Genomic DNA, 1,135,150 nt, shown 5'->3' with positions numbered 1-1,135,150 from the left:
AGGTCTTTGTGATGAGACTTGTGTAATAATAATAATAGTACCTAACCATTCGTCAGTTCTTATGTACAACAGGCAGTATTCTCAGTGCTTCCCACATGCCCCATTGAGTCTCACATTCGCCCTGTGAGATAGGCACAGTCGATGTCCCCATTTTACATAGGATGAGGAAATTAAGGCCCAGAGAAGTTAAGAGACTTGCCCAAGGTCGTACAGCTAGTTCTCTGGTTGCAGAGTCTGAATTCCTTGTTGCTGCTGCTGCTGCTAAGTCACTTCAGTCGTGTCCGACTCTGTGTGACCCCATAGACGGCAGCCCACCAGGCTCCACCGTCCCTGGGATTCTCCAGGCAAGAACACTGGAGTGGGTTGCCATTTCCTTCTCCAATGCATGAAAGTGAAAAGTGAAAGTGAAGTCGCTCAGTCTTGTCTGACTCTTAGCAACCCCATGGACTGCAGCCTACCAGGCTCCTCCGTCCATGGGATTTTCCAGGCAAGAGTACTGGAATGGGGTGCCATTTGCCTTCTCCAGAATTCCTTGTTATCCTCTTATAAAGAAAGAATAATAAATCAATTTGCATTTTTAAGCCAATGTAAAAGTAGTTGAAGACTAATGATATAACAGCACCCACCTTTAAGGAGCTTCCATTTCACTGGACCTGAAATTGCAGCACATAAAAACATGTGGACTCACGTACCTTCTCACCGTATCTGTGTGAATGGCTGAGAGCAGCTTTGGGTTGATAGGCAGAATGGCTCAGAGTGTATATTGGAGTTGGGCAGGCCTGGGTCTGAGACCTGGTTTTACTACTGACTGCTTCTGTGACCACGGAAGCCTCAGTTTTCTTATCTGTAGAGTGGGGATAATAATACCTGCCTTGGGTGGTTACTGTGGGGCTTAACTGAGATAATCCATGTTATCTACTTAGCACAGTCCCCTGCATGTTGTAAAGGTGTGGCATTTTTACCATCATCACAGAGAAGGTAACTCTGTTTAGAAGATTGAATGGGTGTCCTGGTCATCCAGAGACGAGAGCTGAGTCTTAGAGGAACTAACCCTGGAATGTCAGAAACCAAGGCTGCCTTTGGTTCTTTCCCCTCTCTGCCTGTCTCCCTCTTTCCACAGGTCGGCACCAGGGTGGGCTTTCTTTCAGTGGATTTTCTCCTCTCCTTCCACAAGGCCTGCCCATCTCTGCTTTCCGTGACTGGCAGGGCAAGGAGTGCTGGAGACATGTTTCCATCAGGGATGAGGTTGGGGGTCCTTTGAAGGTCATTAAGGGCTGAAATTTTCTTGGGAGGGAAAGTATCAACAGACATGCTTAAGGAAGAGACTCCGAGGGATCTTGACTATTCTCATGCCTTAGTATACCCACTGAGTCCTGTGTTTGCACCCCCCACAGACTTCTTGAAGAAAGGGAGGTTCTCTTGTATTGTGATTTCCATGGCCACAGCCGGAAGAATAACATCTTCCTGTATGGTTGCAATAACACCAATCGCGAGTTCTGGCTTCATGAGCGGGTCTTTCCTTTAATGTTAAGCAAAAACGCACCAGATAAGGTAAGCACGAAAGGTGATTTCCTGTCCACTGACTGAGGGAGGAGGATAACTCACCCATTCCTGTATGCAGTGTCTGATTTGCCGCTTTGTTGCTCTTCATTATCTTGGGTGAATCCCAGGATGCCGGACTTCAAGACTTTAGAAAAGTGTGGCTTTGAGAATAACATTGTGTTCATCAACCAATGAAAAGATAAATAAAACTGTAGTATGTCCACACAATGGAATGTTATTGCAGTAAAAAGAACTGAACTGCGATACACCCGGACTCAGATGAACCTTGAACACATTATGCTAAGTGAAGAAGCCAGACACAAAAGGCCACATGTTATATGATTCTGTCCTAGGAAACATTCAGAAAAGGCAAATCTGTAGAGACAGAAGGTGGTTAAGTGATTGCCGAGGGTGGCATGGTGCGTGACAGCTAATGATGCGTCCTGGGTTTCTTTTTGGGGTAAGAAAATATTCTAAACTTAGGTTGTGGTAATGGTTACACAAATCTGTGAAGATATTTAAGCCACTGAATTGTGTACTTCAAATGTGTGAATTGTACGGTATGTGAATAAAGCTCCATAAAGATGATATTTTTTTAAATTGCTGTTGGCTGCTTTGCCCTGGGTATAAGTTCAAACTCTTAGTAGGTAGAATTCTCTACCATCTTCCATCCTGTGGCTGGCAATGGAAGAAGGAATTGAAAGACCAAACGCTCATGTTATATGAGCCTCTACAGAAACATGTGTGTAATACAAAATCACAAATGACTGTAGGACAGTAGAGGACTCATAAAAACAGCTTGAGAGTCTTTAGTGGTTGGTTGAGTAATAGCTCTGTGACAGTTGTATCTGCACTGATTTAAAAGTTGGTTTTCAACACCATAAATAGAGTCACAAAGTGTAACTGGCATTGGAAAGAAGTTAGATTGGGTTTAGAAAAGTATTTAAATGATAGCACAGATTTTTCTCACATAAAGATATAAGACAGGGACTTCCCTGGTGATCCTGTGGTTGAAAGTCCACACTTCCACTGCAGGGGTGAGGATTTGATCCCTGATCAAGGAACTAGGATCCTGCATGCTTCCTGGTCCAGCCAAAATAAAGAGAATAGGAATAAAAATGGCCCTTTGAAAATAATTAGGCCTGAAAAAAATCAAACAAAAGTGTAGGACAAAGGAATCCCCTGGGGGTCCAGTGCGTAGGACTTGGCTCTTTCTCTGCTGTAGCCTGGGTTCAATCCCTGGTCAGGGAACTAAGACCCCACAAGCTGTGCAGTGTGGCTGGAAAAAATATAAATAGGACAAATATTTCATATCTGCAACTTATTTGTTAAAAAAGGAAAAGGAAGCTTTTCTTCCTTCTGCCCTGTTTCCCTCCCTGCCTCTTTTCTTTCTTTTCTTTTTTTAATCTTCCTATTTTCTCCAGGAATCTCTTTCTTTCTTCAAATGAAATCACATCCAGAACCCAGTGTCTAAAACTTGAACAAACTCTTTGGCCAACCCAGTATATGTTTACAAATTCAAAATGAGGAAAGAGTTGGGGGTGATCATGAAATACGATGGAGGCTGTTGAACTCCAAGCCAGGACCACATTAGTGTTAGGAGGTGGGAGAGTCTGGGCAGAGGTTATAGGGCTGAGGGGTACACAAATCACAGATAGAGGATAAGGGTTCCAGATCCGAGGGTTCAAGGTGGGGAGGGGTAGGAAATAAATCTCAGGCTGGCTGGTGCCGTGAATACGAAAGTAAGCCAGCAATCCCAAACAGGTGTTGAAGGAACCCTAGTCCTACAGAATGTCCCTGGGGAAGGTGGGAAAGGAAAGGAAGAGTCCACAGGCAATGAAAATCAGAATCTACTCTCTCCCCTAGTGAGAGTCACAGTCCACAATAACACATTAAATGAAAGGTCCTGTAGAGAAGGCCTGTTTAATCGGATTCATCTTCATCTCCCTGACCAACAAGACTGCAGAACTCATTTTTTCCTCTGTAATATGTATGACAACCCCTTGGTATTTTATGGAGCATATGTTAGAAACTAATAGATACTTCCATTTTTTTTAACCATATTAGTGAATTTCAGACATCTTACATTTGCCAGTTTATGATTAACAGAGGGTTTGGATTTCTCTTTAGTTCTCTTTCCACAGTTGTAACTTTAAAGTCCAAAAGTGCAAAGAAGGAACAGGACGCGTGGTGATGTGGCGGATGGGCATCCTCAACAGCTATACCATGGAGTCTACGTTTGGCGGGTCCACCCTGGGTAAGCTGTCTTTCGTAGATGACGGGCCATTATGGCAAGAGGAAGACAAGCCAAGCACTGGCAAGGTGAAATCCCTTTGAATGTTGGGGAGATAATTGACCTAGAAGATTTTCTTGTCTGTGCTTTAATGCTGAATTCGAGAACCCAAAATATGAGTGTGAAATATCATACTGATGGGGCAGTACAGCACAGGGGTTGCTCAGGGCCTGGAAGTACAGCAGGTCTGAGTTTGGGCTTCCTTTGCGTGCATGCTCAGTCACCCAAGCTGTGCCTGACTCTCTGCGATTGCATGGTCTGTAGCCCGCCAGGCTCCCTTGTCCATGGGATTCTCCAGACAAGAATACTAGAGGGGGTTGCCATTTCCTCCGCCAGGGGATCTCCCCGACGCAGGGATCAAGGCCACATCTCCTGTGGCTCTGCATTGGCAGGCAGGTTCTTTACCACTGAGCCACATGGGAAGCCCTTTGAATTTCCTTTACTTGGCAATAATATTAGTACTTGTATTACAGGTACTACCTAATGAGATAGTGTACATAAAGCATTTGGCCTAGTGTTTATCGCAAAGTAAAACCTCAGTAATTTAGGCATCATGATTGTAAAACTTGATCATTGTCAAAGATTCTCCTGAAATGGACTAAGAGAGAGACCCTGACCAGAAGCATAATATTCTAGAATCAGAGGTGGTGTTTTTAATGAGATATTATTCATAAATTAGATTTGCATTTGCTCATGAAGACTTAGTAAGAAGTCCTATGGATTTTTTTTGTCCCCAGGCAATAAAAGAGACACTCATTTTACCACTGAGGATCTGAAGTCCCTGGGTTATCACGTCTGTGACACCCTTCTCGATTTCTGTGATCCTGACCGAACCAAGGTAAAAATGGGCTCTCAAGACAGGTGGTGATGTCACTGGGATCATTGTCACTTGGGTCCAAAGTCAGCCCAGTGGGGTGACAGGTGATCTTTATTTTCCTCCTCCTATTTTTCTGAAGTTTTTATAATCAAAGACAGTGAGGAAACCTCAGTCTGCACACTCCCGGCCGACGGTAAGCCCGCGTCCTTCCCTGGGAGTGGGGGCCGCAGCGCCCCTCCCTGCAGCTGCCTCTCCCTTGCTCCTGGGCCTCCCTGTGGCCGCACCGGCACTCGCACCCCTCCCTCCCGTCTCAGAAAACCAGGCGTCCTTTCTCTCCTCCAGAACCGTCTCTGCCCTCGGTGCACCTGCCAGCCTCCCCCGTGGTCTCCCTGAGGTCTTGCCGTATCAATCGCCTCTTCTCTTTTCTGGGCCTGTTTCTGTTTTTTTTTTCTTTTTCTTCTTCCTCTTAACTGCAGATGTTCTCAAGTTGCCCCCATCCTAAATCACAAGCAGAGGCTTCCTTTGGCCTTGTTTTTCTGGGAGCTTATTTCTGTTTCCCTTTATTGTTCACCTTTTTAAAAGGGAGCCTGAACTCACGGTCCCTAACTCATCTCTCATGCCCTCTCTGGGATGTGCACCCTGGGAACACGTGACATGCACCACTCTGGATGCACTGTACCATAAAAAATACTTAAAGGAGAATTTGGCCTCAGCATAGGGCCTATTAAATCAGATTTGCCAGAGGCTGAAGTCTGAACCACCCCATTCTAACTTTTCCTTCTTTGCTACTCAAAAATATGAAGCAAATCCCACCTTTGCATTGTTCAAGAAGTTTATTAACTACAACCAAGGGAATGGCTAAAGCAGTATTCATTGACATTCTTCCCTAAAAACGCTTTTGCCTGTTCCCACAGCTCATGTAACTTATTGTTCACATGCCTGTAGTAGCAGAGGTTATGGTTTACTCATCCCTAGGTTCCCAGCAATAAACAAAGTGCCTTTCAGCATATTTAGTATATGAATAAATAAATGAATAATCAAGAATAGCTTTTTTTTTCAATTCCATAGTTCATGCAGTGTCTGGCAGAGCTTAAAGAGCTCTTACAACAGGAAATCCATAAGAAATTCAAGGAACTTGGACAAGATATGGATTTAGAAAGAAGCTGGAGTGACATCTCTTTGTCTGACGTTGAATCCAGGTATCAAACTTCATTTCAAAGTAAAACCAGAGAGGTTCTATTTTTTTAAATTATTGTCTTGCTTGCTCTGTTGTGTTGGTTTTGAACCTCGGATGCAAAGTATTGAATAAAATCATGGCAGACTTAGATACACGTTGTTCTTTCAACAACTAAGTATTAAGTGCCTGGTCCTTGTTAGCCTCTCCTCTCGGCTCTGGAAAGGGTTAGAGAGCCCTGATTTGTGGCCCCAGAGTAGTTCTGCTGACTCAGTCTCCCAACAGTCTCTTTAGGAACCTTAACAACCAGACCATCAGGCCAGGGAGGGCGTCGCACTCACCATGTCGCCTCTTGCACTCTGAAGCCTCTGCCTGACTCACAAGGACCTGCCTCTTCACTTGCAGTCTCAAAAACAAAACGCTCCCTGCATATCAACTCCTGCACATTGGGCCCAGTGGGGACTGACTCACAAGCATCCTGACTGCATCCTGACGTGCTCAGCAGGGATACCCTGATGGATTTAGTGAAGAATTATTGACTCCAGTCTGTCAGCCCCAGCACCAGCCTCCATGGGGCTCGGTCCGTTCACGGCATCACACAGAACAGCAGGCTGCGTGTGCAGGTCCAGTGTGGCTGCGTCTCAGTGTGCACACACATGGTTTTAGACATCTTCTGGGGCGTACCGCATCTCACGCTTCTATTCCCTTTGTTAATGTTTTGTGTTATTTCCAAAAGGGACTTTAGAGGCTATTATCTGGCGGCCTCAAAGGCTGCTGCTCAGACTGGAAAAGCCTATGAGAACAGGGAGCTGGAAATTATGAGAAGCGAGAGCTTCCTTCCCGCTGCTTTGCTGCAGGGCTCCTCATTGTGCACTGATGGGAGGGAGAGGAGCACGAACAGCATGAAAGGGCTGAGCAAAAGAGCGGCTGGAGATGCTGTCCTTTCCCAAGAGATCTGGGTTTTGTGCCTAAGACGCTTTTCATATACGGAGGACGTGTCACAGGGCACAGCTTTCAGTTCTCGCCAACCACACCCCAGGAGAGGAGAAAATAGAACACGGCTCAGAAACTGAGGACATGATGAAGAGGATGCATTCTCTGAGTCCTTATTCATCCCAGCCTGTGAAGAAAGGGGGAGACGACGGTTTGCGGGGGGACTTCAGATCAGCCTAGACGTTCATCTGAAGCTTTCCAAGGGGGATTTGGGGTGTTAAAAGTAATGCTCCTAATCTGTGACCTACAGATCTTTTGTTATTACAGTATCTCTTTGTATTTTCAACGCATTCTTAAAGAGTAACTGGTCACATCCTGCTCTCTGAGCTGGTACTGACTAGACAGGCATTGCACACTGGAAAGAGCCCTTGCTTTCAGACAAACCACAGCCCCCTGCTGTTCTCTCGGGCTGTTCTCTGTGGGATTCCTTAAGAATCCCACAGCCTCTCACAATCACTGCCAAGGGCAGCTTTGTCCATCTGGCCAGTATTTATTTTGCCACACGGGTCATCTCTGTTTCCTGTGCCTGGTGCACTGCCTGGCATGCCGAGGTGTTCGCAGTGAATGAATGGATGTGCTTGTCTTGATTTCTTAGTAATTGAAATACACATTGTGGGCAAATAGCAGACCAGGTGTCCTCACCCCATGCCACTATTCTGGTCAGTGATACACATCCTGGAAATTAATGACAGGTCTTTCCCTTTTCCTTTCCTTCTGGAAACAGCACCAGCGGTTCTGACAGCTCCCTCTCAGATGGCCTCCCTGTTCACCTACTGAACATAGCAGATGAGGTGAGATTATAGAGACTCTGACACCCAGGAAGTAGCAGCCTAAGAAAAAGCCTGACACTACTGAATAGTTTGGAGGAATTTTCAACTGTCCTAAGATCTGCAGAAAATATCGTAATAGCATCCTAACTGGTTACCCTGCCTTGGAGTCCTTCTTTTTGTCCTTTGCAACTTTCTTCTTTAAAACCTAGGGAGGAAAAATGTGATGACTCCACATGTATTCCAAAATTAACAAAAAGTGAGGGGGAAATGTTTAACTTAAAGTGAAAACCATGTTAAGAGGTAGAGGTTGTTAAAAGCGACCCACACATTTTAAAAAGTGTTGGAAAGTGTTTTTGTTTACATGGTCTTAGGTAGTTTTCTATATTTCTGTATATTAAGTGATATTTTTGCCCTGTCTATTCACAGACTTTTTTTTTACATACATATTATAAGAGCTTTAGAGACAGCAAAATATTTGTTGTGGCTCACTATGCACTTGATTTCCTAGTTACATTAAGAAATATCTTCATCCTAGGGTGAATGTAAGGCTGTGTCAGATGAGCCAGCCATATCAGACTAGACCCTACAATTTCTTCAGCTAGATTTAACAGCACCATCAGAATAAGCTTCACCACACCATGGGTAACTGGAAAATTAGTACCAAGCTTCATTTGCTTAACTATTAAAGCTACCTTGTGGTAACAAACTGTATCAGTTGATCACACAGCTAGTAATCAGTATCTTCTGTACTTGCCAATATTGCCTTAAGTAATGTGCTTTCTCATTTTATATCACAGATATTTGTTTATTGGTAAAGGTGCCTCTTTGGCAGTGTATCTTTAATAGGGGGATTTGGCGTGTTAAGTGGGGAGGGGTCTCTAGTAATGAGGTAACTGAACTGTTTTTTGGTTCTCCAAACCAACAACAACTCAACACACTGTGAGGGCCCGCATACTGGGTTAGCAATGTTGTCTTAGGCATTGTGTGAAAAGAGTGCTCCCTATGGGTGGGTGTCTATCTGGAACCCTCAATGGCTAATTTCTCTGTACTTTCTGAAATAGTTGAATCAGAAGAAGACGATGTATAAGAAGAAAAAAAAGGCACTTAAGTCGAGAAAACAGCGAAACAAACAGTATCAGAGACATACTTTGATGCCGGAGTCAAAGTTGACTGAAGATGCCCCAGTAAGAACGCCTACGGCTGCTGTCTGGTTAGAGTGTTCCACAGTGGGTGCAAGAAAGAGCTGAGGTTTACTCTAAACCAGAAAGGGAATGGGAAATGGGACGGGGTGGTGGGGGCGGCGGGGTTGGGGTGGGGCGTTTTCTATGTGGATTTCAGAGCTCTTACCCGGGTCCTCAAAAGCAAAAGCTTTTGAACTGTGGTGTTGGAGAAGACTCTTGAGAGTCCCTTGGACTGCAAGGAGATCCAACCAGTCCATCCTAAAGGAAATCAGTCCTGAATATTCATTGGAAAGACTGATGCTGAAGCTGAAACCCCAAAACTTTGGCCACCTGATGCAAAGAACTGACTCATTGAAAAAGACCCTGATGCTGGGAAAGATTGAGGGTGGGAGGAGAAGGGGATGACAGAGGATGAGATGGTTGGATAGCATCACCAACTCAATGGACATGAGTTTGAGTAAACTCTGAGGAGTTGGGGATGGACAGGGAGGCCTGGCATGCTGCAGTCCATGGGGTCGCAGAGAGTTGAACACAACTGACGCGTGTCCTCTGGACATCCCTGAGCGTACTTCAGCTTGGCCCTTACACTAGACTCTAGCACAGCAAGTCCAGGAGTCCACAAGTCTGGATTTGCAGAGGAAGGAGGTAGTGGTGGAAAAGTGGTGGCAAGAGCCAGTCCAGAGTGGCTGGGTGGCGAGAGATCAGGCCTGGTGCCCGCCAAGGTCACGCGGGCACCTCCTTCCTCACGGCCACACCCACGCCACACCCCCTGCTCTCCAAAGATGAAAAGGCCTTCAGAGGCGGGAGATTCGCTCTTGGGTGAATTGGGTCTGTTGTGAGTAGATTAATTATAACAGAGCAACTGAAAACTGTTCTCTTTGCAATCCTTCTAGGAAAGGGCAGGATTTCCTTCTACTCTGCAAAAGCCTCCTGCCTTTTTCAGAACTTCAGAGAATGCCAGTTCTTCAATGATGAAATATGAAAAATCAAGATTGAATAAGGTATTATTTTTGCCTTTTTTTTTTTAACTCACGCATAGAAAAGTTATTAAAATTTTTTTTGGAAATATATTTAAAGTGTACAATGTGATTTTATACACACACGCACACACACACATATATACATTGAGAAAGGATTGTCAGCATTTAGTTCATTAACACATCCATCACCTCTAATATTTACTTTTTTTCCTGAAAGCTCTTAAGTTTGGGGCTGTCTATTCTGTTCCGTTTTTAGTCTTTGTCACGCAGTTGCTCTGATTTTTCCAATTAGTGCATCTCCCCCTCAGGGCGAAGAATGCCATCGCCCCTTGTCACCCTGACAGTGCAGCTGGGAGCAGGGGGACATTAGCATTGGTGGGACACTGACACTGCTTTGGATTGGACACCATTGAAGTCTGATATCACGCATTGGTGAATTGTGATTTTTATACCCAAATCATAAGAGCAGGCTGCTGGACGCTCCATCCATCCATTCAACAAACTATACTGTACACTTCGTGCAGGCCACCTACTGAACGCATCGAACCAAACACCATCCTGCCTCAGGGACCCTGGCATCTGCTGGGGGTTTTAACAAGTAAGCAGGAAGTTACCGTCCAGAGTAGGATGCGATAGGAAACAGAAGGGACAGATCCAACCGACTATTTAGCGCTTTGGAGCGTGGCTATAAAATCCGCGATTCTTCTATGTATAAAGTAGGTTTGGGTACAGTAGCAGCCAAGCAGCGTGCATGAGGCCTTCCTTGTGCGGAGCGCTGCGCCGTGGGCGAGGAGGATAGAACGAGGCCCCTCGGAGTTACAGCGCGGAGCCCGAGCAGAGCGCAGCCGTCTTCGTTCAGTATCGAGGGCCACTCGTGTCCGGTGCCATAGCGGCAGGAGCACGCGCTGTGGGGGTGCCTCCAGCTCAGACCCCAGCCCCACTGTGTCATCCTCTGTGAGTTCCTTAACCCCCGGGGCTCCGTTCCTGCATCAAAAATGCTGGGGTTGTAGTGTCTACACCATGGGGTTGTTGAGAACATTCTACATGAAACCGTGTGTGAAGTGCCCAGCACATAGTAGGCATTCAGTAAGTAGTAGTTTCCTTCTTTTCTTTGAATTACTGTACTTGCATTCTGCCTCTCTTTTCAAAGTGAGAGAACCATAATGAATCAACATGCATGAATAAAAAGTCCTCTGTGTGTTTTATACAATCACACACTTGTCCAAGTGGAAAATTTAGTGAGAATATGTTCCTTTATTTTAGTCCCAGTTAAACGGAAGAGGTAAAAGCACCTCCCTGGACCCAACAGATATGACCACCTTGATTTTGACTAAGAATATAGACAGAATACAGGTATTTCACCTAATATATGCATATGTGTGTATATATATGTGTGTGTATGTGTGTGGTATATATATATATGCGCCCACATTGATTTTGTTTTTCAAATGTATTATATGATTGGAGGGGTGGTGATCCACAGTCCACACAGTGTTGTCTCCGTGGATTTGTTCTGTTGAGGCGAACATCTCAGGTGGTTTGCCTCCTCAGGCTGCACACACCTGACCAGCCAAGAGCACAGCCCACAAGGCACCTCAGGACTGGGGAAGCTCACCCAGGGCTGAACACTTTGCATGGCGAATTTTATTTTGTTTCAGTGAACACTTGTTAGGCAACTAACTGTTTTGTAACTCCACAGCAACACTTCAGGTAAAAAGTGGTAGTGAATGCAGCGATTCTCAACCCAGGAGATGTTAACAACAAATTGGGGTGCCACCATCAGGTGTGAGGGGTGTCTCACATCCAGTTACAGTGACCGTTCAGTACAGAGGTTTGTGAATGACCCGCTTTTTTAGAAGAATAAGTTTGAATGAATTCATATTTGTCCCTATAATAACATCTCTCTTGCTCATTTGTACCTGTGCATTCTTTACTTGTTTAGTTGCTAAGTTGTACCCAACTCTTTTGTGACCCCATACACTGTAACCCTTGAGGCTTCTCGAGGGTTACAGTGGGAACATGGGATGTCCCAGGCAAGAATACTGGAGTGGGTTGCTGTTTCCTTCTCCAGGGAATCTTCCTGACCCAGGGATCGAACCTGTGTCTCCTATATTGCCAGGTGGGTTCCTTACCACTGAACCATCAGGGAAGCCCCATTCTTCCTTAGAAGGAGGAGAAAAAAATAGAGCTGGTGAACCAGCTGGCAATGCCAAAGAATATTCAAACTACTGCACAATTGCACTCATCTCACACACTAGCAAAGTAATGCTCAAAATTCTCCAAACCAGGCTTCAATAGTACATGAACCATGAACTTCCAGATGTTCAAGTTGGATTTAGAAAAGGCAGAGGAACCAGGAAAACACATGTTCTCAAATAACCCTGGCTATGTCTCTGGGAAAGTGCTGCTCACATGTGTCCAGGTGGAGCAAAAATTGAGGACCACTGTATTACTGTGGTTAGATGGCCCTGGTGGTAAAGAATCTGTCTGCCAACGCAAGAGACATAAGAGATGAGAGTTCGATCCCTGGGTCAGGAAGATCCCCTGGAGGAGGCCATGGCAACCCACTCCAGTATTCTCGCCTGGAGAATCCCATGGACAGAGGAGCCTGGCAGGCTAGATAAAGTCCATAGAGTCACAGAGTCAGACACAACTGAAGGAATTTAGTATGCACACGCACACAAGGTAGAGATTGGATGGTTTTCTCAAGATCAGACCCCTGCCATCTTCTCAAGTCTGCTGCTTGGGGATTCTGAGAATGATGCTCTTATTTACCCATCAGTATCTTATGAAGATCCGACCATGTGGGGCCCTCTGAGGGCTGTATAACATGAGCCCTCCCTTAAGGCCATGATCCTCTAGGAGGAGTAACAAGGTAAATAGTCCAACCACCATGATATCACAGAAACAGAACAGTGAAAAGAGAGGTGGAGATCAAGTCAAGTCCAAGAGGATTCTGTGCTGACACGCTGATAAGTGATGACTGTCCCCTTTCCTCATATGGCGTCCACTGCAAGATGTCTGTAGGTGGCTAAAGCCGAATCCCCCCACTGAAACATGCTGGGGAGGCTTAACATGTAAATTGGGGTTCATTTAAACCCAGCAGAGTAGCTGAATGCCATCCGAGCCTTTACTTCTACTCCATTTTTCTTTAAATTTCTAGTTTAATGTTTCTGTAACAGAGATGTAGGTGTTTGACTTCCATGGTATGTCAGAGAAGAGTTTAAAAACTCTGGGCAGTCTCCAACCTTGTAAATCAAGTTCTCTTTCTTTGTGTAATGTTCCTAAACAGCTTATAAAATGCAATCCCTGAGCTTCTCAGAGCAATTAAGCCATCACCCGTGGACTTTTCTTTGGCCATCTCAGGGACTAGGGCGAATGCTTGATTCACCCCTGCCCTGTAACAATGTCGGCTACTTTGGTATTTGAGGAGAAATGCGACTCCCTGTCTCTAACTCCTTGTAACAGCAGCCCCAGTCCTAACTTTAGCTTTAGGAATTGCAGCACAAAGTGATTCAACTCTTCTATCTTGTTTGCACAGAAAGAGAAGCCAGGATTTACAGTGTCTTGCGATCCAAAGAGAAGCACCAACCCCAGCCAAGAGCCAGCTCCATCCGTGAAGCCAAGCTGGTCCAGGAACAGACATCCTGGCACAAGGGGAAGCCACAGGACCGCCGTGGCATACCCATCCTTGCACGTATACACCTACCCGTAGAGTGCCTGGGCCACACCACACCGGGACTTCCTTGCTGTGTTCTGGGCTCGGCACGTTTTGTAACGAGGGGACTTGTGTGCTCGGGAGCTCCATCCACACGTTGCATTCTGTGCTGTGTGTTCATCATGCACCACCCTCACCCCAGGAGCTTACAGTGCATGTAGGATCTCAGGACACATACCTCACGACTTAAATTATTTTTTCATGAAATGAAATTTTATTGTGATGTATCCAAAAGCTTCCCTTATCAGAGATTGAAGTGTGTGCTCATGAAACTACAACACAGATATACCTCAGTTTATATATTCTCTTTAAAATTATGTGCAAAGAAGCTTTAAAAGAGCAGACTATTTTAAACGTACTCTGGGAGTTTGCTATATTAAATAAAGAGTCTTGTGCCAGAGCTTCCTAGCGACGAATGATCAGTCAGGCTGCGGTATATCAGGTTTGTTCAGAGTGAAGTGTTCCCACATAGAGGAAAAAACTCATGCTATTACCTGGAAGTCAGTGTTGCATATATTATGCTCAGCATGGTTATGTAAGTTTTTTAACCCATTGATTAAAATTCTTTCGCTCCCACAAGTTATTCCCTTTGATTGGTTAACTGCGTAATCTCGTGTGAATAGCTACTTTAGATTTTCTGTCCTTGGCAGGCCCCAGGCACCATCTGCCAACTACGGCCTGTCCTGTCAACATGCTGGGGTCACTCCAGTTCATGCCAGGCTTCCTGCTTTGACCTGTTTCCTTTTATGTTGGGTTGAAAGTTTCCCAGTATGTTTTGTGTTACGACTTTGAAACCCTTTCAGCCACCACCACTACCTGGATGACTAGAGATTAGAACCACAGGCAACATATTCTGTTAGAATCCGAGTGTCAGTATCTCTCTGTCTTTAATCAGCCGACTCTTGGCTTGTGTATCTGTTTGTGTACTGTTAGCGGCACCGGGCCTCTGTTGCCGCGTGGCTGTCCCCAGTTGCAGAGAGCCGGGACTGCTCTCCCGTGGGGGCACACGGGCTTCTGGCCAGCGTGGGCTCTGGGGTGCGCGGGCTCGGTAGTTGTGACACTTGGGCGTAGTTGTCCTGAGGCGTGTGGAGACTTCCTGGACCAGGGATCGAGTCCACGTCCCCTGCATTGGCGGGTGGATTCTTAACCACTGGATCACCAGGGAAGGCCAGGCAACTTTATTTTGAGAACCATTCTAGGTTTACAGAGAAATTGAAATTTTTTAGTACAGAGAGTTCCTATATACTGCCCACCTCCCCGAAACCCCTCACACACACTGTGTGTGTGTTTTTAGGGGGGAGTATCTGCCCTTGCTTTTTACATAGGAGCCTGCAAGTGGCCTTCTTCTAGTCCACACCTTCACCCTGAAACTTTAGTCATCTAGTCAACGTTCTATCTAGAAATCATCCCAGCAAAAACCCCACTTTTTGTTACTAAAAGGATATCGTTAAAGGACAAGTCCCAAAACAAACTGCTCAGGGCAAACCTTGTTTGAAAGTTGTTCAGAAATACTTTTTTTTGTTCCAAATAATTTTGGAGAAAACTAACTTTAAAAATTACTTTCTAGACAACTCTACACATGGACATCACCAGATGGTCAATGCAAAAATCAGATTGATTATATTCTTTGCAGCCAAAGATAGAGAATCTCTATACAGTCAGTAAAAACAAGACCAGGAGCTGACTGTGGCTCAGATCATGAACTCCTTATTGCCAAATTCAGACTTAAATTGAAGAAAGTAGGGAAACCACTAGACCATTCCAAGTATGACCTAAGTCAAATCTCTTACAATTATACTGTGGAAGTGACAAATTCAAGGAATTAGGTCTGATAGAGTGCCTGAAGAACTATGGACAGAGGCTCATGACATTGTACAGGAGACAGGGATCAAGACCATCCCCAAGAAAAAGAAATGAAAAAAGGCAAAATGGTTGTCTGAGGAAGCCTTACAAATAGCTGAGAAAAGAAGAGAAGCAAAAGGCAAAGGAGAAAAGGGAAGATATACCCATTTGAATGCAGAGTTCCAAAGAATAGCAAGGAGAGAGAAAGCCTTCCTCAGTGATCAATGCAAAGAAATAGAGGAAAACAAGAGAATGGGAAAGACTAGAAATCTCTTCAAGAAAATTAGAGATACCAAGGAAACATTTCATGCAAAAATGGGCTCAATAAAGGGCACAAATGGTATGGACCTAACAGAAGCAGAAGATATTAAGAAGAGGTGGCAAGAATACACAGAAGAACTATACAAAAAGATCTTCATGACCCAGATAACCAGGATGGTGTGATCACTCACCTACAGCCAGACATCCTGGAATGCAAAGTCAAGAGGGACTTAGGAAGCATCACTACAGACAAAGCTAGTGGAGGTGATGGAATTACAGCTGACCTATTTCAGTTCCTAAAAGATAATGCTGTGAAAGCGCTGCACTCAATATGCCAGCAAATTTGGAAAACTCAGCAGTGGCCACAGGACTGGAAAAGGTCAGTTTTCATTCCAATCATGAAGGCAACACCAAAGAATGTTCAAACTACCGCACAATTGCACTCATCTCACACGCTAGCAAAGTAATGCTCAAACTTCTCCAAGCCAGGCTTCAACAGTACATGAACCATGAACTTCCAGATGTTCAAGCTGGATTTAGAAAAGGCAGAGGAACCAGAGATCAAATTTGTCAACATCCGTTGGATCATCAAAAAAGAGAGTTCCAGAAAAACATCTACTTCTGATTTATTGACTACACCAAAGCCTTTGACTGTGTGGATCACAACAAACTGTGGAAAATTCTTCAAGAGATGGGAATACCAGACCACCTTACCTGCCTCCTAAGAAATCTGTATGCAAGTCAATAAGAAACAGTTAGAATCGGACATGGAACAGGCTGGTTCCAAATTGGGGAAGAAATATGTCAAGGCTGTATATTGACACCTTGCTTATTTAACTTCTATGCAGAGTATACATCATGAGAAATGCCAGGCTGTATGAAGCACAAGCTGGAATCAGATTACCAGGAGAAATATCAATAACCTCAGATACTCAAATGACACCATCCTTATGGCAGAAAGTGAAGAACTAAAGAGCCTCTTGATGAAAGTGAAAGAGGAGAGTGAAAAAGTTGGCTTAAAAATAAACATTCAGAAAACTAAGATCATGGCATCTGGTCCCATCACTTCATGGCAAATAGATGGGGAAACAATGGAAACAGTGAGAGACTTTATTTTGCGGGGGGCTCCAAAATCACTGCAGATGGTGATTGCAGCCATGAAATTAAAAGACGGTTGCTCCTTGGAAGAAAAGCTATACCCCAACCTAGATAGCATATTAAAAAGCAGAGAGACTACTTTGATAACAATGTCTGTCTAGTCAAGGCTATGGTTTTTTCATTAGTCGTATATGGATGTGAGAGTTGGGCTATACAGAAAGTTGAGCACTGAAGAATTTATGCTTTTGAATTGTGGTGTTGGAGAAGATGCCTGAGAATCCCTTGGACTGCAAGATCAAACCAGTCAATCCTAAACGAAATCAGTCCTAAATATTCATTGGAAGGACTGACGCTGAAGCTGAAGCTCCAATACTTTGGCCACCTGATGCGCAGAACTGACTTATTGGAAAAGACCCTGATGCTAGGAAAGATTGAAGGCAGGAGGAGGAGAAGGGGATGACAGAGGATGAGATGGTTGGATGGCATCACCGACTCGATGGACATGAGTTTGGGCAAGCTCTGGGAGTTGGTGATGGACAGGGAAGCCTATCTATCTGCAGCATATACATCTCCTGTGGGGCGTGCTGGCGTGCTGCAGTCCATGGAGTCACAAAGAGTCGGACACGACTGAGCGACTGAACTGAACTGACTGAATTTTTAAAAAGTATGATATTTTTGGAATAAAAATCAGAATACATGATCAGATTTTTAGAAGTGCTTTTTGAGAGTGAAAGCTTCCTGAGAGCTGTGGTTTGGCTGCTAAGATACCAAAGGAGCAAAAAAGAGAGAATCCCATGTCATCCAGGCACAGCCTCCACATCCAATAATTGTCAAAAGGCCGAGGCAGTTCAGTGCTGGGCCCCGCCCAGCCCACACCAGCTCTGGAAAAGAGTAGCTACTTGTTTTCTTTAGAAAAGAGGGGCAAATCTTCCTGCTTCCATTAAGAAAAAGTGCCCCACAGGGAAGGTACACGCTCAGCAGCTGAGCCACCGTGCCTGTCATTTCTCCTTCTGCTTTTGATGGGAAACTGGGAGAGAGGACCCTGGGAAGAAGCTGTGAAATGAGAAACAGGTCATTAATTCTGTGTGGATATGGAAAGTCTGAGGGTGCAGGAGAAACAGCACAAAGCATCTTGACCTCTAAGAGTGAACCTTGAGAATGAAATGAGAGAAAAGTCGACACATAGTGATTTAGTTGGGTCAAAGAACAAGATCAACTTTACTGAACATAAAGGAGTGATCTTCCAATTTAAAAAAAGGAGAAAAAAAACCTACACTGGACAGTTGTAAACAAAATGAAGGATATGGGGGGAAATAATAATATGCTTTATACTTGGTTTTCTTTTTAGTTATGTCATGCTTTTTGAGTGTACTTTTTCTTTATAAACTGAATGCATAGTCAGTAACAAGTAGTTTTTTTAAGATTTAAAATGGATTTCAGGTGAACAGGTTTTTTTTAGAAGCGTCACTTTTTGGACCATGTGGTCACAACTGAGCTCCTGTTACCATCTGATGGCAGCGTACCCCTTTTCTGTTTTGAGACATGACAACATTGGTAGAAGTCTCATGAGGTAAGGTGATCACGGTAACCATTACTCTACTCTTTAGAAGTTTCCTGATGGACCATTAAACAGTGCAACTCTGTATAGACATAAGAGTTTCATTGAAAGCAAGAATTCTAGGTGTTTTTTCCATTTGTCATTTTTAAAGTACAAGGATTTGGGGATTCCCTAGTGGCTCAGTGGTTAGGACTCAGAGTTTTCACTGCTGAGGTCCAAGTGCGATCCCTCACGGGGGAACTGTGATCCTGCAAGCCGTGTGGTGTGGCCCAAATAAAGTGCAAGAATTTGAGAAATCTGGCACCCAGCCACTCCGAAACAACCCTTGCTCACCAGTTTAACGATGTTGTCACCAAGTGTTTTATTTTTTAGCTGTGCAGCGTGCTGAATCTTAGTTCCCCAACCAGGGATTGAACCCATGCCCCCTGCAGTGGAAACACAGAGCCTTAACCCCTGGAGCACCAGGGAAGTCCCTAATGTCACCAGATTGAATCCCAGCTGTTGACAAAAATGTCACACAAAAGGCTCTGCTTTGCGGAAATAGAACTACTACCTTCTGGTTTTCCAGGCTGCTCTCAGACTAGCTCTGTCTTGATTACCTAGAGTAGCAGCAATGTTCCCAGGACACAGAGACTTGGCCCTTCTGCACAGGATGCCTTTGAAGCTGCAAAGCCTACTCTGTCCTTTGTAAACAACAAAGATAAATCTGTGTGGCCTGGCTCGGCTTAGTTGAACTACATCCCACCAGTGACACCTCTGTCCATTCCTAGCGGAATCTTCCTGGGGAAGCTGAGCTCATCTCTGAATGCCTCCCGAGGTCTGACAGCTTTACCCCTTTTCCTCGCCTTGATGCCACCTGATCGGCTAAAAAGAAGCTTGGAATTTATTTTCCCCTTTAAGTGTGTTTCACCTTGACTCTGTGCAGCTGAGTCATGTGGTCTCTGAGAAACAAACTTTCTTGTGAAATTAGATTCAGAAAGGCAGTATTTAATTAGCATGTTTATAGACAAAGCCCTACTGACAAAGTGTGCACCACGTGTCTAGAGTAATTCTTGCTTAGGAAGGGTCAAAAGAAAGGAAGACCCTTCAGAATATAGAAAGAAATAATGCTCCATGAAAATTCCAGCTTCCTGTTGGCACTCCTACCCTATGACATAGTCTCTTCCCCCAGACTCTTTGATCAAAAAGAATGCAGTGAGCAGTGACTAAGGAACCACAGAGAGGGCAGAGATGTGTCAGACTCCATTCCTGTGCTCCAAGCCCAGGTGGGAACAGACCAGTGAACCCAAACAAGCCCGCCAGTAAGACATTCTGCTGTAGCTGGAGAACATTGTCATGGGTTAGAGAGAGCCACTAACTGAAATGTCAGATACCTAGGTTGGAGTGCCACCCAGGCTCGGGGCTGAGGGAGTGCAGTTGCTTAACAACAGCTCTGGACCTTCGTTCTCTGACCTGAAAAGTAAAGTGACGGTCCAAGTGAAATGATCCCTAAGGTCCCTTCATTTTTCACAAAATCATGATAGTTTGAATACTTCTCCCAGCTGTTGATCAGGGATTGCAATAAGGTGCCTGAAACAACATTCTTCTTTGGCCTGGGCCAGCTAGACCCTCTCTCACGGCCTCTCGTCCTTGGGGAAACAAAGACACTTCGGTTGCTCTAAGTAGATCCCCTCCCATCCTGTCCCCACCAAGTCTGGCACGAGCCATCTCTCCCACAACTCCCCTGAACGATCAGATTCGGTGACCGGAAGTCAGTAAACACCTTCTCTGCTGCTGCTGCTAAGTTACTTCAGTCGTGTCCGACTCTGTGCGACCCCATAGACAGCAGCCCACCAGGCTCCGCTGAGCTCAGACTCCAGCCACTCCCCTTCCTGTCTCTCTCTCTTTCTCTCTGCTTCTCTTCCTCCCCCATGCAGCCCAGACACAGGGTGCATTGCAGTCAACCACTCTCTTGCCAGCGCACCAGACTCCTCACCCTCCTTCCTTCTGCACATCCACCTGGTAGTCCCCCAGCTTCGGATCCTTCCAGCACCCCCGCCCCCACCGACCATCTGTCTTCTCTACTCCTCCACCCGGGCTGCCAAAATGGCTGCAGGAAAACCGGCGTCAAGTGCACCAGGGCCCCTGCTCATGTGTCTCCTCCAGCCTCGAAAATGTATCCTCTGCTCCTGAAACTGAAGAGCTCTTTCCCTTCCTCCTCCATGGCTATTTCACACCTCCTCCCTTTCCTCAAGTGCCCTGCCCTCTTCCAGCAAACAATCCTTTTTTTTTTAAGTAATTTTTAAAAATTTTATTAAAAAAATTTTTTTTTATTTGCTTGACTGTGCTGGGTCTTCACAGCTCCGCAGGCTTTTCTGCAGCTGCAGAGAGCGGGGCCTGCTCTCTGGTTGCAGCGCGTGGTCTTCTCATGGTAGTGGTTTCACTTGTGCAGCACAGGCTCTAGGGTGCTCAGGCTTCGGTAGTTGTGGCTCCCGGGCTTAGTTGCTCCGATGCTGCTGCTGCTGCTAAGTCACTCAGTCGTGTCCGACTCTGTGCGACCCCAGAGACGACAGCCCACCAGGCTCCACTGTCCCTGGTATTCTCCAGGCAAGGACACTGGAGTGGGTTACCATTTCTTTCTCCAATGCATGAAAATGAAAAGTGAAAGTGAAGTCGCTCAGTCGTGTCCAACTCTTAGTGACCCCATGGACTGCAGCCTACCAGGCTCCTCCATCCATGAAATTTTCCAGGCAAGAGTACTGGAATGGGATGCCATTGCAGCCTGTGGGAACTTCCCAGATCAGGGATCCAACTCTTTTCTCCTGCATTGGCAGGCAGAGTCCTTACCGCTTAGCCACCAGGGAAGCCCCATGGCAAACAGTCTTGTTAGAAAGAAGTGGTTAAGAAGCTGAGTGCTGGTGGGCTGGGGGTAGGGAGAAAACTGCAAAGGAATTGTGAATGCTTTTCGCAGGTTTGTCTGTGTACTTGTATTTGCAAAATGGTTCTGAAACTATTTTTGATATGTTATTGGGCAAATTAATAAATGTGTTGATGCTTTAAGAGCCAGAGTGTTTACTCTGGAAGAAGAAACATACAAATAGTTAATGGAAGGAAACAGATTAAAAAAAAAAAAAACTTGTGGAAATGGATTGGAATTGGAGATATCAGTGTGCATTCATGATTTCTAAAATACGTATGGGTATGTATATTCATATGTATATATATTCAGCTGTGTCTGCTAGGAAGGAGGGTCTAAAACCAAACACACCTCATTAGCAATAAGCATATTTTGCACTGAGATTTGTTCTTCCATGCCATTTCGCACTTAAAGGAATCAGGGATCATTAGAGAAATGGCTGATTCCAGGGGCTAGTACATCACAAATACGAGATGAGCAGCCTGGAACATTTTGTTATGCCAAAACGTAAGAAAGCACTTAAAAAATTAGTAATATTAGGAAGCATTTCACAAGAGAAAGGAGGCAGCTTGAAGAGGCTGCCACCAGCCAAATCTGGGATATTAAATGGTGGTAGTGGTGTTCAGTCGCTCAGTCGTGTCCAACTCTGCAATCCCATGGACTGCAGCTTGCCAGGTTTCCCTGTCCTTCACTATCTCCCAGAGTTTGCTCAGATTCATGGTCATTGAATCAGTGATGCTATCTAACCATCTCATCCTCTGCTGCCCTCTTCTCCTTTTGCCCCCAATCTTTCCCAACATCACGTTTTTTTCCAATGAGTCTAAAGTATTGGAGCTTCAACTTCAGCATCAGTCCTTCCAGTGAATATTCAAGACTGATTTCCTTTAGGATTGACTAGCTGGATCTCCTTGCAGTCCAAGGGACTCTCAAGAGTCTTCTCCAGCCCCACAATTTGAAAACATCAATTCTTTGGCACTTAAACTTCTTTATGGTCCAACTCTCCATACATAGCTTTGACTATAAGGACCTTTGTTGGCAAAATGATATCTTTGTTTTTTAATATGCTGTCTAGGTTTGTCATAGCTTTTCTTCCAAGGAACAAGAGTCTTAATTTAATGGCTGCATTCACTGACTGCAGTGATTTTGGAGCCCAAGAAAAGAAACTCTGTCACTGTTTCCACTTTTTCCCCCATCTATTTGCCATGAAGTAATGGGACCAGATGCCATGATCTTAGGTTTTTTGAATGTTGAGTTTTAAGCCAGCTTTTCCACTCTCCTCTTTCACCCTCATCAAGAGGATCTTTAGTTCCTCTTCACTTTCTTCCATTAGAGTGGTGTCATCTGCATATCTGAGGTTGTTAATATCTCTCCCAGCAATCTTGATTCTAGCTTAAGATTCACCCAGCCTGGCATTTCACTTGATGTGCTCTGCATATAAGTTAAATAAATAGGGTGACAATGTACTACCTTGGCATACTCCTTTTGAAATTTTGAACCTGTCCAAAGGTTCTAACTTGCTTCTTGACCTGCATTCAGGTTTCTCAGGAGGCAGGTAGGGTTGTCTGGTATTCCCATCTCTTTAAGAATTTTCCACATTTTGTTGTATGGGATATTAGGTACCAAAATGATTAAGGACATTTATAAATAATAAACCCATTAGAAAAATCAGGAATCATTTACTTCATATTAATGAAAAAGGGAGAGAGAGAGAGAAGAGAAAGAAAGTATTGGGTTGCCAAAAAGTTTATTCAAGTTTTTCCATATCTTACAGGAAAACCTGAACTACCTTTTTGACCAACCCAACAGAATGAATGCTGAGAGTCAACCAGTGAGGGCAGATGGAGTGCTGGAGATGGGACCAACATTTCACAACCACAATAGTAAAATGGATCAGGCAAGAATCATCAATGGAGGCTAAATTTAGAAGGAAACATGAGGAGCAGGATACATGCATGGGTTCAAAGTGTCTCCACTGTTAAATCTGGTCTCCCATCCAAACTTTGGCAGAGCAGCCAAGATGAGCACATTACAAGGCTGTCTGATCATGTTGATCCCCTTGCAGGGGCCCATCTCTGACGTGGCCCTTCTGCCCCCTCAACCTCCCTGTGAGTCTCTAGGAACATTAACCACCCCTCCCAGATCCCTGCATACCACCCCGTCACCTCATTACTTAGCAAACACCTGTCACCTTTCAAGACCACGTCAAGTAGTAACTTAGCCTGCCAAGCTGTTTTGATGCTGTTTGCAGGCAGAACGTGACAGTCCTTCTTCACCTCCTGGAGACTCTGACCTCTGCACTTGAAACACTTCACTGTACCAATTTGTTTACTCAGCTGCCTTTCCCAACTACAGTGATTTCAACCACAGCCCACAGGGGAAAAACAAATTTCAAGCATCTCGTCCTCTGTTGTCCCCTTTTCCTCCCACCTTCCAATGAATATTCAGGACTGATTTCCTTTAGGATGGACTGGTTGGATCGCCTTGTTGTCCAAGGGACTCTCAAGAGTCTTCTCCAGCACCACAGTTCAAAAGCATCAATTATTTGTCAGTCAGCTAACGCAGCCAAAAATAAATAGGTAAATAAAAAAAATTTTTTAAGAAAAAGAAAGACATCCAGGGACAGAGGTTCTTTCACTGGGTGTTTTTGGATCTGGTGGTTTGCCTGGATTTGCTATAGTCATACAACTATAGGGCAGAGTTAACTTGAGAACAAAGCTGGCATCAAAGGTGACGGTTGGAAGACGGTAAGGCCTGGATCTTTGATGGTGCCAGGGGGCTGCTAAATAAATTAAGCACTCCTGGAGCTGCCTGACATCTAGACTGATTGTATGAAGTAACTTGAGTCAACCAAGAGATGTATAGAGACAACTTCACCAAAAGAACTCATAGAGAATATAAAAACCATTTTATTTTATTCCAGTCTTGGGACTTTAAAAAATGTGAATGCCTTTTATTATAAAATGGAACGAAAATATTATAAACCTAGCGATATGTTTTTGGCCAAACAGCTTGTGGACTCTTAGTCCCCCGACCAAGGACTGAACCTGTGCCCCCAGGAGTTAGATTGCTAACTACTGGACCGTCAGGGAATTCCCAAACCTAGCAATATGTAAATATATTTATAACAATAGTTGAGAGAGAAGGAGGAGTAAAGGTGAAAAGTATTGTGATGATGCTGATTTCATAAGAAGAAACGTAAAGTTGATAAATCAAGTGGTAAGTATATTTAAAGATATAAATATGAACTCTATTGGTACTTTGTGTGAAGACTGTGAAATACAAGAATACAGTTGTGTGGGACCTGGAAGTAAGGAAGATGATGAAGATGGGGAAGGGAAAACAATGAATATAAATTTATTTCATATGCATACAACAGAACCTTTCAAATATACCTGCTGCTGCTGCTAAGTCGCTTCAGTCGTGTCTGACTCTGTGAGACCCCATAGACGGCAGCCCACCAGGCTTCCCCATCCCTGGGATTCTCCAGGCAAGAACACTGGAGTGGGTTGCCATTTCCTTCTCCAATGCATGAAAGTGAAAAGTGAAAGTGAAGTCACTCAGTCACATCTGACTCTTAGCGACCCCATGGACTGCAGCCTACCAGGCTTCTCTGTCCATGGGATTTTCCAGGCAAGAGTACTGGAGTGGTGTGCCATTGCCTTCTCCGTCAAATATACCTATGCACACTCAAAAAAAAATAGTTCATATAGTAAAAGTTTATTTTGAAGCTATCCACAAAAATCTATTTTTAAAGTTGTAAACACTTTTTTAATATTGAAAAAAATTATAAAACAATAATATAACTATGACCAAAAGTATTTGTCATATCAAGAAATGTAAATTGACTTAATTTGTCTATTAAAAGAAAATTTCAATCCGTGAATTTGATCTGCCATTCAGCTATCAAAAAGTTCTCTCAAGCAAATCTTTTGTCAACAAAGAGTCAAAACCAAAATTTCTAACTACTGAAGGACATATTAGAATATGTGAGCTAAAGCAGTGTTTGAAAGGAAATTCACACTTAAATTCTTACGGTAATGAACACGAAAGGGTAACAGTGAATGAAGTAAGGGTAATGAAGAATAGTAGGCAGAATTCTAAAGGTCGCCATGATGCTTCCCTGGCAGTTCAGTTGTTAAGACTCTGTGCTTCCATTCCAGGCGGCACAGGTTTGATCCCTGGTAGAAGGAACCAAGGTCCCACATGCCATGTGGCCCAAAGTAAAAGTCTCCCCCAAGGTCCCCATCTTTTGCTTATTTAATCAAACACTAATCTAGGTACTGCTATAAAAGGGTTTTGCAGATGGAATTAAGGTTATTAATCAGCTGACATTAAAATAGGGAGATTATTCTGGATTATCCAGGTAGATCAAGTATAGTCACATGAAATCTTAAATTAGAAGAGGAAAACAGAAGACTTCATCAGAAAGGTAGGGTAGAATAAGAGGCAGAAGAGATTAGTAGACAGAAAGTAGAAGTGTTAGTCACTCAGGTTTCCGACTCTTTGCAACCCCATCAACTGCAGCCCCACAGGCTCCTCTGTCCTTGGAATTCTCCAGGTAAGAATACTGGAGTGGGTTGCCATTCCCTTCTCCAGGGAATTGTCCAGACTCAGGGATGGAACCCAAGTCTCCTGCACTGTAGGCAAATTCTTTACCATCTGACCCACGAGGGAAGCCCTAGTAGACAGGAGACCAGAGATTTCTGAAGGATGAGAAAGCTTGGATCCATCATTGCCAGTTTATGAAGATGAAGTCAGGGAATGTTAGCAGTCTCCAGAAGCTGAGACAAACCCTTGGCCAACAGCGAATAAGGAAATGTGAACCTCAGTCCTATTACCATGTGGAACTGAATTTGAATTCTGCCAACAACCTGAATGAGCCCAGAAGTAACTTCTCCCCGAGAGCTTCTAGATAAGGACCCGGTGGGTCAATGACTTGATTTCAACCTGTGGGACCCAGAGCTGATATCCGCCACTCCTACTGGACTTCTAAGCTGCAGAACTGCCAGATAGTAAGCTGTTGTTGTTTTAAGCCACCAAATCTGTGGCAGTTCGTTATGGTAGCAATAGATAATGAATACAGCATCTAACTGAAGGAATTAGAACAACTTAATTAAGTCAGCTATCCCACGTCCAAGATCAGGAGCAGAAGCCAGGAGGACCCCATGCCTGAGGGGCGGCGGCCAAGAGGAGCTACCCCGGATCCGAGGTCAGGGGCGGTGGCCGAGAGTGCCAGGCTGCAACAGCGCAGGAGCAGCCAAGAGGAGCTTCCCCACATCCGAGGTCAGGGGCTGCAGCCTGGAGGAGCAACCCCACGTCCAAGGAGTAGGTGGCTGTGCGGGCACAGAAGGGCCTAGAGGAGCTACTCCACGTTCAAAGTCAGAGGGGCGGCAGTGAGGAGATACCCCTCATCCAATGTAGGGAGCAGCGGCTGCGCTTTGCTGGAGCAGCTGTGAAGAAATACCCCACGTCCAAGGTAAGAGAAACCCAAGTAAGACTGTAGGTGTTGCAAGAGGGCATCAGAGGGCAGACACACTGAAACCATAATCACAGAAAACTAGTCAATCTGATCACATGGACCACAGCTTTGTCTAACTCAACGAAACTAAGCATGCCCTGTGGGGCCACCCAAGATGGACAGGTCATGGTGGAGAGGTCTGACAGAATGTGGTCCACTGGAGAAGGGAATGGCAAACCACTTCAGTATTCTTGCCTTGAGAACCCCATGAACAGTATGAAAAGGCAAAATGATAGGACACTGAATACGGAATGAAGCAGGGCAAAGGCTAATAGAGTTTTGCCGAGAGAATGCACTGGTCATAGCAAACACCCTCTTCCAATAACACAAGACTCTACACATGAACATCACCAGATGGTCAACACCGAAATCAGATTGATTATATTCTTTGTAGCCATAGATGAAGAAGCTCTATACAGTCAGCAAAAACAAGACCAGGAGCTGACTGTGGCTCAGATCATGAACTCCTTATTGCCAAATTCATACTTAAATGGAAGAAAGTAGGGAAAACCACTAGACCATTCAGGTATGACCTAAATCAAATCCCTTATGATTATACAGTGGAAGTGATAAATAGATATGAGGGGCTAGATCTGATAGATAGAGTGCCTGATGAACTATGGACAGAGGTTCGTGACATTGTACAGGAGACAGGGATCAAGACCATCTCCATGGAAAAGAAATGCAAAAAAGCAATTGGCTGTCTGAGGAGGCCTTACAAATAGCTGTGAAAAGCAGAGAAGCGAAAAGCAAAGGAGAAAAGGAAAGATATCAGCATCTGAATGCAGAGTTCCAAAGAATAGCAAGGAGAGATAAGAAAGCCTTCCTCAGTGATCAATGCAAAGAAATAGAGGAAAACAACAGAATGGGGAAGACTAGAGATCTCTTCAAGAAAATTAGAGACATCAAGGGAACATTTCATGCAAAGATGGGCTCGATAAAGGACAGAAATGGTATGGACTTAACAGAAGTAGAAGATATTAAGAAGAGGTGGCAAGAATACACAGAAGAACTGTACAAAAAAGATCTTCACGACCCAGATAATCACGATGGTGTGATCACTCATCTAGAGCCAGACATCCTGGAATGTGAAGTCAAGTGGGCCTTAGAAAGCATCACTATGAACGAAGCTAGTGGAGGTGATGGAATTCCAGTTGAGCTATTTCAAATCCTGAAAGATGATGCACTCAATATGCCAGCAAATTTGGAAAACTCAGCAGTGGCCATAGGACTGGAAAAGGTCAGTTTCCATTCCAATCCCAAAGAAAGGCAATGCCAAAGAATGCTCAAACTACCACACAATTGCACTCATCTCACATGCTAGTAAAGTAATGCTCAAAATTCTCCAAGCCAGGCTTCAGCAATATGTGAACCGTGAACTTCCAGATGTTCAAGCCGGATTTAGAAAAGGCAGAGGAACCAGAGATCAAGTTGCCAACATCCACTGGATCATCGAAAAAGCCAGAGAGTTCCAGAAAAACATCTATTTCTGCTTGATTGACTATGCCAAAGCCTTTGCCTGTGTGGATCACAATAAACTGTGGAGAATTCTTCAAGAGATGGGAATACCAGACCACCTGACCTGCCTCTTGAGAAACCTATATGCAGGTCAGGCAGCAACAGTTAGAACTGGACATGGAACAACAGACTGATTCCAAATAGGAAAAGGAGTACATCAAGGCTGTATATTGTCACCCTGCTTATTTAACTTCTATGCAGAGTACATCATAAGAAACGCTGGGCTGGATGAAGCACAAGCCGGAATCAAGATTGCCGGGAGAAATATCAATAACCTCAGATATGCAGGTGATACCACCCTTATGGCAGAAAGTGAAGAGGAACTAAAGAGCCTCTTGATGAGAGTGAAAGAGGAGAGTGAAAAAACTGGCTTAAAGCTCAACATTCAGAAGACTAAGATCATGGCATCTGGTCCCATCACTTCATGGGAAATAGATGGGAAACAGGGGAAACAGTGTCAGACTTTATTTTTTAGGCTCCAAAATCACTGCAGATGGTGAGTTCAGCCATGAAATTAAAAGACGCTTACTCCTTGGAAGAAAAGTTATGACCAACCTAGACAACATATTGAAAAGCAGACACATTACTTTGCCAACAAAGGTCCGTCTAGTCAAGGCTATGGTTTTTCCAGTGGTCATGTATGGATGTGAGAGTTGGACTGTGAAGAAAGCTGAGCGTCAAAGAATTGATGCTTTTGAACTGTGGTGTTGGAGAAGACTCTTGAGAGTCCCTTGGACTGCAAGGAGATCCAACCAGTCCATTCTGAAGGAGATCAGCCCTGGGATTTCTTTGGAAAGAATGATGCTAAAGCTGAAACTCCAGTACTTTGGCCACCTCATGTAAACAGTTGACTCATTGGAAAAGACTCTGATGCTGGGAGGGATTGGGGGCAGGAGGAAAAGGGGACGACGGAGAATGAGATGGCTGGATGGCATCACCGACTCGATGGACGTGAGTTTGAGTGAACTCCGAGAGTTGGTGATGGACAGGGAGGCCTGGCATGCTGCGATTCATGGGGTCGCAAAGAGTCGGACACGACTGAGCGACTGAACTGAGCTGAACTGAACTGAAGTCAAAGAAGGCAGATGGAAGGAATTACTGCAGTTAGTAATAGACATAATTGATTGGGAGACCAACAGAAAGCAGTCCATATGTCTGAGAGCTGGTTGAACTGTAACGAACCCTCATAACCTGGCAGGGAGTTCAATGTGTTTCCTCAGTTTCATGAGCCTTTACTGCACCAGTGGCCACGGACAGGCAAAACAGTAAAGGACAAAATGCGTATTCTTAAACCAGAAAAGCCTTTATAAAACAGGCAAGCTTAGCTCTAAAAATAGCCATATTGGTAATCGCTAAAGTAAGCCCAACTAGTAGGTAGGCTGCAGAAATATTTTTTCTCTCTTTGCCGTAAGAAGAATTTAAGCGCCACTCACTCTGCTATATGGTCTTCTGTCTTTCTGAGCTGTGAGTATGGGCTCTGATTCTGGCAAGTCGATTTAACTCTCTTCTCTCTAGCTTTTCTGTCTCCTGTATTAAAACTTTTGTTTTTGGACTTCCCTGGTGATCCAGTGGCTGAGACTCACACTCCCAATGCAGGGGGCCCAGCTTCAATCCCTAGTCGAGGAACTAGGTCCCATATGCCACAGCTGAGACCTGGAGCAGCCAAATAAACAAACATTAAAAAAATTTTTTTTTTTTAACTTATCTGCCAGTCTCAAGAGCTTTCATTTGCCCTCACTGAGATTTTCCGAGAGTATACTGATCGTTTGGAAGAAAAAAAAGGGCAATGGAAGAGTTAAAATGTTGGAAAACCTAATCAGAAAAAAAAAAAAGAGGGTGCACATAAAGGCACCAAAGAAACAATGATTCCAATGGGAAATAACCACAGACTCACCATATACTAAGAAGAAATCACTGACTCGACGGACATGGGTTTGGGTGGACTCTGGGAATTGGTGATGGACAGGGAGGCCTGGCGTGCTGCAGTTCATGGGGTGGCAAAGAGTCGGACACAACTGAGCGACTGAACTGAACTGAGGAAGAAATCATACACAAATGGACTTATGTGAAATGAAACAGACTCTCTGACATAGAGAAGAGACTTGTGGTTGCTGGGGGGTGAGGGAGAGTAAGGAAGGGTTGGACTGGGACTTAGGGACAACAGATGCAAAACATGACATTTCGGCTGGATAAGCAAGATCCTATTGAATAGCACGGGGAACTTTATTCAATATCCTATAATAAACCATAATGGAAAAGAATATGAAAAAGAAGGTATAGGAACTGAAAAAAGAATCATAAAAGGCTACTTTGCTTAGCTCTATGTGATTGAATTTGAAAACATGGATGAAATAATTTTCTAGACAATACAAATTATCAAAAGAGATGGAAAATTAGAACAAAGTACTTTAAAAGACATAAGGAATGTTGTCAGAAAGCAACCCCCCTGAAAAAAAAGAGCACCAAGTCCAGATAGTTTCATAGGGTAACTCTACCAAAACTTTGAGAATAGTTATTTTAAATGTTGTAGAGGATTAAAGAAGAATGTGTGCTGTGTGTGCTTAGTCGTTCAGTTGTGTTCAACTCTTTTTTGACCCCATGGACTGTAGCCCATCAGGCTCTTCTCTCTGTGGGGATTCTCCAGGCAAGAATACCGGAGTGGGTTGCCATGCCCTCCCCCAGGGGATCATCCCAACCCAGGGATCGAATCCAGGTCTGCCTGAACTGCAGGCAGATTCTTTACTGACTGAGCCACAAGGGAAGCCCTAAAAAAGAACACCTTCTTTAAAAAAAAACACAAAACTATATTGTATAACATTGTTGCCAAATGACAATACCAGCACACACAAAGAAAATTACAGACCAACCACACTTGTATCAATTGTATCAAATTCTAAAATCCCAAATAAAATATTATCAAATTGAATCTAAGAGAATTTAAAAGAATAACACACCTTAGACTAGGCCAGGATTTCTCAACAGCTGCACTGTTGCTGTGTCCAGATATTGCCAAATATCCCCCAGGGGACAAAATCACTCCTTGTTGAGAATCACTGGTCCCCACCAACCACTGGGTCAGCAGGTGGCAGGTGACCCACTTCTGCCCAGTGATTTATGAGCAGTCTACCAGGGGAAGAATCTGGAAAAGTTTTATTTCTCCAAAAAGAGAGGCATAGAAAAAGACCCGCCCCCCCCAACCTTGTCTTTCTCTGACTATGTTAGTGCTGGAGAGAGAGCAAGACCAGCTTAGGGAGAGGATGGTTCCTCTTTGAAGGGGGACGAGCAGGGCTGGAAAGCTAGCCTGCAGGTGAGGGTGGTCTTGGGAAAGAAGCAGGATGGCATCTCTGCTGTCCCGTCCACCCCTCTCATAAGCCCAGGGCTCGTCTTCTGCCAAAGTCCTACAGACTCAGAGATCTTCACCAGCGCAGAATACTGGAACTCCTCAGCCTCCTGATTCTGTCAGATGGGGGAACTCAAGCTTGGCGAGGGGCGTGAACCCAAGGTCATAAAGCAAATGTTATTAATAAGTTCAGCACTTCTGGGTTTCTGACTCCTAGCCAAGTGGGCTTCCCATTTACTATCTGTTCCCCATTGAAAAGCCAGCAGAGAGAATTCCCTGGTGATCCGGTGGGAAGGAAACTGACACACTCACTGTCTAGTAAGTTCCAAAGGTTTCCACTGGACTATTCCAACGAATACTTCCTGAGTACCTGTTTGCCTGGCACTGAGAATGGGGCAGTGAGCAAAAAAGACAAAATCCCTGCCCTCCTAGAATAGCTCATATTTTAGTATTTTGTGGGAAGGGACAAGCTTTAAAATTAATTATATAATTCTTTAGAAGGTGATAAAGGCTAGAGAGAAAAATAAAGAAGAGAGAGGGAATAGGGAAGTGCCAGGTAGCTTTTGAAATTTTCCCAGTGAGCCAGTGAAGGAGGGTTTATTCACCCCAACTTCAGCACAAAGTGTTTAAATGACTCACCCAAGATTGTCAACTAGCTAAGTGGAAGAATCAGATTTGGAAAATGGGAAAAACGTACAGGAGTTCTAATCTCTCTCAAACTGCCTTCCACCCCAGGAGTCTTTTATCCGGCAAATCCCCAAATCTTTCTCTGGGTTTCATTATTACTACAGATCTTTCAGCAGCTTTTGAGATTACTCACTTCCTTTCTCTTCCAAACCTTTGACTTCAGTGACTCTTTTCTGTTCTAGCTCTGTTCCTTTCCAGTTATCTCTCCCTCTTTTCACTTTTTCCTTTCACCACCTGAATACAGGTCACCAAAAATGGTCACCATATTGAACTGTATTGGGAACACCATTTATTTACTTATTTTATTTATTTATTTGTCTTCCTTTTTGGCTGCACCCTCCGGCATATGGGATCTTGGTTCCCCGGCCAGGGATTGAACCTTGCACCCCTTGCTTTGGAAGTGTGGGGTCTTAACCACTGAACCCCTGGGCGAGTCCAACACCACTCGTTTAAATCCTAGTCCTTGAGAATAGCACTCTTTGGAGTTGCACAGTGCACAGCTTGGGGAGCTATATACGGCAGCCCTATACTTTTGCACTTGTCTTATTTATGCCACTGACTTGAGTTCCCTCTCTACAGGTTCTTCCCAAAATTTCATGGGCGGGTTCTACCCTACACCGTTGGAGAACATGGTGCAGCAGCCTGCAACACCCCCACTCAACCACACGCTCTTGCAAGAGGCTCTGTACCTCCTAGTGCCCACAGACATCATTAAGGCAAACGTGCATTCTTAGCACCACTAATGCACAAATCCATGAATGAAGACGCCACTTGATGGGGGAGGGGCAAAGCAGGGGTGGGGGACTAACAGGTATAAACTTTTATGTATAAAAAAGTAAACTATAAGGATATATTGTACAACTCAGGGAATATAGCCAATATTTTATAATATTGGGCTGGCCAAAAAGCTTGGCCAGCCCAATAACTATTCATACAAATAAAGTATGAAAGTGAAAAGTGAAAGTTGCTCAGTCATGTCCAACTCTTTTCGACCCCATGGTCCAGGCTCCTCTGTCCATGGAATTCTCCAGGCAAGAACACTGGAGTGGGTTGCCATTCCCTTCTCCAGGGGATCTTCCCAAGCCAGGGATCGAACCCATGTCTCCCACATTGCAGGCAGATTCTTTACCAGCTGAGCTACCAGGGAAACCAGAAAGTACAACCTTTAAAAGTTGTGAATCACTATGTTGTACATTTGTAACATATAATATTGTACTATACTTCAAAAAAATCAGAAAAAAAAAGTCCTCTTGCTAAATGGTCTCTATGGACATCAAACATCCTCTGGTTAGACAGTGTTAAACATCAATCGTTTTGATGTTGAAACAGTTTCTGGATTTAATTAGAATCAACTTGTGCGATATAACTCAAAAAGTTACAATTTGATATTATATTTTCATGTGCCAAGTTGTGTAGGCATATCATTTCATTCAATTCTCACAGCAACGGAATGAAGTAGACAGTACTATACTCATTTTTCTAAGGTTCTAAGACATCGTGTGATCAGCCTAAGGTCACAGAGTTAATAATTGGTAGAGGTGAAATTTGGACCATAGATTTCCAAGTCCATTCTCCCTCCCACTCTGTAAACTGCCTCCCTAGCACCATGCTGAGTACAGAACAATATTAATTAAAACTAACATTTGGATTTCAATATACAGTTTTAAAAAATCTTATCCTATGCACAATTTCATTTAAGGCTCCATAATAATCCTGAGAGGCAGGTAGTAGTTTTAGATTTAGATACAAAAATTAAAAATCAGATCAGATCAGATCAGTCGCTCAGTTGTGTCCGACTCTTTACGACCCCATGAATCGCAGCACTCGAGGCCTCCCTGTCTATCACCAACTCCCGGAGTTCACTCAGACTCACGTCCATCGAGTCAGTGATGCCATCCAGCCATCTCATCCTCTGTCGTCCCTTTCTCCTCCTGCCCCAAATCCTTCCCAGCATCAGAGTCTTTTCCAATGAGTCAACTGTTCACATGAGGTGGCCAAAGTACTGGAGTTTCAACTTTAGCATCATTCCTTCCAAAGAAATCCCAGGGCTGATCTCCTTCAGAATGGACTGGTTGGATCTCCTTGCAGTCCAAGGGACTCTCAAGAGTCTTCTCCAACACCACTCTCAAGAGTCTTCTCCAACACCACAGTTCAAAAGCATCAATTCTTTGACGCTCAGCTTTCTTCACAGTCCAACTCTCACATCCATACATGACCACTGGAAAAACCATAGCCTTGACTAGATGGACCTTTGTTGGCAAAGTAATGTCTCTGCTTTTGAATATGCTATCTAGGTTGGTCACAACTTTCCTTCCAAGGAGTAAGCGTCTTTTAATTTCATGGCTGCAGTCACCATCTGTAGTGATTTTGGAGCCCAGAAAAATAAAGTCTGACACTGTTTCCACTGTTTCCCCATCTATTTCCCATGAAGTGGTGGGACCAGATGCCATGATCTTCGTTTTTGAATGTTGAGCTTTAAGCCAACTTTTTCACTCTCCACTTCCACTTTCATCAAGAGGCTTTTTAGTTCCTCTTCAGTTTCTGCCATAAGGGTGGTGTCATCTGCATATCTGAGGTTATTGATATTTCTCCCGGCAATCTTGATTCCAGCTTGTGTTTCTTCCAGCCCAGCATTTCTCATGATGTACTCTGCATATAAGTTAAATAAGCAGGGTGACAATATACAGCCTTGATGAACTCCTTTTCCTATTTGGAACCAGTCTGTTGTTCCATGTCATTTACAAATCATTTTGATACAAAGGAGAGCCAGGACTGAAATGAAAGTCTCCTCTTCTTTCTCTGTGCCAGGTTCTAAGTGTTGTTTGATTTAGAAAGTATGAGCTGGGACTGAAAGGTCGAGGACAATGCTTTTTTTTTTTTTTTTTGCCCCTAACAACCTGTGGCCTGGTAGTCATTTTAGTAACTGTTCATTTATGCAATAAGTATTTATCGAGCATCTCATATGTGTCCTTTACTGACTAGACAAGGATCAAAAACTGTCCTGGCTCCTGAACTCACTGGGGGTCTATATTCTGGTGGAGGAGATTAAAAGATAAATTCCAGATAATTATAAGTATTACAAGACGCTGTGGTAGGAATAAAGGGGGGGGGGGGGGTAAATTTAAATAGAGGTCAGAGAAGGTGTTTCCGAGGAGAATGAATGAGTGCATGAATAACAACCCCCTGATGGGTTCAATATTCAAACTCATCTAGGTTTTGCCGGTCATTAGATTGTTTATTTATAGTTGGACTATAAAGAAAGCTGAGCTCCGAAGAATTGATGCTTTTGAACTATGGTGTTGAAGAAGACTCTTGAGAGTCCCTTGGACTGAAGCAAGGAGATCCAACCAGTCCATCCTAAAGGAAACCAGTCCTGAATATTAATTGGAAGGATTGATGCGGAAACTGAAACTCCAATACTTTGGCCACCTGATGCGAAGAACTGACTCATTGGAAAAGACCCTGATGCTGAGAAAGATTAAAGGCAGGAGGAGAAGGGGACGACAGAGGATGAGATGGTTGGATGGCATCACCGACGCGATGGACATGAGTTTGCGTAAACTCTGGGAGTTGGCGATGGACAGGGAGGCCTGGCGTGCTGCAGTCCATGGGGTCGCAAAGAGTCGGACGCGACTGAGCGACTGAACTGAACTGCGATTATTTATGATTCTGACGCTGAATATTCTTTGGACCTTACATTGGTGATCCCAAAAGCTCAAGTTCAGAGGCAAGAACATCGAAGAATCCTGTTACAATTCCTTTTATTCCTCTGACCTTGCCTTGGCTGACAAGTGTCAGGCCCTATTGCCACGCCCATTCTTCCCCACCCGGAAGCTCTCTGCCTGCGCAAGCGCAGGAGAAGTGGCCCGTTCCTAGCGGAGGGCGGGGGAATCCCAGCACCTGACGCGTGCGCCCGGGCCCGTAAGCCCCGCCCCGACGTCTGCGCCGGCTCGCGAGCGCCTGCCGTTTCTGAGGGCGGGGCGGTGGTCGGGGACTGAGCCGGGAGGCGCGCTCCGGAGCGTGCGTGCGCGCGCGCCGCGGGCGGGCCAGTGAAGCCGGCGGCCCTGGCACGTGACCCGGGACCGGCTCGGTCGCTTGGTGGCTCGGTCTGTCTGTCCGTCCGCGGGTGCCATCATGGCGGACGCGGCCAGTCAGGTGCTCCTGGGCTCCGGTCTCACCATCCTGTCCCAGCCGCTCATGTACGTGAAGGTGCTCATCCAGGTACGAGTCGTCGCCATTCCCTCCCCCGTTCGGCACCCTGTTCGGTGGCCGCTGCCCAGGGCGCCTGAGGACCGGCTCCAGCCTTCCGGGCCTTCAGTCTCCTGGGATGCTGCTGCTCCTTCTTTGCTGCTCGCCCCTTCCTTCCCTGCAGGGACTACTCCCGTCGTCCGCGGACCTCCCACTGCCCGTGGGCCTTCCCGAGGTCTCGCCTTCAGCCGAGCCGTGAGGCCCGCTCCTTTCCCGGTAGCCCAACTGCCGCCCTGCCCTGCCCTGCTCTGCCCGGTGGCTCCCCTGAACTTTGTTTTCTCTTCCACGAGGTCGATCCTGGCTGGGCGCCGCCAAGGACTTCCCAACCTTTCCCCTCTCCGCTCCTCTGAAATGAGCGTTCTTCTCTTGTCCCCCGCCCCAAACGCAAGATGTGAAATCTGTTAAAGACAAATTTGAGATTTAAGGGGAGCCCACGTTTTATTAGCTTTTGCTTCCTCTTTTTCTTCTTCTTTTTTTTTTTTTGGCTGCTGTTATTGCTGCTTTTCTGTTTCGAGATTTTAGCACCAGATACCCAGAGAAACACAAGGAGCTCATTCAGAAGTGATTGCTGAGTCAAATTTCGGAAGGACGCACTGAGGCTCTCCAGCAGCAGCCCATGTGGCTCATGACAGTGAAAATCCCACCTGTCAGAGCTAGACATCAGTTCAGCCCAAGTTTTGTTAGAGAGTTTTAAGTATATGGATTAGTTTCTAATCTTCTGTGAAATAATTCTTAAGGGGTATTTTCTATTCATAGGTTTTAACTGAGGAGTGTTTTCAATTGCCTTTCTAAATTTCCCTGGACAGGTCTTTAATTTTTGAAACTTTTGTTGAGTGTTGAGGTCATTACATCATGCATGGTATCAAGGATAGAAGCCCTGTCCCCACCATCCACCTTTCTGTCAAAAATAGGCATGACATTAGGGAGGGCTCCATTTCTTACTTTTGAGTTTATGATACTCATTCATACAACATGTTGCTGAGTTGACCCATGTGGATTCAGAACCTATAAATAAAAAACTATTGTAAAATGAGTTATTTAAGAACAGTGGGGGGACTTCCCTGGTGTCCAGTGGCTAAGTCTTGGAGACCCCCACCCATCCCCCCTTGGGGGAATCCTTGATCAGGGAGCTGGATCCCGCATGCCACAACAGAGATTGCCGAGTGCTACTACTAAGACCTGGCACAGCCAAGTAAATAAATATTTTTTTAAATTAAGAACAAAGGGAATTCTCTGGAGGTCCACGCTTTCACTACCAAGGGCCGAGGTTCAGCCCCTGATCAGGGAACTAAGCTGCATAACGTGGCCAAAAAATACAAAAAGAACAAATCTTTGAAATGTACTCTGATATCTCTAAAACAGAATTGGCACGTTTTTAGCTGGATAATATCTGAGATGGAAGCATTTTGCCATAAATCTGGTATAAGCCCATTACCTAGTCATTATCCAGGAGGCAAGGTTTTCTAGTGACAATCAGAACTGTTGCCTCAGAAACTCCTTAATCCTGATTGCACAACATCCTTGTGTTGCCAAGTGTCTCAGGGGTTTTGGTGAAATTCCCAAATACTCAGTTTTAAAAATAGTTGCACTGTGAGCCTTTCCGGAGTTCTTGAGTTGAATAGGTTGAGAATCACAGCAATAGAGAGTCAAGACCATGTCCAACAGCATTCATTCACTCAAGGATCTCTTTGGCACTAAAGACTCTGAATATATTGTAGAGATAAAATGATGAAATTAACTCTAAAATGGCCTTCATTAGATTTTTCATGACTGTCTGCTCCTTTAATACATTTAGCTGATAATTGTTTCCCAAATGAATTATCAAGCTGTATCTGCGTTTGCCTGTGAATGGTTTGTCTTGTTAGCCAAATATGAAGTTGACACTGGCTTAGTCATCTCACTTTGTCCAAATATTTAAAAAAAAATGCTAGATTTTCTTTATTTCTTTAAATACTTATTTATTTATTTCATGTATTTGGCTGTGAGTGAGTGAAGTCGCTCAGTCGTGTCCGACTCTTTGCGACCCCATGGACTGTAGCCTACCAGGCTCCTCCCTCCATGGGATTCTCCAGGCAAGAGTACTGGAGTGGGTTGCCATTTCCTTCTCCATAGATTTTCTTTAGAAAATACTTTTGAGCATCCTCAGTAAACTGTAGCTTTCTTAACACAAAAATTCCCTAATTCTGTTTTCAGTTTAATACTAGTCTATCTCAGCTACATGTTGTTGTTTTTTTTTGTAGAATGTGAACCGAAAGAAAACTTGGAGTTCATTGAAACCAGTCTTAACCGCGTGCCAGAATTTAAGATAAAACAAGACCCCCCCCCCCCCAAAAAAAAAATGGACAGGGGTGCTAACTTCGTTACTGTCTTGGAAAACACACAGCATTTTAACTTGTGTTAAAAATTATAACTCTAAATTTGTTCTTTATTCAAGACCTTGCAACCCAGGGATTCCTGGGAATGTTGCCTGGTATTGATATATCCTCTTATTTTCAAAGGTGGGATATGAGCCTCTTGCTCCAACAGTAGGACGAAATATTTTTGGGCGGCAAGTCTGTCAACTTCCTGGTCTCTTTTGTTATGGTGAGTGTCTTTTGATTTATTTAGAATTGGATGACATTGGCAAATGTGATAGGCAGGAGTCACTGAAAAAAATATATAGAAAGCATGTTTTCTTGAAATTTCTGTGTGACCATTTCTTTCAGCTAGGATGTGAATCTCTGATTTGTGTTCTTAGCTCAGCACATCGCGAGCATTGATGGGAAGCGTGGATTGTTCACAGGCTTAACTCCAAGACTGTGTTCAGGCATCCTTGGAACTGTGGTCCATGGTAAAGTTTTACAGGTAATAAGAAAATCCATCTTTCCATAGATTTAGATTACCTTTTAACAACAGTTTGTCCTACTGATTAAGAGCAATTGCGAAGATATATTTATATCCATGGCTTTTCTTCCTCTTGAAAAATATGCACTTGAAATACTCGTTGTTAATTCTTTCCTGGGAAGCAAAGAGAATTTGTCTAAGATGAAGTAATTGATTTGGATCTACACAAGCTTCCTCTGGACCAGGTGTTCTGAGCAGAAATTAAGTGCACTTATTTGAGCTCCTGAATAGCTTACTTGGGGCTTCCTTCATTAGTAAAGAATACGCCTGCAATGGGGGAGATGGGACAGGAGCCTCAGGTTCAATCCCTGTGTTGGGAAGATCCTCTGGAGAAGGAAATGGCAACCTGCTCCAGTATTCTTGCCTGGAAAATCCCATTGACAGAGAAGTCTGGCAGGCTACAGTCCAAGGGGTTGCAGTCGAACTTGACTTAAAGACTAAGCATTCATGCATAACTCATCTTATTTCTTCAAAAGACGAAGGAAGCTGGTTAAAACATACATTTCTGATTTTATTTTCCTCTTATTCCTAGTGTTACTCCTAGTAAAATATTTTCTGTGACAAACTTTTTTTTTTTTTTTTAACTTAAGATAAACGTTAAAGTCAGGATAGTGTTTATTTATGGGAAGAGGAAGGGAGACCAGGCATGGGATGCGAGGGTAATGGAAATGATCTTCCCTGATCTGGATCATGGCTGTGTGGATATTTGCCATTTAATTCTTTGTTGCACTGTGCGTTTGTATTCTGTGCACTCTTTCTTTTTGTGTTATACTGCGTAAATCTGAATGTTTGTTTTTTAAGAAAACCTCACCCACGTGTGTGCATTGACTATAAGGGTTATGGGTACTTTTGAGAAGAGGGAAGGAAATGAAGCGTGGAACTTCAGCTGTATCTGTGGTGGTTTATTTTACAAAGCCAAGAAATTTTAAGCAGAAAGGTCAAAATGTTAACATCTGTTTAAGCTTGGTAGGTGATACAGAGGTAATGAGTCGTTTCCTTAATTATTCTGTGTTTGAGTTGTCTCATAAAGTGTTTTTAAAAACATCACAGTTAGATCTTTTTCATGGTTATCCTTCTGCTTTGCTGTCTTCTTTTAACTTTAGATACTTTGACTGTACTTGTCTCTCAGTTGCGCCAGCTACAGTGTAGGTCAGCAGAATTGCCTCTTGGTATATTTGTGGAGGTGTTACATGTACAAATTCTGTACCATTTAGAACAGTTCGTGGGAAGGTTGTTCAGTATGAGTAGGGTTGAGAATATAAAACTTATAGGTTTTCTTGTTCATTATTCTGTCTCCCACTGGCGCCAAAGCTATATTACCTTCTGTGCTCTAGTTCTTAAAAGTGTAGCAGTATTTGCTAACCCAATCTATGTAGTATTTTCAATCTATATATCCAATGTGTTACATTCCCAATGTTTGCAAACCGTTTATTTCAAGCACTACTCGGTGCAGTCCTCCAGGCACTTTTTAAAGTAGCTTTTACAGTGCCCCAGTTCTACTGGGTAAGAATGTGTTATCATTTGATGAGCACATCATGATTTGGTTGCAGTTTCATGACCTGATTAGCTTAGGTTTTAAATCCTCTTCAGACTTTGTTGAGTTGATTTGCAGAGGTTTTCCAGTCAGTTCCTCTTGTGGAAGCTGTTTTGTTACTCATTATACTTACTCTTGTCATCATGCCTGTGGACTGATGAGCCACTATTTTGGGTGGCCCTTGGGTCAGGGTCACCCAAAATGGGATTCCATTATTCTGGCCTGGAGAATTCCATGCACTGCATAGTCCATGGGGTCGCAAAGAGTTGGACACAGCTGAGTGACTTTGACGTGGGTCAGAATGATGGAGTGTTAATGGGCTGATATTTTGGGGCCTGCATTACTACTCTATTTTCCAGCCACACCATTATCTGACGCAGTGAAAGTGTTGCTGTTACCCAAGTGAGGTTTAGATTTTTTTTTCAATCTATGCTGCAGACACCATGTGGAATCATAGTTCTCCAACCAGGAAAAATGCATGCCTCTTGCAGTGGAAGCTCAGAGTCGTCACCACTGGACCTCCAGGGAAGTTTTCATGTAGGAAAACAGTTGTCATCTAGTTCAAAGAGGTTAATGTGTAGTTTTAGAGCAAGAGTGAAATTACTCTTGTAATTACTCTTGAATTACTCAAGTTCCTTTATGTAAAGGAAAAGTAAGACAAACATGAGGTAGCCAGGTACCTGGAATATGTGTTCACATGTAGCCAAGTGAAATAGAACAGGGTCTTGGTACTACACTTAGAATCAAAAGCAGTTTACACAGTCAAGAAGAAAGACCAATTTAGGATTGACAAGACTGTTTTAGACTTTGTTCAGTTCAGTTCAGTTACTCAGTCGTGTCCAACTCCTTGCGACCCCATGAATCGCAGCATGCCAGGCCTCCCTGTCCATCACCAACTCCCGGAGTTCACTCAGACTCACATCCATTGAGTCAGTGATGCCATCCAGCCATCTCATCCTCTATTGTCCCCTTCTCCTCCTGCCCCCAATCCCTCCCAGCATCAGAGTCTTTTCCAGTGAGTCAACTGTTCACATGAGGTGGCCAAAGTACTGGAGTTTCAGCTTCAGCATCATTCCCTCCATAGAAATCCCAGCGCTGATCTCCTTCACGATGGACTGGTTGGATCTCCTTGCAGTCCAAGGGACTCGAAAGAGTCTTCTCCAACACCACAGTTCAAAAGCATCAATTTTTTGGCACTCAGCTTACTTCACAGTCCAACTCTCACATCCATACATGACCACTGGAAAAACCATAGCCTTGACTAGACAGACCTTTGTTGGCAAAGTAATGTCTCTGCTTTTGAATATGCTATCTAGATTGGTCATAACTTTCCTTCTAAGGAGTAAGCGTCTTTTAATTTCATGGCTGCAGTCACCATCTGCAGTGATTTTGGAGTCCAAAAAAATAAAGTCTGACATTGTTTCCCTATCTATTTCCCGTGAAGTGATGGGACCAGATGCCATGATCTTTGTTTTCTGAATGTTGAGCTTTAAGCCAACTTTTTCAGTCTCCGCTTTCACTTTCATTGAGATGCATTTTAGTTCCTCTTCACTTTCTGCCATAAGGGTGGTGGTATCTGCATATCTGAGGTTATTAATATTTCTCCCGGCAATCTTGATTCCAGCTTGTGCTTCTTCCAGCCCAGCGTTTCTCATGATGTACTCTGCGTTTAAGTTAAATAAGCAGGATGACAATATACAGCCTTGACGTACTCCTTTTCCTATTTGGAACCAGTCTGTTGTTCCATGTCCAGTTCTAACTGTTGCTTCCTGACCTGCATATAGGTTTCTCAAGAGGCAGGTCAGGTGGTCTGGTATTCCCATCTCTTGAAGAATTCTCCACAGTTTATTGTGATCCACACAGGCAAAGGCTTTGGCATAGTCAATCAAGCAGAAATAGATGTTTTTCTGGTACTCTCTTGCTTTTTTGATGATCCAGTGGATGTTGGCAATTTGATCTCTGGTTCCTCTGCCTTTTCTAAATCCAGCTTGAACATCTGGAAGTTCATGGTTCACATATTGCTGAAGCCTGGCTTGGAGAATTTTGAGCATTACTTTACTAGCATGTGAGATGAGTGCAATTGTGTGGTAGTTTGAGCATTCTTTGGCATTGCCTTTCTTTGGGATTGGAATGGAAACTGACCTTTTCCAGTCCTGTGGCCACTGCTGAGTTTTCCAAATTTGCTGGCATATTGAGTGCAGCCCTTTCACAGCATTATCTTTTAGGAATTGAAATAGCTCAGCTGTAATTCCATCCACCTCCACTAGCTTTGTTTGTAGTGATGCTTCCTAAGTCTCTCTTGACTTTGCATTCCAGGATGTCTGGCTCTAGGTGAGTGATCATACCATTGTGATTATCTGGGTCATGAAGATCTTTTTTGTACAGTTCTTCTGTGTATTCTTGCCACCTCTTCTTAATATCTTCTGCTTCTGTTAGGTCCATACCATTTCTGTCCTTTATCGAGCCCATCTTTGCATGAAATGTTCCCTTGGTATCTCTAATTTTCTTGACGAGATCTCTGGTCTTTCCCATTGTGTTGTTTTCCTCTATTTATTTGCATTGATCGCTGTGGAAGGCTTTCTTATCTTTTCTTGCTATTCTTTGGAACTTGAGTTCTGTATATCTGAACAAGAATTAAATTGAAATCTGTTCAGGATAATGTAGAAGAGACTGTTGAAAATTTTATTATCAGTGAAAACCAAAGCCTAGAAATTAGTGAGAATTTTTAAAGATGCCTGAAACTGTTAGAATTAATTTCTGGCCAAAGATCTGGAATTTGGCCAAAAACCATCATTTCACTTTGTGATGTTTGTCCTCTTCCCTCTGATTTTCTTTTTAAGAAACGCAGTTCTTTTTGCAAAAGACAAGTGTTGTCTATTTTTTAAACCTCACTATGTCTGGGAAGTCAGTTGTCTGGTTCTTATATTTCACCTAGCCCATCTTCTATTTCTGAAATATCCCACAAATAATATTTTCTCTTCCAATGCAGCCTAAGCTCTGGCAGTTTCATGTATCTTTGCCAGAATTAAGAAAGCATCTTCTTTCTTGTTTGGCTCAGAAACAGTCAAATTCAAAAGGAAAAGAGAGGCAGGTTTAGCTATTCAGGCTTAGTACCAATTCTCTGTTCTTTGTAGGGAAGGAAAGCATCTTGCCCTAATTTGGTATTGGACCTGAGTTTTCCCGTGAAAAAGTCCTGAGGCTTTTTCTGTGGCCTTAGTCCTCTGAGTATGTACGAAGTTATTTCACTTGTGTCTGATTCTTTGCGACCACATGGACTGTAGCCTGTCAGACACCCCTGTCCCTGGGGTTCTCCAGATAAGAACATTGGGGGTGGGTTGCCGTGCCCTCCTCCAGTGGATCTTCCTGACTCAGGGAGCAAACTGTGTCTCTTACGTGTCCTGAACTGACAGGCAGATTCCTTACTACCAGCGCCACCTGGGAAGCACTGTTTTTACCGGTTTATTTTGTTAGTGTGTGTTTAGTAAATAACGCTCTTGGAGTTTTGTTTTGTTTTCCTTTTTCTTCTTTTTTAATATTTAATTTATTTGGCTGCACCTGGTCTTAGTTGCGGCCTGTGAGATCTTTTACTTGCAGCGTGCGAGCTCTTAGTTGGAGCGGGAGGATCTAAGACCTGATCAGGACCCAGGTCTTAACAACTGGACCACCTGGGAAGTCCCTCCTTTTTCTTTCTAGATATGAGTTTTTGTGAGTTGCCCAATCAGTATGTTAAACTTAGCAACAGGATCATCTTAAAGACACTTGTTAATGTTAATATTTCCAAGTGTTAATTAGAAATAGAAGTTAATGGGAAATTTATAGCCCCACCCACCCCCAAAAAGCAACCATTTTAATTTCTGCCAATCAATAGGGTTTTCCTTTTATGTCCTGTCTCAGTGACACTATGATAGACCTAATCATCCTCTTCCTTTCTCTTCCTTTGTAGCATTACCAGGAGTGTGACAAGGCTGAGGTATGTTGAAGCCAGTGTGTACGCTTGAGCCCGTTTTCCCCACAAGCCGCTGCTGCTCGTTGTCCTCTTTAGGAAGAGGGACAAGCAGTCAGCTTTCCTTTCATCGTGGACAATGTTTTTATACAGGGTGGCCACCGGTTTGACCAGTTCTGTTGAAAACCATCACAATAGCGATCTTTTATTTTGATTTCCAGGAGTCAGGATCTGGAAATGTACAGAAAGAAGTCTCATCTTCCTTTGACCGGGTTATCAAAGAGGTGAGATGATTATGATCTCTCTAAATCAGAGTGGAGTGGCAGTTATGGAATCAGGATCATCAGGCCTGTATGTTCAGTGTTCCAAGGGAAATTAAACCTTCGATTTAATACGGGCTTTACTGCATGCAGAATAGAAAGAAGAATGCATTGCTTGCTGTTTGGAATAGATGCATTTCAAGGAAACATATTTTTCCCACTCATTTCCTCTTTAATGTTGAAGAGGTTTCTATTGAAACTTCTTAGAGTTGAAAATCTCTGGCCCAACAGTATTAACATATAGTAGCCGAGGCCCTGCGTGTGTTGGACGTTATATATCTAGAAATGCTTTTACAACATTATTCTGACTTTGAAATGCCCTCATCATTCATTTCCCACCCCTGTCTTCTGCCATTGGAGTTGGTTGCACGCCTAACTTAATAATACTCTTTTTTATTTCTTAGTCTTGATATTATCTAATTGTCTATAGTAAGGTCATGATTTTCAGTAAAAGCTGCCTTCAAAAACATAATATTGTGGCTTTCTGGATGGCACAGTGGTAGAGAATCCATCTGCCAGTGCTGGAGTCTCAAGAGATTTGGGTTCGATCCCTGGGTCGGAAAGATCCTCTGGAGAAGGAAATGGCAACCCACTCCAGTATTCTTGCCTGGGAAATCCCATGGACAGAGGAGCCTGCTGGGCTACAGTCCTTGGGGTCACAAAGAGTCAAACACAACTGAGTAGTGACTGAGCAAGGAACACAGAGATACGTGTATTAATTAATATGTGTCTTATATTTTCTGAACTTCCTTGAGTTCATCCTGTGGCTCTTAGAACTACCAATAGAGTGGAGGTGAGGGATCTCTTAAGTAAGTGCAAAAATGAACGACAGACCTTCTGTATTTACAGCCTACCTCCAGGTGTTATGGTTGAATTTTTTTTACTAACCTCTTTACAGAATCCTGGATAAGAAAGATAAACTGGGATAAATATAGGAGCTCCAGGACACTGCGCAGTTAGTTATAGGGTTGTGGTTAAAAAACCAAACCAAAGTTGTTCTGCTGTCCTCAAGCTGTTGGTGTAGATTAAATAGAGCCTGACATTTGCCTAGTGCAGATATCAGAGTCTCTGAAATCACTCACAATGAGAGATCCAGTTAATAATCTAAATACAGTCCTCATAGTTTTATCCCAGCTAGGCTACCACACCTCCTGCATTTCAAGCACAGACCGCCAGGAAAGTCCCTTTACCTGTTTCTTTGCTTTTGTTTTTTTTGAGATGATAATAGAAATCTGCTTTACAGAGACGTTTTGAGACATAACGTTGAAATCCCTGAGTGAAAGCTGTGCCAGAATGATACTGTATCATATTGCATCCTATTCGGGCTGCTCATCCTGACTCAGGAGTGCTATGTCACCCACTTTCTTACTCTTCAGTAAGAAAGTGACTTCGTGCAGGAATTTAAATGTCATTTATTCAGATTTCACAAGTGTGTGTGCTGATTGTTTCTAGACAACTCGGGAGATGATGGCTCGTTCTGCTGCTACCCTCATCACACATCCCTTCCACGGTAGGTCTGCAGTGGACAACTGAAATTCGACTCTTTATCTCTCTCTGTATCATGATCTCTCCTGTCTACTTCCATAGGTTGACATGAGAGTTCACTAAAGTGCCTTGCCTGTGTGTTTTTGGTTTGCTTGTTTTGGTTTTTATCCAGTTTATCCAGATACCAAAAGTGTCTTTAGGTGGGCAAAACTTGTTTTCAGGGCTATTAAAATTTACCTGGAGGTAGGTTAAAAATCTTTCCTCTGTATTCTTTAGTGATCACTCTGAGATCTATGGTACAATTCATTGGCAGAGAATCCAAGTACTGGTAAGTGTTTCTCTTTTCAAGTCTTCAAGGAGATCTGTTAATGCCAAATACTTTACATGTCTGTGATGCCTTAGAGCTTGCAAAGCAAATGCATATATCTTATATCATTTGACCTACACAGACACACACAACCACTGAAGCCAGAATTCATCCTGAATGTGACTATACCCATGTGACTATACTCTTCAGTTCAGTTCAATTCAGTCGCTCAGTCGTGTCCGACTCTTTGCGACCCCATGAATCGCAGCACGCCAGGCCTCCCTGTCCATCACCAACTCCTGGAATTCACTGAGACTCACGTCCATCGAGTCAGTGATGCCATCCAGCCATCTCATCCTCTGTCGTCCCCTTCTCCTCCTGCCTCCAATCCCTCCCAGCATCAGAGTCTTTTCCAGTGAGTCAACTCTTCGCATGAGGTGGCCAAAGTACTGGAGTTTCAGCTTCAGCATCATTCCTTCCAAAGAACACTTAGGACTGATCTCCTTTAGAATGGACTGGTTGGATCTCCTTGCAGTCCAAGGGACCCTCAAGAGTCCTCTTCAACACTACAGTTCAAAAGCATCAATTCTTCGGTGTTCGGCCTTCTTCACAGTCCAACTCTCACATCCATACATGACCACAGGAAAAACCATAGCCTTGACTAGACGGACCTTTGTTGGCAAAGTAATGTCTCTGCTTTTGAATATGCTATCTAGGTTGGTCATAACTTTCCTTCCAAGGAGTAAGCGTCTTTTAATTTCATGGCTGCAATTACCATTTGCAGTGATTTTGGAGCCCCAAAAATAAAGTCTGACACTGTTTCCACTGTTTCCCCATCTATTTCCATGAAGTGATGGGACCAGATGCCATGATCTTCGTTTTCTGAATGTTGAGCTTTAAGCCAACTTTTTCACTCTCCTCTTTCACTTTCATCAAGAGGCTTTTTAGTTCCTCTTCACTTTCTGCCATAAGGGTATCTTTCACTTTCTGCCATAAGCAGTATCTCCCCTTCTGTTTCTGAATTCATCTGTCTTTGCGGAATGCGGGAGGTAGAAAGGGGAGGTGGGTGGGGGTATAACCTTGTCCAAAGTGGCGGTTGAACCTTGTAATCTGAATGTATTTTACCTTTCCTCCTTCTAAACCTAGTGGACTTTGTGACTCCATAGCAACAATCTATCGGGAAGAGGGCATCCTAGGATTTTTTGCGTGAGTAAATTACTGATTTGTGGATGTGATTTTTGTGTGAGAAGGACACTTTAATGAGAATGAGGACATGACTCCTTGTTTCAGCCTCAGGGAAAATGTACTCTTTTGGTTTATTTCATGTTAAACTCTGTTTTGGCCCCTCTGACTTAAATGCTCTTGTAAGAGATCCCAAACTTTTGCTCTGCACATCTGAAATGGTTGAAAGGAGAGGGTTTTTTTAAGTAATAAATTCATTCCAAGTCTCTACTGTCATAATAAGTTCTCAGTTGCTATATAGTTGATGAAATGAGGAAAGTTCATTTTGGAAAAATGGAGAGGTATCTAATGGGTGTCTTTCTTATCCTCAGGGTATGTGCACTGTGTTCATTCCCTTGAATTTACTTTAGAAGAACTTAGGCTACTACCTTAGTTCTGTTAATGACAAAAACTGCATTATTAGCTAAATGGTCCTTTTTGATTTTCAGTGTTTCCACATCGTTGATTTTTGTTTGAGTATCATAAATATTCTGGGAAATAGACAAGATAGCTGTTATTCTCATTTTAGAGATTAACAAAAACAAAACTGATGCTCTGGGAAGTTCATTTGCTGATAAGTGGTAGAATGGCATTTAATCCTTGGTCTTCAGTCTGAGGTAACCTTTGTCCCGGTGCTCCACACGGCCTCACCTAGCGTACCTAGGCCCTGGAAATGTGTCTTCTGATGCCTCTCACCTGTGTCCACGTTTGGGCCGTTTTCACTTTGTCATTTTCTCATCTTTTGCATGGCCAAATTTGTATATCAAGTAGTCTAACAATAATCATAGTTAAGTCTCTTCTCTGAAGTAGGCAAATTATTTGCCTCCCTGATTATAGTTATTAATAATAAGTTGAGCCATTGGCCATAGCTCAGAGGGATGTAGCCTTTAAAATTCTCACTTTAAAAATGAGAATACAAGTCATTAGAGATTAGCTTCAAGAACAATTGTGTTAATTAGAATGAACTGGTTACGTTCTGGTATTCGGTTCCTTTCAGTTCTCTAGAATGTTTTAAAATCTTTATTTGTTTATTTTTTAATTGAAGGATAAATGAATTCTTGTATGACTTATATAAGTAAATATAAATGAGTGAATTACTTTCCAAATGATCACACCTCTTGGCTCTCGTCTTTGTTGCTTCCTCACGCAGGGGCCTTATCCCTCGCCTGCTCGGTGACATCATCTCCTTGTGGCTTTGTAACTCGCTGGCCTACCTCGTCAATACCTACGCTCTGGATAGTGGGGTAGGTTGGGCTCCTGATGAGATGTGCTGGTGCTGACTGCACGGTCCCCGCCTGGCAGCTAGGTTAGCTTTACAGTAAGATGGCAGTTGGTGATATGAGACTCACCATTATATAGCTAAATATTAACGGTCAGATTTTCAGAGGGTAATGGAATGATCTACGCTGCTTACCTCAGAGAGAGGCACCTGGAAAGGGTTTGGCAGGGTGAGCCTAAGCGTCTGCAAGGAGATTGCTTCTTTGTTGATGCCTAATGTTAGAGGACACCATGAAGCAGGACAGTTCTATCGTATATTCAGGGGTTTCATCTAATTGGAAGTGCTCAGGGGACTCTTACATTGGGCTTTCTGGAAACTTCAGCCTGGGCCGGGGGTTTGAGAATCAGCTTTCCCTAAAAGTCATGTTTCTGCAGCCTCAGCAGCTGTAGACCTCTTTGAACCCAAGAGAGTTCCATAGCATGGTGGAAACGAGAACACACCCAGGCCAGAGGTAGGACCAGAAATCCATGTGCTTGGTTACTTGAGTAGAGACTGATCTTCCCCACAGCATCTGGGATACAGCTGGGTGTATACAGAAGGAGTGACTTGGCCCTAAGAGTACCATCAACGTGGTTTCCGGGGGTTGTATTTCTAGGACCCGGGCAAAGATTTCCAGTCTCACTTCCTGGTGCTTTTGAAATCCTGAGGCCATTATATTAGTTCCTGGAAGCCATCCTAGTCTTATATGAACTTGCCTGTTAATGTTGAGTCAAGGTGATCATTTTGACCACTGCCTTTTTATGCTCCTAGCCAGTCTTTTATGTTTTCATCCTGTAAATTAATTTTCAGGTTGTCAAAGAACTTGAATTCAAAAATAGACTGTTTTGATACGGGGAGGACAATTAGCTATTAATACCAGCTTAATTTTCTCACTCGTTCTAATAAAGGCTTTCTTCCTGTTATAGGTTTCCACCATGAATGAAATGAAGAGCTATTCCCAAGCTGTCACAGGAGTAAGTTTTTAAACATCCTCTTGGGACTTCCCTGGTGGTCCAGTGGCTAAGACTCTGAGCTCCCAGTGCAGGGGGCCCAGGTTCGATCCCTGGTCGGGGAGCTAGATCCCACATGCTACAACTAAGACCCAGAGCAGCCAAATAAATAAATAAAATTTAAAATAAATAAATAAACATCCTCTTAACCTTTGAGGAGTAGTTTTGTTTTCTTTGAAATTTGGAATGTGTCATTATTGTTTTTTGGTCAGAGGTAGGAACAACCCAGAGTCCCTGCATCACAGTGGCAGAAGTAACAAACTCCCGTGGTTTGGTGCTGGTCAACTTCCAGAGGGGTCAGCGGGCGTTTGCCAACACAGATCTGCCCCTGCCCCCTCCTGTGTCCTGCTGGACGAATACTGAAGGCTTCAGTCTCTTTACTTACGTGGAGTCTTGCAGTGGCTGACTTTTGGAGTAGCTTCCATTGTCTTTGGAAAGATGTTTGTGTTCTCTTGTTTTTTCAGGGCTGTTTTGAAATGCTTATTGTACTTAGTTTTAAATGTTGAAGTTCAGTTGTATGTGAATGAGGCTCAGTCACAGAATAAGAGAAGTCTTCTGACCTTTGGTGAAAAGGTTGCAGGGTAAGGGGAGAAACATCTCCAGACTCCAGAATGTGTACTTTAGTCTTGACCGGGGATACAGAGAAGGCAAAAGCAGTATGGCACATTTGAGCATAGCGGCACTAGGGCTAAGGCTGAGAAGGAGGGACATGAGAGAGGCCAGGCATGACTTAATAACTGAGCTGCTTTTTCCTCCTTACAGTTTTTTGCCAGTATGTTGACCTATCCCTTTGTGCTTGTCTCTAATCTTATGGCTGTCAACAACTGTGGGTAAGTGCCTTGCATTTCTTATCCTAGTAATTGGCTGCCTGTATGCCTGACAGGCAGAGCAGTCCTGGTAGAATTTGGCGAGGATGAGCACAGGTGATGCTATGAGTAGATTTCCTGATTTTTCCCGTCTGCCCCATGCGCCAGCAGTGCCATCAGTTTGTATTATAAGCAGTCTCTTCAGAGCCTGTTTTGAAATAGAGAAGGGCACAAATAATATTCCTTAAGTACTTATAAATAGTATGTACTTGTCAGTAGTCTAGGTTCTTTTCTGAAAATAGTGGAATAATGATCACTCTCACATCTTTGCTTTATATTAATCCTTATCCTCTCTTACGAACATTATGAAAGGTATGTTAGGGATTGAATGACAACCTGTACCTGTTTTGCATCAGGGCTTCATGGAAAAAGTGTTTTGAAGTTAGAAAAGTAGAAAATTTGGTTGAAAATGAAAAGTTTCTTGACCTTTCATGTATTGATTGGGAAGGAGGGCCGAGGGTGGGGATGGACACCATTGATTTCCAGATGCCAGGTGACTGCCAGGTTGGACAGAAGTTTTAACCTCGTGATTTAATTCTGTTCCACTAGGGTACCCGTCACAGCACGCCATTAGACATGTCACTGTTTTCAGACAAGGTATCCAGGTGATAGCTATGGAGAGTTGTGAGCAGTTACCATATTGTGTTTGTTCTGTGATTTGCGATCGGCTGCCGCGTTGTAGCCCAGCGCAGGCTTGAAGGATGAGTTAAGTGTGGTGGTGGTATTTGCAGGTTTTTTAGAGAAGTGAGTGGCTTCCCTGATGGCTCAGTCGGTAAAGCATCTGCCCATAATGCCGGAGACCTGGGTTTGATCCCTGGGTCGAGAAGATCCCCTAGAGAAGGAAATGGAACCCACTCCAGTATTCTTACCTGGAGAATTCCATGGACAGAGGAGCCTGGTGGACTGTAGTCCATGGGGTCACAAAGAGTCAGACACCACTAAGTGCCTAACTTTCACTTTCAGAGAAGACGTGGGCGGGAGTTATGCCTGAGTAAGAGCGTGTAGTCACCACAGTTTCACACCGCTATCCATTGTTATATTTGGAGTCTTTTGAACACCACATAGTTTTAAATTCCCTTTCTCAGCTCTTTAGTCATATAATTACTATGTTCTAGAATTTCATTTGTCCACTAATTAAAACCTAGATGTTTTAGAAAATACATAACTAAAGTTTCTCTTTATGTGTTGATTCAAAACCTAAATGTAAGAAAGTGGGGTCTGTTTTGGATGCTCAGTCTTTCCCCTGTGCCAACAGAATTTGTTTCTATAGAACCGCTAAAATTGCTTCTCAGGGAACCTTCCAGGCAGAATATTTTGACCAAGATCTATTGAGCTCTTGAGAGAATGTTTTATAAATATTGACTTCGGTAACTAATCCCTTTTTCTATTTCAGGCTTGCTGGTGGATGCCCTCCCTATGCCCCAATATATTCTTCTTGGATAGATTGCTGGTGCATGCTACAGAAAGAGGTACTTCTCTCTCATTCTCTCTCTCTTCCTCCCTCCCTCTCTCCTTCTCCCCTCTTCGTATTTTGTGGGGTTTTTTTGCTTGTTTTCTTAAAAGTTTCTGGGATCCCAGGTTAATTCTTATAGGTTATCCTTTAGTTACCAGTTAAATGTATCCTTTTCAGTGGTCCATATGTCGCTCTGGCATAGCTGTAAAATATGCTGCTTAGAAATCATCAGGAGAGGTAAAGAAGGAAGAATTCCTGGATGTGATCTGGAACCCGTTTGAGTGGTTACATTCAAATTACAAATAAGGTCTGGGCAGTCAGTTATTCTGGTTATTAAAATGATACCCTCGATTTCAGATTACTTTTTCCAACCTCATCTTCTTGTAACTTGTCAGAATATATTCTGAAATGTATTTTCTAATATATTTAGAGAAGCTGAGCAATAGTTGTTTGTTTACAACATTGTCACAGTGGTGTCAGCAGAACTGCTCTCTTCTGCAGTCACGTTAGTCCATGCGGCGTCCAGATTCCGGTGTATTGTTTGCTTTTGCTATGGGGTAGGTCATCTCCAACCAAAAATTCTTGATCAGTCTAGGCAGAGCTTTAATAGGAACCAAAATAATGAGTGGCTGAGCGCTAAATTTAACATGGAATCGCTTAGAGTGGCCATCAGTTGAAAGCTGTTTTTGAGTGGGAAACACTTTGTAGAGGACTGTGGAGGAAGGCCTATGAGGAAGCTCTTTGTTGCACGCTATTAGAGCGCTGGAGACACCGATGAGAAAGGCCTTTGTTCACGGGGCTCAGGCTTCCCAGCCTGAACTCGGAATGCAGAGGCCTAAGCTGGGGGGCTTTTGCTCAGTGGACCCAACAAACCCCTCTGTGAACCCAGGCCAGGACACTTGGATGGTTGCCAGACAGACCTAATGTGAACATTCAACTCTGCTATAGAAAGAAACTAAACAGAAAATTATTAGGGTATCAGACACTTTACAGTTGAACCTTTAAGTGCTTAAGACAACAGCAAATGTTAATTGATCATTCACTGTATACGAGGCATCATGCTAAGAGTTCTCCATGTTTCAGCTCATGCAACCCTCAAAGTAACCTTGTGAGGAGAGATACTGTACTTTACTGTTCCGCCTCACATATGAAGAAACTGGGACTTTGAACAGTTAAATAATGCCAATTGCATAACCCACAATCACACAGCTTGTATTTGGGAGAGCAGGATCTATGAACAGGCTGTCTCACTTAAGTCTGCTCAATTAAACTCACAACATGACTACTTTAATTATAAGATTTTATAAGTACTCCCTAGAGATCTGACCGTTCGGTTCAAAACAAATAAAAGCTGACATGGGGACTTCCTCAGTGGTCCAGAGGTTGACTCCGCACTTTTACTGCAAGGAGCACGAGCTCCAACCCTGATCAGGGAACTAAGATTCCACATGCGTGCAGCCAAAAAACAAAATACAAATAAAAGCTGGCGCTTGCTACGTGTTAGGACTGTTCACGACACTTGGTATGAGTTAACACACTTGATAGCCCAGCTAACTAGCACATAGCAGAGCCAGAATCTGGACTGGGAACATCTGTCTAGATAAGAAATACTTGCCTTTATCCACGTGTCAAATGGTAGGTAGTTCCACAGAGGCTCAGCTTGCGTCGGAGATGACACGTCGCTGCCCCATAGCGCAGCGACATCTGCACTGTGATGGTGATAGACAGTCTGGTCGTTTTCATCATTTCGTTTCTCAGAAATACGTCCAGTTGGATGTCTTTGCTGCTTTGGACTAGCTGACCTCATTTTCACACTAGACTTTATTTGTATTTATTTTATTTTTCTTTCAGGGAAATATGAGCCGAGGAAATAGCTTGTTTTTCCGGAAGGTCCCCTTTGGGAAGACCTACTGTTGTGACCTGAGAATGTTGATTTGAAGATGTGGGGCAGGGACAGTGACATTTCTATAGTCCCAGACGCACAGAATTATGGGAGAGAATGTTGATTTCTATACAGTGTGGCGCGCTTTTTTTAATAATCATTTAATCTTGGGAAAATGGAGGTGTTTGGTGTCTGCCTTTTTTGTTCTTTTTCCCAGCACATGATTTACCACTGATACTCCCCCTGAAATGGGACATTTTAACCCCAGGTTATTTTACTTCAGAAGTTGCATTTACCTAAAGGTACCGGCAAGTTGTCATGCAATTTGAGTCTCAATTTAAGGTTTTGTAAAATGAAGAGAGTACAGTCCCATGAAGAAAGAAAATGCAAAAGTTAAGAAAATGAATAAGGCAAATGATATGGGAAGTCATAAACTACCTTTTCTTCGGTAGACCTTAAAACTCAGCGGCATCCACTGGAACCTGCCTCCCAGCATATTCTTCTTAGCACATTCAACTAAGCCTGGCTCTCATACCTCACAGAAAGGACAATACACGCCTAACCTACCCTAGAAAATCTGCACGCTGTTATTGCAAAGCAAGAAATTGTGTTGCCAACAACAAGAAAAAAGGACAGTTACAGAGAAAAAGCAGGATTTGGAAAGGAAGTGTAATGTCTCCTTTTTCACCCCTCACAGAGGTTCTTATTGTCATATGAAGTATGAAAAGCAAATACTGTAGCATTAGCCTTGCCAGTCCCTAAATTACATCATTATACAGTTCTAACTGCATGTAATCTCTTGTTCTTCGGTTTTTGTTTTGTTCGCATTTTGTCCTTGCAGAAGGTGAGCAGTTTGTTTTCCATTCCTCATGACACCCTTGGAAGGTGTACTTGTAACCTCACGTCTGATGGTGCAGACTTACATCCATAGGGTTCTTAGACTACTGACCAGCTCGCATGTCATACCCTCAGTTAGGCATGTTAACATTCATAGTAGGGGAAAAATCATTTTAGAAGGAAATAAATATCCACTCAAACATAAAGCTCTTATTTTACTCAGGCCTTTTCCAAGCAGGTTAAAATGCTCTTAAAATGAGAAAGCATTTGGTTTTACTTATAATCCACTGGGTTGTTGCCAAATGAGTAAACGCGTCATTTGCTGTTTCTCAGAAGAATTCTCTACTTCCCGTCAAAGCAGCAGCACCCACAGTGTTAGACTGAGCATGCAGGGTCTCCTCTCCTCGCCCCCACACGCCGAGTTTAAGAGTATAGCCTGAAGCTCGTGAGTAGCTTACCTTGAAATGTCTTTGATGTCTCTTTGTCTCAAAAAGCAATGTAAATTTTATATTCAATATTATCTGCATTTGTTTTAATATAAAAATGTTTTGCATTACCTACTTTTTTTTTCCCCAAAAAAAATCTTCAAGTAAAGATGATCTAGGAAACTGCCATGTTTATGACCTGTGGCTTCTGTCTTCACACACGCCTGCCTAGTTGGGGAGCCTGTCTGACTATGAGAACCAGTCTGCCACCAGAGGGCGCCAAGGCTCCGGTTTTGCCTTTGAAAGTTGGGCTGTGGAAAAATTTCACCAAGGCCTGGGATTAGTCAGCACACTGGCCGATCCAGCTCACTGCATCCAGGCTGTCGGTCCCATAAGGGTACTACACCTGTGCTTATTGTTCGGTTGCGTCCAACTCTCTGTGACCCCGTGGACTGTAGCCCCTCCAGGCTCCTCTGTCCATGGGATTTTTCAGGCAAGAGGACTACATTTGTGGTCCTCCATGAAATTTTATAAGCCATTAACATACTCAGAAGTTTATTCTGGGGCTGGTAAATGCAGGTATGTAGGTACTTTTAAGAGACACACAAAAAATGAAGTGACTCATAATGTAAATCATGTAAACCCAGATAAGCGTTATCTTGTGGGCTGTACTTGTGAAACTGGTACAGGTGGTTTGGCTTGGCAGGGCTGAGCTAAGTTGCCAGGAAGTATTCCCTCTGGGGAGTGTGCTGGTCACTGAAGCTTGACTGAAGGAGAGAATGTGGAGTTTCCTGGGACTTGGGTGCTTGTAAAAGTACCAGGCTATACAGACAACTTTAGGATGAAAGAAACTTTAAACCTAGTCCTGGATCCCAGCTTCTCATGTTACCTAAACATACTGTAGTTTTGCTGTGATTTCCTCCTCTAGAAATGTCCTCCTTCCCTCTCCCCCTTGAAGTGTTCCCTATATGGTAAAATTCAGTTCTAGGGTCATCTCTTTGTGAAGTCTCTCTTAAGTCCTCTCAGCTGGACAAGATCTTTGCCTTCAAACTCTTCCTCCCCCAAGGCTTGTAATGATATTGCCAACTAAACAGACAGAAGAGAAACTACACCACACACTGAGTTCAGGGCTTACACAGCAGCAGCATCGCTTCTCTCTGATCTGAAAATCTGTGGGAAAAAATTATATTGATCCCTTTAAAACAGGCCCACTGAAACAGCCTCCCTGGGCTTTATGGGAAAAGTGTAGCTGGTGAAGTGAGAGTGCGTGAAGTTGGTCAGTTTAAGGTGCCGTGCGTGGCAGACACGTGGCAAGCGAGGAGAACAATGGTAGTGACTACCGCCTGCCATGGAAGCTTGACTTCTCATAATCTTTGGTACAGTAGGTGTCTCCACTTTAGAAATAAAGAAAATGAGACTCAAGTAACTCATTCAGAATTATATAGCTAGTATGTTTCAGAGCCAAGTTCAAACCCGAGTCACATTCCAAGGCATGTTTGCTGCTTCCTAGGAGCAATGAAATGCTGAGAGAAAGTAGCCAGTCAACCGAATGGTAAGGGGTCCATCCATCTGAGGACAGGTGCCCTCCCTTGTAGTCAAATCAGTGGACCAAAGAAAAGAGCCTTCTGCAGGATAGTGTAAAACGGTCTTCGATTAGAAGAGACCTGGTCTTTTGCCTCTGCAGAATGATAAATAGGTGAAGCAACTGAAGATAGAAATGATCACCGTTACTTTTCTAGGCTATTGGGATTTATACAGATGGGACACTTACTGTATGGGAAGGCTTTATTCCTATGAGCACATCAGTCCAGTACATCTACTCCCCATTTGAAGGCTAACAGTTTTTGAAAGTGATTTATTTACATGTCAGCTCCTCACTGGATTCTTTTTTTTTTTTTTTTTGCCTTGGCTCATGGGATCTTAGTTCTGTAACTAGAAATGAAACCTGGACTCTCAGCAGTGAAAGCATGGACTCATAACCACCAGACCACCAAGGAATTCCCTCAGTGGATTCTTCTGAAACATACTTGCCTATTGGATGGGTTCATTCCTGCTGCCTCCCTAGGTGCCATAGTAATTTGTATCTTTGGACTTTTGGGTGGTTTTGTTTTGTTTTGTTTTCTTTTTAGTTTCAGTGGAGCCATGCAGCTCTGGGATCTTAGTTCCCCAACCAAGGATCAAACCTGCGCCCTTGGCAGTGAGAGCACAGAGTTCTGATCACTGGGCTGCTAGAGAATTGCTCTGGAGTTTGTTTTTGAAAGTAGACAAAGATGGGTGTCTCACTCCTCTAGAGAGATTTTTTTTTTTTTTAGGGTTAAGGATGTCATATGTGACATCTCATTTTTTCTCCCTCTCTTGATCCCTCATTTTATTGTCTCATCAGACTTGAGAGAATTAGAGTCTTGAACTCTGATTTTTGTCCTAGAGAGAAAGTTTCAAATGAAAGATCCTTTTGCCACCAGTGCCCCCCCAGCCCAAAAAAAAAGAAATCTTTGCAGAAGAATATCTTGGCTAGTAGCAGCAATTAGTTTTCTAAAGCAACTGTTTCCCTTCCAACCAACTTTGTCCATATGAGTCAGCTTCCTCCTCTGTTCACTGCCTTCCCACGCTGTCTTGGGGAGGCAGGTCTTCCAAACACATTGTCATGAGAGGAAATGTTGAAAAGCCCTTTTGCCTCGGTCTCATAAGTGGATTCCTCTGCAGCCGGGGCCCCAGTCTCCTGTCTGGGATCAATTAGTCAAATTTTGTATTAAAAACCACAGTTGTTCTGGAACCAACTTACTACCACCCCAAAAAAGCATGTTTCCAAGTAGATTCAGATTAGTACCACACACCAAAAATGGCTGAAGACAGTGCTTTGGAAAAGGGGGAGAAAGAAAAATGTGACCTGGAAGAGTTTTTGAAGACGCACCAACTACCCGAGGGAGAGTAAGTAAGGAAATAAACCCGCCCCATGCAAAATCCAAGAAGCCGCCTGGGGTGAGAGAACCTTTTCTAGCACTAATTTTTGCCTCCCTCGGGCAGCCAGAAGAATGGACTGTTCCCTGGTAATGCCACATTTCCACGGAAAAATCTATTAGGCTTTGCAGTTTTTATTTCCAAACTGAGTAGTACGAAGAGCTAGAGGTGAGATAAGGACAAGAAGCAGAAGTGTGCCTACTGACTTTCCATCCTGTCTGCAGCCCTGCCTTGCTGGCACCCCAAAGACTGGTGAGTGTCCTCTGGCTGGAAGCGAAAAAGGAGGTGAAAATGCAACGACAGCCGCGCCTCACGTCAGACAGCTCCCCACCTCCTGCAGTCCAGCATCTCAGACCCTTGCTCCCGAGGGGACCGCACTTAGAGTTTATACACAACCCTCAGCCACTCAGCGCGAGAAGCCCTGCCACGGGGGCAGCGGGGAGGTACTGCATCTCCATGGCCCCTGGGCCTGCCTGTGCACTGAGGAAAGGACGGAGTCTGACGAGAGCATCAGAACTAAGGAAGTGGGGAGGATTAAATAGAACCATGTGTGAAAAACCAAGGCCTGGGAGTGCCCTGCCAGTCCAGTGGTTAAAACTCCACGCTTCCAGTGCAGGGAACATGGGTTCGATCCCTGGTTGGGGAACTAAGGCCCCACCCTGCATTTTTTTTCTTTGAGGCCAAAGAAAAAAAAGCAAACCCTGGTATACTTGCAGTGATGCCTGTTGGACAGGCAGAATGTGCCAGTTGAAACCAAGCTCCCTGGGATCCACAAGAGGAAAAGCTCACATACAGTTGGGGGGACTCTGGGAAGACTTCATGGAGGAATGGACTTTGAGCTAGTTCTCTAAGGGCAGGTCGGCAGGAGGGGAGCAATTCCCACCTCTGTCACTTAGCAGCCCTGTGACCTGGGACTAGTTATTTAATTGTATTAAGGTTCAGGCTCTTCATCTCTAAAATGAGGGTAGTATTCCTCTTGCTGCTAAGTCGCTTCAGTCGTGTCCAACTCTGTGTGACCCTGTAGACGGCAGCCCACCAGGCTCCCCCGTCCCTGGGATTCTCCAGGCAAGAATACTGGAGTGGGTTGCCATTTCCATCTCCAATGCATGAAAGTGAAAAGTGAAAGTGAAGTCGCTCAGTCGTGTCCGACTCTTAGCGACCCCATGGACTGCAGCCCACCAGGCTCCTCCGTCCATGGGATTTTCCAGGCAAGAGTACTGGAGTGGGGTGCCATTGCCTTCTCCGAATACTCCTCTTACTGGAGCATAAACTTGAGTCCAGTGTCACAGTAACTGGAATGTGGTCGCTGTCGTGGTTATTTAAGAACTAGAAGGTAAGGTGACACTGTACCAGTGCAGATGACGCAGGCAAAGTCACAGCACTAGTGAAGGTGGCAGGCTGAGGGAAAGTGGAATTGCATCTCCACTGACAGTCCTCACATTTCTTCAGCGCTGTTTTTCTGCGCTATTGCAAGCACCCAGGACAGTCCCTAACACACAGTCCTCAATAAATGCTTACTCAGGATCTTCAGATTCGGTGACGTCTCAGCCCACCTCCCCGAGCCTGCGCTGCTGCTCGAGTTCTCACACTTTATTCCGCACTTGCGGATCACCCTGTTTCCCAGGCTGAAAGCCCAGAGATGACCCCGAGTCCTGTCTACCCCTCCCTCTTCTCAGAAGTCGGGGCTGGACTCTCAGGTGCCTCTTGAGTTTGTCGTCCTCCCTTTGTCCCCACTGCCTCGGTGCGTCATCTCTGCTCAGCTGTCGTGGCGGCCTTCGATCTTGTCTTCCCGCCACCAGCGCAGGACAGGGGGCAGTAAAGCAGGGGCTCTGTGGCGGGATCCAGTTACGGAGGATGGCTGCCCCTTTCCTCTGCCGGCGCAGGCTTTTGGCAAGGGACAAATCACCTTCTGATGTAAGTTTCCTGAGACATCCTGCCCCAGAATCTGTAAATTCATGCACCTGACCCACGTCAGGCAGGCGATTCTCCAGCCTCCTCTGCTCTGCGCGTCTGTACCTGCTCCCAGCTGCTCTTTGTATCTGTTCTCTTCCGCTGGAGTCTTCCGCAGGAGGAGCAAAGCTGGGAGACAAGGATATTTATAAATAGAAAGTGGGTGTAGAATTCTGCGGTGGCAAATGTTTTTTAAAAAGGCTAATTCCATTTCCTCCACCATTTGAGCTTTCAAATTCCTGTCCACCTCCTCATCTTTCATCTTTTCCCAAAACTTTCTGCACTGTCCTTGGTCAAGGCCATGATCAAATTGGAAACCATGGTGGTTAAGAGGTGTCGCCTGGAAAGAGGTGCTCCTATAGACAACCATACAGAGTAAAAGCTGTCAAGATAGTATAAGGTGGTGGAGGTGGTTTAGTCACTAAGTTGGGTTCGACTCTTCTGTGAATCCATGGATTGTAGCCCACCAGGCTCCTCTGTCCGTGGAATTCTCCAGGCAAGAATACTGGAGTGGGTTGCCATTTCCTACTCCAGGGGATCTTCCCAACATAGGGTTTGAACCTGTGTCTCCTGCATTGGCAGGTAGGTTCTTTACCACTGAGGGAAGCCATCAGGGAAGCCCTATTTACCACCTAATAGTAGAGCATTAATTGGTGTCCTACTACATCATTTGCTGATGTATCCATTAGCTTCAACCCATAAAACAGCCATATAAACAAAAAACAATCCCATTTTATTGATAGAAAAGTGAAGTTCAGGTTTAACCGATTTGCCCAAGACTGATGAATGACAAAACCAGGATCCAGATCTGGGCCTGCGAACCTGGAGAATTTCTAATATGTCATGCACATATACTGAGTTCTATTTTTCTACATAAAAATAAGGAAACCGATTTAAACAAGGAGGTAAAAATGAAATGATGAGAGAGAACTTGTGATTTTATAACCATGTAGAGAGAGATATATATATATATCATTGTATATCATGGTTGCATACTCAAGCCCAACAAACTGGCTTAATTAAGAGATGGGATTTAGATACTTCCCCAGCAGTCCAGTGGTTAAGATGCCTCGAGTCCAATGCAAGGAGTGCAGTTTCAGTCTTTGGTCAGGGAACTAAGATCCCACACAGCTCACAGTGCAGCCAAAAAAAAGGAAAGAAATTTATTGGCTCAAGCAACAAAAATGGCCAGGTTAACCTGTTGATGCAAACAAAGGCCTCAGGACTCCCACAGGCCACATCCCTCCAGCCCACCTCAGCCTGGTTTCCCTGACTCCACTAGGCAACTAGATGATAAATAGCAGCTTCACTCACGTGCTCATAGAGCTTGTAATTTCAGAATAAAAATCTCTTAGGGAAGTTCCATCTGTAAACCGTTCCATTCAGTATGTCTCAGGGATGGAGTACTCTACTGGCCAGAGCTGAGTCAGCCTTACTGAATGCATAAGGAGTCGGCCCTGCGTATCTGCAGATTCAAGGGTCTAAGGGTCACAGGGGCCTGGCTCGTCACAGGAAGGTTCACCAGGCACAGACATACACTGCAGGGTGTCCGGAAGACCCAGCTCGGCCAGAAAGGGGAAGGCAGCAGCACAGTCCACCAAGAACGTACGCTGTGAAAACCAGGAGCCTGAGGTCAGCACAGGGGTTGATGGGTACCGAAAACTTATGCACAGGGGTATGTGTGTGTGTGTGTGTGAGTGTATAGTTACTCAGTCACCCCATCAACTCCGTAATATCCCCATTTTTCAAGTGAGAAAAAATGGAAACTCAGAGATACAATTTGCTGGGAAGGGACAGAGCTAGAATTCAGATCTGGATAAGCTTGACTCCGAATCCTGCGTGTTTTCCATGCAGAATGCCAGCCCCGGAGAAGCCTCTAGGTGAGACTGACAGGTGAGCGCTTGGAGATACCAGCCCTCAGGAGTCCACTTACGCCTGCCCAGCCCCAGGATGGGGGCTGGCAGCCACAGTCCCGCACAGCTCCCTGCTGAGCCGCCCTTGACGAGCATCAGCAACCAGTGCCTCTCCCAGTGGGAGGACGCTCCTACCAGGGAGCGGCTCTGCCAGCCTGATCTCTGACTGTGGGAGAAAACCGCCTGGTGCTGTCGGTGACACGGGGTCCACAGACAGGTGAAGGAAGAAGGAGAGGCGTGTCGGCTGTGGGATGACTGGGCGAGACAATGAATAATAGAGTCCTAGGAAAATAAATGAGAGAAAACTTACTATCTCACGTTCAGAGATTTAAATGGGAATGTGGCACCAGAGAGAGAGGAGGCTCTGAAACAGAAAATGAGGACAGCCTACCTTCTCTGATGGCTCAGGTGATAAAGAATCTGCCGGCAATGCAGGAGATCCAGGTTCAGTCCCTGGGGTGGGGAAGATCCCCTGGAGGAGGGCATGGCCACCCACTCCAGTATTCTTGCCTGGAGAATCCCATGGACAGAGGAGCTTGGCAGGCTCCAGTCCGTGGAGTTGAAAAGAGTCGGACACAACTGAATGACTAACACTTTGATCTGCAGAAAATCCTCGGACAGGAAAAGGGGGAAACCCAAAGAAACCAGCAGAGCTGTGCAGAGAGCTCCCTGACAGGCTCACAAATCCAAAGGCAGATGTAAGAGGAGGAAGGTTGAAGTCCTGGATAAGCTGAGACTTGAAAGAGTTCAGACAGTAAAAGATGTTCTTGGTTACATTCGGAGAAGGTGTGGATGACATGTCAGGTTAGCAGTTGTTGGAAAGCAGGATACTCAACCCCGATTTTCTTCACTCTTCATAGAAGAAGAGCATTTCTAAACTGGAGTGAGGCAAGAAAATGTGGGATAGAGGAAACTGAAACTCCAGAGAAAAGACAGTAAGTAAACCCAGGCACCCATTTAAATAAGTTGCAAGCCTTTCCTGGTGGTCCAGTGGCTTGGACTTCGCACTCCCAATGCGGGGGGCACAGGTTCAATTCCCTGTTCAGGGAACTAAGATCCCACATACTGCACGGTGCAGCCAAAAATAAAAAATAATAAAATGAGTTGCAAATCCCAAGGTGTTAGACTTTGCAGAGAAGATCCTGGAGCCCTTGCCAGCGTACGTGAGAAAGCCGTGCAGAAAGGAAAGGGCCCCAGTGCCTGATGGCTGTGAATGTCCTGGTGTCACAAAAGAGGAAAAGGTAGATTCTGGAAACTCTAGGTGGGTACGCTTCAGGTGAATCCCCAAACTTATTCTAGAATATAATGAACTGGGTTTATATAACTAAATTGGGTTTGAGAACACCTAGAAAAAGAAAGTGGCAGAAAGTGAAGAGGAACTAAAGAGCCTCTTGATGAAGATGAAAAAGAGTGAAAAAGCTGGCTTAAAACTCAACATTCAAAAAACTAAGATCATGGCATCCAGACCCATCACTTCATGACAAATAAATGGGGAAAAAATGGAAACAGTGACAGACTATTTCCTTGGGGTCCAAAATCACTGCAGACTGGTGACTGCAGCCATGAAATTAAAAGACGCTCCTTGGAAGAAAACCTATGACAAACCTAGACATATATTAAAAAGCAGAGACATCACTTTGCTGACAAAGGTCCTTAGAGTCAAAGCTATGGTTTTTCCAGTAGTCATGTATGGATGTGAGAGTTGGACCATGAAGAAGACTGAGCACCAGAGAATTGAATTGTGGGTTGTGGTTCTGGAGAAGACTCTCGAGAGTCCCTTGGACTGCAAGGAGATCAAACCAGTCAGTCCTAAAGGAAATCAACCCTGAATGTTCATTGGAAGGCTTGATGCTGAAGTTGAAGCTCCAATACTTTGGCCTCCTGATGTGAAGAGCTGACTCATTGGAAAAGACCCTAATGCTGGGAAAGACTGAAGGCAAAAGGAGAAGAGGGTAGCAGACGATGACATGGTTAGATGGCATCACTGACTCAATGGACATGAGTTTGAGCAATCTCTGGGAGATAGTGGAGGACAAAAAAGCCTGACTTGCTATAGTCCATGGGGTCCTAAAGAGTCGGACACGACTTAGTGACTGAACGACAAGAAATGAAAAGAATTGGTACCTTCACTAAAAAACAAGATGTTACCAACAGAAATCCAGTTTGTTATTATTTATTTGGAAAGCCACTAGGAATATTTCCTTGGACATATTGTACGCTGTTTCCAGTTAGACATCAAATGTCTTTCAGTTGAGACAACCAGGAAAACAGTGGCTACTCCTAGATCGCACATCTGGTGGGCTTCTAGCCCATCTAACCCCTGTGCTGCTCCCCTCAGGTTGCTTATTCAAGGGATGCAAATCCGAGGAGAAGCCTTAAAGTTCATGCTTCTGGATTCTGCATTTGGTCAGCTCAGTGGTTAATCGTGTCTGTCACACTGGAAATGCAGATGGCACCACTATGGGGAGGAAAAGCTAATACTTGGATGTCAGAATCAAGACCCTAAAATATCTTAAAACAGTGGGCTGAAACTAACCAGGTGAATCTGAAAGAAGTGTAAAGACCTGCGTTTTTATGTATTTTTAAAAACTCAGCTGCGCTAGCTAAGGATGAAGGCAGTTTGGCTTGATGGTACATATGAAAAAGGCTGAGGGCTTTCAGCTGACTCAGGTTGAATAGGAGCCAGCAGGAACCCAGCAGCTGCTTAAAAAGATACTGATTCTCCCTGCCTTTTTAAATTTTAGGTACAAAAGGGTGGAACAGTGAAAAGTATGTCTTTCTCCCATAACCATTCCTCTTGCCTGGAGGCAACTGCTATTAATGGTTTCTAGAAGATTCTCTCAGAGGTATTTTATGCACAAAAAAAGCAAATGCATACTTAAAAAAAAAAGGAAATGGTAGTATACTGTACACTCTTTATTTCCTTAAAACAATATTTATTTCATAATTCATTAACCTGTTTGATTCATTACTCAAAGATACAGACCCAATGTATACTCAGAAATGGTCATAAAGATCTCTCTCACCTAATAAACTATTACTTTATACATTAGAATTACCAAAAAAGTTATTATAATAACTAACAGTATAGCTATAACACTTGCAGCATGGAGACCTGAACTTAAAGCAATTCTCAACTAAGTCTTGAATACAAAATGCATAGGATTTAACAGATTTTTCCAATATATTGCAATGGGTTGGTCCTAAACTCTTCTTCTTGTTTAAGTGGAAACTCAGGGGAACTCTTTCAGGAAAGCATCAGTGGAAAAATGGAATTCTGGATTAAAAAAAATAAAGTTTTAGGAAATTTGAGTCACAGGAGAAAAGAGGTCATCTTATTGGGAAAGCAAAGGAGGTACAATTATTTCCTTCCATGAAACTGTCCTCTCCATTTATAACAAGGTATGACTTTGAGGGCCAAGTACAGCCGGAGCAGACTTATGGAAAAAGAAGCCTGATGAGTAGTCTAGCCTGTACTGGAGTTCAGATTTTACACGACAGCAACAAAATAAAATTTTCAAACAATACACATGAGGATTTTGGAGCAAAAGACTTAACCAGCATTCATTCAACAAATATTTAATATGGAAGTCATATTCTAGAGTGTATAGATGAAAGATATGTTAGAAATGATAAATGCCACAAATAAACAGAAAATAGCAAGTTGTTTGCTTTATTTTATTTTATTTTTTTTAGGGTTGATGCGATTAGGACTGGGTTATAGACAGTTGTTAGGAAATATTGTCTCATTTGGTGATATTCAAGCTAAGACATAAAGGAGATGCAAGACTCATGTAGAAAGCCAAAAACAAAAAGCCAGCCAAGAGTTGAACAATAATGTTTTAGACAGGGGAGCGAATGTGAGGGAGAGAAACGGCACATGCAGAACGCAGCTGCTATAATCCATGACTTGTGGAGGCGATGCACAAAGCATCTTTAAAGACCAGATGACCACAGCTTGGCCAAACTTCATTTCAGCTACATACCGATTGCCTCAAAACAAACGTATACCTTGTTTTTTCCACTTACCAGTAAATCTTAGAGATTATTTCATATCAGTATGCAAAATGAGTCCTCATTCTTCTATAAACAGAGTTATTAGTATTCTGTGTCTCAGAATTTATTGGATGGGTCCTCTATTGTTATTGCAAACAATGCTGCAGTGAATAACATGTCATTTCAGATGTGGGTATATATCAGAGTAACAGCTTTTCAGGAAGTAGAATCAAAGAGTTGAAGGGCATGCATATTTTAAACTTTGGTAGATAATGTCCAGTTATCCAGCGGTACTGGTTGACCATCCCACTAAAAGGGTATGAATGTTTCTCTACCTCCTCACCAACAGAATATGTTATGAACCTATTGATCTTAGATAACGTGAGAGGTAAAAAAAGGATGGCATCTTATTCTGAGTTACTTGTATTTTCTTTTTTATTAACTGTTTATACCCTTTACCCACTTTCCTACTGAGTCATCTTTTCTTAGAGCTCTTATATATTAAAGAAATTTGCTCTTTGTGCTATGAATTACAAATATATTTTCCAGTTTGTAGTTTGTCTTGACTTTGCTTCTGGCAGTTTGCTATGTTAATATGTTTTTCCTTTTAAGCTGTAGTAAAAAGCTTAAATTTTTTTTAATGAATTGTGGATTTTATGTCATACTTCAAACTTGACTGAGCATGCACACATGTATGTATATATGATGTATGGATCCAACTTAGAGCTTTCTAGGTGGCTACCTAGTCATTGCCCTACAGTTTATTAAATCACGTGTTTTCTCTAAACTCCCACTTGTATAATATGTATTTGTCTTCCAATACATATACATATGTATTTATAATATATATGTATAATATATATAATATATAATATAAGTATGTATTTGTAATATGTATTCCAATATTTATTTGGAAAATTTGAAAGAAATTAAAGTTTTTCTTGATATTTTAAATTACTTTTCAAATGAAAGGACTAAATATTCATTGTAGAAAATTTGGGAGATAGAAAACATTTTACAGAGTAAAATGTCCCTGAACCCACCATAAATAACTAACTGTTTTGGTGTTCATCCAGTCAATTGCTGCATAGTTATATTCTCTACCTAATTGATGACACTATGTAAGTACCCACCCCCCCAATTTTCCAGCCCCCAAAGGTAGTGTGATCTCAGTGCCCAAAGTGGAACCAGTCATCGTCTGACCCAGGCTGAACTCTTCCCTTCCTGTCCTCCCAGATGCCAGCGAAAGAGGCGGAGTAAACGCTTTTGACTCTTCCAGTTTCTTTACTTGTCCCTCACCTTCTAGTCACCAGGTCCTCCGTGTTTTCCCTCCAGAGACTCACAAGCCCTAAATTATGAAGTCTGCTCAGTGTTCATCCACAGAAACCAAGACCCGGGGAGAGGAAATAACCTGTAAAAGTTGGAGTGTTTTTAACCTCAAGAAACAGAGAACTCTACTCAAAATGGCTCCAACGTCTTCCACAGTGAGAGGGCCCTCGGGAGGGTGTGGAGTGACCTGTGCCTCCAATCCCCTCTGCCAGCGTGGGCCAAGAAGGACCTGAAACAGCAGCTCAGATGACGAGTCTGGGTTCGCGGGGAGACTCAGTCACTGTACTGCCTCTTCAGTCCAACTGTGACACGTTCTAGTTCCCCCAGCCTTCCAACTATCTAAGGCTGTGCAGTAACTCAAAAGTTTCTGGTTTAAAACAGTCAGTTCTTTAAAACAGAACCCTAGTGGATCTGGAAGTGCACTGGGTCAGCCGGGTGGGTCCCGCTTGGAGTTCTTTCGCAGTTGCCATCAGACAGTACCTGCGCCCCGAGTCATCTTGGAGGCTTCTGGAGTCGTACCGCAAACAGCGGATGCTGGAACCTCAGCTGGGGTCAGGCCCAGCTTCACAGGGTGCCTTATACCACTGCACAGAGTCCCACATGTGGCCTCTATGCTTGGTGTAAGGCGGTTCTCACCTCCTCAATTCTTAATTTTTGAACAAAAAGCCCTGTCTTTCCATTTTGCCCTGGACCCTGCAAATTAGATAACTGGTCCTGCCTCGGGCTGTTGGCCACCACATCTACACACAGCCTTTCCATGCAGCCTGGGCTTTCTCACATCATGATGGCTGGATTCCAAGTGTGAATTTCAAGAGAGCGAGCACCAGAGAGAAGCAGCATCACCTTTCACAGGTGAGCCCAAGTCCTCCTCTTGGAGGGTAGTGGCGTGGTCCCAGTGCAAGAAGGGCAGGGTGGGAGTCACAGCTGTCTTTGGAAAATGCAATTTGCCATGTCTAGTCAGGAGCAGGCCTCGACCTCCCCATCTGCAGAAGGACCTAGGGATCTGCTTCTGGGAAAAGGGCCAACGGAGAGTTAGGAACTTGCTCCTCACAGCCACTCCCAACTTCCCCCATTCCAGGCTGTTTACCAAGTGCTCAGAGGGATTGGAACCAGGCGCCATGGGGCCAGGAGCCCAGCCCAGGCGCTCTGAACGTCTGCTCCCCCCGGAAGGCTGAAATCTCCCAGGGAGGCAGGGACTCAGCGCCCTGACATCTGTTTCTCCTGCCAGCTTCTCTGCTTGGCTAATGATCCCTCCCCTTTCGTTTCTCCCTGGGGCTTGTTGTTGCCTTTCTCATTAGCTTCCCCTCAACTCCCAGCAAGGTCCCTCGACTCTGAGCTCTGCTAATTCCCCTGTAATCCATCGGCAAACCAAGAAGCTAATTAAATTCTGAGCTTGTGTGCCTGTGTGCCCTCTGTCTCTGCAACTCTTCTCAGTCTCTCTTCCATCTGTTTCTTCCCTTTCTTTTCTTTTCTTACTAACCCTGTATAGTTCAGATTGGACACTTTGATTAGATTCTTATAGATCTCCCTGCCTCTTCTGTCTCCTGCCTTTCACTCTGTGGCTGGAATAATCTTAAAATACTGCTCTGGGCACTCTTCCCTCCTGCTGCAGGTTGAACCGAGCTCCTTAGCTCAGCATTTAAGCCCCATACACCTTATCTGCCTCGTCTCCTTCACGAACCCTTCCCCCTTCAACTAGCCACACACTGGCGCATGTATGCTACCTCCATGCCTTTGCTCAAACTTTTAACTTAAACTGGATCCCACTCCCTTACTCCTCTATCAGCACTATGTAAAATCCTCACCATCATTTAGAAATAACTTCTGTGACACCGCCCTGATTCCCCCAGGAGGAAGTTCTGCACCTCTCTCCTGGTGCTGATCTCTTTTTACCTATTGTGGTTCTTTACACCCAAATCCTGCCGCTCTCCCTAAATGATCAGCTCCTTGAGAGCAGAATCTCTACATCCTATTCATCTCAGCTTCCTCCTGAGTACCCTATTTGACACTGTTTCAGAAAATTTCATTGTTGTCTCCTGGCCCAGCGTGGCAACTGGAGCTCCAGCCTTCATGCATACGTTCCAGGAAAAGGGAAGAGGGAGGGCAAAAAGAGTGGGCCTAGTCAGTCCCTTTAAACCACTTTGTCTCCTAATAATTTTTGTTTTTGTTGTTTTGGCCAAGCCATAAGGCATGGGGGATCTTCGTTCCCCCACTGGGTATCGAATCCATACCCCCTCGAAATGGAAGCTCACAGTCTTAACCACTGGACCACCAGGGAAGCCCTTCCTGATAATTTCTGCTTACATCTCACTGACAAGGCCTAGCTGCAGGAGCCACTGGGTACGTTGCCTCCCTTCAAACTCGAGGGCTCATTCCTCATTGTACAGATGAAAAAGTAAGGCCCAGAGAGGATCAAAGAATTAGGCTACAGAGGATAGTGGTCAAGGACTGGGTTTTGGAGCTAGATCGACCTGAGTTTGAATCCTCTCTGTGCATTAACTTTTTTACTCTTCCTTTGTAAAATTGGGTTCGTGACATCTACTTCAGAGGATGTTAAGAAATTAAATAAGGGCACTTCGCCGGCAATCCAGTAGTTAAGACTCTGTGCTTCCATTGCAGGGGATGGGTTTCATTCCTGGTTGGGGAACTAAGATCCCACATCCCTCACAGCACAGCCATAAATAAATAGGAATTAAATAAGACAATGGGTGAAATGAAAAAGCACGTAACACAGTTATGGTTCATTGTCTATTTGCGATCCCCCAAAAGTTGACCCTGAGAGATTTGGATACAAGTAGTTTATTTAGGGGAGAAGGCAGTGGCACCCCACTCCAGTACTCTTGCCTGGAAAATCCCATAGATGGAGGAGCCTGGTAGGCTGCAGTCCATGGGGTCGCTAGGAGTCGGACACGACTGAGCGACTTCACATTCACTTTTCACTTTCATGAATTGGAGAAGGAAATGGCAACCCACTCCAGTGTTCTTGCCTGGAGAATCCCAGGGACGGGGGAGCCTGGTGGGCTGCCATCTATGGGGTCGCACAGAGTCGGGACACGACTGAAGTGACTTAGCAGCAGCAGTTTATTTACGAGGTGATCCCACAGCAGGATGCGCAAGTGGGAAAGTGAGGCAAGAGAGGAAAGCAAGCCAAGCCCACAGGGATAAGCAGGTTTTCCCCATGGTTTTGGTCCATTCTGCTGGAGTCTGAGACTGGAACACGCCTGGGAACTGAGGATTGTCCTGCTTTCAGGGGGACTGAAAGCTAGAGGATTTATTCACTAACTCTGGACCCTCCTTGTTGAGGGTTACCCTGGAGGTGTTAATTTTCCACTTGCAGCCTGCCCCACCCTTGCCTCCATAGCTGGGAATGCCTCAGGAGAGACACAGCAAGCTCAGGAGCTGCCGGCAGGTGACCTCCATGTAGACCTGGGGGCTTGAGAGGGGGCGCCGGTAGCATGTGCAACACACAGTGGAAGGAGCTTGCTATAAAAATTAATACTGTTGCTCCAACTTGTTCCAGGACAGAGCTGGAGCAGGCAGGAACTACAACTGAGCCCTGGAGCTGTTTGCTCTGAACCCTGCTGCCCCCTCCGGGGCGCCCCCACCCCCAGAAGCCCGCTAGCACATGGCACCCTCCTCCTCAGTATCTCCTTGCCAGTGGCCCGATCCCATCCCTTGACGCAAACCCTGCTGCCATCTGCCTCAGCCGCCTTTCTCCACCCCGCACCCTGACTGTTCTGGTTGAACGTTTTGGGGGACCCAGGGAGTGTCAAATGGCTTTCAGCCTGAGGCAGAGCCCCACTGGGCTTAACTGTTCTGCCTCTAGAGTCCTGCCTTCTTCCCAGTCCTCTATCGGAATCACCTTCAAAGCGCACCTTCATGATGGCAACCTCAACCTCCTGGTTCAAAAGAGGCACTGATGCCCTAAGAAGGGTTGTGGCTGCCCCAGATGGGCTTCCGGTCTTCCCCAGCCCGCCTAAGCCTCTTCCCACACCCCTCCTCGACCTTTACAGGCTGGTGAGGACACAAAGGATGGTCCGGAAGGGCTAGACAGGGGCTTCATCCTATGTTCCCCCGAATACCCCGTGCCCAGCCAGAAATGCCTCCATCCATTCCTTTCTGTTCAGGTACATATCCATTCACTTCATCTTTCCCTCAACACCTGAAGAATATTTAATGAGTTCATCACTGTCAACACCTTCATGAGGACTAACCCATGTTAGATTAACTGGGTCGTGTAGGTTCTGAGAGTTGCAGGAGAGCTCCAGAGCGCAGGGGGTCACAGAGGGGCTGGGGCAGAGCCAGGACTAGAACTTGGGCCTCCTGAGTCCGAGGGCTCCTGCTTCTGGCAGCTGGGAGTGGGGCTCTTCACGACCATCCATTCAGCCAGTGCGTGCCCAGCACAGCCTTCAGGAGAGGACTGCAGCCTCCCGGAGGTGGGGTCAGAGTCCAGGGTGGAAGCTGTGGAAGGGCCCCGGTGAATGCCGCGGTGGGACGGCAGTTGATCCCAGCCCGGGGGTCCTGCTGGGTCCTGCCCACCGGGCCCAGCTAGGCCGGGTGTCAGTGTCCCTCTGCACACAGGCCCCTTGAGGCCTCCCATCGCCTTTCTCAACCCCTTCCCTCCTTGCAGATGCTGTGAACGCAGCCTTCCCGCCACAAGGCAATTCTGCAAGGACACCCCTCCTGCGTCACCCCCCCTCCCCGGGGACGCCCCCCAGGCTGACCCTCTGATGCCTGGGAGTTTGGTCTTCCTCCTTCCTTCCTAACCAACCATGGCCTTTTCCGATTTGGAGGGGAGGAAGAAAACGCGGTCACTGTAAGCCCCTCCTTTCCTGGCAGCACTGACCCATTTATCCTCCTCTTCTCGAAGACCCTCTCCCCTCCCTTGAGCCTGGACATCTGTCCCCACCGAACTCGCTCTCCCCTCCCGCTGCCCTTGCAGCCCCGAGGCTAGTCCAGTCTCCGCGCCCCGCTCCAGCCCCCTCTCCTCCAACCAGGGAGGAGGCTGGGTCTCTAGACAGCCCCGAGCCACCCCGGGACTGGGGGCGGGGGTGGGGGTGGGGGATCGGCCTCTGCCTCAGTTTCCCCATCTGCTAACTTGGATTCCTGATGCCCGCTCTGCACACCCAGAGGCTGAAGCCCGAGGGAGGTCACGGAGGAGGACGAGGCCGGCGCTCGCGCGGCCCGCGCGGGGGGCCTCTGTGCGGTGCCCCTGGGCCCCGGCGCTCGGCGCGGCCCTCCCTCTCTCCCCCTGCCCGCCTCTCCCCGCGCGGGCCCGGCGGCTCGCTCTTCAGCAGTCCTCTTTCCCTCGCCGCCCCGCGCCCACCCACCCCGGGGTCCCCGCGCCCCGCCCGCCCCCGGCGCCGCCGCCCGCGCCAGGCCCGGCCCCGCCGCAGCGCGGGCGGCCAGTGCGCAGCCCGGCGCCCGCCCGCAGCCCGGAGCCGGATCGCGGGCGCGGAGCGAACCCGACCGACCGCCGCCCCCAGCCAGGTGAGGGCTGCTCTGGGGCGCGGGGAGCCAGGCTTTCTCCTTGACGGGAAGCGGGGGCCGGGAATTGAATCCTTTTTTTTTTTTTCCCCCTGAAAGGAGGATCTGGGAGCTTCTTCCATGAAAGAGGCTCAAGGGCTTTTCATCCTAAAGGATGGATGAAGGAGGGTCTGGGGGAGAGAGGGTCTAAGGCACCATTTTCTGAGGGATTTTTTTCCCTTTTTTTAATGAGAAAGGATTAATTGGCTTCTTCCGTGAAAGGGGGACTCATCTTCTTGGGAGCCCGAGGGGCTTTCAAGGTAGGTGGAGAGGGCGCTTTGGGCAGAGCTTGAGGGAGGGGGTGACTGGGGAGTGGGGTTCGCTGGGAGGGTCTCTGGAATCCCCTTAGCCTGGCATGGCTGCATCTCCACGGTCGGTTCCGGGGCTCTGTCCAGCGCACCGTGTCCTAGATTTTTTTTCTCTTTGAAGATGATTGTTTTGAGCCTCACCTGCACGAAGCCAGGAACAGCCATTTCCTTCCCTGGAGCTGTGACGCCCACCTGACACCCTCTCACCTCTGACCTGCTCCAGGAAGGGGGCTTAGGGAAGGATGGGGACCTAGGGATCTGAGAAATGGGCAGTGCCGGGTACCAAACACACAGGAGGACCCTCTGGCACTGGCAGGGTGCACCAGGCGCAGAAGGGAGATTACCAACGGTCCAGTGGGCAGATGCTCCCGGGGCAAGACCTGCTAGGAGAGCCGCACGGTCAGGAAGAGTTGCGATGCTCCCATATTCCCAGGAGACAAAAACGTTAGTTTTTGGGGTTGGTTTTGCTTTCTTCCCCCTTCGCCCTAGATCCCAAGACTCAGTCCACTTCTCTCCCCTCCTATTTTTGCAAAAAGGGAAACTGAGGCAGCTAACAGGTTGGCTGGACATGTCTACGTTTAGAAAGGAAAGGTGGTGGAGAGGAAAGCACACTGAATTTGGAGCCAAAAGACGTCCATTCAAGGCTTGCCTCAGGGCTCCATGGGTGACCTTGGGCCAAAACGCTTCCCCTGGTTGGACCTCAGCTTTCTCCCCTGTAAAATGGGAGAGGGCCCACCCATCTTGCAGGTTAGCTGTGACACCCAGATGGGTGAAAGAAGTGCCCTGGGAAAGGGATTGTGATGAGTACTGTGAGATGCAATCTTCACTGCTGCAGGGACCCCCCCACTCCCCCCACCGCTGCCCTCAACAAGCGACTGGCTAGCCCAAGGGGCACCTTCGTAAGAATGAGAAAAGGTACTGTCTCTGGAAGGAGAGTGTTCAGCTGGGCTAGGGACTTGGGGGTCTTTCTTATGAGAAGCAGAAAAAGGCGCACTTTGCCCAGCTGCAGCAGTTCCACACAGTTGGGCAAATAGGATGCGGGCCGCACTCCAGCGCCCACCTGCCTTCAGGTGAACGTCCTTGTTGAGTGCAGCGCATCTGTACGCCTGCTCCTGGCACTCCTTCTTGGCAGGCCCCCAGCATCTCTAAGCGACACAAAGGCACACACGCTCCCCGGGCATTTCCTGTGAAGCCCACATCCTAGGCTGTTGCCAGCTCATTTTCTTTCCCACTTTGCCTCCACTTCAGGGCTTCAGGGAATTCAGTCCCCAAAGCCAGTGCCCTACTAGGAAGCATTATGGAGGAAGCATCTCCCTATCTTCCAGGAGGTAATCCTGAGTCAAGTAGTGCCTTCACCAAGCTTCCAGGGGTAAGGGTTACTGAACTCTAACCCCTTATGTCAAGAACCTGATCATCAACTATACTCCAATATAATTTTTAAAAATTAGGTTAAAAAAAAACAAAAACACTTGATCAGATCAGTTTTCTCCCAAAATCGACTGCACTGCCATCCAACAGAGGTACTCACACCTGCTATCTCAGATCATCCTCAGTAAGCTAGTTAGGCGGATATCCTCCCCCAGTTTAAACAGAAGGGGCCATGCCTGGAGACATTCAGGAACTTGCCTAAGGTTTCACAGCATGTAGAGGAGCAGCGCCAGGACCTGAGCCCAGGTTTAGCTGCCAGTCTTGTACACCCCGCTGCTCCTACCGAGGAACCGAGCTGCTGACCTCACAGACCTGGCGAAGCCCGCTGGAACCGCTCTCCCACTGTATCCCTAGCAGCCCCTGGCTCTCTCTTTCCCCTCAGGGACCAACCCCCAAGCCCAGAGGAAAGAGTCCCTCTTTCTTCTTACTCTGATTTTGTGGAGGGAGGGAACTACCTCAAAACCCAACTGTTCTGACCTCTTCAGCCCAAGAAGGGCCCCTGGTGATTCTGGAGGTCCAGTGTGGGAGCTGACCCTTGACTGGGTCAGAGGCCAGGAAAGGGGTCAGTTCAGCTCAGTCGCTCAGTCTTGTCCAACTCTTTGTGACCCCATGGACTGCAGCATGCCAGGCCTCCTTGTCCATCACCAACTCCCGGAGCTTACTCAAACTCATATACTTTGAGTCGGTGATGCCATCCAACCATCTCATCCTCTGTCGTCCCCTTCTCCTCCTGCCTTCAATCTTTCCCAGCATCAGGGTCTTTTCAATGAGTCAGGTCAGGGAGCAGCTATTTCCTGCCAAGATGGAGGTTTAAACAGCAGCCATCAAGGAGGATGCCAGTACAGACAGCCAGTGCCTGAGTGAGGGGCATGCTAAGGGCCATGGAACAGACCAGGAAAATGTAGCCAACTGGAAGCTGAAGATAACCCCACGGCGTCCTGACCACCTTCTGTGTTTCCAGGGCTCCTGGGTGTCAAGGAGGAGGGCACGTGGCAAGCGCAGCAGACAGGGCATTAGGACCCTTGAACCTGAGCATTTCCACTGGTATCTGTCTGCGAAATTTCACACAAAGGGGTTTGGTTACAAAAAACGAAAAAAAAAGTCACTGATCTGATTGTTCACAAACTGTGGTCCCTGGACGAGCAGCATCTCTGCATTACCTGGGAACCTGTGAGCAATGGAAATTCTCAGGCCTCATCCTAGACAAGTGGAGAAGGAAATGGCAACCCACTCCAGTATTCTTGCCTGGAGAATCCAATGAACAGAAGAGCCTGGTGGGCTACTGTTCATGGGGTCACAAAGAGACGGACACGACTGAGTGACTAAGCACAGCACATCCCAGGCGAGGCAGGGGTGCATGCCAACAATGTGTTTTAACAGGCCCTCCAGGTGACACCGAGGCCCACTTAACTTTTGAGAACCTCTGAGCCAGTCTCGGTGTGTAGAAAACCAGAAGTCCGATTTGTGGGCCAAGGCGGGGCTGTGCAGGGGGACCCGGCCCCCGGCCGCCCCGCCAAAACCCTCATCTCCCTCCCTCTCGTGCCTCCCGTCCCAGGCGCCATGCTGCTACTGCTGCTGGGCCTGCTGAGCCCGGCGGCCTACGGGGCTCCGGGACCGGCCCCGGGGTCCGCGGAGCTGCGCTCGGCCTTCTCGGCGGCGCGCACCACCCCGCTGGAGGGCACGTCGGAGATGGCGGTGACCTTCGACAAGGTGTACGTGAACGTCGGGGGCGACTTCGACCCGGCCACCGGCCAGTTCCGCTGCCGCGTGCCGGGCGCCTACTTCTTCTCCTTCACGGCGGGCAAGGCGCCGCACAAGAGCCTGTCCGTGATGCTGGTGCGCAACCGCGACGAGGTGCAGGCGCTGGCCTTCGACGAGCAGCGGCGGCCGGGCACGCGCCGCGCCGCCAGCCAGAGCGCCATGCTGCAGCTCGACTACGGCGACTCGGTGTGGCTGCGGCTGCACGGCGCCCCGCGCTACGCGCTGGGCGCGCCGGGCGCCACCTTCAGCGGCTACCTGGTGTACGCCGACGCCGACGCGCCCGCGCGCGGGGGGCCGCCCGCGCCCGCGGAGCCGCGCTCGGCCTTCTCGGCGGCGCGCACGCGCAGCCTGGTGGGCTCGGACGCGGGCCCCGGGCCGCGCCACCGGCCGCTGGCCTTCGACACCGAGCTGGTCAACATCGGCGGCGACTTCGACGCGGCGGCCGGCGTGTTCCGCTGCCGCCTGCCCGGCGCCTACTTCTTCTCCTTCACGCTGGGCAAGCTGCCGCGCAAGACGCTGTCGGTGAAGCTGATGAAGAACCGCGACGAGGTGCAGGCCATGATCTACGACGACGGCGCGTCGCGGCGCCGCGAGATGCAGAGCCAGAGCGTGATGCTGGCGCTGCGGCGTGGCGACGCCGTCTGGCTGCTCAGCCACGACCGCGACGGCTACGGCGCCTACAGCAACCACGGCAAGTACATCACCTTCTCCGGCTTCCTGGTGTACCCCGACCTCCCGCCCGCCGGCCCGCCGGGCCTCGGGCCGCCCGAGCTCTGAACCCCAACCCGGAGAGCCGCTCGGGGTGGGGTGGGGTGGGGTGGGGTGGGGTCGGGGGCGTGCATGCCGAGGCCGGACCCGCGGCCCGAACGCCCCGCCGGCGCGAGCATGACGGCCCGCCGCGCGTGGCGAACTCTGCCAATAAAGTGGGCCTGCGCCGGCTCCTGTCTGCCAGGGTCCTGCGCTTTGTCCTTACTGCGACGCTGTTGTCTTGGGGCGGGGCGGGAGAAGAGGGACCACCCCGGTGCGGGTCGGCAGGCCGAGGGCAGGATTCTCCCTGGGCGAGCGAGGAGGTGAGAATTTGATTGGACCCTTCTTGTCTAACTCCGCGTGGGTCTCCCCTCCATGTCCGTCTTTAGTCGGTCCCTGTAGCTCTTCCCCGTTGAACTCCGATGTGATTTTTAGGGCCCATCTAGTTCCTTTTTTGTGGCAAGGGACAACACCCCGCGGCCTCACTGGGTGTATGGGATTCAAGGAAACGGTACATTCTGGCTCCCGGTATGGGCGGTGGTGAATGGGAAAGGCAGCTGGTATCTGGTTGCCCTGATTCCTGCCTTCCCAGGATGGGGAGGGGGGTTTGTTATCTGACACAGAACGACACAGGGCTCCAGGAGGCCAGAACAGAACATTTTATGGGATGAGCTACACAGGATCAGAAACACTCCAGCCAGCCTCAATCTCCTCCCAACCTCATCCCCTTCTCTGAGCCTTGCTGAGATGGACCAAAAGAAGATTTCTCACTTCCCTGCCCCCAAAAGATAATGTTCCTCCACCTGCTTCCCCTCATTCTTCCAACAGACTGAACTAAAAATGTCCAGTCTATTCTCCTAGCCCAGATAGGATACTTGGGCAACTTAGGGACCCCCAGAGCCTCGGTTGGGTTTAAAAGAGGTATCTACATAAGACTGGGCACTTAGAAGTTACCTGGGCTGCCGGGGTAGGAGTTGGAGGGTCTGACCTGGCCTTACTTGGGAGCTTCCTTTTCAGCATCTCTTAAACACACTTTTCAAACACACACACACACTGCCTGCAAGTCCTGCCCTTAGGTCTGTGCCTGCCCGTCTGGAACCCAGAACCTGGGCCCGAGGAAGAAGATGGGGGAGGGGTAGACTGGGGTCCAGTTATACAAGGCAAGCCCAGAGACCCGAACACAGTGGGAAGAACCCGGTGCCAGATGGAAGCCCCTGCCAAAGGTGGGTCTGGCTCAGGTTGGGGATGGGGGGAGAGGAGGAAAGAGGGATGGCAAGCAAAAGGGGAGGGTTAGGGGAAGGAGTCAACGATGGAGGCCCAGAGCCCTAGAGAAGGGGGCTGGCCCTGGGGGCAGAAGCCCTTGCACAGGTCCCAGAGTGTTTCCTGTGCCAGGAGGGTGAAGACCTGGGCCCAGCGGCCTCTCTCCTCGGCCTCGCTAGCCACATGGAGCCGGTAGACACAGGACACGCCTGTGAGGAGCAGATGTTCAAAGTCCCAAGGGCTAAGAGGAGGTCCCTTCCGCAGGTCCTGGAGCTGCTGCAGCCGCTGCTCAGCGCCCTCCAAGTCCCTGGGCACCTGGTGCTGCAGGAGGAGCCTGAGCCGGCGGCCTGGACGTGTGGATGCCAGTTCCTCGTCCTGGAGGTGCAGCTGCCCCACGATATCCAGCTCCAGCCCCGCCCACAGCAGCTGCAAGGGGAGCCACGTAAGGGGCAGGCTGGGGCCTAGGGAGCAGGTCAGCGAGCAGTAGTGTGCCGGGGGCCACAAGCAGGCAGTAGGACCCATGCTGGGCTGCCCCCTCCCCCAGCAGCCCCAGCTTGAGGCATCCCCCTTCCCGACCCTGAGCTCGGGGACCACTGGTACTCCCACCCCCACATTCCCAGGCTGGAGGAAAGACCTCGAACATCACTTCCGGGGCCTCTGGCTCCTTCGGGCCACCTCCCACGCTGGTGCTGTCCATGGGCTGCCCTGGGGCAGCAGAGAGGAGTCAGGGCCCTGCCAAGCTCCACCCGGAACACCCAGCATCCCCAGACTGCCCCTGAGCTGCCTGGTAGGGGTGCCCAGAAGTTCTTCTATCTACAAAAGAAGAGGAATGCCACCCCATGTCCACCTCCCCCTACACACATGCACATAGACATTCACTCTCCCAGGCGTCATCCCAAACCCAGATACCATCTCGGCAAATGTCCATGACTCCTCCTCGAACTTCTACAGTTCCCCTGGCCAAGAGCTCCAGCCCAACGAGTCACAAGACACTTCCCTTCCCATTACCCCTCCCTATCATCATCTGGGGACAGCGTGACCTGAAACAGTGCCAGTGACCCTCCCCAAAGGTGAAGACCCCTTTGAGAAGGACCTAGTCCTTTCCTGCTCCTCAGTAAGTGACTACAAGACAGGAGGCCAGGCAAAGCAGGATGCCTGCCGCAGCTTCCGCATCTCTCTGCGGTGCTGCCTAACCCTTGGAATGTCTGCCCTAAGCCCAGGGCAGTTCAGGAGGTCCTGCTTTGCACATCAGCCAGAAGAAGCCCAAGGCTCGTTGAGAGCACCGAGGGCGAACCACCCTCACTTCACCTGGACCTTTCTGGTTCTGAGTGAGGCCCACATCATTCCGTCCCCCACTCTGCAGCACAGGGCAGCCTAGCAGCTATCACACCCACAGTTCCTAAGCCCTGCTGGACTCAGATAGGACCAAGTGTGACTGCTGTCAGCCAGCAGCCTTCCTTAGCTCCCTCCACCCCACCCTAAGGCCCGGGTACCTGCATGGTGGTAGGTTGTAGTCACCCCGGGGAGGAGGCAAATGGCTACTGTCAGCCAAGCCAGGAACTGCATTGTCCCGGCCATGCCCCACCAGGCCCTCTGAGTCTTATTCTTCACGGCGTCTCTCTGCACCTCCATCTGCCTGGCACACACTGGGGCTCCAACTTTCCACTAGGCTACTCCAGCTGCTCCCTGCGTTGCGTGTCGGTCTTCAGAGCTCAACAGGGAGGGGCTGGCTCTGGCTTCCTAGGGGCTCTTTCCATCCCAGAGAAATGTGGAATCTGGTTGTTGGCAGTAGGAGCCTGGCTCCCAGTTTGTCAGGCCCTAAGCCTATTCCTGCCCAGATGGGCGGGATGCTTAGTTAATAGAAAAAGGCATTTGGTAGCAAACAGCTCAGGCTTGGCCCTCCCAAAGAGGTAGGCGAGACCCCAGGCAGTAAGACTGCCTTACTATCTGTCCTCACCCCCAAAACACTGCAACTGGCTCTAGACTGACACTCAGTCTGGCCCAGTACAGCCTGGCCCAGCCTCCAGGAAGCCCCTCAGTAGCCAAGAACAGCCACAAAGCCTGATCTTCCAGCTGCCTGGTGGGCTGGCTGAGTGGCCCCTGGACAGGCAGAGAACTCTTCCCCCTCAGGCACTCAGCCACTGGCTGAACAGACCCCAGACTGGCTGGAATGGGGAGTACTTGTTTCCTGGAGACAGATCAGCAGCTCCTGATTGTCTTTGGCCTGACTGGGACCCTCCTTTGCTTGTTTACAACATTCTCAGCTCAGACCAGACTCCAGGAAGATTCCCTTAGCCCAGGCCTGATGCGCTGTCAGGGTGCAGGACACAAGGTTCAGAATGGGCTGCAGCTCGTCCTGGTTCTGGGAACCTTGTGGCTTAAACAGGATGAGGGTGGGTGAGGGTTGCCCTATTTTCACAGGCTCTCTGGACCCATCAGCTGCCACGAGATAGTCTGCTGTGACAAAGGGCTTTCTCCAGCAGTGGCCGAGACTCCACCCCACACCCGTCCTAAGCCCTGTGAACTGTGAGAACTTTCCATTTCAGTTCCAGGATCTCTCAGAAGTATATCTAGGCGTGCAAGTTAAGCCTGTCCGCAACTGCAGTATTTAGCCCCATCGAAATAGATTCCCGGTTTGGAAGTCTCTTTAAGGGAGTCAGCAAAACCCCAGCCTGCACCTCTCTCCTCTCCTGAGTCCAAGCTTCACTTCTACTTATGGTAAGCACGCAGAAAGTGGTGAGTCTAGTAGGATTTTATTTACAGGACACTCAATTATAGGTAAGGTGCTTTCTAGGATCCACATGCCTTCCCTGAAACTACTTGGCTTCAGGTTTCGTGTCTCCGGCTTCAAGCTTGAGACTCTCGGGGGGCTGGCGATAGGCAGGGAAAGCCTCCCACGGGCTGTTCAGATCAAACTTGCGGAACTCTTGAGCCAACTCCACCGGCTCGGCCACCACCCGCTTCACCTCATCGTCATAGCGTAACTGGAGAAGAAAAAGGCAGGCTTGAGCATTGAGGAAAGCCTGTGACAGCCACTAAGGCCCACTTTCCCAAAGCTTTCCTCAGCCCCCTTACTCCTCTGCCCTGGACTCCTGTCCCAGCCTCTTTTAAGTCTCCATCCTCCTCTGTGTTACCCATTAGGTCACAATCCAACCACCATCTAAAACGGCCTCTACCTCAAGCTCTGCCATCACCCAGGCAGGCTTCCCAGCCCGTTACCCTGCATCCTGTGCTCTGAGCTCTTCTTCCACCAGAACGAACCTTGCCCACCTATCCACATACTCCTTTTGGTGAGACCTTCGTTCTCTGACCAGGGATCAAACCCGGGCCCATGGCAGTGAAAGCATGGAAGCCTAACCACTGGACCGCCAGGGAATTCCCTCCACACACCCTATAAGTTGATGGTAAGCATTTGCCCAGGATGAGGGAGCAAGTCAGTGGCTGAAAAGAATAAACCTAAGCTGACAAGCACTTAAGTTCAGGCCTGGTGGCCTTGGCATTATCACTGCCAAGATGCAAGGTAGTAAACTTGGCACGACTTTTTCTGTTACTGGAAAATCAACAGTCGGATAAGGCGAGGACAATCAGCTGCTGCAAATGGGACCATGCTAAACATTAAGAAAACAGAAGCATCTGGGTACTGAAGAGAAAGGGCTGGATTGCCACTACCTCAACATTTCTAAAGTTACTTTGCTACGAAACCATGTATGTCTATATACAATAAACCACCTTCCTGCTAATGAGCTGCAACACGCTGCAGTGGCGAGTAAAGCACTGAATTCAAGGGCTGAAGATTTAGTGTCTTGCCTTCTCAAGAGATCCAGGCAGGGTAAAGAGACACTCCACTTTCAGACCCTGGTGACAAACTGTGTCCTAAAATCTGCCTTGGTCATTAAAATGACCATTAAAGCCATTAAAACAACGGGTGACAACAGTTGGGCATTTACAATACACCGGTTTTAAACACATCAATTAGTTTACTACAAATCTACTATTGTTAGGTGCTACTCTTGTTCCCATTTTGCATATAAGAAAACTGTCAAGAGTGGAGCTCCGATAGAGTGCAGCATTGATGCTCTTAACCTACCACGATCCACTGGCCATAATTCCTGCCCAGCATCCCTACCAGTCCCTCCCTCTCATACTTCCAAGGCTCCTACCTCAACATAGCCAGACAGGGGGAAGTCTTTCCGGAAAGGATGTCCCTCAAAGCCATAGTCTGTTAGGATTCTTCTTAGATCAGGGTGGTTAGCAAAGAAGACTCCGAACATGTCCCAGATCTAGAAGAAAGAGGCGACTGGCCGTCACAGAGGCGAGGGCTGCACTGCATCCACTGAACCCGGTCCGTTTCGCAGCTGGCCCAGGTGCGGGGCCACCACGTGCGGAAACTCACCTCCCTCTCATACCAGTTGGCGGCCTTGTACACAGGCACAGAAGACTCAATGGGCGTTAGCTCGTCCGTATAGGTCTTCACACGGATCCGCGAGTTGAAGCGCAGAGAGAGCAGGTTGTAAACGATCTAGGGAGAATGGAGGGAGCCGGAGGACCAAGATGACCACAGGCTGAGGGGTCTGGGACAGAAGTCCTTGAGTGGGACCATAATGAGGGGATAAAGTTCCACCTTGTGAACCTGCCTTCTGTCCTGAAGCTCAAAACCCCAAGATGCTCCAAGACTCACAACTCCTTGCAGACGCCTAAGCAACACTAGCTCAGCCTGTCAGCATGCTTATCTCTGCTCACACTACTGGACGTCTCCCAACTCCTCCCCGCCACCCCACCCTCCGTGGGACTAATACCTGCTCTCCAAATTATCATCAAGAGTCAGCACAAACTCTCTCTCTCCCTTCATAAAAGCCTTCTAGAGTGGGCTAAGTGCTCCTCCTGTGTCCTTACAACATCCCATGAATTATGTGATTACAGTAAACTAAAAAAATACATATCAATATGTTGAATCTGTTTTGTTTTCATAGGCTTTTCTGGAGTGTAAGTAACGGTCACTGTATCTACTTTATGGCGGTGGTTTAGTTGCTCGGTCATGTCTGACCCTTGCGGCCCCGTGAGACTGCAGCTCCCCAGGCTCCTCTGTCTGTGGGGTTTCCCAGGCAAGAGCACTGGAGCGGGCTGCTATTCCCTCCCCCAACAGTACACTGTTCTCCGTGTCCTTCTCCCTCACTAGAGTGTGGGGGACTTCTGGAGGGCAGCAGGTATTGGGTGTTACTTCTCTTTCGATCCCAGGATCTGGCAAAAAGAGTAGGTGACGAGTAAACAACAGCAGCTAAATGTACTGAGAATGTACTGTGTGCCAGCAACCTACCTGAACTATCTCAGTGAATACTCACAACCACCCTGTGAGGTAGGGTGGTTTCACACTTTTTAAAAATACTTATTTCGCACATAAGAAAAACTAAAGTTCAGAGAGACCAAACAAAATGTTTGAAGTCACACGGCTTATTAATGGCAAAGCTACAACTAAAACTGAAGGTCTCCCTGATTCAGAGACCCCCCGTTAACTGCCGTGTTGTATTTGTTTGACCTGAACTGAAACTAAGGCGGCTACGGTTCCCACAGGCAACTGTCACCCTGAAACTGTTCTGTCCCCTTCCCTCCTTCATGCTCCAAACCTCAAATCTCCTGACTGACCTCAAAACGGTTCTGCCGGGTGGGGATGTCCACCGCCGTCAAGTCAGCCAAGGATTTGAATTGTGCGTTGCTGTGATCCCTGAGGAAAGTCAGCACTGGGATGACCCCATCAGGATGGATACAGATCTCTAACTCATTGAAGCAAGACACCTGACGACACAGAACAGGAGAGGAGAGGGAACAAAGCTACAGACGGAGCAGACAACTTCAGTTGGAATCTCCTGGTTTAAGGCAGAGAGAGAAGACCAAGTTGGGATGCAGGAGTCTGTACTTTTGATTCCAGGCTGCCCACTCCCACATGCCCTGAGAACATGGCTCTTTCTTGATCCAAATCCAAACACCGGTAGTGAATATTACCTGAACTTGCTGGACATACTTGGGCAGGATTTCAGCCACATACTCTCCAAAAGCTGAGAGCTGCTTGTGGGCCACATCATTCCGTGGTCTGACAGTGGCTGGAACGAGAAGGCGTATTTTGAAAAGGAAAGTAGAAGGCAGCAGGCAGCCCTGCAGAGTGAGCCCTGCTTAGTCTCTTGAGCTTGTGAGGCACGCTGTTCCCCAGTCAGGACTCCCTGTAGAACCCTGAGAAAGGTGAAGATAGAAAGTTCCTCTTCCACGGAACAGGAAGTGATGAAAACGCTGGGGAAATGCTACCTGCACGATCCATAAAGACTCACCTATTATTACAGCTGGGGTGTTTGCTTCTTCTTAAAACTACTCCACAGTTCTTCCTTTTCAATGCCTGCAATTCTGCTAAAGCAGCATGGGTCTCAGTTCTCTTACCACACTAGGAGCTCTTTCAGTGTGAGAACTAGAGCTTTTATGATTCTCTGTATCTCCTTAACATCTGGCTCATAGTAGGTTCTCAAACTAAGAACTTCAGGGCTGAAAAGTCCTCACAGATTATGTAGTTGAAACCTTTTTTTTTTTTTTGGCACAGACCAGGAAACTGAGGCCCAGAAAGGGGGAAATATCAGGTCTCCTGATTCTCAGGCGGCTTATGTTGACTGGAACTTATCTCCATACGCTCATTCGTGCCACACTAAATCACTGGAGCGACTACAAATCATAGGCTGCAGAGTAATTGTTTTCTGCGCCTTTGGCAGCAGGCAGGTCTGCTTTATCACTTACTAGTGCTGTGATCCTGGTCAACCTCTCTGAACTGTTTCCTACTCTACCGTATAAGAGCATAATACTATCTACCTCGTAAGATTGTTGTGGGAACTATGATCATTCATTAATCGCTTAGCAAGGTGCCTGGCATACAATAAGCACTCAATTCACATGAGCTACTATTATAACAGGGCTCAGAGGCCCAGAGTTTATGCTCCTCATTTTAAAGAGCTTACAGTTTAATCAAGACAGAGAGACAGAAATGGACAAGCGGCAACAGGGCCGTAACAGGCCCAAGGACACAAGAAGGACGCGTGCAGTCAGCTCTCCAAGGACAAGCAAAGGCTTGCCGGGAGGACGCAGAGAAGGACGGGCCAGGACAAGGGCAAAGCAAGCATCTGACAAAGGGAATGAACGCGGCCCCGCCTGCAGTCCCGAGAAGGGCCCGGTCTCGCACATACTCACGGCGCGTGTCGGCCGCAGAGCTTTCCCGCCTCACGGGCAGCAACAGCACCGAGGGTCTCCCGGCCACTGCATGGGAAGACAGAGACACTGAGGCGCAGGATGAGGCCTGAGGGACTCCCTCCGCTGGGCGCGTCGCCGCTCCTGCCCCGGGCCTCAGCCGGCTGCCCACTGGTCACCTCTGGCCGGCGCCGCGGACCCCACGAGCCTCTGCCAACAACCCCGAGCCGCCGCCGCCACCGCCGCCGCCACCGCCGCCGCCATGTTTCCCGGATGTACACCAGGCCCCCCCCCCCCCCCGCTCCGAGGCCAGGCCCGTAGGACACGGACCCCCCAAGGGCACGGACCGGAAGCGGAAGTGTGCATCAGACGTTCTTCCGGGCGGACGCGGGGCCAGAAGCAGAGGTTCCAGATTCCGGGCTTCGGAATGAAAGGAGGGAAGGCAGGTGAGAAAGCAAAGCCCGCAGGTGGGGAGACCGTGAGGCGAATGCCGCCCTAGCTTGGTGTGACAGAGGCTGGAGAGAAGGCAAGGATCCTAAAGAACCAGTCGGATGAGAGGAGAAGAAGGGACGAGAGGTCTGGGTTCCACATTCCACACCCCTCCCCCGCTCCCTGAGCTAAGCTTTTGCTGAGGGCCGGCGGGCCAGGCTAGGGGGAGGGGAAGAGAAGAACGGTTTCCCTGGCGACCGTTTCCCGGGCGACTCCAGGTGGAGCGGGGACACTGCACGTGGCGATGGGCCGCCTCTGGCCCCTTGCCGGAGAAGGATCGAGCTCCGTCTCGCGTTCTGGACGAAGCCTTGGGGAGTCATTAGGGCGAGCAGGGAAGTGCCAGGGAGAGGCTCAGAAAAGAGCAGATGGGGAGCTGAGAGATGTCCCAGGCTGAATCTCATATTGTAAGGTCTGGATTCCCTGCGCCAGGGAAGAGGAGCCTGGCTGCAAGGACGTAGGGGTCTTCTTGTCGGGTTCTGCTGCCTGGAGCCTCCACACGTTTTACGTCCAGGGCTTATTTGGTTGGACTTTTTAAAATGACAGGCTTCCTCCAGTCCCTTGCTCTCATATGTTGACCTGAATACCAAGCCTCTTGTTACATCATGGAAAAGGGGTTCTCTGTGTTTTCTCAGGGAAATACCTCGCGTAGGAAATCTTGATTTTATTAGGTATGTGATGTCACTGTGAGAGAATGAGCCCAGCTTTGGTTCAGGGGGATCATCAGAGTTGTCATTAGCAGGGCCAGGACTAAGGCTAATCTGGGTTGACGGTGCCCTCCTCCCTTTTCCCTTCTCTCTCCCTGAATTGGACAGTTAGATTCATAGACTGTGGCTTTCTTCAGTTACTCAAGGTGGTGTTGTTTTACAGACAGCTGGCAGAGAGAGAAGTTGGCTACCACCATGGAATCACCAGAGGAACCTGGAGCATCCATGGATGAGAACTACTTTGTGAACTACACTTTCAAAGATAGGTCACACTCAGGCCGTGTGGCCCAGGGCATCATGAAACTGTGTTTGGAGGAAGAGCTCTTTGCTGATGTCACCATCTCCGTGGAAGGGCGGGAGTTTCAGCTCCACCGATTGGTCCTCTCGGCTCAGAGCTGCTTCTTCCGGTCCATGTTCACTTCCAACCTGAAGGAGGCCCACAACCGGGTGATTGTACTGCAGGATGTCAGCGAGTCTGTCTTCCAGCTCCTGGTTGATTATATCTACCACGGGACCGTGAAACTCCGAGCGGAGGAGCTGCAGGAGATTTATGAGGTGTCAGACATGTATCAGCTGACGTCTCTCTTTGAGGAATGTTCTCGGTTTCTGGCCCGCACAGTGCAGGTGGGCAACTGCCTGCAGGTGATGTGGCTGGCAGATCGACACAGTGATCCTGAGCTCTACACCGCTGCCAAGCACTGTGCCAAGGCCCACCTGGCCCAGCTGCAGAGCACAGAGGAATTTCTTCACTTGCCCCACCATCTACTCACCGATATCATCTCGGGTAAGCAGAGGGAGAGGGAACGTCATGCCTAGCTGCATGGGTGTGTGACGTCCGCTGAAAGTTCTCCTTTAGGACAAGGGTACCCTCAGACTCCTGGTGCTAGTTTACATTATTATTCTTGATAAGAGTTTACTTAGATATCTTCTGAGAGAGAGCTTGAGTTGACATTTAGTAGTTAATGTCAGAGACAGGCCCTTCCAGAGGAAGAGCTTAGGAAACCAAAGCAGCGTTCCACATTATATGCAAATATCGAATTAAAAAAAAAGCTGCACTTAGCCACGAAAGGTAGTGAGGAGCTACCTGCATTTATATTCTAACCTTTCTTGTGCATCAGTGTTCTCTTCTATACTTGGCACGTGTTTGTGGGACTGGTTACCTGAGTAAACTGACAGTGAGTCAAGATAGTTAGGGGCTTCCCAGGTGGCACAGTGGTTAAAAAAAAAAAAAAATCCACCTACCAATGCAGGAGACGCAAGAGACGTGGATTTGATCCCTGAGCTGGGAATATCCCCTGGAGTAGGAAATGGCAACCCACTCCAGTATTCTTGCCTGGAAAATCCCGTGGACAGAGGAGCCTGGCGGACTACAGTCCATAGGGTTGCAAAGAGTCAGACACCTAAATAAGAAGCTTCTCAAGTGACTGGCCAACTTTTAGGAAACAGTGCTAACCCTGCAAGTGAGGTATAACTGTACTTCAAGTGTGAGCTTTGTAGCCTAGTAGATTGCTTCCATGGCAAATAGGAGAATATCAAGTCATCCATTTTGATTAAGGAAAAAAACAGGGTAATTTTAGGTTAATTTTTCATACACACACATACATATATATACATGGTGGTAGTCTAACAAAGAGATTCACATTTTTGAAGCCACTGACTCTAAATTTCCCTTGTTGATCCTCAGACTGCCATTGACCATACCTTTCCTCTGACTCTTGCAGATGGAGTTCCATGTTCCCAGAACCCAACAGAGGCAATAGAAGCCTGGATCAATTTTAATAAAGAAGAAAGAGAGGCTTTTTCAGAGTCACTCAGGACTAGCTTGAAGGTAAGGCAGATTTCTTTAGGATTGGGACACCATACTATCCATGCATTCCAGCCATCTATCAGCTTGGCCTCTTTGATGGCTGGCAAGTAAGTCTCTGGCTTAAAGCTGATAAGAGCTGGGGTGGAGGATATGTATATGAGCCTAGAAGCCAGCAGCCTCTGGGCTCCAAAGCTCCTTGAGAGAACTACTTTCATCATTGCATTAATGACCAAAGCACCAACTCGTCATAGTTACAAAGAAAGCTGGGAGGATGAGTGTAACAGGTTTTCTCTCCCAACATAAGGTGTCTGAAAGACAGTGGTCAGAGGAGAGTCAGGGTGACACACGGTAGCTAGAAGGGGTGGGTCAGAGCAGGATCCAGGGTGTGGCCCAGGACGCAAGGGTGTGCGTCTCAGCTGCGCCTTTAGCCTCGAGCTGATAGACACCATTTATAACTTTAATTTCGCCAATAGGAAATTGGGGAGAATGTACACATTTACCTGATCGGGAAAGAGTCCTCTCGTACCCACTCGTTGGCTGTGTCCTTACACTGTGCGGAAGATGACTCCATCAGTGTAAGTGGCCAAAACAGCCTGTGCCACCAGATCACAGCAGCCTGCAAGCATGGCGGAGACTTGTACGTGGTGGGAGGGTCCATCCCGCGGCGCATGTGGAAGTGCAACAACGCCACCGTGGACTGGGAGTGGTGTGCACCTTTGCCCCGAGACCGACTCCAGCACACCCTGGTGTCTGTGCCAGGGAAGGACGCCATATATTCCCTGGGTGGCAAGACGCTGCAGGACACCCTCTCCAACGCAGTCATCTATTATCGGGTGGGTGATAATGTCTGGACTGAGACCACCCAGCTGGAGGTGGCTGTGTCAGGGGCCGCTGGTGCCAACCTCAACGGGATCATCTACTTACTGGGGGGGGAGGAGAATGACCTGGACTTCTTTACCAAACCGTCCCGACTCATCCAGTGCTTCGACACAGAGACAGACAAGTGCCACGTGAAGCCCTACGTGCTGCCCTTCGCGGGCCGCATGCACGCGGCTGTGCATAAGGACCTGGTGTTCATCGTGGCCGAGGGGGACTCCCTGGTGTGCTACAACCCCCTGCTAGACAGCTTCACCCGGCTTTGCCTTCCCGAGGCCTGGAGCTCTGCCCCGTCGCTCTGGAAGATCGCCAGCTGTAACGGGAGCATCTATGTTTTCCGGGACCCGTATAAAAAAGGGGATGCCAACACCTACAAGCTTGACCCTGCCACTTCAGCTGTAACTGTCACCAGAGGCATTAAGGTGCTGCTGACCAATTTGCAGTTCGTGTTGGCCTAAGGCTGTTGAGGGCAGGAGCGGCTGGCGTTTGCCCTCCCTCCTTCCAGCACCTCCCCATCCAAACTCAAAAGTCCCCCGAGGCCCCCCAACTGGGGTATTATGTTACTTTCTGATACATGTTAGAAAAGCAGCGCCACAGCCCTTCCCTGAACTCCTAAAAGAGAGTTCTGTCTGGGGCTTTTTAGACTGCTGCTGCTCACCGGCTGCTAGAACTGAGAGTAGGCCAGCCTGTTCGCCACCCCCTTGTAATCTTGAGCCTCACTCACTACAGATGGCTTAGAGCCAGCCTCTTCTCCACCCCTAGGCACAGCCTCCCCTCTCTACCTATCAATGTTAAATAGAAGCACCCCTGATCCTGGGACAGAAGGAAAGATGCCCAGTCTCCGTTTTGTTTTTTTTTTTTTGTAGCCTGCAAAGTGGCTCGTTGGTCATTTTCCCACAAAGAATTAGGTGTTAGAGTTCTCCTTCAGGTGTTGCTTGGAAAAAATGGACTAAACCGAAGGTGTCCTTCACCAGCAAGAGTCTACCCTAGAATTCAGGATGTGCCGTCCATTGTTTTTCATCTCTCCGTCAGAATATGTACACTTTGGTTTTATTTTTGGCTTATTCCAAGGAGTAAGCCAGAAAGAAGTAGAAAGGATTATTTCTGGTTAATAGCAGAAACTTTTTTCAAACTCAAATATATAAGGTCACTACTCTTTTAAAAGCTCTAAGATAAATCAAGAGCTAGGAACTGTTCACACAAATAAAAGTTTTTGAAGGGATATGTGTGTGTTTTGAATTCTCAAGGGGTGACTTCCTGAGGGGAACTGACTACATCCCCACACACTTCTAAGTCGCAACACTGACCGAATCCCGCGCTTCCTTTGCTACACACAGGACTGCGCCAACCCGAGGACAGCCACGGAAGGCCAGTGGGTTAGCGTTCCGACGGTGGGAAAGAGCCGGGGCTGCATATTTCTCTGCCCTTCTCCTAGTGTTAAACGTCTTTGAGTTACGGGGCTAAGTATTAGGCACAACATCAGGTGCACGACAGGCTTCTTTGATCTTATAAACCCTCAGCCTGGTCCCATTTCCCCATGCCCCGTGAACAGAAGCCACACGAAATCTAGCCACACAACAGCGTTATTTCAGGAAAATGAAACAAGACAAAGGGAGCAAAATTAACCCCCACTTAGCACATTTCCTTATGTCAAGTCTGGGCTTAAGCCCCCTTGGTCCTGTTAAGCACTTTCATTCTGTAGGAAGCAGTGCTGTGTTGCATTCTTCCTGATCCACCTGTGTCATGTCAGGGGTGTGTGATGAATCTCCGTCTTGGCCGCCCCTGCAGTGGTCACCTTGTGGAACTCTTTGAGAACTTCTAGCTGGCCAGGTCTGATGTAGATGTGGGACCGGATCTTGGTGATGGCTCTTATGGCCTCCTCTGGAGTCCAGTGGTACACCTGAAGTGCAGGGTTGGGAAGTCAGACAAAGGAAGGAGCAGGTGTTAAGGGGTCCTTGACCTGATAACCGGTGCTCAAGGGCTCTCAGTATTTCTTTAAAAACAGAAACAGAAACCATGAGCCACATATTACAAGTGGGAGAACACTTTAGCCCCTCAGCCAGCCAGTCCCACAATTCTGTGCAGCAGGCTGGTGGGTTGAGGAGACACAAGTCAGTCTTTCTACCTAATTCTTGTTCTGCCAAACCCTGGAAAATTAGGAGGTTGAACACATGAAGCTGAGGTCCTAAATTCACGCGGGCCTAGGCCTACTAAATACCCTCTCTGAGCTAGGCTGTTGGTTACAAGAGTTTCCTGGAAAGAGTACACAATTGATGTCATAACTTGTCACTGTGGCTAGAAGAGTACTTTTAAAATTTTTCGAGGAGGGCTATCTTCATGTCCTCAAGATACTTATTTGTTCAGAACGCAACAGAACCAAGAAAGTAGATTTTTAGTCTGCTGGTTCAATTCTCACTTGGCCCAAAATATCTCCTGACAGCCAGTTTCCAGCAAAACAGACTCCTAATGACCAAAGCTTTAGTATTGTTAAATCATATATTCACCAGGCCACAGTACCACAAGGCCAGGCCGTTAAATCATATATTCACCAGGCCACAGTACCACAAGGCCAGGCCGTTAAATCATATATTCACCAGGCCACAGTAACACAAGGCCAGGCCGTTAAATCATATATTCACCAGGCCACAGTAACACAAGGCCAGGCCGTTTATCTTTACATTTCCTTTTACCTTAAACTATCTAAATTAGTCAGGGCTCTTCAGGGGCCTCACAGGTAAGAAAAATGAGCTGGGGTGTGTAACAGGAAATGATGGACTAGAGAGTGCTGGCTTCTAAATGTTTTTAAAAGCATCTCCGCTGTCAATCATCAAACTGATAGGCAAAATTCTGCTGGAGCCACTGTTTCTAGAAACTAATAACCAGGACTGTGCTCTGAAATACTTAACAAGATGTGAGTCCTCTAGAGCCATGATCAGCACTGTTCTCTACAGCACTGTATTTCCTGACGGACCGTTTATAACAAATGTTTCTAGCCTTTGGCTTGTATTAACATCCTTTGCAATTCCATTCTTTGCCTGCTCCAGGTCAGTGTTTGACATAGTTCTTATTTGAGTTTTGTAACACATTTAGTTTGAGAAATTGAGCATTGGAGAGGGTCACCCACTTTTGCCTAAGGTCACACAGGTGGCAAGTTGCAGCCTGTCTGCAAATTTCAGATGTTTTCCACCTCCCAATGGCCTAAGATTGGGAACGCGACTCCTTCCAGCAAGGTCCGCCAGTAGATTGGAGAGCTGCTGTACAGGGGACCAGTCCATTCCCTGGTGGCCCAGTGGTAAAGAATCCACCTTCCAATGTAGGCAATGTGGATGCGCTCCCAGTTGGGGAACTAAGATCCCACATGCTGCAGGGCAGCTAAGCCCACCCTGCAACAAGAGAAGCTCATGAACTACAATGTAGACCCAGCACAGCCAAAATAAAGAGAGACTTCCTTGGGGGTACAGTGGTTTAGAATCCACCTGACAATGCTGGGGACATGGGTTTGATCCCTAGTTCGGGAAGATTCCACGTGATGCAGAGCAACTAAGCCCAAGAGCCACAGCTATCGAGCCTGCGCTCTAGAGCCCGGGAGCTACAACTACCGAAGCCCCTGGACCCTAGTGCCTGTGCCTGCGGACTAAGTCGCTTCAGTCGTGTCCGACTCTTTGCGACCCCATGGACTGTAGCCTGCCACGCTCCTCTGACCATGGGATTCTCCAGGCAAGAATACTGGAGTGGGTTGCCATGCCCTTCTCCACGGGATCTTCCCGACCCAGGGATCGAACCCAGGTCTCTTAATGTCTCCTGCACTGGCAGGTGGGTTCTTTACCACTAGTGCCACCTGTGAAACCCAAGTACAGTGTACAGCGTCCAGTGCCTGTACTCGGCAATAAAAAAGAAGCCGCCACAGTGAGAAACGTGCACCTCGATGGAAGAGTAGCCCCCGCTCACAGCAACTGGAGAAAGCCTGCAGTCGGCAGTGAGGGCCCAGTGCAACCAAAAGATAAAAATTTAAAAATAATAAAATAAAAATCAGATTGCTTTTAGAAACAATGGGGGAGAAGAGGGCACCTACCTGAATGAGATACGCGGCCACCATAGTGGCGCTCCTGGAGCGCCCGGCCTTACAGTGCACATAGACAGAGTGGCCTAGCGACTGGTGCCTGATGGTAAACTGGACTCCCTTCTGGAGGTTAGCCAGGGTTGGGACCCCAGTCATGTCTACCGTGCTGAGCCGCAACTGCTCCACTCCTGCTTTCTCCCACTCCTGGGGCCAGGTCCGCCAGCACAGAAAAGAAAATGAAAAACGCCTGATGTGAGTGGCAGGAAGAGGGAGTCCCGTGAGGCAGCAAAGCAACAAGGAAGGTTCACGGTGTATGGTAATATACGCGGTATACTGTTGGCCTAAAAAGAAACTTCTTTCAGAAATGTCTTTAAGATGACTGACTTACATGGTCTTTCATCAAACAACAGCAATGCTTCTGAGTTAGAATTATGTCCAAGATTTACAGCGTTCTTAGTATTTGAATCTTTAGCGACAAAACACAAACTGTATAAAATTCATCGACGAAAGCTGCGTAAACAGTTTTTTTGCATGGCCTTGGTGCTTGTGCAGTGATCCAGCTGCAGGGTTCGACTACTACATTTTGCAAGGCCTTCTATTTCTCTGCCCGTAAGTATTCTCTTTTTTACCACTTTTTTGGAGAGGGGTACGTGGTAGAAAATAAGAGTTATTTTAAAATTAAAATAACGTACCTACTTTTGTTTTTGCTTAGAAGGAAGAAAAGAATCAACAGAAGAAATAAGGCCTCTGGCAAACTGGGTAACTTTTTTATTTTTTGCCTTAAGACTTGAGGTAGACTTTTTGTTATTAATCTCTTTAGCAAATCAGACACATGACTCTGAATGAAGGTCAACATATTATACAGCTAACGAAATTAACCAAAAACAGCTAAATCTGGCAGTGTGTGTTTACACATCAATTACATCAAACACTTGGGGAGCCTGCTACATCAGATCAGATCAGATCAGATCAGATAGTCACGTTCTTAGGCCGTGATTTAAAGTTCCTGAGTCAGAAGCTCTTAGGGGTTGTACCTAGGAATGTGCTGTCTTAACAGACAGCCGGATAATGCTTCCCTGGGGCTCAGAGGGTAATGAATCTGCTGCAATACAGGAGTCAGTCAGTTCAGTTCAGTCGCTCAGTCGTGTCTCTTTGTGACCCCATGGACTGCAGAACACCAGGCTTCCCTGTCCATCACCAACTCCCGGAGCTTGCTCAAACTTATGTCCATCTAGTCAGTGATGCCATCCAACCATCTCATCCTCTGTCATCCCCTCCTCCTCTTGCCTTTAGTCTTTCCCAGCATCAGGTCTTTTCCAATGAGTCAGTTCTTCGCATCAGGTGGCAATGCAGGAGACCCGGGTTCAATCCCCCGTCAGGAAAATCCCCTGAAGGAAACAGCAAACAACTCCAGTCTTCTTGCCTGGAGAATTCCATGGACAGAGGAGCCCGGTGGGCTATAGTCCACGAGATTGCAAAGAGTTGGGCATGACTGAGTGACTAACACCACTACCACTAGATAATGCTTAGCCATATTAAAACATCAGAACCATTGCCTTGGAGATTTATTTTCTCTAGGCTAGTGAGAGAAGATAGCAGATCTTGATGCCTCACACCCAGAGACCAAGCACTTTCTGTGGCTTGCTCCACAGGACCGACCACACTGAGGCTAATAACACATTTTGGCTACTAACTTCTGAGATTCTGTGGCAAAGTTCTGTGGGAAATCCAAGGAATTGCTATCTGTTCTTTAAAAATGTATGCCATCACTGATCAATAGATTTTAAATGTGAGTCACAATTATTTTTTTAGATTTCAAAAAAGATCTATGGTTTGAAATAACTGCGTGTTCATTAGGCTCTATCAGTACCGTAAACAGGGAAGATAATTGTGCAGTGCTAATAGAAGTCAAACACTAGAAAGACAGGGCAACACCTAATAACCATCATGAAGAGTTCCACTAAAAAACCACTCACATCTAATGAAAACTAGGTTTTAGGCTTGAACTTCATTTATGACCATGCTTTGGAGTTCCACTATCATCTCTAACATATAAATGAAATTCCCTCGAATAAAAACCAAATGAATTCTATGCAGTTTTTACAAAGAGTTTTATGATACAGTTATCAGAGATTGGGGGTAGCTTTCCTTTTTACAGTTTATAGGGCCTTCGTCTTGAATATCTAACAGTGACGGATCCATACTTAGTGCTCATTAAGTGTTGAACGAATGAAAGCAAGGCAGAGAAAAGTTGCCTTTCAGGACTTCCCTCGTGGTCCAATGGTTAGGACTCTGCTCTTCCAGCTGCAGGGGTCGCAGGTTTGATCCCTGATTGGGGAACTAATATCCCACAGGCCGCAAGGCGTAGCCAAAAAAGAAACGTTGCCTTTCAAGTTTGGTTACTGATGTGAGTTACCAAACCGAGAATATACGTGTGCAGAAAGGAGTAATCAAAGTTGGGCAACTCTACTGTGAAATACCTTTCACATCAATTTCTAATTCACAAATTAGATTCTACCCCCATTCAGCCGCAAGACCAGCTCCTCAGAGGCAAAAAAAAAAAAAAAAAGCCTGGGACGCCCGTGTCTGGGGCAAGGTCACCTACAGCACAGCCTCCCCCCAACCTCCTCCGGGCTCGCCCAGACCCCGGAGTGGTAGAGGGGTGGCGGGCGGGGCGCCGGGCCCCGGAGCCTCACCTTGGAGGAGTTGCACAGGAACCTCGTCTCATACTCCTCGTTCATGGTGATCACCCCGCGCACGTTCTCGTCCTGGACCAGCTGCCGAGGCAAAGAGGGGGCTCAGAAAGGGGCCGGCGGCCGAGGCCCGGGCGGCGCTCGCCGGGCTCGCAGGCCCTGCCGCGGCCCGGCCCGGCCCGGCTCACCCGGCGCGTCATGCTCCGCAGCGGCAGCGCGCCCAGCAGCACGGTGGAATCGATGCGGTGGTACCAGTCGCGGTGCGCCCGGCCGGGCATCTTCCCGCGGAACACAGTGTAGAGCAGCGTCGGGTAGTAGAGCACCCGGGCCAGACCGGCCTCCAGCAACGTGCCGGCCGCCATCCCTGCCCAGCCGGCGCGGCGCAGCGGCGACCCGCCCACCGCCGGGCAGGAAGCGGGCGACCGCGGGCCGGGCCAGGGGGGCGGCGAGGCGGCCGCGGCCCCCAGTGAGGACGACCCGGCCGGCGCGGGCCTCTCGAGCGTCGCGACCTCGGGCCCGGCCCCCGGGGAGTCGCCGGGACCGCCGGGGGCCCCCGGGACCCACACCATGGCTCGGGAGGAGGGGCCGCCGGCCTCCAGGGGGAGGGACCCGGGCTTCCCGGGCGGGAAAGGGGGCCCCGGGCCGAGGGAGGGCCCGTCCCGTGGACCCGAGGTTGTGAGTCTACCGCGTGTGGGGAACTGTGACCCCGGCCTGTGGCTAGTGAGCCCCCGCCTCCCGAGGGAGGGGCTGTGACTCCAGCGGGGGGTGGGGGGCCCTGACCCCTGCGGGTGGAACTGTGACCCCGGCCAGTGAGCCTGGGGCACCTTCGCCAACCACCGGCCAGACCGAGGGGACGGTGACCCCACCGAAGGGCGGGACAGGACCGGGAAGAGGCTCTCTGCCAGGGAGTCCAGAGCTCAGAGCCGAAGGGATAGTAAGGAGAGGGGCCTGATCAAATAGGGGACCTGGGTTCGTCCGGCCCTTCCCACCACATCCCCACATCTGCCTGAAGTCCTGGCTCCCGCCTCCTAACTAAACTGCAGTAAGTATGTGTGTGTGTGTGTATATGTACATAGTGAAAAATAGATATCAGTTGAGTTCAGTCGCTCAGTCGTGTTCGACTCTTTGCGACCCCATGGACTGCAGGCCGCCAGGCCTCCCTGTCCATCCCCAACTCCCGGAATTTACTCAAACTCATGTCCATTGAGTCGGTGATGCCATCCAACCATCTCATCCTCTGTCGTCCCCTTCTCCTCCCGCCTTCAATCATTCCCAGCATCAGGGTCTTTTCAAATGAAAAATAGATATAAGTGATATCTGCTCTATTTATGAAAATATATTAATATTAAAAATATTATCGTAGGTACTTTTCTGGCGATCTAGTGGTTAAGACTCTGTGCTCCCAGGGCAAGGAGCGCCAGTTCCATCCCTGTCAGGGAAATAAGATCCCACAGCCTTGCATAGGCTAGACCAAAAATTAAATAAATAGAGGTTTAAAAAAATATATATTATGATAAACATAAAACCTACAACCTACAAGTAAGCAAGAGGAATAGTTGTCACACTGATTATTTATAGTTAAATAGCACTCTGAAAAGTACATCTTGTGCTTTTTTTCCTCGCTCAGTCGTGTCCCACTCTTTGTGACCTGTGGACTGTAGCCCACCAGGCTTCTCCGTCCATGGCATTCTCCAGGCAAGAATACTGGAGTGGGTCGGCATTTCCTTCTCCACATCTTGTGCTTTTTAAAACAGCTTATCTCCTACTACAAATGACACATATGAATAACAACTGGAACATACAGGAAAGCAGAATTTAATCACCCGTAATCCTACCACCTCAAACACATTTTTTTCTTCCAACTTTCTTTTCATGTGTTATCATTAAATTTTTTATAAGTTTTATTGAGATATAATTCACATACCATACAATTTATGCATTTAAAGTGTACAGTTCAATGGCTTTTAGTATATTTGCAGTTGTACAACCATCACCACAATCAATTGTAGAATACTTTCATCATCTCCCAAAGAAACCCTATGCCCATTAGAATCTTCACTCCGTGTTTTCCCTCAACACACCAGGCCTTGGTACTCATTCGTTTACTTTCTGTTTCTGTATACACGTTTTTCTATCCAAGCACGGAATTTTGGAGTCATATAATAGTGCTATGTGATTTACGTACACCATTTAAAAAATCAGCGGTGTCATTTTGGTGAAACTTTGTGTCACTGTGTTTGTTCGTTCGTTCGTTTGTTTTGGCTGCTGCCATGGGGTGTGTGGGGTCTTATTTCCTTGACCAGAGATGGAGCCCACGCCTCACTGCAGTGGAAGCCCAGAGTCAAGCACTGAGCCACCAGGGAAGTCCGCATAAGCACTTTCAATATTACTACATTATTTTTATCATTTATAACGAACCTAATTACTATACCATAATGTGATCATTCTATTCTTAGATATTCAGAATAATTCCACATTTGTATTATAAAACATTTTCAACATGAAATTTTTTTCTACTTTTTTTTATATTTAGAATTACTATATTAGGATAGGTTCCTAAAAGTGGAATTACTGTGTCAAAAGATAGTTTACAAGTTTTGCTCTATATAAAGTATATAACCTGAAAAGTTTCATCCTTACCCCCAAACCCACTCTTCAGAAATACAGATTTTTACATGCATATCTTTTTCTAACATTTTGTGATGAACCTTTTCATAATAAAAAATTAAATAGATTCAACAGGGAAAATTCATATAATCACTATCCAAACTCAACAATTAGCATTTTATTGTTTGTTTTATCACATTCATCCACTAATCCTTTTTGCTACATTGAGACTATATATATTTTATAAAAATTGACTCATCCTATACCTATTGTTCTATTTCCCGCTTTTTACACTCAACATTATTTGTAAGTATTATGTCAATAGAGATAGATGTACATTTTCTTCATTCTTTTCAGATGTACATCATATTCCAATATATGGATTCCCATTCAATTAAAAAATATTTATTGAGTGTCCTATATATTCCAAACAATATTCCAATACTTAGGATATGTCAGTGGACAATATCAGTGAAGATTTCTGTTCTCTCTTGCCTTTCCTGTATGAACTATATTTTGGGGTAACCAAATACCTCCAGTTGGTGAGGGAAAGTTATTTACAGCAGACTTCCTGTAAATGCATATGGAAGGAATAATGAAATTAGAAACTCAGGACTGTGCATTTTAGCCAATAAATGTGGAAGGAAAGACAGGATTAGAAAGACAGCATTTTGCAATTTCTAGTGAAATAATTGATACTGTCAATGGTCACCAATGTATAAAAGCATGAGATAAGGTGATGATACGAAACTTTACCATGGACGGATCAGGCTGATTTACCTGAACCACAGATACATCTCTGCATTGCTGAAATCAGGACAACCTACCTGAACATCACATTTCCAGATGTAATGCAGTGTGATGCTCACACCACCAACCTCAAAAAAGTCAAGCCTGACTTTTACCAGGCCTCTAGGGCTAAAGTTCATTTATAGGAGATGTAGGTGATAAGGCCTTCCCAGGTTGCACAGTGGTGAAGAATCCGCCCACAATGCAGGAGACCCAAAAGACGCTCCTTTGATCCCAGGATCAGAAAGATCCCTTCGACTCCAGTGTTCTTGCCTGGAAAATTCCATGGACAGAGGAGCCTGGAGGGCCATAGTCCATGGGATCACAAAGAGTCAGACATGACTGAGAGCGCACGCGCGCGCGCGCACACACGCACACACACACACACACACACACACACACACAGGTGATAGAAAAGTGAAAGTGAAAGTTGCTCAGTCCTGTCTGACTCTGACGCCATGGTCTCTACAGTCCATGGACTTCTCCAGGCCAGAATACTGGACTAAGTAGCCTTTCCCTTCTCCAGCGGAATCTTCCCAACTCAGGGATCTAACCCAGGTCTCCCGAATTGCAGGCAGATTCTTTACCAGCTGAGCCACAAGTGAAGCACTGGAGTGGGTAGCCTATCCCTTCTCCAGCAGATCTTCCCTACCCAGGAATCGAACCAGGGTCTCCTGCATTGCAGGCAGATTCTTGACCAACTGAGCTATCAGGGAAGCCCTAGGTGGTAGAAGGGTAAGTGATGTAATCATAGGGGAGCAACAGACAAATCCAGAATTTGGGACACTTGGCAGGAACAGCTGATGCAGTTTCTTCAACAAGTCAAAAACTTGAAAAAAAGGGGGAGAGGGGAGTATAACGGATTCACTTTGCTGTATACCTGAAAATAATATGTTTGTAAATCAACTATACTCCAATGAAAATTAAAAAAAAAAAAAGAATGAGAGAGCAGCTACCTCAGATTAGGAGTCCTAGAGGCAAGACAACCAGAAGTAAACACTTAAGCCATTTAGATCCTAATTCAAATGAATCAGCTATTAAAAGTCATTTTTCGAAATGACGAGACAATTGATTATGGACTGAAATAATACCAAAGAAATGACTGCTAACTTGTTAATGTCATCATGGCATTGTTACAATGTAAGAAAATGGTCTCTAAATATATTGACTACATGCTTACGGAAGTGAGTAGAAATAGATGACATGTGTGGGACTTGCCTCAAAAGACTGCACCAAGGAAAAAAGACGGATTAGACAAATATGGCAAAATATGAACCATTGTTGAGTCAGAGTAACATTCTTTACAATTTTATTAGTTTATGTTTATTTTGGGCTGTTCTGGGTCTTCTCTGCTGCCCGGGCTTTTCTCTGGTTGTGGTCGGTGGGGGTTACTCTCCAGCTGTGGTGTGCAGGCTTCTCCTGTTGCAGAGCATGGGCTCTAGGGGCTTCAGCAGCTGCGGCTGCCTAGCTCTAGAGCACACTCTCAGTGGTTGTGACACACGGGCCTACTTGCTTCTAGGCACGTGGGATCCTTCCGGACCAGGGATCGAACACATGTCTCCTGCATCAGCAGGCGGATTCTTTACCACTGAGCCGCCAGGGAAGCCCCAGAATGATGTTCTTTGGGGGTTCATGATGCCCTCCTGCCTAATTTTTTAAAAAGTATTTTCAAACTAAAAATTTTAAATAGGGTTTTTAGCACATCAATGTGGCTTAATGAAAATGATAGGTACAGCAGATAATCTTGTATGACTTTTTCATTAAAGATTCAACTGCATTGTTGTGTGTAGGTGCTATTCATTAAATTTTCCTGCTCTCTAATAATCCATTATATGATTATACCATCATTTACCTCCCCATTCTCCTGTGATGGAAATTTAGATTGGTTTCCATTTTTATTAATGAAGAATGTATCAGTAAGTAGTTTCACCTTTTACGTAGTCAAATATTTTTTTTGTTGTTATTCTCTCCACCCTGGATTTGCTTTTTATTTTCTGATTATAATAGTAATACATGCTTATTATAAAAAATGCAAGCACTTCAAAATTACATAGTATAAAAAGTAAATGTCTGTTGCAATCTCAGCTCCAGAGAAAACCACTCTTATATGCATATCCCCCAGTGATTGTTTTTTTTTCCTTTTTAGGAACTGTCCACCAAAATTCTTTTTTTTTTTTTGGCTGAGCGATGTAGCATTTGAGATCTCACCTGGCTAGGGATTAACCCATGCCCACTACATTGGGAACCCAGACTCTTAACCACTGTACCTCCAGGGAAGTCCCCAAAATACTTTATTCACTTTTTTTTACAATGTCTGAGCAGTCATATGCCCAATGTCCCTTAGAATGGGAAGTGATATAGGACTCAGTTCTATCTCCAATGGGATGTGAGCACCAGTAATGTACGCAAGGACGAGGACCAGCGGATCTGGTCCATAAATCCTCCACAAACCTCTCCCATACCCTCTCTCTCTTCTTGTGAGATGAAATAGCAATGGTGATGGCTAGAATCACCATGCCAGGAACCAGTTACAGGTGGCAGAGTCCTCATTAATCTGGGTCACTAAGAACTACTTAGAGTAGAAACCACCTATCTTCATCCTCCCACTAACTGGGAATATCTGCTCTCATCTGTTAAGGGAGAGAGAAATAAATTTCTAATTTGTTTCAGCTATTTATTTTAGGTCTAATTGTTGCAACAGCTTAACCCATCCTAATGTATGTGCATTGCTGCTGCTGCTAAGTCACTTCAGCCGTGCCCATCTCTGTGCGACCCCATAGACGGAAGCCCACCAGGCTGCCCTGTCCCTGGGACTATCCAGGCAAGAACGCATTACTCGGTTGCAATGTGAAGTCCAAAGTCCAACTTTTTTTTTCTTTTTACTATACCAAATATACATACTATAAAATACGCCATTTAAACCATTTTTAAGTGTACAGTTCATTAAGTATTTTCACATTGTTGTTAAGCCATCACCACCATCCATTTCCAGAACTTTTCTCATCTTCCCAAACTGAAACTCCATACCCATTGAACAAACTCGCCATGTCTCCCTCCCCTCAGCTCTTGGTAAACACCGCTGTAGCTTCTGTCTCTATGTATGACCCTGAGTACTCTAGGTACCTCATATAAGTAGAATCATATAGCATTTGTCCTTTTGTGACAGGCTTATTTCCCTCAAGTTTCATCTATGCTGCAGCAGGTGTCAAAATTTCCTTCCTTTTCAATGCTGAATAGTACTCATACATATATATACACATACATATATATACATATATATAGGCTTCCCAGGTGGCACTTGTGGTAAAGAGCCTGCCTGCCAATGCAGGAGACTTAAGAAATACAGGTTCGGGTTTGATCCCTGGGTCGGGAAGTTCCCCTGGAGGAGGGCACAGCAACCCACTCCAGTATTCTTGCCCGGAGAATCCCATGGACAGAGAAGCCTGGTCACATTTTGTTTATCCATTCATCCCTTGGGTTGTGAATCCCAGCCCTTAATTAGCTTGGGCAAAAAGCTATATTGAAATTTTCTTTTTCAATATTTATGGCTGTGGTGGTGGAGAAGACTCTTGAGAGTCCCTTGGACTGCAAGGAGGTCCAACCATTCCATCCCAAAGGAAATCAGTCCTGAATATTCATTGGAAGGACTGATTCTGAAGCTGAAACACCAATACTTTGGCCACCTGATGCGAAGAACTGACTCATTGGAAAAGACCCTGATGCTGGGAAAGATTGAAGGCAGGAGGAGAAGCGGACGACAGAAGATGAGATGGGTGGATGGCATCAGTGACTCAGTGGACATGAGTTTGAGTAAGCTCTGGAAGTTGGCAATGGCAAAGAGTCGGACATGATTGAGCGACTGAACTGAACCGATGGGTCCTCATTGCAGTGCACAAGCCGTCTCCAGTTGAAGCAAGTGGGGCTATTCTCTCCTTGCGGTGCTCAGGCTTCTCATTGCAGTGCTTTCTCTTGCTGCTCACAGGCTCTAGAACTCTGGCTCAGTAGTGGAAGCCTGGACTTACTTGTCCCGAGGCATGTGGGATCTTCCTGGATCAAGGACTGAATCTGTTTTCCCTGCAGGGGAATTCTTTACCACTGAGCCACCAGGGAAGCCTGAGAGACTATTTTTAATTGTAATAACTACTGTTAAATTTTCTTCTAACATCACTATATCTGTATACATTGAGTACCTGTTGTATGTTTTTTCACAATTTTAACAACCTTCTAAATTTAATTATTTAATTTAAAGGACTTCCCTGGCAGTCCAGTGGTCAAGACTCTGAGTTTCTATGGCAGGGGATTTGGGTTTGGTCCTTGTTTGGAAACTTAAGATTCCTACATGCCCTGCGGTGTGGCCAAGAAGTTTTCTAAAAAAATTACTTAGTTTCCCATTCTGACAGTAAAAAAAAAAGTACACACTGTTTTAATGAGAATCCCTTAATTATTCACGAGTTAAGTTTGAACATCTTACCTTTGTCACTATTCTATGCTTCCTATGCACTGCATGTTTCTTTCTTTTGCAGGTCTGGCTAAAGGGTTGTTTGTTGTTACTCTCCCTGGCCACAGAACCTGTACAGATTCTAAGTGTATGGCTTGATAAATTTTACATATCTACACACCCATGTAAACTCCACCCAGAATAAGACATAAAACATTCCAATACTCCAGAAAACTCCCTGGAGCTCCCTCCAATCAATAGCCAATGCTCTTTCCCTAGCAAAGATAATCTCTATTCTGACTTTTTTTCGCCCATATTCAAATTTCAGTTGAATAAACTCATACAACATATGCTCTTTTCTTATGACTTGTTTTGCTCCATTTTATGTCTGTGCAGTTCATCCATATTGTTATATACAGTTGTAGTTTGTTCCTTTTCATTGCTATATAAATAGCCTGTTGTAAGTATATTCCATAATTTATTTATCTATCATTTCCAGTTTGGGCTATTATTAATAAAGGTACTACAAACCATTTTTTGGGGGGGGTGGGAATAAGTATTCACTTGTACTGGGAATAAAACTGCCCATGTCATGGGGTACAAGGTCATTTAACTCCTTGAGTTTCAGATCAGATCAGTTGCTCAGTCCTGTCCGACTCTTTGTGACCCCATGAATCGCTGCACGCCAGGCCTCCCTGTCCATCACCAACTCCCAGAGTTCACTCAGACTCACGTCCATCGAGTCAGTGATGCCATCCAGCCATCTCATCCTCTGTCGTCCCCTTCTCCTCCTGCCCCCAATCCCTCCCAGCATCAGAGTCTTTTCCAACGAGTCAACTCTTCGCATGAGGTGGCCAAAGTACTGGAGTTTCAGCTTTAGCATCATTCCTTCCAAAGAAATCCCAGGGCTGATCTCCTTCAGAATGGACTGGTTGGATCTCCTTGCAGTCCAAGGGACTCTCAGGAGTCTTCTCCAACACCACAGTTCAAAAGCATCAATTCTTCGGTGCTCATCCTTCTTCACAGTCCAACTCTCACATCCATACATGACGACAGGAAAAACCATAGCCTTGACTAGACAAACCTTTGTTCCTTGAGTTTAGTGAAAGTGAAAGTCGCTCAGTCCTGTCCGACTCTTTGCGACCCCATGGACCATACAGTCCATGGAATTCTCCAGGCCAGAATACTGGATTGGGTAGCCTCTCCCTTCTCCAGGGGATCTTCCCAACCCAGGGATCAAACCCAGGTCTCCTGCATCTACATCACAGGCCGATTGTTTGCCACTGAGCCACCTGGGAAGCCCATATATTTGACAAGAAACTTGTATTCAAAATATGTAAAGAACGCCTCCAAACCAAAACAAGAAAAAAAAAAAAGAGAGAGAGAAAAGAGAGAAAAAAGATTGAATAGGCGATTCACACACACACAAATATCCAAATGGTCAATAAGAATTATGTATGTAAAGTAGCCATTAGGGGAAAAAAAAATTAAACCACAATAAAATATCACTCCACTTCCACCAGAATGACTAAAATTAAAGGACTTGAAAGGGGCTTCCCTGGTAGCAGAGTGGTTGAAAAATCCACATGCCAATGGAGGGGACGCTGGTTTGATCCCTGGTCTGGGAAGATTCCACATGCCTCCGGGCAACTGATATGGAGTGCTGGTGAGCCCAAGCTGCACAAGAAGAGAAGCCACTGCAATGAGTAGCCCTCCCTCGAGGAAACTAGAGAAAGCCCATTCGCCAACAAGAAAGACCCAGGACAATAAAAAAAATAAATAAATCTTAATTAAAAAAAAAACACAGAAAAAATATTTATTAAAATATTTAACCAAGCCTCCTATTCCTCACTTGTATGATCATCCTTTTTTTAAAAAAATTTATTTTTGGCTTCAAGTCAGTAGTTGGAACACTTAGGCTCAGTAGGTTCAGCTCACAGGCTTAACTGCTCCAAGGCATGTGGGATCTTCCCGGGATCGAACCCATGTTCCCTGCATTGGCAGGTGGTTCTTAATAACTTCCCTGATAGCTCAGATGGTAAAGTGTCTGTCTATAATGAGGGAGGCCCGGGTTCAGTCCCTGGGTTGAGAAGATCCCCTGGAGAAGGAAATGGCACCCCACTCCAGTATTCTTGCCTGGAAAATCCCATGGACAGAGGAGCCTGGTAGGCTACAGTCCATGGGGTCACAAAGAGTCAGACACAACTGAGCGACTTCACTTTCACTTTCTTAATAATTAGACCGCCAGAGAAGCCCTCTTTCTGGGTTTTATCTCTTTCTCTCAACAAGCATGCTGTTTAACAAAAATGGGATCTTACTGTACCTATTAATTTGTCACCTGTTTTATTTATTTGTTTGATTGTGTTGGATCTTAGTTGTGGAACCCAAGATTTCGTTGCATCCTGCCAGAATTTTCATTGCCGTGAATGGACTCCCTAGTCGTGGCATCGCTAGTTGTGATACACACTCAGGCTTAGTTGCTCCGCAGCAGGTGGGATTCCTAGTTCCCTGACTAGGGATTGAACCCAAGTCCCCTGCATTGCAAGGCAGGTTCTTAACCACTGGACTACCAGGGAAGTCCTATCACCTGTTTCATTCACTATGTGTCATGAACATTTGCTCACAATTATTTGAAAAAGCATATATATATATATATATAATATTCTAGGCTATGGATATATCATACTTTATCACTCTGTTTTTGTGTCAAATTTTATGCAATTCCAACAATGTTATGATCCATCTCTGCTCTTATCCTGATTATTTTCTCAAGAAATGCTCCTAGAAAGATATGTAAACCTTCAGATTCCTCCAGACTATCTGAATTTTACTCCCACCAGCACGTGGAAAAAGGCTTGCTTCCCCGAACCCTCATTAACATTTTTAAAAACAAATCTTCATCCATTTGGAAGGCAAAAAATTAAATGGCAATTTTCATCCTTGTTTACCTCACAGCAGGCTTTTTTTTGCATTTGGACTACTGAGTGTTTTTGTATTCATTGTGAAGCCCTTTGAAGCTGAATCTGTAGTCCTCATGTAACTGTTCTGCCGCCCAACTCTGGGCTTAGTGGTAATTAGATTCAAGAGTGGCACTAGCGTCCGGCAAGGACTGGCCGTACGTCCGGAGGCAGATAGAAGGGGAAAGTTTCTGGTTGCCCGTCCAGAACTATCTATCCAGCTGGACACTTTGAGAACCAGAGAGAGAAGAGGTTAGCAGGACAGGTGTGGCCGCCGCTCCCATTTAGCTCAGGATAGGGTGCAGGGCTGACTGAGGGGAAACTGGGTCTTGTTCTGATGGGCGGGGCCATGCTCAGTAAATCCTCAATCCAATTTTCTGTTGAGGGGTGGAGCTGTGTTCCCTCCCTGCTATTTTCCTGGAGCCAAACTATGGTGGAGCAGCGCCACCTCAGACACCACCAGAGATGCTCAGAGAGCTCAAACAAACCCTATGCACACAGAGGCTGGCACAGAACTGTGTTTGAGCATCTCCTGCGGAGGTGCGGGCTGGCGGTGGTCTGCCGCAGGGACAGGGGCTTTGGGTGCAGCACACTTGTGTATGGGAAAAAGCCCTCTTAGAGGAGGTCGCCATTAACCCCACCATAGAGCTGCCAGAACTTACACAGGACTGGGAAATAGACTCTTGGAGGGCACAACAGAACCTTGTGCACCAGGACCCAGGAGAAAGAGCAGCGACGCCACAGGAGACTGACCCGGACTTGCCTGTGGGTGTCCGGGAGTCTCTGGCGGTGGCCTGCTGCAGGGTTGGGGGCACTGAGTGTAGCAGTGCATGCATAGGATCTTTTGAAGGAGGTCGCCATTATCTTCTTTACCTCCACCATAGTTTGGTGAAAGTGAAGTCGCTCAGTTGTGTCCGACCCTTAGCGACCCCATGGACTACAGCCCACCAGGCCCTCCATCCATGGGATTTTCCAGGCAGGAGTACTGGAGTGGGGTGCCATTGCCTTCTCCGTTAACAGCGGCTAGGCATATTATATTTACTTGGAGCTGGTATACTTGGTGACAGCCTTAGTGCCCTCGGACATGCTTAGCCAGCTCCCGGCTCCAGATAAATAGCAGAGAGGGAACACCACAGCTACACCCATCAACAGAAAATTGGATTAAAGATTTACTGAGCATGGCCCCGCCCATCAGAATAAGATCCAGTTTCTCCCTCAGTCAGTCTTTCCCATCAGGAAGCTTCCATAAGCCTCTTATCCTCTTCCATCAGAAGGCAGACAGACTGAAAACCACAGTCACAGAAAACTAACCAATCTAATCACATGGACCACAGCCTTGTCTAACTCAATGAAACTATGAGCCATGCCCTGTGGGGCCACCCATGGTGGAGAGTTCTGACAAAATGTGGTCCACTGGAGAAGGGAATGGCAAACCACTTCAGTACTCTCGCCTTGAGAACCCCATGAATAGTGTGAAAAGGCAAGAAGATAGGACCCTGAAAGAGGAACTCCCCAGGTCGGTGGGTGCCCAGTATGCTGCTGGAGATCAGTGGAGAAATAACTCCAGAAAGAATGAAGGGATGGAGCCAAAGCAAAAACAATACCCAGCTATGGATGTGACTGGTGATAGAAGCAAGGTCCGATGCTTTAAAGAGCAACATTGCATAGGAACCTGTAGTGTTAGGTCCATGAATTGAGGCAAATTGGAAATGGTCAAACAGGAGATGGCAAGAGTCAACATCGACATTCTAGGAATCAGCGAACTAAAATGGACTGGAATGGGTGAATTTAACTCAGATGACGATTATATCTACTACTGTGGGCAGGAATCCCTTAGAAGAAATGGAGTAGCCATCATAGTCAACAAGAGTTCAAAATGCAGTACTTGGATGCAATCTCAAAAACGACAGAATGATCTCTGTTTGTTTCCAACGCAAACCATTCAATATCACGGTAATCCAAGTCTATGCCCTGACCAGTAATGCTGAAGAAACTGAAGTTGAAGACCTACAAGACCTTCTAGAATTAACACCCAAAAAAGATGTCCTTTTCATTATAGGGCACTGGAATGAAAAAGTAGGAAGTCAAGAAACACCTGGAGTAACAGGCAAATTTGGCCTTGGAGTACAGAATGAAGCAGGACAAAGGCTAATAGAGTTTTGCCAAGAGAACACACTGGCCATAGCAAACACCCGCTTCCAACAACACAAGAGAGGACTCTACACATGGACATCACCAGATGGCCAACACCAAAATCAGATTGATTATATTCTTTGCAGCTAAAGATGGAGAAGCTCTATACAGTCAGCAAAACAAGACTGGGAGCTGACTGTGGCTCAGATCATGAACTCCTTATTGCAAAATTCAGACTTAAATTGAAGAAAGTAGGGAAAACCACTAGACCATTCAGGTATGACCTAAATCAAATCCCTTATGATTATACAGTGTAAGTGAGAAATAGATTTAAGGGACTAGATCTGATAGACAGAGTGCCTGATGAACTATGGGCAGAGGTTCATGACATTGTATAGGAGACAGGGAGCAAGACCATCTCCATGGAAAAGAAATGCAAAAAAGCAAAATGGCTGTCTGAGGAGGCCTTACAAATAGCTGTGAAAAGAGAAGTGAAAGGCAAAGGAGAAAAGGAAAGATATACCCATTTGAATGCAGAGTTCCAAAGAATAGCAAGGAGAGATAAGAAAGCCTTCCTTAGTAATTAGTGCAAAGAAATAGAGGAAAACAATAGAATGGGAAAGACTAGAGATCTCTGGAAGAAAATTAGAGATATCAAGGGAATATTTCATGCAATGATGGGTTCAATAAAGGACAGAAATGGTATGGACCAAACAGAAGCAGAAGATATTAAGAAGAAGTGGCAAGAATACACAGAAGAGCTGTACAAAAATGATCTTCACGACCCAGATAATCACGATGGTGTGATCACTGACCTAGAGCCAGACATCCTGGAATGTGATCAAGTGGGCTTTAGGAAGCATCACTACAAACAAAGCTAGTGGAGGTGATGGAATTCCAGTTGAGCTATTTCAAGTCCTAAAAGATGATGCTGTGAAAGTGCTGCACTCAATATGTCAGCAAATTTGGAAAACTCAGCAGTGGCCACAGGACTGGAAAAGGTCAGTTTTCATTCCAATCCCAAAGAAAGGCAATGCCAAAGAATGCTCAAACTACCACACAGTTGCACTCATCTCACACGCCAGTAAAGTAATGCTCAAAATTCTCCAAGCCAGGCTTCAATAATACATGAACCATGAACTTCCAGATGTTCAAGCTGGTTTTAGAAAAGGCAGAGGAACCAGAGATCAAATTGCCAACATCCATTGGATCATCGAAAAAGCGAGAGAGTTCCAGACAAACATCTATTTTTGCTTTATTGACTATGCCAAAGCCTTTGACTGTGTGGATCACAATAAACTGTGGAAAATTCTGAAAGAGATGGGAATACCAGACCATCTGACGTGCCTCCTGAGAAATCTGTATGCAGGTCAGGAAGCAACAGTTAGAACTGGACATGGAACAACAGACTGGTTCCAAATAGGAAAAGGAATACATCAAGGCTGCATATTGTCACCCTGCCTATTTAACTTATATGCAGAGTACATCATGAGAAACGCTGGGCTGGAAGAAGCACAAGCTGGAATCAAGATTGCCGGGAGAAATATCAATAACCTCAGATATGCAGATGACACCACCCTTATGGCAGAAAGTGAAGAACTAAAGAGCCTCTTGATGAAAGTGAAAGAGGAGAGTGAAAAAGTAGGCTTAAAGCTCAACATTCAGAAAACAAAGATCATGGCATCCGGTCCCATCACTTCATGGCAAATAGATGGAGAAACAGTGGAAACAGTGGCAGATTTTATTTTGGGGGGCTCCAAAATCACTGCAGATGGTGATTGCAGCCATGAAATTAAAAGACGCTTACTCCTTGGAAGAAAAGTTATGCCCAACCTAGACAGCGTATTAAAAAGCAGAGACATTACTTTGCCAACAAAGGTCCGTCTAGTTAAGATTATGGTTTTTCCAGTAATCATGTATGGATGTGACAGTTGGAATATAAAGAAAGCTGATCACTGAAGAATTGATGCTTTTGAAGTGTGGTTTTGGAGAAGACTCTTGAGAGTCCCCTGGACTGCAAGGAGCTCCAACCAGTCCATCCAAAAGGAGATCAGTCCTGAGTGTTCATTGGAAGGACTGATATTGAAGCTGAAATTCCAATACTTTGGCCACCTGATGCAAAGAGCTGACTCATTTGAATAGACCCTGATGGTGGGAAAGATTGAAGGCGGGAGGAGAAGGGGACGACAGAGGATGAGATGGTTGGATGGCGTCACCGACTCAATGGACATTCACTTCAGTTCAGTTCAGTCGCCTAGTCGTGTCCAACTCTTTGCGACCCCATGAATCACAGCACACCAGGCCTCCCTGTCCATCACCAACTCATAGAGTTTACCCAAACTCATGTCCATTGAGTCGGTGATGCCATCCAGCCATCTCATCCTCTGTCCTCCCTTTCTCCTCCTGCCCTCCTTCTTTGCCAGCATTAAGTTTGGGCAAACTCTGGGAGTTGGTGATGGACAGGAAGGCCTGGCGTGCTTCAGTCCATGGAGGGAGAAGGCAATGGCACCCCACTCCAGTACTCTTGCCTGGAAAATCCCATGGACGGAGGAGCCTGGTAGGCTGCAGTTCATGGGATCGTGAAGAGTCGGACATGACTGAGACTTCACTTTCTCTTTTCACTTTCATGCATTGGAGAAGGAAATGGCAACCCACTCCAGTGTTCTTGCCTGGAGAATCCCAGGGACAGCGGAGCCTGGTGGGCTGCCGTCTATGGGGTCGCACAGAGTTGGACACCACTGAAATGACTTAGCAGCATATGACTGACTGAAGAACAACAATATATGACAACCTTCTATAAGCTGTAATGGTCTATAAATGGAAGATGTTTTCAGTAAATTACACACAAAACTATTAACAAGAACAAGATCATATATCAACATTATTTGTTGTTCACTAAGTCCTGTCCGACTCTTTGCAACCCCATGGACTGCAGCACGCCAGGCTTCCCTGTCCCTCACTATCTCCCTGAGTTTGCTCAAACTCACGTCTGTTGAGTTGGTGATGCCACCCAACCATCTCATCCTCTGTTATGCTTTCTCCTGCCTTCAGTCTTTCCCAGCATCAGTCTTTTCCAATAAGTCAGCTCTTCGCATCCGGTGGCCAAAGTACTGGAGTTTCGGCTTCAGCATCGGTCCTTTCAATGACTATTCAGGGATCGACTGGTTTGAATATCAGCATTATAAATGTATATAAAATGATAAACTACACAACTAGGAAATCTGATAGTGTACAATTTAAGGGTTAATTGTTTAGATCTATATGGTACTAGAAACACTGTGACTATTTTTTTTCCTTCCTAAGAGAGGAAAGAGGTGCTTCCAACACATGGGAAAACCCTTGAGGCCTCTGCTTGGGAGTCCACTTATTTTTTTTGTGGTAAGGTAGGGTATAATCAGTATTTGTGGGTAGAAGAGTTATTGCTCTGAGAAGCCAGATGTTACAGAGAAATCATTTGCAAACCCATGAGTTATTTGCATGTTGTTGGGGCCAAAAGGTCTCAGAACTAAGTTTTCTTTCTTTCTCTGCATTTTACTGTCCCACAAGATGTAGAACTTGTGGGAATAAATGACGTTGACCTTTTAAACAAACAAACGAACTATTTGCATTCTACCTAGATCTTGGGATTTCTAGGTCAGTCTGAAGGAGGTCTTCAAGAACCTAGCCTTTGTTACGGAAAAAAAAATTTTTTTTTTCACTGGGAGAAGCAGGTTAGGGCTGGAAAAATCAGTCTTTTAGTAGAACTTTTATGAGCTTCCTGGCGCTCCAAGGATTTTTGCAAGGTTGTGAGTTCACCCAGCTGCTCATCCCGCCAGAGGGCTTTCGTTTAACTCTGAAAGCTTGCAATACACTTACAGTCCACGTCTCAGCAGACAAGGAAGGGCCGGATCCCGTTGCTTATCGGCTGGGTTAGAAAGGAGGGTGTGTCGGGTGCCCAGCGCTGGCCAAGCACCATCCCATTCACTCACCCATTCATTCATCAAGTATTTTATTATGCGCATATTCAGCGCCAAGCAGAGGTTGGCGCCCGCCAGTTCGTCCAGAACTCTTGTGGGTGAGGGGCGCAGAGCCGAGAACTTCCAAGTTTTCAGGCCGGGTGTCTTCCCCGCGTCTTCCCTCCAGCGGAGTAACGAGACAAAGAGACTTGCCCTCGCCGCTCCCCGGGTCGAGGGTTCTACCCGAGGCCCCCAGGGCCCCCGCGCGGCTGCTTCTCCACTCCCCAGCCCGAGGGGGCGCTGCAGCGCCGGGCGCTCGGCCCGCCCCTGCGCCGAGCCCCGCTCGGCTCAGCGCTGCGGGCGGCACCGCGGTGGTACGTTCCCCCGAGCCGCCCTCCCCCTCCGCGTCGGCCCTCCCCGCCGGTGGTAGGCGCCGGAAGTGCCGCCATTTTGGGGTGTTCTGCTCTGGCGGCAGCGGCGGCGGCGGCGGGACGCGGCGGCTCCCCCGGGACTCGGCCTCAGCAGCGAGGCGGCGGCGGCTGCGGAGGCGCAGGCAGCAGCTGAGGCGGCGGCAGGCTGAGGTGCAGCCGCTGGTGAGTGCGGCGGCCGTGGGATAACGGGCCGCGCGGGTGGGAGGGAAGGGGCAGGAGGGAGGCGCCGCGGGGCGGGTCCGGTCCGGGCGGCCCCGCGGGGTCACCAGGGCCCCTCCGGGCGCGGCCGCTCCGGCTTCCCCGCGGCCCCCGGAGGCAGGTCCGCGGTGTCTTCCCGGGTGTCGGGGTCCTCCGCTGCCCGGGTCCCGGCGCGTGCCCCGGCGCCCTGGGAGACCCGCCCTCCTCGTGGCCTTGCCCCTCTGCCCGCGCCCTTTGCCTTCTCCCTCGGGGCTCCGAGGGCTCGGTTCCCTGCCCCGGGGGTAGCTCCGTCCTCCTTTTTTCCGGCCGCCGTGCAAGACCCAGGCTGCTTGCCCGGGACACCCCTTCCCTGCTCCTGTCGCCCCACGTGTTCTTCTCGGTCCTTATCCTTGGGGTAGGGGTGGGGTGTCCCCAGGACCCCCGCCTCTGGAGGGCCGCGCTTCTTCTCTGAAGCTTCGGGAGCCCCCACTTCCTCGCCCCAGATCCGCTAGGGCCTTGGCTCACCCTCCCCCCACGTCAGGTGCTCACCCAGTCATGGCCTAGTAGCTGGGCTGAATTCTCGCACCCGGGAGCGCCGAGAGCACGGCCGGGAGCTTTCTTCCTTCTCTAAAGGACCTGCTTTTGGAATTGAAGCTTCTGGCGTCTTCGGTTGCGGTTCTCGGGGCAGGATGTTGTTTTAATTCTCGAGGCCGGTTGTCCAGGCTCGAAGCAGCTTCTCCTTGGTTTAGGCTCATCCCCGTAGTGGAGGGGCAGGTGGTAGGGTTTTGGTCGGAGGAGGCTGCTTTAGCAAAATGGAATCTTTTTTTTTCTTTTTCTAGCGAGCAAAGTTAATGCTGTACTTTTATTACCTTCGAGTGAGAATGCTGCCCAGTAGTGTCAGACAGCTTTGAGTGCTTTATAAATTAGCTTGCAGTATAAGAGGTTACAGACACCCGATGAATCCTTTGCAAGAACTTCACCCTTAATAAAGGTCTTTTCGCTTTCTTTGATGCTCTGTAGGTTGAAGAGGCTTTAGTTGGATTCTCTCACCTTTTCCACAAGTGTGACATCTCTCCGATGGGTATTGCCAAGTTTCAGTTTCTCCTGAAATTCTCGCTGAGGAAGGGTCGTCTCTGAGAACCACCAAAGATTCTTTCCACTTTAATATTCACGAGTCCACTTGGAAAATAATCCAGTTGCCATAGCGTGCATAAACTATTGCTCCAGGTCCCTCCCCTACAGCTGTGTTGTTACATTCTTCTAACTTTACTTATAAATCTGCGGTTTCTCCTCTTAAGTTAGCTAAGATTGAAGCATTGCTGGTAGGGAAGCAAAGCCGGAGCTTTCAGCTGTTGCTTCAGCCAGGAAGTTGAGTTTCCCCAGCGGGCTCTTTGCTCTTGACTGTCCACAGCCTCTTTCCATTGAAAAATGGCCCTTGACCCAGAGCACAGGCCTCAGCTTCTTTCCAACTATTCATTCATTTTTGCCCACGGGGTTTTCTTCTCCTCAGTTGGTATCTAGACTTAAAATCCATTCACTGGTGAGGCTAGATGAGCTGGTGAGATAGAATAGCTTTTCCAACCACTTCACTTTTCAGATGAGGAAACTGAGGCTCAGCTTCCAGGTTACTTGCCCAAGATTCTGTAGCACCTGCTCTTAGGTGCTATTTAAACATAGATTAAATATATACATTTTCATATATATATATATATAATGAGCAGTAATGCAGAGTGCTCTTTGAGATGTGGTGGACCGGAAAGGCTTGAAGTTGGAAGGCCTTAATTGGCATCCCCGCTCTGTTACTAGCCTTACAGCCTTGACCACGTCTCTGCTTTGAGCCTCAGTTCATTCTCATCTGTAAAATGTAGGGAATCATGACTGTTTCACATGGTACCAGTTCAGCTTCAGCGCAGTAATATGGTATCGGAGGCAGACAGTGAAATTTTAAGCCAGAATGATTTCTTCTTCTGAGAGTTACATTTCTTATTGCAGAAGTTCCAGATGCATCATTAAAAACGCAGATGTGCCAGAAAGGGAGCGCTTCACCCTTAGTTCCACCGCTCGGAGGTGGTTGGTAATACTTAGTCTTCATCTCACCATCTTTTTTTATATGCAGTAGAAAAGTTTATTATTTTATCAAAATAGGCTTATCCTAGTTAATAGTTTTGTGATGTGTTTTCAGGATTTAATAATAGGTGATAGGCATTAACAACTACGTATTAAATGATTCTGTGTTTTATAGCTCCAGCACATGTGAGTTAGGCCAGAGGCTATCCGAGCACGGGAGCTGAGCATTTGCTCTTTTAGACATGCTGGGCTGGAAGGAGAGGAGAGGAAGGGCAGAGACCTGACATTTATTGTATGTCTACTGTGTGATTTTTTTTTTTTTTTAATATTTTGGCTCTGCTGCTGAACGTAGAATCTGAGTCTTGAATTCTGTGCCCTTTCCTATGACTGCCACTGTAGCTTCTTTAACTTAACTTTGCTGTGAGGTCAGACATAATACATAATAAGGAACTGGGAGGTTAGAAGGTGGTGGTGATGTGCCTTGGAGGGGGCAAGAAAAGGGCTGTCATATGGAGGCTGGGGTGAAGAAGTTGGAGGAAGCAGAAGCATAGGATCCTCTCTGAGCTCCAGGATCTGGATACTTCCAACAAATTGCTCTCTTTTCTTAAACCAGCAAATGATAGAATTTGGTTAAACTCTGTTTCCTCTGCTTTTTTTTTTTTTTTAACAGCTTTATTGAGATACTCACATACTATACAATTTCGTAGTTTTAGTATATTACATTATTTAAAGAAATTGTGATAAAATATAATACAGTTTTGCCATTTTAATCATTTTTTTTAATGTGGCATAAAGCACATAACCGGAAAGTTACCGTCCTCATTATTTTTGAATGTACAGTTTTGTAGCATTAACTTGTTATTGCCAAGTGGTGTCTGACTCTTTGCAACCAGATGGACTATAGCCCGTCAGGCTCCTCTGTCCGTGAGATTTCCCAGGCACGAGAACTGGGGTGGGTTGTTGCCAATTCCTCCTCTAGGGGATCTTCCCAACCCAGGGATCGAACCCATGTCTTCTGCAGAGAGGAGAGTTGTTTACCACTGAGCCATCAGGGAAGCCCCTAGCATTAAGTACATTCATATTAATGGAAAATAGATCTCCAGAACTTTTTCATGTTCTAAATCTGAAACTATATATCCATTAAACAACTCCCGTTTTCTTCCTCTTCTCCTCACCCCAGCCTTTCATAACTGCCATTCTGCTTACTACTTCTATGAATTTGACGACTTTTCGATTTATAAGTAGAATCATATAGTATTTGGCTATTTGTGACTGGGTTCTTTCACTTACTAGAGTATCTTTAAGGCTTATCCGTGTTGTAGCACATGGCAGGATTTCTTCCCTTTTAAAGGCTGAATAACCTGTTATATGAATATGCCACATTTTGTCCATTTATTTGTCAATGAAGACAAGTTGTTTCCATCTTTGGGCCATTATGATTAGTGCTGCTGTGAATATGGATGTGCAGATATCTCTTTGAGATCCTTCTTTCAGTTCTTCCGGATAATACTCAGAAGTGAATTGGCTGAATCATATAGTGGTTCTGTGTTTAGTTTTTTGAGGAGCCTCCATACTGTTTTCCACAATTATTGCACCGTTTCACCATCGCACAAACAGTGCACAAGAGTCCGTATATCTCCCTGTGCTCCCTAGCATTTGTTTTCTTCTTCTTTGGCCACACCATGGGGCATGCAGGATCCTAGTCCTCCCCCGGAGCCTGAACCCTGCCCCCCCTGCTGAAGCACAGAGTCCTCACCACTGGACTGCCAGGGTTCTTCTCTGGCCGTAGTCATCCTGACGGGTGTGAGGACTCCCTGTGGTTTTGATTTGCATTTCTGACTAACGATCAACGTCTTTTCATATGCTTGTTGACCATTTCTGTATCAACTTTGCAGAAACGCCATTTAAAAAACTAAAAACATTTGGTGGTGTTGAGGTGCAGTTCTTCATTCACTCTGAATATCAGCCCTTAAGAGACGTGTACGACTCACACACACTTTCCCCCTTGCCTTTTCATCCTCTTGTGTCCTTTGATGGGGTCTCATTTGTTTTTGCTCTTGTAGCCTGTGCTTTTGGTGTCTCATCCAAGAAACCACTGCCCAGTCCAGTGCCCTGAAGCTTATCCCCTGTTTTCTTCTACGAGTTTTATAGGTTTAGGTTGAGGTCATTTTAACCTTTTTTTTTTGGCTGCTCCGTGCCACTTGGCTTGCAGGATCTCAGTTCCCTGAAGAGCAGTTGAACAGGGACCACAACAGTGAAAGCCCGAAATGCTCGCCACTGGGCCACTCGGGAGCTCTCCCCGTTTCAAGAGTGCAGTGCAGTGGCCTTAAGTACATTCACGGAGTTGTGCAGTCGTCGTCTCTGCCTGTTCCCAGTGTTTTCTTCAACCCAAGCAGAAAATCTGTAACCATTAAGTAATAACCATCCATTGCTCCCTCCTCCTAGCTCCTGGTAACCTCTGGTCTACTGTCTGTCCCTGTGAATTTACCTGTTCTGGATACTTCATGTAATTGGAATCGTGCAATATTTACCCTTTTGTGTCTGGCTTATTTCATGTAGCACAGTTTTCAAGGTTCGTCCATGTGTAGCAGGTATTAGGACTTTCTGTGGTTGAAGTCCTCTGCTGATTGAAGTCAGGGACGTCTCCTTCATCTTGGTATCTTGCCCTCTCTTAGTGCTGCATAAAGGCTCTTGATTTGGTTAGAATGCTTTCTCTTCATGGGAATTGCCAATTACAGGGGGATGTCCACAGATTCCCTCAGATCTTTGAAAAAATTGAAACATATCAGTGTGCTTAAAAGTATGTAACAGTAACCCAGATCACAGTTATCAGCATCATTTCTAATTTGTGATTTATATGTACAGAAAAAGTATCGCATGAAGAGAAAGAAACGGCAAATTTCTGCTATTGCTGTGAAACTGTTATATGAGTGCTCTTTGTTACAGGAGTGGACTGATATCCAGATATTCCATATTGTGTAGAGGTAAAGTCTATAAACCTGGCATTTAATGGCCTACTTAGAATTAATAATGAATACTTTAAGGATAAGAGCCTTCTGAAGGTTATCATAAGCCTCCGAGTCTGTTTCTGTATGTTCAGAGTATTCTCACTTTCTTCTTAAGGTGAGCTTTTCCTTATTTATTTGGAGGTTCATAACTGATTTTGAGCTGCTTGACTGTCTACTTTTCCTCTTTGCTTTTTGGACGTAGCCTCCAACTTCATTTTTCTTCCTCTCCACTAACAAAAGGAGCATGATTAATATTAATTCTTGGGACATGAGATGAACTGGAAGTTTTATTTGGTCAACTCTGTTGTCCTAAAGAGGTATTACGGGCTTCCCAGTACTTGATGGATGGGATTTTATTGTAGTGTTAGCGAGGAATTTATATACCTCTTTTTTTTTTTTTAATGATTTATTTAGGGTCATAGTTGCTGTGCTCAAGCTGTCTAGTTGGAGAGAGCAAGGGCTACTCTCTAATTCTGGTGTGTGGGCATCTTGTTGCGGTGGCTTTCCCAGTGGCCGAGCATGGTCTCTTGGGCACACAGGTTTTAACAGTTTTGGCTCTTGGGCTCCAGAGCACCCACTAATTGTGGTGCCTGGGCTTAGTTGCTCTGAAGCATGTGGGATCTTCCTGGTCGAGGGATCAAATGGGTATCCCATTCATTGCAAAGCGGATTCTTAATGACTTAACCACCAGGAAAGCCCCTTATATTCCTCTCTTTCAAACAATATGAACCATTTTTTTGTTCAGAACTATTCTTTGATTCTTGATTATTTTTGGTAATAGTTAAAAGTAGACTGTATCATGGAAGTTCAAGTATTTCACTATATGTTTGAAATAAGAATTAACTTTATATGTAGGCCTTCTTAGCAGAACTTACAAATTCTGCTAATTGATTGCTATTAATACAATCTTGTATTTACCTGCACACCTCTTCCTAGAGGTGCCATGGCCTGCTGAAATGTTCAAAGAGCAAATAAAATACAAACAAAATTTTTATACTAATTTTTTAATTGAGGTATGGTTGATTTACAGTATTATATGTTTCAGATGTACGACATAGTGATTCACAATTTTTAAAGGTTTTACCCCATTTATAGTTAGCAAATATTGACTGTATTCCAAAACAAGAAATTTTTTAACAAAACGTGGAGAATTAATCTCATAATTGAGAGTTGATTCTAGGATTTTTGAGTTTTTAAAATTGGTTTGAAATCTGTGGTTGGAAAGAATGATGTGACTTGAATAGGGTTTATGAGCAGAGCCTGGCAGGGGTAGGTTTGACACCTCCAGCTCTGGGCCTTAAATTGGTAATATCACTGTGTGACTGTAACATTTCTGGGCTCCGCACCCCCCCCCCCCCCCCCCCCCGCCATCTTTAAAATGGACATCACCTGGAGTGTAATGTGAGGATTGATTGAGATAACTGAAGCAAGGCGCTGAGTAGTGCCTGGTACAGTGCTGATAATGCTGTTTCCTTTTTTCATCTGTAAAAATGGGCCTACTGCTTATGCATTGGTCAGTAATGCAGTTAAGCCAAATAAAAGACACAGAGAGGATGACTCGGTGTGCGGTGCATAGACAGCAGCCACTGCCAGTGTTCCTTTCCTCTCCCCGCTTAGGTATGTTCTGTTGTGCACTTTGCTTTGTTCATTGTGGCTTAGGGATAAGATTGTTTGGCTAGGAAGAGTGTCCTCTCCTGTAGAAGCTTTCAGCTCGTGGTTCCCTGTGGAATGCTTGGGTAGGGTGGTCTCCTGTCATCTTTCCTTTGTGTACTTCACATGGAGTTTGCTAATAGGGAGTCTGCTGTGTTCATAGAAAACTGAAAAATACAAATGAGTGTATTACTGGGTTTGCCCTAGGGACACCTGGTTATAGATAAGTAGTTTTAGGCTTGTAGAGAGGGTGGACGCTAATATTTAGAGTTGTAATGACAGAGGGTGAGATGGTTGGATGGCATCACCGACTCGATGGACGAGTTTGCGCAAGCTCTGGGAGATGGTGAAGAACAGAAGCCTGGTGTGTTGAACACCATGGGGTCACAAGGAGTCAGACACAACTGAGCGACTGAAGGAAGAGATGATAGAGTTAATTGGTTGTAGCTATTTGCTTAGTAAACTATTGTATCAAGAATCCTTATCTGAGCTTTGTAATTTACTGAAGAAGGTTTTCTTGATGAGATCTTTGTAATTGTAACTTGTCCTTGCCTTGACATCGGCAGTTGGAGTCTCCTTAAAGTACTGGTTTCCTAACAGTTAATCAACAGAGCTGTTGTGTAGTTTGTTTGGGTTTCCTGGGGGTTGCATCTTGCAGCTTGTGGGATTTTAGTTGCAGTTGCCCAACCGGGGATCGAACCTGGGCCCACTGAAGTGGAAACACTGAGCCTTAAACGCTGGCCCGCCGGCCCGCCAGGGAATTCCCGTGCTCTGTAGTTACTGTTTAACTTGCTACACTGTGGAAGCCGTGAGCATAAATTTATTTTTAACTTCTTTGAGTTCCAGACCTGTAAAGCTTTTCAAGAATGTTTTATATCCATGAACTCCACATTAACTTAACACATTCTTTCTGCTAAGGAAATCTTTAATTCTTCAAAAATGTTACCTCACAGGCTAGAAGGATAAATACCAAAGTTTTTTCTGGGCATTGGGACATGAGCAGTTTTTCTTTTCTTCATACTTGCCATTGTTTTTAAATTTTCATACAGAGAACATGAATTTCATAAAAGTTACATTAAAATTAGACTGTATGCTCAAGAGATGAGAAAGTCTAGTTTCGGGAGACTGAGTATAAAGTATCTTACGTTAAATAATTTTAAAGCATTTTAATTCTTAGAACTTTGTGAAGTTCTGATGTAACCCTCAATCAGCTGACCTTTCCCCCACTTTACAAGAAATGGACTCACTTTTAGAACAGCATTTGAGTTGTAACATTTTGATTTTTCTTTTACTTCACTTAGAAAATGTGGCAGAAAATATGAAGAGGGATGGTGAGTTCTGGTTTGGAGGCAGCAGTGAGATCTAGTGGATCTCAATTAATTGATTTTAACATGCCTCTTTTGGGATGTGTTTGTAGGTTAGAAGTGTGGCTTTAGAAAGAATTGTTCGCTAGCTTTTTCTGATCTCCATGGCTGTGTTCAGCTTTGAAAAAATGGAGTTAAATATCACTTCCCCCCCCACATTGAAACTCCATTGAAATTTTATTCCCAGATTGGGAAATGTCTTTAGTTTGGGGATTATACAAAATGAAGTTTTTTGGTTCTAAAGCTGTTGGATTTTAGTGTTAGACGTTTAATTTTGATAGGTCTGTGGTTTTCATTTACATAGCATTGTTACTCTTCAGCAAAGGAATCAGTAAATTAGAAACTGTCACCACTTTCTCATTGTTCTTTGTACCTTTTTGTTTCTTGTGAGATTGAAGCAAGCTCTGGCATGTGGGAATGTGTGATATTTTGGTGATAATGTAGGGTAACTAATAGTCTACTGTGAGTAGACTGTCTTTTTTAACCCAGTATTTTTTGGACATCTGTTAAGTTTTTGCTAGTTTCTGTTTTGTACAAATAATTTAGGCTTTTTTCAGTTTTTTTGTGCTTATAGCTTTTGTATGTGGGAAACATTCTTTTCTGTTCCAGTCCCCTCCCCCCACACTACTAGCACCCAGCTTAGCCTGAGTTGTCTGTGTGTTAACCATGCTGGGTTGGGTGGGATATTACTATTGAGACACCTGTGCTGTCCTGTTGGCTGCCTGGGCAAGAATCTTAGGGGGTCCAGGGAGTGAAAGGAAGTCAGGGTGGTGACAAGCACCTTGCAAATGTATAACCCACATTCGTCAGCTAGCGGGTTACTACTGCACTTTGAAACAGCACTGTTTTGTTAAACCTTACAGCACGCTTTCAACTAGGATATTTCACAGAAGATATTTATGTGGTAAAAGACTATTCCTTAGGTTCCTAATTCTTAGCTATATGGCCAGAGTGAGAGGAGCAGGCGCTGCGTTTGGTGCTCCTCAGCCCTTCCCTGAACTTGGTTCTATTTCCGTCTTTCGTTTAGTGCACAGCTGATCCTTGTTCCTTGTCATGGAGCTGTTCCTGTCCGTTCATTCTAGAGTGTGTCATAGGATATTATTTAGTATTCATATATTTTTTCAGTGAGATTATAAGTTTGTTTTTTTTTTTTTTTTTGAGGATGCAGACTGCCTTATTGCTTGTTTAGTGTATTACACACCTTCTGAGGAGTCAGGCATGCAGTCCCTACCCTGGCTACACTCTGTGACCCAGCTCTTCTTTTAACAGTTCACTGGACCGCGGGCAGGCACTTACCTAAGCTGGGCAAATCAGTTTCTCCTAGGAATTTGAGACTGGAACTGAGACTCATGCCTTCAGGGAACAAACAGGTCCACCTGAATTCAGAGAACTTGAAACAGATAAGCAGATGCCAGGGTACTGCCAAATTCAGGCTTGTATCTGTGACAGCAGGGAGGCCAGTACGGGGCGGGGTGGGGGGGTCGGGGGTGGGGCTAAGATTTATGCAGAAGGAAGCACTGATGAGAGAGATGGCCCTGGAGAGAGACAGGCGTATATCTGTGGAAGCAGCGAAGGCCAGTACAGGGCGGGAGAAGTAAGTAGATTTATCCAGAAGGAAGCACTGAGGAGAGGTACAGCCCTGGAGAGACAGACTGGAGACAGGAGACAGACTGCGGAACCGGAGCCTGGGTGTGTAAAGGCTCCAGGTATGGCCCTGTTACACTTCCTGCCTTTGGGTCCTGTCTTTTCAGTTAGTGCCTTTTTTGCTTAAGCTAGTTTGGAGGAAATTCTCCTTAATTACAACCAAAAGAGCTTTGACTAAGATGCTTACCACAGAGCTCTGCCTAATATTTCTTAAAGTCATTTGAATTTTAGGATAGTCAAACCTAGGATCATGCTCTTTGGAATATTGCCCTTTCCCCTCCAAGCCCCGCCCCCCGCCCCCCCAGGCTGCTTGGGGTTTTTTCTTCTCCACCTGTGTAGTGTGGACATGCACTTGTGTTGTCCCTTCTGGCGCAGAGTGCTTCTCTCTGGTGCTTTGCCAGCTCAAGATTGAGGGCTTGGGCTTTCTTTAAAAACAAGTTTCTAATGATTATTTGTTTACAACTGGGTCTTTTTAGGCATGTAAGACTGGTAATAAAGTAATACTGCTATTTAAGATAGGAAATATAAAGTGAGCCATCATTTTTAAAGAGTTTTTTGTGAGGCATATGAATTAGATCCTTTCTTCATTTTATGGTTAAATAATACATTTGCTTGTTTCCTGATTGTTTTCTCTTTTAAGAAAGTTGATGGACTTGAGTGGAACACAATAACGTGGGTTGAACGGCAGTTGAGACTCTAAACAAAGGGGAATGGTGAGTGGCTGTGTGCCCAGTTGATGGAGTCTGCCGGTCTCAGCTCAGTTGGGAACTTCATGAATGGTCTGTAATGGGAGCATCACAGTGGCGTTCTTCTGTTTGAGCAATGTTAATGAGGGGGAGAGGGAAGCTCTGAGAAAGACAGTTTAATGCTTCTAATTTGATTTCTTTTTCTTCTGCGATCATTTGGTTTCTGTTAAGTTGAAAGACTTTACACCAGAGAAATGTAACAGTCCTCTATACTATTAAAACAGGAGTTAAAAAGAAATGTGGATTTGTATACAGCCAGGAAGGTATATAGATGTGCAGGGTAGGAAAAGCTGAAAGTCATTATTTTACTTTGAAGCCCAAATTGTCGAGAATACAACCTAAATAATGCTATGCCTTCGTATTGTGCTGTAGCATGTGTATAGTATTGAACCAAGTGCTGTTCATAGAAGACGCTTACATTTTTACAGTCCAGAGTGCTTACTGGTATAGGGGCCCTTGCACAAAGTAGGTAATCGATAAATGCTGAAATACTGTATATCGAATGACAATTTAATGTTTGACACAGTTCAGTACTAAGGATTAGAAATAGGAAGAAAACTTTTAAGACTGAAATTCTGTGATCCATTTCTTTAAATCATTGTCTTTTGAAAATTGTCAGTACCTTAAAGCTCCAGAGAGTTTTCTGGGGGGAAAAATATAAGCCACTTTGCATTGAAAGAACATTAAGTTGGCTGAGATTTATACTATAAAAGCCTTTGTGTATCTTAACACCTCACACCGTATACTGCCTGGACAGAATCAGAAGGCTCCTTGACAACCCGGATTCTGGCTCTGTTTTCTGTAGCTCCAGAAAATAAGAAAAGGAGAATCTGATACTGTTGGCAGTCTATGCTCTCTTGCTTTTCTGGGCCAAGACATGCATTTAAAAATAAAATCAGGGAAATTGTAAACCAGTAGTAAAAACAAATAAAGCACCCAAGAGTTTGCCTCTTCTCAAGTCCTGTGACCTGAGTCTCTTTTTGTTTCTGGATGTCTGATAGTAAACTAATGTGTCAGGACTATGCTTTGGGCTTGTCCTTCGCTCTTCCTATTTAAAGTTTATGGGACATGATCATGGAAAGACACCATGTTTCCTGTTGCCTTATTGTTTGTATCGTATGCCATGTTTCTTGAATAGCCTGATACAAGTCTTTTTTTTTTTTTTGCTTGCAAACTTCTTTACTGAAATAATTTGGGTTATAGATTGTGGAGATAGGGTTGGGAAACTGCTTAAAAATAACCCTTTTGGACCTGCCACAGGAGAGCTTAGGTGAGGAAATGTATCAAAACCAGATGGATCGTTTCCATGGGATATCTTCATGCCTGTTGTTTACTCTTGGTTGACAGTGTAGCTTGTCTTCTTAGGTCTTTTTTTTTTCTCTTTAGACTTGTAAATTTGTAATTTGTTTTTTAGGTTATGAATTCTGTTTCAACACATTTTATCTTAGTGGTGTTTATATTTAGGTTTTTCAGTAATTATTAGTGTGAGATCAAGGAAAGATTTTTGTGAGTACAGAGACACGTCTTCAGTTTTGTTCCAAGTACCTTGTGGCTCTCGGGATAACTGTGCCTCGGGCCTCGGGCAGGTGAAGTTTCAGACTATTACTGTGAAATCAAGTGCTCCTTTTTATTAATGTTAATTTGTCTGGTGTAACTTTGCTTTGGGCTCAGTAAGACATAGAGAAATGTTTTATTCTGAATTCTGATGGCTCCACTTCTCTGATCAAACCAGATCCACAGATTACCCTTGTAAATGATCTTCTTTCTTAAGGTATCTTCTAATAGAATGGGTCTCGGGGGAACCTGAGCCCCAACACACGTTTAGCTGGGAGTGACAGTTCATCTCCCTTTGTCCATACACAGCAGTTTTGGAGGCAGACCTGCAATTTAAACTCTGTTCTGGTCTGATCAGTGTGATTTATTTTATAATAAGTTTTATTTTTATAATTATTTTGTGTGATGTATTTCTGACATAATCGTGTAGGGAAGCTGAGATTTCTTGAGAACAATCTTGATTTGGAGAACTTTGAAGTCTTGATGGGGAAATACTAAATACAGTTCATGTGGTGTGGTGATCTGGAAAGAAATGACAGCATACACAGGTCATTGAGACTTCAGTGGGCTTGTGTTTATTTGCTCGTATGAATAGAGAGATTAAAACTTGAATATATGTAACTCATAAGAGTGTCATTAAAACAGTTAACATTTTGTCAGAATTGTATACTACATGGGAAATGATCACAGAAAGACACCAGTGTTTATTTTATCGTTATTGTTTATATCATGCCTTTTTTAATAGCCTCTGGATACATTTACAAGTCTTTTTTTAAAAAATGTGTGTTCATTTTTGGCTGTGCTCTGTCTTCGTTGCAGTGCATGGGCTTCTCACTGGTGGCATCTCCCATCTAGAGCTGGGGCTCTAGACTCAAAGCTCTTGGGCTCCTGGGCTCTGGAGCACATGCTTGGTGGTTGTGGTGCGTGGACTTAGACGCCTCGTGGCATGTGGGATCTTCCCAGATCAGGGATTGAACCTGTGTCTCCTGCACTGATAGGCTGATTCTTTACCACTGAGCCATCAGGGAAGGACCCCCCCTCCCCCCCCCCCCCCCCCCCCCCCCCCCGCCACTGGTTTCTTTTTAAAGCTTGCAAACTACTGAATTAATCTGGATTACAGATTGTGGTGATGGGATTGGCAAACTACTTAAAAATAACCCTTTTAGACCTGCTATATTTCTTAAAGGCACCTTGCCGAAGAAAAATTAGATGAGGCTTTCTAAATTGCTAGATCCAGACCATCAAAAAATGCTCTGACCAAAAGGGGGAAAAGCCTGCCGGATCCACCCCCGGAAATCCTAATGGGTCCCCATGGTAACAACCTCCTTGCTTACAACTTGTCACTGTAACTGTCACTGGAGTTCAAGAAAAGCCAGTATATCAAGAACTGTGTGGCATTAACTACTCCTTGGTAAAATGCTGTTGCACATTTGCAACAAGCCAGAAATAGAAAGTTAAAGGTTTTAATTTCTGTGTTCCATTAATTAGATGCTTTAAAAAGCTGCCTAATTATGGTAAGGTGCAGTAGTGGGAAGGTGGTGGGTGGCCGAGGCAGGCATAGGAGGAAGCCGTAGGCTCAGAATGTTAGGATCTTCATTTTCTTCTCTCAGCCTCTCATTTTGCAAAGAGGAAAGTGAAATGCCTTATTTAAGTTCACATAGAAGTGGAAGCAGGGTTCCAACCCATGGCTTCTAATTTTCCAGCGCTGTTCTGCTGTCTCTGCCTACACATCACATTTGCTTTGCTTCTACTTTTCAAAAACCAAGTCTCAGTTTCTGAGGTTAGGAAAAGACCTTAGAGGGCATGCAGGGAAGTCTTCCACCCAGTAGAGGAATCCCTCCTACAGCATCCTGAGCAGGTGGCCTCTGCCTCTTTCCTCAGCTGGGGTTTACCTGTCCAGTCAGCGAAAGCCCCACTTCCTGACTTTGAAGAGAAGATAGTTTTACATGGCTTTCCCATTTTAAAGCTATAAGCTTTGTTTTTCTCCCTTACAAAATAGCAATTGAAAATCAGACCTGAATGGTTTTCATTAGCCTGTTTATCTCCACTTAAGTCATCTTGTCAGTCATGACAAGACAGAATAATTTGTTGAAGAATTATGTCGTGCCTAAATCGTAGAACTTGGAAAAGACTAATGCCATATTTGGAACAAGCTAGTCCTTTAACAGCTGGGAGGGAAGAGATGATAAATGCTATATTCAGCTTAAAGTATTTTATAATGTGCTTATTAATAAGATGAAATGATGGTGAGCTGAAGAGTTCTGCTGTTCTCAGAAGGCCTCAAAAGAGGCCTCAAAGTATTTTAAAAGCAAAATCAAGAGCTAAATAGGCAAGGTGTTTTGTGGGGTTTTTTTTGTGGTACATTTGTGACCATTACTGTCATTGTTTGGAGTAGATTCATTTACACAGAAGTGAGTTTTGGACTCAAAACCAACATTATTTTGGTAATTATTAATTGCATGTACCAAAAAAGGATTTTTTTAGGTCTGTTTTCTGGATCATTGTTGCTCAATATGCCAGTCATTTAATGTCCCATCAGTAAGTGCTTCAGCTTTTATTTCACTTTTCTTCTTTCCTAACTACTGGAAGGGTAGTAACAGGTAAACATTTAAGATTATTAGCCTGAGGTTTTGTTTTTTTAAATACCTTTTAAGCAAAGCATAAATGCATATTTTCTAATAAAGTACACAAAAATGATTTCAGTTTCTTATAACCATGGATATTTTTTCCTCGAAGAATTTAGCATGTCTAAAAATGGAGAATTTGGCTCCAGTGTTAATTTTTCTTTTTGTCTTACCAGAAAATTAAAGTGAAAATGCTGTTGGCAGTCTTTTGCTGTCTTGACTTCAACACAGTAGAGAGTGCTATAATGAAAATGTGGCTGAGTTTTTAATATTCTGGAATTTCATGACCACCAGCACCTCTTGGTTATGCAGCCAAGATAATTAAGGTAATCAAATACTTTAGTCATTAGTAGGTGCGACCTGGCTCTGAGAGACGTATCTAGTCCCAGCTTCAACCCAGTGCCCTTTTCCCTCATTTACTCCAAAACATATTATTTTTGTTGGTTCTGGTTCTTAATTCAACCTGTGAGTTTTTACGTAAAAGTTCATCATACAGTTTTTCTTGATAAGAAAGTATGCTGGACTACAGTGTCGTGGTACAGACTAGCTGTTGAACCTCGTGTTTGGGTGGGAGGTGGGGAATGAGAGAGGAGGGAGGAGAGGAAGAGAAGGATTGGGGGGTGGGGGAGATGGCTGCACCTGTGCCATGTTGTAGACGAGAGCTCGCCTTGGGAACCTCAGGGAGGAGGGTAGCGTATTTGGGGCATCCAGCTATCAAGTAGTAGGTCAGGGCGGGACTTTGAATCACGCCCCGAATTCCGTGCCGTTTTCCTTTGCTTTTGTTGCTTTTAGAGGCTCAGACTCATAAAAATAATGAAATAATTTATTTTTATAACCACTCCTTTTCATGTGGTAGTAAGTTTTTAATTGTTAATCAGTCATGTAAGTTCAGTGTCTCATTTTAGAAGTTCTTACCTTGGGTTAAGGGGGAAAATGGGCTTATCTGTGAACTGCTCTGACAAGATATTGTTTGTGTACCTTACCTAAGCTGTTTTTATCTGTTTTCTTGTTAAAAAGTAGGAGTAATTTAACCCTAACAGAAGTGGCATGGAAGTAATGGTTTTAAGGTAGGTAGCATTCATAGCACCTTCAGGTCTTTGCAGAGAAATGTATGGCATTCCTGTGGGCAAACAGATGAGGGTGTCCCTCCCACGGGTCATCTACTAGATGAGAAAACTAGATGTTGCATCTTTACTTGGTTCCTTAGTGAGAAATGGTGTGACATGAGAGGCTGCTGTCTCCCTTGCTCCCTTCTTCCTAAGGTCTGGCCCTGATCTCTGCTCCCATTGCCCACGGCCATCCTCCTGGCTCTGACGTTACTTAATTCTAAACAGCCGTATTCCACGAGCTCCTAGAGAGAGAGAGAGGTGGCCAGTCTCTCCTGGCTGCCTCGCAGTCAGTGCCGCTTCACCAAGTGGTCTGCTCTGTGGCCGTGTCCTCTTTTGACTGGGCCCACGTTAAAGCCTGTCCCCAATGCTGTCTTGATATATATGTCCTTGCTAGCAGTCTTGTTTTTTAAGCCTCCGTGTACAGGTTGATTCACAGTGGGGGAGGAGCCATGTTCAGGAACTTTGTGATAGCCTGGTTTCTCTTGTCTTTCATCTCTCTGCTTCTATTTATGTTCTTTGTACCTCTTTCTTGAGCTTGCACCTTCTGCATAGTTGACTCTATTATATCATCTTTGAGCCTGCAAAATAAAAGTTGGAAGATTTTAAAGTTAAAGTTCCCAGAATAATGTTGTCGCCCACATTGCACATATGTCACATTTTGAGTTTACTAGTTAAGCCTCTAAATATGTTCTTTATATACAGTATGTGCAGTGTGATGACTTTGGTTGCCATGAGAACCTAAAAATCTCAGGCTTAAATGGTTCAGTAACAGACACATTTTTTTTCTTTTATTGTCTTAGAGGTAGGCTAGCTTTTTCTTTGATCTAATACACTTTTTACAAATTGAGATATTAGTCAGTGTCTATTCTCAGGTATCACCTCTTGCTGACAGGATGGGTAGCTTCTTTGTTTCTCTATTATCAGTCTCCTTTATTCCAATCTTCCATGCTCTAGTTTTTTCTCTGACTGTCTCCTGTTACTTTGCTACAGGATAGAATTAGCAGTAGGAAACTGGAAGCCTTGCCTTCTTAGAAAAAACAGTATACGTGGTAAGAGAGGACCTGTCTGGTGGGACAACCCTAAGCACATCTACCGAATTCCACTCTCGTGTAAGCCTCCTGTGATAAGCTGTGGTGGTAAAATTTTCTTAGGGGGAAAAAAAAATTTTTTTTCCTGAACCAATTGTTGTACTAGACTTCTTTTTTTTTAGTAATTGAGGTATGGCTGATTTACAGTAGCTTGAGAATTTTTAAAAAAGAAGTATGATGTTAGTCTGTCATACAGTTCAGATTCCGCTTGAATTGGAATATATTATTTTGAATAATTTCTTGGCCAGGGTGACTTGTTTATTCTTGACTAGGTTTAGTCATGAAGATTCTCTCCTTTTTGGACTAGGAAGTAGAAGAGGAGATGACAGGATGTTAGATGTAACAAACTATATATTGTTTGCTCTTTGATTCTTAAACCTGTTTTGCATCATAGACCCCCTTTGATAATCTGGTAAAAAGCTATGGAACTATTTCCCTACAAATACAATTTAAGTACATAAATTTTTTTGCATATATATGTAAAATTTTGTGCATAGTATGGTGAAGTTTATGGAATCTGTGAAATACCCGGGAATTCTGTAGGTCTGTGGACCCTAAACACGGACTGCTGATCTGGCCCAGTGCCATTTTTCACCTGAGGATGTGGGTATCAGGAAAGAAATGACTTGGCAAAGGCCAAACTATAGGTGTGTATAGCCATGTTGATTTTGTGGTTATACTTTAATCACCTTTGGTATATATAGTTGTGATGTTTTGCATTGTGTTTATTTTTACATAAGTAATCTTAATGGATAATTAAAGCTATGATGTCATCCAGAAAGTAGTGTATCAGTCCATAGTATGCTACGTTTTGGGAAATCAAAGTTGCTTTGGGAAATCAAAGTTGCTGTAACAGGCCCAGTCAGAATAAATTAAATGTATAAGCCACCGACACAGCTCAGAGATTTTTAATAAAATGTTGAACACTTGCACATCTGTGTTTTGTGGGACATGCCTGGAATGCCTCTACTACTGGAATCCTGCTGTGCTCTTTTTCAAGCACATCAAACGGTATGGACAAGGCTCTGCCTTGCACTAGGAGATCTAGGAGGTGGGATTGAGAGATCGGTTTATCTGTGATTGGGCCTTTTGCTCGTCAGTACTGAATTATGTACAAAAGGCACAGAGAAGATTTCCTTTTTTTTTTTTTTTTACAGAGAAGATTTCAAATGGTTAGTTTGCTTATGAAATACAGTAAAGTAAATAATTACAGTGGACCAATTAATTTTAAGGGTTTTCATTTTTTTAGTTTTAGGGAAAGCAGTTTGCTGGGGTGCTACCCAGTATGTTTGAGTTCTTATGTCCCATAAGCTGGAGGATTGTGCGCACGCATAAAGCAGGTATTTCAGTGACAGAGAGGAGCTAGGCAATGCTGTCTTCTCCAGAGCTCCCCTTCATGACTGGGTGACTTAGCAAGTGTTTTGTCATCAAAGATATTAAAATGCACACTAAATATTGGTTGATTCATTGACAGTTAAAGTACAGAATCTTTTGAGGCCATGAACAATGCATTTCTTTCCTTTTCTGCCCCCCAACCCCCCGCCCTTTTTTTCTTCAAACCATGCATTTCTTATCTGTGGAGCGTTCACTCTGGCCACAAATGAAGCTTTTCATATATACTTTACATTGAGATGAATGTGAATGAGTTGTTCCAAGCAGAATAATTTTTAGAACGTAAACATTTGACGTCTGATTATATAAGCCAGCATCCTGGGAAATACATTTTAAAAGTTATACATTGTAAAAGTTATATCAGGATTTATTTTAACTTGTAAATCAGAAGAGAACAAGAGACCCAAAACTAGTTTGAGAGTTGGAATGAGACTTTCATTCTGAAGACACCAGCCAAGGGGCCTTCACACAGATGCAGAATAACCTTTTTTGCATGTTAAATTCCAGAATTTAAATGATGAATTAAACCTTGTGGTGGCTGCTGTTGACCTGGTAAGACGTTGACCAACTAAAGTGCTCACAGTGTCTTTTCTGTCTCCCGTGGCAGAGGGATTCTTGATGTATAAGTGACTGAAATTATTGGGAGGTTCCTTGGCTGAAATAGAATCTCAAACCTTTCTTCAAGTAGCAGCCTGTGTTGCCTCTGTTTTTTGTCTGGAGCATGTGAACACAATGCATGTGTGTGAGATAATTGGGCTTTCACTGGTGGCCCCCTTTCAGCAACCATGTATGGATAAAGCTGTTCAGGTCCCTGCTCCTCCCTCCCTGAGCACGGCGCAGGATCTGTTCTGCTGTAGCTGCTGCTCCACTTTTCAGCTTTCTATATTTGTACCGCAGCACAGGGGCAGCCCATCCTGGCTTGGGCCGGCTCAGGGCCCGGCCCCGGCTCGCAGTTTGTCTCTTACCTGCATGCGTCTGTCTGTGTGCATTTCTGTCGGGGACTGAGGTTTCAGATTAAAGAGGTGACCTGTTTGCCTTGTTTTGTCAGTTATACATGGTAAAGAATGTTTCAGAATCTTGGGGGTGGGGTGAGGAGGAAAGATTTGTATTATTTAACAGAATATATTAGGGAGAGGATGCCAGACTGATGAACATAGTGTCAGAGGTGACTTTGTTCTCTTAGAAACTTTTCTCATTAAAGTTGTAGCGTTTTTTCCCTGTTGTTTTTCACTAGTCACAAAGCCCAGTTCTTTGGGGTGAAAGTGAATTTCCTTTCCTGGCACGTGAATTTCCTGATAGAAGAATTGAGTAAAAAAGGCTGAGACATCTACCTCCTTATGAAATGATCTCATACACATCTTTTTGTAAGAGGGGCTCCCCTGTGTCTCAGACTGTAAAGAATCTGCCTGCAGTGCGGGAGACCCGGGTTCGATCCCTGGGTCCAGAAGATCCCCTGGAGAAGGGAATGCCTACCCACTCCAGTATTCTTGCCTGAAGAATCCCATGGTCAGAGGAGCCTGTGGGGCAGCAGTCCATGGGGTCACAAAGAGTTGGACACAACTGAGCGAGTAACACTTGCACTTTTATAAGTAGGGGCTAAGCCTCTTCCTTTGACCTTTTCCTGGAAAAGGAACTGGGAAATGCCCCGCTTCTCTGGGCTTCACAGTGACGATGCTGTTCGCACCGTTTCAGAAGGCTTTGTCTGGTTTGGCCTTACAGAAGGCTCATGATGTTTTTTTGGTGTCATGTCTATTTAAGGACATGACATGTAGACAAGAGTTCAGATTATTTCAAAGAGTTTTGGGTTTGTTATATATTTAAGGAGTACTCTCTTGCTTTGTTGTAAGGTATTCTAATTAGACAGAAATACATGCCTCATTCTTGATCAACTCAAGTCTAAATTCAAGTTGGTTTCTTTGTTTTACACTTGCCTTTTACTCCCCTCCCCCAACCCCCCGTGAGTCATAAGCATGCCAAGTTGGGAATAGAACTTGTCAGCTGAGTAGGGATGAGACACTTCGCTGCACATATTTGTAACTGGCTGGTGAGGAAGGTAAAGGCCTTTAAATGCTGGAGAAATGCATTCACTGAGGCAGCTTCTCCTGTGGCTGTGTAGTATGGTTGCAGAGCTCCGTGTGACTATTTACTGATGCAGTCTGCCTTTCGATCACTCAGGAGTCTGTCCCTGAGTCTGTCGTCTGGTGACTTGTTTGCCTGTGACTTGTCCGTTGTTGGCTGCAGGGGTGTGTATTGGTGTAGGGCCAGGACCTGGTACTAAGTCTCTCATGGGTCTAATTACTTAATGACTTTCTAAAATTCTGTTGCGTGTGTCATTAAGTTGACTTCACCTTCTCCTTGGCAACTCTTAGTCCCTGTCTCATGTCATCTTTCTACTAATGTTTTCTCATTTATACCGTGAGTCACTGTATAGTCTCTGTAGGGGCTGTCCCTGGAGATTAAAATCAGTGGCAGCTCTCAGATTTTAGAGCTTAATCTCAGTAAAGGACACCGTGATTTAGCACATCTCTTATTTCAGCTTTTCCTTTGTTCTTGATCTTTTAAAAACTTTTATAATTTCCCTGGTCTCGTTTTATTAGTTGGCATTTTTTCATTGTATGCTTCCATAAACCCTTTTTGGTATAATGCGGGTAATAAATAAATGTTTATAAATAAATAAGTGCTCTTAGAACAAGTGGTTCAGTCTTTTGTAATGAAAGTTACACTTACACTGGACTCTTAACAGACACAGTTGAAGATTTGTCTGCCAGTCACTGCCTTCGTATCTCCATCCCTCCCTCTCTCTAATAGGTGTTTCTGTATAATCTTAGGTACTCCATTTTGCTGGGGTTGACATCCGCACACTGCTGTATCTAAAGTAGATAACCACAGGGATCTACTGTATAGCACAGGGAACTCTGTTCAATAGTCTGTAATAAACTCAATAGAAAAGGAATTTGAAAAATAATAGAAAAATATCTCAGGTACTCAATTTTGAAGAGAAGCAATCCTGTCCTGCATAGGTGCCAGCTCAGTGCCTGGGGTGATCCTGATAGCAGGAGTACCCTGTGTGTGCCAGGCACGGGTCTAAATGCTTTATATACATGGATTTTTAAATTCAAACAAACATCTTCTAAAGTAGATACAGTTGCTGTGACCATTTGCCAGATGAGGTAACAGGTATAAAAAAGTTAAGCAATTTACCCAAAGCTAAACATGGCTAGTAAGGTCCACACTGGGACTAGAAACAGTGGTGGGACTCCAGAGTCTGAGGGTCGGGTGTGTTACTGGCTTGTAGTCAACATTTGACTATTAATTTTATAAACATTCTGAATTTTATTTGGAGATTTTTGAATCATGAATCATCTAACCCGTTTCATTTTAGAATTTCCTTCTAAAAATGACTATAATATATGACTTTGGTTTTGCAGGTCACTGTCAACTAATTCATTTATTGATGATAAAAAGCTGGAAGGCAAGTAAAGTGGTGAGCCTGCAAAGCATACCCCAGATTAGTAATTTATCTCTGCTAGTGCCAGACTGTGTGTTGAAGATACTGAAAGCAGAGTTAATTTTAGCTGCTTTAACTCTGGGGCCCTACACTACCCGTCTTTAAGAGATGCCTTCGTAGGGGAGCATGGGGAGCGAAGCCTGGCAAATTTTGCCTGCTCCATTAGCTGTAATCTATGTGATGGTAACAGGATAATATACATTCAAAAGAAATGATGATGGTAGAATTATTGGTAGGCAGAGTAATTTCGGCAGAGGGTAGCAAAAATGTTATTCTAATCTTAGACAGTGGGATTAACTAGCACAGAAGTTTGGTTTAGACAGCAGCGGAAGAACCCGCTCTCCCGCTCTCCTGTGGTGCTTGTCTCTCTTGAATGGATGACAGATTTCTCCTGACCATATATGCTTTTCCCTTATGTATATGCTGTCCGGAGTCTGTTGTTTGTGTAATCTTGTCTTCTGAACAAGGACAAGGATTGGGCCTTTTTTGTACCCCCTCTGCTTCGAGAGTTAGATGTTCTCTATGTGCATTTTTTGATGGATAGCTCTCCCATTTTATAAGGAGCTTGTTTTTGTAAAAATGAAATCAAAGCACTGACAAGTTTAATTTTGTGGAACAGTGGGATTTTTTTAGAAGTGATTTGAAGGAGGTGACAGAGATCATATAAATGGGTGTTTAAATGTGAGAAGCACTTTTAGGAGCACAGTTTGAGAGTGATGAAAGCATGATAATTGTTAGGAGCGCAGTTCGAGAGTGATGAAAGCATGAAAATTGAAGTCACTTTTTAAAAAAGTGACAGTATTAAAGATATTTAGAATTTGCCCTGGGGCTGCACATCCTTTGGGATGAGTCAAGCCATGCTAAACACATGCCCTGATTGGCTGAAGCAAAGGTATAATTTTTGTATTTCAGGGAGCATCTGCACGGAATGAAGTGGTTTCTGGTTTTGTAGAATTATGACCTTAACAGAAAGAGGTTGAGTAGAGTTTCCTGCTTTCCAGCAGAAGAGGACACGCCTCCTGAGACAAGGCCATATGGAGGAGTCCTGCGTGAGCGCCATGTGCTGAGGTTGAGGTTGGGGCAGATGGTGCAGGCAGGGTTCCTGGCTGCTTGGTCAGGGATTTTGGAGATGGCAGAAGTTAGACGCTAGGTACTGTGGAAGGACCGTTGAATGTGATGCATATTGGCCGTGTTTGCCTAAGAGTTGAAGTGAGCTCAGTGAGAGACTGTTGATGTATTTGGTAGCGTGGGGGTAAGATAAGGGAAGAGATAGGAAGACGCTGACTTCAGTGATACCTCAAATTTGATCTTAACCTCCTGAGATTAGGAAGAGGGAGACAAGATACAGTGTGAGAAGCAGGATTCCAGATCCCTGGCCTCGCTTGTTCTCTAGAGACTTAAGGTAAGGTACGGCAGGACTGTTCAGTTCAGCCCCTCAGTCGTGTCCGACTCTCTGTGACCCCATGGACTGCAGCATGCTAGGCTTCCCTGTCCTCCAACTTCTGGAGCTTGCTCGAACTCATGTCCATCAAGTTGGTGATGCCATCCAACCATCTCATCCCCTTCTCCTCCCGTCTTCTCCTCCTGCAGGACTGTAGGATTTTTCTATTTAAGCTTGAAGCTGTTTTGATTCCTTTTTGAGATACTAGGCCAAAAGCTGTATTTATAGAACTTGTTTTGACATATTATCTCACCCTGTCCCTAGCCTTCCTTACTGGAATCCAGCTAATGTTGCACTCTGCCTGGCAGGAAGGATTGATTGAAGAAATGTACACATATATATACAGCTGAGTGATTGAAGATAGCTCCAGACTCTGTAAATAGGCCGGCTGTAAGGTTTGCAGTCGGTTAAGTTGCTGGAATAACTCCACATGTGTAATCCCTCAGCTCACACGTGGTAGGTACACTGCTGGTTCACCTGGACCCTGGCTGTTTCCACACAGGTCTGGAATGCAGGAAAAAAAGTAGAAAAACAAAATGCTTGGTTTGTAACAGATTGAGTTAGGATTTTTCTTTACTTTGTCTTTCATAACTTCCAAGAGTTTTCTTTAAAAAAAAAAAAATTTCTGTAAAATAGATAAAACGTATCCACATGTGAGCAATTCAGTCAGTATTCTATTTCTGCAACCTTGTTAGTAATTTTTTCTTTATCTTTCCAGAGATACTCTATTCTATTTATTTATTTTTTTTTTTCGTCAAACTGTGCTGCTTGTGGGTTCTTAGTTCCAGGGATTGAACCCGGGTCCTGGCGGTGAAAGTGCCAGTGGACACGGAGGAGTTCCCAGGCCCTTCCTGTCCAAACACACCCTCCTGGTCAGTACTTAGTGCTACGCTGGAGCTACCTTCTTCTCTTCAATAGCTACAGAGGTGTTGTGTCTATACTCTAGTTTATTTCACCAGGATCCAGCTGATAGGCGTATGTGTCTCTCTTTTTTGCTGTTATAAACAGTGTCCTTACGAATGGCCTTTTGTGTATGTCAAGTATGAGTTTATTTGGAGGCTGTGTTTCTGGAACTGGAGTTGCTGGATTCAAAGTGCATATATAGTTGTCAATATTGATACACATACTTAAGATCATTTTTTATATTTTGCAAGTGATGTCTATTGAAGACTAGAAAGATTTTTAAGAATTTTTATTAAAGTATATTTGATTTACAGTGTTGTGCTGATTTCTGCTGTGCAGCAAAGTGATATATATATATATATATATTCATTTTTTTTCTGTATGGTTTATCACAGGGTATTGATTATAGCTCCCTGTGCTGTATACAGTAGGACCTTGTTGCTTATCAGAGTAGAAAGATCTTAATGCAGTGGCAGTCAAACCACTAGCCCAAACAATTACTGGAATGAAGAGCATATGACCTGAAAGGGAAGATTTAAAGAGACCGTCCTGAGATAAGCTGAACTATCAAAACCAGCAACCATTATTGCTGGAGAAGAGCCATGTTGCCTAGAGTAGGCAGGAGTAACCCCTCCTTTTTATTTTTTATTTTATTTATTTATTTTTAGCCCCTCCTTTTTAAAAATTTTTAGGGAACGTGGTGATGGTAGCTAAATCTGTAAGCCAGATATATTTCTTTTACTCTCAAAATGTTAGTTTCACCCATTTGTGATCTCTGCCTTAGAAGAACATTTGTGGTCCATCTCTCATTCAGTCCTTTTCTCTTTCACCTACTCAGGTGGATGTCATGAGACCAGTCACAAGAATCAGCCAATAAATTCCAAGTAGTTTAAAAAAAAAAAAAAAATTCCAAGTAGTTGCTGTACCTAAAGTTTAATAATCACCTCAGAAAATAAAAGCAAACTAATATTTTGATTGTGCCCCCTCCCCCCGCAAAAAAAGCGCATTTTACAAACGGGTGTATTTTACCAAATAAAGCCCCGTGACTCCAGAAAGTACAAATTTTACTGGCTGGCTGTGGAACCTGCGTCACTCAATCTGATATCTTCACTTTAGTTCCCTCATCTGGAATATAGGACTAAAAATGCTGAAGAATCTCTTTTGAGCACTCAGAAGAATAATTATAAAGTCATCTCCAGAAGGTTGTGTATTACAGAAATGACTCTTCAGAGATATCAAGATTATAAGGTAATTTAAAAAGTAACTCTGACAGTGTTTTAGGGAAAAAAACCCAGTCACATTCTGTCTACATGGCACTAACATATGGCACAGCCCTCCTGAGCTGCACGAGTGGGCTGAAGTCAGAATGCAGTTGGAGAGCGGAGCAGTAATGACTCACTAGATGAGGCAGATTTGGCCTTATGGCAGGGCAGGGAAACCAAGGCGGAACTGACGGTCTCCGAACATGCCAGATTTCAGCAGAGGATACGTGAGGGTTCCGGGACAGGAGAATGGCTGAGCCCCGCGATTAGGTGCTCCGGCAGTGGCTCAGTCCCCGAGGCCCTCTCTCCCCAGTGCCCCCACTTCCACACAGTGGGGACCCTGCGCTGCCTCGGACTGCTGTGTCTTTGGAGGCTTCCCTGGTGGCTCAGATGGTGAAGAAGCCACTAGGCAAATATTTAACATTGTTCACTGGAACACTGGGTTCAAACTAGAAAGACGCATAGAAGAGGTAGCAGTTCTGCCCAGAGGAAGCTACACGTAAGCTTCGCCACCATATGTAAATGCTGCTGCACCACCAGGCAGTTTTGTTGGCCGGGACTGACAGTGCTGCCAGGGAAACTGAGGAGCTGAAGGCAGAATGAGGTTCTTATTCACTGCCCCCCACCCCCCCCCAGCCCCCACCAGAGAGAGAGCTGGGTGGGGAGGAGAGCGGAGTACTTAATGGGGATTTGAGAATTACTTAGAGAGAGAGGTATTTGGGGAGAAGGAAATGGCAGCCCACTCCAGTGTTCTTGCCTGGAGAATCCCAGGGACAGGGGAGCCTGGTGGGCTGCCGTCTATGGGGTCACACAGAGTCGGACATGACTGAAGCGACTTAGCAGCAGCAGCAGCAGCAGCAGAGGTATTTGGGGAGGAAGTATGAAGAGGTGTTTTTTTTTTTAACGTATTTTGCATTTCCTGTCTGCCTCACCAGAGCACCTCCAAAATGGAATGGAGGTGAACTCTTGTTTCCATGTGTATGTAATCATGTGAAAAGATCATGCGACCCAACAGGAGATGAGATGGCAGATCAGGGAAAGGAAGAATAGCCCAGCTCGCCACCATTTAACTTTTTTTTTTTTGCACCGTTCTATTTTGTGGACCACTTTTTGTAACAGTTTCAGAAGATTTAATCATTATGTTGGCTTTGTCAAATAGGTGTTATATTTATTGATTTCTACATACAGATGATGTTGGCAAAGTCAGGCTTTATACCAGCTCTGACTCTTAATTCTTAAATATGCGCTGCTCACAAGAAAATGTTTATAACTATCATGTTTTTTTAAATAAAAAGTGTTGCTATATTGCATAATAGTGTTAACACTACTGAACTGTGTACTCAAAAATGGTTAGATGGTAAATTGTTTGTTTTGTTTGACCCTGCTGTACCTTGCGGCATGTGGGATCTTTGTTTCCTGACCAGGGGTTGAGCCCACGCCCCTCTGCATTGTAAAGTCCCTGTGTATGTGTTTTTTACCATATTTTTTTTTTTTAAGCTGGAGAAAAGTTGTTGCCTCTAAAGAAGAGATGAGCATACTGGCCAGTGGTGAAGGAGATGAGGTTGAGATCTGTTTATAAACTTCTCTCCTAGGGTCAAGGAGAGGACACACACAGATGACTCAGTCAGTAAAGAATCAGAAACCCCAAACTTGAGTCTGAATCATGGAAATAGTAGCCACAGAGCAAGTGTCATAAGGCGGGTAAATGGTTTTTATGCACCCCACAGAGAAAGTGTCGAGTTTACCCCTGCGGACCAAGACAAGTAGGATCTAGGTCTGATATAGTGCAGGACCCAAGCTGTTTAACATGAAACCGTTTACTTTGCGGAAGGAGATGCTCTGGGAATGAGGAGAGTGACAGAGGGGATTTATCTGGTGTTTCAAGTGCATCTGTTTAATTTACCTAATCGCCTCTATTTTACAGATGAGCGAAACAGTGGTTAGTTTCTCAGTCTTGCGTCCACCTATTTGTTGCTGAGTTCTTTTACACATTTTATTTCATTGAATGCTCAGATCATTGAATTAGATTCTACTCACTATTACTTGTGGTATGTGTGCCTAAGATCCTGGATTAGGATCTGGTGGCAACTGCCATTCCCCTGCTACAGGTTCCTGAGGAAAACAGAGCGGCCAATCCAGGCAAACCCCGCTGGATTTAGCAGTAATCCCTGGTGGACTTTTGCATCAGGAAGAGCTTGGTTAGGTAGGACAGCTTCCAGAGTTGATCCTTTTATCTGGCTATTTGGCTTTTTAGGGTATGGGAGTGGAAGAACATGCAGTTTTCCAAAGCAGTAAGCCCAACGTTCTTATTGAACCAGCCACATAACAGGAGGAGAAAGACAGACATGAGGGCATTGCATGCAATCTAAAAAGTAACAGACATTTTTTAAAGGAGCACAATTTTCGTAAGTCATTCCTATTATTTGTTTCCTCTTCCAGTTAGAGATTTGTATAGTGACTTGGTTGTATTCTGGGCATCCATTTGGTTCCTTTTTGGGGGGGGGGGTAAAGTTCAGTTCTCTTTTACCGGTGAGACCGACCCTTAAGAGATGTTAATGAACTTGATCAGAGTCACATGTCTCCTGAGTAACAGGAAGTTTTCACTAACCCCAGCCAAATCTGTCAGGACTGTTGAGACTTCGGACATTTACCTACTTACAAGATTTGCCTTAGAAAAATGGTCAGATTTGGCTTTTGGGAGCTCAGCGTTTAAGCAGTCTTTTCTGTGGTTTCTGCACAGGATCTTCCTTATAGACAGCTAGAGTGAAGGAGAGGCTCTGGAAAAGATGGGACTTGGAGGAGAAAATTTACCATGTGCTTCAGTGTATCTGTCAGGCTTTCTTTCACTCAAGGGTCCAACTACTGCTCTTTATATTCCATCCAGCTCCGTCATTGCCTGGGTTCATGTGGTCTTGAGTTACTTCGTTCCTTTGTGCCTCGTCTTGTCTGTAAATAGAGATAGAATAGGCAGGAGGATTAAGTATATAAAGGACCAAAAAGCAGCACATGGTGTACAGTAAATACTCAGAAGGTGTTAACTTTTGTCATTGTAGCCTCTTGTACATTACTGGAGATTTCTCCCTACTTTCTGGTGTACAGATTTTAAATACAAATCCCATCGGTTTGAGGATGCACACACTTACTGCCATTGATGGCATCTTAAATTCCTTGATTTGTGATAACCTGTTAGATTCAAAGAGAAAAATCTGTTCAAGAAACTATTCATCTCAAAGCTGGACATAAAATTGGTGAATTATCTATTGTTTTGAATTATCCAGGCCTGTTGTCAAATTTCCCAGGAGACCTCGGGTTACCCTGAGGCCAGAATAGGCAAACAGGTAGGGTCTGCCTTGCCTCTGTCTGTCTTCCGCCTGAACAGCTTCACCTTTATGTTTATGGGAAAAACACTTCATTTAAAAACATTTCAAAAACCGCTCATCTGGATCATTGTTCCGTTCTTCTTTAGCTCCCTGCTGTATTATTAACATATTAATCATGTCCAGGTATTGTTAAGAGGACTTGCTCGCGAGGCTGGAGTCATGGGTTTAGGCCTCTTGCAGGTCTGAGCATCACTGAGCCTGGTACCAGCCTCTGTATCTGGAGTCTGCCTCAGTGCACACGGTGTAAGAGCTGTTGATGGAGATTCAGTCAGTTGACTTTCTGTCTTCCTTTGAAGGACTGTGTTTTGGTCTTCAACATACAGGCCAGCAGAAAACTCTAAGATTCATTACCTTGCCTACACTATGGGAGGTGTGTAGGAGATCTGAGACCTTTCTTATCAGATATTCTTGTGAGAGGAGATACTGTTCATTCACTCTTGCATCCTTGAAACATGTCAAGATCATATAAAAATGTTCCAAGATCTATTCCAAAACCAAATATAAATGCTTTCCAGATTGTGTGTTGTGGGATAAGTACTTTGCCTTTCAGAGTCCTCTGTACCATCGACCTGCAAAGTATAATTTTAATTCTTCAAGCAGGTCGTGCTTTGAACATGTGAGTATCGCAAGCAGACAGTCCTGCTCATTTCCCTCAGTGCCGTCTTGCCCCCATCCTTGTCTGTTGCCCCCTCACCCCAACCCCACCTACCTTTTTGGTGCTCCTTTTCTGCCTTGACTCTTCTATTTTACCACTCTTTGAGACTACTTCTGTGCCTCTGCACATGGTGATTGAGAATATGAAGATAATGTTAATGGAAACAGACTTGGTGGAGCCTCAGGGAAGCATAGAGCAAAGGCAGTTCAGGCTTCCTCACAGCTTGCAGTGCATTTTGTTTGGTTCCCTACATAAATGAAAGATGTAGAAAATCCAAACCTAGGGGCTTTTCTGGTGGTCAAATGGCCGGGACTCCGTGCTCCAGTGCAAGGGCCCGAGTTCGATCCCTGGTAGGGAAACTAGATTCCACTAGGAGTTCGCGTGCCACAACTAAGACCCGGCACAGCCAGATAAGCGCATAAATCCTAAAAGAAAGAAAGAAAGAAAAAGAATATCAGTTAAAAAAAATCCCTCACGCCTAAAGCTTTTAATTTCCACATAGCTCTCCTCGCTCCCCAAAGCGTTTGTTTTTTACGGACAAGGCAACAGAATGTAAGAAAAGTAAAGCTGGATGACAGCTTCTAAGGACGCCTCCTTGTGTGTCAGTCTGCCCACCGTCCTCCTCCAAGTGCCGGGGGCCTGTGTGAAGGAAGGCAGTGTGTCCTTTTTTTGTGCGCTTAAGTTTTCTTTAAAAAGTCTTTGGGTGACTTAGTAGGATGATTAATCTCCTACTTATGTGTGTTTTAAATAAATAATTCCATTTTCCTTTTCTCTTGGCTGTGCACTCAGGGTGTTCTTAGTCCCCGCAGGGCTGCCATGTTCGCTGGGGCCTTGACGTGTGTCCTTCTACTTTAACGTAGTTGCTCCTCCTTAACAACCCCAGCCTGCATTTAGCTCTTTGTGTCCTGGAGGCTCCCCAGCCAGCATGCAGTATGAGTCTGGTCTCACAGGGTCACACAGCACTAGTGTTTCTCAGCTCTTCCATGCAATATATCAGGAGACATGACTCCTTGGTCTTTATTTCTTCCAGAATAAAACTGACAAGCAGACATCTAACTTGTTCTCTACTGTCTTAACAGGCACTCCAGAGCAAGCTCAAGACAGACACACTGTCCCTATACAAGTTTGTGCGGCCTGGATGGTTTCTCTTTTTCTGAGAGAGAGAGACTGTGGGCTCTGAAATTAGAATTGCTCATGGATTTAGTAGATTACTTTAGCTTCTGAATTCCGAGAGTAGTCCCCATCTTGGAATGGCCATAATGATACAGGATTGAATGAGGTGTTATGAACTTAGAAATAGTAAGTTCCTTTCCTCTTAATAACTTTTGATGATATAGGCAGGTCCAGGAGAGTGCTTTTAGGTTTTTTGTGTGTGTCTTAGTGTAAACTTGGCATTAAGATGGTTGGAAGCATCATTACTTCATTAGCAAAATTGGAGACTGGTTAGGTCTGTATGAAGCGTCAGTTAAGTATTCATGCACCCATTTTATGCCTCAAGAAATGTCTCGGAGAAGGCAATGGCAGCCCACTCCAGTACTCTTGCCTGGAAAATCCCATAGACGGAGGAGCCTGGAAGGCTGCAGTCTGTGGGGTCGCTGAGCGTCGGACACGACTGAGCGACTTCCCTTTCACTTTTCACTTGCATGCATTGGAGAAGGAAATGGCAACCCACTCCAGTGTTCTTGCCTGGAGAATCCCAGGGACGGGGGAGCCTGATGGGCTGCCGTCTATGGGGTCGCACCGAGTCAGACACGACTGAAGTGACTTAGCAGCAGCAGCAGCAAGAAATGTCTTTGAGTTCAAAGAGGGTAGGTAGAGTGCAGTGTCTCATGGTGAGTTCTGGTTCTGGCTTTGTCTTTCAGAATTCTTGACACTTTCCAGTGTAGACTTGGTGACTTTCTGCAGTTCTCTGTAGCCGGGGCCAGACAGAACTTCAGCTGGCAGGAGTTGTAGATGGACTTTTGTAGGAATTTGGGCAACTTTTATAGAAGCAGTCTTTACTTAAAAGATTGTTCCATATGTTTAGAAATGAAATAGATTGGTGTTTTGGTTCCTGTTTGCTTTTACCTTCAGTTAACTTCCCCATCTTCCGATTGGTTTTCTTGGTTTCAGTGGTTTACCACCATCCTGGGGCCCTCAGTATGCATTTACAAGGCAGGAACTTCGGGTTACTTTTGAAGAGTTTTATGCCTAGCACCAGCCCTCAGGCCGATTGCTTTGGGGAAATAGCTTCTTCACATCAATAATACGCTCTTTAACTGCTCAGGGCTTGCCTTGTGGCTCAGCTGGGAAAGAATCCTCCTGCAATGCAAGAGACCTGGGTTCGATCCCTGGGTTGGGCAGATCCCCTGGAGGAGGGAAAGGCTTCCCACTCCAGTATTCTGGCCTGGAGAATTCCATGGACTGTATACCCATGGGGTCGCAAAGAGTCTGACTCGACTCAGCGACTCACTCTTAACTGCTAAAAGGATTACACAGCCTTTAGCTTTGTGGTAGTTTCCCACCCAAGAGCAGATGCTAAAAAGGATTGTTTTGGTGACCTAGATGTGCTGTAGTTCAATCTCATAAATTCTAGTCATTGATTTGCTATTTGTGGTGACATTTTGGGGTAAGCATCTTTTTAATAAACCTTTTAATAGTTTAGTTCTCTGTTTTTTAACTTGATGGTGTTCTTAAATTAGCTTTGAGGTGTTAATGTAATTGTGTATTGTGTACTTTAAAATTGGGAGAGGGAGAGTTTGTTTATCTTCAGTCTCGGTGACAAAGGGGCTTTTGTTTGAAAAGAAGCTGTGTATCTGGAATTATGAGAAATATAGGCATGGTCCACTTATTTTTCTTTCCTTGGTTTTTTAGAGTGAAGACACTAGTCCAGAGAGGGAGGTGGAAAGCTACAGGTATGGGCTAACTGCTGGATGGTTGTGCTCTGGTTATCTTTTTAACCTTCCTTCTTGCATGAGGCCTGTTTTGCAGATGTGAAAAAATTGCCTCCAGAAAGGTGATGGCTTTTTCCTACATTTTGAGATTAAATTTCCTATTCCTGGGAAGCTAGATTTTTTTTTTTCTCCTTCCCAACTTTCTCCTTAGCTGTTTACCAATGCAGGCTTATCTCCCATTTGAACTAGCTGCTGCGTAGTTCAAATAGTTGGAGCTGGGCGGGGGGTGGAGAAGGCACAGGGAGAGAGGGAGGGCACGTATGTGTGTGTGTGTATCTGCACACAGCAGCTGCCTGGCTGGCTTCCTTTCCCCTTTCTACCTCATAGTTGGAAAAGGATTCGTTGCTCAATGCTGTCCGATTCTTTGCAACCCCACCATCTGTAACCTGCCAGGCTCCTCTGTCCCTGTCCATGGAATTCTCCAGCAAGAATACTGGAGTGGATTGCCATTCCCATCTCCAGGGGATCTTCTCGACCCAGAGATTGAACCTGGATCTCCTGCATTGCAGGCCGATTCCTTACCATCTGAGCCACTTCATAGTTGGAAGACCCTAAAGGTGAAAAAGTAAAGTCGCTCAGTGAAGTGAAGTCTTCTCGACTGAGGGGTCGAACCTGGGTCTTCTGCGTTGCGGGCAGACGCTTTACCGCCTGAGCCATGGTGGCTTATTGGAAGACCCTAAGTAAACTAGAGCAAAGATGAAGATAAAACTCAGTGAATTTCACAAAGATGATACAACCCTCTTGGAACTGGAATTTGTTCAACATACTGATATTTAAATCAGCATTGGAACCTAAATAAAGCTTCAACCTACAGTATATTGTTATCAACTAACAATTATACTTAAATTCCAGAACTAGTTGGGGACCTGAAAATATGACCTGATTTAAAGGGTGGTCACAGTTTGACAGGATGATTTATTTGGTCAGGTGTGTCCCAGAAACTCCGTGGATGTCTCTGAGCTGACACTTTTGCTGAAAGAACTGAGCACAGAAGAATGTCTTTCTGCTCGGACTTTGACGCTGACTGGGGAGGAGATAGGTGATTAAAGACAGGGAGAGGAGATGGAACACTTTCAGATTTCAAAAGTAAATCTTCTCCCTTCAGTCTTGTCCTATCTTTTTAGTGTACCATATATAATAATTTTACAGGCAAACAGTCTTAGACATAACAGTTACTAAACTTAGTGCTTTTGGTCTTACTGTGATTTTAGATTTGGAATAGAACTTTTTTTTTTTTTTTAAACAATACTTCTATTCCTTCTTTAACCCCCCATCCCCCTCTTCAGAATTTTTTCATCGTCTCATGGAAACTCAACAAAGGTTTTCTGTTTTAAGATATGCTCAACTCTCACATGTTTGCAGAAAGTCTCCCACAAAGTGAGATGTCACAGAGATAATTAGCAATTCAGGTCAGTGTATTTTTGCATATGCAAAGTACTAGCTGGGGAGTTTTAGGAGCCCCACTAATTATATTAGAGGTACTAAACTTTAGAAATGAAATTCAAGTCCAGAAAGATTTTAGGCTAAATTTTAAGTTGTTCTGGTTGGTTATTTTCAAGTAGTATCAGTTCGTTGCTTCTGAGGGGATATCCAGTCCACTTCACTGTTAGGTTATGACTTTTCCCTGGATTTTTGCACTTTTCCTTAAATAGACTAATGATAGACATAGGCTCTCTTTTATAATTTAGTAGTAGGCTCTCATTTTCTCTATGCTCATATAACCAGACTTCACATTTTTGCCTTTTAAAACACATTTAGATTATTGAGATGGAAGTATAAAATCCCTTCACCTGTCATTGAACTCCCTGGTTACATCAGTCAAGATCGACAGCCTGACATTTGCACGTTCCACGTGGGCTTTTTTGCTTAACTATACTTTGCTCTTTCTTTTGACAAACCAAATGCTGTGATTCTAGCATTTCTGTCTTCTAATCTGGTTTTTAAGCTGTTTATTCCCTTCTGATGCTCTAAATGCAGGGTGCGCTGCTCTTTCGAGGGTGTCCCAGATCCTCTGGTAGCATCCACAGGGTCCTATAGGAACACAGGGCAGGGCACCTAAGGGATTCAGGAAGGCTTCCTAGGAGAGATGGTGTGTGTGTGTGTGTGTGTGCGCCCGCGTGTGTGCGTGCTGTGTCCGACTCTTTACGACCCCATGGACTGTAGCTCGCCAGGCTCCTCTGTCTATGGGATTCTCCAGGCAGGAATAGTGGGGTGGGTTGCCATTCCCTTCTCCAGGGGACCTTCCCGACCCAGGGATCGAACCCATGTCTTCTGCCCGCGTCTCCTGCATTTGCAAGTGGATTCTTTACCACCGAGCCACCTGGGAAAACCCGAATATCTTATCCTCTGATCATTTTTAATGATTTGGGTTCTTTTGTTATAACAGATAACAGACCGATTGTTCCTACCCTCACATAATCAAGCCTTGAATTATTGCCCTTAGGAAAAAAGAGAATATTCAAGGCAAAGAAAACTGAGACAGCCAACCAGGGAAGAAGAGGAAACCATGAGTGTAAATTCACAGATGTGGTTAGAGAGACTGAGGGAAGGTTAGGGCCTTCTGTTGCAGCGGACCCTGGGTTTTAGGCCTAGACTGTGTTTCTGATTAAGAACTTTTAAACAACTGCTTACGGATAGTTTGCTATGAATAACTTTTAATTCTCCTTTTTAATTTCCCTCTAACAGCTGCATTTTTGTATTTCCATAATTGTTTTTATTGTCACTTTGTAACCCTTTTCTAAAATGGAGTGACTTGTGATTAATTTCTGTTCTTTCCTTTCCTACAAGCATGTTGAATTTAATTATACCGAGATAATTCTTGTGACCTGCTTAAAGAGAATTCCCCCTCCCCCCATGTAATAAAATTTCCACCTTGTAGGTTTTTAAAACATTGCAGCCTTATCCATCATAAAATGAATTTTAAAATATTACAGCCTTTGACTCGGTAAAAATTACTCTGAGGAGTACACATCCTTTCATACACTGGGCAGTTACTCTTGTTACAGTTGTGATTCTGATTAAAATAGAGATGTAGTTAGGAGTCATGCATTTTTGGTGAATAATAAAAGCATAGCAACCAGTGGACTTCCTGAAAACTTGATTCATTTTTAAAGGAGTCCTGGAACTAGAAAATCTAATTGATTAACCGACCTCACACAGTCACTCCTTAGTCAGGTGCTTCTCTGTAGGAAGAGGCGTGTGACCAGCTCCAGTGCTCTTAGAAACGGGGACCCGACAGGCCGGTCGCTCAGCCAGCCCCAGCTGGGGTGAGCTCTGTACCCTGGGTGCCGGTTGCAGTCTCCTCACTGGCAGCCTGCTTCTGCTTCCTCTGTTAATAGGGTGGCAGAGAGCTCCTGTCACTTCTGTCTCTGTAGGGGATCGGATGGGCCAGGGTCTCTGACAGAACGGAAAGAGCAGCTACCTGCTATTTTAGTTCTAAATTTTGGGTGGTTATGTCTGGAGACACAGTTTCTACCTTTCTCAGTTAGATGTAGACAGGTGCCAGCCTTTGTTAGACAGACCTGTGCTGTGACATAACTGCCTTTCATTAGTTTTGTTTTAACGTCAGTCTGTATCTTTAGTTCATTTGTTTACCTCTTTACGTAACTTCTTTTTTTCAAAGTTCCCTGTATTGTGATCTGAGCTTGAGTGAAGTGAAACCTTTGAGGTAAGGCAGCCCTAGTGGTAAAAACGGAAAGAAGCCCTGTGAAATTTGGAGCCTTCAGAGATAGTTTTAGAGTCACTGCCTAAACACTGAAATGCCACCGTTTGTTGCTTGGAGGGATGTGGAGCTAAACTGAGAATGAGAGTGCCACATCTGCCTTGACTGCTGAGTGTATCCATCTCTGCTGCTCACCCATAATAGAATTTTTATGTGCGCATTCATTAATCTTGGTTTTAGGAGCAGTTTAAAAGAGGGCAGACAGTGAATAGACGGGGTCTGCACTCCTCTCTCCTCCTCTAAGTATTTGAGCCTTTGTCCCTGGTAGGCCCCAGGTCTTCTTCATGATTATCACTGTGGTGGCTTTTGTTTGTTTTTCTTTTGTTTTTTGTTTCTCTAGAAAGGTCAAAATACTGAATAAACAGTGTTTCTTAGTACTCTGTCAAGAGGCAGAATATACTATTTTTATTTTTTGTTTTTTAAATTTTGTGACAAATTAAGATTCAGAGTTCCTAAAGAAGTTTTGCCTTATGCTCCCTAAATGAATGCCAGTGGAACAGCAATTTTTACAGCCCTTCACTACGATAAAGATCATCAAGAAAGCAAAGTTGGTCCAGCGCAGGTGGTAATATTAATTAATATAAGAGCAGTATGTTTCTGGTGGCCAGTTCTTCAGCCAGCTCGCCTCTGGCCTGCTTCTGATGGGTGGTCTGAACCATTCCTCCTTAAATTGACTCTTCTGAGGTTAGTTTGGCACCCAGACAGTGCGTTCATTGCTGTCTTTGGTGCATGGAAAATAAGTTCAGACCAAAGCTAACCACCCATTTGTTTCTAAAACGTTTTCAGACTACATGACGAGAACCGCGCCCCCCTTCCTTGTACTCAGGTAGTTTCAAGCTTGGGGGGGTCCTCAGAAACGGCTCGGCAGGGAGGAGTTTGGAAGATGTGAAGCAAGTTTGTGTTTCTTCTGCTCTGTTAGCCGCTGCTCTCCTCATGGGTCTGACACTATTTATCTGACAGTGCACTTAGTACTGCTTCGCCAGGGAAAATCGCACAAAACCCGCCCGGCGCATCAGCACTTCCATTGTGTGCGGGGCTGAGCCTCCCTCCACATGCTCACATCCCCCGTTTAATCCCCTGCTCCCTGCCCCTTCCCCAGTCCTGCCTGCTTCTGTGGCACTCACTGCTGGCGTCCCTGAGCTCCTGTTTCCACTTTGTGTTTTTTGTGGGGCCCAGGAAGCTAAAGCTGTGTATATTTGTGGATCAGACAAGTGCAGCAAGTTAATATCATTGGCTTCTGAAGGGGAGAGTGAGGTGATGGCTGCGTTTAAGTTGGATTTCCTTCCAGAAATGATGGTGGATCATTGCTCTTTGAATTCCAGTCCCGTGTAAGTATTTTTGTTGTCTAATATTTATCATAAGTAGAGGACTTGGGCTGTTTTCTTTGTTACTTGATAAAAGAGGAAAGAAAAAAATTGGGTGAGGAAGCCAAAGTCCACACTATTGTTATTTTCTATTGTAGTCTGATTCTCTCATTACTGCTGACTTCCTGTAGTTGTAACTAAGTTTTGTACATAAGGATGCATTTGATATATGACCAGCAACATCAGCTCATGTGTGCTGGGCTCTTAATTCCATTAATGTAGTTTTCCCATCTGATAGATTCTAAGGTATTTTTTTAAACCTTAGATTTATTGCTTTGGGTTGGGTATACAATTTCAGATAATCTTTTGGGAAGCTATTTATTTATTTGTATGTTTTATTTCTAATGATCAAATTTTTAGACTGATATCACAGACTGGTAGCTAGGGTGTATTTAGTAGTGTATACAGAATATTGTATTGCTGTGTAAACTAACCCTGAATCTTGACCCTCCCTCCTCCCAACTGATTGAACATGCCGCACACTTTGTGATTTTGGGGACATCAGATGTGCCCCACCCCAAGGGGGCAAACAAACAATCTTGATTGGCAAATTGCCTAAATAAATTTTGAACGTAAAAAGTGAGAAGCCTGATCCTTTTGCGTCATTGTTCACCGCTGTATGCAACTGAAAGGCCCCCTGGCTCTGAGTTGTACCTTGGGGGCCTGAGTCCAGGGCTCTGTGTTAAAGAACACACTTCTAACCCTTGGTTTCAGTTACTTTCACCAGGCTTCAGAGTACCTTGGAACCTAATTGAAAGAGACTTAAGTCATTCAAAGCCAAGAACATTAAATGGTAGAATACTCCCTAGATCACGGGGGGTAGTGCAAGTCTTTGACGTTAGGCCTCCATGTGCAGATCTGCCTTGGGATTTGGTGTAACAAGTGTGGTGATAGCAGATTCTCAACAGTTCTTTGTGGGATAGTTTTGGGGGCCTCAAACAGAGTTGGCTTGCTCACTTGAAATGGATCCTGTGCCTTCTCTGTAGTCTCCAAAATAATGATAATTTAGTAGTGTCTTTTTATGAGAGTTCTCTTTACTGTTAAAAGTTTAGCAATAGATTACAGGTGAAATCACAGTGAATGCCATCATAAAAACTTAATATATAATAAAAATATTACCACATACCAGATAGATGATCCCTAGAATTAGGACTTTGTGGCCCAAATTGTCTTTCATTGTCTGTGCATTACCATTGCCTAGTGTTCAGTCCTTCGATACAGTATTTTTCCTCAGCCTGTTTTCTCATCTTTTACTAGGTCGGCCTAATTCAGTATCCCATGAAATCTGGATCATGGACCACTCTGTAAAAGTCACCTGGAATTAAAAATGCAGGTTCTGGACCCATGCGCAGATAATTCTCATGCTAGAATGGGCACACCAAGAATCTGTTTTAATAGTGTCCCATGTGGTTTTTATGTACGCTGAAGTGTGAAAACTAATGGACTTAGTACAGTGCTCATTCTGAGTAGGAGTAATCAGGGAGTACTCTGCTAACATTATTATTTTTTTCCAAGAGCTTTTGCTTTTGTTTTAATCATCCATCTTCACAAAAACTTCGTGAGGTTAATTGGGCATAGGCTATTGCCCCTCTTTTACAGATGAGAAACCCAGCTGAGAGAGGCTATGACTGACTTAACTGAGGACAGTTGGTATCAACCTTGGGCCTAAAGTGCAAGTTTGATGGTAGCCACTTTATTTTTTGCCTGCTGGACTTGGCTTCCTCAGGTGTCATTAAGCAGTTATCATCAACTCTTCTCATGACTGCAAGTCCTCTGGCCCACTCCCAGGGGCACCACACACCCAAGCCACAGAGTAGAAAGAGGAAAGTTCTGGAGAATGGCGGGTGCTTGTCACCTCTTGGCTTCTCAGCTCTTCTTTTCACTCATACTGCTTTAGCAGTAGGCTCGATACCACTAGTGTTCTCTCTGAAGTGATACTGCCTGGGAATATGACCTCGCAATCTATCTGTTCCACTATTTCAAATTACAATAGACAAAAATTGCTGGAGGAGCTGTGGAAAGGCTGAGGGGACCCACTCCCTAGCTCCCTTTCTTGTTTATGGTAAGAGGTGTTGCCGATACTTACTCTGTATAACAGAGGAACAGGGGAAGCTGAGGAGCGCTTGGCTTGCGCCCTGGGACAGAGGTGTTCTCTAGGCTGGGGTCATCTCTCAGCCCTGACCTCTCAGCTTCCCTGTTGGTTAAGGGGGCACTGGTGTGCTTCTCTGATTCTCAGATCTTTATGCCTGTCCCTGGATGTCCCTTGAGTTCTGTGTACCTAGTCTCGTTCCCCTAGAGAACAGCTGGTAAGTAATTTAGGCCGGTGTTTCTGGGTCCTCTTCATCATGATGTTCTCTGTGCTCATCGTGAGCCTGAGGACCAGTTCGGGGTCGGTGGTGTCTGGAGATTGGGATGCAGCAAGTGTTTATGCCTGCTGGGGAGGTAGAGGGATTAGTAAGTATGTGAAATTATTCTGCTTGTATAATGAACAAATGTAGGTCAACAGGTAATAAGAAGGGGAGAGGGGGGAAAACTGGGTAATTAAAGATTTTGGAAATTATTTTTGAACAGCTGTGAAGGTAGTATTTGCCAGCTTATTTGGCTACAAGGAACAGATTCCACTCAAGCTAGTATTTCAGTCTTTTTCCTCAAAGACTCGCAAACACCAGCTTTTTGACCCGGGCACACGCTCGGCTGTCTGCCTGTGCCCCTGCTGCTCCTCTCCTGGATGGCTTTGGCGCATCGTGGCTGGGCTGTGCCATTGCCCTCCCAGGACGTCTTGACACCACCCGTCCCCCACCCGTGTAAATACAACTAACACAAAGTTTACCCTTTTAAAGTGCACAGTATCACTGATCTTTTTATTTATTTTTCACTATATCCATAAAGTTCTGTGGTTATTATCACTGTCTAATAACAACATTTTCATCACTCCCAAAAGAAATCCTGTGCCCTTTAGTGAGCATTCCCTCCCTTTCTCCCCACCTCTAATTCCCATTCCCAGGCAACCACTAACTTACTTTCTGTCTCCATAGGTTTGCCTATTCATTTCACAGATGTAGAATCACACAATATGTCACTTTTTGTGATTGGCTTCTTTTACTTACCTTAATGTTTTCAAGCTTCAGCTGTATTGCAGCATGACTCCTGCTCTCTCTTGCCGCTGCCCTTTCATCTTAGCTTAGCTCAAGCTATCCTGAGTTGCAGCTTTTCCTCTTGCAACTTCATCACTGACTGCCTGTCTTTGTCAGTGGGTTCTAGGTTCTGTAGAGCAGTCCTGGGCAGCAGAACTTCCTGTGATGTTAGAAATGTTCTTCTGAGTAGTCCCTGCTTGTCCAGTACTTAGGACTCCAGGCTTTGACTCCTGAGACCCTGGGTTCAATCCCTGGTCAGGGAACTAAGATCCTGCAAGCCACGTGGCATGTCCCCCCTCCCCCCCCAAAAAAATCTCTGTCTCTGATATCCTGTGTAGTCAACACGAGTCACATGTGGCTAGTGCCAATTGAGAAACTGGATTTTTAAAATTAAGTGGGCACATGTGGCTAGTGGCTGTTGTCTTGCTCGGGGTAGCTATAGAGGGTCTTGATTAGCCGGGCCTATGTTTCTGTTTTAAGCGTAGGTCACAGTCATAGGTTTCTAGCCAGCCAGTAAATCAGTCTTGTTGGGTTAAGATCCACCTCCTGGTCTAGTCATCGGGGGCCAAGGGATGGAAAAAAAAAAGTGGAATAGAACATTAACTCTGCCCTCTGAGCTGGGAAGTTTTGATAGGAAAAGGTGAAGACGGGGGTCAAGAGTTTTGAATGGAAGTGTACTTTGGCGATGCAGCTCTTCAGTTCCCCACCCGTCTCTTCCAGATTGGTTGTTTCCCTTTCCTGTGCCGGGTTCCATCGGGAATCAGGTAGACCAGACAGCCTCTTGTCCTGATGCCTCCTAGTTTCTCATCTTAATGAGTTGCCAGTTGCTGCCACAGCCAGAAACATAAAAAGAAGCGGATACCATGCCTCTTTCCTGAAATACTGGCTGCCTTCTTGTTTCCCTTCTTCTGCTGCCGCAGGCCTGCTTTTCCTCTCTTCCACCCCACTCCCGTCAATACTTCACTGACTGGCAGTACTTCCACAGAAGATAAGAAGGAATTTCCACTGACCTGCCTCTTAGGAATGACAGGGACGTTATAGATACTTCTCCAGGGGGTTTGTTGAATTCATTGATTCTTGAATGAATGTAATATGTTTAATTTATGATTACTGACTCTGAGGAGCTCTCCATCAATGGGCAGGTGAGACACAAATTTGAGAATGTATTAGGTGATGTGCAAAGTAAATGCCATACCTGGATATTGTGGGATCCTTGGCATGTCACACTGGGAGTCTTGTCCCCAGGTGACTTTTTTATGTAGTGGTTACTTCTAAGGACTAGAAGTATGTGTGGAACGTTGAGAATGGAAGAGCATTGTTGATCATCTCTTGAGACACAATAACAGTTGATGATGAAGTTTGACTGCTTACTACAGACATATGTGGTTGCTTTTCTCTTTTTTATCTCTAGCTGATACTGGCACTTAACTTTCTAATTGTGTCTTCATGTGCTCCAAAGAAATACCCCATGTTTTCCTTTTTCACTGATGAATACCACATCTTGAGCTTCCCTTGTAGCTCGCTTAGTCGGTAAAGAATCTGCCAGCAATGCAGGAGACCTGGGTTTGATCCCTGGGTTGAAAAGATCCCCTGGAGAAGGAAATGGCAACCCACCCCAGTGTTCTTGCCTGGAGAATCCCATGGACAGAGGAGTCTGGTAGGTTCCCAGTCCATGGGGTTGCAAAAGTCAGACACGACTTAGCGACTAAAGCACCACCACCACACCACGTCTAACACTGTGCTTGTGCTGTATAAAGAGGAGCTCAGTAGTAATTGGAGGCAGAAATCAGTCAGTGCATGACTCCAGTTGAATGATGTCCACTGCGTCTTGAGCGCAGCCTGATCATTTGCTGTGCTCTAGAAGTGCTTCTCAAACTGGTGAAGGACCATGTCCCATCCCTCCCTCCACCCAGCTTGTAAGATACAATAAGATAATTTCATAGTAAAACAAAATAATGAGGTAAAGGCTTACATTTTGCATATCTTTTTAATATTCAGTTAACCATATGTAAAATTATGGAGTGTGATTCCTGTAAAAGTTTCTGATGGTTAAGTTTAAAGATTGCCCAAAGTTCTTGGGGGAGTCTTCTGGTTCTTGAATAGGTATACTCAGGGAAAGGGTGATTCAGGCAGTAGGTGGACATAAAGAAATGAGCGGGATTTGGAGAGAAAAAGAGAAAAAGGAAAGGCACTTGTCTGGAATGCTGAATCTCCACTGAACTTTTGGATAAATCACAAAGCATATAGATTGACTACATTTATGCTTTTGCACTAAAAAGCAATGTAGAAAATTTAGAAGTGGTACACAAATAGGGAAGGAAGGGACAAACTGAGAGCCTCCGATGTAATACAAACTAATGAGCTCCTGCCTCTTTTCAGAAATAGCTGTCTGCTTCTTTATGGTCAAAACATTCTGCTGCTAAGTCGCTGAAGTCGTGTCCGACTCTGTGCGACCCCGTAGATGGCAGCCTACCAGGCTCCCCCCGTCCCTGGGATTCTCCAGGCGAGAACACTGGAGTGGGTTGCCATTGTCTTCTCTAATGCGTAAAAGTGAAGTTGCTCCGTTGTGTCCGACTCCTAGCAACCCCATGGAGTGCAGCCCACCAGGCTCCTCCATCCATGGGATTCTCCAGGCAAGACTACTGGAGTGGGGTGCCATTGCCTTCTCTGGGTGACAAAACTTACTGTTTTTCTTTTAAAGAAAAGTGGCGTTTTATTTGAGGTTGAACATTAGGAAGAATACATGAAAGAAAGACACATTTGAACATGATGATGTAATTTCTGGATTTAGCAAACACTAACAAAAGTTAAACGTGCTATTTAGAATTTCAGTTGTTACTAGTTTGGGTAAATGCTCAGAATAAGATTGTGAAAAGGAGGTAGGAGAAGGACTTTGATTCATTCTGAGTGGAAATATTTAATAGTGTAAGAGTTTCCCCCATGGTTCTTGACAGTGGCAGGGGTAGGAATGAAGGCATTTAAATAGGAGTGTTACAGATCTGGTGTGATCAGATTGGAGGAATATGTGGACATTATAACAGAGTTGGTAAGGGAATTAACTGGTAAAATCTTGGAGAAATAGCAGCAAATTGGATTACTTAGAAACAAAAGACCCCAGAATGATGACATCATTGTTTATATAACAATCATTTGTGAAAGTTTAAGAGGTTTTATTTTGTTTTGATTGGAGGGCCTCACTCAAGAGTACCAGGATTATGCATGAGACAGCAACAACCAAAGATTAATGTTCCAGTCAGTTCTTAGGCCTTGGAAGTCTGTGCTTCTGTTCTGACATCTACTGAGAGAAGACTTTTCACCCATCATTGTGTAGATTGAGAATCCTGATTTCGTGGACATTTTATGAAGTTTTATAAAGTTTCTACTTAAAAATGATTAAAGCTTTCTTTAAGAACTTTACCTCTTAAGTTCTTCTGAGACTTCTCTAGCTAGACAAGGAATGACCGACATTCATTTCCGTAGTTAAAGCCCGGGGTGTCCTACTCAGATTGGTGCCTTTAGTTTGGGATCAGATGGAAGGGGTGGCAGGCATAGTGAGGGGTGGCAGGCATAGTGAGGGATGGCTGGGGAACTCTGGTAAATTGAATGTAAGTAGTGAAAAGAAGTAGGTTTTTTTCTCCTTACTTCTTAAGGAAGTAGTTGAGACTTTTAAAGAAAAGAAGTTTCTCTTAGAAACAACATGAATACATAATAGAAGTTTTATTTTACGCAGCTCAAAGAAAATGAACGGCACCCTGGACCACCCAGATCAACCGGATCTTGATGCTATCAAGATGTTTGTGGGCCAGGTTCCAAGGACCTGGTCTGAGAAGGACTTGAGGGAACTGTTTGAACAGTATGGTGCTGTCTATGAAATCAATGTCCTAAGGGATAGGAGCCAAAACCCTCCACAGAGCAAAGGTAAGGAAGGGCTTTGAATTTATGTGTATTTGCAGTCAGGCGCATGCTCTCTCTCATTGCCAGAATGCTCTTGTGGTCATGGCCGGGGTATTGGGGGCAGGGATGTGACTGTCTTTTTGTTGCAGCTATATCTCCCAGTCCAAACATGTTTAATGGCTTAAAAATAAAATAAAATCCTCATGAGTGACATCATGAGGATAATTTGCAAGTTGGATCTTGGGCAGTCATTTTCAAGATCTGTAACAGACTCATGTGAGTGTCTCATTTGATCTTGGTAGTGGAATGACAGAAATAAAGTTGAAGTAAACCAACCACGTAGGTGGTTTTTTAGTATTTTAGCTAGGGTAAGTGAAAAGAGAAAGACTGTCCAGGTACTCGTGGGTTTTTGTTGGTGTTACACAGGCCTTCTGGGATGGCTTAGCAACTAGGAGGGGCTTGTTTATAGATCACCTGTTTGTTATGGCCTACAAAATGAACAGGGGAAGGAAGGCAAGCTGCCTCCAGAAAACCCGGCAGAGGAGAGGGTTTATAGGACGATAGTAGACGAGGTGTTAGCTTTGGCCCTAGACACATGCAGATATACACTTGTTTTCCCAGATAACCCATTTCAGAGTAATTTTCTATGGAAGCTGTTCTGTAGTACAGATGTAAGCACGCGTGATTGTCATGCTTGACACCAGCTTAATAGCAAAGGGTCTAGAGCTGAGGAAGTATTTTCTGTTTGTGACATAGTTAACCAAAGTAAAAGGTATTATAGTTTCTGAAAATGACTGTCAATGTAATATACAGTAATTTAAAATCTTAATTGCAGGGTGATTTTAAAAGAAATCTATATCATATCTTATGGGACTGCGGGCCTAAGATTTACAAAACATACTTATGCCCTCCAATCCCCAGTAAAGATACAGAGCAGAGAGTCTCAAGGTCTCCTCAGTCAAGTGCTGTTGGACACATAATTATGTTTGATGAGAACCAAGAGTCTAAGAAATAGATACTAAGAGATCCTTGCTCTTAAGTCATTTTATAATTTAATAAATGATGATTATGTTTAAGGCATATGGTAGAAATTGGCTGCAGTGTAAGGCTTGGTCTGAGAAAGCAAGAGTTGTAGACCACAAGCTGTAAGAGGGCACGGCTGAGTCTTCCTGCCCAGCGCACCGCCTGGTGCTGCGTGGAGGGCGGGTTGAATGCCGTGATTCTGTGACCTTTGTAAGGACAGCCTTCTTTCCAGAGAAGTTATAGGAGCAGCTAAAGAATAAAACCAGGTGACGATAGCAGTAAAGAAAATGGTAGAAAATCTTTTTTTTTTTTTTCCCTTCCTTGTTAGATTTTCTCCATCTCCCTCCCTCCCCTCTCCCCACCCACCCACCCATTTGAATAAACCCAGCCCTGGTTTTTGACTTTCAATGTATCCCTGGAGGAGGGAGTGCTCTCAGAAATCATCTGCTTTCAAAGGGCTGGTTTGGTTTCATTGAGTATTGTTTATTGCAGGGTGCTGTTTTGTTACATTTTACACCCGAAAAGCTGCATTAGAAGCTCAGAACGCTCTTCACAACATGAAGGTCCTCCCAGGGGTAAGGAATTCCTACTAGTAAGTGGAACCGTGGTGGCTTTGGCGCCTGGAACACACCTGTGGGGGGAAAGGGGTGACTGCCACAGGAACTGATGCAAAGGAGGAATAAAGGGAATGTTTCAAAGAAGATAGAGTGAAAGTAATTCTCAGCCAAAAGAATTTTGACTTGTTGACTCACATTCTATTTTGAGATTCTGTTGAGGAGAGATAATGAGGCAGGCGTGAGTTCAGAGACAGTCCTTCCTTTCCTTGGCGCGCTGGGTCTCGGTTGGTTGCGTCACTGCAGCGTATGGACTCTGGTTGTGGCGCATGGGGTTAGTTGCTCCAAGGCATGTGGGATCTTAGTTCCCTGATCAGCAGTCGAACCCACGTCCCCTGCATTGCAAGGTGGATTCTTAGCCGCTGGGTCACCAGGGTGGTCCCCAGAGCCACCTCTTAAAGCTCAGTTGTGGTGTCTCCTTTGGAGTCCTCGTTTATGTTTCTGAGTGCCTTCAGTGTGCGATCGTAACAGGCACGTGTCTTCCCTTGTAGATGCATCATCCTATACAGATGAAGCCTGCCGACAGCGAGAAGAACAACGGTAAGCAAGCACGTGAGCGGCCCTCCCCTTCCACGGTTTCCGCTGGTGTAGTTGCTGTTCTCATGGCATTTGATTGTATTGTGCACTAATTACTCTTCTGTTGAGGTATAATTGGCATGTATTGTGTTAGTTTCAGTTGTACAGCATGATGATTCAGTGTTTGTATGTATTGTGAAATGACACTGCAGTAAGTCTAGTTATCTGTCACCATACATAGTTACCAAAATTATCCTTCTTGTGATGAGAACTTTAAAGATCTACTTTCTGGACAACATTGAGACGTGCAGTGCAGTAAACTGTAGTCACCGTACATCCTCGTGACTTATTTTAAAACTGGAAGTTTATGTGTAATAAGCTTATCAATACTTCTCGGCCTCCTTTCCCCGTTTTGCCTCCTCCTTTCCCTTGCCTCTGACAAGCACCAGTCTGTTCTCCATGAGCTCAGTTGTTTTTTTGTTTGAAATATTCATATTTAAATGAGAGCAATACAGTATTTATCTTTCTGTGACTTAATTCACTTAACAGAATGCCCTCACAGTCCATTCATGTTGTCACATATGTCCAGATTTCATGTTTCATGGCTGAAGAACAATCATGTGTGCGTAAAATACCCCTTTTTCTGTATCCCTTCATCTGTTGATGGATACTTAGGTTGCTTCTATACCTTTGCTGGATAAGCATGGGTGTACATAGATCTTTTCAAGTAAGTGTTTCCGTGTTCATCAGGTAAATACCCAGGAGTGGAGTCGCTGGGTGATATGTAGCACGAATTTTAATTTTCTGAAGAATTGCGTACTGTTTTGCGCAGTGGCTGTACCATATAGATCCTGCCAGCAGTGCACGAGGGTTCCCTTTTCTCCACATCCTCACCAACACTTGTTCTTTTTTGTCTTTTTGATAATAACTGTTCTAACATATGAGATAATACCTCGTTGTGGCTTTGATTTCCCTTTCCCTGATGATTAGTGATACTGAGCATCTTGTACGTCTCTGTTGGCCATGCACTGGAAGTATGGAATCTTAACCACTGGACCACCAGGGAAGCTGCCCGTTTTTAAATCAAGTTGTTTTTCTTTTACTATTGAGTTCTTTAAGTTCTTTATACATTTTACATGTTAACTCCTTATCAGATACATGATTTGCAAATACTTTCTCCTGTTCAGTAGGTTGCTTCTTGATGGCTTTTTGTTTGTTTTTTGCTATGCAAAAGGTTTTTCATTTGATGTAACACCACTTGCTTTTTTTCTTTTTTGTTTTTGCTTTTGTTGCTTTGCTTTTGGTGTCAAATCCAAAAAAAAACATTGCCAGGACTCATGTAAAGGAGTTTACCAAGCCCAACTCACCTAGGAGTTTCATGGTTTCATTTGATCTATTACTTACTCAGAATTAATGCATTTTTAGTTAAGTTTTGTGTCTGGTGGAAGATAGTGATTCAGTGCTGTAAGTAATCTGTCATCTGACTTGTTCTTTAAAATAAGCACGGTAAATAGATGAGATAGAGTTGACAGGGAAACATTACAAGAACATCTGAGAGTGAACTGGAATGCCTTTGATCTTCATAGTTTCTTATCAGCCAGAGGAAGGAGGGGAACTGAAGGAATTCCCTCCCTAAAAAATTAGGAAGAAAAGCTTAGTCCTCAAGAAAATAACCAAAATATGAAGGTGGACAGTTCCATTCACTGAATGTGTGTTCTGCTGCTTTTGTCATATCAGTTAAGTGAGAAAACTCCTCCTTCCGTCCAGCAGCATTGCTAGTGAGAGCAGACTTGGCTAAGTACGAGGCAGGATGCTGAGCACTTGGTGTTTAATACCTACAGCAGCCTCTGAGGTAAACTAAGTTTTCTCTATTAATCACACGAGGAAACAGGCACAGAATGGTTAAGTAACTTTCATAAGATCCTGAAGCTACTATATTTCATCTAAGTGCTTCCAATTATGATTTATAAGAGTAGGTGCTAAATTATGAAACAAAATGCATCTTAAAGTCAGTGCAATAGGCTGGAAGGCACAGTGCTCTGCTGTGCCCCCTCTTGCAGTAACAGCGAAGCATTTGTGTTTACTCTCTCAGCAGTGGAAGACAGGAAGCTGTTTATCGGTATGATATCCAAGAAGTGCACTGAAAATGACATCCGAGTCATGTTCTCTTCGTTTGGACAGATTGAAGAATGCCGGATACTGAGGGGACCTGATGGGTTGAGCCGAGGTGGGTATACTTTTAACTTTTAAAAGTACCTTTAGCACCTTTAAAAGTACTCATCTTAAATTTGGAGTTCTTTTTAATTGGATCAGTGGAAACCAGTGATCTCCAGCCACCATGAATGATACTGCCAAGATGGAGAGGGTTGAGTATGGTGTTGTATTTCTAGGTCCCGCCATGATTCCTGTCAGTTGATCCCAATTCCCCCAAGGAATCTGCATTCTGCACTTAAGGTCGTGCATTAAAAGTCTCTGTTTCTGTCCTTGGAGAGATTCTATGCCAAAGTGGAAACACGCCTTTCACGAGAGAAACTAGAGAATGTGACTCCTCCTTTATCTCTCAAACACTTTCTCTCCTATTTGTGCTTCCCTGATTTCTCCCTGACGCGTGTATCGCCTTGTTGTAATACATCATCTTCCCCACTAGATCATGAACTCCTAAAGGCAGAATCACGTCTGTATTGTTAGCATGCCACTTGGGCGCATAGAAGGTGCTCAGTAAGTGTCGGTCAGATAAATCATTAAACGAATGGATGAGCTATTGACTCTTCTCTCACCAGGTTGTGCGTTTGTGACTTTTACAACAAGAGCCATGGCACAGACAGCTATCAAGGCAATGCACCAAGCACAGACCATGGAGGTAGGGGGCAGATGGACGAAAGGGGCGGTTCTTAGCATGAGAGTGCTAGGACCGTTGAGCACCAAAGCCCGGTAGCGTGCAGAGCGCTGATTGCCCTGAAAGTTGCTGTGTGCTAAGTCACTTTCGTCATGTCTGACACTTTGCAACCCCATGGACTGTCCCACCAGGCTTCTCTAAGTCCATGGGATTCTCCAGCCAAGAATACTGGAGTGGGGTGCTGTTTCTTCCTCCAGGGGATCTTCCCGACCCAGGGATCGAACCCGGGTGTCTCAGTTCTCCTGCATTGGCAGGTGGCTTCTTTACCACTAATTGCCACCTGGGAAGCCCTAAAAGTTAAGCAAGCCAAACATCTGAAACACTGGTGCTTTCTTTAAAATTAGCATTTTGCAACTAGTTAACCCTTTTAAATTACCTTTTGCCACTTGTTTGTCTATCAAAGAGGAGAATCATTTGGCACTGAATAAAATGAGAATGCAGCCTGTGCGGCACTGGAAAGGAGGGTTTCCCTGCACCAGAATGAGGAATTTGACCCTTTGATTTTGGTGTTTTCGTAGGGTTGCTCCTCCCCCATGGTGGTAAAATTTGCTGATACACAGAAGGACAAAGAACAGAAGAGAATGGCCCAGCAGCTCCAGCAGCAGATGCAGCAAATCAGCGCAGCCTCTGTGTGGGGAAACCTTGCTGGTCTAAATACTCTCGGACCCCAGTATTTAGCAGTGAGTCTTTGTGGTGTGCTTTCTGCAGGCTGTGCAAGCTCCCAGCTGTTCTTCTGCTGTCCCTAGCTAACATATATAGTAGCACTCAGAACTTTTAGCATATCAAAGTTTTACATAAAAATTCAGGCAACACGATATTCTTTGTCACGTTAGCCTTGCGTGTGCACTGGCTCGCTCGCTGTCGTCACACATCATTGGTAATATCTTGAGCTTCTGCTCAAGATACTAATATACTAATTTCCTAAAACAAAGATTTAGAAACATGTGTCCCTGCCCCCAAGAAAAAAAACTCCTGCAGAATTCTTAGCTACCAAGTATCTTTCTCCATCTCTTTCTCTAGTAGATGTAGAGACCATCAATAAAAGCCTTCCTGAGCCTCCCATGAAGAGTATGACAGTGGATTTTCCCATTGGCGGGAGGTCAAGAGATTAACATGGACATTATTAAATGAGTATTACAGGTGTCTATTTGAGTTCACTGGTAAATAGATTTCCTTTCATTTGAATTCTCTCTTGTCGAGTTTGAGTCATATAATCCAAAAGCAGGCTCTAATTTGTTAGATTTATTAGGTCTGCAGTGTATATTACAGGGGATTATCACTGCTTTAACCCTCAAAAGAATCACAGATGGCACAAGACACTTAAAACTGTCTCATCTTTGAGTCAGAAAGAACAAGTCGTCTGTGAAGCTACCAAAGAAGGAAAACAAATGGGGAAAGCACTAGATGAGCATGGACGGTCTAAGGACACACACAGAGGTGCAGTCGTCCCGTCCTCCTCCCCTAAGTATTGTTCTATGTGAAACGGAAGAAAGGCAGTGGTTTCTGCCCTCGGTGCCAGGTTTTGGCTAATTTGATGCCCTCTGGTTTCCATGTTTCTAAAATATTAGAAGAAATCCAAGTTTATCCTTGCTGGTATTTCTCTGAAATCAGAAAGCCTAGGTGGTGGTTCTATTTCTGCAGATTAAATTGTTCCTTGGTGCTAGAACATTGCTTTTAAGTTGAGAAAATTCAGAGATTTTAGTCTTCTGGCAGAATGATAATGCTTTGAAAATTATCTCCATGATGGGTGCTTGCTTTTCTTAGAGCGTTTGGAGCCTTCTTTTAGGGAAGACTCACCTTTTTGTTGTATTGCCATATCTAGCAGGCACATGACGGTATATGTTGAGCGCTATGGCCTCCTTGTTTCAGTTAAACATGATCCCCGCTCTCAGAGCTGGTCTCATTTAGGGAGGAAGTAAAGTGCCAAGTAGTATGTACAGTCCCTAGTTGGGCCTGAGCTCATTGGCCAGGATATTTAAGGAGACAGAAGTAAAGACGTGTGAGCGCTGATGGGCTGCGTAAGTGATAGCACGCCGTCATTGATTAGGGTGCACTAGAATGTGTCGCCTTGAAACTAGGGCAGTAGTTCTTAATCTTCCAGGCTGTGGAGCCCTTTGAGAAGCTGATAAAACTCCACGTGTGTACATTTTTTCATTCTACTTCTGGAAGTTTGTGAACTTCCGTGAAATGCCTGTAGACTAGAGACATTCATGATGACAGAGGAGCCAGGTCAGATGTTTCTAGGAATGGATAACAGACTGAACAAAGGATCCAGAAACAAGAATACTAGCCATTCAATGATTGGGCTGGAATGGAACAAAAGGTTTCAGCAGGTTGCTTAGATCAAGGTTGCAGCTTGCTAGGTACAGGGTAAGGCTGTGGAGATTCATAGTTTATGGATAGGTCCTTTCGTTTTATTTGTTATGCAACACTCACTGAAAGAGAATGTTCTGTGGATGAATGCAGACTGAGCCATCATTTGGTCATCTGCAACGGTGAGATGAATGGGGCTAGATGAATGCGTAGTATTCTAATCACGACAAGGTTGATCCAGTCACAAGTTCATCATGGGTGGTAAAGGATACTCCAAGAAAGAGCCTGAAATGGTCCCGTTTGGTATTTTAAGTAGTCGGCTAAAGTAGAAATTAGGTCTCCAGATGGGAACAGCCTATAAAATAAGGTGTGTGGACCTGACCAAGGAGGATTTGGGAGAGAAATTAGACACGGCAGTCACTCGTGTGCAGACACTCCTGAAGTGGGCTGCATGGCTGCCTGAGCTGAGCTCAGTTCTCCCCTCCCCGCTGTCCTCTGCTGCTGTGCTGTGTTGCCAGGGACTCGGGCCTGGCTTAGGACTCGGCTTACACAGCTGTCCTCTGGGCCAGGGCTTTAGCTGTGTTGTGCTGTCCTGTGCTGTCATAAGCCTCGTGTTTCTGTTGTGTTGGCTTGGGTTCTCGTCTTCGACTTTCTTCTCTCTGGGGGCCTCTGCACTCTCGCTTTGCTGTGCTGTAGAGTTATCCCAGATGCAGAACCAGCCCTCACTCTCACTCTTGTTCTGTTTTTTGGTGTAATGTCTAGCTTTATTTGCAGCTCCTTCAGCAGACTGCCTCCTCTGGGAACCTCAACACCCTGAGCAGCCTCCACCCGATGGGAGGTAAGTGTTTCACTGGTGCGGAGGAGCGGCAGCAGCCAAGCCAACAGACGCAGCTAACGGTAGTCTTGAGAGTTTTCTACTGTTTGTGCAGGAAAAAAAAAAATTACCACTCATTACATAAACCTGACATAAGATGAACATCCTGGGATTCATACCTCCTCTCTCAAAGGCGGCTCGTTTAGTTACTGATGTCATATTGCACTGTAGTTGTCTGCTCCCCACCCCTTTAAGTCTCTAGTAAGAAGAGCTGTTAGTACCTGCAGACTGTCTGCAGCCACTTTGATAAGGAGAAAATTGCAGGAATTATTTCCACAATAAAGTGACTTTTCCAGTGATTCTCAGAAGAAAAGTCTAAGATGGCTTCTGTGTGTGTGGCTTGCCCTGCAGCTGCTAGAACCTCGGAAGTTAGTGTCTGATACATGTTGTTCCTCAGGTAATTACTGTTTTTGGTGTTAACACACACCAGAAACTTAATTGACAGATGCCCGAGTTGTTAACAAAGACTGCTCCACAGACAAACCTGAGGCAGGGACAGGGCCGCTCCAGAGCCGCCCAGCCCCGCCCCTCCAGCAGTGGGGTACGGCTAGGCAGGTGCATCTGAGGAAGGGCTCCACCCTAGGCGAGGTGCAGCGTGCCACTGGGGAAGTCTGATGGATTCATTTTGTCCCAGGGACTCAAAGGTTGCTGTGTTTTCAGAAAGTTGCCAGATTGTAAATCTGTGCTGTAGCCTCTGTAGTCTCGTTAATTCTCCACTCTACCCATCTGCCTTTCCATTGTCTAGTAAATCGCTTGCCACACGTTGTTGGTGCAGCTCAGATTTTTTGCTCTCCTTTTGCCAGTGTTGCTAGGTTCCACTTGGAGGTCTTCTCAGAGTTTGTTTTCTCTTGTTTTTCTGATGATTAGGTGGTGTTTTTTTCTTTGTTCTCTCTGCTGTTGCAGTTTTCACGTGTCATCCCTCCATGGTCTTCTGGGTCTCTGCTACATTTTCTACTTGGTTCTCCTCCATTGCAGAGAACAGATCCCCTGTAAAGCATCAGTGAAGGCTCAGATACAGATTGATCCTCTGCCTTGGGCTTTGCCATTGTTCTCTTCAGTCTGCCTGTCTCCATGGTAGACCACAGAATCCACCCCTTTTTTTCTGATTTCCTAATTGCCCATCCATTTATTAATGCTCACTCACTTGGGCTGGCCTGCTATTGTATTAGACATGTCTTATCTGAGGAAGTGTCAAGTTTCTTAATGAGTTGAATGGTATCTGAGTCTTTTTGGAGCTCTGTAGTATTGCCTGCAAGGCTTATACCTAGAACATTTCCACTTTGGGATGAGCCTCCTGCCAGTCTGCACGGTCATTGCCAGAGTGGATGTAGGGCACTCTTATCTGCTGGCTGATGGCTTGCTTTGGATGTTGCAGGGTTAAATGCAGTGCAGTTACAGAACCTGGCTGCACTGGCTGCTGCGGCTAGTGCAGCTCAGAGCACCCCAAGTGGCACCAGTGCTCTCACCACGTCCAGCAGTCCCCTCAGCGTGCTCACCAGTTCAGGTAAGCATGTGATGGGGCTGGGGGCCCCTGTGGGCCTTGGGCAGAATCCCACGTGAGGATTCTGTCATTCTGGAGAATAGTTAACGCCCATTTCCAAAGGGGTCAGATCATGAACAGGAAAGTCTCAAATGTCTTCTGAATTAAGAGAGCTCTCATAGTCTTCAGTTTGTTGTAATCATCACTTCTGTGTCCTGCAAGAACATGTTGTTACCAGAATCATTCACTGGGGCGAGCGGAGGGTGGGGGACTTGGTAACCGAAAGCCTCCCTATAAAGAGAATGAAGAGTTGGGTGACACAGCTTGTGCTTTGGCTCCTGTTGACACGGGAAGGCAAGTTTTGGTTTGAGTTTAACTGGTGGGTGTCTGACAGCAGGGTCCTCACCGAGCTCCAGCAGCAGCAGCTCCGTCAACCCCATCGCCTCCCTTGGAGCCCTGCAGACATTAGCTGGAGCAACAGCAGGCCTCAACGTCAGCTCTTTGGCAGGTGAGGGCCAGTCCCTGGAAGTCCTCCAGTCACTCTGTGCAGGTAGCACATTTTAAACTACTCTGGTAGGGACACGTAGAGAGAATGATGGGAGTGGCTCAGTGAAGTTAGAAATGACCGTGGGATTTTGAGTCAGACCTGACCCTGTCCGTTAACTGTACCTTAAGACCACTTTTCTAAGGGCATTTTCTCATCTGTGAAGTGGGACTAGAGTTCTCTGAGGATTGTCAAGTTAAATGAGAATACAGTGAAGTGCTGAGCACATCACTTGGTATGGCATCTGACACGTAGCACACGCTCAGTAAGCGTTAGCGGCTATCTTGACGATAGGATTTGCCCACACCTGTCATACGGTGTGTGCACTCGTTTTAGTCCCCAGTCCTGGGACTGTTGTTCTGCCGCATTCCAGTTCTTAAGAGAAAGGTGGGGCAGGTCACGTGTCAGTGGTGGTGCTTCTTGCGCAGGTTGGAGGATGAGCTGCCTCTGGGTGTGGCTGTTTAAAACGTCCCCGTTAGCCATGGGCCCTGGTGACTGTCCTAAAACCTGACCCATCAGATGGCTGTTCCTTCTCAGGGAGAAGCTGAGGAGGAGATGACAGGGTTACTTTGGGTTTTGTTTTCACATCGGTTGAGTCTTCCCAATTTGTCGCTCCTCTTCCCCCACCCACCCCCACCAGGGATGGCCGCGTTAAACGGCGGCCTGGGCAGCAGCGGCCTTTCCAACGGCACCGGGAGCACCATGGAGGCCCTCACTCAGGCCTACTCGGGGATCCAGCAGTACGCCGCCGCGGCGCTCCCCACCCTGTACAACCAGAACCTGCTGGCACAGCAGAGTATCGGTGCTGCTGGGAGCCAGAAGGAAGGTGAGTGCGGGGAGACTGGAGTCAGGGCAGAGTGGGCACGCCCTCTGCGCCAGCGCTGAAAGGCAGGCAAAGCCCGGGAGAGCCGTTCAGGTGGTGAGGCCAGCCCCGCTCTTCGGCGTTGTCAAGGGTAGACTGAGAAACTGGTCTGCACTGGAATGTGTTCTGGCTGTGGCTCGTCTCAGAACCTCTGTACGCCCTCCTCGAGTGGGGCTGCAGCTTTCGGGTGAGGAAGCATACTGGCCTCCCTGTGTCTGAAACCATTTGGCAGTCTGTTTTTGAGAGGAAGTCTTCCTTCTTAGAAGTCTGCTAGGGGATGTCTTCTGTCTGGGTGTCCCCTTTGACTGTCACTTGGCCGTTTCCTCACGGTCTCATCTGTGCTTTTCCTTATTAAGGAAAAACTGAGGGACGTTGAGACTGTACAGCCTGTGGGCCGATGCGGGCGGCAGGGTGTGCTTTGACACAAACGGTATTAAATTCAGGAGAGGCTTTGTGAGCAGAAATAGGCCTAAAAGTGGTTTGTTTGAGTAGAAAATCCTGCCGACATCTCTGTGCTCTTATTTGACGAGTTTTCATAGCCAGGAGCTGGCGAAATCTAAGCGTTTATGTAGGAAAAGCCAGGCATCCTCTCTTGCTTTAGCCCCAAGGAGCCCCGGTGCAGCGCGCCCTCCCCTGCTCTGAGCTGGACATTTACTACCTGCCCTGGGCTGTGTTGACAGGGAGCTCTTGGAGCCCTGGAGACAGACGGTGAGCAGAAGCGTGAGGTGTTCCCCTGGTGCTCTGAAGAATGACGCACAGGAAAGCGGAGTAGAGAGTGCCAGGAAGATAGCGTTTTACATAGAGAGAGGTTTCTCCAAACTGACGTTTAAGCGCAGACCTTAGGGAAGGAAGAAGCGAGCAATGTGTGTATCTCAAGGAAGAAAAGGAATGGGGCGGAGGGGCAGCAAGCGCAGAGACCATGAGGCAGCGTGTGCCGTCGTATCTGACGACAGCAGGGAGGCCAGGGCGGCTGGAGGCTGCCTGGACTGCCGTTGTAGTAAAACTTGTTTGAATGTGTGGTGCGTATATATAACGGCTGTTGCCCAGACGTTAAAGAGAAAGAAGTGGTACCCTTTGCGGCAGCAGGGATGGACCCTAGAGACATCGTGCCAAGTGAAGTGAGACAGAGAGAGAAACATGACGTTGTTTACATGTAGAGTCTTTAAAAAATGCTACAGGTGAACTTATTTACAAAACAGGAGGAGTCACAGATGTAGAAAACAAACTTATGTTTACAAGGGGGAGAAATGGTGAGGGAGGGGTAAATAGTGAGATTGGGATTGACATACACACACTGAGATACATAAACAGATTAGTAAGGACCATTGTGTAGCACAGGGAGCTCTGCACAGTGCTCTGATGACCTGTATGGGAAAAGAATCTAAAAAAAGAGTGGATATATGTGTGTATATATGTAACTGATTCACTTAGCTGCACAGCAGAAACTAACACCACATTGTATATCAATTATACTCAAGTAAAAATACTTTTTAAAGCTTTTCTTTGGTTGGGAAGTCCTTGAGTTGAAGAGGAAAACATATTCTGTTTTTGAGCTTTGGTTATTTATCATATATAGTGAAAGTCACTCAGTCGTGTCCAGCTCTTTGTGACTCCATGGACGATACAGTCCATGGAATTCTCCAGGCCAGAATACTGGAGTGGGTAGTCTTTCCCTTCTCTAGGGGATCTTCCCAATCCAAGGATCGAACCCAGGTCTCCCACATTGCAGGCAGATTTTTTACCAGCTGAGTCACAAGGGAAGCCCGAGAATACTGGAGTGGGTAGCCTATCCCTTCTCCAGCAGATCTTCCAACCCAGGAATCATATCGGGGTCTCCTGCATTGCAGGTGGATTCTTTACCAACTGAGCTATCAGGGAAGCCCGGTTATTTATCATAGGCATGTATTTTAAAAAATACATTTTTACTGAGGCACAATTTACTTATGGTAAAATTCACCCTTTGGTGAATATCGCTCTTTGAGCTCTGATGAGCACATGTAGTCACGTTCCTGCCACCACAGATGTAGAATATCTCCACGACCCCTAGAAATTCCCTCATGTCTCTCTCTAGTCGGTCCCTGCCCCACCTGCCTCTGGCAACTATTGACCTCTTTGCTGGCCCTCTAGTTTCTAGGCACTCTTTTGAAACCCATTTTACTTAAAATCTCTTTCTACTGTGTTTTTTTGCTCCAAATGCAAATCTGCCTGCTACTGTCCCAGCATGCCACCCTTCCACAGGGTCAAATTCTGCCCTCTGTCGGTAGAACAGGAAAGAGGGCAGGAACCTGTTTCAGTGATTGCCCTTCAGCTCCCTGCTTTGTGTTTGGTGAATCTTTTTAGTTCCCCAGACAGGTTTCTGTGTTTTGGGGATGCTGAGAGTTTCAACATGGGTGGAAATGGGACTCGTTGGTGCGGGGGACGGCGTGCTTGACCCTGATGCCGTTTCAGTCAGTGGGAATTTTGCAGGTCCAGAAGGAGCCAACCTGTTCATCTACCACCTGCCCCAGGAGTTCGGAGACCAGGACCTGCTGCAGATGTTTATGCCCTTTGGGAATGTCGTGTCTGCCAAGGTTTTCATAGACAAGCAGACAAACCTGAGCAAGTGTTTCGGTACGTTGGTGTTTTTTCTGGTGTGGGGAGGGTTCAGTGTTTTACCAGTGAGCGAGAAAGAGAGGGGCTGATTGATAGCAGGAAGAGCTGAGTTTGACTTTGCGTAGCTGTAGTTGAACTTTGCTTTGAGTAGATTACATTACCTCGTTTTGAGCCTCAGTTTATTTTTTCATTTCTCTGGTGGGAATGGTGATTTGTACCCACACTGTCGCTCCAGAGGTAAAAATAATGTATGGAAAATGGCTTGGCCAAAAAATACTTTAGGATACTGTGTAGATGTCAGCTGATACTGTTAGGAACCTGATTTGTTTCATGTGATGTAATTTCAAGAAGTCTTCTTCCTGCTGAGAAAAATTGAGACTCAGCTCATGTAAGGATTCTGTTGCATAAGGAGGACTAAGGCTGTCCTTGCCTCTTCACGCCCCTCACTGGGTTTCTGCTTGGACCCACAGGTTTTGTAAGTTATGACAATCCTGTCTCGGCTCAAGCTGCCATCCAGTCCATGAACGGCTTTCAGATCGGCATGAAGCGGCTTAAAGTGCAGCTCAAACGTTCGAAGAACGACAGCAAACCCTACTGAGCGTGCTCCCCTCTGAGACTGGAGTGAGAGGGTCTTCTGGTAAGTGGGGGAGGAGCACCCTTAATGATTCGAAGCCCTAAGGCTGTGTGCTGACAGCCCTGGACCCTGATCCCTGCCACTCTCGCAGGCACAGCTTGCCCTGAAGACTCAGCTACTGCCTTCTGTGGGAATTTCGCTTCGTACAGAGGACAAGTTTGTGCTTTGGTTTCCAGTGTTTTACTTTGGAGTTTAGGTGCCATATCCTGAGTTTTTTTTTTTTTTTTTTTTCCTCCTTTATTTAAAAGTTTGCTGTGTTTGTAACCAGTGTGTGTTGAGAAGGACCAACATCAAACTGCCCTGGGGGAGGAGGGGAAATGGGGAAACATTAAGAAAGAGGATCAGAATTTGCCCCAAACTATCCCAAGAAAGAGGACGAAGTTAGACAAAAGTGGACCCCCAGAATCTTCCTGAGCACGAGAGTGGGTGACGTGAGAACTGATACCCAAGAGCTTTTGGGGGGCAGAGCAGGTGGGGTTGGCTTTGGAGAGGGAGAGTGACTTGAAACCCGGCAGCCCTGGGAGCTGGAGGCTGAAACTCCTCCATAGCCGCCTTCACTGGAAAATCTGCGTTCTTGCCAGCTATTTTTTTAGATTCTCATCTAGGATTTCTGCCCCTCTTACCTAAGAAGGGGGTAACAAGTCTCTGGAAATAATGTACCTATTAAATTAGCCTAACATGCAAAAAGTAGGGATTTGTCATCCGTTACCCAGCCAGCCATTGGTGTTGGATTGGCCCTTCCTTCCTGGCTGGTGGCTCTTAGGAGGAAGAAGCCAGGCAGAGGTCCTGTTTGGTTTATTTTAACACCAGACTGTTAGACCGTGGCCCATGTCTACCAGGTCCCTTTAAAGAAGACCTCTCCGGAAGATACCATCGGGTTTCCTTTTTGGTAATTGACCACAGCAAGGAATGTCACTTCCATCCCTAGCCACAGTTTTCTCTTGAGGGTAGATCCAAGAAGGGCTTATGGTATCTGGCAGAAGGGAGCACCTCTCCTGAGCAGAGCGATCAAAAGCTGTCGCGCTGGGGGAGGAGGAGCCTGCTTCTCAGTGTACCCGAATCCTAGGGTCCCTTCAAGCTGGTCCTGCATTTCCCGGTGGCCAGCACCCAGTACTTAAAAGGATTAAGCAATCCGCGGTTGCCTCCTTGGTTGAGGAGGCCCAGGCGTGGCGTCTGGATGGAGGCAGGCCCCTCTTCTGACCCCTGCAGCCCCGTGCTCTGCTCCTGGTGACAGAGGAGGCGGCAGGACGTTTACAGCCTCCGTGTGGGTTAGTGTTCATTTACCTCAGTGTCACCGCGTTCACTTCTGTCCTCGTGCTTACAGTCAGCTCCCTGCTGCCTCCCACAGGTCTCACTCTTGCCTGTGACCCACACAGCCTCCGGGCTCTGCCGCTGCTCCAAGAAGTGCTGGTAGTGGGGAATGTGGCCCTGTTAGGATGTGACCCGTAGCCAAGGCCAGGGACCAAGTCCCTGGGCTCCTCAGCCTCACAGACGTCAGCCCTGCCCCCTAGCGGCAGAGGCGAGATCACAGGGGTTGCTTTGCTGTCAGTCCGACGGGGACGCTCTCCTTGTCATGCTGTCCTCGGGCCTCAGACGAGCGTTGACCATCTTGCTGTTGTGCGGGTAGTTGGTGGTGGTGGATTACCCCACTGAAGCTGGGACAGCTGTTCCCTTCTCATAGTGATAACTTGGGTCTGTTGTCCTCTAAGAAACATGAAACATACTTCTTAAGCTGAACCACGTAAACTTGAATTCCGCGCACTGGGAGAAATGTGTCCTGTGTTTCAAGGATAAAACTGTTCCAAAGGCTTCCAGGGTCATGATGGGATTTTTTAAATAAATGCAAAAAATAAAAAGAAAAAAGAAAAAAGAAAACAAAAAAAAAAGAAAAAAATGCTAGGTTGGGGAGGCGCTGTTCTGAATCCCAACCGGCTGGAACCAAGAATGTCGTTTCTATTTTTATAGAAGTTTTATACAGCTCCGGGGTGGAGAATATTTATTACCTAAATTATATCTCTGGAAAAGGCCAGGATTTTGTAGAATCCAGAATGTGATTGTTGTACACACAGGGTGCTGTGTATGATTGAAACTACTGACTTTGTGGCCGTCTGCAGCCCAGCTAATCTGCCGAGGGGGAGGCGTTAACGCTGTGAATTGGCGGAGGAGAGAGCTGTGCTCCCCAGGTTGCTGCCGGTCTCACCTTCTGTTCTGTCTTCCTCCTTGGCCCGCGTGGGGTTTTCCAAAGCCCGGAACTCCGCTCTGCGCCCACCTTTGTCCCTTTCTCTCCCTCCTCCCCCATTTCACTGTTACTCGCATACCTATTTGTCCTGGGCTCTGGGATCCCTTCGCTATTGGCATGAGAGTTAAAGGTGTAGTCAGCCTGCCTCTGATACCAGACCCCGAGGTTTCGTACCTGCCGTGCTTTCCTCGGCTGCGCACGGGCGCCTCTCTGTTGGTCTTGTCCCCAGCCCCGCGCACCCCACAGCAGTGCTGCCCTCGAGCACAGCTCTCCCCCGGCCAGAGACGGTGTTGTGGAGAAGCTGCTCCCCTACAAGTCTCACGGTGTAAAGGGTTCAGCTCGGAGAGGGGAAACTCGCAGTCAAGTCTTAAGCGATCCTTTTCTGTTGTGTGGGGTTCTCACTTACATAAGTGTGTTTTCTGCTGTAGTTTCGTTTCTTCCTTGGGTTTCATCATGAAATTGATTTGCCTTGAATGCAGCCAGACACTGTCTCCTGGGTCCCACAGGGGTGGCCAGGGCCCTCGTGGAAGCTAAGAGCTTGGATTTCTGGCAACAGAGGGCCATCCCCATAGGAAGGGGGAGAAATTCTGGCCCTCTCCCCCAAAGAATTCTGGTCCCCTCGCCCCCAAGCCAGCAGCTCCAGCTGTCTCCCTGAGTCTCGACCACTCGACCAGGAGTGACACTCGTGACACTCGGGAGGCTGAGGCTCTGCCCCGCCCGAGAGCTGCTTTTTCCGATGCATTTGGGCGCTTCTGGGGAAATCCAAGCCTTAGGTCCCCTGTGTCTCTGGCAGTTGGATGTTTTCTCGGTGTCCTCCGTGTCCTTTTTGACTTCCCCGTGTCCGTTGTTAGCATGTGCGAGAGTCCCGTCACCGCCCAGCCTCCCTGCCCGCCGCCTCATTTCAGGGCTGCACACAGTGAGTGTCCTGTTCTCTCTCTCTCTGTTTGGATGTATTGCTCTGTGTAACTCAGTGGGTCTCCCTCTTTCTGGTTTGTTTTTTTTCTAGATTCCTGCCGTTTGTTCATCGTTGTGCCTAAAGCATGTCGATGTGGCGTCAAGTACATCGTCCAAATCCCTGTCTCTTCAGCTTCTCTGATGCTTGAACTCTCACCTTTGACCTTGTGTTGACCTTTGATGCTGATGTGTATTTTTATTATGTTTGTTTCTTTCTTTGTTTTTTCTTTTTTCTTTCCTTTTTTTTTTCTTTTGTGCTGCCAAATTGGTTTTGCTAGAACGACTGCTGAAGGGGAAATATTTAAACTTGCATTTGAATATAAAAAAATCTATTTTTCTAGAACTTCATAAGATAACCACTTGATTTTGTGATTCCAATTCTTTGTAATTGTCTTCAGAGCAGCCCTACTAGCACATACCGCGTGGTGTTTGTATTTCTGTGAACACAGCCAGTCCGCTTCTAGGCTTTGTTTCTCGGTGTGTTTAGTTTTAAAGACAACTTTGGAGTAAACAATGAAATAAAAGATGTCACTAAAACCTTTGAGGCTCCTGAGCACATTTTGCTGATACAGTTTGTAGGGCTTGAGGAGACCGCATGTGTTCCTATTTTTCTTTTTTCTGAGTTCTCAACTGCAGAAAACCCCTGAGCCCTTTTTCCTTTTTGACCACCAGCTGCAGCTTGGGCCCCAGGCAGCCCCCGCCACCTGTGGCTCTGCCCTGGAGTCCCCTTGCGGGGAGTCTGCGGGGCCCCCGCCCCCAGCCCCGCCGTGCCCGCCCCCAGGCCTGTTCCTGCAGTCTCCACAGCAAAATGTGATGCTTCAAATTTTTTTTTTCTGTTTTTGTATTGTTTTTGTGTTTTTGTTTTGAATTTTTTCCTTTCCTACTAAGATTATGCCCAGAAAAACCGAGTTTGCATGTTTCCTGCTGTTTCTTCACACCTCCGTATATATCACCTTCACCTCTCTGTTTCCTATAGTTTGTGCAAAAACTGACCGATTTAAAAGGGTTTCAAAGAAGCTGTTTTAAATTGTTGTGGGGTTGATTTTTTTTTTTTTTTCCAAGGTTGTATTGTTTTGTTTTGAAGTGGCAACTTTCTCCTCTCTTGCCCTTAGAGCGTTTGCCTGTGCATTTAGACTGTCTCCTCACACGGCCTCCAGGCCTTGGGGGCCTCCGGGGGCCGGCTGCTCTGCTCAGAGACGGGTGGGAAGGGGGTCCAGAGAGGCACAGGAGCAGAGAGAGCACCCCAAGGGTGGCTGTGGGCAGCAGGAGGCTGAGTGCGCTAGGGGCCCCAGGCATTCCTCGGCCCCAGAGGCGGAGAGTGCCCTGAGCCACTCCGGCGGCCGTGCCTGCGCTGGGCGGCATGCCCCTGCCCGCGCTGCTGTGCAGCCCCGGGCCCCGCCGCCCCACTCTGGCTCTTCACTGCAGCTCTGCTCTTGCTTAGCTGCTGGGGTTGGGGTTGGGGCGGTTTTTTGTGTTTATTTTTTTAAATTGGGTGAAGAGCCAAATAGCTACTGTCCCCGGGTGCCAGGCAAGCCCCGGTCCTTGGTTCCCTGAGGGGAGCCTGCCCTCCTCTCTTGGGGCACCATCCAGCCTCAGGGTCTGCAGGGATTTGAGTGAGAAGGTGCATGGTGAAGGGCGAGGCCAGAGGAGACGTGAGGTCGCGGGGTGGGTCTGTGGAGGTCAGAGGTTGCAGGGGGCGGCGTTTGGGATAGCTTCCACCCAGGCCTGAGCGGCTGGTGGGCGAGCGAGCTGGGAAGTAGGGCTGTCCAGGGACGGGTGGAGAGGGGAGCCGGGGGCAGGGCGGGGCGGGGCAGGTCGAAGCACTGTCCGCATCATCCTCGCTGCAGGTGATGAGGAAGGGTCTCGGCAGCGTCTCTGCCCCGGGACCGGGCAGGCAGCCTAGTGTTAGCTCGGGGCGCCCCTTACCCAGAGGAGAGGGTGGCCAGGTGGAGGCCCAGTGGATGGTAGGCTGCTTCATTTCTTCAGAGGGGTGAGTGGATGGAAGGAGGCCAGGAACCCCCAGCCTGAGCGAGACCGCCGCGCACCCCACAGTCTGACTGCACAGAGCGGCCTCTGTGGGCAGAAGGCGCCAAGGCTCCCCTTCCTGTGTATTCAGAACCCATGTTTGCCAATATATTTTGCTTTCAATTCCAAGAGGAGCTCTGGGAAAACCTGTGGATAAAACCAAATGCCAAATGTTGGACGCTGTTTCCTTTTCCTTTTTCTCTCTCTGATTGTTTTAATTGTTTTGTGGTGGTTTTAATGGATTTGAGACCCTGGAGCGGCAGCTGCCTTTCTGATTTCCAGCTGCTTTTTGTGAATAATTTAAAAAGAAAAAAAAAAAGAAACTTTACATTTTGGAGACAAACCTGTGTGAGTTTTTTATTGGTACAAACGTTGTATTTAACACTAGGGGTTTTGTACAGTTTTTTGCCTTTTCTACTAGAAAACAATGTAAAGTGATTTCACAATGTGAAGAGAAAAAATTGCCACTATGACCAAACGCACAGTCTGTTCTGCAGCAACAACGGGATTCAATCAACTCAAAGTCGTGATTCAGCCGTAGAAATGCTTTTTCTTTACCTTGTTTGAGCTTTTCCTTTCTTTCCTGTTTTGATTTGCAAAAGAAAATGTCTTTTTTGTGTGAACTTGTGTTGTACTATGTAGAAAATTATGGATTTTACTTTAATGGTTTAAAAAAAAAAAAAAGGCAAGAAGAGCCCCTGTCGCTTTTCTGACCTGATCACAGAGTTTGTGTAGTGGATTAAAAAAGAAAAAAAAAAATTGTTACAAGTTTGGAGCAAGGGAGTATGTGTTTAAAAGGAAATCTTCCTTTTCTGTGTGTTTTTCCTTTTGTCCCAATGGGGAACCTAAATCTGTTTTAATTGCACAGACACACGGACAAAAAGTCATTTTGTATCTGCCAAGTGTGGTACCTTCCTTTGTTTATTTGCTATTAAACTGTTTGAGAAGAACTGCCGTTGTCTTCTGTGTTACTGATTGTTGGGGCGGGGGTGGCCTTTGGAGCAGAGGGATTGGCCTTCCTGAGGGAAGGGGTGGGCACTCTAGTATGGTTTCACGTTGATGTACCTGTTAGTATCCAGTGGGACCACCCCAGACTCCTGAAAGAACAGGATTTCTTCCAGAAAAGTGCCTTCTGTATGGATCCTGCGTTCTTCTCAACGGACCCACTAACCAGGAGGCACTTACACAACTTTTTGGCAGCCTTCATTTCTGTGCTTCTTCCATCGCCAGTAGTGGCCGCCACCCTGCAGGACTGGCCCAGACCTGTGAGTGCAAGTCCCTTCCTTGGCTGCGGGGTTCCTGTCCCCAGGGAGGCAGCCAGCGAGCACCGAGGTGCCGCGCGTTGGGGCTTCCTCACTCCGGACCAAAGTGCATGGGCTCCTTTTCCCCTCTTTCTGACCTTAGGACAAGGTCACATTTCTAGGGTTTCTTGGGTTCACTACTCAGTAATTCTAGATCACTTTCCGAGTGAGGCCCATACCGAGGCTTCCCCTCCTACCTCTGTGAACTGCAGATGCAGTCAGCCCCTCGGCTGGGAAGCTCAGGCCCCCTGGCTGAGGCATGAGTCTGTCTGCCCCTTCCTACCGCTTTCAGCCTCACGCCCCTGGGAGGCCCGTCCTCGAGAGGCTGGCGCCTGTGCAGGGGCCCACGAGCAGCTGTGGCCGGTAGGCGGGCCAGGCCTCAGCCTTCTCATCAGATGGGCTCTGTGTGGGGTGGGCCTGGAGTAGCGTTTTCCAGAGTGGGTTGTACTGGGTGCTAGCCCACGAAGTGTTTATGCAGTCATTGACCCAGCTCGTGTTCACTGACCGCCATCCTAGTGCTGCAGGGAACACGACACACTGAATGCGCTCGTCGTCATAGCCCCTGGGGGGACCTACTGTTTCCATCCCCACTTAGCGGATGAGCAAACTGAGGTTAAAAGAAATTGGGTTGTGGGCTTCTCTGGTGGTCCACTGGTTAAGACTCCATGCTTCCACTGCAGGGGGCATGGGTTTGATCCTGCGTGCCACATAGCATAGCCCCCAAAATAAATAAAAGTAAGAAAAATACTTAACTGAAGAAAAAGAAATTGTGTCAGGGGCAGGGGAGCGTTAATCTTGCCCTCTGCAAAAAAGATAACTAAAGTTTATTTACAAACATCTAGTATGTTGAGTTCAAGAGTTTGATTCTTTTTTCAGAGATTGCACCTCTTAAAATGCTCCCCTTCGTATCTGTCTCCTGAATTCCCCACCCGGCCCCAGCCATACCGCACAGCTTTTGGAGTTTGACTTCCCCAACCAGAAGTTGAACCCCAGGCCCTCGGTGGTGAAAGCCCCGAGTCCTAACCACCGGGCCACAGGGAGTTCCCTCTCAGATTATATTTTAGGTCGTGAGTGTCTTACTATAAAGGCGCAGCAAATCCAGATCCAGCGTACAAAGTTCATAGCTAGCAGCCTCCACTTGTTTTCCCCCGAAAGTGGGAAAATCTTCCCATGGGCCGCAGAGGTTAGGACCCTCCGGACGCTCTCTCCCGACGTAGCAGCGCTGTTGAGTCTCTGCGAAGGTCTCGGAGACTGAAGGTGGAAGTGACGGCGGCCGCACAGCAAGACCGCCTTTCCCAACGACCCCGTTCCCCCGTGTCCAAAGTACTGCCGTATTTCATTGAGTCTTTTTGTCCATATGCACATTTTAGAAATAGAACTGGGATCATACAAAAAAAAAAGGAGACACCGAGTTGTTTCTGGGAAGTGGTGTGCACCGGAGTCAAACCAGGTCTGCCTGACTTGCAGGCCCTCACCCCTGAGGAGAAGTAACTCCGTAAAAGCGACTGAGTGTGTTGTGCTTACCTGTGCAGACTCCTCACGTGTGATCGGCCTGCTGACCTCTAGGCTCAAGGGGACGGCCCCTATATCCCTCTGACTCCCTCAGTGGTGCATTTATCTCAGCTTTGTCCTCAAAGTGACTCTCAGTCACTTTAAGGGATTCACTAGTAACTCGGTCTCCAAATTGTTGGCCAGCATGCTCCTGCAAGGCGCCACTTCCCGTGAATACTGGGGTGCTTCCTAAATGTCATTGCTACCACACAGTTCTTTCTTTAGATCAGTTCAGTTCAGTTGCATCCGACTCTTTGCCACCCCATGAACCGCAGCACGCCAGGCCTCCCTGTCTATCACCAACTGCCGGAGTCCACCCAAAACCGTGTCCATTGAGTCAGTGATGCCATCCAACCATCTCATCCTCTGTCGTCCCCTCCTCCTCCTGCCCTCAATCTTTCCCAGCATCAGGGTCTTTTCCAATGAGTCAGCTCTTCGCATCAGATGGCCGAAGGATTGGGAGTTTCAGCTTCAACATCAGTCCTTCAGTGAACACCCAGGACGGATCTCCTTTAGGATGGACTGTTACTTAACCTCATCTTGACCTCATGTTTAAATTTTTTTTTTTGCATTGTGGTAAAAGTTAAATTATTCTATTCTAACCATTTTTGGGTAAACAGTTCAGTGACATTGAGGACATTCACAGTGTGGTGCGACCATCGCCACTTAATGTTTTAAGTCGGCTCGAAACGCACCTTTTGTAACTTCACCTCCTTTGGGCCATTGGTATTTGTGAAGTCACAAGTTCGATGCCCTAGTTGTATGTTTTAAAATAACACACCAGGGGATTTACCTGGCAGTCCCATGGTTAAGACGGGCGGCACAGGTTCGATCCCTGGTCAGGGAACTAACACCCCACATGCTGCTCAGCCAAAATAAAAAACACCTGAGGCTACATGATCATCGGACACAGAAAACGGCCACACGGCACCTTCTCAAAGGATCTGTGTTTCACACTTCCGGAATTTGGACCAGGGTGAAGAGTCAGGCTTGCCCGTGGACTCTCTGGGGCCTGTTGCCTCTGAAATTAGAAGGCACTTGGTTGAACCTGAAGCTGTCTCCCGCCTGACCCAGATGCTCTGTGACTCACGGTAAGGAATGAGGTGGTAGATCTCTTTTTAAGTCTTTGCGTTTGGATTCCTGTATTCCTGAGACAACTTGACATAAAAATAAAATGTACAACTGGAACATCTTCCAGTTTAACATCATACATAAAGGCTGTTGTTTCTTTTTAAAATTTACCAGAAAGGGATTATGTCAAAGGTGTACTGTTTTTAACCTCAAAAAATTTTAGGCTTGTGCATCTCTATAATCATATATCTGTATCTTACTTAAACTGTTAATATTTTTTTTAAAACTCCCATTCAGTTATTTTTATTATTTTTTTTAATAGATTCCTCAGGCACCTAATTTTTGCCACACTCCTAGTTCCCAGCTTACTGGCTTTCTCGGTCAGCACACGACCTCCCTAAATCTCCCAGGAACATCACATACTGTGCTCACCTGAGCATCTCAGTCCCGGATGAAGATGAGCCATCAGGAAGGAAATGAAAACGCAGGTTTGTCCCTTCACCTCTGGGAATGTCAAACTAATGTGTGATGACATTGCCCTTCCATGAGGGACCGTAACGCGGCTTTCTCTTGCACCTTCTGCGTTTTTCAAGCTCTTCCTCAGGAGCCCTTTCCAGCCCACCACCACCACCATCTGGTGTTCGATTTCTTTTGCATACGTTGACTTTCTCTTTACTGGCACAGGCTCCAGCTATAGAAAGGGCTCTTGTTCTTCTAAATCACAGTCAGATCTGGGGATGGGAAAATGAATACGTTTTGGCCAGGAAGCCCTCGCCTGACACTCCAGCCAAATCCATAGGACCTCAGCCCCCACTTCCATCCCCACGCCCCCATGAAGGCTCCAGTGACCTGAAGCCGCCTGTGGTTTTGAGTGTGTTTGAACTGCCTTACTGAGATGGAATTCACACACTGTAGAGTCTGCCCACTAAAGCAGCCAGGTCTGATTTTGAGCATTCTGCGCCATCACCATAACCTAATTTTAGAACATTTTCATCACCATAGAAAGAAAGCCTGTACTCCTTAGCCATCACTCGCCTTCCGCCCCCCCGCCCCCCATTCCCATTTCCAGCCCCTCAGTTCAGTTCTATTCTGTTCTGTTCAGTCGCTCAGTCGTGTCTGACTCTGCGACCCCGTGGACTGCAGCACGCCAGGCCTCCCTGTCCATCACCAACTCCTGGAGTCCACTCCAGCTCATGTCCATTGAGTCGGTGATGCCATCCAACCATCTCATCCTCTGTTGTCCCCTTCTCTTCCTGCCTTCAATCTTTCCCAGCATCAGGCTCTTTTCCAATGAGTCAGTTCTCATCAGCTGGCCAAAGTATTGGGAGTTTGAGCTTCAGCATCACTCCTTCCAATGAATATTCAGGACTGATTTCCTTTTGGATGGACTGGTTGGATCTCCTGGATTTGTCATAAATGCAGTCATGCGGCACATCCCTTTCGTGTTTGGCCTTCACTTAGCCTACTTTCTGAGGCATCTTTTCCTTTCCACACTAGCCTGGGACCGCCTGCTCCTGCCCTTCTGAGCTCATCTCCTGCTGTTTCTGCAGTGCCCAGTCCCTTCCACTTCTCCCAGCTCCTCCTGCTACCTGCTGAGTGACCTGCCTGACCCGGAGTCTTTTAGACCTGCCCTGCCTGCATCGTCCACTATGATTACCTGTTAGCCAATAGAGCTATTAATTAAGAATGAAGACTTCCTTTCTGGACTTCCCTGGTGAAGACTCCCTGCTCCCAATGCAGGGGGCCCAGGTTTGCTTCCTGGTCAGGGTTCTAGATCCCCCATGCCGCAACCAGGAGTTCTCACTCCACAACAGAAGAGTCCACACGCTGCGACTAAGGCGTGGCACAGCCAGGTAAAGACGTATCTTTTTAAAAATAAATAAATCCCACCTTTAGAATGGAGCTTCATGAAGGCAGGGACAGTGTGAAGTGGCGTTCTTCACTGGAGCCCTGTTCCACCGTTGGTCGCTCAGTCGGGTCCAACTTGGAACCCCTTGGACTGTAGCCCGCCGGGCTCCTCTGTCCGTAGGGTTTCCAAGGCAAGAATACTGGAGTGGGTTGCCATTTCCTTCTCCAGGGCACCTTCTTGACCCAGGGACCAAACCCGGGCCTCCTGCATTGCAGGCAGACTCTTTACCACTGAGCCACATGGGAAGTCTCACTGGGGCCCTAGGGTCTGGTAGATAATAAGCGTCCAGGAGACATTTAATGAACAAGTAAATATCCAACATGAACAAACAAATATGCAAAGGTGACAGTTGCTTCTGTCAAGAGCTTCCGGATGTGCTTTTTCCCCAAGATTGTATTACGTTAGATTTTTATTTAGAAATCCATCCACTCCAGAAAAAAGGGAGGAACATTTCACACCCGCTTATAAGCCACTAGCTTCCAGCCAGTACCCGAGTTCTCTGCAGGCCCCCAGTGGCCGTGAAATGAATGACAACTAGGTCCCTTAGAGACCCTTGGCAGGAGTGCTGCTAATACAGCTTCCTGCTCCTTGAGGAGATTGGTGTGCCGCCTGTTCCCTGGGCCCCTCTGCTGCTGGAGAGCCCCTTTGGCAGCCAAGGAAGGCCCTTGGCAGAGGGGAACCTGTGTGTGGCCCACCAGCCTGGAGAGTGTCACCAACCTAGTCATCCCTGCAGTGGAAAGAGTGCCCTGAGCCTGGGGCGAACATGACACAGTGGCCTTTTTAAAGGTTATAATGGTTGAGGGTTTTTTTGTTATTGTTTTAAATGCAAATTGTATATAGAAGAAGGTTTAGTGTGTGGTGGGAAAAGCTTATGTGTGTTTAGGAGCCTCTTCCACCAAATGAGACCCAAGTCCCAGGTGGCGCCAGTGGTAAAGAACCTGTCTGCCAATGCAGGAGACTTCAGACACGTGAGTTCGATCCCTGGGTGGGGGAGATGCCCTGGAGAAGGAAATGGCAACCCACTCCAGTATTCTCGTCTGGAGAATCCCATGGACAGAGGAGCCTGAAGGGCTACAGTCCATGGGGTTGCAAAGAGTCGGACGCGACTGAGCATGCGCACATCGCTGTCCCATAGCTCATTGATGACTGTCAAACAGATGGGGGAAGTACGCTTCCAGAATTTCTCTCTATACAAAGATGTGTGCATATGTAATTTTTGTTAATAAAAATGAGCTCATGCCTTAATGTACAGAATGTTCTGCTGTCTGCATTTTTTTTCAGTTACTGTTTCACGGGCACCCTTCCATCTGGCATCTACGATTTTCACTTTTAGAGGCTTCATAGCATTTCATGGTTTCTCAATGACTTTCCTATTGAATGCAGGTTATCTCTAAATTGTTCACTATTGTTAACTGAAGAGCCAATTCAAGCGAAGTTCAGGGGGTCCTTTAGAGGGCTGTTTGTGCCACGTCTTGTTTTCAAAGCCAAATTCTTCCTTTATCATCTTGTTTGGTTTTCACAGAAACCTTCCCAGAAAGGTAAATCCCCATTCACAAACAGGAAAACGAAGTTTGTTGAGAGGGACAGACATCTCAAGGATACGAGTAATCATGGCAGAAGGGGCCTGGGATGTCACCTCCAGTTACACTTGTGCAGGGGCTCTAAAGTCAGGGGCCTGCAGGGGCCAAGCCGGTGGTTCAAGCTTGCAAGAGGAGGCCGATCGAAGATCGTAAGTGACGCTTGGCTTCAGTGTCGAGGCAGGAACGGCAGGAGGTGGGGGCAGCGGGTGAAGGGGGATATTGTTGGTCTCTTGCCTTCAGACACCGACCCCTTGAGCCCAGACAGTGACCCTTTGACCCGTTGACTGTGGACTCACAAGCCCAGGGATCACTTGAGCTTCCTGTCTTCAGGAGAAGCAGGAAGTGCTGATTCTTACATGAACTCTCCCAGATAGCAAATGTAGCCACCTTATATGGGAATCTTCAGCAGGCCAGATTGTGAGCCCCACTTCAGGCCCAAATTTCATTTTCTACTTTCGATTATCAACCAGGGCACTAAAATGTAGGCCATGTAGCTGGTACCCAACACAGCAGGCACTTGGAACAACAAACCCCCAGGCCCTTGCTGTCCCATCACCCTGTGAGGGTAAGTGACCCAGGAAAAGACTCATTCTGTGACTTGCTCTCCTGGGTCAGCCTTTGTTGCTGGGCTTTGTGAGTAAGGCTTGATTCCGTTCACCCTCTCCTTAGCCTTTTTTTTTAAAGAGCAATTTTTAAAAATACTTACTTTTTATTTATTTGGCTTCTGGGTCTTAGTTGCTGAATGCAGGATCTTTGATATTCATTGTGGCATGAGGGATCTTCAGTTACGACCTGTAGGATCTAATTCCCAACCAGGGATTGAACTCGGTCCCCCTGCATTGCGAGCTCAGAGTCTTAGACCCTGGACCACCAGGAAGTCCCTCCTTGGCCTTCTTTGTGTGCATTTCTCCTGCCCAGCCAGGTCAGAGCCTGGACAGGGTTCCCAGTGGGCTTGGTGTGTTGCGAAAATCACTAAGCTTCCTGAATATGGCTATCTACATCGCCTTCACTTTTCTCCCTCTCTCCTGGAGCCACACTGCTTGGGATCCACTGCCTGCTCTGTCTTGAGGTCAAGGTGTGGCCTTGGGCAGGTCACTTCACCCTTGGGTGCCACCCAGTTATCTGTAAGCTGGAAGAAGTGCTCAGCTCGGGCAATGTAAGCCTCCTTTTGGTCTCCTCTCACTTTGCCAGGGGCCGAGCGGATGCTAGTACAAAAACCACCCCCTTACCCTAAAGGAGCATGCTGCTGCTGCTAAGTCGCTTCAGTCGTGTACGACTCTGTGACCCCATAGACGGCAGCCCACCAGGCTCCCCCGTCCCTGGGATTTTCCAGGCAAGCACACTGGAGTGGGTTGCCATTTCCTTCTCCGACGCATGAAAGTGAAAAGTGAAAGTGAAGTTGCTCAGTCGTGTCCGACTCTTAGCGACCCCATGGACTGCAGCCTACCAGGCTCCTCTGTCCATGGGATTTTCCAGACAAGAGTACTGGAGTGGGCTTAGTCCCTGGTCAGGGAACGAAACTCCCACAAGCCAGGCAGTATGGCCAAAAAGAGATGGTGTCTCCAAATAGGTCACATTCTGAGGTCTGCAGTCAGTATCGCATATGAGCAGGGGTGACTGCTAATGAGCACAGGGCTTCTTTCCAGGGTGATGAAAATCTTCTGGTGTTAGTGCTAGATCAATGCTCAACTTTGTGCATACGGGCGTGCCTCATACATGCTTTCTCCGAAAGGAGCATGACCCTGACCTAACTATGTTCAGAAGTCAGCAAATGGCTCACTCGGGGGCAGAGAAAACTTGGTCAGGTTTTGAGATCATTTGAGTTCCCAGGTACCTGGAAGTCTATGGTTCCAGATTCCTCTGGGATGCTGAGACAGAGTGCCCATCTACTTCCTGCCAAAGACTCAAGGCAGACTCGGAGCTGGACTGTATCTCAACCACAAATGGCAGAGAACCTGCTGGCTCTTCAGCACTTTCCCTGTGGGTCCAGCTTCCTTCCCCGCTGTGGGTCCCCAGGACCCACCTGTCCCAAGACAGTACTGTGCCAGTGGCTCCCAGCTCTCCCCCTTTGCCCAGCTTCCTGTGCACCAGGTTCGAGAGCACGTCCCCCAGGACTTCCAGTGGTCCAGCGACTAAGAAACCTCCCACCAGGGCAGGGGACATCAGAGCAACTAAGCCCGTGCACCTAGAGCCCGCGCTGTTCAACAAGAGAAGCCACGGCACGGAGAAGCCCGCCCACCGCAGTGAAGAGCAGCCCCCGCCGCGCCACTAGAGAAAGCCCAAGCGCGGCAACCAAGACCCAGCACGGCCCAAAATAAACAACTAATTCATTAAATGCACTTCCTTGGTGGCTCAGACGGTAAAGAATCTGCCTGTTAGTGGGAGACCCAGCTTTGGTCCCTGGGTTGGGAAGATCCCCGCAAGAAGGCAATGGCTACCCCACTCCAGTATTCTTGCTTGGAGAATCCCATGGAAAGAGCAGCCTGGCAGGCTAAAGTCCGGGTCACAAGGATTCTGACATGACTGACCAATTAAATAAATTGGAAAATTGAATTTAAATTAAAAAAAAAGCACTTCCCCTGGAACAGCCCAATGTCTTTATCTAGTCCCAAGGGCCTATTCCTCTGTCCCCTCGACGTATGACCCTGGGGCATGCCGCCCACCCCCCCGATGCCCAGACTGTCCCACTCTGGACCTGTTCTGCTTGCAGCAAACAGGAGGCAGTGATCTCTGCCTCTGCTCAGCTTCCCCAGGATTAAGGAGGCATGGCAGGTTAGCTGTAAGCCTGGAGCAGCTACTTTAAATTTCAAAATTAAGCTTTCATTCTTCCCATTCATTCATTTAACATATTTATTGAGTGGCCACTGTATGCCAGGTTTTGCTCTGGAGACAGGTCAGTGAAAAATGAGATAAAGTTCCTGCCCACACATTTGAGAGGGGCAAACAGATACTAAGCCAATACCCTCATCAATGAATATAAAATTATAGAGATACATCTTGTATCAGAATGGAATTTAATTCTCCATGAGTATCGTAAGCTGGTCCATCCCAAATGGGCCTTAACTGGGCAGAACTTCAAAGTAGGGAGGAGAAAAGGGACCGTGAGGGGCAAAGGCCCTGAGGCAGTCGGATTCCTCACAAGGTGAACACAGAGCTACCTATGGCCCAGCAATTCCACTCCTAGGTATATACTCGAGATACGAAAACTTGTACATGGATGTTTAAAGCATCATTATTCATAATCGGAAAGGGAAACGACCCAAAGGCCATTAACTAAGGAATGGATAAGCAAAATGGCATAAATGCACAATGAATACTGAAAGAGAAAGGCGCTCAGCCGTGTCCCACTCTTTGCGACCCCAGGGACTGTACAGTCCATGGGATTCTCCAGGCCAGAATACTGGAGTGGGTAGCCTTTCCCTTCTCCAGGGGATCTTCCCAACCCAGGGATCGAACCCAGGTCTCCCGCATTGCAGGCGGGTTCTTGACCAGCTGAGCCACGAGGGAAGCCCTAGAGTACCATTCAGCCAAAAAAAGGAATGAAGTACGATTCACGCTACAATATTGAAAACATTGTGCTGAAAGAAGCCAGTCACGAGGGGCCGCATGTTGTGCGAGTCCATTTACATGAGATGTCCAGAGCAGACAGGTCCACAGAGAGTAGGTTGTGTTTGCAGGGTGTGTCCGTTTGCTCAGGCTGCCGTTAACGCTGGGCACAGATGGGGGGGTGCTTAAACAACAGAAATGTATTGTCTCACATCTGGAGGCCGGAAGTCAGAGAGCAGGTGTCAAAAGAGTTAGTTTCACTCTGAGGCCCCTCTCCTTGGCTTGTCAATGGCCCTCTTTCTCCCCCTCTGTGTGTCTATGTCCTAATCTCTTCTTACAACGCTAGTCTTATGGGATCAGGGCCCTCTCTAGTGACCTCGTTTTACCTCTTTAAAGGTGAATTCCTGGCAGCCCCGTGATTAGGACTCTGAGCTCTCACTCCTGAGGGCCCAGGATCAGTCCCTAGTCAGGGAACGAAACTCCCACAAGCCAGGCAGTATGGCCAAAAAGAGATGGTGTCTCCAAATAGGTCACATTCTGAGGTCTGCAGTCAATATCGATATGAGCAGGGGTGACTGCTAATGAGCACAGGGCTTCTTTCCAGGGTGATGAAAATCTTATGGTGTTAGTGGTAGATCAATGCTCGACTTTGTGCATAGAGGCGTGCCTCAGAGATACTGCGGGTCTGGTTCCAGACCACCACAATAAAACGAACATCACCATAAAACGTCACACGAGTACTTTGGTTTCCCATTGCATACAAAAGTTATGTCCATGCTATATTGTAGTCTATTAAGTGTGCAATAGCATTATGCCTACAAAAACAATATTCAGTCCTAAACTGAAAAATACTTTATTGCTGAAAATGCTAACCATCAACATCAAAGATCGCTGATTACAGGACATCCCTGGTGGTCCAGTGGTTAAGACTCCATGCTCCTAACGCAGTGGGCTCAGCTTCAGTCTCCGGTCGGTGAACTAAGATCCCACGTGTCCCACACGCGATATGGCCAAAAGGTTAACAAAACAAAATGAAACAAAAAGATGTTAAGCCAAGAAAACTGATTACACGTCACCATAAGAAACATAATGAAAGAGCTCCAAATACTATCAGATCAGATCAGTCGCTCAGTCGTGTCCGACTCTTTGCGACCCCATGAATTGCAGCACACCAGGCCTCCCTGTGCGTCACCAACTCCCGGAGTTCACTCAGACTCACGTCCATCGAGTCAGTGATGCCATCCAGCCATCTCACCCTCTGTCGTCCCCTTCTCCTCCTGCCCCCAATCCCTCCCAGCATCAGAGTCTTTTCCAATGAGTCAACTCTTCGCATGAGGTGGCCAGCTTTAGCATCATTCCTTCCAAAGAAATCCCAGGGCTGATCTCCTTCAGAATGGACTGGTTGGATCTCCTTGCAGTCCAAGGGACTCTCAAGAGTCTTCTCCAACACCACAGTTCAAAAGCATCAATTCTTTGGCGCTCAGCTTTCTTCACAGTCCAACTCTCACATGCATACATGACCACAGGAAAAACCATAGCCTTGACTAGACGGACTGCCAAATGCAGCATAGAGACACGAAGTGAGCTTATGCTCTTGGAAAAATGGTGCCAATAGACTTGCTCAATGCTGAGTTGCCGCAAACCTCCCGTTTGTCAAAGACAAGCATCTGGGAACTGCAATAAAATGAGGGATGCTCATATGCTAAAAGCCACTGTCCACTCTGAAAGGACAACTTTGCCCTGGGGCGGGAAGGAGCCTGGTTTGCAGATCGGGAAGAGAAAGATGCAGTGAGACGAGCTGGTAATTTTGGCAGAGCCCTCTCGCAACCCCAGGAGCCTTCACGGGTCTGCCCTCTCCCTCGGTAAGACCTTGCCCTTCTCCATGGTGTCTGGCATTCAAGCTCATTATAAGGGACTCTTTCAAACTGGGATTGGAATTGTATATCTTTTGTTTGTTTTTGTTTTTTTGAGGTGAAGTAGAAAAGAATAGCTTTATTGCTTTGCCAGGCAAAGAGAGCCACAGTGGACTAAAGCTCAGAACTGTGCGTCCCTGGAACTGGATATTTTTTTAAACCTTCAAAAACCAATTTCTATTCCTTGTGGACAATTTGCCATGGAGCAGACGAATGCTGCTTGAGATAACCTCTTGCTTATGGTCACGTGGTGTTTCCCGTGTGTCAGGCACTGTTCCAAGTCCCAGCCAGCTCCTAAAGCGTATGGTTCCAACAGTCCAGTCAAGTGGAAACCATTGCTCTCCTGCCCAAAGGCATGCTGCCCGTAGAACTAATAAACGGCAAAGGCAGCATTCGAAAGTTGGCAGCCTGGTCCAGGGTCCCGCTGTTACCCATCATAGGTGAGGGTTTATTAGCTTATGACAGTTCCATTTTACAGATGAGGGAACTGAGGCCCAGAGAGGTGAGCAACTTGTTGGCTGGGCTGAGCTGTAGGTTAGGACTCATTGGGATGGGGTGGGCCTGTGCGCAGGTATGTGGCTTCAGTGGCCAGTCACTCACAGAAGCAGAGCCGGGGAGGGTGGCTCTGGGGATGGTGATGTGGCGGCAGAGGAGGGCTCAGAGCTGGGCATCCACTCCAGCCTTCCTGCCGCCCATGTGCCCAGCTTTATCCCTGCTTACTCCAACTCTCAGGCTGCAGGGAGAGCCTGCCCTGCCAGGGGGGCTCGGGGCGCCAGGGTCAGAGGTGCTAAAGAGATGCCCGAGGGGGTGCCCGGGGCAGGAGGGGGCGGGCACCTTCCTCCCAGCTTGGGGGCGGGGGCGGCGGGGGCCCGCGTGACCTTGTTGCTGACATTCCTTGGCGGCCACGTGGCCTCAACTGGCAGGGACAGCTGCGCACAGGACCCGGACCGGCTTTGTTCCCGGGGTGGTGCCCGCTCTCTGTTCGGGCCCTGCGCCTGCTCGGGGCTGGGTGGGCAGCGGGCACCAGGGGTGGGGGGGTGGTCCCATGAGAGCCTAGAGGCGCGGGGCCACCGGGGGTCTCTGGGAGGATGGGGCAGGACCAGACAAAGCAGCAGATCGAGAAGGGGCTCCAGCTGTACCAGTCTAACCAGACGGAGAAGGCGCTGCAGTTGTGGATGAAGGTCCTGGAGAAGAGCTCAGACCTCGTGGGGCGCTTCCGTGTGCTCGGCTGCCTCGTCACGGCCCACTCAGAGATGGGCCGCTACAAGGAGATGCTCAAGGTGGGAGCGCGGCCAGGCTGGGCAGGTGGGGCCCAGCGGGGTTCTCCCAGGCTTCCCGGCCCCCTTCCGCCTCCTCAGACTCGCCCGTATCCCCCAGGCTGGCGGTCAGGGCCTGAGGCTCTGAATCCTCCGCATCTCAGGCCCTGGCTCTTGGATGCTCTGTCTTGGCTTTGGATTTGGGCCCGTGGCCTTGAACTTTGGTGTCTGAGGTTCTCAGCCTCGCAGTGTGAGGCACTCAAGGCCAGGTCTCAGAGTCGAGGTTCCAGTCCTCTCCTGTGGGGTTCTGAGTCTAAGCCTGGGGAGGGGGGCACTGGCTCCAGGTTCGAGGCTGGGGGCCTGGGCAGGTGGTGGAGACTGCAGACCAGTTTCGGGATGAAGTTGAAAGCGGGGGGTCTGGATTTGGGAGGTGAAGGCTCCCGGGTTGCAGCTTCCAGTCTGGCTGGGGAGCCCAGCGCATATCTGAGGCTAGGGGTGGGCGCTCCGGGTCTGAGGCTCTGGGCTGGGGGGTGGGGGGCTTGGAAGGGCAGAGACTGAGCGCCCCGGCCCACCCCCACGCTGGGCAGTTCGCTGTGGTCCAGATCGACACCGCCCGGGAGCTGGAGGACGCCAACTTCCTCCTGGAGAGCTACCTGAACCTGGCGCGCAGCAACGAGAAGCTGTGTGAGTTCCACAAGACCATCTCCTACTGCAAGACCTGCCTTGGGCTGCCCGGCACCAGGGCAGCCGCCCAGCTTGGAGGCCAGGTCAGCCTGAGCATGGGCAACGCCTTCCTGGGCCTCAGTCTCTTCCAGAAGGCCCTGGAGAGCTTCGAGAAGGCCCTGCGCTATGCCCACAACAACGACGACGCCATGCTCGAGTGCCGCGTCTGCTGCAGCCTGGGCAGCTTCTATGCTCAGGTCAAGGTGCGCCCCGGGGCCCCCGGGGGAGGGTGGTGGAGGTCCCAGCTCCCGGAGAGCCTCCGAGGAGCCGTGCTCCCTGTTGCATCACTGGGTTCAGTCCTCCCATATCAGTAGGGACGAGGCAGATGGGAGTCTGAGAAGAGAAAGACTTGGCCGGGAGGAACAGACATGGCCGGGCTTCCCAGATGGCACTAGTGGTAAAGACCCACCTGTCAATGCAGGAGACATAAGAGATGCAGGTTCGATCCCTGGGTCAGGAAGATTCCCCTGGAGGAGGGAATGGCAACCCACTCCAGTCTTCTTGCCTGGAGAATCCCATGGACAGAGGAGGCTGATGAGCCACAGTCCACTGGGTCGCAGAGTCAGACGCAAGTGAGGTGGCCTAGCGTGCAGAGATGTGGCCAGGCATGGCAGAGTCAAAATTCAAGCTTCAGTCTGCCTGACTTCCTGGGGGAGTGGGAAGCTCCTATGTGAGGACAGGCCTTAAACCTGTACTTTGCTGTGTTTGCTGTGGGATCTTAGGCAAGTCACTTCTCTCCAAGCCTATGAAATGAGGGCGAATGGAGCCCGCCTTATAACACGGTCGTAAGGATTCATTCATCAAACATGTACTGAGCATCTATTGTATGCCAGGCACTGTTGGTCAGGATACAGCAGTGAAAATAACAGCCAAGTGCCTGGGCTCACGAAGCTTGCTTTCTAGCTGGGGGAGGAAGGTGAATAAATATAATCAGCAAAGCCAAGTATACAGCATGGTGGAAAGTGCTTAGGAAAAAGGGGAGCAGGGAAAGGGGGTTGGAAGGGCTGAGGAGGGGGTGTTGCAAGTTCAAACAGGGTGGTAGGGGTGATGTCTGATGACTTGGAGAAGAGAGGGTGAGCCATGCAGAAATCTGGCGAAAGAATGAAAAAGGGAATGGTGGAAGCACAGCTCTGCTTTTGGGGGAGCTTACCTTGAGTATTCCAGGAAGGGTGGAGGCCAATGTGGCTGTTGCAGGTATGTGAGAGGTAGGAGGTGGTGGGATCCGGGGGGTTAGGGGAAAGGGAGATAGAAGGGAGAAGAAACTGATGGAGCCAATGACCTCAGGCTTCTGGCCCTGAGCCTTTGCTCTCCGTCCTGCAGACATCCAGGCTGTGCTCGGCCCTCGGGGCATGTCAGCCCCTGGCACATAATAATGCCTAATAAACCTTGCGAAAGTCAAAGTGTGAAAGTGTGGGTCGCTCAGTCATGTCTGACTCTTTGAGACCCCATGGACTGTAGCCCACCAGGTTCCTCTGTCCATGGAATTCTCCAGGCAAGAATACAGGAGTGGGTTGCCATTCTCTTCTCCAGGGGATCTTCCCAACCCAGGGTTCGAACCCACATCTCTTAAGTTTTCTGCATGGGTAGGTGGGTTCTTTACCACTAGCCCCACCTGGGAAAGCAGTTGGGTGTGAGGAAATGAGAGTCATCCATGGATTGATGGATCATCCTTCATTTGAGGATTTTGTTTGCAGCAATAAGACATCTGGGGAAGCCATTCTGTGAGATCAAATAGGATTGGAGAGAGATAGAGGTGTTTTAAAACCTTTTTTTATTATGAAGAAAATTAACCATACAGGAATGCATAGAGGATGATATAATGAATCACCATATGCTGGCTACTTATATTTAACAATTATTAACATTTTGCCATGTTTGACTTAACATATTTTTCACTGAAGTCTTATGATATAAAATTATATCACATTATATCCCATACATTATGGGACTTCCTTGGTGGTTCAGTGGCTAAGACTCTACGCTCCCAGTGCAGGGAGCTGGGGTTCAATCCCTGGTCAGGGAACTGGATCCCGTATGCCGCAAGTAAAGACCTGGAGCAGCCAGATAAATAGTTTTTTAAAAAAATTATAGACATCACGAAATTTTACCACAAAGTAGTTCAGTAAGCATTTCTGAGAATAAGGAGACTATTTTCTGATATAAGGACACTCTATTACATAATCACAATACTATTCTCACACACACCATGGTGAACAATGATCTCTTAAATTTCTCTGTTTATCCTGAAAATACGCCTTAACGCTCAGCTTGTTTGAACTGGAACACAAGCAAGAACCACACACTGCAGTGATTATTATGTCACTTTCAATAGAAAGTTAATACACTACTCTTTATTCTCCATGATTTACTGAAGAAGCCAAATTAATTTATATTCCATCTCATTGTCTCATTGCTTCCTCAAGGAGTCACATAAGCTGTTTCTTTGTCTCCATTACTCTCTATGAACGAGAATTTTAAAAATGACTTGGTAAGATCTAGGTCACGCATTTTTAAAATTTTTTTTTTTAATGTGGAGCCTTTATTGAATTCGTTACAATATTGTTTATGTTTTGGTTTTTCGGCCACAAAGCACATGGGATCTTAGCTGCCCGACCAAGGGTTGAAGCTGCACCCCCTGCGTCGGAAGGGGAAGTCTTAACCGCCGGATCACCAGGGAAGTCCCGTAGGTCGTTCATTTCTGGTGAGAACCTGCACAAGCAGGTCTGCGTGCTTCATGAGACACCATATTGACGTCCGAGCAAGTAACCGCCCGATCCCATTGCTTTCAGCTTTGCCTTCTTCCTTGCAGGACCAGCAGCTTACTTTGTGGGGTGACACTTGGGGAATATTCAGCTCAGCAGCAGTGTTCTCCATAATGGTTTGAGCATTTTTTGGCGTCTGTTGCCTGAATCAGTTCTGTCAACTCTCACGAAACGGTGACTTCCACGTTCTATGATGCCTTCTGCAATTGTTAGCTGGGATTTTCCTATAAATTAATTAAAGCTAGCTGATTGCTCTGAAAAGCAGTTCCTAAAGGAAAGGTAGATAAATCCTTTGTCCCTCTCCTTTAATTGCCATGTTTCAGGATAACGAGCTGATGTGATAGTTGACTCCAACGATCACACTTGTTTTGCTTCCTCTTTTTGGTATTTCATCATGAAATCTTGGAGTTAAAAAAATATTCAGTAGTCTTCAGTCATTTGCAATCATTGTTGCTTTTGATACTCACGTTATCTTAATTTTAGTCAGGGGAATTCTCTTCAGCATGACCCCTATGTCCTTTTGACGAGACTTCCTTTAGTTTTTTGAAAGAAAGCATTCTTGTTTTCTGGCACAATAGCCTGTCCCATGGTATTGTGTAGAATCGGCCCTTGGTATTCTCAGGGGATTTGTTTCAGGATCCCCAAGGACACCAAAATCCAGGAATGCTCAAGCCTCTATATAATATGGTGTAGTATTTTCATAGAACCTACATATATGGCTGCAGTGGGTCTTAGCTGTGGCACATGGGATCTAGTTCCCTGCCTAGGGATCAGACCCAGACACCCTGCGTTGGGAGTCTAGAATCTTACCCACTGGCCCACCAGGGAAGTCCCCCCTCCTATATTCTTTAAATCATCTCTTGTTGTTGTTTTAGTCGCTAAGTCGACAGGCCCACGGACTGTAGCCTGCCAGGCTCCTCTGTCCATGGGATTCTCCAGGCAAGAAGACTGGAGTGGATTGCCATTTCCTTCTCCAGGGGATCTTTGCCACCCAGGGACTGAAACTGCATCATTGGTAGGCGGATTCTTTTAGACTGAGACACCGAGGAAGCCCAGATTATTTTTAAAACCTAATACACTGTAAGTGCTAGGTTCATAGTCAGGTGCCTGGCAACTTCAAGCTTTGCTTTTTTGGAACTTTCTGGATTTTTTTCCCCTAATATTTTCAAGCTTTGATTGGATGTGGAACCCTTGGGTACTGAGGGCCCACTATATTTCCTGCTCCAGACTGGTAAAGCCCGGATGTGGGCTCTCAGGATGCTCATTGCCACTGGCTTGTTATTGCTACTAAATCTCCTCGGTTTCGAGGACAACTGGACTTCATACTGAAATCTTCAACTCAAGCTTAATGTTTCAGGATTTTCTTTATTTCATACTTGATTCTTTTTTTCTCTTAGGCTGAAAATCTTGGTTTCTAAAAACATAATTAAATATTTACTTTATCTTACAAAGTACACAAAATAATTTCAAAACACAATATACCACTATTGCTGAAAAAAAAAAAGACAAATGAAGTTTAAGACTTCTCTGCTGTTCTTTTGTCTTTATAATATATCCCACTATGGTTGAACTGTTCAAGTGTATGTTAAGGTCATTTGAAGTAACACTTGTTCTGTATGGTTCTATTAATAAGAGGTTATATAATATATTATGGCAATTATGAAACCATCATAATATATTATAATATACCTTAATTATATTTTAATTAATTATAATTATATTATAATTTTAAATTATATTTAAATCATATGTAATAATTATCTAATAATTATTATATTGTAATATAATTATATAATAATGTGTAGAATATATATAATATAAATATATATATAAATCTAAATAATTATACAGATATATATAATATATGATACAATTAATACATAATATATATATAATACGGAGAAGGCAATGGCACCCCACTCGAGTACTCTTGCCTGGAAAATCCCATGGACGGAAGAGCCTGGTAGGCTGCAGTCCATGGGCTCGCTAAGAGTCAGACACGACTGAGCGACTTCCCTTTCACTTTTCACTTTTACACATTGGAGAAGGAAATGGCAACCCACTCCAGTGTTCTTGCCTGGAGAATCCCAGGGACAAGGGGAGCCTGGTGGGCTGCCATCTATGGGGTCGCACAGAGTTGGACACAACTGAAGCGACTTACCAGCAGCAGCAGCATATATATAATATAATATATAATACTTAATATAATTATATTATAATTCTTATAATATATTATTATAATATAATATGTAATATATAATTATTATAATATAATATATGATATATGATATGATTATATTATATATGACAATTATAATTATATATTATATTATAATTATATTATAAATTATATATAATTATGTTATATATTATAATTATAATGTATAAAATTATATTCATATAATTTTATATTTAATTATATATTATATTTATAATTATATTACAATATTATATATAATGTTTATATTATATTATAATTATATTGTATATTCTATTTATAATTATATTTATATAATCATATATTGTATTCTTATATTTATATTATAATTATAATTATATTATATATTATGATAATTATATTATTCAGTTCAGTTTAGTTGCTCAGTCATGTCTGACTCTTTGCTACCCGATGAATTGCAGCATGCCAGGCCTCCCTGTCCATCACCAACTCCTGGAGTTCACTCAAACTCATGTCCATCGAGTCGGTGATGCCATCCAGCCATCTCATCCTCTGTCATCCCCTTCCCCTCCTGCCCCCCAATCCCTCCCAGCATCAGAGTTTTTTCCAATGAGTCAACTCTTCGCATGAGGTGGCCAAAGTATTGGAGTTTCAGCTTTAGCATCAGTCCTTCCAATGAACACGTAGGACTGATTTCCTTTAGAATGGACTGGTTGGATCTCCTTGCAGTCCAAGGGACTCTCAAGAGTTCTCCAACACCACAGTTGAAAAACATCAATTCTTCGGCGCTCAGCTTTCTTCACAGTCCTACTCTCACATCCATACTATATTATTATAAGAGTAATATATTATATTTATATTATAGTTATATAATATTATATTTATATTATAATCATGGCATATTTAATTATATATTATGGTTATATTATAATTACAATCATATTATAATTAAATTATATTTATATTATAACATAATATAACTATATTACATTGTATTTATAATATATCTATAGTTATAATTATATTAAATTATATTATATACATTATAATTATTATATATACAATACAATATAATATAATTATAATATGATATAATATATGCTATAAAATATAATATATATTATATTATATATTAACATATATATAATTATGTAAATATACATTATATAAATATAATATATTTAATATAATAAACATACATTATATAAATATATGTTAATATATAATATATAATTATATATAATACATTAATATATTATATTATTATAATTATATAATACTATAATATAATATAATTATATATTATAATTAAAATTATATATTATCTATTATATATAATTATATATTATATAATTAAATATATAATAATATATTATAATTATTATATGATTAATTATATATTAATTATACTTAAAATTAATTGTAATTTTATAATAATATACACTTAAGGTTATTTGTTTCCATTTTAAACAAATATTTATTCATTTATTTGGCTGCACCAGGTCTTAGTTGCAGCACGTGGGATCTAGTTCCCTGACCAGGGATCGAACCTGGGCCCCCTGCATTGGGAGCTGAGTTAACCACTGGACCAGCAGGGAAGTCCCTTGTTTCCATTTTCCAATCTTAGGTTTTTTTAAATTAAATTTCCTATTTTTAAGTCTGTAAAACATTTACATGGCTTCGAATTAAAAAGTACATAGTACATACCAAGTTTATTAGAAACAGGTTTATATTGGGGTTACCGAGAGTTTTCTTTGGGTCATATTAGCTTGTTCGATATCAAATAAAAATTCAAGTAGGTTTTCTACAAAAAAGAAGAGAGAATCGGGGTTGTAGTTGAATGGGACGTGAAGTCAAAGGTGGTTGTTTGATTTTAATTTTTGCTTTTCACGTGAGGTAAGAAATGCCAGATGGTGTTTTTATGGTGATGGGATGACTCAGTAGAGAGACTGGGGAGGGGTTCCAGAGCCCGCCTGGAGGGGGTTTATTTAATTTGACGGAGCAGGGAGGAGCAGGAGTGAGGCAGTGTGGAGTCAGGGCCGCTGGGTTTGACCGAGAAGGCGAGTGAGGGAGCGCGTCTCCGATTTCCTTCTGTTTCCTAACGGAGTGTATGGTGAGGTCATGTGCTCATAACTGGCAGGTTGAGAAGACATTTAGAAGTCTGAGGAGAAGGGAAGGGGGAGAGGATGATTTCTTTGCCTCAGTCAGTCTGTCCTATGTTCTCGGAGCTGACTCTGCTGGCAATCCGTCATCCAGCCTTCAGTGATGACAGGCCGCCAGGAGGCAAACTCCAGCAGGGGGTCAGGGTGGGCTCTGACAGCCCCACCACCACCCTTCTGTGCATCTCTGAAGGCCAGGGGCCCAACCGGGACTGGCTGAGAGAAGCCAGTTGCCTTTCTTGCTTCTGATTCTCATTCATTCATTCAGCAAATACTTTCTGAGCCAGGAACTGTGCTAGGCTCTTGGCAAACGTCGGCAAACCAGATGAAAACCCTTACGTTCATGAGCCCACCCCTTTGCAGGGCTGTTCCCTCTGCGTGAATCACGGTTTTCCTGGACACCAGAATAAGTGAATGAATGAATGAACGAGCATACAGTGGAGCGCTCCACTTAGGGGCAGCTCCCGCCACTCAGCATGCGCACTCCCATCCCGGCCCCTCCCTTTGTCCCCTGCAGGACTACGAGAAGGCCCTGTTCTTCCCCTGCAAGGCTGCAGAGCTCGTCAACGACTATGGCAAAGGCTGGAGCCTCAAGTACCGGGCGATGAGCCAGTATCACATGGCTGTAGCGTACCGCCTGCTGGGCCACCTGGGCAGCGCCATGGAGTGCTGTGAGGTGGGCGCAGCGCCGGCGGGTGGGCGGAGCACGGCGGTGTGGGCGGGGCCCGGGCCCGGTGCTTCCTCCTGCCTACCCAGTCCGCTGAGGCCCCCCAAGTCTGGCTCCTGCCCCCCTCTCTATGGCTGAGCCCCTGGAGGATGTGCTTGCTCCCCTTACCCCATCTGCCCCAAATCTCATTCCCTTATAGTCTGTTCTCAACGGAGGGGGCTTTCCTTTGTCCCCCGGCCCAATACCCACTCTGTGGGACATTTGTAAGTTGGAAGCGAGCCAGTCTGGAGTTCCACCGACCTAGGTAGGAATCCCAGCTTTGCCACTTAATAACCTGGTGACCTCGGTCAAGCCACTTCCGCTCTCAGAGCCTCAGTCTCCAGGGCTGTCAATCCTCAGGGGTTCGGTACACGGGGACTCAGCACCAGGAAAGGGGTACCGGGCTCCGAGGGTGTCTGAGGGGCCCACGGGGTGAGGATGCCTCTAGGGTGGGGGGCAGACGCGCAGGCCTGAGGGTCCGGCTCCGTCACAGGAGTCTATGAAGATCGCGCTGCAGCACGGGGACCGTCCGCTGCAGGCTCTCTGCCTGCTCTGCTTTGCTGACATCCACCGGAGCCGTGGGGACCTGCAGGTGAGGTCACCGGGACGCAGGGGGCGGCGGTGCGGGCCAGGCCGGGCCTGATCCCAACCCCCAACCCGGCTGCGCAGACAGCCTTCCCCAGGTACGACTCCGCCATGAGCATCATGACCGAGATCGGGAACCGCCTGGGGCAGGTGCAGGTGTTGCTGGGCGTGGCCAAGTGCTGGGTGGCCAGGAAGGCGCTGGACAAGGTGAGGGGGATCCCTGTCCTGCGGCCAGCTCTCCCCAGCGCTCCCACAGGTCAGCCAAGGGTGTGTGGGTCTGCTTCCCGACTGGGCTCTTTCAGACCCTTTGTCCAGTATCAGCCTCACCCCACATCTGTGAGGCCAGGGCATCCCAGGTCACTTTCCAGGCTCAGAGCAGGGCGTGACTTGCCAATCACCCAGCTCGTAAAGGGCCAGACCTGGCATTGGAACTCAGACGCTTGAACTACCTCCTATGATTTCACATGGAGTAGGAAACCCAGGGCAGTATTCTTGCCTGGAAAATTTCACAGGCAGAGGAATCTGGCAGGCAACAATGGGTTGCAAAGGGTCGGACACGACTGAGCGACAGAGCCCGATTTCATAACCCCCTGTGAGATAGGAGTGTTCTTCCCATTCTGTATCCAAGTAAACTGAGGCAGCTCAGGCCAGTGTACCCCAGTCTCTTTCTCTCCCCAGCCCCGTCCCTCCCTGCCCTTCCTTCCCTACAAGGCAAGGTCTCTGTCCGACAGCCCTGCCTGCAGCCCTGCCCTATCTCCCCTTCCAGGCCCTGGATGCCATTGAGAGAGCCCAGGACCTGGCCGAGGAGGTGGGGAACAAGGTCAGACCTGATTCCGTCTGCTGGGTCTGGAGTCAAGAGCCCAAGGTGGGATCTAGGGTGGATGGGGAGACCCCCCCACCAGCCTGCTCATGCCCTGAGTCCTTCCTGATCTCCAGGAGATGCCCCTAGTCACTCCCTGACCCTGGCTGTTTCTCCTCCACTCAGAGAGCACTTGGGGGGTGCGGGCAGGGTGAGAGTTCTGTAGCTCAGGGGACATCAGAATTCCTCAGTGGTTTCTTTCTCTCTTTTTGGAAAGTTTCTTTCTTTCTGGCTGCGCTGGGTCTCCACTGCTGCTTGGGCTTTCTCTGGTTGCGGTGCACAGGCCTCTCCCTGCCCAGGTGGCTTCCCTTGTGGAGCACAGGCCCCAGGGCACCTGGGCTTCAGAAGCTGTGGCCTCCCGGGCTCTGGAGCACGTGCTCAGTACGAGTGGCGCACAGGCTTAGTTGCTCCGTGGCACGTGGGATGTTCCTGGATCAGGGATCGAACCTGCGCCCCCTGCATAGGCAAGCCAATTCTTCACCACTGCGCCATCAGGGAAGCCCCCCGTCAGAGGTTTCTTGATGGTCATTAAGACTCTGCCACTGAGAGGGAGGTGGGCACCCCAGGGCTCTTCTAGCTGTGGGTTCCAGGACTCACTGGCTTCCGGCAAGGTGGGTACAGCGAGCCGCCTTTTACAGATGAGGAAAGTGAGGCTCAGAGAGGTGTTCAAGGTCCCACACCTGGTAACTGACCTGTGTTAACTCCACAGCCTGTGTTCTTCCCACAGTCTATGCAGCCTCTTCAAATTTCATCATCCTATCCAAACCTTTTGAAAATAGCCTCAGAGTCTTCTAGAAGATGCGCCTTTCTCAGAGATCAGGGCACAGTCCTGTCAAAATGCCAAATACACCTGCCTTGGCTGGACAACAGCTGCTCTGGCTTACCCAAATATCATCAGAAATGTCGATGAGCTGCTGTGGGTATGCAATGAACAGAAACAGGAAAGCAAATTAACGAGTAGGGCATCGAGGCAGCAGATCCGGTCAATAAAAATCCTTCAAAAACATGAGGTCCCCAGTCGCTTCTAGGAGTAAGGATCACTGATTTCGCCAACCCCCTCATTCTGCATGAAGGGAAGCTAAGGCCCGGAGAGGGCCAGATGTTTTTCCTAGGGCCCTCAGCAAGGCAGGAGCGCGGCAGGACAGGGCCCCCGTGTACTGAGCAGCCTGTGGCCCCGGGCGGACAGATGGCGTCTGGGGGCCGCTGCTCACCGGCACTGACCTGGTCTCGTCCGCCCCCGCTGCAGCTGGGCCAGCTGAAGCTGCACTGCCTGAGCGAGGGCATCTACCGCAGCAAAGGGCTGCAGCGGGAGCTGCGCGCCCACGTCGTGCGCTTCCACGAGTGCGTGGAGGAGGCCGAGCTCTACTGCGGCCTGTGCGGCGAGTCCATCGGCGAGAAGAACAGCCGTCTGCAGGCCCTGCCCTGCTCCCACATCTTCCACCTCAGGTGAGCGCCCTGCCGTTGGGCCCTGGGGGCTCCCTGGGGCTAATCACACTTAGGCGGTGCTTTTGGGGCCTCCTGGGTGCCTGTTCTAAGAGTTTTCTGTCTAATCACTCATCAAACCCTCCCGGCGGCCGTGTTTTTCTCCCCAAAGAGACCACAGAGAGAGAACTCTCGAAGGTTATGGGGGAGCGGTGACCAGGGCCACAGGTGCCTCCGCCACCCACGCCTGACCCCTGGCCCAGGCTCTGGCCTGCAGGCCTCCCCAGGCACAGGGCCTGCAGGGCTGCCTGCCGCGGGGAGGGGAAGAGGGAGCCGGTCCAGGGTGGGCAGCCAGGCCGGCCAAGCCGACAGTGCCCTTTGCACCAACCCCCCCGCAAGGTGCCTGCAGAACAACGGGACACGAAGCTGCCCCAACTGCCGCCGCTCGTCCATGAAGCCTGGCTTCGTGTGACCCAGCAGGTCGTGGACTTCACCTCACCTCCCCTGCTCCTTCTCTGCCATCACGCTGGAGGGCCCCGACCAGCTGAGCCCCCCGCCACGCCTGTTTACTTCTGGGGCAGGGGCCGGCGCGGGGGGGGGCCTCCTGCGGCCTCAGTCAGGGCCCAGGGCCTGCCCACCGCGGCTCCGCCAGGCCCAGCTGCCCTCCCCCCTGCCTCTCTGGACTTTGCTCTTTCTAGAAAAATAAAACCGTTTGTACCTCGTCCTGGTGATTCGGACTTTCCCTGCCCACGGTCTGCCCAAGGGTGGGGGAGAGCAGCCGGCTTCCTCAGACACCCCTGTCTCTCTGCACATGTGGACGAGCGCCTCCACCACCCTCCCGGCTCCTCGGGCTGCAGTGGGAGCTGGAGGCAAGATCCTGCTGGAGAGCAGCACCTTTAAGTGCTGACACGCAGGGGTGGGCAGGAGGATGCAGTACAGAGCACACACAGCACACCAGCCACATAGAAAGTCTGTCAGAGGGCTCCCCTGGTGGTCCAGTGGATAAGAATCTGCCTGCCAATGCAGGGGACACGGGTTCGCTTCCTGGTCCAGGGAGATTCCACATGCCACATGCCACAGGGCGACTAGGTCGCTTCATCAAAACTGCTGAGCCTGCGCTCTACAAGAGAGTACAGGAGAGGAGCCCCAGTCTCTGCAACTAGAGAAAGCCCTCATACAGCAATGAAGACCCGGGGCAGCCAATAAACAAACAGAATAAATGTTATTTATTTTTAATTGAAGGATAATTGCTTTACAATATTGTGTTGGTTTCTGCCATACATCAACATGAATCAGCCATAGGTATACATACGTCCCCTCTCTAAAAAAAAAAAGACTGTTCTAGTCAGCTCAGGCTGCCATAACACAATACCACACACCAGGTGGGTAAAATAATCAAAATGTATTTCCTCGCAGTTTTGGAGATTGGAAGTGCAAAATCAAGGTGCCCGCAGGGTTGGTCCCTGGTGAGGCCCCTCTTCCTGGCTTGCAGACAGCCCTTTCTCAGTGTCCTTGCATGGCGTTTTCTCTGTGCTTATATGTAGAGAGGAGAGAGCAAGATCTCCCTCTCTTTAATCCCATCATGAGGGTCCCACTCTCATGATCTAATCGAACCCTAAAGGAAGTGAAGTCGCTCAGTCGTGCCCGACTCTTTGTGATCCCATGGATAGTAGCCTGCACCAAGCTCCTCCGTCCGTGGGATTTTCAAGGCAAGAGTACTGGAGTGGGTTGCCATTTCCTTCTCCAGGGAATCTTCCCAACCCAGGGATCGAACCCAGGTCTCTCACATTGTAGACAGACGCTTTACCGTCTGAGCCACCAAACATCCCATCTCCAAATACGTCACATTGAGGGTTAGAGCTTCAACGTTATGAATTTGGAGGCAGGGATACAAAATTCAGTGCATAGTAATGATTAATTAAACAAAAATCCATACTGATGTTAATAAATGAACAAATTAAAATCTTAATAAAAAAAGAATGGGATATTTGCATAGTTTCAAAGTACTTCCTCACAAAATACTTGTTAATTTCAAGGGGAAACCCTCACCATGGAGAAGGTTTGTAGAACCAGATTAATCACTGAGTGAGATCGACATCTCCAGTAATGAAACAAAATGAAATCAGCTGCTACCCGCATGAACGGAGTGAGAAACTCAGCGTCTCTTCTGTGAGGCTCCTGCAAAGATGAGTCACGTGAATGTAATCAAGCAGACACGCCAGGTAAACACAAACAGAAATACCCTGCAGGACTTCCTTTGCCATCCAGTGGATAAGAACCCACCTGCCAATGCAGGGGACACGGACTCGATCCCTGCACTGGAAGATTCCACATCTCATGGAGCAACTAAAGCCCCCGCACCAGGACTGCTGAGCCCACCTACTGCAGCTACTGAAGCCCGGGAGCCCTAGAGCCTGTTCCCTGCAACAGGAGACTGCAAAGAGAAGCCCATGCAACTAGAGAGCAGCCCCCGCTCACTGAAACTAGAGAAAGCCCGTAACAATGAAGACCTGCCACGCCTAAAGAATACATACATTGATTAATTTTTTAACAGACTGTTAATGCCAGATTTTTTTATTTTTGGAAAGAAATATTCTACAAAGTAACTGTAATCTTCAAAAGTGTCAAGGTCATGAAGCCAGGGAAAAACTGAGAAACAATCCCAGACTGAAAGAAACTAAAGCCCTACAACTAAATACAATGCTTGATTCTGATCTTGATTCTGGACTGAATCCAAGTCTGAATGCAGTCTGTCCTTTAACGCTGTGAAGAACATTACTGGGACAAGTGATGAAATTTGAATGGAGGCTAAGGGTTAGATGGTAGAAACACATCAAGGTTAACCTACTGGTACTGAAGTTGTATTGTGCTTAAGTAGGAAAATGTCCTTGTTTGTAGGAAATCCCCACCAAAGTATATAAGGTGATGTGGTATTTAACCAATAATATTCTCTCAAAAGATGCAAGAAAAAAATTATTTACACTGTATTTTCAACTTTTCTTTAGGTTTTAGATTTTAAAAATAAAAATATATAATTTTTTTAAAAAAGAATAGCACAGGGTAAGCAGTTGAGGAGCGTGGGAGCAGAAAAGGCCCAGGAGGTGCAGGCTGAAACATTAAAGGCTGTGCCAGTGGGTCTGGATGAGAAGGAGGCATTTAAGCAAAGACTTGAAGGAGCAAAGGTAAGGGAGTGAAGCAAGAAAATATCCTGGAAAGAACATTTCAGGACAGCAGAACAGAGTCCAAGGTAGGAGTTGGCCTGGCCTGATCTCCAAGCAACAAGGAGCCGTGTAACTGTGAGCAGAGAGGAAAGGAGTGGGAGTCAAGGTCCTGGAGAAAATTGTCGGGGAGGAAAAAAGCGGTGCTGTGACCCACCTGCCGATGCAGGAGATGTAAGAGATGTGGGTGCAATTCCTGGGTTGGGAAGGTCCCCGGAGGAGGACATGGCGCCCCACTCCAGTATTCTTGCCTGGAGAATCCCGTGGGCAGAGGGGCCTGGCGGGCCACAGTTCATAGGGTTGCACAGAGTTTGGACACAACTGAAGCGACTTAGCACGTAAGCACAAAATCCCCTGCAGGACCTGGGAGGCTGTTTCAGGGACCTTGGCTTTTACTCTAAGTCTCACAGCTGCTGCAGGGTTTTGAGCAGAGGAGTGACATGATCTAACGAGGCTTTAAAATAATTCCCTTGGTTGCTGTGTTGAGAACAGAGTACACAAGACAACTGGCCAGGATGCTTCAAAAATGTCTATGTCATGAAAGACCAAAAAAGATCGGGAGACTGTTCTAAACTGAAGGAGACTGTAGAGACCTGACAACTGACTGCCATGTGTGATTTTTGACTTGATGTTGGATTTTTTTTTTTAAGGCTCTAAGGCATGCTATGGAGATAATTGAAGAAATTTTAATATGGACTGTATATTAGATTTTATTGCCTCAATATTAAATTCTATAGGTATGACAATATACTATGCTATAATGTATTGGAGTTCCATTATTAGAATGTCTTTACTCTTAGGAGACACAAGTTGAAATATTAGAGGTGAAGTAACATGATGTCTGCAATGTACTTTGAAATGGTTCAGAAAAACAGACAGCAAAAGAAAATGCAAATCAATTCGTGACTCTAGGTGAAAGATACATAGGTATTCATTGTCCATTCTTGCAATTTTTTAATGTATTTAGCAGTTTTCAAAATAACAGATTTTAAGAAGTATTTTAGTAGGGGTCCCCAGGGGAACAGATCCCATAGGAGACATATATGTATGTAAAGAGATTTATTATGAGGAAATCGGCTCATACAATTACAGAGGTGGGTAACCTCCATGGCGGGTAGGGTAAACCGGCAAACTGGAAACCCAGGAATGTTGCTGGTTTAGTTTCAGTCTTCATCAGAAGGCCTGAGGTCCCATGGAGCTGCCGGTGTACATTGTAGTCTGAAAGCCAACAGGCACAAGACCCTGTTCAGTTCAGTTCAGTCGCTCAGTCGTGTCTGACTCTTTGCAACCCCATGGACTGCGGCACGCCAGGTCTCCCTGTCCATCACCAACTTCCGGAGTTTATTCAAACTCATGTCCATTGAGTAGGTGATGCTATCCAACCATCTCACCCTTCTCCTCCTGCCTTCAATCTTTCCCAGCATCAGGGTCTTTTCAAATGAGTCAGCTCTTCGAATCAGGTGGCCAAAGTATTGGAGCTTCAGCTTCAGTATCAGTCCTTCCAAAGAGTATTCAGAACTGATTTCCTTTAGGATGGACTGGGTGGATCTCCTTGGAGTCCAAGGGACTCTCAAGAGTCTCCTCCAACACCACAGTTCAAAAGCATCAATTCTTCAGCACTCAGCTTTCTTTATAGTCCAACTCTCACATCCATACATGACCACTGGAAAAACCATAGCTTTGACTAGATGGACCTTTGTTGGCAAAGTAATGTCTCTGTTTTTGTAATAAAATGTCTAGGCTGGATCATTGAAAAAGCAAGAGAGTTCCAGAAAAACATCTATTTCTGCTTTATTGACTATGCCAAAGCCTTTGACTGTGTGGATCACAATAAACTGTGGAAAATTCTGAAAGAAATGGGAATACCAGACCACCTGACCTGCCTCCTTTAGGATGGAGGAGCAGCCTGTGAGCAGCCTGATTAGGACTACATTTCCCAAGGACCCTGGGTCGTTTCTCCCTCCGCTTTCTATTTCTTTTCCGCCCCAGGTCCCGCCCCTCTGGGCGTTCCAGCCAGTGGCGCATCCTCCTCTCGCTGTGGCACTAACAGGACGAGGGCGGGAACTTTTCAGCAGCCGCGGGGGCGGGTCCTGTGGCCTGCGCTTCAGCTTTTGAATCCGAGAAGCAGATTCGCCGCCGCAACGCGGCCCAAGCTAATTTTTTTCAAGAGTCAGGACTTGTTGACGGAGTCTCACTAGTCAAGAGCAGACGTAAAGAGAGGTAATATTGATCTCTCCCTGCGGCTGCCGCCCGGTGTAATCTTCAGGCTGCTCCTCCGAATGGTGAATCTGCTGCCGAAACTCGAGAGTCCAGTGACTCGGCAGGAGAAGATGGCGACTGTGTGGGACGAAGCGGAGGTGCGCGCAGGCGGTGCTGGAGCTCGGGCCACGGGGAGACCCCGCTGGCGGGAGGGGAGGCGGTGGCTGCGGGGGTCAAGGTCGAGCCCGGTCCCGGGATTGGGGCCGCTTGGTATGCGGTCGCGACTGCATTCTGGGTTTTTTGGCGCATAGTGGGTCAATTGAGGCAGAGTTGGCTAACTCACAGTGCTGAGTTAACTGCCTTGAATTTAAGGGAAAAAAAATTATTTTTTTCGCAGCAAGATGGAATCGGGGAGGAAGTTCTCAAGATGTCCACAGAAGAGATCATCCAGCGCACACGGCTGCTGGACAGTGAAATCAAGGTGGGCAGTGAAGCCCCCTCTCCCTGCCCGCGTCCCCACACACAGGGCAGGCCCTGGTGCTCTCACGTCGTCCCCAGCCTCCCTCGGAGAGGTGTGGGGGCCGCGGTTTCCTCCTCAGACCAGAAAAAGAGAAAAGAAAACGAAGTTTTAAAAGGGAGGGGGAGAGGGCCAGGGTGGTGGGAGACCAGGCTTGAGACAAGGAATGGTCTGACTGCCGTTCCCAGGCTTTTCAGTATTCCTCTTGAGAGTCTGTCTTTTAAGAAACCCCCATTTTACAGATGAGCAAACTGAGGCTAAAAGAGGGTTGTTGTTGTTTTGTTTTGTGTTTTACTGTGGTGAGGTATGGAGCCTGTAAGGAAAGGCAGAACCTGAAACCCGTATTTGCTCAACTCAAAGTCTGGCTCTTTTCCCTCGACTACAACTGCTTCCCCTGGAGGTCTCCCGACAGGCCTCCTGTTTCGACCTTTGCTGGTTGTGGACACAGTTAGGCTGAGCATTCAGAGAGCCTTCGAGCTGAGTGAAGGGGTGCAGGAGGGTTCCTCCGGCTGCCTGGATAAGGTGCTCCAATTAAGTGGCCCTCAGATAAGCTAAGGTAAGGCTGAATGTTTCCTTCCATTCACCCTCATCCCAGATCATGAAGAGCGAAGTGTTGCGAGTCACCCACGAACTCCAGGCCATGAAGGACAAGATCAAAGAGAACAGCGAGAAAATCAAAGTGAACAAGACGCTGCCGTATCTGGTCTCCAACGTCATCGAGGTGTGTGTGTATGTGGAGGGGAAGAGGGGTCAGTGGGGCTTGGAGACAGCCTGCCATTGGGGAAAGAGTGGGTGGGCCTTTTGAGGCCTAAATTGCATGTAGGATCTAAACCTCTTAGGTTCTCCTCCCCGCTGTAAGTTTTTAGGGGAATATACAGGCCTGAAAAGGCATCGGAAGCTTCGTGTTTCTTTTTCTACTGGGTATTTTTCCTCAGGGGGTAGATGAGCTCTGAGCAGAGATCACGCTAAATCTTCTGATTTATTAACCGCACCTTTGCTGGGCTTGGGGCTAGGCTGAGGAGTGAGGTAGGGATGGCGAGCCCTGGGAGTGCTGAGGTTGTCTAGGCCCCAGAAGTTCTGGGCTCTGCAGAGTACAGGGGGGCTGAGCAAATCTGAGCTTCTTCCTTTCCCAGCTTCTAGATGTTGATCCTAACGACCAAGAGGAAGATGGTGCAAACATTGATCTAGACTCCCAAAGGAAGGGCAAGTGCGCAGTGATCAAAACCTCTACGCGGCAGGTGAGGCTGGCACAGCAGGAGGAGCTGCAGAGCATGAGAGGGGGATGTGAGGCTGGCACAACAGGAGGAGCTGCAGACAGGAGGAGCTGCAGAGCATGAGAGGGGGATGTGGGACAGGACTCAGGAGCCTACCTGAGGGCAGTGACTGAGGCTGCACCTGGAATCCTGCTGCAGAGCATGAGAGGGGGATGTGGGACAGGACTCGGGAGCCTACCTGAGGGCAGTGACTGAGGCTGCACCTGGAATCCTTCTGCAGACCTACTTCCTGCCTGTGATTGGCTTGGTGGATGCCGAAAAGCTGAAGCCGGGAGACTTGGTGGTGAGTGGTGTCCCTGAGCCCAGGCGGGCCTTTTCCAGCGAGGTTTCTCCCACTGCTGAGCCGAGCCCCTGGCCCCGGCCCGGTCACTGTGGGTCCTGAACATTTGCGGAGCTGCCTGCCCTTTGATTCTTGTGTTGCCCGGTCCTGTGGCTCTCCTTTCACCCTATAGACACCTGTCCCCCAGTCACTTAGGTAGACCTTGAGCTGGGACAGAGCTGAGGTTTCCATGCTGTGTCCCCAGGGTGTGAACAAAGACTCCTATCTGATCCTGGAGACCCTGCCCACCGAGTACGACTCGCGGGTGAAGGCCATGGAGGTGGACGAGAGGCCCACGGAGCAGTACAGTGACATCGGGGGCCTGGATAAGCAGATTCAGGAGGTGAGGGAAGCCCGGCACCTCACCAGCCTTTTGTGTCTCTCTGTTTCAGTGACCAGAGCACTTTTCCTCCCATGCCTCTTATCCTTGCAGCACTCTAGGGAGGCAGGGAAGAGGCCATGGAACAGTTTAGAAGACTGAGCTCTGGAGGGTCTGAATGGCTTGCTTGGGATCTCAGATGCTTAGGGCCAGAGCCAGGACCGGAGCTCAGGCTCCTGTTCTTAACCCGTCCTTCTGCTCTGTCCTGCTGTTCTGGGAGTCCACCGGCAGCCTTGGTGGCAGTGAGCGTTCTGTGTCCTCTGGATGTGGGGCAAGGAGACGGCGGTGGCCCCGAGTTGAGTGGGAGGGCTACAGAGAGGGTTAGGCTGTGGGAGCCCACAGGGTTCACTGTCCTCACCCAGGTCTTCTTCCTGGCAGCTAGTGGAGGCCATTGTCCTGCCAATGAACCACAAGGAGAAGTTTGAGAACTTAGGGATCCAGCCCCCAAAGGGCGTGCTGATGTACGGGCCTCCAGGTACAGGGAAGACCCTGCTGGCCAGGGCCTGTGCTGCGCAGACCAAGGTGAGTGCCTTGGGAAGGATGGGGGGAGATGGGTGGGAGCTGAGACTCAGCTGGGTGGGCTTGAATCGAAGGGGCCTCTTGTTGCGCCTTTGGCCTGATTCTGTCACCCTCCACCCCAGGCCACCTTCCTGAAGCTGGCCGGCCCCCAGCTGGTGCAGATGTTCATTGGGGACGGTGCCAAGCTAGTCCGGGACGCCTTTGCGCTGGCCAAGGAGAAAGCGCCGTCCATCATCTTCATAGATGAGCTGGACGCCATCGGCACCAAGCGGTGAGGGGTGCGGGGTCCCACCAGGTTGGGTCTGGAACCCTGCTCTTCCACCCTGCTGCCTGCTCGCCCTGGGATGCTGGCGGCGCTCTCCATGTGCTTGGACTTCTTAGTGCTCTTCTGACTAGCCTCCCTGCTTCATTTCTTTTCCCCCACCATCCTTTCTCCTCACAGTTGCCAGCAGGTTCCTCTCAAAGTTTCACTGACTGGCTCCGCCAGCTCCTCATGCAGACAGAGCCTGCTTTCCCCTTCCGCGCCTCCCCACTGTTCCGTGGCATAAATGCTGGGCTTGCCACGGCCTGCGGGGCCCTGTGTTGGTGCCCCAGCTCCCCTCCAGCCTCACCCTGTCCCTGCCCTCACCTCCCCCCCCCCCCCCCCCCCCCCGCCCTGGCTTCCTCCAGGCGGCCCCTCGGTTTGCAGGCCCGCTCGTTGGCAGAGATTTGCCACCTGCTCTTTTCTTTCTGGAATGTGCTTTTCCTTTTCCCCTGATCTCTGCTGGTCGGTTGCCCAGTGATGTGTTTTCAGCCCTCAGATCTCAGCCTGAGGGATATTTCCTCGGGGACAGCTGCCTGGGCCCCCTGTTCCATGCCAAGTCTGGGCCAGATCTCTCTATTTCTTCTGAGTTTTAGTTCAGTTTGTGATGGCACCTTCATCGGGGGCACAGGCCAGGCAGCGGGTTTTGCTCACTGTTCTGTCCTCAGTTCGGCACCTGAGCCCAGGAGCTCTCACATCTGACACCATTTCTGTGCTGTCCCTGGGCTGGGGGCCCCCAGGCTGAGCGGGACTCCTCTCCGCCCCGGGATGGGTTGGGTTGGGCTTCTGGAGGAGCAGGGGAGGGCGTCCCCCGAGCTGTGGCCTCACCAGTGTCTCCTTCGGGGCCCAGCTTCGACAGTGAGAAGGCCGGGGACCGGGAGGTGCAGAGGACGATGCTGGAGCTGCTAAACCAGCTGGACGGCTTCCAGCCCAACACCCAAGTGAAGGTGGGTGTTGTCTTCACAGGGGAGGAAGGGGCGCTGAGAGGTCAGGGGTCTTCTGTTGTCTCACTGGCGCAGCTCGAGTTAGAATTAGAGGCGGTCTTGAATATCCGGTGCCGTCTCACCTGACCCGGGCTGCCTCCTTGCCAGTCGTGGCCATGCCTGTCACCTGTCTCTGAAGCTCCCTCCTCATTCAAGCGGCCGCGTCTCCTTCTCAGGTCATCGCAGCCACCAACAGAGTAGACATCCTGGATCCTGCCCTGCTCCGCTCAGGCCGCCTGGACCGCAAGATCGAGTTCCCCATGCCCAACGAGGAGGCCCGGGCCAGAATCATGCAGATCCACTCCCGGAAGATGAACGTCAGGTGCGTAAAGTCACGAGCGAGGCGCTGAGACCTCAGGGGCAGCAGAGCCATCCCAGTCCTCTTCGTACTGAGCCTCCCCGGGCTTCCCCTCTCCCTCCACCTCCCATTCACACAGCACTGTCCCCGCAGTGGCCTCCCTTTCTCTCAGGTGCCTGACCTGACACAGAACCTTACTGGGGCCCAGGATCCTTAGCGTTCACCTGCACACACACCCCCTGCCCCGGGATCGGAAGGCGTGCCAGCCCGGGCCGTTTCCTGGCCTCCTCTGCCCTAGCAGGTGAACACAGCCCAGCCTGGCCCAGGGGAATGCTGCCAGGGGCCAGGCAGACCTGGTTCAGATCTGTGTGCCCGTCTGCAGGTGGCATAAGCCTTGGTTTTCTTCCTGGGACTTGGGGGTGAGGGCTGCAACCTCCCGGGGTTGTGATAATGTCCAGTGCAATGCTTGGCGCAGGAGGTGAGTCGCCACAGCACTGTGCCGGTACAGGGCCCGCCCGCCTGAGACAGGCAGACGGCTGTCTTCTGTCTGCACAACCTTCTGCTCCCCCCAGACTGGATCCTGGGGTCCAGGTGCATCTCGAAGGCTGGAGACACTAGAAATGACTTGGTCTAACCTACTCTGACCTCCCTGCCTCCTGCCTCCCCCCTGCCCTGTGCAGAGGGACGGAGGGACGAGGCCCAGTGGGGAAGGGACTCTTCCGTGATCCGGGCGAGTCGACCTCACTGCCTGAGGGAGCGTGTGGGGGATAGCTGCTCTTCCTGGCCCCTCCCCTCAGTCACTGAGTCTCGCCCTACCTCCCCACAGTCCTGACGTGAACTACGAGGAACTGGCCCGCTGTACGGATGACTTCAACGGGGCCCAGTGCAAGGCAGTGTGTGTGGAGGCGGTGAGTGCGGGCTGCAGAGGGTGGGCGCTTCACACCACCTCCCTGCTCAGGCTGGTGGAGGCGGCCGAGGGAGGGGCTGAGAAGGTGGAGGCCTCCGGGAGCTGGACCAGGGCGTGGGGAGGGGCCAGAGAGCCTATCTGTTCTGGGGTGTGGGGAGGGACCCAGAGCCTGTGTCTCTGTCTGGGGGCTGGGGCGTGGGGAGGGACCCAGAGCCTGTCCTGGGGTGTGGGGAGGGACCTGAGAGCCTGTATCTCCGTCTGGGGGCTGGGGCGTGGGGAGGGACCTAAGAGCCTGTATCTCTTGTCTGGGGGCTGGGGCGTAGGGAGGGACCTGAGAGCCTGTGTCTCTGTCTGAGGGCTGGGGCGTGGGGAGGGACCCAGAGCCTGTCTGGGGAGCTGGGGCGTGAGGAGGAACCCAGAGCCTGTCCGTCTGTCTGGGCGCAGGGCATGATCGCACTGCGCAGAGGCGCCACGGAGCTCACCCACGAGGACTACATGGAGGGCATCCTGGAGGTACAGGCCAAGAAGAAGGCCAACCTGCAGTACTACGCCTAGGGGCCTCCTGCTGGCGGACACGCGCAATAAAGGATGCTTCCCATTCCTGCTGCCTGTCTGTCTCACCTTCCTGGGGCCTTGGGTAGAGGAGTCGGGGTGTATGCCGGAGGCCCTTCCCTAGGTGCTGCTGCTAGAAACCCAAGCGAGCCATGGGCCTCAGACCAGTTGTCAGGGCGGGGCCCCCTGGCAGGGATGGGTGTGCGCCCCAGCTGCTCCCTGGGGTCTTCTGGACTCCAGACCCCTCTGACTGCACACTCCCTACCCCGCCTCTCAGTCTGAGCTTCTGAAAATTCTTGTTAACCTGCAGTTTGCCTGAGGGGCCTACACAGAAGCCAAACCAGTGTTTCCCTTCCTTTTGAATCTTGGTGCTCTGGCCCTCGACCTTGCTTCCTGGTAAAGCCAGGCTCTGGGCCTTGGCTCCCTGGTTCCTGGCTGCCAAGCCTTCTGTTTGTTTCCACGTCCTGGTTCGCTATTGGCCCATTTCCTCCCGCTGAAAAATGAGCTTCAAGCAAGATCCGGTGAGAGCCCTTCTAGGCCTGACCCTGCTCACCCGGTGTCCTCTCCCACCCCCGGTCCTGCCCCCCGCCCCGTCCCTGTGACGCCCCACATCTGCTGGTCATCTGCCTGCCACCCTTTCAGCTCTGCTGCCTGAAAGCTGACCGGGTGGTTCACCGCTGGCTGAGGGCTCGGCGGGGACCACATGCTTTGCGGATCTTATGCTTAATTGTATCTAGTTAATCTCAGCCACCAGTAGGGCAGCCCTGTTTTATGGATGCATCTGAGCAGCTGGGCCAAGACCATGCAACTCTTAGACGGCACAGCCAGGATTCAAACCTAGGGGTGAGCATAAAGCCTACTGTGTTGTCAGCAGGTTTGGCCGTCCCCCCACCCCCACAAACGGCCTGTTAAAACAGCAACCCTTCAAGAACCCCCATCGGCTCTCACTTGCCCCCTGGCAAGAGCCCCCTACCCTCTTCCCATCCCCTCTGAGGGGCCGTGCCCACAATCCCAGAACTACTGACTGCTGGCCAGTCTGGAGGCCCCTCCCTCTCCCACTGCCTCCAGGCCGCCAGGCTGGGTCAGGGGGTACCCTCACTGCACACTCCTTGGTGATCGGTCCCACTGACTTCCACTGCCCGCCCCCCCCACCACCACCACCCCATTCCAGAGGAGCCCCAGCACAGCCTCTGATAGAGCTCTGTCCCTCTCCTGGGCATCCCCACCTGAGTGAGGCCACAGGCTTCTTATCCCTGACCTCGGAGCCCCCATCTGTAAATGGGACCTGGCTGCCTCCCTCGGCGAGCTGAGTGCATCTATGCCCTATGCCTGCTGAGGGCTGGGGGCGCTGGGGGACAGCCCTGGCTTCCTCTGTTCATCAGGCCTGGGCCCACCGCTCCCTGTCCCCCTTCTCCCAGGAAGAAGCTCCTTCCCATGCCTGATGCTGGCTTTACTCAGCCTGTTCACTGGAGGCGAGGGTGTGGTTTAGAATAAAGATTTCATTTTTCCTTTTTAACAAAAAATAATTTCATGGAGGCCAAACCTGGAGATGACTTTGTGGGTGGAGCTCCCTCCCGTGGTGAAGTTATTTAGGCCAGGCTGGGAAGAAGCCCTTGGTTCGCAGGTCTGCGAGGACACCAGCCTTGGGGGTGACGTGGGCTATAATGGCCTAGAACCAGGCTTGTTTTATTGACATAAAAAGCTAACAGCAGAACAAGCCAGGGAAACGTGGAATGTTTATACCCTGTTCTGAGAAGCAGCTCAAAAGAGTGCAGAGGAGCAGAAGGGCTAGAAGGCAGGGATGACAGGCTGGGCAACCTGCAAGAGCCGGGGTGCGCAGAACAGCCAACCTGGCGGGGACACGGGGTGCCCGGCTTTCGTGTGCAGAACAGAGGCAGCCAGTTCGTGTATATTTATTTGCATCTCATCTATACAAGTTATTTACAGATACAAACGGAACCACAGCAAAACTGCTATAAAATCGATCAGCCCCTCCTGACGGCGACTCCTCCCCACGAGGCTGGAGCCTGGCTGTGGAGCGGGCCAGCTGAGTACCTGGGTGTCGGCCAAGGGAAATAGCTGGGGATTATGGCTTCAGCATTCTCCCAGAGCACATTCCTGAGTGCTGACAACGTGGAGCCCTCACCGCCCCCGCCCAGCCCCACCCGCGGTGGCTGGGGAAGGGGGCCCGCGTCGGGGGCAGGCGGCCACCGTTTCCTGTCTTCCTGCCCCCAGAGTGTCTTCCGGACCCCGGGCTGGCAGGAGCACCCGAGCGGACGGGGAGGACACTGGCCCAGGGCCGCTCGCTGCCCTGCTGGCTGCCGTTTGGCAGCTGGAGGTGGCAAGAGCTGCCGGCGCTGCCAGGGAGCATTCGCAGCGGTGGGGGGGACAGGAGCCGGCCCAGGGCTGACGGGGAAAAGGTCTTAGAAAGCATCTCCCAGCTCCGCGCTGGGTGCAGTAGGGCCGTCAGCGCTGAGTGGAGCCGGGGGCGAAGCACCCGCCTCTCCTCTCTTTGGCCTCAGAGCTGGTGAAGGGAGGACCAGGCCACGGCCAAGAAAAGGTGCCCCAGCCTTGGTCCCTGGCTGCTCGGAGCCGGGTGCACGCCCCCAGGGGCTTACCCCCAAGGCCCAGGGCCACGGAGGCCTCGGCGGGGACAGCTTTGGGGCTCGCTGCAGGCCTGGCTCCTTGGGCGGCTCACTCTTCCCAGCATCACGCACAGAGGCCTCTGCTCGGGACCGCCACTCCCGTGCCTCACTGCTGACTCCGGCGGTGCAAGCCCCCAGGGTGGCAGGGGGAGAAGACCAGTGGGCGGGCCCGGGCGTCAGGGATCACAGTGTCGGCCTCGCACACACCTCTGGTCACATGTGCACATCACACACACACACACCACCCTCTTGTTGGGTTGGAGGTGCACTCGCTCTCTGACACACGCATATTCACTCATACACACACATGGTCACAGAGTGAATCCGAGTCTCTTATTGCTGTGCAGGAGTGGGGCGCCGAGACAGTCACTCCACGAAGACCGAGAACAGCACCATCACCACGATGCCCGCACAAAGCAGAAGCACCTGCTGCAGGGAGCGCCTGCGGGCGAGAGGGCCGGGGCTCAGGAGGCCGCACGGGCCGACGGGCAGCGGGCAGGGGCCTGCCAATGGCAGTGCCGGCGGGCAGCTCACCACGGGTCGTCTTCCTCCAAGAGATCGGGCAGCACGTTCACCAGGGCGATGTAGAGAAAGCCACCGGAGGTGAAGGGCAGGATCCAGGCCACCGTCTCCTCTGTAGCAGGGGGAGGAGCCCTGACTGGCTGGGGGGGGCTGGGCGGCCACGTGTACCGACCGCCCCCCATCCCGCGGGGTGGACCCGAGCAGAGCCGGGCTCGGATACCCGGGTCAGGGCGGCCGTGCCCTTCGGCCAGGGCCCCTCTGCGGACCGCCACCACCCCCACGCCCGTACCTACTCCCTTGGGGGATTGCGCACAGATGGCGAAGCAGGCGCCCAGCAGGCCCCCCAGTGCCGTCGAGAGCTGCAGCTTGGCTGCGCTCCATCGGTCAAAGCCGGCCCGGAGCAAGATGGCAAAGTCGCCCACCTGAGGGGAGGTCCAGACGATCACTCTGGGCCCCGGTGGGGCCAGACGCCCTGAGCATCTCAGGTGTGGATGGGTGCACCGAGCCCCCAGCAGCAGCCCCATCGCTGGGACCCTCGGCCCACAACCCCTCTGCTGGGCCCCCAGTCCTGAGGAGGCTGGAGCATGGCTGCAATGGTGGCTGTAGTCTGAGTAGGCTGAGTAGCCCCAGGTCTCTGGTGCAGCCCCCCAAGCCAACCATTGCTGGGCAGTCCCAACCAAAGTACCCCCCACCAGCTGCACACCCACATGGCTGATCATGGGGACCCTGTGGCACTCACCTCATGGGGGATCTCATGCAGGAGGATGGCCATGGTGGTCAGGAGCCCGATCTGCAGGGAGGGGAGTGTGTGTGGGGGTCTTTGTTGAGGGTACCCAGCTGTCCGCTCATCCTACCAGTATCTGCTCTGGGTGCCCTGGCTGGACACTGTTTGGCTACTAGAAATACAGCAGCGAATAAAACAGACCAGGAATCCGCCCTCAAGAAGCTCCCAGTCCGGGGGGGAGAGGCAAGGACTGAGTAAACACAGAAAGAGCCGTGTGACCACACGCCTTGACAGGGGCCATGGGACACGAGGGGCCTGACAGATGAGGGGTCAGCAGAGGCCTCTTTGAGAAAGTGCTTTTGGAACGGAGGCCTGAAGGATGAGAGTGGTAGAAAGAACACTCCAAGCAGAGGCAGCAGGGAGGAGGAAGCCACCAGAGGGGGACAAGGTGGGCCAGTTCAAGGGCAGACAGACCTCGGGGCCCAAGCACAGAGGCAGAGGGAGCAGGAGTGGGGAGAGGCACGTAGAAGCAGGAAGGGGCTGAGTCTAGCAGCTTGGCTGAGGCCCGTGGTCCCGAGGAGTGTTCGCAGTAAGGAGGCTGGGGTAAGGTGCTGGGTGCAGGGAGCGTGGAGGAAGTGACTGGAGGCAGGGCCTCCTGGTCAATGTGGGCCCTGCATGCCTGTCGCGATGGCCTGCGCCCCCGCCCCCACCCCAGCCTCACTCACCTTCTTGCTCACTAGGAAGCTAGCGGCCACGGCCAGCCCGTGGGTGAAGTTGTCTATGGTGTTGGCCAGCAGGTTGAGATAGCCACTGACCTGGGTGAGGAGGGACAGGGTTGGGCTGAGCCAGGCAGGTGGGCCTGAGCCAGGCCGGCCACTCGGGGTGGGGCGGCTGTGGGGGGCAGGGCCCGAGCGGGCCACTCACTTTGATGTTCCGGACCACGGCGCTCGGGCCGGGCTCTGCAGCCGGCTGGGCCAGATAGTGGCCTCCATTGAGCGCGGCAGCAGCTGCGGGGTCTTTGCTGGGGGCCTAGGGCCAGGAGAAGGGGGGAGAGGTGACATTAGATGCCCCCCACTCGGCCAGGGTAAACAAAGGGAGGGAGACAGGGGACACCGCTTTTATCCGGCTGGACTTCGCTGCTCAACCAGCCGGGTGACCCCAGACCCAGCAAGCCCTCTGCTTTCCACACTGCTGTCACCATTATCCATGGAGACAAGTCATGGCAGGGGCTGGGCCCGGATCCTTCCAGACAAGCTGGCCCAACCTCCCAGAGCTCCCAGGAAAGGGCCGAGAGACTCTTTTTAGGGCTTGACTCAAAACCTGAATATTCACTGGAAGGGCTGATGCTGAAACTCCAATACTTTGGCCACCTGATGTGAAGAACTGACTCACTGGAAAAGACCCTGATACTGGGAAAGACTGAGGGCGGGAGGAGAAGGGGACAACAGATGAGATGGCTGGATGGCATCACCAACTCAATGGACATGGGTCTGAGTAAACTCCGGGAGTTGGTGATGGACAGGGAGGCCTGGCATGCTGCAGTCCATGGGGTCGCGAAGAGTTGGACACGACTGAGGGACTGAACTGAACTGAACTGACTCAAAACCTGGGCCTCCAGGCCCTAGTACCACCACAGAATGAAGGCTGACCTGTGTAGGCTCTGGAGTTTGGGGCTCACCTGGCTGGTCTCCTCCTTCCCTTTGCTGTCGAAGAACAACTTCTCCAACACCAGGAAGGTCAGGAAGCCAGCAATGACCCACAGTCCCAGCTGCTGTTGCTGCTGCAGGCTCTGCCTCTCACCACCTGCAGGGGGCAGCACTGACAAGCCACGGCCACAGATCCGGGCTGGGCCCCCCTCCCCCAATTGGAACGGGGGCACTGGGACCGTGACAGAGGTCCAGGAACCCCTCTCCCAGTCATTCTTCAGAGTGGGCACGGCCTAGGTCATTCCTGGGCCTGGGCACCAGCTCCACCCACTGCCCACCACCCTCCTGGCCCCCCCAGCCTGTGGCCTCACTCACCAGAGCTGGCGCTGTTCGTGTAGGCCCACGCCTCGGGGAGCAGGTGGAGAAACACGTTGCCCAGAAGTCCCCCCAAGGCAAAGCTGAGCAGCTGTTTCAAGCGCCGTGCCCCAGCTACAAGGCAGAGATGTGGGACCTGGGAACGGAGGCCAGAGTCCCTGGCCTGACCCCTTCCCCACCCAGCTTACTGGGCTCCTGGTGTGATCCCAACCAGACTGCAAGTCTCTGGACGGCTGGACGTGGGCTGCTGGCCTCCCCGGGCCCCCAGCCTCCAGCCCCTCCAGGGGCTGGTGTTCAGCAGGAATTCACCACGTCCTGCAGGGCACGCGTGGAGCCACTACTGCTCCAGGGCTAAGAGAGTGGACAAGCCCCAGCCCCCAAAGCCAGCAGCTGGTAAGTCTGGGCAGACTACTTCCAGGGCTCAGTCTCATCATCTGTAAACTGGGGACAATTGTATCTATCTGACAGTGAGTGATCTTGATGAAATTAAATGACAACATGTGTAAGAAATGCTTATTAAAGAGGAGTTTTTCTCTTCTCGGCCACTGATACTCTCAGCGAAGTGGCAGAGATCTGACAACCTGTGCAGACTTAGAATACCCAGAGTTGGAAGTGCCCTAAAGGGGCCCTTCGTTCAGTAGACAAACTGAGGCCCAGAGGGAAAAGGTGGCTTGGTGGTGGGCGTATGATCCCAGGGTAGCTACTGCTTCCATGCTGTGCGACCTTGGGCTCCTAGAAGAACTCCTTTGTGCCCGTGCGTCCCCATTTGTAAAATGGAGCTAACAATCCAAGTCCTCCCTAGGCTGACCCCGCAGGGATGCCATGAGAAGGTCAGGAGCGCCGGGCCTGAAGAGGGCTGTGTTCACAGCTGCGGTGCCAGCCCTCAGCCCAGGGCCCGGCACGGCTGTGTGCATGTCCATCTGCTGAATGAATGGTTCCTAAGCCTGGCAGGCAGCACAAGTCCCCGGGGGACCCTCGCTTCAGAGATTCCCAGGGCTGGTCCAGAACTTCCATGGCGTTGTCCTGGCTGGGGGCGACAGCCACCTGCATCTTTAGGGCTCCCCATCTGGTCCTGTTTCTCTTTCACCACAGAACGTCACTGTGGACACACGCACACGGCAGGAAGAGGAAGCCAAGGAAAGCCCTCTGCCATGCCTGCGCCCACCTCCCGGGTGCCCTCCCCAGAGGAGGCGGGCTGCCAGCCTCTCCATGTTCCAGGGAAGGCCGCCCTGGGGGCTCTGGGTCTGAGTACCCTTTTGCACGCTGAAGTGGGGCTGAAGCAAGAGGTGGCGCTTTTTACGGGGTACTGGCTGGTGAACATGGAGCCCCTTCCCAGCGGTGGACAGTCTTTTTTTTTCAAGTTAACTGCTTAATTTATGTGGTGTGTTGGGCCCACCACCCCTACCCTTGTAGGGGTCACCGTGGCACCACCTGCCACATGAAGCCAGCCTCGCTGTGGTTGGAGCCCAGGACGTAAGCCTGCACAGTCCACGCCTAAGCATGGTTGAGACAGCAAGGAAACTCTGGCCAGAGGTGACACCTAGTCCCACTGCTCATCAGGTCTGCATACAGCATTTCATGTATTACCCCAGAGGTATAACATCAAGACGGGCTGAATAGCAACCGTCTTCTCCTGCATCATCCCACCTGCCCCACCAGTACCACCACCTCACGTCTCAGTAAGATCCCAAACCCACTCCTCACTCGCTAAATACGGTACAAGGTGACACTCAGGGGAGGCAGGTCCACTTGTGTTCAAGAACGCCCCCCTCCCAGGTCTGGAAGCCAGGGTGGACGATATCCCCCAGGCTTTTCAGTGGCTGGGCACTCTTCCAATCGCTTTACTGATATTAGTTCATTTAATCGTCACAAAAACATCTATGAAGTTTATACTGTTATTATCCCCGTTTTTAAGGTTGGGACCTTGAGGCAGAGCCAAGTTAAGGAACTCACGCAATACTACCCCAAGTGGCACAGCCAGGCTTTGAACCCCAGGCAGCCTGGCGTCCTATTTCCAGCCTTGCCTCTTGCTTCGCAGTGAACGTTCGCTGATGTTCATCTTTCAGAATAAACAGGTGCACAAATGGATGAACAAATAAGCTGGCGCACCCCGGCTCACTGGACCGCGGGGAAGAACTGTACTCGGTCCAGCCCTCTACCTCAGACATGCTGCCGCCTGGGACGAGACCCGGCTCTCCCACGAAGGGCAGCGGCATGGTTCCCCGGTCACCTGCCGCCCCTGGGTCACCTGTCGTCCCCGGGTCACCTGCTGCCCCCTGGGTGCCGGAGAGGTGATCATTTACCTTCTGAGCGCAACGTGGTCCCCATCTCCAAGGGAATGACAAGCAGTGGGAAGACCCCGCTGAGCCCCACCATGAGTGAGCCCAGGAGGGAGCAGATCCACGTCTCCAGCCTCTCTCCACTCAGCAGGGCCCCCCAGGACTCGCTCTCCTTACTGTCCAGGCGACAGGCCGCTGCCACCCCCCGGCTCCGGAGGGCCTGCTGGGAGCCCCCAGCCCCTCCCAGGAGCTCCAGGGCAAGAGCCGCAAGGAAGAGGAGCCTCTGTCCCGCCATGCCGATGCCGGGGCAGGGACATCCAGGCATGCCACGTGCTGAAAAAACACACAAAGGCCGCTTGCGTGAGCGGCCACCCTTGGCCGCGCACCTGCTTAGAAAACGTGGCACCTGGACCCTCCCCGCGCTCCCTGCGGCCACGGCACCCGCCCTCCTGCCTGCCTCCCCCAGGGCCTCCAAGGACCCCTGTGAGGGGTGCACGGAGCAATGGGGCTCTGCTCCTCCACACCCCACTTCCAAGGACCACACTTTTTTTTTTTCCTTGGGAGCCAGTTCCAGACTTTGTGTCAGCCTGTCCGCCTAGGGCTAAACTTTCCTTAATGACAGGGTGAGGCGCTGGCTGAGTTCCCTTCAGCCACCGGCAGGCCCGCCCCATCAGGGTGTCTGGCTGCCAAGGGAGAAAGCCTGACTGCCAGGATGCGCCCTAGTGAGGATACCCCCAGAAGCGTGGCCGGCGGCAGCATTGTCTAGCTTGACGGGACGAGCTTAGGAAGCGCAGGTGGCGGAAGCCAAGCAGCTGGGCTAGGTCAAGACCATCAGGGCTTCTTCCTAGGAAATGAGTCTAATACCCCGGGGCCCGGAGACAGGCAGGAGGTGAGGTGAGACCGAAGAGAGAGGCTCCTTCAGTGACGAGAGGCCTCCCAGATGCACGGGGCACGGGCATCCAAGACCCACCCTTAACCTTGTGCTCCACGCTTAAAGCTGCTGGGCTTGCGGTGCTGTGTGCTCAGTCGCTCAGCCCTGTCAACTCTCTGCGGCCCCGTGGACTGTAGCCTGCCAGGCTCCTCTGTCCATGGGGATTCTCCAGGCAAGAATACTGGAGTGGGCTGCCGTGCCCTCCTCGCCTGACTGCGGACAAGTCCCTAAAGCCCTTCTCTGAGCCCTTAGTCTCCTCCTCTTCCGAGGAAGATCAGTATGGCCTCCCTCACTTGGTCGTGAGGGTGAGATGAATTTGCCCGTTGGGTGAGCCTGCCTGGCATGGTGAAGATACAGAGAGCCCTCCTCGTGTTAAGGGGCAGCCGGAGTGTACCCAGCGAGCAGATCACAGGATCTGGATGTGAGTCAACCAAGAGGGAAGTTCAACCTGGAAACTCGGGCGTGAGGTTTAAATGTGGTCTTCCCAGCCTCAGGCCGTCTGTGACCTTGAGCCGGTGATGTCTTTGCCTCAGTTTCCTCATCTCCTGATGGAGATGGGAGGAAGGGAAAGCAGCTGGAAGAGACGCTAGGGTCTGGGATCTCCAGGCCTTAACGGGACCCTGATGAAACCCACTGGGCTCCACTGGGGACCAAAGGCGGGACTGCGGCCAGGAGGCCGGGCTTGGGCCGGGCTTGGGAGGCAGAGGCGGGTCACGGTTAGAGGTGAGGGGGCCCCAGGTGTGGAACAGGAGACAGGGCTACCGAAGAGAGTCAGAGAGAAGAGAGAACGGGGGAAGCAAGAGCGGCAGAGTGAAAAGGGGGAGAGCCAAAGACGGATGCGGAGCGGGGAGAGATGGGGACGACGCGTGGGGAGACAGAGGAGAAGAGCCCAAGGAAGTTTTAACTCCCGGGCGAGAGGCCCAGGTCTGACCTGGACAAGGGGATCGGCAGAGTCCGCCCTGTCCGGGACTCGGGCCCCGGGCGTCGGGCGGTCACTCACCGTGCGGCGGCGGCGGCGCTCCGGGCGGCCCCGGCCATCCAGCTGCGGCACCGCGCCCCGCCCCGGCTCTGCCCCGCCCGGCCCGGCGCCCCCCTCCACCCGGGCCCGGAGCCGCCCCCAGCGCGCGGCCACGTCACACGGGACCTGTCCGGAACCCGGCGCGCCGCGCGCCGCGGGGTCGCGGGGGGAGCGGCGGTAAAGGGGCGCGCTTCCGCCTCGAGGCTATGGGGGACCCAGGAGGCTGGCGCACTTCCGCTCGGGCCGGACCGGGGACAGCGGCGGGGAGCGTCGGGCGGAAGTGGGAGCCCCGTGGGCGCCCGGCTCGGCCTGGCTGCGCGAGAGAGGAGGCAGCGGCCCCCGCGGGGACCGCGAGCGGCCGGGGCACTTGGGCTTGCGGGGCCCGGCCGCCGCTTCCTCTCTCGGGCGGCGGTGCTGGCCGCGGCCGCACGGGGGCGCGCTCGGCCGCAGGACGGCGCCGCCCCGGGCCGGGGTCCGGGTGTGCAGGGCGGGGGACGGCTGCCGCGCTCCTGCTCTGAGTCAGCCGGGCCTGGCTCCTCCATGAGCCAGGGAAAGGGGAAGTTCCTGCCACAGGGAGGGGCCTAGCCCCGGGAACCTCAGAAGAGGGAATTTTATTCTTACTCATCGAATTATTTTTATGCTTTGGTTTTTCACTGGGAACCTCAAGCCTTTTGTCTCCAGGGCTTGTAACCCTTTGGAGTCCAATGCACGGTGGCCCGACGTTGCTGCCCGGTAAACTTCAAACCTTGGGGAGCAGAGACTCTGTGCTTCCGTCACTTTAGACGAGGGCAGCAAACTAGCATAATTATTATTATAATTGCAGTTTAACTGAACGTCGATGACGTGCCATTCACTCTGTTCGTACTGTCTTCACTGAATCCTCGGGTCTGTCCCGTTAAGGTGGGGACTGTTAGCGCAGGGTGGCACAGATGGCAGAAGCCCGATTCAAACCTGGGTGTCCCTGGACCCAGAGCATGTGAGAGCACCTCTCACTTGCAGGATCATGGGAATCTGGTTTGGCATTTCCACTTTTGCATTCTTCTTGGGGAATCTGCCAGGACCATATAATACCAGGAAAGGGGCGCTTGGGTGCCCCCTTGGGTAGAGACTGTGTCCGGGGTGGGAGTCTCCGAGCCTCTGACCCTCATCTGCTCCTGCGGCGGGTCCTCATCCGTCATGTGTCACTCTGTTACCAGGGCTCCGACAGCACAGGGCTGTCACGTGCTACACCTACACCAGTTGCCCTGTTCTACGGCACTCGCCCACGTTCGCCCTTCCTAGACCCCCAACTACACAGCGGATCAGCTTTCCTCTGAAAGTCCTGTCTGCCTCATCCACCAGGCCCTTAGTTCTGCTGGGGCGCCCTCCTGTTCCGCTTCCTGAGTTCTGAAGTGGAAGCCCCAACTTACTTTGTAAAGGGAGGAGGACACTCAGGGATGCTGCTTTGGGATCTCTAAGATGCCCTCCCCATTGCCCTATGCAAATCACTCCATCACATGCAAAGCACTTCACAATATACAAATGATTTCACAATAACACAGTCAGCATTCCCGCCACTAGGAGCTGAGGACTGCTGGCCGCCAGTAAGGGGATGGGCAAGACCCGGCTAGAAACACCACATGCTGCCTTCTCTCTGCCCTTTTCTCTCACTCGGGCCGGAATTTCCATCATTAGACTCCCTAATGTATTGGGGGTTGGGATGAGACTGGAAAATGGTCATGAGCCAGAAGAGCCCAGGTAGAGTTCAGTGGGGGAACCAAAGTGTGGCTGTTAAAAATGTTGAGTTAGATCTGCCAGGGGTTTCTGGATGTGGATGAGTAAGAAAAGAGAAATGTAGAAATATCTTTAAATATATCCACTAGTTTAAACTCATGACAAGGAGGATGATTAAAGGTATTGAGATATATATATATATAAGCCCATGTATAATTGTGAGGCTCCTCTGTCCATGGGATTTTCCAGGCAATAGTCCTGGAGTAGGTTGCCATTTCCTTCTCCAGGGGATCTTCCCAACCTAGGGCTTGAACCCGGGTCTCCCACATTGTAGACAGACGCTTTACTGTCTGAGCTACCAGGGAAGTCTAAATAAAAACTAGAGAAAATCACATCTTCCCAGGCAGTGGGTTGAGACCCACGCTTCCAATGCAGGGGGCATGGGTTTGATCCCTGGTCGGGGAACTAAGCCCACAGGCTGTAGCTAAGAGTTCGCATGCCACAGCTAAAGATCTGCATGCTGGGGCTTCCCTGGTGGTTCAGTGGTAAAGAATCTACCTGTCAATGCAGGAGACACAGGTTCGATCCCTGATCCAGAAAGATTCCACATGCAGTGGAGCAGCTAAGCCCCGGTGCCTGTGCTGTGGAGTCCGGGATCCACAACTACCGAGCCCACACCCCACAAATACTGAAGCCCGTGGGCGCCTTGAGCCTGTGCTCCACAAGAAGAGACGCCACGACAATGAACTGCAGCTAGAGAGTAGCCCCCGCTGGCCTCAACTAGAGAAAACCCCCATGCAGGAACGAAGACCCAGGACAGCCAATAAGTAAATAAATAAAAGTGTTTTAAAAAAAAGAATCCTGCAGGCCACAATGAAGATCAAAGATCCTGTGTGCTGCAAGTAAGACGAGGCACAGCCAAATTAATTAAATTTTAAAAAGAGAAAAATTTTAAAAACATACATATATAAAAAAGAAGGTATTACAGTAATGAACAGAGGATGACACAGGGTGGGGCCCATGCCCTCCTCTCCTTGCTGAGCACAGATGAATGGCTTCCAACACATTTATCAATCGGTTTGGAGGCTTCAGGGACTGCCTGGGTCACGGCACTGGGCCGGCACACTCCAGCAGGGCAAGGTGAGCCTGGACACTGCTTTCTTTGTGGTTGGGAGACATCTGGCACTCGGGGTAGGGGTGGGGGTGGCGCAGACCAATTTCTCTGATTTCACTGAGTTGCCCAGGGTCTGACTAACACATTGTTCCTGGCTCTGCTACCTTTACCGGGGGGCCTTTCTCAGCAGCCTCAGCCCCCTTACTTCTGGAAGGTGGGGCTGCTCCTCATCGGGCGATGGCCGGCACTGCCCAGGCCCCGCCAACCCTCTCCTCCTTTGGCAGTCCAGGCTGGAGGCCCGAGGCCGGACACCTTCCTTCTGCTTCCAGAGCGTGGCCTCTGTGAGAGAGCCGGCCTTCTCTGGGCTTTCCGTGGGGGCCTGCAGGGAGGCAGCAGTCGCTTGGAGAAGGGCCCAGGGTGGGGTGAGGTGGAGCCCAGGGCTCACCTGGGGCCCCGCTGCTCTTACCATGGCCTCCGGCTCTGCCTCTCCACACTGGACGTGCCCTTCTGGAACCTGCGACCCTAACTGTCTCAACTTGCTCTTCCCAGGGCAGCCTTAGCTCCCCGTGAGTTTCTGGGGAGCTGTCTCCTCTGAATCTCCAAGCCTGGCTGGCAGTGCCCCAGTGACTCCACTGATGGCGCTCCCTGTGGGTAGGCTCCCTCCCTCCCCGGCGGAGTGCAGCCCTGCCTCACTCCTTTCGGTGTGGCCTCCCTGCCTTTACTGCCCCCGTGTGCCTATATCCCACCCCGGCAGGCCTGGCTTGGCCTTCCCCTTCCAGCCCCTTCCAGCCCCTTCCACTGTCTCTGGTCTCTGTCGATTGGAATCCAGCCTGTTTACAAGGCCGCCGCCTCTCTGAAGCCTTCTGGGTCTGTCCAGGCCGTCAGTGGTCGTGTCTTTGGAGCCCGGAGACCTGTCCCCTGAATACACAGGGCTTCTCCACCCACCACCCTCCTCAGCCTCGCCCCACTGTGGGCTTCTGGAAAGAAATACAAGCTCTTGCCAATAACCCTGAGGAGAAGTCTGTCCAAATCAATTTAATGTCTCCCTTTCCCCCTCTCCTGCCTCAGGAGCACAGAATGGGATAAAATTCCTGTGCGCTACACACTGTGTTCTGAGACTTTGCAGGGCTCTCTTTTATTTATGTATTTTTAAATATATATATATATTTATTTATTTGGCGGTGCCAGGTCTTAGTTGTGGCAAGTAGGACCTTAGTTCAGGCGTAGAGGATCTCAGTTTCCCGACCAGGGATTGAACCCACAGTCCCAGCATTGGGAGGCGGAGTCTCCTGAATCACCCCATTTAATTCACGTTTATTCATAGATTTCCTTGCGTGTTACCCCGTTCAAATCCCATATCTCTGCTTCCTTCTTGGGGGAACCTGAGTTTTAACAATTCTTTCCTTATTTTTAATAAACATGAAAAAAAAGAAAAAATAAATAAACATGACAGGCAATACAATATTCTGTCCAATCTGCTTCTTTTTTTTTTTTTAATAAGAAAAAGAGCTGTTTTCTTTTACATTATTCAGAATTTTGTTTTTTTTTTTTTTTAAAGTTGTTCTCATATAGGTCCTGCCTAACTCTTAATAAACTTCAGTTCATTTCAGTTGCTCAGTCGTGTCCAGCTCTTTGCAGCCCCACGGACTGCAGCACGCTGTCCTTCACCATCTCCTGGAGCTTGCTCAAACTCATGTCCATCAAGTTGGTGATGCCATCCCACCATCTCATCCTGTGTTATCCCCTTCTCCTCCTGCTTTGATAAGCTTACTTTTAAATACTTTACATTTTGCAGGTAGTTAAAAGAATGTATTTCATGTTACATTTTAAATGTAGTGCACAGGAAGGCAAATGATTTTTATGCACTCCTTTGATAACTGGTAAGCCAACCACATTTTCTTACTGGTTCTGGTCAATTCTCAGTATTACTCTTGAGTCTTTTGGGTGGGTAATCACATCATTTCCTAATAATAAAAGTAGCAGAAGGAAGGGACCCACATCATCTGCTGTAGAGACATGGTTTGGCTTGGTTTTGAACTTCATAGGAAGTATCTGGGAACTGGCTTTTTCCCTCAACCATATGGGTACGAGGGGCTTCCTGGGTGGCTCAGACAGTACAGAATCTGCCTGCAATGCAGGAGACCCGGCTTCAGTCCCTGGGTTGGGAAGATCCCCTGGAGAAGGGAATGGCTACCTACCCTAGTATTCTTGCCTGGAGAATTCCACGGACAGAGGAGCCTGGCAGGCTATGGGGTCACAAAGCGTCGGACAGGACTGAGCAATTAACAGTTTCATGGGTACTAAGATTGATTCACAATATTGGGAGAAGCTTGTTTTCTTGCACTGCTGAGCCATGTGCCACTGTGTGAATGAGTCCTCTGTAATGTACCCATTCTCTTTGTCAATGGGCATTTGGCATATTTCCTAGATTTTTGCTATTCAGGACAGTGCGGCTTTGAATGTTCCCTGTCTCTTGGAGCACATGCCAAAGTTTCTCTTGATTTTAGCCTGGAGGGGGATCTGCTGGGCTTTACAAGATAAGGCCAGATTGTTTTCCCCAGAGGTTGTCTGGAGTTGCACTCTGACTAATGCACTGGAGATCCCGTGGCCCCACCTCTTCTCCAACGTTTGGTGCTGTCAGTCTCGTTCATTTTTGCCCTTCACATGGTGTAAAATAGCATCTTATTGTGGTCTTTATTTGCATTTCTCTCATTGCCAATGAGCTTGAGCATCCCTTAGATGTCGATTGGACAAAAGTGTTTCTTTTATAAAAAGGCCAGTTCATGTCTTATATCTGTTTTTCTGTTGCATGACGAGGGTTGTTTTTTGTTGTTTGTTTTATTTTTTTCTCCATGGATTTGCAACAGTCCTTTATGTATTTTTGATGTTTATCCTTCACGAGTTGGACCTGGCAGACAGGCAGACGTCTCCTCCAGTTTGTGGCTTGCATTTCACTTTCTCTAAGGTGTCTCCACGTCTCTCTTCCCTCCCACACCTGTGCCAGGGATGCGAGTGTGCGTGCGTGCGTGTGTGCACGCGGGCGCGTGTGTGGTGTGTGTGTGGTGGGCTCCTGTCCCTCAGAACACCTTGCAGACCAACGCCACTGCCTCTCCTGCTCCCTGGGGCGTTAAGGGACCTCGGTAGCCCTCCCGTATTTGGTCGAGGGGGCCCGGATGGGGAGCCCCCGTCGGGGTGGGGGTGGATGTGCTGCCCCAGGGAGGGCCTCCTCGCGATGATGCCCCCTCCCAGGAGTTGTTTATCACTTCCGGCTGCTCACCTGGGGGCCGGGCCCCTCTCTGCTCCGCTGGGCAGCAGCCCGGGCACTCCCTGGGGGCGGGCGGCCGCGGGGGAGGGGCGCCCCGGGCCGGGCCCTCGGGAGGCGGAGGCGCGGGCCAGGCCTGCGGCGGGGGCTGGGCGGGGGGCGGAAGCTGCCCGAGCAGATAAGGGCCGAGGTCGGTCCTGCGGTGAGACAGTGCGGGACGCCGCCTCCTCCCCCCAGCCTCCGCCCAGCCCGCCCCCGCACCCTCCGGTCCCAACTCCCCGGAGCCATGGTCAGCCCCCCCTGCAGCCGTGGGGGATGGGGCTCCAGCCTGCACGTTCCGTTCCAAACTTCAGTCATCTCCGTTGGAAAATGGGGGTAGGAACTCCAGTTACCCACCCCAGGGCCGTTGGGGATGGGACAGGCGCAGGCTGGTGAAATCCCTTTGTAGATCTGGGCCCTTTTGTAAAGAAGGGGTACCCTGAGTTCCTCGCATGGCCCTGCCTGTTCTTGCTGACTCTCCAGGCTTGATCCCCACTGTGTAGATGAGGATTTGAGGGGCCTGCCTTAAGTCACAGAGCTGGCCGTCAGGAAACAAGTGGGGAGCGGAATGGAGCTCTTTGTATTGCCGCCAACCCCGGGGACAGAGCTAGGTTTGGGTATGCTTGTACACTCTGGGGGCCCTCTTTAAGAAAAAGATTACAAAATCACAAATACAAATTTGCTGAGGCCTCTCCCCCGGCCTTGAAAGGGGTCCAAGCAAGCAAGAAGCACAAGTCCAGCTTCTTGGTTTCCTGGCCCCACCCTGCAGACCCCCCGGGGAAGGACTTTACACCCCTCCTATAGGAGCAGGTCGGACACCAATATAGTTGCAGGGTTGGCCCAAGGAAGGACAGCTGGAGCCTAGAGGAGTCCCCGCTGCAGCTGGGCGCACCCCTTGCATGCTTAGGCGGCCCTCCACCAGCCCAGCCCAGCCCAAGAGTGAGAGCAGTCAGGCATTTGGGGACTGCACCACAGCTGGGCAGGGCCCAGCCCTTCAGTCCCAGCCAGTCGAGGTTTACTTTGCCACTCAGGGCCTCTGACTTGTGGGCTGGCAGTGGTAGGGAAAATTCCTAGGAAAAAAAGGAAGGGGGACCTGTCTAGGGCAGGGTAAGTGCATCTGACTTGGAGTCACATGGGCCTGAGGTTCAAGTCTCTGCAGGACCATGTGACCTTGGGAAGACTCCTTTGCCTTGGTTTCTTCATCTGTAAAATGGGAGTAATAATAGTACCTACTCGTCAGAGCTGTAACAAGGCTTAAATGAGGCCATGCATGAAGAAGGGCTGAGCCTTTGGCCTTTAGAAGCAAATTTCCCTTCTGTGAAATCTCCAGGTCAGGAGAGGCATCTTTCTCTCCATATTAGGGTTGTAACTTATGCAGTGGGGGGTGGAGTGGTGTGTCTCTGGTTGTAAAATTGAGATTTAGACCCCATGAATGTGTGGCAGCAAGGCCCTGGTTCTAACCACTGGGGAACACTGCCCCCTTGGGCCTGCTCCATCCACTACGAGGCGCACATGCATAGGGCAGGGAGCCAGGGGAGCATTTGATTCAGGAGGCTGCTCACCTTTCTGGATTTTATAATCTCTGATCTTATGGTCACCTGAGGCTGGAATTTTTCTAACTCTGGCATACTGCAGCCTGAACCAGGAGAAGCAGGAGACTCTGGGGATGGAGACAGAGCCGGGGAACTGGGAATAGGCCATGACTGAACCAAGAACCTGCCTGCCAGTGCAGCAGATGTGAAAGACATGGGTTCTTTCCTTGGGTCTGGAAAATCTCCTGGAGAAAGGCATGGCAACCCACTCCAGTACTCTTGCCTGGAGAATCCCATGGACAGAGGAGCCTGGTGTGCTATAGTTCATGGGGTGGCAAAGAGTCGGACACGACTGAACAACTGAACTGAACTGAAGCTACTTCGCATGGGCGCACACATGAGCCTGGGCAACAGTGACGTCCCAAAGGACTCAAAGTCTTCCAAACAAAGAGGTGCTGCTTCACCTCACGGTTTGCTTAGGATTTCTCCTGGGTTAATTGATGAGAGAACTGAGTTCTCAGCTCAGAGCTGCCCTTCTCTAGCCAGCTGACCTCACACCAATCCTTCTTCCTCTCTGAGCCTCAGTTTCCTCATCTGTGAAATGGGGATAAGAATACTTTCAACTGCAAGGATTACAAGATGTGGTGTGCACAGAGTGCCTGGTGAACACTACCCGTTGTTCAAACCGTGTGGCTGTCTGGGGATGAAAGGTGGTATCTTGGGAGGGCAGGAAGTGTGTGAGTAGACGTGGGGAGTCCTGCCAGGGCAAGAGTTGAGCGTCCAAGGACCTCGCCTCACAGATGTAGTGCCTTGGGGTAGGGCTGGGAACCCCAGCTCCGGTACTCTCCCAGATCAGGACAGGTCAGAGGGAGGTCAGGGGCCCTGGGCGTGCAGAGAAGAGCAGGGAGCAGAGGTTCTCAGGCAGGTGAAAGGGAAAGGAGGGAGGAAGTGGGGGCTTCTGGGAGGAGGCGGTCGCTGTGTGCTGCTGGCCACACGGTCACCGTGAGGCCCCAGACCATGATCTCCTTTGTCCTACATTACCAGCTTTCAAGTGAGGCCTTTCCCCAGTGGGGAAACCAAGGCTCCAAGAGGCGAGATCACTTGCCTAGGGTCACACACTGCAGGCTCCCCAATCTGTCTGGCTCTGCAGCCCGGACTCTCCAACAGTCACAGCCACTTTCTTATCTTATCTGCCCGACGAGGTTGTGAGTGAAGCAGCGTGATCTCAGAGGCGCAGAGGGATCCTGGGCCCTGCTGCTGTCTCCTAGGACTCTGAGCTCTAGGCTGCCAGCTGTTCAGGAGATATTGCGGGGAGACCCTGGGGGCTGGGAGCCCAGGTGGGGCCCAAAGCATTTGCTCTGAGTGAGAGCAGAGACCCCTGGAGTAAAGGGGAGTGAGCCTGCCTTCTCAGGAGGGTTCCAGTAAAGATACCCCAACAGCAGGGGAAGCTGGAGGCGTCGCTCACAACAGGGCCAAAACTAGCCAACGTATTTCTGAAATTCCTTCTTCTTGTCTTAAAAATTCATACAGATTTGTATCCTGTTAAAAAGGTGGGCTCCCCCACCCCACGCACAATTTTAAAAAGATCAGTTTCTACTCTCATTTTCTACCTGCGTGGACACTCCAGAAGACGTGATGTCTTGAGTGACTGCGTGTATCTGGGGCCTGCCCTGTGGACCCCAGGCCCTGGGCCCCTGGTCTGGTTTGAGAAAGTGCAGGGACAGAGTTGAGGTCACAGTCCTGCCTGTTGTCACAGTCTAGGGCTCTCCCCACCTCCACTCCGTGCTCCTGCCTCTTGGCCTCTTGCTTTGACTCTCCCGTCTCCTTTCACAGACGTTTGTCCAGCCCAGCCCAGCCGTCCCACTGGGACTTCTCAGATGCTTCACCCCCCCCCCCGCCCCCCACCCCTTCACGCCCTGAGGGTCCTTGTCCAGAGGGTCCCTACCCATCTTCAGCTGTCTATGTAGGGCAGTCTAAGCCCTTGCCTCCTCAGAGGAACAGCCTTGTTGAATCTCCCCGTGCCCATTTGGAGGAAACTGAGGCCCAGTGCTGAGCCTGGGCCTTCAGGGTTCCCAGGGGACCTCCGGGCAGGTGGGGTACCTCGGCCTAGGGGAAAAGACACCCTATCCGGCCCCCCACCCCCCCGCCAGGGATGCAGGGAGGAGGAGGGAAAGCCGTGGGGTGCCGGGGGCTGCCGCCTGGCAGGTCCCTGTGCCCAGGGTAGGGAAGTTTCTTATTTCTCCTGCTCCGACTTCCCCCTTTGATTTATTATAGCCATGAAATGCTCTGCTCTCTTCTCTTTTCCTTGCTGTCCGCGGGGCTGGAGCAGTGCAGGCCCTGCGGGACTCCCATCTCCTTCCAAAGGGTGAGCCCCGGCGCCGGGAGCCGTAAAGGAGAGGTGAGTCGGCGCAGGTAGGGTGGACGAGGAGAGTCTCCCACCCCCGCTCCCGGCCCCCCCAAGGCTGGCCCGGGGGCAGGACCCCAGGGGCGGGCTCAGTCTCGGTCGGGAAGGGCTGGGGCCGGGCCGAGAGGGTGTGGCAGGTGTGGGGTTGACGGCAGACAGCTCCCAGGGGCTGTGGGGGTGGCGGGCTCTGAGGCCGCGGCCTCGGGAGGCTGGCGGATGGAGCCCGGTCAGGTCGAAGGCCATCAAATAGTCCTCCCGCGCTAACCCTTAGGCCGGAGAGGCGGCTTCTCTGTGACCCCTGACCCCATATTCTGATTTCTCGATGGCCAGAGGGGGCCTGGTTCAGCCGCCTCTGGGGGATGGGGCTGAGCACCCAGAGGAAGGCGGGAGGCCCGAAGCCCAGGCCTCCGGCTCCTCGAGGCCGCCCCCCTGCCCTCGTTGGACATCGGCCGAGGCCGGGGCCAGGCAGGTGAGGGCTGAAGTCCGACGGCCCGGCCCCCGGGGCGGACCTGGCGGCGGAGCGTCCCGGCTGCCGCGGTGTGGTGCCTGTGGTAACCGGGCTGTTGGCATTTTGCAATGGCCCGGGGGCGGGGAGGCTGCGCACACACGCTTCCTGTGGTGACTGGGCGCTTCCTGTTTTCTCAGGCGCCGGACTTGCTGCTGCCGATGTGGAAACAGGGGCAGCTGCAGCCGGGGTGGCTCCAGGCAGGGCGGCGCGCCGACCCTGCCCAGAGGGGCCTGAGTGGGCCCGCACCCCAGGCCCCGACCCGGGCAGTAGATGGCCCGAGTTACCCCCCAACCCCAGGGCCCCCATGCCTCCCATCCCCAACAGCTTCTGCCAAGAGGAAGGGGCCAGGCAGGGCTGCCCGAGGCCGAGCAGGTGGTCCAGAGGGTCCGAGGTCCAGGGACGGGAGCTCTGGTCCCAGCTCTGTCCTTTGTTCTCTGAGTGCCTCTGGCCATCCCTGACCCACCCCAGGCCTTGGTTTCCTCTTTCACGTGAGGTGATCATGGTACTCAGAGTCTAAAATCCCTCACGCATTTCAGGCCCAATTCTGACGTTCCTTGATATTTTCCATCCCAAGAGCCTCAGCTTTGAGGACAAGATGGGCCCTGAGACTGGGACCCTCCAAGGTGGGGCTTGGCGTAGGCCTGGACAGAGAGGGATTTGGAGAGACAGGGGCAGGGGAGAGCACAGCTGCTGGGGGAACCAGACTTCCAATTGAGGTGTGGAGGCCGGGAAAGGCCAGCACCAGGTTAGGGAGACAGGCTGCGGATGGGACAGACCTAGAATGGTGGCAGACAAGGTTGACTCGGAAGGATTCCGAGCGGGAGAAAGATCTCCGGATCCTCTGTATTCCTACAAATGTTAGGAAAGGGTCTGGTACGCCCTCACATTCTTTCTCAGGAGAAAGACGAGTAGGGCTAGGGGCAGGGCCAGCCCTTCTCCTCTGTCTGGCAAGGAGGTGGGTGCCTGTGTGGCGTGACACGTGGGCCTCGGGAGGGCCCAGAGCCTTCTCCAGGCATCAGGTGCCTGGAGGTTCCACCACCAGGGCCAGGCGTCGGGAACTTGGCATTGCCTTTTCCCCGAATGTGTTTTGTTTTGTTTTCAAGCTGCTCTTGCAAGAAGGGGAGGGCAGATGACTTGGCTGCTTGTGGAGATTGCTGACAGCATCTGACGTCTGGAGGAAGAATTTCTTTGCAGGAAGGCCGAGGCCTGGGTGCCCCTGGGGGAATTGACCGGTCCACTGACTGAGTTCAGCCACCCCACTCGGCCCAGGAGGTTCTGAGGGGCCCACTTCCTGAGTGGCTTCTCCTCAGTCTCAAGGCCTGTCCATCGCGGACGGCCAAGGACTGGTTCCAGCCAGAGAGGCCTCCAGGATCCCAAGACCCTGGTGCTCAGCCTGAGGGGCTGGGAGGCTGGCCTGGCCGCTGCCATCGCGTCCCCTGCCTTGGTGCCTGGGGTCAGCCCAAGTGCTGAGTTGGCGGCTCCGCAGCTGCTCTTCTGCCCACGGAGGCCCAGTTATAAATAAGCCCAGTGTTGGCCAAGTCATCAAGTTCTATCCCAGCTGTATTACCTCAGTGACCACAGGTTGGGGCTGCCCAGAACTGGGCCCGCCAGAACCTGCCCATCAAGGCCAAAGGCCGGGCCAGCCTCGATGCCCATGGTGGGGGGTCCTCAAACCCAGGGCGGGAGCCTGTGCAGCTCAGACCTGGACCTGCCTGGACACGGGCCACAGAAGGGGCAGGACCCATCCCGCCCGCACGGAGCCAGCAGCTATTTACAAACCGAAACCGGGAGAAGCGAAGTGGCTGCGGCCAGAGTGGCTCCAGGCCCCCCGGCCCCCACTCCATCCCCCGCGGCCCCCTCCCCCGCTCCACACGGCTTCCTCTTTCCTTCCCCACACAGCTCCCCAACCTCCCACTGCCCCGGCCAGCTCTCTCTGGACAACCTGCCAGGACCTCACAGTGACCCCCACACACCCCGTCCCCGGCCCTTCAGCCTCTTGGTTGGAGGTGGGGGGGTCCCCTTCAACTCCTCACCCCCACCCAGGACCCCATGAGCCTGGGCTTCTTGGAGCAGCCCCCTCCCACCAGGGCCCGGCCCACTCTGGCCTGCCCAAAGCACATTCCCACAGTTCTCAGTTCCCCTTCGTGACTGGAAAAGCTCCAGCCCTGATGGCCGCCATGACGCTGCTCGGCCCTGCCCGAGGGTAGCCGCTCCAGCAGCTCCTTGACCTTTTCCGGGGGGGATGGTGGGGGCAAGGAATCTGGGGCACTGCAGTGGGCCTGGGGGCACCCGGGGCCTTCCAGGGGGCTTGTTTCTGGGTGGGAAGCCCCAGCCATCTACTGTCTGTGAGATGGGCTTCAGCCCCCTCATCCGGCTGGTGTGGGTCACAGGCCCTCTTGCGGGGCAGAGTTGAGCTGGGACAGATGGATGCTGGGCCTGAGACCACGGCTCACGCTGCAGCGGGGGATTGTTCTAGGAAGAGGCAGAAGACAGCACAAGGAACACTTGTTTCAAATCATGAACAAGCTCTCTCACGATGGCGCAGAGCGGGTCGGTTCTTTTCATCCCCAGATAGAGCCTGTCCCACCGTCTCCATCAGAAATGGATGCTGGGACGCAGAGGGCAAGGCGCGCGTCCCAGGCTACGCAGTGGGCAAGTGTCTGGACCGGGAGTCAGGGTTTCCCGACACCCAGTCCCCTTGTCTGTCCATCTGACTGGCCCTGGCTCCATCTCATCCGCCCATCTCCTTCCCAGGGAGGACACAAGTTTCCCAGCCCCGGGGACAAGGCAGGAAGCCAGGCTGTCCCGAAGCTTGAGGGACACGCAGGCCTTGGACCCTGGAGCTGCCAGACCTGGTCGTCAGCGGCCCAGGTCCCCCTCCACGGCCCCAGGAGAAGGCTCTGCCTGCCCCACTCCATGCCTCCCACCAAGTCCCAGCTGAAGCAGAGCCCTGGCTCCCGCATCCCCCTCAGCCCCAGCCAGCGGGCTGCATTTCGCCTAACTTCTCTGAACGTCAGAATCCTCTTCCGTGGATTGTCAGTGCTCAAACACAGCAGGCAGAAGCTGTCTCTGGAGCCAGGACATGGTGCCTGCCCACAGTCCTGTGCGGGAGGCAGATGGGTGACAAGATGCGAGGACTCTGGAAGGGAGACTGAGGCTGGGAGACCCAGGAGAAGGCGATGGGTGGTTCCCGGGGCAAGGAGGGGTCCCTCGGGTGGGATAGGAAAGAGGTCCCCAACAAAAGCCCGGGGAGACGGGCTCTCCATGCTGAGTCCCACCCCTGGGCCTGGGCTCTAGTGCTTCCCACAGTTCGAGTCAAGTGCCCTTTCTTCCTCTGGGCCCGGTGAACTCCTATTCATCTGTCAAGGCCCATGGACACACCACAGAATGACCAGGCCTGGCCTGGCTTCATGGCTCCTTGCCTCCTTCTTCCCACCCGGAAGCCAGGCCTCCTTGGTCACGACGCCCTCGCCAGCCCCACCCAGGCAGGCATCTGCTCCCGGGTTGGAGCCCCCGCCGTCCTCTGCTCCAAAAAGCACCGTTTCCCTTTTCTGGGTGACCACACGCCATGCACAGGGAATTTCCATCTCAGCCTGCGGAGCCTCTGATTCACCCAGGCCCCTTATGCATTTAACTCCTTCCGGGTCCAGGCCTGTCTACTCCTTGCCCCTCGCGCTTGCCCAGGGACCCCTAGCTTCAGACTAGCCTGGAATCCCACAGCCTGGAAATCAAGTCAGCGCCTCACTCACCGGCCCCCTCAGCACCCTCCCACTCATGCACCGGGCACAGAGGCCCCTGTCCTGCTGGCTCCCAGCACACACGCTGGGGCAGCTTTGGGCTGAGAGCACAGACTGTGGAGTAAGATAAGCCTGGTCCGACCCTGATTCTGGCTCTTTCTGCTTTCCGTCCTGAAGCGGTATAAGGGTTGGCTCTGAGGCCCATTTCTCATCTATTAAAATCGATCCCTGTGCCGGCGCTTTGTTGTAAATGTCTAGCGCACTGGCCCATGACAGGAGCTTGGTACTGATTAGCCTCTTCCTACCACAGCATCCCTACTCCAGACCTGGGGCTCCTCAGTCTTCTCCCGAGAGCTGGTTGCTCAGGCAGGGAGGAGCAGAGAAGGGCAGGCAGGGCAAAGGAGGGCGAGAGGCTGCTCTCTTAAGGCTCTCGTCCGACAGCTTCTTGGCTCCTCACGTTGCTCAGCTTTTCCAAGGAGTCTTTGGAAGGCCAGGGGGCGGGAGCTTCCAAGGAACTGAGGGCCGCAGAGATCCTGAGCCCTTGGAGACAGGGCCGAGCCTTCCTCCTCCAGAGGGAGGCTGGGTGTGCGCATCAGATAGAAACATATCCAGTGTGGTCTCTAATTCTCTTAGCCCCCTGGGGTGTATCCTGCTGTTGCCCCCATTTTATAGATGACAATACCGAGGCTCTGAGAAGTGACTTGTCCCCAGCCACACGGCAAACACAGGGCAGGGATAGGATTTGAAATCAAGGTCTCTAGAGCCATACTCTAACCTCCACGAGGGTCACTCAGCATTGTGGAGGCCAGTGAGGGAAACGCGGACTAATTGAAAGCCTACTGTATACAAGGGAGAGGCTCACACAGATTGTCTCTTTCTGCCCTCTGGACCATGCTGCAGCTGAGTCTTGTTGGCACCTCTACAGAATCGAGGCCTCTGAGCTTCGGGGAGGGGAAGGGGCTACACAGCCAGTGGTAGGGAAGGATCCAGGGGTGCCTAGATAGGAGAGGATGGTGTCGGGGTCTCCACAGAAGAGGGGGGGGCCTTGCAGAGTGGGGGAGAGTGGCTCCTGTCCTCACTGAGCGAGCAGGGCGGGTGCTGCCCGTGGTGAGCAGGAGGAAGTCGCTGTGGGTGGCGGTGGGTTTGAGGTGCCGGAGGCTGAGTGATGTGGCCAGGAGGTGAGCTCCCCGTCTGAAAGGCCTGGTCAACAGGAGACAAGGGTGTGGAGGGGGGTTGTGGGGGGAGAGCTGAGATTCAGGGCATGGGAGATCGGGCCACTCTGAAGATCTCTGCTGCTTAGCCCCTGGGGCCAGGGAGCCGGTGGGAGTGTGGGAGGGAGTGGGGAGGTGGGCAGGAGCTGGTACAGAGTGCCAGGAGAGACTCAGCAGGGCGGGGGGGAAAGATGGAGGTGTGACCTGGGAAGGGAGTGTCTTAGCCTGGACAAGGGGAGCCCTCAAAAGATGGAGGAGAAAAAAAAAAAGATGGAGGAGGCCTTCGAGTGTAAAAGGGGGTGGGACTGTGAGCAAAGGCCGTGGGAGATTGAGAAAGAGGTTCTGGGAATGTTGAGTAGTGTCTTTGGGCTGGAGGTGGGGGCAGGGCTGGTCCACTTGGGGTGGGGGAGGGTGGGAAAGGCTGGCCAGGGTGTTGGAGGGGGGCGGCGGACTCCGGCACAGGACTCAGAGCTTTGGACTTCAGCCTGTGAACAAGCCAGAGCTAAGGAGCACTTTTAGGTAGGAAAGCACCCACAGGAGAAACTCGAGATGGAGGCAGCCGCGGAAGCACATGCCCCAGGGCCACCCGCACACACCCCCTGGGCCAGCTGTGTGTCCTTGGGCAGCCCCCTTGCCAGCTGCACCCCGTGACCCTTGTCTGTAAAACGGTACTGGTACTAGATTCACAGGGTCATGGGAGGTGGGGCGAGTTAGTGCCGGGCGATGAGGGCCTCAGCCAGTGCTGCTGGTCTCCTTGGTCCCGGCCCCTGGCACTTCATGGGCGCCTGCCCTGGGTACCACCCGGGTCTCCAGTAGACCTGGTTTAAGCCTCGCCTGTCTCTCGATTGGCTGAGTCATGGACCCCCTTCTGAGCCTCAGTTTCCTCCACTGTCCCGGGGGGATGATAAGAGCCCCAACTTCAGATCTGAAAGAGAAAGTGAACTTTGCGGTGGTGCTCCTATTCTCCCGGAGTCAGGACCGTATTCCACACGATGCTCAATGTTCCTCAGCGTCCGCCACCCGCTCCCCAGGCCTCTCACCTCCTCCCCCTCCCACCCTGGCTCTGCTCACACTGGCCCCTTGCTGGTCCCCCGCCGCCTGGAGCTCTTCTCCCAGGTGTCTGCTTGGCTGGTTCGTCCATTTGTTCCCAGGGGTGGTTCAGTGACCCCATGCTCCATTTCTCCACGAGGCCTGCCCTGCTCCCCTTCACACTGCAAATGCGCCCCCCTCCCCCGCACTGCTGCAGCCCTAAACTGGGCAATCCCCTTTCCTATTGCGCTTGCCTCCTCCTCCCTGCTCCGTGTGTCCCCTGCCCCCCCCACCAACCCCGCCTGCTCCAGAATCAGCCCCCGGAGGACAGGGGCCTTTGCCTGTCTGGTCGCCTGACCCTTGGAGGCCCTGAGCAAATATTTGTAAGATGTCCTAACACACTCCAGAGCCAGCCCGGCGCTCGGACCGGAGCTCAGAGCTTGGAGGGGCCCAGGGAGCCCTCCCAGTGTCTCAACCATGAGAGGAAGTTGCAAGACGGCCATTTCTGTACACGGGCTCAGCTCTTTCTGGTCACCTTTCCCAGCTCGCTGTGCGAGGCCTGAGTCCTCCCACGCGCCCTGTCGCGTCCCGTCGGGACCAGTCGCTCGCAAGGGTGGAGGGCGTCTGGAGCTCTTTGGGGCTGAGGTTGAGGGGCCTGCGAGAGAAGGGGCCACGACGCTCCCCCATGTGCGCTCAGCGTCGAGGACGTGGGCCCCGTGTTTCCTGTTGCCTGCCTGCCTTGTGATTGCAATAGCACCCAGCCTACCCCAGCAGTCGCCCAGCCCAGTGCAGGCAAAGGCCACCCAGCGCCCCACCACCCAGGCCTGCCTGACCGCCTGGCCCTCTCTGCAGGGCCCAGCCCTGCGTGGCCGCCCGCTTGTCCAGCGAGGGTGGGAACAGCAATCTCACTGGCTGCTGGTGGGAGGATAAGTGGGGGGAACCTTCACTTGAGACAATGCGACAGTATCTCTACATGCGTCTCGTTGTTTAATCGCTCAGTCGTGTCCGGCTCTTTTGAGAACCCCATGGACTGTAGCCTGCCAGGCTCCTCTGTCCATGGGATTTCCCAGGCAAGAATACTGGAGTGGGTTGCCCCTTCCTCCTCCCGGGGATCTTCCCAACTCAGGGATCAAACCTGTGTCTCCTGCATTGGCAGGCAGATTCTTTACTGCTAAGCCACCTGGGAAGCCCATGTTTATCTACCTATTTACTTAAGAGTTAAAAATGCATGCAGCACACAGGCTAAAACTAATAAAATGTTATATACATCACTTATATATCAACTGAAAAAAAATGTCTCTTTTGACTTCAAAAGAGGTAAGTCAAAAATTTCTGTGTACTTCAATAAAAAAAATAAAAATGAAAATTTAAAAATTAAAGAACTATCTGGGCACCTGCATTGATAGCATCTAAATAACTCTCTGGTCTCTTTTCCAATGAGTTAAGATGGAAAGCTGTGGCGTTTTCAATATTACTTACAATTGAAGGACTTTTTGTTTCTATTTTAGGTAATTCCTGATACTATTTATTAGTGTCTGCAGGGAGGTGCACAAAGATTTTTGACTCAAGCCTGTACTTGGTTGTGGTGATTTTCTTGGCACTGTCAAGTCTCTTAACTGTCAAGATTAGACTTGGAAAATTAAATACAGAGAAAGACTTTGTAACATTGTAGTGTCTCTCCCTTTGAGCATTTGCTTCTGCAGAAGCAGGCCTTTCTCCTACATGGTTTTCGTGTAAGGCAGAAACATGGGTTTTGTTCTTTACAGATGAAGGATGTTTTTTAGAAACAAGCAGAGTCAAAGGCGTGAGGACTGCCGCCTGGAGCCAGCACTGCAATCCCGCCAGTCCTGGAAATGAACTTTCACTCACATCGTCCCCCAACTATTCCAGGAGACACTCCTCTCTAGCTTTCCTGCAAAAAAAAAAAAAAAAGCACTACTTTTTGACCCAGTATTTCAACTTTGGGGCATTTATCCTAGACGTATACTTGCGTGTGCGTAAATGAGCAAATTTTGCCTATTGCAGTATTATTTGTAATAGCAGAAGACTGGAAATGACCTGAATATCCATCAGTAAGAGACTGGTTAAATAGCTTTTTGCAACAATGGAAGGCTATACGCAATGAAAATGGACAACAGCTACGTGCAACAAGAATGTTTACACCATGATTCTCTTCATATAAAGATTAAAACCTGTTAAGGTAAAAACTATATTGTTAGAGATGTTTACTTAAGTGGGAAAGCTGTAAAGAAAACAGGGAAATCATTACTGGAAAAGTTAGGATAGTCTTCCTTCTAGAGAGAGGCAGGACATTTGGGGGAAGCTTCTGGAGTGCTGACAGTGTTTTATTTCTTGACCTGGATGGTGGTTACATACGTGTGCGCTTTATAATTATCTTTTAAATTGTACGTAAATGTTTCCTGCAGTTTTTTGAATGAATGAGGTCTCTCAGGATGTGAAGCTACCACAGTTTACCCAAGCAGTAGAATACTACACAGTCATTAAAAAGAACAAGACGGCTCTATATGCGTGGGCATGGGCATGGATTTAGTGGGGAAAAACAACCAAAGTATGGTGTGTTTGGTGTGCTACTTGCTGTGTGAAATTAAAAAAAGAGTTTATCTGCCCCTGTGCTTCTGTCTGCTAGACTTCCTCCAGAAAAAATATCCAAGAATCAGGTAACAGGGAACAGAACCATTTCCCCTTTTGTTATCTTTTGAATTTCATACCATGTGTATCTTTACCTATTCAAACATTAACGTAATTTAAAAAACTGTTTCAGGGATTTCCCTGGTGGTCCAGTGGTTAAAAGTCTGCCTTCCAATGCAGGGGACACGAGGTCAATCCCCGGTTGGGGAGCTGAGATCCTGCATGATGCCGTGGGGCCTCTGAGCCCATACAGCACAATTAGAGAGTCCACATGCCTCAGCAGAGACCCAGCACAGCCAAAAATAAATAACAAATAAAAAGATAAAAATAAAAAACAGTTTCGCCTCTCACCTCCTGGAGCACCTAAGTGTTTTGTTTTGTTTTTTTAATCTCAAACCGATTTCTTGCCCACAAAAACTCGAGCTGTGGGGTCAACAAGACGCTCCTGGTGACCTCCAGCAAACTGTGGACTCTCTCTGGTCCCTTTTCCTCTGCTGAGGAAGACGGAGGCGGGCTCCTCAGGGCCTGCAGCCTTCCAGAACCCACGGCGCTGTCCCCTGTCGCCCTCCTCTGTGTCCCCCCAAAGCCTCCCCGCTCTTTCTCGCCTCACTCCGCTCTACCGCCTTCTGTGACTCTTTCTCCTATGTTTTTGCCTTTCTCTTCCTCCCCAATTCTGACTGCCTTGGCCCCTGTGTCCCCCCGACCCCCCGGTCTGTTCCACACTTGGCTCCTCTTCCTTCTGCCTCCTTCCCCTGCCCTGGGATCCGGCCCTTCTGAGAGCCCCAGAAAGCAGGTCCAGGCCCCAGCTCCCCACTCACAAGCTGTGTGACCCTGGGCGAGTCATCAACCTCTTGGGCCTCAGGATAACAGATGATTGTCCCCATTCCATGAGATCACAAGGGTGGAGGCACTCAGCCCAGTGCTGGACATGCAGAAAATAACTATCTCCGCCTCACCCCTTTGAAGGAGTTGCTAGCTCCTGGGGTTGTGGATGATCAGCCCGTTCCTGCTTTGCTTGGAATTGCTTAGAAGCTGGGTCCTGCTATTCCTAAGGCTTCGGACTTCAGCAGGTCCCTTGGAATCCGAGCCTTGGGCAGAGGTTTCTGGTGCACTTAGGGAGGACGGGCATTGGGAGGAAGGATGGGGAGGACTTGATGACATGGGAATGGATACAGGATGCTCGAGCTGCACAGAAAGTAGGAATCAGTTCAGCCCGTTTCCCGAGATTTGGGACCCTGGGGCTTTTCTTACCCTGGGCTTGGCCAGACTTGGAACATCGGAGTCTCTTGCTTCTCTGTGGCCCTTTGAGACTTAGGGCTCAGGAAGACAGAGCCGGCCTGGTCTGCTGTCTGCACTCATGGAGGAGAGCGACGCACTCCCTCCTGGTGTGTGTGTATGCTAGTCGTTCAGTCGTGTCCGACCCTTTGTGACCCCACGACCCCTGTAGCCCGCCAGGCTCCTCTATCCATGGGATTTCCCAGGCAAGAATACTGGAACACATCAAGCAGGACGTGGCTCTCGTGCAGTAGAGCCCACCCTCACAGCCATGCAGTCAGTGGGGACGAGGCCTTCTTGATGAGAAAGTGGGGTCAGGGATGGCACAGATGCCAAGTCAGCCCACCTCTCCCCTCTTCTTGGGGAGGGGCCTTGGTCAGGTTCCTAGGGCGTCCTGAGGACCAGTGACCTGAACTCCTTGGAGAGTCCCAAAGGTGGAGGCAAAAAATCAGTGAAGATGTAGGTGGGTTGTGTCTAATGGTGAATCCAGGCCTGCGAATCCCTGGCTTTTGCTGCAAGTGAAGAAGCACTCGGGTATCTGGGGTTCCACTGACAGGGAGAACGCAGTGTTAGTGCGAATGGGACTTAGAGCAAAGGGTAAGACGACACAGGAGAGGAAAGTGAGCTCTCAGTGAGTTGGAGAAGTGGGCTTACCAGAGACCAAAGATTTAAAAATTACCTCTATTCTTCCTTCTGCCCTGCAGACTAGACCAGGAACTCCCTGAAGCAGGAGTCTTGTCCAGCACCTTTCTCTTTCCCCAGGACTGAGCATAAGCCCTGTGTGTGTTAGCCAGTCAGTAGTGTCTGACTCTTTGCAACCCCATGGACTGTAGCCTGCCACTCGCCGGTGTCCATGGGATTTCCCAGGCAAGAGTGCTGGAGTGAGTTGCCATTTCCTTCTCCAGGGGATCTTCCCAACCCAGGGACTGAACCCAGGTCTCCCACATTGCAGGTAGACGCTTTACCATCTGAGCCATATCGTATGGGCATGAAGCCTAGAACTCAACTGATATGGTAGAATGCATAAATGGATGGATGGCTAGATGAATGAATGGACCCATGAATGATCAGACTGACACTGGACATGCAATGGATACACAGATGGAAATGTGGATGAGTAAGAAGTGGATGGGCTGATAAATGAACGTATAGATGGCTCAGTGGATGAGAAGATAAACAAATGGGTGGATGGATAATAGACTAACAGATTAATGGATGAATGAAGAGCTGGATTAAACCAAAAGACAAATGTATGGCTGGCTTGATGGGTGAATAGATGGATTGACAAAACAGATAAGTAAATGGATGGGAAAATAGATGAATGGATGGACAGACAAAGTTTGTAAACTAGGAAGACTCGATTGACAGTCAGGCATTGGTAAGGGGTGGGGAAACTGAGAAATCTGGGCTGGGAACAGAGATGTGGAAGGCATGGTGATCCTTAGGAAGCTGGGAGGGGAGGGTGTAAGAATCCTTCTGGTGGAAATGAAGCTGGTGGAACGAAAGAGAAACCAGCACCATGCTGAAGACCAGGCCCCAGGGCCCAGCCCCAGGCTGGGTAAGACTGAGGCGTTGGGGGCCTAGGGGCCCAGGAAGAGCCAGGCCTGGCAGTTAGCCGGACCAGAGCCCTCGGCTAGCCAGGCTGACCCCAGAGCATGGAGGCCCCAAGAGGACACCCTTACCAGCTCCGATCCCCCAAGGAAGTGACTGTTGGCCACGTGGGGGGTCTCAAAAGTAGTAGGCATCTGCGGGGTTTGGGGTGAAAGAGCCTCCGCAGACCCCGGGGGGCAGCAAGGCCCTCCTCGTGGTGGTGCAGCCAGCCTTCCGCCCTCCCATTCTCCCGCCCCACCCCAGGCCTCAAGGCCGCCCCTCACAGTCCCAGCTTCCTCTGGGCAGGGGGCCTGGCCCCCTCAGCCTCCCAGGCCAGCCCCTGGAGCACCACCTGCCCCAGCCGGCCAGAGACTTCCTGTAGCGCAAGAGATTTATGCAAACGGGCTGGGGTGGTGATGTCACCCCAAGGGGACTATCTCCCAGCGGCAGGCCTTCGATAAAATCAGGAACTTGCGCTGGCCCTGCAATGTCAAGGGAGGGGGCTCACCCAGGGCTCCTGTAGCTCAAGGGGCAGGCCTGAGCCCTGCACCCGCCCCGAAGCGGTCCAGCCCCCCCGCCAACACCCCCCGACGGGGCGCCCCATCCCCAGGGGCTCCGCACTGGCCCCCACCGAGGCAGGGGACCTGACCGGCTTGGAGCTCGGCTGGATGTTACAGGCGTGCAAAATGGAAGGGTTTCCCCTCGTCCCCCCTGTGAGTATCGGGACTCCTCCACCAGCCCAGCCCGCGGCCCTCGGACGCCCGCCACCTGCCCGCCAGCCCGCCGCCTGCCTTCCCCTATCAGTGGGAAGTTGGTGTTTCCTCCCTGGAGCCCCAGGGCCTGAGACCCAAGCAAGAGGGCCATCGGCCTCCTTGGAGCAAGCACGCCCCGGCGGGCTGAGGGCCGGGCCCACGGTGGGGCTGTAATCGATGGGGCCTGAACGGTTATTTATAGATGGGGCTTGGGTGGCAGCCGGGGTTCCAAGGGCCTGGTGGGGGGGCTGGGCTGAGGGTGGCGAGGGCAGCGGGGAGCTGGTGGTGGAGGAGCTGGGAAGGCTGGTGTGGAGGGAAGCCGGTCCCTGGGACGGTGAAGGGCTGGAGGGCAGGAGGCAAGAGGCTGGAGGTCTCGGGCCCTGGACTGGGTGCCCTAGAGACCAAGGCTGCCTTAAACCTGGGTCCCCGCCACCAGGCGCAGAGGACGTGCCTGTTGACCCGAGAGGTCTGGGCCTTGGGCCCTGAGTGGTGGAGGCAGAGGCAGGGGCCGGGACAGCAAGGGGAGCAGAGACTGGCCAGGCAGCTGGGGCTGGGACTGCGGAGAGGAGGGCAGCGTCTTCCTGGGGCTGAGATTGGGGCTGGGGGAGGACCTTGTCCAAGGAGAGACGGGAGTGAGGGCAGCGGCTGAGGCCGGAGGTGAAGAAGCGGGCGTCCCAGGGGACCCCAGGGACGGCAGGGCGGCCGTCTGGGGCACAGCCCCTCCGCTCCCGCCCTCAGTGACAGTTGCAGCCTCTGGCAGGTGTCACACCACCGGTCCCCTCTGAGAGGACCCCTCTCCCTTTCCTCACCCCCTTCCCCACTCAGCTGGGGACGGGGAGCCCTGGGGGTAACTGGGAAGGGCTTGGCCGGGCCTGCCCATCTGACTCAGCTTTCCCGGCCTGGAGGCAGCTCCCTTCCCCCTACCCCCGGCCACCCCACCCCAGGCAGGCCCCAGAGCCCCAGGGAGGCACCCCAGCTTGACACCCTTCTGTAGGGCTGTGCTGTTTGCAGACCCAGCGCCAGGCTCCACGCAGGGCCTCCACAGATGGGACAAGCCAGCCAGCCTCTGACCTGGCCCTGGCACCCCCACCCCCACCTGGCACCTAGAAGATGGGGGGGGACAGGCAGGGGGTGACAGGGGGGTGGTCCCAGGAGGAGCCCACTCTGCCTCAAGACAGTCAGAGGCCCCGGGGCCCGGCCACCCTGTCTCTGACCCTTGACCTCTCAATCCCTGAACCCCAGCTAGAGCTGAGCGGGAGACATGTCCTCCTGGGCTCCACGCGAGCCCCCTGAGCCCCCTGGCCCAGTCCAGGTGTGACGCGGAGTGGGTCCTGGGAGGGTGGGCTCCCAAGGCAGCTCTGGCCCCCAAATCAAGCCCTGAGGGCCGGGGTGGCAGTTGTGCAATCCCTGGGCACACGAGCGGGGGTGGGGAGAGGCCTGGTGACTGTTGGGAAGCCTCTGGGTGCATGTCCCAGTGCCTGGCCAGGGAGTGGGGTTGAGGGGAGAGGGATGGGGAGACGGAAGGAGGGGGACCAGGGAGTGTCCCCGGAGGAAAGGAGAGGAGGGAGAGGCCCCCAAAGCCATGGCCCCAGCGTTGCGCAGGGTGAGCCCTATAAAGCCCATCGGCGTGAACAGCCAGCGTGGGGGTGGGGGCCCTGAGCCGGCCTGGGACCTGGACATCGGGCAGCCAGAGAGCCTGGGGGCCTGGGGGGCTACGGCAGGAGGACAAGCCTGTGTGCAGGCGATGGGCGTGCAGGAACATGAGTGACCGAGCAAGGACACGGGCGTGAGTGTGTGTGTCAGTGCGCTTGGAGGCAAGGGGCTGGATTCGCGTGTCAACCCCAGGGACTCTGCGAGCGCCTACAGGCGGGTGTGTACTGGCATGTGTGCCCGGGGTGAGTGTGAGGGCTGTGAGTGGATGTGTGTGTGGGGGGTGGTGTGGGCATGTCAGTGTGACCGTGAGCGGGTGAGTGTATGAGGCTGGGACCTGGGCATTCAGTGGAGCGTGAGTGTAAGGTGGCCAGGGGAGCCACTGGGCTGTCCCCTCAGACCTGTCTTCTTTTGACCTCTGACCCCCAGGGTCTCTGTCATCCCCTTTCTGCCGGAGCCGAGGCCCTTGCATCCCCGGGTCCCCCGCTTGCGCTCTGCGTGGCCTCTCCCAGCTGCAAGCAGAGCGAGGGCTGTAGGCCTGATAAAGAGGCTCAGTGTGGACCCAACATCCTGGGGGGGGGTCCTGCCAACCTGGCTGGGGTCTCCCCGCCGCACTCCGAGTTCTGACCCCCTCCTCTCTCAGCAGCCATCGGAAGACCTAGTTCCCTATGACACGGATCTCTACCAACGCCAAACGCACGAATATTACCCCTATCTCAGCAGTGATGGAGAAAGCCACAGCGGTGAGTAGCGGGCCCCGCCCTGCCCTGACTTCCCCAGCCTGGCCTGGCCCCAGCGCCGCTGCGTTCTGGGGGAGGGAAAAGCATACCCTTCCTGAGGCTTCTTTGGAATCCCGAGGATCGGATCCAGTTAGCTCTCAGGGACATGAATTCCCTACCCTAAATCCCCATGCTCCTGCTCCCCACCAATATCCCACACCTCCAGCGCGCATTTCTGGAGCAGCCTTGGTGTGCAGGCATGGTGAGCTTCTTCCCTGTCTTATCTTCTCATCCAATCCTTTTGGCCTGTTTACACCTGACGAAACAGGCGGAGAGGCTACGGGACTTGTACAAGGAGGTGCAACTGGTTGCTGCGACCCAGCTCTGTCTGCTCCAGGTCCAGTGCTCTCTCATTTTTTTTTTGGCTTCCTTAGTCGCTCATTCATGTCCAACTCTTTGCGGCCCCACGGAACTGTAGTCTGCTGTGCTCCTCTGTTCTGGGGATTCTCTAGGCAAAAATACTGGAGTGGGTTGCCATTTCCTCCTCCAGGGGATCTTCCCGACCCAGGGATCGAACCCTGGGTCTTCTCCTCCCCCAACCCCCCCTCTCCCTCTCCATTCTTGTCACCGCCCGTGACCCTGAACTCCATTGGTGCAGCCCCAGGCTCTGCTGTGTGTGACTAACAGCGTCTGTCTATTGACATTTGGGCTGGATAGGTCCACGCTGCGAGGTCTGTCTTGCGCCTTGTAGGGTATTTGCCAGCATTCCTGCCAATCATGACAACCAAATATGTCTCCAGAGCTGCCAAATGTCCCCTGGCGGTGGGGGCGGCGGGACAGAACCGCTCCCACTTGAGAGCTGTTCATTCAGCAGGGCTGAAACCCTGTCTGCTGGTGGGGGCGCGGGGCGGTGAGGATGGGGCCTGGGCCAGGGCTTTTTTCTATCTGGGTCTAACTGCCCCCCACCCCAAAGCCCAGGTCAATCCTGAAGCAAGTTCAGGGGAAGGGAAAGAGACCTTCAGTGTCTGGGACCGCTAAGAGAGATCACCGGTGGTAGATCTCGGTGTACTGATGGAATATCTCTGAACCAAAGGCGAGGTGGCCTGGTTACTGGGTCTTCACTGAGGGATTCTTCAGGAGGTCTGGAGGCCTAGGCAAGCCAGACAGCGGGGTGTCTGCAACCCCACAGGGACAGGCATGCTCTGCCTCAGCCAAGGAAGGTTTCACCCGAGGGCCTCATCTGGGGGCCGCTCACACCTGGGGCTTCATTCTGCTGGCACACCTCTGGCAGTTTAAGCCTGATGTCTGTACCTAGAGATGCCATATGTGGCGAGTCCTTATTTAGGGCCCTCACATCCAGATGGCAAAGCCTGCCAACAGTTTTGCCTGGAACTCACACCTGACATCCATTCTAAAGACTACAGCTGGAAACCGTATCTTGGGAGTAAGGGGTGGACATCCTTTGAGGCCATATCTGGGAACACACAAACTCCTTTCAGAACTTGAGGACTAGAAAGACTTGAAAAACATCCTTCCCCCCCGCCCCACCCCCATACTTTTAAATTTTATACTTCTACAAGAAATGCACCCTTTCTGGGGAAAATCCAGAGACGGTTTAGAGAGTCTCCCTTCTCCAGCTCTACCTCCAGCTCCCACTGCCAGGGTCGGGGGCTGACTCTCCCTGACTCCACACCAGCCCTACACCTGCTTCTGCCCAGTCTGGGACCTAAGCAGGTCCCTGCTTGAGGACTGGCGCCCCCTGGTGGCTCCAGGCAGCAGGTCCGCTCAGGTCCTTGCAAACTCAGGGAGGCCTCTGACCCCTTTTAGCTAGCGTCAGGGATCGTTTCTCCCCTGGCCTGACCGCTTCTCAGTCTCCCTGGGTCTGGGTGCCTTTCCTTTGGGTCTACTGAAGCTGCATTCTCCCTTCCTATAATACAGGGGTGCTATGTATATACTCTAGAAACCAGGCAGGCCTGGGGCTGGCTCATGGAGTGAGCACTGTAGAGAAAGCCAGCAGGTCGACAGGGAGTGGAGAAGCACAGAAGGTTCTGTGACATCAACAGGCTCATCTCCCGATGACCCAGCAGACATTCACCCAGCCGTCCGCTCCCTGCCATCCGCCCAGCTCCCCCTCAGCCACCTGTCCTTCCAACGCTTGCTGTCCAATCCACTTGTCCACTCATCCCCCTCTTGTCCATCTGCCAAATAGCCCCTGATTACATGCTGTGGACCTGACCCTGTTCTAGGCGCTGGATTTGCCACAAGGAGCAGGCCGGGCAAGGCCACTGCCCTCGTGGAGCTTACAGTCCAGTGAGGGAGAGAGACGGGGAACAGCTGAATTAGCAGACATGCTCTAAAGACGTCCTGTAGAAAGCAGAGTACCGTGAGTCAGGCTCTGCCATCTGCATGTGAGGGCCCTAAAGAAGGACTTGCCACAGATGGCATCTCTGGGTACAGATGTCAGGTTTAAGCTGCCAGGGGTATGCCCGCAGGACAGAGCTCCAGGGGTGAACGGCCCCCGGGTGAGGCCCTCGGGTGGAAATCTGAGTGCCCCGAAGGCACATGAATGCACAGACAGGGAGGCACAAGTGTTCTAGGAGTGGGAACAGCAGGTGCAAGAGCAGGAGGGACCTGGGTGGGGACCAGGGTGGGCAGGGAGCACGGGAAGCAGAAAGGACGGGAAGGGAGGCCGGTCTGCAGGGGAGCACCGCACAGGCCCGAGGACTGCAACGGGAGCTTGTCGTGGTTCCCACGCCTAACGGGAAGCCACTGGAGGGGCTGAGGAAAGAAATGACACGATCTGAGTAACCTTGTGTGTGTGTGTGTGTGTGTGTCTGGTAAATATCCAGAGAAATTATAGATGTTTAATTTTAATTATTCAAACAAGAAATACCCGTTGCAAACAATTTTAAAATACAGCAGCGTATGAAGGAAAATATTATTACCTGCTTCTCATTCTCACCCCGCACCGATAGCCATCTTGGTCAATTCTAGCAGATACTTATTTGAGGTGTATAATCCTGCATGTTTGTAAGTGTATACATCCACACATATCCTATCCATTCAGAAATGAACTGCAGTATCATGCTGTTCTGCAATCTGCTACTTTTTACATAAATTTATCAGAGTTGTTTCCCTATGGCCTATCCAGCACATCAGAGACAGTTAAAAGCTATTTTTCCAGTCTTTCTATTACAGGGCAATGGAAGTATATACATGAAAGTTTGAAATAGAGACTTAGAACAGCATTTATTTATTAATTCACAAACATTTATTGAGGACTTTCTATATGCCAGGTGGAGATGAATCTAGCTTGATTTTTTACTTAGAGAAATCTATTGTACTATGAAAGATGAGTATTTGACTTTCTAGTTATTTATAGCACACACACATACTTCTTCACACATACCAAAATAGTCACAGTAACTTTTCCCCTTTTTTTCATTTTATTGCTGTTATGATATACAACATAAGTGTATGAGTTTAAGGTGTAACAGCTAATGACTTCACACACCTATACGTTGGGAAATGATTACCACGTAAGTTTAGTTAATATCTGTCTCCTCATACAGTTACAAAGTTTTTCCCCTTGTGATGAGAATTTTCAGGAGCTACTCTTAGCTTTCGAAGTTACCATATAGCAGTTAGCCCTAGTCATTCTGTGCCTGGCATCCCCAGGGCTTATTTATCTCACAGCTGAAAATTTGCACTTTAGACCACTGGCACCCAATCTCCCCCATCTCTCACTACTTCTGGCAAACACAAATCTGACCTCCTTTTCTGAATTGTTTTTTGTTTTTTTTTTTAAAGATTCCACATATAAGTGAGATCATACAGCATTTGTCTTCCTCTGTATTCTATTTTTAATAATTTTTTTTCACTTTTTGGCCATGTCCCACCTGTGGGGGCTTCCCTGGTGGCTCAGAGGGTAAAGAATCTGTCTGCAATGTGGTAGACCTGGGTTGGATCCCTGGGTCAGGAACATCCCCTGGAGAAGGGAATGGCTACCCAGTCCAGTATTCTTGCCTGGAGAATTCCATGGACAGAGGAGCCTGGTGGGCTACTTTCCATGGGGTCACAAAGAGTCGGATACGGCCTAACAACTAACACTCAACATTCACGTCATGCGGGCTTTTAGTGCCCTGATCAGGAATCCAAGCCTGGTCCCCTACATTGGGAGCATGAAGTCCTACCCACTAGACCACCGGGGAAGTCCCTTTGTCTGTGTTCTAAGTTTGTTAAATTGACGCCTGAATTTTCCATGGTTTGGACCATGTGAACATGGCCCACAGCTGAGCCACGCTGCATGCCTTGATTACCTGTACGTTCTCATCGCTGTGTGTGAGGGCTGAGCAGCAGTGACGGAGGCCCCCACCCCGCAGCCAGGCTGCCGGGAGTCACGCCCCATCTCCCCATTATCGGGTGGGGTGACCACAGGGAAGATGTCTCACCCCTCTGGGCCTCAGCTTCTCACTCATGAGACCTACTTCACAGGACTGCCCTAAGGATGGAGTGAGCTACTCCATATAAGAGGCTTAGAAAGTGAAAATTATGTAAGGATCTGTTACTCATAGCATTATGCTCTCCTAAGAGAGGATGTCTGGGAGGTAAGGTTTTATTGCTGTTTGTGTCACCTGCTGTCTTTCTGGTCTCACCTGATTAACAGTAGTTTGGCTGTGTATAGAAGTCTAAGTTGAAAAAAAATTTTTTTTTTCTCATTGAAACTGAAAGCATTTCTCTACTGTCTTCAGGTTACTACAGTTTTTCTTAGGAAATCTGATGTCATTCCATATCCTCTTTTTTGAATGTAACCATTTTGGGGTTTTGTTTAATTTTTTTCCTGTTTAGTTTTGTTTTATCTCTCTGGAAGTTTTTAGTGTCTTCTCCCAATACCTAGTGGTTCCACTGAATAAGTTTGTTTTTTTTTAAATCACTCTAATTTCTGGGTGGAGAATAGCTGGAGAGGAGGCAAGAGTAGGAACAGGGGTAAGCCCAGGAGGAAACCACTGGAATAATCCAGACACGAGATGACGGTGACTTGGCCAAGGGCAGTGACGAGACAGACAAAAAAGAGCAGACGGATTCAGGATAGATTCTCAAGGTAGGGCTCATAGAACTTGCTGTTTATCATTTTTAAGTTGTGATTAAAATGTATACAGTATAACATGTACTATCTTAACCATCTGCACATGTATAGTTCGGCGGCTCAAGGACATGTTGCTGCGCTACCATCCCCCACCATCCAGCTCCAGAACGCTGTTCATCTTGCGAAACTGGCATTCTGGACCAATTAAACAGTGCCTCCCACTGCCCCCTCCCCTCAGCCCCCGGCAACCACCATTCTACTTTCCATTCCTATGACTTTGACGGCACTAAGTACCTCATCTTAGTGGAATCATGCAGTATTTCTCTTTTCGTGACTGGCTTCTTTTATTTAACATATAAAACCTGCAGATTCATCCGTGTTGCAGTGTACATCAGAATTCCTTCCTTTTTGAAGCTGAGTAATATTCCGTTGTGTGGATATACTACATTCTGTTTTCCCATTCACCTGTTGATGGACACGTGGGTTGCTTCTGTCTTTTGGTCGCTGTGAATAACGCTGCTGTGAACATAGGTGTTAAAATGCCTCTTTGAAGATCCTGCTTCCAGTTCTTTGAGACTATATGCCCAGAAGTAGAGTTGCTGGGTTGTAAGATAATTCTATTGTTAATTGTTTGAGGACCAAGCATGCTGTTTTTCCTTAGCGGTTGCACCATTGCAGTCTCCTACCAACAGTGCACAAGGATTCCACTGCTCCACATCCTTGCCCAAATTCATAATTTTCTGCTTTTTTAACCACTAAAAAAATGAAGTGTAGTTAATTTACAATGTCATGTGTTCAGCAAAGTGACTCACTGATTATATATATGTATATATACATGTATATACGTATTGTTTTTCAGATTCTCCTTCATTCTGTTATTACAGGATAGTGAATGTAGTTCCCTGCGCTATACAGTCAGCCCGGGTTGTTCTGTTTTTAGATAATAGCCATCCTAATGCTATTTGCAGTGGGATTGATGGAGGAAATAGAGTTCCAAAGTACGACCATTCTCTCCACCATTCCACCTGTCTACACACTTTTCATCTTTTCATCCCACAGATTCACAGTTTATTATTATTCACATACCACAGTTTATTCAGAGTCTTCTAATCATCCATTCATTTCATTCACCTTCTGAAGTGTCCTTCCTTCCCCTACCAAACCTTGCTTCCATCCCAGGGACATTGCCAGGTGCTGTAGGATGAATAAAACATAGGCCCTGCCAGATTTATCTTTTTTAACAAAGGAAAGAACTAAAATCGTAATAATTAGGATACAGTGTAAGAAATAATAAGGATCGTGAGACCTGGAGCTCTCTGCTTGCTGGGACCTCAGTTTCCGTGTTTGAATAATGTGCAGGAGGGCTGGGATTAAGGAGCCCTTGTCCAGTGGTCTGTGATTTCCTGCGAAGGTTTTTTTTCCTCATTCCTTGCTTTCTTAATTCCTCATTTTCCTTCTTAGTCTTGATCTTACTTCTCCTCTCCTGGTGAGAGCCATGGCTTCAGGCTGGGGTTTCTGCTTGAAGGAGATAAGGTCAACTGAATGACACTTAAGGCTTGCATTTTGTGTGTGTGGGGGGGGATTGTTTTGAATATCATTTTATTTTTGTCCTAGTGACATCTAGGTGTTAGTGACACAAAAAACTGAGTAGCAATAGGATGTGTGGGTAGGACTTTGGTTCCAGACTGGAAGCTGGTTTAGAGGGTGGAAGTCAAAGATGTTGATGAATGGGTCATTGCTGGCTGGATGAATAAAGGTTCAGTGATGGATGGGTGGATAAATGGATGGATGGGTGGGTTAAATGATGGATGATGAATGAGTGAACGATGGATAGATGATATTTGGATGATGGATGGATGGATGGATGGATGGATGGATAGACGGATGGATGGATAACAGATGGATGATGCTGGATGGTGGATGGATGATGGATAGAGGATGAATAATGAATGAGGGGTAAATGATGGTAGACAGACAGATGGATAGTAGCAGTCCGTAAATTCTGTCACCGTGCGTCTTACTTAAAGCTTTCACTGGCTGTCTTGGTCCTCAGTGGAGGTATGGCATAGGGATAAGAGTTTAGTCCCTGGAGTCATACACAGGTGGGTTTGGATCCTGACTCTACCAGTGACTATCTGTGGGCGAGGGACTTTATGTCTCTGAGTCATAGCTTCCTCATATGCAAAAGGAAGATCAGACCATAGTGGCCACTTTGTCCGAGCTATGGTGAGGACTGAGGGACATAATGTGGATTAAGTACTTAGGACAGTGCCTGGTACATAAAAAACACGTTAAAAGTAAGCTTCCACTGGTCATTTAACCAAATATTGACTGAAGCCTAGTACGTGTTGAATGCCATACAGGTTCCAGAAGGGAAGGTCCAGAGCTCTCTCTGGATATGCGAATGACTCTATACTCTGTATTATAATTTTTCATATTTATTTATTGACTGCACCTGGTCTTAGGTGTGGCACACAGAACTTCGATCTTCATTGCTTCATGCCTGGTCTTTTTTTTTTTTTAATCCAATTGCGGCATGTGGGATCTTTTTTCTTTTTTTTCTTTTAGTTGCAGCGTTCAAAGTCTTAGCTGGAGCCTGTGAGATCTAGTTGCCTGACCAGGGATTGAACTCTGGCCCCTTGTATCGGAAGCGCAGAGTCTTAGCCACTGGACCACCAGGGAAGTCCTGACACTATGTCCTTCTGAGGAGCAGAAAGTCATACTAAGGGGACATAAGTGGCAGGAGAGTCTGGATGACCTCTCAAAGTGACAAGCAGGGGTTTAGCAAAGCATTCCTGGGCAGTCAAAGAGCCCAGAGTGCCGACCTTTGCCTAAGGATGGACTTGTGGCATGATGTTCCTTCAGACGACTCATCTCTGCCTACCAGTGTTTATTATATAACTGCCGGAGCACTCAAAATCAAGGGTAGAGGAAAGGTTTCCGTTGGGCCTTTTGAAACCTTAATTGTAGCCCAAGAGTCTCTGTTGCAGGTTTCGGCGACCCTGGGGCAGGATTCCTGAGCCTCAGTGAGCAAACGAACCTCTGCAGGGTGCTGTGAAAGGCCAGACTCTCCCGTCTCCTTCCATCACTGCAGATCGCATGGGTCTCCGATGGGCCCCAAATCTGCAAGCTTTTCTGGCCCCCAAAGTGACTTGAATCGGGGGGTACTGAGACCTGCTGTGGGAAGTGCTGGCCTTAAGCTGGGATCACCAGAACAAGCCCGTGGGTCTCACGTGGAGCTGGGACAGAGGCGGGGACCGAGAGAGAGAGAACTCAGAGCCCTCAAGCCAGAACTGAGTAGGGGGTACTTCCCTGGGGGTCAAGGGATTGAGACTCTGTGCTTCCAATGCAGGTGGCACGGGTCTGATCCCTGGTAGGGGAACTAAGACCCCACATGCCACACGGCACGGCCAAAACCCGCCCCCTCCAAAAAAAAACCCAAAAAAGACCTGGAGTAGGTGTGAAGATTTGAGGGGGAGGATAAAGCATTCTATAAAGATCAGGAAGTTCCCCTGGAGAAGGGCATGGCAACCCACTCCAGTATTCTTGCCTGGAGAATCCCCGAAATGGAGGAGCCTGGCTGGCTACAGCCCATGGGGTGGCAAAGCGTCGGACACCACTGAAGGGACTTGGCATGCATGCACGGGCAGGATAAGGCATTCTATGAAGATCTGGGCACCTCGGCCTGGGCAGGAGAAGGCAAAATGGGAAGGGCCTGGAGTGAGGCTCCAGGGCAGATCTACAGCTGAAAGGAACCTGGATCCACTCAAGCACCCCAGAGCCCCAGAGAGCCAACTCTCTCTCAGCAAGGGGAGAATTTCTGGGTCTTATTAATGCAAGGCAAGATGAAAGTACAAAATAAGTGTCATTTTGTTTTGTTTTCCCTTCAGATTTGGATAATTTGGTGGAGGAGAGTCAGAGTTCTTAAGAAGCTAGGATTCATGCATTCACTCAGGAAATGCTTGTTCAGTGCTTACTGCATTGCAGTTCAGTCCAGTTCAGTCTCTCAGTCGTGTCCAACTCTTTGCAACCCCATGGACTGCAGCACACCTGGCCTCCCTGTCCATCCCCAACTCCTGGAGCTTACTCAAACTCATGTCCATTAAGTTGGTGATGCCATCCAACCATCTCATCCTCTGTCGTCCCTTCTCCTCTCACCTTCAATCTTTCCCAGCATCAGGGTCTTTTCAGATTAGTCAATTCTTCACATCAGGTGGCCAAAGTATCGGAGTTTCAGCTTCAGCATCAGTCCTTCCAATGATTATTCAGGACTGATTTCCTTTAGGATGGACTGGTTGGATCTCTTTGCAGTCCACAGGACTCTCAAGAGTCTCCTCCAACACCACAGTTCAAAAGCATCAAGACACCTACTGCATCCAGGCACTGGGAATATGAAGGTGAAAAAAAAACAGTCCTCTGCCCTTGGTGCAACCTTGGGGTCCCAACTTGAGCTTCTGGGAGAAAGAGACAGCCAGGATCCCTCAAACTACTTCTCTGGACCATGGACTAAGGTGGCAGAGAGCAGGGGAAGATGAGGAATTGATAAGTATTAAAGTATCTGCTGTTTGCTCAGGTGCTGATTTAGGCTCTCTTAAGACAGCATTAAACATTCATAATAATTATCACTATAAGGATAACGGGTGTGTGTGTGCTCAGTCGCTCATGTGTCCGACTCTTTGCAACCCCATGGACTGTAACAAACCAGGTCCTCTGTCCATGGGATTCTCCAGGCAAGGATATTGGAGTAGGTTGCCATTTCCTTCCAAGGGATCTTCTCAACCCAGGGATTGAACCTGTGTTTCCTGCAACTCCTCCTACACAGGCAGATTCTTTACCACTGAGCCACCTGGGAAACCTGGAATGATAATAGTTAATGTTTATTGAGTCTTACTTTGTGCCAGGTTCCATTCAAAGTGCCTTGCAAGCATTAGCTCATTTAATCCTCACAGCAAGGCTATGACGTGAGCTGGGTGTAGTTATTAACCCCATCTCACAGCGGAGGCAACAGGCATAGAGAAGCAGAACGACCTGCCCAGTGTCACTCAAGGGTGAGTGGCAGAGCCAGCATTCAAACCCAGCTCTGCCCCAATTAGTTCCCCTATGCCATGCAGCTTCACGGAAGTGGGAGTCTGGACTGTGGGTTCAAACAATTCCACATGTGAATCGGACCTCAGTAACCGCCCAGCTGGGTCTCTGACTTTTGCAGAATCAGAGGCTCAGGCAGATAAAATGTCTTGCTCAGGGTCACAAGGCAAAGCCACCACAGAGCAGGATTGGAAAATGAGTGAGTCTTCTGAGAGCCAGTGCAGAGCCAAGACAACACGTGTCATTTCTCAGGGATGCGTGAGCAGCGATGTGTTTGTGAGAGAGAAAGAGAGGGGGGAGACAGACAGACACACAGAGACACGCACAGGCGTTGGTGACGGTCCCCCTGCAGGGCCCTGTGCCAGTCCCGGAGATGGTGGCCTGCCTTAGCATCCTGTACTCTCCCTCTCTGGGTGACACGAGAAAAATTCCTCTTGGCACTTTGTCACGTCTTCTTTTGGACTCCAAGTTGTACCCAGGAAGTCCTCAGACGTGTGGTGGTTTTTGTTCCTGGAAAAGGTGCCACGTTGAAGACCGGCTCTAGGCCCAGGCAGGGCTCCCAGTGGCATGGAGCTGTTCCCCAAACTCAAATCCACCCTACCGCAGACTCTGAAAGCACCCACCAGGGGCTTTCCGGGAAAGCCTCAGGTGCCGTGGCGACTTCCCTGGGACTCAGGTGCAGCTCCCCAAGGATACGGCCTTGGAGGGGCTTGGCTGAGGAATGTCAGCCCTGTGACTCTGCAGTCACACCTCGGCCATGTGACGGGGCGGTGAGCTGTGACTACGGGCAGCCAGTCAGCTCAGGAACCTCTGCTGCGTCTGAAGGGGAGGAGAAGCGACTCCACATACTCCCGAGTGCGGCCTCTGGGGCTAGGGGGTTTTACAAATGTGAACTTGCATGGGTCCTCCTAGTTTCTAGCATTCCTATTTGACAGAGGGGTCAATGCCTGTGCCTGAGGCCACACAGAAAGGAAACGCCCGGATTCGGACTCTGGCTCAAAAGCCAGCATCCTCGTGATGGGCGTGGGAGGCAGGGTAGATTGGTTGTTGAGAACAAAGGCTTTGCCTCCAATGTGGCCTTTGACCGGGGGTGGGTCATGTAGCCTCTCCAAGCCTCGGTGTCCTCATCCATAGCATATTCTGAGTATTCTAAAGTCCCTCAATCGTGCCTGACTCTCTGCGACCCCATGGACCGCAGCCCGCCAGGCTCCTCTGTTCATGGGATTCTCCAGGCAAGAATACTGCAGAGGGTTGCCATGCCCTCCTCCAGGAGATCTTCCCGACCCAGGAATCGAAACCTGGTCTCCCGCATTGCAGGCAGATTCTTTACCTTTTGAGCTACCTGGGGAAGACCCATCTGTGGAATTGGGGGTCGGAAAATAGCAGGGTGGGTGGTGTTACGATTAATGCCAATCTGCAGTCCAGAATGGCGGTGGTGATTATGATAGGGAACACAGCCTGGTGCTATTGTTTTTATATATGCTATTATTGTTACATATATTAATATCGTTATTATATATAATGATATATAATGTATACTATTATTGCTCATATTTTATACAATCATAAGCCCCTCCTGCTTTGGCCCGCAGACCATTACTGGGACTTTCATCCGCACCACGTGCACAGCGAGTTTGAGAGCTTCCCCGAGAACCACTTCACGGAGCTGCAGAGCGTCCAGCCCCCACAGCTGCAGCAGCTCTACCGCCACATGGAGCTGGAGCAGATGCACGTGCTCGAACCCCCCATGGCTCCTCCCCACGCCAACCTCAGTCACCAGGTGCGTGCCTGCAGGGCCGCCGCGCCCCGCCCCGGCCCGGCCCTGTGCCTGTGGTGAGGCGGGCACTCCGCAGGAAGCTGACACAGGCTCTTACTCAACTGGGCTTCCTGCCCCACAGCGCCAACGGTGGCCGGAGCCCCAACGGCTGCCTCCTGACCCCTCGGCTGACCTCGTGACCCCACACCCCTTATCTGCTCTCACCCCACCGAGGACAGAGCCCGGACCATTCCCACCCCGCCCCCCGCAACACACACACACACACACACACACACACACACACACACACACACACACACACACACTGGTCCTTCTGACCCCCTGGGGCCTCATCACGGGCCCTCTGAAACTCCGGGGCTAGTGCCCCCACCCCATTCACTGGCTCCTCGTGGGTCTGGCATCCAAGTCACTGAGTCCTGAAATCCGCTGATCTCTCCATCTCCCCACTGACTCCCTTTACCGACCCTCCTCCTCAGCCCCTCACCCCAGGGCAGCTGCCTGTCCACATGGCACCTTCCTCCGCCCAAACCAGGGAGACAGGCTGGGTGTCAGGAGCCACTTTGTCCCCACAACCGGCACTGTGTGTGTGGGGACCCCGTCTGACCCCGTAACAAGCCCGACCTCCAGGGTCCCCAGCCTTCTCCCATATCCCTCTGCCCCTCCCTGGCCACCCTGCCCCAGGACCCCCTCTTCTCTCACCCCACGGAACCCCCCCTACCTGGCCGCCTTCAGCTTTGCACCGTCCCTCAGGGACCCCAACCCTACTTCTGCCTCCTTTCCAGGTCTACCTGCCCCGGATGTGCCTGCCGTACCCCTCGCTGTCTCCCGCCCGGCCCAGCTCGGATGAAGAGGAGGGGGAGCGGCAGAGCCCCCCGCTGGAGGTGTCCGACGGGGAGGCCGACGGCCTGGAGCCAGGGCCTGGCCTCCTGCACGGGGAGACAGGTAGGGGACCCAGCCTGGGACCAGCCCTGACCCTGGCCACCCTTGTGCCCCATCCCCACCCCGATCAAGGCCCACGGACGCGGCAGCCTGGCCACAGAGCAGAGTGCTTGCATATGGGTGTGTGTTTGCCAACACGTGTCTTCGCGTGTGTTCCGCGGGTGGGGGTGGGGAGGCCTGTGTCCCCCCGTCCGGGTGTGAGCACCTGCGCTGTGGGCGTGCGCATGCGCCACGCTGGCCGTAGCCCCGCCCCTGCGACCACCCCACCCGGAAGGGAAGGAGGGGGCGGTCCCACGTCACCGGGAGGCGGGCTGGGTCCCCCGCGTGGGCGCTGACCGTCTCCGGCCGCAGGCAGCAAGAAGAAGATCCGCCTGTACCAGTTCCTGCTGGACCTGCTGCGCAGCGGCGACATGAAGGACAGCATCTGGTGGGTGGACAAGGACAAGGGCACGTTCCAGTTCTCGTCCAAGCACAAGGAGGCGCTGGCGCACCGCTGGGGCATCCAGAAGGGCAACCGCAAGAAGATGACCTACCAGAAGATGGCCCGAGCGCTGCGCAACTACGGCAAGACGGGCGAGGTCAAGAAGGTCAAGAAGAAGCTCACCTACCAGTTCAGCGGGGAGGTGCTGGGCCGCGGGGGCCTGGCCGAGCGGCGCCACCCGCCCCACTGAGCCCAGGCCTGAGCCCACCGGGCCCGCCAGGCCGCCCCGTTGGCCATAGCATTAACCCCTTCGCCCGGGCGGCCGGACACAGGAGGGAAGCTCCCAGGGGCCAGGGGCAGGACTGTGGCGGGCCAGGCCTCGCCTCCCTGCCCACCCCCTCCTCCTCCAAGGCCCCTGCCCGCCCCACATCCCCTGCTTCGCCTCCCAGCAGGGCACCGGCCCGGGTTCCAGAAGGCCATCTGGGCGTCTGGCCCCAGCGAAGGGTCAGCTTGCTTAGTGCCGGGCACACGGCCTTGGGAGTTGGAAGCCATCATTATTTGTGTATATTGAACCCCTTTTTTTTTTTTCAGTGGCCCTCTCGCCCCGCACCTCTCCCCCCCTCCATCAGCATTCTTAAGAAACCCATTTACCTAAAGTTATTCTCAGTCAGTTCTCTTCAGCACAGACCCGTTTTTTAGAATCTTTTGTGCACCTTGTCTGATGCGCCCCACCCCCGACATCTGATCTGCCGTCTCGTGTATCCACTGTGCGTTTACTCAGGATACGCACCAATGCTGGATGCTGCGGACCTCAGGATGGTTGACGCTTTGCCTGGTTGTCTAGACAGTTGACACTGCCTGACCAGAAGTCACGATCCATGGAAGGAACGAATTCTCAGTTGTTCTTAAGGAATAAATCATTAAAAAGCTCTCTGTACCCGATAAATGGCTGTTTTTTTAATGCTTCAGTGAGGCTTAAACTCATTGAGTCTTTCTGTTATAAGCCCAATGTTGATGATGATGATGATGATAAGGGCAACAACACTGGATATTCTAGCCGTTTACCGCATGTTAACCTTGAGAAGTGGAATCTAAAGCCCCATTTTATAGACTGGGAAACTGAAGCTCATAGAAGTCAACTCATTTGTCCAAGGTTACACATGCAGTGAAAGGCTGCCATGGCCATGTGAGGCGGGAAGCTTCATGTGTCTGGAAGAGGGTAAAGTGCAGCTTGATCAGGAGCAAGAATGAAGCCCCAGAGCTCCCGTGAGCAGCAGAGCAGCTCACGGAATCCCTGCTGGCAGGACCCTGAGACAAGTGAACTCCTCCCACGTACCCTGGCGTCTGGTCGCGCTGGCCTCTGGCCCACAGCAGGGGAGAGGCAGAAAAACATGAGCCGTGAAACCTGTAAGGGTTTTGCTTCCAACAGTAGCAAGAAGAGGCAGCCGGCAGTCTGGGAGTGAGGGAACTCTCGTCAGCAATCTGCAGACCCCAGAGAATCCAGATTCTGGGGCCGTTTGTGTTGGGGCAGATACCCTCTGGAGTGCCCTGAGCCCTCAGGCTGGAGAAACTCAATCATAACACCCCTGCATGGATCTCTGAGCCCCGAGAGAGAGAGGGAGAGTGGAGCCCTGTCTCTTTGAATTTTTATGGATTAATTTATTTTAAATATTTGGCTGTGTCATATGGCATGCGGGATCTTGGTTCCCCCAGCAGTGGAAGCGCAGAGTCCTGACTACTGGACCTCTGGGGAAGTCCCAAAGTCCTGATTGCTTTTGAAAGACGGCCCAGGGACATGAGAGGCAGTTTAAACATGGTTAAAATGGCATAAGAGAATGGATTTATGTTGAAAGGGATGGCAAGTGTTGACCACACGGACAATGTATATAGAATTCCTCTCTCCTGATGATGGGGGTGGACAAATGACCTTCCCTGATTAGTGGGTCTTGCTCACAGTAGGTCACACGTGATTCACTTCTTCCTGTGTAGCAGCTGATGTTCTTTGCGACTTTGGTGGGGTGGGGGTGTGGAGGCAGTTGCGGGGGTTCAGAAGGACACTCAGGAGGGAAGCCGGGACTCGGGGTCTGTGGGTGTAACCATCACCCAACATGGACGCCTCTGACCCGACAGCTTCAGGGTTCTGGGCCCCACACACCCCCACCGCTCAATTTGCTTGTCACAAGGACACACGGCAGGGCTTGGGGTGCCCCTGTGTTCACTGAGGGTTGGGGGGGCAGGATCTGTCCTGTGGGGTTGCTGAGGGAGGGGCCGGGGCCAGCGGAGAAAGCCAGGGCCACACATTCTCCTGGAGAGCCCTTGATCTCAGGAATTTGTCTATATTTAGCAGGTGGCCAGGCAGGGTGCAGATAAGGAAGGTCTGGAGAGGGGGCGGCCCCTTATATAGTCCGGGACCGGAGCCCTGCTCAGAGTCTCTTTGGGTGGCCCGTGCCTGCTTGGTTCCTGCTGTGACCTCTCTCAAGATGCCCGAGCCAGGGAAGAAACCAGGTAGCTCCAGGCCTGGGCTGGGGGCCGACCGTGGGGCAGGGAGGGCTGGGGACATCCTCGGTTAGGGGGTGGGCCCAGGAATGAGCTCCTGAGGGGATTCCCAGGACAGGGGCTCTGTCCTCCTGGGTCCTTTTTCGATTCTCAGTTTCTCCTTCTCATCGTTCTGATGAGAGTGAGGGTAAACCAGGATCAGGGGCCCAGAGGGGGAGACAGCCAAGGCAGGAAGCCCCCAGGGCCATCGCCCCACTCTCAGGATGCCCGGGGACCCCTCCCTGCCTGCATCCCCATCTTCTGCAGCAAGGTTAGGTCCCGGCTTGCCCTTTGGGGAAAGGCTGCCACAGGAGGCACCACAGGATGACCCCAGACTTGAGCCCATCTCCCTGAACATCTTGGATGGGCCCCTCCCCTCTCTGGGTCTTGGTTTCCCCAACTGTACAAAGAGGGCTTCGGTGGGTTGCTTCTAGTTCTGAGAGTCTCTGCTTTGCCAGCCTGCACCCCTGTGGCCCCCACACCAGGCATGGCCCCCACACTGAGGTGATGCAGGGCCTCTGCTCTGGGGAGAGGGTGGGCAAGAGGTCCCTGAGCCACCGCCAAGGGCAGAGAAAGTCACAGCCCGGAGTCCCCGCCCTGGCCTTCCAAGGTTGTCCAGGTCAGGGATCAGCCCCCCAGCCCCAGCCCTCTCCCAGGCCAGCTTTATCTCACTTGCTGATTCCCAGCCCCAGGCCCTTAGAGGACAAATTTAGCCACGTCCTAGTAGGCAGAGTGCTGGCCCCTTGCCAAGGGCCGCAGTTGGTGGGGGCTGGGCTTCCACAAGCAGAGAGGGTGGGCTCTTCAGGGACACACCTAGCAAAATTCCTCAGGCCTGGCTCTCCCACTTCCTGGCTGTGTGATCTTGGGTAAGTCACTTAACCTCTCTGAGCCTCAGAGCCCTCCTCTGGGGATGATAACTGCACCTACCTCATAGAGCCGTTGGAGTATTAAACGAGGTGATCCATTAAAGTGCTCACCACCTTATTTAATAAGAGGGTATGTAGGAGTGGGGTCCAGGGACAAGCCAGGGGACCCCTGCAAACTCCATTGGCCCCTCAGTCTCCGCCTTCAGCAAGAAGCCACGGTCCGCAGAGGTGGCCGCCGGCAGCTCTGCTGTGTTCGAGGCCGAGACAGAGCGGGCAGGACTGAAGGTGCGCTGGCAGCGGGCGGGCAGCGACATCAGTGCCAGCGACAAATACAGCCTGGCAGCCGAGGGCACGCGGCACACGCTGACCGTGCGGGATGTGGGTCCCGCCGACCAGGGCTCCTACGCGGTCATCGCTGGCTCCTCCAAGGTCAAGTTTGACCTCAAGGTTGTAGACGCAGGTAAGCGCCTGGGCAGCCTTCCCTGAAGTTGGAGCAGCCCCGCCAGCTCTCTGTCGATCACGGCACAGGAGCTGTCTTCCCACTTTCTCGCCTTGGCCCTGGTTGCACCCTCAGCCCGCCGTGGCCTTTTCCCGTTTTCTGTAGCAAGACCTTTCTGAGTGTCCCCGCGAGGCTCCCTGGCCCATCTGGGCCGATCTGGAGGTGGGGGAAGTTCAGAGATGAGTCAGACGTAACACTGACCTCCCGCTGGACACCCCCACATGGATGGGAACTTGGTGGGCTGGGTGTGCTGGCAGGGAAGCCCCTATGGCTGTGTGCCGAGCCCCAGCCCAGCTTGACGGGCTGGACCAAGACCCAAGCCTGGAGAAGGAGAGGAGGGATGTTCAGGCCAACCCTCTGAGATGAGGGCACAGACAACTGGTGAGGGCAGGGAGAAGGTGAAACGCAGGCTGGATGGACTTCTTGCAAAGATGGGAAGGACCAGGGACAAGATTACCGGGGCGTGGGGGCAGCGGGGCTCTGATTAGAAGCTGCTCCACAACCCCCAACCTGATCCCCTCCAGGGAAAGCGGAGCCTGTGTCAGCCCCTGCTCCCGCCCCCACCGAGGCCCCTGGAGCCCCGGGAGAGGCCCCGACCTCTGCCCCTGAGGTGGAAGCAGGCGCCCCCAGTCCCGAAGGTGAGAGGAGCGGGGCAGGGAGGCCGGGTCGGTGGATGGGGGTGTCCCAGGGCAGGTCTCAAATGCCTCTACCACAGAGTCCAGCTCAGCGGCCCCTGAGGGCCCCAGTGCCCCTGGCGACCCCATCGGCCTCTTTGTGATGAGGCCACAGGACGGCGAGGTGACCGTGGGTGAGTGTGGGGCTGCTGCCCCCAGGGGCGAGGTGGGGGACGGAGGCACAGGGCGTCCCCCAAGCCCAGACGGTCACGCCTCTCCGGCAGGTGGCACCATCACCTTCTCAGCCCGCGTGGCCGGAGCCAGCCTCTTGAAACCGCCCGTAGTCAAGTGGTTCAAGGGCAAGTGGGTGGACCTGAGCAGCAAGGTGGGGCAGCATCTGCAGCTGCACGACAGCTACGATCGGACCAGCAAGGTGGGGCCCGCGGGCACAGGGTCACGGGGACGCACAGCGAGGGGATGTGGAGAGCCCCTGGAAGGCCCGGGGGGGCACAGAGAGGCAGGGAGGCACTGAGACCTGAGCCACAGAGGAGGTGCAGAGAAGGGGTGTGGAAAGCCTGCAAAGCTGGTTGGGGGGTCAGCGGCACACAGTGAGCTTGGCGAGGCTCAGAGGAGGGTTATTGGGGGCCTAGAAGGACATGGGGGCTCAGAGGCGTGATAGTCTCATGTGTGTGCTCAGTCGTGTCCAACCTTTGCGACCCCATGGACTGTAGCCCGCCAGGCTCCTCTGTGCATGGGATTTCCCAGGAGTGGGTTGCCATTTCCTCCTCCAGGGGATCTTCTCGACCTGGGGGTCAAACCTGTGTCTCCTGCATTGGCAGGTGGATTCTTTACCACGGAACCACTAGGGAAGCTGTGATAGTCTCAAGGGAGCATAATAAAGCCTGGGGGCACCAGTCAGTGAGGGTGCAAAGGCCCCATATGGAAGGCTATCAGCTCACGGGGCCCTCGATGAGCAACCACAATTCTCTACACACACGAGGAAACCAAAGCTTGAGAGGTTGCTGTTGCTGGTCCCAGGTCACTCAGAGCCAGGCCTGGAACCTGTGCTTTGACTCCCAGCCTTTGCTCCTCCCACTCTTCCACAGTCCTGGCCCAGGCAAGGGGGCTTCTGGAAGGATAGGGTGGACATGTTCAGTTGTGTGGGCAGTTCCCTGAGCAAAAATGCCTTTTTTGGGGGGCTGAACTGCGTGGCTCTCAGAATCTCTAATCGGTGATCCAACCTGGGCCCATTGCAGTGAAAGCATGGAGTCCTAACCACTGGACTGCCAGGAAATTCCCCCAAAATGCCTCATCCTAAGCGAATGCCATGTGCCTTATAGCCACCCCTGATTTCTATTTTATCACCACCCTGTGCCAGCAGACAGCAATGTGTCTTGAGAAGGGGTCCCTTTTTTATGTATCCAAAACGGAATGGATTCATTTAAGCCCCGAAGGGTGAGAAGGTCGGTGGTCCCCAGCCACCCCGGCTCCTTTCGGGTGCAGGGCCTTGTCTCCCGGCCTCCAGCCTCCCCGACACCTGCCCTCCACAGGTCTACCTGTTTGAGCTGCGCATCATGGATGCCCAGACCACCTTTGCCGGCGGTTACCGCTGTGAGGTGTCCACCAAGGACAAATTTGACAGCTGCAACTTCAACCTCACTGTCCATGGTGAGGGGCCCTGTGGCGTCTGCTGGGTTCAGGCTCCCCGTGGGTCCGGTCCCCACCCCCGCCTCCACTTCCCAGTACTAACGGGGATGCTGAGGCCTGGCCATACGCCCGCTGATCACACGCTCAGTGCTATTCACACAGAAGCATGCAAGAAATACATCGGGGCTTCTAGGCTTGGGGTGGGGCTTGACCTCAGATCTCCTCTGGGTATCATCTTGGTGTCTGATGATTAGGCACTGGTGAAGAGGTGAAGGGTGAGTCGAGACATGGGAGGGAGATGAATCTGGAAGGTATTGGGGACCATGAACTGCGCCACGTCCCTGGTTCCTCAGCGCGGGCTGGGAAAGGTTCAGAGGGCAGGTTCCTGGGACAGATGCCCACTGTCAAGGGGTCATAGGTGGGCAGGCCTGTGACACCAGGAGATCCCAGGGCAGGGCTCCTGGGCAGGCCCCCTCTAAAGCCTTCCCCCTGACTCTCGTCCCCCCTCTTTGAAACCAGAGGCCGTTGGCCCTGGAGATGTGGACCTCCGATCAACTTTCCGCCGCACGTGAGTGGCCCTCTCTCCTCGGGGCTGTGGGGGAGGCCAGTGCTGGGGTCTGTGGCCCCTTGGGGTCAGGGCCAGGGTGATGTGGGGGCCCAGGGCTGGGGTGGGATGTTGGGGGGACCAGGACTGGGGTTGATACGGGGGTCAGAGCAGGGGCATAACATAGGGACCAGGGCTTGTGGTAATGTGAATGGCCAGACTGAAATGGATGGGTGTGGAAGAGAGTAAGCTCCCTGGGCAGGTGAAAAATCTGAGTCTTATCCCCGCAGGAGCCTGGCTGGAGGCAGTCGGCGCATCAGGTGCCCCTTCCAATCCACCTGTATGGTGACTCCAGGGGTCTGAGACGGGGCGGGGGGGGGCACGCCCGCTCCGTCAGTGTCCCTGTCTCTCCCTCGCCCCAGCCCACCCCCACCCCGCTCCCAGACCCTTCTATTCGTAGTTGGCTCTGTCGTGACCTCACTGGGGGTTCCTCTCCGCAGCGACAGCCATGAAGACGCTGGGACTCTGGACTTCAGCTCGCTGCTGAGGAAGAGGTAAGCCCAGGGAAGCAGCTCCCAGAACACGTGGCTCCCTGATGCTGGCCCTGTGGTTTTCCAGCTGTGTGACCCCGAGCAGGTCATGCACCTCTCAGAGCTAGTTTCCTTGTCTGTCGGACGGGACAGTCCAGGTGCTGGGAAGAGTCAGAGGGCTCAGCAGAGGTTACATCCCATGTACTAACATCCTCACACTGTTCCCGTTACCAGCCTACACTTGAGTCTGTGATGGCTCTTCCCAATAGGCTCTGGAGACCCACAAGCTGGGAGAGGGCTCCAAAGCCTCAGGAATTGCCCACCTAGGCCACACAGTGCAACTGACCCGTGTGCTCTGTGTCCTGTCCCTCCCTCTCTTGCATCCTGCATTACGGCCAGTGCTGCTTCAGCCCAGAGAATGGGCACTGGGGTCAAGTGCTTTGAGGGTAGCAGGGCCATCCCCACCAGGGCAGATGACAGATGACAAGGCTGGGGATCAGACTGACCTGGGTGAGGATCCGGGCGAGGATCTCCACTGACTGGGGAGTCTCTGAGCCTCCGGCTTTCCTGACACTCACCTATCAGAGCTCAGGAGGAATAAACAAGGCCACGGGTGCCCTGTAAACGGAAAGGTGTGAGTGCAGGGAGGAAAGTGGAGGTGAGGCCCCATGTGCTGTGGGTCACGGAGGGATGACCGTGCCTTGTTTCTGAGTCCACACTTGCATTGTGTGCTGCATGACAGGCCAGTAAGTCGAAGGACAACTTGTCGGGGGCAAAGAATAAGGACTTTATTCAGAAAACCAGCAAACCAAAGATGGTGGACTAATGTCCCAAAGAACCATCTTACCCCAGTTAGAATTCTGGTCTCTTCTACTGAAAGGGGGAGGGGGTGTGGCTGGTTATTGCAGACTTCTAAGAAGAATGCTTTGTTCTTGCAGCCCTCTAGGTAGATTTGGTCACACTGTTCTTGTAAACTCCCCACAAGATAATTGTTATCTTTTGTAACTTTTTATCTCCATACGAATGAAAAGCGTTCTATACCTTTAAAGGTCCAGCCAGGGAGACACAGCCTTGAGAATGGAGAATGTCATATACTTTATAGTTCAGGGTATAGACAACATGCTTTTACAAGGGTGCAGAGCCAGCTTGACGAAGCACAGGCAACAGAGCACAAGGGTTGTGCTAAAGGCATGGACTCAATATGGAGTCACCTTTGTTCTCTGTTCCGTCTCTAATGTGTACACTGCCCTTCTTTCCTGCCTGGAGCAGCAGTTTACGGACCCCGAGGTGAGTGTCCCAGGAAGCACCGCCCCCCTCCCTCCGCCCTTATCACCCCTACTTCAGCCAGGAGCCCCTCCCCGTCCCAGTCCCCCACACTGAGCACCTAAGGCCTCATGATCCCCAGAACTGGTCCAGGATCCACTCCAGTTCAAGCTGCCCCACCAGAAGGGAAGGGTCAGCGGGGCGGGGGCAGCTCCCGCTTGCGGAGGGGAGGGCAGGGGGACAGCAACTCTGTCCTGGCCACGGGGGCTCTGAGGCCTTGCCACGTGGACGCAGGCTGGAGGCCCCCGCCGAGGAGGACGTGTGGGAGATCCTGCGGCAGGCACCCCCGTCGGAGTACGAGCGCATCGCCTTCCAGCATGGAGTCACCGACCTGCGGGGCATGCTCAAGAGGCTCAAGGGCATAAAGCGGGACGAGAAGAAAAGCACAGGTGAGCCTCCAGCGCAGAGCCAGGCGAGGCGAAGGCTGGCTGAGCGCCTGCCTAGATGTGCGTGGGCACGTGCACGCACGGCGGCGCGCAGACGCAGGCATGTGCACACAGCGCGGCACGCAGACGCGCTGCCGGGAAAGAGCGGCATCCAGCTTGACTCAGAGACACCCGGGAAGGGACCATTTGGGTGAACGTCCTCTTCTGTGGGGGTAAAAAGCTGGGGTGCCCGGGTTGGCATCTGGTCACACAGAAAAAGAAAAGGGCAGTTAGCCCCGAGATGCCACAGGAAGAGGACGGAGCCCAGGCCAGCCCTCCTCTCCACAGCCAAAGCCAGGAGGCCCCTTCCTCCCCGACCCGCCCTTGGGGAAAAAAGTAGCCTGCTTGATTCTCCCCATACCCCCCAGAAGGGGAGGAAGCCAGTTTAGCCCAGAGGACACCGCCCCCTCCCCCGACCCGGGAAGAGAAAACCCTGGTTAAGCCCCCTCACAGGCCAACAGAACAGGTGGGTGCAGGTGAGCGCCCCCGGCCCCCACCCCAGGTGGGTCAGAGGCGAGGGCTCGGGTCAGCCCTTCCCCATCGCGGGCTTGACATGGAGACCCCGAGTTGAGACGGAGGAGGCACCTAGAAGGAGGGCATGAACCTGGGGGTTGCCACAAAAACAGACCGGAGAGGAAGAGAAGGCCCATTTGTCCCACCACCCATTCTCCTGCCAAGCTCCTACCTTTCTGGAAGCCCTGAACCCTAGCTCTGAGCTGAGCAGGTGAAGTGGACCCCAGGGAAGGAAGCCAGAGAGACAAGAAGCTGACAGAGATAAGGAGACAGTCACAGCAGAGGCACAGAGAGAGACGTGGGGAGGTGGGACCGTGTCCTCCTGGCCTGGGCCAGCCTGGGGAGCCGGGGGCTGAGGGTGGGGGTGCTCAGCCTTTCAGAAGAAGCTGCAGCCGGCCTACCAGGTGAGCAAGGGCCACAAGATCCGGCTGATGGTGGAGCTGGCCGACCCTGACGCCGAGGTCAAGTGGCTTAAGAACGGACAGGAGATTCAGATGAGCGGCAGGTGAGGGCGGGTGCTGGGGCCTGGGGGTGCTGGGGCCGGGAAGGGCTGCCCCCCAACCTGCGTTCCCTGCCTCTCTCTCCGCCCCTGCCCTCTGGCCAGCTCTCACTCCCTATCTCTGTCTCTCCCCATTTCTCTGGGTTCTAACTCTCATCTCTGTTTCTTCCCGGCTCTCTCGATCTCGCTCCTCGCATCGGGAATGCTCCATGGGCCTCTTCTGCTCTGCAGCAAGTAAGGTTCCTTGGGCTGGGGGCACAGGGGTCCCGATGGGGGTTTGAGGGGGCACCCAGGGCCCAGGCGGGGAGTCCATGGGTCTCCTGCCCCCACCCTGGCCTTACCCAGGTACATCTTCGAGTCCATCGGCGCCAAGCGCACGCTGACCATTAGCCAGTGCTCGCTGGCGGACGACGCAGCCTACCAGTGCGTGGTGGGTGGTGAAAAGTGCAGCACCGAGCTCTTCGTCAAAGGTGGGCCCGGGGCCCTGAGACCCCGAGAGGGGACCCACAGAGCGGCCCGCCCATCTTGCTCCCTCCGCTTGACAGAGCCCCCCGTGCTGATCACGCGGCCTCTGGAGGACCAGCTGGTGATGGTGGGACAGCGAGTGGAGTTTGAGTGTGAAGTGTCTGAGGAGGGGGCGCAGGTCAAATGGTGAGTGCCGAGGCAGGGGGTCGTGGGGCAGGGCCGGGGGCCTGGGGTGTCCCCAGAGGGGGCCCTGGCACCTGCTGCCCACCCTCTGGCCAGGCTGAAGGACGGGGTGGAGCTGACCCGGGAGGAGACCTTTAAATACCGGTTCAAGAAGGACGGTCAGAAGCACCATCTGATCATCAACGAGGCGACACTGGAGGACGCCGGGCACTATGCACTGCGCACCAGTGGGGGCCAGGCTCTGGCTGAGCTCATCGTGCAGGGTGAGCCCCCAGCCACGGGCGGGGATCAAGCAAAGCCAGCATCAAGGCCCGCGTGGTCCTGGACACGCCACTTCAATACCTCAAACCTCACTCTCCTCATCCATAAAATGGGGATGCTGGGGTGACCACCTGGAGAGTGTTGGGAGGTTCAGATGGGCCTGGTTAGCGTCACCCACCCTGGTGCACTTAGGTTCCTTGTGTACACAGCACCGTCACAGGCACACAGGCATTGCACTCATGCACGCACTCATGTGTTTTCACAAGCCCAGGAGATCTCCGCAGGGATTCCCACCCACACACACCCGCCCGAGCTCACTGGCTCTGCCCTGCCCCACAGAGAAGAAGCTGGAGGTGTACCAGAGCATCGCAGACTTGACGGTGGGCTCAAAGGACCAGGCTGTGTTCAAGTGTGAGGTGTCAGATGAGAACGTGCGGGGCGTATGGCTGAAGAACGGAAAGGAGCTGGTGCCTGACAGCCGCATAAAGGTGTCCCACATCGGGCGGTGAGTGTGCAGGATGTGCCAGGGACAGTCACAGAGAGACAGCAAGAAACAGAGAGACACAGGCAGAGGGAGGGACAGACACACAGAAAAACAGACTGAAGCAAAGAAAAAGAGACGAACAGAGAGAGAGAGAGCTAAGAGTGAGCTAGAGACAGAGACTGAGAGACGGGAGAGAGAGATGAACAGAAAGGGACAGACACACGGTCAGGACAGAGACAAAGAGGAGAAGGGACGCACCCAAGTGTGGAGAGGCAGAAGCGTACGGAAAAGGAAGGTCCCTTAGAGATGGAGGGGGAAGTCGGAGACAGATGAGGCAGTGAGAGAGACAGGCTGGGACCCCCAGCTCGTGACCAGGGCGAGGCAGGGCGCACGGGGCATGGCTCTGGCCAGGGGCCCTCACTGTCTCCCACTCTCTTACTCATACCCTGAGTATCTGGGCCAGCCCGTGCTGGGCCCAAGGTCACAGAGATTAATGTGACAAGCCCCTGCCCAGTCTCCAAGGGCCCAGCCAAAGGGACACGTCTACACTGCCTACCTCTGAAAGCAGGCAAGGGAGCGGAAAAATTCAAAAGCAGAGAAAGCACTCAAAAAAAATTTTTATTTTTTGGCTGTTCTGGGTCCTTGTTGGTGTGCACAGGCTTTCTCGAGCTGCGGCAAGCGGGAGCTCCCCTGTGGTTGCAGTGCTGGGGCTCCTCATTGCGGTGGTGGTTCATTTTGAGGAGAACCCGCTCTAGGTGCACCTGCTTTAGTTGCTCCTCAGCATGTGAGATCTTCCCGGACAAGGGGTCGAACTCATGTCCCCTGCGTTGGCAGGTGAATTCCTAACCACTAGACCACCAGGGAAGTCCGAGAAAACACTCTGCACACCATTGAGCCAGGGCAGGGCGAGGGCTCCCTGGAGCCCTGGCTGGGGTGTCTGGTGAGGCAAGGGGTACGTGGCCCAGCAGCGTCCCTTGAGCCACGACTGCCCTGTAGGGTCCACAAGCTGACCATTGACGACGTCACGCCCGCAGACGAGGCGGACTACAGCTTTGTGCCGGAAGGCTTCGCCTGTAACCTGTCTGCCAAGCTCCACTTCATGGGTGAGCCGGTGCTGAGGGGCAGAGGGGCCCCTGCTGCTGGGCCCATCCTGCACCCTGGTGCCACTTGCTCTTCCATCTCTTGCAGAGGTCAAGATTGACTTCGTGCCCAGGCAGGGTGAGTCTCGGACCCCGGCATGCTGCCTCCCCCACCCCGCCAGGGTCTCCTCTCCACTCAACAGAAGCAGGGAGCCGGGAGTCGGGACCTGGCTCAGCCTGAGGCCCAGCCTCAGCTCTGCCACTCTGACCGCAGGCCAGCTGCAGTCTATCTCAGCCTCAGTTTCCTCACCTCTAAAACGGGGACCCCGAAGTGGCTCCCCAGTGGGGTGATAGGAATGATGACCTAAGGTGGTATGTGTGAGCTTGCAGAGGACATCACAGTTGTGGGGTTTTATTATTAATCTTTTTTGCTTTTAAGAAGTACCTCTCCTGCATTTAGATTAAACTGTGATCAGGCATTTTAGGATTTTAACTTCAGGAGACTTGTCCAGGCTGAGGCGGGCTCTAGGCCAGGGCTTTCCAAACAGGGTTCAGTAAGTTTGAGAAACTCTGAGCCGTCCGTCTGTCCTACTGCTTGTTGTTTCAGAAAGCGCATGGGCATGTCAGAGGCTCTGAAAAGTCCTACTCAAGTTGGTTTAACCCAGGGTTTCTTAAATATTTTCCATGGAAACTTTTTTTTTCTAGCAAGACACTGGTGTTCCCCCAAACACCATCTGAGAAATGCCATCCTAGGTGACCCAACGTTATGAACCTCCCTGGGAACTTCCTGGGCAGATGGCAGTTTTAGGTGTGATCGGGCAGGGTTACACAGGTGTATATGTGTGTTAGTACTCATTAAGCAGTGTGCTCAGTGTTGGCATTTGATTGTATGCAAACTATACCTCGAGAAAATAAATTCAGAAGATAAACCAACTCCCAGGGGCATGTGCTTTTTCCAGTTCTCCCTTCTTTCAGAGGCCTGGGGCCCTTTTCTTCTTTCTCTGACCTGTTCTGTCTCCCTGCCAGAACCTCCCAAGATCCACCTGGACTGCCCGGGCCGCGTGCCGGACACCATCGTGGTTGTGGCCGGGAACAAGCTACGCCTGGACGTCCCTATCTCCGGGGATCCTGCTCCCACTGTGATTTGGCAGAAGGCCATCACAAAGGTACTGTGGACCCCTCCCCCCACGCCCCCATCTGTAAAATGGGCGCGTGGGCCCAGCACGCTCCCCACCCCACCTGCGCACGCCCTACAGCTGGCCGGGGGTGGGCAGAGCAAGGACAGGGTGCTTGGCAGGTTTCCCTCCAGGCCAAACCAGACCTTCCTCCTCCGCCCTCCCTCCTTCCTTCCCGTCCTGTTTCCAGGGGAATAAGGTCCCAGCAGGGCCAGCCCCTGATGCATCAGAGGAGTCAGGTGCCGGTGACGAGTGGGTGTTTGACAAGAAGGTGAGTGAGGCTGGAGGAGGCTCGTTTGGCTGCCGTGAGTTTCTGTCCACGTGGGATCCGCCCTCAGGCGAGGTCTCTGTTGAGATGCCCCATTGGGCCAGCTGTGTTCCTGCCCCAGGCAGGGTCTCCACCCTCCACACCCCAGGAAGTCATTCGGACTTGCGGGCTCCCTGGCTCTTGTCTTCCTGAGCCCACCTTGACTTTGTGCTCCCTCCCCGTGGGGGAGTAGGTCCTTGGCCCTTTTCGGTCGGAGTCGCAGCCAGGGCACCGCTCTTGGCTTTTCTTTCTCCTCCACGCACTGCTGCTTCCTCTGCCCAGCTGAGGTCTTTTGAGACCCTCACAGTAATTGTGTGAGGTCGTTTAGGTCAGAAAGTCAGACTGAGGATGGAGAGGATAGGTGACTGCCTGAAGTTCCGTGACAAAGTGAGGGCCGTGCTCCGGCAGGTGGTGGGAAAGGGTCTTGGATTAGACACTCACACGGTGGTTTCCACTGAGGCTGTGTCTCCCCAGCAGACCCGGGCTGAGCTGCGTGTCCACCTCAGGGCTGTCAGCGGCTGCAGGAACCCCTGGGGTCTGACTTGAGCCCCCCCCAACCCCTCCTCCCCCGCCAGCTGCTGTGTGAAACAGAGGGCCGGGTCCGAGTGGAGACCACCAAGGACCGCAGCATCTTCACCGTCGAGGGGGCCGAGCGGGAGGACGAGGGTGTCTACGTGGTCACGGTGAAGAACCCCGTGGGGGAGGACCAAGTCAGCCTCACGGTCAAGGTCATCGGTGAGGCGGGGGTCCAGGGGAGAGCACGGAGGTAACCAGGGAGGACCCGGCTGTTCAGTCCTTTAGGCTCTCAGCAGACGTCGCGGGGCCCTCTCAGATGGGTAGAGCGGGTTGGGACTTGGACCTGGGGGCACACAGGCAGTGGGGAGCCGTAGTCGGCTGATTGCAGGCTGGTGACCTGATGAGAACTGCATTCTGGAAAGATGGTGTTAGCCTGTGGGGGCACGGGGGAGCCTGTTGGTTAGGGTGGTGAGGGGATGGGCACCGTTGGCCCCGGCTGGGCAGGGCACATGAGGGTACACTCCCCCAGATGTGCCGGATGCTCCTGCGGCCCCTGAGATCAGCAAGGTGGGCGAGGACTCGTGCACGGTGTGCTGGGAGCCCCCGGCCTACGACGGCGGGCAGCCGGTCCTGGGTGAGCTGCGGGCATGGGACTGAGCCCTGGGCAGGGCGCGTGGGGTGGGGGGCTGAGCTGCAGGCAGACCAGCGCGCCGGCCTCCCCATCCAGGCTACATCCTGGAGCGCAAGAAGAAGAAGAGCTACCGGTGGATGCGGCTGAACTTTGACCTGCTTCGGGAGCTGAGCCACGAGGCACGGCGCATGATCGAGGGCGTGATCTATGAGATGCGGGTCTACGCAGTCAACGCCGTGGGCATGTCCAGGCCCAGCCCTGCCTCCCAGCCCTTCATGCCCATCGGTGAGCCTGCGAGTGCCCCCAGCCCTGCCCCGGGCCACCACGGCCAGGGTGCAGTAACCACAGCCATTCTTCGGGCTGCGTTCACAGCCCTCGACTTCCTTCATTCCCGTCATCTCACAGGTGAAGAAAGGGAGGCTCTGGGAAGTAAATTACTTGGGAGCCCAGCTGGCAGCGGGTGAGACTCGCCTCTCCAGCCCCACTTTCTGCATCTGTGAAGTGGGGGTAATGACAGTGTCTGTTTCACAAAACTGCTGTTAAGATGAAGTGAGAGCACGCAGGGGGAGCATCTGGCATAGATGCTTCTTTTCCCCCCTTAGACCCCCTCTCTTCAGCCAGGGTTTGTGAGCCAGGGAAGGGGTGAGGGCAGGGGGCTGCTGAGGGTGTGAGGGATGTCTGTCTGTGGAAAGCACCTTGGACCAGGAACCAGAGCCAGCACCTTTGTCCCCAGGAGGAATATCTGGAGTCATGGTCTCCCCCGAGCCTCAGTTTCTGCATCTGTATAATGGGGGTTGAGAAGTCCCCAGGAGGAATATCTGGAGTCATGGTGTCCCCCGAGCCTCTGTTTGTGCATCTGTATAATGGGAGTTGAGAAAGTCCCCAGGAGGAATGTCTGGAGTCATGGTGTCCCCCGAGCTGCTGTTTGTGCATCTGTATAATGGGAGTTGAGAAAGTCCCCAGGAGGAATGTCTGGAGTCATGGTCTCCCCCGAGCCTCAGTTTCCACATCTGTATAATGGGGGTTGAGAAGTTAGAGCAGCCCCCGAGGGTGTGGCACTCTTGAGGATCCCTGTCAGTGTCAGGACCCATGAGTCTAGGGGACAGGGTGGCTGGCCGTAGTGGGGCAGACACAGGGAGGGGCAAGGTTTGGTGAGATGGCAGGAAGAAGGTGCTCTGGGGGCAAGGGCTCAAGCCTCCCTCTTTAGGGACTGACTGCAGTTTTCTCAGCTCACTTGTACAATGCCAGGAAACTTCCATGTTTTGGGTTAGTTTTCCCTTAAATTACATCTGTAGCGTCTTCTGCTCCGTCTGAAAGAAGCGACTCCTTCTAAGCATGTTGGTATTTGGGGTGTCTTTTTAGATCTTTCTTCTGTAATTGCTGGTGCTGTCTGGGTGCGTGTTTGTTTCTAAGTCTTTCTAGAGACATGTCTTTTAACAAAGCTGGGCTATTTCTCAAGTGCTTGAAGGCCAGTGGAAGGGGGAGGGTTTCCCTGGATCCTTCAGCTGCACTGACGGGTGCAGCCTCGCTCAGACCCCGTCTGCCTCCCCTCTGCCCAGGCCCGCCCAGTGAGCCCACACACCTGGCGGTGGAGGACATCTCCGACACCACCGTCTCCCTCAAGTGGAGGCCCCCGGAGCGCGCGGGAGCCGGAGGCCTGGACGGCTACAGCGTGGAGTACCGCCGGGAGGGCTCCGGTGAGGGCGCTGCAGGGCCCGGGCCCCCTGCCCCCTGCCCCCTGCCGGGCCTGCCAGCCACCGGGAGGTGGGCAGCAGGCTGCAGACCCTGCCGGCCTTGCCGCCTCACGGCCGCCTCCGCCCCACCCGCAGGCTCGGCGTGGGTGTCTGCCCTGCCAGGGCTGATAGAGCGCACTTCACTGCTGGTGAAGGACCTGCCCACTGGCGCCCGCGTGCTCTTCCGTGTGCGGGCGCACAATTTGGCGGGGGCTGGACCCCCCGTCACCACCAAGGAGCCTGTGACGGTGCAGGAGTTGCTGCGTGAGTGGCCCCCGCATGCAGGGAGGTGGGGGCGGTTGGGGAGAGCCTGCCAGAGGGAGGAGAGTGCCGGGCAGGGACGAGGGGCCGGCCCCCTTACCCCGGGGGTGGCACGTGTGGGGCCTCCCGCCTGGCTGCTCCCTGTCAGTCCCCGGTTCGGACCAGGGAAGGCGCAGGTTGTTGCACCATCACCGTCGAGCTGTTCTGGGGGTCTCTCAGCTCCATCAGTTCGGCGTTGTCCACGTGCTCAGTACAGAGCAGTGAGGTCACTTGGCGTCAGGTTGGCCCCTGGGGGGATCCACTTTCCATTAGTCTGTCACCAGCAAAGAGTGGATCGTTGAGGAACTGCTGCTCAGAGTGGACAGAGAAAACAGCAGGGGGCGTAGAGGCAAAGGCCTAGATTAGCATCCCGGCCTGTGGCAGACTGGCTGTCGGACAGTGAACAAGTCCTTCACCCGCTCTGGTCCGTGCCTGTGTCGCAGCATGAAGCTTGGTGGTGGCGGGAGCCCTGGGACCTTTGGGGCTGAGGCTGGGCGGCGGGAGGAGAGGGGGGCCCAGCCACGGCTCTCCAGCCTTGCCTGGGCCTGCAGGCCCCACCAAGCCGCTCTCCTGTGCCCACAGAGCGGCCTCGGCTGCAGCTGCCCAGACACCTTCGCCAGACCATCCAGAAGAAGGTCGGGGAGCCCGTGAACCTCCTCATTCCTTTCCAGGTAGGGCTGGCTGGCCCCTGCCCTGGCACACTCGCACGTCCTCAGCAGGGCTGGGGCAGGGGCCGGGAGGGCGGGCCAGGCTCGCCGCTGAGCTGTGCTCCTCCAACAGGGCAAGCCCCGGCCTCAGGTGACCTGGACCAAGGAGGGGCAGCCGCTGGCGGGCGAGGAGGTGAGCATCCGCAACAGCCCCACGGACACCATCCTGTTCATCCGGGCGGCGCACCGCGCCCACTCGGGCACCTACCAGGTGACGCTGCGTGTGGAGGACATGGAGGACAAGGCCCAGCTGGTGCTGCAGGTCGTTGGTGCGTGGCCCAGGGCACCCCTGCAGCCCCTCCAGCCCGAGCAGGGCTGCCGCTCGCCATCTTGCAGGCCCGGGGCCCCTCCTCTGGGAGGCCCAGAGCCCCTGCTGAGGATGGCGGCCGGGTCCTGGCAGGCAGGGGGGCCCCTGGAGCCTGCATCCCCTGCCTGTACTCAGTGTCAGAGGCGTGGGCTTCCAGCTGAATCTGTCTCCTGCAGACAAGCCAAGTCCGCCCCAGGATATCCAGGTCGCAGAGGCGTGGGGGTTCAATGTGGCTCTGGAGTGGAAGCCACCCCAAGATGATGGGAACACAGAGCTCTGGGGGTACACGGTTCAGAAGGCCGACAAGAAGACCATGGTGAGCCTGGGGCCGGGCCCCAGGTCCCTGCCCGGGGCCCAGCTGCCCTTCCCCGCCCTTGGGCGGGGCCCTCCTCTCTGCCCTGGTTCCCTCCACAGTGAGGGCGCAGACAAAGGGGTGCCCGAGAGAGGCCCTGGCAGTGCGTAGGGCCTGCCTCAGGGAACCTTTCCTTCGCTGCCCACCAGGAGTGGTTCACCGTCCTGGAGCATTACCGCCACACCCACTGCGTCGTGTCGGAGCTCATCATCGGCAACAGCTACTACTTCCGGGTCTTCAGCCATAACACAGTGGGGCCCAGCGACACAGCCGCCACCACCAAGGAGCCGGTCCTTATCCCCAGACCAGGTGCTGGGCCTTCACTCTGGTCCCCGGGGTGGGCAGGGCTGGGAGGCGAGCCTGGCTGGGTGCGGCCCTCTGGGTGCTGAGTTTTGACCCCCACAGGCATCACGTATGAGTTGCCCAAGTACAAGGCCCTGGACTTCTCTGAGGCCCCCAGCTTCACCCGCCCGCTGGTGAACCGATCGGTCATTGCCGGCTATAACACTACTCTCTGCTGTGCCGTTCGGGGCAGCCCCAAGGTAGGGACCTGGGGGCGCTGGTCCAGGCCAATCCAGGAGAGCTGCCTGTGGGCCCCCACCCCGAGCAGTCCTCTTCGCGGGCTGCCCCTACTTCCTCTCCACCCCAGGGGTCAGGTGTCTCTGTGAACAGGGCCGAGACAGTCCTGCTGGCTCCGTCTGTCCTCAGCCTTGGCCAGTCTGGGACTCTAGCAGGTGCTCAGAGGAGAAACAAACGTCGGGTCTCCTTCAATCTGAGTGCGCTCCCTCCCGCCCTACTATCTGCAGCCCAAGATTTCCTGGTTCAAGAATGGCCTGGACTTGGGCAAAGACGCCCGCTTCCGCATGTTCAGCAAGCAGGGAGTGCTGACCCTGGAGATCAGAAAGCCCTGCCCCTTCGATGGGGGCATCTACGCCTGCAGGGCCACCAACTTAGAAGGGGAGGCCCAGTGCGAGTGCCGCCTGGAGGTGCGAGGTGAGGAGCCACCGGGCCAAGGCCGGGTGACCCGGGGACGCTGGGCTTCTGCCCTGCTGCGCGGGCCCAAGCTGCTGCTCTGGCTGAGAGCGCGGCTGGCACAGCCGGGTGGTACTGGCCCCTGCACTTTGCTGCCAGAGCTGTTCCCTGAGCCTTCCCGAAGGCTGGGGGTGGGGGCGGGGGCTACACGTGGTGCTGGGAGGTTGCAGCACAGATTCGGCATGGCCGACTCCTCTCCCACAGTGCCTCAGTGACCGGGCTGGCTCCCTGTGGATGGCCAGGTATGTGCTCCAGATCACCCTTGGTCCAGGGGCAGCCACCAGGAGGTGGGGTCCAAGAGGCTGTTAGGGTTTCAGCCCAGCTCACTCAGATGGGAACCTGTATTACAGATGCAGCTGGAGCTGGCCCGTATGCCAGGAGCCTGGAAGGAAGCTGGATAGGCCGCCTTCCTGCTGCTGGATGTGTGTGCAAGTGTGTACACTGGAGTTGGGCGGGGGGGGCACCCGTAGGGCAGCATAGTCACGACAAGCGGGCACATTCTGACCTCAGAGCTCCATGCGGAAGCTCTCAGACCCTGTGTGGGCTTTGGAAGTGGTTGCTGGGACGGGCCTTTCTGGCCTGCCGTGCTTTCTCAGCGTGTAAGGGCAATAAAAGATCGGTGCAGCCACTGAGAACTGACTTTTGTCCAAGGTGCCTGTTTTCACAAGAAGCACAGGAAAATTTATATTGAAAACAAACAAGGCCGGTGTTCTTTCTCCTGGATGAATTAAACGAGGACCAGAACAGGGTCCTAAATTCACGAAACAATAATAGAAGGAACTCAGTCTCCCCGACCTTCCGTTGAGGAAACCAAGGAGCTGTGACAGAGGAAAGTGCACTGTTATTAGCAAAAAGGCCAGAAGCCCCAGGCTCTGCCGTTGTCGTCCTGGCGACCGTGGTCACGGTGGCCTGGTGAGGGATAGTGACGGGCGTCTGTGTTTCTTTGCCCATAAGGCCTGGGGTGAAAGCATCCCAGCGGCTTTGGGGTCCCAGTAGGCAAAGAACCCGCTGCCCACACACAGCTGTGTTGCACGGGGAGAGGGTCCTGCTGTTGGACCAGACAGGACCAGGAAGGTGTGCGGGGGCCAGGGCCCTGCTCCCCCCGTCGCCAAGTAGTCAGAAGCCCACCACGGATGTCCTTTTGGGAGGAGGAAGCCAGCAGCTTTCAGAGGTCCTCTGATAGAGTGGTTTTTCCACGGTATAGAAAAGAAGTTCCATGAAGGCTGGTCCAAGGACTCCTGCCCTGCCTCAGACACTCCTGGTTTCCAGGCCCTGGGGGAGGCCCAGTCCTGACACCTCTCTGGGGAGCTGAGGCCCAGGCCTCGGTCTCTGTCCAGCCCCACTGAATCCCTGCTCCCTGTCAAAGCCCAGTTTGGCGGCTCCCTCTAGTGGCCCACTCGAGCACAGCCACCCTGGGGCCGCCCCTTGGAGCGGGCGGCGGGGCAAGGTGGGGCGGGCACAGCCTCACCTCCCCAACTGCCTCTGGCGGAGGTGCCTTTGTGGAGTCCAGGGCTGGCCCTCCTCGCACAGGGCTGAGGGGCCTCACTGAATGCACGGCAGCCAGGAACCCACGGGGAGTTCAGGACGTTTATTTCACATTCACACCTCTGTACACCTTCTATAAATAGTGTGGAGCCGAAATATTTACAGTCCCCTGCTGCCCACTCCCAGGCTCGCCTGCCCTCACACACGAGTGGGGTCCGAAATGGCCTTTCCCCTCCCCACCCCACCCAGCTCCAGGCGGGGCAGCCCACGGCCCTGGGAGTCTCCTACCGAGGCGGGCAGGCCGCAGGGAACTCGCCACTCAGCAGCGAAGGGGGTCGGCGCAGACCGCTGCGGGGGGAGGCTGTGGGAGCAGCCGCCAGGCAGGCCTGTGCCCGCGGGCAGCAGCTTCGGCCTGGGAACTGCCCGAGGAGCATGGCGGGCCCCACTGGCTCTGCCGCCCCTGACCCCTCCCATGCTCACCCACCCCTCACCGGGGGCGGGGACGAGCCTGCTGGGTCACAGGGAGGAGAGGCCAGGTCTGCCCTGAAGACCCACGATGTCACGGACGAGAACCACAACGGACAGCTCAACAGCACGCAGCAGGGGCTTGCACCTCAGCCTCGTGCGATCTCGGGAGCCACTGGCCCGAGACGCACACGCGTGTGCACGCACACACACACACACACTCACCCTTGAGCCCCGAGGGGACAGCAGGCTGGTCTTCTGGGGGAGGGGAGGGAAAGGCGGGAGAGACTAGCTCAGCCCCGTGGACACGCTGAGACACACACACACTGAGAGCCGTCTGAGCTGCGGCGAGAGGCCGGCAGAGGACACGCCATTGGCGCGCTCGGCAGCATCGTGCCAGGGCAGCAGCGAGGGGCAGCCTTTGGCCCTCCCCATCAGCTAGAGACGGGCCGGGGCGGGGTCCTGAGGTCCTCCTCACTGCTGCGGACGGCAGCCACGTACGAGAAGAGACACAACACGGAGTAGCAGATCTCGTGGGCCTGGGGGCAGAGAACCAGCCGGGTCAGCGCAGGGGACGCAGGCCCTGCCATCCTCACTCGTGGACGGCTGCCAAGTGGGAGACTCCAGGCCTCCAGCCGAAGAGCCCCCGCGAGGCCAGAGCGGGCTGCAGGAGCGGAGGCGGGCGCCTCTGCCGGGCCAAAGGCCTGCTCCACTCCAGCGGCACCTCTGGCCTCCAGACCACACTCGCCTCAACCACTCGCCATCGCCCTCGCCCTGCGAGGCCCGCCCCCCTCCTGCCGGAGTCGCCCTGGGAGCCCTCTGCAGACCGGCTGGTGGGGCTGGCGGCACACTCACCATCGGTGTCTTGTACTTGTGGCTCACCACTTCTTTAATTTCAGGAACTACAACCGGACGGGCAAGAGACAAAACAAGAGAGTTCAACACTTCAGAGCAATGACGCCATGCTCCCCCAGGCGGCGGCGCCCGGCACAGGGTCCCCTTCCCCTCTGGGCCTCACCCAGCCCCTGCGAGGGGACACCGGCCCAGACGCCCTGAGGTCCGCAATGGCCCCTGGCTCTACGGCTGCGGCTCGACCCCGCTGGCCGCCACTCCAGTCCTGGCCCCCAAGGACCACGGCGGGTGCGCCCAGCTTTCGGCCAGAAGAAGAGCAGTTTCTAGCCTGTGCCTCGCCTTGCTGGGACCCCCGAGCGCTCAGCCCCCTGCCCAGCCCCACCCTCCGGTCAAGGCAGCAGATGCCCTGTGCTCCCAGCCCAGACACGGAGGCTCCTGAGGCGGGATGAAGCGGGGGCGGGACACTAAACCCACCAGACTCGGGAGTTTCCTTCCCTGATGGCAGGAGAGGCCCAGGCCTGCCCGTGTGAGGGAGAGCGTCAGAGGGCCCTGGAGCAGACACACCGAGCAGAAGAGACAGGCGAGGACGGCACCCGGGGGAAGTGACAGGGAGCGTCAGGCAAGATACACACAGGTCCACGGCCCAGGGGCCAAGACTGAGACCCCTGGCCCCAGCCCTGCGGGGCTGCTGCGCGGCCAGAGCAGGGAAGCGGGTCTCCTGGCCTCAGCCCCATCCCAGCCCCGAGACCAGAAGTGGGGGGCATCATGCCCCAGAGGGCCCCTCCTCCTCCTGACCCTGGGAGGGGAGTTTGGGGCCCAGGGTTAACAGGGAGTAAATACACTCGTCCAAGGTAGAACAAGGAGCCCAGGTCCTTCTCCTGAGCCAGAGGACACCCCCCGCCCCCCGAAACATCTCTCTGGCAGAAGAGAGGAAGGTGTACAGAACCGGTGAGCCAGCGCAGGTGGAGGACGTGGGGAAGGAAGAGGGTGGAGGGAAGGTTAGGGAAGGTTGGCGATGGGAGCAGCCGGCCTGGGCGAAGGGAGCCCGCCCACCCAGGCCCGAGGTGGCGGGCAGGGCCTGGGGAGGCAGCGCGGCGAGGTCACTTTACCTGCTGGAGAACGAAGGTTTTCATAGCAGCGATGAGGGGCACAAAAGAATGAAGCACAAACACAGCAGGAACTCAAAGCCCCAGGGTGAGAACCCAGATGCCGCTCAGCCCTGGGTGTGGGGGGGAGCCTGGCTCCCGGCTCCCTAGGCCTGCCTGCGCCCCTGCGCGCCTTCCTCTGGCTTGGAGGCTGCACGGACCCTGGCGTGGCCCCGGGGCAGTTGGACGAGGCACTGGGCTGCTAGAGGGACTGAGGCGGCTACGTGTGCACAGCTGAGCGGGGGTGCGGCTGGGCCGCTCTGCCCCCAGGACTTTCTGACTTCCGCCTGGCCAGGCCCAGCCAGGGGAGGCGTGCTGGTTGGAGGAGCCCCCTGAGCACCAGCAGAGCTCTGGGCCGGCGTTAAGCCGCTGCTCTGGGGCCTGTTCCCTGGCAGCACTGGCTAGCTTTCCTGCCTCCCTTCTCTCATCCTCCCTACGCTCCTGCTCCTCCTGACCTCTCTGCAGAGGCGCTTCTTCTCTGTCTCTAGTCCCTCCTCTGGAGCTCCGAGGTTTGAGTTACTGCCATGTGAGTCCAGACCTAAGAGCAAAATAGTGTAATTACCAAATTCCTCCAGGACAAAGACGCCTCGGACTGTATTGCACTTTTTAATGTGATTCAGCTCTATGAAAACCTGCAAGAGAGGGAGGGAGGGAGCGGTAAGGCCCAGAGGCTCCCCCTCCACCCGCAGAGCCCCCTCTCCCAGCTGTAGCCCCGTGCCCACACCGGAAACCTATGTCCCAAAGGGAGGGCACCAGAACCCACACACACACAGCTCAAAAGCGCCAAGAAGCAAAGACAGCAGAAAGGGCAGTACCTTCCGCTCCTGGCCGGAGGAGAAAGCATGGGAGAGAAAGGAAGGTGTTAGTTTTAACGGTCAAAGCCAACCCCGAGGCCCCTCTGCCGGCCTGGGCTGCCTGCCCGCACCCTCTGCCCAGGGCAGCGCTGGCAGGACCCGGCACCCCGGGGCCCCCGCCCCGGCCCCTCAGCGCTCTACCCCGCCATGCGTCCTCCTCCGGCGCAGAGGGCTGGCACGCACAAAGCTCTCCTCACACTGTCCTGGGGGAGGTGGGGGCATCTTCTGTGAGACAGGATCCAGGTTCTCCCCGGAGTGCGTGGTGCTGGCAGTGACAGCTACCACTCAGGAGAGCCTACTGGGAGTCTGCACACACTGTCTGTCTGTCTGTCCTCGTGTCTCCGGGGTGGGGCATCCGCACAGGTGTGGTATCACCCATGTTGCACAGATGAGGCTACTGAGGGTCAGGAAGGTTTTTCCTGAGGATAACAGCTGGCATCTGAATCTGAGTACATCCTGACTCCAAAGGCCACGCTTTCCCCCCTTCAGCAGAGTCCCACCAGGGGACCACCGCTTCGTCCACTCCAGCTGACTGTCAGGAGGTGGAAGATGGGCCCCGAGGCCAGGATCTCAAAGTGAGTCAGGGTCTGACCTCCTGGGGCAAAGCCGTAATCCACAGACCGGCCTGTACACACCGTGTAACGCTTAGACAGGAGGTCGGTCTGGGGTGGGGGCGGGGGCGGACCAAGGGGAGGACGGGGGTCATTCACTGAGACCTGTTCTTCGGAAGGTGAGGCTCTGGGGGAGGCCGCAACCCTCAAGTGCAGTCCGAAGCCTGGTCCCCAAGAACTGCTGGCGCCTTCATGGTCCAGAAAACCGCTTAAGTAAACCCTCTGCGGGTGGAGCCTCGGGTCTCGAGTATACTATTTAATGCACTACTCTGACGATAGTAAACGTGCTTCTGCACGTACCCTGCCGGGAAACCGGGGGGCTGCTCCCCAGCACACCGAGCTGCCCTGAGGGGGTCCTGAAAGAAGAATTAAAATGGAAGCGGGGAGGGAGCCCCCGAGGCCAGGCGTTCACTGCACACTCGGGTCTGGCTCAGAGCCTCGGGAGGGTGAGGGAAGGCACTTGTGTGAAGAGCCAGGACTGGGAACGGACCTGGGATGACGCGCGGGCCTCAGAAAGGAATTAGCTTAAGGAGCGTCCACTGAGAGAAAACGTAATGCTGTGTTAGAAGATCAAGAGGAGAAAAGGTCAGGTCCTACGGTGGGACCACAGGGAGGGCAAGATGGATCCCGAAGTGCTCCCCGTTGGGGTCGCGGGCCGGCGGGCGGGGGAGTGGGGTCTGCGGAGCAGGGGACGGAGTGGGGCGCTCAGAGGAAGGAAGAGAACAGGAAGGAGGATCAGCAGGTTGGAAAGGCGAATTCACACACACACTCCACGCACACAAGAGGACCAACTGGCCTAGACTCACAGCGAAACCACAAGCAAAAGCACACCCTGGAGCAAGAGAAGGGCCGGGGAGACGCTCCCACTCACACTGAGCTGAGTCTACGGGCGGGGCGCGGCCCCCTCTCCCCGCCCCCCTGCAACGGCTCCCTGCCGCGGCTTCGCGGGTGGGGGCAGCCAGTGTCCCTGCGCCCTCCCTTCGGATTGCCCTCTGGCCCAGCTGCCCCGATGCGCTCACTAGCCCCGGATGCTCCCACTAGCCCCGGAGGCCTGGCTCCCATTCGCGGGGGAACCTGGACACGACGCCTACAGCGCCGGGGCTGGAAGCCTCAGGCTGCCACTCTAACCCACCTGGTTGTGCATGAACTTGAGGTTGATCCCTTCGAGGGTGACCTGCAGCAAGCCCCCCTCGCCAGTCTTCATGTCCTGCACGGGGAACTCGCCACCCAATTCCGGCCCTGCGGCAAGGAAGGGGCGTTATCAGCTAACGGAGGGGGCGAGTCCCGAGGCCCGTGACCTCCGCGGGGCTCTCCGGGCGGATGAACACCAATGAAAGTCAACGGAAGGCATGGGCTCCGGGGCCGCCCCCTCCTCACCCGGCTTGATGCTCTGCTGGCGGGCGGCGGCGCGCTCCATGCTGTCCTTCACGCAGTAGTACAGCTCCCGACACTGCGGCACAGGGGGCGGCCGGCCGGTCAGACCAGGCCCCCGGGCGCCCCACCCCTCTGTCCCTGAACCCTGGACCTTGGAGGCAGCTTTATGTGGCCCACGCCACAGCCAGAGGCATGTGGATGGTGGTGGGGGAGGCCAGCGTGGCTCCCTTAAGGGTCCCTTCCCCGCAGGGAACTCCAGGTGTGGCCCTCATCGCCTGCCCCGCCCCGGACACACGGAGCTCACGGGTAGGTACCTTCTTAGTATAGAACTTGTTGAGCTGGGTCTCGGAGCCATTTCTGCGCCACAAGCACAGCACCTTGGTCTTGGGGCAGTAGGTCATGTTGATGAGTTTCTCGTACCACCAGCGCTCGTACACCGTCCCGATGTTACTGCGCAGCACCACGCAGTCGTCACACACCTGCGGGGCGGTCGGCAGCCCTGGTCTCCTGGGTCTCTTCCTCCCCGGGCCACGCTGTGGGCCGCCCCGCCCCCGGGACAGATGTACCGGGTGCTAGGAGCATCCCCCAGGTCAGGGTTCTCACCCGACACTCAGCCTAACTTGGCGGAGACGCAGACCCTGAACGGCTGGGCACGCGTCCACCGGAAGGGTTGCTGGCAAGGGGAGAGGCCAATGAGAGGAACTCGTAGGCCCGGAAGGAGGCCCGCACCTCACCTCAGGGTCGACTGCCTCTCACACGTTCTGGAGATAAGTGCGGAGGCCATCTCCCGCCTCTACCTTTCAATCTTAGGAATAATCTCTTTAGTGATGGGGCACAAAGGCAGGGGACTGGGGCAGACTTAACCCAGGAGGAAAAAAAATGGACATGAACACATTTCCTAATCTTGGCTCAACTCCAGTTCTGCATAGATTCTTCTCAAAAATTAATTACACCAGTGACACGTGGACACTGCTTAATGCAATAATAAAAAACTATCCAGCACAGGATGGTATAAATTCAAAGGCCAAGTTCTCCTCCACAGGCCACAGTTCTCCTCCTCTTTCTTGCTCAACGTTCTCCCACAGGCCAATGAATATGTCCATCTGCCTTCAGTTATGGAGGAGGCAGTTCAGCACCATGGGTAAGAACACCGGTCTAAGATCTGACTGCCTGGGTTTACATTCCGGCTATCACCTTACTTAGCTGTGTCACCTTAAGCAAGTTAATCCGTGTCTGTATGTCCTCATGTATAAGATGGGGACAGCTATAACTTCATGGAGTTACTGTGAAGATTAAGTAAGTTAATGTGCATAAAATTCTCAGAATAAAGCCAGGCACATAGAAAGTACCCAAGAGTCAGCTGCTATACCAGTGATACAACTGTGATGTAGGAAACAGAATAATAATTCTGACGACCATACTGATGGTCCTCAAACCTTCCTGCATAGGAGACTTGTCTTCCTGAGTCCTGACCTTGCTCTGTGTTGGTGTCACACTGGCAGCACCTCAAACTCATCCTGGACTCCACATCTCTTGGGCAGCTCCTCCCTCTAAGCTGCTTGAGTAACTGGCATTTCTGTCCCCCCAGCTGCCTGAGCCAGGAATGAAGGTGTGATGTGAGACCCTACCATTCTGCCCCAAACACCCCAGGACACTCTTCCCCTCCCCTACTCCAGCCATTAAGTTCTAACTCTTCTTCAAGTCTTAAGCGCAAAGATCACTTCTGGGCATCACCCACAACGCCCAGGCCCTCTGCTGTGTATCCTCATGACATCTGCCCCCCAGAAATCTCTCATAATGCTCATTATCCTTTAGGACACTGGGTGTTTAATTACCTGACTTTCCCAATGGCTTATCAACCCTATAAGGGCAACAGAGACCTACCTCCCTGATTTACTACTGCAACCCCAAAGCCAGCAAAGCCAGCAGAGTGCCTGGCTGTAATGTGTGCTCCCTAAAAACTGGGTGAAAGAATAAGGAACACACGACTATCAGTTTAATCCACCTACATAAGACTTTACTGGAGTTCAAAAGCCCGAGGAAGAAAAGGGCCAGGGTAGCTGAGTGGGAATTTAGAAACTTGAATTCTACTGTAGCTGAACTCTGTGCTTCTCGATCTGAAAGATGGAGAGAACTACTCTGCTTTGCATAACCCTTTAAGAACATCATGTAGGGCCTTCCCTGGTGGTAGAGTGGATAAAAAGCAGCCTGCCAATGCAGGGGACATGGGTTCGAGCCCTGGTCCGGGAAGATTCCACATGCCTCGGAGCAACTAAGCCCGTGCGCCTAGAGCCTGTGCTCTGCGACAAGAGAGAAGCCACTGCCATGAGGAGCAGCCCTCGCTCGCTGCAACTAGAGCGAGGCCATACAGAAACAAAGACCCAGAGCAGCCGGAAACAACTGATTTTAAAAGAACGGCGGGGAAAAGACACTGAGAAGAACACACAATTTCTAGGCTAGAGACACAAAGGTAGCGATGTGTCACACTCGTCAGTGCTGGGGGAGGGGTAACTGGTGTAGTCTTTGGGATGGCAAGGTGGCAAAATCTATCAAACTGTAAACGTACCCAGTGGACACCTGTGTCTGTATGGCTGTGCCCCTCTGCTGTCCACCCAAAACTACCACGACATCATTAACTGGTTGCACTCCAGTGCAAAATGAAAAGCTTTTAAAAAGTTGTAAACATATTGTAAGCTTGATCCAGAAATGTCTTTTTAATTAATTTTTATTGGCGTATAGTCGCTTTACTAATGCTGTGTTAGTTTCTGCTGTACAGCAAAGTCAATCATCTGTAGGTATAGATCTACCCCCTCTTTCTTGGATTTCCTTCCCATTTAGATCACCGCAAGCATCGAGTTCCCTGTGTTACACAGTAGGCTCTCCTTAGTCATCTATCTTATACATAGTTTGACCCAGAAATTTCACACCAAGAATCTATCCTGTAGAAATTCTCATGTGACTGTGCGAAGATTTATGTTCAAGGATGACCAGTTAATCCTTGTTAAAAAAAAAAAAAAGAAAAAGTGGGAGGGACTAGTTAAATACATCATGGCACATCCAGAGAAAACCTAACGGTTGAGCCTCCATTTAAAAAAGACAGATTTCTATAATATGGAGACATACTATCAATATATCTATGATACATTAAGTGAAAAAAGTCAAATTATATAATAATATTTGTAATCTGGTATCACTTTTAGAAACACTGAAATAAAATTCCATATAGTAAGCTGTATTCAAACAAATACGCATTTTTTTTTAAATCTGAAGGGATTCACACCAAATTCTCTAACAGTGGTTACCTCTGAGACATGGCATTGGCAGGAAGTGAAAGAAAATTTTTACTTTTTACTTAATTCACTTCTACATGGTTTGAAACGTTTCCAGCATATACTCTTACTTTTGTAATTAAGATAAAAGGCAATAAAGGTGATTTTTAAAAAGTCTTTGCAAATTGTTATCCAGCTGATCACACAGCCAGCAGCCTGTGCTGAGAACGGTTAACTCCGATAGCCTCACAGTAGCCAGGCGCTGACAGAGTGAGCGCGGTGCCCATGCTTTGCAGTACAAGGCGGAGCATCTATGAGTTGACAGACCCACCCCAAGCTCCACCGCCCTTGTCTGAGGCTCCTTGTACAGTGGTGGGAGTGGGTCCTACACGTCAGAGAATCCTCTTTAGAAATTTACTCTGCTGCAGGTGTCTGAAGTAGCCCTCAGCTCCAACAGGCACTCAGACAAATTCTATCACTTCAAGGGGACATGAACACAACAGCCTTCTGAGCTGCATCACATGTAAGTTTCTGCTGCAGAGCAGACACCCCCCCAATGTTTGCTAGATTACCTCTTCAAAAAGCTGTGACTGTGAAAATCAAATTTGACTGAACCAAAAGGCAACAGGGTGTTAGCTAATCTCACTGCTTTACAGAGGAGCTTTACTTGGCCCCTAAAAGTACTGAGAAAGAATCTTAGCCATTTTAGAATTAAAAACACAGAAATGAAGAAAACGTGGCCAACTTCCTTCATAATACTGGATTAAGAAAGGATTTTTATAGCTATGACTTAAAATCCAGAAGCCAGAAAATAAACGACTAATTAATTCAACTACAAAAAAAGTTAAAAAAAATTCTGCACGACAAAAAATACCATAAATCAGAAAACTAATGCAGAGCAGAGGCCAGATTCCCACGTGTGAACCCTCTGACCACAAGCAGAGAGCTGACCATACGAGGCGACCACCTAGTCTTCTGAAATACTGAAACCAAAACTGAACAAACCTCCAGACTGAACCGCTAGTGTGTACAAACACAAGTGACAGAGGAACAGGCTACACAACACTAAGGAGACGCAATCAGCAAAAAACCTAAAAGGTAAGATGGCCCCTCCACAGGCCTATGCTTTCCAACAAAATAAACAGCAACACGGAAGAGAAACTGGATGTTAAGAGATACTTTAGAGTCACAGCAACCAAAACTATAAATGCATTTTCTCTTTGACCCAGCTATCCCACTTCCGGGAACTCTTAGATGAAGCTTCCTTTCACGCATGAAATGAAGCAGGCACAGCATCACCCAGAGTCACACTACTAACAATATAAAAACCTGGGCGAAAACCAGGGTGTATATATGCTGACTGGCGAAATAAAGTGCGGTCTAGTCACATGGTGGAACACCACACGGCTGTAAAAAGAATGAGAACATTCTTTTTCTACTGATACGGAAGATCTCCAGGATATGTTTAAGGAAAAAAAGAAAAAGGTTCAGATCAGCAGATATGAAGTGCTACCTTTATGTCTGTGGTGTTGGAGAAGACTCTTGAGAGTCCCTTGGACTGCAAGGAGATCCAACCAGTCCATCCTAAAGGAGATCAATCCTGAGTGTTCACTGGAACGACTGATATTGAAGCTGAAACTCCAATACTCTAGCCACCTGATGCGAAGAGCTTACTCATTGGAAAAGACCCTTTTGCTGGGAAAGATTGAAGGTGGGAGGAGAAGGAGACGACAGAGGATGAGATGATTGGATGGCATCACCAACTCAATGGACGTGAGTTTGGGTAAACTCTGGGAGTTGGTGATGGACAGGGAGGCCTGGCGTGCTGCAGTCCATGGGGTCGCAAAGAGTCAAACACGACTGAGCTAGTGAACTGAACTGAACCTTTATGTAAGAGTAGGAAAATAAGAATTTATGTTTATATTTTATTGTGTTTGCGTAGAAAACCACTGGAGGACATAAAGTGGTTATAAATAAAAGTGGTTGCCTACGAGAGGAAGGGGTGAGGTGGTTGGAAAACCGAGTGGAAGGGGATAAGAATGAGACAAGACTTGCCAGTGTATACAATTTCATGTTGTTCTGACTTATGGACAATGCGACCGTATCATCTACTCAATCTATATGTAAAAGACAAGACAGGGAATTGTCTATTACATTACTTATTTGCATAAGAGCCTGACAATTAATCCAGCTAGTCAAGGCTATGGTTTTTCCAGTAGTCATGTATGGATGTGAGAGTTGGACTATAAAGAAAGCTGAATGCTGAAGAATTGATGCTTTTGAACTGTGGTGTTGGAGAAGACTTTTGAGAATCCCTTGGACTGCAAGGAGATCCAACCAGTCCATCCTAAAGGAGATCAGTCCTGGGTGTTCATTGGAAGGACTGATGTTGAAGCTGAAACTCCAATCCTTTGGCCACCTGATGCGAAGAACTGACTCACTGGAAAAGACCCTTATGCTGGGAAAGATTGAAGGTGGGAGGAAAAGGGGACGACAGAGGATGAGATGGTTGGATGGCATCACTGACTCAGTGGACATGGATTTGAGTTAACTCCGGGAGTTGGTGATGGACAGGGAAGCCTGGCGTGCTGTAGTTCATGGGGTCTCAGAGTCGGACACGACTGAGCGACTGAACTGAACTGAAAATTAATGATAAATGGACCATGAAAATGAATAAGTGGGGAAAAATATTCTGGCATCCGTTCTAGGAGTTTCTTGTGACTTTCAAATGACTTTCAAATGTCCCTCTGGGCATGAACCAGCAGCACCTACCTCCATGAAAAAGATATCTCCATTCGTGTCTGTCCCTGCATGTACCACGAATGTCTGCTTCTTCATGTGCCGGCTGCCACTGGACCGGATGGAGAGATCGCGTCCATTCTGAGGAAAGAGAGATCCTTCAGCAGTCTGGGCCCAGAATCCGCCATTCAGCAATTCAATTCCTATCGGTCTCCTCAGAGAAGCGCCATCTGCTGGCCACTGGCCACCATGGACGTGTTCACAAACTTCTTGGTCTCAGGATTCTTCTAACATTATTGATGACCCCCAAGGGCTTATGTTTTTGTGAGTTAAATTTATAGATATTTACCATATTAGAAATTATCACTGACAAAAGTTTTAAGTTTTTATTAATTCATTTAAAGTGTTAGTCGCACAGTCGTGTCCAACTCTTCGTGACCCCCCCAGATTGCACAGGCTGCCAGGCTCCTCTGTCCATGGAATTCTCCAGGCAAGAATACTGGAGTGGATAGGCATTCCCTTCTCCAGGGGATCTTCCCCAACCCCAGGGATTGAACCTAGGTCTCTCACATTGCAGGCAGATTCTTTACCTGAGCCATCAGGGAAACCCAATTCATTTAAAAGGAATTAGTAATTCATTAATAAGGTGGTGCAAGTGGTAAAGAATATGCCCGCCAATGCAGAAGACACAAGGGATGCGGGTTTGATCCCTGGGTCGGGAAGATCTCCTGGAGGAGGAAATAGGCAACCCACTCCAGTATTCTTGCCTAGGAAATCTCATGGACAGAGGCCTGGGCTACTGTCCATGGGGTCGCAAAGAGCTGGACATGACTGAGCGACTAGGTACAAGAGCACAACAATGAATCCATTGCATGGTAATATACATAACATATACTTTTCAAATAACTGTATCTCTCAGAACAAAAAAAAGTGAAGAGCAGCATTATTTTGCATTTTTGCAAGTTTCATTAATGTTTGGCTTATTAAAAAATAGTTGCATTCTCATATCTGCTTCTACATTCAATCCATTGTGACATGTTGCTTTGGCAGAGGTATATTAAAGACAACCTGACTTCAAAGATATCTATCTGGAAAAGGGAGGAGTATTCTACCAGGCTTTCCATATGTATATGTATATTCTTCTCTGATGCTGTACCAGAACCTCAAGTAGTTTCTTAAGCTTAGTTGCAATGTGGGATCTGAAAACACATCAGTGAACACTTTGTACTTTGCTACAGTGCAATCCATTTGTATGCTTGACACTTGGAGTTACACTTGGAGTGGTTAGTTGAATTTTCAACACCACACATTGAGCATCTGGAAAATACTGGTTTTTCAAGTTATGAAGCTCTTTCAAGTGCTGACACATTTCATGACATAATATAAAAAAAATCACATTCATTAATTCCATCACCAATCTTACTAGAAAAGTCTTTAAAATACTGGGAAGCTTTGAGCACAAAAGTCTGCTGAGAAAAATAAATAAATAAATAAAGTCTGCTGAGTACCCAAGTCCAAACAATGATAGTTTGTTAGTCATTCTTTCAAGTGAAAATGATGTCCCATAAACAAAGCTGCCAGTTCACCGTGCAGCTAAAATTGTCACAAACTGCTTTTCCTCCAAATGATCATTGCATTTTGGTTTGCGGCAGAAATGCTCTATGTGTATTTCTCATTTTGCCACACAGAATATTAGGAAGATGTATCATCAATAGTCAGATTTAAGAAAACTGATGACTTTAACTGCTTCATCGAGGACACTCGCAAGTCAACTGGCTGTTCATTTTCTTCCTAACCGAGAGAGTACAGAGGTGGGGCCGCCAGCATGCTTTGGTGCCACTGTCTACACTGCATTAAGGCACCAGCGGTTTTTACCCACTACTGCTTCTGAACCATTAGTGTGCATGTCAACCCAGTGAAAAAGGAAATAACATCTCAGTATTGTCAAGAAAACAGTATTCACCTTGTGGATCCACAAGGGTCCACAGACCACACAGATGCTGAAAAGGCTGCAATGGGATGGTTTCAGTGCAGAGACTCCTATCACAGAACAGAAGGGCAAACGCCTCATCTAGAGGCCAAGCCCTATGTTCAGAACTGCTGCTGCTGCTGCTGCTGCTAAGTCACTTCAGTCGTGTCCGACTCTCTGCAACCCTATAGACGGCAGCTCACCAGGCTCCCCAGTCCCTGGGATTCTCCAGACAAGAACACTGGAGTGGGTTGCCATTTCCTTCTCCAATGCATGAAAGTGAAAAGAGAAAGTGAAGTCGCTCAGTCGTGTCCGACTCTTAGCGACCCCATGGACTGTAGCCCACCAGGCTCCTCCATCCATGGGATTTTCCAGGCAAGAGTACTGGAGGGGGTGCCATTGCCTTCTCCGATGTTCAGAACTAGGAATTCTGAAAACATCTGAGCCAAGAAATGAGCTACAGGGAAGCCTCTCCGTTAGGCCTCGGGGCCCACGCCTAGGCAGCTGACCAGTGCGATGGAAGGAGCCTGAAGAATGGCTGAGACGTGCTCACCAGGTTGGCCAGCTGGTCAAGGACTTCATTGATTTGCTGACTGTACACAAGCCCAATATGGGACTTTCCCATCAGGCGCCTCACCTTCTTCCGGATGTCATTCTTATTTACCTGGAAAGCCAAAACAGAACCTCAATAACCAAGAGTGACTGCAGGGTATTCTCTCCACTGGATCAACTCATGTCTTCACATTAAGAGAGGCCGGGAGAACAGGCGGAGGAAAAACTCAGGAACTCATTCTCAAAACAACTCTCTTCTACCCACCAGGTCCTTTCAGAACAGGACTCTTCTACTTGGGAACACAGTTCTCTCCCACTGCTATAAAAACCAAATATAACCAAGTCAAACTAGAATCTGCCATTCACTGCTTTTCCAATGAGTAGTGCTTTTTACATCCACGGGAAAGTCAATATGATGAAGGACTAGTGCTGAAAAGTAAATTCTGAGCATCCTTTCTAAGGTTTCAGAATCTACTACTTGAAAAAACATTCTCTTTCCACTGAATCCTCTTGGGAGTTCGACAGGCATCCTAAAAATATTCAGCAAAGGAAGCCCACTTAAAATTCAAAAGAAACAAACAGCACACCGTCATCCCTCACCTTTACAGCACTCCCCAGCTGTACAGCAGCCTGGCTGCTTCAGGGAAGGGGATAAATGAGCTGCAGAGAGGCCTCGGACCTTCAGTGAGGAAGAGGGCCCTAGCAGGACGCCCTGACTGCTTCCCGACTGCCCCAGGATCCAGGCAACAGGAACAAGCCTTGTCCTCAGCATTGGCAGTAGCTGGATGTAAGCAGAACTGACACTACCTTCATCAGCAGCATGTACGAGATGAGGTTGTGCAAGAGTGTGGCCAGCAGACGGTCTTCATCGTCCTCCAGGCGCTTCCGGTCGTGTTCTCCCAGGGACAGGTACCTGAACGGGAGACCAGGACACATCAGCCCCCAGGTGGGAGGATGCAGAGTTAACGGGGAAGGGGCCAAATTTGCCTTTTCCAAGGGTTTATAGACCTCACACCTGTCTATCATTTCCTGGGGACCCTGGTCCATGCCCATTCCTTCTCTCTCCAACATCACGGCATCTAAGAACGCGTCTTCCCAGAACTGCATTTGGTCCCATAAAGTAGAACGCTCTTTGCCTGTGTGGAAGAGAGGGTTTCTTAGTGGCTTATATAACATATAAAGAAGGCGGCTGCCAAACTAAGATAAAGAGTAACTTCCAGCAAAGAAGGGAGTCTTTACAAATTCCAGAGCAAAGGAAACATCAGACTCGCCACCCCAGATGCAGCATTCCTGCCACCAGCCCCGGCTGCCTCCAAGTGAGGCCCAGCCCCTCCCGAGGAGGAGGGATGAACAGCACACACAGAAGGGTGGTTACTTATAGAAAAGGTCTCCATAGCAGCGTCCTCTAACTGGTCCCACATCGATCCTTTGTCCCTTCCTGCCAGTTTGTGAGCAGGAAGGACCATGGTAGCAAGGAAGTAAAAGAAGACAGAAAGATAGAGACTGTTGATTAATACTGGACTTCAGTCTCTCCTAGCGTTCTCCCACTGCCTTCCTCTCTCCAGACCCAGACAGTCGCCGGCTTCAGATATAAAAATGCCCTTTCATGTCCGCACTGAGATCAGCCAACGGCCACGCAGCTACTTGTCCGGTGCCACCCTCTTCCCTGGCTGAAGCCTGCTTCCTTCCTGTGCAAGAGGCCTTCTCGGTCTGTTTCTCACCTAGGAGTCCCTCGTAGAGGTAGACTCGCTGGCTGACGTCTTCAGAAAAGCGAACTGGGCTGCCCACCAGCTTCTCCTTCACACTTGGCTTCAAGCTATGGGCTTTACCCTAGACAGAAGAGACAACAGGTCAGCTGCCGAAGCACCAAGGGACAGGCGCAAAGGAAACCAAGCAGCTTATAAAAGAGGCCCGCACACTGGCCACCATCATTAGCCACATGTATTCCAGTAGCCCTGCCTTTGCCACTCTGCTCACTTCAAACAGAAGTCACTCTGGGACTTCCCTGGTGGTCCAGTGGTTAAGAATCCACCTGCCAATGCAGGGGACACGGGTCTGATCCCTGGTCTGGGTAGAATCCACATGCCACGGGGCAACTAAGCCCGTGCTCCCTAAAGCCCATGCACTGCAACTAGAGAAAAAGCCTTCACTCAGCAAAGACCCAGCACAGCCAAAAATAAATAAAAGAAACTTTTTTAAAAAAGAAGTCAATCTGATAAAACTGCTTTCGGTTACTGCCTCCCGAAACAGGTAATCGACCTTTCAGTTTTACTTATTTTTACCTCCTTTCGTTTCTATAAGACTCTTTGCTCTTAAAAATTAGACAAATTCTCTGTAGCAGCGTGACACAGTGAAAGAACACTGGGTTTAAACTGAGAATGACCAAGAATCAGATTCCTGCCTCTTGCTAGCTATGTGATCTTTGGTACAAAACTTTTTAGCTTATAGAACAGTCTTATGGACTCTGTTGGAGAGGGAGAGGGTGGGAAGATTTGGGAGAATGGAATTGAAACATGTATAATATCATGTATGAAACGAGTTGCCAGTCCAGGTTAGATGCACGATACTGGATGCTTGGGGCTGGTGCACTGGGACAACCCAGAGGGATGGTATGGGGAGGGAGGAGGGAGGAGGGTTCAGGATGGGGAACACATATATACCTGTGGCGGAGTCATTTCAATATTTGGCAAAACTAATACAATATTGTAAAGTTTAAAAATAAAAAAATAAAAAAAAAACTTTTTAGCTTCTCAGACTCATTTTCTTCATCTGTAAAAGGAAGGTTATAATACCCACTCAACAAGACTATTCCAGGGATAAAATGAGAAAAGACATATAAATCACTCAGTGTCTGGCACACGTGCGTGCACTAAGTTGCTTCAGTTGTGTCCAGGCTCCTCTGTCCATGGGATTCTCTAGGCAAGAACACTGGAGTGGTTGCCACGCCCTCCTCCAGGGGACTCTTTCCAACTCCCACGTCTCATACGCCTCCTGCACCGACAGGCAGGCTCTTTACCCCTGGCGCATGGCTGGTGTTTGACAAATGTTAATGTTTTCTCTCTTACCATCTCTTAGAAATATCTTCCCACATAAAAACAGCACTTTATCTGCCATTTGCACAACATTAGGCTTTCTGTTCATTTGGGAAAGATTTTTAGCTGGGGAAGGGGTAGCTCTCACACCCATTTCACAACACGTGAGGCAGCATAAGCAGAGAAGCCACTGATCAGAGGCTCCTGGGCAATAAATACCTGATGAGTGTGTCCAAACGCCAGCTGCCTGGTTCACAGCCAAAGACTTCGTTCAGGGAACCGTATTAACTTAATATAATGCCATTTCTTGCCAAAGCAGCCTATTTTTTTGAGCCAAGAAATTTAGGTAACTGCTCTCGGCAACTCAACCGCAGGAAGCGCCCTCGCCCAGAAGCACAGGACAAGTAAGAATCTGTCCCGGGAAGGTGCCAGGAAAGGGAGGCCACAGCTGAGCGGCTTCTTGCAAGACAGCTACGGCACAGCATGTACCTCAGCTTCCAGAACAGAAGCACACTAGAAGGATTTAAGATGCTCTTAATTAAAAGGGTCTGTTTAGACTCAGGGCAAGTTACAGTGCATGAGTTTGAATGGCTCTGGTGCCTACCCCTACCCCCCACTCTGGGATATCACTGGCTCTGTCAGAAGCAGGGCTACACAAGGCCCTGGGGTGGGAGTGATCGCCAGGGCTGCATGATTTATTTCATTTAAACTTCCTCTCCCATTCTCCCCACAGACCAAAGATGAGGACCTCTGAGCTCAGGCGGAGAACACCCATCCTGAGCTCTGCCTAACCAAGCGGCGAGAGTGTCAGAACCCTTAACGCTGCCTGAGGATGCCTGTATACACTGCAGGGCAGTGTGTCTACAGACAGGGACTAAAAAGAACCCATTTAATTCCTGCTGATCACTGGCTTACTGTATAACCTAGGGCAAGATCTTTTTTTTCCCCCTAAGGCTTTGTTTCCCTCACCTATCAGAAGAGATCAGTCATAGCAACATACAGAACTGCAAACTTGTTGAGAAGGGGAATCATGCCTTGTCACCCCTGATTCTTTCTTACAGAATCTGGCATTTAGTCAATCACTTAATAGACATTTATTCACAAAGGAAAGCTTCAAATAACTGTTAGGAACATACTAAAATGAAATGCTATTTTAAGGTCCTACATAAACAAAGCAGTGACCAGAATGAAAACAGGCTGACTGGGACAGAATGAGAGCTGCAGCTGCCCTGACACGGCCACAAAGGCATCACGTTGTTTATTTTAAGCGCAGGGGTTATTGCCACATAGGAGTCGAAGCCCTTATGTGACTGGGCAGGAAGCCTAACTCATCAATGATTCAGGAGAAGGTTCTGAAAGTCCTAGAGCATGGCACTGGATGACTCTGCAAAGAGCTAATTTAAGAAACATTTTCCTGAGGGTCAGATATATGAAGGTTATCCACGCCTGCCTTCCCTTTTGCCTCCTAACTGCCTCCTAAGTTTCGACCTTTTCTAACCTAGCCCCATCCCGTTGAGCTTACAAAGATGGCACTGGTGGCAGAGTTGGTCTCGATCTCGCTGTCAGACAAGGTGCCTCGAGAGCCTGCCAAGTAGGCGCTGCCCTCGCCGCCTGGGCCATCACCCGCACTGCTGCTGAGGTCGCTGTCTGCTCCCAGGGTCTCTCCGGAGCTGTTGCTCACCTGCAAGAGAAGAAAGGCGGTAAGGGATCTCCCCCAGGGGTGCGTCCCAGAGATGCCAAGCTTCTTAGAGCCTTCTGCTGCCGTGAAGAAAAAAAAAAAGACCCAGCATCAAAGGCGTGTTAAGATAGCCTCTGGAAATACCTTCTTTATAAGATGAGGAGACGCCCTGGGTGAAATCTCAGGGTCTGAGCCCACGGACAAAGACCTATGACAGGGACACGTCTCCACCGAGAGAACCAAGCTGACTTGAGACTAAGAACAGCCTCCATAGGAGAGAGGAAACCCCCTTTTTCCAAAGGGGGACCCACACCCCGCCCACCAAGGTGCCAGCGTGGTGTTCCCCTACCACGGTGCTAACTTCAGAGTCCTGACTTGAGCTTCGGATCATCACAGCGGGACTCACACTGATGACAGAGTCTGGATCGGTCCTCTGAAATGAGACATGCGGACTCAGACACAGCAGGGAGGTGGCCCATCCATGCTCTGCTTCCCTAAGAAACACTGTATCTTCTTCCTCCTCCCATCCCCACCCTTCTGTTGTCATCCCCGGATAGGTCATGACAAATCAGCTCTTTTTCCTGAATATAAAATATGTAGGACTTACAGAATAAGAAAAACAATGAATGTAAAACAGATACACGCTTGCTACGGAAAATACATGAAAGAAATAAGGAGATTTAAAAAAAAAAAGCCATAAACTTACCATCCACATTAATCACTGTTATTTAATCTTAGCAAACGTCCTTTCAGTCTTTTCTATGTATATTTTAAAAGTAAAATCTGATTCACACTGTATATAGCTTTGTAAACACTTTCCCATGTCACTAAATTTTTGAAAATAGTCATTAATGGATACTAATATTGCATTACATGCATGCTGCTGCTGCTGCTGCTAAGTCGCTTCTGTTGTGTCCGACTCTGTGTGACCCCATAGATGGCAGCCCACCAGGCTACCCTGTCCACAGGATCCTCTAGGCAAGAATACTGGAGTGGGTTGCCATTTCCTTCTCCATTACATGGATGCTGCTGCTGCTGCTAAGTCACTTCAGTCGTGTCCGACTCTGTGTGACTCCATAGATGGCAGCCCACCAGGCTATGCCGTCCCTGGGATTCTCCAGGCAAGAACACTGGAGTGGGTTGCCATTTCCTTCTCCAGTGCATTAAAGTAAAAACTAAAAGTGAAGTCGCTCAGTCGTGTCTGACTCTTTGCGACCCCATGGACTGAAGCCTACCAGGCTCCTCCGTCCATGGGATTTTCCAGGCAAGAGTACTGGAGTGAGGTGCCATTGCCTTCTCCCACTTATTTCACCATTCCTCTGCGACTGGATATTCATGATGTTTCAAGGTTGTCTTTTTATTTTGGTCTTAAAGTATTCTGAGATAGCGAACTGTTAACACTCACAATTCTGAACAAGGTTGTCACCAACCTGGGAACCAGATGTCAGGCTCACACCACTGTCTGCGCTGACCTGGGACTTTTTCTCGTCGGTCTCACCAAGGTCAAAGGTGGGTTTGATTACTTCAGGCCCTGAGGAGGGGAAGACTTGTGTTACTCGGTATACAGGCTAGGGGCAGGCTGGCCAAGGGAGTGGGACAGAGGCACAGCCTGGTCCCAGACCTGTTCCGCGTGTCCCAGTCACCTTTCCAGGGACTGCCACTCACTCGGGCCCCACTGGAAGAAGTCCCAGATGCCTTAAGAACCAGGCAGGGAAAAATCAGACCTGGTCTCAAGGGGTTCTGCAGCCATCTTCTTAACTAGAGAAGACTCTGACTGCATCATCCTAAGGAGGAAAAGTTACACAGACAAACCACGCTCCACTGCACTCAGGGTCAGCGCTCCACCAGGCCTGAGAGCCTTCCAGGGTCCCCCGGTCCCTGTGCTTTCCCATAAATACGTCTGAAGGGACCAGGGCAGGAGGAGCCAGGGAGACTAAAGAACACCAGCTGTCTCAGTGGACACTGCCCACCAACCCCCACAGCTTCTACGTCCAGGGTTAAAAGGCAACCCCGTCTTTCCCACCCATCCACAATGGTATGGCAGAAGGACAGAATGACAGAAAGCGAGAAAGCGTGCCTAGGCAAGCCACCAGAGAGTCGGGAAGCTGCAGACTCAACACGGAGGGACAGCAACCATCTCTGCCAACTGTGCCCACAGGCCTTCCAGTGGGTGCGGGAGATTCAGCCAATGAGGGGCGCTGAAATAGGCAAATGTTCTCCCCACCAACTCTGGGGCGACAGAAAACCCAGCCCTGGGGGCCTTTACGCAGCGGATGCCCTGATCACCGCCTGGTTTACCACAAGGGGAAGGGGCAGAAGCAGCCTACGAGCACATACCTAGGTGTCACACACCACCTACCTGCTTTCGTTCCAAATACCCCCCAAGAGCAAATTTGGGGTGGGGCTGACCAAGGGGGCCTGCCCCGACTGGGCCTGGGGAGTTGGCAGGTATGGGAGACTTGGGAACGGGAAGGGGCATTTGTTCCTTACTCTGTTTTTCCAAAGCTTTTTGATTTTTCACTTCCTGGTGCTTGCTCCACAATTCTACCCCAGATGCAATGTAAGCAGGAGAGAAAGACAGAGAGAGTCAGAGGCTGGTCAGACAGATGAAATGGAAACCCCAACCACCCAAGCTGCTTCTGTCTCAGGCACAGGACTACAAATCAAGAGATCAAGAGAGATCTTCACTGAGGGGAAGGGGGGGAAACATCAAGAGCTCTAAAGCCTTCCCCCTGCCGCCAGCTCAAGAACTAAATTCCTTTCCGCATCTCAATGCATCAGTAAAAATCCCTCCGAATGTCAGAGCCAGAGAAGCCTTTGATCAAGCTCCTTCATTCTGGTGCGAGGAGACTGATCCCAAAGAGGCTGAAACACTTGCTCAAGATCACATAACCCAGGGGAAACTTCTACCACACCGCGCTCTCTCTGCCAAATGAGCCGGGCAACAGCAAACTTTAAAGATTCCAGATCAGACAGATGATCACCTCGTGCAGCCAAAGGGCCCCAGAAGCATCAGCACAGATCTGGTGCTTCTCTGGACTGGACAGAGGCCACTTGTGCAGGCAGTTAGCATCCTTCCCTGTTGCTACCAAAAAACCCAACTTACCCTCAGAATCAGTGCCTGCCCTGCCAAAAGACCCATCTTAGCCAGTAGAGGTGGACAGAGATCCCTAAATGGTCAAGAAGAGCATCTTAGTGGGGGTAGAGAAGAGGAAATAGTCATCACAGCAATTCTTTTCTTGAAAGAACTTTAAAGTCTACTTGGTCCAATCTCCTCGCTTCCCAGGTGAGGAGATACAGACCCTGAAGGGAAGCGATCTGTCCAAAGTCCTTTTCTTTTCTGGGGGCTGATCTAGGATTAAAACTCCAGATCTCCAGACTGGCGGGTCAGTATAGTTTCTAGAGCATCACAACAGGCTGGCTGCCTCTAGGAAAGTATTTTGCCAGCTAGAGAAGGCCAGTTTCCCGCTCCACATTACCATTTAAGGGGGTAAAAGTTATTGGCTCATGGATGTGGCAAAAACACGCTTCAGTTAGAAGCATGTTCCCCAGGGATCTAGAACCAGAAAAAGAGAGAGATACAATCTAGATGACTCCAGGTCAGGTGGGGAGTGAGTCAGACAGACGCCCCGAGAGCTCACCAAGGCACTGCCTCAGTGGGAACGGAGAAACAGCACAAGTAGAGCGAACTCTAACACCAAGTCCAGTGAGGAAGAGCGGACTCAGAACTCTGGACCTCAAGGTCTAGAGCCCAGGGAGATGGGGTGGCCGGACATGCCCCAGAGGAGCAAGTCCGAGGGCAGTGTGATGCCTGGATGGGGGGGAAGCTGGCTGTAGAGACCCAAACCATCACAGTGTTACAGCCCAGAGATGCATCCGTAAACTGCCTTATAGCTTCCAGGAACTCTCCACTAAGTGAAGCAATCCCGATGTATATAAGAGAGGGAGGGAGGGGAGTCCAGCTCAGACTCCGGCAGTAAGCTCCACTGGGCCCCCTAAACAAAACTTCCGCTCTTCCTTTAAGGCTCAGGTGAGAGTGACTGTAAACGAAACATCAGGGATAAAGAAGTATAAAGAGACATGGCTAGAATGGACACAAATCTGTCTCCCTGTCTGGAAAGCAAAGCGTGGGGAAGAGAGAGGCGGGATTCTGGATGGATTGAAAGGAGGCAGGGACACTGAAGAAGCCAGAACTCCTCCAGCACACACAACACGTGATACACACCGATAGATGCCACAAAGTTCTCTTCCTTTAGACTTCTGGTGTCCAGTTCTTTGGGACTCTTTCCTGGGGCACTCGGTGCCAGAGGTCCCAGCTGGGGGACCCTCAGCTGTGCCATGGCCTTTGGGTCCCCCCGCCCAGCCAGGCCAGGATCCTTGCCGACTGGTGTACTGATGCTCTCTGTGGGACTTCTCTTCCGCTTGTCTGGTTCTGAGGAAAAGATGAAACACACGAAGAGGTCAAAAGAGACAGAGAGGACTTCCCTGGCGGCCCAGTGGCTAAGACCCCGAGCTCCCCACGCTGGGGGCTCACGTTCGATCCCTGGTCAGGGAATGAGATCCTACGTGCTGCAATGGAGAGTTTGCATGCTGTAACTAAAGATCCCACTTGCTGCAACTAAGACCATCTTTGCGCAGCCAAATAAGTAAATAAGTGTTTCTTTAAAAAAAAAGAGAGAGAGTCCAGGTGTGGAATGAGGTGAGAGAAGCGAGGACAGAGGAGAAGGTGGAAGGGAAGAAGCACAGAGAAAGAAAAGCGGGCCTCGTTCTCTCCCACGACAGAACACCCGCTAGGTAAAAACACGCGCTAGAAAAGCCCAGAGCCTCAGAGGAAGCAGCCGGCGCTGGGAGTCCCGTCAAGGGGCCGAGTCCTTCTCTGCGGATGGCACGGCGCCCTGCTGGCCCCACCCCTACCTTTACTGTAGTAGTGGGTCTGGGCGATCTCCAGAAGCCCGAAGATGCTGGCCATGCCACCCAGGCCAGCGTGGGCAAAGGACTGCTCCAGACTGAGGACTGTGCACTTGAGCAGATCCAACATGCCCTTGTACACCTTCCGGCTGATCTCCTGCAACGACAGCCCGGGGCCGAGAGTGGGCACCGCTCTCTCCAGCGTGGCGTCCCCACCCCTTCTCCCCGGGCGACCCCCGGCCCTGACCACGTCGGGGATGACATCCTGCCGGGCCTCGTCCTCGGACTGCACCGTGCGGTTCAGCTTGCTCAGGACGAAGACGCGCAGCTGCTCGCTCTCCAGCAGCCGCCGCACCTTCTTCATGTTGAGCCAGCCGACGCCCTGGCCGTCCAGCACGCTGTGCACCACCTCCTTCAGGAACTGCTGGTTCTCACTGAGGGTGGGGAGGGTCCACACACCACTTTTGGGGTCGGCGGCTCCTTGGCAGAGCATCCCCCACTTTCACCATGCTAGATGTTTGCCCCCGGGGGCAAAAACACGAAGCCCCTTTCCAAAGCACCAGGTCCTCTGCGAAGCCCCCCCCAGACGGCCAGGTGTGCCCAAGGACCTAGTACCAACCCCACCCTCCTCCACACCACCAGTGACGGCTGCCTCACGGGGGCCGAGTCGAGTGGGGAGGGGTTTCACCTCTCTCTCTCTCTTCAGCACCTCTCAGGTTTGGTACAGGAATCGCTACCTCCATCTGAGAACCTTTCAAATGGCCCTGGGGACTTCTCGGCCGTGCCCAACTCGAGGGACCCAGGTTCGATCCCTGCTCAGGGAACTAGATCCCATATGCTATGGGGGAGTTCACATGCCACAACTAAGGATCCCACGTGACAATGAAGATCAAAGGTCCCGAGTGCTGCAACTAAGCCCAGAGCAGCCAAATAAGTAAGTCAATATTTACACAGGGGAAAAAAACAAAAAACAAGGAAACAGTGCTGCCCTTTATTACCTAGAGTTGCTGGCTCGGCCCTGGGGTGACGGGGGCTCTCTCTTCACGGTCGGGCTGTGTTTAATGACGGACGACTTCTGGTCCACCAACGCCCGCCTGTGCCCTGCAGTCAGGAAGGCAGAACAGACGGCGGCGTCACTCCTGGGGTCCAGGAGCGAGGCTCAGCACAGCCCCCGGGCAGCCACGCTCCGCGCCCATTCCCTGGAGGGGCTGGGTGCGGGCAGCCCCGGGGTGTCACACACACACAGGTGGAGACCAGCCACGTGGAGGAGGTGGGGATGGAGGCTCAGGCCACTCCACATGCACCAGCAGCGCGCCCCACGGGCAAGCACGGGGGGGCGGGGCAAGGCGGGCCACTCGAAGTGATGCCGCTTGCTCCGGGAGGAGGATGGCCCTCGGGCAGGCACAGGAGATGCTAGGAGAAAAAAGATCATGCAGAGCTCACGGGCAAGACCCACCTTCACCACTCCCGGGGCCGGCTTCAGTAACAATCTCCATTAGAGTATTTAGCCCAAATACTGGGACACAAAATACACAATTAGTAGGTGCACCGTGATACCACCACCCTGCACCCCGCGATGGAGCTGCCAGTCAGGTCGTCTCAGCATCCTCCCGAAGCTTAGTGCCCGTGACCTTTGTTCTCGGGCACCTCCAGAGGCTGGAAGCCGAGTGGCCAAGGGGACAAGCCCAGGCTCTGGGAAAGACTGTCCTTAAGACTATGGCCTCTCCTAGCCAGAGGCAGGGGAACGACACCAGGAGCCTTTAGGTACTCACGGACGCATGCATGAGAGACAGCTGTTTCATGAAACATCCAGCACCGGGCTCCAGAGGGCCCACAGGGAGGCAGAGGGAAGTGCCCCCGATGCGTCATGGGGAGGGGGCAGGGCTGAGGATGGGAGTGGGTGGGAGGGACCAGTGCAGCGGATGGAGTGAAGCGCCCGCATGCAATGAGAGCGAGGCGATGCCTGTCCCCTGCAGCTGTGTCAAACGAGAGCCAGCGCCGCTGCCGCCTTTCCGTCCCTAACCTGCCGTGCCTGGGCTGATCCGCCCTGCAGGCCTGGTGAGCTCCCTACACGCGCCACTAGACGTGATGTCCTCACCCCCATCCCCACCAAAGAACGTTCCTGAGATCCCTAACATTTACTAATTGGTGGGGAGACACGCCAGTTAAAAAATACACGAAACTGCTGCTCATTTGGCTTTCTTCTTTGATTAAATATTTCAGCACAAACTCCAAAGGAAACAAACAAAGCAGAGTAAATTCAGAAGAGCCCGTCAAACTGTGGGAGATCACAAATGAAAATCCACTGAGGTCTTAATTGCCCCTCGATGCCAGCCAATGCTACACTCATGGAGCCCTGAGCTGACAGGAAGCCAAAGTAAGAGGTCTCTTGACGCTGTGAACACTGCCAGTCTTTTCACAACCATCCCCTGGTGGGCCAGCTCCTTAGGATGGAGTCTGTCCTAAGCCCCTGCAGGAGGAAGCTGGCGGAAGACTGGTGGCAGCCAAGGAGCCCTATGTGGATTAAGTGCCTCTGACAAAGGTTGCTCCCAGAAGCAGCAGTAATCCCCCGGTTGCCATTATCCTAAATGATACGACAGGGCCTTTTCTTTAGCTACGAAAGACAGTTTCCACCTGAAAACCAGAGGAGAACTCGTACGATGTGCAGTGAGAGCCATGAGAAGCGTTACATGAGAGGCAACGGCCGGGTCAGATAATTCATCATACACGGGGTTCCTGACAAGTACCCACGGGCCTGAAATATTTCCCGGAGAACCTTGGCTTGGCAGAAGGAGGGCGGTAGTCACCTTTCAGACTGGGGAAGGGCGTGCTCTTCTCTCGGGCTCCTTTGGTGGGCAGTGTGAGGTTCGAAAGGCTGAAGCTGGTGCTGTGGTTCCGATACAGGCTGCCTGTCCAGGGGGCGGGCGAGAGCCATGCGTCAGGGGGGTGAAGCGTCAGAGCACTCCCCTCCAGGGGCTGGAGCACCACTTCCACCCTCCTCCTCTTCAGACGTAATCCCAGAGCCCCTCATCTAAGCTTAGAAAGGACCACTGCTAACTTAGGACAAACAGAAGAGCTACTGCCAGGAATGCTCAGAACCCCCAGGAACCACTTTCTCTGGCTGCCTCCCATGGTAACACCCAAGCCTCTCCTCTACTGCCAGCCCAGCGCAAACGCCTGGCAGATAATGTACTTCCCGTCTGACGCTGGTACTGTCCCTTCCGGGCTTCTAAAAAAAAAACCCTCACCATCACAGTGATCCCCCCATGATGGCCTTCTCTGGCCCCTAGTCTGTCTTTAATCTTGAACTGACACCACCCTCATTTCTGGTAATATTCTCTATGTACAAGTCAATGTCACGTAGATTTCAACGCATATGTGTGAAAAAGTCCTTCCCCCAGGCAGAGAAGGTATTAGACATAAATCTCAAATCAAATTTGACCAGAACGTTTCCACGAAATACATGTACAAGGGTCATGATTTTAATAAAATGATTCCTTTTCATTTCAACAGCCAGCTGTCTTACCCTCAAACAGACTGAAACCTCCAGGCATAAAGACAGTGACTAATCTGTCCCTGCTCTCTGTTGACTTCCCCCGAAAATACCTTATTTGGCATCACTCAAACGACCTGAAGAGGAGCTTGACAATGCCAACCCAGCCCTACGTCTGAAGTCGTAAGCAGCGTCTGCTGTGGTCAGGCCCTGCCGGACAGGAGCTGGGGCCGAGGCGGGCGGGAGCTGCAGGCACTTACTGGCCAAAGACATGATGCCCCCGAAGCCCTCCGTGCTGTTGCTGGAGACAGTGGAGGTGGGCGAGCTCGCTCGAGAGTCCGACTCTGCGTCTGAGTCACTTGCCAGCTTCAAGCTGCTGGGCCGCAGCAGCTTTTGAGCCCTTGAACACACAGTGGCACCTCTGAGCCCCAGGCAGGGCTACCGAGTCCTGGGCGGTGGGCCTGACTACACTGCACTCCCTTCCCGCAGTGCCTACAGGCAGGTCTAGATCAAAGCATGAGCCTCTGGGGACGCCGGGCCTCACGAGCCTTCGGACTGCCTGGACTTTCTGGTCCACCCTCGCCCCAGAGCCCATGGGGGTGAGGCCCTTCCGTCACCCCTCTAGGGGCATCCGCAGGCTCTCACCGATGGCCACTGACATGCTGGCTGAATCGGGGGGTGTAACTTTCACCCTGCTCATCGTCTTCCTCAGGGGGAAAGCCACACTGGGGCTGGAGGCACGGGCTGTCAGAGGCTCGCTGGCGCACTGACCCCTCTCCGGTTTCTGTCTGATGCCTGTCCATGCTGCACTTGCCCATGCCGGGAGGCACGGTGGGTACGGACTTGGGGACGCCTCCTGCCGCCTTATCGTCGGTCTCTGCTGAGTCAACAGGTTCCTGGGAACATATTAAATACAAAGAGGTCACCCAGGGCCTGGGGTGCCTTCCCATCTTTCTCAGCTGGGCAGGGCCAAGCCAGGCCTGGTAGATTCTGAGCCTGAGGCGTGTGTGAGAAACATCTCCGTGACACCCCTGTTCTCTCTGCACAAATTATGCAAGGGCGAAATCTCAGCTCACCCCTGAACAGGGCTGTGTGTCCTCCTTCTGGGGTCAGACTGTACCTCATAGGCTCTAAACTACAGGATCTATGGAGAGGAGGCTGGGGGAAGTGCGGAGAAAGTAGCAAGTTGAGTGGACAGTTTCACCCCAGCTTTCCTGGCAGAGATGAGGCCCCACACCCCAAGTCACCGTTCTCACTCAGCCCCTCCTCCGAGTCCCCACGTACAGAGCTGGCGCCGTGGATAATGGTGCTGGGGCTACTGCTCACAGTGGTGCTGGGGCTGGAGCGCAGGGGCGGGTTTTCCTGAGAGCTCTCGCCATCCGGGCCGGGTTCCTCTGCCTCCTTCTGGTTCTGCAGCTCCTCAATCGCCACCTCGCTGGCATCTCCCAGTGCCGCGTGCGTCAGAGGGTCCACGTCTGCCAAAACCCAAGGAAGACATGTCTGGTGGGCTCACTGTGCTGTGCTGTAGAAGCTATCGCTGTAAATCAACTGTACTCCAATTAAAAGACTAATTTTTATAAGTCTTAAAAAAAAAAACTTCAAGGATGGCAGCTGCAGACCCGCCATCGCAGAACCCCAAACCCCGCCCAGAGCGGCTAATTTCTCCAAGTATACTTACTAGGAGTATCACCGTTGATATCGCATTTCATCATCTCGCTGACAAAGTCACCAAGGGAAGAGTAAGAAGAGCTTGAATCGTCATAATCCATGCTGTCACTCCCACTGCAGAGCGAAGATCAAGAAAAACAAAACAGGAAAAAGGGGGCAGAGATAAGAATCGGCAACCCGCATTAGGGAAAATCAACAGAGGAGCACTTGTAACTCAAGATCGGGGAACAAGATACAGAATGAGGAAACGAACACAAAATCAACTGAACTATGTATGACAAGGCTTTGCAGACTGATGTCTCAGTGCAGTCCAGTCGCTCAGTCGTGTCCGACTCCTTGCAACGCCATGAATCGCAGCACGCCAGGCCTCCCTGTCCATCACCAACTCCTGGAGTTCACTCAGACTCACGTCCATCGAGTCAGTGATGCCATCCAGCCATCTCATCTTCTGTCATCCCCTTTTCCTCCTGCCCCCAATCCCTCCCAGCATCGGAGTCTTTTCCAATGAGTCAACTCTTCGCATGAGGTGGCCAAAGTACTGGAGTTTCAGCTTTAGTATCATTCCTTCCAAAGAAATCCCAGGGCTGATCTCCTTCAGAATGGACTGGTTGGATCTCCTTGATGTCTAAACCCTATGAAATCTGGCCACTGTGCTAGTGAGAGCCTTCTAGCCTTTGAGAACCCTCCTGCTGCTGTAAGGTGCTGCTCACCTGTCGTCAGTTGGGTCAGAGTCAGAGTCTCGCTCGGGCGGCACGCTCAGCGCCTCGGCCAGTTGGGAACCACTGTCATACACTCGATAGTGAATGGGCTGCAGCTGGTGGGCATACCACTTGGGCTTGTCGCCAATCAGAGCTGGATCGAACATGTCTACCCATGGAGGAAAAAAAAGGAGACTCGAGTGGGCAACAGGCGGAGTAAAAGCAAGCAAAGTGTAAAAGACAGGTGGGAGAAAGTCTCAAGCAAAATCAGAATGGCAGGAGCAGCCTGCAGACTGGCAGAGGAGACAGCAAGGGGAAGAGCCGTCAGGAGGACAGAACAGGAGGTGGGGCAGTGCAGAGGGATGGGGACTCACTGTTGTGAATCCGCTGGAAGGCGTAGTTGGTGGGGTTCAGGATCCATTCTCCAAAGTACTCCACGGCCTGAGTCCTGGCCAGTTTCTCGGCGAAAGGAGTCTGCCGGGGGCGTGAGGCTAAAAAGGAGCCGGCTTGGAAAGCCACCACGGGCCGGGGGAAGAGACGTAGGGTACGTGTGTGCATCTGAAAGCCCTGCAGCACGTTGGGGGAGTTGAAGAAACGGACCATGGCCACTCTGGGGAAGAAGGGGATGGTGAGATGACCCAAGTCTCGCGCCCTGCAGAGCAAGGGTCCCTATGATCTGAGGCCTCAGACCACCTCCCGAGGTCATCATTTAACAGGCTTCCAACAGCCAGGGGAGAGGTGTCTTAAAGAATCATCAACCCCCTTCTGCACCCAAGGCCTAAAAGGCCTGAGAATATGATGGACCATTTTCCTCTGCTTTTACTAAAGTGGCAAATATAACTAGATATTATCCACATTTTATAAATAAAGAATCTCTGGGCTCATGGAAGTAATTCGCCCCAAGGTCACTGAGTGAGGAGGGACCAGTTTAAGAGCTTGTGACTGTCTGGTTGGCTTGCCTGTACCTGGTTGCAACATCCACCGAATCCACATCATTGCCGTAGATGAGCGGGTTGAACTCGGTGGAAGGTGTGGACTGCAGGTCATTAGAAGGCCTTCCCAGGAGAAGGGGGATCTCCTGGCCCTCGTGGAATTTCTCCAGATTGAGGATGGGTTGGGTGTTGAGACTCATGCTGGCGAGGGCCTGCGGAAGAAGAAAAAGTCCCGCACAAATGGCTGAGTCCTGGGCAGCCAGCCAACGTCAATTCCTAGGAAAGAGCCTTCCTCTCTGAAACAAGAACCCAAAAACTTTAACCTTTAGAAAACAATCTGAATTACGCAATCTTCAGCTTAAGCCAATCTGATCAAGGCCACTTGATCACACTTGAGGTCCAAGGCGATAGTTTTCAAATTTGTTTTAGTTATGAAATCTTGTTTTTCAATTGAGATCTAGGCAGGAACATCAACAGTTGAAACCTGTAAAAGTAAAGCTTCTCTGAAGCACATATGGAACCCAGAGCCTCATGTGCTCAGTGGTCCCGATCTAAATCAACCCTCAGGGGCTCCGTGGGCCAGTTTAAAGCCACTGGTTTAAACCAGCAGTGTTTGTTTTTTTTAGTTAGTTTATTTGGGGGGCTGCACTGGGTCTTGGTCGCTACGTGCAGGCTCTCTCTACTTGTGCTGAGGAGGCTTCTCACTGCTGGGGCTTCTCCAGTTACAGTGTGGGCTCCAGGGCACATGGGCTTCAGAAGCTGCATGTGGAATCTTCCCCAACCCAAGACTGAACCCGTGTTCCCTGCACTGGCAAACAGATTCTTAGCCACGGGACCACCAGGGCAGTCCCAGCAGTGTTTCTGCAATGCTACCGAGCACAGGAATCACCTGGGTATGTGCCTGCACGTGGCTTCTGATTCATTGTGTCTGAGGTGACTCTGCACGTTTAACAAGCCCAGGTGACACTAACGCCACTGGTCCAGGGACCTCGCTTTGAGTGACAGGGGTCAGAATACAGGATCTGTAAGCCCAGAGGTCTTAGCTCCTATGAACATGTATAGTACAATTCTGACTGTACTTCTCCATCCCATTAGTCATACTAAAACAATCATCGAGAATGAAAGCACAACACAGGAAGACAGCTAGAGCATCTTCTGAACTTGCTATCCTCACCAGACTCAGCTGTAACAAGATATCATATTGTATCAGTGGTGATGGAACCAAGTGAGAGAAAGAGAGAGGGATGACACAAAATGACTCGTGTAAATCCAAACAGGTTTCACCTAGAGGTATTGCTAAGTAACTGAGACAACACAGAGAGAGACTTCTGAAGACTCTCCAAATGAGGAGTTCCTAAAAGAAACACAGAGCTATCTACTGGTGGTCCTACACAAGACACACAGCAGGGCAGGGGGCCAGGGTCTCATCACGGTTTACCTTCAGGTACTGTGTTCAGCATGCAGGGGAAGAAGAAAATCAATCAATGAAAATGCGTTTATGGGGTTTACTCAAAGGAAGGAATTTTTGAAGAAATGATTCTGTAGGGACCAGAGATCAATTCAAGAGAAAAACATGAAAGGAGCCAGACTGTCCAAACTGCTGACTCCCTCCTTAGGAGACAGAGAATATTCTGGGGCCGTTAAGAAGGGCAGCTGTGACAAACAGCAGAAGGTGAAGGTGGTTTTATGCACTAGAGGGTGGTGGGAGGGGCGCACACAGTGAATGAAAAGGAATCTAAGTGGCTCTTTTCTGAGATTCACCCTGCCACCCCACTTCTCTGGAGCCCGCCCACAGCTAAGGAGACCTGCTCGACTGGAAGTCGGCAAGGAGACTGGGTCTCTCAACAGCTGTCTTCCGACAGCAGTGCTACAGCTGCTGCTGCTCCCCTTCCTCTTGATCCCCTCTTCACCCACCTGCTTCAAATGCTTCTTCAACTCTAACGATTCCGGCTCTGGCAGGATAGGCAGCACTTCCGCATTAGTGGGGGCAATCACCTGCACCAGAGAAAGAGCAAAGGTGCGGCCTTAGAATGAGTTGCTCTTACATAAGAGTAAGGAACAAGAGCAGGAACTCAGATACACAATGCTGTTGTTTTTAGTCACGAAGTCGTGTCTGACTCTTTTGCGACCCCATGGACCGGAGCCCGCCAGGCTCCTCCGTCCATGGGATTTTTCAAGCAAGAATACTGGAGTGGGTTGCCATTTCCTTCTCCAGGGGATCTTCCTGACCCAGGGATCAAACCTGCATCTCCTGCTTGGCAGGCGGATTCTTTACCATCTGAGCCACCAGGGAAGCTCCTTACATGTATACAATACTGTTATATACATGCAAACACATACATTATATATGCATGTACATAAAAATATATATATGCATGTATATGACAGACATACACACCTGAAGGGAAACAGTGTACCTAAATGTTCTTGGTGACTCTCCCTAGCCCACAGGCTCATGGGATTGTGCCAGGTCTTGGCCGGGGCACTGGGGCCTTCCATCTCCGTGACGGCATATGCGTTCTTCAGTTGCAACATGCAGGATCCTTTAGTTGCAGCACGCAAACTCTTAGTTCTAGTTCCCTGACCAGGGATCGAACCCGGGCCCCCTGCAGAGGGAGCATGGACTCTTAGCCACTGGACCACCAGGGCAGTACCAGGATCATGCTTTTTGTTTCGTTCTTTGTACTTTTATTTTTACTCTCTAAAGTTTTATGGAAAACACACATAAGGGCTACCTACCGAAGCTTGAATGTATTCACATTACAGAATGTTAGTAATATACTTCTTTAAAATCTGCACTGAAAGGCAGTTTCTTACTAGAAACTACACTCCCAGAAAACCAGTAAATGACCTACGCCGTAGGTAATAATTCTGCAACCATAACTGCTCTGCTTCTCTTGGAAGATGCGGGGAAACACTTAACTCCAGAAAAACTAAACCTTATAATTCTCTGGGTGCTAACCAAGGGCCTATCAAGACAATAAAGTAAAAGCAGCATTTTTTTCAAAAAAATTTGTTTCAGTGAGTTTCACAGTAGCAATCACCCACAAATTTAGGAGCTTCCTGGCCTATTCTAGGCCCCATGGAGCCTCAGACAAGGGCCTCACCCTATTGCTGTCCAGATCTACTAGCCACACGTCATCAGGCATTTTGAAGTCCAGTTTGTAGAGGAAGAAGCTGGCAGGGACTCCGATGATGTATGGTGTTGGAGCCAAGAGCAGCTGTGCAAAAGACAGGGAACAAAACCACAATCTACTGTGATCACTTATCAGGTCAAGATTTTTCCAGGGGAGGAAAACACAGGTCCACAATCCCTTTTCCAAAACCCTTGAAGGCAGATGTGTTCCAAAGTTCAGAATGCTTCAGATCTTAGAGCAGTAATAGTATATATTACATGTTATGTACTACCTGCAGCGAGGTAGCCAGTAGCCTATAATACCTGACGTTAATTGTGACAAGTAAAAACTATAAATAATGGATCATGTATATATATGGCTGAGTCCCTTCGCTGTTCACCTGAAATTATCATAACACTGTTAATCAGCTATACCCCAATACAAAACAAGAAGTTTAAAAAAAAAGCCTAAATGGCCTAAGTCTTCCCACCAGATCAGTTCACATTTTGTGGACAAATAAGTTATGACAAGGAATTCAGGACCAGGACTGATTTACAACTTCTTTGGGCACGGAGCCTTCACCTGGACAGTGTCAGAACAGAGATGACAAAGCCAGAAGACGCCTTAAGACTCACCTGTTCTGCTGATGCCATGCAGGTGGGCAGCAGTGGGATAACAGGAAACATATACTCCAAGGGGTAGATCATCGCCACAAAGGCCATCACGGACATGGAGAGTGCATTGTAGTCTCGGGACTGGAGCACAACCTGCCGCAAACCGTACCAGAGGGATTTCTCGACAGAATCAGTAAGGCTGAAGTGAAAAGAGCCTCTGACACTACAGTTTAATCTCTCTTCACCAAGGCCATGGCCCTGGGATCTTAGTTTCCACACTTATCACTGCCCTACACCCCGCCCTGCCTGTCACCTCCCAGTGTAAGCACTGCCCAAATCCTCCCTTGAGCCATTCCTTTACCTTCTTAGTTCTTGTTCCCCAAATCCCAGGGTCACTCATCAGTACAGAATTACTGAGATTTCCAGAGAATTAGGCTGGTACAGTTGAGGATAATTCAGCTGAGTGTCAAGCTCTCTGAATATATCCCACATGATGCTCAGTTGCTCAGTCATGTCAATCTTATTGCAACCCTATGGACTGTAGCCCACCAAGGCTCCTCTGTCCATGGGATTTCCCAGGCCAGAATACTGGAGTGAGTTGCCATTTCCTACTCCAGGGGATCTTCCTGACCCAGGGATTGAATCCATGGCTCCTGCACTGGGCCCCCTAACCCACGTGATGCTGGTACCGTAATTCGACCCTCACCTGCTGAGAACCTACTGTATACCTCGTATCATGTTATCTCTTGGAGATAAGGTGATGAAAAAGATGTGGTCCCTAATCCTCATCTTTGATGGTCTAGCCTCCGCCACACTTCGAAGCCCTTCCCCTAGAACGGCCTAGAATGCTGCCCTCTCACCTTGTGCTCTAACAGGATGCAGGTGAGCACCTGTAGACAGGCGTCCACACCCAGAAGCTCCAGGGGGAGGTGCAGCGGGAAGTCCACTAGGGTGAATCGAGAGGGGTCTGGGAGAGCAAAGGTCAGAGCCTGCTGGAGCTCCTGGGGCAGGACCTCAATGTCCACTCGCTTCTGCCCCGAGACAGGTACCGGGGAGCGCAGCAACCGGTAGATCCAGGCCTCAATCTCCCGGAGGTCGTGCAGCAGGGCACTTGACTTCTCCTCCACTAACAACGATCCAGTAAAGATTCGCCACATGGTGTCCCTAAGGAGCAGACACATAAGCAGTGGGAGCTGACACCTCACGGCAGCCCCGAGTAACCACAGAGCGTCTAATGATGGCCACGGAGAAGACTTCACTATGGGCTCAGCCAGGACCACAGGATGCACACAAGGGTGATGACAAGTGCAAAAACGTACATGCAGCAAGGACTTCAAGTCCTGCCCATCCTGAAACACCCAACTCCTCAGCATCACTCCAAGCACGATCATGGAAGGAGGTCTAACTCTGCAGCAGTCTTTCGCTTCCATGGATTAACGTTAAGTGTTTAAGGAGGTCTAAGGGACCTCAGGCTTTAGAGGGAAATCCCTACGCCCCTCACCATCCAACTACACCTCAACTCCAGATGCCTCCCCTGTTTCGAGCAGAGGCAGCGAACCATACCTCTGTATGCCTCGAGGGAGGCCCAGTTTCTTGCCCAGCAGGCGCTCGCTGCAGCAGTCCACCAGACGCTTGAGGGTGTACAGACACTCTCGGAAGGTAGAGAAGAAGGGGTAGTGGCTGAGCACGCACAGGGACGTCAGCGTGCTGTTGCGGGACCGGCTCCCCGCCTTGGCCCGGCGTCTGGCCCGCGGAGACTGGCTCACGTCTGGGGTGGAGTCGGCACTGGGCGGCTGCAGGGATGGGCCGCTCTCCGAGGTCTTGGGGCCCACCTCCTCGGAGACGAAGGGGGCTCGGGGCCCTTCCTTCCCCCGGGACCCTGGCCCGGCCTCCCCCTTTTCCTTAGGCACGCGCTTTTGGAAGGAGCGGTAGAAGTTGACGCAGATGCCATATCGGGTGACACCAGTGTCCTTGTCCGTGAGGGTGAAGACAAAAGAGGTGTCATCCCGCAGGGTCATGCGCCGCTGCCGCACGCTCAGGCAGCCCTCCGGCTGGCAGAAGAACACGACATCCGGGGGCAGGGGAAACTCCGAGTGGTCCTCTAGTGGGTACCGCCGTAGCAGTTCCGGAGTCTGGGCCACACTGTCACTGCTCGGGTGCCTGGAGAACATACAGACAAGGTCAGCAGCCTGAAGGGACAGCATGCTCTTTTGGGTTTTAACCACAGTAAAGAAAAATAATAATAATAATAATTTAACCACAGTGGAGAAGTAAATGCTCTTTGGATAAAGTAACCTAGCTGCAGGACCTGGGAAAGCATGCCACGTTGAGGTCTGTGCTGCCATGAAGATGCCTATATTGAAATGAAAGGCAAGTGGCGACAGTAAAATTGTCACCACACCTTAAGATGACTAGCATCTTTCAAGGTGAGTTAGCTAATGAATTCCCCAAGGAGCATAGGTAGACAGAAAAGGAGCACAACGTACTTTTCCTTTTTTCCAAAATAAGGAAGCTGAAGTAGATAAGAGTGTATTTGCTCAAAATCACAAAGATGCTATCTAAGAGCAGAGGTTTGCTCTTTCTCTTCCTCCAGGCCAGTAGCCTCGATCCGCCTGTTCTGTTTTTCCAACTGGCAGCAAATTTCCCATCAGGGTCAAATAACAGAAGAATGAGATATGCAAAGCAATGTGGGAGTAGGGAAGGGGATTCCTTACAGATTTTGTGGCTACCCCAGATGACTGGACAAAATCAGTCACTTCCTGGTTACCTGGCCCCTACGATCACCAGGTAGTCAAGTAACCGAGGACAGGACTTCTTCTTTTGCACCATGGCTCCAATTCATCAGTTCATCTCAGAGAAACTTCAAGGCACCAGGCATGGAGTCAACGTTCGCAGGACGAATTCTGATGTTATCTGAAAAGCCAAGTCTAATAGGAAAAAAAGTACTGATAAGATCCACTGCTTCACCTAAGGGACTCATCCCTCTCCACGTCAACCCAGGTCAGAAGATCTTCCATTTTACTACTAAAGATAGGAGAACATGACACTTTTCCCAGTCTAGAGCTCTGTCCCGGCTTATGAGCTCACAGAGTCACATGTCAAGAAGTAGGATAAATAATGGCTCACCTCCCATCCCTACAAACCAGGGCGTTTCCAGCCTCACTTCTGGGGCTGTTTCTGAAAAAGAGGCCTGGTCAGTCCAATCTGGACTCAATTATCATAATAACAAAAATTAAGTCACTTTCAGGACTGCTGCAGGGTACATCAGGATCAAACCAGACTCTGTAATCAGAACTAATCTGCACTCCTAGCTCTAGGTGGAAACCTAATTATTCTGTTCCAACATTCTGCGTTCAGCTTGATGTGAAACCACCCTATAGACTATACTTAATTGCACTCAGACAACAACAGACGGCTACTCTACCCCATGTGATCTCAAACGAGGGCTCTCCCTGCCCCGCTGCTGCCTCCATTCCATTTTTCTTCCCTCTTTAAGCAAGAAAGGGGCCAAGTGGCTACAGATACTAGCTCTGCCCTTGGTGCTGAATCATAGTCTTCCGCCTCTACTCTGGTTCCGGGATTTGAATCAGTGATACAGTACACACGGATGAGGCCCTGTCCTTCTGGATCTTAGAGATAAAGAATCTAAAGGCAGAAACAACAGGATTTCTGTGAGGAGAGGGAGAGGTACTCAGGGAAATTTCTAAACCACAGTCCAAAATTAGGAAAAGCTTCCATGTCTTGCCCTGGAGAAGGAAATGGCAACCCACTCCAGCATTCTTGCCTGGAGAATCCCATGGACAGAGGAGCCTGGTGGGCTACTGTCCTTGGGGTCGCAAAGAGTCAGACATGACTGAGCGACTGAGCACTTACTCCATGTCTTAACTGCAATTTATTTCCTGTTCAATTTCCATATACTTCCCTAAATAAAATGTTTCACTCCATGCCAAGGCCACTTTCAGCACTTCCAGCATTGCACCTCTGTGCCCAACACATGGCCACACTAGGACCTTGTTCACTGCACACACAGAACCCCACTGCACTACACACACTCTTACACACCACTCCCTTCTTTGCTGCTGCATGTACAATGCAAACACTCCCTGTAGGCTTAAGGCTCTACCTGATCTAGATGAGAAGTTATATCTTTTTTCTCTCTACTTAACCATTTTTAAAAACTATTTACAGCACCCCTCTCCAATCCTCAAAATACTTCTCCCTCCTTTCCCTTGCTCCCCATAGAGGGCCTGCAGGTAATAGGATTCGGTTTTGTCTCCATAGCAACTCTGGCTCCAGCACTATTTATAGCAGAGCTGCCACCCCTCCCCTGCGTGGTGACCGCACAGTGCTAGCAGCTGCTACCCCAGAGCTGCCCGGTGCCCGTAACAATTCATTCTCCTTGAATCTAGAGAAGCCTCTTCCACTGACAGCATCTACTGATTATCAGGTTATCTTCTCCCTCATGTGCCTTTAGTTTGCACTTGGTCCTAATTTTGGATTTTGTTAAGAGATTATCTCCCTTCTATACAACCACAACCAAGTTCCCAAGCTTGCCGTATACTCATTTCTAGGCATCACTGCCACCGCAAGAGCCCTCTGGGTCTCCCCACTGCTATGGAATCATGAGCATACCGCAGAATGTAGAGCACTGTTAACAGAGCTCCTCCCAAGCGGAATGAGAAGGGGAGGGGAACACAGAAATGAAATGGGAAGATGGGTAAAAGCATAACTCATTCTCTAAACAATTATGTGTTTGTGGTGGTCATTTTATGATGTATTTAAACGTCAGATCACTGTTGTACATCTGAAACTAACATAACAGTGTACTGTCAACCACACTTCAATAAAAATGTTTGCTCCAAAAAAAAAAAAAGAATCATGTGGAAAATGCCTAGTGAGAGCCAAAGCACCTTAAAATAAAACAGAACTCGCAGGACCAGGGCTCAAGGCTGAGCCTTGAAATCTATGTTTACACTGAAAACCAGGAGCCCTTTACAACCAAAAATCTAGAAGATCACACCTGAAGCATTTTCTACTGATATACTAGGCATCGGACCTCTATCCTTGGTGGGATCCCAGCCCCCTCTGAACTGAAAATCACTTGATAAAACTGAAATCATTATCATGCTCTACAGTGTTCATCTCCCTCCAAAGCCACAAGGACCCAGAGACGACGTGACCATTCTGGCCACTAGCGACAGGATGGATTTTTAGCCTCGGCTCATATCTCATCAACAGCCACTGCCTTCAGTTATTCAGATTGCAGAGATAACTAAGGCTTTCCTACCCTTCTCCCCTCCTCACAAAGACTCTGGATCCTCTAACATGACCTATAACTCAACACTCTGTCTTCACATCCACCCACTCGGCCTCTAGCCTCAACCACATTTACAAAACGTAGAACCCATCATTATTAGCCCCTATATTCCAAAGGCATCAAGCTCCAAACGCAAACCTACCTGCTGAAGTTCTACACAGTTACCATCCACTGCATCCACAGAGCTTTAAATTATCTGTGTCTTTCAGCTTACAAATGGTCACACGGACCAGCTCCTTGGATCTGTCCCCCGTTTGGGGCAGGATGTTAATAGTAAAGCCACAGGAACCAGAGAGCGATATGACATCTTCGCTGACGTGAGCAACGACAGGAGGCTCTCTCCCCTCCCCCTCCTCCCCAGGCAGTGACCTTGCAAGCGCATCAGCACAGACTGGTCCAGCTTGGGGAAGAATGAGAGCAAGGAGGCAGGCGCTAGGCAGGGATGGGGAAGAGGGGAAGACAGGAATAGGAGGGCGAATTTAGAGGTGCACGAGGACGAGCAGGGAAGCTGTTGCAGTAAAGATGAACAACGGCGTCTCCACTCACCAACAAGCCAATTTTGAAACACCGAATTAAAAAAAAAAAAAAAATATATATATATTTTTGAAGAACCAAATGTCCTTCTTCAAAACCTAACCAAAGATAAGCCGCGCGCCTGCGCGCACACACATATACACACGCGCACAGAAACAGACACACACAGGCTCGCCATGTGCTTAGCACGGCTCGGGCCCCCGGGCTGGACAGCTCTGCCCACCCCCTCACCTGCTGGACAGTTCTCCCCCCGCCCCCGCCCCGGAACCAGGGCCGCCAGTCCGCCCCGTAGGAACCCAGCCCTGCAGCCGCAAGCTGCGCCCAGGCTCGCAGCCCGAACCCCCTCAGCGGCCCGGACGCCCCCTCCTCCAGCCCCACCGGCCCTATTCCTTACTGACCCCTGCTCTTCCTCTCGAGACCTCCATACCCTCTCACACGCCTCTGGGGCCTCCTTAGAGACCCCTTCCCCATGGAGCTCCTGTTCCCTCCCAGGATCCGCTTCCCCCCGGGGAACCCAATTCCCAACACCTTCCTAGGGCCCCCAGCGGTCCGGACCTTCCTACCTCCCGGGCCTAGGGGGACCGGCCGGGCTCGGCTGGACGTCCCCGGGCAAGCCGGGCGTCAGTGGCTCCCCGGCCCCGGCGCCGCTCGGAGAGCAAGCCAGTTCCGCGTCTGCACCAGGGGGGCGCGCACCTCTCCGACTAGGTGAAGGAAGGGGAGGCTGAGGGGCGCCGGGGGCCGTACCATTCACCCCCGGGGGTGGGGGGGACAGGGCTGCACCAAGCCGAGCGCTGAAGGGCGGAGCCGGTCTCGGGAGAAGGGCGTTTACGCACACACCTAGGCGTGAGGGAGTGGGAGCGCGATGGGGCGCGTACGTGCCAAGGGGAGGGCCCACGGGAACGCTGCTGTGGGTGTGGGTTGCGCAAACATTTCAGTTCGACACGGTAATAGAGCCCATTTCAATGATGGTACGTTCACCCTGGAAGCGACTTCTCAACATAAGCTGCTCTCAGACTTTCTCGCCGTCCCCTTTACTTCACTTCCCTCCCCACCCCCCGCTCGCGGTTTGGAAGCGCCCAACCGCCCGTGCAGGGAAGCCGGCGGCTGAGGCGGCGGAGCCTACCAACTCGGGACGGCGGGGGGGGGGGGGGGGGGGCCGGGCGGCTTGAGGCCGGAAGGCGCGGCCGCGTTATCACCTACGCCCGGTGCGCTCCAAGGAAGGGGGCGTGGGCGGCGCGCGGGGCCCGCTGGGAAATGCAGTCCAGCCCTTCTGAGAGGCTCAACCCGAGACGCGGCAGCCTCCCCTTGGCTTCAGAGGACATGACCCCCACCCCCCCTCCACCCCCCCGCCCCAGTCCCACAGGGCCTGCGGGCCAAGAGGAAGGACTTATTGTCCTTTGATTTTCAGGAAAATCGAGGCATTGGACCTGCACGGGCTAATACAGGTGCGCGACTGAGGCGTTGGTTCTGAAAAATAAATCCAACACCCCTCCCCCAGAGAAAGACAACGCGCGATCCCACCGGGATTCCTGAAGGGGAAGCAGGCCTCCCAGCCTCAGCACCTCATTGACCCTTTACGGCGCAATGGGAATTGTAAAAGGAGGTCCCCTCTCACGGCCGAGGCTGTCACTTTGTGACCTGCCTCCCTCCTCTTGAGTCTGGAAGCGGACCCTCAAGGACACACTAGCTTCCCGCCTCCGGTGGTCGGGCCCCCACTCCCACCCACCAATCCAGAAATCGGTTTCTATCCTTCTGAATTCAGTTTGGTCTTCCTATACAAACATCCTAAAGGAAATCAGTCCTGAATATTCATTGGAAGGACTGATGCTGAAGCTGAAACTCCAATACTTTGGCCACCTGATGCGAAGAGCTGACTCATTTGAAAAGACCGATTCTGGGAAAGATTGAAGGCGGGAGGAGAAGGGGACGACAGAGGATGAGATGGTTGGATGGCATCACCGACTGAATGGACATGAGTTTGAGTGAACTCCGGGAGTTGGGGATGGACAGGGAGGCCTGGCGTGCTGCAGTTGTGGGGTCGCAGAGAGTCAGACATGACTGAGCGACTGAACTGAAGGGAACTGATACAAACAGTGCCAGACCTCTCAATGTGGCAGCCCCAAGGCGCTTACAGCCAAGGAGGGACAGTGCAGAATTTCTCTGGGGGCCCTGTGGGGAAAAACAGGAAGTGGTAGAAGCAGCATGGGCAGCGCCCGGAGAGCCTAGTGCAAAGGGGCCCCCAGGTTCATCCATTTGACAGGGTTCACACAGTGTTCACGTGGAGCACAGTGTGGCTATCCCGACTACTCAGCAGCCACAGAACTCCCAACCCTTTGACTCTCCTTTAATGCCACGTGAGGATCTCCTCTGCCCAGCCCTCAGGAATGTTTGTCCTTCATCTGGCTCCACCTCTAGGAGGCAGCCACCCAGCCTCAGTCATCCAGCCCAGGAAAACAGAAGACACGGAGGAGGAACTGTCATTCGTGCACGTCCCAGATCTCAGAGAGCAGCGGGGGAAGCTTCTTATCCTGCAGGCGCAGGGCAAACACTTGCTCTGAGTGGACGCTGCTCAGTGTCCGGAGGCTCACCAGTTTCATCAGCATCCTTGGGAACATCAGTCGGTCCTAGGAAAGGAGAGGGACAAGTAGGGCCTTTTGTCTCTCCCCAGGGAAGAGGGGCCAGGGGTAGGGGAGTTGCGGGAGAGGCAGAGAAGTGTCTGTGCTCGATGCAGTCAGGGAGGGGTTCTAGAAGGGACAGCAGGTTTTCTGGGGATGAGCTGTGGAGAGGACGGAGGAGGAGCAGTGGGGAGACTCACATGGGGGTGGTGGATGGAGACGTAGGCATGCAGGGCCTCCACATATGTGTGTTGCAGCCTCTCTACCTGGAGCTGGTCCTGCACGTTGGGCCGGTCTACAGGTCACCAACAGAGTTGAGTGGCAGGTCTGGCCAGGGTCTCATTTCCATACCCCAAATCACAACCCCAGAAATAGGGACCTGCCGCACCCAACCTCTCCTATCCCACAGGAACACAGCAAGGGCCTCCACCCCCACGATCGTTGCCCTAAGGCGCCTGCAGCCCTCTCTGGTTTGAGTCTCTCGCTGGTTTTCCCTCTCGCCCCTCCTCCACACCTGCAGAGAAGATGCTGATGGCAATGAGCAAGGCAAACTCAGCATCATTTAGCTGCAGCTCGTTCATGGCTCTGGAGAACTCGAAGATGGGGTTGATGAACTCCACCTGCAGCCCTGGGGAGGAAGAAGAGAGGCTGGGGACTGTGGCATGGGCTTTGTTGTTCAATCCCTAAGTCATGTCTGACTCTCTTGCAACCACAGAGACTGTAGCCCACCAGGCTCCTCTGTCCATGGGATTTCCCTGGCACAAATATTGGAGTGGGCTGCCATTTCCCTCTCCAGGGAATCTTCCTGACCCCAGGATTGAAGCTGGGTCTCCTGCACTGGCAAGCGGATTCTTTACCACTGAGCCACCAGGTGAGTCCCATGACATGGGCAGCACAGCTCAATTTAGGAAGATACCAGGAAACTCAGTCAGAAGTCCCCAGGCTCTGCTGTGTAACCTTGGATAAGCTTCTTAGCCTCTTTAAGTCTCTTATGTGAGGTGGGAATCATATCTGAACTTACAGAATTGTGATGGTTAAATGGTAAAGCATACAGACCCCTTTGCACTGAACCCAGCATATAGGACATGCTAAATTAAATAATCACAATAATAATTCTGTTAGAATTCTTCTTAGAACTCTTCAGGGCCCCACATTACTAGAAATAGACGCAACTCTATGTTTGTTTACAAAAAGACTTCTTCACTGACAAGTGGCCTTACTTTGAATAGTAGCAACATTTCATTTTCCATCACAGGGGAGACAGCAGTGTGTTGAGGGTGTGGACTCTGTTGTTGGACTCCCTGGGTTTGAGTCCTGGCTCTACCACTTCCTAGGCTGTGTGACCTTGGGTAAGTTATTTAAGCTCTCTGGGCTTTGGTTTTCCTATCTCTAGGATGGAAATAATACTACCTATCTCATAATGGGTCCTTAGAATAATGAGTGGCACATAAAATAACTGCCATATAAGTGTTGAATAAATTTAAAAAAAAAATAGAACCAGTCTTCTTACTGAGAAGACTGAAGTTCAATAAATCATGACTTGTTCTAAAGGATAGCGTTCTAACGAACGTTTCTCCCAAACACAGTCAAACTCTCTCCACCCTACCCATCCCCTAGGTTTTCTCAGATGTCTTTTAGCAACCATCTGCTAACTTTTCCATTCCAGCCTTCTCGATTAGTCACTTCCTGTACTTTCACCCCGATGTTTATCAAGTGTGTCTTGATACACTTAATGGACAAGCTCTGTTTAGAAAGCCCTTCTTGGTGAGGTGTCCAGCCTTGAACGGCGCTGAACAGCCCCTTGGGAGGACGAGCCAGTTTTGGAGTTTCACCTCCTGTGAGGGTCCACTGCTGCTCGCTGAGTGAGCACCCCCACTGTGGTCGGCTCACGTCACTAGCCACTCACACGTACGTGCAGTATGTGGTGGTGGAGGTAGAGGGGGAGGGAGACCTACCCAAAGAGCACCGCTCCCCTCACTGAAAACATGAGAAATGAAAGACAAACACCACGACATGAAAACCGCTTATATAAACGAATCTATACATAGATGCAGATTCAGATAGCCCAAGTCCGTAAGTGCCGAAAGATACGTGCAGACGTGAAAACAGGCAAGGGTTCAGAAGGGAGGATGTTATGAAGGAGAAGGCCGTGGTTGGGTAGAGAAAGGGGGCAGGGCTGGGCTTCTAAAGCAGGAAAAAGTCATTACATCACTCCTATTAGGTGTCTCTACGTTCAAGCAGCGCACCGGGTGCTATAGAAGGCTAGAGGTGCCCACACAGCCCTCCCATGCCCTATGGTGAAGAGAGGCCTACCTAGAAAGCTCACTGGGTGGCCTGTGACCAGACAAGAGCTGGCCTGAGTCACCAGAAACCTTTCTGAACTCTGCCCTGGAAACCAGGATCCTCCAAACCTGAGAATGGAGTCAGCATCAGCCCTATTTTACAGACCCACTGACTCAGGTGTTAAACCACTCAGTCTCTTGTTCAGCCTCAGTCTGGTCTCTCCAAAACACCTTCTACCTTCCAACCCTTCTCCCACAGCACAAACATCAGCAGCAACCGAATATGAGGAAACCAACGCTGCTTAGCCTGCAAGCAAACATCAGCTAGAGAACCGCAGTGTGAACTAATTCTTGGAGAAAGTACTCCAGCTATGGGATGGGGACAGAAGTGTTCCCTCTTATCCTAAAACTGCCCCATCTGGGCATGTCTGCTGTGTTTTAACGCCAATGCCACGGCTCCTCAGAAAGCGCAGTTGAAAAGGAGGAAATCAGTCCGCATGATCCTTAAAGAGCACGTCTGTGAAAGGTTTTTCGTGATTGACTACTAAAGGGCTCAGTGAGGTTTTCGAGGATTTTTCCTAGCTTTTCTTCAAGCAAAATATTATTCATAAGCACAACATATAATGCAGATTTAAATGGAGCTTCTTGTTTGGCTAAAGTTAGGGTGAAGGATATGTCTGCTCTAAGGTGACACTGTGGAAACCCTGCCTCAGGTTCCTGGGAGCACAGTCTGAGAACTGATGGCCTAATGCAACAGAGACCAGGAATTGGTGTGGGGCAGTTAAGGGAAAACTATCAGCATTTCAACTTTCCATCTTGGAAAAACAGGTGGGTCTTTCCCTTTGGAGCCGCTCAAACCCTGGGCCTGCAGCTCTGTAGTCACTATGGACCCCCTGCATGATGGGACAAAATGCATGTGTCCATCCAGCCCAGCCCCTTTGTGAGCTCAGTCCTCACCTGCTTTGGCAAAGTCTTCCCGGTTATAACTGAAATCCTTGAGGAAGGTGATACTCTCACTTCCAGGGTTGTACCTCCGAGAGGTCTCCAGGAGCATCACCTGCACACAATGATCAGGCTGGTCTCGGGCCAGGGCACCTTCGAGCAAAGGGCAGCCCCTCAACCCTACTTCCCGGGCCGGGGGGTAGCGGGGAGGACACGGCTTTCCAGGGGGCTGGCTGGAGGCTCCTCCCACAGACATCCTGTTCAGGTCCTCCCTTCACCCCTGTCCCCGCCAGTCACCTCAATCGCAGACGTCTTCAGCAGGGCGATCTGGTCCTCCCGGCTGAGCTGCAGGAAGCCTGGCAGCTGTTTGGCAAAATCCACGATCTCCTGCACGGAGACGATGGCCAGCTCAGTGAAGTGAGCAAAGCGCTGCTGACGGGCCTCCCGGCTCTGGGGATCTGGTGCCATTGGCCAAGGCTGCCCGGAAAGGCAAGGAGGAAGGAAACAAAGTGCCCTGAGCTGGATGTCAAGAAGCCACCTGGGGCTCTGGGCACAGCCGTCTCTTCCCCAAGTCTCTCAGGTACCGTGACTCGAAGCTGGTCTGAGAAGGAGCGCCTGTTACACAGCTGCTGGGCAGCCACCAGCTTCTCAATCATGCCCAGCTGCTCTGGGCTGAGCTGGGGCAGGACTTGGGGAGGTGAGGAAGCTCTCGGGGGTGCAGATGTGGCCTGAGCCTGTTCCTCCTCTTGCCGCTTCATTTTCTTCAGACGGATCTGTTCTTCTGATAAGACACCTGAGGAGAGAGCGGGACAGGGTGAGGAGGGGAGAAGTGGGGAGACAGGAAACGGGGATGGGGCACAGGAATAGTTTGAGGCTCCAGAAAAGTGGAGAGTGTTGGATAAAGACAAAGAAGATACAAAAAAAAAACACATGCCATGTGGCATGTGGGATCTTAGTTGCCAGACCAGGGATGGAACCTGAGCCCCCTGCAGTGGAAGCTCAGTGTCCTAACCATCAGGGAAGTCCCTAAAGAAGAAACTTTAATCCACTCTTAGGAAGGCCTGCAACTCAGCTGCCTGTCTGCCCCCAGACCCTAGCAGCCACATGTCCCCTCTTCCCCATCAGCCTAACCGCCCCCAGCTCCGGTGTCCAGACACTCACACTCCTCCCGCATGCCCGCCTGGCGGCACTTGCGAAGGCGGCACTCCTGGCACTTGCGGCGCATGTAGGTGTCCATGGGGCAGTGGCCCCCGCTGTGGCAGACGTAGCGTGCCCCTTTGATGACACTGCGGCGGAAGAACCCCTTGCAGCCCTCGCAGCTCAGCACGTTGTAGTGGAAGCCGGAGGCCTTGTCCCCGCACACGCTGCACAGCTCGTTCCCCAGCATTTTGGGGGCGGGCCCCTTTTTCCGCTTTTGTGGACGAAGCTCTGGATGCAGGGAAGAGCCTTCATGTTCTTCTTTGGGGAGAAGGCTTAGTGCTCAGTTGGCCACTGCCCTGAGTACTCAGTGACCTTCATTCACTTCATTATACCAAGACTAGTCTCTCTATTCTAAGAAAGTAGCTCTCATACGCCACGCTGTCCTAGGTACTGTCTGAGCCCTTACAGGTGCTGATCCTTACAACAACCTACGAGATGGGTGCTCTTATTATTTCCATTTTATTGAGGCTCAGAAGAGCCTAAAAGTGAGTGAAGTCGCTCAGTCGTGTCCGACTCTCTGCGACCCCATGGACTGTAGCCCACCAGGCTCCTCTGTCCATGGGATTTTCCAGGCAAGAGTACTGGAGTGAAGAGCCTAAGACAGATGCAAGATTTACACTCAGATCACTTACGTCTAGTTGACGCCAAAGCCTTTGGACTTAACCCTGATCTCATAAGGTAAAGAGTCCTGATCCCAGATCCAGGGAGCCCCCACCTCCAAATCTGGCAGCTCCTCACCTGTGGACTCTGGAGGGGCCTCTACACCAGGGAGCAGGGCCGTGGGCTCTGGCGCCTCCAGCCCCATCCTCGAAGTGTCCCCAGCGGACTGCGGCGTGCTGGACTCCTCCCTGAGGATGCACTTGCTGCTTCCCAAGGGCTGGCTGCTTGCATCTTGTGCATCTGGTTCCCACAGCTCCACTGCAGAATCTGAACCCCGAAAGAGAGACACAAGGGGTCTCAGGCCCCCCCCCACCCCTCCTGCATTCTCCTGGGAAACTGCAAGTCTATCTCCGCCCACAGAGGGCAGCAAAACGCTGGCTCTGGCTCTGGGATCCTGGGATTGTTATGGGCTCTAGAGTGAGCCACTTGTAGTCCCCTGCACCTCAATGCCTTAAATGAGGACATTAAACTCTGTCCTTTGGGCGGGGGCTGAAGTTCGTCCATCTCAGAGATCAGACAGAAGTCTTGAAAGCCAAGCTGGGTAAGCCCTGGACAAGCCAAGCCTCCCCAGCAGCAAGCCCGGATTGAGAAGGATGGCAGGTTATCTGCAAGGGCCAGGCACGAGAACCAGCACAGAGGCAGCCCGGGCAGAAGGAGGTCAGCAACACCCAGAGCAGCTCTGAACTGTTCTCCAGGGGTGGGCAGAAGGCAGGTCATGTAGGAGGCTGATTCCCGCTGGAGGAGAGGAGCCAGCGCCCAGGCTCAGGGGAGAGGGCTGGAGTGAAGACGCTTACCAGGAGAAACATCAGGCACAGGAGCCTCCAGCCACAAAGACATCTCTTCCCGGAGCCCTGGACATTACCAAGGGACTGTCCTGCAGGAAGGATCCAGGTTACACTATTCCCAAACTGGGTCCCTTCCCCTCCTGATCCTGCCTTTTATCTATCCTCACATATCAGCTTATGTTTACCTGCCATGTATGTGTTAGCGCCTGTGCCAAGGCTTGCCATGCCTTCCTCACAACATCCCTGTGATGTCAGAGCTACTCTTAAACCCAATTTCCAGATGAGGAAACTGGAGTTACAAGACACGAAGAAAACTGCCTATGGCCACGCAGTTAGGCAGCGGTAGAGCCGAGGTAGACTCCCAACTCTGGTCTCTCCGACCTGAAAACTCTCATGTCTTGGCTACCGTGCCACCTTTTCTCCCCAGGCCCCGCTCCAGGCTGTCAGGGAACATTTGACGCCCCCGCGCCCGGCTTCTGTCAGAGCCCCTTCCCCTTACTCCTGCACTGGGGACCGCAGGCGTTGGGCCGAACCCGGGACAAGTTCTGAGATCCAGACTCCCTCCACCCAGCGATAAACACCGCTAGTTAAGACAAACCTCCCTCCTGCCACTTCCCGGGACAAAATTCTCGCCTCCGGGAGTCACCCCAGTTCACATAGAGGACCTCCTCCCTTGATCGCGACAAGTTATTCTGGGGCTTAGAGCGAGCGCTGCGCTTCCATCACCACCCTCCCTCGCTGCTCCCCAAAGACCCCCTTTCTAAAGCCCCGAGACACCCCGCACCCCCGCCCCCACTCCCGGACACGCAGACGCAGAGCCCCAGGGCAGAACTGAGGCGCAGACCCACCGGTGCCCGGGCCGCCAGACTCCCCGGCCGGGGCAGTCTCTGGAGCCCCCTTGCTGGGAAAGCAGGATGCTGCAGTCCCCCGGTCCGCAGGCCTCGGCGGCGGCCGAGGCGCCCAAACTGAGCGAGACAGGGGCCGGGAGCCCGGTGCCGACCGACTGGAGCCCGGGCCTCCTCGCCCCCGCCCCCGGCGCTGACTCCGCCCCTGCCGGCCGGCCGCCCCCTCGGCCCGGCGCCACCGCGGCCCCTGCCCCCCGAGCCCGGCGGCCGCATGTCCCCGCAGAGCGGCCCGCGGGTCTCCCCTTCCTCTCCTCACTCCGGCGGCTCGGAGCGGCTCTTACACAAACCGCTGCATCCCAGGCACCACCCCCCACCACCACCCCACTCCCCGCAGCCTCCAGAGTCGTCCCCTCCCCTCCGGAGACATCTCGCAGAGCAAAGGTCCCGGCCCGGCCCGGAATTGCGACACCGAGCCCCAGCCTGCTTTCCCAGTCTTCCTCCGCCTTCCCTGCCTCGGGAAGGGGCTGAGCAGCTCTCCCCACCATCTCCAGGCAGGAGATCTCCAGGGGTGGAGACGGGCAGGTTGCTGGGCCTTCAGGGAGTTTCTGACTGTGGGTGCCCTGCGGGGGGTGTGGGGGCCCTCCGCGAGGGGAAGAGGTTGGAGGGGGGGCTGGGGTGGAAAGAAGTCGCTTCAGCACTGGATGGTCTGGGATGGGAGGCTGTAGATCTGGGTACCAGCCCGGAGGACCTGAGAGGGTGTGTATGTAGGAACGGTTCCATCACAAGTGAAGGCAGGCCCTGTCCCGCTGCTCCTGAGACCATATCCCTGCCTTCCTGCCCCGCTGCCTGGAACACCGAGGTCTACCCTGAAGGTGGACGCCTCATTTTATTGATTTTACCTCCCCTGAAACAGAACCTGACATAGAGAAAGAAACAAGAGTAGGTACTGTGGTCCTGTTTGTTGAATGAATAAGTAAACAAGGAAAACAGCATGATCCTCTTCTATCCTATACTTGTTACCTCGAGTCAGTTTCATCCCCACAACACTGCTTCAGTGCAGGGGCTCTGAGCTCAGGTTTTGGATTCAAATTTGGGCCTTGCCTCTGCCTCTTATTTTCTGTGTGATCTTGATTAAGTGGGCTTCCCTGCTGGCTCAGGCTGTAAAGAATCCACCTGTGATGCAGGAGACCTGGGTTTGATCCCTGGGTGGGGAAGATCCCCTGGAGGAGGGCATGGCAGCCGACTCCAGTATTCTTGCCTGGAGAATCCCATGGGCAGAGGAGTCTGGCAGGCTCCAGTCCATGGGGTCACAGAGTCAGACACGACTGAGCAACTAACCACAGCACACAGCACTTGATTAACTGTTACTTAATGTCTCTGAACCTGTTTCCCTATCTTTATAACAGGGATAATAATAATGATTTTTACCACAGAAGGTTGTCGTGGCAATTAAACAATATATCAGATGTATCGCACCCAGTAAGAGTACTAGAGATGGTAGCAGTGATCAGCCTCCCAATTCCTTCAGCAATGGGTCTTCCCATCACCTTGGCTCTGAACACTATTAACCTTCCAGTGCTTATTTCCGTATACATCCCCCTCTTCTGGTCCTTGGAGCCGTCCCAGGAGGGAGGGAGGGTACAGTAACTCTGAGCTCCGTTTTCTTCTCAGAGAACACTGAGCTCAGGGCGGAGCCTTTTCCGGGACCACACACAGTCAGTGGCTGAGCTGGGATCGGAATCCAGATGTCCTCACTCAAGTCCCCGTCCTCTTTCTCCTGCGTCAGAGTCCGGGATGCCTCTCAGGTCTGCTGGACCAGTGAAGCACTGAGATGGGCAAAGCGGGAGCGGGGTCGGGGGTGGGGGGTGGCTGGGGTGCTGCAGTGGGAGAGGCAGAGGGCCCTGGGGATGCTTCAGTGCAGATGTGGGAAGCAAGGGGCTGAGGTTACTGCTGGTTGTCCCCCACCACCCCGCCCCACTCCCAGTTTCCTGCTCACAGGCTCTTCCTGTTTTGCTGTGAACTCCAGTTCCCATGGGTCCCACATTAAAGCAGAGAAGGACAGGAGGCCAGGGCGGGCAGCCAGAGGGACAGACACGGATATGAACAGGGCACCAGGGAAGAGGAGAGAGAGCAGGGCAAGAGTGGACACGGGGTGGGGGGAACTGGGTGGGAGAGGCACCAGGCAAGCAGAAACAGAAAGGAGCTTAGTGAAAGATGGGAGGAAGCTCAGGGTGGGACAGGGGGAACGGGTGGAAGTTGGGGACCAAAACTTGAGAAGACAGCAGGCTGGGCAGTGTTGCAAAATCTGCCCATGTATTCATTTTCACATTTCAGAAAAGCCCCTCTGACATCCCCCATCTCAAAGTTCTGCCTCCAGCTTTTGCTCTTGTTCCCTCTCATCACAAGGTCATCCCCTCACAAGGCCGGCACCCCAGGCTGGGCATCTCTGAGTCATGAGCACAAGGCCCAGCTGTCCTGGGAAAGTAAAAAACCAGGGACTCTGGCTCTTGGGCAACTGAAATGGTTCCGTCTTAAGCACGCACACCCTCTCTCGGCTCCCTCCTCCTCCAGTGCACAGGGAGGGTTAGCGGTGCCACTGAGACACCTGGTGATGGGCACTCGGGTGGAACTCTGGTCTGGGGTCTGATGACTTGTCTTCTGGGAGTCGGGAGAAGACCCTCGTTCACTCCAGATCCTCAACTCCTCTCCTCACGCCCTCATCTCCCCATAGGCCAGGACCGAGGACCACACACGAGCTGGTTCTGTCACCCTCTAACCTGGGCCAGAGCCGGCTGCTGAACAAGCAGCTTAGGGCGCCATCTCTCCCACGTCAGGGAGTCAGCCTCAGCCTCGTCTCAGAGGAGGAGGAAGCGTGACTGCCTGAGTTACCCCTTCAGGTTACAGGGGTTCAGGAGCCTCCCCCGCATGAGGGGAGTGCAAAATGGGCAAAGACCAAAACCTGTTGGTGGTCTCTCCACAGGGGTCCTGGAGACTAAGGACTGGGACATGTTCCCCAAGCCAGGGCCAGCAGTCAGTTATCTGCAGCGGGCATCACTTCTCACTTTGCCAGACCCCCAAACCTATCTACCAGTCTCCAGGAGGTGTCAGGTGCAAGGCCTCCCCTTCCCGAGGGGGCTTTCCTGTGTGCTTCCTCCACCCCGAGAGGAGGCATCCTGCCTGGGAGCTCCATTTAAGATCTTCCAGCTCCCCACAACCTGCAGAGGGAATCTGAAGCCAAGACAGGCACATCCCCCAGCCCGTGGTCACATGCACCACTAGATAACTCCCCTCAAAGCGCTCCCGTGAAGCAGGCCACAGGGTACACTTGGTGGTATGGAGGAGGGGGGCAAGTGCTTCCTGCTGCCTCCCTCACGATTCTGGAAGGCTGCAAAGTGTGGGGAGTGGGGGGTGGGGGGGCGGTCATCTTTCAGGCCAACCAAGTAACTTCTCAAACCCCCAGTCACAGGACAGGGAAGAACCCAGGAATTCCAGGTCGGTGAGTTCAGAGATGATACAGATGGCAGAAAGGAAAAAAAGAAAAGTAACATTTATTAGGCCCTACGACATACATTTATCTTTGCATGTATTATTTTATTTCTCCTTATATATAAAACCCCAAGAGGTAGTTACTAGCAGGAGGGGAAATCTCAGATTTGAACACAAGTGTAGCTGACTCAAAAGCTCAAACTCAAACAAAATTTCCACCTCACTCCATTACACAAAACTACCTTCCCAACTGGGAAAAACAATGAACTCACACGGATTTAGGTTCACTTCTGCCAACAAAGGGTAGAGCAGTGGTTCCCAAACCTGGCCTCCTTTTCAGAGATTCTGATTTATTTGGCCTGAGGTAGGAAGGGGATGACAGAGGATAAGATGGCTGGATGGCATCACCGACTCGATGCACATGAGTTTGGGTGGACTCCGGGAGTTGGTGATGGACAGGGAGGCCTGGCGGGCTGCAAATCATGGGGTCCCAAAGAGTCCGACACGACTTGAGTGACTGAACTGAACTGAACTGAGGCCCATGTATCCATCTACACATCCATTCTTTTAGCAGCTGTAGCTAAGAACCAAGGTTTGGGAACCACAGAACCATCTGGTGGAAAACAGGCGGAAGCTGGGGGTCCAGAAGCCAGGGCTCTGCTCTCGGCTCTAACATGCACTGTGATGCAATCCTCACCCTTCCTGGGTTTATTTCTCACCATCAAAACTGAAATAATATCTTCTCCATCAATACTTCCTACATTGGATATTTGCAGGCACAAAGAAAACAGAAATATTTGAGCAAGTGGGAAGAAAAGCAAAAGATGAATTTAAGGGATTTTTGTTCTACGTGCCAAAATTTAGTAAGCCTGGGATTTACACTCTGATATCACAACAGTCTGGTTACTTTGCAAGGAGAGTAAGGGGCATATTAAAATGAAATATTCAACAACTCCCATTAATATGCAGAATTTTGCCAATTAACCATGTCCCACTCAACCCCACCCACGTGAAAAGGTTTCCTTTGCTAGAAATCTCTTTATTGAAAATATTTGGGGGCCACTGAATATAGTTAAACAATGCAGTTTGAGTAGCCTGTGAGAAATAGCCCATTATAAGGAAAATTTGAATAGAAATCAGAAAACTTGAGTTTTAATCCAGTCTCCTGAATTGTGTGACCTTGGACAAGTCACTTCCTCTCTTAGGATTTGTTTTCTTATCTGTGAAGAAAAGGGGACTAGGTTACATCAAGGATTCAGAGGTGCTGATATATGAAGCTTATTAATGGTCTTCATGAACTTCTTGGGATTGTGTGCAAAATTCTATTTGTGTGTGGACATTTTTCTGGAGGAGAGGAGACTAAATTTTCATCTAATTCATAAAGGGGCTTGTGACTAAATACGGCTAAGAACTTTTTGACTACCCAGCCTTCAGATCTCAATTTCTATTCACTCCTCCGTAACAATTCTGGAAGCAAAGTTTAGATCCTGAAATACATGTAAATAATTCAATCTGGAGTCCTGGGGCAAAATAGTGACTCTGCTTTCTTCCACATGTTCTGATCAGGTTTTATTTCTCCAATGATCTGAGGTAATTGGCTACTAGGGGGCAGATCTGAATCAAAGCATCTCAATGGCCTTTGACCTGACTTCCTGGAGCAGTGAGTCCCTCCCCAAGTTCAGAGTCACAAAGATCTGAAGCCAGACTGGCTGCATCTATATCCTAGCAATGAGTGCCAAGCGGGCCTCTGTCTGATTCTGTGGAAAGCCCATCTACTCCTACTGTATGATATTCTCTTTTCCCTTACCCCTATATCTCCCCACTGGTCTGAAACGTCTCCCCTGAGGATTCACTGCTTTGGTTTTGCAGCCTGAACATCCTGTGCAACCCAACCCCTTTGAGAAGAGGCACGGCATCTTGATTCTAATCATCTAAAACTTGGAAGTGGACGGGTGGGAGGAGAGGGAAAAGGACTGGAAGGGGAAGTGAGAGAGCACCTTAAGCTCTGCTCAGGAAATGAGCAGCAGGCTAGACTGGGACCAACCTCAGGCACACGGGAAGTCCAAAGGGCTGGTACACCCTGTGCCCTACACCCCGAACAAGCCTTCCTTCAGGGAATAAGAGCCCGGGCCAAGGCTCAAATTCCACCCTAAGTAAGGCGTGTGGAGACAGCCGCCCTGGGCCACCCCTCGCCTCAATTCGGCGCCGGCTCTGGCTCTAGGTCAAGCCCGGAAGCACCCCCAGGCCCGAGGGGGCGCTCGCTCTCCCGGCCACGGTCCAGCCGAATACAAGAGCCACCTTGGTACGGGGGTCTCTGTGAGCAGAGGCAAAATCCACGTTCAGGGGTCTCTTTACCAAGACGAGGTCTTCAAACCCTTTCTGCAGGGCGAGGTCGCGCTACATTCCCACGCTCCTCCTCCACGGCAGGATCGCGAACCTCCTACAGGAATTCCCTCCGGGATTCCTCCTCCCACCATCCCTGCCCCGCGCCTTTACCAAGATGGCGGCGAGCGGACTTCCGGCGTGTGTTCTTAAGGGTGCGTCCGGGTGGCTGCTGCAAGTGTCACCCAGAGGGTTCCAGCCTCTGTGCTGCATAGACTACAGCGGTGATGGCGGGCAGGCGGTTTGGCTGGAGCCGGGCAGCTCTTCTCCAGCTCATTCTTGGTGTGAACCTGATGGTGATGCCACGCACCCAGGCCCGGACTCTGCGTTTCGTTACTTTGGTAATGAGAGATGGGGTCGCCAAGGGCTGGCCAGTGCTAGGTGGGCACCGGCCTGCTGGTGGAGGGAGGGGCGGGGCTTTGCTGGGGTCTGGGGTCTGGAGTAGTGGGGAGACGACTGGCCTGCGGGGTTGGGGGCCAGGGTTCGCAGTTTTTGTGACGCCCTGGGGTATTTAGGGTGGGGGGCAGGGTGCACGGAGTTCTGTATTAGAGGATAGATAGGTGAGTCTGCCTTGGGACTGGGATGTAGTTCAATGATTAATAAGAGATTCACTTCTAAAGCAACCTTTGGTGATTTTTTTTCCCAGTTCCCCCGCCCCCACCCACCCCACACATACACCTGCATTGCTTTCATTTCTTTCCCTTTCCCTCCTGTACTTTCGGTTTTCCCAACGTCTCCAGCGGCATTGCTTAGCCAAGTTAGAGTCTCTGGAGGCTGCAAGAAGTTAGTGACTTCTAGGTTGGGGTTTTTCACAGTGGGTAGAGTTAAGGTTCTCAACATGGGGCAGGGGTTGGCTCTGTGTCCACACCAAGGAGACCCTCTGACCTCTGGGCTAACCACTTTCTTTCCTCAGCTGTACCGACATGGAGACCGCTCTCCAGTGAAAGCATATCCCAAGGACCCCCATCAGGAAGACAAATGGCCCCAGGGCTTTGGTCAGCTAACCAAGGTGGGTCAGGAGCCAGCTCTCTCTCAGGATGAGCTGTAGAACCGGTGACCTCTGGAGCAGGCTGCAGAACTCACCAAACTGCTTTTCCCCATGTGCATGCTAACTTTGGCCACATTTCTTCAGCTTACTTTCATCCGTGCCCAGATTAAAATGAGCACACACAATGCATGCACAATCAACCCCTTAATAAACGACTTGTGGGATCAGATTAACCCACTCCTGCTTCCAACCACAAGGTGGAAAGCAGCCGTGGCTAAGCCCTATTGTTCTCATGAGCCATCCCCCTCCCCCTGGGCCTCTTAACCCTTGGGTTTGCCCACAGGAGGGGATGCTGCAGCACTGGGAGCTGGGCCAGGCTCTGCGACAGCGCTACCATGGCTTCCTCAACACCTCTTACCACCGACAAGAGGTAAGGCTGGGAACTCTAGAGGGAGCGGGGATCGGCTGTTCTCACTCTCTGCCCTCAGGGAGACTACCAGTGACCCAGGCACTGTGGCCTTCCTCCATGTATCTCTGGTTACAGCTGCAGGACGAGACGTCCACGGGCTGTCTGGAGCAAAACTCTGGAGGCTGAGTTGCCCCTGCTTGGCTTGGGAAGAAGCCAAACTGTTCAAGCATCCAAGCCCAGACTTAAGGGCCTCGCAGAGTAGTTTCTGACTCTGTGAAGTAACTCAGGCTTTCCTTCCAAGTACTGTTTCGGGCCAGGCACTGTGCTGGCACTGTGTGTAACAGTGTGTCAGCCAGATCCAATCTTTATCTCTCATGTTACTGTTTCCTTGAGGGCCGGCCCTATCCTGATTTTGCCCTTTCTCACTTCTTCCTCTCTTTTCACAAGTAGTTATCTCTGTTCCTCATCTTATTTCCTCTCCTACTCTCTAAGCCAGTTATTAAGGGTGGGGAGGGGGGCATTGTGTGTGTGTGTGTGTGTGTGTGTGTGTGTGTGTGTGTGTGATTAAAGACAGTTTCTGCCCCCAGGACCCGGGCCTCGATAAGGGAGACAGGTGTTGTAATAAACCAGGCAGGCCGGCAGACCCGAGAGCCTTGTTGAGTAAGCACTTCGGACTGGGAGTGGCATTTGACCTATAGCCATTCCTGCAGGAATTCTTTGCAGATGGCGGGGATAGCAACCCTACCAGTCTAGGCTGGAAGAGGGGTGGGGAAGGCCAGAGAAGGGGAGAGGGGCAGATGCATGGTGGATTTACAATTTGCTGGGTGAACAGCAAGAACTGGGGCTCCACTGCGAGGCCAGAGCTGCCCCCACCCCCCAACTCCCACAGGTGGGACTGGTGTTGTCATCTCTGCAGGTTTATGTGCGAAGCACAGACTTTGACCGGACGCTTATGAGTGCGGAGGCCAACCTGGCTGGACTCTTCCCGCCCGACGGGATCCAGCGCTTTAACCCAAACATCTCTTGGCAGCCTATCCCCGTCCACACTGTGCCCGTTGCCGAGGACAGGGTAAGCCTGGCCCGCCCTTCCCTCGAGGCGACGGTAGGAACGACTCTGGCCGTTGGCCTGCTGATCCCTGACTCCTTCTCTGCCTCTGCTTACCCACTCTGGCCTGCAGCTGCTGAAGTTCCCCTTGGGCCCATGCCCCCGCTTTGAACAGCTGCAGAATGAGACCCGGCGGATGCCCGAGTATCAGAACGAGAGTGTTCAGAATGCAGTGAGTGGGGCTGAAGTGGAGGGCACCACCCCGACCTTCAGCCCCGGGCAGGACTGACCCCCTGATCGTGTTTCATAGCAATTCCTGGATATGGTGGCCAATGAGACGGGGCTCACGGACCTGTCCCTGGAGACTGTCTGGAATGTCTACGACACGCTATTCTGCGAGGTGAGCCGGCTCAGGTCTTCTCTCACAGCTTGGCAGGCCTGCATGGCTAGGCCAAGTAAAACACTGTGCCTGGATGCCATGCCCCTGGGGTGGTCCAGGCAAGCCACCTCTTGTGAAACAGAAGAATTTCCCTCATGGGTGAGAAAGAACCTCAGAGTGGGAAACAAGTTTGTTGATGGTCAGCAGTTCCCACTTCTCCCCACCCAGAGCTCTCGTGGTATCCGACTCCATTCTGCTGAGTCACACTTTTGGGGCCCGAGCCTCCTTTCCTGTTCCCTGCCTCCTCAACACCCTCCACCACGTCTCCCGGTTCCAGACCCTCTGCCTCTCCTCTGCCTCCCCTCACACACACGCAGGCACCATCCCAGCGGGGAAGAGAGCTGCTCCCGGGAGAGGCTCTGGCCGGGGCCGGGGAGCTAACCTGCCCGCTGCCGCACACAGCAGACACACGGGCTGCCCCTGCCGCCCTGGGCCTCGCCCCAAACCATGCAGCGTCTGAGCCGGCTGAAGGACTTCAGCTTCCGCTTCCTCTTCGGGATCTACAAGCAGGCAGAGAAGGCCCGGCTGCAGGGGGGTAAGTGACAAGACCAGCATGTCACTCCCCTGAAAGAACCCAACAGCGTTAGAAACCTTCTGCAGGGGGGTTTCTCACACGCTCACTTCTCTACCTGAAGAGTTCTCCGCTCTTTGAGGACCAGTGAACCCTAGTTATCCCGTCAGTCATCAAAGCCTCCCCAGTCCCCCAGGTGCTTAGCACGTCTGTCACTAGTACCAGTGACCACAGGCTGGTGTGCATCTTGTGTGTGTGTGTGTGCGTGTGTGTGTCCATTCATATTCTTAGTTTCACCCATATCAGGAAACCCTCTGTCCCCTCAAGTAACTTCCCACCTCCCCCAAAGGACCACCAGGGGCCATTCTGAAAGAAGGCCAAGAGTAATACACAGGCCACACGCTGATCTGAGCGCTCAAGGGAATGCCAGCTGCCAGACCTTCCCAGCATCTCGGTTCTCCGAGTTTGCCCCTGACAGAGTGCCCCTGGCCTGGTGCCGCCGTCTGATGCTCCCTGAAGCAGCCTTAGGTTTACGTTTGTTCCCAACTGGAGTAATCATTCAAACACAGGCAGGGCCTCATTGCCCCTTTATGAATAAATGGGCAGGTTTCTGCGTCTGTGTTGAAATAGGGGTATCTTGTTTTATCTTGCTTCCTTCTGTAAATTTGAAAGTTTTTAAGTGGGATTCCTCTGACGTGTCCTCTCTGCTGGGATCAGACCCAGGGCTGGCAGAGGGTGAGAGGCCCTCAGGTAGGTCGGTCGGAAGACGGTGAAGACCGCAGCCGCTGATACGGGGGGACTCTCTCCCTCAGGCGTCCTGCTGGCTCAGATACGGAAGAACCTGACGCTGATGGCAACCACCTCCCAGCTCCCTAAGCTGCTGGTCTACTCTGCGGTGAGCTCCCACGGCCCTCAGGGGGCTCAGGGCACGCGGAAGCTGGGTTCCTCCTCTCTTCGGTATCTGGGGTTGGCGGGGGGGAGCGGTGCTGATGGGAAGCCCTTCCTCTTATAGCACGACACCACGCTGGTGGCTCTGCACATGGCGTTGGGCGTCTACAACGGCGAGCAGGCCCCCTATGCGTCCTGCCACATGTTTGAGTTGTACCAGGAGGACAGTGGGTGAGTGGAGCGCGCAGTCTGCCCTCGGGAGGGGCGCCCAAGTGGAGGGCGGGGCTGTGGGCAGCCTGAGGGGACGCTGTTAGCCTGGGGAGCCACTGCCCTCGTGCTTCCCACCCACCCGCAGGAATTTCTCGGTGGAGATGTACTTCCGGAATGAGAGTCACAGGGCCCCGTGGCCCCTGACCCTGCCCGGCTGCTCTCACCGCTGCCCGCTGCAGGACTTCCTCCGCCTCACAGAGCCGGTCGTGCCCAAGGATTGGCTGCAGGAGTGCCAGCTGGCAGGCGGGCCCGCAGACACAGGTGAGTTGCCGTCTGCCTCTGTGCTGGCCGAGGCCCAGAACGGCTCCTGGTTCCTACCCAGAGGTCTCCAGAGCACTTCCAATCCTGGTGCGGGTTCCCAGACAGTCTCCTTCCCACCCTGAGACGCACTCCTCACCCTCAGGCAATGCCCTTCTTACAGCGTGAGGAAAGCCTTGCAGCTGGGAGGGAGAGGACCATCTCATCCTTCCCCCACCTGGTGTCCTGGCCCTCTCCTTGGCGTGAGCCCCCGCTGGGGGCCCGCGTTTCCACTTACACCCTGGGTTCGTTTCCTCTGACCTCCACGTGGGCCCCAGTGCTCGGTGTCGCCGCTCTGCCAGATCAGTCCCGTTGCAGAGCCTAACAGAGACTCCTTTGGCCCACCTCCTTCTCCGGTGCCACTCCCGTTCTCCCCCTTTCGGATGGGATCCTTCAAAGAGTTGCCTAGACTCTGCTGTCACCTCCTTGCCGCTCATTCTCAGACTCACACTGGACAGTCTTCCGTCACCTGCCACTCCACAGAAGTCACTGTTGTTAAGGACCAGTGACCTCCTCTAGCCCCAAAGCCAGCTAACCAGTTCTTCAGTCAGCTCCTCTCACCTGTCAGCGGCGTTATGGAGTCGGTCACTCCTTCTTTGACCACTTTCTTGCTTTCTCTGGTTTCCTTCCTCCTCCCCGCAGGCAGCTTTCTTTACTGGCTTCTCCTCCCCACTAACCAGCAGATGGCCCCGGGCTCATCAGCCTGGCTCTTTCCCCACTGATGCCCTCTACTCAAGTGAGCTTACCCAGCCCTATGGCCTCATGTTACGATTTCCATGCTAAGTTCTTTTTATGCCTCGTGACCTCTTTCTCTCTGAGCCGCAGGTTTGCACATCCAGCTGTGGACTCGAGGTCTCTATGTGGATGTCAGCTAAGCCATCTCACAGTGGAGGTCTAAGCCCACATGCTCTCCCTGAAGGCTTCCCCGCCTTAGTTAGTGCAGCCTCAGCCACGCAGGTGCACAGCATGTCCCGAGGTGCCATTCCGAGTGCCCTCTCCTCAGACCCCCACCTCCAACCACCAGCATATCCTGCCAGTCCAGTCTTTAAAATCCGTGCTCTGGCTCAGTCTACCATCATCTCTTGCCAGAAGTACTGAAAAGCTTCCTAACGTTCTTTCTGATTTTGTTCTTGGCCGTACCAGTCTGTCAGCACAGCAGAGTTAAATTTTTTAAAAACATGAATCGGTTCACATCACTACCCTTCTCAGAACTGTCCAAGGGCTTCCCGTCATCTGGAATAAAACCCACATTCTCTACGGTGGCCTTCAGGCCCTGCTCGGTCTGCTCCGGTGATACTGACTCTCTTTCCTAGACCATGTCGAGCTAAGTCCCTCTTGCATTTGCTTCCACCTCCCCCCACCCCCGCCCACTGGCCTGAGGACACTCTTCTCTCAGATCTTCTGTGTGTCTGACTGACTCCAAGGCTCAGGTCAGTGTGTTGCTTTCTTGGTGACACCTTGCCTGTGACCTGCCTGGCTTTGGTTCTCTCGACGGCATCTGCCACTAACCTGTCCTTTCTGTCATTTGCCTGTCATGGCATCTCCTCTCCTAGAAGGGAAAAGCCACACAGGACACTGTGTCTTGGCCACCTGTGGTCTCCCCGTTGTAGGAATGGCACCTGGCATGTGGTAGGCGCCCAAACATTTGCTGAACGAACACTGACATGACCTTTCTCTCCTCCCCTGGCGCTGTGCTTAGAGGTGATCGTGGCCTTGGCCGTCTGCGGCTCCATCCTCTTCCTCCTCATAGTGCTGCTCCTCACCGTCCTCTTCCGGGTGCAGGCCCAGCCTCCTGGCTACCGCCACGTCCCAGATGGGGAGGACCACGCCTGACAACCACTCAGCCCCCTTCCCTCTGCCTCCTAGGGGAGGTGGGCTGGGCCCTTGCTCCTGACTGTTGCTGCTCCCCAGCCCATGGACAGGAGACCCTGGGTTGGGCCTCCCTCTGATCACCGCACCTAGATGAACAAGTGAGGCTCAGCTTGGCCCGAGGCACCTGTCACCCGGCATCCACGTGCCCGACGTTAACCAAGTACTGTGTCGGACACTGGCTTCCTCCAAACAGGATTTGCCTCCTCCGTGCTCCCTTCTAAGGACGTGAAATGTAGACAAGTGCTCCGGTTTCACTCAGGACCTCGGAGAAAAAGACTGAAGGAGACGGGGCTTGATCTGCTTTGCCTCTCCATCAAACCCTGCTCTGTCTTCCAACCCAGAGTCTTTGGCAGATGGCCCCAAGGACACGGTCTTGCCTCTCACCTCTCAGTGCTTATTTTAGCGGGAAGAACGGCCCAACACTGGGGGCACAAACACTGCCCGCCAGGGAGCCAGGTCACCCAGGAGCCAGCCAGTGGTTTGTCCAGCTGACGCCACCGTTAACTCCAGTGAGACATGATGCTTTCAGCATCTTTGTCACCCCTCTCCTTGAGCCGTTGGAAGGAGGTTTGTGCTTGGGAGGGAGTCGGGGATGGCGGAGAGGGGACGGTGAGTTGTGGTACAGAATCCTGAAACCACTGTCCCCACCCTTAGTGGGGCTGGGATCCCTAGGTTGTGAGCTGAACAGCTCTAGACTGGCCCAGAATAGGACTGAGACAGCTTCCAGAGAATGAAGGTTTGGGACTCCCAGTGCTGGTTCTATGCCTTTTCTTCATTCTGGGGAGCTGAGAAGCCCTTTGACCAGATCGGAGCTGGAAGATCCACTCAGAAGGTCAGCTGGGTATGTTTTATTGGCCATGTGAATAGCGAGCACAGATCAAAAACCACTACCTGAGCACTGAGTGTCAGAGAGGAGAAAGGAGAGAAGCTCGGCTCCAGGCCACGTACAGCAGAGGCCCTTGGCACAGCAAGTCTGCCAACTCTGGAGTTCCTGGAGCTCAGCCCACGCACGTGTCCGGTCCCCATGTCACGGTCCCAGTGCCCCAGCTCCAACGCTGGGACTCTGATACCTCGGCCCTTTAACATGAAGCCGCCTCTCGTCAAAGAACTTGTCCTCGTGGGGCTCCAAGCCCCTGCTTCGCCCCCGCTTCATTAACGTCTCTCATTTCTGAGTCCCAGCATCCTCCGGGCTCCAAACGAGAATGTGATAACCTAGGAGGAGTGAGACCAGAGGCACCTTCCATCATCAGCCTCTGAGAACTTGGAGCTGGCGTGGGGAACCTAGCACTTGGTCAGGAGACACCAGGAATCCGGGCAGCAGCCAGGCATTGCTGTGGCCAAGACTCAGCGAGAAGGACGGCCCTCGGTCCAAAGAGACCGTGGGCTCCTGGTTGCCATCTTCACTGACTATATCCTGGGGGTGGCTGGAGCAATGCTAAGCTGGGGTGAGCCTGCACTGAACCTTGGGGAGTAGGCTGGGCTTGACCGGCCTCATGTACACTCACCCATCACGGAGGCCAGCGTGTCCCCCATGGGATTGAATTCATTGAGCTGCAGAGACAAGGGGATGAGCATGAGGAGGGAGTGGAGGTAGCAGAAGAAGGGCATGTGAGGAGTAATTGGTCATTTTTGATCCATGAGGTTCAATCCCTGCCTCCTCCCATTTATTATTTGAGGGCCCAGGCCTCACCGACATGATACCAGAAGATTCTGGGTCATACAGCTGATACATGATCTTTCCTGAGCTTCCATCAAACACATCGATCGTCCTTAATTCATGGGGGGAACAACTTTTGAAATTAGGATCTGGGTATCGGCCCACGACAATGAGGTTGTACCGAGGATGCCAGCTTGCCTAGGAGATGGAGAGGCAGGTCACAGGAGTAAATGCAGAACAGCATTGAGAGGGACAGCAGAAGTACCTTTGCCACTGACAACAACGGTTAATACAACTGCCAGCAATTTAACAACAGAGGTAAGACCTACATGAAACAAGAATGGTTTTGAAGTGCACGTGCATCTACCATCGAAAATGTAAAATCCCCAGCTGACCTTCCTGTGATCCTCAGGACACATGCAGGCCTTCTCTCTGCATTTTCTGACACTGCACCAGCTGATAAGTATTTTAACATCAGCGCGACCCGAGCGAAAGCGATGGTATAGTTGCTCAGCCGTGTCCGACTCTTTGTGACCCGTGGACTGTAGCCCGCCAGGCTCCTCTGTCCGTGGGATTCTCCAGGCAGGAACACTGGAGTGGGTTGCCATTCCCTTCTCCAGGGGGTCTTCCCGACCCAGGGATCTGCATTGCAAATTAGACCTCGGTTCTGAGCTCATCCCACAGCTCTCCCTCCAACATCAGGGAGTTGAGTAGAAAATGGCAAGTGGCTGAAACGGGGGAGGACCTCTCTGTTCCCAGATCACCCCACTCAAAACAAACTGAGCAGCTACTGGGATGACAGAACTGGATGGGATTTTTCCAAGAAAGCTTTTCAAGGAAGTTCTGAAGGGGACAAGACACGGTTAGCAGGAAGAAAGAGGTGCTACAGGCAATGGCTTGGAAATAAGTCACAGGTCACACCTGGGATGCTGTCAGTTGGTCTGGCTGATTGATACCAAGAGGGAGATAAGGAAGAAAGGGTCAACGGGAACACCAACCGCTGAAGGGCTGACATTACAGACAGCTTGGATTAGATGTGAGGTACGTTACGCTACGCTAAGTTGCTCAGTCGTATCCAACTCTTTGTGACCCTATGTGACCCTGTAGCCCACCAGGCTCCTCTGTCCATGGGATTCTCCAGGCAAGAATACTGGAGTGGGCTGCCATTTCCTACTCTAGGGTTGAGGTACGACGTGGGGGCCATTCTCATACCAAATCATTATTTCCTGAGTACTTCCTAGGCGCCAAGCATGTTGCCACATGCTTTAAGTACTTGGGTTCAAACTCACAACCACCACCTGTCAGTCAGATACTATTATTCCCTCTTTATAGATGAGGACATTGGGATCCCTACTGCGAGTGATTTGCTGAAGGAGTCTAACCTGGGGGGCGGGGGAATGGGCTCTGCCCACCTGAACTGTGCTCTCCTGACTACACAAGTGCAGGCATGAGCTCCGGAAGTCCGAAGAGGGACTGTGGTTCTAGAAAAGAGTATAACCTGGGCAGCAGGAGGACTGGCAGAGTTCAGACTGGCAGCGGCGGGGGGGACGGGGGGCAGCAGGCATGGAGGACTTGAAGGTTGGAAGCCTTGGGGGTTAAGGCTAGAGAAGCCATAAATGGCTTGGCTAACTAATCCAAGTTAGCTCGTGGGTCAGCTGCACACACAGGTCACCAAAACTGAGGGCAGAACAGAGGGTCAGGATCTCAGAAAATGCCTGGGCTGCGTGGAAAGAACTCAGGAAAATCCACTTATCAAAGAGACATGACGAAGACTCAGCAAAACGGGCTCACAGAGCTGGACCAAAGGTGCAGAGTGAGCCACGGTGAGAAGAGGGCTGGGGCTGGGGCTGCGGCTGCGGCTGCCCTGTCCAGCGCCGCCTCCCCACCATCACTTACCTTGATGGGTGTCAGGTGCTGGAAGTGGCGGTGAGGATGTGGGATCAGGCTTGGCGGGCAGTCCCACTGGCAAGCAGAGTAAACCCGGATCTCACTTTTCTGGTCAGTAGTCAGGAGCTGGGCTCCATCGGGACTGAAGTGAGCTGGCAAAGCGAAAAGCCCCTGAGCTCAAGGGACCCCAGGTGGGCCCTATCCTGGCCCGCAGGGGCACCTCCCTCCCACTGCTTCCTAGAGACAGGTGGCAGGGCCGTGATCTGGGCCGTGAACAAACACCCAAGAGGCTCAGCGGCTGGGAGGGCGGCTAGAGACAGGAGGGCTCGGGACCTCGGCCTGGCCAACGCTGTGCGGGGTTAAGGCCTGGCTGAGTGGCTTCTACGCTTTGCGGGAAAGGCCCTGAAACGGCGGGTCGGCGGGGTCTGCAGGAAGGCCGAGGTCTGGTATATCACACCTGCGTTGACAGGATGCCTGTGCGGCAGCGAGTGGAGGAAGCTGGATTTCCCTCTAACCTGGCGCAGGTCCCAGATTTTCACCGTTTGATCTACGGAGGCTGTGGCCAGGAGCCAGTCACAGCACGGGTTCAGGGCCACATGGGTCACCTTCTTTTTGTGCATTCTCAGATTCCAAAGCTGCGGACAAGAGCTCGGTTCAGGCTGGGGTGCAGAACCGAGGCTGGGGGTTGGGAAGGGAAAGTGAGGGCCTGGGCTCGCGAGAACGCACCTCCCTGCCATCCATGTTCAGCAGGATCACGTGCCCCACATTGTCTCCCGTGACCACCACTCGGCTTTTGACAGATACGTCCAAGCTGCAGAACCAGACGCTGGAGGGAGAGATTGTGCTGTAAGACTCTTAGGGACAGAGGCAAGTTGCATTTATTCACTGTTGCAGCTCATGTCTCACACACAGCAGACAGTCAATAAATATCCGTTGAGTGAGTGAATATCTTGTCATGGACTCCCAGTGAGGAGCACTCAAGACTCGTCCACCATTCCGACAAAGGGTATGGGGGTGGTGGGGCTCAGAAACTTGTCCAGTTACTTCTAGGCTCAGGATCCTCATGTGCTAAGAGTCCCTGAAGCAGCCAAACCCAGAGCCGTAAGGCGAGTCCTCAAGTCCGGGCCTGCCCCCTGGAGCCCTGAGGAAGACTTAGCTGTTGTTTTCTCTCTCCACTCTCCACCCTCTGGGTCAAAGGAGAGGACACTCCACACAGGGACTGCCCAACTCTTCCTCACTGCTGGCTGGAAAGGAACTCCTGCCCCCTTCTGAGCACTTAGGGGAAAAACCACACCAACTTGGAACTACCTGCTGTTTCTGTCCCTCAGACCACTTGATATGAAGGGACGGGTCAGGGTGGGGGGAACGTCAGGGATCCTGATACCCAGTCGGGAGAGCCCAGATTCACATTTTCCCCTCAAATCTCTGCTACCCTGCTTTCTGCATCCCTTGTAAACATCTTGCAGGAGGAGGGCTCCTTGTAGAAGAGTAAGGTCGCCTGTCACCTGTCCCGTTGCTCCTGTATTTCTTACCCCTGTGTGGCAGCCCAGTGCTAGGTAGAACCCCGCACCCTCACACACTTGGGCAGAGTCATATCTCTGACTGAAAACCAAAGTGACAAGCATTTTGTAATTTCTCTAGCCACATGCTCTTGGGGAGTCCAAAGTGCTTTGTGGACATGATTCTATCCATTTCGGCTTCCATCAAGGAGCTGGCCAGGTCATTACACCCCAGTGAAAGCAGGGAATGGAGTCTTAAGGTCTTAGTTCGTGCTCCAGGCTTGAAGTAGTTTTTAGACTAATGACACGTTGGCTTGTCCAGTGAGAATCCAGGTCTAGTCGGATACAGGAAGGACTGACAGAAGAGCTGAGACTGTTCCCTTGCTGAGAAAAGCTGAGGTTCTAGAACCCATCCCTGAAACAGGAACCCACCTGGCCCAGAGGAATAGCAGCTAAAGAGTCAGAGGGAAGGGTGAAAAGGAGCTAATCCCTTTCTTCCCTGTGCCGGGTTTAGGGAAAAGAAATGGGATCCGGGTGCTCTCGCCACAACTACACCGAGAGCCTAGAAGCCCTTTCCCCTCTTGAGTTAAAACTACTCACTTGCAGGTGTCTGAGCTGGCAAAAACTCGGAGAGTGTTGCCTTTAAAATCTTGCAGCCTAGTCGTTCCCTCCATTGAGGAGGTGAAAAACTGGTTGGTATTGAGAGGGTTAAACTTCATCCCAGTGATGCTCCCTCCAGCTCCAATCTAACACAAGGAAGAAAAAAGTCAGTGAGTGATACTGGCCCATGAACGGACAAAGCCTGGGCGCACATCCTCTGATTGGACACAAGAGCCATCCAGGCCACACTTGGGGCCGGGCCAGCTTGGATGCCTAGACACTAGGGTGCTCTCCACAGTACTGCTTCTTAAGGTTCTCATTTTACACTTTTTAACGAACATACAGTAAGTTGGTTGTTTCTGGTATACAGCTTTATGAATTTTAACACATGTAGAGACTCGCACCACCACCACCACCACCACCAAAATCAGGATGCAGAAGTTGTGTCACTTCCCCCCCAAATCCCTCACGTTCTCCCACTGTAGTCACATCCTCCCCCGACTCCTCACCCCTGGCAACCAGGGATGAGTTCTTCATCACCATACAAGTTTTGCCTTTGATGGACTGTCGGATCAGTGACTCATGGTATGCAGCCTTTTGAGACTGGCTTCTTTCATTTCACTCGGTGTAATGCCCCTGAGTTTGATCCAGCCTGCTCTGTGAATCTATAGTTCATCCCATTTTATTGTTGAATATCCTATTGTGTGGATGTACCATAATGTATCATACAAGTGCTCTTTTCAGAGGAGCTTCAGCTTGGAACAATGGCTGGGTTAGGTAGGCTGGTGTCAGACCTGAGCTCATTTTTTGCAGACATACCAGACGATGATGAAGATAATCATGATGACATTGGCAGCATAACCTTATTAAGTGCTTATTACATATCAAGTGCACTGTTTTAAGAACTTTATATCCTCCAGGCTCCTCCTCCAGTTCTCCTGTATGTTGTTGCTCTCCCAGCCTTACTTCTACAAGGCCTCTTACACAACATTCACTTAACTCACTCAGCACACTAACTGGTACTTCCCATTCCCTCTATAAAACGTTCTAACTGATGCCCACGGTTCATCGAACCCTTGCTGCTAGTAAGTTAATCTGCTCCCACTAGCTGAGTTCTATGCTTATGAAGGGTTAGTTGTGTTTGTTCTTAAACCTAGATATGTCAGTTGTACTTTGTATTGTAATCATGTAACTTAACATGTAATTTATTAAACATTTAAACTTTAAACACAAAACATTCATTAAAATGTAATTTAATTAAAATTGATGAAATATGTGCAAAAAGAATGACCACTGTGGTTTCTATGAAATCCACATTGAACACTTTGGAAAAACTAGATTAAAAAGATTTGCTAATGTATACTAATTACAATTATTTTAAAGCCAATGTCTAATAGCTTTATAAGAGTTGCTGAATTAAGCATGGGAGAGATACTTATAAACAATTAGGGTGGGAAATAGTGAAAACTTAAGAGAATCTGCAATCAGACTGCTTCACAACTGATTTTAAATTATGTCTCCACTTTTGGGAAATGGAAACTAGACGCTGTAAAGTATGCATTATGGATTCGGTTTATGTAAGACCAGGTGAACCCGAATCAGTGAGCACTTACTACAAGAAAGGACTGGCCCTATGTCAAAGCATTAGTAATAAGCACTTATGTAAACATTTTCAGGTAAAATGCATTCGTGTTCTTCTAGCAAGGGTGGATTAAGTAGTTACGACAGCTCTTGCACTGAGAAGGACTACATAAACCTGGACAAAACACAAAAAAGAAAATGTGTTTGAGACTTTCCAATTCCAGTCATGGTGGGTTAGCTGGTTTCAGGCCAACCTGTCAAGAAAAGCTAGAAAAGGTAGATGAGGTGTATGTTCTCAAAGGAAAGTTTCTGAAGTCAACGAACAGCTATCAAGGCACCAAGGACTACCAAGTCCAGCCTCCTAGAGAGAAGAGAAGCAGAGAGGTAAGTCTGACATTTCAATGCTGCTTTTGCTCCTGAGGCCTATGCAGGTGAGAAAGCTGTATGGCTGAGGAGCTGAGAAGTTCAGCAGAAGTTCTGTCAATCTCAAGGGAGGCAAAAACAGAGTCCAGACCTGTCAGAGAGGAAAGGTTTTAGAAAAAAAAAAAAAATGCAGGTTTTAGTTAGGATCCCTGAAACCCCAGAAATAAGAGCAAACGAAACAGACCCTCCCTCATGAAGACTGAAGTCCACATACAAATCATTTCCGTCTCTGAGTAAGATGATCTGATTCTACCTGACCTGCCTGGCAGAGAGAAAAAATTCTTTTTGTAAGAGCACTCAAAACTTAAAATTATATCTCTGCAAATTTTCATATGCAATATTTGGCATCAAATCTAAAACTGTCCAGCATATCAGAAATCAAGATCAAGTAACCAACCAAGAGAAAAAACACCAGCTTAAAGACACAGAAGATCCAGGTATTGGTGCTATTAGACATTGGCTTTAAAATAATTGTAATTAGTATACATTTTAAAAAGAGACCTAATTAAAAAATGGACAAAGAGAATTCCCTGGAGGTCCTATGTTTAGGACTTGGTATTTTCACTCCCATGGTTGGGGTTCAATCCCTGGTCAGGGAACTAACATCCCACAAGCCCCATGGTGCAACCAAAAAAAGGACAAAGGATTTCAACAGACATTTCTCCAAAGAAGATATAAAAATAGTGGCACATGAAAAGATGCTCAACCTCATTAGTCACTAGGTAATGCAAATAAAAGTCACAGTGAAATACTATTTCATAGCCATAGGAGGCTATAAACAATAATGAGTGTTGTAAGACAGCCTATAGAATGAAAAAAAATAGTGCAAACTATATCTGACGAGGGATTAGTATCAACAACATATAAGGAACTTGGACAACTCAATAGCAAAAAAAGGAGAAACAAATAATCTGATAAAAAAAAATGGACAAAGATTGAATAGGCATTTTTCCAAAGACATACAAATGGCCAAAGGGTATATGAAAAGCTGCTCAACGTCACTAACAGAAATACAAAATTACAAGGAGATATCACCTCACACCCAGTTAGAATGACTATTATAAAAAAGACAAGCGATAACAAGTGCTGGCCAAGGTGTGGAAAAAGGGAACTCTGGTATATTGTTGACGGGAATGTAAATTGGTAGGGGCATTATGGAAAACAGTATGGAGGTTCCTCCATGAACAACTCAGAAGGGAGCTACCAAACTATCCGGTTAATTCTACTTTTGAGTATGTATCAAAAGGAAAGGAAATCAGTTTCTCAGAGTTCTGTCCTCCTGTGTTCATTGCAGCATTATTCACAATTCCCAAGATATAGAAACAACTGTCTGCTGATCAATGAATGGATAAAGAAAGAAAATGTGAGATATATATATATGTATCAAGTGGAATATTATTCAGCCTTAAAAAAGTAAATCCTGCCACTTCTGATAACATGGATGAACATGGAGGACATTATGCTAAGCGAAGTCAGACACAGATAAATACTGCATGACCTCACTTACATGTGCAATCTAAAAAAGTCACTCACAAAGGCAAGAGAATAGTGGTTGCCTGGGGCTGAAGGCGGGTAGGGCAATGGTGAGATACTCGTCAAAGGACACAAAGTTTCAACTATTCATGAGATCTAATGTATAGCATGGTGACTATAGTTAATAACTATTTTATATGTGAAATTTTCTAAGAGAATGGATCTTAAGTGTTCTCAGCATACACATAGAAAACTACGTAAGATGATGGATGTTAACGAATTAGCTTGATTGTGGAAATCATTTCACAATATATACATGTATTAAAACATCATGTTGGGTCCCTGGTGGTCTAGTGGTTAGGACTCTGTGCTCCCACTGCAGGGGGCTCAGGTTCCATCCCAGGTCAGGAACTAAGATCCACATGACACAGCCAAAAATGATAAATAAAGCAAAAACAAAACCACACTATGATGTACACTAGATATGCACAATTTTTATTTGTCAGTCAAGGATGTGGAGGAACTGAAGCCCTCCTACATTGCTGGTGGGAAAGTGAAATGGAGTGCTTTGGAACATAGGCAATTCTTCAAAAAAATTAAACACACAATTACCATATGGCCCCAAAGATACATATACCCAAGAAAATATATAGTCAACAGAAATGAGTACGTATGTTGATATAAAAACTCGTATGTAGATATTCACAGGAGTATTATTCACAATAAAAGTTAAAAAAGCCTAAAAATCAATGACCCAAACATCCATCTCAAGAAGCTGTAAAACAAACAAGAAGCTAAAACCAGAGAGTAAGAAGAAAAAACAGAAATGAATGAAATAAATACACTGTGAAGAAAAATCAACAAAGCCAAAAGTTAGTTCCATGAAAAGACTAATATAATTAAATTGATAAATCCCAGCTGAGAATGACCAAACAAAGGAGAAAGCACAAATAACCAATTTAGTGGATGGAAAAGATATCCTAGACATTTTAAAAAGTAATAAGAGGACATCATAAACAATCTTTTGCCAATAAAACTGAAAATTCAGAGGAGATAAGCACATTCCTAGAACAGTACAAACTTACCAAACTGACAGAAGATGAAAAGGAAAAATTTGAATAGTCTGATAGCTGTTAAAGAAACCGAGTCACAACTAAACACTTTTTCGCAAAGTAAATTCCAGATCTTAATGGCTTCAGTGGTGAATGTACTAAATATTTGAGGAAGAAACAATCTTTTTTTTAAAAAAAAAGTTTATTTTCAAATTGTCTCATAGAAAAGTTGTGAGAACAGCACAAAGCACTGTTTTTTTCTGGAACCATTTGGTAATAAATTCCCAACATGAAGTCCCATCACACTCAGATACTTTACTGTGTACTTCCTAAAAGAATGTTCTCTGACATAGCCCCAGCAAAACCAGCAAAACTTAGGGTATCTAAAGTAGTTCAGACTCATAGAAACAGAGAGTAAACCTGTGGTTGCCAAGCGCTGGAAGGAAGGGGAAATGGTGAGCTGTTAGTCAGTGGGCACACAGTCTCAGTTTTACAAGATAAAAAAATTCTAAAAAAAAAAAAAATTCTAGAACTCTGTTGCTAAAAATGGAAATACAGTGTTAACTGTGCACTTAAAAATGGTTGAGATGACACATTTCAGGTTATGTGCTTTTACCACAGTTTTTAAAAGAAGCAGTACGACTTGCTAGAAATATAATTGTAAAGGTTAAAAAGTGGGGAAAAGAACATTTAAATTAAAAAATCAAATTTGGTTTATTTGGTAATAAACCAAAACAAACAAAAAACAGTGTAGTTTTTTTTTTAATAGCACAGATAAGGAAAATCATATGCTGACCTCAACAGACACAAAAGTATTTGAAAAAATTCAATTATCATTCATGATAACAGCTTCTGGCAAACTAAGAATAGAAGAGGAACTTACTTAATCTGATAAAAGGTATTAAAAACAAACAGGCTCCCAGGTGCATAGCCAAGAAAACTGAAAACAGTTGTTCAAACAAAAACTTGTACATAAACGAACATTCATGGCAGCTGAATCAAAATAGCAAAATGCAGAAACAATTCAAATGTTCAATGACAGACGAGTGGCAAAACAAAATTTGGTATATTTGTACAATGGAATATTATTCAACCTCAAAAAGGAATAAAGTACTGAAACCTGCTACAACACGGACGGACCTTGGAAATATTATGCTAAGGAAAAGGAGCCAGACCACCAAGGTAAAATACTGTATAATTCCACTTACATGCCGTACCTGGAACTGTGAAATTCAGAGACAAAAAACAGATTAGGGGGGCTGGGGAAGAGGTAATAGACAGTTATTGTTTAATGGGTATAGAGTTTTACTTGGGGATGAAGAAGTCCTGGAGATGGATAGTGGCAATGACTGCACAATATAAATGTACTTAGTGCCATTGAACTATATGCTTTGAAATGGTTAAAATTGTAATTCTCATGTTATATATAGATTATCACAATAAAACGCAGCAGATATTTCAATGATAAAACATAAAAGCCTTCTATAATGAAGAACAAGATAAGAATGCCTGTTAGAGCAAACATTCAACAAGGTACTAGAGGCCTCAGCCAATGAGATAAGGCAAATAAAAAAGAAGTGTAAAAATGGTAGAGGAAGAAATCAAACTCTCATGATTTACAGATGAAAAACTGTATAGGGGAAAAATTTAAATCCCTCAGAGAAACTATTAAAATTAATATGAATTTCTACTTCCAACCATGATGGAGTGTCAGAAACCAGATATATCCTCCTGCCTTAACACAACTAAAAAAATGGAAAAATACATGAAATAAGTTTTCACACACTGGCCAACAGGCAGCACAAGAGGGAAAAGAGTGAGGCAGCCATGTGATTGCCCCAATTTAATGCTTGGAGAGCGTACCCAGGCTGTAGCATAGGCAGGGAGGACCCAAACAGCCTAATAGTCTCAATGGGCTCAGGAGACACTTGGGAAAGCCAGCAGGGCAAAATGCTGGAGAGGCTGATGTGCAGAGAGAGAGCATTATGGATATTTTCAGAGGGGTCCCCTCAGGCCTTTGAGTAAATAATATTGTGTAAATGTGTATAAGGAAACTATATAAAGCTAGGGCAGGAGAAGGGAGACATCAGAAATTAACAGGAGAAATCCTCAGAACGGTCTATATTCTCACCATCCAGAATGAAAAGATTCTTAACATAGCTCAAGCAGAGTCCTCAGAAGGGTACTGTCTCAGGGTGAGGCCAAAATCTAGACTATAGGCTGCTTTGCTACTGCTAAGTCACTTCAGTCGTGTCCGACTCTGTGCGACCCCATAGATGGCAGCCCACCAGGCGCCCCTGTCCCTGGGATTCTCCAGGCAAGAACACTGGAGTGGGTTGCCATTTCCTTCTCCAATGCATGAAAGTGAAAAGTGAAAGTGAAGTCGCTCAGTCGTATCTGACTATTCGCGACCCCATGGACTGCAGCCTACCAGGCTCCTCCATCCATGGGATTCTCCAGGCAAGAGTACTGGAGTGGGGTGCCAATGCCTTCTCCATAGGCTGCTTTAGACCCATGCTAACCGGAGTGGATTGAATAATGGGTAATTTATTCAATTACCCAAAATGTCTATGCTGTGATCCCTGGATCCTGTGAATATTTAGATGACAAAGGGAAAGAAAAATCATATGAAGAAGAACATAGAATGGGAGCAGACTTCACATCAGAAATCATCTTCAAAGTACTAAAAGAAGAATAAAAAATCCTGTAAACCTAGAATTCTATACCCAGCAAAAATACCTTTAAAGGAAACTGCAAAATAAAGACTTCCTTGGACAAACAAAAGGAAAAAAAATGCATCACCAACCAACCTACATTATAGGAAATGTTAAAGAAATCTCTTTAAACAGAAGATCAAAAGGAAGTCTGAATCATACAAAAGAATTTTAAAAACTGGAAATGGCAAATACGTGGGTAAATATTAAGTTTTTTTCTCATTTAAAAAACATCTTTAAAAGATACCTACCCTGCAACCCAGCCATCCCACCACCAGGTATTTACTCGGGAAAAATGAAGACATATATCCACACAAAGACTGTACGTGAAATCTTCATAGCAGCTGTATTGGTAACAGTCAAAAGCTGGAAAAAGTCTAAATGCCCTTCAATAGATGAATGGATAAATAAACTGGTATATCAATACACTGGAATACTACTACAAACTATTGATACCGGCAAAAATATGGATGAACCTCAAATATTCATACTGTATGAAAGAAGCCAGGGAAAAGAAAAGAGTCTATATCATATAGTGCCATTTATATGGGGAGGAGCTCCTGGAGGAGGGCATGGCAACCCACCTCAGTATTCTTGACTGGAGAATCCCATGGACAGAGAAACCTGGAGGACTATAGTCCATGGGGGTCACAAAGAGTTGGACATGACTGAAGCAACTTGGCATGCAAGCCATTTATATGTCTTGAAAATGCAAATTTATCAATAGGAATAGAAAGCAGATCAGTGGTTTTCAGGTGACAGGACAGAGAGTATAAAGGGAAGGATTACCAAGGGGTGTAAGGAAATTTGGAGGTGTGATGGATATGTTCATTATTTTAATTGTGGTGATGGTTTCATGGTTGTATACATATTTATATATGTCAAGACTCATCAAGTTGCACACTTTAAACATGCAATTTATCATACATCAGCTATATCTCAATAAATATTTAAATAAAAACAAAAAGATAATTAACTGTGTAAAGCAAAAATCATAATGTAAGCTTTACAAAGTATGTAGAAGTAAAATAAAAGACAATGAGAGAAGGGAGAAAATGAAAGTCAGTACATAGTTGTAAGACTGTTACAATACATATAAAGTTGTATGATACTATTTGAATGTTCACTCTTACATTAAAAATGTAGACTGTGGTAAAGTCCCTGGCGGTCCAATGGTTAGGACTCTGTGCTTTCACTGCTGAGGGCCCAGGTTCAATCCCTGGGTCAGGGAACTAACATCCTACAAGTCTCATGGTCAAAAAAAAAAAGATGTACATTGCAAACTCTAGAACTACTACTAAAAGAGAGAGAAGGGAAAGAAGAAAAGTGTAACTAATAATCCAATAATGAAGATAAAATGGAATCACAAAAAGTACTCAATCAAAAAGAAGGCAAGAAAAAATGATGGACCAAAACAATGAGACAAATACAGAAGATGACAGACTTAAATCCAATCATATTTATAATTAATCATATTAAATGTAAATGGACAAATGCTTCAATTAAAAGGTAGAGACTGTCAGAATGGATTTTTCCTTTTTCACCATGCCATGCAGCTTGCAAGATCTCAGTTCCCCAACCAGGGGCTTGAATCCCAGCCCTCAGCAGTGAAATCATAGAGTCCTAACCACTGGTTCACCAGGGAATTAGCAGGTTGCATTTTTTTTAAATGCTATCTACAAGAAACATTTTATATACAAATATACAAATACATTAAGAATAAAAGGATGAAAAAAGATATACAATGCAAGTATTAATCATAAAAAAGCTGCATGGCTACATTAATATCAAAGAAATAAAATTTCAGAACAAGAAATATTATCAGGGATAAAAGGAGACATCTCACAATAACAGAGGTGTCAATTCATCAAAAGGACATAATGCTAAATGTGTAAGCACCTAATAACAAACAAACGTTTGAAGCAAAAACTAAAGGAAAATAAACAGAACCACAATTTTATAGTTGGAGATTCCAATATTCCTCTCTCAATAACTGATAAGAGATATAAAATCAGTAAGGCTATAGAACATTTAAAAAAAGGATACAAACACTATTAACCAATGTAACCTAATTAACATTTAAGGAGTAATTCACCCCAAAATAGCACAGTACACATCTTTTTTCAAATGCATATGGAACACTCCAAAGACAATCAACATGCTAAGTTATAAAAGGTCTGGAATCACGAAATGTCTTTTGTTCCGTAACAGCATTGAACTAGAAATCAGTAACAGAGATATCGCAACAATCCCCAAATAGAAATCAAACAGATACTTCAAAATAATCCATAGGTAAAAGAAGAAATCATAAAGAATCTGGAAAGTAATTTATACTGAATGAAAACAAAAACACAACAAAATCTGTAAGATTCAGTTAGAGAAATACAGGGAAATGTATAGCATTGAATGGTTGTATTAGAAAACAACAACAACAAAAAAATCAAATAAAAATCCAAGTTTCTATCTTAAGAAGCCAGAAAAAGAAAAGGAAATTATACCCACAGGAAAGAAAACAATGGGGCAAAAAGAAAAAAAAAATAAAGAAAACAGAAAAACAATGGAGAAAAATCAATGAAGCTAAAAGCTGGAAAATATCAACAAAACTGATGATCTTCTAGCAAGACTGATCAGGGGTAAAAGAAAAAAAAGACACAAATTACCAGTACCAATAAAAAGAGTGAGAACATTACAACAGATCTTATGAATATTAAAAAGATAACAAGGCTTCCCAGGTGGCACTAGTGGTAAAGAATTTGTCTGCCAATGAAGGAGACGTTAAGAGACTCAGGTTTGATCCTGGGTTGGGAAGATCTCCTGGAGGAGGAAATGGCAACCCACTCCTGTATTCTTGCCTGGAGAATCCAAGGACAGAGGAGTCTGGTGGGCTATGGTACACTGGTTTGCAAAGAGTCGGACATGACTGAACATCTGAGCACAAGGGAATATATAAACAACTTTATGCCTCTAAATTCAACAACTTAGATAAAATGAACAAATTACTTGAAAGACAAACTGCCATGCTCCTTCAAGAAGAAATAACCTAAATTGCCTTACTGCTGTTAAACAATTGGAAATATAGTTTAAAACCGTCCAACAAAGAAAACTCTAGATCCAGATGGCTTCACTAGTGAATCCTATGAAAAATTTAAGAAAAAAAATAGTACTAACTCTGCACAAACTATTCCAGAAAATTCAAGTAGAGGAAACACATCCCTGATACCAAAACCAAAGGCATTACAAAAAAAAAGGAAATAAGATATTTTTAAGTGGTCATCATCTGGTACAAGATGACTAAACCAGAATATGATCTAATAAGTAAAATACAACAGATTCTAGGGTAGAACACTTATATAAAAACATAAATAAAAGAATGGGTGTGTATAATAGTGTCTACACACATATAAAGATGCCCCATATGGGGATTTCAGGTAACAATTACTTTATTCTTTATATATGTATTTTTCCTGTATTGCGTGAATTTCTTACAATGAGCACAGGTAATTTTTACAATGAGAATGATCATTTTGAAAATTAAACACATGTCCCCTCGCCAAGGGCCTGAAAGATATCAAGATCAGAACCAAGGTCAGATGACTAAAGAAAAGATAAAATGAGGCACTGCTTCTCCCTTCCTCACTGGTTTCAAATCAACCTTCTGCTGTCGGTTTCTGGGAGTACAGACAGTTCTCCAGACCACCAAACCTTTCTTCTGCTACAGCCTACCTCCCTGCGAGTCACACAGTTTAAATGCCCAGACCAATCTCCACAACAGCGTGAGGAAGCTTCACGTAAACACACATTGTAAGGAAGGGTGATAAATCCCAAAGCACCTTCACCCTAACACAAGTTCAAAGCAGTTATCATTCCTCTTTTAGTCAGGAAGCCCTTCCCCAGGACACTCTTAGGCTATTTCTTAAATTTCTCTATTCTCGCATCCTGGCTGCTTGCTGGGGAAGGTGGGGGCGGGGTGGGGCGGTGGCGGCAGCAGCAGTGAACAAATCTCTTCCTGTTTGAGCTCTGGGTTCTGACTTCAACTTAAAGTTCCACTTCCTGGTGGTCATCTGTCTCACCAGCTGGACAGAAAGCCATTCTTCGGACTTCAGGCACTTACTTTCTTGAATAATCTCATAGCTTGAATCCTAATCTCTCAAGTCTGTCTAACCTGGCCTTTTCTGATGAGCTGTTCTCCAAACCGTCCATTTCAAAGAACTCATCGTGGGTTTAGCTATGGCCTCTAAACCAGAGGTAGAAAAAGTGAGCTAATGAAGAATCCAGTTCACAAATGTGTTTTGTTTAGCTACAGAGCATGTTCAATTTCATTTGATTCCCAACATTAAAAATCAGGTATTTTAAATTAAAACCCTTGTGTCCTATTGGCAGGAATGTAAAATGGGACTATGCCGCTATGGAAAACAGTATGGTGGTTCCTCAAAAAACTAAAGAGTTACAATGTGATCCACTCTAGGTACAAAACCAAATGAACTGAAAGCACGAACTCGAAGAGATATTTGTGCAACTCTGTTCATGGCAGCATTATTCACAAAAGCCAAAAGGTGGAAGCAACCCAAATGTCCATCAAGAGATGAATGGGTAAAAGAAAAATGTGGTGTATACATACAGAGGAATAATATTTAACCTTAAAAAGGAAAGAAATTCAGATACATGCTGCAACATGGATGCACCCTGAGGACATGATGCTAAGTGAAATAAATCTGTCAGAAAAGGACAGGTACTGTCTGATTCCACTTGTATGAGACAGTCAGTCAAAATCAGAGAGACAGAAAGCAGCATGCGGTTGCCAGGGTCTGGAGGGAAGGGGGAACGGGAAGTCTGCGTTAATGTTTACAGAGTTTCAGTTCTGCAAGACAAAAAAGTTCTGGAGACTGGTTATGCAAGAACGTAAATGTTCTCACACTGAACGGTACACTTAAAAAATGGCTAAGGTGGTAAACTTTACGTGTCTCACTACAATTTTTAAAAATCCAAACATTTCAGACTTCATTTGAAAAACTCAGACCTGATACCACAGGACCTCAATTCTCACCTGTCAACCATCTCCAATTTATCGCTAACCACCATCCTGCATCATTCTTTTATCTGTCTGGCTTCTTTAGGTATGTGAATTTGCAGCTCCTGCTTTAAACCCAGAGTGTCACCTTTCACAGTATAGCCCTCCAATCTCAGTCCCCTACTGGGCAAGGTAAGAGCGTTCTCTTTGGTGGAGAAACCAACACTCTCAACCCCTTAGCGACTGATGGCAAACACTAGCACAATTAAGACCATCCCTAAAAAGCTCTTTGCCACACCTTGCCCCAAACACACTCTGCCTTTCCTCCTTTTCTCTCCATTTACCTAAATATTGTTCTTCCTCACATCTCACTCATCCATGAAACCTTCCCTATCGACTCTAATCCCCAAAGATTCTTCCTTCCCTCATTTCTGTAGCATTTAGCATCTGTATTGCTGTACAGTCAGTGATCTTGTAGGTATACATCTGACTTGCCCAGTTATATCACAAGGCCCTCATTCATTCAGCAAATACGAAGCAGCTACTCTAAGTACTGGGGATACGGTGGTGAGTTAGAAAGACAAGGTCCCTGCCATCATGGAGTTTACTGTATAATGGACAAAGACATACAAATCAGTAAAACATTTCAGATATTGATAAACATTGTGGGGGGAAAGTGATGGAGGATAATAATGAGGTAGAGAGTCATTAGTGAGTAAGCAGAGCGGTCAGTAATAAGCCTTGTAGAAGAAGTATATTAAGCTGAGACCTGAATGGTAAGAGGAAGCCAGCCATGAGAAAAACCACGGGAAAGAGGACTCCAGTCAACAGGAACAGCAAGTCCAAAGACCCAATTTCAGAAACAGAAGTATCTAGTATGGCTAAAGCATAGGCAATGAGGAAGACAACAGCCAAGGTCAAGGAGGTAAGAAGGGGCTTAGATCCTATAAGTAACTTATGAGGATGATTAGTGTATCATAGTTGCTAATACTTTAAGGGCAGGCATTCAATAAAGAGTTGAGTACCATCACCGTTTACTTGTTTGAAAATACCCAGTTACTTTTGATCCCAATTATCTCCTTGTTACTGGATGACTTTTCATCCCTTCAGCAAACATCTCTTCAGTACTATTGTCTGGCAGAGGGTACTGCTCACCCCTTTAATGAAGGTAGGTTTGTCCTTTATGCCAAAGTTCCAGAGCAAGATATCTCCCCCTTTGGAGCCCACAGCCAGGGTGCTGGGGTGAGTTGGGTGCCACGCCAGGGATGTGGCCCTCCTGTCAAAAGGGGCAGCCTTTTGGAATATCCGGTAAGAAGCCAGAGAGTTCAGAAAAGACTGCTGGAGACCCTAATACAGAGAGAAAAGAATTAAGTTGAATTAAAACACAAGGGTAAATTGCCTATCTCTGACTCCTCCATAGATGAGGCCTGGGGCCAAGTTCTCCCACTAAGGGAAAACTAACTGCCTGGCTCTGTGCATAAAAAGATTTGCAATACACATAATCTAACCACAGAAATCAAGGAGGCAGAGTGCATTCCTGCTGGGACCCCTACAGCATAGGACTTCTATCTTGTTGAGAGCCCAGTAGGCCAGTCACCAAGGTGGGGATGATCTCTCTGACAACCCGGTGAACCAACCCAGCATCTAATTTTGGAGCATCCAGAGGCTTAAAAAGGCACCATACAAACCCCTGAATTCTTCAGCCAGGAAACGCCTCACCTGCTGTAGTGATGGCCAGGCAGCTGTGCCCAGCTTATGCTGGTGGAGGGCCCTGACGATGCTGCTGCATAGCGGCGGGACCCGCAGGCTAGCCAACCCCGCCCAAAGGCCTGAGTCAAATCTTCTGCTAGAACCTGCCAAGCAGAACAGACACATATTTTCCGCTCCAGTCTCACGAAGGCAAGATTTTTCTGCCGAATATGCCAGAAAGAAAGCCCTATTGCTTCTTTTGGCAGAGACAATCTCTATCACCTCCTAAGATCTTTTCAGGTTCTGCTCAGTCTCACCCAGCACAACAAATAAATAGTGAGCAGGGATTCAATCTCTTCCAAAAAAACATTCCCCAAAACAGTAATTCTTTAGTGAAACTGTGATCTTGCAGGGTTCCTGAGAAGTGAGCCCAAGAAACACACAAGAATTGCAGAACTCTTCTCAGTTTGGGGTGGAAAACTGGTGATAGGGTTGAGTGACAATTTAAAAGTCATATGTAAAGCACAATAAAAAGATTTTAAGATGATATAGTGGAAGTGAGTAAGAGAAGCAGTTTTTTCCAAAATCCTGTATTACAATAATGTAGAAGTGACCAGCTGTGGGCCCCAAGTCTAATCTGTTCTCCTGAAAACCAGCAGGATCCACGGGGTCTGGCATGGGGCTAAATTCACTAGGCTACTTTTGGAGAGGAAGATCCACCTAGAATAGGAATAAAGCAACTCCGGATTACTAACCTGTATTTGAGGACCTGATCTCTATAAACCCTGCCTCTGGACAACCCTTTCTTTCTTCTCATGAACAACAACAAAAAAAACACTTCATCGACAATCCCGTCTTTTGAGTTCTCTACTTTCCTTACAGCCCCAGGTTTTAGCCCCAAGAAACCCTAAGAGTGAGTTTTCAGAGGAAGGAAGGAAATTGAAGGTTCCCGCAGTTAAACCAAGGGCAGATAGTAACTATCGAAATTAAGCACACACCCCACCACGCAAGGCAGGATTATCTTAAGCAGTTCTCAGTGTGTAAAAATGCCGATGCAAACAAGGAATTGGAAAAGTCGGTTGTGTCTGTTGTAACGTAGGTCATCTGCCTCGTCCCGTCACCTGAGGGAGGTTAAACCCAAGCTCTAAGGGTGTCAAAGGACCTACAGACAAAATGCATAGCCTGAGGCGCCCACAATTTGGGCCAGCCTCAGAACCTATGCGCACCCATCCCCCACTCCAGCCTTCTGCGTGAGAACCCCAAATTGCGGAATTAATTAAAGCAGCAGGCACAGGCAGTACCGGGGCCCTTCACACAGAGCTTCTTGGCCTCGGGCTCCAGCTCCCGGGGGCTTCTGTTCCTCTTGCTCTTGGGGCGCACAACCACCTCAGGGGTCTTCTGGTTTTCTGGGCGTTTCCTGGGAGCCATGGCGTCCTCCGTGCGAAGGGGTACTATGCCCTATGCCGAGGAAGAATTAAGAAGCCTCTGGGGAGAACAAGGCGGGGACGAGGAAAAGCGCTCAGCCACAGGTAGGCCAACTAAGCCAACTTCCCGCCAAACAGGCTCACCGGGAAGGCGGGGGCGCGCGCGGACGGATGGGAAGTGTGTGAAGGCAGAGCCTCACCGCTCCCTAGAGAAAAGGGATACCGCCTACAAGTTGGCTCGGAGCTGGTCCAAGTCAGCTGACCTGCCAGAAGTAAAGATGGCCGTCAGCGCTGGACCTCCCGACTTGAAGCCTCTTCAGACGCCACGCTGCCAGGCCTCTAGCCCCACCCTACCCCCTAGACTAGATGCCAATCAAAACTTCGGCTCCACCTCTCTACCTTCTAATTGGTGACCACGCCCTCTCGGGCTTTGTGATTGGCTGATCCCTACAGTTGGCGTGAGGCGGCTTCGTAGAAAGTAACCACATCCTGGCGGGGGAAATTAAGTTGTGTCTGTCGGCTGGCTTTGCGGTTGATGTCAATTAGTTCTTATTTCTCCAGCTCCGCCGAAACTCAGCTTGTCTATGGAGAACAGTTGAAGCCCTCAGCTTTTAACTAAAGTTTCCCGAAGCCTGCTTAGCGTCCTCCTCAGGAGTAACCTAGGGCAGTGATGATGGACCGGAGAGAGTGCGGCTAAGCTAACTGCCTGGGCTGAGAGGTCTTGTGCCCCCGACTTCAGCCAAGGGCCATCGTGGTGAGCTTCATCGGTGTCCTATCTGGCCCGAGAGGAGACAGTTAGGATACATCCCACTTTATGCCTCGATCCAGGCGGAACTGCGTGTTGGGAACTTCTGGTTCTTTGGTTCCACCGGCTGTCCCATGCCAGGTGCTTTGGGAGAGCAAGCAGAGACAAAAATGTGTTAGTGGTAGATAGTGCACTAAAGGAGCTTTCAGACAGGTAGAGAACCACAAACAACTCTTGGAAAGAAAGGAATGCTCCAAGAGAAAAACTGGAAAATGGTTTCTTGATGGGAAGATCAGCTCAGGGTGTTAGAAATGGCAGACAACGGAAAAGCGCAAGGTGATGGCATCTTCCCTGCAGCTGTGTTTTCAGAGCTGTGTTACTGAAGCAAGATGCCCCCTCTCCCTTCCTCAGACCAGTCCTTAGTTTCACGTCAGCGGGCATTCATTTCTGGGGGATCCTGAAGTATGAGAAATTGTCCTGCCCCTAAACTGTTGTAGTCAGTTTACAACCTACTAAGAAGAAAAATACATGTGAAACAAGTCAAGATAGGACACAGGGGACTTCCCTGGTGATCCTTTGGCTAAGACTCCACACTCCCAATGCAGGCAGCCTGGGTTCCATCCCTGGTGGGGGAATTAGATCCCACATGTCTCAAGTAAATTGTTCTGTTAGCAACTAGAAGATCCCTCATGCCGCGACTAAGATTCAGCCCAGTCAAATAATAGATTAAAAAAAAAAGAACACAGGTGAGTACTAAATTGTGGTATGCCAACCAATACTTTTAGATGCATTCAGAAAAGATAATCTAATGGAGAAAGAAGTATTTAGGAAAACCTCATGGAAAAGATGGGGTTTTGTGGAGTTGTTTGGGGGAGGCAGAATAGCATCCTAAGAGGAGAAGCAGACTGATAAAAGTTAGACGTGGGTGTGGGTTGTGAGAAAGAGAGAAACAGCTCCTTGGGCTTCTCTGGTGGCTCAGTGGTAAAGAATCTGCCTGCCAATGCAGGAGACACAGGTTCCATCCCTGATCAGGGAAGATCTGCATGCTGCAACTGCTGAAGCGCTAGAGCCCATTCTCCACAAGAGAAGCCACTTCAATGAGAAGCCTGCACATTGCAAGAAAGAGAAGTCCGTGCTCACCACAGGTAGAGAAAAGCCTGCACAGCAATGAAGACTTAGCACAGCCACACATAAGTAAAATTATTAAAAAAAAAAAAAAAAAAAGCAGCTGCTGGCATCTGGAAGCTGACCTAGTACTATTAGCTAGGTTTTAGTCATGTGTTGAAATAATTTTGCAAAATATCAGCACAGACAGACGAGGCCATTCTATAATCATGGTGTGTGTGTGTGCGCGTGGACACATGCTCAATTGTGTCCAACCCTTTGTGACCCCATGGACTGTAGCCCACCAGGCTCTTCTGTCCATGGACTTTTCTAGGCAAGAATACTGGAGTGGATTGCCATTTCCTTCTTCAGGGGATCTTCCTGACCCCCTGGGATTGAAGACGTGGGATTGAACCCACGTTTCTTGTGTCTCTGCATTGTGGGAAACCCAAAGAATCCACCTGCTAATGCAGGAGACGTGAGTGGGATCATTGGTCCTGGAAGATCCCACATGCCTCAAAGCAACTAAGACTGTGCGCCACAGCTACTGGCCTGTGTAATCTTGATCAGTTCAGTTCGCTGCCCAAACCACAGAAATGAACCAAACATTCCCCTATGATTTTGGCTAATATGAATGACCGCAGATTCTTTGCTAATCACAGCTTTAGCTTTGCTTCATTCTTACTGATATGTAATCATATGCAATCATAGAACCATTCCTGTGTCCTGACAGCCTCCAATCCAGAGCAAAGGCCCACTTCTCTGATCCCTTATCCAAACCATCTGGTTCAGCAGAGCAGCATGAAGGATCTAAGTTCCCCAACCAGGGATTGAACCTGGGCCCTTGGCAGTGAGAACATGGAGTCCTAACCACTGGACAACCAGGGAATTTCCTCCTACTTCTTTCTAACACCTTCTTTCAGAGGTGTCCCGCCCTTCTCCATGGTATGTATCCTCTGTTGCAATGGCAGTAGACTCAGAGTTCAACTCCATGTGTGTCCCTGATGGTATTTGGCTTGGGGGCATGAATATTCATGAGCAGGATAGGCAGCAGCTTGAAGAGGAGACAACTGATCACGTTAAAGATCTGTGCAGGGACTTCCCTGGCCATCCAGTGGCTAAGAGTCCGTGCTCCCGATGCAGGGGGTCCAGGTTCAATTCCTGGTCAAGAAATAAGAGTTTGTGTGCCACAGCGAAGATTGAAGATCCCGAGTGCCACATGTAGGACCTGGCACGGCCAAGTGAATATGAAAAGTAAGTCAATAAAGGATTGTGGAAAGTGAGAGAGAGATCAGATAAAGGGGGAGGTGGTATGGTAAGCAGAAGAATTCATCCTACTGACATTTATCAAAACCCACACTGTTCCTGGCATTATTCCAGTCAAAAAGAATGCTGAAGTGGAAAAAAATGCTCTTTTCCCCCATGGAGTATGCCTTTTAATCAACAAGTAAACATACAACTACAGTATTGTGTGATAAGCTGGGTGAGAGAGGAAGCACGGGATTCATGGGGGGTAGGGGGCACAGGAAAAGGACACTTGAACTCATGTTGGAGTGGAGTACATAAGGGACAGTGTTGGGACTTTACTGGCGGCCTTCCAGTGGTTAAGATGCAATGCCCCCAGGGGGTTCAATCTCCGGTTGGAGAATAAGATCGCACATGCTGTGTGGGTGTGCCAAAAAATGTTTACTAAGTGAACAAACAGAGTTAAGGAAATCTTCCCAGAGAAGGTGACACTTAAATCTTGAGAGGAAACTGAGGCAGGGGAGATGGGGAGAACCTTCCAGGCAGGAGGAGTAGAAGACAGAATGGCAGGGAGGTAACTGTTAGCCATAATGGACTCACAAGCAAAGGAAACGTCCCGCTTAATACCAGATTTTCCTACAATCTTTGTTTAGGACTGAGGCGTCTTCCATGGTGGATATAAAACAACAACAAACCAACCACATGTGAGCAGTGAAAACCTACCTTGCACATACCAGTAAAGCACTTTGCCTCAGGTTGTGTCATGGGCCGTTCTTACCCTGAGTTTTGCTGTTTCACAAGGGGCTTGGTCCATTCCCATCTGATGAACCATTGGGTGCGCAGTGGACAAAACTATTTCATACATATTTTGGATGCGGCTCCTCTCGTAATGGGGTGAATGGCACAGCATTGCTCTGGTTTCATGCCGTGGAGAGGTTGTGCCAGGTAACCCCCTTTACAGATGTTTGGGTTCTATCTGTGACACTACTTTTGACATAAGGCATCACAAGGTAATTCATTCAAAAGCTGCTGGTGGTAGCAAATCAAGGCCTCGTGTTCACACTGGAAGCCTGGCAGACCGTGAGCATGGCCCTAAATAAAGCCAGTTTCTTTGGTCTGCAAAACAATGTGTGGCTTAGGTGTTTTCTGGAACAAATAATGTAGCACGGTGGAGAGAGCACTGTACTGAGACTGCGTATGTGGTCTTGGAGCTGTCATTTCGCTTCTCTGTGCCTGATCATCTAATGAAAGGGAGAGAGGAGGCGGGTCTCTCAGATCCTTTTTGATTTTAAAATCTGTGATCCTGTGACTGTCTTGCTGTTAAAGCCGCAGAAACCAGGGACTGCTTTCAACTCTGGTCTCCCTGTGGGAAGTTTCCATCTAGTAGGGATTATTTTCCTATTGCAGGCTGATACATGACTCCGATTCTGATCAAGCTGTCTGTGGATCCAAACACTCCGCTGAGTCTGCAAAACCATCCATAATCCACATGGATGGCGTGTGCAGGCTTCCCACACACAGTTACTGCGTCCAGTGGTTTGCAAATGACAGCCTCCAGGATTCGGCAGCATTTGCAGGAGACTGAAGTTTAAATTCCTCCTAAAAGACTGGAGACAGACTGAATACAGCATCCAGGGTCCTTGTTACTTGGCATCTCCAGTACATATTTAACTGCCCAAATATGAATAGATTTGTAATAATGTGAAGTGAGGGCATGACTCCCACTCTCTGGGAACAGCATCAGTTTTCAAAAATATAATAATTTGGGGTAGCTTTGGAAGTGTCAGACAGCTGTGTAAATACCCCCAAACCCTACCTTCTCTCTCTGCTGTGGGGCATGAAGCACCATCCACACACTAAATCAATATCCTGTCATGAAATACCATTGGCATAGGATGCCAGAAAACTTCCCTAGGCAGCCAGAGCTGCAGGGCATTCGCCAGAGTGCTGAAATAATACATGAAAGTGCTTCGCAAACTGTAAAGCACTCTACAAATAGAAGTTGTTATATAATCTCCTGGCAGCATGTTTTTTACTGATAAGGTTTGAAAAAGGTGGTGGAGAGACTATTCTCCAGAATTCTCACCAGTCACTGAGCCATCATGGAAAGAGCGGGGACCAGAGAATGAGAAAGCGGGCATCTGAGTTCAGGCCATGCCTTCTACTTGCTCTTCTCAAGCCAAAGGTCTCTTCTAGGGACTGCAAAAATCCCAAGTGGCAGAAATAAAAATGGTTCTCTCTGTGTTACAGACAAGCCAGTTCTCCCTGAGTGGATGAGTCACCCGCTGGTGGGACCGGGAGAACTGCATTTACATCTCTGTACTTTTCCCTCTTCCCCACCCCCTCCCCACTGCCCGCCTTTGGCTCCTGTCCCTAGGAGCCAAGGTCTTGTTATTAGGACGTTGTAACTCCAGCAGCATGTGACAAAAAACTTACCCGAGGAGCCGCAGTTAACATTCTCTTTGTAAAGGAAGGTGATAAGCTGCCAGGATAGCCGTAGTTCTTACAGGTGAAGCCGATAGCCTGGGGGAGGGGGTGTTCTTAGTACCGATTTACACACACCCTCACCCACACTCCACACCCTGCGTGGGCATCATCGCTGGCACGTTAACTGTGATTCCTCTTTGTGCTAGACTTGCCCAGTGTTAGAAAGCCCCAGAATCTGAGCATTTTGTCATAGAGATAGGCAATCTGGAAGCGCATACCCCATTCATGTTGACAGCATTTAGGCTGCTGATCCATCCCGCAAAGAGGCAGATAGATTTATGAAACTGGATGAAGAAGGTCTCTGAAAAGGCAGTCTGCTTTTTAAGCTCAAGAAGCATTATACTAGATGTCCAAGGCTAACAGCTGTGGGCTCCTCCAGCCTTGTGTGGAGGGTTGAATGATGGCCCTTGAAAAGATATACCCATATCCTAATCTCCAGAATAGATGGGTAAATAGATGGGGAAACAATGGAAACAGTGAGAGACTTTATTTTTTTGGGCTCTAAAATCACTGCAGATGGTGACTGCAGCCATGAAATTAAAAGATGCTTGCTCCATGGAAGAAAAGCTATGACCAACCTATTAAAAAGCAGAGACATTACTTTGCCAGCAAAAGTCCATCTAGTCAAAGCTATGGTTTTTCCAGTAGTCATGTATGGATGTAAGAGTTGGACTATAAAGAAAGCTGAGTGCCGAAGAATTGATGCTTTTGAATTGTGGTGTGGGAGAAAACTCTTGAGAGTCCCTTGAACTGCAAGGATATCCAACCAGTCCATCCTAAAGGAAATCAGTCCTGATTATTCATTGGAAGGACCGATGCTGAAGCTTCCAAAGAAAGGCAGTGCCAAAGAATGCTCAAATTATCGCACAACTGCCTTCATTTCACATGCTACTAAAGTAATGCTCAAAATTCTCCAAGCCAGGCTTCAACAGTATGTGAACCGTGAACTTCCAGATGTTCAAGCTGGTTTTAGAAAAGGCAGAGGAACCAGAGATCAAATTGCCAACAGCCGGTGGATTATCGAAAAAGCGAGAGAGTTCCAGAAAAACATCTATTTCTGATTTATTGACTATGCCAAAGCCTTTGACTGTGTGGATCACCACAAACTGTGGAAAATTCTGAAAGAGATGGGAATACCAGACCACCTGACCTGCCTCTTGAGAAATCTGTATGCAGATCAGGAAGCAACAGTTAGAACTGAACATGGAACAACAGACTGGTTCCAAATAAGGAAAGGAATACGTTAAGGCTGTATATTGTCACTCTGCTTATTTAACTTATATGCAGAGTACATTATGAGAAATGGTGGGCTGGATGAAGCACAAGCTGGAATCAAGATTGGTGGGAGAAATATCAATAACCTCAGATATGCAGATGATACCACCCATATGGCAGAAGGCGAAGAAGAACTAAAGAGCCTCTTGATAAAAGTGAAAGAGTGAAAAAGTTGGCTTAAAGCTCAACATTCAGAAAACTAAGATCATGGCATCTGGTCCTATCACTTCATGGCAAATAGATGGAGAAACAGTGGAAACAGTGACAGACTTTATTTTGGGGGGGCTCCAAAATCACTGCAGATGGTGACTGCAGCCATAAAATTAAAAGATGCTTACTCCTTGGAAGAAAAGTTATGACTAACCTAGACAGCATATTAAAAAGGAAAGACATTACTTTGCCAACAAATGTCCATCTAGTCAAGGCTATGGTTTTTCCAGTGGTCATATACGGATGTGAGACTTGGACTATAAAGAAAGCTGAGCGCTGAAGAATTGATGCTTTTGCACTGTGGCGTGGGAGAAGACTCTTGAGAGTCCCTTGGACTGCAAGGAAATCCAACCAGTCCATCCTAAAGGAGATCAGTCCTGAATATTTGGCCACGTGATGTGAAGAACTGACTCATTTGAAAAGACCCTGATGCTGGGAAAGATTGAAGCAGCTGGAGAAGAAGGGGATGACAGAGGATGAGATGGTTGGATGGCATCACCGACTCAATGGATGTGAGTTTGAGTAAGCTCTGGGAGTTGGTGATGGACAGGGAAGCCTGGTGTGCTGCAGTCCCTAGGGTCGCAAAGAGTCAGGCATGACTGAGTAACTGAACTGAATTGAACTGAATCTCCAGAACCTGTGAATGATATCTTATTTAGAAAGAGGGTCTTTGCAGATGTAGTTAAGAATTTTAAAATAAGGAGATCATCTTGGATTATCTGATTAGACTGTAATCCAGGGGCAAGTGTCCTTATAGGAGTGAGGCAGAGAGAGAGAAGAAGACAGAGACAGACACATAGCGAGGATGGTGTGAAGATCGAGGCAGAGACTGGAGTGATATGGCTGTCGCCCAGGGGACACCAAATATGCCCCCACGTTGTCAGCAGCCACCAGCAGCCAGCAGAAGGACCAGGAAAGCTTCTCCCTCAGAGCCTGGAGAGGGAGGTGTGGCCCTACCAACACTTTGGTTTTGGACTTTTGGCCTCCAGAACCCTAAGAGAAGACATTTCTGCTGTTTTAAGTCACCGTTTTTTGTTCGGCAGCCCTCAGAAGCTAATATATCCAATCTCTGCTGTGGGTGCTTGGTATCACCAAGAGGGAAAAATTATTCCCTGCTGTTGGTAAGCCCTCAGGTTCCTACTTCCTAGCTGTGTCCCAAAGCAGATCCCGCACCTCTCAAAGTCTCTTCCCTCCATTGTTAAATGGGAAGAATAAATCCAACTGGACAGGGTTGTTACGAGGCTGGGGTGACCAGATGCTCAGCAGATCACCTGCAACTCCATAGACACTCTGTAAGCTCCCCTTCCCACCCGGTTGGTACGGGCTCACATCAAGTACAGAGGGCTCCCATTCTGCACCGTTTCTGTTCCTTCTCCCAGGTCTCGGGCTCATCAGTGAGGTTCAGGATAGTGCCTGTGTGCTAATAAAACTTTATGGAAAATTTTAATTTCAATAAATAATTGAAATTATGGACATTGACATTTGAATTCCTTCTAACCTTCATGTAACACAGAGAGTATTCTTCTTTTGATTCTTTTCAACCATTTAATTAAGTGAAAGTTGTCTTAGGGATTTCATTCGTGGCCCAGTGGTTAAGAATCCGCCTTGCATGGCTGAGTCCCTTTGCTGTTCAGCTGAAACCACTACAACATTGTTAATCGGCTCTACCCCAATACAAAATGGTTTTGGTGTTTAAAAATTAAGAAAAAAATCAATTGACCATAAGAGAAAAAAATAAGAATCTGCCTTGCAGTTTCAGTCCCTGGTCAGGAGTCCACATGCCACCAGACAATTAGGCCCTGACTCCGAAACTACTGAGTCCACAAGCCAAAAGGAAAGATCCTGCAACTGACACAGCCAAATAAATAAATAATAATAATCTTTAAAGGATTCATAGCTTTGAAAACAAACAAACAAAAAAAACCCCCAAAATAAAAATCTTACCTTATGGGCCATCCAGGCTACAGTTTGCTGATCCCCTGCTCTAATCTATTCCTCACACAACATCCAGAAAGATCTTCAAGGTCTCTCTTCTGTTTAAATTCTGCACTCAGTATAAAACAAAGCTTGCAGTGTCTGAGAGCTGCCTGCCCCTCTTACCTCACCCTCGCCCTCTCGCCCTCTCATTCACCACTCTGCCCTTCTTTCCCAGGTCAAGTTCCCATCACAGGGACTTTGCACACATCAGTCCTTCTGCCTGGAACGCCATCTTCTAGATTCTATCTTTACCTAGCTGACTTCCATTTGTCTTTTGGGCCTCCAGGGGTAGAGAAGCTTAAACTTTCTGAGAGAAGTGTCCTCTGACCTTCTGACGCATTAAAATTATGCTTCCCCTGTTATTCTTCTTTCATAGCACTGTATCCTTTTTCAGTTCAGTTCAGTTGCTCAGTCGTGTCTGACTCTCTGCGACCCTATGAATTGCAGCACGCCAGGCCTCCCTGTCCATCACCAACTCCCGGAGTTCACTCAGACTCACGTCCATCGAGTCAGTGATGCCATCTAGCCATGTCATCCTCTGTCGTCCCCTTCTCCTCCTGCCCCCAATCCCTCCCAGCATCAGAGTCTTTTCCAATGAGTCAACTCTTCACATAAGGTGGCCAAAGTACTGGAGTTTCAGCTTTAGCATCATTCTTTCCAAAGAACACCCAGGACCGATCTCCTTTAGAATGGACTGGTTGGATCTCCTTGAACTCTTTGGAGTCTTCTCCAACACCACAGTTCAAAAGCATCAATTCTCCAGTGCTCAGCTTTCTTCACAGTCCAACTCTCACATCCATACATGACCATTGGAAAAACCGTAGCCTTGACTAGATGGACCTTTGTTGGCAAAGTAATGCCTCTGCTTTTGAATATGCTATCCTTTTTTTTTTTATGCTATCCTTTTTATTCCCCTTTAAAACACATATCACAATTTCTAATTGTGTATGCAGGCTTTTGACTTTAGGGAAACTCCATGAAGCTTCCCTGGTGGCTCAGATGGTAAAGAATCCACCTGCAATGCAGGAGACTCAGGTTTGATCCCTGGGTCAGAAAGATCCCCTGGAGAAAGGAATGACAACCCATTCCAGTATTCTTGCCTGGAGAATCCCACAGACAGAGCAGCCTGGCAGGTTACAGTCCATGGGGTCACAGAGTCCATGGGGTCGCTTTATCCTATCCTATCATATCCACAGAATCAGGAAACATATCTGCTTTGTTTGCACTGGACCAAGCATCCAGCATGGCGTCTGGCATAGCAGGCGTTCTCTGAAAGTCAGCTGAATGAATGGATCCCCCACTAGAATTCCTCTTTTACCAAAAAGGAGGTCCCCAGTGGACTTTGGGGAAGGGTCCCAATGAAGCAGGGCAGGCTTCCTGAGCAGAACCCTTGCCTGCAGAGCTGTAATGTGGACTGTGCAATAGTACCTTCCAAAGACTCTGCCCCAGGCAAATTCCTGACCCCAGAGAGGCTTTCTCTATAGTCCCCGCTCTGAAATCTGCTGCACATTTTTCACTCTAATGCCATCCATCTGCTGTTCTTCCTGTGTTTCAGCCCAGAAACAGCCACCCCCCAGTCCCACCCTCCACGACCGACTGAGGTTAACCCTTCTCAATAACTAGGACCAGTTTTTCCACCTGGGGTTGCCTGAGATCTTAAAAACATAGCTATTGAACCAGAATACTTTACTTAGCTGCCCGTCTGGAATGCTGGGGCAATGTCCAGAGGCCACAGAGACAAACAGCAGCCTTCAGAGAAGATCAGTCCTGCCTGCAGCCCTCTGCCCACTCCAATCTACACTCTGAAGGGCTGCCAGAGTTATCTTTTTAAAGGACAAATCTGATCTAGTCACTTCCTTCCACACAGTGAGATTGTCTATGAGAAGTGTGAAAGGAGCAGCACCATTTTAGACAATACGACTCATCACCATCTCCTAAAACAAAACTGTTTATACAATTTACGCTTAAGTACATACCCATCGTTAATTTTCAAAGATTACAAAGATCTCCTTCACCAGTTGTCTCTAGAGTGTGTGTGCATGCTCAGTTGAGTCCAACTTTTTGCAACCCTAGGGACTGTGGCCCGCCAGGCTCCTCTGTCCATGGAATTTTCCAGGCCAGAATACTGAAGTGGGTTGCGATTTCCTACTCCAAGGGATCTTCTTGACATAGGGATCAGACTGGTGTCTCCTGCGTCTTCTGCATTGACAGGCAGATTCTTTACCATTGAGCCATCTGGGAAGCCTCTCTCTAGAGAAAATCACCAAAATCAGTTTGGTGCATATTCTCTGAATTTTTGAGTGTTTTGCACTTTGTTTTTTTGTATGCAACAGTATCTTGGATGTCTTCATATAGGAACATATCTTTATCTCTCCTGTTCTTAGGTTATTGCAGAGTAATCCAAAAGCATGAATGGACTTTAGGTTATTCAACCAATGGCCTCTTTTTTTTTTTTCTTCATTAAAAAAAATTTTTTTTGACGACACCACATGGCATGTAGGATCTCATTGCTCTGATCAGGGATCGAACCCATGGCCCCCTGCAGTAGAAGGGCAGAGTCCCAACCAACCACTGGACCCCCAGGGATGTCACCCAACCACTACCCATTTGTTTTCAAGTTTCTCCCTTACTGCAAACAATACTATATGCAAACATCCTCGGACCTTTTCCTAGACTTGTACACTTTTGGCTGGGGTAGATACCAAAAAGTGGAATTGCTGGGTCACCATGTCATATGCTAACACCTCCGGCGCTTGGCACACCCTGATGCTCCCGCCTAGAATGCCTCTTCACATGACTAATTCTTGCTCATCAAGACCAGTCAAGTGTCATCGCCCGGTGAAAGGTGGTCTGTTCTGCTTCTGTTTTCCCATAGCATTTCCTGCGCATATTGTATCATTAACGTACACCTCGGACTCTGCCTTTTTTGTTTTTGTATTCCCAACACCCAGCCTAGGGCTTAGCATAAAGCAAAAATTCAAATGTTTTCTTGATTGGCTGAGTGAATAAATAAATAAACAAACAAAGGAACAGTCCTTAGGACATTCCAGAAACTCAAGGGGAGTGAGTCTGTGAGTGTTGTGAACTTGGGCTGAGGACCAACCTGCCACCTGGTGCCGGGAACCAAGCTGCCCCTCTGGGTTTCTGTCTATCTGGTCCTCCTGACCTTGGGCATCTCATCTTGAGCTCTGTTCAAGTTGGGAACCCACGGATGGAGCCCCGTGAGTGTTCAGGGGCTCTGGCTGCGGAGCACAGAAATCTGAACCCTGGGGCAGCACTAGCAGGACTTTGGCTTTCCAAGGTCAGCTCTGTCTCCTCTGACCCTTGAAGCAGCTCACTATGCTCTGGGTTTTGGGTTATTTTTTTCTCCCTACAGTACCTTAGGGGCAATGAAGATCAGCTGCAGCATTTCTCCAGATTTGAACCTGAGGGATGCCAGATGTTTTCCACTACGCATTCCCTTCTCTTTGTGGTCTGACAAACGGCCCTGTTTTTTTGAGTTTCTAGAGTGACTTCTCTAGATCCCAGAGTCTGGCTTGCAGCCTTTATTTTTAATGGGTTTTTGATAGGTGGCTCCTGTAATTCATTTCTTTCTTGTGATTTCACACTTTCTGTCCAGGTGCCTAAAGCCCCTCCGGGCACTAGGTGGGATGGTAACTGATTTTAAACAATACAAAACAGTATGGCTGTCGTTAGATGTTACCTCAGCTCCTCTCATTCGCAGTCGTTTTACAATCATTAATTAGCTGCTGCACAGGCCCTTTTGGGAGGTCAGCCCAGTCACATGTCGTGTTTCATAGAGGTGGAAACAGAGATACGGAGAAAAGGGACTTGTCCAAGCCCCAAGAGAGTGGGTGTTGAAACTTGTCTCGGGAGCTACCTCCTGCTGGGTTCACACCCTGCGAGCGCCCAGGCGAGGATCCACTCCTCAGGTGCGAGGGGCCGAACGCGGCTTGTCTAGGGTGCCCCACGGGCCGTTTCACCCTCCCACGAGGACTGCGGGGCAAGTCAGTCCTCAGAGACTTAGATGCCGGTTTGAAATTATCCTCGTTCATTCTCTGCAAGCCCCCTTTTCATTTTATGAGCGGATTTATCTACGCAGAGAACGCGTCCGTGATTCCTCGGGGATTTAGAAACTACATAATTTTGCTATTTTTAAAGCTGTCGTTTAAAAATCCGTGCACAGGGACTCACACTCCTCGGGGAGAGTAGAGGTGGGGGTGGGGGCGTGGGGACCGAGAGGACGTGCTAGAGAGAGAACAGCTTGGCTCTCGGCTTCCCAGCGCGCACGCCGTCCCCTGGGGGCGCACTCCTCCGAGAGCGCGGGAGGGTTTGCGGCCCCCAGCAATTTGCGCGATCCAGACCCTCTGAGCGCCCTGGGCGTCGGACCGCGCAGACCTGCGCCCCCTCTCGCCTGCCAGGCGGAGGGCACGGCCGCCGGGTCACCGGGCCCAGGAGGAAGCGGGAGGGGCCGGGAGACCGAGCAGGTGGCGATTAGGTCAGACTCAGAACATTCTTGGACCGCTCCAGTGGATATAAATAACCGACAGGCAGGCTCCGAAAAATCCCAGGGTGCGGGGCAAGGGGGTGAGGAAGCAGGGGTTTATTAAGGGTTGGGGGGGGGGTCGCATCGTGGCGATCTGGAAAGATCTACTAACAAAGGGGGTGGAGGGGCGAAGGGATTTAAGAATGAACCGTGGTACAAAATCTGGGAATAAGAACACGTGCGGGGGAGGAGGTCATAACTTTCTGCCCCACCTCCACCGCGTGTAGTACCCAGTCCTCAGAATGGGCCATCAGATTGGCCAAGAGGGCTGTGCAAGGAAAGGGCAAGGCTTTGGAGTCCCGGCCCTGCTCGACGACAGATCTTGTGCAAGGTGCTAAAGGTCTCTGAGCCTCAGTTTCTGCATCTATACAATGGGAATCCTAACGCTTACAAGTGGATGGTTATGTGCCTCTCCAGAGTTAACGCCTAAGTAAACGTCTAAGTTAACTTATAACTTTTAAGAAAGCTGTGCTCAGCAAAAAGAGTAAGGCAGTGTAGCACTCCCCCAGGCCTCCCTCCAAAGACAGCCGGTGCAGGCCGGACTCCTTCCCGCTTCCACGGCTCTCCCAGGTTCTGCCGAGGCCGGGGAGAGGCAAAGCCGAAATCAGACTGCTTACAGCGCCACCCTGGGTAGGCGGCCCTGGCGCTCCTCGGGCGGGAACCGAGACCCCACAGCCCGCGCCCCGGGAGCCGCGCTGGTCGCCGCGATGCAGGCAGCTCCTGGCCGGTGGGGTTGGGGCCCGCGGGCGCGAGGAGAGGGCGGGGCTGGGGGCTGGGCTTCCCGGGGGGAGGGCTCGGCGCGCTCCGGGAGGCGGTTGCGGCCCCGGCCCGGGAGCGACAGGACTTGGGTCGGAGCGTGGCCGGACCCCCCCCCCACCCGCCGAGGCGCCCAGGGAGGACGCGGTGAGTGCTGCCCGGGCGGGGACGGCGGGGAGGCGGTGGCGGGAGCCGCAGCTAGATAGAGCACGCCCTCTCCTCCTCCCGCTCCTGGTTTGCTGTGGGACCGGCTCCGGCCCCGGGAGCCCCCGGGGAGCTGTGCTTTGCGGGAGCGCGGCAAGAGCTGCCGCCACGCCGAGGGGGTGACCCTTCTGCGGCGCCGCGCGCCCGGCAGTTTCCCAGACCCGCCGCGGGGGGGTAGGGAGGCGTCGGGGCTGGCGGGCCATCCCATCTCCTGGGGTCCCTCAAAGGCCCCAGACCGCCCTGGGACCCCAGCAGGGGCCTCGCTCCCCAGCGACCCCTCGCCCTTAGCAAAGAGCCCCAGTTCCTGGGGCCGCCGGTCCCGGGCCACCATCTGGAGTTGCCGGCGGCGCGGGCCAAGGCAGGGTGCACCCCCTCCCCTCAGCGGTTACCGGCGGGCCCCCACCCCGCGCCGAGACCGAGTTCAGCGAGTTTGGCCAAGAAGTCCTGGAGTTTCCAGGGCCAGGCCTGGCCCGGCCGCTCCTCGTGGGCTCCAGCGGCCCCGAGGTGTGCAGCGCCTGGCCCGCAAGCAGAGCGCCCGTCCATAAGGGTTTTGAGGCGAGAGACCGGCGGCCCCTGGGTTCGGAGGTTTGGTGTGAGGGCTCTCGGTTTGGAGTGCGTCATCGGGGAGCTGGCACCTCAGGCGGGGCCGGTCGGGTTTCCAAAAGTGCCCCTTTGTTATGCCCCTCCCGGGCCGGCCTCCTCCCCCTTTCCCGGGCCACCCCTCCCCCAGCCTCCGGGGCCTCCCTGGCTGCAGGTTCCAGTGGCTCTTGCCTGAGTACCCCTCTCTGGACCGGTCTACCGCCCACCTCGGTGTGGTCAAATCTGCCGGCAGATCGGGAGGGGCTGCTGGAGAAGAGGTCCTTGGGCGCAGCCTGTGACTCAGGACGGAGCCTGGGCAGGGCAGGACAGCAGGGCTCCCTCCCAGGGCCATGCCCGGGGATTTCGGGACAGGGTTGGGGCCGGTCTGGACAGGGGTACCTAGTGGCTTCCTAAGGGAAAGTGGGTTCTTCCCTGGACCCCAAGACTCCCTACCTTGGCTCAGGACGCTGTGAGGAGACCCTGCCAAGCCCCAGCGGCAAGTCCCAGCCCAGTTAGGTGCTGGCTCCCTGGGCTGGGAAGGTTCATGATCTGCTTCCCGAGCTCTTGGCCATGGCAAGAGTGTGTTCTGGGGAGCAGGCTGGGTCTCTGCCGGGGTCAGGAGGCATAGGGTACTGGCCCTCCTGAGCAGGGGTCAAGGCACAGGCCCATTCCCCCATTGCTGGGTCCGCTGGGGCAGTGGGGCTGGCTGTGCCTGGGGCTTGGGCTCGTGTTTGCTCTGGGAGGCCGGAGGGAGCGGTGCCAGCCCTGCACACACAGCTCGCTCTGTTCTGGGGCCAGAGAGAGGGAACGGGTGGGGGGCAGCTCTCCTGGGAGCCGGGAGCCAGGAGGCTGGGGCAGGCAAGGGGCCCCGGCCCCTGGATGCCTGGCTGGGACAGCTCTTGAGGCCCTGGGGTTTACAGCTGCAGCTCTGTTTCTCTCCATCTGGTTGGCATGTCCTTTCTGGGTAAATGGGACAGATTCAGAAGCAAGGGGGAAGCGTTGAGGACCCCGGCGGGGCGGGCTGCTCCATCCTTCTACTCTGGGCCCAGGCATCTCCCCTGAGGGCCTGAGCTCTCCCTGCTGTGAGCTGAGAGGCAGAAGCATACGCAGGCCATGTTTTCTCAAAGCTGCCTTATCCTGTGCGTTTCCTGGTCTTCAGGTGGATGTCGTGTGTGTTTTAAATTCAGCTACTAACTCCAGTGCCTGGAGGAACACAAACTGGACCCTTAGGAAGTCTCTGCCAGTGACTGAGGATAGATCCTGGCCTGTAGTCGCAAGCCAATGTGATATATACCCGGAGATATATACCCAATGTGATATATACCCGGAGAGAGGGGTGGGGATTGGGGATGGAGGAATGGGATGGTGCCTGGAGAAGATGCCTACCCAGTTTTCTTTTTTGTAATAACAGCTTTATTGACATATACCACACAATTCACCCATTTAAAGTATCATTTGTTTAGTTGCTAAGTTGTGTCTGACTCTTTGTGACCCCATGAACTATAGCCTGCCAGGCTCCTCTGTCCATGGAATTTCCCAGGCAAGAAGAGTGTAGTGGGTTTCCTTCTCCAAGGGACCTTCCTGACCCAGGGATTAAACCCAAGTCTCCTGTATTGGCAGGTGGATTCTTTACCGAGCCACCCGGGAAGCCCTCACTTGAGTTTTGGAGGGTGGGGAGGGAGTTAGTTTGGGGGAGAACTGTCATAAAGCCCTGCCTTGGAGGCAATGAACACACTGTTCTCCCGGGCCTGGCCATGTCCCTGGGGTTTGTTCAGAGGAGGAAGTGGTTTCCTTCTAGGGGGTTGATGCTGGGGACAGCTGAGACCCTGCCCAGGGACAGGCAGGGAGTGGCCGCGTGCCTCTGGGTCCTCTAGCTCCCCCAGGGGGAGCTCTGGGGCTGGAATCTGCCTTGCCCTCCCCCGCAGTCCTGGAACGCACTATTGTAACTGGCTGATCACCTGTCTGACACCTTGTGCTGCCCCAGACTCTGGGCTTTTGGAGGGTGGGGCTGAGTTACTCATTATTCACGGAATCCTGTGGGACCTCAGGGATGCTGTGGAGCAGGACGAGTGTCCCTTGTGACCGTCAGGCTCCTCACAGTTCTTGTTTGCTGCCTTGAGTCTTATGCCAGTGTTGGCACAGAAAGAGGGAAGAAGGCGGGATTTCCATCTTGGGAGGGAGCCGAGGCCCCTTAGGAGACGACAGTATAATGCACTTGTTCAAGCTTCATGGCCAAGATAAGCCTCAGGCCTCCTGGCTCCCAGTCTGCTCTTGCCACCCCAGGAGCTCCTGGGGTGTGGCTGGGTACCCTCTGACCTGGCCGGGTCTGGGGAGGGGTCGCCTTGTTCAAGGAGAGGCCACAGAGCCCTGGCTTGGGCAGGCATCCCCTTATCTCATCTGCGGTCGGGGCAGCAGGGCCCTCTGCCCACTACCCACCCCCGCCTGCCATGTAATCCCCGGCTGGACCGTGTGACCTGACTGGCATTCTCCTGGCTGGAATCTGGCGCTTCTGACAGCAGTTGCTATATCGGGGGAGCTGGGCACCGCCCTGGACACGGTCAGCCCCACCCTCACCCCCTGCTTTGCTCTTGGTAGCGTTGAGGCAGGATCACGGTAGCAGCTGTGAGGGTCGGACACCCAGGTCTCCGGAGTGAACTCTAGGCCCAGGTACATGAACTGAGGTGGTGGGAGGGCAGGCCAGGGCAAGAGGAGCAGCCATAGAACCACCATCTTTGCCCCCTTCGGGCCCCTCCTGGGACTTCCAGACCCCTGCCTGAGTCCTGGCTCTTGACAGTTCCTTGGGGAGTGGGGATGGCAGTGGGAAGGGGCAGAACCCAGGGGTAGCAGGGGCTCTTTGCCTCACCCCCGAAGTGCGCCTGGCTTTCCTGCTTACCCCTCTGCCCTCTGCAGCCCCCATCCGCCACCATTCCGTGCTGCGGGGACACCATGGCTCCAGAGGAAGAGGCTGGAGGGGAGGCCCTGGAGGGCAGTTTCTGGGAGGTGAGCAGCTGGGTGCTAGCTTTGGGGGTGGCGCTGAAATGCCCACCCCTCTCTGGGCCCAGCCACCTGTCCCAAGGAGGAGCCTCGCGTCAGCCCTGGCCCCCGGGGAGGGGAGCATCTCCCCTGGGCGACACCAGGCTTCTCGTCTCCTGCACAGGCTGGCAACTACAGGCGGACCGTGCAGCGGGTGGAGGACGGGCACCGGCTGTGCGGGGACCTGGTCAGCTGCTTCCAGGAGCGCGCCCGCATCGAGAAGGCCTACGCCCAGCAGCTGGCCGACTGGGCCCGCAAGTGGAGGGGCGCCGTGGAGAAGGGTGAGCCAGCGCTCGGGCCTCGTGGAGAGGAGAGGACCGCCGAGGTGGGGGGCAGGGGCAGCCAGGCAGGGCAGCTTCTTTTTGCACCTCTTGTGGAAAGTTGGAGGCTTCCCCATCTGCCCTCCCTTTAAAGAGAGAAGATCCTCCTAGTTATTCTTTACATTTGTGCTGTTAGGGTTTGCCAAGCACCATCAAATGAGTTATTTTGATATTTCTAATAACCCGCTGGGAAAGATTGAGGGCAGGAGAAGGGGACGACAGAGGATGAGATGGTTGCATGACATCACTGACTCAGTGGACATGGGTTTGGGTGGACTCCAGGAGTTGGTGATGGACAGGGAGGCCTGGCATGCTGCGGTTCATGGGGTTGCAAAGAGTTGGACACGACTGAGCGACTGAGCTAAACTGAACTGAATAACCCTATGAGTTTCCCTGGTGGCTCAGTGGTAGAGAATCTGGAGATGTGGGTTGGATCCCTGGGTCGGGAAGATGTCCTGGAGAAGGAAATGGCAACCTGCTCCAGTATGCTTGCCTGAGAAATCCTATGGACAGAGGAGCCTGGCAGGCTACAGTCCATGGGGTGGCCAAAGAGTCAGATGTGACTTAGAACCAACCAATCACAGCTCTATCATGGAGACGGTCTTGTTCTAACTATCTGCTAGAGGAGAATGGGATACTTCACAGAGGCCAACTGACTTGCCTGAAGTCACACAGCTAAGAAGAGCAAAACTTGCGCCCAGGTTTTCTGGCTCTGGCGCTTGGGCTCCTTCTGTCCAAACAAGCTGCCTTCCTTGGGGACAGACATTAGTTCTTCTCTGGGGCAACAGAGTGTAGTGATTTATACCACACACCTGGGTTTGGATCTGAGCTCCACCTGTAGCTGGAATGCTTTGGGCAACGAATTTCACTTCTCTGGGCTGCCTTTTCGCTTGTTCCACGTTGTTGGTGACGCCGTCTTCACGGTGGTGGATGAGTCGAGCACTCAGTGGGACCGTGTGTCCAGGCACCGAGTAGGTGTTCAGTCAGCAGTAGCTGATACCATTTGTCGTTCATCTTCGCATCTCTGCCCCATGCCTGGCGCCCAGAAGCCCCTGCTGGTGGAGGGGAAGGCTCGCTGCCAGCAGGTGGGCCCAGCCCCAGCTCACCCCTCCCCGCAGGCCCCCAGTATGGCACGCTGGAGAAGGCCTGGCATGCTTTCTTTACGGCGGCCGAGCGGCTGAGCGCGCTGCACCTGGAGGTGCGGGAGAAGCTGCAGGGCCAGGACAGCGAGCGAGTGCGCTCCTGGCAGCGGGGCGCCTTCCATCGGCCTGTGCTGGGTGGCTTCCGCGAGAGCCGGGCGGCCGAGGACGGCTTCCGCAAGGCCCAGAAGCCCTGGCTCAAGAGGCTGAAGGAGGTGAGCCCGGCAGGGAGGAGGGGCCGCAGAGGTCCGCCCCCTTCCTGGGTCGGCCTGGGGCTAGAAGGGGCCACAGCGCAGGGTCCTGGGTCCAGCACGGTCTCTGCGTGTGCGCCAGGTTGAGGCTTCCAAGAAGAGCTACCACGCGGCCCGGAAGGAGGAGAAGACCGCCCAGACGCGGGAGAGCCACGCAAAGGCAGACAGCGCCGTGTCTCAGGAGCAGCTGCGGAAGCTGCAGGAGCGGGTGGAACGGTGTTCCAAGGAGGCCGAGAAGGTACAGGCTGAGGGACCCGCCAGCCCAGGTCAGGGCTCCCTGAGTGCCTTTTCCAGCCCCCAGCATTGCTCTCGTCTTCACTTGCCCCCTGCTCTCCAGCTTATCATGTAACATAGGACCCTGAGAAAGATGGGGCGTCCCAATGGCCTTAGTGATAAAGAATCCAGTACTGATGCAGGAGATGCAGGGGACGTGAGTTTGATCCTTGGGTGGGGAAGATCCCCTGGAGGAGGGCATGGCAACCCACTCTACTATTCTTGCCTGGGAAATCCCACGGACAGAGGAGCCTGGCAGTCTACTGTCCATGGAATCGCAGTGTCAGACACCACCGAGCGACGGAGTGCACACGCACCAGGGAAAGAGGATGCTTTACCCAGGAAAGAAATGGTGCAGTGTGGGGCACTGGGATAATTTTAGCAGTTGAGGAGACCTTCCCAGCTGCTTTCCTTTCGGTGTGCCCCCTGGGACAAGTTCTCATGTTGCTCGCCCGGCCAGAGCGCTTTTCCTCCAGCCCTGCATATCCAGAGCCTCCCTGTCCTCTGAGGTGCTGCTCTGTTTCCACTTCTTCCCGGAAGCCTTTTCTGATTTCTTCCATGGTGCCCCGTGTGTGTGTGCCCGTGCGTGTGCGCTCAGTCGTGTCTGCCTTGCAACCCCAAGGATGATATAGTCCATCAGGCTCCTCTGTCCGTGGGATTTTCCAGGCAAGAATACTGGAGTGGGTTGCCATTTTCTGAGATGAGGTTAACCTCATCTCACTCTGTACCACCTTTTTTTTTTCTTTTATTAAATTTTTTAAAATTTATTTTTAAAAATTTATCATTTATTTGTTGGGTCTTAGTTGTGGTGCTCAAGCGTAGTTTCCCCAAGACATATGGGATCTTAGTTTTGCAACCTGGGATTGAACCCACGTCCCCTGCGTTGGAAAGCATCTTCTCAACCACTGGACCACCAGGGAAGTCCCTGCACTGGACTCTTAAAGCCGCTGGGCCTGAATGTCACCTCCCTTGTTAGGCTCCTGGGGTTTTAGCGGGCAGGAGCCAGGTTTCCAGCCCCTGGTGCCTAGCCCACAGCAGGTGTGCAGGAAAGACTAGCAGAGTCCTGAGTGGAAGAAGAAGAAGGTCTTGTCCTCACCAGAGCCCCTCCTCTCCCCACCCAGACGAAGACCCAGTATGAGCAGAGCCTGGCGGAGCTGCACCGCTACACCCCACGCTACATGGAGGACATGGAGCAGGCCTTCGAGAGCTGCCAGGCGGCCGAGCGCCAGCGGCTCCTCTTCTTCAAGGACATGCTGCTCACCTTACACCAGCACCTAGACCTCTCCAGCAGTGAGAGGTACGGCCTCTGGGTGGGCCTGGAGATCTGGGTGAGGCTGGCTTTCTCCCCTCGCCTCTGGACTCTGGCTGGCTGAATGAGAGCAGGCAGGGTGTGTTTAGAGGGGTAGGCTGGGGAATCGAGACCCAGGGCTTCCTGGCCTGAGGCTTATACCCGGGACACAGGTTCCACGAACTCCACCGAGACCTGCATCGGGGCATCGAGGCAGCCAGCGACGAGGAGGACCTGCGCTGGTGGCGCAGCACCCATGGGCCGGGCATGGCCATGAACTGGCCCCAGTTTGAGGTACCTGTTCCTGGCAGGCTGGGGCTGGCAGGTGGGGTAGGCTCCCACCGGGCTCACCCTGGTGCTCCGGCTGGAGGCTGGGGTTTGGGATGTAGGAGGTAGAGGTGGTCTGGATGGTCCTGGCTGCCACCAAGCCTACAGCCCAGCCTGGCCCTGAACACTGTCCCCATAGGAGTGGTCCTTGGACACACAGAGGACAATCAGCCGGAAGGAGAAGGGTGGCCGGAGCCCTGACGAGGTTACCCTGACCAGCATCGTACCCACCAGAGACGGCGCTGCACCCCCACCCCAGTCCCCGCGGTGAGAGCCAGGATCCAGGCTGTGGGAAGGACACCGCTCTGCCCCCTGCTGTGCCATCCTTCCTCTGTCCCTTCCCTTCATGCCCTTCACACCTGAAGTGGCTTCAAAGCTGATGTTTTGAGTTGTAAAGATGCCAGTTTATATGGTGGTCTGCCAGGCGCTCCCCACACTCCCTCTCATGTACTGCCCGTGTCAGCTCTGAGTGGCAGGATGTGTGCTTGAGCTTGCAGGCATTCATGGCAGAAGTCAGGCTAGAATCCTGCAGCTTTTCCCCCCACCTGCCTCTCCCCAGGCTCCTGCAGGGGGGAGCCCTAGGCCCTGAGTCCCAGGCTCTCCTACTCAAGCCTGCCCCCTTGTCCTCCCCTCTCTAGTGGCAGACATGAGGAGGAGTGGTCAGATGAGGAAAACCCCCTGAAGGCTGCCACAGGCGTGCGGGTGCGGGCGCTCTATGACTACGCGGGGCAAGAAGCCGATGAGCTGAGCTTCCGAGCAGGTACCCTAGAACCCCTTTCCTGGTCCTTTCCAGGCTGCAGCCCGTCTCCTTCGCCCCTTTACTAGCCTGAGCAGGAATGTGGAGAAAGGGAAGCCAGACGCTCAGTTCTCAAGGGTCAGTGCTCTGAGTTGTAAGGCTGCTCTAGGGACATCTCTGGTGGTCCAGTGGCTAAGACTCCATGCTGCCAGTGCTGGGGGCCTGGGTTTGATCCCTGAATGAGATCCAACTTAGAGTTCGAATGCCACAACTAAAGATCCTTCATGCACGCTGTAACACAGATCGAAGATATTGCATGTGACCTTTAAGACAGGTGCAGCCAGATAAATATTTTTTAAAAACTATTAGAAAAAAGGCTGCTCTGGGTCCATCCCCGAGGAGTCAGAGTGTCTGCTTGGAGCCTCACCTGCCTCTCAAAGTCACCAGCTGGGGCCTGACTGCTGAATTCAGGGCCTGGGGGTGGGGTGGGGTGGGGTGGGGGTTGGGGGTGGAGTGGCTGACTTTGACCTCCCTCTGCCTGAACCAGGTCTCTTCTAGCTGGGTTCTCCGACTACCCCCTCCCCCTTAGTCCTTGACCCAATTACAGGAATGGGGCGGGCAATTGCCAGTGACCAATCCCCCTTCTCTCAGGGGAGGAGCTGCTGAAGATGAGCGAGGAGGATGAACAGGGCTGGTGTCAGGGCCAGCTGCAGAGTGGCCGGATTGGCCTGTACCCTGCCAACTACGTGGAGTGTGTGGGGGCCTGACCTGCCCTGGCAGCCCTTGTGCAATGTTTCTCCACCCTGAGTCAGAGCCCGGCTTGTCTGCACAGCCGGACCTGAGGGCCCTGAACCATCCTGCCCCCTGCGACCGCTCTGTCCTTCCAGGAGGGAGAAGTCCTGGGACCCAGGGAGGGGAGGGGCCTTGTGTCTGGGAAGGGACTGGTACGGAAGGGCCAACTGAGTCTAGGCTGAGGAGAAGATGGGGAGGTCAGGAAGTGACCGAAGGGCTCCGGTGCCTGGGCCTCCCCAAAGAGTCCTCCAGTCTCCCCCGGAGCTGTGGACCCAGCTCCTAGTCTCTCTGTTTGGGGTTCCAGGGGTTGGCTTGGGGTGAGTGTAGTTCTGGGCTAGCAGCACTCTTGCGGCTTGTTCTAGTGTGTATTAAACTTCGAAGAAAAAAAAAGGCTTCTGTGCATCTTTTTCGATATTCCACCCTTGTCAGGCGGCAGTGGACATCTGGAGGCACTAGGGGGTAGGTGGTGGGCCTGCAGTATATTGCGGGGGCGGGGGTTGGGTGGAGGTGTGCCAGCTTGCTACCTGCTCTGGGACTTCGGGACCCTAACCTAACCTAACCTGGGGTCCCGCAGGGGACTCGTGATCAGATTTGGTGCGAGCCATCCGAGGATGCGTGGAGGTCAGGAGCTGAGCTCTGAGCGGAGCTGGGGGCCCGGCCAGTTGATCTTCCCATTCAGGCCGGCGGCACCGCGTGTTTGGTAGGGACTGTTAATCATTACTCACCGGTCGGGAACTGGCCCGAACCGAGGCCGAGGGCCGAGCCTCGCAGAACACACGCTTCTGGGAGGTGGCTCCGCCCCCCGCCCCCAGGGGGGCTGGGGAGCGCGCGGGCGGCGCGGTTTGGGCCTGTGGGCGAGCCGTCGCCCCGCCCCGCCCGCGGATTGGCTCCGGCGTGGCGCTGCGAGGACTCGGGCGCGCGCGCGTGGAGCCCGGGCCCCTGACGTCACGGCGCACGCTCCGCCGGCTGCTCGCCCGTTGGCCCGCGTCGGGCCGGGTCGCCCCGCCCCTCGGCGGACCGGCCTCCGCTGAGGCCCGCCCGCTGACCCGTCTTGGAGGCCGCGGATTGGCCCATAGCGGGACCCGTCGGTCGCGCTGCTGTTCTGGGAAGGAGAGAAAATGGCGGCCGAGCCTAACAAGACCGAGATCCAGACGTTTTTTAAGAGGCTTCGCGCAATTCCGACCAACAAGGTGCGAGACAGGGAGGCGTGCGGGGCCCGGGGGGCGCCGAGAGGGTCTCTCCCGGCTCCCCTGGCGTCTGAGGGACGGGGAGGGGCCGGCGCGGGCTTCTCTTCCTGGGTTGTCAGCGCCCGGCCTCGACTCGAGGCCCCTGACCGTTCGCTCATCTCCTTCTCTGCCCAGGCCTGCTTCGACTGTGGCGCTAAGAATCCGAGTTGGGCCAGCATCACGTACGGTGTTTTTCTGTGCATTGACTGCTCCGGGGTGCATCGCTCCCTGGGCGTCCATCTCAGCTTCATCAGGTGGGGTCTCCTCGCGGCCGGCCGGGACTGAGTGCTCAGCAGGGGAGAGTGAGCTGCCAGGACTTGGACCGCGCTGAGTTTGGTGTTCGCCAGACTCTCACGCGAGGGAACCGCCGGTGTGGGCCTCTTGTTACACTGGCGGTTCGTCTCCGTGTCTGGCTCAGAACTCTTTCCTGGTTCAGGGGGAAGAGTTACCTGCGTTGATCTAGTTGGTGATACGCTGGAGCGAGACTCTGGTTGTCCTCAAGAGGAACGCTGAGTCCAACCTTCCATTTCCTTTCGCATCTGGAAAATAATTAGTACCCTTTTGACTAAATGAGGGTAGAGCAGAGTTCTCCCGGACAGGGTAGAGTGGAGGAAATGGGGTGGTGGCTGGTGAATGTTTTTGGGTGCCTACTGCAACCCGGGGCCAAATGACAGGTGTGGGTCACTCAGGGAAGCGTCTCCTGGAACCTGCTGGTAGGTGACACACAGCCCTTGCACACAGGTCCACAGAGTTGGATTCCACCTGGAGCTGGTTCCAGCTGAGGTGTATGCAGGTCGGCGGGAATGCCAATGCGGTAAAGCTCCTTCTTACCATCTTTCTGCCCCCATTCTTCTGTCTGGGTACTGACTTCTCAGTGACTTCTTGGAGGCCCTGTTTCTCTGTTCAGAGGGTTCTCTAGTCTATGGCAGCTCTGTACGCTGTTCTCTAAACTTGGACATTGGTCACTGTTCTTCTTAAAGGGGCTTTGGATTCGAACTAACCGGGACAGACATTCTTGGGGAGAGGCCAATGGCGCTGGGGTCTCCACGGTCGACTGGGTTTTGGCCTGGAGGGACGATGGGCAGAGTGGGTGTATCATGCTGTTCTCAGGCAGAGTCGAGTGAGGGTTAGGCTTCGGACATTCATCCTAGTGGGTGCATGCTGTGTTATTTTGCGGGAGTTTCTGAGGAACTTTGTGAAAAGCTGCTGGTGTCAGTAGTGTGCATCACCCTCTTCGAGTAATAACAGGGCTGTTGCGTGTGTGTGTGTGTGGGGGGGGGCGCCTCGTTTGCTCTGGGAAAATCTGTAGCATGTTCTCGCTTCTTTGCTCACCAGACAGCCTTCTTCCGCCAACATGGATGCACAGCCAATGATGCTAACACCAAGTATAACAGTCGAGCTGCCCAGATGTACCGAGAGAAGATCCGGCAGCTGGGCAGCGCGGCCCTGGCTCGGCATGGCACTGATGTGAGTGCCTGTTCCCTGGGGCTGGCGTCGGGGTGGCGGGAGTGGGCATGTTCAGAGTCCTGTGTTTCAGTGGTGCCTTCTCCTTTCTAGCTTTGGACAGACAGTGTGAGTACTGCTCCCAGTCACTCCCCAGAGAAGAAGGAGTCCGATTTCTTCTTGGAACACACTCAAGTGAGTGCCCACAGGAATGTTTCCCACAGTTGTTCCTGACAGGTGGTTTACTGACTGAGGCCAAGGCCCACAGTCACAGGCATGGATCCTGTTTGCCTTGGTGTGATATTCCCTATGGGGAATGTGTGGGGCCCACTGCTGGGTAAAGCCGGCTTTTTCCTCCTTCCATGAACAGGGGTGCAGTATGGCCCTCCTTATGAACAGAACCCTATAAACTGGGGAGTTACGGAGGATGAGAAGATTCTTGAAGGCTCAAGAGATACCAGGAACCCAAATAACTTTTGCTGGATTCTTCCCCTATGAGAAAGGATTTCCTCCCAAGCAACCCACTCCCAGAGGTTTTCCTCTGTTGGTGCTGGGTGCTCAAGTCAGACTCTCTGTTTGGATCCCTGCTCTGCTTAGCCTTTCTAGTGTGGGGTAAGATACTTAACGTGTTAAAACCTCAGTCTCTAAAGATGGAGAACTATTTACATCATAGGTTTGTTGTGATAGTTAAAACGTATTTATACGTGAAAAGCCCTTAGATTTGTACCTGGCACGTGATGAGTGCCTTTGTTTGTTGTTATTCAATTAGGGGAATGGGTTCTGGGTGTAAGTATCGAAGAGGTGGTGATGGCTGTAGTTTCATCTTGCTTTCTTCCATTGTGCTTAGTCGCTCAGTTGTGTCCAACTCTTTGCGACCCCATGGACTGTAGCCCATCAGGCTCCTCTCTCCATGGGGATTCTCCAGGCAAGAATACTGGCTTGGGCTGCCATGTCCTCCTCTGGGGATCTTCCCAACCCAGGGATCACACCCAGGTCTCCTACGTTGCAGGCGGATTCTTTAATGTCTGGGCCTCTGGGGAAGCCCTCCATAGTGAATAGCAACTATAATTTTACTTGCTAACCTCCAATCTCCTTTCCTCATGGGCTTGGAGTAGGGCCTTGTACCCCCAAGGTACTTGGCGCTCTTTACCAGCAGGAATGGCTCATTGAGGCTTCTGTCATCTGGTTCTTTCAGCCCCCTGCCTGGAATGCACCAGTCACCGACCTGTCAGAGACCCAGCAGCCAGCCCCATCTGCAGAGAGCAGTGGCCTGGCACGTGAGTTCAGCCCATGTTCCAGCCATGTACCCTGGTCTTGGCAAAGGGCTTGGGGCAGCGGAGTGGGACACCTGACCAAGGGAATGGAAACGAGGAGTCTCCTTTATCTCTGGGTGGGCTGGGAGTCACTTAAGTCCTCTGGGGAAAGTGGTAGGAATTCCTTTTCTATTTGGTGGCCTCAGAAAGCTGAGGAAAGCTGCTGAAGAAAGCTGAGCTTCTGCTCTTACCTCGTCACTTTTTAAGGGTAGCTCATTGGAAGTTTTGAGTGTCACACCTAATTCCCACCATTGCATCCACAGAGCCGGAGCATGGCCCCAACATGGACCTGCTTGGCACCTCACCCAAAGCCTCTCTGGGTCAGTATACCAGCTGGCAGGAGTGGGGTGCCTTGGGAGAGGGTGGGCCGCGGGGGTTCTTTTCAGATATGCTGCTGCCTGTGTGGACTGAGGTCCCAGAAGACTGAACTTCTAGTCTCTGGAGTGGGGCCTGAGATTGAAGCTGTGGCCTCAACGTTGACCAAAGGGACTTCAGAGCAGGCCCTTGGCGGCTGGTGTCCCAGGCCTGGGGTCTGCTTCAGAGTGGGCCTGGGTCTGGCCAGTATGAGGCTGGACACCTAGACCTGGGGGCTGACGCAGGATCGGCCTGTCTGGTCCATTTCATGATACAGGGAGATAGCTCTGAGCTGTTAATGGCTAGAGGTGACGTTGTCCTTTCTCAGCCAGTTCCTCGCCTTTTGGCTCTTTTCTGTTCTTCTTGATGTCCTTCAGATTTAATTCAGGGTGAACAGTCCATTTGCTGCCCTGGTTGGTTTTGTTGACCTTTAGGGGTTGGGACCGGAAACCAGCAGAGTGACCATCACGACCCTGTGAGAAGGCTGGTGTGGCCTGGTCTGGAGTGAGGCTCCGTAGAGGCCTCTGGGCTTGGGAGCTGTATGGAGGCTCTGGGGTAGGGCCTGCTGTTAGCCACGAATCTGTTTCTCTCCAGAGTCCATGTATCTGTCACCTAAAGGGGTTCTTCCTGCCAGAGGTAACCGCCCGCTGCTTCTGGAGCCCCTTGCATGCCGGAGGCTGTGTGTGGCGCCGCCCCGGCCTGGCAGTCTTTGTGTTGGGTCAGGGCCTTTGTCTCTGGTGCTTCAGGTCTGGGTTCTTACGTCCATGTGCTGGGAGTCAGTAACCGCCCCTAACCGTGTCCGTCTTGGCTTGGACGTCCTGACACCATTGGTTGGAGCTGGTGGTGGCAGCTCTCCGTTTTTCTGCCTGAAGCTGTTCTTCATAGAAGTTCTTGCCACGAAGCTGCATGGTGTGGACCGAGCTGCCGCCTCCGAAGTCCCTTTGTCTCTGCTCATGCCCCACCCTCTTCCTCACACAGAACCGAAAACCTCCCTCATTGGCAAGAAGAAGCCAGCAGCAGCGAAGAAGGGGGTAGGTGGGGAGAGGCAGTATGGCAGGGTGGTTAGGGGCTGGGGTCAGACCCGGCCACTTTGGTAGATGACTGTGACTTTGGTAAAGGTGCACAGCTTCTCTGCAGCTCAGCTATGAAAGGGCTGTCAAGAGCGAGACTGTGTGCCTCGGTGCTTGGCTCATCCTGGGCCTGGCAGCATTGGGCCTCCGCTGGGGTTGTGTGGGCCGCCTCGTGCCTGCCTCCAGGCAGAGCCCCTCTTCTGCCTCTCTACCATGTGGATGGGCTCCTGTTTTTGTTTTTTTTTTTAATAAACACTTTAAGAAGGAGCCCTTTCCTTAGGGGTGTCCCCTCCATGCCAGGGAGGGGAGGAGGGGACAGAGGACTTTGTGGTTGGCAAAGCTCTCATCACATGATTCTCCTCCCAGCTGGGTGCCAAGAAGGGCCTAGGGGCCCAGAAGGTGAGCAGCCAGAGTTTCAGCGAGATTGAGCGGCAGGCCCAGGTGGCAGAGAAGCTCCGTGAGCAGCAGGTGGCTGATGCCAAGAAGCAGGCCGAGGAGTCCATGTGTGTGTCTGCCAGAGAGGCCCCAGCTTACGTGGGGTTGGGCGGGCAGGCAGGACAGGTCAGAATGTGTGCTGAACTCTGGCATGTTCGTTCCCTCGAAGGGTTGCCTCCATGCGTCTGGCCTACCAGGAGCTCCAGATTGACCGTAAGAAGGAGGAGAAGAAGCTACAGAACCTGGAAGGAAAGAAGCGAGAGCAGGCCGAGAGGTTGGGCATGGGACTGGTGTCCCGAAGGTGAGGCTCAGCTTTGGGGTGCAGCAGGGAAATGCCATTGTTCTCCCGGGAACCCCTGGAGGTTCTTCCTAGTATTCTCAGCTTAGTCTTCCTCTGAGGCTGAATAGATGGCCTTGCTTTTACTGTCTTCAAGCGCCTAGTATAGTGCTTGGCACGTAGTAGGTTTGTGCTCGCCAAGTATTTGTTGAACGAGTCAAAACAGGATCAGGTGCTCTTTCGAACGTCCGAGAGACCAGGGTCGTGTTTCTTGATGAGGGCGATAACAGCTCTTAGGATGGCAGGACAGTTCTTTCTTTCTGAGGGTCTTCCCAGGAATCACAGGGCTTTGAGTATTCTGGCCCCTGTCCTCTAAAGGCCATTAGTGCTGACAGCTCCTGTAACACCTGGAAGTACTCCCAGACTCTCAGGTGCCCTGGTTGGGTGGTGCCCTTCCTGTGTCAGGACCACTGGATTTAGGTTGCTGTGGTTTTCTTAAACAAAAACAAGAGCTGCTCACCAGTTCTCTTAGGTGTTTTGTCTGCTTTACACTGAGAGTGTTTGGAGATTTCAGTAATACGAGATTTTTTTCTTAAAAATCGGCATATCTGGCAGGGCCAGAGTGAGAAACCCTGGCTCCAGTGAGCTTGTGCCAAGTGGCGGCTGCTCCTTTCCACAGGGTGTGAGCTTCACCAGTGGCTTTATTTACTTAAACACAACAGTCCTACGTGGGAGGTACTCTTATCCCTTTTTACAAATGAGAAAATTGAGACTCAGAGCAGTTAAGCAATTTGCCTGAAGCCCAAAGTACTAGTAATTGGTCCAACTAGATTTTGAACCTAGAACTCTTTCATACTTAGCATTTGGAGCCATTATACTGTGCTCCTCAGGTGAAAGAGAAAGCTGGTGTCTCTGCTCCATCGCCCAGGCTGCAGCGAGGCGGATCCAGTCACTCCCTGTCAGTCCGTGCCCTGCTAGTGTGACCCACAGCTGATCAGGGAGACACAGTTTTACTCCAGATTGCGTCTCTTTCTCGTCCCTGTTTTGGTCTCAGGAGTTACTGGGTTAAAGGTTATACTTAATTTTTTTTATTTTTTGTGTGCAGTAGAATCTTATTTAAACGTAGCCTACCCTGTTTAAAACTCTGTAGCAAAATAGTCACTCCGTGGAGTTCTGCCAGCCAAAAGCTGTACATCTTAATGAATTTATTTAAATGAAACTAGTCCTTAAACTGCCTCTGTGGAGTTGTCACACAGCAGGGAAGAGAGGTGTCACGAGTCGGCGCTGCCTGCCGAATTCACTGCCTCTTCCCCCTAGGAAACCACATGGCAGATTCAGGCCTTAGTGCGTAAGGCTGGACTCTCTACTTTGAAATGCTTTGTTCTCTAAAACAACAAAAAAAGGATGGGTTAAGTAAGAACTCATCCTGTGATGCCATTAGACTCATTCCCCTGGTTCTGGGGCATTTTCCATCTTTTCGTTTGTGTCCCTGACGGTGAAGGATGTAGCTCATGGTATAGCAGGCGGAGGACAGAAAGCGCTCTTGTTTGGTGCATAGTATCACTGAGATTAGGCAGACGGTCATTGGTCAGGGAAACCCTATTTCGAGAAGACGAGCTGATACGTTGACGGGAGGTGCGCTCCAGTTCAGCACAGGCTCTAGCACTCCCTGCGGGGCCTCGCCCAGCCCCAGGCGCAGGGAGGGGAAGGCTCTGGGTGGTGCTCAGTGAGGGAGAAGCAGGTTTCTACTCGCGGCTGGGCGCCTTCTGTGCGGCGACACGGATGCCCACCCCTGCTCTCCTGCCCCGGCCCCACTTGTCTCTGCAGCTCCGTCTCGCACTCGGTGCTGTCTGAGATGCAGGTGATCGAGCAGGAAACCCCAGTGAGTGCCAAGTCCTCCCGCTCGCAGCTGGACTTATTTGACGACGTTGGCACCTTCGCCTCTGGGCCTCCAAAGTAAGGCTGTTGTTGAGGTGCAGACTTGGCTGCTGTGCTCCCCACTCAGGTTCTCTGAGCCCCTCTACTGTCTCCCTAGGTACAAGGACAACCCCTTCTCCTTGGGGGAGAGTTTCGGTTCCCGCTGGGATACGGACACTGCCTGGGGTATGGACAGGATGGAGGAGAAGGAGCCGGAAGTGACCGTTTCCAGCATCCGGCCCGTTTCAGAAAGGTGGAGGCCTGTTCCCTAGGACGCCCCGTGCTGGTGGCCGCGCTCTGCAGCTGCCCTGCCGGTGTGCTGGCCACTGCGCACGCGGCTCCCGAGCCCTTCAGGAGTGTCCAGTGTTAATGGAGGAACTGAGTTTTTAACTTGATTTAAATAAATTTGGATAGCCGCTAGTGGCTGCCAGACTGGAGAGTGCAGGAGCCAGGCCTGGGTTTGAGCAGTGCTCCTGTCTCAGGAGGCTGAACTAGCCTGCTGTGCTTGAGGTCCTTTTCTGCCAGGGGAGCCTGATTTTATGCTTCGGTTCCCGACCTCCCGATGATGATGTGTCTCTGGCCCTCATCTGGGAATTTTTAAAAAGTATATTCCATGTCGACCTGGGTAATGCTTAACTGATAAATATCTGAAAATAACCCATTAGTAAAATGGGGACATAACTAATAACTTCACAGGGCCGCCTTAGGGTTAAATGAAACTGACAACACAGCAAGCTCAGTGTGTGTGTGCCAGGGTCAGGCGGCAGTGACCTTACGCCTTTTCAGCCAGACTGAGGTGCTTTTGAGAGTAAAAGGGTGGTACTAATAATCACACCAAGAAAGGAGGTATAAACCCAGGCAGCCTGAGAATTGGATCATCCTCATGGTTTGGGGCGGAAGCCTTGGCCCCTCCAACCCGTTTCCATGCTGCCTAGCGAAGGGAACAGAGGTTCTCTGTGTCGTGGCCTCAGTGTGGAGAGAGGGCCCGGTCTAGAGCTGCAGTCAGGCGGGACTGTGGGGAGCGCCCCCGGGGGGGCCTCGGGTAGTCATAGGGTCGCAGCGCTCCAGGGACACTTCCCTGGAGGCAGTGGGAGAGTCAGAGCCATTGTCCCATATCCACCCCTCAGAGTCACCAACCGGAGGGAAGTGGAGAGCCGGAGCTCGGGCCTGGAGTCGAGTGAAGCACGTCAGAAATTTGCAGGAGCTAAAGCCATCTCCTCCGACATGTTCTTCGGGCGGGAGGTGGATACTGAGGTGAGGTGGTCCACCCTGAGCCTGGAGGCAGCAGGCAGAAGTGGACTGTCTGCCCTGCTATTTGGGCTTTGGCACTTGGGTGGCTTGGCCCACGAGAATCCTAGGGTCAGCGGTGCAGAGAGCTACAGACCTCACCTTTTCCCCGCCACAGTATGAAGCCAGGTCCCGGCTCCAGCAGCTCTCGGGCAGCAGCGCCATCAGCTCGTCAGACCTCTTCGGGGACGTGGATGGAGCTCATGGAGCAGGTGGGCCCGGGGCGGAGTAGGCCCCAGGAGGGCCTGCCAACCGAGCGGGAGGGCCCTGTGGGCTGGGAAGGGCTTCCTGCAGGCGCTGGGTCACCCCCTCCCTTCGCTTACAGGCAGCGTGTCCCTGGGGAATGTGCTGCCCACGGCTGACATCGCCCAGTTTAAGCAGGGCGTCAAGTCTGTGGCCGGGAAGATGGCCGTGCTGGCCAATGGCGTGATGAACTCTTTGCAGGTGAGTCTGGACCGCATGGCCTGGGGTGGGAGGAGACTGGAGGGTAGTGCTGAGAAGGCGGCTTTCTCCACCACGTCCAGAGTCAGCCCCGGGGTGGCCCTCAGCCCAAGAGGGCGCCTCTTCTCTCCCTGGAGGACAGCTTCCTCCCTCTGAGCTGGGCCCAGGGCTGGGCCTCTCCCTGAGATGGTGTCGTGTCTACACTGATCTCCCCCACACTGCTCCTCTGTGCTGTCTCTCCTCCCTCTCCAGCTTCTGTGAGATCAGGCAGGGTGGGCCCCTGGGGGTCTGACCACACCCCGTTCCTGGGCCACAGTAAATAGGAGACAGTCTCTGCACGGGTGAGATGGGCGCTTGATTCCCTCACTCACCCCTCCCCGCAGCCCCCCAGCCCTTGGGGTGTGTTGGGGAAGGGTGTGCTCGCTGGGAAGCTGCTGCAGGTCAGAGACTCTGACTTGGGTTTTTTTTTTCATCATCCCCAGGATCGCTACGGTTCCTACTGACCCAGGCTCCGTGTCTCAGACTTTGGGTGGTGGCAGTAGCAGAAACCTCACGATTCCTCAGCCTGGGATGCTTGCCTTGTGGAAGCTAGGGAGGCGTTGTTACTTTATGCCTGTGGTGTGAGTGGGGTGGCCTGCGAGGAGCTCCGGTGAGGGAGGGGCAGTGCCGGCCCCTGACCTCTGCCTGGAGATTGGGCCCTTTGTTCCCCTCCCCATACACACTGACCTCTGCCTGGAGATCGGGCCCTTCGTTCCCCTCCCCACACACCCCACCCTGTGTGCTCCGTGCTTCTGTTCCTGCCCCCCACGCTGCTGCTCACTTGGCCTGCCACCCTGGGGGTGAGGGGAGGGCATTCCCTCAGGATGGCTTATTCTGGGTTCAGGCCTTCCCCGAGGAGGGAGAGTAAAAAGTGGAAGGCTGTTTTGCCGGCTCTAGGATCCTTCCAGGTGGTCCCGGGGGTTGGCTCCTGGCTCTGGAAGCGGCAGGAGGTCTGGAGAGTTCTGCTGTAGATCAGCCTCCAGGGTGGGAGGCTGTGGATGTGCTGCTGCTCCTGTGGTCTCTTCCGGCACCAGGAGAGGGCAGGGGAGGGGAAGGACCCTCTGTCTAAGACTTGCGAAGGGCTAGAAGCTTGATCCGGTACCTAAAGCTTCCATTTGGGATCAGACTAGAGGCCTGAGTGATCTTCTCCTGTCTCGCTGACCCTTTCTACAGCGGTTGCTCGGAGGACTTCTCCTCCCGGGTGTGAGGGAGTCCTCCCGGGTGTGTGGGAGTCCTCCCGGGTGTGTGGGAGTCCTCCCGGGTGTGAGGGAGTCCTCCTCCTGGGTGTGAGGGAGTCCTCCTCCCGGGTGTGAGGGAGTCCTCCCATGCCATCCGTGGTGGACCGCGGTCCCTCGGAAACTCTGCCCCTTCTTCCCTTGCTTGGTGGCCATGGTGTCTGCTCTGCCCGGGGCTCTGCTCTGGATGCCGTGAACGTAGTGCTGGCCGAGGAGGCAGAGGATGCGTGGGATGGAAGCAGGCTCCTGGGCTCGGCTTTTCTCCTCTGCACCATCTTGGCCTCAGGACCCTGGGCAGCACCCCCCACGGAGAGCTCGTGGCACCTGCGGGGCGGCAGGTCTTGGCCCTGGGCCACACACTGTGCCATCCTTGGTGCCACCTGCCCCTGCTGCTGGCAGCCCGGGTCCCCCCACCGTGACGGGGGCTGGGCTCCCAAGCGCTGCAGACCGCTGTTCCCAGCACCCCTCCCCAAAGGGACGTGACTTTCTTTCTGGACTGTATTGAAACAAAGTGGTGTCGAATAAAGCCCCGACGGGGCCCTGGGTCTCTGCTGGTTTGAGTGGAGGAGTGTCCTCTCGGGATCCTGCCTCCCTGCCCCATGCAGGCCCCTGGCCTCACTCTCTGGGCTCCCACTGATACAGGCAGGGCGTTGGTGCCGAAGCGGGGGGCACTGTCTGCAGGGCCTCCAGCTTGTCTCTCCTCTGATAGCCAAAGGCCCCTGGCTCCTTGGCCCTGTGCTGCCGCGAGCTCCGGTGCGGCCTCCACCTCAGCACCCTGTTGCACGCGGGGGAAAGAGGTGGCGTTAGTTGGTCCTTCGTGGCACCCTGAGAGCTGTGCGCGGGCGGGCAGCCTCTGCAGCCCTGCCACTGGCCCAGCAGTAGGCTTGGCTGGGGGCGGGTGTCTCGGGTGGGTGGGGGAGAGAGCGAGAGTGTGTGTCAGTGTGTGTGTGTGTCAGTGTGTGTGTGTGTGTGTGTGTGTCTGTCTGTCTGTCTGTCTCAGGGGCGTTAGGAAAAAAAACCTGAATGGAGCCCTAGGCAGGTGTGTGCATGTGTGCGTGTGAACCCGTGGCCTGGCAGCTCCCCCGGCTGGGACTCCTGGAACAGCTCTGCCACCGTCGGCCGACAGTTGTAAGCCACTGGTCTGGGAGGTGGGCGATGAGAACGGATGGGTGGAGGCAGCCACAGGGCTCTAAGGCAGCGATGTCCTAAGTGCGGAGTCATCAGAAGTTTTGGAATCCTCGGGAGGTGCTCATAAAGAGATTTCTCTGCCCTGCCCCCGGGCTGGAGGGGTGTGGTCGTGGGCCGGAGGGGTGTGGTCGTGGGCCTTGTACACAAGCCCCCCGGGGTGACTGAGGCAGCCAGGGGCTTTGAGTGGCTCCCAGTCAGCTGGAGGGTGCAGATCCCTAAGAGCTCACCATGTGGCCTGGAACGGCTGGGCCCTGGCCTGGCAGAGCTGTGGGAGCCAGTCCTGTAACTCTCCAGGGGGTGTGGGTCTGGGCAGGGATGAGCCAAGAAAAATGTGGGTGTCTGGCAGCTGCAGAGAAGGAAGCCTGATCTGCTTGGGTCCTGGGGTGGTTTTATTTCCTGGAAGTTGCAGACCACCCGTCTTACTGTCCAGCTTTGGCTGGAAGCTGGTGCTCCTCCGCCTGTCTTGTTCACAGCTGCATCCCTACTGGCCTAACCCTGAGCAGGTGCTTAGAAAATGTTTAATGAATTTGTGATGGCAACCCCTTGTGGCCAGTCTCTCAAGTTATAGGCACCTGACCTTGAACCATCTGAGTTTGTTCCTGAAAGCTCTGTCCAGCTGTGGCCACCTTTCCCATGAAAGGCAGAGCTCATGTGCAGCTGGTGAGTCCCTCTTTGCTCATGATCTGAGGCAGGTCTCCAGGTCAAGTGGTCCTGTGTCCCCCAACTTCCCAGTCCTGCCAGAAAAAGCTGGAACTTGGCACCAAATTCTCAAACACCCCTTCCCTTCACCCCTGTCTCATGGCTTTAGACTCACCACTTACCAGACACAAGGGACTTTATTTGTTTCACATATTTAACTATTAGACACAGAGGAGACTTGAAGCGGTTTCTGAAATTTCTTTTTGCCCACCCTCCATCTTACGGCTAGTGGCTAGTCCTCCAGAAGAAGGCTACCATGGCTGTATCCTAATACCCGCATCACTGGGTGTCACCCTTGACCATGCAAGGCACTGCATGGTTCTGGGATTGCTGTGAGGAGATGGGGATGGTCAGCAAAAGGGTAAAACCCAGTCACCCTTCCCGTGGCCTCAGCTCAGTCCACCGTCAGCTTGGGGCCTGGTGAAAGGCAGGCTGACGGGAGAAAGTCGGCTGTTAACTTTCTAGGGTCACTGTAGCTTGGCTGCTCATCAGCACCTCTCTGGCGGGTCTCTGGGCTAGGGTTGTCACTTGGCCTTCTCACCAGTGGAGGGCAGCTTGGCACAGGGAGTGGGAGGAGAGATGCCTGGGGTTCTGGGGGTGGGGAGGTGAGCGGGTGGGGAGCTGGGAACTGGACCCAGGGCTGGGTTCTGTGCTGTAGACAGGACCCTTCAGATTCGTCAAGTCTCGGACTCATCTGTCTCTTCAGTGGAGCCATCGCTCTCTCCATCCACTTTGCGAGCATGATGGAGGGGTCTCCAGGGGGAGCCAACCCGGGGAGGGGTCCGGGGAGGCAGGTAGCTGGCCTCTGGACCGGCAGTGACCGAGGTGACCAGGCCTGGGATCTGTGCCAGCCTGAAGAAGGGGAGATGCCCAGAGGGAGCGAGGTGCCTCTTGTCCAGAGACCAGTACCCCTTCACTCACTCTGCGTGTGAGACCACGGGCTTCTGCCTCAGGCTTCTGCCAGCCCCCCAACCCTTCCCTGACAGACGGACAAGTGATGTGTGGCCCATGTCGGGCTCTGATCTGACTGAGGTCTCGTGCCCACAAGGGGGCAGCATCTTCCCACCCAACACTTACAGCCGCTCCAGTTCCTCGTCCATGGCTGGGTCGTGCATCAGGTCCCCTTTGTCGGGTAAGGCTCCTAGGGAATAATTGGGGGCACAGAACTTAACCTGAGGGTCCTCCACCCAGGCTTCAGCCAGACATCCCCCTGTAGTGGCTGCCTCTGTGCCCCTCCTCGTCATGTCTGCCTACATTGTTGACCCTGGGAGAGCTGATCTAGATTCAGGGAACAGAGGTTTAAGAGATCTTCTCTGGGGGCAGTAAGCCCTAGGTGCTGCTGGAGAAATTTAGTGAACCCCCTTCCTACCTTCCCCGATCATAACTACGAGACAGCCCCAAAACTCAAGGTCACTGCACAAAGAGAATGATCTCCTTCCAAGACTAGATGGGATGTTGTGAGGTGGTGCTAGTGGTAAAGAACCCGCCCGCCAGTGCAGGAGACGAGACAGACACGGGTTCCATCTCTGGGTTAGCAAGATCCCCTGGAGAAGGAAATGGTAACCCACTCCAGTGTTCTTGCCTGGAGAATCCCTTGAACTGAGGAGCCTGGTGAGCTACAGTCCATGGGGCCGCAGATAGTCAGACATGGCTGAAGGGACTTAGCACTCATGCATGAGCTGGTGCTGAGGGTTTAGTCCTTTCCTGGGGCTCCAGGTACTGTGCTGAGAAGGAGCCAGAGACACAGGACAGGGCCAAGGCCCCAAAGGCCAGAAGTTACCTAGTTTTGTGCCTCTAGATCAGGGGGATCCCACTTTGGGGACAGAATGGTCAAACATGCTGTCTCAGCTCCTCCCGGGAGGGTCCCAGGGCGAGAAGGGAAGGCGGGGTCAGGATGAGACCCAGCTCTCCTCCCTTGGCCACGAGCCGCCAGGAGGGGCGCTATCCCTTCTCTGACAGATCACTGCAGGTTTCCTCGGCTACAAACCCAGGGCAGTCATTCTCGGGATATCGGGAAAGGTGACAGGAGGGGTCCGGGGTGCTCCCTGGGGCTGTTAACAGTGGGAGTGAAGGTAGAGCTGGAGTCTGGAGATAGATTCTTACCAGCAAACGAGAAAAGAGCCGCACTCCTGGCCAGAAGCTAGTGAACAGCACTGGTCCCCAGAAATCCTCAATCTTAAAATTGTCCATCTGGTTCTACGGTTCCTGACCTTTTCAGATGATGCTTCCTGGCCCCTTTGGTGTTAGTGGTGATCACGCTGTGTTTGATGGAGCCCTCGTGTGCGTGTGTGTGTGTGTGTGTTGCCTTGAGGACTAAGGGAACAGGACAGCCTCCCTCCACAGCTGGCTGCACCTGGGGTAGCTCAAGTCTCTCTTTCAAACACGGGAGACGCAGGTGAGGACAGAGACCCTGTGCTGCTTTCCGTCTCCCACTGGCCCAGCACTGCAGGGGATGTGAGCGGCATTGCTGGTCGGGTAACTAAGGTCCACGTTCCACAACTACTGAAGGCCACTGGCCCTAGAGCTGGCATGCCGCAGCAGGAGAAGCCACCGCCAAGGGAAGCCCGTGTGCCGAAACTAGAGAGGAGCCCCGGCTTCCCAAGTAGAGAAAGACTGCACACAGCGACAAAGACCCAGTATAGCCAAAAAATAAACAGTTTAAAAAAACAGCGGGCGGATGTGCTCTTTCTTGTTTAAAAAATAGGAAGAACCCTCTCAAGCTCTGTGGGTGGTGATGTCAGCCTGGTGGCCCCTCCCCGGGAGGGCAGCACATGCGGGAGGGGGCGGGAGAAGGCGGACCAGTGAGGATGAAACGATGGACAGGAAAAACTGGGGCGGAGCCGGCCTCCATCCACCACCGCCCTTTTTTCCCCACTCCCTGTCAGACTAGTAAGAATTTTTTTTTTCCAGATGGGAAAAAAAGGTCTCCCAAGACACACCTTTGCCCTGCTTACAAATAGGGTTCAGGCCTCTTTGAAATATAAGCTCCGGAGCCACTTATTAAATAGCCTGTGTCTGCCCAGCCTGCAGGCCAGTGCCCACAGCAGAGCCGGGGACCCTATGCGGTGGGGGGTGCTGAGCATGCCTCTGCCCTGGGGAGGCTGCTTCATGTCGGGGCAGGACCCAGGTTGGGGAGGCCATCTGTAAGCACGGGAGTGGGAGAGGCCTCAGAGTCCAACCCTGAGAAGTCAAGGCAGACCTGGCAAATCTGCGTCCCCTGTGGGAACTCTGTCCACCAATACTCTGGCTCCTACGTGGCCTTCTGCTGTCAGGGCGGAGGTGGCCGGCTCCGGCTTACCTAGGGCTTGGTTGATCCCGTGATGCTTTGAGAGGGCCACGAGGAAGCCGTAGAAGGTCAGTCTCTGAACGTTGCTGAGGACCTCTTTGACCAGCGCCGGGGGTGGGCAGCTAGAGGGGACAACACAGATTCAAACACTAGTTAAGTCTGACGCCATCTTCTCATCCAGACCTTCAGGCTTAGGAGGTTGTGTTCTGCCGCTAAGTCGGGTCCAACTCTTTGGGACCCCGTGGACTGTAGCCCGCCAGGCTCCTCTGTCCATGGGATTCTCCAAGCAGGAATACGGGAGTGGGTTGCCATTTCCTTCTCCAGGGGGATCTTCCCGACCTGGGGATCGAACCTGCATCTTTTGCATCTCCTGCCTTGGCAGGCAGATTCTTTACCACTAGTACCACCTGGGAAGCCCTTAGGAGGGTGAAAACCAAGGAACCTGCCTGCCCTGGGAACCCTAAGGCCCTGGGGAGCCTGGCAGAACTCTTGGAGCAAGGCCTTGACTGTGGACAGAAAGGCTGGCATGTTCACCAACTGGTGCTTCACTGGCAGGGGTGGGGGATGGGGAAAGGGCGCTGGGCGATGCCTCCTCTCGGAGGAGACACAAGCTGGCTGCTCTGTCCCCAAGGGGACTTTGTGCTACACAGGACAGCTACCCTCTTTTTCTGGAGGGTGAATTCTGCGCACGGTGGGTATTTTTCTCCTTCTCTCTGAAAAGTCAAGACCAATCTATCTCCTGGCAAGAAGGGGCCCAAGCTGGTCATTAACAGCTGGTCTTGCCCAAATGGAAGCAATCTGGCCCCCGTGAGCCACCTGGGAAGCCTGTCAATCATCAGCCTGGACTGATGGGGGGCAAATGGCGGCTGATTCACATTCAATATGATGACCGTCAAGGGCCTCGGAACCCTGGGCTGTCAGAAGAGCCTGCTGGGGGTCCGAGCCGGTGCCCGCGCCCGCGGCCCCGGGGGCTGGGGTGGGTTCTCACCTGTACTTGTGCCGGTCACACAGGTTCTCCAGGCACTGGTAGAACAGCGAGGCCTCCACGCCCTCTGGTGTGCCCGCCTCGCCCGTGGAAGGCCGGTGGCGGTGCTGCCCACTGGATGACGTGGGCACGATCACCGTGTTGGGGTTCTTGCCCGACAGCAGGTCCTGATAGATGGCGGCCACGCTCTCCAGGAACTCTGCGTACAGGGTGGAGGGGCGCGGGTCAGGTGGGAGGGCACCCTGGATCCCCTCACCATGCGCCCCTTCTCTCTTCAGGTCAGCTCATCTCCCAGCAAGTCCTCAATGCACAGCATCCAGGGAGCAGGGGCCCTCATGGCCCACGCTCAGGAGAGATGACACGTGTCTCAGCGCGAACGTCCCCTCCTCTGGCAGTTCTTCCTAGACCAGGTGAGACCCCGTGACATACTTTCAGGCAACCCGGACTCCTCTGGGTGCTTATCCAGTGAGGGCATCTGTGTGTGACTGGTTCGCTTTGTCTCCTTGCTCGGATGGCAGATCTTGTCCCCAGGCCTGAATCGTGCCGTGTCCACCTTCCCCACCCCCAGCACCCAGCAGAGTGCCTGGTGCATAGAAAATCCAATAAATACTTTTGAAAAACGTAAAAGGTGAACAGGCACACATTCCTCCTGGCAAACCTCTCTTGTGAGGCCACCTGCCTCTGTGACTAAGGGAAGCAGGTTGGAGATACCCATGCAGGAAAGCTTAGGAACTGCTGATTTATTAAACAGCTGAACTAGTTTTCAGGTGTTAGTCCCCGAGCCCTCGTCAGTGAGCCAGGACTTACGGCCCACCTCCCCACGGCTGCCTTTTCTGGGGGGCGCTGTGAGGAGAGAGCCCGGACACATGGTGAGGGGAACAGGGTCTCCACACACGGCTGCTCCTTCTCCAGGGCCCAAGAGCTTCAGAGAAATGGGAAATGGACGCCGGGAGCTGCTGAGAGCAGGAGGCGAGACCCCAGACTGCGGCCCCTGCCTGACCGGGCCCTGGGGCCGCCCTCAAGAGGACACGAAGCGGCACCTGAGTGAGGCTGCGGCCGGCCAGGGCCAGCCGCTGGCGGAAGGCCACGGGCAGGCTCCAAGGACAGCCAGCCCTGTTTACTGGAAGAGCCTGTTTGAAACAAGTTTGCTGATGGACACAGTCAGCAGTTTCAGGGCCCAGCATTCCATCGGACGCTGCCATGTGTGAGCCGGTGTGTGCTGGCATCCAGTCAGCCATCTTTATTCCACCTGGGATTTCGGGGTGCAGCTGGTGCTTGCTGGGCAGCAGGGGGGCGAGGGGGAAGTGTGAGAGAGGACTGGCGTGTGCTGATGAGCTGTGTGCTCACAGGGCTGCGTCGGGCCCAGGGAGAGACCTCCGACCCCGCTGACGCGGCACGGGCCCTCTGGTCCGCCCGGCAGCCCGGCGCGTTGGCAGCTCCCCTCTGTCCGCTTCTCCCTTAAAAGGGCCACCTGCCCCTCAGGGCTGCGGTGAGGACGAAGGTGCCTAGCGCTGGGCCCGGCCCGCAGCACGTCTTCGCTAACGGGAAACGCCGCGGGCACCGCCCCGCAGCAGCGTGTGCCGGTGTGGTGTGACCGTGGCTGTCACTTAAACTGATGTGTGTCCCCCCGCTGGCGGGAAGCACCGTGGCTTTCCGTGTCGTGAGGAGGCTGAGTGGGTCGGCCCTGCGGGCCGAGTCTTGTGACCACCGGCGAGAACGGCACATCCTGCGGGGAAGCCCGCCATGAAGGGAGGCGGCGCAGAAAGTGCGGGCCAGAGACGCAGGCGGAGGGGCCACAGGGCGGACGGGAGTGGGGGACTGTAGTCCCACAGGAGCCGCGGGGGCCCGGAAGACTCTCACCTGAGTAGTAAAACTGGATCTGGAAGGCAAAAAGGAAATCTGAGAAAGACATCAAGCAGTCCATGGCATCGTCCATGAGCACAATCCTGAGGGGCAGAGAGAAAGAGAATATGAGAGAGAGTGGGTGCGTGTGTGCGCGTGCGTGTGTGTGATGGAGGGGTGTTGGAGTGAGCCGTTCTTGGGGCTCCAGTCCCCCTTGGGACAGCAAGGAGAGATGGCTCCCCCAGACAAGCTCCTCCCTGTCACCGCACTTCTCTGTTAACTGGGCTATGCCACCAAACTGAACTGGCGTGGGGGGTCAGGCTCCCACTTCAGTCTCTGTGGCACCAGCAAGTGGATGGAACATGGGCTGGTGGGGGGGCGGGGGTGGCAAGGAGGGGGTGCAATTGTAATGCAGCCAAGATTTCTTTTCATATCCTTCAGCAGTAAATCCTTTCATCCTGCGGCAAGGACCATTTAGTTCAGAATAAATACAGCTGATCGGCAAAGGCAAAAAGAACAGCCAAGAGCTTTAAAGAGTCTTGGCAAGTGGCCCCGAGATTTAATAGGCGACCGAGGGCCAGACGGGCCATAGGCACCTCCATCCTGGGGCATGGGCGGCACAGAGGGCCGGGGATACATCCTGGGGCCTGCCCTTGAGGGGGTCCAGTGACGCCAGGCGGCCGCTGCTCCTCCACGCTGTCCATGCGCACAGGGTGGCCCCCTCCCCGCTTCTCGCAGGAAGAATATCCCGTGACCACTAGAGGGAGCGGACCAAAGCCCCCTTCATACTCTGCTCAGGCCCTAGCTGGAGAGAGGACAGGAAGAGATGGAAATGAGCACTTGCCGGGCTCCATCCTTATGCCAAACTCATCTACTGACGGGCAGCTGGGCTTCCAATCTGTTTCTTTTCTCTTTTTTTCCAGCCATGAGACATGTGGGAATCTTAGTTCCCTGACCAGGGATCGAACCTGTGCCCTCCTGTAGTGGACGTGCAAAGTCCTAACCACCAGACCGTCAGGGAGTTCCCACCTCCCTGCCCAATCTGTTTCTGACTGGGCCCTATCTTTCCTTAAACAAACAAACAAAAAACCCCAAGAAACCAACTTATTTTGCTCCTTCATGGGTTTTTTGAATTCTCTCTCCACCTCACTGGGTCAGAGTCCCCAGACTGGCGACTGGATCAGCTCCAGAGACTGCAGGCATTTTTTGCCTCTGGGGAAGGGGTTTTAGAGAGACTATGATGTGGACAGCGCCCCTGGGAGTGTGCAAGGCCTGGCTTCAGGTCTCCCCGAAGAGAGAGATGGTTCCTACATCTAGTCTCCAGGTGTAATAACGATAACAATAGAAATAGGCAGGATTTACTGAGTCCTTACTTCATGGCAGGCACCGTACAAGGTATTTGGATGGACCTGTGGTGGTTTAGTCGCTAAGTCATATTTGACTCTTTGAGACCCCATGGACAGTAGCCCTCCAGGCTCCTCTATCCATGGGATTCTCCAGGCAAGAATACTGGAGTGGGTTGCCATTTCCTTCTCCAAGGGATCGTCCCAAACCAGGAATCAAACTGGGTCTCCTGCATTGCAGGCAGATTCTTTACCAACTGAGCTACGAGGGAAGCCCTGAGTTACAAGGTATTTAACTTACGTTAATTAAATTTTGAGAGTCCCTTGAACAGCAGGGAGATCAAACCAGTCATCTCTAAAGGAAATCAACCCTGAATATTCATTGGAAGGACTGATGCTGAAGCTACAGTCCTTTGGCCACCTGATGCAAAGAGCTGACTCATTGGAAAAGACCCAGATGCTGGGAGAGATTGAAGGCGGGAGGAGAAGGGGGCGACAGAGGATGAGATGGTTGGATGGCATTATTGACTCAATGGACATGGGTTTGGGTGGATTCCAGGAGTTGGTGATGGACAGGGAGGCCTGGTGTTCTACAGTCTATGGAGTCATAAAGAGTTGGACATGACTGAACGACTGAACGATTACAACAATTAAATTTTACCCACAACAATCCTATGAGACAGGTGTTGTGATTATTCCATTTTACAGGTGAAGAGACTAAGTCTCAGAGAAGTCAGCTTAATAAGGTTGTACAGCTGGTAAATTTACTACATTACTCACATGTCATGGGCTTGCTTCCTACTAGGTCTCACCACCTCTTTTAAAATAAAGATACAGGATATAAACGGAGGAGCCTGGCAGGCTACAGTCCATGGGGTCATAGAGTTGGACACAGACTGAGCAACTTCACTTTCTTTCTTTCACAGGATACAATCACCTGCATTTTATTTCTTAGTTTATTATCTGCCTAACTTATCTTTTTTTCTTCTCACCTATACCTTAGGGCCTTAATTGTTTCTCATGTACCTCTTGGGGAAGAAAAAAGCTGCCTCCTCTACCAGAAGACCCTGATGTTGGGAAAGATTGAAGGCGGGAGGAGAAGGGGATGACAGAGGATGAGATGGTTGGATGGCATCACCAACTCAATGAACATGAGTTTGAGTAAATTCCGGGAGCTGGTGGTGGACAGGGAGGCCTGGCATGCTGCAGTCCATAGGGTCACAAAGAGTTGGACACGACTGAGCGACTGAACTGAACTGAACTTCCAGAATTCAACATTAAAATTACCTCTAGGAAAAAAAAAAAAAAATTCAAGGCCAGAGTGGGAACAAGCAATGCTGCTAATGGCCACAAGAGGGCGCCCTAGTCTTTCTGGCAGAGGCTCCTGGGACGAAGAGCTGAGACTTAGGCCTAGTTAGCTGTTGTTTGGTCACCCGGTCGAGTCTGACTCTTTACGACCCCATGGACTGCAGCAGGCCAGGCCTCGCTGTCCCTCACCATTTCCTGGGGTTTGCCCAAGTTCATGTCCATTGCGTCGGTGATGCCAAGTATTTACCTCTTTTCTTATAACCTGAGCAGAATGGGCAGGCAAAAGGGATGAGAGAGGGCACAAAGCCCAGACTTTAATATCTGGATGGGGACAGAGGGGCGAGAGAGGTAGACAGAGGGTGGGGAGAGGGGGCTGGGGTAGCAGAGGCACCCCAAACTGCAGAGGGAGAGTGCATTTTTCCAGAGTCCCAGGGAGAACCTCAATGTCCTCCCTTCCCCGGCCCACAGCGGAGGGACAGGCCCCCCGAGGAGAGAAGGCAGTGCTGGCTCCTTCCTGCCCCAATTCCCGGGACAGCCAAGAACCAGAATGGCCTGAAGTTAATTGCTAGGGAAGAGTGCTGGGCTGAGAACATCCCCAAGCAGGAAACCACGAAGGGGAACCAAAGCCTTTGAAGATGTTACTTGGCTCCTCTTGTTTATCATCAACCTGGGACCTGGTGCTCCTGTTTATAGCAGTTACCTCCCTTTACTATTTCTCTCTCTCTCTCTTCTTGGCCATGCTACGGGCATGCAGAACTTCCCCAACCGGGGATCGAACCCGTGCCCTCCACAGTGGAAGCTCGGAATCTTAACCCCTGGGCCATCAGAGAAGTCTGACTATTTCTCTCTTCACCTATTTATTTACTTATTTTATACAGACGGTCCCCAACAGGTCATCATCACACCGATGATGGTGTGAAAGCAAGAAGAACTTTGAATTTTTGACTTTGAATTTTGACCTTTCCCTGGCCTAGCAATGCAAGGTACGTACTCTCCTGTGATGCTGGGCAGGGGCAGCTCCTAGTCGGCTGTGCAGTCACAAGGGTGGGACATGGACAACCATTCTATTTTCATTTTGAGTACTGTGTTCAGTCAATTACATGTGAGATTCAACACTTTATGAAAAAACAGGCTTTGGGTTAGATGATGTTGTCCAACTGTGGGCTGAGGACACAGCTGAGGTAGGGCTGGGCTAAGATATGATCTCTGGTAGGTCGGGTGTAGTCAGTGCATTTTTGACTTGATATTTTTAACTTACAGTAGATTTTATCAGGACATAACCCCCTTGCAAGTCAAGGAAGAGCTGTATTGCAATGTAACTCCAATACCATAGGACTTACCCTTTCAGAATGCACAAGGCGGTGCGTTCACAAAGCTGCACAGTCACCAGCCCCATCTAATTCCAGAAGCGGTCATTCTTGCTGAACAGCCTGCTCCCGGCCACGCCAGGGCTGCCAGGCCAACTGCCGTAAGCATCTCCCCTTCTCAGCCACAGCCAGGACTGTCAGCTGCAGAGGGCCCGCCCTTCCAGCCCCAGAGCTGGCCACCGCTGTCAGCAGCCAGTCTTGACTGTGACGCCAGCTCCCTCTTTTGAGGTGGGCAGCTGGGGAAGAGAGAGGGCACAGGCCTCGGAGGTGTCAGGGTGAAGCAGGGCAAGCCCGGCGTGCACTCTGCTTTGACCCCTGCTTCTCGGGGGGCTGACGCGTGGATGGGGCTAGTTGGAGGAGGCAGGCGGTGCAGGGGCTTTCTCTCTGGGGACAGGTAGCTGGATCCCTGGCAGCACGTGCACGTAGGACTGAAGTGTTTTCCTGACTGCAAGCAGTGGGCCTGGCTGCCAGAGAAGCCAGTTGGGTCTCAGCTGTCACTGACAGCCATGCTCCTCTGCTCAGCCAGAAGCCTGGGAGTCCTCCTGACATCCAGGAAATGCCCTCTCTTGCCCGCCACATATCAACCAATCACCTGGTCCAATCAGTCCTGTTCCAGACATTTCTCTAGAATCTGTCTACTCTTTTCCACTTCCAAGGCCCCCACTGATGCCCACGTCCACCTCCTCTTCCAGGACAACGGGACGACCTTCTACCTGGTTTCCGGTAACACTTTTGCCTCCTTCTAATTGGGTAACCATACTGTGGTCAGAAAGAGTTTTGGTTTTTTTTTTAATTAAATTTATTTATTTTTAAATGAAGGATAATGGCTTTACAATATTGTGTTGGTTTCTGCCAAACATCAACATGAATCAGCCATAAGTTCAGTTCAGCCACTCAGTTGTGTCTGACACTTTGCGACCCCATGGACTGCAGCACACCAGGCTTCCCTGTCCATCACCAACTCCTGGAGCTTACTCAAACTCATGTCCAGCGCGACGGTGATGCCATCCAACCACCTCATCCTCTGTTGTCCCCTTCTCCTCCCGACTTCAACCTTTTCCAGCATCAGAGTCTTTTCCAATGAGTCAGTTCTTCACATCAGGTGGTCAAAGTATTGGAGTTTCAGCTTCAGCATCAGTCCTTCCAATGGATATTCGGGACTGATTTCCTTTAGGATGGACTGGTCGGATCTCCTTGCAGTCCAAGGGACTCTCAAGAGTCTTCTTCAACACCACAGTTAGGTTTACCTATGTTCTCTCCTTCTTGAACTTTCCTCCTACCTCCTTCCCCATCCCACCCCTCTAGGTTGTCATAGAGCCCGGGTTTGAGTTTCCTGAATCATACAGCAAATTCCCATTGGCTATTGGGCTTCCCTTGTGGCTCAGCTGGTAAAGAATCCACCTGTAATGCGGGAGACCTGGGTTTGATCCCTGGGTTTGATCCCTGGGTTGGGAAGATCCCCTGGAGAAGGGAAAGGCTACTCACTCCAGTATTCTGGCCTGGAGAACTCCATGGATCATATAGTCCACGGGGTCGCAAAGAGTCGGACATGGCTGAGCGCCTTTCACTTTCACTTTTCATCTGTTTACATATGGTAGTATATATGCTTCCATGCTACTCTCTCCATTCATCTCACCCTCTCCTTCCTCCCAGAAAGACCTTTTTAAAAATGCGAATTTGACTGTTTTACAACTCTGTTCTAAACCCTTTACGGGCTTCCCCTTGTCCTTAGAGCAACGTCTCCCATCCTTATCCTGGCTTATGAGCCTGTATGCCCTGCCCTTGGCTCCCGCTCACCTTTCTGGACTCATAGGAGGCCCCAGTCAGTCCCCCATGATGCTCCAGCGTGGGGGGGGGCACACAGTAGGCCCTCAGCCAGTATTAGTTGAATGAGAGGGAAAGTGTGAACGCATAACTAACAGAGGTGTGGTACCCTTTTCTTTTCTCCTGGCAAGGTAACATCTGGGCACTACGTTCGGCTCTGGGCGGTTTATTTAAGAGGGATGAGCTAGAGTCACAGAACAGGGGGTCGGTGAGGCAGAGTCTGCAAACCAGGATGTCAGGCTAACAACTGCCTTTAGATCCTTTAGTGGGAAGAGAGGATGAAGGGTAAGTGGCGCTGGGCCGTGGCTCTTGAAGGGCTGCCTCTGAGGGAGACGTCACAGGGTTCTGGGAGACTGGAAGATGCCCAGCTCTGGGATTATGGCTGCTTTGTGAGCAAGTGAGCTGCCTGCTGCTGGAGATATTCAAGCGGAATACTTCCCCAAAGTCTGAGTGGACTTCTACCTCTGACAGAAGGGCATCCCAAGGGCAGAGAGAACTAACAGCTTCTGGTAACTCTGATTCTCACTGGGGAGAAGTTTGCTATTGAAAAACCTCACAAAAAGGTGCTTTTAGAAACATCGAATGCCACACCATCCATCTCCAGGCTAGCGCTCTGACCCGTAAGTCCTGGGCATCTGGCACCGGGATCTCACAACTGTGGGGAGAGGCAGGCAGGAGGCTGCAGCTTTGTCTCTGCCTGTGGTGACTGTGATGACCCCAGGCTGTAGGCCCATCACCCCACTGACAGCGGCTCCACCCTGAACCAAACCTGGCCCCACCCCCTTGAGGGTCAGGAGGAGGAGTTTCCTGGCTCAACACCCCTTCCTGCCAGCGGCCTGCTGCTAATGTGCCAGCTGCTCCTGACACCTGGAGGAGAGGGGCCGGCTCTGGCTTTGAAGGGGAGCCAGCAGGGAGCGGCTGCCAGCGAGAGTCTGTACAGATCCACTGGGTCGGGGAGGGACCCTGGCAGGCTGGGCCTCGGGGCTGGAGAGAGGGGGCTCTGGGGGAGAAGGAGAGGCTGGTTCTGAGCAGAAACATGTGGAGGGTGGAGTCCAGGGCAGAGGCTGGAATGGAGAAAGAAAAGAGCACTTGGCAGGGTCTGAGCCCGTCCCGAGGGGGCTGGCTGTTCTCGCCCTCCCATGCTGACTTCCAACAGCTGGGATGGGCTGGCTGGTTGGATGTTAGGTGGGTGCCAACGAAACAACAGTTTTCAGCCTGAATCTGCGACTTGCCAACTTCCTATTCCCCCTTAAAGGTCAGCATCCCTGGGATGAGTGGCAGAAGGCGTGTTTTGTTTTGTTTTGTTTGCAGTTCAGCGGGATCCAATCCCACCAGCTCTAGAACTCCCTGCCCAAGCTTCCTTTTCTCGGCAAGTCACGTTTTTCTCTCGGAGCTTTAGTTTCCTCATCTGCAGAAAGGAGATAATTCTAGTTCCCAATTTACAGGATTCTGGTGAAGATTCAATATGGTGATACGCTGCGTCTATTCTACTGTTATATATTACTGGTATACATAGTAATCACTCAAAATCAGTGTTAGCGGCCACCCATAAGTGTGTTCTAGCTGGTTTCAGGTGATGGAAGAGCTCAAAATAGCGAATAAAAATATAGCTCAGAGGTAGTGCAGCCAGTGCCTGGCTGGGCACAGGCTCTCAGGCGGAAGCGAGCTATCCTGTTTCAAGTCCACTTTTGGGGGGCTCTGGGGCTGGTGTGAAGCCTCCCATGCCGGCACTTCCTCTGGGAGGTCACATGAGCCGCGCCGTTCATGGGTGAGGGTGAAGGGCGTCTCCAGGCCTGTCTGGGATCCTGGGACACCTCTGTGGAGTCTGCCTTAATGTCAGGGCCATGAGCGAGGGCGAAACCACAGCCTGGCTGCCTTCTCCAGGTATTAACACGGTTTCCTGCGACACTTCCTTAGGGCTACCGGCCCGCTGGGCTGCACTGGAGACCCCCCTGTGCTGCACGAGCCGCTTCCAGTCCAGGCCCTCCGAGCAGCGTGGGGCGTCCAGGTTGTGGTCTTCCCTGGGCTCTGGGCTGCACTTCCGGGGGGCCCCAACGCCCCCTGCCCTGCAGTGCCTGAGAAACTGGACCCAGAGAGCCTGGGCAGCAGCAACAATGACAGCTACACGGCGTCCAGTAAGGGCTTGCTTGGTCAGCGCTTTGCATCCGGTATTGCACTTTCTTCTCCCATTGATCCTGTGACGTGAGATCGATGGATATCTTCACTGAGAACACAGGGCCTCAGAAACTTGACCAGGGTTTTCAAACCAGACGCAAAAGAGCTGTAATTTGAACACAGGCCTCTCTGACTCTAGTCACAGCTCCTGGGCCAGCTGCAGCAGCTCCAGGTGAGACGTGGCCATGACACCTTCTGCCGGGGGTGGCGCTGTCCCTTCTCCCACTCTTGTAGAGCCGTGGCCCCCAGGCGGGCTGGACGCCGACGAGGCCTGGGTGCTGCTTCTTCCTTGCAGATACCATGAAGGCCCCACTCGGCCATTTTGGCTCCATGATGCTGGTCTCTCCTCAGAAGCCTCATAGCTGGGGCTGGGGGCAACTGTTCCACGCTCTTAAGATAAAACCCACATCCAGTGCATGGCCTGCGGGGCCCTCCCTTCTTCTTCCAGCTCCAGGCTCCTCAAACTCCCGGCCCCCTGGTTCCCCTAGGGCACCTAGGTCCTCACTGGCTCCTTTCCAGGTTGCTTACCTGCCCGAGATGGCCTTTCCCTCTCCCTGCTCCCTTCCTAAATCCTGCCCACCTTCTTCCTTTTATTTGTTTTTCTCGTTTTTATATTTTGAATTACGAAAGCATGATGAGACATTTACAGGACGCTTGGAAAATACAGATCAAAGTTACATAATAGTTTCACTATATATTATAACTACTTTTTAAGTCGATAAATTAAGATTTTTAGTTGGAGTTTCAATATCAAACTCTCAAAATTAATAGAATGAATACAGAAAAGCAGAAGGATGGAGTAGACCTGAAAAGCACCATGGACCAATTCGACATAAAGCTTACACAATTTTCACACAACAGTAGGGTATAAATTCAAGTTACCATAGATCATAAACTAGAAGACACTGGAACATATCCAGGGACATAGACCAAGGTGGAAAAACTTCATGGTTTAAAGGTACTGAAATCACACAGAGTGTTCTTTTATCCACACCTTTTTCATTTTAAATACAATATTTAAAACTTCAGAAAATTACACAGAATAACAGAAAAAACACCTGTGTACCCACTAGCTAACTTCCTCTCCAATCTTCACATTTTCCCACCCTTGCTTCAACGTTTAAAAGCTTTATAAGCGATTACACGTACTGTTTAGAACACCGGGACACCCTCCCTCTACCTTCCTCCTTGAGATCCCGCTGGAACTTGAGGGCTTAGCTTTCATTCATTCACGGAAACTTGGGCTTGGCATGCCTCTGCGTGCTTTCGTACTGTTGTTGACTCACACAAATGTTTACATTCTTAAAGCATGATATCACTTTGCTTTGCCTGTTATCAAGCTCTGTGTATTCTTCTGCAACTCGCCATTTTGAGATATATCAATGCTGATGCATGTATATCTCCCTGTATTCACCTTATTATTTAAGAAAAAACATCCATTTGGCACCGTAGGATCCCCATGGTATCAAACCTGCGTCCCTTGCATTGGAAGGTGGATTCTTAACCGCTGGACCACCAGGGAAGTCCTACGTCCCTGTATTCGTTTTAGCTGCTGTATAGAATTCCAAGGAACGGATTTAAGATGTTTTGTCCTTTCTACTGCGTGGTAACAGGCATAGGGCTTCACTGGTAGCTGTTACAAATAATGCTGCCTGTCTCCTTAGACTCAGCCACACCTCATGAACTTTTTTTTTTTTTTTTACTATTATGTAACTAGTTCCCTGCACATGGCAAATTCAAATTTATTTTGTTTTTCAGAACTTTCTGGAATTTTTTTTCCAAACACTTTCCTCTTTTTAAAGAAAATGTATTGGAATATAGTTGCCTCACAATGTTGTGTTCGTTTCTGCTGTACAGCAAAGTGAGTCAGCTGTATGTATACACATATGCCCTCTCATTTCTTGAACTTTTTAAGATTTGCCCAAATTGCTTCCAAGTGATTATGCCAATTTACACTCCCACTAGCCGAGTGTGCGAGTTCCCACAGTTCCACGTCCTCACCAATACTTGCATTATCTCACTTTAAAATTTTTGCCAATTTGATGACTGTGAGCGGGTATCTCAACTTAACTGGCATTTCCCTGATAACTAGCGAGTTTGGCCATGAAGATATGCCCGAATGTTTGGTAGTTGTTAGGGTTTTCTCTTCTGTGTATTAGCTCTTCATATCTTTGGACTATTTTTCTACTGAGGTCCTTCATCTTTTTCTTACGCAATTGTAGGAGTTCTTTATAGACAATCTCGAGACTAAAAAAATTCTGTGGACTGATTTGTTGTTAGTTACGTAGGTGATAAATATCTTCTTCAAGTCTCTGGCTTGTCCTTCAACTTTGTTTATGGTATCTTTTGCTGGACAGACGTTTTTCATCCTCACTCTCCGCTGGGCAAGGGCTCAGCGCTTGCACTGTTGCGGCCTGGGTTCAGTCTGCCATCAGGGAGCTCCTGCTTCCCAGCAGATGCTTCTTTCTCTAGAATGTCTGCTCCACGAGGGCAGGGGCTTTGTTTTCTTCGCTGCTTTCAGCAGCAGCAGGTGATGCGTTCTCCTTCAACACTGGCTGATGGCTGAATGACTGAATGCAGTTTTGTGGTCGGTTTATCAACCTCGTCCATTGGGGTTGGGCTTAAAGAATTTATATCTCGTTTAAGAATTTTTTAACTACCCAGTGGCAATAAAATATTTTCTTCTAATCTCTTTTAAGAGTATTATAGCTTTGCATTTTACACTTATGGCTATAATCCAGCCTTCTCAGGTGGCAACAGTTAATAAATAATCCAGGTGCCAATGCAGGAGATTTGGGTTCAATCTCTGGGTCAGGAAGATCCCCTGGAGGAGGAAATGGCAAACTACTCCAGTATTCTTGCCTGGCAGATTCCATGGACAGAGGAGCCTGGTGGGCTACAGTCCACAGGGCAGCAAAAGAGTCGGACAAGACTGATCACACATGCACACAAGGATTTTTCTGTAATCTATATGAAACTGACTTTTGCATATGGTCTGAAGTAGTGATCTAATTTTATTTTATCCTAGAGGATAAACGTCAACTGAAAAAAAAAATGCACGATGTGAGAATTGTGAGTTAAGTTTTATTTGGGGCAAAATGAGGACTACAACCTGGGAGACAGCACCTCAGAGAGCTCTGAGAAACCACTCTGAAGAGCTGGGGGAAAGCTCCGTATGTACTGGTTTTGGTGAAGGGGGAGCATGCCATCAAGCACGCATTTTTGCAGAAGTTGCTGCTAGTCTTGTGAAGTTTACTGCTAGCCATGAGGAGCAGACGTCTCCATGTGTGATTTTAGTGCTTTTCTAGGTATGAGGAGAGGCAAGGATTGGACTCATAAAATCTTTTCTTGAAAATATCTAACTATTTAAAGGCCTGTTCTGCTAGTTTTTCCCAGAACACAGAGTGCCTCATTCCTAATTAACCCCATTCAGGGTGTGTTGAAGGTCAGCTGCTGCAGTGGCTTAATCTTCGTACAGACAGATGGCAGTCCCAATTTTTAGTGGGCATTTTGATGGCCTTGGGCTTCCCTGGTGGTTCCGATGCAATGCAGGAGACCTGGGTTTGATCCCTGGGTTGGGAAGATCTGCTGGAGAAGGGAACGGCTACCCACTCCAGTATTCTGGCCTGGAGAATTCCACAGATTATATAGTCTATGGGGTCACAAAGAGTCGGACATGACTGAGTGACTTTCACTGTCATGATGGCCTTACAGTAAGTCTTAGTAGGTGAAAGGGCTAAGACTTATTGCAAGACCAACAGGCTTCCCTGGTGGCTCAGGCGGTAAAGAATCTGCCTGCAATATGGGAGACCTGGGTTCGATTCCAGGTCTGGGTTGGGAAGATCCCCTGGAGGAGGGCACGGCAGTCTGGTATTCTTGCCTGGAGAATCCCACGGACAGAGGAGCCTGGCGGGCTACAGTCCAGGGGGTTTGCAACGAGTTGGACACGCCTGAGCGATGAGGCACTCAGAGAACACAGAGCTGGCAGAGCAAGTTCATCTCTTACAGACCCTCCGGGTCCCCAATGCAACATGTCTATCTCTGCCTTAGGGACCAGCTTCTAATCGACCAGGTTAGGCTGTAACCTGTTTACGTGTCCCTGCAGCACTTGGCTCTTCATTGACTTAACGTCTGCTGCTCTACTGGTTGGCAAGCTCCTTGAGGGCTGGACCCACGTCTGTTTTGCTCACTGTCAGCTCCTCCACAAGCACGCTGACTGGCACGTAACAGGCACTCAATAAACATTTGGGAAATGAGAGGATGGGGAGAAAGACCTTCGGGGCAACAGCGACGCTGTCGGGTGGCAGGTCAGCCCTGGGGGGAGATCAGTGCAGGACACTGCTGCAGGCGAGAGGCATGAAGTGCAGGACGCTGCTGCAGGCGAGAGGCATGAGGAAAGACATTCTAGATTTTTTAGGGGTCTACATGCTTTCAAAGCGCTGTATGTATTCAGCATACAACCATGACAGAAGAGCTCTTCCTATTAAACATGTATTACTGACTAGGAAATGTGGCTTTCAGAGACAGAGAAGCGAGTTAAATACGATTTCCGATGACAAGAGTGAGAAGGAAACGCAATTCCTTTGAGTGCAATCAGTTCTAAAATGGCAGAATGAGATGGGCATGCAAAGCTCTAAAGAGGTTCTCAGAGTGGTCCCAGACCCGTGAGCACCACCTGAGAACCTCTAAGAAACATGAATTCTTGAGCCCCATCTCAGACCCCCTGAGCTCTGAGGACGGGGCCTGGGCCATCTGCAGTTCACTAAGCTCTGCGGGTGAGTCTGGCGCTCTCTCAGATTGGAGGGCCACTGCTTGAAATCTCCACCCTTGGGGCGAGGCTTCCCACTCGTGTCATGTGAGCCTTGGACGGGCTACAAGTGTGGGGGCCCCCTGGCCCAGGGGGCTCACCACAGGCAGTCTCGTCTTTACCCTACTTTTTGTTACGTATTATTTTCTGAGTGTTGTGAAGGGGAAGAAGGCCAGAAAGCAGTGCCTTAGGGAACCCAGGAACTTCTCACTTATTTAATTTTTACATCGAAGTACAGTTCATTTCCAACGTTGTGCTAATTTCTGCTGTACAGCAGGGTGATTCAGTCATACGCACATACGTTCTCCTTTTAATATTCTTTTCCATTATGGTTTATCCCGGGAGACTGGGTTCGGTTCTCTGCGCTCTACAGTAGGGCCGTGTGGTTTATCCATTTTATATGTAACAGTTGGCATCTGCTAACCCCAAACTCTCAGCCTATCCCTTCCCACTGGCAACCGCAAGTCTGTTCTCAATGTCTGACTTCTCACTGATTTAAAAAAAAAGTCTGGTAATAATAATACCAACATTATTTTAACAGCAAGAAAATATTATTTATTGAATGTCCATAATGTGCTAAGCAATTTATATATATATAATTTTGTTGAAATCTTACAGCCACCCTATGATTTAATTATTAGCCCCATTTTACAGACAAGGCAAACAGGGCTTAGAGAAGTTGAGAAAGATCCTCAAGGTCATGCAGTCAATAGACAGAGGTGGTGTGGATACTCAGGTCTTTCTAATCCTCTGGTGCCTGTGCTCTTAGAGGTCAGGGTTAACACCACTGCTTCTAACATTTTTGCTCTATGCCAGGCATTGTTTTAATCACGTGATATGCGGCTTCAATTATGACAACTATTAAAATTATTCCCACTTTACAGATGAGGAAACTGAGGCTCAAAGAAATTAAATAACTTTCCCCAGGATATAAGCTGGGACCAGGATTTGAACTCAAGAGTTCTGGCTTGAATCTCTCTGGTGGTCCAGTGGTTTAGAATCTGCCTGCCACTGTGTTCAGAGCAAAGCCCAGACTCTGCCTGAACATGACAGCCAGGCACTGGGATGCCAGGAACCTGTGCTGGATGGATACAAGCTGACTAATCAGAAAACTCCTGATTCTAAGTGTTTGTAATTTCTATGTTCTTCTGGCTTTTCTGAAATTTCTTGGATTTCTTTACTGCAAATGTGTTATTCTTACAACTTGAAAGGGAAAGGATGAAAGGAGCAAAAAAAAAAAAGAATCTGCCTGCCAGTGCAGGGGACACAGGTTCAATCCTGGTCCGGGAAGACTCTGCAACCCTCAGGGCACCTAAGCCCATGTGCCACTACTATCGATCCCGTGAGCCTCAACTACTGAAGGCCTCGAGCCCGTGCTCTGCAACGAGAGAAGCCACCGCAAAGAGAAGCCTGCGCACCGCGCCTAGAGAGGAGCCTCTGCTCGGTGCAACTAGAGAGAGCCCACACACGGCAATGAAGACCCAGCACAGCCAAAACACACATAAATAAAAAGGACCTTCCCTGAAGGTGGGGAGGCGTGGTATTAAAATGCCATCAAAAGTGGCCTCTCACTTGTTAAAAAAAGAAGCAGTTTGGCTCTAGTTGAGCGCTTTTAACCGTCAGGAAAGCTGCCCAGTCCATGGAGGATGGAGACGAAGATGCTATGGTGACCGTTTAGGGATATGTAACTTAACGACCTCCATTCTGCAGGAGTGGGGGTGGGGCGGGGCTCTGGCCGGGCGCGGTCAGGGGGTCTGCTGGCTCTTCCCCAGTTGTGTTTCCGGCTCACACCTGCCGCCCCAGGCCCGGCCGAGGTGCCGCCCGTCAGCTGGGCGCACGTGGGGCTGCTCTGTGCTCGGCAGGCTCTGGTGCACAGCTGCGTGTGGGTCACATTCCTTTACGCACACATCATCAGGGGCTGCCGCCTGCTCCCACGGCCTGTCCCCACCTCGGGGCCACGAAGACTGTCCTCCAGCCATGGCCACTGCCTTGGGGGGGCCTCGCCATCCGCACCCCCGCCTGCAGTTTTGGTCGGAAGCCGGGGCTCGCGTGTGAGGAAGCTGGGATCCTGACCTTCAGGATGAGAAGGGAAGAGCTCAGGCAGTCAGAGGGGCACATTCTGGGATGGATATGATTTTTCCACACAGACACACACACGCACACAGCAGCTGGAGTGGGGTGGGGAGAGAATGGAGCTGGGGAGGCGGGGTCGACACCGAAGCTTGAGTCTTGAAGTCATCTCTAATTTTGTAGCCCGTCTCCTGACGCTTGCCCTGGGCCCTTCTGCTGTTGATTCTGGCGTCCCCACCATCCCTTCTCGTTGCTGGCTATTAGCATGGACCGGCCACCATGCTTCCCCCCTGCTCAAATGGAAAGGTCTGAAATTCTAAAGAACAAGAGGGTCTCTTGGTGGTGGTGGTGATGGGGAGGGGCGGTAAGCTTCTGACCACAGCCGGGGGAAGGTCACTCCAGAAGCCCCTGGATATCAAAACTTGTAAGAATCTGTGGATTTTAGAGGGTTCTGCTCCTTCTAGTCTAACCTTCCAGTGTTTACTACATCAGGTTGTTTGGAAGCATCTGGGAGGTGGGTGGGGCCGAAGACCATACAGAAGGTTCACCCTCGGGCCCACCCACTACCTTTCAGGTGTGGGAAACAGGGACAGCAGCTGCTGTGGAATGACAGAGACCAAGGCGGTGTGTCACAAAGTGATGGCAGGCTGTGATCGGTACCCAAGCGACCCTCTTCTAAATCAGATGTCAAGCTCCTTGGTACAGGAACTATAATCTTATTCATCACTGCACCCCCAGTGTGCAGATTAGATCCTGGCACAAAACTGGCACTCAATAAATAGCTGATGAACGACTTGTCTGGCGGTCCAGTGGTTAAGACTTCACCTTCCAGTGCGCGTTCAATCCCTGCTCAGGGACCTAAGATCCCACATACCTTGGGGCCAAGAAGCAAAACCTAACACAGAAGCAATATTGTAACAAATTCAGTAAAAACTAAAAAAAAAAAAAAAGGTCCACATAAGAAACCTTTAAAAAATATTTGATAAGAGGAAATACTGAGAGCTGCTATGACGTGGATGAACCTTGAAAACATACGGCTAAGCGAAAGGAACCAGTCACAAAGGCCCACATATCGTATGCTTCCATTTCAGTGTCTTGAACATGCAAATTTACTGAGACAGAGTGTAGTTGCTGCGGGCGAGAGAGGATGGGCGGGGGATTAGGGAGCAGTGGCTGAGAGCAGCAGGGTTTCTTTTGGGGGTAATTAAAATTAAAAGATGCTTATTCCTTGGAAGGAAAGTTATGACCAACCTAGATAGCATATTCAAAAGCAGAGACATTACTTTGCCAACAAAGGTCCGTCTAGTCAAGGCTATGGTTTTTCCAGTGGTCATGTATGGATGTGAGAGTTGGACTGTGAAGAAGGCTGAGCGCCGAAGAATGGATGCTTTTGAACTGTGGTGTTGGAGAAGACTCCTGAGAGTCCCTTGGACTGCAAGGAGATCCAACCAGTCCATTCTGAAGGAGATCAGTCCTGGGTGTTCATTGGAAGGAATCATGCTGAAGCTGAAACTCCAGTACTTTGGCCACCTCATGCGAAGAGTTGAAACATTGGAAAAGACTCTGATGCTGGGAGGGATTGGGGGCAGGAGGAGAAGGGGACGACAGAGGATGAGATGGCTGGATGGGATCACTGACTCGATGCACGTGAGTTTGAGTGAACTCCAGGGGGTGGTGATGGACAGGGAGGCCTGGCGTGCTGCAGTCCGTGGGGTCACAAAGAGTCGGACATGACTGAGAGACTGAACTGAACTGAAGATGCTCTAAAATGGATTGTGGCGATGTGAATATATGGTTGACCCTTGAACAACCTGTGTTTCAACTGCGCGGGCTCACTATTTTTTCAATAGTGAATACAGAAGGGGCAGCTGGTTGAGTCCATAGATGCTGAACCCGCATATATGGAACCGCGTGTGTGGAAGTCCTGTGCGTATGGAGAGTGGACTAAGAGTTCCACTTGGGTTTTCATCTGCACAGAGAGGCCGGTGTCTCTCACCTCTTCCTTGTTTACTAGTCAACTCTACTCTGTACGCATACTTGATCAATTGGTTTAGGGAAGCTGGGCATTAAAAAAATTATTACTTAGACTTTCCTAGAGCAGTTTTAGGTTCACAGTGAACTGGAGGGGATTTCTCAAATGGCTTCTGCCCCCACACGTGCACAGACTCCCCCGTAATCAAAGCCCCCCACCCCGCCGGCACATCTGCTCCAGCCATTGAACCCACGGACGCATCGTCACCCCAAGTCCAGGTTTGGAGCCACGCTTCACTCTTGGAGCCACATTCCACGGGTGTGAACAGATGTATCTACCATGTATGCTGTGCCCTGTGTGCTGTGCTTAGTCGCTCAGTCGTGTCCGACTCTTTTCAACCCCATGGACCGTAGCCCTCCAGGCTCCTCTGTCCATGGGGATTCTCCAGGCAAGAATGTTGGAGTGGGTTGCCATGCTCTCCCCCAGGGAATCTTCCCATCCTAGGGATCAAACCCAGGTCTCCCACATTACAGGCGGATTCTTTACTGCCTGAGCCACAAGGGAAGCCCAAGAATACTGGAGTGGGTAGCCATGCTCTCCTCCAGGGAATCTTCCCATCCTAGGGATCGAACCCAGGTCTCCCACGTTACAGGTGGATTCTTTACTGTCTGAGCCACAAGGGAAGCCCAAGAATACTGGAGAGGGTAGCCTATCCCTTCTCCAGGGGATCTTCCTGGCCCAGGAATTAAACTGGGGTCTCCTTCATTGCAGGTGGATTCTTTACCAGCTGAGCTACCAGGGAAGGCCATCTACCGTGTATAAGACAGAATATTTTTCTAAAAATCCTCTGTTTTGGCATTTTTCAAAAGACGAGATTTTTGCTACACTTCCATTTGTTGCCTTAGCTCAGATTTTCACCTAAATAAGTAAAAGTTAACTGAGGCATAGCCCAGCTACCGCATTTGCTTAAAGGATGCGAATAACAGTGAAACCAAACACAGAAATTAGGGGCTCTAACTATTTCTGCCAAGTCTCCCTGGTTCTGGACTAATACTTAAAACCGTCTTTTAGCATAAATAATACAATTTATCTCCCCCTCAGTCGGAATTTATCACCTTCACGCTTTCCAGCCTCGAACTTCACCCCCCTTCATCGCAAGTCGCTGCCAAAGCTTGCGCCATATTTTCTCAGAATGCCCTCTAGGGATGTTTATCTGTGTGTGTGCCCGTGTGAGTGTGCGAGCTGGTGTGAGTGTGTTTGCCTCTTCATCTCACCACCACCCCCAACTCTATCTGCAGACCCTAAGGCTCCCCACAGAAACCACCAAAGATCATTTGGCTTCCTCCTGGAGATGCAGAAAGTGAATATTATGTTTTGGGGCAAATCCCAAATAGACCCCTCTCCAAATGCCAATTCCTTCCCGTCGCTGTTACTCTCTCCTAACGTGTGTTTGTCTGCATACATTGCAGTTCTCTCTCAGAAGCCTGAGCCAGAGAGAGGGCACAGTTGACTTCAGGAGCCCGGGAGACATACCTGGCGGCCTTCTGAGTGAGCTCCAGGGGGAAATCCGGGCACAGTAATTGCAGCAAGCAGTGATACTCCCTCATGGTCAGCAAATCTGCAGTGAAATGGAGAGGAAGGCGTCAGACCTCAGAGTGGGAAGTCACCGCAGTCTTTTCGGTCATTTCAGGGGTTTCAGACCTACCCTAGGTAGAACTGCTCTTTTTTAAACAAATTTTTACTGGAGGATAATTGCTTTACAATATTATGCTGGTTTCTGCCACACATCAACATGGATCAAGGTGAGTCACTATTAAGGTTGCGTTAACCCAAGGATGATATTTTAAGATCAATATTTCTACAAAGTTTTTCCAGGATGGGAGGCACCCAGCTACAACATTTTGGCCAAAGGAGCTTCACTGGTTTGAGGGATGGTTCGGTAAGAAGGGAGAATTAGAGGCGCAACTTTATTAGCCTTCTCAGTTTGATTTTCCTGGTGTCTGAAAATCCACAAAAATGAGTCATTTCAAAGCTGGCTACATTTGCTGAAATTCTCTGGCACGGTAGCCTTCACCACAACATGCCCAAAGACCATGCACAGAATATCTGGAAGCAGTGCCAAGGCAGAGGCAGTCTTGTAGTGTATAGGGGAGAAGAGTTGGCAGGGCGGCCCGAGCCCTTCTTGCCCTTCATCCAGTACTGGGCAGGCTGGCTTCTTTTGGATGCCCACACACAGATCTGGTCATACTACTGTAGGAAGCCAAGACCCAAGATCTACAATCAAGGCGACCAAATGACTCCTGATATACAGAAGCAGTGCTTTGGGAGAGATGAGCCAGGATGATGCTCCGTGGCTCAGCAGAAAACCCAGAGAGGTAAACTCAGAGGGCTTTGTAGAATGTCAGGGGAGAGGAAATACACTGACGCTTAAAAGCTGTTTTGGGATGATTTGAGAGAATAGCATTGAAACATATACATTATGATATACAAAACAGATAACCAGTGTGACTTTGATGTATGAAGCAGGGCACTCAAAGTCGGTGCTCTGGGACAACCTGGACGGACAGGGTGGGGAGGCAGCTGGAAGCGGGGTTCAGACGGAGGGACACATGTACACCGGTGGCCGATTTATGTTGAAAGGAGTTCGTCAAGGCTGTATATTGTCACCCTGTTTATTTAACTAATCTGCAGAGTACATCATGAGAAACACTGGACTGGAAGAAACACAAGCTGGAATCAAGACTGCCGGGAGAAATATCAATAACCTCAGATATGCAGATGACACCACCCTTATGGCAGAAAGTGAAGAGGAACTCAAAAGCCCCTTGATGAAAGTGAAAGTGGAGAGTGAAAAAGTTGGCTTAAAGCTCAACATTCAGAAAACGAAGATCATGGCATCCTGTCCCACCACTTCATGGGAAATAGATGGGGAAACAGTGGAAACAGTGTCAGACTTTATTTTTCTGGGCTCCAAAATCACTACAGATGGTGACTGCAGCCATGAAATTAAAAGACGCTTACTCCTTGGAAGGAAGGTTATGACCAACCTAGATAGCATATTCAAAAGCAGAGACATTACTTTGCCAACAAAGGTTCGTCTAGTCAAGGCTATGGTTTTTCCAGTGGTCATGTATGGATGTGAGAATTGGACTATGAAGAAGGCTGAGTGCTGAAGAATTGATGCTTTTGAACTGTGGTGTTGGAGAAGACTCCTGAGAGTCCCTTGGACTGCAAGGAGATCCAACCAGTCCATTCTGAAGGAGATCAGCCCTGGGATTTCTTTGGAAAGAATGATGCTAAAGCGGAAACTCCAGTACTTTGGCCACCTCATGCGAAGAGTTGACTCATTGGCAAAGACTCTGATGCTGGGAGGGATTGGGGGTAGGAGGAGAAGGGGACGACAGAGAATGACATGGCTGGATGGCATCACTGACTCGATGGACGTGAGTCTGAGTGAACTCCGGGAGTTGGTGATGGACAGGGAGGCCTGGCGTGCTGTGGTTCATGGGGTTGCAAAGAGTCGGACACGACTGAGCGACTGATCTGATCTGATGGCAGAAACCAGATCTTCCATATTAAAATTTAAAAAAAGAAAAAAAAAAGTTGTTTTGTTACTGTGTGTCCCAAAGCTGAGGGATTTTAGATCAGTCAGGCAGCTTCAATCCACAAGTATTCCATATACCAAAGCATTTCAAATACGGAAGGACGTGCTGACGGTAAAGCAGGATGGAGCAACCCAGAAGCCCTCCTAACTGGGAGCCTGGGTGAGAGGAGGGAGCCCCGAGGGCAAGGCCACACTGGGGGAACAAAGATGGTGATCACAGGCACTTGGTTTCTCTGGACCTAAGTTAGCTCAAGCCACAGGAATCCAGATCTCCTGTCCCTGCGAGTTCAGTTGATGCTTTTCCAAGATAAAAACCCCAAATCCCCAGGGACAGGCCTGGGTTTCCTATCCTTTTTCATCAAGGCTCCATTCAAGGTGAGGGCACAGCGTCAGACTAACCACACTGCCAGTCAGGGACAGCAAGGGGACAGCGTCAGCGTGGGTCAGAGGACAAGATGGCTTTTGCGGCCTTCGTCTCGGCCACAACGGGGGGTGCGCTTCCCTCTCCTTGCTCGCCTGACCTCGGGCACCAGCCTAGTCGGAGGCTTTGTTCTTCAGCAGAAAGAGTAACAGCTACTTGTGGGCTTGTGGACTTGGGGTGAGGGACAGGAAAAACGAAGCGGAGAAAAGCCACTGAATTGAATGCGTTCCTGCTTTCCTCTCACTCCAAAGCTCCCTGTGCAGAGAGGAGTGAGTTCTGTCTTTGGATCATTAAAGCTCTTCTAGGCTAAGATTTAGAGAAGGAAATGGCAACCCACTCCAGTATCCTTATCCTTGCCTGGACAATCCCATGGACAGAGGAGCCTGGTGGGCTACAGTCCATGGGGTCGCAGGAGTCGGACACGACTGAGCTACTGAACTGAATTGAACTGAGGCTAAGATTTGGTGGATGGATCTGATACCATTCTTAGGGTGGGCCAAAGTATTTCCCAGTTATTCATATTTATCCCCCAAATTATCTGCAAGATACTCTTGGGAAGATAAACAACATGAAGGAAAGTGAGAAGCTGAGAGACAGTTGTGACACCTGTCCCCCACCCCCTGCTTATTTAATCAAGAAAGACCGTGCTGGGACTCCATCTTAGCTTCTAGCCTCCTGGTTTTCCTGCCCTCAGCATTTTTTAGGTTCTTGATGATATTCTAACTCACGTGTTTCAAATACTTGCTTCCTAAGGACAGAAGAGTAACTTATGAAAATAATTTTGTTCTTCTCCAAAGCATCGACAGTTCTGGGAAATACTAAATACATCAGAAAAACAGAATAGATCCTGTTCACCACTTCTGGAACTTGACATTCCCAAATGTAAAGCGAGGAAGACAGTCAGATAAAGAGATGAGTGAAAGTGCAGGCAAATACACAACTTTGGCTACCTTAACTGTGGAAGACAGCAGTTCTATTTCTTTAAGACAGCAGTTCTATTAAAGCAGACTCAGGATAATATCAAGGCCAGATGCTTTCAAGGGAGAGGCATCTGTCACTTGGAAACACTCCTGGGTTGCACATTGGGTATCTGGGAGAAGGGTGAGCAGTTAAGTCTTGTCCCCGAATCAGAGCATTGATGAGCAAAGGAGAGCTGTTCTTCCCCTGGCCCTCTGGCTCGGGGTTAAACCTTGGCTCTTCGGTTCCCCAGGTAGGCAGCCTTGGGCAAATTGCTCAGTCCCTCTAAATCTCAGTTTCTCATCTGTGAAACGGGAATGATGACACTTACCTTTCAGGGCTCAAGTCAAGATTAAAAGAGATGATGTCTAGAAAGTACTCGGTGGAATGTCTAGGACACAGTAATGCCAAACAACAGGAGCTATTGGGTTTTGTTTTCAGTGTTCGTTCATTTACTTGTTTACTTTCTGGCTGTGTTGGGTCCTAGTTGTGGCACTCGGGACCCTCAGTCATGGCATGCCGGATCTTTAGCTGGGCCGTGTGGAATCTAGTTCCCTGACCAGGGATTGGACCCAGGCCCCCTGCATCAGGAGTGCGGAGTCGTAGCCACTGGACCACCAGGGAAATCGCTTGGTTTTGTTTTTTAAATCCTGGGGGCAAAGGCAGGAGATGAGAGGAGGAAGAAGCTTCTTGCTGAGTTTAAAGCTTAAACCCCTGGGAGAGTTCTGCCTTGAAAATTCTGTCAGGTTGTTTGAGTCAAACCTGTTCTTGAATATTCTTCTGCAGTCTGCATTTTATGCCTCCTCCGTTCCCAGGAAGATCCCCTGGAGAAGGAAATGGCAACACACTCCAGTATTCTTGCCTGGGAAATCCCATGGACGGAAGAGCCTGACGGGCTACAGTCCATGGTGTTGCAAAAGAATTGGACATGACTTAGCAACTAAACAACAAGAACAACAACACATGGAGCAGGGCACGGCAACCCACTCCAGTATCCTGGCCTGGAGAAGCCCATGGACAGAGCAGCCTGGAGGGCTATACAGTCCATAGGTTTGCACAGAGCTGGACACGACCGAAGGGACTTAGCACGCACACCATTCCCAACAAGCTGGTGGCCTCCCCAGCTCAGAGGCTCCAACTCAGCCATTGGTTAATCCTAAACGCTCCTGCCTTTGGGTCCTTTGGCTCTAAAGAGCTCTCCAAGATCTCGAAGACCAGCCTTGCAGGCAGCCCCTTTGTGCTTCAGGAATAGCAATAGTGAGTCAGTCACTGAGCTCTGTGCTCAGGCTCTGAAGTAGCTTGCTTAACCTCATGACAACCTCATAAGATAAATCCCAGCCCTACTGCACAGATAAGGACATGAAGGCTTAGAGAGATGAAATTATCTAGGAAGTGAGGAGAGAAGGGTCCAGAGCGTGGGGGACAGGAGGAGCACGTTTGGCTTCCCAGAGCCTTGGCTTCCTAGGCTGGGAGGGGAAAGGAAGTGAAGCAAAGTCGCTCAGTCATGTCTGACTCTTTGCAACCCCATGGACTATACAGTGCATGGAATTCTCCAGGCCAGAATACTGGAGTGGGTAGCCTTTGGGGCCTAAGGGCTGGATGGGCTTAATGATGATAATAATACTTAGAGTGAACATGTACTGGGCACTCACTCTGGACCAGACAGTTCTTCCAAGGGTTTTACCTGTGCCGTCTCATCTAGTCCTCACTGTGGTTATCCCCATTTCACAGACACTCAGATCATGCTTAACTGGTGGAACTGGAATCCAAGCTCTGGCAGTCTGGCTCCAAAGTTTACCCAACTAACATTTTCCGCACCTTGATCTTATCAACCGTAATGGGTGAAGGCTTAAAAGCTTGTTCTCCACTCCAAACAAACTGTAGGGACTAAATAGCTCCAGGTGAACTGGATCAAGGAGACAATTCAAGTGAATTGGGATTTTTTTGCACATAAGAAATTGAGTCTGAAAGGTTCTAATTACTGTCAACAGGAAAGGCTGCAGCTCCGGCATCGCGGCGTGTGCTGGGCTGGGGGCCTCGGGGAGGCAGGGACGAGTACACCTCTGCGGGCGGCTACACCGCGCATCCCGCCCACTGCCGGCGCTCCACCCCGGCAGGTGCAGGAAGGCAAGCGGCGCACCGCCAGACGTCTGCTCTAAAGGAACCCCCCAGGTCCTGAAAGTTCAAAGGCAAAGACATGAGACGAGTTTGGTATAAGATCAAAATCAGAACATGCCCTGCAAACTGGTGCTGCTTTTTTTGTGGGTGGCCAGAGCTGTTCGTCTTTCTTATTCTAAACCTCCTAAGAGCCCCACTGACTGTGTGCCTGGCTCGGGGACCAGAGGTCTCAACCCTGCTCCATCGTATCATCTCAGGAGGAGCTCTGTACTGCATGGTGGCTCCCGGCATGGACTCTGGAGTTAGACTGCCTGGGTCCAGATCCGAGCCTTGCCACTGATTTCAAATTACTGACCTTTAAGCATTCTATGCCTCAGTTTCAACATTTATAAAGTGGGGATAAGGATAACCAACATCATACAGTTGTTTAAACTACTGAGAACAAGGGTCCCATCATAAGTGCTCTGTTAGTATTTGATATTATTATTTCAGAAATAAAGAAACAAGGTTTCTTTAAGGTTAATGACTTTTCAAAGAGACAGAGCTAATAAGAGGAGGGAAGATTGAGATTCAGATGTTTGCTGGTTTAGCATTCAAGGTCCAGCGAGTGGTACTCTACCAGGTAGGATCTGACTGGTTTTGTGGGGCACTTGACTTCTGATGATAGGATTGTTTATGCCAGGTGACTTGCAGACTTTATATCTAAGGTAAAACACAGATAGAGGAAAACAACAGAATGGGAAAGACTAGAGATCTCTTCAAGAAAATTGGAGGTATTAAGGGAATATTTCATGCAAGGTCTGGCACAACAAAGGACAGGAACAGCAAGGATCTAACAGAAGCAGAAGTGATTAAGAAAAGGTGGCAAGAATACACAGAGAAACCATACAAGAAAGGTCTTCATGAGCCAGATAACCACCACAGCATGGTCACTCACCTAGAGCCAGACATCCTGGAGTGTGATGTCAAGTGGGCCTTAGGAAGCATTACTATGAACAAAGCTAATGGAGGTAACTGAATTCCAGCTGAGCTATTTCAAATCCTAAAAGATGATGCTGTTAAAGTGCTGCACTCAATATGTCAGCAAATTTGGATAACTCAGTGGACACAAGACTGGAAAAGGTCAGTTTCCATTCCAATCTCAAAGAAGGGCAAAGAAAGTTCAAACTACTGCACAATTGTGCTCATTTTACATGCTGATACAGTTATGCTCAAAAACCTTCAAGCTAGGCTTTAGCAGTATATGAATCAAGAACTTCCAGATGTAAAAGCTGGGTTTACAAGAGGCAGAGGAACCAGAGATCAAATTGCCATCATTTGTCGGATCATGGAGAAAGCAAGGGAGTTCCAGAAAAACATCTACTTCTGCTTCATTGACTACTCTAAAGCCTTTGTGTTCAGTTTAGTTCAGTCGCTCAGTTGTGTCTGACTCTTTGCGACCCCATGAACTGCAGCACGCCAGGCTTCCCTGTCCATCACCAAGGCCCAGAGCTTGCTCAAACTCATGTCTATCAAGTTGGTGATACCATCCAACCATTTCATTTTTTTGGGTGTGTGGATTTGACTGTGTGGATCACAACAAACTGTAGAAAATTCTAAAAGAGATGGGAATACCAGACCACCTTACTTGTCTCCTGAGAAACCTGTATGCAGGTCAAGAAGCAACAGTTAAAACCGGACATGGAACAACAGGCTGGTTGCAAATTGGGAAAGGAATATGTCAAGGCTGTATATTGTCACCCTACTTATTTAACTTATATGCAGAGTGCATGATGAGGAATGCCAGCCTGGCTGAATCACAAGCTGGAATCAAGACTGCTGGGAGAAATATCAATAACCTTTGACACGCAGATGATACCACTCTAATGGCAGACAGTGAAGAGGAACTAAAGAGCCTCTTGATGAGGAGAGTGAAAAAGCTAGCTAGAAACTCAACACTCAAAAAACGAAGATCATGGCATCCGGTCCCATCATTTCATGGCAAATAGAAGGGGAAAAAGTGGAAGCAGTGACAAATTTTATTTTCTTGGGCTCCAAAATCACTGTGGATGGTGACTGCAGCCATGAAATTAAAAGACGATTGCTTCTTGGAAGGAAAGTTATGAAAACCTATACAGTGTATTAAAAAGCAGAGACATTACTATGCTGACAAAGGTCTGTATAGTCAAATCTATAGTTTTTCCAGTAGTCATGCATGGCACCCCACTCCAGTACTCTTGCCTGGAAAATCCCATGGACGGAGGAGCCTAGTAGGCTGCAGTCCATGGGGTCGCTAAGAGTCGGACATGACTCAGCAACTTCACTTTCCCTTTTCACTTTCATGCATTGGAGAAGGAAATGGCAACCCACTCCAGTGTTCTTGCCTGGAGAATCCCAGGGACGGGGGAGCCTGGTGGGCTGCCGTCTATGGGGTTGCACAGAGTCGGACATGACTGAAGTGACTTAGCAGGATGCGTGGATGTGAGAGTTGGTCCATAAAGAAGGCTGAGCATTGAAGAATTGATGCTTTTGAATTGTGATATGGGAGACTCTTGAGAGTCCCTTGGACTGTAAGGAGATCAACCCAGTCAATCCTAAAGGAAATCAACCCTGAATATTCACTGGAATGACTGATGCTGAAGCTGAAGCTCTAATAGTTTGGCCACCTGATGCGAAGAGCTGACTCATTGGAAGAGACTGTGATGCTGGCAAAGACTGAGGGCAGGAGGAAGAGAGGGCAGCAGAGGACGAGATGGTTAGATAGCATCACTGACTCAATGGACATGAAATTGAGCAAACTTTTGGAGTTGGTGGAAGACAGAGGAGCCTGGCATGCTGCAGGCCATGGGGTCATAGAGTCAGACACAACTTAGCCACTGAACAACAACAAAAACACAGATAGCTTGCAGGTGGCCAGGGCAGCTGTGTTAGTGCAGAGCCCAGACTTCGTAATCAGATGACCTGGCTTCAAAACCTGGCCCCACTAGTTACCACCAGCACGACTTGGACAAGTTAGACAGCTTTTCTTTTGTTTCCTTTTCCTGGTTTCGGCTGTAGCTTGTGGGATCTTGGTCCCCCTACCAGGATAGAACCTACCTGTGCCCTCAGCAGTAAAGGCTTGGAGTCCCCGCCACTGGCCTACTGGGGAATTCCCTAGACAACTTTTCTGAACCTTGATTTCCTCTTAGTAATGTGACTAATGACAGTACCTGCCTAAAGGGATTGTTATAAAAAGAAAAGGAGGTACTTTGTATATGAGGTGTTTTTCTAAAAAATTATCAAAATGCTCAGTAAATGGGAGAACTGTTTAATAATTATTAACTGAAGTCCTGAAATTAAGGCATCTTTGGACCTAACTGAAGTCCTCGGCACAATGTCCGGATTATGGTACTAAACACCCGTTGAAAGAGCAAAGGAATAAAGCACGCACTGCTCAGTGACCCGAGTGAAAATTCACAGGGACGAGTTTCCGGTCAGCGTTTGAACAGAGACGGGGGATCTCCAGACACAGGAGGCGTGACTGTAAACTCAGGGTGGTGCGAGGAGGTGCCGGGTGCTGGGGATGGAACACGTCCTGGCTGGGTAGCTAACCCGGCTCTCGGGGAACTGAATGAATTACAGCAGGTGTAACTACACTCCATGGCCTTGCTGGCTCTTAGCACTTTCTTAGCAAGCGCTCAGTCCAGTCAACCTGAATACTTATTTTCACTGGAACAGATCACCAGTTTACCATGAAAATCAGAAGCAGCCTAGGGTTCACTTCTTAGGCATTCAGTTTACCACTGTTAAACTCTGGAGCTTCCCAGGTGGCGCTCGTGGTTAAGAACCTGCCTGCCAACGCAGGAAATCAAAGAGGCTCAGGCTTGACCCTGGGTCAGGAAGATCCCCTGGAGGAGAGCGTGGCAACCCACTCCAGCATTCTTGCCTGGGGAATCCCAGGGACAGAGGATCCTGGAGGGCGTCCACAGGGTCTCAGAGTTGGACACGACTAAAGTGACTTAGCATGCATGCACTGTTACAACTCTGGCAAGAATACTGGAGTTTTCAACATACCCATCCCGACTCAAAATATTCTCTTGGCTGTCCCACTCTAATCCTAGAGAGTGATGGATGAGGTTATGATGGCTAAGAAAACTCATCTTGTCAGAAATTAGTCATGCCCAATATGTTCAAAGGCTAACTCATTCTCACTTCCTCCTTTCTTGGAAAAGAAGGATTGAAGACCTTCTCTTGTCTTTTCTCCCATCTGGTCTTGCCTTCCTGCTGTGGAAACTCTAGGCTCTGAAGCTCTGTGGGGGCAGCTGAGTCATCTCTACATCTTCCTCACAGACCACCATGTGGGTCCACACATTTGCTCTGAAGAACTGCGGCGGTGTGTGGTTGAAGATTCAGATGCCTCTTTGCTCTTCCTGGGAAATGGTGCCCTTTCGAGTGTCACAGTGGTGTCATGAGAGCAAGGATGAAGGAACAAGGGCCATATCTTTGTCCCTTACTCAGAGAAGCCTTCCCCCAAGCCCGACTGAATCGAGGGTTGTTTTTATTTTTATTTTTTTTTACCTCTGAAAGTCTGGAGGAGGAACTGGGGTTTAGTCTGAGTTCATTTGCACGAGAGCCTTCAGGCTGAGGGCTGGGACAGGAGCCGGAGATAATGAAATGCTCCCAAGCCACGGGGAATCCCAGAGGACTGAATAGCCTCTAGTTGGTTGGCTGCATGATCTCGGTAGGAACTACCACAGAGCCCAGAGAACACCACAGCCCATGAGTGGACTCTCCAATTTTCAGCTGCCATTGTTTTTATGTTCTTTCATGCAGGGGTTATGAAGTCTCCTTCCAAATGACACTTGCCCCCCAGCCAGGCTGCTCTGCCAAGAGATGCTCGGAAGGACATGGATAATTCAGGGCATGACCATACTACCCCTTCCTTTCCCCAGGGCACTGAGGCTTTGGTACCAGTCCGCAGCTGAGTAAATATCTCAGTGCTACTCTGCAAGGAGGGGAACGGAGAGAGGGGGGAGTAGGGAGGAGGCGAGACATCTGACAGCTCCACCCTTCATGTAGCACTGGGTACCATGAGACACAGGAAAACTGCAAACAGCCACAGGGGATGTTCTTGTGCAGCAAAACCTCAGAAGAAGGGCAGGCTGTGTTCTTAAATTTTATCTTCTTTGATAGCACGGTTGTTTTATGTTGTAAATGGAGGGAAATGATAGTTTACTGAAAGGGAAATGATTTTACAAAAGGAATGAGAAGCAGCAATGGCTTCCAGTGACACCTGTGGGGCATTATTAATACTATTCTTTGCCAACTCATTAGTCTCTGGACTATGCGAGGTGTGTTCAAACAGGGGCAGAGAGCCAGACTCTTTCCTTTTCATATTTGATTATGACAAAGCCCAACACCAAGTGACTATTACTTCTTGACCAGTATATACATTCTAGGCAAAGTATTAAATCAGGTACAGTAACAATTTCACCCCAAATTTTAGAATGAACAAAAGAAATTCCCCAGGGGGACATCCCAGGGGGTCCAGTGGTTAAGAATTCACCTGCCAATGCAGGGGACATGGCTTTGATCCATGATCCAGGAAGATCCCACAGGGGACAACTAAGCCCGTGAGCCACAAGTCCTGAGTCCGTGGGCCCTAGAGCCCGGGCTCTGCAACAAGAGAAGCCACCACACTGAGAAGCCCGCGCACAGCAGCTAGAGCAGCTCCCGGCTCACCGCTACTAGAAAAACCCCGAGCACAGCAGTGAAGACACAGCACATCCACAGATAATTACGTAAATCCCCAGAAACTCTTTATATTATACAAAGATTTAAAGAGACGTGAGCACTTCTAATCAGGGTCTGAAAACTCTTCCCCAGGGATTGTGTTCGGCACATCCCAGCAGTCTGATCAGGTGAGGGGCTGCGCGACTGGACTGGAGGGCTGGGCTGGCACGGAAGAACCCTCCAGACTGGGCCAGACCCTCAGGGTGCCACCCTTTCTTCTGGACGTCATGATGCAGCTGCTCAGAGGTGGAGGACCGGGGCAAGGCCTGGGGCTGGCGGGGGCACTGCCTTAGCTCTGATGCTGACGTGAAACCCAACAGGCCGCCCGTGCCCAGGCTGGGGAGCCAGGTGGCACTGTGGAAGGAGGCACCAGCCGGGAGAAAAGAAGAGTGTCTCTCCAGGAGCAACAGGGCTAGCTCCTCGGGCACGGGCATGGTCTCCAGACGGTTTACTGAGGACACGGAGGCAGCTCTCCCAAAGGGCCCAGTAGCCCTTCAAGGAAGCTATCTCAAGCCTAGCGTTGCGCTACTGCTCACAAAAGGGAGTGTCTTTGGAGGCAGAGGTTTCAGAGCCGAGGTGTAATTTTCATCCAGGAAGAAGCGGGGACCACCGCAAACTCCTGTGAGCCACTCCTGTTCTTAATACAACAGAAATGGTCAAACAGGCACCAGAGCTGGAGCATGAAGTAAAGGTGAGAGGAAAATCCTGCCCTCTCGATGGTGCGTACCTGGAACACCTCACTCAATTTTTGAAAAACAGGCAGTATTTTAATTTCCTGCTGTGTGTGTGTTGGCCGCTCAGTCATGTCCGACCCTTTACAACCCCACGGCCTGCCAGGATCCTCTTGTCCATGGAATTCTCCAGGCAAGAATACTGGACTGAGTTGCCATTCCCTGCTCCAGGGGCACTTCCCCACCCAGCCTGAATCTCCTGCACTGCAGGCAGATTCTTTACCATCTGAGCCACCTAGGGTTTTAATGGCTGAAATGAGGATTTTCATGCCTTTTTTTTTAAAAGTCTGTTTTCCCACAAAGATACCTCCTGATGTACACAAAAGAACTTGGTCTGAGTTCTGCAGAGAACTAATTCTGTGATTCTGGCCACAGGTTTTCTGGACCTCCATTTCCTCACCTATAAAATAAGAACGTTGTGGTATGTGAGGGCTGAACAAAATTTTTAAATAGATAACACTTTTTAAAGGGGCTTCCCTGGTGACTCAGTGGTAAAGAATCCACCTGCCAACGCAGGACACGTGGGTTGGATCCTTGGGTCGGGAAGATCCCCTGGAGAAGCAAATGACAACCCGCTCCAGTCTTGTAGCCTGGGAAACCCCACGGACAGAGGAGCCTGGCGGGCTGCAGTCCGTGGGGTCGCAAAAGAGTCACACGTGACTTTGTGACTAAACAATACAACAATGCACTTAAAGAAAAAAAAAGGAAACCTTGGGAGCTCCCCAGCCATCTGGTAGCTCGGGCTCCGCCCTCTCACCGCCAAGGGTGTGAGTTCAGTCCGCGGTCCGGGAACTGAGATCACACCAGCCACGAGGAGCAGCCCCCCTGCTCTTCGCCCCAAAAAGGAAATCCTATAAGGAAACTTAACGTATAACAGATAAAAACAAGCCTTTTCTTACCTAACTTTGTCCTCAACAGCCTTCACTAGAGGTGTGGGGGTGAGGAGGCTGGAGGAGAAGGCCTGGAACTCCTTTAAAACGGTGGGCTCTACCCACGCACCCCAGCTCCTGAGCCCGTGCGCGGCGACTAGAGGAAAGCCTTCACTAGCAAGGAGAGGAAGGAGCCCACGTACCTCAGCGAGCGCCCTGCGTGCTCAACCAGGACCTGACGCAACCAAAGAAACAAATACCCACGCAAGCAAAACAACATGCCGGGCTCTGTGCAGGATCGCTGGCCCTGACCGCTCAGTGGGTCTCATATAGCGTATGGCTAAGGGTGCGGGCTCCTGAATCAGCCGACCAGGATCTAAATCCTGGTGCTGAAGCTAAGTAGTCATGTAGCAATGAGCATGCCCATTAGAAATGGCAGTAAATCATCATCATATGAATATGAATAAAGATGATGCTAATACTAATCGTGAAGAGCTCTTGAGAGGATTCGAACAGGCGATTAAAAAAAAGAGAGGGGTAGTAAACTTCACGTTCTAGTGCACGGCACGCGGAAACGTTCAGTAGAGTGTCTACTCCTGTGTCTGAGGCACGCAGGTGGGATGGCACCTGCAGAACAAAAGGCTCCGTTCATGGAAGCTCTCCAGCTCCAGCCAGTGGGTGGCTAGAACGATCTTACGCCTTATCTCATAATTATTTTATCTGGCTGCCTTTGTTCTTATTGACGAGTGAATAACAGACTTCCTGCCCCAAGGCAGGTGCACACCACCTTCCTGGATAGTCAGTGCGCTGCCAATCCTCTCTTCTTACAATTAAAAGTAATGATGAGTCATATTTATAGAGAGACTGTATAATTATGCAAACCATTTTCATATGCATTACCACTTTTGATCTCCATAAGAAACCTGTGGGGCAGAGAGAGGAAAGTGGTAATAAAAGTATTCCCAGTTTTATAGATGAGGAAAGTCAGCCTCATTTAGGGATAAAATCACCAAGTAAGTGGTAGAGACAGGATGAGATCAAGCCTTCCCACTCCAGGGCATGGCCTCTTTCTACTATGGAGGCCAGTTCCCCGTGATGTCCTTTTCTTTCGGTCCATACGGTCCCTGGGACCCCGGGCTCTCGGCCTGCTTTTATTTCTCCTAGAGAATTTGGTAGTGAGAATGCAGTAAATGTTAGCTGCAAATGCTATTACTGTCATTTCTGTTACGTTGAAGTCTACTGCCAAGCATTCTACCTCTTTCTAGCATCCTTCTCCTAAGCTGACCCCAGGGCCAGATGTAGTCTGTCTGGCTCCCAGCTTCCTGGTTGCCGCCCCCCCCACCCCCTCAAACTGAGAGGGCCCTTCTATTTTAGGTGACCTGCTGCTAATCTCTAAAAGAAAATAGAGAAGGGAAACAAGCACAATAAACACGCTGAGTCATTAGAAGCCTGTGTCTGCAATGGTAACAGGCCCAGACATAGGTTAGCAAGAGAAAAGTATATTTGAATGTACATAAAAAATACTTCCAACTACCTTTTTTCCTTTTCCAATTTAAAATGAGGCTGACAACCTGAAACAATGTAAGTCAACTATACTTCAATAAAACATATATAGTTAAAAAAATAAAAAATAAAATAAGGCTAAAAAAAATTGGCATGGAGTTTTATAAGCTATCAGCAAAACTGTCTGATGACTTGTCTGAGAAAGCAAGCCACAGAAAACAAAAACCAATAAAAGTTATTATTTTTCTGGGCTTTCTACTGTCCAAAGTAGCCATAGAATAAATAAGAAGTGGGACAGATTATGCATTTGTTTTGCTTAAAATGCATTTTCCTTCTTTTCTAAATAAATATACTAAGAAGCAGTGGCTAACAGAGTTACTCACTGAGGGTGAGCTGAACCAAGACAGACTAAAAATAAAAAGCAATCTAAGTTCCCTAGTTCTCAATGATGGCGCGAGTAGGGGAAGGCTGTTGCCAGCCTGTAGGCGTATTTATAAAGACCACAGCCTGTTCTCTTGTCAGAATCCACTAACTTCCACCAAGGATGATGCATTTCTGGCTACCCATGAACTGAAAAGACAGATTTCACAAACAAAACCAGCAGGAAGCAGAGAGAGGGTTGGATGTAGATAAACACATGCATTTCTCGAGATGAATCCACCTCTGTCTTTCCAGCTGTTTTCTGTCTTCTGTGGGCATATATAATGCACTGTCTCTATAATTATATGTATTTGTGTGGGTCAGAGAAAGAGGTGTCCAGAGACAGAGAGGGTCTGACGTTTTTTGGGATTGGATGGGAAAGGAAATTGATGTTAGCACTCTCTGTCCCTTAAAGCCATCCTCTTTGTTCGTCAGAGTATGGTTTTCCTGGTAGGAGAGGCTTTGCCTGTAACACGAGCGAATCACTCATCTCACTTTAATAAAGAACCAAATGCTAGCGGCTCTCCATCCTGGGAAACGACACAATGGTTGGGCTGTCTCAACTCGGATCCTCATCTTTCAGTGCAGCTGGCAGGCATACAAAAGGAAAGGAAACAGGTAAAAAAAAAATACCCCAGTGGCATCAAAGGATGAACCCACCCAGTTTCTTTCAGTCAAAAATACACTAGAAGACAAAGTCTGGTCTTACAGAGTTTGGATAAGGTACTCAGCGTGCCCATTGATGTGTGGCCTTCAATTGGGCACCAACTCTTTTTTTTAAAAAATATTTATCTGGCTGCTTCAAGTCTTAGTTTCAGAGCACAGACTCTCTAGCTGCGGTGCTTGGGCTTAGCTCCTCTGAGGCATGTAGGATCTTAGTGCGCTGACCAGGGATCGCACGCATGTCCCTGCATCTCAAGGCAGATTCTTCACCACCAAGGAAGTCCCAACTGGGCACCAACTCTTTGTGTCTCAGTTTCTTCTTCTGTCATGCCTCACATATAAATGATCAGGGTCAATTAGACTAAGTGTAAATATGTTTTAAAGTATGTAAGCATCAAACTTTTTGAATTTTGTGACATTCATGTATAACCCATTTTAGAAAAATCAAACAAAAATATAAGCAGTGGGCAGATATCAACGGCTCTTAAAGAAGTAAGACCATAGAAATGGAAAAAAAAGTAAGACCATTCAGAACTATATAAAAAACTGCAAATTATTTGGCTCAATAATCCTCAGAGTTCTATTTGGATCTAGCATTCTAGGATTCGTTAACTGTAATTCTCTGTGGTTAAGGCAGTAACCTAAAAAACAGGGAGGACAAAATTTGAATCTAGGTGTCAAGGCTGTATATTGTCACCCTGCTTATTTAACTTCTATGCAGAGTACATCATGAGAAACGCTGGGCTGGAAGAAGTACAAGCTGGAATCAAGATTGCCGGGAGAAATATCAATAACCTCAGATATGCAGATGACACCACCCTTATGGCAGAAAGTGAAGAGGAACTAAAAAGCCTCTTGATGAAAGTGAAAGAGGGGAGTGAAAAAGTTGGCTTGAAGCTCAACATTCAGAAAACGAAGATCATGGCATCTGACCCCATCACTTCATGGGAAACAGATGGGGAAACAGTGGAAACAGTGTCAGACTTTATTTTTGGGGGCTCCAAAATCACTGCAGATGGTGACTGCAGCCATGAAATTAAAAGAGGCTTACTCCTTGGCAGGAAAGTTATGACCAACCTAGACAGCATATTAAAAAGCAGAAATATTACTTTGCCAACAAAGGTCTGTCTAGTCAAGGCTATGGTTTTTCCAGTGGTCATGTATGGATGTGAGAGTTGGACTGTGATGAGCGTCAAAGAATTGATGCCTTTGAACTGTGGTGTTAGAGAAGACTTTTGAGAGTCCCTTGGACTGCAAGGAGATCCAACCAGTCCATCCTAAAGGAGACCAGTCCTGGGTGTTCTTTGGAAGGAATGATCCTAAAGCTGAAACTCCAGTACTTTGGCCACCTCATGCGAAGAGTTGAGTCACTAGAAAAGACTCTGATGCTGGGAGGGATTGGGGGCAGGAGGAGAAGGGGACGACAGAGGATGAGATGGCTGGATGGCATCACCGACTCGATGGACGTGAGTCTGAGTGAACTCCGGGAGTTGGTGATGGACAGGGAGGCCTGGCGTGCTGCGGTTCATGGGGTCGCAAAGAGTCGGACACGACTGAGCGACTGAACTGAACTGAGCACAGAACTTGCTAGAAGATGGGGATGCTATAAACCCATGTGCTTGCCTTCTAGTGCAGCACACGTAGTCACTAACAGCATGAGATTTGGAATAAAAGACAGGCCTGAGTTCAAAATGCCTCTTATTTCCTTGCTATGTAGCATGGGCAAAATTCTTTGAGCCCTAGGTTTCACATCTGTAACATCGGGTAAGACTTTATCCTTCTCCGACTCCATCCAGTGGGGGCCCAAACTGCATCTCTTACTCACCCCTTGCTCAGACCATTCCAGCCACACGGCTTTGCTGTTTCTTGAATATGTCACGCGTGTTCTTGTCTTCTACTTGTCCCTGTATTGCGCTGACTTCCTTCAGGTCTCTCCTCAAATGCCATCCTAGCAGTAAAGCCTTTGGGGCCGCAAGGATTTAAAACAGCCACTCCCCTACCCCTATCCCCGTCTCATTCTCCTGCTTTATTTTTCTCCATAGTACTTATCACTGTATGATGTATTATATATTTTTTAACGGTATTACCTACTAGGATACAGTACTGTTCATCTCCCTACTAGAATGTAAGCTCCAGGAAGGCAAAGATTTTGATTCTTTTATTCACTGTTGGTTCTCAATAAGTAACTGTTAGATGAACAAGACTTCCGTGATGATTAAGTGAGATGATGCTTGGGAAGCTCTTGGCATTCACTGAGACAGAATATGGCTGTAACACAGGTTTTGTTTGGTTTGAACTGTATTTTTTAATTTTTTGAGTTAAATCATTAAGAAATGAAGACAATTCCCATAATACAATCTAGGTTTCAGATATCCCTTTAAAAGCTTTTATAAAAATAATTTTATTTCTGGCTGTGCTGGGTCTTTGTTGCAGCGCTGGCTTTTCTCTAACTGCAGAGAGCGGGGCCTTCTCTCTAGACGCACTGTGGGAGTCTCAGTGCGGTGGCTTCTCTTGGAGCGGAACATGGGCTCTTGGGGGCACAGGCTCCAGTAGCTTCAGCTCCTGGGCTCCAGAGCACAGGCTCAGTCGTTACAGTACATGGGCTTAGTTGCTCCTCAACTAATCCTGGATCAATCTTCCAGGATCACGGATCCAACCTGTGTCTCCTGCATTGGCAGGCAGATTCTTTACCACTGAGCCACCAGGGAAGCCCTAAAAAAATTATTCTTAGAAAGGCCATTCCTTCACGGCCACGATCAGCTAAGCCAGGCAGAGGACGTCCTTGTCAGGTACCCACAATGCATTGCACTAACACCTGTGCTCCATATATTACCTGTCTGGCTGCTGCAGGCATGTCAGTTTTCAACCCCAGATGTAGAATTTCTCTCTGGAAGCATTTACGATAAAGATTTGAGCCATCTGACTAAACAAGTTGAAGATGAAAAGAAATAAACTAGATAACCTCATAATTATTCAGGGAGAGAGCAAAAAAAAATTCTATACAGTATGATCTCATCTTTGCTTTAAAAGAAAAAAAAAGACTATAAACTTGCACAGAAAAAAGAATGGGCTACATCAAAGTGTTAATAATGGTGGTTAACTCTGGGTTTGGGGATTATGGGTGATTTGCATTTTCTCACAATCAGAATAAAATGTATTTCACAAAAGGCACCCAGGCTAATGGTATGAAAATTATATCTCAGTAAAGCTGTCCAAGCAAGCAAGCAGAGCAGCCATCCATCCAGAGAAAATGTCGATTCTGCATCTTCCTTCAGAAAGCCACTTCCATGTCCCTCATTCCCAGTGGCTCTGTCTGCCCTCTCTGTCACTTGGTTTTGTCCATAATGAAAAGGGTTTGCAAAGCTGATAATCATCTTTTAAAATCCTTAACATGCTTCTGGATCTTGTTATAATGCTGTTTGGCTCTGCCTTATACATGCTCACAGTTTGGGCCCATGGGGCACGGTAAGTAGGGGGCTGGGGGCGGGGAGAGACACCTATCAAAGTCAGGGCTAAAACTGATCAGTTACAATACTAATCAGACTTCATGCCTTTTAGTCACAGTTATTGATGGTTTTCCTTCCTTTCTACAGCCTACGATGATTCTCTGTTTCCTCCTGGGAACAGTGTGGCTGAGCAGAGGGAAAGGGAGGCTCAGGAGACTTGGAACCCTGCCTTGGCTCTGCTGGGCTACCTCACTGGAGCAAGCTCCTTACTCTTTAGGCCTCAGTTTCTTCATCTGTAAAATGGAGGTAATGATCAGTTACCTACTTGAGAGCAAGAGGCCAGATCTATGGCCTTGTGATCTCCAAGGCTCTTTTAAGTTACACAGCCACAAAATGGACTAAATTCCAATCCTGAGAACAAATATGGACTTTCTAGGTGTCTGTACCCTACACAATAATACCTAATGCAGTTTAAGTATTTTTTTTTTTTTTTGATGTGGACCATTTTTAAAGCCTTTATTGAATTTGTCACAATATTTTTTATGTTTTTATGCTCCTTTTTTTGTGTTTTGGTGTTTTGGCCATGAGGCATGTGGGAATCTCAACTCCCTGACCAGGGAGGGATCAGAACCCGCACACCCTACATTGGTTGGTGGAATCTTAACCCTTGGGCCACCAAGCAAGTCCCACCAAATGTATTCACAACTTAACTAACAGGAAGTCTCAAATACCTAGATGCCAGTAAGCCTCTAAGTAGGCAAAAGAGATGTCACAAAGTTCACACACTAAAGCTTATGTGGTGAACGTACAGGCTTTCGAGAAATGCCCTAATTATGTTCATAGTCTTTAACAAGCTTGGCTGTCTAGTTCCTAAGCCCAGTACAGACTAGACGAAGTAACCCGGGAGAGGAAAGGAGGTATAAAAGGTAGGTGCTAGGACAGCAGGGAGAAGTTAGGCATTAACAGCATGACAGAAACCTGATCGAGAGGAGAAATATTTAAAAGACAATCGATGCTTTTAAGTACACTTCCATGAGCTTTGATGGCAGCAGTGTTTTCCAGCATAATGTAATTCATAAGTATATACTTAGATGCAAGATAAGTTCTATTTATGAATGCAGGAGGAAAAAAAGGATGCAGAGAGTAGTATTATATATTTATTTAAATGTATTTTGAAAAGATTTCCATGTAAGTTATATTAAAAACAACAAAAAATTTTGGTACTCTAACCATAAAACAGAAGGCTGTAAAACGGTAAAACTCTCCATCTGAGTTTTTCTATGTTTACTGTTTCTAAGCCACTTATTTATCACTTTTTATCCACTGCCTCCTGATGTTGGTTATCTGTTTTTAAACTACCTTTCTGAATGTTATACACACATTACCTCATTTAATCCCTCATCACTGTCGTATTAGGTAAATACTGCTGTTCTCATTTTAGTTGCAGACACGGGGAGGTTAAGTCATTTGCCATTCCGGCTTTGAACCGTGGGTCTGCCTGAATCTGAAGCCTGTGGTTTTTAGTATTCCATGATTTATTAATAATATATGTGTCTGGCTGCCCCATTACTACCAAAAGATTGCATCTTGAGAGTGAGGACTCCATCTCACTTGCTTTTATATGCCACAGTGACTGGCACATAGTAGGCACTCAGAACCTGTCCCGTGGACTTCATTTCTACATCTCCTTATAAAGATCCCAAGCCCTTAAATGCAATATAGTGTATCCCAACGTCTCTCCCAGTACGGTTCATGGAGCATCTGTATCCCAGACCTACAGAATCAGACTCCTCAGGGTTAGGAAGTGTGAATGTGCATTTAAATAAATAGCTCAGGTGACTTTTAATGTGTATCCAAGTTTGATGGGAGGACTTCCCTGGTGGTACAGTGGGTAAGGATCTGCCTGCCGATGCAGAAGACATGGGTTTGACCCCTGGCCTGGGAAGATCCCACACGCTGCCGAGCAATAAGAGCCAGAGCTCTGTAACTGGGGGAGCCGCCATGGCGAGAAGCCCCCGCACCAAGAGAGGAGCAGCCCCCGCTCACGGCAACTAGAGAGAGCCTGCCTGCAGCAAGGAAGACCCAGTGCAACCAAAAATAAATGGATTAAGAAAAAACTCTTTTAAAATAATGTAAAAAAAAAAAGTCTGATGGGGCTTCCTTGGTGGCCCAATGGTTAGGACTCTGCTTCCACTGCAGGGGGCCGTGGGTTCCATCCCTGGTCAGGGACTAAGATTCTGCATGCTGCATGGCGCCGCCACAAAATTAAAAAACACAAAGTCTGAGAACTATTGACCTAGTGTTTGAAAGCACATTCTTTGGAGTTAGTCAATCCTGGCTTCAGATCTCAGCTCCATTACTTAATAGCTGAGTGATGTGGGCAAATTAGTTACTTACATTCTTTGAGCTTTAATTCCATCATCTTTAAAATGGAAACAACAGAAACCTCCACCTCACAGGATTCTTGAAGGGACGAAGTTCATCCATTTAGCAGGAATCGTGGAACGTCTAAAATGTGCCTGACACTGCTTTTTAGGTGCTTAGGATACATTAGGGCACAAACAGACAAGTTCTTTGCCCTTCTGAAGCTTACCTTATGTTGGGAGAAGACATAAAATAATTGACTATATAGTAAGTTGAGTGGAAAATACAGAACAGAGCAAATTGGAGAAGGCGTGTGAGGTTGCAGTTGTAGCATCGTTTTATAGAAAGGAGTCTAGTTAGGTTTCATGAAGATGGTACCAAACAAAGACCTGGAGAAAGTTAAAAAGTAACTTTGGCAGACATCTGAAGGAAAAGCCTTCCCGGCAGAGGGGACGGCCACTGCAAAGGCCGCATGGGAGGAACGTGCCTGGTGGGTAAGAGGAGCAGCATAGAAGCCAATGTGGCTACAGCCAGAGCAAAGCAGAAAGGACTGAGGGATGAGGCTGGAGAGACAACTGGAGTCAGTTCATGTGTGGCTTTTTAGGCCTACACGTAAGGATTAAATAAGATAGTCATGTTAGGTGCATAGAACAGTATGTGGTACGTAGCCAACATTTAACGGACGGTATCTACATCTGTGTTGACATGAATACCTTCTGGTCCCTAAGTGGAGCTAGTCTGGAAGGTCAGGCTACAGGGATAACAGCACCTTTTATGCGGTTTCAGAGTCCTTTAACGTCTCCCAAAGTACAGAAACCGAACAGATCAAAGGCCTGGGTGATCCCCAGCAGCCAGTAGAGATGGTTAATTCTCTGCAGGTGCTCAGAAAACTGAACTAACAGAGACACACAAAGTCAACATAGCATCAATAAAAGACAGGGAGAGGGTGGGGTGTGGATGGGGTGGGCTTGGCTAAAGGCTGAAACCAACAGAAGAGTCATTAGTAATGCAACAGCAAAAGCAGTGGAGCGTGGAAGCGTCACCTACGGCAGATGAAACACATTCTAATATCAATGAGACCACAAAGTCCAGAGAATAATGACTACACACTGCTGGGGAGTGAGCCAGGGAGCCCAGCAACATGAACGCACTTGTATGGGGGGAAAAACAAAGTAAGAGATTCAGGCAAAACTATCCCGTTTCCTGGTGGAGGAGGCGCTTTAATCTTTAATATCTCTCTCCTGACACGAGGCATGGATCTTGCCCCAACAGGACAAAGGACGGTGTCTGTGAAGTTAGCACTTCTCGTTCCAGCAAAGGACTCCCGAGGAGATGACTGCCATGTGGATGCCAGGCTAAAAGGACGCATTGTCTCAGTGCTACTGTTTCACTGCTGGGCATGAGTGTGTGCTCAGTCGTTAAGTTGTGTCTGACTCTTTGTGACCCCATGGATTGTAGCCCGCCAGGCTTCTCTGTCCATGGGATTCTCCAGGCAAGAATACTAGAGTGAGTTGCCATTTCCTCCCTCCAGGGGATCTTCCTGACCCAGGGATCAAACCTGCATCTCCTGCATTGGCAGGCGGATTCTTTACCACTGAGCCACCTGGAAAGCCCTTCACAGCTGGGCAGATCGGAGCTAAGACACACCCACCCACCCTCCAGGGCTCTCACAGTGGAAAGAGCTGCCTGCAGAGCCCCGGAGCTCTGGAGAGGAATGTGAGCTCGTTGGGACCTGGAGGCAAGCAAGGGTGTAATAAAAGGTGTAATAAAAAGCAGATAAAGATACCCAGGCTGGGCTTTACACTGCTGTACACCTTGATGCCAATTTCTTCTGGCACCTGCCCTCGGGAAAGCTAAATCGGGGGCACTATCCAGTGGAAATCTGGAAGTGGGCATCCTTTGAGGCCTCAGTTATGCCAGCTTGGCAGGGAAGGGTGTCATATTGGTCTCCATGACCCTGACCTAATCTACTCAAAGGCGAGCAGTTTAGTCTGAGTCAGAGGAAGTGAAGAGAGCAATTCACTTTCTGTGATGTTTGACTCAACACATTCGGTTTGGAATTAAAACCATTATGAAAACCAACACGAGAAACCCCTGGGCTTTTATTCCATTCCTCAAACTATGCGTCAGACTGCCTTCTCCATCTCCTGAGAGAAACCATATATTTGCTTCGGGAGTTCTTAATTGCTACATTCCTACCGATTTCTTCAGTTAATAAATATTTAAGTGCCCACTGTGTTCCGGGGTGAGGCGAGGCTCTGCAGGAACAGGAATGGTAAGACAAAAGTTCCTATTTTTATGGAGCTTGCTCGCTAGCGTGGGTGCCTGGGTGAGGAGAGAGATAAATGAAATACTTGCAGAGTGAGAAGGGCGACGGCATAAGTAAAGCAGGGCGGTGTGATGTGGAGTGACCGAACGTGAGACTCTAGACAGGGTGGTCAGGGAGCAGGTGTTGTCTGAGCCGGGGCCTGGTGGATGAGAAGGGGCCAGGCATGCAATCAGGGGGAGCGCGAACAGCACTCGCACAGCCAGGAGGTGGGAAGGGGCAGCAATGCTGCTTTGCTTCCCGGGTCCCTGCTCTGCACACAAGTACAACTTCTCTGTCTCTGGCCATGCTACCATCTGCTAAAGAAATTGCTCTAGGAGGCCTGGGAAAGGAACGATACTGAACGAAACGGAATCCCAAGGCTGACCGATTAGTATTGGAGACGCGTGTTGACCTTGGGGGAAGGATTGGGAGCATCAGTAGATACTCTGATCCCAGAGCAAAGATAAGGCAAGGGCTGTAGGAATGAATCCCCCCGAACACCCCCACCCTCCACTTTGTGGCCGCTCTTCCCTACTGTGGTTAACTGGCAAAGAGGCTCGTGTGAATGAGCGCAGGATGTCCAGAAAGCAGTGCTATTTCACACATCATCATTTCAAGTCACCAGCCGGACAGGATTTAGCACTCTGTGTCTGGCAGCAACCAGGAGGGAAGCAGAGAGAATTCCATTGGACTACCCAGAGCATCTGACCCACAAATGAGGAGCGAGGAGAGCATTAAAACCCAAACCAAACAACAACCATTCCTGAATGGTAGAGTGAGCCAATTCGACATCGAACAGAGATACACACACATATCCGGGCGCCTCGGAGGCAAAAGGTCAATTTCTCGTGCTGGTCCCTGATCTTCAGAATCCAAGTTCTTGATCTGAGCTCGGTCCCTCATTTCCAAGCAGAGTCGGGCCAGGTGGGCTGCTCAAGGGCAACACTCCCTGGTCTGACTCCAGAGGAGCCATATGGCTGCAGTGGACGCTGGCAGGGCTGGTGGGAGAGGAAGAGGGTGCAGGCAGAAGACAGGCTGTGTCCTCTAAAGATACAAGTTCTGATTGCTTGGTTTTTCAGTTGAAGAAACGGATATTTGTAGCCAGATCTTTATCTTTGGCAAGCCCACCACAGGTCCCAGGGTTGGGATGAAGGGACAGAATACAGGGAAGGAGGAAATCCCCATCTAATGAGACGTAGGTGGGACTCAACTGTCCCACCTTGTGGATTTCTAGTTCTCTTCATCAAGTCCAAGCCCACCCTCCCATGCCTCATCCTTCTCTCCTCTAAGTCCTTCTCACACAGTTGTTAGGTAAGATTTAGTAGGCAGAATGTGTTTGCAAAATCTGTTTTGTTCATTGGAACATGTTTATCTAGAAGGAAAGGGGTAAAAAAAAAAAAAAAAAACCACAATCCTGTCCCTTCTCGCTATTTACTTTTTGGTGACTGTCTTCTGGGATTTGGAACTGGATAAACAGATGGCTTTCATGGAAGGAATCAGGCGAAACGCCAGGGTGTGTGTATATATCTTGGTCTCAGTGTATATACGGCAAATGGTTCCCGTCCACACAGCTGTGCTGCTCTTGGAGGGATATGAGGGGACAGTATCCTGTGGACGCGAGGACTCCCACTGTTCCAAGGTGTGGTGCTCCAAGGATCCCCTCCGAGGAGCACCTCCCCGGCAGAATCTTGGGCCATGGGGTGCCCGACGGTTTATAGAGTTCTAACCCCAGATACGTGACCCTGGTTTCATTTGCTGGCCTCTGGCTGTGGCGATTAAGGGTTGTGCCAGATTCAAAACTGTTGCTTATGATTTGTGCTGCGTTTGTCTGATGTATGTGGGCGCCCGCAGCATGCTGAGTGTTTGCACGGCCTGTAGAGCATCGAGCACCTCTGCAATACACTGGATGCCTCTGTGCTGAGGGCATTCCCATGAGGGTCGTGGTTGTGTTGTCCGTGTGTGCACAGAAGTCATGGAAGGCCTGAAATACAATTATTTTCCAGGCCACGGAAAAGCATAACTGCCAGAGGGAATAGGAAACGGAGATCCCTTCCGTGTCCCCCAAGCTGACAGTGACTTCTTGGGGGACTGGAGAAGCGGTGTCCCTCCTAATTTTTTGACTTCTGATATAAAGGGCTCCCCTGGTGGCTCAGATGATGAAGAATCTGCCTGCAGTGCAGGAGACCCAGGTTCGATCCCTGGGTTGGGAAGATTCCCTGGAGAAGGGAATGGCAACCCACTCCAGTATTCTTGCCTTAAGAATTCCATGAACAGAGGAGCCTGGCGGGCTACAGCCCATGAGGTCATGAAGAGTCGGACACAACTGAGAGACTAATACATACACACACCCGCATGTGCACACAGATGTCTACTGCAGGGGGTGGTGATGCAGGAAGTAACTCTTTCATAATAAGTATGTTTCAATTCCAAGGTTTGAAGAAGTCTCATTGTATTTCTAATAGTCAAATTAAAAAAAAAGATCTTCATTTGCTTCACAGAAAAGGGTTCAGATGGATGGTTTTTTTTCACCCTTGGCAAAAATGCCTTTAAACAACCATGAAAAGAAAAGATGACAATACTGCCCAGGCAGAGAATTGGTGCCAAACAGAGTCAACTCAAAACCGCCAGAAATCCCAAACAACAACAGCAAAAACTTGAGATAAAGTGGCTGCGTTCATCAGGTTCAGGAGGCTCAAAGACAAGAACATGAAATGATTAGACTCTAAGAGAGCAAGGTGCTGGAGGGAATGGGACCTCGTGGAGACAGAACAAAAAATCCCGTTTCTCACAAAGGCTGTGCAGACCTTTAGACTGCAGTGAGCGGTGATCGTGAGGGGTGCTGCCCAGGAAATGAAAGGACTCCCTCGTTCCTCTTCAGCGAGCGGAGCCCAGGAGGAGTGTTCCGGGGCACTCTCACAAACACTCTTCAATAACGGCATCCAGAGCCTTTGATTCAAGGAACATGCTGAAGAATAAACAGCCTATTAATCGGAGTCTTCTGGTGTGCCTGAGTATACTAAACAGCAGTGAAGTAACCCCTTGGCTCTCGCCCACGGCCCGACGGTGCACCATCCGCTGCTGCGCTCCACCCCTCCGCTCCCCGTCTCCACCGCAGCATGCGATTTGTCCCTGGAAAAGCTTCAGGTTTGGGGGCCCTGGTGGTTTCAACTAAGGATGCCGAGGCCCAACCCCGGGTGCAAAGAACTGGAAACAGCGCACCCTTGTTTGGCCACGAGCAGCAAAACCATGTGACGGGACTTGAACGAGGCTGTGTGGTAGTGCGCCCGGGTGAGGAGCTGCAGCCATCAGTCTGCCTCTTTCTGAGCCAAGCTGACAGCCACAGGCCTGGGAAAGGAAGGCCCAGTTTCAATTGCTTCCCAGTCCTGGTTACCTTGGTGGCGGGAAGGGTGGGCTTGGGGTGCCGCTCTGTGGAAATATTCCTGGGCATTTTGCCTAAGTAAAAATGACCAAACGAGGTCTCTGAGTTTTCAGGGAGGAAAGGAGAAGAAAGATAAGTGACCGTTTCTCTCTCAGACCCTTTCTCTATGAGGTGTTCTTTAAAAACAACGAGGTGTAGCTTTTGTGATAACAACCATTTGATGAAGCATCAGGTCCTCCTTCCCGCCCCCAAGGAAATCATAGATAAAGAAGCCGATAGTCTGAACGTTAAGTAATAAACCAGGTTCGGTTGTTGAAATGGTGTGATTGAGGCTAAGATCATAAGGTCAAATCAGCCCTGGGAGCCAGGTGGCTTCTTTGTGTCCACAGTCACTGATCTCACACAGGTGTGTGCTTAATCGTAAAAGGAACTGACCTGGTGAGCTGGATAAATCAGCATCAGTGCTACTCAGCACACACACACACACACACACACACACACACACACACAACCTCAAAGCACACACCCACTGACCTCAAATTTATACACACAGGAAAATATGAAACTTTTTCAGAAAGTATTTTAGAAAGGATCCTTTCTAAAAATAATTTCAAAGAGGTGCTTTGATTAAAAAAAAAAATTAATTCTAAAGTCCTCTGACTCTACTTTCAGAGAACCATATGGTGTTTGGTCTGCTGACCTGGAGAAGAGAGGACAAGCATCTTACAAAAGAGGCAGGACAGCACAGAAGCTCACATACTTCCCGTGAGTGATGCTGAGATGCCACAGGACACAGTGACTAGCCTGGGGCTTGCAGAAAGCAGGGGCCTTGCAGATACAAAGGTGGAGCCCTGTTGCTGGCTGTGTGTGATCTTTGACGTGTCACATAAGATCAGTGAGCTTCGCTTCCTCACCTGTGAAATGGGAATCATCCTCATAGGATTAGTATGAGGGTTATATAACATACGAAAAGGGTTTTGTGCGGTGCCTGGGACACTAAATGCTCAATAAACAATAGGTGTACTCATTTCTCTTTGTGTGTGTGTTAGTTGCTCAGTCATGTCCGACTCTTTTTGACCCCATGGACTATAGCTTGCCAGGCTCCTCTGTCCATGGGATTCTCCAGGCAAGAATCCTGAAGTGGGCAGCCATTCCCTTCTCCAGGGGATCTTCCTGATCCAGGGAACAAACGTGGGTCTCCCGCTTTTTGGGCAAATTCTTTACTGCCTGAGCCACCAACAGGCACAGGAATCAAACATGGCTCTGGGGAGGGACCTAAGGGGCAGTGGGCACACGAGCTTCATGAAACAGGAGTTTCTTCATCTTTTTATTGGGCTGGGCTTAGAAGGCCTCCACAGCGTCCCTTAGTACACTGGAAACAAGAGCTTGCATTTCATGGGGTTACTGATGAAAGGGCCATGAGAGATTCACTCCTGGTACTTGGGGATGTCCTTTTGGACATGGCAGATGGACTTGGCATTCTCCCACCCCAGAGTGTGGCTGAGCAGAGAAAACCTTCCTCACGGCTTCCGCCTGTTGAGACAAACACATGTCTTCTGAACACAAGAGGGGCCATGCAGGCACAGATCTGGCATCAGACAGCCTTTCCCTGCAGCACTCCTGGGGTGGCGAAATGACAAACATTCCAGCAGGCTGAATCGAGTCCTTCCTGGCCTGTAACCGGGGCCTTGTGAAGCTGCTGCTTGTGATCTGAGCCGTCAGGACCTCACTCCACGGCTGTGGGGTGGACTTCATTAATATTGATGAGCTGCAGCTCGTTAACCTCATTTGATGTTTATTTACAACCATTCTTCTCATATGCTAACGAGTGACACTGGGCTCTTCAGATAGAAAGGAGAGAAATGGACCCTCTCTGCCAGCATCTCCTTGGCAAACTCCTGTCCCTTGCCACAGCAGTTTGCGCAGAGGGAAGGATGCCAGACGGAGGGAATGCGGCAGTGGGGACACGACGATGTGAAAAGAACGTCTGCAATGCGATGGGGGAGCAGCCCGCTGCTGGGGCCGAGGGGTGGCCCAGCGGGTGGCAGAAGGGAGCTGACGGCTGGGGATCCGAGCACCAGTGAGACGGCCAGGAGGTTAGCGTTTGCACCTGGGGTGGGAGGTGGAGATGAGGGGGTCCCCTGGGCGTCAGTGGCCTTGAAGGCCCCTCTCAGGTCATTTCACTTTCTTCTAAGATCTTAAGGAAATCAACAAACAGGGGGTTGGGGTAGATTTCTGTAAGGCAGTTAAATGCCCACAGTAATGAATGCTTAGCAAAGGCTTGGCTTGGGGAAAGAGCACTCATTGTCCAGAACATCACTGTGAAATCGGTAAGTGGGGAGAGAAAAACATCACTTTCTCTTTTTCTCCAAGTTACGGATATGTTATGTATATCAAAGAACAGGATGATGAAAGAAGAGTCAGAGATGGGGGTGAGGGGTTGGGGGGTATATTTTTTAAAAATATGGCCAGGATTTCCCTGGTGTCCAGTGGTTAGGAGTCTGCCTGCCAATGCAGGGGACACGGGTTCCATCCCTGGTCTGGGAAGATCCCACATGATGTGGGGCAGCGTAGCCTGTGGGCTGCAGCCACTGAAGCCCTTGCACCTAGAGCCTGTGCTCCGCTACAAGAGAAGCCACCGTGATGAGAAGCCCGCCAACCACAAGGAGCAGCCCTCACCAGAGAATGCCTGAGCCACGAAGACCCAGTGCAGCCAAAAGTAAATTAAAAAAATTTTTGTAACATCAGTCACAAAAAATATGGCCATTCTATTTTTTCGGGGCTGCTGAGTCTAAAGAACACAGGGCCTCTTCCAAACTTCATAGTATGTAGCAAGTCAATTTTGAGACGTCTCATCCATTCAAAAGGCATGAAAAGACTATGTAAGACATACAAGGGGGATGGAAGGATATATGTTTATTAATATCAGCACCAACATCAAACTTAAAGTTTCCTAAACGCTTAAATGCCAGTTCCCCACCATATTTCTGGTCTTCATTCCTCTGCACGTTACATTACTATTTAGATAACTATTCCCTTCCTGCCTGCGGGGTCCACACCCTCTCTTTTCTCTCCATCTGACTTTTTCTGTGAACCACTTTGAAGATCGCTTCTACCCTTGATGTGCCTTTCTGCAAGACTAAAGAGGCAGGAGAAAAAAGGAATCTCTTACCTTAAGGATTTAACCACATTTAAGTACAAAGTATTGGTTCTGAAAGGGTAGATTTTATGTTGAGTTGTTTGTGTGAGATCATTATCCCTTAGGGTATGAATTGAATCTCTTTCAAGTTTCCTATGAACTCAGTTCCTGTTGGATTGAAGGAATCAATGGCAATCTGCATTCAGCCTGACTGTGTGCAGCTCACCTATCCCTGCTGGTGCTGCTGCTAAGTCGCTTCAGTCGTGTCCAACTCTGTGCGACCCCATAGATGGCAGCCCACCAGGCTTCCCCGTCCCTGGGATTCTCCAGGCAAGAACACTGGAGTGGGTTGCCATTTCCTTCTCCAATGCATGAAAGTGAAAAGTGAAAGTGAAGTCGCTCAGTCATGTCCGACTCTATCGATCCCATAGACTGCAGCCTACCGGGCTCCTCTGTCCATGGGATTTTCTAGGCAAAAGTACTGGAGTAGGGACATACATTTCTAGGAGACTAACCGAAGCTGTATGCCTGGGCTTCCCTGGTGACTCGGATAGTAAAGAATCTGCCTGCAATGCAGGAGACCTAGGTTTGATCCCTGGGTCAGGAAGATCCTCTGGTAAAGGGAATGGCTACCCACTCAGTATTCTTGCCTGGAGAATTTCACAGAGGAGCCAGGTGGGCTATAGTCTATGGGGTCCCAAAGAGTTGGGCAGGACTGAGAGTCAAACAAGCTTGTTCTAGACTGCAGCCGTGTTTCCCGACTTTTTAAAATCCCATCCCCCCCGCCAGTCTTTTAATAACATTTTTTTCCAAGTGCCCTCTTCCACCATGAAATTTTAATACCATAGAAATACTGCATGTCTATTTTTTTTTTTTAGTGGAGGGCCACAGACCATTATATTATTGAATTTTTTTTTGCCTCTCAGAGAACTAATATTTTCCCCCTTCAGGGTAAATATTGCTCCCATTGAAAATGCATGTTCTAGAGACTTTTAAAAAAGTACATTATCTGATTTAATATGTTCCAGGACTGAACCCAACATTCTCTCAAAGTGAACCATCAAACCCAATTATGCCACTGTTCTGATTTCAGAAAAAGAAAGAAAGAAAGAAAAAAGGACATCTTTGGGCCTATCCAGTGATAGTTTTTCCAAAGAAGAGATCAAAACCCTTTTTTTTTTTTTGCGCTGGACCTGATCTATCCGCAGAATAAATGGCTTACTTTTTGGCTGTGGGTTAGCGTTTTACAACAGTTCCATTTGAGTGCTAGAAAAGGTAACAGATCGTCAAGTCCCTTGGGGACCCCCAAATAGCTAACTTTCCTAAAAGTCAACAATATATTCCCTTGTAAGAGTAGAATTAAGTTCATTATCTCATTAAATTTCTCCCAAACTCCAGAGTAAGACAGTGATTGGTGTTGCTATTCCTCTTTTACAAGCAGAGAAATGATGACATCGAGAGATTAGGTAGCTTAAATTAGGTCACAGGGACTGATGTTTCTTCGTATAAATACCTTATCTGTCATACAAAGTCTCTATGAGGATTTCTAGACCTCATGTCTTCTGGTTCCTACTTTAATCTAGAATCATGGTACTCTGCTAGAGAGTAATTTAAAAAGGTCATTCTGCCTCAGACGACCCGTTTTCTCTATCTAACAGCAGAAAAGCAAAAGAAGGTGCTAACAGATAAGAACTGACTGACTGATGGGAAGAAAGGAAGAGAACTCAGGCTGTTATTCTAAAGGTTTCTATTTTGGAAACAAATGCCTTATAGTCAAAGCTATGGTTTTTCCAGCAGTCATGAGTGGATGTGAGAGTTGGACCATAACCCAGGGTGAGCACTGAAGAACTGATGCTTTTGAACTGTGATGCTGGAAAAGACTCTTGAGAGTCCCTTGGACTGCAAAGAGATCAAACTAGTCAATCCTAAAGGAAATCAACCCTGAGTATTCATTGGAAGGACTGATGCTGAAGCTGAAGCTCCAGTACTTTGGCCACCTGATGTGAAGAGCTGATTCACTGGAAAAGACTCTGATGCTGGGAAAGATTGGGGGCAGGAGGAGAAGGGGACAGCAGAGGATGAGACAGATAGCATCGCTAACTCAATGGACGTGAATTTGAGCAAAGCATAGCACACTGTATAGGGAGGCACACAAGTTTTCTCTTTTCCATCATCTTTCTGGGTTTAGACAAGGCAGAGTAAACCTTGATATATAAAGACTCAAATCAAGAACTCTCACAGAGGACCTCCCTGGCGGTCCAGTGGTTAAGACTCTGCACTTTCACTGGAGCCTGGGATCAATCCTTGGTGGAGCTACGATCCCACATGGCCAGGAAAAATAAAAAAGAATTCTCACAGAGAGTCTTCAAGTAACATGAAAAATTCATATTTTATTTAGTAGTCACAGAAACAGATCATGTCTTAGAACTAGCCATACTTGAAACTCACCGTAAGAGGGTGGGAGTCAGAGGTTGGCAGACCAAATAAAAACGGCTATCTAAAAGGCCTCTTCTCTGTAAACTAGACTTAGGTTCATTTAAATTCTCCCAGTTAATCAGCATTAAAATTCCCTAAAGAGTAAGTGACTTCAAGAGGTAAAATCCATCTCAGGCTCTCAAGTAGATCTGTATGTAATTCACTCCTTATTACCAGGGTCTACTCTATTAAAACAAAACAAAGAACTTCAGGAAAGGATATTCTGCAATATTGGTTAGGAACCTCACATGACATCGGATAACATTATCTCTAATAAATCTGCCCACATATGTGACCTCTGTCCCTCACATTGCAATAGGAATTCATTCTTTTTTGTTTGAAGAGGTGGAGATGAGTTAATGATGTGTAAAAGGCTTTAATTTTAATTGAGAATGCCCAGAGCCAAAAGAGACACCTCAGATCAATGAGAACACATTAAGGAGAATTTCAAAGTAGTATTACATTCAGTTCAACTAGCTTCTGATACAGATATGTTATTCTAGCTGCTTCTTTTGCTATAAACCAGGAACAAATTTGAGAGAGGGCAAAAACAAAAAACCCTTCATGCTTTGCCTTAAAAAAATAAAATTATAACTATTTTGAACTAAAACAGAAACTAGAAGATACAAGGTACAAATATCTAAAAAGGGATTCTTCTGTTACAGACAGGCATTGAAACAAACAAACAAAAAACCATTTCCTACTGGATGCCATAAAACAGGAAAACAGGGGTGGAGGTAGGGGCAAGTCCTTTAAAGTCTTGGACTTCAGAACAAAGGAACCAACTGAAAACATTCCAACTTGGGGTTGGTGAGGAGGGAAAGAGCCCCACGGAAACCCCGTTCATGTTGGTGGCAGCAACTGTCAATGAGTTGGAAAAGGGCAATGAACAGGAATGAGCACCACTGCGAGACTGATTCATTTATTTCAGAAGCATTTGTCTATCTTGTTCTACCAACATAACTAGCTAAAGAAAAAAGCCTAGATTCGGGGAAAGGCTTATTTTTTTCATTGGCAGGTGACCAAAGAAAACACATTCTTCAACAAGCAGTACAATAAAGCAATAAAAACAAGCTGGTACTTATCAAACGTTTTTATCCAAAGCGCTTAAAACATATGCCTGTGTTATACCCCGTTTTCACTTCCCCTTTACCATCTTCCTCCCAGTTGTGGGAGGAAAAGCCAACTTTCTGTGGGAAGGATGTCTCCTCTGCAAACTGATGTAAGTCCGCAGATAACCTTAGGAAAAGGACCTCCCAAAGAGGCTGTTGGTGGGAACTTGTACGAAAGCTCTCCGTAAAGGCTTGGCTCTACCATTTCAAAGGCGGGGGGTAGGGGGCGGCAGGGGCAAGTCCTTCTTGGTAGCCATAGATGCTGCCAGGAAGAACAATTCTTCATTTGGGCCAGGTATCAAGAGGGAGAATACAGAAGGAAAAGTAAGATGGCATTTTCCCATCCAGAGATAAGTAAGGAAACAAACCCATGGACTCACTAATCTCTTTTTCTAAGCGATGGTATTATTAACCTGGTTTTATGCTCAGTGAAGTTGTGTGGAAAGTTAAGTGTTCAAGAAATAACTTGCTCAAAGTTACAAAGTAGGTCTGTAACAAAGTGCATTGTAGAACCCAAGGGTCAACTTCAAAAAGTGAACAGATGGAGGTTATCGGAAAGGCCCTTACAGGTTTGTGAATGAGAAGTTGGAATACTTTTTTTTTAATGGTGAATAAGAACGTGTAGGAAGACCTTAGACCAACGACTTGTCATCACACAGTCGTCCAACCCCATGGGAAGAGAGATTAAAAACAATTTTATAATGCAAGGTTTAAGTACTTAACAGGTAGTTACATAGTTTTGCACAAAACATATTAAGTGAAAGTGTTAGTTGCTCAGTCTTGTCTGACTCTTTGTGATCCCATGGACTGTGACCTACCAGGCTCCTCTGTCCATGGGATTCTCCAGACAAGAATCCTGGAGTAGGTTGCCATTCCCTTCTCCAGGGGATCTTCCTGACCCAGGAATCAAACCCTGGTTTCCTGCATTGTAGGCAGATTCTTTTTTTTTTAGGATTAGTCTCTTGGCATATTTTATTTATTTAAAATATTAATTAATTGGATGATAATTACTTGATAACAGTGTGATGGCCTTTGCCGTACATTGACATGAATTAGCCACGGGTGCACATCTGTCCCCCTATCCTGAACCCCCCTTCCACCTCCCTCCCAACCCCATCCCTCTGGATTGTCCCAGAGCACTGGCTTTGAGTGCCCTTCTTCGTTGTAGGCAGATTCTTTACCATTTGAGCCACCAGGGAAGCACATAATTAGGTTACTAAGGATCAGACTTTTACGGTCAGACAGTGAAGGTGGTGGGGATGTCATGGATAGTCTTAAAAGCTTGAGGAATTGGGGCTTTGCTGGTGGTCCAGTGGTAAGGAATCCACCTGCCAAGGCAGGAGACATGGGTTTGATCTCTGATCTGGGAAGATCCCGCATGCCGAGGAGACACTAGGCTCGTGGGCCACGACTATTGAGCCTGTGTCTAGAGCTGGGGAGCCACAGCTACTGAGCCCACATGCCACCACCATGGAAGCACACGTGCCCCAGCGCATGTGCTCCGCAGAAAGAGAAGCTGTGGCAATGAGGACCTGGAGCACTGCAACTAGAGAGGAGCCCCCACTTGCTGTACCTAGAGAAGAGCCCGTGCAGCAGTGGAGACTGAGCACAGCCCAAAATAAATAATATATTATTTATTATATATATATATATTTATATATAATATATATATTTATATTTATATATATATTTAAAAAGCTTGAAGAATATGGTTAAAAAAAACATTTCAAGTAGTGGCTATTTCCTGGGCCTCTTTCCTGGGCACAGATGTCCTACTCTAGACAAGAGGAGAGATTTTTTTCCCCAGAATAGTATGCTGAGCATGTAAGATGTTCTTTGCTTCACTGGGACATCTGGAAGAAGTCAGTAGGGCTGCACTCAAGAGCTAAGTCTTGTGGACAGGATGACTTGAAATTTCCAATTTGTGATGGCTTGAAGTAAATGCTGTTTATAAAAAGAGCCTAAAGAGTCCTAGTTCTTCTGTTTTTGAACTTTGGAACCATTTTAATAGTAATATTCTCCTCAATTTTTTTTGTCTGGGCCTTGATATGACAGAAAAATCTTAGAACAATGTAACTGAAAGATGCTTATTAATTTTTATGAGAAAAGTCAGATAAAGCGCCACTAACTAATCAGTAACCATCTCGAATGAATAGACTTTATAATGAACACACAGGCTATGATAAAAATGATTAGGATAAAAGGAATCTACATGATTTCATGAAACCAAAGTTCATGAATATAATTTTCTATTGCTTGAGATAAATCCAATAAATCTGAATATGACATTGGCTTGGCAGATCGAGGGACCTATGATGTTTGATTCCCTTCACCAGACTCATGCCTCCAGGCAAAAAAGCAATTAAACTTCGGATAGAAATCAATTATCTGTCCACTTTTATGAGGTACCTGGAAGAAAGGAGACTAGAGGACACCCAGGGCGGGGGCTGGGAGAGGGAGAAGCGGGCTGTTCTTGTTTAATGGGTACGGAGTTTCAGGGCGGGATGCTGAAAACGTGCTGGAAATGGATAGTGGAGCCGGTGGCACAACGCTGGGACTGTACTTGAATGTACTTAATGGCACGGAACTGCACGCTTATCCACGGTTAAAGTGGTGAATTTATTACGTGTATTTTACTACAGTAAAAAATTATCTGTCTTGTTTTCAAAAATATCCAGATAAAAGGTTCTTCAGTCATTCTTTTATACTAATGTGGCTCAGGCAGTTCCCCAAATCTGTCTGCTCATCAGAATCATCTGAAGTGACTGTTCACAGTCACACATTCTCTGGCCATGTGGGAACTTCTGGGCCCTAAGACAGGATCACGGAGAGCTGGATGCTGTCTGCATTGGGGCACCATGGTGCCAATTCAAGAAGCTTATTCACCCTTACACCTCTTCCTCTGTCCTGTTTTTGCTTTTTAAAAAAATTTTTTTTTATTGTGGTAAAATACACATAACAAAAAATTTACCATCTTAGCCATGTTTAAGTGGACAGCTCAGTGGTATTAAGTTCATTCACACTGTTATGCAACCATCACCCATCTATCCCCAGTGCCTGCTGTATCTTCTAAAACTGAAACTCTGTATCCATTAAACAACACTCTCTCAGTTCCTCCAGCCCCTAGCAACTCTAAGTACCTCATATAAGCGGTATTTGTGTTTTTGTGGCTTGTTTATTTCATCTAGCGAGGCGTCCTCAAGGTTCATCTATGCTGTAGCATATTCAGAATTTCCTTCCTTTTAAGGCAAGTAATGCTTCACTGTGTGTACGTACCACTGTTGGCTTACCCGCTGATGGACACTTTGGTTACTTCCATGCTTTAGCTGCTGAGGACACGGGAGTACAAGTATCTCTTGGAGACTCTGCTTTCTGTTCTTCTGGATAAGCACCCAGAGGTGGTGGGCCTATTTTTGATTTTCCGAGGAGCCACTGTACTGCCGCACACAGCCGCAGCTCCGTGGTACATCCCCCCCCAACAGTGTACAAGGGCTCCGGTGCCAGTCTCTCCACATCCGTGCCAACACGTGTTCTCTGCTTTTGTAACAGGAGCCCTCCTAATGGATTTTTTGGTTTTCATTTCCCTAATGATTAGTTTTGATTTTCATTTCCCTAACGATTAGTGATGTTGAATGTCTCTTCGTTTCACTCTTGGCTTATTGATCATTGCATATCTTCATCATCTGCTTTGGAGAAATATCTGTTGAATCCTCTGCCAAGTTTTAAATCAGGTGGCTTTTTAAATGGTTGATGTTCTTGTGTTTTAATAGTTGTCAGGCTTATTTTTCATGGAGAAGGATATGATTTGAGCCTCCAATATAGAAGTAATTTTTGAGAGATAAAGGAAAGTTATGACCAACCTAGATCACATATTCAAAAGCAGAGACATTACTTTGCCAACAAAGGTCCATCTAGTCAAGGCTATGGTTTTTCCTGTGGTCATGTATGGATGTGAGTTGGACTGTGAAGAAGGCTGAGCGCCGAAGAATTGATGCTTTTGAACTGTGGTGTTGGAGAAGACTCTTGAGAGTCCCTTGGACTGCAAGGAGATCCAACCAGTCCATTCTGAAGGAGATCAGCCCTGGGATTTCTTTGGAAGGAATGATGCTAAAGTGGAAACTCCAGTACTTTGGCCACCTCATGCGAAGAGTTGACTCATTGGAAAAGACTCTGATGCTGGGAGGGATTGGGGGCAGGAGGAGAAGGGGACGACAGAGGATGACATGGCTGGATGGCATCACTGACTCGATGGACATAAGTCTGAGTGAACTCCGGGAGTTGGTGATGGACAGGGAGGCCTGGCGTGCTGCGATTCATGGGGTCGCAAAGAGCTAGACACGACTGAGTGACTGAACTGAACTGATGCTGTTGTTTGGGGCTTCCCAGGTGGCGAGAGTGATAAAGAACTCTCCAGCCAATGCAAGAGACATGAGACGAGGGTTTGATCCCTGGGTTGGGAAGATCCCCTGAAGAAGGAAATGGCGATCTACTCTGGTATTCTTGCCTGGGGAATCCCATGGACAGAGGAGCCTGGTGTGTCCCAGTCCATGAGGTCGCAAAGAGTTGGACATGACTGAAGTGACTGAGCACCCACCCGTGCTGTTGTTTAACTTAGGCTAAACAGTTTTTAAGAGCCCTCTCTATACCAGGGTAGGCCTTAGGATTACAAAATTCAGTACGTTATGATCTCTGTGCCCAAAGAACTTAAAGTCTAATGGACAAGACAAACAACTGATTTTGAAACATGCTGGTGACGCAACTGACAGGCAGGACAGGGTTTAGCCTCCTTGGTGGGTTGTGGCAGAGGACTGCTGAGGGCAGGATTCGAGAGGAGGTGCTACCGGCGATGAGCACCGGAGTGGGAGTTTATCCAGGAGGAAAGATGAGGTGGCAGGGCTGCAGGCAGGGCCTCAATTCAGGCATCCTGCTGGGAAACAACACGTGAGATGAGGGGGGACTATCAGTGCTTGCGTTCAGTGTAACTGGAGAGAAGATTTCCAGCTAAGCAGTCGCTAGAAACGAGGCTGAAGAGGGAGGCAGAGATCAGGTCACAGAAAGTCTTGTGGGCTTCATTCATGGTTTGCTGTTCAGTTGCTAAGTTGTGACCGACTCTTTGAAACCCCAAGGACTGCAGCACACCAGGCCTCCCTGTCTATCACCAACTCCCGGAGCTTGCTCAGACTCATGTCCATTGAGTCAGTGATGCCATCCAACCATCTCATCCTCTGTCGCCCCTTCTCCTCTTGCCCTCAATCTTTCCCAGTGTCAGGGTCTTTTCCAATGAATGGGCTCTTAGATGGTGGGGGCATCTTTAAATGGTTTCAAGTAAAAGAAGAAGAGCAGTGCAGTCAGATTTTCTTTGCATATAGATCACTCAACTATAAAGGGAGCAAAATATCAAAGGTTCAAGAAAGAACCGTAGCATTGATCACCGGAATCAAGAAGACAGATCAGGAATTTAAGAACTATTTTGAAGGGGAGAACAGTGGGACTCTAGCTGACTGCATGTGAGCGGTGAGGGGGGAAAGAGGAATCTAGAATGATAAAAGTGTAACTCTGGGGAGCCCAAGAGAAGCAGATTCAAGGGTGAGGGTGAGGAGTTCTGCTTCCGAAACATGTGACTGTCAGACATATGTGTAAGTAGTGGTGTCTGAGGCTGGTAGCATGCTGCATGTGTGGTTCTGAGGCTCAGGGGGAGTTCAGGGCTAGACAGTCAGATTTAGAAGTCATTTGCCCAAGATAGTAGGGGAAGTCAAAGGAGACAGGACTGCTCAGTAACCACACTCAGTGAGAAATGTAACGAGTCAGGAATGGAATTCTGGGACACAGCAACATTTAAGACAGAGGAGAGTAACTTTCTAAAGAGGAGGACTGGTCAGAGGAGCAGGAAGAATGAGTGAGTGGGAAGGGCATAACTCTGAAGCCACAGAGAATGTTTAGAATCTCTTCTCTGCATCCTATTGCATGGCCTTGAACAAATTAGTGGTGAGCTTTAGTTTTCTTGTCTATAATATAGAGACAATACCTTGTAGACTGTGATGAGGATCAGATGTGATACTGCAGAAGTTTTAACTTTAAGAAGCGCCTGTCACAACGCCTACCTCACTGGAGGCGCTCCACGAACGCTATGTCCTGTTTTCTTGTTAGTCTGGTCCTTTCATGTCTCTCTCTCTGTGAGTAACAGGAAGTAGGGTATCCTTAGTTTTCATACAGTTTTTAGCTTAACCAGGGGTCACACTGGAGAGAGCTCGGCCTCTGTCCGTCTACATTTATCCTAAACTGAAGCCACAAAGATGCAAGAAATTCAGGTCTGCAATGGCATTCTCGATGTCCAACAACTGCTGCTCTTCTGTGTGGTTTCTGGTTTCCTAAGATACTGGTCCTTGGGAGTTGCTCTGCGACGGCTAAAATGGGTGAATAATAACATATTTGAAAAGGACTAGGAATACACAGCTGCTAGAGGCGACACCAGGTTCATCTTTGGCTCAAGGAAGACACAGGAGATTTGTGTATGGCAGGCAGTGAAAAGGTGCTAGAGTACTCCAAAACATTAAAATCAGAAAAGAAAAAATTCTCCATGACTCAAAGATTAGTTTTATAGAGATTCTTTTTTTCTATTGGAAGCTAAAACATATACTACATCAATCTGGCAGTTCTGCTTTTAATGATTTGTAAGCATCTGGTCCCATCACTTCATGGGAAATCGATGGGGAAACAGTGGAAACAGTGGCAGACTTATTTTTTGGGGCTCCAAAATCACTGCAGATGGTGATTGCAGCCATGAAATTAAAAGACACTCCTTGGAAGGAACGTTATGACCAACCTAGATAGCGTATTCAAAAGCAGAGGTATTACTTTGCCAACAAAGGTCCATCTAGTCAACGCTATGGTTTTTCCAGTGGTCATATATGGATGTGAGAGTTGGACTGTGAAGAAAGCTGAGTGCTAAAGAATCGATGCTTTTGAACTGTGGTGTTGGAGAAGACTCTTGAGAGTCCCTTGGACTGCAAGGAGATCCAACCAGTCCATCCTAAAGGAGACCAGTCCTGGGTGTTCATTGGAAGGACTGATGCTGAGGCTGAAACTCCAATACTTTGGCCACCTCATGTGAAGAGTTGACTCATTGGAAAAGTCTCTGATGCTGGGATGGATTCAGGGCAGGACGAGAAGGGGACGACAGAGGATGAGATGGCTGAATGGCATCACTGACTCGATGGACATGAGTTTGGGTGAACTCCGGGAGTTGGTGATGGACAGGGAGGCCTGGCATACTGCGATTCATGGGGTCACAAAGAGTTGGACACGACTGAGTGACTGAACTGAACTGAACTGAAGCTTCGATGAAGCAAGCATCATTTAAGGCTTTGAAGGGAGAGAAAAAAGGGTTTTTCAAGTCCCTCAAACAATTTCCTGCTCCAGTATTCCTAAGAATCATGTGAGTATTTTTCCTTTGGACTGGAGAGCAAAGGGAAACGGAAACCTGTGGAGACTGGAGTTGGACAAGAAACAAAGCTGGTAGATGGCATCCTGTCTAATACTGACAGTCGAAACCAGACTCACAGCTCATGTCCTGTGCAAAACCAGCCCAGCTCAGGCTCTTTTCTTCCCCTCAGTGATTTTTAAGTGTCACAAAAGGCTTTTCAGGCTGAACTAAACAATCATGGGAAAATTCTTTCAGGAAAAAGATACAATGATTATTGTCTTGATTATGCTCTGGGTAGGCCATTTCCCTGTTAGAAATTTATTTCTTTAATTGCAGTGATGAGCTCAAAAGAAGCAATTTGAAGTCAACGAAATAAAAATATCTCCGAATAACACAATAGTTTTATTTCTGTGATAATTGCTTTCCTTTATTCCAAAATGAAACTGTGCCTATCTCTGTATTATTACTGATGGTTAAAAAAGATTACCTTTAAGAATCTATAAACTAGTGCCTGGAATACAGTAGGCCCTCAAAAAATACTAGTCAAATGAAAGAATGAATAAACAGAGCAAAACAACCATCTTCTTCTTAAGACCTCTGTTATTTTTGTATTACTCTAAGGCTAACTTAGGTGTGTGCTGGTTACATCATTCTGTGACCCAATAGTCAATTTAAGTGTCTTTGTAGTCTTCCTGTTAAGTTACATGTCATCGTGTATCACGGCCATGCTGTACGGCTTGCAGACCTTAGTTCCCCGACTAGGGATCAGACCTGTGACCCCTGCAGAACCCTAACCACTGGACTGCCAGGGAATTCCCATACCTCTTTTGTCTTGACCAACTTTTTCAGTTGGTTATTTTTTTAAACAATTTTTATTTATATTTTCCTATTTGGTTTGTAAAATGAGCCTGTGGTTGGAACACGAATCCCTGGAACACAGAGGTAACAGTTAATATACAAACAACAACAGATCAGCCTCTTTGGCATCCTCTAGATCACCTCTCATGATGCTCATTACACTTGCATTGCTTATTCATCCACTCATCTATTTATTTAACAAATATTTACTAAGTCTTAATAAGTGCCAGGCCCTATTCTCAGTGCTGAGGACATAGCAAGGAACAAAAGGGACCCAAATCCCTGCCCCCGTGGAGTTTACATGAGAGCGCAGGGAGGGTCAGGCTAAGCACCAGAAAAACAGCGTGAAAAACAAAACAGCACAGCGTTTGCTCCAGCTTAAAAGAAACTAGAGAGACGTTACCAAGTACAACTGTGAACCCTGATTTGACCCTGGGTCAGAAAACAAACTTCTTTTAATATATCTGAGAACAACCGGGGAATTACTGTTCATTTTCTTAAATAACGAAACTGGGGTTACGCAGATGAGGAGAATGCTTCCTTTTAGGAGATTAAGTATATAGGGGTTATATATATTAAGTTATATTAAGTGTATAGGGGTTGCATCTTCTCTGGTGGCTCAGACAGTAAAGCGTCTGCCTGCAATGCGGGAGACCTGGGCTCAATCCCTGGCTCGGGAAGATCCCCTGGAGAAGGAAATGGCAACACACTCCAGTCCTCTTGCCTGGAAAATTCCATGGACTGAGGAGCCTGGTAGGCTACAGTCCATGAGGTCGCAGAGTCGGACACGACTGAGTGGCTTCATTTTCACTGACATAGGGGTTAAGTGTCATGATTCTTATGACTTAGTTTTGAATTATCTATCTGTCTACCTCCCTTTTGTGCACAAATGTAATAGTTGGTAGCATTTGGTGAATCCAAGTTACTTCCATAGCTTTCTTGAAGGTTGTAAATATTTTTTTAATGAAGAGTGGAGGGTGTAGGGGAAATCTACTATATTTCTAGTGAGAGATGTGGGATGTGATTACGGATTTGACTTTTGATATTCAGTATTTTTCCACAAGTGTGTTAATCCTTCATCTTGAAAAGATTTTCTTTCATTATACATATAGCAACGCTGGTCCCATCACTTTCCCTGTTCTACTGTAGGAATACAAAAGGCTGGGATATGGGATAGCCATAGGACTGGATAATCTCATAAAGTACCTCTTTGTTATGATTTTGTTAACCAACATTTGTTAAGTGGAGCATAGGATAGCAGGTGGTGAGTCTTGTTCAACAGCTGACCACAGAAAAAACTGAAAGAGAGACGTTTATTACAGACAGGTCTTGGAGAAGCACAAAGCACATCTCATGGGGCCACAGCGGGAGGTCAGGGCAGAGTGCAGACGAGACCGTCAGGACCTGGGGTAACAAGTCCTTATTAGGGTCTGTGGGTGAAGAACTTTGGGATTTATGGGCTAAGGCTGGATTGGTCAATTCAAACCAAAAGAGTGGGCTTTTGGTAAGCTCCCACTTGGGTCTTATCTAAGGGATGAGGTGAAAGCCCTGGGAGGCAGGGGCGGCCTCTGAACACAAGGGGAAAGTCGCATCAGGACCTTGTGTTTACTTGTGACTTTGCAGGCTATTATCCAGGGCATGTGCTTGCTGAGGGGCTGGCATCATTTTTAACGTCTCTGTGGACCAAACAAAACGGATGCCAAGGCAGCAATAGCATGAGGTAGCTCAGCTAAATTCTCAACACGCCTCAAACCTGATCCGAAACGATGCTTTTATAACCGAATTCAGGAAATATAATTACTAAGTGTAGGAAAAATAGAAGGACAAAGTGTGAAGCAAGCAAACCATGAAGACAGTCACATGGTTGTATGAGACTCTTATGGTTGCTGTAATGAATTACCACAAACTTGGTAGCCTGAAACGGCTGAAATTTATTCTCTTATAGTTCTGAAGGCCGTACATCAAAATGAATCCGCCACAGGTATACACGTGTTCCCCATCCGCAAAACCAATACAATATTGTAAAGTTAAAAAAGAAAATAAAATTAAAAAGTAAAATAAAATCATTCTTAAGTTGATATATTAAAAAAAAAAAAGTTCTGAAGGCCAGAAGTCCAAAATAAATCTTTTTTTTTTTCTTTTTAAAGATTATTTTGGATGTGGACCATTTAAAGTCTTTATTGAATTTGTTACAATATTGCTCCTGTTTTACATTTTGTTTTTTTTGTCTCTTATGCTTTGGTTTTTGGTCTTGAGGCAGGTGGGATTTTAGCTCCCTGACCAGGGACTGAACCGGCACCTCCCTGCTACTGGAAGGTGAAGTCTTAACCACTGGACTGCCAGGGAGGCCCCCAGAATGAGTCTTACAGGGCTAACATGAAGGTGTCAGCAGGCATGATTCCTTTGGAGGTTTGGGGACAATCTAGTCTTTGGCTTTGCCAGCCACGAGGGGCTGTGGTCATTCCTTGGCTTGGGATGCTGCATCACCTTCCCCTGTCCATTGCTTCCAGCTTCCACACAGCCTTTCCTCTCCTATCATCAAATCTCTTGCAGTCTGCCTCTGAGAAGACTTGAGATAACATTAAGTCCACATGGATATTCCAGGATAAACTCCCTCATCTCAAGATCTTTAACTTCATCACACCTGCAAAGTTCTTCTTGCCATATAAGATAACATTACAGGACTTCCCTGGTGCCTAAGTGATAAAGAATCTGCCTGCAACACAGGAGACCCCAGTTTGATTCGTGGGTTGTGAAGATCCCCTGGAGAAGGGACAGGCTACCCACTCCAGTATTCTTGGGCTTCCCTGGTGGCTCAGATGGTAAAGAATCCACCTGCAATGTGGGAGATCTGGGTTCGATCCTTGGGTTGGGAAGATCCCCTGGAGGAGGGCATGGCCACCCACTCCGGTATTCCTGCCTGGAGAATCCCATGGTCAGAGGAGCCTGGCGGGCTGCAGTCCATGAGGTTGCAAAGAGTTGGACACGACTGAACACCTACTCACTCACTCACATTGTGTTTGTTTAGTTTAATTGTATTTCAACCAGACCTTGACAACATCTCCATGATATCCTTGTGAAGAAGCAGAAAGGATGTAGGCTGGATGACATATAATAGGTTGAACAGTCATATCAAAATGTGCTAATTAATGGGTTCATGTCATGCTGAAGCAAAGACATAACATGCCGCTAGCAGAGGTGATGGAATTCCAGTTGAATTCCATATTTCAAATCCTAAAAGATGATTCTGTGAAAGTGCTGCACTCAATATGCCAGCAAATTTGGAAAACTAGGCAGTGGCCACAGTTTTCATTCCAATCCCAAAGAAAGGCAATGCCAAAGAATGCTCAAACTACTGCACAATTGTACTCATCTCACACTAGCAAAGTAATGCTTATAATTCTCCAAGCCAGGCTTCAACAGTATGTGAACCATGAACTTTCAGATGTTCAAGCTGGATTTAGAAAAGGCAGAGGAATCAGAGATCAAATTGCCAACATCTATTGGATCATTGGAAAAGCAAGAGAGTTCCAGAAAAGCATCTACTTCTGCTTTATTGATTATGCCAAAGCCTTTGACTGTGTAGATGACAACAAATTGTGGAAAACTCTTAGAGATGGGAATACCAGAGCACCTGACCTGCCTCCTGAGAAATCTGTATGCAGGTCAAGAAGCAACAGTTAGAACTGGACATGGAACAACAAACTGGTTCCAAATTGGGAAAGGAGTACGTCAAGGCTGTATATTGTCACCCTGCTTATTTACCTTATATGCCGAGTACATCATGAGAAACGCTGGGCTGGAAGAAACAAAAGCTGGAATCAAGATTGCCGGGAGAAATATCAATAACCTCAGATATGCAGATGACACCACCTTTATGGCAGAAAGTGAAGAACTAAAGAGTCTCTTGATGAGAGTGAAAGAGGAGAATGAAAAAGTTGGCTTAAAGCTCAACATTCAGAAAAGTAAGATTATGGCATCCAGTCCCATCTTTTCATGGCAAATAGATGGGGAAACAATGGGAACAGTGAGAGACTTTATTTTCTGGGGCTCCAAAATCACTGCAGATGGTGACTGCAGCCATGAAATTAAAAGACGCTTCCTCCTTGGAAGAAAAGTTATGACCAACCTAGACAGCATATTGAAAAGCAGAGACATTACTTTGCCAACAAAGGTCCATTTAGTCAAAGTTATGGTTTTTCCAGTAGTCACATATGGATGTGAGAGTTGGACTATAAAGAAAGCTGAGCGCCAAAGAATTGATGCTTTTGAACTGTGGTTTTGGAGAAGACTCTTGAGAGTCTCTTGGACTGCAAGGAGATCTACCCAGTCAATCCTAAAGGAAATCAGTCCTGAATATTCATTGGAAGGACTGATGTGGAAGCTGAAACTCCAATACTTTGGCCACCTGATGTGAAGAACAGACTCATTGGAAAAGACCCTGATGCTGGGAAAGATTGAAGGCAGGAGGAGAAGGGGATGACAGAGGATGAGATGGTTGGATGGCATCACTGACTCAATGGACATGGGTTTGAGCAAGCTCCGGGATATAGTGAAGGAGAGGGAAGCCTGGCGTGCTGCAGTCCATGGGGTCGCCAAGGGTCGGACACAACTGAGTGACTGAACTGAACTGACCTCAGTTCCCTCATCTTTAAAATGGAGACAGGGACTTCCCTGGTGGTCCAGTGGCTAAGACTGTGCTCCCAATGCAGGGGGCCCTGGTTTGATCCCTGGTTAGGGAACTAGATCCCACAGGCTGTCCCTAAGAGCTCAGGTGCTAAAACTCAAGATCCTGCATGCCACGATGAAGATGGAAGGTTCTGTGTGCTGCAATTAAGATCTGGCACAGCCAAATAAATTAATAAACATTTTAAAAAATGGAGATAATAACAATACTCAAAATAGTGGTTGAGAAGATTCAATACCATAATGCATGTAAAGATTTAACACAGTTCCTGACACATGATGAGTTTTCATTGTCGTTCAGTTGCCAAGTCATGTCCGACTCTTTGTGACCCCATGGACTACAGTATGCCAGGCCTCCCTGTCCCTTACCATCTCCCAGGGTTTGCCCGTTCATGTCCATTGACTTGGTGAAGCCATCCAGCCATCTCATTCTCTGTGTTCATCAAATGATGGCTATTATTATAATTATTTTATTATTCACAGAACAGGCTGTGCAACCCTCATGATGCTGAATCAGTACACAGTTTTCCCAGAGGCTCCAGGGACCCCTTCTTCTATGTGTATTCTCTAAGTCAATAAGTAAAGCTTAAGTGCCCAAACTTAAAAAAAAAAATTTTTTTTTAAGCATATCTTATCTCTAAACTGCATCACAAACTTCCTTGGCCTGCTAAAAGATGATAATAAACATAAGTAGCATTTGGTTTATCAACTCTGGTTCAATATGATGACAACTGCTTATTGCCCTGGACCATAATGGAAAGATATCCTCAAAGAACAAAAAAGATAAAGCCTTTACAGGTCCCCTACATGGTAAATGACCCTAAAATACCATTTGATTAAAAAAATATATATATAGATTTTCTCTTGTTTGTTTTTAACATGGATTTTCTCTTCACTGTTTGAATTTTAGTGACTTTCTTTCCTGATAACGTTTATCACGCCTGTCAGACCCTCCTCACCACCTTGTTATCTGCTGCTGTTGACCTGATCAGAACCTGAAAGTTATGCATTTATAAGTTATCGGATTCTCTGCGGAGCTCTGGGCAGATTTTCTGCCTCTTTTACAAAGACACATATAAACTCTGTAAACACTGGCTCCTTGGGGGCCATTTTTACTGACTTTCAAATCCGTGACTGTGTTGTAAACATGTTAGAAGTCTGATTGCTTTGTTGGTGAGTGGCTAAGGAGAGTTCCATAATTCCAGACATTAGCCTGAGGAACTGTCTAATGATTAATGCAAATCAAAACACTTGTGAATAAACCAGTTTTGGGTGTGACAATATCTTCAATTTAATGATCTTATCTTACCAAAGTGGCCCAGTAAACTACTCTGTCCACCTGCAGTTCATGAGTTCTTATGCTTTTGTTTACAACCAGCATTAGACAATCCTTGAGGCCACTGATGGACACCAGGTATCCATATGTGTACACAAGCAGAGGAACACTAGGTTATCCAGCGACGTAGCTATACCGATTCTTGTTTCTGAGTTTTTACTATCAACATCAACTCTCTGGCTTAATTGAGCCCTTTGTTGATTGATATACTTCTTTTGCTTGTTGATTTAATTCTCCCTAAATTACTCCTTGCCCTCAGGGAAGATGGGTGAACTAGCAAGTCTTCTTATCTTTGTTGAGACTGGGTCCTCTCGGTCTTAGCGGTGGCCAGTTTTCTAGCTGGAAAGGAGAGCAGGACACTCAGACAAGTTGGTATACTACACAGTTAAAGTTGGAAGAATTGTAATATGTGTTAAATATAAATATAGGTGTTCATATTTTGTCTTAATCAAACAAAATTAATTTTTGGATTAACCATCAATTCAAACTATCCATGTCACTGGTATTTGCCGGCTGACTATACACTTTAGGTATGACTATTAAGTGTGACTGAAATTTAATTTTATCAGTCTGCTCTTAATGCAATAGTACAAAAAGAGTTCATTCATTTTAGTTTACAAAACAGATATAATGAATCTTGTGATATATGGTACTTCCTTCTCTGTATTTTCCAGGAATCTAAAGAACCATGAGGTTTTCTTGTCCTGCTCATAGTGGCTTTATAGAAAAGACCTTATGTGTTAGGGGTATAGTAGTAACAGCATAAAAACAACTGCCATGTATGGAGCACCTAGCAACAAAGGTCTAGTCAGGGCTATGGTTTTTCCAGTGCTCATGTATGGATGTGAGAATCGGATATAAAGAAAGCTGAGCACCGAAGAATTGACGCTTTTGAACTGTGGTGCTGGAGAAGACTCTTGAGAGTCCCTTGGACTGCAAGGAGATCCAACCAGTCCATCCTAAAGGAGATCAGTCCTGGGTGTTCATTGGAAGGACTGATGTTGAAGCTGAAACTCCAGTACTTTGGCCACCTGATGTGAAGAACCGACTCACTGGAAAAGACCCTGATGCTGGGAAAGATCGAAGGCGGGAAGAGAAGGGGACAACAGAGGATGAGACGGTTGGATTGCATCACCGACTCAATGGACATGAGTTTGAATAAACTCTGGGAATTGGTGTTGGACAGGGAGGCCTGGCGTGCTGCAGTCCACGGGGTCACAAAGAACCGGACTGAGCAACTGAAATGAACTGAACCTTGTGCGAAGCACTAACAGAGTACTTTTTATAATGTGGTGGTTTTAAGATATGTCCACAAGATTCTATGATACTCCCCTCTCTGCCCCTTGAGTATGGGTGAAACTTAGTGATTCACTTCTAAAGAACAGAGTAAAATGAAAGTGCCATGATGTGACTTCAGAGACTTGGTCATCAGAGGTACTGATGCTTCTTGCTCTCTCTGAGATCACTGTTTCTGGGGAAGCCACTACCATATCATGAGGAACTCAGGATGAAGAACTGAGTCCTCCTGCTAACAGTGATATGAGTGAGTTTAGAAACAGATCTTCTGGTCCCAGTCAAGCCTTCAGATGACTTCAGCCCTGACCCAAATCTTGATTTTGTCTTCTTTTTTTAAAATCTGTTTATTTGGCTGCACTGGGTCCTACCTGCCTCACCAGGATTTCCGCTGTGGGTGAGCGAGCTTCTCTAGTCACACCCTGCAGGCTCTCTAGTTGTGGCGCATGGGCTTAGTCGCTCTGTGGCATGTGGGATCTTAGTTCCCTGACCAGAGATCGAACTCACGTCCCCGGCATTGGAAGGTGGATTCATAACCACGCCACAGAAGCCCCAAAATCTTGATTTTAACCTTATGTGGGACCTTGAGCCAGAACCATCCAAGTAAGCTGCTCCTAGATTCTTAACCCTCTGAAACGGTGTGACTTAAGTATTTATTGCTTTAAGCCTCCAAACTTTGGTGGTAATTTATTATACAGTGATAGATAACTAAAATATATTTAACTAGTACACATATCTTTTTTATTCTCACAACCACCACGGAATAGGTGGTATTATCCTCATGCAAATAGGAAACAAAGACTCAGGTGGTTAAATTACTCAAGGTCATAAGCTAGTAGTGGTAGACCCACCCCCACGTTCTCTGTAGTATATTGTACGATGGCTTTTCAGGTGCTATTTCTTTCAGGTAGCTTATCAGCTATGTCTCCCACCTTTGATCAGCCTGCTATCCACGCTTTCATGCAAATAATGGATTAGAAAAAAATGACATAATCCAGAATTATACTTCTGGAGTCTTCGTTTCAGCATGACACAAACCCATTAATCAGCACATTTGGATATGACTGTTCAACCTGTTAGATACCATCCAGCCCTACATCCTTTCTGCTTCTTCACAAGGATACCATGGAGATGTTGTCAAGGTCTTGTTGAAGTCCAGTTAAACTAAACCAACACGATGTGAGTGAGAGAGTGGGTGTTGAGTCGTGTCTGACTCTTTGAGACGCCATGGACTGCAGCCCACCAGACTTCACTGCCCGTGGAATTTTCGTGGCTAGAATACTGGAATGGGTTGCCATTTCCTTCTCCAGGGGATCTTCCCAACCCAGGAATCAAACTCGTGTCTTTGGCATCTCCTGAAGTGGCAGGCGGATTCTTTACCACTAGTGCCACCTGGGAATCCCAAACCAACAGAGTAAATATAGCTACATTTTATAATAATTTTATAATAAATATAGCTAATAAATAAATATAGCTAAGTATAGATTCTTCTCAATTTAACAGTCTAGTAATCCCTTCAAAAATGGACTAAGTTTGCATTGACTATTTCACTTTTTCCTCCTTCAGTATTATGGCCATCACCATCATTTGTCTTTGTCACTCCCTTCACAATTACCAATGATTTTGATGAATATTTTACACACATTATTTGGTTTATACCTCAGAACTATGCTATGAAGTAGGTTCTCTTATTATTTCTGTTTTACCGATAAGGCAATTTGGCTTATAAAGATAAATAATTAGCCTAATGTTGTTTTACTCAGAAGTAAGAGCTGGGGCCTTCTTTACCCACCAAGCCTGGGCTCTCTTCCTTCTCCCCTCTTCTTTCCTCCCCTCCCTCCTTCCCTCATCCCCTCCCAGCCCTTTCTCTTGCAATAAACTCTGATAGGCTTACAGTGACTACAACGTCCTTTTCTAAACACCGACAACTTATTCTTTAACAAATAGTTTCCTGTGGTCATGTATGGATGTGAGAGTTGGACTGTGAAGAAGGCTGAGCGCCGAAGAATTGATGCTCTTGAACTGTGGTGTTGGACAAGACTCTTGAGAGTCCCTTGGACTGCAAGGAGATCCAACCAGTCCATCCTAAAGGAAATCAGCTCTGAATATTCATTGGAAGGACTGATGCTGAAGCTGAAGCTCCAATACTTTGGCCACCTGATTCGAAGAGCTGACTCATTGGAAAAGACCCTGATGCTGGGAAAGATTAAGAGCAAGAACAGAAAGGGGAAACAGAGGATGAGATGGTTGGATGGCACCATCAACTCAATGGACATGAGTCTGAGCAAACTCTGGGAGATAGTGAAGGACAGGGGAGCCTGGCGTGCTCAGTCCATGGGTCACAAAGAGTCAGACACGACTTAGGGGCTTAACAACAAGATGTGAAAAAGAAATCCATATTTATTTACAGGTAGAATGGTTCATGTATTGATAACGAAGAAGCAGCAATACAATTGCTTTATGGTTCAGTTCAGTTCAGTCGCTCAGTCGTGTCCGACTCTTTGCGACCCCATGAATCGCAGCACGCCAGGCCTCCCTGTCCGTCACCAACTCCTGGAGTTCACCCAAACTCATGTCCATCGAGTCGGTGATGCCATCCAGCCATCTCATCCTCTGTCATCCCCTTCTCCTCCTGCCCCCAATCCCTCCCAGCATCTGGGTCTTTTCCAATGAGTCAACTCTCCGCATGAGGTGGCCAAAGTACTGGAGTTTCAGCTTCAGCATCAGTCCTTCCAACAGCCTAACCTATGTACAAATGAATGAATCATTATAAAAATTTTATGGCATACAATATTACAGTCATATTCATTCAGTACTGGAAATATTGCTACATTAAAAAAACCCACTTACTTGTGATGACAGGATAAAACAAAGTTTCTCCAATTATAAGAAAGAGAAGCAGGCTATATGGTAATGTAATTCTCTGAAAGCAAAGTTTTAGTAAACTAGGAAGAAGACTAACAGATTGTTAATTTTGTATTAAATATCACTCTAGGCCTGTGTAAGGACAGGCTATCGGCCTCAATACCAGTCTTGCACACAGTTTTGGTTTTTTTTTACATTCTTTTAACCTTTATTTTATTATATGATTCAAGGGAATCTCTAACAAAAAGGAAAAATGTATTTTCTAATTTTTAATTGGAAAAAAGTTCAATACTTTCCTGTAAAGAGTAAGAACTTTGCAGAACTTAGAGATCTTTTTTTTCTTTTTTTCATTTATTTTAAGTGGAGGCTAATTACTTTACAATATTGTGGTGGTTTTTGCCACACATTCACATGAATCAGCCATGGGTGTACATGTGTTCCCCATCCTGAACCCCCCTCCCACCTCCCTCCCCATCCCATCCCTCAGGGTCATCCCAGTGCACCAGCCCTGAGCACCCTGTCTCATGCATCAAACCTGGACTGGCAATCTATTTCACATATGATAATACACATGTTTCAATGTTATTCGCTCAAATCATCCCACCCTCACCTTCTCCCACAGAGTCCAAAAGTCTGTTCTTTACATCTGTGTCTCTTTCACTGTCTCGCATACAGGGTCATCGTTACCATCTTTCTAAATTCCATATATATGCGTTAATATACTGTATTGGTGTTTTTCTTTCTGACTTACTTCGCTCTGTATAATAGGCTCCAGTTTCATCCACCTCATTAGAACTGATTCAAATGCATTCTTTTTAAATAGCTGAGTAATATTCCATTGTGTATATGTACCACAGCTTTCTTATCCATTCATCTGCTGATGGACATCTAGGTTGCTTCCATGTCCTGGCTATTATAAACAGTGCTGTGATGAACATTGGGGTACGCATGTCTCTTTCAATTCTGGTTTCCTTGGTGTGTATGCCCAGCAGTGGGATTGCTGGGTTGTATGGCAGTTCTATTTCCAGTTCTTTAAGGAATCTCCACACTGTTCTCCATAGTGGCTGTACTAGTTTGCATTCCCACCAACAGTGTAAGAGGGTTCTTTTTTCTCTGCACCCTCTCCAGCATTTATTGCTTGTAGACTTTTTGAAAGCAGCCATTCTGACTGGTGTGAGATGGTACCTCATTGTGGTTTTGACTTGCATTTCTCTGATAATGAGTGATGTTGAGCATCTTTTCTGGTGTTTGTTAGCCATCTGTATGTCTTCTTTGGAGAAATGTCTGTTTAGTTCTTTGGCCCCTTTCTTGATCGGGTTGCTTATTTTTCTGGAATTGAGCTGCAGGAGTTGCTTGTATATTTTTGAGATTAATTCCTTGTCAGTTGCTTCATTTGCTATTATTTTCTCCTGTTCTGAAGGCTGTCTTCTCACCTGTTATAGTCTCCTTCGTCGTTGCACACACTGTTCTATGTGATGAATATTTAGGTGATGATAATGGTAACAGCACAAAATCTCACACAGTTCTTGCTATTCAGCTATTAGATTTTCACACACACATACCCCGCCTCCACATACACAACACTTAAGTTTAACTGTATAACATGATTCAGTTCAGTTCAGTTCAGTTGCTCATGAATCACAGCACGCCAGGCCTCCCTGTCCATCACCAACTCCCGGAGTTCACCCAGACTCACGTCCATCGAGTCGGTGATGCCATCCAGCCATCTCATCCTCTGTCGTCCCCTTCTCCTCCTGCTCCCAATCCCTCCCAGCATCAGAGTCTTTTCCAATGAGTCAACTCTTCGCATGAGGTGGCTGCTCACCATTATTAAGTGGAAGTGGACCATCATAAAGGCCTTCACACTGAGCAGGCTGAGGAGGAGGAGGGGTTGATCTTGTCGTCTCAGGGGTGGCAGAAGTAGAAGGGGAGGCAGGAGAGGCAGGCACACTGGGCGTAATTTTACGGAAATATATCAGAAATTTGCCTGACCTTTTTTGCTTTTTCATTTCTCTGAAAATATTTCTACATAGTACTCATCCTTCTTTTACTGTTTGCTTTAGTTTCAGCGGCTGTATCATAGAGGGGTCCACGTCGCAGAAGTCAGAAGCAATCACGAATAACTGGAACCTTCTGCCAGACTGTCTTATGTCAATACGTTTTCTGGCACTACGTGTTCGTCTTCTTCATTGCCTGGAACCAGTTAGGAAGCACTCATCTCCATCAAGCCATCTTCTGTTAATTCCTCTCATTTGGTGTCTAGTAGTTCCTGAATTTCTCCATATCTTAAAATTTTCACCCCTCCGCCTACTTTTTCTTTTTCATCCCACAATCTCTTTCATGATTTCCTTGACTGGCTCTGTTGTAAATCCTGTGAAGTCATGTACAACATCTGGACACAGTTTTCCCCAGCAGGAATTTATTGTTTTGGGCTTGATGGCTTTCATGGCTTTTTCTATAGCAACAATGGCATCTTCAGTGGTGTAATCCTTATAGACTTTCATGATGTTTTCTCTATTGGGGTTCTCTTTCATAGTGTTGACAATCCTGTCCCTAGAGTGCTGTGTGTAATGAGCCTTAAAGGTCCTTATTATCCCCTGAATTAGAGAGTGTGTTTGGGGGCTAGTAGACCGCTCTGAAGCCTTTATTATTGAATTCATGAGGTTCTGGGTGGTCGAGGCATTGTCTGAAATCAAAAGAACTTTAAGAGGCAGTCCCTTACTGGCAAGGTACTTCCTGATTTAGGGACAAAATGTCGATGAAACCCATCTAGAAAAAGGACTCCTGTTGTCCAGGTCTTCTTCCTGTACAACTTAAAAAGACTGGGAGCTGGTGTTTATCTCTTTCCTTCAAGGTCCGAAGCCTAGATGAGGGTAGTCCTGATGATACACTTGACTGAAATTGCAAAAAACAGTAGAGTTAGCCTATTTCCTTCTGCCTTAAATTCTGGTGCTCACTTCTCTTCTTTACTAATAAATGTTCTTTATGGCATTCTTTTTTTTCCAGAATAGGGCACTTTCGTCTGCATTAAAAACCTGTCTAGACAGATATCTTTTCTCCTCGATGACTTTCTTAATTGCTTCTGGGAACTTTTCTGCTGCCTCTTGGTTGGCAGAAGCTGCTTCTCCTGTTATCTTGACATTTTTTTAAGCCAAAACTTTCTAAAATTATCAAACCACCATTTGCTGGCATTAAATTCTCCAGCTTTAGATCGTTCAATTTCCTTTTGCCTTAAGTTGTCATATAATGACTTCACTTTTTCTCAAATCATATTAGAGTCTATCAGCATGCCTTTCTTACAGTAATTCTACACCCACATGAAAGCTGAATTTTCAAAGAGATAAAAAGAGAAATATTCAATATTTCTCAAAAAGTGCAAGGTTCCTGCGCCTGCTGACCTAACTGCAGCAATGACTCACACAGAAGAAGTGTTTTTTTTTTTAAAGAATGGTCCTTACATTGGATTCATTTATCTTGAAATGGTGGGCAATCACAGCTGCAGACTGCAATCTATGGTACATCTCAAGCAATTCAGCTTTTTCTTGTCATGTCATGACTTTTCTCTGCTTCTTAGCAGCACTTCCAGCATCACAAGTGGCTCTTCATATGGGTCCAATGGTGTCTTCCAAGGTTTACAATATTGCACTAAATGTGATGAAAAATACATGAGATCTGCAGGGGATCACTTTTAACGTGATAAGCAGTACTGGAGCTATGAACTGCCCAGGTGGAAATAGTTAGTGTCACATGGCGTTCTAAGTGGATACTCACGATGCTTGAGCTCACTGCAATAGCAACAGGGGGTCTCTACAAAATTATTACAGTAATACAGTGAGTACTAGAGTTAATTTTATACAGTTATGATTTAATATTGCATCTTTATGTTTGTTTATATTTCTCTAGACCACAAATGATGCTATGTAGGTATGTGCATAAGTTTTTATAAACTTTTTATTTGACTATTTTTATGGGTTTCCCTTGTGGCTCAGATGGTAAAGAATCCACCTGTAATGCATGAGACCTGGGTTCGATCCCTGGGTTGGGAAGATCCCCTGGAGAAGGGAAAGGCTACACACTCCAGTATTCTGGCCTGGAGAATTTCATGGACTGTATAGTCCATGGGGTTGAAAAGAGCTGGTCACGACTGAGCGACTTTCACTTTCACTTGTCATGGTGATATTCAACTGGGCTTCCCAGGTGGCATTAGTGGTAAAGAACCTGTCAGCCAGTGCAGGAGACATGAGACACGGGTTTGATCTGCGGGTCAGGAGGGTCCCCTGGAGGAGGGCATGGCAACCTACTCCAGTATTCTTGCCTGGAGAATCCTATGGACAGGGAAGCTTGGCAGGCTATATAGTCCACAGGGTTGCACAGAGTTGGACATGACTGAAATGATTTAGCACATATGCATGGTAGCAAATGATAAAATAGACTATCATCTACATTTATTTGGCATTTATGACATATCTAACTTAATTTTTTTTTAAGATATTTCTAGGCTACACAGTTTATCTGTGAGCTTTTCCAAATTGTTGCAAATCTATAAAAAAATTTCCAATATATTTATTGAAAAGAATTCGCACAGTTCAAACCCATGTTGTTCAAGGGCCAACTGAACTCTGAACAAGGCACTTTGCTAGATGCTAGCCCAGGGATAAGAAAGACATAAAAACGTTCTAATGAAGCTTAAGTCTAATGAGGAAGACAGAATTTAAGTAAACATTTATATGTATGAAAAATGTTAGGAAAAGAGCTTATAAGAAGCATATTAAATCTTATTTAAAAGTTCAGAAAAGTCTTCCTAGAAAAAGAGACATTTAAAAAAGATATATTACTGAGATTTGTTCAAGATGGCAGAGTAGAAGGATGAGCGCTCATCTCCTCCTGTGAGAGCACTGAAATTGCATAGCAGTTGAACAACCATCAACAGGAGGACCCTGGAACCCATCAAAAAAAGACATCCCATGTCCAAAGACAAAGGAGAAGCTGCAACGAGATGGGAAGAGGCTTGAGCATGTTTAATAGCTAGTAGGAGAAGCAGTAAGATATTTTGATAGATTCCAGGGGTCAGCAAACTTGGGCTCCTGCCTGTTTTTGTAATAAAATTGGATTGGAACCATCCCCCACCACCCCCAAAAAAAGATATATTAAAAACAGAGGAAATACTTTCAAACTCATTTTATGAGACCAGCATAATCCTGAGACTCACACCAGACAGATATTACAAGAAAAGAAAACTACAGACTAAAATACATTATGCAGAGAGCTGAAAATCATTAACAAAATGTTAGTAAAAGGAATCCAATTATATATATATATGTATATATAATAATAAATCATGGCTAAGGTAGATTTATTCACATTAATAGCATAAAGGGGAAATCATATATTATCTCAATAGATGCAGAAAAACAATAAAAAATTGAATACCAATTCACAATAAAAATTCTCAGTATATGTATACCTATGGATGATTCATGTTAATATTTGGCAGAAAACAACAAAATTCTGTAAAGCAATTATCCTTCAATTAAAACAATTAAATTAAATTTAAAAAATTCTCAGCAAACTAAGAATAAAAGTAAACTTCCTCAGCATAATAAAGGACATTGACAAAAAGCCTCATATTTAATCTGAAACACTGATAACTCTTCTGCCATGATTGGGAACAAAGCAAAGATATCTGCTCTCACCACTTCTGCTCAACATTGTAATGAGGTCCTACTCTGGCAATAAAGAAAAAAAGAGAAAAATAACCTACAGAGACCTGAAAGGAAGAAATAAAAGTGCCCCTAATTGGCATATGACATGATTTTGCCTGTAGAAGATTCTAAGGAATCTACAAAAAAGCTATGGAACTAATAAGTGAATTTAGCAAAGTCTCAAGATATGAGAAATATACAAAAAGCAATTATATTTCTAAGTTCTTGCAATGAACAGTTGTAAAGAAAATAGATTTTAAAAATAATGCTACTTAAATAGTAGCACAAAACTTGAAATATATAAATTGATTTAATACAATGTATAAGATCTGTATATTAAACACTATAAAGTATTGCTGAGAGACATTAAAGACGGTACCTTTCTGTTGTAATCAAGACTAAAGTTCAACAAGTAGATCAATGAAACAAAATAGAGAATCCAGAAATACACCCACACTTGTATAAACGGATTTCTTTTACAAACAAACCAAAAAAATTAAGTGGGAAAGGTACAGTCTTTCAAAGAGTGGTGCTGAAATAAACAGCTAGCTATCCATATGGAAAAAAAACAAAACAAAAAATCCTGATCTCAACTTCAAACCACACACAAAAATTAATTCAAGATGGATTATATATCTAAACGTAAAAGTAAATTTCTCAAGCTTTTAGAAGAAAATGTAGAGTAATAGTGTTGTAAACGTATTTAAGGCAAAGATTTTTTTAGAGTGGACCCAAAAGACCTAACCATAAAAGAAAAAATTCAGAAAATAGACTTCAAACTTCTGCTCTATAAAAGACTTCATTAAGGAAATAAATAAGCCAAAGAGTGAGAGAGATTTATAATACATACATCTGACTGCGAACCAGAATATATAAAGAACTGTTTTAATGATTATAATAAATAACCCAATAAAAAACAGGCAAAAGATGTGAAGAGGCATTTCACAGAGGAAATGGCCAATAAACAATAAAAAAGTGTTCAACATCATTAGTCATCAGGAAAACGCAAATCAAAACCACAATAAGACACTGGAAAGGCTACTTCAGACCCATTAGAAAGGCTGAAATTAAAGCCTATGCTTGCCTGAATCGAGGGGAGTTTGGGGAAGAATGGCTACATGTATGTATAGGGCTGAGTCCTTTGCTGTCCACCTGAAACTATCACAGCATTGCGAATCGACTATACTCCAATATAAAATAAGAAGTTAAAGAAAATGACTGCTTGCTTCAGAAGAACATATATTAAAACTGGCACAATACAGAGATTCTTTACAACACTGAGCCAACTGGAGCTTCCCACCTGCCAATGCAGGAGACACAAGAGACATGGGTTTGATTCTTGAGTCAGGAAGATTCCCTAGAGTAGGAAATGGCAACCCGTTCCAGTATTCTTGCCTGGAAAATTCCATGCACAGAGGAGCCTGGCTGGCTACATCCCTGGGGTCACAAAGAATTGGACATGACTGAGCGAAAGAGCACACACAGAGAGATTAGCATGGGCCCTGTGCAAGGATGACATACAAGCTTGTGAAACGTTCCATATTTTAAAAAATGACTGTACTGTGGTAATCATTTCACAATATATACATATATCGAATCATTGCATAGTACACGTTAGACCTGCAGAATGTTACATGCCAATTATATCTCAAAGTTGGGGGAAAAAAGATTGACAACACCAAATATTAGCAAGGATGTGTAACAACTGAAATTTTCAGACATTGCTGATAGGAGTATAAAACAGTACAACCAATGTGGAAAACAGTTTGTTAGTGATTTTACCCTTAGATATTTATGCAAGAGAATAAAAGACGCTTACTCCTTGGAAGGAAAGTTATGACCAACCTAGATAGCATATTCAAAAGCAGAGATATTACTTTGCCAACAAAGGTTCGTCTAGTCAAGGCTATGGTTTTTCCTGTGGTCACGTATGGATGTGAGAGTTGGACTGTGAAGAAGGCTGAGTGCTGAAGAATTGATGCTTTTGAACTGTGGTGTTGGAGAAGACTCTTGAGAGTCCCTTGGACTGCAAGGAAATCCAACCAGTCCATTCTGAAGGAGATCAGCCCTGGGATTTCTTTGGAAGGAATGATGCTAAAGCTGAAACTCCAGTACTTTGGCCACCTCATGCGAAGAGTTGACTCACTGGAAAAGACTCTGATGCTGGGAGGGACTGGGGGCAGGAGGAGAAGGGGACGACAGAGGATGAGATGGCTGGATGGCATCAGTGACTCGATGGATGTGAGTCTGAGTGAACTCCAGGAGTTGGTGATGGACAACTGCGATTCATGGGGTTGCAAAGAGTTGGACACGACTGAACGACTGATCTGATCTGATCTGATTTATGCAAGAGAAATAAAAACATATATCCACAAAATTCATCTTCCTTTCATGATTGAAAACTGAACAAATTGGATATAGAAGGAAAGTACCTCAACCAAATAAAGACTGTACAGGACACATCCACTGCTTATTCCGTATTCAGTGGTGAAAGGTTGAACGCTCTCCCTCTAAAGATCAGGAACAAGACAAGGGTGCCTATTCTCACCATCCCTGTTCAACACAGTACTGCAATTTTTAACCAGAGCAATTGGGCAAGAAAATGAAATAAAAAGCATCCATATCAGAAAGAAGGAAGTAAAACTATCTCTGTTTGTAGATGATATGATCTTATATATAGAAAATCTTAAAAACTCCAATCTAATCCCTAAACTGTTAGAATTAATAAATCAAATCCAGTAAAGTTATAGGACACAAAACCAACATACAAAAATCAGTTGCATTTTAATACACTAACAACAAACTACCTGAAAAAGAAATTAAGAAAACAATCCCATTCACAGTAGCATCCAAAACAATAAAATACTTAGGAATAAATTCATTCAAGGAAGTGAGGGATATGTACACTGAAAGCTGCAAGAGTTTGATCAAAGAAATTGAAGACACAAACAAATGCAAAGATATCCATGTTCACCAACTGCAAGAATCAATAATGTTAAAATGCTCATACTACCTGAAGCCATATATAGATTCAACGTAATCCTTATCAAAATTCCAATGGCACTTTTCACAGAAAAAATAGAAAAACAATCTTAAAATTCATATGAAACCACAAAAGACCCTGAAGAACTAAAGCAATTCTGAGAAGGAAGAATAAAGCAGGAGGCATGACACGTCTTGACTTTAAACAATACTACGAAGCTAAAGTAATCAAGACTGTACGGTACTGGCATCAGAACAGACATGTAGAGCAACGGCACAAACTCGAGAACCCAGAAATAAGCCCACGTGTTCAGTCAACTAACATTTGGCAAGATAGCTAAGAAAGAATAGTCTCTTCAATAAATGGTGCTGGGAAAATTGGACACTCAAATGCAAAATAATTAAATCGGACCTCTATTTTACACCACACACAAAAAATAACTCACAATGGTTTAAAGGAGGCTAATGTAAGACCTGAAACTTTCTTCTTCTCCTAGAAGAAAGCATAAGGGAAAACATCCTTGATCTTGATCTTGGCACCAATTTTTCTGGGTATATGATACCAAAAGCTTATGCAACAAAAGCAAAAATAAACAAGAGCGATATCAAACTGAAAAGCTTCTGCACAGCAAAAGAAACAACTAATAGAGTGAAAAAGCAGCATTCCCTGTTGGCCTGGTGACTCGAACTCCATGCTTCCACTGCAGGGGCACAAGTTTGATGCCTGATAGTGGAATTCAGATACTGCATGCCACAAAGCATGATCAAAAAAAAAGAAGAAGAAGAAAGAAAAGGCAACCTAATAATGGGAGAAAATATCTGTAAGTCATGTATCTGATAAGGGGTTAATAGTCAATATGTACGGGGAACTCAAACAACTCAATAGCAAAACGCCAAATAATCCAATTTAAAAGGGGCAGAAGACTCAGACATTTTTCCAAAGAAGACATAGATGGCCGACAGATGAAAATGTGCAACATCACTAATCATCAGAGAAATGTAAATAAAAACCACATGAGGTATCACCTCACACCTGTCAGGATGGCTATCATCAAAAAAGACAACACAGATGTGGGGAAAAGGGACTGCTTGCGCACTACTGGGGCAATGGCATATTGGTGCAACCACTATGAGAAACAGTATGGAGGGTCCTTAAGAAATTAAAAACAGTACTAACATATGATCCATGAATTTCTTCTAGATATTTACCCAAAGAAAACAAAAATGCTATTTCAAAAACATATCTGCACAGCAATATATGTGTTCACTGCAGCATTATTTACAACAGACAAGATATGGAGGCAACCTGTGTCCACTGATAGACGAATGGATAAAGATGTGGCATACATACATGTAATGGAATATTCCTGCTGCTAAGTCGCTTCAGTCGAGTCCGACTCTGTGCGACCCCAGAGACAGCAGCCCACCAGGCTCCCCCGTCCCTGGGATTCTCCAGGCAAGAACACTGGAGTGGGTTGCCATTTCCTTCTCCAATGCATGAAAGTGAAAAGTGAAAGTGAAGTCGCTCAAGTCATGTCCGACCCTCAGCGACCCCATGGACTGCAGCCCACCAGGCTCCTCCATCCATGGGATTTTCCAGGCAAGAGTACTGGAGTGGGGTGCCATTGCCTTCTCCAAATGGAATATTACTCAGCCATAAAAAAGAAATCTTGCCATCTGAAAGAACACTGATGAATCTAGAGAGTTTTACACTAAGTGAAATAAATTAGACAGAGAAAGAAAAAATACTATGTGATCTCACTTATACTTGGAATCTAACAAACAAAACAAAATGAAAAGTCTCATAGACACAGAGAACAAATGGGTGGGGGGACAAAAGAGGTGAAGGGGATTAAGACGTGCAAAATTCCAGTTAAAAAATAAATAAGCCACAAGGATGTAACATACAGCATAAGGAATATGGTCAGTAATATCATAATAACTTTGTATGGGGCCAAATGGATACCAGACTTACCATGACGATTACTTCATAATGGATGCAAACGTCAAATCAGTATGTAGTATACCAGAAACTAACATAATACAGTACATCAACTATATTTAAAAAAAAAAGAAAAAGACAAGTGCTGGCAAGAATGTGGAGAAATGGCAACTCTCATACATTGGTGGGAATGTAAAATGGTGTAGCCACTTTAGTAGGCAGGCAGTCTTGCCAGGTGGCTAAGCAGTAAAGAATCCACCTGCAATGCGGGAGCCACAGGAGACATGGGTTTGATCCCTGGGTTGGGAAAATCCCCTGGAGGAGGGCATGGCAATCTACTTGGCAACCCACTCCAGTATTCTTGCCTGGAGAATCCCATGCACAGAGGAGCCTAGCGGGCTACAGTCCATAGAGCTGCAAGCAGTTGGACAGGATTGCGGTGACTTAGCACGAACGCACAGGCAGGCAAACGGTTCCTTAAAAAGTGAAACGTAGGGTTGTCATATGATCCAGCATCCCGCTGCCAGCTATACATCTAAGAGAAGAGAAATCGTGTGTGTTTGCATGCTCAGCTGCTTCAGTTGCGTCCAACTCTGTGACCCTGTGGACTGTAGCCGGCCAGACTCTTCTGTGCATGCGATTCTCCAGGCAAGAATACTGGAGTGGGTTGCCATGCCCTCCTGCAGGGGATTTTCCTGACCCAGGGACTGAACCCACCTTTCTTATGTCTCCTGCACTGGCAGGAGGGTTCTTTACCACTAGCGCCACCTGGGAAGCCCAGTGAAAGCTATGTTCACACAAAAACTTCCACACAAATATTCACAGCATATTATTCATAATGGCCAAAACCATAGAAACAACCCAAATGTCTGTCAATGGGTGAGTAGATAAATATCAACTGTATACCCATACAATGAAATACTATTTGGCCATAAAAAAGAACTAAAGTATGGATATGATACATGAAACAACATGGATGAACCTTGAAAATTCTATTCTGAGTGAAAGAAACCAGACACAGAAGTTCACATACGTATGGGTCCTTCTATATGAAATGCCAGAGCAGGCAAATCCAGAGACAGAAAGTAGACTAGTGGCTGCCTCGGGCTGGAAGTAGGTCCGTGACTGGTGGAAGCAGGGCTAATTAGTAATTAGAGTTCCTTCTGATTACGGTTTCTTCTGAGGGTGAGGGGGTGATGAAAATGCTCTAAAACTGATTGTGGTAATTGTTGCACAACTCTGTGAATATACTAAAAACCATTGACTTGCATGCTTTAAATAAGATAATTGTATGGCATGTGAGTTATATTTCAATCAAGCTATTATTAAATATTTTTTAAGGAATCACTTTTACCATTCTTTGCTGTGAATTTTGTTTTCTTCATTTAATATTCTACTGAATTTTTAGAACTTTTATTATTGATTTTTAGGAACTCTGTATGTAAGGAAATTAGCCCTTCACTTATGATATGTTACAAATACTTCTCCTTGCTTGTTGTTAATCTTTTATCTTATTTACAGAATTTTTTGGTCAAGCAGATTTTCTACCTTTTTAATTTAATGAAATATACCAATCTTTTATGGCTTTGATGGTTTTTTTGTCAGTCATATTAAGAAAGGCTTTTCCTTCTATTAAACTATAAAAGTATTTTCCTGTGGTTTCTTTGAGCATGTTTATAGATTCAATATTTAAAAAAAAGAGTTATATTCCTTTTAACTTAAAAATTTTTTTAATTTACTTATTTTGGGCTGTGCTGGGTCTTCATTGCTGCTAGGGCCCTCTCTAGTTGTGGAGAGCAGGGGCTCCTCTCTCCTTATGGTGTGCTGGCTTCTCACTGGGGGGCTTCCCCTGTTGCAGAGTACAGGTTCTAGGCACGTGGGTCTCAGCAGTTGCAGCACGTGAGCTCGGTACTACAGCTCCCAGGCTGTAGAGCACAGGCTTAATAATTGTGGCGCATGGGCCTAATTGCTCTGAGGCACGTGGGGTCTTCCCATATCAGGGATCGAACCCATGTCTCATGCATTGGCAGGCGGATTCTTTACCACTGAGCCACCAGGGAAGCCCCGTGGTTTCATTTTTTCACACTGACATTTTTGATCCATCTGTAAATTTATTTTCATGTAAGGTGTGAGGAAGGAATCCAACTTCACTTTTTAAAAGATGGCGAACAATTATGCTCATTGATTTTAAATGTCCTCCCTTCTCCAACACAGGTTAACTCCATTTCATATTTGGGTCAATTTCTAGACTTCAAAATCTGGTTCACTGATTTTTCACTTACCTATTCATGTTCTAGTGATGAATGTTTGTATGGCATGGTTATGAAGAGCATGTACACTGGAGCCAGAGTACCCCGAGTTTAAGTTCAACCTCTGCCACTCATTAACTCTGTGAGCTTGAGCAAGTTAATCTCCTTGGGCTGTTGTGAGGATTAAATGAATTATCTCAAAAGTGCTTAAAACAGTACCTGGCACACAGTGTTTTGCCTTAGTTATTATTAGTAGAATTATTATAGCCTTAGAATAGCTTCTAATATCTGGAAGGAGCTACTACTCTATTATTCTTTTTCTTTCTCAAGATAGTCCTGGTTATTCTAGCCTATTTAGTTTTCCTGTATAAACTTTACAATCAGCATGTCTCACAAAACATAAGCAAACAAAATTAAATCCTCTTGGTATTCTTCTGAGATCATGGTAATTATAAATTAAATTAGGGAGAACTGATAGCTTTATGATGGTTAAGTCTTTCTAAGAACAGAGTATGCCTTTCCATATGCCCAAGTTTTCTTTTTGAGTTCTTCAGTGAGGTTTTAAGGCTTCTTTCATACAGTTCTTGCATATTCTTGTTGGTTTATTCCTAGGTATTTTATCTTCTTTTGCTAGAGGAAGGGACTTTTCTTCTTGTTTGACTATATAAAGGCTATTATTTTTAAAATAAATGGTTGGTTTTAGTATATTTTGTCCAGCCACCTTGCTGAATCTTCATAAATTTTTTTGGTTTGTTCGTTTATTTGGCTGCATCAGATCTTAGCTGGGGCACACAGGATCTTCATTGCAGTATGTGGGCTCAGAGTTGCGGTGCTTGGGTTTAGTTGTCCCAGGACATGTGGGATCTTAGTTCCCTGACCAAGGACTGAACCTGTGTCCCCTGTGTCGGAAGGCAGATTCTAAACCACCCTGGATCACCAGGGAAGTCCCCTTCATAATGTTTATAATAGATTTCAGTTTGGTTGTCTTTGGCTTTCCAAGTAAGCAGCTGTATTGCCTGCAAATAATGTAATTTTTCCTTCTTTAAAATTTTTATGTCTTTTATTTCTTTCTCCTGCCTAATATTATTTTTTTTTAACAAGAAAGTAAATTTTCCTAAATCCTCTTAAATTTAGTGACACAAGATTCCTGTTTATAATTGAACAATGGAAATGTATCACCTCTTCTTCTAAAGATACAGTTTTGTTAGAGGGCTATTATCTTTTTTCCTTTTTAAAAATTTTATTTGTAATTGGAGGATAATTGTTTAGTATATGTGCTGCAGAAGCAAGCACTAAGTGGAGGATACAATCTTGTGTAGCTTTCTGCCATATATCAACATGAATCAGCCATAGGTATACAAATGTCACCACCCTGTTGAACCTCTCTCCCACCCCATCCCACCCCTCTAGGTTGTCACAGAGCACTGGGCTAAGCTTCCTGCAAGATGCAGCAAATTACCACTGGCTCTTGAGAAATTTGTATGCAGGTCAGGAAGCAACAGTTAGAACTGGACATGGAATAACAGACTGGTTCCAAATAGGAAAAGGAGTATGTCAAGGCTGTATATTGTCACCCTGCTTATTTAACTTATATGCAGAGTACATCATGAGAAACGCTGGGCTGGAAGAAGCACAAGCTGGAATCAAGATTGCTGGGAGAAATATCAATAACCTCAGATATGCAGATGACACCACCCTTATGGCAGAAAGTGAAGAGGAACTAAAAAGTCTCTTGATGAAGGTGAAAGTGGAGAGTGAAAAAATTGGCTTAAAGCTCAACATTCAGAAAACGAAGATCATGGCATCTGGTCCCACCACTTCATGGGAAATAGATGGGGAAACAGTGGAAACAGTGTCAGACTTTATTTTTCAGGGGCTCCAAAATCACTGCAGATGGTGACTGCAGCCATGAAATTAAAAGATGCTTACTCCTTGGAAGGAAAGTTATGACCAACCTAGATAGCATATTCAAAAGCAGAGACATTACTTTGCCAACAAAGGTTCATCTAGTCAAGGCTATGGTTTTTCCTGTGGTCATGTATGGATGTGAGAGTTGGACTGTGAAGAAGGCTGAGCCCCAAAGAATTGATGCTTTTGAACTGTGGTGTTGGAGAAGACTCTTGAGAGTCCCTTGGACTGCAAGGAGATCCAACCAGTCCATTCTGAAGGAGATTAGCCCTGGGATTTCTTTGGAAGGAACGATGCTAAAGCTGAAACTCCAGTCCTTTGGCCACTTCATGCGAAGAGTTGACTCATTGGAAAAGACTCTGATGCTGGGAGGGATTGGGGGCAAGAGAAGGGGACGAGAGAGGATGAGATGGCTGGATGGCATCAGTGACTCGATGGACGTGAGTCTGAGTGAACTCTGGGAGTTGGTGATGGACAGGGAGGCCTGGCGTGCTGGGATTCACGGGGTTGCAAAGAGTCGGACACGACTGAGCGACTGATCTGATCTGATGGAAGAATTGAAACTTTCGAACTGTGGTGCTGGAGAAGACTCTTGAGAGTCCCTTGGACTGCAAGGAGATCAAACCAGTCAATCCTAAAGGAAATCAACCCTGAATAGTCATTGGAAGGCCTGATGCTGAAACTAAAGCTCCAATAATTTGGCCACCAAATGCGAAGAGCCAACTCATTGGAAAAGACCCTGCTGCTGGGAAAGATTGAGGCAAGAGAAGAAGGGGCTGAAAGAGGACGAGATGGTTGGATGGCATCATCGACTCAATGGACACGAGTTTGAGCAAACTCCAGGAATTAGTGAAGGAGGACCAGGAACCCTGGCGTGCTGCAGTCCATGGGCTCACAAAGAGTTGGACCAACCTGGCGGGTGAACAACAACAATCTGTTTTATATACATGGTAATACATACGCTTCAATGCTCCTCTCAGTTCATCCCGCCCTCTCCTTCCCCTGCTGTTCTCTATGTCTGCATCTCTATTGGTGCCCTGCAAATAGGCTCATCAGTACCATTTTTCTAGATTCCACATATATGTGTTAATATATGATATTGTTTTTCTCTTTCTGACTTAACTCCACTCTGTATAACAGGCTCTAGTTTCATCTACCTCACTAGAACTGCCTCAAATTCATTCCTTTTTATGTCCTGCTTAGTAGTATTGACTGGTATCTTTAGAAAAATGTAAATAATTATTTGTTGTTGTTGTTTTGTATTCACTAAGTCACGTCCAACTCTTTTGCGACCCCATGAGCTATAGCCCAGCAGGCTCCTCTGTCCATGGGATTTTCCAGGCAAGAATACTGGAATGGGTTGCCATTTCCTTCTGGGGATCTTCCTGGACCAGAGATCGAACCCACGTCACTGCACTGGGAGGTGGATTCAAGCCACCAGAGAAGCTGCGTAAATTTACTGTTTGATAGCAAACAGTAAATAGTGAACTTGTTTTTATAATTACAGCTAGAACTCCTATCTCATATTTCTTCCTTTTGAGAGAGGGACATAATATGAAGGCAAATCAAAGATTTAAAATTAAAAAAATTCAGATCTTTATGAAGATATGTATGAGATATATGAGAAACAGACATGAGGAAAAGCTTCTATATTAAAAAAACCCAACTGGGTATACAAATGTTATTCAGCATAATCTCTACTATGTAGAAACAATGTATAAAAAATATTAGACCAAGGAGAGAGGCCTCAGGAGCAATCAAACCTGCTGACACCCTGATTTGGACTCTGAGTCTTCAGACTGTGAGAAAATAAAATTCTATTGTTTAAGCACAAAAAAAAAAAAAAACCTAGAAATAATTAGCAAATATATTAATGGTGAATGCTGTCAGTAGTGGATTTATAAGTAATCATTTTTCTGCTTCATTATACTTTGCTGTACTACTACATTTCTATAATAGGCAAGTGTTTCCTTAATGATCAGAAAAACATAAACAGGAGATAAAAAGAATCAATCAAGTATATTGCTTATTTGCTGAATGTGGCTTGGAACTTATGTCTTGATGTTTGAAATCCCGGTCGCCATGCTCTCCTGACTCAGGCCAGTTTTATGATATGTATCAAGAATGCTTCATCTAGTTCTTCCATCCGGCTAGGTAGCCTACAGGGTAATCTCACATGATGTCACTTTCTTCTTTCATCTGACTCCAGATGTTCTCCTACATGCTCCCACCCCCAGATTTGTGTCTAGATATCCATGCAGCTATAGATCTTTTCGATACCAAGCTGCCCTGTTTCTCTTAAGTCTCTTGAATACCTTGCTTTTTGTTGCCCATGATTCTCTCCAGAAGACCCCTGCATGACCCACAAGCAAACCTGCTCTTTGGTACTCCTGAGCAGTAACTTTTCTTGAGCAAGGATTTTTCTGAAGGTTTTGAACCCTGGGATGTCTCCTAAGTGGAGAAGGCAATGGCACCCCACTCCAGTACTCTTGCCTGGAAAATCCCATGGACGGAGGAGCCTGGTAGGCTGTAGTCCATGGGGTCGCACAGAGTCGGACGCGACTGAGTGACTTCACTTTCACTTTTCACTTTCATGCATTGGAGAAGGAAATGGCAACCCACTCCAGTGTTCTTGCCTTGAGAATCCCAGAGACGGCAGAGCCTGGTGGGCTGCCGTCTATGGGGTCGCACAGAGTCGGACACGACTGAAGCAACTTAGCAGCAGCAGCAGCAGCAGCAGCATGTCTCCTAAGACACTCATAGGAAGCCCTTCCCTAGCCAAGATGATGGCCTATACAATTTTTGGAGATACAGTGTTCTTGAAGGAAGTCCAGAAACCATACTGATTGGCTTTATTACAAATTCATACAATCCAACTTCGACTGGATGCTCATGGCTACTGGGTAATCCTTTCAGTCATCTCCTTTGAACTTTGTATTGCATTCCTTACAGCAGCTGCCCCAGACATTTTCCATTCTCAAATTTCTAAACTAACCCTTTGCTCCCACCCCTCCACTCTAAGCAGACAACCTATTTTATTGAGAAGATTGAAGCCATCTAATTTAATCCTTCAATTTCCTTCCTCCATACCTTAAATCTCCCCGTGTCTTCACTTCCCCTCACCTCTTCCTTCCCTCTCTCTCTCTCTCCATCTGTGTTCCCGAGTCCACGTTCTCTCAGCTTCTCTGGGACCCTGCTCTGCCAGTTATCCGCCTTATGCATGAGTCTTTCCTCTTACCTTCTCCATTAGCTCTTTGCTATCTGCCCACATAAGTTTGAGTGCTCCCTTAATTTAAACATCTTTCATAGTTTACTTACTAAAGCTACTTGCTTCTCCTTTCGCTTTTCAAAGCCAAATCTCTCTGAAGAGTGTGCTGCATTCATTACCTCTGACTACTCATTCACTCACTCAGAAGCCCGTTCCATGTCGCTTCTGTCACATCAAAACTGTCCTCTTGAAAGTTATGGATGAGCTCCCAATCGCCACAGATTCAAAGGACATTTTTCTGATACTGCTGTCCCTCCAGTACTTGAAACTTGCCTCCTCTGGCTTATACAGTGGTATTCTATGCTGTTTTTCTTCCTGCTTCTTCCCTGATTCTTTCTCCTTCTCTCACCCTTTAAATATACGCATTCCCCAAACTTCTGTCCTTTCCTTTCTCACTCCCTACACTTTCGTTCCCCGGTGATCTCATCCATTCACGTTTCAAATTCTGATTATATTCCCACTTCTAATCTCGTCATCAGTCTTGAATCCCGCTGGACAAGTTCATTTGGAAGGTTCACTGGCTTTTCACACTCAGCTGATTCCAAACCAAACTGCAGTAGCACGCTTGTAACCAGCTCCACTTAAACTCCATGAGTCTTCTGTTCTTCACTTGTCATTTCTTAATAACATGTATGCTGCTATTCCTCGAGTTTTAAATCTTAGATATTATTTTTGGACTCTTAGTTGAAGATGGTAGATTATCTTTTTTACCACCCACACATATTTCCATCCCTCCATCTTTGTAATATATTAATAAGGAGAAGACTCTTGAGAGTCCCTTGGACTGCAAGGAGATTCAACCAGTCCATCCTAAAGCAAATCAGTCCTGAATATTCATTGGAAGGACTGATGCTGAAGCTGAAACTCCAATACTCTGGCCACCTGATGCAAAGACCTGACTCATTGGAAAAGACCCTGATACTGGGAAAGACTGAAGACAGGAGAAGGGGATGACAGAGGATAAGATGGTTGGATGGCATCACAGACTCAATGGACATGAGTTTGAGCAAGCTCTGGGAACTGGTGATGACAGGGAGGCCTGGAGTGCTGCAGGCCATGGGGTTGCACAGAGCTGGACAGGACTTAGGGACTGAACTGAACCAATTGTAACAATTCTAGTTTGAAATATGCAGTGTTTATAACTTTTATACTACATAAATATTATTCACAGCCAAGCCACAAGCCGTGCTATTATTACATATTCTTTTTTTATACATTTTGTTTCTTTTGGAGTTACATCGTTCTTGGTTTGCTTGGAGTTTGTAAGTATTAATTACTATTTCTTTGACTGAAGTGTTCATCTCTAATTCTCCAGCCGAATGTAATCTAACACAACAGTTTCATCAGTTCTATTTTTAACGTATTCTTGTAGGCATTTCTCCTGGAGATTTCTGACACTGCAATCTGAGCTGATTGCTATCTACCTCTCCTGCACAAACGACTATCCTGGGACTAACCTTCAATATCATCCTGAGAATCCCCTTTACTTCCTTCCTGTGTTGGATAGCTTTTTCCAGATCCTATAATTTCACCTTTAAGATTTATCCTCAAAAAAAAAAAAAAAAGATTTATCCTCATTTTTGGGTGAAACACGTCCTCCAGTAGTTTCATGAGAAAAGCTGCATGGGAGTTAACATTTATAAGCTCTTGCCTATCTAAAAATCTATATTCTGTTCTCGTAGTTGATGAATAATTTGATTTGATAATTTTCCCTTAGAATTCTGAAAGCATTGCTCTATCGCTCTACTGATTTTCAACTTCCAGCATTGTTGTTGAGAAGCCCATTCACATTCTAATTCCTTTTCTCTGCAAGTCCAATTTTTCAGACATTACATTTCTGGAGCAGGCCTCTAATTCCTTGTAATTTTCTCTTATTTTCTAATTCTTTTGCCTCTTCTGGGCCATTTCCAGCTTTTCTACTGAATTTTTAATTTATGCTATTATATTTTTAATTTCCAAAAATTCCTTCTTGTTCTTTGAAGAAAATAAATATATATGTGTATTTATGTTTATATGTATGTGTGGTGGTGGTGGTGGTGGTTTCGTCGCTAAGTCGTGTCTGACTCTTGCGATCCCTGGACTGTAGCCTGTCAGGCTCCTCTCTCCCTGGGATTCTCCAGGCAAGAATACTGGAGTGGGTTGCCATTTCCTTCTCCATATGTATGTGTGAGTGTATATCCACATATGGCAGGCTAGTCCCATTTAGTGGATCCAATACCTTCTCTGTTTTCCCTGATGATATTAATGAGAGCCTTCTTAAAGTTTTCTTCTGATCCTGGCCTTGTCGCCACTTCTTCTGAGTTGCCTCTTTGTCTACCCTTTTTGTCTGGCCTTCATTTCTGGCTATCGTGTTAGAGAGTTCTTCTACATGGCTGGTGATGCAGGAATATATCCATTCATATTTAGAGTAAGATGTCAAAAAGCTGGTTTTCTCAATGGATGGAGCTTGCTGACACTGCACTCCATTGTAGAACGAATAGGCTGAGACCTGTCATTTCACAGTGGAACTCCTAAATGTCAGATTTGTGGGAACTTTTTCAGGGGCTACTTTCGTTTCCCCAGGTAATATTCCAGACTCACGCTTGGGGAGTATCCATTCGGCAGCCAGCATTCTGAGAACTAAGCAAGGGAAGTAGGGATAGGTATCAACACACAGCCTGTAGACACTGGTTGATTTCCTTGTTTTCACGAGGCTATCTCACCTCTGCTCTGAACCTGGTATTCTTGAATTGAGACGTCTTTGGTTTGGTTGCTCCAGCCTTCAACTGGATAGAGAAAGAAGTACTGACCTTGATGCTTTATGTGGGGAAGAAGTTCTCAGGTGCTAACAGTTCCTTATAAGGGCTTTCACCAAAACCTGTTTTCAGCTCTCCTCACACCCCTAGTTTCAGAGTGCCTGACCCAGCATGAACAGATATCTTTCTCTTTTGTGAGTCAGCAGCTTTCTTTGCTAAAACAGTTCCTACTAATCCATCTGCAGTCAACCTGCAGATAGGTGTAAAATTTACTTCACACCTATCACGTGGACTGAAAGGCGATCAAACCAGTCAATCCTAAGGGAAATCAACCCTGAGTAGTCATTGGAAGGACTGATGCTGAAGCTGAAGCTCCAATACTTTGGCCATCTGATGAGAAGAGATGACTCACTGGAAAAGACCCTAATGCTGGGAAAGATTAAGGGCAGGAGAAGAAGGGGGTGACAGAGGATGAGATGGCTGGGCAGCACCACCAACTCAATGGACGTGAGTCTGAGTAAACTCCGGGAGATAGTGAAGGACACGCAAGCCTGTCTTGCCGCAGTCCATGGTGTAGAAAAGAGCTGGACATGACTTAGTGGCTGAACAACAACAACAACAGCAATCACTGTCATCTCTTCTTCTCTTCTGGCTTTATATCTCTTCTCCCCTTTCATTATAAATTCAGTGTGTTTGATAGAGAGTGCAAGGCCCAAATTCAGGCAAATACGGAATGAAGCAGGGCAAAGGCTGATAGAGTTTTGCCAAGAGAACACACTGGTCATAGCAAACACCCTCTTCCAACAACACAAGAGAAGACTCTACACATGGACATCACCAGATGGTCAACACCAAAATCAGACTGATTATACTCTTTGCAGCCAAAGATGGAGAAACTCTATACAGTCAACAAAAATAAGACCAGGAGCTGACTGTGGCTCAGATCATGAACTCCTTATTGCCAAGTTCAGATTTAAATTGAAGAAAAGTAGGGAAAACCACTAGACCATTCAGGTATGACCTAAATCAAATTCCTTATGATTATACAGTGAAAGTGAGAAATAGATTTAAGGGACTAGATCTGATAGATAGAGTGCCTGATGAACTATGGATGGAGGTTCGTGACACTGTACAGGGGACAGGGATCAAGACCATCCCCATGGAAAAGAAATGCAAAAAAGCAAAATGGCTGTCTGGGAAGGCCTTACAAATAGCTGTGGAAAGAGAAGTGAAAAGCAAAGGAGAAAAGGAAAGATATAAGCATCTGAATGTAGAGTTCCAAAGAATAGCAAGAAGAGATAAGAAAGCCTTCCTCAGAGATCAGTGCAAAGAAATAGAGGAAAACAACAGAATGGGAAAGACTAGAGATCTCTTCAAGAAAATTAGAGATACCAAGGGAACATTTCATACAAAGATGGGCTTGATAAAGGACAGAAATGGTATGGGCCTAACAGAAGCAGAAGATATTAAGAAGAGGTGGCAAGAATACACAGAAGAACTGTACAAAAAAGATCTTCATGACCCAGATAATCACGATGGTGTGATCACTCACTTAGAGCCAGATATCCTGGAATGTGAAGTCAGGTGGGCCTTAGAAAGCATCACTATGAACAAAGCTAGTGGAGGTGATGGCATTCCAGTTGAGCTATTTCAAATCCTGGAAGATGATGCTGTGAAAGTGCTGCACTCAATATGCCAGCAAATTTGGAAAACTCAGCAGTGGCCACAGGACTGGAAAAGGTCAGTTTTCATTCCAATCCCAAAGAAAGGCAATGCCAAAGAATGCTCAAACTACCGCACAATTGCACTCATCTCACACGCTAGTAAAGTAATGCTCAAAATTCTCCAAGCCAGGCTTCAGCAATATGTGAACCGTGAACCTCCAGATGTTCAAGCTGGTTTTAGAAAAGGCAGAGGAACCAGAGATCAAATTGCTGGATCATCAGAAAAGCAAGAGGGTTCCAGAAAAACATCTACTTCTGCTTTATTGACTATGCCAAAGCTTTTGACTGTGTGGATCACAATAAACTGTGGAAAATTCTGAAAGAGATGGGAATACCAGACCACCTGACCTGCCTCTTGAGAAATCTGTATGCAGATCAGGAAGCAACAGTTAGAACTGGACATGGAACAGCAGACTGGTTCCAAAGAGGAAAAGGAGTACGTCAAGGCTGTATATTGTCACCCTGCTTATTTAACTTATATGCAGAGTACATCATGAGAAACGCTGGAAGAAGCACAAGCTGGAATCAAGATTGCTGGGAGAAATATCAATAACCTCAGATATGCAGATGACACCAACCTTATGGCAGAAAGTGAAGAGGAACTGAAAAGCCTCTTGATGAAAGTGAAAGAGGAGAGTGAAAAAGTTGGCTTAAAGCTCAACATCCAGAAAACTAAGATCATGGCATCTGGTCCCATCACTTCATGGGAAATAGATGGGGAAACAGTGGAAACAGTGTCAGACTTTATTTTTGGGGGGTCCAAAATCACTGGAGATGGTGACTGCAGCCATGAAATTAAAAGACGCTTACTCCTTGGAAGGAAAGTTATGACCAACCTAGACAGCATATTCAAAAGCAGAGACATTACTTTGCCAACAAAGGTTCATCTAGTCAAGGCTATGGTTTTTCCAGTAGTCATGTATGGATGTGAGAGTTGGACTGTGAAGAAAGCTGAGCGCCAAAGAGTTGATGCTTTTGAACTGTGGTGTTGGAGAAGACTCTTGAGAGTCCCTTGGACTGCAAGGACATCCAACCAGTCCATGGTAAAGGAGATCAGCCCTGGGTGTTCTTTGGAAGGAATGATGCTGAAGCTGAAACTCCAGTACTTTGGCCACCTCACGCAAAGAGTTGACTCATTGGAAAAGACTGTGATGCTGGGAGGGACTGCGGGCAAGAGGAGAAGGGGACGACAGAGGATGAGATGGCTGGATGGCATCACTGACTTGATGGACATGAGTCTGAGTGAACTCCGGGAGTTGGTGATGGACAGAGAGGCCTGGCGTGCTGCAATTCATGGGGTCGCAGAGTCGGACATGACTGAGCAACTGAACTGAACTGAACTGGGTCTTCACTGCTGTATGGGTTTTCTCTAGTTGCGATGAGTGGGGCTCCTCTTCACTGTGGAGCGTGGGTTTCCCATTGTGGTGGCTTCTCCTGTTGCGTTGCAGAGGCCCTAGGGCATGAGGGCTTCAGCAGTTGCAGCTTGGGAGCTCTGGAGTGTGGGCTCAGGAGTTGCGGTGTATGAGCTTAGTTGCTCCGAGGCATGTGGAATTTTCCTGGACCAGGGATCAAACCTGTATCCCCTGCCCTGGCAGATGGATTCCTATTCACTGTACCACCAGGAAAGTCCCTTAATGTCTTTTTTATTATTTATTTAATATTTATTTTTGACTGATGATTGCTTTACAATATTGGTTTGATTTCTGTTATACATCAACATGAATTAACCATAGGTGTATATTCCCTCCCTCTCGAACCTTCCTCCTACTTCCTGCCCATTCCCACCTCTCTGGTTATTACAGAGCCGCAGTGTGAGTTCACTGCAAATTCCCACCGGCTTTCTATTCACATGTTAGTGCACATGCAGCCACGCTGCTCTCTCCATTTGCCTCACCCTGTCTCTCCTCTCCCCACCCTGACCATGGTGTGTGTCTCCACTGCGGCTCTGTAAACAGGTTCATCAGTGCCGTCCTTCTAGATTCCATATATACGCATTAATATACAGCATGTTTTTCTCTTTCAGACTTACTCCACTCTGTATAGGAAGCTCCAGTTCATCCACCTCATTAGAACAGACTCAAGTGTGTTCCTTTCTATGGCCGAGTAGTACTCCATCGTGTATGTGCACCACAGGTTCCTTATCCATTCATCTGTCGATGGACATCTAGGTTGATTCCATGTCTCGGCTACTGTAAAGAGTGCTGCAATGAACACTGGAGTGCATGTGTCTTTTTCAGTTTTGCTTTCTTCAGGGTATGTGTCTAGACGTGGTACTGCTGGATCAGATGGTGGTTTTATTCCTAGTTTTTACAGGAATTGCCATACTTGTTTTCTATAGTGGCTGTATCAGTTACATTCCCACCAGCAGTGTACTTTAATGTCTCTTTTTAAAGTAAAATTTTGTTTTTGTTTTGGCCCTCATATTTCATACTCTACTTTTTGACTTTTAGTACAAGAAAGTAGGAACATTATTAATCACGAATTAAAAACCTGTACAGAAAGCCATTGACTGAATTGAAATATGGATTGAAATGACAGCATTAGAGAGCTCATGTACTGAGGGCTTTCATTCTCAATACACTAAAAATAATGAAATGTTCAGAGTAGTCTAATTTCTATGTCACTTTAGAGTCAATATTCAGGATAATTGTGTTTATTTTCCTAAGATATCCTTTTTTAAAATGCTCAAGTACACCAAAATATAATTTGCAATGTATCAAAATAAAGATATAGAATAAACTTGGCAAGAAAGCAAATTTCTCTACCTCAAATTATATTTGCTTACTATTCTAGATAAACTGGCTCCCCACTGTCTTTTCAAATACCATTATTATTGCTTCAGTGCTCAAGCTGCCTAAAACGTCCGCCTGCCCCGCTCCTGGTCAAATTCTGTCCATCTTTCAAGGTCCAACTCGAACCTCCTCTTTCCAGTGAAAACTTCCACACGACCTCTCCTCTTCCTGGTAGCCTCTAGTACTTCTTTGAACCGCACGTCCTGACGCCTGCTCACTCTCTACCACACCGCCCCTTAGGAGTCTTCCCAACTAGAATGTGAACATCTTGGTGGCTAGGCCACAGCCTTCTTTTCTAATCCCTATGGCTCCTAGTACCTCTGTGGGCCCACGGCAGATGGTCGAACAAAATCTTTTTTTTTAAACAAAAATGGCTTTATTTTTTCACATGATGACAGCTGATGCTTATTGTGTTTCAGGTATTGTTTTTGTTGTTTGTTTGTTTTGGCCGAACCATGAGACTGGCAGGATCCTAGTTCCCTGACCAGGGCTCAAATTGCGCCCCCTGCAGTACAAGTGTGGAGTCTTAACTGCTAGACTTGCAGGGAAGTCCCCCAAATAGCTTTATTTTTACTGTGATTATAAAAATGTTACACAGTCATTATAAAAACTCAAACAATATAAAAATGTGTGAAAAAAAAAAAAGTAAAATCCTAGCATTGAAAGAAAACCACTAATAACATTCTGGTAAACCTCTCCCCAAACATTTTTGTATGCATATAAATACATACAGACATAAAATATATATAAATGGTATTATACCATTCTGCTGTTCTGCCACTTGAGACAATAAATGTAGATTTTCAGAGTCTTCCTAAAATCGTATTACTTCCTTGTCTATCGCTGCTTCCTGAAGTTAATTTTATTTTAAAAACAGAAACACACTTCCAAGGAATTATTGGCCAACTTACATGACAAATAAGGTTTTGGACACTGGGCTTATATATTTTTCAAGTTGCTAATTCTTTTGTCATCAGACCCATTTTGATTATAACTTGGTTAAAGTCATTTATTTGTTCATATTTTAAATGATATTAGACACCTGGTAAACATTTTCGTGGACTTACCCATTAATCTTCATATGGTTTGTTACACATCTTTCATGAGGTTTCATTAGTTAAGTATATTGTTATATTCCTTCTGCAAGCGACATAGATGGTGATAAATGCTCTCTGGTATTGCTTCTGTCTCACTTATACAGCCTCTTAGCAATAAAATGCCTTTAAATGAGAGTGGTGATGGCAGATCCTACTTTGTATAACTTGTTCACATGTAGTCTATCAATACTGGGTTTTTGAGAAAGGACAATTTAAAGCTCAAAAGACCCTTCTTGGTCCTGTGTATCTAGAAAAAGAGCACACAGCCCATGGGGTTTCTTCTCATCAATCTCCATGCCAGATGAGAATTTCCCAAACTGTTTCTCAAATCAGGGCAAGGGGGAAAGAGCAGGGCAGGGAATCCTTGGCTGCAACAGCCAGCTCCAAAGAATTCAGTGTGCTGGGAACCACAGCCAGGTGGGTGCGACTGCCTGCGCCCTCGCAGCAGAGCCAGAGAACAAAGATGAAGGGTGAGGAAATTAGAGAGATTCTTAAAGTGACTTCCCAGGAGGACTCGCAGGCCAGCCACACCCAGTCCCTTCATCTTGGTAAATAACTCACCAAAGCGGCAAATGGCTTTAGCTGAGTCCCTGCAGGAACCTCTCCCACAGAGTTGGGGATTTCTTCCTCATTACTGCTACTTGCAACTTCCCAGACCCACGCTTGCCTGCAGGCGAAGTGTGTGCTTTCCCCAAGTCACGGCATGTTTATCAGAAGATGAACAAACAAACAGCAAATAGCTCTTGGAGGGTTTTCCCTATTTCCTGGCAGCAGAAGGAGAGCAGCTGTTGTATGGTTAAACTGGGGATTTGGCCTTTTTAATGCAGTTTTTAAAGTTTTTAGTAAAAATCCTACTTTCTGTCTATCTCTGATGGTTAAATTGAAATTTGACTTCTTCCAAGATGGGCTTTCTGGAAAGGGACTATAAATAAGCCTGGCCCATGCAACCATTCAGCAGACATTCATTGATTTATTCTCCCAGCCTGTACTGAGCACCGGCAACAAGCAAAGGCACTGAATGGAGCTTCAGAGATAAACCATGCTGTCTCTACCCTGAAGGAAACGAACAATGATACTCACCACATGACACAGACAACGGGCACTGATGAACCAGTTACTATGTGCCAAGATTAATAACTGCTTTAATTTGTTATCTCATTTAGTTTTCACAATGGTGAAGTAGTATATGCTCCGTTTTATAGATGAGAAAACTAAGGCCTGGAAAAAGTAACTTAACCGTGGTTACACAGCTGTATCCAAATTGAAGTCTTCTCTTGAGGGTTTCATATGGAGCTTGACATTACAGATTTACGAGCTGGAGTGAGAGGTAGGAAAGACATAAAAATCGATTTACTCTAACCCGTGAGATGTCTTAGCAAAGAGATTATATGTTTGCTAATAACTAAATGTAAATATAATAGAACAAGTGTTGTAAGAGAGATGACATATGGAGAGAAGTAAGGCAAGGAGGGGTTGTTTTTGTTTAGTTGCTAAGTTGTGTCTGACTCTTTGTGACCCCATGGACTGTAGCCCGCCAGGCTCCTCTGTCCATGGGATTCTCCAACAAGAACACTGGAGTGGGTTGCCATTTCCTTCTCCAGGGGATCTTCTTGAACCAGGGATCTAACCTGCATCTCCTGCATCGGCAGGCAGATTCTTTACCAGTGAGCCACCAGGGAAGCCCTGCAAGGAGGGGAGGATGTGGGAATCACGAAGACTTTTAAAAGATGCATGACTTGAGCTGGGTTTGTTTGAAGATGCGCAGGAATGTGACAGACTTGCAAGAAAGTTCTGCCCAAATAGAAAAGAAAAAACGAAGGTGTGCTGGGAAAAAGCATAAGGAGTGTTTGGGGGAAAGTGAATGACTGTGTGTGGTGAGCGTCAGCTGTGAGTAGGAAAGTGGTGGGTGGAAAGGTTAGATCTGGTGTGGATGTAATGTAATGGGATTCACATTTCCAGGGCTGTGCTTTAGAGAGCTGTATTTATACAAGGTCTCGCAGTAGTTCTCAAGCTTCAGTGTGTATCACGATCAACTGCAGAGCTTTGAAAACACATGGGCCCCACTAAAAGTTCCAGAGCAACAGGGACTCTCACAAGCTACAGTAAAATGTGGAAAATGGTGCAGTCATTTTGGAAACCTGGGAATATGTGCTGAAGCTGAACATACACATTCCCAGCAATTCCACTCCTAAGTACATACCTAACAGAAATCTGTGTACCAGGAGACGTACAAAAATATGTTTAGAGCAACACTGTTTGTACTAGCTTGAAACTGAAAACAACCCAAATGCCACCTTACTGCAGAAGGGATAAAAAAAACTGTGGTTTATATAAAATAGAATTCTGTACAACAATAAAAAAGAACAAACTGCAGCTAACTCCAACAAATCAGAAGTATGATGTTGAGCAAAATAAGCCAGACCCTGAAGAGTGCTCTATGTTCTATGATTCTCGATACATAAAGTTCAAGATCAGACACATCTAGTTTATGGTGATAAATGTTAGACTAGCGGTGACCTAGAGGGGATTCATGATGAGGGGGACCTGGGAGAGACAGCTGGGGTGCTGGTAATGTTCTCTGTCTTTATTTGGAGGGACATCACATGAGTATGTTTGTTTATAAGAACTCCATTAAGCTGTACATTTATTATTTTGCTTTTTTCTCTAAATGCTGTACTGCAATAAAATTTCTTTTACTTATTAAAAAAGAAAAAAGCATAGGTCCCAAACCATAAGATTCTGATTAAATCGCTCTGGGATGGGGCCTGGGCACCAGCAGTTTTTAAAAACTCCCTGAGTGAACTTGACATGCAACCCGGCTTAAAAACTGCTGATGTAGAGCAAGGACTGGAGCAAAAGAAAAAAAGTGAAGAAATTATTCAATACTTCGCACACTTGAGTGATTTTAAGAATCACCTGAAATGCTTGTTAAAAAATAAATTCCCAGGTCCCTCCCCTGCTGACTCTGATTCAGTAGGTTGGAGACGGGATCAAGGAATCTGTCTGTTTGACAACCTCTCCGATGTGGTTAGTTAGGGTTCTAAATTAGGGTCAGGTGGCGGCAGTGGGAAGGAAGAGCAGGTTATGCCAAGCAAAATAAAACTGGAAAAGATTAAATTTTCAACACTACTTACACTTGCTTTTATACACTTCCAGCTTAAAACCCACCAAAACAACCAAATTTGAGTATGCTTTATTAAACTGACATCTTTAACCTAAGGTGGTTTTACTTTGACTCACAGTGTGTAAACTTTAATTTAGTCATTTACTTTTGTTTCTAACTGAATCATGAGAGCAAGAGATTTCAGAAGCCTCAGAGGTACCATTTGGTTTTGGGGTAGATCTGCTGTAGAGAATGGCTTTAATAACATCCCATGGTAAAGTCTCACTTTTTAGCCTAATTAAATAAAAACAAAACCTTCAGTTGTATTCTCAAAGAACTTGAAAATTCTGCTTACGTCCTTCAAAGCTTGAAATATGCAGTAACACAAGTACCATACTTCCCTCAGTAATAAGAATCATGATTTTTTTATTTTAAATAAAAGATGGAATAACTTTCTCTTGAAGACAGGCAAAGTGGAACTTAAAGAAACTTTCCTCCATCTGCTAAGGCAATGAAAGAAGATAGAAAATCACATATAATTGCGATGCATTCTTAAACCTTAACTCATTTGATCACATTCTGGGCTAGAAAGTTATACACTGACCTCAGAGACTGAATGACATAAAATATATATATGTTCGTTAAGCATCAGGGAGAGAGAACGTGATGCTAATGGCAAGATCACTTGGTGAGAGTCAGAGGACTGGGAGATTTGAGGCTTCAATTTATACCTGTGTGATAGGGGGTGCGTGGAAGCAGTTTTTATTTATTTACTTTTTCTTTAAAAAAATTAATTTATTTATTTTAATTGAAGGCTAATTACTTTACCATATTGTAGGGGTTTTTGCCATACATTGACACGAATCAGCCATGGAAGCAGGAGACTAGGGCTTTTACAGAGACACTTGTAAGGTTCTACAGATGTTTAATATTAATACTTTTCTTGTTAAAAAAATGCCTTTATTTAAAATTTATAAGAAAAACAAAATGCACACTAAATAGGTTAGTAGTAAATTTTTAGATATGGACCCCACCAACCTGCGCTCTCGGGTTAACTTCTCCTGGAGCTCCTCCATAAACGTACGTGTGAACGGCACACTGGTAGACGTGTCACGCACGGGGAAGGTTTTCGTCTGCTCTGGTCTTTCCTTTTCTTTTCAACCCAGGACTACATTAGTATAAAGGCTATGATTACATAACATCTTCAGTTCTACTGGATGAGAGTACAGATGTTACCACCCTCTCCTTGTTCCTATATGATTCGGTCACAGAACCAAAGCAGATCTATTGCTCCATAACATGGCTTGATAGAGAAGGCAGTGGCACCCTACTCCAGTACTCTTGCCTGGAAAATCTCATGGACGGAGGAGCCTGGTAGGCTGCAGTCCATGGGGTCTCGAAGAGTCGGACATGACTGAGCGACTTCCCTTTCACTTTTCACTTTCATGCATTGGAGAAGGAACTGGCACCCCACTCCAGTGTTCTTGCCTGGAGAATCCCAGGGACGGGGGAGCCTGGTGGGCTGCCGTCTGTGGGGTCGCACAGAGTCAGACACCACTGAGGCGACTTAACAAAAACAACAACAACATAGCTTGAGAACTATAAAACAGAAGTCTTTAAAGTGCGATAAATGTAGTCATTTTTGTATCGGGACTGGAAAAGCAGGATCAGAAAAAAGCTTATAGCATAGTGGACCACAGGAAACACAGGCCCTGCAGTGCCATCGGATGCTGTGTGGGTAAGCACTGATAGTTAACATCACGCAGGCAGTTTTCAAAACTCTATTGGATAACGTCCAAATTGATACATTCTATTAATTTTATTGGGAGAAGGCGATGGCACCCCACTCCAGTACTCTTGCCTGGAAAATCCCATGGATGGAGGAGCCTGGTAGGCTGTAGTCCATGGGGTCGCTAAAAGTCAGACATGACTGAGCGACTTCACTTTCACTTTTCACTTTCATGCACTGGAGAAGGAACTTGCACCCCACTCCAGTGTTCTTGCCTGGAGAATCCCAGAAACGGGGGAGCCTGGTGGGCTGCCGTCTATGGGGTTGCACAGAGTCGGACACGACTGAAGCAACTTAGCAGCAGCAGCAGCATTAATTTTATTAGGATGAGGCTTTTAAATTAGACCTTTCAGAGTTATCTGTAGATGTATCAGTAGTGATACTGGAATTTATTCTTTTGCACTAAAGTTTTCTGACTGATATAAGTTGTTGAAATAATAGTCAAATAAAATAAAAAATTACTCCTATTTCTGCCTTATGTATATCCATTAAAGTTTATCAACTTGGAAATCTTGCTAATATTTTAAATAAACTGAATAGCACAGTTTACATTTACAAGACTAACATACTTACAACCTCATTAGTGGTTGTAATGAGATAAAACATTAGTGATGAATCAAAACAGGATTTGGCTTCAACATGCAAAGTAAAATTAATTTTTCTGTCTAAAAACTGTGAGTAGAAAGATGGCTTCTGTATTAGTCTGCTCAGGTTGCTGTAACAAAATATCAGAGAGTGGGTGACTTACTTAGACACCAGAAATTTTTGTTCTCACAGTCGAGGAGACTAGAAGTCCAAGACCGGGGAGCCAGCAGGGTCAGTTCTAGGGAGGACTCAGTCCTTGGTTGTAAAAGGCCATCTTCTCACCGTTCCTTACATGGGGGAGAGAGGCCAGGCTCTCAGCTGTCTCTTCCTACAAGCATGCTAACCATACTGGAGAAGAGCCCCACCCTAATGACCTCACTGAGTCTTTATGACATCCTGACAGCCCCTACCTCCAAACACAGTCATACTGGGGCTTAGGGCTTCAACATATCAATCTTGGGGGACACAATGCAGTTCACAGCAGCCCCTGAGGTATCTGATCTTTTACGAAATAACACTATTGGACAACTTGTATGAGATGTTATAAGATACATTTATTTTTCTCCAAACAATACAGTTTTTAAACTAGCTGGGAAAATTGTTCATTGAGTTTTCCAAAGTGATTACTCACCAATTAGGCAAGTAAATTAGCTTTGACACAAAAATTTACTATCACTTCTTTTTTCTTGTTTGGTTGTGCTGCACATTATTCACAATAGCCAAAAGGTGGAAACAACCCAAGTGGCCACCGACAGATGAATGAAGAAACAAAGCATGAACTCTACATGGTGGAATATTATTCAGCCACAGGAAGGAATGAAATCCTGATACTCAACATAGATGAACTGGGAAAAGTCATGCTTAGTGGGATAACTCAGACACAAAGAGACAAATACTGTATGATTTCACTAATATGTGGTACCTAGAATAGTCAAACACACAGAGACAGAGAGCAAAACAATGGTTATCAGTGGCTGGAGGAGCGCAGAAGGGAGAATTATTTTTTAATGGGTAAAATGTTTCATTTTGGGAAGATGCAGACAAGGAGCTGGATGCTGGTAATAGTTTTATAACAATGTGAATATAGTTAATACCACGGAACTGTAACTTAAAATGGTTAAAATGGTAAATTTTAGGTTACTTATATTTTACCACCAAAAGAAGATTTCTCAATTTAAAAAGTGGTTAGAATAGCAAATTTTATGTTATGCATATTTTACTATAAAAAAGAGAATATTAAAACCCCCCTAGACTTAGTTTCAAGATAAGAGGACTTCTAAGGGCCCTTCTAATTATGAAATTTTTTGAGAGACATCATGATAACAAGGAGAAAAGAGAATCTAGCTGAGGAATAGGATCCTAACTCCGTGTTCTGAATTAAGAGTGTAACTTTACCTTTCAAGTGATTATAAATGGACCAAGAAGTTCTAGCAATGATAGCAAATTCAAATGTCTACAGAGGCCAGGCAGGAAACGTAAGCAGGTGAAGCCACGCAGCTGGGGATGGTGGTAAATCTGAGGCCACATGCCCTGTCTAAAGAGAGCAGCTGTACCTCCGCCCTGGCGAACTGTCTCTCTGTTGGAATGTGGTTGCAGTATTGGAAGAACTTTCCATTTTTAAGTGAAACTGAATCGAGACTTTTTTGTTAAATGTTGGCATCTAATTAAAAATACATATTTTTTAACAACAGACCAAAGAAAACATATCTGCAGGCCAAGGCACATCTAGTCAGCTGACCACTAGTTTGTGATCTCTTTCAAAGCATAAAGATTGGACCAGAATACAAAAGAAGGGAAGGAAGTATCGCCAACCAGACCCTCACCAACATTTAAAGTTGGCTTACAGTTCATGACATAAATCTTTCTAATCCTTGTTTAAAAGCTCTAGTGGGTATTGAATATTATTTTAATTAGGTGTCATTTAAAATAGTCTAGTTTTTGGACTTCCCTGGTGGCTCAGTGGTAAAGAATCTGACTGCCAATGCAGGAGACACGGGTTCGATCCCTGGTCCAGGAAGAACCCACATGCCATGGAGCAACCAAGCCCGTGCACCGCACCTCCTAAGCCTGTGCTCTGGAGCCTGGGAGCAGCAACTACTGAGCCCAAGCGCCGCAGCTACTGAGGCCCGGGTACCAGAGCCCGTGCTCTGCAACGAGAGAAGCCACCCCAGTCAGAAGCCCGAACACCACAGCTAGAGAGCAGCCCCTGCTCTCTATGGCTAGAGAAAACCTGCGCACAGCAACCAAGATCCAGCATGGTCAAAAATAAACAAACAGAAGACGTTATAATACAGTATAGCTTTGAATGGGTTCAGTTGCCACTGGGGCACTTTGAACATGATGTTTTAGTGTGTTGCATATATGAGATGGTCAATAAGTAGCAGCTACTATTATTTTAAATCGTCTCCTACACAATATTGAAAAGTTAGATATGAAAAGCAGATATTTGAAACCGACCCTACCCCTAATAAAAGGGGTGATAATGTAAACCATTCAATACTCTATCCTCTGTCCAGTGACTGGGAAATGGTGAACCTTCATGTTAAATAACAAATCACTTAAATATGTTAGGTGTCAGGAATAGCCTCATAAAGGTTACAGTTTAATAAAAGAAATGTACATTAAGTTAAGGATCATGCAAAAAAAAATTTAGTCAGAAACTATAATACAGGATGACTAAAAAATTACAGGATGATTTGAAAAGAGTAATGAAGTCATCTAATTCAGATGAGGAAGGGTCACAGAGAAGCCCCCTTTAAGGAGCTGACCTTTAAACTAAGACCTAAAAGGATAAAGAGAGGTCAGCAACCTAAGCGGGCTGAGGAGGCTCGGGTGGGAGAGGAGGTGGTGACAAAAGCATTCCAGAAACGCTTATGTGATGTGCGTGACAGCCCCAAATGACCAGAATAGAAAAAAGGGGAAATTAAATAGAGGAAAAGATGAAAGGTACTGGACGGAGAGAGGGGACAGATTCGAGGCGACATCAGTGTTCTCTCTGGAGAAAAGGTTCTGAAGAAGGAAGTAAAAATGAAAAAAGAAGAAAGTTAGGAAGAGAGAAGAAATAAGTAAAACGGGAGCTAGGAAACAGGAACTTGAGGTTGAAGAAATTATTTCCTGGCCGTCTTGGGCTCCTGGGGAGAATGACGAGAGGTGAAGAACTGGTGGGAGCAAGGGGAGAGGATGGGCGAAAGGAAGCCTCAGAGTGAAGAGGTCACACTTCACTTTGTGTTTGTTTACAAAATTACAAAAGCAGCAAATGCTCTTTAATATTTCAAACAAGACAGCCACCCCACTCCTGCAGTAAGCACCGTTAATCCTCACAGAATGGCTCTTTAGTGGTGAGGATGAGGATTAGTGACAAGCATAATCAAGTGGAAGTTTGATGCAATTACACAGAGAAGTCAGAACAGAAGCTTCATCTCAGCCTAAAACGTCTGCGTGTTCACTTGAGATCACTAAATCCACCATACCGTTCGATATTTTAGGGAAAAAGTAACAGGTTTTTATCATATGGTCATCAAGACCTACTGCAATTCCCCCGATTCCGGGAATGTGAACTCCTTTTATAAAAGCAGGGATTTTTTTTGTCCCCCCTAATCTCTGATTGGGCTTCCCTTGTGGCTCAGCTGGTCAAGAATCCACCTGCAATGTGGGAGACCTGGGTTCGATCCCTGGGTTGGGAAGATCCCCTGGAGAAGGGAAAGGCTATCTACTCTAGTATTCTTGGGCTTCTCTTGTGGCTCAGCTGGTCAAGAATCCGCCTGCAATGCGGGAGACCTGGGTTCGATCCCTGGGTTGGGAAGATCCCCTGGAGAAGGGAAAGGCTACCCACTCCAGTATTGTGGCCTGGAGAATTCCATGGACTGTATATATATAGTCCATGGCATTGCAACGAGTCGGACACGACTGAGCGACTTTCACGTTCACTTTCAATCTCTGATTATCAGACCACAAACTCCATGAGAGCAAGAATTTCTGTCTAATCCCACACACTGCTGATCGTTTTTTAGTTGCTAAGTTATGTCTTTCGCGACTCCAGGGACTGTTAGCCCACCATACATAATTTTTTTTAGTGAATAAATACACCTAGACAATGAAGACAAAACCTCAGCAAATCCAGAGTAAAACCTAAAAGGTGAAAGGGAAAATAAAAGGAAAGGAAAAAAGGAGGGGAGGGATAAAATTGGAAATATTCAGCTTCTGGCATTCATTTTCGACTCTTTCCCATACCCTACACTCACAATAAATCTGCAAGTCCTGTCAAACCAACTCCTTAAATAACTTTTCATCTCCACAGCCACTTCCTGTTTGATTACAATTATCTCCTGTCTGGTCTCTGGCTTCAGTCTTACTATCCACCTTCCATTCTGCTTCCCATGCTTGTGCCAATGTCAGAAGTGAAAACATCACACAAATTGATAGAGTCCTGCCATGTCCAGGAGAAGGCACGAACTTCAGAGGACACAGAGCCCTTTGACACTGGGGGTAGCACGTGTTCAGTCTCACAGAGTCGTTCAGATGTGGCCTTGGTGAACGAAATTTTGCCAGTGGCAGCAACATGGCTGGACCCAGAGATTGTCATAGTGAGGGAAGTCAGTCAGAAAAGGGAAAAGCAAGTACCGACCCAGAGATTGTCATAGTGAGGGAAGCCAGTCAGAAAAGGGAAAAGCAAGTACCGACCCAGAGATTGTCATAGTGAGGGGAGCCAGTCAGAAAAGGGAAAAGCCAAGTACCATATGATGTCACTTGCATGTGGGACCTCAAATCTGACACAAAGGAACTTATTTACGAAACAGACTCACAGACACAGAAAACAAACTTCTGATTACCAAAGGGGAAGGGAGTGTGGGAGGGATAAATTAGAATTGGGATTAGCAAATCAGATTAACAAGATCCTATTGTATAGAACAGGGAATTATATTCAATATCTTGTAACAAGATAAAAGAAACATAATGGAAAACAGTTTGTATATATGTATAACTGAATCACTTTGCTGTACATCAGAAATTAAGGCAACATTGTAAATCAACTACAATTCAATAAAAAAAAGTGTGGCCTTTGTCAAGACTGAAGTTTGAATATGAGCTGTGCTACTTACAAACCGTATAGCCTGTGCGAGTCACTTAACTTCTCTTAGTTTCTTTAGGAGAAATGGGATAATAATCACACCAACTCAAGTTTGTTGTGTGAATGAAATAAATGAATACGTGAACAGAATTTCTGTTCAGTGGCTGGCACAATAAGCATTCAGCAGTATTTTCTGTTGCCACATAGTACTTCTTACCATTTCCCAAAGGAACCGTGGTGTTTCATGTTATATTTTCAAAACTGCGAGAGTTTTCTGTTTAGAACGTACTCCTTTGCTCAATAGCCTTCTACTAGTCCAAGGTCCAGCCTCATTCTCTTTACTTCTTTACAGTTTCTCCAGCGTCTGCAGGAAGGACTATTTCTCTCCTGTGCGGTCACTGACTCTTATACAGACTTCAGTGATCACTTACGCTGCATGGAGACTACTTCCAGGCTGCTCTGTTTCTTCTCCCAGAACTCGAGCTCCTTGAGGGCAAGCACTGTCATTTACTTATCTGTATTTCCAGCATCTTACACACCCTCCAGTAGAGAACACCTTTACATTAAAAACACAATACTGTCTCTAGTCAGTTTTCTCTGGCTTCTCTGGCATTCCTTGATCACACACTTTTAGGTGTGTGACCTAGACCAGTTATTTAAATTTCAAAAATCTCAGCTTCGTTTTCTGTGCAGAGGAGATAATGAAAGTATCTACTTAATACATAGGATTAAAAAGTGAGATAATCTACTTAATAAATATTAAATGTTATCATTATCAGTATTTTTATTTCTGATACTATATTTTTTATGTCTAGAAATTCCATTTAGGTCTTCCTAACATCTTTCATTTACCTCCTAGTCATATTCATGTTTTCCTTACATATTGAGTACATCTGTACGACTTAACTGTTTAAAGGTCCTAGGCAGCTAGTCCCCCATCTCTGTCATTTCTGAGTCTGTGTTTCTACTGATTTGTTTTTTCTGCCCGTTATGCGTCATATCTTCCTGCTTCCTGTACGTTCTAGTTGGACGCCAGACTTCGTGAATTTTACGTTGCAGAGCACTGGATTTTGTTGAATTCCTTTAAGGAGTATTGAATTGTGTTTTCGTGTGGTCACTTGCAGATCAGCCTGATGCTTACTTCAGTGGCTGAGGACTCAATCCGATGCCCTGTGCAGTTTGAGGTTTCTCCACTCCAACTGGTAGAAGTGTGAACTAGCCCTGTGAACATGCCAGGAATCGTCTTGCCTACTGTTTTCCGGTCGGTCTTTTTCCAACCCACACATGTGCATAGTTTGTAGCCAAAGACTCGAATACCTCCTTGCATCTCTGGAGCTAAGTGAGCAACATACTCCTCTCTAGTACTTGGCCCTGCAAATGCTGGCCACCGCAGCCTCCCTAAACCCCAGCCCTCGTCTCCTCAACTCGTAAGACCCTCGTGATCTCCCTGAACTGTCACTTGGCAACTGCCTCTCAGAGACCACAGTTCCACATTGATTGTTGGTCCAGTTTCTGAAACAGTTGTTCCAGACATTTTGTCTGATTTTCTAGTTGTTTATAGCAGGAGGACACTTCCTTTAGCATCATTATTTTATTAAAGAAAACATATATATTCCTTGGTAAAAGCACAAAGCTCAAAACTAAATTCTCATAAACTGTGAAAATCAACTGTGGACAAAAGCTCTTTGAGCCAATATCCCTAAACAGAAGTAAAGATTTACTTCAGGGGAATTTCAGTCTTTGCCAGACATGGAAAATTTAGATTAATCTTTCTGTATTGAAAGAAATACCAAAGTGAGAAGTCGAATTTTGAAGGCTCATTACATTTGAGTAGATCTTTTTGCTTCCCAGAGTCTAAAGTTATCTAGATAGCAAGAGATTCACTACAGTTTTCATGAGGTTATTTGACTTCCAAACCTAGGGAGATGAGTGCCATTCGGGACTCAGTCATGCAGGAACGACACTGCAGCTCTGTGCTGCTAGAACCCGGGATGAAACTTTTCTTGCCAGAAGGGGTCAGAGCCTTACTTTTCTACAGGTGACTTCATTTTTAGATATGTTAGGCTGGAACTCTGCGCTTCTCTTGCTACCTCCCAGAAGAGTTAGTTTCCTCTCAATGATGCTAAAACATGTACATGATGTTCTAAGGAAGTCATCTGCAGGAGAACAATATAATAGCAGCTCCACTGAGTAGGCGTCTGGTACTTGGCATTCTAATTGAAAAAATGGGGCTTAATAAATACTTTCCTTTGGAACCATGCCTCTGAGTGTTTTTGCTCATTCTGGATGAAAACTGGGGACTGACACATTCTGGGCAGAATGATGTTCTACAGTTTCCTAGAAGAAACTGAGAATATATTAAAACTATTTAACCAAAGACCTGAGGGTCACCTAGACATAAATGCTGTCTTCGGTGTTTAAGAAATCAGAGACTGATTAAGAAGCATGACAATAGATATCCAGCATAAAATCTAGGTCCTTTTGGTAGCACAGGAGAAATAAGGAGAATCTGGGGTTGCCTCTTTTCAGCAGCTGAATGAATCAATCATTACTTGATGCTGCTGCTGCTGCTAAGTCGCTTCAGTTGTGTCCGACTCTGTGCGACCCCATAGACGGCAGCCCACCAGGCTCCTCTGTCCCTGGGATTCTCTAGGGAAGGATACTGGAGTGGGTTGCCATTTCCTTCTCCAATGCATGAAAGTGAAAAGTGAAAGTGAAGTCGCTCGGTCGTGTCCGACTCTTAGCAACCCCATGGACTGTAGCCCACCAGGCTCCTCCATCCATGGGGTTTTCCAGGCAAGAGTACTGGAGTGGGGTGCCATTTCCTTCTCCAAATTTCTTGGTGGCTCAGTGGTAAGCTAATCTGCCTGCAATACAGGAGACTTGGGTTTGATCCCTGGGTCGAGAAGATCCCCTGGAGGAGGGAATGGCAACCACTCCAGTATTCTTGCCTGGAGAATCCCATGGACAGAGGAGCCTGGTGGGCTACAGTCTCTGGGGTCCCAAAGAGTTGGACACGACTGAAGCAACTGAGCATGCACACACACAAAAGATAAAGAAAAGGACACTGCGTATAGTCCACTGCTCCATGGATCCATAATCATGAGAAGAATTAAGGATATCTGAGGACTGTTTTCCATAGTTATCTTCTTGTGCTATTTCACAGAAACCAACTCTAGCTATGCGCACCATTCTTCAATATAGTGAGTATTCAATATATATTTGCTGACTGGTTAAGGGACAGAGAAGGGATTAGGAAAGATAGGAAAGATGAAATAGTACAAAATTCACCGATACACTCATAGCTCCCAGCTTATGTGGAGATCAATGAGATAGTGTTTCTGATCTAGTTCACTTCAAATCTCATTCACATTGTTTTTTGCCTACTGTCATTTGTAAAGAAGACGATGCTATTCTCAGTACACTGGCACAAGAGTGTAACTTAGACGGATGATCTCTCGAGTTACATGTCAATAGCAGAAATAGAGGTCCCCTGGTGGCTTAGCCGGTAAAGTGTCTGTCTATCAATGCGGGAGACCTGGCTTCAATCCCTGGGTCGGGAAGATTCCCCGGAGAAGGAAATGGCAACCCACTCCAGTACTCTTGCCTAGAAAATCCCATGGACGGAGGAGCCTGGTGCAGGCTACTGTCCATGGGGTCGCAAAGAGTACCAGTAGAAATAGAGTACCAGTAAATCTGAGTTCTATTTCCATCTTTGCTACTGTGAAATCATTTTGCAAGTTACACAATTTTGCACTTTATAAAATAGGCACAATAATATCTACCTTATCTATTTCTTAGGATAGTGAAATGATTTAATAAGAAAATAGGCAGAAAGATCTTTAAGCAAAAAAGTTTCAGTGTCTATATATAAAATAGCAATACCATCAATTAGATCAGGGTAGGAAATCTTGCAAATTCAATAAAAGCAGGGAGCATACCTATTCACTTACTATAACCCCAGAGCCAGGCACATGGCAAGTTTACCAGAAATACTTGTTGCATGAATGAGGAAATCGTTTTAGCCTTCCTCTCTACTTTAAGTTACCATTCCTATAGAAACTGTCTTAAAGGCATTCAATACTTATTTGGAAAAGCACATAAGATGAAAACAGGAATAAAAACAAGTCCTTGAAAACAGATGTGAACAGAGGTTTTGATATAGTCTAGGTCTGAAAAGTTTGGAGTAATTAAATCTATTTTAGTAGTCTAAATGTAAGAATGTAATCTAGTGTCATTTTTTAAAAAGAAGCTCTCACTAAGCTTTCACACTTCACCTCAGCAAAAGTAAGGTCTCAGTCAATATAAGGCGTTTTCAATCAGCATTTTTCTTAATATTTTCCTTGGGTTATAATCAAAAAGATGCAGAACCAACATGCAAATTGATCTTAAGTTTAATTTGTTGTAAAATAGGAATTATAGTATCTACCAGAGAGAGATGCTGTGCAGATTAAATGAATTACTGCACATAGAGCTACACTTGGACCTTAACAAGTATCGTCAGTGATGGTGATAGTATTACTGATGGCAGTGTCTCTGATACAGACAGATAGCTCCTTAAAAGTAACGTGTTCCAAGAACCTTGAAGCGCATGCGCTACAACAGTATTTATGCTGAGCAAGAAGAAAGAAGTTTAGAGGGAATAAAGGAAGGCTAGGAAAGAATTCGGGAAGACTTACCGCCATTTTTGCCAACAGTTCGGAAGCATCTCCAGAAGGCGCGTAGGAATGATGCCCTGTTGTGAGGGGTGGCTTGGATGAAGCTGAATTCCCGGAAAAGAATATGAGTTCCCTGACATACACTGTTAAAACTGCAAAGAGAATAAGCAAGAAATCATCACTAGATGGATAGTTACAGAAGACTGGAATTAGAATAAAAAGTCAAGAATATATAGAACGACTGCCCAGAGAAAAATCTTTTCTCCAACAAAACTCTGTACTACAGATTAGACCAAGTTGCTGTATGAGGAATTCTCTTCACATAACTATATCTCTTTGGAAACTCCTGGAGTCCAATTCCTCTGAATGCCACCTCGTGTGTGTGTGTGTGTGTGTGTGTGTGTGTGTGTGTGTGTACACTCTAAGGAAGCTTTAATCAGTTGTTGGAACATCTCATATAGAGGGAAATCTTTGTCTTTAGCTCAATGATAAACTGGCACTCATATCCTCTTGGAGAATACTTCTCCTTCTACCCCATTTGAAATTATGTTTCCTTAATGACATTCTTTTTATCTTCTCTCCGGCCTCTATCTGGAGAAGGAAATGGCAATCCACTCCAGTATTCTTGCCTGGGAAATCCCATGGACAGAAGAGCCTGGCAGGTTACAGCCTATGGGGTTGCAAAGAGTGGGACACGACTGAGCGGCTAAACAATTGACCTATATTAGGTGCCTTAAGAACAACGTGGCTTATGGAAACACAACTGGATTGTCTGTTCCAATTTGGGGGTGGCGTTGTATACCTCTCTGACAATCACCTTAGAGGAAAGTCCACATGCCAAAGATATAAAAGGTTCCAGACAGACACTAAAGGCAAGTAAGGAAAACAAGGGTAGAAAGTGGCCCCTGAATGGGAGTAAGAAGCAAAGCCCCAGGGCCCGAGTGAGTCATTGTTTAAGCTGGGCTGGGGAAGGGGAAAAAATACACTCCATTGCCTTCGGGTTCTTCTGCCAAAGAAATAAAGACTGCAGAGCCTGGCGTAATCTAAAAATGGAAAATCCACCAAAGAATAGGCAATTATCCAGTAATCATCACTACCAAAGACAGACTTCTGGTTCCAGAAAACTCCTCAAGTCCCTGACAAATAAATCATGAGTGGAAAATATGTTAATCTTTGTAGAGAAGCAGACATTAAACTGAAGATGGCAAGCAATAGAGGGATAGTGGTAATTCCAAATGCCACTTTTCATTTGTTTATTTAAAGGGGGAAAATATTCTGAGTCTCCGAACTGAACAGGAAAAAAATGTCAGGAGCCATCTAATCCATTTTCCTTTTCCCTGACCAAGTTTAGAGGGAAGTGTCTAATCTGTCTTTAACATGGAGCATATTATCACTTGGGATAAAATTAGCCTCTTTCTGTTAATATTAACAACACTGTATGAAAAAGAAAATTACATGCCCTTCTTTCCCTATGGAAAACGAGCCTAGAAATCTTACTTCTAAGATACTATGAGGAAGTATGAGGACAACATCTGGCAAAGAATTAGAAGAGAGATTTTTAAAAAGCAATGAAAGTGTTAACCTAATTATGCAGTTTGCAGTGCTGTAGTCTTGAGTAAAGGAAAATGAAAAATAAAGCAAATGAGCTGTTACAGGTAAATGGAGTAGGCCACATTTCCAGCAAATGAAGTCTAGCAAATGATAACATTTGAGCCTAAATTTATGAAGCTACCAGCAAAGAATTAGTCCCAAAGTGTACTGCACACCCCTCAAAGGAAACAAGCTGGTGTCTAGGTCATGGTCTAGGGTAAAATGGAACTAATACTAGTGAAATTCTATTCTTCGTGCAGCTTTTAAAAAAATAGCTTTTTTAAAACTAGGGAGTAATTTACGCATTGAAGAATCTAGCTGAGCCTCATTTACAGATGAATACAAATATACACAAGAATTTATAAAATAGGAATTTTATACAACAGGGCAAGTCAGATAATATTGAATATAAAAAGATTTAGAATTGTGTTTACATTACCATCTTTAGATAACTCATACCAATAAAACTCACATTTAATTAAAAATAAAAATAAGCAGGAATTAGCGTGGCAGCTTATTAGTATGGAGATCATAATCACTACCTAAGGAGTTAATAGACAATCTTAACACAGCCAGTGAAATTCTTTTAGATAAGATGGCTGTAAAGAAAAAGTAGAAAACACAATTACTCCAAACTTCACTGTTTTTCTTCAACCTGAAATATCTTTTTCCTACCACCCCCACCTCTTAAATTCTATCCAATCTTCTAGGACCATCTCAAATACCATGTGTATGAAGTCTTTTCCTGATTCCACCACCACAGCCAATTCCCATCATATATCACTTACAACTCTCTTGACGATACTCACAATTTGCTGCCTTGTTTTAAAGTGACTGGATTTATTTTCTCTATTAGATTCTATACAGTAATCAATTCGTTTGTACTCATCTTTGTCTCCATTACATTACCTAACATGTAGTAGATACCGCTTAAGAAAGATAAGAAAAAAACAGATGAATGATACCAGGAAGAAAGTACTAGGATTTATGTTTGTAGCCAGCCATACTAGTGATACTGAAAGTCAACATTCTATGATCTTTTTAAAAGTCCAGGACTTTGGTCTGATATTAGTGTTGTAATTCTGCAATACTAGCATTTTTTTTTGATTGGTATTTGCCTGGCATATTTTTTCCATGCTCTTAATTTCAATCTTTTTGCTAATGTTAAAAAGGTAAATACTCTTCTGAGTAGTAAATAGTTGGATCTTGTTTTTTTACCACACAGAGTCGGACACAACTGAAGTGACTTAGCAGCAGCAGAGGGGAGAGGGGTAGAGGGAGGGGTAAAATAAATGGATAGGATTCAGACATATAACTACAAGGTATAAAGTAAATAAGTTACAAGGACGCAATGTACAGCACAGGGAATATAGCCAATATTTTATAATAACTTTGTATGAAGTATACTCTATAAAAATATTGAATTATTATGCTGTACATCTGAAACATAATATTGTAGGTCACCTATACGTTAATAAAAATTAATAAATAAATAAAATTGGATCACAAATTTTGAAAAAAAAAAGTCCTCAAGCTTACCTGTAAAACCAAACATAAAAGTTCATAAAAATATCTTAAAAGGGCATGCAAAAGTATACCAGATGCCTGCCTCAAATGGAGTTCTCCAAAACCATTATTTAAACTTCATTCAGTAAATTCTTTCATTTTCTGTAAGTTTTTAGTTTTATTCCCTTGAGATTTCATTTTTTTTCTACTCTGAAACAATTTCAAATTTACAGAAAAGTGACAAGAATAGCACAAGGGATTCCTGAATATCCCTCACCTTGATTACCTGGTTGTGAATATTTTACTACATTTGCTTTCACTACAACATTCTTCCTCTCTCAGTCTCTATCACACCCATACATACATGTATAAATATATATATATATATATATATATATGTATATATTTCACAACTATTCAAGAATAACTTGTGGACATGATGCTCCTTTACCCCTAAACACATTATGTATTTCCCAAAAAATAAGTAATTTTCTTATGTAACAATAGTACAATGAACAATACAATATCATTGATATAACACCTTATTTTATATAATAAAATTGATATAATACTTTTATCTAATCTACAGACCTTATTAAGTTTTCACCAACTGTTTCAATAATGTCTCCTTTACAGGAAAAGAGAATTCAAGACAAAACATTGCCTTCGGTTGTCATGACTTTTTAGTCTCCTTTAATCGGAAACAGTTCCTGGGTCTGTGTATTTCATGACACTGACATTTTAAGAGTACAGATTTTACTCCAGTTTGGGTTTGTCTAATGTTTCCTCACTATTAGGTTCAGGTTATACTCTTTTGGCAGGATTATCACGGAAGTGATGCTGAGTTTTCCTAGCGCATCATATCAAGAGGCACTTGCTGTGGATTAATCTAATTATGGTGATATTAACTTAGATTATTTAGGTAAAGCAGTGTCTGCCAGGTTCACCCACTGTAGAGCGGTGAACTCATCCTTTGTAATGAGTAAGTATCTTGTGGGAAATATACTGTTACTCTTCAAACCTTCATTTACGACTTTCAGCATCTAATGATAATTCTTGCCAGAAGCAATAAAAATTATGATGCTTTTGCCAAATGGTGATTTTCTACCTAATTACATCATTTCATCTACAAGTTTGTTTTCTATAATAAAGAATAGGTAGATGTATATGTTTTTATTTCCTATTCTTTCTTATGCTAAAGTTAGCATAATACAGGTGTTCTTTCGTCCAGTTCATAGGTGTATCTGATGATTTCTTTTTAAGATGTCATGAATAAAAAGTTCAGGAACTCTCTGGATCTTTGCGAATAATTTTTAATCCTAAAAGGTATAAATAAATTTATTAAAATGAAGTTGTCTGAGAAGAAATGTCTCAAATTGATTTTAACAAGAAAATAAGTTAATTAAATTTCAGTTTTACCATTTTATTTGCTTACTATTTAATTAATTCTAGAGTATCATATCAAAAAAATATAGCAGAAGCTGTTTAAAATTAATGACCTTTATAACCAGACATTTGTAAACATGTTAAATAGTTTTGATACAATTTCATTTTCTCATTTAATAACAAAGGTTGTTTACATAGAAAAAAGTCAACAGACTTCTATTAAGTGGTATCTGTTTTCTCCAGAAAAACTAAAGAAGTTCTAAGGATTCATTTATGATATAAATTTCACATAAATATCTTAATTTTGAATATTAAAAAGCAAAAGGTTAGAACTGATTTAAGTTACTTTGGTTAAGTAGTCAGTAACTGAAGGACCGTCAAAGAAAGAATTAAATATAAATGTAATCACAGTAGATTTATATACATAGCCATTCACATTCTATATAGAGAAATAGCAAAGAGCAAAAGGACCAAATTAAAATATTCCAGCTCATGTTCAATGTGCCAAGAGGCAAAAGTTCAAAGCTCCTATAATACTTCATATCTTCCAGATACTCTTTGCTCTTCCTCAAAATGAAAACAGCCAATGAATCTTGACCTACACAGTTAAATTGGATTGCAACAGTTCCTTCTTCTTAGGCCAGTCACTTATCTCCTTTTTTTCTCTCTAAAATCAGGCTAGCTCATTAGAGTATATGATCTTCTTTTAGAATTGGAACTGCCTTTTGCCGTTTCAAGATGAGTTTTATTTGCAAGAAATCCTAAACAGATTTATCAAAGAAGCAATCTATGAGAACAGACCACACCCCATTATGCAGAACAAACTGGCCACACCAAGGTGATAAATATATAGGGTGTAGATCAAGCTCTGAAAAATAAATAAGATCAGAGATCCAAAATACTTTAGAAAGAATCATGGTTTAAAGTAACCCTTTACTGTTTCTGGAAGCAGAAGGAAAAAAGATATTCCCTATAGAGGGAATAGAAAAGAAACCTTTTGTGGCCTATTTCCCACTATCAAATTGGCAAGACTAACAGACTGGAGTTTTGTTCTGCAAAAAGTCGCCAAACCCTAAAGATATATTCCCGTGGCATGATTTGGTCCCCTGAACTAACTATGCCTGTATTTGTTCTTTCCCGCCTTATGAAATTCAGATGAAGCCTAAAGCCCTTAAATGTTTTCTTTCCATTGCTTTTCTGCTATAGAGTTCTGCAGGGCCAACTTGATGAGAGAAGTCAGTGAAGCATGTCAGCTTGGCCTATGTTGCAGCTTAGACAACACACTTGAGCAGAAGTTGTCTCACACCAGTTTCTTTCTCATAGGGCTACAAAGGAATTTCTGCACAAAAGTTTACTGCGAAATTTCTAAACCTTCTAACTCTCCCGGGCTGTTATAATCTATTGTTCAATATACAATGTACTCACAACAGGAAACAAATCAATGAACAATTCGATTCTGTGTCCACAGGGAAATCCGACCAAGTCTTTACTGTCTTTACTGTACAGTACGTGTGGAATAGGTTCTGCCCAGTTCACGCATCAGGTGAGCTGGCTGCAGGGTCTCTTCTCTGTTGGGCAGGAAGATGTGAGTGTCAGCAGTATAGAAAATGGACATCTGCCGTGCTGCAGGCGGGTGTCCACCATCCCCTTCATCTTCTCATTCTCAGCTAAATTAGGAGTAGAGTATCTGAGATCACTGGCTTCCAAACAAACAAATGAAAAAATCTCCAATTGACGAAAAAATCCAACAGGGACTAATTGATCTTCAGTCACTGACTAGGGACAGGTGAACCAACCTGTGAGACCTGAGCTGCCCTTGTGGTGGACGAGAGCAGTAATCTCTGCAAGAGCGGAACCACTGAACCAGAAGCTTATCAGTTCACTCTGAAGACAGCACTGGCATTTCATACCAGGATTCTTTTTTTTTCCCTGCCTGACTGAGTAATCCTTAGTAGCAGAGTTAGTTTTCAGATCATGATATCAGTGAGATCACATCGAACTGCATTATGAAGAGAAAAACTCATGAGACGGCCTCGTAGGCCCCGAGAGCTGTGAAAAGTTTTGCAATGGGAGGCATAAGTAGTGTCGAGTTTTCTTTCCTCAGTTACTTCATCAAGTGCTCTTCTGTCACCAAACTGCAGAACGAATCTACTTCAAGCCATGGATTGTGCCACCCTGGGCATCTGATGCCAAGGGGAAAGGAGAGTGTTTGTACATAGGGTGATCACTGAGCAAATTCTCACATGCTGCTTCTCTGAAAGTAAACTGCCCTCCACTGGATCTTTGTTTCTAATTCAGTAAGGACCCCCTGCCAGAGTTAAAAAAAAAAGTTTCAAACTCCCTTTTCAAGTATTCCAACTTCAAAACTTATTGCTGAAGGCCTGGTATGCTACAGTAAACTCCCAACTGCATATAAACTCCTTACTCACTTGCACTAATGGAGAAGTAAGATGATTCATTAACATCTGTTACTGTCTGTAGTTGTAAGTGTTAAGGAACATTACTTTTAAAAATGGTTGTTTACTTCATGCCAGTAGAAACAGGCAAATACATGTAACTCAGGACGGGAAATCAATGCACAGAGCACCAGGAGACAATTACTAAATACATACTCTTTATGGCATGTTAGAAATTTAAATTATAAAAAGACAATGCAGCAATTTAGAAAATGCTTTTCTTTTTTTTTCTTTTTAAACTTTACATAATTGTATTAGTTTTGCCAAATATCAAAATGAATCTGCCACAGGTATACATGTGTTCCCCATCCTGAACCCTCCTCCCTTCTCCCTCCCCATACCATCCCTCTGGGTCGTCCCAGTGCTCTAGCCCCAAGCATCCAGTATCGTGCATCGAACCTGGACTGGCATCTCGTTTCATACATGATATTTTACATGTTTCAATGCCATTCTCCCAAATCTTCCCACCCTCTCCCTCTCCCACAGAGTCCATAAGACTGTTCTATACATCAGTGTCTCTTTTGCTGTCTCGTACACAGGGTTATTGTTACCATCTTTCTAAATCCCATATATATGCGTTAGTATACTGTATTGGTGTTTTCCCTTCTGGCTTACTTCACTCTGTATAATAGGTTCCAGTTTCATCCACCTCATTAGAACTGATTCAAATGTATTCTTTTTAATGGCTGAGTAATACTCCATTGTGTATATGTACCACTGCTTTCTTATCCATTCATCTGCTGATGGACATCTAGGTTGCTTCCATGTCCTGGCTATTATAAACAGTGCTGCGATGAACATTGGGGTACACGTGTCTCTTTCCCTTCTGGTTTCCTCAGTGTGTATGCCCAGCAGTGGGATTGCTGGATCATAAGGCAGTTCTATTTCCAGTTTTTTAAGGAATCTCCACACTGTTCTCCATAGTGGCTGTACTAGTTTGCATTCCCACCAACAGTGTAAGAGGGTTCCCTTTTCTCCACACCCTCTCCAGCATTTATTATTTGTAGACTTTTGGATCGCAGCCATTCTGACTGGTGTGAAATGGTACCTCATAGTGGTTTTGATTTGCATTTCTCTGATAATGAGTGATGTTGAGCATCTTTTCATGTGTTTGTTAGCCATCTGTATGTCTTCTTTGGAGAAATGTCTTTTTAGTTCTTTGGCCCATTTTTTGATTGGGTCATTTATTTTTCTGGAGTTGAGCTGTAGGAGTTGCTTGTATATTTTTGAGATTAGTTGTTTGTCAGTTGCTTCATTTGCTATTATTTTCTCCCATTCTGAAGGCTGTCTTTTCACCTTGGTAATAGTTTCCTTTGATGTGCAGAAGCTTTTAAGGTTAATTAGGTCCCGTTTGTTTATTTTTGCTTTTATTTCCAATATTCTGGGAGGTGGGTCATAGAGGATCCTGCTGTGATGTATGTCAGAGAGTGTTTTGCCTATGTTCTCCTCTAGGAGTTTTATAGTTTCTGGTCTTACGTTTAGTTCTTTAATCCATTTTGAGTTTATTTTTGTGTATGGTGTTAGAAAGTGTTCTAGTTTCATTCTTTTACAAGTGGTTGACCAGATTTCCCAGCACCACTTGTTAAAGAGATCATCTTTAATCCATTGTATATTCTTGCCTCCTTTGTCAAAGATAAGGTGTCCGTATGTGCGTGGATTTATCTCTGGGCTTTCTATTTTGTTCCATTGATCTATATTTCTGTCGTAAAGACATTTTTTAACAAGAGTTACCACAGATCTCTAGTTTTCTTTATTGCTACTTGGTCTCTAAATAGAGTTCTTGATAACAGAACTTCCAGGAGCTTGTCTAACTTCACTTGAAATTCAGAGTAATTTTGTTTTGATGATTTCTCTGGGGAAACGTCTCCTACCCGTAGAGGACAATTTTCTGGACAAAGCATGCTCCTCTTTAGAAAGCGGCAGTATTTCTGTTGTGTCTTACCTCATGCTACATGTTGTATCTCACATACTTTCTTATGTGGTCGCTAAACCTGTTATCTGTTGTTTCTTTCTCTTTGGCTCTATCTTTAAGCCTCTGTATCTCTTTTATCAACAGGCTTATCCCATCTGTACTACTTTTTTTGCTCAGTCATGTGTGACTCTTGGCAACCCCGTGGACTACAGCCCACCAGGCTCCTCCATCCATGGGATTCTCCAGAAGACTGGAGTAGGGTGCCATTCCCTTCTCCAGGGGATCTTCCGGACCCAGGTCTCCTGCATTGCAGGCAGATTCTTTACCATCTAAGTCGCCAGGGGAAGCCCTTTTTTCTGCTACTGAAGTTAAATTTAGTGCCTCAGGTAGGGCTCTCCTTAGTCACCCTCAACACACCCTGCCATTCCCTTCTCACAGTGACTCTCTACCTCCGGACCTCAAAACAGCTTTCATCTGTTTTACTGCCAGATCGCAAATCATATTCTCATTTAATTTCTTGTCAGTTTTCTTCTTTAGCCTTTTCAACTCAATACTAACTTCCCTTTCAGGTTTTCTCCACCCGTTGCAAGTCTGAGCTTTGAATCAATACAACAGTAGATGACATTTTAAGGAATATTCTATTTCCTGCCTACCACGATAAGGTTTTTTTCTTTATCATCTCTTTATTCTCATTAAGATCTGAAGACCCAACACTACTTTTATGGGTCCCTTAAATGTTAAAAATACTTTCCTCCACCCCATTCAACAGCTGGAGGCATTACATTTATCAGCTCTCTCGGTTCAAAGCCAGCAAGTAATTCTCAAACCATCATCCTTTGTTCTTGTTCAAGATGATATGAATTAAGCTGGGAAAAAAAAAAGCTTCATACAAATGCTTTAGTCACAGGACAAAGTCTTCTTGGATTTGATCATACCAAAACGAAAATAAAGTTGAAGGGGAGTTGTGGTGCAGGGTTTGCTCTGTTAGAATCATGTACATCAGACTTGCAGCTGCTGATTCCATTTTCTTGGGGCTTATCATCTCGTCTCATCATGTCTTGTGCTACATTACTACCACTATTTCCAGAGTTATCTCCTTTGTGTTATTTCTTGTTTTATCTCCAAAGTTGGTCTTACTTTTTAGAAAATAAAGTGTCTTTTGGTATGTATACTTATCTTTAAAAGCTGCTAGTTGACTCATTTATACTTTTAAAATACTCATTTTCCTGACTTTAGGTAAAAGTTATTTTGTGTTCTTTCACCTTTCCAAATTCAAGTCCATTCTTTTTAAATTTTTTGCATTAGCTGGGAACTCCTAAAATGAGAGAGCTCTAGGCATACATGATTAAAGCAGTCTTAATGATTCATTGGTCTGTGATGGAAAGAAGTCTGTTTCTTCCTGATACCTTTATAAATATCCCTTCAAATTTTCTTATTAACTTATCAGATTCCAATATCACTTTGATTTACTTTATTTCCAACAGAGAATTTTATTTCTAAAGATACATGAGGAAAGAACTGGAGATAGTAGGTTGGGTCTTACACAAAGCTTTGTAAACACATGAGAATCTAATGTGTCATTTAGTTAAAAACCTCAGAGAAAAGGGTACCACAAAGTCTCTGATGATCCTGGGAGAGTTACTTCAGGAAATCTTAAAAGAAGAACGTAAAAATTTAACTGGTAAAGACTCCACCTGCAATGTGGGAGACCTGGGTTCAGTCCCTGGGCTGGGAAGATCCCTTGGAGAAGGGAAAGGCTCCCCACTCCAGTGTTCTGGCCTGGAGAATCCCATGGACTGTATAGTGCATGGGTTTGCAAAGAGTCAGACACGACTGAGCGACTTTCACTTTCATTTTCCCATTCCCCAGACACCTGTTTGTCAGGCTCAGTCTTGAATTCATTCTCATTAAACTTTCTCTGTGATACAAACCTTCTTAATGTTGATTTATTTTAGAACACTACCATTCTCTAATTCTTTACTTGGTATCATTTAACCAGTTACCAGTCTTCTAAAACACAAAGGACATTTTCAATATTTTTTTGTGATTGAAAATCACAAAGCAGTTATAGATGACAGAACTTAATGGAAATCTATACTGAAACTCACTTTTCCTGCCAAACCTTTAAAGATTCATTTAAGTAAGAAATTCTTTTTCTTTTTTTGAAAAAGAGGGATACAAACAATACCTTGAACATAAACTTGTACCTTAGGAAGTACGATATTGGCAGAATTACTATATATTCCAGCAATTTCACTTCCAGCTTTATTGTCAAAAAAAAAAAAAGAAAGCAAGCAGTACTCGGATATTTGTACACCTGTGTTCACGGCAGTATTATTCACAATAGCCAAAAAGTGGAAGTAACCCGAGGGTCCATCGACTAGTGAATGGATAAACAAAATGTGGTATTGGCATACAGTGAAACATTACTTAGCCTCAAAAAGGAAGGAGATTCTGATACAAGCTGCAACGGGGATGAACCTTGAGGACAGTAAGCTAAATAAAGTAAGCCAGTCACAAGGAGCAGCTGCTGCACGACTCTGCTTACACGCAGTACCTTTTGTGGTTTAGTTGCTAAGCCTGCCTGATTCTTTTGCGACCCCAGGCACTGTAGCTTTCCGGGCTCCTTGGTTCATGAGATTTTCCAGGTAAGGATACTGGAGTGGGTTGCCATTTCCTTCCCCAGGGATGCAGTATCTAGAGCAGTCATATTCATAGAGCTAGAAAGCAGAATGGTGGTTATCAGGGAATAGGGGAGGAGGAAATGGGGAATCAGTGTTCAATGGCTAGAGTTTCAGTTTGGGAAGGTGAAAAAGTTCTGGAGATGGATGGCGGTGATGGCTGCAAAATAATGTGAATGTACTTAATGTCACAGAAATGTAGACTTAGAATTGTTACAATGGGAAATGTTAGTAATATGTATTTTACCACAATAAAAGTAAAGGAGTGAAGATACTGGTTAAGATGATAATAATAATGTAACACAAAAGCCCAGGATGTGTATTTATAGAATTGCTTGATGGAATGAGAAATTTAGTTATAACTAAAACATTTTTAGAGTGGTTCTGAAGTAAGAATGACTACAGCTTTGTTACTGAAAGTGTGGACCGAGGATGGCGGCATCGGTGTTACACAGAAGCCCCTAAGAAATCAGAATCTCAGACCCCATACCAGACCTACTGAATCCCATTCCTCATTTTAACAAGATGCCCAGGTGATTCACACACACGTTGAAGTGTGAGAAGCACTAGTCTGGGGCACCGGAGAAGGCAATGGCACCCCACTCCAGTGCTCTTGCCTGGAGAATCCCAGGGACGGGGGAGCCTGGTGGGCTGCCGTCTCTGGGGTCGCACAGAGTCGGACACGACCGAAGCGACTCAGCAGCAGCACCAGCAGTCTGGAGCACACCGTATCGCACCTTACCACTTTTTAGTTGTGTGACTCTGGCCCAGGTACTTAACCACTCTTTGCCTCAATTATTTTTTTATCTGTAAAATGGTGACAATAGGAATGCTTACCATATAAGGTTGCCAAAGATTAAATGTGACAATAATGCCTGTTGTATAATGCTTGTCACATTCAGGGAACACTAGCTATTATTATTACTTTGCTGTGCTGTGCTCAGTTGCTCAGTTGTGTCTGACTCGTTGAGACCCGTGGACTGCAGCCCCCCAGGTACCTCTGTCCATGGGGATTCTCCAAGCAAGAATACTGGAGTGGGTTGCCATGCCCCCCTCCAGGGGATCTTCCCAACTCAGGGATGGAACCCAGGTCTCCTGCATTTTAGGTGGATTCTTTATCGTCTGACTCACCAAGGAAGCTCATTACTGTTACTTTGCTTTATAGAAAATCTGTGAAAGTAGATTTCAGGGTCTTTTCTAAAAATAGTAAATTTAGGAAGTCAGTATTTTCCAGAGGATACGAATGGTGCCTGGCTTTAAAGAGGTAATAGTGAAAAAAAAGATATATGGGAGATAATAGTTTTGGCAAAGCACAAAGGGATGGAAGTGACTTTCTTCAAGAAGACCTAATATAGTTGAGGGAAGGTGTCAAATTTGTTCACAGTGGGGGAAATTTTTCTTGTTACAGTATGTGAGGACCAGACAAATAATATTTACAAAATATAAATGGAATGGAAGTAGCTTTTAAAGACAGTATTTGAAAAATATTTTAGGGGCTCAATGGTATGCTTTTCACATGTTGGAAATCCCCCTGAGGGATATAATCTTTCTGCTGACATATCACAAATATATTTGACTTCTGTGATAAAGGACCAGTATCTGGCCAAGGAGCAAGCTGGAAGAGGGAGGAATATTCACAAGGTGGGGAGACAAAAACGACAGTCACGCAGGCCCTGTAAACGGCTAGCACCTGGGCCACTATTCCCAGAAGACGTCGTTGAGTTCCTAACCTACTTTCTCTGGCTGGAGATCTTTCCTTGTCCCAGAAAAGACTTTTGGAGACAGAGAGGATTAAAAAAAATAATAGTTAAGAAGTGAGGTTGCTGGGCTTGCACTTTCCTAGCCGGAATCCCTTTATCTTTCCTGAGAACCCCCCAGATCTGTTTTATTCTAGGTCAGTAATTTAACACTCTCAGCTCTCAATTCAAAGCCAGTAATGACCTTGCTGTGCTGAATTATTAGCCTAGGATATAGAAAGAGAGAGAGAGGGAAGGAGAGGGGGAAAAAAGAAACCCTAAAAACAACAGAAGCCTTTTGATCAGAGCACCAAACTGCAGTTCGCTGTAACTCAAGCTGCCCATTCTTATATGGCAAGAATTAAGGACTCCCCCTGCCAGGCCAGACCCTATTAAAAGACAATAGCTGTTTGAAAAGGGTAAGCAAGTTGATATGGATATAATAGGCCACATATGGGGGCCCTTTTCTACTCTGAAATAAAGCTCCTTCTTAAGAGTTGTGAGCTGGGAAATCCAGTATTCAGTAAGGCAGGAGGAGGAGATAGAATAGAAGAGAGTGGGTAGCCATGCAGAAATGCTTGAAGGTGCTTCAGGGAAAGCGGGGAGGGCTTTGGGGAGCCTGCAGAGACGCGCATCAATCACTGAGTAGAGGCTTTCAGAATGGCCAGGTGCTCTGAGGTCCCCCCGAGGTTTTTAGAACCAGTGATGACAAGGATTTGGCCGGAACTAATATAGTGGTTAGTTTCTCTAATGGGTTAACAACGACAACAAAAAACAAGCAGCGAACTTACTAGCTCTCGCCAGGAATGATGCAGCTGACGAAGAGTAACCTTTTCTGTCTTGTTTTAAACAACCTCTCATGTCAACATCCTAAATTCCTGATTAGTACCATTGAGTGTCACTAAATGTTCTTGTTCTCTCTAGGATGATATATTAAAAAAAAAAAAAAAAAGGAAAAAGCCCTGCAAAACAAAGACAGTAAACTCCAATTGCCTCTTGCCTACAAACTACACACTTCCTCTGTGCAGAGAGGTAACCACAGGACATGGGACTTCTCACTCTATTAGCTAATCCATCTTTGCTTGTCTAGCGCCAAAACACTCTGCCCATTAATGGATGATGCTTTTCCAGGATCTTAAATCCACAACAGAATTTTCCAACCACTGTTTCAGCTATCTCTAAGATCTTGTTAGTATGTTACAAAACAAGGAAGGATTTAAGAGTGATTCAAGTTATTTAAACACATTAATCTAGTTGTTTATGACTAAATTCTGAATTCCCAAATTCCTAAGCAGAAATATCAGAAAGGTATTTTCCTTTCCTCCACCACCCTTTGCTAATTGCCAAATGAACAGCTCTCCAGTTCCCATCCACTGCAATTAATGGGCTAGCCTGATGGAATTTACAAGCAAAGAAAAAACACAAGGGCTCTCTAACACTTGCTTGTTTCACTGAGCGGTCAACGGGGCACAAAACTGATCTTTTGCAAATTAAAGGGTTTTGCTGATTAAAGAGAAAATCTGGATTCCTAAGAAAAAAAATTCTGCCTCACCACTAGGCTTAAGACTCCAAAACAAACAGATGATTTTTACAAAAAGTTATTAGAGATAATTGTTTCCATAAAATATCACAATTCTAAACTACTCTCCATTACGTAGACTCATTTCAGATGGGGTCATCATGTAAGAAGGGAGGGACGAGCAATGGAGAGCTATGAAAAGAGTAATGGGGAACATCAAACACCACGCTCATTCCCTAACTCATGCCTAAGCATATGGTGACCATATTTTCAGAAGTTCAAATTGGGACACGGAGTCTAAAAAATTTTTTTATTTGGTGTGTGGGCCACTTCCAGGTGTGAGAAACGGTCTAAAGATTTTACATATAGATATAGGTGTAATGGCTATGTTTACATGCCATGCTAATTGATAAAAATTAAATGTCATATCATTTGATAAATCTTTTTTTTTTTAAAGATTTGTTTGTTTTTGGTTGCACTGGGTCTTCGCTGCTCTGTGAGCAGGCTTTTTCTAGTTGCGGCAAGGGAGGGGGGCTTCTCTTGGTTGCGGTGCACGGCTTTCTCGCTGCGACGGCTTCTCTCGTTGCAGAGGACGGGCTCTAGTCATTCGCGCTTCAGTAGCTGTGGTGCATGGGCTTAGCTGCTTCATGGCATGGGGGCTCTTCCCGAACCAGGAATCACACCCATGTCCCCTGCATTGGCGTGTGAATTATTAACCACTAGACTACCGGGGAAACCCAAATCTTTATTTGTTTATTTATTTGGCTGCATCAGCTCTCAGTTGCAGCATGCAGGATCTTTAGCTGTGGCATGCTAACTCTTACTTGCAACGCATGAGTCCCTGACCAAGGACTGAACCTGGACCCCCTGCATTGGGAGGGAGTGTGTGGAGTCTTAGCCACTGGACCACCAGGGAAATACTGATAAATATTAAAAGACATACAGCCTATATAATCTGAAAAATAATATTTTATACAGAACAGCATGGATAGTATAATACCATTGATACAAAACTACATGTCTGTGGGTGTATATGCAAGTAGACAAGATGTTTGAAAGAAAAGAGAAAACGAAGGCAAGGAAAAAATTGAAGAAAATTTCTCAGAACTGAAAGACATGAGTTCCCAGATTGAAAGGATCCTTAAAAGCCCAGCGCAATGAACGGCTACAGATGCATGCCAAGGTTCATCACTGTAAAGATGCAGACTCTGCCTTTGTTGGGAGTGTGGCAAGATCACTCTGTAGCAGAATGGATGACAGGAGACACTGGTGCAGCTGTCTTTGGAAAATAGAACCTGCCAGTTTCCCTCTGGCCACAACAATTTTACATTCTTCCCAACTGCTCTCTGAAACCCCTAAAGTCTAATTCCATTTCAGCGTCGACCCAAAAGTCTAGGATCTTGTCGTATAAATCAAAACCAGGTCCAGATGAAATTCCTTCAGTACAATTTCTTGGGTATGGCTCCTTGAGTCCGGTTCTTCATCTAAACACCTGTACACCAAGGAGATGAGTTATTAATACATGCTCCCCTACATCTAGTATGTACAATGACGGTACAGGCATAGGATAACCACAACAGACTTCTATTCAAAAACAGGGAGGAGAGGATGTAGTCATTGGTCCGTTGCAGCTCTGAAATCCATCCAGGCACAGGTCTTATTTCCTTGATTTGGGCCCAATCCTTCTTCCCGGTAATGATGTTCTGTGGCCTTTGACTCTGTGCTCTGAGCTTTTGGTTCCATCTTCTGAATCCTACTTTCATCTCCATGAAACATTGCTTCAGTTTGTAGCTGAGTAGCTTTCTTGGCTTACTTCCTGTCCATTGAAGTCTAGGGGTCCAAAGGTAACTTTTTTATTTTGTATTATCTCTATCTTCTTGAGTCCAAACTGGTGGCACTTCCACCAGTACAATTCTCTTAAAAACATGGGTTTTTCTATTACCTTAATTGGAGTTTACTTCATCAGACCAAAGCTATACACCCAAATCTCCCTGAAGCAGGCCCTATTTGGGTTTTCTTATGAGGTCTTCTGAAACAGTCTAAGAGGCTCCACCTTGAAATCTGAGGCTTTAACAAACAGTACCTCTTTACTCTAAGACCACATTTTTCTGACAGCACTCTGGATTTGATCTTTACCCTGAGGCACTTTCTTACTTTGAGTACTTTTTGCTGGTTGGAAACTACCCATGCTCTCTGTATTTCCTCTAAATTCTACTTGAAAACAAAATAGTTCATTTCTTTAGCTCATCTCTCTCACATTTTACTGTGAAAGTGAAAGTCACTGTCGTGTCCGACTCTGTGACCCCATGGACTATACAGTCCATGGAGTTCTCCAGGCCAGAATACTAGAGTGGGTAGCCTTTCCCATACTCAGGGGATCTTCCCAACCCAGGGATCAAACCCAGGTCTCCCTCATTGCAGGTGGATTCTTGACTAGCTGAGCTACAAGGGAAGCCCAAGAATACTGGAGTGGGTAGCCTATCCCTTCTCCAGGGGGTCTTCCCAACCCAGGAATCAAACTGGGGTCTCCTGCATTGCAGGAGGATTCTTTACCAACTGAGCTATCAGGGAAGCCCACACGTTTTACTGTAGGCAGCTAGGAAAAGACAGACAGGCGGCCCAGAAATCTCTATAGCTAGCCCACTGTGTTCACCAGGTACATTTCCTATTTTTTTCACATTACCAACGGTGACAGTACGCCAAACTTCCTGTCTCTGCACAACAAGGGTCTTTCCCCTCCGCCAACATTTCCTTGGCTGTGCCTGGTCATAGCTGATCTTTGCTGCAGCATGCAGGATCTCTTAGTTACAGCATGTGGGATCTAGATCCCTGACCAGGGTGGAACCCAGGCCCCCTGCATTGACTGAGAGCATGGAGTCTTAGCCACAGGATCACCAGGAAAGTCCCATCTCCAGCTTCCAAAAACATTCTTCCTGCCTTTTTTTCAGCCTTCATGGATAATCTCCTATCCATGAAGGAGACTTCCACTAACTTCTTCTCATGGTCCTCCTGATTTCTTGCCCACTGCCTGGTCTCCAGGCCAATGGTGCATGTTTTAGGTTACTGAGCTTCCTCATTCCTAGGAACAAATGCTGTTCCAGACTTCTATGGCTGCTTAACAAACCACACCAAAGTTGGTGGCATAAAAAATAAAAATGCTGTTATGCTCATGGATTCAGTAGGTTCAGGAATTATACCGAGTACAGCAGAGATGCCCAGTCTTTACTCCACGATGCCTGGAACCTAAACTGGGAAGGCCTGAGTGGCTGGGGTCAATGTAAAGGGCTGGGGACAGAATCCGCTGGAGGCTTCTTCACTCTCAGGTTGGGCACCTGGACTGGGACGACCTGAAGACCAGGCTCGTGGCTTGGCTTCTTACAGCACGGCGGCTGGTCAGTAAGAGGGGTCCTGAGGGGCAATGGCTGAAGCCTGAGGTCCTACAGAATCTACACAGCCTTTTGTGACCTAGCCCTGGGAAGTCACAAAGCCTTTCTTCTATCATATTCGTATTCAAGCAGAGGGCACACAGACCCCACTTCTCCAAGGCAGGAATATCAAAGAATGTGGGATCCTTTTTTAAGGCCACTATACCAAAAATAAAGATGAAAGAAGATAGGGAATCTGAAGGGTAGTGGTGAAAGTCCAGAGATCCCTGACAGCAGCTATATATGACACGGAGAGATCAAGTCATAAAGATAGAGCGGAAGACAAGATTCTGGAGGAGACTTCTTTAAGGAGCTAGAAAAGAGAGAATACATACATACAAATATTCATGCATTTGCTTCCGTCAGAGTCCTGGCAGTGAACAGACAATGCATTGAAAGAGGATAGCTGAGGAATGTGTTTTAGAAAAAGGGTATTTACAAAGGGGTGGACAGGGCTGAGGGAGACTGGATTACCTAATGGCTAGTTAGGACCTGTGTTTACCCCTAGGCCTGGAGAGGCAGGTGGAGGGAAAGCTTCCCGGAACCCAGAAAGAGTAGGGACCATTCGACTTGAGCTGTGACTGTCAGTAGAGGAAAAGAGCCAACCTAGCCCACAGCAGACTGGTAGAAAGAGAAACAAATGGACATATACCCCCATCCCACTCTCTCCCCTCCTGCCCTTCAATCTCCCGCCAGTACCTCCCACTGGCTTTAACCCAAATGGAAGCCACAGGGCAAGGGAGTCTATGGATTCAAATCCATACAGATCAGTCCTCCAGAGCAGAGAAATGTGGAGACTGGATCTGGAGGCGCAAGTGGAACAGCACAGCACTCAGGGAAATTTATGCAGCTGGATAGAATTTGGTTCAATTAGTGATAAATCTATAGGAAATTAACCAAACAAGAAAAAAAAAGTAGCAGGGGAAATCCTAGGGGTAAGAAGGTTATACAACATAGTTCAGGGGTTGATAGTGTTTATATAATTATAAAATATAAACACTGAATCATAACAAAAATCTGGACATAAGTATATTGGGAGATTGGGGGGGCGGTAAGTAAAGGTACATATGTGTGGTAAAGGAAATAATATCTTAAGAGTGGGAAGTCAATAGGGAATGCCTGAATTTGAAAAAAATCAAGAAGTAGCAACATAAGCTAGTAATTTAGAGATCTGGAAATAAACGCCAAATAAATCACTCTGAGTTGAAAGTGGTTATCTTTGAGGAATGGGAAACTGAACTGAGAGTTGGCAGAATTTTATTTTTTACAATTCTTATAGAACTATTTCATTCTTTAAACCTAATGCATGTATAACTTTGATTTTTAAAAAATAAATAAATTAGGAAAAGAATACTCAGCTTAGAGGGCTACCTGTTCTGTGACACCTTCTGTGACTCTTCCAGTTTAATTAAGATGTCTGTCCTCTGGACAGTCTTATTCTTACATCTTAAACCTCTAGTTAACTCAAATCACAAGTAATTTAACCACTGGCTTTTTTGTGAGTCCTCTCAAAGTAGAGACCATGCCTTGTTAATCATTGGTTCTCCAGCACCTGTGATAAACCAAGGCATCAGTCAGCTCAGTCAGTTCAGTCACTCAGTCGTGTCCGACTCTTTGCGACCCCATGAACCGCAGCACGCCAGGCCTCCCTGTCCATCACCAACTCCCAGAGTTCACCCAAACCCATGTCCCAAATTGAGTCTGTGATGCCATCCATCCATCTCATCCTCTGTCGTCCCCTTCTCCTCCTGTCCTCAATCGTTCCCACCATCAGGGTCTTTTTCAAATGAGTTAGCTCTTCGCAACAGGTGGCCAAAGTATTGGAGTTTCAGCTTCAGCATCAGTCCTTCCAAAGAACAGCCAGGGCTGATCTCCTTTCAGATGGACTGGTTGGATCTCCTTGCAGTCCAAGGGACTCTCAAGAGTCTTCTCCAACATCGCAGTTCAAAAGCATCAATTCTTCGGCACTCAGCTTTCTACACAGTCCAACTTTCACATCCATACATGACCACTGGAAAAACCATAGCCTTGACTAGACGGACCTTTGTTGACAAAGCAAGGTCTCTGCTTTTCAATATGCTGTCTAGGTTGGTCATAACTTTCCTTCCAAGGAGTAAGGGTCTTTTAATTTCATGGCTGCAATCACCATCTGCAGTGATTTTGGAGCCCCCCAAAAATAAAGTCTGACACTGTTTCCACTGTTTCCCCATCTATTTCCCATGAAGTGATGGGACTGGATGCCATGATCTTAGTTTTCTGAATGTTGAGTTTTAAGCCAACTTTTTCACTCTCCTCTTTCACCTTCATCAAGAGGCTCTTTAGTTCTTCTTTCTGCCATAAGGGTGGTGTCATCTGCATATCTGAGGTTATTGATATTTCTCCCGGCAATCTTTATTCCAGCCTGTGCTTCCTCCAGCTCAGCATTTCTCATGATGTACTCTGCATATAAGTTAAATAAGCAGGGTGAAAATATACAGCCTTGACATACTCCTTTTCCTATTTGGAACCAGTCTGTTGTTCCATGTCCAGTTCTAACTGTTGCTTCCTGACCTGCATATGGATTTCTCAAGAGGCAGGTCAGGTGTTCTGGTATTCCCATCTCTCAGAATTTTCCACAGTTTATTGTGATCCACACAAAGGCTTTGGCATAGAAAATAAAGCAGAAATAGATGTTTTTCTGGAACTCTCTTGCTTTTTCAATGATCCAGCAGATGTTGACAATTTGATCTCTGGTTCCTCTGTCTTTTCTAAAACCAGCTTGAACATCTGGTATTTCACGGTTCACGTATATAAGCGGTATTTAAGAAGTATTTCCTAAATTGAATGATCTCAGTCAATGGCACCAATACCCTATCAGTCACAGAGGAGAGAAAACTATCTTTCTAACCCCTCACTTAAATATCTTCCTAAGCTCTATTACCTCACTGCAATGTGCTGAATATTTGTGGCCCTTTCAAAATTCATATATTGAAACCTAATTCCCAAGGTGATGGTATTTGAAGATGGGGCTTTTGGGAGGTAGGTCAGGAGGATGGAACTCTCATGAACAGGACTTGTGTCCTTACAGAAGAGGCTCACGGGAGTTCCCTGGCCCCTTATGCCATGGGAATATACAGCAAAAAGATGGCCATCTATGAACCAGGATGCAGGGTTCAACAGACAGAATCCCATCAACCTCTGCAAGGAACTGGCCTTGCACTTCAAGCATCCAGAACCGTGAGGAGTAAATTTCTGTTTATAAGCCACATAGTCTACCGCAGTTTGTTACAGCAGGTCGAACAGACTGGTGCACAGACCACAGACCCTTTGTTCTCTGAATACACCAACCCGCTGTGCCCTTGCTCATGCTCCTCCCTTAGCTAGAGATGCTCTCCTTGCTCAGTTCCTATTCTCCGTTATTCATTTTCTAAAGACCGTTTGAAGCTTTCCTCAAAATTTATAGTCAGAATAAATCTCTTCTTCCATTTATCCCAAAACATGCTGCCTGAAATTCTACTCGGCACTGACTGAGCAGTATCTTAATAATTATGCTCACATCTGATTTTCTCCTTGAGTTCATTAGTTCCTCGAGTTCAGCTGGCTTATCATCTTCTGTCCTTCACTGACATGGTGTCTGGCATACAGTGGGCCCACAAGCATCCTGGTATGTAAACTGTCGTGATTTCTGCTTCCTGTAAGACTGACAGTGAATTCCTCGAGGACCATGTCTGACACAGTGGTTGGCATTTTACTAAATGCCAACTAGAGGTAACCTCTAGCTTAGAGGTTTAAGGTTTAAAGGCTTAATAAGGGCTTCTCAGGTGGCACCAGTGGTAAAGAATCTGCCGGCCAATGCAGGAGGCATAAGGGATACAGATTCGATCCCTGAGTCGAGAAGATCCCCTGGAAGAGGGCACGGCAGTATTCTTGGATTGGGAAGATCCTCTAGAAGAGGGCATGCCAGTATTCTTGCCTGGAGAACCCATGGACAGAGGAGCCTGGAGGGCTACAGTCCACAGCATTGCAAAGAGTTGGACATGACTGAAGCGACTTATCATGCACAGGGCTTAAGAAATAGTAACTAAGTTGTTTTTTTTTTTTCCCCTTTATTTATTTATTTATTTATTTTTTTCGAGTAACTAAGTTTTAAAAATTAAAAGACCAAACAGTGAGTTTGCTTCTCAGCCTTTATAAGGTACTGTCTTTCACTTTGCCTTTCTTCTTATCTCAATACAATTGAGCCTTCCACAAACTGGCCCTATCCTAATTACATATTTCCTGTTAGTTACTTTTCAACATGTGCTGGTCCTCCACAAGTCAAGGGAGACTCTTTTATGACTCCGTGCAGTGGATGGTACTTTCTCCTTCTGCTAATGTAATAATATTCCACTAGAATGAAAGCTCCAAACACTCCCTCTTACAATAAAGGTAGACCAAGGAATTTAGACCAATCCTCCTGGCTGAGAAAAACTGGATGAATTATTAAAAGCACTTATTTGAAGTCATCAGCAAGCCACCAAGTCAAATGAAGAATGACAAGGCCAGGTAGGTAAAAGAGGAGAATAAAATCCAGAGAAGTGAGTCTAGTGTTTGGAGTCATTTTTCCCCATGGGCAGGGATTCTAAATAGAAGGATCCATGGATTGAATTCGACGACTCTACAAACGTGGATAGGAAAAAAATTACATCTTTATCTTTACTAACCTTTCATTGGAATTTAGCATTTCCTTCAAGTATGAAAGTAAACGTAACAGAATTAGCAGGGCCTGCGATTTTTTTTTCAACAACAGAAACCTCAGATATTTTCATATCATATTAAAGTTGTTCCAGACACTTCACAATATCATTTATACTCATTACCACTTCAAAAACAAGGTAATATTATACCCACTAGTAGTTCCAAGAGCTGTGTTAGTCATAAAAGAGGCAGCTGATTGAGCGGTAATCGTTGTGAATTATTGTTAAGTCCTTGAATTTTCAAATGATTCTTAAGACTTGGCAGTCAAAAAACTGGAGTTCAGGACCCAGGGACCTTGGTAAATTCTCTAAGGCTCTGGGAAAGGCTCCGTGAAAACTGTGACTGGGGATAAATCAGCCCTCCCTGACGCTTAAGCCCAGTTTCAAATGATTTCAACCCCTGATTGGATTGAGGTAATCCAGGACTGTGAGTGCTCTAGCCATCTGCCAGAAGCAAATATAAATCCTCTCTGAAAATAGATAACATCATTCTAGGCCTCACATTATCTCTACAGTTTTTCATATACAATATATAACACAACTAAAGGGAGAAAGGTATACTACAAAATAAGACAATGGAGTAAAAATCCAAGAGAAAGAATAGATAATAGACACAGACCTCGGAGAATCCAAAGAATGACTGATGGACTGCCTATAACCATATGCTTTAGTATGGTCAGCAAATGAAAGATAAGATCTAGTAAAGAAGCCATTAAAAGAGAACTGAATGGCAGTCCTTTTTATTAAAAATTTTATTGAAGTACAGTTGATTTATAATTTTGTTAATTTCTGATGTACAGATTTAATTTTTGCTATAAGTGACTCAGTTATATGTATATAATATATAATTATACACATTATACATAATTTTTATATTCTTTTTCATTGTGGCTTACCACAGGATATTGAATACAGTTCCCTGTGTTATACGGTAGGACCTTGTTATTGACCCATCTTATACGTAATAGTTTGCATCTGTTAACCCCACACTCCAATCACTCCCCCTCCCCACTCCCCTCCCCCACAACCACAAGTCTGCTCCCGCGTCTGTGGGTCTGTGTCTGCTTCACAGACATGTTCATTTGTGTCACATTTTAGATTCTACATACAAGGGATATCCTATGGGATTTCTGTGGTACTTGTCTTTCTCTTTCTGACTTACTTTGCTTAGTGTGATAATCTCTAGGTCCATTCATGTTGCTGGGAAAGACTGAGAGCAGGAAGAGAAGGGGGAGACAGAGGATGAGATGGTTGGATGGCACACCGACTCGACGGACATGAGTTTGAGCAAGCTCCGGGAGTTGGTGATGGACAGGGAGGCCTCATGCGCTGCCATTCAAGGGGTCGCAAAGAGTCGGACATGACCTAGGGACTGAATAACAACTGTCCATGTTGCTGCAAATGGCATTATTTCATTCTTTTTGATGGTTGAGTATATTCCATTGTATACATGTACCGCGTTATCTTTATCCATTCATCTGCTGATGGACACTTAGGTCGTTTTCGTGTCTTGGTTATTGTAAATAGTGCTGCTGTGAACACATGGATGCATGTACCCTTTCGAATTATAGTTTTCTCTGAATATATGCCCAGGAGTGGGATTGCTGGATCATATGACAGCTCTTTTAGTTTTTCTGAGGAACCTATATACTATTTTTCATAGTGACTTCACCAATTTACATTCCCACCAACATGCCAAAGGGTTGCCTTTTCCCTAAACCCTCTCCAGCATGTGCTCTTTGTAGGCTTTTAAAATGATGGCTGAATAGCCGTTCTTCAACTAGAAAATATAATGATCAGAAAATGCTACATATTATATGATTCCAACTATATGATATCCTGAAAAAGGAAAAACTATGAAGACACTAAAAAATATTAGAAGTTGGGGTGGGGAAAGGGATAAACAGGCAGAGCAGAGGTTTAAAAATAATCCTATCCATTCACTTTCGGCTGTTGGCTCTTGGCTGTGGCACGCAGCCTCAGCAGTCGCAGTGGGCAGGCTTAGTTGCCCCACAGCACGTGGGATCTTAGTTCCCGAACAGGGATCAGACCCACGTCCCCTGCATTGGAAGACAGGTTCTTAACCACTGGACTACCCGGGAAGTCCCTGAGCAGAGGATTTTTAGAGCACTAAAAAATATCCTGTATGATATTACAATGATGGATATGAGCCATTATACATCTGTCCAAACCCAGAGAACGTACAATATCAAGAGCGAACCCTAAGGCAAACGGGGTTTTCCAGGTGGCTCAGTGGGTAAATAATCTGCCTGCAATGCAGGAGACACAGGAGATGCGGGTTCCATCCCCAGGGCGGGAAGATTTCCCTGGAGGAGGGCATGGCGACCCCACTCCAGTATTCTTGCCTGGAGAACGCCATGGACTGAGGAGCCTAGCAGGCTACGATCCACAGGGTCTCAAAGAGTCGGACACGACTGAGGTAAACCGTAGACTTTGGGTGATAATGACGTGTCAAGATAGGCTCATAAACTGTAACAAGCAGCTACTCTGGTGGGATGTTGGCATGAGAGAAGCATGTATTTTGGGGGAGCAGAGGATATATAAAAAAATCTCTACCTTCCTGTGAACATAAAACTGCTCTAAAGGTAAGTCTTTAAAAAACGAAACAAACCAAAAAAACCCATATTTGGACTACTATTTGAAAACTAAGGTTTTCACAATAATCTAGAAGAATAAATTATAGAAAGTAAGCTAATTAAAATCTATTTTGCTGTTGGAAATAAAAATAAGAAAGATTTAAGATGCAGTGTAGGGGAGGCAAGACTGTGTGATGGTTACTTTTCATATCAATCCGACCAGGCTAAGGGGTGCTCCGATAGTTGGTAAAACATTATTTCTGGATGTGTCTATGAAGATGTTTTCAGAAGAGACTAGTTTCTTCAGACTAACTTTCAACCATTTATACTAATAGTTTCCCCAACTTGCAATTTCCCTTTCCTTCTTTTGTATTTAAAAGACTGATTAAAAGTGCCCAGTAAACACACACACAAAAAACAATACAATAATTGGGAGGTAAGAACTCAATAGATGGGTTTAACAGCAAATTAGACATAAAGAAAAGGAGAATTGATGAACTGTAAAAATAGTTCAGAAAAAAATATTCACACTGAAAGACAAAATGATGAAAAAAATGCAGAAAATACCTAAGAGAGGACACCATGAAAAAGTCTAATGGTTGTGTAATCAGAATTCCAGAAGAAGTGAAGATAGTGGAACAGAGGTAAATTTGAAAAGCTAAAAATGGAGAACTTTCCAAAACTGATAAAAGATGTCAAGTTACATGTTCAAGAAACACTTAAGAATCCCAAATAGTTTATAAATATAAAGAAAAGCAAACCTAGGCACATCACAGAAAAACTAGCAAAAATCAGACCAAATATCCAAAAAGTAGTCAGAGATTATTGTAAAAGGATAGACTATTTTCAAAGGCATAATAAGAGTGATAACTCACTTCTCAACAGAAATGGTGTAAACAAGAAGATAACGGAATGGAATATGCAAAGTGCCAAACTGCCAACCTAGAATTTATACAAGAAAAAACTGGCCTTCAGAAATGGAGGTGGAAATTCCAATAAAGCCTATAATTAATAGTTTTCAATTAATAAGTCTCTGATCTTCATAACTATACTACGGTTATAGAAAATGTTAACATTAATGGAAGCTGGGTGAAAGAATGGAATAATGGAAGCTGGCTATAGAAACTCAATAATATTTTTGTGATTTTTTTGGTAAGTCTAAAATAGTTAAAAGACAAAATAATGAAACAAAGATAGTTTCAGAATGATAGCTAATTTTAGAGTGGAAGTGCCATGAAGGTTGAGATCTTGTCTGTTCTGTTCACTTCTGTATCCCCTAGTGTCTAGAACACTAACAAAATGCAGTCAGTAAATATTTTTTAATGAAAGAACAATAGTAGCAGTAGCTATTATTTATCCAACACTTAGTATGTCTTAGGTAGAATGCCAAGCACTTTATACTCATTATCTTATTTAAACCTTCTATCAATCATGTAACATATAATTTTATGTTTATATGAATCTCCCTATTTTATAGGTAAGGGTAAGCAACCTGCCCAAGATCACATACAAGTTAAATGGCAGGCTCGAAATCAGATCTCGAACATAGATCTGATTCCAAAGTCTGTGTTCTTCACCACTGTGCTACAGTGCTTTCAAGTCATATAAAAATACTTCTTTCTTTTTCACTTATCCATATTCTACTCACCTTTCCAGGGTGTATTAATCAGGGTTATACAGAGAAACAGATATATATATATAGATATAAGTGAAGATAGTGGAACAGAGGTAAAAACAGCTTACCTGATCATGGAATTGACTCATGTGATTATGGAGGCCAAAAAGTCCCATGATCTGCCATTTGTAATCTCAAGAACCAAAAAAGTTGGTAAATTCAACCAAGTCTAAAGGCCTAAGAGCCAGAGGAGCCAACAGTATAAGTTCCAGTTTGAGTCTGAATGACCAAGAAGCAGGGGGCCAGTGGTTTAAGTTCTAGTTCAGGTTAGAGGCTTGAGAACCAGGAATACCAGTGTCTAAGGGCAGGAGAAAATGGACTTCCCAGCTCAAGCAATGAGAGCAGATTTACCTTTCTTTACCTTTTTGTTCTACTCAGGTCAATGGATTAGATGATGCCCAAATGCACTGGGGAGGGCAATCTTTCTTTAGTTTACTGGTTCAAATGCTAATCTCCTCTGAAAACCTCTTCATAGATGCATCCAGAAATAATGTTTTACCAGCTATCAGGTCACCCCTTAGCCTAGTCAAGTTAACACATAAAATTAACCATCACACAGGTCAAGACAAATTCTTCTATGATGTAATTACTCTAGTGCCCATTATTTCACCATACTCTCAGATCTCCAAGCACGATTTAAAGCCATTATATAAGGTCTTGAATGGTTCTCTAGTGGTTAATCAATAAGCATTAACTCCTCAACCAGATTACACGCGCGAAGCCACGTGACCATATCTTATATTCCTATGGATATAGACCACATTTAAAGCTCTGTAACAATACTTGCTATTTTGGTAAAGGCATGAAGAAAAATATTTAGTTGGAAAAACCATGCATGGAATATCATTTGGGGATGCCTTAGAGATTGGGCCTATATGGTTTAAGATTCTAAACAACAAACCTGACTCAGAAAAACACTACCTTAAAAAAGGTGCTTTTTACATCAAGTTTTCTATAATATCTTTTTTTCCTCACAGCAAGCTCGTGGATGTTCAGGGCAATGTGAACAGAGCTCTCTCGGTTAACCCCCTTTGAGAGGGCACATATATTGCACAGAAAGTGAAGTTTGAGGCCGTGTGCAGGAACATGTAAACTGTAACTTGTGTGGTGTGAATATACTCTCCCTGCCTGGAACTGCCCGTGTAACAGTCTCTCCTTGGGCTCTGTGGTTTCTCAATACATTCCAACTGTTTGGAGGCTGGAGCTTGGCTCAGCAAGCACAGATAAACAGCTTCCTGGAGCAAGCTGCCAGTGTGACGAGCAATGACCTCAGCAGAGAATGTCTGCTTTTCATTACCCTCAGCACATCATTGCACTGCTGGAGCTAAGAACAGGAACAATACAAGTTGGATAGGCTTGACTGACTCAGGTCTCCCATGACACCTTGAATTTTTAAAACCTTGGCAGCCAGAGGAAAGAGGGTATAGACAGGAAGTGAGGAAATAGCTTATATGTTGGGGGAAAAAAAAGCTTTCTTAGGTTATTCTCTGAATAAATAACACTAAAGGGCTACCAGTCATGTAGAAAATCATCAAATGTCTTTAATCCAAACAGTGCACACAGTGTTACAGGAAACAAGAGAGACTAACAAGTCCTAAGGATCTTCATCTCCAATACTATTTAAAGAGAAATACTATCACTTTCCAAAAACGCCATGAAATAGGAGGGATGCAAACATCCCAGAAAACTGGAGCTAAACAGGAATGAGACTTATATGAAAATGAATCATCAATACATAAAGTCAGATACTGGAGAAGGAAATGGCACCCCACTCCAGTATTCTTGCCTGGAGAATCCCATGGACAGAGGAGCCTGACGGGCTACAGTCCATAGGGTGGTGAAGAGTCGGATGTGACTGAGCATGCATGCGTACACACACCATGCTGAGCAGAGCCGCACCTGTTAGCTGAAGAAAAGAGCGCTCAGTTCTGACCTCAGACAGGAACTTGGTTGGATACGACCCTTCTTGAGGGATACTGAGAAACAGTTTGTTTTGTGGGCAAGTCAGTGACTGCAGAGATGCACCTGCCAGGGGGCTGGAAGCGACGCACAGGCGGACATCTAAACAAATCATAGTAACAGAGAGAAGCTTCATTTGACTTTCGTTTCCCTTTTCTCCGGGAAGAAAGACCTTTGTGTGGCTGCCAAAAATCTGACTGTCCATCCTCCTTCCCCTGTCTCCTTCCCACCCCAATCTCAGTTCATTAACAACCTTCTGGTTCAAGGTCCCAGACTATGTCATTCTTCCCTGCTCTCATGCCAGGCCTGTGCTGCCAGCACCGCAGATCTTCTAGAGTTGCCAGCAAATTATGGGAGAAATTAAAACCACTGATGAATTTTTTTAATAATTTTTTTATTTCTTTATTTTTGGCTGTGCTAGGTCTTTGCTGCTGTGCGATTTTTTTTTTTTCTAGTTGTGGAGAGTAGGGGCTACTCTCAAGTTGGGGTGTGAGGGCTTCTCACTGGGGTGGCTTCTCTTGTTGCAGAGCACGGGCTCTGGGTGCCCGGGCTTCAGTAGCTGTGGTGCGTGGGCTCAGGAGTTGCAGCTCCCGGGGCTCTAGAGCACAGGCTCAGGAGTTGTGGCAACACGGGCTTAGTTGCTCCGTGGCAGGTGGGATCTTCCCGGCCTAGGGATCCGACCAGTGTCTCCTACACTGGCAGGCCAGATTCTTTACCACTGAGCCAGGACGGAAGCCCTGATTCATTTAAATGGTTCTACTGTTGATTAGGTAAAGCGTCTTAACTTCTGATTAGCAATAGCACTATTGACACGCTACCTCAGATTTGCGTGTCTACGATTGCCAGAGGAGCACTCAGGGAATGACCAGAGTGAGAAGGAGTATCAGGGCTTGGACTGGGCCAAGTAAAGGTTCTTTATATTATTTATAGATTAAAATAAATCAAGTAATTTCTCTGAGGGGAAAAGTTCAGTGTGGAGAATGATACCTAACATTTATACTAGCTAGCTGTAAGAGCAGCTCCTATGAAAGCAGAAACAGTATCACTGGGTGTTGAGAATACTTCAGCCAAGGCTGGAGTTCCTTCATTTCCTCTTATTGAACGGTTTCATGACAGCTAAACTCCTCCTAACTTGTAGCAGGGAGGGGGTGGGGAAGTAAGGTCTATCCTGACAGGGAGAATCTGGGCCCAATTATTACTTCCATAGCCTTTGACTCCGACTTCTAAAGGAGTCAGGGGCCACTGGGCTGTGAAATGCCTTCCTCAGCCACCAGGTCAAGTGCTGCTGGATGGTTTCCTGTGCTCAAGACATGAAGGGCCTGGAGGAGAAAGATGGATTCTAAGCAAATAAGCAGCTTCTTACATCCTCAGTGAACCTGGATTTTTAAGCTTCAAAAGACTTTCAAACCCGCCACTATGTTTCCTTGGCGTCCTTTTTCTACAAGATGCCTCTGGTAATATAGAAAAGAGCCAGAATCCTCCACGGATTTCATAAATGATGGCTTAACAGAAATGCCTGGGCCAGGATCAGTGAGGGCAGGATTGCTTCAGCTATGGCAAAATCTATTCCAGGCAACCCTCTGAGGATGCAGATGGTGACAGGGAAAAGTGGATAACTTTCTGTTACAGAATGTCAACTGCAGCTAAGAACTGAACTGTGGAGAAAAGATGGGGATGAGCGGCAGGCCAGGACAAGCATTACCCCTGATGAAGACGCCTGTGATGTGATTAGTCACCATTACTTCATCATGCTACACTTTGGCTCAACTTTACAACAATCAGTCGGGAGAATGTGGAGCAGAAAAGGCCCAGAGAAGTCTCAGGTCCGCTCCTCACCAGAGCTACGAGCCTGAAACTCAGCAAGGTCCTAGTTTGTTCTCATGTGCTTCTCAGTGCTCCAGACCTGCTCCTCTGTTACCATGGGCACAAGAAGAGCCCAAACACGACTTAAATGCTGGGTGCTGGATAATCCTACAAAACCTGCCAACTTTAGAACTGCAAGTTTACGCCCTGATCGTTCTAGATTACTGAGGAGAGAAGTGGGTCATCTTTCATAGGGCTTAGAGCACCTGTTTAAAAAAGAAAAAGTAATACATGCTTTATAACCATGGATTGTTTTCATTAGAGTTACATTTTAAATGATTTAAGAATATGCACTATTGGACTCTCCTTTCCTCCAAGAGTAAATTAATGAAACTCACATTTCATGGACTTATTCTAACTAAAACAATAAAAAAAGGAATTTGATGCTGGCACCTTTTACTACTAAAGCATATAAAACAAGCATGCAAGTTCCCAACTGAATTCTGATAATTGATATGTATCAGAATGGAATTAATAATTTTTTTGAAAATTGATAAATACTTCCATCTCCATATTTAAACTATATATAGTATATATTAGATAACACAAATAATTTTATGACTAATTATTTTATTATTCTTACTTATTATATACAAGCAGCGCCCAAGAGAGAGGCCAATTACCTATAAGGCAGATTTCTATGACTACTACCTGTTAAAGGTATTCCACTCTGAGAAGCAGCAAATAAAATTAGTCTAATTTTCTTTTTTGGACAAAGAAAGCCTAGGTGATCAAGGCGGACAAAAACAAGGTAAGTCACCTGAGCTGCAGTGACTTATCAGCTCTCGGATGCGGAGCCAATCGTTCTATAATTTGAGCCCTCAAATCATAAGTTTGATAAATTATAAATTGATAAATTATCAATAATAATTTGATAAGCCATCAAATGCCATCCCCTCCCAGGGGCCTTCCTGGCCATTCTATATATCACATTATTCTAGTTACTTCTTTGTTGTTTATCTTGTTAGTATCAGTTGTATAACCTGGGGAATGTTACTCTTGTGTGCCTGAATTTCCTAATGTATAAAATGAAGATAATACTAATACTCCACCTCGTAGTATTTTTGAGAATTAAATGACATAATACATGTTACAGACTTGGAACAATGCCCAGAATACAGCAACTATTTATCTACTATTAGCTACTGTCATCATCATCAGTTTACTTGTTTATTGACTATCTCTCACTAAACCTCCAGGTCCATGGGGGCAATTATTAATATCTTATTTGTCTTGTTCACCACTCTCCTTCATTGCCAAATACACACAGGCACTAGTAGTGCTCAAAAATAATCACTGCATGAATGAATCCAAGAAGTGTTGTCATATAGTCTCACATATCCTTAAGATAAACCTCCGTCAATGAAGGTAATCTGTATATGTACTTGTAACCAAAGTGGTCGTCATGCAAACTTCCCTAGGAAGCTAAAATCATCATTTAAAAAAAACAAAAACAAGACACTTGATCATAAAAAAGAGCCCTCCTGGGCCCACCAACCAAGACCACAGAGTACCATTCTTTTCTATATTAGTACGTGGAGGTCAAGCTCCCTGATGCCACAGGGTTGTAACTATCAATTTAGCCTGTGAAGAATGGTTCCCAATCGTGATAGGAATTCTCAGATTTCAGCCTGTTTTTCTCTCATCATTATTTTCCAGTGTCTTAAAAAACCACATTTCTCATTTTATCTTTGCCACAAGAACCTGGTCACACTCTACTGCGGTTTCTAAGTTACAGCTACTCTATTCTAGCCTCTTTTTCTTGGATGTACTTCTTCAAAGGTCCTGACCCGGTGCTGACACTTGGTCTATTCTTAGAGCGGCACCTCTAAATGTCAATTCCTTTTACCTTCCACTGGTTGAAAGACAACATTCAGAGGTAGAGGTTGCATACAACATAAAAGAAAATCCTCCGGGATCTGGTATCCTTCTTTCAAGAGTGTCCAGAGGAATCTGATCTGAAGAGCTCACAGTCTTACAGACACACACACACACACACACACACAGAGTACAGCTTAGCTACTCATGTTTTACAGCTTATCCAGATTTGCTGGAACAATCATGGATTTGTTGGAAACACCAACCTCCATGGAGCAACGGCACAGGTGAGAGGGCAAGCCAATCCCAGAAAATCGGCAGAAAAACCTTCCAAAAACAATTTGGAAGAGTAATCTTTATCATTGTTCAACAGACTGGTTCCAAATAGGACAAGGAGTACTTCAAGGCTGTATATTGTCACCTTGCTTATTTAATTTATATGCAGAGTACATCATGAGAAACGCTGGGCTGGAAGAAGCACAAGATAGAATCAAGATTGCTGGGAGAAATATCAATAACCTCAGATATGCAGATGACACCACCCTTATGGCAGAAAGTGAAGAGGAACTCAAAAGCCTGTTGATGAAAGTGAAAGAGGAGAGTGAAAAAGTTGGCTTAAAGCTCAACATTCAGAAAACTAAGATCATGGCATCTGGTCCCATCACTTCATGGGAAATAGATGGGGAAACAGTGGAAACAGTGGCAGACTTTATTTTGGGGGGCTCCAAAATCACTGCAGATGGTGATTGCAGCCATGAAATTAAAAGATGCTTACTCCTTGGAAGGAAAGTTATGACCAACCCAGATAGCATATTCAAAAGCAGAGATATTACTTTGCCAACAAAGGTCTGTCTAGTCAAGGCTATGGTTTTTCCAGTGGTCATGGATGGATGTGAGAGTTGGACTGTGAAGAAAGCTGAGTGCCGAAGAATTGATGCTTTTGAACTGTGGTGTTGGAGAAGACTCTTGAGAGTCCCTTGGACTGCAAGGAGATCCAACCAATCCATCCTAAAGGAGATCAGCCCTGGGATTTCTTTGGAAGGAATGATGCTAAAGCTGAAACTCCAGTACTTTGGCCACCTGATGTGAAGAGTTGACTCATTGGAAAAGATTCTGATGCTGGAAGGGATTGGGGGCAGGAGGAGAAGGGGACGACAGAGGATGAGATGGCTGGATGGCATCACTGACTCGATGGACATGAGTCTGAGTGAACTCCGGGAGTTGGTGATGGACAGGGAGGCCTGGTGTGCTGCGATTCATGGGGTCGCAAAGAGTCGGACAGGACTGAGCGACTGAACTGAACTGAAAAAAAGGTAAATTATCCACCATTTATTGTATGAAAATATCAACGTCTGAACTTGAAACTGGGAGATGGAAGTGCGCACTTAACATATTTTTTAAGAGATTTCTGTATTTAATTTTTTGGCTGTGGTGGGTCTTCACTGCTGTGTGTGGGCTTTCTCTAGTTTCAGCTCGCGGGCTTTAGCAAACTGGCTCAGTAGTTTTGGTACACGGGCTTAGCTGCTCTGTGGCGTGCGAGATCTTCCCAGACCAGGGATCAAACTGGTGTCCCTTCCATTCCAAGGCGGCTTCTTAACTACTGGACCACCGGGGGAGCCCAACACATTTTTTAAAAAAATTATGTTTCCTATTGTTTAGAGATAGCTCCAATTTATCCCCTCCAAAAGGCCAGTGTTAAACATTTAAATGGCAATGTATTGAGGTCACCAGACAAAGCTGTGTGATAACCTGTGTGAAGTATAATTCATAAGGGAAACCTCAAAGAATTTAGAAATTATAGCAAGAAGAGACCTCAAATTATTATCTGGTTAGGCCTCCAGTAACATTAGGCATTAGAGCGACTTGGAGACAGTAGAGAACAGTGGCTTTTTAATACCGCAGGTGAAGCTTGGTTCTTAATTCTGTAGCTCATGAACTGATAGAAGCTATTTTAACCTTTCTGAGTCTCAGTTTCCTCATCTATAAAACAGAGATAATAATATTACCTACTTCAAAGAATTATAGTTACTGAAATATAGTATGAGTTTGATAAAAACTTTATTATAATATATAACTATCACATCATTTTTATTAGCATGTTAGACTTTATTATACCCATTTCACAGATGAGGCAGCTGAGCCCAGAAAATTTCAGCAATTGGCTCAAGATTATAGAGTGAGGACTTAGAAGGATAGCAGCTCTTCCTCCCAGGGCTCCGTTCTTTTCACTTCACTGTGTGTGTGTGTGCATTGGAGAAGGCCATGGCACCCCACTCCAGTGTTGTTGCCTGGAGAATCCCAGGGACGGGGGAGCCTGGTGGGCTGCCGTCTCTGGGGTCGCACAGAGTCGGACACGACTGAGGCGACTCAGCAGCAGCAGCAGTGCTTAGTTGCTCAGTTCTGTCTGACTCTTTGGACCCCATGGACTGTAGCCCACCAGGCTCCTCTGTCCGTGGGATTTTCCAGGAAGAACACTGGAGTGGGTTGCCATTTCCTCCTCCAGAGGATCTTCCCAACCTAGGGATCAAACCCGTGTCTCCTGTGTCTCCTGCATAGCAGGCAGATCCTTCACCCACTAAGCCATCTGGGAAGCTTTTCACTTCCTTATGCTTCTACAAATCAATACAAAACTGAGGCCTGTGAAAGGAGGATTTTCACTACATAAGTTAAATTCACAATCAAAGGAAAGTCAGGAGCTTCTACCATGCCGGTCTCCTTGCCTACCAAATACCACTTCCCATTTAATCGTACATCTTCCAAGTTTTTTTTTTTTTCCTAAAGGATTTTGGAGCTTTGATGCTGGCTCACTTCTCAAAATAACTTGCCTCAGGCCAATACAGTTGTCTTAGAGTTATAGAAATGTCAAGTATGTGCCATTCACATATATTATGTAATTTTTAGTTTTCTGAGGACAAGAAACTGCTTGCTTGGTAACTAGATTTCTATCAGCACTGTGGAAAATCTTAAGACTCTTTTTTCCCCAACAGTGTACTGCTAGATAAAAGCTATAGTCAATAGCATTTGGAAATAGTTATAAGCCTTATTAGAGTTCAGTATTAGTTACACAGACTAGTGGGTTCACTTTTGGAACCCACGCTACATGGTACATCCGTGGTATACAGCTGCTTCTTTATTTTTCGGCCAGGCTGCAGAGCAAGCAGGACCTTAGTTCCCCAGCAAGGATATAACCCATACCCCCTGCAGTGAAAGTGAGGAGCCCTAACCACTAGACCACCAGGGAATTCTGGTACATAGCTTCTTAAATGGCAGGATATAGAACTTGATCAAAAACAATCAACAAAAAAGAAAAAAAAGAACAAGAGATAGTTCTTATTCATACTAAAATCAAGAGTAAAGGGTAGATAGAAATGTTTGCTGTTTAGTCAGTAAGTCGTGTCTGACTCTTTTGCAACCCCATGGATTGTAACCCACCAGGCTCCTCTTCCATGGGATTCTCCAGGCAAGAATACTGGAGTGACTTGCCATTTCCTACTCCAGGGGATCTTCCTGACCCAGGGATCGAACCTGTGTCTCCTGCATTGGCAGGCAGATTTCTTTACCACTGAGCCACCAGGTAGATAGTATTCAATAACTTAAAATATACATACAGCTATAGATTGAACAAATATTTACCTAACATCTATCATATACAAGGCATCATGCATGCCAGGCATTGGGAATGCAGAGATGAAGGAGAAATGGTGCCTACCCTCAGGAACCAGCATAGTAGGGAAGAGACGTAAAGGAGATGGGGGAGGGAGCATAGAGTAAAATGAACCAAGCCAGGAAGAAGCATTGCCCCCAGAAGAATCATATTTCACTTGGCAAGGAGGCTCAAGGGTGCTGGTACAGATTAAATGGCCTAGAAACTTGACCCCTAGGCTTGTCAGTTCTGTAAAGCAAGCAAGGCTATTTGATCTCGGTCTTTATTCCCAGCCCACTTCGTTTGCTTCAGCCCATACCATGAGAACAAGGAAGATGCCTTGCTCTACTTCATCCTCTTTTAGACGACTGGGGGAAGGCAAAGAACCAGCTCTGATCCTGGAAAGCCTGTTTTTCCCAGGAACTTGAAATTCCAACCCATAAAAAAATCTAGATTTAATTTGCAAGACTTATAGCTCAGCAAAAGAATGAGAGTGAGTCAAGAATTCCCCTAACAGCAACCCAAGTTTAGGCCATTAGAAGAGATGTCTAATCTTCAAGGAACCTCTGGAGAATAGAAAGGAAAAAAAATTGTTTTCAAGAATAGACCTGAGCTCATGATTCACCTTAGAATAGGATAGCCTGCAAGAGCTATTCTTCCTTTCTTAAAAAGCTTACAATAAACCAGGAAAAAAGAGAAAAGAATACAAAAATGATTATATAAATATGTGATGGCAATTTGGTAATAAAAATAATGTTTTAAATTTCTTTAGCATATCCTTTCATGAAGACCAAGGTATTTTAAACTGATTATCTCATTCAGCCTAAAAGCAGTTTTGTGATATCAAAAAGAAAGAAATAGGTAAGAGAGTTTAAGAGGTAAATTCTGGTGGCAAAACAAAAAAGTGACTTATGGGTATGAAGTGTACAGTGAGGAAAATATGGTCAGTAACTAATATCTAAAATTTTTTTTAAAACTAAGTAATATCTTTGTATAGTGAACTATCATAACTAGACTTGTGGTAGTAATCAGTGTCAAGTGTACAAGAAGTATTAAATCGCTATGCAGTATAACAGGAACAACCAGTGTTCTAGGTCAACTGTAATTCAAAACCAAACTCGGTTTGGGATGGACATGTACACACTGCTATATTGCAGATGGATAACCAGCAAGGACCTAATGTACAGCACATCAAACTGCTCCAACACATGCCGCTGAGTCCCTTTGCTGTTCACCTATTATAGCATTGTGAATTGGCTACACTCCAAAACAAAACAAAAAGTTTTTAAAAAAACAAACAGCAATAGAGATCAGATTTGGGGTTATCAGAGGTGGGGAGGGATAGGAGGAATTGGATAAAGGTAATCAAAACTTCCAGTTACAAGATAAACAAGTACTGGGGATATAAAAATGTATGTTACATATGAAAATTTCGTATGTTACACATAAGAATTGTTAAGAGAGGAAATCCTAAGAGTTCTCATCAAAAGAAAAAAGTTTTTTTCTATTTCTTTAATTATCTAAGATGATAGATGTTCATCTAAATTTATGGTGATAAGCACTTCATGATGTATGTAAATCAAATCACTATGCTCTGCATCTTAAACTTATACAATGCTGTATATCAATTATATCTCAATAAAACTTGAAGAAAACCATTTTTTATAAATTAAAAAAAATGGATAATCATCTTGACTTTTACCCCTCCAAACATACTTTATAAAGAAACACAATTCCTTACAGATATAATCTATGAAAGATGTCCTACCTCTAGAAATAATCTTAAATTCTTAAGTGATGGACGAAGCATCCTCTGGAAGGAAAACTGCAGAGGAATATCATCCTGAACATTTCCGTGAAAAAAAGCCAGCCAAGAAAAGCACAGGTTAACAGGACACAGACTAAAGGAAATCGGAGTGAATATTCTGAATAATGGGAAAAGTTAAAAATTATGAGAGGAACCTAAAAAAACAAACAAACAAACAAAAAAACAGATCTAAAAGATCAAACAGGGCTTCCCAGGGGGCTCAGTGGTGAAGAATTATCCTGCCAAGCAGGAGATGGGGGTTTGATCCCTGGGTCGGGAAGATCCCCTGGAGGAGGAAAACGGCCACCCACTCTAGTATTCTTGCCTGGAGAATCCCATGGACAGAGGACCAGACGGGCTACTGTCCATGGGGTCACAAAGAGCTGAGCGACTGAACAGCAGTAGTAGCGATGGATCAAATGAGCAGTTGTTGAGCTTCTAGAGCTGTGACTACTCACTAGACTCATCATTAGACAAAACTGGCTGCACCAAAAGCGTGTTCCAAAACGTGTTTGGGCAGCCCTCAACTCATCCACCAAAACTAAGCATCCACCGCCACTGCTTCATCAGCTGCCCTGCTCTACTTTTCATGCATCTTGCCTGCTTCCAAAAGGCTCTTCTGGACCTGCCCTAGAGGCAAAGCACTCAGGTACTTACTATTCTGTGAAGAATCTGGCAATGCCATATTGGCTAATATCTTCCTTGTTCTCTAGCAGCTGGCAGACTGCATCCTCCACGTATGTGAGGACATGTCGCTGGGCTACAAAAAAAAAAAAAAAAAAGAGAGACAGAGAGAGAGAGAAAGTGAGAGGGAGATAAAAAAAAAAAAACAACCCTCCAAACCCCAGTAAGGCATGAAAGTCAATCGAGGCGCTGGCTCTGCTCTAGGAAGTGGACTGCAATAGGTAAATCCACTCACGGCCCTCGCTGAGCTACAGTCTCAGTGGCTACAAAGGGAGATGCTGGAGAAGACCTGCTGCCATTTGATTGGCTGTGAGTATTAATATCAGCCATTCGCTCTTTATTTCAGTGATAAAGGTGAGGAGCTTTAGCACCATTTAGCAGATACACCTGGGAATTCTTTCTTCCCACCTCCTTCCACTTCTGCATGGCTCAGAAATTTACCCTAGGGAGTAATGATTCTATGCCTGACTGCAAGGAAAACTCAATTCTTCCATTAAAAAAAAAAAAAAGTAACTGCAAAAATTTAAGGACCATGAAGATTTCAGTAAAGATGTTAAAAGTTATTAACCTTAGTAAATAAGAAGACCATGAAATCTGGGTGGCCCGATTAACAGAAGCCATGTTTCCCACATTTGTTGTGACTAGCAGATGTGTGACTTCATCATGGGCTTGTAATAAAGGATGTGATGAGTACTAGAATTAGACCTGGGCTGGAATCATGACTCTGTCTGACAGCATAATCTTGGATAGTTATGTAATCTGCGCCTGTTTCCTTCTTTATCAAGTGTGGAAAGAAACGTAATTTTATGTATTTATTTTTAAATTGAAGTATAGTTGATTTACAATGTTGTGTTAGTTCCTGGTGTATAGAAAAATGATTCAGTTATATACACATATGTTCTTCTTCATATCTTTTCCATTATAGTTATTACAGAAGCTTGAATCTAGTTTCCTGTGCTATACAGTAGAACCCTATTTATCTATTTTATAAATAGTAGTTGTATCTGCTAATCCCCAGCTCCTAATTTATCCCTCCACGCCTTCCCCTTTGGTAACCATAAATTTGTTACCTGTGTCTGTGGGTCTGTTTCTGTTTTGTAAATAAGTTCATTTGCGTCATATTTTAGATTCCACGTATGAGTGATGAGAGAAACAGAATTTAATTCTTTCTCTAAAGTGGTCAATCAACTTAATCTGAACCGCCTGAGACACCCTATTAAAATGCAGATTCCTCACCTGGCACTATCTCAGACTTCATGATCTTAAAATTCTAACCGGAGCCCAGTAATTTTAACAGGTACCCTTGAAGTTTCTTACGTATCCTGAAGTTTAACAATCGCTGGTTAGAACTTGGGCTCTGGAGTTCTGAGAGACCTGAGTTTCATCCTCAGCCCACCAAGTTCCTAGCTGTGCGACCTCGGGCAAATTAGCCTGCAAGCCTATTTCCTCCTGTAAAATGTGGGTAATAACATCGTCACTATTCTTAAACCACAATGCCTTGTTTTCTTGATGATACATCTCATTAAAAGTCTATCTCAAAGGGCTATTGGAAGTCTGCTTCAGTGATACAGCAGAGCTTCTAACACAGCAGGTGCTCCCCAGACGCTTGTTCCCCCTCCCTGACTTTCGTCTTTAGGTATGACAACGGTATCCTGGCACACTTCACGTAGAAACTTCCAATTCAGTATTTCCATTTACCACCCTATTTTTTTTCTTTTTCAAAAGCAAAACAAACAAAACAATTTTCGTCTGGAGCAGTAAGAACAAAAAACCCCAAAGTAATAAATATCCTGCCACAGCAGTTCCACAAAGTTGCTACCAAGATGGACACTTGCCTCTTTCATATTTTCATCCCTCAGGAAAATATGAGGGAATTACCTAAAATCTGTAAAATTAGATACTTTAAAAAAAAACACATTCCTGAAGTCCTGGTAGTTTAGTGAGACTTGTAAAGCAAATACGTTTATCTACCCAAGCTGTACTCGAGACAGCCTTTGTTTGACAGTGGTTACCTACAGTTTCACTGTTTACACCAGCCCAAAGTCCAGATGAATGACATGTTTACATTCCATGACTTACTCTATCGATCTGAGTGCTTCCCGAAGCTAACAACTATCAGCTACTGCAAACATTCTCCAACTCCGACCCCACAAAAAGATGTGAAAACAAAACCCGGGCTTCATCAACGGTTCATCCAACTGGAAAACTATTTCACTAAGAAATGGCCCAAACTGACAGTGAAGTTGTGAGATAATACGTGAGAATTTCTTGGGACCTCCCTGGTGGGAAGTCCTAAGGTCCCTAAGGTCCTGCAAGTTTCACGGCACAACAAGAACAACAACAGACAATTTCTGGCATTAGTCGTTGTATAATTAATTATATATGAAACTGGGGGTGCGGGTGGCCAAATTAACATTAAAATCAGCTATACTTTCACCTCTGTATTTTCCTTCTCTTATTCCACCCACTTATCCTTATCTTACAAAAAGATTCCTTCCATGGGCTATATATAGGCTTTTATGAATTGGAACTACCTAAGGCTACTACAAAAGATTAGGGTTTCTTTTTGCTTTGTTTTTTTGTTTTGTTTTTTGACAGCAAAAATGAAAGAGCTCTACTTAGAAGCAAATCCTGCTTCTTCTCCGTCTTAGCTCCAGGGACTAAAAGTCAATCTGAAAGGCCTTTAAGGGAGAAATGTTTTCAGAGCAGTTAAAATCAAAGTACTTTTGTCTTCCTCAAAAAAGGGAGGAATTTTCTGGAAAACAGACTTTGCAGCAAGAAAAAAAAAGGTGGGGGATGGGGAGCAGGGAAAGGAAAAAAGAAAACAAATATAAATAAAGGACTATACCTATTTAACATTCAGCTACCAATTAGATATGTAGAACTTTATATTACCCATAATAATGATAACAATAACAGCTCTACCAATTTTGAGCACCTGTGCAACTTACTGAATAACCATGTGCCAGAAACTGTGCTGTTTTACATGCATTATTTTATTTCATTTTCACAATAATCCTACGATAGATATTTTGATCACATTTCCATTATACAAACGGGAGAATGGAGATTTATAAAGTACCTTTCTCTAGATCACACAGCTAGTAAAAACAGAAGCCAAGACTCGAGTCAAGGTATGTCCTACCAAGAACCCATGCTCTTAACACTGTATACCACACTGCCTCATCACTGACACCTTGTAATAAGTTTTATAATAGATATGATCTTCATTTTACATGGAGCACAAAGGAAAGGGGTGTATGTTGGTAGTAAAATCATGAGAGGTGTGGTCCACCTGTGTCCATGTGAATTCATATGTGAATTTGTATGAGTGTGTTTGTGTTGTATGTATTTACCCTGTCCCCGCCTGCACAGGTGTGCATGCCAATCGGCATTTATGTGAAGTCAGGACATGTCCCCAGTTTCAAAGTTTCTTACAAAGAACCTGCCCACCACTAAGTCTTCACCCCACCCACCCCTAGCTCAGAAAGTAGAAACAGAAAGACCTAGGGCTCTTTTCAGCCATGGGTGAAGTGAAGGAATTAAGAAGAGCCCGCAGAGGCAGGAGGAAGTTCCTCTCTGAGGATTTCACACAAGCCTAGTGCAAAGAGCCCTCCTCGCTAATTGCTTTCTCGCTGGTGGCTTCCTCCACGTGCAGCTCTTATCAGTCCCATGCTACCTTCTGTGGTTAAAGGTACCACCCAGCCCTGGAAAATCCTTGCACTTTATCAAACGTCAATAAGACGGAAGTTCAAAGCTCTTGTCTGGCAATAAAACATGGTGGGTGTCATTTCATATTATTTTTAAGATGCAAAGGAATAGGCTTTAATTTATGCGAATGATTAAAGAATAAAAACTGCACACCTGCATCCCCGGAGGGCAGAGATATCTGGGCACCTTAGTTGCCCTCTCGGAGAAGGAAAAACGTTTCAGATTGACTTTTCCTCTTCTGCTTTGCTGTGATTTTCACAAGGCCAGGATTAAGTTTTCTAACGTGAACCAATAGGCTCTATTGTTCTGAAATCCACACTAAGGCCCAAGGATCCATGTCTTGCTCACGATAGCATCGCGGTCTGAGATAAGCACTTAAACCTTCAACACACTGCACTGAAATGACTGAGTAAAATATAAGTAAGCACGGTGTGATCTTTATATAAACCGTGTGGGTGAAAGCAATTGTGGGTCAGAAACTTCTTGGTTCTCTGTTGAATCACCTCCTGCTGATCACTTAATCTCTAGATACCACAGTCAAGCTTGCTGTGACTTGAGTATGACGTGAAGACTATGTCTAATAATAAACTGTTTCTTTAGAAAAGGGCTTCCCTGGTGGCTCAGATGGTCAAGAATCTCTCTGCAATGCAGGAGACGCGGGTTTGATCCCCGGGTTGGGAAGATCCCCTAGAGAAGGGAATGGCAACCCACTCCAGTATTCTTGCCTGCAGAATCCCATGGACAGAGGAGCCTGGGGGGTTATAGCCATGGGGTCACAAAAGAATTGGACATGACTCAGAGACTAAGCACACAGATGCACTTCCTTGCAAGGAGCAAGCTAGCCTCTTTAGAAAATATCGGATATATACAAAAGATAACATATTAATGATTATGTTATTATTGCAACATACAGATTTTACAGATCAAAACCATATAGCAATTCACTGCAATGGTTAAGAACATAGGCTCTGGAGTCAAGCTGAACTGGATTTAATTTCTAGCTTTGGTACTTATTAGCTGTGTGACTTGAAACAAGTTACCTAATTTCTCTGCCCTTTTCTGTAAAACTGGGGACTAATGCCTACCACTTAAGGTTGTAGTAAGGAGTAAATAAAATAACTTATGTAATAATCTTAGGGGCTTCCCTGGTGGCTCAGATGGTAAAGAATCTGCCTCCAATGTGGGAGACGTGGGTTCGATCCCTGGGTCAGAAAGATCCCCTGGAGAAGGGAATGGCACCCCGCTCCAGTATTCTTGCCTGGAGAATCCCGTGGACAGAGAAGCCTGGCAGGCTATAGCCCACGGGGTCGCAAAAAGTCAGACACGACTGAGCAACTAACACACAACACAACACACACAACAATAATCTCAGCATACACTGGGCACACAGTAAGTGTGCAATAAACTTACTGTGTGTATGTTCATTACTGTTGTTATGATGACAGTTGTTCTCTGCCAGACATCGAAACTCACAAAACAATGGGTTTCAACTCTAACGAACACCAAGGCATCAACCTACCATAACTCCTGCTCACTTATTTAAAGTTTGCCCATCTAACCAAAGATGTTTACAGATCATCTTCAAGGATTACTGAGCTACATAAAACTCTACACATATAACGATACACATAATTTAGACTCACTTCAGCTATAGCCTTTCAACTTGTAGTAAGCATTCACTTATTAACTGCTAATTACTCAGGAGACTCTAATTTATATGGGGAAAATCCAAAACGATTTCTTTTTACTCTCTTCCCAAGCATAAATACCATCAAAGTATTAGCTGTTTATTTTGCAATTAAATGGTAAGGGGTCCCATTTGGAAATTTTTGCTTGAGGGGCTACCTCAATTATTTAGACCACTCATTTTATTATATGATTATTATTTTACACAGAGTCCCTGGACTAGAATAAACAAGTTTCACTAGAAAACATTCACATGAATTACAATATGAGGTATTACTAGATATAAGAGCAATAGCAGTGTAAGTGAAAAGCAAAGCATATACATATATCCACATTTATATCCGACTTTTCTCCTTTGTCAGAGTCCTTTGGAGACTCAGATGCTGGTTGGAACAAATAAGTGCTGAATTAAATTAAGACTGTTCTCTGAGATTAGAAAAGTAACCTTTTTAACCAACAACCTGTCATGTAAACGGTTTAGAAGCTTCAAGTTTAGTATCATTTCTAAATCACTAACATGATACAGTATTTGATCTTGTAAAATACAAATAGATAGCTTAATGGCTTAAAAAGTTAAACCTCTAAAATTAATCATTTACATTCTCCATCTTTACTGGTATGTTCTCATCCAGGGATACAGTATGCTCTGGTAAAATATTTTATCACCCATACAAGACTATCTTTGATCTTAGACCACACTAGACCAATTTCCTTTGACCAAAGGAGATGGGGAAATGAGGAAAACTAGCATATGTAATACTTATACAACCCAGTGAGGTAGGTAATAGACTTTTTTTTGAAGCTCAGAGAGGTTAAGAAACCTGCTCAGTCTTAAAAAATGACTAAGTTAGAATTGAAACTTAACATTTGACTCCAAAGCCCATGCCTTTCCATCTCAACCTTAGCTCTCAAAAGCAAAACAAAATAAGAAAAAGCCAAGAACCGACAATGTGTTCCATTTTACACTGCATTGTCTAGAAAATGCTGGCTCTCCATTGTTAACACTAGAAAAGAAATTTCATTTGGTTAATCAGATAAAATGTTGGCATGGTCTTTAATTTTTTTAATGTTTATTATTTATAATTATATATTTAATTACTTTGAAAGATTCAAACAATATAGAAAAAGTTAAAAACCAATCCCAGTTCCCAATCAGTTTGGTATGCATATCTAAAAAATACAGAAATACAGTTTGTGAACTTGGTTTTGTTTTTAAGTAAATGACATATACTTTTCTGTACCTTACTTTTTTCACTTGACCATGTTTGGAAATCTTTTATGAAACAATATGGTACCAACTTATTTGCCAGTGTATTTCTATTGGTAAACACTCAGGCTGTCCCCACATACCCACTATAGCAAACTGCTGGCGGAACGTTCCTGTACTTGTCTCCCTGTGCATATGTGCAAGAGTTTTTCTTAAGGTGAAAGTGAAAGTCACTCACTTGTGTCCGACTCTTTGCGACCCCATGGACTATACAGTCCATGGAATTCTGCAGGCCAGAATGCTGGAGTGGGTAGCCTTTCCCTTCTCCAGGGAATCGAAACCCAGGGATCGAAGCCAGGTCTCCCACATTGCAGGCAGATTCTTTACCAGCTGAGCCACAAGGGAATTGACATCTGATAGGATGCACGTATCCTCATGGGTTTTACTTTTCAGTTTTATTGAGAAATAATTGACGTACACTACTGTGAAAGTTTAAAGAATACAGCATAATGGCTTGATTTATACATATATTATGAAATGGTTATCATAATATGTTAAGCCTAACATCCATCTTCTAACATACATAAAATGAAAAGAAAAAAAAGAAATATTTCTCCTTGGGTAAAAGCTCTTAGGATTTACTCTTTTAACAACTTTTCCATATATCATACAGCAGTGTTAACAACAGTCATTGTGCTGTATTTAACACCCCCAGTATTCATTTACCTTATTACTGGAAATCTGTACTCTGCCCCACCATCACCCCCACCTTCCTCCTCTTCCCTCTCTCCCGACCCTCTGCCTCTGGCAATCACATGTCTGATCTCTTTTCCAGAGTCTGATGGAGTCGTTTAGATTCCACATATAACTGAGATCATAGTGTCTATCTATTTTATTTAAATCTATTTAGATAGATTTAGTGTAATCTATAGTGTAAATCTACTTTATGATTTACTTCACTTAGCATAATGCCTTCAAGGTCCATCCATGTTGTTGCAAATGGCAGGATTTCCTCGTTTTCGTGGCTGAATAATATTCCACTGTGTGTGTATGTGTGTGTGTGTGTGTGTTGCACAACTTCTTCATCCATTCATTCATCAGTGGACACTCAGGTGGTTTCCTTACCTAAATTACTGTAAACGTGTTGTAATGAACATACGGGTGTAGGAATCTTTTCCATTTAGTGCTTTGTTTCCTTTGGATATATTCCCAGAAGTGGAATTGCTGGATCTTATGGTGTTGTTGTTCAGCTGCTAAGTCACGTCTGACTCTTTGCAACCCCAGGGACTGCAGCACTCTAGGCTTCCCTGTCCTTCACTATCTCCTGGAGTTTGCTCAAACTCAGGTCCACTGAGTCAGTGATGTCATCTAACCATCTCATCCTCTGTTGCCCCCTTCTGTTCCTGCCCTCAATCCCTCCCAGCATCAAGATCTTTTCTAATGACTCAGCTCTTCACATCAGGTGGCCAAAGTATTAGAGCTTCAGCTTAAGCATCAGTCCTTCCAATGAATATTCAGGGTTGATTTCCTTTAGGACTGGTTTGATCTCCTTGCTGTCCAAGGGACTCTTAAGAATCTGCTCCAGTACCACACAATTCACACACAATTCACAGTTCACCACACAATTCAAAAGCACCACACAAATCAATTCTTTGGTGCTCATCAATTCTTCAGATTTTATGGTAGTAGTTCTATTTTTAATTTTTTGAGGCTCCTCCATACTGATTTCCATAACTGCTGTACCAACTTACAGTCATAACAACAGTGCATAAGAAGTTCCTTTTCTCCACATCATCATGTTTACTAGATATACAAAATTGCTTTACAAAGTGTGTTTTGATTTACACTCCTCCCCACCATAAGAATATCTGTTTTCACTATGACTGTTTTCACTGACTTCATGATCTTGCCAATTTAACAGTTATAAAATAGTTTCTCACTGTTGTTTCAGTATTCTAGTCTTCTTACTTAATTAAGTTAAGCATATTTTCATGGTCATTTGTATTTCTCTTCTGTGAATTGTTGTCGTTACATGACAGCTGGAAAAACCATAGCTTTGACTATACAGACCTTTGTCGGCAAAGTAATGTCTCAGGTTTTTAATATGCTGTCTAGGTTGCCTATAGCTTTTCTTCCAAGGAGCAAGCGTCTTTTAATTTTATGGCCGCAGTCACCATGTGCAGTGATTTTGGAGCCCAATAGTCTTTCACTATTTCCATTGTTTCCCCATCTATATGCCATGAAGTGATTGGACTGAATGCCATGATCTTAGTTTTTTGAATGTTGAGTTTTAAGCCAGCTTTTTCATTCTCCTCCTTCACCTTCATCAAGAGGCTCTTCAGTTCCTCTTCAGTTTCTATTAGGGTGGTGTCATCTGCATATCTGAGGTTATTGATATTTCTCCCTGCAATCTTGATTCCAGCTTGTGATTCATCCAGCCAGGCATTTCGCATGATGTACTCTTCATATAAGTTAAATAAGCATGGTGACAATATACAGCCTTGACGTACTCCTTTCCCAATTTGGAACCAGCCTAACCAGTTGCTCCATGTACCGTTCTGTTGCTTTCTGACCTACATACAGGTTTCTCAGGAGGCAGGTCAGGTGGTCTGGTATTCCCATCTCTTTAAGAATTTTCCATGGTTTGTTGTGATTCAACAAACCATGTCAAAGGCATTGGTGCAGTCAGTGAAGGAGAAGTAGATGTTTTTCTGGAACTCTCTTGCTTTTTCTGTGATCCAACAGATGTTGGCAATTTGATCTCTGGTTCCTCTGCATTTTCTAAATCCAGAGTGTACATGTGGAAGTTCTGAGGGTTCAGGATGGGGAACACATGTATACCTGTGGTGGATTCATTTCGATATTTGGCAAAACTAATACAATTTTGTAAAGTTTAAAAATAAAATAAAATTAAAAAAAAAAAGAACGGTTGAAGCCTAGCTTGAAGGATTTTGAATATGACCTTGCTAGCATGTGAAAGGAGTGTAACTGTATGGTAGTTTGAACATTCTTTAGCATTGCCCTTTTTTGGGATTGGAATGAAAACTGACTTTTTCCAGTGCTGTGGCCACTGCTGAATTTTCCAAGTTTGCTGGCATATTGAGTGCATAATCTGCTAACATCCTTTGCCCATTTTCCTCTCTGGTTATCTTTTTTCTTCTTTTTGATTTGGAGGCTTTTCTAATTCTCTATATGTGCAAATATACACCTACCTTAGGGGTTTTCTTATCATTTTTTTATGGTATCTTTCATTAAATTTCACCACAAAAATTTAAAATGCTGATATTGTCAGCAGTATTTATTAATATCTGTATACAATGTGCTTTTTGTCTTATTCAAACAGGCCTGCACTCCAGGTGTATAAACCTATTCCTCTATATTTTTCTCTGATGATATTTAATTTAAGCTAGTTATGTTCTTTACCAAAATTATGAGTTCACAATTAACATAGTATAATACAAAAAGAAATTTAAAACTTGCAAGAAAGAAACATAAAGTAAAAGTGTTAACCCAAAATCAAGCCTTTACCAGCTCTGAATATAAAACAGTGGTATGTCAAGTTTAACTTTCAGTTCAGTTCAGTCGCTCAGTCATGTCTGACTCTTTGCAACCCAATGGACTGCAGCACCCTAGGCTTCCCTGTCCATCACCAACTCCCAGAGGTTGCTCAAACTCATGTCCATTGAGTCTGTGATGCCATCCAACCATCTCATCCTTTGTCGTCCCTTTCTCCTTCTGCCTTCAATCTTTCCCAGCATCAGGGTCTTTTCCAGTGAGTCAGTTCTTCGCATCAGGTGGCCAAAGTATTGGAGTTTCAGCTTCAGCATTAGTCCCTCCAATGAATATTCAGGGCTGATTTCCTTTAGGATTGACTGGTGGATCTCCGTGCAGTCCAAGGGACTCTCAGGAGTCTTCTCCAACACCACAGTTCAAAAGCATCAATTATTCAGTGCTCAGCGTTCTTTATAGTTCAACTCTCACATCCATACATGACTACTGGAAAAACCACAGCTTTGACTAGACGGACCTTTTGGACCTCCAGAAAAAAACTGTAAATAAGTCATACCTTGCAGATCAATATCCTGAGAAATATCCTTTATATAAATGCAGGAGGCCTCCCTCTTTTACTAGCTCTTGATCACTAAGATTTGCTTAATGGTAGCTAAACCTATAGATATAATAAAATGACAGTCAACATTTATTAAGCTCTGCATGCAAGACAGTATTCTAAGCATTGTACAGGTATTAATTCATTTACTATTCACAACAATCCTATGAGATGGGTTTATTTCCATTTTATAGGTGACAGAAGGAAGACTCAGACATGTAATTTACCCAAAGGTCAATGGGCTGGTAAGTGGCAGAGACAGGATGTGAATCTGCAGCCCTCAAAGAGCTATGCAGCATATATATCAAATGGAATTTTCTAAGAACAAACATACAGGTTAAGGAAAGATATTTTACACTGATAGTTATAAAACAGACAAAAGGAATACTTTGCATGTGAGCACCCAAACCACCACACTGCTGCTATGCGTGCATTCGTGCTAAGTCCCTTCAGTCGTGTCCGACTCTTTGAGACCCAGGGACTGTAGCCCACCAGGCTCCTCTACCCATCGGGATTCTCCAGGCAAGAATACTGGAGTGGGTTGCCGTGCCCTCCTCCAGGGGATCTTCCTGACCCAGGGATCGAACCTGAATCTCTCGGCAGGTTCTTTACCTGGGAAGCCCCAGTGCTGCTATACAGCTAGTCAAACTCAAATACTAAAAGATAAGCCAGGAGCAAACAAAACACTACACATATGTCAACATCACCTGTGACAACCAGAAAACAAGCGGTGACTAAAGACCTTTGTGTAAAGTACAGGACGAAACACTGAAGTCTACTTCCCTCAACAAATCAAAGAACTGTACAAGTTAACAGCTGGGCACAGCTCAGTCCCTTGACATTCAGTTTCTAGTCAACCATTAATCTTCCCCTCTTCCCTTTTCCTTCCTAAAACTGGTGGCTTTGGGGGCGGGGGGGTGCACGGGGAGTGAATGTCAAAAGGCTAAGTACTTAAATCTTACTGCTTCAGTGTTTCCAGCCTAAATCTCATTATACAGAATTTGTACATTGGAGTCTTATAATTTGAAGTGCCAGAAAAAGGAAGTTTTTACAGAGGTCCAAATGTGAAGCACTCACCTAGATGACCATAACAAAATTTACTGCCAAAATGCAGAGAAATCTAAAGAAGCACTTAAGTTTCCTATAGTTATGATTTATGATTATGAAGAAGTAATAACTATCAAGATGATAGCTTTGCAAAATCAGCTATTCATAGAGCAGTAGAGTTCTTGCCTGGAAAATCCCAGGGATGGAGGAACCTGGTAGGCTGCCGTCTATGGGGTCACACAGAGTCGGACACAACTGACGCAACTTAGCAGCAGCAGCAGAGTTATCAGATTAAAAAGCAGAGACATTACTTTGGCAACAAAGGTCCGTCTAGCCAAGGCTATGGTTTTTCCAGTAGTCATGTATGGATATGAGAGTTGGACTGTGAAGAAGGCTGAGCCCCGAAGAATTGATGCTTTTGAACTGTGGTGTTGGAGAAGACTCTTGAGAGTCCCTTGGACTGCAAGGAGATCCAATCAGTCCATTCTAAAGGAGATCAGTCCTGGGTGTTCTTTGGAAGGAATGATGCTAAAGCTGAAACTCCAGTACTTTGGCCACCTCATGCGAAGAGTTGACTCACTGGAAAAGACTCTGATGCTGGAAGGGATTTGGGGCAGGAGGAGAAGGGGACGACAGAGGATGAGGTGGCTGGATGGCATCACTGACTCGATGGACGTGAGTCTGAGTGAACTCCGGGAGTTGGTGATGGACAGGGAGGCCTGGCATGCTGCGATTCATGGGGTCGCAAAGAGTCGGACACAACTGAGTGACTGAACTGAGAGTTATCAGATCAACTCCATAAATATTCACAATACCGTTTTCCAGAAAACACAACCTATAAATTGACAAACATGGAACAAGTCACGTGCCATTCATAATGTCATATCAGGCAGAGAAGTATTAATGTTATAGGGTGAAAACTAATTGTGCTACATAGAGTCATCAAAGGTTGTAGCATTTGGGGCAAACCACGCATTTACACATTATCAGCAGTTATGTTTGGTAATATGCAATTGAACTATGATATACAGATCAGTTACATTAATGCAACAAGGTACTAATGCAATAATTTATCAATTATTTGGCATTTTATATTCAAACTATTTCATAAAAATTAGTTCGCACTCGCAACAACTCACAAAACAGCAGTAGGGTCTCATTTAATCTAGTGGCAGAAAGATACAGAGGAGTTCCAATTTAAGGTAGCTGAAAACTCACGGGCTTAGAATTTCCAATCCTCTCTCTTCTGAGTGATCCTGCTTCTTCTGTATGAAGGTGGGATTCTTTTTCAAATGAGAGTCTCACATGTCAAATCCCCACTCAGAACTATGTCTACACCCTGCTTATGGGATAAGGCTGTAATAATGCTCAATAATCCCTCTGAGTTTCTATTTTTTTATAACATAGATATTTATAGATGCCTAGAGGCCTAGGTCAAAGTGCACAAGAAGTCACATGCAATGAATGACTGGAACAGCACAGGCTAGACAGAGAGGCCCCAGACTAATGTACACAGAAAATTCATGCCAGCACTTAACATATCATCTAAATTAATGGTGTAAAACACCAAGTGAAGTCAAAGTGAAGTCGCTCAGTCGTGTCCGACCCTCAGCGACCCCATGGACTGCAGCCCACCAGGCTCCTCCGTCCATGGGGTTTTCCAGGCAAGAGTACTGGAGTGGGGTGCCATTGCCTTCTCCCACCAAAGTACCCTATAAAGACAGGCTTTGGATCTATTTTACCTCAGCCACATAATTTCTGACTCGTAACTCAAATGACTAATGTTGGAATGTTGGAATGTTGCAGTGTCCAAGCCTACCTTTCCTGCTGGGCTCAACTCAAATGCCACCTGGCCAGGAAGCTTTCTCAGATTCTCTCCCAGCCAGAAGCAATCTTCCTTTTCCTGAACTCCCTAAATACCAATTTTAAATATTTCCAACGGCACTTTCTACTTTGATATAGAGTTATTTCTGTTACACATGTGTTACCTCCTTTGTTAAGACTTCTTGCTCCTTAAAGACACAGAGGTAACCATAAGTCATTTATCTTCTATCCCTTATAACACTCTGGGTCATTCAGCATCTTTCACATACCAGTCATTCAAATATTTACTGAATGAATACATAACTCGAATCACTATTTATAAACGGTGGCGCTATTCTTCATTCAACTCAGCCATTTCAGTAGGACCGTGCCTCCCAGGTGGGCATCACTACGCGCCAAAACGCGTTCTGTGGCAACGCTGGGGTTCTGACAGGAAGCCACTGCGTCCTGCTCTCAGCCCTTCCTTCCACTGCCTTTTTACTGTTCTGTCCCTCCACTCCAGGGGAAGCACTTGTTCCTTTTATTGTTACTAAGAGCCTCATTATGTTCAAGGTAAAGTGGGGGGAAAAAAAAAAGCATTTGATGCAATTACCAGTTCCTCCACAAATTTGGGGGCTACTTGTCATTTCAACATTCAAGATGTGAATAGAAGAAAAGTCCAAATTCTTTTCACTCCCAAGAACTATTTTCTTTTTCTCTTTTAGACAAAATGGAAGCACACAGCACAGGAAGCAGTCCTCAGTAAGCCACCGTTCATAAACAGCTTTGCTGAAAGCGTAACAAAGGTTCTGTTGTGCGCTTGCATGGCAGGGCCAGTAAGCAGCAGGAGCAGATGAACTCTTTAAGAAACAAAGGTTCTGTCTCCATGCAAATGTTTGCATTAATAAAAAACGAAGGAAAAGATATAGAAAACGCAGGCTAGCTGGACATAATGGGTCTCTAAACGGGAGGTTTTTCACATTTTTCAGGCGGAGTCAGCAGGTCTTTTAAAAACTTTGTCATTCTGAACATTTCACAGACATCACAAGAAAGACATGCAAATAACAGAAGCAAATCAAAGGACGTCCCGCTGTTCTGCTGGCGCCTCCTCATCCCTGCCTGGTTTGTCATTTTCTGTTAACCCTGGGGGCGGCTGCTGTGTTGTTGAGGAATGGAGTCCCCAGCCCATGTGGCAGTACATGTCCAGCCAGCTGGCCCCTGCACTGATGGCATTACAATGCAAGCCATGTACCACCACTCAGGGACACGTGCTGCCAGGCAACAAGTGCAGTGTGTGACTTTTACACACCCAGCTTGCAAATCTGCATTGGAAAGAGCCTCTAGACTAACCACTTAATAAGATATGATCTTCTTGACTGTTAGCATCACTGAGCAGTTCTCTGAAGACAGATTGACTGAGAACCAGCCCTTCCAAGTGAAATCTACAATAAGGGCCTTAAAATAAATGCAGAAAATTCAAAAACCGCGTGAGGGGAGACGTTTACCAAATACTGACACACTATATTAATGCTACCGTGCATTATCTCCCTTAATCTTCACAGTCACCGTTTAAGGTGGATATTTCTTATCCCCGTTACAGGCGGAGAAAATTGAGGGTTTTGAAGGTAATTCACTTGCCCAAGGTCACACAGCCAACAATGGCAAGCCAAAACTAAAAGCTATCTAATGCGCAAACTCCTCTCTATTTTTAAAAAATTTAAATTGTCAGCCCTTACTTCTGTGTCTCTTGTGACTGAAACCCAGTTTATTCTGAAAATGTTACAATGACCATACTCATCCACTGCATGTCCACTGAAGTGTATTACTCTTTCTCTGTTTTAATCATTTTAAATCTTTATCATTCACTTTTTTTTTTAAGAGTGAGCGGCTTTTTGTTAGGTCATGATAAGAATTTAATTAAAGCTGCAAATGCTTTCTCAAAGAAAAATGTATATAGTTTAACATGTTACAATTTTAGAACACTGAAGAACTTCCAAAGGCTCATCTATAACTCCTCTGAGGATTCAGGGCCTACATGTTTAAAAAAAAAACAAAAAACAAATCTCTCTTCATGGAAGTACATGGTCAGTTTTCTTTCACAATGATGAGCTACCAAGTCCCAACCTGACAATTCCTTGTCCTCCTCAGCTTTCACTGAACACACTATTCCTCTTCACCAGGACTTGAAATCACTTATGTCCTCCCACAGACTGTCCCATTGGCCTCTCTTTCTGTACTTGAATCAGTAGCCAGTCACTGCATTCTCACCACTGCTCCTGAACTATAAAAGCTTAGGAGTTAAAGGACTTAAGGTTGATAAGTCCTTAAGTTAAAGGTTGTATCACGCAACTCCAATCATTTTACAGATACAGAAATTGAAGTCATTCTTCTTTCTTTTTGCCCTTGATTCAGTAATAGAAAGTTCTTGGGCTTGCTCAAATGCATCTCTTAAGCTCTCCATATTTCTATCCAGAACCACATTGCCAAAGTTTTTCTTTGTACAAAGCAAACAAAATAAATCATGGTAATAACTGAATTATTTTCAAATATTTTTTCCCAACTCCCTGAAAGCACCCAACTTTTTAAAAGCAATAGTCAAATGGCATGCTTGGGCTTCGCTGGTGACTCGGTGGGAGAGTTCGCCTGCCAGTGGAGACACGTGTTTGATCCCTGGGTCGAGAAGATCCCCTGGAGGAGGAGATGGCAAGCTTCTCTAGTATTCTTGCCTGAAAAATCCCAAGGAAAGAGGAGCCTGGTGGGCTACAGTCTGTCGGTCGCAAAGAGCTCGACACGACTGAGTGATTAAACGGGCACACGCACACCGGTGCAGGAGACATGGGTTGGATCCCTGGTTGGGGAAAATCCTATGTGCTGAGGAGCAACTGAGCCCGCGTGCCACAACCACTGAGCCTGTGCTCTAGAGCCCGGGAGCCTCAACTACTGAGCCCATGTGCCGTAACACTGAAGCCTGCATACCCTAGAGTCTGTGCTCCACGTCACGGGAAGCCACTGCAGTGAGAGCCCATGCCCCACAACTGGAGAAGAGCCTGCGCAGCAAGGGAGACCCAGCACAGCCATAGGTAAATAAATAAGAAAACACACAAAAGTAATAGTCAAATGATATTATCCAGGCTCCTTTTATCCTGAGAGCCCACGCCCCACAACTGGAGAAGAGCCTGCGCAGCAAGGGAGACCCAGCACAGCCATAGGTAAATAAATAAGAAAACACACAAAAGTAATAGTTAAATGATATTATCCAGGCTCCTTTTATCCTATTAATAGTCCATTTAGGCCCCTGGTACTAATCATAATACAGGATCAAGTACAAAACATGGTTTTTGTCCTATAATAAGTGATACTAAGTTTAATAAATTATTGACTTTCTTTACATCTATTATTTATTTATTGGGCTGTGCTAGGTCCTAGCTGTGGTACGCCAGATCTTTGACCTGCACAGAGGCATTCGGTATCTTTAGCTGAGGCACGCAAACCTTTAGTTGTGGCATGTGGGATCTAGTTCCTTGACCAGGGATCAGACCTGGATTCCCTGCATTGGGAGCGTGGAGTCTTAGCCACTGGACCACCAGAGAAGCCCCTTAACTTTCTTTAATATAATGCTAGGCTGAAAGATAATCAAAGTACTGATAATCAGATTACTGAATTATACTGAACCTTTAACATGAAGATACCAGATGAGGAAAATTATTACATGCGTTTATGATAAAAAGGCAGAAAAAGTATTCTAGAGAAAGTAAAGAAGGAAGCTATTTTGGAGGAGGGTAAATGGCAAAGCTCAACACTACTAGAAAATTGGAGAATCAAAACATAATCATATCAAATGGATTTAAAAGAGGTGGTTGAAAAAACTAAATGCAGTTGTCCACACAACACAAGAGAGGGGGAAAGGGGTGAAATAGGGCAGGGTGAGAACAACTCCTCTCAATGTATGCCTTGCTATTTGGTTGGTGCAAAAGTAATTGTGGTTTTGCATTGTTGAATTTTGCCATTTGACGTTGGAATACATTCTTAAATAAATGTGGTTAGGTTATACATCATTCTAATGTGCATTCCTCACAGGATTTTTTTGGTTAGGATTTATTACTTGCTGTTTATTTTAGACTACAGCAATGATGTTAGACAAAAAGCAAATTAGAACAATTTTTAAATTTGCATTCAAAATGGGCAGCGAAGCAGCGGAGACAACTCGCAACATCAACAACGCCTCTGGCCCAGGAACTGCTAATGAATGTACAGTGCAGTGGTGGATCAAGAAGTGCTGCAACGGAGACGAGAGCCTTGAGGATGGCCAGCCATTGGAAGTTGACAATGACCAGTTGAGAGCAATCATTGAAGCTAATCCTCTTACAACTACCAGAGAAGTTGCCAAGTTTGGCATTTGAGGCAAATTGGAAAGGTGAAAAAGCTTGATAAGTGGGTGCCTCATGAGCTGACCGCAAATCAAAAACATCTTTTTAAGGCGTTGTCTTCTCTTATTCTGCACAACAACGAACCATTTCTCGATTGAATTCTGACACGCAACAAAAAGTAGATTTTACACGACAACCGGCAACAACCAGCTCAGTGGCTGGACACAGAAGAAGCTCCAAAAACCACTTCCCAAAGCCAAACGTGCACTAAAAAAAAGGTCATGGTCACTGGTGGTTTGCTGCCATTCTGATACACTACAGCTTTCTGAATCGCAGCCCATTACATCTAAGAAATACACTCAGCAAATCAATGAGATACACTGAAAATTGCAATGCCCACAGCCCACTTTGGTCAACAGAAAAGGCCCAATTCTTCTCCACGACAACGCCTGACCACACACTGCACGACCAGTACTTCAAAAGTTGCACAAATCGGGCTACAAAGTTTTGCCTCATCTGCCCCATTCACCTGACCTCTCACCAACCTACTACGACTTCTTCGAGCATCTCGACAACTTTCTGCAGGGAAAACACTTCCACGACCAGCAGGAAGCAGGAAATGCTTTCCCAGAGTTCGTCGAATTCCGAAGCATGGATTTTATGCTACGGGAATAAACAAATGTATTTCTTGTTGGCAAAAATGTGTCGATTATAATGGCTCCTATCTTGATTAATAAAGATATGTTTAAGTCTAGTTATAATGATTTAAAATTCAGGTCCAAAATAGCAATTACTTTTGTACCAACCTTATATTTTTTGAACCTGTGGATGTGTTACCTACTCTGTGTGTGTGTGTGTATACATATATAAACATACATGTAATAAACATATTAGTACTGTGAGGTATACACACATTCTAAAAAGACTGCAGGCTGAGAAGAGGCTGAATCTTAGCACTGATATAGTATCCATAAAGCATTTATTCAGTAGGACTTTTACTTCCTTGGAGATGAGAAAAGGCTAAAGTAAAAGGAACTAAAGACACTTACAGATAAGAGGGTTCAAATTAAACCAATACAGTGTATGTGCACGTGTGCTAAGTTGCTTCAGTGAAGTCCAACTCTTTGCAACCCCGTGGACTGTGGCCCGCCAGGCTCCTTTGTTCATGGGATTCTCCAGGCCAGAATACTGGAGTGGGTCGGTTGCCGTTTCCTTCTCCAGGGTTGACTCCACATCTCCCGTCTCCTGCACTGGCAGGTGGGGTCTTTACCACTAGTGCCGCCTGGGAAGCCCCAGTACAGTATTTCCTAGGGTTTTTCCTTTCTCGTTTTTATCTCCTTTTTAAATTTACTTATTATATTTTTCAAAATGTAATGCTTTGACATTAGAAATATTGCTTTATAAACATTGCCAAGTATAAAAATACGTCCCTGGAATTTTCGGTTTCCCCTGCCCAAATCATCTTGCTACCTTCCTAAGGAGATATATTCTCTTTGACTCCTTGTCTAATTCCTCCAACCCCCAGTGATCTCCTTTTCTCCCCCTCAACTATTACTTATTACATAGCACTTGATTTCATATTGACTTAAAGTATTTTACTTCATCTGTAAGTAACCTCAACTAAATTATAATATAATTGAAGACATTCCTTTGTTTAATAATTAGTTAATTTACCTAAGCATAGTCCTTGTCCTCGAGGAGATTATTTAAGATTGACTGGAGAAGCAGATATATAAATCAAAGATGATAACACAGTATGATCATTGTTACAAAGGAGGCATGGAAAAAATGTAAAGATAAAGAGGCCTATGTCTGTCTGGGAGAAAGAATGTTTCAAAGAATGTGAAAGAATTTCCAGGTGAACAAGTAGAGAAGGGATATTTAACACAGACACATCAGCACGTGCAGAAGCATCAGCATGTGAAAAGCATGGGAGATCTGGAAAGCGACAATTAGTTGAGTATTCCTAAGAGATAAAGCTGGACAGCATCATCATCATCAAGGGTTTTATAAAGAGTACAGATGTTAGGAAACCACAGGAGGATTCTGAGCTGGAGAGTGACAGTCATATTACTATGTCTGAAAGATCACTTTGACAGCACCGTGGAAGAGCTGGAGGGAGAAAGATTAGAGGTGCAGACAACCAGGAGGGCAACTGTTGAAACAGTACAGGCCCGAGGCATTAAAGGCCCAAAGTAGGGGAGTAACAAGGGAAATGACAGATCAAATCAACAGAAGCTGGTAACTGACTGGATATGAGAGGTTCAAGGATGGGAGGGCATTTGGGATGATTTCTGGGTTCCTTTCTTGGGCATTTGGGAATACGATGATTCCACTCACAAGACCAAATAAAGGACCAGAAGCCGGAATGATAACCTTTCTGTGCATTGTGCAGGATTGAGCACAGTGCTGAGCACGCACAGAGTCAAGTCATTCCCTGGGCCAACTGGCTGTCTTGAAAAAGACCACAGAACCTTTTGCTTAATGACCTTTTGGTCACGTTCCTAAAGTTGGCATCAATCACCATGCACTGATACGATTCCTGGGCACAGGATAACTGAAGTGGACTAATTTACCCAGGAAACAAGTAAAATAGGCCACACTTGTGTGAATGTGAGGTACATGTGTGTCTGTGTGTGTGCACGTAAGTGTTGGGGTGGGAGGGTGCAGTTTATGAGCAAAACATCCATATTTATGTAATGCTGTGACAGAGACTGCTGGTTGCTAACTCTAGTAACCTTTTTCTCCTTAGAAACATACTCCAATTTTACCTGGGTACATAGCCACTGGCATAAAGATCATATTTTTCAGCTTCTCTTGAAGCTAGGCTTTCCTTATGTGATTAAGCCATAAAATGTGAGCACAATATTGTGAGGGTCTTTTAGAAAGTATTTAGATGAAACTGATTCAGCTGAAAGATGTCCCTTATCCATCCCAGAAAGGAACAGAGAAGCTACTTCAGTCCTCATGGATCATGAGGCAAAAAAAAAAAAAAAAAAAGGGAGTCTATGGTTGGATGTCAGAGTAGGAAGACAGAAGCCTGAGTTCCCGATTACACTTGGAACACACCATACCAGCCATGGACTGCTTATTGTCAGTCTTCTAAGTCATTTAAATCATGTTGTTTTAGGGTTTTCTGTTGTATTTAGAGAAACCTAATATAAACATAAAATGCCTATGTATTTGCCCTAAAGTATAAATGAAGAGATTAAACTAATGTACCAATCAGAAAGCTCATTGGTATCCACTAATTTAGGTTAGCGCACACTGGGCCACCATGACGTGTTTCCAGAATCATCCCAGAGTCTGAAGAAATGCACTGTTGCCTTCCATGCTGAATCACTGCACACAGGGTAAGGCCTTCCTGACTCTTAACTGAACACTCAGATTTGTAACACCCCTGAAAGTTCACTAAATGCTTTCACTTACATTATCTCAATGAACCTTGCAACCAACCTAGGAATCAGATATGGAGAAGGCAATGGCACCCCACTCTAGTACTCTTGCCTGGAAAATCCCATGGACGGAGGAGCCTGGTGGGCTGCAGTCCATGGGGTTGCTAAGAGTCGGACAAGACTCAGCGACTTCACTTTCACTTTTCACTTTCCTGCATTGGAAAAAACATTGGAAAAAACACTTTCCTCCAATGTTCTTGCCTGGAGAATCCCAGGGACAGGGGAGCCTGGTGGGCTGCCGTCTATGGGGTCGCACAGAGTCGGACACGACTTAAGCGACTTAGCAGTAGCAGGAATCAGATAAGGTTGGAATTATTCTCTCCATTTTACAAATGAGGAAATTGCCCAAGGTCATACAGTTTATAAATGGTAAAGCAAAGATTTAAAATTTAATCTCATAAGTGTAAATATACCCCACTGAATCATAGTGGATAATTTCTAGAGAGATTCTTACAGATATTCAAAAGTTTTTAAAAATGACCATGATTGATACTAACTAATATGAACATAAATACCATGATTTGTACGTGTGTGTGTTGACAACAGATCACAAATCAATGTCTTAGTATTTCACAGAACTTGCATAGACATTTTAAAATTAATTTTTCCCTTTACTAACTGAGGAGGCAGTCTGTTCAACTTCAGAGCTGATGACAGTAGCATTTCCTGTGATCCTGCCTTTTGCACTAGAGAGGAAAATGAGCAAACGAAGGGCAGCACATGAAGTCAGAGGCAGCAAAGGGGCAGCAGAACTCCTCTCTACAGGCCCCTTCTCTCTGGACAACCTAGGTCAGAGTCCATTCAGGTCCTCCTGCTGGTGGCATAAGACACTTCTGCAATTGCTTCCAGAAATCTCTTATCAGAAAGTTTATATTGCTCAAATAATCCAACACTTCAAGGAAAGGTGAACTGACCTTTAGTCCAGCTCTTAAACACTGAATTGATCCCAGCCCTGCACTGCCATTCCACAGAGAGGCCCCCAGGCTAACAGCCTAAGCAAGAGGGTCTTGTTCTATGAGCCCCGGTTTCTAATCATTGTCTTAGATTGCTCCTCAGAGCATTATGCAAGTTATTGAGCCTCCCTCCAAGCTGAATTTCCTCATTAGATTATGGGGGAGAAGGATACTTTCCTCTCCGGCACTATCTGGAAGCTTGATTAAGCATAACTGCATATTTTGCTTTTGTAACAGTTAATATAAATAGATATGGAGAGTGAAATAACTGCATTTTCTTCTACTTCTCTGAATTTATACTTTGTCTTTCCAAAACAAGTCAGTAGAGAACCTCATTAATGGATCGAATTTAAGAAAATGTTAATCTAAGAAGAAAGATCTGAATGGCACCAGAGGGAGAAGGAAAAGATCAAAGAAACTTGACTTTCAAGTTCATTTTCCTGAGATTATAAAAGCATGGAGCTGATAGCAAACATATTGAGGTCATCTAGTTTAATACTTTTTTAAAATTAGAAGATCAACATTGTTATTGCATTTTAAAACATTACTTAAACACAGAATTCCTCTATCATAAAATAGCTGCTGCTGCTACTGCTGCTAAAGCACTTCAGTCGTGTCCAACTCTGTGCGACCCCATAGACGGCAGCCCACCAGGCTCCCTCGTCCCTGGGATTCTCCAGGCAAGAACACTGGAGTGGGTTGCCATTTCCTTCTCCGATGCATGAAAGTGAAAAGTGAAAGTGAAGTCGCTCAGTAGTCTCCGACTCCTAGCGACTCCATGGACTGCAGCCTACCAGCCTTCTCCATCCATGGGATTTGCCAGGCAAGAGTACTGGAGTGGGTTGCCATTGCCTCCTCCGATCATAAAATAGCAAGAGATTACATATCTCTATGGTCCTGCCTCATCTTCACTAAAATCCACAGGTTTATGTTAGAGTTCTACCTTTTTCTGTTGTTTGTTTCTACATGCTTTTACACACATACACACTCACACCCACACACATAAAGTCTTCTTAGGAATTACGTAATGATATAGTAATATGATAGTCCACTGTATTAATTTACCTCAGTTTGCTTCTGGATTATTTCCAATTTTTTATTAAAAATAATGTGGCTATAAAATTTTTTTTACAATTTATTTTTTCTTTTGAATTATTTCCTTAAGATATATTCCCAGAAGTAGGATTGATTGGTTTGATCTCCTTGCAGTCCAAGGGACTCTCAAAAGTCTTCTCCAACACCACAGTTCAAAAGCATCAATTCTTTGGCACTCAGCCTTCTTTATGGTTCAACTCTCACATTCATACCTGACTAATGGAAGAACTATAGTTTTGATTGTATAGAGCTTTGTCAGCAAATAATGTCTCTGCTTTTTAATATTCTGTCTAGGTTTCCTATAGATTTTCTTCCAAGGAGCAAGCATCTTTTAATTTCATGGCTGCAGTAACCATCTGCAGTGATTTTGGAGCCCAAGAATATAATAAAGTCTTTCACTGTTTCCATTGTTTCCCCATCTATTTGCCATGAAGAGATGGGACCAGATGCCATGATCTTCAGTTTTTGAATGTTGAATTTTAAGTCAGCTTTTTCACTCTCCTCTTTCACCTTTATCAAGAGGCTCCTTAGTTCCTCTTCACTTTTTGCTATTAGGGTGGTGTCACCTGCATATCTGAGATTACTGATATTTCTCCTGGCAATCTTGATTCTAGTTTGTGACTCATCCAGCCCAGCATGTCCCATGATCTACCCTGCATATAAGTTAAATAATCAGGGTGACAACATGCAGCCTTGACATACTCCTTTCCCAGTTTGGAACTAGTCCATTGTTTCATGTCCAGTTCTAACTGTTGCTTCTTGACCTGTATACAGGTTTCTCAGGAGGCAGGTCAGGTGGTCTGGTATTCCTATCCATTTAAGAATTTTCCACAGTTAGTTGTGATCCACAGTCAAAGGCTTTAGCGTAGTCAATGAAGCAGATGTTTTTCTGGAATTCTCTTGCTTTTTCTGATACAATGGATGTTGGCAATTTGATCTCTGGTTCCTCTATCTTTTCTAAATCCAGCTTATATATCTGGAAGTTCTTGGTTCACATACTGTTGACGCCTAGCTTGGAGGATTTTGAGCATGACCTTTCTAGCCTGTGAAATGAGTGCAATTGTGTGGTAGTTTGAATATTCTTTGGCACTGCCTTTTCTGGGATTGGAAAGAAAACTGACTTTTTCCAGTTCAGTGGCCACTGCTGACTTTTCCAAATTTGCTGGTGTATTGAGTGCAACACTTTAACAGCATCATCTTTTAGGATTTGAAATAGTTCAGCTGGAATTCTATCACCTCCACTAGCTTTGTTCACAGTGATATTTCTGAAGGCCCACTTGACTTTACACTCCAGGATGTCTGACTCTAGGTGAGTGATCCCATCATCATGGTTATCCGGGTCATTAAGATCTTTTTTGTATAGTTCTTCTGTGTATTATTGCCACCTCTTCTTAGTATCTTCTGCTTCTGTTAGATCCATGCCGTTTCTGTCCTCTGTTGTGCCCTGAATTTATTTATCAACTCCCTGCTGACAGCATTTTTTCAGTTTCTAGTTTGGGTCTATTATGAATGGTATCACTATGACACCCTAGTATAAGTCTTTTAGTACAGGGGTCTCCAACCTCAGAGATCTAATGCCTGATGATCTGAGGTGGAGCTGATATAATAAGAAAAGAAATAAAATACACAATAAATGTGATGTGCTTGAATCATCCCCAAACCACCTTACCCCCTCCTCAGTCTCTGGAAAAACTGTCTTCCATGAAACTGGTCCCTGGTGCCAAAATTTAGTAAACTCATATCTGTATTTTCAGCTGGTTCTGGGCCCTGAAGTGCATGACTAGGCCACAGGGGATGAGTAGGTTCAACTTTTGTATATATTGCCAAGGAGCTTTCCTGGTTTGCAGAATGGCCACCTTCCTCCTCAGGTGGTAAAAACAGAAATTATCTCTCTTGAGTCTGTTTGTATTGGGTTGGCCAAAAAGTTTGTTTGGGTTTTTCATACAATGTTATGTAAAAAGATGGATGAACTTTTTGGCCAACCCAATATAATCTCATGATGAAGGCTCCATCTTATGACCCGATTATCTGCCAATGGCCCCACCTCTAAATACCATCACATTGGGAATCAAGGCTTCAGCATAGGAGCAGGGCATAAGGAAACTTTCAGGTGATGAAAATGCTATGTATCCTAACTGAGGTGATGACTACATGGCTATATATTAACATATATATATCAAAGCTTATTAAATCTCACCCTTATATGGTTTTTATTATATTCAAATTATACATCCATAAAACTGTCAGTAAAAAAGAGATGACGGTTTTTTCTGAGTTAATTACAAACTTTGTAATTGAACTACTTGTTTCTGAAAGCTCAAAAAAATCACCATTTGTTGTGTACTGTATTTTATTATTTAATTTTATTTTATATTTTCTTTAGTTTGCTACTTTGCTCCTTTTCTGAAGTCTTTAAGTATAAACTTAATTATGTTTTTATGTCTTATTAATTTAAATATTTATAGCAGTAACTTTTCCTCTGAACATTGCTTTAGTAAATGTCCATAGATTTTAATTGTGTTGTGGTTATAAATAGTCTATTGTTATTTCTCAAATTTATTTCCTAACCCAGTTGTAAAGGAAAGTAATTTTTAAATTATCCTTGTGGTTAGGTACTTTTAAATTATACTTTCATTATCTCTAATTTTATAGTATTATAGCTTGAGGATGCAATATATATGATTTCTGCCTTTTATTAATCAAAAGCTTCTTTGTACCTTGTATATGATAAATGTTTGCAAAGGATCCACATATTTTTAATTTCTAAATTTTCTCATTTATTCTTTTCCTAAATGTTTTAATTTTACCTTACTGTCTGTAATATCAGATTTATAAAAAAGAACAATATTAATCAGACTTTCTTCACAGGTTAAGATGAATATGATAATATACCTAAATGTGCTTTATAACAATATAGTACTATAGTATAGTTAAATGTACTTTAAACAATAAAGTACTATACAAGTATCAGTTATTTATATTTGGGTGATAGCCCAATCCACTTAAATTTAACATAATACTTGTTTATGCTTCATTCATTCATTTAAACATTATATGGAAAATCTAGAATATGCTAAGCATTGGGAAAATGAAAACAAATAGAACTATGCTCTTTGTCCTTAAGGAGACAAGTAAGCACACCGACAATCAACACACAGTGAAAACTACAGTGAAGCTGCACATGTATGGTGTGGATGAGACGAGCCCAAACAGGACTGAAAAGTTACTCAGAGGAGCAGTCGTGTTGAACCCTGAACAAGTAGGAACCCACTGCAATATTCTTTTTTTTCCCATTGTAATATTCCAATGAAATCTCAAGAGATTCTGAATAGCCAAAAAATCTTGGAAAAGGACAAAAATGGATGACTCACCCTTCCTAATTTTAAAACTTATTACAAAGTTATAGGAATCAAAACAGGGCAGTGCTGGCATGAAAACAAAAACAAACCCACAATGGAATACAAGAGAGAGCCTGGGAATAGCCCTCACATATACGTCAATTTTTGACAAGGATGCCAACGTTATTCAAGGGGGAAAGGCGATCTTTAAAAAAACAACGGTGATGGGAAAGCTGGGGATCCACATACAGAAGTGGATCCATGCACACTGTGATGGCTTTGTTGTGGCAGCCTAAGCTAACTAATATGGTTGGGCAAAAAGTCTACATAAGAACCACTCATACTTCTAGATCCTCTCCCCAACTTTATGAAGCAAAGTTATCACCCTCCCTTTACTTAGATATGACATTAAAGGTTTATCTTCTATTAAGAAACTGAATCATCAGGTCTTTGAACTTGGGGACTTCAAGAACAGTTAAGGACAGAGGTGCCAGATGACTACATTAAAGCCTACGTACTGACCTGTGTGAGACTCTCCCCTGCTTAGCACATAAACAGATATCCAAGAAGTTTCACAAGTTTGAGGAAAGGTTCTTATCTAAAAAGTACACCAAAAATAACTAACAGAAAAAAATAACCTTGAAAGAAAGAAATGCAGAAGACATACACAAAAGCAAGAAAACAAACCAAACCAAAGCACAAAAAAACAACAAAACAAGAAAAGAAATATCACAATTACTAATCTCAGAAAGTAACAATCTAGAGGGGTGGGATGAGGAGGGAGACGGGAGGGAGGTCAAGAGGGAGGGGACATATGTATACCTATGGTCGATTCATGCTGATACTTGCAGAAAACAAAATTCTGTAAAGCAATTATCCTAAAATTAAAAAAAAAAAAATCTCAGAAAGACAAGCTTAAAATCTTATATTTGTGAATCCAGGAAAAATGAATAGAAAATTAAAATATAATTGTAGATATTTGTAGCATTCAATAGGATAGGAAAGGTCAAACATATTCACATAAAATATAATAAACCAAAAAATACAGAAAAGGAGAAAGAAAGGTAAGAAAATCACAGCATGAATCCATAAGGTCCAATGTCTGAGTAATAATAGTTCCAGAGATAGACATGAGAAAATGCCAAACATAAATTCAAGAAAACATCTCAGAACTGAAGGATGTAAATTTCCATATTGAAAGGGCCTCAAGAAATGAATGACAGATCAACACCAAGGGATATCTTTATGAAATATGACAAATAAGAATGGCATTCAGTTTCTCAACAGCAATATGGGAAACTAAAAAATAAGGGATAAATGCCTCTAAAAGTCTAAGGGAAAATTATCTCCAACATAGAATTTTATACCTACACAAATTATGAATCAAGTGTGAAGGTAGTACAAAAACATTTTCAGAGATATAAGACACTCTAATTTTATTTTGCATGCAAACTTTCTCAGAAAGCTGCTGGAGGATACAACCTAAGAAAAAGAAGGATTATTTGGGGAAAAGGAAAACAGAGGCTTCAGGTCGTATGGAGTATCACTTGAGAGAGACAAGTAATATTCAAGATAAGGATAAGGATTTAGACAGCAACCGAGCCAGATGGCAGCAGGAGGGCCAATCAGGTAAAGGAGTACCCCAGGGGAGTTATCTTGAAAAAAATAAATTGAAATTTAGAGAATACCTGATGTGTCTGAATCAGCTCGGAGAAGATTAGCCTTTTGGTTGGAGAGCTGGGGCAGAAACTAGAGACAAGTTCATAGAAAATCAACCAAACAAAAGACAAGGCAATGATTAACTCTGGGGGGAAAACTATGCAAAAAAGGGAAATGTAATCATAGAGTACTGCATGACTAATGTATACATACCACTGTCTTAGTGATAATAAACACTGGATATTGACTTAACCAAAAATCATAATTTATTGCAAGGCTAGGAGGAAGGGAAGTTAAGAGGATATAAAAGCGCTAAATCCATCACAGGCAGTCATTAGACAATATCCGCAACTGAAAAATCAAGAAGAGCAGTGTAAGCATGGTATTTTAAGATATGCAGCAAAACAGCAAAAGACATGGTGAAAAAAATCCGTAAGTAGTCTCCTCTGAGGAGGGGGATTTAGAGGTGAGAGTTTGTGGGGTATGGTACTACTGTTTTACTAAAGCTTTTATAAATCCACTTGGCTGATAAAATTCTGTAGCTAATAAACATCAAATCAAATAATTTTTGTTCTTTTGGATTTTCCCCTCTCTTTACCCATTATTTGTGACACCTTGTTTTCCTAGAAGTTATTCAGTTGTTTCATCTAATTATTACTTTGCAATATTTTTGTAGTTTTTTCTTTTAGAATTTACATAGTCGACTTTGTTCCTATTTATGTTTTTTTGTTGCTTCTTTTTTCAAAGGGTTTATTTATTCCCAGGTGGTGCAGTGGTAAAGAATGTGCCTGCTAATGCTGGAGATGTGCGTTTGATCCCTGGGTGGGGAAGATCCCCTGGAGTGGGCAATGGCAACCCACTTCAGTCGGTCTTCTTGCCTGGAAAATTCCATGAACAGAGGAGCCTGGTGGGCTAGTCCATGGGGTCACAACTGAGCATGCACATTATACATCTTTACTTCAAATGTCTTAATGCTGCTCAGAATTCTTATACTTGTTCCTAGTCAAGCTCTCTTTCTTCCTTCCTATAGCAACTTATTTCTTCTTTTCCACAGTAATACAAATTTTCTTTGTTCTCCTATGCCTTTTACTTTTGTTTCCCTAACTCTAGGGAGATAACCTGGAATCTTACTTCAAAGACAAAGACGAGGTAGGTGGCCAGGTAAAGAACATCAACTTTCAGCTCCATTTCAATTCTGCCCTTCACCAATTTTACTTTCTGTCTCTGTTATTCAAAAGCAATTATTCTTTGCAGAGTCAGGGTTTCCTTCTTTTTCTTTTTTGTTGATACATAATTGACATATAACACTGTATTATTAATAGTTTCAGGTATACAACATGATGATTGGATATCTGTGTATGTTGTGAAATGATCACCATAGTAAGTCTAGTTAACATCCGTCAGTCACCACACAGCTACAATTTTTTTCTTGTGATGAGAATTTTTAAGATCTACTCTCAGCAATTTTCAAATATAAATACAGTATACTTAACTACAGTCACCATGCTGTACATTACATCCCCAGGGATTATTTATTGTATTACTAGATATTTGTACTTTTTCCCACCTTTACCCATTTCACCCACCCTCCACCTCTTTGGTATCTATGAGTCTAGGGGTTTTTTAACATATTAAATATTACATACATGCTAGTGAGATCATACAGTATTTGTCTTTAACTTACTTCACTTAAAATAATGCCTTCAACATCCATTTACGCTGTTGCAAGTGGCAGGACTTCTTTTTTATGCTGAATAATATTCTTGTAGAGTTGTTTTAATGGAGAAGGCAATGGCAACCCACTCCAGTACTCTTGCCTGGAAAATCCCATGGACGAAGGAGCCTGGTAGGCTGCAGTCCATGGGGTCTTGAAGAGTCGGACATGACTGAGCGACTTCACTTTCACCTTTCACTTTCATGCATTGGAGAAGGAAATGGCAACCCACTCCAGTGTTCTTGCCTGGAGAATCCCAGGGATAGGGGAGCCTGGTGGGCTGCCATCTATGGGGTCACTCAGAGTCGGACACGACTGAAGTGACTTAGCAGCAGCAGAGTTCTTTTAAAACCATGTTAGGACATGAATTCACACTTAGGATCTCCTGCTAATTGCAAAAAATCTTACCTATAACTTGCTTTTGTTGTTCAGTTGCTAAGTCATGGCCAACTCTTTGTGACTCCGTGGACTACAGCACATCAGGCTTCCCTGTCCTTCACTATCTCCCTGAGTTTGCTCAAACTCATGTCCATTGAGTTGGTGATACCATCCAACCATCTCAGCCTCTGTTGCCCCTTCTCCTCCTGCCCTCAATCTTTCCTAGCAGCAGAGTCTTTTCCAATGAGTTGGCTCTTTGCATCAGGTGGTCAAAGTACTGGAGCTTCAGCTTTAGCATCAGTCCTTGCAATGAATATTCAGGGTTGATTTCTTTTAGGATTGATTGGTATGATCTCCTTGCTGTCCAAGGGACTCTCAAGAGTCTTCTCCAAAACCACCGTATGAAAGCGTCAATTCTTTCACACTCAGCCTTCTTTATGGTCCAACTCTCATATCTATCCATGACTACTGGGAAAACCACAGCTTTGACTACATGGACCTTTGTTGGCAAAGTGATGTCTCTGCTTTTCAATATATTGTCTAGGTTTGTCATAGCTTTTCTTCCAAGGAGCAAGCATCTTTTAATTTCATAGCTGCAGTCATGGTCTGCAGTGGTTTTGGAGCCCAAGAAAATGAAATCTGCCACTGTTTCCAATTTTTCCCCATCTATTTGCCATAAAGTGATGGGACCAGATGCCATGATCTTAGTTTTATAATGCTGAGTTTAAGCCAGCTTTTTTACTCTCCTCTTTCACCTTCATCAAAAGGTTCTTTAGTTCCTCTCTGATTTCTGCCATTAGAGTGGTATCTACTGCGTATCTGAGGTGGCTGATATTTCTCCTGGCAATCTTGATTCCAGCTTGTGATTCATCTAGCCCAGCATTTCACATGATGTACTCTGCATATAAGTTAAATAAGCAGGGTGACAATATGCAGCCTTGACCTATCCTTTCCCAATTTTGAACCAGTCTGTTGCTCCGTGTTCGGTTCTAACTGTTGCTTCTTGACTTGCATACAGTTTTCTCAGGAGGTGGGTAAGGTTGTCTGGTATTCCTGTCTCTTTAAGAGTTTTCCACAGTTTGTTGTGATCCACAGTCAAAGGTTTTTGAGTAGTCAATAAAACAGAAGTAGATGTTTTTTTGGAATTCCCTTGTTTTTTCTATGATCCAATGGATGCTGGCAATTTGATCTCTGGTTCCTCTGCCTTTTTTTTTTTTTCCTCTGCCTTTTTTAAAATCCAGCTTATACATCTAGAAGCTCTTGGTTCACCTACTACTGAAGCATAGCTTTAAGGATTTTGAGCATTACCTTGTGAGCATGTAAAAGTTGCTTTTAAATGTAATAAAATGCTTTTCCATACTAAATATAACAATAAAAGTGGTATTATACTATGTTTTATAAATGTATAATTAAACATTTATCCATATTTTAGGGTCAATAAATATTATTTTGGAGGCTTCCCAGGTGATACAGTGATAAAGAATCCCCCTGCCAATACAGGAGGCACAAGAGATGCAGGTTCAATCCCCGGGTTGGGAAGATCCCCAGGGTAGAAAATGACAACCCACTTGAGCATTCTGGCCTGGAAAATCCTGTGGACAGAGGAGCCTGGCGGGCTACAGTCCATGGGGTCACAAAGAGTCGGACACAAGTGAGCACACACATACACACAAGTATTTTTTAGCTATCAAATATTTCCAAAAATTTCAAAACCGTTTATAGATTTGGCGCAATGCCTGTAGTGCCTAATGAATAAACATGGTCCTGAATCCCACCTCTAAAAACAGGCTTGCACCTCTGCCCTTGATCCTGAAATGTTCTCCCACCTCTTTTAAAAAAGTATTGCATCATTTAATCATCTTATTCTCTTGGCTCATCCCTCTCTCCTCTACAATGGCTCCCTTGCCTTCAGCCTGTAAACATATTCAAGACTCTAAAAACTTCAAAACAACAATAAACTCTCACCTACCCTTGCTGCCACCCGCTGTCCTTTCCCAGTCCACCAAACTTCTGGAAACAAGTCTATCCTACCTGTTGTCTCAAATCCCTCACCCTTCCCATTTACAGGCAAACCTGGCATCCTGCCACAGCGCTCCACTGACACTTCTCACCTAATGCCACTAACAGTCCCTTTTGCAGCTCTTATCTCATTTGACCTCTTGGAGGCAGCTGATAGCACTGAACACTCCCTCCATCTTGAAACTCACTCCTCCCCCAGTTTCTGCATCCCCACATTTTCCTCGTCCTTCTAAATCTCTTACTCTCAGCCTAGGAAGACAAATATCTTTATTCACTGTAAAACTCTCTCTCTGGAGACAAGATTTAAGTTTCTACCATGGGTCTAACTCCCCACTCAAAAAATTTTTATTTGGCAGCAAAAGTAAGCTCCAACAGACAGCAAGCAACACAATAAAGAAGAACTAAAACTCCAACAATTACATGTGCTCCCTGAAGTGTAGAAAGGAACTATTCTGATTAGTTGGAAATGTTTACTAAGGACAGAGAAGTGATCCAAGAGAAATGACTGGAGACACAGAGTTATGAAAATAATAATAATAATAATAAAAAGGGAGCAATCAAGCTCAGTAGTAGTGTAAGGTAAAAGAGTGGAGAACAGGGACAACCGATAAAATACACTGTACTTGAAGAGGCAGACATAGGGGAGGAAAAGCCAAACACCTACTGGAGTATCTGCGCTCCCCCTCTGAACAAGGGCAAGCGGCTACTAACTACGCACAGACCAGGTATGGTAGGTTATTGTCGGCACTCCGAATATATGTGCTCCTTTGCAAAATACGTGCTCGTATTCTTCTCACACACGATGTCTGGTTGGACTTCCCAAGCTCCTCTGCAATTAGCGGTGGTCTTATGTTAAGTCCTCACCCATGAAATGTGAGCACAAGTGATGTTTGCAACTTCTGCCTTATTTGCTTAAAAGTTATTTGCCCTGGACTCATTCCTTCCCCTTTTCCTTTTTGTGACAGGAAATGGCTACAACGGAGGCATCCTCAGAAACCACGGATTTCAAATGGCATGGCTACCCTGCTAGCCTGAAATCCTGCGATGGCTTCCTAGAGCAGATTTCTGCCTTCTGCATCCTGGACCTAGGTTAAGGGAGAGAGAAATAAAGTTCTCTCCTGTATAAGCCATTGCACTGGAGGGGGCGGTTGCTCAACCATCACCCTGAGATCAGTGGCACAAAATCACCTAAAGTACAGAACCTCAGTACACTCACCAGCTTACTGACCTAGTAGGAAACATTAGTCTGGAGAGAGAGGAGTTTTGAGCAACAGGGGATGTTCTTATCATTAATCAATGACAGCTACCAGTCAGATTTAACCAACACTGATTAAGTGGCACCTAAACCACTAAATTTGGAATCAGAAGAACTAGAATTAAATCTTAGCTCCACCTACTGCTATCTACGTGAACGCTGGAAATTTTACTTAAGCTCTCTGGGTCCCTGTTTCCTAACATACACCCTCATGAGTAAATGTCATAACACATCTACAGTACAAACGTCTAAAATAATGACACCATGTCATCAAGAAAACGTTATGTTCTATTATATACCAGGGAATATGGGGAATATATCATATATTCCATAGACATTTCTGTTAAAATACTAAGTTCTAATCCTTAAATCCTTATGAACTGAATAAGAAAGCAGGCCTTGAGAAATCAGACCTAAAAGCAAAGTAGCTGACAACACAGGCTCTAGAGTTAGATAAATTTCATTCAAGCTTCACCTCCATATTTACTAGCTGGATGACCTTGGGCAAGTTACATAACCTAAATTTCAGTTTCCTCATGGAAAAGTGAGGGTCAAGCTGGTACCTACCTCACAAATATAAGGACTGATTCTAGTCCTCCTGGATATGAGAATGACTCCAGCTGGCATACCAAGAACATCTGTTTGAATATATTTCCCACTTAAGACAGTATTTGGGGGGCTGGGCTTACTTAGAAGCTGGAATATTATCTCTGTATTTAAAAAGAGAGAAACATAGGCCAAACACCCTCCGACATAAACCACAGCAGGATCCTCTATGACCCACCTCCCAGAATATTGGAAATAAAAGCAAAAATAAACAAATGGGCCCTAATTAAAATTAAAAGCTTCTGCACAACAAAGGAAACTATAAGCAGGTGAAAAGACAGCCGTCAGAACAGGAGAAAATAAGAGCAAATGAAGCAACTGACAAGGAATTAATCTCAAAAATTACAAGCAACTCCTGCAGCTCAATTCCAGAAAAATAAGCAACCCGATCGAGAAAGGGGCCAAAGAACTAAACAGACATTTCTCCAAAGAAGACATACAGATGGCTAACAAACACCCGAAAAGATGCTCAACATCACTCATTATCAGAGAAATGCAAGTCAAAACCACAATGAGGTACCATCTCACGCCAGTCAGAATGGCTGCTGTCAAAAAGTCTACAAGCAATAAATGCTGGAGAGGGTGTGGAGAAAAGGGAACCCTCTTACACTGTTGGTGGGAATGCAAATTAGTACGGCCACTATGGAGAACAGTGTGGAGATTCCTTAAAGAACTGGAAATAGAATTGCTGTATGACCCAGCAATCCCACTGCTGGGCATACACACCGAGGAAATTAGAACTGAAAGAGACACGTGTACCCCAGTGTTCATGGCAGCACTGTTTACAATAGCCAGGACATGGAAGCAACCTAGAAGTCCATCAGTAGATGAACGGATAAGAAAGCTGTGGTACATATACACAATGGAGTATTACTCAGCCATTAAAAAGAATACATTTGAATCAGTTCTAATGAGGTGGATGAAACTGGAGCCTATTATACAGAGTGAAGTAAGCCAGAAAGAAAAACACCAATACATATATATGGATATATATGGAATTTAGAAAGATGGTAATGATGACCCTGTATGCGAGACAGCAAAAGAGACACAGATGTATAGAACAGTCTTTTGGACTCTGTGGGAGAGGGCGAGGGTGGGATGATTTTGGAGAATGGCATTGAAACATGTATATTACCATATGTGAAGTGAATCGCCAGTCCAGGTTCGATGCATGAGACAGGGTGCTCGGGGCTGGTGCACTGGGATAACCCTGAGAGATGGGATAAGGAGGGAGGTTGGAGGCGGGTTCAGGATGGGGAACACATGTTACACCTGTGGCAGATTCATGTCAATGTATGGCAAAACCAATACAATATCATAAAGTAAAAAAATTAATTAATTAATTAAAAAAAATGTACGAGAGAGAATCTCTGCTGAGGGTTTAGAGTTTAAATGAAATAGCGTTTCCCATTTTGTGTCATCTAATACAAAATGAAATCTGGGAAGTGAGGTTATCCAAACATTAGTGTACTTGGAAACAGAAGATGAAAATTACATTGAAAATTACACTGTTTTCAAGGGGGTCGTCTCAGGTTTTGTTGCCTAAAACCTTATGCAAATACCAACACAAATGGAAGCAGAGATGTCAGTGATAATTTTGTCATTTAAAAAATATAAAGTCTTTTCCGGTATCCCTTCTTTAAAGATAACAACCAAAGCGGTTTTTATTACTTGGCTTAGTTTAAGACCTTTCCAGTTAGGGAACTCAGAGTTAGGTCCTTCAACAACAATTATTTTCTCTTAAACTACTAAGAAATATGATAAGAAAAGTTCACAATGTAAGATAAATCAATCACTTCTTTTCCTTATAAGCTTGTTTCTTCTTTAGAAACATGAAATCAAAACCAAATATTTACTGGAAGAATAAAGGTCCAAACAGCCACTACCTATGTTCAGACAGGGCAACAAAGATTAGCAAGACTCCAAAGATCATCTGTAGGCATAACCTTGAAAAGAAAAGAGGCAGGGCCATGCTTCCTGAAGACCTAACTTATTTTCTTCCACCACCACACGGTAGAGTATGCACCATTCCCTACCATGCCAATTCTCGAAGGCAAGGCAAAAGACCGACGGCACGTGTAAGACTTTGTAAGTTAATCATGTGCTTAAATATCAGGTTTGGTGGTCTACAGACTATCAAGAAAGACAATTTTAGGTCTCATTAAATACCTTACTGTAAGATAACTGACATATATTAATTAAATCATCCTCTCAACCCAGTCTGAGGTAGCTTTTATCAACTCCTCGTGTTGGGGAAATTTGATCAAGGAGAGTAATAATGGTATTTTCTATTTACAAAATATCTTTCTTATAAAGAGTTCTACATGTTTATCGTCTCAATCTTCTAACATTCCAGTGAGGTAGGTGGTAATATTACCTTTTCCTTTCTCACAGGTACAACGCTAGGGCTCAAGGGGCTTAATGACTTGCTCACTTGGTAGCCTGTACTTCAGCCACTAACCAGAACACACTGCATGGGATTAACACTAGACCGTGGGCTCCAGTCTGAACTGCACATGATTCAAAAGTGTCAAGCTTCTGGTTTTCTCTACAGTCATCTTTCAATGTGTCACATTCCAAGAAAGACTGGGGTCATGCTTGCTGTTTAAGCTCATGTGCTTACTGTTCATAAAGCTCATTATCATTTCTCTAAATTGGACTATTCAAGTTTTGTCAAAATGCCTGAAAGCTAAATTATTTTTTTGTTTACTGTCTGTGCGCTAGCATTATAAATGATGTCATCAGGAATCTGCAAAACTCTTAGACAAAGCTGCAGGGCCAATAAAAGCAACTCACTTGGGGAAGAGTGTGTTTCTTCTTCTCCCCCTCTACTCCCATCCTCCCCCGTCCCCCCACCTTTTTTTTTTTGAAGTAGGCATCACACAAAAAGATGACTCATTAAGCCCAGAAGAGTTGACCATGCCATGTAAGGGCTCCTTATGCAGCCCTCCACAAAGAGACCTGAGTGGCAGCATAAGGCCTCCTCTTCTGTGCATTTCCCTCCAGGCAGAATGTGCATTTGTGTGGCTACATACACAATTATAATCTCCCCTGAAAAGCAATTCCTTCCATATGACAGGCTCAACAGTGGCCTGAGTGCTAGCCTCATGTTGCCTGTGCAGCTAACACGCTGAAATACCAGATGCGTTTAATCTCTCCTTTCTGAAAACCACTGTGATGGGACAGGAGAAGCGAAGCTGGAAAGAACTCCACACAGAGAGAAAGGGGGCAGCCCGGGCGCCCAAACTCATTCTCATGGGCTGAGCTTCTTTGTGCGTTGCCTACTTACGTGTCAGTTTCCAGGACTTTAGGGCATGAGAACCATGGAGCCGAGTGGTTCTGGCAGCCTCTCCATTTGACAAGCAAAGCCAGAGACATGCGGCCTTCTGGTACATTTCACATTCAAAAGTGTTATTGTTTTAAGCATGCCTATTTTAAAATATATAATTTTCCCATTTAGGGCACATGTTGTATGTAAGTTGGCCACAGGAGGAGTTCTGCCACATGATTAAAAAAAATAAATAAATAAAGGCAATGGCTCTTATACAGCCCTTTCCCTGCCAGATACCTCTGTTTACTGGGGGCCGGGGCGGGGTGTGGGGGTGCTATTCCAGGTGAGAGAAGTCTGAATTTCACAAACACCTGATGTGAAGGCCAGGGCACAAACAGATTTCTGTCTGAGATTACAGAAACTGAAGCCTGTGTTTTATCACAATTACCTGTAATCTCAGGGCCAGATAATAGTATTAACAAGACCTTGGGCTACACAATAGGACAGCTGGAAAAAGGCTCTTACTCTCTCCAAAGAACAGTGCTTTCAAAAAAGCTAATTCAATGAAGAAAAAGAAAGGGCTCAGAAAGTGCCTTCTCAAACAATATTTACTTTTACTGGGTTCCTGCTAATCAAACACAACTTAGTCAAAAGCTTTTATGAAAAATACATTGGATGATTTCAGCTGTAATTACTTTGTTTAAAGAGAAGTGCTTAAGAGAAAACATAGCTAATGGGATCAGTAATTTGGTAAGTTCAGATGTGTTTGGGAAAACCCCTCCTCTCTTTGATAAATCATTAAAATTCTGCTCAGATAAATGTGTTTTGACTTGAAATTCCAATCATAGGATGAGCTATTTCCTAAGGCCCGTAGGGAAGCACCCAGCAATTGGCTGACAAGGGTAATTCCAGGCTTAATCAAAGCATGTTACTCTGCCCAACTGAAAACGGGATCTCCAGGAGATGCCTCAAAATGGTATAAAATTTCCTTCCTTCATAAGAAACCATTTGAAAAAAGGAACTAAATCTTACTGCTGTGTAATCAAAACAGAGAAAACATGGTGTCAACCAAGAAATTATATTTACTCATTTAGTAAACATAGTATATATGCAAGTAACGGTGATCCCCAACATTTGGACAGCATTCAGAGCAAAGATTTTAATCAGTTCTCCTTTGGTTGTCAATGGAAGAAGGGAAAAAAACCCTAGTGTCTCTCACACAGCAGGAATTCAATAACTATTTTCTGAGCTGGATTCCTTTCTTTCATTTGAAAAAAAAATTATTTTGCTACTTAAAGCAGTGTGCGTGTGTGCTAAGTCGCTTGAGTCGTGACCGACTCTTTGCAACCCCACGGACTGCAGCCCGCCAAGCTCCTCTGTCCATGGGATTCTCCAGACAAGAACACTGAAGTGGGTTGCCATGCCCTCCTCCCGGCAATCTTCCTGACCCAGGGACTGAACCCAAGCCTCTTACATCTTCTGCATTGGCAGGCAGGGTCTTACCACTAGCACCATCTGGAAAGCCCACATAAAGCACGCTGTTCATTTAACAACTGTGCACTTAACTTGGGCCAAGCACTGTGCTAGATTTTGGAGATACTGAGAGAATGAGCCTGCCCTTATGCTTACATTCTAGTAAGAAACAGACAGTAACAAGATACACGAATAGATTAATAAGATAATTGTGATAAGCGCTAAGAAGCATATAAACTGGAAGATGAACCAGAGATAACTTGATCATCTATCTCTTCTGAAGTCTTTTTTATTACTTTTTAAAACTTTGATTACCTAGTCAGCTTCCTAAATTCACTCATTTAGCAAATGTGGTATTTATAACAAAAAATAGTAATCTCCAACTTTTAGATAGCATTTGGAGGGAAGACTTTAAGATTACCTGAATATATAAATGATAGGCAAAGTAAAAAATTTACAGAACTATTTTTAATCCGTAGAATAATACTGACATCACTTGTAGTCAGTTACCCAGGAGAAACAGAGGTGGGTAATGGTCAACAAACAGCATGCCTTAGAACTCACTTGCTCTCCTCTGACAGCCTCCGTTCCCCATCCCTAACCCCCTCCAACAGAAACATTGATTACATTTATTAAGTAGCTTATGGAATCTTTAGAAAGATGACTGAAGCAGAGTCTAGGCTGAACTTCCAGGAACAACTCCCAGAGGCACACCCCAGAACTGGGCCGCCTAGGGAGCTGCTGCCCCTGTGATGGCGATTTCTTTTTTTGCTTTTGGATGAATCCTGATAGGCAAACTTACTTTTGTTTGAATATGATTAGTGAACCTTCCAAATCCAACCCTATGCTAGTGCCAATCCAACCCATTGCTGTTTACAATATGTCAACAGAAATGCTCATGGGACTTTAGAGTGCTCGGGTTGTTGCAGAAAGGAAAATAAATAAATATTATAGATGTTAAATGCTGACTTCCTAAGTCTCTGGATACTATTCATAGGTTTACAATATATGAAGCTGGTCACTTAAAAACAGTAAGGCACATGTCCACAAAATCATCTCTTTCTTCTTCCCCCTTTCCCCTTCCTTTCTTCTCTTCCTAATTCTTCCTTCCTTCCATTCTTTCTTTCTTGTTCCCTGAATAGCTTCTCTATATAAAGCAAAGCATGAATATAACGTGCCACTCCCTGCAGGAAACTTACGCCATACATGGGAGATGGGATCTAAGTGCTATAACAGACTGAGTGAACTGTATGTAGGCAGGTGTCTCTGCTCTTTTCCCAGTTTCAGTTCAGTTCAGTCGCTCAGTCGTGTCCAAGTCTTTGAGACCCCGTGGACTGCAGCATGCCAGGCTTACCTGTCCTTCACCAACTCCCAGAGCTTGCTCAAACTCATGTCCATTGAGTCAGTGATGGCATTCAACCATCCCCTTCTCCTCCTGCCCTCAATTTTTCCCAGTCGGCACTTATTACACAGTTACTTTGTGTTACAGTCACTTATGAATATTACGTTCATGATTATGTGAACATATGCATTACTGTTTCTAAGTGACCAGCTTTATTATTATAAACCTAGTTTCCAAAGATTTAGGGAATCAGTGTAACACCTATAGTATTTATTCCTTTTCTTTCTGCAACAACCTGAGCTCTCTAAAATCCTATGAGTATTTCTTCTGACTTACTATAAATGGCAATGTTTCCTAGCATGAGGCTGGGTTTGGGAGATTGGAAAGACTGATGTTGAAGCTGAAACTCCAATACTTTGGCCACTTCATGTGAAGAGCTGACTCATTTGAAAACACCCTGATGCTGGGAAAGACTGAGGGCAGGAGGAGAAGGAGACGACAGAGGATGAGATGGTTGGATGGCATCACTGACTCGATGGACATAGGTTTGGGTGGACTCTGGGAGTTGGTGATGGACAGGGAGGCCTGGTGTGCTGTGGTTCATGGGGTCGCAAAGAGTCAGACACGACTGAGCGACTGGACTGAACTGAACTGAACTGATTATATTCCAACAAAATTACGTTTGCTTATCAAGACTCATCCAAAAGCAAAAAGAGAAATTATGTCTGGCAATAAAACAAGTTGCTATCAGCAAATGCAAAAAAAAAAAAAAAACAAACCCCAAACCAAGATTAGTAACACTTAAGAATCTTCAACATAGAAGCAGTCATATGTCAGAACCTCTGCCAAGGCTTGAAGAAATTTTAACCTCATGACTGAAAGGGACTGTATCAGTGACTGTTGGAGGCTGTTTTAGTCCAGGGACTCTGAGAAGCAGACAAGAAGACAGGATCAGACATGCAAGAGATTTAGGGGATGAAAAGCCCATGAGGGAATATGCGGAGGGAGCTGGAAGAGACTCCGAGAGGTGACAGATGCACTGCAGGGCTGACCCGCGTAGAGAAGAGAATGGGAGTATTAGACTGCGGTGCGGTGGGAGTCCTCAAGCCTAAGTCACCATTAGAGGAGTCACACTTCTCATAAAAGTGGGTCTGCCTGCCTCACCCAGTCATCTGCTGGGAGCAGCCTGCAGGAAGTGTGACCTCAGTGTGAACAAGGTGTTGGATTGAGAGCTGGAGTTAATGATCTTCCCCTCCCACACTAGGAGGCAGTTTCATGGGTACCACAGATGTATTGTGTGTGCTAGATTGCTTCAGTCGTGTCCGGCTCCGTGACCCATTGCCACAGATGTATTACATGTTTTTATTAAAAAACAGGAATAATAATAGCAGCTTATATCTACTGAGCACCTACCTAGATGCTCTAGAGGAAAAGATATCTTACTCATCTTTATATATCCTCTTTTCATAATGTATCAGCCAGGTGTTGCTCTAAAAGCTTATATGCATGAGGTATTATTATCTATATTTTGCAGATTAGGCATCTGAGGCACAGAGAGGTTGAGTAACTTCCTCAAGGTCACACAGCTGCACAAAGTACATAGATTACGGTCACGCAAGCTCCCCTAAACGGTCTATTTTTAGTTGTAATCTTCCTTACTGCTTGCCTTTGAGAGATGAGTCCAGTGGAAGAAGGAACTGGGATTTTACTATTCTTTGATCCATCCTGATTCCTAGGACGCCCCCTCCTGGCAGAAATGTTAAATTAAGCCCTTGGAGTCATCTGAACTGACTCCAGAATCCATGCAACCATGGAGCCTCCGTTTTGGAGTTGTTCAAGGTATTTGTAGCATAGAGTTTAACAATGCAGACTCTGAAATTAGACTGCTGGATTAGAATCCTGCCTCCAGGACTCACTATTTATTTAATGCCTTGGTGCTGCAGTTTCCTCATCTATGAAATAGAGATAAAAACTGAAACTATCTTCATGTGCATTAATATGTAAAGTATATAGAATGTCACCTGGTACATACTAAGTACTTAATAAGTCAGTTATTGTTGTAGCTGCTCACACTTGGGGGACCCTAAGGTCAGATTATTCATGTTGCATGGGTGGCTCAGGTGGTAAAGAGTTTGCCCACAATGCAGGAGACCGGGGTTCAATCCCTGGGTGGGGAAGATCCCCTGGAGAAAGAAATGGAAACCCATTCCAGTATTCTTGCCTGGAGAATCCCATGGACAGAGGCGCCTAGTGGGTTACAGTCCATGGGGTTGCAAAGAGTTGGACACAACTGAGCAACTAACACTTTCACTTTTATGTAACACACAGGTATGTATAAGGTGTCTGTATTGTGAAAGGCAGGTATACAAGGATGAGTAAGATACAATTTCTGTTCTCAGGACACTTGTTTGCAACTAATGAACTGTTTAAGAGCTCCAGTCTTAAAAGGGAAGCAAGGATCACACCCTTTACAGGCAGCAGCTATTTTGGTTTGTTTATTTTTATCTCTGGGTTTGAACTGTGGTGTTGGAGAAGACTCTTGAGAGTCCCTTGGACTGCAAGGAGATCCAACCAGTCCATCCTAAAGGAGATCAGTCCTGGGTGTTCATTGGAAGGACTGATGTTGACGCTGAAACTCCAATACTTTGGCCACCTCATGCGAAGAGCTGACTCATTTGAAAAGATGCTGATGCTGGGAAAGATTGAAGGCAGGAGGAGAAGGAGATGACAGAGGATGAGACAGTTGGATGGCATCACCGACTCACTGGACATGACTTTGGGTAAACTCTGGGAGTTGGTGATGGACAGGGAGGCCTGGCGTGCTACAGTCCACGGGGTCGCAAAGAGTCATGGTTGAGCAACTGAACTGAACTGAACTGAAGAGAGGGGAAAACAGGCATGGAATTCCATAAACCTGGATCTGAATCTGCATCACCACCTGTGTGCATCACCACCTATGTGACTTTGTACAAATCAATTAGCCTTTCTAAGATTCAGTTTTCTTATTTGTAAAATGAGATTTTAATAACTACTAAATAGGACTAATAATTATTGTTGTTCAGTTGCTAAGCTGTGTTCAACTTTTTGTGACCCCACGGACTACAACACACCAGGCTTCCCTGTCCTTCACAATCTCCTTGAGTTTGTTCAAACTCATGTCCATTAAGTTGGTGATGCCATCCAACCATCTCATCCTCTGTCACCCACTTCTCCTCCTGCCCTCAATCTTTCTCAGCTTCAGGGTCTTTCCCAATGAGTTGGCTTTTTGCATTCATTATCAGTCCTTCCAATGAATATTCAGAGTTGATTTCCTTTAGGATTGACTGGTTTGATCTCCTTGCTGTCCAAGGGACTCTCGAGAGTCTTCTCCAGCACCACAATTTGAAAGAATCAGTTCTTCAGCGCTCAGCCTTCTTTATAGTCCAACTCTCACATCTATCTATACATGACTACTGGAAAAATAATAGCTTTGACTACACGGACCTTTGTCAGCAAAGTGATGTCTCTGTTTTTTAATATGCTATCTAGATTTGTCATAGCTTTTCTTCCAAGAAGCAATGGTCTTTTAATTTCATGACTGCAGTTACCATCTGCAGTGATTTTGGAGCCCAAGGATATAAAATCTGCCACTGTTTCCACTTTTTCCCCATCAATTTGCCATAAAGTGATGGGACCAGATGCTACATTCTTAGCTTTTTGAATGCTGGGTTTTAAGCCAGATTCTCACTCTCCTCTTTCACCCTCATCAAGAGGCTCTTTGTTCCTCTTTACTTTCTGCCCTTGAGCAGGGCATGGCAACCCGCTCCAGGATTCTTGCCTGGAGAATCTCCATGGACAGAAGAGCCTGGTTGCAAAGGGTAACACAATTGAGCAACTAAGCACACACACACACACACACACACACACACACACACACACACACACACCTGCATGTCTGGGGTTGTTGTTACTTCTCCCAGCAATCTTGATTCCAGCTTGTGATTCATCCAGCCTGGCATTTTGCACGATGTACTCTGCATATAAGTTAAATAAGCAGTGTAACAATATACAACCTTGAAGTCCTCCTTTCCCATTTTTGAACTGGTCTGTTGTTCCATGTCCGTTTCTAACTGTTGTTTCTTAAATCTGCATACAGATTTCTCAGAAGGCGGGTAAGGTGGTCTGGTATTCCTATCTCTTTAAGAATGTCCCACAGTTTGTTGTGATCCACACAAAGGCTTTGGAGTAGTCAATGAAGCAAAAGTAGATGTTTAGCTGGAATTCCCTTGCTTTTTTTCTATGATCCAGCAGATGTTGACAATTTGACCTCTGGTTCCTCTGCCTTTTCTAAATCCAGCTTGTACATCTGGAAATTCTTGGTTCATGGACTGTTGAAGCCTAGCTTAAAGGATTTTGAGCATGACCTTGCTAGCATGTGAAATGAGCATATTCTTTGGCGTTGCCCTTCTTTGGGATTGGAATGAAAACTGACCTTTTCCAGTCCTGTGGCCACTGCTGGAGTTTTCCAAATTTGCTGGCATGTTGAATGCAGCACTTTCACAGCATCATCTTTTAGGATTTAAAATAACTCAGCTAGAATTCCATCACCTCCACTAGCTTTGTTTGTAGTAATGCTTCCTAAGGTCCACTGACTTCACACTCCAGAATGGCCGGCTCTAGATGAGTGACCACACCATGGTGGTTATCTGGGTCATTAAGGCCTTTTTTGCATAGTTCTGTGTATTTTTGACATCTCTTCTTAATCTCTTCAGTTTCTGTTAGGTCCTTGCCATTTCCTCCTCCTTTATTGTTCCTATCTTTGCTTGAAATGTTCCCTTGGTATCTCCAATTTTCTTGAAGAGATTTCTAGTCTTTCCCATTTTATCGTTTTCCTCTATTTCTTCGCACTGTTCACTTAAGAAGGTTTTCTTATCCCTCCTTGCTCTTCTCTGGAACTCTGCATTCAGTTGGGTATATCCTTCCCTTTCTCCTTTACCTAATAATACCTTGTATGACGGTTGTGAAGATGAAACGAGTTAAGGCACAGTGTTAAGCATAAATGAAGTGTTCAAAAACTATAGCTTCAAAATAACTGTGGGGGTTGGGGGTGGGAGAGAGGGTCAAGAGGGGGGGATGTATACTTACAGCTGATTCACGCAGTTGTACGCAGAAACCAATGAGACATTGTAAAGCAATTATCTTCCAATCAAAAAAACAAAAAAACTATCCAGGGACTTCCCTGACAGTCCAGTGGTTCAGACTTCACCTTCCAATGTGGGGGGTGTGGGTTCAATCCCTAGTTGGGGAGCCAAGATCCCACAGGTCTCATAGCCAAAAAACCAACACATAAAACAGAAGCAATATTGTAACAAACTCAAAAAAGAAAAAAAAAAGATCCACACTAAGAAAAAAAAACTATCCAATTTATTATGATTCCTCTGTAAGTACAGCCTGCAAAGGAGAAAGACCAGCCCTGATTCCCTGGAGTTACCTTTCATGCCGGTCCACTACCAACCTAGTGAGAACAAACACTTTCCACAGAAACAGAAGTGGTAAATAGGAGCATGAGTGAGAGCAAGCACCTCCCCCGTCTAGGTGGGGGAAGATGATAAACTTCACACCCTCTTGCTTATACTCACGTCAGCACGTAGGGAGTGTGTTTTGCAAACCTGGGACCAGAACAGGCCGCCCTTCGGCTCTACAGAACTCTCCACACCCAACCAGATACACAGACACACCTCAGCCTCTGGCAGAAGCTTCCAATAAGTAGCTTTCATGAAGCTGGAACTCTTTCAAGGGCTCTATATTTATTTCATCTCTTTTCCAGATTCTCCTCTCTCTATTTATGCCTGGGCATTAACACAGTTTCTATCACTCCATTCTGATGACTGCAGGCATGAACATCACAGAGCTGATTCTGTAATGATGATCTTAAGATACTAAAGCCATTCCAGGCCATGATTACAGGTTCCAAATCCACCAAGTCAGCAGGGAACGGATCAGTTTACCCAACATGATGAAAGATTCTTTTCTTCACTAGTAGTGAAAAAGGCAAATAGAAGCCCTGGCTAACAGGTAGAAAGGAAAACCTATAGATATTCACTGAATAGGTATCCCTGTAATTTGTACATAATACTAAAAAGAGGTCTCCATTTACACTTACTAAGGGATATTGAACTTTCACTTTTCCCATGCACTGAATACCTAGAGCTTTCCCGTCTCCCCAATTTTCTTTTTCTGTATGCATTTTCTTGTCTAGTTCTACACACGTGACTTTATAATTTAAAAAAAAAAAAAAAAGAAGAAAAGGAGAAGAGCCAAATCAAGTCAAACAAAACCTCCACAAGTATTTAAATTTTCAAACCAGAAAATATTTCATTAAATTAATCTATAAGGGACGATTTTCAGTGGTTGTTAAATGGAGGGTGAATGCTTCAAACAGCAACAGCATGCCTCTAAAAGAGACCAAACTGAAATGGGCAGGGTTGCTCTCAACTAAAGACAAATGCATTTCAGCAGAGTTGTATGGTTTGAGCAACCGCGAGGAAGGCAGTGAGTAGTATGACCCTGCTTAGGGCAATATGAATGTCTAGGCAGTGACTGGGACATGGAGTTAAGACACTTAAATATGCAACAGAACCTGAAAGAGCTTCAATAATCCAGGGTTCAATAATTAGGTAAGTGGTTGGATGCTGAAGTTTTTTCGGCCAATCTGAAACTTTGATTCTGTTTATAAATTCATTATCAATAATGCCATTGGCTTAGTCTCCCTGAAAAAAAAAGCCACTTATGGAGGGACCATTAACTTCTACTCACCAAAGAACCAGTAATATTAAATATGTCAAGCCTTTGAGGCATATAATTTAAATATGTCAAGACTTTGAGACAAATATCCAAGGAACTGAACAAAGGACTAGGCTTTTCAAATATTTCATAGACTCATTAGTACCGAGTAAGTAAGAGAAAAAACATAAAATTCTTAGCAAGAGTCTAGGCATTGCTAGACATTATTATTCATTGGATGCAAAATTATCTGTGATTTAATTATGCTCTTTAGGTATATATGAGTGAGTGAAATCGCTCAGTTGAGTCCAACTCTTTGAGATCCCATGGCCATAGCCCGCCAGGCTCCTCTGTCTGTGGAATTTTCTGGGCAAGAATACTGGAGTGGGTTACCATTTCCTTCTCCAATTAGGAGAAATAGGTATATATACTCCTTTCAAAAGCCACATATACCCCTTAACCTTGGTGAAAAGAGTTCTAACTTCATAAGAGAAACGCATATCAAATCTACCCTGGGACTATCTGTCACTAACCAGTTGAAAATATCTGATGGTTTGAGTTTGATATATTTTGTTGGAAAGACCATAGGGAAACAGGGATTCTCCTACATTGCTAACAGCAGTGTAAAACAGTCCAACCCCTGTGAAACATGACTTAGCAATGTCTACCAATATTTAAAATGCATATATCTCTGACCCACCAATTTTACTTTGTGGTTTTATCTTTGCAGATATACTAGTAATGGCACAAAATTACAGGTTATTCAGTGGGGCATTTTCAGTAATGGCCTTCTCTGGTTAGACAGAGTGGTTCAGACAGTAAAGAATCTGCCTGCAGTGCGGAAGACCTGGGTTTGATCCATGGGTTGGGAAGATCTCCTGGCTACCCACTACAGTATTCTTGCCTGGAGAATTCCATGGACAGAGGAGCCTGGCTGGCTACAGTCCACAGGGTCGTGACTGGACATGACTGAGTGACCAACACACACATTTTCAGTAATAGCAAAAGGCTAAAAACAACATGTGTACCAACCAAGAACTGGTCAAATAAATTATTTCAATACTATGTGGCTAAAAATTTTTTTAGAAGAATGAGAAAGCTCTCACTGATATAGAAATCACTATGGACTCTGTGGGAGAGGGAGAGAGTGGGAAGATTTGGGAGAATGACATTGAAACATGTAAAATATCATGTAAGAAACGAGTTGCCAGTCCAGGTTCGATGCACGATACTGGATGCTTGGGGCTAGTGCACTGGGACGACCCAGAGGGATGGTATGGGGAGGGAGGAGGGAGGAGGGTTCAGGATGGGGAACACATGTATACCTGTGGCGGATTCATTTTGATATTTGGCAAAACTAATACAATTATGTAAAGTTTAAAAATAAAATAAAATTAAAAAAAAAAAAAGAAATCACTATGAGATATATAGAAAGAAAAAAATACATTACCTCTTATATACATAATAAACTAAACTCTGGAAGGACACCAGGAAACCAGTTAACAGTGGTTACTAGTAGTGGGCTGAGGACAGATGAAAACTGGCAGATGAGGGGGAAAGGGCTGGAAGAGACTTTTTCTTATAAACTTCTTTATATTTTTTAATCTAGTTTCCATATGACAAATTCAGAAATTTAAACTGGAATTGTTTTTCATTTAAAAAAATGTGTATAGTATCGATATATCCATACAATTGAATATTACTCAGTGATAAAAAGAAATGAGCTATCAAGCCTGGAAAAGATGTGGAGGGACCTAAAATGCATTATTGCTTAGTGAAAAAAGCCAGTCTGAAAAGGATATACACTCTGTGACTCCACTGCATGATATTCTGAATAAGTAAGACTTTAGAGAGAGTAAAAAGGTCAATGGTTGTCAATGGTTGGGGGACAGGGGAAAGGATGAATAGACAGGGGGTGGAACTACTCTGCACAGTACTATAATGGTGGATACCTGACACTATGCATTTGTCAAAACCCATAAAACTGTACTGACACAGACTGACCCTAAGGCAAACTGTGGATCTTAGTTAATAATAACGTATCAATATTGGTCCATCAACTGTAACAAGTGTACTATACTAAGAGATGTCAGATGTTAATAACAGGAAACTGACTGGGAGTACATGGGAACACTATAATATTTGCTTAATTTCCTGTAAACTTAAAATTTCTTTAAAAGTAAAGTCTATTAATGTTTTAAAGGGCTTCCTTGGTGGCTCAGTGGTAAACAATCCACCTGCCAATGGAGGAGACGTGGGTTCGATCTCTGGGTCTGGAAGATCCCCGGACAAGGAAATGGCAACCCACTCCAGTATTCTTGCCTGGGAAACCCCCATGGACAGAGGAGCCTGGCCAGCTACAGTCCATGGGGTTGCAAGAGAGTTGGACATGACTTAGCGATTAAACAACGTTTTAAAACACGTGCCCTTACACGTATGCATATACCTACACACACCCTTTTTTCATCCACCCTGAAGGTGCTAAGTGTGCATTACGTATTACAGCCGCAGCCCTCCTGATCAAGAACTCAAGCTCAGGAGTGGGCAAATTAGGTTCTGATCCAGGCCATACCATTTCCTAGCGGTGTGGCTTTGTGTAAGTTATCTCTTCAGCCTCAGTTTCTCCGTCTGCAAAATGGAAGGAAAAGTTTCCTCCTAGGGCTGTTACGAAGATTCAATAAAGAACGCATGTAAAATGCTTAGCATAGCGCCTAATGTAAAAGAAACACTCGAAAGTGTAGTTGCCGCCGCCGTGACGGTTATATGACGGCTCACGGAATGACTGATGTGGCGCTTCAAGGTTCTAAGGTTACTCCACTAGCAGCATATCATAACATCCCCAAAGCCCCCCACCCCCGCCAATTCTCAACTCCAACCTAGCCCACTGTGAGCACAGTCCACACTGCCTGAGCTCCAGCGGGTACACTTCAGCATTCTTTATTCCCCAGATGTTTTCCTCTTCGCTGGGCCTTACACCTTCAGGCCCCTGGATCAGCGCCCCCTCCTCGCCCCTCCCTAGCCCACCCGACCCATTCACACTCAGATCCCGCCCCATCCTCCTCCCCAGACCCTGGCCTAATGCGTTGGCATTTCTTTCCTTCCCCAAGGCTGAAGGAAGCGCCTACCCAGATACTCGTAGTCCGGTAGGGCTAGGCGCTCCGGACTCAGCATCCTTTGATCAGGGTGGCTTCAGAGCTCCAGCTCCTCGGCTTCCGGAACCCAGGTCTCCCGGCTCTCTCGGTTGCCATGGCACCCACGCGGCGGGAGAGGCAGGAGGCGGAGGAGGTGTCACGCAAACAGTTTCCGTATCGCAACTCCAAGCTGGCCGTACCAGTTCCGGGAGCAGTCGCCTCGCGGCGGTCTTAGTTTCTTTGGACTCCCTTTCTTGAGGCGATGGTTTTAGAGGAATTTGAGGCGGAGAGTTCCTCTGAAACCATCATATTTCCCGGTGTGGAAAACTTATTGCCAGCCCTCCATATACCCTCAATTTCTGAATTTCATGACTCTTCCTGCTTTATACAACTGTTATCCTAATAGTAGCCTTGATGGTTTAGTCGCTAAGTTGTGTCCTACTCTCGTAGACTATAGCCCATCGGACTCCTCTGTCCATGGAATTCTCCAGGCAAGAATACTGGAGTGGGTTGCCATTTTCTCCTCCAGGGGATCTTCCCGACCCAGGGATTGAACTCAAGTCTCCTGCATTGCTGGCAGTGTCCTACATAGCAGGCAGATTCTTTACCAACTGACCCACCAGGAAAGCCCCACAATAGTAGCTCCCACCTCTAAATCTCCATAAACATTTAACATCCCATCATCAATTTTTTTTTTTTTTTTTTGGTGGCTTCCCTGGTGGCTCAGACTGTAAAGCCTCAGCCTGCAATGCAGGAGACCTGGGTTCCAGGAGTCTGGAAGACCCCCTGGAAAAGGCAATGGCACCCACTCCAGTACTCTTGCCTGGAAAATCCCATGGATGGAGGAACCTGCTAGGTATAGTCCATGGGGTCACAAAGAGTCGGACACGACTGAGTGACTTCACTTTCTTTCTGTTTTATCTGATTATTTACCATCTTAAATTACTACAAAGTGCTTTCACATGCCCATATCTCAGCTGCTCCTTGAGGTCAGAGATGTCTTTGCTTGTGACAAGACTGGGCATCCAGAAGGTGCTCATTAAATCATCTATGACTTCATGGACATTTCGTCTCAAATTCCTCTTTATCTTTATAGCCCCTCCTTCTACTTCTGTCTCTTACTATTTGATATCCTTCCCAAATGTCTTTTTTTCCCCCTAAAAGACGCTCCACGTCTTGGGGGAGTGGGATGCACAAACAAGGACACCTATTGGATTTTCCCCCCTCATATTCCTAATTGCTCACTTTTCCTTTAAGAAGGTAGAGAACTCCGTGGTTTTCAAGTCTCCAGATATTCACATTCAGTATTTGTCTTTCAGCCCCTCTCCACACCCAACAAGGGGTTAGTATTGTACAGTACTTGTCACAGTTCTAACGCAGTAGAAAAAGCGACTCTGTCCTCACATTTTTAGCTAGCTCTCCCCCACACAAGGTGAGGTTTTGCGGACAGAAAGAAAACAAAAATCATTTTTTCAAAGGAATGACTGGGAAACCAGTAGACCACCTACACTGGGAGGAAGAGGAAAGAGGAGGCTCTCTTTGTGTTCTGAGTGGGTCTATTCTTAGCCTCCTCCAGCAGAAGCTTCAAACCTCCTAATTCTCCCTTTCCCTTAAAATTGTGTATGTCTCATTTCTAGGCTCCTGTGAGTCACTCTGAGTTTAGATGTGGTAAGGATAAAGGGCCAAAGCCAAACTCAGGGCAGCATTTATTATCTTGAGGTAATAAATTTGCTAATTTGGTATTTGATGTGAAGTTCTGCAAATTTGATTTGAAAAATTTTGCCTTCTTCCTCCACCCTTGCCTCCCACTGCCCTGCCCCATCCCCCATGCACCTTGAGGGTATGGGAGTTTCATAGCTTTAACACCTGTGGCTTTTTACTGTATTATTAATTAAGTAATAGGATGGTAATTATTAAGGATTGCAATTTCATTTTATTTCCAAGCAACCTGAAGCTATTCACAGGTCAATTCATTTGTGCTCATAAAAACTTTCTAAAGCAGTGCTCCCTTTTCTAAGTAGGGAAACCGAGGACCGTGTCAGGAAAATGACTTGTCTAGCATCATCCAGTCAGTCAGTGGGAGAGCTGGAACTGTATCACAGCGATCTCAACCTCCAGGATAGTGGTCTGACCGCTAAACCACATAGCCTCTTTTTTTAGGGTTTGTTGGCTTGACGTTTATTTATTTATTTTCCCCTTGGCTCTTCCCTGCCAGCAAATGTGAGCTCCCAGATAAAAGAAGAGAATTTTGAGTTCAGGCTGAACATTTGACATCACCTCATTTGTGGGGCATTATCCTGGGATTTGGAGGGTGCTGCTCTTGGGGTCTGTGCGGTGGAGCTGGGAACCAGCCCCAAGAATATAGCTTTGTTTGGGCATTAACCCATTTGCGGTTATAATAATGATAAGTTTCAGCACCAGTGGCGCCCGACTGTTAATGACTCAAAGAAAGCTAAATAAGAACAAGATGTCATCTCTGGAGCAATTTGTAGGTTTTTCCTACAGCTCCATCCCTTCCATAAAAATCCTAAGGGCCCTTATATTTAAAGTCGGTCTTCCACTCTTAATGTCCTAAACAATCCATTGAGGCGGAAGACTCAGAAAAGGGCAGGTGGTCGCTAGGCTAAGCCTTCAAGAAAGTTTGAGGTTGCACAGAAATAGCAGGTAGCCTTTAAATGGTGATGGAAGTACTGCTTACATTTTTCCTCTTTATACTTTTCTTTATCCTTAAAATGATCTATAATAGGCATACAAACAACCTGAAAATGAAGTGGCTTGAAAATCTTTAAAATGTTTTTAAGAAGTCATGACCCTTCATAGAGAGTTTGTTTTTCCCCAAAAGTGGCCATTACTTTTAGATTTCTTTTTTTGCTGTACATCACATGAATATGTTTTGGCAACCCATCAGTGGCAAAGGAAGTTTTCTAGTGAAACCTTTACAACATCGGATCTTAAGAAAAGGAGAAATACACAAGAATTGTTAGAGTCAAGTGTATTTCTGTGAACCTATTGAATGTTAAAAAAAAAAAAAAAGAAAAACATATCAGCCTTCAATTAGATGGACTTTTCAGGTTCTTCAATTATCATTACATACTTTTGAAATTTTTACCCAAACAAATAATCATCAAGGTAAACCAATAAATCAGAAATCAACTCCACAATCCTGAATATAAGCAAGTGATATGAAATTGATCAAAACATAGAGAGGGCTTAAGATGTGACAGTCAATACTGCAGCATAAAGAATGGAAACATCAAACTCAATAGAAAAAATGCCCATGAGAGAGGATATGTTGAGACATCAATTTATCAGATTATAATTTCTAATTATAAACAGAAAATGAACAGACATCTCTGGCTCTGCAGAGGATCTGTGGAGAGATGGATAGGGAAGAAAATCCTCCTTGGAACTGAAAACCACAGAAAAGCAAACATAAATGTACCAAATAGTTTTAAACCTCAAGGAAACAATAGAAAGAAAAAAATGCAGTCTGAGTTATTGCTACAAAACAGGTTCAAGAAACTAGGACAAGCTTTTATCAACTCATCAAGCAGAAAGATGCTAAAGGCGAAGCAGCTCCTAAGAAATGCAGGTCATGAAATTCATGCTGAGCTACAAGGCTCTTCTTCGAAGACTCATCTTCCATAAGAGAAAAGCAAAAACTAAGTGTGATGCCACTGCATGAGATTTACATGTTTACTTTAAAATATTATTCACAGACAAATCATTTTAGACTGCCCCAGATCAGCAGACCAGAACTTTGGGAGAACTTGCAAAGAATGGTCACAAGTTCTTGGTCAGTTAAAGAAAACTAATGCATCACAAGAAAGTGGTTTAGAAGACACGGCTTAAATTCAACTGGAGCCCAAAGACAATTACAGACTTGTACCTTCTTGTTATTTTATATTTTCTGTGCTGCAAAAAGAGTTGGAAATTATACTTTCATGTAATTTAAAAGAAACGAAGATTTTTTTTGACCCTTCTTGGTAGCCCACAAAAATTAGCCATGCCTTCCTCTGTCCTGGAGTATGCACCTGGATAAATATTTATGTCATTTTCACTAAGGGAATAGTAGGACAGTGTTACTCATTTAATAAATTATGTAAAATGGAAAAATTCCTTGAAATCCAAACTAGCAAGTTTCACTCAAGAATAAACAGATGACCTGAACACCTGTCTATTTATAAAGAAATGCAATTTTTAGTTAAGAATCTTCCCACAAAGAGAGCTCCAATTTTCCAAAATGTGATTTTGTATTTTTTAAACATTTAAGTTTATGAATTAAAATAGAAAACATTATCTAATTTCCCTTTGGAATTCTTCTTTGTCCCATGGTTTATATAGAAATGTATTATTCAGGATTTCCATACACCAGAGGGTTTTCCAGAGGTGTTTCTGTTTTGTTTAATTTTTTGTTTCTTTGTGCAATCTGTGGGATCTTAGTTTCCCAGTTCAGTTCAGTTCAGTTCAGTCACTCAGTCGTTTCTGACTCTTTGCGACCCCATGAATCGCAGCACGCCAGGCCTCCCTGTCCATCACCAACTCCCGGAGTTTACCCAAACTCATGTCCATCGAGTCGGTGATGCCATCCAGCCATCTCATCCTCTGCCATCCCCTTCTCCTCCTGCCCCCAATCCCTCCCAGCATCAGAGTCTTTTCCAATGAGTCAACTCTTCGCATGAGGTGGCCAAAGTATTGGAGTTTCAGCTTTAGCATCAGTCCTTCCAATGAACACCCAGGATTGATCTCCTTTAGAATGGACTGGTTGGATCTCCTTGCAGTCCAAGGGACTCTCAAGAGTCTTCTCCAACACCACAGTTCAAAAGCATCAATTCTTTGGCACTCAGCTTTCTTGACTTCCCTGGTGGCTCAGATGGTTAAGCGTCTGTCTACAATGTGGGAGACCCGGGTTCAATCCCTGGGTCAGGAAGTTCCCTGGAGAAGGAAATGGCAATCCACTCCAGTACTATTGCCTGGAAAATCCCATGAACAGAGGAGCCTGGTAGGGTACAGTCCATGGGGTCGCAAAGAGTCGGACACAACTGAGCGATTTTCACTTCACTTTCTTCACAGTCCAACTTTCACAACCATACATCACTACTGGAAAAACCATAGCCTTGACTAGACGGACCTTTGTTGGCAAAGTAATGTCTCTGCTTTTGAATATGCTATCTAGGTTGGTCATAACTTTCCTTCCAAGGAGTAAGTGTCTTCTAATTTCATGGCTGCAGTCACCATCTGCAGTGATTTTGGAGCCCCAGAAAATAAAGTCTGACACTGTTTCCACTGTTTCCCCATCTATTTCCCATGAAGTGATGGGACCAGATGCCATGATCTTAGTTTTCTGGATGTTGAGCTTTAAGCCAACTTTTTCACTCTCCTCTTTCACTTTCATCAAGAGGCTTTTGAGTTCCTCTTCACTTTCTGCCATAAGGGTGGTGTCATCTGCATATCTGAGGTTATTGATATTTCTCCGGCAATCTTGATTCCAGCTTGTGTTTCTTCCAGTCCAGCGTTTCTCATGATGTACTCTGCATATAAGTTAAATAAGCAGGGTGACAATATACAGCCTTGACGTACTCCTTTTCCTATTTGGAACCAGTCTGTTGTTCCATGTCCAGTTCTAACTGTTGCTTCCTGACCTGCATACAGGTTTCTCAAGAGGCAGGTCAGGTGGTCAGGTATTCCCAACTAGGAACCAAATCTAGGCCCTCAGTAGTGAAAGCATGGAGTCCTAACCACTGGACCACCATGGAATTCCTTGATTTCTAGTTTGATTCCTCTGTGATCAGATATAAAATCTTATATGGCTTGAATCTTTTTGCCTTTATTGAGACTGGTTTTACAATCTGGAATATGGACTACCTTAGTAAATATGCCTCAGTAGATGTCGTGGGTGCACTTTGAAAAGAATATTTATCCTGCTATTATGGGGTGGAGTGCTCTATAAATGTTAATTTCACAGGTTATGCATGTAGCTAAGGACTGGAAATAAAACGTAAACAATATATTAGAAAAAGTAGACTTAAACAAATTATGTCATTAGAAAAAAACACGATTTGAATTATCCTACTAAGTTGTGAGTTCCTGGAGGTCAGAGACAGTCTTCATTCATCTTTCAATTTCCAGAACCATGCACAGTGCCTATCAAACAGACTTTCCCCTCTACTTTAGATTAATAGTCTAGAGAATGAAGGCCATCCAATCCATAGGACTTACGATTGCCTCACAGGAACCAATTCATGAAACAAATTCATTAAATAAAGAGGTCAGCAAATGGCGAGGCATCATTGAGAAGATTAAAAATCAATCAGACAGCATTGGTATCTCCTCCCTACACCTAAATACTATATGTGACAGATCATCATAGCTTAAGAAATACCCAGAAAAAAAGCAACTAACTCCACAACAGGCGTAGAGAGGATGCTGCCTATAGACAAGAGAACTAGTTTAGGAAGATGAAAGGGAATCTACTAGGAATCACTAAAGAAACTCAGGATATGAACTGGAAGTTCCCAAAGTTTAGAATCTCAGGACAAAAAGCTGCAGTTGGTGTCTATTTTTTTCTCCCCCAAGTCATCTTCTATATTGTCACAGAGTTTATTGTTCTAAAATTGAAATTTGACCATGTTACTTCCTTACTTTGAAAATACTGCTGACTCACCATTGCTAGGATGAAGCAAAATTCCTTAACATGCAGACACATATATTCCTTCACAGTCTGGTTCCAATCTAGTTTTCCAGCCACTATGCCATTCACTCTTTCCTACACACGTAATTCTCTTGCCATACCTTCCTTCCTACTCACTATTCCCAAACATACTGAGCTCATTCACACCCTCTTGCTTTGGGATAAGCTCTTCTCTCCACCTAGAATGTACCTCTTCCACATTTTCTGCCTAGTAAACTTGTACATAACACTTCCCTGGTGGCTCAGCAGTAAAAAATCCACCTAGAATGCAGGAGGCTCAGGTTCAACCCCTGGCGGTGGGTGGTGGGAGGGTGGGGAAGATCCCCTGGAGGAGGGCATGGCAACCCATTCTAGTATTGTTACTTGGGGAATCCCATGGGCAGAGGAGCCTGGTGGACTGGAGCCCATCGGGTCACAAGTGTTGGACATGAATGAAGAGACTGAGCATGCACCCATGCAAACTCTTACACATCCTATAAGACTTTGGCAAAATGGCCCCATCTCCATGAATTCTTATTCAATCTCCGATATAAAACAGAGTAAAGGCAATGAGTAAGGACAAGGCACACGTAGTGTGGTGAGCTCTGAGGCTATGACACTGAGCTGAGAGTGGCCATAGAAGGGTCTGGGCAAACAATATGCTAAGTAGAGGAGATGGCTTGTGCAAAAGTTGTGAGAAATGGTAGTGTGTTGCAGAGCTGAAAGAAAGCCAGTGTGGCTAGTGCAGAATGAACAAGGGGAAAGGTGGTCACAGAATTAAGTGGGGGTCAGCTCATGAAGGACCTCAAAGAACATGTGAGAAGTACAGCCATTATTCTGAGTACAGCCGTTATTCTGAGTAGGAAGCATGGGAAGGTTTTTAGCCTAGTAATAACATGATCTGATTTGTTTTTTAGGAAGTCACTGTGCTGCTGTGTAGAAAATGAATTATAAGGGGCATGTGTGAAACAGACCATTTACAGAGATGTTTGAGTCACGGTTGTTACCAATGAGTATTTATTCATTGGTCCATTTGTTTACCCACCATTCTACATTCAACTTGGCCGCTGAAATTAGCAAGATGTACTGAGACGTTTGCTGCAAAAGCTCTATTTATATGTATCAGGTCAGGTGTGTGACTATCAAGCTTTCAGGAGATTTTTTAAAACTGTGCTAGGAAGTCCCATTTTTCAGCATGTGCCTCAAGTTACACCAGGGAACTGTATCAGCCATGGTACTCAGATCCTGACTCAAATACTACTGTTGACCTGGAATGTGAAAAGTGTTGGCGCTAGAAATGGTTTTGTGGAGCATCTGGAATTAAAGAAAGCATAGAAATACAAACTGGACTATTTCTTTACACCTTTCTCTTCTGGTCTCTGGTAGTAGCTCCCTGAACCCAGATAAAAGCATTTGCTGCTGCTGTTGTTGTTTAGTTGCTCAGTCGTGTCTTTAGGGTCTTTAGGGACCTCATGGACTGTAGCCCGCCGGGCTCCTCTGTCCTTGGGAATTCTCTAGGCAAGAATACTGGAATGGGTTGCCAAGCCCTCCTGCAGGGGATCTTTCCCACCCAGGGATCGAATCCGTGTCTCCTGCATTATAGGCGGATTCATTACTGCTGAGCCACCAGGGAAGCCCAGATAGAAGCATACCCATTACTAAAAAGTTACTGATATTTTTCTATAAACTCTACAGACTCTTTCCTGGCTCAGGGCCTTTGTACATACTGTTCCTTCTGCCTAGAAGACCCACCCCATCCACTCTTAGTCTTGTGAATCTTACTCAGCATGAGTGTTAGTGCCTCTGACAGGCCTTCCCTGAACCCCCAAATCTAAACAGGCTCTGTCCATTTCCTTGAATACCCATAGCATTTATAGCTTTAAATTCATTTGTGAGATTATTCTTTTAATGCCTCTGTATACTTGTAGCCTCCCCAACATAGACTTTAAGTTCCAGGGACGCAATATATCTAGTTACCATTGCTTCTACAGTGCCTGGGACATAAGATACTCATAATAAATACCCCCACTAGGTGAGTTAATACTAGTAATAGCCAACCCTGGACAGATAGGTATAGACTCTTCAGCTCCTTTAGTTGTGCTTTCTCTTGTTTTCCATTTTATAGCTTTAAGATCTCCCGCCTCCATTCACACAAGAACGTGAGTCCAGAGATGGAGCAATTTTTTGCAGACTCATGTTCTTAATTTTTTTAACCAAGGTTTCTCAGCCTCAGAACTATTAACATTTTGGGCTGGATAATTATTTGCTGTGGGGAGAGATATCCTGCTTATTGGTCTCTGTTCATCATTCACCAGTAATACTTGCTCCCAAAAATGTCATCAGGTATTGCCCCATATTGGCAAAAATCATTCCTGATTGAGAATCACTGGTTTAAAGTGTGAAGTGTCAAGCCTCTTAGAAGAATTACTTTTAGAATTCAGGTTGTCGAATGATGCCTGGGTTAGAGGAGGATTCTACCAACCCAAATGGATCAAAATAATGCCCATTTCTATTTTGTTTCTGTAGCACTTCCTGTGTGTCCTTTGAAAAGGCCATTTAGTGACGGTCTAATTCAAGGCAATATTCTGATCTTTGAAATGCAGTCCCCTGGTCCGTCCTAGAAGGATGAAGGAAATGGGGGTGGTGTTTCTGAGGAAACCAATGCCTCTGAGACCCCCTCTGGAATTGGCAATCCCCTATGACTTTCCTAGGGGCATGTCCCAGAGGACAATAAAAGGGAGACAAACAGCCCATTCTAGCATGCTCTTCAGGATCTCTCACTACAAACAAGAAAGTCTGAGAGGCCTGGTAAAAATAAATATGGCTTAGCCCTCCTGGCACAAGAGCAGTTTCTGACAGCCAAGACTTAACTCACTCTAGGGGGTGACCCAGCCAGGGACCATGCACGAAGTTCGTTTCTAGCCATTGATATTCCCAGTGACTCACAGCAGCCGGGGACGGCTCTGTACACCAGGACTGTGCCGAACCATGGAGGAGGAGGGCTTGGGATGCACACAGAAAATGCAGTCTCTTGAGCCTGAGTCAGAGAGGGACAGCCAGCCTCCTTGCTCCCAGAAAAACAACACAAATCATGCCTTCTGGAAAGGAACCTGTCTTTTGAATACAGAGTGGAAACTGTTTATAAATTCTTAAGCCCCTGACACTGAAAGTATGGTGACCGCCTGTTCTGGATTTTTTGGGACAAATGTATTCATTATACCACATGTCCTCAGTTTTCATGTGGGGGAAAAAAATATGGCCTCCAGAATCACGAGGTCTTCCTCAATAGGTCAAAAAGCAAGCCTTCATAAACAACATATACTGAAACCCTGAGACCAATGAAAGCTGCATCAAAAATGTTGTGGGGAGAGGGATTGAGAATCAGCCTCTACTTTTCACTTTTTTCTCCTTGGATTTTAGGCTAAGATGACACAGGTCTTAAAGGTTGACTGTTTTCCCAGCAGTAAGATCAAGTAAACCTGATCTGACTCGACTGCCGCCATCAGACAGCAAGAAGAACTACACACAGAAAACGCCTGTGTTAGTTACCATGGTGACGTTAGTTTAACCACATTTCATCTGTGTAAAAATTTCAGGCAAAACAGAATAGAGAAATACTGGCTAAGAAGTAGTGAATACCGCATTTCTTTCTTGCTATTGCGAACTTAATGTTAGCTTTGGTCAAAGATGATAATTTGAAGTGAAATCCTTGGAAAAATTGCAGACAAGCAAGGATGAAATGGTGACCAATGCATCGGAGAAATCTAATATTCTCTTTGCACTGTACCAAATTACTTTCCCCTCGGCTAACATGGGGTATTTGGGGCTTTCTGACTCTATTTACTAGTGAGAGGAAAGTGGTTTAAGAAAATCGCTGATGACCCAAAGGCAGAAACTGCTGTCATACTAGCTTGGATAGAAAAATGGTATACAGGACCTTAAGGAAGCTCCAATACTTTGGTGACCTGATGCAAAGAACTGACTCACTGGAAAAGACCCTGATGCTGGGAAAGAATGAAGGCAGGAGGAGAAGAGGACAACAGAGGATGAGATGGTTGGATGGCATCACCGACCCAATGGACATGAGTTTGAGCAAGCTCTGGCAGTTGGTGATGGACAGGGAGGCCTGGTGTGCTGCATTCTATGGGGTCCCAAAGAGTCGGACACGACTAAGCAACTGAACCAAACCGAAGGACGTCAGGGACTTGGACAAAAGAAGCAGGACAAGATTCAACCTAGAAAATGGAAGGTGGTAACAAAATTAATCCATATTATTAATATATGCTAGAGAGAGGCACAGGCCACGAAAGCAAAGACAAGAGAGAAATTTATAACTTTATATACTAACCCCAAAGTTAAATATTGCTAGAAGGCTCTAGAGACTGGAGCTGGGAGGAGGCTGAGGTCTGAGAGGATACCACTGCAAGTAAAGACTTAACTTCCTTACCCCCTTCCTTCCTTGCCAGGATCAGAAAGTCAAAGAAGGTGAAGAGGCTAACCACGCTGATTTACAAAGACAGCGAGGAGGAACTACGTCTGGCCAATTCTGGACGTCTGAGCTGGGGCGACAGGACCCAGACAACCACCTCAGGAAATGAGTACATGAAAAGGGGAGGTCGTGGAATTCTTTAGCCCTCGAACAGCGCTGCCTAGACTGGGGGCCGGGGTGGCGGGAGGGAGGGCAGGGGCGGAGAAAAATCTCAGAAAAGGAATTTTGACAGTGGGAACGCTAGTGAAGATGCAGCACTCCAGGCCTCCTGATGGCCCTTGTTTGATGTCCGTAAAGCCTGAGAGGATTCTGCATTAGCAAGCCTTGCGTATCCTGGGACATCAATAAAGTCTGGACTCGGGGCCGGTAGAGGGGCCGGGGTCACGTCCAGGCGACTCGGGTCAGCTTGGGTGCACCACTCTGGCCCAGAACTAAAGTGAGCGGGGATCCGAGAGTTGCCGCTTCGATGACACCCTTTTTTTTTTTTTTTTTTAAGTTAAGGACATTCGAGCAGTAGTAACGGGGACAGTGCGTGGGGTGGGTGGGGGGGCTCTCTCGAGGGCTAGGAATGTGGGGGTGGCTTGCAGAGGAACTGGGCCAGCGCTGGAGGCGCCGGCGGGTGGGGTCCGGGGACCGGGAGGCGGGGGCCGAGGGCGGGAAGGGGCCGGGCCGGCGCGGGGGGCGGGACCAGGCGCGGTGGCGGTGGCGGGGGCTGCGGCGCTGGGGGCGGGGCGGCAGGGCCCGGGACACCCCCCTCCCGGTCCCCTGGCGGGGCGGCTTCGGCTCGGCCCGCACTGGAGGCAGCAGCAAGCCGGAGGCGACCGGCGGGGCGCGCCCGCAGCCGTGGACCGGGACGCGGCCCCTGAGCGGGGAGCCTCCGCCGATACCCTCCGGCGCGCCGTCCCGCGGGAGCCGGCGGAACCCCCGGGCCGGCAGGGAGCGCCGGCGGCGGCACCATGAGGCGGCCGTGCGGCGCGCTGCTGCTTGGCGCCCTGCTCTGCGCACACGGTAAGCGGCGCCGCCGCGCTCGCGCGCACCCGCCAGCCGGGAAAGTTTGTCCCCGGGCTCCGGCCGCTGCAGGACTCAACCTTCCGAGAGCTGAACGGCGCGGGCTGGGGCCTGAGAGCCCCTCGCCCTCTCACTCCAAGCATTTCGCCCGGAGATCGTGTGCCGGGGAAAGGGACCGGGAGCTCTCCACCCCCCCCGCCCCCGACTCCTCCAGCCCGAGATGGGGCAGTGGCGACCGAGGAGCTCCCCGGGCTCGGGTCTGGGCCAGGCTGGGTGGAGGGTGTGTGTGTTGGGGGGGGGGGGGGGAGGGGGTCGGGGGGAGATCCAAGGCGCTCGCCCCCTCCTTCCCTCGCTGCTCTTTGAAGAGCTGGGGTGCTTCCCGTTTCGGGTTGACCCACGGTCTCTGTGTCTTTGGTGCGAATGAATGTGTGCGAAGAAAGGCGGGGAAGGATGGTCGCTAAAACACAAATTGTAAATAGTCTTCCTTCCAGGGTCCGGGGTGTAGGGGGGTCTCAGGAGGATTGAGAAGAGAGGCTCCAGTGGAATCTGAATACTTGAGCTCAGGGGATTCCTCCCGATTCGAGGAGCAGCTGCTCGGACTCCGGACCACGCTCCCGCCGAGGGTCCTCGGGCACTGCTCGCTCGCAGCATCCCCACTTAGTGGTGTTTTGGGTTCCCTCTCCTGGCTGTGACCAATCAGTTTCCTGCCCTGGATCCTTCCCGGAGGAGGGGGAGGGGGAAACAGGGTTGGAAAAGGGGGCAGAGGGACAGAGGGAAGAAACTGCTGGAAGGCTCCCGCAGATCCGTCCTTGCTGGGACAGGGGGGCGGGTGTCGCCGAACCTTACCAGGCAGCCCCCCACCCCAGCCCCCGGCCCGCGCGGTGGCCCTCGGGGGAGCTGGAGGGATGGCAAGAGGACTGCTGCCTCATCTGCTCCTTATTAATAACTTGTTTGGTGCCCCAACGCAACTGTTGTGTGCGATGACGGCTCCGGTGGAATCTGTTTCTCGGCAGCCGGCTACGACCGTGGGTGCACCCCGTGATTTAGCAGCTGCCTCTAGTTGGTGCCCGAAGATCAAAGAACTTTGATCTTTGAACCCCAACCCTATTCACCCACCTCTGTTCAACCGAGGTGTGGGGGGGTGGGGAGACGGTGGTGGTGGAATCTGAGTCTTCCCAGTCTCCCCCCGCCGCCGGGATGAGGCGCTGGACGGGGTTCAGAGTGATGGGGACTGGAGACCACGGCCTCCTAGCCGATTCTTTCTTTAACGTAAAGGGAGCGCGTGTGGAAATAGTGCAGATTGCGGAACTTGCCTGGCAGGGCGTGGAGATGCCTGAGCACTTGTTTTAAAGATTGGTTTACCTCCCAAATCCAAAACAGAGTTCTCTGCCTGTTATTTAGACAACCCGTGGGTTTTCAGTGACTTTTTCCATGCCCACACTAAGCCCACCGAGCGCTTAACTCTTCCTCTCGGAGTAGCAGCGCGGTGACCACGTTCCTCTCTGGACTGTCCTCTCCCCCTCCGGGGTTCTCTCCTCGAAGGTTATTTGTAGCCTCTTTGGCGTGTCGGGACAGCGGCCCTACTAGGGTAGGAATGTAGCTGCTCTTCCCACCACATGGGCCCCTTAAAGGGACAGCTATGCTTTTTGGGGGCTTTTCCCCTTCGGGCTGCGAAGCAAGAGGAGGGAGCTTTCCTCCCTGCCCCCTGGAGGAAGTTTTGAAAAAGATCAAGGGAAATGGCATGGCACTGAAGGAAAAAAAAAGGGGGGGTGGGGCGGGCGCTAAAACGGATACCAACAAAGCCAGAGAGGAGATTGTCGCCTTCTGCCCTAGGGAAAGGGGAGCTGGAAGGTTCCGGGGGAGACTGGCCAAGAGGATTTTATTGCTCCAGAGCTGTCAAAACTGCATACACTACATCTGCATTGAGAACCGGGGTAGAAAATTGTGTATATTCTGTGCTTCACAAAAGAAGGATAGGAGGGTTCTTGGTCACTCTTCGGGTTCTTTTCAAGGTCAAGATATTTAATGGAAACTTCAAGGCATGGGAGGCTCTCTGTGTATGTGCCCAAGGACCCTCAGTGGCACCAAGATCTAAACTTTGCCTAGCCTGCTGCTGTGCCATCCTCGGAGGCTTGGAAGAGACAGATTCATGGTTCACCAGTGAGACTGAGCAGTCACTCAACCAAAAATACCTATGTTCCAGGGGCTCAAGGGGGAAGTCAGTGTGTCATAGTCGATCAGTTAGACAGATCTGACCTCAACTAGGAATGAATTCAAGACACTAAAATTCAAGGCACTTATTTGGATGCTGCTAGTACTTGGGACTTTTCCTAGAGCCTGTGGGATTGGCCTGAACCTGTGTAATACTTCTAAAGATTTTTGGAAGGAAACTTGATAACTGGTAATAGCTCTGGGTATCTTCCTGTTGAGGGTTGAGGTGAGACCTCAGACAATCCACCACCATTTGAAGAGCGAAAACCCTGTTTGTCTTGGAGATCTCTTCCAGGTAAGTTTTGGTACATAGAGGGTTATTGTGAGGCTGAGTGACAAAGAGTGGAGCTGAGACTGGTCTCCTTTCTGTCTGGTGTTGTCACGGTGCTCTGTTGACCTTGTCCCTGATCTTACTGGGCTTGTGAAAGATGCCTGGCTTGTCGCTGATTTTGGATTTCCTCTTCTGTCCCCTGTTGAGTATCAGATAACATCTTTGGGACTGGCACATGGTATTAAGAATGACAGGTGCAAGGCGACTGAGTAAGGCCATGTCTGATACTGAGCACGTTGGACTTTCCCATCTTCTGGGCCAGCGGAGAACACAGGACGTTACAGAGGACAGGATGTTTTACTGGCCTTTCTCGTTCTTTCTACGGGTTGACTGCTAATCTTGATCCCTAAGAAGAAGGAAGATGCGAGAGGCTGGCTATGTTGCTTCTCCTTTGAAGGCAGGATCAATCCTAGGGGCTTCCAAAAGAGGGGCAGAATTTTGGAGACTACTCTAAGAAGTAGTCTTGTCTTTTTTTGTGTTTGGACACATCTCATAATTTCGTGACCATTCCATGCCCGTGACCAACTAGGTCTATTAGCCTGTTCCAACCACGGTCTCTACATTCCTTGACACAGTTTACTACGAGTTTTATCACAGTTGTCTGGACATGGGGCATCTGGCCCCAGACTGTGTCTGGATTACCATCTCATCTTCAATATTGGAAACCTTTCTCCCTTTCTCAGCCTGGTGGGATTCAGTGTCCCAGGAAAGACTTCATGATGACTGGTTGGCTGGCAGAGCCAGGGTTTGGCCCTATAAATAGCTCTGATGAATGCCTGTGCTTGCCACTCTCCTTCCAGCTTCGAGCTGACAGGGTCAGGTTCTTTTTCCCCAGCACACTCAGGAGCATTCCCTGAACTGGGCTCTGCACCCATTCATTTGTTCATTCATTCCCTGGACACACATTTGTCAAGTGCTAATCTAATCCCTGCATGCACAGCTCCATGATCAAGAAGCGCAGGCAGTTTGAATCTTGGCTCCACCATGTCTTGGTGATCCTGTATAAAACACTTGATCACCTTGAACTTCAGGGTTCATATCTGTAAGGAAAGGGCTGGAATAGTAATAAACTATCATGCAAGGATCCTGTAAAAATTAAATGAGATAATAGGACGTTCAAACCATTCAGCACAGAGTCCCACAGATAAATGTTGGTTGTTTGCTAGTGTGCTTGCAGAAATGGATTAGAGATGGGTTTCACCTTTGGGCTATGGGAATCAGGCAAACAAGTAGTTAAACTGCAGTGTCTTGTGCTAAAATGGAGGCTCAGCCCTTCATTCAGTTAAGCTGGTTTTTGCTCTTTCTCTTTTTTTTAAGATCATGCCCTTTCTTTACCCCCTTGAACATCTAATGAAACTTAAGCATATTTCTCTCCTATCCACACTTCAGAAAAGAAGTCTGTGGAGCTCTGCTGCGAGTCTAGCGGGCTCACTCTGACTCAGTTCCCCTGGGTCAGAGCCTGGGAGGCGGGGCTTTCCTCTGAGAGCATCCCCGTAGTCGGGGTTGCAGCCAGCCATCTCGCCCTAAGGTTGCTGTGACCCGGGGTGAGAGGTGCTGGCAGAGGTCTCCTGGAGCTGCAACCATTTAGAATTCCAGGCTCTTCCTCCCACTGGCCTGGGAAAGGACAAGCCCCAGAGCTCATAAGGTAGTAATTGCCCCAATTTGGGGGCCGGGCCGCTGTGGGGCTGCCTTCCTTCACGACTACTGTCTTCAATCCGGAATCCTATCGGGATGCAGGGAGAATAGATTGGAGTCTCAAGCCCATGACCCAGCCCCCAGCCTTTCCACCCGTCGAGTTTGACCCCTGTAGTGTCTTTGTTTTTTCCATATAAGTTGGTGCCACTGATGTGATGGTTGGGTGGGGGGGTGCGGGGGAGTTGCGGAAAGTTGACCGTAACCAAGAGCAGCCAAGAGCAGCCGTTCAAAAGAGCTGATTCTCTAGCTTTCCCGGCAGTCCTTTGACTCCATTTTCTGTTCTGCATTTTTGATTTAGCAAGAAGCAAACATCCTTGGTGCCCTTGGGCACCTTTTACGCCCTTCCGAGCAAACTTCATTCTTTCACGGCACGTAGGCATTCCCATCCTCGCTCACAGCTGAGTGGATCGCCCACCAGCTGCCCTGACACCCTGCTCCCTGCTCGTTCAGGTTAGAGTGAGGAGGGGAAGGGCGCTGCCCAAGCCCCAGTGAAGAAAGCCTCGCCGGGGACTCGCTGCAAGCCCAGACACAGCCCACCGGAGCTCCCCCCTCACCTCTGTGCAGAGCCGGGAGGATCGGAGTTGCGAGCAAAGCCGGAAACAAAAGCCTGGGAGCAAACCTCCCATCTGGCGGAGAGGCAGCACAAAGGTGCTGCTGCATGATTTATCACTGGAGGTTTTCTGGGGCTGGGGAAGCTCCTGGCCCTAGAACCTTTTGGTGGAGGAGAGGGTCCCCCACCGCCTCCCATCTGGGTGAAGGGCCAGGCAGGTACAGGGTAGAGAGACACCTGATTAGCAGTGAAATAAAGACGCTTCTCAGAAAAGGCAATGGCACCCCACTCCAGTACTTTTGCCTAGAAAATCCCATGGACGGAGGAGCCTGGTAGGCTGCAGTCCATGGGGTCGCTAGAGTCGGACACGACTGAGCAACTTCACTTTCACTTTTCACTTTCATGCATTGGAGAAGGAAATGGCCACCCACTCCAGTGTTCTTGCCTGGAGAATCCCAGGGACAGGAGGCCTGGTGGGCTGCCGTCTATGGGGTTGCACAGAGTCGGACACGACTGAAGCAACACAGCGGCAGCAGCAGCAAAGACGCTTCGAGGTTGGAAGGAGCTCCAGTGATCTCTCCTTGCTCAGTTGCTCCACTTCCTGCCCGGCCTGCAGGGCAAGGGGTAGGGGAAATGCTCCGAATAGTCCCCTCCTTGGCCCCAGCCTGGGGAGCCGACTGTCACCATGGCCTGGATGAGGACGAGAGATAGTTTTTCTGTTGGGTTGACTACGGCCTGCTGGAAATCAAATACAGATGCTGGGTTCTAATAGCCATACATCTAGCAAATAAGAAGGGCTTCCCAGGTGGCTGAATGGTAAGTAATCTGCCTGCCAAGCAGGAGACGTGGGTTCAATCCCTGGATTGGGAAGATCCCCTGGAGAAAGAACTGGCAACCCACTCCAGTATGCTTGCCAGGAAAATCCCGTGGACAGAGGAGCCTGGCAGGCTATCAGTCCTTGGGGTCGCAAAAGAGTCGGACACAACTTAGCAACAACAGCAACAAAGCAAATAAGAAAGGAGAGGTTCCTCCTCTTTCCACTCCCCCCTCCCCACAACCCCACACTTACCTGCTGTTTAAACAAGAAATTTCAGCCACAGGTTCAGAGAAGGAAAAAAAGTGAATGGCTTTAAAATATACCTCCCCCAAATGAGAATTTCTGCTCCTCTGGGAGTGATCTCTGGCGACCATTTTTGCATAGCAAGTTGGGACATGTAGTCCAAAAATGACAAATGGACTTCTGGGGCAGTTAACACTGGTGAATCTCTTTTCTGTATTGCCGGCGCTGTGATAAGTGTTAGCATGTTTTATCACATTTACTCCTCACCGTATCCTTACTAGGAAGATTCTGTTAGATTCCTGTCTTACAGACGGGAAGGTAAGGCTTGGGCCATTTGCTGTCATACAGCTAGTGAGTAACTGCCCCAGGATCTGAACCCAGAGCCTGAGCTGTTAACCCTCTAATCCACACTGGCTCTTAGAATAGACTCTTTTATATCTATCCTAAACCAGAAGACCCTGATCAGGACTGGTCTCTGTTTTATCTCAGATTGACCTCTCCTCTCTGTTTTCAGTCTTCATCTTCTCAGAGAATCCCAGTGCATAAAGAATTACCTATCGGGTGCTTTTTTTTTTTTTTTTTTTTGATGGAGGGAGGCTTTAAAAAGCTCCCAGGAGATGTGGTTTGTTGCTCTTTGAAGCCATGTGTTATCCTGTGGGCCTTGGGTTTTGAGATGTAGGGGGAGGGGAGAGCAATATTCTGAGCAGCCTCTCAGTGAGCACAGCCGCCTCCAAGCCCTGCTGGATTTGTGGAGTCTTGTTGACTGAGCTCCTGGGCAGGGTGAGGAGACTTCTGAAGACCTGTACGGAGACACAGCTACATTACTGGGTTGAGAGAGCAGATGCAGATGGAGATGGTGGTATTAACAGCAACAACAACAAAAAGTAGCTGCTATGATGTACTTTGTATGTATTATTTCATTTAAACCTCCTATCAACCCTATGAAATGGGTACTACCACCACCCCCATTTCACAAAAAAGGAAACGAATCCATGTCTAAGTTGCTCTGAAATTTAGGTTCTAAATGCTCTTGTCTATGCTTGCCTCCTAGGAATTGGATGATGACAGATTAGGTAAGGATAAAGGATGCCATGTACTTCAAGCTCCCCCAGAGAAGGGCCGTAAAGTGGGACCGTGGTCACAGGACTCTCCCCCGTCTCTTCCTGAGGCCACTTACGCCGCCAACTTAACACGTGGGAGCAGCACTGCAGCTTGGCAGACAGTCGAGTTTTTAGACGTCTCAAGCCCTGAAATATTAGGGCTTAATCAAGGGGTGGCTGGATAAGACAGGCTGAGTGAGTCAGATTCTGTAAAAGTAATAGTAGGCGCCGTCATTTATTGAGAGCTTAGTATATGCTAAGGGTTTTTTATGAATTAACTAATTCAATTCTCATAACACCCATGGGAGGTAGGGGCTCTTATCCCAGTTTTCCAAATGAAAAGCTAAGGTAGAAATTAAATAACATGCCCAGGTCCGATGGCCAGTAACTAGCTTCGTTATGTTCCTGTGTTCTTGACACTATGCTCTTCTGCCTCAAAACTTTGGAAGCTGATCTTACTTCTTTTCTGTGTTTGAAACTGGCAAGAGAGGACTGAACTTGCTGGGACTGATAGTCATGTGTCTCATGGTGTCACTTTTGAGAGGGCCCTCAAGGAGAAGAGTTTATCAGATAGATTTTCAAACTAGGTAAGATTGGCCTCTAGGGATCAAGAGACAGAGATACGGAAAGTTATGGACGTCAGTAACTCAGCCTGATAACACAGCAAATGAAAGGAACTCTTTTTGGAGAAAGGAGTGAACTTAAACTTTGCCTGGATACAAGTAGGTAGCCTCTTTAAAAAGAAGATTCTTGCTTTCTTGAGTATAGGGTAAGTCGGAAATAACCACTTTTATTACTCATGTTCTGGGCTTCCTCTTTTCCTCTGACTTCAGCTCTCACAGGATTCTCAAGGAATTTGTTTTTTTTTTTTTTTAATTTTACAAACTTATATGATCCATACTACAGGCAAGCATTGAGCGACGCACTGAATACAGATACAAAGCTCCATATCATACAGTTCCAACTGCCAAGAGACTTCTGGTCTAGTAGGAGAACAGCGGTCCCACAGTGGGCTAAGTGCTGCCATAGAGGAGACACCAGGGGCCCCTGGGCACAGGGCAGACGCTTTCAGTTAAGTCAGGCTCCACGGATCCAGGTTGGGCAGCATCAGGAAAGGGTTCACGTCCTGGCCTCCTGCTCTCAACCATTTTCCTTGTTTGGTATTGGTTCCAGAGTTTTTTTTTTTTTTTGTGCAAGGTCTGTCCTCTCAAACAATGGCTGTATAGAAACCCGGGTCTCTCCTGACTCCAGGTGTCTCTTGGGTGAGACCAGATCCATTTCCATGTGGCTTTTGGCTGCTACCCCTTTCGGTTATGTCAGTTTTGTCTTGCGGCACGGGCCTCCCTTTCAGTGGGAGATACTGCCCAAGTAAGCTGAGTAACCTGCCCGAGGATTGGTCTCTTGATTGGCCTGGGTGTAGTTTAAGGTCATTTCAAACAACTTATCCTCATTAAATAAGGTTTGTATCTTCATCATGGCTGCCAGTTGATAGAAAAGAAGACAGCATTGGAGAAAAGAACAGTGTTTAAGAAAACCATTCCTGGTGGCCCAGTGGCTAAAACCCTGTGTTCCCAAGGCAGGGGGCCTGGGTTTGATCCCTGTTCAGGGACCTAGATCCCGCATGTTGCAGCTAAAGAACCCGCATGCTGTGACAAAGATGGAAGATCCCAAATGCTGCAACTGAGACCTGGTACAGCCAAACAAACAAATATTTTTGAAAAAAAGAAAAACGTCCTTCACTTATATGAGTGATGCTCTCTCCCTTTCCCATTGTAATCACTTCCAGGCTGCGAGAGCTGTCATATCCCTACACTCATAGGACAGCCCTTAAGCCTTCTCATTTCTTGTTCAACTTGAAAAAGCTGCTCTGTAGCTGTGTATAGTCACTGGACACCTTGGGCCTCCGGGAAGGTGTGGTCCCTCCTGAGCTGAGCGTTCTGTGAGGTGGTGAGGAGCAGTGCCTCTCCAACTTGAGTGTGCCTCAGTGAGAAGCTTTACTGAGAGTCCGGATGCTGAGACCATAGTAACAGAAGAATATTGGTCTAAGGATCAGAATGGGGCTGCCCTCCTGGCTCTCCTACTTAACCTATGACCTCGGCCAAAGCAGATGACTTACCTGTTAAAAGGGTACGGCTGTAATGATTAAATGAGAACACAAGTGTGTGTGCAAAAGTGGCTTGCAAACTGCTAAGAGAAGCCGCGGAATTTAATCATTTGTTGTGTGGAGTCCTGCCTTTTTCTGGACCAACACAATACTGAGGCGCTCATTCAGAGGACTAGGGTTCCATACTCTCCTTGCTTCGCTACCTGACCTTAGGGCAAGGGGAATGGGCCTTTAGCCTTGGCAGTAGCCAGAAGGAGGGGTCACTGCTTGAAATCCATAAACTGTCTGTGCATTTGCTAAATGAGACTGCAGAAAGAAGGACTCGGAAATTCCAGTATTACCAATTCCCTTTTTGGATCTCAGAGATTTGGAAACTCTCATAATAGCAATACCATGTATTGGGAGGCAGGAGCATGAGGGGGTTAAGAGCAGAGGGTCTGGAATTGACCTGCCTGTGTGTGAGTGCTGGCTCCAACCCTTAGTATCTGTATGACTTGTCAACAGACTACTCCTCCCTGGGTCTCAGAGTCCTCACCTGTAAGATGGTGATAATAATAACAGACACCTCCCAGGACTATTGAGAGCCTTCAGTGATGTAGCATAAGAAAAGTATTTTAGAAGAGTATTTGGAGAGCACATGGTAAATATTCAGTGAGTGGTGGCTGTATTTTTATAAAGCTTTCGCTGTGTGCTGGCCCTTTTTTGTGTGTGTGTGCTGGCCCTTTGCTAAGAAGTTTACATGGATTTTTAAAATTTAAAACATTTTTTAAAAAGAAAAAAAAAAGCATTTATTTATATATTTGTCTGCACGGGGTCTTAGTTGTGGCACTGGGATCTAGTTTCCTGACAAGGGACCAAACCCAGGCCCCTGGCACTGGGACTGCAGAGTCTGCGCCACTGGACCACGAGGGAAGTCCCAGATTATTTCTTTTGATCTTTACAAAACCCTTTGCGGTAAAACTATTGTTATTCCCATTTTATGGATGAGGAAACTGAGACTCTGGCATGAACTAACTCGCTCAAAGTTGTAGAGTTAGTGGTAGAACCAGGACTTGAACTCCAGCCTCTCTGACTCTGGAATCTATGTTCTCTCACATGTTCCGCAGTATCTGGTAGTATAAGCAGGTGGACGTCTCTCTTTCTTTCTGAAGAAAGCAGTGAGAAAGTGGTAGGTAACATGGCTGAGATTCGAGTTAACCTCCTAGGAAGGCCCTATGAGCACAGTAACATGTATCCCAAAAGCTGGATTACTGGATGATCAGGGATAGTGAACACTTTGGGAAGAGATCTTTTCCTTGTTGAACAGCATTAAATTTAAGGTCCCATGCCCTCTACGGCCAAAGCAGACTTGCAACGTGGCTGGGAAATAGTGTTTAAGGCCAGAAGCCCCGGGGAGCGCTCTAACTGAACCCTTCTTGAAATGAAGACCGCGTCTTGCCACCCGCGGTCGGTCATTTGTTTCCTTTCTTCACTCACCATTCTTTCAGTTAAAAAGGGTTAAAAGCTGTCCTTTATGATCACAGCCAGGACTCGAGTAAAAAGGCAGAATTCCACCTCCCAGGATCCCAGAGGGGCAGCAGTTGTCCAGAAGAGCTGAGTCTTGGAGGATAATGTGTCTGTTTACCGTATGAACACCCAAGCCAAGAGTTTGCCTGTCGCCGGCTGCCTGACCTTCACATGCCAACGTTCAGATGTTGCTCTGACAGGCAGGAAGTCGTGCCTTTTCAACAACCAACTTGATGCCCACCGGATGGAATGCTTTGTTTCCAAGTCTGCAGGGGGAAGTCAGGACTTCTGCTATCACTCAGCCAAAGGGGGTTGGGGAGGCTAAAAAAAAAAAAAAAAAATCCCCTGAAGGCTCTTCTTTACCTACTGAATTCCTTTTTTTTTTTTTTTAAGATTTATTTATTTATTAATTATTTTTGGCTGTGTGGGGGCTTTTCTCTAATAGTTGTGAAGTTGTGAGCAGGGGCTACTCTTCCTTGCGATGCGTGGGCCTCTTATCACGCTGGCTTCTCTTGCAGGGCACAGGTTCTAGGCACATGGGCTCAGTGGTTCTGGAGCACAGGCCCAGCTCCTCCGCCTCCTGGAGAATCCTCCTGGACCAGAGATCGAACCTGTGCCCCTGCATTGGCAGGCAAATTCTTAACCACTAGCCTGGATTTCTTCTGACTTGCATGTAGCCTAAGATGCTGCTGTCCATGATCCTGGTACTCAGGTTCTTAGCTTCAAGGCCTTTTAGAAAAGAAGCTAGCCCCCAAATCCTCATGTCCCCACACCTCCAGCCTGCACTTCTGGAGCATCCTTGGTGTGCCCAGGCATGGATCAGCCTCTCCCACATTCATCTTCTCATCTAAGTCTGTGACTTTTTTATATACCAAGCTAAGGGGACTATGGTACTTAATACAAGGTAGCACAACTGGTCAGGGGTCCCAGCTCTGTCCGCTCCAGGTCCAGAGCTTTTTCCTCTTCCCCTCCCTCCCATGCCTTCTCCTCTCCATTCACCCCCTTACCCTGATCGCCTCCTTGGTGTGGCCCTGCTCCCTGCTCTGTGTGGTTAGCAGTATTTCTCAACCTTCCATTTACATTTTAGGCCGGATAACTTATTTGTTTGCAGGCACCTTCCTGTATGTTCGGAGGAGGCAATGGCACCCCACTCCAGTACTCTTGCCTGGAAAATCCCATGGACGGAGGAGCCTGGAAGGCTGCAGTCCATGGGGTCGCTGAGGGTCGGACACGACTGAGCGACTTCCCTTTCACTTTTCACTTTCATGCATTGGAGAAGGCAATGGCAACCCGCTCCAGTGTTCTTGCCTGGAGAACCCCAGGGATGGGGAGCAGCCTAGCCGACTGCCGTCTATAGGGTCGCGCGGAGTCAGACACGACTGAGCGACTCAGCAGCAGCCGCAGCTCTGTACTTTGCGGACTAATAGCAGCGTCTGTGGCCTTTATCCTCTGACTTCCATCCGCAGCGTCTGTGGCCTTTATCCTCTGACTTCCATCCGCAGCGTCTGTGGCCTTTATCCTCTGACTTCCATCCGCAGCGTCTGTGGCCTTTATCCTCTGAATTCCATCCGCATCACCAGTTACAACCCAGAATGTCATCACACATTGCCAAATGCCCCCCAGGGAGAAAAAAACATCCTTCACTGGAAACCACTGTGGCAGCCTATTCTTGCTCTTCATCGTTCCTCCCCGCAAAGGGGGTCAGTGTCTTGGTGAGCCCCATGGCACGGAGTCCTCTGGAATACTTAGTTATTGCTCTTCCATCCCAGCCAGAGTCCCCGAAAACAGTGCTTATAGCTGTGATGAGCTGATCACACTTAGAAAAGTTTCTCCGTCCTGCACTTGGGGAGACCTGGAGAGACAGGCGAACTGGCCTTGGAGTAGATGTGCAGCTTCTCCCAGATGGATTCCTGTGGCTTCCGCAGGAAGTCCTGCATCTTTTCTCGGGCAGCCAATTCCCTCAGCATGTGGAAGGTGAGGGCAAGTCCTCCGCTGAAGGTGGGGTGAGAGCTGTGGTCCTCCACTCCAGAGACATACGTTTTGCCTGTAGTTTCAGAGCTTCACAGATCATAAAGGCTGCCCACCCACCCCCCCCATCCATCTGCAGGTTAGGGACCCCTGCTTTCTGCTTATCATTGTCCTGGGGGTGGATGTGGAGAGGGAGGGGTCTAGGGAACAGCAGTCCTTTGCTTTTGGTGGGAATAGCAATCCACCCTTTCACTCTGGGCCCTGAACCCTAAAGCTGGCCCCAGGAATATAATGTGAAGTGACGATGGATGTCAAGGAGATGAGCCAAGAGAGGAACGCTGGGCCCCGGGAAATAGGAAAGGAAGCGGGGTGGCATTTGGGAGCTGACTCCTTCCCCATTCCAGCCCAGCCCGAGGGCAGCACCCAGCGGAGGGGAGGACAAGGAGAAGAAAGCAAGTGGGGGAGATGAGCAAGGGAGAGGTGGCCCCCATCCTTCCCAGCTGCAGCAGCCCAGCGGGTTAGATGAATGCTGGTGTGGGGGGTGGGAAGAGTGACCCTGGCAGAACCCTTTGTTCCAGCTGAGGCTGGAGCGGGGGCACCGAGCCATTCACACGCCATCCCAGGGCATCCTGCTGGGCACGCTGGGGAGGGGGCGCAGCGGCCGGTCATGGGACTTGGCCAGGCAGATAGCTGGATGCTCAATAGGGAAGCCCAGCTGCGTGCAGTGAGGGCTGGGGGCGGGGCAGCCCCTGCCATCCTTCCTCCGGGCCACGGCCAGGCCCACAGACAGGAAGGCCCCAGCTGGCCCCAGTCGCTCTGCCCCAGGGGAACCTGGTCCCCCTACCCTGTATCCCGTCCCCCCTTCTCCTGGTCGCCCCCCTTAGAGGTGCGCTCTGACTGTAGGACTCCCGGCAGTGTCTGCTGCTTCCTGCTCCTCGGTGTGACTTCTCATCCCCAGAGGGGCGCCAGCATTTTAATTCAGCGTCCGGGTCCTGAATAGAGGCAAAAGCATCCATAAAGCCACCTGGATTCAGAGGGAAGGACCTGGAAGCCTTTGTGCATTGGCCTCCTGTCCCTGGTTCCCTTTCCTTGGGACCAGTAGCCCTGCAATTGGCGTCATTTGTCTCTGGTCCTTTGCGGGTGTGCAGAAAACCCTGTCATAGAGGGGAGACCTGGGCCGTCTGTGAGCCCAAAGTCAGACAGTATCTTCTGGACTGTCTGTGCCTAGAGGAGGGGGACGGCACCATGACGTCATCCACATCTCCCCGCAGTTGTCTCCGTGACCTCCTGGGTAACAGTGCCCCTAGACTCGGCTCCTCTACCTTGCCCCACCTGGAATGGGTTTTGGTTGGGTGGGAGTTGAGCCCTCACTGGTTCCTCTTTTCTCTGCCCAGGACTGGCCAGCAGCCCCGAGTGTGCCTGTGGTCGGAGCCACTTCACGTGTGCAGTGAGCGCCCTCGGAGAGTGTACCTGCATCCCTGCCCAGTGGCAGTGTGATGGAGACAACGACTGCGGGGACCACAGCGATGAGGACGGATGTAGTGAGAACCCCTCCCCCTGCCCCGGGCTCTTGGGAGGGTGATGGATATAAACAGATGGGAGGTTTCCTCACAGTGTGTATGGCTTCAACCTTCCCCTGTTTCCCATATTTCCACATACATATAGTCAATAAATGGTAGCTTAGCTGGTAAAGAATCCGCCTGCAATGTAGGAGACCCCGGTTCGATTCCTGGGTGGGAAGCTCCCCTAGAGAAGGAATAGGGTACCTTCTTCAGTATTCCTGGGCTTCCCTGGTGGCTCAGATGGTAAAGAGCCTGCCTGCAATGCAGGAGACCTGGGTTCCATCCCTGGGTTATTGGGAAGATTCCCTGGAGGAGGGCATGGCAACCCACTCCAGTATTCTTGCCTGGAGAAATCCCCATGGACAAAGGAGCCTGGCGGGCTGCAGTCCATGGGGTCACGAAGAGTCAGACACAACCGAGCGACTGAGCACACCCAATATAGCCAATAAAACAGAGACTTTAAACAAGCACAGGAAAAAACAGCCTTGAATAGATCTCTGTATTTGTGTGCGTGTGTATTTGTGATGCATATTTGTGTATTTTTAAATGTGCACACTATACGTGGATGCAGACTGTTTATTTCTTACGTTGGTATTCTGTGTAATCCCACCTTTTTAAATAACATAAACTTGGTAAGAAATTTTATATTCTTGTTAAGTCTCCCCTTTCCCATAGTGTGATAACGTACGCCACAGGCTAGGGTGCCCTGGATACACGTCCTGGACGTGTAGCAGTATTGCTCCTGAGCCAGTTACGTGTCTGGGTTCTGGGGTGTGGCCCCCACCCCGGCAGCACCTACGTCTGAGGGAGGCTAATTAGTCTCGTAAGAGTGAAGCTATAGCCCGGACCTTATTACCCCTAACCAGTTTAGCTAATTGCGATGGTGGTAAATGGCTCACTTTCATGGAGCACTTTCATATGCATTATCTCAAAGGACCTCTCTGAGTCAGTTATAATTATCCCCATTGTACAGTCGGAAGAACCTGGAGCTAGGTGAGGGTAACTGGCTTGTGTGATAAAAGTAATGAGTTCTAGAACTTGACATCGAGCCCAGGTGTGTCAGCCATTATTTAATAAGAGGAATGGCGTGGGGCGGGGCGGGGTGCGGAATACATTTGCTTCTCTTTTCATGCTTTCCTTCACTGCTTTCCGGGTGGTTTTGAGTTCCTCGGACTCTTCTGTCCTGTGAACCCCTGAGGAAGCTCTCTCTTCTTAGCTGCTGTTTCTGCCTGGTTCTGTATTAGTGGGCGCCAGGGGCAGTTGGAGGAGCCAGTGAGGAGGGACCGTAATTCAGACAGAGCCAGAGGGAAAGATGGGGCCTGCCTGAGTAAGTGCCCCAGACTGACCCCTGTTCCCCTCCCGTTCCCGGGGCTCAGAGTTGCCCACCTGCTCCCCTCTCGACTTTCACTGTGACAACGGCAAATGTATCCGCCGCTCCTGGGTGTGCGACGGGGACAACGACTGTGAGGATGACTCGGACGAGCAGGACTGTCGTGAGTGCTGGGCGGGGCTGGGCGGCTGAGGGCCGGCTGGGCGGGGCAAGGCGTTTCAATCAGAAAATGAGGCCCCGGTTTTTCACCATAGAGGATAATGTTTGCTGTGGGTTTATCACATATAGCTTTTATCATGTTGAGGTATGTTCCTTCTATTCCTGCTTTCTGGAGGGTTTTTATCATAAATGGATGTTGAATTTTGTCAAAGGCTTTCTCTGCATCTATTGAGATAATCATGTGGTTTTTATCTTTCAATTTGTTAATGTGGTGTATTACATACACCCATGGCTGATTCATGTCAGTGTATGGCAAAACCACTACAATATTGTAATTACCCTCCAATTAAAATAAATACAAAATAAATAAAGAAAAGAAAAGAAAATGAGGCCCCAGCCCGTGGTCTTTGGCTGTTGTCCTTCCACCTCCTCTCTCGGCTTATCTAAGCCCCCCTGGAGGTGGGGGACAGCCAGCTCCCCAGCTCCCTAGGGCAGTATCGGAGCTGCTCTGCTCCACCAGGCTTCCTGCTGGGTGTCCGGGCGCTGACTGCTCTGTGCCCACAGCCCCCCGGGAGTGTGAGGAGGACGAGTTCCCCTGCCAGAATGGCTACTGCATCCGGAGCCTGTGGCATTGCGATGGTGACAATGATTGTGGCGATAACAGTGATGAGCAGTGTGGTGAGCGGTGCTCCAGGGGGGCGGCGGGGGACAGGCAGGGAGGCTGGTGGATGGCCTGGCCGAGGCAGGGGCAAGAGCCTCAGGGGCCCTAGCACTGCCCAACCCTTGAACTGCCTGGGTATCTGGAGCAGCTGGAGGAGAGCAGGATGGGGAGATGGGCCCGACACCCCGGGGACCACAGAACGGGAACCTGAGGCCAGTCTCTCCAGAGCCTCTTCTTTCCCCTCAGGAGTCTATACCGAACCCACAGAGTCTTGCAGGGCCTGGGTCAGACTCCCAGGGGGCAGCGAGGGTGGGAGTCAGGGAGGATGACCGGAGGGTAACCGGTGCGGCTCCTGCAGGACTGCTGTCCCACTGTGTACCCCCCTCCCCACCCCCCCAGACATGCGCAAGTGCTCGGACAAGGAATTCCGCTGCAGCGATGGAAGCTGCATTGCTGAGCACTGGTACTGCGACGGAGACACCGACTGCAAAGACGGCTCCGACGAGGAGAGCTGTCGTGAGTGGCCCCAGGACTCAGGCTGCCGGGCTGGGCTGGGGCAGAGGGCGCCATGCGGTGGGCTGAGGGCCAGGCCGACGAGTGAAAGGACAGCGCAGGTCAGCCGGCGGGAGGGTGGGTTCTTAGGCAACCGCTCCTCCTGGGCGGGGCCGGGAGGGAACAGGTGCCCCAGGTGAGAAGGGAGGCCTCCCTTTGGTCCTCTGGCAAATGGGCGTGTATCAGGGCCACACCCAAGGAAACTTCTGTGTCTGAGTGCCTGGCCCCTTGGAGGAGTCCGGGCCCTTCTCCTCTGAGGGGGCCTGAGTGCGTGCCCTTCCCCGCCTTGCCCTCCTTCCAGCCTCAGCAGTGCCAGCACCCCCTTGCAACCTGGAGGAGTTCCAGTGTGCCTACGGCCGCTGCATCCTCGACATCTACCACTGCGATGGTGATGACGACTGCGGAGACTGGTCGGACGAGTCTGACTGCTGTGAGCACTCTGGCCAGTGGGGTGGAGGAGGGGAGGCCGGCTGGGAGGAGCTCCTGGGGGGGCGGGGGTGAGGCCCGGTTGCCAGCTGGGGCAGGAGCTCAGGAGAGGAGCTTCTAGAGTCCCTGGTTCCCTATGGGGCCAACCTGGAGGAGCCAGGGTGCCCGGGCTGTTGCTTCCTGGTCCACGGTGGGACGCTGTGTGTGTAGACTGGCTTAAGACAGAAGCCTGGCGTGTCTCCCCAGCCTCCCACCAGCCCTGCCGCTCTGGCGAGTTTATGTGTGACAGTGGCCTGTGCATCAACGCGGGCTGGCGCTGTGACGGTGACGCGGACTGTGATGACCAGTCTGATGAGCGCAACTGCAGTGAGTGGGGGGCAGTGCCAAGGTCTGGGCCGGAAGCAGGGACAGGCCACCTCTGATAAAGCTCCAAGATAGTTAAGACAGGTCCACCATGTACAGTCGTGTAGGCTGGGCACTGCACAAAGGTGCTAGGTCCAAAGGATGCCAGTCCCCCAGTAGACTTATTTATTCCATAATTCTCTAGATCTATATAGTCATCACGGCAGTTTTCCAGCAGATGGCAGTAAAATGTCTTGAGGAAAAGACACCTTTTTTTGATTCCCACAGAGATGCCATAGAGACCAACTGTGACCCTGGTGTCAAGAAGAGTGTCAAAGGGATTTCACTGCAGTCCTTTAGTTAAGATTTAACTTTGAAGACAGGGGTGCCGGTTTGATCCCTGTTTAGGCAGTTAAGCTCCCTCTTGCCTCCTGGCCAAAAGAATCCAAAATGCATAACAGAAACAACATTGTAACAATTCAATACAGACTTTAGCCCCCCAAAAAGAAAAATGGTCCACATCAAAAAAAAAAAAAAATCTTAGGAAAATAAGTGGCGTGGGTGCTGGCGTAAAGTGCAGCCTAGGGTGGCAGGGTGGGGCTTCAGGCTAAAGCGGGGTCAGCCTTTCATCAGCCCTGTGCTTTGCCCAGCCACCTCGGTGTGTACAGCGGAACAGTTCCGCTGTCGGTCGGGCCGCTGCGTCCGTCTGTCCTGGCGCTGTGATGGGGAGGACGACTGTGCGGACAACAGCGATGAAGAGAACTGTGAGAACACGGGTAGGGTCTCCCTGGAGAGCCCCAGGCCCCTTAGCCCGTAGTTAGTCTGGAGCAAGGAGGTGGAAAGAGGGTGTTACTGCTGCCTCTCCAGTCGGGCCAACATGATGCTTTCATCAAGTCTTGCCCATGGCCTGGATTCTTCCTGCTTGTCTCAGTTACCAGTGTCAAATCAGGTGCATCTGTTGACCCGCAGCCTCACAGCCCGGAACACAATATCAGGGCCGGGAGTTTCAACGGCCTCTCACATTCTTACTCACACGTGGCCAGCGCCTGTTCCTCTGGCCTGCTCTCCGGTTGACAGCCCTACGCCCCCTCCCCTAGCCGCACAGGTGCCTGACACATGGGTGGGCTCTCTCATTCTGCCTCACGTCCCATCTTACCGTGCCACTGTGCTGTCCTGGGGAGAACACGAATGCAGACAGCCCTGTCTGAGCTGTTTCCTGCTCTGGACCCCGACCCTCCCACCTTGAGTCTCATCTGTCTCCAGCTCGGCATAGAAAATGACAGGCTCCCATCTTTTTTTTGTTGTTGACCCAAGCCCCGTCAGCCCTGCCTGGCACTGACCTGGCTCTCCTTCCCTCCTCATCTTCCTCTCTAGGAAGCCCCCAGTGTGCCTCGGACCAGTTCCTGTGTTGGAACGGGCGCTGCATCGGGCAGAGGAAGCTGTGTAACGGGGTCAACGACTGTGGGGACAACAGCGATGAGAGCCCCCAGCAGAACTGCCGTGAGTGTCCCCACCCCACTCCCCGGGTGCGCCCGCCCATGGTTTGTGGCCGCGCCCCACCCATCTGCTTCAAAGAGAGTCCTCCCCAGGGACGCTTGCAGCCCCGGGAGCTGTTCTTCGTGGTCCAGGTGGAATGCCAAGTTGGCCGTCTGGGGGAGGATTCCGGGCTCAACTCCCATCTCTGGCTTGGCTGGCACAGGGCCCCGGACGGGTGAGGAGAACTGCAGTGTTAACAACGGCGGCTGTGCCCAGAAGTGCCAGATGGTGCGGGGGGCCATCCAGTGTACCTGCCACACTGGCTACCGGCTCACTGAGGATGGGCGCACCTGCCAGGGTGAGCTGGGGCCCCCTGGGCGGGAGCAGGGCGGGGGCCTGGGTTAGCCATGGGTCAGCCCTCTGAGAGACGTGACCGCGTGTCATTTTCTCAATAGCCCCGGGAGCTGGGGGTTGTTGTCCCTCTCGTTTCGAAGACGGGGGGAAATGAAAGCTCAGAGAGGTTGTCACTTAATGAAGGTCACAGTGCCGATGAATAGCAGAGCTGGGACCCCAGCCCAGCTCAAAACCCTTAACCACTTGCTCTGTAGGCTTCCCGCTGGACCTGGGAAGTAGGCGGGTGTGTGGGCAGGAAAGAGCTGGTCAGCTTGGGAGCTCGGGCTGGAAGATGGTAGAACCGAGATCACCTGCCCTTGCTCCGTCGTCATAGATGTGAACGAATGTGCCGAGGAGGGGTACTGCAGCCAGGGCTGCACCAACAGTGAGGGGGCTTTCCAGTGCTGGTGTGAAGCAGGCTACGAACTCCGGCCTGACCGGCGCAGCTGCAAGGCTCTGGGTAAGGGGGAGCGGGGGTTGGCATTTGGCTGGGTGGGCAGAGAGCTGAGCAGGGCAGCCAGGGGCTCTGGTGCTTGGAGATTGGTAAAGTTAGAGAGATGGTTTTTTTTTTTTTTTTGGCCTTTTAATTTTATATTGAGGTATAGCCGATTAACCGGAGAAGGCAATGGCACCCCACTCCAGTACTCTTGCCTGGAAAATCCCATGGATGGAGGAGCCTGGTGGGCCACAGTCCATGGGGTCGCTAAGAGTCAGACAAGACTCAGCGACTTCGCTTTCACTTTTCACTTTCCTGCATTGGAGAAGGCAATGGCAACCCACTCCAGTGTTCTTGCCTGGAGAATCTCAGGGATGGGGGAGCCTCGTGGGCTGCCGTCTATGGGGTCGCACAGAGTCGGACACGACTGAAGCGACTTAGCAGCAGCAGCATCAGCATAGCCGAATAACAAGTTTGAGCAAACTTGTCTTCATCTGGGAGATGGTGAAGGACAGGGAAGCCTGGCGTGCTGCAGTCCATGGGGTCGCAAAGAGTCGGACACGACTGAGCAACTGAACAACAGAATCGTCAGTTAACAATGTTGGGATAGTTCAGGTGCACAGCAAAGGGACTCAGCCACACATGTACATGTATCCATTCCCCCGTACTCCCCTCCCATCCAGGCTGCCATGTAATATTGAGCGGAGTTCCTTCTGCTACATAGGTCCTTGTTGGTTATCCATTTTAAATATAGCAGTGTGTACATATTCATCCCAAACTCCCTAACTATTGCCTCCCCGTATCCTTCCTCCCTGGGGACCATAAGTTCGTTCCAGAGAGATGTTTCCATAGCATTAAAATGGATTGTGAGTTGCATTCTGGGCCCCAAGAATGGGATGAGGTGTACGCTTTGCAGGCTGCCAGTCTTCTCATAATGATGGATGCTGACAGCTTGAGACATGCCCTAGTGGGCCAGGAGGCTCCTTGGAGCTTGGAGGGGTGCATGCTGATGGCTGCCAGGGAGCAGCTCTGGAGCCCAGTTGGGGCCCCATTTCTATGCCACGTCCCAGGGCCGGAGCCTGTGCTACTGTTCGCCAATCGCATCGACATCCGGCAGGTGCTGCCGCACCGCTCCGAGTACACGCTACTGCTCAACAACCTGGAGAACGCCATCGCCCTGGACTTCCACCACCGGCGCGAGCTTGTCTTCTGGTCCGACGTCACCCTGGACCGGATCCTCCGCGCCAACCTCAACGGCAGCAACGTGGAGGAGGTTGTGTCTACAGGGCTCGAGAGCCCAGGTAAGGAACGGGGACCCGTGGGGAGGGGCAGGGCCACACCACGTGCAACAGCACCCAGGGAGGAACACGGGAGTGGCCACAAACCTTTAGGCAGCAGAACGTCTCACAGTGAGGCCTTGCATGCAGCTCTAATAACGAAAATGTTCATTAGTCTACAGTCATTTTATAGGCTCAGATTTGTAATATTTGCTCGTTATTGAGCTCCATCACTGAGAATACTGAGACCATTTCGTTGAATGGAACTGTTTGAAACCAGAGATTTGTGGATGACAGCTGTAATTCTCTATCAGCTTGGCATCCCATCTAATTCTGACTTTTGTTTTGATTACTTCATATTAGGAATATTCTGATGGACCCAGATAGATAGCATCCAAATGTTTGCAGATTAGAAAAACAGTAGCTTGCTCTGCCATCTCATGCCATTCGACAAGCAGGGGAAGTGGGTTAGAATTCGGTATTAATTAAGCACATTTGACTCAGATGCTTATGGAACTGATGATGTTCCCCTGTAAAACCCTGAGGCACAAATTGCAAACCCCCGGGCCAGTAGGGGTCAGGGAGCTAGGATTCCGGAAGTGGAATGTGATTGGCTGAGAGGAGGAAACGCATGACCTTGGATGGTTACTTGAGTTCTCTTTGCCTCAGTTGCTTCATCCTCATGGGGATTACTATAGCACCTAACTCACACAGTTGTAACAATTCAAGGTAAGATGTGTGTTTGTAAAATGGTGAGAAGAGTGCCTGGCCCAGAAACAGCTTCGTGCAAGAGTCGCCCTTGTTTCTGTAGCACACAGGGGCCCCCGCTGAAGCCCTGACGCTCTTTCCATGACCTCTTTCCACCAGGGGGCCTGGCTGTGGATTGGGTCCATGACAAACTCTACTGGACCGACTCGGGGACTTCAAGGATTGAGGTGGCCAACCTGGACGGGGCCCACCGGAAGGTGCTGCTGTGGCAGAACCTGGAGAAGCCCAGGGCCATTGCCTTGCACCCCATGGAGGGGTGAGCGAGTTGTGACTCCAGCTGCCACGTTCCTCTTACATCCTTTAGGGACAGTTCCTCCGCCACCTGGGCCGGACTTTACTGGGGGGCCAGGGGACCTCACAGTGTGGTGTTAATAGCCTTGGCTCTGCACCCAGACGCACCTGGGTTTCCAGCTCTTCAGTAACTGACTGTATGGCCTTGGGCTAGTTCATCTCTCTAGGCTTCCATTTTACTTATTTCTAAACTGGTGATAAAAATATACCTACCTCACAGCTGTGTGAAGATGAAGTGAGGTGATGCATTTTAAATGGCACAACACACATTATGTAAGTGGTAGCTGTTTAGTACCGTTGTTATTAGTTTATAGGGTTGAGCGAATTAATAAAAATTAGTAATTTTATCATTAGAAGAAAGGTCTTTTGCAGGGGAAGTTCTTTGCCTCTGGCTTTTAAAAATTAAGTGCAGTCAATTGAGAGGGGTGTCTTCTAAGACCCTACAGTTATAGGTCCCCTGGTTTAGAAGCGTAGTGTGTGTGTGGTACGTGGCATGTGTGTGCGTGTGCGGTACGTGGCATGTGTGTGCGTGTGCGGGTGTGAAAATGACAAAAGGCAGCGGCAGAGCCGTGACCAAGAGGAAAATGCCTGTCCCGAGTCGTAGCCCACTAGTATTTTTTGTTTCACAAGGTCAGGATTTTCATCTGTTTTGTTCACTGCCATGTTCTCAATGCGAAAAGATATGCTCATCTCATAGCAGATACTCCAAAATATTTTTGTTAAATGAATACATTCTCTGTCTAGAGACATTTAAATTCAAGCATTGAGGGACTTCCCTGGTGGTCCTGTGGTTAAGATTCCGTACTTCCAATGCAGGGGGCATGGGTTGGATCCCTGGTCAGGGAACTAAGGACCCACATGCCATGCGATGTGGCCAAAAATTTGTTTTTTAATAATAATAAAATAAATAATTCAAACATTGAAAAACACTCTGTAAACCCAACAGAATGTATTTCCTACCAGTTGGAGTTTCCTGGGTGAAATCAATAAGAGCCCCCTGCCTGATTACTATGCTGGGTACCTTACCTGCCCTCTACTGCCTGCCTCCCAATGTCCTTTTCTCTCTTCCCAGGACCATTTACTGGACAGACTGGGGCAACACCCCCCGCATCGAGGCCTCCAGCATGGATGGCTCTGGCCGCCGCATCATCGCTGATACCCATCTCTTCTGGCCCAACGGCCTCACCATCGATTATGCCGGGCGCCGTATGTACTGGGTGGACGCTAAGCACCACGTCATTGAGAGGGCCAATCTGGACGGGAGTCACCGCAAGGCTGTCATTAGCCAGGGTGAGGCCCTTCCTTCGCTCTCCTTCATCTCTCGTTCTGCTTACCCTGTCCCAGCCCCCAGAAGCCTTTGGCAGAGGGTGAGATTTGTACAGATGCCAGGCCTGGCCCCAGGGGCCGGGCAGGCCATGTGTAGACTGAGGTCGTCCTGGACTTTCCCCAGGCCTCCCGCATCCCTTTGCCATCACGGTGTTTGAAGACAGCTTGTACTGGACAGACTGGCACACCAAGAGCATCAATAGTGCCAACAAATTTACTGGCAAGAACCAGGAGATCATTCGCAACAAACTCCACTTCCCCATGGACATCCACACCCTGCACCCCCAGCGCCAGCCTGCAGGTAAAAAAGAACGCCCACCTGGTGAGCTTCCAGTGCTTCTGAGAACCTTCCTTGCACCTGTCAACAGTTGCCAGGGTTCCCAGCAAGGAAATTTAAGGTTGGTGCTGGTGTGGACTCATTCCGCCCTCTGCTGGACCCGTAGGGTACGACATGGAGACTTAGGAAAGACTCATTCTGCTTTGCTATCCCCCATCTAATTCATGCAAACATTTCCTGTGTGTCAGGTATTCACTCTGCTTGTAGGTGGGGGCAGATATACAAAATAAGAAGACATAGTTTCTTCCTTCCGGAAGATCGTGCCTTTGCTACACTCCCACTCACTAGCCTTGGGACCCCTTCTGCCAACCTCACCTGACCCTCTTGCTCTGGGCTTTTTGAGCAGGGAAAAATCGCTGTGGGGACAACAACGGAGGCTGCACCCACCTGTGTCTGCCCAGCGGACAGAACTACACCTGTGCCTGCCCCACCGGCTTCCGCAAGATCAGCAGCCACGCCTGTGCCCAGAGTAAGTGGCTTTAGGGCCCCTGCCTCAGTGGACCTGCCTTGTGAGGGTGGGTGGAGCAAACAAGGGGGAGGAGTTTGGGAATTGCCTGGTTAGGGGAGGAGCCAGCTCCTCAGGCAGCCCCTGGAGAGGAAGAAGGTAAGGAGCTGAGGGCTGAGGGCCCAGCGGTCATCCCTGAAGGCTCAGGGACACCACAGAGTCAAGCATGAACCCCTGCAAACAGGCTTGTGGATCATTTCACCCAGGACGCTTTGTCCCTAGGCAGCAGGAGGTTTCCAGACCCTTCTATAAAGCAAGGGAACGGTTTCCTAGCTCTTTACCTTTGGGGCTTCCTTGGTGGCTCAGACAGTAGAGCGTCTGCCTGCAATGTGGGAGATCCAGGTTCGATCGCTGGGTCAGGAAGATCCCCTGGAGAAGGAAATGGCAACCTACTCCAGTATTCTTGCCTGGAAAATTCCATAGACAGAGGAACCTGGTAGGCTGTATAGTCCATGGGGTCGCCAAGAGTTGAACACGACTGAGTGACTTCACTTTTACCTCTAGCATCACCCTAGAGACTGTCTTAGCCCCTAAGCCAGAGAGTAAGGTAAAGACATCTGATGATGCTCTATATACAGAGGCCCAGGATAAATAAGTGTCTAGTGAGTGAAAGATGATGGGTTCCCTGGGGGCTCCCTGAACTGCTGCTTTGGCTTCCTTTGAGTGCCTGAAGGTATATTGCCTTGAGACGGTGGGCCTTGTCTAGCTCAGAGGCGCAGGTGATTTTTTTCCTAAGAATAGTCCAGAGAGGAGTGATCCAACTGGGTGGCACACCCAGCCAGGGGCCGGGGAGATGCTTCACACATCACAGCTCTTCTGTTACTGCTGCGTGCCTGCTGCCCTCCTTGTCTCTGGTGAAAACCAAATTTCTCTCAGGACCTAGGTCCTTTCCATAGAGTGAAACTATTCCAGGGAACAGAGGCAGGAAGTCATTCAACGCACTTTGAATTGAGAACCTTGTTTCCTTGCATTCTCCTGTGCCCAGCTCTTCCCATGTGGTCTTGATGAGATGCAAGGAATTTCCCCCAAAAGAAGTTCAGTTGATAAAGTGATGCAGGAAGTGCCTTTCTAAGCAGAATAGTAGACTGGGAAATATTCAGACAGACTGGAATAGGGGCAGGGGATGGAGAAGAGCCAGCTGGGAAAATGCTGAATAGGAGTGTGGCCAGAACTCCACCTTTGAAGTCAGACCTGAGTTCAAGTCCCCTGCTCCGGTGCTTGGTAGCTGTGGGATCCTGGACCAGTTCCTGGGCCCCTGTTAGCTTCTGGATCGTTGATCCAGAAAATGAGAATAAGAATAGTGTGAACCACAAAGGACTGTTAGGAGGGTAAATGAGACAAGTCAAGGAAAACAGGAAGCTCAGTGCTGGGCAAGGAGCAGGTACTCAGCAAATAGTCATTATTGGCCCGAGTCGTGAAGAGCAGAGAGGAAGGGGTCTTAGACCACGCAGTGGAGCAGAAGTCCTGAAGCAGACGCGGAAGGCAGAGAGGTGGGGTGGGGGCTTGACAGGGATCTAGCCCAGTCCACTAGGGGACCCTGAGCAAAGTAAGAGCGGAGGAGAGTCGAGATGCAGCTGACAGACACTTGAACAGGATGCCCTTCTGGGCCCTGCTGGCGTCTATTTCCATTGGCTCCTCAAGTCTGATGGTGCCAGCACGGGCTGCCCAGTGCTCAGAGGGGGTCTGAGGTGTGAAGCAAAGGGAACAAAGGGCACCAGACCCCAGGAAGTGTGGTTGAACCAGATGTCCCGCAGGCGAGCGTCTGTGAGCGTCTGTGTCTGCCACTGTTATCGGATTTAGAGCATTAAAAGAAGACCCCTTTCGGCCTTTGATCAGGTCTTGACAAGTTCCTGCTTTTTGCCCGAAGGATGGACATCCGTCGGATCAGCTTCGACACAGAGGACCTGTCCGACGATGTCATCCCACTGGCTGATGTGCGCAGCGCTGTGGCCCTTGACTGGGACTCGCGGGATGACCACGTGTACTGGACAGACGTCAGCACTGACACCATCAGCAGGGCCAAGTGGGATGGAACAGGGCAGGAGGTAGGGCCGGACGTGGGGCACAGGCCCTCAGGGAGGGCAGGGCAGAAGGGGTGGGATTCACCCTTTCCCAGGGAAGGGCCTCCCAGACCTTTGCCAGCCTGCCAGTTGCTGGCGTTTGGGCCCCAGAGCTGGGGTGCAAGTCCGGTTGGTGATACAGTCTTGCTTCCCGCCCAGGTGGTAGTGGATACCAGTTTAGAGAGCCCGGCAGGCCTGGCCATTGACTGGGCCACCAACAAGCTCTACTGGACAGATGCAGGTATGTAAAGGGCACGTGTGGCCTGACACTCTGGGATCTTCTTATTTAAAGCCCTGGCCTCAGCTCGAAAGAACCTAGTGTCCCTCCTAGCTCATTTCCGTCTTGACCTGAAGTCCTTGGTCAGTCAGGAGTGGTTGGGCTGCTGCCAAACTGAAGTTAGAAGCTCACATCTGAGGGTTTGGCATTTGCCATTCAAGTGGCAGCTACTTCTGCTGTGCAGCTGATGCTTGAGAATGTTTTGAGGCATTTCAGATGAGAAGCCTATACCCTGTGGTTTTCCTTCCATCACTGTTTTGGTGGAAGAGGCATTTTCTATTAGGCAGGTAAGTGTGGGAGGCAGGGAGAGTGCCTTAAATGAGAGCTACTCAAAGTGTGGTCCCTGGACCAGCAGCGTCAACATCACCTGGGAACTTGTTAGAAATGCAGATTCCTGGGCCCCGCCCCAGACCTGCTCAATCAGAATCTTTGGGGCTTAGGAATCCGTATTTTCACAAGCTCTTCTGGTTCTTGGGCACAGTACAGTTGGAGAAGCATGGCCTTAAATTATCAGAATGGGTTACTTGGGTTGAAGAAGCCTTAGTCTTCCAAGAAACGGAGCTAATCAATTCCTTGAATTTCTTCTTGAAATTCAGGTCCCTCCATGTTCATTGCTTTTATCACAAAGTATTTCTTGAGGATTTGTGGCACACCGAGCTCTGTGCTGGGCATGGAAGGTAAGAGGGTGAACGACCGAGACTCGAGTTGATATCTTTGCCCGCACTGACTTCTTGGCAGGGACAGACCGGATTGAAGTGGCCAACACGGACGGCAGCATGAGGACGGTCCTTCTCTGGGAGAACCTTGATCGCCCCCGGGACATCGTGGTGGAGCCCATGGGCGGGTGAGCGCCTGCCCCTCTGGAGCAAGCTCCCCTCACCCCCGATCTGAGGACTAGAGTGCAGTCTGGAGCCTAGGGAGAGAGGCCAGATCTTACAGGCACACCGAGGAAGCACGAGCAGCCTCAGAGCATCGTGACCAATCTGTCTCCTTCATGGCCAAGGAAATCTTTTACATCTAAAAATTCTTTTTCCTTCTTTTTCTTTTTTGTTTTTGCTTTTTGGTCTGCTTACTAAAGTAAGCCATTGTCTTTTTAAACAGTTTATCGAGAGTGACAATTCTCTCCAATGTCACTCTCCAAAAGTAACTGTTGTTAACAGTGGAGGGTAGTGTTTCCAGATTTTCTTCCCTGTGTATGCACACATATGGTGGTGGTGGTGGTTTTTGTTTGACAACATACTGTAGCTGTATCTTGTTTTTTTTCACTTGGCTATATATCTTGGATATCTTCCCATTTGATTAGTAGATTTTTTTTTTCTTGATGGTTATATAGAATTCTGTTAAGTTGATGTGCCGTAATTCTTTAACCTATCCAGTCAAGTAAATATTTAAGACCTTTGGTGGTTTTTGGTAGTGATATAAGATGTAAGACCTTCAGAGACAGCTCTGAACCCAGGAGGGAGCTGGAAACTGAGGCAAGAGGCTGGGGAGGCTGTGGGGCAGCCACTGCAAGTAGAAACCCTCGGGCCCTGGGAACCCTGAATCCCCAACTGGAAGGCTTGTAAGACCGCCCTTGCCTGTACCCAGGTACATGTACTGGACGGACTGGGGTGCAAGCCCCAAGATTGAGCGAGCCGGCATGGATGCCTCAGGTCGGCAGGTCATCATCTCTTCCAATCTGACTTGGCCTAATGGATTAGCCATCGACTATGGGTCCCAGCGGCTCTATTGGGCTGATGCCGGCATGAAGACGATTGAGTTTGCCGGACTTGATGGCAGCAAGAGGAAGGTAAGCGTGGCACATGGGCATCCTCCCACAGCCCCGACCGCCTCCCCAACGGGGCTTCCTGGCTGGCAGCTGACGGGACCCAGGGAGGCCTAGGGCAGATCCAGTGTGGGGTGAATGCTATTTCTCTGAGACTATGGCTGTACTCCAGAGCCTGGGGTCCCTGCTCCTTGATGATAAAAGCGAACTAGGGACCATGTGGCTTGTGGGCCGGGGTATAAGCGCTTTCCTAATAACCATCACCACAAATGCTAATTTATCACCAGTCACATGCTAGGCCCATGACCTCTCTCTCTCTCTCTGTTAATTTTGGTATAATTTCCAACTTAACAAGCTGCAGGAAGAGTCAAAAGAACCAATAACTGATATTTTGCCACATGGTTATACCATTCTCATTCTCTCTCTACACATGCACACACACGCACACACACACAGACCTTATTTTTCTGAACCGTCTGAGATTCCATTGGAGATATCCTGCCCTGAACCCCAGAGAGTCCAAAGAGCCCAATGCGTATTTCCTAAGAACAAGAACTCAGTCTTTCATAATCATAGTTCAGTGATCAGTATCAGGAAATTTAACATTGATACAATATTACTGTCTAATCCGTAGTCCATATTCAGCGTCACCACCAAGTGCCCCAATGATGTCCTTATAACTTTTTTTTCTTTTTTAGTCTAGGGTCCAGTTCCAGATTACAGTTGTTTTAACTCATGATGTCTCTTTAATCTGGAACATTTCCTCAGCTTTTCTTTATCTTTCTTGATCTCTGTATCTTTAAAGAGTAAATGCCAGTTATTTTGTAGAATGTCCCTCAATTTGTCTGACGTATCTTTGTGATCGGATTCAGATTATACATCTGGGGCAGGAATACTACATTAAGTCGTGTCCTGAGTTCTCAGTATGTCTTATTAGTAGCTGCAGATGTCAGCTTGTCTCATCATTGCAATACCAATTTTTTCTTCTAAGATTTGTTTTTAACGTGGACCATTTAGAAAGTCTTTATTGAATTTGTTGCCATATTGCTTCTGTTTTATGTTTTGGTTTTTTGGCCACAAGGCATGTGGGATCTTAGTTCCCTGACCAGGGATCGAACCCACACCCCCTGCGTTGGAAGGTAAAGTCTTAACCACTGAACCACCAGGCAAGTCACCATCTTTGATTGTGTGGTGAACGTGGTGTCCACTGTGAAGTTGCTGTTTCTCCTTTTGTAGTTAGTAAGTCACTTGTACAGAGATCCTTTGAGATTATATAAATAATACATGATCTGTTAGAATCATCACACAACCCTTGGAGCCAGGCACTGTCATGATTCTATTACAGATTGGCAGACCAAGGCTCGAGATATTTTATAACCAGCTCTAGCTCAAGGTCACACAGCAGGTGGTACTGGCAGAGTGCGCCCTTGACGCCTGTACTGTCAGACCTGGTTGGGGCATGATGTAAGCGCTGGGGCCCTGGCAGGTACTGATCGGAAGCCAGCTGCCCCACCCATTTGGGCTGACCCTGTATGGGGAGCGCATCTACTGGACCGACTGGCAGACCAAGAGTATCCAGAGTGCCGACCGGCTGACGGGGCTGGACCGGGAGACCCTGCAGGAGAACCTGGAGAACCTGATGGACATCCACGTCTTCCACCGCCGGCGGCCCCCAGGTGACCGGCCCTTGGCCCACACTGGTTTCTCCTTGGCTTCCCTCTGCCACGGTCCTTCTCGTTGACTCCCTCCTCCCCACCCAGTGTCCACACCATGCGCTACGGAGAACGGCGGCTGCAGCCACCTGTGTCTTCGGTCCCCAAATCCAAGTGGCTTCAGCTGTACCTGCCCCACAGGCATTAACGTGATGCCTGATGGCAAGACTTGTTCACCAGGTAGGTCTAGGCATCACAGACCTGGCTAGAGCCTCTTTGGGACAGGGGCAGTGACTCTCTACCTTCCTCGCAAGTGGACTCTAATGTGGTCTGAGGGACCTAAGCTTCTAGAGGCTTAGGGGCAAGATAAAGCTTTTTTAAAAAAAAGAGGAGATGCAAGGGAACAGGCAGGCAGGATTAGAAGCAGGGTCCAACTAGGTCTCATGGCATCTTCATGCATATTAGAAAAAGATGCTCCTTTCTTTTTTATTTTCCTCTCTTGGGAAATTGTTATAATATACTGATTCAGTTAGACTAAATCACTTTAGTTCCATCTGCCTCAAATTGGTATAGTAAATAGTAGAACATGTGATAAATTACAAGGTCATGGTACCTCCTTTGGAAATGGCACTTGTGTGAGTAGGCACGACCAGCACAACCTTCATGATAATCTGAATTGAAAGGTCTCAGAAGCAGGAGCTGGCTGCCCAAATGTTGGAAGCCGATGTTTCTCTCTAGGGGATGCTTCATGGTAGGCTACATTTGAACCCAAACTTCCTAGGGAATTTGAGTGAGAAAGGAGCTCTAAATCGTCCCAGGCTGTGGGCAAAGCTCTGTTTCACTTAACGTGAAGTTTTTTAAACTTTAAAGAGATTCACTTTTGTGACAATAATACAGAACTGTGTCCATGAATCAGACCCAATGCTAAGGGTTTTTCTGTATTGACCTTTTATCCCTACAGCCCCCTGTCATTGTCCCCATTTTACAGATAATGAAACTGAGGCTTAAACAATTTAAATAATGTGCTCAGGATCACACAACTAGAAACTAATGGAGGCGGAAAGCGTGAACTTCAGCTTGCCTTACTCCAGATCCTCTCACGGCAGTGCTAGGATGACTGTCCTCTTTCCTTCTCTCCGCACCTGGGCAGGCATGAACAGTTTCCTCATCTTCGCCAGGAGGATAGACATCCGCATGGTCTCCTTGGACATCCCTTATTTTGCCGACGTGGTGGTACCCATCAACATCACCATGAAGAACACCATTGCCATTGGAGTGGATCCCCAGGAAGGTCTGCGTGATCCTCCCTGCTCTCCTGGCCCCTATAGCAACGGCTCTCTCCTCGCTACCACCTTTGCCTCCTGCTAAGAGCCTAGAGGCCTCCCGTTCCCTCTGGCACAACCCCTGCCCGTCTCTGTAGCACTTTCTCTTTTGTTATGAGGGCATGGGGTTGGGGGCCACGTTCTTCATCTCTGCCAAGGGCTATCCTGTTACAATATTTCTCTTGATTTCCTCTCCTTGGGGACATAGGGCTCTCTGACGTGCCCAGGCGTCTCAGAACACAAGTCAGCGGTGTGTTCCTTTGGAGGCGGGGCCGGGTGAAGGTCCGGGCTGAGCCCTGCCTTTCCTTTCCAGGAAGAGTGTACTGGTCGGACAGCACGCTGCACAGGATCAGCCGTGCCCGTCTGGATGGCTCGCAGCATGAAGACCTCATCACCACAGGTGGGCCCTGCTCCCAGCCTTGGGCCCGCCTGTCTGGCTACAGCGCTGGGGAGAGAGCCCATCTGTCTCAAGGCAGGAGCCAGTGTGCTCTGTTGACTTCCTGCAGGGCTGCAGACCACAGATGGCCTTGCAGTGGATGCCATCGGCCGGAAAGTGTACTGGACAGATACGGGAACCAACCGGATCGAAGTGGGCAACCTGGACGGGTCCATGCGGAAGGTGTTGGTGTGGCAGAACCTTGATAGCCCGCGCGCCATCGTATTGTACCACGAGATGGGGTGAGAGCGGCTCCGGGGCCCTGGGCGGCAGGATGAGCGCGCCCGCCCCGCAGGAGCACCGAGACTGACCTCCCGGGGGCGCTTCCTCTCCCTTGTGATGGCCTTCAGGGTGGCCGTGGAGCATAGAGGTTCAAAGCATGAACCCTGGAATCAGACACCCAGAATTCAAATTTTTTCACCATTTATTAGCTGCGTCTGTCACTTTGGGTTCAATATTTAACCTCCCTGGTCCTCAGATGGCAACCCACTCCACTCTTCTTGCCTGGAGAATCCCATGATCAGAGGAGTCTGGCTTCTGCACCCCATAGGGTCCCAAAGAGTCAGACACGACAGATGGGACTTAGCACACACGTGTGGTCCTCAAATTCCTTACCTGTAAAGTGGAGGTGATAATGAAAATGCATGCCTTGTGGACCTTGTAAGGATTAAGTGAGATAATGCATGGAAAGTACTAAAAATTTTTTTTATTTCAATTTTTTAAATATTTTAATCATTAAAAAAAAATTTATTTGGCTGTGCAGGGTCTTAATTATGGCATGTGGGATCTAGTTCCCTGACCAGGGATTGAAGCTAGATCCCCTGCATTGTGAACACTGAGTCTTAGCCACTGGACCACCGGGGAAGTCCTGAAAGTACTGTTTTTTTAATCGTGAAAAACATCACATTAAATTTACCATCTTAGCCATTTTCAAGCATACAGTTCAGTAGTGTTAGTACGTTCACATTATTGCGAAACAGGTCTCCAGAATTTTTTTGTCTGGCAAATCTGAAACTCTGTAGTCACTAAACAACTCCCGTTTGTACGTGTAAATGCTTTTCACGGTGTTTGGCGTATTGTGAGGACTCCCAGTGTACAGGAACTGTGGGAGGAACCAGCTATTACCGTCTCTTGCCCAGGTTCATGTACTGGACGGACTGGGGGGAGCATGCCAAGTTGGAGCGGTCTGGGATGGACGGCTCCGACCGCGCCGTGCTCATCAACAGCAACCTCGGGTGGCCCAACGGACTGACTGTGGACAAGGCCAGCTCCCAGCTGCTCTGGGCTGACGCCCACACCGAGGTGGGGGTCCTGCTCCTGCGCAGAGTCTGGGAGTATAGGGGGGCCGTGGGACGTCTCCTAACAGCCACCCGGTACCCTCTCCTTCCTCCACAGCGAATTGAGGCTGCGGATCTGAACGGTGCCAATCGGCACACGTTGGTATCGCCTGTGCAGCACCCGTATGGCCTCACCCTGCTCGATGCCTATATCTACTGGACTGACTGGCAGACCCGTAGCATCCACCGTGCCGACAAGGGGACTGGCAGCAACGTCATCCTGGTGAGGTCCAACCTGCCAGGCCTCATGGACATCCAGGCTGTGGACCGGTCACAGCCCCTGGGTGAGAAGACCCCGAGGGCTGTGAGCCAGAGGCCTCTGACTTTCTGGGGCCGTCTCAGCATCAGAGATCTATCCAGAGCAGAGAGATGCCTTTACAACCAGAGGGACAGGGACCTACCTAAGCTCTTCCTCCAGGATCAGGCTGTGTTCCCTCTGGGTACGACGGGTACTGCATACTCCCACGGCAGGGTGCTGTCCCCTTTAAAGGACTCCCGGAGATACCCCTGCTCATTCCAGCTTATCCCTGCCGGGCACCAAATCCTGTTATGCAGAACAGTAGACCATCAGGCATGATCAAACCTGTGCCTCGGTTAAGATTCAGACCGTATTCCGGGCCGGGTGTCAAAACTTGCCCCTTTCTCTCTCTTTCATCACCAGGTGTGAACAAGTGCGGACCCAGGAACGGTGGCTGCTCTCACCTGTGCCTGCCCCGGCCCTCGGGCTTTTCCTGTGCCTGCCCCACTGGCATCCAGCTGAAGGGAGATGGGAAGACCTGCGACCCCGCTCCTGAGACGTACCTGCTCTTCTCGAGCCGCGGCTCCATCCGGCGTATCTCCCTGGACACCAGCGACCACACGGATGTGCATGTACCGGTCCCCGAGCTCAACAATGTCATCTCCCTGGACTACGACAGCGTGGATGGCAAGGTCTATTACACAGATGTGTTCCTGGATGTTATCAGGTATGAGTGTCCCTGAAAACCTCCAGAGGACACAGACCTGCTTCCCGTCTCTGATGGCTGAGGTCATGGCCTGGGTTCACCTCTAAATGGACTGAGTGATTTGGCAACTTGGATAGGGAGTTCTGACCTGGATTTGTTGCTTTGCAGTGTTATCCCAGAAGAGTTTCAAACTTTTTTGTTTGTTTGCTTGTTTGGAGATTCTGATGTGCTTTGCCAGGCTTCCCGGGTGGCACAGTGATAAAAGAATCCACCTGCCGGTGCAGGAGACTCAAGAGACCTGCATCTGATCCCTGGGTTGAGAAGGTCCCCTGGAGGAGGAAATGGCAACCCACCCCAGTATGCTTGCCTGGAAAATTCCACAGACAGAGGAGCCTGGCAGGCTACAGTCCATGGGGTGGCACAGAGTTGGACATGGCTGAGCACACGCACGGCCTATCTCGTGTTTCATGAATTTATATTTTTGGTCGCACCTTGCAGCTTGCGGGATTCCCTGACCAGGGATCAAACCCATGCTCCCTGCAGTGCAAACAGTGTCTCACCCACTGGACCTCCAGGGAATTTCCCTATTTAAGGAGGACTAGAAGTCCAGTGTGTAAAACAAACAGATAAAGTCAGGCTAGGGACCCGGCGCCTTCTACCCCTACTACTGGATGCTACAGGACTTCCACGGATCCTCTAAGACCCACTGATTAGTTGGCCACATCGCCAAACTGGGTGTACTGTAATACAGAAATACCAGCCAAATGCAAGGTTTATGGTGGTTTGCAAGGTTGTGCTTGTTTTTGTTTTTTAAATATTTTTTGTTTTATTTAAATTTTTATTCTTTCAATTTTTCACCCAGCACAGCCAAGGAACGTGGTACCCTGCGTTCACGTACGTTCACGTACCGTTAGAGGGGTTTACCACGGCAGAGATTCTCATGTGGAAGAACAGGAGCATTCCCTTTTTTCTCCCTGAGGGGTGCATTAGAATCTCATCCTGAGAGCTGGTGGGCATGTAGAGTTTAGAGAAGGCCCCCATGTGTGGTGACATGCCCCTTCCCCCATCCTGGGCTTGAATTCCCTCCTATAGGTCAGACTGTTATAAAAAATGCACAGGTAGATTTTGAAAAATCTTCCCTTTCTTCTAATCACCACCTGGCAATCCTTGTCTCCTCCTGAAGGTGTATGGGGCTTATTAACCTGTCTTCTGGCAAGACATGGGCCCAAATGCCACCTACTTAGAGCAGGAAACACTCTGTCCTCCCAATTCTTTATTCATTAGGTCTGCAAGTATTTTGAATTCCTACTGTGCTAGACGCTGAGGAATGTACTTACAAATGGGCTTCCCAGGTGGCGCTAGTGGTAAAGAACCCTCCTGCCAACACAGGTTAGACTTAAGAGATGTGGGTTTGCTCCCTGGGTCAGGAAGATCCCCTGGAGGAGGGCATAGCGACCCACTCCAGTATTCTTGCCTGGAGAATCCCAAGGACAGAGGAGCCTGGCAGGCTACAATCCACAGGGTCACAGAAAAGCTACTTAGCATGCACACATGCATGCATGTACTTATAAATACTTGGTCCCTGCCCCTTGGAGCTGACAGTGTAGTGGGAATCCAACTCTGGGAATGTGAATTAAAGGGGTATCAGCCTATTGCTGATCTGATCAGTCATCTAACCCTGGGCTGTTCCTCAAGGCGAGCAGATCTGAACGGCAGCAACATGGAGACGGTGATTGGGCGTGGGCTGAAGACCACTGATGGGCTGGCGGTGGACTGGGTGGCCCGGAATTTGTATTGGACAGATACGGGCCGAAATACCATCGAAGCATCAAGGCTGGACGGTTCCTGCCGCAAAGTGCTGATCAACAATAGCCTGGATGAGCCTCGGGCCATCGCTGTTTTCCCCAGGAAGGGGTAAGTTTTTGGCCAGCAGGAAAGAGACCCAGGGGAGAAGGGCCTGGGGAGGAGGCACTTGAATATGCCTCTTTCTTAATGGTATTCTCTCCACCTCTGGGTGCCATCTTCCCATGCCTTGCTGATGCCACCATCGTGTCCCAGGTACCTCTTCTGGACAGACTGGGGCCACATTGCCAAGATCGAACGGGCGAACTTGGATGGCTCTGAGCGGAAGGTCCTCATCAACACAGACCTGGGTTGGCCCAATGGACTTACCCTGGACTATGATACGCGCAGGTGGGGATCCTGTCCCAGACAGCATCCTGGAAATCGGGTGGGCAGAGGAGAGGAAGACTGAGATTGAAGTAGTGAAAAAAAAATGACCCGGAGAATGGGACTGACCCTCCTTGATGGGGGTGAAAGCTCCTTGGTGGGTAGGGAAGAGCAAGCAGCGAGAAGGAATGAGGTAACATATTCTTGGAACAGGAGTCGCTGAACCCAGCATTCGACCCTCAGGTGGGCTTTGTTTATCTGGTTTACATCGTGTTTTTATTTTTTAATTTATTTTGTTGTTGTTGTTCAGTTGCTGTCATGTCTGACTCTTTGCAGCCCCATGGACTGCAGCACGTCAGACTTCCCTGTCCTTCACTATCTCCCAGAGTTTACTCAAACCCGTGTCCATTGAGTCGATGATGCCATCCAACCGTCTCATCCTCTGTCATCTCCTTCTCCTGCCCTCAATCTTTTCCAGCAGCAGAGTCTTTTCCATTGATTCAACTGCTCTCATCAGGTGGCCAAAGTACTGGAGCTTCAGCATCAGTCCTTCCAATGAATATTCAGGACTGATTTCCTTTAGGATGGTTTGATCTCCTTGCAGTCCAAGGGGCTCTTAAGAGTCTTCTCCAACACCACAGTTCAAAATCATCAATTCTTTGGCACTCAGCTTTCTTTATAGTCCAACTCTCACATCCATACTTTACTGGAAAAACCATAGCTTTGACCTTTTTCAGCCTAATGATGTCTCTGTAAGAGTCAAAGGGTGATCGAGTTGCTGAAGATGAGATGGGGTGCTGGCTCCCCTGAGGTCACTCAATTTCTACCCCTCTCCAGAACCGCCCTGGCCTCCCCACTTATGAGTCACCATCCCAATTCCACTCTTCAGCTTAGGGACTCCCAGTGACCCCCTCATCAGGTCACCACGACTGCTCACCGCACCTGCCAGCTCAGCTCAGGAGGGGACAGCCAGCTCCCTGAGGGCAGGGCTGGGTCCCCCGCTCGTGTCTTCAGCAGCTACTGTTTCTCCTTCACAGGATCTACTGGGTGGATGCCCACCTGGATCGGATTGAGAGTGCTGATCTCAGCGGGAAGCTCCGACAGGTCCTGGTCAGCCACGTGTCTCACCCCTTTGCTCTCACGCAGGTACTGACTCGGAGAACGGGACTCACCCTCCTTGATGGGGCGTATTTCCTCGGGGCTCTGTGTCTGTTCCAGATGCTGCTGAACAGATGTGCTACGGAAGCCCATTTTAGGAGTGATTCTTGTACACAGAAGCCTTGCCGCCATGCGCCCTGCTGCTCCCGCTTGCCCACATTCTAGCATTCAGAGGGGCGGCTGTCCCACAGCTGCGTACGGAGTCAGCCGTGGGACTTGTGAAAATGCACATTCCTGGGCAGAGGATATAAAGAATCTGCCTCCTGAGGGTTGGGCTGGGAATATTCATTTTAACAAGTTCCCCAGTTGATCCCAGTGCTGTGGTCCCAGCAAGAAAACTCAGGCAGCTCACTTAACAGCCAGAAAGTGGAGTGGCTGAGAGCCAGCGTTTTGAGGCAATGAGCCAGTCAGTAATTACTGGGGGAGTGCCTCCAACGAGCCAGCTCTGTGGGTTCAAGTTCTGCCTGTGTCATGAAGTGACTGGCAACTTGGACAAGACAGTGAACTCTCTACGCTTCACTTACCTGTAAAAGAAATGAGTTTAATAATAGTGTTCTCCTGAAGTCGTGTCTGACTCTTTGTGACCCCACAAACTTGTAGCCTGCAAGGCGCTCTGTCCATGGAATTCTTCAGGCAAGAATCCTGGAGTGGGTAGCCATTCCCTTCTCCAGGGGATCTTCTCAACCCAGGGAGGGAACCCGGGTCTCCCGCATTGCAGGCGGATTCTTTACTATCTGAGCCATCAGGGAAGCCCAAAATATACACAAAGCATTAACACGGTACCTGCCACTCAGTGTGTGTTATTTCTGATCATTTTAATTAGTATTGGCTGACATTATTTTTTAAGAGTTCTAACCTTGTAAAACAATTCAAGGAAGGAAAAAGGTATCTTTGTCCTTTTTTTGACAAAACATCCACTCTATCTATATTCTGCATTATATCCTACCAGCCAAAAGATTTTCTCTGACTTTACTTAATGATAGGCTTTCCCCCCTCATACTCCACATGTAAAACTACAGGATTATACTGAGTTTAGTTTTCTCGTCTACAAGTTTCCCTGGGGTTTCTGATGTATACCCTAGGGATGGGAGGGGAACCGCCTACACCGCCCTTCCTCCCCTGGTTGAGAATCTCAAGATCACTGAATTAGAGGGCAGCTGCCTGCAGAGGTAACCAGGGAACTTGGGCCAGGGCTGTGAGTGAAGGGCCTAGAACAGGGACCCAGAAGGACCCCCACCTCCACAATTTACTCCTATTTGCTAGGTACAGGAACTCAGTTATTCACTGAGCCACTGAGTTGACTGAGGACTACATGTTAATGCTGGAAACTGAGAGATGAATAAAGCACATTCTTGTCCTTGAAGGGCTTAATCTGGCAGGACCGATAGACATGTAAAAAATGACCACAGAATGTCAAAACTTGTGTGCAAAAGTGAGGACGCGGCTGAGAACAGCATGGACGGAAGGGTGAATTCTCTGTGGGTAAGAGATCTCCCTGCTACCCAGGGGGAGATCTCCTGGGTAAGGTCATATGTGGGGATGCATACAAGTTGATCCGGATATATGAAGAAGAGGGCACCTGGGCAGCAGGAATGAATGGGCTGAGGCACGGAAGCTGTGGTGGGGTCTGCCTATTAATAGTTACCCTTTTGGGGTCCCCTTGTTGAGTAGCAGGACAGGTGGATCTACTGGACAGACTGGCAGACCAAGTCCATTCAGCGTGTGGACAAGTACTCAGGCCGGAACAAGGAGACAGTGTTGGCGAACGTGGAGGGACTCATGGACATCATCGTGGTCTCCCCTCAGCGGCAGACAGGTGGGCTCCCGGTCCTGAGGCTGCTTCCATACCACTGGTGGGGTTCACTGGTCACCCCAAGGACTGTTAATAACCAAGATGATCAGAGCCACCGGAGAGCCACGTTCACATCTGAAGCTCTTAGTCCTTTTCGGCCCCCTGTTGTTATACCCCTCCTTCCTGCCCCACTGTCCCTGGGAGTCAGGGAGCCCTGAATCTCCTCCATTTGGAGAAGCGTCAAACTGGGAGACTTGATTCTGCCCCAGGCCAGATGTTCATTTGCTTTGCTCATAGGGACCAACGCTTGTGGCGTGAACAACGGCGGATGCACTCACCTCTGCTTTGCCAGAACCTCGGACTTTGTGTGTGCCTGTCCTGATGAGCCCGACGGCCGGCCCTGCTCCCTCGGTGAGTTGGACTGACGGGCCCCCCTGCAACAGCGGAGCCCTTGCAAGGGCAGGGGATCAGCAGCTTTTTCCATCTGGGTGAGACTGTCCCTCAGGGGATCTTACAGCAGAGTGACTAGGAGCTTTGAGCTTGAGGTTTGGAACGGCACAGAGCGGGTTCGTCTGGCTCTGGCACGTACGTGCGTGTGCATGTGCGTGGCTGTGCTGGGGCTTCCTTTGTCACGTGGGGACTTCTCTAGTTGCGGCGCGCTGGCTTCTTGTTGTGGCACATGGGCTTTGGGCTCTGGAGCACGCGGCTTAGTAGTTTCCGTGCATGGGCTTTCTCTAGCTGGGGCGCGTGGGCTCAGTTGTCCTGCAGCACGTAGGATCTTAGTTCCCCAGCCAGGCATCCAGCCCACATCCCCTGCAATGGAAGGCAGGTTCTTAGCCACTGGACCACCGGGGAAGTCCCTGGCTTCTGGCATTTACTAGAATGGAAATCAGCTCTCTTGAGTCCCTGATCCCTGCTATAACCCGTGCATGACTCTCTTTCTTTCCTGCCCTTTGTGGGCCAGGTAGCCCATCCAGAGCTGTTAATATTGGAAACCAAATCCTTTTTAGCAAGAAGGACATCTAACAGGCGTGTCTAGGATGAGGGCAGCTAAAAGATGGCTCCGTCAGGCTCTCCAGATGCTACTCTTGGACCGCAGGTAGATATTTGGGGCTCCAGTGGTCCAGTCCAGCCCTTGTTTTCTCTCCAGTACCTGGCCTGGTGCCCCCAGCTCCCAGGGCTACCAGTATGAGTGACAGGAGCCCCGTGCTACCCAACAAATTACCGACTACCCTGCGTTCTTCTACCACCCGGACCCGTACATCTCTGGAGGAGGTGGAAGGGAGGTAAGTGCATTTAGTATGGGCCTGAGGGCTCTTTGATCCAAATCTCATCCCCTGCCAGAGACCACCATAGTCCCAGCTTGATAATTCTGGCAGATGGGAAATGGATTACATCATTATCCACTAGTCCCTGCTGTTTGGAACTGGAGATGATATTCAGTCTTGTAGATTGTTGCAAGTGTATTTTTTTTTTAATAGCTCTGGAAGCAAGAAGCTTCAAGAGCAGCTTTAGAGAGAAATCATTCAGGAAGAGTTTCCACCTGGCATTCCTCCTTCTTCCTTTCTTTCTGTGATTTCTGCTCTGGCAGAACAGGTTTAGCACATGGTCTTCTCCTACATTTTACTTAGAAGCCACCAAGTCATAGTGGTCTCTGGGCTGGGGCTTTTTAATTTGAGACATTCCCAGGTATATGATGGCCTTAGCTTATAATGACCTGTAACACTACAACAGGCAGGCATGTGCACACACGTGCACACACACACTCTCCACTATTAAATAAACAAGCATAGCCATGAACAGTTCTCAAATTAAGCATAAAATACTGTATTTCGTTAAGCTGAAAGTGCTGTCAATTTAAAATGCATCCTGATTTGAGAGATTAAACTGAAAAAAATTACCAATGGCAATTGTGGTATGCCATTAATTGTAAGACATAGCCCTATTTCAGAGATGTAAGAATATAGAAAAAAATGCTTATCTTAAAGTTGATGAAATATGTTATATTCAACTTAGAGAAAGTCTAATAAATATGTTTTTTTATTTATGCTTGGCAAAAAAAATAATCTGGAAATACAGATAGGAGTAAAGAAGAAGTACCCATATACCCATATATAATTACCTTTAGTGTTTTTTTTTTGTTATATATATATATTGCAAAATGGTTACCACAATAAGTCTATTTAGTTAACATCCATTACCACACATATCCAGTTTTTTTCCTTATAATGAGAACTTTTAAAATCTACTCTTTCAGCAATCCTACTACTAGGCATATACCCTGAGGAAACCAAAATTGAAAAAGTCACATGTACCCCAATGGCTGCTGCTGCTGCTGCTAAGTCACTTCAGTCGTGTCCGACTCTGTGTGACCCCATAGCACTATTTACAATAGCTGGGAAATGGAAGCAAGCTAGATGTCCATCTACAAATGAATGGATAAAGAAGCTGTGGTACATACATACAATGGAATATTACTCAGCCATAAAAAAGAATGCATTTGAGTCAGTTCTAATGAGGTGGGTGAGCCTGTAGAGCCTATTATACAGAGTGAAATAAGTCAGGAAGAGGAAAACAAATGTCATCTATCAGTGCATATATACGGAATGTAGGAAGATGGTACTAATGAGCCTACGTGCAGGGCAGCAGTGGAGATGCAGAGAACAGACCAACGGGCACGGGGTGGGGTAGGGGAGAAAGGAGAGGGTGGGGCATATGGAGAGAGTAACATGGGAACATACACACTCCCATGTGTAAAACAGATAGCCACTGAGAATCTGCTGTATGACTCAGGGCACTCATCCAGGGCTCTGTAAGAACCTAGCGGGGCGGGGTGGGAGGGCCGTGGGAGGGAGGCTCAGGAGGGAGGGGACAGAGGCATTCCTATGGCTGACTCCGGTGTTTGGCAGAAACCAGCACAATACTGTAAAGCAATTGTCCATCAATTAAAAATATGTAAATTTAATTAAAAAAAATTTTTTTTAACTACTCTCTTAGCAACTTTCAAATGTACAGTATTGTTAACTGTAGTCACTATGAAACTCAATGAAACTAAGCCATGCCCATGGGGCAACCCAAGATGGGCGGGTCATGGTGGAGAGATCTGACAGAATGTGGTCCACTGGAGAAGGGAATGGCAAACCACTTCAGTATTCTTGCCTTGAGAACCCCATGAACAGTATGAAAAGGCAAAATGATAGGATACTGAAAGAGGAACTCCCCAGGTCAGTAGGTGCCCAATATGCTATGAGATGGCTGGATGGCATCACTGACTCAATGGACATGAGTCTCGGTGAACTCCGGGAGTTGGTGATGGACAGGGAGGCCTGGTGTGCTGCGATTCATGGGGTCGCAAAGAGTCGGACATGACTGAGTGACTGATCTGATCTGATCTGATGATGTACATTCCGCTCCCGGGACATATAACTGGAAATCTGTGCCTTTTGACCATCTTCACTTGTTTTGTCTACCCCAAGCCCCCCATCGCTGGCAACTACCAATCTGTATGATATTAATTATATCTATTAATTTTTTTTCAGAGTCCACGTATAAGTGATATCTCTGTCTGACTTATTTCACTTAGCATAATGCCCTTAAGGTCCATCCATGTTATTGCAAATGGCAGAATGTCCCCCGCCCTTTTTTAATGGCTGAATAATGTTCCATTGTATCCCTATACAAACATTTTCTTTATCCATTCATCCACTGATGGTCACTTTGGTGGTTTCCATGTCTTGGCTATTATAAATAACGCTACATTGAATGTGGGGTGCAGATACCTTTTTGAGATATTGATTTCATGTTCTATTTTTACTATTTTGATGTCTATCTTCCCAGGCATTTTTCTATTAGATCATTTTCACTGTCATATTATTTTTAATATCAATTGTAGCTTAAAAGGTAATTAATACTTGAATTGTGAAAACAGAAACATAGTAATAAGCCCTAGTGAGAACTCTAGACTCTTGTCCCTGAAATTACATCAAATTTATTCTATGTGCCCCATTTTCTCTTTTTTAAATTTACTTTTAATTGGAGGATAATTGCTTTGAACATTGTGTTGGCCTGTTTTCTCTTGTTAGGAGAGTTTATATAGAAATATTATATGATATAAACACGGACCTTTCTCACTAACTTTTAAGCACTAAAAATCATTTGGGTTTATTCAGAGAACTTTTGAAAAAATATACTCAGATATTTTTTTCCTCTCAGAGTTCTGTTTGAAGACTCAGTACGCCTTGGTTTCAGATGCTTTTGCAGGCAGCTTTTCTTTAACCTTTTAAGTGTCAGTCCCTCAGTCATGTCTGATTCTTTGTGACCCCATGGTCTGTAGCCTGCTGGGCTCCCCCGTCCATGGAATTTTCCAGGCAAGAATACTGGTGTGGGTTGCCGTTTCCCTCTCCGGGGGCTCTAACCTTTTAGGACATACCTTTAATTGCCAGCTCAGAACGAGCATTTCAAGTTAGTTATCTAAGCCCTCTCTCTGGATGTCTTGCATATTCCCATGTGAAAGAATGAAGGAGAGAAAAACAATATATATATTTTTTCAGGTCTTTCTAGACTTTGTGATAATCTTTACCCAATGAGAGGTCTGCTTGACTGGTAGCTTCTTCCCACTCATCCTGGTAGTTTAATAAAGCCTACCATTGGATGTCTTTAGTATTCTTTCAGCAGGCTTTCAGTTCACTCCCAGACCTGCTTCTTCTTTTTAAAGACTCCTATTTAAAGAGTACATATTTTGGGAATTCCCTGGCAGTCCAGTGTTGTGACTGTTTCACTGCCATGTGCATGCTAAGTCGATTCAGTCGTGTCAGACTCTGTGCAACTCCATGGACTGCAGCCCGCCAGGCTCCTCTGCCCATGGGATTTTCCAGGCAAGAACATGGAGCGGGTTGCATTTACTTCTCCAGGGGATCTTGTCGACCTAGGGGTTGAACCCGGGTCTCACATCTACCTGCACTGGCAGGCAGACTCTTTACCACTAGTGCCACCTGGGAAGCCCCTTCACTGCCAAGGGCCTGGGTTTAATCCCTGGTTGGGGATTCTGGGATCCTACAAACCTTGTGGCCAAAAAACAACAAAAGAGTACATATTTTAAAACATTTAAACATGATATAGCATCTTTAAAATTTTTTTTAATTATTTATTGACCATGTTGGGTCTCCGTTGCTGCGTGGGCTTTTCTCTAGTTGTGAGTGGGGGCCACTCTCCAGTTGAGGTGCGTGGGCTTCTCAATACGGTAGCTTTTGTTGCAGAGCATGGGCTCTGCCACATGTGGAATCCTCCCGGACAAGGGATCAAACCCGTGTCTCCTGCATTGGCAGGCGGATTCTTTACCACTGAGCTACCAGGGAAGCCCAGGGTTTTTTTTTTTTAAACTTTTTCTTTTGTATTGGAGTATGCCATCACCGATTCAATGGACACGAGTTTGAGCAAGCTCAGGGAGATGGTGAAGGACAGGGAAGCCTGGTGTGCTGCAGTCCATGGAGTAGCACACAGTTGAGCAACCACAACAAATAGCTGACGAACGATGCTGTGACAGTTTCAGGCGCACAGCAAAGGGGCTCGGCCACACGTGTACGTGTATCCATTCTCCCCCAAATGCTCCTCCCATCCAGGCTGCCGCATAACACTGAGCAGAGTTCCATGTAGCATCTTGAAGACTCACACTGATTGCTCTGTATTTCCTGGTCCCGCCCTCTCCTTGCTTCTAACCTCTCCTGTCTGGTACAGTCTCCTATCTGAAGGCCCTGATCCCAGGCCTTTTGCCCAGTCCTCCCAGGACTTTCCCCTTTTCCCGGAGGAAGGCAAGATCTTTGTTGAATACGAGTAGCTTTCACATTCGGTTCTCTCTGCCCCACAGGCTTTTGCCCAGTCCTCCCAGGACTTTCCCCTTTTCCTGGAGGAAGGCAAGATCTTTGTTGAATACGGGTAGCTTTCACATTCGGTTCTCTCTGCCCCACAGGTGCTCTGAAAAGGATGCCCGGCTGGGCCTCTGTGCGCATTCCAATGAGGCCGTGCCTGCTGCTCCAGGTAAGCCCCCAGTGTCCATCTGCTTTGAAAAACAAGAGGTAAGAAACTGAAGTCTCCAGTGAGATCTTGAGGAACCTTCACAGGGACTCTGGGGTTGATGAACCCTTTCCTTAGACTAAATTCATAGAAAGAACAACCATAAATCGCTGCCACTTCTGGAGTGCTTTCTGTATGCCAGGCATCTATTTATTAAGCCATATTTGTGTGTGCCTGGGCTTCCCCGGTGGCTCAGTGGTAAAGAACCCGCCTGATGATGCAGAAGCTGCAAGTTTGACCCCTGGGTCAGGAAGACCCCCTGAAGAAGGAAATGGCAACCCACTCCAGTATGCTTGCCTGGGAAATCCCAGACAGAGGAGCCTGGTGGGCTATATATAGTCCATGGGGTTGCAAAGAGTTGGACATGACTTAGTGACTAAACGACAAATGTGTTCACACGTGTGTACGTATGTATTTGTATATACACACTCACTTTCAATCTCCAGATGTAATACATTTATTATTTGATATTATATATTTATTATTAAATATAAATAATAAAAGAGGAATTTATTATTTACATTTAACTGATGAGAAAACTTGGGCTTAGAAGTTAAGCATCTTGCCTTAAGTCACACAGCTAGTAAGTGGTAGAACTGGGGTTAGAGATGCTGACAGAGTGATAGGTTTCTTCTCAGCCCCCTCTGCCCACCCCCTGCTGCCTCTTCCCTGAGAAGGAGGCCTGTAATTGTCCTCAGATGGTGTGGGAGGCAAAAAGGAGCCTTCCATCCTCCCCGCCCCACGCCAGCTAGAAGACCATCCGTGGTCCCCGCCTAGCGTCCCTCTGCTCTTCCCAGGGGAAGGACTTCACGCCAGCTACATCATCGGTGGACTCCTCAGCGTTCTGCTGATTCTGGTGGTGATCGCAGCTTTGATGCTGTACAGGTAACCTCAGCCCCACTGCAGGGGCCACATGTTCGCTGAGGGGCCCTGCTAGCATGTTTGGGACCCCCTTGAAGCTGACCGCTCACTGATTCAGCTGCTGACCAACCTCATTTCACAGCTGGGTCCCTGGGCAGAGCAGCAGAAGGGAAGGGCAGACGCCTGAATGTGTACCCTTCTTCCCCAGGCACATCACAGGTCATTTCCTCATTTCATGACCCCAGCAACCCTGGGGATTTTCCTTGTGGGCTAGGGTCCTGAGGACACAGGGGATGTCGCCCAAGGTCACACAGTAAGAGGCAAAGCTGGCACTGATCTAGCAGCTTTGCTTTTTTGCCACCATCCCACACTGCCTCAAACCACTGAAGCTGGAAGTGATTTTCTCTTCACGCAAACACAACCCTTTATGACGATGTTGGGTGATGTGTCATTGCTCGGTAGGAATCATCCTGGGAATCCTAAATTTCAAGTTAGAATATTTTTTTTATCACTCTCTCTATATATATTTTCCCCTAAATGCTTTAAATGCAACTCACAGCAAAAATGTCCTTCTGCTAATAACAACAGCTACAACAGTAATGGGCTTCCCTTATGGCTCAGTCAGTAAAGAATCTGCCTGCAGTGCAGGAGACCCGGGTTTGAGTCCTGGGTTGGGAATATTCCCCTGGGGAAGGAAATGGCAATCCATTCCAGTATATTTGCCTGGAGAATCCCATGGATAGAGGAGCCTGGCAGGCTACAGTCCACAGGGTCGCAAGAGTCGGACACGACTTAGCAGCTAAACCACCACCACCATGACAGTAATAATAGTAACAGCTACCATTTAATGAATATGTCTCAATGCCACAACCACCTTATAATACAGGTATTATCGTTCCTCACTTTACGGATGAGGATCTAAGGTTCAGAAAGTTTAGATTATGTCCAGCAACATCCCTAAAAGCTAATAAGTACCAGAAGTGGGATTGAAACATAGGTCCGTCTCGACACTAAAACTGGTGTATTCATTTTCTATTGCTGTACAACATAAACCCCAAACTTAGCAACTTAAAGTGACAACGACTGATTACCTCACAGTTTCTGTGGGTCAGAAATCTGGGTGTCGCTTAGCTGGTGCCTCTGCCTCAGGCTGTCTTACGAGGCAGCAATCCAGGTGTCAGCCAGGGTTCCAGTCTTATCTTGAGACTTGACTGGAAGAGGAAGGGCAAGCCCCTTCTAAGCCCAGGATTCAGTTCCTCGCAGGCTATGGGCTGGAGGCCTCCCTTGTCAGTTCCTTGCATTGTGGACCTTTCCATAGAACAACTTCCAACATGGCAGCTTGCATCCCTCAGAACAAAAGCAGGAGAGAGACAGAGAGGGAGGGCAAGCCAAGAGGGAAGCCAGTTTCCTTGTCAGGAGTTTCCTTGTAACCAAATCTAGTATCCCACACTCTTCTATGTTCTGTTCCACAGAAGCAAGTCAGCAGGCCCAGCCCACACTCACGGGGCAGGGATTCAGAAGGTGTGAGAACCAGGAGATGGGGCCCACTGCGAGGCTGCCTGCCGCATGTGGGTTACAGCTTTCCCAGATATCCTCCCCATACAGATCTGAACTAATTTCTCATCCCCGTTTCTTCCAAAGACACAAAAAGTCCAAGTTAACTGATCCTGGAATGGGGAACCTGACCTACAGCAACCCCTCCTACCGAACTTCCACTCAGGAAGTGAAGATCGAAGCGACCCCCAAACCGGCCATGTACAATCAACTGTGCTATAAGAAAGAGGTGAGCGTGAAGACTTGCATCTGAGAGTTTGTTTCTGGGGCGGGCGGGGGATCACGCTCCAGTCACCTGAGCAGGGAGGCCGCAGGGAGGGGTGTGATGTGGTCCTGCCATCTTGGGAGCAACAGTGAAAAGAAGACTGGAATGTGATTTGGGTTTCTGGAGCGGTTGGCAGCTTGCGAGGGACCAGCTTGAGGGGCCCTGGTGAGAGCAAGGTTAGAAAGCAGATCCCAGGGATGTCCCTGGTGTGGTTGGGACCTCACCTTCCGACACAGAGGGTGTGGGTTCGATCCCTGGGCAGGAAGCTAAGATCCCACATGCTTTGGGGTCGAAAACCTAAAACATAAAAACAGAAGCAATACTGTAACAAATTCAATTTAAAAAATAAAAACTTAAAAAAAAAAGCAAGCAAGCAGATCCCAGGAGGTTTAGGTCTGAAGGCATGTGGGTGTGTACCTCCCTGCCTGAACATGTTTTCCCAGGCTCAGATGTTCCTTCTCTTCTCGAGTTGTCATTCCCCAGCAGTGAGGCTGTGCTCCTTTAAAATGACCCCAAACTCCTAGAACTCCTGGACTCCCGCTTTCTAACCCCTGATCCAAGCTGTTGGCACCCAAGCTGTAGTTGGGAATGGCTGGTGTTTTGCTATTCTTCCTTTTATCACAGAATCCAAAGGAATTTCTCTACAATTCTGAAAGTTTATGTGATTTGTTCTTTTAACCCCTTTGTTGTGAAAAATTATTTGCTGAATGTTTAGGCATGAAAAATAGTCCCATTTCAATGAGGGCATATAACCTAGGACTTTGATTTTCCTAGTCTAATATGACTCTTGTTTTTTTTCCTAAAATCCTGCAACCCTTCATTAGAAATTATCCTGAATGGGACCATATGACATTCTCTTGGCCTGTCTAGCACAGTCAGAACCAGCCTTCACACTGACAGGGCTCCTCTGCATAACTAATACGCTCTACATAATAATCATGTGATTTCAGGATCCACGAATTCCCCTATTAAAAAAACCTTCTGCTACAAGCCAAAACCGAACCTATAGGGATAGCTTGCAGATTCAGGGATGACAGACTCCTTCTCTGTTAATATCTTTTGAGAGAAAGACTCCTGAAGCTGCTTGGGTTCCTGGCTTGTCTGATGCCCCAGAAAGGAAGCCCAGTGAGGGCCCTCGGTTAGACACTAAAATCATGTGGCTCTCTCTCCTGTTGTATGCTTTCTCCTCAGCAGCTCTCTCACCCCTCTGATAGCCTTTCACCCTTTCTCTTCTGATTTCCTCTCCATTTCAGGTACCTGTTGCTGTGTGTTTGTAGAGGGAGTGGTATCCCCCATTGCTAGTGCCATGCCACCCACCTCTTCCTGACTTACCCCCCGTATCTCTGTGATGAAGACGCTGAATGGGCTGCATCTTATCTGACACTAATTCGGCGTAGAGCGTGTGCTTGGTGACTGGGCATGTGTGTGCGTGCCTGTGGGCTTGTGTGCTGTGTCTCTCTCTGCTTGATCGAGGGAGCTGTTACTCCCAGAGTGTAGGGAGGACCATATTTTATGTTGTGTAACCATCAAAGCATCCTGCTTATTGTAGGGGCTCAATAAATATCTGTGGAATTGAATTGTTACTAAAATAAAGAAGCAGTTGCAGGGCTCTTGGCAGGAACACTATCCCAGGGACAGAAGCCAAGCCATGGCCCATTTTTCTCTTGGCAGTGGCGGCATGTTGGTTGGTATCCCCCAGAAACCAGGAGTAAGGCTATCCTTTGAGGAATCCAAAAAGGGAGAAGCCTGAGCAGAACTTAAGGCTTCCTTGGAAGGATCCCTGGTTGCTTGAGAATGGCCCCAGGGCTCATGGGAGCAGAGTCAGAATAACCTCACACAAAAGCTTGTAGGTTACAGGTCCCCAGTGGATTGACACTTAGAACCCAAATGAGAAGGTTTTCTAGAGTCTTTCTGCCTTACCTTCTGAAATTTTCTTAAGAATATTAGAAAGGAGAGAATTAAGACTAAAGTAGAACATGGAGCTATGTTCAATATCTTGTAATAAACTATAGTGGAAAAGAATCTGAAAAAGAATTTTAACTGAATCACTTTGCTGTACACCAGAAACTAACACAAAATTGAAAATCAACTCTACTTTAAAAACAAGAAAAAGAATAAATCCAATATTGTAAATTAGCCTCTAATTAAAATAAGTAAATTTAATTAAAAATGTATAAAAAATAATAAAAACAAGAAAAAGAATAAAATAGCACAAAAGTGGTTTAAAATCTTGGATAAGTGAACATTTAACTGCTTCCCTCAATTGCTTCTGACCAGTATCTTAGCATGCTGTCCCATTAATAAACCACATGAGCGATGTGGCAATAGCTAACACGACTTAGTGCATGTTCATGTGTTAGATTTTATGTGTTAGGTCCCTACTAATTGCATTTCATGGATCACCTCTTTTGACGCTCACAGCCATAGGTTATGAGGTATGGGTACTGTTGCTCTAAAGAGGTGAGCCTGAGTTTGAGAGATGTTCAGTGATTCGCTCCAGGTGACGCAGCCAGTGCGTGGCTCACGCAAGGCCGGAAGCCACGGTTCTCCCGCCTCCCAGTATGATAAATGGTAATGATCATCAAAGCTGCTCCTTTCCTTTTAGGCTCAGCCTTATACATTGGCTCTGACTAAACTTCCCCGTTTGTCTGTGAGATCTTTGCACTCTTCACACCCACTCCTACTCCATCTACCCACTTCAGAGAGAGCTGATCAACTGACCCTGTCTCTCCGCTCTCCACCCCAGGGTGGACCTGACCATAACTACACCAAGGAGAAGGTCAAGATTGTCGAGGGCATCTGCCTCCTGTCTGGTGACGATGCCGAGTGGGATGACCTCAAGCAACTGCGCAGCTCCCGGGGGGGCCTTCTTCGGGATCACGTGTGCATGAAGACAGACACCGTGTCCATCCAGGCCAGCTCTGGCTCCCTGGACGACATGGAGACGGAGCAGCTGTTGCAGGAAGAGCAGTCCGAGTGCAGCAGCGTCCATACCGCAGCCACTCCCGAAAGACGGGGCTCCCTGCCCGACACAGGCTGGAGACACGAACGCAAGCTCTCCTCGGAGAGCCAGGTCTAAACGCCCGCATTCCCCTCCCTGCCTCTTCCTTCTCCTTGGTGGACTCCCGGTCCTCGTGCTCGCTTACACGGCAGGCCCCTTTTCTCTGTGCTGGCCCTGCTCCTCCTCCTCCCACCCCGTTAACTGCTCCCCGAGCCCTCTGCGCGAGCTGTTTCCACCCGAGTTCGTACCTACCTGTGCACCAGAAATGATGGGGCATCCTCAGAATTTAGACCTGGACTGTACCATGAACCTCACCTCTTGCACTCCATCCTGATCGCCCCCAATCCCACCCCGCCGCCCCGAAACCAGGCCTGGTAACGATTCCTCGTCATTACAGGGCTCCACCTCCCTCCCCTGGTACCCTCAGTGCCTGCCCCGCCAGAGCTGATGACCCAAGACGGCACTCCCCTCATCAGAGCTGGCCTGACCGCTTCTCTGGAGAACTTGCTGACTGGGGGCTGGAGCCTGGGGCTGGGGTCATGTACAGAGAGAGAGATGAAGGATAGAGGCTGAGAGGAGGAGGAGTCAGCCCAGCTGGCATGGGCATCTGGGGAACCTCCAGCCTCGAGGGCGCTGGCAACATGAATAAGATTTCAAGGGTGATTGGGCCGGGTGTCCTGTCCATTGCGGGCAGTGGATATGATTCATGCCCTGAGAGTTGTTGTTTTTCCAGCTGCAGGCATTGAAAAGATCTATTTGGGTCTGGCTCAAGCTGTTCTTCCTCCTGCCAGAACGCCTGGAGCCTTTTCTACCTTCAGATGACTGGGGGTGGGGGTCCCTACCACAGGGCTGCTGGCTAATACGAATCCCCTCCTGCTGCCTCCAGGCTGTGAGCCGGTGGCTTGAGTAAGTGTGGCGGCCCTCAGCACAGGGTCTCTGCCATGTCTGAGAAGTGCTTCTTAGGCCAAACAGCACATCTCCTGAACTTTTAATGTCCTGCCACTCTCTTCCCTCCTCATTCTCTGGGATTCTGAGCACAGAGATCCTGGAGCAACTTCTCAAAGGAGAGCCGTAAAGTTCAACAAATGGCTGGGAAGAGTGATCAGGTCAGAGACTCGAGGCCCCCAGGGCCTAAAGTGAAGTGTCCATGAGGCTGAGCCTCCTGCGTTCTCTCAGGTGCTCAGGGATCTAAGCGAGTGGACAGAGAGCCTGCAGCTGGGGCTGGTGAAGTACCCACTCCGAGTCCTCCCAGCTAGGTGACTCCCATTCCATGCTGAAATGCCATCACTGGCTTCATGCTTATTCACAGAAAAGGCATGTGTGTCACACAAATGTTGGGGGAATTGAGACTTCTTATTGTCCTAAACTTCTACTTAGCTCTTCTGGGTTTGTTTGTTTTTCGGTGCCTAATGTGCTTATTCTGATCTAGCCTTGTGGGCACCTGTGGTGAAGAGGCCTAAATAAAGATGCGAAGTGTGTGTGTCTGTGGGGGGCAAGGAATAGAAAAGTAGAGAAAAACAATGAGGAGGCCCTTTCAGCCCAGGGCACACCCAGACTTCTTTGACCCAGGGATGAGAAGCCACAACAGGAGCTGAGGATGGATGGGGGTGCCTTGAGGGTAAGTTTCCAAATTTGAAGCATGTCCTGGGGTTCCTGGCATTGAGAAGTCAGCCGCCAAACATGTGAGTGAAAAGGGAAGACCAGAGCTAACCCTTTCCTGTCGGTTCTAAGATCGCTTGAGACAGGTGCCAGGCTGTTAGCCCTGCTCTCAGTAGCCAGCCTCAGGTCTGGACCCTCAAAGGACAGCCAGGCCAGGCCAAGCAGGATTTCCCAGAACACAAAACAGGAAAAGGTCGGTCCCCCTCCTGGGAGGAAAGGGGGGCATTTCACATTTGACGGGGCAGTAGAAGAAGGAGCACTTTGGGTCCTCGGGTTCGCGGCTTGGGGATGCGGAGAGAAAGTAGCCAAACGGTATCTTCTCACGTGGAAAGGGGGAAGGATCTTATTGCACTTGGGCTGTTCAGAATGTAGAAAGGACATATTTGAAGAAATATCTATTTGAGCACTGATTTACTATGTAAAAAGCAAAATCTCTCTGTCCTAAACTAATGGAAGTGATTCTCCCACGCTCACGTGTAATGGTTTTAACGTTACTCACTGGAGAGATTGGACTTTCTGGAGTTATTTAACCACTATGTTCAGTATTTTAGGACTTCATGATAATTTAATATAAATTTAGCTTTTCTTAATCACCTTGCCTGGCTTGGAGTCATGACTAGTAACTGCACCTGCTCTGTCTGAAACATGCTGTGGAGACCTGCTTTCAGACATCACCACTAAGCCCTTTGGGGGATATGAAGAGAGATAAAGGGTGGGAGGTTCCTGGCTGGAGCTTCAGCTCATCTTGAGAAGACAGGTTAAGACCAGAGTTCATTGGCTTCTGAAATCCTGATGTCCTCTAGAGCAGGGTGGCTGGTAGGTTTCATTCTGAGTGCCAACTCTGGTTGGTCATGGCTGCCCGAGGTTCTGTCCAGACACAGTGGAAAAAAGTGTCATGATGGTTAGTGGAGTCTTCTTTGGGCACCAAAAGGAAGCGTCATGGCATGTACGGCCATGACATACATTCTATTTCTGTTCTAGGTCTATGAGGACTTTGGTGTCACAGAACTTGACTTTGCCTTGCAGGGATGGTCACTGAAGACTGATGTCTTAAAAGAAAAGCACGGGGATGGGGACAAGAAGGGTTGATTCTGGTCCCAGGTCTACCACTAGCTCTGTTTGATCTTAGTTGTGTTTCACAGTTACTCTGAGAATGGGTCAAATGAACTACAATTCCTTTTGTTTTTAAGAACCTGTCTATTCATAGCCCATCCATTACATCTCAAGGCTAGAACAAGGCATTGGGGATCCCATTTCAGCCTCTGGACATAATACCTTTCAATGAAGATTGGGAATCATGCAAGTCTTAATGTCAGATACACAATTTGATGTCAGGGATCAACAGTTGATTTTCTAAGCCACAAGCCATTTCTAGAATATTGTTCCCATTCATTCATTCATTCATTCATCTGCGAGGGGCTGGACACTGCCCAAGCGTTACCAAAAAAGACTATCACAGAGGTCAGAGTCCACCAACACCACCCCACCCCTCAAAGAAGAAAAAGGAAGCAAGAAGGACTGAATCTTTTTGTATATAAGTGATGAGATCTGAGTATAAACTGTCATGTGTATTTCTTCTAACTCTACTGAGGGATTGGTGTGCTAGAACAAAAACAAGTAGAATAGCTCAAGGACAACCATCCACCATTCTGTTTTGGACAGACAGGAAAGGAGGACATTTGAAGAAATGAAATCCAGTCTAATGCACAAGCCTATATACCTGTAGTAAGTGCCCCCTTCCAGAGCCTCAGAATTACAGGCCAAGGCTATGAACGGTGACCACTAGAGCCAGGAAGAACCTTTCAAATAGGGAGAAAAAAATGAATGCATTGAACACACACCATTTGCCTGGAAAACTGGAAGTGTTTCTGGAAGAAGAAAATTTGGTGGATGCATTTTGCTAACCTGTGATTGTCCTGCTGTCTCAGCAGGAGGTGGCAGAGGAGAACAGTGTTGGCCTGATGGCCCAGTTCTTGACAAGAATTTGACGAGTGGCAAGTGAGAATTCTGTAACAGCGTCAGGGACTAGCACCCTATTTTCATGTATGCTCACTCTTAGCTTCCTCATCAGTAAAATGAAAAGGTTGAACCAGGTGATTGCTGAGGTCCTTTCTGGCCCGAGACTTGTATTTATGTTCCTTCCAGGAAATCTTAGGGATGAAACAAGACTTGAGAATTCCTTGTCTGGTTTTCTGGATATAAAATTTAGAACTGCTAAGTAGGGAGATAATGAGTCAAATTCTAACAAACTGGACACATTTTTGCAAACTACTAATAGTTATGTTCAAAATACAGTCACTGCCTTTCTTTCTATATTATTTGAGCAAACTGTGCAACCTAAGATGAATCAGTTCAGTTCAGTTGCTCAGTCGTATCCGACTCTTTGTGACCCCATGAACCGCAGCACACCAGGCCTCCCTGTCCATCACCAACTCCCGGAATTTACCCAAACTCATGTCCATTGAGTCGGTGATGTCATCCAGCCATCTCATCCTCTGTCGTCCCCTTCTCCTCCTGCCCTCAATCTTTCCCAGCATCAGGGTCGTTTCAAATGAGTCAGCTCTTCGCATGAGGTGGCTAAAGTATTGGAGTTTCAGCTTCAACATCAGTCCTTCCAATGAACACCCAGGACTGATCTCCTTTAGGATGGACTGGTTGGATCTCCTTGCAGTTCAAGGGACTCTCAAGAGCCTTCTCCAACACCACAGTTGAAAAGCATCAATTCTTCAGTGCTCAGCTTTCTTTATAGTCCAACTCTCACATCCATACATGACTATTGGAAAAACTATAGCCTTGACTAGATGGACCTTTGTTGGCAAAGTAATGTCTCTGCTTTTGAATATGCTGTCTAGGTTGGTCATAACTTTCCTTCCAAGGAGTAAGCGTCTTTTAATTTCATGGCTGCAGTCACCATCTGCAGTGATTTTGGAGCCCCCCAAAATAAAGTCTGTCACTGTTTCCACTGTTTCCCCATCTATTTGCCATGAAGTGATGGGACCGGATACCATGATCTTCGTTTTCTGAATGTTGAGCTTTAAGCCAACTTTTTCACTCTCCTCTTCCACTTTCATCAAGAGGCTCTTTAGTTCTTCACTTTCTGCCATAAGGGTGGTGTCATCTGCATATCTAAGGTTATTGACATTTCTCCCGGCAATCTTGATTCCAGCTTGTGCTTCTTCCAGCCCAGCGTTTCTCATGATGTACTCTGCATATAAGTAAGCACGGTGACGATATACATCCTTGACATACTCCTTTTCCTATTTGGAACCAGTCTGTTGTTCCATGTCCAGTTTTAATTGTTGCTTCCTGAGCTGCATACAGGTTTCTCAAGAGACAGGTCAGGTGGTCTGGTATTCCCATCTCTTTCAGAATTTTCCACAGTTTATTGTGATCCACACAGTCAAGGCTTTGGCAGAGTCAATAAAGCAGAATAAGATGAACAGATCTCTGTAAACCATAAAAGGTCTCCAAGGCATGAACTGAAGCTTTCATCAAACCTAGGCCAGAAGAAAACAGTCAGTGGTGCCTAGGAGCCAGGAAAGAGCATCTACAAGAGCTGAGGGTATAGGAGGTTCTAAGCATAATGCACTGACATTCAAGGGTGCTGCTAAGTCACTTCAGTCGTGTCCAACTCTGTGCGACCCCATAGACGGCAGCACACCAGGCTCCCCCGTCCCTGGGATTCTCCAGGCAAGAACACTGGAGTGGGCTGCCATTTCCTCTCCAATGCATGAAAGTGAAAAGTGAAAGTGAACTCGCTCAGTCATGTCTGACTCTTAGCGACCCCCTGGACTGCAGCCTACTAGGCTCCTCCATCCATGGGATTTTCCAGGCAAGAGTACTGGAGTGGGGTGCCATTGCCTTCTCCAGACATTCAAGGGTACCTTTAGTCATTTCTACTAATGGATATGATGATAAAAGAAATGTGGTTGAACCCTTTTTGTGGCTAAGAAACAGTCCATATCTTTTCTTCATATTTGAAGATGACTCAACTGATCCAGCTAGTAGGATATGTGCTGGGGGATATTTCAGGCAGCCTTTGTTTTGAAATATTCCCTCACTCACCCACTTTTTTCCTCTCCAGATCATTCTCCCATTAACCAGGTGACAGAGGCTAAGTAGAGCTCTGCATAGGGGACAGAATTTTATTTCCTGTCAAGGCTCCACGTCACAACTTTAGACACCCTGATGTGATGTTAAAACAGATCCAGACAGCCTAATTAAGGGTCTGCATTTAAACCCAAGGCTGAAGTTAGCCCCAAGGCTATCCAATCTGCTTATTTCATTTTACAAGACACAAAGAGCCAAGAACTTTCACTTATCCTGCCCTTCTCAGTGGTTTTTCCTTCAGCCCTTAAAAGCCTGCTGACAGACTGCTAGAGAAGTCCATAATCTCTCCTTTCTGCATACTTCCTCTTTGGTGGAGCTGATGCTTCTGTGGTCAAAGTTCTTGGACAGCCTGCATTTTGGGGCCTAAGGAGAAATGAACTATAAGAGAAAAAAAAAGCTGTTCATCCCTTCATTCAACCAGCACCTATTAAATGCAACCAAGTGCAAGTTGGGAGAGGCTTTGCTGTCTTGGAGGCCAGTCAAGGCATTAAAACCCACAGCCATATAAGATCTGTGTTAATGTCGCCACTGCTGTCTCCAGGGAATAATGCAGGGAGTACCTGGACTGAGAGCTGAAGTTAATCACTGAAGCTGCTCCTTTTAGGCTGGATGGATCCATGTCCCATGGTAGGGATGTTTCCACCAAAATGGCTTGTGATTGTGATGGAATGAGCACTGTCCTAACCCTTGCAGACTTTCCAGAAATGCTCCGCACAATTACTCAGCAGCCACCATGTTTGGCATTTGTTTCCTGCTTCCGGTTGCAATAATACAGTCTTCACTTAGATATCTAATGTTCACAAGGGTTTCATTATTAACTTCCATGTGTAGAACTATTGAGAGATCCCAGGAATGAAGTAGGTGCACATAAGTCTAATAAATACATAAATAAATGCCATTTGATGATAATTCTGGACTTGCTAAACACTGAGCATCTACTATGGGCAAAGTACTGTATTAGGTTTCTACAAGGCTCTACAGAATCTGCCATTCCCTTCTCTCTATTATCAGTAGAACCGCAGCTGCTACTACCTTCCTGTTGCCAAATACTCTGCTCTTTCTCAAACCTGCCAGGTATGCACCCAACTTAGGGTCTTTGCATAGCTGTTCCCTCTGGCTAGCACTTTCTTCCTCTAGATATACTCATGGCGAACTGCTTTGCCTTTTTCAAGCGTTTGCTCAAATGTGATCTCAATGAAACTCTGACCACCCTTCATAAATTATAGTCTTTCCAACTGCACTTCCAGTTCCTTCTACCTTGTTTCATTCTTTTCTATTTTCCCATTGCACATATTGTCAATAACATACTACACAATTTCTTAAGTGTTGATTGTTTATGTTTCCTCATTATAATGTGAACACCATAAGAGGAGGGTTTTTTTTGGGGGGGTATATTTTATTTATGGATAATCTCAAATGCCTAGAACAGTCCCTGCACATACTAGGTGCTCAAAAAATATTTGCTGAATGAATGAATAAATCAGACATTTAATGCCCACCTTCTAGTGGGGTTGCACCTAAACCAAGTAAGACAAAAAGGGATTTTGCCATCTTGTTCTAAAGTCTAAATCTCTGGGATCTAGACTCTGCACATTGTTAATTCACCAAATTCCAGGTTACCATCACTCTCTCCTTACATGTAATCTTCAATTTATTTCTGATAATATTTAAATAAAGTAAACATGTCAATGATCAATGATTAAAGAAGACTATTTCTCTATACTGCTAGCCTGTTTCTCAAAGATTAGGGTGACATTTTGCTCAGATCGGCTCCTCCCCGCCCCCTCTGCCTGTGGATCTGTCCGCATCGCTCATCGTTTCATTCTGGCCACTCTCTCACTCTGTGGTCTCATCCACAATTTCATCTTTTCACTCCATGGAGGTGATTCTTAAATCTGTATCACTTGAGTCCAGTCTCTTCTCACAACTCTCGTCCTGGACTCCCTAGGCCTACTTACTCGATTCTGTTTGCATGTCTCATTGCTATGTAAAAGTAAACAGGTCTGAAACAAAACATCTTGTCTAACCTTTGAGACTGGCTTCTCCTGACTTTCTACTTCCATTTGGGCAACCATTGCCTCCCATTCCCTAGGCTCCAATCCTGGCCACACTGACTCATCTCTCTAAATGGGTCCCACCCTCACCTTTATTCCTAACTTAGTCTGTTGCCAAAACTTTCCCCCTTTCTTGGATCTTTTCTCATCATTTCCATTGCTCATATCAGACTCGTAACTGGGCTCTCAACTCTAACCATTTTAGAATTAGACAATCAAGCTAGTTAGTTTTCCAAAGTGCAATTCTGATTTTGTCACTCCCTTGCTCAGAAATCTTCAGTAGCTCTTCACTGCCTACTTTAATAAAGTACAAATTCCTTACCCTAATATTCAAGACCCTCCAAAAAGTGTTCCTTTCTCAGTTACTCTTGTGTCCCACTAACTTCCTAATATGAACCCACTTCTAAAATCAGCCCACAGGTTCAACCCCTAATATAAAATGTACTTTCTTGTCTCTGTGCCCATACTTTTCCCACTACTAGACATTCTCCCTTCTCCTTCTATTAAAAAAAATTTTTTTAACATGTCAGTGGTAAAAAATTCATTTCCCTCCCTAATGAGTCCCAATCCCCTTAAGTTTTTTGAAATTCCAGTATTGTTCTAATCATTTCCAGGCAGACACACATATACACATACAATTATAACCATATATAATAAAATTATTCCATGTGCCAAGTCACTTCAGTCACGTCTGACTATTTCGCAACCCGAGGGACTATAGCCTGTCAGGCTCCTCTGTCCATGGGATTCTCCAAGCAAGAATACTGGACTGCATTGCCATGCCCTTCTCCGGGGTATCTTTTCAACCAAGGGATCGAACCTGTGTCTCCTGTGGCTTCTGCATTGCAGGCAGATTCTTTACCACTGAGCCACTGGGGAAACTCCCAAATCAGTCCATATGTATGCTTTTCTGCAACTTCCCTTTTTTACAATTAAATAAAATTTGTGCATTTTTCTAACTGGCGCATATAGATTAACCATATTCTTTTTAACAGTTGCATAGTATTCTGTTGAATGGATTTACCATTATTTATATAAGTTCCCTATAAATGAACATGTAATTTTTAGGCGTTTTTTTTGTTGATGTGTTTGTTTTCTAAATCAGTGTGTAGTGAATGTATTTGTACATTTTTCTTTACATACATTCATAAATCTGTATGACAAATTCCCATCAGTAGCATTATTTGGCCAGAGATTATATACATTTTACATTTTAATAACTGTTAAATTGGCCTCCTAAAAGTTTGTACCAGTTATACTTTTACTGACAAGTGACTTTGAATGTATATTTCTCTAACTCTTAGCTAACCAAAAGTTGTTAAACTTTCTCATCTTTGCCAATTTGATAGATTAAAACAAAAACTATTGTTTTATTACTTTCACTCATCCCTTCTCCATTTCTTACCCTCTTGCCTACATACAGTTTAAATCTCAGATTAAAAATACATCCCCTTCACAGATCTTTCTCCATCTATTTTCTCCCTTCCCCTAAACATCTACAGCTTTTCTTTTATATTGTTCTCATATTGCTTGAATTTTAGTGACTGGTTCTATACGTTTTATTCCTCTGACAACTGTAGTTTGCAAATTCCTTTAGGATCAGGTCTTATTCATAGAAACATTGACTGTAGAGACAAAACAAGAATTTCAGGAACCATATTAACCAAGTCTCTCATTTTTACAAATAACCAGAGTATTAAGTCTTTAAAGAATGCATTACTGTTCAAAGGCTGTTTCTAGACACTCAATTAGTTATATTAATTCAACACACTAAATTTATCAGGGAAACATCATTATCCCGGTTCACTGATAAGGAAACTAAGTTCCACATGATTTACTGAGAAAAGTGCTTTACTCAGAGCAGGTCCAAGACCAGGATCCATCGTCCTGGCTCCATTCATTCTCCTTCCACTGTATGTTAGTTGCCTTTCTGGTTTCCCGCACTCACTCTGCTGCACATAAATATTTGTGAATAAAATGACTCGGAAAAAGAATTGCCAGGTGTTGTCTGCATCTCCAATACTTTGTCCACTTGATGCGAAGAACTGATTCATTGTTAAAGACCCTGATGCTGGGGACAGATTGAAGGCAGGAGGAGAAGGGGACGACAGAGGATGAGATGGTTGGATGGAATCACCGACCCGATGGATTTGAGTTTGAACAAGCTCCAGGTATTGGTGATGGACAGGGAGGCCTGGCATGTTGTCGCAAAAAGTCGGACAAGACTGAACGACTGAACTGACTGGCTGACAGGAGTTTAAATACCTGCAATTAAGTAAAGCAAACCTGCTGACCACCCAGGAGGCACAGCTAGCTCTTCACACACCTTTCTTCCAGGACAGTCTCAATCTTTCGCTTCTCGCCCCGTGACCTCCCCACAGGACCAAGCAGAGTCAGGCTCCAAGGGAAACACGGCTGCGCACGGCCCCTTTAAGGCTGCGGGCGGCGCGTGCCCACAATTCTTTCAAACGGACCAATGGAAGGACAATGGGCGGTCCGCCCAGGACCAATAAACAACGAGGACACTGCGGGGTGTGCGGCGGCCCAAGCGGTTTCAAACGGCTTAGAGCAACCTCTCGGTTCTGGCCCGGCGGAGGTGAGTGGACTGTGGGCCCGACCCACCCGCCTAGGCCCCTCAGGTTCACGAGTCGCGCGCGCGGAGCGCCCCTCACCCAGGGCGCGGGGTGCGGGGGTCTTCCGCGGACGCGCGCCTTCCTCGCCCCACAAACCCGGCGGGTCTGAGGCGGCGGAGCGGGGCGGAGGCCGGGGGACGGGCGGCAGGGAGGGCGGGGGGGCGTGGGCGCTCGGGTGCGGCTGAGGCCGGAGCCGGGATCCGGGTGACCGGGGCGCGGCGCGGCGCGGCGGGGTACGGGCTGCCGCGCCCGAGGGATGCGTGCGGCGCAGGGCCGCGTCTGGCGGCTCAGGGTGTTCGGGTGCTGGGGCAGGGGAGCCTACGAGCCGGCCCTGCTACGGCGCCCCTCGCGTAATTGTCAAATGAATGAATGAGAGAGAACCTCCGTGGGCTGTGGTGATTGTGAAGGGCCCTGGTCGCCTCAGAGCGTGACAAGGACAGTGGTCCCCGGGCCTGCCCGCGCACCTGTGCCCGGCCCGCGCACCTGCGGCCCCGCCGGCTTGCTGCGATTTAAAACGATTCGGATCTCATCGCTCCGCCCTTCCGCCTGGCTTTCTCTCTCAGAAGGTGTCAGTAGAGTTCAGGTATATTTCCAGCTTTGAAGCTTTGGGGTACCCGTACAATAGCCAGCAGTGTAGGTTAATCAGGCCTTGCTACTTTAACGTGAGATCTCGGTAAACTAGATTCTTACTTGTTAAGCTCTTAACCACTGTGGCTGTCGAGATAGCGACCCTGCCATTGTGGTAATTGTCAGGCCGGATTTAAACGCGTCCATTTTTGTTTCTGGAATAGAAAATGGTGAAAATCGTGTGGCCAGAGCGGCTATTATGTGTTAGAAAATACACTCGTGTTGATGAATCTGAGCAATGAGTTTTTCATTCAGCGAAAATAGAGGAAGAAGAGGTTTTTGCAGAACTTGCCCCAAATTTATGCATGGCTCCAGTTTAATTCTTATGGGACTCAAGGCTTCAAGTGTTGGCCCAGAAATGCTCCCTGTCTTATTTTATGCATAATTATAGTAACTGAAAACTCATTTTGAGAGAGGTGAACTCCTCCTTTCTCCATTTTTATCACCCTGAAAAGTCCTTCTTTGACCTAAAGAGCTGATAATGAAGGTAACAATCTTTGAAACTTAAGAAATTGTAAAAGATTTGGATTTTTCTTAAATGACTGGATAAACTGTAATGTTTTTATAAAATGACATAAAGAAAGGTGAAATCAATATATATTTGCCAACATAAACATAATGGGTAAACCCATGAGAAAAAAATTTACACAAGTTTTTAAAGTTTGTTCACTCAGGCAACAGCAAGCAAAAATATTCCTTAACAATAAACTGTATAATTTATTACTTTAAAATTTTTGATCAACAGCTTAATTTTAACAGCAGAGTTTTAACGGCAATAAATTTGAGTACCCTAATATTATGAACACTGTCTTAGGTTTTGGGAAACCAATGAAAAATAATAAATGTATTTAACAGTGCCTTAGGTTATTGTTTAAAATCTTGATGGGGAAGGAAAACTTTTCTTTATGTTGGAGCAAAGTCAAGTTCCTTTATGCTCCTTTGTCTTAATGGAGTCTCATTCATTCATTCAACAAATATTGATGCCTACCGTGTGTTAAACATTGTTCTAGATTCTGGGAATACACTGGTGAACCAGAAAAAGACAAAGCCCCTGACCTAAGGGAGTTTGACAGTTTTATCTCTCAAACAGTTTGCTGTAGCAAATTGTCATTTCTATAATCCCTCTGGCCAGCTCTAGTCCTTGAACAAAGTAAATGCTCAGCTACTTCTCCCAGCAGTAGTTAACATTTATTGAATATTCTACTGGGTGCCACGTTTTATCTTTTTTAATTCTCACAACCTTTTACAGATGAGGAAACTGAGTCTTGAAAGCTTATGCAGCTTGCTCACAATCATACAACTGATGGCACCTCAATTTGAACCCAAGTTAGTCTGTTCAGTGCCGTTGCACATAACTTCTGGTTGTACTGTGTGACGTAATGAGATCTGTTAGGGAGAATTTGGGATCATTTTCTGGGTAGACTCTCCCTCTTGCCTTTTTTTCTTAAATACTTCTATCAGAGACATAAGAAAATGTGAACCACAGGCATGGTGGGTTTTAGAGGGAAGGTGGAAGAACAGTTCAAAATGGCATATTTACCATATGAAAGATGGACAGTTGTGACAGTGGGAGATAGCACTAAATGGGGGCGTAGAGTTTAGACGTGGATCTAATGATTGATGAATTCCTGGTGATCAGTGTTGGAGGTTTGAATTTTTTTTAACCTTATTTCAATTAATGTTAAATGCATATTTGTACCTGTAGAGTTCAGGATATGTTGCTTACCTTGTTTCTATCAGGGCGGTTGCCTTGCCCACTTGATTTATCTCGAATGCTTAAAAGTTACTCTTTTTGGCCTTTGTGTGTGTTCTCTCTGCCTGGAACTTCCCACCTGCTCTACCCTGCCTCAAGCTTGTCTTTGTGTATAGGCATCACTCAGGTCTCAACTCAAATGTCATCTCCTTAAAGAGGCATTTTCCAAGCTCCAATTAATGTAGCCCTCTTGGTCATATTTACCTCACTTTGTTTTTTAAACTGTATACCATTTATTGCTATATGATAGGTCATTTATTGTTTGCTTGTATATTGTCTGATTTCCTCACAGAAATGAAAGCAGGGCACAGGAGCTTTTTTTTTTTTTTTTTTTTTAATCTGTGAGGTTATTTCAATGCTTCAAGCGGTGCTTAGGACAAATAAGGTGGCCAGAAAATGTTTGTTGGCCAAAACTGGAGTAGTTTTCTCCATGTAATAAACTGTACAACTAACCAGTGTTTCTGTGTCTTTGGATATAGCAATATCTTAGCAGACTAATTTGGAAAGTCTTCAACTAAGAATCATGGAAAAATGATAGTTTTATGTTTGTGTTGACTGAGAGAGAAGATAGATCTGGCTTCCCCACCTCGCTGTTTCCCCCTAGTTTTTAAAAACTTTAAAATATGTAGAAGTTTTTAGGGGTATTGTTTAGTAGAATGTTCATGTGTTGCAATTTATCTGATGTTTTTCTTATAATTAGACTGGGGTTATGTGTTTTGGGTAGGAAGATCACAGAGAGAATGCCATTTTAATCCCATCATATAAAGGGTACTATCAACATGATTTATGACAGTTGGTATTGACTTTTATCATCTGGCTGAAGTAGTGTTTGTCTGGTTTCTCCACTACAGAGTTAACTCTTTTCCTCTTTCTGTACTGTGGTCTTCGGAAGGAAGTACAGCCCACTTAGGAAGTGAGGGATTGTGCTCCCTGTCCTTGGGGCGGCATAGCTAGATAATTTATTTGAATTTCTTCTGCGTGGAAAATTTGTCCCTCTTTCCCCATTTATTAGTTTAGTCAAGGATTTATATCAGTATAAACTGAAGGGTATTTTATACTTTGAGTTATATTCCAGTACTGCTTTACTTTGTTGCTCGAATTGTTCCAGCTTTATCCATTGAGTATTCTCTCAGTTGGCTCTTGTTCCCTTTAACATTCCCACATCTGTGTGTGTGTGTGTGTGTATGTGTGTTTTAATTATTTTTTTTAGCAGTTCCCAACACTACAACCTAGATAGCATGTTGAAAAGCAGAGACATTACTCTGCCAACAAAGGTCCGTCTAGTCAAGGCTATGGTTTTTCCAGTCGTCATTTATAGATGCAAGAGTTGGACTGTGAAGAGAGCTGAGCGCCGTAGAATTGATGCTTTTGAGCCGTGGTGTTGGAGAAGACTCTTGAGAGTCCCTTGGACTGCAAGGAGATCCAACCAGTCCATTCTGAAGGAGATCAGCCCTGGGATTTCTTTGGAAGGAATGATGCTAAAGCTGAAACTCCAGTACTTTGGCCACCTCATGCGAAGAGTTGACTCATTGGAAAAGACTCTGATGCTGGGAGGGATTGGGGGCAGGAGGAGAAGGGGACGCCAGAGGATGAGATGGCTGGATGGCATCACTAACTCGATGGACGTGAGTCTCAGTGAACTCCGAGAGTTGGTGATGGACAGGGAGGCCTGGTGTGCTGCGATTCATGGGGTCGCAAAGGGTCAGATACGACTGAGCGACTGAACCTGAACCTGAACACTACAAGATGCAGTAAGCTCATCTTGTATATTTCTTGTCACAGTGCTAGAATTAGTCATTTCTCCCGGATATCCTGGGACCTTTTATTGGAGAATGGTAATAAAAACCAAGATCTGGGCAGTAAGTGTTCTCATTGCTACTTGGGTGTCATTTCTTTTAGGCACTCTCAACTAACAGAACTAATAGGTATATATACTAACTGGTGTGTATAGACATCTATAGATATTCCTATATGTTGCTATCTGTTTCTATACCAAATTAAACAGGAGTTCTATTCAGCTCCAGTAGATATGTGTAGCAGTATCTGAATTTTTAATCCATACTCCCATAAAAAATAACTATTAACTAAAAGTACAGGGCTTCCCAGGTGGCTCAGTGGTAAAGAATCTGCCTGCCAAGCAGGAGAGGTGGGTAGGTTGGGAATATCCCCTGGGGAAGGAGATGGCCGCCCACCCCTGTATTCTTGTCTGGGAAATCCCATGGACAGAGGAGCCTGACAGGCTACAGCCCATGGGGTCGCAAAAGAGTCGGACATGACTCAGTGATTAAACAACACTAATACAGTGCTTACGTCCAGTTTCTTTTGCCTTCAGTGTTAAAGTCCATTCATTTCCAAAGTTGCTTAAGTCAGTTCTTTTTCCCCACCCACTTCAGTGAGATGGTTTCACACATTTTATGGGATTCCTCAGTCTCCCAAATGACTTTCTAAAATTAGCATGCATTAAAGTTTACTCTTTATGTTGTAAACTTCTGTAAGTTTTGACATTTATAATGTTATTTATCCACCATTATACTATCGTAGAGAATAGTTTCATTGCCCTAAAAATCTCTTCTAATTCACCTATTCATCCTTTCTCCCTCCCCCACCCTCTGGCAGCGTTGATCTCTTCATTGTCTCCATAGTTTTGACTCTTCCAGAATGTAATATAATTGGAATCATACACTACGTAACCTTTTCAGACTGGCTTCTTTCACTTAGGAGTATCTATTTAAGGTTCTCCCATGTTTTTTCTTGGCTTGGTAGTTCATTTCTTTTTATTACTGAATAAGATTTCATTGTGTGTGTACCACAGTTTATCCATTCACCTATTGAAGGATATTTAGGTCACTTCTAGTTTTTGACAATTATGAACAAAGCTGCTATAAATATTTGTGTGTGGCATATAAACTTTTAGTTCTCCTGTGTAAATACCTACGAATGTGATTGCTGGGCCATAGGGTAAGACAGTGTTTAGCTTGGTAAGACAATGTTTAGCTTTGTAAGAAACTGCCAAACTTTTCAAAAGTGGCTATACCATCTTGCGTTTCCACTAGCAATGAACGGGAGTTCTTTTTGCTTGACATCCATGTCAGCATTTAGTTTCATCAGTTTTTTAAAAAATTTTAGCCATTCTAGTAGGTCTGAGGTATCTCACTTTTTAAAAATTTTGTTTTTCAAGACATGACTTTTTTGAAGGTAAATGATAGGGTTTTTTGTTTTTCGGGCTTTTTTTTTTTTTTTTTGACAAAACCTTTAAAAAATAAACTTTTTTATTTTGTAATAAGTTTAGATTTACAGAAAAGTTGCTAAGATATAGCACTCTGTATACCTCTTATCCAATCTCCTCTATTGTTAATATCTTACATGGTACATATGTCAAAATGAAGAAACCAACATTGATGCATTACTTTTAACTGAACTCCAGGTTTTGTTGGGATATCTGTAGTTTTCTATTCATATCGCCTTGCTGTTTGAGGATCCAATCCTGGGTAACCTATTGCATTTAGTTGTCATCTCTCTTAGTCTCCTTTGGTCTTTGACAGTTTCTCAGTCTTACTTTGTCTCCACGGTCTTGACAGTTTTGAGTACTAGTCAGTTATTTTGTGGAATATTCTTCTTCCGCGTTTGTCCCGTGTTTTTCTCATTATCAGACAAGGGTTATGTGTTTTTGGAAAGAATGTCACAGAACACCATCATTTCTTATCAAGGGACTATATGATATCACTGATGATGTCAACCTTGAACACTTGGTTAAGGTAGTGTTTGCCAGGTTGAGAAGTAAAGTTACTATTTTTTCCTTTCTGTACCTATTCTTTGGAAGTGAGTCTCTGAGTCTGGCCAATCCTCAAAATGGATGGGCATAAGTTCTGCTTACCGAGGGTGGAACAGTATCTACATAGATTGTTTGGAATTTTGTAACAAAAATTTGTCTGTTCTCCCCCATTTATTTTTGTATTTAACCAGTTATCTATATAAATATGAATATCTGTTTTATAATCTGGTTCTGTGTTATTTATTTTAGCTCATTCTGAGCACTTTTCTGGGAGAGCAAGATGCTCCAGACCGATCTAGTATTTTCCCCATCCCAGCCGTAGACTCAGCCCTGGTTCCTTCTACGAGACTGTGATATTTATTGATAGAAACCAAGATCTAGATGCGCTTATTTCTGGTGTCATTGTTCCGAGGTCCTCTCAGTAAACATCTGGGTATGTTTGTATACTAACTCATGCATATGCACACATATATAGTTGTTTTATTTATTTCTGTCTGTATTAAGCTAAACATGATTTCATACAGGTCTCCAACTTTCCAAGGAAACTCATGTCCCAAACAAATGTCCTCTTTGTGATATGCTTTTTACTGAGCTCTTTCTTTTTTCTTCCATAACTCTTTTTAAGTGCCACAGAAAACATTATTTTCACTTAATTGGTAACAGCAGTTGCTTATTCCTGGAATATGATCTTTGTTCAGAGATGCAAAGTATAAATTCTGACTTTGTTGGAATGGTCAGACATTTTTGGCATAAATATGATCTCAGATAAGCCTTGGTGACCTCTGTCTTTTCAAAAGTGATTTTTATTTTATTAAGAGATTAGAAACTTACTTCTTCAATATCTTGATTATATTTCTTCTTGTTGTTTTTTAGTTGCTTAGTCGTGTCCGACTCTTTGTGATCCAATAGACTGTACCCCACCGAGTTCCTCTGTCCATGGGATTTTCCAGACAAGAATACTGGGGTCGGTTGCCATTTCCTTCTCCATCTTGATTATATTTCTTAGAGGTTATTAATTAAAATGAGCTTAAAATTCTTTCTATGAAGATGAGGAAAAAAGTGGAATAGTCTCAAGTATGTCTTGAAAATGTGTGTTTAATCAGTTGTCTTTTTTTCAATCGTAAGACTTAAAGATGCATTTTATTTATCTGAAAGTTAACTGCCAGGAAATAAACCAAAAAAGTCTTCTGCATTCTAAATTTTATTGACTTCCTTCAAGTAGATCCTGCTCTTTATGCACAGTTTCACCTTGCTTGCTTCTTTAAATCAAGAGCTAAAATTAGATAGTACTGCTACAAGTTAACTAGAAGTGTTAGTTTGATCAGGAAGTTTGAGGAAGGAAAGCTACAGAACATTAAAATTCAAAACAGCCATACTGGAACCACTTGATTTTGATACAAGATTCCCTCATAACTCTTTGGCAGTACATCTTGAGGGTATTGCTACATTGATTGCTCAAATGGATTATCCTGAAAATTTTAAATAATTATCAGTCGATTTTGTTTAAGAAGAGTGTGAAGCTTATGTATTTTCTTAGATTTATTTTACATGGAAAAAAGTTATATAAAATAATCGGTATTTCAGGGACAAACCTCTAGCAAACTTGGCTATCTAGAACATCTTATTCTCTAATTCATTTTGCTGTTTTATTTCTTTTATGTATTTATTTGCAATGTTTGTTTTTCATCATTTCATGTCCTTATTCATTTGCTATATGAAGTCTCTCATTCTTGTGTTTTAGGTGTCTTTTTCAATACTGTAATTCCACACTTTTCTTTTGGCCCTTTCTTACGTGATACATTCCTTTTAAAAAAAAAAGAAAGCCTCATGAAAACCCCCAGTCCTGAACTAGCATGAGTTCTTCATTTGTGAGTAAAGATCAAATCCCATATCAGAAACCTCTAGGCAGTAAAGGAAAACAGTTTTTTATGCTTTAGAGGACTGCCTGCTTATTTTGCCCTACATTTAATATGGGGAATTCCTCCAAGTGAAATATGGATAGTCTCCTGAGTAATATAAAATGACATTTACTTGTTTGAGAGGTGAAAGTGTTAGTAAGTCATGTCTGACTCTTTGTGACTGGTGAAGTTCATCTGTCTATGGAATTTTCCAGGCAAGAATACTGGATTGGGTAGCCATTCTCTTCTTCAAGAGATCTTCCTACTCCCCCAGGGGTCAAACCCCGATCCCCTGCATTGCAGGCAGATTTTTTTTTTTTTTTCTTTTTAACCATATGAGCCACCAGGGAAGTCAAAAGTCTGGTGCTCTACTGATTGAGTTATCCAGGCTTTACTTGTTTAACTTTCAGTAAATCTGCTTTCTGTAGGATAAGAAGGAATAGATTGCTTATACAACCAACAGACTTGTTTTAAATCAGAGACTTGCCTTACTCGGTCAAGAACCCTAAGCTAACTTAGGCCTTTCTTGAACCAGAAGATTAAAGTGTAGGTTTGATTAAGTCTGAAGACAGCATATTAAAAAGCAGAGACATTGCCAACAAAGGTCTGTCTAGTCAAAGCTATGGTTTTTCCGGTAGTCATGTATGGATGTGAGAGTTGGGCTATAAAGAAAGCTGAGTGCTGAAGAATTGATGCCTTTGAACTGTGGTGTTGGAGAAGACTTGAGAGTCCCTTGGACTGCAAGGAGATCCACCCAGTCCATCCTAAAGGAAATCAGTCCTAAATATTCATTGGAAGGACTGATCTGAAGCTGAGACTCCAATATTTTGGCCAACTGATGTGAAGAACTGACTCATTTGAAAAGACCCTGATGCTGGGAAAGAATGACGGTGGGAGGAGAAAGGGATGATGAGAGGATGAGGTGGTTGGATGGCATCACTGACTCAATGGACATGAGTTTGATTAAGCTCAGGCAGTTAGTGATGGACAGGGAGGCCTGGCGTGCTGCAGTCCATGGGGTCGCAAAGAGTCAGACACCACTAAGCAACTGAACTGAACTGAAGTCTGTCTAAGATCTCTAAATGACTCTGAGATGATGCTTATAATAATAATATAGTAAAGATAGCTACTGTTTCTTGAGTGCTTGCTGTTTGCCATGATGGGTCTTCCCTGGTGGCTCAGATGGTAAAGAATCTGCTTGCAGTGCAGGGGACCTGGATTCAATCCTTGGAGTCGGGAAGATCCCCTGGAGAAGGGAATGGCTACCTACTCTAGTCTTCTTGCCTGGAGAATTCCATGGACAGAGAAGCCTGGAGGGCTACAGTCCAAGGAGTCACAAAGAGTTGGACATGACTGAGCAACTAACACACAGTACTACTTCCTTGCATAAAGTCCCTGGCTTTGTATGATCCGACCCTTTTTAGTCTGCCCAGCTTCTGTTTTGGCCACAGAAGTTGCAATTCTTTCTTTATCTTGCCTAGCTCTTGTCAGCTTTCACCCAGGTCCCTGAAACATTCTCTTGTTATATCTAGTCATTGTGGCTAGGTCTGGCTAATCACTATTAATTTCCTTTAGTTCTCAGCCTAAATATCACTTTCTCAAGGAGACCTTCCCTGACCCTCCAGTCTAGATTAATTGCCTCTGTTACACCCTCATAGTACATTGCCACTGGGCTACTGTATTTCACTTCCTGTACTCAGTATGTAGCTAAGTGCCTAATACAGAGTAACATCTTATGATCTCATGCTACTCTGTATTAGGCACTTAGCTACATACTGAGTGTACTTATGTGGCAGGGGAATAATACAGGTATTTGGAGGTATTCTTAACATATGTAAGGCAAAATCTCATTTTCACTTCAACAGTTCACCGTGACAATTAGCTGAATCACATGAAGCAAGTTATTTAGCCTCTATGCCTCGGTTTTCTCATCTGTAAAATGGAATAATAACGCCAATCTCAGAGTTATGAGAAATAAACGAGTTAATGTATGTGAAGTGCTTAGGATACTGCCTGGCACGTAATGAATGCTCTGTGTATTAAATAAGGAACCACATGAAGATGGTACTGTAATGATGGGTGATAAAACTGAGACTCAGCTAGTGTGTGACAAAGCAAGTGCTAGAACTCAGATCTTACTCCAGCAGCCAACATGACGGTTTTGGTTGAATTTAATTTTGACTAGAGCGCTCTACAATAAGATTCATTGCAAGCAACTGCTCTCCTGCCATGACTTTACCAAACGAATGATCTAAAATTAAAATTTCCTTCTTTTAATGGATTTCATAATCAAAATTCTTAGTAGGTACTAAGAAAACAGTGACAAAAATCTTATAAATTTTTGAAATCTATTACTTAATAATTTTTCACTTCAAAAAAGCGTTTGCTTTAGAATTCTATTATATCATGTTTTCCTTTCACATTTTAAATACATTCCGCATGCAAAATTTTATTTATAAACTCAGAACACATTTATTGTATATTTAAGAGTTCTATAATTTGATGAAATTGTACTGTTTTAGGAATTATGTGTTAGAGGACAAAGCACTCTGCTAGATGCTGGGGCAATAAGATTCAGATCTCTCTTTCAAGGGAGATACGATGTCCAAAAAATACTAAGGGGAGGAAGTGAGGCTTATGGGATATGTATAGACAGATTCAGCTTCAAGGTGCCAGGCTGGAATTTTAAAGTTTTAGAGCTTTTAAAAACATTTTGATAGAAAATATTGAAGCTTGTTCATTAAAATAAAAGACAAGTCTATGTATTAAAATGAAAAGTAAAAATTCTTTAGCTAGTCCCATATACATTCTTCTAAAAATAGTCATTGTTAACAATTTTCTGTGGATCCATCCAGAAAATTTTTATGTGCTTTCAAACATGTATTAGTTTTCTATGACTACCAAAACAAATGACCACAAATTTGGCAGCTTAAAACAATGATAATTTATTCTCTCACAGTTCTGGAGTTGAGTCTAAAATTTAGGGTGAGTAGGAGTTTGGGGTTAAAATATACACTGTACTATATATACATAAAGATAACCAACAGGGAACTATACTTGTAATAACCTATAATGGAAAAAAATATTTTTTGTATCAGATCAGATCAGTCGCTCAGTCGTGTCCGACTCTTTGCAACCCCATGAATCGCAGCACACCAGGCCTCCCTGTCCCTCACCAACTCCTGGAGTTCACTCAGACTCACGTCCATCGAGTCAGTGATGCCATCCAGCCCTTCTCCTCCTGCCCCCAATCCCTCCCAGCATCAGAGTCTTTTCCAATGAGTCAACTCTTCGCATGAGGTGGCCAAAGTACTGGAGTTTCAGCTTTAGCATCATTCCTTCCAAAGAAATCCCAGGGCTGATCTCCTTCAGAATGGACTGGTTGGATCTCCTTGTAGTCCAAGGGACTCTCAAGAGTCTTCTCCAACACCACAGTTGAAAAGCATCAATTCTTCGGGGCTCAGCCTTCTTCACAGTCCAACTCTCACATCCATACATGACCACAGGAAAAACCATAGCCTTGACTAGACGAACCTTTGTTGGCAAAGCAATGTCTCTGCTTTTGAATATGGTATCTAGGTTGGTCATAACTTTCCTTCCGAGGAGTAAGCGTCTTTTAATTTCATGGCTGCAGTCACCATCTGCAGTGATTTTGGAGCCCAGAAAAATAGTCTGCCACTGTTTCCACTGTTTCCCTATTTCCCATGAAGTGGTGGGATGGGATGCCATGATCTTCGTTTTCTGAATGTTGAGCTTTAAGCCAACTTTTTCACTCTCCACTTTCACTTTCATCAAAAGGCTTTTGAGTTCCTCTTCACTTTCTGCCATAAGGTTGGTGTCATCTGCATATCTGAGGTTATTGATATTTCTCCTGGCAGTCTTGATTCCAGCTTTTGTTTCTTCCAGTCCAGCGTTTCTCATGATGTACTCAGCATAGAAGTTAAATAAACAGGGTGACAGCCTTGACGAACTCCTTTTCCTATTTGGAACCAGTCTGTTGTTCCATGTCCAGTTCTAACTGTTGCTTCCTGACCTGCATACAGATTTCTTAAGAGGCAGATCAGGTGGTCTGGTATTCCCGTCTCTTGAAGAATTTTCCACAGTTTATTGTGATCCACACAGTCAAAGGCTTTGGCATAGTCAATAAAGCAGAAATAGATGTTTTTCTGGAACTCTCTTGCCTTTTCGATGATTCAGCGGATGTTGGCAATTTGATCTCTGGTTCCTCTGCCTTTTCTAAAACCAGCTTGAACATCAGGAAGTTCACAGTTCACATATTGCTGAAGCCTGGCTTGGATAATTTTGAGCATTACTTTACTAGCATGTGAGATGAGTGCAATTGTGCGGTAGTTTGAGCATTCTTTGGCATTGCCTTTCTTTGGGATTGGAACGAAAACTGACCTTTCCCAGTCCTGTGGCCACTGCTGAGTTTTCCAACTTTGCTGGCATATTGAGTGCAGCACTTTCACAGCATCATCTTTCAGGATTTGGAATAGCTCAACTGGAATTCCATCACCTCCACTAGCTTTGTTCGTAGTGATGCTTTCTAAGGCCCACTTGACTTCACATTCCAGGATGTCTGGCTCTAGGTCAGTGATCACACCATCATTATTATCTGGGTCGTGAAGATCTTTTTTGTACAGTTCTTCTGTGTATTCTTGCCATCTCTTCTTAATATTTTCTGCTTCTGTTAGGTCCTCATCTTTGCATGAAATGTTCCTTTGGTATCTCTGATTTTCTTGAAGAGATCCCTAGTCTTTCCCATTCTGTTGTTTTCCTCTATTTCTTTGCATTGATCGCTGAAGAAGGCTTTCTTATCTCTTCTTGCTATTTTTTGTATACACACACACAATTGAATCCCTTTGCTGTATGCTTGAAACTAACAACATTGTAAATCAACACTTTCAGTAAGAATTTTAGAAAAATTTAGGATGAGGCTTCCTGGAGGCTGATACTGAGGCACGGCCGTGTTCCTCCAGAGGCCCTGGGGCGTGCCCGGCTCTCGCCTCTTCCACTTCTGGCGGCTGTCAGTGTCCCTTAGCTTGTGTCACATCCCTCCAGCCTCTTACAGTCTTGCTCGTCTCTGTCTTCACATCACCGTCTCCTCTGAGTATGTCAGCTTTTCATCAGTCTCCCTCTTGTAAGAATACATGTGGTTGCATTCAGGCTGACTCAGATGATCCAGGATGATCTTCCCATCTCAAAATTCTTAATCACATCTGTGGAGACCCTTTTCCTAAATGAAACAACATTAATAGTTTTCGGGGATTACAGCCCAATATCTTTGGGGGTCATTATCAGCCTACCACCAATGTGTATGACCCTCTTTTTATATTTTTACTAAACACACAAAAAAGGAGTTAGGCTTCATATGCTAGCTTCCAAAACTCTTTTTAAAACTTCATAATAGATTTCCTCCACAGGAGTATTTAAATATTTTCTCCAGTCTTCTTTATCTTTTTTTCTTTAAATACCTACAAAGCATTTTGAACAGATGAGTGTCTTACTTTTTAAAAACTGTAATATTTTTTAAAAAGTATATGACATAAAAATTACCATCATAATTTTAAACTAGTGGTTACATTCAGTTGTTGTGAAGCACATCTCCAAAACTTTTGAATCTTGCAGATCTGATACTCTGTATCCATTAAACAACTTTTCTTTTCCCCTTTCCCTGGCCGGTGATAACCACGATTCTATTGCTATGAATTTTACTAGTTTAGTACCTCTTGTAAGTGGACTCATACAGTATTTGTCTTTTTGTGGCTGACTTGTTTCACTTAGCATGATATCCTCAAAGTTCATCCATATTGTGGCATGTAACAGGATTTCCTTCCTTTTTAAGGCTAATACTCCATTGTGTGTATTTACCCCGTTTTACTTATCCATTCACTCTTTCTCTAGTGGACGTTTGGGTTGCTTCTGCGGCTTGGAACATGAGTGTAAATTTGAGCCCCAGTTTTCAGTTCTTCTGGAGATATGTATACCCACACTTACCCATACACTTAAAAGTGGGGCTGCTGGATCATATGATAGTACGATACTCTATTTTTACTTTTTTTGAGCAACCCTCCATACTGTCTTCTGTAGCTGTTGCACCATTTTACAAGCCCACCAACAGTATACAAGTGTTCCAATTCCTCTACATTCTTACCAACATTTGTTATTTCTGTTTTTTAAAAATTTGTTTATTTGATAGTAACCCTTCTATTGGATGTGAAGAGATAATCCCATTGTGATTTTGACATGCATTTCTCAGATGATTAGTGATGTTGAACATCTTTTCATATGCTTATTGGCCATTGATATATCATCTTTGTTGTTGTTCTTATTCAGTCACTAAGCCTTGTCCGACTCTTTGTGACCCCATGGACTGAAGCATGCCAGGCTCCCCTGTCCTCCATTATCTTCCTGAGTTTGCTCAAATTCATGTCCTTTGAGTCAGTGATGCCATCCAACCATCTCATCCTCTGCCCGCACTTCTCCTCTGCCTTCAGTCTTTCCCAGTATCAGAGTCTTTTCTAATGAGTTGGCTCTTTGCATCAGGTGGCCAAAGTATTGCAACTTCAGCGTCAGCCCTTCCAGTGAATTTCAATAAATATGCAAAATACTCATCTTTGTAGAAACATCTATTCAAGTCTTTTGCCCATTTTTAATTGGATTATCGGAGAAGGCAATGGCACCCCACTCCAGTACTGTTGCCTGGAAAATCCCATGGATGGAAGAGCCTGGTAGACTGCAGTCCATAGGGTTGCTAAGAGTTGGACACGACTGAGTGACTTCACTTTCAATTTCCACTTTCATGCATTGGAGAAGGAAATGGCAACCCACTCCACTGTTCTTGCCTGGAGGATCCCTTGGACGGAGAAGCCTAGTAGGCTGCAGTCCATGGGGTCACATGACTGAAGAGACTTAGCAATTGGATTATTTGGAGTTTTGTTGTGGGCGTTCTTGATATTCTGTAGATATTAAACACTTATCAAATAAATGATTGGTAAATATTTTCTTTCCTTCTGTAGGTTATCTTTTTACTCTGTTTATTTTGTCCTTTGATAAACAAAAAGTTTTTAAGTTTGATGTAATCCCCATTGGCCCTTTTTGCTTTGGTTGCCTGTGCTTTAGGCATCATATCTACGGTATCATTATGCATTCCAGTGTTACAAAGCTTTTCCTCTATATTTTCTCCTAGGAGTTTTGTAGTTTTAGATCTTACATTTAGATTTTTAATGACTTCATATTAGTTTTTGTGTATGATATAAGATAAGGGTCCACCTTCATTCTTTTGCATGTAGCTATCTGGTTTTTCCCATCATTATTTGTTGAAGAGACCATCCTTTCCCAACTGAGTGGTCTTGGCAGTCTTGTCAAATAAAGATAATTTTACCCTATACGCAAGGGTTTATTCGTGGGTTCTCTATGCTGTTCCATTGGTCTATTTGTCTTTCTGCTATTACCACACTGTTGTGATCATTGAGGCTTTTTAATATGCTTTGGAATCAGGAGGAGTACTGCAACTTTTTTTTTTTTTTCAAAAATGTTTTTACTATTCAGGGTCCTTTGAGATTCCATATGAAATTTAAAATTAATTTTTCTATTTTTACAAAAAATGCTGTTGGAATTTTGATTATGATGAATCTATAGATTATTTTCAGATATATGGAATCTTAATAATACTAAATCTTACAGGCCATGGATATGGGATGTCTTTTTGTTTTTATCTTCTATAGTTTCTTTTAGCATTGTTTTATAACTTTCAGTGTACAAGTCTCATCTCCTTGGTTAGGTGTATTCCCAAGTATTTTATTCTTTTTGATGTTATTTTAAGTGGAGTTGTTTTCTTAATTTTCTTTTCATGTTTTTCATTGGTGGTATATAAAAACACTACTGATTTTTGTGTGTTGGTTTTGTATTTTGCAAAATTCATTCATTTACTGAATTCATTTCTGTTCACAAAATTTATTCATTTACTGAATTCATTCATTCTCACAATTTTCTTTTGTGGAATCTTTTAAGGTTTTCTAGATATAAGATTATGTCATATGCAAACAGATGATTTTACTTCTTCCTGTTTGACTTAGATCTCTTTCGTTTCTTCATCTTGCCTAATTTCTCTGCGTAAGACTTTTTTTCCTGCAGAGAACATTAACTTTCAATTCTATATTGAATAGGATTGTTAGCACAAGCATCCTTGCCTTGTTCCTACTCTTAGAGGAAAGCTTTCAGTTTTTCGCTCTTGAGTATGATGTTATGTGTGCCCAGTCATATCTGTTTGTGACCCTTTGGACTAGAGCCTGCCAGGCTCCTTTGTACATGGGATTTTTTAGGCAAGAATACTAGAGTGGATTGCTATTTCCTTCTCCAGGGGATCTTCCTGACCAAGGGATCAAACCTGTGTATCCTGTATTGCAGGCATATTCCTGCAGGCACATTACCTGCTGAGCCATTCGGAAAGTACCCCAAGTATATTAGCTGTGGGCTTTTCCTAAATGGCCTTGATTATATAGTTTCTTTCCTAGTTTGAGTGTTTTTATCATTGAAGGTGTTCAGTTCAGTTCAGTTCAGTCGCTCAGTTGTGTCCGACTCTTTGCGACCCCATGAATCGCAGCATACCAGGCCTCCCTGTCCATCACCAACTCCTGGAGTTCACTGAGACTCACGTCCATCGAGTCAGTGATGCCGTCCAGCCATCTCATCCTCTGTCGTCCCCTTCTCCTCCTGCCCCCAATCCCTCCCAGCATCAGAGTCTTTTCCAATGAGTCAACTCTTCACATGAGGTGGCCAAAGTACTGGAGTTTCAGCTTTAGCGTCATTCCTTCCAAAGAACACCCAGGACTGATCTCCTTTAGAATGGACTGGTTGGATCTCCTTGCAGTCCAAGGGACTCTCAAGAGTCTTCTCCAACACCACAGTTCAAAAGCATCAAGTCTTCAGTGCTCAGCTTTCTTTATAGTTCAACTCTCACATCCATACATGACTACTGGAAAAACCATAGCCTTGACTAGATGGACCTTTGTTGGCAAAGTAATGTCTCTGCTTTTGAATATGCTGTCTAGGTTGGTCATAACTTTCCTTCCAAGGAGTAAGCTTCTTTTAATTTCATGGCTGCAGTCACCATCTGCAGTGATTTTGGAACCCCCCAAAATAAAGTCTGTCACTGTTTCCCCATCTATTTGCCATGAAGTGATGGGACCAGATGCAAAATGTCCCATCCTCTTTAATTTTTGGGAAAATTTGGGAGGATTGGTGTTAATTCTTCTTTAAATGTTTGGTAGACTTCTCCAGTGAAGCCACTTGTCTGGGGCTTTTAATGCATTACTTTCAATACCATTCTAGTGATGGTTGATAGTGAAAGTTCAGCAGTTGGTGCCCTGAGTACAGGCTATAGGAAGGCCTGCTCTGTATGTGATTCTGATTATTTGGTGTCACAAATTGAGATAGATGTGACTAGATGACTTAGTAAGTCACTTTTCAGTACTGAGTGTTAGGAGAAGGAGATACAATTCAAATTTCTGACTTTTTGAATGAATATTTTTACTATTTACTTTCTTTGCCATGCATAAGTAGCTGCTAAGTACATTTTTGCTTTTTGAGTGATTTGTGTGAATCTCTACTTTTTGAATCTGGGGAGAAAATATTTTCTACCAAGGTATAATGCCTGAAAAAGGAAAATGATAGGGGAACCCACATTTTTGCAAACTATGGTTTTGAATTATCACCACGTTTGAGATACTAGCATAAAGCAAACTACCATTCCTTTGTTGTCATTTAACCAAGGGCCAAAGGGAATGGGACTGTGAGGTTTTTACCACTGAAGCAAAAGCACTTTCCACACATCTAATGTAAGCCGCATATATCCTGGTACTGAAAAATCTGGAATTGCAAAAGCCTGCTGTTTATTATATATAAATCATTGTTGTGGAATACTGTTCCATAAAATCTGTTTTATGCGTGAGAATACTAAAGCCCCCAAAGATTAAATGACTTCCATAAGGTTTCACAGCTAATTAAGTAGAGCAGGGATTTGGGGATATAAAAAGGTTCTCCAAGTTTCTGCCTGAACACTATAGTTATAAGATTTTATTAGCTAGAGGCAGAGCTTCTCCCCCCCCCCCCCTTTCATTTTGAAACTCATGGGATATTTAGTATTTTAAATATAATAAGTCATTTTTGTTCAGTTCAGTCCTTCAGTCATGTCCGATTCTTTTCAACCCCATGGACTGCAGCACACCAGGCCTCCTTATCCATCACCAACTCCTGGAGTTTACTCAAACTCATGTACATTGAGTTGGTGATGCCATCTAACCATATCATCCTCTGTCATCCCCTTCTCCTCCTGCCTTCATTGAGTCAGTTCTTCACATCAGTTGGCCAAAATATTAGAGTCTCAGCTTCAGGATCAGTCCTTCCAATGAATATTCAGGACTGATTTCCTGTAGGATGGACTGGTTGGATCTCCTTGCAGTCCAAGGGACTCTCAAGAGTCTTCTCCACAGCAAAAGAGACACAGATGTATAGAACAGTCTTTTGGACTCTGTGGGAGAGGGAGACGGGGATGATTTGGGAAAATGGCATTGAAACATGTATAATATCATATAAGAAACGAATCGCCACTCCAGGTTTGATGCAGGATACAGGAAGCTTAGGGCTGGTGCACTGGGATGACCCAGAGGGATGGTATGGGGAGGGAGGTGGGAGGGAGGTTCAGGATGGGGAACACGTGTACACCCGTGGCAGATGCATGTTGATGTATGGCAAAACCAATACAATATTGTAAAGTAAAAATAAATAAATAAGAGTCTTCTCCAACACCACACTTCAAAAGCATCAATTCTTCGGTGCTCAGCTTTCTTCACAGTCCAACTGTCATATCCATACATGACCACTGAAAAAAACCATAGCCTTGACTAGACGGACCTTTCTTGGCAAAGTAATATCTATGCTTTTTAATATGCTGTCTAGTTTGTGAATTTTCAAAAAGAAACATTAGTATTCCTACCCCCAGTTTAAGAAATAGATCATATCAATATCCTGTGCACCCTTCCTTGACTGCATCTCTGCCTTTTCTGCTTTGCTGTTTTCAGGATATCATCCTCATACTTGTCTTTTAAATTTACCTACAAATGTATGTATCCCTACACAGTATAGTATTTGGGTTTGAATAATCATAATGATCTGATCTGATGTTGTTCAGTAACTAGCTATTTTCTCAGCATGGTGTGTGAAATTATGCATGTTTTAACTAATAGCTGTCTTCATTTATTTTCACTGCTGTATGATATCTTTTCTGTGAATATACTATAGCTTATTTATTTGTCTCCTATTAATGGGATTTTTAAAAATTGAGATAGAATTCACACAGCATAAAATTTATTCTTTTAAAGTGTACAGCAGCTTCCTAATATATTCATATAGTTGTGCAGCCATCACCACTATCTAATAGCAGAACATTTTCATCATCCTGAAGAGACCTCATACCCACTAGTAGTCACTCCCCTTCCTTATTTCCCTCCCTGCCCTCCCACCCCTAGCCCTTGGCTCTGTCTGTCTCTGTGCATTTGCTTAACTTGGACATTTCGTATCAACGTAATCATACAATATGTGGCCTTCTGTGTCTTGCTTATTTCACTTACTACAGTGTTTTCAAGGCTAACCCATGTTGTAGGATATATCATTCCTTTTTATGGCTGAATGATATTCCATTGAATGGATAGATCACAATCTGTTTCACCTATTTATCTTGATAGTGATAAAATGATAGTGACTGTTGATGGATAGGCCACTCTGGGACTATTATGAGTAATGGTGCTGTTACCATTTATATACAAGCTTTTGTGTGGACTTTCAGTTCTCTTGGGAATGGGTTGTTGATATCAAATATTTTCGAAATTGGATGTGCCAGTTTGCATAACCAACAGCGGCATTTTGATGTGATATTGGAAGTAGTATTTATTTTTTATAATATTTATTTATTTGGCTGTGCTGGGTCTTAGTTATGGCCCCTGGGATCTAGTTCCCTTACCAGGGATCAAACTTGAGCCCCCTACATTGACAGTGTGGAGTCTTAGCCAATGACCACCAGGGAAGTCTCTGGACATAGTATTTATAATGAATTTCCAAACATTTTCTTGTATGTGTCCTTTTTGTTTCCTAATGAGGAGAATTATACTTTTGCTAAAGATGTTAAATAATACTTGCTATATACATTGTTGATAAATTTTATTTAGGCTCTGGAAACTCTTGTCTGAATGTTACAAGTTTGATTAACAGAAGTATACCTAATGTATTTAGTTACTAGTAGTAGTTTTTGTTAATTCTTATAGCTCATTGATCCAGAAAAAATTACCAGATATGACTACTTTTGGATGGGATTTGAAAGAGTAATTTTCATTGATATTTCCCTTTGAAAGTATTATAAAGTAACATTTAAGATTCATGTCAAGTGATCAATGATTCTTCATAAATAGAAGACTAATGACACACCATTAATATTAAGTTGCAGAAAGAACTGATTGTAATTGATAGGTATAAAAATACAGATCCGTACTGAAAATCAGTAGTAAGTAATAATCCAGTTACCCTTGACTTATTGTTAGTAGAAGAGCATGCAACAACAAAAAAAAAGAAAAAAAAAAGATACAACAAAAAAAAAAAAGAAAAGAAAGAAAAAAGAGCATGAAAGGGTTCAAAGAGACACTTTAGAAACCAATTTGACAGTTACTTATAAAATTAAACATGCACTTACCTTATCACCCATTTTTCCCACTCCTGGATATTTGCCCAAGAGAAATAAAAAGTTATGTTCATATAAAAATTTGTAGCTGTTTGGGTTTTTTATCTTTTTTTTTTTTTTTGCAATTGCTAAAAACTGTAAACAGTCCACATGTCCTTCAGCTGGTAAATGGATGAGCAGAATGTGTTAGATCATATAAGGGAATGTTGCTCAGCAATAAAGTGAAACTACTGACATGTGAAAAACACGGATAATCTCAGTTGTGCTAAGTGAACAAAGCCAGACTCAAAAGACTACACACTATCTAGTTCTTTGTACGTGACGTCGTGGAAAAACCAAACCTGTAGGAGCAGAACACTGATCAGTGATGGTCTGGTGGGGAGGCTAATTACAAAGAGGCACAAGAAAGTTGGTGGGGCTTGTAGAGATGTTTTTGACTATGGTGATGGATACATGATTATGTTTCTGTCAGAGTGCATAGAACTGTGTATTAAAGAGTGAAGTTTAAACTGACACAACATTGTAAATCAACTCCAAGAAAGAATTTTTAAAAGTAAATTTTAGTATATGTAAGTTACACTAAAGAATTTTAGTATATGTAAGTTATACCTCAGTAAACCTGACTTAAAAGCTCTTGGGTTGGAGGACCTCTTCTCCCTCTAATCCTCAGTTAACTTCTGACAGCTAGGAGGAACACAGGGAGCAGTCAGTGGGAAGGGGCTATTCATTTACTTTTTAGTGGAGGAATGTGATAGAAAAGGTCGACAGTATTTGTTGAACATTATGTATCTTATTTACTACTTATGTTCAGCAATTAATTCTAGGCACTTTTAAGTAAAAGAAACTTAACTTATTTAATTCTCCTAATTATCCTAGTAAGGTAAAAAATTCCTCATTTTACAAATAGAAAACAGAAGCACAAAGAGGTAAGAGTTTTTGTCTAAAACCACACAGCTAATAAATGGCACAGCCAGGATTTGAACTAAGCATTCTGACTCCAGAGTCCTCGCTCTTAATCACTAACTTGGCTTCTTCCCTTCACTGAATATGATCTAATAAAGAATTCCAGTTAATGCTTAAAACTTTCCCCCCTTCACTCTGCTGCTGCTGCTAAGTCGCTTCAGTCGTGTCCGACTCTGCGCGGCCCTATAGACGGCAGCCCACCAGGCTCCCCCGTCCCTGGGATTCTCCAGGCAAGAACACTGGAGTGGGTTGCCATTTCCTTCTCCAGTGCATGAAAGTGAAAAGTGAAAGTGAAGTCGCTCAGTCGTGTCCGACTCAGTGACCCCACGGACTGCAGCCTACCAGGCTCCTCTGTCCATGGGATTTTCCAGGCAAGAGTACTGGAGTGGGTCGCCATTGCCTTCTCCCCCTTCACTCTGGCTATGTGTAAATAAATATTTTCCTTAATCTGTGCTTGATTTGTTTCAGGAAAAAACATTACAATGAAGAAGGATTTTTTAAAAGCACAAGAAATAACCACTTTTCTGATAAATGAATTATCATTTTCCCATATTCTCTTCCATATATAATGTTTGCTGAATCATTTCCTAAACAGTTTCAACTTTGCCCTGGAGAATACTTCTTTCTGGTAATTTGTTTAATTGTGAAGGTTTTACATGTCCAGTTTAGTCTCTTTGTGGTTTATAGAGAAAAGGACACAATAACCGAAATATTTTGGGCTGTGACATTGGGTGAGATATCTAATTATTCAGGAATATTTATATAAAATGTCTTTGCTTTGGGACAAAATACATAAATCTGATTGCACTGAGTTGTACAATCAATGGATTTTTTCTCTCTAAATTTTTAATTCCGTAGTAAGTGCAGCACTGGGTATTGTCCATTTGTATGTGAACATGCACGTGTATACTCACTGCACTAGGCTTATTGAAGTTACCTGGACTCCTTTGTCAAATAAGTGTTGGTCATACCGTTTGTGTAAATACTTACTGAGTATTCATTTGGTATCATGTACTGGGAGAAAAGATGAGATACATTCCAACCATTGCCTTGAGGTGCTCACAGTCTAGTGGGAAGGCTGATCTACTACACTGCTCTCAGAACAGTGTGATAAGCTTGATACAGATAGAATGCAAGAAGGTCTTAATTACCTAATTCAAAAGTATCATTCACAGTTAAATGCACTTTGAAATGAGGTGATTTTTTTTTCTTTTTTTGCAATTCAAAATCAGACTGTTCTAATCTGAATCAGCTTCATGGCAACCTTAGCCTAGAATTTTCTACGACCTTCAGAATAAGGGTAACCTGGGTCTGCTCCATATTAGAGCAGTCTTTGTGCCTGTCCTTTGGAATTGAAATTTCCACTTGAACTCCTATTTGGGGTGGAAGATGTTCGGGCACTTATGAATGGTCTTTTGTTGTTGTTCTTTAGGCATTAACTCTTGTCCAACTCTTTTGTGACCCCCTGAACTGTAGCTCGCCAGGCTCCTCTGTCACTGGAATTTCCCAGGCAAGAATATTGGAGTGGGTTGCTATTTCCTTCTCCAGAGGATCTTTCTGACCCAGGGACTAAACTTGCATCCCCTGCATTGGCAGATAGATTCTTTACCACTGAGCCACCAGGGAAGCCCATAAATGGTTTTTGGCTTTACTAAATTGATTCCTGTATAGGTTTAGGGGTGACTTAAGGTTTTAATAAGGTATGCTTATTTATCAAGATTAGGTGAAGGTATGCTGGGCTGGATGACTTAGGAGCTGGAATCAAGATTGGCAGGAGAAATATCAACCTCAGATATGCAGATGATACCACTTTAATGGCAGAAAGTGAAGAGGAACTAAAGAGCCTCTTGATGAAGGTGAGAGAGGAGAGTGGAAAAGCTGGCTTAAAATTCAGCCTTCAAAAAATGAAGATCATGGCATCCGGTCCTGTCACTTCATGGCAAATAGATGAGGAAAAAGTAGAAAGAGTGTCAGATTTCATTTTCTTGGACTCTAAAATCAACATGGACAGTGACTGCAGCCATGAAATTAAAAGACGCTTGCTCCTTGGAAGAAAAGCTATTAAAAAGCAGAGATATCACTTTGCTGACAAAGATCCGTGTAGTCAAAGCTATGATTTTTCCAGTAGTCGTGTGTGGATGTGAGAGTTGGATCAAAAAGAAGACTGAGCACCAAAGAATTGATGCTTTCAAACAGTGGTATTGGAGAAGACTCTCGAGAGTCCCTTGGATAGCAGGGAGATCAAATCAGTCAATCCTAAAAGAAATCAACCCTGAATATTCATTGGAAGGACTGGTGCTGAAGCTGAAGCTGAAGCTCCAGTACTTTGGCTACCTTATTTGAAGAGCTGACTCATTGGAAAAGATAATGCTGGAAAAGATTGAGGGCAAGAGGAGAAGGGGAGGACAGAGGATAAGATGGTTAGATGGCATCACTGTCTCAATGTTTGACATGAGTTTGAACAAATTCAGGAAGAAGGTGGAGAACTGGCATGCTGCATTTCATGGGGTCACAAAGAGTCGAACACAACTTAGTGACTGAAGAACAACAATACAGGCTTAATAAATATATAAATCTCTTCCTGACAGTATAAAGGAGACACGAAATGCATACAGACCTTGTAAGTTGAGATTGAGGAAAAATTCCTCCTATGAAAAGAAATTTAAAATTCTCTAATAACCTACAGAGAGATCAGAGACCATTACTTAACTCCCTGAGATTTTAGTCCAGTTTCTACTACAATTTTCTCAAGAACTCTTCATATTACATGGGCTTCCCTGGTGGCTCAGATGGTAAAGAATCCACCTGCAATGCAGGAGTCCCAGGTTTGATCCCTTGGTTTGGGAAGATCCCCGGAGGAGGGCATGGCAACCAATTACAGTATTCTTGCCTGAGAATCCCATGGATAGAGGAGCCTGGTGGACTACAATCCATGGAGTCACAGAGTGGGACACGACTGAAGCGACTTGGCATGCACACACATCCATCTTCTGTCGTTGTCTAGGATTCCTCGTTGTACGGAAGAGAAGGAAGTCAGTGAAAGGGTGAGGTGAAGCAGTGCAGGCTCTCAGAATTCTTTTCTGTGCCTTTGAGTTGCCATTTGAAAAATGCTAACTGCTCGAGTTAATAAGCAGTTAGTGGAATAAGCCACTAACATAATGGGGGCTATATATTTACCCTGAAGCTTTGTTTCCAGCCGCAATTTTTTTCACCTCTGAAGGAGGCATTAAGATTGTGATAGTAAGAACAGGTCACCTCCTTTGTTTCTGGAACATTATCTGTGTTGCCACACACAAAAGAAGAGGTCCACACCTAACCGAAGTAGAGTGTTCCTAGTTGGCTCTTCACATCAGCGTCTCGCCTTGAAAGCCCTGTGGGATGGAAGGAGCGCCCGCCCAGTGCTGCAGACCTGAGCACAGGTGTGTGCGGCCCCTTTAAGCTGTCGGTGTGTGCTGGGCGGGGGCCGGGGCCGGGCCGGGGTGGGGCGGGCACTCTGACACAGCGCTCTGGGCCCCGCCCCCGAGGAGGCGTTTCCCAGCGGCCCTCCGCACCAATGCTGCCACCACCCCCGCCCGCCCGGTATTCCTGCTGATTCCGCCTCGAACCGTAGGGCTGCGACCTCTCCCTGCTGGGGAGCGTAAGTGTCAAACTGCGGGCGAGGGTCAAGCATCCCGCGCCCATGCCGGAAGTCCTGGTGGACTATACAGGGGACTTTCCTGGCCTATCAGAGGCTAAGGCGGCGAAAGAGCGTAAACAATGCCGGCTGCAGTGAGCTAAAGCCTGGGGCATCTGCTCTGCTTCTGGGTGGTGACAGCGGCTCTAGGGTGCTGGTTTGGATATGCAGTGGTTGAGCTGTGCCCACAGCCTAGCTTTGCCCCAGTCTGGTTCCTGCTTGAAATGAGAGGATTGTTTTTGCCCAGTATAATCCCGCTGAGCTAGATGGGTGGAGCTGGAATCTACGGTCCTGGGCCTTGGGTCCTTAGCCTGGCATTTGGAGACCTGGCAAACTCTGAGATGAGTAAGGATTAGATTTTCAGCTATCTTGGTACAACTGAGCGGTAACTCTCAAAGTAGACCTAATTCACAGCCAGGTTTAGCTTTCTGTCTCCCCAGAGGCCTGTGTTGCTATTGAATCCCCCACTTTTGGAGACACTGACAGTGATCATCTATTGAGGAGAATCCAGTTAACCTTTCCCACTGATATGAATAGCAGAATGAAAGAGTCCGCTCTTTTGCCCCTCTCTGAAGGAGTTGGTGGGAGGTCACCATCTCAGCTCTAGTACAGCAAGCCCACCCAAGTTTGTTGAGATAACCTACTAGAGGAGCAGTTCCCATTTCTGGCCCCATATGCAAAATACTCCAAAAGAGGGTAACACTTGTCCTTGTTAATGAGAATTACCTGGAGGCAGTGCAGTTTTTTTTAAGTTAGAGGGGAAGTTTTGTCATTTTTGTTACTGGCTACTTAAGTGATGAGATTTTGTCTGGCTTGGCCAAGTAATACGTTTTTAAATTTTCTATGACAGTTACATAATTGTTATACTTCTTTAATCCAGTTGTCCTTCTTAGACAGTTTGAGTAAAGATTTCTGGGCATGTATGTGTATTTTGTCTTATCTTTGTTTTATAATTTCCTTTTTTTTTTTTTAAGCAAGTTCACATCATTCTTTATTAATCGTTCAGAGGGGTTTCTTTTTGAGTGGGGGGAATTTTTCCTCAGACTTCCCTCAGACTCATTCTGTGCTTCTGCAGTAATATTTCCTTAGACAGAAGTCAGGAGTCCAGGAATGGTAATCAGATCCAGATCTCTTGTATCGTGATAGTGAAGAGCTTTTGTAGGTCAAGAGCTACATAAGATAGTTTGGGAGCTAGCCATAAGATAGTTTCACTGCCGTACCTTCTGCCCAAGTTGGAAGCTAAAACAGTATGTTGAGTAGCTGTATAAATGTTCTCATTAGCTGTCATAGTGCAGGAATTTAAAGTAAAAGGACACTCACTATACAAGGACCCTTGAGTGATGGGGAAGAATGGTGGACTGAGAAATAGGAGATACAGGTTCTGCCCCAGGTCTAACATTACTGTATTACTGATGACTTTCTCTCTCAGTGCCTTGCTTTTAGCTGGTTCATGAAAGAGAAAATGCATAGACTCCTGGGGTCTATATACTAATGATAGTACATAAAGCACATTTAATGTTTAATTGGACACTAAACTGAAATCTGTTCTAAGTTCAGAGTTTACTCTAAGTTGTGGCCTTATGTGTGACTTTGAAAACATTTCCTAATCTCTGGTCTAAAAATAAATAATTACATATAAACATTCTCCAGCAATAGTGTGAACTATACAGTATTTGAGCTCTTTAGAAGAGATTTTTAGATACAACAGTAGTATTAAAATTATATTATTTCTGTAGAACAGATTTAGTTTGCCTCTGTTTTAGACTAGGGTAAAAACAGTGTGCTGAGTAATTTGAAGTTTCTGAGTATTTGTAGTATGAACTAGCTTGAATGAGCCATAATGATAATGAACTTGAAATTTCTGAGTATTTGTAGTATGGACTAACTTGAATGAACCATAGCAAACATCATATATAGGTCAAATTAATTTTATTAATGCTTCTTTTTGTTGGCGGTGTTATGCACTCTTAAAACATCAAACCTTGCTATGAAATGAAGACTTGGTTTCCTGTTTATAAAATCCAGATCCCTCTGTTCATTCCTGGTACCACATTTCCACCCACGTGAATTTCAAATCTAAAACCAAACTCATCATATTCTTAACCTCTCCTCTACTCCCCCTAAACAAACAACTCTCAGAACTTTCTTCTGACATTTTTCTGTCATTAGCACCACTGTTCTCCGAGTCATGTAGACTGGAGCCTCCTTCTAGACTTTTTTTCCTACTCCCACATCCTTAGTTGCTAAGGCTTGCTGATTCTGTTGCTTTAATGTAACTCCCTTCAATCTCCTCTGCTCTTCCTTTCCATTCCTAGGAGTTCTGGCTTCTATTTAACTTTGTCCTCGAGTACTGCAATAATTTCTTGTCAGGACTCTACTTTCTCTTCCGTCCAATTCATTCTACATAGATTTATCTTTCTAAAGTAGATAGGATCGTGTCATTGCTGCTTCAGGTCATCAGCATCCTCTGCTGTTTAGCTTCATATTTAGGATTATACATGATCTGGCCCCAGTCTATCTTTCTGGTCTATGTTAAGTGGAGCCATTTAGTGTTCCCTAAACATGCTTAGTACTTTTCTACTTCCAAGACTTTGCGTTTCTCATTTTCTCAGCTTCAATATCTCTTCTCCACTCCTGGTTTTGTTTTTGTTTGTTTTTTGTTAATCTACCCTTAATTTATTACTGAGCTCAGATGTCATCCTTTCTATAAGATTTTTCACTGACCATGCCTTACTCACTGGCAGTTGATCGTATCTCTGATCTCCCTAATCCTTATTTGTCTCTTGCTTAGGGCACTTTCCATATATACTACATTTTGTATTATGGTTGTTTGGAATTGTGTTTTGTGTTTTTTGGGTTTTTTTACTTTTTATTTTATACTGGAGTATAGCCAATTAACAGTGTTGTGCTAGTTTCAAGTGGATATGGTTATTTGTTTAGGTATCTACTTTTACTCCTGTGAACTCATTGAACCATCATGGTTTGCCCAGAGGGAAATTCATTGAGTGAATACTTAAGGTAAAACTGGAGTATTAGATCCTGTTATTAGAAAGGAGTCTAACCATTATAGCCAGGCCATTCAAGTGTGAAATGATTGGCAGGTTTTACAAATCACTCTTATCTCCCAAGGACTTCTTTTTAAGTAAACTTTGTTAGTTTTGTTGTTGTTGTTATTAACAGTTTTAGTAAGATATATAATTTATATACTTTTCACCCATTTTTAAAGTGTACAATTCAGTGACTTCCAGTATATTCATAAATTTATGCAACCATCAACACAATTTTAGAACATTTTTCATTACCCAAAAAGAAACCCCACCTTCCTTCACACTTTTCTAATATTCCCAAACGCTCTAGTTGTAGGTAACCACTCATCCAATTTCTGTCTCTGTAGATTTGCTTGTTCCGAACATTTCATATAAATTTACCATCTTAAGCATTTTTAAATGTACAATTCAGTGGCATTAAATGCATTTGTAATGTTGTGTAGCCCCTACCATCCATCTCCATAATTCTTCTCCTTGTAGAACTAAAACTTTATACCCATTAACAGTAACTCTTCATTCCCCTCTCCTTGCATCTGCTGGCAACAATCATTCTACTTTCTATCTCTCTTTATGATTTTGGCTACTCTAAAAAGAGCAGAGGCATTACTTTGCCGATGAAGGTCGTGTAGTCAAAGCTGTGGTTTTTCCAGTAGTCATGTATGGATGTGAGAGTTGGACTGTGAAGAAAGCTGAGTGCCAAAGAATTGATGCTTTTGAACCGTGGTGTTGGAGAAGACTCTTGAGAGTCCCTTGGACTGCAAGGAGATCCAACCAGTCCATCCTAAAGGAAATCAGTCCAGAATATTCATTGAAAGGACTGATTCTGAAACTGAAGCTCCAATACTTTGGCCACTTTATGCGAAGAGCCAACTCACTGAGAAGACCCTGATGCTGGGAAAGATTGAAGGCAGGAGGAGAAGGGGACGACAGAGGATGAGATGGTTGGATGGCATCACTGACTCAATGGACATGAGTTTGACAAAGCTCCAGGAGTTGGTGAAGGACAGGGAAGCGTGGTGCGTCCATGGGCTCACAAAGAGTCGGACGTGACTGAGTAACTGAACAACAACAGTAAGTGCTTCATATAGGTGGAATCACACAGCGTTTGTCTCTTTGTGGCTGGCTTATTTCAGTTGACAGTATCTTCAAGGTTCACCCAGGTTATAAGCTTGTGTCAGAATTCCTTTCCTTTTTAAAGCTGAATGATACTGTGTTGTGTGTACATACCACATTTTGCTTAGCCGTTCATCCATTGATGGTCATGTGGGTTGCTTCCGTGTTTTAACTGTGAATGCTGCTGCTATGAACATGGGTATACAGATATCTCTTTGTACTTGCTAAGTCGCTTGAGTTGTGTCCAACTCTGCAACCCCATGACTGTAGTCCTCCAGGCTCCTCTGTCTGTTGGATTCCAGGCAAAGATACTGGAGTGGGTTGCCATTTCCTTCTCCAGGAAATCTTCCCGACCCAGGGATCAAACTCGCATCTCTTATGTCTCCTGCATTGTCAGGCAGTTTACCACTAGTGCCACCTGGGAAACCCAGACCCTGCTTTCAATATACCCAGAAATGGAATTGCTGGATCATATGGCCATACTATTTTTAATTTTTGGAGGAACTGCCATACCGTTTTCCACAGTAGCTGTGCCATCTTACATTCTCACCAACAGTGTTAAAGGGCTCCAGTTTCTCCATATCCTTGCCATCGTTTTCTGTTTTCTGGATTTTTGATAGTAGCTGTCCTAATAGGTATGAAGTGGTGTCTCGTAGTTTTGATTTGCATTCCCCTAATGTTCAAGGCTATGGTTTTTCCAGTGGTCATGTATGGATGTGAGAGTTGGACTGTGAAGAAAGCTGAGCGCCGAAGAATTGATGCTTTTGAACTGTGGTGTTGGAGAAGACTCTTGAGCGTCCCTTGGACTGCAAGGAGATCCAACCAGTCCATTCTGAAGGAGATCAGACCTGGGATTTCTTTGGAAGGAATGATGCTAAAGCTGAAACTCCAGTACTTTGGCCACCTCATGCGAAGAGTTGACTCATTGGAAAAGACTCTGATGCTGGGAGGGGTTGGGGGCAGGAGGAGAAGGGGACGACAGAGGATGAGATGGCTGGATGGCATCACTGACTCAATGGACATGAGTCTGACTGAAACTCCGGGAGTTGGTGATGGACGGGGGAGGCCTGGCGTGCTGCGATTCATGGGGTCGCAAAGGGTCAGACACAACTGAGCGACTGAACTGAACTGAATGTTCAGTAGTATTGAACTTCTTTTCGTGTGCTTATTAGCCTTTTGTCTGTCTTCTTTGGATAGGTGTCTAATCAAGTTCTTTGCCCACTTTTTAATCATGTTGTTTGCCTGTTTTTGAGTATTAGGAATTCTTTATAGTACCTCATTTTTATCATTGAATCATATTCTATTCTATGGATTTACCACGTTTTATTTATCTATTTATCAGTGGATGGAGATATGGGTGGTTTCCACTCTTAGCTATTATGAAGGTTAATTTGGTTTTAGTTTGCTGTGTGTTTTGAAAATAGCACTACGTTTCTCAGAAGAGATCATTCAGGCCTTTAGATTGTGCGACTTTTCGTGAAATTATTGGTTTATTTTATACATATTTCATTTTATGAACTCTGAGGGTCCTCTGCATTACTTCCTGAATATGTTCTGAATGTTCCTAAGGCCTGTCTGATAATGGTTAGTTAAAATGTGCAGATAGAGGCAAAGTTTAACTTTAAAACAAATGGCCACTTTAAAGACCTTATTCCTACCCTCCCACAAATATTCTAGAATTGTAGTTATAAATTTAAAACTAGTATGAACTGTAGATTGTAGTCTACTACTCTTGGGTTTTTAACCAATTTCAAGGAAAGATTTTCTTTTTCAACTGGTAGGGTAAATACTCAGTGGAATAAGTATTGTGAATAACCCCAAATTATAATTAAAACTGTAGTTATTTCTTATGCAAAGACAAGTGAACAGTGTCTGAGACCCAGCTAGATAGTTAGCTTGATTATTTGGCAGCTGCTGATCAGGGATGATTCCCCCTTACCAACTAACTGTATTTTAAATTTCTCTAAATTACCTTAAGTCCTTTGGAGGCAAATAAACTTGTCTTTCACATATACTCCTATTTGCTGTTTATATTTTTATTGAGTTAGGTAAGCACCAAAATTACTCTTATTATTTACACTGTATGAATAGATATAGGGTGAAGATTTCACTGTAGATCATATAGAAACCATGTGTAGGTAAGTTCCTGGAAAATTCACCAAACTAAGAATCAAGAAGTCTCCTCTAGACCATTCTCCTCCACCTAGGTGACCTTTGGTGGGACACTGAACCTCTTTTCCCCCCATGTATAGAAAGAGGATAAAGATGCTTTATTTATTTATTTGAGCCTCATGAAAAGAGAGATTAATGAGACAAAAAGCTTTTGCTCAAGAGAATCTTATGGTTGAGTAAGAAAGAGTTACCTAAGAATAATATTTAAAAAAGAAAGAAAATAAACCTGAAAAAAGAGGATAATGATGCTTTATTTATTTATTTGAACCTTGTGAGGATAGAGATTAATAAGACAAAAAGCTTTTGCTCAAGAGTATCTTACGGTTTAGTAAGAAAGAGCCACATAACTAAAAATAATATAAAAAAAGAAAATAAACCCAAATGAGATAGTATACTTGCATTTACATTATGAAATACATAGAAGATGAATGATTATAAAAATACCTGTAAAAGATAAAGTGCCACTTAAGTATTGGATGGGTGTTAGCTGTTATTTTAACAAGGGACTTTGAGATGAGTGTAAGCAGTGCCCTAAAGTCTTTGATCATAGAATTTGAAAGGTTGTAGACTAACAGATTTTAACCTGTGTTAGAATTCAGGGACTCTGTACATTTATATGGAAAAATAATTACCTCTTATTTTCACTAACCTTTTAACTGAAATTTTGACATTTTCTTCAGTTAATAATGTAGACAATAAACTGCAGTAATATTAGAAGAATATAACGCTTCTGTCACCAATAGAAATCATATCTGTAGTCATATATAAAAATATTCATCATAACTTCATAATTACAGTAGTTATTAAATATGCTCTGTATTTTGTTTAATGTATTAACGTAGAAACCCATATACTCAATTTCAAAATACTTTGATATTAATACTATATTTCAGTATGACAGATTTAATATAATCATGTATCTTATGCATTAAGCAATATTCTAAGGTGCTTGTTCAGTTCAGTTCAGTTCAGTTCAGTCGCTCAGTCATGTCCAACTCTTCGCGACCCCATGAATCGCAGCACGCCAGGCCTCCCTGTCCGCCAACTCCCGTAGTTCACTGAGACTCACGTCCATCGAGTCAGTGATGCCATCCAAACATCTCATCCTCTGTCGTCCCCTTCTCCTCCTGCCCCCAACCCCTCCCAGCATCAGGGTCTTTTCCAATGAGTCAACTCTTCACATGAGGTGGCCAGAGTACTGGAGTTTCAGCTTTAGCATCATTCCTTCCAAAGAAATCCCAGGGCTGATCTCCTTCAGAATGGACTGGTTGGATCTCCTTGCAGTCCAAGGGACTCTCAAGAGTCTTCTCCAACACCACAGTTGAAAAGCATCAATTCTTCAGGGCTCAGCCTTCTTCACAGTCCAACTCTCACATCCATACATGACCACAGGAAAAACCACAGCCTTGACTAGATGAACTTTTGTTGGCAAAGTAATGTCTCTGCTTTTGAATATGCTATCTAGGTTGGTCATAACTTTCCTTCCGAGGAGTAAGCGTCTTTTAATTTCATGGCTGCAGTCACCATCTGTAGTGATTTTGGAGCCCAGAAAAATAAAGTCTGACACTGTTTCCACTGTTTCCCCATCTATTTCCCATGAAGTGGTGGGACCGGATGCCATGATCTTCGTTTTCTGAATGTTGAGCTTTAAGCCAACTTTTTCACTCTACTCTTTGATTTTCATCAAGAGGCTTTTGAGTTCCTCTTCACTTTCTGCCATAAGGGTGGTGTCATCTGCATATCTGAGGTTATTGATATTTCTCCTGGCAATCTTGATTCCAGCTTGTGTTTCTTCCAGTCCAGCGTTTCTCATGATGTACTCTGCATATAAGTTAAATAAGCAGGGTGATAATATTATAGCCTTGACGTACTCCCTTTCCTATTTGGAACCAGTCTGTTGTTCCATGTCCAGTTCTAACTGTTGCTTCCTGACCTGCATACAGATTTCTTAAGAGGCAGATCAGGTGGTCTGGTATTTCCATCTCTTGAAGAATTTTCCACAGTTTATTGTGATCCACACAGTCAAAGGCTTTGGCATAGTCAATAAAACAGAAATAGATGTTTTTCTGGAACTCTCTTGCTTTTTCCATGATCCAGCGGATGTTGGCAATTTGATCTCTGGTTCCTCTCCTTTTCTAAAACCACCTTGAACATCACAAAGTTCACGGTTCACGTATTGCTGAAGCCTGGCTTGGATAATTTTGAGCATTACTTTACTAGCGTGTGAGATGAGTGCAATTGTGCGGTAGTTTGAGCATTCTTTGGTATTGCCTTTCTTTGGGATTGAAATGAAAACTGACCTTTTCCAGTCCTGTGGCCACTGCTGAGTTTTCCAAATTTGCTGGCATATTGAGTGCAGCACTTTCACAGCATCATCTTTCAGGATTTGAAATAGTTCAACTGGAATTCCATCACCTCCACTAGCTTTGTTCCTAGTAACGCTTTCTAAGGCCCACTTGACTTCACGTGCTTGTAGACTTGCTCTTTTAATGCTATACAATTCCAAAATAAAGTTGACTGTAATTTAGAAATGAGATAAATATTTTCAAATTTGCAATGCCAAATACTGATAATGATAGTAAATTTGCTAGCATTTATTGAGCCAAGTTCCTAGTATAACAGCTTTACGTGTACTGACTCATTTAATCCACACAGTCCTCTGAGGTGTGTACTGTTATTCCCACTTCACACACAAGCATGCCGAGGCAGTGTACATTTGGGTAAGTAACTTACCTAAGGTCTTGACCTTAAGTTACTGGTGATTTTGAAGATACAGAATTCCTTTTCTTTTTTTTTTAATTTAGATTTGCAGGTAGAAATTGAAAGTAACAAAGTTTCCCTCAAGTAACAAAAACTCAAATTTGATAAGCCTGTTCACCGCATTTTGGATTATTGTGTCCCCCCCCGCCAGCAGGCATTAACTGGTCATTTTATGTATCCGGCACTATACATGGTGGACTAAGGTCCTATGGATTCTGGTTTCTACACTTGAAACATCTAAACTCTAACCTGGGGCTCTTCTCACTACACTCTTCCTCAGTACTCTTCATCCCCCTCTTGTGTGTGTTACTCAGTCGTGTCCAACTCTGCGATCCCATGGACTGTAGCCTGCCAGGCTCCTCTGTCCATGGAATTCTCCAGGCCAGAATACTGGAGTGTGTAGCCATTCCCTTCTCCAGGGGATCTTCCAGACCCAGGGGTCAAACCCAGGTCTCCCACATTGCAGCAGATTCTTTACCATTTGAGCCACACAGATAACTCCTAACTAAATTTTTATCTCCAGACCAGTTCTCTCTCTTGAGCACCAGGCTTGAATCTCCAACTGCTTTCCACATCTGCCCTTGTCTAATGAACATCTCAAACACAGCTTGTCCAAAGCTTCATCTTTATCCTGATCTTAGACTCCTACAGTCACTCAATAAAGACAGTCCTTGACATTCTTTATGTCTCTAAAATCCATTCCCTTTTCTTTACCTGCGTTGCTGCTGTTCTTAGTTCCAAGTTATCATCATCCTTCATTTAGATTAGTTTTCTGATTTCCCTCCGTTGTTACTGCCTTCTAAGACATTCTTTATATTGCTTTTATATTTACATTATATAGTTTGAAAAATAAGAATCTGATACCTTATGAAATTTTCTTGTTTATAGTCCTTCAATCAAAGTCTCCTGCCTTTGGAATAAAGTCCAAATTTCTTAACATCACTTACAAGACCTTCCAGGGTCTGATCTAGACTACCTTCTAGCCTTACTCTCTGTCTTCCCTTACTTTTCTTGTTGTATTTTATACATTAGCCTCACTCAACATTGTTCAGTTCCTCAGACCACCATAATAAAAGAAGTTAGAATAGATGCTATGGCAGTTTCTAAACACTTATCTCTGTTTTTATACTTATCTTGGAATGATAAAGTTTTGTACCAGCACAAGTCTTTCGACCACAATTTTAGTAGATTTAAACTATGTTATACCACATGGGTGAATTTTACAAATGAAACATTGAATGAAAAAGGCAAGTTATACAACAGTATAACATTTTCTAAGGCTCACAAGCAAGCAAATTTTGTTTAGGAGTATGTGACTGACCACAGCATAGAACCATGCAAACTTCAGGAAAGTACTTCTTTGGGAAGAAGGATGGGGGTAGGAAAGAGTTGCACTGGTGCAGTAATATTGATAGAGTTCTGATTTTTAATTTGGATGGTACGTCAGTGTATCAATTTTACTGTAATGCCTCCTAACACATATATTGTATATCATCTTAGATATGTAAAAAATTAAATTCTAAAATTAATTTTAAAATTAATTATGGAGAAAAATTAGTGAAGTCCTTTTTTTCTTAGTATATTAATCTGGGAAAAGATAAAGACAGAGCAAGAGTCTTCAGTGTCACATGAATACACAAAATACCGTATCTATTATTTCAGTGCCTGGGAAAGTTTTGGTATGAACCAAGCCTTTCCTTTGAATGGAAAGCAACAAAATCATAAAGCAGTAGTTTTTTAAGCTGAGGCTACGAAGTGGTAGAAACCATTTCAGGAAACAGCACAGTGCCAACAGTATTTTACATGGTACGGTTAGGTTGGGTCACCTTTTTCTTCATGTTTCAAAAAGAAACCAACAAGAAAAAAAAGTATGCAGTGAATTGATAGAATACCAACAATTGAATGTTGTTCACATTCTCGTGGTTGGAAAACGCTTTAAAAGCTCTCATTGACTGGTTCTCTTTGAAAATCAGTCAGATAGGAAAGATTGCTTTTGCAGCTCAAACTTGTGCCAAGAAGATAACGTTAGAGGTTTTTAACCCACGGTTGCATGTTAGAATCACCTGGGAACCTAAAAAAAATGTTTTTATTGATGTGAAATTCGTGTAACATAAAGTCAGCCATTTTAAGTGAACCATTCGGTGGTATTTTACACATTCACAATGTAGTGCAACCACCGTCTCTGTCTAGTCCTGACACAGGAACGTTTCCATCACATCACAGTAAAACTACTTATCCAGTAAGCAGTTTCTCCCCATTCTTCCTCTCTCCGAAACCCCAGGCAACCACTAATCTGAATCTGTCTCTATGGATTGATACATTCTGGATATTTCCTATGCGTGGAATCGTGTGACATCAGACCTTTCATGTTTGGCTTCCTTCACTTAGCGTCGTGTGTGTGAGGTTCGTCCATGTTGTAACGTGTATCAGTAAGTACTTCCTTCTCACCGAAGGCTGAGTAACGGTCCGTTGTATGTCCGTATCAGTTTATTTATTCATCCACCAGTGGACATTCGGGCTAACTTTTGGCATGTTCATGTACTTGTTGGAGTAGCTGCTTTCAGCACTTTCAGCTCTTTTAGGTGCTGTATAATATATCCAGTGAATATGTCACTGTTCATTCTCCTTCTGATGAATGTGTAAGGTGTTTTCAACACTGAACTTTGATAGCCACCGTCGCTGTGTCTTCTGGCGCATCTGCAGTTGGTGTCAGTTTCTAGGGTGTGCACCTAGCAATGGAGTTGCCAGACAGTAGAGAATGTGCGTTTTCAAGTTAAATAACATAATACTGTTCTCCAAACTCCTGTATCTTCTCACTGTTGCTTTATTAGCCTTCTCAAAGATTCTCTGACTCCTACTCTAAAACTCAGTGCTGTTGTTTCACAGAGTCTTGGGGACTTTGAAGAGACGTCTTAATGGAAGTTTCATTTACTCTAATAAACTTTTACAATTCAATCTCTAATATTTTTTCCTGGGATATTTCCTGCATTTAAATGGGAGGCAACAAGTTGCAAAGGAAGAATCTTAGTGTGAGCTGCTGCCTGCCAGTTTTGTTGTTTTTGGCAAATTATTGAATCTTTGTGAGCCTAGTGTTTAAAGTGGGAAGAATATTTTTCTTTCGTGTAGTTGTTGTTAGTATAATGTTGTTAGTATAAAATCCACAATTTTAAAAAGTACTTTTCACAGTGCCTGACTCATAGCAGACAGTATCAAGGCATATATTCAAGTTTAAATAAATATTGATTGAAGACATATTTTATGTCAGACGTGGCCTGAGGACAGAGAGATAAACAAGATCTCTTTTGTGTTATTTATAATATTGAAAAATTTGAGACAATTTAAATGTCCACTGTTAGAATTGGTAATTATGGTACATTCATAAAATGCAGTGCATTTAGACTTTAACTCAAACAGTAAGGAATCTGCCTGTGAGGCAGGAGACCAGGGTTCGATACATGGGTTGGGAAGTTCCTCTGGAGAAGGGAATGGTGATCCACTCCAGTATTCTTGCCTGGAGAATTCCATGGACAGAGAAGCCTGGCGGGCTACAGTCCCTGGGGTCGCAAAGAGCTGGACATGACTGAAACACTAACACACACATAAAGTGCAATGCCACCTTTAAACATCATGTTCTCAAATATGAGGAGATGTTTGTGACCATGTAAGAAAAAAATTACAAGAAGATTAGCCCTTTTTCGTATAATTTATACACTGCATGTACATTGAAAGAAATCTAGAAAGATTCAAGTGGATACATGTCAGTGTTCATCATGGTTACTAATTGGTGTGAAATTGTGTTTTAATACTTTCCTTCTTTATTTTCTGTACTTTGGAGATTTTCTACAGCTGTATCATCTAAATGAATAGCATAAAATTGTTAAAGGAATGTTGACTATAAACCTCACTAACTAAAAAATGATTTAATGTTTATGAAGAATTAGTTTATTGGGGGATTTAATTTTTTGCTAGTTTATATTTTGTTGTTGTTCTGTCAGTCGTGTCTGACTCTTTGCTGTCCCACGGACTGTAACACTCCTGACTCGTCTGTCGTCCACTACCTCTTGGAGTTTTCTTAATTTCATGGCCGTTGAGTTGGTGATGCTCTCCAACTCTCATCCTCTGCCACACCCTTCTCCTTTCCCAGTGTCTCAGACTTCAATCTTTCCCAGCATCAGCGTCTTTTCATTGAGTCAGCTCTTCACATCAGTGGCTGAAGTATTGGAGCTTCAGCATCAGTCCTTCAATGAATATTCAGGGTTTATTTCCTTTAGTTTATATAGACATATTTATTTACCAGGATTAGGTAGAGAGCTAGGTAGCATTGAGGTTTTTTTCATGTTGCTTATTTGCCTTACAGAATTTTGAATTAAAAGTATGATTTATCTTTGAAACTTTTCTTGCCTTTTTTAAAAGGCCAAATAGTTTAGCTCTTCTGTTTTATTCTAGCTTTGTCACAGATCTAAGAAGTTCTCATTTGGGAAAATACATATAAGCATCTTTTTAAAAAAATAGTATCTGTCCTTTCTATTTATTTAGATTTTTATTAATTTTTTCTTTACTTTTTAAATGTTCTATTAATAGAATTAAATGGGCATTTGACGGAAGAATGAGATTCTTTTGTTGGTGTGTGCTTGATAAAAGAGAGCTTGGTTGCTAGAGTTAATGGATTCCGATGTTTATCTGACCAGGAATTACTCTTAATTCTACGGAGAAACTGGAAGCACGATGGGAGACGACAGTGAGTGGATGAAACTGCCGGTTGATCAGAAATGTGAACACAAGGTAAGACTCTTCTGGAACTCAAATTTTACTGTCATTGGCTTGTTTTGTCAGCAGTTATACTGCATAGTGTAGTATAAAGCTGCTGAATGATTACACAATACAACCAGAAAAACAGCCTGCTTTGGAGATTGGACACTTTGAGTAGGAAACTGTCTCATGTTTGAATAGTTACCTCTTTAATGTCCTGTTACAAAGAAATAATGACTAATACTTGGATACAAAGTGTGATACATTTATAGTGGCCAGTTTATGAATTCTAGAAGGCTTTGGTAGAATAGCATTAATATTAAACACAAGAAAAAGTTTATTAGCTAATCTTTAAAAAGAAAGAAAATCAACTGTCTGGATTTCTTAAGCTTCGTTTTTGTTTCTAATCTGGGATCCTTTGTTCAAATTACCTGGTATAAGATAGTCACCACCACCCCCACCCCCAATAGTAGATGATAGTATCAGTAAATTTTGTTTTGTTTCAATTGTTTCAAAATACTTTTCTTTTAGCTGTGGAAAGCAAGATTAAGTGGGTATGAAGAAGCCCTGAAGATCTTCCAGAAAATAAAAGATGAAAAGAGCCCAGAATGGTCCAAATTTTTAGGATTGATCAAAAAGTTTGTGACGGATTCCAATGCAGTGGTTCAGTTGAAAGGATTAGAAGCTGCACTTGTTTATGTTGAAAATGCCCATGTAGCAGGAAAGTAAGTACTTTCTTTCCAACTATTCTGGTAAAAACCCCTGTCTGGTGCTACATGGATTAATTATGTATTTTTATGGATCACTGTGCTTAGCACTTTTGGAGGATATTCATTTCTTAACTTTCATAGCTCCTTGACTCTTGTTTCTCATTCAGTCTTTATCTGCTCTCAGAAGTATAAATGGTACATGAGATCTTTAGAGAGGAGCAAATTAGAAATCAGACACTTGAGTTTTTTCCTTAGGGTTTGATGAGCAAGTGATTCTCTCCTGCTGAGATTTTTGTATGAGAATTACTCTAAGAGGAAAAATTTTTAGAAGAAACTGAGGTGGTTAGTAAACGCATCAGAATTTCACTGAAAACATTTGAGCATTACTAAAATCTTTTTCTTAACAATGGTTCCAGGCTGCGTCATCTTAGAGTCACATCTTTCTCCCTATGGTCATTAGACATTTTTCTCTCTTAGGAGAGGTAAGTTACAACCTCTGTAACTCCCAGTTTATTGGTTGATAGATGTATCTAGTCACTCCAGTCTCCCATACCTCATAAACATGACTTTTCTAACACTGGTCTTTATGTCATTGAAAGGAGTCCTCCATACTGAAAAAAAACGGGGACCCTTGACCTAATTGCACAAGAAATATGTATATCCATCCCTCAGTGTCTCCAGGGGAATTATTTCCAGGACAAAACTCCGTACCCCCCCATGCCTTAGGATATAGCAAAATTACAGATGTTCAAGTCCCTTACATGAAATGGCCTAATATTTGCATATGACATATAGCCTACATCCATCTTCCATCTCTAGGTTACTCTTAATACCTGACACAGTATAAATACTATGTAATCAGTTGTTAACTACAATGTAAATGATGTGTAAGTAGTTGCTGGCTGCATGGCTCTTGCTTTTTGGAACTTTCCAGAATTTTTTTATCCAAATATTTTTGACCTGAATTCAGTTGAATCCATAGGTGAAGAACCCATGGATAAAGAAGACACCAGTATAGATAAAGAAGACACCAATATGTACTTGACTCACCTCAAAATTTATACCTAGAAAGACAGTCATTAATTTGACAGTTTCGTTAACCAGCATCACCAACTTTCCCTTGCCATCAGTGAGACAGTTGCTTTTTTAATTTCATTTTTCTTCTGATACTAGATACTTTTTGATAAATGCTGTGTGTGATCCAAACCCACTCAGTTTCTCTAATTTCCAGCAGTACAGGTTTCATTTAATTTAGAAGAGACTCAAAGCAATAAAGATACTGTAAAGTCTTGCCAAGGAGTCAGGAGCAGCCTTTTGTTATTAAAGGTGCATATCCATTCCTTCTGTGAAGAAATTCTCTGTCCTAAAAAGTGTTTAAAATGACTTTTAAAATTTTTCCAAAAAAAGCAAGAACTCTGTTATTTTTATAAAATATATGTGTATCTGTTTATATGTGCATATAGAAAAGTCTAGAAGGATGGATACCATAAAGTTGAAAGTAGTTTTCTCTGGAGAGTGAGATTTCAAGGTATTTTTGCTTTCTTATTTAAATTTCTTCTCTGTATAAATAGAAACTGATCTGCTGTGACATGTCTTAAATGGAAATAGTTTGCATAAGTTTTTTTTTAATGTTCTTGAATATAAATGTTTAGAGTCTCATTTACGTTATTTCTAAGTGTTTTTTTAAAAAAGTATTTGTTTCCCCCACTTTGCATGAGCCTTTCCAGCTCTTTCCACTCACGTGTGCTTTTATGAGCATGGTTGCTATTGTTTGTAATCTATGTGTTACAGAACCACGGGAGAGGTTGTGTCAGGTGTTGTAAGTAAAGTATTCAACCAACCCAAAGCCAAAGCCAAGGAGCTAGGCATGGAGATTTGTCTAATGTACATAGAGATTGAGAAAGGAGAAGCTGTACAAGAGGAGCTGCTGAAAGGCCTGGACAATAAGAATCCCAAGATCGTTGTGGCCTGTATAGAGACACTGAGGAAAGCCTTAAGGTAAGACCTTTTCTTTTTGCTTCGATTCTGTTGACTATAATCTCTCAATTGAGTTTGGCTACCTGGTTTAAACAGAAATGAAAACTGTTGGGGTTGACTTGGCAGGCCATACTAACCAGAAAAGTGACCTGAAAAAACCAGAGCCATTCTTTAGGCTTGATACTTTGTAGTCAGTAATTTTAGCCTTGAAGTGTGTTGCATAGTTAATTTATCTAAATCTCTTTCTAAGGAAGATGAATGGGGTATATTTCTGACCTGTTTTAAGATTATGAATTGACTTTTTCCTGGAAAAGCACTCCTCAGGGTATTTAACAGCTCTTTTTCTCTTATCCTCAAGCATAAATGTATGTACTTTGAAATGCTGGCTAAAGACATAGTTGTTGGCTAAAGCAACCTTCATTTATCTGCTTTTAAAATAGAAGGAAATGCTGTGTGCTTTTAAACAGAGGCATAGCAACAGAAATAGGAAATAACTTTTATGTAATACGTTATTTTCAACCCTAGGATTTCATGTTGTTTGACAGTGAAGTTTTTCATGAATGGGATCTCTTTCAGGAACAAGCAGCTGTAATTTTCTATGAAAGTCTGAATTAGACAAACCAGTAGTTTGTTCTTATCTCGCAGTCCTTCTCATCTGATATCCTGTCCCCAATACATCTACATGTGATACTTCAGAAAGCAGCTCTCATGAAATCCTAAATGTGTGACCTATGGGTGTGAAGATCTTCCCAATTCAGTTCTCTTTTGATTTTGTATATGACCTATTTCTTGCAGAATATGCTTCCTTTGGTGTTTATCTTACATGAAAGTATCAAAATTCTTAAATTTGTTAAGCTGTCTTCAGTTTATAAGTCTGTAAACTTTGTCTTTCACTTCGTTCATAATGTTCTTTCATAAAATTTGGCTTTTACTTAGATTCTTTTGTGATAAAATTTTCCTCATTCCTAACCTATTATAGTGTAATAGATATACTATCATTTTAGAAATTTAGTGACTTGATGCATTGTCAAGATTGAGTGAGTGAATTGGACACAACTCTTTGCGACCTCGTGGACTGTAGCCCACCAGGCTCCTCCGTCCATGGGATTTTCCAGGCAAGAATACTGGAGTGGGTTGCCATTTCCTTCTCCAAGAGATCTTCCCGACCTAAGGATTGATCCCAGGTCTCCCGCATTGTAGGCGGACACTTTACCGTCTGAGCCACCTGGGAAGTCAGTTCTATCCTTAGTAATTGGTTTCTTAATAAAAGATATATATATATATATATATATATCATACTATATTCTACCTTAAAATTAAAAGTTTCTAATCTGGAATTCTGTAAACTCTGGCTATTTCATTTTTAAGCTGACTGGGAGAATAAAGGTAGGGAAAAAAAACAAGTTAGGTAATCTTTCTTATGTTTTCCTAATAGATGTTGTTTATTCCCATCCCTCTATGGTTCTGTATTTATTCTAAAGCATCTCAGAATCTATAGTAGAACTACTAGATAGCTCTCTGGGACTTTATGGAACCTTCGGGCCAAACTGTTCAGTCCTTGGTTCCAGAGCTTCCTCAAGCTGTCTATGTTAGCTTTCAGTCAGTTCAGTTCAGTTCAGTCTCTCAGTCGTGTCCGACTCTTTGCGACTGCATGAATCACAGCGTGCCAGGCCTCCCTGTCCATCACCAACTCCCGGAGTTCACCCAGACCCAAGTCCATCAAGTCAGTGATGCCATCCAGCCATCTCATCCTCTGTCGTCCCCTTCTCCTCCTGCTCCCAATCCCTCCCAGCATCAGAGTCTTTTCCAATGAGTCAACTCTTTGCATGAGGTGGCCAAAGTACTGGAGTTTCAGCTTTAGCATTATTCCTTCCAAAGAACACTCAGGGCTGATCTCCTTCAGAATGGACTGGTTGGATCTCCTTGCAGTCCAAGGGACTCTCAAGAGTCTTCTCCAGCACCACAGTTCAAAAGCATCAATTCTTTGGCACTCAGCTTTCTTCACAGTCCAACTCTCACATCCATACATGACTACTGGAAAAACCATAGCCTTGACTAGATGGACCTTTGTTGGCAAAGTAATATCTCTGCTTTTCAATATGCTATCTAGGTTGGTCATAACTTTTTTTCCAAGGAGTAAGCATCTTTTAATTTCATGGCTGCAATCACCATCTGCAGTAATTTTGGAGCCCCCCAAAATAAAGTCTGACACTGTTTCCATTGTATTTTGAATGAAAGACGCACTGCCAGGATTAGTGATCTGTCAAGCAGAGTGAATCCCCATAATTACATAGAAAGTTAATAAAAGATTATTAAAAATAAATTTCACTCATTTAACTATTTATAAATTGATTTGTTTGTATTTTAAGCTTTTATATGTACATACATATATATTTAAGATGTTACATGAGTGTTGGTCTATTTTAGATTTAAGTAATTCCTAGACTGATTACCTAGAAAGTTTTTAAATGGTAGTATTATTTTGGACTCTGGACATTAAATAACATTCTTGGAAGAATGGCATCTAAATACAGATGTTGTTATAAGTTCCTTTTTTCTTCTTCCCTGAAAAAAACTTGACCTATATATGTCCCTATTGTATATAGATATAAAACTGAGTTTGAGTGAATTCAAGTTAATATTTTACCCAAGCATAGTGCATGCTAATGCTAAGTCACTTCAGTCATGTCCGACTCTGTGCGACCCCATAGACGGCAGCCCACCAGGCTCCCCCGTCCCTGGGATTCTCCAGGCAAGAACACTGGAGTGGGTTGCCATTGCCTTCTCCAATGCATGAAAGTGAAAAGTGAAAGCGAAGTCTCTTAGTCATGTCCAACTCCTAGCGACCCCATGGACTGCAGCCTACCAGGCTCCTCCGTCCATGGGATTTTCCAGGCAAGAGTACTGGAGTGGGGTGCCATTGCCTTCTCCAATGGTGACAGGTTTTTCCCCCCAATTTTTAATTCCAGTGAATTCGGTTCCAAAATCATCTTACTGAAGCCAATTATCAAAGTGTTGCCAAAACTCTTTGAATCTCGAGAGAAGGCTGTTCGAGATGAAGCCAAATTAATTGCTGTAGAGATTTATAGATGGATTCGAGATGCTCTGAGACCCCCGTTACAAAACATAAACCCTGTCCAGGTAAGGCACTACGTTTTCTGGTTGCCTTTATATAAGGTTGATATGGAGATAGCTCCTTCCTGTCGTTGTTGTTGATATTTTATCCTTACAAATAATTATTTTTCATTCTTTACTTTGAAATCTGTTTTTTCCAAACATACCTGTTTCTGCTGTTACTTTTGTCCACTCAAGTTAAATACTGTGTATTCTGTGATACCAGTATGTTAGTGTCAAAACTATAACAGTTTAAAAGATCCTTTTATAATACTGTAGGACTTAATATCCATTTGAACAGAATGGATTCTACTTATTTTTTATATTTCGGTTGGTTTTAGAGGTACTATTTGATGCAAATATATGTGAATTCATGAAATAATAAGAGTGTCTTAAAAAGTGGATTTTATTCTTTTCTAACTGTTTAGTCACACATCTTCATTGTAGTAGGTATACGTTGGTTTGACTTTTACTACAAAATGTACACAATTTAAGTTTATCTTTTCTGATTTGCCTTATTAGAGCCGCATAAATAAGAAATTGGGTTCAGGTCTGTTAGTAAATATAAATACGTTCTCTAATAGCAGAGATCTAGATACGTTTTTAAAATATTTTATGGTATTTGCAGTTGAAAGAACTAGAAGAAGAGTGGGTCAAGCTGCCAACAGGTGCTCCTAGACCAGCTAGGTTTCTGCGTTCCCAGCAAGAACTAGAAGCTAAATTGGAACAGCAACAGTCTGCTGGTGGAGATGCTGAGGGAGGTAAGCCACTTATCAACACTGGTTTCTGTAAAAAATTAGCAAGACTGGCCCTGTAACAGGAACCTGTGTTCACAAGGTAAATTTTATAGGACCGCCATTTGATAAAATACAAGTTGTTTGTAGGATTAATAATTCTGGTCCCTCCTGTGGCAAGATTGCATCAGGAGTGTGAAAGGACAACTGACGACTGTTTGGTAAGTAAAACCATTTCATCCATTTTTAAGGTTTGTTTTGTTTTCCTCCCGGAAGGTGGTGACGATGGTGATGAGGTACCACAGATAGATGCTTATGAGCTTTTGGAAGCAGTAGAAATTCTTTCCAAGCTTCCCAAAGACTTTTATGACAAAATTGTAAGTAATGGTAAACTTCTTTGATTTATTTCATGTTTAATAGTTACTTGAATATTGTTGGAGAATGCCCTGCTGAGCCCTCTTCCTGGTGCACCCTCTTCCACCATATCTCCCCTGTTAGAATGAGTCAGTGGTTTCTTCTTGGTTCCCATACTAGTTTGAATAAGTGCCTACATTAGTCCATTTTTTCACATCTTGCCAGAAACCCAAACATTATTCTTGACTTTTAACTTTTCCTCATTTTCTGTCTGGTCTTACCTTTAAATATATCTCAAATTCATTCTCTTTTCTCCATCCCCAGGGTTTCTTTCTCTACCCAAGGGTAACTGCTTTTTTTTTTTTCCCCTTCCCCAAGGTTTCTTGAACTTGACACTGTTGACATTTTTTGGCCAGATATTTGTTTCGGGGATTGTCTGTACACTGTAGGATGTTTAGCAGCATCTCTGACCTTTATCAATCAGGTATTAATAATACCATTCCTCCAAGTCATGACAATCAAAAATGTCTCCAGACTTTGCCAGGTATACCCCAAGAGTCAAAATTACCCCCAACTGAGAAAGTCTTGTCCCAACCATTACCATCAGCTCTTGCCATATATGCTGCAGTATCTTCCACAAGACTCCCTGTCTGCTCTTGCCTCCTTCCCATTATATTTCATAGTATAATTAGAAGTGTCATTTTCATTCTGATAATGGAAATCTTTCTATATTATTGCCTTATTAAAATCTTTCAACGGCTTCCATGGGTTTTAAGATGATGTTTGAAATCATACTGTAGTCATTGAGGCAATCTATGGTACCTTTGAGGCCTCCATGTACCTTCCAGCCACATGTCTAATTGCTGTCACTTCCCACGCTCCAGTCATACTGAATTTCTCCTGGTATCAAACGCACCAGACTTTTTTTCCACCCTAAACTCTGGGCTTTGTCATATGCTGTTCTTTCTGCCTATAACACTATTTCCCCCCGTTCCCATTTACCCCATAGTATCTCTTCATCATCCAGATCCCACCTTAAGCATCACTTTGGGGAAGAGGTCTTACCTGATAACCTAAACTGAGTTAAATCCTTTGCTATCCCAAAGCAGCTTGTACTTCTCCTTTCCCCGTGGTCATGACCTGATAGTTATTTATTGAAGATCTATCTCTACTATCAGCTCCTTGGGTATTCTGTTATCTTCTGATGAACAAATATATATTTGATAAATTGAAGTGAATTATAATTACCTCCAAGATGACGCATTTGTCATCTTTGTATCCCTAGTTCTTTCCAACAGTGAATATTCGAATTCAAATTCTAGTGAAGCATTTTCTACTTTATGACCACAAAGGAAACAAAAAAAAATAACACTATACCTACAGTTAGGAAAACTGATATCCAGAATTAGAACAGTATTGGTTGTTGGTTATATGTTTGTTCTTGTCTGGTGTTTCTAATGTTATCAGTATAGAAATTCCTCTCTCCTGTAGATGTGCTACTGTGAGATATGCTAGAAATACTTCTATTAGTGTTTTCTGTTTAACACTTGCTTAAAATTTACCTAGAAAATGAGAAGAACGATCTGTGGTGTTTCATCCTGCTTATTTATTGTAGAACATTAGGATTATGAAATGTTACAAAAATACTTTTTACATATGAACAAAATTTTATACACATGAATTTAACATTCTGCTTGGCTACATAGTTTTGTAATGTTGATTTCTAACTAGCTTTAGAAAGTTTCTAAAAAACAAAAAAACAGATATCTTTGAATTAGTAGCACGAAAGAAATAGACTTTTGTTTTGCTTTCTTGTTTTCTGTTCTCCACGTGACTCATATTGTGTCTTGTAGGAGGCAAAAAAATGGCAAGAAAGAAAAGAAGCCCTGGAAGCTGTGGAAGTACTAGTGAAAAACCCCAAACTGGAAGCAGGCGATTATGCAGATTTAGTAAAAGCTTTGAAGAAGGTAAATATGAGGAGTTTCAGCATTGGTATCCCAACAACAGACCAGGCCGTTATTTTTCTTCATCAGTCATCTTTTTTATCACAGTTAGCACCGCCATTTAGGGAACACTGTTGATTGTTTTTTAATTATATGCATACATATTTTTTTAAGGATTATTTAAAATGATTGGTCTTAGTTTAGAGGGATTGGTTTTTAATCTTTGTTAATTATCACTTTGACTGTAAATATGCTATTTGATAGCATACACAAACGTTAAGAAATAGAGAATCTTGCTGATCTAGAACAAAATATTCTAGTTTTATAATTCTACAGAATGAGCTTTTTAAATTGGGTGTTTTTAATGGAACAAATATTAGATGTGAAGAGTATTTTTCATTAGGTAGGTAGTAAGTGATACCACATTATTAACATGTAAAGTGAAGCACAGGACCTGGGGATATGTGGTCAGTTATAAAGCAGGTAAGTACTAAATAAGAAAGAAGTATTTTAGAAAATACTCTTTGGTATTACTTAGTTCCAAGCAAGTTGAATGCTGGGGTGGATATTTTTGTATGTAGTGGCTTTTCATAAAATCTGTAAGTCAGGTCAGACACTTGTGGATGTCGTTTTAATAGAGCTTAAGAGACTGAAGGTGTCTTCCTTTTTTTTTTTTAAGGCGCCTTCTTGAATATAGCAAGGATAAAATGTTTTATTTGCTTCTTCAGCTTGAAATTAATAGAGGATTAGCATGGTGGGGCAGAGAAGGCAATGGCACCCCACCCCAGTACTCTTGCCTGGAAAATCCCATGGATGGAGGAGCCTGGTGGGCTGCAGTCCATGGGGTCGCTAAGAGTCGAACACGACTGAGCGACTTCACTTTCACTTTTCACTTTTATGCATTGAAGAAGGCAATGGCACCCCACTCCAGTGTTCTTGCCTGGAGAATCCCAGGGACGGGGGAGCCTAGTGGGCTGCCATCTATGGGGTCGCACAGAGTCGGACACGACTGAAGCAACTTAGCAGAAGCAGCAGCAGCAGCATGGTGGGGGGTGAGGGAGGTTACTCTTTAATTAAATGAATATGTAAGTAGAGTAATTCTCATTATTCATAGTAGTTATATTCTATAATGTCACCACAAACACTGAATTAGCAAATGCTGAACCATTGCTCCAAGAGAATATACAGGGTTAAGGTCCTGCAGCCCTATGATCACATTTTCATCAACTGATCAATGCATAACCTTGTTTTATTCTGTTTGAGGATGTCTTATTCACTATATGTGATTGATTCCTTAACATTGAACTCACAGCAGTATAACTCATGCCTGAACAAAGTCTGCCTAACACATTTATTTTCTCTGAAAGAGACATCACTGCCTTTTTGCATGTAAGAACACCAGAGAGCACCTCAGCACTATACTTGTGGGTCACTTTAAACAGTGGGAGCACCAACCAAAAGCACGAAAATGCAGGAAAAAACCCATGGCAGTAAACTAGACTATGAAAAAGACACTTGTTTACAGTGTAAGAGCTAAAAGACAAAGGCAGAGTATTGCATTGTTCATCTCAGCTGGGAATGTGCATATCAGGCAATTCAGATTTTTCCCAGCTCTGTGCTTATCTGTGAGTAACCAGGAAAGTGCCTCGATTATTGATTTGGGGCTTATCAGTTAATTTTAATGGATAGATGAATTTGCAAATGTGAAATTCGTGAATAATGAGGCTGGACTGTATTTTCTCATAGTTAGTCTTCCTTTGCTTTCCTCCAAGTAGGATTTGGAGACAGGGATATAATTTGTCAAAATCATTGTTCCTCTGTCATCTATCTTGAAGAGCCACAGACCCAGGCAAGACTACAGTCATCTCTCGATAGCCCCAGGTTGGGGGAAAAGGGGGGCAGAGGGTTGGTTCCAGGAGCTCCCATCTACACTAAAATCTGCTCAAGTTCCTTGTATAAAAGGGCATAGTGCAATGAGTACTGTTGGCCTCCGGAATCTGCAGTTACAAAGGACTGACTGTTGTTAAAAGGGAATGGCCCTAGGGAAAAGATTCACCAACCTGGAGCCTAGGAGGAAAGAGGAAGGGTAGAAGGCAGTAAGAGGGATTCTAGTGACCTTGAAGAGAGCTTCAGATTCTCTGTAAGTTCTAGCATATAATTTTTAAAATCAGGAATCTTATGGAAACATGATATATTGCACTGAATTCTCAATGCCTCAAATAAAAGCTTTTGTTTTTCCTCATGTAATGATCAGGAATGTTAATTGAAATCAGGAATGTTAATAATTGATGTTCTCTACATGCATTTTCTTAGGATATTAGCTTTTCAGATGAAAACTGTTCTGTGATTTCCATTGGTTTTGTGACTGTGAATATAAACTTTCACTGTGTTCTATACAGAGAAGGTCATGGATTTTTATATCTGGGTAGACATAAACAGTGGATCTGTGTGAGATCTTATGGTAGCAGGAGGCACGTCTTTCCCTCTTCACATGGTGGAGTTGGGGCAGTCAATCAGAGGCTACAAACCAGTAAAAAGAAACTTAATTTTGTGGCTAAAATATTTAAAACCATGAAAAATTAATGTCAATATAAATTAACATGAAACATGATATTTTTGTTTTTCTATTTTCTATTTTAGTTACTTGTAGACAAAATAAACTTCATATCCATATTGTTTTTGTTTTATTATATAGTTGATTTATAGTGTTGTGTTAATTTCTATTGTACAGCAGAGTGATTCAGTTATACATATATATATATGCATTCTTTTTAATATTTTTTCCATTATAGTTTATCCCAAGAAATTGAATGTAGTTCCCTGTTCAGTACAGTAGCACCTTATTGTTTATTGACCTTCCGTATGCTACTTTGCATCTGCTAATCCCACTCTTATCCTTCTCTCCCCACGCCCCCACCCCATGTCCAGCCCCAGATCCATGTTATATTGACTTAATTGGTCTTTGTGGACCCATCCCTCTTCCCTCCATAGTCTCTTCTCTCTGTTGTCTTTGTCAAGTAATCTTACTAATTTCCCAGTTTTTTTCCTTAAATACAAGTAGTAAAAAGCTACTCATTTTGAAATTCCTCACAGTGTTACTGAAATAATTTCTTTTAAAAATTTTTTAAAAATTTGTTACTTGTTTTTGGCTGAACTGGATCCCCATTGCTGCACGTGGGCTCCTTAGTCAGGGTGGCAGGGGCCACGCTTTGTTGTAGCGGTAGACTTCTGGTGGCCGTGGCCCTGTTTGTATTGTCTGTCAACAGTGTTTTTGTTTTGATTACTGTTTAGTGGGTCACATTACTAGTTAAAGATAAGTAGTAATTGATTATTACTTAAAATCAATTAGGTAGAAGTGACAGCAATTTTAATTATAGAGCAGTTCCCATTATTTAGATTAAATTAACATTGTGAGCTATAACTTTTCTTTCCCTGATCTCAAACAGAATTACTGACTTTTTCTTCAACCCTGAAATGGAGTCCCTCCGTGTACACTGTTTTTCTTAAAAATAAACACTTTTCCGTTTTCCCCATTCCTGTTTCCCAGTTAAGAACCACTTGTTTAGTCAAACTGGAATGGGTGAGAATGAGTGTTAATAGGCAAATATTGTACTGTATGCCTGGTTCATCACTTACCAATAAATGCACTCAGTCTTTTGCTATATCCTGAACTATAATAGGTTCACAAGATCCTTTTCAAAACTTTGCATTAGGGGTCATCAGTGTCTAAGATTCAATTTCCACTGGCTACTGCTCTTATGGTAATGTTAGATAGTCTCTTAAGAATTCGATTGAATGATGTCGTTTAACTAGGCCAGTATAACAAAAGCACCTTTGAATGTATTAAAATACTGATGTCCAAATCCAATCCCAAATTCATTGAAGTAGGATCTCTTGCAATGGGGTCTAGCATGTTTTTGATAACCTTTTCTAGAATATATGTTCAGATGCTAAATACAAAATCTAGCATGTAAATAATACCTTAGAGATGTTTTAGTAAAGAAAAATAAGCCAGACACAAATGCCAATATGTTCAATACAAAAATGAATAGCATTTTAATACCTAGACTTAATTATAGATTTTACAAAACATTTATTAGGACCCTGGTCTCATCTTCTCATAAGGAAAATAAATTTGCCATGAGTTTAGAAGGAGAATGTGCTTTAGTAAAGATAGCAAAAGCTTTGGGGTCAAAGCAGACTGAGTTTGAATCACAGCACTACCATTTGCCAACTCTGTGATCTTGAACGTATTAATCTCTATTTAATTTTTGAAATCCACAAAATTGAGATAATAATAGTACTTATTTTATAGAGTAAAAATTGAATAAAGATTATAAAGCACCTATAAAATTATAGCATCTAATTTGTTTTTAATAAATGTTGGTCTTTTAATCCTTACTCCTCGGTAGGGAATGTATATATATAGGACTGTCTTGCTATGCATAATGCTGTGCATTAGGGTTCTTTAATTCAGGGAATCTGGAATGAAATGTTCTGCTCATGAAATACCAGATCTTAGGGATAAAATCCAAAATAGAATGAAAGTATTTCTTCTACCTGGGGAAAGCATGAAAAAGCTAAGATTTGGGGGCACTTAAAAGTAAAGCATCCTTTTAGCATCAGCTGGCTTGAACAGTAAACCACAGTAAAATCCTAGCAGAAAGGAACTGAGGCAATAGTAGTCACTGTCTTGCTAAGTTGATACAAATTCAGCTACTACCTATGAGTTTTGCTAAGTTCTGGGTTTTGTAGGGTATGCTGTAGGAGGGTGGTAGTATTAACGCTGCTGGAGGACACTCTGATGAGAGACTCTGAATACAAGCCAGATGGTCACTAGGGAACTAAAACGGCAACTGCAAGGCCGTAAGCCCCCTCAGGAATGGTTGCAGAGGTATTTGCAATTTAGAATCCTCATCCACTTCCTTTTTTTTTTTTTTTTAAACATTCTTTTCCATTATGGTTTATCACAGGACACTGAATATAGAGATCGTGCTATACAGTAGGACCTTGTTGTTATCCATCCTATAAAAATAGTTTACATCTCATCAGCTTCTTGAAAGTACCAACAGCACTTCTACTGGTGCTTCTTGGGTATAAATGTTAGAGCTGCTACTCCGTGGTGTCTTGCAGAGATACTGTCTTGACTTTCCCTTCCCCAAAGCAAAGTCAAGAGGCCTCCAGCTTTGCTGCCAGTATGAGAGTCGCCTGCACAGTTGTGCAGTGCTGACAGCCCAGACTACCACCAGTGGGGAGTTAAAGATTTGATGTGGTTGTACGTATATTTTGTTGGTAGAGCTTTAAGGTAGGAGACTAGACATAAGGAAGAGAAGCTCCCAAATTTTATATTGTCAAAGAAGAATCTTTCCACTTGTACAGAACAAAGTTGGCTGCCCATTACATAATAGCTTTCAGAGTTCTTTTAAGAGTAAATTTTTACTCTTCTTCTTTGGGACTGTGACTCCTTTGTTTTCCTTTTTTTCCACCCTTTGTAGGTTGTTGGAAAGGACACCAATGTCATGTTGGTAGCTTTGGCAGCAAAATGTCTTACTGGCCTGGCTGTTGGGCTAAGAAAGAAATTTGGACAATATGCAGGACACGTAAGTAACACTCCTTTTTCGATATAGATTAACAGTTTTATCAAAAATGGATGGCTAATTTGCTTTATGCTTTAAAACAGCTTTTGGCATAAGTTTTATTAGTACTAAGCATAGCTCATTAAAACATTTATTTTACAATAAAGATGTCAGTTGTAACTAAATTTACTAGCTTTATGTAGAAAATCAGGCACTTGACCTAAAGTACTTAATTGAGTTGATTTGCTTATTCATTTACTTACTAATATCCTGTTTTGCTCTTAAAATACGATGTACAGTATAACAGGATGAAATATAACTTGTGATAACCAGAACAGAGTAAAAATGAGAATAGGAAAGGCAGTATAAAACCAGAAATGAGATTAATGTATAAAATGTATAGTGTTTTTCTATTTTAAAAAATAATAGTTTACTTATATACTTGAGGTGGGGTTCCCTGATGGCTCAGCTGGTAAAGAATCTGCCTGCAATGCAAGAGACCTGGGTTTGATTCCTGGGTTGGGAAGATCCACTGAAGAAGAGAAAGGCTACCCACTCCAGTATTCTGGCCAGGAGAATTCCACGGACTGTGTATAGTCCATGGGGTTGCAAAGAGTCGAACACGACTGAGCGACTTTCACTTTCACATACTTGAGATGTTTTATGTAGGTTGCACTGTTGGTGATATATCAGTATATTATAAGAAACTCTTGACTAGAGACATTTGTTGAATATAAATTTGGAAGCACTCAAGTTTGGGATGTTTTCTTTAGTTCTGGCTTCTGTCAATTGATCTCTAAATCTTATCTGTATTACTTAGATTGGCTAAGCCTCCTGTAAATTGACTGTACTGAACTTTAGGGTTAACTTACTAGCCACTTGATCATTTGATTCCCTAGATTGACTTGAGAGTCTCCTAACAGTCTCTAGTCATGTGTCAGTTTATATTGTGAAGCAAACATCTAACCTCACTTAGTTATGGTATTTAGAGCTTGCTTACTCATAGCATTAAAAATAATTTCGGAGAACTTAACTAAAAAAAACAAGACACTACCAAATAAAAATAAATCGTGACTAGCTTGTTACCAGGGAAATAAAAATAAGGGTCTATACAACCCTTAGACATGTAAATCACAAATTGGAGTAAAATTATATTCAGTATTTTATAGCATTCATTACTTATTACATAGTGTCTGTATGTGTGTGTGTGTGTGCTATCAAATGTATTGATTAGCTTTGGTCAGTTTTGTGTTGGTCAGTTTTGTGTTGCTTAGAATATTTTATACTTTTGTATTAGAAATAATTTTTCAGCTGGAAAACAATTCTTAAAATACATTTTAATTTACTAATTTTATAGTTGATTATAGATGATTACCTAGCCCTCTAGTTTGAATTCTGATTCTGGCTTTCTGATTTTTGCGTGCAGCATAAAGACTATCTCTCGTGCTTTATAGTTTGGGGTATTTGTCCCCCCTTAAAATTATATACTATGTTTGATATCAAGTATGTTATTGTGGTTCAGCTTTATTTTCGTTATTTATAAACAACCTTTTAGCAATATATGTAAAAGTGAACTTTAGCTTTACAGCTATTAAAATATCTTGATTTTTTTGATTGGTGAAAGGCAAAATGGATAAAAAGTGAAGTCATGACTGTAGCCTGCCAGGCTCCTCTGTCCATGGGATTTTCCAGGCAACAATACTGGAGTGGGTTGCCATTGTCTTCTCCAGTAGATCTTCCTGACCTAGGGATCAAACCCGAGTCTCCCGCAGTGCAGGCAGACTCTTTACCATTTGTAAAAGCAAAACTAAAAAACAACAAAAAATCTCTACCACACTAAAACAAAACCACCAACTTATTTTATGTCATGTAAAGCCAAGGACTGACATTAAGATACATGACAATGCACATAGGTGGTGTGTCTTCTATGGATTGTTTCAGCAGCAGCGGGAAATATGGCATGATTGAGTTCCAGCTTTTAAAACACAACAGCAAAAAAACTCCCTGCCTCCCTACAAGACGCAGGGTGAGGGGACAGTTCTGGGTTGCCACTGGTGAAGCATTCAGTTTGCTGCTTTGCGTCACACTTCTCATTCTTTTATTCCCAGTTAATCATTATCTGTATATAATGTAAGTCTGCTAGACCATAAATTCGCAGCTTTCAGGACAGATACCTTGCACAGTTCTTAGGGAGGTTAAACAAATACTGTAGCCCAACACCCTGCTCTCTAACTAACATGCACACAGTGGGAGTGAAGTCTCAGGTGATGGATGGGAGAGGCAGGGGGTGGGTTCAGTCTCAACTATTAAAGCACCCTTCCCCAAACAAATCTAAATGATAGCTTAGTGTGATCATGGGATTTTGTCCATAAAACAAAGGAAAAAAAAAAAAAAAACTATCAAATGCCATAATCAATTGTATGGTAACAAATTAAAACTAGATTTTTGGTAGTGAGCATGCCGTAGTGTATGTATAAGTCAAATTATCATGTGGTACACATGAAACTTAAATAATGTTATGAAACAGTAAAAACAAATAAACAGTTTTATATTTTCCGTGGAAACTATATTTCTTCTGATCTGTATCACTTCCGTGAAATTTTTTTTAAAAAATGGGGTGGCAGGAGGTGCCATTGAGTTTTGCCATATATTGTTTTAGATCTTAAAAAATAACCTTAATTTGCCTGCTAGCACAGTGCCTGGTTACATATATTCAATACATGTTCTTGCTGCTAAGTCACTTCAGTCGTGTCCGACTCTGTGCGACCCCATGGATGGCAGCCGACCAGGCTCTGCCTTCCCTGGGATTCTCCAGGCAAGAACCCTGGAGTAGGTTGCCATTTCCTTCTCCAGTGCATGAGAGTGAAAAGTGAAAGTGAAGTCGCTCAGTCGTGTCAGACTCTTAGTGACCCCATGGACTGCAGTGCACCAGGCTCCTCCATCCATGGGATTTTCCACGCAAGAGTACTGGAGTGGGGTGCCATTGCCTTCTCCATACATGTTCTTGGGAGTCACTAAATGTTTAATGAATTAGTGATAATTTATAAGACAAAATAAGCATTATAAAAATTCTCAGATTTACTGATCTAAACTTAGTACTTGAATAGGAAATATTATTCTGATAAAACTTGCTATAATTTCTGGTACTGTTTCTTTTTTCTTTAGTGTAGTAAAGGGGCAGGAGACATCTCAGTCCAAGTGAGGTCTACCAGAGTCTTGAGTGAGGAGGAAGAATTATACACTATACCTGTTCCCCTACCCTAAATCCACTTAGTTGAGAATCATTTTGTCCAGTAAGAGTTATTACTGATAAAAAATGATTGTAAGGTTGCATGTAAGGTACAAATGCGAAAACAAAAGTTTGAGAAGCATTGCTGTGATGGTACAGGCATAAGATTGTTCCAGCATAAGATTCTTGTGCCCTTTAAGAAAGGAAGTGATTTTTTAATCCAACTTAGATGTTTACTTTTTTTTGTTTATTTTGGTAGATCCAGACATTGTTTTATTAAGTTTTATTAAGATATAACTTATATACTATAAAACTCACCTTCTCAAAGTATATAATTCAGTGGTTTTAGTATATCGATAAGGGTGTATTACCATAACCACTAATTCCAGAACATTTTCACCACCCCAAAAAAGAAACTCTGTATCTGTGAGCAGTCACTCCCCATTATCCCCTCCCTCTAGACCTTGGCAGCCACTAGTATACTTTCTGCCTCTGTGGATCTGATGTTTTGCATAGATGAAATAATACACGTGTGGTGTGCTCCTTTATGACTGACGTCTTTTTCTAGCATCATGTTTTCAAAGTTCATTCATGATGTAGCATGTATTAATTAGTATGTCATTTTTTTTCCCGAATATATTTCAACTGTTCACTTGTAAAGGTTGTACCAACCATTTTGGAGAAATTCAAAGAGAAGAAGCCTCAAGTGGTACAAGCCCTGCAGGAGGCAATTGATGCAATCTTCCTTACTGTAAGTTGAGTTTGTGGTTTTGTCTCAAGTAAAGTTTGTCAGTGTGATACTTTGATTGCTCTTTACAACTGAAAAAAGCTTATTCACCACATTTTCTTTCTAAAGACCACACTACAGAACATCAGTGAGGATGTTTTAGCAGTAATGGATAATAAAAATCCAACCATCAAGCAACAGACATCTCTATTTATTGCAAGAAGCTTCCGCCACTGCACTGCTTCTACCCTGCCAAAGAGCTTACTAAAGCCCTTTTGTGCTGCTCTACTGAAGGTATAGACTCTCTTTGAAATTGGGGGATTGTTTTATACCTAGGCAAGATTTTTTTTCTCTACTAATTGTATGCACTGACTACGTGACTATAGATTATTGTCTTTTGAGGAGCAGACCCTTTGTAGCTTTGGAAATTGAATCCAAAGTCTTGTACCATTTGTGTTCCCATTCTTGAAGAAAAGCATAAATTTATAATTCCCCTAACTACTAAAAATTTTATTTATGTGTCCCATAAACTGATATCAGCTATTAAGCTGAATCTGGTCAAGCACAGGCATCCAGTTGAGAGTCGTTGAAGATCATCTGCTTGTGAGGCATTTTGGATAGAGGGTGAGAGGAAGAGTAACTGTTAACTGGCAAAAAGAAAGCTAAGCTTAGTTTCTGTGAATTGTAAAAAGCAAATTCTTTATCTGACAACCCTCAGTCTGAAGTAGAATCAGTAATACCTGAAGTACCTTGTATTAAGATCATTCTGCTTATTTCCGGACTATAGCACATCAATGATTCTGCTCCTGAAGTCAGAGATGCTGCATTTGAAGCTTTAGGTACTGCTTTGAAGGTGGTTGGTGAGAAAGCAGTAAACCCATTCTTAGCTGATGTAGACAAACTCAAGCTTGATAAGGTAGGTTAATAATGGATTGTAATGAAATTGGAAAGCAGTCCTATCTCTGTGCATTCTAGGTTTGTCTACTGGTGTCCTTTTGATCAGAGTTTCTTGATTAGTAGAAATATTTTCAAATTATAAAAAATAAAATTGGACCAATCTTTAGAAGAAGTAAAAATGATATCTTAAGTTAATTTCATTTCTAATATCTGGAAAATTGCCTTTCTAAATATGAATGTCTACCACCAAAAGTGTGATTATTGTTTGTGTTAAATTTTGTATTGGAGTATAATTGATTTACAGTTGTATGGGTTTCTGCTGTACAGTAAAGTAAATCAGTTATTCATATATCCACTCTTCATTAGATTCTTTCCCATATAGATTATTAGAGTATTGAGTAGAGTTCTCTGTGCTCTACAGTAGGTTCTTATTAGTTATCTGTTTTTTATATAGTAATGTATATATGTCAATCCCAGTCTCCCAAATTATCTCCCCCCGTTTCCCCCACTAATCGTAAACTTGTTTTCTACAAAAATGTGATCATTATAAACTTCGTAAATTTTTCTTTGCATAGAAATATAATATCTACTGCCCAGAAAATATGGATAGTTTATCGTTGTTGAAAAGGAAGCTTTTCTGTCTGAATTCTCATGTAGTTGTGGTTTAAAAATGACTTAGTAATGTGGTGATTGTGTTTCAAAGTTGGGCTCAATAATGTCTATCTCAATTTTGTTTTCCAGATCAAAGAATGTTCAGAAAAAGTAGAGCTGGTACATGGTAAGAAAGCTGGACTTGCAGCTGACAAGAAGGATTTCAAGCCTGTGCCCGGAAGGGCGGCTGCTTCAGGGGCTGCAGGAGATAAGGACACAAAGGACGCCTCAGCACCCAAACCAGGACCTTTAAAAAAGGCGCCTGCTGCGAAGGTTAATTAATGACTTGGAAAATGGGGCTTAAAAACTAGAATGTAGTAAGGTAGGGTCTGGATCTCAGGTTCATAGTCATTCTTCAGTATGATTTTATTTGAGAGATGAACTCATTACAACATTCAGAATACAGCAGAGCATATTTCAATGAAGACAGAATATTCCAATAGTACATTTGGTTATTTGAAACCTGTATAGAGATAAAAATGATAATGAAGATATGGAAGTATATTTTAAGGCATCAGAAAGTATCATTAAATGATGAGATAGTGTGACTGGCCACTTAACATTAATAACGTCACCTTGGTCATTTTGCTAATAATGCTCCAAAGTTGCTGCACCAAGTTTCATTCTGTCAGGGCCTCCCCCCCGCACCCTCGCCTTGTGGTGTAGAAGGGGGGAAATGCTCAAGGGCAAATACGACTTTCTTACAGTGAACACTTTTCCTGGACTGGATTCTCTTAGGCATAAAGTTATCTGCTGCAAATGCTAGAAGTTTGATTCTCTTTCCTGCCCTGAACCCCAGCCTGGAATTAGGAGAAAAGAACTAATATTTAGTGAGCCTCACTTTGTGAAGCATTTTACCTACTTAATCTCATTTAATTGTCATAATAACCCTTGAGATAAGTGTTTTGTGATCCCTGTTTTTCCAGAAAAGCAAACTAGGGCTCAGCAAGGTTACGTGTCCTGCACGTGCTCTTACAGCTCACCTGTTTGTTTACTGTCTCTCCACACTGTACTACAAGCCTTCAAGGGGAGAGAGCTTATTACGGGTGACCCCTTGTGCACAGAAGAGGTTCTGGCATACAACAGGAATTCTGCATATATTTGTTGAATATCCAGAGTTGCAGAACTGGGATTTGAACCCAGGTATCTCTAGCTACAGAGCCTGTGTGCTCTCTTTCATGTTATGCTGTCTCTACAGTACTCTAGTATAGGGAGTTGGCAGCTGTTTTCTCCTTTCTCACCAACTCATGCCTCTCTGGACAGTGACCTGGGCACCACACCTTAAGACCTTTTCTTATCTTGCCGAACATTACCATGTTAGCTGGCTTTCTCTTATAAGGGATTCTTTTCCTTCCCCCCAAAATAAGCTGTGGATTGGGTAGGGAGGACCTGCTTTTGTTCTTTTGAAAAAATAAGTAGGACAATATCAGCCAATAAATCTACTAAGCCAATAAACGTATATGTGTTTTAAAAAAAGAAAGTAGAAGATTTGTTAACTGAGTTACTTCTCTAAACAGAGTACTATTACGGGAAAAGATCCAGAAAAGGTGTTGTAATAAATCAGAGTGTAAAAATTTCTACTTTTACAGTTAGAAAATAAATAAATTTCTCTTTATGGGGTAGTTACTCTGAATCAGCACAGTTACTGCTAATGTGAACTGGCAAGTGTTAGAGGTTTTCTTTGATTAAAAACCAGCATCTTAGTTTTGCTCATTACCCCACTTAAAAGCTCAGAGTATGTTCAAGATAACAGTGGTTTCAGAACAGGTCTGCATGTTCAAGACTAATTTGGTCCTTTGTCATTTTATCTTTTTCTTTTTAGGTTTAGGCATTTCTTAACCTTTAGGCATTGCTTAACGGATACCCAAAATAGGTAGAGGAGTGATGTGTGTTGGCATATTCATGTTACTGCCCATGACTCTGTACCTTATTATAAACTGCTATTTTCTTGCGACTGTTCAAAACTGGGGTGAAATAAACTTAAATCAAGATATTTAAATAGAGTATTAGTGGATAGAATCCAGTGGGTACAATAAAAAGTATATAGGTGAAATAAATCAAGATATTTAAATAGAGTATTAGTGGATAGAATCCAGTGGGTACAATAAAAAGTATGACCAACTGAAGTTTATTCCAGGATTGCAAGGATAGTTTGATATTAATATTAGAAAAATCACTGACTTGATAGATCAAAAGAAATCTAATTTCAGACATTGAAAAGGAACATAATAAACTTCAGTATGTCTTCTTGATAAAAACTGTTAACCATAAAGAAATGGATGGAACTTTGACATGATTAAATATATCATTTTTATAGATTATATGAGTATATTCTTGGGAAACCCAAGCAAGTCATCTGGAAAACTTTTATGAAACAATAAAAAAAAATTCAGTGAGATAGCCATCTTCAACATAACTAGAACACTCACTGAAATTGGCACAGCACCTCTTTTCCTTCACAAAGCAGATAGTTCTACAGTGAATAATAATATAATCTCATGTTACTGGAGTTCCTTGTGGTCAAATACTGAGTAAATATTATAACTCAGGAACTGTCCTTTACTAGTGTAGGAAAGATCTAGAGGCATTTTAGGCACCAAACATTAATTCTCAAATTAATCTGTAAATACATATAGTATAAAACCAGTTCATCATTTGTATTTCATTAGTCTCAATTAGCTCATTTAGAATTTGAGGTTCTTAATACAGCTTCTATAGATTTCCCCATGAGTGATCTTCAGGAAGTCAGTCTACCCTTGAAATTGCTAAATTCTGTGGGCAAAAAAAAATATGGTTTTTTTTGTTGTTGGTTGAGTGATCCCTCATTTTAATCAGATTTGTCTAAGAATGTCTAAGAATCACTATTCTGAATCCTTACCTGGTTTAATGTTTTTCTGTTCACTTTTAGCCTGGCGGGCCACCAAAGAAGGGAAAACCGGCTGCTCAAGGAGGCACAGGAGGCACTGGGACCAAGAGCAAGAAAGCAGTAGAGACTAAAGAAATGGTGGAGCCTGAGCTCTCGGTCAGTCTTACACAGCATGCCTCACAGTCGGGACAGCACACAGTCAGTGCCTTCGAGGAGATTCGAGTTCTTTCTTTGCTGAACTCTATAACATGGTTAATTGATACCTTTTTAACTTACTGAAACCATGCCTTGGACAAACTTCCCCTTTATAGTGGTGTAATAGAATCCTCAGATACTAAAGCACACCTATGGGAGTGTCCTTGTGGTTTTAGTTGGAGTATTCCTACATTCTTTTCTTCTGTTTCCTTAAGCAATTATTAGTGTTAATGTTTTGTATCTTACAGATCGAAGTATGTGAAGAAAAAGCTTCAGCTGTCCTTCCTGCTACCTGTATACAGCTTCTCGACAGCAGTAACTGGAAGGAAAGGCTGGCCTGTATGGAAGAGTTCCAGAAGGTGGGCGCACGAGGATGAGTTGAATGTGAAAGAAAATTACATTATAGAGAAGTGATGACTTGGCCGGTGAAGGACTAGCCCTAATTGCTGTGTTTTATAACCAGTGAGCATGTTTGATGGATGTTAACTAAAGATGAGGCAGCGTTTTTGTTTGCTTTTTAGCAGTGTTGGGTTTATCTTTCAACATCTGCTTTCTGTGGCTTCTGTCAGTTCATAACTTAGTGCTTACTCAAGAAAATTAGGTTTGTTCTGAATTATAAGACTTACATGAATTTTAATATTATATGGTATTAAACCTACTTGTCAAACAGGTCTCTTCACTTAAACCACCCCTCATCGATTTTCTATGTTTCCCTTTTTGTTGTCATGATTCTTAGAAGACTAGACATTATTACTTGGTATGATAAGCTTCTTTAAAAAAAAAGTCTGTGTTGGACAGGAGCACAGCAGTTCATTTTGGCACACACTCTTTGGTTCTGATGAGGAGGGGTGTGGAGAAACTGAAAGAATCCTGAGACTTCAGCCAGGAGACCTGGCTTCCAGTCCTGCATCCACCACTCAGATTTAGACCTGAATTTGTGCTTCTTTGAAACCTGTATTTATACACGTCTAATCTACTCTACTATGCTCTATTTTTAGGAAAATCAAATAAGTCAAAATATATATAAACAGTTTCTGCCATACACTACGCAAATTGAAATTGTTAACGTTACTTTCCATGGGGCAAACTTTGTGAATTCCTGAAATGTGGGGGAAAAAGAGTTTCGGTGGCATCACTATTAACAACCATATGCCAAACATCCACCTCAAGAAACAAAGCATTATAACAGAAAATAAATAAGCTCTCTCTGTGACCCACCTCATTTCCATTCCCCTCCCTCCTTTAGAGGTAAACACTTCCTTGATTCTGGATATGCTCTTCCCTTGGAACTCATTCTTAATCCCTTAATTCTCTTACTATCTCGTGTTACTTCAAGGCTGTTGAACTAATGGACCGAACTGAAATGCCTTGCCAGGCATTAGTGAGGATGCTGGCCAAGAAACCTGGATGGAAAGAAACTAATTTTCAGGTATTTTTAAATTAGAGATTTAATGTCTTTTATTGAAGTAATTTCCATTACATCATCCTATGGAGTATTAGGTATAGTTTGGTAATGATTTAAGTCATTCAGACACCGTGTCATCTAATTTTAAATGAATGATAGAATGTATGCATTTTGATTAAACACTAACTCTAACTTCGTACATTTAGGAGTGTGTGTGTGTGTGTGTGTGTGTGTGTATAAATAAGTATTTGTGTATATATACACACAAATACTTATTGTTTGCTAATTCATATACATGCATTTTTCTCATTATTTAGAGGGCCTAGAAGCCCTCTACTCTCATCTAGAGAGGAAAAACAATGAAATAGCTTTCTTATTTCTTTGGATAAAAAGTAAATGTAATCGTTAAATTGCTGATAAAAAATGACCGCATAATCAGTTTAACTCATTAACTGATACTAGAGATGAAGTTGAGCAGTGCCATTTTCTAGTCTTAAAAAGTAGGTGTAAAGGGAGATGTGGGAAAGTGATACATGAAGGAGAATGAGAAGAGTTTTCTCCTCCTCTAGATGGTAGATGAAAGTTTGAAATGTATCAGGTTTATTTCTGGGTCCCTGCTAGTCTCCTCTTTACTTCTGTGCTGCCACCTCTTGTTCTCCATTCAGGATCCTTAGTTCCCAAGCACACTGTTCTTAGCACTGCATTATAGAGCACCTCATCTGTGCCGTCCAGTGCTCAAAGGTTTCCCATGCCAAGCAGTTCCTTTGCTGCCTTCTTCCCCTCACACCACCACTTTTAAAATTCTCCCAATGCAGCTTCTCACATAGTTGAAGGAAGCACACCTGACTTGAGCTGATAGCCCTCTGGGTGTTAGATCCATAACAAGAGGCAATTTTATTTTATTTTATTTTTATAATAACTTCCTGAGCATATAGCACTCTTTTAGAGGGTACAGTGGAGCTGTTTTTAGTCTATTCACATAGCTCTGCAGCTCCTACCACGATGTAATTTTAGAATATTTTCATCGCCCCCCCAAAAAAGCCCCATACCTATCAGCAGCCACTCACTATTCCTCCCCAAGTCTCCACCCCTAGTCCCTGGCAACTATTAATCTACTTTTTCTGTGTATCACTTCTCCTGGACATTTCATAAATGGGATGATGTGACTTTCTGTGTCTGACTTTTCCTTAGCATAATGTTTTCAAGGTTCATCCATATTGCAGCATGTATCAACTCTATGGTCTCTCAGTGCTGAACAGTACTCCTTGTGTGGATGTGTAACTTTTATTGACCCATTCGTAAGTCGATGGGCATTTGCGTTGTTTCTGCTTTGGAGTTGTTGGAAGTAATGCTGCTGTGCATATTCATGAGCAGGTTTTCATGTGAACACACGTACATACCTAGAAGCACAATTGCTAAGGCTTATGATAACTCTGGGTTTAACTTCTCGAGGAACTGCCAAACCTTATTCATACTAGCAGTGCAAGAGAGCTGAGCTCCTGTTTCTCTGCTTCCTTGCCAACACCTGTTTTTTAAATATTCAAACAGGACAAAGGAAAACATTTATGGTCAAAAGGGTCTGAAATCCCAAACATCTGCCATCTTCACTTTAACATCTTTAAATTGTTTTTCACAGTTCCTTCCATTCCTCCTGTTAAAAATCTACAAGTCCTTTAAATCTCTCAATTTCTGGGGTGGAGAGCGGGGGGCCAGTGTATGTTTGTGTATACATGAGGGTTGTAATTTTTTTTGTGGGAAACTCTTATTAGGACTCTGAGTTTGTATGGTCATTTATTATGGATTTCAGAATGTGCACTCAGTACTGGATGCAAATAACCATAAGAGGAGGAGAATATAGAAATTACGTTTTTCCATTCATAAACTTCACACAATAACATTGCTTGTTAGTATTTTAAAACATTGAGTGGTTTGGTTTTTTTGTCTTAGCTACTTTAAAATTGTAAATTTAAAAATTTAAAATCAGCTACTTTGGTTGATAATAATTAAAGGATAAAAATTATTTTGTTTCTTGGTCTAAAATTTGATTCTAGTTTGGTCATGTTCTCAGCTGTCCCTAACTGTTACATCTGCAGGCTACTATAAAAATAAGTAAATAGATAAATATTTAGGGGGAATTCCCTGATGGTTCAGTGGTTAGGACTTTGTGTTCTCACTGCCAAGGACCTGAGTTCAATCCCTGATCAGGGAACTAAGATCCTACAAGCCACATGGCATAGCCTGCAGAAGAAAGATGTCTTTGGCTTACTTATAATTTCCTGATACTTACCCTTGTTCAGGTGATGCAAATGAAGCTTCACATAGTTGCTTTGATTGCCCAGAAGGGAAATTTTTCCAAAACTTCAGCACAGATCGTCTTGGATGGACTTGTAGACAAGATTGGAGATGTGAAATGTGGGAACAATGCTAAAGAAGCTATGACAGCAATAGCTGAAGCGTGTGTGTTGCCGTGGACAGCTGAACAGGTTAGTGACGGAGTGCTCTTTCTTCAGGTTTCCCCACTTTTCCCCCCAGTTTTAATTTAAGGTTATTAGTTAAACTTTAGTTCTTTTCTTCTCAAGTAAAACCACTCTGATACTGCATTTTAATTTTTACCTTTAGTAATAACTGTTGTATGATAATTAAAATTGTCTTAGTCAAGAATATTCTATTAAGGATGAGAGTAGTTTTCTCTTATGACATTATAAGAGACCACCAATGAAAAGTTGTGAACTGTCCGGAATTCCTTTTTAATTTTTATTGAAGTAGGGTTGGTTCACAGCCCTGTCAGAACGCTCTTAACACTGCTGCCGCTTACCGTGTTTTCTCAAGTGAAACATTTCTGAGGTGTTGCTGTAGCATCGGAAAAGGCATGCTCAGTCCACTTCTACCTTAATGTCAAGCCGTGGTTCTACAAGAAATATGAGAGAAAACTCAGATCTGTTTGTTTTTTCGTATGTTTGTTTTTCTGTTCCAGGTTATGTCAATGGCGTTCTCACAGAAGAATCCCAAGAATCAATCAGAAACTCTGAACTGGCTATCAAATGCAATAAAAGAATTTGGTTTTTCTGGGTAAGTCAGAAAGAAATCAAGTACTTGTTTTGCCACTCTCTTAACTGGTGATTATATTTGTTGTAGCTATCTCTGCTTATTTCTGAGAAGCCAGAGCACGATTGTCTAATTTATATAAAACAAAACTACCTTTGTTCCTAAAAAGCCTGTATTGGCTTGTTCTCCTGCATTTTGATATCCACTAACATTAGGGTTCTCTAAGTTATTTTTCTTTGGTATTTATGATTGATCCACAGAAAAGCCAGTTCCAAGGATTTGTAGTTAAATACATTTGAAAATTACTATATAAAATCACATTTGTTTAGAAATCTGTAGTGCACTTTGGAAAATTAAACGCTCTTAGAAGTCCTGCAATAAAGGCGCTTGTTTCTTTACTTTTATTAATTTATTTGGCTGCATCGGGCCTTAGTTGCAGCACACAGGATCTTTCGTCGCGGCATGTGGACTCCAGAGCCCACAGGCTCAACAGCTGCAGTGTGCAGGCCTAGTTGCTCTGCGGCACGTGGGATCCCAGGTCCCCGACCAGGGATTGAATCCCTCTCCTCCGCACTGCACGGTGGATTTCAACCTCTGGACCCCAAGGGAAGTCCCACAGACGCTTGTTTAACCCACTCTTTCCCAAAGTTATTTGCTTGTTGCACACATCGGTTACAGTAGTCTCCCCTTGTCTGGTTTCTCCTTCCACAGTTTGTTACCTGCAGTCAACAACAGTCAAAAAATACTAAATGGAAAGTTTCAGAAATAAACAATTCATAAGTTTTAAATTGTGGACTATTCTGAGTCACATGATGAAATCTCACTCTGTCCTGCTCAGGGTATGATTCATGCCTTTGTCCAGTGGGTTCCCCCGTTAGTCACTGAGGCGCTCTCTCAGTTATCAGCTCACCTCTGTGGTGTTGCAGTGCTCCTGTCCAGGTAACCCTTATTTTACTTAGTAATGGTCCCAAAGGGCGAGAACAGAGATGCTGGCAATTTGGAAATGCTAAAGAGACGGTGCAAAGTGCTTCCTTTACATGACAAAGGGTAAGTTCTTAACTCAGTAAGGAAAGAGGAAAATAATGTGCTAAGGTTGCTAAGATCTACAGTAAGAGCAAATCTTCTATCAGTAAATTGTAAAGGAAAAAGAAATTTCACACCTCAAACTGCAAGCATTGTAACTGCTTAGTTAAGATAGAAAAGGCATTAAATTTGTGGATGCAAGGCATGAGCAGAAAATGTCATTGATGGGTATGTGTTCCACCCAAAAGCATGGAGTCTATGTGAGGACTTCAGTAAGGAATGCCATGAAACAAGTGACACCAAGGCATTCACTGCAAGTAAGAATGGTTAGACGGATTCAGAAACAGGTTTGGACTGAAAAATATAATAATTACTGGAGTGGCTGCATTTACCCGTGGAGCATCTGCTGCCACATTTCTAGTAGACTTGAAAAAATTGATTAAGGAGAAAGACCACATTGCCATAATTTGTATTACAGTATATTATTATAATCATTCTATAATTATAATTTATCTCTTACTGTTCATAAATTTATAAATTGTAAACTAATTTATAAATTAAACTTTATCATAGATACAAATGTATAGGGGAAAAAATACTCTATATAGTACTATCCATACCTTCAGATATCCACAGAGGGGTCTTGGAATGCATCCCTCCCAGATAAGGACGGACTACAGTGTTTTATTTAACAAAATTTTATACAGCTTACTTTATGCCAGGCACTGTCAAATAATAATTCATTTGATTTAATCATCATAAAAACCATGTGAGGTATGTTCTCTTCCTTTTATAGATGAAGAAACTAGGGCAAAGAAAGTGATCTGCCCAAGTCACAGCTGCTGCTGCTGCTGCTGCAGTGGCAAAAGCCAAAATTTGAACCCAGGTATTCTGGCTCTGAGAGGAAAGACTCTAACTGTTGTTCTATGCTGCCTTTCTCTGTCCCCTGATGCTTTTCACATGTTCTCAATAGGCTGCTTGCAGTGTTCTCAGTTCCACCAAACAAAGACACAATACTCTAGAAATTATGTGTTTTTGACCATGCCACGTGACTTGCAAGATCTTAGTTCCTTGATCGGGGATTGAACCCAAGCCCTTGGCAGTGAGAGTACCAAGTTCTAACCATTGGACCACCAGGGAATTACCTAGAACGTATCATTTAAGTGTTATTCAGGCAAAGAATTGTTTGTTATGTCAGTATCTGTGGTGTCCTCCTGTAGTTGAGGATATTGTTATAATCCCTTCACAACTGTAGAATCGTTGATGTAAAAACTACCTTTTGGCATGAATGACATAAAAGCCGTGTGAATATTTTCCTCTTTTTAATTCATCTGTGATCTGTCATTTATTCAACAACTACATATTGAGTACCTGTGATATTCTAGTCATTTGTTCCAGGCCCTCAGGAATACAGTATGGTCAAGATTAAATTCCTGTTTTCATGGAGCTTATTTGAGTAAGGGGAGATGACAGTAAACAATAAAAAATACATCAGGAAGTATAAGAACAATGGAGTAAAAATAAAGCCAGATAGGGGGTTAGTGGTAACACCTTGGAGGGTTTAGTGTAGTGTTATTTTCTGTAAGACAGAAATCCTTTCTGAAATAACACCTGTGAGACATACCTTGAGGACATGAGGGGCTGATGGTAACAGTCGGGTAGTTAGTTCTTCAGAATGCAGCGGGAGCGGACTGAGTGAGGGAGATGGGAGTGGTAGGAGAGAAAGCTCAAAGAAGAACAGGGGGCAGGTCCTGTAGAGCCTCAGAGTTTTGAATAAATTGGAAACCATTAGAGGGTTCTGAGCAGAAGATTAACAGGGTTGTTTAGACTACAGTCAGAATAGATGGGATCAAGGACAGGAGCAGGGAGACTAATTAGAAATAATTCTGTCAGGGAATTATATTGGCTTGGAAGTGTTATGACTTAGAATATATTTTGAAAGTAAAACTAAACAGGATACTGTGCTTGAGAGAGCGAGGAGTCAAGGCTGACTGAGGAATTTTCAAAGAAGGCTGGGAGCAACTGAAAGGATGAAGTAACTGTTTACCGAGATAGGGAAGATGAGGAGAAGAACAGGTTTGGGGGTTGGGGCATGGACAGTCAGGAGTTTGGTATTGACAGATGTAGAACATCTACTCGGAGAAGGCAATGGCACCCCACTCCGGTACTCTTGCCTGGCAAATCCCATGGACAGAGGAGCCTGGTGGGCTGCAGTCCATGGGTCGCACAGAGTCGGACATGACTGTGCGACTTCACTTTCACTTTTCACTTTCATGCATTGGAGAAGGAAATGGCAACCCACTCCAGTGTTTTTGCCTGGAGAATCCCAGGGACGGGGGAGCCTGGTGGGCTGCCGTCTATGGGGTCGCACAGAATCGGACACGACTGAAGCGACTTAGCAGCAGCAGGACATCTACTAGACATAAAAATGGAAATGTCACAAAGGCAGTTCGATGTACGATTCTGTGGATTTAGGCATAAATTAACGTATCGATAGTATTTAAAGCTAGCTTTAGATGAGTGTAGAAAGAGAGTAAGTCAAATTCAGGACGTATCTAAAGGAAGCCAGTTCTGGAGTCTAGCTTTAGAAAACCCCAGTGAGTGTGTTGAGGGTTTCATTTGTTTGTTTTTAATTCTAAGTATTATTTCTTCTAGGCTGAATGTGAAAGCTTTCATTAGCAATGTGAAGACAGCTCTTGCTGCAACAAACCCAGTGAGTACATAGCAGCACATATAGGACAGAACAGCCGTCTTCGTGGCTCTGTTCTGATCTGAAAGGTTCTCTTTGTTCTGCCAGGCTGTGAGGACGTCTGCCATCACTCTGCTTGGTGTGATGTATCTGTACGTTGGTCCTTCTTTGCGAATGTTCTTTGAGGATGAGAAGCCTGCCCTCCTATCCCAGATAGATGCAGAATTTGAGAAGGTAAAGGTTTCACAGATGATTCAATCCATAGTTGACTTGAGAATGTTTATATGGTTAAGTTTAAACTTTTAAACGTTTGAAATGAAGAATATGTATGTATGTGCATTTATATATATATAAAGTATCACTGGGAAGAGTTCAAAAGAAATGGATGACCTTGCGAGGAAGAGAGCAAGATAGCTATAATACAGGATGGGACATTTTCCCCTTGGAATCCTTTGTAGCTTTGACATATCAAACATTTTTAAAAAATTACATATTCAAAAAGCACACTAAATGTAACAATTTTTTAAAAATAAACTTGTCCTTCCTTGAATAAACTTTCTAGTTGAAATTGCTAAATTTTGACTGCTCTGTATTGTGTTGGACGTACAAGTCACAACACAGCTTTATGGTTGAGAAGTCAGATTCTAATAGGTGTGTATCAAAATACCTTTTGTCACTTGGTCTCAGAATTGAAGTCTAAGTCTAATTAAAATATGTGCCGTGTGAATACTGTGTTATGAGGAAACATGAGAGTTTGACACAAGCACCATCCTCTCACCAGTTTGCTCTCACATTCTTCATTGAGTTTATTAGCCTCACTGACTTATCTGTGTGTAGATGCAGGGACAGAACCCACCGGCTCCAACCAGAGGGATTTCTAAACACAGCACAAGTGGGACAGACGAAGGGGAAGATGGAGATGAACCAGATGACGGGGGCAGTGATGCTGTGGATCTTTTGCCAAGGACAGAAATCAGGTTTACTGCTAATGATTTCTTCATGGTGCCTTCCACTTCTTAGTCAAGGGGACTTTCATGACATTCTTTTAGGCGTCAGGAATTAAGGATTCTGTCTTCTGTGTTTTTTCAGTGATAAAATCACTTCAGAGTTGGTGTCTAAGATTGGTGACAAGAATTGGAAGATCAGGAAAGAAGGCCTTGATGAAGTAGCAGCTATTATCAATGAAGCAAAATTCATCCAGCCAAACATAGGTGAACTTCCAACAGCCTTGAAGGGTCGACTCAATGATTCAAATAAAATCTTGGTACGTAGAACATGCCTCTCCTCGAAATAGAGACACAAATGTAGAGAACAAACTAGACACTAAAGAGGAAGGGAGGGGTGGGGTGAATTGGGATATTGAGATTGATATATAGACATATATTATACATATATATATGTATGTATAAAATATATAACTATTTTAATAAATAGAACCAATTTATTAAAACAGAACCTCCTGCATGGTACAGAGAACTCTATTCATTGCTCTGTGGTGACCTAAATGGGAAGGAAATCCAAAAAAGAGATGATATATGTAAACATACAGCTGGTTCACTTTGCTGCACAGCAGAACTAACACAACATTATAAAGCAACTATACTCCAGTTAAGAAAAAAAGACCATATGCCTGTTTTTTTCCCTCTCCTCTCTCCCCCTCTGTAAGGGGCTCCTTTTCAGTAACCTTCACCAGTAAAAAAAGGAAAAAGAGAATGATCACTCTATTTAACTGAACTAGAAATAGCTTCCTTTCATTCTGAGTGTGCCTCAAGATTTGTTGGAAGATGGCAAGTTTATTAATCAAATTTTCAGGAACCTGACTTGCTGTTCACAAGACCTCTGATATTATTAAGTATTTGTATATAAAACTGCTTGTAATACAAACAAGCTTAATGTTTAATTTTTAGATTTGGATTTTTATGTCACATTTTTCTTAAACTAGGTGTTACCTTACTTTAAAATTAGAAAGCATTATACCTTCTATCTAAGGAGAAAGCATTGATATGTATTCTCCATTAGAAGATTAAGGGCACAGCAGTGCAGCATGCACAGTAAACGTCTAAATGGAGGTGTCTGTCGTTCATGTCAGACATCCCTGTAGGTCACCATGATGTAAGTGTTCAAGGAATAATTCCACATACTAAAGATGTAATTTATCAAGTTATGCTTTTAAAGGTTAATATAATGACAGTTCACTGAAATCTTGCTGTGTTTTATAATATCAACAGAAATTATGAATATCTGACATATTTCAAATAACCTCTGATACCCTAAAATGTATGGGGAACCCTTCCCAGAAAATTCCTGTAATTACTGTAAGTCTTCTTTCTTAAATGATTGGCCTCCATTTTGTAATCATAGAAATCACAACTCTCAGATCATTATATCAGAGGAATGAATATCATTGTTTATGCTTGTAATCTGTCTTTTAATCAAAGTTACACAGTGGAGTGTACAATGTTTTATTCTGACTGTGTGTGGTGTTCATACATGTTAATCAATAAAACTGAATGGCTTCTTGTAAAAAAAAAAAAAATTATAAAGCATTATAATCTAGTCTAAAATTCTAATACTCCATTTTTATGATGATTAATGGAGAGGCCATCACCTGAAAATTATTCAAAGCTGATTAGTATCATAACCAGCTGTTTGTTTTAAGTAGGCCAGAAACTTCTTACTGCATTGACCATATAGCAGCAGACTTCTGAAACTCTGGACACACTGCTGTGATTTGGACATAAGGTGCCGCTCTTCCCACGCAGGTGCAGCAGACGTTGACTATCCTCCAGCAGCTGGCAGTAGCCATGGGCCCCAACATCAAGCAGCATGTGAAGAACTTAGGAATCCCTGTCATCACAGTGCTTGGAGACAGCAAGGTATCCCTAATTCTCTTCACCACAGCTCCATTATGGAACAGCCAGCCACGACTTAGGCTAAGAATAATCCTTTTCTTATGCATAAGAGTGCGTGTAAACAGTCTTAAACTTTTTGTAGAGAAGAGACTACTGGAAGGAAAATTATAAAACATTTTTACCTCCCAGGCAGTATTAAGGTGACCACATACCTTGCTTACTAGCTTTGTGACTCTTAGATAAGTTACTTATCTTCTTTGTGGTTCAGTGCTTTATCTGTGGAATTTAATTCTTACAGGATTAAATAAGAGTCTGTACATAAAGTACCTGTATCTGCCTCATATAGTACATACTAAAAAATTGTTGCTATTATGATTATGATATCATTGTTTAAAGTATTGGTATAAAGAGTGAATAAACAAAAATTTTTAGATAATGTATTTTATTTTCTACCTTTTCCCCTGAAGTAGAGTACAGTCTTCTGGTACTTCAGTAAGATATTTGCAGTTGCACAGTCCTAGAATTTGTCTCAATGAAAATTATAAGCTCCTATATGTATCCATAGATTGAATATTTAAATGTCTATTTTGGTGTAATTCATTTAATTTAAGGAATTGGACTATTTTAATATTTTTCATGTCATTAAATCCTTCTTATTCTGTGAGTACAAGTTAATATAAAAACAAAATATTCAAATAGTTAATAATTTCAAGCTAACCATTATGAGTTTTCTAACACATAGAATTACATCCTTTAGCAAATAACCAGGGACATGAGAGTCCCCAGAGGTTCAGGAAACAAAACCTAGGGGTTTATTCCCCTAACATGATATTTTATGCCCAGTTCAATGTTTTGCCTAATTAACTAAGTATAGGATCGTTACAATTTAGAGTTTTAATTTCTACTTTACTTTGGAGTATACCCATAGATCTTGTTGTTTCAGAGAAGATGAAGAATGTTCCAAGTATGTTTATTGTAGATCTGTAGAGAAACCTCTGTTGTTCATGTTTACAAAGTAATACATTTTTCACTCCTTACCTCCAAGCCATAGTGATAGTTTACTGATTTTCTCCTCTGTTCAGAATAATGTTCGATCTGCTGCCCTAGCAACTGTGAATGCTTGGGCAGAACAGACTGGCATGAAGGAATGGCTGGAGGGGGAAGATCTTTCTGAAGAGCTCAAAAAGGAAAATCCTTTCTTGAGGCAAGAGGTTAGTACTCCAAATATGATGTGCTTTGCTGCTGCTGCTGAGCCTACCTAATAAATGTATATGTTGTGGATAGAATGAGTTCCATTATAAAATAGCTAATAAAATGAAACCAAATCCCTGGAGCTTTTTTATTCGTATGCTTTTTTTTCCCTTTTCATGTGCTTTTTTAGCAATAATTTTCTAAAATTTGTGACATTTTCTCTTCTTCAACTCTTAAATGGTAAAATAAGAGGTTTTAATCATGACATAAAAATGCAGTTCAACATTCAAAAATGTATCAGTGCAATCCATCATACCAGCAGACTAAAGAAAAGTCCTATCAATTGACACAAAAAAAGGATTTGAGAAAATCCAACACCTATTCATGATAAAAACTCTCAGTAAGTAATAATACAAGAGAATTACAATTTAAATAAAAAAGCATCTGTAAATGATATTGTTAGTGGTTGAAGACTGAACAGTTTCCCCCTAAGATCAGGAACAAAGCAAGGATGTCCACGTTCACTGTTATTACTCAACATAGAACTGGAAGTTCTAGTCACTGCAGTAAGACCTGAAAAAAAAGTGAAAGGCATATAGCTGGAAAAAGAATAAATAAAACTATCCCTAATTGCAGATACCATGACTGTCTACATAGAAAATCCCAAGACACCTACAGTAACCAAAATCAATAAATGAGTTCAATAAGATTGCAGGATACAAAATAATCATATTTGACAAAAGTCAAATACATTGAACACATGCAAACTGAAGTTAAAAACAGTACAATGTACAGTCACTCCAAAGAAAATGAAACCCTTAGATATATACTTAAAACAAATACAAAATGTATATAATGAAAATTACAAAATGTTGATGAAGTATTCAAGGAAGACCCAAAGAGATGTTTGTGGATTAGAAGATTTAACATAATAGAAATGTCATTTATGTTCATTTAATGTAATTCCTATCAAAATTCAAGAAAGTTTTTTTTTCATAGACAAAGTCAAGGTTATTTTAAAACTTATAGTCTAGCTAAAACAATCTTGACAAAGGAAAAAAAATGGAAAGAACCATTCTACCACGTATTGCTGCTGCTGCTGCTGCTAAGTCGCTTCAGTCGTGTCCGACTCTGTGCGACCCCAGAGACGGCAGCCCACCAGGCTCCCCTGTCCCTGGGATTCTCCAGGCAAGAACACTGGAGTGGGTTGCCATTTCCTTCTCCAATGCATGAAAGTGAAAAGTAAAAGTCAAGTCGCTCAGTCGTGTCCGACTCTTAGCGACCCCATGGACTGCAGCCTACCAGGCTCCTCCCTGCATGGGATTTTCCAGGCAAGAGTACTGGAGTGGGGTGCCATTGCCTTCTCCCTACCATGTACTAGAGATTACTAAATTGCTAACATAATCAAGACACTGTGGGGAATTCCCTGGCCGTCCAGTGGTTAGGACTGCATGCTCTCACTGCCACAGGCACAGGTTCAATCCTTGGTTTGAGAATTAAGATCCTGTAAGCCAAGCAGTGTGGTCAGAAAGAAAAAAGACCGTGATTGCAGGGGTAAGGAGGAGGAGGATAGACACAGATAGGTGGAACTGAAGAGGAAACCCAAAAAACAGACCCACACAAATATGAACAACTAAGTTTGAAGTTACCAAAGTAATGCAGTGGAGGAAGTGTGACCTTTTTAACACGTGATGCCAGAGCAGTTGACGTCCAGAGACCAAAAAATTAAACTTTGAACTAAATCTCACATCTTACACCAAAATTAACTCAAAATGGACTATGGACTGAAACATAGGCCATAAAACTATGGAACTTTTAAAGATAACATAGGGGTAAACCTTCAGGATATAGAAGTTCTTCATGCAAAGTACTCATAAGACTTGACACCAAAACCACAATTTATCAAAGTTAAGAACTCTTACTCTGCCAAAAACCATGTGAAGAACATGAGAAGACAGGCTAGAGTGGGAGAAAATATTTGCAAACTCTATGTCTGATAAAGAATTATCATCAAGAATGTATATATTAAAAAACTCAAAACTCAACAGTTAAAAAATCTAGTTAGAAATTTGGCAAAAGACATAAACAGACATTTCCCTGAAGAGGATTACAGATGGCAAATAAGCCCATGAAAGATGTTCAGGGTTACTGGTCATCAAGGAAATGCAAATTAAAACTACAATGAGATAGACAACTACCAGAATTACTAAAATTAAAAACTGTGGTAACACCAAACATCTACAAGAATGTAGAGAAACTTGAACACTCTCCTGGTAGAAATGTAGAATGTTATAGCCACTCCAGAAAGTAGTTTGGCAGTTTCTTATAAAACTAAACATGTAGTTACTGTCAGTTCAGTTCAGTCGCTCAGTCGTGTCTGACTCTGCGGCCCCATGAATCGCAGCATGCCAGGCCTCCTTGTCCATCACCAACTCCCGGAGTTCCCCCAAACTCATGTCCATCAAGTCGGTGATGCCATCCAGCCATCTCATCCTCTGTCATCCCCTTCTCCTCCTGCCCCCAATCCCTCCCAGCATCAGGGTCTTTTCCAGTGAGTCAGCTCTTCACATGAGGTGGCCACAGTACTGGAGTTTCAGCTTTAGCATCAGTCCTTCCAATGAACACCCAGGACTAATCTCCTTTAGGATGGACTGGTTGGATCTCCTTGCAGTCCCAGGGACTCGCAAGAGTCTTCTCCAACACCACAGTTCAAAAGCATCAATTCTTCGGTGCTCAGCCTTCTTCACAGTCCAACTCTCACATCCATACGTGACCACTGGAAAAACCATAGCCTTTACTAGACGGACCTTTGTTGGCAAAATAATGTCTCTGCTTTTGAATATGCTATCTAGGTCGGTCATAACTTTCCTTCCAAGGAGTAAGCATCTTTTAATTTCATGGCTGCAATCACCATCTGCATTGATTTTGGAGCCCAAAAAATAAAGTCTGACACTGTTTCCACTGTTTCCCCATCTATTTCCCATGAAGTGGTGGGACCGGATGCCATGATCTTCGTTTTCTGAATGTTGAGCTTTAAGCCAACTTTTTCGCTCTCCTCTTTCACTTTCATCAAGAGGCTTTTGAGTTCCTCTTCACTTTCTGCCATAAGGGTGGTGTCATCTGCATATCTGAGGTTATTGATATTTCTCCCAGCAATCTTGACTCCAGCTTGTGTTTCTTCCAGCCCAGCATTTCTCATGATGTACTCTGCATAGAAGTTAAATAAACAGGGTGACAATATACAGCCTTGACGTACTCCTTTTCCTATTTGGAACCAGTCTGTTGTTCCATATATGACCCAACAAATCTTGAGCAGTTATTCCAGAAAAAAGAAAATTTATGTTTATGCAAAAGCCTATAACAAATGTTCATAGCAACTAATTCAAAATAGCCCAAATCTGGAAACAGATATCTTTCAACAAGTGAATATTTAAACGAACTATTATATATCCATATATGTAATACTGTTCAGCAATAAAAGAAATAAATCACTGATACATGCAGCAAGTCAGTTAAATATCCAAGGAATTGTGCTGAGTGACAAAGCCAGTACCAAACAGTTCCATATTATATATGATTCCATTTAGATAACTTTGAAATCTCGTGATTTAGAAATAGATGACAGATTAATAGTTGCCAGAGATTAGAGAGGAGGAGGAGGAGGAGGGACGTGAGTGTGGTTATAAAAGAGGCAACATGTGGGATTCTTGGGATGGAACTATTCAAAATTTTGACAGTGGTGGTGGATACATTAACACATGGTAAAATTGTAGAGAACTAAATATACACACATACACAAATGAGAAAAAGTCCAACTGGAACAATCTAATCAGTGGATTGTATCAATGTCAGAATCCTGGTGGTTATAGTTTCATAAAGGGCTGCTGTTGGAGGAAATGGAATAAAGAGTGCATGGGATCTCTCTGTATTATTTCTTAGAAGTGCATGTGAAACTGCAATCATCTGGATAAATATTTCAATTGAAAATAAATACAAATATGAATTATTTTAGAGGTATAGGAAAAAACTCTTATGTGAAGCAGAAAACAGAAGTCCTGGTAGAACTTGTCATCTTCTGATCAAATAAATATTTTGGATCTTCTCTAGCTGAATAGTTCTTAGAATTAAAAAAAAAAGAAATAGAAAGTTTTTCTTCTTTAAAATTCATTCAGTTCCGTTCAGTTGCTGAGTCGTGTCCGACTCTTTATTTAGAACAATTAAAACTTTATAGCTTAATGCTCAAATATGGTCCAAAAAACTTTGTCCTTATTTTAACTGATTGTCAGCATTGCAAATTTATTATTTCATTGAACAAGAAAATAACTGATTTCATATTGGAAAATTGTAGTGTGAGAACTAATTCAGTGTTTGGCCCTGATGAAATCATTAAGCTTAAGATCAGAAATAATAACAGTTTTCTACACAAATTATATAACTGGTCTTTACTTCTTTTGACAGCTTCTGGGCTGGCTGGCTGAGAAACTACCGACTCTCCGTTCCACCCCCACAGACCTTATCCTTTGTGTTCCCCAGCTCTATTCCTGCCTTGAGGACCGCAATGGAGACGTGCGAAAGAAGGCCCAGGACGCCTTGCCGTTCTTCATGATGCACTTAGGATATGAGAAAATGGCCAAGGCTACTGGGAAACTAAAAGTACTTCTGCTTGTTATTGCTGCTGTTAAAAGCCATTAGAAAAATATTGAACATGAATTTATAGAGGCAAAAGATCATATTACCTCCTATGAGTTTCAACTTGAAATCCCAATGAGAGCACAGATCAAATATTTAGTAGTGTAGAACTTCTAAGGAATCTGCTGGCTTTGCAGGGATGAAAATTGTGACCTTCTAGAATGGCAGCTACCTTAGTGTGACTTCATAATGTGTTACTTCCCTTGCACTATGTGCTGCCTCCCTTCATTGGTATTTCAAAACCAGGAGCTCAAAGATTGGTTTGACAGCAGATCTGTTAGTGAGCATAGTATGGGTATATCGTTTCTGTGGCCTCTCACCTCTATTATATTGTCTCCCTAGCCAACTTCTAAAGATCAGGTGTTGGCCATGTTAGAGAAGGCCAAAGCTAACATGCCAGCCAAGCCCACTGCACCTGCTAAAGCAACATCCAGACCAGTGGGAGGGTCAGCTCCAGCCAAATTCCAGCCTGCCTCAGGTAACTTCATTTTGAATGGGTTATAGGGGAATTAAAACAGCGAGGGAACTCTTAAAGAAATCCAACCTTCGTTTTTAAATCATGGTTTCTCATGGCTTAGATCCCAAGCCTTCCCTCCAACTCCTCAAGTTGCCTGTTTTCTGCCAGTAACTGTGCTGAGGGTTTGAAGATAATTAACTTGATTTCCAGCTCCAAAAAGCAGTTTTGGAGTAGTACAGTGGAATACTCCAGAAAGCAAGTGCTCAATTTTTAAGCTTTCCATAACTATTTTCTGCTATTAGATATTATAGTTGGAAGGGGAATTGGGGCCATCTAGCTGAATCTCCTTTATTAACAGACAGGGAATACCAAAGGTTAAGTGACTTACACAGGGCCAAACAGCCTGTCAGTGTCTGAACCAGCAGAGGACTCTGCCTCCTTATTCACAAACGAGTTCTCCTTCCCTTGCACTTGTCTGTTTGCTGATCGATTCTAATATTTACTGAATTCTCTGGCAGTCCAATGGTTAGGACTCCACACTTCCACTGAAGCAAGGGGTACTGGTTCAATCCCCACTGGTCACAACAACAACAAAAAAAGCAGCATTCAAATATTTATTCAACTTTGTCAAGGAAAAATTCTTGACTTCTTCATCCTAATGTTAAAATTCCATAACATAAACAGAACACTAACCTGTAACCACTGCTCTTCTAGACTTAGTGCTTAAACAAAGCAATAATCTGTTTAGTGGGGTGCTAAAAAGTTAAAAAGTTTACATGTGTAAAATTGTTAGTATCAAAGTGTATATTCAGTTATAACATCTACTGGAATCTTGTTATTGGTATATACGATTTCCTATGGTTTCAAAGGTGATAAACCCTTCTCTTATCCGTCTAGCAAAAAGGTAGACGGATTTAATTGCTATTAATTGCTTAAAATTAATATTAATTTTTAATTGCTATTTAGAAAATAGTTTTTAAACTACAGTTTAAGTGTTGATAAAGCAGATGTAGGTTTTCTGAACTAATTTCATGAGGTTGTGCTTAAAGGAAATTGTGGAGAAAAAAAGATTAGGGCGAAAAAATCTAATTAAAAACACTTTAGAAAGGGATACATTTAAAACTGTAGGCTTTCTCACCATCATTGTATTTTGAACCTGCTCAGAACATAGTGATATTAGTTACAGTTTGTGTTTACAGTATGTGTTTTTCTTTTCTCAAAGCACCTGCTGAAGATTCTGTTTCTGGCACTCTAGACTCCAAGCCTGATCCGAAAAAGGCCAAGGCTCTAGGAGTTTCCTCTAAAACAAAGGTATGTTAACTCTGCAGCTTAAGTGTAGAGTTTCTTTTAAATATTTCTTTACACTAAGTCGTTCTTTTAAGAAATACACTACATATGAAGGGATATTATCTATGAAGTGCTTGTACAGCTTTCTGTGGCTGACTTTTAATGATGCTATAAAACAGAGGCATCCTGTTCTCAAGAGCTACTGCAAAGGTTTCTGTCATCCGGGTCTTTGGGGGAGATTTTCAGTAGTAAGCAACTTCACATTTGGCTGTTAAGTCATCATACAACAAAGTGTTCTAATTATACTCAAAGGACCTTCTGTCCCCACACCAGTGAGATTTTATGGATCACCAGTCCTTTTAGCATGCATGCAGAATTGAAGTTTAAAGAAATGTTTTCAAATGCTCAGCCTTAAATATCCTTGGGTGTCTTTTCATTTAATTAAGTTTTTTAATCACAGCAAATTGTCATCGATTTCTGTATCAAGATTCAGAGCTTGTCACTGTATTCAGAGTATTGACTATTTTATATTTACAAAAGGGAAATTGCAGAACTGTGCAATCAATAATAAATCTAGAGAAAACTATTAACTATATGTAACTGATGCAAATGTGTCAGTGGAGGACATGTTTTATTATCCAGTACATTTATTGTTATATCCCCATTATAGAAGGGCCATCCTGTGGCCGTTCTTCTAACTATTAATTACTCATTTTCCTTCCCTGTGCTTGGGTCCTTCAATTCAGTGAGTTAATTTAAATGGGTAATTATCTTCCAAACTGTCCAGTGAAACTGTTCTTTTCCTGTCCTCCTCCCTCTCCTCATCCCATGTTTAACAAGTGCTGATTTTACTTTTTTGATCACAAGTGCTTTAAAGTCGTTTTTGACTCTATTCTTAATGCCACTTTTTTTTTCAGACTTCTGCAGTTTATGAAGCAATTGGACATAACTCATCTCTTATTTGTTTTGACTAAATGGCTTCAGTCTTTGAAATAGAAAGAAATGCTGGCCTACTGGAAATAGCAGACTTTTGCTGCATTTATTATAATAATAATTCCAGTAATGAAATTCAAATTTTACCTTAAATATGTATACTATATGTTCACAGTTTCTTTCCATCTGATACAAAGATTCTAAATCTTGGATTATTTTTAAGAGCCACTTTAGTAACTTAAGTATTTAAAATGTTTCAGCAGTTTTCTCTAGAAGCAGGTTCTCAAAGTGTCTTGGGTTAGAATGATGTGATAGAGATTTTATATGCAGAGAAACAGAAGAGCTTTCTCAACTAAGTGGTATTAAATGTGTGACTGCCATTCAGTTCAGTTCAGTTCAGTCGCTCAGTCGTATCCAACTCTTTGTGACCCCGTGAACTGTAGCACGCCAGGCCTCCCTGTCCATCACCAACTCCCGGAGTCCACCCAAACCCATGTCCATTGAGTCGGTGATGCCATCCAACCATCTCATTCTCTGTCATCCCCTTCTCCTCCTGCCCTCAATCTTTCCCAGCATCAGGGTCTTTTCAAATGAGTCAGCTCTTCACATCAGGAGGCCAAAGTATTGGAGTTTCAGCTTCAGATCAGTCCTTCCAATGAACACCCAGGACTGATCTCCTTTAGGATGGACTGGTTTGATCTCCTTGCAGTCCAAGGGACTCTCAAGAGTCTTCTCCAGCACCACAGTTCAAAAGCATCAATTCTTCGGCGCTCAGGTTTCTTTATAGTCCAACTCTCACATCCACACATGACTACTGGAAAAATCATAGTTTTGTATGTCACTTATCTCTCAATTCTTTTTAAAGAATTGTCTAGTAAACAAAAATAACCTGTGACCCAGACCTTTGATAGAGCTTTTCCAACCATATCACGTGCCAGCGCAAGCACTAACAACAGTTACTTAAGCCTGCTGTCAGAAACATTTCTAGAAAACCTGTACACAAACATATCACATGCAAGATTCTGTTCATTAGTTTCTTTCATTTGGAATATGATATAGAAAGATGTCTGGTTTACATGGCACCCTTTAATAGGCAGCAACAGTGAGTCCTAAGGAGTAGTAATCTGTCTAATCAGTATCCCCTGCACCTTGGTTGTAGACTGCACAAGGAAAGAAAGTTCCGAGCAAAACCAGCTTAAAGGAGGATGACGACAAATCCGGTCCTATTTTTATTGTTGTTCCAAATGGAAAGGAGCAAAGGATGAAAGATGAGAAAGGACTAAAGGTAAGGAAAGAATTAAAGTCTTCAGGAAGTTTTTGCTTGTTTTTGCTTTGTTTTATAATCAAGAATTAAAGTTTCTGTCTGAAATTCGTATCATTGTGAAATATCTAATAAATCTTTTGCTTGTGAATTATATCTTGTTTCTCTAAGAATACATTATGGAAGTATTAAATCCTACAGCATTAATTCCTACCAAAGAAACTATGGAATGGAGCTGTTGCCTTTTTGTCTCCCAGTAGAAAGAAGTAGAAGTTTTGGGGAGGGGTTGGTGGGTTTGTAGGGTTTTTATTTTGTTTAGAATCAAAGACTGGGAAGTAGTCATTGATTTTTATCAATTAACGCATATGTAATATGCCACTCCTTTAATCTTTCTTGTACCTGATACCTTAGAAGATAGGTTTGATAACTATATATGGCTAGTTCAGTAATTTATCTTTTGATGTTTTGGTTTTATTAATCAGTTAAAATTTTTTTCAAAACACATAATTTTTTAAAAATTCAAATTGCAAAAAAAGTATAGAAAGTATGAGAAGCATATCTCTTATTCCAGTCTCCCTGAACAGGGAAAATACCAGTTTTTTAATTTATTACTCTAAAAATAATAATATTCCGTTCCTATACAATCACATATGTATAAATACATAGCTTTCCTTATACACAAGTGGTGGGAACATGCCATACTCTTTGTTCTGAATCTTACTTTTTTCTTTTAATGGTATTTGAAATACTGTCTTGAAGATTGTTCCATATGTGTACACGTATGTGCTTTCAGTTTATTGGTACATCGTATGTGTGCACCTGTCTTTACAGGTACACATACCTCAACCCACTATGTTAAACATTAGAAGTTGCTTCTAGTATTTGCTCTTATAAACTATACAACCATAGGCATCTTTGAATGTCAATTTGTGCATGTATGTAAGTATATTTATAATAAATGCCTAGACTAGTATGTACATTAAAATTTTTTATACACATTTCAAATTTTCCCTTTATTAAAATTATGCCAACAGTATTCACCATGTTATACAGTAACAGCGTTGATTTTTCTAGTAAAAATTGCTGAAAATTCTATTCCTAAAAGATTTTCAGAATTAAGCTTCCAGAGTATGACAGATTGAAAGTGCACTTTGCATTCATATTTAATTACAAATTAATCTTGGTGAATTTTAAAATATCCTATTAAGTTGATTCCTGCAGCTGCTTTGAATAGAACGTCTCTGTGCATTTCGGTTGAACCCCTTACAGCCCCTTTCACTGTTCGTTTTTTTGTTTGTTTGTTTTTCAGGTACTAAAGTGGAATTTTACTACTCCACGGGATGAATACATCGAGCAGTTAAAAACTCAGATGTCTAGCTGTGTAGCTAAATGGTTACAAGATGAGATGTTTCACTCAGACTTTCAGCATCATAACAAGGCCCTTGCTGTCATGGTTGATGTAAGTTTGCAACAAAATAAGTGGGCGTGAATCTTGGACGTGTGAAAATACTGAGCTCTGAGAAATAATTAGAAGTTTGCATGACTTAGAAGGAACTAGAATATACCATGTCCTCTGTTCTTACAGCTTTCTTATTAATCTGATTGAATAAATGACTACATGTCTATAGTTTGGGGTCTTAAATGGAGGGTTAAAAATCTATCATCTTTTTTTTGGACTGTAGTAAAATTTAAGAGTTAATTGCCTAATAGAAATTAAATTTTTACACAGTCTTAATTTGTGGGGGTTTGTATTGTTTTGTTTTAAGCACTTGGAGAGCGAAAAAGAGGGTGTCATTGGTTGCCTGGATCTTATCTTAAAGTGGGTTACGTTGCGGTTTTTTGACACCAATACAAGCGTCCTCATGAAAACCCTAGAATATTTAAAATTGCTCTTCACCCTGCTAAGTGATGAGGAATATCATCTTACTGAGAACGAAGCATCTTCCTTCATCCCCTATCTCATCCTCAAGGTAATGCATTGTTCTCACTCTGGAAGATTACTCAAGTTCCCAGCTACTTCAGTTCCTGTATTTTTATTCCCTCTCCCGTCTTCCATCTGTTGTATGATGATAACCTTCCACCACTCATTTTCTTCTTTCAAGATGTAGTAACACACAAGGGGGTGCCTTTGCTACTCAGACAGTGCCTCACTTTATTATTATTTTCCTTGTTGACCAGGTCGGAGAACCAAAGGATGTCATTCGTAAAGATGTCCGTGCCATCCTGAACCGGATGTGCCTTGTCTACCCAGCCAGCAAGATGTTCCCTTTCATCATGGAAGGAACCAAATCCAAAAACTCCAAGCAGAGAGCAGGTAAAGCAACTATTGATTGATGCCTGTGTCTGCAACAGTGACCTCTCAAAGAAGTAGTTTATAGAGGAACCAGGAAATTTCTTGGTTCCAGCCTTCTGATTTGGACTGTGAGAGTGATGAGTTGCACACTGGTGGAGCCACAGTATCAGGTGATACAGGCAGCACCCAGTACCTCCCTGGTGACAAAGTCAAGTGCACAGGGGCCATCTGACTCACAGGCATCCCTTCTAGGAGTACTTGCTACAGCACCGTTGTTTCATTGTATATTTTGTAGACGGCAATAAACGAGAAGAAATTCAAGGGAGAGCCAGAGTAAAACTTTAGCCCTTCATGTATGCCAAGGGAAATGTATCCAGTAAAGATAGGTCTTTGTGCCAAATGTGTGTTGAGTGTCCTTAATCTAGCCTTTCTTCCCCATCAGAGTGCCTGGAAGAACTGGGGTGTCTGGTCGAGTCCTATGGCATGAATGTTTGCCAACCAACCCCAGGAAAAGCCTTAAAGGAGATAGCGATTCACATAGGAGACCGTGACAATGCTGTGCGCAATGCTGCGCTCAACACCATCGTCACGGTGTACAATGTACACGGGGATCAAGTGTTCAAGTTGATTGGAACCGTGAGTCACTTTTCTCTGAGCATTTTCAGCATGTTGTGAATTGAAAGATCATGTAGGTGACAAATTTTGTCCCATCTCAACTCGTAAGTTTTTACCACTTTTTATTAAAATTCAACCTCTCGATACATCTTGAAATCCATATAAACCCTTGACGACGCATCTGATTACTTTAGGACACTTAAGGCTGTATTGTACTGGAAGTTAGATTTTCTTTCTGAGCGTTCTCCTCTTACCAATTTGCTTTAGATGAAAACTATTTTTGAATCAAGAAATGTAAGCTAGTCTGGGAATTTAAGTTGTGCCTGGCAATCTCCTTGATAATTTTTACTGCATTTATTTTTTAGTGAACAAGTACTTATGTATAATGTGGATTCTGATACCTGTCAGATCAAAAGGGTCTTGAGCCATGAGCCAGACTCTCCAAACATAGAAGGTTCTGTTTTTGACTCCTTAGTTCCTCTGAGCCAATCACTACCGTGACTGGACCTGTTCTTCACTCTAGTTACCTCTTAGTAGCACATATATTTACCCTATGCTTGTATATTTTTATTTACATTTATCTCATTTAATCCTCACTGTGAGGCCAGTGAAGGAGATAAAGCAGATGGGAATTTTACAGATGACCAAAAGTGAAGCTTCTTGCCCGTAGTCACACCACTAGTTTAGTGGTGATACCACAAAAATGAGGAAGTTTTGTTTAATTCTTGACCTTTTTATTTGTAGTTATTCATGGGATCTTTCCTTTTGTATCCTTTCCTTGTTTCATATCTTCTCTTACTAAAGCAAGTCAGGTTGTAGCAGCAGTTGATTTTAAAGTATAGGTAGTGTTTGAAAGTGAACATACCCTAACCTAGGAGATTCTGTTTGCTTCAGCATGAAAATGGAAATTAATTCTTGGGTCTTCCAATTATATGAAGATTATATGAGGTTTTTGGGCTTCCCTCATAGCTCACTCAGTAAAGAATCTGCCTGCAATGCAGGAAACCCGGGAGGATCCCCTGGAGAAGGAAATGGCAACGCATTCCAGTATTCTTGCCTGGAGAATCCCATGGACAGAGGTGCCTGGTGGGCTACAGTCCATGGGGTCATAAGAGTCAGACACGACTTAGTGACTAAACCACCATATGATGTTTTTAATTCTCTGAAATTCTAGTAGAGAGGTGAGTTAATAAATATGGATTCTATTAACAGCTTTCTGAAAAAGATATGAGCATGCTTGAGGAGAGGATTAAGCGGTCAGCAAAAAGGCCTTCGGCTGCACCAGTAAAACAGGTGGAAGAGAAACCTCAGCGCACACAGAGCATAAGCTCCAACACCAACATGCTGCGCAAGGGACCAGCTGAGGACATGTCCTCCAAACTCAAGTATGTGGGTTGAGATGCTTGTCGGAGGGTATTTCTGTGGACTTTGCCTCTGTGTGCTCAGAGCTTATCCTATAACATAATCTTGAGTTCTTGTAGCCATTATCATGCATGACACAGTGTCTGGGTATATGTCTTGTAACCAAATGTTTAATCCTTCAGTCTTCATTGTCTTTGTCTCAAAACCACTTCTAAATAGTCTTGTGCCTTCTTTCACTGCTTTTCCGTGGACAGAATTATGTATCGCACTTATAGGATGTAAGTACTGCCTGCTAATTTCTCATTAGCAGGGCTCTTATATCTTTCTAACTTCTGACTTGGATTCATCCCCTCTGGAGGGCTACTGGTGTAGAGTTTATAACCAGGGTGGAGGGTGTCCAAGTGGCCACGAGTCAAGCCTTCCCTGAAAGTCCACTGGCTAGCAGAGGTGTCAGCTCAACGCCATGCAGCCAAAGCGTTGGTTCACCTTCTTCCCTGTGCAATGTTTGGTCATGCACAGGTTCCTGTTCTTCTCATAAAGCTGAGTAAAATGCATGCAACCCAGAATTGGCTTAGGGACTCAAAAAACTGCCTTCTAAGCAAGACAAATCTATTTTGGGTCATATCATGAGTATAATTTTAACCAATTTGAATTTGGAAACTGAATATCTACTGCTTAGATGTAATGCTGGTCCCAACTCGTCAAGAGTGAATATTCCTAAAAAGAGTTGATTGTCCCTGAAGTATAAAATTTATTGAACACTGCATGGGATGATGCTTGTAATTAGAAAAACATAAACACTGGTTAAATTGGTGGAAAAGATCCAGGCAGTCTAGATATTTCTTAGTTTTTTGCCCAGAAGTCGTGACCTTTGAGTCAATATAAATATTCTTTTATTATTTACTGCTGCAACTGGAATAGCAGTACAAGGTTGGTTGGTTTTAGTGAACTAGAGAGAATACTTATAACTTGGCAGTACTGTAAGTACAAGTTAATCTACTCTCTCAGGATATTCATGAACCAGCATTGTTGCCCATTGAAGACACTTGCTTAAAGGCAAGGATTTAAATCATTCAGGGGGGCTGAAACCAGAAGTTGAACATCTGTCTTACAGCTTTGGGGCGGTTGGCAGTGCTACTCTTGCCCTTAGGTTCAGAAGTCTCTTTCTTTTAGTTCAGGAGCCTCCTTTTGCTTCCCTTAGCCAAGCCCGAAGCATGAGTGGGCATCCTGAGGCAGCCCAGATGGTTCGCCGAGAATTCCAGCTGGACCTAGATGAGATTGAGAATGACAGTGGTACAGTGCGGTGTGAAATGCCAGAGCTTGTTCAGCACAAACTGGATGACATTTTTGAACCAGTCCTTATTCCTGAGCCCAAGTAAGTTAACCCATTTAAGTATAAGCAGTTCATGATCATCGGAGTGTACATATTAAAAAGAGTTCTCTGTGCAATTAGAACTTATTAGAATAGATTCAGTTTAGCTCAGTCACTCAGTTGTGTCTGACTCTTTGCAACCCCATGAACTGCAGCACACCAGGCCTCCCTGTCCATCACCAACTCCCGGAGTTTACTCAAACTCATGTCCATTGAGTCGGTGATGCCATCCAACCATCTCATCCTCTGTTGGCCCCTTCTCCTCCTGCCCTCAATCTTTCCCAGCATCAGGGTCTTTTCAGATGAGTCAGTTCTTCACATCAGGTGGCCAAAGTGTTGGAGTTTCAGCTTCAGCATAAGTCCTTCCAATGAATATTCAGGACTGATTTCCTTTAGAATAGGTTACTATCTGGCTAATAGTGGTTCCTTACTGAAACATGGATCTAGTGGGGAATTGCGTAATTCCAACTCAATAGGATACCTTGTAATAATTGAATGTTTTCCTCTGCTCTGCTCTCTAGGATCCGGGCTGTTTCTCCACACTTTGATGATATGCACAGTAATACAGCATCCACAATCAATTTTATTATCTCCCAAGTAGCCAGTGGTGACATCAACACAAGCATCCAAGCTCTGACACAGGTAATGGTGGTATTGCCCATGACGGTAATTCCACAGATGACTGTAGAGGCAGTAATAGAGGTGGCTGCACACTGAGTACAGTATTGGGGGAGGCAGGCAGTGTTCAGTGTCACCCTGATGAGAAAAGCGCACGGGACCACTCTCAGACATCACTTGCTGCATAGAGCACGCGGATAGAGCTTGCTCTATCGAAAGTGAAAGTGAAGTCGCTGAGTCGTGTCCAACTCTTTGCGACCCCGTGGACTGTAGCCTATCAGGCTCTTCTGTCCGTGGGATTTTCCAGGCAAGAGTGCTGGAGTGGATTGCCATTGCCTTCTCCAGGGGATCTTCCTGACCTAGGAATCGAACCTGGGTCTCCCGCATTGCAGGCAGACGCTTTACCTTCTGAGCCACCAGGGAAGCTCTATAGGGTAGACCTCTAATAGAGCCTTGCTTTTTACAACTGCATTCTTTCACCTGAGGCTGGAACATAGCAATGGGTAGTAACCAGCTTTCATGGAGCTTTCTTAGATTTTAGTGGACAGAGACAAACACAAACTATCAATAGTAACTACTGTGCAAATAAAACTCAAATGGGGCAATGGGAGAGAGGGAACTAAGTACTAGTTACTTAGATGGGTAGCTGGGCTTCGAGCAGAGGACAGCTAGTACAAAGGCTCTAGAGTGGGAACGACCTTGGTGTGCTCACAAACAGCGCAGGCCGGCGTGCCTGGAGCATAGGTGGGAGAAGGAGAATGGTACAGGGTGAAGCTTGAGGGGTGGAAGAGACCAGGTCATAGAGAGCCTAAAAGCCCTGGGGTGAGTTGTGTGGATTTTCAGTGTTATCGGAAGTCATTAGAGACTTTTGAGCAAAGAGAAACTACGTGTTTTTTAAAAATCGTTCTCTTCTTCCTCTGCTTCCCTTTCCTAATGATCCAGTCATAAAGCCAGGAGGAGGGTAACACAAGGAAGGCACCTACCTTGTAGCTCAGGGTGGGAGTGGAGAGTGGAGAGCCACAGCAGCCCAGTGTGAGGGTCTCTAAGCCCGAATGTTGTGAGGAGGCTGTCATTTGGGAGGGATGACGCAGAGCCAAAGCCAGAAGAAGACATCCATGGGGGGAACTGACATGGCATGGTATTAGGACGCCCCAGGCAGGGTGAAGAGGATATTCCTGTGTGGTGGAGGGGAGCAGGGCAGCGCGTGGGTGGCTCAGAATGGGGACTCAGAGCCCAAACAGTGGAGGTTAGCCTGGGGAAGGGCTTGTGGCAGAGATGGGAGATTGGTTACATATAAAGGGATTGGTCAAATAAATATAATAAGGAAAATGGGGGCCAGAGAAGGGTGATAAAATATGGAAGCCCAAGGAAAGAAAATGAACTCTGCTATTGGACTGGAATTAGATGCGTCAGTGTGAATTCATGGTTTTCGATATACAGATACAGAAATAAATGTCAATGTAAATGTATGTGCCTATGTATATATGTGGTGTATAATAAATGATGTTACAGATAATATGCTTATATAGGTATAGAATACCTATCCAGAATACTTAAGAACTCCTATAATTCATTATAAAAAAACAAAACCCAGTTCAAAAAGTGGCAAAGGACATGAACAGACATTTCTCTAACAAAACTAATACAATTATGTAAAATTTAAAAATAAAATAAAATTAAAAAAAACAGTATACAAATGGCATATAAGCAAGTAAAAAGATGCTCACCATCATTAGTCATCAGGGAACATAGATCAAAACCACAATGAGTTACCACTGCACAGCCATTAGAATTTTGTTTTTTAATGGAAAATAGCAAATGTTTGTCACAATATGGAGAAACTGGAACCTGAGTGTATCGCTGGTGGAAACATAAAATACTATAACCATTGTGGAAAATACTTTAGTGGTTTCTCAAAAAGTTAAATATAGAATTAGAATAAGATCCTCAGATCCCCTTCTAGAAAGCAGAGATTCAAACAAATACTTATGCTCCAAAGTTCATAGCATCGTTATTGACAATAGCCAGGAGGTGGAAACAGTTCAAGTGTCCATCAACAGATGAATGAATAAACAAAATTGGGTGTGTATATATATATACACACCATATATATACATTTCGTTGTGTATGTATATATATACACATTATATAGAAGGAAAGTTATGACCAACCTAGATAGCATATTCAAAAGCAGAGACATTACTTTGCCAACAAAGGTCCATCTAGTCAAGGCTATGGTTTTTCCTGTGGTCATGTATGGATGTGAGAGTTGGACTGTGAAGAAAGCTGAGCACCGAAGAGTTGCTGCTTTTGAACTGTGGTGTTGGAGAAGACTCAAGAGTCCCTTGGACTACAAAGAGATTCAACCAGTCCATCATAAAGGAGATCAGTCCTGGGTGTTCACTGGAAGAACTGATGCTAAAGCTGAAACTCCAGTACTTTGGCCACCTCATGTGAATAGTTGACTCGTTGGAAAAGACCCTGATGCTGGGAGGGATTGAGGGCAAGAGAAGGGGACGACAGAGGATGAGATGGCTGGATGGCATCACCGACTCGATGGACGTGAGTTTGAGTGAACTCCGGGAGTTGGTGATGGACAGGGAGGGAGGCCTGGCATGCTGCAATTCGTGAAGTTGCAGAGTCAGACACAACTGAGCGACTGATCTGATCTGATATATACACTATATATATATAATGTATCAGTTCAGTTCAGTTGCTCACTTGTATCCTACTCTTTGCAACACCATGAATCACAGCACACCAGGCCTCCGTGTCCATCACCATCTCCTGGAGTTCACTCAAACTCACATCCATCGAGTCAGCGATGCCATCCAGCCATCTCATCCTCTGTCGTCCCCTTCTCTGAACAATAAAACCCTAAGTACTTAGGAATGATCAAGCAGCATACATATAAGACATTTATAGAGAAAATGTAAAATTTTGTTGAATGACATTATTTTGTTACATTCCCCAATAAACAAATATACTGTGTTCTCAAGATTCAATATCATGAAGACACCAGCTTCTCCTCAAGTTATATCTGTAAATTCAATGCCATTCCAATCAAAATTTTAACAGTTTTTTTTTTCTTTCTGAAGTTGAGAAGCTGGTTCTAAAATTTATATGGGAAATCAAAGGGCCTAAAAATAGTAAAGACTGTGTTTTAAAATAAAAACACAGTAGAAAGGACTTAGACCACTGGTATTAGCAGTGATGACAGAGCCACTGCAATTAAGTCAGCATAGCACTGGCCCAAGGAAAAGCAGACAGACCATCAGGATGGAGCAGAGAGCCCAGAGACAGACTCACATCTAAAGGAAACTTAAAGCACAGGAGTCATTAACATCTCTTAACAAATGCAAAAAGTAGAAGATATACTGACCAAATTCTTTGCTGATAACCCAACAAAATTTTTAATAAATAATATTAATACCACAAAAGATACTGGCTATTCGAAGAGTATGAAACACCCTAAATCAACATTTTGATTCTACTTGTTTGACTTAGTATGAATAGAATGCTAGATTTCTTATTTATCAGATCAGACAGATCAGTCGCTCAGTCATGTCCGACTCTTTGCAACCCCATGAATTGCAGCACGCCAGGCCTCCCTGTCCATCACCAATTCCCGGAGTTCACTGAGACTCACGTCCATCGAGTCAGTGATGCCATCCAGCCATCTCATCCTCTGTCGTCCCCTTCTCCTCCTGCCCCCAATCCCTCCCAGCATCAGGGTCTTTTCCAGTGAGTCAACTCTTCACATGAGGTGGCCAGAGTACTGGAGTTTCAGCTTTAGCATCAGTCCTTCCAAAGAAATCCCAGGGCTGATCTTCAGAATGGACTGGTTGGATCTCCTTGTAGTCCAAGGGACTCTCAAGAGTCTTCTCCAACACCACAGTTCAAAAGCATCAATTCTGCGGCGCTCAGCTTTCTTCACAGTCCAACTCTCACATCCATACATGACCACAGGAAAAACCATAGCCTTGACTAGACGAACCTTTGTTGGCAAAGTAATGTCTCTGCTTTTGAATATGCTATCTAGGTTGGTCATAACTTTCCTTCCGAGGAGTAAGCGTCTTTTAATTTCATGGCTGCAGTCACCATCTGTAGTGATTTTGGAGCCCAGAAAAATAAAGTCTGACACTGTTTCTACTGTTTGCCCATCTATTTCCCATGAAGTGGTGGGACTGGATGCCATGATCTTCGTTTTCTGAATGTTGAGCTTTAAGCCAACTTTTTCACTCTCCACTTTCACTTTCATCAAGAGGCTTTTGAGTTCCTCTTCACTTTCTGCCATAAGGGTGGTGTCATCTGCATATCTGAGGTTATTGATATTTCTCCCGGCAATCTTGACTCCAGCTTGTGTTTCTTCCAGTCCAGCGTTTCTCATAATGTACTCTGCGTATAAGTTAAATAAGCAGGGTGACAATATACAGCCTTGATGTACTCCTTTTCCTATTTGGAACCAGTCTGTTGTTCCATGTCCAGTTCTAACTGTTGCTTCCTGACCTGCATACAGATTTCTTAAGAGGCAGATCAGGTGGTCTGGTATTTCCATCTCTTGAAGAATTTTCCACAGTTTATTGTGATCCACACAGTCAAAGGCTTTGAGCTTTGTACAGGAGATGGGGATCAAGACCATTCCCATAGAAAAGAAATGCAAAAAAGCAAAATGGCTGTCTGGGGAGGCCTTACAAATAGCTGTGAAAAGGAGAGAAGCGAAAAGCAAAGGAGAAAAGGAAAGATATAAACATCTGAATGCAGAGTTCCAAAGAATAGCAAGAAGAGATAAGAAAGCCTTCAGCGATCAATGCAAAGAAATAGAGGAAAACAACAGAATGGGAAAGACTAGGGATCTCTTGAAGAAAATCAGAGATACCAAAGGAACATTTCTTATTTATAGTCACTGGAAATTGTTCCATATATTTTGGCATCTAATATATGGATAAAAAACTAGCAAGTTTATTATCTTAGTGACTAAGGCTTAAAACTTTGAGGCTTAAAACTTCTAATCCAGTTCTGAGACTATAAAGAAATACTATGTTGTAAAAAAAAAAGTTAGCGTGTGAGATAGCGCGATTGAAGTGCAGGTTGTGCTCAGGTCCCACAGCGTCTACGCAGTGCCCGCGGTGTGTCTTCATACCTCATTCGAGGTTCCGCAGTGTATTTAGTTGCATTGAGCAGCTTCAGCCGCATGTGACAGACTCTGGTAAATTCTCTTATCGTCTTTATTCTTTTACAAATATTTTCTAATTTTCCTTGTTATGGCTTGTTAGGTATACCCATCATTTAAAAGCGGACATTTAATTTCCAAATACATGGAGTTTTTTTAAGTGTCTTTAATGTTAATTTCTCATTTTTATATTAATTTCTAATATACTCATTCGTAAACACTTTCTTCTCTGCAGTCACGCCTCTGTTTTTTCAGTCTTCTAACTTTATTGAGGCTTTCCATGGCTGAGTCAAAGCTCTCCCTTGGTAAATGTCACACTGCACTTGAAAATATGTGGGCTATTAATATCTTTTGATATTGATTTCTAACATAACTCCACACTGATAAGAGAACAGATTATGATTTCAACACCTTTAGACCTTGAAACTTTCACCTTATTTTATGTCCCTGGATATGGTCCAGTGTCTCCTAGTTTATTGTCTATGGGAACTTTAAATTGAAAGTCTATCCTGTTGTATGAAAATTGTATGAATCTTAATTATATTGAATTGGTTCATACTGTTTTTCAGGTCTGCTGTATCCTTCTGCTTTTTCTGTATATTTGTTCTACTAACTTTTGAGAGTTTGATATTGAAACTCCAACTAAAAATCTTATCTACTTAAATAATTGTAATATTTGGGGCACTATGTGTAACTTTGTTCTGTATTTTCCAAGTCTTATGTAAATGTCTTATCATACTTTCATAGTTTAAAAAATAAAAAAGTGGGAAAAAAATCGAAACTCTTAACACTTTCCTGCATTGGAGAAGGAAATGGCAAGCCACTCCAGTGTTCTTGCCTGGAGAATCCCAGGGATGGGGGAGCCTAGTGGGCTGCCGTCTATGGGGTCGCACAGAGTCGGACACGACTGAAGCAACTTAGCAGCAGCAGCAGCAACAGTGAAGGAAACAATTCCCCTCTACAACTATACTGAAGCTACTGAACTCAGAAAAATATATTGCCTGAAGTGCATTTATTAGTGAAGAAAAGCTAAAATAAAGTAACTTAGTACTTATACTTAGAAATTAGAAAAATAAAAAAATAAAAAATTTGCGAGTAAGTAATATAGCTAAAATTCATGAAATTCTAAAAGCTAGTTCTCATTAAAAAAAAAAAAGTTTGAGATTAAAATTCTCTTATTAGCCTGATTGGAGAGCAAAACTATAAGTACTGGGGTGAAAAAGGAACTAACCATAGATGTGGAAGAGAGTCTTCTAAAAAATAAGATAACACACATGTAACCCTGAAGCGAACTAAGCATTCATGCAACTCTGTGGAAACTTGTTTCAACTGATCCCCCTCTCAAATTTTTTGAAATAACCAAGGAATTTGGGGAAACCATTGAAAAATAAGGAAGGAAACCCAGAACCTAAAATGAAAAGACAAATTTGATCATATAAAAATTTTAAGATTTTAATTTGGAGAAATTTACTGTATACTGTCAATAAACAAGTGTTATATTGTGGGATATATTTGCATATGACCAATAAAGGACCAGTAACTACAGGAAACAGAACTCTTACTAACTTACCTTGAGAAAAAGAGAACCTATAAAAAAATAAGTAGATCAAGGATAAGAATAGGCGCCCTGGTGTGGCGCCTGGTGTGGGGAGGGAGGAGGGAGGAGGGTTCAGGTAGGGGAACACATGTATACCTGTGGCGGATTCATTTTGATATTTGGCAAAACTAATACAATTATGTAAAGTTTAAAAATAAAATAAAATTTAAAATAAATAAATAAATAAAATTTATATTAAAAAAAAAAAAAAGAAGAGGCAAGTCACAGATGATATCCAAATGGCCAATAAACACATGTGAAAAGATGTCCAGCACCTCCCCACCACAGAAATGCACATTAAAATAGTAAGATCATCACATTCAAACTTTGAGCGTGACAAAAGGTAAAATGAGTAATAATACTTCCAGCTGATAGAGACACTGAAAAAACAGTCCTCTTACACATTACATGTAGAAATGTCAATTACCTGTTAGTGCATTTTTAAAGAAAACAGTACTGATATCTATTATAATTTTAAATGTTTTATCCTTCAACCTAAAAGTTAAACTCTTGGCACAAAGAGTTTTTATTCTTTTTTTTTTTTTAGAAATTAAAAGACAAGTACCTTGGGATATATATATACACACAAAGATGTTTATTGTAAAATTGTAGTGAACAAGATATCCAAACTAGTTGATTGGTCAGGGAATGATTAGGTTTTGGTGTGTCTATATGTGGACTATTATACAGCCTTTAAGAGTAGAATTGTTGACTTTAAGGATTTTTGTAATTTTCTGTTAGGAAAGATAGATGCAGAGAACTGTGTATACTATAAATATTCTTATGGAATAAACAGTGCCCTAAACCTTGACCCTGTGTATGTGTGCATGCGTGGTTATATGTGATTCTGTGAGCATGAAAGTATATCAGGCTGTTGATGTTAATTACCTTGGAAAAAGAGTAAGCCCCCCCAATGTGTATATATATATATTTTTTTTTTTTAATTATTTTGTCCACGTTGAAACAGTGTTATTAAACTGTTCCAATGATATAAAATTGTATGTGCTTATGGGTATACATGCATAAAGAAATTAAAGAAGGACCACCAGCTTCTCAACACAAGATGGCACCATTCACGTTGCACTTTGTATAGATGGTGCCCCTGGAGTTGTGCAGTGTAGCATCCTTGCAGGAAAGAGTGGGCATGAATATTGTGATTGTCAGTAATGATTGTCTCAGGGTGAAATTTATGTAATCATAAAAATAAGATCTTTTTACAGTAGTGAATAGGAAGTATGTGTTTTTCCCATAGTAAAATTTTACTATTAGTAACAACCGGTCTACTGAACCAAAAAGAACCTGGACCAAGATGTGGAAAACTTGAGTATTGAATTTGAACTAAGTAGCCTGATTTTACTGAGCCTCATTTTCTCATCTGGTAAATGAAGGTCTTACATCCAGCCCTGTCTGTTTCTACCTCTCAGAGCTGTTGGAATAATCAAATGACATAATGGGTATAAAAACACTCTCTTTAATAAATTAGCATTTAAACACAAGGATTATTATCTCCTAAACTAGATGGCAAGCCTCTTAGAATAATAACTCACACCATAGTATCTTGCTCTGTAAATATTTATTGAATGAGTCCTTAAGGACTAGTTATTTGTATGATAAGTAATTGAGTTTTTTCCAGCTAAGATATTAGAAGTGCTTTGCTAATAAATATTACAGAGACTTGTAGTGTCTTCCTGCTACCTAGAAGTATGAAGCTTGGAAAATACATCTTGGATTTTTGTTATCAGATCGATGAGGTCCTGAGACAGGAAGACAAAGCTGAAGCCATGTCTGGCCATATTGATCAGTTCCTCATAGCTACGTTCATGCAGCTGAGACTCATCTACAACACGCACATGGCAGATGAGAAGCTGGAGAAGGATGAAATCATCAAGTTGTATAGCTGTATCATTGGCAACATGATTTCGGTAAGGCTACCTCTGCAGAGCCTGAGTTTCCCTTCAGTCTCTCATCCCACCCAGGTTCTCAAGCCTGAGTCGGTTCTGATGTTCCAGTGAAACATGGGAAACAGGTCATTTGTGGGACTTTTCCGTGTAAGCTATTGGCTACTGCACTGGACGCTGGACAGTGTTCCCCTCACCTTATTGTGAGGAGACTTACAGACTACCTGGAATTCTGCTTTCTGCCAGTTTCTTCATTGGTTATGGTTGGGCCCTAGCTGGCTTTTCACAGAAACTGATTGTCAGTAATGACTGTCTCAGGGTGTAATTTACATAATCATAAAAATAAGATCTTTTTACAGTAATGAATAGGAAGTATGTGTTCACATTAAAAATACTTTTCATAACAGGAATGAAGCACACCAATTAATTTTCGCTATTACTGGAGGTTTGGGAGAGTAGTGATCTTTATTTTTCACCTAGTACTGTGAATTTTTATAAATACAGTGTAATCGTTTATTAGACTGTGACGCCCAGGTTTCTCTTCCTCACTGTGTACGTTGAGTTTCACACCTCTCTAACAGAATTCTCATCGGATAGCTGTTTCAGATAGAAAGCCTCGCCCGGGAGGCCTCCACTGGAGTTTTGAAAGACCTGATGCATGGCCTCATCACCTTAATGCTGGATTCTCGAATTGAAGATCTGGAGGAAGGGCAGCAGGTGGTCCGCTCTGTGAACCTCTTGGTGGTGAAAGTTCTGGAGAAGTCAGACCAGACCAACATCCTGAGGTATATTTGTACTATGAGCATTAGAGTCTGGAACAGCCTCTCTTTTGTCTACGCATAGAAACCAAAAGGTACTAGAGCAGTTGTAAGTTTAGGTTTGTCTGATAAATTACTACTCTTCTCTTCCTCAAGAACCAGAGTTATTCCAACCTGAGACAGCAGTTATAGTAACAGCTCAGTAAGCCAGCCAATGTTATGAGTTTTCTAGAACAGGACCGTGGAATTTGTCAGTCACCTCCTCTTTGGTATACATTTCATTGCATGTACATTCCTTTCTTACCAGTGACAATGAGAAATAGCTTCAAGCTTTACCATTTACCAAGTGGTAACTTACAAAGCTTCGATGATGTTTATTTCTTAATGACTGAGTAATCAAGGACAGTTCCTGATGCATGAGCTCTTCATTTCTCAGATGGATAGAGACTGCTTACACTTGGCCTTTCAATTACTGATTTTAATTGGAATGCAGGCTTGAAACATTAATGCTATTGTGTTGGGTTTGTTTTCTAGTGCCCTTCTTGTTTTGCTCCAAGACAGTCTCCTAGCAACAGCCAGTTCTCCCAAGTTCTCAGAGCTTGTTATGAAGGTGAAGTTGACATAATTTGGTATCTTTTCTTTTAAAGTGTAGGGAAAGAGGATTGAAAGTAAGTCAGCCAGGCACGCCTGAATAATACAGTTGTTGTCCATTTTTCCTTTCCTGCTATACCCCCAGTTCAGGCCTAAAAAAATTCGTGGTCTCAAACAGTGAAAAGATAGAACTATTTTGTGAATGTCTCCAGTTTTCCTAGAATGTAAAGGCAAGAAGTTTGATGAGACAAACTTCATTTCTCATGGGGGGAAAAATATGTATAGATTTATAATGTTTTGGTCTCTTTTTGAAAAGCTGCAGATGAACATATCTGTAACATTATAATACTGTTACTGCACTGTCATAGTGTAAAATATTTTTGTTTCCTCAGAGTAGATTTGATTAGGTGATATGAACTACTCTCAGGAACCAAACATACCCAGGACAGAATTTCCACATTTCCTTATCGTTCAAGGTCCCCTCTCTAGGGTGTGGGCAAGAGGAATGAAGTGGTCAGGTAGACGACCTGTCTGACCTTAGCCAGGGACACGGTTGAGGTAAATGACAGTGCCCAGTTAGCAGCCGCACTCGGCAGTTCGTGAGGTGCCACTTGCACGTCCCTGACCGTCCTTTGGAGGTGGCCCCAGAGCTTAGGGAAGCATGGTGACAGGCTATCCTCGTTCTTCAGCGACTCCATCTGACTTTCGTTTGCTTTTTAAATAGTGTCTCTGGAGGATGGTTCGACTACTGCCTGACACCATCAACAGCATTAATCTGGACAGAATTCTTCTGGATATACACATTTTCATGAAGGTCTTCCCCAAAGAAAAACTCAAGCAATGCAAAAGTGAATTTCCCATAAGGACCCTAAAAACGCTGCTGCACACTCTATGCAAACTGAAAGGGCCCAAGGTGAGTGAGAGCAGCAACCATCCCATGGTAGCTTGGGAGAACGGCACCGCTGCCATTCACCGTACACGTTTCTCCCTCAGATCCTGGACCACCTGACTATGATTGACAACAAGAACGAGTCAGAGTTGGAGGCCCACCTCTGCCGGATGATGAAGCACAGTATGGACCAGACCGGGAGCAAGTCTGATAAGGAAACAGAAAAGGGAGCATCTCGAATTGTGAGTGTCCTGACTTAAAAGACTGAGAGAAGTGATCTTGCCGAAGGGATAGGCCACTGGAGCCTGTCTTTCTTAGGGCCTATGGTGAAGGCTCAGGGATTAGTCTAGTCACCTTGAAGTTCTCAAATACCAACTCTCACCTGTGCTTTTTGTCCCTAAGAAAAGTTTCTGTGTCCGTGCCTAAGGCATCGATCGGTGCCCAGATAGATTTAGGGAGGGACTTTCCTCCCTAAGTTTAGCTGAAGACCTGAGACTGTTACTGTTTCTGCTGCAGCCTCCGCAGCTCTGCTTCTGTTATCTGCAGGAACATACCAGGAAGGGCTGAAGTCTGAGAGAAGATATTCAGTTCTTTTCCAACCACTGGTTCCTAACTAATAACTCAGATCTAACCAATGGTTCCTTCCTCGTGTCTTTAGGATGAAAAATCATCAAAGGCCAAAGTGAACGATTTCTTAGCTGAGATTTTTAAGAAGATTGGCTCTAAAGAGAATACTAAAGAGGTGAGAGGGAAAAGGTTGACCCAAATGGGGATCTGCTTTATGGAAAAGAGTCACTAACATCTGTCTCCACCTCCTTTTCAGGGCCTAGCAGAGTTATATGAATACAAGAAGAAATATTCAGATGCTGACATTGAACCATTTCTGAAAAACTCCTCACAGTTCTTCCAGAGCTATGTTGAGAGAGGCCTTCGGGTGATTGAGATGGAGAGGGAGGGCAAAGGCCGCCTTCCCACCTCGGCAGGTACAGCTCCCCCCGGCGCCTCCGGGACAGGCTCAGAGTCGCTCCCCGCCTCACCACCAGGCTGCCGCTGGGTCTGCGTTTCTGTCCCCGCCTCTCAGGCGTAACGGCCGCAGTGAGGCAGAGGCCAGCCCTCACTCAGCCTCAATCCGTGTCAGGGTCCGGCACCGGCCGCGCGCGGTCCCTGGAAACAGCCTCTGCGCTGGGCCGGGGCCTCTGCGCTCTCTCGGTCCCCGCCTTCCTCCCTGCTGCCCCCCGGGGCTCTCCGGCCGATTCTTCCTCTCAGAGCTCTTAATGTTGGTGTCGCCCTGGGTTCTTAGTCTCACCCCCATAACTAATCCATCTTCTCTCATCACTTTAAATACAGTTTCTATGCCAGCAAAGCCCAATTTTCTCTGTTGTCCAGCTCAGACCTCCTCCCTGCTCCCAGCTGACAGCTCATGCCTGACATCAGACACCAAGTTCCTGGTAGTCCCCAAAACCTGCTCCAGTTGCGTTCCTCTTCGTCTCACTGGATGGCAACTTTGTCCTTCTGGTTTGCTTAACCCCCAACTTTTACATTTTCTCTTCCGCTCTGTCAGGGAATCCTTTGAGGGACTTGTCGCGTGGTCCAGTGGTTAAGACTCCGAACTTCAGTGCAGGGGGCGCAGGTTCAGTCCCTGGCTGGGGAGCTAAGGTCCCGCTTGCCACATGGTGTGGCCAAAAAACAGAGAGAAATGCCTGCTTCTCTTACGTGGATTATAGCGCTCTGTCCCATCTCCCTGTAGTCACTTCCACACACAACATCAAAACAACGCTCCTCAAACGTTTTCCAAAGGCCCTCCCTTTCATTCAGCGGAGCAGAAAGCCTTACACGAAAGGTCTGACATGATGTGGCCTCCTGATTCCTCTAGAACTGTCTCCCTCCTGCTACCCTCTCTGATTTCTGTGCCGCTGCAGCTTCACCAGCCCCTCGCCGTTCCTGGGACGCACCAGGCACACACCTTCTTAAGGCCTCTGCACTGGCTGCCTTGTTCAGATTGCTCTTCTCCACGACAGTCTTGTTTCCTCCTCCTCATCTGTGTCACTCCGTGAGGCCTGATTACAGCTTGCGACCTACTGGACCTCACTCCTCCTAGTACTTTACCTGCCATGACACACACCATGAGACATCATGTTCGTTAGATTGATTGATTGATGTTTGTTTCTGCTAAGATTTAAAATTCACAAGGGTAAAGATTTTTATCCGTTTTGTTGCCTGGCACATAGTAGGCACTCAGTAGGTATTTTGTTGACTATATATGAGCAAGTGCCTGTCCTGATGGTAAGCTGGAATATTACTGTCCGCACAGTGAAAAAAGCCTGTATTGGAGAATTACAGCTCAAGGATCTAGAGACAAAAGGAAGACTTCGGAGGTATCAGTGGCAAAAAATAGCCCAGAGCCTTAACCCAAAACAAGGTCCGGCTGCTGCAGCCCTCACCAGGCAGAGCCCTCACAGCGCTCCCGCGTTTAGTTCTTGGCAAGTGCAGTGGCCTCGGCTACTCTAGCCCCAGGCTCTGTGCCTGTGCAGCTGTCCTCTGCGCGTCTCAGGCTCTCTCACCGCGAGCCTTTCTAGGCTGCAGTGTCACTTGTATCTTCTTGTTGTTTTGTTGTTGTTACTGGGTTTTTTTTTTATTTGTTTTTGTTTTCCCCATAGTTGGTCTTGTCTTTAAATCCCGTAACTTAACGCCTCTCCACGACCCAGAGTCCCTTCTGGAAGCGCAGTGAGCGGTGTCAGGGGCTGCACGCGGGCGTCCCTGGTTGAGGTCATCGGGACGGGGCCTCCGTCTCATGTCCAGAGTCCTTTCTGGGAAAGCTCGATGTTTGCAGCGCAGGCATGTGACCCCACCGGTAACTGAATGCCTGAAAGTGCTCAGGCTTCCCGCATCACTGCGTTGTTCTCCACTCTTCACCCTCAGAGTATTCTCATCTGTACCTGAAAGGATCCCTGTTTCTCAGGAGTAGCCTGCTTTACTTTGTTCTGTTTGCCATAGAGGCTTTTCTTCCCAGTTCTCTTGGCTTATGTGATGCCTTTTCATTGATATCAAATTGGATATTTTAAATGCTTGCATTTTGTGGTTCTGCTCAGAAATTTAGAACTGTGATAGATTTTGTTTTGGTTTGATTTGGTTCTGGTTGTTCCCACTCCTCCCAGAATATTGGTCTCAGTGCTCCAGCTCCTCCTCCTCCTCTTTGAACACCTCAGTTTCCTCCTCTTCCTCCTGAGCTCCTTGCTGTCCTCCCTGGTTGGAATAAGAGCGTTCCCCTGTGTATCACCTGGTCGAAATCAGTCTGATTCTTGAGAGTATTTAAAGTCCTTCAGGTTCTTTACTTGGGCACTTAGCATTTACTCAGGAGTAGCTCAGGCTCTTTGGATTGCCCAGTTCAGCAGAGGTGACAAGGATAAACCTCTGCACAGCTCAGGAGGCAGAAGGATGGCCAGCTCAACACTCAGCACCCTTCTGGGGCTCCCCTGGTGGCCCAGGGGTTAAGGCTCCTCACTTCCATTGCAGGGAGTGTGGGTTCAACCCCTGTTCAGGGAACTAGATCCCACATGCCACAGGATGAGGCCAAAAAAAAAATTCAATGCTTTTCTCTTAACAGTTTTGGAAGTTCTCATTAAGTATATCTTATGTATTTCAGAATACCTTTTATCACCAACTCCAGGTAGTCATCAGGTAGAGTGGTGCTATTCAAGGCCCAAAGTGTTCCCTTCGGTGGGAGATTTAACAAGGGCAGTCGGGGCAGGGGGTATATATCTGAATACTCGCACGTTTTCCCCTTAGGCATCTCCCCTCAGATGGAGGTCACGTGCGTGCCCACCGCCACAAGCACAGTGTCCTCCTTAGGCAACACAAACGGAGAAGAGGTGGGGCCGTCCGTCTACCTGGAGAGGCTGAAAATCCTCCGGCAGCGATGCGGTCTGGACAATACAAAGGTACTGCTCGTCCCCTGTGGGGCGGGGAGGGTGGTGACCAGCAGAGCAGGCCAGGCTGGCCAGAGAGGCCGCGACCCAGCCTCGGAGTGTATTGCTCCAGAGCCGCCTCCCGACCCGCTTGACAGCATGTCTCCCTCTCTCGACAGCAGGATGACCGACCTCCGTTGACCTCTTTGCTCTCCAAACCAGCAGTTCCCACCGTGGCCTCCTCCACAGACATGCTGCACAGCAAACTCTCTCAGCTCCGCGAGTCGCGGGAGCAGCACCAGCACTCAGACCTGGACTCCAACCAGACCCGCTCTTCAGGAGCCACGACCACCTCCTCCTCCACAGCTAACATTGACGACTTGAAAAAGAGACTGGAGAGAATAAAGAGCAGTCGCAAATGAACCGCCCCGCTCCCCTGGCGCCCTGCAGCTTTAGTTGACTAAACTAGGAGTCCTCATAGTTCCGGCGGCCTCGGCAGGCCTAGTGTGCGCAGGCCGGTTGTGTGTATCATGCTGTGGACCTGGGGGAGGAGCCGTTGGGCACAATCTTTGGCACATCGTCCGCTTCTCTCCGCCAGCATCCTGCCTCTCTAGAAGGCTGTCCGTGTCTTAGTTTAGTGTACAGACCTGTAAACAGCGGGCCTCCTCTCAGCTCAGACTAGTTTCCATATCCTTTTTCTTTTTAATTGCTCATTTGTAAAGTTGTCCTAATCTTTCCTAGCTTTTAACTATTAGAAACTCTTGACTAGTTTTCCTTTGAGTTTGTGAGCTCTTCTCCTTGTAGCCCTGAAGGGTCACTGTATTCTGTATGAATGCATGGCATGAAACAACTAATTTAAGAGTCTTTTATAAATAAAGTTTGCATTAACTATAACTGTGTTCCAAGATGCTCCGTGTCAGGGAGTGTTGGGCAGCTGTCCATTGCCTGTTCTTGAGACCTGCTGGGTGCTCAGCCAGTTGGAGAAAGGATCATCATTGCTCCTTACAGGGCTCTGCGTTTTCTTGGCCCACAGGCTTGATGCTTTCTTTCACTCCTTTGGAATAAGAGGAACTCAACTCTCCTGCTTTCCACATGCAGCTCCTAGGGGAGCAAAGAAATCTTTCTTCCCTGCTTTGAGATTTTCGGTCACGACGCCCATCCCATCATCACCATGGTTCCAAGGAGCTCTTAGGTCTCCTACCACCTTGCTGCCCGGGCGCATGTGACCTTGTGCCCACGGACCAGCTGGGCCCCAGCGGCTGTCACAGCACAACTAGACTGGGGGTCACCCTACTAACGGAATACGGAGAGCACAGGGGCTTCCTGCCCGGTCAGCGGAGTCTCTGAATCTAGACTAACAGTTGCTTCACACTCGGTCTCAGTAAAGCCTAGAAATAGAGCCTCCCTGGTGGTCCACTGGCTAAGACTCCGCAGTTCCAAGGTGTCCAGGTTCTATCCCTGGTCAGGGAACTAGATCCCACATGCCTCAACTGAAAATGCAACTAGCCACAACTAAGATCTGATAAGGTCAAATAAATCATGTTTAAAAAATAAAAAAGAAATAAACAGAATTCACCTCTGCAGTACATTCCACAAAGCCCCCTTCCACAGTCAGAAAACATTTAAGTCAAAAGAACTTTTCTACACACCTCTTAAGTGGTGTTCAAGAAATGAAAGGGTGATGGGAAATGAATCCTCTACTGATTCTAGTCATGATTTTCGGATGGTCCACCTGCTGCCTGAAATAAAATTAAATTTGCCTCTCTCTTCTAATGGGAACATAGAAGTAAGCCTTTCACTGAAAGGAAGACAGAAGGAATGTATTTAGAAGAATGGCTGTGCTTGGATCTTGAATTAGCAAAGTGGCCATCAGTCTTGTGAGAAGGTACGCCCTTGTTGAAAAAGCAGATTTGGGGTATTACAACTAACAATGCCTTCCCCCTGCTCTGGGCTGCCAAGATCCTACATGCTCACTGAGTTTTCCAGTTTTTACCCTACTTTCTGGTCAACGAGAACCTAAGAATGAGGAACTCAGTCCTAATTCTTCCTTGATGTATTTTTTAAAAATGAGAATGGGAAAAAAGGAGAGGAAGGGGAGAGGTGGATAAAGACACCTACCTTAGGTCCCCTCCAGCCTTAAACCGTGAAATCTAAAGATCTTAGCTCCTAGGCCCAGAAGGTGACCGCCCATGCTCCACCCACCTCTGAGCCCGGGGTTGAGAATCCCGCGTCCTAGAGGTGGTCACCGAGAGATCAGCGTCTCACACCGGAGGCAACTCCCTGGCACACACATCGTAGGCTGCAGTGCCCGCTTCCCTGAGTCAAACACACCCAACAGGAAGAGCAATAGGCCGAGGTCAGCTAGAAACTAGAGCTACGCAGAAGGGCAACGACGTGTCAGAGCTACGTGCCGTCCCGTACACTGCCCTCCGAGCACGGCACACAGGCACGTGCTGTGAAGACACCTTCAAGGTTCCACGGCTCCTAAGACTCCAAACCCTGTAAGAATCCACTTCCACAACGTGTTCCCATTTTTTAGGAAAACAAATTACTCCAGTCTGATAACCACGGTGGGAGTGGAAATTCCAGGCAGCAACAACCCCAGCACCTGGCTTTTTCAGGGCCCAGAGAAGGAAGTGGCTGAGGAACTTTCACCACACCAGGCAGCAGGGAGAACAAGAGCAGTGGTGACTCGTGGAGAGCTGACCAGGTGCCAGACGCTCTGCTAAGTACACAATGCCAATGGTCTCCTTTAATTCTCAAAACCTTATTAACGTCATCATATAGATCTTATACATAAGGGAACCGAGGCTCCGGGAAGTCAAGCGACTTAACCGTGGTTATCCCCCCACCCTTTTTTTTTCCCCTCTGCGCTTAGTGGCGGCTTGCAGAATCCTAGTTTCCTGACCAGGGATCAAACCTGGGCCCCAGCATTAGAAGCACAGAGTCCTAACCACAGGACCACCAGGGAATTCCCATGATTATCCTTTTTAAGGCTGACGCCAAAATATGGACTTCCCAGGTAGCTCAGATGGTAAAAAAAATCTGCCTGCAATGCAGGGCACCTGGGTTTGATCCCTAGGTTGAGAAGATCCCCCGGAGAAGGGAATGGCTACCCACTACAGTATTCTTGCCTAGAGAATTCCACGGACAGAGGAGCCTGGTGGGCTACAGTCCATGGCGTCACAAAGAGTCCCACGCGACTGAGCGACTAACACTTTCAGGCAGTCTGATGCTAGGGCCCCTACTCCAATCTGCTATCCCACAACCCTTGAGAGTGAAGATGCTTAAAATACCGAGCCTTTGGGGGGCATAGATCTGATACTTTAATAATCTGTGCTCAGTCACATCCAACTCTGCAGCCCCATGGAGTAGCCAGTTGCATTTCCCAGGCAAGAATACTGGAGAGGGGTGTCACTTCCTACTCCAGGGGATCTTCCCCACCCAGGGAGTGAACTGCCGTCCCCACCTCTTGCCTCTCCTGCGTTGATTGGCAGGGGGACTCTACCTCTAGCGCCACCTGGGACGTCCCTTAAAGACGTTAGATGGATGTAACTACTCCCCCCTCACTAGCCTGCCCTCCTCTTCTCTGGAGGCTTGTCCCAGGACAAGCTCTTCACAGTGCAGCACAGGCCTCAGTATCGCCTATATTTCAAGTCAGACGTAGGCCCTGCGTAGCCGTGTGGCCTTGAACAAGGTACTTCTCCAAGTCTCGGTTTACTACCTCGCGTGAGGATCGCATGAAATAATCCATGGACGCCCCAAGCCTGGAACATCTGAAATGCTAAGTTCAGGCTGCCATGTCCCCTCTCACCTGGCCCTGTTCTAGGGGTGGCAGGTCCCTCGCGTGCCGCTTGTCCAGGGGTGGGGCTGGCGCTTCCTGAGCTGCCCCATGAACAGCACTGGGAGTCCCGAGGCTCGTTGATAGAGTCACTTTTATTGAGAAAGATAGTTTTAGGAACAAACCACAAAAATAATTCATTCACTGGATTGGCCTCTGAGATTTTGCAGTGAGGAGCCTGGAATGTGGGTGGCTCCCTAACTTCCTAACCGATCAATGACTTTCTGTATCCACTTCTTCAGGCGGAAGACGTGTGTGTAGAAGCCATATTTTCCATCCCTGTCACAGCCTTCACCCCATGAGACGATGCCCATTTGATACCAGCGGTTGTTATAGGGGCTCTGAGGAAGAAATATGGGGTTTCCAATAGAGTCGAGTCCAAGGTAGGGTCAATTGATTGTTCCTGAATCCTCGGGTCCCTCCCGTCCACCCAGAAGGATCTCCCCACCAGTTCCGGGCCTTCGGAGACGCTTACCTTCATGACGAAGGGTCCCCCGCTGTCGCCCTCACAAGCGTCCCCTCGTTTGCCTTCACCAGGCTTGTAACCTTGAGAGAGAACCGCAGTGCTCAGGGAGTGACCAGCTCACGCTCCAGCCAGAGTGCCCCCCGACTGCTAGCCCTCCCTGACTGCGCATTGCCTCCCCCACGCATCCAACCCAGGCAGGTTTTGTCAGCTCTGTCTGCAACATGCAGCCCCAGTCCAGCCACTCTCGCCACTTCCGCACCCGGGCCCATCACACACCACTTTCTCCCCGAACCGCTGCTTTCTCTGCCTCTCCTTTCGCTGCCTCCAATCCAGTCTCCACCCAACAGGCAGAGTGACTTACAAAACCCACCAGACTGACAGGCAGCTGAGAAGAATGGCAGCTGCCTTTATCCAAACATCCCCAAGCACCCTCCGCAAACAACACAGAGGAACTTAAAGAACAATAGACGCTACACCATTGACATACGTGTAACCCAGAGAACACCCAGACTTCAAGCCGCTTTTATGTATCTAAAGGCTAACGTGTTAGTCGCTCCGCTGTGTCCAGCTCTCTGCAAACGCACGGACTGACGCCCACCAGGCTCCTCTGTCCGTGGAATTCTTCAGGCAAGAATACAGGAGTGGGCTGCCATTCCCTTCTCCAGGGGACCTCCCCAACCCAGGGATCGAACCCACGTCTCCCGCTTTGCAGGCAGGTTTGCAGGTTCTTTACCATCTGAGCCACCAGAGAAGCCCATTAGTTAGATACATCAATTAATGTACATTTACTAATGTATCTAACTATACATTTAATATCAAAACTTATGTGGAGATGAGGAGGGAAAAATACTAGATCAAAGAAATAGACGCATATGAGTTAGGAATCTTGTAAATAACCCCAGATCTGCAAAATGAATAGATGAAAACCAAGTAGATCTATACAAAGACACAAGACAACAATGAATATGAACAAAAATAGCTCAGCTAACAAAAAGTCCCCAAACACAAACATGAAACAGAAGAAAACTGTGACTGAATTAAGTGTCACGTGGGGAATTCCCTGATGGCCTAGAGGCTAGGATTCCAGGCCTTCATTGCCGTGACCCCGGTTCAATCCCCGGTCAGGGAACTGAGGTCCTGCAAGCTGCACGATACGGCCAAAAACGAGACAAGATATCCTCAAGCAAAATTTTGGTATGTGAAAAAGAATGAATCAGAAATTCAAAAATTAAATGGATAAAACAACAGTAAGTAGTTAAAAGCAGAAAGTGGTTGAAATGGAACTCAGACGAAGGGAAGAAAGGAAGCAATGGGACAGAATTAATATGTACAATATAGTCCCAGAAAACTTCATAGAAATAAAAGATCAGATGTGCATATTGAAAGGACCCACTGGGAGCCTGGCAAAGCTGATCTAAAACACTCAACTCTAAGACCTAGTCTAAAAAATTGAGACTTCAAAGATGAAGAAAATACCTTCAAGGCCTCCAAGCAAAAAAACCAACTCCCTTGCAAGAGCAAAAGAATTACACTTGGCATCAGACTTTGAAAACAACATCCGAAGTAAGTAACAATAAATTCAAGGGAGGAAAACTTAAACCATGGATTTCAAATCCAATGCTGCTGAACTTGAGGTATCAAAGCTACAGAAAACCAGTTAGTTACATACAAGCACTCAGGAAATTCTTTACCCATAACCCTCTTGAAAAATCTACTAGTGAAAAGCTTCATCCAACCAGGAGATGGATGCTTCAACAAAAGGGCTGATTAACTGCCAACAAGTAGAAAAAATACAATGAAAAGTATGAGAGGAGAAAAGAAAGAAGAAAGCACACTCCCTCTTATTGACTCCCTCCTATTGACTACACAACAATTCAGCGTCAGTTTCAGTTCAGTCGCTCAGGCGTGTCCAGCTCTTTGCAACCCCAGGGACCGCAGCACACCAGGCTTCCCTGTCCACCACCAACTCCCAGAGCTTGCTCAAACTCAAGTCCACTGAGTCGAAGATGTCATCCAACCATCTCATCCTCTGTCGTCACCTTCTCCTCCCACCTTCAATCCTTCCCAGCATCAGGGTCTTTTCCAGTGAGTCAGTTCTTCACATCAGGTGGCCCAAGTATTGGAGTTTCAGCTTCAGCATCAATCCTTCCAACGAACACTCAGGACTGATTTCCTTTAGGATGGACTGGTTGGATCTCCTTGCAGTCCCAGGGACTCACAAGAGTCTTCTCCAATACCACAGTTCAAAAGCATCAATTCTTCAGTGCTCAGCTTTCTTTATAGTCCAACTCTCACATCCATACATGACTACTGGAAAAGCCATAGCTTTGACTAGACGGACCTTTGTTGACAAAGTAATGTCTCTGCTTTTGACTATGCTGTCTAGGTTGGTCATAACTTTCCTTCCAAGGAGTAAGCGTCTTTTAATTTCATGGCTGCAGTCACCATCTGCAGTGATTTTTGGAGCCCAGAAAAAGTCAGCCACTGTCTCCACTGTTCCCATCCACACAACAATTAAAAGACTAGAAGAAGAAGAAAAAAAAAAAAAAAAAAAAGACTAGAAGAAACTAAGGGCATTTCAAAAAGGGGAAAAGACCAAAGATAATGACCAGAGCAAAAGTGCAACCCTTCCTAGTTATATGGAATGGTTTGAAACAGCTCACAACATCAACAACACATTTGGATCAGGAACTGCCGATGGGCGTACAGTGTAGTGGTGGTTCAAGAACTTTTGCAGAGGAGACGAGAGTCTTGAAGATGAGGAGCATAGTGGCCAGCCATTGGAAGCTGACAAAACAATCGAGAGGATCATCAGAGCTGATCCTCTTACAGCTACACGAGAAGAGGCTGACGAACTCAGCATCAGCCATTCAACAGTAGTTGGGCATTTGAAGCAAATTGGAGAGGTGGAAAAGCTCAGTAAGTGGGTGTCTCATGAGCTGACCACAAATCAAAAACATCGTCTTCTCTTACTCCACACAAAAACAGCTAATCATTTCTCGACTGGATTGTGATGTGCTCAATGAGTGGATTTTATGTGACAACCAGCGATGACCAGCTCAGTTGCTGAACCAAGAAGAGGCTCCAAAGCACTTCCCAAAGCCAACTTGCACCAAAAAAGGTCACGGTCACCGTGTGCTGGTCTGCTGCCCGTCTGATCCGCTACAGCTTTCTGAATCCCAGAGAAACTGTTACATCCGAGATGTATGCTCAGCAAATCGACGAGATGCACCAAAACTGCACACCTGCGCTGGCATCGCTCAGCAGAAAGGGCCCGATTCTTGGTGACAACACTCAACCGCACACTGTACAACCCAGCTTCAAAAGCTGAGCGAACTGGGCTCAAGTTTTGCCTCATCCATCACATTCATCTGACCTCTCGCCAACCAACGACCATGCCTTCAAGCATCTCAACGACTCTTTGCAGGGAATAACGCTGCCACAACCAGGAGGAGGCAGAAAACGCTTTCTGAGAGTTCACTGAATCCCGAAGCACGGATTCTTATGCTACAGGAATAAGCAAACTTCTTTCTCACTGACAAAAACATGTTGATAGTAATGGTTCCAATTTTGATTAATAAAGATGTGTTTGAGCCTAGCTATAATGATTTAATGGAGAAGGAAATGGCAACCCACTCCAGTGTTATTGCCTGGAGAATCCCAGGGACGGAGGAGCCTGGTGGGCTGCCGTCTATGGGGTCGCACAGAGTCGGACGCAACTGAAGTGACTTAGCATAATGATTTAAAATTCATGATCCAAAACCACAAAAAAAAAAAAAAAAGGCAACTACATTTGCACCAACCTATTAATACTTCCTACACTGATCCTACAAAGTCATCCATGAGGGGTAGAACAACTTCTAAACTCCTGTTCATGTCGACATTTTGACTTCTTTCCATGAATCACAAATGTTCTTAATGGCATCTAGAATGGTGAGTCCTTTCCATAAGCTTTTCAATTTACTTTGCCCAGATCCATCAGAGGAATGACCATCTATGGCAGCTATAGCCTTATGAAATGCATTTCTTAAAATCCTAAGACTTGAAAGCCAAAACCACTTCTTGACCCATGGGCTGCAGACTGGATATTATGTTAGCAGGCATGGAAACATTAATCTTGTGGGGTGTCTTCATCAGAGCTCTTGGGTAACCAGGTGCATTGTCAAGGAGAAGGAATATTTTGAAAGGAATCTTTTTCTGAGCATCAGGTCTCAACAATGGACTTAAAACACTCAGTAATCTATATTGTAAGCAGATGCGCTGTCATCAGGCTTTGCTGTTCCATTTAGGGAACACAGGAAGAGTAGACTTAACATCATTCTGAAGGGCTGGTGGCTCAAGTGGTAAGAATCTGCCTCCAATGCAGAAGACCTGGGTTTGATCCCTGAGACAGGAAGATTCTCTGAAGAAAGAAATGGCAACCCATTCTAGTACTCCTGCCTAGAAAATTCCATGGACAGAGGAGCCTGGCTGGCTACAGTCCATGGGGTCACAAAGAGTTGGACATGACTGAGCGACTAACTCTTTAAGGGCCCTAGGATTTTCTTAAGGGTAAAGGAACATTGGCTTCAACTTTAAGTCACCAGCTGTATCAGCCCCTAACAAGAGAGCCAGTCCATCCTTTAAAGCTTTGAAGCCAGGCACTGACTTCTCCTCTTAACTATGAGAGTCCTAGAGGGCATCTTCTTCCAGGATGAGGCGCTTTCGTCTGCACTGGAAATCATCGGTTTAGTACAGTCATTGTCATGAATTATCTTAACTGAATCCTCTGAATAACTTGCTGCTTCACCTTGCACTTGGATGTTATGAAGATAGCTTCTTTCCCTAAACCTCATGAATCAATCTCTGCTAGCTTCTAAGTTTTGGCTTAAGGGAATGTTGTGGCTAATTCTATCCAGACCATTAACACTTTCTTCATGTCACTAATCAGGCTGTTTTGCTTTCTTATCATTTATATGTTCACTATAGTAGCACTTTTTTTTTGGTGGGGGAGTGGGTCACACTGCATAGCATGCAGCATCTTAGTCCCCTGACCAGGGATTGAGCCTGTGCCCCTGCAGTGGAAGCATGGAATCTTAACCACTGAACCGCCAGGGAAGTCTCTAGAAGAGCACCTTTACTTTCCCTTTAGAAGTTTTCCTTTGCACTTACAGCTTGGCTAACTGTTTGACACAAGAGGCCTAGGTTTACATGCCTTGCTCCTTAAGCTTAATCATTTCTAGCTTTTGATTTAAGATGAGACAGATGCAGCTCTTCCTTTCACTTGAACCCTTAGAGGCTATGGTAGCCTTATTAACTGGCCTAATTGCTATAGTGTTGTGTCTCAGAGAATAGAGGCCAGAGGAAAGAGGGGCAGTCAAAACAGAGTTTGCTATCTATATGGGTGTAGCTCCTGATGCCCCAAAACAATTACAATAGTAACATCTGATCACAGATCACCATAACAAATATAATAATGATGAAATAATTACACATTGTAAGAATTACTAAAATGTCCAGAGGGATGGTATGGGGAGGGAGGAGGGAGGAGGGTTCAGCATGGGGAACACATGTATACCTGTGGCGGATTCATTTTGATTTATGGCAAAACCAATACAATATTGTAAAGTTAAAAAATAAAATAAAATTTAAAAAAAATTACTAAAACCTGACACAGAAACATGAAGTGAGCAAATGTTGGTAAAATGGCTCCCGTAGACTTGACTCAAACCTTCAATTTGTACAACAAACAAAAAAAACCCACAATATCTGGGAAGGGCAATAATGCAAAGCAAAAACCTAAGCACCCATCTACAAATGAACAGATGAAGAAGATACAGCATATACATACACACACACACACACACAATATTACTCAGCCTTTAAAAAAGAATGAAATTCTGCCATTTGCCATAACATGGCTGGACCTAGAGGGCAGCGTGCTTAGTGAAATAAGAAAGACTGACAGGGACAAATAACCGTGTTATCACTAATCTGTGGAATCCAAAAAATAAAACAGATGAATATAATGAAACAGAAACAGACCCACTGACAGAGAACAAACTAGGAATTGCCAGCAGGGAGCGGGAGGTGCGGAGGGGCAAGACGGGGCTGGGGGTTAAGAGAGAGAAACTACCGCATCCCATCTAAATAACCAAGATACACTGGCCAGCGCAGGGAAATACAGCCATCATTTTGTAATAGCTTTAAATGGAGTATAAGCTATCGACACACTGAATCACTGTGTTGTACACCTGACACTAATATTGTGTATCAACTATGTTCAAATAAAATGTGTAATACACAAGCAAATAAAGCGAAGCCAGGCCTTGAACACAGGCCCGCGCTGTTAACGGGTCTCATCCTCCCACCGCAGCCCCGCCCGCCCAGGGCACTTGCCGGCACAGAACATGTTGTCGGTGATGCGGATCCGGGTGGAGGCCTTGCACACGGGCCGCTCCACGAGAGGCAGGTTGACCACCTGGAGGACGCTGGGCTGCACCTCGGCCACGCTGGTGGTCCACGTCTCCCTCCGGTTGCCCCAGCCCGTCACCCGCCCTTTGAACCCAGCGTGGAGCAGCCTTTGGGGAAGGGAGAAGGACCCAGTGAGAACACACCCGCCCAGGAGCCTCCTGGCCCCAACACCACCCCGTAGAGACTCGAGCCTAAGACCCCCGTGGCAGGAAGGCCCGAGGCCTGGAAATGGGAAGGAGCTTCGGCAAGGCAACAGGATGTGAGAGTTGGGCCCAGAACCCAGCCCAGGCCCCCTCAGCCTCAAGCCGCCCCCTCCACCACCCCCCCGCTGCCCTCCTGGCTGCCCAACTTGGCTGCTGTCTGCTTGTCGGGCAGGCACACGGGGTGGATGTAGTCGGATAACTCGATGGGCCTCTTGAGCTTCAGCAGGGCGATGTCCCGGTCCAGATTCTCCTTCCAGTTGTACCTGGGGTGGATGTAGATCTTGTCCAGCATGGAGATCTTTTCAACCTTCCGCTCATACCTGTGCAGACCCCAGCAGAGAAAAAAGAGAAGCTGCAGGCCACCCAGGGAGGTCGGCAGATTCCTCAAGGAGGCAAACTGCCTGCCCTCAGGGGCTGGAAGTCAGGGTAAACATCGGACCAGCTCCCGCCTTGGCAGGCCCCAGGCAGCTTCTTCTCGGCCTGAAGCTGCCCCGGAGCTTCAGGATCAAGCAGCCCAGGCAGTAGCGGGAGGGACACAGGCTGCAGGCCCTGACCCAAACGACCTCTACTCAGGGCTCACGCCTGGGCCGCGTCCTGATGCCTGGGGGGCGCCAAGGGCAGGCCAGGACTCTGCTCTCTGCCAAGCCTTTTAGTTTCCCTGTCCCCAGGTCCAAGCTTTAGTCAGGACATGGCCAAATCGACTTTACAGTAGGGACTGCTGGGTTTTCTACCGTGAGAGACGTACACAGACATACCCCGGTGTCTCAGAGCCACGGGGCCCGCACAGTCCCGCCGCACACCTGGGGGCCCCTCCGCACCTGGTGCGGGAGTGCTTGCCGATGCGCACCAGCAGGTCATCCACAGTGAAGTTCTTGTCCCAAGGCGGGTACAGGAGACAGTGGGCAGCCGTGAGGACCCAGCGGTCACTGATGAGGCTGGCCCCACAGAGCAGCTCCTGGGGACTCTTACGAAAGAGCATCACCTGCCTGAGGTGGGAAGCCGGAAGCATTAGGTGGTGGCAGGGTTGGGCGGGGGGCTGCCCCATTCACCAGCCCTACAAGCAGAAAGGTCCGTCTTAGTCAAAGTTATGGTTTTTCCAGTGGTCATGTATGGATGTGAGAATTGGACCATAAAGAAGGCAGAGCGCCGAAGAATTGATGCTTTTGAACTGTGGTGTTGGAGAAGACTCTTGAGAGTCCCCTGGACAGCAAGGAGATCCAACCTGTCAATCTAAAGGAAATAAATTCTGAATATTCATTAGAAGGACTGATGCCGACCCTGCAGTCCTTTGGCCACCTGATGCGAAGAGCTGACTCACTGGAAAAGACCCTGATGCTGGGAAAGATTGAGGGTGGGAGGAGAAGGGGACGACAGAGGATGAGATGGTTGGATGGTGTCACCGACTCAATGGACATGAGTTTGGGCAAACTCTGGGAGATAGTGAAGGACAGGGAAGCCTGGTGTGCTGCAGTCCATGGGATTGCAGAGAGTTGGACACGACTTAGTGACTGAACAACAAAAACAAGCGTAAAGTCCCAAGTTTAAGAACTAATTAGAGCTAACTGCTGGGCCCAGACCCCAGCTTGACCTGGCCACCCTTGGGGACAGGGCATCCATGTGACACGAAGAGGCAGCCACCTGCATTTTGCTTCCACCGCATTGAGCTTTTTCCAGGCCACAGTTGGCACAGCCTAGCAGAGAATCAAAGAACTGGAATCGAGTCCTGCTATGTAACCCATTCACTAACAGCATCATTTAGACGAGTCCCTTAAGCGCTCTGAGCCTCAGCTTCACCATCTGATTTGGAGAAGTAACAAACCCAAATCTAAGTAGGTGACAGTGAGGATTCGATGCGATGCTGGTGTGGCTAGGTTACCAGTGGAGCCTAAGTCTGTGAGCGCGGAGAAGGCTCCGGGGCGCGTGGTGGGGGGCGGGGAGAGGGCACGGGGGAGGCGAGGAGCACGCACCAGGGCGAGAGGCCAACCTCCGCGTCCTGACCCTCCACGATGCGCCCCTCGATGTAGGACTCGAAAAGCTCCTTCTCCGTTTGGTCCTGCACCTGCTTCTTCTCGAACAGGGGTCGCAGGCCACAGTCTAAGGGGCAAGCGGGACCGTGAGAGGTGGAGCGCCGCCACGCCCCGCCCGCACGCCGTGACCCCCACACCTTACCGGCCTCCCCGGCGCCAAAGGTCTTCTCGTTGAAGAAGGGCTGGAAATGGTCCTCAGACGTGCGTCCCTCGATGGCCGCGTCCGGGTCCGGGTCCTCACCCAGCCTGTCTCCCAGGTCTCCATCCACCGGCTCCTCTGCAGGGACCCAGACACGGGCTGCGGCTGGGCCGGGCCATGCCACACCCGCTGCCTGGACTGCCCCGAGCCCGCACCCCGGGGAGGCCGTGTGGCGGCGGTTAAGAGCGCACCTTACTAGCGAACCGCAGCTCGCGGGCCTCACTGGCCTCAGCTGTGGGCAGGGGCTAGGCTCGCCCCTACCTGGCTCAGGAAGGCCCTGTGCCCACGTGGGAAGCCCGAGGCCAGGGAAGGCTCCGCTCCCGCTCTGACCGCCAGGCCCCGTCCTCTCTCGGCCCCGGCCCTGCCCTCTCACCGCAGTAGTTCAGGTCACAATACTCAAAGTCGCCAGGCTGGTCGGCCACGTAGCACCAGGCGCCCTCCTCGTCCCCGTCTGGGTTGCGGCAGAAGTTCTCCGCCAGGGGCACGGCCGGGTTGAAGTCCTGGTCCTTGCTCAGGGCCTTGGCCTGCTCGCTGCTCCAGGCAAGGCAGCGGGACCCGTGTGTGGTCACCGCCAGCCGCCCCCGGTACTCCCGGCCGCGGTCCGGGACGCATGTTTCCAGTAGAGGCGACTGACTGGTGGTGGAGCCTCCCGACCGGGGGATCACCTCCACTGTGACTCGGTCCTGGCCTGGTGGGTGAGGAGAGAGAGGGGGCAGAGAGCGTTGGACCACAGTGGAGCCAGACAGGATGGGAAGCTCTGCCCCCTGACCTTTGACCTGTACGATGTCAAGTCACTTAACCTCTCTGAGCCGCATTCGGCTTGCCTGTGAAAGGGATCTCTAATGAGGTTTTTTTTTTGCAGGGTTGTTGAGATTTAAACAAAAGATATGGCGCAAGTGTCTGGGGCGTGACTAGCCAGGGATGGTACCCAGGTTTCACCTCCTGCGCTATCTGTACTCTACTGCTAGTGCCCGCCCAGAGTCTAAGGGATTCTGTGTTTTCACAAAGACCCCAAAGACAGCTGGATCGACTGAGGATGACAAAAGAGAGCAACCCATGTTTGCTAGATTGAGTTACTGGCACTAATTCTTTATCCCTGCCTGAATCCACACCCTCTGTCCTGTTATTTTATAAACAAAGTGTAGCCTCCACCTCTCAACCTTGGCCTTGATCACTTGACTTGCTCTGGCCAAAGGCATGTGGGCAGAACTGACTGCCAGTGTCTGTGCTTCTGTTCACTGATTGGTATTTCTGCCATCCCCACGGAAGGAGCTGCAGCCTTTCTGCCTCCCTCACCGTGGAAGAGCAGACCTAGACCCACCCACCCGAGGAGCTGAGCTCAGCTGGACCCACTGTTTGAAGCGGGGCCCCCCACCGAGCCCAGCCTACATCTGGACCCCACAGACGCATGGGCGAGTGTGGCTGCAAGGAGCAGAGCCACCCCAGCCGACCCCAGCAGACACATAAAAAATACACGCTTACTGGTGTCTGCCCCCGAGCTTTTGTGGCTTGTTGGTCATTTTGTGGGCTCTGCGGCACTATTGTGACTATAGCTAGCTGCCACGAGATGGGAATTAATAATGAGAATCATGCAGGGCTGGACTGTACGAGGCTTGCTGTTGGCACTCAAAAAAGGGCATGTGGACTGAGATGGTTAGGAAGGGCTTCCTGGAGAGAAGAAGGCCCGGAGCAGGAAGGAAAGCATATTTAGAATGAGCCACGTCCTGGATTGTAAGGAAGCAAAAGCTGTGGAGGGAGAGGAGGAGGCTGGAAGTGGACTCGCTCTGGCCTCCTGACGTCACTAACCGGAAAGTGTCTAACTAACCCGGGTCAGAGGGCGCTGGCATCTCGATTCCCGTCCTGGCTGTGGCCTTGGGCCACCGACCGCCCCCGCTCACCGCACACCGGGACGCTGCACTCTTCTCTCCGCAGAGTCGGGGATGTGGTGTAGCACCAGGGCCCAGTAATGCTGCCATCCGGGTTGCGGCAAAAATTCTCCCGCAGGTCAGCCCCCGGGTGGGTGGTAGAGTTGATTCTGGAATAGAAAGCATCTCAGCAAGAAGCCCGCCCCCGCCACCCGCAGTGTCTCCTCGCCCCCGGCGTCTCAGCAGACAGGCCTGCCCGTCACTCACTCTGGCTTATGTGGGTAGCGACTTCTCCACAGCTGGCACTCGATGCCTGACCGGGTGACGCTCACGTTCCCTCGGTAGTTCATCCCCACACCTTCAGCGCAGTTTCCTGCGGAGACCCCAGTCCAGGTGTCTGACGCTGAGGACTTGTCCACCCGCCCTTCTGTCCTCGTAAAGCTCTGTCGGTCCCTCCCCTCCAAGCTACTTCTGCTCCATGACCCTTAACTTGCCCTCACTCAGCACTTCCTTTGTACCCAGCAGGCACCCAACATTCACTGAGCGCCCCCTGTGTGACAGCCATGTGCCAGGCGCTGTGCCCGGGACCAAGAACACAGCGATGAATAAGGCGGTCGGAGCCACGATAGGTCCCTGCCCTCACGGAGCTCATATCCAGCGGCTCCCCACCACGGACTGAAAGCGTGAACGAGGTCCTTAGAATCTGGCCCTGGTCTGCCTGTCCTGTTGTCTTCGTCCTCAGCCTAAGGGCCTTTGCATACGCTTTTGCACACGCCTTGGCCTTGGCCTGGGCCTGCTCTCCTGTTTGTTCATCAGTGCATCCCACCCATACAAGTAAAACTACTCCTGGGGAGTGGTCCTTGATTCTGCCAGCTAACGAAACTCTCCCTCTTCTGGAATTCTCTGGGCACCTGGAACAGAACTTTTCCATCAATTAATTTGATGTTTTGTATTTTTGCTTTCCTATGAAACTATGAGCTCCCTCATTCTCTTAAAATTCCCAGCACTTGACCATAGAGCTTGACAGATTGCAGAGGTTTGATGAGAGGTCTACTGAATAAACCCTTAACCCACGAAAGCGTGGCCAGTGGTTAAAGCTGTGCTGCGGGGCCTACTGCCACACTAACGGTGTATTCGGGACGCGATGGAGGAGGGATGATGTGCCCGGGAGGCCTGGCAGGGTGGTGCATTTGCACTAGTTCCTGAAGGGCGGCGCGGGGTGGGGTGGTTCCCCAGTGAGGGCTCTCCGGGGGAGATAATCGTGCTAACAGGGGCCAGGATCTGACATATCTTGGCCTGTTTAGAGAAATGCTTGCTTTCAGGAAGCGGGGGCTCTGGGTTCAGGGTTGGTGAGATGGGAGAGAAGGCTAGAAGGGAAGGTTAAGGTCAGAACCCACTAAGTTCACCAGGCTAAGAAGCCTGTGCTTTATTCTGGGGACAACAGGGGCGGTGTTGGAGAATGAATGTGACGTTATCGAAGCTCTGCCTTAGGGACACGGGGAAGACTGATTGGCATGGGCAGGGGCTTGGCTGAGAATGAGGCCTTAGCATTAACTCATGACGCGTTCATTCATTTCCTCCTCCACAATGAATCATCGCACGGATGATTGCCAGGCATACAGCCAGGGGCAAAGACGCATCCTTGACCTCAGGAACAGAAAGGCCACTGCCCCCCACCCCCGGGCCTCGACTCCTACCCCACCCCTACTTTGCACACGGGGGTCTCCCCACCCCCATGTCAGTTCCTCACCTTCCAGACATTCATTGAGCTTTTCTCGAGGATTTCTCGCTGACTCACAAGCTAGAAAAGACCCAGAGACACCACTGAGATTGAGGTGGGGACGGGACAAGTAAAGGGTAGGACAGCGCTCAGAAACAGAGGGGCGGGCAGACAATGGAAGGAAGGGAGGAACGAGGCAGGGGCGCAGGGATGGGCGGCTGGGCGGACCAGAAGCCTCTCTGGGGTGGAGCACTCTGCAGCTGGGGTCCCCAGGACTCCCCTCCCAGAGCAAAGTCTTCCGCGTGTTCACCTGTGTACTTGGCCCAGAACGCATCCTGAAAAACAAGGCTGAGTATGAGGCTGTGGCAGGATCCCTTTTGCTTTTTAGAGTCAACTTTGTCTTCTCCCTATATGCCCCCCCTTTCCCTTACTCTGGTTACTCCCCGGGGACATGAGGGGAGCAGCCTGTACCCCTCCACCCTCCCAGGTCAGCCAAGACCGAAAGGGATTTCTGTGGGGGGGGGTAAACTGGCGGAGGGGCCCAGGCGGAGCCCCGGGGAAGGGAAGGCTGCTCAGGGCTCCCGGGACACTGAGCCCCACGCCTGACGGGAGCCCCAGCACCCCAGGGCACAGAAGTCACAGCAGACCTAAAGCTGAGCCACGCGGCCAGTGCCAGCCACTCCAGAGATCCCAACGCAGACAGACGGCTAAAGACTGAGGAGCCCCCTTCCCTCGAAGCCCTGGAGCCTTGCCGGACCCTGGGGCCTTGACAGAGCCAAGGCGCTGGGCCCTCCCAGAGAGACCGAGCTGTTCATCCCAGCGGCCCAGTGAAGCAGGGCCCACACGACGCGATCAACAGAAAGCTGCCGGGTTCCTCCATCCCCGACTCTGTGCTCCTGCAGCTGGGACCCCTTGGAGGGAGCCAGGACCTGCCTCACCGGGGCCTCACCGTGGCACTGAGAGACTCCAGGGCCTCGAAGGCCTCCTCGCGGCTGCATGGCTCCTCCAGGCACTCTCGCTCCAGGTTGCCCTTCCGCACCTCCTCCAGGAAGCCCTTGTTGGCACGGCGGGCCCTCTGGAGCAGCGAGGATGCTTGCTGATGGGCCAGGAACACTGCAGGGGGGAGGAGGCTGGGACGATGGCCACCGTGGGGGCAGGAGGCAATCTCTGCTGGCTTCCGAAACGGGGGAGGGGGACTCCGGGATGGCGGCAGGCCCCGGAAGGCTGCTAGTGGCAGCCCACTAGCCCTCTCCTTTCATGGGTCACCCCCAGCCCACCTTCCATATTGCCTGAGAGCAGTAGTCACTGTCTGTCCGGCCCGGAGCGGCCGGGTCCTTCCCTGAGCTGGACATGGTGAGGATCTGGGGACCAGCCCTGTTTCTCTCGGTGGAGACCCCCAGCCCACAGACCCACACCGCAGTCCGCCAGCCTATCACAGCTTCCAGCGCCCCCCTTACCATGCTGGCTGTGCACGAGGCTGAACAGGGCAGCCAGGGCCAGGCAGCCAGGCAGCCGCGGGCCTCGGACGCGCGCCATGGTGTATCCGCTCCGGCACTCTGCGGGCTGGTCCTGACCCCACCGGGTTAATGTTGAACCAACGTGAAGAAATCAGCCGGGAAGCGGAGGTCAGCGGGTCAGGGCCATAGGGACACGTGGATGGAGAGCCCACCCCCGCCATCCTGGGAGGAAGCCCCAGAGCGGAGCCCAGACGTGCTGCCACCATCCAGCCTCTCCCTCTCCGGGGTCAGTGGGGTCACAGGGTTCTCCTGCAGGCTCCTTCCTACCTAACACACGGTGATGGTTGCTTTGACCTCTGTGAGCCTGTCTCCTCCTCTGGGCGGTGGGGAGAGTGTCCTGCTGTAGAGACTGAAGGAGATTCTTAATTTAGAGGGGAGCTTAGTGAGCAGCAGCTGTGTGCAGGAAAGCCTGCGGGGAGGGCTGTGGAGTCCACCGTCCACATGTAAGGAAATGGAGGGCAGGGTGTGGCCACCCGGCCGCACACGGAGGGTCCCACGTCCCCGCCCTGCCTGGGAGCTGGGGAGGCGTGTTTGTGTGTAGCGGTTGCCAGGAGGAAGAGTCGGGCCCTGGGCCTCCCAGGCCTCTGGTCTATCTTCGTTCCCAGGTCACCCAGGACCGGTGGCCTGCAGGGGCAGCTCATACCCCCACACCCACCGACCTCCAGGGCAGGGCCCTCCCTCTCCCCCGGCCTGTCTGCCCTGGGGCCGGGCCTCCCCCATTCCCCGATTGCAGTATGAAAGGTAAATATTAGTCCTGGGTCTAATTAGGACAGAGGGCCAAAGAGCAGGAACACAGGGAGCACGGGTTTTTGCCTCGCCATCCTCTGGGCCTAGCCGTTTGGGGTCTGGACTGAGGTCATGTCCAGTGTGGGAAGATCGCAGGGAGAGGCCCAGGGCAGAGCGGGGGATGGAGGGGTGGCAGGGAACTAGCGACCAGGGCTCAAAGGAGTCAGCTCAACTCCTGGGTGGCCCCGTTCCACTGTATATATATATTTACGTTATACACGCACTCATTCCTACTTTTCTATGTATTTTAAAAACTGAGGTTTAGCTTGAATACAACAATGTTGAAACAACTCACAGCGTTTCACTCAAACTGTTATTATACACACACTCACGTGACCACCACCAACTCAAGAAGAGGACATTTCCAGCCCCCAACAGACTCCTTTGAGTCATTCCTGAGATAATCACTACTCTAACCACCATCGTTATTACCATAGATCAGTGTTCCTACTTTTGCACTTCATATAAACCGAAACCACCAGCATATACCTGTTTGGCTTCTCTCACTCAGCACGTCTCTGAGGTTCACCTCCGCTGCGTATATCAGCAATCTGCTCCTTTTAAAGCTGTGTAATATTTCATTGCATGAATATTGCAATTTCATTTACACATTCACCTGGTGGGCTTCTTGGGTGGTGCTAGTGGTAAAGAACCCACCTGACAATGCAGGACGCGTAAGAGACACGGGTTCGATCCTTGGGTTGGGAAAATCCGCTGGAGAAGGAAATGGCAACCCACTCCAGCATTCTTGCCTGGAGAATCTCAAGGACAGAGGGGCCAGAATTAGGCCTCCATGCGGGGCTATAACAAATGGTACTGCTGTGGATGTTCGGGTACAGGTCTCTGGTGTAGATGAGCACTGATTTCTGTTGCATACAGAAGATCCAGGATGGGTCCCAAGGCAGGCATTTGTTTTGACTGAGACACTTTGATAAATAGTCGTCCTGAGTGGTTGTACTGGTTTATACTCCCACCAGTCTGAAGACTTTCAGCGGCTCTTATCACACCAGCTCATCTCTCCACTTCACAGCAACCATTCTGAGGGATGTGTCGATGTCTCGTTGTGGTTTTAATTTGTATTCCCTGTTGACTAATGATGTTGAGCCTACTCCATTTTTTTTTTCTGTCTTGTAGTGGAATGGTGAAAAGATCTCACCTCATTAATTTCTTTAAAATCTCCATACGAGTAGGGAAGGGGGTAGAGCTGAAGAGGGATGTAGTTTCATCCTTCCTGTGTTTTTTTTGAAGGGGGCCCCGCCCCCTCACTGTGGCCATGCGGAACTTCCCAGACCAGGGATCAAACCTGTGTACCCTGCACCGCAAGCGCAGAGTCTTAACCCCTGCACTACCAGGAAAGTCCTCGTCCTTCCTGCTCGAAGGCAGGCGCTCTTCCTTCTGCTGAGCAGCAGCCTGGGCCAGTGCTGAGTCAACCTGAGTGGGAGGAGAGGGTGTTGGCCAGGACACAACAGGCCCCCTTCCCCTGCAAGTTCCGGCCGAGCGTGGGCTACTGACTGCCCTGCCGGTTCCCTCACTGTCAGAAACCCCGTCCTGACAGCCAAGTACCGCAGCATGCAGGAGAGTGCTGGCTTGGGAGGCTGGTCCTGGGGCTCACTACCTGTAAAACCAGAAATGCAACAACATTCACTTTGCAAGGCTGTTGTTGAGAAGCTTAAGGTCACGCTGGCCTCTCCACAGGCTCTTCTTTGGAGCTGCAGCCTCGTCAAGTCCAGGGCACGCTTGTGCACAGACACGGCTGTGCGGGGGCAAGCCATGGCACGCTTGTGCACAGACACGGCTGTGCGGGGGCAAGCCATGGCACGCTTGTGCACAGACACGGCTGTGCGGGGGCAAGCCATGGCACGCTTGTGCACAGACACGGCTGTGCGGGGGCAAGCCATGGCACGCTTGTGCACAGACACGGCTGTGCGGGGGCAAGCCATGGCACGCTTGTGCACAGACACGGCTGTGCGGGGGCAAGGCTTGGCCATGTCTTCCTGGAGCTGTTTTCAGACGATGTTCCCAAGGAGAAAACATGAGATTTGGTTATAAGGATTCCTGCTTTCCCAGGCTTGTTCCTGGATTTATGAACCAGGATGATGAATTTACAAGCCGCGATAACCCCCATGGCCATGTCTATGTAGAGGGGACAACTTTTCTGACGAGAACTTCACTTTGAGCATGTCCAGACATCTGGTCCTTGGCAAACGCGGGACCCAACCCAAATGGTTCGGTTGGTTGTCAGCACAGTTAAGAACGATGGGTTGGATGGCCAGACTGGGTTCTTTGGTCAGGAGACAGACGGTGTGGATACTGTGGAGGCCATGAGCACTTGGAGCCAGGGATGGCAAGACCAGCAAGAAGACTCTCAGCCATTCTGATTTTTTTTTTTTTTTTTTTTTTGGTAGTATTTTCTGGGCCATGCCACCCAGCATGTGAGATCTTAGTTCCCCAACCAGGGCTTGAACCTCCGTCCCTTACATTGAAGCATAGAGTCTTAACCCCTGGATCACCAGGGAATTCCCTTTATGATCAACTTGATTTTGTGTTTTATCTTATCTCCATGGTCCCTCTTGTCCCTGCAGAGACCACCTCCCAGCGCTCACATCCTGCTGTGTCTGTGCTCTCACTGTAATTCTTTGAATTCCAAATACCTCTTGTCTCCTTCCAGGCCTAGTTGGATTCAGTTTACTGTTGTGAAGTAAAAACTAAATTACTCCCCAAAGCGTGTTATGTTTGTAAAGTCTCACAAGGCCTGCCGCACAATAAGCACTCAATAGACAGCATGGATTACGGGATATGATGCAACAAGGAATCCACAATGATGCCAATGAAGGGTTCTTCCTAAAGGAGTGAACCTGGACTGGATCAAACCTCCCGATTTAATTACTAGTTTAGAGGACGGACAGACAACAGAGGAGTGAGTAAGACACTGACCACGAGGAAGGAGGGACATCTGACAGGACAAATGACCCTGGTTTCTCTAACAAATTCATGATGTGGAAAGGAAAGGGGTGGGTGGCAAAGACCATTCAGAAAAGAAGCATGAGAAAAGGCCTAACAGCAAACGCTCAAAGGGAACAGAACGACCATGACTGGTTCAGACCTTTGAACACGTCAACTGTAAAAGACTGATTTTGGACGAGTAAAATCTAAACATAGGTTAGATATGCAATGCTATGGAAGAGTTATTTTTAGTTTGCTGCATAGTGCTTTTAAATCCTTGTAAGTTACAGATTATATGTAGGAATTTACAATAAACAGATGAAACAAGCAGGGCAAAATGTTAATGATCATTAAATCTAGGTGGTAGGGATTGTTACATTATTCTTTTACATGTGTTGTGTCTGAAAACGTTCATGATGAAAGTGGACTTAATTCCTTAAGAAATGGAGGCAGGGATTATCAAGTGGGTCCTAGTTGGACAGCCTCCCTGCTCTCTTGAGTGAACACAAGCTGCACCCACTCTTTATTTTGTGGAGAGGACCGGGGGAGAGCACCCCTCTGTGAATGTGGCTCTGGGGGGATCCGAGAATTCTGAGGGACAGGGTGGCACTTCCATGGGTGAAGGGCCCCCATGTATCAAGCACAGGCTCAAGCCTCAGGGCCCACCACAAGCCGCCCAGCCTCCAGGGACCTTTTCCCTGGAATTCTCTGGGGCCAGGAGGTACCTACAGTCAAGCTTGTCATTCCTGCTTTTACCACAAACACATACCTGCACCTTTCAAGCAGGTTGAATTTTCCTCTTGAGAACAAGGCCATAATGAAGGGTTGCATGTTGGCATCAAAAAAAAACCATGGGGGAAGCCAACATTATGCCGTAAAGTAGAGCTCTATAATCATTGAAAACAGCCAAATTGTGTTCCAGGACAATTACAGAATTGTAATTACAATAGAATTACAGAATTTCAGAGCCGGAAAGATCAGATATTACTAAATCCAGACATTTTGAAACCTAGGCCTCTGGGCATGTACCACATGGTGGCCTGTGTTTTTGCATATTAAAAAAAAACTCAAAAAATTATAAAAGTAATTTTTATGTTTTTCCCCAGGAATTCCCTGGCAGTTCAGTGAATAGGACTCAAGGTTTTATTGCCGAGGACCCCGGTTCAATCCCTCATTGGGGAGCTAAAATTCCGTAAGCTACATGGTGGGGCCAAAAAATAAAAAAGGAATTTTCCCCCTTTTGGTTGAAATTATATCTTTTTAGTGGTTGCCTTGTCTTTTGTTCCTTAAGCTGATTAGCAGTTTTCTATTTTCTTGCAAAAAATATAAATCAATTTCTCTTACATTTTTTTAAAAAAAATATAAGACCCACAGAAGAAAAAGCGAGCCAAAAAAGGCTTCATGATGAAGCTGACATTGGGATCCACTGATCTGGTCGTTTCCCAGGTCATTGAAGAAAGGGAGCCTCAGAGTTGGGAAGCTAATGGTCAAGGTCTTAGAGAGAGGTGGTGATCCAGCGAGGACCAGGCTCTGCCTCCCGCCTCCTGGGCGATCGGTCTTCTCATATGACCCCGTCCTGACAGTTTGGCAGGGTACAGCCTAACTGCACTACACACTTATCCGAAGGGGATTCTAAGACCCTCAGCGGATGCCCAAGACCATGGATAGTACTGAAGCCTGTCCATACTGCTTTTTCCTATACTAACAGGAGGGTCGTCTACACTGGACGAAGAGTGGGAGGGCAAGAGACTTCACTGTGCTACCTAGAATGAGTTCACAGCTTAAAATTTGCAAATTATTTCCAGAATTTTCCATTTAATGCTGTTGGATGGGAGTTGACTGTAGGTAACTGAAACCATAGAAAGTGAAACCAAGGTGGGGGAGGAGGGGATGACTGTATACCCACAGGACGAGTACCTGAACACAGAAGTACTGAGTGCTGCTGACCTAAACAAGCACTACCTACAGGCAACGTGGACCTCAACCTTGTCCTCAAGGTAAGGGGGCTGGGCCCAACACTGTTCTTTAAATTTGGTTAGCTGAAACACAAGATCTAGCTGCCTGACTAGGGATGGAATCCAGACCCCTGCATTGGGAGTGCAGTCTTCACCGCTGGACCACCAGGGAAGTCCCTCCAATACTATTAGTAACCAGCTGCAACTTACTAGGTGCTCAGCATGTGCCAGGTATGTAGTACTGATGAGGCAGGTACTACGGCTGGTCCCATTTCCTGGATGAGCAAACAGAGGCACGGAGAAGTACCTTGCTTGAGTTTATGCTGCTAGTTCAGGGTGAAGCTGTGATCCACACCTGGACTTGTCTAGTCCACGAATCAAATTTTATTGTATTGTGAAGATTTTTCTGACAGTATTAAAGCTGCAAGTTAGGATAAAAGACCCCTTGTCTCCCGCCCTTTCTGATGTTTGCTCAGCAGCTGTACACACTGCGTGGTTCGATCTGTGAAAAAGCTTCCAGCAACATTTTCATTGCAACTTTGCTCTACAGCAAGCAGCAGCATTCACATTCGGTGCTAAGTACACCAAACAGCTCAAAGTGACTCCATCAGTGGATGGAGAAGAGAAGTAGGGAATAAAGGACTCCGAACACTGTAATCACACAGGAACTGTTTTGGTATGTGGGAGGGGATATTTTCTCAAACCATATTCCCATGATGTTTTCCCAAGAACTGTCACTGCATTTTATTTCCATTGGAGAAGCACTGAGGTGGGCTTCAGAAGGCCTGGGGCCGTCCTGGTTCTCTTCACTGGTCTCATGCCTCCGTGGGGGACTTCTCTCTTGGCCTCTGTTGTCTTATCTGAAATGGGAGGAAGTTGGATGATGCTCTTTGACACCCACTCCCACTTCAGCCGTCAGCGCTCTGAGGACAGGCTGCTAATCCAGGTGCCTCTGAATTTGGTGACATGATCTGACACTGCTCTGCATCTCCAGGGACAATCAGTGCAGAGAAAAGGCCCCCATCTGTGTGAGGATGTACCAAAGTGGGAGATAAACATCCCAGCTTCTGGCCTGAGGATGGTTGTGGGGATTGACGGGCCTTCCCAGCAATCCACAGTACCCCTGTTTCCCCGCAGTTCAATCTCAAGCGATAGTCATGTCCCAGGTTACCTAACACTGGCTAGACACAGCTGAGTGGTCACTTGAGTTGGAATGACCTGCCCAAAACTGCAGATGGAAAAGAATAAGACCTACCAGGCTAAGTCAGGGGGTTGGCTGACTCAAAACTATTATTAGAAGCTGTTTTTCAGGTTTTGGATGGTGTGGGCTTGCTTTCCGCAGATCGTCACCGTCTCTCCATGTCTTCCCTCTCCTTGGACAATCTCAGAATGACGCTCTGCCAAGAAGTTATTCAGGCTGGGTGGGTGGATGAATGAGTCAGTGGCTAAGCAGGAGACACACGGCTGCTTGTGGCGCCATGATCAAGAGATGGGGAGCCGGAGGGCATGCCACGTTGCAATCCTGGCTCTGACTGGTCTCGGCTGGGACTACCCCGCTCTGAATCGGTTTCTTGTCTGTGAAATGGGGGGCACAACACCCAATTTGCAGGCCAGGAGGAGGGAACAAGAATGTGAGCTCCCTGTCTCTCTTGTCTCCTCCTTCTCAGAGCAGTCTCCAGTCTGGCTTCCAGCTGCCCTCACTCAGCTCACTGGCAGCTTCTGCAAATTTCCACCTTCTCAACAGGCACAGCCATCGGCGCCCTCCTCTTCCTCCTTGCCAAGATGCTCTTCCATCAGTTTCCATGACTCATACATGCCAGGTTCTCCGGTTTCATCAGAGGCTGCCTTAGTCCCTCCTGCGGGGCTTCCCCTCTCCCCACAGGTGGTGCCATTTCTGCTAACTGGCAATCTCCTCAACCCAGCCCAGCCCAGCCCACATCACAGCTGTCCTGCTCCCACCCCAGGGCCACCTAACTTCCTAAGTCAGAAAGTGGGAGCCAGAGCTTTCTCTCCCTCTCTGAATTCAGTCGCTTCTACCTTCCAGAGAACATGTCACCCCAAGCCCTGGCCACCACCTACAGTCGCTGCCCAGCCCGTCTCCTTCCTCACCCTGCCTGGGCCACGCTGGCCCTTGCTCTTGCTTGAACTCGCTGGGCCCTGGCGGCCCTGCTCCCTCCGCCTGGAGCCCGGCTCTGTCTGCAGACAGGCTCCCTCCTCTCCACGGTGTGGTCTGTCTACTTACTGGAGGCCTTCCCTGATCACCCTCATGGAGTCTCGCTCCCCATTCCAGCCCCTCCTTGCGTTACTCTTTGCTGCAAGGGCCGTGACCTGGTATGTATTTGTTTCCTGGCTCTTTACAGAAACAGTTGTTACTGCTACCCCAGACGCCCGGCACACAGGAAGCGCCATTTGCTCGGTCAGTGACCACTCCCACTGCTGCCAACTTTCCCCGCCACCTCACTGACTTTCCACACCTGCCTCTCACCCACTCATCCTCTCCAGGGGTTTCTTTAAATACCAATCTCCCACCCCCCTGCTCACCACCCTTCAAAGAGCCCCTCAACGTCCTGAGAATAAACTCCAAACTCCCGAAGCAAGGCCCATGTGAGCTGGCCCTGCCTCCTCGCCCCTCGGTCCGTTCCAGCCACGCTGGTCTCAGGGGCTCACGCCCCAGACCCTCACCAGGGTATTTTCACAACCAGCTCCCCACATGCCCACCTTGCCCCGCACCGACTCATCCACCACATGGCAGCTGAAATGCAGGGCAGCAGAGCGTGGAGGGCAAGAGCCTGACTCCCGCGCCAGACTCCATGGGTTTGAATCTCAGCTCTGTCACTCTGGGCAGGACGCTGAAAGCTCTTCATTCCGCTTTACCTCACCGGACTGCTGTGAGGGTTATATAAGTAAACTCACAGAACGGACTGGCCCACAAAGAAGGGTGTTTATTATCATCTCCTGTGGGCGCCCTCCCTGATGCCAAGCTGACCCACCCCATTCAACAGGTTCACAGCACTGGGAAGCACTGCTCCCTGAACTCCTCCAGTGCTCTTCGCTCCTGCAGACCCGTGCTCTGCAAAGCGCGCCGCCTGTGCCTCATTCACAGCCGCGTCCCCAGCAACTCGGGCAGGCCAGGCCCACTGTGTTGATTCAAAACACATGTTCGTTCTTTGCTCTTTCCCTCCACAGAGTTGCCTTTGGCCAGACGCACAGAAGGTGCAGACCTGGCCCCAGACACCTGGTGAGCTCAGCACAGAACAAAAGCCACCCTCACAGCCCTTAGGTAGGGACAAAAGCTGCCAGAATAACCTTCAGTCTGACCCAGAGACTTGTGAGCAGTGAGCCAAGTCTCTCTGGCCTTTTAACCCTCAGAGTCATCCTGTTTAGGACCAAAGAGAAGTACACAGACGTCCCTCGGGGAGCTGGGTGGGAGAGACAGAACCTGGTACTACGTGCCCAGGCAGGACCACCTCCGCAATGATCAAACAGGCACCTCGAGGAGTTCCCAGGGAGGCGGGCAGAACAAGCCCCCTGTGGGCTGACAGGAAAACTTCACAGAAGATCCGTAAGTGGTTCACCTTATTGAGGGTCTTGGGGAACAATGTGGTTGTCTGGAAACAGGAAGGGAAGTCCCTGACCTGCTTGTCACAGACTGGCCTCTATCGGGAGCCCAGAGAGGAAGCACACCCACGCTCAGACACCCGAGCCTCTCTCAGAGCTCTGTGGGGTAAGGCGAGGCTGTCAGCTGCCCGTCTCCACCTCCACCACCTCCGCCCAGGTGCTGAAGCCCAGGTCCTTGTGGATGAGCACCAGGCCGGGGGCAGGGCCCGGCTCCTCAGGCGCCACAAAGCACTTCTCCTGGCTCTGGGAAATGGTGACCTCGAAGATGTCCCGGGCCGGGGTGCCGTCCCCTTCGCTGCCTGCATCCTGCAGGAGCACCACGGTGGGCTCGGATGTGGCGGGCGGCTCGCAGGGCAGGCTGGCGGGGGCCCCGGGCTGGTGGCTGAGCTGGTGCCGCCTGAGGCTCTGTAGGAGCGCGTAGCCCATGCCGCAGGTGGGGCAGCGGTGCGGCTTGTCGGCCAGGTGGGATTTGAGGTGGCGCCGCAGCTTGGTGGCCAGCGTGTACGCCCGGCCACACTGCGGGCAGGGGAAGGGCCTCTCCCCTGAGTGCAGACGCTCGTGGGCGCGCAGTGTGTGCGGGTCCCGCAGCGCCTTCCCACACACGGGGCACAGGTGGGCCTCGCCCGTGTGGGAGATGAGGTGGCGCCGCAGCTCGGGCCGCTGTGGGAAGGCGTCGGCGCAGTGCGGGCAGCGGTACGGGCGCTCCCCCGTGTGCAGCCGCAGGTGCCCTCGCAGGCTGCCCCGCTGGCGGAAGGCACGGCCGCAGTGTGGGCACGGGAAGGGCTTCTCGCCCGTGTGCAGCCGCATGTGGTTCCGCAGCGAGCCCTGGCTGGCCAGAGGCCGCCCGCACACCGGGCAGGGGCACGGGGTGGGGGCCGCCGCCGCCTGGTGCGTCTTGCGGTGCAGCCGCAGGGAGGGCCGGCGGGCGAAGGCCTTGCCACACTGCTCGCAGGTGAAGGGCCGGGCGCCGGAGTGGACCACCTGGTGCTCTCTGAGGTCCCGCCGGGTGCCGTAGGCCTTGTCGCACTGCGGGCAGGGGAAGGGCCGCACGCCGCGGTGGCCCAGCGTGTGGGCTCTGAAGCTCTCCTCTGAGCTGTAGCTCTTGCCGCACTCAGTGCAAAGGAAGGGCTTGTGGCCCGTGTGCACGAACGCGTGCTTCTTCAGGTGGCAGAGCTGCAGGAAGGCCTTGCCGCACTCCCCACAGCGGTACCGTCGGCCCTGTTTTGGGGAGCCTCCCGCCGGGCCAGGGGGGCTCCGCAGGCGTGCAGGGAAGCCAGGGCGCTGCGGCTCTCCAGTCGCCTGGGCCCCGGGCTCTGAGGTCTTCGCTCTGGGTGGGTGCTGACCGCTGGGGCTCCGCAACTTCTTGACCAGGTGAGCACACAGCTGGGGGGCCCTGTCAGAAGAGGAGGAACTGGCCTCACCCCTCGCAGGGCCCTGCTGGGGAGCGGAGCTGCTCTGAGGCTCAGGTGGCGTCTGGGTCTGGGGCGGGTCCTCCTCGTCCACGCTGTCATCTGCAGGCAGCGGGCCAAGTGGCTGGTTCTCCTTGGGAACCGGGGGCTGGGTCTGGGGCGTAAGTCCAGGGCTCACCACACTCTCTGCCTGGATGCTGGGGGGTGACTGGTGACCGGGATCTGCAAGGCAAGAGAAGGGCGCTGGGCTTAGTAGAGACGGTAGCAGGTGGTCATGGTGGTCTCACCAGGAAGTTCTAAGAATACATCTTCTCCTCCTCCGGCCCTGAACCACGGAGGGAGCCATGACACTGACTCTTCCCTGGAGCATGAGCCACGCGCTCTGTTTCTGGCCAGTCTCAGGGGCCTTCTGGGGAGACTCTCCCGAGAACCGCGGTGTTCTAGACATCTGAGTGATTCCTAGAGAAGGCCATCCCAGAGTGCCCTCGTGCTCCCTTTCGGTACAGGCAGGCGTTTCTGATGAGCTGAGACCACCACCTCCTCAATTTAGCTCCTCTGAAAATAAAGGAACCCCCATCCCCAGCCCAGACAGAAAAAAAAAGTAAGAAAATTGGGAACTTTACACACAGCTTGCTGTCTTCATCCAGGTAACCCTACTATTCTGGGAAACTTAACTCAGAAAGATAAAACATGCAAACATCTATACAGCTGACCCTTGAACAACGCAGCTCTGAACTGCACGGCCCACTAATACGTGGATTTGTTTCAACAGAAATCCAACCACAGCACTACGTAGTCACGGGTAGATGACTCTATAAATGCAGAATCACCGACACGGAGCCTTGGATACGGAGGTCTAACTGTAAGTTGTATTCAGATTTTTGACTGCCCAGAGGGAGCCAATGTCTCTAACTCCTGTGCTGTTCAAGAGTCAACTATACTGTTCATTCCATGGAAAAGACTCATTATTCATCAAAAAGAGCAGCCAGTGAGTTTACATCCCCAAACTCCTTAAACCTCTCACCTGAAAATTCTAGTCTTGCTGCCTCCGTGATCCTAAGCCCCTGTCATTATGTCATGATCCTTAACCCAAGCCTGATCATACCCCACCCCTATCCCATACTGGAAAATCCACCTTATACCACACTTTCAAATTTCAACAAATATCCAGGCTTTGCCCTTTCCCCTCAGAAAAGCTACTGTTCTCCCCTGCCAGCTTACACCGTGAGCTCTGCTTTATCTTATCAACACAGGTAATTCAGGTGAAAACGTGGGAAGCCAGCGTTTATCTGGCACATACCTGGGCAAGGTTCCGCTGCATCCTCCCCAGGGCAGGCCACTTCCTGTCGCACGGCAGACTCCACTTCTGTCACCACTGCTGCGGACGACGCTTCCTCTAGCCTGGGCTGGGGGGGGCTCGGGCCCTCGGAGGGAAGCTGGGGCCACAGCCGCAGCTCAAAGCCCGGCAGCACGCGCCGGGACACCCGCAGGTGCAGCCTCTCGCCGATCCGCACCGGGGCCACGTTCCCCTCGCCCTCCAGCCTGCCCAGCTGCACAAAACTGCAAAGCAGAGCACGGGCTAGCCCAGGAGCTCCCTTTCCAGCGGCCCTCCCTGAAAGCCCCAGCTCCTGGACAGTCTGAGTCCTAGAGGACCCCGTGCCTCTGGGAACACTCACTGCAAAAGATCCCTGGGTGGGACTTACAGACCACTTCCGGCTCCACCCCCTGCCACTACACCAGGCCCCAGAGGAGCATCTCCACTACACACTCTCCTGTAACTTACCTAGTCCAGCCTGCACTCTGCTCACAAGCACACACGTCTCCCCATGAGCCTAGTGACACGTCCTGAAATAAACCAATAAAAGTCCTTCTCCCACGTGCTGGAGGGGCCAGGGTGAAACCAACAACAACAACAAACCCTGATGGAAGCTTTCCTGAGACAGATCTAAGATGAAGTCCCTGGGAGGTTAATTGTCGCTGGTCTGCTGCTCCAGGACTACGCTGTTTGAGTTTTCATTCAATAAAGGCCAAAACCAAAAAACTGTCCCTCACCTCCTCCCAAGGTGTGGCTGCTGCTGCTAAGTCGCTTCAGTCATGTCAGACTTCGCAACCCCATAGACGGCAGCCCACGAGGCTCCCCTGTCCCTGGGATTCTCCAGGCAAGAACACTGGAGTGGGTTGCCCTTTCCTTCTCCAATGCATGAAAGTGAAAAGTGAAAGTGAAGCCGCTCAGTCCTGTGGAGGATTACTAAACTGAACAGCACAAGCAGTAAGACTTACCTATGAGTTCAATGAGGCACGGCACAGAACTAGTTATATGACAAGGCTTTAACTCCATGGCTTTGTAATTCCAAAAACCTTTGCTCTTGACTTTTGGGACTACTGACACTCCTCTAATTCACCTTTTCTTTTCTTTTTTACATTTCGGCAGTGCCACAGTGGCACGTGGGACCTTGGTTCCCAGAGGATAAGGGATGAAACCCCTGCCCCCTGCGGTGGAAGCAGAGAGTCTTAACCACTGGATCGTCAGTCCCCTCTACTAACCTACCTTTTAAAAACTTTTTGCACCTCCTTAGTTACCACAAGAGAGGGGAAACAATCCCCGAGAGACCGGGCACAAACCACCTCCTATCTCTTGAAATACTCTGCACCTTCTAACAAACTGGAACGTTATCTGGAAACGTCTAATTTTCAACCATGATGAGGAGACGCCTATCCCTCAATACCTCCTTCCGCTTTGGTTCCACTCCATTTCCCTTCTTCTCGGAGACAGACCCCTCTTCCAGCGGCCCCCAGAGCAGTCCCGGCTGCAAGGGCTCGCCGACACACCAGACCCCCAAGCGCTGCTCCGCGGTGAGTGAGGGGCCAAGGGCCAAGCCCCGGGGGAGGCTCTTCAGAGCGAGGATGGCTCGGGTCGGTCCGGGCGGGACGTCTTTGAGTCCCGGTGCACAGCCTTCGCTGGGAGGGCTCCATCCCGACTCTGGGCCCAGGCGTGGATCGGGGGCTGCGGGGAGAGAGGAAGCGGCCCAAAAGGTGGTGGGGGTGCCGAAAGGTGGGGTGAGGAAGGAAACGCGAGGTCCAGCTAGGCTTTAGGAGTCTGAGGGATCTCTAAGGGTTCCAAGAGAGCCCTCCGCTTTGAGGGCTCTTAAGAAGGCCCCAGCGATTATTCGGAGGGCACCGGAGGGGGACGCCAGGCTCGGGATGAAACCGGTCAGGGAAGAAAGAGTTGACCAGAGAACGTCCGGGGTTGCCAGAGCAGAGCGGAGGGTCGGAAACACCCGCAGGTCACTCACCTAACTGCAGTCTCCCCCTCCCCAAGAGCAGCTCCTCCGTCGCCTCCATCCCGGGTCAGAAAGCCTCCTTCCGCCGGAAGTGAGCTTCGCCTTCTCAGCTTCCCCCTGAGGAACCGTCACGGACATCCAAATTCCCTTTCGGGAAAGAATCCAAAGAGTAAGACCTCACGAGTGCACAGGACCGGGGGTTTGGGAGTACTTGGTGAGGCCAATCTCTGTCCGAGGACAATACGAGCTTAGAATTCGGGAGGTCCCCCCGGGGATCTGAGTATCCGGTAAAGAGGAACTAGTTGTTCTAGGCGCTTCCCCCGGTAGGGACCACTGGGACAGTGACACTGTTCCTCCTCCTGGCGGGCACGTACTCAGGCACGTACGGAAGGGGAGGAGCTTCCGCGAAGGCCTCGTTGGGACCCGGCGGCAGGTCGGAAGTGGGTTGGAGGTGTGGCGGAAGTGGCTGGGGAGTGAAGGGACTGGGAGGGGGCGGTTCCCCGTGAGACAGAAGAGCCGGATGTTTGCAGATCTTTGACAGGCGTGGCAGGGAGAGCGGTGCCCCTCCACGGTGAGCTGCGGGGTGCTGGGTCTCCCTGGGGGTGACGGGGGCAGGAAAGGGACCGGTCAGATCTTCTGAAGGAAGGGGGTTCGGATGGGGAGGATCGGAGCAGAACCGCGGAAGGGAGCGAGGATGGAGTGGGGCCTGGGAACCTGGCCTTCCCGCTGCGCGGGCTTTGCTTCACTCGGATCTGAAGTGAGAGGACTTTACTTCCTCGTTCCTGGCCGCCTCGCTGGCTGTCATCGAGCAAGCTTGTGGGAAGGGGAAGTCTCCCTGGTCCCAGCTGGGCAAGCACAAAGACCAAGAGGTTTGGGGGAAGAAGTATTCCACCTTTGCCATTTCTCGGCAAATTACATTTTCGTATTCGTGACATGGGATACTTAAACCCAAGCCAGGTTTGGTAAACCATGAGTTTCTGTGCAGATGTGATTGTAGTTGGAAGTTTTGCCGCTGTGTTGTGAGATTTGCATTTTCACAGTTCTGGAGTCCCACCTAGGAGGGCGATCCCAACGCCAGAGAATACGATTTCATGTTGTTTATTCCAGTTATCCACGGAGGAGATTAGGGAAGAAGCTTTACTTTGCCCTTTTTGTAGAACTTTGAGAATCGCTTGAATAACAGTCCCTTAGAGAAGTATTGAAGGAATTGACCTGCACAAAGGGACCACCTTAAGGTAGACATGGATTAGAATCTTGACTTTGCTGTATGACCCTAAGCAATTGCCTTATTATTATTTTTTTTTTTTTTTCTGGTGCTGCTGCTGCTGCTGCTAAGTCGCTTCAGTCGTGTCCGACTCCGTGCGACCCCATAGAGGTTTCTCAAACTGTAATGGGTTTTACATACCTCTCTTGTTTTACATAACCTCACTGGTGCTGTTGTGAAAAAATAATTTGTATCCAGCTCATGGATGGTTGGTTCCCTTTTCCTCTTAGGATACAAATTGACTTGTTCTGTTACTCAAAAAAATAACTGAGCATCTACTCTGTGCCAAATGTAATTTTGAGTAGGTCAGGCAGGCTTTCTTAAACAGGGCCTGTGAATCCCTTAAATTTCATGCAAGATTTCACGCATGTGCTGATTTTGCTGAGCGAAAAAGCCACTAATTTCTCCAGAATTTCAGAGAGCTCCAGGACTTCTGCCTAAAATGATTCTTGAAGATTTTTGTAAAGTTCAACATTTTACCAACTGAGAAGGGAAAATTTACTCTGAAAGTAAAGGCTTCGCAGGTCGCTCAGTGGTAAAGAATCCACCTGCAATGCAGGAGATATGGGTTCCATCTCCGGGTTGGGAAGATCCTCTGGAGAAGGAAATGGCAACCCATTCCAGTATTCTTGCCTGGAGAATCCCCATGGACAGAGGAGCCTGGTGGGGTCACAAAAGAGTCGGACATGACTGAGTGACTAAATAACAACAAAAAGAGTGTTTTGCAGAGTGGTGCAGGACTTGTAAGTGACAGGAGTCTTGGGCAGCCAGGATACTTTTTTTCCACTATTTTATGTTCCAATTTCCCTGTACTAGCTTCCCTTCCCCTCCCACTGAATGGGAGCTGAGCTTCTGGGCTCACTTGGGCAAGAGCTGTTGGTTGGAAAGTGATGAGAGAGGCCGGACTGGCTGGGAGGAGGAAACAAGAATGATTAGTTGTGCTGGAAAAGGAGGTTATGGGGCAGGGGAGAGGTCAGTTTGGAAGAACTGGCAAAATGCGACAGTTACTGGAAGAGGTGGGGTTAAGCTCATCTCCCTTTGAGAGAGTGTCCCTTTCCCTCCCTCATACATACTTCAACTCCCAGCTGTTTCTTCTAATCCTGTTGTCCACTTTAGCATAAGTATTTTATTTATTTTTTTTTTTTTTGCATAAGTATTTTAGAACACTGGACAATTATATTTCTAGGAGGAACCTTCACTTCTGTAGATGAGGAAATTAGGCCTAGATAGGAAGAGGACTTGCTCAGCATTTTGTGACCCACACAGCTCTATGGCCCAGGTCTTGGTGTATCTCATTCCATGCCTTTTTCACAGCATCAAATACCCACCGTGAGCAGGAAGACTTCTCTGGAACAGCTGGGGGCAGGGCTGAAGGAACGCTTGGTGTCTGGGCAATAACCCAGCAGAAGGGATGGAGAGAAGGCTCAGGCCTGGAGAGGGTTCCTGTGAGCTGCATTCTGTCCCTGTTACCTGGCGAGAGGGGTCTCCCTGGGGGAGCCTTCACAGCCTCCTGGCTGAATGCTGGGGCAATGCTTATTCCTGAATTAGGTGTTGGAGGGTCGAAACGGAATGGGGAGCTGGGGTGAGGGGTACAGCGGCACTCAGTGGGAGAAATGCATTCCCAAACAAGAAAGGACATCTTTCTTGTGTTTGTGGAAAGGGACTTTTGCTCTGGTGATAAGCAGTGAATAAGGGTAGCAGGTAAGGCCAGAGGACAGGAAGAGGAAGAAAAAGAAGTTGTGGTGTGTGTTTTTTGGGTGGGGCAGGGGAGTTGTTTGGCAGCTCAGTTTTGGCTTCAGACCTTCAAAGAGCTTTTACCACTGAAGCAGTGTGGTTGCTCTGGTAACAGGGTAGTTGTTGCTAGTTTGTTGCTACATAAGGAAGTAGGGAGCTGCTGGTTTGCCATCCAGAATCTTTGCCAAGACGTGCACAGGAGGTTGTCACGTTGCTCAGAGGTGTCCAGGGTCTGGATCTGGGCCCACAGTTCTCGCCTCTTCTCCCCTACCCGCGTCTGGGTCTTGTCTGCACTCCTTATCTGCCCTGCTGAGTCTCTGACCATATATGTCATTTTTCGGGGCTCCAGGAATGCAGTGGACTTAGAGCAGCCTCTCCTGCGGGGTTGGCCGAATGGGTTGAATTAAAACTCCCCTCCCTCACACATCTGGTGAGCTGGTGAAGGCAGAAGGGGTGAACTTCTCGTCAGGGCCGAGGGCAGAAGGTGCTGCCTCCAGGCTGCATGCAGCCGCGTCCCTAAGGCCAGACCCCAGACGCGAGCAGACCCAGCGTCGGAGCTGGCTCTTCTCCCTGCCCGCCTGTGGCAGCCGCTGTGCTGGTCTCCACCTCCCGGGTCTCTGCACTCTGGGTATCGTGGGCTTCCTCCTCCCCCACCTGTACCCTCCGATCCTTAAGGTGGTCTGAAACCAGCATCAGGAGGTCCCCACAGAGTAGAGTGGGCTTGGGAGCCTCCAGGAGCCTGCAGATTGTCCGTGGTGACTGGCAGGCAGATTGCATTTCCTGCTGCTCGATCCTGTTCTGGGGCAAACCCAGCTGGGCCCCGTGGCTCTGGCCTTTTTCCTTTGCCTCTGGCCACCTCCTGCTCCCAGGACCACAGCTGACCCATTTCAGGCAGGGATCTGGAGCAACCCTGTGCTCCTTAGATTCTTGCGCAATCTTTTCCCCATAACTACTGGGGTCTGGGAGGCGTCCGTGCCCTGTGACCCTGAAGGAGAGGGGCACGGGCCTCGACCCTCCGCAGCTGGGATGGCAAGGCTGACCCAGCGGGGCAATGGGCAGTGCAGGGTGTGGCGCAGCCCTTCCACATCCAGCTGGAGGGGCCTGACGGTGGGCACTGAGCCGTGCCCTCTGTTGCCCCAGCTGCCTTTCCTGACAGCGTGCCAGAAAACCATGGAGCCAGGAAAGCCAGGCACTCCATGGCGCTCTTGGCACGGGGGAGAGATGTTGAGGAACAGGGACAGAACAGGGGAGCAAAGAGTGGGGGCCGGAGGGCTTGCCGTAGAAGACATGGGTGAAGAGAGTGTCTCACTGAGCAGCCAGCTCCCTTCTGTCTCTCAGGGTTCTCTGTGGGTTCTGCCGTGTGGAGCTGTGGGGTGCAGGCTTGGCCATGGACCCGCTCTCAGAGCTGCAGGACGACCTGACCTTGGATGACCCCAGCCAGGCTCTGAACCAGCTGAAGCTAGCTTCCATCGATGAGAAGAACTGGCCCTCAGACGAAATGCCCGACTTTCCCAAGTCAGGTGGGCGCAGCCCAATGTCAGCAGCCTTTGGGTGCCTTAGAAGGGGAGACTCCCCCGCACTTCCTGTGGAAGGAAGACCCTGGGAGGACGAGGTGGGGGCAAACAGATCAGCCCCCATCAGAGCAGGTCAAATCAGATGAGGGTGGGGCTGGGGCACAGGCCTTACCTGGGAAAGGGCCAGAGAGCAGGGATCTCAGAGGGGGACGTTAGCGCAGCCCCCGGCTCATCCCCTGACTTTGCCGTGTTCCTCAGATGACTCCAAGAGCAGCTCCCCAGAGCCTGTCACACACCTGAAGTGGGATGACCCTTACTACGACATCGCCCGGCACCAGATCGTGGAGGTGGCAGGTGAGCGCCCCTGCCCCCCAGCCCGCACTTAAGGAAGCCAGCCCCTTCTGCCTGAGGGCAAGGGGCTGCAGGGGAGGGCCAGGCATGACCCCTGACTGGGGAGCTCTTCCGGTTCCATGTACCATTTTTTTTTTCTTTTCAAGTTCACTTTATTTTTGTTTTTTGTTTTTTAATCGGAGGATGATCGCTTTACAGTGTTGCGCTGGTTTCTGCCATACAGCCACAGAAATCGGCCATCAGTGCATGTGTATACACACACCCCCTCCCTCTCAGACCTCCCTCCGCCCCCCAGCCCCACCTCGCCCCTCTCGGCCACGGCAGGGCACCAAGCCGAGCTCCCTGCACTTCGCATTCTTTCAACAAGCAGACTCAGTTGTGAGGGCCGCTGGGTCTGGTCACCCACAACCACCTCCCGACCTGTGACCTGGTCTCCGTTGGCGGATGGCGTGTGGGAGGCATGCTGAAAGCCCTGGGTGTGATTCCCAGGTCTGCCTCTGAGCGCCTTTCCTCCTCACAAGGTTTGCTGAGATGATGACGGCAATGAATGTATGTCAGGGCCTGGCCCACAGCCAGAACATAGTTGGCCCTGAACACGTGTTCATGCGGCTCCCTGCCCTTTGCCTCAGGTCAACTTTGCTACCCCAGGAATTCCGAGGAATCCCAGGGAGGTGGCAGTCCCTCTGGGGAAACCCCAACTCTAAGGAAGTCTGGAATGGCAGAGCCTCCTTGCGGGAATTAGGAGCCACGTGACTCCTGGGGCATCGGGTTCCCCACACATGTCCTACCTGCTAAGAACAGGTGTGGAGGCCCCCTAGAGTCTTGGCCTCAGTGAGTGCCCACCCTGCTGTTCATAACACGGGGCCCAGAAGACCCCTGCAGCAGGGAGGAAGCAGAGACGTTGATGACCTTGTTTCTGCCCTTAAGGTCCTCCTGCTGAAGGAGGAAATTGAAACTGTAGGATCCTTTGTCTTTCCTTCAGCTGTAAGCAGGGTGACAGCATGGCCCTGCTCTGAGGTCTTGGGGTGGACTAAGGGAGCCAGATGGCTTGTGGCCCCCGGAGCCCTGCACCTTGCTGGCCGAGGGGTACCTGGAGGCATCTGGCCACAGGGAAGGGGCAGGGAGCCCCATCTCTCCTGAATGCTGGGCTCGGGGAGGGGTGGGGAAGTTGAGAGGGTTGTTCCTAACGTTTCAAGGAGTTTCCTTGGCATCGATGTCCCTGACGCCTACCCTGGTCTGGTTTAGAGAACTTGGTGGTGGCCTCTCTCAGCCCTACTTAAGCAAGGCCAAGAGTTCTTTAGTGATCTGGTCCTGCCCTGAGCACAGGAGGGTCCCTTGAAGGTTTAGAATTTTCCCCGCTCCAGGAGATGGACCTGGTTGGGAGTGTCTGATGTGAAGGAGTCTGTCTCCTGACCTCCTCCTGGCGCATGTGCCCAACTCACCGGCACAGCAGGGTAGGCTGCCCCCAGCCCGCCACGGATGTGACCCTCGAGAGCCGAGCGGCAACTTGTTTCTGTCTCTCCAGGGTGTGATGAGCCTGAGGGGGCCCAGCCAGGTAGGTGTGTTGCTGGCTCTCCGTGCTTGGCCTTCTCTGGGCTGTGGATCAAGAAGGGCTCTTGGTGGAAGCCAGGTGGGGCCAGCTTAATTGCAGCCCCACTCCCAGGAGCTGGGAGCTGGTGGTGCCGGTGGGGGCCGGGTGGAGATCACAGAGGATTATAGGAGGTTTGACAGCGTGGGAGCTGTGCAGGGACACATGCAGAGCCCCAAGGGCACGGTGCCCCAGAGGAGGGAGGAGGCCCTGTCCACGGCGGGTCTTGGGGCTGCTTGGGAGCCGTGGCCTGGCCTGAGTGCTGGCTCGGGGCCCCTCTCAGGGGGCATCCCCCGTGCGTGTGCCTCTCTGAGTGCTGAGAGGCGTTCAGATTGGCACTGCCCGAGCAAGAGTTGTTTGATGAAGACTATGGGAACGTCCAGGGAGTCGTTTCCTGGCCTTGGAGCCCCTCCTGCAAGGGGCAGTGCGTTACGTCCCCAGCTCCTCTGCAGTCCTCCGTTGTCCTTGCTGGCATGCTCCACAGTCAAAGCTGACTGGTCCACATGGGTTCTTTCCAGTGGCGTGCTGGTAAATGTTTAATAGTTGGTCCTCCAGAAAGGAAAAAAAAACCCCAAAACTGTTACTGTACTATTTGTAGCATTTTCAGTTTCTACCTGCCAATAGCAGATTTCAAGCCACCAACAGTGATGGCAGCTGGCTTGCAGAATCGCCGGCAGTTTAACCTTTGTGCAAACGTGCCCCAGCTCCCACCTCCCACCTCCTCGGCTGCCTGCTCTCAGGTTGTGGGAGGGTGCTGGTCCGGCCCATCCAGAATGCCTGCTGGAGGAGGCGCGCTGTGGCTGACTAGCCCCCAGGTTCCCCTGGGAAGTTCCTGATCGGTGTCTGGGGAAGGCAGAGGTTTCATTCTCAGGCGGCTGGTCTTTTCCTGGCGCTGTTCCACAAGTGCCCGGCCCGCCCTCTGAGCCCTCTCCCTCAGTGCTCTGGGGACACAGCTTCTTCTTTCCCTTCAGTCTCCAGGGTAGAAGTCTGTTCTGAGATCAAGAGGGGACTCCCAGGCCTTTTTTATGCATGCGCCTTGGAGGAGCAGTTACCCTGCCTACTGGCAGATGCCCGAGCTACCCAGGACTTGGGCAGCTGGGGCTCCACTCCAAGGAGGAGAGGGCAGGCCCTGGGCCTGGGGCTTACCCACGTCTCGTTCCTTGCTGCTCGGAGATTCTTGCCACCCAGTCTCTCCCTGACCGCCCCCCTACCCCCGACTTTGTCCCTCATCCCCATCCTGACTTCACTTGCGTTTGTAAAACATTTACTTTGGAACAAGCCCAGTAGTCAGCATTGAGGATTCATTGAGGAAAAATGTACACTCCTTCTTTCACGGATCATACAGTCCAGTGAAGTGGTTCTTGAAGTGGTCAGGCGGCCTCCTTGGGGATATGAAAGGTATGGCCCTCTTTTGCAGAAAACACATGCATGGACTGGTAATATCTTTTCTCTAACATCATGGCGTTGGTGGGTGCCCATTGGTGGAACCCCGGTTCAGGATCCAGTGTCCCATTTACAAGGTGCTGGGGCAGCTGAGTGGTGGAACCACAGGCCTCTGGCCTCTCGCCTCAGCGGCTTGCTTAACCTGTTACCAGCTCTTTAAATCCCAGGGCCCTGTGAGCTCAGACCTCCCGCCCTGCCAGAGTCCTCAAGTCTGCCAGCCAGTGTGTGTGTGTCAGTCACTCAGCCGCGTCCAACTCTTTGCAACCCCATGGGCTGCCGCCCACCAGGCTCCACTGTCCGTGGAATTCTCCAGGCAAGAATACTGGAGTGGGTAGCCATTCCCTTCTCTAGGGGATCTTCCTGGTCCAGGGATCGAACCTGGGTCTGCTGCACTCACCAGCCAGTGAGGGTTACCTTACTGTTGGAAGGCAGTGATGACAGTCTTTCAGAATCCTCGATGCTCCTCCCAGCATTCCCCCTGCACCCTGGGTATTTCCTCTATTCAGAGAAGAGTAGAGAGATGATGCGTTCCCCCTCCCCCCTCCCCCAGCCACAGGCTCGTAGTAGGAGGCCGAGGGGTTATTAAGCTCCCGACTGTACACAAGTCTAACCTTCGTCCTTGCCCCCTGCCAGCCTGCTCTTCCTTCTGTCGGAGTCAGTGGGAAGTGAATCAGAGCAGGCAGCAGAGCCACCCGCCGCTGGCCGTGAAGGAACCCAGCGCCTCAGGATCTGGGCCAGGCTGGGAAGGAGAACAGGTAACACCTGCTCCTTCAAAACAGACCTGCTGGATGGAGCGGCACCGTCTCCTCCTCAGGAACGCTTGCAGAAGGATCTCGGCTTGTGAAGTCTGGAGAAAGTCTGCCCTGCGCTTTGGGAAACTGCCTAGAGCAGTCTCATAACCCAGATAGCACTGTGAGCAAACTCAGAAATAGAACTGTGCCGGGCTGACCTGTGCCAGGCGACCGGCGCTTCCTGAATCCCCGTCACGTTGCTGGGCTCTGGACCAGCCCTGGACATTCAAAGACTGACACAGTGGCACCTGTCTGTGAGCTGCTCATCACCCCCAGAAGAGACAGACACGAAGACAGTTATACAGGAGAGTCAAATCGTCGTGACAAAGACGGGTGACAGTTCACGCGGGGAATTGCCCCTGGCCTGCCCCAGGGAAGGAGGAGAGACACAGGCTTCTGCTTGGGACGAGTCTTAAGGGTTCAGAGGAGATAGCGGAGAGGAGCAGAATTGCCTGGTGGAAGTCCTGTCTGTCTGGCATGAGAGGCAGATGCTGAAGCCGCCTGCCGTGCACTGGCCTGAAAGCGTGTGGAGTGTGAGCCTGCCACGGGGGGATATGGGGCCAAGCCTGGATAGTCCTGTGAGCCTTTCTGAGGGGCTTTTACACAGCTCAGGATGGGGTTCAGGAGGAAAGGGGAGTCAAGGCAGGAGAGACAGGCGCAGGTAGATGTTTCTAATTCTCCACAGCTGGAAGTTGGGGCAGTTTAGAAAGAAGAATGGAACCAGTCTCTGGGCCTGATGGGAAACCTGATCCAGGAAATTCTGGGAGGGCCCTGGCTAGCACCTTTCAGGGCCAACAGAGGCTTGGCAGTGTTCTGAGTGGAGATGGGATTGTTGGAGGGGTTGATCCAGAGGCTGGACATGATAGTCGGACTCCTAGGAGCCTGGGAGGTGCAGGCTCAAGCCAGAGCACCAGCAGGGACTGAGGCCATGCCGCCCACATTCCAGAAGCCTGCCTCAGCCTTGAGCAGAAGGGCAGAGCATTGGCAAAGCACTGAGTCCTGGGTTAAGTCACTGACCAGAAGGATCATGAAGACCATGGTTCATTAAACATGGAGAACACTCAGTAGTAAGGTGTCAAGGAATCCCTTAGTCCTCAGAGGTGAGAAGCAGACAGGCCATGTGGGCTGTGTAAATGGCTTTTTATTTGCCTCTGCAGGAGGGGCATTAGGTGAGTGTGGTCTGTGACTCTGGAGAGTGTGAGGCTAAAGATGAAGGGAAGGGCCCTGGGACATGGGGCATGGGGGCCGAGCCTTATCCCCACCCGGCTTTGTTTGGGGTCCCTGGTCCACACCCTGGAAGAGCGTCTCACCTTGGGAGGCTGTCTCATGTCTCAGAAGCTCCCCGGCTTCATGACAAGGCCAGATGGTCAGACCATGAAATAGTGACTCATTTTGGACAGACATCCCTCAGGGACACCATGAGCGCTTTTCCAAAGCATCATAAACTCCTTCGAACTCCACGTTCTTTAGAATATCCTTAAGGAGAAAGAAATGATTTGTAGAAATGTCCAGAGATCAATCAACTGTGGCCAATAGTTCTGATAGTAAAAATCAGAAAGTGCTGTTAGTAGTCAAGACAAAGACATAACTATTAAGTCATCAGACTGATTTCCTCGGTGGCTCCAGGCTTTCTGAGAAGGTGGCTCCAAGAAGTTTTTCACATACAGGCTGTTCAGAGCGGGTGCTTCTGGGATAAGCGTGGAATTATAAGATGATGTGTGGCAGTTGCTTTGGCGGCTGTGACTTGTTTTGTTTTCTTTAGTTATGGTGAAATTTACATAATGTAAAATTAACGGTTTTAAAGTGTTTAATTTGGTGGTGTTTAGTACATTCTCTGGAGAAGGCAATGGCACCCCACTCCAGTACTCTTGCCTAGAAAACCCCATGGACGGAGGAGCCTGGTGGGCTGCAGTCCATGGGGTCACTGAGGGTCGGACACGACTGAGCGACTTCACTTGCACTTTTCACTTTCATGCATTGGAGAAGGAAATGGCAGCCCACTCCAGTGTTCTGGCCTGGAGAATCCCAGGGACGGGGGAGCCTGGTGGCTGCCGTCTGTGGGGTCGCAGAGTCGGACACAACTGACGCGACTCAGCAGCAGCAGCACGTTCTCACTGTTGTACAACCACTGCCTCGGTCTAGTTCCATCGTTTCGTCCGCAGTTTCCCCCGTGCCACCCCCCATAACCACGAGCGTCAGGCCCTAGTCTCCCTTCCTCCCAGCACCTGTAACCACTGACTTGCTTTCCTTTGCTACAAATTGACCTACATAGCTCATATAAGTGGGACCAAACAGCATGTTTCCATTCAGGTTCTTTCACTTAGCACCCTGGTGTCAAGGTTCACTCACAATGTGGCATGCATGCTCCCTGCCTTTTTATTGCCAAGCAGCAGTCCACTGCACAGAGACACCACATCTTCTTTATCCACCCATCCTCTGATGGACATTTGGGTTGTTTTCCACCAGGCGTGACTCTTCAGAAAGTCATATTGTATTTTTTATACCCCGGGTCAGCAACCCTGAGAGCACCCTGTCCTTTCTTCAGTGACGTGCCCTCGAGTGCAGGCAGCTGCACAGAGGTCTGTCTGCACGGCCCCCGAGCTAAACGGCACGGGTCTCCAGGCCTGGCCCCTTTCAGATCCTCGCCTGACTGCTCATGGCTGGTCACACACTTACTGTCTTCTGTCTTTCTCCACACCTAGGAGATGACAAGTACGGGCGGAAGATCATTGTGTTCAGTGCCTGCCGAATGCCCCCGAGCCACCAGCTGGACCACAGCAAGCTCCTGGGGTGAGTGCCCACGGAGGGTGGGGGGGCAGTGGTGGGCCGCGTGCCCGGATCTCTCCTGCTGCGAGGCCGTTTTTCTTCCTGCTCCTTCCTGCCCTGGGAGCACCGAGCCAGCCACCTCCCTCAAGGCCTCCCCTCTTCTGCCGAGCCGGTTGTCTCACTTTGTTTATCTGTCCTTGGCTGCGCCGGGTCTTGGCTGCTGCACAGGCTTTTCTCTGTGTCAAGCGCGGGGGCTCCTCATTGCAGTGGCTTCTGTTGTGGCGGAGCACGGGTTCCAGGGTGCTCGGGCTTCAGCAGTTGCAGCACGTGGGCTCAGTACCTGCGGCTCCCGGCTCTAGAGCACAGGCTCAGTGGTTGCGGCACACGGGCTCAGTTGCTCCGTGGCATCTGGGATCTTCCCAGACCAGGTGTGCAACCTGCATTGGTAGGTGCATCCTTTACCACTGAGCCATCAGGGAAGCCCTGTTTTTTTATTTTAATAATTTTATTGAAGTTCGACTGTGCTGGGTCTTCGTTGCTGTGCGGGCTTTTCTCCAGTTGCAGTGAGCGAGGGCTTCTCTTCGCCGGGGCTTCTCTTACTGCGGACCACGGGCTCCAGGGCGCACAGGCGTCACGAGCTGCAGCTCCTCAGCGAGCCATTTGACATCTGTGGGGTGGGCTAGGAATCAGACCTGGTTTCTAGTCCTGGAAGCCATCTGCGTGACCTTGGCAAATGTCTTCATCTCTTCCAGCTTCTTTTCACTTTTCTTAGGGGATGATACAGCTCTTGTTCCTAGGAGGAGTGAGATACTGCTTGGGAAAATACTTTGAAAAGTCAGATACTGTCCAAACATGAGGCCTGATTAAGATGATGATCAGTCTGAGGCGGTTACAGTTGTTCACCATTTACATGAATAATTACCATTAATTGTATTTTGTGCCACATCTGGTGAAATGACTTCTGTACGTATGTGGGTTCTGATAGCGAAATGGATGAAATAGCTCTGGTTGGTCTGGAAATCTCCGGGGGCAAGTTCGAAGGCTGATTGAAAGCAGAAGTTTGACAGGCTCTGTTCTGGTAAGTGTGGGTCCTTGGGCCCCCACCAGGCGTGCGCTGGGCCCACAGCGCGTGTGTGCAGGACCCGTGGAGGCAAGGCCATAGCTGCCTTCCTCCTGAGGCTCCTCCTCCGTGTGTGCACCGATTCCCATCTTGTACTCCTTTCCCGACCACTTCAAAGCACTCCGCTCGGTTGAGAATATCTGCCCTGCCCTTACCAGCTCTTTGGGGGTCCTGAACGGTTGTGTATGTGGAGGGGCTGGTGTGGGGTCAGGGACAGTCTGGGGCTGCTGCAGCAGAAAGGCGTGGGGGCGGGGCGGGGGTGGCGGCATACAGTCTCTGCAGTCCTGTGAGCCAGGGCCGGGCCGCGTCTCTGCAGTCCTATATGACTGCTTTCCCTCTAGTCTCTGGAGCCCTCCTCCTGGGGCTCCTGAGCCGCGCAGGCAGGCAGAGCCTTGCCCGGGCCTGTCCTGCGGCCCAGCCAGGAACAGGCCAGGGACCCCTGCCTGAGGGGGGGCTGACTCACATGCCCTCCTCTCTGGTTTTATCTCAGCATCTGGCAAGGCATGGGACAGACTCCTGGCCGAATGATGGTCTGAGTGGGAGGAAGTCAGAGGAGGAAGGTGGGAAAGCACCCAATTTTCAGGAGCCAGCTTGCCGAGTAAGGCTGCCCCCTACTCGGGGGCTTTCGGAAGCCCTCTGTCTTACCCAGGAAGACACCCATCCTGTCTTACCACCTCCACCCAGCCTGGCAAGGAAACCTTTCATCTCGCATCAGTCCTGTCATCTTGTTTCCAGCCTGATTATCTCAGGCTTGGCTTTTCCCAGCTGTCCAGTCAGATCTGGGGGGTTGAAACAGAAAGTGCCTGAAGCTTGGATGCAGAAGACCAATGAAACTCCAGCCCTGCCATTAACTAGCTGTGTGCTTGGGTCAGGTCTCTCCTGAGCCCTATAAAAATAAGAATTGTGCTCACTTCACCACGTTGGTGTGGACCTTAGGTAAGAAAATATACATGAAATGCTATTGTATTCATCTGTATCACAGATTTCAAGAATTTAGAAAACTGTAGATAGCGATTAAGAAGAAGTACAGAGAGCAATAAAATGTCCCATAAACCCACCACCTAGAGAGAAAAACCACTGGTAATATTTCACGTCCTATTTTTTTTTCTGGAACATATATTGGACTCTATAGTTAGTTTTATGTATTACATAATGTTTTTATCTTCTGAGCATTAGACATTCCTCAAGGACATCCTTTTAAAAAATTGTTATCGATATATATGTGTCCAGGAAAGCAAGCACATTATGTACACTACTTGATGAATTTTCAAAAATTAAATACTCCCAAGTCATCCACACCCACAAACCTCTCTTTGCTCTTCCAGTCACTGCCCCAGTGTGACCACTGTTCTTACATCAGGCTTCACAGATTGGTTCTGTCTGCAGAAACATCCTGTGGGGCATTCTATTTATGGGTGTCCTGTGATTTATTTAACCAATTCCCTACTCTTGGACACTGAGTTTGCTGCTCATTTCCCCCCCCATTATAAAACAGGCTATAATGAACAGACTTTTATTAAAACACTTCTGTCCATCTCTGAGTAGTTCCTTGGGATAAATTCCTGGACACATTTTTACCAGGTCAAACAGTATGAACATTTTATAGCTTCTGATAAACACCACTTCACTGCCCTCCCAAATGTCATAACATTTATCAAAGGATGAGTGTATTTTCACTACAACCTTTGCTGTTTCACTTGTCTTTGTAAATAAATCAATCGCGCGGCACACAGGCTCTTAGTTCCCCCACCAGGGATTGAAGCCATGCCCCTTGCAGCGGACGCTCTGAGTCTTGACCACTGGACCACGAGGGAAGTCCCTAACTTTTGCTGTTTTACAGTTGTGAGATGCCCTCTTTTTATGTGACAGCTTTTTTTGCCAAGTGCTCAGTGTGTATAAGGGGTAAATTATTGGGCAGTGATGATGATCAGAATTAAGATAATCAGTCCGGCATCAGGCACCCCACATGCCCACCAGTGCTGTCCCAGCCGGGCACCCGTGGACCAGCGTTCAGGTTATCCTCTCTGGGTTAGGTCAGATTGTGTCTGGGCACTTAGTCCCATCCTTGGCCACTTTTCCCGGCTCCTTTCCTCCTTCCCTGCGTCTCCTTGGAAGCCCTTAGCATTCCTGTGTGCCCAGCTTCCCCACATGGAGCAGCGTTCCTCCTGGGACCTGGGAGCTGTAGGCCAGGCAGGACAAGGGTTTTCCCCAGGGCTCCTCTCCCTCTCTGGAATTCATATTCATTCACTTCCTACTTCCCCACCTCAGATGAGCCCAGCAGCCACCTGTGTGTTTGTATTAGATAGTAGGTATTGTGCTGTGAGGATTGGGAACTTGAACTGTGGGTCCTTGGTCCACAAGCTGTCCAGAAAAAACACTGGAGCAGGAGAGAAGGTCCTCTGTCCACTCTGATCCCCTTTTACAGTGCTCCGCAGCCAGCCCAGCAGGTGTAAAAGGCAGACCTGTCCCATGGTCAACATGGCCAAACTTGGGAGTCAGTTCACCTCCAGGCTCTCCCACAAGCTTGACCTCTCTGAGCCTCACTGCTGTCACTTGTAAGAGGGGAATAGTGTCAGCCTCCATTATAATGAGGAAGGCGTGAGATAGTGTATGCCAAGTGCTCGGTAGACACTGAAAGCTTAATCCTGACAAATGGTGACCGCCATCATCATTGACTCACAGCAGTCCCGTGAGGGGAAAGACTGTTACCATTTTGACTGGAGGTATGTGAGGTGGCTCCAGTAGGAGTCCTGGTCTCCTGACTTCTGGTCAGTGCTCAGGAGAACTGTTGTTGCTACTGTTATTCCTCGCCCAGCCCGGCTGTTCCTCGTCCACCACAACATGGTAACCAGTGGTGCAGCCAGAATAGACCGGGCAGGCCGCGGGGGCGGCGGAGGGGGCAGCTTCTTGGGGCACGGGGTCTGTCTTACCCGGGCCTCCCCTGCGGACACAGCAGGCCTGAGTGGGGCTGTCCCTTGCAGGTACCTCAAGCACACCCTGGACCAGTACGTGGAGAGCGACTACACGCTGCTCTACCTACACCACGGCCTCACCAGCGACAACAAGCCCTCCTTCAGCTGGCTCCGGGATGCCTACCGGGAGTTTGACCGCAAGTGGGTGGGGGCCTCGGGGGAAGCTCCAGGGCCCGGGGGCCAGCACCTCTGCCCTATGCTGGGCTGCCCTCTGCTTGGGCAGGAGTGTGTATTCCATGCCCCGGGGGAGGCAGGTGCCCCCCGACCTGGGTAGACGGAACACTAAGACTCCCAACTTGGAACGGCCTGGGCTTGAATCCCAGTTTCTCTGCTGACTCCCTCCATGACCTTTCATGCTCCTTAAGCTCTCCGAGCCTGTTTTCTAATGTGTAAAATAGGGCCGCAGTGGCACTTAACCTGGCAGGCCTACCTCGAGTCATCGAGTCAGGAAACGCACATCAAGGCCCAGCTCTGCCTGTCCCCTGAGCGCCTGTTCTGTCTCTGCAGGTACAAGAAGAACATCAAGGCTCTGTACATCGTGCACCCCACCATGTTCATCAAGACCCTGCTCATCCTCTTTAAGCCCATCATTAGGTGTGTGGGTCCAGGGCGGGCCCTGGTCTCTCATGCCCCACTGTGTGCTGTGAAGCAGGTCCCCAGGAAGCCACCCATCCTGGGGACAGACTGGTCAGGCCTCTGCCTGACCCGGGTGGGCCGCTGAGAGTGCTGGGCCGCTGAGAGTGCATGGAGGCCTGCTGGAGCCGGCCCGCCCTGGACCCACATGTGTTCTGTCCCACCGACAGCTTCAAGTTCGGGCAGAAGATCTTCTACGTGAATTACCTGAGCGAGCTGAGCGAGCATGTGAAGCTGGAGCAACTGGGGATCCCCCGCCAAGTGCTCAAGTGAGGCCGGGACTGGGGCTGTGTGTGCCCAGCGGGCACTCTACATGCAGGTCATGCCTGTGTGGGGAGAGCGTGCCGGCCAAGGGGAGAAGCAGCCTTGAGACCCCCCGGATACACCGAGGACGCAGATGTAATGAGAAAGAGGCAGTACCTGGGGTCAGAGTGAGCGAGTTCAGGTCCCATATCTGCCACTGAGAAGCTATGTCACTGAATCTTTTTTTTTTTTTTTTTTTAGTTTTAAGTGGCGTGTAATTGCTTTACAATGTTGTGCTCCTTTCTGTTGTACGGCCACGTGAATACACTCTGTGTGCACAGTACAGCTCCCTCACCCTGGAGCCTTCCTCCCTGGTGGACAGAGTAGGGGAGGGGGAGGGGTGGACAGGTGAGAGAGTAGCCCTGAGATACAGACACACCTTGTGTAAAACAGAGAGCCAGTGGGAAGCTGCCGTCTGACAGGGGGAGCTCAGCTCCCTGCGTGTGATGAGTCTTTTTGAAGTCTTCACTTGCTCCTGGGCAAAGCTGGGTTGGTTGGAGGACTGTATAAGGTCACCCATGTAAGGCAGCCCAGTGTCTGACACACAAGAGTTGCCATAGTGACCGCCCAGCCAGGTCAGGGGCCCGACCCTCCCCACTGCTCCCTTAGGTATGACGACTTCCTCAAGTCTACACAGAAGAGCCCCGCGACCGCCCCCAAGCCCATGCCACCACGGCCCCCTCTGCCCAACCAGCAGTTCGGGGTCTCCTTACAGCAGTGAGTACGCGAAAGGTGGGGTGGGGCTGGCATCCGGGGCGGGGAGGGCGGCAGGGCCCTCACAACCTCGTGCCCACAGGCTTCGGGAGAAGAACCCAGAGCAGCAGCCCATTCCGCTTGTGCTGCGGGAGACCGTTGCCTACCTGCGGGCCCACGGTGAGTGCCCGGCGCACCCTCCGCCCTCGGGGAGCTGCGGGGCAGGGCTGGGTGGGGTCCCACGTGCACCAGTACCCGCCCTGACCCGGATGGGAAGCCCAAGGTGCGCGGAAGGGGTTGGGGGATTCCACACGGCGCCCCAGAGCTCTGAGACTCACCAGGCCTGGCCGTTTGCCAGCTCTCACCACTGAGGGGATTTTCCGGAGGTCGGCCAACACCCAGGTTGTCCGGGAAGTTCAGCACAAGTACAACATGGGTGAGTGGCCCCCAGAGATGTGCTGAACCCCGAGGGCCGGTGCAGATCGTGTGTGTGCGCGCGCGCGCGTGTGTGTGTGTGTGTGTGTGGTTTCTTTGGCATTTGGTATGATTACACGGGTCTCACTCCTGCCTGCTTGTCCCAGACCCACTTCCTCCTAGATGAGGTTTCTGGAGGGAGGCGAGGAACTGCCGTGGTGTGTGTTCAGGGGCCCCACTCGGCAGACAGCCGGCCCTGTGCCCCTGTCTCGTGGGAGCCGGGGCTTGTGATCAAGGGGGCGGCCAGGATTGGCTGCTGGGCTCCGGGCCCCGCCCAGCGCCTTTCCGCGCCCCGCCCTCACGTCTCCAGGGTTGTCTGTGGACTTCGAGCAGTACAACGAGTTGCACCTGCCGGCTGTCATCCTCAAGACCTTCCTCCGCGAGCTCCCCGAGCCCCTGCTCACCTTTGACCTCTACTCGCACGTGGTGGGCTTCCTCAGTGAGTGGCCCCCTCTTCCCTCCCCAGCGTCCGCAGGGTGGGGTCGCAGCTGGCCTCAGAGCGCGCCTGTCCGCCCAGGAAAAGTCTGTTTGGGGGTCTCACTCGAAGCCTTCTGATGGGGCTTCCTGAACCAGTCTGGCCATGGGCCCGTGTGACCCAGGCGCCCGTTCCTCACAGACATCGACGAGAGTCAGAGGGTGAAGGCCACTCTGCAGGCCCTGCAGACGCTGCCTGAGGAGAACTACCTGGTGCTGCGTTTCCTCACTGCCTTCCTCGTGCAGGTAGGGCTGGGGGCCGGCCTCTCCGCTCCTCTGGAGTGGGGGTGGGGGGCGCTGCTCCTGGACTTGGGTGCCGGCGCGGGAGGCAGGGGTCTGTGGTTTCCGGCTGCAGCTCCCCCCTCCAACCCCGCCGTTCCTCCCGCAGATCTCGGCCCTCTCTGACCAGAACAAGATGACCAACACTAACCTGGCCGTCGTCTTCGGCCCTAACCTGCTATGGGCCAAGGACGCCGCCATCACCCTCAAGGCTATTAATCCCATCAACACCTTCACTAAGTTCCTCTTGGATCACCAAGGGGAGCTCTTTCCTAGCCCCGATGCCAAGGGGCTCTGAGTGCCCGCCCCGCCCGCCCCCTGCTCCGGCAGCCCCCACTCTGGACTCTCCCTCCTGGCTTCAGCCTTACCGGAGCCAGGGGATCCTGCCCGGAAAAGGGGCTCTGAGTCCCCTAGGAGAGGGAAGCTGGAGCCCACCCCCAGACAGCTCCTCCTCCCTTTCTGGCTGGCCCACCTGGCCGGCCCTGAGGCCTCACTGTAACCACAAGACCTTGTCTCTTCGCCTTATTCTTCTCACTGCCTCCTTGGGTCCCTGGCTCCTGCGAGGCTCTGTGGAGCTGGCTCCAGCAGCCACTTCCCTGCTTCCTCCTGCCTCTCTCCCTGGCAACTGGAGATGCCAGAATCACTGCCGGCTGGGCTGGTAGCCGGGGCTGGTCCTCCCCCTTCTGCCTGCTGGGGAAAGAAAGGCTAAGCTGGTTGGACTGGCCCTGCTGAGGCTCCTCCCTGTCTGGGTGCAGGGAGCACCCAGATGACAGCACCCTGTTCCTGTCATCTTCCCTCTTACGGCTCAGCCTTTGGCACTTCCACAGTGAACGGACAGCAGGCTGGAGTCCCACAGCGGCCTTCTCTTCCGCACATCCTGGGTCCGCCTTTCCCAGATGGTACTGCCCCCCAGGGCGTCCTCACCCCCCCTGGTTCTCCTGCCAGGACTGGGAGCTTGGGTGACAGGGCTGCGTCCCTGCCTCTGTTCAGAAGAGAAGCCCCACTCTCAGCCCGGCAGTCCCCTAGGGTCCGGTCAGACCGGTGACCAGCAGCGCCCCGCCCATGCCCCGCCTTGCCTCTCCTCCCTCCCCAGTTGGACAGATCCTTGGCCTCGTCTGTTGTGGAGGCACAGGGGGGGCCCTGCTGGCTGACTCAGGGCCTCAGATGGCTGGTGGTTCCTTCCTCCAGTTGCGGACTCCTGGAGGGGCTGGGTAGAGACTTTGCTGATTAGATTGGCCCCTGCCAGGTAAGTTCTAGCAGCCTCCCCCAGGACCTGGTAATGGCGGAGGCCCCTCTTTCCAGCTGTCCCTTCCTGGTGAACCTCCTTCCTGAGGCCTCGGTCAGAGCCCACACCGTGGAGGCCTCACTGACCAGCCCTGCCCCATCTGCGAGTTGGGCGTGGCCTGGGCCCTGACCTCACTGGGCTCTGTCCCCAGGACACTGGCGTGTCAGGACCCCCAAGGACGGATGTGGCTGTTGCCAGCCACTGTGTCTCCAGGCCAGGCCCAGGCTTCTGCTGTCTACCTTCCTTTGTATATCAGGTGTTGCTCACCATCCCATTTACTGGGGAGCCTCGTGGATCTGTTTGGTCTCTCTCCTGTCCCCCGCCCTCACCACTAGTCTTTACCCTGGGGATGCGGGGACCTGTGCTGTGAATCAAGCGTTCACATTCATGCTTAATGGCTTCCTTGGCACCAATCGTGTATTTTACCTTTGCACTTTTTATATTTCAGTAAAAATCGAGATGGAAAACTTTGCATCTGGCTGATCATAGAAGTGGGCGTGGAGGCTCAGAACCGGGTGGGAGGTGCAGTGTGGGGTAGTGGCAGAGGGGCAGAGGGGCCGCAGGACGCCCCCGCCCCGTCCGTCTGACCCTTTCCACATCCTGCTGGTATGAAGCCAGCTTTCTGTCTTCCAGGCTTACCTTCCATTCTTTCTGCACCTGTTGCATTCCAGCTGGCCCCCAAGCGCTATATCCTATTAACCAGGACCTCTGTTCCCCAAACAGAGCGGACTGTGGTGGACCACAGCACGAGCTCTGGAGTCAGACCGGGGTTTGAATCCTGGTTCCATCACTCGTAACCAGCTCTGACTGGTAATTGTCATGCAACTGGTCCCACCACTGAGACTGTCGCTTCGTGTCTCAGAAGATCAGAAATATAGTTGTCCTTTCTAGATGTGGGGGATGTGTTCCAGCCACCCCCACCCTGAGATACCAAAATCTAAGGGTGCGTGAGTCCCATATATAAAGTGGCACAGTAGTTGCAATATAACCTCCATACATCTTTTCTTTAAATCATTTCTGGATTACTTAGAATACCTAATACAATGTAAACGCCATGTAAATAGTTTCGAACATGCAGCAGATTCAAGTTTTGCTTCTTGGAACTTTCTGGAATTTCCTTTTTCCAAATATTTCTCTATCCAAGTTTGGGGGAGCTCTCAGATGTGGAACCCACAGGTGCAAGGGCCAACCATAAGGTACACACGGCATAACAGAATGAGTGCCCGGTGGACACTGGGATGATGGTCTTGTCGCAGATAAATGAAGTGACAGGCCCACCCTCTGGTAGCAGCCCGGGTTGGAGCCCTCGCCTCCTGACCACTGTGGTCCTCCCCATACTTCCCTCAGCCGGAGAGCTTGGCTGTTTCCATCTGCTACCCAGTCGCGTGGAGGCTATGAAAGATCCAGTTTTCCTCTTTTGAGCAGGTTTGGCTTTGATTTCAAGGTTAAGCTAGGGACTTTTTGGTGCTCCAATAGCTAAGACTTCATATTCCCAGCGCAGGGGGCTTGGGTTCCATTTCTGGTCAGGGAACTAGATCCCACCTGCCGCAACTGAGTTCACACTCTGTAACTAAAAGATCCCACCTGCCACAACTAAGACCCGGTTTTGCAAAATTAATATTAAAAAAAAAAGTTTAAGATGGTAAAATTTATGTTATATGTATTTTACCACAATTAAAAAAAATGGTATGTCACAGGGAGCACAGGCCAGAGTTTCACTTGGCACAGTGACCAAGTTCCAGCTGTTAGCTGCTTGCCAGCTGATTGCAATCAGGAGGGTACGGTGGCCTCAGTCAGGCCTGTTCTTTTATCTCCTCATTGCTTGATTTGGCGGAGGAAGGTGGGCCAAGGCTGTACGATCAAGGCAATGGTTATAAATGTTGACGCATTGAGCTCCAGGAAGCCAGTCCCCCTCAGCCTACCCTTTGTCCTCAGCTACCCTTTGTCCAGGTAGCTCAAACAGAAGGTGCTGGCCACCTGTCTCCCTGGGTCTGCCCAACTCTAAGCTGGGTGACTATTTGGAACAGAGGGGCGGTGACCCAAGGAGATGATGAGGCAGGCGGTCAGAAGACAGCTGTTAGGGCTGAGCTCCAGCAGGGCCTCTGCTGAGTGACTCAAGAGCCAGTTTACCCCTGCCTTGGCAGCAGTGGGTCCCTGGGGCAGAACATCGGGACGCGCTTTAAAGGAGCAGGATACCACCAGACGTGGGGCAGTTGAATACTTTGCTTTATTGGAGTGGGGGGGGCCCAACTGAAAGTGAGGACTCCAAGGACAGTCTTAACCACCATTTCTGACCCCGGGGTGGGACGCATGCGTGGTCAGGTGTCATGGGCAGCGTCACGTGCAGTTCGCTAACTAGCAAGGGCTCTAGGGCTCAAAGTGGCGGCAGTGGGCGGGCCCATCCTTTCCAGCCCCTTGGAGCTGAATTTAGAATTTTCTAACCTGCCCTCTCCTCCCCTGGGGCCTGGCTTCAGCCTGAAGGGCGTGGGAGGCAACCGAGACAGCACTTGCCTGGGTTTGTCGGCAGCTCCACCTTCTGCTCCCGTTCCTACCACAGGCAAAACAGAGGAAGGAGCTGGCTTGGCTGAGGGCTGTGGAAGCTCCCAGGTCAGATCGGGGCAGTGCAACGCAACTGCCTGGGCCCTGGACTTCACTCAGTCCCTCTCCCATCTGGTTTGCTCAGCCACAACCCCTCATACCAGATCAGCAAACATCCTGGTGGTTTGGGGAGTCCCCCGCCCCCTGCCTGGTCTCTCTGCAAACAGGACAAGAGCACTGCCAGCTGTCTTTTGCTGTCTTTCCCTCTGAGCCAAAGGCTGGTGCCTGGGGTGAGTGGGGAGCTATGGTGCAGGGAGCAGGTGAGGTCCGGAGGAGCCGAAGATGACGGCCTGCTGTCCCGAGGGCTTTACTTCACACGCATGTCTCCGTCACACAGGTCACCTCACTGAACACGTGTCTCACATTACTCACACACAACCCCTGAAATGGGAACATTACAGACAAGGAAAACGAGGCTCTAAGAGGGGTTTGCTGGGACCTCCCTGGTGATCCAGTGGTTAAGACTAGCAGCTCCCACTGCAGGGGGGCGTGGATTCGATCCCCACCCAGGGAACTGAGACCCTACGTGCCCCACGGTGCGACCAAAAAAAAGGAAACGAACGAGGTTTCCTGACCAGCCCAGGACCCCTAGCAGCCGGTCAGGCTCTGAACCCTTGCTGTGCCTCACATGGCACTTCTCTTCCCTCCCCGGAGCCTGTCAGCAACCTGGGGCTGTGCGACGTTGGAGGAAGAGGGTAGGTTTTTTGACAACCTGCAGGACAGGAGGCCATAAAGTACAGAAAAAGTTTATTGGAAATCTCTTGAATACATTTTAAAGTAATAGCTTAGTATTTCCAAATGGATTCGGCTGGAGGCAGGGAGGGGCTGTTCCCCCTGGAGACGCGACTGGTCCCAGCCCCATCAGGGGGTGCTGTGGAAGTCGGTCTAGGGCTCATACCTGCCACTGCACAGGGCTGAGGGACAAGGGCCGGCCTTGACAGTTGCCCTGCTCCTCCCAGGCTCGGCTCCAAGTCCGGCTCAGCCCCCCTGGCCTCTCACGGAAGGGGTCCTGAAGAAAGGCTGCTGCCTGCAGAGGCCAACAGTTCAAAGAGGACAACGGCTCAGAGGTCTTCCCCTGCTCGGCCTTGGAAGGAGGGCTGAGAGGCTGGCTGAGGTGGGAGTGGGGGGTATCAATGACTTACCAGGGCCTCCACCCTCCTCAGTGCTGGGGCCCTGGGGGGTAAACCAGGATTGGTGTAGCAGGCCACAGGTGTGCTCGGCCCCACACCAGGAGGGCCAGCTGGATGCCACTTCGAGAAACGTGCCTTTGTGGCAGCAGCGGGTGTGCACGAGGCTGGGCTCAGCCCCATGGAGGTGAGGACAGAGCTGACCCCAGCGCTGAGATCAGCCTCGTAGGGGGAGGCCGCCGCCCCCCGCCCCCGCTAACAAGCAACAGAGGGCCACCTGCTCTGCTGCAGAACAGCTTCTGCCAACGAACACCCAGGTGGCCGCGGCGGGCAGGGCACGCCTAGCCTTCCTCGGATGGGGCTACAGATGAGGCGACCAGGAACAGATGGTCCGTGAGTGAGGCTGGGCTCTTGGCCGACTCAAGTAACAATACCTGAAGGGTTAAGTCAACTGAATGCCCAGCTTTGGTTTCTCAACAAGGAATCGATGCAACTAGTAAACCTCAGGGCAGGGTACAGACCCTGGGGTTAAAGAGAGCTGGTGGCCAGGCCCAGGTGGAAGGAGGAGAAGGTCCATGACCCCGCCCCGAGAAACCAGAACAGTACCCCAGGAGGAGGGGCCTGCCCAGCCTACCCCAGGGCCATAGCGGGGGACACACACAGCACCCCGTGGGCACTACCAGTGGCATGACCCTGGTGAGTCATCACATTTTGAATCCAAGACTTCCTGGGCTGCTAGGACATGGTCAGTCTCTCTGGAGAAGCTGGGCGATTGAAGGTGCACGTGTCTAAGGTAGAGTCTGTGGTCAGCTGTCAGTTCACATGCAGCAATTCTGGGAGGCTTTGTGGCCCGCCCCGGCCAGCCCTGTTCTGGGATCCCACCTTCTACGCCTCGGAAGGAAGATCTGAGAGCAGCAGCCCCGAGTGTGAGGAGCCGCTAGAGAAAGAGGCACTGCCCCAGGGAGCCTCCAACCTTCCCAAGTGAAACATGTTCTCTCTATAAAATATCTGATTTCTCTGAAAGTAATAAATAGTGACTGTGTCCTGTAACAGGGGAAGAGGGGAGGAGAAAGGAGAACCTGTGCTGTGACTCCAGTGACAACTCCTAGAGACGCAGGACTCTGCTTCCACACTGCTGGGCAGGCAGCCGCCAGGGCTACTCGGATGGGCGGGCACGGCTGACTTTCGAGTTCTCATCACCTGGGGTGGGAAGCCCACCACATTGCCAACAATACAGGCCCGGGACAAAGGGAGGAAGACAGAGAGGAAGAAGATACCAGAACTAAGAGGAAAGACCCTGAAGGAGAGCGTCCTGCCTCCCTCCTCCCGGCACGGTCTCCGTCCTCCTCCTGCCTCCGCTCCAGCCTCGGGGCTACCAGCTGGAATGTCGCCTGGCCGATGGCCACGGCAGGCCGGCAAGGGGCCAGCTGCTGGGCAGCCCCGGGGCGCGGGGCTGGCGGGAGGAACGGGAGGACGGCCTATGAGGCCTCCGCTGAGGGTGGCGTGAGCGGAGGGTGGGCAGAGGGCGGGTGGCGGGGGTCCTCGCGGATGCCGTCATGGGCTGTCGCTGCTGCCACCGGTCTCCGGGAGGGGCCAGAGCAGGGGCTTCCGGGTCCCCCAAGGGGACCGCCTCCCCTCGGCCTGGCCTGGAGCAGGACAAGGGGTGGGAGCAGCTGCCAAGGGGGAGGCGCTCTGTCTCCTGGGGCCACAAGAAGGGGATGCTGCTGGGACTCAAGGACACCAACTTTACTGCAGGGTTTCTACAAAGGCATCAAATTCTCGGACATTCTTCTCGTGCGCAGCCAGCTTCTCTGGGAGTGAGTCCTGTGCAGGGGGGGGGAGAGGAGCTGCTTACTCAGTAGGCCGGGAAGCCAGCTGTTAGCCGGGGCTGCAGGGAGCAGGGTACTGTCCGGCTCCGCAGGGCTGGGCTGCCGAGCAGCTGAGCAGGCACTGGCCAGTGGGGGCTGAGGAGGGAGACAGAAAAGCCTGGAGAATCCAGGCTGGCCACACACCGATGAGATGGAAAAGGGCCACGCCCACAATGGGACAACACAGAGGAATCCAACGTGAAATATCTTTGGCACAGATTAGACTAACGTTAGATTAAGACAGTGGGTTTAGAGCCCTACAGGTTCAGGAAGCGAACGCTATCCTCACAGCCTGCACTGGGCCGGTGGCAGAGTCCCGTGGGGGCACACACCAGGCAGTCCCAGCCACACCCTCAGGAGGTTCTGACCCTGCGGGTCGGTGGCCAGGTTGGAAGTCTGCATCTTTACACCAGCTGAGGGGCTGGGTGAGGGTTGGGGCATTGAGAGAGAACAATGAAAATGAGGCAGAAACAGGCGGAGTTAAGTGTAACTGCCCACAGGTTCAACCATTAGTTAAAGCCTGGCCCTAAGCAGGTGGTCTGGCCCCACTGCCGAGCGTGCAGCGGCAGAGCTTACCCCCCACAGAGGACGCCCTGCCAGCTGGGGGCACCTGGAGCTCTTCGGAAGCAGCGCAGACACGCCGGCTGCCCGGATGGGTTTGGGGGGCTGGAGCAAGCCGGCTGCAGCTTCATCTTAAGAGCTTTTGGACTCCGGCTCCTTCCAAGCAAATTTCAAATGAGTCCGGAGAGTCAATTAAAAGCCTAAAATCAGAAGCCCGACTCTCAGGGGTCAAACCTTTGTTTTGCTGGCTCAGTGTAATCACCAGCAAGTTATTTGTTCCCAACGTCATTCTTCTCATCTGTAAACTCGGATAAGAAGAAAACCTACCTCTTGGGGTCTCATGCTTGGCACCTAGAAAGCTTCAATAAATGTTAATAATGACATTTTTGCTATATTATTATTACCGAGCAGCTTACCAAGCAGGCTTTTCTGTTTAAGGCAAATCAAGGGCAGCTGAGTCAAGATGCCTATTCCTAGAGCCACTCCTGACTGCAGTATAGGAGGTCAATATTTCCACCTCAGGCAGGGGGACCCCAACATCTCGTGGCACAGGCACCCTGGATCTGTGGCTGTGCCAGACACTCCTCTGCCCATTGAGGACAGGAAATAGAAAACACCCTAAACGCTCATTACAGTTAGTATCGGGACACCTGGCTGAACTCGGGAGCACGGGGATGAGTGAGCAAAGGGCAAGAACACCACCACTCGGTCCTCCTGCTGCTTCTGCCCTGTGTCCCTGGCACCTGCCTGGCAAGCTGGACAGCTGATGGCAAGAGCTGCTAAGGCAGCTTGGCTGAGTGGCATCAGCAAGTAGAGGACATCAGGCAAACAACAGGGGAGTGAGAACTGCTGGGATCAGAGTGCAGGGAAGAGGAGGAACAAGCGCAAGCATTTCAAGACAGCGACTGTGGGACACAACGCATAGCTCGAGTGCGATCGCAGGAAGGCAACGGTTCAACCGTCTTGTCCTGTGACCTCAAGATGGGAGGTGTGAGCGTGGGGGAGCAGCGGGAAGAACTCTCCAGGCCTGCGGAGCAGGAATGGCCATGGAAGGACAGGAGGCCAGAGGGCGAGACAGCAGGCAAGGGGCTTCCGTACCAAGTCCTCGGCCATGGACTGGGCCCCGATGTCGAGGGAGAGGCTGCTCAGCTGAGGCGGGTTCTGAAATTCACGATAGAAGGTCCCCAAGTCCATCGGAAGGATGTCGTCTTTAGAAAAAGCTGGTTTCTTAAAAAAAAAAAAGAGAGAGAGAGACTGACTCAAGTTTAGCTTGCCTTAAACCACAGTGGAAAATCAGACGGGCTTAACTATTAATAACCCTCTTTCCTTTCAGGAATTAGAGGAGAAAGGGCTCCTCCAGGCTGACCTTTGTGGAATCTTTACAGTTTTCTCTTCTGGGCAGCTAAATTCATCCTGGGGATGACCTCCCTCTATCCTGGGCAAATTTCTGTCCCCTTCCTTTACATTCCTCTCTTTAGCAAAGGGCTATCCATTCATGAACAGGACCCGCGCAGGTCCGACTAGACAATCCGATCCCATTTAGAGGTGAATTTGAATCAAAGACACAGCACCAAATGCCTCGCTGCTCATGGGCCTCTACACGTCTCCCCAAGCGGCGTGTAAGGCCAGGTTCCCCACGCAAAGTGCATAGCTGGGCACCCCCCTTCCCTCTGTCTGGACCAGCCCATCGGATCCCCGAAGGCCTACTCAAGAGCAACAGATGCTTCTAGGTTTACTGCCTCTGAAGCAGCAATGGGCAAGGGAGATGCTGCCAACTTACAAAGTCGATCATGACGAAGTCGTCCTGGGTATGGCCGCTGCTGCCCCCGCTGGAGCCATCAGAGTGCAGGCTGCCCTGGAGAGGAGATGTAGTCTCTGGGGAATCTGGGGGATTCACCTGTTTCAGAACAAGGCGGAGGCAGGGGCTGGTCCTGGGCACTGGCTGTAAACCATGAGCCAAGGGTGTGGCTAACAGTCCGCGGAGGAACAGTGAGCGGCCCACCAAGAAGGACAACCACTGTTCGCTGTCTCCCTGCAAACTCGACTCAGCAACGGACTCACCATGGGATCTGCATCCTCCAGCTCCAGGTTCTTGGGAGCAAACATGGCAAAGGGTATGTCCAAACTGGTCAGGGTCACCTGGAGAGACGCAGGAGAAAGTATCAGTGCGCCCCCTTCCCCCAGCTCGTCTGCTTCCTTAGGGGCTGCCAGAAGATGGGGGGGCATCCAGCAGGTTCACGCACTTCAGCTGACCATGCCACCCTCAGGTTCCTGTCTTGCTGGAGACCCCTCTGGTCTCCCCTGCTTTCCACCACGTGCCCACAGCATCCACAGGACCCTGGATTCAGCTCTGGAAGCCTGACCCACAGCAGTTCAGTAACAAGTGTTCCTCACTGGCAGAACTGAGGAGGACTTTCCTGTCTCAAGTAGTGCTGAGGCGATGACACTGCAGTGCAACGTGTGTGCTAAACGGCGTGGTCTCCTCTCCTACGAGACCGCATAGCAACAGTTCTTAACGTTTCTGGAGTGATGTCACAGGTCATTAATCCTCCCCATAGAAAATTCACACCATTTTGCATGTGATTTCAGTGGTTCCACAGGTCCCAGGTAAGACCTCACTCTAAGGGCTCACACATTCTCACAGGTTGCGGGGGCAGAAAAATCACCTGGTTGATGGGCTTGTTGACAAAAGCCCCCACTTTCCGGACAAAGATGGTCTCCAAGACATCGTGGGGGGAGGCCCGTCCCTCGCTGCTGTTTGATACAGTTTCAGCATCCTCACTGGAGAAGAAAGGTCATGTCGGCTCTCCTTCTCAAACCACAGCAGAGCCTACTGGGTTCCCCGTAAACCCACCACCTTGTGAGGCCACAGCCCAGGACAGGAGCTGCCCCCACCAGCCCAAGCATGTGGGAAATGGCAGTATGAAGCCTGCCTGGGGCCCCGTCACCCTCACTTCTGAGTTGAGAGCACAGGACTGCACTTCCTGGAAGAGCTAAAAACAGGCATATGTGAATGAAACTCGCTGTTACACTTGTATAAAGCTTCCATAAAATTTACTCTGTCATACCAGGGATAACCATCAGTCACCGTGCATCCAGCTATCATACACATGGGCAAGCAGCTCTCATAAACGACTAATTTTAATGTCAGTCCAGTTACAGAGCCAGACTCGAGATCTTACATCCCCCTCTTCACTTTGTCGTTTTGCTGCCTGAAGCTCCACACCACGTGTCCGCCCTCCCCTTGCCCCGAGTCCTCTCTCTGTTCAGCAAGGTCTCTCAACAACACACCCAACCTGGCTGCCCCTCCCCCTCCTCCCAGGTGGCACAGTGATGAAGAATCCGCCTGCTAACGCAGGAGGAGGTGCGAGTTCAATCCCTGGGTCAAGAACATCCCCTGGAGAAGGGAATGGCTACCCACTCCAGCATTCCTGCCTGGAGAACTCCATGGATAGAGAAACCTGGAGGGCTACAGTCCAAGGGGTCACAGAGTGGGATACGACAGAAGCAACTAAACGACTCCCTCCCGCCCTCCAGGCTGATGCTGAGTCCCGAAAGGTGGGGGACACCAAGCAGAAGAAACAGGAGCTCAGACTGTCAGTCACAGCCCTGTGAGAAGCCGGGGACGGGAAAGCCCCAAGGCAGGGGCTCAAGATGGGGAGGACTATGCAGTCCAAATGGCTCCCGGCCTCCAGACACCAGGGGGGACCAGCGTTTGAGAGCCCCCGGCACAGGGCCCTCTGTCTTCAGTTACTCCAGGTCATACCCCAGGAAGCTAGGCTCAGAATGCGAGTAAAACGACTACGATGGGGCTTCCTTGGCTGTCCAGTGGCTAACACTCTGCTCCCACTGCAGGGGACACAGGTTCAATCTCTGGTAAGAGAACTAAGACCCTGCATGCTGCCAAAAAACACTAAGAGGATTCCCCCTCTGATTATCTAACAGGAGGAAAGAGGATGGCGGTTTGAGGGGCCAGGCATGAAAGTAATTATTTTTCCTGATGGATGACATGGAAAGATCCTTCCAAATAAACCCCCTCCCCCAACTCCACTGTGGGAATGGAAAAAAAAAAAAACAGGAATTTCTAATATCTGAAAGTTCATTTAAGATGCAATGGGGCAATCGACGTCAGTAACTCTGGGGCCTTCCAGTTAAGAGAGGGCAGTGCAGGTCAAGACAGGCCCAGCTTCCCACAGAACTTTCGGTGAAATGGAAAGAGTGAGTCTGGGCTCTGCAATCCAAGAAGCCAGGCCTGTGCCTGGCCGTTCTGTGAGCTAACTGTTCTCTTAGGCCAATCACTTAACCCTTCTGAGATCCTGTCGCCTATTAAAGGGAGGTAACATGGTGATTTTTGCAGGGTGGGATTATGAGAACTTTCCACCCAATCCATGTCTTCAAAATCTGACTTACAGACTGTATCACTTCTGCAATCAGAAAAGACAAAGGTTTCTTTTTGTATTCCAGTAAGGAAAAACAGTTGTTTCTACAGGATCCCCAGGAGGCACGAACACAGCAGAAAAAGATAATGGATCATAACTACCACCGCAGACACACCATGACTCCGATGTCACGGGTGTGGTTAACACCACCCTGTTCTGGTCTCAGGGAATACTGAGGACACCCAGGGAACCCATCTCAGGGGACGAGAGGAACATCTCAAAACACCTTCCTGCATCAGGGTAAGGCGCGCCAAGCCCGGCTGCCTGCTGTCAGAAGACAGTAGTGGTGCCCAGGGCAAGCCCCCCCTCACACACCAGCTGCAATGCAAGATTCTTATCGGGAATTTGAAGGATTCCACATTTTCCCTGCAAATGCCAAGCCTGAGCCAATGCTGAAAGCTACTCTTTACTTGCTGATACCAAATAAGCAGATGTGTTGGGGAGGACAGGCCCCTGGTTGGTCTGAAGAGCGGCCGAGCCAAAACGTGAACTCACCTGCTGGACGGCGTGGCGGCGCAGTGGGCCCCATCAGAAGGGGTGTAGGTTGCCAGTCTCTCCTGGTCAGCCTGGGCAGCATGGGCAGGCTGGCTGGGACCAAGGGGTACCCCACCTTCCTTCCCAGGGACCATTAGCTTTGGGGGAAAACGAAAAAATACAGTGAATCACAGCAACATCAGGCAGGAGGGGAGACTTGCTGCCTAGCACGATGGCATCAGCTGTCCAGCTTTCCCATCACCAGTGCTGCCACCAAGTGGGCAGGAAACCTTGGAAATCTTGATCCTTTCTGGGGCTCGCTCAGTTAATGGAAGACATGCACGGAAGTGACTACAGAGGGAAAGAGAGGGGGGAAACACTCGGGAAGCTCTTCTTTTCTTTCTGAAGTGTAAGAGGCGGCCTCTCAGAACCATCTAGTCCTCCGAAGTTACAGAAGAGCTTTGGTTCAGAACACGTAGGACACGGGTGTCTTAAGAGGCCCTCTGGTGTGTCTGGGCAGGGGAGGCAGCACAGGAGCCCCTGGTGCCCTCCCACCTTTAAAGATACCTGCTGAGGGTGTGCGGCGTTTAAGCCAGCAGCAAACACTACTGGATAAGCCAGGTCAGCAGATCCAACGCCCAGGGCAGCAGGCTGATAGGAAAGGCGAGAGCTGGAGAGCTAAGCAAGAGAAAAACAAAGAGGGGCAGCGGAAAGGAGGAGGGAGAAACAGGCACTCCTAGAGTGTGACCAATGATCAGATCAGTAGGGCGAGGAGCGGGTCCCGTGCGCTGCGGGGGAGGGCCTGATGTGAGGCTTACAGACAGACCAGGCCGTTCCTCTGAAAGTAGGAAAACAGACTGATCCGCAGTGGGGCGGACAGTCTCAGCTCCGTGCCCTCCCAAGGCCTCACGTGAGTTCCCTGCTCCCCCTTCTCCCAGGGGTTCAGCTACATTGGCTCAGTTTCCAGCCCAGCAGATCTGGGGAGCACCGTCTGGGCAGAACTGGGAACCAGAGCCATCAGTTTTCCCAGGTCATTCTAGTCTCTTCTTTGACCTTGAGGTCCCTTTGAAACACAAGGCATCTTCTTTAATCACACCCTCCATCACCACTGGGTTTGGGAGGGTTCCTATTTATAGTGAAAAAGAAAGAAAACCACTCTTGGATGATTTATCTGGGGAAAAAAAAAGATCTAAACAACTCCATGTACTTTTCACATCAATGGTAGGAGGAGGGGCGAATGATGAATCTTATTTTGGGCCGCTGGTGCAATGGCTGCATCCTGTTGAAAATCAATTACCGCACCTCAAAATAACCCACAGAACACTTGGGGATATTTAAATAACTATACCCTGTACTTTATTTATAGTTTTCAAATAAAAAGAAACCATCTGATAGTATCCCCTTCTTCCCAGTATGGACTCACTTGATGGGAAAAGGCCAGTCCTGCCGTGGGGACCCTCAGGGTGTCCGTCACCACAGGAGTAGGGGTCTGAAAAAGTGCCTTTGTGACCGTAAACACACACTGTGCACAGATACACACAGACAGGAGAAACAGGGGAGAAAAAAGAAAAGGGGCTTGAGAAAGAAGTGAAAAAAACTCTGGAAAGGGCAGTAGCAATAGAGGCTGAAATGTACAGTGACGTCAGGAGGGAAGCAGGGAGAAAGCTGTATGACTGCCTTCTGAAAAGGACCGCTTGGAAAGGTGTGAAGAAGAGAGTTTATCCCTGGCGTTCTCCCTGATGCGCAGGTGGAAAGCAAAGCTGAGTCGAGCTGCTATGACTTGGTGAAACCTGAACCAAGCATTAGTCTGCCTTTAGTCAAAAGAGGGTCTCTTTTAGAAAATTTCCAACAGGAGGGTCCTGAGAATGTACACAGGGTATGCTAAACAGGAATGAGGATGCTGAGGCTAAGATATTAGACTGAAAGCCTTCTTCTGGGGACTCAGAATCTGTAGGCTCAGGTTTAAACAGTTGATGCTTGTTGGCTGTGCTTTTAAAATGCTCAGGAACCCAGCGGTGAACTTTCTTGCATCAGCTCAGGGAAGATGAGGTGGTATGCAGGTGTAGGCATCAGGGTGTGTGTGTGCACACGCTCACAGTCCCTGAGGGTGTAGAAGAACTTGATGGAGTAAAGGCTGGGGCATTTTCAAAACTCAGGATTTCAAAGCTAATTATGGGCAAGATGATTGTTTTGGGTCTTGCTGTTCCATCTTTAAGTCTCGCCAATTAGCTAATTAATTAATGCCTAGAATTGGAGGTAGGACCCCAAGATACAGTACAGGTTCTGAGTCACAGCTATTTATTAACTTAGCTCTGTGCCCAAATGATACAATGATCCTTACTTTACTAGAAAAACAAAACAAAACCAGCCCATTAGTATTTACTGGATCACAGCAAAAGCTCAAACAGAAATTGTTGAACAATTATGTGATTCCCTAGATTAAACAAAAGAAGAAACTATTTCAATATTTACAGGAACAAAGAGACCAGGTGGTAAATGATTTTTCTTCCTCTGTTCTACCATCAAGCTTCAAAATGAGTATTTCTGCACCAAACTGTATAGTCTTGATTACAAGTACTCAGGGAGCAGTGACAAGGCTCACCCACTGGGTGCTCTCTCTGATGAAATCTTGACAAGATCTACCTTTAAACTGTAACAAGACACAATAGGCAACTGATAACATGAAACACACAGGCTCTCCTTACACAGGTTAATAAACCTTTCTGCAAACCTCAGCTACAGAAACGACTTAACTTCCCTTTACCTTTGGGGTCTGGCTGAATTTCCACTGTATCAGAGAAAAAGAAAAACTGATGTGTTAAAGCCGCAGGCTCACCACCCCTAACATCTCCCAAGTTTATGTATGGTTTATGAGTTTATCAGTTGTTAAATGAGCATTAAATGACATATTCAAATTTTGATGATTTAAAAAACCATCAACTCACGAATGTGAACTAGTAAGAAAGTGGGCTTTCCTCTTTTTTTGGGTCAGTATCGCTCCCTGTCAGCAAGCATACCAGAAGCCACCCTCTTCCAGAGCAACAGCAATCTGTATGCCTACATATATTAACGGGGAGGGGGGGTGAATAACAATTCCTACACACCCAAACCAAACTGTTCAAACAATTTCACAAGACTCTCTTAAACTTTAAATAGTCACATTAGAAATAACAGTGATCCATGAATTTCTATAAAGTCCTTCACACATAAGTTAGCTTTTGTGCTTAACCCCTGCTTTTAAAACAAATCAGAACTATACTTTTAATTTAATATCTAAAAGCACAGGATGGAATAAATCTAAATTTTTTCTTAATGAAGAAAATATAGAGGATAAAAATGTACGGACAGCTAATTAATTTGTTGGGTCCAACACCCCCGAGTAAGATGGTGAAAGTAAGATGGTGAAAAAGGATAATCAGGGGCTAATTTAGGCTTCCCAGGCAGCACGAGTGGTAAAGAACCCACCTGCCAACGCAGGAAATGTAAGAGACGTGGGTTCAATCCCTGCGTTGGGAAGATCCCCTAGAGAAGGGCTCCAGTATTCTTGCCTGGAGAATCCCATGGGCAGAGCAGCCTAGCAGGTTATAGTCTATAGGGTCACACGGAGTTGGACGCAACTGAAGTGACTTAGCACGCACACATGCATGGGTCTAATTTAAAGGAAAATAGAATTCACTTAGGGAACCATCTAATATGAAAGAAAAGAGGAGGGAAAAAATAGAGGCAGGCAACGGGTAGATGATAAACAATCTGGGGTGGAAGGGAAGAAACGTGCCCTAAAATTCAGTCAGCTGGAAAAAACGACTCCTTATCTGAAGCAGTCTCAGAACCACATGTATATCATACACTTCTTTGGGGGAAGTGTTCACATTGCTTGGAGCCTGCGTTTTATTGAAACTGGCTGTGACACTGAAGATGGAGCCTAATCATGTTCAGAGAGGGAATGCAGACAAACAGATGTCTATGTAACTATTAAGGAAAACTGCATAGCTGGGGTCTTAATGGCATTTTATGCTAAATGATCACTGGCTCCTTTTTTGCTCCTTCCATTATTAGGAACCATATTTAGGAACCACTTCAAAGAAGCAGCAGCTACTGGGACCTCCCTGGTTGTCCGGTAGTTAAGATTCCATGCTTTTACCACAGGGGCATGGGTTTGATCCCTGGTCAGGGAATGAGGATCCCGGATCTCATGTGCCGCTGGGTTCGGCCAAAAAAAAAAAAAAAGTAGCTGCTAGTTCTAACAAGTGTTGCTTTCAGTGTCTCTCTGGTGCCAGAACACAATTCTGATTTTGTAGGGGTTTTCTGTGGCTGATTTTCTAGGGAATTGTAAGATGTCACCAGGGAGGTAAAAGTTACATGGAATCTTGCATGTTAAGATTGCAGACTAGAAATACTACAGTATTATCTGCTGGGTAAGAAGGTTCTCCTTTACTCCTCAAAATAACTCCTTGAAATAATCACCACCACCACCAGCAGAAGAGATTGTTATCTAAATTTTCACATAAAATTTTCATATCATAAGGCCCATATATGTACTAAATAACTACCGCCACACCAGAACCTGTTTCCCCCTACCTGGGAGGGAGGCGAGGTGGAAAAGGAGGTGGCGCACACTTCCTGAGAGTCTTCCACAGAAGGACACGCTACTCCAGTGTCCTCGCCGGCGGTTCTGTGGTGAGGGGGAGAGAAATCATGAACTGACTGATGGCAGCCAATTTCAGAAAGGACACAAAGAGAGCTGAGATATGGATGCAAGTTGTGCTAAGAATCCTTTCGACAGTCCCTAATTTCAAGAGAGGTGCATTGAGTCCTTGATAATTTCAAATATGTTCAGAAAGCAACATCTAGAGGTTGACAATGGCTTTTTTTTTTTTTTTAAATCCAAACATTTCACCTGACATACCATTTGAGAGCGTTTTTTTAAAGCCTGGCCAATGTAGGGCCAAAGAATCATCAGCAACAGAGAATGCAGTGAAATAAAAATCTAGATTCCAAAGACAAAAAACAATCCAACTTCACGAATCCTTCACAGAAAGGCAGCATCTTCCTTGGTACACATCTATTCCAATCTCTCGACAACTCTGTTTTCTGGGATCTAGGCCTGGAGATGTTTGATTCTGAGGAATAAAACTGAACTGTGCCAATGGTGACCTGAAAACCACCTAATTTGCAAAGAACATTCTTTCTCCACATTACTGCCACTCTCAGAGTTTCTAAGTAAAATCAAACCAAAAGTCAAATCAGTACTGTCTAGGTCAAAATATCAAAGGATTTTTTGAGACGTGGTCTACCTTTCGTCTTGGGGTACCTGACAGGCAGCAGCAAGGATACAGCCAGCCACTCCACTTCCCTCCCCGTGGGGTCTCCATCCGTGTGCCCTGCCTATCGGTGAGTGTGGATAAAGGTGCTCTACGGGCCTGTGCAAGATGGATGTTTCCACCAGCCACAGTTTGGAAAAGAGTTTTCCACATTCCTCACCTGTAATTGCAGGGGTGCATGGGCGAGGAGCTGGGATAGGGACGGTCCACAAAGTGATCAATAATAATGCCCATGATAGGTGGGGTCCTCTCAAAGTGCCTGTAATGCAGTAAGCAGATGGCCACATTTGTTAGAATGCCTTGTCACGCCCCCTGCAGCCCTCAGAGATCCCTTTGCCTCTTATCTATTGGAAGGAACCACAGAACCTCAACTCCTGCATCCCTGAAAATAAGCCATCACTTCTACGTTGGCTCTGGGACACTCAGCTTCTCCAGTCTGGAGACTGGGTTGTCTCAGTTCAGCAATGGCAACGGTGAACTCTAGGCCCAGCTGAGGCGAGGGGGGATGGTTGGAAGAAAAACAACTTTAATATCTTTGGAAGAATTCCTTTTTTTTTTTTTTTGGAAGAGTTCTGTTGGATTCCAAGGCTCTTTCCTCACCTGGTGGACATGAATGCCAAGTTAATCCTGTAAGCACAGGAAAGAGTGATGGTGCCCACAGGGGTACCCACTGTCCCAACACGAACTGTCTGGAAACCTAGAAAAGAGATAAATAGTTAGCTTTTTTCCAGACAATAATGACACTACCGTCAGTACGTCTTTCCCTGAACCATTCAGCCACTTGTACAACCTCTGGCATGACTCACTTAGCTACCTTGAATGCAGCAGCCTCAATTTTATACATATGTGTATGTATATACATATAATTTTATTTTAATTTATTCTATGTTGACCTAATACTGGCAGGGGAAAAAGCATCTATTTCCTGATAAAACTACCTTCAAAGAGGTAAAATGATTATTAAATCAAGTTAGGACTTAAACAAGTCCTAACCAACCCTGTCCAGATGTGCCAATAAGACATTAAAGGGGCACAGAGAGTTCCTCACACAAATACTTCAATTTATAAAGCAACTGCACTCCCACCCAAGCTGCCACCCCAGAACTAAGCACAGAAAAGAGCCAGGGCATTACAATAAAACTTTCCTAGTTTTCTTGGTTTCACTTCCAATTTTTCAAAATTGTTGATACTCATCAGAAACGTTTAACATGATCACTGTAGAAAATTAGGAAAACAGACAATCATATAAAGAACAACAAAGAATTCTGAGTTACTAGAACTTTTGGGAAAATTATTCAGTCATTCCCTGGTGGCTCTCCAGACCTGTCTTTTCCTTACTTGTATCACACATACTAAAATCACAAGCTATGTAATATTACAGGCAGCATCCAAGCACATCTCTGAGTCAGGAGAACACTTAGCAACACTACAAATGTTTTTTAACCTTGATACATACCTTCCCCTAAGCCATTCAGCTGAACGTCCCCAAAATATATTCTGTAGGGAAGAAAGAAAAAAATGTTACTTGATTCTTTATTATAAGGGCCTGCATACTAAACACCTAGAAACAAAGTCAACAAAACCAACCCTTCTTTTCTCATCTGCATGAACATCTCTCCGAATGGAGCAGTATTGCTACTATTCGATTAAGCTGTAGGCATGAGGATGGTTATGCAGAGGACTGGTTAAAAAATTAGAAAAATAAAAATTAAGTGTGACCTGCTGTTTAAGTTCCTTATTCCTGCTTCTGCAGCATATTTGTAAAGTTATATGCATGAATGCTTGCTAAGTTGCTTCAACTGTGTCCACCTCTCTGTGACCCCATGGACTATAGCCCGCCAGGCTCCTCTGTCCATGGGATTCTCCAGGCAAGAATACTGGAGTGGGCCTGCCATGCCCTTTTCCAATGGATCTTCCGGACCCAGGGACTGAACCCGCATCTCTTATGTCTCCTGCACTGGCAGGTGAGTTCTCTACTACTAGCACCACCTGGGAGCCCTTTGTAAAGTACACCTATTGGGAAATAGAGAATATACGGACAAAATTGGCAAATAGTTCTGGAACTTCTATTACCAGATATAAGACATTTTTGTTTTAGAATTGACCTATAATTGACACACAACATTATATTAGTTTCAAGGATATATAATGATTCAATATCTGTACACATTGCAAAATAATCACCACACTAAGTCTGGTTAACATCTGTTATCATTCACAGTAACATAATTTTTTTTCTTAAGAGTGATGAGAACTCTTAAGATCCACTTTCCTAGCAACTTTCAAACATGGGATAGAAGTCACTAGATTTTGAAATGTGATCTTCAAGGTGGGCTCACTCTGCTTATTGAAAGTCATTCCATCATTCCAAAGTAAACTAAGTAATTAGAATATCTTTTCTACCACTGAATAAACAGGCAAGACTATTCTACAACTATAAAAATCTAAACACAGTAGAATATTTCCATGAATCTCCCTGGGAAGGCCAGTCTATATTAGCAAAAAGTCTGAATTATAAAACACTTAAAATGTATTTTCATATTTTTCAAGTAATACTGTTGAAAATTAAACACATACATGGGTTTGTTCAATAAAAACTAAGCTCTGACAATCTACAAAGCCCTAAGGTTAGATATTAGGGATGAGATAAAGATAAACTAGGGACAAGTCCTAGGATGAATCTGAATCCTAGGTCTCACAGATTACAGTCTGGAATGGAAGAAAAGAAATGTATATACATATCTGAACTACATGCACGAAAGTGACAGATACCATTAAACAGGGGTTAGCCCACTTTTGTTTAAAGGATCAGTTAGTAAATATTTTAGACTTGTGGGCCATATAGTCTGGGGCAACTACTCAGCTCTGCTCTCATACTACAGAAGTAGCCACTGATAATAGGTAAATGAATGGGGTGGCTATGTTGTAAAATAATTTTATTTATAAAATTATTTGTAAAATAATTCTATTTATAAAAACAAGCAGATGGGGGAAGAATTCCCTGGTGGTCCAGTGGTTAAGACTCTCTGCTTCCACTGTCAGGGGCCCAGGTTCAACCCCTGGTTGGGGGGAACTGAGATCCTGCAAGTTCTACAACTTGGTCAAAAGAAAAAAAAAAGGCCTAGAAAAGTAAACACACATAGGGTTGCTAGATTACTTCAACAGAACTAGTTAATTCTCTAATCCATGGTCCTTCCATCCTGTTATACCAATTCTCAAAATCAGCTCTTTGCATGTAAGCCAAAGGCCAACACCCATGGCTCATCATTAACATGAAACAGAGTCCCGGCTAATTTGGGAACCCTGACTTTCCAGGCTCTGCTCTCACACTTTGCTACATGTCCTCTTCACCACCACGCTGGTCCATTCAACAACCTCTATCAGTTCAGTCGCTCAGTCGTGTCCAACTCTCTGTGACCCCATGGACTGCAAGACACCAGGCTTCCCTGTTTACCACCAACTCCTGGAGCTGCCTCAAACTCATGTCCAACTCGGTGATGCCATCACTTCATGGCAAATAGATGGGGAAACAATGGAAGGAGTGAGAGACTTTTTTTGGGGGGGGGGGCTCCAAAATCACTGCAGATGGTGACTGCAGCCATGAAATTAAAAGATGCTTGCTCGTTGGAAGAAAAACTATGACCAACCTAGACAGCATATTAAAAAGCAGACACATTACTTTGCCAACAAAGGTCCGTCTAGTCAAAGCTATGGTTTTTCCAGTAGTCATGTATGGATGTGAAATGAAAGTTGGACTATAAAGAAAGCTGAGTGCTGAAGAATTGATGCTTTTGAACTGTGGTGTTGGAGAAGACTCGTGAGAGTCCCTTGGACTGCAAGGAGATCCAACCAGTCCATCCTAAAGGAAATCAGTCCTGAATATTTATTGGAAGGACTGATACTGAAGTTGAAACTTAATACTTTGGCCACCTGATGTGAAGAACTGACTCACTGGAAAAGACCCTGATGCTGGGAAAGATTGAAGGCAGGAGGAGAAGGGGATGACAGAGGATGAGATGGTTGGATGGCATCACCAACTCGATGCACATAAGTTTGAGTAAGCTCCCAGAGTGGAGATGGACAGGGAAGCCTGGTGTGCCGCAGTCCATGGGGTCGCAAAGAGTTAGGCATGACTGAGCTACCAAACTGCCCGAGAATTTAAAAATCCTTTCCATAGCAATCAAGACTGTATATAAACAAAAGGATAAAGAACTTGGCTGCTTTGGAAAAAGCTGAGGTTCATAAAGGAGAATAGATAGGCAATCACAGTAAAGGTATAGCATCAACCATCCAAATATCTGTCCAAAAATTAATCATGGAATACCTGAATGCTGGTCAGACAATGTGCAAATTGATGAGTCCAAAGTGTGAATCATGAAGGTGAGCTGTTTACCTGTATAAGATGACATATTCATGCCCCTGCTTTCTGGAGAGTCTGTAAGCTGGTGTCACCCTAGTTATAGCAAGCAGAGACTTCAGCAGCAACGACAATCTGTTGTACACAGCATAGGAAACTTTGATTTCTTTATCACACCTGCGGAGCAAAGACACTATCAGCATTCTCCTGCTTGGCTATCACAAAACAAAGAACAAAAATGCAATGGATAGAGACATTAGCTATGTTCCATGGAGTGACTGACATTATTTGTCAGCATTAGAACATATAATTGAATGACCTTACTGTACACTATAAACTAACACGACATTAAAAATCAACTTAATACTTCAATTTTTAAAAGTCTAAAAAAAAAGTTAACATTATTCATAAATTTGGATAGAATATAACCTGATTTGCAGCCTAAATAACATTTTAAAGAGTATTACAGTCAAAAGAGATAGTTGCTAATTAAACTGGAACTGTGTAAGATTAAATTTATAATTAAAACATCCTCTGAACTAAACTTGTAATCAGAGCGCTTTGTCAGCTCATCAACAAATTGTTGATGTTGACCAAAGTTTTACTTTCCACGCACCAGACAAAGGCAGGTGGGCAACAAAAGGTCTCCAATATATCTTTTTCTAGCTTTGAAGCAGTTATCTTTCAAAGAAATAAAGCAGAACACTTAAAAACCAGTAATTCAATATTGCAGTTGTATTACTGAAAGTACAAACATAATTTCAGTGTACTATCTTACAGCAGTCTACTTCTATACATCTAACAGGAAATGTGGAGAAGTGCTTGGTACGAAAATTTTGGACTATAACCTGGCAATTGCTTTTTAAGAAAGAAAAATAATGCCTATACCACTCATACTTATTAAAAAGATTTTTATTTTGATGTGTTGCTATTTCTTCAATTTTCCTATATATTCTTCTTGAAATTCGGGCAGGAATTCAGCTAATCTGCCCTGAAAAAAGAAAATGGAGGGGAAAATAACACGCATTCCTAGTCCGTGACCAACACAGCATGTCTGAAGGAGTGGCGAGGGGAAATCTTATTGGACGTCTGCCACCCAGAAAACAGACAAAACAGAGTAGTCATGTTACAAGAGCTCAAGGGATTTAATCAGAGAACTATGTGTACTCTGGGAAAACAACAAATCCTTTTTCAGCTTTCTCTCTGCTCCTCTGTGTTGTCTGAATCTCTCTGGACCGACACTCCTTTTGAAGGTCATTGCTGTGCCTGGGCTGGAAGCCAAGCACGAAGCCAACTGTAGCAAAGACCTACCAGCTTTGTTAAGTGGTCAGAACACTCTCCGTGACTGATACAAGCCCTGCTTTTCACGTGATGTCGTGCACTTTATCCTCAGCTACCACAACCAAGGATTCTAAGATAGAGCACTTACATACTTTTAAAATTTATTTATTTCTAATTGAAGGATAACTGCTTTATAATACTGTATTGGTTTCTGCCATGCATCAACATGAGTCGGCCATAGGTATACATATGTCCCCTCCCTCTGGAAACTTCCTCCCGTCTCCCACCCCATCCCACCCTTCTTGGTTATCACAGAACATCAGTTTGAGCTCCCTAGAGCACTTACTTTTCATTCATTTCCAGACACCAGATTTCTAGCTCCATGGAATCTCCCTGTAAATGGAACAATAAAAGGTATTGTTAAGATATTATTAAAAGATATTTCAGTTTTGCTTTTGATAATCTTTTTTATTATAAAGCACAATACAGCCACTATAAAAATATTACAAAGTATAAATAAGCAAAAAGAAGACATCACTTATAATACAATCAGTGATTTTCCTAAATCAAAGTGAGCTCATACCATACATTCTATTTTTTATCTTTTTTTTTGTATATACTATTTTTATCACTTTTTAATGTGCTTTAAACTGTGGTGTTGGAGAAGACTCATGACAATCCTTTGGACTGCAAGATCAAACCAGTCAATCCTGAAGGAAATCAATCCTGAATATGCATTGGAAGGACTGATGCTGAAGGTGAACCTCCAGTACTTTGGCCATCTAATATGAAGAACTGACTCCTTGGAAAAGACCCTGATGCTGGGAAAGAGTGAAGGCAGGAGGAGAAGGGGACGACAGAGGATGAGATGGTTGGATGGCAACACCGACTCAATGGACATGAATTTGAGCAAAGCTCCAGGAGTTGGTGATGGACAGGGAAGCCTGGCAAGGTGCAGTTCACAGGGTTGCAAAAGTTGGACACGACTGAGAGACTGAACTGAACTGATCACTTTTTAATCAGTAAGTACAACATGGAATTCTCCTTATAATTAAAAATTCTACATTATTTTTAATGGCCACATAGTATTCTACCAGGGCTTTCCAGTGGCTCAGGAGCAAAGAATCTGCCTGCAGTGCAGGAGACCCAGGCTCTACGTGAGGGCAATTCTTTGGTTGCAGCAAGCGAGGACTAGTCTCTAGCTGGGGTGTAGGGGCTTCTCACTGTGGTGCTTCTCTTGTTGCGGAGCACAGGTTCTAGAGCACAAACTCAACAGCTGCTCCACAGCATGTGAGATCTTCCTGGATCAGGGGTCGAACCTGTGTCTCCTGCACTGGCAGGCAGATTAGCACTGAGCCACCAGGGAAGTCCACTCACAACAGTGTAGAATCTGATTTCACAGATGCCTGAGAGATGAGAGAGTTCTTCCTTTTGGACTCCCTAAGGATCACTAAGGAAAATAACTCACAGTATACACCAGTAATTCAATAAAGAGAATAGGATGTTTTGTTTTATTTGGTACTAAGATTTCTACAGACTACATACTGACATCATTCACACAATAAAAAATTAAGAGCCTACTATGTGCCATCCAAAGCATTGTGATAGGCACAGAGATGATTATTTATTATATCCTGCCTCGTTTCAAAGAGAATTGAAGAACTACACAGATAAAAAGGTGTGGCATAGCTGCTGACCTCAAGAATAAAAGTGTAAAGTATCAACAGGAACATGTAATAACTGTATACCATATTTTATCTATACACTTTACAAATAAAAATTAAATGAAGAAGTATAGCCCCACAAGACTGTGAAGTGTGGTGGTGGTAGAGGTGGGGCTAAGTACTTTGGCCAGAGTTACTCAGCTAGGCTCTGAATTTGGTTCTGTATAGCTCTAAACTCCATTAGCCTTTTATTATTCCACACAGCCTCACAATCCTGTAGTGGAAATAGATTAATAAACATACAAGAAAAACTATTTGCATCATGGAAAAAGGTGGAAAAACACATTAAAAAAAAAATCACATTCCAGCAAGTTATACTCTAAGAAACAAATATAAACAAAGCACACAGGAAATCTAGAGAGTGGTTAGAAAGGGAGATCTTTTAGAGCATATGAGTGTTGAAGGATGAGTAGAAACACATCACTTACAGATGATACATATATGAAGATGAGAGTGAAGAATCTACTCCAAGTGGTTGGAAGAATAAGTACAAAAACCATGACCTCCTCAGAGAACCATGAGACGATCAGAGAGGGAAAGCGTAGGAACAAGGCTGAGTTGGAACCAGAGTGTAAAGTGCTTTGGGTGCTGAGTTAAGACCCTGTCCTGGCCATAACCTTACCTCAGAAGTCTTGAGTGAGATCTCCACACACATAGACCTCCCAACAGCAGGCAGCTGCCCTGCCAGGGCCTTCTTTGCTTCATGTGTAACCTCTGGGATGTCTTTGATTGCTAAATTGAACTAGAATACAAGAACTTTGTGTTAAACACTCGCAAGGAACATTATGGAATCAAAGTAGTAAGACTGGATACTGAGTAACGTAGGCCTTACCCTGACTAAGGACAGTCATTCAATTCTCCTTTCCCCTTAAGAGATGTCTTGCATCAAGGCCCCAAAACTCAGGTTGATAAGTTTTCACTCATCACAGAGGAAAACCAAAGAACATCCAGGACTAACATTCAATGAAGAATGAATTTTCCAAGTGAATGGATCAAATGGAATTAGGCATTTTAATGTTATGACTTAGTAATACTAGAAATATTATTATTTATTACTACACCATGATTCCTTGTGACAAACACCAAAGTATATCCCTCAGCAAAGAACAGGAATTTTACCCAGTCTGAACCCGTTGGGGAAGAAGACGAACGAGTACAAATCTTCTCTCCCAGTCGAGCCTGGACAATCACTTGGACAGTCTGAAAAAAACCAAACAAAAAAATCAAAGGTGACGTTTCAACAAACTGATTTGGCTCCTAATCAAGATTAAAACCCTCTCAATGCAGGGTTAAAAAGGTGCCAATGATCTTAACTATACTTCAGGAAAGGATAAGATTTAAAACCATCAAGAACAGGAAAAAAAAAAAAAAGGGCACAAAAATAATACTGTAAATATTCCTGAGGACCTAGTGTCAACCAATTAAGAGAAACCATAGTCTGAGGCTTGTAATCTATAATACACTCACATGGCAGAAGGAAAGCTGCACGTGGGGGCTCTGACTTTCATCAAGAAACAAGTCCAATCGTAGGTTTAAATATTCACTGCCATACACTTATGTAATCATAGTAGATTTAAACCAAGGAATCCACAATTATTCATATGACTTGGCCCATATGGCAAAAGTCTTCCGGCTAATTTTACAACCAGAATCTACTGCATGGCTTGTTCTTACATAGCAATGGTTGAGAGGAAGGCGAGATAGAGGTGGAAATGATTTTTAGATTTAGGAAAAGATGCCTTCTATAGCACTCAAAATTCAGTTTTAATTTTTCATTTACACAGAAGGGGACAATAAGCGGAAAGTGAGAGAATTCAGAGGTAGATGATGCTTAGGGAAAGATGCCCAAACTGCTGTCCATTCTAGTCCAGTCTTTGTTCTCACCCCAAGGGAACATACTGTGCCAATAACCTGGCATAATAAGTTTGACATTTCTGCAAACAGGCTTGCAAAAAAAATGTTTTTTTTTTAACAAGTAGCTTTGGAAAATTGGAAGCTTTTTAGTTACACCCCCAGTACCGCCCCCAAATTTCACAGTTTGGTTTACAACAGACAGAAGTATCCCTTAAAATGGGCAAGCTGCAAGCTGTTATGCTGTATTTCCAAAAAGGGAGAGGCATGGAAGTTATTTCTAACAGTTCTAGGCTCAAGAGAACGGATATATTACCTTGAGGGCAAAAAACTTAATGAACTTGTCCAGGTCCTTTCTGTCCTGGGAATTAAGATCAGTTTCCATTGCCTATAGGAATCTAAAACAGAAAAAAAAAAAAAAGTGTTGAATAATGTGACTGTGTTTTAAAAGGGATTGCTACAACAAAGCATACAGAGATGGCATTGTCTACTAGCTGTATGAATAGTCATGTAGGAGGTAAAACCTCCCCTCCCCTCGACTAAAGACACCAACATGAAAAACAGAAGATACTATCTTTTGAGGAAAATAAACTCCAAAGAGCTAAATCTATAGACCTAGAACAAAGATGAGAAAAGCCATTTTACCTGAATATGAAACTTTGAGCTTTTAAACTTATTCATTTAAAAAGTTATATTACCCAGCATATTGAAGACTAAGTTTTAATGAGGCAAAAACTTTATTAAAACATAAAATAAGTTAACATTCTTTCAACCAATCCAGGGATCAAACCCGCGTCTCTTATGTCTCCTGCATTGGCAGGCAGGTTCCTTACCACTAGCGCCACCTGGGAAGCCCAACATTCCTTCAAAAGACCACTAAATCAGTTTAACTTTGGGTGGGAGTCAATGGCACCCCATTCCAGTACTCTCGCCTGGAAAATCCCATGGATGGAGGAGTCTGGTAGGCTGTGGTCCATGGGGTCGCTAAAAGTTGGACACGACTGAGCGACTTCACTTCCACTTTTCACTTTCATGCATTGGAGAAGGAAATGGCAACCCACTCCAGTATTCTTGCCTGGAGAATCCCAGGGACAGCGGAGCCTGGTGGGCTGCCGTCTATGGGGTCGCACAGAGTCGGACACGACTGAAGTGACTTAGCAGCAGCAGGGTGGGGGTGGGATGAGAAGGGGCTGGTATGAAGAAGAAAGCATTTAGGGCAGAGAAGAGCATGAACAAAGGCAGGAGAAAAATGGGTTTTAAACTATTAAGTACTCCAATTTTCCAGTGATTGTGTATGGCTGGTTTGGGCCAGACCACGAGAGTCTCAAACACAGTGCTAAAGACTGACGCCAGGAAGGGGAGCACCCTCGAGGCTTTTGAGAAGACGAAGCAACACAATCCAAACGGTGCGTCAGAAAGATAGCACTGCTGGCACACTGTTGAATAGTTTTGAGTAGGAAGAGCAGGGAAATCAATTAGGTCCTTGGCACTAATTCAGGCTTGTGGCCAGGGCTAAAAGTCTAATAGAGACGTGATTTGGAAATATGGATGGGAGGTATTTTAAAGGAAGAGCTGACAGGATTTAAGGACTGAGTGCAAAAAGTTTAAATGGGTTTCAGTTAACAAAAAAGAAAGTGAGAGGGAAAGCTAGTTTTAAGAAAAGGATAGAGTTGAAACAGGAAATCATGAGTACAAGTTTAAAACAACACTATTCTTTATTGAGGTGTGAACTTACATGCAGTGAAATGCACAAACCTTAGGTGTACAGCTCAGTAAATACTTTATATGTGAACACTCATACAATGACAACCCAGATGCAGTTATAGAACATTTCCTATAAGCCAGAGGCTCCTTTTGTGTCCCCTTGGTCAATAAACCCACCAAGAAGTAACCATTATTCTAACCTCTTATCACCATATTAGCTTTGTCTGTTTTGAATTTCTTCTAAGTGGAATCAAGTGGTCTTAACTCTTCTGTTGTGTAGCTTCCTGTACTTAGTAAGATCCATTCACAATGCATGCAGTTTATTCCTTTGCATTGCTGTGTGGCACTCCATGTTATGAATATGTCACCATCTATAAATTCCACGGATGAACATCTGGGTGGTCTCCTGCTTTTAGCTATCACATTCTTGCATGACATTTCTGGTGAATAAAAACCCTTGCTGGTGTCCCATGTAAAGCCAGGAGTGCTGAGTTGGGTCAGCAGGCATACCTTGTTTCATTGCACCTCACTTCACTGTGCTTCACAGATGCTGCTTCCCCCTTTTTAAACGAATTGAAGGTTTGTGTCAACCTTGTGTTGAACAAGTCCATCAGCGCCATTTTGTGTCTTGGTGTCATATTTTAGCAATTCTTCAAATACTTCGAAACTTCCACCAGCAATAAGATTACAATTCACTGAAGGCTCAGGTGATGGTTAGCATCATTTTTTAGCAATATTCTTTTTTTTCGGCCGTGCTGGGTCTTTGTTGCCGTGTGGGCTTTTCTCTAGTTGCAACAAAGTGGGAGCTTCTCTCGTTGCGGAGGACAGGCTCTGGGGTGTGCAGGCTCCAGCAGTTGCAGCACGTGGGCTCAGGAGTTGCGGCTCCCGGCTCTAGAGCACAGGCTCAACAGTTGTAGCGCACGGGCTTAGTTGCTCTGCAGCCTGTGGGACCTTCCCGGATCAAGGATTGAACATGTGTCTCCTGCACTTGCAGGTGTATTCTTTACCAGTGAGCCACCAGGGAAGCCCCAAAGTATTGTAGCCCCAAAACTCAAATGAAGTTTTGTACATTTGTTGTTGTTGTTTTTCTAAGGCCATACTGTGGGGCACGTGGGATCTTAGTTCCCCAACCAGGGATTAACCTGTGCCCCTGCACTGGGATCACTGGGCTGCCAGGGAGGTTCCTACATGTTGTGTTTTAAAGACATAACGCTATTTTACTCTTAATAGTTTATAGTTTAAAACACAACTTTTATATGCACAGGGATCCCAAAAAACTTCATGTAATTCACTTTATCACAGTGATCCGGAACCAACCCACAATGCGTCCAAGGTATGCCTGTATTTAGCTTTGACAATCACTGCTGAACGGTTGTCCAGGGTTTGTACCGATTTGTATCACCACCACAAACGCACTGGGGCTCCTGTGGATCCACAGCCATAGCACCACTTGGAACTGCTGGTTCTTTCATTTTAGCCATCCTGGTAGGAGTGTGGTGGTATCTCATTTAATCTGCACTGAATGACTGATGATTAAATTGAATGCCTTTTTAAAGGCATTTAATTTAATGCCTAAATGACTGCCTTTCCCCTCCTGGCACTTTTTTCGTGTGTTTGTTAGACATTTGGATATCCTCCTCTTTTACAAAGTGCTAATTCAAGCCTTTACCCACTTAAGAGTGAGTGACATCGTTCAGTCGTGTCCAACTCTTCGCGACCCCATGGACTGTAATCTACCACGCTCCTCCATCCATGGGCTTTTCCAGGCAAAAGTACTGGAGTGGGGTGCCATTTCCTTCTCAGAGGATCTTCCCGGGCCAGGGATTGAACCCAGGTCTTCCACATTGTAGGCAGACGCTTTACCATCTGAGCTACTGAGGAAGTCCTTTACCCACTTAAACAAATATTAAAGTAAAAATAAAAAGATCTTTTAAAGCTTTAAACAGCTTAAGGCCCTGAAGCAACCCAGCCATAGACCTGAGATAAGCATAGTGCTGGAGGACTGTGCTGCCCCTAAAGTGGGGACGTGTTCCTACTATCAGAGAATCTACCGACACAAACACTATAATGGCATGACTCTTGCGACTTTTTGTACCACTGGAAGCACTAAAAGGATTATCCAATAACTAGAATTAGTTACTGACCCCAAAGTCGGGGCGGGGGGGGTGTCTCCACAGAGAGAAAGACACCAGCACTTACTGTCTCTTTAGGCCTAGGATGCCAAGGATGTTAATTCATCCTCTACAAGTAATAGGTGGTTTACCTTTGCTTTGCTCTTACAAAATTCCTTCTTTGAGTGCTCCCAGGATTATAAAGGGAAACTTGGTACGAACATTAGAGAGAGACCCACAGTTGAACTTTTCTTCCTGCTCTTTACTCTGCTAACCAATTACTAAATCCTTCAAACTTCTGCTTATATAAAATCCTTTATATTTGCAGCATTTTCATTTCCATAGATAACCACCTTAATTCAAGCCTCATTTCTTATCTGGAAGAGATACCAGATCTCACTTTACCTTTGAAGAGGATCAGGCTATGCCATTCTAAAATATGCTACTTTGGCATAAAGATTATTTTAAGCTAAAGACATTTGAGATTCAACAGATGTAGAAAACCTTTTCAGCGCTTCCCTTATCTGACTAAAAGCAGCAACTTCTAAGAAATGAGGACTGCCATAAATTCTCATTTCAGGTTGGCGTCTACTCCCAGGAGAGAGACCAAGAGTAAACCTAATATAAATCCCCCATCTGGGGGAGTTTCATGGTCATGAAAAAGACACAAAGACCATTTGCACCCACACAAGCAAATATTATCACCAACTTTCTTTTCTCCCATTTGTTCTCCTCAACACTCGTGTTTCCTAAAGAAACTTGTTTGTTCTTCCCATAAAAGCCTTTTCCCCCCCCTCTTTCTTCTATTAAGTCAGGCATAGAAATTCCAAAATTTTACTACTTCTTTGAACTATTTATATATGCAAAATCAGTAGGGAAAACAGGGAAGTGATTTTTGAAAAGGTAATTGGAAGCCTGCTGGCACTTTCAGGAAAGATGTTGGTCACTGAAACTAGCAAATAAATGATTATCTTGGCCCAGGGTCTAGTGCTTGGACGTACAGGCTCAAAAGAAACTAATTTTATTAGTTCAGTCAAGGTCTGGGGGGACTTCAGTTACAGGAGACAGTTTATATACATGAATGAAATTTATTAATTGAGAAATGAAACTGAGAAAGGAAGCATCAAGTGATTGACATGTTGCCTTTCTTAAAAGGAGACCATTTTGGGGAAACTAAAATTCTATCAATCCACTATTAGCTTCATATAGCTTTCTCCACCTTGGGGGCAAGAATGTTGGAATTCTGACACCAAGAGGCTAGACAGGGTCTTCTTCTTGGCTGACAAGGCATATACTTGACTTTTTTCTCTTTTTTTGACTTTCTTTTCTTTACAGACAAGTACCAACATTAGTCATTGTTATCAACATGTTATAACTGCCAAAATGACTATCTACATTAAGACCCCTGATGGGACAGGTTTTAAGAAAAATACGCTGCTAAGTTGCTTCAGTCTTGTCTGACTCTTTGTGACTCTACGGATCATAGCCCACCAGGCTCCTCCATCCATGGGATTCTCCAGGAAAGAATATTGGAGTGGGTTGCCATGCCATTCTCCAGGGAATGTTCCTGACCCAGGGATCAAATCTGTCTCTCTTAGTCTCCTGCATTGGCAGGCGGGTTCTTTACCACTAGTGCCACCTGGGAAGCCTAAGAAAATACATCAGCTTCTAGAGGACTAAGCCAAAGTAGGGCTTGCAGGTTTGTTGTTGTTGTTCAGTCACTAACTCATGTCCAGCTCTTTGCAATCCCATGGGCTGCAGCACAAAAGGCTTCCCTGTCCTTCACCATCTCCCGGAGTTGGCTCAAACTCCTGTCCATTGAGTCAGAGGTGCCACCCGACTGTCACAGCCTCTACTGCCCCTTCTCCTGTTGCTTTCAGTCCTTCCCAGCATCAGGGTCTTTTATCAATGAGTTGGCTCTTCAAAACAGGCGGCTAAGGTATTGGAGCTTCAGCATCAGTCCTTCCAATGAATACTCAGGGTTGATTTCCTTTAGGATTGACTGGTTTGATTTTCTTGTAGTCCAAGGGACTCTCTCGAGTCTTCTCCATAACCACAATTCAAAAGCATCAATTCTTCAGCACTCAACCTTCTTTATGGTCTAACTCTTACATCCATACATGACTAATGGAAAAACCATAGCTCTGACTATATGGACCTTTGTCAGTAAAGTGATATCTCTGCTTTTTAATACAGTACCTAGGTTTGTCATAGTTTTCCTTCCAAGGAGTAAGTGTCTTAATTTCATGACTGTAGTCACTGTCCACAGTTATTGTGGAGCCCAAGAAAAGAAAATCTGTCAGGATTTCCACTTTTTCCCTTTCTATTTGCCATGAAGTAATGGGACCAGATGCCATGACCTTAGTTTTTTAACGTTGAGTTTCAAGCCAGCTTTTTCAGTCTTTCATCCTTACCAAGAGGCTCCTTAGTTCCTCTTCACTTTCTGCCATTAGAGTGATATCATGTGCATATCTGAGGTTGCTGATATTTCTCCTAGCAATCTTGATTTCAGCTTGATTCATCCAGACCAGCATTTCACACAATGTACACCGCATGTAAGTTAAACAAGCAGAGTGACAATATATAGCCTCATCATACTTCTTTCCCAAGTTTGAACCAGTCCATTGTTTCATGTCCAGTTCTAACTGTTGCTTCTTGACCTGCATATAGATTTCTCAGGAGACAGGTAAAGGTGGTCTGGTATTCCCACCTTTTTAAGAATTTTCTGGTGTTTTTCTGGAATTCCCTTGCTTTCTCTATGATCCAATGAATACTGGCAACTTGATCTCTGGTTCCTCTGCCTTTTCTAAACCCAACTTATACACCTGAAAGTTCTCAGTTCACCTATTGCCGAAACCTGAGAAATCTGTATGCATATCTGTATCCACAGTGTTTAGAACATGTGCAGACTTGTACCATACTAATGTCTTTAAATAATTACCTGAAAATATAATGGATAAGCAAAATGTGGTATATACGTTCAATGAAATGTCAGCCATAAAAAGGAAGGAAAATTTGACCATGCTACAACATGGATGAACCTTGAGGACACCATGCTAAGTGAAATAAGTCAGTCACAAAAAGACAAATACTGTAGGATTCCACTTATACGAAGTACTGAAAAGTCAAAACTGCAGAGACAGAAAGTATAATGGTGGTTCCCAGGAGCTGGGGGGGGAGACAGAATGGGGAGTTACTATGTAGCAGGTCAACTCTGCTTCACAAAATGAAGTGTTATGAGGATGTACAGTGGAGAAGGGTGAACAACTGTGTGGACGCATTTAACACTGCTGAACTGCACACTCACTAATGGTTAAGACGGTAAATTTTAGATGACTTGTATTTTAACACACAAAGATGCCATTAAATAAGTAAAGTTCCCACTGTTATGCAATGGATGTAGATAAGCACCAACATCCAAATACTACACAGAGATTCTACAACATGGCTTAACTGCAAATGATATAATCAGCTAAGGGAAAAGCACACTTATCTGGGTAGACAGGTTTTCCAGATCTTTTACTTACGTTCACACTGAAATGCTAAATTTAGCATTTGAAATAAATGTTTTATAAATAATAAATCTTTAAAATAAACAGAAACCATTCATCTCACTATTTTACCAATCCTGAATTCAAAGTACAGAAATATAAAAGCTATAAATAAAGCCAGAAGAGGAAATAACAATGAAAGATGTCAACAAAATACTGGGGAGAGGCAAATAAAGGTTTTGATGTTTGTTTTGTTCTACTCACTTCTAAAAAACAAAGAGTGAGGAACTTAAAAAGCATACACACAGACAAGAGATAACAGCATCAAAGTCCAGCAAAGTAGGACAAACAGATAACGGAATAAGCCAAGCATAGCTGATATCCAGGCCAGCAGCAGGAGAAACCCTAAGCAAAGAAAGCTCATCTGAACCAAATAACCTGAGAAAGGGTAAGGAATTAGTCACCAGATAGCTCCTAAAGTAGGGTGGCAGACGGGGCTGAAAACAGGATTGAAAGTCCCAGAAGAAGCAGTCAGAGCCCATTCTAAACCCTCTAAGTGCCCTTCCTCTCTAATGTCAGAAAACTGGCCTTTGGGAGGTCCTAAGGGCTTCCCTTGTAGCTCAGTTGGTAAAGAATCTGCCTGCAGTGCAGGAGACCGGGGTTCGATCCCTGGGTTGGGAAGATCCCCTGGAGGAGAAAAAAGCAACCCACTCCAGTATCCTCGCCTGGAAAATCTCATGGACAGAGGAGCCTGGTGGGCTGCAGTCCATAGGGTCGCAGAGAGTTGGGCACAACTGGAGAAGCCTGGTAGGCTGCAGTCCATGGGGTCGCTAAGAGTCAGACATGACTGAGCGACTTCACTTTCACTTTTCACTTTCATGCATTGGAGAAGGAAATGGCAACCCACTCCAGTGTTCTTGCGTGGAGAATCCCAGGGGCGGGGGAGCCTGGTGGGATGCCTGTCCATGGGGTCACACAGAGTTGGTCACGACTGAAGTGACTTAGCAGCAGCAGCAAGGTACTGGAGTAGGAAGACTCTGAGCTCACCTCCTCTCACAAGCACCAAAATTACAATTATTTATAGAATAATTCTTGAGGAAAAAGACCAGAACCTATCAGAAAAGATCTTCCACAACTAAAGATAGAAAGAAGGAATCACAGAGTGACAGGTAGGAGTGGGGAGTCCTAATAGAGTCAAGACCCATGACTCTAGTTGAGGGACCTACAAACAGAAAAATTGTTACAATATATTTTCCCTCTGAGGGAATTTCTCCAAAGAAGAATTTCTCCAAAGAAGCCCCCAATCTCCTGCTGAAAACAAGTTTTCAACTCCTTTCAGTAAGGAATAGGCATACAACTGTTGGATAATATGGGAAGAGTATGTTTATTTTGTAAGAAATCATCAAATGGTCTTCCAAAGTGGCTAAACCATTTTGCATTCCAACCAGCAATGAGAGAGAATTCCTGTTGCTCCACGATCTCTCCATCATTTGGTGCTGTCAGTGTTTTTGGATTTGAGCCATTCTAATAGGAAAAGGAGTGCGTCAAGGCTGTATATTGTCACCCTGCTTATTTAACTTCTATGCAGAGTACATCATGAGAAACGCTGCGCTGGAAGAAGCACAAGCTGGAATCAAGATTGCCGGGAGAAATATCAATAACCTCAGATATGCAGATGACACCACCCTTATGGCAGAAAGTGAAGAGGAACTCAAAAGCCTCTTGATGAAAGGGAAAGAAGAAAGTTAAAAAGTTGGCTTGAAGCTCAACATTCAGAAAACGAAGATCATGGCATCTGACCCCATCACTTCATGGGAAATAGATGGGGAAACAGTGGAAACAGTGTCAGACTTTATTTTTGGGGGCTCCAAAATCACTGCAGATGGTGACTGCAGCCATGAAATTAAAAGACGCTTACTCCTTGGAAGGAAAGTTATGACCAACCTAGATAGCATATTCAAAAGCAGAGACATTACTTTGCCAACAAAGGTCCGTCTAGTCAAGGTTATGGTTTTTCCAGTGGTCATGTATGGATGTGAGAGTTGAACTGTGAAGAAGGCTGAGCGCTGAAGAATTGATGCTTTCGAACTGTGGTGTTGGAGAAGACTCTTGCGAGTCCCTTGGACTACAGGGAGATCCAACCAGTCCATTCTAAAGGAGATCAGTCCTGGGTGTTCATTGGAAGGACTGATGCTAAAGCTGAAACTCCAGTACTTTGGCCACCTCACGCGAAGAGTTGAAATACTGGAAAAGACTCTAATGCTGGGAGGGATTGGGGGCAGGAGAAGGGGATGACAGAGGATGAGATGGCTGGATGGCATCACTGACTCGATGGATATGAGTTTGAGTGAACTCCAGGAGTTGGTGATGGACAGGGAGGCCTGGCGTGCTGCGATTCATGGGGTCGCAAAGACTTGGACATGACTGAGCGACTGAACTGAACTGAATAGGTGTGAAATGGTAACTCATTGTTATCTTAAAAGATATGTCTTTTGCAAATATTTTCTCCCATTCTGTAGCTTTTTCTTTTTAAAAAAGATTTATTTATTTATTTGAAGTTTTGACTGTCCTGGGTCTCAGTTTTTGCACATGGGCTTTTTCTAGCTGCAGTGAGCAGGGGCTACTCTTCATTTCGGTGTACAGGCTTCTCATTGTGATGGCTTCCCTCACTGCAGAGCACAAGCTCTGGGCACGAGGGCTTCAGTAGTTGTAGCACGTGGGCTCAGTAGTTGTGGCTCGTGGGCTCTAGAGAGCAGGCTCAGTAGTCGTGGCTCAGGGGCTTAGCTGATTCGCGACATGTGGGATCTTCTCAGACCAGGGATCGAACCGGGTCCCCTGCATTGGCAGCTGGATTCTTAACCACTGGACCACCAGGGAAGCCCCTGTAGCTTATCTTCTAATTCTCTTAGACAACTTTAGCTTACTTTCTTTTTAAACAAATTTATATATTGAACCACTCTAATATTAAAGAGTTAAAGTTTCCTTGATTTAAGGATGAATGTTATTAAGCAAATTCCATTGTTTTGAGTAACATCTCCTGGCATATTATCAACACTGCTTTCACATTTCTTTAATGCGTATTTCTATTCACAATACTCTACAGAATAGTAACTTCAAAACTATTACAGAGATAACAGGATACTTTTGCCTTTAACTAAAAAAAGTTTTTTTTGCTGACAAACACTTAGCACAAACATTTTCAAGATTGATAAGTATTTAAATAACACTCTGTACCATCAAGTGTTTTTAAACTCATGCTTATCATGCAGTATGTAAGTATGGGGAACACCGAAATGAAAACTGACAATTTTACATTTACTTCTTCAAATAACAGTGCGAAAGAGCAGAGATAATCTTTTCTTGCCACAGTCATTATTATATAGGAAGAATTGTCGTATTTTCTCCAACACTGGTTTCAAAGGCAATTCTATAATAAATGGGGACAAAAAAATACTTCTTCCCTGTAAACTGCCAATTAGTAAATGTATAAGAAATAAAAATTATTAGAAAAATCACCCATTTTGCAACCATTGCAGGACTAACTGGTTCAAGCAAATCACCAGTGGATGATAAATTCATGACATGAAAATGTGTTTGTTGGCAAATGGTATATTAACAGTCTTCATGTGGATGATTATTAATTACAGAGTCATCAGTGAACACAATCTTAATAAATAAATAAATAAATCAGAGAAACATACCCACAACTGAAAAACTGACATTACATTCTCCTGATGTGATGTAGTGAGAACAACATGACACTTACGGAGCTTTTCTAGTCAATTGTATAACCCAAATCTAACCACAAGGAAGCAATCAGATGAGCTTATATTGCAAAACAGGAACTTTTACATAATAAGAGGCTCTTACTCTTCAAAAATTGTCAATTTTAACATGAGAAAAAGTCTCAAGAACTGTTATAGTATAAAGGCAATAGAAGAGGTATGACAACTAAACGCAATGCTTGATCCAGGACTTTTTTTAAACTTGCTATAATGGACAGTATGAAAACTATTTGGCAACATTTGAATGCTGACTATACACTACTAAAGGCATTGCATCAATATTAAATTTCTTGAATTTGATACAATTACACTTTGGTCATATACTTATTCTAAAGAGATACAAGTAACCTTTCTCAAGAATCCAGGAAAAAAAAGAAATTGTGTATCACTCTGTTATATACTATGTTGCCACTGACAGAGAAAAGTAAAGCAGTGTGGCCAAGAGTGAACCCTATGTGAACCAAGCTGAAGAGTTATATTTTTACAATTTTTCTGTATTTCTTTCATTTAAAAAAAATTTTTTTAATTCAGAAACAAAATTCATTCTCATCAAATGGGCTATAGTAGGGTAAAGATCTTAACTAATTTTCACCCGGCATAAAAGTTTTCTATCTCCTTGTAGACCTATTGCAAATACAATTTTTCAAACATCTGAATGACTGCTCTAGCTGTACTTCTAAGATCCCATCACAGGATATCCTTGCCTTGAGAGTAAATAAGACATAGAGTTTAATGCACTGCACTATGACAGACATGAGCTTAAAATCTTTGAGGAGGAGGTCTGACAGCAATATGGACTGAACTGATGTTATCAGTCGCCCCCACCACCCGCCACTACAAGCACATAAAAATGCAGATAAAATATGAAAATAAAAAAGGTCTTGATACACAGCTAAACTAGAAAGATTGAAAAATTCCAGGTTCCAGAGAAAAGGTGAGTTAAAGCCATAAATATAAGGGAAAACTGATGACAGGGAGCTGAGGCCTGTGGGGAGCAAGCTCAGATTCTTGTAATGAACACATGAGAACAAGACTGCAGCGGGTGGGCATCATATCTCAAGCTTACAAGCAGGTAGAAACCTGCAGAAAACCCCAGAGTCAAGTGCTCCTCATCAGAGGCCAGAAGAACCCTAGAGAAGCAATAAGCAGGTTTGCCATCTATCAGGGCAAGGTTGGGAGGTGGGGAAGCCACCCTAAAACTTCAAAAGCATAACTCAGTAAGGTACAAAGATATAAGATCCAAAATTTACATCCTGTGCATGAAGAGTAAGGAAACAAAAAGCCAATAAACTAACCTAAAAACTTGTTTAGAACCACCAAAACCCCTAGAAACAGGCAGAAGAAAGTTTGAAGCAGACTTGAGAGAAACTTTCACAGATTTGGATCATTGACAGCCAGGCCACTTACAACCCTTCCTTCCAACTTTTAGCTCGATGATTTCAGAATTTAAAAACTTATGGATTGCACATGGAAATAAAACACCAAGAACTCCAAAGAACAAGACAATGTAAGAGCCTATACCTCTGAGGCAGGAGAGTCGGCGCCCTAGGAGGAAATATGCTTACTTGTGAACTTGTTAAACATGCTGGTTTAGAATGCTGAGAAAGGCGGTGGGTCAACAGTTTTTAAAGATTCACTTTATATAGCTTTTCTTAACAGAGTTATAACTCACACACCATAAAATTCACTGTTTTATAGTTTACAGTTCAGTGTTTTTTAGTATATTCACAAGGATGTGCAACCATCCTCACATTTTTATCACACTGAAAAGAATCCCACGTCTGTTATCTGTCATTCCCCTTCTCATTCTCCTTGGCAACCACTAGTATACTTTATGCCTATGGACTTACTTATTCTGGAATTTTCTCATAAAGGAAATGTGACTTGCTTCCTTCACTGAGCATATTTTCCAGGTTCACTCTATATTGGAGCATATGTCAGTACATCATTCCTTTTTATGGCTGAATAATATTCCACTGAATAGACAGATTACATTGTGTTAACTGAATCATCAAGTGATGGACATTTAAGTTGCCTCCTCTTTTTGGCTACTGTGAACAATACAGCTAAGAACACTCATGGGCAAGTTTTTGTATTAACATATGATTCTCTTGTATTTCCTTATTACTCTTTTCCCTTTTAACCCATAATAAATAACCCAGATAAAAAGGCTGTTGCTGTATTTGTTAACTTTTTTTTTTAATTTCCAAAAACAATGGATAGTAGTTCTTCTCTCAGAAAACCAATGTAGCTGTAATTTGCATGTCTTCAAGCTAATTTTTTTAAGTTTTATTATGAAAATTTTTTCATTAAAGTAAGCTTTTTAATTGAAAATACACACCCAGAGAAGTGTACATATCATTAGATTGCAACCTGGTAAGTTTTCACAAGCCAATCCCACCAGCGCAACTGGCACACAGATAAGGCACAGCCAACATCAGCACCCAAGACTCCCCGAGTGTCTTCTTTTAGCCATTTACCTCCCAACAGAAGCCACTGTTCTTATTCAGTCACCACAGATTGGCTTTACCTGTTTTAAAATTTCATATAAATGGTTGTGTCTGATTTATTTCATTTACTATTAATGTTATATTTGTGAGCATCATTGATCATAGTTGCACATAGCTGTAGTTCACTTGTATGTGGAAAATTTTAAACATCATTCAGCTTCAACAGTGTCGAATAAGGTGGGCCCTTAGCCTCTGACAAAAGCAAAGGCACTTTCTTGCTGAAAGAAAATTATGTTATCCTAGCCCACAAATGATCTCTATAATTTTTCATATACAATTTCTGGCATATGTTAAAGTAAATTAGGCACTCACAGAGACAAACACGAATGACCAAAATCCAAAAGACATCAGAAACATTAACAGTTATCAACACAGACCTCAAAATTACTATGCAATATGTTCAATTAAATGAAGGACAAAATTGAGAATTTGGACAGAGAACAAAAATCTATAAAAAGAACCAAACAGAAATTCTAGAACTAAAAAATAAAACGCTAATTTAAGAACTCAATGGTTGAGTCTAACAGCAGATCAGATCAGCAGAAGACAGAAATATTGAAAGGAAATATAGACTGAAAGAAAATATCCAAAACAAAGCATAGAGAGACAAAAGGATGGGAGATATGGAAAAGTGTATGAGAGATAAGGACTGCCCACAAACTGGGGATACTTTTGAGTGTGAAAGGGTACTACTTAAGGTGTTTAGTTATATCATGACAGTAGGTACAAAATGATACGTGAGGTTATCTGAGATACTGAGGACACAGGGAAAGGTCTAACATATGTGTGACTGGAATCCCAGATGGGAGAGGAAAAAGAAAGAGGGAGAAGCAAATTAGGAACTATACAGCTGAGAATTTTCACGTAAAGAGGTAAAGCAAAATAAATTAGGTAAGTACAATCAGTCCAGATTAGTAGGGAGACATAAAAGTGGGCAAAAGAGACTAACAGTGTATCAGGAGGGAGTCAATGGAAATTCTTCTAAGGTAACAATTTAAGGATATTAATCAGACTACAGAGAAGGGGAGATGAAGACCATCTAGGAAGACATTCAGTAAATCCAGATGAGAGTGGTGATAACACTGGATTAAGGTGAGGTAGTCAATAAAGAAGAGAAAGTGAACTCGCTCAGTCGTGCCCGACTCTTTGTGACCCTGTGGACTGTAGCCCGCCAGGCTCCTCTGTCCATGGGATTCTCCAGGCAAGAATACTGGAGCGGGTTGCCATTTCCCTCTCCAAAAGGAAGAGGCAAACAATTTCAAAGCAAAAGCTGAATAATTTGGCAAGACAACATACAAAAATGATCCCAGATAATAGCTCTAGCCCTTAAAACTGGGAAAAGTTAACATTGACCACTGAAAAAATAATTTCTATGTTTTCTAATTTTTAACATAGAGTTTTGTTTTTATTTTATTAAAAAATTTTTTTTAGGTCACGCAGTGTGGCATGAGGGTTCTCAGTTCAAGGGACACCATAAATTGATCATGTTCTTGACCATCTAAAAAATTTTCTTTCCAAGCAAACTAGAAACATAATAAAAAGTTAACTATGTATACAATAGAAATCTTTTTATAATAAATATTGAAATAAAAACAGTTACAAATGATCGAGAAATTAACAAAATGAAGAATATTTGACAACAAATGAGACAAGTCAGAAGAAAATTTACAGCCTTAAATGCATTTATAACTAAAAAAACAAAAGCCTCAAATAAGTATCCAATTTAAGAAACCAGAGTAAAATAAACCAACAGAAAATGGGAGGTGGGAATAAAGATAAAAGCTGTGTCTGATTAATTATGAACAATTTAAAAACTAGTCCAAAGAATAAATAAGGCCAATATCTGATTTCTTGAAAAATCCAACAGAAATAGATTAAAGGGTAAAAACCCCCTTAAGCTTATACTTAAAACAAGACTTCTAAACCTCTGCAAGTATTTCTCAATATAATATCTTCCAATGACCTGATAGCTGTGGGCAACACAGAAGGAAGGTGAGGCTGGGTACAAAGCTTAAGCCTGAGGGTATAATACGATTTTTAACTTTCTTTCTTTTACATTTGTATGAATCAAAAGTCGAATGTGAAAGCAGTATCTTCCAAATCAAGAATCCTGGGTTATCACTTCTATAAATTCCTTTTTAAAATTTACATAATATTTTTAAATTTTATTTATAATTGGAGGATAATTTATTTTTAATTGGAGGATAATTGCTTTACAATGTTGTGTTGGTTTCTGCCATAAAACAACATGAATCAGCCATAGGTATACAGATGGCCCCTCCCTTTTGAACCTCCCCCTCCCACCTCCCACCGAATCCCACCCCTCTAGGTTGTCACAGAGCACCAGGCTAAGCTCTCTGTGTTATACAGCAACTTTCCATCATCTATCTATTTTGCACATGGTAATGTATATATTTCAACACTACTCTCTCAGTTCTTCCGGGGCCTCCCCTCGCTGTATTCGTAAGTTTGTTCTCGATGTCTGAGCCTCTCTTTCTGCCCTGCAAACAGGTTCATCAGTACCATTTTTCTACATTCCATATATATACATTAATACATGATATTTGTTTTTCTGACTTATTTCACTCTGTATAACAGGCTCCAGGTCCATTCACCTCACTAGAACTAACTCAGATTGATTCCTTTTTATGGCTGAGTAATATTGCATTGAATATATGTACCATAACTAGTTGATCCATTCATCTGTCGGTTGACACCTAGGTTGCTTATAAATTCTTTATTTACCTTTACTTTTACTAAGAAACTATTGACAGATTAACTATTCCATGTTAATTTAGTTGTTTTTCTATGTAATCGTGATTCACGATCTTATCCTTTCTCTTATTTACTAATTTTTTTTGGCTGTGTCAGGCCATGCAGGATCTTAGTTTCCTGACCAGCAATGAAACCCATGCCCCCTGCAGTAGAAGCTCAGTCTTAACCACTGGACCACCGGGGAAGGTCCCTCTTATCCTCTTATCCCATCACTTGTAACCAAGGGCATATGGGGGACACGACCAGGGCAAATCTAAATTTCTGGTGCCACTTACTCTGGCATTTCAGGGATTTCACGAGTAAACTGGGCCACATTTACTTTACAGTTAAAAACAATTTAAAACTAATTTTAAAACCTAAATTTTTAAGTTTCTTTCTTTTTTTTCATCTGTCTGCTGCGTGGCATGAGGGATCTTAGTTCCCCAACTAGGGACAGAACCCATGGCTCCTGCAGGGCAAGTTCAGAGTCCTACCCACTGGACCGCTAGAGAATTTCCAAGAAAACTTTCTCTATTCCCCTTGGTCATAGTGGACTAGCTAGCCTTCTTTGTATTCTCCCTGGCTACACTGCCTTTATACCATCAGTGACTACTTGCTGTTTTTATTGTTGTCTATGATTTAACAAAGAGGAGGCAAAGATCAAAACCCCATGAACTCTTTCCTCTATTAAATCCATGCAAGAAAAGATGGTGCCCTATGGAAATTCACCTTATTTAACTCATCACCGAAAACTGGAAATTACTTCTAAATCATCCACACTTAAAGTTTAGGTAAGCTTTGTCCAAGAATAAACTTTTAGTATACATATTTTAAGACTCTCAAGTCAATAAACAAGTCAAGAGAGTCTTAAACAATATGGTAATTCAAATATTACCTGAATAGCTTGTATTTCTTATTAGTGAGTTTCTGTACCTTTTTTCATTAAAAAAGAAAAACACTGAAGTTGAATAATAAAGGGTCATAACAGTGAAGAATTTTTTAGGTGTACTCTTCATTCTCTGGGATCTAAGCAGTGCTCCAACCATAGTGTTATGATGTCATTTTCATCTCTTCTATAATAAAGTAAAAAGTGTTTAAAAAGTAAAATAAATATTTAAAAATAAAGTTTTAGGGATTTCCAGGTATTACTAAGATTAAATAAATTCCCTCCAGATGAAAATTCCAAAATAAGTAACTTCCACTACAGCTGGAACAAAATGTAACTGCAGAACAACTGTAATGAACCTTATCAAGTGAGAGCAATAAGTTCTATAGTGGTTGCATTTTCTGATTAGTCAAAATTATCTTTGAAAACTCACTCATGTATAATCAGGTCTTTGGAAGTTCAATATTAATGTCTTAGGCTTCTTTTTGCATTTAGACTATTGACACCTTGTTCTGGGTCATGGAGGTCATAAGCTAAGGCAGTTGAGTAGATGCAAGCAGGTAAGACAATGGGAAAAAAGAGATTATTGCCCTCTACCTCCATACAGTACAGCCCCAGGATGTGTATATAGTAAGACTGAATTGTGTCCAGCTGATTCCTAGGCCTTAAATAAAAAAAATATAATTTCGATTATTTAATAGCTGCAGACCTGTAGTTTTTGCAGATCTTAATAACAACCCAAGGAAAAAAATACAAACATACAACAGGAACTGTTAGGTGTAAGTACAGTAATTGCAACTTTCATGAAATATAAATCTCAAAAGTTGCCATAGCAGTCTTAACTTTAGACCCAAAGGCGTACAATTTGAAAACAGCAAGAGAATTAACTACACACATTCTACTATACAGATGAGTATATATGACACTTGCTTTAGCACTTATTCATCATCCACTAGGTATTAAAAATACTAACTCAGGATTCCATTCCGCAAGCATTTAACAAGACTTCTGCTCAGCTGAACAATGGAGTTTAAAGAAACAAAGAAAAACTTATAATTTAGTTGGAGCCACAATATTTACCTATTTTTTGAAAAGGACTAACATAAAACAATGCACAACAACCTGGAGTTAATTTAGTGTAAAGAAAGGATCTGTTGCTTATTATATTATTGCACATCTCCCACTGAAGTGTTCAATAAATTCTACCACCTTAGGAGATGACTTTTAAACGTATTAAACTAATTATAATGAAAAAATAGGTACTTTTGTTCTTCACATATTCGTTCATTCCTATCTCCCCCCGCATCCCACCGCCCCACCTTACACCCCTTTCTCTCTGGCTGTGGGATGGCCAGAAGAGGAAGAAATACTAAAAGTGAAACGCTGCATGAATTGATCAGGAAAACTTGGTAAATAACTGACTGGGAAAGTGAAAAATGAGATAAGGTAGTGATGAATCCCAAGAAGGTGCTTGGCCACTTACCCAGAAATTTATTTAATGAGAATGGATCGCAGGTTTCCACAGGTCGTTCCACTGCCAGTAAGAGAGTCGTGAACCTTGGGTCCCTTTTTTCACTAGTCAACAGTCTCCCTCACCTACACGCGGAGTACATATTTAGCACTCAACAAACCTTGATTGACTGAAAATCTATCTTTTTCATACTGGTACCCAACCACAGAGGTATGGTCCCACAAATTCCCTCCAGAAAAGCCTTACGATTTAACCCAAAGAACTGAGGAAGTAGTCAGAAGCTCTGGGGATCTTGGTAAGGACTGGGAATGATCAAGGGCCAATGGGGCCTACACTGACCCGACTTCCCAAAGAAAGCTCAGGGGACTGACCTACAGCTAGCAGGCTTCGGCTTCGCCAGGAGGTACGCGACAGGCCGCAGATCCATAGCCTCCCACCCGGGGGCGCTGAGAGACCCGGGGGCGCTGGGAGACCCGGGCGCTGGGAGACCCGGGGGCGGGGGGTATTCCCTCAAGTTAGTACCTGTGAAGCTGCGACACAGAGAGTGGCTCGGGGCTCTCATTACGGAGGCCGGGGCCTGGGGCCGGCCAGCTGCGCCTCCTGCCTGAGGGCTCTGCGCTCCGGAGCTGCAGTGACAGCACGGGTCGCAGATAATACCTCACACCTCGGAAGCCTCGTGGCTCGCAGGCCCCGGGAGTTTCGTTCCCAAGACTGCGCGAGTCGTCGCACTCACGTCTACAAGGCGCTCTTCAAGGCTTCCCTCACAGCTCAAGCGATCACTCCTGCCTTAAGCCCAGCCACTGGTCGCTTCCCGGCGCCGCCATCGCTAGTGTTTGTTTTCATTCGCTTCGGTGACGGCCGGGGGAGGAAGAGGGCTACGGGGGAAGTACAGCTGCCTAACATCAGTCGCACTTTCTCTACAAAGTGGATGCCCTACTTAATCTTCTTCCTCTTTGATGTGTCCGTAAAAACTGGTTTCCTTACCAAAGTCTGAGTCCCCAGTCTCTTCAAGGGTCTCAGAAAAGAAAGGGGTAAACCCAGCGGCGGGGGGAAGACGGGGGTTGGAAGAGCGCGAAAGTTTGGGCCGTGTGTGGAATGTGCGCTGACGAATCGCAGATCGCGGCGGCGGCCGCAGAGAGGACGCGGCTCGGGGCGGGCGCTGACGCGGAGGGGCGGGGCCTGCACTGAGCGCCGTGGCGGCTCGTCTTCGGCCGCAGGTTCCGGAGGCGGGCCGGGCTCGGCTGGGTGGGTGGGGAGTGTGACGGGTAACCTGGCAGCCGCGGAGAGGTGGGTGAGCGGCCTCGGCTGACTTGGGCCGGGACCATCACACTTCCGTATCCACTTCTAAGTCAGCTTTTCAAAGCCTTTGAGGTGGAGTCGCCTGTCAGCCCCTAGCTCTCCCAGCCTCCTCTTCTGCGCCTTCCTTCCCACCTGCCTGGTCTTCTCTGCTTCCTAGCCCTCAGCCTCACGATTTGGGTTTCTTGGGGTGAGGGGAAAGCCTTCTGTTAAAAGCACGTAATCTCCCTCGACCAGCCTGGGTCGTGGGCGGGTTTTTTTGTTTTTTTGTTTTGCCCCTTCCCTGTTAGACGGGTTTGAACACCACCACCCCCCACCCCCGCCCGCCCCGCGTCTCTTTACCCCTTACTTATCCTGTGGAATCAGAAGGGTTTGGGTCATGAATCCCGCCGTGACTAATCTCTGTCCTGAGTACTTATGACGTCTGTCAGCGGCTTCGTGGCCTGTCTACTTAGGAGCAGACCTCTTACTTTGTGAATAATTATGCCATCACCTCCATTAACCTTTTGCTCTTCCCAATTCAAGTTGTGGTGGTTTAGTTGCTAAGTCGTGTCCGACTCTTGCGACCCCATGGACTGTAGCCTGCCAGGCTTCTCTGTCCATAGGATTCTCCAGGCAAGAATACTGGAATGGGTTGCCAGTTCCTTCTCCGGAGAATCTTCCCAACCCAGGAATTTAACCTGGGTCTCCTGCGTTGCAGGCAGATTCTTTACCAACTGAGCTAGGAGGAAAGCAGTTCAAGTACCAGGCAGGCACTAAATGAGCCACCAATACTCAACTCCCATTCTCCAAGCCAAAGCAAGCCCGTCCTGTGGTCGTGAGTTAGTGGAGAAAAACCCAGAGTTACAGTTATAGCACCTTTTGCTTGAACAAAATGGAAATTTGAGAAAAGAATCTGTTGTGGTCTTTGAATCGCTTTAAAGTTTTTGGTGGGTTTCTAATGTCTTTCTTGTTTTGTTTTGTTTTGTTTAACCTTTACAGAGAGAAGATTATAAATACCGCAGCCACTTAAATGACGGTTAGCCGTTGAATTCTGACACTTAAATACTTTCTTTCATCAGCATCTTCACTGGAAAGAGTTCAGGAAAAATAACGGAGGGAAAGAAACAACATTTACATGTACCATGGCTATACCAATAACAGTACTTGACTGTGATCTCTTGCTATATGGCCGAGGTCACCGGACATTGGACCGCTTTAAGCTGGATGATGTGACGGATGAATACTTGATGTCCATGTATGGGTTTCCACGACAGTTCATTTATTACTTGGTGGAGCTCTTGGGGGCGAGCCTTTCTAGACCTACTCAGAGATCCAGGGCTATTAGCCCAGAGACACAGATCCTTGCAGCACTGGGCTTCTATACCTCAGGTTCCTTCCAGACTCGGATGGGAGACGCTATTGGAATCAGTCAGGCATCTATGAGTCGATGTGTTGCCAACGTCACTGAGGCGCTTGTGGAAAGAGCTTCACAGTTCATCCACTTTCCAGCTGATGAAGCCTCTGTGCAGGCTCTGAAGGATGAATTCTATGGGTTGGCAGGGATACCAGGAGTCATAGGGGTAGTTGACTGTATGCATGTAGCAATCAAGGCACCAAATGCTGAAGACCTTTCCTACGTGAACCGTAAAGGTCTTCATTCTTTAAATTGCCTGATGGTGTGTGACATCAGAGGGGCACTGATGACTGTGGAGACAAGCTGGCCAGGGAGCCTCCAAGACTGTGTTGTGCTACAGCAGTCTTCTCTCAGCAGTCAGTTTGAAGCTGGGATGCACAAAGAGAGCTGGCTTCTTGGTAAGTCTGAGGTATAAATGCTTCATTCTGTAGATAGTGAAAAAATACCTGGGACAGTAGAATGAAATATGGAGGTCTATAGACCTGAGTCTCAGTCCTGTTCTCTTTTCAACACGACCTCGGATGAGAACTCTCTGAGCCCTAATTTTTTTAAATCAACATTTAAAAGACACTTATTAACAATAAAAAATATTTATCTATTTATTTGGCTGTGTGGGGTCTTAGTTGGGGCACACAGGCTCTTCCTTGCAGTGTGAGGGCTTCTCTAGGTTCAGGGCCTTCTCTGGAGTTGCTGCACGTGGGCTTAGTTGCCCCTCGGCACGTGAGATCTTGGTTTCTGGACCAGGGATCGAGCCTGAGTTCCCAGCATTGGAAGGTGTATTCTCAACCACTGGACCACCAGGGAAGTCCCAGAAGACACTAACATTTAAAAACATATGATTTGACTCAGTTCTTCTAAGAATTTATCTTGGAGGTACATATTCAGAAATATGCAAAACAAAATTACACACAGGAACTTGCATAACAACAGTATTTTGTAGTCCCAAACAACAGTAGCAACAACAAAAATTCCCCTTAAATAAAGCCAAAGTACTTATCAGTGCAGATCTGGTTAAATATAGTACCTTCATACGATTGAGCCTTAACTTTTTAGAATTTATTTGGCTGCGCCAGTCTTAGTTGTAGTACATGGAACCTTTGTTGAGGCGTGTGCGATCTAGTTGCCTGACCAGGGATCGAACCTGGGTCCCGTGCATTGGGAGCATGGAGTCTTAACCCCTGGACCACCAGGGAAGTCCCAGAGCCTTCATTTTTATTGTCTGTAAAATAGTGAAAGTAATGCTAAGGGCAGTAATATCTGTTGTTAGGATTAGGGAATATATACGCAAGTTCACTCTGAAGTATTGTGCACATGTATTCTTTTTGCCATCGGTGACTGTCTCCATGACGTCTATATGAAAATGACAGTAGACAGTGCGTTTATACAGTTCTTATGGAAACTCGCTTCATAGACCTGCCTGCCCAAGTGCCCTCGGAAAGCCAGGCTTAATGATCTGAGTAGAACAAGAACCCATTCGGTACGAAGCAGTGCAAACCAATGTGACTGTAGAGCTGAGAGGAATACAGTTAGTTAGCAGTGATGAAACCCTCAAGCCTGGCAGCTTTCTTTTTGTTTTATTTTTAAAGCACTGCTCTTTTTGTGAGCAACAAGACAGGGGTTATCTTGTATACAACATATGTGAGAGATGAAGGAGCACATTAAGCATCAGAAGACCTCTCTTTCAAAACCATGAATCTTAACCTGGTTTATTAAGGCCAGTCTGCACTGCACATGCTTGTTATGCAGTGTTTCACATGTAATAGATGCCCAGGAATTTTTTTTTCTTTAATGTGCTTACTGACAGTTAAAGAAAAACCTTCCCTGGGACTTTGCCAGAAGTCCAGTGGTTAAAATTCTGTCCTTCCAATGCGTGGGATTCAGGTTTGATTCCTGGTCGAAGAAATAAGATCCCACATGCCTGACAAGGTGGTCAAAAAAAGAAAAAGAACCCTTCCCCCCTTCCAGGTGAAAAGAGACCGCTGTCACACTGGCTGGTTTGGCACTGCCAGGGCACCACGGGCAACAGCTTGGAGATGAACTGATTCTCTTCAGTTGTCGCTTCTACACTGCTGCCAGTACATCGCCTTCTCATTGCCTTACTGGATGTTTGTGTTAATCCCGCCTTTTGCCTAGTCTGAATTTGTAAATTCTGTTTTCAATCAACTCATACCAAGAAGAGAGGGAAAGACTGCAAATGTCTCATCCAGCTTCTTCTTCCACGGCTGGGGAAGTACTTGGGTTCCAAGCTGATTTCTTGTGACATCACCTGGGTACCCTAACTCTAACGCCAGCTAGAAATGACTGAGCACGTTAGTCAAGTTAGTCAGGCGATCTTGTAAGTACTTTGCCTTGGATTATCTCACTTAATCCTTATAAAAACTTGTAAGGAGTTATATGCTAATGTCAGCATTTTCACAGAAGAGGAAATTAAGGCACAGAACATCTGTGCCATTTGTGTTTATTTTTTTAGAATGAATCGTATGAGGAGTTACTCTATTTGGCAAATGGTCTTTTTGCTAGGACTTCAAGGTCATGTACCAATCACTGATTTTCTTTTCCTTCACAATTGGGGACCCCAGTTTCAGTTGGAATTATGGCTTTAAAGTAGTTTTTCAGTTGTTTACAGGACATAGTTGAAAATACGTAAAAATTTGGACAAATTTTTATGTATTTTTCTGATTGCCCTCTTGACAGAAAGAGTGCAAGTGGGAGAGACGGAAACATTTCAACCACACTTAACAGATGTTTATTAAGGCCAGTTTTGGTACCCGGCCACATGCTAGACACTAATGATGCCAGGGAAGTATACCCACAGAAGTTGATGCTATGGAAATTAATTCCTTTAGTATCCTCAGTTCTAGCACAGATCCTTTGAAAAGCCTCCATGAGCTGTAACAGGCAAACTAGTTTGAAAACATGTGAACTAGTGTAGTGTTTCACAATTTTTACAGATCAAAAAGAGTTATCTGGGGAATTTTTAAAATGTATGTACTTATTTTTGGCTGCGTCAAGTCTTAGTTGAGGCACTGGGCACATGGGCTCTTCTCTAGTGGTGGAGCATGGGCTCCAGAGTACCGGCTGCGTTGTGACAGTGTACAGGCGGCCCCTCAGCATGTGGGGTCTCAGTTCCCCGACCGAGGATCGAACCCTTATCCCCTGCATGGCAAGGTGAATTCTTAACCACTGGACCACCAGGGAAGTCCTCTATCTGGGAAATTTGTTTAAAATAAAGGGACCCACTTCAGACTTCAGAAATGAGATTCTTCAAGAAAAGAATCCTATCATCATTTTTATCAGGTGGCCCAAATTATTTGTAATGAATAGATGGTTGGAAAACACTGGTTTCACATATAGGGAAAACTGGTAGGATTCCGAGGAATGACAAGATGTTGAAAAAAAAGAGAGATAAGATGACTGATTGTATCTTAAGTACACCATCAGATTTGTAGAGCGGTTCTAGATTTGCTAAACCTAGAACTAGCTGTGATTCCCCCTTGGGTTTTGTTTGTTTGTTGAGCATATTTTAACCTTGGGTGTCATGCCTTCACGTCCTCATTCTTGTCTGCCCCTTCAGAGGGCATCAGCTAATTCTTCTTCTCTAAATGTACCTGCTCCTACACACAGTTCAGCCCAAGTTATTCCTTCAGCTCTTGACCTAGTCCTGTTAAGCAGCTTCGGGTAAGCTCTGCCAGAATGTCTCTTGGATGACTGATCATATAAGCAATTATAATCTGTTTAGCAATTCTGATCCTAATCCCCTCCTGAGTGTCTGTCTTTCTGGATTATAACCAGTTAATGGTGATCGGGCGTTTTATAAAAGGTCACCACTAACTAGCTGATCTTGTATGTTTACCCAATTAAAGCTCATATTGTTTCTTAGAGTGACATTTAACAAATATTTAGCATGTCTGTGTTTTCACATTCATCTTTTTATTTATTTATTTGTTGTCCACGAGGCATGTAGGATCGTAGTGCCCTGACCAGGGATCAAACCCACATTCCCCCAGCCTTGGAAACACAGAGTCCTAACCACTGGACTGCCAGGGAAGTGCCTCGACATCCATCTTAAATGTTTTTTAATTGTCTCTTGCAGCATTATACCATTGTTTTAGTGACTCTGCCTCTGACGTTATTAGCATTAGTTGACTAGCTCCTTCCTCTTCTGTGCCTGACAGATCATAGGATGGCCGACATATATTTTTATTTTCTCATTTATAAAATGAGTTCAATAATATCTGCCTGGCAGAGCTGGGATTGGAAAAGAGATAATACAATGCCTACTACATAGTAGGTATTCAGTGTCATAGATATTATTTTCATTATGACTTATAACATCAGTTTCTTATATACAGTATATATTAGGGACAAGTTCAATTAAAGAAGGTTGTACTTAGGAGGAAAAAAGTCAGCCAAATATACAATTTGAAGATATTTGATATCTCAGATACTTAAAGTTAATCCAGGGGCTTCCCTGGTGGCTCAGTGGTAAAGAATCCAGCTGCCAACGCAGGAAACATGGGTTTGATCCCTAATCCGGGGAAATTCCACATGCCACAGAGCAACTAAACCCGCGTGACACAACTATTGAGCCTCTGCTCTAGAGCCCGGAAACCACAACTACTGAAGCCCTCGTGCCTGGAGCCAGGGCTTCGCAACAAGAGAAGCCACTGCAACGAGAAGCTCATACGCCGCAACTAGAGAGTGGCCTCTGCTCACCACGTCTAGAGAAAGCCGGCGCACGGCAATGAGGACCCAGTGCGGCCGCAAATAAATTTTAAAAAATTAAAGTTAATCCAGTCTACCTAGAACTAATACAGTGTTATGTGTCAATATCTCAGTAATGTTTTTAGTTAAAAAACTGCATTTAAAGTTAACACAGGTCTTGGAAATGTAAGCTCCTAAAAGAAAGGAGTTCTATATATTTGGAACAGTGCCTAGCACTCTCTGAACAGTCCATAACTATTTACTGAAATTGATGGTGGGTGAGGAACACAACAAGTATGCAAGCTGGTATTCCTTAGGTCTATTTGTCTCAAATTTCTAAGGGTTTGTGCTTCTATCTGAGACATTTCACCTTCCAAATTTAGTGAATCAAGACAAGTAAACATTGTAGAAACATTGTGCTATTGTAATGGGACACTGCACACTGGTTTTGTTTGTAGTGCTTCCCAGGATCATTGGTGCAGAAGTCATTTAAAGGAGATGCCTTGTGTATATAATTTTAATTGACTTCTGATTTTACTTCCCTATCCCTGACTGTTATTATTTGCATCATTATATTTATGCTTTCCTTGTTAATGTGAAATTCTACCAGTTCCTCTGTTACAAAGGTGTGGTCCTAATGAGTGTGATTTCTAGGTTGGCAGAACATCTCTGCTGGCACTTTTATTCTCCTGAGCACTGGAAGAATGAATGATTATTGTCTATAAAATCCTCTGAAATCGCCTGGTAATGCCTTCATACCTGACATTTTAATGGTAAAGTTAGAGATTTTTTTCCTCATAAATGTTTTGAGGTCTTCTGGCAGAACTTCCTATTTCTCTCTTGCACTCTTGCTCTTTAGAGATTTTATTTTATTTTAAAATGTTTATTTATTTGGCCACTCTGGGTCTTAGTTGCAGCTGGGGGATCTTTAGTTGTGGCATACAAACTCTTAGTTGTGGCATGTGGGATCTAGTTCCCTGACCAAGGATTGAACCTGGGGCCCCTGCATTGGGAGTACAGAGTCTTGGTCACTGGACCACCAGGGAAGTCCCTAGAGATTTTAAAGACTGGCTTGCTATGTGATAGTTTAAACTAACTTTTTATTTTAGAACAATATCTCTGAATTTAGAAAATCCTGGAATTGCCTAGAAGTCCAGTGGTTAGGACTCTGTGCTTCTGCTGCTGGGGGCCCAGGTTCAATCCCTGGTCAGGCAACTAGGATCTCATAAGCCACATATCACGGCAAAAAAAAAGAATATTCAAGAATTTCATTTGCTCCAGTGCTTTCACCTCCATCCCACATTCCATCAGACTTAGCTTTCTTTAGCCATGTCAGCTTTTTTTCCCTGTTGGTTTTAACCAAGGGTATTCCCAGCCAAGACGCCTGTCTTCCTGCTCCTCACATAGGCATGCCTTCTCTATACCACAGCATTTCTCTCTCTGTTTCCCTGCTCTGCTTTGGCTCCAGAAACAGTTACATATTCTTGTCCATTCTCTGTATATGCACCTGCTGCTAAGTCACTTCAGTCGTGTCTGACCCTGTACGACCCTATAGACGGCAGCCCACCAGGCTCCCCCGTCCCTGAGATTCTCCAGGCAAGAACACTGGAGTGGGTGCCATTTCCTTCTCCAATGCATGAAAGTGAAAAGTGAAAGTGAAGTCGCTCAGTCGTGTCCAACTCTTAGCGACCCCATGGACTGCAGCCTACCAGGCTCCTCCGTCCATGGGATTTTCCAGGCAAGAGTACTGGAGTGGGGTGTCATTGCCTTCTCCAGTATATGCACCTGGCTTTTCTTTTTTTGTTTGTAATCCAGTTATAAACGTCTGTGATTTCTTTGGGCCTTCCCCACAGGTGACAGTTCCTTCTTTCTCCGCACCTGGCTCATGACCCCACTTCACATTCCTGAAACTCCAGCTGAATATCGCTATAATATGGCCCATTCTGCAACTCACAGTGTGATTGAGAAGACCTTCCGAACGCTCTGCTCCCGATTCCGCTGCCTGGATGGATCCAAGGGGGCACTGCAGTACTCCCCGGAGAAGTCCAGCCACATCATCCTGGCCTGCTGCGTCCTCCACAACATCTCCCTGGAGCACGGGATGGATGTGTGGTCCTCTCCAGTGACCGGCCCGGTGGAACAGCCCCCCGAGGAGGAATATGAGCACATGGAGTCCTTGGACCTGGAGGCTGATCGTATCCGTCAAGAGCTGATGCTCACTCACTTCAGCTAATGTGGAAGGTGGGGAGGAGCGAGGCTTTCCAGGAGCTGTGACAAACTTCCCCTCTCAGTACCCCCTCCACAGTCCCATCGCCTAGCATGACTGAGTGTGTGGACACTTGTCACAAACTGATATATAATCTGCGTGTTTTAGAAGGGTTGGGTCAACACCAGAATATCTTGATTCATTTGCAAATTTATTAACTAAACAGAAACCCCCAAGACCAACAGTTCCCTGCTATGCACTGAACACCAGGTTAGCACCATTCACTCAATTGAAAGTTCCTTCGTTGTAGACATTTATTTCATGCTTACAGAATCAAAGAGGAAAACAGCATATAGCCAGACGAACGCTTTGTTTGTTGCAATTATCTAGAGATTTCAAAAGAAAGCAATATTTGTCCTGAATTATCTGGATGGTATTTTAGCTTTTCTAATTTCCTACCTATGAAGACATAATATGAGGCAAGTGTGAAAAGTGATTTTCAGCTGGGGAATGGGCTTCTGACATAAATAAACGGCTACTAATCTGAGCTTGCAGTGTGTGTTTTTAAGAAGATGTGAGGGACAGTCTGAAACCTCCATCTTAATCTGTCTGCAGTAATTGAGCTGACTTGGACCTAGCTCCCAAGGAGAACATGTGGACTCCAATCTCCTACTTCCAACCCTGAGTAGGTGCTAAAGGTTAAGTGGGTTTAGGAATTCAATCAGCTTAAAAAAGACAAGTCAAATATAGATAAAACAGAAAGCTTACACTTTTACAGAGGATCTAAAGACCCTGATGGAATAAAGTATTAAGAAAAAAAGAGCGGTAAAAGGGATATAATTCCTTGATTTGAAATTAATTTTGAAGTTAGATCTACTTGAATTATCTTGTGTGCAAAGTGATGGACAGAATTTCTCAGGAAATAAATAATCCCCCACCAAGTCTTATTCTAAAATTATACTGATATAAAAAGAACCCGATTGGAATAATGAAAGTGTGAATTAGGTTCACACATTGGTGCCTTTGCTGGGACCAAAAAGAGACTTTCCTGAGGTTTGTTTTGTTCCTGGTTTCTCAGCCACTCACCATGTGATCACTCTGAATTGTCCTCTTGGATCTTTTCCTACCTGCCTCTGGCAGTGTTAATCTGGTGATTTTCAAAGTAAAGAAATGAACAGCTGATGACAGAAGAAATTTGGAAATAAATCGAGGGTGACTCAGCCTCAAGATTAAAAACAATTATGGATTATTATCTGCTGTTTATTTCTACTCCAAATGCTATTTCCCATCACCATCCTACTCTATAAAGAGTGGGTCCATTTGGCAGGAGGTGGAGCTTGACAAGTATAGTGATCATTGAGCTGGGAGTGGACAAGGAAGAGGAGACTGGAAACTTTAGTTCTATTCATTATGAAATAGAGGTGCCTGGTTATGTTTTGTTGTTTTTTTTTCCTTTGTGAAGTTTTAACTTGTGACCCAGGCTTGCTTTGTCTCCCTCATAAGACAATATTTTAACTCTGTCTTTCCAAGTTTCCTGAGATGGGTATTTTTCCCTATAAAGTTTTGGTTCCATTATGAATATTGCAAGAGGAAAGGCTTACTGCCATCTGTGCATGTTAAGTGGCAAGGTGGAGTGTAATCTTGAAAAGTGCCTAGCCTCTTAGCCTTCAAAAACTACATTAAAGGGAAATTGGGGGTTTTACAACTTAACTCATTAGTTGGTGACAGGAAGCCTCAATGGGAAGAACAGTCTAGGGGCGATTTCATTAGCAATTTCAAGTCTGTTACTTGCACACCAAAGGTAATTTCTGAGTGCTAAACAGACTAATGGAAAAGGCGATGGCACCCCACTCCAGTACTCTTGCCTGGAAAACCCCATGGGCGGAGGAGCCTGGTGGGCTGCAGTCCATGGGGTCACTGAGGGTCGAACACGACTGACCGACTTCACTTTCACTTTTCACTTTCATGCATTGGAGAAGGAAATGGCAACCCACTCCAATGTTCTTGCCTGGAGAATCCCAGAGACAGGGGAGCCTGTTGGGCTGCCGTCTATGGGGTCGCACAGAGTCGGACAAGACTGAAGTGACTTAGCACACAGACTAAACATTGGATGGCAGTGTTTTTCCCCAGGAGCATTTCGTTCCCTAATAATTTCACCGAGTAACTGTTCAAATCTATTCCTTTAATTTCCTTTGGATCTGGATTTCTATAGGCCAGTTTTTTTTTTTTTTTTTCAGTCCATAGTTATTACCCAAAATGATCTAGGGGAGGGATCAGGATCTGTATTTCCACATTACCAAGGGTTTGCTCATAGGAGCTTTTTATAAGTGCCTGAGAAGTCTTCTCTTGAGGGCCTTATTGTGGATATATAGTACCTTCGTTGGAGAAGCAATGGCAACCCACTCCAGTACTCTTGCCTGGAAAATCCCATGGACTGAGGAGCCTGGTAGACTACAGTCCATGGGGCCACAAAGAGTCGGACACGACTGAGCGACTTCGCTTTGACTTTTCACTTTCATGCATTGGAGAAGGAAATGGCAACGCACTCCAGTGTTCTTGCCTGGAGAATCCCAGGGACGGCGGAGCCTGGTGGGCTGCCATCTATGGGGTTGCACAGAGTCGGACATGACTGACGCAACTTAGCAGCAGTATCTTCATGGTATAGCTTTGGGAAAGAGTGAAGGATTTTGCCCATCTTATGTAAGCTTCATCTTCCCATAGATGATTCCATCTGGCCAGCCTGAGAGTCTTCCAGATTTGCCCTTAGCTGTTGCAAAACAGTGGAAGTCTCAGGTTATACTAAGGAAAAACTACAATATTGGGTCACCATTGGTTTCCCAGTTCCAAATGACACAAATGAGGGAACATAAACATATTCTTAGTTTAAAAGGAACTGAGCAGAGATGGAGCTCCTTTCCTGAACTATAAAGGATCTATAGCAAGTTCATCTAATTCAGGAACAAAGAAACAAGTCACAATCTTAATGGGATCAGATATGAAACAGTATAAGAGATGAGGAGGAGTAAAATAGAGGCTAGATAGAGAATAGACATACTATCCCTACCTGAAATAAACTGAAAACTCAAGAACTAAGTGTCTGCTGATTTCCCTAGCAAATGGAGGGGAAGTTAAGAGGAAGTCAAAATAATAAGAAAGCAGGGGTTTTAACCACTGTGCATGCACATATCCTCGGGGCTCTTTTGCTCCCTAGATCCCACCTAGATTTTACAAAATTGTGAGTATAAGAGATCATGGACTCAGCATTAAGTAAGAATGGCAGTGCAGAAGGAAGAAAAAATATGAGTTGAAGGCTGGGGACACTCCAGGTATCTAACACATAAAATTCACAGGCTTTTTTTTTTTTTTAATGTGGCTACCATCTAAGATCCCACGTTGTGATAAACAAATAGGAGATATGAGATCCCCTGATATATGGTACAAGCAAACTAGACCTTGAAATCATAGGATGGTAAATTTCAAAGTCCTTTGGAAAGGAATCTTCATGTTTGCCCAGCAAAACATTCAGTTTCATACTGTTGAGACTATCTAGCCTTTACGTATACAGGTGTCTTTATAGAAGGACTGAGCTTGGTGCCATTCTAGAGTCTAAAAATGCTCATATGTTTCAATCCATTCACTAATTCCACTACTAGAAATTGATCCTATATAAATAATCCCAGAGAAGGAAAAGCCTGCTGCTGTTTTGTGAATGGTTAGTTGCTGTTCTGGAACTCTCCTGTTCCCTGGCAGCTCCTCCGTCGCTACACTGCTTCTACCTTTACTGTCCAGCTTGCAGTGTGTACATTCTCCCAAGGTGCCATGAGACCAGAGGACAAAAGAACAAAATAGGATTGCAACAGCAGAGCCTCTGACTGGCTCATCATTTTGACCCAGGAATCTAACCTGCGTCTCCTACTTGGCAGGCAGATTCTTTACCACTGAGCCACCTGGGAAGCCCCCTCTTCCTGGGCTTCCTAATAAGATGACTCGTGGTACTGCTGCAGAGTTATCTCACCCTAGCTTCAGACTTGATTCCTACCACCAAGTGTGTTAAACTTCTCAGAGCCTAGAGCAACATAAGGAACAGTCTCCTCCCCTTCTCTTGTGTCCCTTCCCTTCACCCTTTATCTCAAGCAACTCCCCCAGGTCAATAAGTCCCAGTCCTCATTCCTGGTTTAGTCTTTCCAAACTTTTCCACACGATTGACAGCGGCTTTGATTATTCTTAGGGTGGCCAACTCTCCTGGTTTGCCCTCTGTTGTCTCAGTTTTAGCGCTGAAACTCCTGTGTCCTGGGAAACTGTTTAGTCCTTAGCAAACTGAGACAGTTGGTCACCCGATTTCAGGGGAAGCCTCCTCTTACTTTCAAGGGGGTGACTCCTCCAGAAGACTCCTACCAGGATACAATAATGAACAATCAACATAAAAATGAGTCGTTGAGTTTTTTAACACCAAGTTGAAGGTGTCTGTGTTATGTATCCCAGATGATCTGGCTTCTTTTTTCAGGTCTCCCTCCAGCATGAGAAGATTTCTGTAGGTTTGAGGGTTTCAGCCCTGGCTCTTTTGTTATCTTCTCTTCTGCCCCAATAGACTTGATAAGAATAAGTAATGGTTTATTGTCACACTTGAAACAGTTTCTCTAACGAAATTTTTCTGTAAAGATGCAAGTCTGCCTGCAGAATAAAAACCGTTTTCCATGGTTTCACAGAGCAGTGTAGCCTCAACTTCTCAAACATCTGCATTTTCAGATGTGGATTTTAGATTTATATTTGCATAGCCTTCAAGTGTTTTTCCCAAAATAAAAGTCTCCAGATTCGAAAAACCAAAAGCTTCCTATCGCCTTGAAATTAATTTGTTTAGTTTTCCTCATTGAAATCAAGGTTTCAAAATAAAGTCATTGCATAGGTCAAGTTTGAGTGTGGGCTGTAGCTTTAGATACTTAAGCCCCACAAGGCTCTCCAAGAAAGAAGCTTCTCTAAAACATGTATTCTAGGAGTAGAAGCCCAGCCCTGAGATAACAGCAAAACAAGGTTAATTTGCCTGCTCCTCAACTTGCTCCAGGAACTTGGCAGAGACTGCTTATTGTTGTTAGTTGCTAAGTCGAGTACAACTCTTTTGCGACCCTATGGACTGTAACCCGCCAGGGTCCTCTGTCCATAGGATTTTCCAGGCAAGAATACTGGAGTGGGTTGCCATTTTCTTCTCCAGGGTCCTCTTGCCCCTGACTTTTCACGGGTATATGGCTTCCCAGGGTAAAGACAAATTCCTAGTTAGGTGTGGCTACGTGACTCTATTTTGGCCACTGGAATGTAAGTGGAAATGTCCTGTGCTGTTTTCAAGATGTGGCCTTATGGCCAGGAGACATGCCTTTCCTCTTTGAGCTTCCTGCTGCTTGGAATGTAGACATGATAACTAGAGCTCGAGCAGCTGTCTTGGACCTAAGATGAAAACCACTTATTGAAGATGTCACAGCAACAAGATAGTAACCTGAGCCCTGATGCTGAGCGGCTGCACCTTCCTGGAGGCTGTGCATCTCTGGATTTCTTTTACATGACAGAGAAATAAACCTCTGCCTTATTTCTTTGCTCTTTTTGTTTATGTGTAGTAGGTCCTAATCATAAATAATAAGATTATAGCTGCCTCTTTGCAGGAGATGCAATTACAGGGAAAATATTTGGAAGTAACATACATATTCAAAATGGGGAGCATGGTCAGTAAATCTTCTCAACAGAATATTGTGCAATCGTTTAAAGTAACAACTATTAAAAGCTTTAATAGGGAAACGATACAAAGCAAAACAATAATGCTATTGTATTTCTGCTTAAATTGAACAAAAATTATGTAGAGGAATTCCCTGGCCCTCTACTGGTTAGGACTCTGGGCTTTCACCACCATGGCTTAGGTTCAATCCCAGATTGAGGAACTAAAATCCCTCAAGCCACATGGCGAGGTCAAAAGAATAAATAGAAAAAATTACTATAGGATATATCCAAGGACTTCATGGGAATATGAATAATTTGGAAGATGATCACATTCTTTTGTTTTAGGCCTTTATAAATGTTGCTATAATAGTTACTCATTTGAAAAGTCCTCTAAAACAATGATAGACAATAAAGCGTTTTGTCCTCATATTTTGGATGCTGGTCTTATCATGCATTATATATGTATATGAATTGCCCCTTAAATAGTTTCATGCGTTTAAAGGATTTTTTAAAAATTACAGAAAATTGTAAATAATTGTAAATAAAACTAATGCTGTAAGTATGTGGGATTTCACTTTGACTGGATTATATACTCTTTAATAAGGGCTGGGACTGTCTTTTCTTTTTAAACCTAAGGAGGGTAAGATAAACTATTATTGCTCACAGTTGGTAAACCATACTGTGGTGATCTACATGATTTATTAAATTATGCTTGGAATGAACATATTACCATATTTGTGCTGACCATGTTAGTCTGTCTACTAAGAGAGTTCAAAAACAGGCCATAGTTGTGCCGATAACACTTTGTTGAGTTTAGAACCCAAAGAGTCGATTGGTTATTATGTATTATTAAGAAGCACAGCTGTGGTTCTAGGCCTTTGGAATAAAATTAAAGCAGTATGTCTATTATATTTCCTGCTGTAAGATCAGACTGCACAACCCTGAACGTTCCCAGCTTTTCTCTGCTATGCTTATGGGAGCTAATTGGAGCTTAAATAGAGATTATTTGTTTCTCAGCCTGGATTCTCTCCGTGCCTCTGCTATATCTTTATCTATCTAATCTATCTTTTTTAAAATTCACCTCACTGAGCCAATAAGGTCAAATTGGCTCAGGTGGGATAAATACTGTTGAGAGTCCATAAGGTAGTCGCTGAATTACAGTTAAGTAACAAAGTGTTATTATACTAAGACTTGCCCTTCAACATTCTCAAGAGAAATTCCGGTTCTCTAAACAATTTAGACAGCCCGCACTCGACACAGAAAATGGCAGAAGCCCGTCTACTCTGACTCCACGGCTTATGATCTGGGTTCGTTTATTTATGCCTTGGACAGGAGCCGGACCTGGAGTTGGAGCGAAGCTGTTTCTCGACGCTCAACTGCGGTTCCCTGAACGATTGCTTGGGCGCTCCTCCTTTGAGGTCTGGGGCGTTCGTCTATTCGGTGATCTCCTGCGCCGTCTTCTCGCTTGATGTCTCCCGAGCGGCAGCGGCGGCGGCGGCGGCGGCGCCGGGTCGAAGGCTTCTCGTCCGCGAGGCCCCCGCGCTCAGGCTGCTTTCTCCCGCCGGTCGGCGGAGCGGACCTCTCGCTTCCTTCTTGCCTCTCCTTCTAGTGCGCGGCTCAGTCCACCCGTTGGGCTGCAAACCGAGCCCCCGCCCGCCTCGCAGGTAGGCCCGGGAGGAGCCTGGGAGGCCCCGGCCCGGCATCCTTCCCCTGCCGGGTTCGGAAGACCTTGGCGCCGGCGGGTGGGTAGGTGGGCGGGCGCGCCGGTCGGCCGCGGAGACTCAGGCAGAGGAGGAGCTACACGGCGGCGGCTTTCGGGGGCGCGGTCGGAGAGGCGGCGGGCAGCGGAGGGAGAAACCGGAAGGAGGGAAGGGATGCTGGGGTTGCCGCCTGGAGTGGTCCGGGAGCGAGGGCTCGGTGGGTCCGGGGAGGGTGTCGGTACCCCCAGTGTGTGGGAGAAGCCTCTTTCTAGCAGCGGATAGAGCTTTGCGCGCTTTGGCCTCCCGCCCCCCAAAGGCTCCGGGTGTCACGACTCAGTTGCACTGGGGGACACTCTCCGAGTCCGGCCTTCGAAGGGACCCTTGACTAGGTGGAGGCCTGCGGCCGCAGGGCCCTCCGGTTCCTCTGAGCCAAGTGTCACGTTCTCGCCTATTTTTGGGTAGGGAAACTGAGGTTGATCTGGGACGTGACTTTCCCCATATCCGGCACAGATCTTTAAATGTACTGTGAGTTCATTTTTTCGTTGTTTACCAGTTCATTGTGTGTGTCCCCCCGCCCCATACTTAACCAGTCATTTTATCCACATAGTGATTTGTCGTTTGATTGTCTCTCTAGTCCCTCCTTCCGAGGAATATAGGTAGATTCCGTCCCTGGAGACTTCAGAAGTAAAGGGAACACGCAGTCTTGCGGCTGGTTTTGCGTTGAAAGTCTGTATCATTTTAGCGGGAGGAGTCATGACAATTTCTTTTTGTTTCTTGATAGAAAATTTTGTTTGCTCCCTGGTTTGCTTTCGGTTTGGTACTTTCTGTCTCCTCCTTCCTCGCAGCCTGTTTCTCACTGGAAGTCTTTCTACTGTGGTGTTAAGTACTTAATGTCCTGAAGAGGATGGTCAAGATTTTGAAGTCAGATATTTGTCCTGAGAGACTGCTTTCTAGGAAGAATCCAAATAAAACCCAAGGAGTCTCTTTTTTGCCAGTGTTGTTGTATTTCATTAGTGACTTAGTTACTGCGTATACTAGAGTTTAAAAGACTATGTGTAGAAATCATTCACATATTGACATATTTAAATCGAAAGTTTAAATATGGGAACTCCATTATTTTTTCCTTTTCTCTCCTAGCCCGGAAACTTTGGAGACTAAATGTTCTTCCTCATTTTATTTTCATTGGATTTAGTGGCATGATTCTAATTTGTGTAATTTCTTTGTTGAAAAAAATAATCAACCTAGAGGTCATTCTAGGTTGAATAAGTATTTCCATAGTACAAATTTAGAATCAGTAGGAGTTGGGTTTTCTTAAGGGAGAAGAGACTAAATTTGTAGTCCTTGGAGGGAGACTATACAAGTCTATGTACTTTAACAAATTTAGACTTCTCACATGAGTTTTGGAAGGATTATTGTTTTTTCTTTCTATTATCATTATCATCATCATTTTAGTGAGGTCAGCAGGATTTAAATGTAGGGGCCCTTGATCTTGAGTGATTTCCTAATTGCCAGATCCTGAGTGCTCCCAGGAAGAGATTAATGAAGAGTTACTAGACTGTCTTTATGGAGACTCTATATTGGGAAGTTAGGCTAATGTATGTTCTCTGAAAAAGTTTCTATGACAGAAGAGAATTTAATATCAGAGAAAAGAATTTAGAGGGCTTCCCCGGTTCTATCCCTGATCCGGGAAGAACGTCTGGAGAAGGAAATGGCAAACCACTCCCACACTCTTGCCTGGGAAATCCCATGGACTGAGGAGCCTGGCAGGCTACAGTCTATGGGGTTGCAAAAGAGACACAACTCACTGAACAGTGACAACAACAAAGAATTTAGAGGAGGGAGGGACATATTCCCCTGGAGATTGATAGGTTCTGCATAGAATTTAGAGTTAGTGGCTCCTAATGAATGCTAAATAAGAAATGAAATTTGCTGTGAGTGTCAGGAAGAAATGTTAGGAGTATTTTGTTATGCTTTCGTGGAAAATAATTAGCAGAGGTTTAAGTTGAATTGAAGAGGACAAGAAATTTGGTTGTGGTGGAAAGGGTGGAACTTCTTATCAGCTTCCCCTCTGCTTTGTGGTAGACATTCACTCAACTTTTACCTTTCTGGGTTAACTCTTGTGTTCTGCTAATGTCAGGTCAAGCTCTCTTCTGGCCTTTCTTTCAGAATTTACAAATTCCGAATGTGGCTGAATTATTCTGTCTTCTCTTTTAGTAAGAAAGTTCTTGGGGATTGTTAAAGATGTGAATTTCTTTGAATGTCTTTTAGAACTTATCCTGAAAGGAGTTATGTATACCACTTAAAAAAGTTTCATTATATATATCACTTGAAAGCAGTTGGTTATTTTTATTAACAGAATAATAGCTTAGTTTTATACCGTATAATTTTCAAAATATTTTGCAACTTGTGTTAGGTTACTTATGAGACTTTTATCCTTTTGATCACGGTCCTTTATGCTGCTTATTAATACTGAATCCAAAACAGACATTTATGGTCTTCAAGGATCTTGTTGAACGTTGACAGTTTACATGGGTGGTTTATCTCACTCTTCCCGTTTATCTGACTCTTAAAAGACTTGGAAGGAAAAGTTTGTTGTTAGCACACTGCGGCCTCTTTTTTAAAGATACTTCTCAGCCCTGATTGAGTTATTTTGGAATGGGATGCAGATCTTTTTGCCCAGTGGTTTGGTTTACCAAAAAAAAAAACCTAAGGTTTTTTCAGTTCCTTTAATCATAGTCATGCTCGTTTCTTTCTCCAATTGTTCCTCATAAACCCAGAGAGAACTTTCTGTTTCTTGTCATATTTTTTTGTTTGTACGGAAGTGCTGTGGTACCACCTCTGCTGCGGCTTGGGGATATAATTGATGTTTTATATTTTCAAACCCCTCCTCCCCCCAAGTTAATTAGATCAGGTTTTTTTTTTGTTTTTTTTTTTTTGGTCCCTTTTTCTCAAAGCTAAAATTAGTTACTGATAGATAAAAATTTTGTGACCAGTTATTGTCAATATATTTATGTGTCAGTAGTATGCGGCAGACTGCCAGAGCGATGTGGCTGGAAGAAAACAGATTAAGGAATCAGGCGGCCTGGGTTTAAGTCCTAGGTTTACCATCTTACTAGCTGAGAAATCTTGTACGGACTATTTAAGGAGGCCATAGGGAAGATTACTTTCCTTTATTGAGCATTTACTGTGTTGTATTCTTTACAAGTGTTAATCTCACTTAATGCTCAGAACAGTCCTTGAAGGTACATATTATTTTCCCCATGGATACTCTGATCACAGAGAAGTGAATGATTTGTCCCAGATCACACAGCACGTATGTAGCAGAGGTAGGACTCAAATTCAAGGCTTTGAGCACTTTTATGTGTCTGTATTGAAAGGATGGGAAAGATAATGCTGCTATTGTAATAACTTCTGTTGATAAAAAGAAGATACTTGAAGCTGCTTTGAAAAGATAAGGTGCTCCTCCAGTGTTAACGTCTGTGCTATCTTAGAGCAACAATGACTTGATGTCGTCTGGGTTCTCGGTCCGCTTGCTTCTTTGAAGGCAGCGTTGTGCCTGACGGTCATGGAAAACAGAAGCGACAAACATTAAGTGCCCTGGAGAAGCTTACTAAAGTGTTTGTGTCAAGGGGCACGTCCTTGGAAGTGCGAGGGAGAGAAGTTTTAGGTGCTGCCTGATACTCCCTCTATTCCAGTTAGTCCTGGCTTGTTTGTGGATTAGTGTAGTCTTTTCTAGCTTGTTCTCTGTCGCTTCCTTTGCTCTTAGGGTTGATAATCTTCACTTCTTTGCCTAAGCTTTCTCCTTTCTTCACTGAGCATTGTTGCGGTACTGTGTTTTTGTTCTGAGGTGTGAAATACTCCAGTCAGACCTTTTGGAACTCTGTCTTGATTGCAACTGTATGTTTCAAGCCTCACCTTTTCAGACTTCTATTCATCTAACAAATAATTACGGAAGGCTTATTAGATGCTGGGGTACAAAAGTAAGACATGAGTGTTCCTGACCTGATGGAATTAATTTGAGTGGGGAGCAGAATTGACCAGGTATCTGATAAAGATTGAAATGTAGGCTGTGCTGTAAAGGAAACAGACAAGGGCTGAGGGGAGAGAGAGAGAGATGAAGGCATGAGGAATGCACTGGGCGTTTGTGGGAGTTGACAGTAAGTCCCCTAAAAAGTTGCAATCACAACATACCACGATTCAGAGAATTAAAGTTCTCCTGTTGCCATTACAATGGAAGTCTTCATAGATTGCTGTCTGTAATGTTTGTCTGTTACTTAATGTATGATAACACTGGATTTGGCTTAGTAAAGGATCAGATCAGATCAGTCGCTCAGTGGTGTTCGACTCTTTGCAACCCCATGAATCGCAGCACGCCAGGCCTCCCTGTCCATCACCAACTCCCGGAGTTCACTGAGACTCACGTCCATCGAGTCAGTGATGCCATCCAGCCATCTCATCCTCTGTCATCCCCTTCTCCTCTTGCCCCCAATCCCTCCCAGCATCAGTCTTTTCCAGTGAGTCAACTCTTCGCATGAGGTGGTCAAAGTACTGGAGTTTCAGCTTCAGCATCATTTCTTCCAAAGAAATCCCAGGGCTGATCTCCTTCAGAATGGACTGGTTGGATCTCCTTGCAGTCCAAGGGACTCTCAAGAGTCTTCTCCAACACCACAGTTCAAAAGCATCAATTCTTCAGCGCTCAGCCTTCTTCACAGTCCAACTCTCACATTCATACATGACCACAAGATAACCGTGACTTAATGAATATCTAGCATGCTTGACTAATGAATTTAATTTTTACTTCTTATAGTTTCCATTTATTAGTTTTTTCCCTGAAGAAGCTATTCTTTGAAAGTTGAGTTCAGTGAATTTGAAAACTGCGTATGGGCCTTCAAATGTTCATAGCAGGGAATAAACTGAAGTATTTAGCTTTACTTAAAGGGAGAGACCCTTTGCCCTCAAAAAAGATCTTCATGACCCAGATAATCACGATGGTGTGATCACTGATCTAGAGCCAGACATCCTGGAATGTGAAATCAAGTGAGCCTTAGAAAACATCACTACGAACAAAGCTAGTGGAGGTGGTGGAATTCTAATTGAGCTATTTCAAATCCTGAAAGATGATGCTGTGAAAGTGCTGCATTCAATATGCCAGCAAATTTGGAAAACTCAACAGTGGCCACAGGACTGGAAAAGGTCAGTTTTTATTCCAGTCCCAAAGAAAGGCAATGCCAAAGAATGCTCAAACTACCGCACAATTGCACTCATCTCACACGCTAGTAAAGTAATGCTCAAAATTCTCCAAGCCAGGCTTCAGCAGTACGTGAACCACAAACTTCCAGATGTTCAAGCTGGTTTTAGAAAAGGCAGAGGAACCAGAGACCAAATTGCCAACATCTGCTGGATCATGGAAAAAGCAAGAGAGTTCCAGAAAAACATCTATTTCTGCTTTATTGACTATGCCAAAGCCTTTGACTGTGTGGATCACAATAAACTGTGGACAATTCTGAAAGAGATGGGAATACCAGACCACCTGATATGCCTCTTGAGAAATCTGTATGCAGGTCAGGAAGCAACAGTTAGAACTGGATGTAGAACAACAGACTGGTTCCAAATAGGAAAAGGAGTGCGTCAAGGCTGTATATTGTCACCCTGCTTATTTAACTTCTATGCAGAGTACACCATGAGAAACGCTGGGCTGGAAGAAGCACAAGCTGGAATCAAGATTGCCGGGAGAAATATCAATAACCTCAGATATGCAGATGACACCACCCTTATGGCAGAAAGTGAAGAGGAACTCAAAAGCCTCTTGATGAAAGTGAAAGACGAGAGTGAAAAAGTTGGCTTAAAACTCAACATTCAGAAAACGAAGATCATGGCATCTGGTCCCATCACTTCATGGGAAATAGATGGGGAAACAGTGGAAACAGTGGCAGACTTTATTTTTCTGGGCTCCAAAATCACTGCAGATGGTAACTGCAGCCATGAAATTAAAAGACGCTTACTCCTTGGAAGAAAAGTTATGACCAACCTAGATACCATATTGAAAAACAGAGACATTACTTTGCCAACAAAGGTCTGTTTAATCAACGCTATGGTTTTTCCAGTGGTCATGTATGGATGTGAGAGTTGGACTGTGAAGAAAGCTGAGCGCCGAAGAATTGATGCTTTTGAACTGTGGTGTTGGAGAAGACTCTTGCGAGTCCCTTGGACTGCAAGGAGATCCAACCAGTCCATTCTGAAGGAGATCAGCCCTGGGATTTCTTTGGAAGGAATGATGCTAAAGCTGAAACTCCAGTACTTTGGCCACCTCATGCGAAGAGTTGACTCATTGGAAAAGACTCTGATGCTGGGAGGGATTGGGGGCAGGAGGAGAAGTGGACGACAGAGGATGAGATGGCTGGATGGCATCACTGACTCTGTGGACGTGAGTCTGAGTTGGTGATGGACAGGGAGGCCTGGTGTGCTGCAATTCATGGGGTTGCAAAGAGTCGGACACGACTGAGCGACTGAACTGAACTGAAAGGGAGAGACTTGGAGTTTCCCTTATAACTTAGCAGTAAAGAATCCGCCTGTAATACAGGAGCAACAGGAGGCTCAGGTTCTATCCCTGGGTCAGGAAGATCCCCTGGAGGAGGGTATGGCAACCCACTCCAGTATTCTTGCCTGGAGAATCCCATGGACAGAGGAGCCTGGTGGGCTACAATCCATGGGGTCACATACGAGTTGGACAGAACTGAAGCGATTTGGCACACTCGCAAAGGGAGAGACTTAGGAGAATTGTGAAATTAGGAGAGGGAAAATGTAGGCTGCTGTTGAGTGTGTATATATTAATAATAACACCTACAGTCTTGTTTGGTACTTTTCCTTCAAAAAATTAAAAGCATTTTACAAACATTTTTTTCAGCTACTCACTGGAATCATATTTATGTCTGCAGAATTAACTCAGGCAAATTTCACATTTCATGATTTCATTGTTTGTTAATTTCTACTTCCCAGGATAGAACACACATTGTCCCATGAACCAAAATTACGTTGCTTTAGGTATATATGCCAATGATATAATGAAACATCTGAAATTCTGCCGAGTTGGAGAGGATTCATCTGCGTCCTTGATTTGGGGAGAGAATCGGAGTTTTCAGTCTAGCTGACCTGTGGAAACAAGGCAGAAGAGTGTGTCTTGCCAAACTCTTGGAATAATAGCATAGTGGTCCTGACTGAAGGCAGGCAGTCTGGGTCCAAATCACAATGCCAGTACTTACTAGCTCTGTGACTTAGGCAAGTTACCTAACCTCTCTGTGCCTCTCCTCATCTGTAGAACATCATACAGTTGTTGTGAGAATGAAATGAGTTGACATATGTAAAGCATTTAGAGTAGCACATTGCACTGTGCACTCCAGCTGCCAAATTGTTTTCAATATTATTATAGCAAGCTAAAGATCATATGTTTCTCAAAAGCAGAACAGATAATAGTGATGCGGAGATTGAAGTTTAGGATCTTTTGAGAAAGCTTGAATAAGAAGTAGGAATAAGGGACAAAGCATATAAGTTGTCCCTCCTTCCCCTCAGTGTCCTTCTGAGTAACTTAGAGTAAGAGGATGAGCCTTGCTGGAAAGGAGGGAGCCTCCAAAGAACAGTGTCTGAAAGGACTCCAGATACAAGACAGACTTCGAGACTTGGAGGAGTTTGTAATATATGTAGCAAAACAGTCCAGAGCTATTTTAGGATCAGAAAAACACTTCTTTGCAAAACAGGTAGAAAATATTAGTATCTAATATTTCTACTAATACTAGTATCTAGTAAAGTTAGATGAATTTTACCATCTATTTTGGACTGTGATTGGTGCTTGAAGGATCTTGAAGAAAATGATTAAAGCTGTGGAAGAGGGTGATACTTTAGAGAAAAGTTGAAGCTACCAAGTCTCCTTGGGTAAATTTCTGGAAAAGTGAACTGTGTTTTTACTTAGCTATGAAGACTGAGCATCCAGTCAAGTTAGTTTTTTTTTGTTTTTTTTTTCTCTTATACCTTTATGCCATTATAAACTTTGGGTTTGTTCAGTCTTTGCGTTAACTGTTTATGTCTTTATGTCCAAATCTCTATAATATTCCTGCTGTATCATTTACAAAAGCCTGTTAAAGATGGTAGTAAAGTCTTTTCTCCAGTCGTTCATGCAGGGAACGTCTCCCGAATGCCTCTGGCGGGTGGTGAGGACGCCGCAGTGAGCACTGGTCAGAGCCCGTGCTCACAGCAGCGCTTCACAGCAGGCGCTGCATCACTGATTCTCTTCATTCTTAGGACAGCCTGATGGCGCAGGGGCTTTGGTTCTCCCCGTTTTACAGATATGGACATGGTGGCACAGAGAGGCTAGGCAGTTTGCTCAAGGTCATGGAGCTCGAAAGTAAGTGGCAGAACCAGGATTTGAATCCAAGCAGCCTGGCTCCCCTGCTCCAGATCCCTAAATTATTCTGATTCTAAACTACTTTAAACAATTCTAAACTCTCTAAATTACTGCTACTATACCAGGACTACAGTGAGGGGAAAAAAAAAAAACATTGTTTATGCCCTTATGCAGAGTGTGATCCAGAGGGAGAGAGAGACAGCAAACAAAAAAATATGCAAATATATAATTATATAGTGTGCAGAGTTTTATGATGGAAAAGTAAAAAGTATTATAGTGGGGGGGCATGAATTGTATTGGAGCTTTGGGGGAGGTTTCTCTGAAGAAGTGAGGTTTAGGCAGACGTGAGAAGGACGAAAGGGGAATGGAAGAGAATAGCATGCGTGAAAGCCTTGGGGTGGGAAAGAACTTGGCACGTTGGAGAACCCGAAAGACGCCTGGTGTGGTTTGAATGCAGTGAGCAGGAGGGAGAATGCGGGCATAGGGAGAAGAGAGGGACTTAGACAGGACTGTGTCAAGGATACTGTATTTTTCCCCTCAGTATAATTGGAAGCCTTTGAAGGTTTTAAGAATGAGTGTTGTGACCTAATATATGATTTTTAAAAAATTATTCTGGCTACATTGTGGAAATTTTTGGAAATCTTTGAGGGAAAAAATTGGAAATTGTGGAAAATCTGAAAGAGGAGGAAGTTGGGGGACGTCTAATACTTAGGGTGATTTATAGTGGTCCAGGGGCTTCCCGTGTGGCACTGGTGGTAAAGAACCTACCTGCCAGCGCAGGACACACCGGAGACACCGTTGGGAAGATCTAACCTGGAGGAGGGCCTGACAGTCCACTCCAGTATTCTGGCCTGGAGAACCTCATGGACAGAGGAGCCTGGCGGGGTACAGTCCATGGGGTCGCAAAGAGTTGGAAGCGACTGAAGCAACTTAGCACGCGCGCACACACAGTGGTCCAGGCAGAAGATGGTGATGGTTTGGATTAGGCTGTAGGCACAGGAGACGGAGGAAGGCAGAAAGATACAGTAGATATTTTAGAATGAGAACAGGAAGGCTTAATGATGGATTAGATATGTGGGAAGAGAGAGGTATCAGGTATGATTCCCAAATTTCTGGTGTGAGTATCTAGGTAGATTAAATTGCTAGTTCTGAGATGGAAGCATAGGAGGAGGAGGAGATTCCAACTATTAGGAAAATTGAGGGAAGGCCTCAGTTTCAGTCGTGCTCAGTGTGGGTTATCTGTGAAATAATACAAATGGAGACATGAAGTAAGCAAGCTGTTACTGAGCTAATGCTCAGAAGTGGTGCTGGAAATAAATCTGGATGCCCGTGGTATACAGGTAGTATTTACAGCCGAGGAAAATGGATGCATTTACGCAGACGAAAGGTGTCCAAGACTAGGATTAGAAGATCACTCAGCACTGAGCTCCAAGGAAGTTCGGAGAAAATCTCAGAAACTGAGAGAGGAGTGTGTTTCAAAGAGGAAGTGACCCCCCCTATATTTTGTTTGATTTAGCAAAACAGAGATCACTGATGATCATAGCAAGAACAGCGTTGAAGAAGTGAAAAGGGAGGAAGTGGAAATGGTTGGTGTACTTTGATGATTAGCATGTCTGTCTTCCCATAAGAAGTAAGACTTTGGGACTTCCCTGGTGGTTAGACTGCGGGCTCCCGATGCAGGGGGCCTGGGTTTGACCCAAGTGTTCTTTGTATATTATGCATACTGTATCAGGTATATAGTTTACAAAAATTTCTCCCATTCTTAGGTTGTCTTTTTTACTTTCTTGATAGTCCTTTGATACACAAAAGTTTTAAAGTGTGAAGTTTGATTTACCTATATACTACTGGTGTCATATCTAAGAATCCGTTGCCAAATCCAAGGGGTCATGAAGATTTTCTTGTCTTCTAGGAGTTTTGTGCAGAGAAGGCGCTGCCGTCTCGGGTCACACAGAATCGGACACGACTGAAGCGACTTAGCAGCAGCAACAGGGAACTAGATCCCTCATGCCACATCTAAGATGTGATGCAGTCAAATAAATGAATAAAATTTTTTTTTAAAGTAAGACTTTTAAGAAAGTGAAGTACTATTAGAATGTCCAGGAACGTAGGAACCATACCATTTCATTTTGGTGTCCTTGGCTGCTTTTAACCTTCATGTCTTGCAAAAAAGTTGTATTAAAGCAGAAAGGGGAGAGGGAATGAGGATATTTGCAATGATGAGATAAAAATTCTCATTTTTATATGTGGCCTCAGAGTTTAAGGCTTAGGTACTTTTCAGCTTTGCTATCATTAGCCTTTCTGTCTTACTCCCTACCTAGTGGGTCTTTTGTACTTCAGTATTACTGGTTTTTAAAGCTCATTCCATATCTAATTAGCTGATATGCTTGGTTATTTATTTTATTTCTCTTTATTCATTCACCTGTTTATTGACTTTTCTTTCTATGTAGGATACTGTGTAATTATGACTATAGACTTTATTTCAGTTTCTGTTTTGTTTGCCTTTTGCACACTCTTTACTCAAAGTCTAATTGGATATATTGAGGTAATATTAAAATTTTGGCTACTTTTCTACCTAGAATTTTGTATGATGACTTTCCTGGGAAAGGCTAAGGATTTTATAGTAATTGTGCCCATTAGTTCTCCTAGCAGTTTTTTTTTTTTCTTTTAAAATAATTTATCGAGGTAAAATTCACAAAACATAAAATTAACCATTTTAAAGTGAACAGTTGAGTGGCATTCACATAATATTGTGCAACCACTACCTGTGTCTAGTTTCAAAACATTTCCATCATTCCAAAGAAATCCTCTTTCCAATTGAGCAGTTTTTTAAAATTTTTTCTCCACCTGAAATCCAGCAGCCTTCACTCTGTCTCTCTGGATTGATACATTCTAAATAGTTCATGTAAGTGGAATCATCCGATACGTAGCCTTTGGTGTCTGTGTATACACACACACCGTAATTTGTCGGTCCATCGTCTGTTAACGAACGTTTGGACTGGTTCCACCTTCGGATGTTGTGAATAGGGCTACTGTCAGCATGGATGTGTGTGCACTTGTTCTCAGTTGTTTTGGGTATGTACCTGGGAGTGGAATTGCAGAGCCCTCTGCTAATGTAATTGTTAATGATTCTTTCTGAAATGTAGGGATCAAAGCCAACACCTGCGGTTTCTATAGAGTGTGTGTGATTTGTGAGTTGTTGGCTTAGATTGGGATTGAGACTCTCTTTCCTGTATGTTTAACTTTTTCAGGAACTGAGTTCTCCGTTACTGGTTTTATTCTTTGCATTTTACTGATGGCATAATGGAGGTACAGCATCTGCATGATTTTAACTTCCTATCATCTTCAGAGCAAGTCAGTGATGGAACTGGTAGTTGAAGGCTCCTAATTATGTCCTTTGTCTCAGTGACCCATTTAAAGCCATGTTGCATTTCCATGAAGTCGTTTGAAATAGGCTTCCTATATTTTATAATCCTCTTGAAGGGATGTTGTTCAGGTGGTGTTAAGCAGATGTTCTCTTTCCATAGTGGACAAGACAAGAGGAGATGTGTTTTAATTGCAACAGAAGGGATATAGATTACAAATTAGAAAGAACTTCCTGACTACAAGATACTTAAATGTTAACCAAGGAGGGTTGTGAACTATCTTTCCCAAAGACTTCGTAAAGATCTTTCTAGGATGATGTTGGTGTGGGCTTGTTAAGAAATGAGGGCAATGACAAAGATGACTTGCTGAGGTCCCTGTTAACCCCAGGAAATAGTAGTGTGATGGTTAATCAGGCAGTGTTGCTGGCATTTTAATGAGTATATTTTCATTTTCCTTATGAAGAAATCATCGTTACAGAGTAGGTGAATTGCTCAAGGTATCCTGGTGAAATAGAAGATTAGCATTCTGAACCTTCTTGGCTCACATGTTGAACGCTTAGGGATGTGGTTTATTATAAACGAGCCTTTTCATGACGGTATGATGTATTATTGTTGTGATTCTTCTCTAAGCTGTAGGGGTCAAAGCCAACACCTGCAGTTTCCATAAAGTTGGTAATTTGAGAATTGTTGGTCGGGCTTAGATTGGAACTGAGAACCTTTTTCCTGTGAAAATGGACTTAGTCTCCTGTTACACATACAGAAAAGGGAGCACATTTTCAGTAGCAGACTAAGATAATAGATTCTTTTTTAAAATGTATTTTTAATTGGAGGATAGTTGCTTTACAATGTTGCATTGGTTTCTGTGCCTCTGCAGTGTGAACCAGCCATGAGTATACCCATGTATCACCTCCCTCTAGAGCCTCCCTCCCCCGCATCCCCCATCTCTAGTTCAGATAAGCTCTGGGGCTGAGCTCTCTGTGTTGTGTAGCAACTTCCCACTAGCTGTCTGTTTGACACATTGTAACTTTTACAATGTGATGGAGTTGGTGATGGACAAGGAGGCCTGGCCTGCTGCGATTCATGGGGTCGCAGAGAGTCAGACATGACTGAGCAACTGAACTGAATTGAACTGAACTTTTACACACTGTAACGTATGTAATTCAGTGCAACTCTTTCAATTCATCCCACCCTCCCCTGCTCCCCCTCGTGTCCACAAGTCCCTTCTCTACATCTGTGTGTCTCTACTCCTGCCCTGCAAATAGGTTCATCGATAAGGCGATAGAGGCTTAGTGGAGAGTTTAGGAAGGACCAGGCTAATGTTGCCTGGGTGAAGGTGCCCATGAGATGGGCCCATTTTTGGTTTGTGGTGCTTGGAAGAATAGGAGCCAGAAGATGGGCAAAATGAACATTAGATTCTGTTGCAGAACGTAAGCATAAAATTACTCATTAAATGCAGTATTAAGTTGCCAATTTATATGCTCAGCTCAGGAAGTGTCAAATTTAAGGTGCTTAGATCAACACTAACTCAGTCGCGTGACACTTTTGGTCTGGATTATGGTGCCTTGTAGGGTATCTCAGGTCTGCTAGGAAAGTTGTGCTCTGAGATCCATGGGTCATTGACTGGAAACTTGGCTGGGAAGGAGTATTACCATTGGTCTCTTTAATGAAAGGTTTGCTAGTTTATTTATTTTAGTTGAGCTATGGGAGCATTTACTTGTTTATGTCTCCGCTACTGAAAATACCATCAAATTGAGCTTTCTTGAATTGGCAACAACTATTACCTCTGCAGGATAAAAGAGAGGGGAGCCAACTTTTGAATACTTACCGCATTCTGGGAAGTTTATATTTATTCCTTCACTTAATAGTCATAAGAAACCTGTAAGGTGGATGGCAACATCTCTGTTGTAAAGGATAAGAAAAAGTGATGCCTCCTGAGGGATCTCTGGGCTCTTACGAAAATCATGTGGTGAGGTCCATTGGTTCTCATACGGGTGTGTGTGTGTGTATATGTGTGCTCAGTCACGTCTGACTCTTTGGGACCCCACGGACTGAAGCCTGCCAGGCTCCTCTGTCCATGGAATTTCTGAGATAAGAATACTGGAGCAGGTTGGCATTTCATATATATATATATATATATGTGATATTTTTATATTTTATGTTTTATATGTTATATTTGGTTTGATCTGTTTTATATTTTAGTGTTTTCGCATAAGATATCATTTGGACAAAGGATTTTGCTAATTAAAAAAAAGGAAGAAAACATGGAAGACCACCAAGGAATCATGAAAGAAAATTAGTAAAGACAACCAGAAGATTGAACAGATGGCTAAATTACATAATTGCTATTCAAGAAATAATGTCGAAGTTTGAGGCTACTTGATGTCACAGCCACATGTACAGACAGGACAGATATTCTATCCCTAGGGAGCATGGAGTGGGCGAAGAGTATGGACTCTAGAGTTTAAATTCTAGCCCGGCCCCTGGCAGCTGTGGGGTTTGGGGATTCTTCTTTAAACCTGGTGTGCACCAATATACATGACGATATAACACCTTTTTCAAGAGTATTCGTAAGGATAGGGAATAGCATGTAAATACTCTTGAGTGCCTGGCTCATAGTATCAGTAGATACCTCCTCACTACTAGCTCCTGCTAAGATACTGATGACATATGTGGTGATGGCAGTTTTTAGTGTGTTAACATCTCCCTCCCAAATGCCTGCAGAGCTGCTTCATATCAAGGGTGGGTGGGGTAGAGTAAAGGGTCTCCTTTACCTCTGTGTGTATATATCTCAGGGGTGCCTAGCATTCCTGTTTGTGATAAAGATCTCTTTAAACTGCACATGATTCATGAATGCATCTATTGTTGATGAAAGGAGAAAAACTTGAACATCACTAAGTTTGTTTTCATTGGCCATAAAGAAGAAAGAGTGGAAAGGAATGCCATACAATGAGTTGAGAGACCTGGGCTTTTTGTCTGAGAGCTGCCCTTGTGAGTCTTATAAAAATGGGCAGGTGGGTTTATACCTTTTTAAGACTCTGTATTCAAAGTGATATCTAAGTCACATTTAACTTTGTACATCCGTGATTTGACTAAAAACATTGATTTCTTTTCATTGCCAAAATTTCAAAGCATTACAGCATTAAGGAGCTTTCCGCTGATTTGAGCTGGCAAGCTTCCGTTCATACTGAGCATGTCTGGGGCAGTGTTTTGTATAGAAGGCCACTGCACACCTTTTGCCAAGGATCACAGAGAGAAACATGTGACTTGTAGAATATCCAAATGGAACTGAAACTAAGAACAATTGTAAGGAGGCTAATGTGAGAGAGTGTCTCTTGCTTTGGGGCTGATGGTTGGATTTTTAAACCCACAGCACTTTGTGTAACACTTGCCATGTTTCAGTATGGTAGTTATAGTGCCAGTGTACTGCCGCTGCCTTCAGAAAACTCTGATGTTGGAGACCTTTTCTGTGTTGTATTTGTTGGTTTTTTATCTCTCTGTCACTGTCACCTATAATAGGTCCTGGTACATATATAGTCCCCCCAGACATGCTAAATGGAAAAGCATTTGATAAAATGGGAAAAACGCTTGTAGCTTTGAATGCCATCTTCACCACGTACTGGCTGTTTGATCACGGGCGAGTAATTTCACATCAAGCCAGCTTTTGGTCTGTACAATGGCAAAGGGGTAGCAAGGGGCTCTGGAGATGGAGTACGCAAAACATGAAGCACTTAATAGTGGTAGTCTGCACTGTTATTAACAAGATATTTTGCACTTCTGCTTGAAGGGAAGCTTGTTTGCTGTGGCTTCAGTATGTGGGAGAATTATCCCCTCTTGCAAATTTTTGCTCAAAAGAAATCATTTGGCATTTCTTCCTCTGTGGGCCCATAAGGATGGTTACTTTGAGGAGGCAGAGAAGGGGGTAGGATCCTGGAAGAGCTGCTGCAGACCTTGCATTTCTGCAGATCTCTTTAGAATGCCACTTCTATATCGTGCTCTCACTGAAGGCACCTGACTCAGCGACAACACGCGAGCATTAGAAACATTTGCCCCAGTCAGAGAATATTCTATACCTGCCATCCTGCTTGGCACTTAAAGACTTTTCCCCCCCAGTTCTCTATGATGCAGTGATTTTTAAAAAAAGTTGGCCATGTGGCATATAGGATCTTACTTCCTCAATCAGGGATTGAACCCATATCCCCTACATTGGAAACACAGAGTCCCAGCCACTGGCCTGCCAGGGGAGTCCCTGTGTGACAGGTAAAGAAGGTATGCTTTAGGTTAACGTAGTATATATGATCCCATTTTGATACAGAAAACAAAATCTGTTGACCACAGACTGTTGTTTTACTTGTTGCAAGAGGCGTGTTTTTTTTTTTCCTTTTTTTCTGATTAGCCTTTGTTTACAGATAATTTTAGGTTTATAGGCAGTCTTAAGAAATGATAGTGAGGTAGATCCGTGTGCCCTGTACCCAGTTCCCCCAGTGGCAATGGTAGCATCTTTAAAAACCATAGTACACTGTTAACAACCGGGGTGCTGCCACTGATACAGCCAAGACAGCAAACGTTTCCGTCCCGCAGGGCCTTTCCTGACACCCTTTTATAGTCACTCCCACCTCCACGCCACCGTGAGGTGACGCTGCAGTCGATGAAGTGGCAGTAGAGTTTTTGTGCAGAGAATCTGGAAAACATATCCTCTGGGGGAAGGCGGCCAGTATCTCCCTCCCCCAGCTCTGTAATCCCACAGATCTGTCTTCCTTTGTCATTTCAAGAATGTCACGTAAATCGAATCATATAGTATGCAACCTTTTTTTTTTTTTTTTTTTTTTTAATTAAAATTTTTTTGTTGGGGGCCCGCTCCATGGCTTGTGGGATCTTAGTTTCTAGGCAGGAATTGAACCTGGCCCAGACAGTGAAAAGTACTGAGTGCTAACCATTGGATTGCCAGGGAATTCCCAGAATGTAGCCTTTTGGATCAGTTTTTCTTTGATCAGTGCAGTGTAATTCCCTGGAGTGTCATCCAAGTTGCATGTATCAATAGTTTCTTTTTAATTGCTGGGTAGTATTCCCAGGTTTGGATATGCCTTAGTTTCGTTTAATGACTTGCCCACTGAATAACTTCTGAGTTTTTCCCCAGTTCTTGACTATTACAGATAAAGCTTCTATAAACATTTGTGTATAATTTTTTTGTGTGAATGTACATTCTCTGGATAAATGCCCAGGTGCAATTGCTGGGTCATACAGTATGTATTGCTTTAATAAATTTTTTTTAAAAGGAAGAAAATTAGAGGTAAAACAACTAGTTAAATGATTCCCTAACCCTACATTTCTTTCTTTTTTAATCTTGGCTGCACCAGGTCTTAATTGCGGCACACGGGCTCTGCAGTCGTCCTTTCGGGGTGTGAAGTCTTTAGCTGTGGCGTGCAGAGTCTTTAGTCGCAGCTTGTGGGCTCTAGTTCCCTGAGCACGGATCAAACCCCGGCCCCCTGCGTTGGGAGCGCGGAGCCTCAGCCACTGGACCACCAGGGTAGTCCCTCAAACCCTGCATTCTTGGTGCACATAATTTACTTACATCGATTGTTTGCTCTAGCATCAAGGCAGTAATAATCATAACACTGTAGTTTTCCTTGTCTCTTTCAACGGATGATCTGTGTGTATATTACAAATAATAATTAACACAGCCTACCAGGGGACAAGTAATGGTTAGCACTGGTGAGGTTAGCTCTGTTATAGATAGGGAGGTTAAGTTGTGGATCTTGTGGAATTAGGTTATAGCCCTGTGTTCTGACTTGGAGTTATTCAGATTTATTCCTTTTCTCTTTATCTCCTGAATTAACTCTCAGTCACATAGGTGTGAAGACATGAAAAAGGTTTTTGGGTTTTTTTTTTTTCTGTATCTGAGGTTTACTGCTTGTTCTGTAGAAGCAGTATAGCAGAGTGGTTAGAGCATCTACTTTGGCATCTGATTGAATTTGAGTCTCCCCTCCACATGGGCAGATCATTTAACCTTTCTAAGCCTCAGTTTTGTGGTTTGTCAGTGGGGATAATGACACTGTACTATCTTCATGGCGTCACTGTGAGAAGTAAACGAGATAATGTGCAGAAAGAGGCTTAGCTAGTACTGTCAGGTATGCTGCATTCAGCGAATGTTCCGTGAAAGTGTTGTTTTAAATATGTTATATTCTACCACTCGTCTTTAGCGGTCAGTGGATGATAAATATTGGCGGATAAATATTGGGATCTTACTGCCATGTGTGTAAAGGCCTTAAGTTGGCTGTAACTTTTGAGGTAAGAATGCTTCCTTTGAAGGCTATTTCAAATTTAGTCTTATATATGTAGTTATTTCGGAGAAGGCAATGGCACCCCACCCCAGTACTCTTGCCTGGAAAATCCCATGGATGGAGGAGCCTGGTGGGCTGCAGTCCATGGGGTCGCTAAGAGTCCAACACGACTGAGCGACTTCACTTTCACTTTTCACTTTCATGCGTTGGAGAAGGAAATGGCAACCCACTCCAATGTTCTTGCCTGGAGATTCCCAGGGACGGGGGAGCCTGGTGGGCTGCCATCTATGGGGTTGCACAGAGTCTGACACGGCTAAAGCGACTTAGCAGCAGCAGCAGCAGCACCATGTAGTTATTTAAAAATAGGAAGTGATGTTGGATTATATGGTAGTATTAATTTGAATGAAAGTATTTTAACGTTTCTCCTTATTCATATTTTCTCAGGCTCATAGTAATAGAAAAATAGAAATGATTCTGAATTCTTGATTTCCTCCCTTTAATCTGTCCCCTCTAAACAACATTACTTTTTATATATTCTTCCTGGCATTTATCAGTACTTGAAAGTGTCACTCTTTTATTGCATAAATAAAGAGCTCTTATAAGCTCCTTGAGGGCAGGAATGCTCTCATTGGCTCTAGGATCCTCAGTACCTAGAGTAGTGCTGAGCGCCTAGATATTCAGTAAACACTTGCTGGCTGGCTGTAACTGCTTTTGCATCTTTCTTGTCCCCCCTAAGTGTTTTTTGTTTGGAAATTTGGGGAAATGCAATCCAACTTCCAGTCAGAGCTTAAAACGACTAGTTTCTTAAAATCCAGTGCCTTATTTTGATTGGCTGAGGAATGTGATTGGTGAGGTAGAAGGGCATCTGGACCTTTTAGCATAAGAGCTCTGCGTTTAATAATTTGACTTCTCCTTTTCCTGAAGCCTTGAGGGAAATTTTTCCTTTCCCTGTTCTAGTCAGCCAAGAACCTGACCTGGGCTGACTCTAACACTGGAGAACACTGAACACAGTATCTGCTGAGCCAAGGACTGGGAGTCGAGCTCTGATACTATCTGAAGGAAAGCCTGAATTCAAATCCTGCTTTGCCTACTGACTCATCTTGCAAACCTAGATGAATTTCTTAACCTCTTCCAGGTTTAAATTTTCTTATTTGCCTGGTGAGTAATCCTATCTGTCTGGGCTTGTGAGGACACCTGATTTAGTGTCCTTAAAGCTTTTTTACAGTGCTGTCGCTATGGCTCCAGGGGTGTCCAGGAACGACTGGGAGCCGTGTGGTACTCCAGGGAGCAGAGCTGGACTCTCTTGTCCCCAAAGACTATGCAGAAAACAGAAAGACGTGATCCTTCGTGACTTGAAAGCAGCTCCACTTCAGCCTCCTAATGCTGTTTGTAGATGAGAGGTACGTTGTTGCCAAAGCTGTTAGGCCTGCGTGCCTGAAGCAGCTGGGGTCCCTTCTCGATTCTGCGGTTAAGCTGTTTTTGTCTCTGTGAAGTTTCTTCCATCAAAAGCTACTCTTTTTGTCTTTCTTTCTCTTACTTGCCAGTAGGAAGTCTCTTGCCACTTTTGTGCACTTAGCGGTAGCCTTCCTGGTCCTGTTGATGGCTTGTGACTCAAAAATTGAGCTTCAGTTTCTTCTCGGTTCAGTGATTTCTTCTGTATTCTTCCAAGAACCTGAAGGGGTTCTTATGGTTTCAGCTCACTCTTTGCCCCAGAAGAGTCTGCAGGTTAAAAACTTCTTTTCGTTTTTCTGAGGTGAGAATAAGGAAGATTGTCAGTCTCAAATTTGGGTCTTACAGCCTTCTGCTTCCAGTTTTGATCATATTTTGTTTTTGAGCATACTTTCCTGCAGACATTAGGTTACATCCTTGTGAGTTACTTTTGGAAGCTCTAGTCAGCAAAATCTGTAGCAGAAAAGCTGGTGTTTTTTCCCTCCCCTTTATTAAAATAACAATCACTCGAATTTATTTAGTTTCCTATCTTCAAAGCATTTTGAAAGTTGTCAGCTTCTTTGTGATATACCCTTAGTGGTCTGCCTTACACTGAGTTTATATATTTAAAAAGCTTGTTGGGGGCTGTGGATATAAGAAAAAGAGGTCACATTGCTTGCTTATCTCTTGGTAAATTTGGGCTGACAACCTTTGTACAGGTATTTGATTCACTGTAACCTCTTAGCCTAACTTTCTAAAAGCAGACCAGTTGTATTTTAGAGTGTTTGTAATTCTGTTTTTGTTTTTTTTTTTTTAAATTTTTTAATTATTATTATTTTTTTTTTATTTTACAATATTGTATTGGTTTTGCCATACATCAACATGCATCAGCCACAGGTGTACACGTGTTCCCCATCCTGAACACCCCTCCCACCTCCCTCCGCATACCATCTCTCTGGGTCATCCCAGTGCACCAGCCCCAAGCTTCCTGTATCCTGCATCGAACCTGGACTGGCAATTTGTTTCTTATATGATATTGTACATGTAATTCTGATGATTTTATACATGTAATTCTGAACATAAATGCTGTGCATGTCTGCAGTACAGGTGCAGGTTCTGTTAACATTAAAAAAAAATTATTTAGTTTGTTTGGCTGTGTTGGGTCTTGGTTGCAGCAAGCGGAATCTTTGTTGCGTCATGCATGATCTTTCATTTCGGTGGGCGGACTCTCTAGTTGAGGCAGGCGGGCTTAGTTGCTCCTTGGCATGTGGGATCTTAATTCTCTGACAAGGGATTGGACCCACGTCCCCTGCATTGCAAGGTGAATTCTTAACCACTGGATCACCAGAGAAGTCCTCCACTAGCATTTTATTAATATTTCTAGTCTTTGGCTGCTGCTTTGGCTTTGTATTAATTTTGATTGTATAGGTCTTGATTCTATCAAATTAGTTGCTTTTAGTATGTGAGGTGATTAATTAGAGGTAGGTACTCTCTGTTTCCGCTTCATAGCCAGTGTAGTTTCCTTTGCACTTTCAGGGCTGCGTGTGCCAGACTTCTTTGTGCAAAGTCCTGTTATTGTGTATTCTGGTTATTGTTGGTTCCTAACTTGCCTTTTACTTTGAAAAGTTGTAATCTTGCCTTGAGCTTTTTGTAACTCCTGAGATATTCCAGAGATATTATTCCTTAAGATAGGAAGAGAGGGTGTTACTACTTTCAGTTTTTATACGTGGAGTGTGATTTGTCCAAGATTATGTAACACGTCAGTGGTAGAAATCAGTCATAGAAGCTTCTTATCTCTTAGTCTTAGCTTTACCCATTAAATCACATCACTTTTATATCCAGCACTCTCAAGCTCAGAATATACAGTAGCCCATATTCCCAGCCCTGCTATGAGTCGGACGACTGAGCGACTTCGCTTTCACTTTTCACTTTCATGCATTGGTGAAGGAAATGGCAACCCACTCCAGTGTTCTTACCTGGAGAATCCCAGGGACCGGGGAGCCTGGTGGGCTGCCGTCTATGGGGTCGCACAGAATCGGACACAACTGAAGCAACTTAGCAGCAGCAGCAGCAGCTCTCAGAAAATCCACTGCTTCTGTATTTTGTTATGAATGTGCCCTGTTTCAAATATGAGTATAAAGAAGCATTGTTACATGAGTATAAAAATTACAAAAGACTCCTGTTCTCCCTGGGGTATACAGTTTTTAGGTTTGGGTCCCACCCTCTTTCCCCCCAGTTAGGAGTGGTGGGGATAGATCTGAGCTGTGCATACTCTGTTGCCTGGCTCTCTCCTGGTTCATGACACGTGCATGATAAAATGACTGGTTGAGATTAGATAATGGTACAAAGTTCTCTGGTTTTGGAGATATTTGACTTGTAGAAATTGAATTGATGACCTTGAACCATCAGCACCACCTATAACTGACCACATTTTTTTTTCACCGAGGTGTTGCTCTTTATGACAGTTTAGAGTTTGCTTTGGGGCTTCCCTCATAGCTGGATATAAATATACACACATTTCATTCTCTTCTGTACTAGGCACTGGGCTAAGTACTGGACTGGGATAGACATGTCCCAGAGTTTGTAGTCTAGTGAGGAAGAAAGAGCCCTAACAAGGAATTAGGTGCACTGGATATTAGGTAGGTAGTGTTTTAGTTATCTGTTGCTATGGAAAAACAACCTCAGTGGGTGTTTTTTCCAAAACTGGCAAGCATTTCTCCAAATCTCAGCAGCCACTGACTGGGTGTTCTACAGATTTAACTAGTTCTGACACACTCTACCTGGAGATAGCATCTGATCCCACAAGTTTAAGGGCTCAGTGCCACAGAACTGTACCACCTGGACTTCAGATGCTGATTGCAGGTCCAGGTTGTCACCTCTGCTTCTGATTGATGGCTTATAGGTGGGAGGTAACGCCCTGCTTGAGTTGGACTAATTTGATAGAGTGATTCACAGAACTCAGGCTTACACTTAGCAGTTTATTATAGAGGATTCAGATGAACAGCCAGATGAAGAGGTGCATAGGGTAAGATCTGGAAGGGTCTGAAACATAGGAGGTTCTGTCCTCATAGAACTGGGGTGTATCACCCTCCTGGCCTGTGAATGTGTTCACCAGTCTGGAAGGTCATCAAATCTTGTTCAGTAGTTTTTATAGTGCTTAATCTCCCCGCCCATCTAACCCCTCTCCCCTTTTTTTTCCCTCTAATCACTTGGTTTTTCTGGTGACCAGCCCCATCCTGAGGCTTTCTAGGGTACCACCCTAAGTCAACCTATAAGTTTAAAAGAAGCTCCTTATGAATGACAGAAGATTTCTCTCACTCAGGAAATTTCAAGGGTTTTAGGAAATCTGTGCCAAAAGACACAGAAAAAATGTGTATTTCTTATTATAAATCATAGTATCGCACCACTTCCAAATTTGTGGCTTAGGACGATCATGATTTGTTGCTTCTCACAACCCTGTGGTTTAGGAGTTTGGGCAGGGCTCGTCTGGTCGGCTCTTCTGCTCTGTGTCACATCTGTGGGGGTCGCTCACTCGTCTGTTTTCAGCTGGTGTCTGGGCTGGGTTAGACAGGACAACAGAGTTTCAACTCATTGGTCTCAAACCTTGATAGTCTTCAGTGTGGCCTCTCTCTAAGTAATGTCTTATCATCTAGGACCTCTCTATATGGCCTCTCTCTCCAGAGTGATGTCTTGAATTTCCTTGCAGCCTGGTGATTGGTTTCCAAGGGTGAAAGTGGATGTTGCCAGGCCTGGAATTGGCATATCATCACTTCTGCCACATTCTGTGGTCAACGCAAGTCACACGGTCAGCCCAGGTTCAGGGATATGTTCTTATTTCTCGCTGGGTAGGGCAGCATGAGAGCAGGGCAGAAGAAACTGATGGAGACTGTCCTTGGAGAGGCTCTGTCACAGGCAGGCAGACCAAGGTGTGGAGAATCCTAGCTCTGGCAGTGCAGGGAGGCCACTGGCACATGCATCTGTTTTGTGGATAAGAAAGGGCTCCTACGGGGGGCTCTGCATGCAGGCTCTGCGTTTCCTTTTGCCTGGTGTGTTGATGTCATACTTCATGTTGGATGAAGGGGTAATGCACAGACATGACAGAGTTTGTTCAGTCACATTCATTGTTGACTATGTTTTTTGAGATTTACGTTCTGTTCTGGTTGCCTTACAAAAGTAGATGTACTGTGGCATCGATCTCTATTTCCTGATAGGTAATTTTCTTACTTAGATGGAGTTGGTGGGTTTGTAGTGTAATTACATAGTAACTGAATTTCATGGTGTAGTTTTATTTGGTACTTTATCAAATTTATTTCTGGTTGAAGGTTTTAAAGTCCTCTTTTCTCCCAGAAATTATGTAAATAAATTGCTATAAAGGAAGGAGTGAGAATTTTTTCTTTTCATTTTTCTTCAGCATCATTTTTTTTTTCTCTTTTTTGGCTATACCCTGTAGCTTGTGAGATCTTAGTTCCCCAGCTGGGGATTGAACCTGTGCCCTTGGGAGTGAAAGTGAGGTCTAGTCTAACCACTAGAGCACTAGGGAATTCCCCTCAGCATGATTCTTCAATTTCTTGACCTTTGGGGAAATGAACATTAAAAATACAAAGCAGGCTGATTTCCAGTTGATATGGTAAGACAGTGAAACATTGCTGGAGGGCCTACTGTATGTGAGACTAGCATGTGAAGTAGGAGAGGCCTCAAGGGAGGTTTTGTGTCAGGCGGTAAGGAGTGTTCTGTAGTGATGAAGCGTGTAGACGAGCCAGACTGCCTGGGTTTGGATTCTGAACCCACCGCTGACCGTGTGACTTGTTCTCTTAGGGCCTCGTGTATCTGAGGATTATAAGTGAGTTACTTTTTATGTAAAATGTAAAATGCAGTGGGAATGAATAAGATGATGAAAGTGTTGTTATTGTCTTAACCACTCTCTTGAGATTTTCTTATTATTTTTTTAAAGGGGACAGTAGTAAGATATCTTTAATACAAAATGAGTTGGAGACCTTTGCAATGGACAGTCTCAATTTGCTTAGAATAATTTTCTTTATTTTGGCTGATTTTTATTTTTTTTTTAGAATTGCATACTTATTTATTCATTTATTTTTGGCTGCGCCACACAGCATGCGGGATCTTCCCTGACCAGGGATTGAACCAGGGATCAAACCAGCGTCCCCTGCATTGGGAACATAGAGTCTTAACCAGTGGGCCGCCAGGGAAGTCCCTGGCTGATTGTTTATAGGACTTTGTGGCCTTAAATATATTTTTCTTATTGCCATTCTGTAATTCTTCATTATAGAAAGAAGGTATTATTTGGTACAAGCACTGGAATTATATAATAGCAAGCACTTTTCATTTGGTAAGTCTTTTAATCCTAGTGGTAATCCTATCATATACATGCTGCGTTTTACAGATGATGAAACTGGAGTACAAGGAAGTTAAATAACTATTCCAAGAAACTGTCATGTACTGAGAAAATGGGCTTCCCTGGTGGCTCAGGGGCTTCCCTGGTGGCTCAGACGGTGAAGACTGCCTGCAATGCAGGAGACCCAGGTTCAGCCTCTGGGTCGGGAAGATTCCCCTGGAGAAGGGAATGGCTGCCCACTCCAGTGTTCTCGTCTGGAGAATCCCATGAACACAGGAGCCTGGCGAGCTACATACAGTCCATGGGGTCGCAGCGAGTCTGACACGACTCAGTGTTGAACACTTCACCGAGAAAGTGACAGAGCTGGGTTCAATTGGCCTGTCAGGACCCGTATATAAATCTACTACACTGTCTCTTATTTAGAAATTATGGATAAAAAGATTAAACATTGAAGTTTCTCTTTGTAGACTTAAGCCACAGTTAGCAGTTTGGTATATCCTAGGATCTCCTTTAGCAGTCTGCACACAGTTCAAGTAATAGTTGAAATTTTTATGTCTCCAGATATGTCTCCCTTCAGAATTTGTTACCTGTTTTACAGTACTAGATTTGTGATGCTTCGCCCCAGATTCCCTGCCCCACTCCCACACTCAGTCTACTCCAAGAGTCGGGCAGGAGCTGTGTAGAGGCAGGGATGGTTGCTGCTACGGTGCTTACATTTTGGACTTGGATCATATATGGCATCCTAAGAAGTGTCCTGAAATGCCCTGTAGAAAGTCCTATTGATGAAAACAAAACTGCTAGTTTTTGAAGTTTTTTAGAAAACCCTTTAGAAAAACCCTGTGTATTTCCACCCACATGGAGTTTCTAAAGAATACTTGGATACTTGTAGGCCTCTAATTAAAGGTCTGACGTTTGTAGTTAATTTTCCAGTTCTTGGGAGAACTTTACTTATGCAGGTGATCCTAGACTGAGTAAAGGATTTTTTTTTTTCCTTTTAAAGAGCTAACCTTGGGTTGAATCCTGATTTTTTTTTTGTTTTTTGCTATACATTGGCGTTACATGGCTGATTTGACTCTTAGACTTTGCCTACATGGGCACAGTGAAGTGGGGAGAGATGCAGTTACTCAAATAAATGAGGTCATTGGCCTGCATTCTCACAGTCCCTTCCAAGCCTAATAACTTTCTGATTCATACCCTTGGAATGCTATTGGTAGGGAAGATTTGGGGTGTGAATTATTGGCCAGGTTTTACAGATACAGCTCAAAGTCACTGAATCTATTTTAATTCACTTTTTATGTATAAGTAGCCCATATCTCATTTAATTATGTTTTGCCACACAAATAAATGCTTTTCCTTTAATTTGTTGTCTGGTAACAGCTCTGAAATGTTTTTTAAGCAGTCTGCTTCCGTTGGGAATCATGGCATCACAGGTCTCAGATTTTATTGATAGCTGGGCACACCGTTTGGTGAGGGAAACCATGGTGAACCCCAAAGAGGATTCAGTAATGACAGTAATAGCAGAGTTCTTAATGCTCCACCATGCTTTTCTTAGAGCCTCACAGCAACTTGATGAGACCAGTAGCATGATTCCTGTTTACAGAGGAGGCAGCCAAGTCTCAAAGAGCTTAAATAATTTGTCCAAAGTCATATTGCTAGAAGGGGGAGTGAAATTGCTAGCATAATAAGGTGATCAAATTGCAAGGGGAAGGGCTTCCCTGATTGCCCAGTGGTAAAGAATCCACCGGTGCAGGAGACACAAGTTCAATCCCTGGTCCAGGAAGAGCCCACAGGCTGCAGAGCTACTAAGCCTGCACACCACAACTGTTGAGCCTGTGCTCTGGAGCCCGGGAGCTGCAACTGCTGAGCCCACGTGCCGCCACAACTGAAGCCGGAGCACCCTAGAGCCAGTGCTCTGCAGCAGGAGAAACCACCGCAGTGGGGAGGCTGTGTGTTGCTACTAGAGAGTAGTCCCCGATTGCTGAGACTAGAAAAGCCCACACAGCACTGGCGACCCAGCACAGCCATACATAAATAATTTTTTTTTTTTTAATTGCAAGGGGAACCTATAAGTCTAACTTTAGTTTCCACTGGGTTGTGCATAATCTTAGTGACTTTTTTTTTTTGGCCGGGGGCAGGGGGGGCGCCATGCAATGTGGCATGTGGGATCTTAGTTCCCCACCCAGGGATCGAACTCATGCCCCCAGCATTGGAAATGGAATTGTAACCGCTGGACCACCAGAGGAGTCCCCTCTAGGTGATTTTTATAAGTGGTTGTTAAGTATAACCTTAACAACCTTTCAGGGTTTCCTCCCCATCTTTTTAGAGTTCTGGGTCGTGTTACAGGGGAAGTGGTTAGAGATGGGGTGGGTGGATCTTGGCGTTTGTGTTGCGTACGTACCCTAATCGTGTCCTGGTTGTACGTGGGCACGGCTTTCGGTGGTTGCGAACTGACTTGGGGGCCGGTGTAACGGTGTCACAAAGACTGTTCTTGGCATCTTTTGTCCCAGTCTAGCTTAAGGGACAGATCAGGAAACTTGTCTTTCTCCTTTTTAAAGAGAGGAATGAAAACCACACTTGACTGGGACTTCCTCAGCCACGGGCCCGCCCAGCTGCAGTTTGATTTAGCTTCTGTTCTTTATGGAGAACAAAGTAGAATTTCTTCTCATGCGGCTATTAGGAGTGTATCAGGAGAAGGCCCCTTATCCTTTTAAAGAAACAGAGCAAATATTTTTTTTCTGACAAAAGAGAGACTGTGAAGTTGCTTTAGTCCCTTCGACTTCTCGCCGTCCCTCAGACTTCTCTTCTTTGAACCGTTGGTGTGTTTAGGTCTCTGGGAAGTGGTAGATGGGCTCTGTGGTAATCCCGAGCTTTAGTTTTTGAGTTTTCTTGATAACTGGTATTTGTAGCAGCTCTTCCCTTGTCCTTCTGGTTCGTGTAGGAACTTAAGATTGCATCACAGTTTTCTGAATCACCGGTGTCTGTGACCTGTATTCTTCCTCTTGAGTTACATGAGGTCAGAAGGTCAGATTTTTTTTTTTTTTTTTTGAAATTGGATTGTTGCTGTTTTCACCACATATTATAAGATTATAAATGGTTTAAATACGTTTCTCTCAAAGTACTTTTAATGTTGCACCATAGGACAACACTGGGTTTTCCTGGTTGCTCAGATGGTAAAGAATCCGCCTGCAGTGCGGGAGACCTGGGTTCAATCCCTGGGTGGGGAACATGCCCTGGAGGAGGGCATGGCAACCCATTCCAGTATTCTTGCCTGGAGAATCCCCATGGACAGAGGAGCCTGGCAGGCTACAGTCCATGGGGTCGCGAAGAGTCGGCCACGACTGAGCGACTAAACACAGCACTGTTAGGAGCCCTCAGAACTCATTTCTGCTGAAGACCTCTAAATTAGGTAAAAGAATGATTGGCTGTAAGAAAAATTACAGGCTCAGTTGAGGATTAAAGTGAATGGATGGGAACTGTATTTCTGCCACCTTCCTGGTTAGTAATTATTCAGCTTTGTGGCAGTTTCACTTCCAGACTTTTGGTTTTGAACCCTGAGTTGTCAGTCACCAAGGAGACAATTTCCTTTGAGTTAGTTCGTCCTTAGCTTTTGCGGGAGGCTGGCTGGCACCGTGTTGGCACAGTCAGTGTGTGCATCCTTACATTTGTGTGCTGCTGGTGGGTGAGAACTGTGCTCCGAGGATACAGGCTGGAGTGTGTTCCTTAGTCACTCCTGACGAACTTTGTGCCATATGCAGCTAGGAACTCAGAGTTACATCTTTCTGTAGGCTCCTTCCGACTTTCTATTTTAATGTTCCAAAGAGAAATCTCATTTCGGCACAGGCAAATAAGTATTTTCCCTACTGTATTTGGATGTGTCTTATTGTGTACTTTTTAGATTGCAACCTTTCCTGAAATGTAAAGAGTTTATTATTGTTTGACTTTTTACAATAAGCAGTTATTACTTTTTAAATTTAAAAATCAACAGTGCCTTTTCTGATGATGAAGTCATCTATAATCCTACCACCCAAAGAGAACCATGGTTAATGCTTTTTATAATTTTTTGCATCATTATTCTTAAAGTTTTTTTAAAAAACAAAATTGAGATCACACTGTATATATAAATTTTATGTTTTGTCTTTATCATTTAACATTTTCTTCACATCATCAAATATTTTAAGAATAAAGTTTGAATAGGTAATTTAAAAAATGAAAATGACAAAAGGGGAACACTGAGAAGTCCAGCTTCCATCTTTGTCTCTGGTCCCCTTGTCCCTTCAGTCTCAAATAAATGCCCATTAGTTTCTCCTCTTTTTCAAAAGGTAGCCTTGCTATATATATTGTTCTGCTGCTTGCTTTTTCCCACTCTGAACAATGTATCTTGAAGATCTTTTGTTATCAATTCCCAGAGAATCTTCCTTATTATAGGTTAGTCATCTCGTCCTCTTTAGACGGGCACTTGGGTTGTCCCCAGTTTTTACTATTACAGATAATAAGTAGTAATTAAGGAAAAAATTAAGCATTTACTCTACTTCAGTTATTAAGGGAAAATTCTTTCCAAAAGAATGCCACTAATGTAGAAATAATGATGGAATTGGAAAATCAACATATTCCAGCCCCCAAATGAAATAATTTACGAAGGAATCATCAGTAACTGCTGAACTATGAAGCAAAAGGTTGACGAGGAACAGCATTTCACATGGTGCCAAACATTAGCCGCAGGTTGCTTACTGTAAAGGAGGAAACATACCTTTATAGAGCTCTGGCTGTTAAGACTCGATCAGGTGATCATGTTTTGCCAGACGATCGTGTAGCTTACCAGGTCTCACCAAGTGGAGCAGTTGAGAGCACGATGGGCTGCCTTGTGAGGGACGTAGGTAGCATCACCTGTGAAGCATCCTTTCCTGAGCCTCTCAACCTCGATCGAGTCAGTGTTTACAGGAGGTGTTAGGGGTAGAGAGGCAAGCTGAATGGCACTGCGGGGAAATAATCAGACGTAACTGAGATGTAACAGTCAGCTGCAAGTCAACAAGTCACCTGTCTGGTCTTTTTAGGAAGCTTGTGTTGTAAACAAACAAACCATAGACAAAACCAACCAGAATAAAACTTGGAGGCCATTCTAGAATAAAAGAGGCTAAAGAGACATCATCCAGATTCATTTCTTGAGCCTTGATTGGGTTCTGGATTTTTTTTTTTTTTTTTAAACCACTATTAAAGACACCTTTGGGAGTATTTTTTGGTGTATTAAAGCACAAATGATAATGGTGGCAATAGTGTAGTTATGAAGCTAAATGTCCTCATTCGTAGGAAATGCACAGTGAGGTCTATAGGGTTAGGCTGTCCCCATGCCTGCTGCAGTGGTTCACAGGAAAATTAAAAGGGACCCTTCTATATCTCTATCCATGGAGACAGAGGAGGCAAATTTGACAATATATTAACAGTTCTTGAGTCTTAAGTAATGAGCAGTATGTGTTTATTCTACTGTGTTCTCAACTTTTCTATTTGAATTTTTTCATAGCAGAGTTGAAGAAACAGTGCCGCAATGAATAACAATTATATATGTATTTTCAGATTTCTTTAATTTTCACGTGTGTTTGTTTTGCTGCTAGTTGACATTTTAGTGGAATTTGTGTTTATTTTGTGACAGTTTTATACCGTTAAGGCTTGCAGTGGATGATTAAAAAGGAAATAAAAATTTTTCTTCTTCTTCCTCCTCTATCCTCTATTCTGGAACTTGAGTGGAGATGAGAAAAAGAGAATGAGAAAGGTACCTCAAAGTAGTTCTGTGCTCTTGCTTTTAGGCAGGAGATAGAACTGAAGCTAGTACATAAGAACCATACCTCAAGTAATACCTTTTGAAATCAGTAACCCATCCTTTGCCTTGGAGGCTGCCCAAGTGATCAGAGGGGTCCTAGCAGTTAGGCAGGCAGCGCGGCACAGAGCTGGGAGTGCAAATACTGTGTTGTGATTTGTCTTGTTTTTGACACGGTTTTAGCCCTTTTGTTTAGTAGTAAAAGCTCTTGATTGCCTGATAAAAAGAATTAACTCCTTTTGACAGTGGTCTGTTTTTGAAGTTCTGTTTTTCCCCTTGGCTGCACTGGGTCTTAGTTGTGGCATATGGGATCTAGTTCACCAACAGAGATCAGACCCGAGCCTGCGCTGGGAGTCAGGAGTCTTAGCCATGGACCACCAGAGAAGTCCCTTTCTGTTTCTTAGATACAAGGCTGAGCTATGGAGGATGGAAGAGGAATTTAAGGGTGAAATATTCTTGGACGAAAAGTTACGGAAGAAGCGGCTTTTCTGAGAAGGTGTCATTACACATGAAGAGAATAGTACTTTCGTCTCTAAACTAGAGTCGTATTTGAGGTGGGAACTTCCTCTGATTGCAGGATAGATGCTCTTTGACATTAAATGTCTTACCTTAGATTTCCATGAAGACAACTTACAAGGATCTGAATGGCCTCAGTTTAGCTGCTTCGGCGTGTGGAGCTGTTGCTCGCTCCTCCTCTTCCCGTGCCCGGTGTGAGAGTGCTTACTGAGCGCCATGAAGGTTGTTCCAGAGAAGAATGCCGTCCGCATTCTCTGGGGGAGAGAACGGGGCACTCGGACATTTGGAGCTCAGCGACTTCTGCAGGAGCTGGTTGAAGATAAAACCCGGTGTATGAAATGGGAGGGCAAGGTAAGAACACTGGTTACTTTTCACATAGGATTTGTAGGGATGACAGTAGAATGAGGCCTTAGAGTGAGTTAATGACGCAGAGCTGGCACACAGTTTATTTTGTGTAGCAGAACTGATATATCTAACTTAGGTTTTTTGTTGTTTTGGGGTGTTGTGTTTTTGTGTTTACAAATACGGATGGGCTAGAAATATCTTTTTCCTTTGCAGCTAGATTTCCTGAAGGTAATTTAGATTTATCTCTCTCAATTTGTAGCTTGATCGTTGTCTCCAGTTTTTCAGCTTATACTGTAAAATCTCTGTAGAATGGTGTTTTGAGATAGAGTGAGCCATAGTTTATAAGTAATGTGTTTTAACTTTTGTTTGTTTTATTTCTCAGAGAGTAGAACTGCCGGATAGTCCACGCTCCACCTTTTTATTGGCCTTCAGCCCAGACAGGTACCTAGTTCTTACCTAAGCTTTACCTGAGACTTGCGGTAGCGTTGGTTTCTGTGTATTTTGCTGAGCTTCATGCAAGTGAAATCCCTGAAGACTCTTTGAGTCACTGTATGAACAGAACTTTGCCAGTGTTATCAGAAAGGGGGGAAATAGATGACCAGTGCTAGCCATTAAAATAATGGGAATAAACAAAGGAACCTGTGAAACGTCGAGGATCAAAACTTGGAAAGATTCTCAATCCTTTGCCTGTGTGATATAGGCCACTAATAGCATAATAATTTTCCCTGCTGGAAAAAGTATTCTTTTGAAGGGGTTATGTGTCGTTTAGGGACAGAATGGAGAAGCCAAAAGCTTTTAAAGATGAGAATGTTTCTGTTGTTAGGAAAGCCCAAGGTGTTGTTTTCCCTGTGGGGATGGGGAATGAGTATCAGTTTCCCTCCCGCGTTCTCTACATTGGCTTCCTCCTCCTTGATTCCCTAGGACTCTCTTGGCTTCCACTCACGTAAACCATAACATCTATATCACGGAAGTGAAGACGGGCAAGTGTGTTCACTCTCTGATTGGACACCGCCGCACGCCGTGGTGTGTCACGTTTCATCCCACCATCTCAGGCCTCATCGCTTCTGGCTGCCTAGATGGGGAGGTTCGGATCTGGGATTTACACGTAAGCGTTTCCTTTTCTTTGGTACTCTAGATGCAGAGGCTTATTTACCCTTGCATTCTTGACTCTGAAGGAGAGACTGGCCATGTTCCAGGACCGTCCCTGGGTACTTAATAGTTACTGTTCACTTACTGAGAGGGAGTCGAGCCCACAGTGCTCCATTTCAAGATGAACACCCTGTAACTGTCTGCCCATGGTGACAAGGCACCAGACGTGCTGAGACGTCTTCAGGGTGGATTTCTCTTTTCTTAGATCAAGGATTGTACTGTTTTTCTGATCACGATCGTCAAAGCAGTGTGCTCCTTGTCCTGGAGACTGGCTAGTGGGCTGTTGTGTACCGTGGTATGCACCAAAGCTTGAGTCTTCACGGACTATAGAAACAGGTGCTCATTGCTTATACATTGTAGATAACAGAACTGAATTGACAGTAATGTTTTTCTAGTAAATTTGGTGACACTGCCAGATCACTGGTTTTGTATCTGGTTTTCAGAAGACATATTTAAAGTAGGCCCTACAAGTAGTCATTTTACTCGACCTGGACCCTTTTTTTGAAATTGACTTATTTCGCTGGCAGCTTGTAACTTGAGAATGCCTTGGATTTGTTCATTCACAGGGTGGCAGTGAGAGCTGGTTCACAGATAGCAACAATGCCATTGCCTCCCTGGCTTTCCACCCCACGGCTCAGCTTCTGCTGATTGCCACTGCCAGCGAGATCCACTTCTGGGACTGGAGTCGCCGGGAACCCTTTGCCGTGGTGAAGACAGCTAGCGAGATGGAACGGGTCCGGTGAGCAGTCTGGGCACCAGCAGTGTCTGGCATAGGATTAACACGTGGAGAACATTTAAGGGTGCTTTCGCCCCAAGAGATAGATTGTTATCTCTGTATTATCCCAGCTCAGGGCAGGGGTGTTATCCCTGTGGCTCTTCATACTTTTTAAACTGTTGGCCAGTCAGCTGGGAAGCAGTGCATGTTGTTCATTTCAGCTGTTCCTTATTGGCCTCATCTTCAGGTCTTTGTAGATGAAGGCCTTTAGAATCTTTTTTAGGTTCAAAGCTATCTGGTTTGGGATAAAGGCTTTTTTTTGTTTGTTTTGAACCTTAAAAGGTGTTCAGGTGGTGGGGAGCTTGGTGGGTAAATTGCTCACCCCTGGTTTTCTGTTAGTCACAATGGAAAGTGGAGATGTAGAGAGATATCAAGTCTGCTAATACTGCCATACGTGGCCTTCAAAGTCAGCGCACATACTGCCTGAACCGAAGCCGAGGCTCTGTTTCCCTTTGGGCCTCTTGGTGTTGCCATTGGATCTTCACTAATTTTCTAGCCTCAGGTGGGTTGCTTGACACCGGGACTGTTCCTTGTCACCAGCCCTCATGCTTCTCGCCAGTGTAGCAGCTGTGTGAGGGGAGGCGCGAACCTGTGGCAGAGTATGGAAGCGTCCTCTGCTTTACCATTATGATGGGCTCTTGGCCGTGAGCGGCTGTGTGCTTAATGTAGCTGCTTCCTGAGATGGAAGCCCAGGGGTGTTCTTGAAATTATTTTTTGTGAAATGTATTCCCTTATTCTGGCAGGTGTGAGGATGCAACAGGAAGGAGTGAGCTTTAGTATTTTAATCGGTTTTGAAAGTTTTGGAAGTCTCTAGCATTAGGTGGATGCCTGGGTAAATCCCACAGTTGTCAGTAACGATCACTAGAAATTTTCTGCCGGGTTTCCTTTCCTCAGTTAACAGAATTTCTCTCTCCATGTCTCTGTCCGTTTCTTCTGTGTTTTCAGTCTGGTGAGATTTGATCCTCTTGGACACTACTTACTCACAGCAATTGTTAACCCCTCTAATCAGCAGGTAAGTTAGTCAGCAGGTCCAGCTCCATCTAAACTGTGGGTTGTTTGCTGAAGTAGTGCTCGGATTCTGATGGTATTGGACTTTAATTTTCAACGTCTGAGTGTTTCTTTCCAGTCAAGATTTAAAACTAGCCGCAGACCATATTCAAAGTTAGAACTGTAGGTCTTGACAGGGGAGTCCATTCCGAAACCCCCGAGTGATAGTCCCAGTAGAAGTAACCAGACTGCGTCGGATAACTTGTTGTTCGGGTGCCTTTGGCTGGTTGACGTCTTGCTTCCCCTCACAGCCTCCGTGTCATGGAAATGCCTATTGTAAGAGAATTGGGTTGCCAGCTGAACTCGTTGAGAAATGTTGCTAGTTGCAAGTGAATGATTTGATACCATATGATGATTCCGAATCTGGACCCCGTTAGTTCTCAGTGCTTCAAGGGTGGCATTGTTGCCTCTCTAGAATGTGTGTTGTCCTTGGATGATTATCAGTAATTTCTCTGGATTTACCTGGAAGTTCTACCTAACTGCCTGGTTCTGCCCCTGCCCCACCTTGGTCCATGTTGCAGGGTGATGACGAACCAGAGATCCCCGTAGACGGAGCAGAACTGTCGCACTACCGTCAGCGGGCCCTCCTGCAGTCACAGCCCGTGCGCCGGACGCCTCTCCTCCACAATTTCCTGCACATGCTGTCCTCCCGCTCCTCTTGCATCCAGGTGGGAGAGCAAAGCACAGTGCAAGATCCTGCCACCCCCTCACCCCCACCGCCTCCCCCTCAGCCCTCCACGGAGCGCCCCAGGACTTCCGCTTACATCCGGCTCCGACAGCGGGTCAGTTACCCCACAGCCGAGTGCTGCCAGCACCTTGGGATCCTGTGCCTTTGCAGCCGCTGCTCGGGCACTCGAGTTCCTTCCCTCTTGCCACACCAGGACAGTGTCCCCCCTGCTTCTGCCAGGGCTACTACCCCTTCCTTTTCTTTTGTGCAGACCGAGCCCTTCCACCCCCCGGAGCAGGCCTCGTCAGCGCCGCACGACCCGGGCCTCCTGAGCCGGCCGTCTGCCTTCAGTACGGTCCAGAGCAGCACCGCCGGCAACACGCTCCGCAACCTCAGCCTGGGTCCCCCGCGGCGCTCCCTGGGAGGCCCTCTGTCTGGCCACCCTTCCAGGTACCACCGGGACATAGCCTCCGGGCTGACGGGATCTGAGTGGACCCGGACAGTGCTCAGTCTGAACTCTCGCTCCGAGGCAGAGTCCATGCCCCCGCCCAGGACCAGCGCCTCTTCGGTGAGTCTACTCTCTGTGCTGCGACAGCAGGAAGGTGGCTCTCAAGCCTCTGTGTACACTTCAGCCACAGAAGGGAGGGGTTTTCCAGCCTCGGGGTTGGCAGCTGAGTCAGATGGAGGGAACGGCTCCAGCCAAAACAACTCGGGCAGCATCCGCCACGAGCTTCAGTGTGACCTGAGACGCTTCTTTCTGGAGTATGACCGGCTTCAGGAGCTGGACCAGAGCCTCAGCGGGGAGGCCCCCCAGGCCCAGCAGGCCCAGGAAATGCTCAACAATAACCTTGAATCCGAACGGCCAGGGCCGTCCCACCAGCCCACCCCGCACAGCAGCGAGAACAACTCCAACCTGTCCCGTGGCCACTTGAACCGCTGCCGCGCTTGCCACAATCTGCTGACCTTCAACAACGACACTCTGCGCTGGGAAAGAAGCACACCTAACTACTCCTCTGGCGAGGCCAGCGCCTCCTGGCAGGTCCCCGGCACCTTTGAGGGCATGGCCGCGAGTGGCAGCCAGCTGCCCCCTCTCGAGCGGACTGAGGGCCAGACGGCCAGCTCCAGCAGGCTGGAGTTGGGCAACTCTGCCAGCCCACAGGAGGAGAGGACTGTGGGGGTGGCCTTCAACCAGGAGACGGGCCACTGGGAACGCATTTACACCCAGGCCAGCCGATCTGGAACTGTGTCACAGGAGGCCTTACATCAGGATCTGCCGGAGGAGAGCTCTGAGGAGGATTCTCTCAGGAGGTAAGCAGAGGCCTCCCGGTCTCCTCCCACGCCCCTTTTTCTCCTGGTGCCTCTTCTTCAGCCCTGTGGGTCTCGGTGGCTGCATCTGGAGTGTCTGGGACCCACGCATCTGGTTCTGATCTCCTGAGCTTCCATTGCGTCTTCGTGGAAAAGCTTGCTGTGGTGGCAGAGAGAGGATAAGGCCTGGCAGCCTGAGTCCAGCGACACTGCTCTCTTATGTGACTCTGGCTCGGCTCACGTGACGTGTAGCCTTAAAGGAGAGTTGTGGGTGAGCTTAGAGAGGCGTGAGGAGGTAGAACCATGAACTTCCTCCACTCTGCTTTTTGGCCTCCTAAAAGGATTGTCTGTGCAGGGCTGGTTATCGTTAAACAACACAATATCCCAGAGAGGCTAGAGGGAAAAAAATTTCTGATAGTAGAAGAGAGCTGTACTTGGGACAGATTAGTGTATTGGGTCTTTGTATTGCTTTGGACAATTTCTTAAACCTCATCTTTTGGAACATTGCAACTTGACAAAAGGAGAATAAAAGAGTGTATAGATATATATTGAGGACTATTTTTTTCCTGTAGCTATATATATATATGTTTTGGACAGTAAGTTACTTAAGATTTTTTGAGTAGATCTTCCAGAGGGACATCACCTGCAGATGGGGAAGAAGAGATTCATAGAAGGAAGGCCTCTCCATACTCGGCTCGGCATCCCAGGCAGCTCTTTCATGGAAGACACAGCGTGGGTGTAGTTGATCGCCCACCTCGTGTTCCGTATATGGCTGCGTGCGCATCTATCTTGATTTATTAGGGACTTCTTTCTGTAATTCTGTAAAGGTCAGATCTAGCGTAATCACCGACTCCCAGAATATGCCTGTTGGATTCAAGCAGCATATTTCTCTGCATTGCATCCTCTGTTGAAGCAACTGAAATTTCTCTGACATAAGCTTCTAACAAGGGTGGGAATATGGATTGTGCACATCATGTACTTGTTATTTTGGGAGGATGCTTTAGAGAGTTGCCCAGTTAATAAGTCTTGTTGAATTACATTTTTTTTCCCCAGCACTGTGCTGGGCACTGTCAGGAATACAAAAGAAGCTCAATACCTGGTCTTTGCCCACTGGCAGTATAGAGTGTTGTTGTAGAGGCAAGACTTATTTACATGTAATTATATAAAAAATGTAAATGAGCCAAATGCTCCATTGTGTGGTACTGAGACTCAGTGTAGTCTAATTTCAGAGAAAGGGAAGTATCATCAAAGAAGGCGTTGCGAAATCAAGCCTTGAAAGAAGGGTAGGATCTGGAAAGGGAAAGACCTTTTTTATTTTAGGGGAATAGCACCTAAATAAATAGCCTCCTGAGGAAGGGAAGAGTGTGGTGAATTCTAGATAAAAGCGGTTACTTAAGGGCAGTTACTGTCTGAGAACACAGAGAGACTTGGTCATGATAGGAAAGATAGATGAAATGATTGATACTGTGCCCGTATGGTTGAGGCCAGTTCTGGATTAATATCTCCTACATTGCCGTCTTTGTAATATTTTGCTTTGTGTAATGACCCCTGTCAGGAGCCGGAGACTCTGTTCTTCCTTTTTGTCAAGAGGTAAGATGGAGAAGGAAACGTCAACCCACTCCAGTGTTCTTGCCTAGAAAATCCCATGAACAGGGGAGCCTGGTGGGCTGCAGTCCACGGGGTTGCAGAGTCAGGCATGACTGAGCTTCTGAGCACACGAGATGGTAGCAAGCATAGTACCCAACATGCATCAGCATTCAGGAAGTGTGTTTAAAGGCAACCAGAAAGGACTGTCTTCAGTTACTGCTCTGAAAGTCTACGAGGACCTGGTGCTCTGGCACCAGTGGGCTTGTGGTTAGCCTTTGTTCATTCTGTTCTAGCAGAACAACTCTTCATGTGTTGCTGTGCTGAGAAATACCTGAGTCATTTAAAACAAACTCTACTGTTTGATAATAATTAGAGATACCAATAACTGAGAGCCTACTCCTGTGTTCTAGCTTTGCATTGTTTCTAATTTCTAGAGTAACTCTGTGCAAAGCAGGTATTAAATTTCCCATCTTTAAGTTGAGGAAGGAGAGGCTCAGAGAAGTCAAGTTTCTTGTTAAAGGTCACACAGTAGGTTGCTGAATGGGAATTTGAACTCTGGTGTGCGTAAAAAAGATTTTTCCAAGCTGCTGTCTATGGTGTATTTCTTAAAGTGATGATATATTTTTAGGTGAACCATTTTTGTTTTCTTTCTTTTAATTTTTTGATTATAGAAATCTTCAAACATAAAAATAGAGAACATAAAAATAGAGCTCCCATAATATGCTTATCACCTGACTCCAGAAATTTTCAACACTTTTGTCTGTACTCCCTACCCTTCCTTTCCATCCAGTCATCACATAATTTTGTTTGAAAATACTCCAATGTGTTTCTAGAGCAGTGCTGTCTAATAAAATGTTCTGTATCTGTGCCATCTAGGATAGTATCTACCAACCACATATGGCTGTTGAGCTTTTGAAATGTGACAAGTGTAATCTGAGGAACTACATAGGTAACCACATGTGACTAAAATATTAATAGTTACTTCTTAATAATGTATGCCATTTAAAACCCTGAAACTATTATTAAGGATCTGTCAAAATTTTTTGTAGACAAGAGGTAGTATGTATTTGTGGTTTAAATAAAAAGAGTTCAAGTATTTAGAAAATGTATGTTGCAGAAGATGAAACCCCTTGTCATCTTGCTGTAAATAATTATATATATGCTTTTTAGATTCAAAATACACAGATGCATGGTTCTCGTTGTACAATAATGTATTAATACGGTGGTTGGATACATTATTTATGGAGTTGCTTCTTTTCAGATGAGCTTGAATGAGATGAGGTGTGTACCATGAAGGTTGACAGCCTCCTCAAAAATGAGGTATATTATAAAATATTTTAAGTGCACACCCATTAGAGAAGGGCCACCACTTCCTCATAAACTGAGAGCTTGCATTTTGGTGTAAATGAAGCGGCAGCTCCTCCTCCTCCCGGGGGTCCCACGCTCTCTGGCTGTCAAGTGGCCCTTGCTGGAGTTTCCCCAGCAGGTGTCACTGTTGGGCTGTTGCTGCCGCTGGGCTGGCAGGGACGAGGGTGTAATTGCTGTGTGTGCACGTCTGCTTGAAGGGAGGGGGTTTCTTCTTAAGCTTTATAGTAGGAGATAGTCTAAGGAGGCATGTTTTGATCCTTGCCTCTGCTGATACAATCTATAGTGTTTTCAGATAGTGAGAATATGAAGCAAAAAGGTGTGTATTTCAGTATAGCTCTGTGTTACTTAACAGTGATAACCAGCTCACAGTTTATCTCCTTTTGCCTGTGGGCAGTGGAAAGCAACTGTTTATATAGTCTTGACTCCAGATTACAATTTATAACTTGGATGGCAGGCCCTTTGCTTCACCACGAGAAGCTTCTTTTGGGGTCTGATTGCCTTTGAGCTAGCAGGAGAAAATGAGGGTACTCTGGCTCCTGGCAGCAGGAGTCCCTATGGCCCTGAAAGGCTGCTATTAAGGAAAAGAGAAAATTATTTTAAATGGCATCTTAAAACTGGAGACAGTGTAGAGTTTATGTTGCTCAGCCTCTGTCTCTCTCTCTCTTTTTCTAATTGATGAGGAAACTTAGATACAGCGAGGGGAAGTGGCTTACAGAGGTGCCTGTAGCAAACATGGGAGTCAGAACTCCTGGGTCCTAAAAAGGGCACTCTTTCCTCCTCTTCGTTTGAAATGAATGCTTTAACCGTCAGTTTTCTCTGTGAAAACCTCTGAAGCTCCTGTAGATCATTGCCTGAGGGGCTCTTCAGTGGACTTTTCTTTGTAAGAAACTGGAACTCCGATAGCTCATTTGTGATTATTGTCACTGGGTAAATGTAATCAACGTGATGTTTAATAGGGCCACGGGAGAAACACTGTTTTAGTTATTTGCCACAGAACTGCGTTAATTAGTTCTTTTATTTATTTAAAAATACATATTTTTTATTTATTTAAAAATATTTTTAGTTGTATTTATCTGGCTGTGCCGGGCCTTAGCTGCCGCACTGGGCGTCTTCAGTCTGGGATCTTTAGTTGTGGTATGCAAACGCTTAGTGGCAGCACACGGGATCTAGTCTCTTGAGCAGGAATTGGACCCAGGCCCCAGCTGCATTGGGGGTCCTGCATTAGCCGCTGGACCACAAAGAAGTCCCTTTTTCTCTATATATAATTTTATTTATCTATCTTTGGCGGCACGGGTCTCGTTGCTGTGCGGGCTTCGTCTAGCTGTGGCGAGCAGGGGCTGCTCTCGTAGCAGCGCACAGGCTTTTCATTGCAGTGGCTCCTTTAGTTCAGAGCTTGGGCCCTTGGTGCTTGGGCTTTAGTAGTCGCGGCTCCTGGGCTCTAGAAAACAGGTTCAGTGGTTGTGGCTTACGGGCTCAGTTGCTCCATAGCATCTGGGATCCTCTCAGATCAGGGATTGAACCCATGTCTCCTGCATTGGCAGGAGAATTCTTTACCGCTGAGCCACCAGGAAGACCCCAATTTTTTTTTTTGGCTGCACAGCATGTGGGATCTTAGTTCCCTGACCAGGGATCAAACTGCATCCATTGCATTGGAAGTAGGAGTTGTAACCACTCAGCTGCCAGGAAGTCCTCATTATTCCTTTTAAAGTGATTCCGTTAGGGAAGTTCACTTTTAAAATCTCAACAACTGGGGAATCAAATTTGGGCTAAATCTTCCCTAGCTGAAATTACTGCATTTTTTTCTCCAGAAAGGTAACAAGGCCTTTTGTTGTTCAGTTTCTCAGTCGTGTCCAACTTTTTGCAGCCCCCATGGACTGCAGCATGCCAGGCTTCCCTGTCCTTCACTATCTCCCAGAGTTTGCTCACACTCATATCCATTGAATCAGTGATGTCTTGGGTTTGAAATATTTACTATAAAATTTTGTGTGTTCTGAGAACAGATAGATGTCTTTTGATCTGTACTTTTCCCATATGATAGATGAAGACTCGGGGGAGACATTCTTGGTTATAAGCTTAGAATTTGACCCGGACCCTAGAAGGTTAGAATTGAAAGTCTTCATTAGATTTCTGTGTTGTTGTTGCTGCTGTTGTTGTTTTAAGACTTTTGTGAGGGGATTGCTTTGTTGGAGCAGCCTGAAACCTCTTGAGGCTTCATGAGCCAACAGCGTGCTTAACCCCTTAGTTTCTCAGCGCTAGTCACATGGAGATTCTCCTGGAGCTGCAGCAGAATGTCATTGATGGAGGGAGATACATGAATGGCTATGTTCGTGGGGCTAGTCCTGGGTCCACAAGAGGCAGGAGGCAGACAAGAAATTAGGAAAATACCAGGCTTCTCAGTGTGATTGTAACATCTGCAGGGGTTCACCTCAAGTAGTTCTGTGCCACTGACCTGAGTCTACAGGGTTTCATATATCTAAAATCAAGAGTCGGACACAACTTGGCAACTGAACACAACAGACTCAGCTTATTCAGAACCTAGCCCAGAGGCCTCTTTTCCTTTGGGAAACCTTCTCTGACTGCCCCAGATTATCACTTTCTCCTCTTTGCTGTTTGTGTCCGGACATAGAACCTTCCTTGTAGTGTCATGGCCATGACAGAGAACCATGACAGCGAGCTCCCTAAAGGCAGTGATTGTGCCTTATCCCTTACTGTACCTAGATAGTATCTGGCACACAGTAGGTGCTCAATAAATTGAATTCACGTTGTTGAATTGAAGTTATATCCTCTGTGATACAGTATGCAGTGTATATCCTTTTTGGCTTTCTTAGTTAAAGGAGAAAAAAAAAATCGTATCACATCCTTAGTCTCCTGGAGAGTCATCGGCTCAGTGAGTGCTTGTTGAATAAACCAAGTGGCGTGACCAGAGTTGTACATGGTAAAGACACTGTCTATAACTTGAGCTCGGGTGACCTGGAGTTTGTTCTCTGCTGTTGCACCCCTGAGCCGTGTCCCTAGCCTGTGCGTTGCCTGTGCTGAGGCCTATGGTCAGTCTTTCGCGCCCGGTCCGCTGACCTGCAGGTGGGCCGTGCTGACGCCCCCAGCCCTGCACACTCGGATGCTACTCCAGCGCCTCCTGGGTCCGTGTGGCTGGAATCGGCGCTGCGCCCCAGTGATGTCGGTGTCTCCAGCAGTCAGTGCTTCTGTTTTGTTTTTCTCCTTAAATACTCTCTGCAGTCTCCGAGATGGAATACTTCATCAAGTTCAAATTAGATGTGAAGGCTCTGGTTCCCATTTTTGCTTTATGTTTCTTTTCGTTTTCTGTGGAAAGCTTGCACTGGATTTGCTTGGAAGTTGGATGTTTGGGGATTGAGGAAAATGGGTTCTCTCATCTTTTTTTTTTTTTCCCCGTTTTGGGAGCGTCTGAACATTATTAAACTGAATCCTTTTTTTTTTTTAGTTTTGAAATGACTTTAGGTTTTGTGTTGTTGCCTGGGGGCAGAGTCCTTATATTAAGAAAGAGTTTTGCTTTACCTCTGTGATTATGCCCCTAAAAATTTGGTGGGCTTGCCGTCTTTGATAGTCAAATTAAAATAAGCCCTTTCTAACTTTTGAGTTCTTACTCAGAAGTTTAGGATTTGAGGACAAAGAATAGAGGAGAATTCTTCACCAAGGGAATTTAATATCTGGATGGGCAAATCTTGGGCTTGGTCCTTCTGGGGAAAGAGAACCAGGTATTGAGAAATCAAAAAAGCTGATGGTGGAATTAAGCAAATTAGTTTTAAGAGAGTAAGGGAATCTAGGGAAAGATAAACCCTAAAGGAGGAGGCTCCTCTGAGGGAGTGCGGGTCTTTTTATATAACCCTGGGTTGGTGAAATAATTCCTCAACTTATTCATTCATAAATTGACAACTATTTGCTAAGTACCTGCAGGGTGTACTATATATTATTTAAACACCAGCATCAAGTCTCTCAGTCTAATGGGAGAAAGTAAATAAACACATAAATAAGATACCTAGGATACCAGGTGGTGGTAAATTCCATGGAGAAAAATATTTTGAAATGTAGGGGTTTCTAGGGTGGAAGTTTGCAGTGTTAAATGGGGTCATCAGAGGAAGTCTGGTAAGGTGACATTGGCGCAGACACCTCTTCCTTTAGGCAAGCAAGGGAGAAACCTCTGTAGAGATGGGGGCAAGGACGTTCTCGGCAGAGAAGGACAAATCAAATTCCCTGAAATGCTTGGCTGGAGCACAGCGAAGGCTGGCGTGATAGACGATGAAGTTAGAGAGGTAATGGGGACCAGCTATGTGGGCCTTCTAAGCCATTTAAGGGATTTTACGTCTTACTCTGAGAGATTTGGGAAGTGGAGTTGCATGATCTTATATTTTAAAAGGATCACTGTGGCTGCTGATTGACAGTAGACTGAAGAGGCTCTGCTAAATAGGGTAAATTAAAGTTAGGCCAACAGCACACACTTTGGGGTTAATTTGTGTCTGGATTTTGTGGTGAAAACCTGAAGGTGGGAGTCAGTCATTGTGTCAGAATTAGAAGGACCTTAAATGTTTGGGTGAGAGTTGCCAAATAAATAAAGAAATAAAGCCTCTTGGCAGGCATATTATCTGCAACGCCTCACCCCCATTCCCCAACCATGACAGCATGTTGTTAAAACTGAGAAAGGGAGATCTTGAAAACTTTATAGTGAGCAAGGGATCATAAATGGAAATTGTGAGATGCCTGGTTTTTTTTTTTTTTTTTTTCTCACAAAACTAATACGAATTCGTTTGTAACAATTCAAACATAGAAACGTGCGATTTGTCTGTCTATAGTACATATCCTCCGGAGAAGGCGATGGCACCCCACTCCAGTACTCTTGCCTGTAAAATCCCATGGACGGAGGAGCCTGGTGGGCTGCAGTCCATGGGCTGGCTAGGAGTCGGACACGACTGAGCGACTTCCCTTTCACTTTTCACTTTCATGCATTGGAGAAGGAAATGGCAACCCACTCCAGTGTTCTTGCCTGGAGAATCCCAGGGATGGGGGAGCCTGGTGGGCTGCCGTCTATGGTGTCGCACAAGAGTCGGACACGACTGAAGCGACTTAACAGCAGCAGTAGCAGTACATATCCTCTGCAGTGCTAACCGCTGTTAACAACTTGTGTGTTAACTTCAGAATTTTTTTCTATGCAAATGCAAACACATTTTTCTTTATTTATAAAAATGGGATCATACTAAGTCTACTGTTCCACCATTTACATGTTTTGCTTCGTGTGTCATGGACATTTTTCCATGTTGATGTGCATGGATGTGCTCCATTCTGTTTTAACAGTGGTATAGTAGTCCCACAATCGAATGCACCCTGCTCAAGTCCTCTGCTGCTGGAATCCGCGTTGTTTTTGGTTTTGTGCACAGAAGCAGTGCTGCAGCGTCTTTGTGTACTTGTGCGGGTGCCTCTAGAGGAGAATGCACTTTCAGAACTTCAGTCGCTGGGGCTGAAGAGTATGAACATTGTTAATGGCAATTGAAAATTAATTCTATTCATTACTACTAATTTAAAACATATAAAATAACATTTTCTGTTTTAGTGAACATAATTTCATAGATATTCGTAAATTCATAGATTAGAGCTTTTAATCCTGTGGGTCCCCCCGCATAAATTCTTAAGTGTCTTAGCAGTAAATCCTACCACTGGGCTTTTCAGGAGTCTGATCCTCCAAGTTGAGAATGACTTCTGTGTGGGTTTTATTCTAAACGTCTGCCACCTGGAGGTGTTCCTGTGCTTTTCTTCTCCAACAGCCGTGTATGAGGGAGACGTAACCTTGGTTTCATCTTTGACATTCACTTGACTTACTGGCTCTGGGTCACCTAGTCTTCCTGGCCTTCCTAAATGATCCAGAGAATCTGGGTATCTGTTGCCCCATCATGAGATGTTAGCATTTAGATATTTATTTGTTTGCAGGGATGGTTAAAACCCATTTCTCTCTTTGGCAATTTGAGGGTGAGGATAGAGTAGAAGAGGTGGTGGCCATTGCTGTTCATCTTTTCCCCTTTCTCTGCTCATCTGCCCAGCCAAGTCACATTGTGTTTGAGCCTCTGGATTCTGAGTGATCCCTGGTTGTATCTTCTATATCAGGGATTGGGACTTTTTCTGTGAAGGGCAAGCTTGTAAATATTTCAGGCTTTGCATAGGCCATATGGTCTCTGTCGCAAATGCTGAACTTTGCCATTGTAGCACGAAAGTAGCCGCAGACAATATGGAAGTGAATGAGTGTGGCTCTGTGCCAATAGAAACTTCACTTATGGACACAAATGCGATTTTTATATAATTTTCACATGTCATGAAATAGTCTTCCTTTGATGTTTTTCAGCTATTTAAAAATATAAAAGCCATTCTTAGCACATGGGCTGTACAAAAACAGGCAGCAGGCCAGATTTGGCCGACAGGCTGTGGCTTGCCAATCCCTGCTTATGTGAACATGACTTGGAATGGAAGAGAGTCAGGTGCTATGGTAATAAAAGGCGTTATGATAATGAGAGTCCCGGAAGAGGTAGGTCGTGGGCTCTCGCACTTGTTCCCTCTGTCTGTACTTTGGACTGGATGTCCTAAGTACTTGCTCTTGTGAGATTTCTTTGATGGTGAAGAGCAGGTTTAAGTGCAGGAAGAATTTCTTTGTTTCCTTTGCTTTCTGCCCAGAAGCAAGGTTTTTTAACCTTGCTCCATATCTATCTTGGGAATCGTTGGCAAGTAAGGAGGCTTACCCTGGTGTTGGGGAGGGTGTGAGCCTCCGGGTCGTCCAGGCAGAGTTGGGTCCACAGACAGCCTTTCCCCCACTGTAGGTCAGGTCGGTACCTGTTGGGCTGATGTAAATTATCCCCCACCATCCCTCTCTCTGGGGCTGAGTGGTGCAGGGAAGGCTGTGTGCTTTGTAGATACACATGGAGAGCCTGAAGAGATGTAATCACTTCTGTCAGTTCAGAGTGGTGGAATGCTCAGGGACTCGGGTGGGATCTGTATGTGTACTGCAGAATACATTTGGAGCAGTTTCCCGTGTACTCATATACCCCCTTCAGGTCCCCTTCTCTACTGGATCTGTTCAGAGTAGTGCTCTAAAGGATGCGTTGGAGGTTTTGCTGAAGACGATAACACCAGGTGTACGGGGTTCTGTTTGCATAATATATTTTGCTTATTGTAATCGGTCCCAGCCCATTAGGGCTGTGCAGGTAGCTTCTCTCCCTCCTCTTGGGCTTCTTATATATTTATGGGGTGGAGGTGGGGGGAGTTCCAGTTACATCTTCTGCTCCTCCTTGGAAGCACCTGACAGTGTGTTCACATGAGCACATTTGGCTCTAGTGGGTGGGTCTGTAACATTCGCCCAGAGATCGCAGAATAGCCTTCAGATACATTTGTTTGGCACTTACACTATTACTAAAAATTTCATTTTTTTCTACATAAATCCAGATTTCTGGATTCTATAGGTAAAAAAAAAACACAAAAATGGACCTCATCCATTTCCATTTCCTGCTTAATTCCAATTCTGTGTTGGTTCCCACTGCATTAATTAGCTAAAGCAAGTCTTCTTAAGTTTCCTACCACTTAGCTCCACCAGGGGGAGACACTGGACATGGCAGGACTCTCTCCTCTACCCCACCCCTCCTGCCTAATTCACCCACCAAGGGCGCCCCTGCTGGCTGTAGGCCGACATGCCGACAACCTCCTCACCTGACTGAGGAGAAACTGCCTGACTTTTTTTTAATAGCAACAATTAATAAACTCCTCCTCTGTTTCCAAAGAGGGAAAGTGGGGGTGCCAAGCGCATTTGCTGGCTGGGACACAGTTGAGTGTGCTGATTTCTGTCATGTCAGGTTATGCAGTATAACCTTTCTTTAACGATGGACTTGTGTAAAAAAATCTGGGACAAGACTGTCTGCACGTCTCCCTGTGAGCAGAGCGCCTTGGACAGAGGCGTGGGTTTCAGTGAAGAGGTCGGTTGATTTGGATGTCAACCTGCCAGAGAATTAAAATCAAGTTAGGAGCAGGAGTAGAAGACTAATAATAAAGGAGTCAAAGGCGGAGAGTGTGGCCGAGTCACAGAGGGAGAGTTGCAGCTTGTTAACCTCGTGTCCTTCGCCTTTGCCGCGTCACAGAGTATGAGTTTGAGTCTTTTTGCCTCTTCTACTCCCCCCACCCCAAATGTTCATGCACGTTTCTGTTTTCCTCTATCTCCCTGCTGTCTCCTTGGGTCACTTCACCTCTTCTTTTCTTTGTTCTGATGGCAAATGTAACCTGTTTGGGGGGGTCTTTTTTTCTTACTGTGATTAAAAAAAAACACATAAGTTTACCCTGTTAATTTTTTAATGTACAGTCTTGTTAAGTCTGTGCACAGAGCTGCACAGCAGATCTCTAGAACTGTTTCTCCCTGTAAGAGTGAAATGGTCATTGAACAATTCTCATTTCCCCCTCCCACCATTCCCTGGCAACCACAGTTCAGTTTTCTTTTTCTATGAGTTTGATTGCTTTAGATCCTCATATAAGTGGAATCATGCAGTCTTTGTCTTTTTGTGATTGGCTTATTTCACTTAGCATAATGTCTTCAAGGTTCTTCCATGTTTTGGCGTATGACAGGATTTCCTCCTTTTAAACAGCTGAATAATATTCAGTTGTGTATATATACCGCATTTGCTTTATCCGTTCATCTGTGTGTGGGCCTTTAGGTTGCTTCCACACCTTGGCTGTGTGAATAATTCTGCAATGAACATGGGTGTTCAGATGTCTCTGAGATTCTGCTTTCAATTCCTGTGGATATACACTCAGAAGTGATATTGCTGGGTTATATGGTAGCTATATTCTCAATTTTTTGAGGAACTGCAATGCTCTGTGTCAGCAACTGCACAGTTTTACAGTTCTACCAACAGTGTGCAAGAGTTCCTATTTCTCCATATCCTCATCAGAATTGTTATTTTCTGTTTTGGGTTTTTTCTTTTGTTTTGTTTTTTGGAGAGCTGCATCTTAATATTCATGAGATGATATGTCATTGTGGGTTATTTGCAGGGTTATTCCGTGATGATAAATGATGTTGACCACCTTTTCATATGTTTGTTGACCATTTGTATATATTCTTTGGATAAATGTCTATTCTAGTCCTTGGGCCATTTTTTAAAATTGGGTTTTTGGTTGTTTTTAACTTATTGGAGTTCTTTATATATTCTGGATATTAACCCTTTATCTGATAAATAGCTTACAGACATTTTGTCCTGTTCTGTAGTTTGCCTTTTTATTCTGTTGTTTCCTTTGCTTAAGTTTTAAAAATTGGATGCAGTCCCAGCTGTCTGTTTTCACTTTTATTACCAGTGCTTTTTGTGTGTCATATCTAGGAAGTCATTGCCCATTCCAGTGTCATAAAACGTTCCCCCTATATCTTCTCATAAAACTTTCCCCCGTCTGTGAATTTTATAGTTTTAGGTCATAGTTTAGGTTTTTAGTCCGTTTTGAGTTGATTTTCACCTGTGGCATAAGATAAGGGTCCACCTTTATTCTCTTGCATGTAGACAGACAGTTTTCTCAGTACCTTTTGTGAAGACTTTCTTGCCCTCGTTGTCAGACATCATTTGACCATACACACAAGGGTTTATATCTGGGTTCTCTATTCTATGCCATTAGTCTATATGTCTATCTTTATGCCAGTACCATACTGTTTTAATTACTGTAGGTTTGCAGTATGATTTGAAATCAGGAAGTGTTAGGCTTCCAACTAGGTTCCTCTTTCACAAGATTATTTGACTAGTCAGAACTCTTTTTGAGCTTCCATATGAATTTTAGGATTTTTTTTTTTCTCTTTCTGAAAGAAAAAAAAAAAAGCCATTGGGATTTTGATAGAGATTTCATTGAATCTGTAGATTGCTTTGGGTATTATAGACATTTAAACAATATTGTCTTCTAATCCATAAACATGAGATGTCTTTCTATTGTTTCATTAATTTTTTCCAGTGGTGTTTTATAGTTTTCAGTGTATAAATCGTCTACCTCTTTGGTTAAGTTTATTCCTACATATTTTATTCTTTTTGATGCTATTATAAGTAGGAGTTTTTTCTTAATTTCCCTTTTAGCAGATGTAAATCTTTAAAACAAAAAGGACCTTTTTTTTTTTTTAACTTCAGAAGTGTGTTTTCCCAGAAGTACAGCACTCTTTCTTTTTTGCATGCTTTTCTGATTCCTTTTCCTACTGTCTCTTGTGAGTTCTCAAAATTGAGACAGAAGCTTGACTCATCATTTTCTGTTACTCCTTGAAGACAAAGGACCATTGCTATAATGGTCATCCTAACAGAATTACTGAATTTGTTTTGTTTTTATTTAATTTTTTAAATTTTAATTGAAGTATAGTTGATGACAACCCACTCCAGTACTCTTGCCTGGAAAAGCCCATGGACGGAGGAGCCTGGTAGGCTGCAGTCCATGGGGTCGCTAAGAGTCAGGCATGACTGAGCGACTTCACTTTCACACATTGGGGAAGGAAATGGCAACCCACTCCAGTATTCTTGCCTGGAGAATCCCAGGGACGGGGGAGCGTGGTGGGCTGCCGTCTATGGGGTCGCACAGAGTTGGACATGACTGAAGTGACTTAGCAGCAGCATAGCTGATTTACAAAGAGTTGCTGAATTTTCAGACCCTCCTAGAGCAACTAAATTTGACAGCTGTGTTAGATGGTACTATTTTGGATGTGATAAGATTGGGGGTGGGAGAGAGGTGTCCATATATGAGAATGTGTTTGTTGTGCGATTTTTGGCCAGTGGTCCTCAAAGTGTGGTCCTCAGACCAGGAACATCAGCAACTCCTGCTGATGTTAAAAATGTGAGTTTCTGGGCTCATTCCAGACCTACTGAATCAGAAACTGGGGGTGGGAGGCATGCAGTCTGTTTTTAATAAGCTCTTCAGATGATTTTGATATGCACCAAGTTAGAGAACACTGTTTTAGACCATCTAGGAACTCTTACTATTTATTAATTTATTTCTATAATTATTTTTTTCTTTGTTTTTGGCTGCACTGGATCTCCGTTGCTGCACAGGTTTTCTCTAGCTGTGACAAGCAGGAGCTCCGCTTTGTTGCAGTGTGCGGGCTTCTCATTACGATGCCCTCCCTTGTTGCAGCGCACAGGCTCTGGGCACTCGGGCTTCAGTCATTGAAGCACACAGGTTCGGTAGTTGGGGCTCCTGGGCCCTTGAGCACTCGGGCTTCAGTCGTTGAAGCACACAGGTTCGGTAGTTGGGGCTCACAGGCTCTGGGCACTCGGACTTCAGTCGTTGAAGTACACAGGTTCGGTAGTTGGGGCTCACGGGCCCTTGAGCACTCGGGCTTCAGTTGTTGAAGCACACAGGTTCGGTAGTTGGGGCTCACGGGCCCTTGAGCACTCGGACTTCAGTCGTTGAAGCACATAGGTTCGGTAGTTGGGGCTCACAGGCCCTTGAGCACTCGGGCTTCAGTCGTTGAAGCACATAGGTTCGGTAGTTGGGGCTCACAGGCTCTGGGCACTCGGGCTTCAGTCGTTGAAGCACACAGGTTTGGTAGTTGGGGCTCCCGGGCCCTTGAGCCACTCGGGCTTCAGTCGTTGAAGCACACAGGTTTGGTAGTTGGGGCTCCCGGGCCCTTGAGCACACGGGCTTCAGTCGTTGAAGCACACAGGTTCGGTAGTTGGGGCTCCCGGGCCCTTGAGCACTCGGGCTTCAGTCGTTGAAGCACACAGGTTCGGTAGTTGGGGCTCACAGGTCTGGGCACTCGGGCTTCAGTCGTTGAAGCACACAGGTTCGGTAGTTGGGGCTCCCGGGCCCTTGAGCACTCGGGCTTCAGTCGTTGAAGCACACAGGTTCGGTAGTTGGGGCTCCCGGGCCCTTGAGCGCTCGGGCTTCAGTCGTTTGCAATGTGCCAGCTCAGTAGTTGTGGTTCGTGGGCTCAGTTGCTCCTCAGCATGTGGAATTGTCCCGGACCATGGATTGAACCCATGTCCCCTACATTGGCAGGCGGATTCTTAACCACTGCACCATCCGAAAAGTCCTAGACCATCTAGAAACTCTTAACATCACAACCACCATCTCATCCCTAAATCTCTGTAGTGTACTAAAATTCCTTTGCATTATCCATCACCTTTATTTTTCCTTTTCCTCCTGTCCCGTGCGTGATGCAGTGTTGCTTTAACTCGTAATCTCCTTACGTTCCCCCTCTTTTCTTTTCTTGCAATGGATTCTAATAGAAGGAGTTGAATTTGAGCAACCTTGGATTCAAATTCTGGCCCTATTCTGTGACCCTGAGGAGGTTGAGAATCCTCTCCGAACCTCAGTTTCCTCAATTTTATTTTTAAAAATTTTTTATATAAATGTATTTTAATAGTTTCCTCAATTTTAAAGTTATTGTGATGCGGGTTAAATGAGGTAAGCATCAGTTGCTTTTACATATTCAGATGCTCAGGAAATGCCAGCTTTCCTCTCTTTTCTTTGTTATCACTCTGCTCAAAAAACAAACAAATGAAAAAAGTCCCTAAACAACAACAACAAAAAAACTCCTTTTGCTGTGACGCATTTCCTACAGGTCGTTTTCTGTTCTGTGTTAGTATCCTTCGTTTTTCCCCCAAGACTTCAGCCTTCATGGTGTGTTTGTGAAATCTCACCATATAAAATTGAAGTAAACCCAGTACGTAAAAAAGCGAGGTGCCGTAAGAAGAGCGGCTGAGGACGCTGCTGTGGTGGCGCTGGTGCTGGCTACTCCAGTAGTCACTTGCAGCAGACACAGAGAGGTTCTGTTTTAGGAAGCGCAGTAATGCAGAAAGTGGTCTGCTTCACAGCAGGGGAATGGAATATTATCTTCATTTTTCCTGCACTCTATTATAATGATATGTGCAAAAGAAACTGGTTGTGCCTCTTGATAAGAGGGGGAGTACAAACAGCCGTAATTTCCCAAGCTCTGAGGGCTCCTTCTGTATTGAGAGCGAGCCAGCCAGGGCAGAAATGTGCTCAGAAGGGAGAGCCTGGCTGGGACAGGTAGAGAAGAGCAGAAGGTGCTTCTTTTGACACTGACCCTTTTGACCAGGACCAAGACCTCATGCTTTGGACACAGTGAGCAAGTTTGCCCTGAGTTTTCTTGTTTAAGGTCTGTTTCCAAATGTCTTATTTAGTGTTCTGTTTTGGTAGCCGAAGTTCCCTTGAGTGCCAATGCAATTAATTTAGGCTTGTAAGCTAACTTTTTATGCTGCTGTTGTAGCTAGCTTGAAAGTCCTAGAAGATCAGAACCTGTTTCCTTCATCTACTGTTGGATAACCAAAAAACAAAAAAACCTAGTGACTTAAAATAGCAGTTTTATTGTCTTTGATTGTTCTTTGGGTAGAAGGGAGGTCAGTTGGGAGGTTCTGCTAGTCTTGCTTGGGATCTCTCTCAAGTCAACCGGAAGCGCATTTAGAGCAGCCAGGCCTCTCCAGGACTCCTCTTTCCTTGTGGCCTCTCCAGCAGAGTAGCCAGACTTTTAAGGTAGCAGCTTAGGGCTTCCAAAAGTTCCACGAGGGAGGAAAGGGAAGCCGTCAGTTCTCTTCAAGGCTTAGACCCAGAACTTTCTGTGTTCTCTTGATTAAAGCAAATAACTGGCTAGTCTACATTCAGTTCGAGAGGAGACCACACAAGGGCAAGATGCCAAGAAGTATTGTTCTCTGGTCCCTCTTCAGATACTAGCTACTTCAGAGACCATGTCCATTTTATAGGCTACTGTATACCCAATAATAAGACACTCAATAATTATCTGTGGTTTGAATCAGTGGTTGGATGGACCAATAGCCAAATTGGTGGTTGGTTGACTGACTGCTCTCGTTGGTTTATTTGGGTGAGGCTCATGTGATTCTTAGGGCTGACATACCCATGTTTATGCCTTCATAGAACTGGTCCTTCCTCAACACGTGTCTTTCTGGGAAACCAACTTTTTAGGAATTTTGACTTGCGTGGCCATGTGTTCCCTGCAGTTACTTTTGGAAATTGTCATCCAGGGAAAGAAAAAAACCCCCACTATTTATTAGGCTGTGTACTGGCTACTCATGTTCTTACGTAATCATAACAACCTTGTGAAATAGGCATTTCCCATTAAATTTGGACGCTGAGGATAATGAACTTGCCAGAGGTCACACAGCTATTAAGTGACCCAAGATCACAAGTTAAACTGCAATTTGTTTCTAAAGCTAAAGCATTGACTTGCCTCATACATTAGTTATTCAGAGCTTCCCTTCATTAATCTCAGAGTATTAAGATATGTCACAGGGTTTCTCAAAAGCAGCACTCTCAATGTTTCAGGCTGCATAATTCTTTGTCGGGGAGTTGGGGAAGAATATCTCTGCATCTTAGGGTGCAGCACCCTGGCCCTTGCCCACTAGGTACCAGTGTGATCCCCCAACCCAGTTTCAGCTTCCGAAAATGTCTCTAGATACAGGTCCCCTGGGGGACACCCCCTCCCACTGAAAATCCTTGATAAGGTATTTCATGATTTTCTATCCTTTGACCTTGGCTGTTTTTTGATACTGTATTTCACAAAGCGCTCGCAGTGGCTTCAAACTGTCTTATTTTTATAATTGTTGTAATCATGCTGCCTGGTTCTGATACTCTTGAGTCCTGCCTTTCTCTCATTGCCTCTCTCCTTTTTTGCCTTGTCTATTTGCTTTTGTCTGATTCTGCTAAACAAAATGCAGGTGGATCCAGTGTTTGTAGGGACTTGTTACACAGGTATCGATTCTGCAGGCATTTACATCTCTGAGATTATAACCATTGGTGCTAGTGGAAAGAAGGCAGTTTGCATCTTCTGATTATAGTGGAGGGGAGGGGGATGCATATGAGGTAGCATATTGGGAATTAAATGGCTTCCAGACTCCATGGAGTTAATCCTCATGGTAGAGTTGATTGATGTGCATGTGCAGTTCTTTTGGAAAACGGGGGTGGAGAGTGGAAATTGCAGTTTTTCTCCTAATTGTACTTTAGGTGTCATTTATGACAATTTTGTGTTGTCTAGACAGAGAAATGGTAGAGAGATTATCCCAGTGGAGTCAAATGCTCAGTCCAGAGGGAATCAGGAAGGTTGCTGAAGTCAGGATCAGGGTGGAAGGGCAAGTAGTATACTCCCAGAGGCGAATCAGTGAAAATCGAATGTCACTAAGAGAAGCAGTTCAGTGTGAACCCAGGATATAAGAAAAGTGATTGTACTCTGAGCTTCGGGTTAGCTCCAGGGCTAACAGTGGATTGTTTGGGGGCCCAGCTGGAATCTCTGCCCTCTTTTCTATTTCTATAGACTCCAGAAACCTCATTACTTGAACAGACATGTGCCAGGAAGGCTGCCTCTTGGCCTCTGGTTAATAAATGCCCCAGCTCAGTGTGCGATCCTTTTTTCCTCATTCTCTTGTTAGGCTTCATTTACTAACTTGCCTTTGCCATCCTGATGTTGACCCTAAGGTTTTACTTCATATTATAGAGTATAGTGTTTGCAGTATACCCAGGTCAGTGGAACAAATGACCCTCGTTGAGGGTTTTTAAAATTTCAGGTCAGGAATATGAATGTGAAAAATCATCTGAGAAGAAATGTACAAGGTTTGCTGTTACTGAAGCCGTCAAAGATTATATCCTGCAGCCTTTGTAGTATTAGTAGGTCTAGAGGTAGACTTTTTTTTTTGAATTATCTATTATTCTGAAAAAAATGAGCTGAGAATTCCAGGATTATTGAATTCTATAAATGTCTTCTTGATTTGGGGGGAAACCGGTCAAGGAGGATACCCCGCCTCTTAATTAAAGTCCACACCTGCAGGTCGTGGCTGCGGCTTGTTAGAACATGTGCGTGTGAATATCAGAACCAGCTGTGGAACTTGTCATTGATAGGATCCTACTTATCCTTTGGTGAAAAGCCTCTTTTAAATTCCTAGTTGAAAAATGTCTGATCTGTGGGCCCACCTCCCAAGTCTCACAAAGAAAGAATTCGGGACAGCATAAACATGTCCATGTAGATGACCTTGGACCTTTGAGTTCAGATGCAATTCACAAAAGTGAGTTTTTGTTGTAAATGGAAGCTTGATACCTATAGTGTGATGTGTTGAGGATACACAGGAGCTAAGTATAGCACTAACCAATCTTTTTACAAAAGTATTAAAAATAACCCACCAACTATGTTCCAATATAGAATGAAATTTATTTAAAAATAAAAATACCTGAGGGCCTCACAGTCAGCAGAGGCTCAGATGTTTGCAGAGGGATCTAGCTGACTCTTCAGGAAAGACTTTTGTGCAGCTAGACACACGGTTGCACATCCCATATGAATTGTTTCCAGCTTCTTCCCTCTTGGTGTCTGTGACTATGCTGTGCTCTGATGTTTTGCCATCTATTGCTCACTGCAGAGAGACATTGAGGAATATGTTAATGTTTTGTAAAGATGTTTTCAAGCTTTTCTGGTAAAAAGCCTTTATTTTGAGCCCTGTGAATTGTTTATGCTTGATGGTGGTAAAATAAGGCTGAGCCACACAACAGGCGCTGTGCGCTCTTTCTGTCGCGTGTCTGTCTTTTCCCCGAGGTTAGCCTTCTGGCAGTGCCGCCTTGCCTTGGTCTGCCCCACAGCAGGGGCAGGAATCGCCTGGCGGGCCCTGCTGGCAGCTGCATCACGTGCCGTAAGCGCACCCCCTAGAACTCGGGGGCCCTACAAGGATCAGATGAGTGCCTGTCGTCGGATAACTTAAATGATAATTGCCACTGTGTGAGACGGGGAGGCTTGGATGCCTCCGCTGTAAAGCAGAGATGTCAATTTGGAAATCATAATAGAGGTGTCGTTTCAGAACACACAATTATTTTTTACTAAGAATAAGGGCTTGTCATCTCCCAGCCCTGGCATGCACTGAGGCAGAGACCTGGGCTTGCAGAGCAGGATGCAGAAGTGAAGAAGGCAGTAGTGTATCCAGATTTATTTGGCCTCCCACCCCTTCACTGCCCCTGAAAACACTGCCCTCTCTCCCCTGCGAGCTCTCTTTTGGCAATAAGCTGTCGGGGAGAATCAGTGGTAGTTTCCCAGGCAAGTAGCCAGCCTCTGACTTTACGATTTAATAAGCCTCCCAGGGACCAGGCTGCACTGCGTTTAATAGGACAAACATGTCAGCACTTTAACCTGAACGGCTGAAGTGACCCGAGGGGTGAAGACTGATGTCAGCAGTTTCCGAAAAACTAGTTCCTTCAGGAATTTCTGTGTGAGGTTTTGGACATCCAGGAACCTTGTCTGAAAGGCACGGGGTCAGTGACAGGCAATCAGATGTGTCTTCTTGCTTATTTTTCCAAATCTGCTTAGTTTTGCTGATTTACTCTCCTTCGATATTTACTGGCTTCCTTTTGTGTGCTCATTCGGAGAAGGCAATGGCACCCCACTCCAGTACTCTTGCCTGGAAAATCCCATGGATGGAGGGCCTGGTAGGCTGCAGTCCTTGGGGTTGCTAAGAGTCAGACACAACTGAGAGACTTCGCTTTCACTTTTCACTTTCATGCACTGGAGAAGGCAATGGCACCCCACTCCAGTGTTCTTGCCTGGAGAATCCCAGGGACGGGGGAGCTTGGTGGGCTGCCGTCTCTGGGGTCGCACAGAGTTGGACACGACTGAAGTGACTTAGCAGTTTGTGTGCTCATTAGGATATGAGTTTTAATGGGGATAAAAAGATGACTTGGATCCAGTACTTGCTTTCGTGTAGCTTGTAGTCCAGTGGTAGGAACAAGAAGACGTAAGGAACTGCAGTACCAAGTGACAGGGGACAGGCCTTTTAAGAGAGGGTTCAACCGCTATGGGGAGTGAGGGAGGCAAGGGGGAGCTTCTGACCGGAGGAGTCAGATATTTGAGCTTTGAAGGATTTTCATAGGCAGAGATGGGGAAGAACTTTCCAGAAAGAAGGAATGGCCAAACTGAAAACAAGGGTGAAATAGTGAGGGGTGTGTTTAGTGTAGCTAGAGTAGTAGTTCTCAAAGAGTGGCCTGGGGTCCCTGAAGGCAAAACTGTCTTTATAACAATGCTGAGATATTCTTTGTCCGTTTCACTCTTTGTGCTTGTGTATTCCATTTTTCTCAGTTTTAATCTCAAATATAGTTCAGTTCAGTTCAGTCGCTCAGTCATGTCCGACTCTTTGCAACCCCGTGAATCGCAGCACGCCAGGCCTCTGTCTCCATCACCAACCCCCGGAGTTCACTCAGACTCACGTCCATCGAGTCGGTGATGCCATCCAGCCATCTCATCCTCTGTTGTCCCCTTTTCCTCCTGTCCCCAATCCCTCCCAGCATCAGAGTCTTTTCCAATGAGTCAACTCTTCGCATGAGGTGGCCAAAGTACTGGAGTTTCAGCTTTAGCCTCAGTCTTTCCAGAGAACAGCCAGGACTGATCTCCTTTAGAATGGACTGGTTGGATCTCCTTGCAGTCCAAGGGACTTGAAGAGTCTTCTGCAACACACATGTAGTACATATTGGGAAATAAAACCCATATAAGCAAAAGCTCTTTGGGGTCCTCAATAATTTTTAAGAGTGTTAACTGTATATAAAATAGATAACTAATAAGGCCCTACTGTGTATCACAGGGAACTCGACTCAATACTCTGTAATGGCCTATATGGGTTAAGAATCAGAGAAAGTGGATGTATGTATAACTGGTTCACTTTGCTGTATACCTGAAACTGTACAACATTGGAGATCAACTCCAATAAAATTTTTTTTTTTAAAGTTTTAAAGGAACTCTGAGACCAAAAAGTTTGAAAACCACTGGACCAGAGCATATAGTACATTCAGAATTAATGAGAAATTGGACTGCACAGCTTTGAGTGCCACGCTGAGGAATTTGGAGTTTATTCCCTAAGCAGAGGGAGTTATTCCTTTGAGCTTGGCTCCCCTGAACTGGACTAGCAGATGTCACCCACACACCAGAGCCAGACTGAGAAATTACTCATTAGGTGTGGGGCACCAGTGGCGTCCTATTAGTAGCTCCTAGGAGCAGTTGTGGAGAAGGCAGTGGTACCCCACTCCAGTGTTCTTGCCTGGAAAAGCCCATGGACGGAGGAGCCTGGTAGGCTGCAGTCCATGGGGTCGCTAAGAGTTGGAAACGACTGAAGTGACTCAGCAGCAGCAGTTGTCCTTATCAGTATATAAGAGTTTTAGCAGTTGATTGTTTCTAGTGTTGGAGAAGTCTGTACATGTTTGTTGGCTTTAGTTTGTTGATTTTCTGTGTGATCTGACAACCAGTTTAAAAGCATATCTTTAGGACATAGTTGTTTATTAAGGAAGAGTTGTCCCTGGCTTGTTTATTCTGTCTAGACTGTTACCCAGACTTCCTGCTTCTCAATCCTGATATCCAGTGAATTTGAAAGAAAGTTCTTTCCTTTTGGATGACCCGTCTAATCTGCCCTGACAGCAACTTTGTTCTTTTCCAGAGCTTTCTTCTTCTACTATTTTTTACTGTTTTCTTAGTCATCAAAGGATACAGCTGATCTACGGAACCCTTGTACAGATTCAGGGTATTAATTAAGGCAGGAAGAAATAGTTGTATTCATATAAAGTGTTAGGAATTTTGTAGCTTAAATTGTCTTCCTGTTGACATGATTTTAGTAGGGCGTAACGTTAATTTTTGATGACTTACTCTAGTGTGTAATACTTTGATTTTAAGTTTTTCTGTTCCTTTCCATAGTGACTCCACCTTTTACTTTAAAGCATGAATGGCCAGATTTTTTTTTTTCTGTAAAGGGCTGCTGCTGCTGCTAAGTCGCTTCAGTCGTGTCCGACTCTGTGCGACCCACAGACGGCAGCCCACCAGGCTCCCCCGTCCCTGGGATTCTCCAGGCAAGAACACTGGAGTGGGGTGCCATTGCCTTCTCCCTGTAAAGAGCTAGGCAGTATGTATTAGAGGCTTCTTATAGGCCTCCCTATCTAGACTACTCAACTCTGCCTTCCTAGCTCCAAAGCAGTCACAGACAATATTTAAATGAATGGTTATGGCTGTGTTTGGATAAAACTTTATTTATAAAAGCAGGCAGCTGGCCGAGTGCCTGTAGTTTGCCAAACCTGCTTTTTAGAGGCAATTTGCTATTTTGAAGAAAGTCTTTTTAAGAAGTGAGTGATTCTTTTGCAAATGAGTAGTTTTCTCTTTAGTTTTCAGTGGTTTACTTTTAGATTTTGTATATTTGATGTTTTAAATTTTGAAATAATTTCAGACTTGCGGAAAAGTTGCAAAAATAGTGCAAAGAATTCCCATTATACTCTTCACTCACATTCACTGTATGTTAACGTTTTACCACATTTTCTGTATTATTTTCTCTCATTTGCTATATCTATATATGAATATGATTATGCTTTTATTTGTTTAGTTTTAATATTTTATGTTTGTGATTATTGTGTTCAATATTGGATTTTATTAAAGTAGTGTGTAGTTTGATAGAACAGCGGCCTTTAGACTTAAAAAGAAATACTCCTGTTAGTAAAAGGCTTCTGAGCACTTGTGCTTGTGTGTGTGTGTGTGTGTGTGTGTATGTGTGTGTGTATGTGTGTATGTGTGTGTGTGTGGTACACTTTATGGTTATACATTTAAATCAAATGTTGTAATGTTTTCTTCCTGTTCTCCGGTGGATCACAATAGCACAGCCCGTGGTGTACCTCGCTTGAACACCACTGGCTTAGAGAATGAACTAGGCAACCTTGTAAAGGAGAGTTTCTTTCCTCTGTCATAGCTTCAATGACTCTTTAAAACATCTCTAACTGGAGTTAACAGGTCAGAATGAAGTGGTACCTTCCAACTTCCACCAACTTGCCTGAGCCCTCCTAAGTCCTACCTGGTTTCATATTACTGAATTGCTTGATTAACCATTAAGTCAAGTGAAACTTGTAGCCACCAGAGCAGAAGGCACTCAGCTGCCATTCTGTTCCATTCTCTTGCGTCATTTCCCCGTTGATGGCTCTTGGCAGGAAGCTAACTGCGGGAGAGAAAGATCTTTCTTTGAGTTTCCTAGGAGTGGTGGTGGTATTTACTTGTCTAGTCACTCTAGTTCTTTCTTTATTCAACACCAATTGTAACAGTCTTTTCTAATCTTTCAGATAGTGTTTGTGTTGTAACTGTAGAGAGCTTAATGTTTCATCAGTGATACATGTTTGGGGGTGCTCTTCATAGTAATTGGCTCTCCTGATTCTGTGTATTAGAGTTAAAATACCATGTATGTATGACTTGCTAGTCCACTGTATTGCCTGGGAGCAAATGGTGCCAACAGATTCTAGTAAGTAGGTATCAGTTCAGTTCAGTCGCTCAGTTGTGTCCTACTCTTTGCGACCCCATGAATCGCAGCACGCCAGGCCTCCCTGTCCATCACCAACTCCCGGAGTTCACCCAAACTCGTGTCCATCGAGTCGGTGATGCCATCCAGCCATCTCATCCTCTGTTGTCCCCTTTTCCTCCTGCCCCCAATCCCTCCCAGCATCAGAGTCTTTTCCAGTGAGTCAACTCTTCACATGAGGTGGCCAAAGTACTGGAGTTTCAGCTTTAGCATTATTCCTTCCAAAGAACACCCAGGACTGATCTCCTTCAGAATGGACTGGTTGGATCTCCTTTCAGTCCAAGGGACTCTGAAGAGTCTTCTCCAACACCACAGTTCAAAAGCATCAATTCTTCGGTGCTCAGCTTTCTTCACAGTCCAGCTCTCACATCCGTACATGACCACTGGAAAATCTTCTAAAAGAACCTCATCAGGGACTCCCCAGAGACAAAACTTAACATTTTGGTGTAACTCTGTTTTAAGAAGTCTTCCTAATTAAGATCGGAATTTAGGGTGGGGAGTAGAGTTTGTGGGATTATAAAATAGAACTAGTAAAATTGAAATGACCTGACCTAAGCTCTTCTGGCTCAGGAATCTCCTTTACAGCATGCCTAAAAACTCATCTGATTTCTCTGAATGCTGTCACTGCCTTGGCAGAGTAGGGGGTAACATTGGCCTCCTAATTTGGCAAGATCATTTTAAAGAAAGATATACACTGGTTTACCCTGGACGATGCCCCTTGTCAAAGACCCTCTGCTTATGGAGGGTAACACAGCAGGGCTCAGTGGTCCTCAAGACTCAGTCCAGAACCCATTGGGATAGAACAAGCTTCTGGGTGTTCCAAGGCAGTCAGCTGTTCCCAGATCTTACTTCTGTTCTTCAGCTCCCACCTAATTCCTGTAGCACAAATTTATTAGTAGTGAACATGCGTGCATGCTAAGTCGCTTCAGTCATGTCTGACTCTTTGCGACCCTATAGACTATAGCCCACCAGGCTCCTCTGTCCATGGGATTCTCCAGGCAAGAATACTGGAGTGGGTTGCCGTGCCCTCCCCTAGGGGATCTTCCTGACCCAGGGATCGGACCCGCGTCTCTTGTGTCTCCTGCATCGGCAGGGGTGTTCTTCACCACTAGCACCACCTCATACGATGGCCTAAATTGATACACTTCTCAAAATTCCACTTTTCTTCTTTTTGCAGTCTGTGTACCTCTCACTATCCCCTCCTCCCAGAAACATCCCATATTTCAAGATTCAAAGACATGCTGTTATCTTATATGCGCCTATGAAAGAAAAAAATCCTGCCAGTTAAACTACGTCACACAATTATAAGATGTATCCCTGCTTCAGACATGTTAAAACGTGGGGGGGAAAAGCATGTCTTATAATCGATGAAGCACAGAATGTCTGCTGCTGTAAACAGTGGTATCATTGAAGACTCAGGTTTTCAGCCACAGAAAAGTGTTGTATTGCTTTCTTCTCTTCCTCATTGGTTTCACTGTGTTCGCTCCCTTCAGGGGTGGGATTGTTTAACTTGTCTTAAGAGTGGGGATGATAAGCCTTGTGTAGATCAAGAATATGATATAACACTTGGCTGTCCTGGGTGGGAAGCCAGGCTGACAGGCCTCTGCTGTTCTCTCTTCCCCAGACTGTTAGGGAAAATGCTCCAGTGAGCCAGTCGCTGGGATAAAGTGACTGCACACAACTCTACCTAAAGCCAGCTGGTTTTAATAACAGTGAGTTGAATTAACTCAATTGGAAAAGATTGGTAGCTGCTGTCCTTACCCTACAGATCTGCTTTAAAGAAGAGTCTGGCAGGGAGCCGGAGACCCGCTCCTGGGACAGCGAGGCAAGATGCTGCCGGAGGGGAACAGTGTGCATTTCTTCCTGAGACCTCTTCCTTGGAAACGCGTTCATGGCAGGAGCTTGACTGGCCGCCAAGGCACACTGGAGTTGGGAAGCAGTGTGGCAGACACGGCAAACTAGGGGGCCCCGAGCCATGTTTATCAGATGGGTTTTCACTGGTCCTTCCCATACGGAAAGGAAGAAAAATGTTTTAGTAAAACTTAACAGGAGACTTCGTGCAAAAGTCCAAATTTCTGGCATCCCTTTAAAAAATAGGAAGAGCCAGTGATACTGGATCCACATTCCAGTTTGGACTCGCAGTGAATTCGTGTGCGTAGTCATCGCAAGCATTTTGGAGTTCTCAGGCCTTCCCTAGGGTTCTGGTGCTCTCGCGCAGGAGTGGTGTGCTGCCGTGCAGTGCACTTAACTCCTTGGCCCGTCGATCTCCTTTTTGTGCAGTAATGCTTACCTTTCCAGGCTGCGGCGAGGTTAAAGAAGTGCTTAGTATTGCCTGGCACTAAAAAATGCTCAGTAAATTAACACATATGATCATTGAACTGATGGCTGGGCTAGATTATATAATTGAAGGTTTTTTTTTTTTTTTATCAGTTGTTAAGAACGAAATGGCAACTCTCTCCAGTATTCTTGCCTAGAGAATTCCACGGACAGAGGAGCCTGGAGGACTTAGAGTCCATGGGATCAGAGTCGGACATGACTTAGTGACTAAACCACCAAAGAAAGCCCTAGAGGGTACTCACACAAAGGGTGTGGGCAGAGCAGAGTGCCTAGAAGATAATGGGATGTGGATGAGGATAACATGGGGCAACTGAACACCAGAGTAAAATGTTGGCATTCCATGGTAATCTCTAGGTATGCCTCTTTTTCCTCTCTCATGTTGATCCCAACCTCCTGTTTGTCTGCTGGAGGTACTGCAGATGAAAATAAGATCATGTCTCTAAAGGACTTGTTCGTTTCTCACAGAAGAGCAGTATTCAGGATCATACAGTGGCCATATCCAGTGTGGGCACTCTGGAGTGCTTCATATCCTTACACCTCTAAGTGCTGGTAGGAAGGATGCGAGCCCAGACAAGAGGTGTTAGCTCGCTGCAAAGGGGGATGTTATTTATCTCTCTCCCCCATTTTTCCTTATGAATGACCTCTGAGTTGGTAATTGACAGGGATTATTGCCATTTTTTTAATCTCTGCTAGGAGGCTGCTGGAGTCTTCCCTCATTTCATTATCCCGTTATGATGGAGCAGGATCCAGAGAGCACCCAATTTACCCAGACCCAGCGAGGTAAGGCTAAAGTGAGCAATGGCACCAGGTGGGGGGGAGGGGCTGCCCTTGGGGTCGCCGAGCTGCTGGAAGCCCGTCCTGTGCCTCTCTGGTCCTGGTGCTCTTGGACTCTTCAGTTACAGTTTTGAGACAGGTGGTTCAGGTGAAGGGGAAGTGTTCCAGGTAAGTGAACAGCGCCTCTGGTGGCAGAGGGTTATGACCGAGCCTTCAGCCTTTGGGGCTCCCTGGCAGAGTCCTAGGATATTTCTTTTCTGCCGTTACCATTCAGATGGACAGCCAAAAGGGAAATGAGAGTTTTTATTAATAGGGAAATCACTTAACGAATTAAAAACAAACCAAAAAATCCTCATTTGAGAGAGACTTTAGAACATTATAAGGCAGAAATCAAGGTCATTCACATGTTGACTTTTTGGAGACTACGTGAAGAAAGAGATGGCTGACGAGGGTAACTGAGTAAAATAAGTTGCATGTTATTAAAGAGCTTGCCTTACACCAATCAGCAGACATTTGAAAAGATCTTGAAGAGATTAAAAAAAAAAAAGTTCTCATGAGTTTAAGGCCCAACTTTATGCTGGTAACTCAGGACCAAGGATGGGGTATTGAGTTGATGTATAATATTTATTTATGGTGAGCAGCCCTTTGGGGATGTCACAGCTGGGCCTAATAATTCTGTTAGTGATCCAAAAGGGGGATAACCTGCACATTCTTTAAGCAACTCCAGAACACACACTGTGAAGTTTTGCCGAAAGAAGAGGGTAGTTTATAATGGTGGGGTTGAAGGTAACAATGTGGGTCGGAAAAGGCTAAGTAAGTGAGCTTTGCTGTAGATCAAGAATTTCAAGTCAGGATTGGAACCTTTAGACCAAGTTGATTTCAAGGATATTGAACGATTTCGTTGTTACCACAGTTACGTCATGATTCTGAGCATTCTTTCTAGGACACTAATGAAAAGATTCCCCACCATCCTGTTACTTCCTTTTCCATACCCCAGGAATAGCCGATCCAAGGGTCAGGGAACTGGGGGTTTATGATTTTAAAACGGGTAGACAACTCTGACAAAGACTGAAACAAGGAAGTTAGTCTGTAGTCATATTTGAAAATGATAAGCCCTCAGTAAGAGAAGGAATTGTTTTGCATAAACCAATTTCTTTGAAACACTGAGAGAACTTCTTGCTGTGAAACAGTTTTTTTTGTTTTTTTTTTTAAGGACAGTGGTGGGAATCTCAATCTCAGAATTTTTAACCTGACAAAGTTTAACAGTGATTCATAAAGACCATTACTTGTCCCCCTTTCATGTAATAAACTTGTTGTTTATTCCTACTCAGATCTTTATCACAGAAACACCAGGCTTTATGGTGTTTGTATTTTTACATTTTTCCCTTTAAACGTAAAGTAGGTTTTTTTTCGAGGGGGGTAGTATTCTTCCTGAAGAAAACTTGAGTTATTTAAAATATTCACTTGGAACATTTTTAGAGTTTGATAATTATCAAGCTCTCAAGTAGAAGGATGATTGTTACCTCATTATTAGCTCTTTAATTTCTTTTTCCTCTTAGACTTCACCCTGCATAATATGTATAGATCAGAACCTTTATGAGACATCTCAGCATTCAGATCCTTAGCTTCCCTTGGATACCTAAAAAGACAAGACTAGGATATACTTCTACTTAAGACTTGTGCCAAGAGTATTTTTCTTTACCACTGATGCATAGTTTCATAGCTTAGGGAATTCCTGTTCAATGGTGAAATTAAACAATTGAGGTTACTTGGTGCTGAATTTTTACCCCTACATAAAAGGACAGTCTTTATTTAATTATTGTTAGCATCAGCATTATTTCTACCTCTCTCACCTTAATATGAGTTTTCCATTAGGGTAGGTTGTCAACTGAGGAACAAGTGTTTTTGTGGTCACTTCTCAGTATCATTTCTAAAAAAAGAATCTTCATTCTCTTAAAACTTTATTTTTTCTTTAAACTTCAGTTTTGCATTCCTTTCTAGTCTGATTTACTTGAGAATTTAACCAACAGCAGTTGATTTCTGCTGGCAGATTTCTGTGTATTTGGTAGAGACAGTATTGACTTCTGTCCGTTGAAAATGTAGGGTTCTTGATTCATCCTCACCAAACGCATGGCACCAGGTGCCCAAAGAGACAGTGAATGTCCCACAAGTTGAGACGTTAATTCTTACACTCTGATGATCTCGGCCAAGGCTTTTGTACCTTCCGTGCCCACCTAGTGTATAAAGATAATTTGGAATCAGAGGCACGAAAGGCAGCATATTGTTCCGTAACACAGCCTTCTGAGTTCCAAAGACTGTGTCCTGGCCTCCTTGGAAGTCTGTTGGATGGCTGGTCAGAAGGGCGCCACCTGGGATGGCAGTCATTTCTGAGGCAGCCTTATTTCGTGTTAACTGCAGGATCTTCTTTGATCTGAGTGAGTAGATTTACTGAGGATTTGCCCAGGGTCTTACTTTGTCTAGGAGTAATGAAAGATCGGGCAGCAAGATGTTTGTAAATACTTTCCTACCATTTGGATATAAGTATTTCTTTTTCCATTCTCAATCAGTTTTTCCAGAGTTCCATTGTTAAAGAAGATGCTTTTTTTCCTTTTATATTCAAACATTGTAGAAGTTAAGGTCCCCGGGAATCCTCATCAGGATTGCTGTGTTTTATTTTTTGTTCTAATTACAGAAATATATATATCTATGTGTGTGTGTATATATATGCACACACATACATCATACATAAAGTTTTATTTTAGAGGGCTTTTGTTGTGCATATGTAGGGATAACTTTTTCAACTATTACATAGTGTTTCTTTGTATAGGTATAATTTATTTAATCTTTTGATGGACATTTGAGGTGTTTCTGATTTTTCACTAATGCCAACAATTTATATATTTATCTTCAATATCCTTGTGTGTTTCTGTGGGATAAAATCACTAATGGAATTGCTGAATTGAAGCGTATGTGCCTTGGGCAGGTTTTAAGTCTTGAAATTGCTTAGTATCCACTTAAGATATATATATAAAGCATTTTTCTGATATTGGTTTACTTTCACTTTCTCAATTCACAGCCTCAAATTATATGTGTTGTGAAAGACAGAGGAAAAACTTGAGAAAGAAGGGACTATGCAAATTGTATAGGACATGGATATTTTCATGGAGTATGAAGGTGCTGACCCAGGGTCAGAATGCAGGTCTGTCTAGATGAGAGCAGCCACCGTAGGGAGGAGAGTGACTGTTGGCGTCTGTGTTGCTCAGTGCCCATGTAGCCTCTGATGCTCTGTCTTAAGAAATAGACGAATCTTTCAGATTTTGTGTTTTTCCTGAGTATATTGTACTCTGTCTCTATCCTGAATATCTTCTCTGTGTTAAAATATCTGGATAATCTGTAAAGGAGAGATAAGATGTTCAAAGAGATAATCCTAAGGAACTAGGACGGTTCTGGAACTATAGATGTTTGTTGGAGAAGAAAGGAATCCTGGTGAAGGGGACGCCTGAAGATGCCTTCTTCAGTCGTCCTGGGTTCACCGTCTCTCAGCCTGTTCTCTCATCTGGAAAGTGGAAGAAGCTGCGGTCCCTTTCGTGTCTTACATTTTGAGTATGGACGATTAGGGGAAAGCTGCGAGTCTTTATAAAGGGCACCCTGAGAAGTTTAAAAGAGGTCCCTTGAGAAACTAAAAAAGAAAAGTCCAGTGTTAAACTCGTGGGAGGGGGCAGCTGTTGATCAGATGATGGCTGATTACACAGCCTCTTTAGCCACCAGTATTTCTGTTCCAAGATAAGGCAGTCTGATAAGCACGCTGCAGCACAAACCTCCTGGGGAGTTAAATGCCCTTTGTCTTTCGTGTCCCCGGAGTTCGCCTCGGCAGGGAGATGTGAGGGAGCGCTGGGCTTCCTGGCTTTCAGGGAGATGTGACGGGAGAGCTGGACTTACTGTCTTGCGCAGTGCTCCCCGCATTAGTGCTAGTTTGTGTTTGTTCCTCTCTGTCTCTCTCAGATTATCTCCTGCTGCATACTATGCCCAGAGAATGATCCAGTACCTGTCACGGAGAGACAGTATCCGCCAGCGCTCCATGCGCTACCAGCAGAACCGCCTCCGTTCCTCCACCTCCTCCTCTTCCTCAGACAACCAGGGTCCAACCGTGGAGGGAACCGACTTGGAGTTTGAGGACTTTGAGTAAGTATCTGTTCAGCTTGCTTTCTTCCCCCTCCTCCCAAGTCGTGAGTACTTCCAAGTTGGCCACTGTCCGAGCAACAGTGGTTGACATTCTGGCTTCACACCCCTAAGTTGTTACTTACAAGCAGTAGCATGGGGTGAGGGACAGAGGGTTAAAATGCCCAGGGCACTCCCCACCTCTGGCCAATGCACTGCTGATTGCCTGGCGCCTGGGGGAAGAGACAGCCCACGGGGCCCAGACCAGGCTGGGAGAAGATGGGCCGCTGCACTTCAGGCGACATTTCTACTTCCCTTTTGCATGAACAGTGACTGTGGAAATGCTTCATGTGGACTGACTTCACACCATCCAGGAGGCAGGAGGGTTGGTGTTTTTTTCTCTTACAAAAAAGTGGATATAGAGATTAAAAATAAAAGTCTTGAATTTCCCCAGGAGACAAAATTCTCTTACACCCTCGATCACACTGCTTCTTTGAGGTCCTGGTCCCTTGCCTCTCAGTGTCCTGTCTCCCTCCACCCCTAGCAAGGATCCTTTGGAGATGGCCTGTCAGATTAATATGGGGGTTGAGAGGTGTTTCCTCCGTCTTCGAGCCTCTTCGAGTGGTCAGCTGGGTTACAGGGTTGAACTGAAGGAGCAGCGTCAGCCCTGGGCTGTGGGGTCAAGCTCCGCAGTGTGGCTGCCGGGTTTTACAATCTCTCAGCTGCCATGCCTGACCTTTCTAGCCACCTCTTGTGTTTCTTTCCATCCTGAAACTGAGTTTTCCTGGCTCGTATCAAATTGGACATTTGGCTCTTGCTTTGATTCCTACATTTTGATTTTCTCAAAACATGCAAAATAAGAAGGAGAGAAGGATGGCTGAGCATCTTCTTTTGCTGCCAGTACTGGAACAGGACAGCCTGTCAGTCATCTTCCTTTTGCTTCCCATTCATCTTGACGCGGCCTGGTCAAGTCTGGGATCTTGAGAGTCCCTGCCTCCCTTCTGCCTTCTTTCGTGAGCTGAATGGGTAGCTCCCCAGGAGCCGTCTTGCAGTGGAGCTTTAAGGTGTTTGAGGAATACCTTTGCCTCCAAGGACCAAGAAGATGGGGACGCCCGTCGTACCAATTTGCCCTCGTGACTCAGTCCTTAAACACACAGCAACTGTGTGCTTAGAGGCAGAAGGGACACTCAGTGGGAGGTTCATTTGTCTGCGGAAGATGGAAATGTGGAGGAAATGCAAGGATGCCCTGAAGCAGCTGTGCTGTGGCAAACGGAGGAGAGGTGGCGGGGCGAGAAGGGCCCAGCCGCTCTGGGACTCTCGGCATGTGTCCTCCTGGCTTAAGTCCCTGCTGGGGGGGGCGGGTGGATGTGGGCCCAGCAGTGAAGGGACAGTCTCCAGTCCGCCTTTAGCCAGGCAGACACCTGTAGGGAGATTTGTTCCCTTGCCGAAATGAGTGTTCTTCCAGCCCCGGGGGCTATTCAGCGACGCAGTCTCAGCGTACAAGGCCAAGGCTGCCAGGACTCGGGGCTGCTGAGAAGCCTCGGTAATCCCATGGAGCCCTGGGAGTCAGTGCAGACTGCAGAGCCCTCTCTCCACGCGCATGTGGAAGGCTGTTATCTCTTCGCCGTGGTGAAACGTGGGACTTGTGCCTTTGAGCTGTATCTTGCCTCGTGACTTGTCCTTCACAGTGGAGTTCTGGGTTAGTTTAAAACGTTCTGCTCCCACCTTGCCTTCTCTTCCTTCTGTTCCGCCTCCTCCCTCTCCCCTTCCTCCCCCCATTTCCCTGTGTCAGACTGCCTCCTCCTTGTGCTCCCCACGGTCCCCCTGTGCCCTCGCCGCCCCCTGGCTTCAGCACGGCCTGAATTTACGTCGCCTTCTTCACCTTTCATGCACTGACTTAGCCGTTGTTTTCCCTTGGGGTCTCACACGGCTCCCTGGTTAGTGATGGTGGACTGGTTTCTCTCCAGTCCCTCCAAAAGCCCCTCCCCTGGCGTTTGCCTTTCTTTGGGGGCTGGAGCAGACCAGAATCTTGTTTTTTAAGAGTAGCTGTGGGTCAGTCACCTCAGTGTTAGCCGTCCAGGCCTTCTCGTGCAGGACACTGCTGGCTGCTCGAGGCCCAGTTACCGTCTGCTCGTGCGTCCTCTCCTTCCCCCCTCCTCCCCTGCTGTAGGCCGAGGGCTGCTTGTGCTTGCCCCTCTGTTAGTCTCCAGGGGCTCTGAGAGGGGACAGGGTGAGAGAGTTAGGGATTGTGCCTTTTAATTTCTTTCCCCAATCCTTTTCCTCAATCAGAAGGGAAGGTACACCTGTAATTTATAGTTCTTTCAAGTACAGAGGCGCAGGTAAGTTAGGTGTGGCCTGGGATCCTCCTAGCACTTAGAGTACCATTCAGAGACGCTGCCCTGCTGGGCTTCCTCGCCTTCCCAGCACAATGCGTGCCTGCCTCTGCCCCTCCAGCATGACCTCTTCTCTCTCCTCCCATTTGCGGAGTCGGAGATCATTTTGCCTTTCTCCAGCATGTCCCATCCAGGTGTATAGTGGCCTCAAAAAACAAAGGGAGCCATTCCCCATATCCCTTCTGTTTTGGTTCTCTTTAATCTTCCATCGAATGAAAGGGATCAGTCAGCTACCATATTTTTCATGTACACTAGTTAGTAACAGACATAACATTGTATATTTAAAAATCTAGTTTACTCGTTATAATAACCCTCTGAGATAGTAGTTCCTTTCAGTGTGGTTTTTTTAAAGTAAGGATACTGAAGCTTGACCAAAATTAGGCATATCTAAGATTAGAGATCAGGAGCAAACATATTTAGTGTCTGACTTTATTGTCCTGCAGATGTAAAACCCTTTAAAAATGATGTACAACCATATTTGAGTCCTAGCTCCGTGAGCTTGCTGGGGGAACAAGACTGTCTAGATTTATCGCTCATGGGGGATAGCTTTGAAGGTTGGTCAACATCAGGTTAAATTTTCCATTCTTTGTATTTGGATTGATGACCATCTTCCCAGGGAGGCAATTTTCTCTTACCATTCGTCTCTGTCTGCAGCAAGGATTGAGACTGCAGGCACCCCGTGTTTGTTAAAATGCACAAACAGGACATCCAGAAACCTGCTGTCAGGAGGTCCGTCCTGAAGCCCTCAGCGTCTGTCTTTGCATAAAGATGCTCACAAGCAGGGGCAGGATGTGGCTGCCCCTGACCTTGCTGTCTGCCTGCTTCTGAGCTCAGACCACCCACTAGAATGTAGATGGCAAAGAAGCCGAAGGAAAACACACATTTTTATTTTCACCATCCCTTTGGAAAAAGATGGAGAGAGGCTTCTGTGAAGCCCAGGTTGAGCTCTGTGTTCCCGTAGTTCCTAAGTCCTGCAAAAGACGTGGTGTCTGTGACTTTATGACTGTAGTTTTAACTATCCTCAGCTCCTCTTCCTCATTTTATCTGTTATTCTAAACGTAATTACAGTCTCAGAATCATCTCCTGATTCTTGCCTCTTTTTGTAACTACTTTGCCTTCCAAGGCAAAGATACCCTGTGCTAATGACAGTCAGAACTGGAGAAGCTTCAGATTAGATCAGTCACAAATATCTCCCAACACTGGGTAATTATATTCAACTTCTTAAGAGTTGCTGCCAGCACAGAGAGAAATAGTCGTTCATTCACACTTGTGACACTGGGCTGTACTTTGGGAAAACATCTCAGTGCGAAATCCTAGTCTTTCAGCCTTAAGATGAAGTCTCTTTAAGTCTGTTGCATGTATTTTATTAACTCTTCCAATATATCTGGTTGTATTTGGTCTCCTTTTACCTAGAAATCCATGCTGTGAGTAAATACGCCAGACCGTTTCCTTGTGAAATGATTGACAGTCGTTTCTGAGAGCTCAGGATGGGTGCTGGTTCCTCGGTTTGGCATGATGTGTTTGTCGCCATACCACGTCCATTCGTGCAGAGGAGCCTCAACCTGCGGGCTTTCGTGTTCCCCTTGCCAGACGCAGGGAAGTTCTAGCAAGGAAGTCATCGAAAGGTCTTCTTAGTATATATAACATAGCTGAGGAGGGTTCTGAAGGCTGTCACTCAGCTCTGCCATCTGATTGGGTGTGGCGTAGGAGAAGTTACTTGCCTTTATAGTTCGAAATTTAATATTCTTCGTCTGCCCTTTTGCTGTGACTAAAATTTAATTAAGTCACACCAAGAACATACGTTAGAAAACCAGTCATGCTGCTCTCATCTTGCGTCTGCAGATGAAGTCCTGACAGCTCTGTGGGGCCCACAAGCTCGTGTCCAGTTTCAGGGCTAGGCATTGCAGTCGAGTGAAGCCACGTGTCCTCGGCAGTGGCTTTACCCCGTTCTCTCTTCTGTGCGCCAGATTTCCAGGACTCCCGTGGGAGTCGGTGACTGCTAATAACAAATGCGTTACTTGTAGCCAAGAAAGGAAAGGGTGAACCTTCAGTGGAAAAAGTTGTCTATTCATTTTGAAATGAGGCTGCCTTTGTCTCTCCCTTTGACTTACAGACTGTAAACTCTTTGATATCAGAAGTGCAAGAGAAACTGTGAGGGAAGATGCTGTAAAGTGACTGTTCTCTTTACTGACTGGAACCTGCCAAAGCAGTCAAGTCAGGCACCCTAGGACATTTATCCAGTGGTGGTGTTACGTGGAAGCAGGCCTTAAACTGAGATGAGATAAGAAACTGTTCACTTCCTTTTTTTCACCAGAGTATTAAATAATTTCACATAATTGATTTTTGTGATGGTTGCTTGTTTTTACAGGGTGGGTTTATAAAAGACAAAGTATATACCTTAAAATAGGACTTTTCCTCCCAGTATACTTAGAAGAACGGCAAATAAATGCACAGTCATAGAAACATGAAACCTTCTGGAGTCTGTCAGGGGTTCCCTTGTTGACAAGTATGGGCAGGTTCTCAAGTCCAAGATACGGCAGGAGATGAGCCCGGGAGTTAGAGTGGCGCCAGATCTTGGGACGTCTCAGGTGCCTTGCAAAGGAGGTGACCTTTACCCTGTAGGTGAGAGGGGGTCACTGAAGAGTTTTAAGCTGTCGAATGATCAGATCTTTACATAGTATCTTATAACAGACTGTAATAAGGTACCCTGAAGTGTCAGACTTTATTTTTTGGGGCTCCAAAATCACTGCAGATGGTGACTGCAGCCATGAAATTAAAAGACGCTTACTCCTTGGAAGGAAAGTTATGACCAACCTAGATAGCATATTCAAAAGCAGAGACATTACTTTGCCAACAAAGGTCCGTCTAGTCAAGGCTATGGTTTTTCCTGTGGTCATATATGGATGTGAGAGTTGGACTGTGAAGAAGGCTGAGTGCCGAAGAATTGATGCTTTTGAACTGTGGTGTTGGAGAAGATTCTTTTGAGTCCCTTGGACTGCAAGAAGATCCAACCAGTCCATTCTGAAGGAGATCAGCCCTGGGATTTCTTTGGAAGGAATGATGCTAAAGCTGAAACTCCAGTCCTTTGGCCACCTCATGCGAAGAGTTGACTCATTGGAAAAGACTGTGATGCTGGGAGGGATTGGGGGCAGGAGGAGAAGGGGACGACCGAGGATGAGATGGCTGGATGGCATCACTGACTCGATGGACGTGAGTCTGACTGAACTCCAGGAGTTGGTGATGGACAGGGAGGCCTGGTGTGCTGCGATTCATGGGGTCACGAAGAGTTGGACGCGACTGAACTGAGCTGAACTGAAGTACAGGACAGCTTTGTGTGAAAGGAGCGAGTACTTGGGAAGGCAGCTATGCTCGCCACGATACCACCAACGCACATGGGAGAGGGTGCTAGGGGAGATGTGAGAAGGCTTCGTGGATTTCAGCTGGGTGTGAAGACGGCCGAGGACTCTGATGGATTGATGTGGAGGATGGGAGTAGGGAAGGAGGCTCTTGACAAAGGAGTAGCTTAGGCAAAAACCTAAACACGGAAGATTAATAGGCTTTATTTGGAGACTCTGCAGAGATCCGTGGCTAGAGCAATGGAAGCAATAGGTTGCTCCCTGATAACTTAGTTGATAAAGAATCCACCTGCTTTGCGGGAGACCCCGGTTCAATTCCCGGGTCAGGAAGATCCGCTGGAGAAGGGAAAGGCTACCCACTCCAGTATTCTGTCCTGGAGAATTCCATGGACTGTACAGTCCACGGGGTCAAAAAAAGTCAGACAGGACTGAGCGACTTTGACTTTTCAGAGCAATGGTGTGTTCGAGCGAGAAGATCAGAAAGACCTGGGCTGTGGAGGGCCTGAAATGCCTGGCTGAGAAATTTTGACCTCATTTTTATCTGAGGGCAGCCATTATTCAATATGTATTTTAGGCAGTGAATTCTGACAGCACTGGTTAGGCAAGTTGCAAGTATACGGATGCAGGAAAACCAGTTAGAAAGCAGTGGGCGAAATCCACACGAGAACATATGAGGACTGCATGTTAAGTATTGGGTGTGAGAGGCCTCGGTGTTTTCTAAGACAGGGGCCTATTTGTGAATGTTCCTGGGAGACGAGCCGCCTGAGTGCTGCGCTGTCTCACTTCCTACTTCTCCACACACAGTGTTGCCCAAGTCCTTTTTTACTCTCACTGGAACTGATTTTGAACTAAGTTTATAAAAGTAGCAAGTGACTCCCAGAGCAGCGGTGAGTGGAACCAGGATCTCTTGTGCGAGCCCGCTGGTCCCCAGAGCCTAACGCCTATCGTCTAGGGACTCCTGTGATTTGTTATTTGATCTTTGGCAAGTCCCTCTCCTACCCCAGGCCTCAATGTCTGATCTTGTAAAATCAGATTAGATAATCTCTGAAGTTTATTTCAGCCCTAAAGCTCTTGGATCTTTGTTGGAGCTAACTAACTGTCTTAGAAGACTTTACCTTGTACTCAGCAGACGTAGAATAATGAGAAGTCTCAGCAAAGTGGGGAGACTTCCTCCTGGGGATTGTGAAGGTGTTATTCGCTCAGTCGTGTCTGACTCTTTGGGACCCCATGGACTGTAACCCGCCAGGCTCCTCTGTCTGTGGGATTCTCCAAGCAAGAATACTCGAGTGGGTAGCTATTCCCTTCTCCAGAGGATCTTCTTGACCCAGGGATCAAACCCAGGTCTCCTGCCTTTCAGGAAAGATTCTTTACCATCTGAACCACCAGGGTTCAGATTCCCCTCCTGAGGATTAGGAATAGGATATCTGGTACCTATGGAGCCCCAGCATATTTATAAAATATATGCCTGCCTGAGTTCCAGCTCTTTCCTGAGAATTCCAGCTCTTTTCTATTGCTTAGAAATATATAATATTGCTTGGCAGCTTTAGAATTAGTATTCTTTCTGGGCAAGTATAATACATATGAATATTTATTATAAGGAATGCTAGGGGAAGAGAAAAATGAAATATGTCTGGGTTTAAAGAATTAAACAGCCACGAGGGAAGAGAGGGAAAGGAGGGTAACTATCACTTAGAGATATGTATTTATTTTTTAATATAAAATGCACAATAGGAATATGGATTTGCATAATGTATGCAGATGAAATTAAAGGTAGAATAAGAGAGGAGAAGAATTTGTAAGTGGTAATTATCTGTTATATTACTATTCCTTGGAGAAGAATTAAGGCTCTGCATTTCCAAGAGACCTCTGCTATTAGATATCCCCTGTGAATAATCCCTGCTGGGCCTGTGCCTCCCTCCCAGAAATCTCTCCCTGGCACACATACACAGTCCTTCAAAGTAGAGACTGCTGCTACTGCTGCTAAGTTGACTCTGTGCGACCCCATAGACGGCCCCCCACCAGGCTCCCCCGTCCCTGGGATTCTCCATGCAAGAACACTGGAGTGGGTTGCCATTTCCTTCTCCAGTGCATGAAACTGAAAAGTGCAAGTGAAGTCACCCAGTCAAGCCCAACTCTTGGCGCTCCCATGGACTATAGCCTACTAGGCTCCTCCGTCCATGGGATTTTCCAAGCAAGAGTACTGGAGTGGGGTGCCATTGCCTTAGAGCCTCACTAATGGCACCCGAGTAAGGAAAGGACTGGGGCAAGCTCTCTGTGTATCCAGGGGCAGGAATGATGGAGTACGCCTTCTATTGTCTGGAGATTGAGTAGAAACCGAAGAACACAGGGAAACAGGTGTTTTTTTTTTAATAGTCTAATTTTCAGCAGAGTCAACTGTGTATTGTCAAGAAGACAATGGCCTTTTGAGCTCTGTGCTGCCAGAGCTGCCTTGACAAAGGCCCAAGTCAGAGCTGTTTGTCATGAGGGTGATGGCAGCCCGCCTGTCTGGTCAGGACTCAGACGGCGGCCTGTAGGTGTGTTTTCCATTCCTTTAAATTATAGCCTCTCTCTGAGGCAATTAATCCCAGGCATTTAGCAAGGGTAGCTGCTGTGTTTCTCCCTTGTTCCAGAGATTGCTTTTTCTTGTATTCGGCACTCGTCTTAGACGCTTAATTGTTTGGAGGGTGTTTTTTTCCTTATAAAATGTTTTATAAGAAAGTCTGATTTTTTTTTCTCTCTCCTTCCCAAATACCCCTCTGAGAGTTAATCAGAGATGCACAGAGTTCAACAGCTGGGAAAGCCATTAATAACTCAGCCAGCTTCTGTCCCGCTGGCTTAAAGGCAGCTTCTGGCTGAGGAAATTGATGAGGATTTCTCAGGTGTTTCCCTGAAAAGGATTCTGGTGAGAAAGAGTCCTCCAGTGAGAGGAGCAGTGCCAGCATGTTTGCATACTCGGGTCTTCACTGTTTTTGTTTAAGTCCCTCCCCGCCCCCTCCTTGAAAAGGGCATGGTCTGTGTTACGTTGTCCTTGTTCTTCTTGTTTAGTCGCCAAGTCATGTCCAACTGTGTTGCAACCCCACAGACTGTAGTCCATCCATCAGGTTCTTCTGTCCATGGAATTCTCTAAGTAAGAATACCGGAGTGGGTTGCCATTTCCTTCTCCTGGGGATCTTCCTGACCTGGGGATTGAACCTGCATCTTCTGCATTGGCAGGTGGATTCTGAGCCACCAGGGAAGCCCTTGTGTTATGTTAGTCTCCAGTATTTAGCACCCTCCGTTATTCCTCCGTGAACTGCCTCTCTGGGTCTACCTTTCACGCACTGCTCATCTGGCAAACATTTTTTAACCGTCAGTCTCTGCCTAAATTTGCCTCCTTCATCTTGTGGAGTCTTCTTCCATGTTGATCTTGTATCAGCACTGAAGTGAGTGGCAGAGTCTGTAGTTTTCTGAATTGAACATGTTAAGTATTTTTTTTTTAATTTCTTTGTCCTTTCCTAACACTCTTACCACTCTTCCTTTCTCCCCTCACTTCTACCCACCCCCTCCGCCGAGCCTTTGCCAATGTCCTTTACATTGAAATATGTTTCCCCATCTCAGCTCCTTATTTTGAATTTTCTCTCCTTTCTGAACTATAGAAGAACTAGCAGCTAGAGTCATTAGTTGCTCTTTTCACCTCTCGCTTATTGGAACCATGCCTTTAGTCAAGGTTTTTTGTGTGCCAGCAGGAAAACCTGGGTCTTGTGCCCTCTTCCTGCTTAACTTGTCCACTGGTTGGGCATTCTGGCCTTTGCCACCTTGCTCATTTATGTTTTCAAGTTTCTTCCAGTCAGGAAATGTTTGAGTTGTTACTGTTAGAGGCTGTTTTCTCCCAGGTGCCTTTGTGATTTTTTTTTTTCCCATAGGCAGCATCTCATTTGTGTGTTCACCACGGTCCACTTTTCCAATCAGTCTGTGTACAGTTCTGTCATTTCTGCTTCTTTGCTGGTGTGCCCAACAATTTGAATTTGAAGTCTTCTCTACATTTTATTGAAATGCTGTTTAACTCCGACTTCTCTGTCATTAATCAAAATGTTAGCTACATCTCCAATCACTTAATATATTGCCTTTTTTGTGGTTCCTAATGTAACCGTCAGTCTGAGACTGCTTGTATCTGAGCCAGCTGATTTCCCTGTGTATGCATCTTATTTTCCTCTCTCTCTATGTGTGTATATATATATAAGAAGATTGTTATGATATGTTACTCAGAGATTACTGGAAGATATAGCTATATATAGTTACATCTGTATATGTCTTCCAGTAATCTCTAAGTAACATAAAGCCATTATCTCTGACCACGTTTTGTCCTCCTTCCTCCCTTCTTTTTTTAAATGGAAGGAGAAATTGAATCAGAAGGAAGTTAATTGTTTTTAGGTTTTAATAACAATGAAAAGAGCCATAGGAAATATGTCACAGGAGCCCACATTTTCTCCCAGCCACAGTGTTCGTCCATCTTTCTGCGTTATCTTCATATGTCCTTTCACCCGGCTGTGTGTCTTGTTTGGGTTCTGGCAGTTGCTGTTTCGTACTGTCTCCTACGGGCTTCCCTGGTGGCTCAGTGGTGAAGAATTTGCCTGCCAATGCAGGAGAGGCAGGTTCCACCCCTGGGTCAGGAAGTTCCCTTGGAGAAGGGAATGGCTGCCCGCTCCAGTATTCTTGCCTGGGAATTCCCACAGACAGAGGAGCCTGGCAGGCTATGGTCTATCGGGTCGCAAAAGAGTCAGACATGACTTGGCAACTAAACAACAACCGCTGCCTCCTGCACTGCCCACCCCCCTTTCCTGCTCTTCAAGTCTGCTTATGCCAGATAGAGTGCTGTTTATTGTCCAGAGGGAGAGGGCTCTTTGGCCCTTGTTCAGAAGTAAATTGTCAGCTCCGCGTTGTGGTTCTGGGAAGGCCAGCTCTCTCTCATAGCTGTAGAATAAAGTAATTGGATTTGTCCCATGATGCTTCTTTCTGTAACTTAATTTTTGACCGTTTTGAGGCTTAGGACCCCTTTTTCCCCCTTAGAACCCTTAAAACTTCAAAATATTTTCTAACTCCTCTCATGATAATTAGTTGCACTTTCAGTGCCCATTGATAAGTAAAATATGTGAAGAGCTGTCATGAATTCCCTTGTACTTTTAACTGAATTGGTACTTTGATCACAACTTGAATCTACATATTGAAAAATAATAATATACTTAGTTTGGGAGCTGCCTTTTTTGTTTGATAATAAGCTGCTCCTTATAATAATTTGTGCGTTCCCCAGAGTTGCGGTCTACTGGTCAGGAACTTCTGATCTCGTTCTTTATAATCCCCTTTTCACTTTCCATATGATCTTATCTCTCTTTTCTTGCATCTCCCTTCATCTGTAGAGTTTCAAGTCAAAGAAATTTGCTCTGTTAAAGAAAACAGCAGTATGCTGTCTCTTCTGGGAAGATAAAAACCAAGTACTGACTTTTAATGGATCAACTTCCAAGATCCCTGATATTGATTTGTCTCTAAATGCTCAGCATCCAGTTCTACCAAGATATAAAAATTTTCCTGGGCTTTCATTTCTGGTTTGTAAGGCTCTCAGTAGTGCCCTTGAAAGCCAAAGTGTTGTCTTAACTTTGATTCCAGGGCCAGTTTGAAGATTATCTCATTAAGTTGAAGATAATCCAAAGGAAGAATTCAGAAAATACCCCAAATCAAGCTCTCAAGAGGTTCATTTATTTTGTAGAGTTGATTGAGCAGTTAATTAACTACTGTGTCTAGCCAGTGCCCTTTGGCTTATTGTTCCTTTCATGCATTGGAAACTAAGCCACATGAAGGTTCTGTCTTCTCTTCTCTTGTAGGAAGCAGTGAAGCATAGTGAAAAGAGCCAGGGCTTTAGAGTCAGACGGATCTTCCTTGATCTTACCTCAGCCACCTACTAGTTATGTGACCTTGGGCATTTCCCTCTCTGGCCCTTAGTCCCTTATCTGTAGAACATGTCTAATGATTCTTGATGGAAAACTCAAAAGATTAAATGAAATAACATATTAATTAATAATCTTTGTATTAGGACTTAGTAGCTATTTTATAATGGTGGTTATTACTGTTATTCTAACAGACCGTAAAGAAAACACTAAACATTTTTTCTCTTTGCTAAAATGCCCTAGCTTAGGATTGCATTGTCTGATCATCTTCATCATTGTTAACTTTTCAGTCTCTAAAAGAAAGGACTGCCTAGTCTTTTTCTTGTGTTGTTTTTCTTTCGCATATCAATAATTTTTCCATACCACAGACCTAAACAGGTGTATTTAGAGATAATCAGTTGTTGAATGAAATCGATGGGAGAATTTTTCTTCCTTCAGGATCCTCTAAAGCCAAAGTTTCTCTCATCTTTTGATCTAGAAAACAAAAAGTTTATATATATCCATTCTAAATCCCTTTAGAAGATCTAAACTTGATTTCAGTTTCACACGCTGCAGAGTTCAGAGACCACATTAACCCAAGAAAAATCTTCCTTCTTACTGAACTGTTAGTAAATGCTCATAAATTTTTTAATCGAGGTTCTCCAGAAATGCAGTATATGAATGTGCCACTCAAGTTAGTAAGCAACCAGGATGACTGATTTCTCCGGGGCCCTCACTGAAGGGCAGGACTTTAGTTTGGGGCGTCTTGTCTCTGGGGCTGGTGTCTGCTTCTGCTTTCGTGACTCTCTCACGTGCAGTCTTTTTCTTTTTCTCCAGGGACAGTGGTGACAGATCCAGGCACCGAGCTCCTCGCAATGCCCGCATGTCTGCACCTTCGCTTGGACGCTTTGTCCCAAGGTAAGAACCGGGTAGTCAGCTCTTAGGCTTTTCTAAAGGAGCCTTTACGAGAGACTGGGATTTTTAAACCTACTTCCTGGTCTGGATTGTCCATATCTGGAATTATGTCCTAGGGAGCCTACAGTCAAGCCCTGCCACCTAAAAACTTCCCAGAAGATGATTAACCACAATGACAAGGCATAGAAAAGTGGCATTGGGAGCATCCTGTTCAAGAATAGGAGGCCCCCCACCCGCCACCCCTCCAAGAAAAGAAGCCCCAGGAAACCTTAGAAGCATGATCCAGGAAGAAGATGTGACATGTGTTAAGGGATGTGTCTTAGAAATTTCACTCTGCTCTAGGTTTCTATGGATTCCTAGGCTTAGTGGATCCCTTATCTTTGATTGAGGGTTGGTAGATGGTGTATGTCCTTTGTTTTAAGATAGTAGGCTTTTAACATGCGATTCCTTCTTACAGGCGTTTCTTGCTGCCTGAATACTTGCCTTATGCTGGGATTTTTCATGAACGTGGACAGCCTGGCTTGGCTACTCACTCTTCTGTTAACAGGGTCCTGGCAGGTAAGAAGGAGTTGTTTCTTTGGATTTTGACATTTTAAAGGAAGAGGGAGTCAAGGAGAGCTTTCCTTTCTTTACCTGCGTTGTTACGATGGCATCTTGGCATCTGGTGGAAAGTCTCGTACTCAGATGCCTTACTTCAGGGCAGGAAGCTACTGATGGAGGGAAGCTGCTGCTTTTTATCCATCCCCTCTTCCTTCAGACATTTTTTTGTTTTAATTTGTTTAAACCATTTGTTTCTTAATCCAGCAAATAGACTTTTTTAAATGGAATGATAAAGGTGCCTTGTTCATGTTTTATTGGCAAGGAACTCATGAGCCAGATCCTGTGATTTAATTAGGAGCTGAAGGCACACCTCTCTGACCCTTGTCTGCTGCCAGCACATGGAGTTCCCAGGCCCTGTGGAGTCTTCAGAGGAAGCAGAGAGACCCTTGGAGGAGCTGGCTTAAAAATTTCCGTAGAATAGAAAGTGGGCTGGACAAGCCGGCTGAGGCAGTTATCTGGTGGTTGAGTAGCAGTGACCAGTGTTTGGGGCCTAAGATGTATGACATGACTGGGCTGAGACACATGGTGTCCTGCTGCTTCTGGGCAGTCTCTAGAGAAGGAAACAAAGCAGATGCATTTTTTTTTCCAACAAAAGGTTTTTCTCTTTCCTCCCCTTCTTCGTCTGCCCTACCCCCACTTCCACTGCCAACTTGTAAATTTATGTACGTGAAGGCATTAAAAACTATAAAAATCAAGCCACATCTTGGTGTATCTTTAATAAGCACCCTTATTTAAAAAATTCAAATGACAATATGTTTTGGAAAATCTGGGCCATGTGGTGGTTCAAGGTAGAGAGGGATCTGTGTGAGGCAGTGGCACCATCGAGCTGCAGGAAGGTGATTTCTGACCAAGCTGTGGTGACAGCTGGTGGGTGGGCCGTGGGACCTGGCGTCCTTTAAGTAGCAGTATTCTTGAGCCAGCGTCAAGGCCTAGAAACCACTAGGAACCTCGGTGGTTTCTCTGCTGGATGCCAGGGCTTCATAGGCCCAGGCTTGGTAGAGGAGCAGACTGCCCCATGGTGTCCTGATGGCCTCCACTCAGGAGGGTTATGGCCCGCGGTGGTGAACAGACCCCACGGCTCTGTGCCTCTCCTTACCGGGCACTTCTGTGTGGCCTGGCTAATGGCACGTGGAAGCTCCTGACTAGCAGATAATCACTTGCTGCCAGACAGTACTACAGAGCTCCTCTCCACCCTTCTTTGTTCCAGACATCTGCCTCCACCACCCCACACAGCAGCTCCTGCTCCTCTACTGCTGGGAAGTCTCTGTTTCCTTGGCATTTCGTTTTTTTGGGTTTTTTTTTTTTTTTTTTAACAGCTCTGTGTTGTTTTTTGTCTCCTTTGATCTAATAACTCTTTACCTCTATTTCTTCTTCCCTTCTTTATGTCCAAAGGTCTGACCCCAAATGGCTCACTTTCACTTATGGATAGTTTTGAATAAAGGGGTTATATTCCAGCAGGCAGTTGTTAACAAGTATGAAATCTACTGAGAAAACTTCTCTAACAGAAACTGCAGAGTACCCTAAGGATAAGAAAATCTAGACTCTTGGAGACGTTCAGTCTTGAGTTAGGTTAGTGGATGGTTTCCATTCACATTTAAGCTCATTTCTTTCATTTTCTCAAGATACCAGTTAGAAAGTGTCCATTGGTCTTTTTCATTTTCTCATACTTGATTTTACAGTGTTGTGTTACTTTCTACAGTACAGCTGCGTGACTTGGTTATACACATATGTGTATAACCTGTCTGTGTTTTCATTATGGTTTATCCCAGGATATCGAATATAGTTCCCCGTTCTATGGAATAGGACCTTGTTGTTTATCCATCCCGTGTGTAATAGTTTGCATCTATCCTACTGTTGTTTTTTTTTAATTGGAAGATAATTGCTTTACAATATTATATTGGTTTCTGCCATACATCAGCAGGAATCAGCCATAAGTATACATATGTCCCCTCCCCCTTGAACCTCCCCCCCACCTCCCACCACATCCTACCCCTCCCTCTACATTGTCACAAAAGAACTGGTTATGAGCTCTCCGGTCATACAGCACATTCCCACTGGCTGGTGATTTCACGTCCGGTAATGTTTATGTTCCAGTGCTGCTCTCCCGGTGCGTCCCATCCCCTCCTCCCCTACTGTGTCCACATGTCTGTTCACTATGGCTGCATTCCCACTGCTTCCACGCATATAGCTTCATCCATACCGTCTTTCTAGATTCTGTATATATATATGTATTAATATATATTTGTTTTTATCTTTCCATCGGGCCTTTCTTAAACGCCCTCATTATTTGTAGATATTTGGATGTCCCTCCAGATTCCATGACGGTTGTGTTTCTTTATTCCTTCTCTTGAGAAAATTCCAATAATAATAATAATAATAGCAACAACAAAAGCCTAACATTCATTGAGTATTTGCTGTATGCTGGAGAGTGTTTTAAGTGCTCTTCCTTGCCTTATTTCATTTCTTCCTCACAGTAATCCTATGAGATGGGTGCTGTTATCTAATTAACAGTGGTAGAAATTGAAGCCCAGAAGGCTAACTTGCCCAGAGTGATGGAGCTAGAAGTAAAGGAGCCGGAGCTGAACCAGGCAGTGGGACTCCAGTTTCCTAGTCTGCCTGTCTCCCCACAGCTATTTTTAAGTGCAAAGCATCAAAATAGCATTCTTCTTGTAGGTCCTTAATGTGGAAGAGGGAAAGAGGTCCCAGGGAACTTGGCTGATCTTCAGGGGATTTTCCTGTTTGTTTTAATGCCTCCATTTTAAGTGGATTCTAGACATAGCTTTTTAATGACCTGGTGCTGCTTGCTCAGGAAAATCTCATTATATAACAACCCCTTCCCTGCGCCTTTGTGCCCTCCTGGACACAGATGCTTTGCTTTTTATTAAACTTACTTGTGATCATATAATAGAGCTGCTGTAATAATGGCTTTCAAAGTGAAGGCAAATTAGCGTTTTAGCAGTAAGCACTCTGAGTTTTCCTGGAAAGACACTTTTCTCGTATATGATTGGAATGAGGTTGTGATGGTCTCAGAACAGTTACGTTCAATAGAGGTTTGTTCCGTACCTGTGTGCCAGGCAGTGTTGTGGGCTACCAGAGTGAATAAGACAGACAAGATCCCTGTGTTTCTGTAGCTCAGAGTCTATGTGGTTGGCCATACCTTAATCATGCTGTTTGGTTCTTAGGTCCAAACATAAGTCAAAACCCTTTGTATGGCAAGTGGCTGTTTGTAGAGGTGAAGCGTGAAAATTTAGCAGATCTGGAGGGACAAAGCATATCCACACACCTGCAGTTTTAGGAGACATGATCAGTGGCAAATGAGTTTTCAGTGGACCTTAGCCAAAACCATTCAGAATCATCAACAAAAATGGATTTGCAGAAAATTAAGATCCATTCTGCCTACTTCCTCCCACAAGAGCCTGAAAGCAGTAATATAAAACAGAAGCTGCTACAGAGAAGTGTTTTGCTAGTCTGTTAATCTTCATCTCTTCTGCCTTATCTTGTTGCCTTTCCCACAATTCCGTAGGTTCCCAGTGGCTGCCAGTCACCCATCAACCCACACCAGCCCCTTCTTCAGCAACACAAATTCTAAACCTGTACTTAAAGAGATATAACTACCTTTAAAGCTACTGCAACTTGACGGGTATATTTTGGGGGAAACCTGCAAAAGTCTGGGGAACTCCCTCTGCTGACCTTTTAGCAGACAGCTCTAGCTCTGTGTAGTAACAGTCCATAACAGAGAAGGAAATGAAGTCAGTGACTGCCTGCTGTGGGCCAGGTACAGCCCAAAGTGGTTTCCCATACACTGTCTCCTTCAGTGATTCTGACAACACTGTGAAGTAGATGGTGTGTTTTCCATTCTGCAGGAGAGAAAGCTGAGGCTCAGAGAAGTAAATGTCGCTTGCCCAGGTCTGTCTGCTTTACTCATAATAACTCTGTCCTGTCTTCTGTGCCGTGTTTTGCCTGAGTTCAGTAGGGAGTATCTGCCAAAAGGTTCTTCAGCCTGTAATATTTTTCTGCATGCTTGAGGCTTCATACAAGTGAGATGAGAAGCCCTGCATCTGACATCTTCCTGGTAATTACTGGAAGGAAAACTTCTGAGGGATGGGGACCTGGGTAATGCAGGGTATTAGTTATCTGTTCTGCCTAATCTTTTTGACTTTCATCCTAATGAGCATCTGCTCTCAACAGATGTCAGCCTGATGTATTTAATTTAGTATTTTGATTAAAATCAATGGGAAGTGTCAGGGGTTTTTTTTTTTTTTTTTTTGCTTCTAGCCACAGGTCATTGGGGCCTGGTTGAGTGTCATGGGCTAGAGATGGCCTTGTGCCCAGTCATCCTAATTCCTCTTAGGACTTCTTCTTTGAGCCATTAGTTTAGAAGTGTGTTCTCCAATTTTCACGAATTTCCTTTTGTTGTTGCTTTCTTAATTAATTTCACTGTGATCAAAGAACATGCTTTGTATGATTTCAGTTACTTTAAATTTGTTGAAACTTGTTTTATGGGTTAGCATATGGTCTATTCTGGAGAATGTTACTCGTGTGCATGGGAAGACTGTATTCTTTTGTCGCTGTGTGGAGGGTTCTATAGATGACAGGGAAGTCTGCTTGGTTGATAGTGTTCTTCAAGTTTTGTGTACACTTGCCGATTTTCTGTCAAGTTGTTCTACCCACAATTAAGAGTAGAATATTGAAATTTTTACTCATTATTCCTGAATTGTATACTTTTCCCTTAAGTTTTGTCGGTTGTTGCCTCAAATATTTTGGGACCTTGTTATTAGGTACATATATGTTTGTAATTGTTTTGCCTTCCTGATGAAGCAACTTTTTTGTTATAAAATGTCCCTCTGTTCATGTAATGATTGTCTTTTTTTTTTTTCTGGTATAGATGATATACAATGTTAAATAAGTTTCAAGTATACAAGACAGTGATTCACACTTTTAAAGGTTATATTCTCTAGTAATACTGTCTGTAGTCTAGTTTTCCTTGTGTCAGTATAGCTACTCCAGCTCTTTTGTGGTTTGTTGGTTGCATAATATATCTTTTCCCATCCTTTCACTTTAAGCCTATTTATATCTTAGAATCTAAAGTATGTCTCCTATAGAAACCATGCAGTTGTATCTTATTTTTCTGTCTAGCCTGACAGTCTCTGCCTTTTGATTAGATTGTTTAGTCCATTCGTATTTAATGTTATTGATGTAGTCAGATTTTTCCCTACCATTTTGCTGCTTGTTTTTTGTCTTTCTAATGTCTTTTTTTATTACCCTATTTCTCCTTTACTGACTTCTTTTGTATTGAGTGGATAGCTTCTAATGTGCTGTTTTAATTCCTTTCTTGATTTTAAACTGTATCAGGATCTACCTCAGACTTACACAAACCTGATTCTGGTAAAATATAGAAACCTTGTTCCATTATAGCTACATTCTTACAGTCCTGCTTTGTGCTATTATTGCCATATATATTATGTCTATATAATAAACCCAATGGTCCAGTGTTATAACTATTGCTATAGTTGTTATAACTATTGTTATCATTTTAACTATTATTGTATGTTATGTCATGTTCCAGGCATCCTTCTGTTGATTGTGTGCTGTGGGTACAACTGGGATACATCTTTTATAAGAATTTACTTTTCTTGTTAACTTTATTTTTGGTTGTTTTCTGACTCTCTCATCTTTTTTAGAAAACACTGGTTTAAAAACACAGGTCCACTTTCCTAGATATTTCCCACTTTCCTGGTATGTTAGGAAATTACTTTTAGGAGCCCTATCTAGTCTAGTTTGGCCAACTAAGTGGATATCTGGGCTGCTGGCTGTGCCGACATTTAAAAAATAGTTGAATTTCTTAACTTGATATCGCAGTTGCCTAATAAAACAGCTTAATTACTGTATACCATATCTTCACCTGAATTGGCAAATCTGGGAAAGATTAAAAATAGTGAATATAGTTGAAGGCTATTGTGGTAACTTACATGAGTATGAGCAGAAATGAAGGATAATTCTGGTGTTAGACCCTTTATCTCCTTGGCTGGTCCATTCTCCATGTTCTTGACCTCTCCAGTAGCCAGGCTGATAAAGTGAGTGGCACATTCCAGCTCAACATCAATTAAGACAGCTGTTTGTAAATCCCAGATAAATGGACAATTAGTGGTGGTGGTACTAGCTAGGACCGCTTTAATAATTAACCCAATTACCTTTCATTCTGCTCCAGTGATGAAAGTAAAGGCGATAAGGGGCTGGCTTGGTTGCCTGGGAAACAGAGAAATAAATGCAGCACTCCTCCCAGAGAACCCAGCTTTCACAGATGCCTTTCAGCACCAAGGGCCTTGTACTTATTTGGCTTCCATCAGTCACTGAGCATCCGTGCTGTCTCTACCCCAGCCTTTTATCGCATCTCCTTTTTCCACTAGTGAGAAGTGTGCTCGTCAAGAATGTAGGTTCTAGTTTCGAAGCTGGCTTGTCTGTTGCTTCTTCAGGCTTTTCTAGAGGAAAATAGCAGGCCTTGTCGATGAACTTTTCTCTTCCTTTTGTAATGTGTGACTAAGTTTTTCTGTGCCTCCGTCTCTCTCGGCCCTAGGAAATTTCCTCTTGATAGCTCCCTGCTGATGCTTTACACCTGTGCTCTTTCTGTACTGTCACTTTGAAATGTACATACCACTTTCTAAAAGCTTAGCATTTTCCAGAGCACTTTCAGTCTTTTAAAAGATTTTAATGGTTCTGCCCTTGCAGAGTTTACTGTCTAGCCAGGGAGTAGCCTGGTTTTCTATATTTTGTGTGTGTGTGTGTTTTGGGGGGCAGGGGGCGGGGTTGGGGGACTTCACTAAAATTTAAATAATTCCTCTGAGACTTTTAACTGCCAATCCTGATAGATGTGTGTGTGTGTGTGTGTGTGTGTGTGTGTAACTCAAACCTGGGCTCGAACCAGGAATTTTATGAGTTTTGATGCAGTTTGAAGTAACTCGGAATGTGTCCCCATGTCTCTTTTGCATGGGTCTGTGAGCCTGAGTGGAGCTCAAAAATGACAGCTGCTACTTGCATTGTAGAGTTGGCTTGAGAGGCAGTAGAGCAAAGTATTCAAGAGTTTGGGCTCCAGAGATAGACTATCTAGGTTCAGATATTCATGCTGCTACTTCCTCACAGTGTAATCTTGGTTAATTTAATCTTTTCTTGGGACTCAGTTTCTTCATCTGTAAAATGGGCATAAGAATAGTATTTAGCTCAGAGAATTGTTCTGAGGATTAAATGAGCTAATATAAGCACTTAGCATGTTTGGGGGTTTTTTTGGCACACGGTAAGTGTTCAGTAGACTCTAGCTATTTTCATTAGGATTTTGACTGTGAGACTTTGGGGCCAGCATTGAGTTAGAGCCGTGCTAGTCTCCGCACTGATTATAACCTTGCTGACCTCTCACTGTTCTTCTGTCTTCCTCAACAGTGCGCTTCCTGGGTCCCAAGCAGTGCTTTCTCCCCTTTGCTATGGTCAGTGAGTTGAAAAAACTCGGACTTGTGCTCTAAGACACCAGCAGATGGTAACCTGAAGTTCCCTATGTTGATAGTTTGACAACCTAATGTATCCATTGTTGCCTGTAGTCATGTCAACCAAGAGGGTTAGATTAGAGGAGTCACAGAGTTTGCATTTGAGTAACCCTTTTCTGTCTCTAATCAGAATTTGCTCTCATGAAATAAGCGTCTACTCTCCAGACCAAGTACTTGCTCCTATGTAACCATGGCAACATAGGATTCTCAAAGTGGACCAATAGCATCAGCGTCATTTGGGATCTTGTTCCAAATGCAAATTCTTGATCCCTACCTCAGATACACTGAAGCAGAAATTCTGGTTGTGGGCTTAGGAATTTGTGTTTTAAATGGTCTTCTAGGTGATCCTGGTGCACTTGGAAAATTGAGAACTACTGCTCTAGATTAACTAATTAAAACAAGGGACAGAGGCAGAGAGGAAGAAATGGGAAGAGACGACTTGCTAACATATTTAAGGAGTGTGCGTGCCCGGAATCTAAGATGCATTGGTCCTGGTGAGCCCCTGGTATATAAGTCTTCTTTATCTGGAGCTGTGAGTAATGAGTAATGGCGGGGCGGGGAATGAATGAATTTGTTATTGCCTGCAGAGTGCTCAGCTGGCGTATAATCAATTTTTACTTGATAAACATGTATTGAGCTTCTGTTTTTTCTGTGGCACAGTGTTAGGTATATGATAGTACCCAGATGAAAAAGACATGATCTCTGCTGTCCATACACTTTCCACCTACTATGTAAGCCCATCATACTCAGAAATGGCTAGAGGACAGTATGTCTTGTGCTAAATGTATACACAAAAAAGAAGAATACACAAAAAACTGGCCATGGGAGTGCAGAACCTGCCAGCGTCTCTATAGTGGAAAATAGGAGTCTATTAAGCTTTTTTGCTGGGACCGCAGGTTCTTGTCGACTCTGCTAGGAGTTTTCTTCCTAGGCGAAGTTGACCTATAGCCTTTCTTCTCACTTCCTAACTAGTCTCCTGCCAGTCCCCCTTCTTCCTCCTGAAAGAGAAGGTGGGCATCAAGGTATCCGGGCTGGGACCTGCTGTGTAACTTGGGCTGTGAGTTCTCTGTGCCTGGGGCCTCCCTAGACCCAGAGAGCTGAGCATCTGAGTCTTGTGGCTTGTGTATTTCTTAGGAATATTTCTCATCTTGCAGATGCAACTGAAGATGCCCTCTAATCTCCCAAGGACCCACTATAATGCCAGAACCCTTTTACTTCTGTCTTCTTAGGTTATGATTAGTACATGCTTTGATATGTTTTGCAACCCCTCAGAACACATGATACAACAATACAGAAAGCTATGGAGGAGACGTGAGGAAAGAATAAGCGCAATACGAGATCAAAGCCCTCCCCTTTTTTTCCAGTGGAGGCAGTAGCCAGTCTTCACTTTGTTTGAGATTAGAGATCTTATACATACTCTGGAAAGACTTGAAATAGTCTTCCTTGTTATCCCATCTACTCCATTATTTTTTGTCTGAGTCCTTGATAGGAGTGCTACCCCTCCACCTCCTTCTTTTTAAAACTCTGATCTCATATTGGCTTTTCTTTCCCTTTCTCAGTTCATGTCCTCAGGCAGTCTCATTTATTCCAAACTGGCTGGAAATGCCATGGGAGCTGGCAGACAGCACCTCTCACCCTCTCTACCAAAGTAGAGCCAACCTGTGGGTGTTAATTTCCTTTCTTAAACACCTGCTGATCCACAAGGCTGGCTCTTCCCCCAGGGTCCTTGTGGCACTCAGCTGGAAGCCCAGAGCAAGCACAGATAGATATCTTGGTGTAAGTGATGAGGTGGAGAGGCACCTGCACGAGGCTGACCAGGGACCTTTTGAAGCGTTGAGACTTTTGGGGGGTGTTTGTTTTGGTCAGGTGTTTAGGCTTCCCTGGTAGCTTAGATGGTAAAGCATCTGCCTGCAACATGGGAGACCCGGGTTCGATTCCTGGGTTGGGAAGATCCCCTGGAGAAGGAAATGGCAATCCACTCCAGCACTCTTGCCTGGAAAATCCCATGGACGGAGGAGCCTGATAGGCCACAGTCCATGGGGTGTCACATCAGGGCCAGAAAGCTATCCTGTAGTGACATACTCCAGCCTGTAAAAATAGTTTCTCATATTACAGGGCCACCATGAGGAACCCCTGTGTTTGTCTGAAGCCTGGCTCAGTGCAGCTGTGTGCCATGCAGAAAGGGCCAGCTTCACTACTGGTGCCTTGAGCTGTGGGGTTATATTCTTTGGAATTGCTTGGCAAGCAAACTCATGATTTATTTCTTTTTTAATTTATTATTTTTTTTAATTTAAATTTATTTATTTTAATTGGAGGCTAACTACTTTACAATATTGTATTGGTCCTGCCACACATCAACATGAATCCACCACGGGTGTACACATGTTCAAACTCATGATTTATACTCTTATGGCTCATGCCCCAAAATGTTCTTCCTAGGCAGAGAATTTAACTGGTCCAGGCTGCAAAGCAACAGGGGGAAAACCAGACAGGAGGTAAAAGGTCTAGGTTCCCAGTGGCAATAAGAGTCTTTCAGGGAGGTCGGGTGTGCTGGAAGCATGTGAGGAAAATAAAACAGCATTCATTTTCATGAATAAATCTGCCTAAGAAGGTGAATTTTCTTCTGAATCTGCCATATTGCCAGCCAGTGGCAGCTTTGGTAGTACTTGCTCATTTTTCCAACAGGAAGCTCACAACAGTGTCTTTATTGTAATTTCCCTGGACTAGTAAACAACTGAGGACTGACGGGGACATATCTAGTAACTCTTACTCAATAGAGTAAATTAGCTTAGAGACTGTGACAGTTCTATAGCAGCATTTAAAATTTTCCAAAACATTTCTCTTCACGCTGAACTGGTAAAAGGGTTGTGGACAGAAATAATGCAATAACTCAAGCTTAGTACCATGAACTAAGGTAGTGGAGTGGTAAAGAATCTGCCTGCCAATGCAGGAGACGCAGGAGACGTGGGTTCACTCCCTGGGTTGGGGAGATCCCCCTGGAGGAGGAAATGGCAACCCACTGCAGTGTTTTCACCTGGAAAATGCCATGGACAGAGGAGCCTGGTGGGCTACAGTCCATGGGGTCACCAAGAGTCAGGCACGACTGAGCACGATGTTAGATCATATTTGCAAGATGTGGTGACTGTGGTGGAATGCAGTGCTTCAAATGGGCTGAAAACAAAGACCCAAGAGCACTTCCTTGTGCCAGGGAGAGCTCTAAGCACTGTTCACATATTATTTCACTTAGTCTTCACAGTATTCCAGTGATGCCTTGGTATTACTCCTGTTTACAAATAAGGAAACAGAGGCATAAGCAGATGAAGTAGTTTGCCCACAACCACAGCTTGTACTTGACAGAGTAGGAATCAGAACTCAGGCTGTCGAGCTTTAGGTTGGGACTTCTCAAACAGAACCGTCATGGGGTATAGGGTGATGCCTTGTTGACAGAAAAAGAGGCTGAAAAGTTAAACTCTGGTGTTTCTGTAAGAAAACAAAAAATAATTTGTTCAGCTTATGAAACCGCTACTGGGGAGCGGGCTGCAAATTCTCTTATATTCTTGTTGCAGCTCCTTTCCCCTCGCAAGAACCCTGTAGAAGAAATACATTCCCAAACAATGACTCCTGAAGCGGTAATTACACTGTTGCCATCCCATTGGGAAGAAGGCTGGGGCAGTGATTACATTCCAAAACAAAGCTGTTCGAGTATAATTGCACTGTGCTGCTCTTATCAGTCTGGGGAAGGCAGGCCTCTGGTCTCCATCCTCATTTGTTTTTGAGATGGAATCCGAATAGCATTCAATTAATAGGCAAGGCCCAGGCACAGGGAAGTCAGCCAAAAGAGCCAAGAGGACATTAACTTGCTCTTAGCGTTTTCCTCCCACCGCTTTCCAGACCTTTAAGTATCAGCAGATTTGAGGATGAGCCCATTTGAAGAAATGTATTTGGCTAATGAAGGGTTAGAGACCCCTGCTTAGAAGGTGTGCCCTCAAGCCCTCATGGGTCTTTGTACTTGAAGAAGAGGCAGTTAGGTAGCAGTGAAATTTCCCTGTCATCCCCAGCAGCTTTTGCTCTATCAGAGATTGGTCCTTCCTTCAAATCTTTCCCCCACATTCAAGTGTGTGTATGTATATACATCTATTATATATGTCTTGTGTGTATAGCTTCTAGTTGTGGAGCAGGAAGCCCCTCTCTGGTTCTGTTGAGATTATAAGGCTGACTTCTGTGAAATTTCAGCAGTCATCCCTAGATCTGGATTGAAAGAAGACATAAGCCTAATTTAATCGTTTTGTTTTATGATTCAGAGGACAGAAAACTGCCTGTGACCTCTTAGGCATGCTTGTTGAACTAGAGCAGAGAAAGGAGAACAGTGTCTCTGTTATCAGGTTGAGGGTTGCACAGACCCCTCGGGAGGGGTATAGCCTTGGCCACACAAACCACCCCAAAATTCACTGGCTTTTAAAAAGTGTTGTTGCTTACAATTCTGTGGATCCAACATATATTTCTCTGATCTGAGTGAGCTTGATGGCTCTCTCTGTCTGGTGATGGCTTGGCTGGGTATGGGTGGTCGTAGTTGATGTAACAGATAGGACAGTGGCCTGCTGAAGATCACCACATCACTGAACTTCGCACAAGTGATTGAGATTTTGGGATAGGGAGATTACACTGAATTATCTGTGTGGACCCAGTCTAATCACATGAGCCTTTAAAAGCAGAGGAGAAAGGCAGATAGGTCAGTCAGTGAGATGCAGTGGGAGAAGATGGGAGTTGTTTGGCGCTCAGCCACCAGTCAGCAAGAAAACCAGAACCTCAGTCCTAAAACTGCAAGGAACTGAACTCTGCCAAAACAAATGAGCAAGGAAACAAACCCTTCCCGAGAGCCTCCAGAAAAATAGCATAATCCTGCCACCACTTTGATTTTGGCCCAAAAGACACTTGCTGGACTTCTGACCTGCAGCAATGAAAACTAGTACATTTGTGTTAAGCCACTGAGTTTGTGGTGATTTGTGGCTGTAGCCACGGCAAACCAGTGCAGATGGTTTCCCACGTCCCTGGCCTCGGCTATGGTGGCTCGTCTCTTCTCTCTTCACCAGCTTTTCCTCAGAAGCCTCTCGGTTCCAGAGAGAAATGAGCCGTCAGGCCCCAACGCAACGTGCACTCGGCGAGTCTCTGCTTTTTTGCTTCTGTTATTATCCCATCAGCTAACGAAAGCCACTCGGCTAACCCCAGAGTCAAAGAGGGGACTGTCTCTAAGCACATGGTTTCAGAGGAGAGGCTTGAATCATGAGGGGTCATTACAGGGACATACCACAATGAAGTCAGTTTTTGAGATCTGCGGTAGCCTAGTAACTCACTGTCAGCAAACTGCTTTTTAGAGTGTCCTTACATATACATGAAAGGAAAGTTTCAGCACACCAAGGGATATCGATGTATAGATTTTGAATTCCAGAGAAATGTCTTGATTTTTCATTATTTAAATGGTTTAAATCATTATTTGGTTTATTCAGAGAGACATGCATTTGGAAATGACATCCAAATGGAAAGCTAGATCCTGGTTTTCTAGACAGAGCATTTCAGAAGAACTACCTTTTTTCTCTGTTTTCTGGGATGCAGCTCTCTATTTCTGTGTGCTGGAGGGTAAGAGATGTGCAGAAGAGCTCTGTGGGTGGCTGGGCCCCTTGGGGCCACGTGTATTTCTGTGTGGGAGCAAGACTGACAGGATTAACTGTGCAGGCACTTACTAAATTGGCTGTAAGTGAACCTGTGCCCATGGCATCATTTATAATCCGCAGCTTCTGTAACAGAAGCGAATTGGAAGAAAAGTGCCTAAAAACTAAGGCAGAGGGTCTTTGCATGGCCAGTGACCACGGCACATTATGCTTTCTTAGAGCAGTTGTTGGGAGAAGGTAGAATTCAGTTCTTCTCAAGCATAGGAGTTAGCTTTTGCTTGGCCTTATTGATAACACTGGTGAGAAACTTATTTTACGGGCTCCAGATACGAAGGCACAGACTGGGCCTCAGGCATGTAGAGCCAAATGTCATATTCACTAGTCATTCCTTCAGAACATGCTTGATGTTCAGAAGCATCTCCATAACTTGGTGGAACGCAAGCTGTGCTGTTAGTGAACTCTGAATTTTGCACTGGGCAGTTGGGTTCGAAAATAGGATGGCCTATGTACAAGAAAGGTGTGTACTTCTCATTGGAGGTTTAAGCTGGCCTTCTCAAGAACTTCACCCAGCTCAGCAGGGCACCCAGCGATTTAGTGTGTTCCCTGAGCATCTCTCTGCTCTGCCTTAAAGCTCAGCCAGGATTCATGAAATGACTGTGAGGCAGTCAGGGAGCTGCTGCCGCAGCTTGCAATGCATGTGCGTGGCCTTGTCTGCTCCTAGAAAGTGAAGAGAAGCAACTTGGCCCGCACTGGGGAAGATTCCACTCACAAGAGGAAACGGAGCAGCAGTATGTCTTGGGAAGAACAGTGCTGAGAATGGAAATGTACAGACTGTTAAAAGAGGCAGAGATGCTCACCAAGCCAAATAAAACTAGAGCTTATCTCTTCTCTCCTGATAAGAAGTTAGAATGTGTAGTGATGGGATTCAGCCAGTATCCTTCCTGTCTTCTGCCTTTGCTTTTTGGGTCCCCTTCCTCACCTATCTTTAGACCTTTATCCATCATGGGTCACCGAATTTAAACTTGATGTTCTTTACAGCACAGCAAATACAGCTAACATAAGACCTAATTGAGAGCTTATAAAAGTCACAAAGTGTTTCTTGGCCTAAATATTTTCATTGATTCTGCTGAAGTGAGATGACTGGGGAAAGTGGTAAAATGTTAAATTGCTTCTTAGGAAACTAATTAAAACTGAACATATCAATGCAAAGCTTGAAATAAGTTGTTTCAAATACCCCAGTTCCTCCACTCCCATGGTCCAGATAGAGAGACTACAGGGACAACTTAAGAACACCTGATCTGAAGAACTTTCCAGCTGTTCTAATCTTGTCTTGCCGAGGAAGAGCTCTAAAGTCCTGTGGGATAGAAGCAGCCAGCACCAAGAGTTAGCTTGGGAGTCGTTAATACCCCTCTGTTGCTATGAAGCAAGCCAAACCGCCCTTGAAAACAATACCATCTAGGTGAAAACAGTGAGCTTGCCCTGCTGGCAGCTTTAAGACCTCAATGTCCCCACTTCACCTATTGAACTGCCAACTCTAAGACTCATTTATAGAATTTCTCAAGCTGCCACTGGATGGAAGTACTAGGGAATTGGCCAGAGAAGGTGGAGGTGAGAGCTGTGAAGGACATGTTTAGAGTCAGGTTTACTTTTTGTCCCATTCTACCGTAATTTCTAAGTACACCATGTTTTAGCTTTGTTGTTGTTCAGTCACTAAGTCATGTCTGACTCTCTGCTGCCCCAGGGACTGCAGCACGCCAGACTTCCCTGACCTTCCTTATTTCCCGGAGCTTGCTCAAACTCAGGTCCATTGAGTTGGTGATGCCATCCAACCATCTCATCCTCTGCCTCCTCCTTCTCCTTTTGCTTTCAATCTTTTCCAGCATCAGGGTCTTTTCCAGTGAGTCAGCTCTCCATATCAAGTGGCCAAGTATTGGATCTTCAGCCTCATCATCAGTCCCTCCAGTGAATATTCATTGTTTCCTTTAGGACTGGTTTGATCTCCTTGCAGTCCAAAGGACTCTCAAGAGTCTTCTTCAGCACCATAGTTTGAAAGCATCAATTCTTTGGTGCTCAGCCTTTCTTTATGGTCTAGCTCTCACATCCATACATGACGACTGGAAACACCATGGCTTTGGCTATACAGACCTTGATTAGTGTGGACTTACTGTTAGTTTTCATTTTCAGGCATGAAGTGCAGCTGCCTACCTTTTCCTTTGTGTTATTAGCATCTCTTCTGCATGTGAGAGGGACTTTTTTCCTGAAAGGCTAGTGTACTGCGTAGAGACAGTGCTCTTTTTTGACACCTGAAGAAAAATTGTTATGAGTATAGAAATCTTGAAAAAAATCATCTTAGTCTTGGTTTCTGGGGATCTCCTTTATTTAAAGATGCCTGCTAGGAATTCCCTGGCGGTCCAGTGGTTAGGACTCCAGCCTTTCCCTGTCAAGGGCCAGGCTTCAATCCCTGGTCAGGGAACAAAGATCCCACAAGCCACACAGCATGGTAAAATTAAAAAAAAATAAAGATGCCTGCTTCCTTTGTCCTCCTCATTTTGGATGCTAGACTTCCCTCTTCTACCTCTCTCCTGTTCTGAGACCTTTAAAGTTAAGAGTCAAAAGGATAAGGCAAGAAATTATGGACCCTGTGATGCAAGCGTGTCCTCGAGGGCCGGGTAACCAACTGTGGGTGACGAGGCGACGGAGGTGGGTCTCGAGTGCCCCTCCAGGCCTCGAGTACCCCGGGCCGCTGGCGCTTGCCGTTGCCCGCCCCTGCTGGCCCCTCCCAGGAGTGTGTAGAGCGCGTGTGCAGAGGCGTGCGGAGCCAGTGCGGCGAGGACCATGTTGCTTCCGAACATCCTGCTCACTGGTACACCAGGGGTTGGAAAAACTACATTAGGCAAAGAACTTGCATCAAGATCAGGACTGAAATACGTTAATGTGGGTGATTTAGCTCGAGAAGTTTGATCACCGAATATCATGGAGTCTGGCAAGATGGCTTCTCCCAAGAGCATGCCGAAAGATGCACAGATGATGGCACAAATCCTGAAGGATATGGGGATTACAGAATATGAACCGAGACTTATAAATCAGATGTTGGAGTTTGCCTTCCAATATGTGACCACAATTCTAGATGATGCAAAAATTTATTCAAGTCATGCTAAGAAAGCTACTGTCGATGCAGATGATGTGCGATTGGCAGTGCAGTGTCGTGCTGACCAGTCTTTTACCTCTCCTCCAGCAAGAGATTTTTTATTGGATACTGCAAGGCAAAGAGATCAAACCCCTTTCCCATTGATCAAGCCACATTCAGGTCCTAGATTGCCACCTGATAGGTATTGCTTGACTGCTCCAAATTATAGACTTAAGTCTTTACAAAAAAAGACATCTACTTCTGCAGGAAGAATAACAGTTCCGCGGTTAAGTGGTGGTTCAGTTACCAGCAGACCAAGTACTCCCACGCTTGGCACACCAACCCCACCAGCCATGTCCGTTTCAACTAAAGTAGGGACTCCAGTGTCCCTCACAGGGCAAAGGTTCACAGTACAGATGCCCACTTCACAGTCTCCAGCTGTAAAAGCTTCAATTCCTGCAACATCAGCAGTTCAGAATGTTCTAATTAATCTGTCATTAATTGGGTCCAAAAATATTCTTATTACCACTAACATGGTCTCATCACAAAATACTGCCAGTGAAGCATCAAATGCATTGAAAAGAAAACATGATGATGACGACGATGATGACGACGATGACTATGATAATTTGTAATCTAGCCTTGACGCATGTAACATGTATACTTGGTTTTGAATCTATTGTACTGAGATTAAACATGCATGCTAGATGTTTCCATGTTGTGTTCTAGAAAAAATAGTATTTAATGAGTAAATATGCTTACCATACTTTTCGATTGAGCTGTTGTGTTAGATTTTCTTTAATAGGATTAGTAATGGTTTCTCCTCAGCCTTTAAGTGTAAAAAATAAAGTTGCAATTCGTGCATTTAAAAAAAAAAGAAATTATGGGATTCTTACAGCAAGAGCTAAGCAGTATTGGTTACAAGTTGACTATTTCACATTTTACAATTTTACATGACTCATAACTTTTATGTGGGGAGTATAACTGAAACAAACTATCAAACTTGAAGTGGCCTCGGGCCCTGTCTCTGAAGGAGAATGTTGAAAAGAGTTCTGCTCCTCTGAAATCTTTTCTGTTTGTTTCTTAATTGGGCAGTCTGTGATGGGAGGGGTTTTTTTGTGTGTGTGCGCATCGATAGACTCCGTCAAAGAATATTGCAAACAAAGGCAGACAAGGTTAAGGTCTAGTCTACTTCCCAGAGAAATCCATGCCCATTCCTTTCTCAGCCTAGGACTTGTACATTAAACATGAACATTTCACTTATGTTTTCCCTTGGCTTCGGTATTCATAAATGGTGCACGTTAGGAACTACCAAGAAGTCACCCATAGCTGCTTTCTTGTGAGAAGCCAAAGGTTTGGATTCTTCTTTTAATCGTAACTAAGCTTTTGTATTCCAAATCATGCCTAGCACTGGGCCTTGGAGGCTGCCTGCCATTTAAGTTGACCAGGACTTAAAACTATTTGGGTCCACTTTCAGAAGGACCTAAAATACTTTATTTATTTTAAAATTTTTGCTATTGATGAGACTATTCTTCCATTTAAAAACGTATTCAGTCCACCTCACTCGTTTTCTCTTCTCCTCAGCTTCCCTCCAGGTGCTCAGGTTGATCCTGTGGGAATATAGCGTGACCGTCCTCATCCCGTAGATACCTGTGGGCCTTCTCAAGCTGAACCTTACAGCTTCCATTTCTCAGCTCCACTCTGTGTCACTTCTCTTCTGGCTTTCTTGACTTCCGATCCCCAGCCCCACCACCATCTCTCTTGCTCTGAAGACCATGTCCAGCGTCTCCTTAGACGATAGACAGGGATTAGATGTCCTCGGTGCACTAGAACTGTACTGCTCTCCTTGAGCCTCACTTTATCTGCTAGGCATGGGGAAAGTCCAGCATGAGTACACGCCCTCTGTAGGTTCCCCCGCTCTGTCCAGGAGGCAACAGAGCTACATTAGAACAGACAGAAAAAGTTAGGGTCTCTCTTTGCATATGAGAAGGATGTGAATGGATCTCTTCTGTTCGTGTCGATCGTATACCTCAGAACAGTTATTTGTTCACTTATTCCCTTATTCGTTGAAAACTATTTGCCTCTGGTGGTTCTAATATATATTAACTTTATCATGAAAATAATCAACCAAGAAAAATACCAAAACCGACCAATTTTACTGCTTCTCTCATTGCCATTATTCAGACGGATAATATAGTCGTGTTCTTAAGTCTGTGTGTTATGAATTCAGTGGATCCTAATTGCCCAACTAGGAATCAGACTTGCAGCCCTAGCGTTGATAGTGTAGAGTCTTAACCACCGGACTATAAGGGAAATGTCTGGAATGTACTTGAGTGCTACAATTTGCCAGGCCCTACGCTAAGCGCTGGGGATTTTTACTAGAAAAAAATAGACTAACTTTCAAGTTCAATTACTATTTTCATACCTTTTCAAAAGTGCTTTAAATTAATGTATCCAGAAGTCCTAGATTTTATCTGATTCCTTATTCCTGATTATTATATCAGAGTGGCTATCATTCTGATGTGATACAGGAGGATGTAGGCTTTAATGAATGTCTTTGGCACTGATCGTTAATTGCTGATTTCCTGGTGATGTTGCAATAAAGTATTAATTAACCACTAAATCCAAGTTGACCTCTTAGTCAGAGAAGCAGCTTTGTTTTCCTGAAGGGAGATTGGGTTTTTTGTGTACGGCCTAACACACTGGTAATCCACCAAGTTTTGACTGGTTGGTAAAATGCAGTTGTGCTAAATAAAATCGTTATTGCAGTGTAAGCTTAACTTTGGGCCTGTGAAGTTGCACCTATGTTTCAGAGTAGGATACAAGTTGGTAGGAGACAGACCTCATGTTCCCTAGAGTGTGAGAGGCTAGCGTGGCGAGTATGCAGTCGGAGCAGCACCAAGGCTGTCAGATGGACACTGGGAGTCACTGTCTTATTCAACTGGTGCAGCACCTTCATTATTGAAAATGGCTTTACTACCGTGTTGTGTCTTCTAATCGCTTCAAAAATACTGCCCTCCCCCCCCACAAGTGGTATGTTACGGACACAAAAAAACACTGAGGGCTACTGATCTTGTGTGTTAGAATCTGCGCTAGACATTGGCGGCCGGGTCGTTGTCATTCAGGCTCCTTCAATAATTCACAGTGTGATTTGAGTGAGTCACCTGGTCTCTTTGTCTCTGACAGGTGAGGATGAGGTTAGCCTTACCTCCATGTTCCTTCCAGGGATTAGTTAAGTTGGGGGGGGAGGGTAGAAATGGTAAAGCACTCTTAACTCTTTTGAAAAATGTATTACCTGAAATTAAAAGGAATAAAAGTAGATATTTGCCTTAGCACCCAGGTTATTTGCAGTACCTGAACTACTTGGCACAAGCCGAGATCACCAACTTTAGATGTTCTGGTGACAGGAACGCCTCGATGCTAAGAGACAGGCTCAGGTGGCTGTAAAGAACCCATCTCAGCTTAATAAACGGAGTTGCCGAAGCACATCTGAGTTGTGCTAGGCACCCTTGGGACAGAAAAGAAATACTTCCTGATGAACTAAATAGAGGTGGTCACAGTAACAGAAAGAGGAAGCAGGACTTGCTTCGGGTTTGTGCATAGTCTTCTCATAGACTGAATGTAGTTTGTGAAGTATCCTTTGACTCTCCTTGACTAATTATTATTTTGATCTCTTCTCAGTTTTTCCAGGGATATAAAGCCAACCAAAGATCTTAGGTCATTCTCTACTCCTTTGCAAAAGTTAGTGTAGATATGAAATAAGACATCAAATCCTGAAAATATAAAGTTATTTCTTAACCCCTTGGGACGCTAAAAATGTGAACATAATCTTAAAGAAATAATCTGATGAAGCAAACCTATGTGATTGAATTTATTATTTTTTTTTAATTTTATTTTATTTTTAAACTTTACAATATTGTATTAGTTTTGCCAAATATCGAAATGAATCCGCCACAGGTATACCCGCATTCCCCATCCTGAACCCTCCTCCCTCCTCCCTCCCCTACCCTCCCTCTGGGTCGTCCCAGTGCACCAGCCCCAAGCATCCAGTACCGCGCATCGAACCTGGACTGGTGACTTGTTTCATACATGATATTATACATGTTTCAATGCTATTCTCCCAAATCTCCCCACCCTCTACCTCTCCCACGGAGTCTATAAGACTGATCTATACATCGGTGTCTCTTTTGCTGTCTCGTACACAGGGTTATTGTTATCATCTTTCTAAATTCCATATATATGCGTTAGTATACCGTATTGGTGTTTTTCTTTCTGGCTTACTTCACTCTGTATAATAGGTTCCAGTTTCATCCATCTCATTAGAACTGATTCAAATGTATTCTTTTTAATGGCTGAGTAATACTCCATTGTGTATATGTACCATAGCTTACTTATCCATTCATCTGCTGATGGGCATCTAAGTTGCTTCCATGTCCTGGCTATTATAAACAGTGCTGCGATGAACATTGGGGTACACGTGTCTCTTTCCCTTCTGGTTTCCTCAGTGTGTATGCCCAGCAGTGGGATTGCTGGATCATAAGGCACTTCTATTTCCAGTTTTTTAAGGAATCTCCACACTGTTCTCCATAGTGGCTGTACTAGATTGCATTCCCACCAACAGTGTAAGAGAGGTCCCTTTTCTCCACACCCTCTCCAGCATTTATTGCTTGTAGACTTTTGGATCGTAGCCATTCCGACTGGCGTGAAATGGTACCTCATAGTGGTTTTGATTTGCATTTCTCTGATAATGAGTGATGTTGAGCATCTTTTCATGTGTTTGTTAGCCATCTGTCTGTCTTCTTTGGAGAAATGTCTATTTAGTTCTTTGGCCCATTTTTTGATTGGGTCATTTATTTTTGATTTGAGGAGATGCCATAGAGCTTAATACTAAGGACAACTGAACTCAAATTTCATCTCATTTCTTGCCAACTGGGAGACCATGGGAAAGTTGTTTAACTTATCTAAGCCTCAGTTTTCTTGTCTGTAGAAGAGGGGTTCTGTAAAGCCTTTCAGTGACTACCCTATTGAAAATTGCCAGTACTTTACCCTTGGTACTTTCCATTCCTCTTCTCTGTTTTATATTTCTCCGTGACACTTAATGTAATTTTAACATGCTGTGTGAACTCATGTCTTTGTTATGTAGCTTTTCCTCCCCGCCCCCCAGAATGTAGTTCCCATGAAGGCAGGAATTTTTATGTGTTTTGTTCACTGTCTGGCATGTAGTAGAAACTCACTATATATTTGTCTAATGAATAAACGGACTTCATGTTGGGTAATTGTGAAGATTGAATGGGAACATTTATGAAACAAGAACTTAATGTGTCCCTTGGTACAAGATAAATACTTAGAAAATAGTAGCAATTATTGCACATGAAGCATCTTGCTACATATTTTTGAAAAATGAACAAAACCCATAGTGTTGTTATATCAGAATGCCATGTATGGATATTAGGTGGGGCTTCCCTGGTGGCTCAGACAGTAAAGAATCCACCTGCAGTGCAGGAGACCTGGGTTCCGTCCCTGGGTTTGGAAGATTCCCTGGAGGAGGGCATGGCAACCCGCTCCAGTATTCTTGCCTGGAGAATTCCACAGACAGGAGCTCGGCAGGCTACAGTCCATGGGGTCGAAAGAGGTGGACACGACTGAGCGACTAAGCACGTAGCATGCAACTTAAAAATACAAAATGTAAACTATTGCTGTGTTGTTTTCTATAATGTTGTTTATTCTTTTATTTTGGGCTGCGCTGCGTCTTCGTTGTTGAACGAGCTTGTCTCTGGTTGCGGTGAGCAGGGGCTACTCTAGTTGGAAAGCACAGTCTTCTCGTTGTAGCAGCTCCTCTTGTTGCGGAGCACAGGCTCTTGGGTGTGCAGGCTTCAATAGTTGCGGAGTTTTGGTTCCCAGGCTTTAGGGTACACATTCATTACTTGTGGGCACAGGTTTAGTTGTTCTGCAGCGAGTGGGATCTTCCCAGATCAGGGATTGGACCCATGTCCCCTGCGTTGGCTGGTGGATTCTTTACTACTGAGCCACCAGGGAAGCCCCCTGTTGCTATGTCTTATTTTACTTTCAAGGTATCTTATATTCAAATTGTACCTAGGATGTATAATGTATTTACAGTTTTACAATATTTTTCCTTGTATTCCCATATTTGTATACAAGTTTCATGTCTCTCTCTAAAATTATTAGTTTCCTCAAGTCAAGAGCCTTGGCTTTTTTCATATTTCTAGTGCCCAGTGCTTCTGTTATGGCCTGCTTTGCTGTAATGCAAGGGTTATGTTCCTAAGACATTCAGTGTAATAAAACAAATCCTGTTATAAAAACAGAGTTTTGGGGAATTTTCCAGCAGTGCAGTGGAATTCCTGCATTTCTCTGCCAAGGGCACAGGTTCAATCCCTGGTCAGAGAACTAAGATACTGCAAGCTTCACAACATGGCCAAAAAACAAAAAAAAAACAAACAGTAGTTTCATCTGGAGGAGGGAGGTTTCTAAGAGTTAGAGAGTTCAACATATAGCAACACATTTTACATGAGGCAACTTCAGTTAAAATGTATTACAACTATATGAATATCGATATAAACCAAACCTAACATTTGATTACATCTTCCTTTTCCTTAAGAGTGATGCCTGGCCCTCTTTTTTTTTGAAAAAAAAATAATAATAATAATAATAACTACCAGCACAAATTCTTAGCACTTTTTTTTAAAACCATTTTTTTAAATTGAAGTGTAGTTAATTTATAATGTTATGTCTCAGGTGCACAGAAAAGCTATTCAGTTATGAATAAATAAAAAAATGCATACATATGTATGTGTGTGGGGGTGTATTCTTCTTCAGATTCTTTCCTGTTATAGGCTATTGGTGGTGGTGATGGTTTAGTCACTAAGCGTATCCAACTCTTGCGACCCCATGGACTGTAGCCCACCAGGCTCCTCTGTCCATGGGATTTCCCAGGCAAGAATACTCAACGGGTTGCCATTTCCTTCTCCAGGAATTATAAGCTATTATAAGCTATGTATTCAATAAAAATAGGTCCCTGTGCCATATAGTAGGTCCCCACCAGCCATCCCAAACTCCCCGTTCATCCGTCTCATGGGGAAAGGAGGGTTATGACTGGCAAATTACGACAGGAACATTTCTTCTCCAGAAGACGCAAAATTGTATGTGAAAGGAAATATAAATTTATTATACTGTTTATGTTATGAATATATGGTCAAATTACTGTAAATAATTAACATTAAGTAATGTTAAATGTAAAAATGGGGTATAACTTCTTTGGAAGAGTGGGGAAGAAAAGGGCAGGAGAAATCATGTCCCGTCTTAGGAAACCAGTAGATAATTGTGAAAATTGAAAAATTAGTAACAGCAGAAATATGACAGTTAATTATCAGAAGAAAAACAGCTAAAAGATTTAAAAAGCAAATCAAGGGAGAGGATAGGGCAGGAGGCTGCTGTTTAACTTTATTAGCCTTGTAATACTCTTTAACTTTTAAAATTGTGTGTATGTAGTACTTTGATAAAAATTAAAATTTAAAAGCACTCCACTTTGTAATTCCCTTACAAAATTTCAAAGGATTTCTGTTTCTTGCTGTACAGATGACAAATTTCTTGTCTTTTTTTAGCCTGATTTTATATTCTGCCTTATATGAGCCTCTGCTTCCCACTGAACTGATATTAGCCCTTGAACCCTGAACCACCTTGAGCAGCTAGAGCTGCTTTCTGGCTTGAACCGTTTTCTTCCTCTCCTCCTTTCCAAACCCGTTCGCTCTTTCCTGTAAGCCTTAGCTTCTGTTTCTCCCCTAAGCTTTCCTGGCTTCCCCTCCCCAAGTCCAGTGGCCTTTCCTCAACAGCTGTGGCTCGCGTGGTCTGTGCCTTTCATTAGACTCTTAAGTTGCTTTTCTTGTTTGTAATGTTTTGGACAGAAGTCTTATCTCCCCAACTGGATTATTGGCTCCAACCAAGCAAAAAGGACATCTTATTACCATTTTATATACATCTTCCACTGTGCTATGTTTGATAGATACCTATTTAACATTCATTTCTCATTCAGCCATCAAAAAGCTCTCTGGTTTGAGTTCACTACTCTTTATTCTGGGCATGTCTCAAGACTCTGTACTTTGGCCTGAAAAATCTCTCTATCTCTGTCAGCCTTAGTGAGACTGAAGGCCAAAAGGTTTATCTCTTTGCGGATGATACTGTTTTTGATCGTCATGGTGTGCCTGTTGTTTTTAACAAAACATAACATGGACAATTCCTAATCTCCCCAACCCTTTGGATGCTTAAGCATTTCAGATGTTTTGTATTATTTGAGAGAAATGCTAATTTATCATTACTGTCACCCCTCTGGGAATTTGCGAACCTTCTCCTTTAAACTCCCATGTGTCACTATTCTCTGTCCTGCAAAAAGCCAGGAAAAACAAAAACAAAGCCCTCTGCAGTCTCCACTGCTTTCTCTTTGCACTAAGAACAGCCACCTGGCCTTTACAGGTGCCCTCCAGAGCTTCATCAGTGATAGATTCTCATCTGAATCTAGAGCCCAGAGTGACCTGAGATGCTAGTTTTTAATCTCCTGGAGGCCAGTGACTTCTATGAGAATGCGTATTAAAAGCCTGGACTCTCCCCTCAGAAAAAAGGTATATGCAAAACTGTAATAAAGAGTAACCAGGATTTGGGTTTTATTCAGGTACAATAAGGCCCGCAGATGAGAAGGATAGTCAGTCGAAAAGATGGTTCATTACTTACAGTTCTGAGAGTAGGGGGACTCACTGAGCCATGCAGGGCCGCGTGGGGTAGTGTCAGGGTCAGCCAGGAGGCAGGGGGAGCTGAAGGGAATGCCTGAGCCAGAGCCCTTCTCCATATTCTCAGGGGAAGGAATGGGTGAGGCGAGGTAAGTGTGCTGAATAAATTCAGGATCAGACAGTTCGGATAATTTTGACAGACCCCAGGATGGTCCCCAGTTGTTTGTACCTGGCTCTGGAGTGGTTTTGGCCAGAGGGTATATTGGTCAGGAGGGAATGGGATCTGGATAGGTTGGTTTGCGTGCTTGTAGACAGTTGTTTGCTGTCTCTGGAAATTAGCTAACCCGGAGACGGGCAGTCCGGCAGTCCACAAGGACCTCAAATATCAAAGCACCATAAGATGTAAAAAACAAAAATGGCCTCATCCAGTGACACACGCATACACACAATTTAATTTGCAGTTTCAGTGGTTTCTTGGAGCTTCCGAAGGCCGTCTGTAGACCCAAGCAAGGTTTAAAACCCTGCGTGGGCCTGGGAGCTCTGTGCCTTTGAATATAGTAGTTGATTTTAGACTACTCTCTTCACAAGAAGATCTGTATTTAATTATCTATTTCAGCAAGAAAGTGTAGCAACTGCTCAGTTTTTTTATGGTAAAGCTTTTCTTTCTACGTTCTTTTGACTTTTACCCTAGGAGCTTATTTGTGGGTATTTCGTGCCAGGAAGGATAAGCCTGTATCCCGTAATTGCTGCCTCGAGTCTGTGCTCACAGGGTGTCCTGATGACATTTTAAATACATGGAAAATTTTGGATGCATGAACTGTCTGGTGCTGAGTCTCTGCTGCATTTCTGCTCTGGCACCTGCTTCTCTCTTCTTGGAGTTTATCCCGCTGCCTAATTCTGTACATTGTCTCCAAGCCTTTCATTAAGCATTGTTGGAAATTTTGCTTTTTCACCTCAGCATCCCCGCTTATCTTTTCAACAGAAACAGAACCGGCTCTGACTACTAGGCATTTCCTCGAATGAAAAGCTCCCCATCTCGCCTTTTCTGACTTTTCAGAGCATGAAATGGCTGTGCTAACCCTGCTGGCCTCAAGGCAAGAGCCTTGCAGAGGCAGACAAAGGGGACAGCGTGCTCCCAGCTTGGATTCTCCAGAGGCCAGAAGGAGAAACTTCTTAACCTTACCAATTTGCAGTCAAAAATCTGCCCACCCTGCTTTGTTTTGGCTGCAGTTAAGAAGGAAGTAAATTCTTGGTGTGTTTCCCCTGCATGTAACCATCAATTTCTTAGTGCCCTGAGTACTGTATTTTATAGATTCCAGAGGTTGGGTAGTTTCCTAGAGTTCAAAAATCAAACAGAAATGGCTTTAGGCATTCTGGAGGTGTCCTTTTGCTGGTTGGATGGATATTTCTCAAAGCCAGAGGTACTGTGGCTCCAAGGCAATGAATTGAGTTGCAGCCGTGTGCTTTGTGCAGGGTGCTCTTTCTAGGGTACAAGGACTGAGAGGTACTTAAGTCTAGCCGAGGGATTTAAGATAGCCCTTACTCCTAAAGGGTTAACAATTGAGTAGTAAGAGTCTGTGCATATTGAGGAAACTCTTTGTTTCTGTTTAGTATGGACTTAACGCACAGCTTCTGTGGCGGAGCATCAAGATATTTCATATAAAGATGAGAAAATCATGTGTTTCCTTCCCATCAAAAGAACCTATTTGTAGGAATTTCCTGGTGCTCCAGTGGTTAGGACTCAGTACTTTTACGTTCAAGGTCCTGGGTTTGATCCCTCATTGGGAAATGAAGATCTTGCAAGCCACACGACAAGGCCAAAACAAGGAAAAGAACCTATTTATAATGGCCTGTATGGATTCAGGTTCAGGGCAAAGTGTTGAGCAGGAACAGAGCAAGTATATACTTAGTTTCTAGATTTTGAGCTGGACCTCCGGTGGACTGAATTTTGTGCTTGTCTTAAGTGGACTGAGTAATGACAAGAGTCCTGCCTGGACTGGAAGGCGGGAGATGGAGCAGAAGGAATATGACAGAGCAAGAGAGAAACAAAATGCTCTGGGGCTTCTAAAGAGAAGATCATGTCAGGCTAACGAGATCAGAAAAGAGTTCTTGTAAAAAAGGATTGAGAAAGTCCTTGATTGGGGGCAGGGATTGGGGGATTTTAGGAAGCATTTGTTAGAGGAGAGAGGAAGGAGCCTGGAGAGTAGGAACAGTATGAACCAAAGTACAAAAGTGGAGATATATTTAAAGCATATTTCCAGAAACGTGAATAATATGGGAGATAAGCAAGAAAGGTAGATGGCAGGCAGACTGTTGAGGGCCGTGAGTAACAGACCAAGGAGTCTGGTTTCAGCGTCTCGGAGCCATTAGAGACGGGAGAAGGTGAGTGCCGCAGTCAAAGCTCGCTTTAGAAGTCATCCGTCTGGATTGGGAGAAGGATCGGGGTGAGGACAGTGGGGAGGGAGAAAGGTGGTTTTGTAAAGGGCAGGGCCCATAGCTTAGTGATAAGCGCAAGATTCTTTGGTGATGTTGCTTGTTGTTCAGTCGCTCAGTTGTGTCCAACTCTTTGTGACCCCATGGACTGCAGCACGCCAGGCTTCCTTGTCCTTCACCATCTCCCAGAGCTTGCTCCAACCCATGTCCGTTGAATCCGTGATGCCATCCACCCATCTCATCCTCTGTCATCACCTTCTCCTCCTGCCCTCAATCTTTCCCAGCATCAGGGTCTTTTCCAGGGAGTCGGCTCTTTGCATCAGGTGGCCAGAGTGTTGGAGCTTCAGCCTCAGCATCACTCCCTCTAATGTCTATTCAGGATTGATTTCCTTCAGGATTGACTGGTTTGACCTCCTTGCTGTTACTTACCCACACCCTAAGCAGCCTATCAGGAAGTTTGCAGGTTGTCATGCATTCTTTACGACAACCAGGGACAGAGCTTGCCTTGAAAAGCACCGCCGTACTTGGTGGTTTTCAGGCTTCCCTGAAGAGTGATAGCAGACCCAGTGTTTCCTTAGGAGTGCATCCAGCAGCTCTGGCAGAAAGGAAGAGACTAAAACGTCTTAAAACTCCTTTTGCTTTCCCTTGTGAAATATCTCTTTCAAAACCTAGAACTCTGCCACAGGCCTTTCTCAGAAATTTATCTAACCTGACATTAAAACTAAACCTTTCTTTTCTTCAAGAAAAGATGTTTTAAGGTGCTGTCTAAGAGAAAAGCTTGGGGCATCTGTGTATTTCATCTGTGCAGACAGACTGTTCTAGGATGAACCCAGGAAGCCTGTGGCCTTAAGAACCCTTGTTTTTGTTGAGTGCGAAGTTTGTGCCCGTGTGCCATTGATAGCTGTCTGCTGGGTGGTTTCACCAGTGCAGTAGCTCAGGCTTTTACATGGTATAAACTTGATTCACGGAGACACAGGATGTGTTTCTGTGGGAGAAATCTTTTGTCAAGAATTCCAAGTAAACAGAATATGGCCATCTCTGCCCACCTTTGGAATTTACTGGGACTCCATATCCCAGAGTATTTCATGTTTGCCAGTTACTGTCTCACCCACACTTGGTTGGACAAGCCCTGAGATTGTGGGGACACATTTAAAGGTCCTCACTGTGTGCCCCAGCTTCTTGTTTGTCTCTTTCCTTCATATCCCTTTTTTCCTTTCAATAGTGAGAAACTTTCATATGAAACAGTATAAATACCTCTGTACAGGCACACACATCTATGTCTATAGCAAGCCTGTGTGCCTCCACAACCAGCATGTAATAGTTGTTACTAGTTTCACTGCTTGCCTCAGTTCTTTTTTTTGGCAGCCTCGTGGCCTGCAGGATCTTGGTTCCCCTGCAGTGAAATTGCGGACCCATAACCAATGGACCATGGAGGAGTTCCTCCTTTAATTCCTGAAAATAGAATCTTTTCAGATAAAGTCAGAGTTCCCTTTGACCTCCATAATTGTATTTCCTATTCTACACAGAGGAAACCCCTATCGTGAATTTGGTTTATATAATTGCAGTCTATTTTTTTATAACTTAATCTATTAGTAAAATGTTATTGCTTTGTGTTTTAAGAGTTGCATTTTAATAAATGATACCGTATGTATCGTTTTTACAGCTTTTGAAATTCGGTGTTACCTGGTTTCATCAGTCCACAATGACATAGTTTGATTTCGCTTGCTCCTTTTAATTGTCGCCTAATATTCATCCATGGGCTTCCCAGGTGGCTCAGTGGTGGACTGCCTGCCAAAGCAGGAGCGGCTGGAGACTCCGGTTCAATCTCTGGCTTGGAAAGAGCCCCTGGAGGAGGAAATGGCAACCCACTCCAGTGTTCTTGCCAGGATAATCCCATGGACAGATCCCACGGCGGACTGCAGTCTATGGGGTCGTAAAGAGAGGGACACGACTGAGCTACTAACACAGATTCATTTATACACATTATCTATTCCCTATTGATGAACATGAAACTTTCTAGATTTTTACTATACCAGTGTGCCTTGAATTTTCTTGACGTATGTCCTTGTGAACATCTGCGGCATTTTTTGGTAAGATGTTTACCCAGAGATAGAATTGTTTTGGCTCCTTTTTTAGTCAAATAGCACAGATTTATTGGCTACTGAAGACATAACCCTCTTCTTAGATCCTTGAAGGGCATCTCAGAGTTATCGTCCTGATTGGCACTTTGTAAAAATGGAAAACTTAAGATTTGTGAATTCTATTGCAAACCCAGGATCAAGGAGTTTTTCTCAAGGAGTCTTCTCAAGGCTTTTCTCAAACTAGCTATGTGGAATAAATGTATATGTTGAATATAGGGGATATTAAATGATAAAATGCAGAATTTTGCCATAAATCATTATAAAGGTAACTTCTCACTCTTTGTGTTTTTCCTTTTATATTTTGTTTTTAAAACTGATTTATTGTAGGTAATTTAGACAGTGTCAAAATAGATACTATAAAGTGCTTAAGTCTCTCCTCATCACTCTTAGACTCAGTCTCATTCCCCACAGGGAATTTTAAGTGCTACAGCTGTATAGTATTTAAAATTTAAGTAAAAGATTAACTCTCAGTGAGTTCACTATCTTTGGAAGGTGTCTTTCCAAATCGTTCTCTATGCCTAATCACACACATATGTATATTTTTATACTTACATAGTTTTCTTCGTTTTGTTTTTAATAGAGATGGGCTCATAGGGAACAATATATATGAAGGACATCTTTCTATATCAGTACAAACAAGCCTACTTTATTCTTTCTACTGGCTGCTTGGCGTTCCATAGTACTACTGATTCTAGTTTGTTAGACTGTTTGTTTTCCTTGATGGATGTTTATGTTTATAATTAAAGATAAGCTCCTTTTGCAAACTGTGTTGCTTATTCCTATTCCTGGATGTAATTACTGGACTGAAAATTAACATATGATTTGGTTCTTTATAATTCCGCCTGTCCCTGTAGATAGGATAATAGATAGTAAGGACTGTCTGGGGCATATCTTCTTGCTTGTGGAAGGAAGGGCACTTCGTAAGACTGGCAGTGACCTTTCTTATTGCTCTCTTTGGTGTTCCTCACCTTTTGTAACTGTATGAATGGCAAAATTCTAAGTCAAAAATCTATAGTATTTACTGAGGAGACCAAAACTGAAAAAGACACATGTATCCCATTATTCATTGTAGCACTGTTTACAATAGCTGGAACATGGAAGCAACCTAGATGTCCATTGACAGATGAATGGATAAAGAAGTTGTGGTAGATATACACAATGGAATATTACTCAGCCATAAAAAATTAGGAATGCATTTGAGTCAGTTCTAATGAGGTGGATGAACCTAGAGCCTATTATACAGAATGAAGTAAGTCAGAAGGAGAAAGATAAATACCGTATACTAACGCATACACATGGAATCTAGAAAAGTGGTACTGAAGAATTTGTTTGCAAGGCAGCAGTGGAGAAACAGACATAGAGAACAGACTTACTGACACAGGGAGAGGGGAGGAGAGGGTGAGATGTATGGAGAGAGTAACAGGGAAGCTTACATTACCGTATGTAAAATAGATACCCAGGGGAATTTGCTGTTTGAGGAAACCCAAACAGGGGCTCTGTATCAATCTAGAGGGGAGGGAGATGGGAGGGAGGTTCAAAAGAGAGGTGATAATGTATACCTATGGCTGATTCATGTTGAGGTTTGACAGAAAACAGTAAAATTCTATAAAGCAATTATCCTTCAATTAAAAATAAATAAATTTTTAAAAATCTATAGTATTTAGATACTATACTAATACTGTATAGTATCTAAAATTTAAGTGAAATGTTGATTCCTTCTCTAAAGAAATTCTGTCTTAAAGCAGGAAAGAGACCAAGGCAATACCAATTGAAAATTGATGGTTAAGTGTACACAGAGACATAAACACTTGAACTCACTGCAGATTTGATGTACTTAGAGCCAGGTAACCTCCAAGATGACAAATGTTTTGTGTTATGGAAATGGCTAATAGTGTGTGGGCAGGGATTTCTCTCTCATTCTGAGAAGCTTCCAAGAGGACGTGAGATTTTATTTAGATTTTACCCGGATTGTAGACAACAACCTGACTGCATCCTTTAAGCAGTTGTCTCAATATGGGGCTTGTTAATAATGCTTTCCCACTTTGTGCCTGATATTAATGTCTGAACAGTGAATTTAATTAGAAACTATTTCAAATTAGCTGTTTCCATGTGACAAGTATTGTTTTCCCAGGATCACAGAGCACAGGCATGGCTCTGGGGACTGCTCGCATTTCTAAGCAGTTTGTGGTTGGAAACAGACCCATTTACCAAGCTTTCTCCCACTTATTTTTTGCTCCACTTTCCACTAGTTGGTGCCTGCACTTTAGAACAAAGGTCTCAAATCTTTTTTTTTCCTCTTCAGGATCTGAAGGAAACCAGCCTGGCTGGGCCAGTAGGGCAGAATGTTTTTTTTAAAACCTTAAAGAATCTAGTTACTAAGATTTTTGTCAGGTTTGCTTTAGCAGAATCAGGATGTAGTTTTGACAGAACGCTCAGCCATCTTCCTATAAGCAACTGTACCACATGGATTAGGAATTACTAACCTCTTAACCTTACTTAAAAAACCCTTTTGTTGTTCTTTCACTAAGTTGTGTCTGACTCTTTGCAACCCCTTGGGCTCCAGCACGCCGGGCTTCCCTGTCCTTCACTGTCTCCCACAGTTTGCCAAGATTCATGTCCATTGAGTCAGTGATGCTGTCTAAACATCTCATCCTCTGCCGTCCGCTTCTCCTTTTGCCTTCAATCTTTCCCAGCATCAGGGTCTTTTCTAATGAGTAGGCTCTTTGCATCAGGTGGCCAAAGTATTGGAGCTTCAGCTTCAGCATCAGTCCTTGCAGTGAATAATCAGGGTTGATTTTCTTGAGGATTAATTAGTTTGATCTCCTTGCTATCCAAGGGACTCTAAAAAGTCTCCTCCAGCAGCACAATTCAAAAACATCAGTTCTTCAGTGCTCAGCCTTCTTTATGGTCCAGCTCTCACATCTGTACATGGCTACTGGAAAAACCATAGCTTTGACTATAGGAACCTTTGTCAGCAAAGAGTTGTCTCTGCTTTTTAATACACTGTCTAGATTTGTCACGGCTTTCCTTCCAAGGAGCAAGTGTCTTTTGGTGTCATGTCTGCAGTCACTGTCCACAGTGATTTTGGAGCCCAAGAAAATAAAATCTGTCACTGTTTCCATTTTTTCCTCTTCTATTTACCATGAAGTGTTAGCATGTGAAATGAGCACAATTGTACAGTAGTCTGAACATGCTTTGGCATTGTCCTTCTTTGATATTGGGATGAAAACTGACCTTTTCCAGTCCTTGGCCACTGCTGAGTTTTCCAAATTTGCTGACACATTGAGTGCAGCACTTTAACAGCAGCATCTTTTAGGATTTTAAATAGCTCAGCTGGAATTCCATCACCTCCCCTAGCTTTGTTTGTAGTAATACTTCCTAAGGTCCACTTGACTTCACGCTCTAGGATGTCTGGCTCTAGGTGAGTGACCCCACCATTGTGGTTGTCCGGGTAATTAAGACCGATTTTTTTTAAACAGTTCTTCTGGGTATTTTTGCCACCTCTTCTTAATCTCTTCTGCTTCTGTTAGGTCAGCCCTAGTCCCTTAACAAAAACTAAGTTGCCTGGATGCTTTATCTCAACGTCACAAGTCCCAAATACGCAGTGTTTCCCTTGGACCTACTTGTGGGAAATCCGTAAGGTCATCCACCTTATAGATGTTTCCTGCACTGCAAAGTGATGGCGAAGTTGGCAGTCAAGACTTGAGTGTGGTCTTCTATATCCACAGATACAGATCAGACTTCACCTTTGCCCTCCAAGCCCATGGGGCATCTTTGTTGGCCCTCAGAGCTTACTCAGCCTTTCTGTCCCTGGGTAAATAGTGATGTGGCAGTGATTAAAGTGAAGTGACACCGTGTTGTCCTTGGAGCTCCAGCGTCTCCTGTAGATCGAGTGAGCCAGGCTTGAGATAGACAGTGTCACAGGCTCGGGACCTCTGCACCTTCACGTCTGGGAGCAGCCTGGCCTCTTTCTTACACGTTGGCCCCAACTGACTCAGCCCAGTAGTGCTGTTCCCTGAAGTGTACAGGTGTGATTTGACAGGAGCTTTTCACCCTTTACAAACTGGGCCCCCTAATGAGAATGTGGGCTCATAGAGCAATAATTCACGTGTAGGTGGCCTGTAAGGAAAGTTTTAACAAAAGAGTTGGTTAAGAAGCCGATTTATTTTCTTGCTGTAAGTCTCTCGTCATGTGCTGAGTGGGGGCGGAAGAGGAGGGGAGGGTGGGGACTGGTGCTGCTGAAAGCATTTGTCTTCATTTCTGCCATCTCCCAGTGTTTATTACCCTGTGATCGACAGATGAGGAAAGCTGCCAGTCAAACCCACGTTCAGCACATTTCCATTTCCCTTCATTGCAGATTTTAGGCTTTTGAAATCTGCATCGTCTTTGCAGCAGTAAAGGTTGTTTTCCTCCTGCTGCTGACAAGCCCAGGACCCTCTGTCCCATCCCTCTCACTTGCACGTCCAGCACACAGTAAAGGCGGCAGGAGCTCAGCAGTCTGAGACCGGTGATTGGTGAGGGCCGGGCACTGCTGGAGTCGGTCATCGCTCTCTTTATTTTTCTCTCTCACCTCTTTCTCCCTGAGCCCTTTCCCCGTCCCACGTCCCCTGTCCCTGCCCATCCTCTGCTGCCCAGGCGCCCCTGCCAGCAGCCCCATCTGCAGCAGTGAGAGGATGATGTCCACTTTCCAGACACCCTTCCTGCCTTCTCTCGGGAACTTGCCTGACCCAGTGTCCTCCCAGGCACAGTGGTTGCTGGGACCTAAAGATAGGAAGTGCCAGGTTGTAGGGGATGTGGAAGTGGAGGTCGAATGATCTTCATACTCGCATCCAACCTGCATGTCTTCTCTCAGAGTAGAGGCTTTGAGGAGATTCCTGCCTGCAGGGAGTCAGTGCAGGGATGTTTGCTTTTGTTTGGGGGCTGTTGGGCTTTTGTGTGTGTCTCTGTTTCTCCTGGACACTGTCGGGGTTTGGAACCATCGAGTTTGGAACCGTCGGGTCTGGAATGCTGCTCCTAATCTTTCAGTTGCTTGTGTTCTTGTGAGCTTATTTGGTTTTTTTGTCTTCAATAATGTCTGTGGGTAGAAGAAACGTAATGACATTCATTTCTTTGAAAATGGATGTTCTGCTTTCATAATTACTTGTCCCAGTTACATCATTAGTATAAGTGTAGATAATTGCTTCATTAGGACATATATGTCGAAGAAGGGCAGGTCTGCAGAGTGGTGATGAAAACAGTCCTTGGCGTCTTTATCTACCCACACGGGAGCATCTTAGCTTGACATCAGAGAGCTAGGAGGTACCAATCACTCTGCCAACAGTCAGGATTAATCCTGAGTTTTAATGTGAATGGGAGGATGGAGTGAGGACCCAGTGGAGAGCAGCCTACTCCTTTGCTTGAGGTTGGCGGTGCATCGCTAACTCCCGCTGACACTGGTACCACTGAGGCAGCTTGATTGAATCATTGCCAGTCTCTGAATTAGGAAGCAAAGTAGCCTGATGGCAGCCCCTCGACCTTTGAACTTTCCGAAACTCTGTCTAATGACATGAGCCCTGTGCCCTGTTTGACCTCTTCGAATGGCTTTTTAAGGGAAAATACCCATGCCAGGACTAGAAGTTACATTCCTCCATCAGACCTAATGACCTCCTGTAGGTCTGAATTTGATTATGATTTCACACCGTGTCTGTGAATGACTTTGTGTGCATTCTCTCTTTTAAGACATGTTAAAAACTAATTCCAGGATTTCCCTGGCAGTCCAGTGGTTAGGACTCAGCACTTCCAAGGCAGGGGTCATGGATTCAATCTCTGGTCAGGGAACTAAGATCCTACATGCCACATGGTGTGGCAAAAAAAAAAAAAAAAAAACAATACCACATACTTCCACTTACAGAATGTAGAATTGTGGCTACCAGGGTCTGAGGAGGGAGTAAAATGGGAAGTTGTTGTTTAATGGGTAGAGTTTCAGGTTTGTAAGATGAAAAATTTCCAGAAATCGGTTTCACAACAACGTGAATATACTTAAAACTACTGAACTGTACACTGAGAAATGGCTAAGATGATGAACTTTATGTTATGTGCTTTTTGCCGTAATTTTTAAAAAACATAATATCAGATTCTTTGTGCTGCTTACTCCAGATTGGAAGGTTCTATCCACAGCTCTGGCCTTGATGACCATCTGGTTAAATTTCTCTTCCTTCTCTTGGCCTATTATAAAGCTGACTCTGCTATGGCCACATAATCCTGGTTTGAATTGTTGTTTTGAGAAAAATTTTGAGGACACTGTGATATGTAGAAATCTTTCACAGCTGTTCCTTTTCTCTTCGTTGCATAGTGTCTGTGTTCTAGGCCTTACTAAGATCCTTGTTGAGTTCACAGACTATAATTTATTACTTTGTTGGCCTCATCTAATGCCTTTGACTGCAACAGTATCTTTCTTGGGTCTGCTCCTAAAGTTCAGGATTTGTGTGTGGACTAATGCTACCCTTGTTTTTTATGAGCAGGAGCTTTAGAGCCTTTACATGTTTACTGGACAATAAAATTATGTTGGTTTAAGGTAATGGCAACCCACTCCAGTTCTCTTGCCTGGAAAATCCCATGGACAGAGGAGCCTGGTGGGCTGCAGTCCATGGGGTCGCTAAGAGTCGGGCACAACTGAGCGACTTCACTTTCACTTTTCACTTTCATGCATTGGAGAAGGAAATGGCAACCCACTCCAGTGTTCTTGCCTGGAGAATCCCAGGGACGGGGGAGCCTGGTGGGCTGCCGTCTATGGGGTCGCACAGAGTCGGACACAACTGAAGCGACTTAGCAGCAGCAGGGGCCCAGTTCCTGCTAAGAACACATATAGTCAGAAATTCCCTGGCACTCCAGTGGTTAAGACTGCCTGCTCTCACTGCCAAGTTCCTGGATTTGATCCTGGTCAGGGAGCTAAAAATCCCAAAAGCCTCAGGGTACAGCCAAAAAAGAAGCACATCTAGTCAATGACATCTGTATCTACTAAATATTTACCCTTTAAATGAAGTTAAATGTGTTTCAAATCAAGGAATTCCCCGGTGCTCCATTCGTTAAGGCTTCATGCTTCCACTGCTGAGGACGCAGGATCAGTCCCTGGTTGGGGAACTTAGATCCCACGAGCTGAACACTCGAGGGGAAAGAATTGTGTGTGTGTGTGTGTCTGTAACCTTTATTGTATAATGAGTGATCTCAACATCAGTTTCAGTGACCAGTTAGAGCAGTTACCAAACAGTCTAAGTCTGAAAGACCACATACCTTACTGAGAATATTTCCTGTGTTGTAATTATAGTCACCCAAGTGATATTTTTGAGGCCCTTATTTTGTTTTATTTTTTATTGAGCTAACATTGGTTTATAACATTATGTAAGTGTCACGTGTGGAATATAAAAAACAAAATACATAAATATTATGTCTTTATAGAAAATTATGTCCCCTAATACTTCTCTTATTTTTTAGCCTCAGGAAAAAGTGAAGGTTTGTTTCAGCTATAGATGGTATATTCAGATTTGATCTTTGAAAACATACTTCTTCCTTCCAAAGGAAATAAATGTTTCCCTCGGCACTTTCATGATTTCTTGTTTCCATGCAGTGTGTTTCCTATAAATAAAAACTCTTATCTTATTCTCATGCAAACCTGTGGTTCATTTATAAAAACATACATGCAATGGCATGTTACAGCCATGAAAAGGAATGAAATACCAATACATGCTAAAACCTGGATGTACTTTGAAAACATTATGCTAAATGAAAGAAACCAGAAGCAAACAGCCACTTATCATATGATTCCATTTATGTGAGATGTCCAGGAGAAGCAAAATTATGTAGACAGAAAATAGATCCACTGATCTCTTCACTTGCTTTGGAAAAAGGAGCAAGTGGGGCAGGGTGGAGGGGAGTAGCTGCTAACAGGTAAGGTGTTTTGGAAGGTGGGGAATGATGACATGGCCTGAAATTAGATAGTCGTGATGGTTTTTGTAAATTTGGTTTTGATAATGGTTGCACAGCTATGAGCTAGCCTAAAACCACTTATATACTCTTAAGTAGGTAAATCATATGGTATGTGAATTATATCATAATAAAGCTGCTACTTGTAAACAAACTGCATAGAGTTTGGTCATTCTCCTCGGTGTCAAAACCATAATGAGAACTAAAAGCAATCTCTGCCTTTGGAGAAAGTCTTATCATCTGCCACCAGGAACTCTGCCCAGGTCCCCGGGCTGTAGAATAATTGACTATGGTCTTAGATGAGATCTTTTTAAATGGTGATAATGTGATAAAGTGAGTGTTAGAGAGTGCTTTGTTATATACTCCTTCAGAGAACAAGTTAAAGACTGTATTTAAATAAAGTTTTCTGCAAAGAAGTGTTCTTCCTAGAATGCTATTCAGTATATACTTAGGAAGCATACTTTTTATGTCCAAATAATACTGTGTTGTATTGCTGTAAGTTATTTTTTACGAACAGAAACCAGTTTATTAATTTACAAAGAACTCAATCTATTAAAAAAAAACACCACACTTAAAAATAACCAAACATGAAAATACACAAAAGATATGTGGGTAGGCAGCACACACTAAAAGAAATACAATGAGCCAATAAACAAATATGGCACAAAGAAATGCTCATCAAGACTCTGAAATTATAAAAGAAGTGCAAAAGGATACCAAAAATGGAATTGCCTTATTTTATTTCATAAAGTGACCAAAATGTGTATTGAATAGTGTTTTTAATAATAGCCTTGTTGAGATGGAATTCACATACCATCTAGTTTACCTGCATAAAGTATATATAGTTCAGTGGTTTAATATATTCACAGAGTCGTGCAGTCTTTGCCGCTGTCTGTGTATTTCTGAACATTTTATCACCTTGTAAAAACCCCATACCCATTAGCAGCCACGTCCCCCTCCCCCTCCGCTTTGCTGCCCACTCCAGCCCTGGGCAGTTTCTAATCTACTTTTTGACTGTTGCTTTGCCTATTCTAGACATCTCATGTAAATGGAATCATACAGTGTGTGGTCTTTTGTGGCTGGATTTCTAAGAAGAATTTTGAAAAGTTGATTAGTTGTTTAGTTGGATCTGCCTCGAGGGGTCTGGTGTCAGTTCTACTGACCAATTAGCAAGCTGGCTCTGAACTTCATATCACAACCAAGCAGAAGGAGAGTGATTGTGCTTCCAGGCTGATGGGTGTTTGCACCCCCAGCCTCATTCTTATTCTGTCTTCCCAGCAGCAGCATACTCAGAGACAGCCGTTCTGAATTAGGCAGCCTCAAATGCAGCAATTTTATAGGACTGAAATATAATTTAATCGTTTCCTTCTTTGTAACTTGACCTTCTCTACCCTCCCGAATTAGCTTTTCTGATAGATTTGCTAATGATTCCTATTGTTCCATATTTTCACTGTACTGTTGAATCATACTCTTCATATTCCTGCTCCTAGAACAGATCTTGGAGAGAGGCTAAAAAGCTGTTTACTAGGGAAACAAAAGGTCCCTAATTCTCCTTTCCAAGCAACAGAAGAGAAGAGTCTGAGAGAAGCAGAAGCAGAGATGCGTGCAGGCTACCAGACTTGGTAGAGCTCACCTACCATATGACTGTCATGATTGTTAAGGTTTTACCCCTAGACACATTCCTGAGGCTTCCAGCCTGCGTATTAAAGACCTGACTCAGAATGAGACTTGGCAGCTTCATTTTTGCCATGATTGTTTTCTGATGGTTGGCCAGGATCACTGGATTCAAGTTTCTTTTTCCTCTAATATTATCTGTCATCAGAATAATCCTCATTTACTCTTTTGCTCTGAGGTTCTGGAGGAAGAATTCTGTGGTTGTAACAGAACGTGGTCTGCTGACTTAACAGTATGCTTATGGACAGCTCCTCTTTCCACTGTTTCCTAGAACATGAATGAGAATCTTGGGGGCTCTTTCTCTTTCAAATAATAGACTTTTCTTTTTTAGGGTAGTCTCAGGTTTACAGATTTACATGGAAAGTACAGACAGTTCTCATATATTTTCTTCCTTCTCCCCACATCCATAAGCTCCCCCACCATCACCATCCTGCCCCAGAGTGGTACATTTGTTATAATCCAGGAACCAGCATCATCACCCAAAGTTTGTAGTCTACATTAGGACTCACTGTTAGTGTTGTAAGTTCTGTGGGTTTTGCCAAATACATGATGACATGATCCACCATTATAGTACCATACAAAATAGTTTCACTGCCCCAAAAAAGTTTCCTCATGCTCCACCTATACATTCCTCTCTCCCGCCAGACTCCTGGCAGCCGCTGATCTTTACTGTGTCCATAGTTTTGGCTTTTCCAGAATGACATATAGTTTAGAATCATGTGAAATACAACTTTTTTATTCTTTCACTTAGTAATATATGCTTTCTTCCGTGTTTTTTCATGGCTTGGTAGCTCATTTCTTTTTAGAAGTGAGTAATATTCCATTGTATGGATGTACCACAATTATCCATTCTCCTATTAAGGGACGTCTTGGTTGATTCCAAGTTTTGGCAGTTATGAGTAAAGTTGCTGTAAACGTCTCTGTGTAGGTTTTGTGTGGACATACGCTTTCAGCTCATTTGGGTAAATACCACAGAGCATGGCTGCTGGATCATATGGCAAGAGTATGTTTAATTCTGCAAGACACTGCCACGCTGTTTTCCAGAGTGGCTGTACCACTTTGCATTCCCACCAGCAAGGAGAGACAAGTTCCTGTTGTTTCACATCCTGTTCCGCATTTGGTGTTACCAGAGTTGTGGATTTCAGCCATTCTGAGAAGTGTGTGGTGGTTTCTCATTGTTGTTTTAATTTGCAGTTCTCTAAGGAGGAATGATTTTGAGCATCTTTTCATATGCTTATGTGCCATCTGTATATCTTCTTTGGTGAGGTATCTGTTCAGATCCTTTGCACATTTTTAAATTGTTTTTTTTTTTTAATTGTTGAGTTTTAAGAGTTCTTTGTATATTTTGGGTACCAGTCCTTTATCAGTAAAAGTGTTTTGCAGAGATCTTTTCCTAATCTGTTGTCTTCTCATTCTCTTTAACAGTGTCTTTTACAGAGCAAAAGTTTTTAATTTTGATGAAGTAAAATTTATCAGTTTTTTTCTTTTCATGGACTGTATCCTAAAAGTCTTTGCCAAGCTCAAGGTCACCTAGATTATCTCTTATATTATCTCCTACGAGTTAGAATTTTGTGTTTTACATCTAGGTCTATCCAATTTGAGTTAATTTTTTTTAAGTGTAAGATTTGCGTCTGTCTACCTTGTAGATGGATATCCAGTTGTTTCAGTGCTTTTTTGAAGAGATTTGATTCTCTATTGAATTGCCTTTTCTTCTCTGTCAAAGATCAGTTTACTATATTTGTGTGGGTTTATTTCTGGTCTCTTTTTTCTGTTTCATTGATCTAGACAAACGTCTAGAATAGACATATTCTTTTGCCAGTGCCACACTATCTTGATGACTGTGGATTTATGGTGAGTCTTGACATTAGATAAGTCCTCCAAATTTGGGTTCATTCTTTGCGTATTGTGTTGGCTATTCTAGATCTTTCGCAGTTCCATATAAACTTTAGAATCAGTTTTCTAATATTTACAAAGTAATGTTCTAGGATTTTGACTGGGATTGTACTGATTCTGTAGATCCGGTTGGGAAGAATTGACAGTCTGTTAACAGTACTTAGTATTTCTATCCATGAACATGGACTATCTCACCCATATATTTTAAGATCTTTTGTGATTTCTTTCATCAGATAGATCTTGTACATGTTTTGTTAGATTTATATGTAAAGTTTTCATTTTTCTGGTGCTAATGTAAATGGTATTGTATTTTTAACTTCAGATTTTCAATTCCATTTATTCGTTGCTGGCATATAGGAAAGCAGTTGACTTTTTGTGTATCACCCTTATATCCTGCAACCTTCATAGTTCCAGGAGTTTTTTGTTTTGTTTTTGCTTGTTTTTTATTTTTTGAGATTTTCTACTTAAAGAGCTCATGAGGTTTTCACGGCAAGTATACTGGAGTGGTTTGCCATTTCCCCCTCCAGTGAATCATGTTTTGTCAGAACTCTCTGCTGTGACCCATCTGTCTTGGGTGGCCCCACACGGCAGGGCTCATAGCTTCATTCAGTTATGCAAGCCCCTTCACCACAGCAAGGCAGTGATCCATGAAGGGGATTTGTGGATGATACCACTCTAATTGCAGAAAGTGAAGAGGAACTCAAGAACCTTTTGAAGAGGGTGAAGGAGGAGCATGAAAGAGCCAGCTTAAGATTAAATATTTAAAAAATTAATATCATGACATCTGGCCCCATTACTGCATGGCAAATAGAAGGGGAAAAGGTAGAAGTAGTGACAAATGTCCTCTTCTTGGGCTCCAAAATCACTGCGGATGGTGACTGCAGCCCTGAACTCAGAAGACGATTGCTTCTTGGCAGGAAAGCGATGACATATTTAGATAGTGCGTTGAAAGGCAGAGACGTTATTCTCCCAACAAAGGTTTGTGTAGTCAGGGCTATGGTCTTCCCAGTGGTCACGTATGGTTGTGAGAGCTGGACCATAAAGAAGGCAGAACGCCAAAGAATTGATGCTTTCAAACTGTGGTGCTGGAGAAGACTCCTGAGAGTCCCTTGGACAGCAAGGAGATCAAACCGGTCAATCTTAGGGGAGATCAACCCTGAATATTCACTGGAAGGACTGTTGCTAAAGCTGAAGCTCCAGCATTGTGGTCATCTGATGCAAACAGATGACTCATTGGAAAAGTCCCTGATGTTCGGAAAGATTGAGGGCAGAAGAAAAAGAGGACATCAGAGGATGAGATGGCTGGATAGCATCACTGATGCAACAAACATGAATTTGGGCAAACTCCAGGATAAGGTGAGGGACAGGGAGGCCTGGCACGCTGCAGTCCATGGGGTTGTAAAGAGCTGGACTTGACTGGGGACTGAACAATGACAACCACAACATAAACAGTATGTCACCTGTGAACAAAGAAAGTTTTGTTTCTTCCTCTCCTATCAATATACCTCTTATGTGCTTTTCTTGTCTTATTGCATTTAGTAGGCTTCCAGTACAGTGCTGAAGGGGAGGGATGAAAAGTGCTTGTTCCCAGTCTTAGGGAGAAAGCATATACAGTTGACTCTGGAACAGTGTGAAGGAAAAGGACTCGGACCCCCACACAGTTGAAAATCCATGTATAACTTTCTAGTCAATTCTCCATACCTGCTCTTCCATGCCCTTGGATTCAGCCACCTGCAAATCATGTAGTACCATTGTACATATTTGTTGAAAAAAATCTCTGTGTATGTTGGACTCTTATAGTTCAAACTCATATTTTTCAAGGGTCAAGCTATCTTTCCTTACCTTTAAATGTAGCTACAAGTTTTTTGTAGACATTGTTTGTCAAATCGAGAAATATCCCACTCTTCTGGTTTGATGACAGTTTTTGTCAAAAACAGGTGTTGGATTTTGTTGGATGCCTTTTCTGCGTCTGTTGATGTGATCGTACAATTTTTCCTCTTTATCAGGTTGATGTGACTGATTATATTAACTGATTTTGAAACGTTTAACCAGCCTTACATACCTGGGATAAATTCCCAGGTATGTATAACTCTTTTATATACATTATTGTATTTTATTTGCCAACATTTTGTTGAGAATTTTTACTTCTGTGTTCATAAAAGATATTAGACTGTAGCTTTTCTTTCTTCATTGTCTTTGGTTTTGGTATTGGGGTAATACTGGCCTTAGAAGCAGTCCCACTTCTGTTCCTGAAAGAGGTTATAGAGATTTGGTGTAATTTCTTCCTTCAGTGTCTGGTAGAATTTACCAGTGAACCCACGTGAGCCTGGCACTTTCTGTTTTAAGAGCCTTCTAATGATTGATTCAGTGTGTTAGATACAGGCCTATTCAGGTTATCTATTTCTTCTTGTGTAAATTTTGGTAGACTGTCTCTCAGGGAACTGGTCCATTTCACCTAGGTTATCAAACTTGTGGACATTGAGTTACTTGTAAAGTTCTTTACTGCTCTTCTAGTGTCCATGGAATCAGTAGTGATAGCCTCTCTTTCGTTTCTGATATTAGTAGTTTGTGTCTTCTCTCTCTCTTTTTTTTTTTTTCTAGTTAGCCTGGCTAAAGATTTGTTGATTTTATTGATCTTTTCAAAGAACCAGCTTTTGGTTTCATTGGGGTTTTTTTTTTTCCCTATTGATTTTCTGTTTTCAGTCTCACTGATTCCTACTCTAATCTTGATTATTTCTTTTCGTCTGCTTACTTTGGATTTAACTAGCTCTTTTTCTTATTTCATAAACTAGATGTTTAAATTATTGATTTTAGATCTTATTTTCTAGGGTATGCATTCAAAGCAGTAATATTCCATGTAAGCACTGCTTTTGCTGCATTCCACAAGTTTTAATAAGCTGTATTTTCATTTTCATTTAGTTCAAAATATTTTAAAATTTCTCTTGAGATGTCTTCTCTGAGCCATGTGTTATTTAAAGTGTGTTGCTTAATCTCCAAGTATTTTGGAATTTACCAGTTGTCTTTCCATTACTGATTTCTAGTTTAATTTCCTTGATTTCTGACAGCGTGTTTTGAATGATTTCAGTCCTTTTAAATTTGTTACAGTGTGTTTTGTGGACCAGTATGTGGACTGTCTTTGCTTGAGCTGTCTTTCAAGGGGAACGTTCCTAAGGAATCTAGGTCCTACGCGTTTGCTCCTAATTCTGAAATGAAGCGCTTCCCTTTCTTGGTCCTGGCACACTATTTGGACCCGTCTCTTACACAAGAACCTGTCTCTGAGCTGTTGCTTACAGAGCCATACCTACAGAGGAAGAGCATGTAGAGATTGGTGTAAATAATTAAAATAATTTTAATGGCAGTCATTTATTAGATGGGTTTCCCTGGTGGCTCAGTGGTAAAGAATCTGCCTGGCCAATGCAAGAGACGTAGGTTCCATCCCTGGGTTGGAAAGATTCCCTGGAGAAGGAAATGGCAACCCACTCTAGTATTCTTGCCTTTGAAATCCCATGGACAGAGGAACCTGGCAGGCTACAGTCCGTGGGGTCGCGGAAGTGTCAGACCCAGCTTAGCCACTCAGCAACAATAACATTTATTAGACACTTACTATTTGCCATCACTTTACAAGTATTTTTTCAGTGAGTTTTCCAAATAGCCCTGTAAATTGAAAGGATTTTTATTTCCTTTTTACAGATAAGGCAACTGAGATTCAGAGAGATTAATTTACAGAGGCATACAAATATAGATACTAGCAGTAAGTGTCAAAGTCAGACCCATCTGATTCTGAAGCCCATATTCTCAGAAACCACGTTAAAAACAGGTAACTCATAAGATCCCAGTTCAAGGCAGACTCTAATCCGTGGCCAAAATGGGAGACTGGAAGTTTGCCGAAGGAATATTTGTGTGCCTTTTGTTAGTTTCTCTCCAAAATCGGTGTCGCCTGCAGTTCTGGTGCCTTTAGCAGTGAGTGAGCATCCCAGTAGTACTGCTTTCTATGAACACTGATCTTGAAGTTAAAATACAGGCTGTGTTTTATCTAACTTGGAGTTTCCCAGCCAGGAATGATTCTGATCCCCAGGGAACATTGTTGGTGGTCACAGCTGGGTGTGAAGGGGTGGTGTGCTCCTGGCAGTCCATGAGCACAAGTCCTGAGCATCCCAGCACGCACAAGACCCACCCCACCCCTAAAGGAAGGCTTACCTTCCAGGGAATTCGAAGCGGGATGGCATCGGCGAGGGTCAGGAAACAATTGCTTAATTAAACGTTAATTAAGGATATAAAGAGTAATAGAATAAGGATACCTCAGCAGGAAAATTCAGTGGAGAAAAGAGGCTGAATAATTCAGCCAGAAGGTGAGAGAAAGAACGACATGGGGAGACCAAGTTTCGGTAAACAAAGCCCGCACTTTATTTTCCAAAGTAGTTTTATACCTTAAGTTGTGCGTGGAGGATAATGGGGGAAGGGGTAGAGTTAGCAGTAAGCCAGGCTTTCTTCCTGCAAACTTTATCATATGCAAAAGTTGAGGTGAATTACATCATCTTCTGGCCAGGGGGCCTGTCAACATTTTAAGATCCTTTCTTCAGAAAACTTATTTTTCTCTAAAGGTGATTAGTCAGGCACCACCCTCCAAAAGCATTAAAGTTGCATTCCTACAGGGCAAAGGTGTGGTGGGCTACAGCAAGAGAAAGAATTAACTCAAGGGTCCCAGGTTACAAACATTAAAGCTACTACTTACACCAATTATATTAATCAATACACTGCCAGGGACACAGTAGGTAAGGGATATGGAAACTTAGCAGCAAACATTGGCCCAACAAGTGAAAAACCCTTCACCAATACAATTTCTAATCAATCTTTTAATTGCTCAAAGGAATCTGTATTTAGACAGTTTAGAACATCTCATGCCTCTCACAGTTGGGAGGCTCTGAACAATCACATGTGGCCGGAAGAACCTATTCAGGCAGGCTAGAGGACTTCCAAAGGAGTTCGTAGGTTGAAATACTATCACACCCAGGAACTTTATTAACTGGAGCTGTAAGTTAACTCTTTTTTCAGAGAGAGGTAGTGGGGGACAGCCCCCCGTAAAGTCAGAGGTGTAGGTGAGAGCAGAAAGTAGGCAGACTCTGGTTTTGGGGGTAGATGCTCGAGAATTTCCAGGGGGACTCCTGAGGCTCGATCCCGCCTTTGCGTATGCCGAGCCTCCTTCCTCATGACCTTTGCCACGGCCAGACTTCCTCCCGCTGGCTCCCGGCATTACCTGACCCAGTATACCAGTTGCGGAGGTTGAGAAACCCTGAGTCTTGGCTCATTCCATTCTGCTGTGACTGAGAAAACCTCGAGCCCTCACCCTCACCGTGCTGTCAGGGTTTGGTTACCAAGGCTAAGTGCCTCCTCTGTAAATACTTTGCTGTAACTCCGTCCATTAATTCACTCTGGCACCTTTCCTATACCTTCAGCTTAGCGGCCGGAGGCCTGTTAAATGGTTGGGGGTTTTTTGTTACTGTTTTTTTAATAAGGTGATACTTTTTCTTCCTGATGTTTCCAAGAGACAGGCTCAGTTGGCCTGCAGTTCTTATGGAAGAGAACCTGGTGACGATACTCCAATCTGTTGCTAGCATCTTTAGCTCCCTAATCTGTGTTTACACGGCCCTGAAAATCAACTCTCCCAGGTGCCAGGCTCCATTCCACCTCAGCACTCTGGCACCACTGGCAGAGAATACTTCCCCAGTCTCTTCCCCACAGTCCGACCACGCATGATGGTTTTATTGCCCAGCTATTCTCCAGAAGATGTCTCTTGAGGCGTGGACCTGTGGGGTACTTCTGGAGCTGTGGGTTGGAGTCTCAGTCACTTGGGTTCCAGTTGCAGATAGAGCCACAGTGCTCTTAAAGCATCTGGTATTTTCTGTAACTGTTTTCCTGTTTGTAGCTCTCGTCCTCTTCCCCAGATTTTAAGCTCCTACAATATGGAGTTTGTTTCTTCAGATTTTTTTTTCCCTTTTAGCAACTAGCATTTCTTTCATCATATACCAAGAAAATCAACTTGGCTTCTTCCATTTTGGGTTATGTGCTTGTCTGCTAAAAGTTGAAGGAAATTTTAAGGAACTAAAGTAATTTGAGAGAGACTAGTGGTCAGAGGTTGGTATCAACCAAACCAGAGGAACAATTCATAAACTCAGTGGAATTGAGCCTGAGTCCAAGTGAAAGTAAGTAATTTTTCCTGGGAAGTGGACCTTGGAATTTTAAGAATTATTTTCATTGTCAGGGAAGCCTGGAGAAATCAACAAAGTTCCTATTAAGAAAGTCCTATAGGTAGCTTATCCTCCTCAGGACCCAGAGGTTCAGCAAAATTTCCCAAGTCAGATACCATCATTACAGAATTTTCTATAAAGGTTAAAAGCAAAGGCATGTATTTGTCTCATTGAAGTGATATGCCCCAGGGCTCTCAGTAGGGGTTTGAGGTCAGTGGGCTCATTGACAGACCACTCAAATGCTGTCTTGCTTAGGCCTTCGGAGAAATCATGACCATTTTGGACTGTCTTTGAATCTGCAAGATTTTAAGGAACGTATTATTTTGATGGTATTGGTTTATCTAGAACAGTATTTCTCAACCTTTATTTTATCATTACCCTCCGAAGAAGCCTTTTTAGACACTTTTCCCCTAATCAATCCCTCCCATGAAATTTTAATATCACAGATATGCTGCATATCTGCTCAGATACTGCAGTACTTTGATGGGAACCTGGGGATTGTACTCTCAAGATTTTCCCCCGACTCCGAACTAGTTTTCACCCCCACAGGGGCAGGACTGCCCATGTTGAGGATATGTTAATCCATTGGTAGAAGTATCATCATCTTGGAAATGAATTGTTGTGTGTGCCTTTCTTAACAAATTGAAACAGGAGTCTACCAATTCACTACTGTTCGAAAAGAGTTCTCATGCAGTGGCCTGCAGTTCCTGGGGGGCAGCGAGCAGAGTACTGTTCTTATATTTCATGACTTGTATGGAGATCGTCTTTTCTCTGAACAGTCTTGACCATCTGAGGAAGGAATAGGGAAATACCAGGAGGAGCCGAGCAATAAATGAAGCTCTCTAAAAGGAGAAGGGGGTAAAAAAAAACTTCTTGCAGTGACATGCATAGGAGGAAGATGGAAGAATATGGAAGAATCTGGGTGTAGAGTTGTCCATTGTTCCAAGGCCAGTCAGCTCTAACAAGTTCAGTTTCTCAAAATCGGAGTTGATTTGCAGCAGAAAACACCGTTTAGCTCGTACAGCATATACGAACGTTCTATTCTCCCAAGAGGGTTTGGCTCTGTCTGATCAGAAGGGTGGTTGTGTATGAAACGCACCTCGGAAGGAGGAGGAGGAAGAAATGACATGTTCATGTAAAATGAAATACAACTGCAAATTAAAGTGTCACCCTGTTTTTAAAAAAAAAAATCCATTTTTTATTTAATTGGTTACCAAGGTAAAAAATGTCATACAGAAGCGTATATCTCAGGGAAAGTTAAACCGTGAGATTTTACAAGTGAATCTGGATTCAAGGAAGTTCTCCTGGAGTAGGGGTGGGGCCGGGCAGGAGGGTTATAAAATATTGCCTTAATAAAAATATTCTGATGCGGAAAAGCTAGGCTCATAAATTTCTGTTGTGTTACATGCCAGGGGTCCAGAAAAAATGAACAAATATTACCTCATTTGTTCTTTACTGTCTCTGTCTATCCAATCGGCTGAATGCTGGCTGCCTGTTCCCTGGAGGAAGCCTCTCCTTTTGAGACGTTTTCCTGGGAGGAAGGTCATACACAAAGGAGAGGCTTTCTCCGGAAGAGCGCCGCTCACCGCAGAGACATCAGGGACTGAATGCTCTTCTGCGGGGCCTTTCTGTGTGAACGGTGTCCTCTCATTTTTCACGTTTCTTTCCCAGCATTTTTATGAAAAGTCATTTGTCTTTTCAGATTGTCTCTTTAAGCCTACCAGATAGTATGTTGCCACACTGGTGGCACTCAGTCAGTGTTAAGTAATAGTGGAAAGGGGGGCTGATTAATATAACATAACGTAATATGGTATTTACAAGCAGAATTGTTCTTCAGAAACATGTCTGGTTTCTCTTTAAGATAGAGACTTGACAGATAGGACTTGTCAGCCGTCTTCAGCCTTCAGCATCTGCCTTTTCTCCCTCTCCTCCTGACCCCAGTTTTGCCTCCTGTTTGCAGTGGAAATATGTAGATAGATCTATAACGTGCTCTCTTTGTCTTCTCCCTGACCAGGGGCAGTGATTGGTGATGGACAGTCTGCCGTGGCCAGTAACATTGCCAATACTACCTACCGGCTCCAGTGGTGGGACTTCACTAAGTTTGACCTCCCGGAAATCAGTAATGGTAAGCCAACATAGAACTGGGGATCCTGGTGGAAGGTCTGTCTGTCACTGGTGAGCCAGATCTCTGAGACCTGCAATAGCACGGGATTTTTCATCACCTCATTAAGTAGCTCACGGCTCCATGCCATTTCTGTAGCTCTTCTTCACCTCTCACTAAGCAATTCAGCAAATGTCTATTGAGCACCCACCCTGAGCAGTGAACTAAATGAGAAAGTGAACACCAAAATGAAGGTTTCTGCCCCAGGCACTTTACCGATTAGGGTCCGTTGTCTCAAGCCTAGAGGTTGGGTGGAACTGAGAGAAAGAGAAGGGGAAGGGAGTATAGGAGCTGAGAGCCAGACCCTTGAGGAAAGACTACAGTGATGATAAACTCATATTAATCTAGATCTGAATGGAACAAAGGGAGTGGCCTGATTGATGTGTGATTTGCGGAATGTCTGACAGTCCATTTTCCCAGCTTCTAAAGGACTCTGCAATCCCATGTCCCAGTTGTTCAGTTGGAATCACAGCATCTTAGACATCTCATTTCATTTTCTCTCATGATGCACTCTCACACATTCCTGAGAAGTGGAGCTTCAGCCTCTGCTTGCAGTGATAGGTCACTGTCTGATGAGTTAACTCTAGCCCGCCACTGCTCAGCTCCTTTTCGGATGTTTTTTCTTATACCCAGCCGCCATTTCCCTGCTGTCACTTCCTCCCGTTGGCCCTGGGTCTGCCTCTGAGCCTCCACAGAGTGAGTCTGGTGACGTCTCTTCTAACTGACAGTCCTTCAGCTGTTTGAAAGTAAACTGCCACTTGCTTTAAATCGTTCTTTTTAGGCCAGAATTCCCGAGGTTCCTTTTAAGATCTGGTTTTCAGATCCTTGACAGTTCTGCTCATTCCCCTTTTTACGTTTGAGGGGGGCACAACAAAGTAGAACACTCCAGGTGAGAGCTGTGCAAAACAGCGAAGTGGCGGTTTGCGCAGCGTCAGCTCAGCCCAGTGTTGCAGCAGCCTTTTCTGAAGCCACTGTTGGGTTTGCAGTCACTTATAATTCCTCGATAATTGTTAATACCAGAACTCTACCATCCTGTACTTGTGCAGTTCGAATATTTTAAAAACCAAAGGATTATATCTGTTTCTGTTAAGTTTTATCTTAGTAGTGTACTTAATAAGTACTAATAATTGTACTTCTTAGTTCCTGCCTCTCAACATCTTTTCAAACTTTGATTCAGTCTTTTTTCCCCAACCTTGTTTACATCATCTTCTAATTTGATAAACGTGCTTTCTCTGCCTGTCTTTGGATTGCTAGCAGAAGTGGTGCGTCAGGACTTTGCACCAAGCCTCGTGCTATGTTCCTGTGGACTTCCTTCGTGTTGATTTTGGTTCATGAATTTGCACCTGGGCTTGGTTCTTCACTCGTGAAACCCGTATTTTTCATCTTGTCTGTCTATAGGGTATTGTGAGAGCTTTTCAGATGCTTTGAAATAGTCAAGATAGCCTCTGTCTGTGGCGTTTCCCAGTATGCCGGTCTTGGTATCCTCATGAGACCATAAAAATGAGGTCAGTTTTTCATGTCCTGATGTTAGTGAAGCCTCAGTAGCAATCGTTTTCTTCCCAAGTGCTTTTAAGCCACATGGTCAATAATCTATTCTTTAACTCCACTAGAAATCAAATGCAGTCTACTTTTTACCTTGTTAAATACTGTTTGCTTGTTTACCTATTTCTGGCCCAGATCCTATTTGCCATAATTTTCCCCAGATACTTTGTTTCTTTATTCTATTTGATTTTTTTTAATTACAATCTGAAATACATTTACCAAAGATTTTTAAAATATAAAAGGGTATACAGTGAAAAGTTTTCCAACCCTGCTCCCAGCTACACACCTCTCCACCCCATAGGCACAGTTAGTAGTTTCCTGTTTATTTTTCAAAGATATTATATATATATGTACAAGTACATAGAAATGTATGTTTTTCCACCTCTGTTTAAGCTAGGTGGTAGCGTATTCTACCCTTTGGAAGGAAAACTGTGGCAGACCTAGACAGCACATTAAAAAGCAGAGACAGCACTTTGCTGACGAAGGCCCATGTGTAGTCGAAGTGTGGTTTCTCCAGGATCATGTACTGATGTCAGGGTTGGACCGTAAAGAAGGCTGAGCGCTGAAGAACTGACGCTTCGAAGTATGGTGCTGGAGAAGGCTCCTGAGAGTCCCTTGGACTGCAAGGAGATCACACTAGTCAGTCCTAAAGGAAATCAACCCTGAATATTCATTGGGAGGACTGATGCTGAAGCTCCAATACTTTGGCCACCTGATGCAAAGAGCTGACTCACTGGAAAAGACCCTGATGCTGGGAAAGGGTGAATGCAAAAGGAGAAGGGGTTGGCAGAGGATGAAAAGTTTAGATAGCATCAGCAACTCAATGAACATGCATTTGAGCAAACTCTGGGATCAGTAAAGGACAGGGGAGCCTGTGTGCTGCAGTCCATGGGGTCCCAGAGAGTTGAACAGCACTCAGTGACTGAACAGCAACAACACGGGACAGTGTACATACTTTCTGTCTGTACTTTGCTTTGTTTATATCTTGATGATCTTTCCATATCCGTATATAGTTTATTCATTCTTTTTTATCGACTGCCTAGCATTCCACTCGGAGAAGGCAATTGCACCCCACTCCAGTACTCTTGCCTGGAAAATCCCATGGACGGAAGAGCCTGGTAGGCTGCAGTCCATGGGGTCGCTAGAATCGGACACGACTGAGCAGCTTCACTTTGACTTTTCACTTTCATGCGTTGGAGAAGGAAATGGCAACCCACTCCAGTGTTCTTGCCTGGAGAATCCCAGGGACAGGGGAGCCTGGTGGGCTGCCGTCTATGGGGTCGCACAGAGTCGGACACGACTGAAGCGACTTAGCAGCAGCAGCAGCAGCATTCCACTGCCCAAATGCAGCCTCTGGGTTACTTTTTGTTGTCGTTGTTGCCCTGGGTGTTCGTTGCTGTGTGTGCTTTTCTCTAGTTGCAGAGATCGGGGGCTCCTCTCTGCTGCGGTGCGTGGGCTTCTCGTTGTGGTGGCTTCTCTTGCTGTGGAGCACAGGCTGTAGGCACGTGGGCTCAGTAGTTGCAGCTCCCCGGGCTCCAGAGAAGAAGCTCAGTAGTTGTGGCTCAGGGGCTCGGTCTCTCTAGGGCATGTGGGACCTTCCCGGACCAGGAGTCAAACCGTGTCTCCTGCGTTGGTAGGCAGATTCTTAACCACTGGACCACCAGGGAAGTCCCACTAGATTCCATCTTTTAACCAGTGTTCCGCTGAGGAACTTTTAAGCTGTTTTCAGTCTTTCACTACACAAACTGTGCCGCAGTTTGTCATTTTGCACATGTGCAAGAACATCATAGGATAAATTCCTAGAAATGGAACCCTATGTAGGGAGGAAGAATATGTAGATCTGTGACTTTGGCAGGTACTGCTAAATCACCCTCTGAGGAGAGAGCATACCAATGTATCTTCTCACCTGTGGTTCATGAGAGTGCCTGTTTGCCTAAACTCCTGCTTGTAGATTGTTCTGTCGTATTTTGGAGTATTTGCAAATCTGATAGTAAAAATAGTATGTAAGTGGGAATTCTCTCTTGATCCAGTCGTTAGGGCTCTGAACTTCCACTGTGGGGAGTACAGGTTCAATCCCTAGTTGGGGAACTAGGATCCTGCAAGCCGTGTGGTGTGGCCAAAAAATATGTATATAGTATGTTGATATTTTAAATTTGTATTTCTCGTATTATAAGCCAGGTTGTATGGCTCTTAATACATTTAGCCACTTGTGTTTCCTTTTCTTGGCTTGTCCATGGGCTCACCTATTTGTGTGTGTGTGTGTGTGTGTGTTGCTGGTCTTTCCTTATCAGTTCTACAGGAGCTCTTTATAAAATCAGAAAATTAACTCATAGGAGGAGTTTCCTGGTTGTCACTTGTCTTTTGTCTCTGCTGAAGGTTATTTTTGTCATAGGACTTATTTTAAGTAGTCAGAATTATCCAACTTTCCTTTTATGGTTCCTAGATTTTGTGGCAGCATCCAGAAGATCAAATAGTACTTTTGTATTTTAATTTTTTCCTTTAAATCTTTGATTCATCAGAAGTTTAACCCAGTCCTAAATAAGCAGAGTATGACCCAGCTTATCGCCCATGTGGCCACTCCTTTGTCCCAACGAGTTTATAAAAGGATTCATTTGTCCCCATTGATTTGGGATGTCACTTTCATCCTATTAGCATCCTGTGAATATATAGATGTATTTCTCCTGTCTTTTCTGCCCCAGGAATCTGTCTGATTATTCATATAACAGTATCACATTGGTTTAAGTTTGAGGCCCTGTCTTTTAGTATCTGGTAGGACTGGTCTTCTCTTGTAATTTTTTAATCCAAAATTTCCTGCCTGCTTGAACATTTTGGTAGTCTATATGGACTATAAAACTACCTCGCTTCTTCCCTTCACTGCCCTGAAAAAGTCCTGTCAGTGTAATTAGTGTGGTTCCATTGAATATATGAAATAAGGAGATTCAGTATTTTTGTGGTATCTTCTTATGTAAGAACATGGCATGATTTTCTGTCTCTCCAAGTCTCTCTTATGTTCTTAAAGTTTTCTTCATGTAATTTTATACATTTTCAAAGTTTATTGTTAAAAGCTTTTTAAAAAATTCTGCTATTTTATTGCATTTATTTACTAATTTTAGTTGTTACTCAGTTCAGTCTCTGGGTATGTTATCGGTAAATGGTATTAATTTTACCTTCTCCATTTCAAGTTGTACACCTGTGATTTCTTTTTCTTGTCTAAGTGCACTCGCTGCTACAGTCAAGAGAAGTAAAGTCGCTCAGTCGTGTCCAACTCTTTGTGACCCCATGGACTGTAGCCTACCAGGCTCCTCTGTCCATGGGATCTTCCAGGCAATAGTACTGGAGTGGATTGCCATTTCCTTCTCCAGGGGTAATATACTATAGTCAACTACCCCAGGCACTGTAGCCCACCAGGGCCCTCTGTCCATAGAATTCTCCAGGCAGGAATACTGGAGTGGGTTGCCATGCCCTCTAGGGAATCTTCCCAACCCAGGGATCAAACATTCATCTCCTACAACTCCTGCATTACAGGCAGATAACCCTATCTATTCTTACTTTATTGTTAATTTATCAAGAATAGATACTGGGAATTGCCTGGTGATCCAGTGATTAGGACTTAAATGTTTTCACTGCCTGAAGCCTAGGTTCAATGCCTGGTTGGGGAACTAAGATCCTATAATCTGCGTGGTGTGGCCAAAAAAGAGAGACTAGATAATAAATTCAGTCATGTCGTAACAGCATCTGTGATGATAACCATATGTTTTTTTCTCCTTTGGCCTAACAATGTGATCATTATGTTAATAGATTCTATAATATTGAACCCATCCTTACCTCCCTTGAATAAAGTTTTTCTTTGTTTAGAACAGTTTAAATAGTATTATAATTACTTGTACTTTTTATAATTTTAAAGTCTGAGCCAGATGCTTCTTTCCTTTTTTTTGTTCACAAACATAGGGAGAGGTCGTTCTTTAGTAACATTCTGTCAGCTGCCCTATGCTGGTTAAGCAGATGAGCTCTTGAGCCACACTGTCTGGGCTCAGGTCTGCTCAGCCGCCTTCTAGCAGTGTAGCTGTGGTTAATTAATCTCTCCGCACCTTAGTTTCCTTGTCTATAAAATGAGGGTCATCATAGTGCCAACTTCATGTGACTGTGACGAGAATTAAATTAGTACACATCAAGCACTCTGAACAACATCTGGCACTTACTGTAGTAAATGGTCAATAAATGTTAGCTCTTTTTATCATGTCTTTTTCTTGGGAATTATACCATGACTCTTTGAGAGTACAGCTATAATCCTAAAGTCACCCTGCCCTGTTTTCCGTACTCCAAGAGGTACTTCTGGAGAGTGACGTTCATGTAAAGAAGATAATTCTGTCTTAACCTGTTGGCTCACCTGTAATTGGCTTCTGATCCAACATTCTGAGGCATGTTGTTTTCTCCCCAGTTGGAGACAATTTTCTTTGAAAGAAAAACCAAATATTCTGCAGAATGCAGGCCCTGGACATACTGCTAGCACAGTCTTTTTGGTTGTCCTTAACGTTCTTTGTCTAAGCCTCCACTTGTTCTGACTGCAGCTTCCTGTCATTCTCCTTCTATGGTCCTTCCTGCTTCCTTTGATCATGGCTGTTGTAAAACCTGAGCTGATCAGAGAGCATTATGGTACAACCAGATTGACTCATTTAACTTGGCTCACCTGTCCCCCTCATTTAAGTCCTGTGTGGTGTTAGAATTCTGCTTCTTAAAAGTGCCCTATTTTACTCAAGAGTTACTTAGGAAGAAAACATGGCATTCCAGGTGTTTAGGGCTCATATGTTTGTTAGTGGCCAACGTTCCTTGCCATGGTCTTACCCTCTAGACTGCCAGTCACTTTTACCTGAGGTTCCTGTCATTAACTGACTTTCTTGGTTGGCCTGAATAACCTCTCATTACAGTTTTGATAGATTCGGCTGTCAGCAGAGTTAAGTTGGGGATCTCTTAACAAATGCAGTAGCATTCGTTTCTGAAGCTTGCCTGCTTCCCAGAGGATGGTAGCGTTTGGCTTGGGCCCAGCACGAGCCTGGGAGCCACTGGCCCTCAGTTTTACTCGTGTGTGATCAGCAGCCTCTGTGTTGCTGTGTCATCTGACTTAATCTGCATTGAATTCAGCCCTTTTCTAGAATTAGGCTAAAGAGTCTCACCACCTGTTTCTCTTAGTTGAGATGTAGTATTAATGAATTTCTATCTGTAAAGAGTTAAGTTTGTGAGTAAGGCCTTGTATAACATAGATAACTTTGAAACTGCTGTCATGGGAAAAAAAAATAGCTCATTAGATTTACTAGGTGTTTAAAGAGTAAGTTCTTACCGGTGAGTAGCATTGGTCTTCTGGGTGCCCCGGTGACCTTAAGAAACCCAGAGGCTGAGCGGTGGGGGCGCACACACACCCACAGAGGATGTTGTGATTGCCACCGCTGGGCATGCTTACATAGTGTCATCTGGAGCTCTGTGCAGGAGGCCTTATTCTGAAATCTGAGGGCTCAGAGATAGCCAAAAGGAAATTTTCCTGCTGATTTAAACTCCTTTGGGTTTTCCAAATCAGGATCTAATGCACTTGCAAAAGCACTGCAGCCGCTAATCGCTCCTGTGGCCTCATCTGGCCAGCCAGCAACAGGCTGCAAATCGATCTTTGTACAAGGTGTTTGTTTATAATTTATGGAGCTGATAGGAAGGCAGAGCCATCTGTTCCTCCAGGCATCAGTATTTCTTACCCCTCCCATTCCCTGCTAGGGCATTTTCACTTGGAAATCGTTTATAATTAGGAGGCGATTATGCTGCAAAGCCTGGAACATGGCTTCCTGCTGTCTTCCTGCATCGTTCTCATTCCCCCTGGAGCTGCCCCACTGAAGCTCTGAAGCAGTTCTGATTTGAAAAATCCTTGCTTTCCTAGCCCTCATTTCCATCCTCAGCTGCCCAGCTAACTGCTCCATCATCATTTCCCATGTGTGTCTTGCCTTTCTGTGCAGGGCTGTTTGCTGGAACTCCAGCTCAGGGATCAAGGGGTGTTTGGTGAGGCAGCAGTTTTCAAGTGTGGTCCTAAATCAGCAACATCAGGGACACCTGGGAACTCACTCAAAATACAGATCCTCAGGCCTCACCGCAGCAGTCAGTCCAGGTGATTCTGGTGCCTGCTACCACCTGAGGACCACCGTAGTAAGGCGAGGCTGGAGGCAGAAGGAAGGCTCTGGTGCGCGCGGGTTGCCACTATCCTAGGCTGTGTCTCACTTCACCTTTTTCTCCACCTGCTTACCTTATTTTCGAGTCCAAAAAGGATGAGCTGTGCTTGTCATCAGTGCATTACCTTCCTATGGCCTGAGAAAACAAATAAGAGCGCCAGGAAATCTCTCCCTGTGTAAATTAACTCGTCAAAATTTCAGCCTTCTGAGAAGAAGCTGCATGAACGAATTGAAGCAGTGACCTCTCACCATTGTAACTGAACATTTCCATTTCCATGTGGGAAATTAATAGACAACAAGCAGCAAATGTAAATTGCTAATTGGAGCTCTGAAATATTAATGAAACTATAAACACACCACCCAGAGCTTGCTGAAACTACCAAGTCACTCTTTGCCTACCACGTCGCCGTCATTAGGGGAGAAGTAAAACCCTGGATCCCTAGCTACATACCAAATTGAGCCTGCTGCTGGAGAAACTCAGCTTTAATTCCAGCATTCTCTTTTCACATGTTATTTGCATCTCTCTCTGAGCTCACTGTAGGAACTGGGAGCAGTTGTGAAATTGGGTGGAGTTGAGGGGAGGGGACAAAATTTGGGAGCTGGCCATTGAATTGGATTCATCCTAATACAGTACAAACACAAACGCAATGGCTTGGATTTGGGGGCTCACAGAATGGTTTTTGTCTATATGCCCAGTTTTTCAGGCAGTTAGAGCCAAACTTTTCAGAAGAAGAAAAACCTTACTTGTAATATCCTCCCCACCCCCAGCCCACCTTAGAAATTAATCTGGAAGTTGGATAGCATTGCTGGCTCAACGGACGTGAGTTTGAGCAAACTGCAGGAGATAGTGAAGGACAGGGAAGCCTGGCACATTGCGGTCAGCGGGGTCACAAGGGTCGGACACGCCTTAGTGACTGAACCACAGCAGTCTCGTGGTGCTTCTCTCATGTTGGTGGTGAGTTCTGAGGGTCAGTGCAGGCTTCTGTATGTTTAAACTGCAGGTTAACACGTATGAACCAGAGCTCTACAACAACAAGATAGAAAAGCCTACTTTCATAAAATACTCACATGCATTTTTGAGATGTTAAATGTAGAAAAGATGGAAACCGTGCAAAGCTGTCTTAAAGCCCACAGAGTCCATTTCCTTCTGTGTTTATTTTCATGTCCTACTTAATATTTGTGATTACTTTTTCTCTCCACCTTGGATGGTCAGTTTCTTTTTACCTTTCTGAGAACTGTGCCAACATCAAGGTTAGAAAACCAAGATGGACTCACTCTTAAAGCTCCCCCAGTTCCTTTGACTCTGTATCCCCAACTGTAATGATGTGTCTATTCAGGGAAGGGAGGAGATTGTCGTCTTTCTGGCAACAGGCTTGGGACCCTGAGTAAGGAGCAGACGGTCTCAGTGCTAACTGGATCGATCTAGCCATACAGGCTTGAGCAGATGGTGGGTTGGAAGTTGAGCGGCACAGAGCCCTAATGGTGGTAGCACTGAGCATTTGGATGTCATTATTTTATTAGTTGGCAAACAGAACCATCCTTGTGGTCCCTTCTCGGCGCTGCGTGTGATGGTGCTGTCGGTGTCAGCCCCCAAGAATTGGCACAGCAGCCGATCAGTGTGTTCGGATGTCTTTTTTGATCTACTCTGTCATCTCTGTGGCTTCATTAACAACACACAGAGAAAGGGAGATGAATACAGAGCTTTAGAAATCACTCCCAAGTTCCTGATAAACCTCAACACACCCTCCACCCACCCCTGGAAGGCAGTTCTTTGTTTTATTTTCCTTAGGGTAATTTCCTGAGGAAACTCACCCTTGACATTCCAGGTCAAACGGTTTGGCTCCCTGGAGTAGATCACCCAGAAATCTGGTGAGGGCTCTTGAGCTTGCCTGTTGGTTTGTTTGAACTATAATGCCTCTGACAGTGGCTGTTTAAGTAATCTTCCAGTAAGAGAAAGAGGGAGGTCCCATGGTTTAAGACTTCGCATTTCCAGTGCAAGGAGCACAGGTTCGATCCCTGGTCAGGAAACTAAGATCCCACATCCTCATGGTGCAGCCAAGAAGAATTTTTACAGGAGAGAGAGAAAAAGTACATCAGTCTCTTTGCACACGCACGTAAGGTCGCTGTAACGGAGGCAGAGCCAGAGGCGCTTGGACGTGCTGTGCGTCCGTGCCCTTTGGATGCGTTGTGCCGTTCCGCTCATGCACTGGTTCCAGGCTCACATCGAGGGTGGACCACTTGCTGTGGGCGGAGATGTGCACAGTGGGCCTCAGAGAGGGGTTCAAATGGAACCTGAAACAGCTATGCGGGCCCAGTCCCAGAGCTGGCCAACATCGCCTTAGTTCTGTCACTTGGAATAGATTCTCCCCACCGACAGCCAGTCCTCCACCCCGCCCCACCCAGTCCCTCGTGCTGAGCCCACCTGACCATGCATAATTCTCAGGAAGTGCTAGGTGCAGACTGGAGCTGCCCGTGGTCATCGGCTTCTGGCGTGGCTGGAGGGACAAGCAGAGTGAACACAGTTCCAGCCCTCCAGCCTTTATGCTCTCCTGTGAAATTAGGGATTAGTGTCAGCAAGGAGCTGTCCAGAAGACTGAAGTCTCTAAATGCTCCAGTTTTTTTAAAGGAGAAAATAAGACAAAGATTTGTGAGATGATCCCCTTCTCCAGGGTCACATAGAGGTGGAGAGGAGCACTGTCACCCCCAAGCAAGTTTTACCTGTATCACCTTTTTCTTGGAATCAGCGGGTTTACATTTTTATTCATCTCAGTTTTGATCTTTTGGACAATAACAGCTGTTGAGTGGCTCTCCAGGAACAATTTTTAATAACTTTCTCCTTATCTCATCTCTCAGATGATGTCTCTTAAGTGTGAGCCAGGACTCAGCAGGTGCTTGTGGTTGTGTTGACTCTCGTTTCCTACTACAGGGGTAGAAGAGACGTATCTTTCGGTGTCTTGTGTTGCTTGTCTCATGACCTTTTAGTTGGATAAGGCAGCCTTTATTATTTCTGGAGAGGGTTCGGATTCAGGCCCTTAGGGAGGCGCCCCCAAATGTCTTGACCCAGCACTTTCCACACCGTTAACTCCAGACTCCCTTACCCTCTCTTATTTCTTTGTCTGCTGCAGCCTCCGTGAATGTGCTGGTGCAGAACTGCAAGATCTACAATGATGCCAGCTGTGACATTTCTGCAGATGGCCAGCTCCTGGCAGCGTTCATCCCTAGCAGTCAGAGGGGCTTTCCTGACGAAGGCATCCTGGCAGTGTACTCCCTGGCCCCCCATAACCTGGGCGAAATGCTCTACACCAAGCGATTTGGTAAGGGATGGGACGCCCAGCGTAGTGACGCTAGTACCTTGGCCTGGGCATTCCCTGATGAGGCACCGCTTAGGTGGGAGTGATGGTCACATGCTACCCCCCTGCTTCACAGGCGCAGGTCAGAGGAAGATGCTCTGTCCTAGCTGGTAGCGTTGCAGGAGAGTCTCAGAGTAAGAGTCCTCCCCACCACCGTGGCATCACCAGCATGTTCCCATTGTGAGGGGCGAGGGTAGGGGAGGAGCTCTGTTCTCGGTCATGGCTCGGGGAAGTGGGCACACTCACATGCTGCAAGCCAGTCTGGCATTGTATAGATTTATGTACAAGGGTGTTCACAGCGGTATTATTTGTCACAGAGAAAAATGTCAAATTCTGAAGAGTTGCTTAAATAAATGATGGTGCATTGACAAGACAGAATACCACTTGGCCTTTAGAACGCTCTTACAGAGGGATATTTAATGGTGAAAAATGTTTGTAATGTATGAAGTGAAAAAAGTGGATTTCAAAATAGCAGTTACAGTATGATAATTTTTAATGTGATTCTGTGCTAATACGGGTTAGCATTCATTAAGTACTTTTTATATGTCAAGAGCTAGACTTAGTACTTTACACACCTTCTCATTGTACTCCTCACTGCCATCCTGTGAGATTAACCCCAGGATGAGCAAACAAAGATGAAGACCAGGGAGAAAGAAAAAAGACTAAAGGAAGATTATTTGCTGGTAATAGCAAGAGCTCTAGGGAGCGTCTCTCTGTCCGTCTGGCCCTAGGTCCCAACGCCATCTCAGTGAGCCTGTCCCCGATGGGCCGGTACGTGATGGTGGGCTTGGCCTCTCGGAGGATCCTGCTGCACCCCTCCACGGAGCACATGGTGGCCCAGGTCTTCCGGCTGCAGCAGGCGCACGGTGGTGAGACCTCCATGCGGGTGAGTGCCTTGCGTGGCGGTTCTCCTAGGCCTTGCCCGGCAGCACCATGCAGGCCAGAGCTGCAGTCTCCCAGCCAGGGCCAGAGGCGTCACGCCCATAAGGAGCCAGGAAGGACTCCAGTCCGGCCCAGTCCTGACCAGCCGGCCTCACTTTTGGACACTCTGGGCTATTCAAAGGCAGTCTTTCTCATACCCTAAATCATGAGCTGGGGCCCCAGAGGCCTGAAGGGATCTTGGGGTAGAGACCAAACTGAATACCTCCTTACCTCAACTTGAGGCCTGTAGTCTGGAGATACATAAAGAACCCAGTGAAATATTTGTTTTGTTTTGTTTTTAATTTTTGAGGAGGCGGGCTACAGAAAGAGATAGGTAGTATACTATGAAATGCTCCTCTCCTGAGGTTGTAATCACAGTGGAAGATGCGGACTCTGCGGAGCTGCCGTGCCCTTAACTGTCCCGTCCATTTCACCAGCAGGGAAAGGTGGTGTTTAGGACCTGCTCTTGTCTGAAGCCGTCCTCCGTGTATTGCCATAAAAGCTTCTGGCATGGGGTTAGTGGCCTCCTGGACTCAACCAGTCTAGCTTCTGACTGAGATTCCCACATCCCACGGGGGCTCATTTGGCCAGGGTTTTGTCAAGGGGAGTTGAGCGTTTGAACGGTTCTCTAATTAGATGGTATTTAAGCTCTGTCTCAAGCTAAGAACCTGTGAATTCCCCCAGCGATGTGTGCTGGGCCACTTATAGTTTATGCTCTTGCTCATGTGTTGTTTTGTATTTTCTTTAGCTGTGTGGTATGTCTGTTTAATCCACCCAATTAGGTTCACTGTTAAGCTCCATAGGGGCTTATCCCCCAGGGCTGCTCATTTAGTGCCACACATGTGGATGCTTGTGGAATTCAGGCTGGAATCTGAAGCATTGGTTTAAAGAAAAATCCTAAAGATAGGACCCATGATATACAAAGCAGTAGAAAGCGGGTGACCAGATGTGGTATCTCTAGCCTCTTCTCGCTGCAGTTTTCTACAGGGAAGAAGCCCTACTCTGCTGAGCCACTTTCCAAGCCCCTGGAACGAATAAGGCCTTCTCCTGCCTGGGTGCCTTTACCTGGAGTGCCCTCTTCTCCCTGAAACCCAACTGCATGCAGGCTGCTTCCCTGCTGTGGAATCCTCTAAACAGGGCTGATCACTCCCCAGTAGGGAGCACCCTGTCTGGGTTAACACTCGTCATACCAAACTGCCATTCCGTATCTCCATGTCATTCTCCTCTCTCGGCTCCTTGAGAATAAAGACCCCATCTGGTTCATCTTTGTGAAGTCCAAGTACCTAATAAGGAACCTGATATTTAGGAGAAGCTAAGGAAATAGAAGAGAATCTTAAGAAAAGCATCCTTGTCATTTCCAGCTTGTCACTAGCAGGACCAGTGAAGGCTGACTTCATGTACCACCATGCCTCTGGCAAGGGCAGAAACGAGGCATTGTCTGCTTTTGACATCATAATGACAGGAAGGTTCTGATTCTTGAATTCCGTGTGACTGGAAATGGTTGACACTGAGTGATTGGGAGGGGACTTCGCAGGAAGTTCATCGAGCCTGTTTTCTTACCTAGAGAAATGAGGATGGAAGGTGAACTTTAAGTATTCTTATGTTAAGCACATTTGGTTGGTAAAAGTACCTGGCGTCTGCTTCTCACCACCTAGAGTCGTGGTCCTTGCTGTTCTTCTTACCCTTCCTGCCTAACTATGGAATAATGGTTTCTAATTGTTAAGAGACAGGAGCAGTAATGGACATCTCCAGCCTCTTCCAGAAGCCAGGGCTCCTGCCCAACTTCTGGGCACAGTCTGCCATCCTAGCAAGGTTCCTCCCTTCCATAAGTAGCCAGAAACACCTGGCTGAAGGCAGACAGCTCCAGGGTAGAAGCCAAGATGCTGTCACAGATGGGGCCCACTGCGCAGCGGGTGCAATTGAAGTCTGCTGTGGAGATGAGGGGCGCAGGGCACCCCACCAGCTGCTGCGTGCATAACAACAAGAGCTGCTTCTCAGGCCTCCCAGGCTTGTCAGGCTTTTGATTCTCAACAGGCTCCACCTGCTGCTTAGCAGGGGCTTCCCAGGTGATTCAGTGTTCAAGAATCCACCCACCGATGCAGGAGATGTGGGTTCGGTGCCGGGGTTAGGAAACTCCCCAGAGTAGGAAAGGCAGTGCACATCAGAAATCTTGCCTGGAAAATTCCATAGACAGGGGAGCCTGGTGGGCTACAGTCCATGGGGTCGCAAAAGAGTTGGACACGACTGAGGACGCCCACGCTGCTTAGGAGAGGAGCTTAGTAAGCTCTCATTTGGGAAGTGTTTCCCTCACACGGGAGGCAGGATCCGGGCTTCTCAGCAAGGTTTTTGCTCACCCTGTGTCCACCCAGTCTGACTGTAAACTCCCTTACTACAGAAAGGTTTCTGGTTTTCCAGGTCTTGGTTGCCCCTTACCTCCGAAGGCACCAAAGCACTCCGCACGTGTCCCTGAATTCAGTCCCTGGTGGGAGGGAAGACACCAGCTTTTGGGGACAGCTGTGCTGTACCACCGTTTAAGGCAAGAAGTGCCATTTTTGTCTGAGAACAGGGAGCTAGGGTTTAATGGAACCGTAGAGCCTCTCCCTCTTTGCACAGGTGAGTGTGGATGGGTGTCTCCATCCGTCGTGTCAGGCTCTGTCCGTGAAGGGCCTGTGGGTCCTGGGCCTGTCCTGGAGCTCCTGTCAGACCCCCTTCTCCATGGGGTTAGCTCTTAGAAGTCACTGTGCTAACGTTGAGAGGTGAAATTGTTGGGCCAGCAGATGTTCCTAGGAGAACATCCCCAAGAACATTGACTTATTTTAATTCCCACTGAGGGACCGGCTCTCCCCAAGCGATGATTCCTTACCCAATCCCATATGAACACTGTGAAAATGAATTGCTAATTGCTCTTAGCCTGGGTGCACTTATTAACAGCAGTTCTTCAGACCTGTGGATCAGTGCTTGTCAAACTGTGCTCCTTGGACAACCTGCATTAGAATGCACGGGGTCCTGGTTAAAATACAGGCTCTACTTCAGACCTGAAGTCAGTAAGAATTGGGCGGAGGGGACCAGGTATTTGTGTCTGTCACACAAGCTTCCAGATGATCTCATATGCACTGGAGTTTGAGAACTGCTGTTCTTAATGACTGCTTTCTTCATTTTAGGTTTCTGCCCTCAGCCGCTCCAGCAAGGCAGAGACAGTCTCGGGTTCCCTTCTTACCGTGATTTTGTGTGTGGTGCTCTGATCCTTTGCTGATTTTGTTGAAGGCACAGTGCCTTTGTGTTGTTTCCTATCAGACTCTTAGCTTTTTGGCTGTCCGTGCTTCACCTCCATCCTTTCTCAGCTGTAATTGCTTTCCAGGGTTCTCCCTTGAATATCTCTGTGTGCTGAATTCTTTTCTTCCCCATGCTCAGTTTAATTATTATCCTTGTTTCTGGGATCTAGGGTCCTCAGATATTTGCCTTCTCTGCTGAATAAGGCTAGGCTTAGTCTTCCCAATCTTAGTATCATTGGCAAATCAGGAGAAATAAGACTGGACGCCTGTTTTGTATCTCCCTTCCCTCTGTCCATTTGAGGCCCCTCCAGGCTGGATATGCTGTTGTCCAGGCCTCAGGGCCCAACTTGCCGCCTGACTCCCTCACACTTGCTCCAGTGGGGCTTTTTGTTAATTTCTGTTTTGTTTCTAAGTTAGACATTTAGGGATTGCCAAGCTGAAGTTTTGCTGAATTCTCAAAACACTAAACTGCCTGAGTTCCTTCTCTGCTTTCATTTCCTAATTGGAACAAAGCACAATATTGTAACTGAAAACAGCAATTAATTTTCTAAAATTGTGGCAACTTGCACAGTGTAATAACTTTGGTTGTAACCAGTGAAAGCATAAAATAACAAGAATATAAAATTACTAATGAAACTAGAAGTAGTCATACAGCAAACCGTTCTTCCAGTTTGTATGGGTGACAAGTGCTGTTCTACCTCGGAATGGGGGCAGGAGTCAGCAGTGGGGGGTGTGGGGGTTAGTGCTAGGGCAGTTTGAGCTGGAAAGCAAGAATACATTTCGTGGTTTCCACCCAGGAATTAACAGGTGTTATGTTTCTTCTCCCAGATGCATAGACCAGCCCTCCCCACAGCAGGTGGGGGTCGTAGGCATGTAAGTGGTTTAATAAGAACTGACAGGGCTTCTCATCCCATAACCCCTGCTTATCCTAGAGGCACTGGCCGCCTGACTCTCAGCCGTGCTGGTTTGCTTTTCTCTGATCGTTTTTTTTTTGGGTGGGGGGTGGTGCGGCAGAAGTGATGGACGAGGGACTTGAGTGGGAGAAACAAGCCCTGGGACGGAGAGCAGTTTAGCTCTCCTTTCTCCCGAAACAGTATCGTGCTCTGTAAGGCAAAGCCTCCAATAACTTAAGGGCCAGTTTTATTGAGAGCTTTTTCTTTGTGGCTATGTGGTGAATCTGTATTCAAGGATTGAGCATCCATTACCCAGACAGATGGTTAGTTTGGAGGGGGTGTGGGGAAGAGAACCTGCCCTTCCCTCCCTTCACCGCTGTCTCTCTCTCTTCCTCCTGCTTCTCCCCTACTCACCGCCTTCCTCTCTGCTCTCCCACCGCCCCGCGCCCCTTCTTGACCCTGAGAGTTCTCCTTTTCTGTGCTGGGCTGTCCCCTGCTGTACCTTCTCCCTCGAGCGCTCCAGCTCCACACACATGCATCCCCCAGGACTTTCCTGGTGGTCCAGTGGTGAAGACCCCATGCTTCCACTGCAGGGGGCTTTGAAACTAAGATCCCACATGCCTCAGGGTGTCACCAAGGGGGAAAAAAAAAAAAAAAGATATGCACCCAGGTCATTCTCAATAGTTCCTAGGCAGCAGAAAAGGAAGGCAGGCTTTTTAGACCTGCAACCTACTCATATCTAACTGGGCAGTCGGTCTCGGCGTGTATTCCCAGGACTGAGTCCGCATCATCAGGGAACTTAACAGAAGCGCAGCTTCTCCGCCCCATCCCAGACCTGCTGAATCCGAAGCTCTGAGGGTGGAGCCCAGCCATCCTTGCTTTACCAAGCCCTCCAGCCGAGTCTACGGCTGAGTCAAGATTGAGGACCAGCCGTCAGCTGCACGGAGCTTCTAGTCAGACCCGTCAGTTTAGCCTGTTATTTGCTCTCTTCCTGTCACTTTGTCTCCTCCTGTCTCTGAAACCTCATCTGGTTCATTTCTGTGGCTCCTTTAGCCAGATCTCTCAGACACCGTCAAGAAGTTGAAAAATTGATGAGGACCTCCTCCCCTCAGTATTTCTGGATCCTGCTGGCATCCGAGTGATGGCACTTTAAGGACCAAGGCTGTGGGGCCTTCTTCCCAGTTCTAATTAAGATTCTTACCTGCCCACAGTTGACTTCACTCAGGCCCATGACTGTTGGCCTGCATGTTATACGGAGATTCTTAGTCTTACAAAGTGAGAAGCAGCAGCTTTATCTTTCTCTCTAGGACCTTCCCCATCTGAAGGAGTAGTTGTTGAGTTCCTTTTCCCAACATTCAACTTACTGTTGTCCTTGGATGGGAGATGCTGCTGTGATACCCATTAATGGCTATCTTAGTGTCACCTTGGTCATAAAGAAACATTGGTTGGCTTTGTTTCATACCATTTCATAGCCATCTTCACAGAACAGCCTAGGGATGACTGATGATAATGATTATTACCATAGGTTCATTAAAATGGACCACAGAAAAGACTTGGCATCCAGAGTACTCAAATCAGTCATAACTAAATTGGAGCTGAGACCCTGGGTCAGGAAGGGTGGCCAGTGCTGTCAGCACTTGACAAGCATTATGTAACTAGCATCTGTAGGCTCTTTTGGCCTGTCCTTGCTCCAGTCTTCAACATATACTCTTTACCATGGCTTCCTCCTTGCCTTGAATTTAGCCTGTGATCACATCCAATCATCTGCACTTACTTAGATTCTAAAAGCCTGATATTCAAACATGACCTATAACTCTAGTTCAATCCAGAGTATTCTCCAGAAATCTTCAGAGAACTGAGCCTCTTCTTAATCTTGTCTGGCCTTGGGAGTGGCAGACACAGAAAATAAAGAGATTTTATTTTTGTATCCTGGAAGGGTACTATTTCTTCAAGGAGAGATGGGGATAAAAGAGAGACAGCTTTGTTGTCAGAAATGATTTACTCCTTCCTAAGATTTTTGTCCTCATTAATTTTCTTAAAGCTGCTTGTCAGTTGATTAAAAGCCGCTTCCGCTGCAATTATCTTAAAGTTGACTTCAGAGATGTGGTTGCAAAGCATCCATCCTCGGAAAGTTCCTTTCTTCAGCACGTCGTAGGAAAGGGGGAGGAGGTATGGGAGAAGTCAGGGGTGTCTCTGATGTGATTTGTCAGAGTAGGGAGGGGGCAAGATACAAAATTGAAAATAACGTTAGAGCTGCAATCAAAGCCATTCGTTTAGGCGAATTTTTTCCATGACAGATTCCTTCGACTTTGACAGGTTTTTTTCTTTTTTCCCCTCCATGGCTTCTTAGTAGAACATAGCCTGTGCTGCATTTTATTCTTTTCACTCAAAATCTTACTGAGCCCCTGCCCTGGGCCAGATACTCGGGTCTGGGAGTACAGTGAACAGAATGGATCTGGTCCCTGCTGTCCTGGTGCACACACGCTCAACGTCTGGCTTCTTATTGGCCTTGTCACTGCGGCATCCCCAGCCTTCACTGTGCCTGGCACCCAGGAGGCACTCCGCATTCGTTCTGGGAAACGACGTCGCTCTGAAGTCTTGTGTGCCGTGTGTGCCCTGCACGTGCGTGGACACACACCCCTACGCACCGGCACCATTGGTGCACCTGGCCTGTGCCTCACGAGATGGCGATTGGACGTGTTAGATGGAATCCTCGTGTAAATGGGGTGTCTTGCTGCTATCCAGAGTTCTGCCCAGCATCAGCGAGTCTCTCAGGGCTCTAGTCCCAGCCCTGAGACATGCTGAGAGGTTCCCAGTGGATGTTTCAGAAGTGAAAGGCGAACCATTTTGTTATTTTTTTTTTAAGAATTGGTTGGAGAACCAACTTTTCCATCTCTAGAAGCCGAAAGTATTTTATTAATGTTACCCCCATCTTGAACTTTCTTCTTTCAAAAAAGTATGGATCAAGTGAAATAGATGAGGGCTTCCCTGGTGGCTCAGTGATAAAGAACCCACCTGCAGAACAGGAGATGCAGGAGACACAGGTTGCATCCCTGGGTTGGAAAGATCCCCTGGAGGAGGGCAGTGGCAATCCACTCCAGTATTCTCGTCTAGAGAATCCCATGGACAGAGGAGCCTGGCAGGCTGTGGTCCATAGGGTCGCAAACTTAGCAAAGTATATGAATATATTTGAAAGACTCTCTTATCTGAGCCGAACGTCTAGAACAGCTAAGCATTTGGCCATTTCCTTTGAGATTTAGAAAACTGAAGAAAAGTTCAAGAACTTGTGCTGTACACAGAGGTGTGGGCACAGGAGGCAGTAATTCTTTTAACTTCTGGAAGTTCCAGGAGTCCTGCATGCCTTGGTATTCAATTCAGCACAGAACGGGATCCCTCAGCTGAAGTCATCTCTGTGCTTCAGTCCTAATGCTGAGAGATGGTCTTTGGAAAGCATCAGGCCGACTGAAAAAGAAAATTCTTGTTCTCTGACTGTCCTTGGGATCCCTTTGAGAGGAACAGGTGAATAAGACAAAGTCTGTAGGTCTCCACAAATCACAGGAGATTGGCTGGAAATGACTTCAAGGCACCAGGTTTATCAGGAGCAGAGGAGGGCAACAGGTTCCCAAGAGTTAAGAAAAGGAGCTGTTTGCTCTTCTTTTCTGCTAGGAGAGCTTTGGTTTAAACACGGGTGATCTAGGAGTTTTGTTCCTGCTTCAGCTGAGTAAAGAGTAAATGACTTGGTATTCTGATTTTTATTCTTAAATAACCACTTCAAAACCAATATTCTATGAGTTGTAAACTCCAAAGTAGTATATAAAGAAGGCTTGGAGACAGTCAAAGAAATGAAAGTTTCTGAAAAGCAGTCAGATTTTCCTAGGGATGAAGAAACTTGAATAAATAATACATGCGTCTAAAGCAAATCAGCAGCCCAACAGAAGGAACAGGTGACCACAGTATTCCTCCCCCAGCCTCCTCTGGGATACGTGCATTTCTCAGCCTGTGACAAGATGTGTAGCCATCCATTTCCACTGAAAAGGTCAGCTGTCTCTTAGCATCTGATTTCCATTGATTTTTCTCCCACTTCCCAGAGAGTTAATTCTCTTCTAGGAACCCTCTCTAAGAGCTTAAAGCTGCCCTTGATTCCCGTCGCCACCCAGAAGGCATCTCTCCTCCTCACAGTTCTTTCTGCCCCGAAGCCCCTTTGGCTTGGTGACTCCTCCCACGGCCTTTCCGCGCATTTCTGGTTGTCCCCTTCATTCAAGAGGCCTTCATTGTCTTAGTTAAAAACAAGGGCGACCTGCTGGCAGTTCTTGACCTCTTGCCGCTGTATCAGGGTCCTGGCTTTCAGGATGGTGAGGTTCCCAAATATAAGCAAGATAAGCACAGAGTTCTGTTCTTGGCTGATGTGAGCAGCGCAGTTTGCTGTTTGGACTAATGGTCTGAGCTTTAGTGACACGCAGTGGAAAAGAAAGCATCTTGTTGAGGGCAGCAATTCATTTTTCCTCTAAATTTTAAAAGGATGAAGAGGAAGGTTCCCCACTGCGTTCCTCTGGCTGCCTCTCATTCTTTTCCTGTCTGTCTTTGAAGAAGAAACAGGACCCTTTTAGTTTTGATCCTGGAACCGATTGCTTTTGTTCCTACTTCCTGTTAGTTAAGAGGGTTTGAGGGATGGAGAGGCGAGTGGTACAAGAGACCATCTTGGGCCCCAGAAGTAGAAGAATCCTTGTCTTCTCCCACTGCCTCAGAACTGTAACGATCCTGGCGACCTGACTCATCCCCTCTTGACACACTGAGACTGCAATGACTGAAATGTGTGTTCCTTCTGGCTTATTGATTCCCATTCCGCTCATAGACGTTAGAAATAAGAACAGCCTCCTTGGGGAGGCGGGGGGGTGGCGGGGGAGGCTCCTCTCAGCGTTTGTCGTCTAGCAGGGAACACCTGCAGGAGAGACAGGTTAAAACCAGGGCTCTGCAAACGTGACTCAGCAGCTGGGTTTCATGTCCAGCTCCCCAGAGGGACCCAGGACCTGATCGTCCTCCTCCAGTATATAATGGTGTTGTAGCTTGTCTTTCGTTAGAGACGGGGAGGAATTTTTGGCAGGCCCCCGGCTTTGTCCTTAACATCCAGCAGGGAGTTTCTAGACACCTGACTAGTGTTAAGGAAGGCTCTACTGGAGATATATTGGGGTGCCTTAAAATAAAGGCCAGAGCTTCCTTTGCGCTGTCTCGAATCTTCTCTCTTGTTGGTGCTGATGGACTTCGGGTTTGCAGAGCTAGTGCCAAGCCCTGTTGGAAGTGTGGGAGGAGAACCCACAGATCACCCAGTCACAGGGTTGGAAAGACTGATGGCTGGAACCATAAATGATCTGGGAGTAGCCAGAGCTACCCAACCATCTGTCAGCATCGGGGAACTTGCTGCCCAGGTATTCAGTTATCTATGGGGCCGATTGTGAGGAGTCATCCCCGGCCCTTGAGATGCTTTGAGCTGTTAAACTGCATCCAGAGAAAGGAATGGAAACCCCACCTTTCGGTGGTTTTCCACACGGAGTAGATGCTTATTCCTTGAAGGTCCTTTAGTTCCAGGCATGTGTTAAACAGAAGCACTGGATCCGATGGCCGCTCAGAACCTTTACAGCAGGGATCCTGCCTCCTCTCTGCCCTCATCCCCCCTTGTCTTTTTGCCCTCATCTCCCTTCTTCCCATCCCCACATTAGAGTGTGATAAGTAAGCAAGTGCTTATCAGGAATTCTGGAGGCTGCTGATCTTCACGTGGCATTTTCTGGCTTCCTGCCACAAAGCAGGATTTAGCCTAATACCCAAACGCTGGAGGAGATGGGCTCTTGGGAGCTGCCCTTTCAGCACTGTTTAAGGACTTGGGGAGGGGGGTGGTGTGCCATAGCCAGAGGACAAATTGATGTCCCGTGATTCCTATAGCCATGGAGGTTGTGAACAGCCGTGTGGCAGGGTCTCGGGGTCTCAGCCTGTAATTACTTCTCTGCAATCGCTCTGACCTTGCCACGCCTAAGCTGGGTCACCCGTCATACTGGCTTCTTGAGAGTTTTGTCCCCTAAGCAAGTTCCTGTACTTGAAAGCAAATTGATAGTATTTGCTTGTTAATCCCTCTGCAGTAGCAGGCCATAAAAGCTAAATTTGTGACCTGTGAGGTGTTTGTTTGCTTCTTTCTTAGGAACATTTCTAGAAAAGAGTCCCCTTATTCTTATGAGCCCTCGGTCAAAACACTCAGCACGACCTTAAAGCATTTAATTTCCGAACCATATCGTCCCCCTTCTTGCAAGACCAGTTTCCCTGGCCCTTCTGCCTCATTGCCTGCAATAATGAATCGTTATGATTTTAGGGGAGACTCTTGTGAGGCCCATTAGAGCTGCCACAGGTGAAAAATGAAGCTTCCCTCATCCACCCACTGAAATGAACACACATCCCTTCTGAACTCTGGGTGTATCCCCACCTTAAATTATCGGACCTTTGGAGAAGGAAACATGAACACGTTAAGAGATCCCAGCCACAGTTGCCTGATGACAACCACTTTGTCCTTTGAGTTTATATACCGAGTCATATTTACCAGAGAGCTGATAGGGTGGACAGAAACTATTGATTATCTTTTGGAAAAGGGAAAACCTCTGTGAGAAAGGATGAAGGCACCACACCCATCCCCTGACTTGAAGGAGAAGAGTTGCGTAGGTGCAAAGGGCAGAACACTGGCCCTGCCATCACGTGGACAGTCACCTAGTGAGGCTGGTGGAGAGGAGTGGCCGTGGATCCTTCCCAGCTCCTACCAGACATGTACGTGCAAGGAAGAGATTACCCAAAGGCAGTGACTCGTTTAGAAATTCATAGACCCCACTGGGCCCTTTTTGAGTAGTTGCCTCAGACCAAAGATTTCAGGAGCCCTGGTTAATTCTTATATCTGGAGTTAAGTGAGGTAGGGAGGGCATAGGAGATTCTTAATGCAGCAGCGGCCACAGGGCAGCCGGTCTTAGGCCTCAAAGCAGAGCCGGTTCCTCGTCTGTTACAGACCCACTTGACCTTAGGACTGCAGCAGCGCCGTCCAGCAGCGTGCTACTAGCTGCCCAGGCACATTCCTCAGCACCACAAAAGCTGGAGAGTGTTTACAACGGGATTCTGTGTGTGTGTGTGTCTACCTCGAGCGCACACGCCACTGAGTTCTCCTGTCTAGAGACTGTCCTGTTAAAGACCTTTCAGATAGACACCCAAGGCACGTGAACATATGTTCCAAATGCAGGGCTTCTTATCACTTGATTTCTGTAAATGGTGTCGACCCTTAGCTCAGTGTTTAACTTTTGGGAGGAGTGGGGTCTCTCATCAGGATGATGAGAAAAGCAATTATTATTATGCTGCCCTAGATTCATTTTTAAGATCGCTTTCTAAACTACACTCTCCTTTGTTCTCTCATTTTTCCCCCTTCCGTCAGCCTTCAGCGACAGGTAAAGGCAGATGAAGTTCATCCTTAGCTTATAAAAAACCTAAAAGAGGCTAAAAGAGAAAACTTTATATTGACTAAAACTCTAGTGTATAAATTCTCAGTTTTGTGTTCTTCTCATAGGCCCTGATGACTTTTTTTGAAGCCCCAGATGCTGGTTCCTGGAAATATAGTAATAACCAGAGTTACCATTTCTGAGCCTGGCCTAGGTATTTTATGTACATAGTTTCTCTTTATCTGCCCCATTATTTGAGTGCTGGTGCTGTCTGTGTTCACTTTCCTGCACTGGAGAAGGCGATGGCACCCCACTCCAGTGTTCTTGCCTGGAGAGTCCCAGGGACGGGGGAGCCTGGTGGGCTGCCGTCTCTGGGGTCGCACGAGTCGGACACGACTGAAGTGACTTAGCAGCAGCAGCAGCTGTGTATGTTGAAACGGAGATCCAGAGACATTGTTAATGCAGTGATGTCAGGACTCAGACGCAGGTCTTTCTGACTCTAAAATGTTGCCCTTCACCCTTCCATTGCCTCTGACTGAAGTCGATTCTGGAACATCGTATCGATCAGTAGCCAGATCTCACCTTCAGCCCAACCTGAGACAGAGCTAAGCTGCCCCCTGAGAAAATAGTAGCTTTGGAAAGATGTAGACCGATGAAAGGAGATTCCCTTTGGGAACTGGTCTGTTTAATGGTGATTTTATATACGCTAGAAAGAACTCATGTACCTGTGTTTTCAAGAGTTCCCTCTGCCTTGCTTCCTACATCTTACTGCACCTTCTCGTTTTCCTTAAGAATAGCAGTTTTAACGTTGCTCTTAATGAGGTGAATTAAGAATGTTCTCCGATGTTATCACCCCCTCCCGCCCCCCCATCACCTTCAGTTCCCCACTGCTGTGAGAGTGCTGTGGTTTCCGTGGTAACGGGGCTACCAGGGGAGCTTGGCTCTCCCTGGTTTGTCTGGTCAGAGGAAAGTTCGGGGCAATGCTTCCTGCTGTGCTGGGCTCTGCATGGGGCTCTCCAGGGGCTTAAGTGAAAGCGATGAAGTGAGATACGTTAGAGGCTGTGAGGTGAGCACAGCGAAGCTTCACGCAGAGAAGTCCACATGTGCCCTGTGATTTCCTGACCAGTCCTTAGCCCTCACCTCAGGTAAGAGGGTCCCGCCCTCCCCTGTGCGTCCCCAGGCTCTCAGATACATTCCCAGTCTAACCATTTCCTTTCTTCCCTGTGGTTAACTTGCTTCAGGCCATACGAGGGACTTGGTTTCCCCCTGGATTTTGTTATTCTTGGTAACAGACTGTTTCTCCTCCCATTCTCTTTTCTTCCCTCTTTCTCCCCCACCCAGAGAGTTTTCAACGTCCTTTACCCCATGCCTGCTGACCAGCGGAGACATGTCAGCATCAATTCTGCCCGGTGGCTGCCCGAGCCAGGGCTTGGCCTGGCCTACGGCACCAACAAAGGAGACCTGGTGATCTGCCGACCGGAGTGAGTGGCTGGAGGGGGCCGGGGGGAGGGCGTGCAGGGGGTGTCTGGGGGAGGTGTGCAGGGGGGCGTCCCGGCGGAGGACTGGGGTCAGCAGCGTTCACCTGTAGGTCTGGCTGGTGAGGTGCGGTCTTCCAGAGGGGAAATCCAAACCTTGCTAGAGCCTGCCTCGTTCTTGGCATCACTCCTTAAAGTGTCCTTTCTACCTCGGGAATGGTAGCTCTCCATTCCAGAAATCTTCAAAAGATTGGTGTAGTTACCAAGTGCTCTTAAATCTAAGGCAGTATTGTTTTTTTCTTTGTTTTCCCTTGTTCTCTGGTTTCCTAGTGATAGTCAAGTTTCCCTGCAGGCAGAAGCATAGATATCAACAGTTCTTTTCTAAACCCTTTTTGAAAAATTCAGCAGGTGGTCTTGGGTTTGTGTAAATGCCACAGACCCTAACTTAAGAAAGAAAACCAAGAGTATAGCGTTAAAGCCCTAATTTGCCAAGCCACTGATCTCTGACAGCCTGGCTCTATCTGTGTTCTGCCTGTTTTCCTTTCTGCTTGGGCCTCCATCTCATAACACTGAAGGCAGATTGAAAAGCTCAGTTTAAAATGAAAATGATAATTCACTGGTCTTGATTGAAGGAGAGGGTGGGGGGGCGGCGGGGAACCAGAGCATTGCTGCCCTACATCCTTATGACGCCTCCTTCCCTCTCCTCTGGTGTTTTGGGGCAGAGAGGTCGGTTCAGGCCTCCTGTCATTCAGAGCCCTGGGGGGTCCTCCAGGTGTGTCATCCACTTCCAGAGCCAGCCAGGTGGGGAGACTCGAACTCTGTACTTCAGTGCAGACCAGGCTGAGGGCTGCGTGGACCAGTGCAGGGGTCCAGCCGATTAAGTGTCACATCTGCCTCCAGGCCCTCGCATTGGGCGCGGAGCCTCGTCCGAGGGGAGCTGCAGAGTGCAGAGCAGGCGTGGCCTGGCTGGTCTGCTAGGGTCTCTGGTCGTTGGGTGTGTCCACGTTGCCTTTCGATTGGGCCCTTGGTGATTCTTCCCAAAATGTGTGTTTGAGTCACTTCTGGTGGACCAGCAAGGGACAGGTGGCTGAGCCCTGGTCAGCCGAGCTAGGTCAGTGGCCCAGGAGAAAGAACGTCTGCTTCTGACGACAGCTCTTTGATCCCACCTAGAATTTTCAGAGCCCCTTCCACGGGGAGGCGGCCGGCTCAGCCGGACCTAGTCAGGCTGCTCCAGGCGCCGGGGGCTGCTTGGTTCTGCCAGCCACACTCTCCTGGACTCCAGGACTGTGGAGCCTGCCCTTTCACCAGCTCCTGGTGCCCTTGCAGAACACAGCCTTCGTCTTCACGACTGTGCCGCTGTTAATTCAGGCACTGGATCTGTCCATTTCTGCCCTCCCCCAGCCTGTCCGTAGTCCTGGATCTGTCTGCCCTGGACGATTTTACCCTTCTTGCCGCCGTTCCCCAGAGCTCATGGCGCTGGTGGTCTGATGCCTCCTCCTTTGTTAGTCCTTCACGAGAGGACTCTCCCAGGCGCCTCTCCCGAGACTGGACAAGAGCCCCGGGTTGCGGCCCCCCTCAGCAGCCCCGTGGTTGCGGGCCTTGCGCCCCTCCTCCCGCAGGGCGTCCTTCTCAGCGCTGCAGTCTTATCTCTGGCTCCGGCTGCTCACCTTGCCCCACCAAGGCTCCCAGCCTCTCTTGCAACAGTGGTCTGCTCTTAGCAGAGGCAGGCTCTCTACTCCCGGTTTGTCCTGGCCCCACCGAGGCTTTTACATCTTAAACCCCAGCCTACACGCTCGGTGTGAGTCACAGACTCCTCAGCCAGACGCAAAGCTGGCTTTGGCCCCTCTTTTCTCCCCATATGTCGTCTTCAGCATCCAGCGTCTCCGCAGGCGGGAGCCATCTTGGGCTGCCTGGGGAGCTCTCTTGTGGTTTGTTGCTCTTTAGTCTCTCAGTCCGACTCTCTGCGACCCCATGGACTGTAGCTCGCCAGGCTCCTCTGTCCACGGGATTCTCTCGTCAAGAATACTGGAGTGGGTCGCCATTTTCTCCTCCAGGAGATCTTCCCAACTCAGGGGTTGAACCCGTGTCTCCTGTATTGTAGGCGGATTTTTCACCACTGAGCCACCAGGGGAGCCTGGGAAGCTCTCTTCCCTACCAGCAAATCAAGTCTCCTCCGTGGCAGGAGAGCAGTTAATGTTTGACACAATGAGCAGCGCCCCATCCCAGACCTAGTTGTGCTGGACTCCGAGCGAGTTAAGCCTGCCTTTTTGGTGGTGTTCTTTGCTCCTGATGTCTTGGGTCATGTGGGTTAACGCCCCATACCTTAGGGCTGATATTTCAGGGTAAATCAAGATGGGCAAGACTTTGTCCCAGGTTGTCCAAAGGCTCTCCAGGTCTCCGTCACCTTCATTTCTGTACTCCAGGCAGGAAGTACCGTGAACAATATTCAGGTAAGGAAGTGAAGACCCACCACGGGTCTCCCGGCGGATCAGTGGCAGAATGAGGCTTCCTAAGTTTGCCATCCAGAACTCTTTCCTGTAGCTGATTCTTAACGTTTTTTTCAATCAAAAACTGCTATAGAATTCCAACAAAAGCAACATACTCTCTTCCACAGAAAAAATACACCACTTGCAACTCTGTAACTCTCCGAAGACCTCGGGTGAAGAAAGCAGCCCCAGGTCACCTGGAGGCGTTTAAGTGGTCAGGTGACTGAGGCAGCGGGAAATGAGCGAGGCTGAGTGAGGCCATGGACGTCTTTCTTTTTTTTTTAATATTTTATTTATTTGGGTCCACCAGCCCTTTGTTGTGGCACACGAGATCTCTAGTTGTGGTATGTGGGATCTAGTCCCTGACCAGGGATCGAACCGCAGCCCCCTGCATTGGGAGCAGGAGTCTTAGCCACTGGACCGCCAGGGAACGCACATCTTTTGAACGCACTCTGAGTGGTCTCCGGCCCAGGATGAGGAGAACAAATAGGAAAGTAGAGGCCCAGCGTTGTCAGCTGCTGCCGGGCCCGCGTGACACAGCTCCCTGGCACCCCTGTTCCTAGGGGCACACCAGCCAGCCGGCCAGCTGGGCCACGGTGACCGCCCTCGCTCCACACCAGGTGGTCGTCTGCCTTTGTCTCAGGCTCAGGCAGCTGCACCACGCTCTGTGCTTTCAGTCCTGTTCCTGGTTTCTCCTCCATTGTCTTAGCCTTGACACGCTCTCCAAGCACAAAGACAGAGGTAACAAGCTTCTTGGGCTTCTCTTGATGGGTTTTAAAAACCCACTTGACAGTAGGCGAAAAAAGCCTCAGGAAACGCTCCGTCTCTCCAGGACAGGTGAGGAGACGAGCCACTGTCCTTCAGCCTAGAGCCCTTTCAGTGGCCGATAGCCCGGCTGCCCGCCCCCCTCCCCCCTTCCTAGCAGTGAGGGGCTCCTTTCTCCTTTGCTTCACCCCCCACTTCTCCCAAGCCACTCCTGTGCCTCTAGCTGATCACCAGCCCAGCCGACACCCCCACCAATGACCGCAGTGGGTGTGAAGTGCCAGATTGGTGTGAGGTGCTGCTTGCTCACTTCCGGCTTCAGAGGTCAGCCCTACAGATGGGGGGTGGGGATGTGCGTCTGGGAAGACCACTGCGTGTCAGAGTCTGCTCAGAAGGCAGAATTCAGAGACTCACGTCAGGAGAAAAGGAGGCCGGGGGGAATCCCCTGGTGTTCCGGTGGTTAGGACTCAGCTCTTCCACTGCCGAGGGCCCGTGTTCAGTCCCTGCTCAGGGAACTGAGATCCCGACATGGCACAACTGCGCCCCCTCTTCTTCCCTCCAAAAAAAGACCTTCTAGGAGAAAGCTGTGTGGAGCTTTCCAGGCCTCCACTGATAGATGAAAGAAGAATGTCCTCAAAGGGAATTATACCCTAGAAGTTGGGATGTTCGGAGCCAGAGCCCTGTGTGAGAGCGGCGTGAGGGGTCGTTGAGCCAGGCCCAGAAGCACTGCTCACAGAGGCAGCCAGGTGCTGAACAGAAGTCTGTTTGACACGCCTGGCCCTGACTGGCCTTCCCACTCTTCTCCATCCCTCTTTGTCTAGCTTCCAGGAAGGACCTAGAGCAGACATTGGTGACTCACTCATCGTCCCTGAGGACCAAGGAGAGAGGAGAAGGTTGGCGCTGTTCCTCAGCTTAGAGACGGAAATAAGTGACATTGAGCACTGAATGGCATTTCCATGGCCAGAGAGGGTTATCTCCAACTCTGTTCCCTGGTCCGGTGCCTGGCCTTTCGGCCAAACACACGAGCTTGTCATAGTCAAGCTGGTCTGACCCCAGAAGGTAGAACAAATGACAGCTCGCGCTGGGCTTCTTGGTGAGGAGCAGAGGGGATTGGGAGCAGCACGGCGATCGTCCCTGTGGCCCCTGGTCTGTTTGGCAGTTGACAGCCTCCATGAACGGCCAGAGTTTGCAGCTCGGGGCTGAGGACACCGGCTGCCGGACGGGAAGTGTCTGAGGGGCTCTGAGGACGCAGGCTGCCGGACGGGAAGTGTCTGAGGGGCTCTGAGGACGCAGGCTGCCGGACGGGAAGTGTCTGAGGGGCTCTGAGGACGCAGGCTGCTGGACGGAAGTGTCTGAGGGGCTCTGGGTCAGTGTTCTGCTGGCAGTCGCCACTCAGGGAGTGCCTTCAGGTCGCCTTTTCTCCAAGACAGGAAGGGAGGGGCCTGGTCACCTAGGATGTGGTTTGGTGTGGGCTCGGTGTGAACAGTTTGTTGTCACTCACCAGCCCGGTGTAGCAGGCGGTTCAGATGAATTAGAGAGGAAGGATCTGGCGGGGACCCACATGGTATCGCCACTTGTCAATAAATCTTGACAAGTTTGTAAATCAGGCTCCACGGCAGCTGGCTTCACATAGCACCTCATGCAGCCCGGATCAGCTCCTTAGAGACTGTAGTGGTGGCTTCGTTTTCCGAGGGACCTCTGCTTTTGACTTCTGGCCGTTTGCCTCTTCCCTCCCATCAGGTCCTCTCTCTCACCCTTGCCCCCCACCGCCCTGTAGTTCTCAGACAGCCCTCACAAAAGTCTCTGAGGATTTGGTGACTCAACTCCCTGCAGCCTCGAGGAGAAACAGCTGCTGCCTGAGGCCCAGAAAACGTGGCCCGCCGCCCCCTGCGTGTCTGTGGGAGCGGCCGGCACTCGGGTTGAGGTGTCCGGGCTCCGGGCGCTGGCCGCGGTCGTGGCCTCCGGGCTGCTGCAAGAGGCACCTGCAGGTGTCATCGTTGTTTTCGTTTTAGTCACTCAGTCATGTCTGACTCTGCCACCCCGTGGACTGTAGCCCACTAGACTCCTCTGTCGTGGGATTCTCCAGGCAAGATTACTGGAGCAGGTTGCCATTTCCTTCTCCAGGGGATCTTCCCAACCCAGGGATCGAACCCATGTCTCCTGCATTAGCAGGCAGGTTCTTTACCACTGAGCCACCAGGGGAGCCCCAGGTATCATTACCTTGAACTTTAATTCTTCACTGATGTTCTTTTAGACGGCATGTCTGAAGATCACAGCAGACCAGCCCTCTTAGTGGAGCTGGGGGCTGGCAGGTGGGAGGGGTGGGGGTGGGGGTGAGATTAGTCCAGAGCAGGAAGAGGACGAGCCCTTTTGTGGCTGCAGCTCTTTCCCACAGGTGACGCCTCATCCCCAGAACCTTAGTGACCCTCTGGTGATGGGTTGGGCCCTGCTCCCTCTCACCTGAGGTGGCGTGGCCTCCTGACATGCAGTTGTCACCATGCAGGCCCCATCAGGTGCCTATTCTAGCTAATCCTCACATTTAGAAAGGAATACCCCTGCATCACCCCCAACAACTCATCTTTTCCTGGCTGATCCTCACGACCCTCTGACTTCCGTTTGTTAGCTCTTTATTGAAGAAGTTGTGTTGTTATCATTTAGGATGGTGACCTAAGCCTCTAGGCTTTCGTTGGAGTTTTTCTTAGTTCGAGTTGCCATAACAGAATACCACAGACAGGGTGACTTAATCACCTGCCGTTCTGGAAGCTGGGAGTCTGAGATCAGGTGCCGCCACGGTTGAGCTCTGGTGAGGACTCCTTTCCTGGCTGGTAGATGACCACCTTCTCTCTTCTCGCTGTGTCCTCACATGATGGAGAAAGAGAGTAAGGTCTTTCTCTCTCCTTTATAAGGCCAGAGTCCTTCTGGATTAAGGTCCCAGTCTTATGACCTCATTTATTAACCTTAATTACCTTTTAAAGACCCTGTCTCTCAGGGGTGGGGTTTCAGCATGTGAATTTGAGGGAGCTCCGTCTGTAGCAGAGCTTCTCCAGGCCACTGTGCGCGCCCTGGCCCTCTGCGGAGCAGAGCTGCCCGTTTTGTCTCTTAGAGTCTCTTCACGGACACGGAGTGCTAATCACAGGGCTCAAAAACACCTCTTTCCCAACTCTTTACCCTCTCGTTTCACCACCACCCCACCCCACCCCGCCCTGAGCCCTGTGACTGGTGTAGGTAGCATCTTTTTCAGTGGGGAATCTTTAAAATTAAAGGCGTCTTGTGTCTTGGCACCCACCGCTGGCAGCCAGGCTTGCTGCCTGAGGAGGCACGTCAGTCTAGAAAAATAAGAGGCCCCCTCTTCCCTCCTGGCAGTTGTGCCTGGGTGAGAGTGTGATAAACTGCCCGACACTCCACTGCAGGGAAAGAAGGAGCTAGGGCCAGGCCAGCAGCCAGGAGAACTCGATGGACAGAAACTCCTTTCTCTGCCATCAGCCGCCCAGCCTATCACCGCTGGAGTTCCTCTCCTCACCCCAGCCCCTGGAGAATCTTGTGAGCCCTCCCAGGTCATCTTCAGCTCTTCTCATTGCTTTTCCAGCCTCTACCTGGCAAAGGAGGCTCTCGGGCCAGAATAGAACGAGATGTGGGCCTCTCTGGCTCAGTGGGAGCTTTTTCCTGTTAGCCTTCTGAGCTCCAGGCAAAATAAGAACATCAGCTTGCCCTCATTTGCCTTTCTCCTGGCCCCATGGCTGTAGGGAAGACCTAGTGGTGAGAGCCTCCACTCATGTCCTGAGCACTGAGCGCGCCCTTCAGACAGGGCAGTCTGGTGAGGACTCCTTTCCTGGCTGGTAGACGACCACCTTCTCTTTTCTCGCTGTCTCCTCACATGCCCTTCAGACAGGGCAGGCTGTGGCACTTGGCGTCTCCAAGGCCATCTTAGCCCCCGCCTCGTACGGCTGAAGAGTATGCAGAACTCACGGCCTGTGACTGGTGTGTCTATGTTTTTGCTTCTCTCAGCCCCCAAGAGGAGCCAGTTAGGCTCTGGGCGATGGAAGAGGCTAAAGGCGCCACTCCAGGCGTCGGGGCTGTTGGAGATAACATCGGGCTGTTCTGCACTGAGCATCCTCATGGACCGTCTCTTCCACTGGGACAGCCTCAGCCCAGTCCCAGGAGAGAGGAAGGAAGGAAAGGGAGCAAGGGGTTCTGGCCATTCTCTAACGCCTTCCACTCTGTCTCCTCCCAAATGATTTCCAGGGCCTCAAACTCTGGTGTTGAGTACTACTGGGACCAGCTGAACGAGACGGTCTTCACTGTTCACTCCAGCAGCCGAAGCAGCGAGAGGCCTGGGTGAGTTTGTGAAGGAGGCGGCCCGCCGTCCCTCCCGCTCCAGTGGGGTCCAGAGCGGTGCCCTCGGACCTGGCCTGGGGGCTCCATGGGTATCCCTTCTCAACAAGATCAGCTCCCTTTTGCTCGGCTTCACACTTTGAGCTTTGGTACAAGGTTTCGTTCAAGAAAAGTGTTTCATGGCTAAGAAACAGAATAGAACCTCTGCCCTCTGAGTCTTGACTGAAGACCAGCTAGGACCCCATCCAGCCCCTCAGTCCTGGCTGTGGTGTCTAGGGGGAGCCTCAGTGAAGAGAGAGGTCTGGAGAGGGATGTCCTCACTAGGAGATTGCTCACGGGCAGCCTCCCTCGTGACCCAGGCCTCGGGGACCAAGCTGCCCAGAGCTGCAGCCCAGGGACAAACCCTCCCCAGGGGCCACTTAGTAGGAACCTGGTGCTGGTCCTCCCATCATTTAATTCATTAATGGAGACAGAATCATCCTGAGAAAACAAAGCTCTGGGTCAGCGATAAAGCCAGAGCAGTCACTGCTCCCTCGAGGAAGTGCCGGGCACAGTCCCCAGAAACAGCTCCAGACAGGAGGGGTTGGTGCCCGTCCTGAACAACATCATGGGCTCCCTCCGCTGCCACCCCTTGCTGTGCTGAGGGTCCATGCCCAGGAAATGCCCAAGGAAGGGGAGGTTAGCTTCGGGCCTGGGCCTCACGCATCGGCAGCTGGTGCGCCCTGCTTCTTAGGGTCTGTTTTCAGAAGGCCGTAAAGGAAGATCCTTTATAGCCTCAGTAGGAGTCCTATTGAGTCCTATGTAGTGGAAGTTCCAAGAATTTAAACTGGAATCTTGTCAGCGTGTAGTTAGAAGGAAGGAAAAGCTAAAGAGAGAGGGCCACTTCTGGCTGCTCACCCTTGGACCCATGGCTTCTAGCCACTCAGCTGGTGGCTCTCTGAATGTTGAGTAAGTGTCTTTTAAGATCAGCCATCTCTGTACCCCCAGAAAGGCCCTCACGGTTTGAGTGACTGGACCAGCTGTCTTTGCAAAAGATGGATGGTTCTCCCACCTCCTTTTCACTATCCCAGGACATGGACTGAACTGAAGGAGAAGGACATGTACAAGTTAACTGGCAGCAGGAGGCCACTGTGGGAGTGGGCCTCAGCCTGCAGGCCCTGGTCCGGGCTGTGCCGAGCTCGGGCGCAGAGCAGGCAGGGCTCTGTGGGGCCGCTGTCCCCAGCCCTGCCTGACTTCCATCCGCCTTTCTGTCGCTAGAACCAGCAGAGCCACGTGGAGGACAGACAGAGACATGGGCCTGATGAATGCCATCGGCCTGCAGCCCCGGAATCCCACCACATCGGTAACGTCTCAGGGCACCCAAACTCTGGCCCTGCAGCTGCAAAATGCGGAGACCCAGACGGAGCGGGAGATACAGGAGCCGGGGGTGGCGGCTTCAGGTCCTGGTGAAGGTAGGAGCCGTGTAATACTAGAGGGGGAATGAGCCAGGGAGGAGGGAGGCTGGTGGTGAGGACCATTCTCGCCACTCCCTGAGGCTCCTGCCCCATGCGGACCGATGGGGCTGGGAGCGCACCACAGCCACCAGGGCAGGCACCCCTCCCATGGCACCTCCTTGGGCAGAAGTATCACTTCCCTGATCTGGGCCACCAATTGCAGCCTCCCGGCCACTCTTAGAGCTTGGGCCAGCCCCCACCAGGGACCCTAATCTCCTTATCCTCTAAAACTTGGAGGGCTCAGAGAGTCACCTGGTCAGAAAAGGCAAGAGGGACACCCTGCTGCAAGCTCACATGCCAGACAGCTGCCAGGGCAACCCCCCACCCTCCCCACCCAGGGTAGGTGTCTCCCCTCTCCAGGCCAGCCAAGTCGGGAGGCCCTTACACACACGCATCCTTCACAGCCATTGGGGCTGCAACCTGGCTCACCATCAGCCCCTTCCTCTCACCTATGGCAGGCGTGGCTGGGCCGTGACTCTGTGCTGGCCTCACACTGCTAAGAACCAATTAGCACCTCCCTGCGTAGCGCTCAGCGCTCGGGCCCCCTTCGGAGTGTGTTGGCAGCTCTGTTAAATAGGCTGTTCTCACCTGGTCACTCTCTTTGCCCCCTGCCCCAGCCCCTGGCTGCTCCCAGCTCCAGATGCGGCAGCCTCCAGACAGCCCCGTCTTCTCTAGGTCTGTGGTAAGCCACCTGCTCAGGAGAGACCAGGAGAAGACAGGTGTACTTCAGGCAGAGGAGCAGATCTGCCTGTGTGCCCTCAGGGCATAGCCTGTATGCTGCAGCCCTGCCCTGGGCACTGTCCCGTGGCTGCCGCGAGCTGCCACGTCTTACAGCCACACCCCCTTTCGGTCTGTGCCCCGGCCGCTTCCTCCATCTGCTGGGTAGAAACCCCCGGTGTGGGCAGAGCGGCCCGAGCCTCTCCGAGGAGGAGAGCGCGTGAGTGCCTCCCGCCAGCCCCAGACAGAGTCCTGGTCTGGGTGGCCCCTGTGCCACGATCGCGTGGCCCCTTCCTGTCCTCCCGGCGTCAGCTGCTGCAGGTGCCGAGACAGACAGGCCTTGGTGCTTCCCTGAGGAGCTGCAGTCTAGAGCAGAGGCAGGCACCCAGCAGGTAGTGACTTCTCGTGGTTAGAACCTCTGTGCTGCAGAGGAGGGGGAGCCACAACCTGGCTGTGGGGCTCGGGGAGGACTCCTGGAGGAGGCGACCTTCCAGGATGAGGAGAAAACACCAGGCAAAGTGGGGTGCAGAGGAGAACAGGCACTGCTCACGGAGGGGCGGCAGCTGCAAGGGCGCCAAGCTCAAAACCACTAGTCTGCACCAAGGACCGCTGCGGGCTCTTGTCTGTGGCCGGTCAGCGCGCTGAGAACTGAGGCTGCACGCGTGGCGAGGGCGGGTTATAGGGAGCTGGTTCGGGAGGGAGGCCTTCGCCCCGAAGGTCAAGAGCAGCAGAGAAGAGGGGCATCCTCCTGTGTTTGCACCTGCCAAGAACGCCTTGATTATTTCCTCAATCCCATCAGCTTTTCTCTGACCTCTAGTCAATTATGATTGTGAGTGCCTTTCTTCATGTTTGAGGGTGGGGAGGATGGGCTGGCAGGAGGCAAGAGAGTCTCTTTTCCAGTTTCAGAAGCCAGAACTTCATTCTGTTCCAGTGTCCTCCCCGCAAAGCAGAGCGGTTGGTGGAGGGCAAGCCCTTCAGAGGGGCAGTCGGGAGGGGAGCTGTGGCCGAGTAGCTCAGATAGCTCACTGCATCTCTGTGGCCTAGCGACCTTTGCCTGGAGCTCTGGACCTCTGGACCTCTGGCTCTGAAAGGGACAATGTCATAGTCCCTTGCAGAAACCCATGCCTAGAAAAAAGGGGAGCAGATGCATCTTCTCTGCTGGGGCCAGGAGCCTTGTCCTGGGGTGCTTCATCCCTGACTGCCATCCGCTGCTGCCTCTCTGGTAGGGGAAGCAGGAGTCAGGAGTCTCCTCGGGCTCAGACTTCCTCCCTGGTCTGCTTTTTCCATCTAACAGGCAAGCACAGCAGCTTTCTCTCTCTCTCTCACACTCACACACACACACACATCTCCCCTCCCCTCCTCTCCCCCCCACCCCCACCCCCAGTCAGCAAACTAGTGGCCACGTCTGCAGAAGCACGTGGAAGAAACCGCTCATCAAGCTGGTTAACGCTTCTTCTGGGCCCCGTGGGGATATCCCGTGCACGCCTCCACATGCCAGGGGCCCAGGCACCTTAGGGTGGGCAGCTGACTCCACTTGCAGCAGTTGCCATTCTGTGGCCCCTCGCTGAGCCCTTTCCCATTGGCTAGCACTGAAGGGTTCTTAGCTACTCCTCATCTTCATGTTGGATAGGAATTTTATTAAAATCCATGCAGTTCTGTCTAGGACTTCCCGGAGGAGCCCTCCATGGGGGGGAGTTGGCAGGTGTTGACTTTTTTTGCTGGTCCAGCTTTAAAGCTTCCCTGCCCTGTCACTCCAAAAGCTAGGGGAGGCATCCCTGGGCTCTGTGCTTGCTCCTAGCACTGCCACCGTGCCTGCCTGGCATGCAGTGGGCCCTCCGCAAGTGTGGAACAAATGAAATGAGCCGGGGCGGGGCCCTGTCCCCCAGCTTGGCTGTGCCGCACTGTTCGGGGAGCCCACGGCTCTGCCTCTGACCACTGGGAAAGGTTGTCTGGACCTTTCTGTTGTCTGGGGAAGACGATAGTATGGCTGTAGGACCCTGGTCCGTGGATCAGGGAAGGCAACCGTGAGGGTGAGGGACAGGGTGCCCCAGAGGCCAGGACGGGCAGCTCCTGCCCTGACACAGCCTGGCCCTCCTCTTCCGGGCGGGGAAGCCCCAGAACCGGCCACCACGGGGAGTTCCTGACGCCACCCTGGCCTCTGCATCCAGAATATACCTTGCCAAGGAAACGATCTTCTGTCAACACAAAATCAGTCTCCCATTTTTCAAAGACAAAAAGAAATGCTTCTGCTGCAGGGAAGGTGACAGCAAACCTAAGTCCTGTGGCCGCCCGGCTTCCGGAGCTAGCCTGGATCCCTGACCGCAGCTGCCACCCCGCAGGCCCCAGGGTGTTCTCCTCTGGAGGAACGTGCTGGCGGCCCACCGTGGCTGTCAGCCTTGGCTCAGAGCTCCCAAGCGGGAGGCCCAGCTCACAGCTCTGGCTGAAGCTCCCTGCACCCAGCCCTGAGGAAACCGTTAGTGTGTATGTTTTAAACACTTCTATCCAATCTTAATTATTGAGTACTTTTAGTACTAGTGTTGAATTAGGCACCAGGAATCCAGAGGGAATCAGATTCAGAGATGAAGCCACGCCTCTTCTCTCACACCTGAAGTCCAGAAAGGAGACAGACGTGTAAGTGCGCCCGCAGAGCAGGGGCAACACGTGGCCAGTTTTGGAGGTTCCCTGAAGGCTGGAATGCCTGTAGGTTGTCTGGGAGCCCTGGAGTCACCCACACAGTCATTTAACAGGTAGACTTCAAGTGCGAGCCCAAAGGGGATCAGAACGCAGTCTGAGGCCATCAGGGACCCGGAGCCGAGAAGGGAGAGACTCTGTTGTGGAGAGGTGCGGGCCCTGCGGGGCTCAGAGCAGAGGCAGCCATGCTCAGCAGGACCCGGGGCAGGGGCGGGGGTTGCCCTTGAGAACAAGTGGCCTTGGGCCACTGAGCAGCAGGCCAGTGTGTAACGGGGAGGACCTCCACGGTGTGTGTGGGCAGGGGTCTGCACACCCATGGTGGTGCTGAGTCTGGGGGTGGGGGAAGAGGGGTGGTCAGGGAAAGAGCTGGGACCCCACCGGAAGGCCCGTGAGCATGACAGTGAGCGTCCTCACCACTTTGAGGACTCGGGATTGCTGTGTTTTGAAGAGTATGGACTTGGCCAGAACCCAGTGGCTCCAAGCAGAATTAGGACAGCAGTAGTAGCTGCCTGGAGGCTGGGTGGAAGGGGAGAGAAGCCCACAGACCCGTTCGGACAAACAGTCGCAGCTGCAGTGACAGGCGGCTGGGACCGCAGGTACCGGTGCAGCGGGAACAGACAGAAGGGCCCAGAGTCAGGTGCCCACAGCTGTGCTGGGGCCTAACTGTGACAGCTCCCTGAGGGTCCCAAGCAGCCCTGCCCGGCCCCCAGAGTGAGGTACGGGAAAAGAGCAGTGTTCAGTGGGCACGGCGCCCAGCCAGGGAGCCCCAATGCCAGCAGGCCGTGGGCCAGCCCGCTGCACACCCCTGACCAGGCTGGGGAGCCTCAGTACATGGAGCGCTTGGAAAACCGTAGGGGTGGCAGTGAGCGCAGGGGTCCCCCGGGCCCTCCCCCTGCAGCCCTTTCGGCTCACAGAGTAGACGCTTTGCTGGCAGTGAGGCCCTGGGTGCCCTTTCCTCCCACTCCTTACCCGCCGCTGGACGGCTTTTCCCATGAGCTGCCTAAGGGGGAAGCGCCTAAAGGCAGCTGTCTTGAGGGGTTGGAGGTGGGAGGGTAGAATTTACCAGAAAATCTGGAGAAAAGCAAAAGCTTCGGCGGAGCCCCTGCTTGGCGCTGGGGAGTGCTGTCTCCCCGAGGATGGAGCACCAGCACACGCCTCCACGCACAACCGAGGACGGAGGGGCCTACTGGGACGTCGGCACAGCTGGGTTGCCAGACGGTGCCTGGACGCCCAGCTCTGACCAGGCAAGCAGGGACAAGGCGCTGGACGGTGCGGCAGCAGAGAAAGTCTTGCAGAGATAGCAACTGACAACAGATAGCGCCAAAAGTTCAAAACTCACCATCAGAGCCGCCCAAACTGCAGAGTCCCCAGGTGGCCATCAGATCGCCAAAGGACACAAGCCTGTCCATAGTTTGGTGGAGCGGCCCTGGCAGTCTGAGAGCCTTGATCATAGCTGCCCACGGGCTTAGACCACTTAACAGCCCAGTGAGGGCTGAGCACAAGCGAGCAGCCCAAGCTAGAGAAAGGCCCTCGGGTAGGGCTCTTCCTGCAGAGCCCGGGTTCCTGACGACAGCCACCACGGGGCACCCGCTGTGGGCCAGGTGCTTATCGGGCATCATCTCATTCCCTCCACCTGGCACTGTGCAGGCTGGATGTTTCCATCCCTCTTTTGCAAGTCAGAAAACTGAGGAATGTGGGTGGCGAGGGGTTTATCCACGGTCACACAGCTAAGTGAATGGCAGGACCGAGATCTTAGCCAGTGTCCTCTGCCCCCTACAAGGAGATGCTCAGGCCCTTGGGGAAAGAGCAGGACCTTCTGTGTCCCTCAAGGTGCAGACTGAAACGTCAGGCCGAGGCAGTGGCTGCCTCCAGGGAAACATGAGGGTATCAGATATCCAGCCCCGCAAGAAGAGTACGAGGGGAATAACGTGGGACAATAAGAGGAGACAGAATGTCTTTGAAGGAACCCTTGAAAATCATCTTCCTCGTGTGCTTTTAGAAAGTGACATAAACAGAACGATGAAGAGAGAGAACCCAGCTCTGAAAAGGTCCGGAGCAGAGCGTTTGTCTCCTAGCCACACCCTGTGCAGTGCCCTCGCTTTCTGAACACCGGGCGTGGACCCTTTCCCAGGCCCAGGTCTACTAGGCTGTGTGCGACAGGGAGGGGCAGACACCACCAGTTCTCTGGGCCGCCTCCATGGGATGCAAGACCAGCCTACCTCTGGTGTCCAAGGGGTTAAAGGCAGACTCCCAGCTTCAGGTCCAGGCCCACTCTTAACCTGCTGAGCAGTATCAGCCCCCTAGGCTGAAGTGTAAATTAGGATTGTTTGGGGCTCTTATCTGGCTTCCAAGTCCCTGGCTTGATTTTTTTTTTTTTCCCTTTTGACTGCACTGTGCAGCATGTGGGATCTTCGTTCCCAGACCGGGGATGGAACCCGTACCCCTGCTGCATTGGAAGCAGAGAGCCTTAATCCTTGAAATCCACTTGGTTGATTCCTGAACCCAGGGGCTGGCCACTGCCCTGTTTCTGCCTGTAGCTAGAATCCGCCCGCTCCTCCTAGCACTGGCCTGCCTGACTCAGAGGCCCAGGCCAGCAGCTGATTCCCTCCCTTCTGCCTTTTACCTTCCAGGGGAGGGCTCGGACTACGGGGCCAGCGGGGAAGACGCGCTCAGCAGGATCCAGCGGCTGATGGCTGAAGGGGGCATGACGGCCGTGGTACAGCGGGAGCAGAGCACCACCATGGCCTCCATGGGCGGCTTCGGAAACAATATCATTGTCAGCCACCGCATTCACCGCAGCTCCCAGACGGGCACGGAGCCGGGGGCCGCGCACGCCCCCTCGCCGCAGCCCTCCACCTCTCGGGAACTGCTCCCGGAAGCCGGGCAGCTGACAGAGCGAGGCTTGAGCCCCCGGACAGCCTCCTGGGAGCAGCCCGCTACCCCTGGGCGGGAGCCCGCCCTGCCCTCCTCCTCCCCCGCCCCTCCTCCCGCTCACCTCCCCAGCACCGAGGGACCAACCCCGCCGCGCTGCGACCTGACCAACAGCAACCACCTTCCTGACGGCGGGGGCAGCGGCAGGGGGGAGGCGGCGGGCCCCAGCGGGGAGCCACGGGACAGGTAGAGACAGGCGTGCCCTGGTGCCTCCCCGTGAACCGCTGAGCAGAAACCGGACCTCACAGCTGACTGGGAACTGAGCGCGCAGAAGAGCCGCGGGCTGCATCAGGGAACAGGAGCGCGAGGGTGGGGGTCAGGAGGGCGTCCATCCGGGGCAGCAGGGAGTGAGGCGGTGCAAGGGGCCAGGCTTGCCTCCGGGGACTAGACCCTTCCAGGATCTGGGGCCCAGGGGAGTCACAGACTGCCGTGCTCACTGCGAGTGGAGGAGGAGGTGGGTATCCCTGCCACGTACCCCCCGCCCCTTCTAGAACCAAGGCTCAAGGGACTCAGCCCTGGGCAGAGACCCCCCAGGAGGGTGAACAGTCTTCCAGATTTTGGCCCGACCATCCTGGCCAGTGGCCAGTGGAGCAACTTCTCCCTGTTCACCTTGCAGGCAGAGCCACTAGGAGCCCTCAAGCAGGAGGAGCAGCCCGGCCCCCAGAAACCACCTCCGTCTCTGAGCCTTCCAGAGCTTCAGCCTCTTGATCATCTTCCCCCACAGAGACCACAGTCAGGAGTCAGGCCTGGCTCCCAGATCCTGAGCACAGGGACTTCCACACTCACCGGTGGGGGACATCCATGGAGTGGAGGGGGCAGCCTGCTTGCCCAAGACAGGATGGAGTCAAGGGACAGTGGGCAGGTCCTCGCTCAGGAGTCGGGGGTGTAGGCTGGCCAGCCCCCAGGGCTTGTCCACCAAGCTCCTCCTTCCCCACCACCCCAAGGCCCTCAGAGCAGCACCTGTGGGTGTCAGTGTTAGCTGAGCCTAGGCCAAAGCCAGCCCAAGGCTGGGGGAGGGGTGAGACTCCGGGTCAGAATGTGAGGTCTTGGTCTGTGATTTAAGGTGTTGCATGTGGAATCTTGAACTGTACGTGTAGTTTCTAGTGGAGAAATCAAGGCTCTGATTATTTTGTTTTTAGTATGAAAAATGTGATTACTTTTCTGTTTGTAACTCATCATAGAAACATTGTGGTGGGAGGAGAGGGGATGGTCTGACTGCTAATGAGGGAAACACCAAAGATCTACATCATTAAAATGATGACATGCCCCTCACCGGTCTCCTCTCTGTTTGTTTCCACGGCGGCTGGAGGGAGGGGGTAGCGGTGGGCGTGGGGGCTGTGGAGCTGAGCCGCCCCGGTTCTGAGCACTGCCTCCGGTGCTGCTGTCCTCGGCAGGGAGCCCCGTGATGCCTCAGCAGAAGCCACTCAGGTAAGGGCTGCCACCTCTGCTTCATGCTGCGTCTGTGTCCCGCCACTGCCTGCTTCCAGGGGCCTGCTGAGGTTTGGGGCACCCTTGACGGTAACAGGTGGGTAAGAATGGTGGGAGGTCACTCATCTTGGTTGCTTCCTACTCAGGATGATGGGTCTGGAGAGAAGAGATCACTGACCAAAAAGCTGGCTCCCCTGCAGTCCTGAAAAGCACGTGTCATGGGTGTCTGGGGTGGCCAGCAGGGAGCTGGGCCTCACCTACAGGTACCCCCCCCCCCCCAACCAAGATGCCATGTGCTGGGGGCTTGGGTTTCCCTTTGCTTTGTGTCAGGGCAGTGGCCCAGGGGTCTGCTGTGGCCATGGGTCTTGGCCATTGAGTTTTAAACCAATTAGCGGAAGGATTCTTGTCCCCTGTCTCACAGTGGGGACGTGGAGATCAGAGCCACCCCCAGGGCTTTTTGCAGCAACAAGTACTTCTCAAGGAACTTTTGTGTGTTCAACTTTCTCCCAGACACTGTGGGGCATACAGAAGTCTGCTCTGCCCCAGCAGAGAGAGAACCACAAGATTAAAGCAAATAATATGAAACCATGTGAAGAATTATATGGTGAGGAGCACTAGAATTTTATTTAAAGTATTATTACTATAGCATGCTCTGGACCGAGAGGTGAGGTGAGATTTGAGCTGCACGTTAAGGGATGGAAGGAAAAGGGCGCCCCCTGCAGTGCCTGCCCTCCACCCAGTCCTCCCCTCAGAGGGAGGAAGAATTTCATGGTCTGAGTGGGGGCTCTGAATTTGTTGATTGTAGAACGTGTGCTGAGGATTCAGTGTTTATCATCTCAGACCTTACCTTAAACTCTCTGTGGTGGATACACCCAGACCACACAGCTCACTGGTGGAGCCAGGGTCTGAACCCAGATGGGACCCTGATGTGCTCTGTTACTTTGGGGGAAAGGGGGTATGAAGAGGCCTTGTGGATGAAGTGACCTAAATTCAGTCCTACCTAGGCTTGCCTCTGTCCTTACTGGCCAAGCATGAACCCAGCCCCTACCTGTTGGAGGCCCCTGTCAACAGCTCCTATCCCCACACCATCCCCTTTCCTTAGAAAGCCCTTGTGTGCATAGGTAGAGCCTCCATGGGCCCCCTTGCTTATCATGATAAGGCTGCAGGGTCAGTGGGGCGGAGCTCAGCAATCACAACTGGAGATGAGGCAACAGGTTCCCAGCAGTTCTGTGGACCCAAGATGGATTTCCCTCATGGCTCAGTTGGTGAAGAATCCACCTGCAATGCAGGAGACCTAGGTTCAATCCCTGGGTTGGGAAGATCCCCTGAAGGAGGGAAAGGCTACCCACTCCAGTATCCTGGCCTGGAGAATTCCATGGACTGAATAGTCCATGGGGTCACCAAGACTCGGACGTGACTGAGCGACTTTCAATATGCCTGTGCACCCAGCTGGATCAAAGATAGAGAGTAAAGACTAAACCAAGTCCCCTGGTTCCTGGCTCTGCTCTCCACAGTTCACGTGGGATCTGGAATTGGGGGATGCACCAAGGCCCTACCTACCCCACCATAGGCATTTTGGAAAAACGTGAGCAGCTTTGCCCAACAGCTTCTGGAGGAATTCAAGGGAGTTGTTGGAGGAGACTTTTCTAGTTTCTGCGGCCTCCAGTGGCCTTGTTTCCTCATCTGACAGTTCATCCCAACCTGCATGTGTGTACAAACACACGCTTTCACCCTCAAAGAAGGACCACCCTCTCCAGGGCCCTAGGAGGGACATGGAAAAGGGAAACCAGTGCAGACAGCCATCTAATTGTCACATGAACCAACCAAGGCTGTTTCCTCTTCTGTGAGGTGGGGGCAAGAACATCAGGGCCTTTCCCACCCTTTGGTTATGGGAATCATGGGATACCAGATCGTTCAGGTAAAAGACGATGGCTTGCTTCTCACTTTCGCCCAGGCCGCCAGCTGCAGCCCTCGGGTTCACACAGAGGGCTCCACACGAAGAGCACCACGGGGCCGGCTCCTGCCTGAGTTTCCGCCCCTTTTCTGGCAGCTCCTGCTGCCTCCTCCGCTGCGGTACGCCCTCCACCTCCCCGCGCCCAGCACACAGCCCCCCGCCCAACCCGTGGAGGAGGGGCGGGACTTGAATTGTTTTTTCAAGCAAAGAAACCATCCGTCTTAAGGTTTAATCGGATGTTCGCGCTCAGAGAGTTTGGGGTGACAAGCCCCGGGGCCCGGGCATTGTGGTGGGGCGGGGGGGTGGGGGGGGGGAGGAGGGGCGAGTCGGACCTTGGCCGGCCGCAGGAAGGGCGGTCTCGGGGGAGGCAGGAACGCTGGTCCCCGCAGGCGGAGCGGAGCCGCCGAGGTCAGCGCAGAGGTGGCGCTCTCCGAGGTGCTGAAGCCTCCCAGCGCTCATCCCTCGAGCGCCCCAACAGGCCCTCCCGCTCCGGGGTAGGCAAGGCCCCGAGCCCCAGGGCTTCGGCCCGCGCGGTTCCCGGACACCTCAAGAGACCAGCAGTTCTCTCCCTCGAGGGTCTCGTTCCGGGTTCCACCCCAGGTGACCTTGGGCACTCGGATTTCCCTCACAGGCATCGGAGAGCTTGCCCTCCAGGCCGGATGGGCGCCGCGTCCCGTCCCCGGGGCTGGAGAAAGGCCGCGCACCCGCTCCCCGGCTTGGAGCGCGGGAGCAGGGAGCCGGGCGGCAAGAATGGGGGTCGGGCGGGGTTGCGTGAGATAAGCCAGCTCCTCTCTCCCTAGGGACTGTCGCCTAGCTTCTCTCTCCAGCGCCTTTCCAGGCCCCGACGGCGCCCCCTCTTCCCTGGCTGCCTGGCGGCCGATACTCCGTCTCGAGGCTCGAAACAGTCGGCCCTCGGCTCTTTGCCCCGACGGAACCCACCCACCCACCCATAACCTCCTGTTAGGGTCAAACACTCGCGCCCCAGTGGTCCACTGCGAGCCGGGCGGTGTGAGGAGAGAGACCCGGGCGGGGCACGAGACCCCCTCCCCGTCCCCAGTGCTTGGTCAGAGCGGGGGCGGGAGCGCAGCCAGACGGGGCTGCCAGCTCCCTTCCCAGCCCGCGAGGGGGCGCCGCGTCCCCATGACAACGCGGACACCCCACCCCACCCCACCCCACCCCCAGGCTCCCGGGAGGGCAGCGCCCCCCGCTAAGCCGCGCTGGGGACCGCAGGCGGTGCCCCACTCCCCACAGTGCCCGAGTGGAGAGCCTCCGGCCGGCTCCAGGGAGGGGCGCGCGTAGTAGGGGTCCCGGACGCCCGGGGTGGTGCCCCCCGCGCGTCCCCGTTGGGTGGCCGGCCCGGGGCGGGCGGCGCGGCCCCGCCAGGATTGGCTGCTTCCCCGTGACATCACGCGGCTCAGGGAAAAGTGCGAGCGTGAGCGCGAGTCTCAGCCACAGCGCCGGGAGCTGCGGGCGGAGCAGGGGCCGCCCCTCTGCACCCCGTCCCCGCCCCCGGCCCGCGGCCCGGCCGCGCGCCCCGCCCGCCGGCCCGCGGGGCCACCCCCCAGTCCCGCCGTCTGTCAGGTGCGAGGGGAACGGGGCGGAGGTGTCTGGTAAGTGACTCCGCGGCGGCGCGGGGGCGGGGGACTCGGTGGGCAGAGAAGGACGCGTGGCTCGCGGACCCTCGGAGGCTCCCCGAGGCGGGCCCGACTAGGACAGGGCCCCAGGCTGCTTTGGGGGCGAGCCTGGTGCTGGGAGCTGCAGAAGGCCTGGGGGTGAGGGGCCCGCTGGAAGAAAGGCCCGGAGTGTGGCTCGGAGGCTTCTCCAGGTGCGCCTCCGGGAAGGAATGGACAGGCAGTAGGTCGGGCGGCGGCGGTGGTGGTGATGGTGTGTGTGCCCGCCCGCAGCCCCTCAGGAGCCCGGGGCAGCCGTCGGGGGCGGGACCCCGCACTTCATCCTGCACTGGCAGCTCTTCCGGGCGCCGGGCGCTGAAGCCCCAAAGAGGCTTTTTCCCGCCCGTCTCCTCGCCACCCCGGCGCCGCCAGCCCACTCCAGTCCACCGAATCCTCCATCAGCGACCTTGAACTCTGACGGAAAACACCCCTGCCCTCTCCTGGCGCCCTCCCCCCTCCAAGACTCCCCTCCTTTGTCGCCCAGGCTCAGAGACTGGGAGGTCCAGCACCAAGCCCCGAGCCCCATGGCGGAAGTGTCACGCGCAGTGTCGGTGCCAAATCCCCTGCGCCCCTTCTTCCTCCCCGCAACTCCTGAGTCTCCTCTCCTGCCCCAGGGACACAGCAGAGACCACAGCCTTCCTGGAGCCCTAGCTTGAACGCCTAGGAATCGAGGACTCACCCCACCCCCACCCCCGCCCTTCACCTCCACCGCCCCCTGGCCCTGGCGTACAGGGAATGCGAGCCCACCGCGCCTGGGAAAGGGGGGCTCCAGGACCCAGGAAAGCAAGGTGCCCACGCCCAGAGGCTGCAGGAACTGCGTTCCAGGGAGTTGGGGGAGGGTGGGGCACGGGGGAGCCAGGGCCCCTTCGACCACCAGGGAGTCGGGGGGGGACGTGGTCTCCGGTTGGGCCCAGTAATAATTCCCAACGAGGCCCACCCCAGTCCAGGGCTCGAGAGGCCGAATGCCCTCTCCAGCCGCTGGAGCCGGGCGGTGCCTCTTCGGCGGGTTAGGAGTGTGAGATGGGAAAGAATCTTACACACGCCTTACACAAGTCCCGGCCGGGCCTCCCAGTTATGGAGGTGCTTCTCGCAGCCTTCTGCCCCGCGGACTGGGCGCCCTTTGGCGGTATCTGCGCAGTGGGCACAATGAGCAGAACCTAGTGTCCCGCAAGTCAGGTTGAGAGACTCTAACAGCAACCCCTCGACAAAAGTCCGTCCCAGTCCGGGACTTGGCACCTCAACGCCGGGGACGCAGACACCGCGGGGCCCTGGGCTAAGACGACGCCCGCACGTCTGGGGTCTCCCAGGCAACTCAGATTGTAGTCCGGTCTTGCGGTGCAGCCGGGAACGCTTCCCCATACACAGGCGGGGAGCGATCTAGACCCGGGTTCTTGGCCGACCTTCTTCTTTCTCAGACAGCCGACGTATGGGCTGAGCCTCCGGGCAGGGGCGGGACCCACAGGACCCACGGTGGGTCCGGCATTTGCTCCTGTACACAGGCTCACAGATGCAGGCACACCCGAACCGTGTGCATCCCCAGGCCGCAGCACTCCAGGCACACACAGACATGCACATGCACGTGTCCACACCGCGCGAGCATGCTCACGCGCACAGGGACGCACTGGTATCCAGGCGTGGCTCAGCGCGCACACACAGTACATGCAGACAGCTACTAGCTTCTACTCGCGCTCCCCAGTGATCACACACAAACAGAACTCGCACTCGCCTTCCCGCCCACCCATGCCTCACAGTGTGCCGGATGGAACCGGGTGCCCTTAACTTCCCACTGTGGAACCCCTGGAGGAGCCCAAGGCAGCTCCGGGGCGGGGCCTGGCGAGGTGCCCCTAGTCCCTCCCCTGTGAGGCCCTGCCTGGGACTTCCCCTGCATTCCCAGTCGCTCTTGGAGTTTGCGGGCGGTGGGCGAATAGCGGCCACCCGCTCTAGGTCCGGAGCTGCACCCAGGGACCGACATTGCCATCTAGCGGTGCACACATCCCCGGGCGGCGGCTGCTCCCCAGGTTCCCGCGGGGCCTGAATCCCAGAGAGGCACCCCAGCAGAGGCTGAAGTTGGAATGTCTGCGGGTGACCCCCTGAAAGATATTTGGGGCGGGAAGAGGGAAAAGTATTTGCCTAGACCTGTCTGCAGCTGGCTGCTTCCCCAAGCAGGTCCAGGGCGAGTAAACCCTTGGCCACCTGATTGGAGACAAGCTGTTCAGCTGGAGATAAGAGATCTGTTTTTCTCTGGGAAAGCTAAGAGAGGGAACCCACAGGGAATGAGAAGAGACCCTACACCCAGGCCTCCCCTGATCCATCCCTGTGCTGTATGCTCAGTCCTGTCCGACTCTTTGTGACCCCATGGACTATAGCCCGCCAGGCTCCTCTGTCCGTCGGGATTCTCCATGTAAGAATACTGGAATGGGTTGCTTTTCCTTCTCCAGAGGATCTTCCCAACCTTGGTATCGAACTCCTGTCTCTGGTGTCTCCTATATTGCAGATGGATTCTTTTAACCGCTGAGCCACCTGAGGCAGGGTAGAGTAGAGAAAAACAAGAGGCTGTTGTAGCACCTTGGGGTTAAGGTGGCTCCCGGGCTCTAATTCTGCCCCCACCCCTCCTTACACACTGGGTGACTTTAGGCAAGTTAATTCACATTATCCTCACATGTTAGAAGATACCTCAGTAAGATGAAGACACTTACAGCACCTGCCTTTTTCGGCTGCTGTTAGGATTAAACCCGATGATCTATATAAAAAGCTCAGAGGGATCCCTGCCTCATAGTTCACACTCAATAAACAAGAGCTATTATGTGCTTCCTGTTTGGTACCTCCAGCTCCATTCCTATCTCACTGGCCTGTGTCTGGACCCTGGCGGGGGGCTGGGGGGAAGGTCTAAAGTGAGGGTTTCCCTGGGGCTGGTGGATGAACCATTCCGGCCCAGCCCTCACCAGCCAGCCGGCACGTGCCTATAGAAGGCAGCCTCCCCAGGCTGGGTGCCTCTGCCTCCTGTCTCGCCCGGAAGGTGGTGCCCAAGCTTCTATTTTGGAGTCTGTGAGCATGGTACTTGGTCTTTGCCCTTGACTCTTCTGCCACCTTGGGGGTGGCACCACCCTGCTTTGAGCCTCTCCTGTGAACTAAGGATTTGGGTGTGAGGATTGAAACTGCCAGGCCAGGAGGCTGGGGCTGTGATGGCGTCTGACTGAAGCCGGGCTTGGAGGGGAGGGCGGGCACGGGGGGTCACCCTGGCACCTGGCTTCAGCCTCCAGTGCACGTTCATGCTGGAGAGGCAGTTGAGGTGCTGACCCGCATCGCTGCCGGGAGGGAGGCTGTCCCAGGACAGGCAGCCTCTCTCTCTACTTTGCAAAGGAGACCGGGAGGGGCAGGGTGGCGAGGTGGCTTGCGCATGGCCACCCAACTAAGACCCTGGGAGCCTGGGCTGCGGGGCATGGGCTCCTTCCTCCACACCCCGCTTCCTCCGCCTCTCTCTCACACAGACGCACAGAACTACGTATATACGCCAGGGAGCTGCGGGGCTGGCAGGGCTGTGATGGGCCCGTGTGCGTGTGTAATGGTGTGCGTGTTGGCGGGTGTGAAGGAGGCTGGGCTGAACGGCTGCCCTGGCACAGCGCGCTGGGCGTGGGCCTCCCTCACACGGAGGGAGAGGAGGTGGGGGGACGCGAAGAGGCTTCAGGGAGAGGCCCCAGGCTTGGGGGCTTCCGGCGAGGGCGCCCGGTGTGCACTGGCAGGCGAGGCGCACCCTCGGGGGCTGGCCACGGGTGCCCCTGCCACAGTCCCTCTGGGCCACTTGCTCCTCCTTCAGGGGCCATCGGGCACTGGCCCCCGGGAAGCCCTGGGAGTCTTGCCTCAGCGGACGGGCCCTTTCGGCTTCTGATTCTTCACAGACAGACCCCAGCTACCCTTGCGTTGCACCCCCACACCCTGGGGCTGAGGGAGGGCTCTGAGAGGGGCTGCCACAGTGGCACTGTCCCCTCCTCATGGAATTTCCGGTTCCATGCCACCTGTTCCATGATCAGGTCAGGTCACCTCTGGGACCACTGGCTCCTGTGGCTCTTTGGGCCTCCCTCTGCCAGATCCCTTAGCTCTGGGACAGCAACAGGAGCTGCAGGAACTATGGAGCCTTGGGCAGGTTATGGCCTCGGTTTCTTCATCTGTTAGTCAGAAATAACAATGTCCGAGACTTCCCTGGCAGTCAGTGGTTAAGACTCCATGCTTCCACTGCAGAGGGTGTGGGTCTGATCCCTAGTCAGGGAACTAAGATCCCACATGCCATGCCCCACGACCGATAAACAAATAAATAACAGCGTCTACTTCCTAGGTTTGTTGTGAGGATGAAATGAATTAATACTTACAAAAAGCATAGAAAGTGCTTGGTAGACAATGCACGTTAGCTGGTAGTATATATTCTTGCCTTTGTCCCCAGTGCCTTCTATAGGGATTAGTGGGCAAGTCCCGCTGCAACTTTTGGTTAAGAAGTGACCAAGTTCAAAAGGGAAGGGACATACATGTACCTAATGCTGATTCATGTGGATGGATAGCAAAAAACCAGCACAATATTGTGATTATCCTCTAATTTAAAAACATTTAAAAATCTAAAAAAAAAAGAAGTGACAAAGAGGGTGAATAAAGGAATACCTCTGACCTGAGGCACGTGCTGGTGTCAGGGACCACCCTTGCCCCCACCCCTCCACCCATACTGGCCTCCTGTCCATACCTCGCACGTGCCTCTGGGCCTCGGCCATCGCCCTCGCCGAGGCCACTCTCTGCAGCTCTGACTGCCCATCCCCTCTCTGACTCATTCTCTGTCACCTGCCCTTGTTTTCATTCTAGCGCTTTTTCCTTGTCCATGTGTTTGTATGTCTCCCCCGATCGGGTTGTGAACTCCATGAGAGTGGGAGGTTGTGTGTGTCTCCTTCATGTCTGTAACCGCAGAGCCTACAACAGCACTTGCACAGAGTTCAGTTCAGTTCAGTCCCTCAGTCCTGTCCGACTCTTTGCGACCCCATGGACTGCAGCATGCCAGGCCTCCCTGTCCATCACCAACTCCCAGAGTTTACCCAAACTCATGTGCATTGAGTCAGTAATGCCATCCAGCCATCTCATCCTCTGTCGTCCCCTTGCACAGAGTAGGCACCCAGTAAATGCTGCATGAGTGGAGACAGGAGGAAGTGATGGGACCGGGTTCTCTAAGGTTCTGCAGGACGATGTTGCTCCTCTGTCACCTTGACTCCAGGGCACCTCACCTCATGCCTCTCATGCGCTTCAACAGTTCACCCCCTTCCTCTCTTGTTCCAGACACTGTCCGCCCATTGCCGCTGTCCAAAATGGCAAACTTCACCCCGATCAACGGCAGCTCGGGCAACCAGTCTGTGCGCCTGGTCACGTCAACCCATAACCGCTATGAGATAGTGGAGATGGTGTTCATCGCCACGGTGACAGGCTCCCTAAGCCTGGTGACGGTTGTGGGCAACATCCTGGTGATGCTGTCCATCAAGGTCAACAGGCAGCTGCAGACGGTCAACAACTACTTCCTCTTCAGCCTGGCCTGTGCTGACCTCATCATCGGCGCTTTCTCCATGAACCTCTACACCGTGTACATCATCAAGGGCTACTGGCCCCTGGGCGCCGTGGTCTGTGACCTGTGGCTGGCCCTGGATTACGTGGTGAGCAACGCCTCTGTCATGAACCTGCTCATCATCAGCTTTGACCGGTACTTCTGCGTCACCAAGCCCCTCACCTACCCTGCCCGGCGCACCACCAAGATGGCGGGGCTGATGATCGCCGCCGCCTGGGTCCTGTCCTTCGTGCTCTGGGCGCCTGCCATCTTGTTCTGGCAGTTCGTGGTGGGCAAGCGGACGGTGCCCGACAACCAGTGCTTCATCCAGTTTCTGTCCAACCCCGCGGTGACCTTCGGCACGGCCATCGCCGCCTTCTACCTGCCCGTGGTCATCATGACGGTGCTCTACGTCCACATCTCCCTGGCCAGTCGCAGCCGAGTTCACAAGCACCGGCCCGAAGGCCCGAAGGAGAAGAAGGCCAAGACCCTGGCCTTCCTCAAGAGCCCCCTGATGAAGCAGAGCGTCAAGAAACCACCACCCCCGGGAGACACCACAGCTCGGGGCGAGCTGCGCAATGGGAAGCTAGAGGAGGCTCCTCCGCCTGTGCTGCCACCCCCGCCGCGCCCCATGGCCGACAAGGACACCTCCAATGAGTCCAGCTCGGGCAGCGCCACCCAAAACACCAAGGAACGCCCACCCACAGAGCTGTCAACCACAGAGGCCACCACGCCGGCCACACCCGCACGCCCCCTCCAGCCACGGACCCTCAACCCGGCCTCCAAATGGTCCAAGATCCAGATTGTAACGAAGCAGACAGGCAACGAGTGTGTGACGGCCATCGAGATCGTGCCTGCCACACCGGCTGGCATGCGCCCGGCAGCCAACGTGGCCCGGAAGTTTGCCAGCATCGCCCGCAGCCAGGTGCGGAAGAAGCGGCAGATGGCGGCCCGGGAGCGCAAGGTGACTCGGACCATCTTTGCCATCCTGCTGGCCTTCATCCTCACCTGGACACCCTACAACGTCATGGTCCTGGTGAACACCTTCTGCCAGAGCTGCATCCCCGAGACCGTGTGGTCCATCGGCTACTGGCTCTGCTACGTCAACAGCACCATCAACCCGGCCTGCTACGCCCTCTGCAACGCCACCTTTAAAAAGACCTTCCGGCACCTGCTGCTCTGCCAGTATCGAAACATTGGCACTGCCAGGTAGGCAGGCAGGGGTGCCACTGGAGGTGCTGGTGCGTGTGCGGGTGGCCACGTGGCTCAGCTGATGTCCTGGAGAGATTTGGAGGCACTTCTCAGTGTTCAGGTTCTCCGAAGAGAACTGAGGTCCCCAAGACCCTGTGAGGCTCAGAAGAAGCTCTGGCTGGATTCCGAGACCAGGTCTCTGCTCAGGCCGAGGAGGATCAGCCCCAGAAGGTGACTGAGCCGGACAGTCTGACCCATCTCTGTTGTCCTGCCTCAGGGAGCTGGGGGGCACTGGCCTACCTGGGCACCTTGCCCCACTGTGACTGGCTGGCATGGCTGAAAGAAGGGACATCTGGAGGGGAGCAGAGCCTCCTTTGGGAGGAGCAAGAGGGCCAGTGGTTGGGAAAGGAGGCTCAGGAAGGGAATGGAAGGGGAGGGACCCCTATTCTGCTGTAACCGGTGCTTTCTGCCCCCGACAATCCCGCATGTAGGCTCGGCCCCTCCTCCTAAATGCCACTCCAGGGGCAGAGACTCCCCTTGCTGCAGCTACTCAGCCAGGCTCTGGTTGGGTGGGTGTGGGGGCTGGGCTGGCTGGAAGCCAGGCAGAGTGGGCCCTGAACATACCCTTTATAGCACGCCTGGGTCACATTCAGGATGGGCCAGTGGGGAGATCAGGGGTTCACTCAGGAACTGGGGTCCGCCACCTCCCACCCTAGGCTGAGCTGAGCGGTTCCATCCTTCTGTGGAGTTGACCCTCTCCCCAAAGAGGGGGCTTGTCCTGGGTCATGTGTAGTGAAGGTGGGACTGCGAGGGGTATTCGCACTGGCCTCTGTGGAGTATGAGGGATGCTTCGGTGGGTCACCAGGGAGAAACCCCCAGGTGGGGTGGATTTGATCCCAAGAGTCTTCCTTGATGGGGGCAGGGGGGATGGGCAGGGCTGGACCCAAAGATCCTGACCTGGGGGAAACTGAGATGGGGGAGTCAGTCCTATCGCCCCCGGGTTCCCTCCCCACCCCTGGCCTGGCCCTGGAGAAACAGGACTGAAGGGCTCAGGGGACTTGACCGGGGGCACCCTTCCAGGGGTCAAGAGGGGCCCCTGGAAGAAATGTTCATAACCGTTCTTTCTCCATGAGCTCTGGAGAAGCACTCACCGCCAAACCCCCAAAAGCCACTGTTCCCTCCATACCTCTCTCTCCTCCATTCTCCCACCTCCAACAAATCACCACAGCAAACTCCCTGGGAAGGGGCTTTTATATATTAAAAGAAAAGCTTTTATTGGGAACAAAAAGATATTTATTTTATTTCTTTCTTAGTAATGGCATCCAGTAGGGGAAAAAGAAAAGTGGGTACAGGGGAATCAAATACCTTTGCAGGGGGGCGGTGCTCAAGCTGCCCAGAATCCCTTGTCCCTCCCCACTTTGGGCACTTGGGGTGATGTGGGCAAGTGAAAGGGAAGAAGCAGGGCATGATTGATAAAGCTAACGAGGAGGCAGAAGGCACTGGTGGGTAACATCTTGAGCCTGTGGAGGGAGGGCGTGGGCCGGGCCTCCGAGTGAAGCCGGGGTGCCTTGGCATCCGGGCCTGGCCGCTAGTCCTTTTCCTTCCCTTTCTTAGCTATAAAACAAGAAAGAAACACTGCATTAGCAGGGTTCGGGTGACCCAGTGGAGACCCCCCCACCCTTCCCTGCAGCGCGCACATTAGAGAAAACAAAATTCTGCCCCCTGGTGGTTCTCCATCAGCCCGCCGGGAAGCCCCTGGGCCAGGGCAGCCATTGTGATGCCCTGGGACGCTCTTCACTCCGCCAGCTTAGACTTCCGTTGGGAAATCAGAAAACCTCCCAGTTCCCAGTCTCAGTCCTACTCCCAGCAGCCCTGGAACACAGCCTCAGTCCCTTCACCTGGGAAGTGGGCATATGCCCCTCTGCCTGGTTGGCCTCCAGGACTGTCAGGAGTCAGGAAGGAAGCTAAGGGATAGAGGCAGTAAAGAAGTCCTTCCCAGCTAGAAACTGCCCCACCTGCGGGAAATGACAAAGCCAGGCCCTTCCAGGCCCACTGCCCTGGATCCTAAGCCAAAGGCTCCAACAGAACCACTGACTTGGTCTTTACTTGAGCCAGGGTTTCAACCTCCCAAACTCCATCTGCAGAGCTCTCAGTACCACCCACCTAAGGTCTCTGCCTATAGAAAGACAGTGTAGACATCAAGAAGTCACTGGCCAGTATCCAAAAACGGCAGCTTCACTGCCTTCACAGATGGGGGCAGCCACCTGTGACAATCCCATCCCTACCGACCCCGCCTTGCTAACCTTTGGCCTTGGCTTTGGTCTTGGGGCTGCAGGGCTTGGTCACTCGGATGGTCTCCTGGCACTGGGCATTGTATCGCGCCTTCTTCAGGGTCCCTTGGCGGGCTTTGGTGCCTGTGCCCCCATCACACGCCCCCCAGGTCTCAAACTTGTACTTGCAGTCGGCTGGCGGGAGAGCCCGGGAGGTTAGGGCTGGGCAGCCTGTGAAGGGGCCTTTGAAGCTGGGCCCCCGCCTACCCTCCGCGGGGACCCCACCTCACCTCCAAACTCCTTCTTCCAGTTACAGGGCACCCGGCACCGGATGCGCTGCGTCTGGGCCCCGCAGGTGCCCTCGCGGAATCCCACGCCGCAGTCCTTGCTGCTGGGGGTGCAGGGCCCCCAGGTCCACTCGGCACACTCGCTCCCTGGGCCTCCCTTCTTCATTTTGTCTGCAACGCCGGGGAACAGAGCTCAGGACTCACCCTTCCTGTGGTCTGGCCTCACCTGGCCTCCGGCCCCCTTTCAGTCCCCCGCTCCCGCCGCATCACCTTTCTTTTTGGCCACCGCGGAGGTGAGCGCCAGCAAGGCGAGAAGGGCGAGGAGGAGGAAGCTTCGGCGCTGCATCCTGAGGGGAGAGCACGGGTCACAAGAGTCCCCCCCGGGGGCCGCAGGAGTGGACCACCCCCCCAACTTTGCCCCAGTTCCCAGGCCAGGCCCAAAGGGTCGGGCTGCTACTGCGGCGGACTTGGGGGGGCTGGCCGCTCGCCGCCAGCCCGGGCGCACAGCGGGAGGAATCTCCCCGGGGGCCTCCTGGAGCCCGGGACGCAGCTCAGACCCCCTCCCCGCCTCCGGACCCCAGATGGGCAGCGGCTGGGGGGCCCAAAGCCGCCGCGCGCCCTCCGGAGCCCCGCACGCTCACTCGCTCGCTGCCCGCGCGCGCGGCTTCGCTCCCTCCCGCGCCGGGCTGTCCCGCTCCGGCCGCGGCCCCTTTTGTCTCCAGAACCGGTCTGAGCCGGTCACATGGGCCCCCGCCCCCTCCCCCCTACCGAGGAAGGACCTGCCCCGCCCCCTCCCCTCAAGCCCGCGCCGCCCCCGACCCCAGCGTCCCCGCCTCCCCTCCCTCCCCGCGCCCCTACCCCCCTCTTTCCGCCGCTCGCCCCACACCCTCGCCTCACCCGGCCTCTGCCCTCGGCTCTCAGACACCCGGCTCTCCTGGGCCCCCCCATCCTCCGATCCCGGGCTCTCCCGGCCCCGGGCCTCCGTCTGGTCCCCGCACCCCATTCCCCATGCCCCAATCTGGCGATCCATCGGCCCCAGCCCCGGTTTGCTGTCCCCTTTTCCCCCTGGACGCCCGTTTCCCTCCACGGCCACGGAACCTTAGGTGGAGACCAGAAGAGGGTACAGAGCCCCGGGTGTGTCCTAGGTCCCGGCCTGGGGCCCGCGTTCGAGCCGGTGTGCGGCTCTGTCCGCCAGCCCCGGGAGGGTGCAGTGATGAACCCCGTCGCGTCCCCCCACTCCACCTCCCAGGACCCGCTAGACTCTCAGCGACCCTTAGATGCTGGGGAAGGAGCACCAGTCCCGCCTTGGATCGCTTCACCAAGGGTCCAGGGAGATGCTCTACTCCGTGTTGCTGTGGGGTGCGCTCTTCTCGGAGCGCAAGTTGGAGGGGGCGCGCGGGGGGCGGGGGGAGTTGAGGAAGGAGGAGCCCGCAGGCTGGGGTTTGGTTAAGACTTAAAAGCAGACAGGAGCCGTCTGAGAAGTTCCAGATCCGGCCCTGCAAAGGCTGCAAATGCCCACCTCTTGTGAGCCGGGTCCTCGGGCATCGCCTCCTCAGGTCCCCGTAGGAGCCAGAGTGGTGGAGGCCAGGGGGAGGGGGCTTGCCCAGCCACAGGGCAACCGGGCACAAGAAACCAGGCCTGGCCCCTGCCCCACCTCTTTCACTTTCATTGTTATCGTCCCAGCGGGAAGCGGGAAGCTGGAGGAAACTGGCTCCTCCCCCAGCCCCTGCGAGCCCCGCAGCCTGGCCGAGGTCAGGTCCCGGGCAGGCCCTCAGACCCCACCCCTACACAGGAATCAGGACCCCCTGAAATGGGTCTGCGTTCATGGCATCCAGTCCCTCAACCCTGCGGGTAACCCAGCAGATCCCACTGCTTCAGGAAGACCCCCCCCCACCCCCACCCCAAAAAAAGAAAAGCAGAAAGGAAAAAAAAATACACTTTACTGAGTCACACCCAGCTGTAAACATGTCACCATGAGGGAGCCCCATCCCAACCCCCAGGCCACAGAGTCGGAGGTGAAATGACAGGGTTTGGGAGGAGGGTCACAGGGGAGGTGCTAAGCAGGGCAGCGGGCAGGCAGATGCAGCAGAAGACCCCGGGTCGGGGTGGGGGGTCAGGGCAGGAGAGGGGGCTGAGCCCCCAGGAGCCTCAGAGTGACAGTCCCAAAGGGCTGGGAGGCTTACGAAGCCTCTTCCTGGGGGCTTCCTCAAGGCCCTCTGCCCTCCTGGCTGCGGCCCTTGAACTCCACGGCCCCCATAGCAGTGGGCCCCCCCAGTGCCATGCCCCCACCACCAGGCCTGCCCAGCCCAGTCCAGTTTCCTGGTCCCCTGTGAGCCTCCCTCCGGGTTAGGCTGTGGCCTCAGGGGACGGGGTGAGACCCCCCCCAGCTCCTCAGAGTCCAGCCCTAGGTCTGGGCAGCTCCTCAGGGAACAGCACGCGGCTCCTTCCCTGGGGCCGGGTCCCTCTGTGGCCGTCTGAATGGAATGTGGCAGCGCGGGGCTGGCCGGCCCTCACACCGCTGTCTCCTGGTCCTCCCGCTGGATCATCTGGTAATGCTGCCGGTTTTCCAGGTACGCCGCCAGTTCCGTGTCCTGAGCCTTCTCCGCTCTCTGCCGGGGAGTGTCACCCTGGATGGGAGCGGGGGCGGGGAGCTGCCATCACCTCAGGAGCCTGTTGGCCCCAACAGACTAGAAAGCAGGGCGCTTCCCTCGGGAGAAGCTGCCTTCTGTGATCTCAAGTTTGGGGTTCGGGCTGTGTTGAAGGCCAGCTCTGAATCCCCCGAGGCCGCCCTCCCCCAGGCTCCCCTCTCCCATGGGCGGAGTTCAGGGAAGGGTGGCTCTGTGTCTGCGTGGATTCCTCCGTGCCCGCCCTGCCCCTCTGCTCACCTGCTGGTCAGTCTTCATGAGCGAGGCCCCGGCCTCCACGATGTAGTGGCAGATGGTGCGCTGGCCCAGGGCTGCCGCCTGGTGCAGGCAGGTCTCCCCGCTGGGGGAACAGGGGCTGGCTGTGGACCCCATCCAGTCCTCTGGGCCCTCCTGTCTCCTCGGGGGCCATCAGAAGGGGCAGGAAGTGTGGGGTCCTGGGGCGGGACGGTGGGGGGAGGGTGGCCCAGAGGGCGACAGATGTGGCCAGGAAGGGTTTTATGGGCTCTGACAGGATCCACTCGGAGGGGCTAGATGAAGCCTGGGTGGTTTCCAGGGTAACTGGGGTCCTGCCCTGCCCAGATACTCACTTTTCCTCCACGGCATCAAGGATCTCAGTGGGCGCTGGAGAAGGGCGGGGATAAGAGGTTAGAGAGGCCCAGCAGCCTCCCCGCGGCCCCGGGGGCCCCAGGGGCACAGCTCACCGTGCTCCAGCAGGTAGCGGACCACTTCCTTGCTGCCGGTGCTGACCGCGTGGTGCAGGAGCGTGCGGCTCCGCTCATCACGGTGCATAAGGTCACCCCCAGCTCGGTGCAGCTCCTGGAGCTGGGGGCAGGAGGCAGGGCAAGGCTGGGGCACCTCGAGACCACCCTCCTTCCCACCACAGAAACGCCCCTCCCACTCACACAGGCCCCAGGCTCCCTAGAGTCTCCAGGGGTCTTTTGGGAGTGCAAGGGAGAGACACTGGGCATCTCTCATCCCAGGTGCCCTTGGACTCCCTGGGAGCCTTGGAGCCTGTGGTTCCTCTAAGACTCGCTCCTTTCTGTGCCCTGGGGACAGACGGACTGAGCTAGGAAGCCCCTAAGGAGGGACAATGATTGTGGGCGGGGCGGCGCAGACTGGAACAATCACACGGAGACCCCCCCAGAGGGCCAGGTCATGACAGATGACTGCATCTTGACCAAGCAGCTCCTGGCCCAGCCAGAGGCCCCACTCCCCAGGCCCCGCTGGGGCTGCCAAGGGGAAGAAGCCCGAGCCTGGCACTAGTACCTTACAGAAATCGTTCCTCTTTGCAGCCTCGATGAGCTCTTCACCTGCTCGGAACACCAGCCTGTTACACTCTGGCACGGGAGGCCTTGGCTTGCATCAGTGCATGAACATGTATGTGATGTATTATTGTGCAAAGCGGGCCTGAGGGGCACGTGTGCGGAGGGCTGTGGCAAACGTGACTATAGCTATGTTGGTGTGAGGCTGTGTATGGGCTCCACCTCGCCCCGCCCCACCCCACTGAGCCTGGGTCCTCTGATCAGGGAGGAAGCAGGGGCCCTGCAGGGAGAGGCCTCACCTGTAGGGGGCGCAGCGTCCCCTGGCAGTGACCTGCAAACAGAGCAGATGTGACGGGGTGACATAATGAGATGTGATGGGTGACATGAGGTGTGACAGGATGAGATCTGACATGAGATGTGGCAGGGTGACGTGACGAGATGTGATGATGTAACAGGATGAGATGTGACAACGACTTGAGGTGACAGGGTGACAGGATGTGACAAGATGACATGAAATGACAGGGTGACATGAGATGTGACAGGGTGACAGGATGAGATGACAAGGTGATGAGATGAGGGTGACAGGATGAGATGTGATGGGGTAACATGTGACAGGGTGACAGGAGGTGACAAGGTGACGAGATGTGAGGGTGACAGGGACATGAGATGTGACAAGGTGACAGGATGTGACAGGTGACATGTGACAGGGTGACAGGATGAGATGTGATGGGGTAACATATGTGAGGGTGACAGGATGAGATGACAAGGTGACGAGATGAGGGTGACAGAATGAGCTGTGACAAGGTGACATGAGATGTGACAGTGACAGGACGTGACAAGGTGACATGAAATGACAGGGTGACAGGATGAGATGTGCCAGGGTGTGGCAGGGTGAGATGTGGCAGGGTGACGTGGCTACAGCACAGGCCCAGCTTGTTGCCCTCCCCAGCCCCAGCCCGGGGCACCCTTGGTTCATTCAACAGTTTATTGAGTGCCTCCTGCATGTCAAGTGCTGTTCTGGGCACCAGCAACACAGCCGTGAACAAGACAGGTGGAGAACTTGCTCTCAGGGAGCTTACATTCTAGTCAGAGAGACAAAGTCAGACAAACGAGTAAACACAGTGTTCTGGAACAGGGAGTGTAGAAGAACGGGAGACTGGGTGGTGTGATTGAACAGCAACTTCAGGGGGGCTCCCGAGAGACTGCGGAGAAGGCACACCCAAGCTGAGACGTGAGTGGAGGGTGAAGATCAGGGAGGCAATGACAAGTCCAGAGGTGGGCAAACAAGACGGCAAAGAACGGACAGGTGAGCGGGGCTGCCCTGTGGTGGTGGAGGAGGGCACAGGTGCCCAGGGTGAAGTGACCAGGAGCAAGGCAGGGCACGTGCCCACAGGGTGCTGGGGGAGAGCAGGAGGCCAGGGGGCTGCAAGGCGCTCTGATGAGGGTGCGGGTGGCCAGGAGGGAGCCCAGGTGTCCGGCCACCACAGCGGGGCGGATGCTGGCCGGTGGGGCGGAGGGCTCATGGCCCGGCCACGGCCGGGGTGGGGGAGGAGGGGTTTCAGTTGGCTGTCCTTTGGGGCAATGGTAGGGGGGAGGGTTGGCTGAGGCTCGGGACTCACCGGGATGTGGGGGAGCAGGGCGAGGTGGGGAGAGGGGACGTGGGGGTGGGGAGGTCAGGACGGGCAGATGCCCCCAGCAGCTCAGGGTCCAGGATATAAATCTCGTCCTGTGCGATCTCGGTCACGTAGTTGAGGTGTTCCTACGGGGTTGGGGGGGAAGGTTGGGCTGAGGGTCAGGGCCCTGCAAGGCAGCCGATGGGGGGTGCAGGGGGAAGCCAGGCCAGCAGACCTGGAAAAGCCGCGGCCGTGAGGTGGAACACTGATGGGGCAGCCAGGCCTGTGGCCCTGCCAGCCCCCACCCCACCCCACCCCACCCCATCCCCTCCTCTCCCTTCCTGCCCCAGATCCCCTGACCTCACACAGGGGGTCCCCAGCTTGCAGCCCCTTCCCACGGCTAAGCCTTTACCGGGTGCCCCTGTCTCTGACCCAAAGCACCTTTCCTTCAGTGTCTGGCTGGAAGATGCCTGTGCTTTGAGGCTCCCCCACAACCCAACCCCGTGAGCCCAGCTTCTCACTGTCAGCACCATCCCTGTGCACTGCCCATCGGTGGACACGGGTGTGCCCGGCCATGCAGGGTGGCCAAACAGGACAGGTGACATGGGGGCCTGGAGCCAGCGGTTTTCGGAGCAGACCTTGAGTGCTTACCTGGGCCCTGTCGATTCTGTAGAAGCGGCTGGCAGTGGTGGCTGTGGGGAGAGGGCTAGCTGAGGAAGGTGGCCCCCTATCCAGGCCCAGGTCTCCAGCCGCCCCACCCAGGACTGCCAAGGGACGGGGCGGGACCCGGCCCTTCAGGGGCCACTCACCATCGAGGAAGCACCACTTGGGGGACAGTTTCTGGCACATCGGGGACTTGGCTCCAGCACCTTCGGGCTCCTGGCAAGAGAGGCAGAGGCCGGGGCTGAAGGCCACCAGAACCTGGGCCGGCGGGGCCCCGTTGGGCAGGCCCTGGCCCCACCCCTCACCTGCCGGAGCCTCTCGATGTGAGCGCGGCACAGCTCCAGGTCGCTGTCTCCTGGGACCACCACAGTACCCAGCGGCACAGCTGCAGGGCAGGGCGGCCGTCAGCAGCGGGCTGCACCCCAGCCCGGGCCCCGCCCCTCAGCACCCGCTCCCCGCCCCGCCTGCCACTCACAAGCCTCTTTGAGCTGCTCCTTGTCGTAGTGCAGGGCCTCGTAGTCGTGCATGCTGACCCTGCTCACCTGGACTCGCAGCTGCTCCGGCACCGGCTGCTGGCTGCAGGCAGGCGACCACGTGGCGCTCGGCAAGGGCCCTCATGTACCGCCCCCCGCCCCAGCTGCCCCGGGGTACTGTTAGCCTCCTTCCCAGAGGGAAAAACTGAGGCTGGGGAGGGGCACAGTTTCTGGGGCCCAGGGCATGTGGGCGGGGCGGGGGGACATACTCGCTGTGCAGGGGGGCGGCGCTCCGCCGCTTGGCCTTCTGCACCATGGTGGCCTGGTTGCGCAGGGCAATGCGGATGCGCGAGGCTGCGAGCTTGCAGGGCTCACCGTCCACCTGCACCGGGATGGCTTTGGACGTGGTGAGCAGCACCTCTCGGCACTGCGTCAGCCGCTCGCCGTGCCCGCCCACCTGCAGCGCAGCCTGTGGGCACGGGAGGCTCAGGGTCAGGGGCCAGGGGCCGGCAGGACCGCAGGCTTTCCTTTTCCCAGGCTGGAGAACAAAGTGAGTAATCCCCCACCCGACGGAGAGCAGAGGAGGGTGAGACCCCAGCCAGAGAAAGGAGGTAAGGGTGAATTCTCCAGTCCTGGCCAATGAAAAGGAATTTGGTGACCCCCTTCCGTTATTTTTATTTTTTTATATTTATCTGGCTGCTTTGGATCTCAGTTTTGTCACACATGCTTAGTTGCCCTGAGGCATGTGGGAACTTAGGTCCCCCCAAAGGGATCAAACTCATGTCCCCTGCATTGCAAAGTGGATTCTTAACCACTGGACCACCAGGAAAGGCATCCCCTTCCATCTTGGGGCCAGTGCCAGGGGCAAGGCAGGCCTGGAGCTCCAGGTGGGCCCCGTGCTGGCTTACTCACCAGGGAGGTCATGGTAAAGCCGATGACCTCGAGGTAGCCATCGTCGTGCCGCTGGGGCTCAAAGTCATGGTGCTCCCCAGGGTGGCCCCAGGGCATGGTGCCCGCGCAGTACCTGGAGGGGAGGGCACCGCCATGGGCTTCAGAGGACGGGCGTGCAGGACAGGGACAGCAGGGCCCACCCAACACCCTCCCCTCCTCACCTGGGGATGTTCAAGAAAACAATGCACTGGGGTTTCAGGTCCTGAATCTTGGGGGTCAGGTCAGTCCCATCACACTGCAGGCAGGAACGGGCGGACGGGGTTGAGGGCATATGCACCCAGGGGGTATCCCTCCCGCCGGACCCACCCACCCTGCCTGCGGGCACAGCCCGCTCACCACCACGCGGATGTGCTTGGCCAAGTCCTTGGAGCTGCCCATCAGGAAGTCAGAGAAGGCTGTCTGTGGGAGACAGAGGGCGTCACCATCTGGTAACAGGGCATGTCCTTCCCGCTGCCGTACAGGGGTCCTGAGGCCTGGTGGACACGGGTGGGTGGGGGCATGGGTGGGAGAACGGGTGGGCGTGGCAACGGCTCGGCGCAGCAGCAGGCCCCGGACTCACCCCGGCGTAGAACATCTTATTCCGGAAGCGGCTGTTGAACTTCTCCGGGTTGGCCTCTGGGTGGTGACAAGAAATAGGGGACAGTCAGCTGCTCTGAGCCTGTTGGGGCTTTCCAATCTGGGCTTGGGCGGGATGGCTGATGATGGACGAAAGCCTTGTACTGGCAGGGGCAAGGTCTGGCCATCTCGGGGCCCCTCCTGGGCTCCCCCCCGCCCACCACCACCCGCGGGTGGCCTCCTCAGCAAAGACGCGCCCACCTCGAGACTCGTGGAACTCCAGGGTGACGTGGGCGTCAAAGCCCAGGCTGAAGTAGTTGTTGAAGACATCCAGAGGCAGCTGGAGGAGGGCCAAGGGACAGGAATGAGGGGCTCCCGCATGCACCCTGCGCCTCCCCACAGCCACCTCTGCAGAAAAGGGGCCTTGGCCCAGCCTTCTCAGCTCCCGGGGAGCCCCGTCAAGCGCCTGCACACCAAAGTGGCCTATGCCCAGCTGGCTTCTCTTCCCAGGCCTCGCCCGCCCCCCAACACACGACTCCTCCCTGACGGGCCTCACACGCGCCAGGCCCTGGCTCTGTGTGCTGCTGAGAACCAGTGGTGCCTGGCTGTAGCAGGTGCTTAGTAAGATGTGCTGAGAGGCTGCAGACAACTCTCCTGTGAGCTGAGGACTACCATTCCCTCTTCCCAAGGAGAGGCCGAAGTCTGGTGACACAAAGACTTGCCCCAGATCCCACACACCCCCGGCTCTCCCCCACAGTGGACCCACCTGGTCGGTGGCCCCCTCATCTCGCTCCTCGGGCCCCGCCTCGGGGTTGGGCTCCGCATGGAGGTCCCAGCGGTCCAGCTGTACCACGTTGCCCTCCTCCACGTGGGACAGGATCTTGGACACAGGCTCGTCAGTGTAGCCCTGGGGCGGGGGGGCGGCGGGAACTGAGCTCCTCTGGGGTCTGGGCCTCCCCCGGTACCCTGCCCCCCTCCATCCCCGGCTCCCTGCCCCGTCCGTGGGCGCTCACCCCGCCCCAGTTGAGGGTGCGGGCCAAGTCATTGCCAGTGCCCAGGGGCAGGATGGCGACTGGCGGCGGCGGCTTCAAGCGCAGCTGGTCCAGCGTGGAGAGGATCCAGCCGACCTGGAGGAGCAGGGCAGAGCGGGCCAGGTCGGTGCGGGCCAGGTCGGTGCGGGCGCCCCGGCGGCCCAGCCTCTCAGGCCGTGAGGACTCACCGTGCCGTCACCCCCGCAGGCCAGGATCCGCAGGTTGTGCACTCGGCGATACATCTCCAGCCTGGGGTCAGAGGGTGGGAACGGGGTCAGAGGGGTCAGGACCCGTGAGCTGTGCCCAGAGAGCGCGCCAGGCCAGCTCTCGCCACCGCCCCCACAGAGCCCTGGCAGGTACTTACGCCTCCCTGGGGCCCCCCTGGCTCAGGTCAAAGACTTGCCGGGGATTCAGATACCAGAGGAAGGACTGGATGATCTTGGCGCCCTGTGGGAGACCAGGAGCCGACAGGGAAGCGGGGAGGCAATCAGGGTGGTGGGCAGAGGTGGGGAGAAGCGCGTGGGCCCAGGAAGAGGCAAGATGCGGAGGCAGACGGGACTTTCTCCGCATCCCTGGGAGAAAGGGGTGGGGCCAAAGCCAACCTGGGAACACCTGCTGGGGGGAGGGGCTGAGCTAGACCCCACCCCGCCCCAAGGCTCTCAGAGGAGACTGGAGGCTGTGTGTACCTGGTTGCCCCCACTCTTGGGGTTCACGAACACCAGCAGGGGCTTCATGAGGGGGGACGGGGTAGGCCTGATGATGAAGGGTCTCCAGCGGCCCTCCTTGGAGACAGAGAGAGCCCGTAAGGCTGGTTCCCACCCTGGGGGACCCTCACCCTGTTCTCTGTGCCCCAGGTGCCCCCGTGAGTATCACCGCAGGGTCAGACCTCACAGTGGGCCTGGCCCCAGAGGAGGACCTGGACCTCTCCCCCTGCTTGGGGGCTCCAGAGCCCAGATTGACCCAGCGACAGCCGCATCGTCAGCTCCAGCGGCGGGGAGGGCCTCAGTGCCCCAAGAAACAGGCCCCCCTCTCCTGTTCCCCTCCGGCTGCCCACCTGGTCCCCGGTCTAACCTCAGGCCCTTTCTTGCTAGACTTCCTCTTGAAGGATGCTCTTTTTTTCTTCTTGCTGGCTTTGAGGGTGTTCTGCGAGGGAAGTGGAGGTGTGGGTGACAAGATGGTTGGGGCTAGGGTGGCTGGCAGACCCTGGGGGTTAGGGTTTCCTGGCGCAGGTGGGACTCACCTGGGGCCTGCGGGCCCGGAGGATCCAGGTGGGGGGGATGACCACAGCGGCGTGGACCCCCAGGGAGCACGGCTCCTCGATCTGCTGCAGCATGAAGCAGGACACCTTGCTGTGGTACTGGAGGGGGTGGGGTGGGGTGGGGGGGCGTGGCTGAGCTGGGCCTGGCCGAGACCTGCAGCCCGCACCCCGCGCAGCCCAAGGGACAGCCGGCCGGCAGGGGAGTGGCACTCACTGCTTGCTTGCACCAGGAGCAGCTGATGGCCACGATCTCCTTGCTGTGGAAGGTGAACTTCTGCTGGAAGCCCTGGGAGGCAGAGGGTGGTGAGGGTCCCTGGGGCTGGGCCCAGAGCAGCAGGCCCAGCCCCTTCCTGCCGTCAACATCTCTCTGCCCAGGGCAACTGAGCACTCTTATTTTTTTTTAAAGAAAAGAACTATAAAAGGAGTCCCTGAAGTCATGGGTGCTGAGCCAGGCTGGGTCTCTGAAGTTAACTGCACCATCTGCTGGAAAGGGGTCCATAGATAACTCCTGCCTAACTCCAGTCCCTCCTTCCCAACCCAGGCTCTCAAAGCTCTGTGCAGTAACCATCACAGTCATTCCCTGTTCGTCCTACACTGGTTTATCGCAGGGTCTACTGTGCCCAACGTGCTGGACACTCAGGGTAGATGGAGGGAGAAGGGACAAGGCCCCTAGATCTCTCTGATCCTGAACTTACTGGGGGGTGGGCGGGGGGGACAAGACGGGTCAGTGAAACCTGGGCTGCTGTGGGCTGTGCTCGCACCCAGTGGGCCCTCAATGTGCACTGGCTGAGCTAGCGATGGAAAAAGCCTCCATGCTTCTTGAAGGGCTTGCTCACAGCTTCCAAGCGGTCCAGACACACTGCTCTTGGAGGAGAGGCGTTCCTCCCTGCTCTCCCGCTCTGCCCAGGGACCTGGGCGTTCTGGGACTGAGCGGGCACGGCAGACAGAGAGAGTGGGCCCAGGACTCTGCCCACAGTCAGGGACGGACGGGCCATGTGTGGCGGTGCGGGGGTCGCCGGGACCAGGGCCAGCTTGCTTGGGTGGAGCCTCACCTTCCCGCAGTGCCGACACTTGCCGTCCTGGCGTCGCCGGTGTACCCAGTGGTGCCGCACGAAGGTTGGCTGGCGGAGGAGAGGAGCAGCACTGGGCTGAGTGCCGGGCGGAAGCCCAGAGATGCTCTGGAGTCACTGCCGAGAGGCCCACTTGGGAAACTCGGGGCCCTAACTACCCCGGGTACTTACCTCACGGACGTTCCTGGAGCCCGATTCACGGAAGGATGGCTTACAGCGGAAATTTATCTGTGAAACACGCAGTGACCGCCGAAATGTCAGAACCGCCCCTTGTGGGGTCAGGCACATGGCCACCCTCTTCAGAAGGTGTCACTCAGGAAGCGTCCTCACAAAGGAGGGAGAGGCCCCCCAGCATCCTGGGGGCCCTGAGAACACCAGACACCTCTTCTCAGAGGCCCTCTGGCATCCCTCCTCCTCTCCACTAGCCAGAAGGAAGCTCCCTTCCGCTGCCCAGTCTTCTGGGATGAGGGAGACAGCAAGTTCTGTATCCGTCTTCCCCACTAAAAGGCAGCAAGGCTGACCCGTCCTGTACTCTTCCTCGCCCTCCAGCTCTCCCAACTTAGGCACCTGCAGGCAACCCAGCCCATGCTTGTGGACTGGTCCCTGGAGCCGTCAGCCCATTTGTGGAGTCCTGGTTTATCACCTTAGGGGCTGGTGTGACGGATCTACGGGACTTGGGGCTACAGGCGTCTCTCTTTTCCTCAGGGCCCCTGCTTCGGCCCTAGGAAAACTGTAGGGAAAGTTCACTGTATGAGTTGAGGAGTAGCGGAAGCCGTCTGCGTCAGCCTCGTTCAAGCCATTCCTAGTCCTACAGGATTTTTCTTACGCTGGTCTTGGTTTCTGCTGGTGGGGAGTCCTGCGGGGCCACGGCAGCCCCCCAATCCCTGGGCCTGGACCCACTCACCCAGCTGTCCTTCTCCCTCCCTCCCTAGAAGCGGGGGGCCCAGACGCGCCCCTAGCTGCAGCTGCTCTGTGGACAATGGTCCCTGGGAAAAGGTCTTTACAGCCCTCCTCCTCTCCACTAGTGGAGGGGACAGGGCCGGGCTTCAGGGCCCACACAGGACTGGCCCAGACAGAGCTGAGGTACAAAGGCTCAGCCCCTTCTAAGTATTAGTTTGGGAACTGATAAAAATGGTATCTCAGCCAGCATTCATGACTTCATCTTGTCTAGTAATAGTCTTATGAACCTCGCTCTGTGCCAGGCTTGTTCTGGGCAGCAGGGACACAGCAGCAAATGAAGGGGGAGCCAGGATGCAAACGCAGGCACTGCGGCTCCAGGGTCCTTGGTTTTTTCACCACTGTACATACTGAGGCACCCCTGGCCGGTGTTGTTTGTGTGACGTGAACACACGTGTACAGAGACCTGTGTAGGAGTGCCGTGAGGGCTTCAGCAGCCCGAGGGGGAGGGGCAGGAAAGCCTGAACAGCCACGCTCACCTTCTCGAGCTGCTCAATGCAGGGTGTGTGGACCACAATCTTGCAGGCTGCACACTTTCTCCGGGACACTGATTTCTGCTGCGGGAAACAGAAGGTCCCTGAGGCACCGGCCTCAGGGTGCCACCCCACGGCCTGCCCCGGCACAGCTGCTCTGGGAGAGCATTGTCGAGCCCCCGTCCCGGCTTCAGGACCCAATCCCATTCCTCTGGCCACCGGGGGGCAGCCCCCTGCAGGGCGGCTCAGGCGAGAGCCTCATTCCCACCTTCCCCTGGAAGTGCCTGCCTACAGGGCTCGAGACCCGGCTCCACCACCAGGGGGCGGCCTGCCGCACCGCGCTCACTCACCAGCATCTTGGCGACGCAGTACTGCTCTCCGACGTAGCAGAAGTCCCCGGACACGTTGGTCTCAAACCAGATGTGTTCCCCATACGTCGCTGACTCCTAGAGGACGGGACGAGCATGCTCGGTGCACGCCTGCTCTGCTCCCAACCCTCTCCCAAGACAAACCTGCTCCAGCCCTCACAATCTACCTCCCTGCATCCTGCTTTCCCCCCGGCTGTCTGTTGGGCTTAAGGCTTGGCTCAAACGTGGCCTCCTGGTTAGTGCAGACCTGCTGCGCCCCATCTACTGTCCCTCTCCCAAGACAAACCTGCTCCAGCCCCCACAATCTACTTCGCTGCATCCTGTTTTCACCACTGTTGGCTTCAAGGCTTGGATCTGCCCTGACCCCACAGGTCCATGGGCTTCCCTTGCAGCCGCCCGCAGTACTTCCGACCCCCAGCGGGGAGCTGGTCCCCATAGACCCCTCCCAGCTCCAGGCCACTCACACTCCAGTCCACGGTGCTCCGGATCTGCCGCTCAGGCTCGCTGCACGGGGCCCCAGGAGCAGGAGGAGGGGGTGCCAGGTGCTGGAGGCCCGACTTGGTGATGGCTTTCCTGCGGAGGAGGAGACGGCTGAGGCCAGCTGGGCGCGCAGCGCCCCTGCTTCCTTCCTCTCGCCTGGGATCTCTGCCTTCACCTTGACCTCAACCCTGGGTCAAGGCAGGGAGGGCAGAGGAGGCTCCCAGGAGAACCCCCGCCCCCTCCCGCCCAACTCTGAGAGGATCCCCGAGGAGACTGGACTCTCCTTGCTGCCCTGCTGGCTTCCGAGCCTGGCCCAGAGCTGCTGCCGAGCTGGGGACCCTCGGGCCAGCCCCCCCGGAGGTCACACCACTGCCCTGCTGGCTGCAGCTATACCTACGCAAGCAGGGCACTCCAGGTCTGGGGTCCGGCTGACTTGCGCCGCAGGGCTACCTGCCGCCGGCGGCACAGCGGGCGCACGCGGGCGGGCATCCCGAGGCCGGCTGCGGTACCCGAGGCTCTTCGACCCCCTGGGGTGGGGTTCTGGCTCACGGGCCGCGGCTGGCTGAGGCGTCGGTAGTGACCGTGCAGGCCCCAGAGCCCATGGTCTTTCACCACGTCTGCGGGCAGCAGCTGGGAGGAGGCCCGGCGCCGGCGCCAGCGCGGAACGGGCAGCAGGGGCAGCGCGCTGCGGGGCGGCGGTGGGGATGGCCCTGGGGTCCCGGAGCCCGGCTGGGCGGCACTCGGCAACGCGACCCTCACATCCTCCTTCTGCAAGCCCTCCTCGTCTTCCATGCCCACGAGCCCAGCCAACAGCAGGGGTGCCACCAAAAGCTGGGGCCCCACCACGGCTGGCTGCGGCTGGGTGGGCACCTCCTCCACGGCAAAGCGGGGATTGCAGGCGGGGGGCGCGGTGCTGGAGCGCCGGCGGCGGCCGGGGCGCGGGGCCCCTACCCCACAGCCCAGGAGACAGCCCTGGAGCTGCGCGCTAGAGCGCCGCCGCTGTGCCAGCGAGGAGGAGGCCTGCCCCGCGGGCGAGCGGCGCCGGGCCTTGCTTGTGGGCAGCCCCACACCGCTGGGCCGCCTCGGCCCCTCCCCTGGGCCAGGCGCCTTCCGCTGGAAGTGTCTCTTAATGAAGGTCTCCATGGCAGGGGCAGGCGGGTGGCTGTTGGGCACAGAGACCGGAAGAGTCAGGAGCCGGGCCAGGCCAGGCTCCATCCCAGGCCCAGGAGCCCAGTCTCAGCCTCTGCCCTTGGAGAAGGGACACTTGGGAGGAAATGGGGGTGTTCTGTGGCCTCTGAGCCCCTTAAACGGGGTGGGTGGGGTACCAGAAGACCCAGCAGGGAGCCCACACTCATCGCTGTTGGACGCCCTGGTGCTCCCCAATTCCACCCCCCTGCAGCCACAGGAGCAGTGGGGAGTGGGGCTGCCAGCTACCCTTCTGGGTTCCCCTGTCCAGGCACCAAGATCCACAAAGCTCTGGCCTTAAGGACTTCCAAGTCCTTTGCCTGAAGCTGATGGAAAGGAGAGAGAAAGGAAGCTGGGAGCCTGGAGTCAACCTAGACAGACTGCGGGGCTGTTGTTTAGCTGCTCAGCCTTGTGTGACTTTGCAACCGCATGGACTGCAGCACACTAGGCTTCCCTGTCCTTTATCATCTCCTGAAGCTTGCTCAAATTCATGCCCGTTGAGTCGGCGGTGCCATCCGACCATCTCACCCTGCCTTCTGTCTTTCCCAGCATCAGGGTCTTTTCTAGTGAGTCAGCTCTTTGCATCTCGTGGTCAAAGTACTGGACCTTCAGCTTCAGTATCACTCCTTCCAATGAATGTTCAGGGTTGATTTCCACAATCGATCACAGAAAACTAACCAAACTGATTACATGGATCACAGCCTTCTCTAGCTCAATGAAACTATAAGCCATGCCGTGTGGGGCCACCCAAGGCGGATGGGTCACGGTGGAGAGTTCTGACAAAACACGGTCCACTGTGGAAGGGGGAATGGCAAACCACTTCAGTATTCTTGCCTTGAGAACCCCACGAACAGTGTGAAAAGGCAAAAAGATAGGACACTGAGGGTCTGAGGGCAAGGTTTTTCCTCTCCTTGGGCAGGTTAGGCTTAGGTGTCCCTTCCTGAGACACTGCAGAAACCAAGCCATGGTAAGAAAATGAGGCTCTCTGAAGGGAAATTCAGCCCTGCCATGACCCCCAGACTTGGGGCCAGGCTGAGTGGCCCCAGAAAGGGAGGGGATCTGACATCTGCCTCGCGGGTGGAAGGCCGCTTGGAGCTCACCCCACCCCGCTGCCTGAGAACTGGAGAAGCAGATGCACAGGGCGGGGAGAGAAGCCACCAGAGGGACTTTGTGCGGGAAGCCGAAAGAGCCACGAGAGCGCCTCTGGGCTCTGTGGGTGCGCTCTGCCTCTGAGGGGCTGATGGTAAGCACTTCCCAGGCCTCACCTTTCTGAAGAGGCCAGGATGGACAACCCATGTACGACAGTGCTGGATGATGTCTGAAAACCTTCGTCTGGACGCTGAGGGAGCCCGTGAACTGCACCTTGACCTGGGGGCCAAGACCCGAAGCCCCAGCGCTCAGAATCCGAACACTAAGCTACCTGGAGCACCATCCTGCAGGAGTCCCGGGGACCACGCTTGCTCGAGCCATCCTCCCTTGACCTGGTCCGAGCACGGGCTCCAATTCCTTCACCAGCTCACCTGCCTCGTCGCCCCATCTACACAGGCTAAGGGGAGCACGTGCACTCTTACCTGCTCCTAACGGTGGGGAAAGGGCACAGAGCCTGGGGTGCTTCAAGGGGGCCATGCCTCCAGAGCACTTAAGGACATGTGTGTCCACCATCAGGTACTCCTGGGCTCTGGCAGCCACAAGGAGGTCTGAGTCACAGCCACGGGACCCCTGCCTGGGGCTGACAGGAGAGACACTTCTGTCAGCTGCAGGCCTGACAGCGTGGAGGAACGGCTTGAGGAATCCGGGCTGGGCTGCATAGCCAGCGCCTCCTCCTCCCCCTCCCACCTTGATTTGCTACTGCCCTGGTTGGCTTCCCTGGTGGCTCAGAAAGATCCCCAGGAGAGGAAATGGCGGCCCACTCCAGTACTCTTGCCTGGAAAATCCCATGGACAGAGGAGCCTGGTAGGTTACAGTCCATGGAGTTGCAAAGAGTCAGACATGACTGAGCGACTTCACTTCACTTGGGGGTCCGGGCAGGCAGCATTAGGCCAGGGCCTTGGATAGGTGCAGGAATACTGACATGGAGGCAGCCATGCCTGCAGAAGCAGTGTTGGGGGCTGCCGGGCTCCAGGGCTCGCTGTTTACGATCTGCCAGCCTCTGCAGGTGACAGGGAGGAGGGCAGAAGAGCTCCTGGTTTCCTTCCTAGAATCAATGCCGTCCCACCTGACATTTGCTGAGTGCCCACACACGTCAGGCAGTATACTAAGTCCTTGGCAAACATGTGCACCGTTTTATAAACCACAGCACCCTAAAGAATAGATACTGTATCATGCCTGGCTCCTGAAGAGAGATGGAGGAGATAAACCAGCCCAAGGTGCACAGCTAGTCCTGGGGAGCCGGGGCTGGAACCCACCTCGACCCGAGGCAAAGCCTGGTCTGAGCTGGGACTAAGGTGCCTTAATGACAACAGTGGTCCACTTACCCATCGCCCACTACGTGACAAGCGTTTTCACTCGTCATCTCATTTGAGCCTACCTCCCTCCCCTGGGGCAGGTTACAGAGAGGAGGAAACCAGCTTGAGATCAGGCCCAGGCTCCAGGGTCACACGGCTGGCCATGGGCAGGAGCGGGACCTGAACTCAGGTCCGCCTGACGCAGGGTCTGCACTGCGACCAGCCAGAGGAGCCTGGAGGCCCAGCAGCCCGCTGCCGCCGGGACCCTGGCTTGCCAGCTCTGTCCCAGGGTGTCAGCTTTCCCCGCCCGCCTGGTCAGGCCGCCCTGTGACAGCTGCCCAGCGTGGAGGAGATTAGTCACCCGAACACACCGCCTGATGCGAGTGTCACCCAGAAAACAAAGGCCACAGTCCCAGGGGGGAGGTGCGGCAGGCGCTCTGTGGGTGGCGGAGAGGGTGGACCCTGCCGGCTGCCTGGCCCAGGCCTGCGACAAGAAGGGCTGGGGGGGTGGAGAGGCCTCGCGGCTCACCTGCCGCAGGACACGGGGGCGACTTAGAGGGGCTCCCCGCGCGCCTGGGTCACCACCGGGCCCGGCCCCGGAGTCTCCCCAGTGGCCTGGTGGGGCGGTCACCACCAGCGGGGGCGGGCCGGGCCGGACCAGGCCGGTGCTGCGTGACCTGCAAAGCTGCTCCCTCTTGGGCCTCAGTTTCCTTGTTGGTCGGAGGAGGCCGTCAGCTGGCTGATCTGACGGTTTACGACCTGCTCTCCTCTAAGGCGACCACGCCTCTGCACTCCGACACCCCCTCCCCCCAGGCCCAGGCTTCCTGTTCCTCTGGTCGCCATAGAAACCTCTGTCCTCTGGTCAGCAAAGGCCTGACTCCTGACTTCCTATCTCAGCCCAGGCCTCTCCTGGGTCTGCTCTGAGGCCCTGCCGACTCTCAGGCCTGTCCCGGACTCTCCTCTGCCTGCGCCTGCAGCCTCTTCTCATGGCACGGCCCTGGGCGGCAGCTTCCTCTCACCTCACGCTCTGTCAGCTCCCACACACCACACTCAGTACGTGTAAAGGTCACCGGAGGAGGCCCCACAGGGTTCTGACACCGACAGCAGAGCACAAATGGCTGCCTCAGCCTCCTGGCCGGGGGCCCGGCGGGGGAAGCCTGTCACACCCGAAGGGGATGGGCTGGGAGAGGGCTCAGGGGCCCCGTCGACGTCCAGCTGGCTGCTAGGAGCCTGGGGGGAGGACAAAGGGTCTGTGGGGAGACAGGCTCAGTGGTGGCTGGCTGGGCACCCTGGTGAACAGCAGACGGTGCGGCTGCAGGTGGCTAGGCTCAGGCAGCTGCCGGGGCTGAGTGGACACAAGTGCCCCCGCTCCATCGGCTGCTGGCTAGAAAGGCCAGGACTCCTGATCGCCCAGTTAGACTGGCGCACGCTATGTTAGCTTCAAGCTTTGGAACCCTGTATCTGCCACTGCTTTCCTGGGCTGATCAACTAACCTTTTGGAGTCTCAATTTTCTCCTCTGCAAAACAGGGCTTAAACGACCTAGTCCAGAGGCTTTGACATGAGAGAGGTTCAGATGACATAACGGTACGAAGTACCTGATGACAGCCGGCAGAGAGGAGGGGCTTGGCAGGGCCTACATCCACAGCAGACACCTGGGCATGTGGATCATGCCACCTACCAGAGTCTGTCTCTGCTCCCAGGGGCTCAGTGGTAAAGAACCCGCCAGCCAAAGCAGGAGACGTAAGAAACGTGGGTTCGATCCCTGGGTTGGGAAGATCTCCTGGAGCAGGGCATGGCAACCCACTCCAGTATTCTTGCCTGAAGAATCCCATGGATGGAGGAGCCTGGTGGACTATAGTCCATGGGGTCATCAAAAGTCAGATACAACTGAGCATGCATGCACGGTGCAGGTAGGAGACCAGAAAGGGAAGCAGGAGTAGCCAGGATGGCCACCACCCATCATATGAGGAACACAGCTTGGCAGCCTGGGATGCATGGGGGGTCTGCTCATGCTGGGACGAATGCCCTCTGCCCCTGGCACCAGACCGGGCCCCCAGGGACTGCTCTGCCTCCCGGGGTGCTCACACAGGCCACCCTGTGGGATTCAGCCAGAGTGCCCATTCCACCCTGAGTGGGCCCCCCCCCCCGCGTCCTGCTGAGGCTGGCAACGGTGCACAGCGGTCATCTCCAGCAGCCCCACAGCAGGGCCTATGGGTCAGAAGCCACCTTGGCGGCTCTGCTCCCACAGCACTGAGGCTGAGGTCGAGGGAAGGGGGTAGGGACGGCTGGAAGTGGGGCCTGCCTGGGGGCTGCTGAGGCAGGGTGCCCAGGCCTCCACTCACTAAGAAGAGACTGCCAAAACCAAACCGAAGCAAACTTCACAGTGCAAGAGGTGGGCCAGGGCTGCGTGGTACGGGGGGCGACTACGCCAGTCATGTTTACCACGACGGGGTCTGCCCTGGCTCGGGGACAGCAGCTCAGACCCCCACCCCTTCCCATTCCCTTTCCAGCAGCTCCAGGAGCCTGGTTTGGGGACAGCGGTGCCTGGGGGACCGCTGTGGGGGACCCCACAACCCCACCCCGACAGGTCCAAGAAGGTTAGGAAGCAGAAGGCAAGGGAGGGTTGAGGGAAGCCCCTTTGACCTGATCTGGAAGGCAGGGTGGCAGGCGGGAGGTGCCCTCAGGTGGCAGGCAGAGCGGGCGGGTGGGGGCCGGGGTCCCGGTGGGCAGGCAAGCCCCGCTGCACTGCTGCAGCGCCAGCTCCGGGCTGCCGGCCTCCGGCTGAGCAAGTCCTAGTTTGGAGAGCGAGCCGCTGAGGCTGCTCCTCTGCCCCCTCCCCCTCCCAACCCTCCTCCCCGCCCCCCAGCCTGAGACAGCCGTTATGAAAATAACCCGATTGGTAACCGACTGCACTTCCTCTCCCAGCAGAGCAAGCAGGCAGCGGCTGCTGGGCGGGCGGCCGGGCGGGCACACATGGGCACGAGCCTGGCTTCCCGGCTTCTCTTCCCAACGTCTCCAGAGGCTGGCAGGGCAACAGCCCCGGAGCCTCCCCTCCAGCCAGCCCGGTCACAAGCACAGCCCCTGTCTCAGCTCCAGGAAGGCAAGGGGGCTGGGGGGGTTAGACGTGGGGGGGTCACCATACACTCTCTAGCTCCCCATGAACAGGTTTTTCCGGGGTCTGGGGAAAGCATCTGAGACAGCTAAGCACCGGCCCCAGACAAAATAACCACAAAAACAAATATCTTGTGGAGTGTTTCACAACTTACAAAGCGCTTTTTCACAAGGATTACCAGACAGGAGGCTTGTAACCCCCCCTGTGCAAGTGACATTTCGGTCCCAGCTGAACCACCAGGGCACCTGAGGCTCAAGGAGGCCTGTCGTGCCCAGAGCTTGGAAGGGCTGATCCGGGCCTCGCAGCCCTGCCAGGGGCCTGTCAGGTCCAGAAGAAGCCAGGCCACGTTGCACCCACCCAGCCCAGCACGCCAACCCTCGGTTTACACCCCTGGCCCCCAGAATCTAGAGCACCAGCTCTCCAACATCCTGGTCCAAGGACCCTCTTACACTCTTACAAATTACTGAAGATTGCCAAAAGGTGTTCTTTGAGAGTTACAGCCATTAACGTTGACCGTATTAGCTTCTGTGGTGGCTAAGACTGGAGCCTCTGCCTGTAATGCAGGAGACCTGGGTTGGATTCCCAGGTTGGGAAGATTCCCCTGGAGAAGAGAATGGCAACCCACTCCAGTATTCTGGCCTGGAGAATTTCATGGACAGAGGCTACAGTCCATGGGGTTGCAAAGAGTGGGACATGACTGAGCAACTAACACTTTCACTTTTTCATATTAGAAATCAAAATTGAGAAATGTTTAAAATACTATTTATTCATTTAAAATATATTAAAATACTATTTAAAAACAGTAAGCCCAGTATGTTAATATAAATAACAGACTTTTATGGAAAATAAGCTCTATCTTCCAAGACAAAAAACTAGCAAGAAGAGGGGCATGTTTTAATTTTGTAAATCTCTAATGTCTAGCTTAATAGAAGACATCTGGATCCTAATATCTGCCTCTGCAGGCAATCTGTTGTGATATGTTAATTTGGCTGAAGTATACAAAGAAAATTCTGCCTCACACTGACAATAAGAAAAGGAAAGAGTATTTTAATAGCCCTTTCAGGCAATTACAGATATTCTTCTCTGCTACTATACCAAAATACCACAAGTGGTCGTTTCTTAAAGGTTAGTGGCTATGTGGGATCCGAAATGTTATCAGTGAACTTTTCACTGGTCTATCTTGCATTTTGAATTTTGAAACATTAAGCACTGGTCACTGGAATATACTGGTTTACTGATTTAGGTGGATCTCCAGATACTGCAACGAGGTTTCCAAAATTCTAATTTTCGCTGAAAAGCTGAAATTTTATCAATAGCAACACTGTTTTTGAAGTGACAAGCTCACTGCATTCTTTTTTGAGAAAATGTCTGCTAAACATCCAAGTTTAAAGGGTTTTTGTCTGTCAGGTGTCCTTTCAAGCTAAAATGGTGCTCCTTAAAAAAAAAAAAAAAGTGACTAAAAGGGCCTGCAACTCAGTCATAAAAGTGCTTTTCAAGACAACCATCAAAGTTCGGTTTGCAGCAAAAGTGCCTCATGTGTATTTCACATTTCTTCACACAGTATTTTTTAAAATGTACACTCAAGGACCCAGGCTTTATAAAATTGATACATTTATGGCAATTTTTGGTGCTGTTGCCGTGAGTGTGAAGAATACAGTGGCTGTGGGTCTATGTTGGGGCCGCTGCCTTGGCATATGCCAGGGCTCCGGTGGTTTTACCGTTGCTTTTACACCACGTTTTACCACTGCTGCTTACCATGAATCCAATGCCAACACTGTGAAAAGGACATAAACCAGGGCAGCTTTGAAAGTAACATCATGAAAATAGTTTTGATCCCAACGATCCCCTGAAAGGGTCAAGGGCAACCCCCAGGACCATACTTTGGGAAGCCCTGATGCAGAATGAATCCTAACTCCAGTTACCCTAGCAAGCATGCTTCTGCAGTGCACCAGTAATGCAGCCTCCCATGCACCAGCACGGCCCTCGGTTCTACCCAAAGCTGTTCACTGCCCCCTTATCTGGCTGAGCTCGAGTTCACTGCTGTGTCCTGGCCCACGGCACACCTTCTGCCAGGAACACTGGTCTCCTTCCCCGCCCCGTATCACAATCCCACCTGCTCGCAGCTGCCCCAGCCAACAGGGCATCACTCCCACTGATGACTCCACGGTGCCCATCTGGCTGCCCTGCCACGGGACCCCGGGAGATCCTCACTCGCCCAGATCTGTCTGCCTCGTTCCTCCCACCCACGGGACAAGCCCCTGGCTGGGGGTCGGGAGAGGGCAGGGGCCAGGTCCAGTGCATCTGGGCATGCCCAGCACAGTGCCTAGCAGCGAGTGCAGTGCTCACCACTGATCAGCTGAGGAGGAAGGAACTGGGAATTCCGTGGGGGAGGGACCAGTTAAGGGAAGAGAAGGGCTTCCTCCACCTCAGGTACCGCACCCGAGGGCTGACCACAAGGGCTGGCTACTTCTCTTTGCTGGGCCCAAGCGGATGGTGGCAGCCTCTGTTTTTAGCAGCTGCCGCCCTCTCCTCTCCAGAGGACCCGGGCAGTGACAGCCGGGCTCCTCTCCAGAAGGGGTGCCAGTGCCCCCTCCATGCTCTCCAAGATGAGACCTGGCCTCAGGGTTTGGTGCCATGCAGTCACAAGGTGAGCATGTGGGCAAGGGGTGAGGGGAAGAAGACTGGCTGCCTCAGAGGTCGGGGGGCCAGGCCAGGACCCCAGCTCTGAGCTCCTTGCTGAACCATCCCCAGCCTCTCTCTCCTTTCATCCTGAGTCCCCGTCTCAGGGCCTGGCTCCTGGGAGGCCCTGGACAAACGTCTGTGGAATTAATGCCTGTCTCATTCCTTCAGAGCCTCCCCTCCAAGCCATCCTCCTGCTGGCACCAGACTTCACCTTCAAGTGCCCACCTATCTTACAGTGGCTCTCTACTGCCAGGGAACAGAAAGCAGACCTGGGTCTGGCCGTCAACCGGCTTCTCAGCCTCCTTGCCCATTTCTCCTTCATACTTTTATTAACAAATATGCATCTCACTATGTACCAGACACGGTCCTAGTGAGTGAAGCGAAATCGTTCAGTCATGTCCAACTCTTTGCGACCCCATGGACTGTAGCCTATCAGGCTCCTCCATCCATGGGATTTTCCAGGCAAGAGTGCTGGAGTGGATTGCCATTTCCTTCTCCAGGGGATCTTCCCGACCCAGGAATCGAACCCGGGTCTCCTGCATTGCAGGCAGGAGCCACCAGGGAAGCCCACGGTCCTAAGTGTTTTACAAATACTGTCTCTTTTCACTTCATAAAAAGTAATATTATCTACATTTTACAGACCAGGAAACTGAGGGACAAAGAGATTAAATAACTTGCTTGTGACGCAGCCAGTAAGGGGCAGGGTTAGAGTTCCAACCCAGAAGCCTGCTCTGGGTTTACGCTCTCAACCCCTCCCTCCACCTCTAGATGCTTCTGCCAGTCAGCGTGCGGGGGTCTCTTCCTGTCTGTCCAGGTGGCACTTGGCAGCCTCTCTGCCTGGGACACCCTTCCTTCCCTTCTGCTTAGCAAGCTCTCCTTCAGCTTTTCCCCTCTCCTTCTTTCAGAGCTGGCTCAGATACTGGCTCTGCCGGAACGTTCTCCCCAACTTCCTCTCCCGGGGGTTAGCTGCTCCCACGCTCAGGCCCTCCCTTGGTTATTCTGGGCCACTGGCGCTGGTTTACAACTCAGTATTCCCCACTAGCCCATGTGCCCCCGGGACCACGTTACTCGTAACTGCATCCCCAGGGTCCAGAAGCGCCGGACGTGGTTTGAAGAGTGAACGGAGGGGACAGTGAACGGTCCAGGCGCAGCCTCCTGGGTCAGGCTGAGAGGGCAGGGCTCTGGGCCGGCACAGTGTCCCAGTGGCCAGCCAGGTCCTGAGCCCTTTTCCTGCCAGTTGCTGCTGTGGGCTGAGCTCGTGTCTCAGAGGCACAGGGTGAAACTGATCCCCGATGGGGATGTCGATACGCCTCCCTCCACGCCTTGCCGAGAGACTTGTGAAGCCCCTGCTGGCCCCCGCCTTCCTCTTCTCTTGTGACTGGTCCCTCCTGTCGCCTTCTCCTGTGTCTGCAGCAGGCCGTCACTCCCCATCTGCTAGGAGCAGCATTCCACTCTTTATCCCTCATTCAAAATTTAACTCCTCTGAAATCTTCTGACCACGCTGCTTCTTCCTCCTTCATCTATGAGAAGATGTTAGAATCAGCTGTCAGCCTCCTGGGCCCCACTCTACTTTCCAGGCTTCCTGCACTCCATACAGAGTTGTTGTTGTTGTTTTCCTGCACCTACAATCTCCCTGAGAGGTTACCAGGGTCAAAGGTCTTTTCTGAGGATTTGGACTCAAAAGGTCCAGATGTATTCTTCCTCTGACTGGCTATGCAACCTCAAGCCAAGTCTCTTACCCTGGGTGGGCCTCAATTTCCCCAACAGATTAAGGGGGATAACACCATCTCGTCTTGCTCGGGGCACTACTGCAGACTTGAATGAAAAAGTGTTCATGGTAACCCATTCCTTGGTTTGCCAAAACTTTAAAGACAGAAAGTAACTCCAGAGGCCTAAAACTCAGAACACTCACTCTGGAGCACCATTTGGTTACAACTATCTAAGCGAATGTGGGTTCAATCCCTGGGTCGGGAAGATCCCTGGAGGAGGAAATGGCAACGCGCTCCAGTATTCTTGCCTGGGAAATCCCACAGACAGAGGAGCCTGGGGGGCTACAGTCCATGGGGTCACAAAGAGTCGACTGCGACCAAGGGACTAAACAACCACAACAGCAAATCAAAGCTGCAGACGCACCGCGCGACACGCACGCCGGTGGGCAGAGCACACAGGGAGCCCTGGGCCAGGGCCGTCTCTGAAGGATTACCTGCAATGGGAAAAAACCTGCCAACCACCTAAATGTCCATCAGCAGGAGACGGTAAATAAGCTGCTGGACAGTTACAAAAGGAATAGTATATAACAATTAAAGCAGGTTCACGCTAGAGCTCAGGTTTCAAGACAGTTAAATCTCCAAAACAATATGGAGGGGAAAATCTAAATTCAGAATATCAACGATACACCATTTTAACTCAAAAGGCAAAACCATACCAAGCCGTACGACGTGTTGCTATGGATGCGTATATACGCGGGGAAAATATCTTAAAACAGGCACGAGAGTCTAAACACCCCAATCAGGGCTGTGGTTTCCTCTGGGGAGGGAGACAGGGAGGCCTTCGTCTCTATCTACGGTATGTTGGTAAGATCTAGCCAAGCTAACTGGTAGGTGTTATTCTGTATAATTTCCTCGTGGCAAAAACTTAATGTTTTAAAAAATATTTTTATAAATTTTTTTACAGATTTTTTAATATATATATTAAAAAAAAAAAAAAAGACCCCCCAGAGGGAGAACAGTTCCTGAGGGCTGCCCGGGTCCGTCCTGCAGGGATGGGTTTTGGCCGCGGCGTGGAACCCTGAGCATGCCCCACGCTGCCTCACAGTAGGAAGCCCACGTCGGTGGGGCCGGAAGAGAGGTCTCCCCTGGAAGGGGAGGGCGAGCGGGTGACAGGCTGTCAGTGGGGTGTCTGTGTGGGCCAGGAGCAGGAACCAGCTTGCCCCCTTTCACAACCACCCCCGCTTCAGTAAAATGTCAGCAAGCTGGGGAAGGGCGGGTGGAGAGACAGGCAAGCTGTTAACCCGCGAGATGCTGGGGCGTGGGCGGTGCGGGCCCAGGCTCCTAGACAGCTATTTTGGCTCAGCCCTGGCAGGGGAGAGACCTCCGAGTGGGCGCTCGGAGCGGGTGCCCGGCCAGGCGCAAGCAAGGAGAGGTTCCAGAGTGGGGCGAGAGGGCTCGGGCCCCACCTCTCTCAGACCTCGCCCCAGGAGGCCTGGTGCACTCTGCTCTCCCAGGCCACAGGCCACTCACTGACCACCCCCCAGGGCTCCTTGAGTGTGTCCCTTGAGTCATCTGTTCCCTGCGCTCTGAAGGCCACACTCCGGACCCAGCCAGGGAGCCACAGGGCCTCCTACTTACAAACATGGTCTCTCCACCTGCGGGTCCGCCCGCCCCAGCCTGGCCTTGATCTCCCAGGAGTGAGGATCCTGGTGGCAGTTCTCCCGTGGGGCTGGGGCACAGACCACGCGGAGGTCTTACTCCACTCCCACGCAGGACAAAGATCTCTCGCTTTCAAGAAGCCCTCAAACCCCTTCTTAGACTCTACCAGTTTGGTGATGGGATAATAAAAGAATAGAAGTAGGGAGGGCCAGTATGTCCGAGGGCAGCCTGGTGTTTGGAAAGATACTTGGCTCTGGGCTCCAGCATAAACTGTGTGACCCTGGGCCAGGAGCCTTGATGGCCTCTCTGAGCCATGGGGTCTTGTATGTAAAATGGGAATGAAATCAACTACAAGTTTGTTGGGCGGATTACATGAAACGATGGACTTTCAACCTTCTGGTAACTGTGAATCGCCGGAGAAGGACGAGCAAGCACATCCCTGGCGTCCAGGTTGGGGTGGGGGGGGCGGGCGTGCTTGTCTCCTCAGCCCTCCCCACTCCCCCAGGCCCCAGAGCCTCAGGTCGCCTCAGACCTGCTCTCCGCCACTGAACCCTGCCTCTGGGGTCTCAGCTAGGAAGGGGGCCAAAAAGATGGCAGGATGCGTGCTCCTCAGAGGCATCTGTGTGGTTGCTGCTCTGACCTGCCCCCTGCCACCTGAAACCACCTTCACAGGCTCCTGCCTATGAGACTGGAGTGCCAGGGGGGCCCTGGGCCGAGAACCCTGGGCGTGGGGAACCACACTGCAGCCCTGCGTGGGGCTGACACCTGAAGGGCCCCAGGGGCCCCACCCAAGCAGAGGTTCAGAGGCAGCAGTTTGGTGGGGGCACCCCCCGGAAATGCACCCTGATCTCGCCCAGGATGAGGGAGACGCTGAGCCTGGATGCAGGCGCGGGGGGTTCCCCACAGGCCCACCGAGAGAATCACTCAGGTGGCAGCGGGGAGGAGGCGAGGGCGGGCAGGCCAGAAGGTGCCAGATTGAGGGTCTCTCAGAAAGCGGAGAGGCCTCCGGGGTTCTGGCATGGGGTACAAACTGACATGATCCTGGCGTCAGGGGACCGGCACTGGAGGCCCAGATGACCCCTCGCTAGCTGTGAGACCTCAGCCTGGCCGCTGCCCTGGGCCTCGGTCTTCAGAAGCAGGGAGGGGGGTCGGGTCAGGTGACGTGGAGGCTTGCCCCCAGCCCGTCTCCTGCCACCTCCTGCCCAGCTGCGCCCTGGCGGCCAGAGTGTCAGCAGCAGGGGTCTCTGTGGGCCCACCCACAGGCCCGTGGCACCAGCCGAAAGCAGGCGAGGGGATGTCCCCATCACGCCCGGCCCTCGGTGGTAGCTGTCGCCCCCTTGTGTCACTCTGGCGACACTGCAGGAAAAAGGTCCCCTCGGCTTGAGGACCTGGGAACCTGCTTGCCTTGGTCAAGTGCCCACTCGCCTCCCACTCTGCTCGGGGGGTGACTGGTGGATCCTGGAGAGGGCTCCAAAAGCGGCGGAGGGCAGGCCTGGTTCTCCGTCTCCCAGGGCCACTAGGCCCTTCCCCTGTCCTTGCTGAGGAGGACACCCACTCTTGTGCTCTCTTTTGCCAAGTGACAGTCCCAGGTGGCTCTGCATCCTAGGATCTGACCTTTCTGGAGGACAGCATGGAGGGGAAAAAAGTGCCAAGAGCTGCCCACGCCCCTCCCCTGCCCATTAAGCCAGAGCTGCGTGTGTGGCAGCGGGGGAAGACCATGGGTGACACCCTCGCCCGGCCAGGCCAGCCCCCACTGGCACCCGGTGTTGGGTGGGGGAGTGGGCGGTCCCGGCCAGGCCAGCCCCCACTGGCACCCGGCGTTGGGTGGGGGAGTGGGCGGTCAGGTGAGCCGACCCGCAGTTCACATGCCAAGGCCCCTTTTTCTTCCCAAACCCAGGGGCCCTGGCTCACACCGGCCTCCCCTGGCCCCTGGGGCCGCTCCCAGAATTAGCCTGAGCGAGACAAACCACTCAGAGAGGCGCCTTTTGCACCCAGACAGCCGGGCGCCAGAGTCCGGGCTCCTGCCTCTGAACGTGAGGCGTCCCTCAACACGTCCCTTCCGACCGTTGCAAAACCAACCCCAACTGGGGCTGCTGTTGCTCAGGCTGCCTGGCGGGCAGCCTCCGCCATCTGGACTCCAGGTTCACGCTCACTGGGCCCGGAGTGTGGCATCACCTCTAAATGGGGCCTATTGTCTCCGACTCATCCCACAGGTGTGCCTCCTGCCCTCCGGGAATGATTGACTTTAAGCAGGATAAAGGGCAGGGCGGGTACACCCCATGCTCGGGCTCCCATGGGCTCTGCGGGCTGAGGCTCCTTCCGTCTAGACGGGTGAACGGCCAGGTAATTTCTGATGCCCCTGGGGTGCCAAACCAGTTAATCCACCAGCTGTGTGACCTGCCCAGGGTCAGGCTGCTGGCATAGGGCCAGAAGCTGGAGGGCGTCCTCTGGAGGTGAGCCCTGGAAGAGGAGGAAGAGGAGGCAGTTAGCTTCCCTCCTACTTCCGACTGACCACCCCTCAGGCCAGGAGGCTGAAAGGTCAGAAGAGAAAACCCAGATGCCCAGTACAGTAGGGCCTACACCTCCTCATAGGGTGAGGCTGATGGTTCCCAGCAAGGACAGGAAGACGTGGAATGGAGCTGGGGAGGAGCACGGCTCAGCCATGTGTCTTCCTGGGCTAAATAAAAAAGGAGATGTGGCACACTGCTCCCCAGCTTCCAGACGGTGAACCTGTGAGAGGCTGGTGTGAGAGGCTGCGGTGGGCTTTAAGGGAGATGCCAAAGAGGCTGCCAGGCGGAGATCGTCCTCCTCCTGACCACACCAGAGATGGTAAACACGCAGCCCATGTACCTTCGCTACCCCTCCCAAGCCCACGGCGGAGTATTAGTGGATTCCAGACCTCTACCATCAAGCCAAGATCTGAAAGCTAGTGGATTCTAGACCTCTACCATCGAGCCAAGATCTGAAAGCTAGTGGATTCTAGACCTCTACCATCGAGCCAAGATCCAAATGCTAGTTGATTCTAGACCTCTACCATCGAGCCAGATCCAAATGCTAGGGGATTCCAGACCTCTACCACCAAGCCAAGATCTGAATGTTAGTGGATTCTAGACCTCTACCATCGAGCCAAGATCGGAAGGCAGAAGACTCAGCGCAGCATCTGCAGCTACCACCAATCTATTCGCTATTCTCTCTCCCAGCCATGGTCTATTCGCGAAACGGGACCGTTGGTCCCAAGGCCTGAAGTGTGTATGGGGCGGGGGGCGGAGAGGAGGAAAGCAAGGTGGGGGCTGATCATCACAGGGCGGAGGCCCAATGAGCAGCAAGAGCTGGGCTGAGGATGAGCTCAGCGCCTGAGGAAAGACGGCGGACTGGGTTCAGCTGGGGGCACTGGGGAGTTTCACCTGAGGCTGGCAACCAGAAAGAGGGCAGGACCAGGCGATACTGTCAAGAGGCGGTGCCACTGCAGTGCACCGTTCCCACTACCCGTCCCACCCTGCCTCCAGTCAGAGCAAGGGGACAGAGATCAGCCCCGGGAGACATCTGACTCTCTGACTCCAAGCCTGCCAGGAGGAAGTCTTTGCCCCCGGCTGCCCTCCCCCGACTCTACGGGGTTTTCCAAACACATTCATTTCTTTATGCCCGCTGCCCGAGCACAATGCTACCAGGCAGGGACACTCCTGCCATGCTTCCAGAGGGGCTGTTGCAGGTTCTTCTCATTCACTAACCTATCAGATCGCTTACCATCCCCAGAGGGACGTAATACGATGGCTCTCAAACTTGGAAGCACTTTAGAAACACTTGGCAAGTTGTAGAAAATGCCCAGTCCCACCTCCAGACCTGATGAGTCAGACATGCCCAAGTAAGAGCTAGGAATCTGTACTTCCTAAAGGTCCTGAGATCACTGTGACGTTGTTTGGTAGAGAGAAAAGGATGCGGGTTTTGGAATCAGACTAGAGTTCAAACTCTGTCTATGACTTTTAAACTTGCTGTGTGACTCTGGGCAAACTACTCATCTCTTTGAGCCTGTGTTCCTCTCATCTATAAAAATGGGAGAAGTTAATACCCATCCTGGTTATTTGAGAGACTGATGTAAAGGTACCGGTCGTTCTCCCGCTTCTTTTTCTTCCTCCTGAGGGGTTGCTGCTATGTGCGCAAGCCTGTGCCCTTCACGAGGGACGCAGCCACAGGCCAGAAGAGCCCGGCACTTGGTGCCCTGTGGGCAGGGACAGGAAGCCTCTGGCGGAGCCCCCCCCTCCGCCCCACGAGCCTGTGAACACTGGAGGCTACATCCTGCGGAGCTGGGTGTCAACTGCTCCCCCTTGCAGGGCTGTGGGTGACAAGACAGAGGCAGGAGTCGCTTTGCACCCTTTCCCATTTGATGTGACACTGAAGCCTGCACGTTTGCCAAGGGCCTACGGAGGGAGCTCCACCTGCCCGTGTGAGGATCCAGACCTGCAGGCTTGGCGACACAGTGCAGAGGCAAAGAGCAGGGCCCTGGTTAGGGCAAGGCAGCCAAAGGGCGCAGGTCCGCATCACAGGGACGCCAACCTGTACAGGAAAAAGCTGCCCATGTTATTGGTGGGTGAGGTCACCCCTGGGGAAGGGGCAGGCCAAAGCTCGGGGCGTGGGGGGGCCCCAGTACCATGAAGCCTGGACAACTGAGGGCAAGCGAGCTGGAGGCCCTGGGCATACTCCAAGTGGTCAGAGTCCAATTTGAGTTGGCGCTGGGGTCCTGAGCTGATTGGCTGCAAGCTCCGCGGCGCTGGAGAAGGCCAGGGTAGGCCAGGAGAAAACCCAGGGAGCCAGGTGGCAGTACTCACTGGGCTCCACCTCCTCTCACCTTACACCCGGACTGCAGGGGCAGGAAGCGGCTCCCGGGCCAGCACACAGGCCCCGGGCCGCCTTCCACTCAATCTTTCCACACCCTCCCCCAGAGTCCTGGTCAAAGCCCTGTCACAGGCACAAGATGGTGACATTTGGCGCGCTGGGGGAGGGGGTGAGACGGAGCTTGAAAGAACCAGCACCCATCCCCTTCCCAGCAAGACTAGATGGGGGTAGGGGGGTATGTGTCTACTCCCCAGCAGAGGTTGTGGGCCTCCCTGCTAATTCAGAGCAGTGTAGAACAGGTGGTCAGACCACCCCCTACCCCAAAGAGCAGCTTAAAATGCCCAGCGATTAAATCGGCGACCAGGGCTGCGGGGACAGGCATGGGTCGTGACAGTACGATCCAGGAGACCACGTTCTGCGGATGCCATGCAGCGCGGTGGTAGGCAACCCAGCCACCCGGAGGACCAGGGTGACGACGACGACATGACTGCCCACCTCTCTGGGGCCAAGAGACTCAGAGGGCGCCCGGTTCCCATCAGTGCCAAGAAAAGGGAGCGTGACTAGTCGTGGGGGCCCGACCCGCTGGTGCCAGGGAGTTAGGTGATTCTGCCTCTGCTGGAGAGCTAGAAGCCGCCCCTGTCTCAGTACCCCCAGAGAAAGCGCGCTGAGCTGCCGGTGCCAGAGAATGACACCCCCCACCCACCCGTTGACAGTGCCCGGACGCCAGGGGCGGAGCCCCCCATGCAGAGCCCAACGCCAAGACAGCCCAGATAGCCAGCGCGCGGGGATACCCCGCCCGGGTCAGCACCAGGTGGCCGAGGGATGCTTCCCGCCGCCGCCGCCGCCGCCGCCGCGCTCACCTGTGCCCGAAAAGCCGCAGCCCTGGGAAGCGCCGCTTGCTGAGACGCCGCGGCGCCTTGTCCGGCTCGGGACCCGCGTCGCGCTCGGAGCCGCTGGACGAGGCGGAGGCCGACTCGGAGTCGCTGCTCCGGGCCTCGGGGCTGCCGTCCCGCGGCTCCATCCGGCCCTAGCCCCGGCCGGCGGCGGGCCCGCGGGAGACGCCCATGCTGGGCCGGCGGCCGGGGCTCAGCACGCCGGCTCCTCAGCGCCCGCCTCGGCCATGGCGCGCGCTGACTCCGCCCGCCCCGCGCCGCGCGCCCCCGCGCCCCACGCCCAGGTGCCGGGGAAGCGGCCGCTGCGGCTCCAGGAAGTGCCGCCAGCTGCGGCCGCAGGACCCCGCATAGCTGGCCGGGCCGCTGCCTGCCCCGCCGCCGAGCACGCCCCCTCGGTTACGCGGCGGCGCCCGGCCCGCCGCGCCCTCTGCCGGCGGCCCGCCGAGACGCAAGCCGCCTGGGCCACCAGAAGGGCGGGGCGGGACCGAGAGGACGGGGTGGGGGTGGAGCCGCCGAGGCCACGCCCACGAGACCAAGCGGCTGCCCCGCCCACAAGCCCGAGCGGGTCCACCGCCCACGAGCCCGAACGGCTGCCCCGCCCACTAGCCCGAGCGGGTGCGCCGCCCGGATCCGATCGAGTCTGCAGCTTGACACGCCCGCGCGGCGCGCGAACCCGGACACGCGCAACCTTGTTTTCTTCCTCTCAGCCCCCGCTCCCCCCGCCCCCACCGGACCACACACATGCTCACAAGTGAACACTCGCGAGGGGGGCTATCACCCCCTCCCTTCCCACGTCTACTGGGAGTAGACGCCTCTTTCGCACACCCGGTGCCTGTCACGGCCACTTACGGCAGCTCCACCGCTACTCGCTCGGCTCTCCGAAATCACGCCCACGGGAACAAAATTCACACGGCGCTCCCGGTACACACGGAAACAAACACGCCTCACACACGGTCACGCTTACCCATTACTCAGTCGAACACTTCCCACCCCCAGTTTCTCACACTTAAGAGATTTTATACGAGAACCAAAGTCACTGAAGGACCCTGGCGCACACCAGTGACATGTTTGTTACCCAAATTCATCTTTCCACAGCTCTTCAAGGCTGTTTCTAACACTGTCACACTCCCGGTACATGGCACTTTCCCAACACAATATGCGATGGGACCTGTAGATCTCTTATGCCACAGGACTCACCTGCACGTCTCTTACACACACATAAATACGTACACAAAAGGAAGGACTGCACTGTCATTCCCCAACATACATGCTGTCAGTGAACACAAAGGTCTTTCTTGTATGCTCAAATATAACCCAGGACAATGGCTACATGTTGTTGCATCCCCCTTAAGTATATTTTGTGCATTTGTGCTCAGTCGCATCGAACAGTTTGTGACTTCATGGACTGTAGCCCATCAGGCTCCTCTGTCCACGGGATTTTTTCCAGGCAAGAATACTGGAGGGGGTTGCTAGTTCCTCCTCCAGTGGATCTTCCTGACCCAGGGATCGAACCCGTGTCTCCTGTGACTCCTACCTTGCCAGGTGGATTCTTTAGCACTGAGTCACCTGGGCTTCCCTCCATATACCTTACTCACCCAGAAATATACCTCACAGACATACAAACACAGCCCCTCAGACAGCGAAGTGGAACCAGAGCAGTCACCTGTGGTTGGCAAGGCCAGCACACACACACTTGGGAATCAGCAGCTCAGGGGCTGCCTCTGATAGCTCCTGCAGGGCTGACGGGAGGAGGCCAGGCGGCTGGAGAGTATGGTCTTCTCCCTCCAGCACTGCCACCCTGATGCCCATATGAGGTGCCCGCTGTTTCTGTTAGCACTCCTCTCTGCAAAGCCACATCCTGTGTCACTTCACTTTCACCCTCTCTGGGGTTCTGGCAGCCCATTTTCCAGCCTCAGCCAGCTACATATAGCCAGTGCTGGGAGCTGTGACATGTGGGCAAGCCTGCCGTTTGGAACCAACAGTCACCATCCTGAAGCTCAGAACCTTCTCCTGGCTTCCTTCAAGTTTCCTCCTGACCTGGACCAGGTATGGGGTACCACCCCCTGGAGTGCTCCCACCCAGCAGGTGCCACAGCGGCAGTGAAATCCCCCAGGGGGCTGGACATGGTCCTCCTCAGGTGCCTGGGACCCTTTGGGAAAGTTTCCCAATGGCTCTGACGGACCTCTGAGTGGGGAGATCAGAGGCAGCTAAGACCCTGTTGATTCTGTGCAAGACATGCACAGCCACATTCCTGTGGGGGCTTCTCTTCCCAGATCCCATTGCTGTTAGCTCCCTAGACTCCGCCTTCTGCAAGCTCAGCCCCCTGCCACACCGCCCCCCAGCAATTCAAACATCAGAGCCCCTCTTACGCTGCCAAGAAGCCCTCTGTCCTTTTCTGAGCCTCTGCAGAGCCACTGGACACAGGGAGAGAGGTAACCCCACTTCTGCGGACTCCCCCACCCCAGATAAAAGACTCACGGACGGATTGAGGGCCAAAGGTCCTCGTGCCCATTCTCAGGCCGCCCAAGTACCTACTGAGACTGGGGGACCTCGGCTGGGATCTGTGGGACGTCCCAGGAGCGGTAGCGCCACATCTGTCTCAGAGCCCCGGGCCGCTCCCCTTCTTCGGTCGCCAGAAGCTCCGCGGGGCCCAGAGCTGCAGCCTCATCGCAGCCTCCCCCAGTACTGCGGCCGGCCCCCCGTGCGCTCATCCTGCCCGGCGACTCTCTTCCTCTTTCGGCACTTCCTGACCCGGGGGCCCTGCGAGAGGCCAGCCGGCTGCCCCAGAGAGGACCACAGGCCTCACAGACGCCTTCCGCTGGCCAGGGCAGGAGGCTGGCGGGCAAGAAGGGCTTGCCAGCCCGAGAGGGCGAGAGGCAGGTGAGGACAAGCCCAGCCCAGCAGCCGAGAGACAATACCAAGTCAGAGGCTGCCAGGCAGCCGGCAGGCTTGCCCAGGCTGGGATCTGAACCTCGGCCCCGGTCTGGCCTCCCTCTCTGCCTAACAGCTCCGATCTTCACCTTTTGGTCCTGCCGAGGCCACCCGCTTCATCGCCACCACCAGGTGCCCTGTGCCCAGCCTGCACGCAGCTCTGTCTCCACTCAGCCCTGTGAGCACCACACCGCCTAACACAGGATCAGGCATACAGAATGTGACGGAGTTTCCAGGACTGGAACTAGAAGATGTGGTCCTACATCCTGTTTCTTCCCCTTACCAGCTGTGTACCCTGGTCCGAGAGGTCTGTCTCTCCAAGTTCACCTGAAATCCTTTTAGGAATAAGGTAGGGAATAGACTAGGGAACACGCGTGTCAGGGAGCTTTTTTGAGCCTTGATTTTCTTATCTGTAACGTGGAAGGGGGCACTAGTAATAACTAAGCTCGTGGAGTTTTTTGTTGCTGTCGTTTCGTCGGTAAGTTGCGTCCGACTCTTTGCGACCCCATAGGCTATAGCCCATCGGGCTCCTCTGTTTGTGGGATTTCCCAGGCAAGAATACCAGAGTGGGTTGCCATTTCCTTCTGCAGGGAATCTTCCCGACCCAGGGATTGAACCTGCATTTCTTAGTTTTAGGAGGATTAAATAAGAGGCAAAAGGGTTTATAAATTAATTCATTCAATAAACAGTTACTGAGTGTCTTCTGTGCCTCAGGCTCTGTATCAGACTAGACAGCAGGGTGCAAGGAACGAGCGCTCTAACCTCATGTTGCTTAAATTCTATTCTAAACAAATCCCATATGAAAGAATGGCAGGTGACAAGATGAGATGAGCTACAGAGAAAAATGAAGCCAAGGTGAAGGGGGAAGAGGAGGATAATGGAGATGCTATTTAGGGAGGGGGACTGGGAAGGCCTCCCTGAAGAGGTAACGGTCGAGAACAGATTCAAATGAACTGAGAGAGCAAATGGTGTGACTGCCTGGCAGAACAGCAGTCCAGGTGGAAGGAGCAGTCAGAGCAAAGGCCCTTTGAGCAGGAATGTACTGGATGTGTCTAAAGAACAGCAAAACGGCCACACTGGGTGGACGTTGAGGCCGTTTCTGAGAATTTGCTAAAAAAATAGTAAGGCATGCACTTACTCTTTATTATTAGGGTTGGTTCTGGGGTGGAAATCATACCTTCCTCAAGCACTCTTTCAATCACGCTGCTCTATAATTAGTTCTTCAGCTCTATATGTGTTTGTTACCCCAGAAAGGCTGTAAATTTCTCGAGGACAGAAACGGTGTCAGTTCAGTTCAGTTCAATAAATATCGACACTACAGAACCTGCAGACACAGGAAACGTACACCGTGCCCTTCCAGCCCTTAGAAACCTCATCTGGGGACTTCCTTGGTGGCCCGGTGGCTAAGACTCTGTGCTCCTGATGCAGGGGGCCAGGGTTTGATCCCTGGTCAGGGAACTGGATCTCACATGTCAGAACTAAAATTCTGCGTGCCGCAACGAAGACCCGATACAGCCAAATACATAAGTAAACAAATATTAATTAAAAAAAAAAAGAAACCTCCGTCTGGTGCTGTAATCACCTTGTGGCCCTCATGACTGAAACTTAATATTTCTCATTAACTATTTGTTTCATAAATCACGCTATGTCATGAATAAGTAATACTTGGTAATAATAATAATGATAAATAGCTAATATTTCTTGGACATTACTGTGCCCCAAACCTTTGAATTCCTGCGACAACCTTATGACATAGATCTTGTTATTTACCCCCTTTGACTGATGGGGAGCCTGAGGCACAGAGCGGCTAAGCTCATTTGTCCAAGGGGACCCAGCCTGTGAGTGGTAGAAATAAGACTTCCACCCCTGAGTCGGTGCTTGTGAAAAAGACATCCTCTTGTCCCTCTGGGGTTGGGGGCAGAACCAGGTAATGCCGCTGAGTCTTGGCACCCCCTTTCCCAGGGCTTCTACCTCCAGCCCATCATCCTGCCTCGATCAAGGCAGGTCCTGTGTGCCGTAAAGCCCCAACAGAGACTCTGCCAGCCAGGCCAAGGCCTGTACTAGAAGGAGGCTGTTGCAGGGCCTTGTCTTCACCCCGCCACCCCCCAGGGATTCTGGAAGTAGCTTGAACAGTTAAACAGAGGAAATGGGGCTGGGCTTGTTTTCAGTGAGGCTTCTGGCAGCCCTGGAGCAGCAGAGAGCAGGAAATGTGACTCCTGGAGGGGGGAAGCCAGGCAGGCTGGGGACTCTGAGAGGCAGAGCAGCCTGGCGGTGGACCACAGCCCCCTTGGGCTTGTACTCACTGAAGCTGTTGGTGCTTTGCAGGTGGGGTGGGGAGGACGAGGCTGGAAGGGACAGGTGCACAGGGCCGGGGAGAATGCCCTTGGCAGTTCCTGGGACAAGGTGTGCCAGCACTGGGGATCTGGGGACCCCTCAGAATCCACGCAGATACTCACAGGAAGAGGAATCTGGGTAAGAAAATTATTCTGGGCTTGGTTGAGGCCCCAGAGGATGGGGTGTTCTACTTTCCATGGCCTGGATGAGCAAGTGGGAGCTGGGGAAAAGAAATGTACCAGGGCACCAAACACTTAAGCCACGATCTGGACAGCCTCTGCTCTCAAAACCAGCCAAGCCAACCTCCTTGGCCTGACCTTCAGGGCTCCTTATGTTCTGGTTCCTTTCATTTTGGCCTCTTGGTCCAAGTTTTCCCTGCAGAGATTTTGCTCTCAGCTCACACCATGCTGGTGCCTGCCTCTCAGTAAGTACTCAGTAAGCATTTCTTCCCTCTTTCTTCACACTTCCTTTAACACGCTGCCCTCACCCCGCCACTCCATTCTGCTTCCCTTGCCCCATCTGCCCGTAGAGCTTGGCCAATCTGAACCTCCATCTTGCAAAACCCCGGTCCCCAAAGCAAAACAAAAAAACGGGAAGGTGGAAAGAGTCGGGTCAAACCCCAGCCCTTGCTGTGCAATGGTGGGCAAATCACTTAACATCTCTGGGTTGGACCAGACGGTTTCTAAGATCTTGTCCAGCTCTGACAGTTTCATCTGAATCTCCTTCCCTGATCTTCAGGTTTCCACTCATTCATTCATTCATATGACACATATTTTATAAAGATCTACTAAGTGAAAGGGGACGACAGAGGATGAGATGGTTGGATGGCATCACCGACGCGATGGACGTGAGTTTGAATAAACTCTAGGAGTTGGTGATGGACAGGGAGGCCTGGCGTGCTGCAGTCCATGGGGTCGCAGAGAGTCAGACACGACTGAGCAACTGAACTGAAGTGTCGAATGCTGTTTTAGAGTCAGTCCTCCTACCTAACTGATGTCCCTCTGACACTCATCTTTTTTTTTCCCCCAGATACTCCTCCATTATATGACCTTTTCTGCATATGAAGTCTTATCTCCTTACAGGATTCCTGACCCCAGTGTTGCTTCTGGCTCCATGCTGGATGCATAGGATGTGCTTAGTAACTTCCTATGGAAGTTGAAATGAGCTGAATATAGGAGCCCAACAAGCGGAGCAGAGGGAGGGAGCTGGCTTCCTGTTTGCTTGAGTGGCTGTGGTGAGACATGGGGGATTTTTGGAGCCCATGTCCCTTCCCGCCAGCTAAGTCTGTGATCCAGGTACCTGGTGGAGTCCTTGGGAGCAAGCTAGAGCCCCAAAGCACCTGCTGAGCCACAGAGGAGACAGATGTACCTGAGCTGGGCTGCAGGTGCTGCTGGTTACTGACAGATGGAATTTTGATTAGGCTCCTTCTGGGTAGCCTCATTAAAGTCATGTGTGGGAGGAAATCTGGAGGAGGGCCTGGGGGCCCTTTCCCTCTGGGGCAAGAGAGCTGTGAATATAGCGCGGGTACCTCCAGAGTCATGGGTGGTCCCTCAAACCACGATCCCTCTTGGAAACTGTCCTTCAGCACGTCCCAGCTCCCCAGGCTGGGGGAGGGGGGCGCAGGGAAGGGGAGAGGAGCCTGAATGTCTGTCCCTTGCTTGGGGTTAGCTGGATCTGCCCTCAGGAGCTTCCTGCTGCTTCCAGCTTGGATGGTAGCACCAGACCTCCCAGGGCAAGATAAGCAGGCCCTTCAAGCTTCTCATCCCCATCTGTTGGATCACAAGCTCTGATTGCAGAACCATCTTCCAGCCCCCACCCCTCTGCTTTTATCCCTCCCAGGGATCTGTGCACTTAGTACAGAGCCAGGAGGAAAGCTCCCTAACGATGAACGTCCAGGCCTTGGGAGCCTGCAAAGGGCTTTGGAGTGAAACTGACCTGAGTCTGGATTCTGGCTCTCCCAGTTACTGACTGGGGGACCTTAGCACATTGCTTAACGACTCTGAGGCTCAGTTTCTCATCTGAAAGATGCTGCCCAGCGGTCCTCGGATTCTCCCTCACTCTATGAATCCTGATTAGCTTTCCTTCCCCAAACATCCATAGGCCAAGAACCCTGGTTAAGCACAGAGGGGCCCAGCAGAAAACAAATCTGTTCCCAATGCGTTCTCTACCCACTTTGGGCATCCTCGAAGACACGTTTCCTCCCTAGCCTGTGCTAACCTTGTCTTTGAGACCTGGACCCTTGAGGGCTTCTCTCAATGCTCTGATCTGCAGTGGCACTGGTAGAAGTGAAAATGAGACTCCAGCCCAGGCTTCCTGATGCCTTTTCAGCAGCACAGCAGAGAAGAACCTGTTCCAATGGCTCTGCTGGAACTGGTCTTCCCAGCTCCCCCCAGAAAGGCCGCTGGTGCGAGAGGTGGGGGACATGGGATGCTGAGGGGGCCTGTCTCAAGCACCCTGAGCCAAAATAGGGTCTGATAAGGCCCACTTTCTGGAATCCCAATCCCGACACAGCGCCTTCTCGATAAGCCTGGCCCCACCTCTGGGCACAGCTCTCCCTGCCGGCCTTTGACTCACTAGTCAGCAAGAACCTCGGGTCCCTGAGGGGAGGAAGGAGTTCCGGGCTGGGCCTGGGCCCCCGCCCTTCCCAAAGGAAGGAAAATGATAGACCCCCCAGCTTCCGGCTTCCTCTGGCAGTGGGCCCCCTCCTCCAGCTCCAGCTCAGCTCTCTGCCCCCGGTTTTTGCATTTTTAATTCAGGACAGAATGTGATCTCTTGCAGCTCCTTGCTTTATCCTGTTGCTATTTAAATTACAAATCGGCCCCATCTCCCTGTCACTCTTGGGTTATTTTTAGCTTCTGGTAAATAGCAGCAGGGAGAGTCGGATCAGGTGCCCCTCCCTCAGGAGCTTTATACCCGCAGTCCCGTGCCCACAGCAGGGGGCACCCTCCCCTGCCAGCTGGCGCCCCGGGGCTCTTCCCCGAGCCTCTCTGTAGAGGCGGAGGGGGCAGGGGGAGGACTGCAGTCTGGGGACATGCACGCATGCTCAGGCTTTACTCTTGCACTCAGTTGCTCAGTGATCTCCGACTCTTTGTGACCCCATGGACAATAGCCCTCCAGGCTCCTCTGTCCATGGGAGTCTCCAGGCAAGAATACTGGAGGGGGTTGCCATTTCCTCCTCCAGGAGATCTTCCCGACCCAGGGATCAAACCCGCATCTCTTGTGTCTCCTGCATCGGCAGGTGGATTCTTTACCACTAGCACTAGCTGGGAAGCCCTCCCTTTGTTGAACTCTTTCTCCCAGGTCTCACCAAGCATCCATCACTCCAGGCCAACTTTGTTCAGGGACCTTCCTGGCCTGCCCTGCACCCCCAACCCACAAGGAGATCCAGCTAGAGAGAGTAGAAGATCTAACTTGCTTCTCACTCCTGCTAAAAGTCAGGAACTTTACATGTCTTATTTCATCTTGCCAGCTACCTTCTGGAACAGGTATTACTGTTCCCATTTTCCATAGAGGAAATGAGGTCAGAGGTGAAAGTGACTTACTCAGCTAGGAAGGGGCAGAGCTGGAATTCGAACCCAGGTTTCTCTGACCCTGAAGACTGCATGCACAAGCATCACACTGTCTCTCTCAGTGCAATGCATGTACCACTGTGCTCAATGCCCAGGTTTGTTCCCAATGCCCACCATCAGCTGTCTTTCCCAAGTGTTTGTCTCATGCCATCTGCTGGATCAGGGGTTGGCAAACTACGGCCAGTGGACTACATCTGGCCCGCTGCCTGATTTTGTGTGGCTGTGAGCTAAGAATGGTCTTTGTTGGAAAAAAAGGAAAAGAGTAATATTTGTGACAGTAGAAATCATAGGAAATTTAAAGTTCAGTGCCTATAAATAAAGTTTTACTGGAATCCAGTCACGCTCATTGGTCTCCATATTGTCTACGGCTACTTTTGCACTGTGATGGCAGAGCAGAGCTACAGGACCACGTGACCTGCAAAGCTAGAACTATTTACTGCCTGGCCCTGGACTGAATCATGTTTTTGTCAAGAGAAGAATGTTATCTCATACTTGTATCTCATACAGTGTCTGGCCCAGGGTCAGCTCCAAACAGAGGTGCTGGTGCTCCTTGAAGGTCTTTCTAGGGCCACAACTTATGCTGGGAAAGACTAAAGGCAGGAGGAGAAGGGGACGACAGAGGATGAGATGGTTGGATGGCATCACCGACTCAATGGACATGAGTCTGAGTAAACTCCCGGAGCTGGTGATGGACAGGGAGGCCTGGCGCACTGCAGTCCATGGGGTCACAAAGAGTCGGACAGGACTGAGCGACTGAACTAACTGACTAACTGAGGGCCACAACAGCACCCAGTACAGGGATGCCCCCTGCCAGCCACGTCCCTGGTGATCCAGATCACTTTTTACCTTTTGTCTCTCTCCTCCAGCATCTCCATAGGTAAAGCCCATGGTTTCCAAACCTACTTGACTATCAAAATTACTTGGGGGAGGTTTTTCTTTTCCACCCACTTTACTATTTTAAATTCTTTTTATTTATTTTAATCTGATTTATTTACTTATTTGGCTGTGCTGGGTCTTAGTTGCAGCATGTGGGATCTAGCTCCCTAGGTTGTATCTGGGCCCCCTGCATTGGCAGCATGGAGTCTTAGCCACTGGACCACCTAGTAAAGTCCCACCTGGGGAAGGTTTTTAAAAGTTGAGATGTCCAGGCCCAATCCCAGACTCTCTGAATCAGGATCTCTAGGGAGGACTTTAGAAATGATTTTAAAAGAGATCTTCAGCTGATCTGGGGTTTGGGAACCGCTGGGCTCATCTCCAGAGGTTCAAGTTCCGCATCTTCTGACTGGTCCTTGCAGACCAAAGCCAGTGTGTCTCATACCCCAGGCTTCTCCCAGGCTGGAGGCCACCCCCAGTGGGCCTTGAGCTCAGGCCTTGCGTGTCTGGGAGTTTTCCTCAGGCCCAGATGCAGAAACAAGGTGTCCTTCCACTTCCCTCCCCGCTAAGAGTTTCTCCTGCCAGAAACCTGCCGCCTCTCCATCCCCCTGAAGCAGCTGCCACGGCCGCTTCCAGCCCACACCACCGGGGTGGAAGGGAACCTATTTCCCAGAACCCCCCACGTCCCTAAAAGCTCCTACTGTCCTGCCGAAAACCCCCGTCCTCACTGACGTCAGAGGCAGCCAGGCCCGACCCCGCTTCCGCTGCCACCCCTCGCCCTCGAATTTTTTTGCCCCCACATTTCTGTCTAAAAGCCTTTTCTCTCTGTGAATGGTTTTCAACTGCTTTTCTTAGCAACTCCTCACAGCGGGGTGGGAGGTTTAGCTGCGAGCCAGAGCTGCATGGAACTGCAGGCAGGCGGAGGAGGTGGAAAGGCCTACGGCGGGCCTGAGCTCTGGCCAGCCCCCAGCGGCCTGGACGACAGTCACAGGGGAGGGCTGAGTCCTCCCACTGGGGTCCCGTGGGTGGACCCGGGCTCTGTCTCTTTCTCAGGCCTTCCTCCACCCTTCTTGCCCTGATGCTCTGCCCTGCCCTGGTCCTAAGACAAGATGTCTGGCCTCGCCTCCAGGTGTGAGGGGGCGCCTCACTTGATCTGTCCAGGGGTGATGACAGCTGGAATCCACCATGGTGCTGTTCTCTGCAGCCCTCACACAGGTGACTCAGAGATCTCCCCATCTCCCCGTCCTTTCACAGCCAGAGGGGAGCCACAGCTTGGTGACCCTGCGTCCTTAGTGAGTAAAGGCCTCAAGTTTGGGCTGGGGAGCGCCCTCCATTCAGGAGCCACCCTGGGCAAATCCCAGCCCTTGTGTCTGTCTCCGAGTGTGTGTGTGTTCCTGCACAGCATCTTCTCAGCCCTTTGGTTATTCTCTGCCTCCATCTCTCTAAGCCTCTACTCCACGCTGGCTTCCTTTTCAGGTCCAGATGCTGCTCGGCCCTGACCAACGGCTTAAGGAAAACCTTGGGTCACTCTCTTATGTCACAGGTGAAGAACTGAGGCCCAGAGAGAGAGAAAGAGTGTGTGTCTAGTTCAAGGACACGCAAGTCACTGGCAAAAGTGAGAATACAAGTCAGGCCTCCTGACTCCCAGAGTAATATTTCTTTCATTCCATGCCCCATCACCCATCATTCTCTTCGTACTCTCTCCTCTCCCAGGAGACTTTCAGGGGCCTCTCTCTCTGCAACTAGAGGAGAGATGACGCCCTTCTCTCAGCATGGTGTTCTAGAAGAACTCAGTACTGTAGTGCAGTGTACTTTTGATTCCTTATAGGTCTCAGACAGTGAAAGTAGAGCCATGGGAACCTCACCTCTTGCCCCATTTATTCTGAGCATCTCACTTCATGGTGGTGGACAAGTCCCCTCCCCTCCTCTCTCATCTCCCCCTATGATGGTTTCATAGCCTTTACAAATATTGGAGTCCAGGACTTCCCTGGTGGCCCAGTGGCTAAGTCTCTGCGCTCCCAAAGCAAGGGGGCCTGGGTTCGATTTTTGATCAGGGAACTAGACCTCACATGCCGCAACTAAGATCCAGTGCAGCCAGATAAATAAACGTAAATATATATTAAAAAAAAAAAAAGTTGGAGTCCTTCAAGCTCCCAGGACTGGTCAGTTTTAGGATATTCCTTCTTAGAAGCCCTGGGGAGGAACAGGGCAGCCTCGCACATCTCAAGTCCTCAGGGTTGTGAACAGATAGGAGATCCCTCTAACCAGGCTGATGGCTTCAAGGACTGCAGATACCTTCATGTCCCTGCTGGACCCCACAAAGGTCACTCTGAGCCAGGGGCTTTTGAGAGAGGCAGCAAGTCCTGGTTGAGGCTGTGGTCTGGGAGAGACGGGGATGGTAAAGGCTGTCCTTGCCCTGCCTCCACCCCACTTGGATCCCTCCCCTGTGTAACTTACCCACCCTTACTTGAGGGGCAGTCCTCCCCGCGCCCCATCCCAAATCAGAAAAGTGGTCCCTGGGGCCCGCTGCTCCAGCTGATTCCTCCGGGCACAGGTGAAGGTAGGGTGGAAAGGCAAGTTTCAGTCTGCCACCGGGATGCCAGGGAGGATCTGCGTGGGCAGAGGGGTCCACGGTGGGGAGGGATTCCTTCCTTTTCTCTAGGCAACAGGGTCTCAGCCATGGTGGCAGGGAGCGCCATCTCAGTCATTTCCACAGGCCAGTGCCTAGCATAGGGTCAGCCCCCAGGAAAGCTCAAGTAAGGCCTATTGAATGAATGGGGGGGTCCCTCTTTCGCCAAGAAGAAGGGCCGGGGGGCATCTCCTGGGTCTCCCCAGCAGCAGAGGTTTGTAAGGATCATATCTTGATTATTTTCCCCCCTCAGCGCCCAGTACAGAGCCTGACACGCAGTTGGCATTGGTAACTCCACGTTGAAAGAATAGGGCTTTCACTGTCCATTAGAGGAAGGGCCACAGAAGCTCCCCCCTGGACACAGAGAACAGAGACCCCCTGGTAGTTGATTTTGAATCCCCAAGGCCTAGAGCAGTGCCAGGCAGGCGCTCGATGAGTCTTGATGGAAGGTGGGGGTGGTCCCAAGCAGCAGGATCCCCTCTGCCCGCATCCTCCTTACCTGTAAGACACCTGTTTCCGTAGGTGCATCTGGCCGAACCGCTCCTCCACAGGGGGTCCGGCGGCCCGGTCCCGGGGTGCCTCGGCCTCCTGGCCTCGCCGGCAGCGCCTTCGCACCACCTCCTCCTCGGCCGCCCGGCCGCCACCAGCCCCGTCCCCGCGGGGCCCTCCGCCGCCCGGCCCCTCGGCCATCCTGCGGCCCCCCGCTTCCCGCGGCTCCGGCGGCCTTTCGGGGTTCCTTGCTCAAGTTCAGTCTCCCTTCCTTCTGAGCCCGGGGCCGCGAGGCGGGGGTTGCGGGGTGGGGAGCGCGCGGTCCCGCACGTCCCTCCCGACGTCAGGGGCTCAGACGGCGGCTGGGCGCCGCGCCCGGGAAGGGCCGGCTGGGAGCCTCCGGCGCCCCTAGGGGGAGCAGTCCTGGTGGGTGTCGGGGTGCTGCGTGGTGAGCGCCGGGGGCGCCCCCCGGACGGCTGGAGCCCGAGCCCGGGCGCTGAGCGCGCTCCTGCAGCCGCAGCCGCTGCCGCGCACCCGGACTGTCACCTTAGAGACACCCGCCCGCCCGCGGGGTACAGGGGAGGGCGCCGCCCCACCCCGCCAGCCCGGCTCGGGCACCGGAGGAGCGAGCCCGGCCCGGCCGCGGCGGGCACGATCCCGGCCCCGGGCGCCCGCCAAAGCCCACCCCCGAGCCCCCTCCCCTGTACCCCGCAGCCTGGCGGCTGCCAATCATCGGCCCGCCCGTCACTCAGAGGCAGTGATGCACCCCTCTCGGCCCGCGCTTTCCGGCTTCGGCATTCGCCGCGCGGGCAGGGGGGTGGGGGTGGGGGGGCGATGTTGGCGGGGGCGGTGACACGAGCTGGCTTTAACCCCGTCGGTGCCATGGGACTTGAGAGACCCAATTAGATTTGAAGAAGGGGCGCAGGAAGGGCAACATGGGCCAGGATGCCTTGAATTTGAGGATGGACTTGATTGCAGGTAAAGTGTTAGCTCTCTAGGCCTAGCTCTCTGCTGAACCCTGCCCAGATGCCAGTGGGTGTGGAATGGAGAGCCTGCAGCCTCCTGTGGCCTGTCCCCTGAAAGCCCTGGGCCAGGGTCTCCCAGAAGATTGAATCCATCTCTGGGTTGGGATAGGGGAGAACCCAACTCAGGAAGGAAAGACTAGAGGTCTCTTTGAGGTTCATCTTCTTCCCCATGGAAATCCCATGGTTCCTCCTTGGAGCATCTCCTCTTGTCCTTGGGGTGTTCTGCACTTGAACCTTTCATCTGAATGATGGCAGGACCCTGGGTAACTTCTCAGATCTAACGCCTCCTATCCACTACCCTAGACTCCGAAGTTGACCTTTTGATTTCGGGTGGCCTGCAACGGCTTGGAGCAGGGCTTGGGTTCCCAGCCAGAGACTGGGGCTGGGTTGTGGCAGCGAAAGCACCAGATCCTAGCCCCTAGACCAATGATCAGTGCCAAGGGCCCTCACCCAAGACAGACAGTATCGAAGCAAGTGGAGTATTTATTAAGAGGAAAAGAGTACAATACTTGTAAATAGACACACAGGCAAACTAGAGGAAGAGGCCCTGAGTCGTGCCCCGTGGCAGTTTGAATTACTTGTATGGGGTGTTTCTCCTGGGTTTCCTTTGGCCAATCATTCTGATTTGCCTGGTTCACAGTCCATATTTGGCAGATCTCAAGATCCTTGAATGTGCGCACACACGCTCCTCTAAGCCAAGGTGGATTCTAACGGAGAGGGTGTTGGTAGAACATCCCTTGACA

General features: G+C 47.2%; 32 protein-coding genes, 5 long non-coding RNA genes, 2 other non-coding genes and 1 pseudogene across 179 annotated transcripts in view; 24 read left to right on the top strand and 16 right to left on the bottom strand.

The window, feature by feature from the left end:
- AGBL2 (AGBL carboxypeptidase 2) overlaps positions 1–14,047 on the top strand; it is a 31,015-nt gene extending 16,968 nt beyond the window's left edge. For 2 of the 3 annotated variants that reach the window (XM_070804246.1, XM_070804245.1), the window contains 9 exons: positions 1,395–1,551; positions 3,673–3,799; positions 4,573–4,673; positions 5,721–5,851; positions 7,544–7,610; positions 8,651–8,773; positions 9,664–9,771; positions 11,014–11,103; positions 13,292–14,047. In XM_070804246.1, the coding sequence (XP_070660347.1) occupies positions 1,395–1,551; positions 3,673–3,799; positions 4,573–4,673; positions 5,721–5,851; positions 7,544–7,610; positions 8,651–8,773; positions 9,664–9,771; positions 11,014–11,103; positions 13,292–13,465 (1,078 nt within the window). In that variant the 3' untranslated portion in view covers positions 13,466–14,047. The remainder of the gene's footprint in view (positions 1–1,394; positions 1,552–3,672; positions 3,800–4,572; positions 4,674–5,720; positions 5,852–7,543; positions 7,611–8,650; positions 8,774–9,663; positions 9,772–11,013; positions 11,104–13,291) is intronic. The other variant, XM_070804247.1, reaches the window with a different exon arrangement.
- Positions 14,048–36,184: 22,137 nt separating this feature from the next.
- Positions 36,185–54,776, top strand: MTCH2 (mitochondrial carrier 2). The gene is made up of 13 exons (XM_019975301.2): positions 36,185–36,407; positions 38,933–39,017; positions 39,172–39,278; positions 44,795–44,821; positions 45,016–45,078; positions 46,567–46,624; positions 46,876–46,927; positions 48,053–48,112; positions 49,278–49,371; positions 50,312–50,359; positions 51,158–51,225; positions 52,655–52,730; positions 54,566–54,776. The coding sequence occupies exons 1-13, from the start codon at positions 36,321–36,323 to the stop codon at positions 54,650–54,652; spliced, it is 912 nt and encodes a 303-aa protein (XP_019830860.2). The 5' UTR covers positions 36,185–36,320; the 3' UTR covers positions 54,653–54,776.
- An 18,635-nt stretch (positions 54,777–73,411) lies between these two features.
- C1QTNF4 (C1q and TNF related 4) lies at positions 73,412–77,838 on the top strand. Of its 3 annotated transcripts, none has more exons than XM_070804240.1 (3): positions 73,412–73,494; positions 73,728–73,790; positions 76,822–77,838. In XM_070804240.1, the coding sequence occupies exon 3, from the start codon at positions 76,827–76,829 to the stop codon at positions 77,802–77,804; it is 978 nt and encodes a 325-aa protein (XP_070660341.1). In that variant the 5' UTR covers positions 73,412–73,494; positions 73,728–73,790; positions 76,822–76,826; the 3' UTR covers positions 77,805–77,838. The 3 variants fall into 3 exon arrangements, with proteins under 3 accessions (XP_070660341.1, XP_070660340.1, XP_070660342.1); XM_070804239.1 differs by having other exon boundaries at positions 73,416–73,494; positions 73,724–73,790; XM_070804241.1 differs by lacking the exon at positions 73,728–73,790 and having other exon boundaries at positions 73,424–73,494.
- A 572-nt stretch (positions 77,839–78,410) lies between these two features.
- FAM180B (family with sequence similarity 180 member B) lies at positions 78,411–80,666 on the bottom strand. 2 transcript variants are annotated; one of them, XM_019975537.2, is made up of 3 exons: positions 80,528–80,666; positions 79,669–79,739; positions 78,411–79,460 (listed from the first exon to the last, which is right to left on the bottom strand). In XM_019975537.2, exons 1-3 carry the CDS (start codon positions 80,664–80,666, stop codon positions 79,065–79,067), a joined length of 606 nt encoding a protein of 201 aa, XP_019831096.1. In that variant the 3' UTR covers positions 78,411–79,064. The 2 variants fall into 2 exon arrangements, with proteins under 2 accessions (XP_019831096.1, XP_070660339.1); XM_070804238.1 differs by lacking the exon at positions 79,669–79,739 and having other exon boundaries at positions 78,411–79,495.
- Positions 80,667–81,664: 998 nt separating this feature from the next.
- On the top strand, positions 81,665–83,555 carry LOC139187384 (uncharacterized). Its single transcript, XR_011570956.1, has 2 exons — positions 81,665–81,752; positions 82,176–83,555. It is a non-coding gene; the product is annotated as an uncharacterized lncRNA (long non-coding RNA).
- Positions 81,769–86,530, bottom strand: NDUFS3 (NADH:ubiquinone oxidoreductase core subunit S3). The gene is made up of 7 exons (XM_070804235.1): positions 86,429–86,530; positions 86,253–86,318; positions 85,032–85,129; positions 84,675–84,824; positions 83,428–83,553; positions 83,195–83,314; positions 81,769–82,018 (listed from the first exon to the last, which is right to left on the bottom strand). The coding sequence occupies exons 1-7, from the start codon at positions 86,511–86,513 to the stop codon at positions 81,851–81,853; spliced, it is 813 nt and encodes a 270-aa protein (XP_070660336.1). The 5' UTR covers positions 86,514–86,530; the 3' UTR covers positions 81,769–81,850.
- A 52-nt stretch (positions 86,531–86,582) lies between these two features.
- Positions 86,583–91,347, top strand: KBTBD4 (kelch repeat and BTB domain containing 4). 3 transcript variants are annotated; one of them, XM_019975474.2, is made up of 4 exons: positions 86,583–86,695; positions 87,606–88,226; positions 89,164–89,270; positions 89,723–91,347. In XM_019975474.2, exons 1-4 carry the CDS (start codon positions 86,677–86,679, stop codon positions 90,581–90,583), a joined length of 1,608 nt encoding a protein of 535 aa, XP_019831033.1. In that variant the 5' UTR covers positions 86,583–86,676; the 3' UTR covers positions 90,584–91,347. The 3 variants fall into 3 exon arrangements, with proteins under 3 accessions (XP_019831033.1, XP_019831032.1, XP_070660318.1); XM_019975473.2 differs by having other exon boundaries at positions 86,686–86,825; XM_070804217.1 differs by lacking the exon at positions 86,583–86,695 and adding an exon at positions 86,961–87,406.
- Positions 91,348–91,690: 343 nt separating this feature from the next.
- Positions 91,691–97,447, bottom strand: PTPMT1 (protein tyrosine phosphatase mitochondrial 1). The gene is made up of 4 exons (XM_070804236.1): positions 97,067–97,447; positions 96,882–96,962; positions 94,198–94,389; positions 91,691–92,025 (listed from the first exon to the last, which is right to left on the bottom strand). Exons 1-4 carry the CDS (start codon positions 97,445–97,447, stop codon positions 91,867–91,869), a joined length of 813 nt encoding a protein of 270 aa, XP_070660337.1. The 3' UTR covers positions 91,691–91,866.
- Positions 97,448–97,721: 274 nt separating this feature from the next.
- Positions 97,722–105,062, top strand: LOC139187383 (uncharacterized). The gene is made up of 2 exons (XR_011570955.1): positions 97,722–97,920; positions 103,840–105,062. It is a non-coding gene; the product is annotated as an uncharacterized lncRNA (long non-coding RNA).
- A 9,123-nt stretch (positions 105,063–114,185) lies between these two features.
- On the top strand, positions 114,186–184,154 carry CELF1 (CUGBP Elav-like family member 1). Of its 17 annotated transcripts, none has more exons than XM_070804220.1 (16): positions 114,197–114,330; positions 129,179–129,328; positions 146,594–146,634; positions 151,571–151,722; positions 158,623–158,810; positions 160,302–160,384; positions 160,915–160,963; positions 163,032–163,166; positions 163,720–163,799; positions 164,354–164,515; positions 166,911–166,986; positions 168,398–168,526; positions 168,897–169,010; positions 169,687–169,872; positions 172,375–172,518; positions 172,971–179,302. In XM_070804220.1, the coding sequence occupies exons 4-16, from the start codon at positions 151,652–151,654 to the stop codon at positions 173,096–173,098; spliced, it is 1,545 nt and encodes a 514-aa protein (XP_070660321.1). In that variant the 5' UTR covers positions 114,197–114,330; positions 129,179–129,328; positions 146,594–146,634; positions 151,571–151,651; the 3' UTR covers positions 173,099–179,302. The 17 variants fall into 17 exon arrangements, with proteins under 17 accessions (XP_019830483.2, XP_070660335.1, XP_070660334.1 ...); XM_070804223.1 differs by lacking the exon at positions 129,179–129,328 and adding an exon at positions 183,773–184,154 and having other exon boundaries at positions 114,241–114,330; positions 172,971–173,137; XM_070804221.1 differs by lacking the exon at positions 129,179–129,328 and having other exon boundaries at positions 114,241–114,330; positions 172,971–173,137; positions 173,226–179,302.
- Positions 184,155–192,239: 8,085 nt separating this feature from the next.
- Positions 192,240–204,596, top strand: RAPSN (receptor associated protein of the synapse). 3 transcript variants are annotated; one of them, XM_070804216.1, is made up of 8 exons: positions 192,240–192,503; positions 193,067–193,405; positions 200,820–200,978; positions 201,502–201,600; positions 201,678–201,800; positions 202,360–202,458; positions 203,699–203,898; positions 204,284–204,596. In XM_070804216.1, exons 1-8 carry the CDS (start codon positions 192,312–192,314, stop codon positions 204,327–204,329), a joined length of 1,257 nt encoding a protein of 418 aa, XP_070660317.1. In that variant the 5' UTR covers positions 192,240–192,311; the 3' UTR covers positions 204,330–204,596. The 3 variants fall into 3 exon arrangements, with proteins under 3 accessions (XP_070660317.1, XP_070660316.1, XP_019830704.2); XM_070804215.1 differs by having other exon boundaries at positions 192,246–192,503; positions 204,274–204,596; XM_019975145.2 differs by having other exon boundaries at positions 192,249–192,503; positions 202,360–202,413; positions 204,274–204,596.
- Positions 204,597–209,273: 4,677 nt separating this feature from the next.
- Positions 209,274–215,389, top strand: PSMC3 (proteasome 26S subunit, ATPase 3). The gene is made up of 12 exons (XM_019975144.2): positions 209,274–209,449; positions 209,689–209,772; positions 210,404–210,529; positions 210,942–211,046; positions 211,303–211,365; positions 211,607–211,744; positions 212,159–212,302; positions 212,422–212,570; positions 213,451–213,547; positions 213,760–213,905; positions 214,708–214,789; positions 215,233–215,389. Exons 1-12 carry the CDS (start codon positions 209,372–209,374, stop codon positions 215,341–215,343), a joined length of 1,323 nt encoding a protein of 440 aa, XP_019830703.1. The 5' UTR covers positions 209,274–209,371; the 3' UTR covers positions 215,344–215,389.
- Positions 215,390–217,237: 1,848 nt separating this feature from the next.
- On the bottom strand, positions 217,238–225,750 carry SLC39A13 (solute carrier family 39 member 13). 4 transcript variants are annotated; one of them, XM_019975141.2, is made up of 10 exons: positions 225,463–225,750; positions 223,556–223,864; positions 221,253–221,366; positions 220,910–221,034; positions 220,156–220,260; positions 219,957–220,046; positions 219,247–219,297; positions 218,797–218,929; positions 218,520–218,619; positions 217,238–218,427 (listed from the first exon to the last, which is right to left on the bottom strand). In XM_019975141.2, the coding sequence occupies exons 2-10, from the start codon at positions 223,854–223,856 to the stop codon at positions 218,352–218,354; spliced, it is 1,095 nt and encodes a 364-aa protein (XP_019830700.1). In that variant the 5' UTR covers positions 223,857–223,864; positions 225,463–225,750; the 3' UTR covers positions 217,238–218,351. The 4 variants fall into 4 exon arrangements, with proteins under 4 accessions (XP_019830700.1, XP_019830702.1, XP_019830699.1 ...); XM_019975143.2 differs by having other exon boundaries at positions 218,801–218,929; XM_019975140.2 differs by having other exon boundaries at positions 218,520–218,929.
- A 9,295-nt stretch (positions 225,751–235,045) lies between these two features.
- On the top strand, positions 235,046–240,062 carry LOC139187380 (uncharacterized). Its single transcript, XR_011570954.1, has 2 exons — positions 235,046–235,538; positions 238,807–240,062. It is a non-coding gene; the product is annotated as an uncharacterized lncRNA (long non-coding RNA).
- Positions 240,063–247,973: 7,911 nt separating this feature from the next.
- On the top strand, positions 247,974–264,918 carry SPI1 (Spi-1 proto-oncogene). Of its 4 annotated transcripts, none has more exons than XM_019975714.2 (6): positions 247,974–248,256; positions 250,589–250,688; positions 250,993–251,061; positions 262,428–262,615; positions 263,395–263,554; positions 263,903–264,918. In XM_019975714.2, the coding sequence occupies exons 1-6, from the start codon at positions 248,212–248,214 to the stop codon at positions 264,220–264,222; spliced, it is 882 nt and encodes a 293-aa protein (XP_019831273.1). In that variant the 5' UTR covers positions 247,974–248,211; the 3' UTR covers positions 264,223–264,918. The 4 variants fall into 4 exon arrangements, with proteins under 4 accessions (XP_019831273.1, XP_019831275.1, XP_019831277.1 ...); XM_019975716.2 differs by having other exon boundaries at positions 247,975–248,256; positions 250,592–250,688; XM_019975718.2 differs by lacking the exon at positions 250,993–251,061 and having other exon boundaries at positions 247,981–248,256.
- Positions 264,919–266,386: 1,468 nt separating this feature from the next.
- Positions 266,387–284,138, top strand: MYBPC3 (myosin binding protein C3). Its single transcript, XM_070804213.1, has 34 exons — positions 266,387–266,477; positions 267,567–267,833; positions 268,397–268,510; positions 268,588–268,680; positions 268,771–268,919; positions 270,037–270,154; positions 270,653–270,701; positions 270,968–270,997; positions 271,178–271,231; positions 272,477–272,494; positions 272,765–272,919; positions 273,841–273,973; positions 274,199–274,201; positions 274,313–274,437; positions 274,513–274,618; positions 274,712–274,878; positions 275,216–275,381; positions 276,357–276,463; positions 276,549–276,578; positions 277,466–277,605; positions 277,805–277,885; positions 278,497–278,656; positions 278,967–279,071; positions 279,165–279,353; positions 280,628–280,765; positions 280,898–281,065; positions 281,684–281,772; positions 281,882–282,077; positions 282,292–282,431; positions 282,617–282,776; positions 282,873–283,009; positions 283,274–283,460; positions 283,704–283,741; positions 283,850–284,138. Exons 1-33 carry the CDS (start codon positions 266,453–266,455, stop codon positions 283,712–283,714), a joined length of 3,810 nt encoding a protein of 1,269 aa, XP_070660314.1. The 5' UTR covers positions 266,387–266,452; the 3' UTR covers positions 283,715–283,741; positions 283,850–284,138.
- A 934-nt stretch (positions 284,139–285,072) lies between these two features.
- Positions 285,073–325,778, bottom strand: MADD (MAP kinase activating death domain). 50 transcript variants are annotated; one of them, XM_019975207.2, is made up of 36 exons: positions 325,549–325,778; positions 321,721–321,880; positions 320,517–321,113; positions 319,814–320,117; positions 318,975–319,106; positions 318,331–318,444; positions 317,138–317,218; positions 315,257–315,435; positions 314,666–314,901; positions 314,304–314,460; positions 313,604–313,707; positions 313,210–313,400; positions 312,571–312,821; positions 312,186–312,325; positions 311,240–311,341; positions 309,889–309,948; positions 309,431–309,533; positions 308,680–308,866; positions 308,439–308,589; positions 307,750–307,956; positions 306,015–306,068; positions 304,955–305,055; positions 303,874–303,957; positions 303,369–303,527; positions 300,536–300,644; positions 300,190–300,252; positions 299,830–299,950; positions 299,622–299,727; positions 298,816–298,926; positions 296,327–296,434; positions 290,600–290,764; positions 290,289–290,361; positions 290,044–290,150; positions 288,009–288,078; positions 286,305–286,351; positions 285,073–285,988 (listed from the first exon to the last, which is right to left on the bottom strand). In XM_019975207.2, exons 2-36 carry the CDS (start codon positions 321,780–321,782, stop codon positions 285,884–285,886), a joined length of 4,941 nt encoding a protein of 1,646 aa, XP_019830766.2. In that variant the 5' UTR covers positions 321,783–321,880; positions 325,549–325,778; the 3' UTR covers positions 285,073–285,883. The 50 variants fall into 50 exon arrangements, 49 of the variants coding, with proteins under 49 accessions (XP_019830766.2, XP_019830765.2, XP_019830769.2 ...); XM_019975206.2 differs by lacking the exon at positions 325,549–325,778 and adding an exon at positions 325,368–325,541; XM_019975210.2 differs by lacking the exon at positions 325,549–325,778 and adding an exon at positions 325,368–325,541 and having other exon boundaries at positions 303,877–303,957.
- A 1,354-nt stretch (positions 325,779–327,132) lies between these two features.
- On the bottom strand, positions 327,133–339,997 carry NR1H3 (nuclear receptor subfamily 1 group H member 3). 6 transcript variants are annotated; one of them, XM_070804178.1, is made up of 10 exons: positions 339,975–339,997; positions 333,298–333,377; positions 332,582–332,770; positions 331,805–332,101; positions 331,228–331,436; positions 330,941–331,120; positions 330,659–330,758; positions 327,934–328,047; positions 327,620–327,714; positions 327,133–327,428 (listed from the first exon to the last, which is right to left on the bottom strand). In XM_070804178.1, exons 2-10 carry the CDS (start codon positions 333,338–333,340, stop codon positions 327,282–327,284), a joined length of 1,374 nt encoding a protein of 457 aa, XP_070660279.1. In that variant the 5' UTR covers positions 333,341–333,377; positions 339,975–339,997; the 3' UTR covers positions 327,133–327,281. The 6 variants fall into 6 exon arrangements, with proteins under 6 accessions (XP_070660279.1, XP_019830560.1, XP_070660280.1 ...); XM_019975001.2 differs by lacking the exon at positions 339,975–339,997 and adding an exon at positions 334,137–334,321; XM_070804179.1 differs by lacking the exon at positions 339,975–339,997 and adding an exon at positions 334,137–334,321 and having other exon boundaries at positions 331,805–332,098.
- A 183-nt stretch (positions 339,998–340,180) lies between these two features.
- On the top strand, positions 340,181–351,210 carry ACP2 (acid phosphatase 2, lysosomal). Of its 3 annotated transcripts, none has more exons than XM_019974999.2 (11): positions 340,181–340,342; positions 340,915–341,010; positions 341,333–341,419; positions 342,288–342,467; positions 342,577–342,675; positions 342,754–342,843; positions 343,288–343,417; positions 344,206–344,288; positions 344,406–344,512; positions 344,637–344,812; positions 346,548–351,210. In XM_019974999.2, exons 1-11 carry the CDS (start codon positions 340,229–340,231, stop codon positions 346,679–346,681), a joined length of 1,296 nt encoding a protein of 431 aa, XP_019830558.2. In that variant the 5' UTR covers positions 340,181–340,228; the 3' UTR covers positions 346,682–351,210. The 3 variants fall into 3 exon arrangements, with proteins under 3 accessions (XP_019830558.2, XP_019830559.2, XP_019830557.2); XM_019975000.2 differs by having other exon boundaries at positions 340,182–340,342; positions 342,315–342,467; positions 343,285–343,417; XM_019974998.2 differs by having other exon boundaries at positions 340,182–340,342; positions 343,285–343,417.
- DDB2 (damage specific DNA binding protein 2) lies at positions 347,554–383,511 on the bottom strand. Of its 3 annotated transcripts, XM_019974997.2 has the most exons (10): positions 367,605–368,596; positions 366,334–366,467; positions 365,770–365,961; positions 352,364–352,509; positions 350,991–351,090; positions 350,722–350,899; positions 350,274–350,416; positions 348,411–348,575; positions 348,226–348,271; positions 347,554–347,932 (listed from the first exon to the last, which is right to left on the bottom strand). In XM_019974997.2, exons 1-10 carry the CDS (start codon positions 367,729–367,731, stop codon positions 347,883–347,885), a joined length of 1,281 nt encoding a protein of 426 aa, XP_019830556.1. In that variant the 5' UTR covers positions 367,732–368,596; the 3' UTR covers positions 347,554–347,882. The 3 variants fall into 3 exon arrangements, with proteins under 3 accessions (XP_019830556.1, XP_070660281.1, XP_019830554.1); XM_070804180.1 differs by adding an exon at positions 383,309–383,511 and having other exon boundaries at positions 347,554–348,575; positions 367,605–368,616; XM_019974995.2 differs by having other exon boundaries at positions 348,226–348,575; positions 367,605–368,600.
- Positions 381,924–391,418, top strand: PACSIN3 (protein kinase C and casein kinase substrate in neurons 3). 4 transcript variants are annotated; one of them, XM_019974816.2, is made up of 11 exons: positions 382,119–382,219; positions 385,451–385,522; positions 385,766–385,855; positions 386,013–386,169; positions 387,327–387,562; positions 387,681–387,836; positions 388,993–389,168; positions 389,333–389,453; positions 389,626–389,753; positions 390,125–390,246; positions 390,874–391,418. In XM_019974816.2, exons 3-11 carry the CDS (start codon positions 385,802–385,804, stop codon positions 390,987–390,989), a joined length of 1,266 nt encoding a protein of 421 aa, XP_019830375.1. In that variant the 5' UTR covers positions 382,119–382,219; positions 385,451–385,522; positions 385,766–385,801; the 3' UTR covers positions 390,990–391,418. The 4 variants fall into 4 exon arrangements, with proteins under 4 accessions (XP_070660282.1, XP_019830376.1, XP_019830375.1 ...); XM_070804181.1 differs by lacking the exons at positions 382,119–382,219; positions 385,451–385,522 and adding an exon at positions 381,924–381,946; XM_019974817.2 differs by lacking the exon at positions 385,451–385,522 and having other exon boundaries at positions 382,114–382,219.
- Positions 391,419–392,053: 635 nt separating this feature from the next.
- On the top strand, positions 392,054–402,602 carry ARFGAP2 (ARF GTPase activating protein 2). Of its 2 annotated transcripts, XM_019974813.2 has the most exons (17): positions 392,054–392,204; positions 392,376–392,494; positions 392,982–393,054; positions 393,576–393,707; positions 393,798–393,878; positions 394,879–394,960; positions 395,260–395,316; positions 395,945–395,986; positions 396,329–396,381; positions 396,787–396,923; positions 397,025–397,156; positions 398,960–399,088; positions 399,168–399,302; positions 400,177–400,303; positions 400,455–400,548; positions 400,662–400,780; positions 401,260–402,602. In XM_019974813.2, the coding sequence occupies exons 1-17, from the start codon at positions 392,133–392,135 to the stop codon at positions 401,278–401,280; spliced, it is 1,605 nt and encodes a 534-aa protein (XP_019830372.1). In that variant the 5' UTR covers positions 392,054–392,132; the 3' UTR covers positions 401,281–402,602. The 2 variants fall into 2 exon arrangements, with proteins under 2 accessions (XP_019830372.1, XP_019830373.1); XM_019974814.2 differs by lacking the exon at positions 395,945–395,986.
- CSTPP1 (centriolar satellite-associated tubulin polyglutamylase complex regulator 1) lies at positions 402,536–611,745 on the bottom strand. 2 transcript variants are annotated; one of them, XM_019974819.1, is made up of 9 exons: positions 611,587–611,745; positions 561,186–561,288; positions 522,262–522,392; positions 428,451–428,535; positions 410,070–410,155; positions 408,213–408,408; positions 407,237–407,346; positions 405,016–405,079; positions 402,536–402,826 (listed from the first exon to the last, which is right to left on the bottom strand). In XM_019974819.1, exons 1-9 carry the CDS (start codon positions 611,630–611,632, stop codon positions 402,667–402,669), a joined length of 981 nt encoding a protein of 326 aa, XP_019830378.1. In that variant the 5' UTR covers positions 611,633–611,745; the 3' UTR covers positions 402,536–402,666. The 2 variants fall into 2 exon arrangements, with proteins under 2 accessions (XP_019830378.1, XP_019830377.1); XM_019974818.1 differs by lacking the exon at positions 402,536–402,826 and adding an exon at positions 404,057–404,790.
- On the top strand, positions 487,818–487,887 carry LOC139176205 (U6 spliceosomal RNA; annotated as a pseudogene).
- LOC139187379 (uncharacterized) lies at positions 500,259–522,255 on the bottom strand. 2 transcript variants are annotated; one of them, XR_011570952.1, is made up of 3 exons: positions 512,678–522,255; positions 511,179–511,308; positions 500,259–510,643 (listed from the first exon to the last, which is right to left on the bottom strand). It is a non-coding gene; the product is annotated as an uncharacterized lncRNA (long non-coding RNA). The 2 variants fall into 2 exon arrangements; XR_011570953.1 differs by having other exon boundaries at positions 500,259–510,640.
- Positions 611,746–623,567: 11,822 nt separating the features above from the next.
- Positions 623,568–677,039, top strand: LRP4 (LDL receptor related protein 4). Of its 2 annotated transcripts, XM_070804177.1 has the most exons (39): positions 623,568–623,759; positions 637,679–637,825; positions 639,223–639,339; positions 639,900–640,013; positions 640,396–640,512; positions 640,850–640,978; positions 641,221–641,340; positions 641,967–642,092; positions 642,691–642,816; positions 643,016–643,150; positions 643,520–643,645; positions 644,692–644,922; positions 645,766–645,922; positions 647,030–647,247; positions 647,408–647,584; positions 647,967–648,089; positions 649,962–650,170; positions 650,345–650,426; positions 651,201–651,306; positions 652,050–652,251; positions 653,714–653,903; positions 653,988–654,119; positions 655,030–655,170; positions 655,515–655,601; positions 655,708–655,879; positions 656,777–656,939; positions 657,033–657,258; positions 657,636–657,939; positions 659,614–659,832; positions 659,977–660,111; positions 661,125–661,233; positions 662,917–663,061; positions 663,335–663,448; positions 664,188–664,323; positions 669,003–669,070; positions 669,904–669,991; positions 671,609–671,750; positions 672,981–673,039; positions 674,533–674,667. In XM_070804177.1, exons 1-38 carry the CDS (start codon positions 623,708–623,710, stop codon positions 673,020–673,022), a joined length of 5,427 nt encoding a protein of 1,808 aa, XP_070660278.1. In that variant the 5' UTR covers positions 623,568–623,707; the 3' UTR covers positions 673,023–673,039; positions 674,533–674,667. The 2 variants fall into 2 exon arrangements, with proteins under 2 accessions (XP_070660278.1, XP_070660277.1); XM_070804176.1 differs by lacking the exon at positions 672,981–673,039 and having other exon boundaries at positions 623,569–623,759; positions 674,533–677,039.
- A 584-nt stretch (positions 677,040–677,623) lies between these two features.
- Positions 677,624–685,019, bottom strand: LOC139187378 (uncharacterized). The gene is made up of 2 exons (XR_011570951.1): positions 684,937–685,019; positions 677,624–679,943 (listed from the first exon to the last, which is right to left on the bottom strand). It is a non-coding gene; the product is annotated as an uncharacterized lncRNA (long non-coding RNA).
- Positions 685,020–685,099: 80 nt separating this feature from the next.
- Positions 685,100–790,270, top strand: CKAP5 (cytoskeleton associated protein 5). Of its 4 annotated transcripts, none has more exons than XM_019975167.2 (44): positions 685,100–685,206; positions 724,440–724,533; positions 725,032–725,225; positions 727,002–727,208; positions 730,157–730,328; positions 730,930–731,062; positions 731,312–731,412; positions 733,243–733,356; positions 738,828–738,932; positions 742,799–742,888; positions 742,994–743,158; positions 743,652–743,780; positions 744,503–744,685; positions 747,321–747,434; positions 747,722–747,832; positions 748,810–748,902; positions 751,176–751,361; positions 751,853–751,947; positions 755,602–755,659; positions 755,744–755,869; positions 756,473–756,612; positions 756,725–756,899; positions 758,398–758,511; positions 759,570–759,698; positions 764,137–764,331; positions 764,710–764,845; positions 766,047–766,135; positions 768,204–768,329; positions 769,615–769,764; positions 770,072–770,275; positions 770,484–770,619; positions 771,041–771,234; positions 772,426–772,598; positions 773,777–773,950; positions 774,469–774,589; positions 783,078–783,257; positions 783,831–784,018; positions 784,526–784,601; positions 785,307–785,495; positions 785,576–785,713; positions 786,130–786,213; positions 786,295–786,454; positions 789,258–789,409; positions 789,559–790,270. In XM_019975167.2, the coding sequence occupies exons 2-44, from the start codon at positions 724,477–724,479 to the stop codon at positions 789,796–789,798; spliced, it is 6,096 nt and encodes a 2,031-aa protein (XP_019830726.2). In that variant the 5' UTR covers positions 685,100–685,206; positions 724,440–724,476; the 3' UTR covers positions 789,799–790,270. The 4 variants fall into 4 exon arrangements, with proteins under 4 accessions (XP_019830726.2, XP_019830724.2, XP_070623743.1 ...); XM_019975165.2 differs by having other exon boundaries at positions 789,556–790,270; XM_070767642.1 differs by lacking the exon at positions 685,100–685,206 and adding an exon at positions 685,805–685,826 and having other exon boundaries at positions 789,556–790,270.
- Positions 754,014–754,086, bottom strand: TRNAE-CUC (transfer RNA glutamic acid (anticodon CUC)). The gene has a single exon. It is a non-coding gene; the product is annotated as a tRNA-Glu (tRNA).
- Positions 770,726–770,836, top strand: LOC139176170 (small nucleolar RNA SNORD67). The gene has a single exon (XR_011560628.1). It is a non-coding gene; the product is annotated as a small nucleolar RNA SNORD67 (small nucleolar RNA).
- A 3,024-nt stretch (positions 790,271–793,294) lies between the features above and the next one.
- On the bottom strand, positions 793,295–807,738 carry F2 (coagulation factor II, thrombin). Of its 2 annotated transcripts, none has more exons than XM_019975025.2 (14): positions 807,608–807,738; positions 807,100–807,263; positions 806,461–806,485; positions 806,181–806,231; positions 804,698–804,803; positions 804,464–804,600; positions 802,939–803,253; positions 802,509–802,643; positions 802,307–802,433; positions 801,140–801,325; positions 800,486–800,659; positions 800,062–800,243; positions 793,693–793,763; positions 793,295–793,558 (listed from the first exon to the last, which is right to left on the bottom strand). In XM_019975025.2, exons 1-14 carry the CDS (start codon positions 807,684–807,686, stop codon positions 793,415–793,417), a joined length of 1,896 nt encoding a protein of 631 aa, XP_019830584.2. In that variant the 5' UTR covers positions 807,687–807,738; the 3' UTR covers positions 793,295–793,414. The 2 variants fall into 2 exon arrangements, with proteins under 2 accessions (XP_019830584.2, XP_019830585.2); XM_019975026.2 differs by having other exon boundaries at positions 801,158–801,325.
- Positions 807,739–816,273: 8,535 nt separating this feature from the next.
- On the bottom strand, positions 816,274–822,015 carry ZNF408 (zinc finger protein 408). 2 transcript variants are annotated; one of them, XM_019975022.2, is made up of 5 exons: positions 821,672–822,015; positions 821,105–821,382; positions 820,162–820,223; positions 819,679–819,938; positions 816,274–818,600 (listed from the first exon to the last, which is right to left on the bottom strand). In XM_019975022.2, the coding sequence occupies exons 1-5, from the start codon at positions 821,718–821,720 to the stop codon at positions 817,090–817,092; spliced, it is 2,160 nt and encodes a 719-aa protein (XP_019830581.2). In that variant the 5' UTR covers positions 821,721–822,015; the 3' UTR covers positions 816,274–817,089. The 2 variants fall into 2 exon arrangements, with proteins under 2 accessions (XP_019830581.2, XP_070623748.1); XM_070767647.1 differs by lacking the exons at positions 820,162–820,223; positions 821,672–822,015 and having other exon boundaries at positions 821,105–821,337.
- Positions 822,016–822,098: 83 nt separating this feature from the next.
- ARHGAP1 (Rho GTPase activating protein 1) lies at positions 822,099–841,815 on the top strand. 3 transcript variants are annotated; one of them, XM_070767654.1, is made up of 14 exons: positions 822,099–822,230; positions 825,996–826,177; positions 826,430–826,525; positions 828,048–828,077; positions 833,047–833,134; positions 837,212–837,343; positions 837,710–837,796; positions 838,006–838,104; positions 838,748–838,855; positions 838,935–839,011; positions 839,190–839,267; positions 839,616–839,744; positions 839,922–840,025; positions 840,168–841,815. In XM_070767654.1, exons 2-14 carry the CDS (start codon positions 826,045–826,047, stop codon positions 840,354–840,356), a joined length of 1,350 nt encoding a protein of 449 aa, XP_070623755.1. In that variant the 5' UTR covers positions 822,099–822,230; positions 825,996–826,044; the 3' UTR covers positions 840,357–841,815. The 3 variants fall into 3 exon arrangements, with proteins under 3 accessions (XP_070623755.1, XP_019830583.1, XP_070623756.1); XM_070767655.1 differs by having other exon boundaries at positions 822,137–822,230; positions 825,978–826,177; XM_019975024.2 differs by lacking the exon at positions 828,048–828,077.
- Positions 841,816–844,671: 2,856 nt separating this feature from the next.
- On the bottom strand, positions 844,672–886,682 carry ATG13 (autophagy related 13). Of its 12 annotated transcripts, none has more exons than XM_019975235.2 (19): positions 886,179–886,682; positions 885,669–885,781; positions 867,261–867,342; positions 866,213–866,293; positions 865,716–865,835; positions 863,716–863,762; positions 862,125–862,265; positions 859,188–859,228; positions 858,332–858,428; positions 857,892–857,990; positions 856,989–857,082; positions 853,834–853,932; positions 852,978–853,088; positions 852,432–852,568; positions 850,164–850,278; positions 849,559–849,636; positions 849,278–849,439; positions 848,596–848,724; positions 844,672–846,892 (listed from the first exon to the last, which is right to left on the bottom strand). In XM_019975235.2, the coding sequence occupies exons 3-19, from the start codon at positions 867,327–867,329 to the stop codon at positions 846,815–846,817; spliced, it is 1,698 nt and encodes a 565-aa protein (XP_019830794.2). In that variant the 5' UTR covers positions 867,330–867,342; positions 885,669–885,781; positions 886,179–886,682; the 3' UTR covers positions 844,672–846,814. The 12 variants fall into 12 exon arrangements, with proteins under 12 accessions (XP_019830794.2, XP_070623749.1, XP_019830798.2 ...); XM_070767648.1 differs by having other exon boundaries at positions 852,978–853,061; positions 886,179–886,681; XM_019975239.2 differs by having other exon boundaries at positions 849,278–849,352; positions 886,179–886,680.
- A 155-nt stretch (positions 886,683–886,837) lies between these two features.
- Positions 886,838–895,805, top strand: HARBI1 (harbinger transposase derived 1). 2 transcript variants are annotated; one of them, XM_019975699.2, is made up of 3 exons: positions 886,838–886,943; positions 887,934–888,746; positions 894,906–895,805. In XM_019975699.2, the coding sequence occupies exons 2-3, from the start codon at positions 888,077–888,079 to the stop codon at positions 895,283–895,285; spliced, it is 1,050 nt and encodes a 349-aa protein (XP_019831258.1). In that variant the 5' UTR covers positions 886,838–886,943; positions 887,934–888,076; the 3' UTR covers positions 895,286–895,805. The 2 variants fall into 2 exon arrangements, with proteins under 2 accessions (XP_019831258.1, XP_019831259.1); XM_019975700.2 differs by having other exon boundaries at positions 886,923–887,027.
- A 6,597-nt stretch (positions 895,806–902,402) lies between these two features.
- AMBRA1 (autophagy and beclin 1 regulator 1) lies at positions 902,403–1,075,149 on the top strand. Of its 10 annotated transcripts, none has more exons than XM_070767643.1 (19): positions 902,403–902,622; positions 921,939–922,093; positions 933,897–934,150; positions 934,527–934,585; positions 935,066–935,249; positions 935,860–936,032; positions 937,014–937,080; positions 937,637–939,090; positions 966,390–966,476; positions 970,473–970,652; positions 983,112–983,192; positions 983,647–983,747; positions 1,033,209–1,033,319; positions 1,044,226–1,044,414; positions 1,045,182–1,045,336; positions 1,058,332–1,058,471; positions 1,065,956–1,066,048; positions 1,067,303–1,067,496; positions 1,073,577–1,075,149. In XM_070767643.1, exons 3-19 carry the CDS (start codon positions 934,016–934,018, stop codon positions 1,074,065–1,074,067), a joined length of 3,894 nt encoding a protein of 1,297 aa, XP_070623744.1. In that variant the 5' UTR covers positions 902,403–902,622; positions 921,939–922,093; positions 933,897–934,015; the 3' UTR covers positions 1,074,068–1,075,149. The 10 variants fall into 10 exon arrangements, with proteins under 10 accessions (XP_070623744.1, XP_019830597.2, XP_019830598.2 ...); XM_019975041.2 differs by lacking the exon at positions 921,939–922,093 and having other exon boundaries at positions 902,404–902,622; positions 937,637–937,783; positions 938,054–939,090; XM_070767644.1 differs by lacking the exon at positions 921,939–922,093 and having other exon boundaries at positions 902,404–902,622; positions 937,637–937,897; positions 938,054–939,090.
- LOC109569561 (transcription initiation factor TFIID subunit 9-like) lies at positions 990,609–1,006,570 on the top strand. Its single transcript, XM_070804175.1, has one exon. The coding sequence runs from the start codon at positions 999,961–999,963 to the stop codon at positions 1,000,747–1,000,749; it is 789 nt and encodes a 262-aa protein (XP_070660276.1). The 5' UTR covers positions 990,609–999,960; the 3' UTR covers positions 1,000,750–1,006,570.
- Positions 1,075,150–1,078,712: 3,563 nt separating the features above from the next.
- On the top strand, positions 1,078,713–1,086,834 carry CHRM4 (cholinergic receptor muscarinic 4). The gene is made up of 2 exons (XM_019975678.2): positions 1,078,713–1,078,869; positions 1,084,237–1,086,834. Exon 2 carries the CDS (start codon positions 1,084,266–1,084,268, stop codon positions 1,085,706–1,085,708), a length of 1,443 nt encoding a protein of 480 aa, XP_019831237.2. The 5' UTR covers positions 1,078,713–1,078,869; positions 1,084,237–1,084,265; the 3' UTR covers positions 1,085,709–1,086,834.
- A 122-nt stretch (positions 1,086,835–1,086,956) lies between these two features.
- MDK (midkine) lies at positions 1,086,957–1,089,913 on the bottom strand. 4 transcript variants are annotated; one of them, XM_019975679.2, is made up of 5 exons: positions 1,089,763–1,089,913; positions 1,088,514–1,088,590; positions 1,088,247–1,088,414; positions 1,087,990–1,088,151; positions 1,086,957–1,087,300 (listed from the first exon to the last, which is right to left on the bottom strand). In XM_019975679.2, the coding sequence occupies exons 1-5, from the start codon at positions 1,089,786–1,089,788 to the stop codon at positions 1,087,275–1,087,277; spliced, it is 459 nt and encodes a 152-aa protein (XP_019831238.2). In that variant the 5' UTR covers positions 1,089,789–1,089,913; the 3' UTR covers positions 1,086,957–1,087,274. The 4 variants fall into 4 exon arrangements, with proteins under 4 accessions (XP_019831238.2, XP_019831239.2, XP_019831240.2 ...); XM_019975680.2 differs by lacking the exon at positions 1,089,763–1,089,913 and adding an exon at positions 1,089,342–1,089,546; XM_019975681.2 differs by lacking the exon at positions 1,089,763–1,089,913 and adding an exon at positions 1,089,515–1,089,539.
- Positions 1,089,914–1,090,166: 253 nt separating this feature from the next.
- DGKZ (diacylglycerol kinase zeta) lies at positions 1,090,167–1,133,929 on the bottom strand. 14 transcript variants are annotated; one of them, XM_070804161.1, is made up of 32 exons: positions 1,133,393–1,133,929; positions 1,102,440–1,103,204; positions 1,102,027–1,102,135; positions 1,101,545–1,101,640; positions 1,101,201–1,101,278; positions 1,099,936–1,099,992; positions 1,099,747–1,099,815; positions 1,098,909–1,098,980; positions 1,098,677–1,098,793; positions 1,098,508–1,098,579; positions 1,098,123–1,098,218; positions 1,097,801–1,097,883; positions 1,097,625–1,097,685; positions 1,097,419–1,097,532; positions 1,097,172–1,097,312; positions 1,096,667–1,096,745; positions 1,096,410–1,096,465; positions 1,096,187–1,096,249; positions 1,096,012–1,096,085; positions 1,095,812–1,095,923; positions 1,095,169–1,095,368; positions 1,094,902–1,095,002; positions 1,094,732–1,094,811; positions 1,094,573–1,094,642; positions 1,094,415–1,094,455; positions 1,093,770–1,093,909; positions 1,092,450–1,092,481; positions 1,092,155–1,092,198; positions 1,091,590–1,091,710; positions 1,091,476–1,091,509; positions 1,091,129–1,091,228; positions 1,090,167–1,090,870 (listed from the first exon to the last, which is right to left on the bottom strand). In XM_070804161.1, exons 1-32 carry the CDS (start codon positions 1,133,581–1,133,583, stop codon positions 1,090,754–1,090,756), a joined length of 3,585 nt encoding a protein of 1,194 aa, XP_070660262.1. In that variant the 5' UTR covers positions 1,133,584–1,133,929; the 3' UTR covers positions 1,090,167–1,090,753. The 14 variants fall into 14 exon arrangements, with proteins under 14 accessions (XP_070660262.1, XP_070660263.1, XP_070660266.1 ...); XM_070804162.1 differs by lacking the exon at positions 1,133,393–1,133,929 and adding an exon at positions 1,120,525–1,120,811; XM_070804165.1 differs by lacking the exon at positions 1,133,393–1,133,929 and adding an exon at positions 1,108,316–1,108,465.
- Between the last annotated feature and the right edge of the window lie 1,221 nt (positions 1,133,930–1,135,150).

This window comes from Bos indicus, chromosome 15, assembly GCF_029378745.1.
Source record: "Bos indicus isolate NIAB-ARS_2022 breed Sahiwal x Tharparkar chromosome 15, NIAB-ARS_B.indTharparkar_mat_pri_1.0, whole genome shotgun sequence".
NCBI classification, from domain to species: Eukaryota; Metazoa; Chordata; class Mammalia; order Artiodactyla; family Bovidae; genus Bos; species Bos indicus.
This window is presented reverse-complemented; position numbering and strand designations above follow the sequence as displayed.

Bases quoted from the DNA above. Each gene is read 5' to 3' on its own strand.
- MDK (XM_019975679.2), bottom strand. From the start codon at position 1,089,788: ATGCCCGAGGACCCGGCTCACAAGAG. The intron at 1,088,415-1,088,513 runs GTGATGCGGCGG...CCGGCGTTGCAG, and splicing joins CGCGGTGGCCAAAAAGAAAG to ACAAAATGAAGAAGGGAGGC. The intron at 1,087,301-1,087,989 runs GTTAGCAAGGCG...CTTGTTTTATAG, and splicing joins GACCAAAGCCAAGGCCAAAG to CTAAGAAAGGGAAGGAAAAG.
- PTPMT1 (XM_070804236.1), bottom strand. From the start codon at position 97,447: ATGGTGTGGGTCCCGGGGGCCCCCGGCGGTCCCGGCGACTCCCCGGGG. The intron at 96,963-97,066 runs GTGAGCCGGGCC...TTGCCTCGGCAG, and splicing joins TGCGGAGCATGACGCGCCGG to CTGGTCCAGGACGAGAACGT. The intron at 92,026-94,197 runs GTAGGTGCCCTC...CCTGCACTTCAG, and splicing joins TGGCCGCGTATCTCATTCAG to GTGTACCACTGGACTCCAGA.
- CSTPP1 (XM_019974818.1), bottom strand. From the start codon at position 611,632: ATGCTGAGTCCGGAGCGCCTAGCCCTACCGGACTACGAGTATCTGG. The intron at 428,536-522,261 runs GTAAGTCTTCCC...ATTTCACTGCAG, and splicing joins AACTGTTGGCAAAAATGGCG to ATTTGCTGACCATGAGGGAG. The intron at 408,409-410,069 runs GTGAGAGTCTTC...CCCTGTACGCAG, and splicing joins GATCCAGTTTTACTACTCAG to AGTTCCTGGAGAGCGTGGCC.
- LOC109569561 (XM_070804175.1), top strand. From the start codon at position 999,961: ATGGAGTCTGGCAAGATGGCTTCTCCCAAGAGCATGCCGAAAGATGCA.
- NDUFS3 (XM_070804235.1), bottom strand. From the start codon at position 86,513: ATGGCGGCGGCGGTGGCGGCGGCGGTGGCGGCGGCGGCTCGGGGTTGT. The intron at 86,319-86,428 runs GTGACCAGTGGG...CTTCCCATGCAG, and splicing joins GTCCGCGGCGCCGGCCAGAG to TGGCCGGGAGACCCTCGGTG. The intron at 83,315-83,427 runs GTGAGTTTCCGC...TCTTTCTTCTAG, and splicing joins CCAACTGGTATGAGAGGGAG to ATCTGGGACATGTTCGGAGT.
- CELF1 (XM_070804223.1), top strand. From the start codon at position 151,652: ATGGCTGCGTTTAAGTTGGATTTCCTTCCAGAAATGATGGTGGATCAT. The intron at 160,385-160,914 runs GTAAGGAATTCC...CTTCCCTTGTAG, and splicing joins ACATGAAGGTCCTCCCAGGG to ATGCATCATCCTATACAGAT. The intron at 164,516-166,910 runs GTGAGTCTTTGT...TGTAATGTCTAG, and splicing joins TCGGACCCCAGTATTTAGCA to CTTTATTTGCAGCTCCTTCA.
- C1QTNF4 (XM_070804240.1), top strand. From the start codon at position 76,827: ATGCTGCTACTGCTGCTGGGCCTGCTGAGCCCGGCGGCCTACGGGGCT.
- PACSIN3 (XM_070804181.1), top strand. From the start codon at position 385,802: ATGGCTCCAGAGGAAGAGGCTGGAGGGGAGGCCCTGGAGGGCAGTTTC. The intron at 386,170-387,326 runs GTGAGCCAGCGC...CCCTCCCCGCAG, and splicing joins GAGGGGCGCCGTGGAGAAGG to GCCCCCAGTATGGCACGCTG. The intron at 389,754-390,124 runs GTGAGAGCCAGG...TCCCCTCTCTAG, and splicing joins CCCCCACCCCAGTCCCCGCG to TGGCAGACATGAGGAGGAGT.
- ARFGAP2 (XM_019974813.2), top strand. From the start codon at position 392,133: ATGGCGGCCGAGCCTAACAAGACCGAGATCCAGACGTTTTTTAAGAGG. The intron at 395,987-396,328 runs GTAACCGCCCGC...TTCCTCACACAG, and splicing joins AGGGGTTCTTCCTGCCAGAG to AACCGAAAACCTCCCTCATT. The intron at 399,303-400,176 runs GTGGAGGCCTGT...TCCACCCCTCAG, and splicing joins ATCCGGCCCGTTTCAGAAAG to AGTCACCAACCGGAGGGAAG.
- KBTBD4 (XM_019975473.2), top strand. From the start codon at position 86,801: ATGAGAGGAGAAGAAGGGACGAGAG. The intron at 86,826-87,605 runs GTCTGGGTTCCA...GTTGTTTTACAG, and splicing joins AGGAGAAGAAGGGACGAGAG to ACAGCTGGCAGAGAGAGAAG. The intron at 89,271-89,722 runs GTAAGGCAGATT...TTTCGCCAATAG, and splicing joins CACTCAGGACTAGCTTGAAG to GAAATTGGGGAGAATGTACA.
- NR1H3 (XM_070804178.1), bottom strand. From the start codon at position 333,340: ATGTCTTTGTGGCTGGAGGCTCCTGTGCCTGATGTTTCTCCTG. The intron at 332,102-332,581 runs GTGAGGAGCTGC...TTCTCCCCAAAG, and splicing joins GGCCCCTCCAGAGTCCACAG to AAGAACATGAAGGCTCTTCC. The intron at 327,715-327,933 runs GTGTGGAGGAGG...GGTGACCTGTAG, and splicing joins CATCAGCATCTTCTCTGCAG to ACCGGCCCAACGTGCAGGAC.
- PSMC3 (XM_019975144.2), top strand. From the start codon at position 209,372: ATGGTGAATCTGCTGCCGAAACTCGAGAGTCCAGTGACTCGGCAGGAG. The intron at 210,530-210,941 runs GTGTGTGTGTAT...TTCCTTTCCCAG, and splicing joins TGGTCTCCAACGTCATCGAG to CTTCTAGATGTTGATCCTAA. The intron at 212,571-213,450 runs GTGAGGGGTGCG...TTCGGGGCCCAG, and splicing joins GACGCCATCGGCACCAAGCG to CTTCGACAGTGAGAAGGCCG.
- ACP2 (XM_019974998.2), top strand. From the start codon at position 340,229: ATGGCGGGCAGGCGGTTTGGCTGGAGCCGGGCAGCTCTTCTCCAGCTC. The intron at 340,343-340,914 runs GTAATGAGAGAT...TTCTTTCCTCAG, and splicing joins CTCTGCGTTTCGTTACTTTG to CTGTACCGACATGGAGACCG. The intron at 344,289-344,405 runs GTGAGCTCCCAC...TTCCTCTTATAG, and splicing joins AGCTGCTGGTCTACTCTGCG to CACGACACCACGCTGGTGGC.
- ARHGAP1 (XM_070767654.1), top strand. From the start codon at position 826,045: ATGGACCCGCTCTCAGAGCTGCAGGACGACCTGACCTTGGATGACCCC. The intron at 839,268-839,615 runs GTGAGTGGCCCC...TCACGTCTCCAG, and splicing joins TCAGCACAAGTACAACATGG to GGTTGTCTGTGGACTTCGAG. The intron at 840,026-840,167 runs GTAGGGCTGGGG...TTCCTCCCGCAG, and splicing joins TCACTGCCTTCCTCGTGCAG to ATCTCGGCCCTCTCTGACCA.
- F2 (XM_019975025.2), bottom strand. From the start codon at position 807,686: ATGGCGCGCGTCCGAGGCCCGCGGCTGCCTGGCTGCCTGGCCCTGGCT. The intron at 807,264-807,607 runs GTAAGGGGGGCG...TCCCCCCTGCAG, and splicing joins CCTCGTGCACAGCCAGCATG to TGTTCCTGGCCCATCAGCAA. The intron at 800,244-800,485 runs GTTGGGCAGCCA...CCTTCCCCAAAG, and splicing joins GACAAGCAGACAGCAGCCAA to GCTGCTCCACGCTGGGTTCA.
- ATG13 (XM_019975235.2), bottom strand. From the start codon at position 867,329: ATGGAAACTGATCTTAATTCCCAGGACAGAAAGGACCTGGACAAGTTC. The intron at 862,266-863,715 runs GTAAGTGCTCTA...TTTGCTCCGCAG, and splicing joins TGTCTGGAAATGAATGAAAA to GTGTGATAAAGAAATCAAAG. The intron at 859,229-862,124 runs GTAAACAGCTCA...TCTTCCCTACAG, and splicing joins GAATATGTCATCTTATACAG to AATATATTTTGGGGACGTTC.
- AMBRA1 (XM_019975038.2), top strand. From the start codon at position 934,016: ATGAAGGTTGTTCCAGAGAAGAATGCCGTCCGCATTCTCTGGGGGAGA. The intron at 935,250-935,859 runs GTAAGCGTTTCC...GTTCATTCACAG, and splicing joins TTCGGATCTGGGATTTACAC to GGTGGCAGTGAGAGCTGGTT. The intron at 983,748-1,033,208 runs GTAAGAAGGAGT...CTCCCTGACCAG, and splicing joins TGTTAACAGGGTCCTGGCAG to GGGCAGTGATTGGTGATGGA.
- HARBI1 (XM_019975699.2), top strand. From the start codon at position 888,077: ATGGCTATACCAATAACAGTACTTGACTGTGATCTCTTGCTATATGGC. The intron at 888,747-894,905 runs GTAAGTCTGAGG...CCTTCCCCACAG, and splicing joins CAAAGAGAGCTGGCTTCTTG to GTGACAGTTCCTTCTTTCTC.
- RAPSN (XM_070804215.1), top strand. From the start codon at position 192,312: ATGGGGCAGGACCAGACAAAGCAGCAGATCGAGAAGGGGCTCCAGCTG. The intron at 192,504-193,066 runs GTGGGAGCGCGG...CACGCTGGGCAG, and splicing joins GCTACAAGGAGATGCTCAAG to TTCGCTGTGGTCCAGATCGA. The intron at 202,459-203,698 runs GTGGGATCTAGG...CCCCCGCTGCAG, and splicing joins TCTGGAGTCAAGAGCCCAAG to CTGGGCCAGCTGAAGCTGCA.
- DGKZ (XM_070804161.1), bottom strand. From the start codon at position 1,133,583: ATGGCCGAGGGGCCGGGCGGCGGAGGGCCCCGCGGGGACGGGGCTGGT. The intron at 1,097,313-1,097,418 runs GTGAGCGCCCAC...CCCCCGCCCCAG, and splicing joins GCACCCTCAACTGGGGCGGG to GGCTACACTGACGAGCCTGT. The intron at 1,090,871-1,091,128 runs GTGAGCAGAGGG...GCTCCCATCCAG, and splicing joins TCATGAAGACTGACCAGCAG to GGTGACACTCCCCGGCAGAG.
- DDB2 (XM_070804180.1), bottom strand. From the start codon at position 367,731: ATGGCTCCCAGGAAACGCCCAGAAAACCAGAAGACCCCTGAGGTGGTT. The intron at 366,468-367,604 runs GTACTGCCTGTG...TCTGCTTGGCAG, and splicing joins GCTCTGTGTGAAGGGCCCCG to GTTCTAGCAGAAGATTTGAC. The intron at 351,091-352,363 runs GTGAGTAGTTTT...CTCTCCCTCCAG, and splicing joins GCCAGCTCAGACACCTGCAA to CGTCTGGTTCTGCAGCTTGG.
- SPI1 (XM_019975714.2), top strand. From the start codon at position 248,212: ATGTTACAGGCGTGCAAAATGGAAGGGTTTCCCCTCGTCCCCCCT. The intron at 250,689-250,992 runs GTGAGTAGCGGG...CTGACGAAACAG, and splicing joins TGATGGAGAAAGCCACAGCG to GCGGAGAGGCTACGGGACTT. The intron at 251,062-262,427 runs GTCCAGTGCTCT...TTTGGCCCGCAG, and splicing joins CCCAGCTCTGTCTGCTCCAG to ACCATTACTGGGACTTTCAT.
- MYBPC3 (XM_070804213.1), top strand. From the start codon at position 266,453: ATGCCCGAGCCAGGGAAGAAACCAG. The intron at 266,478-267,566 runs GTAGCTCCAGGC...TTGGCCCCTCAG, and splicing joins CGAGCCAGGGAAGAAACCAG to TCTCCGCCTTCAGCAAGAAG. The intron at 267,834-268,396 runs GTAAGCGCCTGG...GATCCCCTCCAG, and splicing joins CCTCAAGGTTGTAGACGCAG to GGAAAGCGGAGCCTGTGTCA.
- MADD (XM_019975207.2), bottom strand. From the start codon at position 321,782: ATGGTGCAAAAGAAGAAGTCCTGTCCTCGGTTACTTGACTACCTGGTG. The intron at 303,528-303,873 runs GTAGGGGAACAC...CTTCTCTTGCAG, and splicing joins ACTCTGAAGTTAGCACCGTG to GTGAGCAACAGCTCCGGAGA. The intron at 288,079-290,043 runs GTGGGTTAGAGT...CCTCTCTTGCAG, and splicing joins TCAAGTTCATGCACAACCAG to GTTTTCATAGAGCTGAATCA.
- CHRM4 (XM_019975678.2), top strand. From the start codon at position 1,084,266: ATGGCAAACTTCACCCCGATCAACGGCAGCTCGGGCAACCAGTCTGTG.
- ZNF408 (XM_019975022.2), bottom strand. From the start codon at position 821,720: ATGGAGGCGACGGAGGAGCTGCTCTTGGGGAGGGGGAGACTGCAGTTA. The intron at 820,224-821,104 runs GTATTGAGGGAT...GGTTTATTTCAG, and splicing joins TGGAACCAAAGCGGAAGGAG to GACGTGTCACTAGGCTCATG. The intron at 818,601-819,678 runs GTATGTGCCAGA...CTTGCCTTGCAG, and splicing joins TGCAGCGGAACCTTGCCCAG to ATCCCGGTCACCAGTCACCC.
- FAM180B (XM_019975537.2), bottom strand. From the start codon at position 80,666: ATGGAGGTGCAGAGAGACGCCGTGAAGAATAAGACTCAGAGGGCCTGG. The intron at 79,740-80,527 runs GTACCCGGGCCT...CTGCTGCCCCAG, and splicing joins TACAACCTACCACCATGCAG to GGCAGCCCATGGACAGCACC. The intron at 79,461-79,668 runs GTCTTTCCTCCA...CTCCCCTTGCAG, and splicing joins CCCCGGAAGTGATGTTCGAG to CTGCTGTGGGCGGGGCTGGA.
- LRP4 (XM_070804176.1), top strand. From the start codon at position 623,708: ATGAGGCGGCCGTGCGGCGCGCTGCTGCTTGGCGCCCTGCTCTGCGCA. The intron at 651,307-652,049 runs GTGAGCGCCTGC...GCCTGTACCCAG, and splicing joins GTGGTGGAGCCCATGGGCGG to GTACATGTACTGGACGGACT. The intron at 657,259-657,635 runs GTGAGAAGACCC...TTTCATCACCAG, and splicing joins GGACCGGTCACAGCCCCTGG to GTGTGAACAAGTGCGGACCC.
- MTCH2 (XM_019975301.2), top strand. From the start codon at position 36,321: ATGGCGGACGCGGCCAGTCAGGTGCTCCTGGGCTCCGGTCTCACCATC. The intron at 51,226-52,654 runs GTAAGTGCCTTG...TTTCTATTTCAG, and splicing joins ATGGCTGTCAACAACTGTGG to GCTTGCTGGTGGATGCCCTC. The intron at 52,731-54,565 runs GTACTTCTCTCT...TTTTTCTTTCAG, and splicing joins GGTGCATGCTACAGAAAGAG to GGAAATATGAGCCGAGGAAA.
- CKAP5 (XM_019975165.2), top strand. From the start codon at position 724,477: ATGGGAGACGACAGTGAGTGGATGAAACTGCCGGTTGATCAGAAATGT. The intron at 742,889-742,993 runs GTAAGTTGAGTT...TTCTTTCTAAAG, and splicing joins TTGATGCAATCTTCCTTACT to ACCACACTACAGAACATCAG. The intron at 764,332-764,709 runs GTACTTCTGCTT...TTGTCTCCCTAG, and splicing joins AGGCTACTGGGAAACTAAAA to CCAACTTCTAAAGATCAGGT.
- SLC39A13 (XM_019975140.2), bottom strand. From the start codon at position 223,856: ATGCCTGGATGTCCCTGCCCCGGCATCGGCATGGCGGGACAGAGGCTC. The intron at 221,367-223,555 runs GTAAATGATCAC...TCTGCCTTGTAG, and splicing joins GACCACGTTGCGCTCAGAAG to CTGGGGCACGGCGCTTGAAA. The intron at 218,930-219,246 runs GTGAGTGCCACA...ACCTCCCCTCAG, and splicing joins TGCATGAGATCCCCCATGAG to GTGGGCGACTTTGCCATCTT.